This window comes from Cydia splendana, chromosome 2 (genome assembly GCF_910591565.1).
Source record: "Cydia splendana chromosome 2, ilCydSple1.2, whole genome shotgun sequence".
NCBI classification, from domain to species: Eukaryota; Metazoa; Arthropoda; class Insecta; order Lepidoptera; family Tortricidae; genus Cydia; species Cydia splendana.
Window position 1 is genome coordinate 9,038,806 of NC_085961.1, and position 1,144,966 is coordinate 10,183,771.

Here is a 1,144,966-nt window from a genome sequence, read left to right on the forward strand (position 1 = left end):
GATTCTAAAAATATACGACATCATTACATTTCAGCCATTTTTTTAAATTAAAACAAAAATAATTTTCAAAATATACCTGGTTTGGGCTCCTCCAGATACGATATGGCTGTTTTTTTGTACAATATACCACAAATGATACGTAATATCCTCATATCTAACCCCAAAAAACCAATTTTAAAACTATACTGGGTCAAGCAGAGCTTGTCAGTATAAAAAGGTGGCAAATTTGAAAAATGTAGGCGCGAAAGGATATCGTCCCGTAGAAAATTTTAATTTCGTGCCTTTTTCTACTGACAAGATTTGCTTGACCATCTATAATTTCATTTAGTTTTTTTTTTCAATATTACATATAGATGGTCAAGCAAATCTTGTCAGTAGAAAAAGCCGCGAAATTCAAATTTTCTATGAGACGATATCCCTTCGCGCCTACATTTTTCAAATTTGCCGCCTTTTCTACTGACAAGATCTGCTTGACCAACTTTATTTTCCCATACAAAAAAAAAACAATGACTCAGCACTCCCCTCCTAAGGGAATTTTTTTTAAGGAACTGGGGGTCAAAAATTTTATTTTGATGTCTTGTATGCGTGTGCCAAACGGCTAACCTGTACATCCATTTGCAGTTTTTTAAGTGAACAGGTTAGTAGAGTCGTAACTGTGCATGGTATTTGCAATGACAAAGTGTGGCTTGTCATTATTAATGTCAAGTTTCAATGAAAATCTCTACGCACTCTGTTTTTCTGTAACTGCTCATTTATAATTTTGGTAACTGATGGACAGGGCTTGGCCAAGACTGACATGATGCAACTATTATACCGCTCAAAGGTGCGGTAGTGTGTTATGGCTATTAAAGTGGTAAGAAAGAGATATCTGTTTCTCGCTCTCACTTATGGATACGACGCACCAAGGACGCGGTGCGGTGCGATAGTGTGTTACGGCCTTTAGACGGACTTTAAGCCCCTTCCTCACTCGTGCGCGAATCGCGGCGTGAAGGCGCGAACGCGAGTGTGGCGTCGATTTTCGCAGACAGCGAAATCGACTCCACACTCGCGTTCGCGGCTTCGCCCGCGATTCACGCGCATAGTCTGGAGGGGGCTATACAGAGGTGGTCATAAGCCTCCACCACACTCGTGCGCGAATCGCGGCGCGAAGCCGCGAACGCGAGTGTGGAGTCGATTTCGCTGTCTGCGAAAATCGACTCCACACTCGTGTTCGCGGGTTCGCCCGCGATTCACGCGCATAGTCTCCTAGTGAGTATTATATTCTTTGCGCATAGTCTAGAGGGGGCTATACCAGAAACTGAATGCATCTCAAACAAATGAACGCATCCATTTGAGTGACAGTGACACTGACAGGACAGAGATGCTAGAAGCTTTATAAAAATAGGTGCTCGCTCTTTCAGTTAATTGAGTGTTGAGCTGTATTTGTTTTCAAGGTATTCTTGTGGATTTCATAAAATAATTATTATAAAATACTAATCATATTTTAATTCCGCTTATAGTAGAAGCACATATTAGATCGATATTTTCACAATGGCTAAACGGGAAAAGCGTGCCAATGCCGGTAATCGAATGGCAAAATTACTTGACGAAGAAGAGGAAGATGATTTCTATAAAACAACTTATGGAGGGTTCCAAGAAACCGAAGAAGATAAAGATTACATGTAAGTAGTTTGAATTGTTTATCTATTTAAACAAAATAATACTTTTTATGGGTTAAAGTCATTCCTAGTTGTTTGCCTTTTGTGTTAATGATTGCTATCTGACCTAAACTAATTAGACGAACTTTGCTTACTGTATCTTGTTGGCATAAAAGCTTTTTTGTAAAAAGTGTAACCCTTGTCTTGAAAAAGGTTAACTTTTGATATTGTTCATTTTAGTGAAGAAAAGGAAGCCGACGACGTTGTAGATTCCGATTTTGATATAGATGAGAATGACGACCCTGTTTCTGATCAAGAAGTTGAGGAAAAACGGAAACGAGCTGTTGGGACCAAGGCATATAAGGTTGAACAGAATTTTATTAACACTTATGTCCGAATTCGAACTATGCCTATAAGATGTCACCCAATACAATACCAATCTGTTGGTGTCCAATGTACCGTTTTGGTTGAAGTAATGCCACTTTTGATTTAGTAGAATTCACAGTATCATATAGATGTGACATCTTAAGCATTATATGAATTTGGTTTATAGGAATCATTAATCATTATAGGAATTATAGTAATTTCCTCCTGATATTCATGGATTCAATATGCTGTTATTTCTATTGAATTCATTTCAATAAATAAAATACAATCATCAATCCAGGACCCCAAGAAAAAGAAGGCAGCTGCACCCAGAAAAGAGGTTGTGAAAAGAGTGAAAGAAGATAAACCAGAGAAATCTAGATCTGACAAGAATGATGAAGATTTGGAACAATCATTAAATGACTCAATAGGTATGTACAATTTCCAAGAGTGACTTATTCAACATTCACACTTTTAGTTGATTATACACACATTACTGTTACAATACATGCTTTTCCTGATAAAAGCTAACTATATGTAACTATCATTCTACCAAGGTCTTTCCAATGAGCCCCAACATGATGTAGTTGCATGTTTTCATCAAACAATGGTAATGGTAATGGTAAATACATATGAATAAATAAATATTTGGGGACAATATTACACGGATCAACCTAGCCCTGAACTAGGCAACAATATACATACTTATTTAGTAAAGATCTTTGACAAACACTGGTGGGAGACTTCACATGATAGAGATATAAAAAAAAGAAAAAGAAAGTATGAAAGAGAAATGGGGAAAAGAAGAAGCTCATAAATAAAATAAAAGATTACTGAAAAGTGTGTAAAAAAATCCATATAGTTTGGGTGCATTAAAACTTTAACAGAGAGTAGTATATGGAAGTAATATACATATGTGAAGCTTCCTCCCGTCCTTAATTGGTACCTATTGATGTATAGTCGAGTCGAGATAAATATGTATACATTTTTTCACCTAGTTGCAATGGATTAAGGTAAAGAAGTGTATACATATTTATGAATTTGACTGTACAATTTGTTGGCAGGTACACCTAGGGGCTATTCATAAATTACGTCATTTCATATTGGGGGGGGGGGTCTGGCTATCGGATGATGGTAGCATGACGTAGGAGGAAACGGGGTCATTCGAAGCATGATTTTTGGATGATTTTAGGGAGGGGGGTCAAAAATAGATATGACGTAATTTATGAATAGCCCCCTACTTCCATAAACATGTTTTTTTTTTATATAACGTGTGCCTGTTTTCAGGGCGAAAATCTATAAGAAAAAGTACAGCGGTAAAATCACTAGAAACACAGCAAAGGATAAAAATAAGGTCTGAATTGAAAAAAAAGAAACCAAAGAAAGTGGAAGAAAAAATGCCATCACAGGAGGAATTATTAGAAGAAGCACTCATAACTGAACAGGAAAACTTGAAGAGCTTAGGTATGATAAATTTTTAACAAGCAGAAACGTTGAACGAATGATGCTATTAAGCTTAGAGTAAATTTAAAAGAGGAAAAATTACTGCCTTGGTTGAGACTTGAACTCATCGCCTCTGGATAGATACTCCAGCATTCTGCCGACTGAGCCACCAAGACCTCATCCATAGCCAGTGAATCTTTCCACAAAATGGGTCTAGGGACTATTAGGTACTATGTTTGTTATAACTCCTACTCATTCTTCTTCCCTATTACAGAACCCTCCACATTCTCCTGGCATCCTAAATGAGGCCGTGGTCTGTTTAGCTGAGCCCCCTTTTCCTATAGATTTACTCGGAATACTGATTCTAACTGTATTAAGTAATAACTGTATTATGAAAGCTACTGGCTATCTGAACTTCCAAAGCTAGTGGGAAAACTTGTTCGAACTAGGGCTAGTTGCACCAACCACGGTTAAGACGAAAGTCGGCTCGTCTGCTCGTTTGCTGACTATAACATAAAAAAAAAAAAAAAAAAAAAAAAAAGTGGGCCACTTTAAGTGGCGGACCCGCGCGAAATCGCCTTTTCATACATACTCGTAGTCCACATTTTCCTTTCTGGATATAACATTATTGAAAATATTTTGACACAATTTTGTTGTATATAAACCACAGCTATGCCCCTACGTTACATTTTTTTTGAATTTTTAATTATTATAAGAGTTAGGAGCATTAAATTTGTATGTAATCTGTTGATCCGTGCGCGAGCGAGATGTCGCTATAATACGCGCATAGCGTTGTCTCGCTCAAACATCGGAGCGTCGTGCGAATCGCATCCCGTGTGATAACCGCCTAAGGCCAAAAAAGGCTGGATATACATAGACGTTGAAAAAGATTAATGTATATTATTGGATATTAGTCACGGGAATCTATTAATGGATCATTTATTTCTTTTACAGAAAGATTTGAGCAGATTGAACTTGAAAGGAAAAAAGTAAGACCAACTAAAAAGGCTATTACAGGTCCAGTAATCAGGTAATTATGATAATTGAAAGCAAGGGTTAAGGTAGAGTTAGACCACGATAAGTCTGCAACGATTTTGATAGCACACGCAGTCGCAGAATAAATGATAGTACCTACTAGGTACAGAAGTTTGACTCTAAAAAACGTGTCCATTACGACAGATATGACCGCAAGGTGGCGCAAGCGCGAGTTTCGTACCGGTGCGCGACAACTACTATTGCTAGACACCAAAATTGGTGTGGGACGCATGTAGGTACTTGTAGCGACGCGACAAAATCGCGGATTGAGCCACGCCTGACGCAGTGCAAGTGTTATTTATACGTCATAATTTCATAGAAGTCTGACGTTTAAAATAACACCGCGTGTGGTTAGAGCTCTGCATACATTAAGGGCTGAGACCTAAATTACGTGGGTCTCTCGTTTTGTATTCAATATAAATGTGTAATTGTAGTAGTAGTAGTAAAATACTTTATCGTACAAAAAGAAACATAAAACATGAAAGAACACAAATCATTAGTACAAAGGCGAACTTATCCCTTTCAGGATTCAGAATTGTCACTGATCACACTTTGCTATATTAAAGACATTTTAAAGTCGGGCAGTTAGATATTTTTCGTTTAAAGAGTAGGTCAGATTTCCCAAACTGTGGGTCGCCAGCGAATATTGAATGTGCCCTGACCCTGAAACTACTAGGAAATCTGAGGGTTACCAACAATATGTTATCTCCCCAGTGGCGGATTTACATTCTTCGCCGCCCTAGGCCCCAGCCCCTATAGCCGCCCCTTTCGCAGCCCCCATCATATTGACTACATTTTAAGTTATTTCTTGTTATCATCAGCGAATTTTTTGTCATAATTTGCCGCCCTAGGCCCGGGCCTACTGGGCCTTAGTGCACATCCACCACTGTATGTCTCCTTTTTAAGATAGCCAAGAGGTGGGTCCCGAAGTTGGCAGTTTTTGTTAGGTAATTGGTTTGCTTATTTTTCAGATATCACTCATTTGCAGTGCCAATAGAATCGGAAGAGCCTGATAACTTAATAACGGATATCACTTTGAGTGATATCATTAAAAGCGAGGAAGGTTAGTACCTGGCTTCAGTGAATTATTCTATTACTAAATTGATTTGAATTTATATTATCTTCAAAATGCCTATCATAATTCTACTCAAGTGAACGCCGCTCAGAAATAGGTTTCATACTATGCAATGCACATATTATTATTGCACATTACGAGCGAGTATTAAGGGGCCCACTGATTAACAGTCTGCCGGACGGTATCGGCCTGTCAGTTAGAAAAAAAAATTGACAATTCCGAACAACTGACAAGCCGATACCGTCCGGCGGACTGTTAATCAGTGGGCCCCTTTTTAGGGCTGGTACAGACGGACTGCAACTTGTATGGGAACTGCACGCCGACGTTGCAGTTGGCGTGCAGTCGGCGTGCAGTTCCCATACAATTGCAGTCGGGTTCCAGTCCGTCTGGATCGGCCCTTATTAGCGGTTATCCCACTGGCGCCGAGTCCGGACGCTATAATTATACATACATAGCGCTGTCTTACTCGCCCATCACGTCGCATTCTGAATCTTAGTGAAATCCATCTACTTATAACAGAGTAGGTATATTAGAGATGTATTCGAGAGCTTCAATTTTCTTCATATCCTTCTACCCAAACATGTGAACTACTTTGGCAAATCACTATCACTACACCTTATAAAACAATGTCCCCCGCCGCGTCTGTCTGTGTGTTTGTATGTTCGCGAGAAAGAAGGTTTAGGTGTATAATTTGTTACGGTACGGTATTTCTTTCGCTAGAGTATTTATAAATTGAAATCATTTTAATGCGATATATTAATGCGCTCCTCGCATCAGTACCGGAATGTGATGTATTTGCAAGTAGTTGGATGGATCTGTGTGAAGAATGTATGAAGTTCTGTGAGGCGATGGATAAGCGTGAATCTTCTGTCTTTTATTAGATTTTCTTTCTCACATTTGTTCTGTTTGACCTTTCTAGACTGTATCATGTACCTTGTTTGCATAAATACTGTCTATTATAAATTTCACAGTGTATTAACCCGCTGTAATGCTGTGTAAATTTTATGAATCAATAAAATAAATAAAAAAATATACTTACTAAAGAAAAAGTGACCAAGTTCTCCAGGGGCCGAGGCCCGACCTTTACAATGATGATAGACTTTAGACAAATAAATCTAATTCAATGTTTTCAGGTTTATTGACACCCTGCGACATAGACATGGAAGAGGTACCGGTGGTGGACGAGCCCAAGCCAGAGGAGCCTAAGCCTGAGGTCCATCACGACACCGACAGCATGCCTAGCCTGAACCCAACCAAGATTGAGATAGACGTTATAGGGCCTGATGACGAGTTCAAAATCGACGATGTTGTGTGAGTAATACAGTCAGCAGCAGAAGTTGCTAAGCGGGCGAGGTGTTTAAAACTACCTTGACACGCTCTTATTCTCTTAACAATAAAGTCGCGTCAGGATCATTTTGCAACACCTCGCCCGCTTAGCAACTATTGCTGCTGACTGTACCCGAACTAATTGGTTGACGTACAAAACTTACCAAGTACCTAATAAATACGCATTTTCGATTAAAGCTCGAAATCGTATAAGACCTTAAAGTATCTATTTAGTAATGTAATGTAATGAGATACGAGATTTTTTAATTACTGACTGTTTTGTTACTTGATTAGTGATTGTTAACTTACTATCTGTATTGCAGAATGCAGAGCTGTCTGATACGAGTGTACGAATTTACTTGATTTATCGTTCCACTTGCTGATTTTGACCCCTTACAAAACTTTTCAGCTCCAAAACTGAGAGATTTAAGTCATACGGTTTTATTTTACGGTTCAACTCACCTATTTTTTAGTCACTCGTGCGACATCTTTCGAAGAACCTATTGGCGTTATTCATAAACGCGTTACTGGCTATGAATCGTTTGTCTTTATCTGTGATTTTGACTTATGTATTTGTAAGAAAGGGATAAAACATAAACTAAATCAGACCCGTAAAGTTTTATGAATTAAGGGGGTACGTCTCCATTTTCAAACACCAACAGTGCTGAGCACCTATCTTGCCCGCGCACCACTTTAACTTTTAATTTTTAACATTACAGCACAGAAGTGAAGCCGAAGAAAGCTAGGGCTTATGTTAAACCAAAACCGGCCTACGAGAGGACACTTCTCATATTCGAGAACGATCTGAAGGGCAAGGCGTTCAACAAGTGCTATCGATTGAACAAGCCCAGGAGAAGACCAGACATGCTGTGTGCTGTCACGAAGTATGTATTTGTGTTTATTTACTAGCGGCTGAAACCTTCTGTGACCTGCAGACATCGCGAACCTTCATGGCTCCTATTTTAAAAAAGTTTCATAAACAGAATCGACATAAAAATCCCTATAATTATCGAATCTGCGACTGTAGCATGGTAGGATTTTTATCGCCCATGTAACCGTCACTATGCCTGTCACGTCGCACTTACATAGGTACTTGTTAGAACATGACAGGCATGGTGACAGGCGATAAAATGCGACCATGCTACAACCGCTGCTCAAAATATTTATCGAGAATCGAACGAGAATACGAAAGTATTTTTGCCCAAACTGAAACAGAGACGCCTCGCTCACGATTTGCGTTCGCTCGGTCAATAACTAAACTGCATTACACTGAACATTACTGAACTGTAAATCATATTCGCGCAAAATCTTTTGCCTGTATACGTCACGGGTCTCTATTGTTTCCCAAATAGTTTTAAGTCATAATGTATTGTTTGTCCCAATTTTGTTAGTCATAATTGGTTTTTCTCAGAAACGCGTAACTTTTCAGGATTGCCATAAAACAAACCTAACCTAACCTAACCTATCTATAGAATAACCTTTGGAAAATCCTGAAAAGTTAACGGTTTCAGTTTTATGACTAACGATAATATGACAAACAATGCATTATGACTTAAAACTTTATGGGAAACAAAAGGACCCCATACGTCACAAATACTAATTTAGGTCATAACGCATTGTGTTCACTTTAAATTTAATCCTTTTCTCGACTGGCTACTTACAGCAGTTACCACCTTTTTGATTTTTACGCTAACTTCTTGGGAATTTTTGTAAACAGTCGCACTCCACATAGTTACTACCAAATACTCCTCCCACCTCCAGTGGCAAATCTCGGTAGCCTTTAGATAAATATTTGTCTAAATAACAACCTTGTAGCCTGTAATGACCCTGCCTACGAAGCAGGAGGTCCCGGGTTCGAATCCCGGTAAGGGCATTTGTTTGTGTGATCTATGTATCTGAGTATGTATTTATCTACAGATGTGTATAAATATGTATATCGTCGCCTAACACCATAGTTCAAACTTTCCTTAGTTTAGAACTAGGTCGATCTGTGTAGGATAGTCCCCAGATATATATGTTTAATTATCACCATTCGTTCAACAGGAAACCAGCGCGCTACATAGATCCCATCACAAAGCTGCCATACCGAAGCGTAGACGCCTTCCGGATAATACGCGAGGCCTACTATCAGCAATTAGAGGCCAGAGGGGACCGCAACGACCCCAAGTTACAGGCCTGGCTCAAGTGGCGGCGAGCGGACTCCGCATCTACTTATGTGCAGATACATATCAAGTAAAGTTTTGTTTGATTTTGTCGGTACCGGTAAATTACTAAAAGATAATCAAGGATCTAAAAAGTTCAATTTTTTTTACCTAAGAATTAAAATATGGTCAAGTTTTCGTTGCAGTATTTTTAAAGCTTAAATCAATACTGTAATTCATCAATTATGATTTACTATGAGTATATTTGAATACTTCAATATTGCTCATTCTAATATCGTAAATATAAATAGGTATGGTATTACTGAGATCCGATGATAACAATGTAAATAATTATTGAATAAAATACGTTTTAGTATTGCACTTTTTCCTTTTAATATTTGTATTTCTTTTGTAATTATACTTCTCCAAACCAATTCAAACCCAACGACAGTCTAATTTCAAGAGGGCAATAAAAAACTGTATTCATTAACTTAAATTTATTGTCAGAGTAATAAATAGCTACAATATAATCTTAGTGCTAATAATAAAGATTCAATGTCTGTACAGTTGTACAATAATTTGTCTTACAATCTATATAATTATAGAGACCGGTGTTTTTGTAACAACTGTTTGTATAATAACATTTTATTAAGTAACTAAATTATTGTTTTTAAGAGTATCGTCTACACTATAAGGTACTAGTAAATACTGTACTGTCATATTAGGTATATTTAAAATCTAGCTGTCTACCACACTCAAGTATTCTACTCATTTTTAATTACAATTCGACGGTGAAAGTAGGATTGAGTCTTAAGTCTGGCACACTGTTTCTTCTCGGTTTCTTATTGAGTAGCTCCTTCATGGATATGAGACCAGAGGCTTTAGCGTCAAACCGTGAGTGATACTTGGAAGGATCCGTCGTAGGTAAGTAAGGGTACTCCGTGAGATAAGTCTGCGCGTTTTTAATTTTGTTTTCTTTTGCATACTGATTCAACTGCGATACGGCCATTTCATACGAGCTCAGTTTATTGACGGACACGTTCTCCATAGAACGAAAGGTCTCTAAAACTGCCTTTTTGTGTGGGATTCCTCTTAAACTACCCTGGCGACTCAGTCTACCCTCCATCACGTCATTAAATAAATCTTCCACATTGAATTTCTCTGATATCTTCACTAGTTTATTGTTATTCGATGCACTGTCCTGGTTTTCTTGCATCTCCTCCCAAGCCTTGGATATTTCGGAAGATGGCATTGAATGGGCTTTTATGTTTTTCTTGACTCTTTTCTGTGGTCTTTCGTGTTCAGGAGACTCGTCTGAAGTGCTGTATAGCATTAACTCGCATTCATTTAACTTTGATGGTTTCTTAGGTTCTCTAAGCTCTTCCAGGGATTTGAAGTAATTCTTGGCCATTTTGAAACGAGACTTGTAATCTTTCAGTTCAGGTACGATTTCTCTATCAGGTGTTGGTTCTGGAGAAACTTCTGGATTGCTCTCGACAATTTCTACTCCGATGTCAGAAATGCTTTGATAAGACCCTTGATTGCATTTGTCTGACATGGATATAATCTCTATATCGATAGATTCCATACTTGTTGCACTTTCCAGACTTTTATTTGCACTATCTTTTTCATTGTTTTTAACCCAAGTTGATCGTTTATGGCTGAGTTGGGGTTCTATTGGTTTAAATTCGCTATGGGATTGAATGGAGTTAGGTGTAGAATGTAAGGTTGACGGTGAAGAAGAAATTCCCGACGAAGATGAGTTCAGTGGGGAACATGAAGTTGACGTTGAATTTGATGATGTGTAGACAGGTTTTGTAGCACCTGCAAATAAAATTATAAGTTGTAAGTTTCAGGTTATACTATAGTCTACGTTATTTATCGATGACACATCTACATATAATTAATAGAATCAGGCGTTACCTTGCGGAAATGTACATCTCCATTTCAGATTCCGCCATATTAACGTTTCATATGTGAATTAACTACATAAATTATTTGTTACCTGAAAGTTGGCTGACTACTCGCAGTGGATTCGCCCCTGTGTTCTTCATCGAAGTTCTCCGCACTAGTTTTTGTTCTGTAACTGATTTCGATGCAGATTCAAAAATAGATATGACATTTTTTACGTTAATTTTCGGTAATTCTTCGCACGATTTATATTTTTCCAAATCATGCTGAGGTACTTTCACAGCTGTTTTGCTAAATATATCCATTTCAGATTTGCTGATTGTAGTTTTACAAAGCATTGTAGAAGAATTATTCATACTGGGACTTTTACTGTCCAAGGGTTGTATAGTCTTTTTATCATATTTATCGTGAACAATTTCTATGCCATGCTTTTGATTAAATGTTTCATCAAACGTTTTGTGATAAATTTTGTGTGTCATTCTGGCTCTCTTGTCTTTTAATGAAGCTGTCTCCTCTGGTTTCTTAATATTACTTAGTGTCTCATAACTTGCGTTTAAATCATTTTTATTTTGTTTTAAGTATTCGCATTGATAACGCTTATTTTCTATATCAACTGATAACACCTCATCTGCAGAAGCTATACTTTTCTCACTATCTTTGCGATGATAAATATTATGCATTGATCTACTCTTTCTATATTTCCAGGGTACAGCTTGCTCTGTTTGGGATATATTGTGGAACAAAGATATTCGACTAGAAACTAAACCACTCTCATATTTCGCACCGCAGACATCTTCCGATGATTGATCTGCGACGCTTGGTTTTCCAAAAAAAGAGTCAATTTTATTCAAAATCTGTTTCCTCGACGTTCCAAAAAACCTTTTTGGACTTGTTTCAAACGCTTTAAACACTTCTTCAGGAAGTTCTTGTTTTGTAGGCGAGGACTGAGTGTTAATTGTAGAATGGTTCATTTCTAATTCGTCTTTCTTGCTAGAACAAGATTGCATTTGTATGGGAGAATCAATGCTTTTTGGCGATCTGCTTCTTGAACGAATCGAGTCTGTTTCTTCTCTCTCCACTTCCAGTTTATCATCCCAATATTTCTTCCACTTTTCTACAAGTTTCCCATCAGTTTGAGTTTCTTCTTCTATTGAAGCTTGAGGAGTTGGATACTTTTGTCTAATAATTTCGGTCACGTTTTGGGTCACGGCGCTACCCTCACTTAAAATTTTCTTGGCTATTTCTTTTCCTCTTTTTTTTGTCAAGGAATCATTTTGCCTCAGGTGTTTAGAAGAGAGCCGTCTCTTCTTTTGATTTGCCTTAATTTCATCTGACTTTGCTTCGATTTCTCGTATTCTATCATCCCAATATTTCTTTCGTTCTAGTACAATGTTATTTCGGTTCTCACTACCAAATTTAATTTCGCCTTTTTCTTCTTCAGACTCAATAATCTGATTTTGAAGGGTCTGACTTGCTGAAACAGATTCAGTGACATTTGACTGAACCTCAGAAATCTCGCCTTCTATTTGCTTTGCACGTCTTTTCACATCTGAGAGGTTTTCAGACGCCGAATCGACATAAATATCATTTTTTTCAACTGTGTATTGTATCTCATTGATTTCTTTTATGTTCTCGTTATTAATTGTTGTTAGAGAATCAGAACTTGGGAAGTATTGATGATACATGTCGTTTAGTTCAGCAAATGCCACTGTAACTGTTTCTAGACCACCCTGTTTTGTTATCGAATCAGTTTTTGATAATTCTTTCATGGCTGACGAGATGCTCCGGTCATTTTCTTCGATGATTGGTGTAAATGTCAAGCGTTTTATTTCTGATTTAGTCGGTTTAAGTGCTTCAATCCTAGAACTATCATCAACATTTAAATCACTGCAAGTAAGCCACAATTCTCTTTCAGCGGGACCCATTTTACTTATTCCTTCAGATTTAAGACCAGTGAGGTCAGTGTGGTTTTTTCTGTATTTTGGTATTTCACATAACAGATTGTTCTCGTTGTTGTTTGTATCAGGGGAACTGTTGCTGTCATCTATACTTACATACGCTGAATCCCACATATCTCTTCTAGGAGTCAAACTTTTGGTGATATTAGACTGTTCGGTATTTGGGTCTGTGGTGTATTCCCCCGTGGTTATGTTAATAATTTCTACATTTTCTGTAGCATCAGAGTCGAGACTATGAAAAGTTAATGATTCCGTTGAACGCCGGCCAGATTTGTTAGTGTGTGTTGGGGTAGAAAAAACTTCATTTACACAATCTTGAACTTCTCGTTCATTGGAAGCGATTTGAGTTATATTCTCATTGTTTGCTATCATTAAAGATTTCAATGTCGGTTCTGGGGTCGGCACTCTTAAAGAGGGAGGCAACGACACTGGGGCGCCAATAATGAAGTCAGTAACGTTACTTGGTATATCATCTTCCTCATCAATAGAATGATGGTGCATAAAAAAGGGGTTAATAAACTCATTGCCTTGTAGTAATTCGTTAGTCATAGGTCCACTTTTCACATAAATTGAGTCTTTATGATTTGCTATGTCACCGGTTAAAATTTTTAAAACTGGAGTTTTCGGTCTTTCTACAATATCTGACTCTATAAACGGATTTGTGTTCGGCGATGGAGTATTAGAATCGGTTTCTTCCACAAATATGTTTATTGGTGCAGTAGCAGTTACTTCACTTTGAGACCTGTTTGTTTCATATTCTGTATTTATAAAGGAGCCCAAGATCTTATCTGTTTCATAACCTTGTTCGTATGTCTCATTAAGGAAAGGATTGCTTGATGATGAAACAAAAGAAATATTATCTTCGTGCATCTTTCTGCCAACGATAGTTTCCTCACCGTCACAATCATTTACAAGTATAGGTATCTCTTTTGGTTCATAACATTGACTACTTTCTTTAAAGATTATTTGTTCATATAAGGCTTTCGGTTTTTCAGTTCGCAGCGACACCGAAATGCTTTCTGGTATAATAAATGTGTCACGTTTATCAGTAACGACATATTTATTTGTATTGGTCTCACTTAATGTTGAATTAACAATATCTGGGACGTCTTGTGGATTTCCCTTATTAATAAATGAATCGTTGATGTTTTCTAACTTTTCTTGTTTTTCTGCCATAATACTATTGAACATCTTACAAACTCTGTTCATCTTTAATATTTTTTGGGCTGTCGTGTTTAATCTTTTGGGTATTAATGGCTCGTCAAGGCTTGTTAATAGGCTCCTATCAGACTGAGAGCCCATGCTTAGAGTTTCATCACTGTTTTGGTTTTCGTCAGTTGCCATCAAAATTTTGGCTTCGTCATCACTTATTTTTTCCAGTGTTCCGTTCTCTTTTAATAGCATCTTCTCAGTGACAAAGTCAACAATACGTAAAACAACTTTCCTATCAGTTTTAATATCCACTATGTCTATTTCTTCACCATCTTCTAAGCAAAAACTCTTTTGTTGTAGAATATCAATAATATTATGAGAAGCTGTAACTGTAAACGGTGATCCTACAATATGTTGTCCTCTACTTGTTATGGAGATTTCATGTCGTCCCTCATAACTAACAGTGTAACCAATTTTAGAATGCTCTGGTTTTGAGTCGACATTAATTTCAATATCATAACGATCTTTAGGAATAAAGTAGGTTTTGTTCATGTCGTTTTTACCATACGATCGCAAGTAGGCGGTTCCTTGTGTTATCGGTAGAGCATTTTCCGTGAAGGCAGGCTTTGTCTGGAGTCCCAGTAATTTTTGGCGTATCAACTGTGCTTTGCCGAAGATGGGAGGAATGACTGTCATGCCATACGTATCTCGTGGACCTTTAATGAGTATTGTTATTTCTCCTGGATCGAGGCATTGTTGAGCAGTCGGATATATCTTAAAATAGACTTTGTTCCGAACTTGAGCTGCTACGAGACCAGAGCCTCGAGCAACGTAATCGAGGGTGAATTGCGAGGTCTCAGGAGAGGTTCGTTGCGATGGCGGCTTGGATACGGGAGGCGAAACCTTGGCGAGGGCTTGGCGTACACGATCTAAGAAAGTAGCGAGTTTCCATTCTTGATGCTTGCTAAGCGAGTCGTTCGATTCCAGCTCCTGGCGGGAAAAGACCTGGAACAAAATATATACCCTGTCATACTTTTACTTGCCAGAGATTAACAAGATTATCTCTGTTGCTCATGCGCAATTTTACGGATATCACGCGCAGCCCCAAAAAAGGCGCGAATGCGATGGCAAAATAATTGTGAGTGAACAGCAGAGACATGTACTTGTGCATCTATCAATTTAATGTCGAATTGGTTTGGGCGTTCATTATAGTAAAGATACGATAGTCCTCACCGGCTCAACGCCAAGGTAGTGATCAGCAATAGTCTGCGCGTGCTTGAGGGAGAGTCTCGTAGGCGGGTGTCCGGCGCAAGCGCCGGGTATCGCCGCGTCCAGCACGCCGCACAGTATCCAGCCGTGCCGCCACACTGTGTCGAGGTGCTCCACCCGCACGGGGCCCGCTTCTGCCAGCCATTGTAGCACGTCTTCCTTCTGCTCTTCGCTTGAGAATACGACTGGAATCGAGAAATGTTTGATATGAGTATTTTTAATAAATTGTAATCTTACGTCGTAGGTACCTATACGGTAACGTGGGTGTGGCTAAGATTCCGTATTACTTATGAGTATTCACATTTCAGCATGTCATCATCTGTAAGGTTAAGCTCATAATATCTGGGCGACTCAATGTTTATCAATAGTAACATCATGCGGTCAGAAACGCAGTAGGTTGTCACGTTTGGTAGATTTATATATCAAACGCAGTAAGTTATATATCTTATATCAACCAGAATAACAGAAAAAATCTTCGTCAATAAGTATGAAAATAATAATTATGTATTATTTCTTGTACCTAACTTCTTGATTTATGATGTCAAACATATTCATTCGTACAGTAAAATATGAAAATATGGGTGCATATAACTTACTAAAAATATGTCCCATAGTTCTTATTAATTCACTGACAATGGGACATAATATTTGAGTATGATGGGTTCACCCATATTTTTACACTTGACTGTACCTACGTACTTATAATTAACTTCACACTGACAGACGGTTTTCTTATATGGAAAAACTAACTTGACTTGTCTGTCCGATCCTGTCAGCATCTTCTATTCAAAACACTATAAGCATAAAAAAATATTTGCTCATAAACCAATGTGTTGAGAAATAGGAAAGTATAGGTTTGTACATACTCGCTCTGAAAGCGTTGTCGATGCTCTTCAGAAGTCTGAAAAGGAAGCTCTCCTGGCTCCAGAAGAGAGTGAGCAGTGTCGCCGGCGCGAGGTACCGCAGGGTCGTGAGGATAGCTTCGAGGGCCGCAGACCACATGCCGCGACTCGCCTCCAGTTCAGGGTACTCCGGGATCGTGAACAATCCTGCGACAAACAATATGGCTACTATAGTCACTGCGACGTGGAACGCGGTAATCACACTCCCGTACAAACTTTGAACCACATTCCTCACCCCGTTTGGGATTGAATTTGAAATAATCGTTTTTTAGTGGAGCTATGAAATATTCCGTTAAATATGTAGTTTCTCAAAAAAATTTTTTGCTTTAATTTCTCATATCGTTAGCGTGGCTATGTAGCCATTTTCTACTGTGTGTGATTAGGGTGACTGCTATTGTTATTGGCCCCTCCATATAGTAATAGTAATTGGCTATTCCATAGTAAGGCAGAAAGAAACAAGGCAATATTAGAAGTCTTATTGCTAAGAGTGGCCAATTACTATGGAGGGGCCAATAACTGTAGCAGTCACCCTGATGTAATTATACAAACCAATGCTTCGCGGATGTTCCTTTTCGAGTACATTTTCTTCATAGGCTTTATTGAGATCAAAAATTGTGTCTGACATTTTCTGGATTTGTCGTTATGGTTCCATATCGAATATGTTTGACTGGCTTAAAAGTTATACAATAAAATCGGTAAAATATACACAGTGGCTTTTGGTCCCTAACCGTTTTCTGAAACACATGGAATTTTAGGAAGGTATTTAAGGGTTGGATAGGTAGTTAGAAAACAAGGACGTTCAATTTTAAATCTAGGTTCATTTTGATTTCCATGCAGTTTCAATTATTTTATTTCAAAGCTTTACCTACTAATATGCTACTAACGTGTTACCTACCAATAAGTATTAGATTTTCAACAAATATTTTTTTTTTACCTGTTGTGAGAAATTATAACATGTCGACGTAAACCACGTTTCAGCCTATTTGATTTTTTTTAGAAATAAGTTCCTTCTTTATATCGTGTCTTACACGTACATGTTCTTACTCACACTCAAATAAAACCTACTTGCGTAGTGACTCGTTAAACATACAATGAGATCACCCAACTGTTACATTTTTATTAACAATCCCAACAAAATATATCTTATCAGTCGCAATAGATGGTAGGTATCAGATAACAGATAAGCTATGATTCACAGGAAATTAATAAGAGCGCGTTATCACGGCTATTTACAATTTGGTACTGTTAATTGTTATGTAAATATAAAGAAACTGTTATTGTTAGTATACTCTGTTTACAAACAAACCCAATATCTATACATTGTAAAAATAACTATTAGGCATTTGTTATGCACTCCGTATCTCAAATGATTGTCTAATGTTTACTGCTGTTATCATCTCTGGGAGATCATAACGTTTGAAATAATATAATGTAACTACTAAAATGTCCACACCATTTAAAACGATGGTCTCACTGTCCTAAAGAGTTCTTAACGTCGGGATGTATTTTAATTCATTATACGTTATAGAGGTACTTAATCCGTTTACATAGTTTTATTTCATGAGTAGTTATCGTGGTAATCAAAGACAATATTAGAATAGCTTTACGTCTTCTTTTTAAAATATGGCTTCCATCAAAATTATAATGATTTTTCTAATGTCAAGTAGTGCGCTCGTAGAGCATGACTTTGTTCGGTAATAGTTCCTTTAAGTAAAGTGATAGGATAGCTGTACCTACTTTACAAATAGCCATGATCCCCGGTGATGACTAAAGAATGGTTAAACGCGTTTCAAGACTAACTCTTCCTTAGCTGCACACAGGCCACTGCGTTATGCAGTCTGCATAATATAGGCAAAGAACATTAGTGAGCAAAAAACTAAATAAAATATTCTCGAGACTCCATTCTGAAGTTCAACCGGAAATCCTTTCTAGATTTTACAATTAGGTAATAGTCATTCGCGCAAACGTTCAATGTTCCATTACAACCATAAAATAGTACCTACCTAATACCTAACTCATAGAGTCGGCAAATCAAATCTTCACACTTACTTTTTCTTTCGTAATTAGGCTGTCAACGAGAATTTGTAAATCTGTTTTAGATATAGACATGGCTTTAGTTATCATCACGCACTTATAAAATTCTGCTTACCGCCATAAGCATGTCTTACTGTTTAATTATCATAACATTCATAACTGAGAACATATACGGTGTTGACGTGAATAAAAACCAGGTAATGATGTTGCAAATGAAATCTACACAAAATATAATGAATATCGCTGTGTAGACTAAACCCACTTACAACCTCCAAAATGTGGGTCACGTTGGTATCTTCAGAATGACATTGTGTGAGACGAAGATATCACAATAACACAAACAATAACGGGCAGTTTGGGATTTTCTCAGTATTCTCGCTTTATTATAATACATTGTGTGAAATGTACCAAGGCTTGGATCAGGGGCAGGCGTTATGATATTGCAATGAACAACGGTATCTAAGACGTTTTATGTTGTAAGTGTGCTAAATAAGCAGGCTGGGCTGTGTTCGGGTAACAACTGTAACAAGCTTGTCCACGTGAACGTTTTAAAATAACGGCCTCCTAGCCTAGTCGGTAGTGGCCCTGCCTACGAAGCAGGAGGTCCCGCGTTCGAATCCCGGTAAAGGAATTTATTTGTGCGTTTATCATGAATATTGGTTTCCGAGTTATGGATGTTCTTTATGTAGTTACTTTAAGTATTAATGTCTCATTTGTGTTACGAATAAACATAGGTACCTATTTATATTCCATTTATATATCTCTATCATCATTCATAAATTTCATCACTATGAATGTGATCTTTAACGATGTTTTTTTACACATTTAATGTTGGACGTATTGTCTTTACTCATATTTAGTTCTTCTACTCAAGTTAATGTTATGTAGGTACTTATGTATTTATCTTAACAATTACGTCAATATTATGACTGAAACAGTACATTTTGGACTTTACTGATCTATGAAATTGGGCCTTATTTGTAACAGCACCTGAGTAGTACCTGTTAGATATTTGACGAGAGATAAAGACATCAGACACTGTCAGAAAATGATAGATTATCTCGGAATGTTGGAAATCACATGTTTTTCTTTACCCTGTTCACAAACGATATATTGTGTAGTACCTCCGTATTATTTATCTACAAATGTCTATTAACATCGCTAAATTGACACTGTTAGATAAATATAAATAATTGGTACCCATGTCCCATCATTCTTAATTATGTCTTGCCTACGTACCTACAGTTAACCGACAGGTTAAATATAAAACATGCATTGGGGGCATATTTAAAGTTGTAATCCAAACTTGCACTTTAGATTTTGGAATTTTTATATTATTTACACTCAGAATCAGGAGCTCTTTGAAAATAAGTGTCTTCAAAATTTCTTAGATTTTTTGTTTGTCCGTTTTGTTACGGTGTTAGAAGATTGTATTGAAAACGTAATCATTTTTGGGGGACTTAAAAAATTGGGGGCATGCTTTTCTCATTAAGGATGGAAAAAGCTCGTGATTCTGAGTAAAATTTCCATTTCTAACACAAAAGTTGGGGGTATGTAGGTACCTACTTTAAATGCCCATAGGCTATTTAAATTTATTAAAATTTCAATGTAATTATAAAAGTTATAGGTACCTATCCAGTAAATTGACTATTCTATTAGTTATATAGACGCAGACACTCTGCTTATCTCTGCAGATTAAAATATCTAGGTCGTAACGCTATGCTATACTCATAAAAAAGAAAATTTCCATAAAACGAGCGCGCTCAACATGAAAACTATGATTTGCATATGCTATTACGATATCTACCTACCATTTTTAGGGTTCCGTACCCAAAGGGTAAAAACGGGACCCTATTCCTAAGACTTCGCTGTCCGTCCGTCCGTCTGTCACCAGGCTGTATCTCATGAACCGTGATAGCTAGACAGTTTTTTTCACAGATAATGTATTTTTATTGCCGCTATAACAACAAATACTAAAAAGTACCTACGGAACCCTCGGTAGGCGAGTCCGACTCGCACTTGTCCGGTTTTTTTTGTATTTGACTTGTGATGCAACTGAAATGCTTCAATTAAATTAGCTTGTATTTAAAATGGGCAGTCGTATATCGAATTCATATAAGTCACCACATAGAATATACCGAGAGAAATTTTATTCTCTTTACCAAAATCAATGATGTTTATTTTATGACGCATTTTTTTAAATCGTATTCGAGGCACGAGGTATTTTATTTTGTGGTAGAGCATTATATTAATGTCGCCTTATATTTTTTACATTTGTGTGTTGCAAGCAAGTAAGTAATGTAGACGATTTGCTTTAGTGCACTGAATTAGTTAAGCATTATGTTTGTAATCAAATAACTTCAGATTATTCGCCAAAAAAAAACAATAACACAGTTAAAACCAAATGCCAACACATGTATAAGTATAACACAAAAAAGATGAAAGAAATACGTCGCTTCTACGAACGGATACACTGGCTACTTTACACTTTTTTCACTGCTTTTTGCACCAAGCCCCGCGCCTGCGCAAGGAAGACTGGTTATTCTAACGTAAGATTATCAATTGTTTTATATCAGGCACGGGCACGCACCATATCAATCTAGTGAAGATAAATCAACATATGCTAGTATTTGTAGAACTTCCACTTCAAAAAATATGTGTTGATAATAATTGTAGAGATGATTTTATTTTGGAATAGAATGCTATATATTATCGGTGTTGAAATCATAATCAAACCTTTAGAGCGAAATTATTTGATTACCTATGTTTAAATTATACTGGTAGGTATCGAAATCATCGAATATCATCTAGAAATGATGATTTGATTATTTAAAAGCCACATAAATGTCAACAACTACTGGAATTGGGTCTCAGTCTCGCCGCCCTCGTCGAGGAAACATTTTACTTATAAAAGTGCTTAATTTTCATAGTAAATCTGTAGGTACCTATTACACGAAAATATATTTTGTTTTCTCATTAGCTAATTATGGTTAGGCATACCTATCTAATTTTTTTTATTTGGTTTGATTACATTTTACCAAAACCTACTTTTAAAGAATGCATACAATCTGCGAAAACGGTATGTGACGGCATAACGTGAGGCACCGTACAAAATGTCATTTGCGTGGATGTTAACCTCAAAACAAAGTAACGCTACTCTCAGATAACGCGCGAATGCGCTACAAATATTTTATGCATAGTTTCTAGCAGGTATGCCTACCTAAAGGTACCTGCCACCAAAAGAACATCATAATTATCTACTAATAACAAATAATTGGGTGTTTATTTTAAAAATAGGTAACTCTAAAATCCGTATGGCCATAAAGGGCGCACTGAGCGGTGAAAATTCGATCAGAAATGCGATTAATGAGTTAGGTATATCGGTTTTGTAACCTAAATATAAATACAAATGGAAAAATATACCGCAGTTCTTTCCAAGCTTGACTATGAAAATTACGATTAATCTATGGCTTGATCGAGATCAGAAGTAACATAATAGCTGCGAGCATAAGATAGTGCGGTATGCTCCAATGATTAAGTCTGCTAGCATATAGTTTCTTTATCATTTTGTAATAGGTACATGTTTTTATAGTATAAATCAAACGTTATCAAAGAGTACATGTAACAAATTGAATGAATACCTAGATAAAATCAGATTACAGTAAGTTATAGTACTGTCTACTCGTAGACATTAATCTAATCATCTAATCAATCCTATGGGAAAATGTGTGTCAGTTTCAATCACTTTTAAGTATTTTGAAAGGCATAGGGAGATAGAATTCTTGAAGGCAGTATTCAAAAGATTAAAGCTCTATTCTTACGAATTTCAAGGCATTGAGTCTTAAAAGTTATCACAGTCAAGCCTTTAAGGCATCTTTTGTGACAGCAACCAGTTTCCTCCTTAACTGCTCGTGCAGCAAGGTTTTAATTAGGTCCATGTTCTCACGAACATGAATTGTGTTAATTAACAACTACATTGATTAAAGCCGAATGGGCTAAGCCATTTTACGTTTGAATGCTCTTACATAAAGCTAGGTATTATACTTATATATTATGTGGATTCTCGCAGCAGATAATCGTAAAACCGTATCTGAATAGAAAACATGCAATTTTTTTTTATCTTTATTTACTTATCTATTGTGTGTTGAACTAACTTTCATAATCCATACATATTATAAAGCAAACGGCTCGATTCGGAAAATGAATTAGATTTCTACTAGACTTCAACAAGTTACGATACGGATAATTTAAAGATATTTGTAAGATAGATATGTCAAATTTGACGTTTCCGCGATTCTGGAGGTCCTCTTGAACGATTTCGACAAGTTATGACTTAGATATCCAAGTCACATCTAGTCGATATCTAATGTAGATCTAGTTGATCTCTAAATCGTCTCAAGATCTTGTGATTATCTCGAAATCCGAATAGGCCTGAAAGTCTCGATACCACGTGCCTTTCTGTATAGTTGTTCCGTTATAACAAATTTCCAACGGTATATTAGGCCATGATTAAATTACCTAAACTGCAAAACGTAATTCAAGACCAAAACAAGTAAGACAATGTTGCCACTGCAATAATTTGTTTGTAAAATAGTAAATTCCTTTGGATAAATAATCACGCTAAGATAATTTATTTATTAGTAATTTTACTCCTACGATTTAAAAAAGTACTTTTATTTACTTATTTTTACATAAATATAAGACGCGCTAGTAAAAAGTGGCAATATTTTCTTACTTTTTTTGGCCTTGAATTACGTTTTGCAGTATAACCATAAGTTTTTATTAGTATTACTTTTAAGACATTGGTAATATCGCTAACACTCCAAGCACAGATACCTGATAATGCATACATTATGTAAGTACCTATTATGCAAGTGATTGTATTAATTTGTTGCCAAATATTTATAACCGAAAGCGACAAAAGTACCTGCACTTTCTTACTGACATTCCTAGCAATGCTTTGCTACAAACAAATTCGGAATTCATCACACAATATTGATATTTCAAGTTGTTTGTGTTTTCTTTGTCGTACCCTATTTCAAACAATACAGGCATTTGAAGAATTAGAATTATCTTGCAACATCGTTTTATTTAATTTCAAAGAGTATATGGAAGAACGCGTCGCAATAATTTAGTACTTATGCCAACTATTAGGGGCGTCCTTACATAGCATATACATACGCGCATAGAAAGTGGCCCTTTCAGCTCAGTGACATGAACTGTATACATAATTATGTTACCGGCAATCTGTATAAGTAATCCGTTATATTATACTATATTGTCTATTAGATTACCTAGAATAACTAGGGATTGACGTGACATCAACATGTTTTTTTAAAATTCTTCTGACTTGTTGCCATGTTTAAAAAAATATCGTTTTTTACATAAGTAATACTAAATTAGAGTTACACCAAGAAAAGTCTGCAGCGATTTTGATAGCCCACGCAGTGCAAGTGTTATTTATACGTCATAATTTCATAGAAGTTTGACGTTTAAAATAACACGTGCACTGCGTGGGCTATCAAATCCGCTGCAGACTTTTCATGGACTGACAAGTCAGACCGTGAAAAGTCTGCAGCGAAATTATGACGTATAAATGACACTTGCACTGCGTGGGCTATCAAATCCGCTGCAGACTTTTCTTGGTCCGACTTTAACCTATTGTCGCAATAGGTGCATCACGCAGTTCTAAATTAAAAGACTGACAGTGACAACATTCCTTAAACATAATTTAGTTTGCAAAGTACCATTAGGTTTAAGTACATAATAATGGGTCTTAATATTTAACTGTTCTAAGCGGCATGGTCACGTAAGTTTAGATGTCTTATTAAGAACAATTTGGATGCGTTTATTTTCTATAGTTTTATTTATATCCTCAAATGTTTGTTTATTTTTTGTCGTAGTCAGTTTTTAGAATAGAACACCCATAAGTATTATATGCATAGATTTTTTTTTCATTAGCGTGGCAAGACGAGTGGGAGACGGTCAATTTTGATTAGTTATTTTTTTATTTGCAGTCCTTGCTAAATCATTGCTGAAAAGCGTAGGTACAGTTAATTAATCCATAGCGAGGAAATTGAAACATTTTTATGACGGAAATGTATATATTTGCCCTCGTTGTACGGAGGGGAGATTAATTGAGTATGCAGGTAACTGGCCGACTGAATTAACCAACTCGCATGTCGGGCGAGGTAGGGATAGCACGTATTTGATCCACTTTGTTCGGTTCACTGGCTTAATTATTATCTTTTGAAGCAAAAATAATGCTAATGCTGTTTAAAATTCGAGTATTAGTATCTATTAAACAATAACATAGGTACAACACACATGTCTTCCTGAAGAGAACAACTTGTGAAAATAACCCTGGGTTCTAAGAGATAAGATTTTTACTCTCTCTCTCTCCTCAGCATTATTATTCCCATCTGATAGTGGGGTCTGCTTTTCTGGTCTTTTCTCTCCACTTCGCGCGATCGGACGTGTCGTCTACTGAAACGTCGCAGGCCCTCATGTCTTTTGCTATGGTGTCTGCCCATCTCATCTTCGGTCTTCCTCTTCCTCTGGACCCAACAATGTTCAGATCCATAGCAACATTCCCGATGTAATCAGGAGCTCTTTTCTTTTTACGTGCCCAAACCATCTCAGTCGGCTCTCTTGTAGCTTATCGGCGATATTGTTATGATGTCACTAAGTTAACTTATGATTATCGACATCATTCGATAATAGACCTTATGTCTTTGGAATAAACTGCAATGGTTTAAAGGCGCTGTAACTGGTTGCCAATTTACGGCCGCTAGCCATGAGTCTTGGTGGTCCAGTAGCGTGCGGGCTAGACTTGTAAGTTGGAGGACCGAGGATCGATCCCCGAAACGGGTTAACTTTTTATATGTTTATATTTGTGTATTTGAATAAATTACGATTATATTTGCGGTCATGTCGAGAAAAATTGTAACCGACACTTTAACTTGGAATAGCAAGTCATGTAGACATGTATTCTCCACTGGTAGGATTGTCCTGTGTCAGCACATACTCTGAGGCTACCGCGAACGTACTCGTTGAGTATCTTATCGAGCCTCGTTACTCCGCACATCCACCGAAGCATCTTCATTTCGGCGACTTGGACAGATCGGACATGGTTCTGCGTCATAGCCCATGTTTCACTCCCATAGGTTAGAACCGGTCTTATTATGCTCTTATAGACTAGGCCCTTAAGCCTTTCTCATTATTATTAATCGATACAGATAATGTGTTGGTTGAAAATTAATGATAGTGCATTTATAATTGCCTTTCTAAGCCATGTTCTTGCTGATGGTACGTTGTTATGCCCAGCAACGGGGCTGACAAATTGTTCTCCGCGGCATTAATCTAGATTTATATAACATCACCGGAATCTGCACCATTGCGATACTATTAATATATACCTATACATAGGTTGGTACATAGACAAACTATTATGTTGACTCTATTAGCTATAATTTATGCACAAATACTGTCGTTAAATGCTTACCCCCTTATTCATAAACGCGCTACAAACCTCAATTAGCTAATAATCGTTTGTGCTTATCTGTTATTTTGACTTATGTATTTGTAAGAAAGGGATAAAACATAAATTAACTAAATCAGGCCCGTAAAGTTTTGTGAATAAGGGGGTTAATCTTTTAACGTTCATATTATTCTACCTTTTCTTATACCACAACAGTGGCAAACAAGCGTGCGGACCGCCTGATGTTATTAAGCGGTCACCACCGTCTGCAACTCTAGTGGGGTTGCTCGCGAATTGCTGACCCTATATTTTTTCAAGAATTTATCCTTGAGCACTCTGAATATTACCTACACACCATCATATCAGGAACACATCTCAGGATATACATCATTTAAACTATATATATACTACTATATACTAAATATATTATACTCCTCAAACGATGACAATTATGTAATTTTTAAAAATTATGAAATCTTCTTACTTCTTCATACATTCTAAATATTATTCAATGTACGCTGTTATTTTAGTGTTGTTGATATTGTTTGTTACGCTATAAACATAACAAAATTCTCAATACATTGAGTCTTTACAATAGATTTTAAAGTGTGCTAATAGTAGTTTATGTGACTGCTACATAATGAAAGGCATTAAAATACGAGTGTGGGTTTAAGAAACGAACGAAGTGAATTTCCTAAAAGGATCACACGAGTGTTTTAATGCCTTTTTATGTACAGTTACATACACTACTTTATCTACACACATATTAAAAACTTTCTATGATATATTCACTAACCTCATATTTCAGCCGACATGGGGCATCGTTGCTCTCTGGCGGAACTCGCAGATTTGAGAGGTGGTGTCACCGAAATATCTTTATCGCTCATTTTACACGAAACTTTTGCTTTAAGTTTGTTTAAAAACAACAAATTAATTTAACCCCTGGAGCGCCCCAGAATTACCGTAGTATGGAACTCCTATACTAGTTACCAGCACACGTGTCTGTTTAGGGCGCTCCACGGGTTAATACTTAAAACTAATTAAAAGATAAACTGTACGTCAAATGGCGGCAAATGAAAACTTTTTTCACGTATGTCACACATCCGTAGTTTTTTTTAAATTCATAGACAAACGAATGAAGTCCCTATTCTCATGTCACTCGAGATCAAATGTCGTGCGGTTTATATTAAAAAAACATACTGATTTCACGTTTCGTATCGATAACTGTTTTAATATCTATGGATACTAGAATAGAGACCCACTTGAGTTTTGAAAGCTGTTCCAAATTTAAACTCATAACCTTACAAAAATGTATAATGTAAAAACTTTAAAGTACCTACAGATTTTACCTACTGCCACAGATAAGAAAGTTCTCATAGTAAAATTGGTTGTAATAATGCTGGTCATTTCCTACGGTTTCTGAACGCATTATAGAGCACACTAATGATATGTGCGTAGATAAAAGTCCAAATCCTACCTACCTACTTACATGTTATTTAATAAAAGTCACTGAACAAATATTAGTCAGTCAGTGAGGAGTAAGTACACAGCCTGCAGTTGAATTTTTTGCTCGTGTTACTGGGCACAACCGGTATAATAAAGAACGACAGTTAGGTAAGTAAACTTATTCTATTCTTCGGTGACAGGTGTAACGTAGCTACCCATATCGCTACTTTACAGTTAATTATATGAAAAGTGGACGTGGGCATTAACACCTATCTCTTTTTAATGAGTAAATTTCCCAATATCCCACATGCTACTTATTTAAATATTTAATGAAGAGTTGTTGCGTTACCTGTTACGTAATATCACTATCATCAGCATAATCCATTAATATTCTTTCCCATTTGTTCGAACAAAGGTATCAGTTTTATCAACTATTAATTCTCGAATGATTTAATTATGTTATAAACAATCGTACCTATAGCCAATACGTTTACCAATGTCAAAGATATATGTAACTCCGTATAAGATAAATAAAGTCTAAGAAAAAAATCGGGCAAGTGCGAGTCGGACTCGCGCACGAAGGGTTCCGTACCATACAAAAAAAAAACAAAAAAAAAGCAAAAAAAAACGGTCACCCATCCAAGTACTGACCACTCCCGACGTTGCTTAACTTTGGTCAAAAATCACGTTTGTTGTATGGGAGCCCCATTTAAATCTTTATTTTATTCTATTTTTAGTATTTGTTGTTATAGCGGCAACAGAAATACATCATCTGTGAAAATTTCAACTGTCTAGCTATCACGGTTCGTGAGATACAGCCTGGTGACAGACGGACGGACGGACGGACGGACGGACGGACGGACAGCGAAGTCTTAGTAATAGGGTCCCGTTTTACCCTTTGGGTACGGAACCCTAAAAACGTGCCTCGGAAATCAAGAAAAAGTCATTCTCGAATAGATGGCGCCATATCTTTGGCCTATTCTCGGCTAGATGGCGTCGACGACACTGTTTGATATTTAACAATTTTAACACATATCAGTGAAAGAACATGGGTCAGTATGGAACAATAAAAATTAAAAATCATTTATCCGTATACATATTTTGATTAATTTATACATTTTCAATTTTATTTTAAGTTTTACTCGTGTGTCGATAGATGGTAGTACATGTACCGTGACTACAAAATTTACTATGGCAATAGCCCTCTATACTATCTATTCTCTTTGCCAATATGAAGGACCTACCCATATTAGGGTGGTTCAAAAAACATTTTTTTTTTATTTTCCGACGGGCACCCCCTTATTTTGTTACACTTATTATGCTGATAAAATACACCAAGTTTCGTAATTTTATCTCAACTACAAGGGGGTGCTCAACCACTTTGAAAATTTTGTATGTTGTATGAAAACAAAAAAAAAACAAGTATTTATTATTCAGAATTTTATTTAAGTATCTGTTTTCACATTATTTGCACATGTGATTTATACGTTTTTAAGCAGAAAAACATTTTTATTTCTAGTTTTTATAATTTTTCAAAAGTAAGATTTTTAGAATTTCACCAAAAAAAATCATAAAAAATAGAAATAAAAATGGTTTTTCACCAAATAACTTTTAAATCACACTTTCAAATAATGTGAAAACTACTACTTACATAAAACACAAAAAAATAATAACTTGATTTTTTTGGATTTCATACAACTTTCAAAGTGTAGTTGAGATAAGATTACAAAACTTGGCATATTTAGTCAACAGAACAAGTGTAACAAAATGAGAGGGTGCCGCTTCTTCTAGCTAGAGTTTGAATTTTTCCCATACAAACGTGAACCACCCTAACCCATATACAATTCGTCGAGAAGCGCGACATTTAACATCGTTAACATCGCTAATGCGACTAAGTCCTGGCTTAATGCACGCTGGCTTAATCTCTTGACGTGAAGCACTAGGGCTTCACTAGAATGCACATGCGAATTCAACCTGGTTAATAGGTCAGCGGAGCGAAAACGCATTATCTCTATTGATGAGTGTTTCACGTTAGGTATTTAATTACGGGCTTCAAAATTAACTCTGATATTCCTGGTCTTATATTCTCTCGGATTGTAGGCCCAATATTCTGATGGATGGCAGACCAGATTCGTTCAGAATAAAATTAATATCGTATCTATAAACATTTAGTGAATTGATTCTTAAAGAATAAACTTAATAATGTATGACGTGTCTAAATGTTACTGGGCAAACAAACTACAAAGTAGTTTTGTCTAAGCGGGTTGGGAAAAAACTTAAGTCTAGTAGAGTCTAGTTTATCCCGAAATCGGGTTTGCTCGGAAATATAACACATTGTCAAATATCATGTTCTCCATTCTTATGAAGATGAAATAAACGCATCATTATCGGACTCTTGGCAGCAAAAACGTAAAACATACGAGTGCTCTTATTTTATCTTTGAATAAATCTTATTATTGTTTAGGAGAATCATCACAAATGTCGTTGTGGTAACTCATAAACGGCCCGCTAATTTGTCCCGTCGAGCTCCCGTATCCCATCCATCTCGATGACAACGCGTTTCATTAGCCCACGTAGCCCAATAGTTGCGGTGGCGGTTAGCGTATTCTCATGTGGGACCTGGCTGCGTATTCTCATCGTGGGCGACTCGACTTCTTTAACTCACCAGCGTAACGTGACCACGAGATCTAAACCAACTATGTATAATCAAGGAGCGCTTTTATACTGGCCTGTCTGACCGATTAACATGACTGCTCTTGGCATGTACCGAAGTGATTGACACCCCTGCTGGTAAAAATAATCTGAAACTCGTCCCTAATGCATGATGTAGGCAACCTATCATTTCTCTCACAGGTAAGAAAAAATAGTTTTATTTTTTATCTGTTTTATCTACTAGAGTTAGACCAAGGACTGCAGCAATTTTGATAGCCCACGCAGTGCAAGTGTTATTTATACGTCATAATTTCATTAATATTTGACGTTGAAAATAACACTTGCACTGCGTGGGCTACCAAAATCGCTGCAGACCTTAGACCAAGAAAGGTAGGGAACTCTAGATAGCATCTACGTTATATACTAAGTACCTATAAGTAGGTAACTACTAGCACTTAGCACTACGTGCGAGAGCGCTACGACATATTAAGAAGCAAAGCAAATTAATAATTAAATCCTAACTATAACACACGTAAAGTGTGTGTCATTGATTTATCTATCTATACGATTAAATGACGAAAACATCGAAAAAAATTAGGAACAGCCTAACTATCGACACTAACGTATTGCACAAGATTACTGTAGCCACATGCCTGTTGTATAATGTGCCTGTCTCACGTAATTTAAATAAAATACCTACCAACTATTAGAAAATATTCTTAAGTAAGATATCTACCTATTTGCATAGTCTTTCTAAATCCAAACACATTATACGAAGTAGACAATGGACCTGAGATTAGTGCTTCATGTTTTGCTTTTAGAACTTTTTTTACATTCTCCGTTTCTATGTTCCGTTTTCATGCTCTCGGACGTGATATATCAATGAACATTTGAAATTGGTATTGGATAATGATAGTTTTTGTTACTTAGTTTGTTCCTTACCTACAAGTTTTTTTGTGTAACGAATGTTATGTTACTTTAACTTTAAGTATAGGTACAGTAATTAGCTACTACCTGAACATTGTTGTTAAAGTTATGACTCGTATTGCGGGCAGTTTTAGGTTGATTAACAACAGATTTTATCATCGCATAGTTTTAATTACATATTTGTAGTCTTAACTACTTTCCACTCACGGCAGAAATTATAATCCCTAAATCTAAATACGGGCTCAATTAATGTTGCCTCAGAAATGCAACAGCATAATGAGCTCGAATAGTGCGGGTAATTGATCTGTCGGTTGCAGTAAGTGCATCCTGTCTTCTCCGCGGTGCGCCGCCACAGTATGCCCCGCATTGATGAACATGTCAGCACTGACAGCATTCATAATTATGGAATTCCATAATGAAACTATAAGCAAGGCCGATGATATAGTATATTATACATAGTTTTATTTTAACCTACCTATGGTTTTTTTTACACCGAAATTTATATGCATTTAAACTTATTGAAACAATTGTCAATACTTAATACTAGTGTTGTATTTACTTTACCATGAAACTAAGTAAGTATATGTAGAAATATTGTATAAATAAATAAATAGGAACCATTGCACATATTTTAGAATAACAATCACTTTACCAATTTTAGCATGACAAAAGACTTGTTTGCAATTCAAAAACTTTCGTGAACTGCGGCGACCCAAATTTTTTGTAAGAATCTAAATATTTTCTCAATGTGAATTAAATTGACCCAATGGCAAAAACTGCCGGAATATCAAATATAGCGAAATACAAAAAATAGTATCTTTAGTATTAAAATTTATGAACTTTTATCTTGCTCTAATATTCATTATCTATAGGTACTTACCTACTTATATATGATTATATAAACATGACACAATGATGTTCTTTTAATCCACCTACAGAAATGTAAATATATATGAACGCAGTAGGTACCTATACATTGCTAATTCCAATATTTATTTACATTATATTTACAGAATCTACAAGATTCAGACGTAAATCAAAAACACGTGGATAGGCATCTTCATTTTGTCATCTTTTACATTTGACATATTTGTATTATATTATGAAAATATAACTTTATGTACAAAACATATATATGTATTGTAACATTACGTACCTATACCTATTATACGCAGGTAAGTTAAGCTTTACTGGAAATATAATTTCTCGGTTGAATTGCGCTGGTAACGTTGTATACAATATTACGCAGCCCCCAATAATACCTGTATATTTACCTAGTCTAAATCGCATATCTAGCGACACCAACAGCGTTTCAACTAGATTTCAGAATTTTTTGCCAATTGCTTTTAGTAATTTAGTCAATTTTATTTTTACATGTTTATTTTGCGCGGTGTCAAAAGTAAGTAGGTACCTAGGTACTTTTTGTAGTATTATAGTACAAAGTAAGTAAGTAATTTATAATTTTAATAACATATTAGGGCAAATAGCTTCAGTTGTTTTTAGAAGACTAGGTCTTATGAGTATTTGTCAGGAAATACAGGTGATGGACGCGGTCACAGGCCAGACAGGTCGCGTTAATTTAGATAATCGTTAGGTACCTACTCCTTATAAAACAATATTTGCTTATGTTTCATGTTTGCTTACCTTAAAAATAAAAGTGCACTAAGCAGAAACATCTTTTGACTTTAATCACAAGGTTTTTAAAATATACTTACGAGTAGGTACCTATAACTATGTTTTTCAATCTTACCTATATACCTATTTAGATAAAGATCAAGATAAAAAATAGTTTATTCAAGTAGGCATATTACAATGCGCTTATGAACGTCAAATAAAGCTATACCGGTTCCAACCGTACACCTCTGCCTCGAGAAGATTATATCCCCCCTCAATTGGAGGAGGGTATCCCAATACGGGACCGGCAACAAACTCGGCGGGACACATCTTTTCAAAACATTATTACATCTTATAATTAACATGCATTACGAGTAAATACAATTTAAATTACTATAGAATTCATGCAATTATACTCAGTAAGTAGATAACTTTATATAAATATGATAAATAAAACATATATGTACATGAAATCATACATTTGTATGATACATTTGTCTGTCTTTATTATGCTTTAAGGAAGCTTGCCCTCGAATGTCAGTAGGTCACGGAATCAACTCTACATTACTTTACTTCTCTACTTGATTTGATTAACATACAAATTTAAAAATCCTCAAAAAAAAAAGCACTGAAGTTCACTTCTTATGTCTCAGGAAAATAAAAACAAGGGATATTTATCTGTTTAAGCGGTGTTTTTATCACGTATTTGTTTCTCTACATATAGGTATAAAAAGACACTCCTTAAATAAAATATACCTAGAGTAGAGTTACATTAAGGAATTAGGGTGTTGCCACATGCAAGATAGCAAAAGCTAATACAATAAGTTTTTATTTGTTTGCGTTGCTTGTACCCTCAAAGCAGCCGCTGTTATCTTATTTGATTATCTGTATGTTTTTTTTTATCATTGCTATATTAAATTGCTTACCTAAGTTGTATTGTTAAGTCTATAGAGCTAGTAGAGAGAATACATACAATTGTCGTAATTAGTTCAATCAGTTATGCAAAATGAAAATCAAGCCGACATTTATTTGCTTAATTAAGTCGCGTATTTACGTAGCTCATACAAAACACAACACAACAACAACATAACATACAACACAACAACAACAACATACAAGAACATTAGTAAAGAAGAACATTAGTAAATGTGAAACTTTGTAGGTACCTATGTTTGGATATTTTTTTTACCCTTCATAGAAAAACCGCTGAATGGATTTCTATAAAATTTGGCACGCTACTAACCTAGCCTAGAAAACACCTAACCTAGTTTATAACTTAGAAAAGGACAACTGATTTTTTTTAACATATAATTCATCTCTTAATTATTTTTCCTACGGGGTGAAATAGGGATGCCACTTTATACAGTGGGAGTGGAGCCAGTTCACCGACTTCTACGTGGACGAAGTCGCGGGCAGCGGCTAGTTATTGTGTTAATTTAAAATTAGTTATACTTGCGCGCATGCTTTAAATTCTAATCCGTAACGGTAATTATAGATCATCACTTAATTAGTTCAAATCAACACCAATTGTGGAATGCTCGCCTCTCGACCGCGATCATCAATTATCCTGTGTTTCATTCACTATGATTACTTATTACCACATCATTTCTGAGAAGTTATCACGCCTTATTTCATAGGTAATATAGTGTTGAGCTGAGTGCACATGTACATTACTTTATTTGTAACGCAAGTAGCAAATATATTAACTCGCTCTTAACACTAACCAATGTGTACATCGGTCCTTATGTGTTAATTGTATCACAAATTAAAAGTACCTACATATGTTATCTTAGCCTAGCTTCAGAGGTTGCTATGTGTACATTTCAATAAAATAATAAAGTTGTCAATTATTTGGCATGAGCGGTCCGCACTGTCAGACCGTCGCAAATCAACCTTTCAACTAAGATAAGGAGGCATTAACTGGATTAACTGTTTGGTCACTTCACTGTCTTTATTATGCTTTAAGGAAGCTTGCCCTCGAATGCCAGTAGGTCACGGAATCAACTCTACATTACTTTACTTCTCTACTTGATTTGATTAACATACAAATTTAAAAATCCTCAAAAAAAAAGCACTGAAGTTCACTTCTTATGTCTCAGGAAAATAAAAACAAGGGATATTTATCTGTTTAAGCGGTGTTTTTATCACTTATTTGTTTCTCTACATATAGGTATAAAAAGACACTCCTAAAATAAAATATACCTAGAGTAGAGTTACATTAAGGAATTAGGGTGTTGCCACATGCAAGATAGCAAAAGCTAATACAATAAGTTTTTATTTGTTTGCGTTGCTTGTACCCTCAAAGCAGCCGCTGTTATCTTATTTGATTATCTGTATGTTTTTTTTTTTATTTTGCTATATTAAATTGCTTACCTAAGTTGTATTGTTAAGTCTATAGAGCTAGTAGAGAGAATACATACAATTGTCGTAATTAGTTCAATCAGTTATGCAAAATGAAAATCAAGCCGACATTTATTTGCTTAATTAAGTCGCGTGTTTAATATGATACTTACATGATCACATTAAATATTTATATTTTATTACGTTCCACAACATAAGTTGAATCGTAAATAACGTCAGTTAAAGTATTATACCGTTTTTAGCGTTCCGTACCCAAAGGGTAAAACGGCACCCTATTACTAAGACTTCGCTGTCCGTCCGTCCGTCCGTCCGTTCGTCCGTCCGTCTGTCACCAGGCTGTATCTCACGAACCGTGATAGCTAGACAGTTGAAATTTTCACAGATGATGTATTTCTGTTGCCGCTATAACAACAAATACTAAAAACAGAATAAAATAAAGATTTAAATGGGGCTCCCATACAACAAACGTGATTTTTGACCAAAGTTAAGCAACGTCGGGAGTGGTCAGTACTTGGATGGGTGACCGATTTTTTTTGCTTTTTTTTTTGTTTTTTTTTTTTTTTATATGGTACGGAACCCTTCGTGCGCGTGTCCGACTCGCACTTGCCCGATTTTTTATGACGTTGGCGCTATACCTAATCTATTTTAAGCGTTTTTTAATTAACACTTTCATATTTTATTTAGGTGATTGGTAATTAAGTCTAACTATCGACCTACATAACAAGACCAGCATCTAAAAGTACTTCAAGTTCAATGGGTTAACGGTGTATTGTCGAGGCTCGGAAGTAGCTACTTGCAGGCTGAGGATTCGTATTAAACGGACGACCTTGGGAGTCCGTTTAATTGAATCCGAAGCCAGCAAGTAGCCTTCCAGCCGAGTCATATGCTTTTCTCAAAAATGGTGCGAGAAATATACATATTTTAGAAATATTTTACAGAAGCAACGTTCTTACGTATATATTTTCACAGAAAAAAGTAGAAACAATTGAAAAAATTGGCTTTGCCGCCTTTTTATTTTTTTAATAAAAAAATAGAAGTGTATTTTACTGCAGAAAATACGCCAACCTATTTGAGACAGCTAAATAGTCGCGGTACTAATCATCTGTTTGGCTGTTTAATGGGCCTGTGCCTTCATTTGATATGGCCATTTCAACTTTTAAAAAGTTTGGAACTCGACAAATAATGGAATTTGTATGCAACATTGCAGTCCCAAAATCGAGACTGCAATGTATTTAACTTTTTAATTTTTGACTGACCATAAACTACGCGCTTCGCGACCTATTTTTTAGACGTCAAAGTCGACTTTGCCGTCCATTTTTGAGAAAAGGGTCTTTTAACATTGATCCGGGCCTTTACAAGTTTACACAAAACACCTGGTTACATATCAGAATACCGAAAACTGATTTCCCTAATGTTGAATCACCTATGCTTGATTCACCTATTTTAAATTACCTATCGATCATTTTACCTAAACATTGACTGACCTAAGTTTATAATACCTAAGCTCAAATAACCTAATCGAAGAAACACCTAATGCACGATATACCTAATGCACGTTTTGCCTACTGCACGTTTCACCTAAAGCAATTATACCTAATGCACGAATCACCTATAGCTGATATACCTAATGGACGATACACCTAAAGCTAATATACCTAATGAACGATGTACCTAAACTTGAATTACCTAATGAACGAAATACCTAAAATTGTTAAACCTATCGCACGAAATACCTAAAGTTGATATACCTCCTGAACGAATTACCTAATGTCGATATGCCTAATGCACGGAATACCTAAAGTCTATATACCTAGCACAAAATTCATATCATTTTACCAAATGATCAAGTGGTAACTCTACCCAATAAATCGTATGATTTCCCAACCTTACAGTAGAAACTGTTTGTTTGGATAACAAGTTAAAAATACACTTTTTGAAACGCTACTTTTTAGGTAGTAGAATGATTTCGTAAGTCTAATATAAAATTAGTTATCTTATCTTATCAAAAACTTAATTTTTGTAAGGTAATAACATCATGACGATGTAATAAAAGTCGGTTTTGGCACTGTTTGGTCGCAGTTAACCTAACACGCTCCTCCTCGCTTTGCTCGTCGTCGCAACTATCTCGACTTTGTCAAATGACTAGACCTTATATTATAATAAAAAATAGTAAGCCAATTGAATGATTTGGATTTGGCTAAAAAAATTATACCAAATGTTGTATGTCCTAATAATATTCTACTAAACAATAATTATATTTTTGATTTTAGGTATGTATTTCGTTCATTAAGTGCATTAATATTCTACTAAACAATAATTATATTTTTGATTTTAGGTATGTATTTCGTTCATTAAGTGCATCGACTTAAGATATTTCGTGCATTAGGTGTATCGATTTTAGGTATTTCGTTTATTAGGTATGTTAACTTTAGGTAATTCGATCATTAGGTATACCGACTTTAGGTAATTCGTGCAGTAGGTATGTTAACTTTAGGTAATTCAATCATTAGGTAAACCGAGTTTAGGTATTTCGTGCATTAGGTATATCAACATTAGGTGTATCGTGTATTAGGTATATTAGCTTTAGGTATTCCGAGTATTAGGTGTTTCAACTTTAGGTAAATCGACCATAGGTATTCTGAGCTTAGGTAAACCAATTGTAGGTGAAACGTGCAATAGGTAATTCGTTCATTAGGTGTTATGAGCTTAGGTTTATTAATCATTAGGTATTTAAAAAAATAGGTGAAACGAGCATAGGTGATTCAACATTAGGTAAATCGATTTTCGGTATTCTGATATGTAACCAAACACCTAGTAGCAGGGCCACTAAAAGGTGCATTCTGCTCTAGCGAATATGCCGCTAATGTCGTCTTAAGGCTTATTGTAGGAATGTTTAGTTAATAGCACAATTATGCGATTGTACAAAATTAACGACATTTCTTTGGAATTCACAATTAAACTACTTACACCAAAATTCTATTTTGACACTTGATCGCGATATATTCGACAGCGGTACATTTCGTAGTATTCATTGTTGTCGGTACAGTTTAGTGTATCCATAGACTAATAGCTAAACTTTCGGTTTCGATTATCGCGTGTATTATGAAATAAATGAATCGCGTAGAAGCGTTAACATACGCATGTTTAGCAATACAAACGGTGCCGAGAAAATGTTTTTATATCACTTTGGTGACAAATATGCTTACGCTTTAAATCGACTATAATGTAGCACAAATGGAGCGGTATTTGAACTTTACAATAATGATGATGATGAGGCTTTTCGGAAAATTACTTTTAACTAGAAATGTGCGTTTTCACTAAAAACGGGTTTTCACGGTGTCATACTTATATGTACATATTTAGTTGTGATATTAATCTTGTATACTGTATTAATTACAGTTTGAACGTAGAAGTTATTTAATTTTAGTTGAAATATCAGGTTTAATAATACCAATTGAACAAATAATATTACTAAATTTTCGGAGTTTGCATTGAATATTGAAAGTAATTAATACAAGACAAAAACCAAGTAAAACTTAATATATTACGATAAACTACCTAGCGTTTTCTGCCGTAAAGTATTATCATTGACCTAGTTATAGGTTAAAAGTATATTTCTCTTTTAATTTCGCAGAAAATAATTGAATTGAATATTTCGTCCGCGGATATAACGTTAAATAAAAATGAAAACATTCGTCAGAATAGATAGTGCCGATTACTAATTAAATTTACATTATCTATTCTGACGAATGTTTTCATGAAAATAAATTAGTTTAGTTAAAATACTTGTCATTACCGTATTTTATTCCTTTAGGTAAGATTATTAGCATAGGATTTTTAAATTTAAAATATACTTACTTAAAGCTAATAGAAAAAAACTTCATACACCGTTTAAAAATTGTTAGCAAAACTGTCGAGTTAAAAGCTATTTTCTGGATATTGGAATTTGAAAACTACAAGAAGTAGCAGAAAGTTCTAACAAGAGAAACATGGCATGATGGCAGGCTAAATGCTTCTAGAGACTTTTACAAAGTTAATAGGTACATAATTTCTTTAGTACATAATCTTCTTAGACTTGGTATCGTTAAATTAATTTCTCTCATACTTTAGCTAAACTTGTTTCGAACCTACGTGTCTACTAAGTTTTCCTGTGGCTTCGTAGATGCGAAATATGAGTAGGTATTTAGCGTTCAATAATTATGCACGTAAACTATCGATAAGTGGCGTGAGATAATATTCTTTCATAAAATTAAATATAACATTATACCCACAATGACCGTGACGTGACCGGACCGTGTAGGCTACGCTTCGTTACCAACATCGTGGTAAGTATGCGCCCATAGGCTGCAGTGGCTGCTTAACATCAGGCGGTCTGCGAGCCGGTTTGCCCTCTTCGAGGTATAATAGTAGTTTAGCTGTTTCATTCAATATTATTACAAGATCTCAAATAAATCTGTATTTGTTAGGTACTATAATAATATAGGTACATAAAATATTAACTATAACACAATGTTTTACAAAAAAAAAGTTTTGGTTATTTGGCTGATTATTGCTACTGTTGCAAAAAAAAATTAAAAGGTCAAACCGCTGACCGCTATTCTAACTACCAATTTAATTCTTATCAAATTAATTCAACTTGAATTACAACTCAGTGTGTGTTTTTATATAAAGTTAGTATTTATTATCGCTAAACGTAATTCCTGCTTATTTTCACCGATTTTTATCAGCCACCTAATTAAAACTCTGTAGAGTTAGACCAAGTAAACTTTGCAGCGATTTTGATAGCCCACGCAGTGCAAGTGATATTTTCATAATTTCAATTTAAAAAATTACATAATTTCATAGAAGTTTGACGTTTAAAATAACACTACTGCGCGGGCTGTCAAAATCGCTGCAGGCTTTTCTTGGTCTAACTCTAGTAAAAACTTTGACATTCATTGTTTTACAGATAAGTGAAAATAAGCTTATCCAAAATCAATTAAATTAATTGCGAAAAAGATTTAATAAATACGTCCTTTGATAAACGGTTATTGTATCAGGGATTTATTTATGGTATAATTATAATACCGGTTAATGGCACAAGGACTGATTAGTGATTATTCAATATCATAAATGAGAGTCCTATATTTTTTTACAAACTGGTACGTAATAAGTACCTACCCGTATCTAAATAATCAACCGAATAAAACCTAGAAGGAAAATTAATAAAAAAGTAATCATATATTATTGTTTTTCCTGTAGCTATATTTTTTACTGAGGTAGGAAAAAAGATAAGCTGTTTTACCATCTATTTACTATAAATACTTTTTTATGTTATGTTTTCATACTTGCTTCATAATTATTAAATTGTACAGTTTTATTATTTACCTCCGAGGTTTCGAGGACGGCGTTGTCCCGGTGGTCTCGGAGAAGACTGCTGAAATCAGTGTTTTGCTTCATAATAATATTCTTATTTTACCTAATTTATCTTTTTCAATAAATACTTACGCTGCGTAGTGTTTCTTGATTGGAACATATCGCCAGCTTTAATCAGTTTCTTTTGTGGATGTGCTTGATATTTTTTCTAGTCATTACAAATACTTCCTCTTAGTATGAGTATTTTGAAAATATACTTAAAGGCAAGCTTTCAAAAAGAGTTCTTCTCGCATAGCTGTAACAAATCTAGACTGTACCTAGTATTATTATTTATTCTGTGACTGTACTTTTTAAACATTGGTTTCCTTGAGCTCTCGACTCACAGGCTATAGCAAGGATATCATATTTCAGAGCCAGGTATTACTGTTTATAAATAGTGACAGTAATTTCCGTGACAAAAATTTCTCTCTAAGCCAAGATTCTTTTAATATGATCATGAGTAAAAAGGCCTTTGAGTTCGAGTAAAAGCACCACATGGCCTTAATGAGCGCTCGTGCGCTTAATTATTAGAAAACCATCCAAAACAATCGTTCACTTTTTTCAGTTTTTGATTTCGAACGGTATTCGATTTCGATCTCTCGTGACCTGTCGACTTAGTATTGGAACTGGGACGTAAATAAAAGTACCACCAGTAAGTAGAAAGTAGAGTTTCAGTTTTAAGTCGTGGGTGTTTTTAGTGCTTACTAATCCAATGCGCTTCGATTGTATCATTGAAATGTAAATTTCTAATGATTTTCTGTTTTGGTTACTTTCGATTTAATTCAATAATAATGACTATTAAGTTGTTGTCTGCCAGTCAAAGTGACTTGGCTGTAAATATTGAAAGAACACATATAATATGATTAGATAATTTTGTTCTGCTTACTCGGACAAACTACATAATATAACGGTTCGATGATTAAATAATGGTCTGACTTCTGATGTGTCTTTAGTTAATATTTTTATTTATTTATTTAACCTTTATTGTACAAGAGAGATTGCATATCTGATTAAATTAAAATCAAACGAATATAAACGATCTGTCCGCATAGGTACAAACTAATTACATATTTATCTGGACTGCGAATAAATAAATTATTACAAAAATTCGATTACAGGTGAAGTTAAAGTGATTGTCAGAAAGTTTGTGACTTCCGATCCCCTTTTATAGAACATGTCACATTTTCTACTTTTTTATCCCCCCTCCCCAACCGTGTCTAATGAATGTTTCAAAAATTTAAGATAATTATTCCATTATTTACGTTCCTGTTTAGACAAAAAAAACAATATTAATCCGTGTAATATAAAATGATTTCTGTTGTAATGATAACATTGTGTATTGCCATTAAAACCGCAGCGAAACTTAACCATTGTCGTGCTTAAGTCGAAGGTAACTTTTCTGTACAATCAAATTTGCTTAACGACTTCGTGAGTTTACGATTAACTAATTGTCAAAAGAATTGTCAATTACAACAGATCTTTTAAAATACTGTGACTGCGATCAAGGCTGTCAATTCACAAAGTCACCTGACATATAATTGGGGTCTCAATTTATATTAGCGTGCATTAAAATTGTTACACAACGGTAAGCTCAATAACTTAAGAAAATACCAACTCCCGTGACATAATACAGTAAACGATGTTCTTACTTCTTCTCAATAACTGATGTGGTGTTGTTTATATAATCTAAATAAACAAAGAAATATTTATTGTAGCGTGTTTTTATAGAGTCTGCGCGGAAAAAGAAGAGTCATGGAATGTATGGGACCCAATACATTCTACGACTCTTCTCTTTCCGAACAGACTCTAATTTATCAAATGAAAGAATCATGTGTCAAAGTGCATTTTAGACCTAAATATGTTCTTAATTTTTTTTTATCGCACGAAAGTCTAAAAATCAGGATTCGAATCGATGAAGTCACTATAGTGAAAATCCTCAAAATTGCTAATTAAAAATTTGGCAACCGTATTGGGATCTAAAAAGTGGTACGAATTTTCAAATACCTATTCAGCTCTCTGAACCTACGGCAATTAATAAAATACGATTGTAATGCATTTGTTGCATGGCATTTCCATTTTTAGATCTGTGAATTTAAAAAGCATAGAGATAAGACGACCTTGCTCACGCTCACGTGGCTCAGGTTGTTGACTGAACATAACGCGGTACAAAAAATCTAATTATTTGATGACGTATAAAGGTGTAGGTACCTAATTATAAGAATGTACACTACCGTACCTACCGTCCATAAGGAGAGGTATTTTCCCGCTCTATAATTTAATTAGAATGCTCTAACTTCTACAGTAAGTAGTTAAATAATATTTAAATGGGCACTTTATTATTGTGTTTAGTTTAATAGGGATCTAATTGATAAATTCTAATTTTATTCGTACTTTTGAAAATGTTTACAATTCTAAGATGCCGACTTGCCGATACGACTGTTAGGACGATAATATTCCCGCGCATGTTTGTGAACACCTTTTTTTACTGTATCTGCTCGTTAATGTCATTTGTTCAAAACCATAATGAAGTGATCGATTTGAAAACTACTCAATCAGAGTGGAATTTCTATAATAAGTTCTATTCGGTGATTGATTACATAAAATAAAAATATGTTATTGTCTATTATAACGAATAACAAATCGTGACAAGGTTGATTTAGATGAATTGTAAATAAAATCCACTACCTAATATAGGTATGTTTGTACACTACTATTGAATAGTTAGGTATATATCCAAGGAACGAAGATGTAAATAGCTTATGACCTTACTCCATTGGGAGGTGTAACAATGTATAGGTATGTAATGTACCGTCCGTACCTGCAACAACCGGAGATGTGACATATTCAGTAATGAGCTAAATTATCTTTTCCATACTAGGCATACGATTATATTCATAGAGTATATCCGGTTCTCCGCAAGAGCTCTATATTTCACAACGAATTTAATTAAAACGATGTCAATTAACATGTACTTATATTAAATTAAGCCGAAATACCGACTGCATTATCTAAATACATAAATTGAAATTTAAGTAAAAGAATTTGTCCATTTTCGTCCATCCTTAATGCTCCATGGCACGTGCAAACAAGAGCAATATGTACGTCATCAAGCACTAGAAAATATTGAGTGTTGTGTTTGTATAACAAAACAAAACATATGAATAATTTTAACATTTGGGTAGTTATGCTAGAATTTACCTTTATAAAAATTAGGCTATAAAACTGTTCAGTTGGACCGCTTGAAAATATTCTAAACTGGAATTGAACCAAATTAAAAATTAACTGATTTGCAAGACCGAAGTGATCCCATAAGTGTTCCGTGAACAAAATTTTGCACGGAATACTAAAAATTAAGTCCACATGCAGAACGTGGTTTTCTGCTTATTTTTATCTTTATTTTCATTTAGTGTTTATTTCTTAAACAGCAATTAAGGTTAGAAAAACGCTTTTTTAACGGTCCCGGGTTATATGCATAATAACTAATAAGAAAGTATTACATTTTATTTACCTTACAGCGTTTCTCTTGTGGATCCGGTAAACATGAAAGCATAGAATACTATGTTACGGAAAAGATATGCGATAAAATTCACATAAACACCGAGGTCGGAGCTAACAGACTGTGTAACTAGGTGTTTGAGATAAACATGTTTGTATTTCTTTTTATTTCATACAATGGTGGTGTCCAGATGTCCATAATCTTAGTTTCAACGTACCTACATGTATATCTATATAATACATACCTATACCGTAAAATGGGGTGAGTAGGGTCAAAACTGAAATTCAAACCTCGATAACATTTTATTTTTACATATGAAAACTGATTGGTGTATATAATAAGTGTTCCGGACGTTTGTATTTTAGTTTTTATTTTATTTTGGGTAGTTCCATTTCATAATTTTGACGATAAAGAGGAAAACCCACCTCAACCCGTAGTGCCTCGTATTTGGGGTGAGAGGGGTTTTCATACAAAGGTGATTTTGGAAGATTGTTGGATCGATTTTTTTGTTTATTATGCGTAATACTATAGCTCCATTTTAAATTGGAATACATTCTTTTTGTAGCAGTAGCCTTAAAATCCCTTCTCACCCCCCTCTCAAACCTTCTCTCCCCATTCATAACCCACTCTCCCCGCGAAACCTACTCACCCCGTTTTACGGTACCTAATGGTTTGCAGTTACTAGATAGACTTTAACTATGCAACGAGACGAATCCATGAAATCCATTAGAACTTCCTTTTAGCTTTGTCGTATGATACCTACAGGTCGAACAATTTAACAAGAGAAAAATGATGAATATTATGAAATAGGTACAGAAATCGCACAAGAAGGTTTAAGTAAAAGTTCGGGTGAAATTTTCGGCTTGGAAAAAGTATGAAGATAAGACTTATTTTGAAAAGGAGCTGTCAGTTTACTGCCTGGTGTTGTAGGCTATGTATTGTAAATCTACGTCTGATTTTTTAAATATTTCATTGCTTCTAGATACCGGCCAATTAACCACGAAAAGGTCACGCGTCATTATGGGTGTACTTACCTATGGAAATATTATCCTCTAGAGTTTTCATCTTATAATTTACATCTGCATTTAATTTCTTTTTGCTTTTAAATTGACGAAAAGTTAAGTAAATTGCTAAACTTTACACTAAATTTTCTTCTATGGAATTAATTTCAATTTGATACTTATGGCGTCTCATTATTTGCACTGAAATGCAGTGACAGTACCGCTACCGCCAAGAGGGCTACCGCCAAGAGGGAACTAGTTCATCAAGCAGATTTTGACTCATAAATACATCTATCTAATTCATAGTTCGGTCTAATTCAGTCCTATATTCATTTGTTATGTCAGTAAATTACGAGTATACCTACATAGGAATATCAATCTATAACTAAGTAAATATGCTTTGGATGAAGGCATTGATAAGGATACAATATAAATCAGAATTTAACAATGATTAGCGATAACGCTTATGAAACTTCAAACAGACTGCAATTTCTGTTTATTAAAATGTTCTTTGAAGTAAGAAAGTAAGTATACCATTTTTCTTTGGTATGGGTGGAATACAATCGCTGCAAAAAACGATACCGACGTTACCAAACAATCTGTTAGTTGTGAAATGTAAACACCTACCTACTAACAAACGAATGGTATTTGTAAAACGATTTCCAAATGCTCGTTCAAACAAACTGAAGATCCTCTCGTAATGGAAAGGTTCAACGCAAAAAGAAAAACGGAGTAAGAACTAAGCTCACCTTGTTATTTAATGACCGCACATTTTTCTCAATACTTCACACTTTTCTCTGGTACACACAATAACAAACGTCTAGCCTAGTCCCAAACTGTCACTTTACCGGTTAACGGTAAATTGTTATTTACAAGCTGAGATCAAAACGTTACGCCGCGTTTTGGATCAGCGGTAAGTCGTATTTAGTAACGGAATGCGCGGCCGCCGCGTGCTCATGTTAGAGCGCAAATGACCGGCGCTGCAAGAAGCAATACAATCGCTGTGACGTTACACAAAATGAAATTAAAAATGGAAAGAAATCCGAAGAAGCTCTAGTACCGAGAGAACCCATAGATGCGTTATAGGCAGCTAACATGTCATTCGTAAACCCGGAGAAAGTCTGAAACGTGCCTAGTCATCCACACCGATTTGAAAGTGTAAGTTGTTCCGTATTTACGAAACTCGATAATGAATGGTCCCGCGGCAGACAATAAAACGGTCCAATATGGTCCAGTTCATCTTGGATACGTCTCGTTACGGTTAACAACTTCCAAAATTTTGCGTATTTACTGTTTGTATTCTATATTATAATCATTTACGCAACCTTAATATCAAGAGAACGCCTTTTGTCAGTTACGTCAGTTCGTACACCTAATTGTTTGAATGTATAGCAGGCGTTATTTGAGTCTCGATTATTCTATTTTACGTAGCTTATAAAATTATTACCCTCACTTAACTTATATTGACCTCATAAAACAAAATTGTGTCGGATATGCAAAGTAAGCGGTATTTTATAGCGGCGGTAAAAATGCAGAAATTGGCTCCAAAGAGATATCGTGTAAAATAGGTGCTTTCTGCATAAATGGTGGTAGTGTTTGTTACAAATGCAATTTTGATAGTGTCATGTTTACGGTGGAGTTTATTTATTATACCTAGGTATCTATACGGATGGGAGATAAAACAGAGAAATAAAAACAAAATACTATTAACTGTAGGTAATGAAAAATGAGCCCCAATGCATAAAAACTGATCCAATACGAACCATTACCATATTTTTTAAATATATTTTATATGTTTATGATTTCATTTTATGCATCGAGGCTCGAAATATGCAAAGTTTAAAGGTTATAACTGTCAAGTGATGTAACTGGGTACAGATGCGGTAACTATAGACTATATTTTTTGACTATGACCTATGTAATCTAGTAGTTGAAAAAAATTACCATAAAGGTGACATTCCATGCACTACTGCTCCGAGACTACTGCAGCGGCCTGAATGCGTTGGTAGTGCAGCTGCAGTTGGAAACGGACTATCACCTTAAGACTGGTAAATCCACTAAGCCTAAGCCTGCCCGCTAAGACTGGTGATTCAAAGATTATAAATAATACACTGCTACAGCGGCTGTCAGCACATAAAAAGGGAACGAACAAGTTAAAAACACGTCACACATCTCCCACACAATTCGCTGGTTTTAATAGTAATAAAATTGTGCCATTGTCATTTTTTAATTGTTTATTTTACGCAACTTTTGGCAAATTACAAGTTCTTTTCTTGTTATTTATATATTATTAATGTCACATTGCCTTTTAAGCAAATGTACGACACAAGAACCGCAAGAAATTCTCGACAAAGCACATTTTTCACACTAAAAACCTTCACATAGCTGGCACCGCGGGGTTACCATTTGTCGTCGGGCCAGAGCGAGCGAAGTGTTAATAATTCGTATCAATCAAACCGCATGTTTTGCATACCGGATCGCGTGGTGCTCGCTGTTCCGTCACGATCGATTAGTCGCAATTATCGAGTGCACCTAATTGCGACTCGACGGGAAAAGTTGAGAACAATGCGTGTTTTTTTCATCTTAAAACTGCCGTTGCATGGTAGTCATGGTACTACGTGAATATGTTTTGAACACGTTTCTGAACTGTGAAATGGAATAGAATACCTATGTTATTATCATACGTCTCGTTTTTTTATTCGTTATAGTTTGATAAAGTCAAACATCTAAAGCACTATTTTGTTTTCATTAATATTTTATAGATCGACGGACGTATTATTAAACTTGGTTAGAGTCGGACCAAGCTAACTTTGCATCGCTTTTGCAATGAGAAATTGAGGCAATGTCATCATTAATGTCAAGTTTCATTAAATTTCCATGTTCTCTATAATGCTTATGTATATCGTATATCACATATTAAGTCTGTCGATCGTGTATTGAAAATTTTATTTGTCGACACAAATCTAAGTGCTTCTACTTACGAGTATATGCTTTATTTATAAATCTCACGTGATTTTCACTTGATATTATTTTCTCGAGTTAGAAACGAGAACTGGCGGTACAATACTTGTATGTTCTCACTGACATATTACTTCGTAAAGGTGATCAACACGTGAAATCAACCGCGTAACGCCGGTATTAACATAGTAAATTATATGTTTCGAATACCGATCATATCTGGCATATTTTAGAGATGATCGCGAAAGTAAGACCAGTAGATATTCATTATTCGAACAGTTATAAATATACTAATGTGGTGTTTCAGAAAACTGTTAACATGAAATAACTTATTTTATGCATATGCGAGTTAAACGCGGCTTTTGTAAGCCTATAATTTATCTATTTATGTACAAATCTCGAACTCTACCCAAAGGCATTCTCTTCTAAACGACAATAGATCAAAAGACATATAGTATTAATAATCTATAGGTACTCGTATATAAAAATTAATCCCTTGCCCTTAATCTATTGCCCTTGGTCACAGCATCACGCGTGTACGGCGGGACCAATTTCACTGATTCTTATTGTGTTGTGTTTGTTATTGTCAGGAGAAGGTTCTTATGAAAGAAAAAAATAAGATAGTGCAAAAAAATTGTTAGATCTAGGTAGGTGAAACGAAGTTCGCCGGGTCATCGAGGCAAGAATAAAAAAAAATTATACTCTATGATAAATTTCTTATGAAATGAAATAAGAAAGAAACTAATTTCTACTTTATGAAAACCTTTCCTTTTCTTAGTTTATGAAACTAAAATAGCGTTAAGAATTACGATAAGAATTTTATCAGTCGATCGCAGAGTAAGAGGTTTTAATTATATGTGGCCGGGCTGGCGCGTCAGCGGAAGCATAGAGTAATATAAGTAAAGAAAGAGTGGTCACTCCATACATCAGTTTTCTTACCAAAACGCGAGTTATTTCGTAGTCGTCATCTAACATCAAGTAGTGGAACTATCAGTACCGCTACTTGACACCAGATGTGTCAAGTGTCGCTACTGATGAAAAATGTAGTACTAAATCAATCTACAAGGAGTAAGTAGTAGGAATTGAAAATAGACTTTTAGTTACTCCGGTTATAATACTAGCTGTGTTGAGCATTAGAGTTTCCGTTCGCCGCGACATCTATTGTTAACTAACAGGACTTACTAATTACTTCCGCTAGTTGACGCTAGATGTCGACTACGAAATAACTCGCGTTTTGGTAAGAAAACTGATGTGTGGGTTTACCACTCTTTATTTACTTATATTACTCTATAGCGGAAGCAAACCATAACAAAATACTGGCTGAGTATTCTTATCGAGGGCGCGAGTGCGAGCAACTTCAGCAAGTAAGAGCTGTTTCCCACTGACGTTCAGTTTTTGCGGGTACGGTTTTCTGCAGGATCCCGTTTTCTGTAGTATGCGTGCAGTATCCCGCAAACAGAATGCTCGTGTGAACGTTACTATATTAGCACGTATACTACTAAAACGGGATCCTGCAGAAAACCGTACCCGCAAACTGGACGTCAGTGGGAAACAGCTCTAACTTCGAGATCCTTAAGTCAGAAACATTACCTAAAGGTCGGATACCTTTGCAACCACCATACTCAGAAATCATAACAAGACTGATTATACTCAGCATCAGATACACAACTTAGCAAATATGTTATTATCAAACTTATTGTTAAGAGAATAAGAGCGTGTCAAGGTAATTTTGAACACCTCGCCCGCATAGCAACTTCTGCTGCTGACTTTACGATACATAGGTAGAGTCGGTAGAGAGCGCTCTTTATGGTTCGCCTAAGTTTTAAGTTCGCTTGGTTTTGGTATGCAATTGGAATGACTCTGAATCATTCGGGATGATGAATAGTGCGTCTGCATTTTTAATTTAGTTTCTGTTATATTACATGAGAATGATAATATGACAAGAACAGTACAGGAAATTTTAATACTATTAACAAGGATGATAAAAGGAATTTATTTTATCGTCCTTGCTATTTAACATTAAAAAAACCGGACAAGTGCGAGTCGGACTCGCCCACCGAGGGTTCCGTACTTTTTAGTATTTGTTGTTATAGCGGCAACAGAAATACATCATCTGTGGAAATTTCAACTGTCTACTAGCTATCACGGTTCGTGAGATACAGCCTGGTGACAGACGGACGGACGGACGGACAGCGGAGTCTTAGTAATAGGGTCCCGTTTTACCCTTTGGGTACGGAACGCTAAAAATTGCCGACCATGATAATTGAGTTCTTGAACATCTTGAACATAAAAAAATACCTACATTTTTCCTCGTTATAAAATAAGAAATCTAATTGAAGTACTTACACGTTTATTAGATTACTATTTAAACGTTATACCTTTATACCTTTTGGCAATAAAAATATAAAAAAATACGTTTTGAAACATAATATAAATTAAGAAGATATCCATCTTTACACAAATATTACATTATAATTGCGGATTTCACAATTTTTCATGGTGTTGTTGAATTTATTTATTGAATAAACAATCACAGTAAAATATTATTCATGCGTGTATCTAATAAAACAATAATTGTGTATGCTTAAGGGGCCCACTGATTAACAGTCCGCCGGACGGTATCGGCCTGTCAGTTGTTCGGAACTGTCAAAATTTTGTTCTAACTGACAGGCCGATACCGTCCGGCGGACTGTTAATCAGTGGGCCCCTTAAGTCATTCTACTTATTTAAGATACGTTATGAAATAGAAACCAAAATGAGCTTGCAAAACGTTGAGGGCCATTACCTCAAAAATTAAGTAAATTGAGGATGACAACTAACACGTGCCGGAAAGTTTTATAATAAATTTTATTCCGTTCTCTTTCCCCTTGGTAATAATTTAATTCTAAGGTGAAAGTGAAAATACTTTATGACGATCATGGACTTAATTAGGTAGGTACTTGTGGTTGATTGTGGTAGCTTAGAAAATCTTACCTATGGGTGCTATGGGTCATTAAATAAATAATCGTGATTATTTCAATTTAACGATAATTCATATAATATTTATTTGAAAATGTCCTATAAAATGTCCCATAATATTTATTTATCAAACTAGTTTTTATGTTGCTGGATTCGTCGATCTATGTACTCAAAACAATAATGGCCGTTTTAACTTTGGACGCATAGATTGACGAATCCAGCAACATAAAAACTAGTTTGATGTATTCAAAAGGTACTTAAATACAAAACACAGTACGTAGCGGCCCCCTTTTTTAAATACTCACGTTAAATTTAAATAATCACGATTATTTAGCAGTAGCGCTAGTGTGCACGTTGATGGGCTCTTAATTCTCAGAGTGCAGAATTGTGCGCGCTTGGAATCGGACGCGCATTACTGCACAATACTGAATAATATTTTTATTCGCGATCGGCGCGACTTAGGTCGCTGCCCCGTATTTTTTCGTAATGGGTTCGCAACAACTCATAGCGAACGAGTTACTGGCGTTCATACAGAATGCCGTAGACACCATGGACGAAGTCAGCATCAGGCAGATCTGCAAATCAAGTTTTAGTGAAGACGATATTTGCAGTGGCAAGGCGCTGCTTTTCCAGTCGCTCGGGAAAACCGACCAGATGCCATCCCGTCGGAGGGATGGGGGTGTGAAGAGTCTCCAGGACATCATTAAACTGTTCAAGGAGACCGATCCAGACGACGTGCCTGCCTTCGTTGCGAAGCGGCTGGACCGGTTACCGCCGGTTACCTTCGACCACGTCGACGTCACCAGGCTGCTGAAGGACATAACATTCCTGAAGACAAGTTTGGCAGAGGTGCAGTCTAAGTTAGAGGTGGCCAATAACACCATTTGTGAACTTCGTACTGAGGTAGTGATACTCCGTGACACTGTTTCGGTATGTAGGTCACACGAGACCACTGACTTGGGCTCGTGTAGTGATGCGCGTGCAATTGTGTGCAATGCTGGGTCAGCAACGAGCGATATGACGCCAGTCCCCGCCGCCGGCCCGCTCCCCGCACCCCGCACGCCGCGTCTCGTCGTACCGTCATCTGCTCCAGTTGGTGTATCAGTGACTCCTGGTCTCGATTACGCTGCTGCTGCAAAACAAAGAAAGGCACCTCCGAAGGTGCCCGAATCTGCTTCTCGAGATGAGAAGCTACCCCGCGCCGAAAAAGGTTTCCCGCAGGCGTCGAAGGAGAGGCGGCCGCGCAAGGCGCCTCGCAAGAGCCAGTGTGGCACAGCGGAGCCAGATATTGCATCTGGACTGAGGGCTGCCACGCCGAATACTGCGCTATACGTATCGCGCCTGCATGTTTCCGCCACGGCAGACGATGTGGTGGAATATCTTCGTAAGAAGACCTGTTACGAGTTGAAAGTGTTCCAGCTGCGATCGCGACATTACGTGCACTTCAGCTCGTTTGTGGTGCGCGTGCCGCGGCCGCTGCTGGAAGCCATCGCGAGCACGGACTTCTGGCCGAAGGGTGTGATATTTCGGCGGTTCCGTGGGAATCTGCCGAATCCTACACCAGAGCAAGTGACGCCGCAACAGAAAACTGCGTCACGAAAATGATTTTTTAGTATTTAAGTTTTTATTATTGTATATATATGTTAGTTTGTAAGGTAAGTATGTATCTATGGGCCTTAGTAGCCTGAAAATAAATGCTTTGATTGATTGATTAATTATCCTTAGGACATGCGCTGAAGTGTTTAAAAAACATGACACAAGTAACTTGATAGTGCAATCGAGGGGATATAATTTTAGGATATTATGTTTTACATTACAATACAGCCAAGAAAAGTCTGCAGCGATTTTGATAGCCCACGCAGTGCAAGTGTTATTTATACGTCATAATTTCATGGAAATTTGACGTTTAAAATGATACTTGCACTGCGTGGGCTATCAAAATCGCTGCAGACTTTTCTTGGTCTAACGATAACAATATGGAAAAAAATAAAACCCCCCCAAGAAGACGAAAAAGTCGTAAGCAGGTTGTTACCGTATCAAAATTTAAGTTATGGCCATTTTTAGATATTGCCCTTTAGGCCCTCTTAGCGTATCACTACTTCACCACAGTAGTCGCAGTACCAATTAGCGACGAAGTTGTAGTGCCATCCCTTTTAATAGTACTGGCTCTTAGGTAACATGAGGGAGATATCAATATAACTTCAGTCGCCTTGATATTGCTGTTAATAAAGTAACAAAATGCATCAACTATCGTACCATGTCTCACTGTCCGTGTAACATCGTCCACCTGCCATCGACCTTATGCCCTTTGTAATAAGGTACACCGATGTACAATTAGGAGTGTTTCCGTTTATACAATCTCAAGCAATCAAGCCCCGCTACACGTATCTTTCCGCTCCACTGACTGATGGCTCAACAATGGACTGATTGCATTCGAAATATGTTATCTAATCAGGTGCCTTCACAGTTTTTACTTCCTTCCGAGTTATTTTGCTAGAAATAGGTATGGACACAATTCATCATTATTAAGATCATAATCAATGTTCTTACAAGATTAAGGATATTGTATGTTGAAATGTCCCACCGGGATGCCAAGGAAAAAGTCTCGGTCAAAAAAAAACACATGCACGCAGATATCACGTATTCACGCGACATTATTTAAGTTTACGTATGTACCATCACGCTTCACGATTGTTGCGCCATTTAGGGTCCTAACTAAATTGGTTGTTCAATATTTACGCTATAGAATTTCCAATTTACCAAGAACCCTAAATGGCATAACCCGTGTGGTTACTGTAGGTACATAATTAAGCGGGTCAGTAGCGACTGACCGGTGAATGTCTGCTATACTCAATCATTCCCTCAACTAAAACTAGTTATATCAATCCATGCTTGGAAGGGTTATGCACACACACTAATTTCTTGTGAACATTAGACATCACGTTTTCACGCAATATTATTAGTAAATATTTATGTTACATATATGTATAGTAAATATTTAGTAAGTATACATTTTTGTATGCAGGAGTGCAAGCTACTAGTTAGGTTGACTGTACATAATAAAGAGGGTACATAACGACCACGGCACAGGCAGTGAATGTCTGATATTATCTGGCGCCGTTCAAACTGAAGTTAGGTTCTGAAGCAACACACGAGACAACGGCCATTCAAAAACGTACGTAATAAGCTTGCGGAAATGTATCTATGCTTGTCAGGTAAGTATTTAAGGTAGTTTTGGCTACAGTTCCCTTAATATCAAAAATAGTTAGCTACGTGCAGCGCCCTCTGATTGAGGAAATTGAAAATCATTATAAATTGTAAATTACCATTATAAATAATCATCATAATAAGTGAAAAGTCGTCCACTACTAGGCAAAAGCCTCAATGATCGCCACAATAACTATCAAATATCAACGATATAATATATTGTGATATTTTTTGCGCAAAAGTCGAGAGCTTTTAGGACTGATGAATCATGCGTCATTAACATATACATATAGTATGTACATCCAAGAGCGCGTCAGAACAATAATCTTTTTTTTGATGCAAGAATCAAGTGCTGATTAACTACTCTTTTCCAACAAGTTAATTAGTGTGTTTCTTGATTAACATGTACAAAAGAAAGTATAAATATATAGTAATAGTGAAAATAGCGTAGTTTAATTACCATCGGCTTACGTAGAATTGTAAACAACATTTAAGTACCATGTAATTTTGATCTTCACCCAACATAACATACAACATTGTATTATTCATAGGAGAGTGAAATTGTTATTAGCAATTCAATGATGGTTGCATTCCGTATAATTGTTACCTTTTTGCTACAATTATAAAGTAGTTTGGGTCGCTTCATTAGACCGCTGTGACATGGATTAAGTAAGATTAATAAACAATTAGTGTTGCGATACGATTTCAGATGGTTCTCTTGGTAATTATTGCTTGGTTTCAGTTAGTTGCCAGAAAGTTTGGATTAGACAGAGACAAGCGTAACGGACTATTGGAAATACCTAACAGTGACAGGAGGTAATTGATGTTGATTTTTTCACAATTAGTAAATGTACGGAATGCAAAACACCAATATTGACAAACAGTTGGTATAAAATTACAAAGTTTAATATTAAATAACACAGTGGCATAAAAGGTTTAAAAAATGATGCATATTATATTACCAAGTTTAAAAAAAAAGTAGCGATACGAGTACCATTGGTCACCAAGTCATTAAACTTTAAAGTCAAACAGTCACCTGAAGTAAGATGGTGGTAAGTAAGATGTAAAGATAGGTTCAACGTATTATTATGATCTTCTTCTTCTTTCCATCCTGTTACCCCGTGCTGGGGTGTAGGGCTCGAATCTTTTTCTTCCACTGACTCCGGTCCTGGGCAGTTTGGGTAGCATCCTCCCACCCCATCCCCAATACACCCAGCTCTTGCTCCACAGAACGGCGCCAAGTAGATTTAGGGCGACCATGTTTCCGTTTGCCGGGCATCTTCCAGGTCAGGGCCACTTTGGATAGGTGGGTGTCAGGTTTCCTGAGATTATTATGATACCATAAAAAAAATGGTGACCGACAAGATTATATAGATGGATGCGATAGTAATATTCTGCTATTAGGTATTAATCGTTTCAGTTGAAATCTGGTTAAACTATTGGCAATGTGCTGCTCGACGCGGCGTATTTATTTGGAATTGGAACCTTAAGAGTTGATAAATACCTATAGTGTCCAATTTTATTGTCCATTAATAGAATTACGACTTCAATAATCGGGACGTTTACCAGTAGATTCTGTTTAGTTTTACATTTGTAGCCGTCCGTTTTATACTATTTATATTTCGTTTCAACACGGAAGTTACGAATATCTTTGTTATTTCAGACAGAAATCACGAGAGATGTCCTAAATACGCAGACCCAAGACAAACAACGTAATAATTATTGTTCTGAAGTGATAATTTATATCCTTTGTTATTTGAAGTTTAGACGACAGGCGGGCTTGGTAATATAATATTGACTTTTATTAATTTACGGTGAGTTAATGTAGCACATTGTTACGAGTATTTTGAATTTTTCATAATAAGAAACTTGGAGGCAATACGATACTGTGGATTTTTTTTTAAATATAATGTTAGTCGTTACTTATTACTCGTTAAAAATAAAGTAACACAAATACCACAAACACCCAAGAATGCATTCAAAGTCTTTGTATAAGAGATCCTCCTTAAAATTTTATATTTATTTTAATAAGTTTATTTTATGTTGTACATATATCGAGAGGTCATATAGTTATTGTTATCTGATAGTCAATTATTGGGAAGATTTCGTTGAGCTGATGTTTCGTTGAACTTAAAAATAATTTATCAGAATTTTCTCAGACAATCTTTAACTGGTTATTCATAAGTTCGCTCAACGTTTTAATAAATACCCGTATGATAATTATTTACATGCTAAATAAGTAATGATATGCTGAATAAAAATCATGCTTCTAATAACAGAAGTGTCCAACCGTGAATTCGTTCGGAGTAGTGTGATTTATCGATGTATGTAGATGCGATTAATTCTGTTATGCTAATTTAATTTAAACGCGTCTCTTGCTATTAAGTGATGCACTTAACAATGTACATCGATTAAGTAAGTAGTTAATGTTTGTTTGAGATAATAGCAGCTAAAGCTCCATTTATTTCTCGTATGTGATTTTGAAAGTAAATATAATAATAAACTAGCGACCCGCCCCGGCTTCGCACGGGTTAACAAATTATACACTTAAACCTTCCTCAAGAATCACTCTATTGATAGGTGACAACCGCATGAAATCCGTTCAGTAGTTTTTGAGTTTATCGCGAACAAACACACAAACATACAGACACGGCGGTGGACTTTATTTTATAAGGTGTAGTGATAAGTAACTAAGCGTAAAATGTGATACGATATTTGGTAGCAATATATAATGAGCATCAATACCGATGTTCGTGGGAAAATTTGTAAACTCTAACACTATTCAGAATGCAATAACTCAGATCCCTTATATCCAAATATTGTATTAGTACCATTGCAAAAAAATATATATAAAAAACATGCCAAAAAAGCTAAGGTCTCTGATTGAAGTGACTGACCACAGATTTAAAAAATAGACAGAGGTAAAATCGCTAAGATGAAACTGTCATTTCAAAACACGCCGATTTCCTCGGGTGAACTCGAAGGTGAGTAGTTAGTGAATGGCTCAAACCCGAAATGTATGCGTGCGTGCAAATTTTTTTTATTATTATTTTTTTTTTTTAAATACAGCGTGCAAATACAGCTTGTTATGAAGTTAAAGTGTTATGTTAAGTGATCTTACCTCTGTCTATATTTGAACTCTGTAATGATAAAAGGAACTCGTTTTACTTCCTGGTACTGATAAGCTAACAAGATCGTCAATAGCATCATGCAGTACATAATGCAATTAGAATCGCTGCAGTGGGATACCATACAAATGTTGTACTATACCTACTTAGAAAGGTGGTATGCCTTCACATGTATTGGAAAATGGACGTCATCTTTTATTGATATCCTAATAATTTATTTTGAAAATGGCTGTGATCAACGGACGGGTATAATATTTATTTATTTTCATTTAGAAATTTCAATCAGGCAACAAGGCCCATATTACATATTTGTAATTAATATGGACCTTACAGACTAACATACGTCCCCATTGTGAACGACAGTTCAATAAAACAATCCGATGATTCAGCAAGACGTATATTCACGTACTCTCCGACACAGTTAAGTAAGTTACATCAAATCACAACGTTTGGATATAACAATCTGACAACATGATCTGCACTCGTTAGTAGTCTCACTCGTTCTGCCCCCCCAACCGTAGCGTCAGTTGCCGCCATCTTGTCTCACCGGAAGCGCTACGATTAGAACTGGCGCGACCAATCGGGAGCCAGCACGAAATGTCAAATACTCACTTCCGCTACTTATTAAATGAATATATTTTGATAAACAGTCTTAACACTGTTTATCAAAATATACAGAAATTTAAATTACATATTTTAATAATTAATTATGACAATGAAATGCTAACAGTCGGCCTTTCCTGACTTTTTATCGTCTCGATAAAATGCCAGTAATCAGTAAACTATAAACTATGACATGCCTCAATTTCAACAGTTAGGGTTTAATTTGACAATAATAATGTTTATTTTCCTAATTTTAAAATGTTAACAAAATTAGGATCCATTTGCTTTTCATACTTATTCTACTATGTTATATTTGTAACATATTATCTATCCATAACACTGGTTTAACAATAATGATGCGATCATTTTAAATATTTATATTGGACATTTCCAAAACACAACTTACATATAAATCGCAGTACTGGAGCCCCCTTCATGTCTCCAATACTGCCTCATATAATCTAATCACAACATGGAGCCCCTTCATGTCTCCAATATTGCCTCATATAAACTAATCACAGTACTGGAGCCCCTGCATGTCTCCAATACTGCCTCATATAAATAATAACAATACTGGAGCCCCTTCATGTCTCCAATACTGACTTATATAACTAATTACAATACTGGAGCCCCTTCATGTCTCCAATACTGCCTCGTATAACTAATCACAATACTGAAGCCCCTTCATGTCTTCAATATTGTCTCATAACAATTAATCATAGTACTGGAGCCCCTTAATGTCTCCAATACTCTCTATAGCCTTGAATTCGACATTAAGAGTCCTCAACAAGTCAATGTACACGTTAATCAACCATAACTTCAATGTATTGTAATAATTCTATCGTAACACATCATAACTCGTTACACATTTTACTAATCTACTCATATCATTGTTAATTGTATATAATACTTCCTTCGCCCAGATGCGAGACTTTTACATTACACTTCCTTGCCAATCAAAAGTTACGACTCATCACTTTCACTGCTAGAATCAATATCGTTACTCCTATTGAATACCATCCAACGATGCATTTTGTCAACTGAGAAAATCCCACTAAACGGTCTATTACCCTTTCGAGAGAGTGGAGTGTCCTCCACAACGTACCTATCATTGTCAAGTACTTCAACAACGCGATACGGGCCCCGAAGTTTAGATACTAGCTTTCTACTCTGCCCACTCGATGGTATGTCCCTCTCTAACCTTACTAAATCCCCAACCTGAAAAGTGAGCTGTTTTCTACCCTTATCAAACGCTGCTTTTTGCTTTTCTTGATTTAACCGGACATGCTCAGAAATTTCACTACGAATATCTTCAAGTGAGTGATTAGTCTCTACCGTACTCTTACTTTGTGTATCGTCACTCTGCGTCACTGAATCGTCAATTTCAATGTGTGATTGTAGCACTGAGTCTGACATTCCAGATAGTCTAAAACCAAAAAGTGCTTGCGAAGGTGTCTTACCCGTGCCCTTATTAATAGTGTTGTTTAAACCCCATTGTACTTCGTCAACATATTCGTCCCATGACGTTTCCGATTTACCATGGGTAACAGCAGTAAGAGAAGATAAAACCGTTCGGTTGTATCTCTCAACTTGCCCGTTGGCACGTGGTGTCGCGGTTGCGTTGAGGATATGTTTGACCCCTCGAGAATGTAAGTACTTTTTGAAACTTTTAGCCGTGAACGATGTCCCTCTATCAGATATTAGCCGTTTTGGCACGTCAAAAGTGTGGAAGTAATGTTTAATAGCTCTAATCGAATGAACAGCTTTTGTACTTTTCACTGGAATTAACATGATATATTTTGTGAACGCATCTATTATTATAAGTAAGTAAGCGTTTTTCCTTTTGCTGCGTACGAAGGGACCCAGGTGGTCAATATGGATAGTATGAAACGGTCGGTCAACTTTTTCAATGGGATGTAGTTCACCAGCCTTTTTCCCCGATGGTACCTTCGCATGCGCACACTCTAAGCACGAATCGACGTATTTCTTAATAAATCGTCTCATTTTAGCAAACCAATAATTGCTCTTAATTTTCTCATAGGTTTTGTCGAAACCAAAATGGCCAATATCATCATGACTAGCCTTCAGCACCTGCCATCTGACGCCTTTTGGTACAACCCAGCGATCACCGTCTTCAGTTTTCCTAAATAACAACCCCCTCTTGACCAAGTAGTTATTTTTGATTTCTACAACATTATTGCTTTCTGGGTCATTAAGTATGTTTACTATCCTCTGAAGTTCGGGATCACTGCTCTGTACCGTAGTTATCCAATTGGAACTAATATTTCGAATATTTAAAACAGGGGTCGATTTTAAATCAGGGGGATTACGGCTCAACGCATCAACATGAGCCATGGTTAAACCAGGCTTGTATACAATATTGAAATCGTATTCTTGGAGTATGCTCCACCAGCGCGCCACTCTCGGTAACATGTCTTTCTTATCAAAGGTGGCTCTAAGCGAGTTACAATCAGTGACAATGGTGAAGGAAATACCTAACAAGTACACACGAAAGCGCTGCACTGAACATACTACGGCAAGAGTTTCTAAATCATAAGAGGTGAACTTTGCTTCTTCCGGCGAAGTCTGCCTACTAAAGTATGCGACTGCAGTAAATGGAGAGTCTTTATCTCGTCTTTGAAGAAGTATGCCCGCTATCCCATGTTTCGAGGCATCTGTGTGAACCTGGGTTTCATATGAAGGGTCGTAAAAGGACAATATCGGTCGTTTAATTAACTCATTTTTCAATGTAACAAATGCGTTTTCTTCAGCTTCCCCCCATGTCCAGCGGGCATCCTTCTTCAACAGTTGAGTTAAGGGTTTTGCAAGTGCCGAAAACCCTTTGACAAACCGGCGAAAGAAACTCGCTAAACCGATGAATTGTCTTACCTTGTGCTGGTCTGTAGGTCTGGGAAATTTCTCTACCGCTTCTATCTTGCTAACACCAGGCCGTATATCCTCCTCGCTAATTTCAAACCCGAGATAATTTATGGACTGCATCAAAAAGTGACACTTTTTAAGATTTAACGTCAGCCCTGATTTGCGAAACAGCTCTAATACCTCCCTCAATTTAATAAGTCCTTCATCAACAGTCTTCGACGGAATGTTCACATCATCCATGTATGCTAGAGCGTCTTTGAATCTAGCGTTACCTAAAATGTTATTGATTGCCCTTTGAAAAGTGGACGGTGCATTAACTAACCCAAAGGGCATTCTTGTGAATTCATAATGCCCGTCCGGCGTTATGAACGCAGTTAGGTGTCTCGAGGGTTCAGCCATGGGGATCTGATAATATCCAGAAACCAAGTCCAAAGCTGTATAAAATTTATGACCAGAAAGGTTATCTAATTGATCATCTATCCTCGGGAGAGGATAATGTTCTTTGATTGTACGTTTGTTGAGAGTCCTAAAATCCACACAAAGGCGGTAATCGCCTGTTTTCTTTTTAACTAACAAAATCGGTGATGCGTATTCTGAAGAAGATTGTTGCACGATACCCGATTCTTCTAGTTCCTGAACTATATCCCTAACTACCTCTCGCTCTGAAAGGGGTAACCGATATGGTCTATATACCACAGGTGTAGGGTCATTAAGTTTAATGCTCATTTCCGTGTTGGTAACACACCCTAGCTCCTTGATCGAAAACGCGAAGCAATCTCTGTACTCATTTAACAAATCAACTAATTTATGCCGGTCATCATCCTTTATATTTTTATCTACATTTACCATTGTTTCATCAATCAAGGAATCGCTGCCTTGATTACCATTATTACATTCGACCCTATTGACGTTAAATGTTTCTGCAGGCATAGGAGCTTCCTTTAAAGGTATCGCACGGACTAACAATACGTCTTTATCTAAACTAAAGCCCTCTGCCACTAGACCTTTGATCACCACCTGACCATGACCTTCTACCATTTTAATCACACTTTGTATACTGTCGTATTCTTTTCTTGGCTGTAAACACATACTTGGCTCAATAAATAAATCACCATTATACGTTGGTTTCGAATACACATCTACAACCGTATAGCCCCTAACATTCACCGACTCATGAACATACAATGGTATATTTTCTTTAACCTGCAATGTGTTTGTTGATATTTTAAGCGTTTTACTAGTTTTATAAACAACAATATGTTCTTGTTCGGTAAATGTTTGCCCTACCAACAGAGGAACTTTCAAAAGATTATCTGGGACAACCAACGCTTCCAAGCCCGCTTGAGCTGAGTCTATTTTCAGAGTGACATTAAACTTTCCTATGCAGTTAACTAGTCCTTCACCGAATCCTATAAGCACCGGTAAGTCTGTTAGAATCCAATCATCTGATAATTTGTGAGCGACCGATTCCCTCACTACAGTGCATTCACTGCCGAAATCTATGTAACATTCCAAATCTTTACCATTTACTATCGCGGATTTAAAATATTTAGTATCATTACCCTGCTTAAGCGATATGCGTAAAACAGTCTTTTTCTCAGTATTTTCTTTCTTTAAAAGGCAATCGCTAGCAATATGCCCAACTTTATTACATGAGTTGCACCTTTTGATTGGAAGTTTACATTTAAAATATGGGTGACCCTCTTCGCCACAATTGTAACATTTTGTGTTGCTTTTAGGTTCATTATTACTGGTTACAGATTTATTAAACCTAGGACGCCTATTGTCGGACGTGCCGGCCTGAAAAGATGTGTTGGTCCTTTCACTGGGTTTTGTAGTTTTGACATTTCTTAAGTATACTAACAATTTATCAGGCTCTGTGAATTGAGCAGCCTCTGCGCTTGTCCTTACGGACCTATCCTCAATACCGAACAACAGACAGTCTATTGCGTTCTTACCCGTTATATTACAACGATTCAAGAAAATAATCTTTTTGTAATAGTATTCCTCTAACGATTCACCAAATCGCGCCCTACAGGCCAACATTTTCTCGTCACTTGGAAAGGCTGATTTCAGTTTCTCCTGCCACTCAGACCATGAAAACAGGAGACTTGGCAATCCTTGATACCATTGTTGTGCGAGGCCTACTAACTTCGGTAAGGCATAATGGATTGTTTGTCTTTCTGTCCAGCTATAAATTTGCGCGCATTCGTTAACCTTCAATAACCATGTACTAATAGTCTGCGTCCGTTTAGCAGGGTCATATTCAGGTATAACATTCATAGTCGGAAATCTTTCATTACTGCCTCCCGCTTTCATAGTCTGAATGAGTTCTTTAAATTGTGTAGCAAAATCTATCATCTCCCTATTACTAACAGATGAGTTAGGCAATTCCTGTGAAGCTGTATCTGCACCTGCCGGGGTCATCTGGATAGGTTCAGCTGGTGTGACTGATTGGGGTTCACCTGGTCGTAATCTGGTCAGCTCGTGCTCGTGCTGACGACGTGAAGAACTGGGTGTCCTTCGCCGACGAGATCTCGAACGCCTCACCTTCCTGCTCTTTCTATACCGGCTACGGCTGCTGCGATGCCCCGAGTGCCGACGTCTTTGGCGCTCTGGGGTATAGCTGTCATCCTCTTCATACGACTCGTCTCTTTTTCGTTTACGAGACGGTCCTGGACTCGACTCTTTTCCACTTGCCATGATTATAACTGCAAAATTCCACCAAAAGTGAATGTTCTAAAAATGTTACTGAGTCACCTATGGTTAAAAGCTAATTGAGAGTATCAATTATACTTTTAATCTAGTAAAACCTTTTGTAAACTGTTACTAATATGAAAGTAGTCTTTGTAAGCACCATTGTAACTACTGTATCTTTACATACAACCTTACTTATGAAAAATTTCAACTTTCTTCGTCATTTGTAAATGTGTAAACACTTGTAAACTCACTGTAAAATGTTGTAAAGCACTGTAAAATACTTTATCTGGCATATACTATGGATATTTGACGTTTTCAGAATGTTTGTAAATTTGTAAACTTTTGTAAACTCATTGTAAACGACTGTAAATAGTATATTTAACATACCCTAATGCAACTTGAGACTTCCAGAACAATTGTAAATTTGTAAACTATTGTAAACTCATTGTAAGCTATTGTAAACTACTGCAGGGCACTGTATATAACATACACTAACGCAATTTGCAACTTTCAGAACAATTGTAAATTTGTAAACTTTTGTAAACTCATTGTAAACTACTGTAAACACTATATTTAACATACCCCAACGCCATTTGAGAGTACCAGGACAATTGTAAATTTGTAACTTTTGTAAACTCATTGTAAACTACTGTAAGACACTGTATATAACATACATTAATGCAATTTGAGACTTCTAGAACAATTGTAACTTTGTAAACTTTTGTAAACTTATTGTCAACTATTGTAAACTGCTGTATATAACATACACTAACTCAATTTGAGACTTGCAGAATATGTATAAATTTTGAAAACAAGTGTAGACAGATGTAAACAACAGTTACAAAGTCATGCGTGCCTTACACTCAATTGTCTTTATTTAGTGTCTTACACGTTTACTATAACGACAGAAAAATAAAACGAGAATGTAATTGTCTAACCCTTTAAAAAAAAGAAGATTTGTATCGGTCAAAGCGCTTAACCGTTTTTGTTTCATAACAAACTTATGATAGTGAAATAACTTCAAGTTATCAACAAGAAAGAAGAAAAATATACATAATACATATCGTTTATCACATTAGAAAAGCCAATAATTTGCAATTACATACCTTCAAGGGCGTAAGTTTTTTCACCAAGGTTTTTATACAAGAACCTCGACTAATCCCGCCTTCTGAACTGTGAACGACAGTTCAATAAAACAATCCGATGATTCAGCAAGACGTATATTCACGTACTCTCCGACACAGTTAAGTAAGTTACATCAAATCACAACGTTTGGATATAACAATCTGACAACATGATCTGCACTCGTTAGTAGTCTCACTCGTTCTGCCCCCCCAACCGTAGCGTCAGTTGCCGCCATCTTGTCTCACCGGAAGCGCTACGATTAGAACTGGCGCGACCAATCGGGAGCCAGCACGAAATGTCAAATACTCACTTCCGCTACTTATTAAATGAATATATTTTGATAAACAGTCTTAACACTGTTTATCAAAATATACAGAAATTTAAATTACATATTTTAATAATTAATTATGACAATGAAATGCTAACACCATGTATTTTATTATGGCGAAGGGTTAGGTACAATTAGCACATCATCATCATCATTAACTTAAAAGTTATTCTCTTGTCGGTGGAGTATCTTCCAGCTTTCCCTATCCTGCGCCAGCTCTTTGACTTTTTGATACGACACGACCCCCACTTTTTCTTTCACTTGCTCCAAAAAGCTGCGTCTGGGTTTTCCTCTTCCCCGCTAGTGTCCTATACGCCCCTCCGGGATAGTTTTAAGGAAGTGGTCGTGTCGTATTAAGTACAACAACAACAACAACATACAATTAGCACGTAACCCCTAAAAGCTCTATATTACTTGGAACTGAGTCGTGGAGTGTAAGTACGCAACTTTGTATGATATTGATGGTCTTTTTCATTTCCTTATCTGGTATAATTGGCTACTTTCCGACTAGTCAAATCAGCTTCTTTTTTAGAACTGTCAAAACGATTAGCTAATATGGAATTTTTATGAAAACGTGTGTAGTGACGTCACAGTCAACTCACCTACTTTTTATACTTCCATCCGATTTATTAAATAGAAATTGTGTTTAAAAATAACTGCTATGTTTTTGTAATAATGATCTGGTGCTTTATTTCGTGCACGGTGTGAAATAATTTATTTTAAGTAGAGGAAAGTACCCAATTGCAGCTACAGCCACAAAATCAATACAATTCTATCGTAAAAATAGATAGTACTCGTAGAATCGCATAATTACTATCTTTATCAGGCTAGGGTGGCATTTTACGTGTTATTTAATGACCCTAAGACTTTTTTTTATCGTGAAATTATGTTTAGTTAAATCATTCATCACAACTTAACTACGATAATGATAGCTTTCGAATATAACGTGTAATATAAACCCATGTAAAATACGTAAATAGTTTTCAATCCTATACTTGTAGGAGCTAATTTTGAGTTGGTATACTCCAAGTACAAAATCCTAGATGAAATTTCGAAATCACTATTGATATATGTATTATTGATCACAGGTAAACAAGCTTTACCGTCCATTTGAGTGTAATTTCACCCATTTCATTCAGGTAACGTTAATGCGGTCATAATTAACGTTTATTACGCCGACCCGATAAAAGCATCTTTATTTACTATTTAATGGATCATTAAATATAAAATGTGAAATACGACTACAGGGCGGGAATAAAGTCAATGAACTGTCGTTAAAAGTTGGGCTTGATGTGATTGGTGAAGACTAACTTTATATAGTCTGTATCTTTAGGTATTTAAAAGAATGTCAACAAACCACAATATACTACCTATTACTTTTGCCCTAGTAAAGAACCTAAAAAGAGAACCTTTTTGAGAGAATATTTACCCATTTGAAGGTAGATGAAAACATTACAGGATTAAATGAAATTGGTTAAAGCCAGAACGATGAAGGAACGAATTCAGGCAGTTTTCTATTTGGTTGGTTTATTGATAACTGATAAATGTTTCATGTACCCGAAAATATCAAAATACACTGATTACATTTATTTAACTACATAAAGATATACCTATAGTATGTTCTATGTATAATGTAATACCTATTACATTATACATAGAACAAACTATACGAACAGACTGTTATTAATGATTTCAATTCATGTTTTTCTTGCTCTCAACTCTTAATTGTATATTACCTATATAAGATTGTGTACATGTTGCATGTTATAAGAGATTTTAGATATAGGTGTACATTTTGCGTGCTTCAATTCAGCTAAATGTGTGATGCTTTTTCAGTTTATAATATTTAAGACATTTTGTTACCACATTTAATGCAAATAAAGAGCTTACTTACTTATATGTATAATGCCTAAGAAAAATGTAACATTACGATAAGGAACTAACTGTGTGTACAGTCAGTAAAACTATTAGCTTATTAGCACTCCCGCATACAATTTGTATGCAGGGGTGCTTAGCTAATAGGTTTGTATGCAGGGGTGCCAAAGGGAAGAAAGGAGAAAAGAAAGGAAGGGTAGGGAGGGGGGGGGGGGAGGGTTGTGTTTTGCTGACTGTACAGTCATCTACAGAGAAAAATCTCTCTGCATATAAGTTTGTATGCACAAATGCTAAGCAAATAGGTAGTATTGCACATGGTAAATACCTACCCTATTTTAATCGCAGCTGTCATAAAGTATGGTGTGTTAAGGTAAGAAGAAGTACAGGTACTATATAATAGAATTGAGATCCCTCATGTGAAATTTAATTGAGGTGCCATGTTTTTATTTGTGAGTAAGACTGTCCCATATTATTAATTTCATCCTAAGACATAAACTTAGACTCGCGTGTTGCAAAGTTTCTAAAAATGCATTTACACGTCGGTTGCTGTTTTATGTACAGTCATTGTCAAAAGTTTCCTAATTGAAACTTTTAAGACTTAAGCGATTGCAACTTCTGCGCTTTCATTTTTTTTATTACAAAGTTGCTCCACGATTTACTACTGAAGTTTTTCGAGTGCCACCCACCGGGTTTAAGCTTATATCCCTATTCTGATATTTTATTTTATTTTATCCTACTAGGTACGAAGATAAGATATCAAATAAGTAAATGGTTACAGAAGCCTATATATGTGGGTGGATAGTTATGTTTGGCTCAGGTGACAAAAATATATTAAAAGAAAGAAGTGTTCTATTAGGTAATAAAGAAATCTGTAGTGGGGCAAGTCTTTAGTGGCTTCTTTCACTTATGTTCCGTATCAGTGTTGGCCGAAAGTTAATGCGAATTGAAAATATTGGCCATTAACCATTATAAATTGAACCTTAAACCGTAACGGACGATTACAGATTACGGTTCAATTTATAATGGTTAATGGCCAGCATTTTCAATTTGGATTAACTTTCGGCCAACACTGTTCCGTATTATGTTGTCACCTTACAAAACTTTAATTTATTAATAAAATACCTATCTCAGAATAATAACATAATAAGTCATGGAAGGAACTGTAATAGAATACTGGCATCCAAGGTGTATGACATTTTGACACGGTATTTTATCTATATTAAATTGAAGTAGGTAACGCTCGTTCACGCGGTTATTGTAATTTATAGCATTTATTTAGGAAAATAGTAGTTTATTTTTCGATTCTAATATCAAGGTCGGCTTTGTGGAACTAGATTTGCAGGTTTTCTTAGTTTTTTTTTTGGAATTCTGAAAATATGGTCATTGTCACTCGGAATACGGCCACCTCTGGTATTATGAACTTGGTGCTACCAAGCACTTTTGAAAGTAGTAAATCTCATGGGGCTCATTAATTTAATGAAATTCTGATGCTTCATTTAGATAATCTCACGTTGACTTTGTCACGTACTTTAATTAGGTTGAGTTTGATCACTTTTAATAAAGAAACCAAAAAAAGATTTACCACTTTCCATATCCAATTTTTTTATGATAAAGGTAAAGACGTGAACTGTGTTGTCTTACCTACACTAAATATTTCCTATTTTTTTCGCAATGTTTGCGGAATGCGTGTTTCTAATATGTGACGTTATCTATGAAAAGGGACCTTATTGCTTACGCCATTATTAACGATGCTCCGATATAAATACGATGCCGCGCGACGCTGTGCGGCGTAAGCGTCGACAATAAGGTCCTTTTTCATAGATAATGTCCCATATTGCCATAACAATTATTACTTTTCTACAATTCAATTGCACTGCGCGCTGCAAAAGGTGTTAACATAATGCGCTAGAACTAAATAAAACAAAATACCTAAGTACATATCGGCTAACGAAGTAGTACCTACCTAGCCAGATTTCATTTACGACGTCGAAGTGATGCAAATACTACACTGATTTAGTAGTTAGGTGTTAAGAAATTATTGTATCATTTCATTATTTTCACTGAATAGACTTTCTGAGTAGGGATGTACCGACTAGTCGCCGACTAGTCGGGAAAGCCGACTATCTGGCCACATTTGTAGTCGGCGATTAGTCGGCGACTAGTCGGCAAAAATGGCCGATTAGTCGGCACTTTATTAGTGAAAGAAAAACAGAAAAAAAAAGAAATCAACAGTAAATATTTACCAAAATGTTTTATGTCTATTTTACTAAAATACCTATTCAGGGTGCATACGAAAACTTTTGTTCATAAAATTGACCGTTGGATCATTATCATATGTTGGTGGGCTGGTGTTTTCCTCTACAGGTCGATCTCAGCTGATTCTCGTTTAATTTTATGGGCAAGTTCGATAGTAAAATAATTTTATTATTATTCATTTTTTTTAATGGTGGAGCCATGGGGAACTATTAATGTTATTGCAAAATTTAGACAGGGCACATTGCTCGTAAATACGCTAACCACAGGGGATAGGTTCTTAACTACGTACGGGAAATAGAGCCTTGGAAATACCTCCTTCAAGCTGTACTGACGGTCTGCTAAGGATCGCAAAATAAAAGAAAGACAGAAATTGAACGAGGATTCATGTGATAGGTCTTTGAACCCGTAGAGAACACCTTTTAGCCAAGCTAATATGATGAATAGCGCAATCAAAGGAGCAAAACTATTGTTTTTCACCAGAACTTATACGAAACTAATGATCTGGCCGACTAGCCGACTAGTCGGCCGACTAATCGGCCATTCGAGCGCCGATTAGTCGGCTAGTCTGCTAGTCGGCCAAATCAATAGTCGGTACAGTACTATTTCTGAGTAGATGGCCATGACCAGGTCAATTCGAACGTACACTGACATCATAATGATATCAAAATACATGTACGGACGACCGTTTGAATGGGCCTGGAGCAGATGGTGTGCTTATATTACTTTTAATACTGGGAAAAAACCACAGACCTGCAGACTGGTATTTTAGTTAATTTACTTTCTTATCTTATCTCCCGGGCACGTCTACTTCACAAGGATTAATCCAACGTGTGCACCATGCCCTGATTAAACGTGCCAAGACTGAATATAAACATAAAAAATTGCTGCCTCATTTGGGATTCCTCTCGGCTGCAAAATAAGCTAGAGCTTTTAAAGCACCGTCTGTCGGGGGAAATATATTTTGTTGAAATTAAATGCTTCGCAGTGGACAACTTTATGTTTAACGGACAGCTAGGGTTCTAACGTGAAACATTGTAACGGACGTTTTTCGGAAACAATATATTTTGTAAGTAACTTAAATCACTACCCCTTATAAAACAAAGTCCCCCGCCGCGTCAGTCTGTTTGAGTGTTTGTGTGTTTGTTCGCATTAAACTCAAAAACTACTAATAAACGGATTGTCATGAGGTTTTCACCTATCAATAGAGTGATTCTTGAGGAAGGTTTAGGTCTGTGTTTTTGTTTAAAAACGTACAAAATAATTGCAATTTTCAGTAACCGCTCCCAATTTCCCAATCCCTATAATTATCACTATTATCAGACACACAATAAATATTGAACCTTACAGAGATAACAAACTATCTATGATGAAACAAAGGCCGTATTTGCTGCTAATGAAACTTGTTTTATCTATATCAAAATCTACGCTATATTCAGAAATGAAAAGTTAATAGAATTATATAACATTACTAGTAATATGCCCCGCTCGTTCGCTTCAGGCTGACGGAACTAGGAACAAAAAAAGGTTTTGTATGGACTATAGTGACCTAGCCATAGCCAAAAAAACAAAATAAAACGTCAGTGCTATTCATCTGTCAGCCACATTGCTTTGTTGCTTGTCATGGCGGTTCGTAGGTTTTATTTACGTATTTCTTGCAAATTCTTTTTTAAAAGCCTTCGTTATTTTCCAAAACAGTCAAAAGTGATAAGAACATACAGTGAGTCTATAGATTTTGTTTTAATGCCACCGAAAACTAAGTTGTTTCAGTGCGAAATATGTGGAAATTGATACACTCGCGAAAATCGCAAAAAAGGAAGTTTATGGCGAAATTTCCATTAGATGAAGACCGGTAAGTATTGCTTTAGATACTTTTAGCCTTATTTTGGTGTAGCAGGCTATAAACACATCGAAAATTAGATATTTCATATCCACTTTCATTGTGAACTAGGGATGTACTACAAGTATCCATACGAAGTATCGATATCGACTGCAGCCAAATTTTTTATGAATGTAAATAGTAAATAAAATAAAATGAGTGAATTTCCTGGTAACTTGCATACAACATGACTATAATTATTTCTCCGAATATTTTTAGTGGAAAATTATCTATCATCTGTGTATTAATACTATTAATGGAATGGAAATTATATTATATATTTTAGGAATCTAGTAATAGGGGACATTACTGCAATGTTCTGCCGCCAGAGTGCAGCACTACCGACTCTAGAAAATTCATAGACTAACTTATACATACTCTGCCTTAAACTGTTTTTTGACAAGTTTTCACAGACTATAAATTATGACATTGATGCATCAAGGCGGTTTGTTAACGAGGGCCTACCGGTAAACGCGAAAATCGAAATTTAGTTATCTGCCTCTTTATCACTCGAATATGCAAGAGTGATAGAGAGGTTAGATAACGAAATTTCGATTTTCTTGTTTCGCCGTAGACCCCCAGATTGTGACAGATAGTAGTAGTGGCGCTACCTACGCAGAGTTTTGCGTAATATTCCCTATTATTTAAGATTTTAACCTAAAATATGAGAAAATGTATGTGTGTCTGTTTTAATTATTAAATGTTTTCAGATGCAGGCAGTGGATCAAATAAGTTGTAATGGAAGACTTAATTTTATTATTCAAGAATATAATATAAAAAAAAATCATTTAATCAGGTGAACACACATTTGCCTCTGTTACCTGTGGACCGTCGAACCGTCGAGATGTATTTTAAATTAATTATATTAAATTATTAAAAAAATCATTTTACATATTTTTATTTTAACAAATAAAAGTCGTGTTCATATTTAAGTCCAACTATGTATTAGTCCACTCAAAGAACACTATATATAACATACGACTTAAATGTGGACTCGTTTCTAACCTAATTTCGAGTACGAAATTTGTTGACAGGGGCCCATGTTTCAACCCTCCCCAATTTATCGATATCGATAAAATTCGCAAGCGTGTAGCATGCTACACTATTTAAGTATGTTATGTTGGTACTATTGTTCTTTGACAGTTCTTTGTCGTACATGTTGGTAATGATTGGATAACCAAACATATACACAGACCAATCAAGTCGCTAGTATGGAAGCCTGTCTCTTAAAACGTAGTGATTATATTCTCTTTGGTTCGCTTATGGGTGGGTGAAGAACAAGTGAGCGCAAGCAAAAAATTTACTATCGATATAATTTTGATACGTTATACGCACATTCGAAAATAAATTTTGTATTACCATAATTTGATTTGGGACAGTCAGCAGCAGAAGTAGCTAAGCGCGGGCGTGGTGTTCCAAATTATCTTGACACGCTCTTATCCTCTTAACAATAAAGTCGCGTCAAGATCCTTTTGAACACCTCGCCCGCTTAGCAACTTCTGCTGCTGACTGTAGGTATGAATAGTTGAATACATTACAAATATATTTTAGTAGATGTTTTGTTGAGTGTAGACACAAGTGTAGATAACTTAGCATTTTTATTTCTGCACTTACATTGCATTACAAAAAATATAAAATGTTTAAGTAAGTATCTACAAAATAATGCAGGATATTTGACATCACAATACAAACGCATGTACATACATTTACATGCCTTCCTGGTATTTACATATACCTACATACGTAGGTTATGTTAAATATGAAATTTCGCCTCAACTCGTGATCGATATCATTAACGGCTATCCACAGACAGTGGTCCTCACTGCATCCTCCTATTAATATGCATCACTAACAAATTCAGTCATCCACTAGCAATATCAACTTTATTGCGCTCGCAATAAAGACGGCTTAAAAGATAATATAACTTAAAAGCTTCTGAAATTTATATTTGGATAAGCAAGCCGGTATTGTAAATTCGCTCTTATTTCCATGTTGTTAGGTCCATTTGGTATTAAAGGACAATTAAATTGTTCCGATGGGTCTCAAACCGCAGAACGCAAGCACCTGCTCTGGGCTTGACACCTCAGTTACATGAGTTTGAGAAATAGTTTTACCATTTTCAATGCTTTCTCCTTTTAGAATTGTAGTGAACAATTTCGATTGGCTCCGAATGATGCACATTCTACGCTACGTGCGTGGAAGCTCGTGGAAAGTAATAAAGGTGCAAGTTGAAGGCTTGGCCATACTGGCATCGCGGGCTGGTGCAATATAGCGATACTTGTATCTCGTCGAACGACCACCATAAAACAAATTGATGCAAAACAAATTGACCCTTATCCTCCAGAGACCCAGAAGCAATTGTTTTGTTTTTGAAATTGGTACTCTTAGTTAAACAATAAAAGTTCAAAACAGATTTTGGAATATGTACCTACAAAAAATGTACGCAGCGACTTAGGAGGTTATTGATCTGTAGTAACACACGTCTGATACTGAGTCGCTATGACCAAATTTAGTTAGACACATGTGATACTAGGGCGCTCCAAAATAATATCCATTCCTATTATTTTGACAAAATGAAAAATATGGTTTAAATGCAGATCATTTTATTTTAGTTTAAGCATGATATATCCTGTGGGTGTGAGGGTAAGTTTGTGTCATGTATTGCTAGCGTCGAGGCTACAGAACGAGAGCTGTCAATCGATTCATCTTTATACCACAGATGGAACGGGTTCGATTGATTTAAAAACTATAATATGAGAATTGGGGTAGCCTGCTACTCCAACCTTCACCGGTTGAAAGCTGCCAGACGCCTGGATGAAGTAAAAGAGGGCAAAAGCAAACTAACTAGAGGGGTTATGTTGCCCCCAAAATTGAATACCTTTAACGGAGCTAGCTCTAAGTCTAAAACCAGCGGCCATATCACCAAGCGGACACTTAGCTTCCATAGGCTAAGTTGTAAGCATCCATATGCTTACAACTTACAACTCCAGAGGTGTCACATGCCGTTGCTGACGCTGAATGTATACATACTTAATACTTATGTCAGTATGTATATGAAGATTTACAGGTTTTACTGTATAAGGGAGAATTAGAAGTAGGAACTTCTAATGATAGCACTGAGGGCACCATCTACAGTGCTTGTTCAGAAACTCTAGCAAAATTACGAGCAAACTGTCAGGGACACAACACTATTTACATGGGTACAATGTTATTAATAATAATAACATGACGTTGGTTACTAAAGGAGCAAAAGATACGAACATTAGTAGAATAGAATAGAATAGAATAGTTTTATATTCGTAAACACACAGACAATATAGACATACATAGAAAAAACATCGTAAAAAATAAAGTGTCACGAAATGGTCCCATCTCAGCATGTTGCTGGCGACTTCCAGCGCTGATCTTCCGATGAGACCATCAAGTGAGAAATAATCACGGAAGGTAACAGACAAAAAATAAAATAAAGAACCATAAAGGAAATAAACATAAAATAAACCGAAAAATTAATTAAAGACCACACCATCCATCCATGTGGGTAGTACCTACTCACATGGATTCACATGGATTGAAATCACAACCTTTACTTTTTGCGTTGCCGTAGTCGAGTCAAAAATAATTAAATAAATTAACATGTTATCTAATCTTATCATCGGAGGTCTTGAATTCATAACCACGCACGTGACTTTCCCGCGCTCGGCTCGTAGGCCACGCTGCACCGGTCGGCACAGAATGCCACTGCACCGTTATGCCGTACAACTGCTTTTTGTGCTACAAATCATATGCATACACATAACACAGCTATTTTTTTAAGGTATGTGCATGCATGTGACTTTAATTTCTATCAGAAGGAAACAAGCGAGACTGTTCGTGTGAAAGAAGGTTGTGTTATCAGTGTTATCACCTTAACACAATCTGTAATATTTGTGTCATTTTATACATTATTCAAACCATACTCAGAAGTTCTCGTAAAAATTTCGCGCATATACCTACTTAAGTACTACGCATAATACCTATTCGATTTGCCGTTTATTTTTATTAAGTGAAATACCTCACTTAGATTGTTTTTATTATTTAGGCCCACTTGCACCATTCCACTAACCCGAGGTTAACCGGTTAAACCTGGAGTTGCCAAGGTTACCAGTACAATTTGACACTAGGTTAACGGTTTAACCACTTAACCCCGGGTTAGTGGGATGGTGCAAGTGGGCCATAGGTAGTTATCAGATTTTTTGTTTAAGTAGTAAATATAGAACTGCTTTGAAAAGTCTTTTTTCTACTCGTCAATTGTAATTCTTGAATTAAGATTTCGTATACCAAACTGCATTTGGGTACTTTTAATGTATGGGCTCCCAACTCAACTATAATATTTATTTCGATACAGTTTAGTCAACTATAATGAAATTGACCAATCACAGCTCGCCGCGGTCAAGAGGACGAAACAAAACCATAGCTCAAATGAATTATTTATTTTAGGTTGTATTGTAGGAACAATTGCTTCATAAGTCAGAAACGCGCATGTGACACCCTTAATATAGGAACATCCATAGACTACGAAAACCGCTTAGCGTTACTTGTTAGTCTCCATAGGCTACGGTGGCTAAAATAGAGAAAAAAAACTTTTTAAAAATTGAATTTAGCAAGGAGCAAGTACCAGGGTCTCATGAGTTACGAGAAGGTGTCGATGACCAACGCGCCGGGCCGCGGCGGCCGGGGAGCGTACGAGTATGAAAGTATCGCGGCTGCTCGTGTATCTTAGCTGTATACTTTTGGTTTATTTACCTATATGATTCTACTAGTTTAAAGTATTATTTTTGTTGACTTGTAGAATAAGTATTGTATACAATAGTGATATATATAATCAAGCTTTTCAATCTCGTACCTTACTTAGGCAACTCAGCAAGCTTCGTTGCCTAAACACGGTACTCGACTGAAAAGCTCTCTATTATATCACGATTGTATAAAATACTATTTTTATTTTCGTTAAATATTCGTAAAAATGTTGATGCGTATAACTTTAAGTCAAATTATTACTTAGTTATTATGTGGGTTGAAGCGGACTTGCGCGGTCTCCATGCCGATAACTGGTGGGAGATGGCGCAGGATCACGCAGGATCGAGACAACTGGCGATGGCGTGTTCTCGTGTCGGAGGCCAAGACTCATTTTGGGTCGCGCCATTAAGTAAGTTAGTATTATGTGAGTAACAAAACCTTGCAGTAGTAATAATTAAATCAGACAATTCAACCGTATTGGGGTAATTGCTCCTTTCGTTATAATTGCTTACCTAATAACAGTTATTCACATAGTTATTTTTATTACGAAAATACGATAGCCATTTAATTTATAAGTGCATGTTACCATTTATGCATTTGGTAACCTTGCATTCTTAAAAGTAGTAGTAGTAAAATTGCACAACACAAGTACCTACATAACAAAGAGAGTACAGTAAATCAGGATGCGCTCGGTGTACCCCTTACATTTCATTAGTGTCAAAAGGGTGGGTGTTGGCTTCGGCTGCGCGTACGCCTCCCAAAGGTTCGGAACACCATTGTTCCGTGATGGGAAAGACATACATACTATAAATAAGTATAAATATTAATACATACTTATACATAAATTTAAATATATTATACCTATAACCTCTCACGCCTACTACATTTCTTCTAATTGACATAAATTTGTATTTGTTCTATTACAGCTTTTTCAACCCATTTATAAGACATGAATTAATTGACACATGAAAATATTGTTACTAAACTAAATAGGTACATAGTAAATCCTTACACAGCGGCTACAAAACGATTCTTTAAAGCAGCTGCTGCCAATAACTCGAATACGTAATGTCAGAGAGTATCTTAGTTTGAGCGACAAAATCTGATCTATAATCCAGTTTATTTATATACGTCTCAATTCTGGGCACAGGCCTCCTCTCAAGCACGAGATGGATGGGGCTAAATTAATACCCACGCTGGCCCAAAGCGGGATGGGACGTCACATAGACACCTGTGAATTCATTCGCGGGTGTATGTTTTCTCATTATATTTTGACGTGATAACGTCTTATAAATCGATGAACACCGGTAGCATGCACGAAAAAGTGTCACGTTGTGGACAGATCTCCATGGCAACGTTGTGGACAGATCTCCATGGTAACGTTACAGCAATTTTTCATCAATGTTTTCTTATGACGTTATCAGGTTATCACGCAAAATTATCGTCCGTAAACCGACTTTACAGACAACCAATTTTTTTTTCTGCACCGAAAAGCTTGTTGTAAATGTCAACTGTCAATTCGTACACACGTTCCAAAAAACACATTGGTGCGTGCCAGGATTTGAACCCCTCCAGATTGAAAGTCGGATACCTGAACTACTCGGCCACCACAGCATCACGACACAAACTTACGAGAACATCTACAATATTAAATTCCTAGCCAAGTCATATAGAGAGTCCATAATGAACTGACCCTGAATTTTATATAGTTCGCTATGCGAATTATTATTATATTATGGTCATGATTCTTACCGCACCGTCTTCATAAACCGTAATATGCCTCCGTCAGTTAATAAAGGTTTTGCTGGTCTCTATTTAAATTATAATTCAATTGGAGCAGCTTTATTATAACTGAAAAAGGATAATTATTAGTAACAGCAATATTTTTAAACAGGTTTTTATTTCATCTCGTTTACTTTCAAATTTTGATTTATTGACTGCCTAACGTTTTGGACGTGACTTTACGTCCATCGTCTTGATTTGACAGCCACGTCAAAACATCGGGGAGCAAATTAGATCAAATATAATTTAATGGCTACAAATATAATGACCACCAAAAAATACTTTGGTACCCTAAATAAAAAAATCATGCTTACCAAAAAAAATTACTGAACACCAAAAAAATAAGGCCTAAAAATACAAAAACACCACCACTTTAATTACGACTGCACTTCAAATTGTATTCAAATACCAAATATATTGAATGATCACCAAAAATCATTAATGATCATCAAATCTTGAAGACCAAATTAATGCGATATTTTCACCTAAATAAACCACTATGATTACCAAAAAATGTATACATATTACCAAATAAAGTAAACTGATGCCAAAATTACTAGCCCCTCCCGCTCAACCCCCCGTAGCCCGCACCGCATACCTACCTAACCTAATCTACTTTTCTAGTAGCATTTCGTTATGCTACTAGAAAAGTACGTTAAACTGCTATCAGTTAAGTGGGTTAGCTTAGGTTAGCACTGCGACCCTTACAGAAACGAAATGGTACTAGAAAAGTAGGTTAGGTTAAGTTTCAACTGCTACCCATACAGATACGAAACGCTACTAGAAAAGTGGGTTAGGTTAGGTTTGAACTGCGACCCTTACAGAAAAGAAATACTACTAGAAAAGTGGGTTAGGTTAGGTTTGAACTGCGACCCATACAGAAACGAAATGCTACTAGAAAAGTGGGTTAGGTTAGGTTTGAACTGCGACCCTTGCAGAAAAGAAATGCTACTAGAAAAGTGGGTTAGGTTAGGTTTGAACTGCGACCCTTACAGAAACAAAATGCTACTAGAAAAGTGGGTTAGGTTAGGTTAGAACTGCGACTGTTACAGAAATAAAATGCTACTAGAAAAAGATGACGAAGTGGATTAATTAATTTAATAGGATAACGATATATTAAATGTTTGCACATTTTTAATTAAAATGTGGTTACAATTTTTGTGATCATTTACTATTTTTGCGTTTACAATGATTATTTTGGAGCCATTTGCTTTAATAGGATAGCAAGATTTAAAAATTTGGTTATCATTTTACATTAAAATGGAGTTCTAATTTTGGTGGTCATTTACTATTTTTGGGTTTACAATGATTATTTTGGTGTCATTTTCTTTAATAGGATAGCAAGATGTAAAAATTTGGTTATCATTTCACATTAAAATGGGGTTTGAAATTTGGTAATCATTGACTATTTTTGGGTTAATAATGATTAGTTTGGTGTCATTTCCTTTAAAAGGATAGTAAAATGTAATAAAATTGGTAATCATTTCACATTAAAATGGTGTTATAATTTTGGTGATCATTCATGATTTTAGGGTGGTAAAATAGATTTTTTTGGTATTAAATTTTACTAAATCTGGTGATCAGTTAAATAGCAGCCTAATTTAATTATACGATTACCTATTTCATTATAGCAATATCATTTTCGTTAACATGGCAAAACTGTGTGGTTTCAGTAAGAACTTTACCTATATAATAAACTCTGTCTGAGCTGACTTAAGGACTCGTCCCTTTCAATCAGATCAATTAATATCCAATTTCTGTGGGCGGTCTGTTCGGACTGCCCGAACACGCGACGGCTGAGTTAATCGAACATGGCAATGAATTTAGTAAACTCCTAGCTGAATACTATAGGTACTTAAAAAAATAATATCTAGAAAAAACCGGACAAGTGCGAGTCGGACTCGCCCACCGAGGGTTCCGTACTTTTTAGTATTTGTTGTTATAGCGGCAACAGAAATACATCATCTGTGAAAATTTCAACTGCCTAGCTATCACGGTTCATGAGATACAGCCTGGTGACGGACGGACGGACGGACGGACGGACAGACAGCGGAGTCTTAGTAATAGGGTTCCGTTTTTACCCTTTGGGTACGGTACCCTAAAAAACTATTGTGCGTTTGTAGAGTTTTTGCAAGTTTTGAAACGAGATTAGTTCTGAGTCGGAATTTTGTGACATTGTTATTCACGATAGTAATGACACATTTTTTTAATACTACGTCGGTGGTAAACAAGTGTAGGTATAGTCTGTATAGCCAGCTCAGTCTAAAGCAATTGCGTAGACTGTAGACGTCTACAAGTCCAGTAACAGTAACAATAATTGCATTTGTCACCATGGTGAAACAGGCTCTGAACGTATCTGCCGAGTCGGACTCTTGAGCAATTTAAACTATCTCATCATGCTTTATGAATAGATATTACATATCAAACTAGGCACATTTAACGTATGATATATAAAAAGAATAGGTATTATAAAATATAAAACGAAGTTTCAATGGCCATTGATCAAATAAATAGCTTCACAAGTTACCAAAACATTGGGAGTAAGGGCGTGTCGATGGCTCATCGGGATTTATGTCAAATTACCTAGCAATGGCCTGCCCATAGCCCATTGACCTCGATACGGGAGCAGCACAAGCTATGGAAAGAGGAAACTCATATTTTACCGTTCAAGATCGTAAATGAAGGGGATCCCTTATAGAATTCTGTTTTTACGTCGATTTCCCGTTGGAAGAAAAAAGGTATTTCATTCAGGATGCATTGTTGTATCAATGCTACTTTTTAAATTTCATATTTTAACGCTAGCTCAATGCGGATTAGGACTTCACATTAACACACCTTTGAATATCTTTGCCTGTGTCAAATAACATTTCGTAAGTGCCTCAGTAAAAATTATCATTCTTAAGGACTGACTTCTTAATTAGGCAGTTATTGATAACAAAATTATCTATAGACAGAGAAGTACCTACTGACTGTAACGCAATAAATGCCCAATATCTTTATTGCACGAAGGAAGAATCATCATCTTTCTGGACGGTGCCTTGATTTTACATATTTCTTATATGACCAAGGGCAAGATTAACTAAATTACGATTCTCAGAATGTTTGCCTTGAGTCGAGCCTATTAAATCAAACTGCAAAATATAAAAAAATGCAATTTCAATAAGTATTTTATGTTTTTGACAATAACACTTCTTTGTTTAATACCATCGCCTAACGCTTGTGCCTTCTCCCAGTGAATATGCCAAATTCCCTTTTTTTCATTTATTACGAAAGGACGATGATTTATGTAATACGCCTTAGGCTTTATTGCCCCAAGTCCGAGGGAATTTCTTTGAACAACTCTAACTTTTTTCACTTTTATCATTGTTGCTGCCGATCGCGCATAATAAAACGGGCCCAGTTAGGAACCGTGGCCGGTTATATGAGGCGAAAAAAATAATTTTCAGCAGGATATCTTTTTCCTTTGTAGATTATAAGCTACATTAATATTTTAATACTAAAATATAATAATGTATGATGACTAAGACTATTTTTAACGTAATAAAATCGTGATATTAATTAATCAAACACTTATTAGTTCCTATTTATATATTTAAGTACCGTAAAACGGGGTGAGTAGGTTGCGCGGGGAGAGTTGGGTTATGAATGGGGAGAGAAGGGTTGAGAGGGGGGTGAGAAGGGATTTTAAGGGTACTGCTACAAAAATAATGTATTCCAATTTAAAATGGAGCTATAGTAATACGCATAATAAAAAAAAATCGATCCATCAATCTTCCAAAATCACCTTTGTATGAAAACCCCTCTCACCCCAAATACGAGGCACTACGGGGTGAGGTGGGTTTTCCTCTTTATCGTCAAAGTTATGAAGTGGAACTACCCAAAATAAAATAAAAACTAAAATACAAACGTCCGGAACACTTATTATATACACCATTCAGTTTTCATATGTAAAAATAAAATGTTATCGAGGTTTGAATTTCAGTTTTGACCCTACTCACCCCATTTTACGGTATGTTATAAAAATTGAGATGACCGGCAAAATCGAGCAAACCGAATGTTCCGAAAATGGAACCTAGCTTTATCGATTTCTCGTCTGCATATGCTGCTTGTACTTCTAAATCGTTGGAACCGCTTTAGAATCCGATTATTATATATTGATATTGTACATACCTACAGGTCACAGAGAAGGTAGTTAAAGCAATCGAATAGTTCAGGGGAGTCAGTTATTAATAGAGTAAAATATAGATAATAATATCCAGTTTTAGTATAATAGGCATACATGCTAGTTGTATAGATTTTATTCTAGAAACATTCTAGACTAGTATTTTTGAAGTGAAAACTTCTTTTTCACCTCAGCAGCTCGAACAAGGGTACTTTGCTTCTTATAAACAGTGAGCAAAATGCGATTTTGCTCACTGAGTGAGACAAAATTACATTCAAGTGACCTTTATAGTCAAATGTCATTTCAACATGCGGGGTCTAATACAAGTTCGAAATACTTGGGTTCTATTATCTCTGTCCCTTTCACACTGTTAGCAAAAAGAAATAGACAAAAAAAAGTTCAAACGACATTCAACCGTATATTGACGGTTTATAATAGACCCCCGAAAAACGTCAGAACGCATCGTTCCAAACCACGTACGAGTATGAATTCTTAATAATTAATTAATAAAAATAAAGTTTAAGATTTGATAAAAACTGATAAAAACACAATATTTTAGGTATTTTATTGTACAATTAAAATAATGAACTCAAAAATTACACCGATTATCAAGCAAAATTAATTATTCTACTTTTAAGACTTTCTACTATAGTTGACAAATAGTACGTATCCACAATTCGGACCGTACCTATCTTAGGAAGTTTTTTTTTACAAAAAAAAAGTTGCCAATTGAAGTGTCAGTTGATGTTCGTTATTTCCATATTATTTTACTGAAATTTATTATTACGTTTTGTTTTTGTGTTCGATTGCGGTAATTAAACTTAATTGTTAGTATATCTTAAGAAAACATGAGTGCATATAGGTATTAGGTGACGAAGAAGGATTACATTTTTGAAGTTGTCTAATAGTTATGTATGTTCTCACTGCTCAGGTGAAAACTTTTGTGTACTACAAGTTATTTACATCTCGTGCGCTTTTGAGTCCCTTCCTACGCTCAAGATTCTAAATTAAGCACTCGAAGAAATATCAAACTTTGATCTCTTGTTGTACAAATAACTATAGCGGCGCTGAGCACTTTTTGAGGTGGGGAAAAAATGATAAACTCGATTCAGCGTAACGCGTAACGTAACGCTGACGTCATGTGTCACGGACAATGTTATTCACCAAAGAGCTTTAGTCATAACGTATCATAATCAGGTCAATTATTTAAAACTGGACTTTTATATTAATCAATAAAGCTCAATGTTCTAATCCTGTACGGGCTGAAATAAGAGGATCTCACAGTTACATTCTAACTTTATATCACTCCTTAATTCAATAAAGCTACATCTTGATGAAATGGCTAATAAAAGTGAACTCTAGTACTGGTGAATAAAACTCAAAATATTTAGATGCGAGGTCTGCAAGGTAACTTTACAATTTCTATTCGAATTTGAAACAATTAACGCTACAAATTTAAGCTCACTGGCCAGCAATTTCGGAACTAAAGTTTTTCAATAGAAAGGAGGTTGGCATGGGTCAATTATACATAGTGCTGCAGACATTTTGGACTAGTCATTGAGTTTTCACTTCTGTCGGCACTCCCGGAGTGCAACCCGTTGTTTTTTTATACAATTTTTATCTTTGACGATCTTTTTGTGAAATACTTAGTATTAAATTTGATCTGTATACCTAATAATCCAATATTACTATGGAATAATATTAACATCAATAAATTGATCTGATAATTAGCTTAAGATAATATATTATTATGTAAAACGTTTATAAGTGCTTGTTACTAGGCCTACATGAATAAAGTATATTGACTTTGACTTTGACTATAATATAAGCAAGAAATAAAATAATATCTACCTACATCCAAGAATTTACATTCAGGCGGAGATGCGGTAAAATTTTCCGGTAATACTACCGATTACCGGAAAAAATTACAGCCGGTATAAGATTGTGTATTAAGCTTGATTTCTTATAGTAATGATAAGAGTTGCTGGACCGTGATCCGGGTCATAGTCGTATTATATGAACAACAAATTAAATGTAGGTTTTTAAACTTCGCATAGGCCTCCAGTAGACTTGCTAGGCACAGTAATTATCCCTGCCTATAAACAGAGCAGCTGCGAGGGTCAACCGCATTAAGCGGACAATATTTCGTTTCCATAATTTGCCTTTCCATTGTCTAGAAGGTTTATCTTAATTAAATAATGCTTTTGTTGGATGCTGTTCATAATGTAGGAAACGTATGCAAATGACCCGGCCTGGATTTTTAGGGATTTGGGCTGTAATTAATTAAGAATTAAGTACAATTAAATATTCAATGCTTTTGTTTTACGTTATTTCAACGTTTAATGTCCAAAGCGTCGTTTATTTTATTGCGACGTCAGGTACCGACCTTATTAAATTTTGTTTTCCCTTTTCGCTGTTCATTTTCTGATGAATTAATTCGTCACCGGAAGTTAAGACGATTTTACATTTAAATTAGTTAAAATGCCCAAGTGTTGAAAAGCATTATTTTTTATAGGTACTCTACTATTACTCTAATATTAGTAATATTGTAACACTACAACATCACCTACAACCTACAAGATTACATTCACCAACAATGCTGCAGTTAATGTTAGAAGGCACATTGCTATTGTATTACATCAGGGTCTTTTTCTTGACGTGTCTTGCTATTTCGCTCGGTACAAAAAAGTACTGAGGTTGACTGAAGTAGCAAATAATAATTAACCCTTTACCAGGCTAAGGAATATATATTTCCCACATACGGCACTTCAATCATGTGTTCTATTTTCGATGCGAAAGACTGACATTTGATTGTCATTTTCGAAATGTCAGCCTGGTAAAGGGTTAAAAAAAAGAAAAAAAAAACATACAACCGAATATGATAACCTCCTCCTTTGGGATTTGGAAGTCGGTTAAAAAAGACAAATAAGAACGTTTCCGAGAAAATACGATGGAAAACAATTATGCACTACATCTACCTGATTCATAAATTTCATAATTGGTAAGTACAAAAAGGAAAACATAAAAATGTTTTGTTTATTAAAGAAATGTATACCTAGGGGGTTTATGTTGACAGATGTAATAGGTACTTATAAAATTTGAAATTAAAACGAAACAGTAATTAAATTTAAAACCACGTAAGTAGTACGTGTTTCTAAAAACAATCTCTTAGAAGTTACATAAACACAGGTAAAACTCGGTAGGTATGCCCGACGCGCGGCGAAGACTCGAAAATTAGTTTAGTTCTAATTGCTTTCCTAAAGTTCATTCGTTTACTTTAGCAGGCTCAAGAATATACCATTGTTTATCTAATCGAGCTATCATCTATGTACGAGTTGCTAACTGAATCCTTTTAAATAAGTAAATAAGAAGTATTTATCGTCTTCTCGTTGAAATCTAACTTCTATAAATAAGGCACAGGAGAGATCATACGGGTTAACAAATTATACACCTAAACCTTGCTCAAGAATCACTCTATTGATAGGTGAAAACCGCATGAAAATCCGTTCAATAGTTTGTGAGTTTATCGTGAACAAATACACAAACAGACAGACGCGGCAGGGGACTTTGTTTTATAAGGTTTAGTGAGTGATTATCACTAAGTACATCGGTTAACCCAGTTCTGACATTTTTTATGTATTTTTTAATATAAATTTGATATTGACAACTAAAACGTCAAAGGAATTGCTATTTTGTTCCTATGAGATCACCACTTGGCTAAAGGGTTAAAAACGTATGACGTAGAATTTGATAAATTACTTAATTTGATAAATATTTATATTTTATGTACCTACACAATATTCTTAACTTGCCTTTATAAAATGATATGATATATATTCAACATTATTCGACCTTGTGCGTATATACTCTACCTATAGGTACCTAGAAATCCTAGTATACCTAACTCGCACTAACCCTCAGTGATTCTACCCACTAAGCTTAGACCCGCTTGAGAATTTAGAATGGACCAATAACCCCAAACAATGGGAATACGTAAGTGCTTGGGTCGTCCCTTTCGGTAAAGTGTCCAGACAGCAAACAAATCCGTGTTTCCATAGATATTATCGCCTTTTCTACCAATTTCCCTGGTATCCTGTACGCGGTAAAAAATAGCTGTGCCTCCTTTAAGTCAGTCGAGTAACTTCAGTAAGGTTGTTTACTTTAATTTGTGTTATTCTGTTCTGTTCGCTTAGTCAGCAATAGAACAGTTAAGCAACTAGGCATAGGCAAAGGCATGCTTTGCGAGTACTATGCTCTGTTTCTGGAATACTCAGTTTTAGCCACTTGTTCATAATATGTGTAAGGGCGAACTGGCACGAGTTGTGACCGTTAAGGCGGGATTCCACCGTCACTGCGCGGCACAAACACTTTTGTACTGGATATGCTTGTGCCGCACAGTGCCGCACACTGATGAAATCCCGCCTTTAGATGTCAAATATCGGTTTTTTTAACAGTGGATCCCATTTCACTTATAATATACTGGTAAATACTTTTGTACCGTCTAAATGTAAGGTTATCTCGTCTAATATCACCTTTCCTGTGGGTGTGCATGTAGTTTAATAGTACCTAATTGGTAAGTGTGTGTTTTGTTCGGTCACTGTTGTTTCATTTTTATTTCCATTTAAGTAAATAATAAACAATGATGACTTCAATTATTGACTTTAAATTGTTGAATATTGAGATAATAGTGGAAGAGTCCAGTACAACTTAAGACATAAGACAAACAGAGCATCATCGATAACATCACAAAACATATCCTGCCCACTGATGAGTTTAATATAAACCTTAAAGCGATTTGATCATCCATTGGAAGCCCAGAGTGAGCCGAAAGTACATCCTTCATGTTCGCAGCGCAATGTATGGTGCTCATTACGGGGTGTCTATAGGAAATATCGCGATGCGATACCTCGGTGAAGGGAAAAGGTGTAAGATAGAAGCTTAGGGTGCATATTTGATCGCTTCTGATGAAAGTGATTTTGTTGGCTGTTACATCTAAATCCATACAACAGACGTGAGGTTCCCAAACGGGATTCGAGTGGGATCGGGCTCCTAAATGGATTTTGTGTGATAGCTATTAATACCAAATTTGTATTAGATACGTAACGTAAGTATACAATAAAATTTAACGAACAAAATATACTTAGAATAAATTTAAAAGTGGAAAAATTACTGTCTTGCGTGAGACTTCGTTCGCAGACGTTTCTGCTTGTTAAAAATTAAAAATATACTTATATACCTACAGTTTGTTTTACAACAACATTTTGACATCAAATGAAAGCTTATTTCATATAGAATTTATGTAACTGTAGGTTGCCTTATTAAAAAGTTGGTCCAATCCATGGCTGCCTGGATTGCTGCTTTCACGTAAATTAAAATAAAAAAACGGTATTTTAATTAATTCATTCGATCCATTGCCAGCATTCACGAATCGGTAGATGACAAAAGTGTTTTCAGGATTAAGCAATAACTGTTCTGTTTTTAAATATTTACACGGAAATGAGATACGCAGTCATTAAGTTAATTTATGATGTAGCGGAGCGTTAATATCGGTGGGACTATAAATATTCATATGATTAATGTATAGACGTTACAACGTAACGCCGTATGTGAAGATAATTAAGCAGGAATAAAAAGTCCAATCAGGAATACCGGATGGAGTGGTACCAACATAGGTACCTATTTAAGTAGGTACATCATTATCAGATATATATCGGAGTGGCCAAGGTGTTCACAAAAATCTGAACAAAGCATCTACATATTACGTAGACGTTAACACATTCACTGCCAGTGCCCCGCTAGTCGGGTTCCCTGTTCATAAGGGCCGTATCGTTAATTATGGGTACAGATAAAACCTGGTTTAACTGTTGACGTGTGTACGTATATTATTTTGTATTACTATGTTCTTAAGGTATAATCTGGGGGTATTTTTAAGCCATATCTGATATAAGAAGGTTTTACATTTATTTTATTTTAGGGACTTTATGATGATTTTAATACCGTCTAGCAAATATAATTTGGACAAGCCTATCGAGCTTAATTTGAGACTATTTCACCGATTCCTTGGTACGATTTAAAGAAAAAGAAGGTTAATATGCTGCCAAAATATGCCATCTAAGTGTCCTTTTCATGATTGCTCAATTGAACATCCACAGAATAAATGTGGTGAATTTTTATCTTTACATGAAAACGACTTTTTATGCAACATTTTGGATTCCCGTCAATTTCTGAAGCAAGCGAAATGAGGGAAACAGCTAAAAGAATCTACCGAAATCCAAAGCCTAACGGACATTCATGGCGTTGAACCATGGCTAGAGCAGGTCGACAGAAACGCTCCATGATAGTTATATTGTATACCAAAGTCGGGGTTATCGTAAGTAACATGATTCTCTAAAAGGCCACCATGCACAGATCCAAAACTTTTCCGTCCGTCCGTCTGTCACCAGGCTGTATCTCACGAACCGTGATAGCTAGACAGTTGAAATTTTCACAGATGATGTATTTCTGTTGCCGCTATAACAACAAATACTAAAAACAGAATAAAATAAAGATTTAAATGGGGCTCCCATACAACAAACGTGATTTTTGACCAAAGTTAAGCAACGTCGGGAGTGGTCAGTATTTGGATGGGTGACCGTTTTTTTTATTGCTTTTTTTTGGTTTTTTTTTTTGCATTATGGTACGGAACCCTTCGTGCGCGAGTCCGACTCGCACTTGCCCGGTTTTTTTGTGTAATATCTCGTCTTGTTCGCAAACCGCAAATTTTCTTGTAGTATTTGTCCAAAATCGTTGTAGTAACGGGAGGATTAGGTAAATATTGTCCAAACCATATGCTTTACGTGATCTCCCAGGACGAAATGTTGCTTATTATTAAAGCACTAATTAAACTATATGTGTAATTTTTTAATAAAAATATAATACCAGAAAAAACGGCTAAGTTGTATCCATAATAAACGATACACGGCTCGATTCGGAAAATGAATTAGATTTCTATACTACTAGACTTCAACAAGTTACGATACGGATAATTTAAAGATATTTGTAAGATAGATATGTCAAATTTGACGTTTCCGCGATTCTGGAGGTCCTCTTGAACGATTTCGACAAGTTATGACTTAGATATCCAAGTCACATCTAGTCGATATCTAATGTAGATCTAGTTGATCTCTAAATCGTCTCAAGATCTTGTGATTATCTCGAAATCCGACTAGGCCTGACAGTCCTTAGGCGCTTTTCGCTACATACAGGCTTTCGCGTGTTATCGGCTACGGTCGTAGCGCGTAGATCGCGTTTGCATTGAATGTGTTAATGTACCTACATGTTCAGATATTTCTCTGCATCTTGGCCGATCCGATATATCTGGTGGCGCATACGAATATAGATTTAGAGTACCATTTTGTAAAAGTAGGGAACCTTGCCACTATTGCCACTAATCACGAGTAAGGGACTCGTTTGAACTCTTACTCACAAGAGTCTCTCATCTCAAATACTTTCATAAAGGGTGTAGGGTCGATACATGCGGGGTAAATTACACACCGCGTTAGTTACACAGAGTGCGGCGTATAAGCGGGACCTTTTAGTGCCGTTCCACTCGGACTGCGGTGGCAAAGAGACGGTGCAGCCTCACTGCAAGCGATATCTTCGCTTGTACTTTCCTTCCAGCTGAAAGTTACTTCTTAGTAGGTTAGTGAGTACTACTTCGTAGTATCTTCATTTGGCTATATCTTGTATATATCTTGTATATGACACAGTCATATATCTTGTATATGACTGTGTAGCAGGAGTTATAGACATATAAGTCCGGCCTTACTACTACTACTACAAGCGATGTTACTAATATTGCCACAAAGAAATGTTCAATCAATATGTATGTCAAAGCCTTGAGTTTTATTGGAAATAGGTACGGTGAAATTAACCGGTTGATAGATCGGTATTGTATCGCTGTGACATCTAATTAATTGGACATTTTATACTAAGAGGGATAGATAATCAATAAACAGTCACAATTCCCACTATAGTGTCTAATTTGAGTGGGTATCGATTACAAATGTTTACTTAGACACCTGCTAATGCCACAGCGCTGAACCCCTAGTGTACATTTCATTCGACAGCGTGACGTGACGTACGCGTTTGCGTTAAGTGTCATTTTGTATAGGATTTTGAGTTTCCAAAACGTCTCGCTTGGCGCGCTGTTCAAAATCCCATACAAAAATAGGCATAATGCATACGCGAACGCCCGTCACTCTATTAAATTACATTTTCACTAGGTGTTCTGATCCCTGCAAAGTTTACAGTCACTGAATAAAAATAGGAGTTCACGGCTGGATATGCATCGCGTAGTGGAACCTACATACCTATGTTAAAGTCTACTACCCGCTAACACTGGCAAGCCACCATAAACGCAATAGCGGCGGCAAAGAGAGAAAACCCTAGTAGGTAATTTACGATGTAGTTTGTTGCGCCTAAGGAAACACTTTATTACACAAGGGGTCTCAGAAAACTGAGCGCGGTGTCATTACCTACACACGTACAACTTGCGCATTCTGGAATATGAATGCAGATGCAGAAATTAAAATTAAACCTAGAAATAAAGTTAATATAGTAATAATGTTACAATAGATAGATAGTTTTAATGCTGAAAATTGCATGTACTCGTATCTTAACCCTTAACCCAGGTGTACTCATCTCGTCTGCCGCGGTACAGGCCTAGCCCAGCCCAAATCACCCACTCACTTGATAAAGGATAATCCCCATAAGGCCTAGTTTGGCCTCTAATCTCACTATAGTATTAGCGTGGTCTAGGATGATAAGGCATGGCGCATCAGCCATGGAATTATGTACATCATCTGTGTTTGTAATACATACGGCCCGAAAAATATTTTGACTCTTTTATAGTCAATATAACTCAATGATGTATATTATTTAATTCAAGATTTTCAAAGCTTGTTTGCATATTGCCAAGATATCAACAATAATTCAACAAGTTTACTTATTAAAACTTATAATTGATATCGAACTACACCATTTTACCCAACTCAGTGCTTATTAAATTCAACCTAGGTGGCTTGTCTGTATTGTTTGCGGATGACACAACTGTGTTAGTTGGTGCAAGCTCTTATGACCAACTGGCTTTAAAAATTCATGATGCTTGCAACCAATTGGAGGCATGGTTCTCAGCAAATGGGCTATTGCTTAATTATACTAAATCAAATATTATGTTGTTTTCTGGTCGAAAGGTTCAACTGCCACCGTGCATGGCTAACTTTCCGATGCCCATGTGCGAAAAGAGTAAGTTCTTAGGGTTTATGATTGACAACACTCTAAATTGGAAGTGCCATGTAGACAACCTCTGTGATCGATTGGGTGGTGCGTCGTTTGCGTTGAGAAAACTGAAACCACTTATCTCAGCAGAAGCCTTAAAGCAGGTGTACTTTGCGCATTTCCACTCTATCATGGCATACGGCTCACTGCTTTGGGGCAATTCAACAGATGCCAAAAGAGTTCTGATAATGCAGAAACGCGCAATACGTACACTTGCCGGTGTGAAAGACAGGCACCCTTGTAAAGAGCTTTTTGGTTCTCAACGTATAATGACGCACTACTCACAGTACCTGTTCGATGTACTGATATATGTAAGACAGAATATATCCCAATTTGCACGCATTAACTTTCCGGGCAAACTGCTTCGAGCTGCAGGGCGTCTGAGAACAGTTCCCCGTCGCATGGCACTTTCAAGAAAGAACCCACGAGTAATCGGCCCTACTTACTACGAGCACCTACCTGCCGCTCTGAGAAATGAGCCGTGTGACGAAACATTTAAGCGCAAATTGAGAAACCTTTTGTTGGATAACCCTCTGTACTCTGTAAATGAGTACATGGAATTGAATTTGTAACAACATATGTAATTTTATTTATTATTAAATTGTAGATTTGTATTTTAAACATGACATTTTGTTCTTTTGTGATATTTTTATGTTTAAATTCGACATTTTAATGACAGTTACAAATTATTATGTTGACATCGACTTTAATGTTAACTTGGTTTATATTCAATTGTTTGACATGTTTTTCTTTGTACATGACGATCCTTATTGGGAGACATAATTTTATTAATCTTAATATTTTTTATTTTTAAATATATAATGTAATTTTTGACGATCATGATGAGAAGATAAACATAATTTTGACGAATGTAGCAAATTTATAGTGTAATTTTCATCTTGAAATAAAGAAATCTAATCTAATCTAATCTATCAAATTATTGCTTACCTTGTGATCTATTTGTTATTAATTACGTGCACTTTTCTTTTAGGTATTCTTGATTTCATGCTACCTTAGTTACAATATTCCATTAACAACAGCAACTTTCTTGTGTACCAGTCATCTTATAATTTTTCCATACCCCTTCTTGCCGAAAATATTATAAAGTGTGGAATTACTGTTTGTTTGTCTGTTACCTTTTTACTATTAAAGCGCTGAACCGAACCAGTTGCAGTTAAATTTTTTGCTCATATTACAGGCCACACCCGGTATATACCTAAGGTTCGAGGAACAATAGGTCGTCAATTCAAAAGCAATAGTGAGTGTTGTATACAGTGTACAGTAGTGTAAATAGTTAATAAATTTGGTGGTTTTATACAGTGTTATTTTTGGACCTCGTACATGGTCCTTCGAACCGGATAGTTGGCTATTCGGTTCTAGGATTCGACGGCAGAGGGCACCGTCCGGCACAGTGCGGGTGCTGCCGAGTGCAGTGTCGACGTCAACCACGGCCTGACGACATCGGGTCCATATTACGTTACTAAAAGACGTTCTACCAACGACGTTGGAAGACGTCCATATTACGTTACTAAAAGACGTCCTACCAACGACGTTGGAAGACGTCCATATAACGTTACTATTAGACGTCCTACCAATGACGTTGGAAGACGTCCATATAACGTTACTGTTAGACGTCCTACCAACGACATTGGAAGACGTCCATATTACGTTACTAAAACACGTGCTACCAACGACGTTGGAAGACGTCCATATTACGTTACTGTTAGACGTCCTACCAACGACGTTGGAAGACGTCCATATTACGTTACTATTGGACGTCCTACCAACGACGTTGGAAGACGTCCATATTACGTTACTGTTAGACGTCCTACCAACGACGTTGGAAGACGTCCATATTACGTTAATAAATGACTTCCTGCCAACGACGGTGGAAAACGTCCATATTACGTTACTATTAGACGTCGTGAGGCTATGACATATGTTCGTCATTTAAAGTACGTCTGTACGACGAAAGTAGCGACGTCATTTACGTCTGAAATGACCGTGAATGGACGTCGTTAGGACGAAAGTTTGCTACCTGGGATCTATAGATAGGTATACCTAGACTAGATTAATATGAAACAGATGATGATGATACAGATGATGATTTATAAAAATTATTAAAATGGTTATATTTATATGTTTTTTTAATGTATCCTCTTGTTAGTAATTGATTACCTAAGAATCACATACTTACATCCTGCTGCCATTGTTAGTTTGTGTCACAAAAAAACTAGTACCGGTATAGAAACCGTGATTGCTTCTGGTTTGGGTTTTAATCAATTTTTAAACCTAAATATGAACAAAAGCATAGGTAGGTACCTATATTATATCTATGCAACATAGATTTTAATTTTATGGTCATTTGTGTACCTACGTTAAAATAAGTAGATAATTAAATGTATCTAAAACCATGTTTATTAGACTCAAACTAAAAGTTGTTGTGTAAATTAGTCATGTCCTATGTAGTCTATATAATAGGCGGGGGAAGAAACTTTGAATTGTTCGAGAACATCACATTGTGTCCTACAGTATAAAGTGTTTGGAATATAATAGAACACTATTTTGTGAATGTATGTGTAAAGTTATCTCTAAAAAATTAACTACTAACTGAGAATTTTCAAAAAAAATAATTAAAATTTAGTTTTTAATAAGATGTAAACATCAAATTCTACAGTAGTGATTTTTTATTCAAATGGCATTACTATTATGTTACACTGTAACTAAAAAATGCACCACTTTTTTAGTGGTGCATACCTCAAGAGTAATAAAAATGCTTAAAATAAATAATGGCTGCTATTTAACTGATCACCAGAGGCCTATTGCATAACAAACTACAACTAATATTACAAGCGGAACTCCTTATTTAATAAGTGAAATTAGAAAAGGAGTTCCGCTTGTAATATTACTTGTAGTTTGTTATGCAATAGGCCCCAGATTTAGTAAAATTTAATACCAAAAAAATCTATTTTACCACCCTAAAATAATAAATGATCACCAAAATTATAACACCATTTTAATGTGAAATGATTACCAATTTTATTACATTTTACTATCCTATTAAAGGAAATGACACCAAACTAATCATTATTAACCCAAAACTAGTAAATGAATACCAAATTTCAAACCCCATTTTAATGTGAAATGATAACCAAATTTTTACATCTTGCTCTCCTATTAAAGCAAATGACTCCAAAATAATAATTGTAAACCCAAAAATAGTAAATGACCACCAAAATTGTAACCACATTTTAATTAAAAATGTGCAAATATTTAATATAGTACCTATCGTTATCCTATTAAATTAATTAATCCACTTCGTCACCTTTTTCTAGTAGCATTTTATTTCTGTAACAGTCGCAGTTCTAACCTTAACCTAACCCACTTTTCTAGTAGCATTTCTTTTCTGTAAGGGTCGCAGTTCAAACCTAACCTAACCCACTCTTCTAGTAGCATTTCTTTTCTGTAAGGGTCGCAGTTCAAACCTAACCTAACCCACTTTTCTAGTAGCATTTCTTTTCTGTATGGGTCGCAGTTCAAACCTAACCTAACCCACTTTTCTAGTAGCATTTCGTTTCTGTAAGGGTCGCAGTTCAAACCTAACCTAACCCACTTTTCTAGTAGCATTTCTTTTCTGTAAGGGTCGCAGTTCAAACCTAACCTAACCCACTTTTCTAGTAGCACTTCGTTTCTGTAAGGGTCGCAGTTCAAACCTAACCTAACTCACTTTTCTAGTAGCATTTAGTTTCTATAAGGGTCAAAGTTCCAACCTAACCTAACCCACTTTTCTTGCATTTCGTTTCTGTAAGGGTCGCAGTTCAAACCTAACCCACTTTTCTAGTAGCATTTCGGTTCTGTATGGGTCGCAGTTCAAACCTAACCTAACCCACTTTTCTAGTAGCATTTCGTTTCTGTATAGGTCGCAGTTCTAACCTAACTTAACCCAATTTTATAGTAGCATTTCGTTTCTGTAAAGGTCGCAGTTCAAACCTAACCTAATTTTCTAGTACCATTTCGTTTCTGTAAGTGTCGCAGTGCTAACCTAACCTAACCCACTTAACTGATAGCAGTTCAAACTGATAGCAGTTTAACCTACTTTTCTAGTAGCATAACGAAATGCTACTAGAAAAGTAGGTTGGTTAGGTAGGTATGCGGTGCGGGGTACGGGGGGTTGAGCGGGAGGGGCTAGTAATTTTGGCATAAGTTTACTTTATTTGGTAATATGTATACATTTTTTGGCTATCATAGTGGTTATTTAGGTGAAAATATCGCATTAATTTGGTCTTCAAGATTTGGTAATCATTAATGATTTTTGGTGATCATTCAATATATTTGGTATTTGAATACAATTTGAAGTGCAGTCGCAAATAAAACGGTGGTACTTATGTATTTTTAGCCTTATTTTTTTGGTGTTCAGTAATTTTTTTTGGTAAGCATGATTTTTTTATTTAGGGTACCAAAGTATGTTTTGGTGGTCATTATATTTGTAGCTATAAATAATTAACATCAACTAAACATTCGGTGGTTTTTCACTATATTGTTACGCTAATTATTCTACTCAATCTAAAAAAAGAAAACCCAGGGGATTTTATTTTTACTATTTTTTAAACAATCATAACGAATTTTAGCCCACGCGCATTAATGCTACAGTATTTTTTTTAATGCACCATAAAGCCTGTAGGTACTAAATGTTTATTTATTTATTTATTTAAACTTTATTGCACAAAATACAAATAAAATGTACAAACAGCGTCAAGTGTGTCTTTAAGTGTGACTAATAATGTTCATGTGCCAGCGGCACCCGACCTTTAAGTGTGAAGGGCGCCACAGGCGCCCTGTATGATAAGAGCGCGCGAAGCGCGCTGAATGTCGGGCTTCGCCCGATCTTTAAGTGTGTAGGGCGCCGCAGGCGCCCTGAATGCAAGAGCGCGCGAAGCGCGCTGAATGTCGGGCTTAGCCCGACCTTTAAGTGTGAGGGGCGCCGCAGGCGCCCTGTACGATATGAGCGCGCGAAGCGCGCTGAATGTCGGGCTTCGCCCGACCTCTAAGTGTGAGGGGCGCCGCAGGCGCCCTATACGTAAGAGCGCGCGAAGCGCGCTGAATGTCGGGCTTTGCCCGACCTTTAAGTGTGACTAATAATGTTCATGTGCCAGCGGCACCCGACCTTTAAGTGTGAAGGGCGCCGCAGGCGCCCTGTATGATAAGAGCGCGCGACGCGCGCTGAATGTCGGGTCTCGCCCGACCTTTAAGTGTGAAGGGCGCCGCAGGCGCCCTATACGTAAGAGCGCGCGAAGCGCGCTGAATGTCGGGCTTTGCCCGACCTTTAAGTGTGACTAATAATGTTCATGTGCCAGCGGCACCCGACCTTTAAGTGTGAAGGGCGCCGCAGGCGCCCTGAATGCAAGAGCGCGCGAAGCGCGCTGAATGTCGGGCTTAGCCCGACCTTTAAGTGTGAGGGGCGCCGCAGGCGCCCTGTACAATATGAGCGCGCGAAGCGCGCTGAATGTCGGGCTTCGCCCGACCTCTAAGTGTGAGGGGCGCCGCAGGCGCCCTGTATGTTAAGAGCGCGCGAAGCGCGCTGAATGTCGGGTCTCGCCCGACCTTTAAGTGTGAAGGGCGCCGCAGGCGCCCTATACGTAAGAGCGCGCGAAGCGCGCTGAATGTCGGGCTTTGCCCGACCTTTAAGTGTGACTAATAATGTTCATGTGCCAGCGGCACCCGACCTTTAAGTGTGAAGGGCGCCGCAGGCGCCCTGTATGATAAGAGCGCGCGACGCGCGCTGAATGTCGGGCTTAGCCCGACCTTTAAGTGTGAGGGGCGCCGCAGGCGCCCTGTACGATATGAGCGCGCGAAGCGCGCTGAATGTCGGGCTTCGCCCGACCTCTAAGTGTGAGGGGCGCCGCAGGCGCCCTGTATGTTAAGAGCGCGCGAAGCGCGCTGATTGTCGGGTCTCGCCCGACCTTTAAGTGTGAAGGGCGCCGCAGGCGCCCTGTATGATAAGAGGTGTGAAGGGCGCCGCAGGCGCCCTATACGTAAGAGCGCGCGAAGCGCGCTGAATGTCGGGCTTTGCCCGACCTTTAAGTCTGACTAATAATGTTCATGTGCCAGCGGCACTCGGTCGGAGGCCAAGACCCGCCTCCCCGACCAACCTCCCTATAAGCGACTCGGAGGTATATATACGTGACAGGAAAAATTTCGATAGCGCGATGTAGAACATTCCAATTTCGAATATTTACTGACGCCTAGTTTTGGATTATATGATATCTGTGCTTCCTGTTGTGATGTGTTGGTGTTTACTGTTATACATATTGTAGATAAACAGAAATGATAAATTGAAAAATGGCCATAATGTTTTTTTTTAGAAAAACGATATCTGATGATCCGAGAGGCCCCTTATAAACGAGGATCTCAAGGGAGGACGAAACGGTCGCCATCTTGATTTTATTTATTTTCGACCCGACCTTGATGAATATCGATATCAGAGGGTCCGAGAGGCCCCTTAACACGAATCTGAAGTCGAAATTTAACGAAACGGTCGCCATCTTGATTTTCTTTATTTTCGACCCGATCTTGATGAAAATCGATATCTGAGAGTCCAAGAGGCCCGTTAACAAGAATCTGTAGTCCAAATTTAACGAAACGGTCGCCATCTTGATTTTCTTTATTTTCGACCCGATCTGGATGAAAATCGATATCTGAGGGTCCGAGAGGCCCCTTAACAAGAATCTGAAGTAAAAATTTAACGAACCGGCCGCCATCTTGATTTTCTTTATTTTCGACCCATTCTTGATGAAAATCGTTATCTAAGGGTCCGAGAGGCCCCTTAACAAGAATCTGAAGTCGAAATTTAACGAAACGGCTGGAATCTTGATTTACTTTATTTTCGACCCGATCTTGATGAAAATCGATATCTGAGGGTCCGAGAGGCCCTTTAACACGAATCTGAAGTCGAAATTTAACGAAAAGGTCGCCATCTTGATTTCCTTTATTTTTGACCCGATCTTGATTAAAATGGATATCTAAGGGCCCCTTAACAAGAATCTGAAGTCGAAATTTCACGAAACTGCCGCCATTTTTATTTTCTTTATTTTCGACCCGTTCTTGATGAAAATCGATATCTGAGGGTTCGAGAGGCCCCTTAATAAGAATCTGAAGTCGAAATTTAACGAAACGGCCGCCATCTTGATTTTCTTTATTTTAGACCCGATCTGGATGAAAATCGATATCAGAGGGTCCGAGAGGCCCCTTAACACGAATCTCAGTCGAAATTTAACGAAACGGTCGCCATCTTGATTTTCTTTTTTTTCGACCCGATCTTGATGAAAATCGATATCTGAGGGTCCGAGAGGCCCCTTAACACGAATCTGAAGTCGAAATTTAACGAAACGGTCGCCATCTTGATTTTCTTTATTTTCGACCCGTTCTTGATGAAAATCGATATCTGATAGTCCAAGAGGCCCGTTAACAAGAATCTGAAGTCCAAATTTAACGAAACGGTCGCCATCTTGATTTTCTTTATTTTCGACCCGATCTGGATGAAAATCGATATCTAAGGGTCCGAGAGGCCCCTTAACAAGAATCTGAAGTCGAAATTTAACGAAACGGCCGCCATCTTGATTTTCTTTATTTTCGACCCGTTCTTGATGAAAATCGTTATCTAAGGGTCCGAGAGGCCCCTTAACAAGAATCTGAAGTCGAAATTTAACGAAACGGCCGGAATCTTGATTTACTTTATTTTCGACCCGATCTTGACGAAAATCGATATCTGAGGGTCCGAGAGGCCCTTTAACATGAATCTGAAGTCGAAATTTAACGAAACGGTCACCATCTTGATTTCCTTTATTTTTGACCCTATCTGGATGAAAATCGATATCAGAGGGTCCGAGAGGCCCCTTAACACGAATCTGAGTCGAAATTTAACGAAACGGCCGCCATCTTGATGTTCTTTTTTTTCGACCCGATCTTGATGAAAATCGATATCTGAGGGTCCGAGAGGCCCCTTAACACGAATCTGAAGTCGAAATTTAACGATACGGTCGCCATCTTTATTTTCGACCCGATCTTGATGAAAATTGATATCTGAGGGTCCGAGAGGCCCCTTAGCACGAATCTGAAGTCGAAATTTAACGAAACGGTCGCCATCTTGATTTTCTTTATTTTTGACCCGATCTTGATGAAACTCGATATCTGAGAGTCCAAGAGGCCCGTTTACAAGAATCTGTAGTCCAAATTTAACGAAACGGCCGCCATCTTGATTTTCTTTATTTTCGACCCGTTCTTGATGAAAATCGATATCTGAGAGTCCAAGAGGCCCCTTAACAAGAATCTGAAGTCGAAATTTAACGAAACGGCCGCTATCTTGATTTTCTTTTTTTTCGACCCGATCTTGATGAAAATCGATATCTGAGGGTCCGAGAGGCCCCTTAACACGAATCTGAAGTCGAATTTTAACGAAACGGTCGCCATCTTGATTTTCTTTATTTTCGACCCGATCTTGATGAAAATCGATATCTGAGAGTCCAAGAGGCCCGTTAACAAGAATCTGTAGTTCAAATTAACGAAACGGTCCCATCTTGATTTTCTTTATTTTCGACCCGATCTGGATGAAAATCGATATCTGAGGGTCCGAGAGGCCCCTTAACAAGAATCTGAAGTCGAAATTTAACGAACCGGCCGCCATCTTGATTTTCTTTATTTTCGACCCATTCTTGATGAAAATCGTTATCTAAGGGTCCGAGAGGCCCCTTAACAAGAATCTGAAGTCGAAATTTAACGAAACGGCCGGAATCTTGATTTACTTTATTTTCGTCCCGATCTTGATGAAAATCGATATCTGAGGGCCCGAGAGGCCCTTTAACACGAATCTGAAGTCGAAATTTAACGAAACGGTCGCCATCTTGATTTCCTTTATTTTTGACCCGATCTTGATTAAAATGGATATCTAAGGGCCTCTTAACAAGAATCTGAAGTCGAAATTTCACGAAACTGCCGCCATTTTTAGTTTTTTTTATTTTCGACCCGTTCTTGATGAAAATCGATATCTGAGGGTTCGAGAGGCCCCTTAATAAGAATCTGAAGTCGAAATTTAATGAAACGGCCCCATCTTGATTTTCTTTATTTTCGACCCGATCTGGATGAAAATCGATATCAGAGGGTCCGAGAGGCCCCTTAACACGAATCTGAGTCGAAATTTAACGAAACGGCCGCCATCTTGATTTTCTTTTTTTTCGACCCGATCTTGATGAAAATCGATATCTGAGGGTCCGAGAGGCCCCTTAACACGAATCTGAAGTCGAAATTTAACGAAACGGTCGCCATTTTGATTTTCTTTATTTTCGACCCGATCTTGATGAAAATTGATATCTGAGGGTCCGAGAGGCCCCTTAACACGAATCTGAAGTCGAAATTTAACGAAACGGTCGCCATCTTGATTTTATTTATTTTCGACCCGATCTTGATGAAAATCGATATCTGAGAGTCCAAGAGGCCCGTTTACAAGAATCTGAAGTCCAAATTTAACGAAACGGCCGCCATCTTGATTTTTAGGGTTCCGTACCTCAAAAGGAAAAAACGGAACCCTTATAGGATCACTCGTGCGTCTGTCTGTCTGTCTGTCCGTCTGTCACAGCCTATTTTCTCCGGAACTACTGGACCAATTAAGTTGAAATTTGGTACACATATGTAAGTTTGTGACCCAAAGACGGACATGTAACGTAAACAAATGAATTTTAACCATGGGGGCCACTTTTGGGGGTAAATGAGAAAATTAAAAAATAAAGTTTTTCAAACTATATCATGTTACGTATCAAATGAAAGAGCTCAATGTGAGAATCTCAAATATTTTTTTTTTATAATTTTAGAATAAACAGTTTAGAAGTAATTCAAGAAAATAGGCCAAAAATTACCATTCCCCCCCCCTTATCTCCGAAACTAATGGGTCTAAAATTTTGAAAAAAATACATAAAATAGATCTTTACCTATAGATGACAGGAAAACCTATTAGAAATATGTAGTCAAGCGTGAGTCGGACTAATTGCTTAGTTTTTGATCCGACCCCTACGGGTTTTTTATTTAGCATTAGAAATAAGATAAACAATCTTGGTGTGTCTTTTAATTGAAAAACACATTTTAAAAATAAGTTACGGCAAATATGTAACAATTACGAATCTAATACCATCATTTACATTCTTATACTTTCATGAGGAATAGTTACTCATTTAAAAAAAAAACGTTTTTTAATTAAAAGACATGTCAAGATCCCTTATCTTCTTTCAAGTTCTTTCTAATGCTAACTGTCAGTTCCTTATTATTGTTTACGATGCTACGAACTGATAGATACAGAGGCACGCCGGCGGGACGAGGGAATGGGGTATCGATGTCACAAAACCAGTCTCCGCGCGGCTCAATCGCGCGGTCGGCTCCCTTCGTTGCATACGTCTCCCTTACGCCATTTAATTGTCATTATTTTCGCAATTTCTTTCGTTGAACTCGTGCCCTCGTTCCTCGTTCGTTTCGTTTCGTTTTCGTACAAAAAAAAAGGAATAGATAATCGTCGTCGAAAATGTCGTCTGTTCAGGGATTGTATGATTATTATACCTTTTATCGCTCGGTTTCAGCCCACAAATTCAAGAATATACTACAAGGCAGAACACCACAATAGATAACATATTTTGTAATTTCCCACTACAATCCGGTACTATACATACTTTTTTCAGTTACCATAATCAAATTTGGGTTAGATTCAAAAAACCTTTGTAACTTAGTTATAAATATTTACAAAATTCATTAATAAAAATTCAAAATTCGAATTTCATAAAATATTTTTCAAGGCAAGTTATGCTTGTAAAAACGAGGTGGTACTCAATTCTTCTAATCGTTTTTTTTGCGTAATGGTACGGAACCCTTCGTGCGCGAGTCCGACTCGCACTTGGCCGGTTTTTCTTTATTTTCGACCCGTTCTTGATGAAAATCGATATCTGAGAGTCCAAGAGGCCCCTTAACAAGAATCTGAAGTCGAAATTTAACGAAACGGCCGCCATCTTGATTTTCTTTATTTTAGACCCGATCTGGATGAAAATCGATATCAGAGGGTCCGAGAGGCCCCTTAACACGAATCTGAGTCGAAATTTAACGAAACGGTCGCCATCTTGATTTTCTTTTTTTTCGACCCGATCTTGATGAAAATCGATATCTGAGGGTCCGAGAGGCCCCTTAACACGAATCTGAAGTCGAAATTTAACGAAACGGTCGCCATCTTGATTTTCTTTATTTTTGACCCGATCTTGATTAAAATCGATATCAGAGGGTCCGAGAGGCCCCTTAACATGAATCTGAGTCGAAATTTAACGAAACGACCGCCATCTTGATTTTTTTTTTTTTCGACCCGATCTTGATGAAAATCGGTATCTGAGGGTCCGAGAGGCCCCTTAACACGAATCTGAAGTCGAAATTTAACGAAACGGTCGCCATCTTGATTTTCTTTATTTTCGACCCGATCTTGATGAAAATCGATATCTGAGAGTCCAAGAGTCCCGTTAACAAGAATCTGTAGTCCAAATTAACGAAACGGTCGCCATCTTTATTTTCTTTATTTTCGACCCGATCTGGATGAAAATTGATATCTGAGGGTCCGAGAGGCCCCTTAACAAGAATCTGAAGTCGAAATTTAACGAACCGGGCGCCACCTTGATTTTCTTTATTTTCGACCCATTCTTGATGAAAATCGTTATCTAAGGGTCCGAGAGGCCCCTTAACAAGAATCTGAAGTCGAAATTTAACGAAACGGCCGGAATCTTGATTTTCTTTATTTTTGACCTGATCTTGATTAAAATGGATATCTAAGGGCCCCTTAACAAGAATCTGAAGTCGAAATTTCACGAAACTGCCGCCATCTTTATTTTCTTTATTTTCGACCCGTTTTTGATGAAAATCGATATCTGAGGGTTCGAGAGGCCCCTTAATAAAAATCTAAAGTCGAAATTTAACGAAACGGCCGCCATCTTGATTTTCTTTATTTTCGACCCGATCTTGATGAAAATCGATATCTGAGTGTCCGAGAGGCCCCTTAACACGAATCTGAAGTCGAAATTTGACAAAACGGCCGCCATCTTGATTTTCTTTATTTTGGACCCGTTCTTGATGAAAATCGATATCTGAGGGTCCGAGAGGCCCCTTAACAAGAATCTGAAGTCGAAATTTAACGAAACGGCCGCCATCTTGATTTTCTTTATTTTCTACCCGATCTTGATGAAAATCGATATCTGAGGGTCCGAGAGGCCCCTTAACACGAATCTGAAGTCGAAATTTAACGAAACGGTCGCCATCTTGATTTCCTTTTATTTTCGACCCGATCCTGACCTGGAAACTACCCGGCTAACCACGGGACGAAGTGAATCCGCACTGAACTTTCAAAAAGCCGCTGGCTTATCACTCTTATCAGGTTCGAAGGACCATGTACATTCTTGGACTCTGGTTTTGAAGGGAAAGCTTAAATCAAACACCTTGCTTAACAAGAAACAGAAGTATGTTTAATCTGGCTCACACAAATCATCTCACTATACAATAATTGTTCTAATATCTTATTATATCCATTATAGACAACCGTTCGCTAGTTGTAGAAATAGAAAGTGACATCTACCGGGAAATTGAGTAAACATATTTAATTAGGCGTTTTATACAATTGTAGAAATATTTTGATCTGGAGTGTAGGTTTAAGTAATCTAGTTTTTTACGCAACAAAAAATACGCCATAATAAATAGATCTCATTGTATCTCAGTTGGTGACAGTTTCCATGTTAATAATGATTTATATTTTGACCAAATCATCAAATTTTCGAATTGTGTAGGATTTGCTAAGTTACACTTATATCGATTGTTTGAAAAAAAATAATAGATTGAGCTTATTTTACACAACTCACAGGAAATTCTCGAGATTTTTTTGTTCTTAATCATGAACTGACTTAAGAAATATATTTTATACATCCTCCTGACTGTTTTCTTCCCCTGCCCACTAGTCATAAATGAGAGAAATTTTGCTAGTCAATATAAACGCCAAATGAACATTCGACCTATTGTGTTTCGACCAATGGTTTCTCGGGTAATTATGACAGTTACTAAATGAGTATTCTACGAATAGCAAATATGCGTACCAATGTTCTGCTTATTGACTACTCTCGCAAACGACTACTATGCGTAACAAATGAGATTCGGCCAATCGTTACTCTGCCAAAGAACCCGTCGGCGAATCGTTGTCGGCGAAACAAAAATCGGCGTAATTTTTCTCGGAATATCAATAGGGCACCATACCTGGGGCCCATTTCTCGAACGGTATTAGTCTAATATTATTAATGTGTTGCCATGGTAACCCATACGACTTCACAGTTCGTGGACTAATAATATTTAGTCTAATACCGTTCGAGAAATGGGCACCTGTAGTAATAGTTAGCGATAGATCCGGTTATGAATATGATTTAATATGTGTCGTAATAGTTGTTACTACGTTGAAAATACAGTGAAACTTATCTGCCTTTGACATGTCCTTATCAAATCCCGACTGTGACCGTGACCGCCACCATGATTAAATATCATGACTGCCATAACATTATAATTATGTACGTTAATACATTGGTAAACTGATAACACACCCGGTAATGACTTTGTTAAATGATCAAAGATACACTGTGTTGTATGTGAAGGTACTGGGGGCCGATTTTTGAATTTCGATCGCTCGATTTCGTCACTCGAAAATCGTTGGAAAACGGAGAAATGCAAATTTTTTAAATACGAGCGATCGGAATTTGGAATCTATTGGTATTGACCACTCGATTTTAATTCTATTAGTAGAATTTAAATGCCTAGTAGTGGAGATATTATTTAACCACTAACTACTACTACGCTGCTACTGCCGCTAAGCCGCCTGCTGTGTCCAAGTCTAAGCAGCGGCCGAAGAAAGGGGTGCAGAGCCTTCGTGAACCTGTCCACAAGGATCGGTCACAGCTGACTCTAAAAGAGTCGGGAAGCGACAGAGATGGCTTCAAAAAGGTGGAGAGGAGAAAGAAGTCAGCTCGTCCGAATCAGTGCGGTACCGCACCGACTGGACCCAACCATTTGCTGCGTCCTGCAACACCGACGACGCTGCTGTATGTGTCCCGATTACACTACCTTACGAAGGTCGAGGAGATCGTAAAGTATGTACGAGTCAAGTCCGGATTCATCCTGAGGGTCGTGAAGTTGGAATCTCGACACAGTGTGAATTTTAATTCTTTTGTGCTGAGCGTTCCGACTGAACATCTAGCGACCTTCACCAAGGAGGAGTTTTGGCCGAAGGGTGTCAAGTTCCGGCGGTTCCGCGGCCGGCTCCCTGACACTGCGCGGTTGCGAACTGCATCGCAGCCATAATTGTGTGTTTTTAGTTTTAAGATATATTTTGTAATAATATGTATGCTAGTTTTAAGGTATGGGCTGTATCTATGGGCCAATAGTTGCCTGAAAATAAATATTTTCATTTTCATTTCATTTCATTAACGAAATACACGAAATCGAGTGGTCGAAATTCAAAATTCGGCCCCCTGGTCCTTAAAGGGGCCCACTGATTAACAGTCCGCCGGACGGTATCGGCCTGACAGTTGTACGGAACTGTCAAAATTTTGTTCTAACTGACAGGCCGATACCGTCCGGCGGACTGTTAATCAGTGGGCGCCTTTACACGTCCGCGGACGCTCAGTCACACCAGTTGGATACCTAAATTTTGTATGGAAATATTGGGACAGTTTTATAGCATTCCTGTCACTACAAATATATCTTTTAGGTTTGTATATGACGCGTAATGCTATGCAAGAATGCTATGTCTGCGAGGCGTTTATAACACCACTCGGGTTGCAAGCGTTCACAGGCTGCGATTTCGTGGGTCGCTCGCTTGTTTGCTACCGTTGTGGCACATACTCGTACAAAATATTACCATACCACTTTGATATGTTGCCGACTTCGATCAGCCTCAGCCTATTTCATTATTAAATAGTCTGGCGGACTCTGTACGACCGAAAAAATAATCTCCATGTCGAATCCTTATTAAAATGAATAATGTAGTCATTACATAATGGTCACTATCTTTATTTTGTTGAACTTTTATCATTTCGTAAACAGTGGACCGTTGTTATCAAACCCGTAGTTATTATAAAACGGGGCGTTCTGTTCACGCTCGTCATTCTCAGGGGTTGCGTACCTACATCAAGATGTCCAAGAAACTTCACTACTTGAACGTAAACGGCATTGCCGAGTCTATCAGGTACATCCTCCACTATGGGGGGCAGAAGTTTGAGGACATCAGGTACGAGCTGTCGGACTGGCCCATTAAGAGTGTGAAAGACTGTAAGTACCTCTATCTATTCCGATAATATTTCCAGTAACATTCTTCCCTTTTGATTAACCGTTAAATATGTACGTTATTATAGGTATATTTGATGTAACAATTACATCTGCATACTACCATTCAATGTTTGTGGCCATGTCAGCGCCATCTAGTTTAGCTGGTGTATTTATGACACTCTACATCTTTATCTTTGCATATAAATTACAATTTATTGTAAGTTTTGGTTACATTCGTTTTTATTTCTTTATATTTAATTTTTTTACACAATATATATTTAAGTAAAACATTGCTAGAGTGTGGCCAAGAAATGTTTGCAGAGATTTTAATAGCCCACGCAGTGCAAGTGTTATTTCGAACGCCAAACTTCTATGAAACTATGACGTATAAATAACACTTGCACTGCGTGGGCTATCAAAATCGCTGTAGACTTTTCTTGGTCTAACGCTATAACAATGTTCAAACTTTTATTTAATATTAATTATGATTTATTCCAATTTGTTTTTAACATGTTACCATGTTTATAGTAAGACGGTAAACTTATGGACTCCGGATTCAATTTGTGTCCGTTTATTGGTGAAAAAGTTTTTATTAATTTCGTCTGCATTGTTTTCCAGCACTCCCATACGGTCAGTTGCCTCTGTACCAGGAGGGCAGCAAAACCCTGAACCAGTCGCTGGCGATCGCCCGCTACGTGGCCAGCCAGGTCAAGCTCCTGCCCACCGACCCCTGGGAACAGGCCGTGCTCGATGCCATCGTCTTCAACATCTACGACTTCTGGAGCAGTAAGTCATACATCTCACTCTGCCCGATCCAAAAGTTTATGGTTTTTCGAAAAAAAGTAAATTCTTCAAACAAAAACGTCACTTTTGACACTGACACATCTAATCCAAATCGTTTCTATATCTATTCATTGACGTATCTTAAAGTTCGAATCGGGCCGACTAAATAAGTAGATTACACAGAAGACGAAAATCATCAAACTTAAAACGACTGCATTTTTTTTAGGTAGAGCTAAGAATGTGTGGTGTCAATTACCTCTGCCTCACAGAAACCCTAGAATACAGTATTTTTGAAGGATTATTCCGCCTGTTATCTGGGGGTTTTCAGGAAAAATGGTACCATTTACTTTTTTTCGATAAAACATAAACTTTTGGATTATTTAGTCTCATAATCACGACTACTATTGAATGAGACAAAGAAAAAAAGCGGCCAAGTGCGAGTCGGACTCGCCCATGAAGGGTTGCATAGCAGCAAGTAATATAATAAAAAAATAGAAGAATAAGCTAAAAACCAAAGCATAACGGTCATTCATGGCGTTGATCCATCGCTAGAGCGGGTCGATAGAAACGCTCCATGATAGTTATAGTAGATGTCAAAGTCAGAGTTGTCGTAAGTAACATGCCATATTCTCTAAAAGACCACCATGCACAGATCCTAAACTTTTTTTGAACGAAAAGTAATGCTTAGACTATGTCCAGATGTTTGGCTATATGAATCATGTGTAGGTAATTACTGTTTACATAGTACGATTTTTTTTGTATGATATTGTCTTGTTCGCAAACCGCAAATTTTCTTGTAGTATTTGTCAGCAGTCGTTATTGTTACTCGAGAGGATTGGGTAAATTTCGTCCAAACCATGCTTTACGTCGAGCTCCATGACGAAATGTGTACCTTATTAAAGCACTAATTAAACACATGTGTAATTTTGAAACAAAAATATATTTAAGTACCAAAAAAAACGGCTAAGTAAAGTTCTCCCCATAATTAACGATATGGTCTTTAATGTACATCATATATTTTTTTTAGTTTTATCATTCTCTTATTTTAGAAGTTACAGGGACACACACACACACACACACACAAAATTTATTGTTTTTTTTAATATTTTTGTGTGAAAATCTTAATGCGGTTCACAGAATACAGTCATCTACTTACCAATATCAACAGTGTAGTTCTTATAGTTTCGGAAAAAAGTGGTTGTGACATACGGACGGACAGACAGACAGACAGACATGACGAATCTATAAGGGTTCCGTTTTTTGCCATTTGGCTACGGAACCCTAAAAAGTGTCCCTAGTTTTACATACCTACTAATTTTGGGTATCAGTAATGTGACTGTTATAACGCTAATTAACTTGGTGTAATTAATTAATACGACCAGATAATATTCGATAAGCAAACGCTTTATTTCAGACGACACGAATATAGAACATGACATTGACAGATCCTCATAATGGCGGGAGACTGCTGCTGAGTTGCCAGCTCTATATATATATACAACACTCTCCCTCCACTCACAAAAAATAGTTGTAAATCTCAACTTATCTAAGTAACTACTCTATGCTTTGAGAACATTCGAGTAATTGATTCACGTGTCTTTTCCATATTAGACCATCTACTTCTACATTATAAGTTACCCCTGGAACTAAAACTTCAGTTATTTTACCTAGAGACCAATTTTTTTGGTTCTTTCTGTGGTCGCGTACCATCACCTTTTCACCAATTGAAAAATGTTTTATAACATCCTTACTATTCATAGTTTGTTTTACTTGTTCTAAATCGATTTTATCACTAACAGGGTTAGGTCTAATCAAGGAAAAACGACTTCTCAATTCCCTTCCATACATTAATTTGGCTGGACTTTGACCTGTGCTCTTATGTACCGTGGACCTATAATCGAATAGGAACAGATTACATGCATACTCTACACTATGTCCACTTTCTACGATTTTTACAACATGAGATTTGAATGACTCTACAAAACGTTCTGCCAACCCATTCGTAGCCGGGTGATATGGCGGAGTGAATACTTGTTTAACTCCTACTAAATTACAAAATTGTTTAAATTCCCCACTGGTCCATGTCGGGCCATTATCAGTCACAAGTGTCAAAGGATAGCCATAACGTACAAAAATATTTTTAAACACATCAATAGTCTTTTGCGCGGTTATCTTTGTCATTGCTACAGCCTCCGGCCATTTGGAATGTGCATCTATGACAACCAAAAACATTTTTGAAAACAAAGGACCCAAAAAGTCAGCATGCAACCTATGCCAGACCGCCGGTGGCTGTGGCCATACTGATAACTTGGCTTTTTCTGGATTTTTATGGTTTTGTAAACATATCAAGCAACTTTTTGTTATATTTTCTACATCTACATCCATGTCTGGCCACCAAAAATAGGATCTAGATATCTCTTTCATCCTTGTAGTCCCTAAGTGACTTGCATGTAACTCCTGCAGTAAACAATTTCTAATAGTCTGTGGTATAATTACTCGGTAACCCCAAAGTAAACAATCTTTTTCCATAGAAATCTCATCTTTCTTTTTAAAGTAAGGTTCATATTCTTCCCCTAGATCATTTTTTTGTGGCCAGCCATCCCTACAAAATCTCAACACATCACACAACATTTTATCCTTTTTTGTTTCACTTTGAACATTTTTCCAATTTAGTGTGTTGATATTTGCATTATGTATGTAATTAATAGTGTTACACTGGTAATCTTTTTGAATTAAATCAAAATTTTTAAAACTTTCATCCTGACAATTTGTAACTCGGGATAAATAATCTGCAGGATTATTTTGTGACTTTACATGTTGAATTTCATAATCAAATGTACTCAAAAATATTGACCAGTATTGCAAACGCCGTGCTGCCATTCTTGGTATGCCATGCTTTGGACCCAATATTTTTGTTAATGCCTCATTATCCGTTTGAAGTATAAATTTTTTCCCAAATAGGTAGTCATAGAATTTGTTCACACCAAAAATCACAGCATAAGCTTCTTTTTCAAGAATGGGATATTTAATTTGGGTATCATTTAATTTTTTACTGGCAAACGCCACTGGTTTTATAACATTATTTTGGTCTTTTATAGATAACACGGCACCAACTCCACAATCTGATGAATCACATGTCAGTATTATTATTGCATTTGGATCAAAATGTGAGAGTGAGGACGTGTTAGCAAGAGCTTTTTTATATTATGAAATGCACTGTCACATTCCTCAGTCCACACAAATTTATCCTTTCTTAGACAGTCATACAGTGGCTTCAGTACTATTGCCATGTTTTGCAGGAATCTGTTAAAGTAATTTACTTTTCCCAGAAAAGATTTTAACATTTTTACAGAGTCAGGGCGTGGTAATGATAACAAAGGTTCAATGTTGCTTTTAATAATTTTTACCCCACTCTTGTTTACTTCAAACCCAAAAATATTTAGAGATTCTTCAAAAAATTTGCATTTATTAAGTTTTAGTTTTAACCCTGAATCCGTTAGTCTTTTTAATACCTCCCTCAACTTCTGATTAGTTTCTGATAGGGTTTTTCCATATACATATATGTTATCAATATAGACTATTATGTCTAAGCCGTTTAATTTTTGTGTTATTAGCCTTTGGAATGACCCTGGGCCGGTACTGACCCCAAAAGGTAAGTATAAGTATTTGTATATGCCCTCCTCCGTGACAATGGTTGCTAATTTCTGGGATTCTTTATCTAATGGAGCCTGCAGATAGGCTTCCTGTAAATCAAGTTCACAAAAATAATTATTTCCCTGCATTTTCATTAAAATATGATCAATAGTTGGCAATGGATAATGATCAATCTGCAAATATTTATTTATTGTTATCCGATAATCCCCACATAATCGAACTGACCCATCTGGTTTCAAGACTGGGACCACCGGTGTACCCCACTCAAAGTATTCCATTGGCTCAATACGCTTTTGATCAACTAATCTTCTAATTTCGTCTCTAACTTTATCTTTTAAAGCGTATGGGACAGATCTCACTGGCATAAACACTGGCTTAGCATCAGGTTTCATTGACAAATGGATTGGCTCACCTTTATATACACCCATGCCAGGCTCAAAAATGGTAGCAAACTCATTTTTTATTTTAGTAATTAATTTATCCTTAGATGTATTTTCACACACATTTTGTTTTGCTTCCTCACATGAATTTTGCTCAAATTTTGGGGGCCATAGTTGTAGTAAAGATAGCCAATCCTTTCCAATAATTTTAGGCATTTCATCCTTTACAACAAATAGTCTTTGCTTATTTGCCTTTACAGACCCATACTCCACACATAGGTTTTCAATAGCACCTAAGGGCATTGAAGTTGACTGATCAAAGTTGGTAAATATAACATTTCTCTTGATGATCTCTAAATTTGGAAAATGTTTCTGTTTTTCTGCTAAAGTTATTGTACTCACCTCGGCTCCTGTGTCAACTTCAAAGTCCATGGTGATTCCATTTACAGAAATGTTTAACATAACCGGTGAAATTTTTCTCTTATTGCTAAAATAAAACACATCAAAATAATCAGTATCTTCTGAGAGGTTTTCTTTAACAATTCAACATTACAATAATCACTTTGTTGACAGACTCAACTACATTCACATTTTTTACTTTTATTTGCCTATTACTACCACACATTTTAAAAATATGCCCCTTAACACCACACTCACTACAAAATTTCTGACGCAGTGAACATTGTGCCTTCATATGTCCACCCTTGCCGCAGCAATAACATGTCATTCCAGAAGTTTGCTTGTTTGTTGGCATTGTTCTTTGACCAGTTCCCTTTTTTCTTGTTGCGTCTTGAAGTTTGAACATTTGGGTTTCCTTTTCCTTAGTAAATGCCAATTTGTATGCTGTTTCCGCTGTCTTACCAATGCTTGTCAACACTTCCAATGACTGATCGGCTTGCTTTAATAGTTCAAATCTTATGGTATCACGATATGTTCCATTTAACAACCTTTCTTTGATCTCGTCGTCTAATTTAGTGAAGTTACAGTTTTTAGACAGTTTTTTCAGTTCTATTATGTATTGGTCTATAGTTTCATCAGCTTTTTGACATCTGTTTCGAAATTCTGCTTGATGTAAGGCCTGGTTCTTTACGGGATGATAATGTTTTTTTAACTTATCACATATGTTTGTATAAGTCTCATTAACTGGAGAAGTTGGCGTACATAAGGTAATTAGCAGGTCGTATACGGTCGTGCTCAGTTTTGTTATTAGTAGTGGTACCTTTTTTGTTTCCGGTATATCATTCATAAGCACGAAACATTCAAACTGCTGCTGGTATGCAATCCAGTTGTCTCCATTGAAAGCGTCTAACGTAGTTATTGAAGTCATACTGGGAGGTTGATTTGCTACACTTTTAGCCTTGTCCACGTAATCGCGCAAGTACTGCCGAACTTCATCAATCTTCGAGTTTTCAACCGAAAATATCGGTGTTTGAGCTAAATAATTAGCTATTTCTACTAATTCTGGCTTAGTTTTTTCTTGAATCCAAGATTTCTTTCCAGCTTGAATCAGATTTTCAACCGATTTCAACATTGAATTGTTTGGAGGTTAAGCCGACACATGTATTATGGTAACACGTAATACACTTTTTATTTACAACTTTCACACAGTTGCATTCTCTAATGTGGATCGTTTCGAGCTCGTCGCCAATGTTATAACGCTAATTAACTTGGTGTAATTAATTAATACGACCAGATAATATTCGATAAGCAAACGCTTTATTTCAGACGACACGAATATAGAACATGACATTGACAGATCCTCATAATGGCGGGAGACTGCTGCTGAGTTGCCAGCTCTATATATATATACAACAGTGACGGTCCATACAAAATGTTGTGAAAATGCGTCACGAAACTGACATTTTTTTGCGGCACATTTTTTTCTTTTTCAATCGATAGTCCTCGTGATTCTGAGTAAAAATAACCAAAATATTTATGGATTTTCGAAAAAAGTAAAGATGGGAATTTTCACTTAAAAGTACATGTACCTACACTTTTAAGTGAAAATGCCCATCTTCGAACTTAAGACTTGCCTATGTTTTGTACTGCATAAAAAAGCATAAATTCAAGATTTTTCTTAATAACAATATTATATTTCTGTTTGCAGAGATCGTCACCTTCATCAAGGAGACTGATGCTACTCGGAAGGAGGCCATTAAGAAAGAAATCATCAACGAATCAGTTGATTTCTTCTTCTCTCGCTTTGAAAAGGAACTGAAAGCCAACAAGGGCTACTTCAATGGCAAGGTAAACTAGTTCCTAATTACAAATTACGCTTGATAAAAATTTAAACTAAATATAATATTTACTAATGGCAACACATACGAGTAAAATGGCCTACAGGGCCGCATTTGGTTTTGTGAAAACTTTGCGCAAAACTTTTAAATATCAACTACATATTTAAACTTTATCGACAAATTATTGTTTATTATGAACAATTAGCCGGTTGTCTATTACAATAAAAATCATTAAAAAACATGGCTGCAATAAAACTTATATTTAAAAATATATTGATGTAGGTACTTAAAGTAAATTTTTATCAAGCAGATACGTCGGCAAGTGATATTATTTTTCCTTTAATTTACACATTGGTTTTTAATTTTCTGAGTATATTAATAGCTAGGTATAGTTATGTTACGCTACAGGATTATTTTTTCACAAAATAAGTGTGGAAAAATAAGTCGGGCCCTGGAGGGAAACTACCTCAAATCCTTAAGTTGGCTCATTTTACTTAAAGGAGACATTCCTTAATTTTTAAAAAGAAACAAAACTGCATTCAAAGTTTTTCTAAAACTAGCTTGCCTCGCCCGGGACTCGAACCGACTAAAAATTCCAAAAAATAAACACTCACAATTTTATTCTACTAGTCGTTATAGTTAATGTTAATGATAACATTTCTCCATGATACATTAGGTCTTACACTCGTCTGTCGTACAAAATATCCATAAAATCTAATATTTAGTACTCAAGATTTTTTTAGACAAGCCAAATTGAAGAAAACAATAAAAATTAAAAATCTTTGAATGCAGTTTTGTTTCTTTTTAAAAATAAAGGAATGTCTCCTTTAAGTAAAATGAGCCAACTTAAGGATTTAAGGTAGTTGCCCTCCAGGGCCCGACTTATTTTTCCACACTGTATATAAAATACCCAAGTAAGTATATCGAAATTTGAAAGGATAAGTGATTTTGATATACGTTGATAAAATACCAATTCAGCCTGCTCTCTTTGCTAAGAAATAATCGTATGGACCTAAAGACAAAGTGCCGTCACTCAAATAAAGTTGATTTACATACCTATCACTTTTCACTGCCAGACATTTTATTGACAGATTGAAGTGCTGTAATATGAGCGTTATATCTTAATAAAAATACTTTAGATGCGAGCGAAGGTGTTTTAGCGCGCCGGATAAAAAATTAATTACTTGCTTGCTCAAATGTTGACTGGCAGAAAATGCGAATAGATCCAGGCGTTACTTTGCGGAAATCCATATTAATTAAAACAAAAATTTTACTTTGCTAATCCGCGAAAAGATAACGTGCTAGTCAATCAATGCTAACCCGTTATACTTACTTGCGCATTTTTTTACATGCAATTAAAACACACTAGCACTGATTGACTAGCACGTTATCTTTTCGCGGATTACAAAAGTAAAATTTTGGTTTTAATTGGCAGAAAATGCCTTATAGCATGAATTCCGCCTATTGTACGATGTATTTTCTTTTGTGCAATAAATACTAATGGTTTATCTCTACTGGGTAAATACCCCCATATCACAAACATTGACGGCCATGTTGTTTTTCAGCTGAGCTGGGCCGACTTCATCCTGGTGGGCATCGTTGAGAGCGCCAACCTGTTCCTCGGCACGGAAATCGAGAAGAAGTACCCCAGCGTGACCGCGCTCGTGAAGACCGTGCGCTCGCTCCCCGGCGTCAAGGACTACCTCGCCACTAGGAAACCGTACACTTTGTAAAATCAAAATCAATTCTACATAACTTACAATATACATTATGATTGAATGAAATTTGTTCCTTTTGGGCGTGGGTTTTTTATTTTCATCTTCACGGACGATAGAAGCCGGATTTCAGAAAAATGGTACCATTTAGATTTTTTCGTAAATCCATCAACTTTTGGGTTATTTAGACTCAAAATCACGAGTACTATTGAATGAGACGAAGAAAAAAAGTATCCCCAGTTTTTCATACATATTTTGGGTGTCAGTTTTGTAACAATCCATACAAAATGTAGGTATATGAAAATGCGTTACAATACTGACATTTTTTTTCTTTTTAAATCGATAATTAATATAAGTAATATTTTTTATTCTAGTTTTGTTGTTTGACGTTAACAAGCTATCTTTAAGTCACCGTATTCTGAACCTAAATTAAATTATCTTTCTGTCACTACCTACTCAAAATACATAGTTATTACCTACCCAAATTGTATTGTAAAGTAACACTACTACATGTTTTTTTATCGTAGGTAAGTATGATAGACTATTTATTTAGTGTCGGCTTAAGCGCTTCCTGCTCATGAAACAGTGTTACCGGAGAGACGTTGCTGGCTTAATAAGCAATCTTGTTAAGGAGAAAACTTACATCCAGTAATAAAATAACAGCCTTCCAGGTATATTAAATATGAGTTTTATGAGACCAAACAAACATCTATCTTTTTTGGCTTAGTAAAGGAAAAAATCTAACATCTTTATCTAATAATTTTAAAAACCGGACGAGTGCGAGTCGGACTCGCCCACCGAGGGTTCCGTACTTTCGAGTATTTGATGTTATAGCGGCAACAGAAATACATCATCTGTGAAAATTTCAACCGTGATAGCTAGTCACGGTTCATGAGATACAGCCTGATGACAGACAGACGGACAGTGGAGTCTTAGTAATAGGGCCCCTTTTTCATCCTTTGGGTACAGAACGGAACCCTAAAAACTACAGGGTTTTGAAGGATATGAGTTGTTATCTTATGTTGCTGGTATGTATACTGGCTTCTGAGCTCGTCCGAAGAACAACTATAACCTGAAGGTTGAGTTACAAACTTGGAAATTGTTAGTCGGTCGGTGTAGTTATATATAGTTGTTTAATTTGCTTTGGCGTGTCTTCAAAGCAAAAGTCGTGACTGCATGTAGATACGGTTATACCAGCTTTATGTACGGGTTATAAATTTAATGCATTAAGTACCTACGTTACCGGCCTGTTTCAAGTTTTTTTAACATGTTTATCTACACACATATCATAAACTCTCTATGATGCCTTCAAAATCCGTAAATAATGGCCCACATTACGATAAACTGTTTTGTTACAGCAAATTTCTTATCTGTGAAAATGTGGTAATAGCTTCATTACTATATCAAAATCGATTTGGTAATGCATTCAAATTTAGAACATCTCTGAAAAAAAAAAGCAAATTTATTTGACCCCTATTCTAATATCAGTCGAGATGACGTTTTATTCGAAATCAAATGACAATTGCATACAATATTGACAAATCTCGCATGTAAGTTGGTATCGGACGATATGGTAATCGACCCCGACTCTAGTTTGTCTTTGAATTAAAAAAAAAACTACGGGTGCGTGACGTGCGTGAAAAAAGTTTTCATTTGCCGCCATTTGACGTACAGTTTATCTTTGAATTAGTTTGTAAGTAAAAAATAATTTGATTTGTTGTTTTTAAAGTAACTATAACAAAATTTTCGTGTAAAATGTGCGATAAATATATTTCGGAGACGCCATCTCATATCCGCGAGTTCCGCCAGAGAGCAAAGTGCCCCAATGTCGGCTGTAATATGAGGTTAGTGAATATATCATAGAAAGTTTATAATATGTGTGTAGATAAAGCAGTGTATGTAACTGTACATAATTAGGCATTAAAACACTCGTGTGATAGTATTATGAAACTCATTTCATTCGTTTCATAAACCCACACTCGTATTTTAATGCCTTTCATTATGTAGCAGTCACATAAACTACTATTAGTTAGTATAGGTTTATTAAATAATAATTTTGCATCTACACATCGGTAACTCGTGGCATTTAGGTAGCACTTAAAAGATTAGTGATGAGCACACATCGGTAACTCGTGACCAAGGACCGGAAAACCCCTCTTTACGCTTGATCCTATCAATTCGGTAACCCAATCGATTCGGTTACCTTATCATTCGGTAACCCTATCATACTGTTACCTGATTGTAATGGTAACCTTATTCAAACGGTAACCCTAACCTTTAACCGAGTTAATCTCAAAACCCCATCGCGATTGGGTTTTTGTTAAGGGTTTTTAACAGGTTTTCATTCAGTTATGGTAACCTTTATTATCGGTTGCTTACTGGTTTGCTACATTAAAGTAGTTTTAGTGATGTGCCGTCAGAACTAAAAAAAATACTAAAAAAATTGTTTATTTTGTTTACTTTATTTATATTTTGTTGATTTTATTGACTTTATTTATTTTATTTAATTTTTTTAATTTATTTAATTTATTTAATTTATTTATTTTATTTAATTTTTTTAATTTATTTAATTTATTTAATTTATTTAATTTATTTAATTTATTTAATTTATTTAATTTATTTAATTTATTTAATTTATTTAATTTATTTAATTTATTTAATTTATTTAATTTATTTAATTTATTTAATTTATTTAATTTATTTAATTTATTTAATTTATTTAATTTATTTAATTTATTTAATTTATTTAATTTATTTAATTTATTTAATTTATTTAATTTACTTATTTTAATTATTTTAGTTATAATATAATAATATTTATAATAAGAACACACCACACAGGTAGGTATAAAGATAAACAAAGGAAAGGCAAAAAAACTTGTTTGTGTTGGAGTTGGAGGCTTCATAGACCGCCCATGCCAACCTCGGTTATTCAATAATAAGTTGAATTTAAGTGTGCGTAAAGATTACAATCGTTTGAACTGGTCAAAAACCTCATAATGAGGTAACTGAATAGACTGGGTTTTTATTTCGGTTACCGGTAACAGAGGTTAACTCGATCTGATACGGTTACCGAATCAAAGTGTTACCTTATTAAACGGTTACCGTTATGGTAGGGGTTTTTATAAACACCTCTAAAATAACCCTATGAAAAACCCCGGTTAAGGTAACCGGTTCCTGTCCCTGCTCGTGGCATTTGACAGTTTCTAATAGACTAGTGATGTGACAATGTTCTTCCTATACGAGTCGAGAAAAAGAAACCACTAAAAAAAAGGAATTAAGTAAACTAATCTATTCAGTGCTACCTAAATGCCACGATTTACCGATGTGTCACCATAACTATTAATAAATATAACCTTAACATGAGTTAATTGTTAAAGAAGAAAGAGTGTTCGCAGATAATTATGAATATTCCTCATTTAAATGTTAACTGTTGAGTAGGGTTACTGCTATAGTTATTGGCCACTACATAGTAATTGGCTAATATTGTCTTGTTCCTTTCTGATTTGTTAGGAGTGGCCAATTACTATGTAGTGGCCAAAAACTATAGTAGTCCCCCTACCTACTAGTTTCTTTCGCGTTTAAAGTGCAGCTAGGCCTTAACCAAGTATCTTATTAATAAAAGCGGATGTCTGCGTAAGGGATTCAATATTTCAACCCCCTGCTGAGATTATCAACAGGTGCGCCAGATCGGCCCACCAGACTAAAATTTAATCTCAACTTGATATGAACCAGGAGGAAAAAAATGTTGCAAGCGTGTCGTCCTGACCGCTGTCGAGTAAAGGCTCGAAACTTCAAGAGTCGAGCGAGGGTCAACTTACAACAATACATTATATTATTGTTCTTAGCTAACGTTCTGTTAGTGTAGCATAAATTACCTAAGCGCCTCTTGCACCATGCTATTAACCCGGGTTAACCGGATAAACCGTTAACCCTGTATCAAATTGTACTCGTAACCATGTTAACTCCAGGTTCAATCGGTTAACCCCGGGTTAGTGGGATAGTGCAAGTGGCCCTAAGTGTCTCAAATTTTAGCGCAGTAACAAAACGAAAAAAAAAAATACTTTTTTCACAGTTGCTTTATGCGGTATGCGCATAATATCCAATTAGTAACAATGTTGCAGCTGCAATGCAGTCGTATAAATTTAATACTTTACTTTAATTAAGTAAATATACTTACCGATACAATTTGTGCAACGCTGAATTAAGCTTTAAGTACCTACAGAAAAGTTGTAAAGACAAATAACTATTCGTGCTTCTAAATTGACTTTGCGTATATAGATAGCGCTGTACGGCTTAGCACATCATGCGGTAGCTCTAATTGTCAAAAGATGACGTTTGAAACTCCAGGGGGTCTAGCCAAGAAGACAGTTCTTTGCAGAAAACGAAGCAAAACGCTTAGATAATGTATGAAAATGATAACGTTTCGTTTCGTTTTCTGCAATCGATTGTCAGCTTGGCTAGGCCACTAGTTTTGCGGTTATCACACTGATACGAATCTGCACGCCACCTGCGCCAGTGTGTTAGTGAATACCTCTCGTGATGATGTGAATACCGCCTTATTAACATAGTTTTCCTTAGACGTTACAAATCTTCTGTAATCAATGATCTTTCATTTATGGTAAGATAAAGTACCTAATGGTATTAACGAACACAGTTGCCAATGGTTTGATTAAGTATGACTATAACTAACGAGGAGTAGCAGGTAATTTTCAATTAGATATGTTCCTAGTGACAATTTGATGGATTGGTATTTTAATGTTTCACATATTCGTCAGCGGACACTATAATCTTATAATCGGTTTAAATTCCAATTATTAAATTTGGTTTTGATGATAATACTGTTTGAATGTTTTAAACTTAAGTACTTAGTTAAATTTCAATTATTAATTTTGGTTTTGATGATAATACTGTTTGAATATTTTAAACTGAAGTACTTAGTGCAGAGTATAATATATAGATTGTTCCATTTAGTGTTTAAGCAAATACTAACCAATTTTTCATAGAAATAAAGAAACTATAGACAATATTATCCTGTGTATTCATTATTAGGGTATATTCATCGCTGGCCCAATATTACAGGGTTCAATGTTTCACTTTTATCGAACTGAAATTTGAACATTTATTTATAACATTAGTGACATTAAGTCGAATTTTAACTATCTTGAAAATGTAATAGACCGGGAGACAGTGACACATTTTACTGGGTCAATTGTACCAGTATGGCGGTTCGTCAGGGGTCTAAGTACGTAATGAAGGAAAGAAAAATTATGGTCATAGCGCTGGTACCGGCGGCCCAATCGCGTGGGCGTTAGTCGAACGTGTCGGATAAAATACGAGTGTCGAACGATTTGTTCCACAAAAATCCTCGTATTTTCCGATAGTCCATAAAAAAGAAGTAGGCGGTAGCGTAATGCCATACTTCTCCGGTGTGACTTACAGCCCGCCATACTGAGGCGAACACATTAATTTTAAAAAAACAATTCAACCATTTCTGCCAAGCTAATTTTTGCACAGGTGATCATCGTCGAGCAGCCATTCATGGACATCACCATGCCATACTCTTCGGACGGTTCCAAATGGCCGCCATACCGCCGCAAGGGAGTTTTTTTATTTTTATTTTTTGCTAAACGATTTGTACCAGTATTGCATTTAATTTTTTGGAAAGTATTTGATAAAATGTGACCGTTATTATAATTGCCATACTTATAGTAGGGGGAAAAAGTGCTGCCATACTTGAAAAACTTATTTAATCGACACGTTTCAAAAATACGACTATACAATACGTAAAATATTTTTTACAGCATGGCATCAACATATTATGTTGGTTTGGATACAATTATACCTAAAAAAAAATATTCCTGATTATAACTACTGGGCGGACGACTGCGAGACTTAAGCCAAGACTTCAAAAAAAAAAAAAAAAATTGACGATTTGTACCAGTATGGCATTTGGATTTTAGGAAATTATATGATGCAATGTGACCATTATTATATTTGCCATACTTCTAATAGGGGGAAAAAGGGGCACCATACTTGAAATAAAAAAAAAATTGTACACATTTGCCACCTCCTACAGGTATGGCATTATGAGATTTCCATTTATGATCACAGAGAAAGTGTTGAAAAAAAATTTCAAGATGGTACAAATCGTCTAGCAAAAAAAAAATTAACTCCCTTACGGCGGTATGGCGGCCATTTGGAACCATCCGAAAAGTATGGCATGGTGATGTCCATGAATGGCTGCTCGACGATGATCACATGTGCAAAAATTAGCTTGGCACAAATGATTGAATTGTTTTTTTAAAATTAATGTGTTCGCCTCAGTATGGCGGGCTGTAAGTCACACCGGAGTAGTATGGCATTACGCTACCGCCTACTTCTTTTTTATGGACTATCGGAAAATACGAGGATTTTTGTGGAACAAATCGTTCGACACTCGTATTTTATCCGACACGTTCGACTAACGCCCACGCGATTGGGTCGCCGGTACCAGCGCTATGACCATCATTTTTCTTTCCTTCATTACGTACTTAGACCCCTGACGAACCGCCATACTGGTACAAATGACCCAGTAAAATGTGTCACTGTCTCCCGGTCTATAACATAGAACCCTGAATTATTGGGCCAGCGAAATATATGTAACTGTAACTATTCCTTTTTGGTTTCTATGAATTTCGCGGAAATGATACGAAAACTTTCCTGTATCTGAGATGCCAGGGTTTTTTTAAATTTTGTTACTCTTACTAATCTACCGGAAAAAAACGTTAAAATTTTAACTTCTCCCAGCATTAACGCTAAAGCGCTTGTGACAACTATAAAAAAGTTTTAAAGACGCAAACTTCCCGGAACTCGAACCCTGGCCATTCGGAAAAAATATTCGAAGAATGTTAATGCAGAACTCCAGTGAACTAGTTGGGGAACTTCTTGAACAGTTTACAAGGAGAGTTCATTAAGAACGTCGTTGGTTTTGATATTGGCGTAATTTGAGGAGGCGAGCGTGTTTAGTGACCGGGATCTACACTACAGTGTGTAAATTGAATACAATCATACAGACATCACTGGCTCAGTGACCCAAAAAGGATCTTGGCCTCTGACACAAGAGAGCGCCACTCTGCCCTATTCTGCGCCACTTCACGCCAGTTGGGAATTCCGAGGGCGGACAGGTCTGTTTGGGCTTCGTCACTCCAGCGGTGTCTGTGGCGCCCAGACGGAATTTTCCGCCCGTGGGGCACCACATACGCTCTTCTCATAAATTGAATATGGGCGAATATTTAGGTGGTTAGCATAGGACCCAAGAAGTATAGTGAGATAAATTTTGGTTAGAAATACAATGAAAATTTTAACCACACAAATAATTCGGCCCGCAATGTACCTAATGCAACGCACAATGTTACGAGATAAGAGCTTTTTAAAGTAACTGTCAACGCAGTTGTTGGTAGTTACTATAAAAAGCTTATACTTATCTGTCATGTGATGTTATGTCTCATAATGTTTGCAGTACATTGCTGCTCAGTAAATTTGCTAAAATTAATTACTGGGTCATAATTAAGAGTAATTTAAAACAAAAACTTCTTAATTAATGATTGCACGGATAAATTCTATTATCTGGTTTAATTTATTGCCCGTATTGGATTTATATACTGTATTTAAGTAATTGTACCTTTTGATTACATCGATGCTTCTCAAACTTTGGGGAGTTTTTTTTAATCGAAATCTCTAAATTATTTAGTTACAGATTTGCATGTTGTTTTGCTCGATTTGTCTACCGCCTAAGATACTATTTGTCGTTTGCCACTTGTGCAAAATTTTCAGATATCTTTTTTTTAGCAAACCTTACAGGTTCTTTTAATCCTTGCCTCAATGTAACTCTCTCAAAACCGCCCAGTTTGAAAGTCCCACAGCCGAACTAATCGGGTTAGCTCCTTAACAAGTTGCATTACAGTCCATCCGATTGTATCCCAGTAAAACTTCTAGATTTAATGGCGGCCTTAAAGGACCAAAGGCTTTCACGCCCGCTAACCGCTTATTACCACACCAATCTACTGAAGAAATACTCCACTTTCTATAAAGTAAGGAAATGAAGTTTTACCCACTCGGGACTCGTTTAGACTCGGCTGTAATTGGACTTGACTTGGCATTGTTTGACGTCAGTTTTGAAGCGTCCTCCGATTGGGACAGTTTTGTTTGCGACTTCATTTGAACTTGTGTTTGGGTGAAATATTACATTGATTATGGATTAATAAGCTCCAGACGCTTAGCCAGAGAAATAAATTGTGTGATTTAAGATGAAACATCATAGTCTAGTATGATCAAACCGCGATGTAGGGTGACTGCCATAGTTATTGGCTACTACATATAACCTAATAGGCTAATGGCCACTCTTAACAATAAGACTTGTTTTGGCTTGTTTCTTACCATTTTAGCAATTACTATATAGTGGCCAATAACTACTTATAGCAGTCACTTTAAATGGAATTGAGCACATAATATTTATATGTCGTTTTTGTATAGTCGATGGTAGAGTCATTTTATTTCATAACACCTATAGAATCATCATGAATGCCGTCTGTATCATTCCTAGTTCAACCATCAGACAACTATATAATTATAAGTACTGGGTGTCTATGCATTCTCTGTTGCGCTAACGGTAATTTCGTATCCCATTCTCATGTCAAACGCGAATTCACCGGGCCCGGACCGGGCCGCTTTATGGGATCGTAGTCGTGCCAGACAATGCCACTCTGGCTAAGCGGTATGTTCTTTGTTAAGAAACGTACCTACACCATGTAGCGTCGAATGTGTCGAATTTAGTCAGTTACATATAGCTATAAATTCTTTGATATATTTAGGTAATATTACTTCTCCTTTAATATCCTTTAATATACCAAAGGCTAAGGCACAGAATATTATTAAAATTGTAACTCTAGATTTTCTTGTCTTGGCTTTTTTATTAAAGGTAAGTAATCTCAACAAAATATCTCTATTATTAAAACACAAACTGTTTCTTTTTAGTATATAGCTAAAATATTCTAGGGTCCAGGGTTTATAAGATCTTTTGAGAGAAAATTGGGAAAACCTTCCTAGACCGAATTAAGTAATTTAATTTATATAAAATGTAATTAATAGAATCAGGCGCTACTTTGCGGCAATCCATATAAACTAGAACAAAAATATTACTTTGGTTATGCTCGCTATTGCACGTAAGTATTATTTCGCGGATAAGCTAAGTACAATTTTAGTTTATAGGTATAAAATGTTTTTTATCATTACCTTTAGCAAAAAACAAACCCTCAGTTGGGTAGGGCCGGATCTGTTTACCAAACAGTGTTCAGTGTCTAATACCTAAAGACACGCAAAGTACATGCTTTTGTTGCGGCTAATAGTAGTACAAAGTGCGGATAATATTTTATAACATTCTGTATATTTCATAAAAACAATCAATTCATACGGATAAGAAAAAAGCATTTGATGCACAGATAACGTGATCTCGGTAAGTAAACGTGTTATTTAAATTTTAATTTTCATGCTATGTTTCCAAGGTTTTTTCTTGTTACTGGAAATTGTGATTGACGAATCAATTAAAAACTAATTATACACTTGCACTATAACATTTTCATGTTTTCTGTGGCTGCCGATCATCGTGCAGCAAGATGTCTTCGAAAATAAGTTATATTTTACTCTTCTGTTGCTTTTATTTTATTCGAGCACATGGAACGAAAGCAAGTATGTTAATATATAACTTTTTTTATTCGGTGATACTATACTAAAGTATTTTCTCAAAAATGGACGGCAAAGTCGACTTTGCCGTTTAAAAAATAGGTCGCGAAGCGCGTAGTTTATGGTCAGTCAAAAATTAAAAAGTTAAAAACATTGCAGTCTCGATTTTGGGACTCCAATGTTGCATACAAATTCCATTATTTGTCGAGTTCCAAACTTTATAAAAGTTGAAATGGCCATATCAAATGAAGGCACAGGCCCATTAAACAGCCAAACAGATGATTAGTACCGCGACTATTTAGCTGTCTCAAATAGGTTGGCGTATTTTCGGCAGAAAAATACACTTCTATTTTTTTATTAAAAAATAAAAAGGCGGCAAAGCTAATTTTTTCAATTGTTTCTACTTTTTTCTGTGAAAATATATACGTAAGAAAGTTGCTTTTGTAAAATATTTCTATGATATTTATATTTCTTGCACCATTTTTGAGAAAAGCACTATATATGACTCGGCTGGAAGGCTACTTGCTGGCTTCGGATTCAATTAAACGGACTCCCAAGGTCGTCCGTTTAAAACGAATCCTCAGCCTGCAAGTAGCTACTTCCGAGCCTCGACAATAATGTACTATTAATAATAAATTGTTGTGCTCCCCGTGCAAAGAGTAAATGCCTTTAAAAACTTGTCTAAAGAGGATAATGTTGAATATTTTTTTCCAATACTCCTCAAGAGGATGAGGATTGGTCATGCACATATTGTAAAGATTTTATTCACGATCACGGTCAATGCCTAGGGAACAATGTCGGCGTTGGCTGTTTGAAGTACTTACATTGAATGTGCACCTCTTATGCCAATATTTAGAAATAAACCAAGAATTTTATTGGCTTATTTAATTTTTCCATAGTACCATAGACATAATGATTTTTGTGTTACTAGTACAGATATTAATGACTATTAAAAAGTACTAAAAATGATTTGGATTACAAAGGTGGGTTGGGTAATGTGGTATATTAGTTAAAAAAGTATATGATCCATAAACGTAACTATATAAGTATATCGTTTTGTAAATACATCCTCTAAAATATTCAAGTTAGTAATTACTATTTTACCCTGTTTATATAATGTTACGATATAGGCGTCGAGTTAGGTTTAGGTGCAATTAGGTTGCAACGACCGAGCACCAAGTATTAAATCCACGGACCCACAGCGTCGCGGTCGGCCGGCTCGGTTTCGACTGTGAATTCCCTTGCGAACCTTTGTTGTTAGTGCAGCCAGTGCATGTTCCCCTTTCAGTGTACTAAGAACAAGTAAACTTACCTATGTTTAAATAAGGGAGTAAGTAAATTAATAGGCGTGTCACTGCATCTATCGAAGATCAATCGGCTTGAAATGATGTTTCATAGTTCAAGGATGACTCACGTTAGATCAGGCCGGGCCAGGGCTAGGCGTCCGATATGACATTTTCCATGACGGCTGATTGGTGATCACGCTTTCCATAGAAAACGAAGCACCAGAAGCTCGGGCCCGGCCCCGACCCGGTCTAGCGTGAGTCATCCTTAATACGTTACTGATCGATGACGAACCGCGTCATCTAACTTTGGTAAGTTTGTACTAAATTACCTCCTGGAGATATTATGTTGTTGTGATAAAAAACCGTTTTCAGTTGACATGGACTACTTTTTGAGCTTCCTACGCAACTCTAACTGCTCCACCAAAGCAGGACTACAATACTGCAAAGAAATTTGCCATGGAGTGGCCGTACTGTGTCATAACGGGGAATGTTACTGTCATCAAAGTGTCGTAGATACTATAAGCTCGCCCAATGTAGTGGCAAGTGTAGGTAAGTACAGGTAGTTTTTAAAAAGTTAGACTTGATAATTTTACATTAAAGCGTTTTACTAAAATACCACTTTTAACTCTAAGCAGATCTGATGATAGCGCCGAAAGCACCAATTCCTCCGAAAAACGAAGTTCAAATAAATATATCACCCCAAATTGTCCAAAAAAGCGATGAAGATATACCAGGTATAATATTTTTTTTAAATAAAAATACTGTCTATGTCTGTGTATGCTATAATAAAATGTAATAGTTTTTACTTAGTATACTTTTATAACTAACACGGGACTTAATCGCGTAAAACAACGTTTATTTATGGCCTGACGTTTCGAACGTGACGTTACGTTCGTGGTCACAGGCAGACTGGCGAGGAATTGTATCAACATTATAGTCTAATAAAACATGGTCTTCTCTTCCCAGAGTGACACAAGCCTACGTCACAATAACATTGCCACTTTATATAGCGCTATTGCATATTATTATATAGCGCTGTCGCATGATGACGTAGGCTTGTGTCAGTCACGTGGTCGGAAGAGAGTACCAGGCGGAGTATATTATTATACCATTATCAACATCTTCTTGCTGCGCGGGTTTTACGAAATACTCGCACTTGATCTTGATTATTCACTTGTACGCTAGGGTTGTCACTTTGCCTACACACAACACTCACGACATCCGATCGTATGTGATGGGATGTTTTCTCCCGCTTACTGGATTCCACGAAGTCGAAATCCCCTGTCCCTCATTATGATTAAAATTTAGTATGTTGCATTGCATGATAGTATTTTAATTTCAGTCCAAATTTCTTCATCTCGGAGACATCAAATAGCCCACTTCTGCCCAAGTCTTGACGTAGCTAGAGAGTGTATCAGGAAGTGCATAGGGCTCGGCAAGGCTGCGTTCTGCGGAAAGGACCACCAATGTTACTGTGGCCACAAATACAGTTCCCAGGATTCACCGGACAAACAAGATGCAGTGGAAATCTATAAGGAGTTCGCAGACATGTACGCAAAATACTTTGGAAATGCTGAAAGAGACACGGCAAGTGATGAAAATTACGATGAGTTCTTAAAAAAGAAAAAATTGTCGAATAAGGTTACTCCTCATGCTTAAGCATTTGCATGTAATAAATGTATATTCAAAAGTCTTTTGCTGATTATAATAACCTTAACCGATCTGTATTGTATACAATACTATAATATATTATATAAAGCGTTTTCAGTTTTGTTTTTCATTCCTACCCCAATCCTATTGCCTATCCCCAAGAAGCAAACGAAAACTTTATTATAATGGAATATCAAATGTTTTATTAAGTTAATCTAATATTGGACCGAAATACGATGAAGTTGTAAAACGGCTCTTTGGTCCTAAAGCCGGTTTGACATATTGGAATAAGGATATCCTGTTTTAAAACAAACTATCTACCCACCTAATGATGAAAGAAAGCGATAGCCACTTGCGGCGTGTACGGATTGTTTTTCGTCCAAAATCTCCTTCAAACAGCGTACGTCCTAGATTCAATTTAGAAAATTCTGTTATCCGACTAAAGCGACAGAAATTGCTTACGCACGTAATCCCAGTATCGATTCGTCGAGACTGCCACGTTGTTCTTGTCTCTGATTTATATGCCGCGAACAGAGTCCGACCTCGCCTGAATTTTAATTACCACAACCCTTTTGCCAAGGAAGTAAATAACAGGAACTGTACTGATTTAATGTAAAAAGTTTTTACGCCATGTGGACTTCACTGTGGATAATTTAGCATAGGTACTTTATTGACTCTGCAATCACTCATCGCCAATCAGTTACGTGATGAATTGTAATAAATTAATAATTATATGATTGCAAAAACAATCTTTTAGATAGTTAGACTCGTGTATTCAAGTTTCATTATACCACTTTTTATGTACGAGCTTAAAAATAGATTAATTAATCACGCAATATATTATAAAAAAAATATTTAACTCAGAATTTAAGTAAATAAATATTACACAGATTGACATAGCCCTAAACTAAGCAAGGCTTGTACTATGGGCCCTAAGCGACGATATGTATATATTTAAACTGTACATACTAATTAATAAAATAATAGATAGAAGACATATATAACTGAGGAACAAACATTGGTGATACACACTTCACAGCCGACATGTTTAGAGTTTCACATGTCAATTTACTGTAGTAGGTAATGAAACACTTAAATTAAAACAAGAATTAGTTATACGAATCAAAAATTCATCTCGATTAGGTATGTAAGACGCATCTTATTTTATTTTATTGACAGAAGGCAATTGGCGTATCTAGTTTAATTTATAGCTTTGAATATTTCCTAAATACTTTAAATTAACTTTATTAAACCATCAAAAACTTTCAAACTTCGTCTAAATATTTTGGATTTGTTTGAAATACAGTTTTTAAATCAATGTAATCTTGGTTTATTTTACAAAATATTAGCATTAACCCATTTTAGCAAAAATAAGGTACTTACAATTCTTTTTCTGAAATTTAAATAAATTTAGTAATAAGTGGTAAACAATACTTTACTTTCGCTCTGATTATTTTGTCATTGTTATAATTATATTTCAGAAAAATGCACAAATCTATAAGATACAGAACATTCTTATACTGTACACTACCTACGTATTAAATTAAGCTAAAAAGCGATAGTAAGTAGTTGTATAAAATTAACCAATGTTATTATTATTCAAATATTGTCCAAAAATTCAGTCACCAGGTGAAGTAGCTCAACGGGCGTTGTGTCCAAAATTACACAAACAAACAAACTAAATTATGGGTACAGTGTACGCACGCTCTTATTTTTAAGAACAAAGTTGTGTTTAAATTTTTCTGGTACTTCGCTCGCTAAGCCACACTGCTGACTGTAGGTACCTAACGTTTACTCGTCATCGTCAATTATTTAAAATCAACTAGGATAAATCTTCATTTTTTAAACTACACATAAGTTTTATAGAAGAGATTGAATTGCTTTTACGTTGTTCGAGTATGTATTAAAACACAAATTGGACACCAATCCATTGTTCGCGTCACATTCAGACGCATCTCACACCGCTTTAGAGCGAGTGAGCGCGTGCAATCAAATCGTTTTGTAATATGACTATATACATCAAATGCATGAAATAAAGCCCGTGGTTATTTTTTAAAAGCCGCAAACTCATCTACGTTGAGCGGCAGATGTGCTCGTGAGAAATGACGTGGGATAAGTTTAATTTATAAACAGCGATGAATAATTTCGCGCTATCCGTTTAATGTGGCTGGAGTTGGAACATTTCAATCTAACTAGAATAGATTTTCCAGCCACAAGCTACTTCCATCTGCTACTTCATTTACGTAGCAAGTATGTAGCAAGTAAGATACACAGCTGTTTCTTGCGTGCTGCCGTCCAGAAACACCGTGGTTCTTACTCAGAGCTATTGGCTCAAAGCTACCAATACAACGCTAATCCAATATACGTACGAGTGAGATGCATGGGCGAATGATGTCAAAATAAGAATAATAAAAACTTTTTACAAAAAAAATGAAACCGACTTCAAAAAGGATGAAATAAAATATTATCGTGTTTTATGTCTATGCGTTACCAACTGATATGTTTGAAGTCGGTGCCAAGCCAAATTTTGAAGCATACCATGACTTTGGTGCGATTCGATAAGGATTTACCTACGTTGGATTGCCTTACACGACGACAATGAACTTACTTTCGGTAGGTACAGTCGACGTTAAAAATATGTGTACACTTTTCGCCTTATTACAAAGGAGTAAGGTGCAAAAGTGTAAACATATCATTGACGTCGACTGGACCTAAGAACACACCTCAGAACACACGAACAAACCTTCTTGGCGCAGTCCGTACCATGTTTGTCATATTTACACAATAGTGTAAATATAAATGCATTTTTTTGCCGTCGTATTGTTTAAAGAGCATTTCTTACTAATGCTCGAACAGTCTATAGCACGCAAGTGTGGGATTGGGACTGAGTCATTTCCCGTCCCTTATCCAGAGGACTACATTTCAAAATATAAAACAATTCAAGGAATTACCTTCTTGCCAAATTTCACCTAAAGCGGTTCAGTTGTTTAGCCATGAAAAGGCGACAAAGAGGCAGACAGAATTCTTTACACATTTATAATAGTTATTAGTACAGTTCTAATGGGATTTATAGCCATAAAGCTGATTATTTTTGACTGGTATTGTTACTACTTGGCTTGGCACCGACTTCAAACATATCAGTTGGTAACGCATAGACATAAAAAACGATAATATTTTATTTCATCCTTTTTGAAGTCGGTTTCATTTTTTTTGTAAAAAGTTTTTATTTTACCATTATTAGTTTTAACGCATTGTTAAGAGCGCGACGCATGAATGAAAAACAAGATCATGTTTAACACTAAATTCGTGTACCTATTACTCAAATTACTCAAAGCGGATCACAGGTGCCGGAGTAATCGCTGAACATACTTACATTTAAAGAAATCATCAAAATAATCATCATCATCAGGTTTACTTCATCAAATTGGTGGTTTTCGGGAGAAAATGCTCGAGTTGCTTAAGAAAACGCCCAAAACACCAGGCATGTGCCTTTAAAAATTGAGGAGTTCCCTCAATTCCTCAAGGATCCCATCATCAGAACAGAACCAAATTAAAATGGGACCAACTCGGAGGTAGCTCCTTTCAAACAAAAAAAGAATTACTCAAACCGGACTACGGATGTCGGAGTAATCGGTGAACGTACATAGAAAAAAAAAATGCCACAACCGAATACAGAACCTCCTCCTTCTATGAAATTGAAGTCGGTTAAAAATAACATTTCATCACTACACTTTATGAAACAAAGACCCCCGCCGCGTCTATCTGTTTGTGTGTAGGTATGTACCTATGTTCACGATAAACTCAAAAACTACTGAACGGATTTTCATGCGGTTTTCACCTATCAATAGAGTGAATATAGAAGGACGTATTGCAGCGTTACAGTTTCATAGTTTTAGACGCCTGTATAAAGTCGATTAGCAATGTTTGGCTACGTATTACTTGGTTGTAACGGAATTCATAAAGTTGCGTAAAAAGTACTCGTAACGCCCTCTATTGGCGTATTGTTGAACTAAGATGACAGGTAGAAGGCTTTGGAACGTAAAGTAGTGTAACTTGGGTGAAGTTAGGTACGAGTTGGCAGTTTTGTCGTTATGTTGGTAGACCGGTCGAGCAGGTTTGCCTACTTGACTTAAAGGCGGGAGCGGGGAGGCTCCTCAAGCAGAGTTGATCGGACCGCGCTAGAGATCGGACGTTAGCCAACCTCGTGCCTAATTCGCCACGTTCCTGAAGGCTTATACCAGAAGGATTATTCTGAAAGCTTATAGAATCCAACGTTCTTTAACCATTTAGCTAAGTGTTTTATTCCAAGTGTTATTTTGATTTCTTACGTGTGATTAGAAGCTTACCTTTGTAAAATAAAGAGAAGTAGTGTTATTTTGAAAAGATGTGTCACGCCGAGTTTGTTGCCGGTCCCATATTGGGATACCCTTCTCCAATTGAGAAGGAATTAAATCTTCTCGGGTCAGAGGTGTACGGTTGGAGCCGGCCTAGCTTGATTTGAATAAAGACTTGAACGATTTTATGCGATCCTTTTATTTGAGTGTAATCCAAATACATCCCAATAGCGACTAGATATTTTAGTAGGCACTAGTATGGTTAACGAGTCCGAAAGTTTATTTCATGCACTGGTAGCATACTGAGTTAGCTGTGAAGTAATACATTGAGATACTACGCCCACCCGCCATCCTGTGTACCTCCGTCATCAGCAAGTGGGATGTCGAGTCTCATGTATTGCTTACACAGCCACGTAGGAGTGCGGTACATGGTACATGCTATAATCTGGACACGTGGTAATGGTAAGCTCACGTGTCTAAGCTGCATTGAGGTGAGTTAAATTATGTTATTTGGTGTGAATTATTGTGGAATTGTGAATTATGATTGAGACAGTCAAACAGAGCGGTCGTGACGTGACGTCACCTCTGGTATCGCCACGTTTCTTTATAATTGATTTTTATAATCCATTTAAATCAAAGTTATCTTGAGTTATTTTGTTGTGAAATCCATATTGTTAATTAAAACCAACTGTCGGCTATCACGAAGTGATATTATTTCATCGCTCACTTGTGAATCTACCCTCAAAAATAGATTTTTAATGAAAATACTAATGCACCGGTAGAAAAAGTTCCTATTAAGATTATGACATCCTTTGTATCGTTTTGTAATTAATAAGCTGCGACAAATAATTGCCCGTAATGCCGTGATATATCATAAATCGTGCATACTTTGAAAACATGAGCTACGCATATGAAAATTAATGTTACAGTGTGCTGCAACCTGAGCAAGGATAACTTACAGACGCCATCACGCCTGTAACACAGAAGCAGCTGTGCAGTCTCTTCTGTGCTGGAAATTTGGAAATAAAAGGACAGGTTTCGTTCCGATTGTTTATTAGTGATTTTTATTTTGAGTGTAATGGCGAAGCATAACAGTCGAACGTAACTAATTAGCTGTCACTTTTCGTATTGGCCCTTTTACCGTTTTACTCATTTTTGGAACACGTGTTTGTTCATGGAGTAAAATAAAACACTCATTGAAGCTTAAATTTTATTCTGAGTATTTTAAAGTCCTGTATCCATTGGTAACATGTCTTTTGTGTGCGCTACTAGGGCATTTCACAAACCTTGGAGTTTAAGCTGCATACATGATAAATCTGATACCGTGCAAATGATGATTTCAGTAACAGCCAGCTATGATGAACCACATCGTGCATCTCGCCATCTGCCGTAGCAACGGCAACTGCAAGGCGGAAAGCATCAGGCTTCGTGCTTGGGTTGATCTTTACCACAACCACCACCTTTGAGTTGGACACGTGGACAATCTGGTGAGCAGTTTACATATCGTTGGGATTATTTTGAGTTGTTTTACTTCTGTTTAGAACTCTTTGGCGAGTTTCTGTTTAAAGCTAAAGTCGAAAGCGATCTTTAGTGATTTTGATCAGTAATGTTCAGTTGACGCTGATAGTGCCAGTGATTCTGAGTAATATGATTGTAACGCCTGATTTATTTTATTTTCGGGATTCACTCTTAACATTTTTTTTGCTTTCGATGGACTGAAAGTACGCCCGATGGACTGAGTGTTGTCTAGTAACTACATGAGAAGTTCCGGAGCATGTAAGAGGTGCAAGTGGTCTGCTTTATATGCGCAGTATACTCTTTGCGAGGAGTAGCACTTACGCGGCTGAGATGGTTAACTTCTGATGAGTTATTAGATTCTACCAGGCCGATGGACTGGCGTATCATCCGTGTGATGAATACACCGAAGGACTGGTGTATGTGAAGTGTGAATTCAGGGTGATTTTTGTATATTCTGTTTTATCAATCCAATGTATGGCACCTGGCAATATCACTGTTACTGTAAATGTTGTATTGACTTGCAAAAAAGCAATTGAGGCCTTTTTGCAGAACAAGTTATTATCATATTGTGACCATTGATGTAACTGATCATCTTCTCATGTGCATCTAGTGAGGATCGCAGCAACGTTTAAACACCGAACGGTGTTGTAGCGCCTAAGGGCAGTTTTACTGACGTTGATGTGCTGTAAACTAAAATAGGCGTTGCTGCGCCTTAGCACTGTATGTTGTATTCACGTTGATGCGATCTATACTGGAGCTGGCGTTGCAGCGCCTTAGATTAAGACCGTTATTACTAAATTGAACCGTTGGTGCGGTGGCACGTTCATTATCGTTACGTTGGTGCGTTAACGAGATGAGTCGTTGGTGCGACAACTACATGCGTTTCTGGTTACCCTTATTTTCGTCGAAGCGAAAGTAAGATGAGCCGTTGGTGCGGCGCTATTTGATGTTGATTTAAGATAATTTTGTTACAATGGATGTTGAGATTGTAATGATGTGTATGGTATACCATTTGAATAGAGATTAAATGCGATCATTTGGAGTTGTGAGTTTCAATACACATTGTCACAAGGTCTCAAGTGCGCACGGTCAGAATAACCGAGCGAAGTTACTGTCTATTGTAGTTGTAATGATTAAAATGTGTTATCGTGCAGTTCATAATGCTCAGTTACCATCAGTCAGATTTCACTTACCAAGCGTAGACGTAGGCGTAAAACACCAGAAGTAGATTTTTATGTTCTTTTCCGTTGCTGTGCGGCCACAAGTGGTGGCATGCGTTTGGTCTGTGTGATCGGCTGGAGCTGTTGCCGGATGAAGGCAGTTGTTTGTAGGGTCACCAGATGAGGGTGGCCGTTGTAACTAGGAGTAGCATTGCTAGATGACCGGATGGTGGTCCGGTCATGCATTCATGATGATGGTGGTCATTGTGAGTGTAGCATTGCGAGATGATTGGATGGTGGTCCGGTCGTGCATTCATGATGATGGTGGTCATTGTGAGTGTAGCATTGCAAGACGATTGGATGGTCGTCCGGTCATGAGTTCATGATAATAGTGGTCATTGTGAGCATTATAAACTTAACGTACATACAGTAAATTTGTACCATTGCTGTTGCGATCATTAGATCTAGATTGATTGAAAGACTGTCTTTGGTGACCCTGTTTTTGTTTTATCTACCCCGACCGTATAATTGGTCAAGTTAGCCGAACAATAAGAATCACATGCGATCATTGATTTTATTCGATGATGAATGAGACCCAAATTGTTGGTCAGGAGTGACCGAGCGATGAGATACTGTGCTGTGTATTTTGTTTCAGAAGCAAATGCATACACCTACACACGAGGACGTGTGTACCGCAGGACGGCCGTGTCGGAGCGTGACTCCAGAAGGACGTATTGCAGCGTTACAGTTTCATAGTTTTAGACGCCTGTATAAAGTCGATTAGCAATGTTTGGCTACGTATTACTTGGTTATAACGAAATTCATAAAGTTGCGTAAAGAGTACTCGTAACGCCCTCTTTTGGCGTATTGTTGAACTAAGATGACAGGTAGAAGGCTTTGGAACGTCAAGTAGTGTAACTTGGGTGAAGTTAGGTACGAGTTGGCAGTTTTGTCGTTATGTTGGTAGACCGGTCGAGCAGGTTTGCCTACTTGACTTAAAGGCGGGAGCGGGGAGGCTCCTCAAGCAGAGTTGATCGGACCGCGCTAGAGATCGGACGTTAGCCAACCTCGTGCCTAATTCGCCACGTTCCTGAAGGCTTATACCTGAAGGATTATTCTGAAAGCTTGTAGAATCCAACGTTCTTTAACCATTTAGCTAAGTGTTTTATTCCAAGTGTTATTTTGATTTCTTACGTGTGATTAGAAGCTTACCTTTGTAATAGTAGATTGTTAACCAAGGGTTGAAAGGCACCCATTTCTGTCGAGGTAGTTTGGCGCTCGAACGCAGTGAGAGCGCCAAACTACCTCGACAGATATGGTGCCTTTCACCCCAGTTAAACACTCTACTTTTCATATCGAATGCGAGGAAACCAAACAAGACAAGGCAATTTCCCAAAATCAGTAATTGAAGTACCTAATAGACCTACAGCCATGATTTTTTTACTTAGGACTTACTTGCAATCGGAGACTTTAGGTACATGTGTGAAGATTAATAACCCCTAGCGAAAATCATTTAGATTGCAATATTTACGAAAACACACATTTTTTAACAAACTGCAGTAATTATAAAATTATTTGTTCATTATAATATGAAAATCAGCGGGTTTGCCTCTTACTTTTTAATTTTACACTTTTTCGTTCTAAAAGCCGCAACAGACTACCGGACCTCACCGCGACCTTGGTGCGGCGCACCACGTAATAACAATAACATAATAAAAGTAATTAAAATATAAAATAACAATTTAATTTAAAATATAAGAAATTATTATATTGTATTTTATTTTATTTTATTTTATTTTCATGAATATAGTGATAAATAACTTTAAAAACCAATTTAATATCGTACAAACGTTTAACTGTGGCTGTATAAGATTCTGCCTTTGCTCATTTACGCAAGGGTAAGGTTTAAAAAATATTTTTGGTGTATTCCTTTTGGTTCCCGCCTTATGAAATCGAGTAAGTAGAATTCAACGAAAGAAATCAAGAATAGTTTATTTTTAACAATTTACTTACATCATTTTTTATAAAAAAAAGGATCAACGTGGAATTAGTAAAATTAAACAATTACCAATTGTTCCAGGCGAGGAAATAAAGACACTATTTTTCCATTCTGTTTCCACCCAGTTGTTCGTGGGACGGGGACGCAGAGGAGTACACCACTTTTCTGCGCTAGAGCATAAACGTATCACTTTCTGCGCACCTTTTAGAATAACAACGACCCACTTTCAGAGCACGAGATATGAAAAATAAAGAGAAGTAGTGTTATTTTGAAAAGATGTGTCACGCCGAGTTTGTTGCCGGTCCCATATTGGGATACCCTTCTCCAATTGAGAAGGAATTAAATCTTCTCGGGTCAGAGGTGTACGGTTGGAGCCGACCTAGCTTGATTTGAATAAAGACTTGAACGATTTTATGCGATCCTTTTATTTGAGTGTAATCCAAATACATCCCAATAGCGACTAGATATTTTAGTAGGCACTAGTATGGTTAACGAGTCCGAAAGTTTATTTCATGCACTGGTAGCATACTGAGTTAGCTGTGAAGTAATACATTGAGATGCTACGCCCACCCGCCATCCTGTGTACCTCCGTCATCAGCAAGTGGGATGTCGAGTCTCATGTATTGCTTACACAGCCACCTAGGAGTGCGGTGTATTTCCGGTCTGTTTTTGGTAACCTACATGCTATAATCTGGACACGTGGTAATGGTAAGCTCACGTGTCTAAGCTGCATTGAGGTGAGTTAAATTATGTTATTTGGTGTGAATTATTGTGGAATTGTGAATTATGATTGAGACAGTCAAACAGAGCGGTCGTGACGTGACGTCATCTCTGGTATCGCCACGTTTCTTTATAATTGATTTTTATAATACATTTAAATCAAAGTTATCTTGAGTTATTTTGTTGTGAAATCCATATTGTTAATCCCGCCATCCTGTGTACAAAACCCATGCTACCTCCGTCATAATTATAATTTGTTAAGGTTTTGTGTAACCCGCGCGAAGCCGGGGTGGGTCGCTAGTAAGTTCTAAATTGAAAATAATCATATTGGCATTCTCAATTTGAAAAATGTTCTCTCTCCAAAAATATAAATACGAAGGAGATGCAATCGTGACTTGTGTCAAAATGAAAACCAATTAACATCGATTTGAAAATTAGAATCAGCTTCCCCGTCTCTTTTAAATTTTCGTTAATATCGTGAATTTGTGATATGGCCTACTGGCATAGGTATCGTACCTATGCCAGTAAACCACCAAGTATTTTTTTAATTTTAACAGTACCTACGATTTCAGTGTCCGGCAATATTTGGTAATCAAACCTAAAATAAGCAATAAACGTTCAAAATGCTTAATAGATAGAATTTTAATGTTGGTAGTACGATTTAACTAACCCTTTGGCTAAATCGTACCTACCGATGACAGTAAGGTACCTTCGATCAAATTTATTTTGACTTAGTATAATCCCAGAATTCTCGCCTTCATAATTTTATGTAGCTAAGATAACTTTTATATCACATTTTTAACTATCTTCATAAACAATATATCCACATTTAAGGAAAAACTGGTACAATATACTCCAACACTCCCTAATATGTAATTATTCCCCTAAGTATACATACATAGGCGAATAATTGCAGCAAGTGAGTACATTTTTTTTATTTCATCACAAATGCTGAAAAGTATTGAAATATTTGAGCTATATTCTTGGTATAGTAGGTCCCACACAAAACCTTAAGGTAAGGGTAAACTGATTTTAATCCACCAACTTCCTGGACAATGAGTGCCGAAATTGCCTGAGAAGACATTCACAGGTCTCGCGATTTAAGATAAGTCGGTAGGAGGGACGAGTTGGGCTCCATTCCGGGCCTTGATATCAAAATTTGTCTGCTTCAATCTACCTGTGTGTGAGCAGGAGGGAGAAAAGATTGAAATGCAGGGTGTGGTGTTCTGGATGAAGATTGCGGAGTACCTAATGGGCATTTTGGATGTGTTTAATAAAACAGTGTTTCGGGCAGATATTTTAAGAGATCGGTTTGCTTATTATTAAAACTAGGAACTCACCCCAGCTTCGCACGGGTTAACAAATTATACACCTAAACCTTCCTCAAGAATCACTCTATACACGATGATTTTTAATCGGTGATCAGGAACATTTGTTTCTACCTCAGTAATTGATGTAGATCACGTTGAAGTCGTAATTACATGGAAACAAACTTTTTTTTTTATCATAATTTTAATTTTGAGATCAATTTTATCCTAAAATCCTTGTCACTCTATTAATCGGTATCTATATGAGTTAAAGCCTCTTTACAAACTTAATGGCAATTGATAATTTATGAGTAATAACTTGTCATTGTCATATGCATAAACAAAGTCATAGATCCGTCAAATTTCCCGCCATATCGATGGCACTTGACGTATCGTAGTTACTTCATGTAGGATAACCATGTATTTAGTGGTTATTAGTTTTAATTATGTTTTAACTTTTAATTAATTAAACAATGAGATAATTGCGTGAGACCTACCCTAATAAGTTTAATTTGGGCTAGATATTAATATTTTTCTACTCCTGATCATCGAATAAAAATCATCGTGTAGATAGGTGACAACCGCATGAAAATCCTTTCAAGTAGTTTTTGAGTTTATCGCGAACATACAAACACACAAACAGACAGACGTGGCGGGGGACTTTGTTTTATAAGGTGTAGTGATTAGATTACGCCAGTCAGTAACCGCTGCTCATAAGCAGTGAGCTTGACAACAATGGAGACCTAGGCTCTACGAAACGTGTCGTGCGAGTAACTAAAAATATGTGGATTAAACCGTAAAATTTGTATAAGAAACTCAACCTAGGGTGAAAATAAGGTTGAAAGTTTCAACGATTTCTACGGGGATGAAGTTACGGGTGGAAGCTAATGATTTAACACGCCAACCTATAAAACACTACCTATTGTGTTGGTTGATGTATTAAATCCCTCATTCAGACTCATAGTCCGATAAGAAAGTACAGAAAATTATTGAGGGCGCCACTTTCTACGTAACTGTGACATTTTTCACGTAAAATGCTTAAACATGGCAACAATTTAGTGTGGACATTTTTAGTACCATTTTATTCAATTTCTAGTATTTCCACTAAGTATTTTATGTCGCACTATAGTTATAAAATCTTAAGGAAATTAATGTATGTGTCTACATCCAATCTAAAGGCTTTTTGAGTAAGTCGTTAAAAATTAGTAGGTAGAGGATAAGCGTAACCCGCAGGCCCTCAACATTAGCATTAACATCGCCCTCATAAAAGCGGCGAGCCCTTTGTTTCCCCATACACGCAGACTTATATAATTGGACACTTGCATTAGCTCTTATAACTACTAAATAGGGTTTGTATTGTCTAATTGTAACTGCAAAATGTATGTTGGTGTGGAATAGTCTTGAAACGTGAAAACATGTTGATTTGATTATGCATTCCTTTCTCTATTTGACGGTCCTTTGTTCTTTTCGCTCATTGTGTTTTAGAATAAACACTATGATATTCTCTAAAAAAAATCGCGTAACACCAAATGCCAATCAAACAGAAAGTTTTGTTAACCGATTATCTTATTCGAATCTGTGTAGTAATAATGTCAGATTCTTAGTTAGACATTCAGTGTTAGTTATAAGTTCATAGCATTATTTAACGTAAAAAAATATTATTTTAATCTGCAAAAGTATTTTTAATACAAAATTATAAAATAAAGTAAAATCTAACAAATCAAAAGAAATGATCACCGCGACGGCGGGTTTTGTTTCTTTTTCGTATTTTGTAGCCCCCTTATTCATAAAACTTTACGGGCCTGATTTAGTTAAATTATGTTTTATCCTTTTCTTACAATTACATATGTAGAAATTACAGATAAAGACAAACGATTCATAGCTAATTCACGCTAGTAACGCGTTTATGAATAACTCCATTTATTTATTGGCGTAACTTTAAAAGAATGTCAAAATTTGTATTATTAAAATTTAAGGTTGTCACCCCAACTCAAAATTCGGATGTCAGTGTCATTAGATCCCACCGCGCATGTCACTCGTGGCTGGTAAAAACATCTGAGCATCGACAAGGCTGCCAGTAATTCCATCTCGGCACAGATTACCTAAAACGCAGATCCACTGCTCAGGAATTAAATCAATCAATCATTTATTTGCAAAAATACAGTGACAACAGGTGAAATGTGTATTTTGGTTGCAAGCAAGCGTGCAAATATGATGTCAAATGTAAGTATGCAAAAAATAACAAAATTGAAATCTAGACAATAAAATAAATAATTAGAAAAAGTCATTCAGTAGCCATAAAACAATAAAAATAATTAAACACGTGTCGAATATTTTATTAAGTATATATGCGCGGTCATTGTGGTTAGTAAACGATGTCAACCAATATGATATGTAGGTAATTTATTTTATGTAAGTATGCTAGTATCAGTGACTACATAGTAAAAGTAGAAAATTAATCAAGACTATCCTCTATATAAAGCCGCGCGCCTCGCCGTCATCGTAAGTGGCGTTATTTGGCGTAAATATTGTTTTTCTACGAGTATCCCAAACAGGACTGTAACGTTTTTGTATTTTAGATAAGTGCTAAGTATACTCGTATGTATTCGAAACGTAGAACCGGGTTTTCCTATTTGTCTATTTTTTCAGTATTTCCCTACGCCCTATAAAGTTTAAGTTCTTGCTGAATTTATGCCTATTGTTCCAAGATTTGTCTCGGTTATAGTATAGGAGTGGGTAGAAAATAAGAAATACAATTAATTGTGAAAATAAATACCAGTCACTTCAGAGTGACTGATAATTAGTTGATATTGCAGTTTGCTATTGTAAAATCAGGGTAAATTAACATTAAACACAGGGTTATAAATCAGTTTTTGTTTATAAGTGGAGTATCTGCCGTACTTTATATGTCATCTGTTTCGGGCCCTAGCGTATTAGAAGCTGTCTATTGCAGATGTTTTCTGATGTATTTGAGCAGTGTGTAGGGCTGCTACTTGTTTCTGTATTGTTTGTATTGGCTACATATCGTCGGCCTAAGTCGCAAACCTCGTAACTCCTCCGGGAGAGTTACGAGGTTTGCGACTATAAGTATTGTTGTCCAAGGTAGCAAATACTAATTACCTTGAAATAGAGTTACGAGGTTTGCGACTTAGGCCGACGATATATATTTCACTTATAATATGTGGTATTGTATACTGTCTATTGTGAAATCTCTTAGGTTAATGTTATCCATTTCCCGTGGTTCATTTCGCCTAAAATTTGGCATATTTACATTAAAGTCCTTAAACCTTTGAATAAATTAAATACTTGAAATATTAGTAAACGAGATCTAAGGTTCAAGTAAAATGTATTTACATTAAGAAATAGCTTTAAAATTAAAGTTTGTTAAGGCAATTAATATATTATTATCAACAACAATATCCAACAGTTATTAAGTTATTATTTAATTCTAAGTCACAAAAATATATTAAATAATTATAAATTGACCAAATATATATCCTCCGCCACGGAAAATATTCTCAATTTTATAAACTTTGTCATACTTAATGTATAAACACTTTTCGGGCTGTGAAAAACAAAAGCAAAGTTAATAGGTATGTATATTTTATTTATTTTTATTTAGTAATTATTTCTGAAGCACACCCGTATTTTCAATATGTTTTAAGCACACCCGCTGAAAGTTTTTGCAGTTTATCAACCCTCATTGGAAAACTCTATAGAAAATAAGGAATTCAAGTATTAAAATAATCAATCACGGGTGACTCATATTCATTAATCGCAATAAAACGGTATAAAACGAAAAACTTTTTCAATTGCCACTTCAAAGGCAAATTTATGTATATTTCAAATGTGAATTAATTATAAAATACCTAAGGCGTACAGACGAAGTCAATTACGAAAATAAAACATTATTCATTTCAATAATTCACAGAAGAAACTTTGCCCTCATCGTTTATCCTGCTCTAGGGTATCGCCGTCTCTCAACAGAGAGAGGCACGAGCTAATTGTGTCGTCTCGCTCTAACACGCGCATCGGATTGCCCAACTTTGCTTGTTTTCTCATTTCTGTACGTCTATGTTCGTTTGGTATGGAAAATGGCTCTACTATAGAATAGACTAGGTATTTATTTTTAGACAATTTATTAACGTTAATTTAGATGACATTCTCTTGTATTTCATATACGCTTAGTATGAGAGGGCAATTTTCATAACTTTTTCCAACCCAGAGGGGAAAAAACTGAGCCTATTTTGGAATTGCTCCAGTTTCTTTACGATGTTTTCTTAAAGCGGCTGGTAGTTATCAAATGATATTTAGTACGTAAGTTCCGAAAAACTCATCGGTACAGTCGACGTCAGTACAAACATGTTTAAATTTTTCGCTTTATGACAAGGTGCAAAATCGTTATATATCTTTAAAGTTTGAAGCTGTACGAGTTTCAACCTATGACCTCCGGATTGAAAGTCGCGCGCCCTTACTGCTACCAACGCTTTTAGCGCTTTTTATTTATCAACTACTTAAACTTTTATCAATAACATTAAAAATATTGATGTAGAGTACCCATCCCTACAGCGCAGCCTCACTTCGATTGGCCACGGATCTCCCCGCGTAGCTCGTAGCAACGTGAGCCTCTCGTACGGGAGACGGGCCACGGAGCGGACGTCTACGGCGTAGCGCTGTTCGTAGCAACCTTGACACGATTCAGACTGTCAGACCCCGCCTGAGGCTCTGCCCGCGAAATTTTAAATCTCGCGTTCTATGAAAAAACTATTTAGTGTGTGACTTTTAGTTTTGTACTGGTGTGGTTGTGTTGTGGACACTGACTGCTGACGCACGTGGAAATTACTGGTGAGTTAAATTAATTTATATATAAGGGTTGTTTTATTGACTAAAACTTAAATTATGCAATTAAACTTTTACTTTTGCTCAATGTTGTCACGCTTTTGACACCAAGGCTTTAAAAATTGGTGAAAAGCCCGAAATGCTGAAAAACGGACGGTATTACCATCAACATAGCTTTGCTGTATTTACTTTAAATACATAATTAAGAAGAAAATTATAACCGAACTTTAATTACTTACTGATTGGGTAGTGCTGTGTTTTTCTTCAATTAGTTTTATATTGTACATTAAAATTTCTAGATACTCACTGCAGTGCGGTGTCAACATCTTTGTAGGAAATAATTTAATACATAATATTATGGTTGATTTTAATCATCTTTAGAGTGGTCAATAGACATGATGTATTAAAAATAATAAATTAAGTGAATCGAAACTGTCATGAGTCAATGATTGTATAACTTCTACATCATTTATAGAAATAATAATCGCCCATATTTTTGCTTCACACAGTAGTGCTATAAGCGTTAACTATCTGCTTAGTTGGTAAAATTATATAACGTTAACTTTAACTAATTGTGTGATAATCAATCTATTATTTTAAGTTTTGACGACCAAAGTGACCAAAAATATCCTGTTATATTTCAAGCAGATCGTCAGATAAAGCGCGGGTAATATCGCATCAGCCGGGCTAGCACATGATTGGCGCGACAGTATCTCGCCGCGAGATAGACTACCCGTCCCTCTTTAATTAATACAGTTACTACAGCGAGATACTGACGCACCAATCATGTGCTAGGCCTACTGTAATGCAGTACAGTCGTTATACGAACGTCACCTTTAAGTTAACTGTGACCAAACAGCGCAGCGCGCAAAGACGCGAGCGTCCGCAGTCCCTGCTGGCGAGAGTCATAACCGTTTTGTTTTTCATTACACTTTGTATTAAATAAAATTACGAAGTTATTCTATTTAGTTCCTAAAAAAATGCGTTTTAAATAGTTACAATATAGGGTTTATGCCAAATGCATTTGGACACTCTTCCACTAATTTGTGCTATAATGGCAGATTTTTTGTAAGCGCGTGGAATGTGCTCTCTACGTTTCTCTCCCCTCGGCAGGTTTGAAAAGCAGCTTAAAGCCTTGAAACTGTCAGATGTGTATAAAGGTAAATGTCTATGAAATTAAACAAAATTACATACAATATCTTCAATACATAGCTTCATGTATAATAAAACAGGCGTATCGTTCAGCCAGGCCCTGTAAGTAAGAAAAACCATTTTTTTTCCAAATAAATCTTAGCGTAGTTTTCATTGCTCATGTTCGTGTGAACTCGTAGTTTTAAATGACCTAAGGGAAAACCACCAATGATCGACACTTTTAGCCAGTGTTCGACATAAGTACTTTAGGTCAAAGTGACAGGAATTAATTTTGAATAAAGAAAAAAAATCGTTGTTCAAACTTAAACTATATTATTACTTTGACATAAGTGCCATGTCGAACATTGGTGCAGCGTCGATCATTGGTGCTTTTACCTTAGAGGCCGATTCTCATATCACAATTTTATAATGTTTTCATCTTATTTAGATACGACCTTCAGTCCTGATAGCATTTCACTAGCACGGCTCACGCTTATATTATGCGTAGGTAAATCATTGCGACAACAACACCACATTTAAATGAAGATGAAGTTAGATCTATCTAGAACATTACAGTGCTTACGTTAGAATGTTATTTTCAGTCAAATATTGCTCTAGCTTCTCATCTGCCACAATTTTGCCACGGCTCATGGGAGCCTGGGGTCCGCTTGACAAGTAATCCCAAGAATTGACGTAGGCACTAGTTTTTACGAAAGCGACTGCCATCTGACCTTCCAACCCAGAGGGCAAACTAGGCCTTATTGGGATTAGTCCGGTTTCCTCACGATGTTTTCTTTCACCGAAAAGCGACTGGTAAATATCAGATGATATTTCGTACATAAGTTCCGAAAAACTCATTGATACGAGCCGGGGTTTGAACCCGCGACCCCCGGATTGCAAGTCGCACGCTCTTACCGCTAGGCCACGAGCGCTTTTTTGCTCTAGCTTCTCATATTAACTCCTAAATAAAACGTTTCTTATAAAGTTCTTCAAAAGTTTATTCATCTGTATTTTTTAGGGTTCCGTACCCAAAGGGTAAAACGGGACCCTATTACTAAGACTTCGCTGTCCGTCCGTCCGTCCGTCCGTCCGTCCGTCCGTCCGTCTGTCACCAGGCTATATCTCACGAACCGTGATAGCTAGACAGTTGAAATTTTCACAGATGATGTATTTCTGTTGCCGCTATAACAACAAATACTAAAAACAGAATAAAATAAAGATTTAAATGGGGCTCCCATACAACAAACGTGATTTTTGACCAAAGTTAAGCAACGTCGGGAGTGGTCAGTACTTGGATGGGTGACCGTTTTTTTTTTGCTTTTTTTTTTGTTTTTTTTTTTTGCATTATGGTACGGAACCCTTCGTGCGCGAGTCCGACTCGCACTTGCCCGGTTTTTTAACCGAAACTTACTCGAAAGTAAATATTTAGATACTAGTATTCCATTCCTCTTTAAGGGTTGCGTTAAGGTTTACTACTTTTGTACCTCAGATAAATCTACTTTATTAGGACAAGAACAATTGTTTCAGCGCTAAACAAAGGGACGTCTTAAATCAGAAAGGACAGACGAAAAGGAAATCTTGCTTAGCTTTAGTAGAAACAGGTTTCATGGCAAGGTTAGGCCGTAATCTAACGACGTTATTTGGGACGAGAGGAAATAAATGTTTTTAGGTGATTGGCGTCAATGTACGATTTTCTTAACCCTTTTACAGGCATAGTACGATTTATCGACCACATACGCGCCACTAGAATTTCAACTTTAGCATTCCGATTTAATATTCAAATAATTTTTAATTTATTTATAATATATATACTTACAGTGGAATTACTAAAAGAAATTAATAACTAGCTTAAATCTAAAATAGGCCCTTGAGGCATTGTACCAAGGATGCTGGCGGCATTTCCTCGCTGTATCGCAATGCTGATACGTAAGATATCTAATAATACTAATAAGATTCAAATTAGATTGTACTTTCGGGCTATTTGAGTTGTCTTCAAATGAATCATCAAAGCTGGATTATTTGGATTTTTCGGGAAAACCTTGTAGATTGGTGCGGCCTGGAAAAGGGTTAATGTAAACGAACTTACATGTTACGTTACGTAACGATTAATCCTGACGAATTAGACCTCAGTATAAAAATCGGTTAGAAGTGGTTTAGGCAAATAGTTATAAAATTATAAAAGCTTTTGTTAAGGATTTTAGTACAGGTTTATTTTGTATTTTTTTATGATTGCTCCAAAGTATCAAGTTTTAAGGTTTAACCAAAATATTACAAATTTAAACGTCTGCCAGAATTTAGAAAAATAATGTTGCCTTTGTTGTAAAGACATTCACAACATTATAATGCTGCTCAGGCATTCGCAAACGTAACAAATGTACCGACCGAGTCCATTTCTTTGTGCAATCAAGTAGACTTTTTCATTTTAGTCATGGTTAACAGAGCGAACGGTTAAAAATTCAAAAGGCCGTGAAAGGGTGCTGTTCCGATTACAGTTTATGGTTTACATAGGGGAGGTTTTTATAGCCTTAAACCATCAAAAGTTGTAAAAAAAATGAAAAACCTACCAACGACTAGCAGATGTATTGCTTTATTTAATGCAATGGATACCATGGATATTTGATACTCAAAACAAACCGGATATCATGAATAAAAACTTGTCATCTATGCTATTGACCAGTTAAGTTATATTTTTACAACATGCTCCGGCAGCTACAACGTTTACGGAGATGACGCAGAAATTATAGTTGGTAACATACTTCAAATTATAAATTCTGCGAAATAAAATTAAAGTAAGTTCTGTACGATTAAATGATAAACGCAAACCAAATAATGATAATAGTTTATAATTTGTAATTAATGTTATTACATATATACTTAAATATGTTCCTAAAAAAAGTAACCTAAATTATGTTTGTCATGTTGGCATACAGTTATTTCGGCGTTTATTTACACGAAGTTAAATAAAAAGTGCTGTCAACCTCAAAAAAATAAATGATTATGTTTATTCATTTCTCCAAACATGTTTTGCTTCAGTTGGGACAATATAAAGCTTATTTATAAAAGAGAAGGTAATCTTAAGGAAAACGAATAATCTTATAAGGTAACATTTAATGATTTTCACGGTGCCATCTTTTTCTACAATACGTAGGTTACGTTTTTTCGTGAATTATCGAAAACTCCGAAATCTTGAAATTTACAGAGCCTCCCTTTTCCTTGCACGACCGCACTGGGTCGACTTGCCGTTAAAAAATTCAAAAGGTACCATGAATATAAACTTCCTCGGAGGACTATAAAACCGGGTGAGTTTCGGTCGAAGCCGCTAGCTTCCTATAACGGTGCAAGTGATAAACTGCTTGATAGCCTTTTGTGAGATCGAGTTTCGGTTTGGCGTTTTGGTACCTACCTAGTAAGACAAGCGCAAGCGGCCTTACGTGTGCGACACTTCAGTAGTAGGCGCGAGAGATAGACTACCGGACTCTTTCATTTAGAAAAAGAAGGAAAGTATATCTCGCGCACGAGATACTGTCGCAGCGTGGCGTACTAAGGCCGAATGTAAATTGAAACCAAGTACGAGTAAACACGTATTAGAACAACACGTATTATGTCAATCTGGGGTTTAATAATGCATCCTAGGAAACTTCAGAAGTGTCAGAATTTGGCAGTTCCAGTGTAAATTGCAAAATTCCAGGATACTAAACTAGAGCCAAAATGAAAAAAAAAAAAAAACAAGACACTAACCCAAGCTAATCATATCACTACACCTTATAAAACAAAGTCCCACGCCGCGTCTGTCTGTTTGTGTGTTTGTATGTTCGGGATAAACTCAAAAACTACTGAACTGATTTTTAAGCGGTTTTAACTTATCAATAGAGTGATTCTTGAGGAAGGTTTAAATGTATAATTCGTTAACCCGTGGGAAGCCGGGGCGCGTCGCTAGTAACTTACAATCCATAAACATCATAATTTCCACCGATGCTCAGTAAAACATGTACAATACATGTTTATTTATTTCCCAAGCTCATAAATCATATAATTAAAAACAGGAAAAGTTATTGCGTGTCGCAAAACAGGAAAAACAACATGATTCAATTAACACTCCCGCTGCCCCTTATAACTTATGCACGTGCCGGGGCGCTCCCCGGGGTCCAAACAGCCGTGCTCATAAGATTTCCGAACGCCCGGCGGCGTAAGGGTTATCGGCCGGCCCGAGGCGTGATTATCACCAGAAGTGCGCCCTTTTTTAGGGTTTCATAATGAAAAGGTGGACGGAAACCCTTGTGTGGGTAGCTTGTTTGCTACTCGTGAGCTGCCTTTAGCCGTAGGCGATATTTACTTTTAATAATAAAATAGAAAAAATACCTAAGTGCCTCTTTCCGATTTTTGACGATGTTTTATCGCGACGATGGGGAGATTTTATGGTAAGAAATAAAATTTGAATTCAAGAGCTTTGGCGGAAAATAAATAATAAAATAAATAAAAATAAAAAGCCTTTTATTTCCTTTCATTATACATAAAGTTTGTTAATATAATTTTGTTAATTTAATTTGTAGGAACCCGTTAGGTGAAGGCCTCTTCCATAGACGTCCATTTTTCACGGTCTTGTGCTATTCTTTTCCAATTTGGACCAGCCATTCTTTTCATGTCTTCTTCCCAGCGCATGTTTGGTTTGCCTTTTCGGCGCTTACCGTCTGGGCCTTTCCAGTTCCTGACTATGGCTGTCCATCTGTGGTCTTTAAGACGAGCCACATGTCCAGCCCATCTCCATTTTAGCTTTCTAGCGTGTTCTAGAGCATCTATTGCTTTTATTGTTGCTTTTATTTTACTATGTCTTATCTTTTGTATCTTTTTTATGTTCAACATGCTTCGTCCCATTCCCCTCTGGCAAGTAATAATTTTATTTTTTATTTTTTCAGTGAATTTCCATGTCTGGCAAGCATATGTTAAGCTGGGGATGAGGCAGCAGGCGAAAAATAAATAAGTCTTAAATAATTCTGGTGGAGAAAAATCTTTCCAGTCTTAGTTATAAGTACATATAATTTTATTTATTATTCTTATAATAATTTAATCGGTCTACTTACGGAATTAGTATAATTTAGTTTTATTCAAAATATATTCGTTTTCGATTCTTAAGCTGCTATACTATGCCACATATGAACTATGTTCAGAACATGTTTTCTAAAGGGATCTCCAAAAGCTATCGGCCGTTATTTTAACTCCGACTAAAGCAAGTCCCGCTCTTATTTTTTATGCCAGTGCTTGACTTACATAGCACCTTGCTAGGCCAGATTGCATCGTTAAAAATAAAATCGTTTCGGGACCTATTTTTGATGTTACTTAATTAATTTTTATAAAGTTTTAATAAAAAACGATGAAAACAGTTCTTTCTACGAAAATATAGCTTATGGAAATGTAAAAAACGCCCTAGTTATTTGTTTTACAAGGGGGCAAAGTTGTTGTTTAACCGCTCGTGCTAATATTGATACCCGAGCTTTTTCGCTTTTAAGATTCCAAAATTGAACCACGAGCGTAGCGAGTGGTTCGAAAAATGGAATCTTGAGCGTTGCGAAGGTTTCAAAGCACGAGGGTTAAACAAAATTTGCCCCCGAGTGAAACACAAAATTTTTCACCACACCAACCCGAACCAAATATCAAATATAAAATCAAACAAAATCAAATCCAAATGAATGTTATTAAATATTTATCATCCAAAGGCATCATTTAAAAGTCAATTCTACCAGCAAACATAAGAAAACAACTCAAAATTTGCATTTGATTACTTTGCCTGACATGCGAATAAAATGCAACTTTGCTTTTTTGAAGTGCAAAGTAAGCCTTTCCGAGCTGGTGTAGTGAAAAATTTGTTAATAGATGTAACTTAACATATATACTGTATACAATAAAACAGCGTTGAATAGGCAGTTTATATATTTAATTATGTTTGTTGTCCAGCAGCGGTATCATGGTCGCATTTTTATCACTTGTCAAGCAATTCGTCACTTTCGCACTTACACATTTGTCAGAACGTGACAGGCATGGTGACAAATGATAAAGAGCCGCCCATCTTAGCCCTACAGGTTCAAATAAATACAATTATCGCCCAAGCTAACTTGCAAAAAAATAAGCACAGTTATTGTTATTACATTCTGTCAGTTCACATGTTTTTCCTCCCACCAAAAAGGGGAAATATGGCCAAATTGGAGCATGCCGAGCGACAGTGGGGAAAAATGCGGCGTCATCCAATCATGCCGCGACGCGTGACGCGCGCGGAATTTACGTTAGTGAGCGTACGCTTAAATAATATATTCCCGGAATAAACAAAATAAAAAATAGAGAACACCATACATGCAGAAAAATTTCCCACTGAATTTTTGAAAAATATTTTTTCTACTCGTGTACTTTTATCTGTCATTTACATAGTCACGAATGAATATATAAGGGCATACATTATTAATACTCCTTATAAGTCTATAGTCTATTGCCCAAAAAAGCACTTGTGTCGTTTTAGAGACATTACGACACAGCAAGCTAGTGCGGAGTAGCAGGTGCCACATACCGATACATTGCTACCAACGTGACAAACGATTGAATGCATACGGTTTTTATTTTAAAAAATCAAAGGGTCTAGCAGGCTAAGGAAGGAGAAGTGGCCCCTGTGACGAATATCGGATTTTTATAACGTAATTTGTTGGCTATCTTATAATATAGAAACACCTTAACTTTCAGCCCCCTATCTTGAACCGTCACCGAGATAATGTCAAAAACGTCATTTTATGGACATATTTTTCAAAGTCGTTTTTCTCCCTGAACTATATAAGGTAGAGCAATCAAACCAAATCATAGCTACAAAGAATGAGTAGGAGTATAACTCAGATTTTTTTAAATATTTAATTCCCTGAAAAAATAATGATTAAAATGTCAGAGAGTTTTATGACAGCTCTTTTCAACAAGTAATTGTAAAGGTACACCTATGGATAAAACACATAAACTGCAAATAGTATTAGCTACTACCATGCGAAAAATTAATTCAATATACAGCTTGGCAAAAAATTGTAGAAATTAAAAAGTGGCAACACTGTAGTGTCGTCCCGTTTTCTTATATAGATTGGTTTGAAAGGGACGACACTATAGTGTTGCCACTTTTTAAATTCTACTCTTTTTTGCCAAGCTGTAATTGGTGCAACATACTTAAAAAAAAATGTTATCTGAGTTGCAGCAGTTGAGTAACCTTTTTTGACAGCCATGCGTCAAGTTCAAAATAAACACTCTCTGTTGCTAGGCAACGTAGTTAAACCTTATTTAAACAGAAAATCTCCTTCAGAATGAAAGACGCCTTTGATAGCTAAACACTTTCGTTGACATTTTTTTTTTTTTAAGTATGTTGCACCAATTATATTGAATTGATTTTTCGCATGGTAGTAGCTAATACTATTTGCAGTTTATGTGATTTTTGCCATAGGTGTACCTTTACAATTACTTGTTGAAAAGAGCTGTCAAAAAATTCTCTGACATTTTAATCATTATTTTTTCAGGGAATTAAATATTTCAAAAAATCTGAGTTATACTCCTACTCATTCTTTGTAGCTATGATTTGGTTTGATTGCTCTACCTTATATAGTTCAGGAGAAAAACGACTTTGAAAAATGTGTCCATAAAATGACGTTTTTGACATTATCTCGGTGACGGTTCAAGATAGGGGGCTGAAAGTTAAGGTTTTTCTATATTATAAGATTCATATTCATATTCATATTCATATTCATTTAATCCATTGTTCTCATGCTCATCAGTACAATAGGTCTTACATTTTAGTCTTCGTAGGTGCATGACACCCTGCTAGGGTATACAATACAGGACATGTTACTTAATAACTAAATAAAATTTACAATTACAGTAATTATAATAGCAAAGTAAATGATTTAAACTTTAAAGTAATTATCATGCAATACTAGGTTTAAACTAAATTCAAACACTAGATTACCTACTTGATGTCAATTAATTTTATACAAAAAAGAAAATGTAAATGTATATGTTATTAATAAATTGATTGATTGAAAAAAAAATAATAATAATGTTTTATGTCATGTCATCTTCTAAAAATTCGTCTATGGTATAATAACATTTCTCGATAAGCATCTTCCTTAATTTATTTTTAAATAACTTAATGTCGCTTAATTGTTTAACAGTCTCGGGGATTTTATTCATTATGTGGACACATCGATAGAAGGGACCATTTTTAACTATGGCAAGCTTGCTAGGCGGTAAGATGATTTGATTTTTTCGTCTACTCTCAGGTTTGAATACTTCCGTTCCGTTAAATAAATATGGGTGGTTCCTGACAAATACTGCTGCCTCCATAATATACATAGAGGGTAGTGTTAATATTTTATGGTCTCTAAAATGCTGTCGACAACTATTTGGAATGCGCGTATTGGTCAGAATGCGGACGCACTTTTTTTGCATAACAAATAGTTGGTGAGCATCGGTGCTCGCACCCCACAGGACTACGCCGTAACTCAGCCAGGCGTGCGCGTACGCATAATAAGCCGTCATATCAGATTCTAAATTTGTATTTATTTTTAAAACACTAAGGGCATATACAAACTTTGCCAGTTTTGATTTTATATTTTGGATGTGCGATTTCCAGTTTATGCCGGAGTCTAGATTAATGCCTAGTAATTTAAACTCAGTGACTTCTTCAATTGGGCTGTCATTGATATCTAAGTGCAAGTGCAACGGTTTCTTCTGAGTAGGTTTAAACTGAATTACTTTTGTCTTTGTTAGGTTAATGTCTAAATTGTGTTCATGTAGCCAGGTGGTGACCAGGCTAATGGTTTCTAGTAGGCGCGTGTTGCATTCCGCACTATCACCACAACTTAATAATATTGACACGTCGTCTGCAAACATAACGCACTTCGTATCAATATTTTTAGGTAAGTCGTTGATGTATGCTAAAAACAGCAGGCAACCGAGCACACTCCCCTGAGGTATGGAGCATGAGGTATGCCGCATTCGCGAAGTGATTATATGCGTTTCTCCTGTACTGTTATCAATATGGTCGAGCTGTACATATTGTCTGCGGTTTTCGAGATATGATTTAAACCACTTATGCGCTACTCCGCGGATTCCCATGCCGTACAATTTTTTAAGCAAGATTTCGTGAGAAACGCGATCGTAGGCTTTAGTCATATCTAGCATTAGCCCCACCCCGTATTTTTTATCATTTATGTAGTTTAAGGTTTCATGTATGTAACTAAATATTGCATATACAGTGGAACGATTGGTTCTAAACCCATATTGACTACTATCGAGTATTGAGTACTTTTCGAGAAAATTATAAACACGGTTGGACATCACCTTTTCAAATATTTTAGATATACTTGGCAAGAAGGCTATAGGTCTGTATTGGCATGGATTTTTACTGTCACCCCCAGGCTTAAGGATCGGTATTATTTTCGATATTTTTAGCAAATCTGGAAATACTCCCTCTCTAAGAGACTGATTTATTAAAAGGGTTAACGGTGTAATTAGTTCCAATATACATATTTTTATTAGTTTCGGTGGGATCTCGTCTATGCCGTAGCTTACTTTATTTTTCAATTTTTGTATTACTTGTTTCACTTCGCGTTCAGTTACTTCAGTAATAAATATGGAGTTAGTGGTAGGCATGATAACCAACAAATGACATTATAAAAATCCGATATTCGCCATAGGGGCCAAGTCTCCTTCCTTAGCCTGCTAGCCCCTTTGTACTAACTAGGAAGGGTACCCAACTGTCCGACTCCGATTTGATTTATTTTGATATATGTTATAGAGTAGTCTAAGTCTAACTTATTTTTTATATAATATATATATATATTATATATAAATATATATATATATATATTATATAAAAAATAAGTTAGACTTAGACTACTCTATAACATATATCAAAATAAATCAAATCGGATATTTATATATATATTATATATAAATATATATATATATATTATATAAAAAATAAGTTAGACTTAGACTACTCTATAACATATATCAAAATAAATCAAATCGGAGTCGGACAGTTGGGTACCCTTCCTAGTTAGTACAAAGGGGCTAGCAGGCTAAGGAAGGAGACTTGGCCCCTATGGCGAATATCGGATTTTTATAATGTCATTTGTTGGTTATCATGCCTACCACTAACTCCATATTTATTACTGAAGTAACTGAACGCGAAGTGAAACAAGTAATACAAAAATTGAAAAATAAAGTAAGCTACGGCATAGACGAGATCCCACCGAAACTAATAAAAATATGTATATTGGAACTAATTACACCGTTAACCCTTTTAATAAATCAGTCTCTTAGAGAGGGAGTATTTCCAGATTTGCTAAAAATATCGAAAATAATACCGATCCTTAAGCCTGGGGGTGACAGTAAAAATCCATGCCAATACAGACCTATAGCCTTCTTGCCAAGTATATCTAAAATATTTGAAAAGGTGATGTCCAACCGTGTTTATAATTTTCTCGAAAAGTACTCAATACTCGATAGTAGTCAATATGGGTTTAGAACCAATCGTTCCACTGTATATGCAATATTTAGTTACATACATGAAACCTTAAACTACATAAATGATAAAAAATACGGGGTGGGGCTAATGCTAGATATGACTAAAGCCTACGATCGCGTTTCTCACGAAATCTTGCTTAAAAAATTGTACGGCATGGGAATCCGCGGAGTAGCGCATAAGTGGTTTAAATCATATCTCGAAAACCGCAGACAATATGTACAGCTCGACCATATTGATAACAGTACAGGAGAAACGCATATAATCACTTCGCGAATGCGGCATACCTCATGCTCCATACCTCAGGGGAGTGTGCTCGGTTGCCTGCTGTTTTTAGCATACATCAACGACTTACCTAAAAATATTGATACGAAGTGCGTTATGTTTGCAGACGACGTGTCAATATTATTAAGTTGTGGTGATAGTGCGGAATGCAACACGCGCCTACTAGAAACCATTAGCCTGGTCACCACCTGGCTACATGAACACAATTTAGACATTAACCTAACAAAGACAAAAGTAATTCAGTTTAAACCTACTCAGAAGAAACCGTTGCACTTGCACTTAGATATCAATGACAGCCCAATTGAAGAAGTCACTGAGTTTAAATTACTAGGCATTAATCTAGACTCCGGCATAAACTGGAAATCGCACATCCAAAATATAAAATCAAAACTGGCAAAGTTTGTATATGCCCTTAGTGTTTTAAAAATAAATACAAATTTAGAATCTGCTATGACGGCTTATTATGCGTACGCGCACGCCTGGCTGAGTTACGGCGTAGTCCTGTGGGGTGCGAGCACCGATGCTCACCAACTATTTGTTATGCAAAAAAAGTGCGTCCGCATTCTGACCAATACGCGCATTCCAAATAGTTGTCGACAGCATTTTAGAGACCATAAAATATTAACACTACCCTCTATGTATATTATGGAGGCAGCAGTATTTGTCAGGAACCACCCATATTTATTTAACGGAACGGAAGTATTCAAACCTGAGAGTAGACGAAAAAATCAAATCATCTTACCGCCTAGCAAGCTTGCCATAGTTAAAAATGGTCCCTTCTATCGATGTGTCCACATAATGAATAAAATCCCCGAGACTGTTAAACAATTAAGCGACATTAAGTTATTTAAAAATAAATTAAGGAAGATGCTTATCGAGAAATGTTATTATACCATAGACGAATTTTTAGAAGATGACATGACATAAAACATTATTATTTTTTTTTTTTCAATCAATCAATTTATTAATAACATATACATTTACATTTTCTTGTTTGTATAAAATTAATTGACATCAAGTAGGTAATCTAGTGTTTGAATTTAGTTTAAACCTAGTATTGCATGATAATTACTTTAAAGTTTAAATCATTTACTTTGCTATTATAATTACTGTAATTGTAAATTTTATTTAGTTATTAAGTTTAGTTATTAAGTAACATGTCCTGTATTGTATACCCTAGCAGGGTGTCATGCACCTACGAAGACTAAAATGTAAGACCTATTGTACTGATGAGCATGAGAACAATGGATTAAATGAATATGAATATGAATATGAATATGAATCTTATAATATAGAAAAACCTTAACTTTCAGCCCCCTATCTTGAACCGTCACCGAGATAATGTCAAAAACGTCATTTTATGGACACATTTTTCAAAGTCGTTTTTCTCCTGAACTATATAAGGTAGAGCAATCAAACCAAATCATAGCTACAAAGAATGAGTAGGAGTATGACAACAAATGACATTATAAAAATCCGATATTCGCCATAGGGGCCAAGTCTCCTTCCTTAGCCTGCTAGCCCCTTTGTACTAACTAGGAAGGGTACCCAACTGTCCGACTCCGATTTGATTTATTTTGATATATGTTATAGAGTAGTCTAAGTCTAACTTATTTTTTATATAATATATATAAAAAATGAGTTTGTGGTGAAACGACAAAACACGTCCCCATTCTTTATTCATGTTCTCCAACATATAACGAAACCAGTAATTAAATATCAATTTTTTTGAACATGTCTCTTCTCAGAAATTAGAAGGTTTGGTCAATTTTCAGTACTTTGAAGGCCATTTTCTTCTAACAGGTTGAGTTTGGGCAGCTTAAAAAAAATACGTGTCCGTTATTTTAGACTACTCTATAATATATATATCAAAATAAATCAAATCGGAGTCGGACAGTTGGGTACCCTTCCTTGTAAGTTCATTGCTACCAACATAATAAAAAATACTTTCTTTGGTATCATCACTATTGGAAGGTGGACTTCTAAGGCCCGTAACACACTTATACCCTACAAGCACCACGACCCTGGTGCGGTGCGGTAGTGTGTAACGGCTTTAAAAAACTATAGACATTACTCGTTTGTTTTGACGTTTCCCGCCTTTCCCGGTAATTTCTTGTTCTTTGAGTACTTTGCGTTACTATTTGCTTTACGTTCATAAAACTTGTTGAAAATGGACGAAGAGGACAATATTGTTTCTACACCTGAAGAAATATCCGCTGCAGTACAAGCAGCGACTGAAAATTTGTTGCCTAAGTACTAAATCGCAGCACCTATACGACAAATCTTATGAGAAGTTAAAAGATGTAATTGTCTTTCGGTAGCTGTCGCTATACGCCACCCCAAAGGCGTGTTTACATAAAGAAAGGAATGGAAAGATTTGCGATGTCCTGGTAGGCTTCCGTAGCTCAATTGGTTAAGAGCAACACACGGATTGTGGAGGATGCGGGTTAATATAAAATTTGGAATATCGCTCGCAGACGTATCTGCTTGTTAAAAAATTGATTTAGTATGGGTTAGACATTGTAACTGGTGAATTCTCAATGCAACTTGAGACTCCGGTGTCGTTAAAAGATGTAATTGTCTTTCGGTAGATGTCGCTATACGCCACCCCAAAGGCGTGTTTACATAAAGAAAGGAATGGAAAGATTTGCGATGTCCTGGTAGAATTCCGTAGCTCAATTGGTTAAGAGCAACACACGGATTGTGGAGGACGCGGGTTCAAGTCCTGCCAATTTTTCAATTTTTTCCTTTAATATAAAATTTGGAATATCGCTCGCAGACGTATCTGCTTGTTAAAAAATTGATTTAGTATGGGTTAGCACATTGTTACTGGTGAATTCTCAATGCAACTTGAGACTCCGGTGTCGTTAAAAGATGTAATTGTCTTTCGGTAGATGTCGCTATACGCCACCCCAAAGGCGCGTTTACATAAAGAAAGGAATGGAAAGATTTGCGATGTCCTGGTAGGCTTCCGTAGCTCAATTGGTTAAGAGCAACACACGGATTGTGGAGGATGCGGGTTAATATAAAATTTGGAATATCGCTCGCAGACGTATCTGCTTGTTAAAAAATTGATTTAGTATGGGTTAGCACATTGTAACTGGTGAATTCTCAATGCAACTTGAGACTCCGGTGTCGTTAAAAGATGTAATTGTCTTTCGGTAGATGTCGCTATACGCCACCCCAAAGGCGTGTTTACATAAAGAAAGGAATGGAAAGATTTGCGATGTCCTGGTAGAATTCCGTAGCTCAATTGGTTAAGAGCAACACACGGATTGTGGAGGACGCGGGTTCAAGTCCTGCCAATTTTTCAATTTTTTCCTTTAATATAAAATTTGGAATATCGCTCGCAGACGTATCTGCTTGTTAAAAAATTGATTTAGTATGGGTTAGCACATTGTTACTGGTGAATTCTCAATGCAACTTGAGACTCCGGTGTCGTTAAAAGATGTAATTGTCTTTCGGTAGATGTCGCTATACGCCACCCCAAAGGCGTGTTTACATAAAGAAAGGAATGGAAAGATTTGCGATGTCCTGGTAGAATTCCGTAGCTCAATTGGTTAAGAGCAACACACGGATTGTGGAGGATGCGGGTTCAAGTCCTGCCAATTTTTCAATTTTTTCCTTTAATATAAAATTTGGAATATCGCTCGCAGACGTATCTGCTTGTTAAAAAATTGATTTAGTATGGGTTAGCACATTGTTACTGGTGAATTCTCAATGCAACTTGAGACTCCGGTGCCGTTAAAAGATGTAATTGTCTTTCGGACCTTTCGGTAGATGTCGATATACGCCACCCCAAAGGCGTGTTTACATAAAGAAAGGAATGGAAAGATTTGCGATGTCCTGGTAGGCTTCCGTAGCTCAATTGATTAAGAGCAACACACGGATTGTGGAGGATGCGGGTTCAAGTCCTGCCGGAAGGGTAAATTTTTCTATTTTTTCCTTTAATATAAAATTTGGAATATCTCTCGCAGACGTATCTGCTTGTTAAAAAAAAAATGATTTATGAGAAGTTCATGGCGTGGAGATTGGAACACAAAACTTCGTCATTCTCTGAAAACGTCTTATTGGCGTATTTTCAAAGACTAATTGGAAGCACCGGATTGGTTGGTATAATTATGTTATTATTTTTTTTGATTTTACAGTACACAGTACAACGAGCTATATTTATGTAGGTAGGTACATTTTATATTTTTGCATTGAAACTGAATAGGTATTATTTAATTCTCCTTTTTCTTGTTACAGGTTGCAGTAATATTTGGTATTATGGGTGCTTGTCGCAGACAAAGAGCTACATACATATAGTAATACTACTATCCAAAATTTACATTTACATTTTCATAAATAAAATTTTGTTTTTTTAATTTTGTATTTTATTTAATATTGCTTACTCATAGAAAAAGCATTGTATGCAACGTTGTATAAGTAGTCAAAAAATGCTCATGGCGTATTTATTAACAATGTTCGCCTTCGGCTCACATTGTTACCCACGCCACTCACATTTTTTGACCCCTCTTATAAAACTGTTGCATAAAATACTATTAAGAGCTTTAGTTATGCCACGATCGAACTTGGCCTTTGTGTTATGGTGACATGTTGTGCATTTTAATACAGTTAATTCTTTAAAAATAAATTAGATACAGGTACTCTACTAGAATCATCATCATTATTTTAGATTTTTATTCCCAAAGGTATCCTTAAAAGGTATAAATGTTTGTGAAAATGCGTAACAAACTATTAGATTATGCCCGTGACACTTAATTAAAAATAAAAGAAACCTACTTCAAACGAACATTCTTAAAAAGGGAAAATAATAACCGCAAAAATAACTACTAATCCCAGTTTAGAAGCAAGCCTCTCTCAACAAAGGAAAAAACAAAAAAACCTCACACAGATGCGTACAAAACGGCACTCAAAGGGAACAATAGCACTTAATTAATTTTCTTTTAGGATAACATAAAGGAAGCACGAAAGAAACGGACAGTGTACTGAATACAAACATGAGAAAAGCGGATAAACTTTTACAAAACTGTCCCATTAACAAACAAAGAGAAATATCCCTTGTCTTCATCATGATAAGGTCGGCGGCACTTGCATGGCTGCGTTGGTGAATTTCATAAGGCAAATGGTAAGCTTAGACCACTACACTGAGGATAAATGTCAAGAATACCCCTAGGGATGCTGTGCGGTGTAATTATGGAGGTGGATAAGATAATTTCTTGCGGATTTGATGGGATGCTTTGCTCGGATGATTAATAATTAAACAGTAGATAAAACGAAGCGCCGGATCAAGTTAATGAGACGAGAAAAGCTTATGATGGGATTTGTATTATTTATTTATGACAACTTAACATCATGATTATTTCATCATTATCTTTCTCGCATTATTAATCATGAATTTATAAATTGATTTGCAATTAAAAAAAAATAGTATCTTTGTATAGAAAGAAAAACTGTTATTTAGGCATCTTTGCATACAAACACGAGTATGTCTATGCTAAATTTACAGGCAAGGAATTTCGTTGCTACTTCGTACCTTCCCACAATGAGAGTAATAATAGGGAGTATATGATATGAAGCCCCCGGTGACTTTCATATTGATTGTCACGATGATAGGTTATTAAGTGACACAAAAATCAAATGACTTAACCTTAAAGGCGTCCGCAAGCTGGTGCTGGTAGGTAAAATCCGTTGTACGGGTCCGCGCCAGTTGCGCATTCTATTTTTCTTTAACCCGCTCACCCGCTCCCTGCAACCACGTTAGCTAGCAGGCGCCCTTAACACATTCATTGCCACTAAGTGCCACGGGTTAGGTACGCTCTTAGCGCGTAGCCACGTTTTTGCCGTATGTAGCGCGTAGTCGCTACGAACAGTGTACCCGACAGTCGGGTTCTTGGCCCTGAATGTGTTAAATTTTTTTGAAAAAGATTCAATACAAACATATATCACATGGTCGTTTTCTGCTACAAAATACTCAATACCTACCCACTTAACATTGATAATTTAATAACGGCATAAATGCTCGAGTTTCTATACACCTACTGACTTTCATCGCCCGCGATAAGGATAATTTTGGTCGCGATCCTTTATAAGGAACAAGGAAGAAGAAATAGCGGCATAACAGTTTTAAGTTACCAACAACTCTGCAACACAAAGAGCTGGTACTTTCGTACTGGAAGTTTTAAATCTCGATTGGGAGTAACAAATGTTGCGAGTTACGCCACAAACGACACAGTTTAGTCACGAGTAAGGCTTAAAGTACGGCTTGGTTCAAACTTTCAGTGGTCGAACAAGTTAGCGTTAGGGCTATTTTCAAAGTCACAAACAAACAAGAATAAATAATAGGCGAGTATTTCGAGTTACAAATTCCAAGGTACCTTATCGTTCACTACTTACAATATATCAAACATTAAGGGGCTACCCCACGCCATCGCCAATGACCTTCGATCTGGATCACTTAGTTTTCTAATGTTTTTTGTAGCTTATTATATTAACAGCAACGGCTTTAAGCAATATAGAATCCCATATTTACTTCAAAGTTCATTTTCTTTGAGATATTTGGCATCAAAGTTGAACAATTTTAGGCTAAAAAACTGGTTTTCTAGCCATAAATTTTGTGTTAATTAGTTTAAAATTAAAACCCTGGACACGTTTTTTAAGACGTCAAAAACAAACCCAAATATGTAGATTTCGTACATGTAAGATCCTTCACTGCAAACTACATACGAAAAAAGTGTTTTTTTAGACAATGTTTAAAAAAATCATAAAAAATAAGTATTCATTTCTTTCAAAATCCGGTGGACACCCGAAAAGATTGAAAAACCGATTGCCGTTTGTCTTATAATTCTATCTGTAGTGCAAAAAAAGGATATATCCCATTCAAAACTTGTCAAAAATCGATGAAAACCTCGGGTAGCCCCTTAAAATATCTTTGTAGGCACAAGAAACATACCTACACTGTTACATACATACAATAATTTAGGTTGAAATTTGTAAACCTATTCACTGGCTACAAAATAGACTTAGAAAATAATCAATAATCATAAAGTATAAGTATAGAGATGATGATGATAAAGTATAATACTATTTTAATAAATTAAACGACAATCTGAAATCCATACTTCCATAACGGTACATAAATGAATAAGAATTCATGTACCGTGGAAGTATGGATTTCTTGAATCGTGTTCTTACACGAATATGTAATTATTAGGTAAAGTTATTTTAGCTTATATACCTAGTTTTATAAATTTAATGTCGTATAAATAAAATAAAGTTTCAGTAAAACCGTGTCGGTATGGTTTATTTACAAGTTACAAATACTAAGCGCTGACAACAATGAAATCGTAACGTTCTACACAATTCAGCTGAACACTTTGTCGCGGAAGCTTTGCACGTGTTACTCCGCAGTTTATACCAAACAGTTGCAGTGGCAGTGTTGCCACGCCAAAATATAAGATGACAAAGGAAAACTTGTAAAGTGGCGGCACTGGAAGATTGGGAAGATTAGATAGTTGAAACAAAGTTACAAACAAGGTTGAAACAAGTGTGTGTCACTCTACAAATCAGTAATGGCGGTGGTGTGTAGGTTTCCTCGTGTTTTCCAAATCAGATAGAAGCTACATAACTTTGCAATAATAGATTTTAGCCAGCTAAACTTTGGGACGCAACGGTGACGTACTTGGTTTAGTTGGTTTATTGCATGAAGAGTAAGTACATACATTGAAAAGTGTCATGTGTAACATCTATTATAAGTGAGAAGGAATGAGGTCGGAGATTTCCACATTAATCCAATAAGTTGGGAAATATGTGTGTGTAAATAATTTAATAGTACATTACTACAGAGGCCGGGACGAAAGGGGTTGCCGGCCGAAGACATATAGACGCTAGGATAGGTCTGAGCGCGGGCAACCCCATTTCCCGCCGAGGTATGTATAGTGCTTTTCTCAAACATGCAATGAAATAAATAAAATAAAATATCCACGAAACCCAAGTTTTATTTATAGAAAAAACTAAAAGTAAAGTACACCCAAAATATAACAAACACGTACCTATATCATTATCACGCGTATGTTTTACACGAGTCGTGTATTTTTACTACCCGTATATTTTCATGTATCTTTGATTTTTTCGCCTTGTATCCGTCTGACTGTCGTTTTCGTTACATAAGTTTACATAGGCTTTCATGTTGATATCATGTTTCACATACATCGTTGCTTTATGCACGGAGTAAATAAGTATAATTTCCACAGTGTTGACGAATTTGTAGTTACATCCATTTAAAATATGCCACAAAACTGTTTCTAATAAACTGTAAGCCATTTTTCTTAGTTTCTCAAATAATAAAATTGCCATAAGCAACCAAATACATACTTCGTCTTTGACTTGGCGGCAGAGGCAGCAAGTTATTAAAATCAATTCTGCTTACGCTGCCAATTCCAACGCCTACGATTACAATTAATATTAATTTCATTATTTCGTCGGAACTCATATTAAAGTCAAAAAATCAACAACGCACCATAAATCCAATAAAACAGAATGAATATTTTTCAACTTTACCTCCATAACAATTTAAAAAATATAACTACGCGTGTTTGAGTAGACCTTTTTACCGCTAACGTTTAGATGAAATATTTTAAATATTTTTATTTGTGTAGTTAAATTTATAATTTAAAATTATAAAATTATAGAATGTATTATTTATTAAGTTCATGTTGATTTTATACAAATAAAACTGCAAATTATAGCAAACATTGTTTTTTGTTTTTTTTTTATAGGCGTAGTGGCAGAGTGTCATTACGAACCATAAAGCAAATACTGCCTCTAATTTTTTTTAATGGATGAATGCCAAGATGCAGTGTCACAAATATCTGTGAAATGAAAATTAAAAAAGAGGACTTTGCCGGCCTAGGCCTGCAAGATGTGTATGAAATTCCATTAACGACCTTTTGTGCTAGCCGCACCTGAAACGTCATACTTCGCAGCCTATTATGAGGAACATAACATCAATATTTCATTGCATGTTTGAGAAAAAAATATTTCCGTATTCCCGTACATACCTACCTAGTTATAGTTTGTACGAGTATTGCAACAACTTTGTAACTAGTAGCTGGCTTCTACGCAAAGTAGGTATAAACTTTGCAGCGTTCATTCATTTTTAATCTGTTTGTTTCAGTCGTCGTACTGAAACATTTAATGGAATTTTCGAACAATCTGTATAAATTTAATTGGATATGTACACAGTTTCCCGTTTCTAACGGTGTCTCGAGTTTACTTCAGCGTAAGCGTTAAATAGGTATTATATCGCGGTAGACCCGTTTGTGCAATTAAATATGTATTTAACAACTAAACATTTTTAATTTTTGATTAGCACAATACTGAAAAAAAAAATGATCCACGCACCCTCTTTAAAATATTCAAAACTCCATCAAAAATCCAATAGCCAATACCAATATCCCGGCTCATTGTCTCGCATTTTAATATTTCCTTTTTCGTCCCAGGATTGCCTCCCCCGTGACGCTGTGCGAAATGTTATGGAAGAATTCTGATTGGGCAACCGCTTTCCTTTGTGAAATATTTCGATTGTGGATAATCTTTTCCTTTATTTTTTTGCGGCTCCGAGATAATGGGTGCCTTGTTATTGTGTTGGGAATAATAATAATTGCGCTTCCTATAAATAACGCAATAAACTATAGAAGGTTAAATACAAACAAATAGAAGCTTTGTGTTTGTTTATATGATGACTGAAATAGATGTCATTTACTAAATAAGAAGGAGGCAAGTGTGATCGGTTGATCACTGGAGGGCTTAAAGAAAACTAAAAGTGAACGCCTTCGTAATAACCTAATAACATAAGGTACCTACTTCTGTATATACCTATTATATATTTTGCTGCTTCAAACTTACCATTTAATATAACTATAGTTATATATTCATAATTAGGTGTCTACGTAACATTACGCTCAATGGTAACAAACGTATTAAATCTTATCCTTCCATTTTAAAAGCTGACCAAAGCATTTAGCCTCTACTTCCTCAGGCAATGTGTTTATATTATAAGCTTGTGCCCCACCTGTCGCCAACTAATTGGATTCTTTACATGAAAACGTTGTCCCTCTACGAGTAGGTACCCACGTCAACCAGTCTTATTTGGCCCGTTTACCTCCCTCTGTCTGGTCATGTAAACAAGATGATAGGGAAATCAAATTGGTCGTCGAGTGTCAAGCTAATCTGGCAGCGAGCGTACAGGTTGACCCTAACGCTTACTTTGATTAATTTAGTAGGTACCCCGTGTGCACGTTTTCAACAAAAATAAATGTTACTAGAAAAATTTGTATAACCTTTTCAATACCTTTAATATGGCATAAAGGTAGGTACGAGTAGAAAGGTCATGCAAATTCATATAACTTTCGAATTTTCATCTAAAATTTACTTATTATAACTCACAATAGGTTCCAAATATTTAACGAAAAATAGGTGACGTCATAATTATACTAAAGATAATAACATTTTATAACGATTACTAAGATTACAATCGAATAAAATGGAAAAGACATGTAAAAATCATATAAGTACCTAATAGAAATACATACGCTACGGCAAACTTACATATAACAATTTGAAGAGTTGGGTGTGGAGATCAAACATGTCTGCAATCACACACTTATCTTCATAATGTATAAAATTGATGATGTCTTTCTGATCACAATTACTTATCACAACGTTACTGGAAACAAACTTATTAATTAATACAATACAATGATATTCAGGATTGACACTATGGCACTGACTTGACAGGAGCTTGACAGCTACCGAACTATTTTTTTATTATTACATAATAAGTAAGATGCGACCTAAACATAGTTTTTATAGTATTTTTCAAACTGGAAGGGTATATACAATTCTATAACCTAAAAATGCCAAATGGCGCAAAATTGTATAGAATTGACATCTATCTTCATTGTTGGAAGGGTCATTTTGAAAAATACTATAATTGGTTATAAGGAAAGCTCTTTGGTTCGATCCATGTTCAATCACGTGATGGCATGGTTATACGAGTAGCAGATGTCAATCTAACTAATTTTGTTGGATCGACCTAGTTTAAATAGGTTATTTATTATTATTTTAAAGGTATTTTACAGATAATAAGTATAATTTGTGATAGTTGAGTACCTAACCGGCTTTTACGTAAAACTTTAGGTACTTACTTACTAGTAAATATATTTTCCGGGTAAAGATAGTATTTTGTCTGTGAGTCTGTGATTCATTAATTTATTATCCATGAGCATAGATGTAAGTAAATTGAGGTAGATATGGTACCAGGCGCACGATCGTGAGCCACTAAATATAGGTTCCGGAACCTATATTTAGTTAGACGTATGGGTGACGCCAACCTGTCAAGTTGTCAAAATCGTTGGATCAAATTTTAGTTTGGTCAACTATGAACGTCACACGTCTACATAAATAAAAGGTCATTGTCCATGAGTAATATAATAAAATACAAAGATTTGATTACAACTAAACTATACATTGTTCGTGCACAGCCTTAAAACTAAAAAAAAACCGGGCAAGTACGAGTCGGACTCGCGCACGAAGGGTTCCGTACCATAATTAAAAAAAAAAACAGAAAAAATGCAAAAAAAAAAACGGTCACCCATCCAAGTACTGACCACGCCCGACGTTGCTTAACTTTGGTCAAAAATCACGTTTGTTGTATGGGAGCCCATATTTATATCTTTATTTTATTCTGTTTTTAGTATTTGTTGTTATAGCGGCAACAGAAATACATCATCTGTGAAAATTTCAACTGTCTATCACGGTTCGTGAGATACAGCCTGGTGACAGACAGACGGACGGACGGACGGACGGACAGCGAAGTCTTAGTAATAGGGTCCCGTTTTACCTTTTGGGTACGGAACCCTAAAAATATGTTATATTTTTTAAGGTCTTCATGGTCAAGAAAATGTTTAGAGACTGCTCACCGGTGATTCAAGAGAATAAGGCAGTGTCGTCGTTTATGTATTTACCCCGAGTATTTACCTATTAAGGTACGTTATGGACAACATTCTTACACTATAATTATATTTATTTACAGAGATGTTGATCCACTGTAAAGCGTTTTTCTTTCATCGTATAAAGAATTCTTTGAATATTTTTACACAGTACAAAAAGCAACACTCCTAACTGTACATCGGTGGACCTTATTACAAAGCAGGTCCACCGATGTACAGTTAACAGTGTGGACGATGGTACTCACGGGCAAAATGTGTTTTAGAGGGCGTTGTTCACTGTTTTTTAGCAGGCAAAAAGTATGCTTGTTCGAGCAGATTGACTGAAAAATATTGTGTCATATCCAAAAACCACGCGTTGACTCACGGAAGAAAGAATGAGCGCGCCGTTGACTTAATGTTTTCTTCTTTAATATAATCATCTAGCCGTTGGAATGCAAGCTTGCCACAACAACATCTTCGAATACTAATTTCGCCTGCTTTCCAGTTGGTTCCTTTTATTGTTCTGGAAAACAAAATTTTGGTATCAGTAGGTATATTATTACTTTTGATTTTATTTTTGGACTGCTGACAGTGCTGACTGCTGACTGTATTTAATGACAAAAATCAAATCATGCCGGATGGAAGACCATTTTTTAGAAGAAGTTGTTATTTCAGTGAATGACCCATTAAATTAATTAATGACATAACGGTTTATTTATATGTTAAAATGTTAAAGTGCTGCATAAAATTGATCATTAAAGAAAAAAAAATCAAAGAATAATCAAAAAAGAAAAAAGATGTGTCAATATTGGTAGAAATATAATTTTTAGCAACCACAGGTTAAGTGCTTAAAGCAAAAGTAAAACACAGAATACTGTTCTGATTGGCTGATTTTAAAAATGCTCGATAAGCCGGTTCAGGGGAATTAGGGATGACTTAAAGCCCGTTCTGAAATTGAAAAGTGGGACAGTAATCCGTTATTTTTAATCCTACCACATACGTAAATTGCTAATGGAAACGTCAAATCCTCTGGATTTATTTTTAATCGATTAATCCTGACTTCGGGACACGTGGAAAGTAAAATATTGTGATTTTGGTATGATTTTCACAAGTTTCACATTTTCATCGTTCTTGACAACGGCTTGGTAGTCAGTAGTTCGTTTCGTACCTGTAATTATTATTTCATTAGAAATTTATCTACCCAGTTTCTTCTTAAATTGATGGTTTGTCAGGAATTGACGCTAAACGACTTTTGACTAATTGGTACAAATCTCATGTCAGCTCTTTCAAATTAACTTACAGGTCATATTCCACCTTTCATTCCAAAAATCAGTCTAAAATATAACGGGTAAAATTAAACTCAAACTAACAAAACATATAGCAGTTTTAACACATCCCCAAATCTAGTTACAGTTTAGCAATGTAGTGTAAATAAGAAATATGTTGGTAACATTTCTCCACTAGCGGAATAATATTGTGCAAACAGTTATTTATGCAGCGCGCCAAAAGTTCGCCATTTTCTGGGCTGCGACCTATTTTTGTGGAGCCAAATATGTTTGATATGCCCTGACTGTCCGGGCGACATGTGCCTTTTTACAGGTTTTATCCGACTGTGACAAGGAGTATGGCCATTTTCGTGTTCATGTCAGACTCTAAGCGACGTAACGCTAAACTTTATTTGAATAATAAAATGGATACCTACCTATCTTTACCTAAAACTTGTAACTTGTGTAATGTTATGATTTTTTATTTTGGTACAGTCGACGTCAAAGATATTTTTACACTTTTTGCCTTATTACAAAGTAAGGTGCAAAAGTGTAAACATATTTTTGACGTCGACTGTACCAAAAATTTATTGAAAATTCCAAATACAAGATCTAAGTTATTTAATTTTTCTCCATGAAAATCGATCTATTTGAAACATTGCTTGAAGTAGGCACCTAAGTTTGTTAATAATTTTCTCTGGACTGCGAAGCATATTCAATTAAATGGGAACCTAAAAGGCACATATTATTTTTAATTGAATAAGGAAATATTTACTGTAAAATAAAAAAAAGGGAAAATTAAACCTCAATTTTAATTTATTAATTCCTTCAAACAGTCAGTTTGAATTTCAAATGAGACCAATTAGAAAAGTGTACATTATTTAACCATATCGCTGTTTCCATATTCACTTTATTCGCGGATATCTTTAAAGCTAAAAGCCACCGGCTCTAAATGGGAAACGCAAATTTATTTAGTCAAATGCTACTCAGGCCATTTCGGTTTTTGCCTCTGCAATTCGCTGAATGATGATTTTATTCACGTAATTGGTGAGGGCGAGCGTTTTGTGTAGCGATGGTTCTTTGACTAAATTGGAACTTTATTAACATAATATTAGTTAATGATGATATGACATTTAATGAGGTTTTTTTTTATATTGATGATAGATAAAGCGTTACTAATTCACTGGCCCAATATTACAGGGTTTTATGTTTCACTTTTATCGAACTGAAATTGGAACATTGTCATAGTGACATTAAGTCGAATTTCAACTATCTTGAAAATGTAACATAGACCCTGTAATATTGGGCCAATTAAATAATATGTATAAGTAGTCTTGGTTTGTGCAATGAGTATTTTTTAAGAAAATGTTTATTGAAAGGACCGCAAATGAAATGCTTGAAATGAAAGCGAATAGGTTTTCAGTTTTTAAACGTGATTCAAGTTTAGCATTTTGTTACAAGCTTATCAAACAAAAAGATTAGCACGTTGACTAATTAAATATGCCAGAATGTATCTGCAAGTATAATATGAGGAACCTTAAAAAGTTAATCCAAAGATTTAGGCGACTGAAGTCGCTCAGCCCCGTTAGTCGGATTGAAAAATGGCTATTAACCACGCGTTTCGTCGGGCGTCTGCATAATATTATTACGGCGGTACCGCCTTAATTTTCGAAAGGTTTTAAATACTGCAGTGAAGTTTTTTATGCTGCTTTGAAATAATGTAGAGTGCTGAGTAAAAGATGACTCACGCTAGACCGGGCCGGGCCCGAGCCGTGGCGTCCGACATGTCATTTTCTATGACGGCTGATCGGTAATCACGTGGTGCTTTCCATAGAAGACGAAGCGCCGAAAGCTCCGGCCTGGCCACGGCCCGATCTAGCGTAAGTCAACCTTAATATGTAGGTAAAATTTATAGAATACTTTTAAGTTTTGGATTCATACATACCACGAAAGAAAGAATGAGCGCGCCGCGCTCTGACATATATGCTGTTTTTACAAGTTTTTTATTAACTTGCAATGTATCATCAGCCCTAAAAGTGCATGGCGAATTTATCAATGAATTCATGCATAATTTCTCCATAAGTACAATTTCGCAGCTCACTGTACCTATCTAGGTAAGTATACCTATGTAACTACATACTTATAGTTGGTACGGGTCAAATCTTGCAAGTTAAATTTGACCTACTTCCCGACTTCCAATGAAGCTAAAAATTTGCATTATGTATGTAGGTCGGGTGACAATGCAATATTATGATACCATCGAGTTGATCTGACGATGGAGACAGGAGGTGTCTAGTTATCGCGGTTCCTGAGATACAGCCTGGTGACAGACAGACAGAAAGACGGACAGACGGACAGTGGAGTCTGTAATAGGGTCAAGTTTTTAGCCTTTGGGTACGGAACCCTAAAAAACTAAACCTAATTGTGTTTGGTTTTTTTTTAAATTGTCTCGATGAGTATAGGCTGCCTATGGAAAGAAAAGTACAGTCAGCGATAAAAACTTGTACCAAAAATTAAAATTTTGCCAAAAACTTATTAAAATGTATCTAAAACGTACTTGCTAATGTTACAAACACTATTTAGTCAAGTTAAATTTTGCATATTCAGCACAGGCTCCGGACGAGCACGGTTTGAGCTTCATTCGAAAGAGCATGAGTCATCCTTTAAGCATAGAATAGAGTTCAAGCTAAAGTTCCCTCGCCAAATAGACCGATACCGCTAAAAGATTTATTCATAGTTACAGTGAGACCGCAATATATTCGCTCGTTCAGCTGAATCCGGTCACTCGCGTAGCATTAGCATAACTAAGGGTACGATACAAAAATTCTCCCCCTCACGATTGTAAATGGACGTGGTCTAAGTTACGATTTAAATTGAGTTTCATAGTTTATATATTTTTCACATATCTTGGATACGGTGACAGCTGTCATCTCAAACCATTTTACCGTGCCCAAACTACATATGTATAAAATACTACGAGTATAATATGAATTTTATAAATTGATTCTGTATTATGTGTTTCAGGTGTTAAATGTGTGACAGTGACACAATGTCAAATGTATCTTTATAGAAAATGATGTTTTTGTTACAAATTCTTATAGCCGACTGTGCTTTTCTTTCAAAAGTTTTCTACCCACTAATTGATGCGATTTCAACATAAGTATTGTTATTTTTTTCTTGTTTTATTCTCTCCAAACTTTTGTTTTATTTAACACCGGGCTTGCGTTGTTTTAACATCCAGCTGTCAAATCTGCTCGAGCTCATCATGGATATTGCATCGCCAGCTCTACCAAATTTATCGAACGTCAAGTAGCAGTTGTAATTTAATACTACTAAAATTAAATAATACTAAAAAAATACTATGTACCTGTAACATTTTCTAAATATCTCCCTAGAAAAACTACAGCTAACTTAAGTAGGTATTTTTACCACCACCAATTACTCGTGTGTAATTTTTATGAAATAGGCGATACAATTTGCATCTCTCGTTCTTTCTGTAATCCTGTCTTCAGAACTGCTTTGCTATTCAGATTCTTTTACAATCGCTTCTACTCGTGCCTTATAAGCGTATTGTGGCTTAGTTGACCTCTGACAGGATCGAATGGGAGATTTATAGGGGTCACCATCTAGCCTGTACTTTACACAAAGGGCAAAGTAAGCCGATCGGAAATGGGTAGACACTAGGGATGTACCGACTAGTCGCCGACTAGTCGGGAAAGCCGACTATCTGGCCACATTTGTAGTCGGCGATTAGGCGGCGACTAGTCGGCAAAAATGGCCGATTAGTCGGCACTCTATTAGTGAAAGAAAAACAGAAAAAGAAATCGACAGTCAATATTTACCATAATATATGTTTTATGTTTATTTTACTAAAATACTTATTCAGAGTGCATACGAAAACTTTTGTTCATATAATTGACCGTATGATCGTTATTATATGTTGGTGGGCTGGTGTTTTCCTTTACAGGTCGATCTCAACTGATTCTTGTGTAATTCATGTGCAAGTTCGATCGTTAATATTTTTATTATTATTCCGTTTTAGTTTTTCTTTTTAATAGTGTAGCCATGAGGAACTATTAATGTCATTGTAAATTTAAGAGACTTAATCAGGGCACGTTGCTAGTAAAGACGCTGACCACAGGGGATAGGTTCTTAACTGGCGACTACCTACGTACGGGAAATAGAGCCTTGGAAATACCTCCTACAATCTGTACTGACGGTCTGCTCAGGAACGCAAAATAAAAAAAGAACTAAATACAGAAACTGAACGAGGATTTTTGTTATAGGTCTTTGAACCTGTAGAGAACACCTTTTAGCCAAGCTAAATTATAATGAATAGCGCAACCAAAGGAACAAAACTATTGTTTTTCACCTGAACTTATACAAAACTAATGATCTGGCCGACTAGCCGACTAGTCGGCCGACTAATCGGCCATTCGAGCGCCGATTAGTCGGCTAGTCGGCCAAATCAATAGTCGGTAAATCACTAGTAGTGGTGTCATTCGTTGTGTGATTTTTACCATGAATTTGAGGTTCCCAGAATATTTTCATAATTTTGTTTTATAAACAGTCATATATGTATATTATAACAAGAAAGTTTCTTAAAATCTGTAAGTACTTAAGTTTCTGTATTGTGCACCATAGAGTAAAAAAAATATAGGTATAAAAGTTGTAGTTTAATTTTAAAAAGTTCATCTCTTATGTCAGACATTTCTATATATTTAAACAGTAACAACCTTCTAAAAATTGTATTTGCTAGCTTACTTTTTATACTGACATTAGGGTAAATGTGGGATAGTTGCCATACTTTTTGAAAAAGGTGAATAAAATACAGAAGATAAGTATTTATAAATCTTATAACACAGTGTTAGTTTGTATACTCATTAATAAACAATGTTTTCAAGGTAGTTTGATATTATTTGTTTTATTTGTTTAGTTATAAACAAAATAAAAAGGTCCTTCGGACGGGGATAGATGCCAACTGTATGGGTTAGATGCCACAATGATATTTTGACTCGTGGGATAGTATACAAATAAAACAAATAATATCCAGCTACCTTGAAAATATTGTTTATTAATGAGTATACAAACTAACACTGTGTTATAAGATTTTTAAATGCTTATCTTCGATATTTTATTCACCTTTTTCAAAAAGTATGGCAACTATCCCACATTTACCTTAATATGTTGCGGCGTAAAACAGTTTTTCGCAATAAATCACAATACGTCCATTTTAGCGAAGTGTTCGTCATTAACCAGAGGGAGGAAAGGAGTAAGCTTACAAATAAAAAATGAATTGCAAGCGTTGAATTCGCACAAGTCGCTATGTGCAAATTAGGGCATCTATCCCCCTATGGCTCTATCCCACATTTACCCTACATGTTAATAGTAATACACTTTCAATGTTGTGGCAAAACGTGTGCGGTTAGTAACTGCCAACGTACTGTCCATTTTGTAATTTAAATTGATTCGCCAATCAACGCCAACAAAATATATAATTCATTGGGTAATCACTTGCTTTTGTTATAATATGCTTAAACATGATATTGCAGTATACAATTCGCCAGCAGAATAATGTGTAATCATTTTAATATGATGTTATCGTCGCCCCCATGCTAAACTAACATAACTGTAAAAAACACATTTTTGAGGAGAGCGATTTGAAGCTCCTAAAAATTTTATTTGTTTTTTTTTGAAGTAGTAGTTGCAGTTGTATTGATATAGTATACACACAGTGTTTTCAAAATGCGTGTATTACATGATCAATTTCTCAGATATGCATTATTTTATTGGAATTGGAAATTACAGCACATTCGCAAATTTGCATCTCCATAGATAGCAAAAAAAGATAAGATTTTTCACCATAGTAAACTCACGAAAGTACCACTTTCGCAAATTAAAAATCCGTTTAATACATTTGAACCGAGGTAAAGTTACGAAAATGACAGTTTCGTGTGTTTACTCTGGTGTATTTTTATTATTATTGTGGTGTTGTGGGCCTTTGAGTGTCGCATCGACCAGCATTGATCTATTGTGACGGCCCTTTAAAGTTCATTACTAATGCCCGTTGCATCCAGAAAGTTCCAGATTCTTTGGGCCGTAATGTTCTGTACCTCATAGGGTTGCACTACGTGTCGCCCTAGGTAGGTACTTCTTTTTGACATTAGTGGTCCACAAGAGCAGAGAATGTGCATTGCAGTCTCCTCTGACTCCTGACAGAACCTGCATGTCGCATCTTGTTTCTTCCCAATTTGAAACATATGTTTATTCAACTTACAGTGTCCAGTCAGTATTCTGGTCACCGCGCAGGTTTTGTGCCTTTTGAGTCCTAAAAGCTCCTTAGCAGTTCTGCTGTTGAACCCTTTGATTAGAGCTTTCGAGTGTTCTTGTCCTTTAACGAACTTCCACCACTCGGTTGCTCTCGTTTTTTCTAACTTGCTGAGCAGAGAATATGCATCCCGTTTTGTGATTCCACAGAACGGTTCTGGGCCGACCAGGGGTGTGTCTGCGCCCTTTCTAGCAAGTTCGTCCGCTTCTTAGTTTCCGTTAATGTCGGAGTGCCCTGGTACCCATCTAAGTGTGACCTTGTTGGAGTTAGCCAGTGCATTTAGGTTTGTTTTACAGTTCTGGACTAGTTTTGAGTTCGACTCAAGGGATTCTAGTGCCAGCAGAGCAGCCTGGCTGTCTGAGTTGATGTAGATATGCTGGTGTCTTAGGTTTCTATCCAGGTTGATCTCCGCGCATTTGTTGATGGCGAAGACTTCTGCCTGGAAGATTGAGGCCTGTGTGCCCATGCTGACGCTAGCTCTGAGCTTAGGTCTCTCACCATAGATCCCACATCCTACATCATTGCCTTTTTTGGAACCATCTGTATACCAAACGTGGCTTCCCTCTTCGACGTACATTTGGTTGTTGGTCCATTTGTCTCTAGGAGGTATTTCTACTATGTACAGTTTGGTGAGATGACATTCGGTGTGCGTGTCATCAGTGGGCATGCTAAGGGTTCTATTTGCAAAGACCCAGGCCTTTAGATTGGCTAATGCCTGAGAGCGCCATTTTGGCCTGTTTAGCGTGCATATTCTGTAGACGCACTGCTTGGCCTCCTTTTGCACCTGCAGGTGGAGTGGTATGATGTCTAGCAGTGCATCTAGGGCCGCTCCCGGTGTCGAGGAGAAGGCGCCTGTTGCTGTTATACAAGCCGTGCGTTGCAGGCTGTTTAGAGTGTCTATTGCTGTCTTTTGGTTGGTTTTGTTACACCAGACTGCGGAGGCGTAGGTGACAATTGGCCTCACTACCGCTGTGTATAACCACATAGCAATTTTGGGTCTTAAGCCCCATCTTGCTCCTGCCATTCGACAGCATGACCACATGGCCATTTTCGCTTTTTGCATAATGTTTCTCAGGTGAGGGTTCCAAGTTAACTTTTGGTCAAAAGTGACCCCTAGATACTTGACCTCTTCCGAGAACGGTATTATTTGTCCATTAAGTCTTGGTTTTATTAGTTTATCGAGCTTCCGTTTCCTTGTGAATGGTACTATTACAGTCTTGCTCGGATTAATGGACAAGTCATTTTCTCTACACCATTTGAATATTGTGTTTAGAGCTCTTTGCATTAGGTTGGATATGGTGCAGAGGCAAGGGCCTTTGACGATAACTACAAGGTCGTCGGCATATCCTTGTGTGTCAAAGTCTTGGCCTGACATGATTGCAAGAAGTTGGTCCACTGCTAGGGTCCATAATAGTGGGGATAGAACGCCTCCTTGTGGGCACCCTCTAGTGGTATAAAATGCACATTACTCTGGTGTATGTAATGCTTCCTATTCATTTGTATTCAGAAATTGAGTTGCGAATCTGTATTTACGCGTGCCTGTACAGGTCTTACGGTATTTTTGGGGGATTTCAACGCCTACTACCACATTGATTGGCTTGGGTCCTGGTCCGTCGACCATGCAGGAAGGTCTGCTTACGAATTTTCTCTGGCCTATGGACTCTCGCCATTAGTAATTTCTCCCACGAGAAAACCGAGACCATACAAGCTCTCTACTGGACCTTCTGCTGACCACACGTCCGGACGGATATTCCGTCTCAGTGAACGCGCTTCTCGGTTCATCCGATCACTGCCTCTGGGTTTTTTTTTTATAAAATTATGTTCATCCAATCACATCCGGACACGTGCACATGCGATCCACCACGGCCAACTAGCACGCGACGCGCATGGCAGTATAAATCAGCAGATTGGGACGGACTGCGTGAATTCTACGCGTCGTACCCGTGTACCTAGGCAGCTCTGATTCACATCAGAATATCCTGCGCAGCCAATGTCGGCGAGACGTTACTGGTGGGGGGTTTTGAGGCATCAAACAGCAATACAGTAATGGATTGTTTCATTCCCAATTCGGTAATAGCTGCAGGAGCAAAGAAACGTCCGTGGTTTAATCAGCCCTGTAAAGAAGCTACACTTCGCAAGCAAGCCGCTTACAGGGCTTGGACAAAGGCCGTAGCTAATAACTGCCGTCCTAGTCTAAAAGGCAGTTTTTCGACAAAAGCTAGTTTCGAGATAATCGCAAAAAACCAACCCAAACATCTTTCTTGAATTTCTAGGAAACGGAAAAACTTTTTCCATTTTTTCTTTTTGTATGTGGTAGGTATATATATGTACTTATTTTAGGTATTTATAGTATGTTTCTAAACAGCTCAGTTTTTTTAATTTTATAAAAAACACTTTAGATTAGTATTAAGCTTAAAAATGTGTAGGTCGTACTAGTCAAGAAGGCGGTAAACATGCGTTATGCGGCGTTCTAACTTAGTTACGAAGTAGAAACTAGGTAAAAACGCCGTATATGTCACATGCTGCCTTTTTGCTTAGTAACAATGAATAATTCCCACCAATAAAAAAAAAAAAAAAAAAAAAAAAAACACCGAATATACGGTTTTATAGATTAGTATTTATGGAAGAAATGGGAATAAAAAATAGACACGTACTTTAAATGTTTATTTATATACGAACAAAAAACGCCATACTACTAGGCTATTATTAAAAAATCGGGCAAGTGCGAGTCGGACTCGCGCACGAAGGGTTCCGTACCATATAAAAAAAAAAAACAAAAAAAAAAAGCAAAAACAAAACGGTCACCCATCCAAGTACTGACCACTCCCGACGTTGCTTAACTTTGGTCAAAAATCACGTTTGTTGTATGGGAGCCCCATTTAAATCTTTATTTTATTCTGTTTTTAGTATTTGTTGTTATAGCGGCAACAGAAATACATCATCTGTGAAAATTTCAACTGTCTAGCTATCATGGTTCGTGAGATACAGCCTGGTGACAGACGGACGGACGGACGGACGGACGGACGGACGGACGGACGGACGGACAGCGAAGTCTTAGTAATAGGGTCCCGTTTTACCCTTTGGGTACGGAACCCTAAAAAACGAGATCCAGCGATTACTTTTTGGATTATAATCTTAATTACCATACAAAATTAACACATAAATTGGGTTATTCCCACTAGTTACCATCAAGTTGTTACCAGTGGTAACTAATGGGATTTGTTTCCCCGTAGTTACCACTGGTAAAAGGTGCGATTTTTTCCCCAGTAGTTACTACAATTTTGTTAGGGTTCAATAAAGCCTCTATTTTTATAGTATTCTACTTATACTGTTTTTATTACTATTTAACTATAACAACTTGATGGTAACTAGTGGGAATAACCCGATATATATGTTAATTTTGTATGGTAATTAAGATTATAATGCAAAAAGTAATCGCTGGACCTCGTTTTTTTAATAAAAGCTTAGTAGTATAGTGTTTTTTGTTCATATAATAAAAGACATTTAAATTGTACTGTAAAAAAATGTTGGTGGTAACTACTAGGGAAAAAATCCCACCATTTACCAGTGGTAACTACTGGAAAAATACTTCCCAGTAATTACCACAAAACTGAGTTGGTGGTAGCTACTGGGAAGAAAGGTGGGAAATAAATTCCCAGTAGTTACCACTGGTAACAACTTGGTGGTAGATACCTAACTGGTGGGAATAACCCCATAATATGTACAAATTTTTAATGTGTACAGTCTTTGTGATTTTATTTGTATCATAGGCTAGATTTACTCGACTCTACTAATGACATTACATGTACTTCTAATGAGCATGAGCAACGAAACTTAAAAGAGTCCGCAATAAGCTCAGCCGAATTATTACTTCCCATAAAAACGGAGATTCGTACTCATTTTAAAACAACGTGTTGGATTGTAATAAATTGCACATACAATAACATAAGGTATATCTATACCAGTACCTAATTAGTTTATATTCCAACAAAACTAATGAAATAGAGGAAAAATAAGTTGTGTATGAAAAACTTATATTCGCTGTATTTTTTTTATTATGGTATCTGAAGCTACACATTAATTACAGGCATAGATATACCTTATCCTTTAGTGAGTACAAAGTTTTAGAGCAATCTACCTAATCGTTTTAAAATGAGAGCGTAACTACGTTTGTATGGAGATCCCAGCTTGCTGCTGACTTAAATCTTAGCAACCATCTATCTTTGTAGGTGACCAGTTTTCGCATACACGTAACTCACAATAATACATAATGTTTTACCGAATTCGTGGCATCTCTAATAGTTATTTTAGTTTGTTATCAATAGGCATCGAATCATCGAGAGTTTCATCGCACGGTAAGACGTTAGCGAGTTGTGTAGTCTACATTAGCAATAAAATTAAACTCGTATTAATTCCTGCACATACTCTGTCATTTATTTAATTCTAAAACGCATTTTAGCGGTTGTACCTAATTAAAAATCAGATTCAAAATTTAATAAAATTATTTTTCAATTAGATTACAATCTCATAGCTTTACCTATTTTAACATACAACTATTACCTAATACACAAACATACCAACTTATTTTAAGATACATATTGTTTTTTTTTATAAAACCCACTTAGGTATTTAATGGCCTAATATATATATAACTCTCAGTTGGTTTTTGGATGAACCCAGGTTCCATACAAAGATGCCCATGGTCCTTTGTCCTGGTTATCTAAATACTTAGGCGGAAAATGTTATTCCGTCCATAAGAATTCTCATTCAATTTCCCTTTAAAACATTCTTCAATAAGATTTAAACTCTTCGTAATGTCAAATACCTACTTGGCTTATAGGGAATTAAACCCGATACAATTAGCTCTAATATAAATTTGATTTTATTTAAATAAAAGCAGTCAAACCGTCGAATGAAAAAATAAAACATAAACAACGTTTGCTGTAGAAAAGTACGTATGAACAATTTCATCATCACAAACTACGCTAGAAAGACGTATTTGCTGTCGAGCGTAAGTATTTGCGAGGCAATTTTAAAGTATATACCTTGATAAAAATGATAATACTCGAAGGTACTGATTGTAAAAACTACATATTATTGATAACATATGATGGTAATGCAATAATAAAGTATTTTTCTTACTTTGGCATTCGGTCAATATTTCGCGCGCAAAATGCCACCTCCGCTCGCATACCGGCAGCCACAAGCCTGCGCTTGCGGCTGACGGCTTTTACTTAGCATAAGGGTGTCTTTCGGCGCGCGGGGAGCATGACGAAGGTTGGAGCATATACTGCGTTATAGACTAGTTAGACGCACTTTCAACCATTATAAAAGTTTGTTTGCGTTTAATACGACGTCCATACAAAATAAGAAGAACGTATAACATTTATACGTTTCTAAAGACTATTATGGTGACGTAAAAACGTTAAGTGATACTAGGCTTAAATGACGTATGAGACATTTAAACAAAAAAAAATACTATACGATTTTTTAAACTAGTATCAGATTTAAAATTTTGCTAAAGATCCTAATCTTAAAGCGCGTATAGCGTCTTTTACGTATTTTTAGCCTAGTTTTTGGCTTATACGTTATTTTAGGCTAGACATGGTGGATAAGATTTTACGCAAACCAGAGCGTAAAAAAACGTATAGCTGCATATACGTTGTTTTAGCCTGGCTTTGTCAAATAGTCGCTTTTTAGACTAGGAACGCTTAGAAAATTAGTGCAAATACGGTCTTTTTACGATATTTTTCTCGAAAACTAAGCCACTTATCGGAAAACGGGCCAAAGTGGTCGATGCATCTCGATCTCTACATTACAAATATCACAAAAAGTCAATTTTGGCAAAATGTCGAAAAACTGCCTTTTAGCTTAGGAGGGCAGATAAGGATTCGAACGTCTCTGATGTGAAACGCAAATTAAATGCTGCCTCGAGGTCTAGTAAGAACGCCATTATCAGTGGCAAATACGATTTCTTTGGCAGGATTAGTGAAAAACTAGCGGGCTACCCCACTGGGAGTCGCGCGTTCTGAGCACTTGCCAAAGCTGCCGCAGGAAATTTTTAGCAGTCTTCTTTAGCACCACTGCGAAAAACTGATGGTGATCTAGCCCACAGTGCAAAAGAGAAAGCCGAACTTCTTGTTTTTTTTTTGCCTCGAATTCAGCCTTGAATGAAAACGGTAGCGCCGTGCCGTCCACCATCCCGTGGTACGCATACTCTATGCCAGAAATCTCTATCACGCAGAGGGATATTCGGCGGGAGTTGCTATCCTTCAACGTTTATAAGTCGAGCGGGCCAGATACAGCATACCAGAAGTTGTGCTTAACACTTTCAGTGCCATGCGCCCCCTTTCCAATACAAAATGAACCCACTCAGCGAGTTTTTGGCAGTGAATGTGTTTAGCAGTGTGCTCCTGAGTTGTGTCCCATGTCAGCGCGGTCAAGGTGAGTCACTGACAGTTAGCCTAGATACAGCAAAGGCATTCGATCGAGTCTGGCATCGGAGTCTCCTATCGAAGTTACCATCTTATGGATTGCCGGAGGGACTATTCAATTAGATCGCTAGCTTTTTGTCCAGCAGACGCATACGAGCCGTAGTAAACGGAAGCTTCACCGATAGCATGGACATTAACGCTGACGTTCCGCAAAGTTCTGTGCTATCTCCAATGGTGTTTTTGTTACGCATCAATGACATCTTGTTTATCGACGACATTCATTGCTATCCAGACAAAACTACTGCGGATGCCTATTATACAGGCCATGTCAAAATCCCTCGCTCTGAGGTGCTGAAAAGCCGTGAAAAGCTTTTGTCGGATATTGAGAGCACTCTACCCGAGTTTCATTCAACCCCACCAAGACACAAGGTTACGCCTTTACATCTAAAAAAACCCCACACTGTGGTCCCACAGTTCCAAGGCATAAGCTTTTACCATAATTATCAGGAGTATTGAGATCCTCGGTGTCGACATCTCCAGTGACGTCCGATTCCGTGACCACCTGGAAGGGAAGGCTGCGCTGGCATCTAAGAAACCCAGTGTGCTAAATAAAGCGAGGCAATAGTCTACTCCGGCGGGGCAGACTGCTACTATATGTACATATAAATCGCAATTTAGACCCCATATATTATGGAGTACTGCTGTCACCTTTAGGTAAGAGCACCTAGATACCAGCTTGGACCCTTCGACTCAGTCCAAAGGCGCGCTGTACGAATCGTCGACAGTCCCAAACTCACAAGCGGTATTGAACCTTTAAGTCTAAGGAGAGACTTTACCTCCTTGTGTGTGTTCTGTTCTACTGCTTGTACGATGGGCTATGCTCTGAATAATTGTTTGACATGATGCCAACGGCCAGCTTCTATCACCGCACCGCTCGCCGTCGGCAGGGTGTTCATCCTCACACCCTAGACTAGAAGCTAAATGGTTGCGCACTGTGCAGTTTAAGAGGTATTTCCTCCCGCGGGTTCCGGCTGTGGAACGAGTCCGATGTCGAGGTTTTCCCGATTCTTCAAAAAAGGAGTGTACATGTTGTTAAAGGGTCGGCAACGTGCATGTAACAACTCTGAAGTTGCATGCGTTCATAGGCTACGGTGACTGCTCATCGTTGCCTATGGACGCCTTTCCACAATTGCCACGGACGTGGTCTAAAAATAGCAAAAATGCGATTCAAGTAATCTTGTAAACAGTACAAAAATAATTTTATTATAAACTTGCGAAAACGCCTGATTCGCATATTTACTTGTAAGTTACTCTAGAGGTCTAGAGGTACAAACGAATTATTTACCATTACAAACTCACGGAAATGCCAAATTCGTAAATTTTAACAGGCTAATTTATGTGATGTGGTAATAATGGCCACCATAATAAAGTAACGAATATGCCCGATTCGCAAATTTGCTATGGCTACTTTGTGGTTATACCTATTTGCCACCATAGTAGATTAACGAATGAGCAGTTTCGCAATTATGCTAAAGGTTATGAATGTAGATAAATATTAAATGCCACCATAGTAAACTGACATATGTGCCAGATTCGCAAATTTGCTGTAGTCTACTTATGTGGTTGAGTAATAGTTGCCACCATAGTAAAATAACGAATGTGCAGATCCGCAATTATGCTATAGTTTATTAATATGTATGAGGAATAAATGCCACCATAGTAAACTACCGCATTTGCCAGATTCGCAAGTTTGCTATAGGCTAATCGTACCGGTCAATAATAATTGCCACCATAGAAAGTTAACGAAAATGGCAGATTCGTTAGTTATTTACTGGCGACATAACTTTATCGGCCAAGGAAAAATACCTTATCTACACTTCGCAAGTCTACCATGGGTTAAAAGAAATATAAAGTCAGATTGGTACAATGGTAACTCTGAAAGCTTAAAAGATAGAAGTCTGAAAATTGGTCACATTGTGCATTGTCATATTTGGTACCGAATTACATCTATAACTCAATTTTGACAAATTTACAGTTATGTTAGTTTAGCATGGGGGCGACGTTATGTAATGACTACTATCATGTATCAAAATAAAGTATGTTGAATTTAAATATAAACCGAGTGAAAATGAAAAGTACAGTCAACGTCAAAGATATTTTTACACTTTTGCACCTTTGTGTTAAGGTGAGAAATGTCGGTATTTATGTGAAAAGAATTTATCATGCGGTGATTAATATAAATTCTTATTAAAAACCAGCCATCTGTAATTTTTGGTATAGTGCAATGATGTTTAAATAAATAAATATTAATGAAAAAGATAAATTAATAGGATAAAACTATTAAATTAGAACGTATAATTACTCCCTACCGTATCTCATACCAATTTGATATAAATCTACATCAAGCATGGCCATTAATTATAAGTTAAATTACTATTTTCTTGACTTAAAATTTCGTTACGTCCATGTTTTGTGAATTATAATACAATGAAAGCTTCATTCGAAATCTCACATTTGCTTTGTTTATAGAATCGTTTAATTTATTTGCCTTTGTAGTTTTATCAACAAAAGTGATATTTATATTACAATTTTAATTAAAATATATCCTAAGGGCATACAACAATACGCGACAATTTTCCGGCTTAACGATCGTATTCCGCAAAGACATGAATTTCCAGTGTACCCCAATTATGTGACCCCAAAATGGATTATTACGCCACATGAGCGCTCAAGCGTATTTTCAAGTAAAAGGACATTTACATTTTTGTGCGACTGAATTATTTTTAGGGCGGTTGTGTCTCAGATGTAGGAAAAGATGGAGATACCTGGAAAAAGCGTAGGAGTGGAGTGGGGAAAGGTCGTAATACTTGAATATCGTTATAAATAAACTCATTCCTCCTAATCGAATTATTAATGCGAAAGTTACTTAGTCTGCCCGCCTGTCAGTTACCTCATCGCGCTAAAACTACTGGACCGATTGAAATGAAATTTTGTATGGAAACGGTTGGATTCCCGGAAAAGGACATAGAGCAAAAAGGGGGTGGATTATTTACTATGAGGTGCGATATGAATGTAGTATACCTACTACATAATTCTATAATCGGGTGATTTGCTGTTATGTTATACTTAACTACAAATACAATGACATGTCGGTTAACATATAAATTACAATGGCAACATTAGAACGCCTAGTAGTAATGTACGAGTCTAAAAAGCTTATATATTGTTTGCCAGTTTTCCATAAAATCGTTATAAATAAATGAATAACAAGGAGGTACGCATGTTCTCAAAAATGTGTTAATTAAAGTTGAATATTTAAATGTTAATTAAGAATTTCAATTTGCGTTTATGGCTCAGGTCATATATGGAGAAAATAATACATATACGCACGGAAATAGTACATATTGCTGGCTGCAGATGTGCTGCGGAGCTCAATTGGGCCATGAGGTGTACTCAGTAGAGGAAATGTTTTGTAACTGCTTTCGTTGTAATATCTCTCGAAAGTGCCGTGCTTAAAATAAAAATTCCCCTAACATTATTTTAAACCTTTTTTTTTTCTATAAGTATACAACTTTACATATCTTTGATAAAGACTCAAATAAATGCCCTTACCAGCCTAATACATGTAAGTAAAGACATGTATACGTTTTTGTGTAGGTGCATGAATAACATAAAATAGTGATCTCACATTGCGTTCTGAAAGTGCACAAAGTAACATTTTCCCTTTTCTCTGATTTTCTGCAATTTGGCAAAACTAGCTGCTCTGGTAAATGGAGTCTCCGAAATATGTCGAGCTTAGTGACTATATAAATACGTGAGTAAACCTTAAAAATTATAATGTTTTGGGTAAACTGTTTACTAACCAACGCTGTTTACTTATGTGTATATATGTATTACTAACAAGAATATGGTTTATTAATAATCTGAAATACCTTAATTTTATATGTGTTTTTATTAAAACCATAAACATAATTAATATCAAACTTTATTACAATAAAAGGTAACCTAAAATTAAAACTACCTACAAAACTAAAACTAAAACCTAAAAAATAAATAAAACAGCATGGGTGACCTAGCCTAGATAGGCTAGATCCTAGAGAGAGAGAGGCCTAGGCTAGATCACCCAGGTCCGATCCCTGTGGAAGGGTTCCCATGAGGCTGGCTGCGTTCCCCCTTTGGATGGCTATGCCAATCCGTTGAGCGAGGAACGAGCCAGCCCTACGGTCCCCGGTGACCTCGATGATTTTTTTGGATATCTGCCGGATTAGTTTGTGAGCGCTTGGGCACCACGGTCCCAGAGTTTCGACTGCAAATACCGCAAATATATGCCGGTCAGTGAGCGCTATATATTTGCGGCATTTTGCCGCCTCAGCAGCTGTGGCCGCCCCGCCCGCTCTCAAAGATGTTGAACCGAGGTGGGACGGTGCCAGGGTGTCCACGCACGTTGCGTCCCAAATAAGGGGCCGTCCCATGCTCAAAGGAACAAGGGTCATTCCGTCGGGCCTCTTGCCATCGTCGCGCGCGAGGCCAGGTGGCTCGAGAATGGCTGGAACGTTGGCGCTGACGAAGGCCCGACGGAGGATGTCGTTGAGGCAGGCATGGCGTGATAGGCGGCCGGCACTCTTAGGACATGATAAACCGTGGTGTCCAAGGCTGTCCACAAAAGTTCCGCAGGGGCAGCGATGGGGTGTGACAATGTTGGATCCCAGGCGAAGACCGGCAGCCAGCCTGAGGGTATTGTTATCTAGCAATGTACCAAGGTTGGAGGAGGGGAGAGCATGTAGCCAGGAGCCGGACTCTCTTTCCGATACAGCCAGAATGCGTGCTTTTTCCTGGCTGGTGGAGCAAGAGTTAAGAGATGGGAATGTACTTGTGTGCAGATAGGTTGATGCCAGATTCTCTGAACTGATTTATTTATGGGTAGGCCTCTTCCAGGGCAGGCCATTTTCCAGGCGTCTTCTGCCTCAGACAAGTACGCTACCTCGAAACTACGGAGTGATGGCGTAAGGATTTTGCCTACGAGGGTTGGCGTACTATGTACTGAGGACAGAAACACCTGATATTTGACGGATGCCGAGACCTCCGAATCTAATTGGTAGCGTGGCATGAAGGAATTGGCGATCGCTAATATTGACATTTAAGATTTTTTCCAGTTGAGTGTGCAATATTGAGTCTATGGACGCGGTTGTTAGATAAATGAATATTTTTTAATAAATATTAAATATATTAAAAACTCAAAATTTGATAGTCAATATTAACTTTCAAGGTAAAACATGTCAGGAAGTTATTTATTTACCTTGGTTCATAATTATGTAAAACTGCTAAATCAATAACTGGATACTATTTAAGTTTTAAGTAAGATAAATAAAATAATAAACAGATGTAATTGAAAATAAAACTGTTTTATTAAATTAAATAATCCAATTTATTAACCTTATCCAATCAACAACTTACAAACACAATCACTATTAGTTTATAATTCAGTAAAATATGATTTAATTAATTATTAATTAATTAATCCATCTAATTAATCAAGTAAGTACATAATTATTACAATAATTACCAACATAGTATTTACTTAACTTTCAATATTCCTTTGGCGATGATTAACTCAGTGCTGAAGCAAAGGCAGAATGCTCAAAGCAGAAATGCAGAATGAGGAATGATCAATAATGGATCGGTCGGTCCCTTTTATACCCATTTCTACCTGGCAACTGGTTGATCATGCCACTTGTCATTCGATAAGTGACGTCACAGAAGTAGTTTCTCATGTACCTCGTCCATTTATCGAATTATGCAGAATAAAACTATTAGAACATCTTTACAATAAAACTCCGTTATAGATAATTATTAATCAATAATAGTAATACAAAATATAATCACTTCAAAGTAGTTTACAAATCTTAGTAGTAGGTTAACTTACTGCTTCTCTTGTCAACCGTGGTTTCGTATCGTACCTACCCACATAAATAGCAAATTCTGTAAAATTCACGTAATGTTGTGTTAAGTGTTTAAATAGTGTAATACATATATTATCAACATTGGACGTCAAAGAGAAACAGGTCAGTTTCAAACGTAATGCAATTTGTACATAGAACAACAATATTCTAACACGGTTATGTTTGGAAACTTCCATAAGGGACTACAGCGTAGGGAATATGTAAATTTGGGAACGAAAAGGCAGGAACGAAGAATACAGAGTGCCATGTGGGAATTAATTTCGAGGAGTCGGTCCGAGAATTCTGAGAAAATATGAACTTTTGGGTTGATGAAATCAGGGAATGATTCCTTGAAAACAGGTGCACCAAGGAGGCAGAGCGAGTCTTTTTGCAGGATTTTAATGCCTGGGAAGATAATAAATATTATAAGGACATGTTTTACACAAATTGACTAAGCCCCACGGTAAGCTCAAGAAGGCTTGTGTTGTGGGTACTCAGACAACGATATATATAATATAATATGTATATAAATACTTAAATACATAGAAAACAACCATGACTCAGGAACAAATATCTGTATCATCATACAAATAAATGCCCTTACCAGGATTCGAACCTGGGACCATCGGCTTCATACGCAGGGTCACTACCCACTAGGCCAGACCGGTCGTCAAAGATGATTTCGAAGTTTTGCTGGATTTGCAGCTTGTCCGGGATGTCTGGATTGATATAGAGTTCACACTTGTTTGTGTTAAGTTCTAGTCCTATTGATTTGAATTGATTGATGATGGATAAAAGATCATTAAGTTTATTAAGAACGACATTCGCTTTGCCTCCCAGGCTACCATCGTCGAGGTACCAAACGTTGAATTTAGAATTTAGAGCCGAAATAATGGGATGAATAGCTAGGCTGAAGATGGCCGGCTCTAGAAGGACAGGATATTGTTTTTTTTGTAGGACAGTTTTGTGGGAACGTTATAGCACTGCCACATGTATGGATAGATATTAGGACTATGTTTTTGGATTTCTGTCAAAAGAGCGCCTCTGTCTACTGAATTTAATGCATTTTTGACGTCTACTTTGAGCAGTACCTCGCATTCAGGGCTATGCAGAAAAGTTCTACAGGCGTGGACGGCTGCTTCGCAGCCACCTTTCCTTCCGAAACTGAGTTGGATAGGTTGAAAATTTTTTTCTAGGTCCGAAATGATATACTTACAGCAAATTTTGGAGGTTAGTCTGCGGAACGTTGAGCCTACAGCGATGGGACTGATTCCTCCATCTTTTTTTTATTTTCAAGGCGCAGAGGTTAGCGCCGTAGAGGGTTGGTAAAATATCAGGATTAACTTTGCCTGCAAGCATCAAGTTAACTAGACGAATAATGCTTGCAAGCAAGTTATTACTTTAGCCATAAGGCGTACCTGAAGTTAGGTCTTTTAAATGTTGTGGTGTTATACCATCTAAGCCGCCTGCAGAGCCATTTTTAAATGACGCGATGGCTATTTGGACTGCGTCTTCCGAGCATTGAAGGCATGGTAAGGCTGGGCTAGGAGGATCGGGGAGGTCAGGTACTGCGGGTGCCGGCGGATGTTTACTTTGTAGGGCAGTCAGTCTCTGGGGTGTCTGGAGCAGATGTGGCGCTGGAAAACAGAAGTTGGGCAGCGCCTTTAAGGTCTCCATCGTTTATTTTTGATTCGACTAACTTATTGATTTGGCTGGGTTTGAAATGGTGAGTGTTATGGTTATTGTCCATGTTGTGATGGCGGGTGCAATTTAATTTAATTTTGGAAGTCAGCGATTTACTGTCTTCTTTGTTAACGTTAAAAATGTTGTATGCGAGCGATAAGAGGCATTCCCAGCTTGATCGTGAATTTTCATTTACGCAGTCATCAATGGCTTTTGCTAGATGATTTGCAACGGTAAATCTTGCACCTCGTGGGATGCGTTTAATAATGGGCGCAGAGTTTTTTAAAGAGCTTAGTTTATTTGAAAGATTTGTGTGAGTGATTGGTGCTGGAGCTGATGAAGGGTGAGATATAGTGGTAATTTGACTGAGGGTGGTTTTGTGACACTTGCCTAGGTGGATGTGAAGGCCTCGGCGACCTTTCAGGAGTTTTGGGGCCGGGCAATGAGGGCATTGGACATAATCATCGAGCGACACAGCGGCTGGTTGTGAATGTGTAGCTGGCAGTCGGCATGCGGGGGTGATGTCATCGTGTACCTTAACCCTCTACTAACTAATCTACTTTAATAAAACTCAACCAGAATTGATTATAAATTAAGAAAAATAGATTAATTTGGCCATGTGATCGTCTAGTGAAATTAATACGTTGTGAACCTTAGTACCCATCGTTTTTTATGTGCAGACTGATTAGATTTGGATTTAATATATTACCCCTAAAATACCCTATGTAATTGTAAATATTGCTACTGTAATTTATATATTATAACACTATCGTATGAAAAATAAAATCATATGAAAAATAAATAATAAATTATATTTGTTTTAGAATTTATCTCCTACCGAGCCCTACCGTGACCAGTTACCGTGAACAGTAGTGTAAGCCCTTGTTGTTTGTAATTATATTTTCCTTTTATATCCATTCGCTAACCTAGCTAGCTAAAGGAAAATATTTATATGTAAATGATGCAAATATTAATACGTACAAACATACTTTATCTACTGTCACGCCTCGGATGAAGACGGGTCTCTAAACTAAATAATACCTATTTTATTTTGTATTGTTTTTAATAGGTATTCCTAAGCACTATGTAATATTTAGTTTTATCTGCGTTTCGGAACCTATTTTCAGACAAGAAGAAACGCCAAGAAACTCATCTGAATATTCTTACTATAAATGTATGGAATACTGAAGCAATCGTCTATTAAACATGATTTAATACCCTTAGTTACCCCGATATAGAAAAGCTCCAATTGTCACTAGTGAGCTGCTTCGCCTGTCACTAGCTCCCTATAACAAAATTATTTAGTATGTCCTCAAATAACTTTGTTCCCCTATCTCACCCAATATAATAATGTATTACCTTTAAATCATATCTAATGTACGAACCTCAGTAACCCATCCATATGCTACTGAAACTAGACTTTAATTTTATTCTGTATTTTAAAACAGTTAACACTCTAATGATTTTAACACTGTGTGTAACCAAAATATATGTGAGAGAATAAATAATAATAAAGAAAGAAATAATAAATAACCCTAACACCCAAATAATGACTCTACCCTAACTCTACCCCAATGTCCCTATTCTAATGTGTAAATCTAGAGGCGAACCTCTATCTTTACAGGGAGGAGTGTGTGTAAGAGGGACCCTAATTTAAGCTGTAAACGTTCGGCCGACAAAACCGAGGTATTGCAAACCCTAGTGTCTGTGTGATTGCCTCCCTCCGCAGTGTAGGCCGTAGCCAAGGGTACTGACGAATAAGGCGCCCTATTCCAAATATAAAATGTGAATATATAAATATATATAACAAGACCACGCTTCTTCAATTACCAACAGATTTCAGTGAGTAAAGATTACTCTTAATGATCCACACGTGAGATCCTCACATCCCTCTGTCAGACCTTGAAGAGAACGTAAGAGGTATAATCGTCACCTGTGTAGGTAAAAAGGTTGACGCCAGGCCCCTCTCGCGACCTGGACCTAACACTCTACTGGATTCCCGGAAAAGCCTGTTTATCACCGCTAGGTTAGGCGTTTCCAGTTGATTGGCCGTGCAATCAGACACTAATCTAGTTCTAAAACACAAAAAACACCAAAACACACGTAAGTATTTACACTGAACTAACAATTGAACAGTCTGACAAAAATCAGCATAGTAGCTACGTAAAGTCAAACATCCAATCGTCAAAATAACACCTTTGTTTTAACGTCTACGGGCGAGCCAGATATCGTGACAATCCGACGGACAAAAATAGAATAAACAGTTCCCAGCTTGGCGTGGGGGTATTTATAACCATAAAAGACATTAACGAAACGCGTTTGACGCATTTGACGCGTTAGACGCACTTCGATATAAGATCTTTGTTATTTATTTCCTTTAAACTCGAGTACCAATCTTGAGTAGTTTTAGCAAAGAGATGTGATTCCCATAAGACAAGTAAAGTCAAAAGAAACCCCTTGCCTCGGAAATCAAGACAAAGTTACTCTCTATCAGATGGCGCAACTCCCTTGATATTTAACAATTCTAACGCACATCAATGTCAAAAACCACGGATCAAAGCACATGGCGATCCAAAACCATTTATGTCTATATGTAAATATATATGTTTTATTGATATTTTTATACATTTTTATCTTTAGTTTCAATACTGCGTCAACAGATGGCAGCATAACCTTCGAGACTACAAAATTCACTAACAGTAATTCTCTATACACTTTCCATTCTCTTTGGTTTCAGCGAATCACTTTTTCTGATTAATGGCCCACTACGAAACTTGACTCTGTTAAGTTTTTTTTTTGTTGTTTCGGATTTCTAGTGAGAATGTTTTGTTTTTATTTAAAATTAATTTACTGAATAATGCATACATTATAGTTACTTACAAGATGAATTTATTAATATAAATTACTAAAAGACATAAACGGGAATATAAAACTAAAACTAACTACAATTAAATTAACTAAAACTAAAAATTAAAAATACCTATCAAAATTTGGTGCCCTCGGGAGGGTGCCCAACACGCAGGCAGCGTTCCCGCGCTGGATTGCGATAGCAATTCTCTGCGCGAGAAAGCTGCCCGCGCGGGGGTCGCCCGTTGCCTCCCTCAGCCGTTTCCCGAGCGCCTTATGGAGCATCTGTGCACCTCTGCCCCACGAACCAAGCGTATCGACGCCAAATGCGACGAATTCGTATTGAGCGCCGAGACAGCTGTTTTTAGCTACCTTTTGACGCTCCCGAGTGTCCGCCGCCGCGCCAGCACGCCTGCTGGTCGATGGGACGTAGGACGGCGCTACCGTGTCAGCGCAAGTGGCGTCCCATACCAACGCACGACCCATCTTCCAGGGAATCAATGACATCCCGTCAGGGCGCTTACCGTCGTTCCGCACTATTTGGGGCTCCAGGGCGGCGGGAACGCCGGCACTGACGAGCGCCCTTCTCAGGATGTCATTGAGGGCGGAATGGCGAGACAGGCGGCCGGCACCCGAAGAGCAGGCGAGCCCGTGGTGACCGAGGCTATCCACTTCAGATCCACATGAAGCGCAGTTGTGGTCGGCACAGACAGCAACACCTAGCCGGAGACCAGCGGCTATGCGTAGCGTCCCTGGGTCTATAAAGGTGCCGGTGTTAGGCGAGGGGTACACGTGTAGCCACTGACCCGACTCTGGCCTAGATGAAGCCAGAAGCCTCGCTCGATCCCTGCCTGTCGCGGTGTCCAGAAGTGAGTTTAGAGTAGAGACTGAAGCTACACTGAAAAAAAAACCTGGTACTGGTAACCAGAATCTGGTTAGCTGTACTATATTGTCTTGTTGTATATGTGACGACAGGACACTTTGTAAACATAACCAGACCATTCTTGTTAAATTAAATTTGTTAATTCTATGAAGTGTATAGTAGTGGGTATAAGACTTTTAGTAAACCCAACTAGCCGGTCTGTTAATGGTTACTAAATAATACAGTAACATATACGTTCCTGTCCTGTTGTTATAACAAGGTATTCAGTATATGTAACTGAACGATTTGTGCGGTGTACTGGTTTTATATTGTTCACGTTACCAGAACGCACTGTGCTAATGGGGCTTCTAAGCGAGCCATATGTTCACTGCAATATGTGGCCGGCAACTATTGGTGTCCTCTTACTCACATGTTAGAGAGGGACACTAATAGTTGCCGGCCACATATTGCAGTGAACATATGGCCCGTTTAGAAGTCCCTTCAGCACAGTGGGTTCTGGTTACGTGAACAATATATAACCAGTATACTGCTCTTCTAGTAAATACAGACAAGTTTTTAAGCACACTTATTTTTTTTTATTTTATTGATCAAATAAGTAACACAGCATTACAGTAAAACCAAGGCACTGTGACACTACAAAAGAAAAAAACATTTTGTCTCCACAAAGAAAACAATAGACACAAAAATGACATACAAATTAAACATTGGATTTGGGCGACGACGTAACAGCGTGGCTCCGTAGCGTCGTCTGACTCGGCGTAGGATTCGGCAGGTTGCCCTGGAACCGCCGAAACACCACACCCTTCGGCCAGAAGTCCGCGCTTGCGATGGTGTCCTGCAGAGGCCGCGGCACGCGCACTACAAATGAACTGAAGTGCACATAGTAACGCGACTGTAGCTGGTGCACCCTCAGCGTGTAGCCAGTCTTCCGGCGGACGTACTCCACCACCTCGTCGGCCCCGGCGGAGTAATGCAGGCGAGACACGTAGAGCGCCTTACTCGGTGTCGCATCGCAACTCGTAGGCCAGAATTAACCGGCTCCACAGTGCCACACAGAGTTTTACGAGGCGCCCTGCGCGCCTTGCGTTTCCTTTCCACCAGTGTGAATCCCTCCTTATCCACATCGGTGCGGGAGGACTTTTTCTTAATCGGAGCCCGCACATTTCACTGTGTCAGCAACACGCAAACAACACGCACTTATACTATACACTTGTACTAGTTTACAATAAAATTATGGACAGGATCTACGTAAATAAAACATCGACCGGCCGGAACGTAAGACGCTGGCGTAATGGCTGCCGTTCTGTGACTTGCGCAATTCCTTTCTCCGCCCCCCGCCACCCGCGCATACACCGTGGTGTTGGCACAACTGTTTGATTCGTTCAGACTACAATGCATTATAGTAACCACAACATAATAACTTGTAACGTGTACACTCGTATCTTTATTTTTACATATCAATAGTTAGTGTTACGATGCATATATTAAACGAGACAAACGTTTAATATTTACAACACTTGCATCTTTACATATACAACGAAATTGTAAGCAGTACTAAATTGCATTTAACTAGAATTAAACAGTGATGTTTAAAAAACAAGTTTTACACGATACAACATTTTTTGTTATTACTACCGGATTTTAGTAGGCATAACTATATTTTTAATTACTATACGTTCTGGTAGTATTGTAGAAAATTATTTTTTTCGGTGTATGTTATCCCAGGCCCTTTGTATCTTCGGTCGAGACGGAAAATTTTGACTCGGTCCAGCTAGCCAAGCATTCGACGCCTCAACTAGGCACGCGATCTCGCAGTTTGTAGCCGGAGAGGCTTTGAGAATATTACCTGCGAGATCGGAGGTGCTATGAATTGAGGCCAAGAATGCTGGCAAAGCAACACTTGAAATTTTACGGGTACCCAAGCCACCATACCTTATCGGTAAGGTGGCTTGAGTCCATGCCTGCTCGCTAAATCGGATGTTCAAAATTGATTCAATTTGGGATTTTAAAAGTAGGTCAAGAGGTCGGAGTAGATGGGGGTATTTCCAGATAGGACAACAGCGGAGCAGGTAGGTGAATTTTGGAATGAGTAAACAAAATTTTAGAATAAACAGTGCAGAATGACTGCTAATTTTGAGAAGGCGGTCCGAATAGTCACTAAATTTTGAAATAGATTTACTCAGAAGGGGAGGGATGGCTTCATTGAAGATAGGTGCTCCGAGAAGATGTAGACTGTCTTTAGATATATTTTTGATGGATGGCGCGATGTTATGTGTTACTTACATGTATTTATTTTAATTAACATTTGTACATAATTATTGAAGTTTTAAAGTTTATGAAAATATTATCGATTGATCAGCTGTGTCAATCATTATTTATGTTAACTAGATCAGCTAGTGCGTCTAGTTACAATCGGCAGTAAATAGTATTAAAATAGAGCTTACAAGATAACTTACATAACCGTAAGAACTAAAATCACAAATAAACAAACAAAAATAACTATCAAAATGACACTGATATGTCACAGGGCTCCGTCGTGGCGAGAATTTTCTTCTGTTTCGTTGGTGTTTCCGGCCAGACCCTCGGGCTTTGCAGTGGCGCCTAAGGAGTTTGGGATTGGAGTCAAGTAGAGTCGCTAGTGATGGGAGTCTTTCGTATAGTTGAATTATCGAGAAGATGGAATTGCATTTGTAGTGGTTGTATGCTGATAGTACAAGAAAATAGAAAATTCAAATATAGAATGCCTGTAAACAAACAATACTACTACATATGCAATTCCACGCTCTCGATGATACGACTATAGCCGGAAACCAGGTTTTCGGGTATTCATTGAAGATTTTATTTATCAAAATCGAACGACTTATGGCTTTGATTGTTGTGATTAATCCGTATTATGCAGGAGAAACTCTAAGATAGGGCAACTTGTACTAGGCATGCTGCTGGCGTAGTTCACTGTTAAGAACAGGTTTTTCGATTTATTTTCGAGCAATAGATATTTTCTCTTATGTTTGTGATTTGCGTCAATCGATATTGAATTAACGGAGTTAAAAAAATATAAATATTTAGGAGAGAAAAATTTAGACATCCGCTTGACGTGACAGTTCTTTCTTTTTTTTCATTATTATTTTATATTATTCATTCATAAAATTTATTGCACAAAATACTAAACAATGTACAAATGGCGGACTGGTAAAGGCATTCTTTACCAGTCAACCAATCAATAAAATTACAAAAAAAATACATATAAATACATCTATTTAATCTAAATACTTACAAAACTTTGTCTATAAGTTTTAAACTATTTCTAACGTGACGTCAACATATCACACAGCAACACGTTTGAACAAAATTTTTCGGACCTAATAATGAGGATTACGTTCATGCTTTTATGACGTCGTAATGTTATTTAACGTGCCGAGGCTCCGTTAAACTTCACTAAGTAAAATTTCAACACGATAACATTTAGTACACACATTCGTTTTATTACCATGTTAAAGCCAGTGCCTCATGCTACCTACAGTATTATGTTTATGTTTGTGTATAATATATGCTAGTAGAACTTGCCTATTTACGTTAAGTAAATCCGGTTTAAATGACGATAGTAAGTTATCAAGAGAGCGGTTGTTCTGAATTTTGAAATGTTATGTAGGTAACTATACGCGCATAATACTGTCACGCTGATACATCGAAGTGACGTGCGCATCAGTGATATTTTTCCTTAATATGTAACCACCGCATCTCTTAGATCAGCTGGAACATTACAATATCGATGAAACTGTAGGTAAATTCTCGTTCAATTGAATGCTAGATTGGTTAAATTTAAAAGTGGTTTATTAACAGACGAACTAAGTAATTTGTTTTCAATAAACCATTTTTAAATTCCAATGGTATCGATTTAATGTTGTTTATTACTAGGTACAAACAAACTTATATAAATACCATTGAAAGATCTTTGGAAGTTATATAAAAGCTTGAACAAAAATGTTTAGAACTTATCCTTTTAATTGTTTCTGTTAAATTGTTGTATCTTTCTTATTACAGCAATTTAGAAGTTAAATTTCTCACGGTTTTAAAACATCAAAAGAAGAAACGAGTGCGTAGGCTGCTCAAATCAAATTAACGCAGTCAAGTGAAAATTTCGTAACAAAGACGATATATTTTTCATTTTTCATCAACTTTTTATATACACGGTGTGGCCTGTAACACGAGCAAAGAATTAAAACATAGATTGTACTCCTCAAACGGTGACACTTTTGTTCAACAACTTTTAAAAATTATGAAGTATTTAGACTCCCTATTTTTCATACAAAATAAATATTACCTTCAATGGACGCCATCGCCACGCCATATTATTGTGATTGACGTTGCTTGTCACGCCTGTTTACATAACAAAATTCGCAATACCTACATTGCGTCTTAGAATAAACTTTAAAGTGTAATAAAAATCAAACCACAAGTTATTTTTAAAAGTCGCTGAACAAATGTTGGTCAGTATGAGGAGTACAGCCTACAGTTTAATTTTTTGCTCATGTTACAGGCCACACCCGGTATATATATATTTTGATATTAATTATCAATCCTTGGGACTTGAGTAAAATTTGGCATTGGCAAACTGTGTAATTTTTGTACCGAGACTGACTGAAATAGCGAAGGAAAATAATTATGCACTACATCTGTAAAATGTTCCTATTAGACAATATCATTGAACTAAAATTTTAGTAATAAATAGAAATAGACGGAACCTATTTGTTTGAAGTTTGTTTTTAATATCATTAAGTATACCTATAGGTAACTTAACCTATTTCCATTTTAAAATATACGACATAAACGTTTTAAGAATTAACAAATAAGAATACTTCCGTCGCATTTAGAAACTTGAAGCGGTGGTGGCCGGGTGGATATGACGTCCGACTTTCAATTCGGAGGTCGCGGGTTCAAATCCTGGCTCGTACCAATGAGTTTTTCAGAACTTATGTACGAAATATCATTTGATATTTACCACTAGCTTTTCGGTGAAGGAAAACATCGTGAGGAAACCTGCGGGCTCAGCACGGTTCCATTTTTATCGACTATCACTATGCGCGTCCCTTTCGCACTTACATACTTGTTAGAACGTGACAGGCATGGTGACAAGGGATAAAAACGCGACCGTGCTAAGCCACCTGGGGACTCCCTCTGGTCGCATAACAAGTTTTGTCATATTTTAAATTGTCATAACACTTTATGCATAAAATTGTAAGTTATAAAAATCTTCAGTCAGAATTATTCCTGAGCATAACTGGGTTTTTGTCATAAATGAGTTGTCATAATTTTTATAGTCATTAATTTAATTCGCATAAATTTTTAAGTCATATGCTTGATATCCATAATTGCTTTTCGTTCGAAGTATTGCAGTGCACAGTATTAATATAGACATAAAAAGTTAAGTCATATATTTATAGTGGTTGTTTTTTTCATAAAGTTTCAAAAGTTGAAATTTTTTTGTAACCAAAGCATGAATAATAAATATGTATGGTTGTGAGCAACCTATGAAGCAAATATTACTTTAGTCATAAATGTCATAATTGTAACCACACAAAGACCGTATAAAAGAGGAGATCGAAGGAGAGGAGCCCCCTCCAGTAGGAGAAACGGTTTTATAAAAGAAACTAATCATAATAGGTAGGTTAGGTTCGTTAGGTTTCTTTAGATGCCCGAAGGGCAAACTACGCAGATATAGGAGCCCCGCGTGAGCGGGGCTCCGTCGAATTAAGTGTTTGGACGGATATTAGGGAAAAGGTTTTTTTCGAGGAGTTGTTGAGAGGCTAAAATTATGTAAACCATTATGGTTGAAAATTATTATGCTACAAAACGTTATACGTAGAAACATTATAAGTATCGATAACTATGCTTTTAGCTGGTATGACATTTGATTCATTATAATCAAAACCTATATGCACAAAAAATATATGACAGCTGCTGAGTATGTCATCAAATATTATGGCTAAAAATGTATGACACATAATAATATGACTTTTAATTTGTATGCGCAATGATGATTATGACATTTATGACACAAGTTGTTATGCGCATCAAAGATATGACCTAAACTTGTATGCAACCCAATATGGACCCGGAAACCTGCATACATCTGCGAAGAAATTCAAAGGTGTATGTGAAGTCCCCAATCCGCATTGGGCAAGCGTGGGGACTATAGCCCAAGCCCTCTCGCGCATGAAAGGAGGCCTGTGCCCAGCAGTGGGACGTATATAGGCTGAAATGATGATGATGATGATGATGATGATTTAGAAACTTACACAAGAGGCAAAGTTGAGGTACGTCCTCTAAACCGGCCTCTGTAAATTTTCAATCTTTTCCTCCAATTTTCGTTGATATTTTTCTTTTACGAGGACTTCAGTTGGGAAGCTCCAATTTCGTTCGACCAATATTCAAGGGCTAATATAGAAATATGGAAAGGTCCCTTCCTCGAGCCCTTTTGTCCTTTTAAGAATATATTGGGTCTAATTTCCGGATATTATTTATTTTGATCGTTTCATTTAAAATGTCTTCTGTTTATTGCCTACATCAAATAAAAAAGGCAGATGTTACTAAGTAGTATCATATTTTAATGTTTTTTTAGCAGAATCCCTATGGACACAAAAAATGTCTCCTTGTTTCAGGACTTGAAAAACTTAGAACCTACTGTCGGGTTATTCAAGTTTTTTCTTTAACGTGCAACCAGCGTGTAACTAGTAATTATAATATTATTTATGGTTTATTTAGACTGTGATTCCCTGTCGAGATTTGATATTTTTCCCTGCATTTAACTAGTCACGTGTCTTCATGAAAAAAGTTCCGCATTTCGAAAACAATTTACGTTGCTATAGCGACGTCTGCAACCGCAAAGTATTTCAAGTGAGTCTACAAAATTGAAAAGCAGTCACTTATTAAATTCCGAGATTTGTATACATGCATTTCTTAATATTTTTCTTAGCCTAGATTGCAGAAGGATATGGCTAGTTAGCAAGATGAAATTCTTGAGTAAGAATTTAAGTAACTAAATACCGCCTAAAGCAGAGTTCCAAAATTTCTTCAGTTTTGGTCAGGCACTCCACAAGACATGACTTCAAAAGTAAAAAAAAAACACTGGTTATATTGAAACTGCTATTTCTTAAGGCGCTGGTCGCCATGCCTCCGGAATCTATAAAAAAAATCTATATGCGTAATTATCGAACCTGGTCACGAACTTTTACGAGAATTGGTTAAGAAATGCGACCTGTACGAGTAAAGAGGAACAGAAATACGTAAGCCCATGCTGAAACGGAGACGATTCGCTCGCGCTTTGCGATCCCCCAATTTATGAATTCCCCCAAGTGATTCAATTGGACGCTTTGTCCAACACGATCCCCAGAGTAATTTTAGTGGATCAATATATCCAGTGGAATACTATGGAAATAAATAAATAAATTTAATTTCAGATGATTACCCAGGGAATGGTGCCAGTGCTCGGTGACCTTTTATAACATTTTCGAGGTATAATTTAATGTCATTAATGTCATCACTAACGCGATTAAATTTTATTATTGATTGACTTAATGATTTGTAATTTATTTTATTGTGGTTTCTGCTATTTCAATTATTTAATTTGATCGCATGACATTATGTACCTATTATAAGTTTTGCATGCTCAATTGTGAGTAGAGTACACTGTACTACTAATTTTAAGTCACCATCTACATATTCACTGTATTCTGGCAAATAAAGAATTTGTATTTGTATTTGAAAACTTCTTTAGCGGCGCTGTGCACTTTTTGAGGTGGGGAAAAATGATAAACTCGAGACAGCGTAAGGCGTAAGGCGTAACGCGTAAGGTTTCTCTCTTCTCTTTCTACCGCGCGGCGAAAATGTATGCCTGAGACTGCTGTTTCGTTTTTATTCACCAAAGAACTTTAGTCATAACGTATCATAATCAGGTCAGTTATTTAAAACTGGACTTTTATATTAAACAATAAAGCTCAATGTTCTAGAATCTTGTACGGGCTGAAATACGAGGATCTCACAGTTACATTCTAACTTTATATCACTTAAATATAATTCAATAAAGCTACATCTTGAAGAAATCGCTAGTAAAAGTGAACTCTAGTACTGGTGAATAAAACTCAAAATATCATGACCAATAGTAGATGGTACAACAAGGGCATAAAGTGACCCATTTTTTACCCGAGGCAATTTTTTGGTCTGAGCGAAGCGAAGACCAAAATAGTAGACGAGGGTAAAAATGGACATTTATGCCCTTGTTGTACACTCTGCTTTTCACTTCGATTGCGAGGAAAATATACAAAAAATCTAATATTTCAGGTTATTTTAACGTATTTATTCAAGACTAAAGAAAATTGTTCTTGGGCCGGTCGGAGGCGCGGGGTACGCCGATCGGGAGAGCGCCGGTCGGGGGTGCGCGGGCAGGGCTGGCAGTTTGTATGGCAGAATTTGGACTTTATTGCTAAGTCAATAAGGGTCGTATTAGATGATTTTACTTTATGCTCTAGAGCATAAAATGCGATTTTATGTCGTCTACGCACGACATAAAGGTGCACTTTTTGAGCATGAGAAGTGAAAATATATTTAGATGCGAGGTCTGCAAGGTAACTTTACAATTTCTATTCGAATTTTAAACAATTAACGCTACAGAATTTCGAATTTTAAACAAGCTCACTGACCAGCAATTTCGGAACTAAAGTTTTTAGGGTTCCGTACCCAAAGGGTAAAACGGGACCCTATTAGTAAGACTCCGCTGTCCGTCCGTCCGTCCGTCCGTCCGTCCGTCCGTCCGTCCGTCCGTCCGTCCGTCCGTCCGTCTGTCACCAAGCTGTATCTCACGAACCGTGTTAGCTAGACAGTTGAAATTTTCACAGATGATGTACCTACATATTTCTGTTGCCGCTATAACAACAAATACTAAAAACAGAATAAAATAAAGATTTAAGTGGGGCTCCCATACAACAAACGTGATTTTTGACCGAAGTTAAGCAACGTCGGGCGGGGTCAGTACTTGGATGGGTGACCGTTTTTTTTTTTGCCGTTTTTTGCATTATGGTACGGAACCCTTCGTGCGCGAGTCCGACTCGCACTTGCCCGGTTTTTTATTCAATAGAAAGGAGGATGGGTCAATTATACATAGTGCTGCAGACATTTTGGACCAGTCATTGAGTTTTCACTTCTGTCGGCACTCCTGGAGTGCAACCCGTTGTTTTTTTTACCTTTTTTCCGACGTTTCAGCCAGGTTCCACTAGCTGTGGTCATGGAAGACCACATGGTCATGTTCATGATGGTTTCAATTTTTTACAAAGTTGCGTTCGGCGCTCACGGTCACAACCTTGGACTATTCATTGGGCCAATATCATAAACAAGTGAGCAAATAATCAGAACTACCGGATTATTTACATTTTACGTGTTTTGCAATACGGCGGTAGTTTCACAAGTGTAAGTACTTAGTTTAAATAAGCACAGCAGCGTTTCATGAATGCATTTAGTTCCAATAGATTTACCCGCACGCTCCATACAGCGTCTCGGCATATGCGCTGCTCTAAGCCTCGGGGATTTGTCCTGCACCAAACAATACTGCCGCTAAGCTGGTACGGCGCGAGGCTGCCAGCGGAGAGGAGTTTTAGGGCGAGTGTTGTGTAGGTACTCGCGTTTCATCCGCTGTCATCCCGCGACGGCATATTGACAACAGGGTCAGGGGAGACCATGGCAGAATTGTCTGAACGTCCTGATGTACGGCCGTGATGTGCTTATCTCATATAAACATGATGCAATAATAAATAACATTTATGATTGTGTTAAAATTTGGACGCAATGGCGAGAAAAATCGTCTGCACAAACAAAATTTAACTAAATAATTGTCTCTCTTTTTTGTAAAAACCTCATTGTTGTAACTAACCGATAGTAAGTATACTAAGGTCAGATAGGGTAAGACAAACACTTGGCAAGAGTAACACTTGTAGGGAATCCTCATACTGTTACTCTTGTCCCGAGTAATATAAACTATGTTTGTCTTACCCCATCTAACCTTATGTTTTTACTGTAAACCGTATTATTTCTTCCACAGGACAGGCTATGCCTAGTGTGGGAGTCAGCATAATTGTGACACAGTTATTTTATTTATTTTAGAAATAAAGAATTTGTATTTGTGTTTGTAAAATGGTAAGCGTGTTTTAATATTCAACAGCTTGATTAAACATACCGGTCAAAATCATAACCCTCCTTTTGTTTTCCCGTAGTCGGGTTAAAAATACGTTAATTAGATGGAATTGGCTGTAGCCCTACTGGTTTAGGTATGGATAATTTTATTTGGATTTTGACTCTGATGCTATGCTTTTTGATTGTACATAGGTACTAAGAGGATTAAACGGGTAGGTTACGTGTTCCTTCTCATTTGGTGTTATCCTACATATTTACATACTAATGTTGTATAACTTTACGGACGGTAAGAAAATGTATGTACTACTTAATTGAAATTTTTATTCCTACACATTTTTGTCCTGATTAGATTAGAAATAACTCAAATTATCTCGAATATAAGAAAATTACCCCGGGCACTAATATTCTTAGAATGGCCAGATACCTACGCATAATGTAAAAATGTGAAATTGTATTTAAATCCGTTCAAGGCGCATTTGTAATCATTTTAGATGCATAATACATAAAAATAAATTTTCTTAAAATATCAGAGTATATTTCATGACTTGCGCCACTCCAAAGGCTCACAATAGGGGAACTTGGGTCAATTCATGCACCTACACGAGGATTTCTTCCGAGAGATTTGCTTGGCACGCCTCAATTGAACGGTATATGAGGGGAAGCATCTTGATGGACTTTCTGTTATCATGACTGTCCTTCATGAGATACTACCAAAACAGTGCGGAAAATACCTAACAAATGTGTCATAATAATGGTTGTACATTTTTGACGACTGTACTTATTGTCCCAAAGTATTGGACTCATCAAAATGAATTATTTGAGCCGAAGTCTAGTAATCTCGTCTGTCAAGGTTTACCTTGAAAACGAGCAATTTTTTTTGTATTTGTATATTTCGGGGATCTCGGAAACGGCTTTAACAATTTCGATGAAATTGGCTATATGGGGGTTTTCGGCGGCGAAAAATCGATCTAGCTAGTTCTTATCCCAGGGAAAACGCGCAGTTTTGAGATTTTATAATATATGTTTTCCGAGCAAAGCTCGGTCACCCAGATATTATATTCCTGAAATGAGGGTTCATACCTACCGACTGGAATTGGTTTCATGGTGGTATCAGATGGATTAATTTAGGGGTCCCGATGGTCACCTTTGAAAGCGTCTGACAAGGACTTCCCGCAAAAAAAATACTGACAGATTTCGCTTTTCTGCGTCTACCGGTAAATTTCTAACTGCTGCCATAACTATTATTTTGGTATCAGATGGGTTAAATCAGCCCCCCTTTTTCACACCGGAAGTGGCCTTCTTTTTGGTACTGTCGGCAAGTTCCGCCGTGGCAGATTATCTAATTCGGACTTAGCATCACTTTTATGGGAAACCATTGCGCATTTCATCGCGGTATGAAGTCGGTTCGAAATTTTGCGGTCGGCTCCATAGGGAGTCATGTGGGAAACAAGCGCTAAGCGGTTATTGTCTTTAATCCTGATTCGTAACACGAATTTAAACCTTACTAGTATTATTTATACAAAACTTGTTCTTCGAAATCCAATAATTGTATTCAGCTTCAGATAATTCTACTAATAAACGCAACCTGATACATGGCAACCATCGCTCAATATCAATTACTGTCGAACTTAGTATCGAAGCTCAGGACAATTAGATTAAGTTAGAGTGACGTGACCCCTGAAGGTGTCGCGAAAAGGTAATTCAAGAATTGTTGAACTCTCCCGTGTACTAGCAATTTCTAGAAAGTGATTATTTAATTAAGTATCAGTTTATTATACCACCTAAATTATTGACGTAAACATTTATATGAACAATGTATTCAAACACATATCAGTAACTGTTTATTTCTGGCAAATTTTTATTATCCCTTGAGATATTCTTTGAACTTAAAATAAATATAAAAAATATGTTTATATAGACAATGAAGTTAAAAATAAGCATATGAGCTGACTATAAATAAATATAGCAAAACGATCCTGCGCAATTGTAAATTAAATTTGAGTTACCCGTATTATCCAAACCAACATTCCATCAAATGAAATTGTAGCTAGTTAGCAAACGTTGCACACCCATTGCTTGCGCTATAATTGGGACAGACGCCCGCGACGACTCGACCAAATTTCTCTACAGCGAAAATTGGAAAACTAGGCAACTTCATGCGAATAGTTTAGCTCATTTTGAGTTGTTACTGTTTTATTTAGCTTCAAATCATGATGATTAGTTCTTTGAACACCCTTAGGTATGTATATAAACGCGAACTTAAGTTGGTCAATTTATCAAAATGAAACCGTGAGATTAAGTTTAGATGCTAGAGTTTAGACTTGATGGGTATTTCAACATCAACTTCAATTGTAAAGCACTGATTTCTAATTTTGAAGACTATAAAAGATGTCTATTAGTTATGGTGTAAAGTATTAGATTATCGTATAGTTATTTTATGTTCCGTCCAAATTAAGTTACAAAAAATAATCCAATAATTGAGTTTGACGGATCTTCAGACGCAGCGAAAAATCCGAAATTCAAAAGAAGACGTTCCACTGTGTAAATAATAAAAGCGGTTTGGATTTGCGGCTTTGCAGAATGTTTACGCCCGCCAAGAGAATATAAATAGGTCTAATTTAAAATCATACGAAATGAACCTATGTGTAGATTGCTTTGGAAATGGAATAGATTTTGGTAGAACATTTTATAGGATCTCGTGTAAAATAAAGATACTTCCCATACATGCAATAGATACCTACCTACTTATTTTTATAATAAAATATATCATTTGTTTCATAAGCTTTATGGTCATTAATGCAATTTTTGTACTATTTCCGAGGTAATAAAATTGACCCCCGCACCCCGGGATCATATTTTATCTCCTTTCAAAATCGAGCTTAAATATCTAATGAGGGAGCCACCCTTAAGTTTAGGCACATATGTATGATTTATAATATTGTTATAATATGAAACGGATGGTAATTGTGACATTTATGGTTGAAGACATTTCATTGTTTACAGCTAACAGATCATATTCATGAGCATTTCATAACAACAAACCGTCCGAATATGATCTATCCATAGCGTGTTGTAATATCAGCAATAATATCATCACCATCTTCACAAAATAATCTTTACAAGTGGACAATTTATTGCTATTGTAATATAAGCTTTGTTTTTTCGAGAGAAAGGGCCTTACAATAAAACCAGTTCTTTAGTCGGTCGTTTGGTAACGTGAGAGACATCAATAGAAAAAGATTTAGAAGGGTCGGCCTTTAAGACCGTAAACAAGTAGTAAGAAGCATAGGTACTCGATATTAAAAAAGGAGGAAAAAGTGGGGATATTTAGGTTTCAGCAATATTTGGTATAAATATATGAAACATATCAGGTTCTCACTCAATGTTTGCGGACCAGTTCCTTTCACCGAAACCAGTTTCTTTCAGCTCTTAATGTTTGATTAGGTAAATTAATCAGATTTTCCTCCGATGAACCTCAAGATACCTTACTTCGAATACGAACATCAAAAATAATTCTAAATATGTGGCAAGTAAAGCTTGGAAAATGAATCAGAATTTACAGAGAAATTCTTGATCATCCATATTAGATTTAATTTTATGTGGTAAATGTCTCATTAAATTATCATGGTAGGTACTTAATGTAACAATTAGGTATGTTTTCTGTTTGCCAACCATTACCAACTTTTAATTTTAATTTTGGTTGTACTTTTACGGTCTGAACTCTGCACTGAGCATAACAACACATGTGAGTTGCTTGCCAGAATCAATAACGCGCGAAGTGCTAACTCGCTGTTCCTGCATTATGGATAAGTTAATTTTAAGAATAAACGTGAATATAAATTACCTTCTCGGGCAGCGGAACTGTTACTGAAATGTAAATTGAAATGCACAAAAGTTGATATTTGTTCTAATGGAAATTATATCTTCCTTTAATATTCCTCTTCTTCTTCCTTGCGTTATCCAGATTTGGCATTGGCACGGCATGTGGGAGCCTGGGGTCCGATTGACAACTAATCCCAAAAATTGATGTAGGCACCAGTTTTTACGAAAGCGACTGCCATCTGACCTTCCAATCCAGAGGGGAAACTAGGCCTTATTGCCTTCATTTTCGGCCTTCCTTTAAAATTTCTTATAATAATAAACCTGCGTACTTATACAGGGTGGAAAGGCACGACGATCCTTCCCGGAAGTATTAGGTCGTTTAAGTGATACAGAGACTATTGGTAATGGTAAGAATCGTTAATTGAGTAAAAAATAAAAATTGCAAAAATACTACTTTTTAACTGTGGTGATAACCCTATAGCATGTGCACATGACGGCTAGATTAAGGATCTCCGTCGGGAAAGCTCGGGACTTTACACTTTTTTCCGATCGTTGACAGTATCGCAATGATGTATGAATGACGCATAAATGTCAAATAAATCAAATGCATGCAAAAATATTACAAACAATTTTATTACTTTCTTAGATAATTACTTTTTTCCAATATTTAATACTATCTTCTTTTCACATACGGTGTTCAAATGTACCTCCGTGTATTACAACGCCGCCGCAGCCCGTACCCGAGTATGTCGATGCACATGCGATATAGTGTATGCTCTTCGTCATTTATCCTCCGCAGAAAGCACCAATTAGCCTTTGTCTCATTTCGTCCGCAGTTTCACATTCCGTTTGGTTTGGTACACCATATCTTTTACACAGCCCCACAAATTTAAATAGCCACGAGCATCTAACATTTTTATTTGAAGAATATGACATTCAATAAGTATAGTTCAATGAAAATTTAATTTCAAACATCAGACGTCTTGTCTATTTCCTACCACGCAAGAAGGTTTGTTAGTTTGGTATTGAAGAAGTATTTATTCTTGATTTATTCTTAGTATTTCATTTTTGCAAGTTCATTTGGTGCAACTAACACAACCTACTTGTTATTTTTAATTATTTTAGATAGTTTCCAATTATTCGAAAATAATTTTGCGAAACGTGTTAAGAAACTAAAACCTTTTTATCAGTCAAGGAAACCAGAGATATTTATAAGACGATTGCGTACTTTTGAGTGGTTGTCAATGTCACCATTTGAACTGTCGTTGTAAACAATGTTGTGGTTAGTATTATTAATATTAAGGAATAACATAACTATTTCATTCAAGTATTGAACAAGTGGAACCACTAAGAAAGCGAAAATCCTGCAATGATTCTTACCGTGCTGTAAGCAGACCTAAAAATGGTTAGATGGCAACAAATTAGCATAATTTCCTGTCGAATACTGATTGTTTACAAGTAAGTTCATTGACCCTGTCACCTGTTAGGGTTAGAACAAAGTAGTTTTTTGCGTGGATGTTTAAAAGGTCATAATTTAGAAACGGTTGCCCATATTAACATAGTTTCTATGGAGAAAATATAGAGCTTAGGCTAAACTATCTCCCATTTCCGGAAAGGATCGTCGTGCCTTTCCACCCTGTATATTAATATTTACAAATAAAACCCCGTTTTGCAATACTCAAGTTAGACAATCCGCATTTAATAAACATCAAATTGAGTATTATATTAGCATATTAATTACGAAATTTGAAATTACATGCATGTGATTACATAAGGGCTCAAACAAGTTGTGAAGTAATTTTAATATTAAAACGGGATGATAACAAAGCATTAAATTTATTCTGTGGGCAAACTCTTTAACGAGGGCTTGATTGTGTAGTAACTTTATAATCAATATAATCAAAATTTCTTTTATAGAAATTTACAACACCCAAATTACTTAATATCCTACGTCGGGTAGGACGGGCTAAAAGTTGTTGGTAGACAGGCCCACTAGACTATTGCCTACAAACTCCAAAATTAAATGTCCGTTTTGGTTTGAACTGAGAATAAATGACCCTTCATGTTGTATTCTGTAGCAGGAAGTCTGTAGACTTCACGTCGCCCTACTCTATCATAGTGTAATTTAGACTCACGGCCAGATTCGAAATTTAAGATATATCAAATATTACGTCTAGATACGATATGGATTAGATATGTCAGTGTTAAAAGTGACGTTTCCTCAACTAAAATCTCGGAAAATCATCTAGCGATAAGTAGCTACTGTATACAGTATACATATACATATGTAGCATTGTAGCAGATAGTATAAAAATTAAGTGATTCAAAATACAATTAGGTATACACAAATATACATATTTTTCCTAATATAATATGTTTTTATTTTTATAATAATTACAAAACGATATAAAATACAAGAAACTTTTTTATACGACAGTCGTATATAGCAAGGTTTTTTGTAAAGAAAATATTATGAAAATAATGTAAGACGTGTTGATTTTTAATTTTCCGTAGCCCTTGGCTTTTGCGGAAAATTATGAAAGTCTCGGTATTGTGTTGTGTAACAACAGGCACTATAATAGAACATTGTGTATGGTTTCTAAGGTACTTTATACATATTCTAAGTATTTATTTTTATTTAATAAGTGTTTTTACGTTATTTTATTGGTACTTGTACAATATGCTACGATATGTATTTTATATGTATTTAAAATATAAGAGTTAGAATGAACGTATGTATTTTAACAAAAAAAAATATCTTACATACTACAAATAGTTGTATTTAACTAACATGAATGACAGGCCCATTCGAACGTACAATTGTCTATCATCAGAATGATCTCATTTGAATAAATTAATAAATGTTTTCTTAAATAAACATAGATTATTTTTTATTTTATAATGAACATTACAATTAAAATGTTTAAATTATACATAAAAATAAAAAAACCCTAAAAATAATTAAAATAAAACTTAACCTACACTAAGCTTAAAATAACCCACCCTGCATCGTACCTGGCTCAAAGGTCCCCATAATGCCTGCAGCATTCCCCCGCTGAACTGCTATGGAGACCTGTTGAACCAAGTACGACCCAGAGCGAGGATCCCCACCTCTCTCCCGCAAACGCCGGCCTATATCCCCAAAAAGTCGGCGAGCTTCCACTCCCCACGGCCCCGCTGTCTCTAGTGCTACTGGCACAAAATCGTAGGCAGATACCAGTGCGGAGTATTTAACGTGCTTTTGCTTGGCAGCAGTCTCCGCTGCCGAACCAGCACAACGCATGGTCTGCCCCAAATGGGATGCAGCGAACGTGCTCACGCAAGTTGCATCCCACAAGAGGCAGCGTCCTCTCCGCCACGGAACCAACGTAAGGCCGTCCGGCCTCTTCCCATCCGTGCGACTGAGACCCGGCGGCTCCAACACACAGGGAATGTTTGCCGAAACCATGGCCCTCCGCACAATCTCATTTATAGAGTGGTGTCTCGGAAAACGGCCAGCGCATCGTCGGCAACTCAGGCCATGATGCCCGTTCTCCGCCACCCATGCTCCGCAGCCACAGCGGTGAGGCTCACACACTTTTGCCCCCAATCTGAGTGCCACAGCTATTCTCAGCGAGTCATTGTCTAGCATGGTACCCAGTTGAGGTGAGGGCAATGCATGGAGCCACGCCCCTGATTCTGGCTCCGCGATGGCCTTGAGACGCGCCAGATCTGCTCCCGAGGCACCAGACACCAATGAGCTGTATACGTGTTTGCTCCACACGTCGTCCCATTCCGGCTGAACGGCAGGGTTTTGAGGCCGCAAATCGCCCGGGACTGTGACCGACCATTTTGCCAGCGCTTCAGCAACGAATGGGACCGGGGAATTGCCACCATTCAAAGAAAAAATGCGAGTGACAAGACCCTCAGCTCCAAACGAAGACGCAAGAAACGCCACTAGTCCCACATCCTCCACGCGACGAATGGGGATTCCACCGTACCGAACAGGGAGTGCCGCCTGAACCCACTGTGCTTCACTGAGCTCCACGTTCAGAACTAGCTCCAAGGTCAACTTCAGCTGTCCATCTAACTCCCTCGCGTCGTCGACAAAAAGCCACGACGGCGACGTCCGTAAAATATAAGTCATCCGCGGAGTGGCAAAACAATTTCGCAACAATGTTAAAGCGACATGGGACGACAGATTTCCTAAGTGACCCCGCACTGCTTCAAGAGCCTCTTTTTTAGTCTGCAGAGCCGCACTGACCCCATCAGGAAATATTGGCGCCCCCAGTAAAGAAAGAGAAGCTTTATTGACCTTCTTAATACCTGGTAGCAACTCTTCCAGAGATCTTGACGAGGCAACCGGTACGAGACCACAAGCGTAGAGCTCACATTTTGTTGGGTTTACATCCAACCCAATCTCCTTCAAAGCTGGTATAAGCTTCTTTAGGTCCTCGATTACCGCTTCAGGCGATCCACCAATGGTACCATCGTCGAGGTACCACACATTAAGAGGCGAGTTTAATGCGACAATGGCCTTTTGTATCGCCAAGCAAAAAATCAAAGGACCCAAAGGATCGCCCTGTTGAGCCCCAACTTGCGACAAGATTAAGCTGTCCTTGAGATACAAGTTGCTAGCACCCGAGTAGCATTGATACGCAAAAGGGTAAAGAGACGGCGCCAAATCTAAAACCTCCTTCAGAATAATGTCCCTGTCAACACAATTGAACGCGTTTTTTAAATCAATCTTGACAAGGACACTATTAGAGTTATCGTTATTTAAAACTAATGAATAAATTATATCATTTAGATATCATTCTGATGTTAGTGTACGATCGAATAAGCCTGTCAGTGTTTTTTGGGATCATTTTTCCCTAAGTAGCATATTTTATTAGCTCTAAGATTGAGACCGCTTTAATCCATTGTTATTTTTAGCCCAGCATTTTACTTCATTTTTTCCGTTACTGAACAGTGAACGTGGTTATTATTTATTCATCAGCATTTGTTCAATCTCTTATTTTAAATCTGTAGCGTTAAAAGGAAATAATGGAAAAGAATGTCGAAGGGAATAAAATGTTGAAACACATTAGGATAATGTTTTTGACCCATTTTCGAGGATGTCGAACTTAGAGAGTCCATGAAAGCGCGCGTAAAAGCTGCATAATGTTGAGATTTACTTATCCAATGATTACCAGAACTATTCGAATGTACACTTACATTAGTAGGTATAATAACTGAATGATGTCATTCAGTTATCTCTCTCGTACTTGTCTGTACTTGTATCGGAACCCCTTATAAGATTATTGTTAAAATGCCGCTACTTTCATGGGAGTCAAAAAATACGGGCAACATTGTATGTGTATTATGTGTGCGTGTTGCTGAGCAAAAAACACCAGCTACGTACACAGACATCGATCGTGTTTCGGCTTCACTTTTGGCAAATTAGCCGTATGGGAGTACTGGTCTATGTGTATGAGTAATGTATACTATGTTTATAGGTATGTAGTACCAGTTTAGCCAGAAGGTAATTTAACAATTGTGGGCAGAAGTTTGACACGTCAGTTTTACTATGAGGAACTAGTCGTGCGTAGAGATTTAACTTAATGGCAACCAAAGTATTATTTTGATAAGGCCATTTTTCCATAGAATTTCTATTGTGGGAGTAATCATTGACAAAACTTAAATTAAAGTAAAAAATGCAAACCTGTAAGTTGAGTATTTCCTCAGTGTTTACGAGGGTCCAAGTGTTAAAGACAAATAGTTCCTCACGTTTGTTTACCTGAAAACTTTGTCCATAAAACTACGGGGTTATAGATGAACAGGGTTTCTTCTGTTTTATTGGTATCCTCCAGATAAATGTCTCGCAACGATTGTCATAAAATACGTTGTTTTCTTACAAGTGTTACCTGAATTAATCTGAAATATCTACAGGTCCATTTTTTCTGAGGCAAAACCTTGCATAAGTAGGTACTTTAAATACACATGGATAAATATCCTTTAATGATAAAGGGGTATCGGGTATCAGTCAACTTATAAACTCACGGGTATATACATCCCGGTCATTTGATAGGCGTGCGTGGGGATACAGATCCAACACGTAGAGGCCCTTTGGAGAAGTTTGCTGTTATGTAATACACCTGCTAGAACCCATTCACGGGTACAAATAGATACCCGTAAATCGGTCCTAACAGGCGTAGGGGCTATTGTAAATATAGTGGAGAAAAAGTCAACTTATTATGTACTTTATGAGGTTGGTTATATACGTTTTAAATTCAGGATTTGTTTTCATAATCAAGTAAATATTCTTTATTATGTATAAGGAAAACTCAAATCTCTCAATAAACGAATTTAAGTGATATTGAGAGCTGACCTAGCTTGAGCTACCAGCATACAAATTAAATAAAGCTATGATATAGGTAATCCGACACCGACTATCATACCCGCAGTGATCATTTCTGTATCAACTAATATCAGTCTGACTCGATTCCATGGTTCTGAATCGATACTATTGGCTCGAATTGGATCCGTTTAGGCTTACTCCCTAAGCTGAGTAATACTGACGCGAATCAAATTTTTCAGCCGATGCCTGAATCTTTATCAGCTTAACTAAAGCCGATATCGATGTTTTTAAAACATGGATTGTTTCCTTATTCCGGTTTAACAAAAGAATTAATTCAGACTAGCGTTTTATGTTTCTGTGTAGATAAAAATCAGTGTGCTAAAGATGTGTGTTCAAAGTGAATACTTAGCATCGATCGGAATGATGAATGTTAAGCTATGAATTTAGTGAAATAAATTGGAAGTAGTAAATTAGAAGAACAGAAAATCTAAAAACTTAGCGGGGATATGGTATGAAGCTCATTAAAACAGAGAGCGTGTATTTGTTTACCAATGTATAATTCTATGTCATTCCGGCCAGATATAATTCCCACAATAATTACCAAATGTTGCTATAAAAATAATTACACAATATTCTATCGATAGGCACCGAAAACTCGCTTTAAAATTAACAGTCAGGGATGCATAATAAAACGAGCGGGAGATAATCACGGCTTTAATCAAGCGCGTCGATCCATAAAAACAGACATCGACTTCGATTAGTTAGCGCTGTCCCTTACTAAACCCTATACTTAAAGCAAGAGATACGTCGCATGATAAAGATGTAGAATGGCTCGATAGAAGGGGGCTAGGGAGGTATGCATAATTCATAATAGGCTCTGTAGAATCACCGTTCACTTGCGCTTCAAGTGATGATGTGGATGGTAATTTATAAGTTTTTATGGCGCGAGATAAACAAGCTCCCGGAAAGCATCTTAGCGATATCTGAGAAGCACTTATCTTGGAAATGTTGTTTGCGGCGGTATGAATATTATAGTACCTATACAGCTTTTAGCGAGTAGCTATGCTTTTGGAAGATAAGTTTTGATATTTAGCTAACAAATACATAGAATCCAGGCACGACAGCAATAATTTTATTAGAATCACATCAAAAATACATTATTAAGGAATATGGAATATTATGTTATTTTAAACAGGTTCTTTTTATTTTTATTGATTATGCTCACAGTAACATTATGTGACTGCTACATAATGCCTAATTATATACAGTAACATAAACTGTTATAATTATCTACACACATATTATAAACTTTCTATAATATATTCACTAACCACATATTACAGCCGACATTGGAGCACTTCGCTCTTTGGGAACTCGCGGATATGAGGTGGCGTCTCCGAAATATTTTTATCGCACATTTTACACGAAACTTTTGTTATAGTTAGTTTAAAAACAACAAAACAAATTATTTTTTACTTACAAACTAATTAAAAGATAAACTGTACGTCAAATGGCGGCAAATGAAAACTTTTTTCACGCACGTCACGCGTCCATAGTTTTTTTTTAATTCAGAGACAAACTAGAGTCGGGGTCGATTGCCATATCGTTCGATACCAACTATACTTGGTCAAGCAGATCTTGTCAGTAGAAAAAGGCGGCAAATTTGAAAAATGTAGGGTTTGATATAGTAATGAACCTATTACAACATTTTCACAGATAAGAAATTTGCTGTAACAAAACAGTTTATCGTAATGTGAGCCATTATTTATGGATTTTGAAGGCATCATAGAAGGTTTATGATATGTGTGTAGTTATATAAAGAAATGTATGTAACTACAGAGTACATAAAAAGCTAATGTGATGTTTTTATGAAACTTGCTTTTAGCTCGTATTTTAATAAACCCACACTCGTATTTATGCCCTTCATTACGAAGCAGTCACATAAAACTAATATTCTATATTTCTTTTCAGGTAAGTACCAGTACCAGAGAAATATTCAACACGTTTTAATACGACCCAAATTCAGGTAGTATATAGGTAGCATTTTAGCAGATATCAAACTGCAAGCATTTTGCTTTACTCACCCTTTTTATTGATATTAATAATAATATATAATAAGGCGTAGGGATGTGACGACCCCATCGCCCGCTGGTTTTACCAGTGCAATCAGTCAACGCAGGGCAGCTTGTGGCGAGCTGTTGGGGATTAGCGACCTCACGTACCCGAGTGCTCCTGGAGAGTTCTGTTACCCGCAAGGAGGGTGGGTGGGACAGGATTCTCTGCCTCTGGCTTGCCTTAGCCGGCCGGCCAGAGTGGAGTCGTTAGAGCTATAAGCTCCAGGGGTGGAAGTGAAATATGCATAAGACGCGAGTTGGCACAGTGGCTGTTAACAGCCACTGGGTAGAAAGCGGCGCACACCTCTCGACACCCCTGAGCCGCTCACACCGGTGTTGCCCTTGAGCCATCCTAGATGTCGCTTTTTGTGGGGGCCCATCTTGTGAGGGCGAGTCACCGTCTGCCGGAAATAAAATTGCATACCGTTTTATTAGGCAGGCGTCCGGTTTTTTACCCCATAGCTCAGTTCTTAGTCCATCGCTTTCACCCAATAACCTAGTTCATTTTAGATTCCATCAACTCTCAATAGTCCTTACACCCTGGCGGGTGCTGCCTCTGCGTGCGTCCCATGACACGGGCAAGGGCAGCCTCCGCTCGGTGTACCCCTTACATTTCATTAAAGTGTCAAAAGGGCCTCTACGTGTTGGCTTCGGCTCCGCGCACGCCTCCCAAAGGTCCGGAACACCATTGTTCCGTGATGGGAAAGACATATATAATAATATGATATTACTCTAGCATATTACTAGCAATTATTTGGATTACCTGAGTGCTTGCTATTTGAAAGCATTAAACGTTAGGGTATTATATTAGATTTTCTATGTAATATTAATGTTTGGCAGCTCGTGACATTGTATTTGTATAGGTAAATAAATATCTTAGGTATTTACTACTAGACAATACCTAAACTCGTAATTTGTAACAATTTGACGTTCATAAGTGCATTGTAATATGCCTACTTGAAAAATAAACTATGACTACAGTCAAAATGCATTTCAAATAGCAATGATGTTTACCAACTGACATGGCAACTTTGCATAAACTAAAGGTAGCCGTATTCCCGTCATGTTACGAACTACCATCAAAACAAATTTAATTGAGTACCTACCCTATGTTACAACGTCCGGAGGCAGGCAATGCGCCAAATAGATAGAAGTTAGTAATTGCTTAGGAACCCACTTAACGGATATGTAGCGTGACGTCTACTGTGTTTATGGCTTGGCAGTATAATTTTAATAGCAGCGCAAAGATAATAGCATCTTTTAATAGTACAATATCTGGGAGACCGAGCTATGCTCGGAAAACATATAAAAACTCAAAAATGTGCGTTTTACGAGAGATAAGACCTAGCTAGGCATTTCCATTTAAAGTTGTACCCTCGAGTTTTTCGCATGTCCCCTTATATTTTTTGCGTTTTACTCTTAAGACGAATTTTTTAACTAGGCAAATGATGTTTTTTATTGAAATATATTATATAGACACATCATTTATTAAGTTTAATGCACAATAAATCACTTTTTTCTGTTGGCGACATCTGTCGGCACGCCTGTCAAATCGGTACTACGTCATCGAATACGGCTGCAAGACTGTTCCAGCGACATCTACCGGCGCGGCTGTGAAGCTTCTCCGCAGCGTTTCACTTCAGTGGCGCCATCTGTAACCGTCGGATTTCGAATACCTAACGGCTACCGGTCTGCTACCTGGGCGGGGCGGTTCGAAGTCTATAAAAACCACCAAGCACGTGGCTACGCTCTCTTTTCTGTTCCTGACGCCAACGAGTAAAGTAACTATCTACGGTTATGTTCTGTATCGTTCTAGTTTGATCTCTTTAATTGTTTTACAATTGTTTAGCATTTCGTAATAAAAAGAGATATCTTAAAACGCTTGTACATTTATCATGTAAATAATATGTATAATCTCACCTAATGATTTCATGCAGTCAATAAAGAAATAAAATAAGATTTATGTTCTGTGTTCTCATGTTTTATTTTATTCTAGTTAACAGTCAAGTTAGCTCACATCAGAAGTGCTGGCAGAATGAAGAAACATAAGCGATCTCGTTCGCCTTCGCCCACATCGTCCTCGTCGTCATCGAGGACGCCGTCTCCGCCTCCTCCCAGAAAGAAGAAGAAGGTATCGAAATCAGATGATGGAGAATTTGTGAGTACATCTAGTGCGATTTCACTTAATAGTATGATACCTGAGTTTGACCCTATTAAGGACAATGTCGATGCGTGGTTAAATATTATCGAATCGTATACTCGTACGTTTGCATGGAGCGATAGAATGACGCGTTATCAGGCTCTTAATAAATTAAAAGGTTCGGCTAAAATTTGGTACGACTCCTTGTTGCGAACTAGTTTTGAGTGGACAAATTGGAATTGGCATACGTGGCGTAGTAAAATCTCGACAACATTTCAAATTAAACGAAACATGTTTGAATGTTTAAAAGATATAATTGACCGTAAACCCAACGAAGAACAATCTCTTTATGAATTTTTCTTTGAGCAAAAATGCAAGATTGACAGGCTTTCATTGAATTTTACGGAACACGATATTATATCAATTATTTTAGGTAATATGCGTGATAGTACTTTAAGTAGTTCCATAGAGGCGGGTAATTTCAATACTTGTGACAGTCTAGCTAGTTTTTTGCACAGTCGTAAATATAAAAGCAAATCAGTCACAAAGCAAACGATACCCGGACATAGTAAACAAATTGATACGCGAAGTAAACCGGTGTCACCGAATTTAAGTATAGGACAAACGGCGTCGCCTTCTGTGGACCAAACTTCAGATTCTGTAAAGACCGGGCAGCCTCAAAATCGCATTAAATGTTTTTGCTGTGGTGGAGCGCATAAAAGAAACCAGTGCGAGGTTAAATGCGAATTTTGTGGTAAAAAGGGTCACACCGAATCGGTATGTTTTAGTAAAAAGAATCAGAAGGTTGCAAAGCAGGAGACAAAGTTTATTGGATGTACTGAATCAAAAACTAGGTTTTTCAAAAAGGTGACGATTAATAGCAGATTCGAGCATGAAGCTTTTATTGATCCTGGCAGTAGTTGTAGCCTTATTAGTCAGACATTGGTTAATAAATATGCGTTAACGACTACCGCATTGGAACCACCAATAACATTGCACGGATTTTCAAAAGATATTAATAAGACTGTGTTCAAGTGCTTGAAAGTCTCTTTAAAATTAGATAGTCTTGATCTGGAGAATATAAGTATGTATGTTATGGAAGAATTATCTGACTGTGATATATTAATAGGTCGTAATGTAACTGAACGTCCAGACATTATGTATTCACGTGTTGGAGATGTATTGACATACAGTTATCAAAAATCTTTTGATAATTTTTGCAATGTGATAAGTGAGACTCAAATTGATTCAGATTCACATCGTAATGAGTTAGTGAAATTATTTCATAAGTATAGTGAGTGCGTCGCGAGTAGCGTCAAGGATTTAGGAGTAGTTGATGATCACGAGATGGTTATCGAATTGAATGACACAAAACCTATTCAATTTAGGCCATATAGGAGTTCACATGGCAATAGAAAAATTATTCGCGAAATGGTTGACGAATTATTAGAAAGTGGTATAATTCGGGAAAGTAATTCCGCCTATGCTAGCCCCGTGTTGTTAGTGGACAAGAAAAATGGCGAAAAAAGATTATGTGTTGACTACAGGGCCCTAAATAAAATAACGATCAAAAATAAATACCATATGCCCCGAATAGAGGATCTTATAGACCGACTTCAAGGTTGTAAATACTTCACCAGCCTAGATCTCAAAAGTGGTTACTACCAAATTAAAATGAGTGCAGATTCGATTCATAAAAGCGCTTTTATAACTGAAGACGGTCATTACGAATTCCTTAAGCTTCCGTTCGGGCTTTGCAATGGTCCATCATGCTTCCAACAAATGATGAACAAGGTATTGGGTAATTTGCGTTTCGGTAAAATAATAGTCTATTTGGATGATGTCTTGCTAATAAGTGAAACCCCAGAAGAGAATTTGGCTTTACTAGAATCGGTTCTGAAAATCTTTAAAGAACATAATTTAAAATTAAATTTAAAAAAATGTCACTTCCTAAAAACTGAAATCGATTTTATAGGGTATAAAGTACAACATAATACTATAAAGCCTAGTGAAAAGAAAGCTGCAGCTGTTAAAGACTTCCCTGAGCCAAAAACTGTTCACCAATTACGCCAATTTCTTGGGCTTATAAGTTACTTTCGTAAATTTATTAAAAATTGTGCCCTTTTATCGAGCCCTCTTACAAAATTATTGAAAAAGGATAGTACATGGTCCTGGGGAAGTAGTCAACAACAAGCTTTTGAAACTTTAAAGAGTGCACTGTTGTCTGGTAATATATTGACTATTTATAATCCAAATAAAGAATGTGTACTTTACACGGATGCTAGCAGAGACGGAATTGCAGGTATTTTAATGCAGGTTACGGACGAAGGGGAAAAACCGGTACACTATTATAGTCGTCAAACGACTAACGATGAAAAAAAGTATCATTCGTTCGAATTAGAGTTATTGGCTATCATTGCGTCGTTACAAAAATTCCGACTTTATTTATTAGGCTCCCCGTTCAAAATTATTACTGATTGCAACGCTGTACGTTTTGCTATGACTAAGAAAGAGATTGTGCCACGCATTGCACGTTGGGTACTTTCTACTCAAGAGTTCTGTTTTGATATAATACATAGAGATGGTAACAGAATGCAGCATGTAGATGCTCTTAGCCGCAACCCCGTGCAATCTGGGGAACAATCTGAGTCAGAATTAATTATGTCGATTACCGATGCCGACTGGTTGTTAACTGTACAATTGCAAGATCCCGAAATAGTTAAAATAAAGGAAATATTAGAATCAGGAGAGGCCGATATGAATAAAAATATTTTTAGTAATTACGAGCTTCTAGGTGGTAAAGTGTACAAACGAACTGGTCAAGGTCGTCGCTGGGTCGTCCATAAGCAGTGTATTTGGCAGATTATCAAATATAACCACGACGATCTTGGTCATTTCGCCGTAGATAAAACGGTAGAACGAATTAAAGATAAATATTGGTTCCATAGAATTCGACGCACAGTAAAGAAATATATTAGTAATTGTCTAAATTGTGTATACAATAAGAATAAAACTGGTTCAAAAGAAGGTCTCTTGCATCCCTTGCCAAAGTTCGCCAGACCATATCACACATTGCATTTAGATCATGTAGGCCCGTTTGTTAAAACTACACAAAATAACAAATATTTATTAATAATGGTAGATTCGTTTACTAAATTTGTTTTTATATTTGCTGTACCTAACACGGATAGTGCTAATGTTATTAATGAATTAGATAATCTTTCAAAAATTTTTGGCTACCCAAAAAGACTGATCACAGATGCAGGGTCTTGTTTTACGGCATGTAGTTTTAAACAATACTGTTCTAATAAGAATATAAGATTACATACGATAGCCACAGGTATGCCACGTTCCAATGGCCAAGCGGAACGTTTTGTTAATACTATTTTAGAATCTATGAGAGCCATGGGTGCAGATTTGTCGGATAATAATTGGGACAAATGCGTAAAACCTTTGCAACAAGGCTTAAATAGTACGGTACAAAAAACTACAAAAGCCGTGCCTAGTGAAATATTTTTTGGTTATCGGTTACGTACGGACGCGGATACTTTAGCACCTGATAGTGATAGCGAGTCTGACGTAGATGTTACTAAATTACGCAAATTAGTTGATGAAAATATCAGGGCGAGCTCCATGCAACAAAAAGAGAGATTCGACAAAACACGCAAAAAGGCTCGACAATACCATGAAGGTGATTTAGTCCTTATCAAAATACAAAGCCAATCCAACGATGGTCACAGTACAAAGTTGTTACCAATATTTAAAGGACCTTTCCAAGTGGTCAGGGTCTTGGGAAAAGACAGGTATCAGGTGGAAGATGTACGAGGCGCTGAACGTTGCAACAAGCGGTATACTGGAACGGCGGCAGCAGAAAACATGAAACCCTGGATACACATCGATGACTGGGAAATAGCAAATAAGTAAGCAGTGTTGGCGAGGTAAATATTTTATTCCTTATCTCAATTTTAAATATTATTTATAATATTTATTTTTTATAACCTTATTTTTCATTTACTGATTGCGAGCCCTGGTAAAATGCCATCAGATATAGTAATTGGAGTATAATATATATTTTACCAATATAAAAACTTAATAAATGCAAATTTATATTAATATACCAAACAATATTTTTCTGCTTCCAGGAGATTATCAATTTAATATTAAGTAATCATTAGGGTTACTTACTATTAAATTGGTAAAGCTGCACTAAAGGAAGTGTGCATGGTCTAAAAATATAATGAGCCGGTAAACACCTAAGTTACAACAGTGGGCACGAGCACATATAGTTCATATAGAGGAACAATGTGCTAGAAAGACACTGTAATGTGACTGGTGTGGTGATTATAAATTGGACCAGCGCCTTTCTATTGGTGTAATAAGGAGCATTATTTATTCTTATACTATTGTTCATTCTTTAAAGGTATTTGTTTTGTTGACAGCATTTTACCGGACTCGTGGAGTGCCCGAGGCGGGCACAACTGTCACATGGCCGTGTTGGCGACATCTGTCGGCACGCCTGTCAAATCGGTACTACGTCATCGAATACGGCTGCAAGACTGTTCCAGCGACATCTACCGGCGCGGCTGTGAAGCTTCTCCGCAGCGTTTCACTTCAGTGGCGCCATCTGTAACCGTCGGATTTCGAATACCTAACGGCTACCGGTCTGCTACCTGGGCGGGGCGGTTCGAAGTCTATAAAAACCACCAAGCACGTGGCTACGCTCTCTTTTCTGTTCCTGACGCCAACGAGTAAAGTAACTATCTACGGTTATGTTCTGTATCGTTCTAGTTTGATCTCTTTAATTGTTTTACAATTGTTTAGCATTTCGTAATAAAAAGAGATATCTTAAAACGCTTGTACATTTATCATGTAAATAATATGTATAATCTCACCTAATGATTTCATGCAGTCAATAAAGAAATAAAATAAGATTTATGTTCTGTGTTCTCATGTTTTATTTTATTCTAGTTAACAGTCAAGTTAGCTCACATTTCTGACTTAAAATCAGGTTTTTAGATATGATAAAATCACTCCCTAGTACTGTCCCCTTCACCGACTTCAATTTTTGATGGACTTTTACACATATTTTTTTCTATGAAGGCAACACCAAGTAATGCATTCCTGGCATAGTTTAAATGTTGAAAAATGTGTTATTGATGAAAAAGAGCTTTAAAAACATCAATAATAGGGTTTAATTTCAATAAAAATATTGTCCCCGCGAAATCGTGAAACGGACATAGTCCAGGTTGGTTACGCAGTTTTCGCTACTTAGCGAAATACTTTTTACCAACATTTTAGTTTTTTTTTTCATCCTGGCAACCCTGTGACCATAGTTAAACCTTGTTTAAACGTCAAATTTGATTTAAAACAGTCAATTCGCAACCTCCAAGGCGTGCTGGTGTGTGACCGGTAATTTTACTCAATGTTTTGTCCGTTTTGTTCAACTGTTTATGCAGCTTGAACCTTAAGTAACTAAAACACTGTTAATATTAAATAAAACCATGTTTCATATAGTTATTTATCAAGCACATAAGTTGAACATTGCTGTAAGTTTTGTATTATTTTGAATAGATTTAATTCTGGATCAGACAAATCGTTACGTCCTTTTGGTTACAATTTGAAGCGTAACATATAGCCGGACTAGAAAAATGTAACCAAACGGACACGGTAAAGACGCACGCACATTGAGTATGTATAGTTTTTACCGTGACTTTGTCTATACTTATTTAATTCATGTGCAATTAATAAGTCATATATTTTTATTAAGTATTATTGAGTTTCTTATGTTTAAAACTCTATCTACTGATTTTGGTACATATTTTGTAGTCCTTTTTTTATTCAGTGGGTATTTGTGTAAATTTTTGATTATTGTGATCTCGTCTTTACTTTGTCAATTAAGTTACATGGGTGTCCATTTGGCAATGTCCCCTTGATTTCAAAAGTATTTATTATTGTTTATTCAAAGTTTATAAGCTAAAATATTTAATTTTTTTGACAATAATCACATGTTTTGTTAATTCTAATGATTGTTATTCGTCACATGGCAGTAATGCCTATAACTATTTAATAAACCTAAAAATATCGTACGACTTGGGAGTTGGGGCCACCTCGTAACCAAACCACCTAAAATTCCCTTTTATGAAAAATCTTTGTTCTAAATTGGTCAATGATGATTGTTTTTAGGTTGTTTATTAACATTATTATGCTTTAAACATAAAAACATTTGCTTCAAGTATGTCTTTTATTGACTATTTCAAAAACCATTTGTAACCAAACGGACCGCAAAAAACCTCCCTCATCCTATTAAATATTAATTTTATCTGGTTTATGCTAAAATATTACGATTCTCTTTTGTGTTTCGTAAACTAGAATATATTTACTCATAGAATCACATAAAAAAGTACCAAATAATCCAAATTATGTTTTCAACTCGTCAAGTGAGTCATGGTACAACTTTAAATGGAAATGCTACCAGCTACCAAATTTCATCGAAATCGTTAGAGCCGTTTCTGAGATCCCCAAAATATAAATATACACATATAAAAAAATATATATTCAAGAATTGCTCGTTTAAAGGTATAAGATTACGATACAAGTGCGATAAACAGGAAATTCGCAAATTCGAAAATTTTCGACATAGTTACGTAATGTGCTAATTATCGCACAAGTGCGGTAAAGTAGCCTATAGACCTTTTCTATTCTGTGACAGACGGTGCGATTCGGAAATGAATTAGAGATTCACTAGATATGAAATAGTAAAGATATGTGACGTTCCACGGCAAAAGGTACCTTATGGCGGCTGGCGCTTAAGCTATTATTAACGCCGCTCCAATATTCAGCCGGGGCAATGGTACCTTTTGACATGGAACGTCACATATCTTTACTATTTCATACCTAGTGAATCTCTAATTCATTTCCCGAATCGCGCAGAGATTCAATTTTTGTCAGGCCCGGCAACGAACTTATAACCCCTCAGATGTTGTGGGTGTCCATGGGCGACCGTAATCGCTTACCATAAGGCGATTCGTTGTCCTATATATCATAAAAAAGGCATAAAATTAGGACTCATCGGATCGTAATTGTATGTAACCAGAGTATTAACATCGTTACGCCCAGTAACCTTTAGTTGATTATGAAACGTACTACAAGAGGAGAAAAGTATAGTGGATGACCGCTTCTCCATACAAACGTAGTCCCCATTTTCCTCTCTGGATATTGATATGAAGAAAAATTTCTTGCACAGTTTCTTGTACTCATAACTATGCCCCTTCGTTTGAATTTTTTCGGTTATATGTTTTTTCTAAGAGTTAGTAGTAAAAAACAAATCCCATACAAATTATTAAACGCTCCCAATTCTTGTAATAAAAAAAAACAAATGAAGAGCATAGCGGTGAATAATATTCATAATAATGTCGTAAGAATTTTTTCTGTAATCTGAATATCCAGAGAGGAAAATGTGGATAACGTTTGTTTGTATGGATAAGCGGTCACGTGACTTAGTCCCCTTATTTTGTCTAGTATATTATGATTATAATTATAACAGCTAGTTAGAGAAATTTTTGGTCAAATAAATGTTCTACTCCGCCATATAGCTTTTTTAGAACCATTTCCAGAGATACAATCAAGGCTACCGGCACATTGTTTAATATGTAAAACGCGTTTCGATTCGAAAGCGCCTTGAATTTGTTACGCGAACGTGTTAACGGTTTTAAGTAAATTGTGGAAGAAAATCCTTAAAAACTGTTTGTTTACAGACAAAAAAAAGAATCAATTGGTTAATGGTTTGTATTATTCAACAGTTTTATACTATTCTATTTTAATTTCAATAATTTCCATGCTGAATACTTCCAAAAATCTTAGTCAGGGCTTTTTAGGTTATTTTTAAAACCTATCGAATCACGAACACGTCGAAATATTAGCTGAAAAAATATTCTTGTAGAATTTAAACTTTAAAACAAAGTAGCGGCAGCGTACAAAATACCTAATTACACCAAATTTCCAAGTTTAGTCTTATATTTTACATGTGGACGGACGGAACTATAAAGGTTTAGTTTAGTTTTGATGATAAAAGTTAAGTATATTGAAATATTTCATGAACATTTTTTATACAATGGATTATCGCTGGAATACAAAATAAATAAAACCCCTTTTTCGCTTTACCCTAATAGACAAGTCCACGATAACATGTCACATCTTTATTTGGTTAGGGGTTAAAATAAAACCCCTTGCGTTAATGTCCGTTCTGTTGGACTTCAAAGGGCTTTGTTTACGCATTCAACCCTTGTACCGATATCGATATGCGTAAAATATTAGCGATGAACGTAGGGATGTCGCTTCAGATTGCAATCATTTACACGTTTTTTTGACCTGTGAATGATGAAAATTATTCAGAATACATTAATAGCAAAGATAATTTGAGGTAGAGAGTTACTGTATTCTCTTAGTTAATAGTAATACTTACATATTATAAGTATGCGTAAGCGAACGAACTTGACTGGCAAAGGTCTGAGTGAAATGTATTTTAAGAAATCTGCCGATGAAGGATTATGTTATTCGGGTGAATTTATTGTATATTTTGAAATGAAAAATCATAAATAGTACCGCAATCAAATCCATTCTGTATCCCTAGTGTAAATTTCATTCGACTGCGTGACGTGACGTACGCGTTTGCGTTAAGTGTCATGTTTTCAAAACGTCCCGCCTGGCGCGCTGTTCAAAATCCCATACAAAAACGTGACTTAACGCAACGTAAGTCACGTGGAGGCGAGCCGTCAAACGTGTCACAAAGGGAGACTTCCAATGATGACCACGACCGCTCTGTCAAGAGTGTCCCGATCAAGAAGAAGAGAGAAATCACGTCACGCTATCCGCACTATCGAATGAAATTTCCATTACGGTTTCTCAAGTCTTGCGACAGTAGGCATAAATTTTCCTATTCTAGCTGAGAATAGGAAAACTTATTCAACAATTATAAGTTCTAACATCGAAATCAACAGGAAATTCGTGAACAAAAGCGTCAACTAGCCGTAGAATGAAGCAAACGACCCGGCCATTCACAGGCAACCCTGCGTGTCCTTTGGGAGAAGTGTCGATAAATATGGATGTACTGGGTCGACAGCCTTGTGTCACCTGGGATATCGTAATTGCATTTTGGTCCCAAATTATACATACAATTTACCCGTGGTTAGACTAGTTATACAACAAGTTGATGGAATTGATGTCATGGTGGGAACTTTATTAATATTATCCGTGGAAGGGACGGTGTGTTTGACATCTCGGATGATTGACAGTAGCTCGAGGTTGGAATTCGCTTAATTCTACTGTTTGAGTTTAGATTTTAATATCTACACTTCTAAACTCGAACTCATGATTCAACAATTATAAATGTCTAGCCAGGCAAATCATTCTAAAACAGTTGTCATGTATTACCGTTGTTGCAGATTAGCTTGACCTAACATATTGCTTTGGGTCTTTGACCAGTCTTTGAAAGTTAGGTACAGTCAGCAAAACCAATAGTCTAGCACACCTTCATACATATGTGGTATAACGGTGCACATATAAAATAACATGAAAAAAATAACCTATTTACCTTTTTTTTCTATAAGCTACATTTCAAAGCTACTACTAACACTAACTAACCTAAAACTAGAAATAACCTGGAGGTTATTATATAGGTGCCGCACCTCAGAAAATGCATACGTGTGTGATGACCGCCTAATCTTTCAATCAGGTTATTAATTGTTTGATCAGAATCTAATCTCGTTACGAAATTATATTATAAAATAACTCTTTATGGAGTAATTTCCTCTCTTCAGTACATAAATTAGCAGGGTATTATGAGGTAATCTTCGCGTTCTCGAGAAATAGGGCAAGGCTCGTGATTTTATTACGACATGTATGAAATTTATGAATTAATTCACCTTTGTGTTCCGCTCCATAATCGTTTAGATTCTAAATTGGAAATTAGAACATTTGTATAGAGATAAAAATACTTTTAGCTACATTTTGCACGTTTTGAATCCCTTTAGATAGGCTTCACAAATCCGCTACAAGCACCACGACTGACAATCCCATCACCTATTTTATTCATGACAAAAACTGTAAGAAATAAACAATACAGAAATAAATAATGTCAGTTCTGCAATACCTATATTATTCTGAAACATGCTCGGAAATGCCTTTTTGTTCGCTATCAAACACAGGAAGTGCCGGTTTTTTTAATTAAAAAAGTATAATGCATTGGCAATAATGATCTTTAATAATATGATTACTTTACTCCTGGGAGTAAATCAATTAATATAACTCAATGAAAGAATATTATTATCCGCTACGTTAAGGGGAATATAGAATACTGTTTCTTCATACGTAACGTAGTCACAATTTAAGCTTATTTTAAATTCCACATTTGTATAAAAATCGAAATGCTTGAGGAAAAACGTGTGTGTATGTCAGCTCCGACGCACGGCTGGAGTTTACTCCTTAGGAACGAAAATGCTTTTTCGCCAAGTATATATAATATACCCATGTAAATTAGTGCCAATGGTAAGCCACTAAATAAATACTATGTATAACCTCAGCGGAAACATGGTATTTTCTGATTCGCGTCTTTTCTTGGAACTACCTCGTAAAACAATGCCTTTCTTTCCATCCCTCGGCAACAATGTACTATACTACATGGCTGACACATAGCCGCTGCATGTATATTTAATAAACTATTGTTATATCGGTTATTCAAACGGAAAACAATGCGTGCCAGCCACCCGACGCCAAAACCAGCTACCCTTTGTAACATAATCCTGCTCTATAGGTAGCTATCAATATCGTAATGTTGACCTTTGTTTTGCCTCGTAAAATGTTTCATCCTGATGATATTTTCTTAGAAAGCCTATTCTTTTCTTGTCATTGTTGTTTTGTTTTGCTTGTTGTTGTTATTTATAATGAAACTAAAACCCAACCTTAAGTTTTTTATATGACTTCAGAATTGTATAAGGACTTAACAATTAGAAATATGTGTAATAGTTTTTTAAGGTTATATCTTAGGTCTCTGTCGTTTATAAATTGATACGAATAATCATTTAGTTGTAATTAAAAATATTTGATATTTTCATTTTTAATGATCGAATCCATGTAGAATTTCAACATTTAAACCAACGTTTCAAACGGAGCTCGGAGGATAGGCTAGCAATGTACAAATTGCAGAACATTCCCAAAAAGCGGAAACGTTCTCGAGAATGTTCTCAGAACATTCCTGCAACATGAAAATTATAGTTCCGCCATCTTGGATTTTTTCCAAATTTTTTTTTTGTCATAGGAATCTAGAGGCCTCTATCTCCCGCCATGCCAAATCTCAGCGCGCTCGGACGACCTTGAAAAAAAGCCATACAAAATAAAATTGGCCAGTTTTACCGCAAATGTAGCATTTTTCAAAAAAAAAAAATTTTATAGGTATCTAGGGCACCCCGAGATTCCGTGACCAAAATTTCAGCGCGCTAGGACAAACTTGAAAAAATAAAAATAAAAGTCGGCCATATTGAAAAAACATGGCGGCGTCAAAAACTGCCAGGATCCCTCTATGACATTTGGTCGAGCACCCCCCACCTAGGTCTGACCGTTTGGCCGGGCCGTCATACATTTTTCTGACCGGAAGCGGTAGACTAAAAGTCGGAATTTTCTGAGGGTAAGGATACTACACCTAAACCATCGTGAATATTCATGGTATAAACTACGATAAATAAATAAATTCTCGTTCTCGAGAACATTCTCAGAAGTTACCGAGAAATTCTCATGTGGAAAGTTTCGCAACTTTGGAAAGTTCTCGTGAGTGCATTGCTAGGATAGGCACATATTTATAAGTACTATGACGATAGCTCTTATTTCGAAGCTCTTATTTGTGAAGCTCGGAAATAGTACATTCTGAAAAAGCTTGGTCTACAAAATAAAGGAATTTGTAGGCAAAGTTTTAATGACTACAAAAATACGTAAAAAAAGGGGGGAACCGCCGAAATACTAGTTTTCAACTTAAGTTAATTGTTACAAGTAGACAAAGCTACCACATTTTACATCAGCATTTCCATTTCAGTTCCCTCTAGTTATTCGACATACGATCAAAAAGTTCTGAAACGACCAACGGAAGTCGACTAAGCAGAAATTCAGTCCAATTTCCTGGTATGTCATATTTATTGGCCCTTCGCCGGTTCGTACGGAAATGCTGAGTGTAGGCATCCCGAACGATCGATGTCCCTATTCTGATCATGAGAGTTTTGTATAAATTCACTTAACCATGTAATTTCGATTAAATGTTAACAATTATAATAAGGTAAACGTACTAGTGCTCGACATGCTAATGCCCAATAGATGACACCTTGCTGTCACATCTATTGACAATGACTTAAGTTTCAAGATGACATATACTGGGACTGCGTCGAGCACCAGTACGTTTACCTCACAATAGTTATGTGTTTTCATTTCTCTTACGGAGTTTTTTTAAAACAAAGTAAAAAAGACTAGTAAAAATTTATATCACGACATTTTTAAGTTTTTAAATGTAAGTATCGCAATTTTGCTCGTATTAAAAAAACCCAAGTTAAAACACAAAAAATTATAAAATTTTCCAATAATGCCTAAACCACAAAAGAAGTCTTGTTCCAGTCCTGCGTCAGAATTAGATGACAGTACTGGGTTAACGAACTGACAACCTTGCGGGGTTTATGTTCAGTGGAAATATGCTTTTAGAATTACGAGCGATCTTTTCACGCGACAGTTCATATGAATTTTTTAACGTAAAGGTTCTTTTTTTAAATATGATTTACCGGTTCAAAGAGGAAGAAAGGAATACAATACAATACAAATACTCTTTATTGCACACCTCAATAAAATAAAACATTATAAAAACTTTTTACAAAAAAAAGCAAACCGACTTCAAAAAAGGACGAAATAAAATATTATCCTTTTTGAAGTCTATGCGTTACCAACTGATATGTTGGAAGTCGGTGCCAAGCCAAATTTTGAAGCATACCATGATTTTGGTGCGATTCGATAAGGATGTACCTACGTTGGATTGCCTTACACGACGACAATGAACGTACTTTCTGTAGGAACAGTCGACGTTAAAAATATGTTTACACTTTTCGCCTTATTACAAAGGAGTAAGGTGCAAAAGTGTAAACATATCTTTGACGTCGATTGTATCTAAGAACACACCTCATAACACACGATCAAACCTTCTTGGCGCAGTCTCTACCATGTTTGTCGGCACATTAGTGGAAATCCAATGCATTTTTTTTTCCGTCGTATTTTTTAATGAGCATTTCTTACTAATGCTCGAACAGTCTATAGCACGCAAGTGTAAGATTGGGACTGAGTAATTTCCCGTCCCTTATCCAGAGGACTACATTTCAAAATATAAAACAGTTCAAGAAATTTACCTTCTTGCCAAATTTCACCTAAAGCGGTTCAGTTGTTTAGCCATGAAAAGGCGACAAAGAGGCAGACAGAATTACTTACACTTAACTATTACAAATTAGTTATTAGTACAGTTCTAATAGGATTTATAGCCATATAGCTGATTTTTTTTGACTGGTATTGTTACTACTTGGCTTGGCACCGACTTCAAACATATCAGTTGGTAACGCATAGACTTCAAAAAGGATAATATTTTATTTCATCCTTTTTGAAGTCGGTTTGCTTTTTTTTGTAAAAAGTTTTTATTTTTCCATTTTTAGTTTTAACGCATTGTTAAGAGCGTGACGCATGAATGAAAAACAAGATCATGTTTAACACTAATAAATTCGTGTACCTATTACTTTAATAAATATGTAATCAGGAATTTTCTCGAGTCCGCCTGGGAAATTATAATTCCTGTCACTACTACACTAAATCCATCCTCCGCCCCGCCACTGACCCAATTCCTCAACGCCCCGATCACTCAACCTCACAGCGCATCAACCCCTGATCCAGGAACCCTTCGACCCTGAACCAGGAATTTTCTCGAGTCCGTCTGGGAAATTATAATTCCTTTCAACTAAATCCATCCGCCCGCCCCGCCACTGACCCAATCCTTCAGCCCCCCCGATAACTCAACCTCACAGCACATCAACCCCTGATCCAGGAACCCCTCGATCCTGAACCAGCAACCCTTCAACCGCCATTCCCCGACCCCTAACTCCTAACCCTAACCCCCGATCAGTAGCCTTACCAGCTTACCACGAGTTTGACATTGATATATTCGCTAGCATGTGTGTAACTTGCTTCCTATGCATCTCGCTCGTACTAACCTTAGTGTGAGTGAGATGCATAAAAAGTTACATGCATAAGACGTTAGCGAATATGTCAATGTCAAACTCGTGGTAAGGCTACAGTTGCAGTACATCAAATTGGTGGTTTTCGGAAGCAAATGCTAGAGTTACTTTAGAAAACCCCGAAATCACTTAACACGTGCCTTTAAAAATTGAGGAGTTCCCTCAATTCCTCATGGATTCCATCATCAGACCAGAACCAAAAATAATACGGAAACACCTTGGAGGTAACTTCTTCCAAACAAAAAAAGAATTACTTAAATCGGATCACAGGTGCCGGAGTAATCGCTGAACTTACTTACATTTAAAGAAATCATCATCATTATCATCAAAATAATCATCATCATCAGGTCTACTTCATCAAACCACCAGGTTTTCGGGAGAAAATGCTCGAGTTGCTTAAGAAAACGCCTAAAACACCATGCATGTGCCTTTAAAAATTGAGGAGTTCCCTCAATTCCTCATGGATCCCATCATCAGAACAGAACCAAATTAAAATGGGGCCAACTCGGAGGTAGCTCCTTTCAAACAAAAAAAGAATTACTCAAATCGGACTACGGATGTCGGAGTAATCGGTGAACGTACATATAAAAAAAAACCGGTCAAGTGCGAGTCGAACTCGCGTCCCAAGGGTTCCGTACTGCACACATTTTCGAACGAGCGAGCAAAGCGAAGTTCATAAGTACATTCAACTGTTCATTCAATTTTTCCACACACGGCTGGCTATCTTTAAATTTGTTCGAAGTTCGCAAATTGCTGGCATCTCACTCTGTCACTCTAATTACGGTTTCATTGGAGTAAAAGAGAAATCCCCGCAATTTGCGAACTTCGGTGTTCACGGTAGACCCTCTGATATACGGCAGTTCAGCCTTCTCATTTAGCTACTCCTACTTAAACCAATTATTTGTTCTGTTTGAGCACTAACTTCCTAAAGCTCATCCTTCGACCTTGCGTGGAGGCGCACCTCTCTTGGATGCTTCAGGCCTTCGCCCCAACGCAGAGCTCGGCCTTCGACCTTCGCACTAGCTGTCCACACCACGTTTCACGTAAATCAAATTGCGGTTGTGGCCCTGATAGAGCTTATCCGCAATTCTTATTCTTAAGTCCGGCTCAAGCTTAATTGCAGACTTCTTATACGTTTTTCCAGTAATCTATAGGTGTCGGGCCTAATCGCTTAACAAAAGATAGAACCAAATCGACGGTTCAGGCGGAGTATGTCACTTTCTTAGGACGTCACATTCTGAGGACGTCACATTCTGAGTTCGTCACTTTCTGAGTACGTCACTTTATGAGAACGCCACTTTCTGAGGACGTCACTTTCTGAGTTCGTCACTTTCTGAGTACGTCACTTTCTGAGTTCGTCACTTTCTGAGTACGTCACTTTCTGAGTTCGTCACTTTCTGAGTACGTCACTTTCTGAGAACGCCACTTTCTGAGTACGTCACTTTCTGAGGACGTCACTTTCTGAGAGCGCCACTTTCTGAGGACGTCACTTTCTGAGTACGTCACGTTTTTAGCATAGGTACGATATCATCATCATCATCATATTTCCAAGCAGATGAAGTCGCGGGTCGAAGCTAGCGCAACATATTATCTACAGTCCGTTAACTCTCAGAATGACCTTCGTATTTTAGAAAGATACATCGGGTATCGGCGGTAACACGCGAAGGTGATACTGTTGTTCTGCTTTCTTACTCACTCGCAAAAAGTTAGGGATACCTATTGTCTCAATGTAAAACAAGCTCTAATTTAATGACGTTATGCTTAATATTTGGTTGATGACTATATTGCTATTTGACTTTTTGTCATAATCTAAATAAAATAGAATCAGAATTTGAAAGCAGAACGTCACACCGTCATTTACTACTTCTCGCTGAATTTATACAGAGTGGTAATAATAACAGGCATATTTTTTTGTAGGTAAGTATATTTTTTATAGTTTGTGTTTTTTTTATTTAATCTCTAGTTTTAATTAAAATTTACTTCATAAAAAAATAAATTAAAACAAAATTTTTAAATTTAATTTGTAAATAATTATACAGTAGGTACTTAAAAGCCACATATTTTAATATGAATCTAAATATTTACCTACTAGTTATGGTGGTATTAACTACTATACAGGGTGGTACAAACCTCGATGTCCAAAATTTTTAAGTGAAAACTTCTTTAGCGGCGCTGTGCACTTTTTGTGATGGGGAAAAAATGTTAAACTCGCGACAGGTCACGTGACCGTAAGATTCGTAAGACGTAAGACGGACACGTGACCTGATCGAAAAACTGTTACAATGTCATTGAGTTTTCACTTCTGCCGGCACTCCCGGAGTGCATCCCGTTGTTTTTTTTTAGATTCTTCACTACGTGGGCTATCGGATTACTAATTTGGGAACTTTCCACCTCGATTCCTTTGACCGGTGACTCTGTCAAATTATGACTATTGTCACTTTTTTTTACCTTTAAAAAAAACTTAGGGACTAGCAGTTTCTAAAATAACCAAAAGTCGTTGAACTCGCATGTTTTTTTTTAATTAGGTAAAATCTAAACTTGACCTGCTTGAACGTAAAACTTTGACTTTTGTCTTTTTTTCCAACTCGCAGCCAAGTGAGGATGCTGATTTTTTTAGCAACTGCGTCGTTTGTAAAGGATTATGTTATAAAAAGAAACATTCAAAAAAGTTCAATAGTTTTTTTAAATAAATTAATTGGTTCGGCCCGGAATTTCTTAACAAAAGTTAAAAGTTCAAAAATTCATAACTCGAAAACTACGACAAACCGGCTAACATACATATTCTATAATTGAATTGAGGAATCTAAAAAAAAATTTGGACGTTGTGGTATAGACCACCCTGTATAGTTTTGAGTGTTGGATTGCAAGTTGCAACTAAATCAGTACGACGCTGTCATTTTCTATTACGCGAATACGTCCGATGTTACCCGAAAAACGAAGTTCATTCTGAGAGTTAACGGACTGTAAGTGGTCAAACAAATTTTTTCATTAAATAAGAACAATAAAAACTACACTCATCCTTTTCTTTTGGGTGCTAGTACTAGTGTAAGACAAAGATAGTATGTTTATCTCGGTCTATGTTTGAAATGAGACAGTCCTTTGACAAACTTTATAACCTTTTTGTAGTTTCGGATTTTAAATAGAAAAAAAATCAGCGATGTCAAATCGGCGATATGATAGATTTTTATTGTCAGGCTAAAAGTACAATGTAATATTAATTTAAAAATTCATCGTGTAACCTATATAGGAAGAAAACAAACAAATAAATTACATTAAATATATGCATGAGAACTATGAGAGTATGGATCACTCCATACGCAGAAGTGATTGATGGCTGAACATATATTCTGAATATGCCGTTGCCGATATGAAGAAAAAATCCTTTGACGCCTATTCTCCACAGGTGACACGAGAAGAAATATTGTCTGAACCAAAACTGCAAGAGCTGATTTTTATACGCAGATATCCAAAATTTACACTATCATCAGAAAAAAGACGTGAGTTTATGGAGACATGACAGAAGACGCGGTATGTTGAAGAATATGTTGTCACGAAAGGAGCGGCAGTCCGTTTAAATGTAAATATGTGGGAATGAACTTCTACTGGTGTCAGCGAGCTTGCCATGATACCTTCACCAGCTAATCACAGCGGCGAATGATAAAATCATGGTTCCTACTGTGCGAAACATTTATGTGTATTGAATCGAAGCTGTTGCCGGCCTAACTCCAATATGTGGCTAAATGTTTTGCTGCTTGTAGTTTCTAAGTATTCTGAATTAAATAATGTTTTATACATAATTATATTGTTTTTTTATTATTTATTTCTCTATTTTTCACTTTATTGCACGAAACATAGGACGTTTTGCCAAATGGAATTCTCTACCAGTCAGGCGTAAGGCAAACAGAGATTGGTATTGGTATGTAGGATATAAAAGCGACCGTATGTCGAACAGCTAATCTGGTTGCTGGCAGTATACATTTTTCGTGCAGGTATATTATACTGTTAAATCGTACCTATGCTAAAAAAACGCGACGTACTCAGAAAGTGACGTCCTCAGAAAGTGGCGTTCTCAGAAAGTGACGTCCTCAGAAAGTGACGTACTCAGAAAGTGGCGTTCTCAGAAAGTGACGTACTCAGAAAGTGACGTACTCAGAAAGTGGCGTTCTTAGAAAGTGACGTACTCAGAAAGTGACGAACTCAGAAAGTGACGTCCTCAGAAAGTGGCGTTCTCAGAAAGTGACGTACTCAGAAAGTGACGAACTCAGAATGTGACGAACTCAGAAAGTGACGTCCTCAGAAAGTGGCGTTCTCAGAAAGTGACGTACTCAGAAAGTGACGAACTCAGAATGTGACGTCCTCAGAATGTGACGTCCTAAGAAAGTGACATACTCCGCCTGAACCAAATCGACGATCTCCTTTGCAGGAAGCATGCACATGTCGGAGGCTCCGGGCCTTCGACCTTCGATTTAGACACTTGTACTATAATTGTTCTGTGTTTGAACACTAACCTCCCGCAACTCGGCCTTCGGCCGTGCGTTTCAAAAGCTACTGGGGGATGCTTCGGGCCTTCGGCCCTACGCGTAGCTCGGCCTTCGGCCTTCGCAAAAGCTGTCCACACCGAGTTTCACGTAAACCATTACGGCTGTGTCCCTAAAACAGCCCAACCGCGTTTTTTTTCTTAAGTCCGACTCACGCTTGACTCTAGATTTCTAATAGGTTTTCCTGTCAACTAGAGGTAAAGAACTATTATGTGTATTTTTTTCTAAATTTTAGACCCAATTTTAGAGTAGTATCGGATTTAAGGGGGAAGGGAATGGTCATTTTTTGCCTATTTTCTTAAATAACTTCTAAACTATTTCATATAAAATTATAAAAAAATTATATTTGAGATCCTCAAAATAAGCCCTTTCATTTAATATGTAACACGATATGGTTTGCAAAACTTTGTTTTTTAATTTTCTCATGTTCCCCCTAAAAGAGCCCCCTATGCTTAAAATTCATTTGTTTTTATTACATGTCCGTTTTTGGGTCACTGATTTCCATATGTGTACCAAATTTCAACTTAATTGGTCCAGTCGTTTTGGAGCAAATAGGCTGTGACAGACGGACAGACAGACGCACGAGTGATCCTATAAGGGTTCCGTTTTTTCATTTTGAGTTACGGAACCCTAAAAAATAGCCACAACCGAATACAGAACCTCCTCGTTCTATGACATTGAAGTCGGTTAATAAAAGAAAACAGCAACACAAGCGGAGGTAAACTCCGGGCGGTCTTAGGGCTAAAAAGCGATCTCTTCCACCTTACAACTTTTAGGTAGCGGATAGGTGTTGCAAATGCAATTAATTTCCTTCATTTGCCTATCACAAAATACACAGAAAACAGATAAAATACCATGTAAAAAAAACACAATAAAAAATACATATACCTTAGTGTAATATTGTTAGTGTATTGACTTTCTAGTAACGTTCAATTTCTGATCTAATAATGAAACTGTAATAAGTTTTAGTTTTAGCAATAAGTATTAATTTTGTGTACCTATTGGAAACTTTAAGAATGTGTTTGATTAAATTATAAACTCATATAAAACGAAAACCTTAGAGTGATAGCGTAATTTTACAGTTAATACGTAATCCTTATCTAAGGCATCTTTTATCCGAGCCGCAAGTTTGTACCAGCAAAGATTCCGCCCGGAGCTATTGGCAATTATAGCGGCCTATCGCACCTCAAAGCGAAAGCGGCTAGATGAGACGCTTTTCACGCGACCGCCACAGTCACTCGCTAAATGACGCCCCGCAAGGGTTTGCTGCCGAAGCCGCTTTTATACTGCTGTTATACGATTACCTACGTAGGTAGTCTGTCTGTTGTGATAAACCTTTGATTGTGAATGCATGTTAATTACATGTTCTTGGTCTTTGAATTAATTTGAATGTTTATAAGCAATGCAGACTACTAATTGAAAATTATATTCCACTTTACCCAAATTAGGCTTTGTTTATTCATACAGAATTAAAACTATAGATATTATATAACATAAATAATTGAGAAATGCAATAACAATAAGACATTTTTGCCATCTTTACCCGAGGAAATAAAGATGGCAAAAACTGAGAAAATGTTTGACCGAAATCTTAAAATAATGTTAATTGACTTAGCATGCTACAGCGTCGACGAATTTGTCGAACCGTGCACTGACCCTAAGTAATCTACTATAACTACTTATACACAATTATAAACAAATGTATACTTAATTTATGAAATTAATAATTTAATAACTTATGTTTGTTTAAGCTATATGCGACCCTATTTGACTACTGATTGTTTACTTGATTTGTTTCGCTTAAAAAATGTTGTTTATTTAATAGATTAATAAGTAATATAAAAATTCCTGTGCAAATGCTGTACCAACCTACCTACTACTATTACTAATTTATTTGTACTGACTTGTAAAACATTGACTTTTATCAATAAATATCTTGTATCTTGTATCTTCTCTAAACACCCTTCATTTAGGTACATTACATTATTAAGTGGTTCATATCGCATTACAATGTATTTTTTTCACATTATGGCTATCATTATGCGGTACCTTAAAGTATCACTTCCTTCTTCCTCGCGTTATCCCGGCATTTTGCCACGGCTCATGGGAGCCTGGGGTCCGCTTAACAACTAATCCCAAGAATTGACGAAGGCACTAGTTTTTACGAAAGCGACTGCCATCTGACCTTTCAACCCAGAGGGGAAACTAAGCCTTATTGGGATTAGTCCGGTTTCCTCACGATGTTTTCCTTCACCGAAAAGCAACTGGTAAATATCAATGATATTTCGTACATAAGTTCCGAAAAACTCATTGGTACGAGCCGGGGTTTGAACCCGCGACCTCCGGATTGAAAGTCGCACGCTCTTACCGCTAGGCCACCAGCGCTTCCAGCAAAGTATCACTATTAAGGAATATTAATAAAATATTATGCGACAATCATACACAAATCGCCCTACAGTGTCATTCTATGGAACTTGCTAACTATGTAAACAAAAATCACTAGTAAATTCATCATTCAGAGACAATTTCAATATGGCGATTTGTTTACATAGTTAGCAAGTTCCATAGAATGACACTTTACAGTAAGCTCAATAAGGCTTATCTCATGAGTAAAGAAATAGGTAGGTATTTGGCCGACAATAAAACAAGCTAATTTAATAATAATATCGTCGGGTGACAAGCAAAAGTCACTAACTAACATCATTGAAATTATTGGATAATAAACCGTGTTACAAGTGTAATAAAGTGCATTGTTACTTTAATTTTTTGATAGTACTTAGTGAGTTTTGCTTGTCACCCGACGATATTTATCTGCTCCTTTTTATATTTTCGTCTAAATCAATTTACTCGCTTCGCTCACCGTACTCAATTAGGGTTTTACTTTTGTTCAAGTGCTAACAATACCAATGGTCTAAAGGTCTGAGAACAAAATGTCAGACGTAGGTCGTAGACGGGCACCTTTAGGCTTATCTAGGCGAGTCTTAGTGCAAGTAAATTTCTTATGTTTCGAGATAGCAACTCTTTTCATTTGATATATTGTCTTTTACCAGAGCCGCTTGAGTTTACGAATATTTGGTGTGAGAGGGACAAATGCTTTATGTCTTGATGCAATAAAAGATACAGACACTTAGATGTTACTATTCAGCTTAGTTTCGCCTTACAATGTAAACTAGTCCTTCAAAGCTATGTCAAAGTTCCAATCGCTTAATGAACCTAAGTCAGCATTTAACTGCATAGATAAACTACTAACTGTGATAGTCCTCAGACTGCAGTCTCTCTGGGGAGCCAATCAAATGTCTAGCCAAAGTTTGCTGTGCAGATGCGAACTGAGCCCTCTAGAGATTTAATAAGCTCATTAACGGGCCCTAAAAAAAGCGTAGTTTTATGAACTTCTGTGCAGACTTAACCATTATATTTTAAGATCATAAAATATACTTGGATCAATGTAAGGTGAAGAAAATATGGGTACTTAGTCTCTTTATCTGTAAATATATGTACGTATACGTAATAATATTATGGTACCCATATTTTCTATTTTCATTTATGATTAATCCGTAGGTAGGTACTATTGTTACATATATTCCTTATTAACAGGTTGGTGTTACTAGGTTTCTGGCAGATTCGCATTCTTAGAACTTTGCACTTGTATACTATAAATTGAATTATCTGTTACTTTGAATCGCTAATTAGGTAATAATAGTTTTATCGAGGTTCAATTTATTTATTTATTTTAAACTTTATTGCACATCAAAAAAAATACAAAAGGTGGACTAAATGCCTTGTGGCATTCTCTACCAGTCAACCATAGGGCCAAACAGAAAATGTCAAGGTGGGAGTGAGATTTATTAAACAAACACTATTTAAACATGTACGAAGCAAAGTTTGTACTATGGGTACTTAACTACATAGATAAATCAATTCTTAGATATATCGATGACATCCATAACTCACGAACAAATATTCGTGATAAACCCACAAATTCCCTTACCGGGATTCAAATCCTGGACTAGTAAAACTTAATTTGTCGTAACTACGTGAGACTTAATGAGTATTTAAATCAATTTTTTATCAAGCAGATACGTCTGCGAGCGATATTCCAAATTTTGTATTAAAGGAAAAAATGGAAAAATTTACGCTTCCGGCAGGACTTGAACCCGCATCCTCCACAATCCGTGTGTTGCTCTTAACCAATTGAGCTACGGAAGCCTACCAGGACATCGCAAATCTTTCCATTCCATTCTTTATGTAAACACGCCTTTGGGGTGGCGTATAGCGACATCTACCGAAAGACAATTACATCTTTTAACGGCACCGGAGTCTCAAGTTGCATTGAGAATTCACCAGTAACAATGTGCTAACCCATACTAAATCAATTTTTTATCAAGCAGATACGTCTGCGAGCGATATTCCAAATTTTGTATTAAAGGAAAAAATGGAAAAATTTACGCTTCCGGCAGGACTTGAACCCGCATCCTCCACAATCCGTGTGTTGCTCTTAACCAATTGAGCTACGGAAGCCTACCAGGACATCGCAAATCTTTCCATTCCATTCTTTATGTAAACACGCCTTTGGGGTGGCGTATAGCGACATCTACCGAAAGACAATTACATCTTTTAACGGCACCGGAGTCTCAAGTTGCATTGAGAATTCACCAGTAACAATGTGCTAACCCATACTAAATCAATTTTTTATCAAGCAGATACGTCTGCGAGCGATATTCCAAATTTTGTATTAAAGGAAAAAATGGAAAAATTTACGCTTCCGGCAGGACTTGAACCCGCATCCTCCACAATCCGTGTGTTGCTCTTAACCAATTGAGCTACGGAAGCCTACCAGGACATCGCAAATCTTTCCATTCCATTCTTTATGTAAACACGCCTTTGGGGTGGCGTATAGCGACATCTACCGAAAGACAATTACATCTTTTAACGGCACCGGAGTCTCAAGTTGCATTGAGAATTCACCAGTAACAATGTGCTAACCCATACTAAATCAATTTTTTTATCAAGCAGATACGTCTGCGAGCGATATTCCAAAGTTTGTATTAAAGGAAAAAATGGAAAAATTTACGCTTCCGGCAGGACTTGAACCCGCATCCTCCACAATCCGTGTGTTGCTCTTAACCAATTGAGCTACGGAAGCCTACCAGGACATCGCAAATCTTTCCATTCCATTCTTTATGTAAACACGCCTTTGGGGTGGCGTATAGCGACATCTACCGAAAGACAATTACATCTTTTAACGGCACCGGAGTCTCAAGTTGCATTGAGAATTCACCAGTAACAATGTGCTAACCCATACTAAATCAATTTTTTATCAAGCAGATACGTCTGCGAGCGATATTCCAAATTTTGTATTAAAGGAAAAAATGGAAAAATTTACGCTTCCGGCAGGACTTGAACCCGCATCCTCCACAATCCGTGTGTTGCTCTTAACCAATTGAGCTACGGAAGCCTACCAGGACATCGCAAATCTTTCCATTCCATTCTTTATGTAAACACGCCTTTGGGGTGGCGTATAGCGACATCTACCGAAAGACAATTACATCTTTTAACGGCACCGGAGTCTCAAGTTGCATTGAGAATTCACCAGTAACAATGTGCTAACCCATACTAAATCAATTTTTTTTTATCAAGCAGATACGTCTGCGAGCGATATTCCAAATTTTGTATTAAAGGAAAAAATGGAAAAATTTACGCTTCCGGCAGGACTTGAACCCGCATCCTCCACAATCCGTGTGTTGCTCTTAACCAATTGAGCTACGGAAGCCTACCAGGACATCGCAAATCTTTCCATTCCATTCTTTATGTAAACACGCCTTTGGGGTGGCGTATAGCGACATCTACCGAAAGACAATTACATCTTTTAACGGCACCGGAGTCTCAAGTTGCATTGAGAATTCACCAGTAACAATGTGCTAACCCATACTAAATCAATTTTTTATCAAGCAGATACGTCTGCGAGCGATATTCCAAATTTTGTATTAAAGGAAAAAATGGAAAAATTTACGCTTCCGGCAGGACTTGAACCCGCATCCTCCACAATCCGTGTGTTGCTCTTAACCAATTGAGCTACGGAAGCCTACCAGGACATCGCAAATCTTTCCATTCCATTCTTTATGTAAACACGCCTTTGGGGTGGCGTATAGCGACATCTACCGAAAGACAATTACATCTTTTAACGGCACCGGAGTCTCAAGTTGCATTGAGAATTCACCAGTAACAATGTGCTAACCCATACTAAATCAATTTTTTATCAAGCAGATACGTCTGCGAGCGATATTCCAAATTTTGTATTAAAGGAAAAAATGGAAAAATTTACGCTTCCGGCAGGACTTGAACCCGCATCCTCCACAATCCGTGTGTTGCTCTTAACCAATTGAGCTACGGAAGCCTACCAGGACATCGCAAATCTTTCCATTCCATTCTTTATGTAAAAACGCCTTTGGGGTGGCGTATAGCGACATCTACCGAAAGACAATTACATCTTTTAACGGCACCGGAGTCTCAAGTTGCATTGAGAATTCACCAGTAACAATGTGCTAACCCATACTAAATCAATTTTTTATCAAGCAGATACGTCTGCGAGCGATATTCCAAATTTTGTATTAAAGGAAAAAATTTTGTATTAAAGGAAAAAATGGAAAAATTTTTTCCTTTAATACAAAATTTGGAATATCGCTCGCAGACGTATCTGCTTGATAAAAAATTGATCTAGTATGGGTTAGCACATTGTTACTGGTGAATTCTCAATGCAACTTGAGACTCCGGTGCCGTTAAAAGATGTAATTGTCTTTCGGTAGATGTCGCTATACGCCACCCCAAAGGCGTGTTTACATAAAGAATGGAATGGAAAGATTTGCGATGTCCTGGTAGGCTTCCGTAGCTCAATTGGTTAAGAGCAACACACGGATTGTGGAGGATGCGGGTTCAAGTCCTGCCGGAAGCGTAAATTTTTCCATTTTTTCCTTTAATACAAAATTTGGAATATCGCTCGCAGACGTATCTGCTTGATAAAAAATTGATTTAGTATGGGTTAGCACATTGTTACTGGTGAATTCTCAATGCAACTTGAGACTCCGGTGCCGTTAAAAGATGTAATTGTCTTTCGGTAGATGTCGCTATACGCCACCCCAAAGGCGTGTTTACATAAAGAATGGAATGGAAAGATTTGCGATGTCCTGGTAGGCTTCCGTAGCTCAATTGGTTAAGAGCAACACACGGATTGTGGAGGATGCGGGTTCAAGTCCTGCCGGAAGCGTAAATTTTTCCATTTTTTCCTTTAATACAAAATTTGGAATATCGCTCGCAGACGTATCTGCTTGATAAAAAATTGATTTAGTATGGGTTAGCACATTGTTACTGGTGAATTCTCAATGCAACTTGAGACTCCGGTGCCGTTAAAAGATGTAATTGTCTTTCGGTAGATGTCGCTATACGCCACCCCAAAGGCGTGTTTACATAAAGAATGGAATGGAAAGATTTGCGATGTCCTGGTAGGCTTCCGTAGCTCAATTGGTTAAGAGCAACACACGGATTGTGGAGGATGCGGGTTCAAGTCCTGCCGGAAGCGTAAATTTTTCCATTTTTTCCTTTAATACAAAATTTGGAATATCGCTCGCAGACGTATCTGCTTGATAAAAAATTGATTTAGTATGGGTTAGCACATTGTTACTGGTGAATTCTCAATGCAACTTGAGACTCCGGTGCCGTTAAAAGATGTAATTGTCTTTCGGTAGATGTCGCTATACGCCACCCCAAAGGCGTGTTTACATAAAGAATGGAATGGAAAGATTTGCGATATCCTGGTAGGCTTCCGTAGCTCAATTGGTTAAGAGCAACACACGGATTGTGGAGGATGCGGGTTCAAGTCCTGCCGGAAGCGTAAATTTTTCCATTTTTTCCTTTAATACAAAATTTGGAATATCGCTCGCAGACGTATCTGCTTGATAAAAAATTGATTTAGTATGGGTTAGCACATTGTTACTGGTGAATTCTCAATGCAACTTGAGACTCCGGTGCCGTTAAAAGATGTAATTGTCTTTCGGTAGATGTCGCTATACGCCACCCCAAAGGCGTGTTTACATAAAGAATGGAATGGAAAGATTTGCGATGTCCTGGTAGGCTTCCGTAGCTCAATTGGTTAAGAGCAACACACGGATTGTGGAGGATGCGGGTTCAAGTCCTGCCGGAAGCGTAAAAATTTTTCCATTTTTTCCTTTAATACAAAATTTGGAATATCGCTCGCAGACGTATCTGCTTGATAAAAAATTGATTTAGTATGGGTTAGCACATTGTTACTGGTGAATTCTCAATGCAACTTGAGACTCCGGTGCCGTTAAAAGATGTAATTGTCTTTCGGTAGATGTCGCTATACGCCACCCCAAAGGCGTGTTTACATAAAGAATGGAATGGAAAGATTTGCGATGTCCTGGTAGGCTTCCGTAGCTCAATTGGTTAAGAGCAACACACGGATTGTGGAGGATGCGGGTTCAAGTCCTGCCGGAAGCGTAAATTTTTCCATTTTTTCCTTTAATACAAAATTTGGAATATCGCTCGCAGACGTATCTGCTTGATAAAAAATTGATTTAGTATGGGTTAGCACATTGTTACTGGTGAATTCTCAATGCAACTTGAGACTCCGGTGCCGTTAAAAGATGTAATTGTCTTTCGGTAGATGTCGCTATACGCCACCCCAAAGGCGTGTTTACATAAAGAATGGAATGGAAAGATTTGCGATGTCCTGGTAGGCTTCCGTAGCTCAATTGGTTAAGAGCAACACACGGATTGTGGAGGATGCGGGTTCAAGTCCTGCCGGAAGCGTAAATTTTTCCATTTTTTCCTTTAATACAAAATTTGGAATATCGCTCGCAGACGTATCTGCTTGATAAAAAAAAATTGATTTAGTATGGGTTAGCACATTGTTACTGGTGAATTCTCAATGCAACTTGAGACTCCGGTGCCGTTAAAAGATGTAATTGTCTTTCGGTAGATGTCGCTATACGCCACCCCAAAGGCGTGTTTACATAAAGAATGGAATGGAAAGATTTGCGATGTCCTGGTAGGCTTCCGTAGCTCAATTGGTTAAGAGCAACACACGGATTGTGGAGGATGCGGGTTCAAGTCCTGCCGGAAGCGTAAATTTTTCCATTTTTTCCTTTAATACAAAATTTGGAATATCGCTCGCAGACGTATCTGCTTGATAAAAAATTGATTTAGTATGGGTTAGCACATTGTTACTGGTGAATTCTCAATGCAACTTGAGACTCCGGTGCCGTTAAAAGATGTAATTGTCTTTCGGTAGATGTCGCTATACGCCACCCCAAAGGCGTGTTTACATAAAGAATGGAATGGAAAGATTTGCGATGTCCTGGTAGGCTTCCGTAGCTCAATTGGTTAAGAGCAACACACGGATTGTGGAGGATGCGGGTTCAAGTCCTGCCGGAAGCGTAAATTTTTCCATTTTTTCCTTTAATACAAAATTTGGAATATCGCTCGCAGACGTATCTGCTTGATAAAAAATTGATTTAGTATGGGTTAGCACATTGTTACTGGTGAATTCTCAATGCAACTTGAGACTCCGGTGCCGTTAAAAGATGTAATTGTCTTTCGGTAGATGTCGCTATACGCCACCCCAAAGGCGTGTTTACATAAAGAATGGAATGGAAAGATTTGCGATGTCCTGGTAGGCTTCCGTAGCTCAATTGGTTAAGAGCAACACACGGATTGTGGAGGATGCGGGTTCAAGTCCTGCCGGAAGCGTAAATTTTTCAATTTTTTCCTTTAATACAAAATTTGGAATATCGCTCGCAGACGTATCTGCTTGATAAAAAAATTGATTTAGTATGGGTTAGCACATTGTTACTGGTGAATTCTCAATGCAACTTGAGACTCCGGTGCCGTTAAAAGATGTAATTGTCTTTCGGTAGATGTCGCTATACGCCACCCCAAAGGCGTGTTTACATAAAGAATGGAATGGAAAGATTTGCGATGTCCTGGTAGGCTTCCGTAGCTCAATTGGTTAAGAGCAACACACGGATTGTGGAGGATGCGGGTTCAAGTCCTGCCGGAAGCGTAAATTTTTCCATTTTTTCCTTTAATACAAAATTTAATGAGTATTTGTTTCAGCAAAATCGGTGTGTTTCGCTTAGCTACCTCAAATTAGGTCTAAACAGTCAAAAATACTATAAGTGTCCTCATAGTAATTTTGACTAGCCTACAGCCTCAGTATCGTCACTGAGGCTATGGGCTCTTTGACTACAAGCCTTGCCATCACTAGCGGAGCAAACAATCGGCGGCTAACGAACCCCAATTAGATCTCGCTGTAGAGCTATAAAATTGTAAGACAAGCGGCTTGTTAAGAAACACGGCTTCCTGGGATAAGTTAGTGAATATAATGACTAAATTATGAGTAATTTATGATAAATAGATATAGGTACATCTTAATAAATAATATGTACGGTGTTCTTTCTAAAAACTAATTTGTTGTACATATATACTTACATATTTTAGTGACAGCTTTCAGTGCCACTGATCAATTGATCATTAATTGATCATTGGATCCATTATAACTATTATTGTACTTTCACATGAAATAAGTCATTCGCAATTTGCATTGTCCTATAGATAGGTTAGGTTAGATTTGTTTTATAGCAATCCTGAAAAGTTACACGTTTCTGAACCAAACAAATTATGACTAACGAGAACGCGGACAAACAATACATTATGAAGACTTACTTAAAACTTTTTGGAAAACAATAGAGACCCGTGAATTTAACGTAACCAAGACAATAGTTGGCTTTGTTCATTCCATTCAATCGACTACAGTTTGACTACGCCTCAACTAAAACTATCTTACATAAACATAAAGCGGTCTTGGCAAACAACTCAAGGTAATCAAACACGGCAAGGGTTTCCTATTGACCCTTCACGGTAACAGGCACTCAATGCCACACTTTGTGTAGACTAGGTAAATTACTTGCCGTAATGACGTGCGAATATGAAGTGAAATTGTGAAAGTATAAGTAAGATCCGGACAGGTAGATCAACTGAACTGCATATCGATCTTTGGTCAAACGTACCTCCCACCTCAAAGGTACCTAACCACTAGTTCCATTGGTATTTAAAAAAGGAATGCTATTTTTTTCTGTTTATTAAGCTGTTTGGAATGAACATGAAATATTACACTTAATCTGTCTGTCTTTAACATTTCTTATTTTCCTTTTAAATAACAAGCAAAATTTATTTCTCTTCCACAAAATTTCATAAAATTAATCTTAATAGGTATATATCGTTTGCCGATATTCCTAAGATCCGGTCGCGAGCTATAGACAAGCCGCACAGCAGCACTGTATCTGCGGAGACCGCAGCGCGGGCTGGCGCCGCCTGCGTGTGGTGCACCTCGATGCCCCGTCGTTTGACACCATATGTCAACATTGAAAATGTTTACTAACAAATATTTCTGTGAAAATATTCCACCAACTATCGAAACTACACTTTGAAAAGTGCATGCTGTATCAGTGCCAATTCTCAACAGTGTTCGAATTTTGTTAGCTCGGCTCTTCTCTTCCTTCTCGGCCTTGAAAAAAACATATCCTGTGCAGAAGATTCATTTAGTGCAGTGGTGTTTTTATATAATTTTATTTCTTATTACTTATATTTAAGACATAATATTTAGCTTGTATTTAGCTTATTATATAGTTAATGCTCCCTAGCCTTATGTCACAAACCCCATCAACATCCGTTCACCAAAATGGACCTAGCACTGCCAGCAACAACGCCACTGAAGATATTTTACCCTGCCCTCACTGCCCACCGTCCCGCCGTCTTTACAAAGGTAGCAGAGGTCTCAACGTCCATATTACTCGCATTCACATAACTCAGTCGCAAACTTCTCAACAGTCGCAACATATAAATACAGCGCCCACTCATATCAGGAATGACAATACAATTAACAATTTACCGGATTGGCTTGGTTCACAACGGAATGCAACTCCTATCGTTAAAAGAATTCCTAAGGGAGCTCGCATTTCCGTCGCGAATGCTCTATGCCCAATTATATTAAAAACTGTTAGCGAAAATTCGTTTTAAAGTTGGGCCCAACTATTATCCTTTACCTACAGAACATTACACGTAAGCGACATAAACAACAACATATCCCTTACTTAGAAAATTAAATCAAATTGTATGATTCCAACTGACCCAGTTCCCCGCCCTCAGTCGAATCGTACCCCAAATAATAATAAAATATTTAAAATAGTGGAACAAAAGTCACAGAAGGTGATATAAAGGGAGCCGCCCAAATGCTTTTCTCCAGTGACGTTGTTGTACCAGATACTCCTGACACCGTTTCAGCATTAATTTCTAAACATCCACTTCCAGCAGCATCTCTTCGCCTGCCTGATCCCCCGAACCCTGGAGCACCACACCTCATTGCCACTAAAAAGATGTGCTAGCTGCTGTGATGTCATTCAAGAATGGCTCCGCCGGCGGCCTCGATGGCCTCTCTCCGCAACATCTGAAAGATTTACTGTGCGGTGCCACCGGTGACGTCGGAGAGCATTTGCTGGACGCCATCACGCAGCTAGTAAACATCATGCTTTCTGGCAAAGTATGTGACTAGGTATTAGACATCCTATATGGTGCTAATCTCTGTGCCCTTAAAAAAAAAGATGGGGGCATTAGACCCATCGCCATAGGCCTAACTTTTAGACGTATCTGTTCTAAAATTTGCTGTAAATCCATTTTTCCCACTCTCACAAAAAAAAATTCAGCCTCTACAACTCGGTTTTGGCAGCAAAGGTGGCTGTGAAGCCGCTGTACATGCAACACGCGCCTTCGTTGTGGACGACTCTTGCGAGGTGCTGCTGAAAGTGGATGTGAAAAACGACTTCAATTCTGTTGACAGAGGCGTTCTTCTTACACAAATTCAGTACGCCACCCCCCTGATCTACAAATACCTATGGCAGTGCTATCACCAGCCCTCGCACCTACTCTTTAAAACAAATCGCTTGTCGTCAGCGGTGGGCTGTCAGCAGGGTGACCCTTTGGGACCCGCCATTTTCAGCCTCGCCATCCATCCAGTCATTTCCGACCTAAAGTCAAAATTCAACTCCTGGTACCTCGACGATGGGACTCTATGGGGAGACTGGAAAACCGTTTTAGATGACTTGAAAAACCTAACTGACTCCTTTAGCGCAATAGGTCTGGAGCTAAACTTCTCTAAATGCGAGCTCTTCATCAACAAGCCCCTTCCTGCTGTTGACTTGAAAAACATAATCTCATGCTTCAATATTCTGGCTCCCAATATCAAAATTATCGACAGACAATCCCTCCGACTCCTAGGTGCTCCCATCTTCCCGGAATAATTTCCACCGCTCATCAACGAACATCTCAGTATCCATCAAGCCTATTCAGACCGCCTTTTAAAAATCAGTTCACACATGGCATTAGTCGTCATAAAGTTTTGCTTGTTCGTTCCCAAATTCACGTATATACTCAGATGCAGCCCCATCTGGAAACATCCCCATCTTATCGAGCCTTTAGATTCCGTACTCAAAACTACTCTCTCATCAATCCTTAACATCAACCTCGATAACCGCGCCTGGACTCAGGCCTCCCTGCCAATCCGTCATGGCGGCCTGGGCATACGCCAAGTGGTCAGTGTGGCCCTCCCTGCGTTTTTGGCCTCTTTCCATAGTACACAGAACCTTGCGGCTAAGATTTTTTGCCCAGCTGCTGGAAACGAGTGCACCACCACTCTGAATGAGGCCCAAGACGTCTGGCTGCAGTCCTGCCCAGGCATCCCGCTTCCAGTTTCCCTTAAATCACAAAAACAGTGGGACGAGCCGCTCTGCCGATCAACCTTAAAAGAACTCACGGACTCTGCTCAGAGTTCAGCAGAGCGCGCTCGTCTGCTGGCAGTGGCGGAACCGGAAGCTAGTTACTGGCTTCACGCATTACCATCAGCCAATATTGGCACCCTGCTTGACAAGACGATCCTCACTCTTGCCACCTGCTTACGACTGGGCACCAAAACTAACGAGCCCCACCGCTGCCGCTGTGGCACCATGGTAGACGATTTGGGTCACCACGGCTTGTCTTGCCAGAGGAGCGCCGGCCGTATCTCCCGCCACGCATCCTTGAATGATGTCCTCCGTAGGGCGCTTGCTTCCGTCAGCGTGCCGGCCATACTTGAGCCGAACGGTATCGCACGCGACGACGGCAAGCGGCCCGACGGGATGTCACTCATTCCGTGGAAGTTGGGGAGGACGCTTGTGTGGGACGCCACCTGCGTTGACACGCTCGTGCCGTCCCACCTACAGGCGACCTCCGTCAAGGCGGGGGCTGCGGTCACAACGGCGGAACTAAACAAGCGGCGCAAATATGCTGTCCTCGGCGAAGGATACATATTTGCACCGTTCGGAGTCGAAACTCTGGGTCCGTGGGGGCCCAGTGCGAAGTCTTTATATAAAGAAATTTCCGAGCGCCTTATAGATGCGTCTGGTGACCAGAGGGCTGGCAGCTACTTCGGCCAGAGACTAAGTCTGGCCATCCAACGAGGTAACGCTGCCAGCCTACTGGGCACCATAACTCATGACAGCGACCTAGGGAGCATTTTTTATTTATAAGTTTATTAATAGGTTTATTTATAAGTTTATTTATAAGTTTATTTATAAGTTTATTCATAAGTTCATTTATAAGTCTATTTATATGATTATTTTAAGTTTAATATTCCATGTAGTTTAGTTTTATTACTGTTTAGTTTGTATTTTTTGTCTCAATAAATTACCCAATATACAGGGTGAAATTTAATTCACTGGCCAAATTGAAACACCCGAAAGAACTCGAAAAAATATTAAACACGTGTTTTTTCTTTTAATACCGATCAGTACATTTTTTTCGAAATAACTCATCATCAAGTTGTCCTAAAAACCTCGTACGTTATGGTGAACCGACAACTACCCACTACACCCGCTTCTCTCTTATCAGTTAAGGTCATTGACACCCCGCCCCTCCCGCTGTTTGCAATCGCGTCACCAATTATGAACCCTATTGCAGCGAGATAAGACGCTTACCTACATAAGTTGCTAATTTTTCCTTCATACTTTAACGGGCTTAGAACCGTCAAAATGCAAAGGCAACCCATTTTTAATCTAAAATGTTATTTCTGACTAATGATTATTAACAAAACGTCCGTGGCTTAAGAGCGCTCTTACAAGAAAAGTCGAAATAATGCAAAATTGATGATACTAGTCGACGAAATTCAGGACTTTGCGCTCATTATTAGAAACAATGAGTACTTGTTCCAGTAAAAGCGTCTTCTTATCTTTATAAATATCGTTGTAAATATTAGAAAAAGGACTTATTCAATTAGTAATGATTTTTTTTCTGATGGTCGTTTCCGAAAAACCCCGTGAAGCACTGAATGGCGAGCTCTTATTTGGAAATGTTGAGAATTTTACTCTGCTAAACCTGGCTATTTTGTATTACTAATACCCTGTACTTTAGGCATATCAAACTATATTTTTCCTACATACCTTTGAGAAAGAGAAAATCAAAGTAAAACGAACTCGATTTTCTCTCCGAAACAAGTGTCAATTCCTACGAAAATCTACTTAATATCGAAGTCATTTTCATACTCAAGCAATCTGCAACGTTTGCTTATACTGTTGGTATACATTAGTGTTTATGAAATTCCACTATAATTTTTTGGCAATTTTTTGAAAACTACTCTATATTACCGATGACGCGCGCTGCGCCAGCTCAGTGCCGCGGCAGAGCTTGTAGAGGCAGGACGTGTGTCGGTCGGCTCCGCACATTTTCAACGGCGACGACGAGGTTTTTTATCATTGTGTGCGGCGGGCGCCGTGTAAAACGCTATACTGTGTGCGTGTAAACCGCAACGAGAGACTTTGATCCTAGCACTGTTTTTATAGTATTATAATTTATAATGGTACAGTTTAATAAACTACCGGACAGGATTAAAAATATTTGAAACGACCTGACATTCTATATGTATTTATTTGACTCAAGATAGTACTCAGGGTCTGATGATGGAGCCGGAAGGTGGTCACCGGTACCAATCAACCATGCAACTAAACCACTTCGTGTTTAGGCTCGTTTTATTCATCTCAACAAGATCTTTGACACAAGATAGTACTCAGGGTCTGATGATGGAGCCGGAAGGTGGTCACCGGTACCAATCAACCATGCAACTAAACCACTTCGTGTTTAGGCTCGTTTTATTCATCTCAACAAGATCTTTGACACAAGATAGTACTCAGGGTCTGATGATGGAGCCGGAAGGTGGTCACCGGTACCAATCAACCATGCAACTAAACCACTTCGTGTTTGGGCTCGTTTGATTCGGCTCAACAAGATCTTTGACTTAAGATAGTACTCAGGGTCTGATGTTGGAGCCGGAAGGTGGTCACCGGTACCAATCAACCATGCAACTAAACCACTTCGTATTTAGGCTCGTTTTATTCATCTCAACAAGATCTTTGACACAAGATAGTACTCAGGGTCTGATGATGGAGCCGGAAGGTGGTCACCGGTACCAATCAACCATGCAACTAAACCACTTCGTGTTTGGGCTCGTTTGATTCGGCTCAACAAGATCTTTGACTTAAGATAGTACTCAGGGTCTGATGTTGGAGCCGGAAGGTGGTGACCGGTACCAATCAACCATGCAACTAAACCACTTCGTGTTTGGCTTCGTTCGATTCGTCGCAACAAGATCTTTGACACAAGGTAGTACTGAGGGTCTGATGATGGATCCGGAAGGTGGTCACCGGTACCAATCAACCATGCAACTAAACCACTTCGTGTTTGGCTTCGTTCGATTCGTCGCAACAAGATCTTTGACACAAGTTAGTACTCAGGGTCTGATGATGGAGCTGGACTGTGGCCACGGGTACCAGTCTACCATGTAACTGAACCACTTCGTGTTTGGGCTCGTTTGATTCGTCGCAATAAGATGTTTGACACAAGATACTACTCAGGGTCTGATGATGATAGACAGGTACCCGTCGCCACCTTCGCGCTCCATCATCAGACCCTGAGTACTACCTTGTGTCAAAGATCTTGTTGAGATGAATAAAACGTGCCTAAACACGAAGTGGTTTAGTTGCATGGTTGATTGGTACCGGTGACCACCTTCCGGCTCCAACATCAGACCCTGAGTACTATCTTGTGTCAAAGATCTTGTTGAAACGAATAAAACGAGCCTAAACACGAAGTGGTTTAGTTGCATGGTTGATTGGTACCGGTGACCACCTTCCAGCTCCATCATCAGACTCTGAGTATCACCTAGTGTCAAAGATCTTGTTGAGACGAATCAATCGATCCTAAACACGATGTGGTTTAGTTGCATGGTTGATTGGTAATGGTACCTTCCAGCTCCATCATCAGACCCTGAGTACTGTCTTGTGTGAAAGATCTTGTTGAGACGAATCAAACGAGTCCAAACACGAAGTTGTTTAGTTACATGATAGACTGGTACCCGTGGCCACCTTCCAGCTCCATCATCAGACCCTGTGTATCTTCAGTGTCAAAGATCTTGTTGAGACGAATCAAACGAGCCTAATCATGTTACTACATGGTTGATTGGTATCCGTGACCACCTTAATCATCATCAGATCCTCAGTACCAGTTCGTTTTTAAACCCTCGTTGATACAAACTTTACAACCTATAGGTACCAAATGCAATGACGAAACATGTAAATAAGCGAGTAGGTACCTATAATTTCTTTCGAGTAATATACCTTCATAAGTACGAGTATGGGGCTATTCATAAATTACGTCGTTTCAAATGGGCGGAGTGGGGGGGGGGGGGGGGGGTCTGGACATCGGATGATGGTAACATGACGTAGGAGGAAACAGATTCATCCGAAGCTTGATTTTTGGATGATTTGAGGGGTGGGGGGGGGTCAAAAATCGTCAAAAATAGATGACGTAATTTATGAACATCCCCTATGTACATTTGCACTGCATTTAGTATTTTCGTACTTACCAAATAACAGTTTTAGAACTTTAAAAGTTAAGTACAGTTAGTGTTGTTATGGTTGATTTCAATATGCTTCGCGAAGGATCAAGAATGTTTAATCCATCATTGTAGTGCGAGTGTGGTAGAAGGGATCGGCATACTGAGCTCGCACGGCCTGCCGCAGCGCGTAAAATACCTAAACTCGCTCAACGCCGAAATGTAATAGCGCTCTTAAAAACAATGAGTAAAAACTAGGTCAGGAATCTTTGCATTCAGGCGTATTTAAAAAATTGAATCAACTTATGTACATTTGATTAAAAATCGACGCAATTAACGAAAGTCCCACGAGATGGTACTCTTGGATTCAATCCTTGTCTGCGAAGGCGTGGAACTGATTCCATTTTGTATAATCTTTGTGCACCTCGTAAACACTCACCACTTAATAAATAACACCGTACCATTTCGTAATATTCCCGGTTCGAAAACATTTTTTTTAAACTTAGTACGCGCGCGATTATTATTTTAAGGTTGGCGAGTGACGAGTGACTAATCATTCATGCTTACCGTTATGTTTACCGCTAGCGCGGAATGGTTTTAGACTACCCTCGAAATTGATAAACCTGCCTACCATCGCCAACACTAACTGGGTGGACCCTATTGCAATGATTATAAGGTTTAGTGAAGGTCAGTTAAGGGTTTTGCTGATGTTGTTGTTAAAACCTACTATTAGGTTTGTTTACATTTGTGGTAATAGGGTGACCACGACTCGTGGAAAATATTTAAAAACTGAAAAATGAAAATTAATAAAAAATTTACTCTTTTTTTTAACTAAATAGATTCCTTAAGTGTAACCTAGTGCCGGGAATGAATATGGCCAGTAATTTCACCCTGTATAATAAAAAAAGAAGCTATTTGTGTTATAAGTGTCTACAATCTGCAAAAAATCAATATGGCTACGTAAAATTAGAATCCGGGTCGCATTACTGAAACGTGGGCACAATGAATCAGGTTTAAAAAATCGGGTTAAGAATATTTCCCAACGTACGTTACTCGGCTTGTAAAACCTGAATTTTTAAATGAACCCATGGTCTAATATACTTGTTGTATAACATATACCTATGTGTTTCACCATTGTAATTATAAAAATGCTTCTGTGTTTTCTTAAGCTCAATTTATGTAAAACCATATTGTTCAAGCTGGTTCGTGGCAACAAGCTGTCAATTAAGCGCGAATCCCGTGTGAGCCGCAGTTGGAGAGACTATGCGTAATCAACACCAGCCTGAATACTGAGTTTAACTACTTTATGCCTCCAGGGAGCGAGCTAATTAAAAATGATCTTTCAGTGGAGATGAAAAACCAAATTTTTGTGTGTGGCGTCAAACAGAGTTCACTGTGCCCTATTCTCAGAGGGGTAAAAGGTAAAGTGCACAATAAAGCCGCATCAATCAATTAAAATATGATACCACGTTAACCTTTTAGCAAAATAATTTCACAGGCGCATACTAATTTATTATTCATTTGAATAAAATACTTTGAGAAAAGGGGAAGCCATTTAAGTCAATCAATCGATCAATCAATCAATCAATATTTTTATTTGTTAAACATAGGTACATAGGTGTTACAATTAATTACTTAGTATCACTATGTCTTACCAGCATTGGGTATACAAATTTATTTGCGTTGGTAAGTTTAACAATAAACTGCATGCATAAGTCTTACCTTACTCTAAATATTAAATAAATATTGCATTAAATTAAATTATTGTCTCTTTTATATTCGTCAATGGAGTAATATGCTTTATTTGATAAGAATGTAAACAGACGTTTCTTAAATAGTTTTATGTTATCTGTATTTAAAATATTGTTTGGTAAAATATTGAAAATTCTTGATGCCATTCCAAAAACACTTTTAGATAATAATGCCGTATTGAATGAGATGGTATTGCTAATCTTTCCTTGCTGACGTACACTATTAAAGGTTTGGAACTGATTATTATTTTGCTTAACATAACATGCAATTTCGTAGATATATAGGCATGGAAGAGTCAGTACACGTAGTCTAATGAAATGTTCTTTACAAGAACATTTCAATAAGAAGTAATGAGTGGTTTACTTACCTCGTAGTATGGGAAACTTACGACGAAATGATGTGTTGTAGATTGAAGGAAAGGACCCGTAAACGATTTGTAACAGTCATGAGATATATTTCTTCCATAGGATTCAATGTAGACGGCAGGAAAGATTTAATGTAGAGTGCGTTTTCAACACATACTCGTAACCATTGCATATTCCTTGAAATAAATATAAATAATTTTCAATAAGGTTCGAACCCGAAATAGGTAACAAAATTAATTATGCCGTCCCATAAAAAACCTCAACATACTTAAATGAATCAGTTAATTTTTTCGTAATTGCTCCCATAATAAAAGTTGTACTTGACAGGGTAGGGCTAAGGGTTGAAAACGCTCCCTGTAAACGTGTTAAACCGCGTCAATTAAATAAATTACTTATGTCTTCATTATATTTTGTCTTTCGTAACGATATCTCATACAAAAGGTTTAAAAACGGATAAATACGGTTTCAGAGAATAAGTCTAGAAAGCAATATAATTTGCAAAAATAATCAATATTAAAAACCTTCTACAAAACGAAAACCCATTATTTCATCGTTTACCAACAACACTATCATAAGCTTAAAGCTAAAATTCTATCCAGAACGCATCAATACGTTATCCGTTTGACGTGAAACAGATAGTAACGAAATTTATGACTTGATAAGGGAGGCTATTCTCTTAATGGATTGCCGCGTAATACCAGAATGGCGCTGAAATAAAATAGGGGACGGAATTTCTTTTTTGTGACAGGAAGTAGGGTTGTTAATTTTTTCCAATTCGCTCTTGATGTAGTCTTTATTGGTTATTTAGGCGTTGCTTGGTAAACTTGGTAATTACTGAAAAAGCGTCGTAAGTTAATGACGCCTAAATATTTTTAGACCGTTGTTCAAGAGAAACACAGCCTATTTTCATTGGGCAATTTTGTATGACAATTTTTGATCCTCAGTTATATATGAAGATCGTGGGGTATCTATAGGTTATATAATTTCTTACATGTAACTAAATACAATGGATAACAATATTAATGGATAATTTTTTTATTTAACCTTTGTTTAGAATTTTCTTATCTGAAAGAATAATGGCTCAATATGCGTTACGGGACATTTATCATGTCACATAGTTATAATACACATGTATAGTAAACAAGATATATAGGATGTCGGTAACCAGGGGTGAATCGGAAAGAGAGGTCGCAAGCAGCGGAGCGGCAAGGCGCGTACTTGCGCGGTTAATCGTGTTAGAGACGCACTCGCTTTGTTCCATGTGCGCTAGTGACGAGGTGCGATATACTCGATGTCGATGATTTTGACGATGGCCATTGCCTAGCTATCAAGGCTAAGGACATCATTATATGAAATAAATGTATTATCATCATTTGATTGGCATTTTAAATCACTAAGTATTAAAAATAGGTCGATTTCAATGTGGCCCTTGCTACTCGTATGTTTCAGAATTATTAATATTGTTTCAATTTAATGTGTTAGATCCGGTTGTGATATTGCGACTGGAGATAATATGATTTACCTGTATCAATTTTGGTGATTTCTTTGGTACGCTCTATTTTAAAATTGTTTCATTTGACGGATGTTGATAAGTAGGGTTCATACGGCCCGATTCGAACTTTAAGATACGTCAAATATTAGGTCTAGATAGGTACGATATGGATTATATATGTCAATGTCAAAAGCGACGTTTTTGTTTGAAGAAACGTCACTTTTGACACTGACATATCTAATCCATATCGTATCTTGACCTAAATTATTTGACGTATCGTAAAGTTCGAATAGGGCGGATTATTTTGGTCACCTACTGTACCTTAGCGACATTTGTATGTACTTATGTAAATATGTATGTTTTCAGTCAGGTTTCCAAAATTGTTTGATAATTTAAATAAAGTGAAGTGGTTACAACCGTTGTGATCTATATGTTTGTTAATTTATTACAATTTTACAACTATAAATTTATTTTCATAAAATTTATCGATAATGCCCCATCCCCACGCTCCACGTTTCAGTACAGGTGAGTGGTTGCAAACATGCCTTCGATAAGTGATATTAGCCCGCCGTGTCGCGCTGCCTACTTTGTGGCATAATGTAACGAAAGAATAACGGGGCCTCGCTGTATAATGTATTTCCAGTGTAGATTATTGCTAGGGGTGTGATGAGGCTTTAAAATATATCAGCTGACTGACATGTTTTACCGTCATCATCATACATATATTTAAGAGTATGACTCTTGTCGGTGGAGCAATTTCCATGTTTGGCGATCCTCTGCCTTCTCTTTGACACGACGTTGATCTTTCCCTTTATTTGATTCATGTACGCTCTCCATGGTCTTCCCTTCTTCCTCTTATTTTACCATTGATGTGTAAATCTGATTTTTAGTAAAGTATTTTGAATAGGATATAAAGGATATAAATAAATACAGTAATCAAACCAGATACAATAAGATTGTGCCCGTCTATTTGTATCTCTATGTATTTCACTAAATAACAATGAATAAACGCAAATTCCAAATTCAGATATTCAATTTAATTTCATGTCTTTACACATATACAAATTAGAGCCAGCAACGAGTAAAGATTTTGTGAAGAAATATTATTTAAACAGTAGCCAAATATTATTTTTACGTAGAATTCCAAGCGAGAAAAATTCAATTCTGTAAGCAAACACGCCGGCGTGGATTGCCAAATCCAACAGGGGCGGGGCTCGATTCAGACTAGTTGGCAAACAACTGCACTCCAATATCGAGTGAGTTAAATACTAACAGTAGGAGACACGTAGTTTAAGTGAAATAGATTTCTGAGTCCTTGTGTAGACTATGAGTAATATGTTTCTAAACAATACAGGTGTATAGCTTACAAATTTATTGTAAGAAATATTCACAACTTTTATGTTACATAATATATCTAATAATTTATTTTGAGGAATTAGGAATGATAAAGTTCGACCGAATAGTTTTGTACCTCATTTAGAATATATTTGGTTATCATTTCCAAAACATGTAAATATTCTGATCTCTATTTTTGGATTGGGAAGCGTCTTATTCAGCACAAGAAGAATCGTAGAGACAAGTCGCGCGAGACATAGCGAGATGTGACGAGCTGGTCAAATCTTATAGAAATATGTTTTTTTTTTAATGTAAAAAACACTAATGTTGCCAATACAAAAGGTGAATAATCTATTTGTTTAATTTAAGTATAAAGCTTTATAGAAAAAAGGATATATATCCGTACACGGCGGGAAGAAGTTGATGTATACGGATATGTTAGGGCTCCGACAATTATAATGTTTATGGCTGCTACTGGATATTATTTTAAACTTTCTATAAAGAAATTTATGCAGTTGTATATAATTTTAAAAACTACTAAATAAGGGTCATGAAAAATATGATGATGGTAATAATTATAGTCTGTGATATCAGCGTACGAAAGACAAGTTAAAGTAATTTAATTCAACCGTAGACCGAACACAACCTTGGTTCACCTCTAATGAAACTTCAGGAACACCGCGTGTTACACACATTGCTGCCATTAAATCAGACGTCGACAAAAGTTAGCAGTACTCATAACAATAATATCGTCGGGTACCGCATAAAGCTCTTGGGTTTATGTGCGTATAACTCTCCGCGTCAGCGGTGCAATTGATGGGCGGCGGAGTGGCGACAACGTCTCATTAAGTGTGTCGTTAAATCGTTCTAAGATTGACTCGCGTAAACCTTATCGGCTTATCAGTGAACACTTAAGCGGTGGGTTTCGTACAGTTGCGTATAAGGAATTTAATACGTGTAGTTTGTAAGTTTACGACATGGCAATGATACGAGTAGTGGTAAACCTGTTTCGAATTTGTTTTCTTTTGTGGTGCAATAGTTCATATTTACTTTACTTAACAATTAGACAATGTTTTATGTTTGAAATTTCTTGTATATTTTAAAAACTAACAAAAATGTACAGCTAAAGACATAAGTTAGGTTATAAGTAGTCGCAACATGACACGACGTCGTATCGTGGCACGACTTAATTTAGTATCATACCACGACACGACGTCGCAACGTAACACGACGTCGCATCGTACCACAACAAGACGTCATGTCGTGTAATTGTTTGGCCGTTTTAGGTAAGTATATATATAATTTTACTTGTGCCACACCGCAAGGCCTTTCTGTAATTGGGCACATCCTGATATCCTTGCAAAAAATGTAGACAGAACTCCAAATGGCCCCACTGAAAAATTTATACGGCCACGCTTGACGCGGGGCATGTCTCGCGGCTCCCATTTTTCCCTCCTAAATTAATGGCGGGGTATGCAATAAAAATCTTTCATCCATTTTACAATGGAATTGGACTTTTGATAACACGGAAAAGGAGTGAAGTCTGCTGTGATGTATGAGCTCGTTCCTGGAATGGTACGCTCTCTGGATTACTTGTTACTTTTGGATTTGGTTCCCGTCCAATTTTGACGTCAACGTAATTTTAAGTGCGATTTTCCTGCGCAAAATATATGTAATATCACAAAATAAGTAACACCACAGGTGGGTCACTCACCTTAACTGTAAGTAGTTAGTGATTACATAATTAGTGCAAAATGCTAAGTGACACACGCCTGCTAACAGAAAACATTATAAAAACTCAAAAATGCGTTTTCCCAGAGATAAGACTTAACTAGATCGATTTATCGCCCCCGAAAACCCCCATATAGCAAATTTCATCGAGCAGTTCTTGTATATAATTATATTTCGAGATCCTCGAAGGTATAAGATATTTAGATTATTACAGCACATATTATTTGCAGGCATACCAAATGAATGGATAGTATACTCGTAATTACAACCAATGTATAACAATGCCAAACGCATGAAAAGTTTTGTTTAAATATTTAATGTCAACATTTGCTTTCCCGCCAATATGTAACTAAAATATGCAACCAAAGTCCTTTCAAAGGCAAATTCAATACCGAGCCCGGAACATCGGTAAAAACAATGTCCATTTGTCCCTAAACGTTCCCGAATCTTTTGTCAAAAAATCCCAGCTTGGATTTAATCATGCGTCAACCTATACGGGTCATAGGTCGCTCATACCTAATCGGGGTAATCCATTTGGTAGACAAGTTTCACATCATGACCATTTTATCGGGATCTGTCCCGTCTCTTCAGCTCGCTACGAAATTCGATCTGATGCAGGCAGCACAGTATACCGTCATGGCTCAACTATACGTGGTGATGTTTTATCAGGTCGTAAATTGTACGGGTATCTGGCAAACCGTCAAACCATCCGACTGACTTAGTAGAAAATTTTACTACAAAAACCTTTTACAGCTGCTTCGTGACTACCTAGCGATATTTTTATTTGACACAGATTTATCAAGGAAGTCAAGATCTGGCGAGATGACGATAATGTAGGTATAACAATTGAATTTCAACTTTAATAACGGACGTATGACGCACGTGATTACCACCGTTATTAGAGGTAGAACTACCATACTGTAGGATAAAAAAAAATAGACTGACAATATTTATTCGAAATTGGCGACCATCATAGATCTATACCATCTAGACCAAATATTTCCGCAGTTCTTAGCACGCATCAAGTTTTTATCATATTTTTATGATATCAGAAAACTACTTCTCATATTTTCTAACAGCGTGACTTTCTCCAAAGCTTAAGGGCCTTAAAAAAAAGTTTTGCTCCCGATAAAAACCAACCCCTTTTTAACCCTATTAGGGGATGAGTTTTCAAAAGCACTGAAATTACTTTTACTGGATTGTAATATTGTGAATGAAAATCTTTATTTCAGGCAACTAATGGCCCATACATAAATACCTTAAAACTAGCATACATATTATATAAAAATATATTTTATAACTAAACTTTAAAAAACTAAACACTACATATCACATTATGGCTGCGATGCATTACGCAACCCCGCAGTGTCAGGGAGCCGGCCGCGAAACCGCCGAAACTTGACACCCTTCGGCCAAAACTCCTCCTTGGTGAAGGAAGATTGTAATATTGTGTCTTCCTACGAATTTTAAGCCCCTTTACCTGCTCAAATCGTTCCAATTACAAACTTTCAACCCCCTTTTAACTTCCTTAAAGGGAAGAATTTTTAAAAACGCTGCAATTACTTTAGGTATTTGTGTTGTAATATCGTCGGGTGACAAGCAAAAGTCACTAAGTACCACCACAAGTTCATAGCCATAGTGAACCATATTAGTACTAAAAGAAGGTCGATTTTTGTTTAAATTTTTTTTTTGTAATTAGTGACTTTTGCTTGTCACCTGACGAATTATGTGTCTTCCTATAAAGTTGCAAGTCCCTCACTCACAACACAAATATTTATATACTAACTTTCAACCCTCTTTTCACCGTCTTAGGAAATTGTAATTTATTTTATTTTATTGTATTCTATTAAAATGTCTAATTTCGGCTCTGAGTACTCGTTCATGAAAATTAAAATGAAGTGTGTAAATGATTCAGATGGTAGGTACATAAAAGTAAGATTTCCTCTGGGTAAGCTCTACTGAAAACTCGAAACTTACCAAAATATATTAATTATTTAATGCATGTAATAGTGTATGTTCAACGATGTATGAAGTGTAAAAATATCCGTCTTCCGCTTCACCGAGTTGGGACCTTAAAGACTCAGTATCTTACAAAGTCACAATGCCGAACGTTGAAAATTCGCCTCAATAGCTCAAATACCAAATTCAGTACTCACAATTTATTCTCAAATTGTAAACTAGAATGAGACCAAAATGTATGCCATGTACCTAAGCTTTCATTTAAAGAGATACTTTGAAACGCTTCATAATATTAACTATGTTTTCACTAAAATATACGTACAGTAGGGTACATGTTAACTCGTCGTAGCACATCTTTGTTTCTATAAACTGAAACATTAGAAATGTTTCAGTTTGCAAAGCATATATCTCTTATTTCGTTTTAAAGCGCAATTGCCTTCAAATAAACTGCTGCGTACAGATGTAGTGCATAATTATTTTCCATCGTATTTTCACGGAAACTTATGAACGTGTCTTGTTATTTTAGTGACATTGACTGAACTAGCATGACAAATACGAACGCTTCCGAGTAAATACGATGGAAAACAATTATACACTACATCTGTTAGGTTGTGCCTAATTTTGTTTCAACACCTATGGTTTTTTCTTGTTCCTAATAGCTTATAAATACTTAAAGCTTGCCCATAAATAAAGGGGTCCACGGATAGAAGTCAATTACAAACAGTAAAAAAAACTCTATAACTGAGGAGGCGGTTGTGACAGTGCCAATGGTCAAAAGTGATAGTTATCTATCTATACATATAATAAAGCTGAAGACGGTCGAAAGTCTGTACATAGAAGATATTTGAAAAAAAGTTGGCTGGGGATACTTAGAATCGATAACAGAACACGTTCCAAAAGTTTTAAGAATTTTTGTCTGTTTGTCTGTTTATCTGTTTGTCTGTTTATTTGAACGCGCATCACGTGAAAACGGCTGAACGGATTTTGATGAAAACTTTACTAATCTGTCGGAAAAATCCCCGGCCAGGTTATAAGCTATAAAAAATCAACATCTAAAAGGGGGGGTAGCCACAACACTCGATTGACTTAAGTTTGCCCCTGAATCTTATGGCGCTACTTAGGAAGGAGGGGCAAACTTTTTTCAAATATGTGCTACCACTATTGAGTACCCTGGTAAACTAACAGGTGGCGCTGAATTTAGTAAGTTGTGACATGAATAAGCTACCGAGGAAAGATTTTGCCAAATTAACTCTAAGTTTAGAACAGGGGGTACGGATATCAACAAAAATAATTAAATAATTATGTTGATTTAATAAATTAATAATACAACAAAATTAAACGACAGTAAATTAATTGCCCCTCATTGCACAGTCTTTTGGGGAACTGAGTAAACATTAATTAATAAAGAAAACTAAAAATGAGTTTACATAGTTACATAGTGGTAAAATAAACACACATAATTATCAACACGCGTATAATTGCATAATTATTTAAAATTATTAATTTTCTCCATCATGAATTATATACCTAATCGTAATTATATCGCACCCATATCAAATCCATATTCATACAATGTACTTTGAAAAAAAAAAAAACATTGACCTCTGTCATTTGCAGTGCCGGATTAACCCTTTTAGGCAAAATAAGCACTTGCTTAGGGCACCACGTCTAGGGGGCACCAAAACCGTAGGCAAAAAAAAGCGCAGGCTGCATCAGCATCAGCATTGTCGTGGAGTAGGTACCTGGTACCTACATGAAACTTTTATACGTGTACAAGTATACCCATCTAATAACGTCCCATCCCTTCTCTGCATGAAATCCTGGATTCGCGCCTGGTTGGGACTAAAAGTAAAAACTGCGTTTTTTATATCGAAAAATTTTCGCGCTCGCTTCGCTCGCGTTTACTAAACACTGTAAGATATGGTAAAAGTGACATTCGGGTGGCGACTGCAGCAGAATTACCTACTCTGTTGTAACGTTACTGCTGCAGCACTGTTCATTTTCGTGATAAAATGATGTGACTGATTTCCATACTAAAAATAAAAATGTACAACTGTCTAACAAATTGCGTTTATATATCGAAAAATTTTCGCGCTCGCTTCGCTCGTGTTTTCAATAACTTTCTAAGTCAAATTGCGTTTTTTATATCGAAAAATGTTCGCTCTTGCTTCGCTCGCGTTTTCAGTAACTGCTGCAGCACTGTAAATTTTCGTGATAAAATGATGTGACTGATTTCCATACTAAAAGTAAAAATGTACAACTGTCTATCAAATTGCGTTTTTATATCGAAAAATTTTCGCGCTCGCTTCGCTCGCTTTTTCAATAATTTTCTAAGATATGGCGACTGCAGCAGCATTACTCTGCTGCAACGTTACTGCTGCAGCACTGTCAATTTTTGTGATAAAATGATGTGACTGATTTCCATACTAAAAGTAAAAATGTACAACTGTCTATCAAATTGCGTTTTTAAATCGAAAAATTTTCGCGCTAGCTTCGCTCGCGTTTTCAAACACTTTCTAAGGTATGGCGACTGCAGCAGCATTACTCTGTTGCAACGTTACTGCTGCAGCACTGTCAATTTTCGTGATAAAATGATGTGACTAACTTCCATTCTCAGCTGTAATGCGGCAATGAACGTCACTCAACTAACCAAAAAAATTCAATGTAATCTCGATGAACCTAGAGAGAGGGGGCACCATGGTCTAGAAATGCTTAGGGCATCAAATCGGCACTGGTCGTTTGCGGAGTCAAACGATTTGGGACTCGCATTTAATACGCATTACCATGCTTTCCAGAAAAAAATCCAAATTTTCGCGAAAGTCTCGCAACGCATTGAGGTTACAAGGGGCACGTGGTCTGCCTCAGGAGTCTGAAGAAAACCACGGTGAGTGGCGCTTTAGCCAGGCAGGCCGCTTCGCTTTCGCTCGCGCGCGTATACCTTACTGTATCGTCCGATATACATCTACTACTCTGTCGTTTAACTGTGCGTTTAAATCACGTGTAAAATTTGAATAAGGGCGAAAAAAACTATTGATTTTGGAGTGTAGTTTTATTTAGTGGTACCTAATTGTAAAATATTTTATCTGGACTGCAGTCCTCTAGCATATCCATCTGTCAACTTTACTTCAAGTTCCGCCTCCAGGGGAGAGGGAGAGAAATTAGGATTAGTAATTAGCCGCTTACTGACACAGACCGAATTCCACGCGGGCGGAGCCGCGGGCACAGCTAGTAAGGAAATAAATGGCAGTTTTGAATGATTCACGGTTAGTTTTACTAGACTTATATCGTCCTTGATATGGACCGTGAATACCTTTTGTATTGTTTTGTTATGTTAGTGAATGAGGGTAGACCGAGCGCGGCCGACACAACTTTGACGCCCACTCGCTATCTTCAGTTACCCGCGAACAACATTGTAACCACGTCGAAATATCGGGAGCTCGAAAACAATACAAAAGGTAATCATGGTCCATATTCCGGTCGATATAAGTCTAGGAAATAAATGGGTCAGTAAAAAAGATTTACTTAGCTTCTCTTAAAGAAGAATAGAAAGAAGATTTTAATAGCAATTGTTTCCAGCTCAAACTTGCCTCAATACCTTTTCCCGTTTCATCCCAAAATTGCTTTCAAACATAAATTTCACAACAAGAGTTTGCTCGGCTGTATTTTATATTTGCACGGATGACTTGAATTTATAGCGAGATAAACGCCGTTTACAATGATTGCACAGCTAGTAATATCTACATATTTAATGCGAATTCATTATAATGAGTTTTGTGTCGCACGTAGGTTTGACCTATGTATTATTTTTTATTTATTTTTGTAACTATTTTGTTTTTACACTCAATAACATTAGCAGTACCTATTCGATTGCTACAGATTGAGGTAGTCATTCGTCGTTTTTATATGTGGGTAAAGTTGTTCCTTCTACACTCCAGTCATCTTCTAGGATTATGCTGGATGGCCTTAAGTAAAGCAAGAACGCAAAGCATGAGGAATTTGTACATTGACACGCCATTTCCTATCGCGAATAATTATATTGCTCCCGCTCGCACAGTAGCATTGACTGCTGGTATAATCGGCGGCACAGCAATATAATTATGTGCGTGCGATTGAGATAGCAAATGGTATGTCAATATACGACATTCTTCGTGCGTAGCGTCCTTATTTTAGTAAAGAGACAGAGACAGGACGTCCTAAGTACCTACTAGGACGTATACCTACGATAAATATTTTTCTATACAAGGCGATCAAATAAAATTCGTCTTTTACAAAAACTTTTAATAATATTCATTCACCATCCCCAACTTCTAACGACCGCAAGCTACTTGTAAATATTACTCAAATTATTCTCAGCAAAAAGTTTCGCAATGTTTTAATTACCGGACTCTTGGGGCTTTCCGGCTCTTATCCGCCATAACCCAGAGGATGCTTTGCAGGTATTTCATCCTTCAAAAGGGTGTGAAAATTAGTGTGTTCCACCGTACTAGACAGTTTAAAGAGGTGCTTATTTCCAGGAGAGTGTGCTAGGGGTAAAGTGGGTAATATTCAAATGAATATACGGGGTGACATTATGGATTAATTACCACTATTGACTTTGAAATATTTAACTGTTTTAGATTTTCTCACTAAATTTAACTGATTTAATATTATAAGTGCCACGTTACTCTTTACTACGTTAATTAAACATTTGTGATTAGTTACATAAAAGGGTTATCTTAATCGAATTGTAGCCTGGCGAAGTTTCTTAATATTATTATAAAAGGGCGGGCAATTGAATACAATTATTTTAGTAACGCGGGGGCTTAAACAACAATTATGCCTCGTTGTAAAGCAAATAATTGTAGTTTGATTATTAAAAATTACTTTTTATTACACCAATAAATTAATATTTCATAATTAATAGTAGAATATGAAAGAAATGGTGCCTTTTACCAGAGTTAAACATTTTACTTTTCATTTCAAATAGGAGGAAACAAAATAAAGTGACAAAGAGTTGTCAAAATCAGTAATTTTAGTACCCAGTCGTAGATCTATGGCTATGAATTTTCTCTCCGGACCTACTTGCGATGAATACAGCATGTCGGGGAATATCTGTCGCTTAGGGAAAGACAGGTAAAGGTAAAATCAATCCAAGGCAGGGATGAGTAAAATAAGAACAATTTCCAATTGTTCCAGGAAAATAAGACGATTTTTTTCCAATTTGTTTCCACCTCGTTGCTCATGAGACAGGACATAGAGGAATATGCCACTTTTCGCGACCTCCGATAAACAATGACCCACTTTCAGAGCATGAGAAATGAAAAATGTTTTGTTTTTCTAGGGTTAGTTGTACCATAAATATTTAATTTGCTGTAGTTTAATATAATTGTGGTGTGTTTTAGGGTTGGCTTTAAATATCTAAAACCTTATGTAAATAAAACAAACATTATCCATAAAAAACTTTACCACCTTAAGACTGCCTCGCAGATCGAAATACTAGAGCACTGAAAAAGTTTCAAAAGCTATATCCGTACAGGTTGTCGTCAGAAAAGATTTCCGTTTTATCCCCTGTATAAGTGTAAAACTTCGAGTGTACGGCGTCAGGGGTCTATTTAGCGTCGGATTTCACCGTAGGTGCCCTACTTCTTATACTCCGGATTTCGTATTGCCATTTGCCATGTTAAGTTTCATATTATTTTGTTACTTTATTCTAAGATTTTCTTATAGAATATACATACTTAATTTTCACAAATCGACCTACTATCGTCGTAATATTCGACTAAGTTGAAAAAGGATCTTTTACTTTGAAAAAACTAACCTATTTAACCATTAACTGTAATGGAATGTTTATATAGGTAACTACACAAAATATAAACAAGGAAACCGTACGGTAACTAATATTGTATAATATATGTAATTAGATCAGTAAGGGTAAAGGTGGCTGGCCTTCATATTGGGGCCTGTTTACACATTGATTAGTGTTTATTGCGAGTTCATACATTCCCTACTTGCTATTTCCATTTATTTTGTGGCCTATATTTTAAGTAATCTATATTTTAGTCACGTCAAACACATATTTTAGAATTGTAGGTAGGGTAAACCCTCCAGTGAATGAACACCCCCCAGTGAATGAACAAAATCACGTTTTTTGTCTAAAATAAGAAATACAGCAACTTCCACCACTTTTCGTATTTTTTTTCTTATTAACAACTCTATTTTCTATGCAATGGCAACCCGTGATAAATTTATTTTCGACCAGTTTGAATGTGACTGGCATTTGAAGTTTACAGGTTTCTGGTTTTGAAGTTTTGTAAGGAAAAATTAGATCCCAGGTAAGTACAGTGTACGTATGGAGTAACATATGAAGTGCTTATTTAATGTTTACCTGTACAAAGTTGAGTTATTTGGTTTGATTAAGAGTTAAACCTTCTATAAATGTACACTTTGTCGGCGTATTATGCTATTAAGTCTTTATTTTTTATAGTTCCATTACTGGCTTATCAAATGTTCTGAAACCAGTAAATGAACGGTGTGTTCATTTACTGGTGTAGTCTAGATTTACATTTTTTTCAAAATTTATATGTAAACGAAATGGTATTGAACTTGTTTTTTGTGATTCTGCATAGAAAACGATTCTGATTCATTCAGCCAGTATTGGAACAAACCAAATTTCTATAGTCCATTTACTAGATTTTTCATGCCTATGTATGAACAATACAAAATTTGGCTTGTTCATTTACTAGATTTCTACTAATTCTATGTATGAACAATATAACCACGAATAATGCAATGCCAAGTTTATTATTTTAAGCATTACTTGCTGAGCCTGACCTATTTTCATAAAAATATGCACGTTATTTCTTGTTTTAAAAATTGATTCTCTTTTTCTTATTAATATGTAACGGTTGCTGTGTTATTGGTGAATAACCATCATTTTATTGAATTTAAATCAATATGAAGGGATAAAAAGATATGAACGCTTTAGCTATACTACCTACTAAAATAGAGCTACAAACGGTTTTTATGTTAAAAATGTTTTTTAATTCAGATTAAAAATATGTAAATAATGTTCATTCACTGGGTTTTGCGGTGTTCATTCACTAGTTTTTATGTTCATTCATTAGGTTTTTGGGTACTTTTTGATAAATTCTGCTACAACTCAAAAACTATGAAAATAATAAAAAATCGCAGAAATAATTACTTTCTTGTTTATTAAATGAGGATTGATAAAATTCCAGTTAATTATTCCAATTATTAATGAATGCTGAGAAATGATTTTTCAAACTTGGATATTTGCTTAAGTGTTCATTCACTGGAGGTCTTGCATCGCTAAGCTAAACATAATCAACCATTAACATTAGTGCGTGTGACTTAACTAAGTTATATTTTAAACTCCATCAGCCCGGTCATTTAACTTTGTTTCCTTAGTCGCCACTTTTGTAATTTGTGCTTCAAAAGGGTTCTCAGAACTTTATGTTTTACCTGTCTCCTGCAGCTGAGGCAGCACCCTAATTCAAGCCCATATGGCGCCGAGTGCCAACCCTAACTGTTTAGCACCTTTGTGTGCTAAGGTTTATGTAAGGGCCCTCAAGTGGAGGGTGCCTTGTAGACGGGAAATTCGGTGTTCAAGTGTTTGATGGAAATTTAGGTTTGCGGGAAGAAAAATAAGGTTATAAGACCTGATGTTTGTTGAGTTCTATTCAAAAACTAAGTTACTCAAAGATTTGTTGACTACTTTTTTTAAACCAGTCGCAAACAAATGCCAGACAAAAGTAGAGGAAGAGGACGCAATTATTTTTTCACACTATTAGGGGCAAGATACGGGTGAATTACTTGAAGTTTTAAATTCGAGTATTTTTTATACAATAATTGATTTACTTTTAATAAACAGACCTTTAAATAAACAGAACAAATTCTATGAATAAAATAATCTTATTTAAATGAATGTGTAAAAACCATTTATCAATCGCAAAATAGAGGTCGATCGTTAAGGTTAAGGCTTTGTCAGTTGAAAACAAACATAAAATTAGTAGTTTTATAACGATTATTATCAACAGCGAACATTATTATAAACTATTCGAACTATTATTAACTCTTTAGTATGATGATAACCCAGCAACCACGGGAATGATACCTATAAGTAGCTTATTTGAACAGGAGACCTAAACTAAACCGTCATTTCTAACAATGTTACGGTACAATAGTATTGTAGTAGCCTATTGTTATCCTACTGATTCCACTGGTCTGAAGTATCAAAGCTCAGATGAATAGATTCAAGCCCCTTGTACAGGACTCTAGGTTAGGCTCAATAGGCAATTAGTATCTATGTGGATAGCAGGTAGGTTTAGTAGGTAGTTTACAGATTTAAGTATAAGCCAGAAACTTGTAGACATAATAATTAACTCGTACACATGTAATTTATTTCACAAACCTAATTTAATCATAAAATTAAGTGACGAGCATAGTCTAATAAAACATGGTCTTCTCTTCCCAGAGTGACACAAGCCTACGTCACAATAACATTGCCACTTTGTATAGGGCTATCGCATGTTATCATATAGCGCTGTCGCATGATGACGTAGGCGTGTGTCACTCAGGTGACCTAGAAAAGACGGGAAGAGAGTACCAGGCGGAGTATATTATTATACCATGGTGACGAGTAGTAATTTTATTGCAATTTAAGGCTTGTCAATAATCCAAAAAATATGGCTTTCGTAGCCTAAAATAATTATGATAATGTGGTCTGTTTCAAAATAACTTGCATTTTAATTATGGTGCTTTCGACCGTCATCCAAACATCAAGATAAGGTATATTTCCCTTACAAGACCTAGTTTCTAGACTAAACGTCTAACAGATTGCTTTTGTAAAAACTAGTGCCCATGGCAGCTTCTTGAATAAGGTGGGAATGGGTAAACGGTGGAATTGGCGTAAACTATTAAGATAATGAAGAGTTTTTCTATTTAAATTCAACCTGAAAGCTATTACATTTCATAGCAAAAGAGTTAGACGTAGGTACCTACTCGTACCTCACATAAATACTACCGTATTAATGCTACGCATCGTATTAAGTTATATTTCTACGGTTAGCTACTTCTTTTAACTATTTAGTCTCGCCGTCATGTACATATTATCTTAGTTTGACTACCATTTCATATGTATCTATCAGTTACTTAAAGGTTAGCTGGAAGAGATCCCTTAACGGGATAAGTTCGCCTTTGTACACATTTACTGTATTCTCTGTGTTATGTACTTGTTTTGTGCAATAAAGTGTTTACTACTACTACTACTAAATGCGAGCAACAGGCCTATTCGGATTTCGAGATAATCACAAGATCTTGAGACGATTTAGAGATCAACTAGATCTACATTAGATATCGACTAGATGTGACTTGGATATCTAAGTCATAACTTGTCGAAATCGTTCAAGAGGACCCCCAGAATCGCGGAAACGTCAAATTTGACATATCTATCTTACAAATATCTTTAAATTATCCGTATCGTAACTTGTTGAAGTCTAGTAGAAATCTAATTCATTTTCCGAATCGAGCCGTAAATAACTACGCCAGCTCTCCCTGGCCTAAGCAGCTCTTCAACTTTCCCTGTTTAATGTTACAAGGTCTCGCAGATCTCTTACAAATTGTTCTTGTGCTCTGAGAGCATGAGTTGTTATTATACTCGTCACGTAGTACGTCTCGTACCGAAATAATAATAAGGTCCGCGAATTGTAGCTGCGGGAGATAACGTTTTTATGACCTCTGACGTTTTAGTGCCTGATACAGAATGCAGCTTACGTGTAGAGTTGATATCTGATACGTTTGTGTAGTTCTGTTGACAGTGACACAATGGTACGAGTATGTTTTCTAAAAGTAGACGAGTGTACTCTTGTATAAAAATGATTGTGGAAATATTTTGTGTTTTTTCTCCGAATAATAAATTCTATAAAATTAAACTGAGAGTGAAACATTTTTGGATGGAAAGATATAAAACTTGTAAATATTTGTTTGCCTACTAATAGCCAGTTCGGTATTTAGATCGATTGTAGTACCTACAATCTTTCTTTTTTATGTCATCATTACCTTCCTAGCTTTGTCCCGACAGTTTTGTTGCTAGAGTAAAGTTGAATAAAATATTCATGTTAATATATTAGATAAGTTCCTTCTTCAGTATAGGTACTGAATACTTAATACTTGATTAGTTTTCTGCTAAACCAGCCAAAATTGTAGGAAACCCCTAAGAGAGCCTAGAATAACTCGACCCTTTTGGCCCTTAGGCTTACAAAGTCGTAAAATGGCTTTTATACGTCATAAATACGAATATACCCACAATTAATTAGCTTAATATTATAAATATATAAATTTACATCACTAAACTTGTTGCAATACTCAAATATGTTTCAGCATGCAATTTAATTAGTAGGTAGATGTTTTTCATTGTATGTGAATATGTAATTATTTTATGAGAAATAAATGTCTTATACTCGTAGGTACCTGAAAATGCTACTTTGCATGTTAGATAAAGAAAGAGAATAACGGAGTATCTCATATTAATTGGACAGGTCTGACGTGAATAGGTGCTTGATAATTTTGTTCATTAATGTGAGTTAGGAACGGAGTATTAACATCATCGTAATATTGGGTTGGAAGTAAATTCGACTTGTTTTAATGACAACTCGTGACTGTATATATTACTGTTGTTTTCCGCGAATAAAAAAAGAAAATAAAGTCAAATTTACTTTTTTTATTTGTTAATTTTACTACATACTGGTTAGAAACAAGATTAGTTTTTGAATAGCCCGTTTTTTTAAACTAATTAAGGGACATCTACGATGTTATCGTAGCGCTACGTGCTGCTGCAGTGCTAATAACTACTTGCTACGTAACTACTACCTACCTACAGGTACAGCAAGTACCGCAGCGCTCTGTAGGGAAAACTCGTAGAGGCGTAGCGACTATCAGATTACCGCTGAATGGGTTAATGCGCTATTTAATTACCTACCAGTATTAATGATGCTCAATTAAACTGTTTGTGTTTGTTTCAGGCCGTGCTGAAATGCGCTGACGTCACGGTGGTCCGCAAGATGGCCGCCGCAGCGCTGCTGTTTGCGCTGCAGCTGGCAATCGCCAGCGCTGGCAAGTGTACCACGTAAGTTTATAATATTTATTGGCCTCTTTCAACGTAAACATAATTAATTAACATGCTATACAAAGATACCACAGATCTACAATTAAACGTGAATGTCATTCTTGATCTGTGAAATATATTGGTTGCATAACTCGCATAGTAGCGTGAATCGTTTCTCTTTCGAAACTAAATACGCGTTATGTTTTTTGCTTAAAAATCTCGTCGGGAAAGCTTCGTATATAGGTGTTAAGGCGAATCTGGATGTTCTCACTACCGTACGTAATACACAAAATACAGAGCTTAGCACTTACACGAAGAATTTACACAAAAAAGGAAACTCGACGATTGACCTTCTCAAAGCAAAAGCGTAGTGCAAAAATGAAAGCCGCGCTCCACTCATGTGTGGGAAAGGCGGGTTTTATTCGAATTCTGGGGCACGCCGCTGGAGCGAAAGTGAAAACGTGTCAAGCGTCGAGCGGTAAATACTGTGCCTATTAGTGATGTTTACTACGTCATTACGAGACGCTCGATGCTCGATAACTAAGGACATTGATTCGAACCGTAATATCGAGATGATGTTTCCTGCGATGACTTTAGGGAGTAAACTTATAATGACTTGTTTTGTTTTGCTTTAAACTTCGCCGGCCCAATATTACAGGGTTCTATGTTTCACTTTTATCGAACTGTAATTTGACAATTGTCATAGTGACAAATTCATTAAGTCGAATTTCAAGTTGAAATTTTTAACTATCTTGAAAATGTAACATAGAACTTTGTAATGTTGAGCCAGTGACTTGGTAAAAACATAGCTGACGAGAGAAGTTTCAATATTTCGCTGCCCCAATATTACAGGGTTATAGGTATGTTTCACTTTTATCGAACTGAAAATTGAACATTGTCATAGTGACATTAAGTCGAATTTCAACTATCTTGAAAATGTAACATAGAACCCTGTAATATTGGGGCAGCGATTTATTATTGAGTCTAGACCAACCAAAGGACTGGAACAGATTTCTCAATAAAGAAAAATAAATACCTTGGCTATTAACTAAGCTAGTCGTCTGGAACGAGTCGATACGATGGTTGCGTGATAATGTCAGGATAAAAATTTCATTCGTCTTTTCTCCTTTTAGCTGTGTCAAAAAGTAACGTTAGATTTATCCTGTCCATATCACTTTGATATCCTGTAAGTACAGACCTATTAAAACCGCTAGGAATCTTAATGTTTTTGTCAGTGACAAGGTACGAAGGGGAAAAGAAATCAAATTCCTTGGGCGTTCTTCATACTCCCGTTGACAAATTAAAGTAACAATCACTTATTTTGGAGGCTTTATTAAGCCATCTCGACGGATGGTTAACCGGTAAATGCTAGGCAAGCGGGAAAATAAATGATAAATAAATAATACGTTTCAGTTATTTAGAAGGGAGCTTTAATGAGGTAGGTCCCTACTTTACTTAAAAAAAAGTTAACAGCGCTGTTGCTGCTTAAAAAAAATACTTTTTTTTTCAGGTCCGTAATCCGAAAGTAAATTTGACATCAGTTTTATATATCAGAGTCCGTTGTATAAACTTGCCAGAGTTAATAATTCTTGGTAAAATAAAGTGTATAATTATTATCCTTACGTAGCGAAAACGTCAAATAGACTTATTATAACGAGGGCGGTGTCATTGAGCTCTTGTCTCGAAATCATTAGGGAAGCCGTCGTCTCGGGAAACGCTGACTCAGGACGTAACAAAAAGTCAAACTTGTTTCAGAATATATGGATTTTCTTATGTATTATATATAGTGATGTGCCGATGAGAACGTTCTCGTTTCTGAGAATTCCTTTCCGAATTTTCCGGAAAATTTCCAACTTTTTCGAGAACGTTCTCTTATAAGCATAAATAAGTTATGAACAATCTTAATATTTTTAATGAGATATTTACTTTTGTTAAGTTTATAGCTTTTGTCTCAAATAACTTGTTTGGGCAATTTTGTGTTGTTTTACTCCTAGTTTTTTTATCCATTAGTGTTATTTTTTATATTGCTATGAATGGGCCAAGTATTTGCTTTTAAGCTTCCATGGTATTTGTGTTATCTTATACATTATAAGCGATTAAACAAAAGAATTCATCGCTTTTGCGACGAAAGGGTAAAAGTCTCTGAGAATATTTCCGAGAAATTTCCGAGAACGTTTCCGATAGATTTCACTTTTCTCGGGAAAATTTCGAGGAAAGGCACATCGTTAATTATATTTCTGTAATACAGCGGAAAAAAAGCGCTCTCTATAGTAGAATTCAACGGTCTTTAATGATGTTAATTATCCTACCTCGACATTTCACACGAAATTTTCTTAGAAGAATTTGACGAAGAGACATGTAGTTGGCAAGAGTAACTACTAACTATAGCATAAAAAAGTTATATATGTAGCACGCAGTATTCAAATTTAAGAACGATGTCACTAAGAGAAACTCCACTCTGCGGCCGATTCTGTTGTTTAGTTTGGAACTTAAAATATTTTTTTTTAAATATAAAGCGGTAAAAAATATCTTATTCGTATACCTATATATATATCTTATACCTAAATATAAAATACATAATATAATAGAATAATGGTAGAAAATTAGCATAAAATCAAAGCCTTTTATGCATGAATTTAGCTTGTAACCATGAAAATAGGGAAAAACCATGAGGTATTTATTTTTGTATTTAACCACACACTGTAGAATTTAAACTTGTATGAAAGGACGTTGTTTGTCATTTCCTCCACGCTACCCCTCGACGGCAAAAATCAATTAATCATTTTCCCCTTGGTAATAAAATTTACTAGTCGACATCACTTCAGCGGAGCTTAGAAAACTCGATTTATTTTCGAAAGTCATCTATTTAATTGAAACAAGTTCGTGAGTTTGCTTACAAAGGAACTTAAGAATAAGCGGGATTTCAGAATTTCAGGGTTCCGTATCACGATCAATTTGTGGCACGAATGTATGTTGCCTTTTGTTAGCTGTGAACTGCTGGGATGCAGGGACGACCACGCACGCAACGAATAGCGAAGACAGAGAAAGCTTATTTTGTCATTAGGATAGAAAATATCATTAGATACCTTGATAAGTGCTTTGAATTTTACACAGCCATTAATTTTTACCCGACTGTTTGGTTAACTAGTGGTAGTATATTTAATAATATTTTTTTAAACACTACTCTTAAGGTAAGCGGCCACAAGCCCGCATCGCACGCATCGGACGTATCGCACGTAACGGATTTTAGTATGCCTTGTATAGAAACTCATACAACAGCGTCCACTGATCCGCACCGTACGGATCGCTCATCGGCAATGCCGACACCGCGCGATGCTCCGAGAGGCAACTTTTGCGATTCGTGCCGATGACGTCATACGGAATGCCGATCAGTGACCGCGCCCAGCGCGCACGCTCTGCATCGTCGGCCATTTGCATTTGGCGATCGTCCTTTTGCATATTCTTCCTCTTCTGCTAACAAACAAGCTATAACGACAAATTGTTCTTCATCACTTTCCTCCATTCTCACAAACACGTCATATCTCACGGAGTCCACACGTGCGCTCACTACGAAAATCCGAATGAACTGGCATCGTCAATCCGTATGCTGGTACTCACGTCGGTGATCCGAACGCTGCCGATACAGTTGACGCACTGTGAAAAATTTATCCGTTTGATGCGATCCGGCCGTTGCGTACGATACCGCCAAGTGGACGCGTACCTTAAAACGCTCTTCTTTAAATCATTTTTCAAATTTTAAAAGAACCAATTAATAAGTAGTATGGAAGCTATAAACATGTGATTAGCCTTAACGACGCTATTTTATGCGAGCGTGATGCACGAATATAGTACCTATTCTAACTTGTATAATTTTTTTACCTTCTACCTATATAAAATTATACTAAACCTGGTCATCATTACCACTTTTGTATGTAAATTTAAGAAACGGAATAGAGTTTTTGAGAAGCTGCATTGATACACATTAAGTTTGAGCACCACAACAGAACCCGCGACCGCCCGACCTTTCGTGTTTTTTGCTACAAGGGTTAGCGGTGACTTTGACTGGGTTAATGATGGCCTAACTTTGGGCCGTAAAAGTTTTTACATAGCACTTTCCTCACAAAATTGTTCGTGGCGAACGCTTTGCGACATGCGTGATGCAAAGGGGATCAAGTGATACATTACAAAAACTTTTAGATATAATTAAGGAGAGTAGGTAATTTAGGTAAAAAGGTTGGCCTGGGTGAGATTTGAACTCACGGCCTCTGGATCGATACTCCAGCTCTCTAAAAGCATCGTTCGCAGACGTTTCTGCTTCTTAAAAATAATTTAGATATATATAGTTATTAAAATACCGGACAGATTTTAAGTACGTGTTTCTGACTTCATGAACAGCTAAATATAATTAAAAAACTCGAGTAAAAGTATTCTACTGCTATGTCTGCTATGTAAACTGTTCCTTAGAACGGATTAATTGGTTCTTTACTAATACAATATTTAAAGATATGTCTGTTAAGAACTAGACTTAACTGAATAGTGTGGAAGGTAGTATTAGAGTGGAATATTACCCAGTTTGTTCATTCATGGGGTAGAGTAGAAACTAAAAACGTGAAAGTTGCGGTAGGTACCTATAACATATCAGGTATACACAATCAGGATCTCAATAATTACTGTAATTAGTGCAGAAATGAAGCCTTGTGAGATACAATATTAGTTTAATTAGAGGTTGCCGTAGTTTGAAGGCTACCTCACCTACCGTTACGATTTCACGTTACAGCCCGAGGGAGGCTGTAACGATATTGTCTTTGAAATTAATTATCAAGTCTAATTAACTGAGTGTCGTGGAAATTACATAAAAGTGTCTAGTTTAATATGAAGTAATGGAATCATGAAAAATGACAATAAAGTCGAGAGAGCTAATTAAGTCACGGCGTAAGGGTCTGATAATAAAAGTGCCGATGTAGTTTATAAAAACCGACATTACACCTTCACTTTTATATTAGTTAAGTAGAGTTTTTGCTTTTAAAACTGATAATTAAGTCAACAGGACCAATTGATACCCCAGTTCATGCCAAAAAATATTTGCGGATGCATTTATTGGCAATAAAATGTCTTTTAAAAGTGCTACATTTAGAAGCAAGTATATAGCCTTTTGATCTAACACCTTCAGGTCACTGGGCATGCTTGAAAAGTGGGTGGTGGGGGGTTGGCGGGAGAAAACTTCAGTACGCCAGTTCGTGGTGTGATTTAATGGATTGTTCGAACTTCCGCCAAGTCAATACATTTAAGTCAGCGGCTAAAATAACACCGAAACTTGGAAGTACTTAGTCAAGAACAAATGCATCTGGAATCAGTAGGTACAAGGATTAGTCGAAGAATTAATTTAATACAAAATACTATTCCTTTGTCTTTGTATGCATTTGGGTTCAAAGTGTAAAGGAGCAGTTTCGAAACTCTTTGTCCGGGTGAACTATGAAATCTGTTTAACGATTTTTTGTGAAGTTGACCTGCTATACTTATCTCCAGGAAAAGGCGGGTTGCCAGGGCTGGCAGCACATGAATAATTCAATACGGCGTAATGAGCCGCGGGCACGTCTTCAGTCATACTGTGGAGGAAATCTATGGAAGCGGCTGAGCATGGCTCAGCCCTAATGATTTTAACAAAAAAGTGTCCGCGCAAAATGGAACGTTAACGGTTGGTTAGGTTGAGTTTTCTCGGCTGGCTTTTTTCGTTTTGGTTTGTACGACTTTTTGGGTGGAAATGTACATACAGTGGTGTTTTTATTCTTGCTTTAGGACTAATTCGGAAAAATTGTGTTTTGCTTGTGAAGAAAGTAGTTATATGTCCCTACTACTTAATTATCTACTTATAAACAAATTTCGGTTTTCTTTAGAATGTTTACACAGTATTTAGTAAATTTATAATTTATCCCTTTCTTACAAATACAAAATTCAAAGTAAGAGATTAAGATAAACGATTAATAGTAAATTAAGTCTTTGGCGTGTGTATGAATAACGCCATAAATGAGAACAGTTTGAAGAACACATCATTGAAGTGAAATAGTGTTTAGAGATTTTACTTACAGTCTTTTAGTCTGGAGATTGTAAAGTAAATTAATCTAGTATAACTAGATTTAACGGTTTCTTTTCTTAATGCACTCAAGCAACACAATCACGTGTAAGGTAAATTACCTCTAAACATATTTGAGCACGGACCTCAATAAAACTAACCGCGTAAATGTTTTGTTACCTACCTATTCATAATAATCCGATTACATTTCCACTAAGATTCGCAATACCAAACACTAGACCTCATAATATAATACTATTACGATTCAGTCCACATAAATGTCCCGTCCCAATGGACGCGCAGCTTAATGAATTCCGCACTAAATTGTCGACATCGGAGTGTCATTTGATCCACAAAAAGCCTGGAAACAAACCAGATGTTCCCCAAACAATTCCCCGTTTGTATTCAAGCATAGCTGTAGTTTCTGTTGCGTGTTCGTTACATTGTTTTGTATTGTTTTTTATTCTGTTTCCTTCTGCATGTTTCATTTACTTTGTTAAATAATACCTACCGCGCTTAGTGCAGTTTTATTTTATGTAGGTTTATAAAATATAATATTACTTAACTCATGTACTACATAAATTTGAATTATTTTAACACAACCTAGGGTAGGTATACATATTAATTTCGACAGGTAGGTACTTACCTATTTTAATTGCCAAAGTAGGTACTCTTAAGTTTTTTTACATTCGGTATTAACTACTCTAACTATTGATGTTTTACGATACGTGCCATCATTGACTTCAAATGGACATCGTTCAACAATCCTATATAGATTGTGCCATCTGAGAAGGCACGCCACATGTTTTATCTTTCCTTACTAATTTCAGCAATTTGTTTTCAAAACTACGGGTATGTATGATTCGTACCAACGTGGCACTATAAATACGCGGCTTACTGCAGGAAATCGAGGCTCCACGGTCTTTTATCACTTGGAGTCGTTTTTTACTATATATTTTTCGTTATTTCTATTTACCAAGTCGGAAATCGCCTAAGAAGTATTTTATATTAATCAAACCTTTTCCCAAACCCGTCCATGCCCGTGCGTGCCGCATTAGCGGCACGTTTTAGACCGACGCATAAACAGGCAGCGATACTACATTAAACCCGGCTGACAGAAGCCAATCCCGGATTCGGTTCTCACGTATCGGCCATTACCATTTTCTATTTATTTGTTGCTTGGCTCGCCCAGCCACGCTGTCGGGACAATGAAGTCACGCGCCTACACCACTTTGCTGGCACTTGACCGTTGGAAATATGAGGTAGCACCTTAAAAATACATTGGCATATGCAAATGTCTTTAGGGTATGTTTTTGAATTTTAAATGTTTTTAAATGTTTATTTTTACCAATATAGGAAAATGAATTTGGTAAGGTACAGGGGGACAATTTCGACTGCGGGGTAAACATTATTAAATAGAGTCACACACAACACATCTTTTTCGCTATCTGGACATGTATGGCACTCTAGGTAATAATGTAAAACATGAAATTATCCCGCAGTTGAAATTGCCCTCATGCACCTTTTCTAGTACCTAATACTATAAGTAAGTCAAACTCTAATAAATTACTTAACATAGTAACAAAAGTACTTAGTAACAATAGCAATTCATCCTGCCAGGTAACTTTTAGAATGCTTGTAAAGACTGTTTTTTTTTCCAAAATTTTACGACAGCTTTCAGTCCCAAATCAATATCGAAATTAAATTATGTTTACCACCTTCCATCATGGCATCCTCGTTATAAATGAAAGCTGCAGAAATGCAATCACATCTCAAGAGTTTATCGATCAGCGGACGCCGCAAGAGTCCACTCGTGAGCTTTTGTCGCCAGAATTTGTTGAAACGTACAATAACGTTATTCGCTTCCCCGGGAATGGATGTGGACGACCTCATTATGAAGATGAGCATTTTAAAATTATTTTGGGAGCTTTTTAATTCGTACTAGTTATTTAAGAATAAAATTCGTGAATGAGTATGAATTTAACATGGAAAATAAACACAAAAATATATTTTAGGCAATTATTTCTGAATCTTGTTAAAAATGCATAGGTTGGCTAACCAACTTTTATATTTAGGAGAGACGATGCATTCATTTCATAACACTAGCTTTAAATTTCGAGGTGGGTTTTGTAATTTTACGCTAGGGTTCATAGGGGTCGTAAAACTTCTCAATCACGCTCGTATGGTCGCAGGCAGTGTGAGAGAGATAGAGATATGACCCCGGTACAATACTCAAAGAGATGACCCCGGTCGTCCGTTTGGTTTGGGTCTACTATAGTGAAAGGGAAGTAATAATCGCTATTTAGATCTACAAAAAAACTTACACAGTCAAAAAGGGTAGGTTAACCATTTTTATTCTGCCTTTGATGTTCTTTTAAAATAGTTAGGTAATTATGACTACTGATTGATAGGTATTTCGGAGAACCCGTCAGAACCTTGCAACTCAATAAGGATCTGGAATTGAAAATGCGATGTGTCTAAAGGCGCACCACCGACTTGATGGCCAGACGACATCCGTTTAACATTTGTGACTGCGACTGACAAGCCATTGCCAGATATAGGTACATAGGACTTATAGGTACCAGTGGCGGAGCGTCCATAGAACTCGATTCCCATCGGCTTGTCTGATATTCAGGCTCTTGGGCTATTTTCTTTAAACTTATGAAAAAAACCGGGCAAGTGCGAGTCGGACTCGCGCACGAAGGGTTCCGTACCATAATGCAAAAAAAAAACAAAAAAAAGCAAAAAAAAAACGGTCACCCATCCAAACACCGACCACTCCCGACGTTGCTTAACTTTGGTCAAAAATCACGTTTGTTGTATGGGAGCCCCATTTAAATCTTTATTTTATTCTGTTTTTAGTATTTGTTGTTATAGCGGCAACAGAAATACATCATCTGTGAAAATTTCAACTGTCTAGCTATCACGGTTCGTGAGATACAGCCTGGTGACAGACGGACGGACGGACGGACGGACGGACGGACGGACGGACGGACGGACAGCGAAGTCTTAGTAATAGGGTCCCGTTTTACCCTTTGGGTACGGAACCCTAAAAAGGAAGGGCAACTCAGCTACGGCTTGCCTACGAACAATCTAGATGCGCCGCCACTGATAGGTACCTCATTCATTTGCATGCTGATAAGCAATAATGTGTCAACCCACAAAAACTAAAAAAATGAGATTTTAATGCCATATTGTAGCTGGTCCGCTCAACAACATTTAGCAAAAATGACCTTAATGATTTGAAATAAGTAAATATTCCGAAAGACTGAAAAAAGTTTAACACAAATCCGTTAACACGTGCTGTCTGTTTTGCATTAATGCGTTTAGTACCTTAACTTATTGCAGTAATGTGCAGAACGCATACTAAAATGTCAATAATGTCTTAAGCGAGGTTAACTCACTATTGCGGAAACACATTCCGTTAGTTCTATTTTGCCAGAAGCGCGTATGAAGGTAAGTGTACTAAAATTGTGTCTATAATAAGTAATTTTACTATTTTAGTATACAAATCTGTTAATTGTTGCGGTTTTCAAGAGGTAAATACTAACGCTGATCGAAATAAGGTATTTATAAAGCGTAATCACACTAGTTTGTAAGGGTTTTATTTTTGAGATAAGTTTGCCGAAATAGATTAAACAAAACCGCAAAATGCTGCAGTTTTTCTTAGCAATTCATTTAAAATGCCAAGTTCAACAATTTGAATGTATGCACATTCGTAAAATAATGTTATTTTTGTAATTATAATGATTTTAAATAACTTGTTAGACTCGAATCATTCTTGCAAATCGAAAAAAATATCATATCAGTGCATTATGAGGCTTGATTGATTATTGGCAAACAAAATGTAGATTAAGTTAGTATTAAACAACAACAAGTTATGTGCTATAACATGTTGATTATAAGGTCAAAGGCAGATTAAAACAATTAGCAAAACTGTGTTAAGTATAATGACACGTTCTTAAGAAAATTTCACGTCATCTTGCAATTTGCAATAAACAAAAAGGTGATTATTGCGACAAATTTAAATTTATTTCGAATATTATAATTATAAATCACTAGTATTCATTGTATTTATATTGATAAATTCAACAGTTGGAACAAAATCTTTAATTTTTAGAACAAACACTCAAAAATCAAGAAAAAATCTTTGGACGCCATTTTCTCAAAATGTTGCTTATGGGGGTTGACGCATTATTGCTTATCAGCATCCATTTATTCCATCTCCTCTTTAGTACCCTACTCTTATTAGCTATTTCCTTTACTTTTATTGCTGACATTGCCAAATGTAAATGTCGCAGTCGGATCGTATAATCTGCCGTATTACATTACGGCTAGCCGTTTTCAAAAACAGGGGCGTTTTAAAATGCGGCGGTTTAACGATTAGCCGGATTGAATGCGGCTGAATGAGAATCCGCCGGAATGTATTCGGCGCCATACGTTCTTCAACACGGCTAGCCGTAATGTAATACAGCGAGTCATTAGCCGCCGCTTTGACAGTTTTTAGTTCCCATTTTTAACACTCGTGGCGCTGCCTGACATAACAACAACAAACTATGAAAAACGCTGGGGTGTCCATCAAATCTGGAGTTCGTCGGACTGTTTCTTTTCAAAAAACATTTCCTTCGCAACTTAACTAGACGGAGCCCCGCTTCGCGGGGCTCCTATTTCTGAGCGGTTTGCCCTTCGGGCATCTGAAGCTACCTAACGAACCTAACCTACCTACCTAACATCTCGGCCAATGAAAAGTTGCTGATTCGAAAACTATTACTTCAGATTAGATAATTTTAAATATTATATTAAACATATCAAATATACAAACGTGACAATTTCACGTCAACATCAACACTTTAAGTTTAGTATCAGGGGTGTAACCGGTGTAACGACTGTACGAGTTGTCATTAAAAGTCAAATACCGTTCTAGTAAGTAGGTACAAAATAAGGATGGTATCATTTGTCAACTGTCTAACGCATTGCTAGCAATAAAAAGCTGTCACAACAAAACAACGTCGTCACTACACAAGCAGGTAGGTATCCAATTTCATAAACATTTCGGTAAATATACAGGGAGATCATAGTGTTCGTATAAAAGCTTGAGTCAAAGGAACAATTTTGTGCCGGATATGTGTTCGACATATCGACTTGCAACCCTTATCAAATCGAGACATTATGGGGCCATTTGTCTCGAAGCTTTTGCTTAAAATAAAAACTGGGTGCGGTACAGGTTTATGTATTAGGACTACCTATAACAGTTTGTTTAAGTACATTGATAATAAATAATAATATAAGTATTTATAAACTGAACTCTTCATTCAGGTACGCTTTAGGTTTTAATACTATGTAGTGAATTAACTTTTAACATTGAAAATGTTTTTTCGATCGCATCAGTATAGCCCTCCAATTTCAGCCAGAGTGAGACATCACCCTGGTCTCGTGAGTTTTAGGGCTACGTGAATGGTCTAGGTCTCAAAAGATTCGTCTTAACAAGGGTTATATTATGGTGAAAAAATATTTTGAAAAAGTCAAAAACTCTTTTCGGAAATCTCAAAAATGTAGAAAAATTACGCATTTTTTCGGTGTCTTGTCGCACTAAATCGACAATTTATCGAAAAAGAAAAGCGATATCGAAAAAATGAAAAAAAGCCCTAGGGGTATTGAGTTAGGCTACATTTTGAAAAAAACCGGACCTCTCTATCTCTTACGGCCTAGGCTGTGGCTTATCCTTTATGTAGCGAAATGTCAGGATACCGCAGGAGGCGTGCGCGGCGGCGCGGGGTACCTATACAAGTAGTATGCTTGAAGTTTGTTGATTATTGTATAGTTAAAGCTTGATATGTTACTGAAATAAATATAAATGGTTTTTTTTTTAATTTCCAAAATTTTTATTTCTTTCCAAAATTGTTTAGATGATTTAATATCTAAAGGGGCCCACTGATTAACAGTCCGCCGGACGGTATCGGCCTGTCAGTTGTTCGGAACTGTCAAAATTTTGTTCTGTCAGCCGATACCGTCCGGTGGACTGTTAATCAGTGGGCCCCTTAAGTGTGCTCGTGAGTGCAGGTAATTACTGACATTGTTTGTTATAGGTAAGTGTGATTTCAACATTTGCTTATTATTTATTTGTGTTGGTGATCAGTGATTAGTGGTGTTGGAGAGTGATTCGATTCTGTGTGAGATCTGTTTAGTGGGACTAGTGTCTAGAACAATTTAGTTTATAGGTACATACGTCGAGAAAATTCGGATAGACGTCAGACGACAAGAGGGTTCGCCTTGGAAAAGAAGGAAGGAACATTCCCGTTCGCAATTGATGGAAGTATTAAAATGTAGTAATGTTCGAAATCAAAGATAACTAACAACAATTATCTACGAATCTACGATAGCTTCTGTAATTAGGTTGTAAGTTTATTTGACTCAGCATTGTTGGTACAACACACAGGAACACTGATTTTTTTGTTGTCGGATAGGCAAGGGAAAAAAAGCGCAGTCCGAGCGCCCCTACATGTGCAAGCAATAACCACTTGACCATACTACGTCGAATCACTCCGAAAGATCGCTCAAAAAAGGACAGTCACAAATTCTTAGATTCCAATGCACTCTCAAATGCGTTAGTGGTGTGCATTGCAATTTGCGTCAACATAAAACGAGCATCGGTAATGCGCGACAACCTAAATACTATTCGCGATATATCCGGTAAAATTTGTTTCAAATCTAAAGTCATTCAACATTCAACCTTATTCAGCCAAATTCAATAACTACTCGCGTTTTTACTTTTGATATTCACACCGCCCATACCCTTATAAGTGGGTATGAAAGAAGCACTTAAAGTTACCTCCAAATACAACAACAGTCATTGATAGTTGCAACATGAAACCCCAGTGATAAGAATTCTTGCCCGACTATAACAACAAAATATTCCGTAATGTAAACAAACGGTAAGACTTGCGTTACTTTACTCTGTAAAACTCAGTATAAAAAAATCCTGCAAATTTAATATCTGTCTAATACAACTATCTTTTCTTTCATTAATGAAAGAAACCGATATTCGATTTAACCCCTGTGGCATCCTAGGGACCAGTACGTGGTCCGTAACTAATTTTGCACTCACAATAAAAATGTGAAATAGTTATTTGTACAACAAGAGAGCAAAATTTGATATTTCTTCGAGTGCTTATTTTGAGTCCCGTGCAAGCAAAAGATTCTATAATAGTTTCACGAGCGTAGCGAGTGAATCTATTATAGAATCTTGAGCGTAGTAAGGGACTCAAAAGCGCACGAGATGTAAATAACTTTGATCTCGTGTTCTACTGTGTGATGAAGAAGGATTACCTAAATTTTACAGGTTCAGGATGTCTAATATTTACGTTCTCACTTCTGAAGTGAAAATTTGTGTGTACAACACGAGATCAAAGTTATTTACATCGTTTAGTTAGTTATCGTGTGCTTTGGAGTCCCTTTCTACGCTCAATATTCTAAATTACACTATAGAATCTTTCACTTGCGCGGGACTCAAAATAAGCACTCGAAGAAATATCAAACTTTTATCTCTTGTTGTACAAATAAGTATTGTTGAAACTCAAATAATTTGTACATTTATAGTGCATGGTATATTTCTTTCCTTTTTTTGAGTATCGTATAATTTTAATTGTAAAGATTTATCAATAAATAAAAAAGTGATTTCGAATAAAAATATAACTATGTTTAAGTGTGTGTTTGTTTTTTGGTTTTTTATTATATCTATACAATCTACTATCTAAAATGATTTGTACACTTATAGTGCAACGTATATTTCTTTACTATTTTTCTTTTCGAGTATCGTATAATTTTAATTTTTAAGAATTTTTATGAAATAAAAATGTGAAAATCTGATTTTTAATCATTCATTTTCAATGTACTCGAAGGTCGTGAGAGGCACGAGATCTGTGGATTTTTTTTTATATTGTTACTTTGCCATTCATTCGTGGTACATACGGACATTATTAATTAACGTAATAAATATAAAAGCCTCGGTAGAGAGTTCCATTTTGTACTATTTGGAGTTGAAACTTTAGGTCCATGGGGTCCCAGCGCGCAAAAGCTTTTAGCAGAAATCGCGAAGCGGCTGGTTGACGTAACTGGTGACCGAAGAGCTGGCGGCTTCCTCACACAACGTATCAGCATTGCGATACAACGAGAAAATGCCGCCAGCATCCTTGGTACAATGTCTCAAGAGCCTGTTTTAGATTTAAGTTAGTTATTAATTGAGCTCGTTATTAATTTATTTTAGTATTTGTATTGTGGTACCTTTGTATGTTTAATTATGTACATAAATGGTTTCCTATTAATAATCAGTTTAATTTAGTAGTTATTACCTACTTATTATAGTACCTACCTTTTAAAATAAAAAGGCTAAAATTAAACATGTTAATTAGAGTATTTAGATCTAACTTATGTTCAATCTCTGTCAACCTTTGAATCATTATACCGTAAGACCGTAAGTTTCAAGATTTGGTGTTAAACCTCAAAGATTTTCCCGCATTACTAGCTCCCGCTGACTCATTATGATCATAAGCCCCGCCTCAAACTAAACACAAACAGCACTCCAGCCACAAAGCACACTTAACAAATGCCTCTTGAGCTCTTTCAGGAATAAAGAGGCAAGCGGAGACACTTGCAAACAAAACAAAGCGATAGTTTCAAATGAGAATTCTAATGAAGATCCCGCTTCATTCCACAGTTTATAACTAACAAAACAGTATCAGGAAATACAAACGCTTCGCAGAGACATGTTCAAACAGGAAGGAGCGGGACTGGTTCATCCGAACTATATATTTACTCTTCTGTAAATAGAAACCCAAAAACACCCGAACATACTTGCGCGTCGTGTTCACGAAGTTTTAGTCAAATTTTCCCAAGGTTTATGTAGTTTATTTTGTTGTCCAGTTTTCCATTTAGATTGAAAAGTTTCGTTAAGTTTTAATTTTAGTAGAACGGTCTTTCTGTTGTTTTTCGGCCAACGAAGAATATAATTATTTGCAATTTTTACGTCCATACCAGACTAATTATTTTTCACCCATATTCATGCTTAATTTCCTTATACATTTAAATAGATATGTCGTAGGCCGATCGTACGATCAGGCAGATCGTAAATGTCCCTGTGTAATGTTTTGACGATAGTCACATCAAACCAATATATAGGTAGGATAGGTTCGTTAGGTTGCTTCAGATGCCCGAAGGGCAAACTGCCCAGAAATAGGAGCCCCGCGTAGCGGGGCTCCGTCGACTCAAGGAACGAGTCAAAGATTTTCACGTTTCACGATATGCCTAGGAATTTCACGATATGCCTGATCTTACGATCGGCCGCCGACAGATACAAGACTTTCACATTAGTACAAGTGCTCATGTACTTAACTTATTTATTTTGGTAACCCGTAAATATGCCCAGAAAATGATTGTGCTCCGTAATTTATAATTCATAATCATATTAATCATTTGTTTGCACATACCTAAAAAGGATTTTACATTAAAGATGTCCTAATTTCTAGCTGTTTTTTTGACAGCATGCAAATGAATCCTTATCATTACACTTGGCTAAAAACTACATTCTAATTCATTAAATTAAATTAAAATAAAACGCAAGCCAAGCTGGCCAAGCAAGCAGCACACGTTTCTTGACATTAGGTATTCATCTCTCGAATTATATCGAATTATAATTTAAGTTCGTCGTGCATTTTAAACTGTGCATCCACAAAGTAGATTAGAAGAGATACATACATCAAATTTTCTGATGCCTGATGAAATTATCTTTTCTTTTCTAGTGGTTTCTCGGTGGTCGCGCCAGAGGTGGCGGTGCCGGGAAAGACCACAGCGATCCTCGTCACGCTGCACGGACGCGCCGGAGACCAGCTTGACCCCCTCAACGTCACCGTGAGGCTGGAAACTCAGGACGACGACAATGAGGTTAAGCTTCTGACATCGGCCAGCCAAATGATAACCGGTTAGTAATTTTATTTACTTATACTGCGTCAAAAACAAGCACAAAATGTGCCTGAATTATTTATTTAATCGTATTACGGAATGGAACTGTTAAATTTACCTGATAGTAACTGGACACTGGGGAAATTAATTCGTTACCCTTTTACTACATTTTAGCTTGTAAGTAAAAAAATACTAAAATAGGTCCGAAGCACAAAGTTTATCTGCAATCGTCAGACATTGCGGTTAATATATTGACAAACGGACCAAGAGTCTCAGGATCAGGATCAGGAGTCAGTGAGTCGGATTGCTGTTGACAAGCGTGCCAATCGATTAATCTTAGGCTAGCCAGTATTATTATGATCTTCTACTACGTATAGCTGATATGGATCTTTAGGGTGAATTATACTAACATGCGTTGTGAGTTAGCTGAAGTTTCTGGCGTAGGTATATGTTTCCGTTGACGACGTGCCAAAATCTTAATGGATTGCGAGATATACGATTATGTCTGCTATTTGTATCACATGGAAAATGTTCATATGATTGACTGGAAAAGCTGATTTATATCTCTCGTATTTCCTCTCTTTTCGATCTTACACAACATAGAGGTTTATAAACTAACTTTCATTCCATGGTAAAATAAAAAAATTCTTATTTTACGTAATTGCAAAAATGTACTTACAAGCATTTCTAGTTTTCATAAAAAGAAAACCTATTTTAACCTATTAGGCAGCCAAACATATGTATGTACCTGTAATGCACGCATGGTTGTATTCATGCCAGCTGTTTCACATTTTCACATACTATTCATGTAGCTTACACGGGTTAATCTGCACTTGTTAAAGCAGTAAATTTAGCCACGGATGTAGACAATGTGCCCGCGTATATGGGCCGAATGCAAAGCAGTGGGAACAAATAGCAGAAACTAATCGCAAACCTGGCCAGCATTGGTAGTTAGTTTAGATTATATTCTGGTTCTGGACACAGCAATTTACTTCACTACGCTGCACTATATTGAAGATATCAACGATTAAAATATTGTCAAGTAGATTTTTGGACTTATTCGCTGCAAAAGCGACGAATTTTATTGCTGGTTTAATACATTTTATGTCTGTATCTCACAGGGAGTTTTGAGTTAATAAATAGACCGTTATTTAACTTCTGTCAAAGTGTAAAAGGAAAAACCATTGATATATTTACTTATTTTTTACAAAAATATATTCTATAAAGTGTAAGTAACTTGACTTCTAGACATCATGAACGTAAATTTTTCTTATATGACACGCCATAAAAACTTACAAAGGAGAAACTTCTAAGTGTAGGGAAGGATTCTGAATAAATATCAATTTAGTGCATTCCATGCCATAAAGACGATTCGCATCGCCCCGCCTGTCACGGTAAAGTTCTACCATTACAGTATTCAAATGTTGAAATAGTACAACATAACGTACTAAACTTTGCAAAAAAGGGTAAAGTGGTGGCTTAGATTGTTCGTTCTTACTTAAGGTAAGAGTATTTGTCTTGCGTATTTTTATACGCCTTAATAAAAATTATAAAAATGAAACATGATTTTTAAATATCTGAGCGGTTCAATATAATTGCAGCGTAATTGGATGCCGATGAATATCGTTCCAATAATTTAGCATTAATGAGATTCTTATTAAGGAAAACAGATAAATGTAAATGGAATGACATCGATCGTTAACAACAAAATTAACTCTTTAATATATGTCAGGATAAAAGTCTATGTAGCCACTATATCATTTTTTATTCGGTCAGTAGGTATGAAACGAGGTAAGATCAAAATGTTAACAATTCTTTAATACTTACCGATGGATGTAGCCCGTGTTACACTTACAGCGGATTACGAGGGTTTAAAATCAATATAGGTATTCCTAAATTTTATTAAATTCCAATAATGCTATTTTTTTTGCACACGCCCAGATTTTTGCCTAATTTTTTATTGAGTAAAACCATGTACCAAGTTTTGTTTTTTAATTTTAGATTTATAGCCGCCTCACAGATTTAGTGTAATAGCGAGGAACCGGAGAGAGATGGACTTTTGATAAGTTTCTGGGAACGATCTCCAAACATTTATCCTCGTCGCGTCGAGACAGCGTTTGTGCTTCTTCTGCAATGCAGTATATCCTGTTATTCAGTTCCCACAAACGGAAAATTAAATTCCGTTACACGTACCTCCTCGTTAATTTCACTACTTTATTGAAAACATGCGAAACATTACTTACACATTTTTATTTTAGTTATATATATATATTAAATATTAGTCTTGTCTTAATATCGTTGGATTTATCTTTGTACGCTATGTTGTTTGAAGTTTGGTAAGGACGACTTGTACTATCAGAAAAACTTATAATAATTGTATTAAATGTTTATGTGATATCTCTTATTAAAAACTATATACGTAACCTTACATTTATCAGTAGATAATTAAATATACAATCATATCTGATTTCTAGTACCTATACAACTAGAGTTGTGGCTATTTGTTAAGTAAGAAATACATATTTTTATTTTCACTAAAATAATTATTTAATAGGTCAACGAAATTGAAATCTATAATCCATACCTACGATTACTGAAATCAATAGATATCAATGAACTTTGAATCACATCAATCTGATTAGTGATTGATTAGCAACCAGTGAAGAGAAGCGAGCGTCCGGTGTAAATATCTCAAAGCACTTCAACCCGATCTCTTGCTCTTAATGAATCAGTAAATCACGATCTCCGATAACTAGTGAACCAGACCGTGTTTTCGCATTCATAATCCATCGTTAACGATTCTAAAGCTTCGGTGAACTAGTGTAACTGGAAACTCCAGATTCATTATAGTTAGAGTCACTGACAGTGTCAACACTGACATATATATCTGTTACGGGTAATGTTAGAAGGTTGATTAAACTTAAGTTTACCCGGGTATAACTAGTATTACCCAAGCCTTTTGGGTAAAGTCCGAAAATGGGCTTGGTTAATACTAGGTATACCCAGGTAAACTTAAGTTTACTAAAATTAAGTATACCCATGTACGGGTAATGTCAGAATATTAAGTAAACTTAGGTTTACCCGGGGTTACTTAGTATTACCCTAGCCTTTTGGGTAAAGCCCGAAAATTAAATCAACTTTTACACCATTACCCAGCCAGTGTTGGGTAGACCTAGGTGTGTACGGGTAAACCGGATACAGATTAATGATGTTTAATTTTTCGGACTTCCAAAAGGCTTGGGTAATACTAGTTATACCCGTGTAAACTCTTAATCAACCTTCTAACATTTCCCGTACCTAACATTATGCTAACGTCTACACGTAATAAATACATCTCGCTCGCACTAATATGTCTAATATGTATAACGTATTTGTAACACCTACTCTTTTTTGATTTTTTAAATGCTTTGTTTCCGCTACCCAAGGTTGTCTGGAAGAGATCGCTCTTTAACGATAAGACCGCCCGTTGTCTGCCTCTAAATATCTTTAATCGATTGCTTTCCTTAAGCTGTATCTTTTACTGAAGTGTGCAAATAAAGAGTATTTCTATCTATTTATCTATGTCAGTACGAGCGAGATACAGTAAGTAAGTCACGTTCACGCTAGCGTTTATTTCTGTGCCAAACTGGTGGTAGTCTCACTTATACTGGTACATATCTGTGTGTTGCTGTTGGCCTCGACTGCCGTACGTACGTACGATTATACGGTAAGCGATTGAAACAACACCCGAGACTGCTAAGCTGTTCCGATATCGTTAAACGGGATCTGTATTTGCTAACGGAATGTTTATTTTGGCAACGTAGGCTAATTAACGCTGTATCTCGTTAATTGATGTTTATATTTGGAAATGAGAAATGTTGGCTGTTTTATTGAACGTTGTTGTCTAATTTAAATCAATGATTGTTAGTAATTAATATTTAACTTTTTGAGAATCAACATAGACGTATGTGATATATAATATCCCCTGGAAATTGATAGGATTGAAATGATCGTACCTTATTGTATTTTCATTTTGTTAAACAGTTATTGGAGCTTCTTTAGACCATGTATCTAATTCCTTGATTATCTTGAAAGGCTTTTGGCTTTAGCTAATCCCAACATAGATCCTTATGAGAGACGGCACACCGCTTGCGTTATGTGTGCGCGTGCGGTAAAATGTTTAAGCCGCGCGGCTTAAACATTTTACCGCACGCGCACGTGCACGTCTAGTCACACGCAGCCGGTGTGCTCTGGCCTTAAATTTTAATGTTAAAATGTAACACTTTTATATTAATTTTATTATCCGTAAGAATGAAAATACTTGCTAATGTTTATTTAATCATGAAACAACTTTCACATACCATACGTATAGTTAATAAGATAAGATAAGATACTTTTTGTAACGAAGTGAAATAGGAAGAGACGTTTGTACATTTCCGTGAAAATAGGATGGAAAATAATTATGCACTACATCTGTAATTCTATATAGGTCTTATCCAAATCTCTGTCCCGGCACCTTCCTGCCCGCCATTTCAATATTCAGCATCAGGTGTTAACGAGTCAAAGCGATTGCTAATTCCGTCTCAAAGAAATCGGATTTGCTGCAGCGACTAACGAACCGGTGTCAGCTGCGCGCCGTCTGATGAAACGGAAAAATTAGATCTTGCCAGGCCTTCCTGCTAGTGGGATGGATATTTAAAAGGGATCGGTAGTGTCACTTATACAGTCTTATATACTTGTTAAATATTTTCTGAGTAGTTAGAACTCAATTATTTTTTAAACAGCAGCTTAATGATAATATGACGAACAATACATTATGACTTAAAACTTTATGGGAAACAAAGGGACCCCGATAAATAAGCATCTATAGTAGCCCAGGTCAAAGTGATTACGAGTATACTTAAGAGAGCTAAGAGAGATTTTAAGCTCGTACCAATTGCTAAATCCAATACTTCAAAACACAAACTCAGAAAATATATTTGTTAATCCAACAAAGGAAGTATCCAAATCTCCTTGCAAAGGACTTCTCGCGAACAAAATATTGTTGGTACTCGTATAATAATATCGCTGCTTTGTGCTTATGGAAATTTCACGTCGCTCGCCACCGAAATAGGAATACTAAGTAGTCAATTTAGAAATTCTTTGTCTCTTTTAAAAAGTGTTTTTGTCACCATCGAGGTTATTTAGATCGACAAAATATTTTTGTGTTGTAGATACACGTCATGATATCGTCAAGAAACTAGGTATTATTTTAAGCTAATTATACGGTTTAATTCACTTATTTTTAGTCACTCGCGCGACAAGTTTCGGAGACTAACTGTGCATGAGTGGGCGTCACGTAAATGCTGTGCATGTCGCGCGAGTGACTAAAAATAGCTTAAAGTTAGTACCTATGTCTCACGATAATTCGATCAGCCGGGCGTATTATGGATGGATTTATCCACCTTTATCCACGTGATAAAATAACTGTCACTTTTTAACACCGTGGGATAGAAAGTGACGGACACCGTTTTATCACGCTATCATGTAGACAAGAACGACCATCATATCCGTACAGGTATTCTTTTATCAAAAAACTTTTTAATCTTTAAGATGAAAGTTAAGTTTAAAATGTAGACTATTTCTTTTTTCTTTTTTTTTTCTGTTTGTTTCTTTGTGTGTATGTAAAAATACACACATCTAAAACGAAAAGTCAAGCATCAGAACAAATCCCACGCCTAGCTTCTGGTTGGGAACATACATATAAGTAAATACTCGCATTTCTTTGCTGAACTTGCATCGGACTTGTAAATCGAACATGGTAAATAAAATCTCCTGCAAAAGGTTCCAATTTTCCGGCGCACAGACAGATTTGCCCAGCATTCGTAGACTTGGCAAGCATCAAAGACTAGTGAGTAATATTTTTCATTTTCAAGAAATGGTGGTATTCCTGTGTAATACATCCACTCCAATCCAAGTCAATACATTTTATTCAGGAATAATGTCGTACGTATTTACTAGTTAAAGAGGGCTGCAAATGTGCATATCCAGTTTATGAATGAATTCCATTAATGAAAGGTTAAACGGTTAAAGTTTGGATATGCTATTATGCATAATTATAGTTATATAAGGAACCGTCCATTAAAAAAGTAGCAGTGAATTATATGGTCTATTTTTTTGCTAATTATGAAGCAGTATATTTTTTTTGTATTTTCGTTAATTATACTATAAAGTAAAAATATAAAATAAAATAATATCGATAAATATGAAATTGTTTGAGTTTTCTAATTTTTATTGCAATGTACTTTGTAACTTTTTGAACAGTACAATTTGATAATATTTGTTGACCGTTTTCTACAACGCCACAAATGAAGTTCCAGTTTCATAACTTTTTTTATGCTTTTAAGAACATCATCTAACGAATAAGCTATTCCAATAAACTGGTATTTATCTTGGGTAGTTAGGAAGTCTCTCCAATCTAACCTCTGACAGAGGTTTTTCTATGAAAGACAAATCTCTGTAAAAATGGCAAATATACAAAAGTAGAAATTCCATGAAACTACCACAAAGTGAAGTCAAATAAAAAAAGTTTTATATAGAATGATAATGTATTAATTCGCTTAACAAACTTTTAGAAAAAACGATGTGTATGAGAAATACCTTATAATTTCCTTCAAAAGACATTGTTCAAAAAGTGTCATGAGAGATGTAATATAAAACGCGAAAACTCGAATTCACCCTTTCGTATTAAATACGAGTGAGAGTTTTAATTGTAAAGAATAGTATCTACAGATCACTATAGAAATGAACTGCTTACAAATTATTACAAAATAAAATGTGCTGCTACTTTTTTTCCGGACCACTCCTTAATAAAGATTAACATAATATATGTACAAGGAAACAATTATAAACAAACTACTTGCACAAATAACTTATACTTACTACAAATAATGACGTGAAGTGTTGAGTGAGATGAAAACCAATAATACAAAAGTACCTACATAGAATGGTGTGACGCTGACGATTGTATGCGAGTTCGACTAGAACTTGTCAAGTTTAGTTTATGTTGTTTAAGAGTCGGAAACGTTCTAACTTTTTTTATTAGATGCTATATAGCTGAGTAAGAAAGGCAACAATAGTAAAAGGAAATCGTAATAGAAAATTCATGAATACCGAGAAGCAAAATATATCTTCAAGATGAGATTATTAGGACTTACTTATAAAATTAAAGTGAAGAAGAAATCCTTGTTTATATTATATTATGTTCACTGAAAGGCGAGTGAATATTTCTTAGTGTTTCAGAGGGAATTTATAAGAGTTTAAATAAAGATGCTTTATGGTTACTTACTCTCTTGAGAAAGCATTGCTAGGTAGGTAGGTACAGTATTTTCAAATTTATTTTGATGGTTTTTAATTTTTAGTTGTTTAGCTTGCCAATGTAACGCATCTTTCGCTGTAGCCAAACCTTAAAAAATAAAACGAAGATGAGGGTACCTACTTCAACTATGCAGTCAATGCCAAAGAAATATGTATATATGTCACCGTAAAATTGTAAAAATCGTTAGATTATAATCTACCTAGCGAGATTGTAAACTGTCGAAAGATTGTGTACCGTAACTTAGTGATTATAATTTTACGGATTGTTTTTCGGTAGATTATAATCTATCGATGACAAACCGTAAAATTGTGAACCGGCACACGACGAAACGCACCTCGTGCGCTGATTGGTCGGTCTTACGGTAGGCCGTTCTGTGTCCATAGAGTTAAGAATCAAACACGGGTGTCAGTCATATAAATCAAATACGCTTCAAATATTGTGATATCAAGTATGTATTTATTATTAAGTAGAGAATCAATAATTCTGACATTATGTAAGAAAAAATAGTAACAAAATAATAAAATCAGAAACGTCACTTTCTCGTGAAAGAAAAAAAATATACAATAATAATAAGAGAGTCGGTCAGGGTCTCCGTCTCCGGCGTGGACCTCAAGGGGACCCAGGACCAGGACTCTCAGCTCTGGCTTGCCTTCATTGGCCGACCAGAGGGGAGTCGTCAGAGCTATATGCTCCAGGGGTGGAAGTGTTAAAGGTCATAACGCCCAGAGTAACTTCGGAAAAGCGCAGCCCACCTCACGACACCCCTGAGCCACTCACGCCGGTGTTGCGCCTGGCCGTCTTTACGATGGCGCATCAGGTCCATCTAACGAGTGGCGAGTCATCGCCTGCCTCGATAACTTGTGCAAGCAATGTTATGGCAGGTGTCCGGGCTCCTTTGCAATAGCCCAGTCTTTTTTCCACCCAAACTTAAACCATAGGCCAGTACTCTGTCCATATTCTCTACAATAGCTTCAAATGCCTGCTGAAACCGGTTCACGGGTATCTATTGATGTTCCCGTTAATGGGTTCCAGCAGGCGTTCTATATGACATCAAATATCTCCAAATGGCCTCTATATACGTGTTGGATCTATATCCCCACGGACACCTTATAAATGACCGGGCTCGAGAAAGACCCGAGAGTATTAAAACCGAGATACAAATAATAATTTCAGTGAATGGTCTAATAGCGAAGAATCTCGACGAAAATCTGGAGAGACCCTCACTAGGTCGTTGGATCAAGGGTCAGATGCAGAAGGCGGTGATCTTGGACACGGCGGGGATAGTCCGCCGGTTCCTCTCTCTGCAGCCCTGACCACCGGCAGCTTGGGCCTTGCCCCGCTGCTAGCGGCATCCTAGGTTAGGTTTTTTATAATGTGTTTATATGTATTTTTTATTGTTTTGTAAGTGTTTTTATATTTTACTTTTACTTATATTCATATTATAAATCACCTAGCCTAAGAAAGATGATGAATAAAAGTCCCACTCACGACGTTCAACCAATTCACAATATGACGGTTTCACTTCGATAGATTATAATCTACCGAAAAATAAAGCGTTAAATTGTAAGCAGTATGTTAAGGTACACAATATTTCGACAGTTTACAATCTCCCTAGTTAGATTATAAACTAACGCTTTTTACAATTTAACGGTGACATATATATTTTTTCCTTATTACAAAGAAGTGAAATGCAAAAGTGTTAATGTCGATGGTATAAAATACTCGTATATATAGGTATTATACAATTGGTAGATAACATTTTATTTAGGACATATTAACGCTTAAAGTAGCCTGTAAGTATGTGCCTATGTAGGCATATCTAAATACATGACTTGCTCAGAAAGCAGATCACGTTCAATCTGTATACCATTTCAGCTTTAATATTTTATACGTTTTATAAAAGTAAAGTAACGAAAAGGTTTTTCAAAAATGTCTACAATAAAAAGGTACCTAATATATAATAAGACTCATTTAATAAAACCATAAACATAATTAATAACAAACTTACAATAAAAATTAACCTAAAATTAAAACTACCTACAAAACTAAAACTAATACCTAAAAAAATAAATAAAACATAATGTGGGTGACCTAGCCCAATATGTATATATTAGGCTAGATCACCCAGGTCCGAACCCTGTGGAAGGGTTCCCATAAGGCTGGCTGCGTTCCCCCTTTGGATGGCTATGCCGATCCGCTGGGCGAGGAACGAGCCAGCCCTACGGTCCCCGGTGACCTCGAATATTTTTTTTGATATTTGCCGAACTAGTTTATGGGCCCCTGGGCACCACGGTCCCAGAGTTTCGACTGCAAATGCCGCAAATATATGCCGGTCAGTGAGAGCTATATATTTGCGGCATTTTGCCCCCTCAGCAGCTGCAGCCGCCGCGCCCGCTCTCAATGATGTTGAACCGAGGTGGGACGGTGCCAGGGTGTCCACACACGTTGCGTCCCAAATAAGGGCCCGTCCCACACTCCAGGGCACAAGGGTCATTCCGTCGGGCCTCTTGCCATCGTCACGCGCGAGGCCAAGTGGCTCTAGGATGGCTGGAACGTTGGCGCTGACGAAGGCCCGACGGAGGATGTCATTGAGGCAGGCATGACGTGACAGGCGGCCGGCACTCTTAGGACATGATAGACCGTGGTGTCCAAGGCTGTCCACAAAAGTTCCGCAGGGGCAGCGATGGGGTGAGACAATGTGGGATCCCAGGCGAAGACCGACAGCCAGCCTGAGGGTATTATTGTCGAGCAATGTACCAAAGTTGGAGGAGGGGAGAGCATGCAACCAGGAGCCGGATTCTCTTTCCGAAACAGCCAGAATGCGTGCTTTTTCCTGGCTGGTGGGGCAAGAGTTTAGGATGTGGGAATGTACTTGTGTGCAGATAGGTTGATCCCAGATTCTCTGAACTGATTTATCTATGGGTAGATCTCTTCCAGGGCAGGCCATCTTCCAGGCGTCTTCTGCCTCAGACAAGTACGCTACCTCGAAACCACCATATATAATTAAATCAAATGTAATTAATATTCATTTAACTTATGTAACGCCCGTGATATAACGACAAGAATTAATAACAGAGATGTACCATGATAATTATTAATTCATCCCGAACTCTGAATTTTAAATTATTTCTGAATTCACACGTAGTAGAGTTAAGTACACTCTCGGCTATTGAGTTGCGTTTTCCGAGCCTTTCTTTTTGCGCAATAAAAACTCTTAAACCCTCCCTTTGGTTCACTGGCAAGCGGTCTGCTCGTTCAGTCTGTAGTTTTTTTTTCTCGATTGAAGTACTGTCTTGAAACGCCTAATGGTTTTCTTATGCCAGTTCTGGTTCTTGCTCGTAGCTGTTCATATTATAATTGAGGTGAGATGATCATTTTGGTTTTGATTTTAAATTTCTTATTGTCATTTGGTAAAAGGTAAATAAGGTTTTGGTGGTTCAAAATTTGAACTAGAATGACACAATTGTTATATTATTATATTGAATTAATTTGAATATAGAGTTCACATAACACATTACATTATCTTTGGTACCTATGTCACGTTCTTCAATATAAAGCCCTTACACGAGTTATACGTAACCGTTCAATCATTTGAACCCGCTTTCGTTTTCTAGGGTTTTATCTAACATTTCAGTTATTTATAGCCATTACGTTTGCATGTTTACGATTTTTGTTTCATCAAACTTCTTTATTTCCAATTTTGATCTCATCAAATGAGTTACCTATTTTATAGAGGTAAAAAGAACTTTCTTTTTAATTGACAATCAATATTACTTAGGTATTTATTGATAACGGTACGTCAAGAACGGGGTTAGTAGAATGTCTTCAAATAGTCATTAGGTAAGCAATGCCCTCCGCGAAAGTTTAAATTGAATTCAAAACTGAGTTTCGAATACTTTTCTAATTATTTCGAGGACAAAACAGATTCACGTGCCGTCAGAGTAGCTGAGACAAATTGGCGAGGAAGTTTGGGGAGTACTTAGGATAATGGAATAAGTTGTAAGTGTTGCAAGATTTAGCATTATATTTTCAATCACAATAATAATCGTGATATAAGTAGTGCGTCGGTTCCTCACTCTGCGGCCCTGACTACAGCTTAGGCCCTGCCACCAGTATACACCGATTTATAACGTGTAGTCCAACTTAACCAAAAAAAAAAAACAATGAATGGATTTCGGGTACAAGTGACGACGCAATATACTTAAGCAGGTTTAACCATGTTTGTTAAGGGGCGGAGCATCGCCGGCGAGCAAATATTAGTTAGTGATATTTTATTTTTATTACTGAAGATATTTTGTGTGTTTATTTATTTATATTTAGATTCGGCACGTTTCGCTGCAGTCCGGTTTCTTTTTACTTTTTTCTTTGTCGGGACATGATACCAATTATACTATTGCTCAAGTTAGTAACATTAGATGAACCCTAGATGAAGCCTAGGTACTTTAACCATATAATCATTTACAATATAGACTGTTACAAAATTCTAACGTATTTTAGTTCCAAACTCAGTTAGGTGCAATTATCATAAAGTGAGCGAGGAATATTTTTCTCTGCTGTGCAATGTGGATTTATTCTTCTATTTGGCACAGTTAATATGTTAATTTAATCTTGGCACTTACTGTTGGCAATTCTAGCATTTGAATTATGATTTAAAACCGCAAAAGTATAGTTTTAAAATCATTATTTTTTTCCATTATTCGATAATTTCAAAAAGCATTATTTGTTCTTTGAGACCATAAGTACCTAATATAAATTAACGTAAGCAGATACCTAAGTCTTAAGGAATTAGATTGTATAATTATTACCTATATGTATTGTAATAAAACGTTTTACAGCACATATGGCCCTTTAAATTTTCGACATAGTCATGTCATGTGCTAATTATCGCACGAGTGCGGTAAAGTAGCGCCATGGGTATATAAAATACACAATTTTAAAAATCATAGTACCTATTTGTAGGTATTTAATAAATTTTGAACTTTGAATTGATTATGGAGGGTTAGCCGTCTTGGAACACATGCCCCATAGATTATTTGTATCAAAAAAATTTTCGTCAACTTTTTCCTAATCAGAACACGATACCGAATAATGTCCTTAAACGGATCTCCACTATTTTTGTTACACCTTGTAGGCGAACATCTCTTAATATTCACTGATAACCTGTTTTTTTTAACTGCTTAGTCTAACCAGGTCATATTTCTTGTACTATATAAGCCTTCAAGATTAAAGCGCAGTGGAGCGCGTTGCTACTCTAATCGAATCACCCATGCAGTGCGAAATTAACCCAGCTTCCTTTGTGTTCCATGGATATCAGAACACTTAGATTTTCACGTAACGCGCCGTTTCAGAAGTGAATAGTGTACAGATAGAGTCATACATAGGTAAACAGGTGAAGTGTTCAAAATGATTTACAAACTTACTCTCTTAAAAATAAAGCATTTTGAACATCCCGCGCGCTTACTCCTGCATCTGACTCTCCCAATCAATCTCCCGAAAAACGAGAAATATATGTGAATATAAATTAATTAACTGCAGTTATGTTCATAAATTTAAAATAACGGTGGAAAAACCACAACCCCGCTATGGATTTTTTCGTATAGAACCCTTTTTGATTTTTAATGTATTTCTTATTTAATCACTTGCTATTTTTCTCAGAACTAATCACTATGTTCTTATACAATGACATGGCAGTTCAAGAGTCAATTACTTGCACAGAAATTATAAAATAACTTTAAGTTACCTCTAGAAAACATACTAATATATTATACTTACCTTAGAGAAAGCGAACTCGGCCGAAATGATAATTATTTGAAAAAAAAAAAGAAAAAAAATTTCAAAATAAAGGTACGTTCAACAATACGCAGAGCTTGTAAAAAAATAAGATTAAGATAAGGTTTGCCTAAGATAGATAATATATTAGAGGTAGTTATATACCCGACAGCAAAATCTGCGTTTTATTAGTTAGCAAATAGTGTCTAATAATACAATTTCGAATAGTAATTCCACAATCCCGAGAGCAAACAGGAAGATAATATCCCCGTTTCGTGGAGCAGGAATAGGTATCATTCAAGCTCCGGTGATTTTGAGAAAGCGGGTGGAATTGGTTCATCTTGCCCCAAACATTGAATACCTACAGCAATCTCACTTAAATTAATTTATAAATTCACAGCATTTCGCGACTTGCTTTTAGAATCTGTTTTGTTTGTGCATTGTGATGTCTTTTACTTTTAAGGATTATGGAGCCCCATTCAGAGTTTAATTTCTTTTTTAAAAAGATTAGGGATATAATCATAGTGCAAATCTCTCTCCTTTAAATAGTCTAATTTACGCGTTGGATTGAATATGTTAATGTTTACATACTACAAATACGTATTCTATACAAAACATGAACTCGGGTAAGAATTAAAGTACTTAAATACAAGGCTTATTCGACAAGAACAATAATGTAGTTATATTTGCAGTTACATTCAGTCAACTCGTATTTATTTCTATAATTGCGACATAAAACAGGTACTTTACTTATATAAATTAATTGAACCAACCTTTCTTAGCTGTTTTCTACTCCAAGATTCAGGTAATTTCCGTCCTAATGACTGGCTTCCGCGGTAATACTTTTGTCACTGCGACGCTGCGTTTAATTTAGTAAGGATTTAGTTTGATTTTAATAACAATTGGGGTTTGTGGAGTTTAGGGCCTGCTATTAGCTTTACGACCTGCATAACGTATATAGGGTAGGTAACTTAGTAAAGAAATGGCCTTAGAAAATACGTACCAATTTTCATTAAATGTTTAATTATATTGAAGGTAAATTGTAAAGTTTTTACTGGCGGTAAGTACAGACAGTAATACTATAAGTTTAGTACCCCTGCATACATATTGCATACATATTTTGTATATGCTAATAGTTTTTCCGACATATAATAATTTATTGAACTTATTCGCGCTGTGCTACGCTCGTAGCGTTACTTCGTAGCACGTAGATTCATGTTTTCTTTGTGCATCAACTATTTATTTGTTGGATTCTTCATTAATTTAGTGAAATATAAATAATAAGTACCTTGTTAAATGATAACATGAATCGAATATTCCTACGAAGATTTAAAACGAATTAATAATATATCTAGCAGTCACTATTATTTTCGAATTAATTTGTTATACATAATGCGCTTCTGATAGCAATCGTACTTACCTAAACTTTTCCACAAACATAAAATGAAAAGTAAACTTTAATGCCACTGAAATATGGAGGACATTGCATTTAAGCAGCGAATGCGGCTAGTCGATAATAAAACCACTTGGTGCATCTCCAAATGGAAAAGATGTTAAAAATGTCTGCTCGATCTCGTAGCACTTAACTTAACTAGATGCCATTAGAGGTAGACTTATTATATTGTGGAAAGGAATACGAGTTTTTTGCCTTTGCTTTTTTAACCCAGAAGAATGTTGTCTTTGAATATTTACTTGCATCTCATACAAACATTGCCGGAACATATAATTTTCATTCCAACATCAAACACGAAAATAAATAACAATAAAAACACATTTAAAGCCGACCACTGACTAACAGGCCGCCGGACGATATCGGCCTGTCAGTTAGAACAAAAATTTGACAGCTCCGAATAACTGACAGGCCGATATCATCCGGCGGACTGGTAATCAGTGGGCCCCTTAACTGATTTGCAAGACCGAAGTGATCCCATAAGTGTACCGCGACCAAAGTTTTGTGCGGTACACTAAAACAATAACTACTTACTTACCTCGAAATTAGTTAACAAGCGGGATTCAGACTAAAATTGCAAAAAATGTTAGGTATCTTGAATTAATTGACAGAAAGAGATTTTGCTAGAAAAAGCTTGGTGTGCTCAACAGATCGAGACAGTATGTATTACACACCGGCCCGCCGGCTACAGCTTTACAAGGCGCGGGTACGCTCACGTATGGAATACCTACTGTTGTCAGGAGTACCCTAGTACCAGCTTCTCCTTCTGGACCGCATCCAATGGAGATCGTCTTGAATTGTCATCGCTTGCCAGCATATTTCAGCATATGCCATCGCTCTATGCGACAATATTTCCATGTTCACCTGATGGTTGGCAATCCACAACTGTGCGTTTCTCTAGAAACATCTTAACTCACAGAGCTAAACTTTGGAATTAACTGTCGCCCGTGGCATTTCTGGACCGATACGACCATTAAACCTTCATGAATGTTATTTCTTATTTGGTTATTTTTGACAACTAGGTACGTGTGGTATTCTCGCAATCATCAAAACAATAGGATTCTCCTATCCGTTGAGTAATCAGTAACTAATATTAGATATAATATCAGAAACTAACACGCATGAAATATCAGTCAATGGAAAGAAACACTTTAGAGCTTTCTGCGTTGAACTTTGTCTCTTGAAAAATCTAGAAAAGCGATGCACTATGCACATTTGGGCGCGACATGCATTCGTGGTCTCGGAGGAAGCCAAGTGAGTGATGAGTTAACAAAAATAGAGTATGTAAAAATATGTCGATAAATAAAAGACAAATGGCATTTATGTATTTTTTCGTGTAAATAAGGTGCGACACCCTCCAATATGCCGGATCCAAAACGCACAAGCTATTTTTTTCAGCAAATTTAATTGTTTCAGGTTACGGTATCATCCCGCTGAAGATACCATTATCCCCAGCTACTCACTGCACCCTCCACACCACCGTGGGCTGCGTGGGGAACGACGAGTGCACCGCGAAGAGCCACAGCGTCATTCGGCTCCTGGGCCCCGTCAGGGATGTCATCGTGAGGCCCGCTAGGCACCACTACAGGCCTGGGGAGACAAGTGAGTTTTTAATCTTTACCAAAGATTTATTGATGGAAGAAGTGATAGTTGTAAAGTTTAAAAAAATGTACCGCCGAGCAGCTGCACGGTACGGTGCCATATGTTTTGTGGATAGCAACCACAATGTCAACTTTTGTCAACCAGAGTTCACTCAGAGTCAACTAGTTGTCAATTTTGAAGCACGAATTTATCTGAAACTTTAAAACTCTTCTACAATCAATAATTTTATGAATGAGGATGCATACTATACAGTACAGGCCTCATCACATTTTAGCATTACTCTTACATGTTTATAATTCTTGACCACTTTCAAGTGCAGGAAGAACAAAGTCTACAAAATTTTGCCTTTTGCCAACAAATCCTCATTTATCTAATTACGGCGACCGTCAGGTACCTAGGTTAAAAATTTTCGTAGAGAAAAACATATTGACGAATTATTTCTTGAGCGTTTGGTGAAACTGTCCATGACAGATGAAATACTTTGAGTACAGGCTCTACTTTTAGGGTTTATTTCGTCAAAATATAAAATATTTAGAACCTATTAACTAAATATACACTACATACTCTACACATTTGCATCTTATAAGCAGTAAATACAATTCACCGTAGCTGTCCCAAGTGATGCAGGTTTAGATTCACCGAGTGAGCACGGAAACCGGTTAATACTTTCCATGCATTTCATGCAAACCAATTTGAGTCTGAAACTAGGTAAATTCTCACCGCGGGCCGTTCGTCTTACTGAATGCCTCGTTAGCTTGCATGCAAAAACGTTATCCCGCCGAAATTCCAATAATCGTTACGAAACTTGGACCTTGGGAACTTTCTGTTTATTGTCCAACTTGGGTACCTACTGGTAACTTTGTATAATTAATTATACCCCGTACATTATGGAAACTGCTTTTTCACCTCAGCAGCTCGAACAAGGGTACTTTGCTTCTTAAAAACAGTGAGCAAAATGCGATTTTGCTCACTGAGTCATTTTGTCTCACTCAGTGAGCAAAAATGACATTCAAGTGACCTTTATAGTCAAATGTCATTTCAACATGCGGGGTCTAATACAAGTTCGATATACTTGGGTTCTATTATCTCTGTCCCTCTAGGTATGTTCTCACTGCTTAGGGTGAAAAATTTTGTGTACTACACGAGATCAAAGTTATTTACATCTCGTGCGCTTTTGAATCCCTTACTACGCTCAAGATTCTAAATTAGATTCACTCGCTACGCTCGTGAATCTATTATATAATCTTTCGCTTGCACGGGATTCAAAATAAGCACTCGAAGAAATATCAAACTTTGATCTCTTGTTGTACAAATAACTATTGTACCGTTTAGTAATGAATGGTACTACGGACGATCTGAATTTGGTATTGTGTTTTGCAACTGTAGCTACTTACATGGTGTTCCTACTTGTCTATTGAAACGTAAATTCAAATTTAATATATGCATCATAAGCTAGAAACTTAAAAGCTTTTGTATATTTGACCCATTGGCAAGGTATCTAATATACAGATATTTGTTGAAGTAGGTATATTGTTTTCCAATAAAAGTGTACATTTCATTCATGTCTTCAAAATATTGACTTCTTGGGCTCATTTTACTCAGAATCATTTATACATTTACGCCTCATACATAAAAAAATGTGTCCCAAAATTTTGTATGAAAATTTTTTTTTCCAGTGCGTCACGTTCATACAAATAAAAAATATTTTCATACAAGAATGTGACGATCTGGAAAGGAAATCTTTGGACACATTTTTTCATGTATGAGGCGTGAATGTACAAATGATTCTGAGTAAAATAAGCCCAAGAAATCAATATTTTGAAGACATGAATGAAATGTGCACTTTTTTTGGAAAACGCTCAGATACCTAGCCAATGGGTCAAATACATTTTAGAAAAAGGTCAATTCATTGTATATTTTATTTCTTTATATTTACATACCTACATATATCTTCTATATTTATTTGCTATCGCAAGTAGGTACAAGTATTTGACGAATTCAATCAAGTATAAAAAGTAAAAATAATTGACAAAACTTTATAATTATAGGATTTGGAATACGTAACCGTAAGAGAGGATACAAAAAAAAAGGAAAATATTTACGCCAAGTAAATGTTTGTATAATTAATTACGCCTTGTAACAATCTCGAGCCGTTGTTTTACTATTTACGTTCTCTGAGTCATTAATTTTTGTTTTGCTTTATGTTGGTTTTACGATGTCTTTTATGTCCTGTGCAGCTCAGATGTTTATGGGAACCCTTAAATTTATATGCGGCAAAACTTTGCAGTGAAGAAAATAATATAGGTAGTGCTTTGGTTAATACATATGGTCGATATAAGATTGATTTGTTTGTATGTATATGGACAAAAAACCTAATACTCTTAAAACCCCAATCCTAATTTTATATAAAAACGCGGGTGCTGGTTATAAAATAACATTTTAAAGTAGATAACATTCCAAGTATAAACATTTATATTATAACCATTTTACAATTGATTTTTGTTACAGTAACTTTCTGGATTCTGGCCCTCGACCACGACTTGCGCCTGGTCCAGGGAGAGCTGGCGTACGTGGCCCTGCGAGACCCGGCCGGCACCAAAGTGGCCATATGGGATCAGCTGTCCATGGATGAAGGTAAGTGTTTGTAGCTTTAAATACAAGCGATGTTTTCAATATATTTAGGCGTTGCTTTGCGATAAATTAATTATTAAATAGTTCCTTATTATTTGGTTAGTAACTATTAAATTAAAAATTCTAAAAAACCCCTACTCCACATATATGCCAAAAAAATCAGTTTTATGCAATAACATTTTTATATAATTTTGGAAAAGAGCTCTCCAAAGTGCTGGATCGATTTCTATCAGATATGAACAAGATGAACAAGAGCAAGAAGGTGTTGATACAATTCTTCGCCAGTCTGCCTGTGACCACGAACGTAATGTCACGTTCAAAACGTTAGGCCATAAATAAACGTAAGTTTTACGCGATTAAGTCCCGTGTTAGTTATAAAAGTATAGCTAAGAACCACGGCAAGGAAACTGGCTTTCACATTATAGGTAACTATCGCATCGAAATCGGGCCATCCTTTGGAAAGCTACAATGGCAGACAGACACACAAATAGATATTGGCGTCTAACGTATAACACTCCTCGTTTTGCTTTGGGGGTTAAAAATAAAGGTATTTCTTTATATTTATTATAACGAAGAGCAAGATTCGAGGTCACATAGTAACAGAAATGCTTACTCTGTAAGTCTACTCTGATTTCTAGAAACCTAAAAAAGCAGTTACTATATTATAATGTTACCAGGGCTTTACGTATGTAAACATTTCTTAATACATATTATTTTAAATTTACCTCGTTTTAAAATTTAAGTGCGCTCGCAACTCTCGTTACATAAACAACAGCTAGAGGTGATCTTTCTCACAATAAAAGCGTTTTCTTGTACCCTTGACAGCTTAGAGACCTTCCAACTTTGACAGATTCGATTTCCAGAAGGCATGTTGGGAAGACTGGTCTACCGTGTGATGGTAGGAATTTAAATCAGCTTGAATTTTCCTCGAATGTTGCCAGAAAGTTATACAAAATTCACACTGTTTGCCAAAAAAAATTATATACGACATATTATGTCGTCTGTTTTATCCTCAAAGGTATAAAATTTCAATATCAACCTCACTTCACCCTGCAGAGTGAAATAGTTACAACCATGTGTAAGTATAGCCGGAAAGCATCTAAGACTATAAAATTCTCATGGAATAATATAATTTTTGGTGAGGGAAGAGAGACAAAAATTTTCTCAATTACGGGCTGTAACGTTTGAAGACAGCCGGCAAACCACTTTCGAACCATTCTTATCAGGAACTTAATTAACTTTGCCGCCTTAAATGAGCTAGCGAAGTCCAAAGTAACTATTCAAAGTAAATAGTTTTGTGTCATATTTGAAACAAACTTTAGCGAATGGGTCTTCTGTGGATACGGTTGGCAGCTCTGCTTGTTAAATCAAATTCCACGAATAATTACGGAAACCGGTATATAGGTGTAATGAGAATATAATATAGAATTTACACGCGAACTTGCCAAGAATATTATGAATTTTGCCGGTTGCGATTTCCTGTATATAACATGCTGAGTCCACTCCTTTTTATAAAATCAAATAGTAACAATGAAATGGACGCAGATCAATTGAGTTAAATGTCAAATACCTATAATTGTAAAAAATTACACCTTTATTTGATATTGCCTAAAGTGATTAAAAATAGACGATATTTTGTATCTTTCTTTTAGGCAAAGCAAATTCTTATTTGTGCGAAATTTCATGACCTCTTCTAGATGCTGTAATAGTTTTGCAAAATACAGCGCAGTAAAATTGTGTCATCCAGACGAAAAAATACCCGTATTGTGGATCTATGGCGCTCAAAAATACCTCGTAGGTAAATGTTTAATGCACCTGTTAATTAATTGACAATCTAAATGATCAAATACACTGCAATTTTAATCGCCTGGTAGGTAGACCATTTTTAGCAGATCCCTGCGGATAGCATTAAGCATAGATTAACAGGCCAATTCGAGTTTTATAGTTATTCAATCTGTTTCCAATATGATACTGATCTCTCAGTGACGATTTTGGTCGAAGAAATGTCACCTTTGATACTGACAAATCAGTATCATATTGGAAATAGACTGAATAACTAAAACTCGAATTGGCCTGGATACTACGATAGACCATTTAGTAAAGGTTTTACTTATACCGGTTCGGAACTGAACCGTGAACAATTCTTTCTAATTGCTTCCCAACTTTAGCTATTTGCTGCCGATTTCGAGCACGATTGGAGTTATTTAGATTCACAAATTGTTTTTGTTTTACGTGTAAAACCTGCAACGAAAGTTAAATTAAAACTCTCTTCTCTTCGCCGTTGTTGTGCAAGTAAACTAAAGTGCAACGTAATCAAACGAAATTTGATAAACGAAAAAAAATTATACGAAAAAAAAAGGAATTGAAAATTTTCTCTTAAGCCATGCCATGGACATGACATACGGCCTGATTCGAACTTTAAAATACGTCAAAAATTTGCTAAAGATACGATATGGAGTTCTTATACCTCTTATGATTGGAAAAATCATAAGTGGTATAAGAACTGATATTGTAATTAGTGTGGTGTCATGGAAAACTATACTATTTGACACTTTGTGTCTAAATACGTAAATGATCCCTATTTCATGTAAAATAGAATTTTTGACTTTTCAATGCTTTACAATTTTATTTCTCATTGATCTAGGTGACAATCTTGCATAAAAGCCTTTCGCTGTCATCTCGCTGCCTACCCCTGTCAAATTATGATAGATTGGATTTCGCCTTGACACGCGATTGACTTGTTACTCGCAAAATCTGTTGCTCGCCAACTAAATTTGCATGGGCTTCAAAATTTAAGTAAGTGTAGATTAACTATGCACCTACACAAATTAATCTTTGTTTGAGCGATTTCTAAAAATAAACCACCTTCAGTTTTTGAGTAGGTACTAACCACGAATAGTTTGGATAGTTCTAAATATACCGCACAAAAAACTAACGTAAGTAAAGTATTCGCCAAGCTATAAATTTAGCTATAAATATTTTTCAATATCAGTATTTATAAAAAAATTTACCGATTTGACTGAATTTAAATCGATTATACACACACGTCGAAATAGATAAAGCACTAAACAAATAGATAAGAACTTGATGCATTCATATTTGATTTGAATTAAGTAGTTGGACTGCTAAAATATATGAACAGCCGCTCTTTTTGACTCAATTCCAATTTACATTCACTAGGTAGCGACGCGTATACTCCACAACCTCAGAAGGTACGTGACCAAAGAGACGCATAACCACTGTCCAAGTTTTACCCGTCCATTATTTATTGCTCGTGACTTTTGAGAGGGTTCACAAAAGTAATTAATCAAACCTTAACGCGACTCGCCCGTATAACGCGATGATAGCCTGCTACGGAACTCCTTGCGTTACGTGTTTGGCGTCATAATTGTGGACCTTTAGGAGTAAGTAGGGCGAAGTTAGGATTATGTTAGTTGGCATCTTTCAGAGCTCAATACACTTTTAAAATTATTACTAAGGTTAGAACTCTTGGTTCTATTTCACGCTCCAGATATGAACTGTTTTTACCTTAGACAATCAAGGTCATATTCTTCGCCTCAACGGATTTATCTGGACTGAACGATCAAATAGAATGAATGGTCCTTGCTCTGAGCGTATTGACGGTAGAATACACTTCTGTGGAAGACTTCATTAAATATAAGTGGAATTGTGTCTGATAATAAAACAGAATAATTAAGTTTCCTTGTTTCGTTTCCCTTCTCGAGCGAGACGAGGCTGCTGGCGGAAGTATTTAGAGATACACATAATCGTAAAGCTGTAACTACGATATTCACGCTTCTTTCTAATTGGCTAAATAAAACTAACATTTAATTCATTATTCTGAAAGATTTAGCCTATGACGAAATGTTCTTCATATTTTAAATATTTTTTATAATCAAAAATTCCTCCTCCCCCTAAACATTTTTTTATATAAAATTCTGCTTCTAAACTAAGTATCGCTTACAAAATACACCAACGTACCAAATTTTGTTAAAATATTCTATAATCTTAAAGTTTCCGAGTATTAATGGCTGTGACACACGGACAGACGACATGATGTAACTACATGACTACGGTTCCCTAAGAATAGAGGTTATTTAAAAATAATCTGAAGCACAAAATGTATTCGTATTATGCCAATAACTTTATTTATAGCTTTATGACAATAGAGGATAAAAGAAATTGAATAGTAAAGGGAAATCCGAGAAAAGGTCAGGCTTGAGAGATAACAGGAGGTCGTATATTTTATTCGAGTATATTTAACGACAACACTACAATAGTAATATTGTAAGGCGAGGTTCAGTCGTACTAGAGTGGCCCTTGGGCTAGCTTGATAACTACTTGTGTTATTGTTGACTATGGACTAAAGTGCTGAATGTTGACCCACTTTTATACTAGAGCTTTTATTCGACTGCGCTAGTTGGCCACTCAGTGTTTGAGTTTTCATTTGTTTTATACATCGATCGTCTTCGGCTTGGAGTGAAATAGTTCAACTCTTTTTCTAATAATAATTATTCCTAGGCATTCCGGCTAGTTGTCGGTCATAATTGATTTCATTATGTTAGCGTATACCTACTATAAACTTAAAATATGTTCCTGAATTAAGTACAATTTACATAGTTAATTTTCGTAACAGAATGGAATCAATTTACTTAAGACTAATCATTATTCATTTAACTGCGCTTAAATTAATTTTTTTTTTACAATTCACCCTTCAGAAAGTCGATCCACTTCTGTCATTAGGTCAAAAAAAAAAATACGAGTAGGTATGTCGGCTAAAGATTTTTCTTTGAAACAATGGGACTATTTGAAATATGGATGAGTATCTGAATATGAATATACCTTCTTAGAATTGAAACAAGTGTAAAGTATTTTTCGATGGTAATTATTATTTTTAGATCCAATTTACAGATTTTGACATCCCAAATAGTCCCATTATTGCCCAATCGTAGCCAACGAAAGCAAGCAGAGTTATTTATTTGAATTTGCCTGCAGGTGTTCGTAAGCTCAGCGCGGCACTCGCGAACGGCGCACGAGCCGGTACGTGGCGGATCGAGGCGCGCTGCGGCGGCAGCACGGCGCGCGTCGAGCTGACCGTCGGCGCGGGCGCCGGGAGCTCGGCCCCAGCCGCGCCGGCCGGTGAGCAGCACTACGTCGAGCTGCGGTTCGCTGACAGCATGCGGAGGAGGTACAAGCCCGGCCTGCCGTTTGTTGGGAGGGTAAGTTTTTCGTAACGGTTATTTATATATCTAGACTGGAAATAAATTGCACAGGATCCATACCCTACATGTAGATGCAGATGCTTGCAAATAAAAAGGTGTTAATGCTTTTTGTATAGGCTTATGTATATTCGTTATGTTAACATCTTAAGGGGCCCACAGATTACCAATTCACCGGACAATATCTGCCTGTCAGTTAAATGCAAAATATGACAGTTCCGAACAACTGACAGGCTGATACCGTCCGGCGAACTGGTAACCTGTGGGCCAAGAATCAACGCATCCATACTAGTAGTATTCTGTAGTGTCCGTAATTATGTTGTGGAAATCGTATGCCCGTAAAGTCATGACGTTTCACCGACCTCATGTCATCGAACACATGCATGACTTTTGGGGTAAGTGTGTGCTGAGCATGGAAACCATGGATGTGAGTTGTTAGCGATTTCATCTCACACCGTACCGCTACTGCAAATTTTATAAAAATGGTCACATAGGTACACTTTGACCTCTCTCGCCGCTTAGCTACCTCGTAAATCTTTGGTAAGGTAAGTAGAAGCGACGAGAAAATAATGTTAAGTGCACCAACACCCACTCGCTTTACTGGCACGGCTTGTATCGATTGTCTTGATCCGGGGATAAGACTGTACAGAGTACTGAACTGTGCACGCTACGTATACTCGTATTACTTATAACAAATTCATTGTCAGCCATAATTATATTGTAACACATTGCAAAAAAAAAAAACGCTGTTGTAATGCTGGACCGGTTTAGATAAAATTGGATATAGTTTGAGGTCTGGGAACATACGTAGTGTAAGTAGATCATTATTATCATCATTCCAAGCAATCGAAGTTGCGGGCAGAAGATAGTTATAATTAAACAGGCAACCAATAAAGGAGCCCACTGATTAACAGTCCGCCGGACGGTATCACACGGGACGACGGTAGTTAGAACAAAATTTTGACAGTTCCGAGTTCCGAACAACTGACAGGCCGATACCGTCCGGCGGACTGTTAATCAGTGGGCCCCTTAACGTATTCAAAGAACAAAATGTACAACAAAGAGAAATAGATAATTTTTATATAAGAAATAAAAACAACAAGTTTAAAAGAACAGAGGAAATGACGGCTATTCCCTAGAAATAAAATGTTTTTCGAATGAAAGAAAAACTGAGTTGAATTTTTACTTTCAAAACAACCGTATCGATTGTTAATATCTACCAATTTTCCGACTGTTTCTACCGAATATTAGTGCGTTTCGCTTGCCGGGGTATCAATTTCTACATGTGTAAATAAAAACAAGAAATACTTAAATTTAAATGTAATCAAATTAGATTGGTTGTAGCTGAATGCAGCCCTAAGGGTGTTTTTTCGTTAAAATTGCAATCAAAAGATAAGCGGAAAGCATTCTCGACGAATGCCGGCGACCCTTCGCCCTCATTTGAATTACAAATGTTCGGTGCTGATGAATTAATCTCTGCAATAACAACAAGCGGTGTATTGAGACGCTAACATTGAAAGAATACTTTTCTGCTTGTGGAGGTGCTTTCATCGTGAAGTGAAACATGAATATTGATCATATTTGGTTTTGTTTTTCATGTTTTAATTGAATTCAAAGGCTACATATGAACACTTAACGGAGTTTACATGAAAACGCTAATAAACGTATTATCAATTACTTATTATTTACTGATGTACCTACATCAATTTCTAAGGAAGGAAGGTAGGCATAATACGGAGAACTTTGTTGTACCTATTGATAATTGTGTGAAATACACAATTTTACTCCACTAAAGATACACAAGTGTGAGCGTAACATTAGAATATGTTATGTTCTATTTTTTTTCCGCCAATGCGTAGTAAACGGAGCAGGCACGTAACCCAAATAAATAAATGAGTGAAAAATAAATATGAGTAGGAAGAGGACGGCTCAGGTTTCTTTATAATTATTTCCTCAATGACACCTGCCTATTCATTGGGTACCACCCACACACGTAGGTACGATATAATATATTTCCGCAATAAAACGAGTTCCTCTTATTTTACTAGAAACGATTGCTGACACATTTGGCTATGTCTAGTGTGGGCGTCAGCATATGTACTTATATGTTACACTGTTTTGAGAAATAAATAATGTTTAGTTTGTAAGTACCTATTTGTATATTTAAATAAGTTTTTGGCAATAATTTCATTTTTGGTACAAACTTTACTCGCTGACTGTATTTTTCTTACCACAGGCAACTATAACTCATCGAGACAATTCTAAAAACCCCAAACACAATTAGGTTGCGTTGTTTCATCACAGAGTTCCTATGGCCACCTCCTGTCTCCATAATCAGATCAGCTCGATGGTACCATAATATTGCATTGTCACCCGACTTACATATGCATGAAAATTTACAGCTCTATCGGAAATCGGAAGGTGGGTAAAATTTAGCTTCCAAGATTTGACCCACACTAACAGTTGTTTACTAACAAACTTAAATAAGTACGAGTACAATAGGTAGGTAGTAGGTAGTACCTACTAGGTACTAACAGGGCAAGTTAAATAGAAGCTTATAAAAAACAAGACTTTCTAAAAATGTCCCATTCTCCGATTCCTTTTATCCTACTTTGACGAATACTTATACGTCACCTGTACAACTTCAGAGTTGATGTATAGAACAAATGATAACAAATGTCGACTCGTTAGCCTCGGCTTCGTTCGGTGGAACTTTTGAGAGTACCTCTTTATTCGAACTTGGAACTCCCGTAGACGTTAATGTTGATACGTTTGCGACACTTTTACATTTTATTTCTTGGAAAATAAATTTGATAGCACAGATAATTATAGTGTATTATTTATTACCAAGCCTGCATAAGGCTGATTCTCAAAAATCACTTTTTTTAAGCTGTTATTTTGCACTATTGATTGGAATCGTTAGCCAAGAAATGCCTCTTAAACAATTGATAAATTTTAAAGATATTTTTTTTATTATTCCTGAAGATTCAGTCAGATCAATGACAGTTGTAAGGGGGAGGCCTATGTTCAGCAGTGGACGTCTTATGGCTGAGATGATGATGATGAATGACAGGTAAAAGATAGTTTGTACCTAGGTTATCGACAGTAGAAGTAGGTTAGCGACAAATAAATATAAATTCAAATGAACTTTTTGTCAGGTTATCGAGAGGTGTCATTAACCTGCGTCCGTTGTCGATTACCTGGTTACTTGTTGTCATTCACCTGGCATGGACGTCATTCACCTGCTCATTATATAATTTTCAACGCCTGTATCTTCTAAAATAACCGCATACATACGAGTAACGTTCATGGAGTTGGATGTAAGAAAAAATGTTCCTCAGTTTAATTACATTTTGTCATGCTTTTTAAAATTCCCTCCTAAACCTAAGAAGATCACGTACTAAAACAATTTAATTTCTGTGAATATAATCTATATTCCCCTAGCTCGTTCCACATCATTCTTTCCCACGTCTTGGCAGCCGCACAATGTAATAAATTACTAAGGTCTAACGAAGAGCTTTTATATCGACGTGATTTTCTCTACGCCCGCATTATATCCCTCTTCCATTTTGAATTTTTGTTACTGCGGCATTACAAGTGAGCACGTGAATGACAATATTGAGTTTGATGGATTCAGAGACATTTAACGACTGACTTTAGAACTTTTGGGCGAGTTGCAACGATTGCATAGTAACTGATTGGATAGATAGCATAGAGTCGGACCAAGAAAAGTCTGCAGCGGATTTGGTAGCCCACGCAGTGCAAGTGTCATTTTAAGCGTCATAATTTCATAGAAGTTTGACGTTTAAAATAACACGTTTACTGGGTGGGCTATCAAATCCGCTGCAGACTTTTCATGGACTGACTCTAGCCGTTATCATCTCAAACGGTTACTTGCTTTACTTACTATCCGCCTTTAATCTGTGTGCAATAATGATTTATTTTGACGACGTCCATGGTGTTACTTCAATGAGAAATTATTTCAATTTACTTATATGACTCTCGGATTTTTGCTTGAATTACCAACTTTGTGCTTTTGAAATTTAAAAAATACAAGAGCCTAACATTATTTTAGCCGATCACGTGCAGTAAGACGGGAACTTTAATCAAATTGTCAAGTATAAAGTAAATCTCGCTTTCAAGATAAGTTAATTACCGCTGTATTTTATATCGGAATCTGTCGCCGCTGGTTTTGGGCGAGAGCCAGGCGGGTTGACTTAACCTAATGACTTAATTAAGATCTGACTTGCCGACACAGTTTCACAAGTGCCTAAATTGCACAAGATTGCAATTTGCTTCTATTCCGGAGTAGAAACCTGCATTCAGCGAGAACCAATCCGAAATTCAAATTCAGTTTTAATTATTAAGTATCTAATCACACGGTAACTACAATCATGCATGTTTCATCACAAATGCAAGTATTGCAAGTGAATGATAAAAAGCGAAGAGAGTCACAATACTGCTGGCCGAACACGCTTACAAGGCAATGTATGTATATAGGTACCTACCAACGAGAATTTAGTATGGAATCGTATTGTCAAAGTAAATTTTGTAGTCATAGTAAATTTACTGCCATCTTTCGACACAGGATTAAAACTTTTAGAATGCCTCATTCACTGATATGTGTGTTAAAATTGTCAAACATCTACACGAGTATAGGACAAAGGTATGGCGCCATCTTTTCGAGCATATTTTTTTCTTGATTTTTGGAGGCACATTTTTCTTACACTTTATTTATCTTATACGGAGTTATATATATATATATATATATATATATATATATATATCTTTGCTTTTACTAAGGTTTAAAAATAATTAACTGAAAATTCTATAATAGCCCTTCATGTTCCCATCTTATGTAATAAATTACTCAAGCGAATATCTAATAGGCCTCGTACGTGAACTATAGGGGGCAGCATAGGAGCCGTCAGATTTTTGGCGCGAATGTGTCGTTTATGCTTCCGATGTCGCTCACAAGATGGCAGAACCTACTATGCACAAGGAAACGTACCGACGAGAACCGGTAGATGGTAGCACTTGCTTTGGCAATGTACATGTGCACATATTATGTTTCCGATTCTGGTCACAGGATGGCAGATCCTCCAACGCGCACGGTCCTTATAGTGAATTTAAAATTATTGTCTGTTGCAGGTGGAAGCAATGAGTACGGAGAAAAGGGTGCGCGTTCGAGTGAAGTTGTACGATGACAAGACTGACATCTACAGCCAAGACATCGACATGTCGACGGGCGAAGGAAGCTTCATTGTACCGACTGTTATGGCTGACGCTCCTTACGTTAATCTGCAGGTAAGATGGGGTTTTTGAAATTAATGAAATTTTTGAAGTGAAAACTTCTTTAGCGGCGCTGAGCACTTTTTGAGGTGGGGAAAAAAATGATAAACTCGATACGCGACGCGTAACGTAACGCTGACGTGGTGTGTCACGGAATTAATTAAGCAATAAAGCTCAATGTTCTAATCTTGTACGGGCTGAAATACGAGGATCTCACAGTTACATTCTAACTTTATATCACTCAAATATAATTCAATAAAGCTACATCTTGATGAAATCGCTAATAAAAGTGAACTCTAGTACTGGTGAATAAAACTCAAAATATCATGACCAAATATATTTAGATGCGAGGTCTGCAAGGTAACTTTACAATTTCTATTCGAATTTTAAACAATTAATTTTCACTTCAATAATAGTTGTCATTGTCAATTGATTGTAATGTCACCTGTCGACAATGTCAGTGTCACGTGTTTCTATAAATAATATCGTCTGGAATGGAAAACTAGTTTATTTTGAATCCCTAAATTATTAATTTCAAAATACCTACGCTATAAATTTGTGAAAGCTGATTCCAGAAATCTGCCTAAGTTATATAATATAACTTAGTTTTATTGGAGTATGTATCCATACAGCATCCAACTCCAACCATAACTTGGCTGAAATCAAGGGAGCAAAAATACAAATGTAAGTTACCTACATCATATATATTTTAACTGATTCGATTTGTAAGAAGATTGGATTCATAAAATCGTTACAAGCGTCCATTGCTAAAGGTAGCTTAGCACCCAGTGGGTACTTTCTACCAGCTTGTTACCATTGTTTGGATATTGTATGTACTACACTACTATATTAGGAACATGCCAATTTTGCTAATTATATCCTATTATTTCAGGTCATCGTGATTCCTATTTAGATACAGCTGTGGGATATGTAATGTACAAATGAGGTTGATTTTGTTAAGGCACTTGGGCCCAGAACAAAGTTGAGCATTTTGTATTGAAACGAACGTCATATTAATTATTAATCGTCGTAATACTTTACGACCGTAAATAATGCCTGGGAACAGAGTAAATAACAAACCATACACTTCTCTTCTGGTTGGTCAACAAGAAGCCATCATTGTCAGATGCTCGTGCAGAACATGATAAACATACATATATGTAAATTCACTATTTTGTTTTGGAAACATATAGGTATGCATATATTTCCATGAATAATAAAAAAGTAGGTAAACAAAAACATGTTTTATTATTCACAACTCTTTATTAACTTTACTTCTTGTCCACCATGATATCACAGCTTGAACTGCAACATGTACCTGGAAATAGAAATTATATTTTTTTAAAGCAGTTTCAGGCTGAATTTTGAGTATGGCTATGTATTCTTGTATCTATATTCTTCCTTTCTAGTAGGCACCATCTCTGTTTAACGGTTTGCCTTTAGATACTCTGGCTACATTACCACAGAAAATAAATAGGTACCACGACCCTACCAATAAAGTGAGCTTTTAAATAATTGTAGTAAAATAATATTAATTTTATACTGACATCGACGTGATCCTCACAGCAATACTGTGTGTCACACTTGAAGTAGGTAGGTATTCCAAGTTTAATTCACGGCATCATCTTTCACGTCGTAGGTCTTCGTGGATTCGAACTATTATTTTTGTGAATCATTCCCACACGTATATTATTAAGCAATGACATCAACTGTTTAGGTATTAATTATAAATCAAATCGTAACAAACAAGCGCAGCGGTTTAACTGAAAAATTTAATTATGACAATCGATAGCAATGATATCTTTGACAATTACGTGAGTGACGGATTTATTTACTATGGTTCGATAACTTTTATTATGCGATGACTTTACATTCAGCCCAGGAGAAGGTCAAACTATAAGGTCATAAGGATATTTGTTGAAATATCTTCAATCCTCAATTATTATATCGCAGCAAATGTCGGAAATTGTTTAAAAACCTTATATCTCGAAATGGTTTTCGAAATAGAACATTTAAAAAAATGAACAATCCTAATTATACATAGTGCTGCAGACATTTTGGACTAGTCATTGAGTTTTCACTTGTCGGCACTCCCGGAGTGCAACCCGTTGTTTTTTTATTTCAGGCAACTAGTGGTCCATACATAATAGGGTGGAGCGAAATCCAAAATTCTTGAATATAGCAATGGAACCCCTCTAAAAGGATGTTTATTTTTTTTATATTTAAGGGAAAAATAATTAAAAAAATATTGGTACACGAGCCCCGATGCAAATTATTTCGTCTAGTTCCAGGCAACAATTTTGTTTATTTTAATAAATTTTACACATGAACATAAAATGACCCAGTAATGGGAACCATAATAGCAATGTTTAATGTAGTTTATTTTGATTGTATAATAAAATTGCATGAAACTTTTATTGCTGAAAAAAAGGACTTTTCAAAAACGTTGTCCAAATCATATGGTCCTCTCCTACAGCACTGCTGCATGCAAGGGCTCGAAACAATATTGGCAGTACATTGGCAGAGCCCCATTGCTTTCCCTAGTAATAGCCCTTTTCACATATGTTGTAATCCTACCTGTCAATAAAAAAATAAAAAAACATTATTTTTTTTCTTTCAGTTCAAACGGTATTTCTTGTATTTGGATTTAGTTATTGCAGAGTATTACCATATAAAATTAAATTACATTAGTACAAGCATTAAATATTAGTAATTTTTATACAAAAACATTATTTTTGAACAAACGCGAGAACCTCAAAAAATGGTCTCACTAGACGAAAACATGTGCATCGGGGCTCGTATACTTTTAGCCCTCTACTCTTCGATTATATATAGCAATATATGTATATTTTTAATAAATTTAATTTATGCTTATTTTTTTTATAACAAGTTTTATTCATTAAATAACATCTTTTTCTTCCAGATATACTCGATTCCTACACTTATTTTTGTTTATAACGTATATTTTTATGACACGGTAAAACCACGTAAATAGGGGTTTTATGGAAAATGCCCTTTAACCCGGATATTGTGCGCAAATTGGAGTTTACAACCCATAACAGAATCGTGAAAACTATTCTGAACATGATAAGATAGTAAAAATAATACTAGTATAAATATATATATGTCTAACATACGTGTGAACATGACCCAAAAAGGGCGTAAGCGACGCCGAAAGGAAAAATTTGAAGCTTATTTAAACATATAAGTAACCATTTTTTTGTAGTTAAATGATACTTTTCGTAATCAATAACATCGTTACTTTGACACAAGAATGTCTAAAAAAAATAACTCATAATTTTTTTACACTGTAGCATTTTCCTTGTTTTGCATGAAATTGTTGTTTGATATGAAATTTTGAAATTATATTATTTCATAAATATTGAAAAATGCACTAAAATTTTGGTAATAACTTATTATACGCTTATTAAGTATTATATAAGTTGAATAAAATGTACACATATTAGTGAAATAGTATATTTTAATAATTGATGAAAATTTACCTTTATTAATTTCTTTAGCGGCTGGGTAGAGGGGTAAAATTAGTGTTGATTTTGAAACTTGATATAATCACTATAATCTACATGACAAACTGCAACTTTTGGTACCGGTTCCACATTGATAATCAAATTTTTATTTTTTTCCATACAACGACGCTCCACCCTAATACATAAATACTTTAAAACTAGCATACATATTATAAAAATATATTTTAGAACTAAACACCACGAATTACATTATACCCCGCAGTGTCTGAAGGCCGGCCGCGGAACCGCCGAAACTTGACACCCTTTACACGGCGTTGGCTTGTTCTTGTAAATGTGTATTATGTATTTTAAAGTATAATTTTGATTGGCTTGTAATATGAATCCAATAAATAATATTTATTGTTATATTAACTAATAATAATAATATATCAAATTTTTTATACATTTTATGGTAAATAATAATCTCTTTAAAAGGGTAGCCAATTTTTTGCTTCTATGTATATTTTGACACTCGATATTTCAAGTATATATATTTTTTAAGGCTGATAAGATTTTTTACCACTTAAGTGGCCTATAAAAAAATAAATAACGCATTTAAACGACTGACACTCATATACATTTAATTTAATTAAACAATAACGAAATAAAAAGTTTTGGGCTGTCCTCGTAATGGCATTTAAAGAACTCAACGAAACGCCAAATTAAATTTTCGCACAATTCCACAGAGACCGAGCAACTTGTAATGTTCCCAATGATTTTATACAAAAGCCCGTAATTGTGTTTAAAAATTTGTACGTAATTATTATGCATTCCGTAAAATCAGGTAACTTTAGTCCACAACTTATAACTATGGTCCAAATTCAAGTTCCAGTAAAAATAGCTATACTTAAGTATTTTTCAAATTATTTTGAGTATACGAGTAGGTATAATATAGAAAGAGCATTAGGCCCACTTGCACCATTCCACTAACCCGGGGTTAACCGGTTAAACTTGGAGTTACCATGGTTACCAGTACAATTTGACACTGGGTTGACGGTTAAACCGCTTAACCCCGGGTTAATGGGATGGTGCAAGTGGGCCTTAGTGTATCTAAGCTCCAAAATAAATGTAACGAGTACAAATCATACAGGCTCGTTAAGAATTAACGTTAAAAACTGGACCATAATTCTGTGGCCCTAGTGAACAAGGGTACAAGTCTCAGGCAGCGCAGTTGTAAAAGGGCGTAAGTTCCACGTAACACTTATGCCCTTTTACACCTAAGCTGCGCGTGACTTGTACCCTTTTTCACTAGGGCCACAGAATTGTACTTAAGGACTATAGTTACCTGATTTTACGGTACAGTATGATTTAAGTATGTTAGTTAAGCGTTCTCTCACATCAAATCTCTGGGTAGTATGAAAGTGCGACAGAGACAAAAAAAGTTGCGGAGATTAATGTTGCTCGTGCGCGCCTAGCCTTAGAGTTCACAGTTACGCATGTTCATCAACGGAATTTCATTCGACGTTATGTTATTTATATTAAATAATTTTACATTGAAATTGTGGTGTAGTAGAAATGAGATAATATTCGGCAAGCTATTTTTACTCTTAGGTATTTACGGAAGTTATTTTTATTAAATAATTTACTTTGAACAAACTAAACTGAAATGGTGGTGTAGTGGGGATAATATTCGGTGAGCTATTTTCTGAACCTGTTATCAAAAGTTCATCTGTTATTATCTTTTCTATACAAGTATACATACATCTTTCAAATCGGAACTTTTGGGTTCCAATCGTGGTATATTCTAATGAGTCTCTAAATTTATGTTCGTAATGAAGTCTCCAAGTCTCCACGAGAGTCATTTACCCAACTACTTAGTGACATATTACACCCAAGGCATTCATGGCTCACTCCGCCTTTTACATTGGACCATTACAAGCACATGCGCCACATACATACTTCATAGTAAACTCGAGGATAGGCCAAAGGCATGATGCCATATTTTTGAGCGATGGTGCCATACCTTTGGCCTACTGTCGAGTAGATAGCGATACTTTTTGACATTTAACAAATTTAACACATATCAGTGAAAAAATAAGGATAAAAGTCAGATGGCGTTCTAAAAGTGGTAATCATTTGTGTCGAAAGCCTACATTAACTATACTAAATGTTCTGACTACATAATTTACTTTGACAATATTACTCTATTTCAAATTCTCTTTGCTGTTACTGCGTTTCTGCTGCTGCAGAAAATGTCAAAGTTAATGCCGATGTCGTGCATATGATATTCCTGCAGAAATGCAGTAAGCAACAACGATGCAGCAATCGAATTTAAACTGTCGTAGAGACAGTTAACATAAAGCAAATTTTAGTGTTTTACCAATACGCGGCGCGCGGCCATCATTAACGCTACTCACACACTGTTAAGGGGCCCACAGATTGCCAGTTCGCCGGACGATATCAGCCTGTCAGTTGTTCAGAGCTGTCAAATTTTGCGTTCATTTAGAGCCTGAAAATGGAGACCTAAGTTCTCAGAAACAAGTCGCGCGAGTGACACGTGAGTTTTTAACCGAACTGCAGTCTTAAACCGAATATTACCTTTATTTGCTTTATTAATGTCACGTTTCTATTAGTCCCAAGGTTGGTCAAGGTTTCAATTTGCATAATCGATAGGTACGTATTATGAAGCCCTGTACATGTTTGAATGTTTCTGAAAGAGTAGTTTTGTTAACCTGAGTACTATTTCGTTTTTATGGCCAAGTTCCAAGTTTAGCTTTCAACTTGGCACATTCCTTCACGTAACAATATCCTGTACGGCAGCCAAAATAGGAACTAGAAAATGAATGTTATTTTATGTTTTACCCGGCCGTTGCTTTTCGAGCATAGGCAATATTACTTCAATTTTCTTATATAATCCTATCTTACGAGTGGGTAGTCACTAAAAGGAATTCTCTGGTCATATTTGTAGGACAGGGTGAGTTTTACGAGGTGATTTCATTTTCGACGTTTTTTGTACATGATTTCTAACAGTCAAAATTACAGTAGTGGCTATCCTTTTACAATTTACTTTGTCAGTTATTTGGACCTATTGTTTCTCAATTCATATTTCATAATATCTTATCCAGAAAATATCATGAACAAACAACAAAGGCTTTCTGGTTAAATATCAAATGGATTCAGTGCACGAGCAAAATGCTTTTATGGTAAGATTTAGACAAAGCCGCCATAAATGTGAACATAAAGTGCGCGAAAATGAATGAATGGCATGCTAATCTCGAGCCAGTGTCGTGTTCACATTACACGGCCCATTACTGTTTGTTCTGATTTGTCTAAAGCAATTGGCAAATATATCGTAATATGAATGCCGATTTATGTACACGCACACGCTGTATATGTATAATTAACGCAAAGCTCCTGAGATACCTAGAAGAACACGATCTGATCAGCGACCGCCAATATGGTTTTCGCCACGGTCGCTCGACTGGTGATCTTCTAGTGCATCTCACACACCGCTGGGCTTCGGCTATTGAGAGTCAAGGTGAGGCATTGGCAGTTAGCCTAGATATAGCGAAGGCGTTCGATCGGGTCTGGCATCGGGGTCTCCTGTCGAAGTTACCATCTTATGGATTCCCGGAGGGACTATGCAAATGGATCGCTAGCTTTTTGTCCGGCAGACGCATACGAGCCGTAGTAGACGGAAGCTGCTCCGATAGCATGGACATTAACGCTGGCGTTCCGCAAGGTTCTGTGCTATCCCCTACGCTGTTTTTGCTGCACATCAATGACATGATATGTTGTCTATCGATGACATTCATTGCTATGCTGACGACAGTACTGGGGATGCCTATTACACAGGCCGTGCTAATATCCCTCGTTCTGTGGTGCTGGAGAGTCGTGAAAAGCTTGTGTCAGACATTGAGAGCACTCTATCCAGAGTTTCGGTGTGGGGTCGGGACAATTTAGTGCGATTCAACCCCACCAAGACACAAGTTTGCGCGTTCACCGCTAAGAAAACCCCATTTACTGTGGTCCCACAGTTCCAAGGCACAGCCCTTACCATGTCAGGGAGTATTAGAATCCTCGGTGTTGACATCTCCAGTGACGTCCAATTCCGCAGCCACCAGGAAGGTAAGGCTGCACTGGCATCCAAAAAACTCGGTGTATTCAATAAAGCGAGGCGATACTTTACTCCGGGGCAAAGACTGCTGCTTTATACATCGCAAGTCAGACCCCATATGGAGTACTGCTGTCACCTTTGGGCAGGAGCACCTGGATGCCAGCTTGGACCCTTCGACTCAGTCCAAAGACGCGCTGTGCGAATCGTCGATGATCCCAAACTCACAAGCGGTATTGAACCTTTAAGTCTAAGGAGAGACTTTGCCTCCTTGTGTGTGTTCTACCGCTTGTACAATGGGCTGTGCTCTGAGGAACTATTTGACATGATGCCAACGGCCACTTTTTATCACCGCACCGCTCGCCGTCGGCAGGGTGTTCATCCTCACACTCTAGAACCTAAATGGTCGCGTACTGTGCGATTTAAGAGGAATTTCCTCCCGCGGACGCTCCGGCTGTGGAATGAGCCCCCTTCCGAGGTTTTCCCGAGGGTCTACAGTATGGGGTTCTTCAAAAAAGGAGTGTACAGGTTATTAAACGGTCGGCAAAGCGCATGTAACACCTCTGGAGTTGCAGGCGTCCATAGGCTACGGTGACTGCTTACCATCAGGCGGGCCGTATGCTAGTTTGCCACCGATGTGGTATAAAAAAAAACCTAACCGATACTTTTGGCAGTTGTTTATTTACAGGCGCCCTCTATTATTTATGATTATATTATAATTTAAACAAACACATACATTAATGCAATGCGTAATAATAATGTACTTAAATGTAGATTCCATCAACTCTCAATAGTCCTTACACCCCGGCGGGTGCTATCTACTATCTACCCCTTACATTTCATTAAAGTGTCAAAAGGGCCTCTAGGTGTTGGTTTCGGCTCCGCGCACGCCCCCTAAAGGTCCGGAACACCCTTGTTCCGTGATGGGAAAGACATACAAAAGATGTAAATGTAGACAATATACCGGGTGTGGCCTGTAACACGAGCAAATAATTAAAACATAGATTGTACTCCTCAAACGGTGACACTTTTGTTCAACAACTTTTAAAAATTATGAAGTATTTAGACTCCCTATTTTTCATACAAAATAAATATTATCTTCAATGAACGCCATCGCCACGCCATATCATTGTGATTGACGTTGCTTGTCACGCCTTAAACATAACAAAATTCGCAATACATTGCGTCTCTGAATAAACTTTAAAGTGTCAGTACGAGGAGTACAGCCTACAGTTTAATTTTTTGCTCATGTTACAGGCCACACCCGGTATACACGCGTATTCGGGTAATTCCCTGTACTTAAAATTGTCGTTCTGAAAATGCAATCTAATTTTAATAGAATTAAGGGTGATTTTCGGATTTGCCCGACATTCTGATGTATTCAAAATTACCTGAATATGCCTTTTATCAAAAGTTCAACACTATTTTATCATTAATTAAATTGGGTAGGTACCTATATGTTTCATCCCTTTCTTACAAATACACTAAGTCAAAATGACAGATAAAGACAATCGATTCAAAGCTAATTCAAGCTTGTAATGCGTTTATGAATAATGCCATAAGTGTTTATCATGCGAGTTGCTAAACCATACATACCGCTATGTATGGTTTGCAAGTCGTATGATAAACTCTTAAGCCGACCGCACTCATTCTTTCCCGTCCTTAAGCGGCTAAACTATGACATCAAGCGAAACCCACAACCCAACAATATGTCTGCAGAGCACAACTAATACGGCTCAGCCGTCCAAACAGGCCGTACGTGCTTCAAACCTAATTTAGTTTAATCGGCTCATTAATTGGCCCTCTAGAAACTTGTGAAACTTCAATACCCTCGGGGTACTCGGAACATAGAATACAAATGGGCAGATTTAGGGCCCGCTTTGGCGCGTAGACTTTGCGTTAATCCGTGGCAAAGATTCGGGCGGCCGGCGATAAGATTTGCCTTTATTAAGTGAAGGGAAATGCGTAAGAACGTTACTAAAACCATTAGACATTTAAAGTTACTTACTTGTAAATAGAGAAAAAAGAAGTAAGAAGTAAACTGAAAACATCTCAACTTGACGGTGACGACACTGTTGGAGTAGATGTATTATCGTATTAGTAAAGTCTCTCTCACACTCACATAATTTTATAATCGTGTCTACGTATCACTTTCAACCTGCTTCATATATAATTATATGTATAAACAATAAGCCACTTTCAGAGCATAAGAAATAAAAAAGGTGAAAGAAATATTGCTACGTCTAAAACGTCTGATATTGCGAGACATCAATAAAATGCCATTAACATTTTCCCTTTTGTTCCTTTAATTTTCATTTCTCCGTCGACTAATTGAATTGAATAATGCAATATTACCAAACCAATTCCAATAATAGAATACTAAATTAGGTCTGTTTTAATATGCGCTATCCTAACATCGTTGCGTTGGGCAATTACATAGGTAGATTCGAAAATGGTTATGACGTCATCATGCAAATTCATCACGCTGGTGAACGGAATTGGCAATCCAGCTAAAGTGCTTTTAGGCCGTGATAACTATCTTATGAATTATTATACGAGCGTAGGTGCACATGTGTCAGACGCCATATTTCCGAGAACATTGGTGAGCAATTGAGCATTTATAGAAGGTGGTTTGTTGTAGTTTTTTAATTAACAAAATCATGAAAGCAATTAAGCAGTTTCCAATTGGTTTAGGCGTAGGTACATTATTCAAACCGGTACGGAGGATGTGAGTTGAAAATCTTTGAGTTTCTCGAAATTTAGGAATAATGGAATATCCTTTGATAGCGGAAATCGGTCTAATATTATTCTGGCCTAGTTTCTGTTCAGGGCTAGAATGTAAGGCCAGATATCTAATGTTTGATGGTGATATCTGATAAAAATGCGCGTTTTCCCAGAGGTAAGACCTGGCTAGATCGATTTATCGCCCCCAAAAACCCCCATATAGCGAATTTTATCGAAATCATTAGAGCCGTTTCCGAGATCCCCGAAATATATGGATAAATAAACAGGAATTGCTCGTTTAAAGGTATTACATAGATAGATATAAGTATTAGGATTATGTGGCAAGCTCAGGCAACATCTGAGTTTGAAGCGGGTTTCAGTACCTAAAAGAAATAAACTGATTCAGGCAAGACGCAACTAGGAAGCGCAAACAGTGAGATATAAGTATAGGAGCCGGGAACACTGGGATAACTAATAAAAAGGCAAATGCGCGTCCGTTCGCATTAGAAGATGTATTTCGAGAGACAAGTTAAAACTACCACCAATTATGACATTAAATATTTTATAAAAAATCTTAACCTACCCGCGAGTTCACTGACCGAGCGATCAGCTGTGATACATGTCTATGGATATACCTTCGGTGCTATACATGTACATATATCACACCCTACCACTTAACTAAGACTACATAGTATACGGTCGTCGGCCATGTACTAATATGGCAAGTAACGATCCCGTGAAAACTTCTCCTCCAGGCCAGGTGAAAAGAACCCTTATGTAAATGCTAATAAGACTGACATGGAAAAGCCGTCTCCACTATAGATCCGACAATTATTACACAATATCATAGTAAATTAATAACAGAACTTCCTTAAATATAGTTATTTCTAAAGTACAATCCAGTATTAATCTTTACATTTTTTTATACTTATTCTAAAATTACAAACAAGTAGTACTTAATATAATATGGGATTACCATATCTTTCTACGGGCACGGGCACACGTTTAGGTATCGGGGCAGGTGGCACAGAAGCGGGCCCCGGTGGCGCACACGGCTCCGAGTTATCATGGTTATCGTCATAGTCCGCCGCTGGGCACGCTGTTATAGCTAAGCGTGAGTTATTGCGTAACTGATCTATATGCCTTTTAATAATTTGACCGTCTTCCCTTTGCACCAAATAATTACGTGAACCTAATTGTTCCGTGATCGTACCGCTAACCCATTTCTCCCCCTTGCTAAAATTCCTAGCCCAAACATTATCACCTACACTATACGATCTCGAGACGCCCCCCGCGTTTTCGCGCTGTCGGAGCTGCGCGGCGCGCGCACACTCGTGCGCCGCGGCGCCGGCGTCAGCGCGCAGCAGGTCCAGTCGTGTGCGCAGACCTCTTCGCTGCAGCAACCTCGCCGGCGACTCGCCCGTACTGCTGTGAATAGAATTCCTATACGCCAGTAAATATGACTGGAGCGCGGCGTCCACGTCTTGCCTATCCCGTAAAGCCTTCAAAATGGTTTTTTTAACTAGCTTTACTGCACCTTCTGCTGCTCCGTTTGAAGATGGATGATACACCGGAGAGTAGGTTTGTTTTATGCCATTAAATTGCATGAACTGAGTCAGTTCTCCACTCGTGAACGGCGGGCCATTGTCCGATACCATCATCTTGGGTAGCCCGAAACGAGCAAACATCTCCCTTAAAACTCTGATGACGTCATCTGCCGTTGTTCTCGTCATTTGTTTTACTTCAATCCATTTGGACGATGAATCCACGACTACTAAATAGGTCATGCCGTTTAGGGGTCCTAGGAAATCCATATGCAACCTACTCCAAACTTCTTCGAGATATGGCCAAGCTTGTGGTGTAGATTTGGCTGGGGCCGGTGCTTCCAGAGCGCATGTGGTGCATTCCATACACGTTTTCTCGATTTCAGCATCAATGCCGGGCCACCAAACATAGCTCCGGGCAAGACTTTTCATTTTGACGACTCCAAAGTGGCCTATATGCAGCTCACGTAGAACGTCATTTCTTAATGTCGTGGGTATCACCATTCTGTAGCCCCACATGACACACCCGGCTTCTGAGTACAGTTCGTGACGTCTTACCCAATACGACTGCAGCTCTGGATCGTCACACTTCGCTGGCCACCCTGACTGTAAATACATAACCACTTTTCTCAGTAGATCATCTGTTTTTAAATTGGCTCTGACTTGATCACTAGTAATTGGTAAGAAATCCTGTACGAATTGTACATATGTCACCTCAGTCCTGTCTGCTGCCTGCTTCCCCACTGGTAGCCTGGACAATGCGTCAGCTCCATTTTTGTCTGTAGGCACGTATTCTATGTCATACTGGTAACCAGACAAAATTACCGCCCATCTTTGTAGTCTGCTCGCGGCCATCGACGGAATACCTCCCTTATCTCCAAATATGGAAACCAACGGCTTATGATCGGTTCTTAGCAAAAACCTTCGACCGTACAGGTACTGATGGAATTTTTTTATTCCAAACACAATTCCCAAGGCTTCTCTTTGAATCTGAGAATAATTTACCTCCGCCGCATTGAGCACTCTGGACGCGTATGCAACAGGCCTTTCCGTACCATCTGGCATCTGGTGCGAAATCACCGCCCCCACGCCGCTCGAACTCGCATCTGTAGTTAGACATAGCGGAAGTTCAGGGTCATAGTGCGCTAACACCGAACTGGAAACCAAACAACGCTTGACGGCATTAAACGCTTCCGAACGTTCCTTGGTCCAACTAAACGAAGCCCCCTTCCTTAATAATTTGTATAATGGTGTTAACGTCATACTTATATTTTTAACAAATTTCCCATAGTACATAATCATTCCTATGAATGAGCGAAGCTCGGTTACATTGGCCGGTATCGCCATGTCCTTTATAACTTTAATCTTTTCCGGACACGTGTGAACCCCTTGTTTACTAATGCGAAACCCTAAATACGTCACCGATTCCGCGAAGAAAGAGCATTTTTCTTTCTTAACTTTCAACCCAAATTTCTCGAGGCGTCCTAGCACTTGATGTAATGTACGCAAATGATCCTCCCTGTCTACTCCCGTTATAATTACGTCATCAAGGAAAACACCTACTCGCGGTAAGTCTGCGAAAAGTTGTTCTAGTTTCCTTTGACATATCCCCGGGCTCGACGATAGCCCATAGATCAGCCTATTATACATATACAGGCCTTTATGCGTGTTGATTACGGTATAAGGTTTAGATGCCTCGTCCAACTCGAATTGTGCATAGGCTTGAGACAAATCAATTTTTGAAAACGTTTCCCCCCCGTGTAATTTGACAAGCAGGTCCTCAACTCTAGGCAAGGGAAAACGGTCAACCTCTAAGCATCTGTTTAGTGTTAATTTATAATCGCCACAAATGCGAATACCTCCATCACGCTTAATTACCGGTACTATCGGCGTGGCCCAGTCTGACGTCTCGACCGGCGTGATAATGCCGTCCCGCTGCAGCTGGTCCAGCGCGCGCTCCACCGGCGCGCGCAGTGCGTACGCCAGCGGCCTCGCTCGCATGTACACCGGCGCGGCGCCCGAGCGCACGCGCAGCGCCACCGTGCCGCCTGTGTACCGCCCGAGCCCGTCCGCGAATACATCCTTATACCTAGAAATCAATGAATCCATAGTCAGTTCCAATTTGGTATCAATTTTGTTACAACTAAACGGCTCCACGCCCATTTTCAACTCGTACAGCCATTGTCTTCCTAACAATGGGTTTTTGCCCCCATCTATAACAAATAAATCTAAAGACATCTCTTTGTTTTATATTTAACTATTGGAGTAATTCTACCGACCGGGCGTAAACTTCCTCCTGCGTAAAAGTTGACTAATAGATTAGGTGTTAAAATAGGTAGATTATTAAATAATTTTTGATAGCATTCAAGACTTATACATGAAATGGCACTACCGGAGTCAACTTCCATTTCTAAACCTATTCCGTTAACGTCCAATGTCATCATAAACGGCTTATAACGACTTAAACTGCCTACAGATAAAGCGTTAAATTGTACCTCGTTCAACAACTCCTCCTCATCCTCCTCGTTTGCGTCCAACGCATGCACTCTAGCTCCAGTTTGTAGTCGGGGACACATCTTCTTTAAATGACCTTGTTGCATGCATACGCGACAAGAATACACGCGGAATTTGCAAGTCGCCGCGTCATGATTGCCGCCACAAACACGACACTGGCCCTGCTCGCGAGCGCGCGGCGCTCCTGCCGATGCCGCTCCCGCCACGGGCGCCTGCTTCGCCTGTGCGCGTCCGCCCCATGCCTGCGGTGCCGCCTTGCTGCGCCCCGCTACCTGGGTTGCCCCGTTAGACCTCCAGGTCCCCGACGAGCCCTGCCTTCGGGCCCCGCTGCCGCTGGCCGATGCATATAGCACTTCCACAACCTCTTTACTAGTGCCGCGCGTCCTACTATCGACTGCCGCTGCGTCTTTCTCTGCTGCCTCCATGGCAACCGCCAGCTTCCAAGCCTTGGCGAATGTCAAAGCATCTTCTACGAACAACCTCTGCCTAATAGTATCGTCCGCTATGCCACACACTAATTGATCCCGTAGATTATTTTCCAGTTCCGTCTTAAAATCACAATATTGAGTCATCTTCTTTAAATCCGCGACATAGACCGCCAACGACTCGCCTTTTTTTTGTATTCGTTGACGAAATTTGTAACGTTCCGCCATTATGCTCCTTTTAGGCTGTAAATGATTAGTCATCAGTTCTTTTAACACTTCAAATTTTTTTGTTGAAGGTTTGTCCGGCGTACACAATGTCACTAATAACTCGTAACTTGCACTGCCCATCACTGTAATTAACGTAGGCACTTTCAATGCATCCGTTACGCTATTCACAATGAAATATTGCTCTAACCTATCCACATACAACGCCCAATCGTCCGCGCTAGGATCAAACGGTTGCAACTTTCCAATCGACATTATAATACTGTCCTTTCACTGCCGCACGCTTAATTGTCCGTATTCGTCGCCAAATGAGATATATAGGAGCCGGGAACACTGGGATAACTAATAAAAAGGCAAATGCGCGTCCGTTCGCATTAGAAGATGTATTTCGAGAGACAAGTTAAAACTACCACCAATTATGACATTAAATATTTTATAAAAATCTTAACCTACCCGCGAGTTCACTGACCGAGCGATCAGCTGTGATACATGTCTATGGATATACCTTCGGTGCTATACATGTACATATATCACAGGTTTGACGTCTGCTATAGCTCTGTGTCTCAAACTCGTGTGAGTACTTTGCAGCTAGGTAATGGCTTTACTCATCTCAAATTAGTCGGGTTATTGTTGACCGAACACGAGCATGTGGCATTTTGGTCCCAATTCAATTAAAGTTCAGTTTTAAGGGATCAGCTGGAATAATTCAATAAATTACAGAAACTTCATGCGTCCAAACGTGTTGAAACGTGTCGCTAATGGGGTGTAATTGGATTACAAGTTATCGAGTGATTTAGTTTCTGGGATTTGGGTCGGAAACAGATACGTATGGACCACCCATTTACCTACGTCAATGACTGCTAACTATCCCTATCCTATTGGATATTAAAAGTTAATTTTTCGTACATAAGTTCCGATAAACTTTTCGGTACGAGCCTGCAAGTCTTATGGATTGGCTCCAGGGCTCTGTATGTTGGGTAAATAGTTCTATTTTGCTGAAAATGACAAGCTATGTTGTTTTTAATAGGCAAAGTCAATGTAGCTCTCTCATTTCAGATTATTATTCAGTATGTTTTATAAAATAATATTATTATTTGCAGGGTCCAGTCAAGCTCGGACGCTCATACATTTTAAAATAATATATCCATCAAGTTAAATTCATTTTTAAAACAGTGTTTTTACAAAACAATTTTATCGGTTAAATTTTGACTGATATTTTCTCTCCAACGGTTAATACGCTTAGATAAATTATGCCAAGATAAAGACAAATAATCCACCACTCCATTAAATCTTAAAAAGGGAATGCTTTTAAGAAATTAGCTCACTAATCTTTGTCTTGACTTAAAAGGGGATTATGTCGAAGAAAAATGCTCGCCCTTTTTATACTGTTCTTTTTTCTACATTGATAAGAAATTTAGAGAAATATCTCTAAGGCACATTAATTATTATTTTTTCATTATAATTGGTTTTTGTTTCTACTTAAGTTTTAATTAGCCATGCTGCACCTTAATAAACATTCACTTATAATTGTGTTTTTTAATTACGGGCTTTTGTTAGTATTATCGTACCGTATTCTAGGAATCTATTTAAATAAATTTATACTGTTTGCTTTTTTAAGTGGACGTGCTACAGAGATTTAATATTAAATGCAAATTTATTTTAGCCGTAAACTTTACTAGAATACTAATATTTTAAACGTTCTAATAAGTATTTATATTTCCATTTCAGTGACAAACTAGACTAAAAACAGCTACAATATAATTACATTTTATTCTTTATTAAATAATAAAGGTGGCTAATTTAGGAATATAAAATCTAACTCGATATGATACCCCGATAAGTGCTGCTTGGTTGTACCCGTTAAAGAGAGCATTTGAATTAAACAATTACTCGTACAATATGTGGTATAACGTAACTAATAGTTACTCCTCTAATGCGAACTGTCTTTGAATTAACCAGAAAGCCCGCATTTGGTTTAACTCGTTGATTTACAACTAAGCGGGGACTAATTCGTTAGTAAAAGACGTAATCCGTCAGAGCTAGGCGGAGTCGGTGCAATCCTCGTAGATAAAGGGGATGAATTGAATTGATGTTGTAACTAGCTAACATCATATGCATTACCGAATAACAATAAAAAAAAAAGATTAATTTAATACTCATTTTACTTATATTTACTTCTGAAAGAACCTGACGAAGGTTTGCGTATTATTTACTAGGTGGGTATTTATTTTAAAAACCTGACAAAAATCGACGCATACTGCACCGGGCACACGCACGTTAAATAGATTTAAAAAATGAATATCCGCTAACGCACCCAAAATATATTTATATGATTATTTATATAATAAAAAGCGCAGGTAAAATTTACGAGTTTTGTAATTTATTAAATCGTTTACTTGTAAATTAAAAAAAATACAAGTAAGTAAATGAATTTAGACTCGGCGAGGCTTATACATAAGTCCCTATCCATAACTTTGCAGCGAAATTAAAACTAAGTGACTAATTCGCTGCCAAAATATTATCAGATGAGATTAAAATTCGACTACTATCAAAGAGTATTTTGTGTACTTACTCATTGGTGACCAATAGTCATTGGTGACCAGGAAGTAGATTCGAATCTGTTATGGTCTTGAACTGGTTTCGATACGACCTTTCCGATCGTTTTGGGAATTGGCCGAAACTCACGCCCGACTTTCACTTTATTTCGCATACACCAATTAGCAAACTTTAAGGCCGTATCGAAATAAGATCAAAATCAAGTTGTTAAGTCTTAATTTGGCTCCAGCTACACGCAATCCAGGTGCATGTCTATAGTATATACAATTATAATAATCAATGAAAAGTAGGTACGTATGATTGTCGCCCACTAAAAATAATGTAATTTTTGCATTAGGTAAGTACTTACATTCAGTGAGAGCAAAGCTTAAAGCAAAACTAACATAGCCAGTACGCCCAGTACGCTCTAGCTCAGCAAATCCAATCAATGATAGGATTAATGAAATTAGTCTAGGGGCTGAGTGAGCGCCACTGCCTGCGGGTTCTTCTAAACTAACAGCCCGCATTAACCGTGATCTCATGTTACACGATTTAGTGCTGAGCACTGTTAATTCAATTCAACTGTACAACTCGAACACGGGTTCTTCAATTATTTGTATTCATTCATTCTACGTCAAGGGGCGTCACCACAAGTTTTTGTTTTTTATTCGGTATAATAGGGAATATTAGGCAAAGCTCTGCTTAGGTGGCACCTTTGTGGCACATACTGTAAACAAACCACATTGACACATCACACGTCACGTCAATCACATGGCCTACCGCGAAACAAGAAAATCGAAATTTCGTTATCTAATCTCTCTATCACTCTTGCATATTCGAGCGATAAAGAGGCAGATACTTAACTAAATTTCAATTTTCGCGTTTACCGGTAGGCCCTTGTTAACAAACCGCCTTGATGCATCAATGTCATATTTTATTGTCTGTGAAAACTTGTCAAAAAACAGTTTAAGGCACAGTATGAATAAGTTAGTCTATGAATTTACTGAGTCGGTAGTGCTGCACTCTGGCGGCAGAACATTGCAGTAATATCCCCTATTGACAGATAGCTTTTTGGGTTGCCACCTATTAACAATCATAGGGTACAATTATTTATTTAATATATATATATTTATTTCGGATAAAAAGATCCATACATTTTAATAGTTACATTACATATATAAATACCTAATACAATAAATTAAATTAAATAAAACTAATTCTTAAAGTACTTAACTAAATTTATTATGACTATTATGAGAGTTTTAACAGTAGGTACTACGAAATGTAAAATAAAAGCAATTCATTTTATTCCACCTGTATAAATAAACGTGTGAATATCAAAACATCATTTGAGTACGTAGACCTATTTTTAAATGGTAAAAATATCAACAGACAACTTATTTTTAAACTTTTTAATATTAGCTAGTTTAAATATACAGTAACAATCTAAAAATAACAAAAGAGAATTAATAATTACTTAGGCGCCATCGAAACTTGAAATTTTGTTGGGTAAAATTAATATTGAGTGGGTAGAAAAACTTTGGGGCGGGTTCCATATCAATCACCCTTGGGCGTGTATGTGCGTACGGCGTACGGTAGACATCCAGTTTATCCAGCAACAATTTACTCTTTCCTCGTGTCATCAATCTTATCAAATTTCGATTAATTTCAAGCGTATTGAAAACTGTTAAATACAATTGTGTTCTAATGCCCTGATAATGAGCGAACACTGATTACACTTTGTTTTATTAACAGGATGTTATTTATCTGAGATGTGATCAACTGATCATAAGCAACTTCCCATGTTGGATATTTGTATAGGTAGGTATTAATTTTAGAATCAACAAAACCTAAAAGATAAAATATTTTATATTTTATCCGCAATGCAGGTGAAACAGAAATACCCGGTAAATATTATTAATAGAGTCACATTTTATTATTCCATTTCGTTAGTGTTTTACGATTTTTTTTTTATGACTGAAACTTACAGCCAAAACTTACTGACTTGTCAGCATATTTCACGTGTAAGAAAATATTAATTCCATGGTTAAAAATTAATCAGAAACTCGTTTCAGATATGGAAAGTGTTGAAAAGTAAAGTCAATGTGTTGTAAAGTGAACCACTTTTTCAGAGTGTTGGAAAGCTTACCGCAGCCTGTTATAAATTTAATGAAGTTTTCGTTCCAGGTCCCTGCTTCCATGCGGTTTGCGTACAAAGACACCTGCTCTTGACTTACTTAATTTCAGGATGTTAAAGCAATTAATTACCGCTTGAAATAGCTTGTTGTTAGCGCTTTTGCAGCGCTATTGCGGGCGGTCTCTTTCGGTAGCCGCATGCGGGGTCTAGACTGCAAGATTGAGATTTATAGGTACGTGGAAATTGCGAGGGTAGCTTTTACGAACGTGGTTAGCTTCGCCCCTTTTACTTTGCTGTGAAATATAAACCCTAATAAAAGTATGTACGCGTTGTTAAGTAATGCACCATGGGAACGATAGTCAAGCTCTGGATACAACTTTATTTGACAATTAACAAAAAAAACACGATAAGTACAAGAACTTATTTTCTAACTATTTGACTCAATAAAATACTTGATATAGATTTATTGCGGTCGTTTGTTCAATTATACGGGTACGGGTACATCTTGGGTACGTTCGTAACCAGGAAATTAAAATAATTGAATAAATACGTTGTGATACCTTCTGCACGTGGAAAATTGATGCCAGAAATACCAAGAAACATAATTGTGACTTTTATTCCGTAAAAACATGGCAGTTTCTAGGGCCATCACCTTTTTTTTATCCTGCGACATTTCTAAATACATACCTATACAAAATATTTTAAATAAAAGTTTTGTAATGGATACAAAATATCTTTCTAACCAACAATCTACTTGACGACTGCTCTGTCTGAATGTACCTAACTTGGAAACTTTTATATGAGAGGTCGCAATAAAACACAGTTATTGTAGTTTTATGAGAGGAATCTGCGTTTTATACCATCCGCTATGGCGGATGCTGCCATGCCAGACTACTTTAACAGCTTTTTTATTCATGCTCAACATAGCAAAGAGACTAGCAAAGAAGGATTTGAAATAATTTCTCGTTATTATTACGTAATAATTATTTACTTACCTTATGAAATTGAGTCGGCTATTATGTTGGGAGACTTTAATGCACATCCAGGTGAACTTTTCTATAGAGAACTGGTTAGTTTTTGTGACGAACGGGAATGGCGCTGTGCGGATGTCCTTAAACTGGGTGTGACGTCGGCCGCGCATACATATATTAGTGATAGTCATAGTAACTGCAAGCGTTGGTTAGATCATTGTTTGGTCACAGAAGCTGCGTGGAAGTCAATTTCGTTTGTTAACATACGTTATGATGTGTACTGGTCAGATCACTTACCTTTAGTTGTAAAATTTAACCTCGGTAGTATTTCTGTTAAATATGTCTGTAATAGTACTAAAGCTTCTTTTAACAAAGTAAAATGGGGTGACAGGAGCGCTGATCAAATTATAAAATATAATGAATTATGTACAAGTAGACTAAGAAATATTGACTTCCCTATAGAATTAAGACATTGTGCTGATAATATATGTAATTGTATAGAACATAGAACAATTATTGACAATTTATATATTACAATAATTAATATTCTACGAGAGTCTGCCGCTTGTTGTCATGAAATAAATAATGATAATGATTATGCTAAAAAACGACGTATAATTGGATGGAACCGACATGTTAGGGAATTACACCAGGAGGCTAGGTTGTGTTTTCGATTGTGGCTCTCACAGGGTAAACCGTCTAGCGGCGAGGCCTATTCTAGGATGTGTGATTCCAGGAGGCGCTTCAAGTCCAAGCTGAAATGGTGTCAAGATAACGAGGAACAAATAAAAATGGATATGTTAGCAGCTCGCCATAAAGCAAAGGACTTCAAGCGCTTCTGGAAGCACACTAAGAACCTAGAGGGACCCCCGCGGGTACCTGCGAGCGTGGACGGCGTGTGTGAACCGGAGCAGATTGCTAAACTGTTTGCTAAACAGTTTAAAGTTGAGTCGCCTCTAGGACCTTCCCGGCAGATGTTTGATGAGGAGGTGCGACTTGATGGTGAAATTGTACGTTTTACAGTGAAGAATGTGCATGAGCTAATCAAACATATGCGTGGTAAGTCACCGGGTCATGACGACCTCAGCATCGAACATCTGCAGCATGCGGGGGTCCACTTACCTAGGGTGCTTGCTTTGTTTTTTAATGTATGTATAGGGCACGGGTACCTTCCAAGAGATCTCCTAAAGACAGTGGTGGTGCCTATTGCTAAAAGTAAAACGGCGGATGCCTCCGACAGGAACAATTATAGACCAATATCCCTGGCAACTGTCATCTCAAAGGTGCTGGACGGTTTGCTTGATCGATGTATAAGTAAACATATTGCGCTAAATGAAGCTCAGTTTGGTTTTAGACCTGGGCTCTCAACTGAAACAGCAATACTTCGACTAAAGCATACCGTTCAGTATTATGTGACTAGAAACACTCCCATTTACGCCTGTTTTTTGGACCTGTCGAAGGCATTCGACCTCGTGTCGTATGATGTACTGTGGGCAAAGATGAATAGTAGAACCAGCATACCTAAAGAAATTATAAAATTGTTTCGCTTTTGGTACACAAATCAAACGAATATGGTTAGGTGGGCTGGTTCTCTTTCTGAGGAGTATGGGCTGGAATGCGGGGTGAGGCAGGGGGGGCTGTCCTCTCCTCGACTTTTCAACCTGTATGTAAACGACCTTCTCGAGGAGCTCAGCAGTGCCGGCGTGGGCTGTTCTATAGATGGAAAGTTCGTTAATAATATCAGTTACGCCGATGATATGGTGCTGCTGTGTCCCTCGGTAAGGGCTCTTCAGATGTTAGTGGATATCTGTGAGGGGTACGCGGCGGCCCATGGACTAAGGTACAATGTTAAGAAAAGTGAACTTCTCGTTTTCAAGGCTGGAACTAGAAAACTGAGAGCAGTGCCACCAGTAAAACTGCTTGGAGTCCCCTTGAAAAAGGTCACCGAGTTCATGTACCTTGGTCACTGGGTTACCGAGAGCCTCTCCGATGACGCGGACATCGAACGTGAACGAAGGGCTATGGCGATGAGAGCTAATATGTTGGTTCGTAGGTTTGCTCGGTGCTCACGTGACGTAAAAATCACATTGCTTAAAGCGTATTGCCAGACCCCTGCAGCCTATGGACCAACTACACTCGAAAAACCATCAATAGTCTAAGAGTCCAGTACAATAACGCCCTCAGGATGCTGTTAGGGCTGCCTCGCTGGTGCAGTGCGTCGCGCATGTTTCTAGAGGCTAACACGGATGGCTTTAATACGATACTGCGGAAACGTGTTGCCTCCCTGATGCGCAGAGTGCGAGAGAGTACCAATAGCCTCCTGAGTGCTGTTATTGAAAAGTGTGAGTGCCCTGTTATGAGGCATTGGAACTATTTGCATACAGGCGACAGACCTCTCATTTTTAATGTAAAATAATTAGGAATTTAATTGTTTAATTTTGATTTTAATTTTAATTTTGATATATTATTATTACATGTTAATTAGTTTTGTGTCGTGGATATTATAATAATTATTAATTATTTTAATGTATGTTTAGTATGTAGGCACTAACTCTTAAATGTAAGTACTTGTAATACTAACAATTTTATGGACCTATGCAGTCTGAAATAAATATATTGAATTGAATTGAATTGAATAAGTATTATTACTACTTACTACACTTTATAATACATACATACATACTTACAATAGTTATAATACCAAGTATAATATCAAGAACATTGCTTTATATTTTCTTGTGGTTAGTTATTTTAATCAGGTACATAATATTAGGAGTAAAAAATATAACAATTATTATGGGGTCTTATTTGTTTTACCAAATGATCAATTTCCAACCGGGAAACCGAACTAAAAGTGAGCAAAGATATTTTCTGCTTGTATATTTCTATTAACAATAAAACGTTTTCTTTTTTTTTCTTCATGTGCCGATAATATTGCTTTTTATCATACCTATACCTACATATGTTTACGCATGTGAAAAATCTGATCAAAGTTAAATAAAACTAACTGCAAGCGTCAATTTGTAATCTATCGAAATCCAAATAAATTCATCGTTTACTAATCGAAATGGAGAGGAATCCATTTGCAATTTTCTGTAGCTCCATCTCTGTCATTCTATTAGTTGAGCTTCGAGTGCAAACAGCTTTGAGTCGATCACATTTTAAATTTAATTTTGGTTCTACTGCGCATCACGTTAACACTTCATTCGTAAGAAATTATTATTGGAGAAACCAGTTTCTAATACGTAGTTATAAGCCAACTTAAAAAGTCAATCTTCGTAATGAATAATAAAGTCTGTGTTTGTGGGGTTACGTCTACTCTATGTCAGGCTCAGGGTGCGTAGCCAACATGCAAATCGTTTACGCTCCGTAGAAAACGAAACGCAACTATCACTGTCGCACTAATATGGAAGAGTGATAGAGAGACGCAAAGCGTTTCGTTGTCGTAGTGCAAGCAATTGTCACCTTGGCTAGGCAAACAAGTCCTATTGTGTAACTTTGTGTGATACCCGGACATCTTGGTTATTCAGGCGTCACTAAATATCTGTTGGCAACATGGAATTTAAGTGAAAAAATGCGTAAATTCCTAAAAAAGATAAAATAAAATGATGTTGGTTTGGTAATATATTAACACCGCTAGTAAAAATACCAACAAAGAGTTCGCATTTCTTGTTTTCGTGAATACCTAAATGTGTGTTATTGTTTATTCCTTAAAGTAACGAGATGGCCACGGCAAAAAAAAATGTTTTTCCAGATGCCTTGTTGAGTAATAAAATAACAAACAGACACACCAGAAGACTTTTCTCAAACTTTTTTTATGCAAATATTGAGGATAATAAATAAGAAATCCGCGTAAAAAGTTTTCCCCGCCGAGACTGAACATGAATACTTTAAGGAAATTCGAGAATTTGGATCAATCTCATTAGACCTGACGACACTTTGCAAAGTTGGCAACTTCTTGTTGATGTATTCTAAAGTCTTCGCGTAAGTGTCGGGTTTTTACAAAATTAAAAACATTGTAGATTGATTAATAGTTTGATGTATATTGGGGCGCAATTTTACGTAATTCCCTTTGTCACTAGTAGCATTAGCAATAGGGGGTATTACTGCAATGTTCTGCCGCCAGAGTACAGCACTAGCGCCTCTAGTAAACCATAGAGTAACTTATACATACTGTGCCTTAAACTTATTTTAAACGTCAACTTCTATGAAATTTTGACGTACAAAAAATAACACTTGCACTGCATGGGCTATCAAAATTGCTGCAGACTTTTCTTGGTCTAACTCTATCACTTGAGTGTTCATGGCCGGTATAATATCACATACTGACCTTCAACGAAGTTTTGATTAACTAGTCATGGAAAAATTAAGTTTAAGTAGTTATTTCTAAAATGTATCGAAAAACAACATGAAAGTATAAAATAAATAAGTAATAAATAATAAATACCTGAAAATTACTATAAATAAATATATTCCAGTTGGTGATTTAGTTTTTCTAAATACGGAGTTTCCCCAGTGCGCTCAGTCACCAAACAAATTTCCTTTGAAGTAGATTTCCAGTAAATTTAGCACGAACTTGTTCAATATCTATTTATGATGCGGCCCAAGTTAACATACTTACATATTTATGATATATACCTATACAAAAAAACTGTTTTTTTTAACGGTTAAGTACTTATACATTTTTATTGAACAAGCAAGAATAAATAAGTGCTGACTTTTAGCGGTAAGCACATGACACTTAGCAAAGTCTAAGTGCAAAGAGAACTATTAGCTCCAAACAAAAAAATACTACAAGGGTTTTTATGAATTATGTACAAAATATTGGTGAGACGCTTATCACTAGTACCACGCATTTTTTTAAGGTTGATATTAATATTCACACTGCAAAAAGAGGCCTTTTTCTCTTTAATAATCGCAGTCAGTCTGATGGAAAAAATTTAAAGGAATATGTCCTTTTTGGCACATAAAATTCACATGCTTATTGGAAATATTGAATCATATATATTATTACACAACAGCCTTTTGAAAAATACGCAATGCAATACTTTGTACTTACCTAGTTTCTTAATAATTTTATTAACAATTAATACCATAAAAATACTTAATACGTATATGTTATAAATGTTGTATTTACTTATTAGACCAGCGGTGGAACAAAAATGGGTTTTGATAACATTAAAGTTTTTTCTTTTTTGATATGTTATTGCATGCATGTTAAATAACATTTATGTAAAATATTAGAAAATTATAGGTGGAGCGTTCGGCCATATTTAAATATTTCAATTTTGCTAAATAACTATGTAAATATAAAATTAAAGTTACAAAAAACTGTAACATGTTCAATAACACTTTAATTTATTCACAATATTCGGTTTTTAGAAATCTGGAACAGCTGCTTTCTGGTGAACGTAAAAACACGAATTACTTTGTCAATAAAGAATTAAAGTAGCTGATATTGTAAAACTACGATATTATCTATCAACTTAGTATACTTGTAAAAAATTAGAAATGTAGACAATGTGCTTGACTAGATATTGATTTCTGGTTAAGCAGTATAGCCAATATTGAATTAAAGTTTGTAGAGTTAATATTACACGGTCATAATAAAGATCTTAGTTCCCACACAAAATATTAGAAATATAAAATCACGGCGACACTAAATACTGATACGTAAGTATGCATTCCGCGCTTATATTGAGTTACATTTCAAACGCGCGGCGTTTTCGCGCGCCGCGCTGTGCGCCGTGGCAGGAGGCAGCGATCGACGGTGGCGGGCTAGCGATTAGCGCGGTGCCCGTAAAAAATACGCAAAACGTTTATAAAATTATTATAAATGGTAAATAGTTATATTGTTAATAGTAGGTACACTAATGGAAACTTACCTACACTTATTTATTTCTATATGTACTAGGGATTGCCCGCGGTTTGGTTTACGTAGAATTCGTTATCGTGTTAAGTATAGAAATAATAGATACATTTGAAAATTATTTTAGGTGCATTGTCATACAGATAACCACCCTTGTTAAAGTATTCTTCAAATTCAATAGACAGGTGTCATTTCAATATAATTTTGCGTAATTTGGTGCTTTTAGGTTATAAATGACTAGCGACATATATTTTTTGTTTAAGAGCGATATCCGATATATATATCTCCGATAATATTTACTTTATCATTTAAATCAATTTCAAACTAACGTTATTCAATATTTATCATTTTAAAGTCAATTTTACCAACCAACTGAGCTTTACGAGTATACCTACGGAAACAACTCAAAATTTGCATCAAATTAAATGCCACTCTTCTTATCCGTTTCGAACAATCAAGAGGGCCTTTACGAGCTGATGTAGTGAAAATTTTATTTAACCCGCGTCCCTTGAAACCTTCACTACTCTCGAGGTTCAACTTTACGAACCACTCGCTACGCTTGTGGTTCAATTTTAGAATGTTTCGCTTGTTTGGGTATCAATATTAGCATGATTAATCAACAAATTTTCCCCTTGTAAAACAAATAAATAAGGTAGGTGAGGTGCAGGCATATGAGGCCCGGCGGGTAACAAGGCCCAGCATTCAAAAATAGCAGTTGCTCCCTATTATTCTGAATTTGTACTTGTTGCTAAGAAGATCCACTGTCAGTGCAGGTAAAAAGGTCCAGTCCCGGGCCTTATTGAACGTATGAGATGAAATAATAGATTAAAATATTTTTAGATAATTTTGAATATTTTTAATCTCTCATTAATAAGGCCGATTTGAAGAAACTTCTATGAAATTATGACTTATAAATAACACCTTCACTGCGTGGGCTGTCCAAATCGCTGTAGACTTTTCTTGGTCTAACTCTAATAATTTTTCACTTGCTTTATTGACCTAAAGACGTTTTAAAGAATCAAAAAGTCTAATAACATTTAGACACTTATACTTTTTAAAGGCAGTAACTACTTACTTATATAGGTAACTTTTTTATTAATACATAGGTAGTTATTTACGATAGAAGTGCGAAAAATTGAAATTTTGCAACGAATGACGAATTTTAAAACACGGCCAAAGGGAGTGTTTTAATGTGCTTATTATAGCACCGGTGTCGTAATGTAGCACCAGGGCCCTATTTCACCAACGTGACATTGTTGCTGACGTCACAGGCATCCATGGGCTACGGTTATAGCTTACCATCGGACGGGCCTTATTCCTGTTTGTCACTATCATTGTATTATTAAAAAAAAAACTTTATTAAATCGGCAAAAAACAGGTATCTTTCTTGTTTATGATGATAATGATGACAATTGACACAAGATTTCAAAGAACTTTCGGTAATTCATGACAGTAAATGAGTTCTGTGTCGGAATTTCGTGACAACTGTCGTATTTCTTGTGACAATTGTCCAAGTCCCAGCCCCCCCTTTGCTACAGTCCAACCCGAAAGGCACCTTAGGTCGGCGCTTACGTCATTATTACCGGCGCCCTATTAACTAATGAAATGAAAATGAAATGAAAAATATTTATTTCGAGCAACTATGGACTCATACAGATTTGTTAGTAGACTTACGTTCCTAATGTTAGTACCTAATTAACTATTACAATATATATACACTGCTGGAAACATGCATTTCGCAGCAGTGTCTCATATACGGGCAGTCAAGTCTGTCCGCTATCACACACAGGATAGGGTTGGGGCTGGCCCGCACCCGGCGCACCAGGGATGTGCATCGTGCAAACTAATGCGGTGCTACGCGACGTAAGCGCCGACCGCCATATTCAACGTGGTTTGTCACATAGTACCCTGTAAAGGTATGATTCCAGGGATAAAAAATATGTTATAACGTTATCCAGCGTATAATGGAATTCATAAAAGTTTTTCTTTATAATTACTACAAGTAAATTTGTTCATATTTGCATATTATTAAAAAGGTAAATGAAAAGTAATTGAGCAATTTGATTACTAATTAATGTAATCACAATTGCAAATTACACAGAAAAATTAATTACATGTAATTAAATTTTATGTAATTAAATTACAAACATTTTAATTACGCCCAACACTGGTTGGTGGCAAACAACCACACCGCTCGTCTGATGGTAAGCGGTTACCGTAGCCTATAAAGGCCTGTGTCGTCAGTAACAGTGATGTCGACAAATGTCGCACCTGTCACGTTGGTGAAATAGGGCCCAGATGTACAGTAAAAATCATGTTAAAAGATAATACTAACTGTTACGAAGAAATATTTATACTGTAAAAAATTATCCCACCAAAAACATTTTCATGTAAAATGTTGCTAAGACGAAACCATAAGCCTAAGACTCGCACTGTTAAAAAGTTATCAGATCTCTTGTCGAGCCAAGCTTCAAACTCTACAAGCCCCTTCACTAACTCTACACCTTAGTCAAAATATGTGGCTTGGCTGTTTTGCTACCGCCACATGGGCATAAGGTGAAAAACTTATTATAATCATTATTTTTAGGGTTCCGTACCTCAAAAGGAATAAAACTGAACCCTTATAGGATCACTCGTGTGTCTGGCTGTCCGTCTGTCACAGCCTATTTGCTCCGAAACTACTGGACTAATAAGTTGAAACTTGTCTATAACCCAAATACATACATGTAAAGTAAATATGTAATATAAATTTAAATAAAGGGGTCACTTTTGAGATGAATGATAAATAGAAAAAAAAAAACTATATCTTTGTTATATATCAAATGAAGGGGCTCATTTTAGAATTAGAATCTCAAATATATTTTTTTCATAATTTTAAAATAAATAGTTTAGAAGTTATTTAAGAAAACAGGCAAAAAATTAACATTACCCTTATCTCCGAAACTACTGGGTCTTTTTATTATGAAAAAATACACATATTAGCTCTTTACCTATAGATGACAGGAAAACCTATTAGAAATGTGGAGCTAAGCGTGAGCAGGCCTATGGAACTCTCTGCGCGAGCTCGGATTAATACCTACGAATCTGCTCCCGTTCACGGTAGAAAAGCAAGCCAGTTGGTTGCCACACGCGCTCACGTACGCACGTCACCGCGCGCCGCACTGTCAATTTTTACGATACTTACACGGACGGCGGGATTCGGGAAATGAATTAGAGATGCACTAGATAAGAAATAGTAAAGATATGTGACGTTCCACGGCAAAAGGTACCATTGCCCCGACTGAATATTGGAGTGGCGATAATAATAAGCGTAAGCGCCAGCCGCCATAAGGTACCTTTTGCCGTGGAACGTCACATATCTTTACTATTTCATATCTAGTGAAGTCTAACGGCGCGATATCTTAAAGTTCGAATCGCGCGGGTAGTAGGTACCTACCTACTATTGAATTTCTTTAATTAAACATGTAATGTTTAATATGTGTGACAAATGTATAGATTTAGATATCTATCTATTTGAAATAGGTAGTAAATTTTTAATTTATTTTGGTAAATGTTTATTTTAACGACAGTAAGTTTACACCGGAAAGTGCCTACTAATTTTTGCTCTGGTTAACTTATAATTAATTACCTTTATTCATGGGGTTTCTATTATTTTTCTTTACTATGTAACATTAATCTCTATCTGGTTTTAAATTACACGAAGTTTTAAAACTAATTCTTGCTGGGATTATTGCGCGGTTTATAAAACGGCGTAAACATTGCGGTTACTGCAGGGACATATGACCTTTTAAAATGACTATTTCGCAAACACTAAAGCATAATCGGAATATTAGGTATAATTTAAGATTTAGCTTTCCTTTTATTTCACTCCTCTGTTTAAGTGGGTATTTATTTATCATTTCTAAGCGTCAGCAACCCTAGCGTTGTGCCGGTGCGCGCGGTGCGGGGAGCGGCGCGTTGAAGGTCACTCCATTGTGCTTTTGTGTAGGTATCAAAACGGTAGGTACTTGCGTTTTGTTTGAGAGATAAGTATCAATTCGTAAGAACTATTGTATAATCTGTGGCGTGAGTCGGACTTAAGTACTTAGTTTTTGATCCGATCCCTACGGGTTTTTAAAAGACATTTTACTCACTTTTCACTAAAAAAACATATTGTTAAAAATTGTGTAATGTACGGAACCCTTGGAACGCGAGTCCGACTTGCACTTGGGCGGTTTTTTTATTATACATACAATAGTTCTTGTAGAAACGAAACGGCCGAGCTACATACTTTGACTAAGGTGTAGAGCTAGTGAAGTTAGGGCTTGTAGAGTTAGAAGCTTGGCAAGAGATCTGATAACTTTTTGACAGTGCGAGCCTTATGGTTTCGTCTGGGCAACATTTTACATCAAAATGTTTTTGGTGGGATTTCACTTCTTTTTGTAAGTTGCTTATGACAATCTTCCATCCCCTAATTTAAAGGGTTGGGGGTGATTTACTATTAAAAATCCTGAAATAAGTATCTGGGGGCATCTGTTACACAATGTACTTCTTACTGATTCCCCATATAAACCCTTCACCCCGTAAGGGTAAACTTTGGGGTTGAAATCTGCCTTCAGCCCGTAAGGGTAAACTTTGAGATTGAAATCTATTCTATATCCTTCCCCATAATAATACCTATCTACATACCAAATTTCAACTAAATCGGTTCAGCGATTATTGATTCCCCATACAAGATTAAACCCCCTCATCATCCCCTTAAGGATTAAAAAATTCAAGTTTTTGAATTTATTTGTTGTTTGTGTACTAAAACTATCTTACATATCAAATTTCAGCTTCTTAGAGGACTTCAGGAAGTACCCTAAAGGTATTGATAATCATCAAGTGAGTGAGTCAGTGACGAAATCGAAGTTTTTAGATATGAATAAAATCTAAAGTATAAGAGCTATGCAATTGATATGCTTAATAAGTCCGAGAACTTTGTTTATCTAGTATAATCCAACCCCAAGTTATGAGGGTTCCAAAACACGACGAAGCGCTTCGAGAAAAGGTAGATAGTGCCCTTGCGCTTTGCTCGTCTTGGCGGGGGCACTGCCGTGCCCCCAGATGTTAAAACATAATAATAATAAAGCTTTATGTTTAGTGACTTTAGTTACCTACTATTTTCGCGTAAACTAGACAATTTTTATATCTTTAGTTAATAAGGCCCAAAAGAATTATTTTTAACTTATTATAAATATCCTCTTGTTGTGAAGTACCAAATATTGTTATTTGTATATGTATAACTCTTAAGTTAAAAACAATAAAATCTGTTATTGTCTACTGTCAAAATTATTATTTTTTGCGGGATTAAGTAATACCCTGCTAGTGTTCAATAAGGCCCACAATAGGACTTTTATAAAAGGTATATTTTCCAAGAGTATCGTAATATTTTTATAACTATTTTGGTATAATGAAGAAACTTCAATAAATAAGATACCTATTTGAGTGAGTTTTTCATACTTAATATCCTGTTTATTAAAAAAAAAAACATTTTAATTTAAGGTACGACACGGAATATACAATAAGGTGAGGTCACTTACCTTATTGTATATTCAATATGTATACGTGTAATATTGAGCAGTTGGTTTATAATATACATAATATGATATTGACGTTGAATAGGACAGGACATGACAATAGGAACCAGAAATAGGTATAGTCAGTCAAACCAATTTGTCAGTAAATAAAAACAAAAAACTATATTCATCCTTTTCTTTTGGGTGCTAGTACTAGTGTAAGTCAAAGATAGTATGATGATTCTCTCTATGTTTGAAATGAGACAGTCCTTTGACAAACTATGGTAAAAAATAGTTGTGAATATCATGTACATTTTTATTACAATTTCGAAATTCAAATGTTCTTCCTAATCAACTCGGCCACTAAACTAACTGATAACTTGGTATCCGATCCGCTAACTCGGCGAATGAATCGCCAATTCGCCAACTCTCCGAGCCGAGTCAACGCTATCAAACTGCTACTAAGGCCATTCAAAAATAAACCTTAATTCGAGAGCCCGAAGGTTCTTATATGACAAACAATACATTATGACTTAAAACTTTATGGGAAACAAAGGGACCCCTTTAATTTCACGTAATGTCCGCATCTAATTTATATATGTCCACAGTAAACAAACAAATGAATGATAAGAAAAGACAGACAGTGCTGTGAGCGGCAGGTGGGGCGAGGCGAGGGGCGAGGTATAGGTAGGCTATGATAGGGTCTCGGGCGCCGCGCCGGCGACACTGATGGACCAGCGTGGCGTATGTATGAATTTCGCGCCTTTTTAAATATATTTTACTATTACAATGCAAGCTACACACCGAAATTTCTTATTTTCCATAATATGGCTGCGTATATTATTTTATAGTAATAGACTTATTTTTACAGACTCTAATTCAATATTAGATATTATAGGACAAAAAACGCATATTAATTCTAAAGCATATATCTTATTCTTCTAAATTTTTAGCTTGCCTATTAACTTAAGAATTTAGATATGTTGTTGTGGATTTATTAAACTTTAATTCAATATCGACAAATTAATAAGCTAATTTGTAGTTTGACTAAGAAGCACGTTAAAAAAATTTCTAATAATTTTACATTATAAAGCGTCATACATATTATAAACGATGGAACTTAAACATTGCACTTTAATTCAATATTAAAAAATCATTACTAAAAATATATAAATACCTAATTTATATCTAACGCTCGTTCTAACTTTTCGTCATATTTTACAAATATGCTTAAAAATATGTCCCATGTCAGATAAGTATCACTTTTTCATCTTTAGAATTATCAAAACTTTTAGTGCAAAAATCCGGTCCCACTATTGGTCTATATTGCCTAATCACTTATTTTTTTACTAACAGAATTCAGGATATTATATTTCTTTAATAAATTAGTAAGGTGAGGCCCGCGGGTGCAAGTTTTATAACCTTAACAAAATACTATGTAGGTACAACACATTAAATGTCACCGCTTATAAAAACCTGCCCTATGGAGAAAAATGTATCTAATCCTCAGGGCATAAACATTACACAATTTCCTTCTAGTATACCAACTACACCGGCAGAAAACCAGAAATTCAATAAACATAAAAATGAAATGTGATAAAGCCGCGTATCAGTCAGAAGCAGGCGAGGCAATATTCTTTCCGACCCGAGCGGAATAATGCCGTAAGCGACGTGAAAATATATTTTTATTATTTACGAGTGTTTTATAATTTTCTTAATACACAGCTTATCCTTTACCACGAAGAGTTTTGTCGCTTTGGGTCTTCGGCTTTTCCTTAAATTATAATGGCTCTAGGGATCCGATGAGAGAAACTGGGGGCGGATCATGTATATCGAGTATTGGACGTTTTATTCAAGTGATTCTCGAGAGAAAAATTGTCTTGGAAATATACGAAAGGGTATGTTTTGAATGAATACTCAGTATGCATTATTGAATTCTGGAGGGCAACCTATTGTGAGATTTGTGAGAAGTGTAAGGAGAAGTTACAACTGCCAATGAAAAATAATAAAATAATAAAATATAATAAAATCCTTAAAAATTCTTCGTTATAGTTTTCAAAGGTATCGAGTTAAAATTTAAACCATGCTTATACTCAAGTGTAAATGGTCCCTTGAAGCTGTGAAAAAATCAAACTTCTAAGTTAACGTAAATACTTTATATGGCCATTTTTTTCTAGCCTCAAAAACAGATGTCGCTATTTACATACGCTTAATAATATTCACCCATAAATAGTTTTTTTTTTCTAGCCCCATAAACACATGTCGCTATTTACATACACTTGACTTAATCATATTTACCGAGTATTTACCCATAAATAGTTATTTTTAAACAAGTGTTTTATAACTATAGCTCTGCTAAACCCAGTGATTCCTGTGAACGAATGACCAGGGATGTTCATTCAGTAGAATGTTTCCTTTTATTGCCGCCAATCGAACAGCTCCCTTAACATGTCAGATATGAAGAATTGAGAATTGCAGGTTATGAAGTATGCAATCTAAATCTTCGTGCAAATTTTATAATTATTTTTTTTGTTATAGGCTGAACTAGTCGCAGTGGAAGGCAAGGAGATTGAGACACACTACGTTTTGGCTCGAGAGCGAATTCGGCGATGGAATTCTACTTCCAAGTGTTACCTTCTTGTAGAAAATCTACCAACACCTCTTCAGGTTAGATTATACGTATATTGAAATTTGATTTACGATATTTATCTTTAAGAGCATATACCTAGAACAAAGTACCAAATTATTTCAAAGTAGGCAAATCTGTTGAAAATCTGAACGATTTTGTTAAATCCCAGATGGTATACAATCAAAAATCAGCCAATTGGCTATCCAATCCTGTATCTGCTATTTAAAAACAGTACTGTACAGTACTGAACGTGACATCGAGTCCTTTAAAAACATTAAACGTAAAGAGCATAATAACATCCAAAGTGTACGCCTAAACATGCCTTCACCGTGCACCATGTATAACAGGCGGGCGGCGTGGCGAGCGCCAGCGTGTGGTCGTCCTGCGGTTGCCGGCAGCGGCTGCTGGCAGCCGTGACGACCGGCGGCCGCGCCGTGCACTGGGCGGCCGTTCCGGCGCGCGACGCTGCCAACAACTCCGACCTATGCCGCTTCAACTACACGTAAGCACTAGTTTTTTTAGCAAAATGACGCGTATTCAAAAGTGTACTTGTAAGATGTAATTGAGTAATTTTGAATCTGCAGTACATCACAATCATGAGTGACTTGCTGACTTTGTCCGTTTATAATTACCTAGTACTCCATATCTCAATTTCATTAACCCCATATAGGATAATTTACATGATAATGGAATTATCTTATTGTTATTGCGTTATTCGTTTATCGGTGACTCGATATGTATTTGTGACGAATGAGATGACGGGGGAAGTAATATGAGTGATAAACGGCGTGATTTCGGGAGATTCACTAGATACGAAATACCTAGTAAAGATAATCATCTTTACTATTTCATATCTAATGAATCTCTAATTAATTTCTCGAATCACGCCGTATGTTTGTACGAGCGGGCGTACTAACTGAGGTGTTGGGGTGTTGAGGGAAAGGGTTGAATACTATCAGACTACCACTATAGCCAGTTCTAAGTGCTCAAACTCACGGGCAGAGGAGCTTTACGTTATATACCCACACAACATAAATGTAGCATTCAATATTATGGATTTGCCAATCTGAATGGATAAGTAGATTTATTATTCATAGGTCTAAGTTTCTACATTTATGATCAGTTGAGAATAATAATTATTGTTAAGTACCTACTTTTTTATTTATCCTAATACATTTCCAGCCAGACACTGAAATAATTGCTTAACTTTCTTTACTTAAATGACATGAACGTCCAAAACAACTTTTATCTCTATCTCTTATGAAAATGGAATAAATAATCTACAAATTTGGAAACTAGAAAGTCATTACAAACTTTTAAATGGCGCTTACTGGCTGATAATAATTAGTTTCAAAAACCATTACCTTCAAGCTGAGCTTGCATAAAAAATTAGTTGATAAACTATTTTTATTGGAATCAAATTACATTTTACAGTCAGTTACAGTCCATTTGTGATAGTTTGGCACATACATGTTTAATCTTCCTAATAGTTTCTTAAAAACTGACTTCCTACGGGATATCATGCTTAAGAAATGCCGTTTATCTACGATATTATTCACTAATTATTCTATTCAAGTAACTTTGTCAAATAGTCAAATACATTAGCGCCTGTTCAGAAACATGTTTATTTCCCTACTTACAACTTTCTTGAAGAAACTCATATTAAAGCCCCTTCTGAAAAACCTAATTATAGTTTTAATAGATTCGTTTAAATTAAAATTCGCCCAAATCTCTCCATTCAAGGGTCATTAACTTTTTAGAATGTTCGTCAATTTACTTCGCCAAAATCTTTGCTAAGATTACGCCTGTTGTGTTTTTTTTTTCTAATTTCCTTTAAAAGTCGTTTTAATGTCCGCGGGAGAAACTCCGGGAAAACATGGCGTTTCCAACAACGTACACGGTAACTTTTCGTGTCGGTAGGAGTTAGAATTTCGCAAGAGTTTTAGACACAGAAGAACACAGGAAGTTTCGTGTTTAGAAGTTGGAAAGCGGACTGTAAAAACTTCCTGGAAGACTGCGCGAGGCTTAGTCTTTGTGATTTATATGTATTTCAAGGATCGCCGGGGTGGAGTATTTAAATGCTGACCTATTTATTTTTTCACGAGAATTGTAGGTACTATTCAGGGAACCGGGCGTCAAACATTTAAGTCAAGTGAAACATTATAATATAAACATTCCTTTTTTCTCGGAATCTGTTTTCGCCTACTACGCTACTTTATCACGGATATGAATTTGTTTTGTCGTGGTTTAGTCTGTTCGAGAAACGGAAAACGGTGAAAAATAGAGATAATACTCCTAAAAATACGTGTGATACCTCATTAGATTCGTAATGATGTCTAGAAAAATGTATTCGAAGCGTGTATTAGCACACAAAAAATTACAAAAGTTATTAACAAAAACACCATTTTTTTTTTAATTTTTCAATGAACATTTAATACCTTTAAAATTATATTTAATGTTACGTAATCGCTTTTTCACGCCGCGCGCGTTTCCCGAAAATGAGGCGCGGAGGGCTGTGTTCAGCGTTGAATAAAAAGTATAAATAATGGAGATACAGTTCTGCAAGTATGGAATGTTTGATTCAAAATATCCTCCTCTTTTATAATATTAATTTTGGTTTCTTAAATATTAATACTTTTTGAGATATTAGGGAAATAAAAAATATCTACTTTTTTCCCTCTTTTTTTGTTTATAACTTTTGATATTTGTTGTGTGCTAATACACGCTTCGAATACATTTTTCTAGACATCATTACGAATCTAATGAGGTATCACACGTATTTTGTGGAGTATTATCTCTATTTTTCACCGTTTTCCGTTTCTCGAACAGACTAGTTACTAATATCTATATGTGACGTTCCACAGAAAAAGGTACCTTATGAGGGTTTCTAGTTTCGGAGATATGAAATGTTTTGTAAAGAGGTGAAAAAATGCTCAATTTTTTTTTATTGTGTGATCTGAAACCTTAATGCGTAACGTTTGTTTACCTGTTTTTATTTTTGTTATAAGTTAGTTATAAGCCTAGTAATGTCGTCTCAGAGTTTAGTAGAAAAGGTACCTTATGGAAAAAAGATTGAAAATTCCCAAAAAAACTAGTCAATACGGGAAAAGAAGTTTGGTAGAGAACTGTATTAGCATTCTGCAAAACTAATTTGATAATTTCAGTTCTGGTTGGGGCGCCTCGCAAATATTATGACCGTACATAGACCGACATCACAAATCCAAGTAGCCTGCTATTATACCAAAGTTACTCTCGTCAAGTGTTTCTTAACTAGAATAATCTTCATTTGGTTTGGTCGCATGCAGTAAATCAGCCATTGGTTTGCTGAAAAATGCCAATACCCGACGCATTACCTTATGGAATATCTGAGGTCATTGAACCTCAATGCCGCTTATCTTCAATAGCAACCGAAATATATTATTGATAAGAAATAGACGATTTATACCATCTTAACCCCAAAATATTATTAGTTTATCCTAACTGTTCCATCATCATCATGCCTCATCATGTAACTTAATCACAAGGTACCTTTTCATTACATACAAATTATTGGTCTTTTTTAAGATTATTATGACGAAGAACTAATTAAATTTGGGGCAGTTTAATGTAAATTAATATTTTCTATTCATAAAAGATAAACTGTAATATGATTGATATTTTGTAGTGATGTATTATTAGATTTATTTCCATAAGGTACCTTTTCGTAAATGTATGGAGCAAATACTGTTATTGTTATGTAAGTTTAAAGTGGCATAAGGGGTTAAATATAGTATTTAGTTGGGGTTTTAGGATTTATTTCATTTGAATGACAGAATTTCTTTCATATGTGCTCAGAAAAATTGATTGTGTGTCACATTAAAAGTAAAAATATTCAATTTTGTGATTTTTTATGAAAAAGTCAGAAAATACATTTTCACCTCTAAATCGGTATTGTTTTTTGCTTAAACTGTCTGTCAGTGTCGTTTTCTAATAGATAAAATTTAAATCTTGAGAGCTCATTGCAATCAATCGTGAAAATGAAATAAAACTTTATTTTCAACAGATTGGTTAGTATACACATAAATCAGTCGATATCAAAAGTTTCTATTTGCATTACAGAACAAGTCGCAATATTTTTTTAATCTCAGATATATAAGGTATTATTATTTGTAGTCAACTATGTAACTTACTTCAGGAACATAGTTTTTTAGGCGGCTAAACTTAAAACTTCTCTATCGTAAAGTTGCTAATTTCACAACATTATTTTCAAAAAATCATATCTCTGTAACTACGCAACCTAGAAGGTTGATCTTTTGTGTTATCGATAGCTTATTTATTGTAGATTACTGGGGTATGCATAACTCCATACCCGCCATAAGGTACCTTTGACCGTGGGACGTCACATATATTAACATTGGCCCAGTGATTAAAAATTATATCATTTTCAACAAAATCTGAATTATAAAACTGAAAATACGGACATTAATTAGGTGGTAACTGAAGTAGCGTTTTAATTTTTTAGATCAAGAATCGTTGGAAGTCAAAAAGTTAAATATTATTAGGTATATCAGGTGGAAAAACCACTTTCGACTTTGAAAAGCAGGCAAGACGTGGTATTGATGAATGGGCCCCGTGGGGGGCAATAACTCTGTACCAATTTGCGCTCTATTCTACGACTGCCTCATAAACAGAACCCTATTAAAGGCATCTTTGTGAACCAACCGACAACGTTGGGATTTGGAAAAAATATCGGCTTTTCTCTGAACCTTTAGGTTCCTGAAATGAGGCTTTAATAGGAAAATGTGAAAAGCGAAATAAGCAACATTTTAGATGGAATTGGCCTTGGGTAAAAAAACTCGTTAAAAGTTTTTCTTTCCTACTAGTTTCCATTTTTTGGGAAACAGGAGATTGTGTTGGAGGTAATGATTATAATAAATTCGTGCTTATTTTTCTTAGGCTTACAAATTAGGGATGACCCACGGCTAGACCGGGCCGTGCCCGGGCCGGGACGTCCGACATGTAATTTTCTATGACGGCTGATAGGTGATCACGTGGTGCTTTCCATAGAAAACGAAGCTCCGGAAGCTCAGGCCCGGCCACGGCCCGGTCTGACGTGAGTCATCCTTTAATCTTCATTATACGTGTTGTCTTCTGCGTAAAACTTATTGTTATTAACTCTAACCTCTAATAAAACTTGGCTAGATCTATTTCTCCTCTTCGTAATAATGCTTTTTATTTAAATTCACCGACACAATTGGAATCAATTGTGACTTTCGAAAAGTGTTTAAAACTTTAGAAATTCTGATTGTATTTTATGTTTCCAATTTTCGAAATATATATCAATGTTTTGGAATTTAACAATCGCTAACAAATTGTTGCCTGCATCGATATTTTTACCCCCTTACTCTAAAAATATTTAGGTCGAACGAAAAGTTCAAATGCGAGCTAAAAGCATCACAATTGCTTAACACAGCGCTGACAGTGTTACGTGTAAAAGGCTCTTTATTCGAGTAATATAAAATGCAGGACCATAATGAAAGGATATGGGACTACAAATACGGCTTAGTGTAGAAAGTGTATAGGTACTTAGTAGATATGTGTGCAAAAAAAGTTCTATTATAAAGTAGTGTAAAATTCAGATGCTTACTTGTATTTATATATTTATAGTTTTCTTTCTTATTACTCAACAAGACAAGGGTACGACCAAAAATTAAAAGAAAAGTACCTACTATGTGTACAATTGTATATATAATTAATGGTTTTATCACAAATATTGTGCTGCCGCTGCTTAAATATGTACCTTTTATAGGCAATAAGTTTTCTAAGTAGTGGGAAAGAGTATAGATTATTTTTATAAACTACATTTTTGGCCTGACACCAGGTACAGGAGTATTCTCAATTGAAACCTCGATACTAGGCCAGCGGTTTCCGAAGCGGAAAAAAGGATCATTTTGCCGATCAACACGTTTTCCGTTAGTTCACCGATTTGAAAGCGTCTAAAAACAACCCATCGGTCCCCCGGAAACAGATTTGATAATGTTGTTTTTGGTTTGATATTGAACGTGTACCTACATTTAAAAGAATTAATATCAATGAACACTGCTATATAAATTGAACATTTGTAAATTTAATACCTAATTGAAAAAATGGAGTCAGGAACATCATACATAATAATTTGCAAATTGATTGATTGATGATAAGTACCTACCTATTTTAAGTATTTATATACCTTCAATATATTTAGGCAAAGTTATTTAATAGTAACAAAACCTAGCCTAGAACGCTGAGGTTCTAGTGGATTGATAGGCACCTCAAATCAAATCTTTTTAGTATGTACACACATACTAAAAATCCTTTTATATAGATAGTATCTAGTTTGATATCATAATTATATTATTTTTACAAAAATATTATCATGAATATGATTAGGCAATTAAACGCGATTTGTGAAGGTCCTCCACATAATATTTGATACAAAACTTCTCCACTATTTTCCAAAATACTTTATACTTTCCAAATTTACTCAAATAAGCGTACCGCAACATGCCCACCGGGGATAGAGCAGGCCTAATACAGACATAATTCACGAGATGTATAAAACTGAATACCCACCGGCGCTATACATCACAGCCCCTGTCAGTGAGTTGTGCCCGGATTAACATTTGCTGCCGATAAGTTTAGCTGATTTCTAAATATTAGTTTATATACATGCAAAACGTTGTACATACATTACGAATATTACGATACTGGATCTCAGCTTACACCCCACACAAAAACTTATAGAAGTATAGTACCTACTTTCGCCCACACTATTGACTGACAGTTTATAAACCTTATTACAAAACGCATAAGGTCCACCGCTGGACAGTTCGAAGTTGCTGTTTGTACCTAAACCACAGTTGCAAAATCTTTTCAATCATCCAGGTCACACAAAACAAAGTTATAGTACAGATCAAAGCCATATGTAACTCCGTATAAGATGAATAAAGTCTAAGAAAAGAACGTGCCTCGGAAATCAAGAAAAAGTCATTCTCGGATAGATGGCGCATTTTCGGCGCACCTTTGGCATTGGTCGGCTAGATGGCGTTGACGACACCGTTTTATATTTAACAATTTTAACACATAGGTATCAGTGAATGAACATGGGACAAAATGACATAAAAATAATAAAATCATTTATCCATATATATAATTTTTTTCGATAGTTTTATACGTTTTCATTTTGAGTTTTAGTCGTGTGTCGATAGATGGCAGTAAATTTACTGTGACTACAAAATTTACTATGACAGGACTCCTCTATACTATCTATTCTCTTTGGTACAGATAGAGGTTTTCAATAGTGGCATGCATGTAAAACATTGTATTAAAATTTAAAGTTAATAAAAACAAACTGAAGTGCATTATTGTTTGCCGTATACGTATTTCCTCGGAAACGCTCGTATTTGTCATGCTACTTCTGTCAACCTCAGTACTTATTGTACTGAGATTGAATGAAATAGCACAATCCGTTTGTGCAGTATAGTAAACCACAAAGAAGTTGCTAAACCTAAACCAAATCCAGGTTTGTCAAGCCTTAAGTATATCCCTACGTTTACTTACTTAAAACTGAAGTACCTTCAACTATTCTCTGGTCTGGCATTAATCTTAAAGTTGAACTTTAAAAGTAATTTAAGTTTAACGGACTTTAAACGCCAGGACGCCGCAAATGACCTGAAGTTCGTAAACGATGGATCATTGAATGTCGCCCACGCCTGCAGATGTTTGCTGTTGGTGTGTTTAGTTCAATAACTTTGTAAATGTAAAATCTTAATTATTATTTAATTATTTATTACTCAAATAAGTGACACAGCATTACTTACAGTAAAAATCAAGGTACTGTGAAACTACAAAAAAGGAATATAAGAAAACAAAAAAACTACAAATAAAAACCAAAGAGAAATTAAACATTAGACTGGGGCGACGACATAACAGCGTGGCTCCGTTGCATCGTCTGAGTTGGGTGCAGGATATTATTTGGGTATTCATTCATTTTTATGACGGATTAATCTATTCATTGTGGTATAAATATACGTAGCAATACCTATTGAACTATTCTTGCGCAGGTCAAACTATTATTCATTCTAACAACATGCAATACCTGTTTAGTAAATGTATCCAATTTCCAATTTCCAAAAAATTCAATATGTATTTGCAATATAAAAATATCGCCTGACTATTTCATTTATTAGAAGACGCACGCAGGTATATTAAAGATGTACAATTTATTTTTATATACATATAAGTATACTGTATACCTAGTTAGTAGTCATAAATATTAGTTCCAGTCCCCATATTTATTTGTAATATTAACTAATTAGGTACACAGATACATGTAGACAACAAACATGTCTGTTCTGTAATAATGGAGTTTTGGGCACAATTATTAATACCTACTTAAACTCAACATTATTTAATGATGTACGAGAATATAGGTCTGCCTAAACCATAGAGTAATATAAGTAAAGAAAGAGTGGTAACTCCATACATAAGTTTTCTTACCAATACGCGAGTTATTTCGTAGTCGACATCTAACGGCAAGTAGTGAAACTATCAGTACCCTTACTTAACACCAGATGTCACAAGTGTCGCTACTAACAAAAGATGTACTACTAAAACAACTTACAACTAATATTATAAACAGAGGAGTTGAAAATAGACTTCCAGTTAATCCGGTTATAATATTAGCTGAAAATTGTGGAGCATTAGAGTTTTCGTTCGCCGCGACTTCTATTGTCAACTAGCAGTACTGATAAATTCCGCTACTTGACGCTAGATGTCGACTACAAAATAACTCGCGTTTTGGTAAGAAAACTGATGGATGGAGTAACCACTCTTTCCTTACTTATATTACTCTATGACCTAAACATCAGTTACTCACACGTTAGTTGTTAGTTCACGCTAATGCGCCTAATTGTCCTTTAGTGCTACATACTATTATAATAAACTAGAACGCGATATAATTGCTTGCTCTGTTTGTTTGTGAGGCTATTAATACCAGACAGACATTAAATTTCAACAAATTGAAAACAAAACGATTTATATCGCAATGAACAGAAAATTCGAGAGCGAGTAATTAAAAAATGTATGTTCGCTTATTGCCTTTGTAGATTAAAAGGTCGAAAGTGTACTCGGTTCCCGGTACATGTACAATTGTACACACTTGGAACGTTTAAACACGACATCATTAATTTCAGCACCGATATATCAGCTTCCGTTTGGTTGGAAACGGATCATTCTTTATTAAGACTGATCGAAATAATAATTACATTTATTAAAAGGATATTCAAATTTTGCATCAACGTTATGTATTAAGTATTAACATTTAGATAGGGAGGTAGCTATACCTAAAGTTAACTACCTATTTAATGCCGCCACAATCTTGACTAGAGTCGGTTTATTGCTATTTAGAGACTGGTACTCATGCTTTTTAACTGACTTCGAAAATCCAAACTTCGGTTACATTTTTTTTTTGTTTTTATAAAACAAGGTAACAAGGGAACTTGTCTTGTTACCTCAGAAAACCGTCATTTCTCAAGCGATTTGGAAAATTATTTTTTCATTTGAAAGTACATATATATGTACTTACATATTGGTCCCATTAATGTCAAAATCCACTCAAAACTCACTCACTCTCACCTCTTCAAATTTTATAGGCATATGAAGTACGAGTATATAGCCGATTTTTGTATTTTCATAAAAAAAACAAGCCTTGACATAACATTCATTATTTTACGTCTTAGAGTTCATTGTAATTGTCTTGAGATGCACTATGGTCGTAATTAATTTGAAGTGCATTGTAAACCGTTTTGTGAAGTCGGTTTTTTTCTACTAAATATTATATTGATTTTAAAACTAAACCAATAATTTGATTAAGCAAAACACGCGTTACCTGAAATCATCCTTATTCATTACACAATACGAGATAAACATAAAAATCGTTTTACGAGGGAGCAGACGACGGTATATTCGAAAAATATATATATTTCTATATTGGTATCGGATTTATGGAGGGTTTTATTTCAAACGGCGAGGAGATCCAACAAAACTGTCTACCTATCAAAACAGAAGGTCACTGAATATTACATCTGCAAGAGCTAAAATCACCGCTACGAAAACTTACTTCAAATTTTGCTTAAATAAAATAGTATGTTCAAAATTAGCATGCAAAATTCTATTCTAGTCGTTAGGAAGGCAAAGTTATTCAAAGAATTTATCTCAAAAACCGTTTTCCTCTCTAGCCGGGACAATGGACTTAATGATAATTTTGAATTGTGTAATGTAGTGTTTTACTAAATTGCGTGGGTACGTATTTATCAACCGCTATCAAGTTTTCCATAATGGGAAACTTTAGTAGGTAATCGTAGTTGTCCAACCGTAGGCGGTCAACTAATACTATAGACTAAATATACAAAAGGGAGTATTTTAGCCGCTAAAATACTATTTTCACCGCCATTTTCAAAAGCACTTAGGTATTTATATAAGTCGTTTTATTAAAAACAGTCTTAACTCATAAACAATTTAAAAGCCCTTATGAAGCTGGTAAGTGAACATTTTCCTTGTGTATTTTATCCATATTAAAATTTTCCTACGCTGTAAAATGTCTACAATTATTTGGCATAGGTATGCACCAACTATCTGGAACGGAACCTCGACGGAAGAGGAGTATTGAAAGCCTAAGGTCTAACTGTAAGAAGTTTCCTTCCGCACCGCTACAGAAATGTACGTACAGAAAAGTCTGAATAAAATTTGGCTGAGTATCAATATAGAGTCTGTGTATCGCTACTAGAATCTAAAAGCCGCGTCGAAGTTAAATTTATATCTAATTTGATGTCACTCGCCCGTGTATCTCGCTAGTCGGTACCTACCTACTTATAAATATTGGTACGAGCGAGATGCGTTGCGAGTTATATTATGGCTTATACATAACTTTGGTTACCTTGGTTCACCAATACAAAGAATGACCGCCATATTTTGTATTAAAATAAAAATATCATGACATCACGGTGTGCCTTCTTTTCTTACTAGATATAATTAGGTGAACGTTATAAATTATTCTTCAAAAATCTCTATCTGCGGTATGTAGGAAAACTAAATGAATGAAAACAGCGGACTTATCTCAAAAAAGAAACTACCCTCTGGTTTGGTTAGTCAGATGACAGTCATGTTCATGAGATATTGAGCTAATTCTTAAAATTAGTTTGCCAAGCAGGCCCCCGAAGCTTCTTTAGCACATTTATTGCCACTAAGTGCTACGGGTTACGCTCGTAGCGCGTAGCCATGGCTTGGCCGTATGGAGCGCGTAGTCGCTACGAACAGAGTACCCGACAATCGGGTTGTTGGCCCTGAATGTGTTAACATACATCTGGGAAAGCGCTACGGTGAGAAGGACTATCTTTGTTATTGGTTAATACATAATACATTCTTTTTACGCAGGTTTCCTGTGACGGCAGATATGGCGCCCGTTAGCTCGCTGCTCGTCTACTACGTGACGGGAGAAGGCGAGCCAGTCAGTGACGTTGCCAGCTTCCATGTACGACTACTGCATAAGGAGGTAAGTTTGATGAATATGATAAGATAAGAGTGGAAGTAATCAATAGACGAAGATATTGCGTATCGGGAGATGACGAGGGGGACTCCGTGACATCATGACAGTAAATTTTTCGTATACCTGCATACTACTTACAGTAAGCCACATTGCCAACTTACTACACAACCCTACTTATTACTAATTGTTCTTTTGAAAATAAACTTATTTCTATTTCTATTCTTCCATAATACCTCTGAGATAGCAAAACTGTGCAGGTGGGTCATACTCATTTTATTGTATGCTTCACTCGTTCGCGTCTTTCTTCTAGGCATCGCAAAGTTAAGATTGGTTGACTGGTAGAGAATGCCTTAAGGCATTAAGTCCGCCATTTGTACCTTCATGTATTGTGCAATAAAGATTAAAATAAAAATAAATAAATAAGATAGTAAAAATCTTTTTTTGCTGCACCCGTTCAGGCGGAGTACATCTTTCAGAACTTGAGACTCAAATAAAATATTTGTGTATATTTCTTCTAAACATGTGACTTTTATTATATTGTCTTTAGAAGAGACCTTTTTCTGAAATATGTTTGACTCAGATATTCACTGTAATAGTATCGTGTGTGTTACAGCTTTCATCTCAAAACATTTTGTACCAGAAAACGGTATTTTTTTGTTAAAATAGACACGCGAAACGAAATAGGCATTCGTTAATTAACAAAATAATGAACGGCTACAGACATTCAATCCAATATACACTTTTCGACTCGATTCAATTAATCGAATGAGTTATTGGACTAAAGGGTTGTTTTCATTCTAGGTTCATAGGGAAAGTAATTACTCTAAATAAATCCATAATACCGTTAAATGCGGGCTGTAACACGCAGTGTGAAACATTTTATCGGCCCGATTCGAATAGGGCCCTTTAGGATACGTCAGATATTACGGCTAGATACGATATGGATATGTCAGGATTAGATTAGATTATGTTGGATTAGATAATCCATATCGTATCTAGCCGTAATGTAATATTTGACGTATTTTAAAGTTCGAATCGGGCAGTAACTATATAGGTGTCCGCTGAATAAAATCAAACGCAAATGTGGCTGAATATAAAAGGTAGGCTGAATTATTTAATCTATGTGGCAGTGGCATTTATCCTTTTGGATCCGGGTGGGTGATACACGTGCGTGTGACAGGGCTTTATCGGCCTGAAAACATATTTTGACGGCTAGCGCTTTATCCGTTTCGAAATTGCATAGTTTATTTCGATGATGCGATACCCATAATATCACTGTCAATTGTTTTATACACTTTATAACAATCAAAAGATTTTTAATTTTTTTGATGTAAGTCTCGACCTACCTCTGTAGGTAGGATGTTGAAATGATTCACAGAATTTAATTTGGAAATATATCTGTTGAACAACTGAAACTTATCAAAATGTAATTAAATCTTCCACCAGCAATTGAGAATGATTGCACAAGAAGCCTCCAAAGGCTCTTCGAGTGCCTTATTAGTCAGAGTACCTCCCCGAGACACTGATAACTAGGAAATATTAATAAAATGTCCAAGCAGAAAGGCCGTAACTGCCCCATTTAATTAGTCCTAATTGCCCCTTCCTTGATGATGCCATTCCCTGCGACAAATTTTATAATCGTCTGCGTACATCGCGGCTGTTAGCCTTATTGAGCTTTTAAATGGACGAATTAAACGTGGCCTTGGCAGCTTATTGCGTCGCAAAGTGCCTATTGCGAAGCTAATCGAAGCTAATCTATGGCTATTTAGTACAACATTTTCTCTAGCAGGTCAATTTGAACGTACACTGACATGAAAATGATACCTGAATTTACCTTAATTTTGCTGTCGTGCGTCTTGCTTGCACCAATACATGCTATGTAGGGACAAGTACCTACGAGCGAAGTACAATGCACAGTAGTAACTGAATGACATAATTTAAGAAATATAACAAAGCACTGTAATATGCGATGCGAACAATCATTTATTTGCATATACATTTCGTATTTCTTTAAACGTCTTCCTCGTTTCTTTGTGACTGAGGTTCGCGACCACGTGAGGTGCTTATTGTTTGTACCAAACCCAAACCAAACCTCTCTTTTCAATATTATTTTTTACCAATTTAATAACAGACTCCTATGTCAATCCCTAGCCGGCCTAGCAGGCCTTACTTTAAGTACTAAATCGATCCAACTTTTAAACTCTAATGTAACTAACTACATAAGTACCTACCAGTGAATATTGGTGTACCTACATACCTATACATATCTATGCTATACACATACGTTAATATAAGCTAGGTACCAATATAGCAGTAACCCGGCTTAATCGCCCAAGCTACTAATGAAAGGCAATTTATCGTCCGCTAAAGGCCACAATTAAGATCGCCTGTAATTCCGCCGGCGAAATCTGTACGATTGGTTTACTTGCAAATGTACCCATTTATATTCGTTAATAACCTTTTTTAATGCCTTAATATATTAGATATTAGGCATGTAACTTAATTTAGATGTTTGTTTTGCATTTATATGCCCATTTACATGGGTACTGTTAACATAAGTACTTATAGGTCTGTATTCCATAAATCTCATCTAACAGATGTAACTTAAGTATCAAACTAAGAAAAAGAACCTTAATTAATTAGGTTGGAAAGGAAAAAGAGTTCTAACCTGATTAATTTAGGTACTTATTTGTCTAGCCCAACCATTTAACTCTTTAGGTGAATTTGTGCTTAAATATAAAAATAATAGAAGTACTTTTTAACTATTCTTCCTATAGGGTATGATCTGGTATGATACATCAGATGCAAACTCCTCGTCTTATATATAAACATAAAAAGATCATCATCATCCTTCTGTATCGACATATATCGAAGACATATTGACTTTAAGGTACCTACTTTTATGCCCTTTTGGACGCAGATGTACTTGTTTAACATAGTTATACTCTAAAATAAATGGACAATTTTAACGATTTAACCCTGCATTGTTAACACTACAAAGATAAATAGCAAGTGTTCGGCAGGTCGCCGTGGCCGTGGAAGAGCGACGCTGGTGGTACCCTCGCGCCGCGCTGCAGCTGCGCGTGCTTGCGCCGCCAGACTCCACTATGTGTCTCATTGGCGCTCGTGCACCGCCTGACGCTAAATTTGACCCTCATCAAACGTGAGTACTGATGTCATACGTCCTCGTTACGTTTTAAAAAACGACTTTACTTACTTGACATTATTACTTGACTTCGCCGGCCCGGTGCATTTCAAACTCCAAATAATGCCTTAACTTGAAATTTGTATAATACACACCTTATTGCAACAAGAAAGGGAGTAACAATGGCAAAAGATTTCTAGATAAATTAAAATCTCCCGTAATCCATAAGCAGCACGCTCAATTTCCAAAAATTCTTAAAGAAAACTCAGAAAGCGCTTCATGAGCAGGATTTTCTAGTGACTAATAAATTTTCATTCACAATAAACTCCCTCGTTCATAATCCTTGTCATGATTTCGCGTCATTAATCGTGAGCTCGAAGATTTCACGTCAATGATATGATAGTTTCTTTTTATACCAGCCTCTCGAGACGAAAAATGACCTTGTTTGTGTCAGTTTTTATACACCATGAAAGAAACCCCGTGATAAATGCGAAGAATTGCTTCGGAAAGTCGTTTGCCGTTGTTGTTTTGGTATTGACTATCTATAGTATGCTGAATATGGATGGACCTTTACGGTTACCATCAGTTTGTCACTGACATAAACGCCGTCGAGAACGTAATTTACTTTCTATACATCCCGTTTGCACTAATATGCGAGTGCGAGCGAGATGTATAGAAAGTAAATTACGTTCTCGACGGCGTTTATGTCAGTGACAAACTGATGGTAACCGTACTTATTGCTGCTTTGTGACCAGATATTTACTCCATGAAGTTGGTAGTTATCTATATATCATAGTGTCGAAATATCGGGATAATTGTGTAATTTTAGTTATTTTTGCTTCTGCTCAGCTTAATATATTATCTTGTTTATGAATTGGTTACAATTGGAATACTTTATCTTCAAAAACAGCAAATTACGGCGATCATAGAGAAAACTTTTTTGTTGGAATAAATTTAATAAATTTTGAATTGGTTTCGATGTTATTATGGTGCATTAATAACATCGAAACCAATTCGAAATTTATCGATTTCATAATGAAATTAAAATCTCTGAAAAACAAAGGAATTTGATTTCTAATATCACTCGAGATGAGGTTTTATTCGAAATGAAATGTCATTTGGAAACAATTTGGACAAATCTCGCGTGCTACGTCATATCGGGCGATACTGCAGTTGGGTCCGACTCTAGTTTGTTTCTGAATTAAACAAAGGTTGCGTGACATGCGTGTAAAAGTTTTCATTTACCACCATTTGACGTTCAATTGGTCTTGTCGCTAAAATCAGTTTGTTTTGTTGTTTAGAAACTAACTATAGTAACACTTTTGTGGAAAACGAGCGATCGACGCCGCAATGCCGTTCGTAACATACAATTCCATATAGATCACACATCATAGAGAGCTTATAAGCCTTATTATAGGTATGTAGGTATGTGTGTAGATAAAGCAGTCTATGTAACTGTACATAATTAGGCATTAAAATACTTAGCCGTTCGTTTTATAAATCCACACTCGTATTTTAATGCCTATTATTATGTAGTAGTCTTTTACTACTTTTATGCAAATTGTACATTTTGGAACACAATTTTACCCTATTATTTAAACATTTATTAAACATTGCGAAAATATAACTACGTTCATTCTATTTGGGTAACTAGTCAATTTAGCGAATACCTTAATCTAGTACTTTGTTGGATGGAAGCAACGCTAAAACACTCCATTAACTAGTTAGACGAAAAAATATAACAATCATGATTCTTAGTATTTAGTATTAAGTTTTATTGTGTTGGTGTTTGTTTATTTAATTTAGTTTTAATAAATAAATAACATTTATTTTTCTGTAATATAAAACGGGAATCCAGGACGTTTACTGAAAACCAGTGCTAAGCGCTCATTAGTCGCACATTAAAGGTTGAAACATTTCAATCAAACGTAACGACAATACTGAGCGGCATTCAAAGCGAAATACATCATCTCATTTATGCGTCTCAAACGAGCTGAGTCGCGTATCTGTCACACGATTCATCTTCCTGGAAACATACGGGAGATCATTACGAATTAACTAGGGCGGCGGTTATTATTTTCCTTTTTTTTTAATAATTGAATATCATGGGACAATTTTACACAAATTGGCATGTTCTCATAACCTCATTTTAAAATACGTAGTTTATTTTATTGGTAGACACTGACATTTCGTAACAGATTAGGTATTTAGGTATACTTAAATACTTAGAAATATCCATAACCCTCATGTGCTTATCACACAAATATAATATGCTCTTGCCGGGACTAGAACCAACGACATCTAGCTTCGCAAGCAGGGTTCCTACCGATAAATTTAATACTCACTAAGATCTACAGATGTAGCTATACCACTTCCTTTGAGGTAATAACTACATGTTGGATATTACAAATTAAACTAATAATAGTCTTCGTCCACGACTTAGTCTGCGTAAAAATCATTATTATAAACTTTCAACCCCTAAATTGCCTACAAATTAAATAGAGAGAAGGCGATTTTACGAATATGTGTTGTAAAATTCACGGACTATATTATAAATTTTTATAATACAAATAGGAAACACGATGAGCGCCAATGCAAAATTATTCCAAATGTTTACACTCGCACTGTTTCAAAGCGCGTCTTGTTTGGGGCATGTCACTCGATTCATCTTCCAGTAGGCTTGTCGAAGGTAATTCGCTGGAAATATTGGCTCACATCCCACGTCTGTATGTAGGACACGTATGCATAGTTGGCTCTTGCGCCATGTTGCCAAGTTTTGTTGTTTTCGAGACGTTTTTATTTTCTTGTCGCTGAGAAGTTGCAACATTTTTTTGATAATCGATTATTTGGAGAAATTTTAGTGATATGTGTAGCTAAAGTTGCGTTATTGTACTTACAGACTACGTTATCAAAATTACGCATCTTACATAAATCATCCTCATTTGCGGAGTCAATGCATTATTCCTTCCTGATTAGATAGGCAAGGTTGTTGAGCGATAGATAAGGAAATCGGACTATCTTCAACTTCCGATATTCTCAGTAGCTACAAAGACATTACACTGTCTCTTCACAGCCAAAGCTCGGATGTAGTCTACAGGTTTTTGAATCAAAGTTTTATATTAATATAAACATATTCGAAATTCTACTAATATTTATTTAATAAGTATATAGATAGGTATGTCACGTACGTGCCCAATAACAATGAGTGAACACTAATTAACACAGGTTAATTAGATCCGGACTGACTCATTGCATAACCTAGTAGCTAGCTAATAAAATGACTTTAAACTTTGATTAATTGACCAACTAGTTTGTCAATATGTTTTACCAAGTTTAATTAAATAGTTACCCGCATATTTAATTTTAGGTCTACCACAAAACTGTCTAGTGGACAGGATTTTATGGTAACCTAATTACCAAATTAACACCAGCACCGGTAATGGGCTAAAAGAGGCCAGGCACCTCTTCGTAATTTATTTCAGCCCCGATTGTTTTAAATTTTCAACAGATTACCAGAACACGACGAGCAGCCGGGACCCGAGTTCGTGTCGGCGGGCGTGTCGCTGTTCGTGGGCGGCGGCGCGTGCGGCGGCGGCGTGCTGTACCGGCAGAGGACTGCGCCGACGCCGCGCCCGCCCGCGCACCTCGTGCCGCCGGCCACGCACGACCGCCTCTGGATGTGGAAGTGTTTCAACTATACGTAAGTGAACGTACCCTGACATGCGGTACACAAGGAGGCATATTGTAATTGTAATAACAGGTTATGAATTTGAGATGGATTTATTAATTATTATACATATAATGATTTGTCAGTGTCAAAAGTGATGCTTCTGGTTGAAGCAATGTAAGAAGAAATGCCTCGTACGCCTTCAGGTGTATTGTGTCAATGGGTCAATAGTTGTGTTAGTCAATATTCAATATTAATAGTCAATAGTCTGAAGAGACTAACTAACCTTTTATTGGATGACTTTTGGCTGTTCGTAAAAAGAGAGGTAGAGGAAATGTCTCCACCACTTTCCACAGACCACTTTCGCATAATAACACGGGATCTAGTAGCAGACTCCGTTAATCTATTTATGTACATGGCAAGGCAGTTCGCAAAGTTTTAGAGAGATATAATTATCAAAAATTATAATGTCTCCTAACTCTTTTAAGGCTTCGTCAGCGGGAGGATTATAAAATTAACTTAGAAAGTAAGCTCTTGAACTTTTTGGGTTTTTATAATTTAAGCATAAATAGGATTATTTTTAATCATCCGCGACATTTTTTAAATGGTCGTAGTAAAATACAATTAAATATTGTTGATTATACTAACGTAACTAACAAAAACTGACCTAATATTGTGATTACCATGTGCAAAATGGAAGTAAAAATACGCAAATGAAACACTGTATCAAATGACTTTCAGCGAAAAGTCCCTTCCGATTTGATACATTAAAAACGTAAATTACAGAAGTCAAACTGAGCTAAACCCCATAAATCCCGAATACCATGATTCATATGTCGTGAAACATAAATTACGTCCTCGTAAACGCAATGACATACTGCCAGTGATAACGTGAAGTAGGATTAGGTTACACTGCGTTATATTTGAGTGCTCAAAATGTATTGTGATCGTAGAAATGTAGAAATATCAAATAACTCTAAAGGGAAAAAGCGGATTTCGGAAAGGTATCCAATTTGTTTTGTCGTCGTCGGGGAAAGACTTAACTTTGAGTCAGAGTAAGTACCTAATACTTAGCACGTAGGTATGTACTTTCATATAATAACGATAATGACCAAAACCAGGCCAACATTTGTATTTTATCCGGTCTAGTAACATGGTACTATTTTTTTTAAGTTGCAATTCAAAATTAATCTTTAAACACATTCCCTTAGCTAAAGAGTAAGAAAAGTTAATATGTTTAAGTAAATTGTTAATATGTTTAATTTAATTTACTTTATTTACTTTATTGTTATAAAACTTATTATCATAGTTTTTTCTTTTAGCTTGTAGTTAATCACTAAGGAAGAGCGGTGTTCCTTAACACAGGTATTTTTATACTTAAAAAGGGGCACCAACCTGTATTTTGTTAAACGTTTCTTGTTAGCGAATAAATATTTTTCATTTTTTTTCATTTTCATTTTTTCAGTTAACGAAAAGACAATAAGTAGGTACCTAATTGAATTGTGGACGACTAGGGTCGTGCGGTAAAAGTAACTTATTATTATTTTATATCTATTTTTTAGACTCAAGTGGTGTATCTGCTATAAAAAAGAAGAAATATCATTGCTATGTAGCACACTCCTCGATGCTGATTTTCAATAAGGTCCAGTAGATGGACTAGGTATACTGTCATCATTATGTAATCTATGTAGGTACCTAAGTAAAACTTTATTTTACGAAAATAATAATGCTCCAATTTGACATGATAATGATTTTGGCGTAATAATTCGTGTACGTTTGAGTATATTATCACTGTGTAATTTACTTTCCAACAGGATGACAAACTAGGTACTTTAAGATACCGTCCATTCCTAGCGACAGAGACAAAGCGATCTTACACTCATATTTTAACTTTGTGCTTTATGCTTCAACTCGATTAAGGTCTTTTGTTGAAATTTGGGACGGCGAACGAAAAATATCGCTGTGAAAGGATGTGAAAAATGTCATTACCTACTTTGTACGAGGGCGCGGACACTCGGACAGGTTTTAAATTATGTGATAAATGGTATTTTGTTGTTGTCATAATACAGTGTTGTTTTTATTATTCGTATTTATTTGTTTTATTTAAACGGCATCGTACAATATCTAGGTATATGTATATACCAAAAGTTATTACATGATAGGTAGGTACTCATCAATTTAACTGGACTATAAAATGTAATATGTGTCAACATCCCTTTTTTAAATAAGTTGCCCTGTTTTTATTCTCCAATTCGATCAAATAGCTTGAAAATCCTTTGTGTGTTCTGAGTTTCTTGTTTACGTTTCGGCGCTCGATGCGATATGTGTGCTCAGTGAAATTATCTCGTGACCTCCCAATCCTTCGTCACGCGGAGGATCTAATTAAATTTAGACGTGATTTGCTTTGCGCTTAGAAGAAATAGGTTTCCATGGAGAATTTTTGAAGTGAAAACTTCTTTAGCGGCGCTGGGCACTTTTTGAGGTGGGGAAAAATGATAAACTCCAGACAGCGTAAGGCGATCACGTGACCGTAAGGTTTAGATGGCCACTCATTTAGATGGCATACAAATCAATAAAGAAAAACTCAATGACATTACATGAAAAAGGTTCTAATCTTGTACGGGTTGAAATACGAGGATCTCACAGTTACATTCTAACTTTATATCACTCAAATATAATTCAATAAAGCTACATCTTGATGAAATCGCTAATAAAAGTGAACTCTAGTACTGGTGAATAAAACTCAAAATATCATGACCAAATATATTTAGATGCAAGGTCTGCAAGGTAACTTTACAATTTCTATTCGAATTTTAAACAATTAACGCTACAAATTTGAATTTCGAATTTTAAACAAGCTCACTGACCAGCAATTTTGGAACTAAAGTTTTTCAATAGAAAGGAGGATGGGTCAATTATACATAGTGCTGCAGACATTTTGGACTAGTCATTGAGTTTTCACTTCTGTCGGCACTCCCGGAGTGCAACCCGTTGTTTTTTTTATTTAGCTCCTACAGCATGCATATTTGAATTTTAAACAAAAATTCCTAAGCAAGTGGTGCATTTGAGAATCGCGCACTTTTGCTGAGTTTGCATTTAAAATGTAAATACTAAATAGTAGTTCAAGAGAAAGGATGTAAAAGGAGGTACAATTTTTATAGCTAGTTAACAGGTTTTATCATTTTAACTGATCCGACGCTATAAAACGCAATCATTGTATAATTAAACGACCAAACTAATGCTGCATTATCACTACACTATAAATTTTAACTTTAACACTATCGAAACAAAGTTGCATTTACAAAATACATTGTTATAGTATTATGCGAGCTTGCTTTGGCTTTAATTTGGAATGCAATATTGTCCACCGTAGTTAAGGGACATATGTATTAAGCGAGCATTATTAATTGTTACCGCTGGGAATCGGACAGCACCGCCTGATTGTGTCGCATATTAGTATTGTCCATGTAAGGTTAAAGTGGTACATTTTACTGCCAAACAAATTGAACACAGTCGATGTGTATCAGGTTTTATCAAATTAGGACACTTGCCTCAACCGTCATGCAGTAATCGTTATTCTAAATGGGATAATATCTTCGTTTTTTTAATCTGTTCGTAGATTGCTTTTGATGCTATCTATCATGCAATCAATGATTTAACTTTTGATACTCACTTTGCGCACTCAATTAGAATACGACAACAAAAACAATAGACTTATATCGACCGGGATATGGACCGTGATTACCGTTTGTATTGTTTTCGAGCTCCCGATACTTCGACGCAGTTACATGCATCTTGTTTTCCTATACGGTTACCATCAGTTTGTCACTGACATAAACGCCGTCGAGAACGTAATTTACTTTCTATACATCTCGCTCGCACTCGCATATTAGTGCAAACGGGATGTATAGAAAGTAAATTACGTTCTCGACGGCGTTTATGTCAGTGACAAACTGATGGTAACCGTACTGGTCGATATAAGTCTAGTGTAACTAACCATGAATCATTCAATCTGTAACAAAAACAATGTCGAATAAACGATTGTTTAATTATTCAATTTAAACAAAAAATGAAGGGTCTACGAGATTTTTTCATTCCATTAAGTCTTATGATTCCTGTCTAAACAGCAATTTCAACCTTTTTATTAAGTATGTAATTGTAAATACTTTGAGATATCTGAATCCTCAATGGTTACTTAGCTTAGATACCTACTTTAGACTAAAGGTACCAACAATTCCAGAAGCCAACTTTCAACGGACGGGGTGACAATAACGGCTCCATCAGAAGCCGGTCGCTGGTCGCTCTGGGCTCTGTCTCTGTCCAACCGTGGCCTGCGCTTCTCCGCACCGCGCACCATCAACGTGTTCCGGCCGATTCAGCTGGACTTCGCGTTGCCGCCGGCCCTCAAGGTCGGGGAAACGGTGGAAATCGATGTCAAGATTACTAATAACATCAACAACTGTATGGATGTAAGTAACTTTAATTTTTTTTTTAAAATATCATTATTATGGTCGCGTTTATGACTACGTATAGACCGACCGCAGGCGTACGGCACCCGCACCTTCCCCGCCACCCTTAGGCATCCTACCCCGTGGCCCCCGTACCGCGCAGACGAGGAATCATTTAAGCGGTCGGTCTATAGTAGGTACCATCGTTCACACTGGTAACGCTTCTAGAAGAATTAGAAGAATTTTATAGCCTACTATTAATTAATTAAATGTCAATTTCGCAATCCAGCTGCGGGAGTTTGCCACAGGAAGGGTTAATTGACAAATCGTTAACCTTATAGGAAAGACGTAAAAAATAAATCAAATTCAAACATGACATGTGTACCATAGGATAAATAAATGAAAACAGGAAAAGTCCACTCGTTTGGTAAATGTACCTAAAGCAGAATAAAAAGTTTACGTCTGAATTTTTTTTCTACAAGTAGCACAAAAATGCGGGCAAGCAAATTTTACCTCATTAAATCGGGTGTCGTCTGCCACAAAAAAATCTAAGAAAAACTCATACTGAGGCAGAAGAACCCATCTAGAAGGATAACAACGCCGAGAAAGCATCGTAAATAATAAATGACACCATCTGCTCACAGCAAAAATATTTTTTCTACGTGAAAATATGCATCAAAATTCTACTAGAACACGGTATTATGGGATGAATCGTAAGAATAAACAAACAGGCACCTACCTATGTTTGCGAGAAATTCGCGGTCCAATAACACAGGAGACTAAATTATGTTTGGTTAGGACGAACCCCTTCATAAATATTATCACTCTTATTTGTTTAACTTGTAATCGGACGGACTCGAGAATTAATTATGTTATTTATGGCCTTTGTAAATAATGTGAATGTATTTCCTTTTTACCTGTGAATGCTGGATTTCATAATGCCAGATGGTACACAAGTATTTAATTTTAGTTGGATTCATTTAAAATATTTTTATTTTATTATTAGTCTCATATCGTCCACCATAGAATTTTTCCAAATAATGTTTAAATTTAGTTGTTATGTAATTGGGTCGAATTAAATTCTAAAATTTAACGAGACAAAAGAAATGTCTTGAGAAAGTTTGAAATTGCATTGAAACAGAGTGTAGTGTGATTTTAGTACCTAGATACAGTCTAAGGACAACTTTTCTCACTACCCCACCATTTTTAATGTTATTTTTTATAACTATTAATAAAAAATAAATGTAGCACAATTGAACCAAATTTCAAACTGTTACTCCTATTTATAGGCCGTCAGCGTCACCGCGAGCTTTAACGTAAATCGGCTATGGATTGCCTAATCGTTCCCGTTTACCGGGCTCCAATATCCCGGGATTCGCCGGAATCCCTAATCTAGATTCGATGAGAGACGCCAAACGCAAACAAATCAGGATCGCGTGCGCCCCATCACGCGGGCAAAGCTTTTAACAAACACGACAGCTCTATTGAACAGTTAGAAATAAAGTAAAGTGTGTATATTATGTATGTACCTAGAAGCACTGGTAGCCTACGGAGCGCTGGTAGCCTAGTGAAAAGAGCGTGCGACATTCAATCCGAGGCTCGCTGGTTCAAACCCCGGCCCATAGTTTTTGGAACTTATGTACGATACCTATATTATTATCATAATTTGATATTTACCAACCGCTTCTCGGTGAAGGGAAACATCGTGAATAAACCGGACTAATCCATATAAGGCCTAGTTTCCCCTCTGGGTTGGAAGGCGACTAGTGTCTACGCCAATTCTTGGGATTAAGTACCTAGTTAAAAAAATATAGTTTTCAGATTTTTCCCTGCACTTGTCAACGGAAAGTACTTACCTACCCTTTAATTTTGATTCCCTTTTGAGAATGTCGTAAGATACGTTTTTTACGACATATTTAATCGACCATACGGTACCTACGTACGGTACGGTAAAGATACCTTTTTTTACATCAATTTAGTAGTTTGATATTTGCACAGGTTCAAGGGATAGTAAATACTTTAAATTTAAAGGGTCTTAAGAGACAGATGGATAGACGGACAACAAAGTGATCCTCCTATATGTTCCGTTTTTTCCTTTTGAGATACAGAACGCTAAAAATTAAACTAAATACTTACAAACATTTTAGTTTTAGCATATTGCAACATAAAATAACCGAGCTCACGAATAAATGTACCAACAAGCTGGCCCCCTGTGGCGCTTGCTTTGCCCTCGCTGAAATTTATGTCCATACTTATATCTTACTACTTTATGGAAATAGACGACAGGTCAAATTGTTATAGAGGGTGCGGCCAAACCCAAACCAGGGCTTTTATTCGCAAAGGCCAATGAGAGCATCATCAGCATCACAGCTTTAACACTAACCAGTACAAGTGTGATCTTGAATATCTAATGTTAAAACTTTTAGACTAGTACTAATCAACATAATGTTCGATTGCAAATCCACTTCTTGCACGCCATTGTAGGTATACAGTAACTAGACTCAAATTTACTCTAGGTAATATGCAAGGCAACAAGCAACGCATTGATCGACGCTTAATTTTGAAATGAGATGAAATGTAAATAATTTATTTGACACCACAATCTTAAGATTAACAGATATTAAATACCCATACGACATAGTTATGTAACTTGTTGTCTCAAAGAGGATACCAATACCACTCAGGATACCACAGAGCACATAGTGCAACGACGCTGATTTTCAGTGGACCCTTAAACTTAAAACTTAATTAAGATAATAAACTTTTTCCGGAGTGTTCTATTACTTACATCATTATACATAAAAATTTTAACTTGACAAAAAAGACAATGCGAGTATAAATAGGTACATTATTATTTGTTACTTGATGTAGGTACCTACCTATTCCCTAAAGCTTGGTAAAATAGTTAAACGCGGCCGCGTATTATTGACATAATACGTAGGGGATGACTCCCTAACTGCCTGTAACCATATCTTCATATATACGAGATTGTACAAATATACAGGCATTGATGTTTGATCATACAATAAAAGCTACTGCGATTGAGTTACAAACAATGTGATATGTCGTGTGAGTGAGTCAATATGAAGAAATGGACCTTCCGGCTTTGTGGCGTCAATATTTGGGCATTGGTCGTGGTTTTAAAAGGTTTATTGCTGGCAGTGAATCACTATTATCATCATCATATATATAAAATTGAAAAACCAGAACGGGATGAAAAACGAGGGACAAAGCGAGATGGCGCCTTACAAATTTCTAAAAAAGTTTTTGACACGTTTCTCGAATACGACGCACGTATGATAAGAAAAAACTGTTCCAATCTATTATCTAAACATGAGAATAGAATTAGAGCATAAAAACTATCGCTTTCGATGCGTATTTAATTTACAATAAGCAAAAGAAATTTTCATAACAATCTTCATTTTACGACGATCGACCATTTCTCGGCAACTCTCGGTAGGTTTCGTTTCGGTAGTCCACAGACTAGACCAAATTATTCGTAAGTTAGAGTAACCTATAATTATGTTTGTCATGTTGGTATACAGTTATTTCGGAGTTTTTTCACACGAAGTAAAATAAAAAGTGCTGTCAACCTCAACGAATAGTGACTTTATGCCATATAATTATGACTTATCAATCAAATTAATATTATCATATTATTAATAATTTGTATTTTGTTGTTTTAAATTTCTTTTTGAGTTATATTATTCAGATTGACTTTCACAGCTTCGGCAAACATTGTCATTCGTCCGGAGAACGGGCTGCCGAGATGGGCCAAAAATACAAAGTTGATAGCAAGTTATAATGTAGGTAGATAAAGTGCATGATCAGATATTTTTGAGCGACGTGATGAAAATAAGCAAATGTACAGTCAGCAGTCAGCCAAATATCGTAATATAACTTTGTTGCCATAGAAGTAAGGATGTGTTCCGATATAGTGGCGAAATATTGAGAGACAAAAGCGGCTAAGCTTTAGTGGGTCGGACACTTAGAGATAATGGGAGAGAATCGTGCCGTGACGAGAGCGTACTTGGGACAACGAAATGGGAGACGCCCGAATGGACGTCCTAGGTACCGCTGGAACGACGTAGTTGCTCAAGATCTGCTCAACCTCGGCCATGGCGACTGGCGAGAGCTATCGCAAGACCGAGAAACATGGCGTGATCTGGTGTCGGAGGACAGGACTCACTTTGGGTCGTTGCGTCACCGTAGCCTTAGTAAGTAATCTTAATATCCAGAAAGGGAAATGGGGACTACCTACGTTTGTATGAAAAGGCGATTTATGGGCGGTGGTCGTCCATATTCGTCTTAAGGCGGACATTAATCTAATGAACGTTTTTGCAACTAGGCTTATAAAAATAAATAATAATTTTATGTTGAAACAAGTTTTAAATAAATACCTACGTAGATGATAATATACAATCTTGCCTTTTATCAAATCACATCATTTTTGAGAAATTTACTACTACGTTATCCAAATAACGGCTACAAATAAGAAATCCCTATCACAGTTATAAACCCTGGCAGGGTTGAATACATAATAATGTCGGTATTTAACTAAACATAAGACAAACTCTTTATTTCATTTACGCGAGCGGAGCTGCGGGCCCGTCTAGTATATTATAGGCACATTCGTAGCATTCGGGAGACGTTGTAAAATGTAGGTAGGCAGTGAATTACATTAACTATGTAAGCTTTCGTTTTGCATCAGACGTGATGTTTAGAAGAATTAGCAACTTACCAACATCTCTTAGCCACTCACATAATTGATATCTTCAGTGACCTCTATTTTTATAATAAAATAAGGGTGACAGCTGGTAGCTACAGTTACCAAAAGCATGTGAGTGGTTAGATTATGAGACATCTCATCCTGACATAAGTCAGGACCGGTAGAAGTGGCGTAGGTACTCGAAGAGAGGCCTATGCTCAGCAGTGGTTCATTCTTGCGGGCTAGTATGCGACTTGTGCTCGATTCTCTGAAAGAGTTACTCTACTAAGAGACTACATAATTATACTTGCAGCATTCTCTACCTACTTTTTTGATCATCAAGTTTTATCGTGGCTATGTAATAAACAAATTGTCTTTTCAGGTAACGGCCCTCCTGGCTCTAAGCGCAGGGGCAGCATTCGCAAGCACCGGAGCTCTGTACGTTACCGAACGTCTGAGACTGGGACCACGTGGAGGAACCCAGCTGGTGGTCAGGGTTGCCGTCAATACTCCGGGCAGGAAAAATATTACAGGTATTTTTGAGACATACATAATGGACTACACAGATAAGTACCACAAAAAGTATGTCACCCTAAAAAGCCATCTAGTTAAACTGCCAAGTTTTTTGTCTTAGTAAGTTAGTACCTATCTATATTTTTCTTTGTCTTTAAGTTATTGGTAATTCTTATTCTTATGCTTTTTTTGTGTTACATGTAAGAATAGCATATATTTTTAAGAAAGTAAGTAAACTCTATGTCAATATGCTTAGCAATTTACCTCTAGTTTTAGGTCAACCTAACCTAAATGTATTGTCCTAAGAGTATTCAAAACATATTAAAAAAAAGAAACAAGTGCGAAATGTCACGGACCGTGTAGTGTGACTTCCCCGGATTTTGTGATATTATATATATTTTTTTAAATGATGAAGTGATTTTGCAATAAATTATATCAAATATAAAACACTAATCCCTGTTCTACAACACTCTTTAAAAATTGTATGGATATATAACGACTTTATATAATTTTAAACAACATACATTTTGTGATCAGTTTTCGTGTCACCGCCGCGTGTGGTAATATAAACATGCGGTACTCAGTAGAAAATTATCTTTACTACTGGCAGCCTTATTAAAGTTTTTTTAGAACAGCAACACTGTGTTGTTGCCAGGTTTCAAATGGCTGAAGGGAGAAGTTTTGTCGAAAAAATATTTATTTGTGTTCATTTGAAAAAAACGGTCAACGTTAACGCATCACCGCCGTGTTAGAGTTTTAAAAGTAAGTTGCAGTTTCACATTATTGTTTGTAAGATAAGATATACCTCATACATTGCAGATTAAGCTAATTATTTAACATTAACAAAATCAAAGGAAATGTTTATGTAATATCGAACATGTTCCAAATTATCACGACCGTGGCCTCAAAAATCTGTCACCGCCACGGACTTTTGAGTACACGTTCGTGACATATAGACACGTGGTCGTGTCATTCTTAATTCGTTAGATTAATTTAGAGGCACATGCACTCTTCAGAAATGCTATTTTATTAGCTACAGATCATTTGCTGTTATTGCCCGACTGCCAAAGCAAAAAAAATGTGTTTCGGTTGTATGTATGTATGATGTGTATCGAATTCTTTGTCACACTCTACAGCCTTTATAGTTTGACGGATTTCAACGTCTGAGCTATCATTAGGGTTTGTCGTAGTCATAGGAGTGACTTAGGCTATGTTAATATAACTATATAAATCAAAATAGCCGAGTTGGCCACCAAAATGCCGAAATATCACGACTGAGGGACACTTTGTCACAACCGTGTTTATGTGCTCATTTTATTTACCTTTCCTGAAGATATTAAGCTTGACCATATGAATCAAAAAATTGCATTTTGTATGTACTTTTGATATTTGTAATAATATGTGAAAAATAAAAACGTTTATGAAAAAAAAAATTTTTGGACACAATTTAATAATCACCCTATTAATATTTCGTTGGGTAGGCATAAAAACATGTAAGAATAAACACTTAGTACTACATATGTACACTATTAGGAGAATGCCTAAAGGTGCTCAGTAATAAAATAAAACGTGAATTAAATAGATAGTTCAGTTAATTGCTACAATAATATCCGTAGTAAAGTAAGACATTTGACCTTGAAAAGTAGTTTTAGTAAATGAGGCCAAGAGGACAAACTTTTAAATTATTCGAAATGTTCAACCAAGAAGGTAATCTGCGAACCAAAATATTTTAATGAACTTGCCAAGTCGAATTCTTGAATTGCACCCCAGACATAATTGTGAAATTAAAATCTTGGCAAAGTTGTTGCCTCTTGGCGTAATAAGCGTGATCGTCCCCAGGGTGTAAGAGTCTCTTAAAATTTGTTAGAGCAATCTCTCATTCAACTTAACAAGTCTTTGAGGGATTGTTAGAATCTAAATCTTGTAAGTAATATCTGATAGAGTGACCCAGTATCAGAATACGAGTAGATTCTTGCACAGTTGGCATGCACCTGATCATAATTATGATTCAATTTCGGCTGTTTCAAATACACAAAAAAACCTCTGATAATTCCCGGGGCTCGCACATATTGTATCCTTGTCAGCTCGGACGTCCAATCAAAAATGTAATATTACTTTATCAAAAAGGTGACACATATAAACCCTATAGTGTAAAAGTGCCACAATCGATACAAGATTGTCTACTAACAAATTACTCTATTAATCTTTATCATAAGAATGGAGTCATATTGTATAGGCACCATAATGAAAGATATTTGGTAGCGCCATGGGAACTATAAGTATACTCTGACCTGATTATTACTATCATAAAAATGTTTTGATCAAACATTTCCGTTATATTTTCGGAGTCGTACTCCAAGCGATTGTAGACCTTATAGGAACCGCATCTCGTGTACTAGTGGAACACAATTCTGAGATAAAATATTGCTGGTGGAAAATTTCATCTTGGCGCGCTTCAGTTTGCCTTGTCAACAATCCCGACGTCGAGTCGAACGATCTTTGTAGGAAGTTGGTGGATGCTCTTATGTTATTACTTGCTGGTACCTTGTTTAATGTACATGCATGATAATATTGTTAATAGACGTCTTGAGAGAGAAGTTGTACTATACATGATGTTGTACAATCTCAGAAATTGCTTGTCTAGCTTTTGAATTCTAACAGCCAAAGTTTAAGTTTAGTTTGCCATGTGTACATATTTATATATTATCTTTGTGCAATATAGTTTAAATAAATAAAAATAACTCGATATTTATGTCGTTCATGTTTTTAGATATTACAGCTTGTGTGCATAATTACACAGATTAATAGAAACGGGTGCATAAAATGGTTCAATCAGAGAATTAAGCTTTTCAGTCTTTATATACCTTTCGGCACCTACACTGGAAAAGCGGGAACCTAATATTTGATTATGACCCGATTGACCGTGTCGTTTAAAAACCTTCCGCGGATAGTCTCATTTTATTTCGTTTGTTGCATATTTTAATATCAGATTATTATCTCTCGTAATATCTCCACGGGTTGCGTTTAAGTAATTAAGTTACCCTGGTCAATCGTCGGCGTGGCTTCAATTAGCATTTAGATTGAATCCAGTACGCAGATCATCAGATGCAAATTTGTAAATTATGCATATAGATATTTGCTGTATTGAGATAACTTGTTGACGTATTCGGGCGCCGATTGGATACGAGCAGTGTGTTGTGATTTAACGGGCAATTTAAGCCAATAATTGGATAAGCTCTGCAAAGGAAAATTAAATCAATGCGAAATCCATCCATACTTATAATATTAAATATGCGAAGTAGGTAGGTACCTAAATAACATATTTAACTTGGGTCTTGTTCATAATTTATATCCATCTACTTACAAGATTTGTATAGAGTATATTAAGTAGAGAACTGCTAAGTTTAAAGCAATAGGTAACTAAATAGTTTATACTGAGCGGTACTCGCTCCGTGGCGATATATTAGCGGCATTTCAACGAGCAGACCTTATATATAGGCCCGGCCTGGTGTCCCCATCGTGGCGCCGTCAACGTGAAACAACGCGGCGCCTCAGGAATTTACGGCGCCGTAGAAATCTACGGAGTCGCGCGCCGCGTCTTAAAGATTCACGGCATTGCGCTGTGAAAAGTCACTGATCCGCCGCGCTGTTTCCATCAATTTATATAATTAAAATACATATATGTCGAATACCGATGGTCTTAAAGGCGGTGGGCGCGTGGGGTAGTACGATAATGTATTACTTCACAGCTAAACCAGTATGCTACCATGCTACCAGTGCATGAAATAAACATTAGGACTCGCCAACCATACCAGTGCCCACTATACTTCAGCACCAAATGTTTAAAAGAACTAATTGCTATGTTTAACTCAAGGGAGCGATATGAAAGTAAAAAGAAACCGTTTGAATCTTTATTCAAGTCAAACTAGGCCGGCCCCAGCCCCACGCCTCCAACATGAGAAGATTTAGCCCTATATGGGACCGGCAACAAACTCAGAGGGACAAATCTTTTCAAAACAAGTTAAAACAACACATAACACATCACTTCTTTACTTCACAAAAGCAAGCTTCTAATGAAACATAAGAAATCAAAATAACACTTGAAACAAAACACCTAGCTAAATGGTTAAAGAACGCGGGACCCTATAAGCCATCAGAACAATCCTTCAGGTATAAACCTTCAGGAACGCAGCGAGTTAGGCACGAGGTTGGCTAACGAGTATGTCCGATCTCTAGCGCGGTCCGATCCAGACGAAATACCAGCGGCGGAGCCTCTCCGCTCCCGCCTCAGTCAAGTTGGTAAACCTGCTCGACCAGTCTACCAACATACCGACAAAAACGCCAACTCTTGCCTACGCTCACTCGAGAGAAACCTCTCGACGTTCCAAAGCCTTCTACCTGTCATCTCAGTTCAACAACACGCCAATAGATGGCGTTACTCTCTACGCAACTTTATTTCAACAATGCGCCAATAGACGGAGTTACTCTCTACACAACTTTATTTATTTTGTTACAACCAAATAATACGTAGCTCAACATTGCTAATCGATTTTATACAGGCGTCTAAAATAATGAACTATAACGCTGCAATACGTCTTTCTGGTGTCAGGTTCCGACACGGCCGTCCTGCGCTACACACGTCCTCGTGTGTGGGTGTATGCATTTGATTCTGTAACAAAATACTCAGCACAGTATCTCATCGCTCGGTCATTCCTGACCCACAATTTGGGCCTCACTCAAATTACTATTAAAATCAAACTTTGTTATCAATCAAACCAGAAAATAGTTCAAAGTCATTAAACAATCCTCATTTCTCTAGTCAAAAATAGTCCATCGAGCAACGACTTAATAAAAATAATCAGTAATCATCGCCGCTATCTAGCGGATACACTCCATTAATCATCGCCTCCATCTGGCGGATACTCTCAAATTTATGTGAAAACAGAACAATCTCAAACATCAAAAACACAAATCACAACAGCTCTAATTCATTGCTCGACAGTATCACTACTATTGTCATCAATATCAATTTACGGGGAAATTATCTGGCATTAAAAAAAAATCTTGGTCAAATGTGATAATAATCATTGTAGGACATCTTAAAATAAATAGCACTCTGACTTAATAATGCCAATTTTACTCATATGAACACAGTACATCAACGGGAGTTCATTTTTAACAAAACAACACCAGTCCTTCGGTGCATTGCCAGTCCTTCGGCAGATACCAGACCCTCGTCAGAAGTAACCATCTCAGCCGCGTAAGTGCTACTCCTTTCAAAGAGCATTCTGCACATAAAAAGCAGACCACGTGCACCTCTTACATGCTCTGGCACTTCTGATGCGGTCACTAAACAATACCCAGTCCATCTAAAGCAAAACAGTAGTGCCCAGTCCATCGGGCGTGCCTTCAGTCCATCGAAAGCAAAACAGTAGTGCCCTATCCATCGGGCTTGCCTTCAGTCCATCGAAAGCAAAACAGTAGTGCCCAGTCCATCGGGCTTGCCTTCAGTCCATCGAAAGCAAAACAGTAGTGCCCAGTCCATTGGGCTTGCCTTCAGTCCATCGAAAGCATGACAGTATTGCCCAGTCCATCGGGCGTACTTTCAGTCCTTCGAAAGTACAAGCTTTCAGTCTATCGAAAGCAAAAACAATGTTAAGAGTGAATTCCAAAAAGAAAATAAAAACGGTTCTTTAAATCATGTTACTCAGAACCATTGGTACTATCAGCGTCAACTGATCAACTGAAACTGAACATCACTGATCAAAATCACTAAAGATAGCTTTCTACTTTAGCTTTTACAACAGAAACTCAGCTTTCTACTTTAGCTTTAACAACAGAAACTCGCTCAAAACTTCTATGCAGAAGTAAATCCTCTCAAAATAATCCCAACAAAATGGGAACTGCTCACCAGATTAATAAAGCATGATGCACGCGTCGCGACCAAGTCAAAGGTGGTAGTGGTGAAGTCCGACCCAAGCACGAAGGCTGATGCTTTCCGACTTGCAGTTGCCGTTGCTGCGGCAGATGGCGAGATGCACGATGTGGTTCATCATAGCTGGCTATTACTGAAATCATCATTTGCACGGTATCAGGTTTATCATGTATGTAGGCTAAACTTCAGGGTTTGTGAATGTGCCCTAGTAGCGGACACAAAAGACATGTTGCCATAGGATACGGGACTTTAAAAATCTCAGAATAAAATTTAAACTTCATTGAGTGCGTTTTATTTCCTTCTATGAACAAACAAACCTGTGTTCCAAAAATAAGTAACACGGTAAAATGGGCCAATACGAAAAGTGACAGCTAATTAGTTACGTTAGACTGTTATGCTCAAGTTATGCTTCGCCATTACATTGAAAATAAATTTCACTAATAAACAATTAGAACGAAACCTGTCCTTTTATTTCCAAATCTCCAGCACAGATGATACTGCACAGCTGCTTCTGTGTCACATGCGTAATGGTGTCTGTAAGTTGTCCCTGCTCAGGTTGCAGCACACTGTAACATTAATTTTCATATGCGTAGTTCATGCTTTCATAGTATGCACGATTTGTGATCTATCACGGCATTACGGGCAATAATTTGTAGCAATTTTACTAATTACTAAACGCATAGCATTGGCAAATCAGCAGGATCAATTTCTAACGGTGCATTGTATTTTCATGAAAAAAAATATTTTTTGAGGGTAGATGCACAAGTGAGCGATGAAATACTATCACGTCGTGATAGCCGATATTTGATTGTAATTAACAATATGGATTTCACATCAAAATAATTCAAGATCACTTAGATTTAAATGGATTATAAAAATGAATTGTATTTTCATGAAAAATCAATTATTGAGGGTAAATTCACAAGTAAGCGATGAAATAATATCACGTTGTAATAGCTAATACTCGGTTTTAATTAACAGTATGGATTTCAAATCAAAATAACTCAAGATCGCTTCGATTTAAATGGATTACAAAAATTAATTACAAAGAAACGTAACGATCCCAGAGATGACGTCACGTAACAACCGTTATGCTAGACTGCCTCAATCATAATTCACAATTTCACAATAATTCTCACCAAATAACAATGAATTACACTCACCTTTCAATCAAGGTTAGACACGTGAGCTTACCATTACCACGTGTCCAGATTATGGAATGTAGGTCACCAGAAATACACCACGCTCCCAGGTGGCTGTGTAAGCAATACATGAAACTCTGCATCGATCCCACTTGCTGATGTCGAATACCGATGGTCTTAAAGGCGGTGGGCGCGTGGGGTAGTACGATAATGTATTACTTCACAGCTAAACCAGTATGCTACCATGCTACCAGTGCATGAAATAAACATTAGGACTCGCCAACCATACCAGTGCCCACTATACTTCAGCACCAAATGTTTAAAAGAACTAATTGCTATGTTTAACTCAAGGGAGCGATATGAAAGTAAAAAGAAACCGTTTGAATCTTTATTCAAGTCAAACTAGGCCGGCCCCAGCCCCACGCCTCCAACATGAGAAGATTTAGCCCTATATGGGACCGGCAACAAACTCAGAGGGACAAATCTTTTCAAAACAAGTTAAAACAACACATAACACATCACTTCTTTACTTCACAAAAGCAAGCTTCTAATGAAACATAAGAAATCAAAATAACACTTGAAACAAAACACCTAGCTAAATGGTTAAAGAACGCGGGACCCTATAAGCCATCAGAACAATCCTTCAGGTATAAACCTTCAGGAACGCAGCGAGTTAGGCACGAGGTTGGCTAACGAGTATGTCCGATCTCTAGCGCGGTCCGATCCAGACGAAATACCAGCGGCGGAGCCTCTCCGCTCCCGCCTCAGTCAAGTTGGTAAACCTGCTCGACCAGTCTACCAACATACCGACAAAAACGCCAACTCTTGCCTACGCTCACTCGAGAGAAACCTCTCGACGTTCCAAAGCCTTCTACCTGTCATCTCAGTTCAACAACACGCCAATAGATGGCGTTACTCTCTACGCAACTTTATTTCAACAATGCGCCAATAGACGGAGTTACTCTCTACACAACTTTATTTATTTTGTTACAACCAAATAATACGTAGCTCAACATTGCTAATCGATTTTATACAGGCGTCTAAAATAATGAACTATAACGCTGCAATACGTCTTTCTGGTGTCAGGTTCCGACATATATAACAGATATATAAGTACTCGTATAGGTGTTACTCAATCGAATTTGATGGTTCAACGACAGATATTATTTATGATTAAATTCGCTTTTCTTGCTAGCGGTTGTTTTTAATTATGTATAATCATTGAACATTTTCGTCGTGTTATATTTAAACAATTAACCAACTTTTATATTTTTCAATTTCCTATAACGACCAAGCCTAAATATAATATTAGGTATCACTTATCTGCTGTTGATCACAAACACATCTTTTGAGTTCAGATTTTTTTTAGGTATTTATAATATACCTACACGCTGGAAATAATACAAAATCTACTAATATAAAAGTCAACTTTGAATTGCTTTCCCGTATATCGCAAGTGTGGGTCGGCAATAAACCTGCTAGATTCTATTACCTCGGCAATACGACCGTATCCGGGAGAGCCCATTCGTGGCCCCGGGCTGTAGGACAAACGAGAAACAGATAGCGAAAACGGCTACCAACTGTCGTTTGATTTCAGTTGGGAAGTGAGACCTCGATACAAATATATTGGTAGAAAAAGTTTGCTAGTTGTACAGCTTGTAATAAAAACATGTTACAATAAAAATGGAACGCGTATTGAAATATTGCGTCGTATCCTGAGGATTGAGGAATTGAGGATTGAAATATTTTGACAGCTGGCCCTTTTTTAGCTCTCCGCTTTAGCTTCTAACTCACATTTGGAGAAAATGGTATCATAAAATATAGAAATAAAAATGCTCTACTGAGAATGGGCGCGAATAGACCATGAAAATAAATGAAATGGTTTCTTGACTTACAGGTATTGGTATATCGTAGGATTAATATTAGAATGTCATGTGTACCTATCCAATAACATCGTATTAAAAATACCTTGTCAAAGAGTCAAAAATAGTAGAAGGGGCTTAGACTTTATCTAGCTAAGAATAATTCGCGTTAAGGTCCCGTACATTATATACAACTTTGGTTGTCATTCAAAAGTTGACATGTGACAGTTCAGTTTCCACAAAATCTTGGAGCATTTAGTAACTGGAGACGTCATGGCTGACATTTTATGTACGAAACAGTCTGCCGATTTTTGCGGGGGAGGGGACGTTAAATGTATTACTATTTCTACATGATTTGTACGTAACGTAAAAATAGCCATGTCAGTCCATACAAAAGTTTGCACAATTGTGCAAATTTTTTGGCAGAGGGGTAAGCTAAAAGGCGACTCGAGTTATTAAATGCTCTAAGCACAAAATATATAGGTACTTATCAATTTTTTATTCTTATATCTTGATTTAATTATTATGGTATGGATTATCTGCACACATTATACCGTGTAATAATAGAAACGTAAATGCGCAATTACGCACGAGTATTCTCAGACATAAAAGAACCGATAGCGGGTGCTCTCTGAAATCACGTAAATTTATCAGGTAAAGAAAGGATTTTTGGATTTACTCGAGCGCGGCCAATTAACACATAAGAGATACCTTGCACCCTTTTGAGAACTTCCATAAAATTCAAATCTTTTGTATAAGGCTACGCGTGTAGCGCGTCCGACCGATTAGATCGATAAAAAGTACGATATGAATTAAAGTACGGTAATTACCTAATAAAAGGTATACATTTGCGCGTAGCTAATGGTGGTTTAAGAAGGTCACAAAATTGCTCAGAAACCTTGCCTTTATGAAATTTGGAAGTTGTCTAAGAAATATCACAGGTAATTCGCCAATAACTAGCCACTGTTAGTAATTGGCCACCAAATGAATTCTATTCACCTATAAACAGAATTCATTTTAGTACGAGTATAAGGTTTCAATAACTGGCCAGCCTTCAATAACTAGCCGCCTTATACTAAAAAGAATTCTGTTTATAGATGAATAGAATTCATTTTTAGTTTAGGGCGGCCAGTTACTGGCGAATTACCCTATATTAAATTAATATATTGAAACGGGTCACTCACGCATTGTCAGTTGAAAATCACTCGACATGTTGCACTCCACAACGAGTACAATCATAGGAAGCTCGCGTTGGTGGACCGGTGGAATAGCCCGTTTAATATCTAATACTTCTGTTTCTCACGGAAGTATTGTTATTAAAATTTCACATTAACGTAAAGAACTCGAACAAGGGTGATATGATACCTACATACCGTTATGCAATATAATTATTTATTTGATTTTCCTGTGACTTGAATGGCATTTCAAAGTACGAAACATACGAAGTACGAAATACTCGTACTTGGATTCGTCCAAACATGATTTTAGTTTCGACTCTGACTGGAACGCCCACAACGACTGTGCGTAGGCAACAGCCTGTCTGGGACTGGAGCTGGTGTCTGGAAGTAGAAATGGGTAGGAATAAGAGTGGAACTTTGAATGACTGAATGGAAATACGAAAGGAAGAACGCCGAATACCATAACATTTTTTAAAATCATTCTAAACCTCCATAATTTTTATTTTCAGTGGAAGTGACGGGCTACAGCGCTGACAACTGCTCCGTGTCGTATTCGTCATTCAACAACGAGACACTGGTGGGTTCCGTCATCCGTTCCGCGAGCGTCTTAGTTCTGCCAGAAGGATTGCACCGGAGCGACACACAGAGCGCCTATTTCTGTGCCAACGGTTAGTGAATACTTGCACTGATCTATGTAATACTCAACGATTAAAGGCCTATTTAGATGGTGCGAGAACTCGTATGCGATTTTCGTTACACTACAGACTACTGCGGTACAACATATTCAATCGATCGACCAAATGCCGCAATGTAACGAAACTGGCATGCGAGTTCTCGCATCGTCTAGCTAGATGATCCTTAAGAACGCGACAATGTTTAGCTTCGTCATCTGGTCCATAATAGTAATATTTATTCTGCACGGGAGCAGCAGCTCCCTACGAGTACAATAAAATTGTCGTACAGATGTAGTGCATAATTATTTTCCATCGTTCTTCTTCTTCTTCTTCTCAGCATATTTGCGTCCACTGCTGAACATATGCCTCTTTCATGGATTTCCATGTTGTTCTGTATGCGGCGGTTCTATGCCAGGTCGGCCCTGCCGTCTTTCTAATGTCGTCCGACCATCTGTCTCGTGGTTTTCCATCCCTCCGGCTTCCCAGTCGAGGTCTCCAGAACAGTACTCGCTGGCCCCATCGGTCGTCATCCCTGCGACAGCTATGGCCGGCCCATTCCCACTTCAGTTGCGCAATTCTTTTGGCGATGTCGGTAACTTCGTGCGTTGGCGAATGTCCTCATTCCGAATTCTGTCTCGCAGGGAGAACCCGAGCATCGCGCGCTCCATAGCTCTCTGTGCCACTTTTAGCTGGCGCACCACATTTTCCATCGTATTTTCACGAAACGTACAAACGTGTCTTACTATTTCAGTCAATCTCGGTACAAAAAGTACTGAGGTTGACTGAAGTAGCATGACAAAATACGAACGTTTCCGAGAAAATACAATGGAAAACAATTATGCACTACATCTGTATATTTTAAGTCCATTAAATAAGTACTTACGCAGTCTGTCATATTTTGTATTTTACTATGAGTAGTGGAATTAATCTACAACGTTAATTAAATTCTAATTCCAGAACACCTAGCGGTATCATCCCGAGGCTCGTGGGAATGGCAGTGGGTGGCAGCGCCGCGCAACCGCGCAGGGCTAGTGCTAGAGCTTCGCGCGCAGGGCGCCGCGCACGTTGCGCTGTCTTCTGTACGCGAGCCTAATGACGACATGTATCGTGTTGTGTTTGAAAGGAGCCGCGTGTGGATCGCTAGAGGGAAACATGGTGAGTACTGCAGTTTCATCTATGTAATATTACCGCACAGGACGCTGCAGACGTTGCGCTGTCTTCTGTACGCGAGCCTAATGACGACATGTATAGTGTGGTGTTTGAAAGAAGCCGCGTGTGGATCGCTAGAGGGAAACATGGTGAGTACTGCAGTTTCATCTATGTAATATTACCGCGCAGGGCGCCGCGCACGTTACGCTGTCTTCTGTACGCGAGCCTAATGACGACATGTATCGTGTTGTGTTTGAGAGGAGTCGCGTGTGGATCGCTAGAGGGAAACATGGTGAGACTACAGTTTCATCTATGTAATATTACCGCACAGGACGCTGCAGACGTTGCGCTGTCTTCTGTACGCGAGCCTAATGACGACATGTATAGTGTGGTGTTTGAAAGAAGCCGCGTGTGGATCGCTAGAGGGAAACATGGTGAGTACTGCAGTTTCATCTATGTAATATTACCGCGCAGGGCGCCGCGCACGTTACGCTGTCTTCTCTACGCGAGCCTAATGACGACATGTATCGTGTTGTGTTTGAAAGGAGTCGCGTGTGGATCGCTAGAGGGAAACATGGTGAGTACTGCAGTTTCATATATTTGATATTACCGCGCAGGGCGCCGCGCACTTTGCGCTGTCTTCTGCACGCGAGCCTAATGACGACATGTATCGTGTTGTGTTTGAAAGAAGCCGCGTGTGGATCGCTAGAGGGAAACATGGTGAGTACTGCAGTTTCATCTATGTAATATTACCGCGCAGGGCGCCGCGCACGTTACGCTGTCTTCTGTACGCGAGCCTAATGACGACATGTATCGTGTGGTGTTTGAAAGAAGCCGCGTGTGGATCGCTAGAGGGAAACATGGTGAGTACTGCAGTTTCATCTATGTAATATTACCGCGCAGGACGCTGCACACGTTGCGCTGTCTTCTGTACGTGAGCCTAGTGACGACATGTATCGTGTTGTGTTTGAAAGGAGCCGCGTGTGGATCGCTAGAGGGAAACATGGTGAGTACTGCAGTTTCATGTATGTGATATTACCGCGCAGGGCGCCGCGCACGTTGCGCTCTCTTCTGTACGCGAGCCTAATGACGACATGTATCGTGTTGTGTTTGAAAGGAGCCGCGTGTGGATCGCTAGAGGGAAACATGGTGAGTACTGCAGTTTCATGTATGTGATATTACCGCGCAGGGCGCTGCACGCGTTGCGCTCTCTTCTGTACACGAGCCTAATGACGACATGTATCGTGTTGTGTTTGAAAGGAGCCGCGTGTGGATCGCTAGAGGGAAACATGGTGAGTACTGCAGTTTCATATATTTGATATTACCGCGCAGCGCACCGCGCACGTTGCGCTGTCTTCTGGACGCGAGCCTAATGACGACATGTATCGTGTTGTGTTTGAAAGGAGTCGCGTGTGGATCGCTAGAGGGAAACATGGTGAGTACTGCAGTTTCATGTATGTGATATTACCGCGCAGGGCGCCGCGCACGTTGCGCTCTCTTCTGTACGCGAGCCTAATGACGACATGTATCGTGTTGTGTTTGAAAGGAGCCGCGTGTGGATCGCTAGAGGGAAACATGGTGAGTACTGCAGTTTCATGTATGTGATATTACCGCGCAGGGCGCTGCACGCGTTGCGCTCTCTTCTGTACACGAGCCTAATGACGACATGTATCGTGTTGTGTTTGAAAGGAGCCGCGTGTGGATCGCTAGAGGGAAACATGGTGAGTACTGCAGTTTCATATATTTGATATTACCGCGCAGGGCACCGCGCACGTTGCGCTGTCTTCTGGACGCGAGCCTAATGACGACATGTATCGTGTTGTGTTTGAAAGGAGTCGCGTGTGGATCGCTAGAGGGAAACATGGTGAGACTACAGTTTCATCTATGTAATATTACCGCACAGGACGCTGCAGACGTTGCGCTGTCTTCTGTACGCGAGCCTAATGACGACATGTATAGTGTGGTGTTTGAAAGAAGCCGCGTGTGGATCGCTAGAGGGAAACATGGTGAGTACTGCAGTTTCATCTATGTAATATTACCGCGCAGGGCGCCGCGCACGTTACGCTGTCTTCTCTACGCGAGCCTAATGACGACATGTATCGTGTTGTGTTTGAAAGGAGTCGCGTGTGGATCGCTAGAGGGAAACATGGTGAGTACTGCAGTTTCATATATTTGATATTACCGCGCAGGGCGCCGCGCACTTTGCGCTGTCTTCTGCACGCGAGCCTAATGACGACATGTATCGTGTTGTGTTTGAAAGAAGCCGCGTGTGGATCGCTAGAGGGAAACATGGTGAGTACTGCAGTTTCATCTATGTAATATTACCGCGCAGGGCGCCGCGCACGTTACGCTGTCTTCTGTACGCGAGCCTAATGACGACATGTATCGTGTGGTGTTTGAAAGAAGCCGCGTGTGGATCGCTAGAGGGAAACATGGTGAGTACTGCAGTTTCATCTATGTAATATTACCGCGCAGGACGCTGCACACGTTGCGCTGTCTTCTGTACGTGAGCCTAGTGACGACATGTATCGTGTTGTGTTTGAAAGGAGCCGCGTGTGGATCGCTAGAGGGAAACATGGTGAGTACTGCAGTTTCATGTATGTGATATTACCGCGCAGGGCGCCGCGCACGTTGCGCTCTCTTCTGTACGCGAGCCTAATGACGACATGTATCGTGTTGTGTTTGAAAGGAGCCGCGTGTGGATCGCTAGAGGGAAACATGGTGAGTACTGCAGTTTCATGTATGTGATATTACCGCGCAGGGCGCTGCACGCGTTGCGCTCTCTTCTGTACACGAGCCTAATGACGACATGTATCGTGTTGTGTTTGAAAGGAGCCGCGTGTGGATCGCTAGAGGGAAACATGGTGAGTACTGCAGTTTCATATATTTGATATTACCGCGCAGGGCACCGCGCACGTTGCGCTGTCTTCTGGACGCGAGCCTAATGACGACATGTATCGTGTTGTGTTTGAAAGGAGTCGCGTGTGGATCGCTAGAGGGAAACATGGTGAGTACTGCAGTTTCATGTATGTGATATTACCGCGCAGGGCGCTGCACGTGTTGCGCTCTCTTCTGTACGCGAGCCTAATGACGACATGTATCGTGTTGTGTTTGAAAGGAGCCGCGTGTGGATCGCTAGAGGGAAACATGGTGAGACTACAGTTTCATCTATGTAATATTACCGCGCAGGGCGCCGCGCAAGTTACGCTGTCTTCTGTACGCGAGCCTAATGACGACATGTATCGTGTGGTGTTTGAAAGAAGCCGCGTGTGGATCGCTAGAGGGAAACATGGTGAGTATAAGTGTGTAGCTTTCAAATAGAGCTCGACGGCTAATCCTATTGTCTATTGTTAAGTAAAACCGCTCGTGCCACGTGCCACAACCACCTGCATAAAAAATACGTACTTCGGTTACTGAGTGCCGGCGAGTCGAACGCTACAGAACCTGTCTAAAATGTATCATCGAGATGCGTAACAAAGGCGCGTTATCGGAGAGCGCACCTACACTGGTTTTTTGAGCGTTGAACTAGCCCGCGCTCAGGTGCCAAATAGAATAATTAAGACCCTTTTTTGCAGGTAAGTAGCACGTGCGGTTTTACTTAACAATAGACAATAGGATTTGCCTTTATTTGAAAGCTACACACTATACCGTAAAACGGGGTCAACAGAAATCGCGGGGTGAATAGAGATATTTTGAACTTTTTCTTTCAAGTTGTTATATTTAAAAAAGTACATCTCTAAAATTAGATTTTTTGGAATGCGTATATAGTAGACTATTTATTCTCTACATTGATACCAAAAGAACTTAATCAAACTGCTTAAAGTTAGATTTTTTTGACTCTAAAGTAAGGTCTCGCCGAGGTAAGAAATGAAGCCTGTCTGAACTTTGTTCTAGCGGTAAATGTTTTGAAATTAACTAAGTAAAAGTTAGCTAACCTGGTAATATAGTATCTGTAGTACCTAAATAATATATAATATCACGAATTTTCTCTATAATAAAGCATTTTTTTTGCAAAAAACCAATAACAAGCAATTTTACGTGATAAAGGGGTCAGTGGACACGCATATGGGGTGAACAGTTACGCCATAGGGGGTGATTAGATACAACAAAGGGGTGTAAAGACACGCCTTGGGGGTTAAAAGACACGAAAAAATATGTTTGTGTCAAATAGCTGTTTAACAGATATATATATACCATTTGCCAATAGTGTATCCACATAATAATGACCAAATTCGATGCCTATGACAACTAAAACTTAATATTTCTATTCACCCCTTTCTTGTGTCTATCGACCCCGTTTTAAGGATATGGAGAAAACAGGTAGTTTTCTTTGATTTTCTCTGAATTGGGTAGGTAAAAATTTATTTCACAAATGCAAAATTGAAGAACTAACCAAGACTCAAAAAATGATATCAAAATTATTACTTTTATCATTCGGATTATTGGCGAAAATCGTCCTTGAAGTTGAAAATCGTGTCTTTTCACCCCGTTTTACGGTACTGCAGTTTCATCTATTTGATATTACCGCGCAGGGCGCCGCGCACGTTGCGCTGTCTTCTGTACCTACGCCAGCCTAAATGACGACACGTACCTATCGTGTGGAGTTTTATCGTGTGGAGTGTGATAAATTTAATGATTACAAGTGAGTTAAAGACGTTAAACTTGACGGGCGTAAACCAATTTTCAACTTGTTATTATCCATAAGAACAAAGAATGTTGCCTTTGAGCAAAATATTCAGGATGTTTCCCCTTGAGGTACGGCTCGTTTATTCCCCTGTTTGCCATTCCATTAGTAGAATGTGCCGGAATTTTTAAACAAATCATAACAATGTCTCAAGTTTCAAAGTAAAAGTGAAGATATCAAAAGATTTGTTATTATTATTTCGATACCTACTTCCCATATTGCCCACAGGATACACAAGATTGTGTATTACCTATTTGAATAATTATTTTTTATACTTAAATGCGGGGCCATCTGTAAAATATTTTAAACTATCCACAAAAGATAATTAACTCTTTGAAGTACCTATAGCAGTTTGTAGAAAAGTACGTCCTCTGAGCCCTTTATTTAAAGTTGTAAGGGCCAATATTGAATTAGGAAACATTAGCATACCTACTTATCTAATTTCTGTCTGCTGTCTTTGCATTGTTGTTGTTATCCTATTCTTTTTCATTGTTTTTCATCTTTTTGTCCTGTGTATGTGTGCTTTATCGAATAAATGACTTTCTATTCTATTCTATTCTATTCTATTCTATTCTATTCTATTCTATTCTATTCTATTCTATTCATATTTTACTGTTTATAAAACAAAACTCCCTACATACAATTAGTTAATTGATTTACGTGTGTGATAATTTTTTACTCGTAACATTGCAAATCAAGAATATTTTAAAGTACCTATAGGTACAAACAGCAACACTCCTAAGTGTACATCGGTGGACCTTATTACAAAAGAGATAAGGTCCACCGATGTACAGTTTACAGTGTGGGTGATGGTACAAGGTTCTGCATTCAACTTTTTTATATCACCGGATATACCTGATGAAAATTTGAATAATAATTCTACCCATCTGATACTATATCCTATACCTAACATGATATCTAGACTAAGTACCTATGTACCTACCTATTGTAGCTTATAACTACTTTACTAGACATTTATAGCTATATGAAGGAGTAAATTACTCAATGATGCATCATAGTATAGATGAAGTGCATAATTATTTCCCATCGTATTTTGACGGAAACGTGCGAACGTGTCTTGCTACTTCAGTCAGTCTCCGTACAAAAAGTACTGAGGTTGACTGAAGTACAAACGTATCTTGCTATTTCAGTCAGTCTCGGTACAAAAAGTACCGAGCTTGAGTGAAGTGTAGCATGACAAATACGAACGTTGCCGAGAAAATACGATGGAAAACAATTACTTAAGCACTACATCTGTATCAGAAAGACAGTTGATACACTATCTTTTAACTGCAATGCGAGCAGCCTTTATACAGATTTTACTGCCGATTAAAATTGAATATTTATTTATAATTTGTACACATTTTTCAGGCTACGACGTACACTTGGCCAGCGCGGAGCAAAGCGATGACGACTCTGAGTGCGCGGGCGCAGAGTCGTGGTGCGCCTGGTGGGTGTGGTGGGAAGGCGCGCGGCTGTCCGTGGGGCGTGGGGCTGCGCCCTCGGAGCGGAGGCTGCTGGTGTGGCCGTTGGCGGCCGACACGCGCGTCAAGTTCGTCGGCTTCAGTGCGCTGTGGGGAGACAAAGCCGATTTCAGGTTAGATACTAACCTGTACAACTCTAGTAATTGCATTTATGGCTTTAGAAGTAAGCCTAACATCATGGAGCAACAAAGTAGAAGAACTCTGTGTGGATGCGGAGTCGTGGGCAGGCGCGCGGCTGTCTGTAGTAGAGGCTGCTGGTGTGGTCGTTAGCTGCCGAGACGACACACGCGTCAAGTTTGTCGGCTTCAGCCAGGGCCGATTTCAGGTTAGATACTAACCTACCTCCCTAGTTCTAGCTATAGACGCAGCATGTAGGTAGTTGTGGTCGCTAGAAGCAGACACGCGTCGTGAATTTGATTATTTGACTACCTTCAATACGCTGTGAGGCAACAGAACCGATTGCAGATAAGTTGATGCCCAAACGACGTAAACGTCTTGTATACCTAATAGGTATTTTAAATTTACGTATTTTACTGAGACACGAATTCACCTTTCTTTATGTTTATTTTCATTAGCAATCGCATTTAACCTTTAATTCTCTAATTTAAATTCCAGAATATGGAACTTCAACGAAGAGGCCGGCTTTTCTCAAGTGTTAGAACTTGGTTTGCCCCACGGCGTGGTACCCGGCTCGGCTAGCGGCACCCTCCTAGTCTCCGGTGGTCTCCACCTTCCTCTCTACAGCCTGCAGTCAGACCCGAGCGACCAGTGGTCAGAAGTGTGGCGAGACTCGCAACTGTCTGCGGCCGCTGCTAGCTTGGCCCCACTGTTGGCGTTAGAACATATTCCGCATTTGGTTGACGATGCTGAAAGGGATAGGATATTGAAAAAATTGCCGGAGCAGGTACGGTTTAGAAAGCCTTTCTTGTATTTGTAAATTAACATATACGAAGAAAATATTATATTCAAAAATAAAGGCACCATTCAATAAAGGTTTTCATTCGTAAAAACTTTATAAAAACAAACCATAGTTAAGTGAAAATATATGCGGGAGATGCTCATCTGACAATCCGGGCGATGCCGCAATGTTGTGACGTGGTTATTTGAACGCTATGCTAAGCTAGCGCTAATCGCGCAAACCGATTATCAATATCGAGTAATAAGCTACTTTGGTACTAGTATGAACTGATAAAATAGAATAACATGTTCGTAATAGATCTAATAAAAAATAAAATCTATTAACATATTTTTCCAGGTCCAAATCCTTTTGTCATTCCGCAAAAATGACAATTCGTTTAGTGAGCACCCAGGGATGAGCAGTCACTTGTCGACTATCAAGACTCTAGAAATCCTTACCAAAATACAATCATACTATCCAATCGACCCAGATCTATTGCAGTCTATTAAAAGGTGGATTCAAAATAGGCAGAATGCTGATGGTTCTTTCACACCTATGGCAGCTGATAAAGAAGTAGATTATTATCCAGCAGAAATAACTAAAATAAATGGTACAACCAAAGAAGTCGATGTCAATGAGTATTACTATTATGACAAAGATGGCAATATGACGGAGGAAGAAATTGATTGGGAAAGAAGAGTGGAAGTTACTGCGGAGACGTTAGTTGCTTTGCTGGAAGTTGGAGTTGAAAGTCAGGTAAATAGATAAAATGGACGAACTGCGGTGTTTGAGTTTTTTTAACGTTCTGTTGTGATTTCAAAAGCTAGATTAGTCTTCACGTTGACGCCGCCATTGGATACGAAAATGATTATTTAGTATTTAAGATTTTTATTATTGTATATATATTTTAGTTTGTAAGGTATGTATCTATGGGCCTTAGTAGCCTGAAAATAAATGATTTGATTCGATTTTATTTGATACGGTGGAATGTAATAATTAACAGCCTTAACACGTGTAATTTTTTGGAATAGATAATATGGCATTCGGTTCCATTTCCTTTGCTGTTTAAATTTAAAATCTATTTAAGTCTTGGAGTAACTCCAACCCCTCTGTGCTTGTTTAATGTAGAGTTTATCGTTTTAGATGGATGCAGAAATCGCAAAACGAGCACAAACATATTTAGAGAAGAATCTTTACAATCTAACATCTCCCGCTGCTCTGGCGGCAACAGTACTGGGACTTGTATTGGCAAGGTAATGTTATGTTATTTTTGAATATTTTTTGCTAAACTAACAGGCTAATTCAAATTTCAGTTATTCGATCTGTTTCCTATATGATACTGATCTGTTAGAGTCAAACGTGACGTTTATGGAAGGTAAAGGTAAGGAAAACAATCTCCATGTATCAAAAAGTGTCCGTAAAAAATACGTGGCGCTACAATACCTAGAATATTTGATAAAAAAAATCAAATCATTTACAGCGCACTTTACTCCGTCAATAACGCCTACGTCCTTAGCTACACTCGCGCTACTCTGGAGAGATTTGGAACTATTATTTAGAACTGACTGCTGGACACTTTTACGACTGTTCTGCCATAAGAGATTTCGCTCCTTTTATACTCCATGGTGACCTTTTTGGTTAAAGAAATACCACTTTTGACACTGACAGACCAGTATCATATTGCAAACAGATCGAATAACTAAACTCGAATTGGCCTGTAATATGTTTTAATAAATCAATAATATAATTCTTTGTATTTATTAATTCTTATTTGTTTCCTTTAACAGGAGTCCAGTTGTTCCGGAGGCTTTATTGATTCTCAGGAACGCTTCGACCACTGAAGAAGGCGAATTCGGTTGGCCGGCGCCTAGGAAGGACGCTGCTGACTGGCTCTTAGAAGAAACGTCCAAAAGTATCAAGACAACATCATACGGTAAAAACCTATCATTGTATAGTTAATGTGGTCTAATATTTGTATAGCAGCACGTACATCAACTAAAAAGTATTTACCTACCAGAATCTTTAAAATTTAATTTCAATTGATAATAACTCCACTACAAATGTGCTAGGTACCTAGTTGCGGAAAGTTTCCAAAAAGTTGTAGGTAAAGGAGTATTTCACATGAAACAAAGGAAAGTTTGGATTGAACATACGCCGCCACTGTTTTAGTGTTTTTTCATTTCGGAATTACCCGAATATACCTTATGCCATTTTCTGCAAAATCTTTACAATACCGTAAAAAAAAACAAAATTACTTTTAACATCAAAAAAAAGACAACACTTAATCTTCTCCTACTCGTAATGTAGTACCGAATAAAGAAGTGACCCTTTGATCTGCACATTTACAGAGGCAGTGACAATGGAGCAATACGTAGCGGGCGTCCGGGTGTTGCTGGCGGCGTGCGCGCGCGGCGCCCTTGCCGAGGGCGAGGCGGCCGCGCGGTTCCTGTACTACCGGGCCTCTACACTGCAGCGCCATCCGAGCCTCGCCTACCAGGCCACTAAGGCAGCTGCGCAGTACGCTGCACTAGCTCATGACAGGTAGGTTGCACGGAACAAAGCTGTACCAATCCCTATCACAGAGGCAGTATTGGAGCAATAAGTAGCGGGCATAGGGCGATGCGGTGGCGTGGTTCCTGTACTACCGATTCTCTACATTGCAGCGCCAACCCAGTCTCGCTTATCAGGCTACTAAGGCGACTGCGCAGTACGCCGAGCCAGCAATGTGGTAAGTCAAAATAAATCTGTACTACTACAATGACACACAAGTCATAAATAATCAATGATCCATTGATTGAGTAACACGGGTAAAGTCTAAGACAAATTCATTAATTTGACGGGTTATACTATTATATACGAAGTTACATATGTCTTTGCTATTATAGATGGTGATGGTACACTTTGTTAAAAGTTGACTCTTGACAACTGAGGTTCTACTGTAACATATTTGACCTACCAATGCATGCTACTGCAGCTACCAAACTCGGGAGCAATTTTTTTCAATAAATGAATCTTTGATGGAACCAAACCATCATCAAACGTCACGCCATGAGTTCACTGTCATAGTGGCTACATTTTACAATTATATTTGTCACAGACACCGCGCGCTGACGGTGTCCCTGGCAACAGCCGGCATGGAGCTGACAGACACCCTGGAGTTGCGCGCGCGCTCCACCCCGCGGCCGCTACAGCTGCCTGGGCTGCCCACTAAAGTGTTCGTGTATGCCACCGGCGCCGGTTGTGCCACAGTACAGGTGATTTGCCCTTACCATCCAGTCCAGTCTGTAGCTCTCACTGCACGCCTTCACGCCACTACCTTGGATGAAATTTAGAAAATAGCCTAGTTATGAAAAATACGTTTGAATTTTTACTTAGGTTTCTTAAAATGTTCATTGCAGTCTAAAAAACGGAGGTCGTCAGATCACGCTGTATAATGCTCAAAATAGATAACCTCCATATTTAATACTTAATCCTTATTGAAAAGATTGCCTTAAAAACTTGCGTCACCTTCTATCAGTCCTCGGTATAGTACATTCGACGTCAGATGTATAGGAATAATAAAACTGAGAAAGATATATGAGCACGCATCTATTGCTTTTTTAATTACTATTTTTTTTTTTTCAAAAATATAATTCTTAATCTTTATTGCAGGGTACCATAGCATACTCAACGTATACACCGAAACCAGAAAACGCTTTGCTAAATATACAGGCTGCTATCATTGAGGAGATCCGACCAGAAAGAAGTAGCTTAGAAGATCTGCAAGGGAATCTGCCAACTATAATTGTCAAGACGTGTTTCCGGTAAATATTCGAAGTAACACTTTTGAAATACATAGGCATAACCCGGTCTACCGGGGACAATAAAACTTGCTTTGTGTGGACGTCGATAAAATGTTGACATTTCATACTACTACATACTATTATATAATTTTAAATTATTATAATCGTTAGTACAATAATATGAACTGAATCAATATTCAACTTAATTTTTAAGTTTCGTTAGTGATTTGAGTCCATTTCAGATGTTGGACATTTGCAATAAGAATAGAAAAGGTTTGAAAGTAGGTATTGAAAAAGCTCACGATCTTATAAAATTTAATTTCAGATGGTGTTATTATGATTTAGAAATTGCCTCGTATCGATATGGATAACACTTGAGTTCATATTTAACCTTATCTTGGCAAGGCTCAAAATATCTTAAATATATTTCTTTTTTAGTTTTCGTAACCTATTGAGCCTTAGAAGATATGACCAAACGGAGTAGCCATTAACAGGCGTTCCCCTCTGTCAAAAATAGGCAGCCAATGGTCAAGCACATTGTATGGACTGACGTTTATCTGACATGGCTATTTTTGCGCTACGCATACATTTGGCGTGCCCCTCCCCCGCAAAAATCGGCAGACTGTTTTGTACCGAAAATTACAGACATGGCGTCTCCGTTTGGTTATATCCTCTAAGTATTGAGCATACTAGACTATTACAAAATATAGAAAAAAATCCAGGATTTTCCAGTTTCGGAAAATCATATGTATCATATTTGATACAATGCCAATCCCTCCACAAAATAATTACGTACTTTTTAGAAGAAAAATATGGATATTAATAAAAATAAAACATGAAATGCAACAGCAGTTATCATGTATTGCTAATTAAATGCAATCTAAAGCATCAGATGACTATTATACCTGTAAAAATAAATTAAATCTACGAATACCTGATCACATGGGAGAAAAATTTGATCCCGTAAAAACTCGTCAGCAAAAAGTTGAGTAAAATAGAAAAAGTAAACAAATAATTTAAAGTTTAATAAAATATATTTTTTTACTTTGGGAGCATTTTTTGCCATACACATATTTTTCCGCGCTACGGGCTACGGCGTAGCAATAATGCTACAGCGTACGAATATACCGTAAAAACTCGTCAGCAAAAAGTTGAGTAAAATAGAAAAAGTAAACAAATAATTTAAAGTTTAATAAAATATATTTTTTTACTTTGGGAGCATTTTTTGCCATACACATATTTTTCCGCGCTACGGGCTACGGCGTAGCAATAATGCTACAGCGTACGAATATACTGTTTAATAACATCTAATACTTTTAAAATATCAAAGTTCAATAACTAAATAATACGACAACTAATATTAAATATTGGAAACATGTTTTGTAACCCCACAAATATAAAAAAAATCAAATAAACATGTGAACCTATTTTGACGACAACTTGGCAATGTATTAAATGTAATACACTCCTTTCGATATGTACATTTCTGAGTTCTTGGCAATGTATCAAATATAATACATAACAGTTTCATGTAAAGATTCTGTGTATGAAATGTTTTTAAATTCGAACGCATTGTAAATATTTATGCACTAACAGATAGTAAATGCATCAAAATTTAGATTATGGAAAAATATATACTAATCTAAGAAATAAATGCAAAACTTCCAGTACGAATCGAAATCTGTTGTTTACGCGGCGCCATGTTGATTATTACAAATTAATGTACAATGACACTTGGGTCCATTATTTTTTTCTATAAGAAAAGAGGGCAGCTCGATATATTGATGGCAGAATTATTTTGTTAGGTAATAAAGTGACCCTGCTAGATTTTTTAATGTTCCATGTATCACGGGTGTTACAATGCCAAGATAAGGGTTAATTACTCACTAGCACATGTGCATTTTTGACCCAGCCAGACCGGGGTATGAAAATATATTCCCTAACATTTAAAATGATCTTATAAACCCATTGTTACTGTTTTTAGGTGGAAAAGTAAAGATCGGTCGGGCATTCTGCGTCTCGAAGCGTCTCTATTCTCTGGTTATGAACTACATTCGGTCAACCCAGTTGTACTTGATGGAGCAACATTTGCTGATTTACACTATGGATCCAGAGGAGAGTCTGTGTGGTTCGTCTTTGCTAATGTAAGTTACCTACTTATGTAACATGCAGTTGTATTTTATTTGATTGAGTCACTTATGTAACATCATCTAACTCTGTTGTTCAAATATTCCAGATAAGTTCAACCTGTCCAGTTTGTGTGACTTATGAAGCAAGATCGAAATTTATAATCAGCAGTCTACGCCCTGCCTTTGCTAAAATATACCCCTCAACTAGACCTGACCTCGCCGTTGAAACATTCTTCCATGCAAGACCTGGCAGTCCACTACTACGAGGAATAACGGATGACGACTTCATTACTTGGTTTGATAAAACAGAACTAGCAAGTCTCAAAACAAATGCAAATATCGATAATATTTGTGAATGTGGACGTATATGTAGTAGAGACTATGAATTCAAGAAAACTAATGAAGCTGTTTATTATAATACAACAGCCCAGAAACAATCTGAAAAAGCACCCGTACTAGTAACTACAACAAAGAGTTTGACTACAACCAAGCAACAAACTTCTACCCAGCGACCTATTACTAAGAATCCAACAACTACTTTTGGACAAGAAACTACTAAGCTAGAATCAACTACCGAACAAGAAGCCACTACCGAACAACGTACGCCTACCAAATACAAAACAATTGTTGTTCAACAAGTTTCCACAGAACGGTCGCAGACGCTTATAACAGAACATGAACTCACTACGAGCGTATCAACATCAGAAGACAAAACTCAATTGACATCTGTAAAGAAAATTCTACTAGGACAAGTGACAACTTCGCAATATATTCTAAACACTAAATTACGCGATAACAATATTAAACAAGCAGACAATCCTATTATTATACCGACAGCTATGTACATAAATAAATCACTTGATGAAAAGATCGCAAATTATATATTACCGCTTGCACCAAAAACAAATGGTGAACTGATCGTTCAAAAACTGCCTATGTCTAAATTAATTAACAAAAAGGAAGAAATCAAGAAAAAACCTCTTCCTAGGCGAAAAGGTACTCTAAAAGCAACTTATGGTGACAAACAAGACAAATTCTTTGCAAAAATAATAAAATCTTCTAACATTAGTGTCTCAGTATTAAGCACTACTGCCACTCTGCCCCAGGTTAATACATCGGAAGTATCAATTAAAACTATTACACATCTAAACACAAATGACGACGTCGGCAAAAAATTGGTTCATGATAATACTGACTATTTAGATAAAAACGGTGTTACAGAAAATAAAACAAATATAAATCAAGAAATGCCGCCAGCCAAGTCGATCCATCCGTCTTTTGGGTATTTAACTAATGTGACATTATCACCTGCTTCTGCTTTAACTAAAACATTGGTACCCCATACGATAACTGCAATAACTAACAAGAATATTAAAACAATGCACGACCGAACTATTAAACATAAAACAAAAACCCAACTAAAGAAGCCGACAGTTAAAGCAAGTTACAATGTCACAGAAAATAGAGAAAATAATGTCACAGCAGACGACAGGCAGATAAATAACACAAAGAATAAAAATACTTCTCTAGATAAGTACTACACAAAGACATTGAAATCGATCAATAAAGAAATCCATAAAATACCAATCACACCAATATCAGAGACTTCAAAAACTTTAGCAGGAGTACCTAAAGCTGACATTGCTCCAGAAAATCGGGGAGGTTTTGAAATTTTAGACAAAAACAGTCTGTGGGAGCTCCTCAAAGAAGGATCTGACACTGAACTCTCCAAATTAGATGATAAGTTACAAGTACATAACAGACTTAATTCCCTTGCACAAAACGTGTCAAATTCTACTCACTATGAGTCAAAAGATGATATGTCAAAAGAAAATCGGTCATTATAAACTTTATTGTTATATATTGTGTAAGGCACAAAGATGTCCGCGTAATATTTTTGTAACACACTGATGCCATTTAGCTTATCGAAACCCTGTACTGAATTAAAATTGTTAATAATACTTGATGTTCCGATCGATACGCACTCAGACACTCCTGGCGCACTCAATCTTATTGTTGATTGTTAGAACGATGTATTTTGCACTCATTGTTTATATACTTTAGGAGGTAATTGTGTGTCAATGTAAATATTAATAATAAGGTATTTTAACATTAAGAATCGCGCTGTGTGACTTAAAATTAAGTTAAATCAGAGAATACTATGGTTTATAATCATTGCTCAAAGCCCTAGATAAGCTTTAATTTCGTTTCCTGTAGTCTTTTAGATATTAGCCTTGCCAAACTAAAATTAACTGCCGCTTCGTAGTATTCTAGAAATATCTAGAGTAAACGCTGAAATTAATAGAGAGCTAGGATCGCTTATGACTCGTAGGGCTACAGATCGAATTTTTCTCCAGTTCTATATGATAATTTTAGAATTTATATAGATCTATTTACCCGGTTGTAATCTTAGTCCTTAAAATAGATATTATACTTTGTAAATATCAAAAGCCAAACAGAAATTATTATGACTGTAACCTGAAATAGGATTTATTCCCAATGAGTTTTCTTAGACTTACCGTTTAGTATAAATTAAAAAAATAGTGTCCTAGTGAATGTAATTAATGCTAACGCCCCAGAATTTCCATCCGTCTAATCTATCGTCTTCTGTATCTATTGTATGTAAAATGTAGTTTCTTACCCTAGCTACGTAGATCATAAATCTATTTCTTTGAAATTGTAATTGAATAACGCAATAAAACTAAATTAAAATACTAACGAAGTTGCTGGACGCTAACTAAATACCAACAGTTACAATATGAGACACAATAAATATGTGAAATGCGTCACTTCGCCAAAGAAACATTGCCCATTGCTACCGCTGCCGTTGTTTACTTACAATTTCCATTTTGTAGTGAGACTGATTTTAAGTATATTTTGACGTGTGCTTTGAGCCCTTTATAAATTTATATAATTATATTTGTTAGCTTCCTGTTTAATTAACAATGACTGTCTTCGTTACTAAATCTATATCCTTTCCTGTCCTATATCCATATCTATCCCTTAAGTCTGCTTTCTCCTTGTTTAAAATATTTATTATATTAGGTCCCTGTAAACTGTCTTCGTTACTAAATCTATATCCTTTCCTGTCCTATATCCATATCTATCCCTTAAGTCTGCTTTCTCCTTGTTTAAAATATTTATTATATTAGGTCCCTGTAAACTGTCTTCGTTACTAAATCTATATCCTTTCCTGTCCTATATCCATATCTATCCCTTAAGTCTGCTTTCTCCTTGTTTAAAATATTTATGATATTAGGTCCATGAATTCTTTTGAGAAATATTTTTAAATGAATTTTAATTGTATTTGGTGATTTTTTACACTTTTATAATACTATAATTTCATTTTAGTTTTTTATTATCTATGGGTAAATGTATGGTTGTATAAAACTAGGTGCTTGAGCGAAGGATTCTCGTCAATTTGAAACTTGTAAAAATATTTCAACAATGTAATGTATAGTTTTAATGAAAACATGAATTAGTATTTGTGCTTACCAAATAAGCTAGATATTCGTTAAGATACTTTGATGTACTGACACAGATTAATAAATAGTAACTATTAAAATTATTACACCAAGTCATTCATTTGTTTTATTTTTCTACTATAGCACTTTTAGCTGTCAATAAAATGACTAAATCAAAATGTGTTTGTAGGTATTATTAATTTCTAAAATAACTCTGTCTGTCCATTACTTCTTCACTTTTCAAACTGCTGAACCGATTTAGTTGAAATTCTGTACGGAGTCCCGGGCAAGGACAAGGTAACGAGTTGAAAGGGGAGTGGGATTTATAATGTAAGTGGGATAAGGACGTTTTTGTATTTGAGTGAAAAAATTAATTGTATTGGTATTCGAATGGAAGAATACATAGTAATATGTAGGTAATAATAGTTATTTGTACAACAAGAGATCAAAGTTTGATATTTCTTCGAGTGCTTATTTTGAGTCCCGTGCAAGCGAAAGATTCTATAATAGATTCACGAGCGTAGCGAGTGAATATAATTTAGAATCATGAGCGTAGTAAGGGACTCAAAGGCGCACGAGATGTAAATAACTTTGATCTCGTGTAGTACACAAAATTTTTCACCTGAGCAGTGAGAACATACCTATTAGACAACGGCTACAAATATAATGACCACCAAAAAATACTTTGGTACCCTAAATAAAAAAATCATGCTTACCAAAACAAATTACTGAACACCAATAAAATAAGGCCTAAAAATAGAAAAGTACCACCACTTTAATTACGACTGCACTTCAAATTGTATTCAAATACCAAATATATTGAATGATCACCAAAAATCATTAATGATCACCAAATCTTGAAGACCAAATGAATGCGATATTTTCACCTAAATAAACCACTATGATTACCAAAAAATGTATACATATTACCAAATAAAGTAAACTGATGCCAAAACTAGTAGCCCCTCCCGCTCAACCCCCCGTAGCCCGCACCGCATACCTACCTAACGTAATCTACTTTTCTAGTAGCATTTCGTTATGCTACTAGAAAAGTAAGTTAAACTGCTATCAGTTAAGTGGGTTAGGTTAAGTTAGCACTGCGACCCTTACAGAAACGAAATGGTACTAGAAAAGTAGGTTAGATTAAGTTTCAACTGCTACCCATACAGATACGAAACGCTACTAGAAAAGTGGGTTAGGTTAGGTTTGAACTGCGACCCTTACAGAAAAGAAATGCTACTAGAAAAGTGGGTTAGGTTAGGTTTGAACTGCGACCCATACAGAAACGAAATGCTACTAGAAAAGTGGGTTAGGTTAGGTTTAAACTGCGACCCTTGCAGAAAAGAAATGCTACTAGAAAAGTGGGTTAGGTTAGGTTTGAACTGCGACCCTTACAGAAACAAAATGCTACTAGAAAAGTGGGTTAGGTTAGGTTAGAACTGCGACTGTTACAGAAATAAAATGCTACTAGAAAAAGGTGACGAAGTGGATTACTTAATTTAATAGGATAACGATATATTAAATGTTTGCACATTTTTAATTAAAATGTTACAATGTTTGTGATCATTAAGGAACTAAATAGAGTGAGCTCATTTAAATACCTTGGGCATTTGGTTACCGAAGATCTGCGCGATGATGCAGACATCGAGAGGGAACGCAGAGCTTTAGCGATGAGAGCAAACATGATAGCGCGCAGGTTCAGCCGATGTACAGCCCAAGTAAAGATAACCTTATTTAAAGCGTACTGTACATCGCTGTACACCTGTAGCCTATGGACAAGATACACTCAGCGATCGTTAAACGCTCTGCGAGTCCAGTATAATGACGCTTTCAGGGTCCTGTTGCGGCTGCCGCGGCACTGTAGCGCGTCCGGAATGTTTGCGGACGCGAGCGTGGACGGTTTCCACGCCACGCTCCGCAAGCGTTGCGCCGCGATGCTAAGCAGGGTGCGTGACAGCCGCCACAGCCTCCTGGCTATAGTGGGTAACAGGTGGGACAGTGGCTTGCTAAAGCACTGGTCCTCCCTACATGTTAGTTTTAATAATTGTAAATTTAATTTAATCTAATGTTATTTATGAATGTTAATAGTAATTTCAAATTTAAATTGTATTTTAATTAAGTGTAAGTTGTTTGTTAATTTTAATATTTTATCTTTAATTTAATTGTAATTTTAATTTTATTTCATTTTATTTCATTTAAAATATGGACTGTCAACTGTCTGAAATAAATTATTTTTATTTTTTATTTTTATTTATTTATTTACTATTTTTGCGTTTACAATGATTATTTTGGAGTCATTTGCTTTAATAGGATAGCAAGATTTAAAAATTTGGTTATCATTTTACATTAAAATGGAGTTCTAATTTTGGTGGTCATTTACTATTTTTGGGTTTACAATGATTATTTTGGTGTCATTTTCTTTAATAGGATAGCAAGATGTAAAAATTTGGTTATCATTTCACATTAAAATGGGGTTTGAAATTTGGTAATCATTGACTATTTTTGGGTTAATAATGATTAGTTTGGTGTCATTTCCTTTAAAAGGATAGTAAAATGTAATAAAATTGGTAATCATTTCACATTAAAATGGTGTTATAATTTTGGTGATCATTCATGATTTTAGGGTGGTAAAATAGATTTTTTTGGTATTAAATTTTACTAAATCTGGTGATCAGTTAAATAGCAGCCTTAGACAACTAGAAAAATGTAATCCTTCTTCATCACTTAATACCTGCACTCATGTTTTCTTAATATATACAAACAATTAAGTTTAATTACCGCAATCGAACACAAAAACAAAACGTAATAATAAATTTCAGTAAAATAATATGGAAATAACGAACATCAACTGACACTTCATTCAACAACTTTTTTTTTGTAAAAAAAAAAACTTTGTAAGATACGGTCCGAATTGCGGATACGTACTATTTGTCAACTATGGTAGAAATTCTTAAAAGTAAAATAATTAATTTTGCGTGATAATCTGTGTATTTTTTTAGTTCATTATTTTAATTGTACAATAAAATACCTAAAACATAGTATTTTATCAGTTTTTATTAAATCTTAAACTTTATTTTTATTAATTAATTATTAAGAATTCATACTCGTACGTGGTTTGGAACGATGCGGTCTGAAGTTTTCGGGGGTCTATTTTAAACCCTCAATGTACTGTTGAATGTCGTTTTAACTTTTTTTTGTCTGTTTCTTTTTGCTAACAGTGTGAAAGGGACAGAGATAATAGAACCCAAGTATTTCGAACTTGTATTAGACCCCGCATGTTGAAATGACATATGACTATAAAGGTCACTTGAATGTCATTTTGTCTCACTCAGTGAGCAAAATCGCATTTTGCTCACTGTTTTTAAGAAGCAAAGTACCCTTGTTCGAGCTGCTGAGGTGAAAAATTAGTTTTACAAGGGGGCAAAGTTGTTGTTTTACCGCTAGTGCTAATATTAATACCCGAGCAGGCGCAAGATTCCAAAATTGAACCACAAGCATATGCAGTAGTTCGAAATGTGGAAGCGTTGCAAGGGTTTCAAGGCCTACGTGTCTCAATCAAATTTTGCTACAGCTTTGAGCAAAATACAGAACTGCATGCCGACAGGTTCCGTATGGAATTCTCGCCCCGCGGCAGCAAAACGAATCTATCGGCCTGATTCGAACTTTAATTTACGTCAAAAATTAGCTCTAGATACGATATGGATCGGACATGTCAGCATCAAAAGACTCAAAAGCAACGTTTCTTCAAACCATAACATCACTTTTGACACTGAATAATACCAAATTGGTTTGGATTTCTTAGCGAATGAACATTCTGTAGATAAAGTACCTATCTACGTAAGTTGTATTTCACTTACTTTTCCATGTTTTAGAGAGCTGCTTGATTTTATTTGATTTCTTTACAAACAATGAAATATGACAAAGGCTTATTCAAACGGTTGAACACAGAAAATTGACCTGTTTTGTTTCGTTTATTTCCTCTTCTTACGAGTTTTCCAGCCTGAAGAACCTATTTCTTTGATTTATCAACGATTCATGCAGATTGTGTTTTTAGATCCTTTTATTATATTTGTAGAGCACCTACAAGTAGTCTACATGATTTAGAACTAATATTTACCTTTTGCGTATTTTCATTATGGTACGCTTTTGCTGTTCGTTGCCGTGTTTAAACTAAAATGTGTATCAAATGAGATTGATGGAATTAGGCTACATTGATAGACACACGGAGCACATAGGTAGACACAATTGACACAGCCAAGTGTTTAATATTTAATTGCCCAGTGCTAAATCATCAATTGCTAAATAAAAATTATGTAGAATCCACAGTTTCGGTAAATTAGTAGTACTGCTAAAAAGCAAGAAAGGAAGTCCTATTTTTGGGTGTCACGACACAGCGCGAGGAAAATCTTCCTTTCACTTCTAAATCAGATAATAAATGTATCAGTTTCGACGCTTTGGTCTATTTTAAAGGTAAGCCTCCCCATTAGGTACGGAAATTAAGCATTGGACAGATTGTACCAAACGGAGCCATTGACGGCGTTGATCGCCCAACCATTATCGTTTTATTGTTGATCCCTGTTCTGATTCAACATTCATTATCTGTAGTGATAACAAATTTAGCAACAGTTAGTTAAGCGACGCATTTAGGTTTTTTTATGTGTTTTGGTTTGGTATTGATGTTTCGCTAGCGGTTAAATACTTATTGGTGATTATAATATCAGTTTAACATATTTTCGATCCAGTTCCAGAGTCTAGTACCTATAATCGATATACTAAAATCCTTATAACTTATACACACACTAAAATATATGTATACACTCTAAATTAGTCTTCGAAGTATTATTGGATGTAGGGACAAAGCATAAATATTATCCGTGTAGGCATTTTTATAATTCATTATTTACATTTCATATCCTTAATGGAAATATTTTCAAATTTATAACGTTTATAAACATAGGTAAACTTAAATAATGGATCGTAACTTTCATTAACAGAAAGGGACTCAGACAAGAAACAAAGTTAAGAAGATAATATGACTCCTTAAATTGTACTTTATTATTAATTCCCTTTTGGGGCCGCCCTTCAGATTGTTAGCTAAAATTACCCGTAGCATTATCGAATGGGTAGCCTCTTCTGTAGTTTAGGATCTCTCGAGGTGATGGAGGAACACCAGGGGCCCGTTTCTCAAAAGCGTGTAACATGTACAAGTGGAAGTCCCTTTCTAACAAAAGCTGACAAAAAGTGACATCCCCTTGTATTACAAGTTACAAGCTTTTGAGAAATTACGGGTCCCTGCCTACACTTTCCCGGTTCTACTTCATGGATTAGTAATTTTCTTGGTCAGATAAGGTTCAGAAAAGAAATGTATTGTGTTGCTGGGCGCATTTTTATTTTTATTTACGGTCTTAAAGTAAATACTTATTTTTGATGAATTAAAATAAAACTAACAATTAACTATTACGTTTTCTTAATTGCTTTTATTCCATAACGTTACATTGATAGTCATGTTACCTCCAGGCTCAATTTTCATATGTCTCAAATGCTTTTAATTAATTTTAAATTACATATATATCTAAGAATAAAATCGGACTGGGTGAAATGAATGGGTTATCTACATCCAACATTTACTACTGTGTAAAATGTATCATTATAATAATAAGGATTAAAGTGACGAGGAAAAGGAACAAGGGAACATTGTATGCATTTAAATACTTGGTAGGTAAACAGGAATGATAGGAGATAGATTATAAGTAATTGATTGTGGTACAACAATTGTTCATTAAATGGTATTAGTAGTATGCAGATACGGCTCTAGCGAAGGACCCGGCTTCGGTTGCTCTCCTCATCTCCTTCTGGCGTACTGCAGCCAGGCGGGTATGTCTGGCTTCTGGAACAACATAATAATATTAATTATTTATATTTTTAAACTTTATTGTACAAACAAATAAGTATATACAAATAATAATAAGTTTTTTTTTCTTTTTGAGAGATGTTTACAGAGTAAATGGCAAAAAATATATAAAAATTGTATTACTGGTTTAGGCAGTAACTATTTAGTTTTTACTCGAGAATAAGTAGCCGAATTTCGTCAGCTTAGCTAAGAACTATCGTGGCGTATTTTGCAAACATTCGCTTTTTTTGTTTGCACACGGAAGGTCCCCCGTTCGATACCTTTTGTATTCATTTTCATTTTTTATTTTGAATAAATTAATATTTTCGTATTGAAGATTGATCAAACCGCTGTGTGGCGCTGTCGTCGTGCACGGTCCCAATAAGCTATGCTCGGGGGGTCTACAGCTCACAGAGCCACTAGTATTAAAGCGTTCTTAAAATGATATATATTATAGTTTTAGTAAGTAAATCGTTTGCACGTTTCTACATGCCTAAGTATCACTGATTTTACTTGTTTTGGCCCTACCTATTAAATAAGTGAGAAAATCCTACCTGCTGAATATCAGTCGTTTGCACTAATTCCTGTGATAAAATGTATAAATAAATAAACTTGTATTTATTCAATCGAAATCAATTGAGTAGTTCTATTGATTCTGGTGATTGGATGTGTATTGAGTAAGATTATTACGAAGGCCGTAACCACAGGACGTGCTATGGGCAAGGCACCCTTTCAAGAGGAAATGAGTTATGATAAACTAACTGGGAAGACGTACATTACTAATAATTAGTTGAACAGAAATATTACAGCGGCTTACCGCGAAACACGAAAATCTATCACTCTTGTATATTAGAGCGAAAGTGAGACATTTCGATTGTCATGTTTCGCGGTAGACCCTCTGATTATTTCGGCACCTAATTTAAACTTTTGAAAAGGAAAAGGGACAAAGTAATTTGTTTGCCTGAGCCTCTTTTGTTATTAAATAATTCCTACAAATTCAAACTACGAATAGTTGAATACTCATAACATGACTTCTCACACTAAACGAATAAACTGACGTGGGTAAATCCCTGGATACGTCAACGCCACAGCACAGCGATATTGGCATAATATCACCGCTTCATATCGCTCTTTCTATACATAAATCGTGAATAAAAGATGCTGGAATTTAATGGAATACTTGAGTATGAAAACTTCAATTGAAATGCCATTTTGAAGTCATAAAGTGGCTGAAGGATAACTTGCCATCTGTAAATAAATAATATTGGAGTTGATAAACAGTAACGGTAAGGTGTGGATTGTTGTTTAACGGTAAGTTAACAAAATAACATACCGAGCAAAGACTTTAATATTTAACCTTACGAAAATTATTAGGTATTTAAACTATTAAATTTTAGAAAAATAAATCTTTTTGCAAGAACTAAGGTATATGTCAACAATTTATTTATTTTCAATCAAGTAAGAAATGAATTCACGAAATAATTCGCAAGGTGCTGGAGCCATAACTGGCCACGCCTCATTTAACAAGCAACCCTACGTGTTACAGATAGCCCCCTCTGCAGAGCATGCATGGAGGCAGAGGAGACAGCCGCCCACGTCATTCTCGAATGCCCAGAGGTGGCAGAATACCGGGCACAACACCTCGACTCACCGGGGTCTCTCCCAGAAGTCGTCGGCAACGTCAAGGGTCTGCTAGGCTTCTTGGTAGAGTTGGGTTGGCAAGAATAGTGCCGCCAACCCACCACGCCAAATAAGCGCAATAATATGACGTCAAGTTGCGGAAACAAAGCCCGCGAAAACCTATAACCTATAGGTGCTGGATATAAATATCTCGATACCAATTATTACGCCCAAATATGTACATAAATATACAATTGTATAGCATACCACTCATTAGCAAATAACCGGTCTATCGGTTTCCTTTCATAAAAAAACTAATGGATACGTGACATGGAAACAAATGATGAGAAATGATTGCTTAAGACGGTCGTCAGAGTAAAATAATAATATGTGTTTGCTTTAATAACTCTTTTTTAACACAAAACACGTTTACGAGTACATATGTATTTAGCAAAGAACGCACACATGATTAACAACCGTTGCGTTGTGAAAACATTATCATTTTTGGCAGGTACCTCAATAATATTAATGCATCTTTATATATTTTTTTACGTACTACTTATAGCAGTTCCGGCGAACTTGTGCCGCCCGAGTGAATGAAAGTCCGAGTAAACAAACAAACAGCTGTTCACTCTCAATACGTGTATACCGTCTCCTAATCTCCATTCCGACTAGTAAAATAAGGATTTCTTCAAAAGTACCCAAATACATAACCACCACCCACGTACATAACGTACAATATGTGCCCATAATATTCATACTTAACTTTTTAATTGAGTTACTTAACTTTATTTGTGACTCTTGTTTGATTTAATGTGATTAAATCAACCCCCTGCAGAATTATTACAGAAGTTCATTAAATTCGTTAGCTATTACAAGGGTATGTATTAAATTATGCAGTCAGAAGGCACTCTCAATTATTTTTCCTTTTGTAAGGATTATTAGTGGCCGCAGAGTATTTGTGACGTTCCACGGGAAAAGGTACCTTATGAGGGTTTCTAGTTTCGGAGATATTAAATGTTTTGTAAAGAGGTGAAAAAATGCTAAAATTTTTTTTATTGTGTGATCTGAAACCTTAATGCGTAACGTTTGTTTACCTGTTTTTATTTTTGTAATAAGTTAGTTATAAGCCTAGTAATGTCGTCTCAGAGTTTAGTAGAAAAGGTACCTTATGGAAAAAAGATTGAAAATTCCCAAAAAAACTAGTCAATACGGGAAAAGAAGTTTGGTAGAGAACTGTATTAGCATTCTGCAAAACTAATTTGATAATTTCAGTTCTGGTTGGGGCGCCTCGCAAATATTATAACCGTACATAGACCGACATCACAAATCCAAGTAGACTGCTATTATACCAAAGTTACTCTCGTCAAGTCTTTCTTAACTAGAATAATCTTCATTTGGTTTGGTCGCATGCAGTAAATCAGCCATTGGTTTGCTGAAAAATGCCAATACCCGACGCATTACCTTATGGAATATCTGAGGTCATTGAACCTCAATGCCGCTTATCTTCAATAGCAACCGAAATATATTATTGATAAGAAATAGACGATTTATACCATCTTAACCCCAAAATATTATTAGTTTATCCTAACTGTTCCATCATCATCATGCCTCATCATGTAACTTGACCACAAGGTACCTTTTCATTACATACAAATTATTGGTCTTTTTTAAGATTATTATGACGAAGAACTAATTAAATTGGGGGCAGTTTAATGTAAATTAATATTTTCTATTCATAAAAGATAAACTATAATATGATTGATATTTTGTAGTGATGTATTATTAGATTTATTTCCATAAGGTACCTTTTCGTAAATGTATGGAGCAAATACTGTTATTGTTATGTAAGTTTAAAGTGGCATAAGGGGTTAAATATAGTATTTAGTTGGGGTTTTAGGATTTATTTAATTTGAATGACAGAATTTCTTTCATATGTGCTCAGAAAAATTGATTGTGTGTCACATTAAAAGTAAAAATATTCAATTTTGTGATTTTATATGAAAAAGTCAGAAAATACATTTTCACCTCTAAATCGGTATTGTTTTTTGCTTAAACTGTCTGTCAGTGTCGTTTTCTAATAGATAAAATTTAAATCTTGAGAGCTCATTGCAATCAATCGTGAAAATGAAATAAAACTTTATTTTCAAGAGATTGGTTAGTATACACATAAATCAGTCGATATCAAAAGTTTCTATTTGCATTACAGAACAAGTCGCAATATTTTTTTTAATCTCAGATATATAAGGCATTATTATTTGTAGTCAACTATGTAACTTACTTCAGGAACATAGTTTTTTAGGCGGCTAAACTTAAAACTTCTCTATCGTAAAGTTGCTCATTTCACAACATTATTTTCAAAAAATCATATCTCTGTAACTACGCAACCTAGAAGGTTGATCTTTTGTGTTATCGATAGCTTATTTATTGTAGATTACTGGGGTATGCATAACTCCATACCCGCCATAAGGTACCTTTGACCGTGGGACGTCACATTTAAGTACCTAAAGAAGACTGACGACTCCCACACAACGCCGCGAGAATAGGGACCGTGCGCGGTGGAGGGTCTGCCATCTTCTAGCCTGAATCGGAAACATATGTGCACATGTACTTTGCCAAAGCAAGTGCTACCAACTACCATCTACCGTTCTCGTCGGTACGTTTCCTTGTGCATAGTAGGTTCTGCCATCTTGTGGGCTACATCGGAAGCATAAACGACACAGTAACGCCTCGCGCCAAAAACCTGACTGATCCTATGCTGCCCCCTATACTTCATGCACGGGGCCTATTGTCAATGTTGTAGATGACATTAAATATTGTTTTTACATTTAAGTTATTTGCGTACGAAAACTGTCACCCTACTGCTATTTATAGTTTCACAATGTAAAATTAGACTTTACTGACCACATTTTTACCCACAAAAGTAGATTTAAAACATATTAGCATAAATATGGTAAAATAGTAAAAAGCCACGCGAGGCACACGGTGTTGTATGGAGGTTGTCCGTCAAATTTGTTGTTACTCGTCTCCGGTGGTACTTAGTTACTTAATGGCAAAGTATGTTTCACTATTTTATATCTTAAATCTCGTAGTCTAGACGTTTGCGTTTGTTTTGTTTTTCCTCTCAATTAAAAATTAGTTTTTGTCTAAAGTTTAATTTTTTTTCACGATTTTTTATTCTAGTTAACAAGATCATTCATACTTCCTTAAGGCTAACTTCGGCTTCCATAATTATACATATTTTTTCATGCAATTAATGTTCAATTGGATACGAGCAATGGGACGAAAATCGGATGGCCAATTTTGTTTTTATGCCGATATTGTCCAAAGGCACAATAATTATTCACAGGTACAGTACAGTCGAGGACATAAATATGTATACATTTTTTCACCTTATTTCAATGGGTTAAGGTGAAGAAATGTATACATATTTATGTCCTCGACTGTACCTACTTGCACATTATAAACATAGATTTAATAAAATAAACGTTAATTTCATTATAACAATATACAATTTATAGTCTCGTATATTGTTTAACGAGTATCATAACATACTCGTATCGACTATTATTTCAGCCCTCAATCAGTATTCGTTATTTTTAGTAATGTAAAGAAAATACTTACTTCAAGATCCTTGGCCCAGTTTGTGAAGGAATCGGAGCGTTTCCCAAACCTGACGACAAATAAATGTATCAGTTAAAAAATTGAATTCATATAGGTCGTAAAGAACCACAGGACTTCGCCTGCGTGCGTTTATTTTCATAAAATTTGTACACTCCGGCGCGAAAATGCAATACCTAATGTGACGATATCGATCACAGTTGTTGTTTTAAATAAGTGAAATATTAGCTCTAAAAGTTTGTGGTCCGTCTGTGAGCACTGCCTTGCAGGGTATTAACGAATAGTTTTCCTTGTTACTATGAAATAACCGTAAAAAAATTTAAATAAAGTTCTTGTAATACCTTTTTCTATTTTAGAAAATGAATAAATGGCTCTATTTTGTAGTTTTTATTGTGGTATGGTGTTATTATGGTTGGTGTTATTATGTTACCGATTAGGTACCTACATGTTGTAAAAACGTGACTAACCCCTAAAACTACTATGTATCCATAGAAGGTAGGATCCTATAGAAGTGGTATACGCGTGCCTCCGTGAGGGACAAAACATACGCAATGCGACACTATGATTGGTCGACTTTATTTGTTGCCCACCATAATCCATACTAAATTTACGGTGGGGAACAAATAAAATGTGAGACTGTGACAAGGACAAACAATAATAGCTCTTTCGCTGCTACTCCTGATAGATACATAAGACTATCATGTTCGGTCACTTCCCCCACCTTTCATGCCAGATCCAGTTATATACTAGATTCATGTATGTATCGCTAGCAGGGTAGGGACCACATAGAACTGCTGGTAACGGGCAGTGGACGTATAACGGCCACACGGTTTTTTTAAGAAATATATGAATAATAATAAAACAAAAAAATAGTTTTCTTTTAATGCTAGATATCTACCGTAAGCTGTAGATATACAAAGGTAAAAAAATCAGGCCTGGCATTAAACTGATTTGGATGCTTTTTATACAGGTAGGTAGATTTCGTGACGCAAATTGATACACACACGAACCTTTTTTAATTAATCCAATTATTCGTAAACGCTAATTGTATTACTTGTTAGCACAGCTTGATTAACTAAATAAGTTAATTTTTAATGCGTTTAGACAGTAATAAAAAAACGAAATTAAACTATCGTTTTAGTCACTTGCGCGACATGTTTCGGAGAGCCTAGGTCTCCATTTTCAAGTACTAATAGTGCATGAGTGAGTAGCGGTCACGACGGACGGGCGTCACGTTCACGCCACATGTCACGCGATGCCACGCGAGTGACTAAAATCTGATGGTTTTTCGAAAAAAAGTAAACGGTACCATTTTTTCTGAAAGCCTTTTAGTCAGGCAATGCCAAAAAAACCGGACAAGTGCGAGTCGTACCTACTCGCCCACCGAGGGTTCCGTACAAAGGGTCTAGCAGGCTAAGGAAGGAGAAGTGGCCCCTGTGACGAATATCGGATTTTTATAATGTCAATTGTTGGCTATCTTATAATATAGAAACACCTTAACTTTCAGCCCCTATCTTGAACCGTCACCGAGATAATGTCAAAAACGTAATTTTATGGACACATTTTTCAAAGTCGTTTTTCTCCTGAACTATATAAGGTAGAGCAATCAAACCAAATCATAGCTACAAAGAATGAGTAGGATTATAACTCAGTTTTTTTTTATATTTAATTCCCTGTAAAAATAATGATTAAAATGTCAGAGAATTTTTTGACAGCTCTTTTCAACAAGTAATTGTAAAGGTACACCTATGGGAAAAATCACATAAACTGCAAATAGTATTAGCTACTACCATGCGAAAAATCAATTCAATATAATTGGTGCAACAAAATTAACATTTTTCAAAGGTGTTTTTCAATAAAGAGACACGTCAAGATTGCGTAATCTTTTTCTATATGCTAAAAAAACGAAGTATAAAGGAGTCGAACACATTTTAGGAAAAGGTCACATCTGTGGAATAAACATCAAAAGTTAACGGGTATATACCTACACATAAAGGAAGAAAAGCGTGGCACAGACGTAGATTTGGCCGATTTAGGCGGCCAAAATTATTTTAGGGTTTATATTAGTTCAAAATGGGATAAAACATTATAAAACATGATTTAACATTAAAGACAATTATATACCGGGTGTGGCCTGTAACATGAGCAAAAAATTAAACTGTAGGCTGTACTCCTCATACTGACCAACATTTGTACAGCGACTTTTAAAAATAACTTGTGGTTTGATTTTTATTACACTTTAAAGTTTATTCTAAGATGCAATGTATTGCGAATTTTGTTATGTTTAAGGCGTGAAAAGCAACGTCAATCACAATAATATGGCGTGGCGATGGCGTCCATTGAAGATAATATTTATTTTGTATGAAAAATATGGAGTCTAAATACTTCATAATTTTTAAAAGTTGTTGAACAAAAGTGTCACCGTTTGAGGAGTACAATCTATGTTTTAATTCTTTGCTCGTGTTACAGGCCACACCGTGTATTATCAATTAAAAAAAAAAATTAAAATATTTTAAAAAAATAATAAAAAAATTAAAACAAGGTAAATTTTGCTCTTGTATTTACTCTAAAATATATTTTCGAGTGAGAACTTTTCACCCGAAGCACTAGGTTTACCTACCTGTAAAAATATTTTTTTTTTAATCAATTTAAACGAAAACGTATTTTCTTTGAAAGCGTCTAAGTCCGGCGGTTGCGGCTTGTTGCGGCTGATTTTGTAACCAACGTAAAGAGGAATAAGCATTCTATCATTATATATGAAAAAAAAAATTGTGAAAGGTCATATTTAACTGTCTCAAAATATATGATTAACGTCAAAAATATAATATAAAATGATTTAAATATATATATTCTTCCTTGAATAACTGGAATCCATCAATAAAACTTATGAAAATACCAGAAAAAAATATATACACTTTGGAAAACATGTAACTTTTAGGAGCGTCGAGAACAGAAACGTACGCTCTGAGCGATAGTCAAAGTTCGACTGCCTGTTGTGCGGCTCAGGTTTGACTATAAGGAGTGGGGAGGGTACCATAATATACCTGGGACTATAGGCTACCCCCACGTGATATTTTTTTATCAATATGTTGATTTTTGCAAAATCGACTGGCCACCTAAATCTACTTCTGTGCGTCGTGGAATGTATGTGGTCCAATACATTTCACGACTCTTCTCTTTCCAAACAGATAAAAGGTATAGGGTAATTCGCCAGTAATTGGCCACCAAAATGAATTATATTCACCTATAAACAGAATTCATTTTAGAATAAGGTTTCAGTAACTGGCCAGCCTCCAATAACTAGCCGCCTTATACTAAAATGAATTCTGTTTAATAAGTGAATATAATTCATTTTTAGTTTAGGGCGGCCAGTTACTAAAACCGGCCAGTTACTGGCGAATTACCCTATATCAAGTTTTTTATTTAATTTGAGAGTGCACTGAAAAAAAAAGGGATTTTTATTATCAAATCGGCTTACAATCAAAGTCAAAAGCTTTCTGTTATTCGACTAAAAAGGTTTACAACATCTGGAAATTAGGTTTGGATAAATGCGTCTACAATTCGCCTGCGCCTTTCTGTTATTGAGGTTCGACGTCTTTGATGATCAAAAGGTTAATAAAGAATTGTTTTCCTTGCAGGAAATGGTTATGTTGTTTCAGTACCTGCTGGTGACTTTTTGTTAATACCGATAAACTCTATTAGTCCGCCTGTTAGGGAATACCCGTCAATTTCCCTTGCCTACTACTAATGGATTTTAACAAATTATACCGAGTTCATTAGCATCGCGCAAGCGTTAATTGTGTTTGGAACATGATATTTTTTAGGACGCCTTATTTTCGTGAAAAAATAATAGGTAATTTATAAATTCAACATTGACGTCTAACCTTTTCTTTTTCTTTTCTTTTCTTTTCTTTTCTTTTCTTTTCTTTTCTTTTCTTTTCTTTTCTTTTCTTTTCTTTTCTTTTCTTTTCTTTTCTTATTTACATACTATAAATAAAAAAATTTTCAACATAATCGCGATATTACTAAACTGAATTGTATGTTATTTAGATAAACAAAGGTATTGTGGCGTAGAACAACCACATTAAAGGGTATTAACGATATAATAATTGGGCCAGTGAAGAGAAAAGCTACAAATAATATTACACCAAAATAAATATGAACCCAGCCGTGGCGACAAGGAAAAAGATCGATGGTGTTTTTTCCGTTACAGTTATTTATGTACATAATTATATGTTTGCTGCGTTTAAGCGAAAACTAACGCACAAGAATCTCGATTAGGAAGAATATAGAATTAATATATGTAATTACTAATTATATAAGTCAGCCAGACAATGTATTGTCCTATAAATCTAAAGAAAGCACAAGACACATTCGACTACGTCGATAATAAAGACGTTTTATCGACACTGCGGACATCGATCGTACCTTGGTCGCGTGTGGTAGGAGTAAAGACGGTCTAGGGTTTGAAGTTGTAGGAGGCGAAGCGCGCGGTCTATCACATGTGGGTCGACGCGGTCACCACCGACGTCGCGGCGGTCGATCCTGCCAATTATCGATATCGATAAAACAAACTACAAGCAACACTAGACGTGGCAGGTTAGCGGAATCTGATTAAATACACGTACAGATACATCGACCCCTTTTCTTTCAAATTTGGGAGTATACAATATCAATGAGTTCATGGGAGTATACAGTATCGAAGCAGGAAATTGGATCGTTTAAGCCTGTATTTTTTTATTTTAGGAATATGCCATTAATACGTTTTGCGTTTCAAGTAGGTACAGTAAAAACGTAAGCTTAATTTTTACTGATGTCGCTATTAAGGAAAAAATGTACATACTTAACGGTACAAAACTTGGTATCAAGAACTGGTAGAAAATGAATTTATGTAGGGTATAATTTTAAAAGAAAATATTAAACCTACTTAAGGCACTAGTCCCACCAAGGGCGAGTAAGCGATAAGCTATCGACTATTTTCTCGCTCAAGAAACAAACAAAAGATATATAGTTCGTTTTTTTTAGCATTAGAAAGAACTCCACAGAAGCAAGTGTGCAGTTTTTATCAGGCTCCTTAATTGTTAATAATTATTGAATTATCTAATATAGCATGGTCAATACATATAATTTACTTCAAATGATTACCGCTAAAAGTGCCGGATTTGGAACCACAAGCTTACTTCTGCGAAGTTCTTTCTAATGCTAAAAAAACGGACTGTAGATTCCGTGTCGGTAAAAGAGGGAGATATATTAATAGTTGATCGCTGGCTGTTCACACTGCCGGCGAGGACTCTCTTTACTCGCAGCGATAAAAGCTAACAACGATAAAATCGCTCAGCGGTACTCGCTAAGCGATGCTCGCTTGGCGGTCGGAGAGACCATGCAACTAGCGATCATTCTAACAGTACAGCGTGGATTTGAGTGCACGTATTTGTTATGAATTTAAAACAATCATTTTCCTGAACTATCAACTATCTAGCTCAGACGACGATGATGATGTATTTTATAAAAGCATGTGTGTAGTGGCGGCTATAGGTACTCCATACAAAAGTTTGTTGGTTCCTAGTTGCGTCGACCACCCCGCCTAAGCGAGTATCATTACAGTGGAACTTAAATAACTCGAACCTCAATAAGGCGAAATCCTCGTTAACACGAAATAATATGCCATTTCCTTCCCTTCAAAGCCAAGAACCTCCAAACTCGAAATATTTAACCTAAGACGAAGTAACAACTAACAAGCGATTCCCTTCATGACTATTCAGTACATTTTTTACCCCTATAACTCGAAAAATGAAATTTGAGCTCTACAACTAGAGAAAATAGTCGTACTGTTTTACCACCTCTATATCGCGAAGTTATTTACTAACGAACCTCTGTAACTCGAAAAAAATAATAAGACTGTACTTTCTACGTTTCTATAATTACCTCCCTAACACGAATTTTTCATGTGTAACTGTAACTCAAAACCTCTTTAAGGCGAACAAAAACGTACAAGAACCTCTCTAAGTCGATATCCTCTATAAGACGAAACTTCGTTAACACGAAGTTTTTGGCATTTCCCTTGAGATTCGTGCTATCGAGGTTCCACTGTACTTTATTTTGTGACTAAGGTTACAATACTTAATTTATGAAGGCTGATATTTGCTTGTATTTTCATAAAATTTTAAGGACAGTAGACCTCATTAACCTTAAATACGGTGATTTAAAACGTCAAACTGTCATAGTAGGGCGAGTAATCGCCCGTCGCATCCGAACACTCGCTTTATAACCGAGCGACAAAACTATCAGAACTACACTCGCTTATCGCTGCTCACCAACTCGTTTCTAGTTGCTAGCTTTAATCGCTACTCGCTCATCGTTCTTGGTGGGACCAGTGCCTAACGGCGCGTGTCGGTGCTCGATTATGTTTTTGGAAATATGTTTCCTACGTATTTGTAATATTTTAAGGCTGCTATTTAACTGATCACCAGATTTAGTAAAATTTAATACCAAAAAAATCTATTTTACCACCCTAAAATAATGAATGATCACCAAAATAATAACACCATTTTAATGTGAAATGATTACCAATTTTATTACACTTTACTATCCTTTTAAAGGAAATGACACCAAACTAATCATTATTAACCCAAAAATACTAAATGATTACCAAATTTCAAACCCCATTTTAATGTGAAATGATAACCAAATTTTTACATCTTGCTATCCTATTAAAGAAAATGACACCAAAATAATCATTGTAAACCCAAAAATAGTAAATGACCACCAAAATTAGAACTCCATTTTAATGTAAAATTATAACCAAATTTTTAAATCTTGATATCATATTAAAGCAAATGACTCCAAAATAATCATTGTAAACCCAAAAATGGTAAATGACCACCACAATTGTAACCAAATTTTAATTAAAAATGTGCACATATTTAAAATAATTATCGTTATCCTATTAAATTAATTAATCCACTTCGTCACCTTTTTCTAGTAGCATTTTATTTCTGTTACAGTGGCAGTCTCGCAGTTCAAACCTAACCTATCCCACTTTTCTAGTAGCATTTCTTTTCTGTAAGGGTCGCAGTTCAAACCTAACCTAACCCACTTTTCTAGTAGCATTTCTTTTCTGTAAGGGTCGCAGTTCAAACCTAACCTAACCCATTTTTCTAGTAGCATTTGGTTTCTGTAAGGGTCGCAGTTCAAACCTAACCTAACCCACTTTTCTGATAGCAGTTTGGTTCTGTATGGGGTGCAGTTCAAACCTAACCTAACCCACTTTTCTAGTAGCATTTCGTTTCTAGAAGAATGATTATTTTGGAGTCATTTGCTTTAATAGGATAGCCAACCTAACCCACTTTTCTAGTAGCATTTCGTTTCTGTATGGGTCGCAGTTCAAACCTAACCTAACCCACTTTACTAGTAGCATTTCGTATCTGTATGGGTAGCAGTTGAAACTTAACCTAGCCCACTTTTTTAGTAGCATTTCGGTTCTGTGAGGATCGTAGTTCTAACCTAACCTAACCCACTTTTATAGTAGCATTTCGTTCCTGTAAAGGTCGCAGTTCAAACCTAACCTGACCTACTTTTCTAGTACCATTTCGTTTCTGTAAGGGTCGCAGTGCTAACCTGGTTAGGTTAGCACTGCACTTAATATGCCTCAAAGGACGTATTAGAGATACAGAAGTGTGTTCAAGAAGACTTTGAAAGTATTACGAAGTGGGCACATGATAACGGAATCATCCTGAATTTCTCCAAAACTAAATGCATGCATATACACTCGCCATACAATTATAAAGCAAAAACGATTAACCCACAGAGTTTGGATATATTAGGACACACATATGACTGTTTACATGCCAATAAGCGTAACTGTAACTGTGATAAGCTAGTATATGTAGAAACGTTTAAATACCTAGGTTTAACAATTGATAAGAACTTTAATTGGAAGCCACATGTCAACGATATATGTAATAGATTAAGGTCGGTACTGGCAAAGTTTTATCAACTAAAGAGTACATTAAATAAAAGCACATTACGAGTAGTATATTACGCACTTGCCGACTCCCTAATTAGTTATGGTCTTATTGTTTATGGCCGAACATTTATAACGTACATTAACGATATTAAAAAACTACAAATTAGATTAATTAAGTTCCTCGTTAGCAAAAAAGGTATGGAAGAATGCAACAAAGAGTATGATAAGTTATTCCCATTATGTAAGATCTTACCGGTACACAAAAAAGTTGAATATTTAATAGGTTTAGAGCATTACTACAGTGACGATCACAAAATAAAAATTAGCAATAAGTATAATACAAGACGTGTAAGAGAACAAAAACTAATACAATTAAAAACTACAAACTATTATGGCAAAAGAATGTCGCAACATATAGTACCAAAAATATTCAACAACATTAGTATACTACGGCAAACTCCCAAAGTAAGCAAAACTATATTAAATTTTCTGCTTGGTAATGAGACTAATGAGTCACCGTCAAATAGCTATAGGTAAGGTAAAATAAATGCTCATTTGTTTGTTGCTTAATTTAGAGATCATAATGTAAATCACAGAAACAACTGTAAACTTGTTAGAATTAAGTAAATGGGTCAAACACGTTTTTAGAAAAGGTCACTTCTGTGGACAATACTATAAAAGTTAACGACTCTGGTACATATAATATAACCCGTTTTTCATTATTATTATTATTTATGACTTGAGTCTCAAGTACTAGATACTATAAAACGGGTGTGACCCAAATAGGTTAAGTTACTTGCATAAAAAAGAGCGTATCTCGCCATCAAACTTCACAGTTTGGCGAGTTTTATGTTATTTATAAAATGTATTTTTCACCTCAGCAGCTCGAACAAGGGTACTTTGCTTCTTAAAAACAGTGAGCAAAATGCGATTTTGCTCACTGAGTCATTTTGTCTCACCCAGTGAGCAAAATCGCATTTTGCTCACTGAGTGTGTCTCACTCAGTGAGCAAAATGCGATTTTGCTCACTGAGTGAGACAAAATGACATTCAAGTGACCTTTATAGTCAAATGTCATTTCAACATGCGGGGTCTAATACAAGTTCGAATTACTTGGGTTCTATTATCTCTGTCCCTCTAGGTATGTTCTCACTGCTTAGGGTGAAAAATTTTGTGTACTACACGAGATCAAAGTTATTTACATCTCGTGCGCTTTTGAATCCCTTACTACGCTCAAGATTCTAAATTAGATTCACTCGCTACGCTCGTGAATCTATTATAGAATCTTTCGCTTGCACGGGACTCAAAATAAGCACTCGAAGAAATATCAAACTTTGATCTCTTGTTGTACAAATAACTATTAGTGTATCATGAATAAATAAATAAAAAAAATAAAAAAACTGATAGCAGTTTGACTTACTTTTCTAGTAGCATAACGAAATGCTACTAGAAAAGTAGATTAGGTAAGGTAGGTATGCGGTGCGGGGTACGGGGGGTTGAGCGGGAGGGGCTAGTAATTATGGCATCAGTTTACTTTATTTGGTAATATGTATACATTTTTTGGTAATCATAGTGGTTTATTTAGGTGAAAATATCGCATTAATTTGGTCTTCAAGATTTGGTGATCATTAATGATTTTTGGTGATCATTCAATATATTTGGTATTTGAATACAAATTGAAGTGCAGTCGTAATTAAAATGGTGGTACTTTTGTATTTTTAGGTCTTATTTTTTTGGTGTTCAGTAATTTTTTTTTGGTAAGCATGATTTTTTTATTTAGGGTACCAAAGTATATTTTGGTGGTCATTATATTTGTAGCCATATTTTAATAATATCGTTATACTTTTTTGTAGTAGTTCAATATTTTAATAAAAATATAAACATAAAATGTTGTGTATAGGCGGCATTGGCATCGGCATATTGGGCCCGATTCGGATTTTGAAATAGACATCTATTAGATATCTTTTAGACATCACCAGGATACGATAACGATATGTTTAAGATCTAACCTGTCAAATATGACATTTGCGCGATTCTGGAGATACTCTTGAACGATTTCCTCAGGATATGACTTAGAGATCCAATTCACATCTAATAGATATCTTACGCTATCTAACGTAAAAGTGACATTGGTTGCCCGAATTGCGCTGCAAAAGAGAACTAGTTGATATCTAAACTATAACGTATCTAGAATGGATCTAGTACGTGTCGTCTCTTGTGAATATCTTGAAGTTCGATTACGGCAGTTTATCACTCACGAATTCGAGCCATTCGTGCAGTCTAACGAAACTAGTTGCGACTAATCGCGCGCATGATGCGAACTCATCAACCAATCGCGTTGTGGCGTTAGACTGCACGATTGGCTCGAATTCGTGTGCGTGATACCACTGTATTGGCCCCATTGTTATTGCCCGTAAGGCCCGTCTTTAGATATAGGTATGTCAATGATAGGCTGTCAATGATATCGTCATTACTGAACCGTAACCTGCTCGGTTTTGACGATTTACCCTACCTTATAGTCAGTCATATTTATCAATTTATTTTATTTTTTTACACATTTTTCACAAACAGGACTTATTTCTGATCACTGCTCGGAGTGCTCGGACAATGTAAGCTGTAAGAGGAAAGTGGGCAGTCATTTCTCCACACAAACGTAGTCCCCTTTTTCTCTTATAAACAAAATAATACGACTGAATGTTAGTGCTAATTAGGTTCTGCCGGGGATTCCAAGAATTACGTTCATTCCAATTTCAATACGAAAGGTTAAAAGAAAACATCCAATAAAAAAAATTTAATCGCACCTTACTGGTTCAACGATGTTGTGAAGTACAAATCTGAGAAATAATTACTTTGTTTTATATTCAGATTTATAGATTTGAATGAGTATAATTATTTTCAAATTTCATAATTATGAAATTTACGTATTTTGTGTTTTTATTGTGTTTGAAATTTTCTGAACAATAACTTTAAATCATGTTTTCCGCTGATTGCCTTGAGTATACATATAAGTTGGTACAACTATTTAAAAGGGTCAGTTATAAGCATAGACCAGCGGTTGAACAAAATTTGGTTTTGATAACATTAAAGTTTTTTTCATTTTTGATATGTTGTTGGAGGCATGTTAAATAATACTTATGTAAATTGTTAGAAAATTTTAGGTAAGTAGGGGTTTCCGGCTATATTGAAATATTTCACATGACATATAAACATCACTTTTCCATATTTAGAATTTTCAAAACTTGTAGGGCAAAAATCCGGTTCCACTTTCGGTCTAGACGTCGATTTTTTTTAAATATATTCATACATAAAAGCCGCTTCCTATAACCCATAAATGATATAAAAATATGAATATTTAAAAAAACCTATGTTAATAATGAGAGAGGAGCTGAAGATGAGTTTGCCATGAACTTAAATTACTTACTTCTGGTGAAGCTGATTGTCTTAAAGTGAACTTGTCAAAGTAAATAATAAAAGTCTTATGGAAATCAGCGCTACGTCGCAATGTCGCAGCATTCGCTAGGTCTTTTTTTGTCATATTATGTCATATTTAGGTATTATAAAAGCGAAAATATCTCTATGTGTCTGTTTTTCTGTTACTACTACCAGTGTTGGGCATTCAAGAATAAAATCATTATTTGAATAAGAATTCGTAGGAATAAAATCATCTCGATTTTATTCCCGTCAAAAATATTCAAATAATTTTGGTCGGGAATAATTCGTATGAGAAAAAATTGAATGAGAATAACTTATTCTTAATCAAATAAATATAATGATGATTTTTAATCCAAATAATATTCCACGAATAAAAATGTAGTCCGGGTACCGTATAGGTACTAATTACGTATAGTTAGGTAGATGTAATAGTAGTTAGTCTCTTGTCTAATTTATACCTATTTTATGGAATAAAATCTTACAAATTGACTGTCGCATAACGCATAGTTTCAGTAACCGTATTATTTTTAATTTACTAACCAAATCATTAGGTTCAATTTAGCTGGTCTAAGCGCTTTGTCTCTATCACTCTTACATATTAGTGCGATAGAGAGACGGAGGTAGCGTTCCGTTGACGTAGCGCAAACGATTGGCATATTGGCTACAAACCCAAGGTGCCTAGCCAAGATGACAATTTTTGTTATTATTTTAATAACCAAATCATTTGGTAAATTTAGTTGTTCTGGAGGCCTAGCCAATATGCCAATCGCTTGCGCTCCAACAACGAAGCGCTTTCTGTCTCTATCACTCTTACATATTAGTGCGATAGAGAGACAAAGATAGCGTTTCGTTGTCGTAGCGCAAACGTTTGGCATGTTGGCTACGCTCCCAATGTGCCTAGCCAAGATGCCAATTTTTGTTTTTATTTTAATAACCGAATCATTAGGTAAATTTAGCTGTTCTGGGGGCCTAGCCAACATGCCAATCGCTTGCGCTCCAACAACGAAGCGTTTTCTATCTCTGTCACTCTTACATATTAGTGCTATAGAGAGACAAAGATAGCGTTTCGTTGTCGTAGCGCAAACGTTTGGCGTGTTGGCTACGCTCCCAATGTGCCTAGCCAAGATGCCAATTTTTGTTTTTATTTTTATAACCAAATCATTAGGTAAATTAAGCTGTTCTGGGGGCCTAGCCAACATGCCAATCGCTTGGGCTCCAACAACGAAGCGCTTTCTTTCTCTGTCACTCTTACATATTAGTGCTATAGAGAGACAAAGATAGCGTTTCGTTGTCGTAGCGCAAACCTTTGGCGTGTTGGCTACGCTCCCAATGTGCCTAGCCAAGATGCCAATTTTTGTTTTTATTTTAATAACCGAATCATTAGGTAAATTTAGCTGTTCTGGGGGCCTAGCCAACATGCCAATCGCTTGGGCTCCAACAACGAAGCGCTTTCTTTCTCTGTCACTCTTACATATTAGTGCTATAGAGAGACAAAGATAGCGTTTCGTTGTCGTAGCGCAAACCTTTGGCGTGTTGGCTACGCTCCCAATGTGCCTAGCCAAGATGCCAATTTTTGTTTTTATTTTAATAACCGAATCATTAGGTAAATTTAGCTGTTCTGGGGGCCTAGCCAACATGCCAATCGCTTGCGCTCCAACAACGAAGTGTTTTCTGTCTCTGTCACTCTTACATATTAGTGGTATAGAGAGACAAAGATAGCGTTTCGTTGTCGTAGCGCAAACGTTTGGCGTGTTGGCTACGCTCCCAATGTGCCTAGCCAAGATGCCAATTTTTGTTTTTATTTTAATAACCAAATCATTAGGTAAATTTAGCTGTTCTGGGGGCCTAGCCAACATGCCAATCGCTTGCGCTCCAACAACGAAGCGCTTTCTGTCTCTATCACTCTTACATATTAGTGCGATAGAGAGACAAAGATAGCGTTTCGTTGTCGTAGCGCAAACCTTTGGCGTGTTGGCTACGCTCCCAATGTGCCTAGCCAAGATGCCAATTTTTGTTTTTATTTTAATAACCGAATCATTAGGTAAATTTAGCTGTTCTGGGGGCCTAGCCAACATGCCAATCGCTTGCGCTCCAACAACGAAGCGTTTTCTGTCTCTGTCACTCTTACATATTAGTGCGATAGAGAGACAAAGATAGCTTTTCGTTGTCGTAGCGCGAACGTTTGGCATATTGGCTACGCTCCCAATGTGCCTAGCCAAGACGCCAATTTTTGTTTTTATTTTTATAACCAAATCATTAGGTAAATTTAGCTGTTCTGGGAGCCTAGCCAACATGCCAATCGCTTGCGCTCCAAGAACAAAGCGCTTATTTATTAGTGCGATAGAGAGCCAGAGAGAGCGCTTCGTTGTCGGAGCGCAAACGATTGGCATAATGGCTAGGCCCCCAGAACAGCTAAATTGTACCCGAAGATTTGGTTATCAAATTAAAAACTAAAATTGACATATTGGCTAGGCACCTTGGGTGCGCAGCCAATATGCCAATCGTTTGCGCTACGAGAACGAAACGGTATCTCTGTCTTTATATCGCACTAATATGTAAGAGTGATACGGACAGAAAGTGCTGCGTTGTCGGAGCTTAAGCGATTGGCATCTTGGCTAGGCCCCCAGAACAGTTAAATTTACTCAATGATTTGGTTATTAAATTAAAAACAAAAAATGTCATCTAGGCTAGGCACCTTGGGTGCGTAGCCAATATGCCAATCGTTTGCGCTACGACAACGAAACGCTATCTCTGTCTCTCTATCGCACAAATATGTAAGAGTGATAGGGACAGAAAGCGCTAAAAACAGCTGAAATGTCCTAATGATTTGGTTATTAAATTAAAAACAAAAATTGGCATCTTGGTTAGGCACATTGGGAGCGTAGCCAACATGCCAAACGTTCGCGCTACTACAACGAAACGCTATCTTTGTCTCTCTATCGCACTAATATGTAAGAGTGATAGAGAAAGAAAGCGCTAAAAACAGCTAAATTGTCCTAATGATTTAATTATTAAATTAAAAACAAAAATTGGCATCTTGGCTAGGCACATTGGGAGCGTAGCCAACATGCCAAACGTTCGCGCTACGACAACGAAAAGCTATCTTTGTCTCTCTATCGCACTAATATGTAAGAGTGATAGAGAAAGAAAGCGCTTCGTGGTTGGAGCCCAAGCGATTGGCATATTGGCTAGGCCCCCAGAACAGCTTAATTTACCTAATGATTTGATTATAAGAATAAAAACAAAAATTGGCATCTTGGCTAGGCACATTGGGAGCGTAGCCAACACGCCAAACGTTTGCGCTACGACAACGAAACGCTATCTTTGTCTCTCTATCGCACTAATATGTAAGAGTGATAGAGACAGAAAGCGCTTCGTTGTTGGAGCGCAAGCGATTGGCATGTTGGCTAGGCCCCCAGAACAGCTAAATTTACCTAATGATTCGGTTATTAAAATAAAAACAAAAATTGGCATCTTGGCTAGGCACATTGGGAGCGTAGCCAACATGCCAAACGTTTGCGCTACGACAACGAAACGCTATCTGTCTCTCTATCGCACTAATATGTAAGAGTGATAGAGAGAGACTATGCGCAACTCTACGGAGGGTCAACGTTTGGTATGTTGGCTAAGCACCCTGATCGGATGATAGAACTAGATAGTGTAACTCTTCAATGTGTACTATACCTAAACTATTGTAACAAATATCAAATAAATCCGACTTTTAAATAGAAGGGTTAAAATCAACTAACAAAATATAACCGATTGTACTTACTACAAAAATTAACTTAATTCTAAATAACATTTTAATTGAATAAAACCTTAGTTAGAATAGGCCCACTTCTAGAATAATTATTCTGTTTTTTATTCCGCATTTAAAATAAGAGTCACATGATTTATTCACCTTAATTTTATTCTAAAATAACTAGTGCAAGAATAATTCTAATTCAAATCGATTTGAATAAGAATAAAATTTCTGTTTTTATTCTTATTCTTATTCAAGTTAATTTTTGCCCAACTCTGACTACTACATACTTAAACCATGAACCGAGCTACACGAAATTTGTTAATGAAGATAGTTTGAGTCCCGTGAAAGGACCTCGTGGACATTCTATGCAAATTAAGTAATGAGCAGAAGGTAGTAAAGCATAAAAATCAAGCAATAGGTATGGAGTTGGTCTTCAGAAAAATGTACATAATATGAAATCTCACTCGTACTCGTACTTATCCGATTTTAAGAAACGTAAACATATTGTATGAAATGAATACATTTTTTCATCTGATTCCTCGATAATATTACCGTTTCACTTGTTGACTAGAGGTCAGTGGAGCGATAAAAGTGATTTCTTCAATAGGCATAACGCATAGCCGAAACAATATTCATAAACCCGGAAAAAGGGTTAGGTACTTGGATTCAGTAAGACAATCCTGTTTGCCGTAAGAGTAGCTTACAAAATTGAAACACTAATGTAGTTGTTCATCGCTTGCGATAATAAGACTACAGTTTGCGTGGAAAAAGATAACTAACCAGCGATGGGCTATTTATATTTATAAGGCTAGAGACCAGATTATTGAATAGGTACAGTGTTTTTATATATAGGTTTATTGATTACACAGTGATGGGTAAGAAGTTATTGTACGGTCAGTTATAGACTAACTAGTTGAAGACTTGGCTGAATTGTATTATGTTAAGTAAGAAAAAAAATATAAACTAGTTTTAAGTGTGGTGAATTTCTTTCAATTTGTAGGAGGATATTATTATCCTGTGCCATAGTTAAACCTGGCGCAAGTATATCTAGAAGACGTAGTATTTAATAATAAATGATAAACATTGTCTGTACTTAGTCATTTATTGTTCCACATATAAAACCTGGGAAGATTCATTCGAAAATGTAGGGCTTATCTAACTATAACAGACAAATTATACTAAGTTATTTAAGTAACAAAATCAACGTTAAATGGTGCACTCCCACAACGGTGTAAAAGCGAGATGCACTATAAAATACAGCAGAAAATACTGCAGATTCAGTATAAAATACAGTGACTGATTAGTATCACAGAGTCACTAACATCCATATTTTCTAATTTTCTGCTGGCTAAACAGAATATATTATATTTTAAAAGACTTTATATAAAAGCTTTTCTTGCAACCAAATTGTTTGCCAATACCTTGTACTTTACCTTCACTTGGTTGGTGCCCCATTGTGAAAATTAATTTATATTTAAATGTAGGGATAGAGAAATAAACTCATGAAATATGCATAGACTTAGAAAGTGAATTTAGTTTTATTCTTTGTTAAACTAGTCACTACGGCACGACTAAGACAGATAAAATGAGTTTTTCTTGGTACAAAATGTTCTATTTGTGTTCGATTTTTTTTCTGTTAACCATAATAGTTAGGTATGTATCTATATTTTAAGAAAGGGGGCTTATCCTCCTCTGCAGTGCTCTGTGCTTTCCGGGTTGCAAGCTAAAAGAAACCAGGAACCGCTTTTGGCAACCTAATCCTAAGAATTGACGCAAGTTTTTACGAAAGGGACTGCCATCATTAAATTCCAACCCGCCGGGGAAACTAAAGCTTAGGGATTATAGTCCGGTTTCGTCACAACCTGCTTACATACTCCCACATCCCTGAAGGGACAAGGATTTGTAAAAAAATATATAACAATATTAACACTTGAATATTGAGTGACAAATGGCATTAAAAGCTTACCTATCTAATCTTAAAATTTAAATAAACGCTCGAGCGTTCGATTATCGTGATAACATTTAACATTTACGCCATATCACCACCAATCAATATCGTAATTAGTACGACACTACAAAAACTCATTACTGAGTGTAGGGAAGCGTGGATATCAGATCTACGATTAGTGTTTCAAGTCATTATTCGTCGGGCTGAATGCATTTGCAGCGAGCTATTTAGCGAAGCGTAGATAGTTAGTCTACCCATTTCGATTTATTTCAAAGCTTTATGAGCTAATTAATACATGTTATGTTTATTTTTGATTGGAATTATTAACGTTAAAGTAACGTTTCAATGGATGTTAAAATTAAATCCGTACTTGTATAAAACATTGAACGGTTTGATTTATATTTCTTAACACTACTTTAATCAACAAGTAGGCAGTCAAAGTGAGGTTAAAACTAAAAATGAATAAAGCAAAAAAACATCTAATTAACTATTTTATACCTATGCCTCAATTTTATACCTCAATGTATTCCGAGGCCTAGAGGTTCAATATGGATATGGCTATAGGAGACTAAGATCTTTGATTTTTTATGAGTGTTTTTACTTTATTTATTTGAATAACCCAATAAAATATATAATTCAAGAAATAACGAATAAATACGGGAATACATAGAATACACGTAGCATACAAGAAATGTTATTGTTTGTTTTATCCTCATGATATGGATATATTTTATATCCTATCAGGTTACGTAAGCTCATTCAAAAATATTTTAAAATTAAAAGGTGTCAAAAGTTAAAAGAGTAGAAATCAGTATTCTGATTGTAATAACAGGTTAATAATCTCATATGGATTAGATATGGATATGATCACTAGCTATTTCTTCAGCCAGAAATTTCACTTCTGTCGCTGACAGATCATATCCATAACACATCCATATCAAATTCATAACCTCAAATTACAATCAGAATACGCCTCTAGGTCTATCCAACGTATTCTGACCTGCATTGAACTAACTTAGTGTTCAAAAAACTACGAGTTCAAGAGTCATAACCTAGGGATACCTATACGTACAGATGTGACAGAGATCTGTCTGACAGATGTCTGGTGGACAAATCTCATAATGTGTGGCGGGAATTAGGCACAATATGTATCTGCGGACAGATCGACTGCCACATAATATATGTGCTTCATTTCCCTAAGCCATTTAATAATCGCCCAATGTTGAGCCTTCTCATAAAAAAATAAATATTCTAAAACCTTGTTTTATTTTAATTGTAATTATTTTTCAAACAGGTAATTGTTTGACAAGTTATAATTTGGTTGTCAGTCATCCGCTGTTGGTCGTTACAAAACAATAAGAATTATTTTAAGTATTTCAATTACTTGTTCGCCGATTTTATATAGAGTTTTGACAACTGCGGTGCTATTGTGTGATGAAAATTGAGTCAGAATATATTTCTCATGTTTATTGTTTCTAAAATGGTAGGTACTGGAGGTTTTGCCCTTTCAAGTTTAAAAGGCCAACTTCAGCCTTGATACCTTGGGTTTTCAGCTGAGTTTTAACTATACTTTGGCACAACTACCTTGTCAGTAGAAAAAACTGCAAACTTAAAAAATGTAGCCGCGAAGGGTTGACGTCCCTTAGAAAATTTTAATTTCGCGCCTTTTTCTACTAAAAAAAGTGAGTGTGTTTAAGTACTTATAGTAATATGATTCTGAAGACTCTGAAATCAAATTTTTGATTTACCTTTTACAGGCAGACTGCGGTACAGTATAAACCAAGCTCGGCATTTTTATCCATTAGATACATAAATACCAAGAATGCATTAAGTAACTAAAGCATATGATATGAATAATGTGCCAGTCACGGTCTTCCTTTACGAACAAATATTTGCAGCATTTTCTTTGCAAGCCGTGTTTTCTGGCATCACATTTAGAAGAGTTATTTATCAAAAGCTGAAGTCAAAGCTATAAGGAAAAATTTCATTTTCTGTACGCAACTTTATCTAGTAAAGTATTTTATTATGAAGTAGTTATTTTGAATTTGTATATCATTTTTATTATTTTTGAGATAATCCTGATAATTTTTAACTTTAAAGAACTTTGCTATGTTTGCCTTCGCGAATTAGCGAATTTAATTCGCTTATTCGCAAGCGATGAAGTGAAAGTGAAAGATATAAAAGTAGGCACAACGGGGATTTTCACAAAGTGTAACATTTACTTTTTTTCCAAAATACATCAACTTTTGGGTTGTTTCTACTCAGAATCAAGAGGACTATCGATTTAAAACGAAAAAAATTGCGTCCCAAAAAGAAGACAGTTTTGTAACGCATTTTTACATACATTTTGTATGGACCGTTACAAAACTAACACCCAAAATTTGTATGAAAAACTGGGGACATTCTTTTTCTTTGTCTCATTCAATAGTACTCGTGATTCTGAATCTAAATAACCCAAATGTTGATAGTTTTTCGAAAAAAAGTAAATAGTACCATTTTTTCTGAAAACCCCCATTGTCAATAATTTTGTCTTAATTAAATAACTAATATAAGATTATTCAAAACGTTATATCTATGTTTGAGACGTGAAGTAAAGCGCTCAGTTCTAGAGTCGTGAACAAGAGGCGTTAAAGAATTTGTCACGTACAAAACATTGTGAAATACTGCGTTCTGCCATTAGTTCAACTAAACGACAGGAATTTCAATTTGTTAACAACAACTTCAATTGGATTGTGTAGCTTCGGAATAAGACTTTATGCTACAAAAACAATTAAGATACAAGTTTAAAATAACTTATAATCAACTACGAAATAACGAAAATAATGAAGATACATGTTTCATATATTATATTCATGTGTTCTATTTTTGGAAATTAAAATATCTAAATGAATCTTAATTACTTGCAACACATCCTCTAACGTTTATTATTTTTCACTTAATTCTTCTTTGACAGCCTACGAAATAAAACATAAAAGTAAACATAAAGTTTGAACAAATCAAATACAGCGAGCCCATTCAAAATTAAGTAGTTATAGCTCATCTAAGCTTTGTAATATGGCTATATTTTACGAAATCCCCCCTTTACTTAGTCATAGTACCTAGTACGTGTTTCAATATAGCTTTATTTTAACACCCAATTAAATTTTCATTATGCTCTAAATAATAGGCACTGGTCTTAAGACGAAGGCGGAGGACCCGCGCGAAATCGCCTTTTCATACAAAAGTAGTCCTCATTTTCCTTTCTGGATATGAAAATATTTTGACACATTTTGCTGTATATCAACCACAGCTATGCCCCTACAATTGTTTTTTTTTCGAATGTTTAATAATTATAAGAGTTAGGAGCATTTAATTTGTATCAAATCTGTTTTTGGGCTACACATTTTTACTATAATCAAAAAAGCTAAAAAAAGTTTAACTTATAAATATTTTCCATAATGTCAATATCCAGAGAGGAAAATGGGGCCTACGTTTGTATGGAGAAACAGTCGTACCCCTTCCTCTTAATGTAATGTTAGGTCTACCACTTATCTCAGGCGGTTGGTAAAGAATTTGCGCGAGGATTTTCTTGTAGAAGATAACTAAGTTTAAGACTAAAACTTACTAAGTACTTAAAACTAACTTACCTATTCATATATACCTTATCATGGGATATTCTCTTTAACCTTATAAAACAAAATCCCCTGCCGCGTCTGTCTGTCTGTGTGTTTTTATGATTGTTCGCGATAAACTCAAAAACTACTGAACGGATTTTCATTACGGTTTTCACCCATCCATAAAGTGATTCTTGAGGAAGGTTTAGGTGTATAATTTGGTAACCCGTGTGAAGCCGGGGCGGGTCGCTAGTATATTACATTTTTAATTACTAATTACTTAACATATTCAAATCTTCATGCCTTTAAATATAGTCGTGGGAGACCAAAATAACTTCTTACCAACGGCCTCAGTTAGACGGGATATCTATAGATTTTGTATATATATTAACTCTTTATTGTATAAAACACAAATACAAATTTATGGCACAGGATATAAAATATTTATATATAAAATATATATTATATTCGTTCGAAAATAGACTTGTGATATTTACTGGAAGAATGTTCTAGGCATGAGACTGTTCACTGTATAATACCTAAAAATTTTAGGGTTTATCGTGATGCGACTGCAAAGAAACTTCTTCACAATTTTCTTTACACCTTCATTCAAACGACTTGTTTTACTAAATATAGCGATATGTATCACTAATAAAAGTATTATAAAATATATCGCTCCTTGAGAAACACAGTGTCATTAAGCGAAAAACGTGTTTTTTGGGTACAGAGCTTTAAAATTTTCGAAATCTTCAAACGTCTAAAACTGCCGTACTAGAGATAAAAGAAAGAGTTTTTTGCTATATTTTGTTAGATTTTAAACTAATCTTGTGAGTCATTTGAGTAAACTGTGTTTTTTTGTTTAATTTCTAAGATAATTCAATTAAAAGAAAATTGTAATGTCACTATTCCGTTTAGTTTTGCTTAATGTCACATGACGACTTCGCAATATTGATTCAATTTATGGAACAGTGACACTATATCCAGTTATTTGATATAACTTAACGTTTATTTCAAAGAAAAAGCGCAAATAGAATCATTTTACATGGATGTTAATTAATATTTACTAAAGTAAGCGACTTTCAGTCTTAAAAAAATAGCAAATAAGACTAGTTTTTCTTTAAAACTAGAGTATTCTTAGCTTGTTTTGTTTGGCTATATTTTTACGATCAAAAATTACCAAAGTAAATAAACAAAGGGGAGGATAATAATTGGGGGATGCGATGTAAGGGGCCCGAATGTCATGTAACGGACCCCAGACCAGCCTCTCCTGCACGTGGTCACCCTGTGGAATACCAAACAAGCCTCTGGCGATCCACCAACCCGCACTGAACCAGCATGGTGGGCTTATGGCCCAATCTCATTTGACATGTACGACTCCTCGTTACGGCGCTAAGTACCCTGTAAAAGTGGTGCTAAGAATCCCCGGGCGGAAGATACCCACGTCATCATCATCCTGCTAGGCCTTGTTCTCATTTATTTGGGGTCGGCCTTCCCTGTTCTTTTCCTCCATTCTGCACGATTGAGTGCAACGTCGGCGTCTATATTGAGGTCTTTCAGGTTTCGCTGAACCGTCGTCAGCCAGGTAGCAGGTGGTATTCGAGGTCCTCGCTTCGTCGTTGAAATATCGAGCGCTACCTTAACCATGTAGTCTACAGGACGCCTCTGTACATGACCGTACCACCTCAGACGTTTTTCCGTTAGCTTTTCTGTTATTGGCGCTACTTTGAAACTACCCGGCGGAAGATACCCACACGCTTTGTCGTCAAAAAGAAGTGGCAGGACAACATTGTCGGATTATCAAATTACTCCGACAAGGTGGCTGTGTTGACGTTAAGCATATCCCAAATCCCAAAGCTATATACCTACCTTAACCGCAATCAAAGCCTACGCATCAACATCTACACATTGCGATGATAAGATTGAAGAGTATTTTGTCCTTGGTGAAGTCAGATCAAGCACACATACATAGTCGGACCACATATGGCCTTGGCAGCAGAAACGACCGTAGTTCTAGGTCTATTCCATTTGCCTTTGGTCGAAACATGAACGTAGATAAGTAATTCCTTCTTTCTCAAAAAAACTTCAAAGTCGCTGGACCTGGACTTCGCCTGGCGGAATATCACACACGAAATTGACTACTTATATAATAATATTTTCATCTGACAAAAGTTTAATTAGATATTTATTTATGTAGGTATTAGGTACATCAATAGGTTTAAATTTAGTTCCGATCACAGACCCGTGAGAGCAAAAATAAAGTTTAAGACTTAAATCCACCGTAAGCAATTAATTCATAAATAGGCAAAACACCTAAACAGAAACACACTCTTATTTGTAACCACGATCAGTTTAACTTAGAATTACGAAGTAATTTTGACACCTTACAAGAAGAGATACCACAAATACACATTCAGAAGTTCAAATTCAAAATAACAACATTATAAATACTTTAGAAACAGCCAGTAGCAAAATTAAACCAACCCGGAAAAACAACAAAAAACTCACAAGCGACACATTACGTTATTAGAACTAGCTCTTCTGAAGGAGGTACGAATTCTTCATCATCATAAGTATTATCTTTATTAACAGTTTCAACTAAAACAGTAGTATTAACTTTATTAAAATAGCTTTAAACTTTTTTGTCATTCAAGACACATTGAGACATTTTCTACTGTAAGAGAACAATAGTTTTATGGGTAATTAATAGGTAAGTACCTACCTAGTGATAATAATAATTAATGTGTGTTTTGTGTCACCTTGTCAGAAATAAAATTGGAACATAACAGACATCACAAAAATAACTTGCAAATTTTGATGAATGAAAAAGTATCACACAACACATAAATAATACTATATTATAATTAATAAATATGGGAATCTTACACATACCAACCTAGTTCCGCAGTTAGATCAATAGGTCTCGTAATGTGGCTATATCTATCTAATTATAAATAGTCGTCTAGTAGGTACCCATAATACAACTCTATTATGAACCTTATAGAAAAAATACAACACAGTGACATTAAACAACGAGTGACATTAATTAACCACACCGTTATAAGCGTTCTGTACCAGTTGTAGTGGCTTTAAGCTTAAAACGACATTTTTCACTTAAGCATGCCAACTGTCGCTATGGTAAACTAAGCTAGCATATTGACACTACACAGATAATAACGATCGACCTGCTAAAACTTCTGTCAGCTTCTTAAAATCACAATGTCACTTAAAGTAAAAGAACAGTACGTTTTTATTTTTAGTCAGCATTATGGCTTTAAGTTTTAAGCAAAACCGTCATTATAGGTATAATGTCACTTTACTTATTTCAAAACGTTATTCTATTCTATTAAATTCAAAAGTACAAGTGTCCTTAAAGGGAAAAGTACGATATTGCTTTAAATTGAGTTTTGATTTTGATACCATATTATAAGTTTAAAGTGACATAGTACGTATAGATATACTATTTCTTATGTAAATTGACGTACTTACCATTGAATCTCATAGAAAACCGTCACTAAGCAAAAAAATACAATTTACTTCCCTTTAAGGACATTGTTCCTATGAGACGGGCACCTATTCCCTCTATTCGCCATAACGACATTAGCGCCCTCTGGCGGTTCTAATAGAGCTAGGGCGATAGGTGTCTTCGTATTGCGTGCGTTACGATCATACGAGCTAGATGGCGTTATTAACTCAAAAACCCCATTTTTTGGATAATGACGTTATGTTTCTCAAGGAGCGATATGATGAAAAAAAACTAAAACAGGAAGTATAGTTCTTTTTTTAGCGTTAGAAAAAAGGTTAACAATCTTGACGTGTCTTTTTATTGAACAATTTGGCAAAATAAGTCACGGCAAATATGTATGTATGTATACAATTATGAATCATATACGATTATTTACATTCTTTTGCTTTCACAAGTAACAGTTTGTGATTTTTAAAAAGCATCTTTCAATTAAAAGACACGTCTAGATCGCGTAGTCTTTTTCTAATGCTAAAAAAAACGAACTACAAGATGTCCAGTGGCAGATTTCCGATTTCAAAATTTGATATAAAAATCTAAAATATATAACAATATTTTTATTTACAATAAAAGTTTAACAGGCACGTTACAGTTACATATAAACCAAAACTGTATACTTTTATAATAAGATGGTCAATGCGAATTTAATTTTTTGAATCTCACTTTTCCTACCGAGCTTCCAATAAGATTAGCCGACGGTGCATCACAGTATGGCGTATATTAAAATTAATATGGCAACTTACGCCTAGGAGCCCGATTCTAATTTTAATTTATTGTTCTGATATTTTTGGACCAGAAAAATTACTATTGTCAGCTGACAGATTAATTCCGTAACAGTTTTAGAAGAATAAATTAAAATCAAAGTCAGGGTCTTGCAGTACCTACTGAATAAAAAGCCGTTTTTGAGATATGCCTCAATAGCACATGCACGCTGCTCTGCTGGCCAGCGATCCATTGTCACTAATTAATCCGCAACACTCACGAAACTAAAAAAACCCCTGCGTCTCCTTGGCACTATGCGTTCGAAAATTATTTGCATTCGAAATCGGAAATTTGCCACCGGACACCCTGTATATTATTATATAGTCTGTATCTTTAGGTATTTAAAGAAAAGTAAACAATCAATTTGTACATTTTCAGGTAGTTATAACATTCATTGGTTAACCAACCAAATACAAAACCACCTGGATCTGACACTGAACAACCTGACTTTAACCTACATTATTTGATCGTGTAATGTTTTCATCTACCCTCAATTAGCTTAAGGAGCCATTTGAGTGTAGATTTTGTTTACTCTTTTTTAATGATAAGTTTCAAACGTTGATAAGTTTTCTACAGGAAGATCTCGAATTGTTTAAAACCTTTGAAAGGGATTTAAAGTGGTTTAGATAAGAAAATAAAAAAGTTATTACAGTAGCTAAGTTCATATTTTCTCTGAGGCCTTTGTAAAATAACAACTTTGGTGCGCGCATTACACAATTGCGACATTTGTTAGAGACTAAGTTTTCCGATAGATTAAAGTGAATTGTAAAACCTATCATTATGTTACTGATTACATATTCATATTACCTTCGGTACACATTATGAGAAACGTTTTTAACTGCGTTTTGAATGTCATCTTCATCTGTTATGGCAATTTTAATTGTCTTAATCGCGAATTGTATGACTATAAGTAACGATTACGCATCAAGTAGGAAAGATTATTTACTATACCGGGTGTGGTCTGTAACATGAGCAAAAAATTAAACTGTAGGCTGTACTCCTCATACTGACCAACATTTGTTCAGCGACTTTTAAAAATAACTTGTGGTTTGATTTTTATTACACTTTAAAGTTTATTCTAAGACGCAATGTATTGCGAATTTTGTTATGTTTAAGGCGTGACAAGCAACGTCAATCACAATAATATGGCGTGGCGATGGCGTCCATTGAAGATAATATTTATTTTGTATGAAAAATAGAGAGTCTAAATACTTCATAATTTTTAAAAGTTGTTGAACAAAAGTGTCACCGTTTGAGGAGTACAATCTATGTTTTAATACTTTGCTCATGTTACAGGCCACACCGTGTATATTTTAGTTAATCGTGACGTTTCAAACGAGGAACACTTCAGACGTGTAGGTGGAGCTGAATTTTACCTCGCATTAATAATTATAAATAGTTACATCGCGTCAATTCATCTTAGTAGGTATAATTTATCCTCATTACACAACATTCGAACTATCATGGCACCTTTTTGGATTTACCTTTCATAAGCTTTCATTCCAGCTACTGACCAATTCCTAAAGTAACTCCTCTCAGTCTTCAGTACATAAGTAGGTAGATACATACTTGTTTATGTAATGTGTTGCTGCTTGCTTGATACATTCCATGGAAATAATATTTATTTCATCATTTCTTTTACAAAGCGTTGAGTCTAACACAAAGTCTAAGTAAGTAATATTATGTATATTAGGTATACATTTTTCCATGAAATCGAGTCGCGTAAAATTGTGTTAAATACGGTAACATTGAGAGGGAACGTGTATTTTGGTTTGACAAGCGTAAATAATGAGTATTACCTACCTTTAAATATATATTTCTCTGTAAAAATCTCAAACGGCTCACTTCAGCGACATATTTCCATTCATATTCTGATGGTGATATTTGAAAATATCTACTCGTAAGTATTTTATTTACAGATATTTAAAAATACGAAAACCTGTCTCTCAAGTGATGTTTTCTTATGTTTTAATTTTATTTTACACTTCTATTGTTTTTTATCAGGAATTAAAAAAGCTTATTTATTAAATAAAAGTAAGCAACATAAATAATTGAACGTTAAGTTAAACCTTAACAAAGCCTAGGTACCTACATTTTTGAGCCAAACTGATGCTTCATCTAAGAACGATGATCGAACGAATCACTCATATTGTAGTAAGTTCAAAGCTAAGCTGCGCACATTTCTCGCTGACTGATTGTTCTCGGCACTGTAATTTGCTGCCGGACAACTGGCTTTGCCTTCCCTTTTGCCGTGAGACACGCCCTAATGGACAGGAGTGACATATTTTAAATTGCCTGCGTCCGCCATTGAAGTGCATTGAAATGTTTTCGAGTTATACAGACAGGACAATACAAAAATGCTTCCCGGCGAAAGAAAACAACCCACAGGGTAACTTTTCATAAATACAGGTTAATACATTTTCACGTTATTTACGTTATTGTATACAGGATATCCCTAGCCATTGGACAAAACCGAAATGTACATATGCATTAGGGTATTTAGAACCAGTAGGTATACAAAGTATTATAACAATCGGTGTAGCGGTTACGAAGAAATTAACAAATTACGATTTTTTTTACTTTGGAGTAACCTGTATTGTGTTAGTAGCTCCTGAGGTAATAAATAGTATGAAACCTTCTTCGACCGTTTTGATTATCTTTTTTATTTATGACATTAATAAGATTTTGAATTTTGACAAATGTCATCATTGCCGCACATCTTCAAACATACAGTATGTTTCTTTTTGTTGTCGATTATTGGAAATAACTTTTGTTTGTAAATTTATTTTTTTATCTTTTGTTTTAATTAAAAAAATATTACCGTTAGAGCATTTCGTAGAAGTAACCCTACGTGGGATTTCAGGGTTTGTCCAATGGCTAAGGTCACCCTGTATATAAAATCTGTATTATCAATATTGCCAGTATGACCAATAAGTTAAATAGGGTAGGTGATTTTCCGAAACTAGGGGTTTTCATTAATAACAAAATATGAGACCACGTCGGTAAATAAGTAGCTAAATTATTGATCATCGTGTACATATTATAAGTACATATTATATTTACAAACTTATTATGTCTTACTGCTTTTGTACATATATTTCCGGAAATTAGGAGATTGAAGACGCCCTTATGACTTATTTATTAGATAATTATTGTTCGGTATTGCGTGTCATTAGAGTAAAGGCTAAGAGGCTCATATCCTATTTTAGTCGATATCGAATAAAGAATAAACGCACTGACATAATGTGCATTTTTATTTTAACTTGTACTTTAAAGCGCGACTTAGGTAAGTTGTGTTTCAGTAACGTCTAACCGTCACATTCCTGACAAAATGTATAGAGTGTGACATTGACCGTCAGTTTTGTCACGATTGCTACCCGGTGTATGGTACAGGAGTATTATTAAATTTAGCTTTATTGTATACATTTTTGATCGGCTAAATCAGACTTAGGCCTTCATATCAAATAATTCAAGCCTCCATAAATACCTATGCCTCAAACAGTTTTACGGAAACGTATTTTCAAAGTGGTGGGTTCAAACCCCGGCTCGTACTAATGAGTTTTTCGAAACTTATGTACGAAATATCATTTGATATTTACCAGTTACTTTTCGGTGAAGGAAAACATCGTGAGGAAACCGGACTAATCCCTATAAGACCTAGTTTCCCCTCCGGGTTGGAGGGTCAGATGGCAGTCGCTTTCGTAAAAACTAGTGTCTACGTCAATTCTTGGGATTAGTTGTCAAGCGGACCCCAGGCTCCTATGAGCCGTGGCAAAATGCCGGCATAACGCGGGCAAGAAGGTATTTTCATAGTGGTCAACATACCTCGGTCTGGCAGCCTGAGTGTAGTAGCGGTCCAGCTCTTGCAGCATGCGTAGAGCGTCCGCCATGTCGTGAGGACTCTCCTCGCGCGCCTCGGCGAGGCACACGCACGCTAGTATCACGGCCACAGCGATGGCGAAGTTCTTATTCAGCATGTTCTGTTTATTTAAAAAAAAATGTAATTAAATAATTTAGTAGTTAGCCTAATTCTCCTACATGTACATGTGCCAATTTATAGCTACCTAATACTAATCTAACGCGATCTGATATATTAAAATCAGCCAGTAAATTCGCAGAACGTGCCGAAAAGCTAGAGAAATATACAGTGTGGAAAGATAAGTCGGGCCCTGGAGGGAAACTACCTTAAATCCTTAAGCTGGCTCATTTTACTTAAAGGAGACATTCCTTTATTTTTAAAAAGAAACAAAACTGGACATTACATTATGTACACACGCTCGTAAAATATTGTTTTGCCTTTTTTATCAGTGGACTAACAAAATTTTCCATTTCATTTTCTACATATAATGTTTAAAATATTTATTATAACACAATTAATATAATGATGATAAAATGGTATACCTAGTCAGCAAGCTAGGTGTCAAAGCTCAGAAGTTGTATGAGCTTAGAAGTACTTACGGTGTTATTTATCATAAATTCCTTTTAAAATAAAGTGTTTGGTAAGCTAACGCGTTTTAATACACATTACATTACTATTATTTACGCGGTTGAAAAATGTTACTTTATACATCGAATTTGAGCGAAATACGAATTGTGTTGTTGTTCTGTTAGGTCACTTCCAAACCTATCTGCATGCTACGACTAAACCGTTACAATAGGTAGGTATCTCTAGCTGTAGGCAGGTCGAAGCTTTTGAAAGATTTGTAAGTACATGTTAAAAATAATCTGAACTGAAGCACTGTTATTTTTTATATATAAAATGATCAGACTGACCATGTGTTTCACTTGATATAAGGTTCCATCGGGTAAGCCATTAAGCCATGATAATGCTGTTACTTGTATTAAACTTTGATTAATCTCACTTAAACTAATGGAGTTATAGTGAATATTTTATTAAGTTACCTACTGCTAAGACCTTGTGGCGTTGTCATTTACTCTCAGGCCATTTTGGGTCTCGCGTCTGACGGCAAAAGAGATGTTCGAATCTTCAATTTAATAAATATTTAGTAATTTTACTTACAATTTAAAGCAGCTTAGCAAAAGTTAACGGGCATTTCTATTTTTTTATGTTGTACCAAAAAAATTTGTGTTATAATTAGAAATTTTTCTATTATTTCTACTCGGAATCATGAGATTTTCCCATTTTTACTGAGAAAGAGAGTGCCCCCAAAATTATATTATATTAAAATAGTTAGTTACGGTTTTCAATACAACCTTCTATGAACCGTAACGAAACGGACAGAAAAATGTATTTTGGGGAATTTTTTTTCTCGTATTAGGAGCGAATGAGTGATTCTGACCGGAAATATAAATAGAAAATTAAATGCCCTAATAAGTTTACTTAGTGTTATGGGTAATTTATGGTTGAACAAAAGATTATAAAATCAGCGTACTTACACCAAAAACAAGTATTGTTTTTCTGCTTTATATGTTTCGCAGATTTATCTATACGCAAAATATTTACAAATAAACCTATATATAAACCACCGAACGTTTAAACACAAATCACACACTGCAGATAATACATTTTTATTCATCGTTATTTCTCAAGTTTTCCAATAATTCTGTAATTAGTTGTAACACTGAAGTAATAATAAAAAAACAACGGGTTGCACTCCGGGAGTGTCGACAGAAGTGAAAACTCAATGACTAGTCCAAAATGACTGCAGCACTATGTATAATTGACCCACCCTCCTTTCTATTGAAAAACTTTAGTTCCGAAATTGCTGGCCAGTGAGCTTAAAATTGTAGCGTTAATTGTTTAAAATTGAAAAATTGAAAAGAAATCGTAAAGTTACCTTGCAGACCTCGCATCTAAATATCATGATATTTTGAGTTTTATTCACCAGTACTAGAGTTCACTTTTATTAGCGATTTCATCAAGATGTAGCTTTATTGAATTATATTGGAGTGATACAAAGTTATGTAACTGTGAGATCCTCGTATTTCAGCCCGTACAAGATTAGAACATTGAGCTTTATTGCTTAATATAAAAGTCCAGTTTTAAATAATTGACCTGATTATGATACGTTATGACTAAAGTTCTTTGGTAAATAACATTATACGTGACACATGACGTCAGCGTTACGTTACGCGTTCTGAGTCAAGTTTATCATTTTTTTCCCCACCTCAAAAAGTGCTCAGCGCCGCTAAAGAAGTTTTCACTTCAAAAAACATTAAAACTAACTATAAATTAAACATTTAAAAACTAAACTAAATTATGCATCTTTCTTGGATCCGGCCTCCCTTAGACTGGCGACTGGTTTGCGACTCGGGGTTTCGGTGTGTACGCCACACGTATGCTCTTGTGGCACGGACGTGGACCGACTGGGACACCACGGATTATCTTGTCAAAAAAGTGCAGGCCGTTTTTCGAGACATGCGTCGCTTAATGACATAGTCCGTCGGTCTCTTGCCACCATCAATGTGCCTGCTCTTCTTGAGCCGACTGGCATTATCAGAGATGATGGCACGAGGCCCGATGGGGTGTCTTTAGTTCCTTGGAGCTTGGGACGGATGTTAGTGTGGGATGCTACTGACTAGACACACTGGCACCGTCCCACCTCCAACGGACTACTGTAAAAGCGGGCGGAGCGGCGGAAAGCGCCGAAATTCTAAAACGTATCAAATATAAGAGCCTCGGCAGAGAGTACCATTTTGTACCATTTGGAGTTGAAACTCTAGGTCCATGGGGTCCCAGCGCGCATAAGTTGTTCGCAGAAATCGCGAAGCGTCTGGTTGACGTAACTGGTGACCGAAGAGCTGGCGGCTACCTCGCACAACGTATCAGCATTGCGATACAGCGAGGAAATGCCGCCAGCATCCTTGGTACAATGCCTCAAGGGCCTATTTTAGATTTAAGCTAGTTATTAATTTATTTTAGTAATACCACTGTATATATCTTGTTTGTAAATAAATGATATTTAAATTATACATTATGTTAATTCTTAAATTGAAAAGATAAACGGTTAGAACTTAGTACTTAGTACATGTAGAGTAATTATCTACCTTTAGATTAAAAGCGGACGTAGTTTGTTTTAAATACCTTTAATTTTAAGTGGCATTTGGAAGGAGCGCTTTATATTCAATTCAAATGAATTTTCGTTCATAAACGCCAGTATATACCTAGGTATATATTATATACCTGCACTTTTGAACCACCTACCTATTCTCCATTTCCCATACTCGCTACATAATGTGGCTACATATATTTTTATGTACATACCTGCGTCGTATGTATATCTGACCGATCCGTGGGGTGAAAATGTAGTACCTACATATGCTGATTGCTGAAGAACAATTTTACTATGGTATCAACCTTGAAATCGCATAAAAACTGTTCAATACTCAGAAAACATCAACGAAATGTTAGCCCAAAGTAAAAGTTATTCAGTAGGCTACCTATAATATATTCGCCTCTAATAATATGGTCATATATAACAAAATCATCCTGTTTCTGTCTATATCATGATAATTTGAAATGTGCCCGACATAGTAGCTTAATTTAAAGGCAAATTGACTTTCAACTTGTAGCCGATTACGGAACGGCTCAATATTTATTGTGCTATAAAATACTTACCGTCCACAGTCCATTGAAATTGTTTGAGTTGCAGCTTTGCCTGGTTTGACTTTAGCCTTAGAGTATTCATGTGATAAAAAGTTTCATGATTGAAGAGTGACATGGTAAAAAGAGACAGGAGTTTTTAATTTGGTTTAACGATTGGGTCTAGTTAACATATTGATTCTGTCGCTCGAAGTAGGTAGTTGTGGGACTCCTATTTTAGGATTAAAGAAATAATTAACCACGTAAAATTAAAGCGTATTAATATTTATTCTGACATTGCAAGAATATCATACATTAGACAATTAAAGTGACACCTAGGTATATCATTGACTTAGCGGCCTGCTTTCGCAGGCGGAGGTAAGCCAACCGAAAAGGTTCGCCACATCAGCCTCCCCCAGACTTTTAGGGTCTATAACGTAAAGGGAACCAAACTTGACGACCAGAGCGGGTCTTCCTAGGTTCGGCGGCGGGAGGAGCAGGAGGAACTATTGCGGGTGCTGTTCTACAACCGGTGCTACTACCGGGAACTGGAGAGGCACCAGAACTACCTGGTTCATCTGACAAGATGTACGCTGGTTTGACTCTATCAATTGAAACCGAAACAGCCTTTCCCGAAATGTTGATAATAAAATATTTATCGTTTCTTTCCAAAACTAGATAAGGACCGGCATAAGGAGGGTCTAGTGATTTGCGCACCAGATCTTGCCTCACAAATACATGCGTAACCGTAGACAGATCCTTAAAAATAAATACTTTTGCAGTACCATGGCGGGCTACGGCAGACGGCTGCAGTTTTCTAATATGTAAACGTAACCTTGCTAAGAAATCTGTATAGTCAGCAAATCCTCCAACTGAATGTTCGTTGAAAAAGTCGCCAGGGAGTTTAAGCGCTTCCCCGTAAACGAGTTCAGCGGTAGAGGCGGATAAATCATCCTTCCAGGCACTGCGAATGCCTAACAGTACAAGTGGAAGAGATTCTGTCCAAGTATCGTGTGTATGACACATTATCGCTGCCTTAAGCTGACGATGGAAACGTTCGACTAGCCCATTTGCCGCTGGATGGTATGCAGTCGTTTTTAAATCATTAAAGCCAGTTAGTACCGAAATCTGACGGAACAAGTGAGATTCGAACTGTTTACCTCTGTCCGTAGTAACTCTATCTGGGCAACCGAATCGCGCTATCCATGTGGTGATAAATGCTTTAGCCACGCTTTCCGCTGTGATGTCTACTATCGGTACTGCCTCTGGCCAGTAAATCTATCGACTGCGGTAAAACAGTACCTGTACCCGTCTGAACTTGGCATCGGACCTATTAAATCCAAATGGACATGCGAAAACCGCGCTGACGGTGTCTTGAATTCGTGAACTGGTGCATGAACGTGTCGAGAAATTTTTGATTTTTGGCAAGCGATACAAGTTCGCGCCCAAGTGCGACAGTCTTTTCTGACCCCCGGCCAGACGTAACGTTCAGTCACCAATTTAATTGTGGCTCTTGCACTAGGATGGCTGAGCTGATGAAGAGAGTCAAAAACAGTTTTTCTAAGCTCTGGCATTATATAAGGCCGTTTTACAGTCCCGGATACTTTATTTTTAGATACATACATGAAACAATTAAATGGAGTTACATTTAACGTTCAAACATTTTTGTAAAGTACTTAAGTTGTAAGTACCTACTTTTTGAAATATGATAATAGATAGGTAATTTTTTTTTTAATTTTGGAGTGGGAAACTGAACTGTAAGTAGCTTTTCACGATATTGTATAAATTGTATACATATACATATTATAAGTTTTGTTTGTTACTTCTTTACTGTGCGTAGTTATTAGACCAGAAAGTCACATAGCTCTCCCGCTGTAGAAGGATTTTATTACAATTTAAAGTTATGTTATTTTCAGTATAAATATAGAATAAACGCATTACCAAAAGGTCATGGTTTCCCTACAATACACTTTCTGAGTGAGAAAGCTCCGCCCGGCAGGCAAAATAAAAAGTAGCGCATTATAAAAGCAGGCTGTGTCTGTTTACCAACAACATCCCTTTGAATTTGCAATACAATTAGCCTGTTTATTATTTAAACAGACTCTTTCAAAGCCTACTAAACACATAATTCTACAGGAGCTGTTGGTCATTAAGATAAGTAAAGCGCTATCAAACAAACACTTCAATAAATGATGAAAGGTCTAAGAAATAATGGTGGTGATATTAATAGACGTCATTACAGCAAAAAGGGGCAAGAAGGAGGGGAAACTGGCTTGTAAGCACATTACTGTTTTCATCTGCAGCTTACAAAGAAATTGTCTAGTACATTGGCTGGCGGGAGATAGCACAAGATCGAGACAACTGGCGTGTAAGTACTCATGTCGGAGGCCAAGTAGTGATAGCGGCACAGCCTGAAATTCGGGAATCAGCTGCAAATGGTGTTAAAGGTATGAAAATCGGCACGATTAATCTTTAGGCCATTTGAATCAACTTGACCCGTAGCACCAAAAAAAAAACGGAAAGGAGTTATGACGTCATCTTTTTTTTGTATGGAAACAAACAAATTTTTGTTCAGTAACCTATCGTGTGTGCTATTAAATGAAATGGCATTTTGAGCCGGTTCTAAAAATATATCACATTATTATATTTCCGTCACTTGCATTCAATTAAAATAAAAATAATTTTCAAAACATACCAAGTTTGGGCTCCTCCAGATACGAAACCGTTGATTTTTTTTGGAAAATATACCTCAAGTAATACCCAATATCCTCATATCTAACCCCAAGGAATTAATTTCGAAAATATTTAGCTTTAGTATTTTTTTTATAATTTTTTATTATTACAAATTGTGATCTATCAATCTATCAATGAAACGGCCTCCTAGCCTAGTCGATAGTGACCCTGCCTATGAAGCAGGAGGTCCCAGGTTCGAATCCTGGTAAGGGCATCTATTTGTGTGTTCATCATCATCATCACACAAATAAATGCCGTTACATGGGCTTGTATATATGTGTACATGGGCAGGGTCACTATCGACTAGGCTGCTTAAAGTGAAACATACTGTACAGGAATCAAAGGTTCAACTTCATGCTGTTACGTGTATCGTCGAAACAATAAAAATCAATAGTGAACTATTTTAAAACTAACTCAAGGGGAAATCTCGTGTACTAGTCAAAGCAAAAATGCCCTTTGATCTTACATACTAGTTGATAGCAAAGTGCACAAAGGATTATGTTTCCGTTCATTTTTAGCGCTTAAAATGAATTTAATTTCTTCTCTTATCTTTATCTCGCTTGTTAGCAATTTGAGGTAAACCCACTCCAACACTGTTGTTAACAATTTTCAAAGAAGTTAGTGTTTTGTTTGTACAGTCAGCAGTAGAAGTTGCTAAGTGGGCAAGGTGCTCAAAATGATCTTGATGCGACTTTATTTTTAAGAGAATAAGAGCGAGTCAAGGTAATTTTGAACACCTCGCCCGCTTAGCAACTTCTGCTGCTGGCTGTACCTAAACATTTACTTAACAGGGATGTTGCGGATGCAGATTTTTTGACATCCGCGGATGCGGATGTCAAGATTAGGTACTTAGAAAACGTCAAATATTTCACTTTTAGTAATTTTTATAAAAAAAAACGAAACGCTTAGTATTTGAGCAAGAATATAGGTGCGCTAACTATATTTAATAAACAGTAACTTGGCCGAGTTCGATTTCGTTATAGGTAATGACGAAATGACCTAGCACTTACGCCGACGCTAAGACGTTCCTGTACCGACTTGTATCGATTCCTTGTTCCTGTATAGATTTTATGCGGATGTTGAAAATAATGCGAAAGTTCCGCGGATGCGGATGCGGACGCGAATATTCGCAACATCCCTGTTACTTAATATCATCAACACACCTATATCTACGTGTGTGTAAAATCTCACCACGTGTTGAAACCTTATATATACTTCTCATGAAGATAATCCAACCTAACTTTAAGATCTTATCAATTAACTTTGCTTAGTTTGGGGCTAGGTTTGATCTGTGTAAGATGTCCCCTAATATTTATTTATTTATTTATTATTTATTTATAGATACGTGTTTTCATAAATGTTGAAACGCTTTTCCTACACCCTCGTCGACCATTACATTTTTATTCTTAGTGATCGTTATCGCAAATTTGCTCTTGCCATGCTATTTAGACCTTTGCAGTACATGTAAATTTGAAGGCTAACACATTTACAGCTGTGTGCAATATGTGAAAATGAAAATTAAGGGTAAACAGTAACTTAACTTTCGATCAATCATATTGGAATAATCAATTTTTATTATTCTTCTACATTGCTTAATATTAATTCCAAATTAAAAGTTAACTTTACTTTACTAATATTAGAAGTCAAAACAAAAATGATGAAAACCGACTTATTTAATTTCTAGCAGGTAGGTAACTCTTATCTTATAAAACTGTACAATTGTGTTAAACGATACAAAAATATACAATTGTATAAAACTGTTTCTATTTACTACCTGCCCATTATTTTTAACGAAGTTTAACATCCACAATCATCTCATCCGAAAATATGAAACTTTACTTTAGTACGATCTTGCTCGCAGAATCTTCTAGAGTCAGTCCATGAAATGTCTGCAGCGGATTTAATAGCCCACGCAGTGCACTTGTTATTTTAAACGTCAAACTTCTATGAAATTATGACGTATAAATGACACTTGCACTGCGTGGGCTATCAAATCCGCTGCAGACTTTTCTTGGTCCGACTCTAATAGTTCATCATTTGTTGTTAATATTTGGCCAACTACACGGTTCGTTTGCTTGCTTGAGACTCTGTTGATAGTGCCCACGTTAAATCATGATCACATCAATGAAATACCCTATTTTTGGCAATTTTTACTCAAGTTACTCATGTATAAGACACTGCTATTATATTGCACACTATTGTGGATATGATGGTCGCTCTTGTCTACATGACAGCGTGATAAAACGGTGTCCGTCACTTTCTATCACGCTGTGTTCAGGGCCCATGAACGTGCACACTGCTAATTAATCGTGATTATTTAAATTTTACGAAAGATATTTAAAAAAGGGGGCCGCTACGTTTGTATTTAAGTACCTTTTGAATACATCAAACTAGTTTTTATGTTGCTGAATTCGTCGATCTAAGAACTTAAAACAAAAACGGCCGTTTTAACTTTGGACGCATAGATTGACGAATCCAGCCACATAAAAACTAGTTAGATGTAGGTATTCAAAAGGTACATAGTTAAATACAAAATGCAGTACGTAGCGGCCTCCTTTTTTAAATATCTTTCGTTAATTTTAAATAATCACGATTATTTAGCAGTGGCGCTAGTGTGCACGTTGATGGGCTCTTAAAAGGTGACAGTTATTTTATACTGTCCATGATTATAGAAAGAAAACAAAACGGTTTTAAGTGATAACCTTGCCAATCGCGTGGAAATTTATTTTGCAAATACCTAATTACTTAAAAAAATTATATTTAGGCAACTTGACATTCTTGCAGGGGGTTATTTTTTTGTGCAAAACATATAGGTATCTTTAAATATATAAGGGTTGATTTAGCCCCGCTACTTCCCAGCCAGGTTTGCAGTTCCAAAATTACCGCGAATTTTCTGCCCTTTGGTGTTATAAGTGCCTATGCCTACCACCCCTTGTTATATGGCGTTTTACTGTTTCACGTAATAAAAAAACATTTTTTGTTAGAAGACCGGAGAGAAATATGAATAATGTATTGGAAACATGGTTGATTGGTTGTGTTTAATGTAAATGATGTAAAGAAACATGGTTACGTGTAATGTGTAGTAATATTAAATTATTACACAAATATTAAAAATCTGTGCTGCCAAATTACGTGATCCTAGTGACTAATATTACTAATACTCTTGCGATATCGGTTTAGATAGTGCTATCAATGATAACTAAATCGTCACATCAAAACGTTAGCCGCCGAAATGAATAATCAGTGAAAGTCCTGAAGTACATGCCTCAGAAAAATCGAATAGACTCGGTCATAAAATGTTCTAACTTTTTATAATACATAGATAGGATTTGCAAATATTTGAAAGGTTCTGAAACTTATTTCAGTGTCCGGTTTTTCATTTTGATATATTCGAATAATATTTGAATACCTACTATAAATAATTAAGGAAAAAGGAGGAAACCTCGATTAAAATTATATTGCAAAAAGACAATATATTATTCGCGCTAGATGTATGGAGTCGCGCGCGAGAACGCAATTCATGCTAGCAGGTCTGGGATTATCACCCCGACCGACTTTGCTTCTGATCCCCCAAATGAGGGTCTATAAAAGTGTAAGTACAGGTCGAAGCTCTAGGATTATTATTGTATGGGTCAATTTTTGAAGAGGGTGTTTTTTCGACATTTGTATGACAATTTTTTTATTTTTGAACAATCTGATTTATAATCATCGTTTTAGGAAGGGTTCTTAACAACAAAAAATATACTGTAGGAGGCACCTCTGTACTTTTTATAGTTAGCTAGATATGGAAGTTTAAAGATGACACTATTTAGCCATTTGTAAGGCGCTTTTGACATGTATAAGGCATTTTTTCGACATTATATGGCAGTATCAACATGTATATGCCACTATTTATTATTTTTGTTGTATTTATAAGACCCTGACGACATTTGTATGGCACCTTCTCGACATCTGTATGACACTATGTCGACATTTGTATGCCATAATCGACATTTTTACGGTCAAAATGGCCGTATAAATGTCGCCATACAAATGTCGCGTCATGTCGTCAATAATATTTTATAGCGATATTTCCTACACAATACAACCGATTCACTTATTTATTTTACTATATATTTTAACACTATATTTGCAACTATTATTATAAAATAAACATTTTTATTTCAACTATGTACCAACGTATTAAGCGTCCATACAAATGTCATTGTAGTCGTACCAAACTATATAGAAAGAGATTCTTACCTGTTTTAAAATAAATTAAACTGTTTCCGCGTCTACATTCGATGTCAATCGATGCCCAACTAACCGCACTATTGCGTCGTAAATTTAATCTAACCGTTATTCAATAGACAAAGAAGATTATAGGGGGTATATTTAAGTCATAACAAAACAGGTGCCTCGCGGGACAGCGATAAAAAGGCTTCCCTTGTTTTATTAAATAACGCATTAATTTATCAATATGATTAAATCAATTCTCTAGAAAATGCTCTTTATAAAAATACAAAGTTGTTTATAATACGTTGCCTACATCCAAAGTTATGATTTTTTTTATTGCGCTATGCCGCCACTGGGACACGCGAAAAACGGTAAATTTCGCCGTTTTTCGAACTTCAAATGCGATTTTGTCAGAAACAAATAATATATTAGGTATAGTTGTGCATGATTTTTAAAGCTTATAATACATTGAATGAAAATATATACATACCCAGTCTTTTAGTCCTATGGACTTCGAGTTTTAGCCGTGGGACAGCAAAAAATGCCTATTTGAAAATTGACCCGTATACATATATCTACCGATCAACGGCTGTTGTAGTGATGGTTAGGTATAGTCGTCGCCTTTCAAAGAGTACCAGGCCAATCCGAACGTACACTGACATCAGAATGATAGTTACGGTGAGTCTCTCTCGTGCCAATATAATTATGTATGGACAAGTACGAGCGACATACACGAATTACACAAAAACCAAAGAAAGGATCTCATCAAAAGACGAATTCGGTTGATATATCAATCAATCACACTATGATACCTATCATACCCGCTAAATCTAAATACATATAATATAAGCAAATAGTTTCCAATTAAAAGTAACATAATTGCGATGATACGGAAAATAATATTTTTGGAGTACCTAAATAATAAATATTTCAGTAAAATATAAAATTTTGGCTGAGTGCAGTGACCACCGTCTGCGGTATAGCTCATATTTATCACTATCCATCCTTCCTCATATTATATCTCATGTATTAGGTACCTATATGATAAGTTTTAATGAGTTGAAACCTATTGTTACTTACCATACCAGCTTCGTTATGATAACTTTTAACAATTCAATGTAATTAATAATCGTATCGAGATATTATTTGTGAGCTTCTCGACGTTAGAATAGACCATTGTTACAACCAAGTTATTTGAAGTTATTTAAGGAATGTGTAAGTTGTGTAACCAAAATTTGATTGACGTTAACGTCACACACAGGAACTCGTTATTAGTTATATTAATAGATACTCCTACTTTTAGTTAATTTGCTTAAAAACTTTAATTAGGATGTACGTGTAATATCAGTAAGTTCAGAGTAAATTTGATTAAATATGGCAAATAAAAAAGTTGGTCAATATATGAGGAAAATGGACTTTGATATGGAGTCCACGCCAGACCTTTCACTAGTTAACTGATAGTCCTTCAGCTAATGAGGTGACGATACGCCTAGACGCGTATTCTGATTATAAAAACAGGTTATGAATTTGATCTGGATTTGTTATGGTCAGTGTCAAAAGTGTCATTTCTTCAACCAGAAGCGTCAGTTTTATTTATTTATTTACATTGACAGATTATTTCCATAAGAAATCCGCCTCCTACTCGTAGTATTTTGTGATTCAGTTGAGATACCTGTACCTGATGTACTTATGTAAAATTAGTATTTATACTAACCGCAGACCGAAAAGGAGATGGCGGGACGACTTGGACGTATTTTGTCTGGATTGGCGGGAAACTACAAAAGACAGGGTTGAGTGGAGGGAGCGAGGGGAGGCCTTTGCCCAGCAGTGGGACACTTAATCAGGCTAACAAAAAAAAAAAACTATTTAACTAGTTTCATTAGAGAAGAAGATCTAAACTTCCTTAGGAAAATACTAACCCCCTTATTCATAAACGCGCTACAAACATCGATTAGCTAATAATCGTTTGTCTTTCTCTCATTCTCTTTTCTGTCTGTCATTTTGAGTTATGTATTTGTAAGAAAGGGATAAAACATAATTTAACTAAATCAGGCCCGTAAAGTTTTATGAATATGGGGGTAACAGATTACAAAAATATTAAAACCCATTTAAGAAGTCAATCATTAAACAACTTTACATATATACCCGTGCGGAACACAGACAAAACATCCTCCAGACTTAGCATAGTCGCGCTACCCCCTCTGCCACGCATACGGTAATTTTACTCCATGTTCGAGTCGAAAGTGTCTTTGTGTGACGTCCGTGAACTCGTTCGTCGTTTGAACAAACCAATCACGGCACGGGACTTCTCTCACCTCGTCCCGTGCACCCCCGCATTTTTGGCATCATCGGTTGCATGAAATAATTGCTCTAAACTCGGTCTAGAGGATTCCTAGTCTATGGTGCGGAAAGAGAAGAGTCGTGAAATGTAGGGGAGCCCATACATTCTACGACTCTTCTCTTTCCGCACAGACTCTATTTGATTTTAAAAATGTTGTAAAACAATTTTACTTTTTAGCAGGAAATTAGCCAGTAATTTTAACCCACACCTAAAGTGGGGCTTTACTCTCGTATAAATTACAAATTAATGATTTATTAGCTTTCTTCTCCTTTGTAATATTTTGAACAGGTTTGAGCTTGGTTAAATATGTTAAAGTATGCTGTTGTCGCTTAGTTTTGACTATGTTCAAGAAATAATCATGGATAAAAACAAAATTGGATATATTTATTAAAAAAGGATTTCATCAATTCAATTTTTCACTGTTAGACACGGGTGACCCAGCCAGGGGTGGACTACGAGTATGAGTAGTATAAAAATCCATCGCATAAAAATCACAGTTTTGTATTGTCATAAATTGTATATATTGCTTATTTCCATACTTAATACTTTTTGAACAAATCTAATTTAACGATATAATAATTATGAACTTTACATATGATCCCAATTTGATCTCGATTGTACTTATTTACACTTTCTTATAAATTAGATGCTGCGACTGACGTCAAATAAATTCCTCAGCATTTTGCTAACCAGGTAACTTATACATTGATACCTAAGTAAAGAGTGTACCTAATGTGTAGTTTGCAACCTATTTTAAGTCGTCGTGTAAGTAATCTCGTTGGCGAAGTTCATTCTCGTTCATTTAACTTCAAACTTGTTTTCCTCAGTAAAGTTCCCTACAGCTTTCCGATTTTATTTGTAAAAACTATCACATCACATCCAATACCTACAGATTACAATATTATTATACAGGATGAATTTTTATGGGTTAAAAAGGGCAGCTTCCAAATCTTTTACCTTAGAAGCGAAAATTACCTTAGAAGGCATTCCCTAATTTTTCGATTTACGGCGATGGGTATTACGAGTATGGTTTTGTCACTAGCTTTTCTGGGAGAAGCTCACTCAAGAAATGGACGAAGTGGCGCAAACTCAGAGAGTCACAACCTCCACAACTCGAACCAAGTTTGTGATGAGACTTGCGCTGAACTCGCTGACACGAAACAAAAAGGACGATTAGGCGTTTCAGTTCTATTCTCAACAAACTTCTTTTGTCAGACCTGCGGTAGACCATGTCCGTCCCGTATCGATATCGGGTCTATTCAGCCACCAAAAGCGTATCTTTAAAGGGGCCCACAGATTACTACCAGTTCGCCGGGCGATATCAGCCTGTCAGTAATCGCTGCCCCAAAATTACAGGGTTCTATGTTTCACACTTATCGAACTGAAATTTTAACATTGTCATAGTGACATTAAGTCGAATTTCAACTATCTTGAAAATGTAACATGGAAACCTGTAATATTGGGGCAGCGAGTTGTTCGGAACTGTCAAATTTTTCGTTTAACTGACAGGCTGATATCGTCCGGCGAACTGGTGGTGGTGATTAGTGGGCCCCTTAAAATCTAATAAAGTTACCTTAATCATTCACCCCAACTTACGGTTCTTACCTACTCCTTTTAATAAATTACAAAATGTTTTATTTGAAATTAATATACTTAGTTGAAATTAAGGCCGTAATAATTTTAATAGGCTATTACTTGTATTTATGATGATTAGGTACATGTGATTTCATTTAAGATGTTACACCATAAAATACGCGAAAAGGCCAATATGTCGCCGGCTGTGTGTGCGGCATTTTTCTAAAATCTACAACTATAATTTGTCGTTAATTATAAAATTAGGGAAAGTTTTCTTAGGCCATTAAAGTGTAGCAGCATTGGATCTGGAGGTAACACTTACTGACCCATTAAAATTCCAACCAATGTAACAGCTTTAACTACAAAATAATCTCAGACATTGTGAATTGATAGAATGAAAGAAAAATATTTTATTTGCGAACAGTCGAAGACACATAAAAAATTAAGAGCAAGGGGGACGACCGCTTCTTCATACAAACGTAGTCCCCATTTCGTCATTACATATACCCTACGTCATTACATGATTTTCCAATACTTCGCAATAATGATGACCATCAAAAAAACGACTACTTACCTACAGCTTCTTTATAAAACATTACTAGGTAGGTACCCAAATGGCAGCCATTAATAATTGAATAGATAGACCAATCACTTTCGAATAAATTATTCAATTCATACCTTGTTTTTTAGATTACCTAAGTTAATTGTTGTATTGAGAAAATCTAATCGAGCTTCGGATGCGTCGGTGGATAAAAGCTGGAAATAAATTTAAGTCTATTCTAAGATTTCTAAGACGATCAGTTCTTGCTTTATAAAATGTATTTTTACCGTCGAACTCATTGGTTCTTTTATTTTATAAGCCAATTTGCGTTTCATAAATTACTTATGCGTTTACTTACATTGTTAAGAAGTGGAAATACCTGTAAATTGAAAACGGTCCTAAGATATAACTTCCATAATATGTTCTATTTATTCGGACTTTTGTAATAATGATTTGAGGAAATATGATTTAATTAATACCAAAAGGTACCAATACCAATACCTAATCAGAAAAAATACTTTTTGCCTTTTTGTTTTAATAATTATATAAATACTTGTGATACGAGCCGATAATAAATTTAAATTACTATCGGTGTACTTAATTATGACTTTACTTTACTTGTTACATAAACAAAATAACAATCTAGGTATTACAGATGTAATGCATAATTATTTTCCATCGTTTTTTTCATGGAAACGTGTCTTGCTATTTCAGTCAGTCTCGGTACAAAAAGTACTGAAGTTGACTGAAGTAGCATGACAAATAAGAACGTTTCCGAGAATATACGATGGAAAACTATTATGCACTACATCTCTAGGTACCGAATAAGATCTTGTAAGTCGATTTTAACCTACTTTTAATAGCCGTGTCTATTAGAAACTTTGTAAAATATGTACATATACCTACATACATATACATACAGTTGACGACACAATAATCTGGCACCATTGAGCTGATCATCTAATGAATGATAGAGCTAGAAGATGGACTATAGAGCTTGTCGGTGGCTAATAGTAGACCCTTCGAGGTTGGGTTCATATATTCGTTTTGACGAATCTAACGGCTCGATTCGGAAAATGAATTAGTTTTCTACTAGACTTCAACAAGTTACGATACGGATAATTTAAAGATATTTGTAAGATAGATATGTCAAATTTGACGTTCCCGCGATTATGGAGGTCCTCTTGAACGATTTCGACAAGTTATGGCTTAGATATCCAAGCCACATCTAGTCGATATCTAATGTAGATCTAGTTGATCTCTAAATCGTCTCAAGATCTTATGATTATCTCGAAATCCGAATAGGCCTGCAATTCTTTTGAAGCATTAAGTAGGTACAGTCGAAAATTTTGAAGAAGCTTTGGACCAGCAAAAATATATTATTAACATTTGGACATTTTTGACACACACGTCAGTGACGCATTTTTTTAGTCATGTAACTCGTTTTTTTTAACGCATTTTTAGAAATGACGCTCGTCGAATGTCACGTTAGGTACCTACTTAATATTTTTCCCTAATGACATTTACATTATGCAAAATTATGCATTCACAACAAATGCAGCATATCATTTGTTCATTTAAACTTTGTTTCAAGTATTTTACAAGTAAGTAATAACCACTTACATGGCTGAAATAATTTTGTATTTAAATTCTTAATGAAAATGCTGAAAATTAACCCCTCTTCTTGCAGCAATAAAGTTATTTTTTATTATTCCACTTATTTTATTAATGATAGAAATTTAAGTATGCCTAAATATATCTAGGGATAAAGAGTAACACTTATCTAGGCATAAATAAACAACTTTAATTTATATCACATTATAAAACTCATACCATAAAATGGTGACCTGCGTTACTATAGCCATGAAATTGCCCAAAAGTTTACACCTCTGCCCTATAAAAACTGATTTTAAACCTAGCACATCCTTAATTCTTTTAAATATGAAATACCACGTATCGAAGCTTTAAATTCATATTTTGTTTTTTTATTACTGCCAAATCCCAAATTATTTTAAAACACGCAACCCTAATGCGCATTGCGCAATCAAAAATTATTATTTCATAAAACATCAACTTACCTCAAAGTCTTCCAACGAGCTTTCGGGATCGGGAACTTTTCGAAGTTCGAACACAGGAAGTCGCGAAAGTGCGGCAGGTTCGAATGTAGCCGGCCACGTTAAAACTCCAGCATTTATAGGCTGGGCGGGAGGCGGGGCCAGGCAACGCAGGCGTGGGCATCGCTTCAGCTTACGTGGGTGATTATGTGATCTGAAATAATTAGGTATAGGTATAAGATAATTAATAATAATAATTTTAGCGTGATGAACCTTACTATCGTCATATTCCTACATAAGTTATGATTAAAGTGATAAATAATCTCCTGTTTTTATAGTAAGGAACACTACAACCACAACACAAACACACAGACAAGAAAGGTTAAAGAGTGAATTGCAAAAAATTTGTACGTAATAAGCAATTAAGCGCAGTTAAGAGGCTGTGATTAGTCTTAACTTAATTGATTCATTTGTGTTACGAAAATTAACTATGTATGTAAATTGTATTGTATTGTATTTATTGAACTTAATTCGTACACATATACTCGTAAGTCTATAGCATACGCTAACACACTTTCATGCATCTAACTTAAATATAAATGGCTTAAATGTCGTAACACAATGGAATCAATTAACTTTAGACTAATTACAGGTGCTTACCTATGTACAATTTTTTTGCAATTCACTCTAAACTTAAACTCGGTGCATTCGGCAGGTTCCCCCGAAAGACGTTGCGTTCGCACGTAATTTAATTCCATCCAAAAAAAACCAGTTGCACTCCGAACTCCTCGATCCGCTCAGTAGCTAACTTCCCATTTTCATCGGTTAATTTACTTATGGACGTCAAAGGACCTGTTAGCGGTTGTCTTCATACTAACCAACAATACTTTTCGTCACAAAGTGAAAAGTTAGTCATGACTCATGACTTACCTATTGAGGCCAACTCAAGCCTTATTGAGCTTACTAAGGGACTAATAAAAAAGATTTGTGTAAAAATGTGTAAGATAACTTAGGTAAATTAAAAATAGATAAGAGTGAAAATACACCACTTCCTCACTACCCAGAGGGGAAACAATAAAACAACCCTAGGTATAATAATTATGCTTTATTTTATTATACCTAGTTTTGTTTTTGTGGTCTACGCGCTCCATGTCGTAGTTTGAATACTCGTAACTATGTACATACAAACATACAAATTACAGTCGGGTTATCCGCCTGTATCGGCCCTTATCGTCGCTTTAAATTCTAATAACAAGCAAGGCCATATGACTCCATTACCATACCTATGTACTTAAGAAAATATAGTTTTCCTTACTTACAGCTTTGTTATGCGAATGGCTATGTGTATTTTCAATTAGGTATACATACTGACACCTTATGCAACATAAAATTTTAAATTCCTTAGAAGTTTCTTGGGTACCTGATTCTGTGTATTCAAAATTCTATAGATACATAAATACATCCATTACCTTCATATTTTCTTTGTGCTTCGCTGTACGACTACATTTATTTTATAAATAGGTACAGTGGCGTAGCGTGAACGCATTGAACGAATCTACCGAAATCGCATTTGCGAGGCCTTTTTCTTTCACATGTGCTCGAAGGGACCACGCGCGAGGCCTCCCTTGGGGCGCGAGGCCGTGGGCGACGGCCCACTTCGTCCACGCCTAGCTACGCCACTGAATAGGTAGTACAGGTATTTACTTAACAATAGCTTATATTGGGCACAAGAAGTTAGCCAATTAATATTCCGATCTTGTAAATTGGACCAAGTCCAAACAATTGATTAGTTCTGACTTTACACCTGAAGACGCTGATCAATTCGACTGGAACCCATATCTTGTTTGACTTTGTATCAATGTGATTAACTAGAATATCTGTCTATTTAATATTATCAGTCTGTACAATTTTAACTCTTAATCATATTTATGTTATTAACTCGTAAGCTCAAAGTACATTCCCAACCGGAAGAAAGCATACAACTTGGCATGCACCCTGCATGTAAAGCCTGACCAATAATATTGATCACGCGCCATGTTGCGGAATTTCACTGGAACTCATTTTTTCATACTATACTGAACTGTCACCCTATACATTAGAATAACAGCGCCCTCTTGACAATGATCATATTTTACTGGTCAGGCTCATGGTATAATAATATACTCCGCCTGGTACTCTCTTCCGACCACGTGACTGACACAAGCCTACGTCATCATGCGACAGCGCTATATATATAAATATGTAATAGAATAGTATGCAATAGCGCTTTACAAAGTGGCAATGTTATTGTGACGTAGGCTTGTGTCACTCTGGGAAGAGAAGACCATGTTTTATTAGACTATGGTCAGGCTTTAGTTTGTGTAGATAAGAAAACAAACGAAAGGGGAATCAACTTAGGTGGGTATTTACACCAAAACCAAGATTTACCTATAGGTACCTACATAACTAGGTAAACAGATTGCTTTTTCAATAATAGTATGCAGCATGAGGTATAGTGTGTAGCTTTCAAATAGAGCTCGACGGCTAATCCTATTGTCTATTGTTAAGTAAAACCGCACGTGCTACTTACCTGCAAAAAAGGGTTTTAGTTATTCTATTTGGCACCTGAGCGCGGGCTAGTCCAACGCTCAAAAAACCAGTGTAGGTGCGCTCTCCGATAACGCGCCTTTGTTACGCATCTCGATGACACATTTTAGACTGGTTCTGTAGCGTTCGACTCGCCGGCACTCAGTAACCGAAGTACGTATTTTTTATGCAGGTGGTTGTGGCACGTGGCACGAGTGGTTTTACTTAACAATAGACAATAGTATTAGCCGTCGAGCTCTATTTGAAAACTACACACTATAGGTATATGAGATGACCGGTCTGGCCTAGTAGGTAGTGACCCTGCCTGTGAAGCCGCTGGTCCTGGGTTCGAATCGCGGTAAGGCATTTATTTGTGTGATGAACACAAATATTTGTTCCTGAGTTATGGATGTTTTATATGTGTATAAGTGTATATTTATCTACATATATAAGTACCTATGTATTATATCGTCGCCTATAGTATCGTTTTTTTTAGCATTCGAAATAAGGTAAACAATCTTGATGTGTCTTTTAAATGAAAAACACATTTTAAAAATACATAAGTCCCGGCAAATATGTAACAATTATGAATCTTATACGATCATTTATATTCTTCTGCTTTCATAAGTAATAGTTACTGATTTTTAAAAAGCGTTTTTCAATTAAAAGACATGTCAAGATCGCTTACCTTCTTTCAAGTTCTTTCTAATGCAAAAAAAAAAAAACAAACTATAGTACTCATAGTACAAGCTTTGCTTAGTTTGGGCAAAGAGAATAGATAGTATAGAGGGCTATTGCCATAGTAAATTTTTTAGTCACGGTACATTTACTGCCATCTATCGACACACGATTAAAACTTAAAATAAAATTGAAAATGTATAGATTAATCAAAATATGTATACGGATAAATGATTTTTAATTTTGACCCATGTTCTTTCACTGATATGTGTTAAAATTGTTAAATATCAAACGGTGTCGTCAACGCCATCTAGCCGAGAATAGGCCAAAGGTAATGGCGCCATCTATTCGAGAATGACATTTTCTTGATTTTCGAGGCACGTTTTTTTCTTAGACTCCATTCATCTTATACGGAGTTACATATATCTCTGGTTTGGGGCTAAGTTGATCTGTGTAAGATATCCCCTAAATTTATATGTATATCATCATCATCATATATATTATATAAAATTGAAAAACCAGAACGGGATGAAAAACGAGGGACGAAGCGAGATGGCGCCTTACAAATAGGCCTAAAAAAGTTTTTGACACGTTTCACGAATACGACGCACGTATGATAAGAAAAAACTGTTCCAATCTAATATCTAAATATGAGAATAGAACTAGAGCATAAAAACTATCGCTTTCGATGCGTATTTAATTTACAATAAGCAAAAGAAATTTTCATAACAATCTTCATTTTACGACGATCGGCCATTTTTCGGCAACTCTCGGTTGGTTTCGTTTCGGTAGTCCACAGACTAGACCAAATTATTCGTAAGTTAAAGTAACCTATAATTATGTTTGTCATGTTGGTATACAGTTATTTCGGAGTTTTTTCACACGAAGTAAAATAAAAAGTGCTGTCAACCTCAACCTTAGTCTATACGAGTGACTTTATGATGATGACTTATCAATCAAATTAATATTATTAATAATCTGTATTTTGTTGTTTTAAATTTATTTTTGAGTTATATTATTCAGATTGAATTTCACAGCTTCGGCAAACATTGTCATTCGTCCGGAGAACGGGCTGCCGAGATGGGCCAAAAATACAAAGTGGTTTACCTTTATTTTGCCGTCAATTTTTCTGCAGATTTTCGTTTCACAGAAAATTTTTCAAAAAATTTCAAATCGCAAAATTTTCTTTACATAGAATATTTACTTCAAATAATTTTAGTTCGGATTAGTTATGTTTCACCAAAAATTTAAAACATTAGTTTTGTTTTAAGAACAATTTGTTCATGTCATTTCATTTCACAGAATCATCGATCTGTAGAAAAGTCACTTCTTATAAATACGGTTCACCAAAATTTAATATACAGAATGGTCATTTAGTCGAATTTTATTTATTTAGTCGTTAATTTAACGCAATCTGCTTCTCTGGAAGGAGTTGGTTTTTAGGGGTTGCCGTTCTAACCTAACCCACTTTTCTGGCAACAGTTCGTTTTCTTGGGGGTCGCAGTTCTAACCTAACCTAACCCACTTTTCTGGCAACATTTTATTTTCTTAGGGGTCGCAGTTCTAACCTAACCTAACCCACTTTTATGGATAAAGTTCGTTTTTATGGGGGTCGCAGTTCTAACCTAACCTAACCCACTTTTCTGGCAACCGTTCGTTTTCTTGAGGGTCGCAGTTCTAACCTAACCTAACCCACTTTTCCAGCAAGGGTTCGTTTTCTTAGAAGTTACAGCTCTAAAGTAACCTAAACTCCTTTTTTAGCAATTTCAATGAATACTACGAGTATGTGAAAGGTAATTTTGTAAAATAATAATTGTTAAAATTAATATTCTGTGAACTGTAGTGTCGCACAAATAATATTCAATGAATAATAATTCTACAGTCAGTCTTTTATTTTATTTAAAAATCTTTGAATAAATATTCTGAATTTTAATCAAGTTACAAAATATGTTTCTTTGAAATGAATAATCGAAGAAACAGAATTAATTGTAACAAAAATGTGCGATTCGATTATTCTATGAATAATTTTCTGTATAACAAAATTCTGCAAAAAATTTGGCGATAAAATAAGGGTACACCATACAAAGTTGATAGCAAGTTATAAATTATAATGTAGGTAGATAAAGTGCATGATCAGATATTTTTGAGCGACGTGATGAAAATAAGCAAATGTAGCAGCAGCAGTCAGCCAAATATCGTAATATAACTTTGTTGCCATAAAAGTAAGGATGTGTTCCGATATAGTGGCGAAATATTGAGAGACAAAAGCGGCTAAGCTTTAGTGGGTCGGACACTTGAGAGAATGGGAGAGGATCGTGCCGTGACGAGAGCGTACTTGGTACAACGAAATGGGAGACGCCCGAATGGACGTCCTAGGTGTGACGTCCAGGCTCCGTTGTGTACTGGGTGATCAAATGAAACAACTGTTATCACTCGTGCACTCCGCCAGCTACCCACTCGCCATCACACTTCTCCACGGAGTGAAGCTAGCGGGTAGTTGCGTCGTACTGTTTATTGTGTAATCGTCACATCTCTCCCTTTTTATAATGATTTATTTATTTTACTTTATATATGTATCATGCAACAATAGTTCAGTTTATCGTATTATCTTATACTCGCTAGGTTAATTTATTTTTCCAATCTAGGTATACTACCACCGGTTCGGAAAGGTTAACCTCAGACCCGAGAAGAACCGGCGTAAGAAACTCGGCGAGGTGTGGATGTATTCATTTTACAACAGTTAAATAATAAATATTTTCCAACACTAGCAAGCCTTTAAATCTGTAAAACTATTATTTTACTTTTACAATTTCTTCTTAGGTGTCAGTCCCTCTCCTTCTCCTATTTGCAGTTTTGAGTTTTTTATTCAATTGCTTATAACTCAAAGATTTACTTTTCCTTTTAATACAATATAATATTTGCCTAATTAATACCTATTTCATGATTTAGGTACAATAACATTGTAAGCTTGCCAAGCGACTTGGACATTAGTTACTTATTGGCAATAACTGATTGACTCTGTTTTACTAGTCTTGTATGATGTTAATATATATAATGCAATTTAAAATAGTTGAAGATAATCCAAGGTCAAATAAAGTAGGAATGTTACATTCGTTGTAGAGGTACCACGTCAAGTATGATTAGTTTTACTTATGAATAGGTTAAGCAAACAATAATCTATATAAATAGATTTATATATTATTAATTTGTTAGGTACCTACTAAGATTTACCTGCCTATTTGACCATTATTATTATTAATTGCATTGCATACATATCTAATTATCGTTCTTTAATTATAATACTTGAATAATATAATCTTGACATCAATTAATCCAAATATTTATTTTATTAATTTTATTGCTCAAAAAGTAACACAGCAAATATAATATCGAATGTAATATTATTCTAGCAACTTACTTATGCGAAGAATCATAATTACAATTTATGTTATGAAAATAACGTAACACTTTACTAATTGAAAGCTGATTTTTCAATTGAATTGTGACCAGTAAGGATTGTATTATTATTTCCACAATAATTACTGTCAGACTGTCACATAAATATTATTATTTGTACTTGTACACTTTTTCTTCGGTTTATTTCAATTACTTGCAACATATTTTATAAACCTGAAACATAGGTATACACCTTGTATGTCTGCTTCCTATATCCTGCCACTAAGTATGTCATTTAATTTCAACAAACATCTTCCAACGAACCAATGGAATTCCATTATTCTAACCATGATCCCATGAAATACTGAGTACACCAGAGTACAGTTCGAATGTTTAGGTCCTTTACCATTTTATCATTACGTTTAACGTTTCTAAATGATAAGACCCAGGTTTTTGGTCTTTTGAGTCTTAGTGCTCAATTAGTACAATAAATGTGTACTCTTGGGTAGATCAATGAAGTGGTTCAAGCTACAACTTTGATCTACTAGTTTTACTTAATTAGTTAGCCTCAACAAATTAAACATCAGGCAAACTGTCATTGAGAGCGATCAAAATCACGGTTAATTCGAATACTTATTGTTTTTATTTTATAATGTGTAGGTACCTACACACAGTATTTAGTTATTTGTTTCTGTTTTGATTTAATGTATCGGTGCTGAGACTATGTATAATTTCTAATGTATGTATTGTCTCAACCGCATACCTAAGCGTTTTGGCATCCTTAATTATTGTAAGTTTATGCATGTGACTGAAATAAGGAAATATATTTTCCGGTAAAGTGCCTTTTTAATTACACTTAATTATAATTAGTCATCACATCACACACATCACTCATCTTCATCTGAGTAGGTGTACCTACTACCTAGGTAGTTAAAAAGGAACTTCGTCATCTACACTGTTAACCGACAAAAGTCGTATGTCTATTTACAAGACATTAGGTTAACTGCTGGTCACTAGAGTTTTTTCTGTTAGTACCTTAGTCATGGTTGCCTTGGGTATAGTTTCGTAGTTTAGTTAAGTAAGCAGTGCTTCCTCACCGTGTAAGGCTCCCCGCATCGCCACTTCAGTTTTTACAGCATTGACTTTAGGTACTACATGACATGATGTATTATGACAGGCCCAGCGTCTATTTACGTACCTGTTGTACTTGGGTTTGTAATTGAGCTTTGCCCTGATTATTATTCTACAGAATCATGTATTCCGGCTCTAAAATAGATTGGAATTGGGATTTATTATATGAAATCTGGGTCATATACGATTTTGAAGAATTGTATATCCTCATCTATTTATAGGTTTTATTTGGGCAGTTTAGGCATGCCTCTGTGTTCCACAATTTCCACGGCTACTTACGCAGAATGCATTATTACTCTTATCCTGGTCACCTGCTTGTTTCTCTTAAACTATAATTTAACTCGTCTTCTAACTGTTCCAACAGGATTGCTACAACAATCTTTAACCGGAATACCGTCTAAGTCGTCGTATAATATATTTTTGTATATACTTTGTTCGTTTTTATTTAAGCTGATACATTAAGTTCTTACCCATACGAACATCTGCAAAATGCAGTAAATTTATGATACGGGTATAGGTTAGAAGAAGGTTAAATTGTAATACTTTACAGGAAATGTTTTCCAACTGGCGTATTGTTTTTTTTTGTATAATTGAAATCTATCCTGAATCTACATTAGTAGATATGCCTATTCCCGAGGCCATCCATCTATACCTACGCCTTAAGTTAACTGGAACAGTAGGCAGAGGCACTAAACTGCTTATTATATAATTTCGAATTCAATAAATACATTATATAATAGGAGGTCACTCTATACTAACATAATGTCAGTTTATGACTATTTTGCCTCCCTATTAAGTTTTGGTGGGCTAAAGAATCCATCTAATGGTGGTATCTAGGACATTTTGGATGACCTAAAACAAGATACTATCGTTAGTACCAACCAACACTATATCGCGTCAGTTTACTTTTAAGTACTATGTTGTATTAATTTGGACGACCTATAACAAAAGGTCCTATCGTTAGTACCAACCACCACTATCGCGTCTACTAGACTAGTTACTAGGTACATTTGACTCTTTTGGTTTGTTAGTACCAGTCCAACATTCAACTTACTAATTATTCTCTGTTTGTATCGCAGGTAAGTGTTATGATTTCGCTTATCATTTCTTTTGTTTTGCTAGTACTAGTTGAACATTCAACCTACTACTTATTTATTTTGCTAGTAGCAGTTGAAAGTTCCAACCTACTAATTATTTGTTTTGCTAATACCAGTTGAAAATTCCAACCTACTAATTATTTGTTTTGCTAGTACCAGTTGAAAGTTCCAACCTACTAATTATTTGTTTTGCTAGCAACTACCGGTTGAAAGTTTCAACCTACCAATTATTTGTTTTGCTAGTACCGGTTGAAAGTTTCAACCTACTAATTATTTGTTTTGCTAGTACCTGTTGAAAGTTTCAACCTACTAATTATTTGCTTTGCTAGTACCGGTTGAAAGTTTCAACCTACTAATTATTTGTTTTGCTAGTACCGGTTGAAAGTTTCAACCCACTAATTATTTGTTTTGCTAGTACCGGTTGAAAGTTTCAACCTACTAATTATCTGTTTTGCTAGTACCGGTTGAAAGTTGCAACCTACTAATTATTTGTTTTGCTAGTACCAGTTGAACATTTCAACCTACTAATTATTTGTTTTGCTAGTACCGGTTGAAAGTTTCAACCTACTAATTATTTGTTTTGCTAGTACCGGTTGAAAGCTTCAACCTACTAACTATTTGTTTTGCTAGTACCAGTTGAACGTTTCAACCTACTAATTATTACTTATACCAACTGCAGCATAGATGTGATGTACAGTTTACTTCTTGCAATTTATTTTTCTTGTTAGTCCGACTCCGACTTACTAATCAATTCATTTGATGCTGAGTTTACGTGTCTACTCCTACAGTAAAACAATAACAAAGCCCTCGGCATTCATCAGTCTAAGTACGCTATCTATAGTTCTTGACTCACTTGACATCGTAACGGTCCTTGATAATTTAACTGGTCCGTTACCTGTTAGCATTGTTTATTATCATAAACAGCACATACCTATGTATATATGAATACATGTTAAATCGACACCAAGTTAACATCGATTCATACCCATATCGTGCTATAAATAGCATTTCAATTGATTATAACTGGTTATTTTAACCGAACAATATTTCTTTTAGGACATAAGGTCCATAAAATGTATACAACTATACCGACTTGATATGCAGGTTTCTCTATACGTTATCTCATGTAAAAATATCTTAGTATTTAACTACACGACTAAATAGGTCGGTATATTTTAAGTATGAACGGTAAATACACAACTCATAATAATCATGATTTCCGCGAAGGTAGTTTGATTATTTACCCTTTATATCATATGAATTCTAATATACGATTTTGAGTCAGAAAATAAACCATGTACCATCTGTATTTATAACACGCAAACCATCAGCATATTCGTTTCTGTCATTTCATGGAAAAATTCATGGCTAATACGTCGGTGCCACATCATAGGAATAATGTAACATGAGTACATTATTTTTTGTAGTGACCCCAATTATTGATCTATCTTGCATTGATTACACTTTTGGATTTACATTTGGTAACCAGGCTCACGCACAGTAGCCATTGTCAAAGAGTTAGTGTAATAAGCACGCGTATATTTCTTCTTTGCTTAGTAAACATTCCTCCCGAGCTACGTATCATCAATTATTTACTCAATAATAGTTGTAAAGTTAACCACTGTTCTTATGTAAACAGTCGACAAAATCAAGTGTGCATATACATAATTGTTTTTATTAACATTGATTGTAAACAAAACTATAAAATTAGGTATAGGTACTAGATCTACGTTTTTACAGTAATATTTAAATTCTGCATTAGTTTCTTTAATACTCCTCTTACGTGAGTTTGGAATTTCATAACCTACTTACGTAAGTACCGCCTAACAAAATCGTTGCAGTTTTAATATTTTCGTATTATGTACAACCGTACGTCAATCTTTACACAGAATATCACCTCGCCCAAAATTTTGTATTACCTGAATACAATCGGCAGCTCGGGAGGAAATGGACAAATACGGTAGCTATTAGGTTAGGATTTCCATACCTTAGATTTGTTTTTTTTTTTTCCGCCACCGTTACCTTTCCTTTCCGTATTTTTTTGTAATATTTTACCCTCGTCGCCATCTGTGACGTCCAGGCTCCGTTGTGTACTGGGTGATCAAATGAAACAACTGTTATCACTCGTGCACTCCGCCAGCTACCCACTCGCCATCACACTTCTCCACGGAGTGAAGCTAGCGGGTAGTTGCGTCGTACTGTTTATTGTGTAATCGTCACACTAGGTACCGCTGGAACGACGTAGTTGCTCAAGATCTGCTCAACCTCGGCCATGGCGACTGGCGAGAGCTATCGCAAGACCGAGAAACATGGCGTGATCTGGTGTTGGTATGGAGGACAGGACTCACTTTGGGTCGTTGCGTCACCGTAGCCTTAGTAAGTAATCTTAATATCCAGAAAGGGAAATGGGGACTACCTACGTTTGTATGAAAAGGCGATTTATGGGCGGTGGTCGTCCATTCGTCTTAAGGCGGACATTAATCTAATGAACGTTTTTGCAACTAGGCTTATAAAAATAAATAATAATTTTATGTTGAAACAAGTTTTAAATAAATACCTACGTAGATGAAAAAATACAATCTTGCCTTTTATCAAATCACATCATTTTTGAGAAATTTGCGAAGTAAGTTATCCAAATAACGGCTACAAATAAGAAATCCCTATCACAGTTATAAACTGAGATGGCTGAGATACGCGTCATACTCGTGAACGGGTGCTGTTTGTGGAGACTGGTCTGTTTAAGCTAACACGAGCTATAATACTTAGTAACTTTAATTTTGAGTTTAATTACAGTGAGACGCCACATTCTGCTCTCGTATGTTTCTTTTCTCTTAATGAATGTGTTAATTATACAGGATTTTGACTCTTGGAGACCCTATACATCTCTAAGGATAATTTGATAAACTATATAATCTTATAGTTCTGACACCTAGAGACATTTACACCTCTAAATATTATAGATTTTACTTGTGTTTTTGTATCTGTATTATTTTTTTAAATTATTATTATAGTTTTTGTTTATGTAATTCGACGTTAAGAGACCATATACATCTCTATGTAATTGTAATACGTTAGTTTGAATTGGTAGTTGCAGTTACTTGTATTTTATAAAATTGTTGATGTTCTGGATTTCACGGGCCTATAAATCCCGGTCTTTTGATAGGCTTGCGTGGGGATACAGATCCAAAATTGTTGATGTATTGTTATTAGTTTTGCTTGTATGTAAATTAAATGTTGACGTGTAAAAGTGCCCTTGTGGCCTATTTGCTGAATAAATGTTGAAGTTTGAAGTTTGAAAACCCTGGCAGGGTTGAATACATAATAATGTCGGTATTTAACTAAACATAAGACAAACTCTTTATTTCATTTACGCGAGCGGAGCTGCGGGCCCGTCTAGTTTATTTATAAATTATAAAGTATCCTTTGTTTCCTCGATGACGCTATATTCTACGAAATTCAATATCACTGTAAAAACTATCAATTGTTTAATGGCATGTAGAACCGCCTGACGTCCAAACAGATTAGGTATCTATCGAACGCCGCTTTTCGTAAGTGACACATGTTCATTGCTGGCTGAAAACCAACATTTTATTCTGTGTTAAGTAAAAAAGAAGCAATGGGTGTCAGATATGGTCTAAATACTTAATAATATTGCAATTAGTATGACGCTTACAAATTGAGTAGGCTGAGAGTTGAAAAAACTGTTGTACCACGACTATCAGGGATTTAAAAGCCCTTTTTATACGCATTTGATTGTAGGTACCTACCTATTTCATTTTGCGTTAATTCATTCGGCTTTTATAATGAACAATCAAAACCCCATTTACCTTTTAGAAAGGTTTGAAAGTGTTATTTTGTGTAATATTCTAAGGGCAGCTCTAGTTATGTATTTGATTTTTATACAATTGCCTAAAATGATCTTTATGAGACCCTGCTTTCAACAGTTTCAACACGTTATTCAATATTATCATCCTATGCATTTATGTCCCAAATTTTTGCTTAGGTTTTTATTATGAAAAAAATCTGCGGGAGAGATGCAACGGCATCAAACATAGCATATACTTGTAACCTTACTTTCTTTGGGCAGGTAAAGCGAAGCCTAATTTATAGTGTGTTTGAAAGTGCGTGGCTAAGTCATGATACTTAATAATAAATAATTTATATTTCAGCTCAATCGAACCGGAAGGTGGTTTGTAAATATTGACCACTTACATACCTACGAGACGATAGGTACACAAAAGCTTGTAATAAATAGAGTCTGGCTAGTCAAAAATTGTTGACAGATATTTCGTTATTGTATCACCAATTGTCTATGATTAAAAAAAAAGCTAAAAGTCAGTTGTCAATGTATGTCATTCATTCAAATTATTTGCGGTTTATAAGGGGTTTATTTTAAATAATATTAATAATGTCTATACTGAGTGAGGTTCGCAAACTATTATTTAAGCTCGTAAATAATTACGACAATGTGCGAAGTCGACGTGTAGCGTTGTATAACGAAAAACTGCAATAAGTATTTACATCTCCTAAACAAATGTAAACAAATTAGGAGGTTGGTGCTCAATAAATATTTTGATACTTAGCATTTAGCATATTTGGCATAGTACTTATGTATTTTTATTGGTGATGGATTAATATTACAGTATTATCGAGCTAAGTCTTATTTACACTACATTTCATTTTTCGCCTTGTTACAATGGTATATGGTGAGAAAGTGTTAACATATGTGTTTATCGTTGACTGTAGTGGTAGAAATTATGTGAGCGGACTTTGAGTGCACGTCAACGTATATTTAACTTATATCCTTAGGTACCTTACGTGTGCACAGAAAATCAAAAATATTTTCTAGTATCTAAACTATAATTCCTACTACACAAAGTGTGACCAGCCCAAGATTTTTTGAATTTCCCGCCAAACATTTGTGTAATATTTCAGTAGCCAGACTCTAGTAACAACCAACGAAACAAAGTCTAAAACAAAGAAAAATAAGGTACCTACGCATTATGGCAAGAAAAACACTCCCAGCGGTAACAGCCAATGCATTTAACCTCAAAAACAGCGTAAGGCACTTAACGTTGTTTAATAACATTGGAAAGGGAAAGGGAAAGATAAAAAACAAAAGCGAGTATTTTTATTGGGAGTGAGAACAGCATCCATTTCGTTGATTGGATATATCCCGTCAGATTTTATGTGATCACTCGCAGTTAATGAAGGTGAGCATCAGACCCTGGATTAAAAAGTACTAACTAGTGTCAGATATTGCATTACGAAATAAAAACCGGCCAAGTATGTATCGGGCCACGCATAATGAGGATTCTGTGGCTTAGGTCTATCCGATTATAAAAAAATCATACTAAGCAAAAAGGACGTGCATATCGTCGGCCTAAATCGCAAACCTCGTAACTCAATCTGACCAGATTTTACAGGAGGCACAAAAAACTTCATTACCAAAAATTTTGCATGAAAACTTGCTTAGTGTTTTTTTACATAATGTTAAACTTAGCTGTCATATTGTTAAAACCTATTTTTTTTAAATCACCTAGAACCTGGATGATAATTTGGAGTTACGAGTTTTTCTTCAAAATTTTAGAAAGTTAATCGAGAGTTAAGAGTAAAAATAGTGGATAATCTTTTGATCTAAACAAGGTAACTAACTGTGGATTAAAAAAAAAACTTTTAAAAATAAAAAATAAAAAACAAATTAAGAAATATTAAGTTTTGTCAATGTTTTAATGTAAATTTTCTTCTCTTGCCAAGACATACTAGTCCAAAATTTTGAAAGGAACAAAATATCAAGATTTTTTTTCCTGCTCCGTACATTTTTTAACCTACTAATTTCATGGCTAATCGACTGAAATTCATAAGTTAGCATAACAATTCACTCCACTATTGACCCATTAAAACCCATTTTAATAAAAAAAAATCTTTAAATTTTGACTTTTGTTTTTTGTTTTTTCCATAGAAACAATAAACGATTTAAAAAAAAATCGCATCCGTGACGGATATATATGTAGTATGCTAAAAAATCCCAAATAAATCATTGTATAACCATCTGCAAGGATATGAGATATCTTGATTGTTTGTTCCTGCTCCATACATTTATTTTGAAAAACTTTATTATTTTCAACTCAAATCATCTGAAACTTATAAGTTAGTATAAACATACTGGACAAACTCCATTTTAATAATAAAAAAAAAACTTAAAATGTTGACTTTGGTTTTTGTGCTTTTTCCATAGAGACAATTAAAGATTTAAAAAAACGCACCCGTGACGGATATAATGATGTAGTATACCAAAAAATCACAAATAAATCGTAGTTTAACCACCGGTTAGAATATTACGGTTTATTTTGCGGTTTTTGAGTAATAATGATTTCTTGTTCCTGCTCCATTATTATTATTTTTTTTATTCTTAACTCGACAATTTTCATTCCAAATCGTCTAAAATGTGACCATTGCTGGGTAAAACCCATTTCAATAAAAAAACCTTATAATGATGACTTTGGTTTTTGTGCTTTTTCCACAGAAACAATCTTAATGATTAAAAAAACGCACCGTGACGGATATATGCAGTATGCCAAAAAATCACAAATAATTCGTAGTATAACCATCTGCGAGGATATTTACGGTTTGTTTTGCAGTTCTTGAGTAATAATGATTTCTTGTTCCTGCTCCATACATTTTTTTTATAAATCGTAACTCGACAATTTTCATTCTGTGAGAGCCGAATTTCAGCCCACAGTATGGCGGGGGGGAGATACGTGTGGTATTCCTTTTACAAAATGGCGGTCGGGAGTTGCGAGGTTTTCTATTTTGCTTTTTAAACGTAAACTGTTTATTTTTGGTATTTAAGAGTTTTGCCGTTAGATGCGTTCAGAATAGTACTATCTAAAAGTGTCAAAACATGATTTTCAAAAAAAATGGAGTTACAAGGTATGCGATTTAGGCCGACGATATGCGCCACTTACATCCTTTTAAATAAAGAGAGAAAGTTATTGGGAAAAACTCATGAATGGCTCAACCGAAAATGTTCAAAATAGTTTTTGTAGAAAGTAATTTTTAAATAGGTAACTACTTTTTTTGATTGATTGAGTTGATTCAAAAGCTACAGGGTTTTTAGCCTTTCGAAGTATTAGAGGAAGTGAATATGCTATAAATGACGTCGAACTTAAAGATGTCTTTATTTTCAGCAGAGAAACAAGAAGATTTGAGGAGAATAGTGTGGAAATGCCGCCGTGATGTAGCTTCTACTCCAGGGAATTGGGCTGAATGAATGCTAAAAGCGATCGACAGCCCACCTATTTCCGAGCGTCCATATACACTACAATCACTACATCTACCTACATCTCTACATCTCCAGTTAAAAGTCCACACAAATTCGATTTTTTTTATTGTAAAGCGACATAGTTTTTCAATATTTGTTAACCTTTTCGCCACATCAATAAAGTATCTAAGTAATTAGTTATGTAAAGCCAAGCGCGCACCACGACTTTTTGTCGCGCGATAATTTAGTCGCAGAAATGTAACGTATGTGTTTATATGGCAGTGCGCGCATATGCGACAAAAAAATCGCAGCGATTTTAAAATTGTGATTTGTCACATTTTTCCGCGACTGCTCGCGACGCGATTGTCGCAAAGTGAATTGCAGCATACGGAGTTGTATGGCCCCGCGCGCACTGCGATAATAAAATCGCACCCGGACCTCAGTCGGCATATCGCTCTCCAAGCGTCAACATGTCGGAACCTGCTGCTGAAGACGCTAGATGTTGACCATTTAATTATGGAAATAGAAGGAGATCACCTTTGTGGTATAAATACTCAAAGTCATACAGCGATCACATATTAAAGACAACGTTTCATGACAAACGACTGGTACGAAATCCATGTTGAGAATGAACAAACCGCGACTTTTTCATCGCAGTGCGCGCAGTGAATTTTCTGCGATATATTACAGCGCGATTCTAAAATCGTGTCGCAAAAACTAAAATCGTGGTGCGCGCTTAGGCTAAGTGTCATCAATGCCAAGCCACAAATTGCACGTAGACAACCCGTATATCATATCAAGTCGTGGCGTGTGGGGCACGAAATGTCAACTTTATATCAAGTCCGCTTTTCGGTCGTTTAATTGTGACGCCAACCGCACGGTAATAGGAATAATAATACAGTGGGCGATTTCTAGAGTGCCGTATCTGCTGTATTACCTTCTCGGTAATCCATGATTAGGTAACGAAGCGAATGCTTTTGCGCTGATAATTTGGTTAAACTCCTAATTTAGAATTTCGTAAACAGTAATCTTTGTAGATAAATCTACATCTTCGCTTGATTAGGCGCATTTTTAGGATAAATTTACCTAAGTAGTTACTTAAAAAAAATACCATAAAATTTCCATTAATAACATGCCAATCAGCTACACACAGCCCACAGGCAGTGAACAAAAAACCATAAAATTTCCATTAATAACATGCCAATCAGCTACACACAGCCCACAGGCAGTGAACACCATTCGGGAAATGATTTAGAGATTAACTAGATATGATATAGTAAAGATATGTGACGTCCCACAGGTAAAGGTACCTTATGGCGGTTGGCGCTTGCGCTATTATTAACGCGCTCCAATATTATTGCGGCGCTATGCGACGTAAGCGCCAGCCGCCATGAGGTACCTTTTGCCGTGGAACGTCACATATCTTAACTATTTCATATCTAGTGAATCTCTAATTCATTTCTCGAATCGCGGCGAATGGGTTGGCTAATAACTTTGTTAAGAACTTAAAATTAAAGGCACGCTACGAGTCAGGTATTGTGATGTGATGTGATTGACGGGATTGACCAGATATTTTATCTTATTACTTAAGATAAAACTAAAAGTTACCTACTTAAGGAAAACATCGAGAGGAAACCTGCATACTTACATCTGCGAAGAAATTCAAAGGTGTATGCGAAGTCCCCAATCCGCATTGGGCTAGCGTGGGGACTATAGTCCAAGCCCTCTCGCGCATGAGAGGAGGCCTGTGCCCAGCAGTGGGACGTATAATTATAGGCTGAATTATTATTATTTTCTTTATTCATCATCCTTCTTAAGCTAGGGTTTTTATAATAATATGAATATAAAAGTAAAATATAAAAACACTTACAAAACAATAAAAATACATATAAACACATTATAAAAAACCTAACCTAGGGTGCCGCCAGCAGCGGGGCAAGGCCCAAGCTACCGGTGGTCAGGGCTGCAGAGAGAGGAACGATATTATTATTTTAATATTCTCTTTATTTATTTTTCATCTCAAGTTAGGTTATTTATAATATGAATATAAAAGTAAAATATAAAAACACTTACAAAACGATAAAAAATACATATAAACACATTATAAAAAACCTAACCTAGGGTGCCGCCAGCAGCGGGGCAAGGCCCAAGCTACCGGTGGTCAGGGCCGCAGAGAGAGGAACCGGCGGACTATCCGCGCCGTGTCCAAGATCACCGCCTTCTGCATCTGACCCTTGATCCAACCACCTAGCGAGAGTCTCTCAAGATGTTGGTCGAGACTCTTCGCTATTAGACCGTTCACTGAAACGACTATCGGGACAATGATCGTCAAATCAACATCCCCCATGGCGGTTATCTCGTGAGCGAGGTCTAGGTACTTACTGGACTTGTCCTTCTCGGCCTTCACGAGATTCTCATCATGGGGGATGGTGATGTCAACGAGCACAGCCCGACGTTGCGATCGATCTATTATCACTATGTCAGGCTTATTGGCTACAATAGTCCTGTCAGTGATGATAGATCGATCCTAATAGAGCGTGGCACGACCATTCTCGAGAACAGGCGCAGGTAAGTACTTGTAGTACGGTACTTCGCGGTCCACAAGGCCATATAGAAGAGCAAGTTGCTGGTGAATAATCCTGGCTACGAGATTATGTCTGTGCAAGTACTCGCCGTTAGCAAGATGAGAACACCCGGAAATGATATGCCTGAGTGACTCTCCGGGACGGCGGCATGCCCGACAAATGTCGACCGTACCGTCCTTCAGGATATATTTCCGATAGTTGTTCGTCATCATCACTTCGTCCGCAATTGCACAGGCAAAACCCTCGGTTTCTCCGAAGAGGTCCCCGAATCGTAACCAGTTCACCGACGCGAGCAGGTCCACATCGGGTCCCGTGAGGGCCTTGTAGAACCGCCCGTGTAGCACCTTACTCTCCCATGCCGCCTTGCGATCCGCAGTACTTAGTACCACAGGTTTGCGCCAGTTCTCGTTTGCCAAGGAGAGCGGCGTGAGGTTCCTGTCTACTGCCACTACAACACGATGCATCCCACACTCGTTGTTAAGAAAATAATTCCTGAGATTGTACACCTCGCGGTTATGGAGATCCTTGGCGTTTAGGAAGCCTCGGCCTCCACACTTCCGTGGGATGTACAATCTCATAACTGACGAGCGTGGGTGTAGCATGCGATGTGCGGTGAGCAGTGACCGGACCCTCCGATCCAGGGCGTCGAGCTCGGTCTGAGTCCACCTTAGTATGCCAAAGGAGTATGTGAGTAGGGGCATTACCCAGGCGTTGAAGGCACGCACTTTATTGCCTCCTGACAAAAGACTGTTAAGGACTTTTGTGAGCCGACTGAAAAAGCGCTCCTTCACCGACCGTCTAATACCCTCGCCCTCAATACCCAACGACTGTGACATACCAAGGTATTTATAGGTTTCTGATTCAGAGATAGATCTGAAAGACATTGTCTCAGAGAGTTGTAAATTGTTGAATTTACAACCCTCCCCCGCTGTACATACATAACCGCACATTTATCGACACCAAACTCCATGTTGATGGCACTACTGAAAACTTCGGTGATTTTCAGTAGTTCCAACAAGTCTTGGCTATTTGGTGCAAATAATTTGAGGTCATCCATGTACAGAAAGTGAGAGATGACTTCACCCTCTCTCCAAAGCCGGCAACCTAGTCCCAAATCCTTCAGCAGGGTGCTGAGGGGATTCAAAGCTAGGCAGAACCACAGGGGACTCAGACTGTCGCCGTGAAAGATTCCTCGCTCAATCCTTGTAAAATCCTGCGGGCCAGGGCGGTCATCCCCGCCTCCTGGTTGACGAAGGACTGTGGTCCACTGCCTCATACACGCGCTTAGGAAGACTCTCAAAGCTGCATCAACTTTATACAACTCTAAGACCCTCCCCAACCATGAATGGGGCACCGAATCATAGGCCTTCTTGTAGTCAATCCAAGCGGCTGAGAGGGCACCCTTTGTTCCGCCGGATTTGTTGGCAGATGGTCATGTCTATAAGGAGGAGCTCTTTAGTACCACGGGACCCAACCCTACATCCATTTTGAGCGGAAGCCAGAATATTGTTTGCGACAATGTGCGCGTTGATTTTCGCTCTCAAAATGGATGTAAGGAGCTTGTAGAGTGTAGGCAAGCATGTGATGGGTCTGTAGTTCTTAGCTTCCGTGGTACTACCGGACTTATAGAGCAGGAAGGTGACACCAGTTGTTAAGGAAGGTGGGAGAGAACCAAGCTCGAGGGCTTGTTGAAATTGTGCTGCCAAGCAGGAGTGCGAGCATCGGAACCACTTTAGCCAGAAGTTGTGCAATCCATCCATTATTATTTTTATTATTAAGATAAAACTACCAAAGCTATTGGAAAACTGCTGATACTTAAAAAATCGTCGCCAAAACTAGTTTTACAAGTTAAAGCGCCAGGCCTAATGCGAGTCGAACTCTACTAGCCCCTAGGCAAGTAGGCACCGCTGGGTCTCCGCACCAAATACAGTGGTATCCAGACGGGACCGACCGATTTGATCAGAAATGAAATTGGCGTCAATCTCCAATTTAATCACCAATTTTAGATTTATGGTGATATTAGAGCCCTCTAAATTGAAAAAATGCCCCAGAACGAAAATACTGGCCTCACAAATTGGTATTCTTGCGTCCGCACTTCATTTTATTGGTAATATCGGTCATTATCGGCGGTTGAATTCGGCGAGCCAAATTGGCGTTTGCGGCCGCACGTCCTGATTCGATCGGGCCATTTAATCAGACTGGCGAAAATTTTACTAATCTGGATACGCCTTAGCCCCGCACACTTTCTTTTTTTAACATAGTTATCAGAGTCGGCCGGACAAAAACCGGCCCTATTCCTCTTTACCCTATGTATAAGGCTCCGCACACAATTTTTGACAATGAATTCATACACAGCTGTCTTGCGGATTGATTGATTTTTTGATTTGTCCCTATTTTCCCACCGGTGTCATTCTTCAAATGGTTAATTTTCCGTGTCCAGAGGGAGAAAGTACCCGAGGCATTAGAAAATGACACCTAACTTTTATTTAAGTATTTCCGTACTACACCACGTTTTCTAACGTATTTAATGTTTATTGTAATTAATGTGTAGGTATGTATTCGCGCCTTTCCTAATGACAAGTTGGCTGTGTTTCAGTAGGTATATTTAGTTTAGTCGGCATGCCCTTTGCTGCGAGGTCCGTAGAGTTAGACCAAGAAAAGTCTGCAGCGATTTTGATAACCCACGCAGTACAAGTGTTATTTTATACGTCATAATTTCATAGAAGTTTGACGTTTAAAATAACAAGTGCACTGCGTGGGCTATCAAAATCGCTGCAGACTTTTCTTGGTCTAACTCTAGAAGCCCTCGTTCTGTCGCTCCATCGCATTCTGTTGGGCTGATCGCTAGATAGCCCACGCAGTGTAAGTGTTATTTATACGTCATAATTTCATAGAAGTTTGACGTTTAAAATGACACTTGCACTGCGTGGGCTATCAAAATCGCTGCTGACTTTTCACGGTCTGACTCTATCACGAAATTTATACCTACATTGTCAGTGCTGCCATCTGTTGACAGTTTGTGTCACTAGTACAATCAAGATTATTTGAGTAAACTATATTTTATGAAGTTATCAACTGCTATAAATTCATCAGCAATTGTTTTACTGACTTATCCCTATGATCTTTTATACAAAGATGTGTTATGCACGTTCCAAAATTGAAGCACTCACCTCGTGTCATGTGTACGAGTTTGTCTCAGTCTGCCTGACGCAAGCGCGAAGTGTACACCGGTTAATACTTTTCCACAAATAACGTGTATTAAGCAACAAAATGCCGACCTGCGTTATGTTGAAATGCTCAAATTATCCGCGGAAGCGCAAAAAAATTGACGGCGTCACATTATCATTCGTAAGTAAAAGCTGAAATAATCCGTTTTTCTTCGGTTTAATCTTGAAAGAAATAAAGCTGGCCGCCATTTTCGCCGGCTGACAGAAAGAGATAAGTTTATGTTCTTATCAGCGAGAATGACAAGGACGCACCAACTGCGTACATAGATTATCATAGCAGAGGCGTCATGGTAAGTTGCATTCATTGTTTGGTGCTTGTCGTACAAATAAGAGAAATAAATTTCAACTTTAATATTAAAGTTTTTAACTTGCACGCATTTGTAATTAATTACAACAATTGGCAAATTAAAGATTATTATTGTCCGGGTCGCGTCAATTAAGTAAATAGGTATATTGCTGTTTATACAAAGATTACTACAAAATTAGTATTTTTTTAGGCATTTCATTTTCTCACACAATAACAATTACTTATTATAACATAAAATTGTTAGTAAAATAAAAGGTTTTGTTGTTATTGAATTTGCTTTTTTTTAACTCGGTTTCGTGGAAAGGAATATAGTTTATTTACATAGTTATATATTTTTACCGCTTTATTTACATTTGCGTATGAACTGTGCTAGTACCAGTATATAATATCACTTGATCAAAGGGAAGGTGAATGTTATTAATAGTATTCACGAAATAGGTAGAATCCAGTATATATAAAATATAAAAATACGGGGTGAAATTTTAACCAAATTTTTTTTGTTACAAAAGTAACAATGATAAGTATAATATAATATCTTTTATTTACATAACTAAATGTGAAACTTTTTACTTCGGTAGCGAGTACATTACTACATAGAACTGCACTAAAATGATTTGCACCTTCTGTCAAACATCTTACTCTTTGATTTATTTTCTTAATAAGTTTTACGGTTCGCGTTATCTCCACTATTTGCCGTCGTGTTATGGTGGTATCACTGATTTACCAAATTCACGCGCAAGTGACAAACACTAGCCGTCTCTTTTTTACTTGGGTATTCTTTTAATTGTGCCGTCTCTTTTACGCATTTGCGTATGAAGTTGTAAACAAATTGTTACTGATGCTGCCGTGACGTTGGCAGCATTGGTTGGCATCATTTTTTTCGCTTGATATGTTAGTGTATGGCATATCTACATATAAAAGATCATAGACTTATCCTAAAAACTTGCCCTGAGTTTATTAAAATATATATAGAAGTGTACTCTATTAGGAATACAAAAAACAACGAATTTAACAATGTTTTAAATATTGTTTCTCAAAAACTAGGAATCCAGCGTTTGATTTTTGTACTGATCTGTCATTTGTTAAAAAAAGTACTCATTCATTCTAATTTCAAAATAAAATTTATCGTTACGAACAAGTAAAACAAAATTGCATTGTTTCTCTTTGATAAATAAATAATCTTAAATAAAATGAACACCGTTCTCCAGCCAGTTCTAGATTTGTATCCAAAATATTGCATAGAAAGACAGAAATGTCCCAGCTACGTTGAAATGTATACAAAAAAATCTAGTGATGTTATTATGGTGTATTTAAAGGTAAACTAGTAATAAATTAGTTTGGCCTTATCTATGAGTAATAGCTATAACAATTCAATTGAACAATTTAACCTGCTAAAACTTCTACTTTCTCACAGGCTAAACAAAATGTGCTGTCTGCGGATACTACAGGAAAAGCAAGTCAAAATCCCAAAGGTAACTTGCATGAACTTATCGTATTGATCATATTTTTACTTCGGCTTTACATACTGTATTTATTACTTCTCATAATTTATTTACTGGAATTTCAGAGGAATTGGATTTAACTGGGTCTCCACTTAAACTGGACTTGAGTCTGCACACAATCTTGGATGATACACTTATATCAGAAGAGGCTCAGTTGTGGAACAAGGATGAAAGCAGCCATATTCCAATTGGCATTGATAAGGCTAGGTAAGTTGCAGGATTTTGCTTGCAGGTATTACAGTTTTTAAAAAGATTATTCGTTAGGGTGTATTTGAAAGATTTGGTGCCCCATTAAGTGATGATAATGTATCTCGTATAAGGAAAACACCCTGTTTTGCCGGCCCATGCAGCCTGCCACCCTGAGCCCTCTTGTCCCTAGGGTAAATACACCCCTGCTAAAACAGTTTAGAGAACTTATCATTTGAAGCTTTATTTTATTAACATTGTTTTGTGGTTCTATTGCAGAGAAATAGCCAACCTTTACAATATGGGTATATCAAAGCTGAATTCAGAAGACAGCATACCTATATGGATAGTATGCAACCCGGAGTCCGAGGGTAAACCATTGTTGTTAACCATACAATCAAATGAAGAACAGTTTGCTAGAGGAATTGTTACTTATGATGGAGCTATGTGCTTGGAAGAAGTAGATGTTGAAAATATTATAGAGAAATTTGCGAAGGAAGAAGGGCTCAATGAAGATTTGGTAAGCATTAATTTTTAATTTGACTTTAAGCAGGTTGCCAGGCAGCAGTCTGCCAAAGTGAAGTAAAATCCAAGCATCACTATTAAGTAGTGTAGACACCAATTTTGTTTTTATGTTTGGACAGCAAGTCCCTTCACTAAGGGCTGGTACAGACAGACCTGCAACCTGTATGGAAACTGCTTGCCAATGTTGCAGTTGGCATCGGTATATTGGCCCCAAAGGGAGCAATGAAAAACCTGCTAATGTCAAGAGGACTTGTTACAGTTATCAGTAGAGATGCAACGGATAGTTGTTTGGCCGGATACCGGATATTCGGCCTGACCATCAGCCGAATATCCGGTATCCGGCCAGCGGAACTATACCTACATTTCGGTTTTTCAGATGCGCATTCTGCAGGTTTGACCTGTTTCCTAGTGAACGTTCGCGCAGACTAATTTCTAGGTTCGAAATGAGTGCGCGTGCAAGTCAATGGAATTATTAAATTGTTTTAAAATAATAAATAAGTACGATTATGACAGTGACTGTTTCTTAAATCCAATTTGTTTACTCCGAAATCAATCATTGTTACTATCCGGTATCCGGCCGGATAGTAGGTCACTATCCAGTATCCGGCCGGATAGTAAAATAATGGCCGGATAGGCCGGATACCGGATAGTAACCGGATATCCGGTGCATCTCTAGTTATCAGCATCTGTTACTTGCAAGTTACCTGTAAAAAAAATGCTGACAATGATAGTGTGACATGAAAAAATATATACATATGTATAGAAAAAGTGTCCTCATTTTTATTCTGATAAACAAGCAGACAAATCACCTGATGGTAAGCGATTACTGCCACCCAAGGACACCTACAACACCTGAGGTGTTGTAGGTGGGTTTTCGGATATTAAGATGGGAATACACTCTTTTTCCTTGAAGGTTTGAACACTGCCATAAACTAGTAACTACAAAGCATAAATTTATTGCAAACTGAATAACAAATTATCCTCTGAACTATAAGTGTGAATCAATTTAAAAATAGACTTGAGAAACTATCTAAAACAGTGAAATCATGCTATGTGAACTATGATTTAGACGTACAAGCATCAGCTGTCTGTATAAAATAGAATAACAAATAATAAATAAATGTAGGGTAATTCGCCAGTAACTGGCCACCCCAAACCAAAAATGATTTCTATTTACCTATAAATAGAATTCATTTTAGTATAAGGTGGCCAGTTATTGAAACCTTATACTAAAATTAATTCTGTTTATAGGTGAATAGAATTAATTTTTAGTTTAGGGCGGCTAGCTACTAAAAGTGGCCAGTTAGTGGCGAATTACCATAGGGTAAACAAGGTATAGACCTTGTTTAGCCTGAAAGTACCCCACTGCTAGGCAAAGGCCTTTCCTGTATCAACTCATGTTTAATTTTATTCAATTCTAGGTAGACATATCAGTGGATTGCAAATATGTGCTGTCAGGCATGTCATACAGCTCTCGCAACACTGATGAGTTGCTGAATGCGCCCCATGGAGGAGTCACAGAGTTACACTGTGAATGGACAGGAAATACACTTATAACTCCCTTCATAAGCTGCAAAGTTAACTTTGTAAGTGCACTTTTTTAATAACATTGTCAAACTAAGTACTAGACCGCGGGCCGGGAGCAAATATCGTCAGTCATCGCCTCCCGCTTGATACTTTGTCAGATGATAGTTTAGATGCTATCATGAATTAAAAAAATAGTCAGCCAGTTGTATCGCGGTGGAAAGACCGTCAGTTGTCCTCAAAGCCGCAAATCTATAAGGCGTTTATTGAAATGCCTGATGACATCCTACATGCAAAGTTTCATGATTTCGTTATTACTATAATAAAAAGGTACAGCGCTTATTTCTTACATGTTTATGCAAGTAGCTGACGGTCATTCCGCCGCTAAACAACTGGCTGACGGTTGTTTTTATTTATAATAACATCTAAACTAACAAACGGGAGGCGATGACAAAATTTATTTTCTTTTTTTACATGTTTCGGTGGCTGCCATTCCTCAACCCACCAACGGAGCGCCAGCTGACGTTCTCAACATTTATTATTATTATCTGTTTCAGGAGCAAGAAGTGATAGTAGGGCATTTAGCAAGCCCATGCAATGCAATCTGGAAGTCTGTGTACGCACTGCACAATATCAACCAAATCCTAGTTGACATGACTGCTGCTGGCAGCGCTTCTGTCAACTTAGAGACTGCTCAAATCAGGTAAAAATACAATCAATATTTCTAGTCATACACAGAATTTCAAATTACTTGTGCTGGTCTTGAAGAAACTATTCAAAGAAGAAGGCATAAAAGTAACAATTCTTGATAAAAAGGAAGAATGCAAGAACTCTTCACTGGCTTATGCTTGACCAACTGAGCTAGGTACAATGAATATTTCCATTATATTCTTGGCTGTCTTATGGGTCCCTTGGAAACGACTATTGACATTAGATGTTCGCTGTAGGCCTCTACCGCGAACATCGAAGTTCGGGTTGTCTATTGTTTGTCCGAAAATTATATAAAATAATACTCATATGCCCGAATTTTATTTGCCCGAATTTCATTTGCCCGAATTGTTTGTTTACCATAAAAATGATGTGACATACTCTTTGTTTACCCGATTATTAGATTCCAGAACGTACGAGTGCCATACGTGTTGTTGTCCATATTATTAATTGTAATAATATTATTTAATAGAATATTTAAACCTCACCTAACCCACTTTTCCAGTAGTATTTCTTTTCTGTAAGGGTCGCAATTCAAACCTAACCTAACCCATTTTTCTAGTAGCATTTTGTTTCTGTAAGGGTCGCAATTCAAACCTAACCTAACCCACTTTTCTGATAGCATTTCTTTTCTGTAAGGGTCGCAGTTCAAACCTAACCTAACCTACTTTTCTAGTAGCATCATAGAGGTACAATAACATAGAGATGACACGGGGGAGGGGCCAAACGACCGAACGAGATGCACTTATGGAAATTTCTGTAGGAGTAGCAGAGAAAGCGGTATTATTGCTTGTCCTTGTCACAGTTTCACTTTTTGTTTGTTCCCCACCAAAAATTTAGTATGGTTTATGGTGGGCAACAAATAACCCGACCGAATTACGTAGATTGTTTTTGGTATGTTGTCAGGAATGTTAAAACGTGTTTTTAATATTGTCGCTTTGCGTATGTTTTGTCCCTCACGGAGGCACGCGTATAGCTCATCTATGTAATACTAGATCTATGAGTAGCATTTATTTTCTGTGTGGGGTGCAGTTCAAACCTAACTGTGAAATCCAGGAACATAGGAACTAGGAAGTCTAGGTATCAGCAGTACAAACACTTGATGCGATTCGTAGGAGGTTTAATTAAAGACTGACAAACTACAACTACCCTATACCTAAGTAAACATAATCTAGGTGTACCCACATCGTATATACTTATACATATATCACACCTCCCTTCTTAATCTCTAAACCTTGAAATAATCTACTTAAAAGAAGTTATAAAGAATGAAATTATTACAAAGAAATTATTACAACTTTTTATCCTAAACAAATCTATACCTATCTAATTGTAAGACCTTATTTACTAACTATCTATGCTCCTCTCACATAAATTTAACTCGTAGATATTAATCTATTTCTAGCTTACGAATTCTGTTCGGTAAAGGCCTGAGGACCAGCGGGGATCGGCGCTGTGGCGGAGGAGACGGACGTGGAGGAGGCGTACAAGCCACATTTGTCTCACTAGTTTCAGCACTTGTTACTTCTTCCTTTTGTAAAGGCTGCACGTTTCCTTCGCCCACTTCCGTCTGCTGGCTAGAGCGCGCGACGCCGTACTCAGCCCCTGGCAACCGCTCGTTAGTCTCATTGAGCTCTTCAGGACAAGGTACAGTCGATAACCTAGATCTCCGTCTGATTTGATCAACATGCCTAAGAACCGATCTACCGCTTCCGCTATCTAAGGTGTATCTCCGCGAACCTTCGGCACCCAGCACCGTACCTCTAACCCATTTGTCGTTACCGGTATAATCGCGAGCCCAAACCGCGTCCCCAGGCTGAAAGTGACGCTGCGTACCGCCTGCGTTTTCGATCTGCCGCTGCTGGGCCGAACTAACCCGTTTCTCCAGCGCACTCTCGCTGCGAAGCAAATCTAACCGTGAACGTAACGACCTCCGCTGCAAAAGCATCGCCGGACTCTCCCCTGTTGTACTATGCATGCTATTCCTGTATGCCATGAGATAAGTTTGCAGTGCCGCGTCGACATCCGTACGCTCTCTAAAAGCCTTGCTAATCGCCCGTTTACATAATTTCACAGCATTTTCCGCGGCCCCGTTCGATGCTGGATGGTATATTGGAGAGAAAGACTGTTTTATGCCATTAGTTACCAGGAAATGTTTGAATTCATTACTCGTGAACGGTGGACCCTGGTCTGATACTAATTCTCTTGGCAACCCAAAACGCGCGAAAGTTGCTCTTAGTTCTTTAATCACTGCCCCTGCGTTCGTTCTAGCCATTTCAAATATTTCCAGCCACTTTGAACTTGAATCTATAAGTACTAAGAACGTTTTTCCCTTGAATGGCCCCAAAAAATCTACATGTAGCCTACTCCAGACGTGGGTTGAGTAAGGCCAAGGGCTCGGAGGTGCATGCGCCGGCGCCGGCGCCTCCGCGGCACAGGTTTCACACTGCCTACACTGCGCTTCCACATCGGCGTCAATATTGGGCCACCACACGTAACTACGAGCTAAGGCCTTAGTCTTTACTATGCCCATATGACTAACGTGAAGCTGCTTGAGAACTGCTTCCCTCAAAATTGCTGGTACCACCACCCGGTAACCCCACATTAAGCAACCTCGCTCTACATACATCTCGTGGCGCCTTAATAGGAAAGGTTTGATCTCTTCATCTTGACACGATGTCGGCCAGCCTGACTGCACATACGCCAACACCCTACTTAAAATTACGTCACGTGACGTAGCGGACTTAACTTGTTCGTTAGTTACAGGTAAAAAATCTTTCACAAAATTAAGGTAAGTTACCTCCTGATTTTGTTTCTGATCTTGACCTCCTTGCGGCAGCCTCGATAACGCGTCAGCACAGTTTTTACTTGAAGGTACGTATTCAATTTCATAATTATATCCTGACAACAAAATCGCCCAGCGCTGCAATCGAGACGCCGCCATCACCGGGATGCCTACTTTATCGCCAAAGATGTATGTGAGCGGCTTGTGATCTGTCCTCAATATAAACTTACGACCGTATAAATATTGGTGAAATTTCCGTATACCGTACACTAAAGCTAACGCTTCCCTATCAATCTGCGCGTACGCCCGTTCGGCCGGGGTAAGCGTACGCGACGCGTAAGCCACCGGTCGCTCGCCCTCTGGCGTGAGGTGCGATATAACGGACCCTATCCCCACCCCGGATGCGTCTGATGTCAGAACTAACGGCAGAGAACCCGAATAGTGCACCAAAACTTCACTCGAAGTCAGCACTTGTTTGACTTTGACGAACGCCTCCTGACAACTCGCGCTCCAAACAAACTTGGTTCCGGCCTTTAACAAGTTATACAAGGGTGTAAGCAAGGTACTCACGTTTTTTATAAACTTCGCGTAATACATTATCATACCCACGAACGCCCGAACCTCAGACACGTTGCTAGGTGCCGGGGTATTCACGATGGCCCTAACCTTATCCGGACACGTATGGACACCCTCCTTGCTGATGACGTGCCCCAAATAATTAATCGACTCTTCAAAGAACGCGCACTTATCTTTTCTGACCCGCAAACCATTTGCCTGCAATCGCTCAAATACTTTATTTATATAAGTTGTCCACGTGGGATTTCGTATTGCTACCCGTAATAATGACATCATCCAAAAATACGCCCACGTGCGGCAGGTCAGCAAATAATTGTTCTAAATGTCTTTGGAATATTCCGGGGCTAGATGACAGGCCCTACACTAAGCGGTTGTACATAAATAACCCCTTGTGAGTATTTATTACCGTGTACTTTTTAGATTCATCGAGCTCAAATTGTGCGTATGCCTGCGAAAGATCAATCTTGCTGAAACGCTCCCCCCCATGTAAACGTGCCAATAAATCCTCCACCCTAGGTAGCGGATAACGGTCAACCTCTAAAACCCGGTTCAAAGTCAATTTAAAATCAGCGCAGATACGTATGTTACCGTCTTTTTTTACGACCGGCACGATAGGCGTGGCCCAGTCGGAGCGGTCGACGGGGGTGAGCACGCCGTCGCGCACCAGCTGCTCCAGCGCGCGCTCCACCGGCTCGCGCAGCGCGTACGCCAGGGGCCGCGCGCGCAGGAACACAGGCCGGGCATCCGCACGCAGGTGGATGCTGACCTTGCCGCCGGTAAACCGCCCCAGGCCGTCCGCGAAAACTTCAGAGAATCTGGAACTGAAAGCACTATAATTAAACTGATTGTTAATTACATTATTCACTTCACAGTATTCCGTCACGGGAATTAAATCCCTAATTATATATAATTCATATAACCATTGTCGACCGAGCAACGTACTTTTTCCGTTTCGTATTACAAACAAATGCAAGTGCTTTTCTATACCTCTAAAACGCACTAACGGTCTTATCAGCCCTACCGGCTGCACCCACTCGCCTGTTAAATAACGTAAATATAAATTACATTTCATTAACGGTAACTTACTAAATACAGCTAAATACATTTTTTCACTTATACATGAAACGGCACTGCCCGTGTCACACTCCATATCCATATCTATACCTTGTACGTTTAATTTTAACATAATCGGTTTATATGCTAAAGCGGATAATTGATTTAAAGTCACAATAATTACCTCGTCACTGTCTTCACTGCACGCATTTAGCTCATCCACGACGGTGTTGGCAATGGCATGCACATCGTAATGCTCTGTCATATTGGGACACATACGCTTTAAATGCCCCTGTCTATTGCATACCCTGCATACATAACGAGCAAACTGTCCTCTAACCAAGTCGTAAATTCACAGTCTTTCGACATTTGCTTTAACACATCCACATATTCCGATATAGATTCGTTCGCACTCTGCTTCCTATGCCGGAATTTAAAACGTTCAGCTAAAATACTTGGCTTAGGCTGTAAATGTTTTTCGAGTATCGACGTCACTTCTGCAAACGTTTTGGTAGATGGTTTGACGGGCGTGCACAAATTCACTAAAAGTTCGTAACACTCAGCTCCCATCACCGTAATTAACGTTGGTACATACATTGTTTGATCAATTTTATTCACTAAAAAGTATTGTTCTAAACGATCTACATACAGCCTCCAATTATCCGCTCCCATTTTAAATTCCGGTATTTTACCGACCGCCATTGCTCGACCCGGTGCCGTCTCACTCATTACAAAAAAAACTAACTCGCGTTATCAGTTCGCTCGCGCACTACTATGTAGTTATAATCACAACCGTAACGAACTTGGGTCCAGAATGTCTCGTCGCCACTGTGAAATCCAGGAACATAGGAACTAGGAAGTCTAGGTATCAGCAGTACAAACACTTGATGCGATTCGTAGGAGGTTTAATTAATGACTGACAAACTACAACTACCCTATACCTAAGTAAACATAATCTAGGTGTACCCACATCGTATATACTTATACATATATCACACTAACCTAACCCACTTTTCCAATAGCATTTCTTTTCTGTAAGGGTCGCAGTTCAAACCTAACCTAACCCACTTTTCCAGTAGTATTACTTTTCTGTAAGGGTCGCAGTTCAAACCTAACCTAACCCATTTTTCTAGTAGCATTTGGTTTCTGTAAAAAAAATATATTATGGCTAGTGATCATTATGGCTTACAATGATGATGACAAATGATATTATTGAAATTGATTTTATGGGAAACAAAGTTGCTGGCACATGACTAATATAGTAAACAATAAGTATTGCATATGTAATTATGGGAAACAATATAATGGCTGTTGACTATTATGGCAAATGAAATTATGGCAAATGAAATTCTGGCAAGTGGGTGTATACCTTAATTTTCAAAGTTTTTAATTTACATATCTAATTATTTCAGATTATCCAACCCAAGCCTTAAATATCCGAACAACTCCAAGCGCCTAAACCAGCTGTTAAACGAAACAGAAGCCTACGCATACACCGCGCAGTATCCCGAAGGCGGCTGCGTTTGTGTCACGGAGAACACCACCACACTCAAGCAGTGCTTATCCGTCATGAACGCGGAGGGTTCCAGCAACGACTTTATATACAAACTGTGGGACATATTGAGAGGTAGGTACAGATAACTTAAGGGGCCCACAGATTACCAGTTCGCCGGACGATATCAGCCTCTCAGTTGTTTGGAGCTGTCAAATTTGTGTTTGACTGACAGGCTGATATCGTCCGGCGAACTGGTAATCAGTGGGCCCCTTAAACTTTCAATAATATAATAAATCCTTGAAAGATTTGATCCAGGTTTACCAGGTTGGCTACCCTAGGCTAGGGTATAAAAGTGATTTGTTTTAAGGAACAACCGCGTCCGGAATACTATGCTGCCCTCTAAAACTCGCATTGCTGATGTTGGCAAAAAAACGTCCAGACTCAAATGGGGACTGGGCCGGCCACATCTATTACATGCATATGTGGGCTACACATAGCCACCAAGTGGATGCCGGTAGGGTAGCGTGGGCGGTGTAGAACCAGGCCCCTATTTCACCAACGTGACAGGTGCGACAATTCGACAAGTCTCATTGTTGCTGACGTCACAGGCATCCATGGGCTACGGTTATCGCTTACCATCGGGCGGGCCGTATTCCTGTTTGTCACCATCATTGTATTATTTAAAAAAACTATTATATCGGCAAAAAACAGGTATTTCACTTGCGATGTTTATGATGATAAGATGACAATTGTCACAAGATTTCAAAGAACCTTCGGTAATTCTTGACAGCAAATGAGTTCTGTGTCGGAATTTCGTGACAATTGTCGTATTTCTTGTGACAATTGTCATTAGCTTCGCAAAATAAGTACTTATAGTGCGTCAAGCAAATCTTGTCAGTAGCAATGTAAAGCAAACTAAAGTAGGGCAACACTCAAAGAGTAGTATTGCGCTAATTAAAGCAGCAATGGACAATGTACATCGAACCAAAACTTTTTTTCCGCTGAGCGCGCCCTATCCTATTACGTACGTCAATTCAACTTGTCACTCGCGGATTCTCTATTGAAAATGTTTGAAATTGTTATTAATAGGTATGGACCGACAATTTAAAAGCGGTGTGTGATGTTGTTAAAAATGATTAACTAATTTGAAGATCTCTAAATAAAATTAGAAGTGGACTATGCCGTTAAACAAGAATGTATGAATAAAATCATTGCTTCAGATAGATGTCCTACTGGATTTTAATATTTTATTAGATTTCTCAGTTGGCACTGTAGGCATTGTAGGCACCTTAGCTTTGATTAAGCACAAACTTATCTAATATATTGGTATTTAATGGTGACACAGCAGAAATATCTCTTGAAATAGAATCGATTTAGAATGTAAACAAACAAGATGCTGGCTGTCATTCACGATTCACATTCCACAGATAAAACACAGATGACACGCGCTTTTCGAATTATTCGAACACAGTGTTGCTAACCCGCGATTTTTCAAATTTGCCGCCGTTTGTTACTGACGAGATTTGCTTGACCCAGTATATTAACTGGCGATATAGTGGAGTTTTTTTTTAAATTAACATGTTGGCGGCAAACTACCACACCGCCTGTCTGATGGTAAGCGGTTACCGTAGCCTATGACGACGACATCACTGTTACTGTGACGTCAGTAACAGTGATGTCGACAATTGTCGGACATGTCACGTTGGTGAAATAGGGGCCAGGCGGAGATGGCGAGACGACTTTGACACTTTCCTTTACATCTGACTGGAAGAAGTACAAATTCGGTAATTATTGAAAACCAGGAGAGAGGGAATTATGGAATTTGCTCAGGAATGGAACACTTAAATGAAGAAAGAAGAAGAAAAATCTTGGGTAGGACGAGAATTCGTAAATGGCCATCAGTGCCACATTGTCAGATCATCTGTACACCATCCTCCTCATCTTAGCGTTTTTCCGGTTGAATCATAAAGGAGCAACAATGGTCCGCTGTGTCAACCGTATTCCAAGAAACAAATATAGCTTACAGTGGAGTTTATAATTACTAAGTAATCTAGTATTTTGTTTATTCCAGATTGTGAAACTGCTGAAGAAGTCGTGACGTTACTGTTACAAGCCCTCAAATTCATATCCAGTGGAAAGATAAGACCATTCGTAAGTAAAGCATTGAATACCGATAAATAGGGTAATTAGTAGGTAATTGATCACCCTAAACTAAAAATGAATTCTATTCACCTATAAATAGAATTCATTTTAGTATAAGGTTTCAATAACTGGCCAGCCTTCTATAACCAGCCACCTTATACTAAAATGAATTCTGTTTATATGTGAATATAATTCATTTTTAGTTTAGGGTGGCTACAGTGCTACATATACGGGATCGCAGTCTCAGCGATCATTGACAGCGAACTATGTTGTCCCTCTCTAACGCATCGAGTGAATCGAGTCGCATGACGCGTTCTCTCTTTTGCTTAATTAGACCTGCCTTGGAGCAGTCGAGAGCCGAGGGCGCAAGTGAGGTCTCACGATTGTAACAGACGTCGCCACCGACGTATGTCGCGTGACATTTTCTTATTGTCCCTTTCTTACTTCAAAGCCTAACAAATTATGTTTATTTTTCAGATAGACGCAAACAACAAGACTTACCTATCCAAGTTGGTACTAAAGTTATCCCGCGGTCACTCCCAAGCGTCCAAAGTCCTAAAGAACTTGCGCGCCAGCCCGCCGCAGGCGCTTTCGCTCGTCGCGCAAGTCGGCACTGAGAAGACCATGTGGGAGTACACTAGAGTCATGAGTCTCTTGGAACATTCCTTCTTCATTGCTGGCATCTGGACGAGCGATAACAGGTACAAACATTTTGTCCAGGGGCCCATTTCTCGAACGGTATTAGACTAATATTATTAGTCCACGAACTGTCAAATCGTATGGGTTGCCATGACAACACTAATAATATTAGACTAATATCGTTCGAGAAATGGGCCCCAGATTTCACTTTTGAGACATAATAAATATGGCCATTCCCCAATTTTCTACCTATAATGCGACACTAAAACACCCTTCGGTGTTAGATGTTTAGTGTACAGATCCAGACCACATTTTGAACTCGATAGTAAGCGCCCTCTATGTGTTCCATGACGCCACGAGATATATTCAGTCTTGGGATTATTTATGGCTCATTGAAGCACTTTCTATTGTGGTAACGTCTAACGCTGCGTCTTACGTAAGCGAACAACTCGCGATGGCGACGCGGCGCGGCGCGGCGGGCCCAAGGCGTTCGCGTTCGCAACGAGATCGCCCACGTAGGATATAGGGTAGTAAACGAAGCAAGTTGTTGTATGGAGACCCATGCATTAATTCCTCAGTCGATGAAATTTTGCTTGGTTATTGTATAGTATGAGCCGAAACTAACATTATAAATATCCAAAAAAAAACCGGCCAAGTGCGAGTCTGACTCGCGTTTCTAGGGTTCCGTACATAATTCCGACTCACGCTTGACTGCACATTTCTAATAGGTTTTCCTGTCATCTATAGGTAAAGAACTATTTTGTGTATTTTTTTGAAAATTTTAGACCCAGTAGTTTCGGAGATACAGGGGGAATGGTCATTTTTTGGCTATTTGTATTTTCTTAAATAACTTCGAACCTATGTATTTTTAAATTATACAAAAAATATGTCCATCTTTGGGTTACTAATTTACATATGTGTACCAAATTTCAACTTAATTGGTCCAGTAGTTTCCGAGAAAATAGGCTGTGACAAACAGACAGACAGACCCACGAGTGATCCTATAAGGGTTCTTTTTTTTCGTTTTGAGGTACGGAACCCTAAAAACACTCCTAAGTTAGGTATTTATACGTAAACATACAAAGCTGTTTATTTATTTAACCGAGTAATTCCTCCGTCCGAATTTTTTTTACCAAATAAGTTATTGGTATTTCTGCTGGGATTTTTTTTATTGTTATGTCATATATTGTTGCAATACGTTACATGAATATTTCCGGTGGAGACGAAAGTTTGAACGGAGCATTTTTCCGTAAAAAAATATTAACGATTTAAGACTTTAGGTATTTACTTAAATACTATTACTATTATTCTTTGGATATTTATACAATACTTTTTATTTATTGATACTTTATCATACTGTAAAGTTTTTTCTGGCTGAGGAATTACTGCGGGGTCCACTACCTTTATTTACTACACTAATACTTCTATAGGTATCAAAAGATTGATTCACCCCGCGCCGCATCGCTTCGCTTCGCATTCGCGTGTTGTTCGCCTACGTAGTACGCTGCGTAACAGTTAAATCGGCACGATCGGGGCATGATTGAGCAGATCTTGCAGCTAGTTTTTGTGCTGTGCACATAAAAGTACGAGAATTTACTGCGTCAGTGTACTGTAGTGTGGACTTTTCAGTCTGTTTAGTACATCTTCCGTACCGTACTCGCTTACAAAGTTCCTCAGTCTGTGTTTCTGTTTTCAGAACCCACGAATCGATCGAGCAAATAAACCAAACCATTCAAGACATGACAATGTGCGGCGAGTTCTCCCTGAACCCGTTCGAGACGCTGTCCTCGGGGGACCACTCCATCCGGTTGGACTCGCAGTCGTTCTATGAGGACGACCCTCACGAGCTCACTGTGGATGATTTCGCATCACTCAAGAAACATGGACTTGTGACTGAAAAAAAGGATGTTAACGAGGTAAAAATATACAACACATAGTGACTTGCAACATTTTCCAGTACTTAATGGAATAAATGTCAGGCATTCCGTAGTCTGATATCCCTTAACAGATAACGTTAATATGTAAAGTGAGCTGCAAAAGTGCATAAGTACCCACTTTAGGAATGAAATCCATTCCCTACAGCAATCGCTTCTTTACATTCAGTATATTGAATTTCTACATAGCGCTATTGAAGCTTCCGGGATATATTCCTATTAGTTACCACCAGATTGTTACCAGTGGTTTCCAAGTTGTTGATGACCCGGGACTTCCAAAGACCGTGGCAATTTTGGACTTAAATCCCACCCCATTTGATACCTGGGGCATAAAAGCCTACATCTACCATAGCCACCTATTTACAGAGAATTTTTTTCATCTCCCTCTTCCATTGTCATGTGGGATACATCACATTCACATCACATTTTTGTCGATGTGGGAATGCTGTTACGCATCGTCCCCCTGGCCCCGAGGTAGGCCCATTATGGGGGGTATGTGGGACTCTCACGTCCCAACTCTTTTAAATTTGTGAAAAGAGGGGAGGAGCCTATCCACTAAACCCACATCGGCGTTTCCCACAATATGCCGTTTGGGGAGGCGTCTTGGGATCGCGAACATTCTACCAGGAGAATAGTTGAGCTTTTCAGCCATATATTTTAACATTATTCTCATTATAATCGGCGTCGCTCAAGGAACACGGAATTGTGATTGAAAAGAAACGCGTCAGATATTTGCTTTGTACGTTTCAGGTACCTTTAATATCAGACGAGATCGATATCAGCCCTTGGAAAAACCTGTTGATGAAATTTGCACAAGTCCACGTGTGCTTGGAACATTTGTACCGAGCCGAAGTTTGTTTGCGAGCTGATTTCAGTAAGTTACTATTACATTAATCGTTACATGTCGTTCAACTATCGTTGTTTATTATACTACGATAATGGCAAGCAAGCGTATGATCCACCTGATACAGCTACGCGGATAGTGTTAATTTTTAAGATTTCCGTTAAGTCACAGTATTAGTTTTAAGTAACATTTGGACATCTTAAAAAATCTAATTACCTACACCTTGCTTACTTCTATTTTACTTGTCGACACGACGAGTGACATAATAGCCTAGACTTAGGTACAGACTTCCACACGTGACATTGACATTACATGGGTCAACCGTTTTTTTTTAGCGAACCTGAAGCCAATCGCAGCCCGTCTGTTAGAACACTACGTGTCAGAACGATCGCCTGTCAAGACCGTCGGACAGCTGATCAGCGACCCGGTGCAGAGGACATCCATGCCCATCGCCAACAATGTGGTCCAGGACCATCTGAAGTATGTTCACATTAAGTCTGTTAGAACACTACATGTCTGATAGATTTTCCGTTATACAGTCGGACAGCTGATCATTGACCTGGTGCAGGCATCCTGTTCCATCGCCAACAACGTGGTCCAGGACTATCTGAAGTATGTTCACATTAAGTCTGTTAGAACACTACATGTCTGATAGATTTTCCGTTATACAGTCGGACAGCTGATCATTGACCTGGTGCAGGCATCCTCTTCCATCGCCAACAACGTGGTCCAGGACTATCTGAAGTATGTCCATATTCCGTCTATTAAAACACTACATGTCTGATAGATTCTCCATTATACAGTCGGACAGCTGATCAGTGACCTGGTGCAGGCATCCTCTTCCATCGCCAACAACGTGGTCCAGGACCATCTGAAGTATGTTCACATTAAGTCTGTTAGAACACTACATGTCTGATAGATTTTCCGTTATACAGTCGGACAGCTGATCATTGACCTGGTGCAGGCATCCTGTTCCATCGCCAACAACGTGGTCCAGGACTATCTGAAGTATGTCCACATTCCGTCTATTAAAACACTACATGTCTGATAGATTCTCCGTTTTACAGTCGGACAGCTGATCAGTGACCTGGTGCAGGCATCCTCTTCCATCGCCAACAACGTGGTCCAGGACCATCTGAAGTATGTTCATATTAAGTCTGTTACAACACTACATGTCTGATAGATTTTCCGTTATACAGTCGGACAGCTGATCATTGACCTGGTGCAGGCATCCTGTTCCATCGCCAACAACGTGGTCCAGGACTATCTGAAGTATGTCCACATTCCGTCTATTAAAACACTACATGTCTGATAGATTCTCCGTTATACAGTCGGACAGCTGATCAGTGACCTGGTGCAGGCATCCTCTTCCATTGCCAACAACGTGGTCCAGGACCATCTGAAGTATGTTCACATTAAGTCTGTTACAACACTACATGTCTGATAGATACCCCATTAGTCTGTCAGATAGCTGATGAGGGACCCGTTGCAGAGGACATCCATGCCCAACCTCAATACGTAGTCAAGCACGGCTACCACGAGTTGGCATTGGACATTTACGTGAGCGACTGCGTGAACTCGATCGCATTCCCTGTCTATCGCTCCAATAGGTCATCTCGCATCAGTGCGAGCAAGATGGAATGCGATCGAGTTTACACAATTCGTTAGTCGCTAAAGTAAACGTCAAATGTCAATTCGTGGTACCTACCCCAGGACTATCTGAATTAAGTTCACAAACCGTTTGTTAGAACACTATGTGTCGACGACGACGAGGCCCTCTAATAAACACGTCTTTAATTATCGCCAACAACTTGAAAATAAGCAAGCGTGTCTAAGTAACCAGGAAAAGTGAATAATACAGACTGTAGCTTTACCACGACTACCTTAGCAGGGTCAAACTGACATATTCGGGTCAAAAACAAAACTGTGTTCGCGTCTTTTCTGTAGACATACACAAGAGTTAACCCTTATCCACATGAAAAGGTACTCCTTTTATTTAGAGAAGTACGATAAAAGCATTACCTAGATGCCCACAAGCTGTTAACTATTGCCCACAGGAGAGAAAACTAGTGTGTTCGCGCGAACTGTACATTTTTCTCTCCTGTGGGCAATAGTTAACAGCTTGTAGGCATGTAGGTAATGATTTTATCATAGTTCTCTAAATAAAAGGAGTATTACCTTTTTACGTGGATAAGGGTTAAATAAGAAAATTACCTTTATAGCCCTTAACTCTTGTGTATGTCTACAGAAAAGTCGCGAACACAGTTTTGTTTTTGACCCATTCGCTAACGTCTGCGTAACTTTGTATACATCTCGCTCGAAGCTCGAAAGTAAGTTAAGCACACGCTATCGAATTATTACCTATGTCAGTGTCAAACTGGTGGTAGCCATACTGCTATCTCAAACCAAAGTTGCTTCCCTCTGCGTATAAATAACAGTATTTACTATTTTTGCCTCAGAAAATCTGCCTTCTGGTACCGCATGGCGTTGCAAAGAAAACCGAAAGCAACGGATATGGGAGTGAAAAGAGAGTCTAAACGAGTGTACGTGTTCACTCAGCTACCAGTGTTTCCACCTTCCGTGTGGCAGAATTTAGGTAAGTGGTATTTGAATTTAGATTTGTGAATTAGTAGTAGCCTTACCACGGGTTGTCACTGACATATTCGCTAGCATGTGCACGAGCTTGTCACTGACATATTCCCTAGCGTGTGCGTAACTTACTTTCTATGCATCTCGCTCGTACTGGCATATTAGTGCGAGCGAGATGTATAGAATGTAAGTTACGCAGACGTTAGCGATTATGTCAGTTTCAGGTCAGTGACAGGGATGTTGCAAATATCTGCATCCGCATCCGCAACCGCGGAACTTTCGCATCCGCATAATGTCGATGCGGAGCTTAATGCGGATGCGGATGTCGAACAAGTCGGTACAGTAACGTCTTAGCGGCGGCGGCGTAAGTGCTAGGTAATTTCGCCATTACCTATAATGAAATCGTCTAGATCTAGAAAAGTCGGCCTAGTTACTGTATTACATACAACGCACCTATATTCTTGCTTAAATACTAAACGTATCGTTTTTTTTTTTAATAAAACTTACTAAAATGTAATATTCGACGTTTTTTAAGTACTTACCTAATTTTGACATCCGCGGATGTCAAAAAATCTGCACGCGCAACATCCCTGGTCAGTGATAAGCTTGTGGTAGCCGTATTTGACATTTTTCGCAAATTACGGATACGGATCCGTAAAAGTATTAATCGAGTTTTGTATTTCAGAACCACCAGCAGATGAGGTTGGCGAAGTCACTAATATCGGGATGGAAGAGCTCAAGTATCACATCACCAAATACACATACATTTGCAACAAGGTCAAAAATAAATTGCCGGTTTAAATTTTAATTACACTTACATTACTTTTAATATTGTCAACCAACAATCATGTGCCTTAAGTAATATTAGATTACATTATATAACAATACCTTCAAGAAAAAATATTTTTTTTTAAAGAAAACATACTTACCTGAATAAAGCGATTTTACAGATTTTTACTTAAATGTTCATTATTTTTCTCCAGTTATATTTTGCCTGAAAATCAACATGGTATAAACCATATTCAAGCCGCGTTACAAACTCGATAATTGAAAAAATAATCTAAAACTGTTTCCTACTATTTGTCGAAGGGTTCAATATTAGAAGATCAGTAAGGACAGCTAAAGTGTTGGATTTTTCTTATTGAAATATGTAGCGTTTTACAGTTAGTAGGTATTTTGGAGTGGTGAACGTGTTTGAGTGGTGAAAATTTTTGTGTTTTACACGTTAGCAAAGCTTATTCAACCCTTGACACCCTTGTGCCTTGAAACCCTCGCAATGCTCATGATTCGACTTTTCGTATTAATTTTAGAATCTTTCGCTGACTCGGATATCAATATTAGCACGAGAGTGACGAGGAATTAAACAACAACTTTGCCCCCTTGTCAAACAAATAATTATTATCACGTCGATAATGCCATAATATCATGTCTGCTGCTACTTAATTGTGTAAGTACATTTTAGAATTACTTTACTGAGTAATCTTCAAAAGAACTCTAAATGCAATCATTTACCGCATCGTAAAGATCCAGGCCTAGAATACCATCATTAAAGTCTCAATCAATATAAAATAAACCGATACAACGTCCGTTTAACCCGAGATCAAAGAGTCGAGTTTATTCCTCCATTTGTTTATGTCCTGATTCGTTACGCCGAAACGCGAAATTTGTTTAACTTGTGCCTGTGAGTTTTAAAGGAAACATCCTTTTTGTGTATTTATTAACATTTGTAAAATGCCGAAATTCACATTTGTTAGGTAAAAAAAATCGTATCAAAAATACTTTCAAGAGATTCAAGTGAAAATGACGAATGATCTCAAAAACAAGCACCTACTGAGAATTGTGCCAATTGGTACACTCGGCCGTTAATAACTCGCGCTGCTTCCTGTGCCCTCTTTTTCTCAATATCTGTTATGATCGATAAATGACTTGACGATGTACACTTTCTGCAAAATGTACTGTCGAATGCAAAAGTGCTAAAAACGGTTTAGCGCCTTCTATAAAAACTACGAGAACTAACCTGGCGATTCTTTTGAAAATTTGCTTACGTGTTCTCTTGAAAAGTACCTACCTATTATTTTTAACACCCTACCTACGGTATCGCATAGACATACATACCTACGAAACTTCAGAACTCTCAGTAGGTAGTCATAAATCTACTATTTCGTTGTTAAGTACAGATACCTACTTATTCAAGTTCTGTTCTTGTGTTGGAAGAAACTATCGTTTAGTAAGTACCTACCTTATAAAAATATATCTTCATAACATCGTATGTAAAAAAGAAAACCCTGCCACCATCAGTTTCAGTCTGAATTACCTATACCTGTAGGTATGGGTACTTAAGCAGACATCGTACATTTTCCAGCATTTATGGTGCAGCGGAGTGGTGTTAACGGAATTCGTATAAATAATTTCAATTTCAACCCTAATGATTAATTAGCGTTAATTACGTTAATATTAATCTTAATTTACCATTTCAGTTGTAATTATCTATATCAATTCCGTTAACACCACTCTGCTGCACCAAAAATGCTGGAAAATGTACGATGTCTGCTTATAAGTAAGGTAAGTTGGGGAAAGACTAACATAGTTTATTTTGCTTGGGGCAAGACAAACAGTATGAGGATTCCATACAAGTATTAGTCTTACCCCACCTTACTTTAGGTACCTACATCATACTATATTTAAAATGATGCTTAAAGCTTTTCACTTCGCATACGTTCTCATTGATGCGTTCAGTTTACAACCGCGTTGTTTATGCTAAGAGCCACGTGCGCTAATTATCCCTTGTTACTCAATCATATTGTGCAGCTATTTCGGCTTGTTTTGCATCGCCTGCCGTCTGCTGGCGCTTACTAATACTTGTAAATTTCGTACAGGGATGTTAATTATGAATATAAATTACCTGTTTCGATGTTGGTTCCTTATGAGTGTTAGGTATGAGACGGTCTTATCTTAACCGTTGCTGGCACCATAGTAGGTAAATCTGATTTTTAGAATCAAATAAGTGTACTGGTTTAATAACGTTCGTTTGTTTGGTCGTTAATTCATTCGCCTCTTAGCCTCTCTATCGCTCTAGCTAGAGTAAAAGACAATCCAGAAAAAGGTCCCTTCAGTGGACGAGATAATCGGCTCGATTCGGAAAATGAATTAGATTTCTACTAGACTTCAACAAGTTACGATACGGATAATTTAAAGATATTTGTAAGATGGATATCGTCGGCCTAGTTCGCAAACCTCGTAACTCAATCTGACCAAATTTTACAGGAGGCACAAAAAACTTAATTACGTAGAGTTTCATATCTTCGCCTGGATTTTGACACTTTTCACAAAAAATCTCTCAAATTTGAAAGCATTTTAATCCGTTAAGGCGAAAAAACGTTTTTTAGTACTCCTAACTATCAGTATATACTACTAAAACTTAGAATTTCATTGGTTAAGTTGGTAATAAATGCCCCTAAAGGCAATAGGCGATGTTTGGGTATCTTTCCCAATCTTCGCCTATGGCATGCCTTGCCGCTAATACTTACTTTTCTGTGACTTACACATATTAACTCGTATCTCCTTTGAATGTGCTAATATACTATGAACCTTAACTACACCAGACTAGGCATATTTTTAAAAAACTGGGTAGTAGGCGAAGTTTGGTAACAGTCTGAAGTTGTTTTCATACATTTTCTATAATGAAGCTAGGGCTGCCAAAAATTAACCAACATACCAAATATAGGGGAGTAATGGTTTATAAGTTAAAAAAAATATATATTTTTAGCAAAATTGTTTGATTGTTGCAAAATTGTTGTTATTATCGTAATTGACATCAAATCAACCTTATTTACACAAAGTGAGACATAAAAATACCTATTTGGTACCTACTCAACATCGGTAAGAGTAGAAATAAACATTTGGATATAGCGTAAACCAAACATAAGAAAATATTTAAATTTGGAAACAAGTAATGTCATCCACCAATGAATGTGGTACAAAAAATTTGTCAACCCTAGGGGTAGGCGAAATTTGGCAACAAGATGGACGCAAAGTACCCTCACCAATATTTTATCCAATTGTGGCTTCTAAACGTAAGCTAGCCATTAAATAATAGTTTCATATGAAAAATAAATAGTTATAGGATATAATCATGTAAAAAGTTTAACATTACCGGGTCCGTATTACCGTTTAAAACTGAAGTTAAAACACTGGTTTAAAAAAACGTGTGGTCGGTGTCACGAAAAAACCTCCCTAAAGGTCAACTGTGAGAAGTTAGCCGCAGATTGTTCGAAGAATGTTGACACCCGTAAAAAATACTTTGTATTTAGCAGTTTTATGTAAGGCTTACATTAGAAACATTTTGTTAATGGCAACTTATGTCAAACTAGGCGAAAATAGGTAGCGCAGGCAAAGATACGAAACTCTACGTACCAAAAATTTTGCATGAAGACTTGCTTAGATTTTTTTTACATAATTTTAAGTTAAATTTAGCCGTCAGATTGTTAAAACCAATTTTTGTTTAATAGTACGTTGCTTCTGGAAAAAAATATATGGAAAACTTGGCATAATTAATAGAAGACTTTTTTCAATTGGGATATGTACGTTATGGACCGAAGTTATTTCTCATCAACCCTCCCCAACCCTCCCCCCTCTGCGTCACCCCCCCCCCCACACCCCCGCAAAGGGCCCGAAACGCGGTTTTTCTAAATTTTTAAGAAAACCGTTCAAGATATAGAAAAAGTGTGTAGGAACGAAGTGATCCTTAGTAAATTTGCTATTTATCTCTTATACACACTATCCCTAATAGCATTTCCTTGTAGGGATTTTGTTGGGCCTTTGTTTACGTATTAGTTGGGCAACCGTTATATTTGGCCGTACGATTTGCTGGAGGGCCCTCGACAAAGGCCCTCCCGAAGATTCCCAACAGAGGGCCATAAGAGTAATTTTTTCGTTGGGCCTATTTAAATAAATCATACAATTATTCAACGGTGGTGGTTTTGGTTGGGCCGTGGTTGGGCCTATACACATTTGTTTGATGGGTGGGTTATTGTTACATTTGGCCGTACGATTTGCTGGAGGGCCCTCGACAAAGGCCCTCCCGAAGATTCCCAACAGAGGGCCATTAGAGTATTTTTTTCGTTGGGCCTATTTAAATAAATCATACAATTATTCAACGGTGGTGGTTTTGGTTGGGCCGTGGTTGGGCCTATACACATTTGTTTGATGGTTGGTTAATTGTTATATTTGGCCGTATGGCTTGCTGTAGGGCCAACTGCAAAAAAATAAAAAGGGGCAATTTTTTCGTTGTGTCTGTTTGCAAATTCAACAATTACCCAACGGCAAGTCAGGTAGGTCGGTAGGTAGTCGTGCACCAGGTTGAAGGCCCAACACAGCTTGTCCCACAAAGGGCCAACATTGTAACTTTAACGTTGGGCCTTGTGTAGGATTCTTACAATACTACCGTAGGTAAATAGTTGTGTAATTTATAGTCTACAGTCTAATTATGTAATGGGCTTTTGTTTACGAGTCCTACAGTTACCCTACGTTAAGTAAGTGGTTGTGTAATACGACGTTGGGCCTTTGCTGATAAATATTACAATTACACAACGGTAGGCATTGGTTGTATCCACATGAAGGCCCTAGGCTAGGCAGCAGTTGTTGTTAAACTTCTCTGTATCGTTCCAATTTTAGTATATGTACTGCCGAAGCAAGTACACTTACTATACACTCTAATTTGTATATATACTAACCGCACTTCGAAACTTCGTAAGCGAGATTTATGTTTTTTGAGATTTAAATTGAGAAAATGTTGGTAAAATACAATTTTTTAAATTTATGTATAAATTTTATAGTTATAGCTATTAGATTTATAAGTTACTTTTAAAAAATATTATGATTATATCCGGAATAATCGAGAAAATAACTATAACTTCGATGTTTGGAGACAGTAACGCCATCTAGTGACGCCACAAGCAAACTCAACTGGTATTGTTGGGCATCAGTACCACAGCGAATGTTGGTAAATACGATATTTGTGCTCACTGGGCCAACGAATGTTATCGTTGTTTAGCCACCGGTACCAAAATACACAAAGGCCCATTGTTAGGCGTCAGTGCCACAGCCAATGTTGGTAAATACGATATTTGTCATCATTGGGCCATCGGATGATATCTTTGACTAGCCAACGTTACCAAAATACACAAAGGCCCATTGTTGGGCATCCGTGCCACAGCCAATGTTGGTAAATGCGGTATTCGTCACCATTGGGCCAACGAATGTTATCGTTGTTTAGCGAACGGTAGCAAAATACACAAAGGCCCATTGTTGGGCCTCAATGCTACAGCCAATGTTGGTAAATGCGATATTTGTCGTCATTGGGCCATCGTATGATATCGTTGATTAGCCAACGTTACCAAAATAAACAAAGGCCCATTGTTGGGCATCAGTGCCACAGTCAATGTTGGTAAATGCGATATTTGTCATCATTGGGCCATCGGATGATATCGTTGATTAGCCAACGTTACCAAAATACACAAAGGCCTATTGTTGGGCATCAATGGTACAGTCAATGTTGGTAAATGCGATATTTGTCGTCATTGGGCCATCGGATGATATCGTTGATTAGCCAACGTTACCAAAATAAACAAAGACCCGTTGTTGGGCATCAATGCTACAGCCAATGTTGGTAAATGTGATATTTGTCGTCATTGGGCCATCGGATGATATCGTTGATTAGCCAACGTTACCAAAATAAACAAAGGCCCATTGTTGGGCATCAGTGCCACAGCCAATGTTGGTAAATGCAATTTTTGTCATCATTGGGCCATCGGATGATATCGTTGATTAGCCAACGTTACCAAAATACACAAAGGCCCATTGTTGGGCATCAATGCTACAGCCAATGTTGGTAAATGCGATATTTGTCGTCATTGGGCCATCGGATGATATCGTCGATTAGCCAACGTTACCAAAATAAACAAAGGCCCATTGTTGGGTATCAGTGCCACAGCCAATGTTGGTAAATGCGATATTTGTCATCATTGGGCCATCGGATGATATCCTTGACTAGCCAACGTTACCAAAATACACAAAGGCCCATTGTTGGGCATCCGTTCCACAGCCAATGTTGGTAAATGCGGTATTCGTCACCATTGGGCCAACGAATGTTATCGTTGTTTAGCGAACGGTAGCAAAATACACAAAGGCCCATTGTTGGGCATCACTGCCACTGCCAATGTTGGTAAATGCGATATATGTCATCATTGGGCCAACGAATATTATCGTTGTTTAGCCAACGGTACCAAAATACACAAAGGCCCATTGTTGGGCATCTGTGCCACAGCGAATGTTGGTAAATGCGATGGTGGGCCAATACAAAATTAATGTTGGCTATGGAACGAACCTCATCCCAACGTTTTCCCTACCGTTGGCACCGTGGGCCCCAACGAAAATGCTACTAGGGATAGTGCTATCACTTATAGTTTTTGTGAAATCTGTCACCTTGTATGCAATTTTTTTAGAATTTACGTTTTTTTTCTTTTGTAAGATAACTTTTCTCAAAATATACTTACGATATCACCAAATTTTGTTTAATTTAAATAAATAGTTAATATGTTCTTTAAAATGGTGTATTATTTATTATTAAACTCCTTCATTTGACGATGCTATGGCATTTTGAACATACATCGTCTTCAAACATTTTTAAGCTCACCGCAGATCGTTACTATTAACCACTTGACTGTGAAACGCAAGATCGCACGGTCGCGTTTTTATAGCTTGCCTCACATAGAAGGTAGCCTATAGAAGTGGTGTGCGCGTGCCTCCGTGAGGGACAAAATATACGCAATGCGACAATATTGAAAACACGTTTTAACATTCCTGACAATATACCAAAAACAATAATCTACGTTATTCGGTCGGGTTATTGAAATGAAATGAAATGAAAATTTTTATTTGTTGCCCAGCATAACCCATACTAAATTTATGGTGGGGAACAAACAAAAAGTGAGACTGTGACAAGGACAAGCAATAGTACCGCTTTCTTGCTACTCTTACTGAAAGTTCTATAAGTGTATCTCGTTCGGTCATTTGGCCCCTCCCCCGTTTCCTCTCTATTATTGTACTTCTATGTTGCCTCACCATGCCAGTCACGCTCTAACAAATATGTAAGTGCGAAAGGGACGCGCATAGTGATAGGCGATAAAAATGGAACCGTGCTGCGCCCGCTGACCGAATTTTATACAACACAAACGAGGGTGAACCCACGATTTTTGACCACCACACACATGAAAAGTTCATCATCTTCTTCGCGTTGTTCCCGGCATTTTGCCACAGCTCATGGGAGCCTGGGGTCCGCTGGCAACTAATCCCATGATTTGACGTAGACACTAGTTTTTACGAAAGCGACTGCCATCTGACCTTCCAACCCAGAGGGGAAACTAGGCCTTACTGGGATTAGTCCGGTTTCCTCACGATGTTTTCCTTCACCGAAAAGCGACAACTAACGCGAGGAAGAAGATGTGTGTGGTGATCAAAAATCGTGGGTTCACCCTCGGTTGTGCTGTACCTATAAATTTCGGTCAGGATCCGTTTCATATACAGACAAGTGGTTAATAACGATATTAGCTGACATTGAAAATATTTGAAGGCGATGTATTTTAAAAATGGCATAGGATCGTCAAATGAAGTAGTTTAATGATAAATAACACATACATACATATAATCACGCCTATTTCCCGGAGGAGTAAGCAGAGACCACGGTTTTCCACTTGCTACGATCCTGACATACCTCTTTCGCTTCCTTCATTTTCATTACATTCCTCATACACGCTCGCCGGTTTAGGGTGCTCTTGACCTGGCCTTTCTTCAGGATTTCCCCGATCTGATCAGAGAAAATCCGCCGAGTTCGACCCCTTTCTAACTCCCACTTCCACTTCTCCCTTATACACTCTCTTTGTTAGCCTTCTTTCACTCATTCTTTCCACATGTCCATATCATCTCAAAATACCTTTCTCAATTTTAGTCACTACCTACATCAATATTCAGTCCACACTTTTCCCTTATCACACTGTTCCTAATTCTATCTTACAATCTCACACCACACACACTTCTCAGCGCTCTCATTTCCACTGCATTCACTTGGCTCTGATGCCTCTTCTGCCATACCCAACTTTCGCTACCATACATAAGTGTAGGCACCAACACCCCTCTATGAACAGCCAACCGTGCTTTCTGCGACACCTTCTGGCTGCTCATAAAAGCGTTAAGTGCCCCATTCACACGTTTTCCAGCATTCACTCTCCTTTCAATGTCTTTATCATGCTTACCGCCCTAGTGAACAAGGTTCCCAGATACACAAACTCTTTCAATAAATAATACCCATTTTAAATAACATATTAACTATTTACTTAAACAAAAAAAACCGGTCAAGTGCGAGTCGAACTCGCGTTCCAAGGGTTCCGTACATAAGTCCGACTCACGCTTGACTGCACATTTCTAATAGGTTTTCCTATTATCTATAGGTAAAGTACTATTTTGTGTATTTTTTAAAAATTTTAGGCCCAGTAGTTTCAGAGATAAAGGTGGGGGAGGATGGTCGGACAGACAGACAGACGCACGAGTGATCTTATAAGGGTTCCGGTTTTTCCTTTTGAGGTACGGAACCCTAAAAGCGTGAAAGATATCGTAAGTGTTATTTGAGAAAAGTCATTAGAAGAAAAAAAACACTGAAAATGCTAAAAATAGCATCTTCCGTGACGTATTGCGCAAAAACTATAAGTGATAGCAATATAGTGTGTATAAGAGATAAATAGAAAATTTAACAAGGATCACTTCGTTCCTACACCCTTTTTCTGTATCTTGAACGGTTTTCTTAAAAATTGAGAAAAACTATGTTTTGGACCCTTTACGGGGGTGTGGGGGGGTGACGCAGAGGGGGAGGGGAGGGGAGGGTTGATGAAAAATAACCTCGGTCGACAACGTACATATCCCAATTAAAAAAAGTCTTCTATTAATTATGCCGTAATTTTAGCTAATTTCACTGAACTATAAATCACCTGAACCTGGAAAATTTGGAGTTACGAGTTTTTCTTGAAAATTTTCGAAAGTTAGTCGGGAGTTAAGAGTTTTGCTATAATTATCCTTGAAAATAGAGGATAATCTTTTGATCTGAACAAGGTAATTGTGGATCAAAAAATATATTATTTTATTAAACTTTAAACCGAAAAGCCTCTTTATTCCTTTTACAAAATAGCGGTCGGGAAATGCGAGGTTTTCTATTTTGCTTATTAAACGTAAACGGTTTCTTTTTGATACCTATTTAAGAGTTTTGCCGTTAGATGCGTTCGGAATAGTACTATCAAAAAGTGTCAAAACATGATTTTAAAAAAAAAAACGCCATTACAAACTGTACTGACGGGAGTGGCGGGGTGGAGATACGAGGTATTCCTTTTACAAAATGGCGGTCGGGAGTTGCGAGGTTTTCTATTTTGCTTTTTAAACGTAAACGGTTTATTTTTGGTATTTAAGAGTTTTGCCGTTAGATGCGTTCAGAAAAGTACTATCTAAAAGTGTCAAAACATGATTTAAAAAAAATGGAGTTACGAGGTATGCGAATTAGGTCGACGATATGTCAAATTTGACGTTTCCGCGATTCTGGGAGGTCCTTTTGAACGATTTCGACAAGTTATGACTTAGATATCCAAATCACATCTAGTTGATTTATAAATCGTCTCAAGATCTTGTGATTATCTCGAAATCCGAATAGGCCTGAATGAAATTTAACGTTCTGGGCACATTTAAGTACTTATTATATCTTATTGGAGTCTCAAGTACTGAAAAAATGTTTCCTGCCTGGTAAAATATAGAAATGGAGTGGGAAACGGGTGCAGTAAAAAATCGTTTTTGACCCTCATAACTTTGTGATGTCTACAGGAAAGAGGAAAACGAGTTAAACATACAATAAAATGTGTAGGTATGACCAGGAACGTAAGAAAACGTTAGATACGGTAGGAATACCAGCAGTTAAATTGATTTAAGTTTATTAAGTAACTTGAAAACAAAATCCAAAAGCAACCTTCGTGTGATAAAAGCACCTTCCCTGTCTTTTAGTTATCTTGGGCTTTGTTCACTCTAGGTTAACCGTATGCGTCGATTCTCATGAAAAATAAGCTTTTAGCGCAAAATCTCTTCACTTTGCAGAGCTTTTACGATACTCTGTTTTTGATCTGAAGAGGTAGTACTCCCTTAAATTCTGCTAGTAAGTAAGTATTATTACGCATGGCATAGCGGAATGCAGGAATAGTTTAATTAACAAGCGGGATGAATGCATCTCGACGTTGCGCGACCTCGTTGCGGACTACTGTTTGTGCAAGTTTGCATTTCACAAATACTAACTGCACGTATAATATAGGCATTCATATTTAAACTTACCTACGCGTTAAATGTGGGTTCCGTTGAAAATAAGTTTCTGGCAGTTAAAATATAAATAAAATAATTTTATTGCCGACTGTATTAAACGCCCTCAAAGTATTGAACACGTCAAAATGAATCCAATGAGTCCAAATTCATCAGTTTTACATTTAGCTTTTAGAGTTCCACTATCACCTTCTGGTTTCATTCTAAGATCATTATCATAAAGACCTTACAGTTAGATGGGTCACACTTCCGCTGTGTCAGACCTTTAAATTTTGGAAAAAAAAATGCGTTCAACGGACTCCTAGCCTGTCGTTAGTGAACCTGCCTAATGAAGCAGGAGGTCCCGGGTTCGAATCCTGGTACTTGCATTTATTTGTGTGTTTAGGTATATCACAGATATCTTAAGTTATGGATGTTTTCTGTGTTTAAGTATTAATCTGTATAGCTATATATTATACTTAAGTAGGTATATATCTTCAAACTACATACCAAGCACCACATCATGAATTACATATTATGATAGGTAATAATCAAATAAAGTAGTTTATAACTACGCCTTCCAAAATAAATTTGAAGAGAAACCCTAAAAAATCACAGACCGGCTTATTAAAATACAAGCCTGCGAAAGCGCCGTCTAGCAAGACTTATGAAGTCTGAGTGCCTACTTACCTACCTATGAGTTTTTGAACAACTCTTACGGCTTGTTCTAAATTTCAATTTAGACTATACCTATTGATATCGATAGTGTTGATTTGCAGGAGCCCAACTTCTTAAAATGCATCCCTTAATGGGATGTACCTTACGTACCTACACTAAACTTACAAATATTTTGATAGATACCTAATTAGTTACCTGAGTCTGGGGTCTGTATACTGTAGGTACCAATTTATATTATCCCAGTCCTAATCTGAACATATTATATCTTCAGCTTTGCACATGTTTCTCGTTGCCCAAAACAATGGGTTATGAATGCAATTTTTTTTTTCATTAGCCTATAGGAGTGTCCCACTGCTGGGCAAAGGCCTCCCCTCTTTCCCGCTATTTGGTCCTATCCGATGCACGCTCCCACCACTCTTTACAAAATGTGTCAAGGTCGTCCCGCCATCTCCGTTTTGGTCTTCCTCTGCCCCGAGATCCGTCTTGTGGGACCCAGTCTGTAGCTAATTTGGTCCAGCGCTCCGGGTGCATTCGGCAGATGTGCCTTGCCCAGTCCCACTTTAGCTTGGCGGCCTTCCTGCCCACATCCACAATGCCGGTTTTGGAACGCAGTTCGGTGTTTCTAACACGGTCGGTTCTACGAACACCCAGTATGCTGCGTTCCATTGCTCTTTGGCAAACCTTGAGTCTAGACTTTTCACATTCAGTTTGAGACCATGTTTGGGCGCCGTAGGTTAGGATAGGCAGGATACACATGTCGACAAGATTGCGCTTCAAAGAGAGTGGAAGGTTGCCCTTCATTAGCGTCTTCAAAGACCAGAAGCTCTTCCAGGCGTTTGCGATACGGCGATCGATTTCTTTGAGCTGCCTGTTGTCGAAGGATACTAACTGGCCCAAGTAGATGTACTCGTCGACATACTGCATATCCTGCCCATCTACCACTACACTACGTTTCACGCGGTTAGTCATCAACTGTTATTAACATATATATTAACATCAATTATTAAATCATTTATTTTTAAATTTATGGAATACATGGAAATTAGATGAGCGCCGTAAGTATAGGTAAGTACATTTATACATATAAGTATGGCGCATTTTACGTCTTTTTCCATTATTGGTTTAATTTCTCCAATATATTGTAAAACCCACAGACGAACGAGCGAGCGACCGATTATATTATAATAGTTGATAGTTTTAACAGAAATAATTGTTATTTAGGTTACTTAATTGAATCGTTTTACTGTTAATCACAAAAATACGAATCCTACAACAGAAAAACGCCCTCTTGAAACGAAAATTTTCCAACAGCAGACGAGTAACAACATCGTTTTAGGTGTTCATGTTTAATAATGGCCACATTTAAGTATCGCTTAAAAGATATTAAGTGAAAAGTTGAGGAAAGCGGATCCCGTCACAGTACCATCGCCCACACTGTTAACTGTGCATCGGTAAACCTTATTACAAAAGGCATGTGAGATCCACCGATAGACAGTTAAGAGTGTTGCTGTTTGTACGCGACAAACGCTAGGAGGATGATGATGATGACTTAATGAGTGGAGTGTAGAGTTAAAGGTTCGAGCAGACCAGTATAAATGTCAGTGATTTTGTTAAGGTTACCGGGATCATGTTCCACTGGATCATCTAAAAACTCGATTCGGCGTTTGTGATAAGCGGTGGTAGGCTGTAGTAGACTCGGGTGCAAAGAAATCGGACCACCCCAGCATTTTTTACATTTTTTCAATTTCTGTAAAAACTGTAAGCGCTACTGTGACATATTATATACCTATGAAAGGTTGGCTTTTCCTCTATAAATTGATGTGCTATTCACAGGTTGCTGCCAATATTTTCTGACTTTCAGGGCTAAGAACTTTGTCGCCCTAAAAATGCGCACTGGAGTGAAACTTATGCATAATGGGAAAACTGCGATTCTAAGGAAATCAAGGAAAAATTAAAACAATTTTTTTGCATTTTAATACCGTGTATTGCCTCCACTAGCCCTACGACATGCAGTCATACGGTTTTTCATCGATCTTATGAATTTTTTACAGTGTCTTGAGGGATGCCCGCCCATTCTTCTTCGATCGCAGTCTTTAGCTCCAATAAGGTTTCAGGGGCGGGATTTCTGGCCCGGGTTCTTCTTTTCAGCTCGTCCCAAATGTGCTCGATCGGGTTTAGGTCAGAACTGCGGGCTGGCCACTCCATGACTCTGATGCCGATCCAGGTACTCCTTAGTGATCCGGGCTGTATGCGGCCGAGCGTTATCTTGCATGAGGATGAACTCATCGCCGATATAGCCCGCAAATGGGACCACATGATCAGCCAGAATTTCCTCCACGTACCGACGTGCAGTCAAACCGCCTGAATTCGGCCTGGTACCTGGCCCTGTGATGAACACAATGTCCGTCTTCGCTTCCAAAGAAATACCAGCCCAGACCATGATTGACCCCCCACCTTAAGCAACACGTTCCTCGATGCAGAATTGAGAGAACCGCTCCCCAGGCCTTTGGTAGACTCGTGCCCGTCCGTCATTGCCAAACAAAGTTATCCTGCACTCGTCGGAAAAAAGTACGGGACTCTATTGCTGAAGGGTCCATTCATCATGTTCGCGAGCGAAGACGCGTCGTTGCCCACGATGTATTGGGGTGAGTTTTGGGCCATTTGCAGCTCTGTGGGCTGTCAATTCCTTTTCCTTCAGTCGTCTTCTAACTGTCCATCGGCTGATAGACACATTTCTGGTCCCTAGGAAGCTGAACGGCATTCAGTCGACGATTTCGTAGCGAGGTAACACCGATGAAACGGTAATTTCTCTCAGAAGTAATGCGAGTTCTGTAAGTTCCGGGTCTTCTGGAGAACGTCTGATCGTTGCGGAACCTCTGGAAGACACGTTGAACCGATGACTTCGATAGGTTCGGTTGTCGAGCCACTGCACGTTGACTAAGCCCTCCCTGCAATAGGGCAACTGCTTGGCCGGCTTCAGTCGGGGTAGTATCCATTTTTCTCCAGTTTTTCCAGGCGATGAGAGTAGTGTTCAGGAAGACGTACCAATCACGAATGATGCATAAACAATGATAATTACTGGTTTTATACCTAATGATAAGTGGTCAATTAGTGCATGCGCTAATGAGGCAGTTGGAAGGGGGTGATTTCCAGGCCCATATTTTGCACATTATCCATCCCCACCCCTGAATATTGATGTCATTTGATAGGGCAGATAATTATCTACCACGTGGTATTTAAATTATCATGATCGAGCTTACAGTTTTTACACAAATTGAAAAAATGTTAAAAATGCTGGGGTGGTCCGATTTCTTTGCACCCGAGTGGCACCCGAGTGGCACCTTATTGCGGCTATTAAAAAACTTTTCAAGTACTCAGTACAAATGTTTTACGGCCACTTTAACATTTCAAACGATATAAATTACTGGTGCTAACTCTGTGATTCAAAAGAAGCTGAACCAGTTTAATAGGGTTTGCGAAGACAACTTTTCGTAATCATTTCGTTTCTTTACAATAATTCTTGTTGTTATTAAACGGTTGCTCTGTGCTGAGACTGCTGGGAATCGTGACATCGACGGCTATTTTTTTTCAATAACAGCTTTCCTCTCGACTTAGGTAGATCTATAGGTTTAGGAGAGAGAGGTACCTCTGTCTATTAGAAGTATAAATGTGTTCCAATACATGTTTTTGAAATAAAGAACCCGCGCTTCACTGAATCAATTATTATTCATACCTAATCTAAATCTAGATACCTATAGGTACCTAAGTGTAAAAACATTTTTTTTATCTTTACTTTAGGCTTAAAAAGCACGAAAAAGTCTTCACCGCCATGTCGGTAAAGACTGGGTTAAAACGTTTTATTTTTATTTAAGTTCCCAAATCCCAACTGCTTAAGCTGCCTATTGACATTAACATTCATTTACACTGATTATATTGACAAAACGCTAAAATTTAATTACTTATGTATTAACGCGAAAGAACAAAGCGAAGCCATGCAAGCGCTTCTCCGGACAGGAAGGAGGGCAAACCGGATTTAACATGAATTGTCTGCTTACTGAACTAGGTAATTGTGTAACATGTATACCTACAACTTTTTGTATGGGTGCTTGTATTGGTCGGAAGTAAACCTTACTCGTTGTACACAGACTAGATAGGTATTTGTATTTACTTTAGGACTTCTGTCTAATACCACAGTCGGCAACGGAGTGTGATGGCGGATATGTGTTATGACGCGAGTAGGTTTAACACAGTAAGCCTGGCTACTGCGTGTAGTAGTATTGTATCTAATGTAATACGGTTTTAATTTGTAAGTTCCCAACTAAGTATAGTGGGCACTTCTGAACTTGAAATAGTGCGAACGTCGAATTTTTCTCAGGTAGTTGCTCGAGTGGTCGCTGGTCATCTTGTCAACTTTGATTATGACTCGACAGTTAGGGTGTCAATATTAGCTCAAGGCGTTATACAACAACTTGTAAAACAAATAACAATTTTTAGTAGTGTCCTTTCCAAGCCACATATTTTGGCTAAGGTGTAGAGTTTGTGAAGTAAGGCTTGTAGAGTTAGAAGATCTGATAACTTTTTGACCTTATGGTTTCGTCTTGGCAACATTTTACATGAAAATGTTTTTGGTGGGATAACAATTTCAAATATTACTTAGAAAAACTACGTACTAACATTTCACAATCAATTGAATCAATCTTATTTCCGTTGCGAGAATGCACACCTTATCCGCTCCAAGAATTAACAGAAAAATATCGGAAAGATTTTTTTACTTTACTCTAAGCGTATATGGTGAACTCAGTTAATAAAAGTACTGAAATAGGAGCCAAGTTTACATAAATCAAACTCGTTTCCCACTCTCGTCGCAAAAAAGTTGCAGAATTACCGAGGCCAGCGTCGCGGTTGTTTATGCAAAGAGCACGCCGGAGTACTGTTCCCGTTTCAACAATTACCTATTTGGCAGAGTTTCTGAAAAAAAAAACACGCTGTATTTTATTTTATTAAAACAACGAAGGGTTCAATGAACGGTCATATTTGGACTATTTTCTGGTTGCATAGTGAATAATACATAAAGCTAGCGAAATTGAAAACAGCAGTCTACATAAATGTACCTAAACAATATTTGCACTGTGTCATGTAAGTAAGTACCTACCTATAATCAGGCGTGGCTCACCCCGCGATTTCGTCGCTTTGCAACAGGTAGCTACAAGTAGGTACATCCGTTCCACACCAATTTTGGTGGCTGGCCATAAGCCGCGCGTGGCGCTGTCGCCACCTAGCGGCCATATCTGTCCTGATCCTAACAGACGGGTTTTGTTAGAGAGTGAGTCTTCTGTACCAGCACGTATAATAGCACAGAATAAATAATAGTACTATATTTATTCTGTGCTATTATACGAGTTTAACCCACCCACCCTTACTTTATCCCGTAGGTACTTTTAACCAACATTATTTATAGATAGATCATGACACATCAGATAAACCGTCGGACAATATCAGAAAGTTAGATTTGAAATTTGACGTCTAAATCGCTCTATGTAGATAGCCTATGTAGGATAATTACACTCCAGCCCGAAACAAGTTTTTCAATTGCTTTCTAGGGGATTACTCAATTTCAACTCAGTACCTCATTCAAAAATGCTTTACCCCCGTAAGCTTACGCTTATAATAACTTGACCTAGTAACTCATAACAACCACGTGCAATTGAAAGCCAGGCTTTTACTGGTTTATCTGAAGTGATGTGATATAATTTGTTGTGAATGCCTACTTAACCCATTCATGGCCACGAACCGCTGAGCGTACACAATACGCCGGGCCACCATACAAACCGTTTTTAGCTAAAACGTATGACTCAGCTTATGGGTCTCGAGCCTGGCGCGCACGGTAAATAAATCGCCGCTTATGAAGCCGGCCAGTTGAACAGCATTATGCAACATTTTTACTAACCACCGTTTTTCTGTGCCTATCAAAAATAAACGAATTATTGCAGTTTGGTTAGGCGGGTTCAAATTCCGGTAATCCATAGCCACGGTCACAAAATACGAAATCACTAAACAGCACAGGAGGAGTATAAAGTCGCCCACGAATAAATCGTGACTAAATAATATTATTTCCCATGTTACTCCAAAATATGTACATCTCTAATAGGGGGATGGGATGAATCACTTCTTGAACTCTTGTGACAAATACCACATGAAAGATAATACCGCCGCCGCCTCCTTGTTTATTGTCCAAGTGTGTCCGATAAGCTTACACCTGGTCGGTCATTTATCTTTGTTTTGGTAAACGCCATTATATTAGTAACAATAGAGAACTTAAAATGTATTATAGTACTTACTTTCTAATCTGCCGTAGAAACCACGATATTTTAAAGAACTTGTAAATACTTGTCACAAACTATTTGTAATACAATACATATTAGTTAGTGATGACTGTTTCAACCGCCTTGTTTTATATTAAAACGAAAAAAAATGAATCTTCACATCATTGTTAGTATGTAATTGCCTAAGATACAATACAACGATCACCAAATATTATGACATAAAAGTACAGTGGGAGAAAATCCTAGTTGCCTTACCCCTCATACAAAACAAAATATTATTAGGTATACTACGGTTTGGTTCCTACAAAATGTGGCTTACCATCATCCAAACAGTAATCGGTTGTAAAATGGTACAATATCAAACAGCTTCAACATGAAATAAGCTTTAAAACCAGCCAATAAAGTTTATTTTAGCCTGCTACGGAAACATTAGTAGTTTTGACAAGTAGCGCCAGGCCACGGTGACCCATACCTTGAGCCATGTCAATAACTTCTGAAATATATATATTTTTTGTATTTTTTAAATATGGATTTTTCTGTTTGCTTGCATTGCATATGTATCTAGAATTTTAGTATATTTACTATATAGCACTGATAGTAAACCAAACTTGAATATTCTAGACCCTGTTTTCATTAAAAAATACGTGTTTATAATTTTTTAACCTAATATACCTTATAGAAATGGTTGTTAGCTTATATGATACTTACGTTATTACATCAAATTACGTTTCGTTTAAGTTTAAATCAGAATTTATTTAAGACTCACATGTGAGTCACGGGCCCTGCGGAACTGTTTGAGCATGACCCATACGCTGAGTCGCTGGCCCTGAATGGGTTAAGCTCAGAGTTCGCTATGTAAGCAGTTATTTCTGAAAGGCGGCTCAAATTTTCTTTCGTTACCGACCATGAAATCTGGATTTCGAATGATTTTATAAAAGGAAGATTTTTCCCGCTAAAAGATTGTAAGTTAAAATAAAGTACCTAATAATAAAGAACTTTGTAAGCAGGGAAAAGTAACTATTATACTTAACTACCTATCTACGCTGAAATAACGTCTCATTAATCTATCCACTAATCTAAATCTAATATATAATTATGCACTTAAGAACAGGGCTCTTCTCAGTGGAGGAGTGAAGTATATGTCTTTCTAAGTTTCCTTTCCAGCCTGATAACAATACCATTGCTATATTATTTGGAAAATACTTAAACACAGCGTACGTCTGTTCCTACTTTTAAGAACTAAAATAATAATTATCATACGTGTAGGTACTTAAAACTGCCACAGTTACAAATATTAGGCACCGACCTAGTCCCAGGAGTTGTGTAAAATAATTTTTAAATCGCAACCTACGGCGCGATTCAGGAAATGAATTAGAGATTCACTAGATATGAAATAGTAAAGATATGTAACGTTCCACGGCAAAAGGTATCTTATGGCCGCTGGCACTTACGCTATTATTAACGCCGCTCCAATATTCAGCCGGGGCAATTATACCTTTTGCCGTGGAACGTCACATATCTTTACTATTTCATATCTAGTGATAATCTCTAATTCATTTCCCGAATCGCGCCGCTAATCAACCTAACAGACACACTGATGGTATCAAATGTTTTACAAGTCGTCGAATCCTTACAAGGCGCAATGTTGGAGGGACTGGTGAAGCCCCAGTTGACGTGTGAGTCAGACGACCTCAACCTGGGACAACGGGGTGTGGCCGTACAAAATTAGCAATACATTTGCATAAAATAAATGCATGAAAGTTTCACAAGCTACCGCGTTTATAATATAAATAAGTAGGATGAGTACACCTACAAATCTCATGCAGGCTCCTAGATTTCACTTGTACCTAGGTATAATGTCTTAGAAAAATAAATTGTTGAACTGTCATATTATGTCCGTCTAATCCGTATAAGACAATCGGCCTGATTCGAACTTTAAGATACATCAAAAGTGTGTCAGAAGTGACGTTATTGTTTGACGAAACGTCACTTTCGACACTGACATATATCCGATCCATATGGTATCTTTATCAAATTTGACGTATCTTAAAGTCGAACCAAGCTGAATGTCACACAGGACGGAAGTGTCCGCATGAGTCAGACGGACAAACAGTGACAGTGACCTCTCTTCCCGGGCGGGCATTGGGTTAAGTGTATCCGAAGATTCGGTCCTAGTTTACGTGGACGTGATTAAAGTGATAATAATGATTTGTTACAGTTAATAAACAAAAGGATATTAGTATACCTTTAAATATTTAATGCATACTTGAACATAATGAGACTCCATTTGATAATAAATTAAATTTCAATTGAGGTACATGCATAGGCGTACCCAGGGTGGGGCAAGGTGGGGCAGTTGCCATAAGCTAAGAATTTCTCTCTGTCTCTCACCATAAGCTAAGAATTTTTGTTTCAACCGTACCCTGTTACAACGTACCCACCCTCCCGTACTTCTGCCCCAAAAAATATTTAAAAAATGCTGGGTACGCCCATGGGTACATGTGCTACCTACATGTGTAAGATTGGAATCGTATTGATTCGTGTTCATAGCCCGCTTTTAGAAGGCTAAATTAATGCTGCAAATAAGAGCTCGCCGCACTGAGACTGAACTCAATTCCTATTAAATTACTTACGACAAATTTAATAGAATAGCTCAAAATCAGATGTTTCCCTAAACTGTCATTGTAAGTACCTACATAAATGTGAATTAAATAAGGTGATATTCCACCTGTTAAATTTATTCGTCCAATGTCATTGCGTCTCACTCTTTCATTTTGCTTAATGAGAGATGCAATACACATTGGAAGTAGAAATTGGATAGGTGGAATACCACCCTTAGACACTTCGTGAAAAATAAACTTGTCATTTATCCCTGCCCGATTAACACTTTATAGCTTCTCATCCTTCTTATCCCTAACCTTGACAGGTTGTGAATAAACCTTACAAGTAGGTACTTACAGAACCAAATACAACTTAAGTATGTAGGTACCAAGTTGGACAGGCAAGCGGAATAAATTAGATTAATGACGATGACGGGATAGGTACTAATTAGATGGGTGCATTACATTTGTTATAATTACTTTTCATATATTATAGTTTGATATATCGTTATTTTGAATAACGTAATAAATGTCATACTACCGTAATACCTAATTAACGGTATACATAATGTTATTATTGGTATAGTGGTCATAAGGTATTATTTACACTTCGTCTAATATACATTGCCATAATTAAAGCATACTCTAAAGCATATTATTTGTTATAATAAGTGACATCACATAATTATTTATGTAGCATAATAGTTGCATGACATAAATGGGTTAGGTTAGGTTGAAACTGCGACTCCGCACAAACGAATAACTACCTAACAAAAGGAGGGTTAGGTTAGGTTAGAACTTTGACCCGCCGTAGAATAAAATATTCTATCAAAAAAGTGGTTTAGTTTAGGTTTGAACTGCGGCCCCCGCAGAACGAAAACCGTGAAAAAGTAGGTTAGGTTAGGTTAGAACTGCGACCTCCCTAGAATAAAATAGCTAGCAAAAGCAGTAGGCCTACGTACTATTAGTTATAAAAAGTATGTAAAACTTTACGTTATCAGGTTATCACTAAATGAAATATGACAAAAAATGTTATACGATATATGTATTTATACTTTATAAAATTGTATGAAGTATTACGTTATACAAAAATATAATATAACAAATGTCATTATAAAACATGTCTATATACTATTTGAAAATTATATTACATTAGGCATTATATCAATGACAGTTTAGATGAAATCACTATATAATAAAGGAAACGTATTATAAAAATTACATTAAAACATACAATAATATATCAAATAGCGTTATAACAAATATATGATAGATTTTTTTATAATTATATTAAACATTACACACCCTAATTAGACCGGTCGTGTAAAGCTAAAGTAAAATTGATATTAAATATTAGGACCAAGGGTAAAACTAAATGGGCCAACCGATGTTTAGCCTCTTTTTGGAAGTGTAGGTACACTTTTATTTATACATCTTACAAGACACACATTTTGTTATTTACAAATTTAGGCGAAAACTTTTATTTGCCATGAGATTTTTTTCTATAAAGGTTACATTGATATATTAGGAATATATTATTATTGAAAATGTATCTACATTATGCAAAAGTAACATAAGATTGGACAAGCAAGAAACAACAAATTAGATTAGTGTTAGGGTCCTAATTACACAGGAACCGGGCGTCGCCACTTGAGACAGTCGCAGTCACCTCCGACCCTTTAATTGGCGGCCAAGTTATTATCCAATCGCGCATGAGCAACGAATGACAGGATGATGCGCGCGCGCGGGTGCAGGCCACCTTTTCATAAAACTTATTGTTTACTCGATTAACGAAAAAGGGGGAGTAATTGTTTTTCATATGTCCATTTCTTAGGCAAGCTTAAAACGGTTGATGGATTTTTGAGGTGTCGTCATAGGTATTCGTCTTTTATTTTAGGCCCAATAGTTAAAAAGCCCTTTCATTCATTGTCACACAATATAATTTGCAAAACTTTTGTTTTTAATTTTATTATTTTTGCACCCGCAAAGAATGGCCGCCAAGTTTAAAATTAGTTTATTTACTCTTTTTGTCACTGACTTATACATACATATTATTACTACATTATGTGTGCTAAATGTCAACTCAATCGGTCTAATAATTTCGGGCCAAATTAGCTGTGACAGACGGAAAGACCGACAGGTACGCGAGTAATAGAGTGATCCAATAAAATAAGGTTTCCGTTTGTAAACTACATGAAGTGCTAATACTTAAGGTAATTTAATTTGGGTTTGGATTGCACATCAGGGACTCGGTATTTAAACAATTATCAGACAATTTATTAATTCAAAGGGGACAGCTGCACTAGCGGTCAAGGCAGCTGATGATCTGAGCTCGCGTATCCACCTATACCACAATGTAGAAACGTTGTTATTAATTATGTTATGTTAACAATACGAACAATTTTTAAGAATCAAGATCAAACAGCCACATAGACCCGTATTACGAGTCGAACGAAATGAAATTGTTACGGATATTTGAAATACGCTCACAGTATTTTTTTTTGCACGAACGTATCAAAATGTTTTAAATTATTCGGTATTTTTTTCGGCTAATTGAATAACCTTTCATTTTATCTAATGCGCTACAGCGCAGCGCCGCGCCGTAACTTATTCAATCGGCGATGTAACTTACTCCGCAGTTAGACTTATTATCCTTAGTTAAATATAAGTAATGTAATATCAGACAGATATAATAATAGCGAAACGGCATTATCTGTAATGAAAATAAAGTTGAATTTTGAGTAACACAACATTTTCTTTGATACGAGATTGCGAAACATGTTCCAGTTAGTACGATGCAACGCGGAATCGGAAGATTCTCTCACAATTGTATGTATTCCCTAAGTCCATAACATACCCTTTCCGTCGTTGAAAGCGATTATCTGTAGTGATTCGAATTATATATTCTATTTCAAAGCAGTTAAGGTTGAATTCTATAAGTTTAGGGAGAGTAGGTACGTGCTACGTTTGGTAGTAAGGGCATGTGCTGTTGTGAAACTTGTGCGACTCGCATGGCGGGGGCAATGGTAATATCTTGTTCATATATTTCTGGATGAGTCCGATGTTCTTTGCACATGATATATTGGTGGACAAGTGTAGCCTTGCTAGCCTTGCTTTGCCTTGTAGCCATCAAAATGGCCAACTAAGATAAATTCATTACCTATCAATCCTATCATCATTTCATCAACATAGTATACCAGTCAGCCAAAAAAACTACTAGCTTACGGTTGAGTATATGTTGATGATGGATACACTTCTAGTACCATTTAAAGGATATAAAATCCGAGATAACAAGTCAGTACTTTTCTTGATTCACCTTAAGAACTATTATGTGCCGAATTGTATTTATAGTTTTGCGAGAAAGTGATTGAGTGAGCATAGAAACCAGTTCGATGTTCGAACTACCCTTACTAAAAAAATCTTTGAATTTTACATTGTCTTATACTTGTCACCTCCGTTGCCACGTTTCTCTAATTCCTTGCGAACTCGACTTCCGTTCCGAGTGTGGCTTCAGCTAACTCGATTTGCGAGCTATACCTAACACAAATTAGTATGGTTTCAGCCGCAGGTTCACCCTCGGCCAGTTATATGACATAATCTACATGACTATAACTACGCGTTTCTTTATTACGTGTAAATAAGTAGCTATTCAGCTATGAATGTGTCTTGTTATTTAGATATTTTACTTTACACTGACCATAAGTACCTAGGTTAGACTTTGAAACTTAGAATGAAAAATGTATTACAAATTAAATCAATAAAATATTGACCTAAAGATAAACTTAACGTAAACCTAATATAGAAAAGCTTGAATAAAAGTATTTGTTTATGTAAACATTTCTTCGCAGTTTATTGGGTCAACTCTTAGCAATACCTAATTATTAAATTATTCAGGTAAGAGCAAAGTTTTCGAGAAACCACAGAATTCTTAAAACAAACTGTCTTCCCCAACAGTAAATTTCAATACGAAGCGCCTACCCTTGTTGACGTAAAACGATAGTTTAGTTTCCTACAAAATTTAAATTACAATACAAAGGTCGATCCGAGTTGGATACAATGGTAAACAGTATTTGAAGTTAACTCGTTTAACAAATATTAATATCGGGTACCTATTTGAACCAAACTTCGGTTTCAGTTAACAAAATACTAGTTTTGTACTTATTATAATATGGAGTATGGTCACTTGGTCACTGGTACCTGTATTAGGTAAGTTACCTACCTACCATAGCAACGAGTAGTTACAACGGTAACTAAATAGTATCAAATCCAACATTTGCTACTTATAAACCCTGGTGCGATTGTCAGATTAACAAGTTCTAAAAAGAAAGGCAAACGTGATGTGATTAAATGGGAAAAGCATTGTTAATTAAATTTATCGATATGGGAACTCCCTACCTATCATAAATTTTGCTTCTGTCTGATCATAATCATCATCATGGCAGCATTATCGTGTACGAGTAGGTACTGTTTAAAACCTAGTTACTGTGCGGCACGGTCCGCTCTAGATATCGGCAAACTGTCAGAGGTAACTTATGCCTTTATTCGACGTTCTATTAATAGCAGAAAACTTAATCTTGGCTCCTGGAAAACTGCTTGAGATTTGAAAATACTCGATTTATAACTTGAATTCAAAAGCCCGAATTATCAAAAAAATATTGACTAAGGGCCACTTGCACCATTCAACTAAACCGGGGTTAACCGGATAAACCTGGAGTTACCGTGGTTACCAGTACAATTTGACACTTGGTGGTAGTTTAACGGGTTAACCCTGGGTTAGTGGGATGATGCAAGTGGCGCTAAGAAATGTGAGAAAAATTAAAGTAAAACTTTGATTGATTGATTGATAATTTAGTGAATATGAGTTACACAAACGAGAATCGTCAATGAAAGAATAAATATGTAACCCAAAAATTTTAAACGAATATTCCTTTAGAATCTTTAGAACTTGCTACTCGCAGTGCAGTCTCGACAGCAGGTAATAAATAGTTAGTGTATACTTATTTAACCTACTTCAAAGAATAGGTACATACGGACAAAGGTATTCCGGCACGGGCGATCAGTTCAAGGCAGCAACTATCGATTTTCGACTTTAAACTTAGTTTAGTAGATAGAAACTTGGAAATAATCGACCGGCCTTTTGCTTAAATTGCTAGGTAACGAGTTTCAGTTACTTACTTGAAAATACAAACTTTCATAATGTATTTTGTAACTTGCGAACTGTACCTACGTTTACTAAAATACAAAATAAACCAAAACACTAATTTGAACATAAATTTTCAAACAAAATGAAACCTGGTTGGAAGTTTTGGAAAGGCAAGGACATACTGGAAAACGCCTACGACTAGGGTTTGCACGATGGATCCGAAATGTATGGGAAGATCCGCGGATCCGGATCCAGATCCGGATAATTTCATACATTTCGGATCCGGATTGCAAACCCTACCTACGACCGACGAGAAGCTGATGATTTGGTGAAGGTTATGAGTGTAGCATATTATTTTGCACCATACCAACTAATTAAGGCTCTCTTTATTTTTTAAATAACTGCATGATGATAAAGTTGCAGTTGTTTCCTTATGTTGGCAAGTCTTTAAAATATGACTTTAAATAAAATTATTTAAAAAGTACATTTTAATTTTGATGTAAAACTAAGCATGTCTAACTTGCATATTTTGTATAAAAAAGATAAAAAATATTCAGGAAGTTTAAACAAAAGCAACTTAACTAATTAATGACTATAATATCACAGAAAAGATTTTCACTCAGCTTGGTGTCAAGGTATACCTATACGCTGGTCTTCCGTGGAAACCCTTCCAAAAGTGAATAATTATTGCATAAGGAAAAAAATACGTAATTAAGAATTTGCCATGTTACCATAAAGTGACAACTCAACAGCGACGTAAGCTTGAAGCACTGAGTGCTGCTTAGAGCATTTAATAACCGGAGTCGCCTTTAAGAGCTTACCCCTCTGCCGAAAACCTTGCACAATAGTGCAAACTTTTGTATGGACTGACATGGCTATTTGTACGTTACGTACAAATCATGTAGAAATAGCAATACATTTGATGTCCCCTCTCCCGCAAAAATCGGCAGACAGTTTTGTACAGAAAATGACAGCCAAGGCGTCTCCAGTTACTAAATGTTCTAAGACTCAGTGTCAAGCGTAGTATTCTTGGATCGTAAGGCTTTTAAAGTTTTAACAATGAATGAGTGAGATATAATGATGATGCCCTGCTTCCTCGCTTTCCTTAATGAGTTAACAGATAGTTACAAACTAAGCGCCATTTGCACCATCCCACTAAACCGGAGTTAACCGGTTTAACCGTTAACCCAGTGTCAAATTGTACTGGTAACCATGGTAACTCTAGGTTCAACCGGTTAACCCCGGGTTAGTGGGATAGTCGAGGCGCTAAATAGTATTTCATCTGTCACAGGTACGTGATTCGTCCGCTTTTATTTATTCAGTAATTAATCAACAGAGTTTACCTTCTCAAATATAATTTGCCGGCGAGTGGTTGTCCTTAATTGCCCCCGTTGCCCCTTCGCCAGTCTACGCTTATTTCGATATCTTCCGAGCTCCGAGGGGAAGCAGCCATGAACGGATTTACATTTTAATTGTGCAACTTGATCAACTTACGAGCAATATCAGATAATCCTGTGTTTATTGATGTTATAGTGAGAAGCAGTGACATAGGTACCGTAATACCGTCCGACTTCCAATACTGCAACTATGATCCATAAAGGGGCCCACAGATTACCAGTTCACCGGACGATATCAGCCCGTCAGTTGTTCGGAGCTGTCAAATTTTGCGTTTAACTGACAGGCTGATATCGTCCGGCGAACTGGTAATCTGTGGGCCCCTTAAGTTAAATACTGAAATGTATGAATACCAATGTTCCTAATGGGTAAATCTCCCATTTTTGAAATTAATTTGCTACGCTGCGTAAAGCTCCAATGTCTGTAGGTAGATCCTTTGTTGTTTTTTTCTAAATAAAAACTGCGATTTAAGGCAAGGAGATTGAGGGGGGCTTTTACACAGCACTTGACAACTGGTTTCCACTCAAAAGCTACTTATACACTGTGCTTATACGCCAAGTTTAAGGCTTTGTTCTGGCTGGATACCTACTTAATTTTACCTACTTAATCAATCAAAGCATTTATTTTCAGGCTACTAAGGCCCATAGATACATACCTTACAAACTAACATATTATATATACAATAATAAAAAACTTAAATACTAAAAAATCATTTTCGTGACGCAGTTTTCTGTTGCGGCGTCACTTGCTCTGGTGTAGGATTCGGCAGATTCCCACGGAACCGCTGAAATATCACACCCTTCGGCCAGAAGTCCGTGTTCGCGATGGCTTCCAGCAGCGGCCGCGGCACGCGCACCACAAACGAGCTGAAGTGCACGTAATGACGCGATCGCAGCTGGAACACTTTCAACTCGTAACGGGTCGGGTTTATATTTCATTAAAAGGCACAAAAAGAAGTGGCTGGTTAAATACCCATTACTGAGGACAAACGACTGCTAGAGTCTGTGCGGAAAGAGAAGAGTCGTGGAATATATGGGAACCAATACAATCTACGACTCTTCTCTTTCCGCACAGACTCTACCATGTGCTTCAATCGAAGCCTTCTCGATATATATATGAGCTGGAGAAACGTAGTAAGTTCGTGCAATTGGGGACCATACTTATATTGGTTCACCTGTGATGCATTGAGAAAGCGAGGGTAACAACATACCTGTGCGTATGTATACCTATATTTTGTATAGCACAATTAATTTTGCCGTGGCATTACTTTTTACGGATCTCAGCCCCTTGTTTTTATCCGCACCTTTAATTATCGCTTTAGGTGCCCCTTTTATGTTCCTGTTAAACTGGCACAATTTACAACTTAATTTAATTATATATTTTCGTATGAAATGTAACCTATACATATGTGACACTTTATTAGTTACTAAATACGCGATAAAAAAACTTGTCAATCCATTGTGTAAAAACTGTAAAATACAGAATAACACGACATTAAGTTATAGGTACAGATATACCGTTAGTAGGTATACCGGGTGTGGCCTGTAACACGAGCAAAGATTTAAAACATAGATTGTACTCCTCAAACCGTGACACTTTTGTTCAACAACTTTTAAAAATTATGAAGTATTTAGACTCTCAATGGACGCCATCGCCATGCCATATCATTGTGATTGACGTTGCTTGTCACGCCTTAAACCTAACAAAATTCGCAATACATTGCGTCTTAGAATAAACTTTAAAGTGTATTAAAAATCAAACCACAAGTTATTTTTAAAAGTCGCTGAACAAATGTTGGTCAGTATGATGAGTACAACCTACAGTTTAATTTTTTGCTCATGTTACAGGCCACACCCGGTATAGCTAATTTAAGTGGGCAAAGTGGTTAAATTACATTTGCATCCTCCCTAACTCACTTCTGAGAATAACTATGTATTACCTAAATATAAAAAAAACGTTATATCCCAACAATATCCATTTTATGTCAAAAATGCCTTACATCATTTTGGAAAGGAACTGATACTCCGCAAATTGCTGGATCGATTTCTATCAAATAACCAAGCCTAGCAAGAACTACCGCAAGCAAACGCGCTTTCACGTAAAAACCGCATCGACAGATAAACACACTGACAGACAGACAGACATTGGTGTCAAACATAGTCGGGGATCGGGGGTTATTAAAGTAATCTTCAGATCAAAGTTGACTCTACATTAATATAGGTAGGTAAATCAATAATTTGCAGCACGAATGAAATACATGACGCGTACGATATCAGCTGGATATTATGAAATTGTCAGTCAAATTCACCAAAACCTCGAATGTCATTAAAAATCACGTAATCTCACTGCTAAAACCCAAACAAATCGCGTTCCAGAAATGAAAACGGAACATCGACAAGAATACAATAAAGGATACCACTCCAAATTGATAAACAAATTACGCTCTTGATGAGTTTTATTTCCGCAGACAATGAGGTCTAAATTCCCGTAACCCAAATAGAAGGCCCAGGCCTGGATCGGGAGCTAAGGTTTTCCAGCAACCGAACCGTGTTAAAATTTCCCTTAGAAAATTTTCGTGACCGTCCTGCCTACTAACAATACTCACAATATTTTTTTTTAATTATTTCACTTCTTGAGATTCTAAGCTTATTTAATTATTTTTCAAGATCTTTAATCTTTCTCGCTCAATTGTGAAAAACCAAAAACAAATCCTCCATCCCCAAACGCGCGTTCGTTTGACGTTTTCCCAAAAGTTCGCGTGTTCGCTCTGTGCTGAAGTTAGAAATGGCCGGGCTGGGGGCAAATTGAAATTGCTTGCCATGCGCAGGCTAGTTGAATGCTCAGATGAACCTTTAGAACCCCGATCTGGGGCTACGCGTCGATGTTACTGATGTGTAGACCACAGGTTAGGGTAGTTCGCCTAAGCGTTTGAATTGCCAGCGCTCGGGAAGCAATGAGAATCTACGGATAGGGGTGCGTGGCGGGGAGCGCAGGCTCCAGGGCCACCCGTAACTTACATAACGCGGGGAAAGCGGATGTACAACCCCGGCCATTTGCCTTCTCGCTCGCACTGGGTAAAGGTGCGTGCTGATTGGCGAGAGTTTTCCTTTAATATAATACTAGGAATTTACTTTCCCTAGTAACTGATACCTAGTGTGGGATAATACCTAGTGGGGTAAGTAAACATAACTGTTATACGTCAGGAAGCATCAATATTCCGATTTAATAAAATAAATATGATACCGATTCTTAGATCAACACGCTCCCACAAAACACGAGTGCAAGTGCGATGCATTATGAATACTTACCTACTAATTACAAAATATTACTTATAATTAAAAGTAGATTCAAGAAAAACTCTATATTTTCTGAATACGTCTCTACTTATACATACATGTATAAGGGTAGAGCGTCGTCCCAATAAGTTATAGATCTTGTTTCCCTATTTTAACAAAAAAACACTTTTACAACAACAAGAAACACAAATATTAAATAAGAACCTGTTTCATAAAGACACAGAGAGAAATGGAGTTGTTAAGTAAATTTTTTTATGATTTTGAATAGCTTATTTCTGTCATTTCTGTGAGACCTCTAGAGGCCTATTCAGATAGTATTTTTTGTTGGCAGCTGACAGGTCAAATCCATAAGAAATTGATAACAAACCTCTCTATCTATTCATATTTTATCAAGTTTATTATATCTGATTAGGCCTCCATCAGGAGTAAAATATAAATTACCATATACTTTACGAATAGGTAATCGATCAGTTTTTACAAATCAAGAAAAAAAAATATTTTGCGCCTATGGTATATGGAAACATCATCATCATCATCATCATCATATCAGCCAGAGGACGTCCACTGCTGGACATAGGCATCCCCCAAAGAGTGCCACAATTACCGGTCTTGCGCCACCCGCATCCAGCGGACTCCGGCGACCTTTACCAGGTCGTCAGTCCACCTTGTGGGGGGTCTACCCACGTTGCGCCTTCCGGTACGTGGTCGCCACTCGGGAACCTTTCCGCCCCAACGGCCATCGGTTCTACGGGCAATGTGCCCCGCCCACTGCCACTTAAGTTTAGCGATTCGAAGGGCTACATCGGTTACTTTGGTTCTGCTGTTTTGGTTTTGGTTTTGTTTTGGTTTTTGGTTTGTATATGGAAACGAATAAACATAATAGGATTCTGGTATGTACACATTCAGTCATCATCCGACCCTCTAAACTACTTCAAAGATTATACATTAAAAAAAAATCTCAACTTTTTAATTAAATTACTTATTAAAAAAAACAATCGCACAGAACCAATCAGCGCGCGGCCTTACCTTCGCTCGCACATGTGCCGATTGCGCTGACATTTACGTAGTGCGCCCCGTGCCGTCGCGTAGCGCGTACCGAACGCTGCCGAAGAAAACCGAGCGAATATAAAAAACAAGTTTCAATATACAAATGCTTGAAAAATCTTAAAAATAAGGTGCCTAATTTATGTAATTTTTTGTGATTTTTGTTTTTTTTTATTGTGTGTTTGGATGCTTGCGAGCGCTCTCCCTGGGAATTGCTATAGCAACGAATGACGTCAAGTTCAGGGTTGGTGCATTTTCGTTCAATACAAGTTTCTGAGATTTTCATCCGACCCGTCGCCGAGGATTTGAGGTAAATAATATTTATAACTAACATACAATTTATTTATTTATGAACTTGCTTTGATTATGTCAATTAAATGCGAATTAAACAAGATTAATTTTATCATTAATTAATATGAATTGTATAACTAGTTGGGAAAACAACCAAAGGAAAGGAATTTAATATCATATTTTATTAAGGGTTGCGTGGCCCATTTTGCTTGAGATATTTATTAGGTCTAAATATTCGGGTCGTGGCATATTGATGAGACGAAACAGATTTTAAGCAGTTTGTATTCTAGGAGAAAACCGAATATACGTGACTTAAAAGGAGAAATAAAATATTTATAATAAATGTCATGTATGGTAACATAATAATTAAACCATTAGGTAGACAGTATTGTTTTGATAAGGAATGTGTTATTTTGCGCGCGAAAATACCTACATACATTAGACGAATTAATGTTTTTAAATTCGGTAATAAAGTAGGTAGGTATAGGTACATATTCCTACATTTGGATGGTTCCGGAGTAATGATCTGGAATGGAAAAAGTGACCATACTACGTCGCGTCGTTCTGAGTAGGTACAGTAGAAATCACTGACGTGTAAACACGTCCCATATACATACAATATTCACACAGACCTAGAGATAGAGCATCCCGTGTAGGGTTACAAGAGACAAATTTTGAAATTTCCTGACAAAATTCCTGATTTCCGAATATTTTTCCTGACATTCATATTTGCACTTCTTGAATTCATTCTAATTTAAGATCACATCAATGTACCATATTCTGACAAATAAATACATTTCATTCATTTATTATTTGTATTAATTTAAGTAAATAAAAAGGTAAGTACTTTATAAAAAAAGTCTACCAATTCAAAAAATTCCTGACATTTTCGTGTTCCGTCCCCATTCCTGACAAAAGGCCAAAATTCCTGACATGTCAGGAAAATTCCTGTCATCTGGTAACCCTAATCCCGTGGGACCTATGTATATGAATATCACGAAAAAACATCGCTGCTATCTCTATAGAGACAGTAACGTAACGTATACGTATCGGCTACTTTGACCTCTTGTGGTGTGAAATGGCTGTTTTTTGTATTTTCTTCGTTTGGGAAAAGTTTTTTAGTATGATCATCATCAATCAACTTCATTGTGTTCGCTCGCGCATTCGCTCATCATTTCAGATTATTACCCAGGAACATTTCGTCGGGTGACAAGCAAAGGTCACTAAGTACTATCAAAAAATTAAAGTAACAATGCACTATATTACACTTGTAACACGGTTTATTGTCCAATAATTTCAATGGTGTTAGTTAGTGACTTTTGCTTGTCACCCGACGATTTATAATAGACTTAAATTCCGCACCAATGTATGTATTTCATAAATAACAATTTTAATTTTTACGCATTTCTCAAAATTTTCCCTACACACATTCAAGTCTCATCTCCGATCGTACCTCCATACAGTCCATACTATTACATATGGCAATGTATTCGCAGTTAATTGATGAATTAGGCGTGATTCATACGTGTTTACTACTAGTTACTAGGTTTGATGCTGATGACGTGACAATTTGCATTACTAATTATTTTCCTATTCCTTGTAAATCGTAAATGACTCACAGGTCAAATATTGATATCAAACAGAAATACATTTATTAATGGGTGTAGACAATTATACCTTAAAATGTAAAAAAATAAAATTGGTATTAAAAAGACTGGTAAGTTCTGTAATTAATTAGAAATTAGTTAAATTATTTCTGTAGAGTTTAGTTTAAGATAGATAGAAATATGTGTGTCAATCAGAGAGAAAATATTTCGCTGTAGGAGCCAGAGCAGTAATATTAATCTTTTGGTACTTTGCTGTATTTAGTAACAATGCGAGCAATGTGTACTTTTGCAGCGCACCACACCACAATTTACTCTGCTCATTAGATACTTATTACCATTATAAAACATTACGTTAGAACCCAGTTTTAAAATCAATAGGTGGATTAGTGCAGTTGAGGACAGCCATTAGTTGTAATACGTACTTTTACTTCTATAAGCGGTCTGGGGACGGTTTTGTAAACGCCACAAAACGCTTACTCGTCGCACGCGTCTAACTTTTAGACTAGACCAGTATAAATGCGCTCTCGATTACCCAAAGTTGTTACGTATCTCTAGGTCTCAGATATACTAGTTTTCCTGAGACGCTTCCTGCCTGTGCTAGTCAGTAGTAACATGGCCTGGGCGAACTAAAAAACATTAACTTGACGGCCCACTTGGCAAATCGTTTGTTACGATACTGCCAAGTGGAGGTCGACCATTTAAACTGGGACAAGACCTTTATTTAGAGTTAAACTAATAAATGCATGCCATCAAATTTTTTTTGTGAGCCGTGTCAAGATAATACATTTTGCTTATTAATCTGTAATGTCGTGTTAAACGTTTGGTGGACATAAATAAATGTTCGCACATACCTATGTAAACTTTCAATATTACCTAGAGTTAGACCAAGACAAGTCTGCAACGATTTGGATGGCCTCAATTCATTCTCTACCAGTCAACCATTACTTAGGCTAAAATAGAGACAGTCCGGTGCAGTTGGGTTGATTTCAAATAAGAACACGCTTTATATTTCCTGTCTAACTTCCTGTATCGTTACCAGAAAATGCCATTACCAAACTGCTTAGTACTCGTAGCCACTGTGTGAAAAGGAGAAAATTCAATTGATATTCTCTCCACGTGCCACTATTGTTGTCTTCTGCAGCGGTATGGGCGCGAGCTTCTTGCCGCTTTGTAATACTATCACACCATTCAATACTCACATAAACTTTCAATTTTTCCAGTGGAAAAACATCTACATCTAAAACATTTTTCTCTCTAGTTAGAGTGTAAAGTCTGGGTTGAAATGGCATTGTAAATAAAAACCTAGGAGCCATTTACGGTGAATTGGTGTACTACGTTGACTAGTAATAGGTGTAACACTCATTCAAGTGCACCTTATACTATGTATTTAACTTGTATGTTTAGTATTTAGGAACCTATATTTGTATTATACTTATTTATTAATCTAGTTCCTATTATTATTAAATATTATAGAGTTTGACATTTATGAATGTATTAACCAGTAGCGGTTGATAGTCCTAAAACTATCAAGGCCCATTGAATTATCTTAGGTTCAGCAATAAATCAAGACCTCAGCCACAAGCAAATCTGCGTACCTACTAAACCTTGTAGCTTGTAGGTTGTAGCTTGAAATACAGTAGCTGCAAAGCAATAATGATCCCTATGTACATGTCTTAAAAACTAATTCGCAAGGCCTGGTGTGCGGTTCTAATATACCAATAAGAATAATTGACCCTTCTAATAGATATTTCACACTTGCAGAGTTGCACTTTATGTAATGACCTGTTATATGAACATAAAATAACTTAACACTACCTAGTCTACCTACCTGCACTGACCTCATTTCGTATTTTGTTTATGTTTACATAAATAATAACTATTTCGTCTTTATTGGACGCCACTTATATTGACGCAATTCCTTTGAATATGACAAACAATGCCTTGACATGAAACCCCTTCGATTGCTAAATCACAACATAACTAAGTTTCTTTTTTTTAAGATCGCTTTGCAATTTTTTCGAATTAATTACATATTTTATTGTCAAAAAACTTTAATTTATACACGTAAAATGCTAAAATTATTTTTTAACAAATTAACCTTATTAAATCATTCACTGGGAATTCTTAACTTTAATTCCTCTACTAAGGTATCATAATTACTGCACATAATAGTCAGGAAGAAAATGAAACCATGCAAGATATCACTTAAAAACGCGTCGGAATTTTACACGCCACGCCAATTCAATAGTAAGCTCGAACAGCTTCCCATACAAGTTGCCATAATGTTGTAATAACATTAGTACAGCCTCCAAGAGCCAAAAGTGCATGCTCTTCTGCCAACCTAGATTAGACTTTATCTAGTTGTAATAAAGACTTAATCGTGGTTCTAGCGGGACTGGTCTAATACTAGAGATTTTCTTCGCGAGGTCTACGTTGCGTAAGCTACGTTGACACAGTTTCGATGGTGAGGTGGGGCCTACCATAACAAATAGTAACTTTCTGGCTTGAATGAAACACATATACTTAATATTTAGTTAAATTTTTTTGTAGAATTCACATAGACTGTTAAACTTATTTATATTAAAAGTGTTAAAACCTATCTACATTCCGTACATAATATATTTATAATATGTTGCAAGCACGTATTAATCACGTAGGGGTTAAAGTTTGAGGCTATAGGTATACTGTATTATACTAAGGAAAATTGTGAACTATGACTGATTAACTGTTACCGAGATGATCACTGTCTACTCTACACAAAGAAGGTTCGACGCTCATGTGACTCCTAAGGCATTACTAATCATCAGAGAGGTGGAATTGTTTGTATGTCACCTTTATACGTATACATATAGCTAGTTGGTTTTTATCCTACGTTTTATTTGAAGCGAATGTACCTCAACATGTGAAATTCCCCACGCACTTTTACTACCGCTACCATCGAACAGGCCAGTTGGCGGCACGAGTGCACATTAGTATGCTCGATTTCTTTTTGTGAGGACCGAAAGCTAGCCGTTTATAAACAAGCCGCAAAATATGTGGAAAACGGAAAACGTGCGCGAAACTACATTCCAAACCAGTTACTGGCTAGTGGTTTTGCCAATTTGATTAGGTACAATTTATGAATTTACCGAATAGCAAAATAACAAGCATGTCATTATAAATTTATAGGTATTTAAGCAAACACCCAACTAGCAAATCTATGTGCTATAAAAGTTGAGAGCACGTTTTTATTTTCGCTTTTTGGTGCTATAAAAGGTGTAAAAACAGTCGAATAAAAATCCTGTAAGCGTTTACTCAACGCGAAAAGGCGCACTTATACAGACTAAAAGTGTTATAAAAATCGAGTAAGCGCTGTATAAGAAGCAAATCGATGCTGCAAGAGTTGAGTAAAAGTGGATAAAAGCGCTTCTAGTGTTTTAATAGCAACGATAGTGCTTTTATTCGACTATTTGTTCTATAAACATTAGCAATTTACTATTACTCAGTGAAAGTGTTCTATAAAAGCAGCCGCACTGCTTTTTCTCAGCAAAAATGTTTCGTAAAAGTAGCCGAATTGCTTTTACTCGGCATTTAAAATGTGTAAGAGTGCAGTAAATGCTTTTATTCAACTAATATGTGCTAAAAACGATCTCAGGTAAGCGATTATATTACAATTATTTTATTATGTTTGAGGCCTAATCGTCTTCACGTGTCTAATAAAACAAAAAGGTACTTAAGTATTTTTTTACTGCTGTCATCCATGACATTTATTTTTACCGTGATTGTGTACATAAGTTTTTACTGTCTGTAAGTACACGTAATACAGTAAAACCTAGCGCGAAAAATACTTTATTGATAAAACCAAAGGCACTGGTTCATATATATTCATGGGCCGTCTATTTTCTTAAATTTCAATAAAAAAATATTAATTAAAATAAGTAAAAATTTGCTTACACGATCTAGTTTCTCTTATATCTCATTAATTCGACTATAAGTCGAGTAACTGCGTTTACTGCTACACTTATAGCACATGATGTCGCCATGTTTATGGATTTATAGTCCGGTGGCCGACTGCATGAAACCCTACCTGATAAAAAAATAGAAAAATCCTACTCTGTAGGGGTAGCTGACTTTTAGCAGCTTCAACTGCTCTTGGACAGCCGTGGCTTAACTTGGCAAATTTTGCGCAAGTGGCAAAAAAGTGGTACAAATATTCATCAAAAAACAAAAGTGGTCAGCTACATCCTGTGTTGGCTGGTTCCTGTGTCCGACCGAATTTGTGGTACCAAGCGAGCTACAATTTACCTCATCGAAAAATAGAATGTCACTTGTATGGTAGGATAGCTGCCATTGACATTTTTTTTAATGCGGACGGACTGCAAAAGCTGCCAGGCTAAGGTGAGACCGACCAAGACATACGTCAACAAATTTAATGTAGGTATTACAATCAGTTTTTTTCATTCTATTTTTCGATGAGGTAAATTGTAGCTGTCACGTTGTACCACAAATTCGGTAGGACACAGGAACCTGCCAACACAGGATGTAGCTGACCACTTTTGTTTTGCTGTCCTCAATTCTGTTATACGATGGGGTTTTTTTTGATGAATTTTTGTGCCACTATTTTGCCATTTGCGCAAAATTTGCCAAATTAAGCCGCGGCCGACCAAGAGCAGTTGATGCTACTAAAAGTCAGCTACCCCTACAGAGTAGGATATTTCTATTTTTTTATCAGGTAGGGTTTCATGCAGTTGGCCACCGGACTATATTGAAACGACAATATGGCTGACTTGTGCTGTTAATGTAGTTCAAAACTCTTTAAAAGTACTCTAAGCTGAATACATTTTGAATAAAACCTGTAAATACACTTCAGCTCCTATAACAGCGGTTTGAACCCCATTACCCGAATTATGATATAAGCGCGCTGTTACAGCAGCATTGTTGCCAAATGGTTATTGGATTGCTTTTAATAAGCTTTTATAGCAACAGAGAAGAGAATTGAGTAACAGTTGTATTAAAGCGCCTTATTCAGACAATTAGCTATTCTATAGCTGTTATATGATTTTAATAGAACAATTATGCTGAATAAAAGTGATTTAGTAGCGCTAACTCAGCATTTATTAAAAGGTGGAATAAAAGTGCTAAAAGATAGTGCTATAAACGTTTATACGACATGATTATAGCACTAATTAGCGAAAATTGCTAAATAGTCGAGTTAACCGCTATTATACGATATATTGGTGTTTCAACAACCGTAACTCGGCTGTTATACGATTACAGGCTGAGTAAATCAATTCTTATACGACTATTTTGCTAGTTGGGAATAGTAACATTGATAACAACTTAAAAATAGGTTGTTTTTTATATGTAAGTAATTATGTCTTCTGTTTCTTTTATTTTGATTCTCATTATTAAAATAAGTTATTAATATCATTAAGTACATCGGGCTCAATCACAATGTATTTTTATTTTAAAATGTATTACGACGGCGTCTAACAAGCGTAAAGCCCACCTGATGGTAAGCGGAAATTGTCGCCTAAGAAAGGCTGCACTACAACTGTAATTTGGCATTTACAAACCAGTACGATGTTTATATTATTTAAAAATACCTACCTCATGTCAGTCGTAGTTAGGGTTTTAGGGTTGACCTTTAAAATTTAACCAAATAAAAAACAAAAATCAAAAGTGTTCTACAAAAACAACCAAACCAGTTTAATAGCTAATAGTGGCTATAACTTCGACCGTTGCTTACGTCATCCCGGGCATCACCTTCTCGCCGGCATAAGCAAGTAAAAGTGAAATCATTCCGATCCAAGCAGTTATCCAATCAAACGATCTTAGCTCCTCCATGACGCGGAACGGTAGGCGCTGACCCACAAAACACAGCCATGCGTTCTGTTGAACGTGCGAGTCGCGCTCGCGTCCTATGGTCTAGTATAAGGTGTTCTTGAGACCCATAACAACGATGAGTAGTTGGATAGCGCACTTATACTGGTTTTCTAATCACCTGTTCGCGGTAAGCGATTGATATACCTTTACAATGCATTCCCGTACCAAGTACACCACCTGTACCATTGTTAGTGTGATATCTCAATGCGCTTTGTTATTATTGAACTTGAGGTCCTACTTATACTGGAAAGGAAGCGATGCGCTCATATTTGTTAGTAACAGTGCAGACATTTGTCTTGAATGCAAATGCCGAAGGTGTGTCATAACAACACGTGTTAAGTAAGCACTGAGACCGGGGTGCCAATATTAGCCTTGCTTGGAAACAGGCTACAGCGTAATAAAGTATAACAAGACACAGAAGGACATGAGGCACGACCACCAATATACATAGGATCATGGGGTATTTTTTTGCTAGAGTCGCAATTCCGTTGCACGTTATTCTAAGACAGAGCTTATGACATCATAAATCTTGTGACCTCTGTGCCACCTTACAAAATTCTAGTCTACCTACTAATACCTGTTTCTCTGCTTCAACGTTGTATAAACATAATGCATTTCAAATAACAAACAGTAAGCAGATTTCATTGAACAATTTGTAGATCCCCGAGCATAAACGTAACTGTCATATCGCTGCCCCAATTTTACAGGGTTCTATGTTACATTTTAAAGATAGTTGAAATTCGACTTAATGTCACTATGACAATGTTCAAATTTCAGTTCGATAAAAGTGAAACATAGAACCCTGTAATATTGGGGCAGCGATATCACAAGCCTTCATTAAAACTAATTAGTTGAATTTTTCTCCATAAGTTCAAGGTCAAACCTTTATGATCTAGGTTTCATACGAGATACGATGTGTGCCCGAGGTTTAAGGTTGAAGCCCCTTAAGCCGAGCTCGAGAGCACTCTACTACTCGTATGATATTAATTATGACTAAAGGTCAATTTGATATCTCTTCTTCTTACGTGTTCTTCATTACTGAAGGTCGTGCCTGTCTTGAAATGCCCTCACCGAGGCCTCGACGAGCTGCTTCCATTTCACCCTGTCTTCGGCTTGTCTAAGGGCAGGGCACCAACGGGTGGGTGACCGTCCTCTCGGCCTCTTGCCATCCATTTTTCCAACAACAACCAGTTTATCTAGGTTATCTGGCTGTCTTCAAGTAATATGTCCAAAATAGCTCAGGACTCGTTGGTTGTTGATTGTGGATAGTCTGGATTTGACCCTGAGTTGGTTGAGAATGGATTTGTTAGTTCGTTTTGATATATGCTATCACTTTTCATCCCTATATAATATATTCATCCTACTACTCGGCATAGGCTTTCTTTTGTTGTATGAACGACAGGAATTTTGGGCTTCACACTATAGTGCAATGCGGATAGTGACTTCTCACGTATCAATATGCAGAGTAGATTAATTTCGCAATCGGATGCGACAGCGTGGACAGCACAGACGTGAAGATAGGTACATTTAGTAGGTTCTACCTACACTAGAAACTACACTAGTGTACCTACAATAATCTTGCAGAACAGCGGTTAAAATTATGACAGGCTCTTATCGCTCTACTATTGTGTTAGTAATTATTGAAGGCTTCGCTATGCAGAATATTAGTCCACGTATAAATGGTCAAGGTCCCTTTTCTTTTATACTGTATCATTCGCTAGAAAGAATTTTTTTGATAACTTTGTAAAGTTCCTCCAATATAAGATTTTTTAAATAATAATGCGAGAAGTAGTATAGTGTAGTAAATGAAGCAAGTTGTTGTATGGAGACCCATGCATTAATTTCTCAGTCGATGAAATTCAGCTTGGTTATTGTATAGTATGAGCCGAGACTAACATTATAAATATCCAAAAAAAAAAACTCCTAAGTTAGGTAAAAACACAAATCTGATTATATATTGAACCGAGTAATTCCTCAGTCCAAAATTATTTTACAAAATAAGCTATTTGTATGAGTATGTGATACTAGAAAAAAATCTAAAAGTTTTGTCAAACATGAGAATATTTTTTTATGATACTTCCTTTTTTTGACGCTCATTTTCATCGGAAAATTGCTCTGTCATTTTTTTCTTCTTATATGATCTTAGAATATAATTTGGCGTAGTGGGTAAAAAAATCCAAAAAAAATGCGTATGGAAATGTATGTATTATAGAACTATTAAAAAATGAGAGTGGAATATTTTTAGATTTTCATTTTGTAGGTATAAAACGGCAATAAAATGGCATTCCAGTGAAAAAATTAGACTGAGCAATTTGCCGGTCCAAGACACGCCAAAAAATTTTATTTTATTAATACTGGTATTTCTGCTGGGATATTTTTTTGATATTTCATATATTGTTGCAATAAGTTACATGAATATGTCTGGTGAAGAAAGTTTGAACGGAGCATTTTTCCGTAAAAAGATATTAACGATTTAAGACTTTAGGTATTTACTTTAATTCTATTATTATTATTCTTTGGAAATTTATACAATACTTTTTATTTATTAATACTTTATCATACTGTAAAGTTTTTTCTGGCTGAGGAATTACTGCGGGGTCCACTACCTTTATTTACTACACTAGTACTTACCTACATTTTTATTCGGCGCTTTAGGTGCATAAGAATATGTTAGTTAACTCTGACAACCACGGGGCTGTTATAACGGGGGGTCTATTGCCTGAATAAAGAAACATTCATTCATTCATTCATAAATGTATCGAACTAGAACCAGCGCCAGCGGCAATATTGTTATAGTAACATGACAAGGGAAATAATTAGCACTATTGTATCCAGTAAAAAGTTATAATAAAATTTTACTTGTATAAAAAGATGCCTAAATGTTACATTATTTGTAAAAGTACACGACAGGTTAATCATTTTAATAGTTGCGTGGTATTAAAGCCTGACGTAAACATTTAACTTTGTATCAGCACATAAACGTTTTATTTGTAGATAAAGGTACAAAATTTAGTTCAACTTCTTTAAAGCTCTCGCATAGTTCCTTATTTGTGTGCTTTTATTCGGTAAAAGTTCGGACCCTTGCGTAACTAACTAGCCACTCGCAAACCGAATAAATTGTGCTCGGACTTTCCGAATTGCGATTTGATTCTGCCTGAATTTGATTGTGTGCGCTCAGTTCATTTAGTACGAATTTCCCAATTATTTTTTACATAATATATATCGAACATCGCCAGTATATCAAAGTTTGTAAAGCATTGAAAATATTTTAACAAGCAGTAAAATACTTGCAAAAAGTACCCTCCAGTAATAAATAAGAACATGAACATTTTCATAGAAATGACCCATTATCTAAATATTAGGAGGTTGGTTTATAGAAAACTGATCCAGTTAAATAACTATATAAACAAAAATAGTGTAGGTACTAGTACATGTTACATTTAGTCTTATTTTTGTAATTCACATGGAATCATGACGGGCTATGACTTATTTGTATTAAGTAAGGCCCATGACCTTTTCTAGCGCACTAACGGTTATCGCGATACGTGGCATTTGTCTAGAATACAAATAGCCTGGTTGTATGTATAAAATCACAGTAATATGTCGTACTAACTGTACTATGGTTGGTTGAAATAATGCACTATAAAGATGCTGGGAAAACACAAAAATTGGACCACTAGACCGACCGCACCGTTGCCCCAAGGCCGCTCTCGCAACGTCTTTGTTTACGGTCCAGCGCAGCACGTCGTCACGACATTACTATGACGTATCACGGTGTTAAAACACGTAAAATTACGAAGCTAATATGTCATAGAATGAAGAGCCAGCATGTTGCGTATAGTGGACAGGTAGTGGTAGGTACTATAGAAACAATAAGTTGCTTTATACTCATAAAAACTTTAAGCAACTTAGCATATTTAAAATCGTATCCCTTAACCCAGCGGTCGGCAACCTTTTTTTGCGTAGTTTTAGTAGCGTAGTTAACGATGAGTAAGTTGACGCGGGCCGCACTTTGTTAATATTTATGACTTTATCAGACATTGTTGTTTCTCAATATTACATAGCCAGAGAGGCTCGCAGGCCGCAAGTGACAGTTTCACGAGCCGCATGCGGCCCGCGGGCCGCAGGTTGCCGACCGCCGCCTTAACCGATTACTTGAAATAAATACTTAAAAATGGTTTCATGTGACAAAAAATATAAAGCTGTAAATTTTACGGATACATAAATAAATAAGTAAATTTGAAAGTGGAAACTATAAGGTACTTAATAAATATGAGATTCAACATTTAATATTTTACTAGTAGAAGCAGAACACGTATTTCATTAGTAACTAGAGCTTGTTTTTTCTAATTCAATCATCCTGGCCCAAGTAGCATTGCAAGCTGTATAAGCTGTACAGTTAGGCTGTACAAAGGCTGTATAAGCGCTTATACAGCCCTTATAAGTAAAAAAAGGGCCCAAATTATACAGCCTTTGGCGTTATTAGAGCTGTAGAGTAGCTGTATAAGCAATACATAAGCTGCATAATAGCTGCATTACAGCTATATTTCGGTGTAACAGGAAACCTTAACACTACAGATAATCTCTTATAAGTACGATATAAGAATATAAGTTTTAAATGAGTTATAAGAAAGAATTACAAGAGAATAATAATCATTTAAGAAACTAAAATGTCTTAATCTTGTTCATTCGTAATATAGTAATGGCGACAATAAAGTGTTATAGTGGATGGTAAAAGTAAAAGTAAATATTAAGTATACAGGACTTGAATGGAATTTTACATTATTGGTAAGTGCGGATTATTATTTATTGTGAACCTGTGTATCTTTTCTGGCAAAATATTTACGCGCCTGCAAAATAACAAAGAGAAACCATAAGGAAAATATCAAAAATCGGTAAAGTTACTGTTTGTTTTTAAGGTTAGAGTATCAAAAATATTTATAAATATTAATTCTAAGGCTAAACAATTTATTTTAGCTGGTAATCATAACACGGCGTTAGTCTGCTAAATATTTGGAAGTATTTCTTTAATTATAATTACAAATACGTTTTTTTTTTATTGTAAAATGGCGACAATTTTTAAACAGCCTACAGGATAGTTGGAGAGCATTATAATCTTAGTAGCTGTGCTGTGTAATAAATGGAGTGTCTTTTACAGCTTTTGTAATTAAAACAGCTTTATAATAGAATATTTGTATTCGTTTGGCTGTATTTCGGTTCTCCGTACATAAGTTATAATTCTCTTTAGAGATCCGTATAACAAATAAAAAACCTGTACTGTAACTGTCATTCATTAAAACATTCGTAAAAACTAAAAAACTAAAACTAGTGCCTACGTCAAATCATGGGATTAGTTGTCAAGCGGACCCCAGGCTCTCATGAGCCGTGGCGAAATGCCGGGATAACGCGAGGAAGAAGAAGACTGTAACTGTCATATATTCCTTTAGTTTTATAATACTTACACTTATTTTCAGAAATCATTACACTACTATACTTATACGAGTGTAAAATTACGCCAAAAGAATGTTATAAGCGACTCTATCAGTAATACAGAAAAAAGCTGTACTATAGCTGCCATTTATTCATTTGGTTTTATAATACCCTTACAGACAGAAGTTATACAACTACTATTCTTATAGGAGAGTAAGATTACGCCATAAGACATAGCTTTAAAACGGGGTTGACAGATATATTTGTACAGCTACAAGTGCCAAGTGATACTACAATACAGCCTGTATACAGCTTTTACGATAAAATTAGCTTGTAGTGTTTCACAACACTTAATGTTTTAAAACGGAGTTGACAGATACTTTTGTACAGCTAAAAGTGCCAAGTGTTACTACAATACAGCCTGTATACAGTTTTTACGATAGAATTAGCTTGTAGTCTCTCACAACACTTTTAGTTTTATAGTAGATTTTTATATTCTGATAAAGCACCCCATGCTTCCGCAGAATCCTTTATAATGATTTTATACAGCTTGAGCTGTATAATGTCTGTAAAGTACCTTTTATACAGCTTAAATCTTTTCTGACACTTTTATACGTCCCTTAAATCACTCTAAGTTCTTAATTGGCTGCTATATTGATGTTGCCGACACTTCCATGCTACTTGGGGGGATTTAACTATTTGCTGCTTCAAAAACGAATTCTGAAGTATTTCAAAATCGGGACAATGTCTTTGAACTGTTATAGATATATCTCTATACTCTATATGTGACGTTATCTATGAAAAGGGACCTTATTGTCGATGGCGCTAACGCCATTATTAACGATGCTCCGATATAAATACAATACCGCGCGACGCTGTGCGGCGTAAGCGCCATCGACAATAAGGTCCCTTTTCATAGATAATGCCCCATATTGATAGAGATGGCTCCTTAAATGGTAAAGTTCGTAACTGTCTTGAACTATCGCCCTAGTTTGCAGCATCGAGGGGAGACAAGTAGGACATGAGGAATTGGTTCTCATTCACCCCAGTTTACCCTGTCTACAGAGCCGGCTATTAAATTGGAACACTCTTAGCCGTGTCGTGTGGCTATTTTTCATTTGTCGTTTTTCTTTTACAGACTTCGATTGGTTAACTACAAATCAACACATGTGTGATGTGTAAGGAGTTAAGGCAAATTTTGATTACATATATATTCTATTTAATTCGACTCCAAAACAGGCAGGTATTTTTTTTAAACCTTTGATTACAATAATGACAAGATCTTTGCCACCAAACCAATGGTTTCTGAGGGCCTACCACAAACCACGTTCGACGTGTTGCCTCCCTGTACACTTACGTACGAATTTACAAGGTTAGCTCAATGGTTAACTGGTAGATGCCTTAACGCGTTAAGTCCGCCATTTGTACTCTTTTTCGTAAATTATGTGCAGTAAAGTTGCTGTATTCTGAGTAAGTATGTTCCGTCCAAAATATATAGCCCTGAGAAGCCCTTTATAGCACCCGTAAAATGTCAGATTGAGCCAAATATACAGCCTTTTCTCTCTACACCAGGGCTCTCCAAACTCCGGCCCGCGGGCCAATGCCGGCCCGCGAAGCGTTCCATTCCGGCCCGCCGACAGCGGTCCAATCCGGCCCGCGGGAGCCAGGCTCCAGGTGTTCAGCTCTATCAGTATCACTTCTACAGCAACCAGATATACCCCCCACCCCTCGGCGCCGACGGTGGCCCTCGCGAAAATTCTGAGGCGCAATATGGCCCTCAGGTAAAAATGTTTGGAGACCCCTGCTCTACACAATGCAAGTCTAAGGGCCACTTGCACCAAACCACTAACCTGGGGTTAACCGGTTAAACCTGGTGTTACCATTGTTACAATTTGACACTAGGTTAACAGTTTAATCGGTTAACCCCGGGTTAGTGGTTTGGTGCAAGTGGCGCTTAAGGTTTTCCCTTAAGCGTTTCTGTCTGGCTTTGCTGCCGTAATTGTTGCCTAGATAGGGCGATTGTGCACTACAATGAATTTTACTGTCCGGAAGTCTGAGTTTTCATGGTCCGATATGGCATGAAAAAAAACGGATGGTTGGCTTGTGCACTTGTCCGTCTTTTTACTCGCAGGTGCGGCGCAGTGGCATGAAAAAAACGGATGATTGGCTTGTGCACTTGTCCGTCTTTTTACTCGCAGGTGCGGCGCAGTGGCATGAAACACAGCCCCTAGCCCGCCCCCGCCCGGTCAAGTCATGAATAATACTAATTCCAGACGCAGTGCACAAGCATAAACACGTTTTTCATAGCTGTCATAGCGGACCGGAAAAAAACTGTCCGGAATGGCGAAAAGTAAAATGTCGGACGGTAAAATTACTTCTAGTGCACAAGCTACTATATACATTTAATGGCGTGCCATATCGGACCGTAAAAACTCGGACTGCCGGACAGTAAAATTCATTGTAGTGCACAATCGCCCATAGAATTAGCCTTTTAGGATATTCTGGCCTTGATAATACATATCTAACTTCACTTATTCATGACCTTTGCCCTGAATAGAGCCGGGTGAATAATGGATAGGTTAACATATAATTTGACGTTAGCCTCATATTGTCGACGGCCATAATACTTCGTCATGCAGGTGGGGGATGGATAAGCTCAGACATCATTACGATCACCATTAATTCTTCCCAAAAGGAATTATGCGGTTTTATTCTCACTATTTACGTACTGTACTTACAAAAAAGGTGGAAAAAATGTTTTTGTAACAACGATAACCAAATCCCGTTGTTAACGTTTCAGGTCATTGATAATATGGGTTGGCAAAAATACGCCTTTAGTACTACATAACTTCGCCTTAACAAGCATTAAACCATAATTTCACTATAGCCTGAATCATGGGCGTTCAGTAAGTAAATGGACATTTAGGAATAAGTTTGAGTACAATGTTCATAATTAAAAAAAAAGACGGACAAGTGCGATTCCGACTCGCCCACCGAGGGTTCAGTACTTTTTAGTACTTACCTATTTGTTGTTATAGCGGCATCAGAAATACATAATCTGTGAAAATTTCAACTGTCTACTCTGTCTAGCTATCACGGTTCATAAGATACAGCCTGGTGACAGACAGACAGACAGACGGACAGTGGAGTCTTAGATAATAGGGTCCCGTTTATACCCTTTGGGTACGGAACCCTAAAAAAAGGCCAGGCGATGTTGGAGACGGGTGGCAAAATTAGGGTATTTCTGTCGGCGGCCGATCGTAAGATCAGGCATATCGTGAAATTCCTAGGCATATCGTGAAACGTGAAAATCTTTGACTCGTTCCCTGAGTCTACGGAGCCCCGCTACGCGGGGCTCCTATTTCTGGGCAGTTTGCCCTTCGGGCATCTGAAGCAACCTAACGAACCTATCCTACCTATATATTGGTTTGATGTGACTATCGTCAAAACATTACACAGGAACATTACGATCTGCCTGAACGTACGATCGGCCTACGACATTTCTATTTATTTTTACTTTAAAATATTTTTTACGCAGCTCTATTTATTGTGAATTCGATAGCCATCTATTTCTTGGCTTTCGGGTTCCTTATGGTAGATAATTATGCCGAATTATGAATAAATTGTAACATTGATAACGGGGTTTGACAATAACGTCGGGTTTATGATAGAGTTTATATAACGGGGTTTGGCGATAGTTAGCAGAAACCATGGCCTAAGCATCGGCCTCTGTACTCTGTACTTATTCTCACGTTTTCTGATAATATTAAATTTATGCTATCAAATAAATACGTGACCGATCATTGGTAGACTAACGTTAGAAAAATCCTTCTCACTCTCCGTTAACTTACATACTGCTGTCTGGTTAATTAATACCCAATAAGTTGGGTTTAAACTAAAGATAAAATAAGAAATTACTAGCAAATGTAATAGGTACGTAGCAGACACTATCAGTAACAATGAGAGTATTATAAAGTAATGACATTATTATAGACAATAATACTAATTGGAATTAAATTAATGAAATGAAATAACATTTAAATTGGAATATAACAGAAAATATTTTAAGAATTCCTATTTTCATTCCTGTTGGTTTATAACTTTATAGGATGTACCAGATACCTACGACCTACATGTACGTTCAAACGAAAACTTATACATTATTAGGATACATTATTTATTACTCCACTATTATGACGTAGAGTACCTGTTGGCCCGCGTCAACAATAAAAGTGCCTGGTTGGCTAATTCTGGTAACACCATAAACCACGTTCCGATGCGAATCTGGGTTGTGTGAACTGATTAAGCGCTAATTTCCCCATTGTTCCCGATACCGCTAACAAGGTTTATATCACACCTCGCGCTAAAACTGGACGCGCTATTATAAACTTGCTGGCAATTTTATTTTCATCACGCTTGCTCATTAAGGGTGTTATTACACGCAAACATACAGAGCAGTTTGATATTCATTTAAACGGCGACAAGTAATATTGTACTTAAAATATTAGCTTAATCTTGAACGTAGTTTTGGGAATTTGTCGTAGGTTAGCGTCACAATAACAAGTCAACTTTACAGTAGGTAGATATTAATATAAATATCTGGGAGACCGAGCTTTGCTCGGAAAATATATAAGAACTCAAAATGCGCGTTTTCCTAGAGATAAGACCTAGCTAGATCGATTTTTAGCCTCCGAAAACCCCCATATGTATAGCAAATTTCATCGAAATCGCTAGAGCCGTTTCCGAGATCCCCGAAATATATATATGGTCTCAGTGCTTGGTATATATACAATAAGTGCTCGTTTAAAGGTATTTAGATAAGATAAAATCCATATGGCCGGATTGGATTGGGTAGATTCATGTACACTGGCGTTCAAAAGTGCATGAAGATGTTTTGAACCGTCATATTAAGGCATTACGGTCAACATCTATCCATGCACATTTGAACGCCACTGTACAAGTAAATTCAAGGTTGTTAAATATTTATTTCAGGGAGATGTACAAATATTATTAAGTACTACTTTTCCGGATAACGTAGGCGGAATCAAAGTAATTTCCTGAGGGAGCCAGGCTGAGCTACTGATGCAGCGCCGTAATGTCTGTTAAACTGTGATCGGAAAATTTGGTTTTCTTAAGTTGCGCCAGAACTAGAACGTGATTTTTGATTCTCGGAGGGGTAGGCCAGTTTTTTTGCTACGATCATTCATTAGGTACTGGATAAAGGGAGCTTTTACTTTTATTCACCATTTTAAAAGTTAAGATATCTCAGTAAATTATAATTTATACCTTTTATTTGATAAAAATAATTAAATTTGAAAACGACTAGTTAGAGTACCAATTTTTTTTGGTTTACCGAATAACGTATACCGATAAATATCAGATTTATTAGGCGTTTTCTGCGAATTTTTTAAAACTCGGTAGATGGTTTTTTTCTGGAAATGAGACATGTAGCTTAATCTATTTCTTTTTGTAAGCCTTTTTCAATCCAGAATAAAAATCACTAACTAAAAACCTAAGTTTTCCTCGGGAAATGCAGTTCATAATTCTTCTTACCGGCCAAAACTAAAGTTGCATTAGTTAACGCCCTTATACTACCCATTATTGACTATGGTGATGTCTGTTATCCGGACATAAACGAAGAGCTTCTTGATAAATTGGACCGCCTGCTTAATAACTGCATTCGCTTTATTTTTTGCCTCCGCAAATATGATCACGTTTCTTCTTTTCGCTCTCAGCTTGGCTGGCTTCCCATTCGACAACGTCGCAATATTCGCTTGCTTTCCACTCTTTTTTCTGTGCTTAATGATCCACTCTCTCCGGAATACCTCAAATCCTTATTTCAATACTACGGCGTTTCTCGCGTCCGCCAACTTCGCTCTTCTGGCAATATGTCTCTGTCCATCCCTCCTCACCGAACCGGGTTCATGTCGAATTCGTTCACTGTGCAGGTGGCGCGTCTTTGGAACGGACTTCCTTTCAACATAAAAAATGCGCCTAATAAGTTCGCTTTCAAAAAATCCGTACTTACGTGCTTTCTTTGCTAGCAGAATGAAAAAATCTTAGTGTATTATATATTAGTTTCATAATATGTTTCGTCGTTATTTATATATATATATATATGTATATATATATAGGTATATAATATATACATGTACATATATATCATAGTATATTTGTATACGTAATTAATATGTTATTCGTAATTTATTGATTGTTTTTGCTGTTATAATTGTAGCACCGCTCACAATCTCTCTGCTTAGCCTTAAGGTTGACTGGTAGAGAATGCCTTATGGCATTAAGTCCGCCTTTTGTACTATAAGGTTTTCTTTTGTGCAATAAAGATTAAATAATAAAATAATTGTTCGGGTGCGTCATTTGATGCGGTTGACCCGTGATTCATCTTAACCGCACTCAATAGATGCACCGCTGCACAATGAGCGAGGGTAGCCAATTAAATCTGACCACAATCCCGGTGCTCAAAAATCATATTCGTTGGAAACAATGCTCTGTATCTTTAAATAGTATAATACGTAAAAGTACAGAACGGCAACATAGAAACAAATTTATTATCAACTCAGAGGCTCAAATACACGTAAATATATTTACAAAAATAGATCTGCTTACAGCTCAACCCCCTAAATTTCCCCCTAAACGGTTTGACTTTTGCAAGACCGAAGTGATCCCATAAGTGTTCCGTGAACAAAGTTTTGCACGGAACACTAATCAACATTGTCTTGAAGTGATAATGAATATATAAAACGTATATTGATATGAATATAATCTACTCGACCTCCTTGACCTTATTGACGATATAAATTTGCTAAATATGTAGTGCTAAAAATTAAAAAAAAATGCGCAGCAAACAAAATAAATGTAGATAATTATACTACTTTGGCCCATCTCTTTATAACATTCTAACCTATGGCACAAACGAAGCCCTACACTGAGTCACATTCATCTGCTTTCTCATTCACAAAACAGTTAATCTCGACTATGCGCTCGTGCGTAGTGTAATTTGACCTCAAGTTCCTTCACAGCTATACGTAATCGCATGTCACACATTTACTGGTCCACACATGTATACTATCAGTAAATATTGTGAATGACGTGGTGCATGTCGCTCCTTTAATTGAGGGCTCACGCGTAATGAGGGCCGTGGGCGACCCCAGCAGGTGCCACGTACTCTCTTAATGACTAGTTTCTGTCCATACCTGATCTAATTTTCAAGATTTTTCATTTGGAGTGCAACAAACCTAAAATTCATGCAACGTTTGAAAAGAAATCTTACGAAGTTAATTTTTTTTTAAATATTATATTATCATATTATACCTAAATCTGTGCTATTTTTCTCTTAGTATTTAGACATATATATGTTTAATAGGACAATTCAATCTTAGCAAATCTTGCTAAAGGTTTATTGGAATATGTGTTGTGAGGAAAAATCCTACGATAATATTATTTCAATTAACCAACTGATTAGAATCAAGAAACTTCGTACTAACAATATATTTCCCAGCTTAATAATGAATAATCTAAGAATAACAAACTTCATAGTAACAACATGTTTTGATGTTTCCTGTAGGTACCTATAATAGCTAATTGGACTGTTTAAGGAACTATAGCCTGTTGTTGTTAAAATTAGCATGCTCCTTCATGGGTCACCTGCAAAGCAACAAGGCCGATAGATCACGTTCAGTATGTAGGCCATTTATTCGCTGTTTTTATGACTAAGCTATGCGGCACCAGTGCATGCTGCACGTAGTAATTGTAACCTCCAAGAATCCATGACTCACATAAACAACAAACACCACGACAAATCAATTACCTGTCGGAATCTGAACTTTAGCGTCATGAACAAACAAGTCACGTCAAAATCGCGATTTCTACAAACAAAGAGGCACCAGTCGACCTTAGACATTCTTACGTAATATCCAGTCAGCACTATCGTGGGAACGTTTGACAAAAACTGCATTTGAAGTTAGACCTTGCGCGATACCGGATTAAGTTTGAAATTGACTGCTATCTGGAGTGCCTGGTTGTGGCGACCGGTGTTGTTGTGCACCGCTATTGCGACGTGACCGGTTGTCATTCCATTCTTGAATGATAAATATTCAATGTAGCTAATTTAATAACTTCCAGGGATAAATAAACCCTATTCTATCATATAGCTACGTCAATGTTAAGTTCATTTTGTTTAAAAAATAATTACAAGTTACAACTAAGTAGGTACCTATTGACAATTGCAACATTTGAATATCGAAGTATTCGTTTTCATTAACCTTTTGAACGCCAATGACCGATATATCCGCACCGCAGGTCCAACGCCAAAGACGGATTAATCGGTCACAGACCACAGAGCAACATAGACCTACGTGCATATGCATAAAGTTCAATTTCATTTTTGACACTTCGGTGACGTGGCGTTCGAGTGACAGCTTTTGTGTTTGACACGGCGTCGAAAAGGTTAATGATTAACTTAGCAATTTAGCCTTAACTAGGCAAATTTTATGAGGTATTTTTGAATAGGTATGTATTAACGCTAGGTAATTAGCTAAATAATCTCTGTGTTATGTGTCATTACAGACTACTTGCAGGTAATAAACAATAGGTTTCTGTTATTTAAACCAGATCGATATGTAAGTTAAAATAAGTTAACATCATCATAATCAACCTTATATACCTACCTTCGTTACCTACTGAACAGAGTGAAAACCCTTTTATGTACACACGTTTACGTGGAGGCAAACATCTATCATGCAAATTTATAAGATGTATTAAAGTTAGCTGGTTTCAAAACCATGTTTCAGCGCTATACATCTGTTTATCTATCTAGTTATGACCTTATGATTTACGAGCTAATAAAATAAAGGTTCCGGAAGGGACATTTTTCACGCGTTTATAACTTCAGACAAATATTATGTTATGGTTCATGTCAGGGACTTTTTATATCTAGTGTCTGCACATAAAATTACATTTTCATTTACAATAGTGAACATGTGAATAATTTAGGTATCGAAAACAGTGGTTTAAAAAAGCCCCGAGCATGTGTTGTTCGTGCAAATGCCTGCAGGAGATATTGCGAGTAGGTACCTACCTACTATCAAAAATTCAAAGTCAAATAGGTACCTAATAGTTTGCATTCATGAATGCAATATTATTCAAGTTCAACTAGTGACTTTTTGTGTTAATTCTTTATTATTATTTTTAATTATTGTTGACATGACCGGCACGCTTTGTATAGATGGGAGTTATCGTAGGTACTCAAGCGTGTAATTTTCGAACCGGAAGGCAAGATAGGGAAAATTACGACTAAGAGGAACATTAAAAACCACATTTTAATCTGTTATTATTATTAGTACCTACCAGTGCATCTCGTATGCAACAATGTATAAGTGTTAGTTGAGATGCACAGACATCAATAACCGATTAAGATGGAATTTTCAAGGTTCGAATAGGCGTCCGAGTTCCTGTCCCTGAACAGTGTGAACGAGTTTCAGTGACGTCAGGATGGCACGCAATCTATGAACTTTGATTTTATCTAAACACATGTGCAATTGTTCTTTTTTATCACCACAATAAAGTGTAATGTCCATGGAACGTGAATGGGAAGAATAATGTTGAACATTATTGTTTAGTATAGCTATGTTTATTGTTCAAAGCGAACAATAATGAGGTTAATGGTCTTTGCAAAAAGGTTAAGATTCTTGGTCTTTATTTACCATCAATTTCCTTTAGCGTTCGGTATACTAAAAGTAGCTAGAATACATGTCCATTAGGACGATTGATCACTGTAAGCGTGACGCTATTCTAGTGTTCTTTGACAGTGGCAATATCGCAAATCTTGTGACAAAGGGACGACCAATCATATCAATTATTAAGAATGGAATTGCCTTTGGGCAATGATATGTCATACCATATTTGGGCAAACAAATAAGACATGGCATTTTTTTGATATCAGGTCAATTCACTAGGCTCCACAGTAAGCTTATTTACATATGTAGGTATTATAACTATTATAAGTTCTTACTTAAGATGTTTGTGTTCCAGGTTGTAGTTATCTACCAATCATAATAATATAATAATAACGAAACTACCGCGAAGTACCGTACTACAAGTACTTACCTGCGCCTGTTCTCGAGAATGGTCATGCCACGCTCTATTGGGATCGATCTATCATCACAGACAGGACTATTGTAGCCAATAAGCCTGACATTGTGATAATAGATCGATCGCAACGTCGGGCCGTGCTCGTTGACATCACCATCCCCCATGATGAGAATCTCGTGAAGGCCGAGAAGGACAAGTCCAGTAAGTACCTAGACTTGGCTCACGAGATAACCGCCATGTGGGATGTTGATTCGACGATCATTGTCCCGATAGTCGTTTCAGTGAACGGTCTAATAGCGAAGAGTCTCGACCAACATCTTGAGAGACTCTCGCTAGGTGGTTGGATCAAGGGTCAGATGCAGAAGGCGGTGATCTTGGACACGGCGCGGATAGTCCGCCGGTTCCTCTCTCTGCAGCCCTGACCACCGGTAGCTTGGGCCTTGCCCCGCTGCTGGCGGTACCCTAGGTTAGGTTTTTTATAATGTGCTTATATGTTTTTTTTTATCGTTTTGTAAGTGTTTTTATATTTTACTTTTATATTCATATTATAAAAACCCTAACTTAAGACGGAAAATAAATAAATAATAACGAAACTACTAATAATAATAATACAAATGCGAAATTGGTATATTAGCCTCCAATCATAATTTACAGGTAAGTAGGTACAACAACATCACAACTCACAACTTTTTGATTACAGCATTCCTGGCGGAAATGTCATACTTAATGTCGTTAAAGCAACGCACCTGACTGCAGTTCAGGTTGAATGGTTAAACAAAAAGCCCATAATGGACATTGTATGAGCTGCACCTACTCATTATATATATACGCGAACGACTAAAGGACGCAGAGAATACTCGTGGGGCCGACGTAATGGATTTGTACCTGCTGCAGCGTTGTTAATGCAAATCTCAGCTAAGTGGGGTTAGGTAGTGAACTCAGTTAAGAGAACTTGCTAGTGTTAGCTGAAGTATGTTTTTACAGGAATAGGTAATGCTAAGGATCAATAAGAGCTTGTAAAATTAAACTTGTTCCTGGTCTTATATTTATTAGGTGCAATTACAACATTAATGTTTCAAAGAAAAAATAGAAGTCATGAAAGACTGTTTAACGAAATACTTCATATCATCAAACATCAATAAAATACAGATTTTATGCAATAAATAGCCAATAACATTATCTGAACAAGAAGTAGGTAACTGAACTCAACCGAATTAAGGGCAATTTAGAGGGGTCATGAAATTTACGGCTATGGCAGAAAGGTAAAGGTTAAATTGTCATATTAGGTAATCTTGTCCGGGCCAACGATTCCGTGAGATATGGCTTATCTAGGGCCCTGATTACAGGTCGCCGGCGTTATTTTAGGAGGAACCATAAAATGTTGAATGTGTCATTTATTAATATGTCGCATCACGAATTGTTCGTTGTTCGTTGTACGAATTTAGCCATACAGCCTTGATGATGCCAATAAATTACAGCGAAACTTTCATAGTGAATTAGCTAAATCTACACATTGCAATGATTTCACATCCTGTAGTTATGTGTCATAGCTATTGCGCTCTTCAAAATTATTATTAGATTGACAGTGAACTCTACATCCTATGGTAATATAAAACCAATGGAGCCAGTAATTTCCAGTGTCACAGCTTTTGAGAAGCTTTTCGCGAAGTTCTCGTAATAGGAAAACTCGCCACGTCACATCGCCGACAACCCTAAAACGTCGTTACTGCTGAAAGGAACAAACTTTCAAGACATTTTGTTCAAGCGTGCCGTTCTCTTGTGTTATTAGACCCGAATATACGTAACAACAATGCGTTATAGGAGATCATATATATAATGGCCCGTTTGACGTTTAACTTGCTCGTTGTGAATAGCAATGAAAGTATTGACAGCCGTCGAACAGCTAAACGAGTATCGTTAAAGTTGCCAAACTGTACCTCCTTAATTACCTACGAATAAATCATTGTTATCTTGCTCGTTAAGTCATTAGAGGAACTCTTTCCAACTTTGCAACACTGACAACCTTGATTCAATCTCTCAAAGTTTACTTTCGTGTAACAATTGTTTAATGGTTTAATTAATAAATGATGCTTAAACGTTAATGAGCTACCTATTTAATCTAATCGTCAGCTTTTGCTTTCGTGGTCGCTTTTATAGATTAAGTATATAAGAACTAATAAATTTAAGATTTTGTATAATTTAGCCAATTAATAATTTTATATTGTACACATATTGTACACTATGATACGTAGTAGTTAATAATAAAATAACTAAATGCTAAATACTCGACAGAGTTACCACCGACTTATTTGATATTTTGATTGAACACTATTGTAGTGAACTTACTTGGACGTATCATAAATTCGCTGTTAATTTTGTAGTTTTGTTGTATATCTTGTATGTAAGCTGGTGTATTTTAATAGCTTAGGTGCACGCTGCAACTACGCCTCGCACAAAGTCCATCAACGACTCCATTCTAATTCTAACCCTGACCCGTATTTTGTAAGTTTATGTACAGTCTAAGTTGTTTTACTGGATGCCCGCGTATTTATTCGAGCGATTTATCAGAGGACGGCAAGTCCGTGTAAATTGAAACTAATCTGTTTAACTGAAGCCCTAAAGTTTGGTAACACAAAGCGTATGGCGAAGGACGCGTTTACCTACAGTTGACGTCGGCATATAAGGCTGCCGACAAGTTTGCAGTTGCGAAATAAGTAGTGTAGTAGAAGACAGTAGTGTTGCAGTAATAGTATGTAACACATCAATAGTACAAGCGCTATGCAAAATATAATCCCATTAAGTAGGTACTATTGCATCTCCACTGTCAACACAGTCCACCAACGTGTGTGTAATACAGTCTAGGGCAGCCATTGTCAAAGTGTACTCCGCGGTCCCCTAGGGCTCCACAAAGCCTCTGTGGGGGATCCATGAGAAAAAGCGAAAACAAACTTCTATATCTCTTGTCCACAGTTAATTTGACAAACGACTTTTTTAATTTGGAGTTTCAAAATGGCTCCGTCGCCAAAAAAGTTTGAGAACCAGCAGTCTAGGGTATTCATTCTTCCGCGATAATGCAATATTAGGTATTTTGTAACCGATCTGGTCTGAAAATAGAGATGAAAAATAGCGACTGAAACATTCTTGGGAGTATGGGCTCGTTGAAATCGCTTTGATTGATTGATTTTATTAGCTTTCAGACACAACTGCTTGAGTGCTTTTAACGAGCGACGGAGACAGTTTTAAACCAAGACCTAAGACCTTGTAAACTGTAAGTAAAGGACTTACAAATACTAGTAATTTTGGAATAGAAGTACGAGTTGGTATCAAAACTCGAGTAATGTGTATTGAAAAATGATTATGGGTTTGTCAATGGCGTTATAAATTTGTGTGACGCTTGATGGTAACTCGTAATCATGGCGTCGGAATATTATTCCCGAGTCAGGCAGCAAAGTGCGATTCCGGTGAGTAACGACCCGGGCCAAATTGGTTTTGTTATGGTAAAGGTGACTATAAAATAGAAACAACCCGCGACATTCTATGTATAAAACCGACGTTTGTTCACGAGTGATTGCATGACTGTTCTCTTTTCTTGAAGTTTTGTAACTCAAGTGTAGGGACACGGTGTGATCTTATATTTTTGTCCCAAGCGAATATTCCGCGAATACGACCCACTCACTGGAGTGTCGTGTGAATCCGCATTCATGAACCCTTAATTTATAAACATATTAAGAGGAAAGTGGACGACCACGTGCGGCTGCTTCGCCATACAAGCGTAGCTCCTATTTTCCTCTCTGGATATTAGAATGGTAGAAAATACTGTCATAGAAGCGTCAAAATGTCTTACGTACAAAATCAAATTTCTTACAAGGCCTAATGTCACTGTCTCCTACGATTTCTACCGAACTCTCGTCACAAAGAACTCCTTGAACAACATAATAGATTCAATTTCCATGTAAGTAATTCAATATTGTTTTCGTAGATAGCATATTCCAATCAAATAACTGAATTCGGGGTACTTCAGGTATTTACCTACGAACACACGTCGCTAGCTTGACATGCGGACGGATACGTAATATTGTAATTCACTCTTAGGACCTAGGTCTCTAATTTTTGACTTTTGTAGGCATTCTCTTTTTTAAATTTACTATATTATACCTACTACTTAGTTTAGGTGGGTGGATTAACTATTTCTTGTTGTTATTCTGTCGCGTCAGCTAGGGGACAAAAGTAACACAGTTTGTTAAAATAAACTGTATACCAAGTTCTTCTAACTCGCTTGACAGATGGTGCTTTATGAAAAGGGCTTATGACTACCTAACAAAAAAGGCGTGTTTTATGAATTTAAATGCCTTAAAATCAGATTTTAAAGAGTGACCCAGGAAAACGTAATCATGGCAATGGGTGGCAAGAAAAAGCTGATTGACCCAAGTACCAGCCACCTAGCTATGTAAAAGCAACTGATACCAATGGTTGGAAATATTCTTTCCGCAATGGGTCCACTTGGTTTCAACCTTGAGCCCTGTCGGTAATTGCCAACAGGGTGGTAACACGCTACATTGTAATTTGTACGCTTACGAGGTTTCCTTACTTAAAAAATAAGGTCACAAAAATAATTATATCTCTCGATCTCAAGACAGTCAGACGATTTCTAACAACAATACTTAGGCACATTGTCACTATATCACCCATACAATGTAAATTGGCGTTTCAAATTGGTTAATATGTACTGCACGAGTATTATGGAAGGAATTATCTACGTGATAAAATAACCGTCACTTTTTACAACGGGCGAATGACAGTGACGCGCGCCGTTTTATCACACTGTCACGTAGACAAGAACGACCAATCATTCCGTGCTGGTCAGTACCTACTCAAAAACTACCAAACAGACGCTTGATGACGATAATAAATTAATAATATGTTATAGTCGATTTAAGCTCTTTAGGTAAAGGTGTGAGTGAGGTTGAGGACTGACTAGCAAGCAAGTAATTAAGCCACGTAACAAATTTCCAAACAGAGCTGTTTGGTTATCCTAACAGGAAATAAACTTAAGGATGTTCAACAATCTTCATTCAAGTCGTCTTATTGTAGTCGTGTCAAACTGAAACTGCAATTAATTGGAAACCGGTTGGATTTTCCTCATAGTAACTATATTATATCACTGACCACAGCACCTATGTCTAAACAACCATTCTTTCAAAGCTAGCTGTTACATCTTTATGATAAGGTCTAGTAATCAATAAGTACCATGACCTTCGTACAGTAATATATCTAGGTATAAATGGAATCACATTCCTTTGCATAAATATACAAAGGAATTTGCGTCCATTCTAAAATAGAACTTATAAGTAATTGTATAAGCACCTAGTTCTATTTTAGAGCAATTATCATTCCAACACTATACGTTTCTAAAAGGTATTTGCTTGCGCTAGCGCAGTGGTGAACCTCTCAGTAATAAGAAGGTATTTCTTTTACAAGGGAGAGGGCAAGGTTGTTGTATTGATAGGTACCCCGGCAAGCGAGAAATTACAAAATTTACCATGATGAGTGTAGCGAGTAATTCAAAAAGTGGAATCTTGAGCTTTGCGAGGTGAAACCCAAAAAAATCAGCTTAGGCGGAATCTGCAATAAAAAAATCAGTATAAAATTTAATCCTTAATTTTGCATCCACTTTTGCCCAACAAACTTGGCCTAGGTACTTATTTAGTTTTAAAGGCACCTTAGGGTCAGAAAACGTGATGATCACAGATGACACAATCTTGTACCTTTAACTATTGCTTTAAATCGTAGCAAATAAGGCGAAACGAAAATAAAAAAAATAACATTGATATACGAAATATAAATGACGCTGGGAATCGTATCCTGTGATCACTACACTTTATAAAACAAAGTCACCCACCGCGTCTGTCTGTTTGTATGTTCGCGATAAACTCAAAAACTACTGAACATATTTTCATGCGGTTTTAACCTATCAATAGAATGATTCTTGAGGAAGGTTTAGGTGTATAATTTGTTAAGGTTTTGTGTAACCCGTGCAAAGCCGGGGCGGGTCACTAGTATGTTATGTGAAATATGAGGACATATATATTCGTTACAATGTGTGTCCCGTCGGAAATTACAAAATATAAGGTGTACTTTACCTCGTCATTCACAGAACTAAGAATTACCTACCCCATAAGCTTTTATACGCCGCGGCCGGCCCATTCCACCCTACTCACAGGGCCCGGAAAAATAACCCGCCATGACATTCCTGCCATGAAACCTTTCCAACCCGACCAAATACACATTTAATTTAGCCGAAACTATACATCTCTGTTGCATTGTTGTAGTTAAATTATTTTACTGGCTGTTGTATTTATAAATGTTGGTACTTATATAATAATATTTTTCATGTCACTAGGTCATCATCAGAATTTAAGAGCTATGCTCTTGTCGGTGGAGTAATCGCCACTCTTCTTTTTGCTGGGCCAGCCTTTTAACTCCCTCGTACGACACGACAGAAACTCTATCTTTTATTTGGCTGAGATATGTGAGCCTGGGCCTTCCTCTGCGTCTTTTCCCCTCAATCTTGCAATTGAGGGGTCAATAGGTATATGATGTAAATATTATAATACTTATTGAAAGTACGCCTTGTAGACTAACACCACGGAGTAACAATTCTTTAGATTTTAGAGAATGTAAACTTTGAGTCTATATGTATGTACCTATAACGAATCAATATACTTCAAGTGTAAACTGGGACTTAAGTTTTACAATACTAACTATTGGGGCTTACATTACACCTAAAAATTGTTTACAAAACAACGTTGATTTAATTTTAGCTTGTAAGTTCGCTGATAATTAATGACGTCATTATAATCAAGGCTCAAATGCTACCACTAATTGACTCGTAGTAAATTATTTTCTACATATACTCGTATATTTTAAGTAGGTGCCAATTTAATGAATTATGACCTGAATTTATTTACTTGATTAAATACTTAGAAATTGCCAATTCCTGAAAACTACACACACAAGATAGATTCAGCAAAACTTATTTGCAATATTCGTCTTTTTTTTACCTTGTAGCGACTGCGCTACATGGACAAGCAAACAAGATGTTCACAAATAACTGAACACGACACGACTTATTTTCAATATCTCTGTGTGTGTCTGATTGCATTTACGTTTCCGTACAGATATTTTTAAGCGCTGTAGGTATAGCACTGATTTATTTTTTTGCGACTGCACGTAATGACCCCGCTCTCCATCGACAACGATATCTTGTGATAAATATAGTGTTGATTTAATACATGTTTTTAATTTTTTATCGGTACATTTGTTTTGTCCGCAGTGGCCAGTCGCATTGAAGTGAACGTCTGACCCGAATGTAGCGGTTTATGGAGGAGTGCACTTACTTCGCGAATCATGGTGAGTGCTGTGGTAATGTTACGATGAGAGAAATAGGTGGCAGCCGTAATTCAACTGTTTATAGCTCACTCTTACTCTATGTAGTTATCGATGAGTCATTGGTGACTGTAGCTTTATTTTATTGTAGGAACAGTCAAAGAATTTAATTTCCAACCCATTTCGTAGTAGGGTTAGTAAGTAAGACAAATGTATGGAAGTGCATGCACTTTAGTCTCAGGCGATGCCGCTTGGCACGATTGTTCCTTAGGTCAAACAAAGTTGATCTGGCCCGGTAGCCAGGAGATCGTACCATGCAGACCCCCTAAAAAGGGGGGGAGGGGGGGGGGAGGGTCGGCTCCCCAGGTCCAATCTATGCTATATTCCATCCTAGTCTTAGCAACTAGGGCAAGTTATATATCATTTTCGTATAATTAAGGGACGAGGAATTCATTTTTGAAATAATTACTATACCTTCTCATACAAAAAAAAATGGTTTTTGTACAAAAAATGAAAATGTTATGTAAGTAATTTTTTGTGACAATATTGGATGTTACAATCACCGTGTGGCGATTTTCACTAAATAAAACAAAAACACTGAATTTGGCATGTTAAAAGTTTAAATATAATGTTTTAATATTTTTTCCATGCGTTTTTGCTCTTTTTTGGTACAAATTTGTTGATTTTATTTTTCTTCCACACAAACTTTCTCCCCCCTATTTCCCCCCCTTAAGGGTTGATTTTATAAAACTTTATTTTATCTCAATCTTAAACCTGTTGCATTTAATTGATGTTAAAAATTTCAGCTTCATATCTTCAGGGGTTTAGATTGTATGATGTCTGGAAGTAAGCAGAATTTCGTTAGATATTATAATGTATGGGATATTATGAAATAAAATGTCTTTAGCTCAAACACATGTAGATCCTAAACTACTAAACATTTTAACCTGAAAATTTAAACATCGATTAATTAAAAAAGATATAAGTTAGTAATAAAAACTAATTTAAAACTATCTACCCTTAAGGGGGTTTGTATGGAAGAAAAATAAAAACAACAAATTTGTACCAAAAAAAAGGGAAAAACGCATGAAAAAAATATTAAAACATTATATTTAAACTTTTGACGCATTTTTTACTTTTGATTACTGATTCGGGCAGGTAATAGCTTAAAATGAAAAGTAATTTCTTGATTTTTTTTTTATTACCTCTAATTCAATGGTTTTTATATGCCCACTGCTCGTGACCAATGGTGCTACGTGGTCCTTATATGGCCACTGCCTTGTTAGCCATACAGAGTAGTTTTAAGGGCAAGTCATGTGCACATAACATTTACACTTGCGTCACAAAATGCACTAACTGCCAGCACTTTCTTGGCTCGCATGGATGTCGTGGCTTGTAAGATTGACCGTTGAATAAATATTTAATTTAAAAACCAAAGGAGAATATATTACTTTTGTACTATGAGGGTTCATTCATAGTAATGAATCTTACCCTTAAATGTCATGTAAACTCCCTGCAGGGCAGAGGCCACTTATAAACCACTCGAACGTGCCCCAGACGGGCAGAGGGTTCATACGAACCACAAACTTTTAGATCGAATATTTTATCAGAAAACAATAACTAAGTTAAGTTATGACTTACTACACATACATTATCTAATAATCTACCATAAAAATACAAAACAAAATACTTACAGTACTTTTTTTCGGCGTATCGAACTTATACAGCGGAAGAAACGTACAAAAACTGCCATTTGTTGTCGATTTGAACTTGACAACTAAATTTTCAAAGAAATTTGTTTTGACACCTGTCATTTTTTTACGTTCCGATATAACCCACTTAATAGACTTTACGGAAATGACATTTTGCGGTCGTTGTATTTACTCAGCTCGCAAAAAAAAACTTTTGCTATGTGGTACTTATAGATACACAACCTGTTTAAGGGTTAAAATGCCAAATTCAGTGTTTTAGTAAACATTTTTAATCTTTGACTTTGGGCATAGTTCCATTTGTATGGAAATCGTTACCGCCACGCGCTATAAATTATTTTTATTACGAAAAAATGTATGAATGCCTACTTTAAAGTGATATTTTCCAGAATAAAGAATACATGGGCTAGATCGTCCATATTTTTATTTAGTGCAAATCGCCACACTGTGATTGTAACATCCAAAGTTGTCACAAAAAATTACATAACATTTTCATTTTTTGTACAAAAATATTTTTTTTTGTATCGAAAGGCATAATAATTATTTCAAAAATGAATTCCTCGTCCCTAATTTATACGAAAATGATATATAACTTGCCCTAGTTGCTAAGACTAGGAAGGAATATAGCATAGATTGGACCTGGGGAGCCGACCCTTTCACCCCCCCTTTTTGGGGGGTCTGCATGGTACGATCTCCTGGCTACCGAGCCAAATCAACTTTGTTTGACCTAAGGAACAATGGTGCCAAGCGGCATCGCCTGAGACTAAAGTGCATGCTAAATGACCTTACTAACCCTACTATTCGTACTTTGTCACAGTGATAATGAGTATAAAAGTCGCTAGAAACCTTAAACTATTGTCAGTGTGACGAAGTACCAAATGGGTAGGAAATTAAATTCTTTGACTGTAGGTACCTACATTGATTGCTCTAAATAATTCCGAGGGCCTATTTACTTACCGCGAAACAAGAAAATCGAAATTTCGTGTTTCGCGGTAGGCTTTTTGTATTCTAATAATAATAAGCCCGCAGGGCAGCTTGTGGCGAGCTGTCGGGGAGTAACGACCCCACGGACCCGAGTGCTCCCGAGAGTCGGTCAGGGTCTCCGTCTCCGGCGTGTCTTCGTCGGTCGGAGTGGACCCCAAGGGGACCCGCAGGACTCTCAGCTCTGGCTTGCCTTCATTGGCCGTCCAGAGAGGAGTCGCTAGAGCTATATGCTCCAGGGGTGGAAGTGAAAGTTCCATAAGACGCGAGTTGGCACAGTGGCAGGTAACAGCCACTGGGTAGAAAGCGGCGCACACCTCTCGACACCCCTGAGCCGCTCACACCGGTGTTGCCCCTGGTCGTCTTTACGACGGCAGTTTCAGGGGCCCATCTAGTAAGCGGCGAGTCACCACCTGCCTCGATAACGTGTACTAACATTGTTATGGCAGGTGTCCGGACCTCTCAGCAATAGCCCAATCTTTTGACCAGCCAAAATTCATCACCATAACCAGTACTTTTCTCCACTATATTTACAAGAGCGCCTTCGCCTGTTGGGACCGATTTACGGGTATCTATTTGTACCCGTGAATGGGTTCTAGCAGGTGAATTACATAACAGCAAACTTCTCCAAAGGGCCTCTACGTGTTGGATCTGTATCCCCACGCACGCCTATCAAATGACCGGGATGTATATACCCGTGAGTTTATAAGAGAGACAAATAATTATAATAAAAAAATCAGCCTATATACGTCCCACTGCTGGACACAGGCCTCCTCTCACTCGCAAAAGGGCTTGGGCTATAGTCCCCACGCTGGCCCAATGCGAATTGGGGCCTTCACATACACCTTTGAATTTCTTCGCGGATGTATGCAAGTTTTCTCACGATGTTTTCCTTCACCGAAAAGCAAGTAGTAAATAACAAATGATATTTCGTAGGTACATATAAGATCCGAAAAACTCATTGGTACGAGCCAGGATTTGAACTCGCGACCTCCGAATTGAAAGTCGTACGTCATATCCACTCGGCCACCCACCGCTACAATTAATAATGCTTCTTTTTTTAGATTTCATCAATAGGAGAACACAATTTTATTGTACATATCATGTTACTCGTACAGTGCAAAAAAATGAAAAAAAAGGTTCTGCCCTGAATCTTATAAAGAACTTGTTAATAAGAGTAAAATTGAAGGGATGTTTACAAAAACAATATAACTGACTACACTGGTTGACACCTGAAACGATTAACAATGTTCTTAAAAATGTGTCAACCGCTCTATTAAGCAGTTATGTTGTTTTTGTAAACATCCCTTCAATTGGATACCTGCGGTAATAGGATGTAAATTCACTTGATATAAATCCAAGCCCTGGTACACAATATTAAACACAGATTTTCGTATTCTATTTCATATGGCGTCGTATAATAACGTATTAATAATTTGTGACAATCAAATAAAGCGTTCTGAATACACAATCAGTGTACCACGTACAAACATAGTAGGTACACGGGCGGTGTGCACAGTAGGTAGGTAATGAGAGAATTGTTACGTTTAAGTGGAAGTCTACATAATAATATATATAAACTCGTAGTTATTGGACCGGTTGGTATTAAAGGGTCATAAAATCGTATGGACGTAGTTGTTACTACGTACAGTTAGCATCAAATAGCTACAGTGGCAGTCTAAGTGGGCAAAACAAAAACCGGTCAAGTACGAGTCGGACTCGCGTTCCAAGGGTTCCGTACATAAGTCTGACTCACGCTTAACTGCACATTTCTAATAGCTTTTCCTGTCATCTATAGGTAAAGTACTATTTTGTGTATTTTTTTTCAAAATTTTTGGCCCAGTAGTTTCAGAGATAAAGGGGGGGAATGGTCGGACAGACAGACAGACGCACGAGTGATCCTATAAGGGTTCCGTTTTTTCCTTTTGAGGTACGGAACCCTAAAAATATCGTAACACGCCTTTGTTACCCTAGAAAAGTGTTCCGCTATATTTAACCACGTTGGCCTTTACTATCTATTTGATGCTGACTGTACGAAATATCTGAACACGCAGTACACGCTCTAGCGCCTTGACAATAGAGGCGTGTTCAGATATTTGTGAGCACCTTGGCCGCTCCGATATATCCGATGGAGACTGTACAGTAAAGCTGAAAGCATAAAATAACTTGTGTGATTTCCATGTTATTTAACTGTAAAAAAGTTATTTGTTTTCTGGATGGATGTATGTAATATCATTATGTAGGTATAGTAAAAATATTCGAAACATTTTATAGTCACATTTTCAACCTCAATTTAAATTGTGTTGGTATATTTCCGCACCGAACACAATAAATTCAATAATTTTGAAATTTCACAGCATCCCGAGGGTGGAAATATCTCTTCCCAACCGCAATACCCTCAAATATAACCGGATTGAACGCTGTCTCGTTTTAAAGTCTAGTTTATAGCGGGTTCCATTTTGAACTTTGTGTCTCGTACAACTAGGGTCATAGTCACAATTTGCGTGCTTTAGTGTTAATTCAAATAGAACAGGAGTATATTGGGCCAATTTTCCAGCCAGTTGAGGCAAACATGAGCATTATCGAGGCCATCATTGTTGATCCAATCTGTGCATGCATTATATTATACAGCTAATACCTGTACAACAGAAATTATAATATAAGTAATAGATGTCAAAATGTTTAATTTATTTCATTTAATAATTTTACTTCGATAAAGATAAGTTAACTGTACAGATTAAGTAGGTAAACATCACTGAAATTTCAGTCCTGCTGCAACTGCTTTTCATATGAAATTTTAACCTACTTGTTTCAATTAAATATAAATTCAATTTTTATAAAGTAAACGCATGTCTCATTAAAGAACAGTACACTCAAGTCATATAAGATTATTTAAAGTTTTGTAGACAGCACTAAGCTTCGATAAAGCCGCAAGATAAATTAAAATGATGAAAGTGGTTTCCTTAGGGAAAATTCTAATAATTAAAAGTTTAAAATGAGGAGAACTGGAAACGTTTCGAAGGCGTTTTTCTTGTTTATATGGTGTACGGCTAGAATGAGAATTCATTATAATTACAAGGAAAATGTAAAGAGCTAAAATCATTCATTATAATAGTATTTTAAACAAACACGCAACATCGCATTTATATGATTTGCACACAGGTTTAAAAATTAAAGCAAGTGTCTCGGGACTGGACGGGCACAGCCGCGGTCCAGGTCGGCTGCTGAAACATTGATAACGCAGCGCAGGCGCGGCTCAGTTCCTTTATGAAACCTAACATAATGCAATAAAAAAGAAAATTGCATATTACGACAGACTTATAATAGTACATTATTGTCGAGGCTCGGAAGTAGCTACTTGCAGGCTGAGGATTCGTTTTAAACGGACGACCTTGGGAGTGCTTTTCTCAAAAATGGTGCAAGAAATATAAATATCATAGAAATATTTTACAAAAGCAACTTTCTTACGTATATATTTTCACAGAAAAAAGTAGAAACAATTGAAAAAATTAGCTTTGCCGCCTTTTTATTTTTTTAATAAAAAAATAGAAGTGTATTTTTCTGCCGAAAATACGCCAACCTATTTGAGACAGCTAAATAGTCGCGGTACTAATCATCTGTCTGGCTGTTTAATGGGCCTGTGCCTTCATTTGATATGGCCATTTCAACTTTTAAAAAGTTTGGAACTCGACAAATAATGGAATTTGTATGCAACATTGCAGTCCCAAAATCGAGACTGCAATGTTTTTAACTTTTTAATTTTTGACTGACCATAAACTACGCGCTTCGCAACCTATTTTGTAAACGTCAAAGTCGACTTTGCCGTCCATTTTTGAGAAAAATATTCACTATGTAAGTTTTGCACACTACATCCCTATGCAGAAGGTCACCGAGCACCCATTTGGTCAAGGTCACTGCAACCTGCGCGCGCCTCTACAAGTACTCTGGGTACTCATTTCGCTTGAACTGCGGAGTTCTAACAGCCGGGCACGAGTGTAACCATATTGACGGTTAACATTACTAGTGATGTGATGTATTATAATATTGCAAGTTGTATTAGGAATATATGATCGAAATAGCATTTAACCAGCTTTTAAAGCCCTAGAAATGAGAAAATAACACAAGTACTGATTATTTTTCTCTGCGTGTACCTATTTAAAATAATTTGATATATTATGACAATTATGAGTAGCTAAGGTACTCTACTTTGGTACGTATTAAGGTAAGTAAACGGTTACAAGTATTTTGAACGTGAATACTTTTCGATAAATTATTGTATAAAAATTAAAAAATAAATAAAATACCGGACAAGTGCGAGTGGGACTCGCCCATCGAGGGTTCCGTACAAATTTAATGAATTATTTATTTTATTTGATATTTAACAATATAATACCTAATGTCACTGTGTTATAATGGACGTAAGGTAAAAAGTGTATAAAAAAAGTGATCATAAGCAGTGTTCTTGTTTGTGTGAGTTTGAATATTTAAACTTTTATATATTTCCGAATATAGGTCGTGAAATCAGTTGTACCATAAAATATTAAATTCAGGACGGCGCCGAAGTTTATTATTAAACAAATATGGAAAGATGATGAATATTTAATTATGCCCCGCCGCTCAATGAGGACATTGGGGACCTTTTTCGGCAGAAAAATACACTTCTATTTTTTTATTAAAAAAATAAAAAGGCGGCAAAGCTAATTTTTTCAATTGTTTCTACTTTTTTCTGTGAAAATATATACGTAAGAACGTTGCTTTTGTAAAATATTTCTATGATATTTATATTTCTTGCACCATTTTTGAGAAAAGCACTATATATGACTCGGCTGGAAGGCTACTTGCTGGCTTCGGATTCAATTAAACGGACTCCCAAGGTCGTCCGTTTAAAACGAATCCTCAGCCTGCAAGTAGCTACTTCCGAGCCTCGACAATAATGTACTATTAATATTCTATGAGTGTCACGGCTTTACAATAAGTATGTAATGTATAGTGTCTGCTCTAAAATTGTATGACTGTACAATTATTTTTCTTCATACTTTCAAGAAAACGTACGAACGTGTCTTGCTATTTTAGTCAGCCTCGGTACAAAAAGTATAGAGGTTGACTGAAGTAGCATGAAAAATATGAACGTTTCCGAGATAGTACGATGGAAAACAATATTCGTCTGTAATACTATGTGCCCTACAGTGGCGTCTGACGGTTACATGCCGCCTTAGCAATTTGACAGCTGGCGTTAATTTTTAACAAACGTCACCGATAATTGCATGCAATTTGCAATGCGATACATAGCTGTATTTGATCGATCGATTGAATTGGTTGCTTCTACCTATCCAGGTATTGCTGACTAGCAATTAACTAAAATCGCTTGCAATTTGGTGCAAAATCTATAGACGCCTTAAATTATACGTTCGATGAAAATGTTACTAGCAATATGTATTTTAAGACTCACAACTGCAGTTATAACTAGTAGTTTTTTTATTCTAAGTCTCTGTGAATAATACTTATTACGAGTAAGAAGAAAGTGGACTACTGCTTTTCTATACAAACGTAGTCTAGTCCCCATTTTCCTCTGTCGAGACCAGTTGATATTATGTAAAATATTTTTACGCAGTTTGACGATTGTTAAGAAATTTTAACTGAAAATAGAATTACATAAGTTTCAAATTTCTTAATTTTTTTTTCCCGTCAATTATCAACTTCTTCCCGCCATGTACGATTATCCATAGCTATCTACATTTTATACCTTTAAACAAGCAATTCTTGTTTATTTATATATTTCGGGGATCTCGGAAACGGCTGTTACGATTTCGATGTTTGCTATATGGGGGTTTTCGGGGGCGATAAATCGATCTAGCTAGGTCTTATCTCTGGGAAAACGCGCATTTTTGAGTTTTTATATGTTTCCCGAGCAAAGCTCGGTCTCCCAGATATTTTTATTGGTACTACTTATATGACATAAAAGTAAATGCAGGTCATCGGCTACACGCTACACGCGTAGCACGTAGCTCGCGCTGGTAGTGAACGCGTTAAAATAAATAATACCCAAATAAAACTAATGATATGTATGTCTGTTTGTTGCAGAGTTTGATGACAATCATCAAGTTCGGGTACACCCTAGTGGTGGTCACACTCCTGCTGATGATATGGGCCTCGCTATCCAGAGCATTAGAGGTAAGTCGGACTTAGTGACATAGAGGTAATATATATTTAAATATACTTAACTGTCAATACTATCTTACCCCGACCGAAATACCGTAACTTGAAATTTCAAAAATAGTATTGAAGTGTAGTAGAGATCCATTTTTTATTGTACCTCTTAAGGGATGAAAATGGGGTTATAATGACTTTTTGTGTGGTTCGTTTGCAGACGTTTCTGCCCAATACTACAAACTTAATTTAAAAAATAACCTTCACACTTACTTTACTGTGGTGGCCCTTAAGGTAGTGAAATATTCCTGCTGCACAGTTTAATATTCGCGCAAACTTCCGTGCTCATAATGAATGAAATGACCTTGCACCCGACCCGTCGCATTTCTACATATAGGTAAGAAAAAACATGAATGAGCCTTAACAATTTGTGATTGCTTGTGATGGCTGCGATGCGATTTATATAACCCATTCAAAGAGATATTGATGTCAATTTTGATCTGATTTAGACATCACTCGCTCGTATGCTATGTAGTATATATATTTGTGCTATCGAGATGCTCTGCGAGTAATAACATATCAATAATATGTGAAATCAATAACAGATTCATAAAGTTCGAATGCCGCTGTAGAGTTACCGCGTAGCACGCGGGTAACCGTTTGATATGCGATATCAAGGTAAGCTGGTATCAGGCTACGGGTACATCCATATCACTACAAAAAACGTGAAATGAAAGCGACCGCAGTGAACTTAAGAGGTAGCAGTGGGGGTTCAAATCGTGGACCAAACTAATACCTAATACCATATATTTTACACTTACCTACTCATAGTACCTATACGTAGCAGTTTGCAGTGTTGTCAGATATGGAGTCCATAAAATGTCCACAATCACGATCTAAACATTTCTGTATGCAAATTACGGCACAAACATTTACAATTAAGCCAAAGAATCTCTGAAATATTTTTTGGCAATGACGCAAGATTGACGTTAACATGACATTCAACAAACAGACTAGTTTTTAGTTGGCAGGTCTGAGGATTTCAAAATAAGTTTGTATGTTTTTTCTCGACTTAGATATTAATCCAACATCTAAGAGCATTTAATACATTAATCAATAATTTTGTATGTCAAGTTCATCCTTTTAATCCCATTGTACACCGACAACTTGCCGAAAAGTACTCGTAACTTTACAACCGACAAATTTGTTTTTGTTTGCTAATTTTAATAGCTTTAACTTCAACTATATACCCCCTTATTCACAAAACTTTACGGGCCTAATTTAGTTAAATTATGTTTTATACCTTTCTTACAAATACATAAATCAGAATGACAGATAAAGACAAACGATTATTAGTTAATTGAGGTTTGTAGCGCGTTTATGAATAAGGGTACTTTAAGGACTATCATATTTCTGTCATGTCACATGCGACACTAACGTCAAAATCTCATGTAAACCCCGAAATGTCATATCACTATGACTGTAAATAAATTGAGTTTTTCATGATTTTGATGTGAAATGATTGGTAACTAATAAATGTGTTACGGCACAACACTAACCGGCCACGCAGCGGGAAACGTTACTTTTGAACTCCCTTTTCAACTTCACCAAACAATGTTTTCAGCTCCACGTAGACACGGGGCACCCGCCGTGCCTGTTCCAAGCGCTCTGCACGTGCTCGAAGCCGGCCGGAGACCTCGGCATCGTCACGTGCAAGAACGTGCCCATCCTGCGCGTGCCCGCCGCCGTCAACAGCTCCAAGGTGTTCACGTTGCAGCTGACTGGGAACAGGATTAGAGATCTTGAGCCGCATTTCTTCCAGACAACTGGTATGTTGTGGTAATCATTCTTGCACTATTGTGTAGTTGTACTTAAACTGCGGCAGGCTATTATCGGTATTTGGAGTCGATCTCCACACCTACGACTATACCGTCATAGTTCAGTATTAGGTATTAGTCATGTATATATTATATAGTAATACAATAATTTGTTATGTTTATAACTTACATGTTTGGTATACCTGTTAATGTAAGTTGTCAATAAATAAATAAATAAATAAAAATAAAATAAATAAAAATTAGTTTTTTTCATAACTGACTCAAACGTATTACGTTGCAGGACTATATAGACTGGCGATAAACCAGAATCCCCTGGAAACGATCCAAGAGGAAGCGTTCTACGGGCTGGACAATACGCTGTGGGAGCTAGAGCTCAAACATGACGGGCTTACTGCCGTCCCGAGTCGCTCCCTGCGGTATCTGCAGAAACTGAGGCTGCTAGACCTTACTGGTATGTAAAACCTCTTAGTTAGGTTAGTAACTTTACTACAACGTACACCCAGAACCCATTGAAGACAGGTGTACTAAAGTACAACATGTTAACCATCGTTCTGAGCTCTCTCTGTATTTTTTGGAGAAGCTAACGACTCCACTTCCACTTCCAATTATTCCACTTTGATTTTTTTAGATAGTTAATGGTGTCCTACTTAATATTAAAAACTCCATACTATACTCGTACAGGTGTTCAAAATGATATTGACGCGACTTTATTGTTGTAGTAAAAGACAAGAGGCTTGGTCAAACACTGATTTATTTCAACTACCCACATATGATAATATCTAAGACTAAGAACTACCTACATACTATTAACGTAAATCTACAACATCTTTCCCCTCATAGCAGTTTTGTTTAAATAATTATAAATGTCTTACTGGCTAACAAATGTATAAAACATGTATCTCAACTTTTTACTTTAATATTACCACCACCATTTTATTTTTCTTCTATTTTTTTTTTTACATAAAATAAACTTAATTTACTTCTGTATAAACATCAGTAGTATGATAGTTTAACTACATAATAACTCGAGTTAATAACTAATTACTTATTCTAAACATATCTCTTCCTATCTAATATATTTAAAAACCATTGTGTTTAAAGTAGGTCAATAAATACTCATACCTGATGCAACTTGAATGCACAATATTAGTCCTTATGGCTATTGTAACACCAGCGTAAACAATCTGTTTAATAATGCAACCCGTGGGCAATTTAATATCACAAGGACTTAAGTACTATACAGTTACATGATAAAAAGTATTCAATGACCAGTACATACGACATACATACAAATGTTATTCTAAGACATAATGTTAAAGCAATTATGTAAGTGCCATCAGCTGTTGCTTGTAAGCAACGATTGACCTACAGTTGAACATAGATGTGACCTTATAACTACATGAATAAAGTATTTGTGCAAAATCAAATAATTATATGTACCTTTTAGGTATGTATATATCAAATTTTGCACATTTAATCTATTTCTGGCATGGCAGACTCTAGTTTCCGAGCCTTGCTCCTAGTTGTAGGGCCAGGGGGTAGCCCAGTATGCTTAGCACCTGTCAGATTGGTCGGGACACTTACTGAGATTGGTGCCGGTGGAGGCGGCGGAGCCACGGCTAACTCGGACGTACCCTGCGCCGGTGGCGGAGCGGAGACAACGTCAGCCACCGTGTCGCGGGTGCTCGTGCTCGGCTGCGGCACGTCACCGCCAACAACGCCTTGCACGTTGTCGGTGGGAGTGCGAGGTTTCTGCCGACGAATGATGTGGCGGCGATTACGCCGGCATTCACGTCCGAAACGGTCTCGTAAAATATAAGATCTGGGCTCGGGAGCCTTACTTACCACTTTCATAAACTCACGTTTATGACCGTCGGCCACCACTACATTTTCGTTATTTTGTAGTGGAGGGAGATCTCGAGCTGATTGGTCATATCTACATTTTTGTCGCCGCTGTTTGTTTAGAATGGACTGATGATTTTGAATATATTTTGTTTCCGCGTCCCCTTTTTGATACATTGGCAAACGTGTGCGAATTTTTCTACCCATTAATATTTTAGCCGGTGAATCTATACCATCCCTTGGTGTAGTTCTAAAATTTAATAGCCCCATCTGATAATCTTGACCTGATAAAACACACTTTTGTAACATTTTTTTAACTGTGCGTACTGCCCGTTCACTTTTTCCATTTGACTGCGAGTACATTGGAGAAGACGTTATGTGATTTATATCCCATTTTTCGACAAATTTTCTAAATTCTCTCGACGCATACGCCGGTCCATTGTCCGTTATTAATTCTATAGGACTGCCGTGTCTCGCGAATTGTTCCGTCATTGCCGCGATTACACAATTACTATTAATGGACTTCAACTGGTTTACCTCTATGTAGTTCGAGAAATAATCTACTATTATCAAGTAATATTTTTTATTAAGCTCAAAGATGTCAGAGCCTACCTTGTACCACGGCTCATCGGGTATATCGTGTGGTAAAAGCGGCTCCGGCGACGGTCGCGGGGCCAGCAACGCGCACGCCGAGCACGCGCGCACCACGTCCTCCACATCGCGCGACATACCCGGCCAGAACATGACGTCACGCGCACGCCGCTTGCAGCGGTCGATTCCCAAATGACCCTCGTGTATGCGACTTAACATTTCTCGTCGTAAAGAGTCTGGAATGTAGACCTGATCATTTTTTTAAACTATACCTTCCTCGTATTGCATGCACTCTCTATATGGCCAAAAAACTCGCAGGTCATTATCAACCTGGTGTTTGTTTTTAGGCCACCCGTTCTTTATAAACTGTATTAGTTTCTTACTCACGTGGTCTCTTGCTACATGTTCTCTCAACATGTTAATTTTTTTATCACTAAATTGTACGTGACTTAAGACGAAGCACGCCTGCGCTTCCATGTCCTCTGCCATCTGCTCATGCATCCGTTCAGATAATGCTGCCCGTGACAGTGTATCCGCTATATACATGTATTTGCCTGGAGTGTACATTACCTGGAAACTGTAGCTTTGCAAACGAAGTCTCATGCGTTGCAGGCGCGCCGGTACTGCTGATAAAGGCTTCTTGAAAATTGCCTCAAGTGGCTTGTGGTCAGTTTGGATGGTCACGCCCTGTCTCCCAAATATATATTGGTGAAACCGTTCACAGGCAAACACGATCGCTAGCATCTCCTTCTCAATTTGAGCATATCGTGTTTGCGTGTCGGTCAGAGTACGTGACGCAAATTCCACCGGGCGCCCATTTTGAAGAACCACAGCCCCTAGCGCCACGGCACTAGCATCAACTGAAATCACCAGGGGTTCTCGTTCACTGTACAGTGCTAAAACTGGTGCTTCTGAAATTCTTTGCTTTAATACTTTTACCGCATTCGAGTGCTGCTCGTCCCACGTCCAGTTCACCTCTTTTTTCAATAAATCTCTCAATATTTTTACGGATTCCGAGTAGTTAGGTATAAATTTAGAGAGATAGTTCACCATACCTAAAAATCGTTCTAATGCTTTTCTGTCTTGTGGATCAGGCATGTCCACGACAGCTTTTACTTTCTCATCATCTGGTCTCATTCCTTGTCGGTCAAACACGTGCCCTAAATATTTTATCTCAGTAACCGCGAATTTACATTTATCTCTGTTAAATCTAATACCGATATCTTTTGCTCTCTGCAATAATTTTTGTAACCTACAATCATGCTCCTCTTTAGTTGACCCCCAGACTATTATGTCGTCTATAAACGAGTCAGTTCCTTCTAAGTCCTCCAAATGTTGTCTTACCTGCGCGTGAAACATCTCTGGTGCACAGCTGATTCCATAGGGGAGCCTTAAAAATTGGTACCTACCAAATGGTGTGTTGAACGTGCAGAGGTCAGCACTGGCGTCGCTTAGCTTGAGCATCCAGAACCCGCAACGTGCGTCAAGCACGCTAAAGTAGCGCGCACCGCGCAGGCGGGCCGCCAACTCGCTCACCGTCGGCAGCACGAAGTGCGCGCGCCGCACCGCCCGGTTCAAGTGCAGCGGGTCCAAGCACACCCGGATATCCCCGTTTTTCTTAGCAGCTACAACTATAGCATTGACCCATGGAGTTGGATGACTCACTTTTCGCACCACGCCTAACTTTTCCATTCTAGTTATTTCATCACGCAATTTATCTTTCATACCTAACGGTATTCTACGTACAGGGCAAATTACCGGGGATACACTCGGATCCACTATAATTTCATGCGTTCCCGGTAATTCACCTAAGCCTTTAAACAAATCATTATACTCATCCACGTTCAAAACATCTATAGTGTCTATACGTTTAATCAATCCCAATTTGACACACGTTTTTAAACCTAAAATATTCTGAACGTGCAAGCTCGTGACTACAAATTTTAATTTATATTTATTTCCTTTGACGTCAAAGCACAATTTACACTCCCCAATTATCGGCACCGTATTTTTCGTGTATGAAAAGACCCGTTTACGGAATGGAACTAAATCCTGAATTCTCAATCCCATAGATAAATAATCAGATTTACTTAGAATATTTAAAACAGCCCCACAATCTAATTTAAAATGAATCGGCTTACCTTTATAATATAAAGGTTCAATCCATTCCGAAACCTTGTCTTTACCTTTACATTCCAAGTTATCCTTTAGCGAGCGAACATATAATACATTTACATAAAGATCATCATCATCGTCGTCCGATGTCTCGGTGTAATAGTCATCCTCCGCAATTGACATATAGTCCACACGATCACCTTTAGCCCGCTTAGGGCACACTCTAGCGTAGTGTCCGCGCGCGTCACATACATAGCACTCCGCGTTAACCGCCGGACAGTTAGCCGCCTGGTCGCAGAAGGAGCCGCCGCAGCACGAGCACCGCTGGCCGCGCGCGCCCGGCCGGCCGCCGCGCCCGCCGCGCCGGCCGCGCCCGCGGCGCCCCCGCGCCCCGCGCGCGCGCCCGAGCGCGTCCACCTGGACCGCTGATGACGTCGAAGCCTGCGCCCGCTCGATCTGCCGACCCTCTTCTGTAGACATCTCGTGCGCCTCGCATATCTGCACCGCCTTAGCGAGTGTCAAACCCTCCGCTCTAAGTAGGCGATCCCTCACTACGTTACTAGAAATACCACAGACCACTCGATCCCGTATAAGCCCGTCCTCCAACGTATCGAATTCGCATACCTGACTGAGTACTTTTAGCGCCGTCACATATTGATTAATAGTTTCACCTGCATTCTGAGCACGCGTAAAAAACTTAAATCGTGCCATTGTAATGTTGACCTTTGTACCGAAATGGTTGTCGAACTTCCCCTTAATACAATCAATATCCTCGGCACTCTCATTCTTCTGATACGTGAAAGTTGAAAAGATCTCATATCCTTCCGGGCCGATGAGGTTGACCAGCAAGCTCGCTTGCACATCTTTCCCCTCCTTGCTCACTCCGGATGCCTTTAGAAACACCGCGAACTGTTTCCACCATTTTTTCCATGCGTCGGCGCGCGCCGCCGCGCAGCCCTCGACACTTAATTCCGGCGGAGGACGAGCGTGTTCCATTTTACACCCAACTAACACACTGACACACGGTTATTTAACTGTAATGTTATACACTTATCACTCCGATTACGTTTATTAATTAATTTACCGCTGCCACCATGTAGTAAAAGACAAGAGGCTTGGTCAAACACTGATTTATTTCAACTACCCACATATGATAATATCTAAGACTAAGAACTACCTACATACTATTAACGTAAATCTACAACAATTGTTAAGAGAATAAAAGCGTGTCAAGGTAATTTTGACCACCTCGCCCGCTTAGCAACTTCTGCTGCTGACTGTACAGTGTCAATTTTTTTTTATTTCATATGCCGAAATGTTTTGCGTTTCCAACTATTCTAATATCAATGGCATTAATATTTCTCATATTTGATCGTTCAAAACTTAGACACCGATAAATTATTTTTTAAGTGAAACCAAATCACTGAAATCTTGTTATAATTCTTATTATAGTTATTATGCATCACCAACTAACATGTTACCTTCCTCCACTTTTCTAGGTAACGAAATCACAGACATATCAGGCGACAACTGGCGAGGCTTAGAGAACACGCTACAAACCCTGATGTTGGCGGACAACTCCATCGCCAACCTGCCGGTGGACGCGTTCGCTGGGCTTCCCATGCTCGAGACCCTGGACCTTCGAGGAAACCACTTAGCGATCATCGAGGCTGGCGTCTTTAGAGATGGCATGAGCAGGCTTAATAAGGTACATGACACGGATAGTGTTCGCCACGTCAAATCAAATCGGAGATCGGGAGATCGATCGGGGATTGCTGGAACTAAGGCAAATATCTGAACACGCCTCTATTGTCAGGGCATTAGAGTGCGTGTTCAGATATTGTGAATACCTTGGCCGTTCCGATATAGGCGATATATCTGATCTATCTGACTGAATCTGTTTGTTAATAAACAAGTATAACTATTAAATAAAAAAATAAAAAACCCCTACGCTATATGCCAACAAAAGCCATTGCCACATATGCCAAAAATGTCTTACTTACATTTTTTTGGAAAAGAGTTGGTACTCTTCAAACTTCCAGGTATTTCTATGAAACATACCTAAGAACCACCGCAAGAAAACTCGCTTTCACGTAAAAAACATCGCATTGAAATCGGCCCATCCGTTGGAGAGCTACGACGCCACGGACAGACAGGCAGACATTGGCGTCAAACATATAACACCCCCCTTTTTGCTTCGGGGGTTAAAAATATGATTTCTCATTACAGCTGCTGCTCGGCGACAACCAACTGAGCTACATCCCCTACGAGGAGATAGCACCCCTACGGCAACTGAGAGTCCTGGACCTTTCCAGCAACGTCATCAAGCAAGTTCCACCGCTGCACGACATTAACGGCGTCAAACTCTCTTTAGACGTATTAAAGTAAGAACTACTATATTTAATTAATTGCCAAACTCTTTTATTAACAATATTTTGATTAGGTGTAAAATCAATTAATAAATAAATTACCATGAAAATTAATATAAACAAACTGGTAGATTAACCAAAAAATTGCTAAACGTTCCCCGAATTTCTGTAGATTGCAACTGGGATAAAGTAGTGGAAAAGGACATATACCTACCGTTTTGGGGGATGTAACATACCTATATATTTAACCTATAAGCAGTTTGTAGTAACACTATCTCAGGGCCAAATATAACCGTATCAGGCTTTTAATTCCTCCTAATATGTTTCAGGTTAGACAATAACGTCATTAAGATGTTAAATCCCGGGTCATTCAAGAATTTCTACGTTCTCAATCAAACATCACTTGATGGAAATCCCATTTATTCCCTTAGGGTAAGTTAAGGAAGATTATCGATTCGTAATATTTCAAGGTCACTTAGTAGTAGAAGTCAAACAATTATTCTGAAGTACATGCAGCAACGAAGGGAGAAAACTGGTGTAACATGAGTTAAAGCTGAGTTGGACGAAGACAACCAGAATAGACGTAAACCTCCGCTGAAATGATTGAATAGAAAAACATACTGATGTCGTAACATCAGTAAGCCTATGTTTCGTCCAACCATGATGACGTTGAGAAAAACCTGAAAACGTTTACTTAGCCTCTGGAGAGAAAAGACCAATGTTCAACAATCGATGGATCGACTAGGTCAAGACCTCACTAGGTTTTGGAGTCTTAAAATATGCGATGAAAATTTATGCTGCTTTTACAGTTAGGTTTGTTTTAGTTTCCTATATTTGATTTAATTACCTGCTTGAATTTTGACGTATGATATTCCAGGAAGATGCTTTCCGCAACGCAAAGATACGGACCCTGTCTCTCCGAGACTGCGGCATCACGGAGCTCTCTCCGGCCGCCTTCGCTGGGCTGGAGAACAGTCTGCAGAACCTCGACCTAGCCGAGAACAACCTCACCATGATCTCCAAGTTCATGCTCAACAAACTCGATGCGCTGCGGTTCTTGAACCTTAAAGAAAATAAGGTATGGGTGATAATGATAACTAAATAACTATGGTTTTGATTTAAATCAACATTTAGATACGCGAGTTTTTCGAACTACCCGCACTAGGTCTTGTTTATCTACTTGAAGGTTTTGCACACAAGGGATGTCATTCGGTTGACACACAACACTCACGAATTCACGATCTTTGGTTTTTCAACCGGCGGTATTCGTTCAAATTGATAAAAAAGACGAAGTGCGGGTAATCAACTTCAGCCAGTCTTCTCAACAATACCGCATATCCCCAGGGGACAATGCCGTCCTCGAAACGTCGGAGGTAATTATCAGTGCCTGCTAATTTAGCATGCAACACTTTTTGATGTTTAAAATTAAGTAAGTATATTTTTTTCATGGTCGCTTGGAATTGGAATGTATGACAACTATCATACATAATTGTACATCATTATAATTTTAGTATAATGTTTTACAATTATGTAAATGAGAAAAACCTCAAAAGTATAAAATTGTAACAGGATGACAGCCTCCATTAACACCAAGCTACTTAGGTACTATGACTGAGAGTATATTCAAAACATACCAATCAACGCGCTTCATTATTTACTTTACAGGTGGACGTAAACTTGATAGCCACGAACACGCCCTCGGAGTTTTCGCAAGCGAATTTCAACAATTTCCAGTACAAGTTGTTCTACTTAGATGTCAGTGGGGCATCTTCTATTCAAATGAGCATACAGGACGTAAGAAGGTAAAATGATATTTCATTTTTGTGTCATGTTATTTAAGAGTTACAAGTGGCCATTTTTTGTCAAGTAAATAATAAGCATTAAGTTAGTTAATGTATTAAGGAAGATAATGAGCAAATCTATGAATTCCTATAATTAATATTATGTAAAATGTTTCAGGATGAGATCCCTGCGATACCTAGCTGTAGGCAGGCTTATCAGACGGAGTATAAGATCGGAGGACTTTTTAGAGTTTGGAGTGGAGTTGGAAGATCTCAAGATCTACGGGAGCACGATCGATAGAATCGAATCGAGCGCCTTCGAGCACGTGCGATCTATCAAAACCTTAGACCTTTCTGAAAACGATATCGACTTCATTGACCCCTTCGCTTTTGCTGAGGTAAACTTTATTGAAAATAGTCTGTGATTTATGTGTTAAATATTGAAAGCCTGCTAAGACATTAATATAAACTTTATATTTCTAGTTGCACAGTTTGACCACGTTAAAAATTGTCAACGGCTTAGCAGACAACGTGAAGATTCTGCCATTTGAACCACTTAAAGCTCTAATCGAGCTTCAGTATTTGGATTTCAGTAATAACAAACTGAAGAATGTTCCTGACACGTCGTTTCATTTCTTATACAAATTGAGATCGTTGAATTTACAAGACAATTATATTGACCACTTTTCAAAAGGGACACTGCAGGTAGGTGAATAATAAAGTCTCTTACCTACTGTACGTATGTTTAAATAAGTTACAACGTTTTTGAAAACAATGAGTGGTGGAGACTTATCCGCGTCCTTCGAGCGATTCTCTTTTCATAATTAATATACCTACTTTATTTTATATTATGTAAGTATTTTTTTGAGACAAGTATTTGATTTTCCAAATCCTATTTTACTTTTTTTATCTTCTTCACCTAACGAAACACTTTTTTTATTGGCCATGGTTGAAAGTCCAACTAGTAGCTCCAGCATGCAATTAAAATTCTACTTAAACAAAAAAATCATTTGTTTTCAGGGTGACATTCACAAACAATTGGAATCCGTTTACATATCTCATAATCAAATGAGACAAATAGTACAACACACGTTTGTAGATCTGAGAGAACTCCAAGAAATTTTCATCGAGGACAACTTAATTGAAATAATTCAAAGGAGAGCATTTACGGGTTTGGATAACTTGAAAGTTATAAAACTTAAAGGAAATATAATCAACGACATCACTGACGAAGCATTTCAGAATTTACCTGCACTTGCCGAGTAAGTTACATTTTACTTTTTTTGTATAATAGGTACCAAAATGAAATAAAATAAATTAATTATTTTTCTTTTTCCAGGTTGGATTTATCCTTCAACAAACTGTTTATATTCAAGTTTTCAGTATTTGACCAAGTGGGGTCTGCAACGGCGTTGAAAGTAAATGCATCATATAATGAAATTATTTCACTAGCGGATTCAAATGCGCCCAGTTTTTTCACGTCGAATTTCTATGGGCCTCCTAAAGCACTAAGTGAGTAATTCTTACGGTTTATTTAGTGTTCGTCATCATAATCAATCAACATCAATATTAGTTGCATGCCGTTACGTTTCAGTAGTTAATGTTTTTCTTTTTCAACAATAGAGTCTGGCTAGCCAAAAATTGTTGACAGATATTTCGTTGTTGTATCACCAATTGTCTATGATTAAAAAAAAAGCTAAAATCAGTTGTCAATGTAAGTATGTCATTCATTCAAATTGTTTGCGGTTTATTAGAGGTTTATTTTATATTTATAAATAATATGAATAATGTCTATACTGAGTGAGGTTCGCAAACTATTATTTTAACTCGTAAATCATTACGACAATGTGCGAAGTCGACGTGTAGCGTTGTATAACGAAAAACTGCAATGTTTACAACTCCTAAACAAATGTAAACAAATTAGGAGGTTGGTGCTCTATAAATATTTTGATACTTAGCATTTATCATATTTGGCATAGTACTTATGTATTTTTTTGGTGATGGATTAATATTATGGTATTATCGAGCTAGGTCGTATTTACACTACATTTCATTTTTCGCCTTGTTACAATGGTATATGGTGAGAAAGTGTTAACATATGTGTTTATCGTTGACTGTACTTTACATAGTGGTAGAAATTATCTGAGCTGACTTTGAGTGCACGTCAACGTATATTTAACTGATATCCTTAGGTACCTTACGTGTCCACAGAAAATCAAAAATATTTTCTAGTATCAAAACTATAATTCCTACTACACAAAGTGTGACCAACCCCAGATTTTTTGAATTTCCCGCCAAACATTTGTGTAATATTTCAGTAGCCAGACTCTAACACTGTTGGATCATTGCATTACTGATCGTTTAACTTGTTGTTTTCATTTTCTATTTATGCATTTGAGTTTACTTAAATAGAAACTTTTAAATAAGTTTAACCTTTTTGGATGCTTTACTTGTATTTTATTGCCTCATTTTCTTTTCATTATAGCTTTATTGTGCACATTTTTATTTTTTGTTTTGCAACCAGGACTTATTTCTGATGAGGAATTTCCTTCCGAACAAGGTGATACAGAAGTTGTACTCGTATTCAAATTAAATGTGTTGTCCCTCTAATTATAGTATGTGTACAGTTTAAAGATCTTATTTACTTCACAAATGTCAAGTTGTTTACATTCGCTGACGTGAATGATAGGGGTAAATTTATAGGTACATGCATCAGCTATACATGGTGATTGGAAATTCGCCGTATTCCTTGGGGTTATTCTATGGGTCATTTGCAATTATTTAAGTCCCGTCAACCAGGGGTCAAAACTCATTGGTTTTCAAGTTATTTGAGTGTTTAGTTTTTTGTTTAAAAAACCCGCCTTTCGACTAAAAAGTGGTAATTGTGAAAAAACTACTCAAATTTGGAATTAAAAAAGCATTCATCTAATAGCCAATAAACTACTGATTATGTAAAATAAAAAAAGATTGCCAAAACTTTCCCAAATTTTCAAAAAAAAAAAAGGATTTGAAGTCACAATTTTTTGTAATTTTCCCCAAACTTTGTAACATTTTAAGGCATTACTTTAAAAAAAAGTATGACACTTTGCGTACAAAATACAGAAATGAGTTCCTCAGTTCCTCAGCTTTCCAAAAAAGTACGAATGTCGACATTTTCTCTTAAACTTTTTAAAATAATAATAATAATAGCAGAGCAGGCGGAAGACTTGACCTAGCGTAGTGATTCACAAATGGGTTTTGTACTTTTGATTTTTTACTTATCGAATATTCATAATTCTCAAACATATGTATCATATCATAAATAGCATAATCGTGAGATTCAGATAGATACATGTTGCCGAAATCGTACTGTTGAAGGGCATGTTTTATACAGGATGATTCATGAGACGTGAGCAGGACTAATCCTGCACACTCAGTTACTGATAATTGATCGATCACCGTCGTATTTAGGAGAAACAACAACACTTTTTCCTATTTTGGAACTTTTTGGTGAGGGCAAATTTAATTCTCAACAATCATGGTCACCCTACAGGACCTAATTAATAAACATAAAACCTCTTTAAACGTAATGGCATTTTGATTACGAAGAAAATAAACTGTCAAACTTGAGTGAGATACGAGCAAAGAATATAATACTCACTAGGAGAAGAACGATAACTCCATACAAAAAAATGTCCCTTTCAAAAGTTCGTTTATACTACTAGCGCTCTGGTAGGATACCATTGTAATTAGAATTGACAACCCGTTTAGCCTAGCGGGTATTGGCAGTAATCCAGTTCAGGAAGCTAATGGTCCTGGGTTCGAATCCCAGAGAGGGAATTTATTTTTGTATTTTTTTCTTTTTTGTTGGGGTCAGGTTTTTAAGAGCCCATCAACGTGCACACTAGCGCCACTACTGAATACATTAAACTAGTGTTTATGTTATTGGATTCGTCAATCTACCCGTCCAAAGTTAAAACGGCCGTTTTTGTTTTGAGCTCATAGATCGACGAATCCAGCAACATAAAATCTAGTTTGATGTATTCAAAAGGTACCTAAATACACAATACAGTCCGTAGCGGCCCCTTTTTTAAATACATGTCGTTAAATTTAAATAATCACAATTATTTAGCAGTGGCGCTAGTGTGCACGTTGTTGGGCTCTTAAATTAGCATTTCACAAATAAGTAAAAAAATACGTTAAAAGATAATGATTAGGTACTATATTCAGAAATTCGTGAAATATAAAAGGTAACAAAAAGTTACGTATTATTAAGATATAAATATTTTCATAATACATATGAATACATACACTGATATGGCAAATGGTTACAAGTTGTTATTACATCTATCCGGTTATCGGACATTTTCTGCTTCACAGCTCCGCGCAGCGTTCTTGGTCACCGGGTAACTAGTTTGGATATGCGGCAGATACGTGCCCTTCTGAGCTTTTTCCAAGAAATCATATGACGGCCCAGGATTATATTATTATCTCACGCTCAAGCCATCTGCTGATTCACTTTCTAAAACAAAATAGTCAAAAAATTAAACAATATAATCTATCTTCCTAATTACTAACGTCGCTAATTCCTAGGGTTACCAGCTTAAACAATGTGGGGTTTTACATCTATGTTGAATTTTGATTATAATTTCGGATGCGATATAGCGTCCGCGGGACTTACGGGGATAGTATGATTAAATTATTATATTTGAATTTGGTAATTAGCACGCTCATTTTTATTTAAAGATTAATATATATCTTACCTTGAAATTATCGCTATTTCTGATTTACTACAACAGTTTTCACACACACACTAGGGCTTTCCATAATCCGGATAAGAATTGTTGATGAAGTCGCCATTGCCGGATACATACAGCAAGGAAGGAAGAGAGACAACGGTTTAAATTTAACTAAGTCTGTGCGAAGACGCATTTAGATATGTTGCTCGTACATATGAATAGTTTTTATTTTTAAAATTAATAGGTAAATAAATATATTTCAAGTGAATAAATCGTTTTATATGAAAATTGATATTTTTGCATTAAATGACTTAAATGACAGCATTGACATTACAGACTTTTATCTTTTCTATGTTCTTACCGGCCAGACCCAAATCAAGGCCTATCAAAGAGGCCAATTGACAAAGATTTTTTTTTTATTTTATCAAGGAGGGTAGAGGCACGTCTACCCTTCGTAGATTTTATGAACATAGACAAAGACAAACTGAAATATAATAGATAATAATATACATATATCAAAAAATAAATAATAATTTACATATGACTACTTCATAAAATACAAATCAAAATATATTTGATAAAATAATTTGATTTGTTCCTAGAAATCGTATCTATAGACAAAGCCAGTTCTAGCAATGTTGCTGTAGTAAAATATTTTGATGTTAATTACTGGCAATCTCGTCTGGGAACGGACAACACATGTACAATTTTGAAGGGTCACATCGTTTCAAGGAAGTCAATAGGCCTTGGATACGAGTTTTCAAAAGTAACCAGACCGTGATGACAGTAATGACATTCAATTTGACACAGAATATCGGTAGTTTAGTATTCTTATTTTAGGGTGACCATGCATGTCGTAAAAAAAATAATAACTTTTTTTTTCAACACGACTAGAAAATTAACGTTAACCTCACTAATACTGATACGAAACAGTTGCTTATAATTAACGATATGCGCAGTATCAGTCCTGCTCACGTCTCCTGAATCAACCTGTATATTTACTGTATTATAATGTGTTACAAAAGAAAATCGAATGTACCTATATAAAAACATACTTAACCCTTACCTGTGTCCGTACTTAACTAGTTACCGTATTTTAGCCGCAAGTCCTTTGTGTTTAAGTAGCTTTGTTTTTACCGATAATACTAAATTGCTTATATGTTTCAGATCTTGGAACTGTATCCGTAAATATCAGAGTATTGGATTTCTCTCACAATAATATTACATATATTGCTCCATATTACTTCAGGTAAACATTACTATTAACTATAATAAAGTCGCTTTGAATTCAATTTTGATATAAATATGAAGTTTTGACACAAAACGTATTGAAATTACTTGTATCAAAATAAATGTCTACGCGGCGTGCGATAATAGAACATAAAAATAATTGTTTATTATGTTATGTAATGTATATTATATCTGACATTTTTACAGGCACGCAGACTTAACTCTTTCGGAACTTCGTCTTTCACATAATAGAATTCGTAATGTTACCCGTGATGTTTTTGGATCTATGGTCATGCTGCAATATTTGGATTTGTCGCATAACGAAATATATGATCTGGAATACGATTGCTTCAAAAAAGCTAAAAACTTACAGGTTAATTAATTACGTATTTTTTATTTTATTGCACTAGCAAAATTATATTGTGTGCTAACTGTGTTTTTTCTAATATAATTCCTATGATGTACGACTGATGGTACATTCTGTGTTTTTATGTCAATTATTTAAATTAATATATTTTCAGATATTGGATTTATCTCATAACCACCTGGTAGAGATTCCGATTGAGATATTCCACGAAATGCAGTATCTGACGTCCGTTGACTTGTCCCACAATCGCCTTAGAAATCTCCCCGACAATTTGATTATTTCATCTGCGTTGGAAAGGTAATTTAAAATTATTTTTAAAAAGACGAGTGGATTTACTGAAAATTGACTTTAAAATACCTCCCAAATAACGATTAGATGTAAGATCCACTTTCTTGAAATACAAGGAGTAGTCGATCAAATGTTTTCCTTTATTGCCGATAAACCGCTAATATCCGATTTATTTCCTCATTACGTACAAACTTAGTGATTGAACTACCTAATATGTAAAATTGTTTGTATACTGTACATGCATTTTATACGATAAGAATGATAAATAAGAATTGTGATATTTTAACCAAGAAACAATAAATATTTTTAAAATAACCGAAAAGTATCAAAAATTAAAATAAAACACTTCATTCATTTTAGGTTTGACTTGGCCGAAAATCAGCTATCGAGGGTCCCAACATCTTCTCTATCGTCTTCAGCAGCGGCCAATCTGGTCGAATTCGACCTCAGCGGTAACAACATTCCTTCGATTGCGATAGCCGACTTAGTTCAGAGATTTAAGGTACAGCTATTTATATCATTTTAATTCTGCATTGTAGTGTTAAAGATTTGGTTGAAACAGTTTGAAGTAGTATATAAACTAACAGCTTGATTGATTATGGAAACAGTACATTTTGAAATGGATTGCAAAAGTGTCTACGGATTTAATATAAAATAATTTCTGGGCTGATTTTACAACCTTCGTAAAGTGTAATATAAGAATGCAAAATCAGCCCTTGGTCCACCCTCGTAAGTCCACTTAGTTAAAAATTTAAAAAGTATTGAATCCTGAGGGGCATTAGACGATCTACATCATGTAGCAATGTGTGTAGCTGTAGGTATTCCTTTGCCCTAAACTCTGCTATCGACACAGTGCCGTAAAAATGTTGACCGCCTAACTGGCTCATTATAGAAAATGATTCCTAATTCAAGAATCACTCCTAGACTTACGAGGCCGAGACATTTTTATTATAACCTTTTGATGATTCTCCCTTTTGCCGTAAATCCCTAGTTAGTTTCTGACTAACAAGTTTGGTTTGATTGCCATAAAATAACCGCAACCCTGTGTGCTTGGCGACTAACGAGCTCCGTAGTCATTGCCAGCGTGTGCGTAGTTGCTAATGTGTTGTCCTATCCCTGCATGTGTTGCCAGAACCCCGACCAAGTGGGCGAGTACTGGCCCGACGAACAGGACTACAGCGATGAGTACATGTACCACACGGCTAGACGAGATCATCAGAGAGTGTACCACCAAAAAAAACAATATCCGCAGAATATTCTGTTTAAGGTAGAACGTTAAGAATTTCAAAATTTTATTTAAAATAAGGTAGTTAATCTACCTATATTCGATACCTATTTGATATTCTATAATACTGAAATGTGTATAGTACATTGTATATTTAGAGTTTTACCACATTAATTTCTATGCCATCACATCGCTTTCATAGTGGTCATTTGTAATCGATCCATTATTGGTTTGCTTAGATCATTAAATTATTTCTTGTTTTCAAAGTTTCTATAGAAGAAAATATCTATTGGTTACTTAAAAACGTCATTTTAAAACGTGTGTTTACAGTCTCTGGCCTGGCTCGATTTGTCGGACAATCACCTGGTTCGTATAGAAGGCGGCTCATTCACAGCATTACCTAGGCTTCGATGGTTGGACCTTAGCCATAACTCTCCATTTAATTCTGGAGACCGCGAGAACAACGCTTTCAAAGGATTGGAGAGAAAACTTTTGTATTTGGGTTTAAGAAATGTCAGCCTATTACAGGTATTTACGCATCTCTGTATTTTAACAATCCGTGTTTATTTTCAAAAATCTTATTACAAGCTTTTATTTAGTTCACCTGTCCCGTTGTCTGTGTATCGGTCTGTAATCAAATCTTGCAAGTTAAATTTGACCCACTTCCCGGTTTCTGATGAAGCTGAAAATTTTCATACATAATGTAAGTCGGGTGACAACGCAATACATATTATGGTATACCATCAAGCTGATCTGATGATGGAAATAGGAGGTGGCCATAGAAACTTTGTGATAAAACAACGCAACCTAATTGTGTTTGGAGTTGTTAGAATTGTCTCGATGAGTACAGTCAGCGATAAAAGCTTGTACCAAAAATGTTATTTTTCCAAAAACATTTTAATTAAGAAGTTTTTGTCATATTTTAGGTGCCAACGTTGCAGTTGCCAAAGCTAAAGAGTTTAGATCTCTCATATAACAATCTGCCATCAATCGCACCAGACGCAACAGCCAAACTAACTCATTTGAGGAAACTGGATCTTTCCTACAACGACCTTAGTACCTTGCCATCGGTAAGATGTTATTGTATTTAATAAATTTAGTAAAGATGTAGTAGCAATAATAAATTATAAAGGGTATGATGAAGAGGTTTGGTCATGTAAGAGACTAACTAAAGGAAAGTTTGAGAAAAAACAGGATGATGCAGCTTCAATGATCTGTTTTCGATTAAATAGTAGAACTTTAAAAAAAATACAGGTCACTGTACCCTAAACCATTGAGGAAGTCTGTACCGCTATATATGAGGGCTTAAAAGAAAGCGAATGAGATATGCCAGAATTTGCTAAGTACTTGCCGTGAGATTTATAATGTTTCTAATAAACCTATCTAACTATCTTTTGTCCCCAGAAAATTACAAATTGCGTAAATTATTCTGTCGCGTGCATCATCGCAAGTAAAAACGCCCGATACACAAATATCGTGTACTTAGGTACCTACTTGGGTAGCTATGATAAAACTGCTATTTACTTCTATTTATAGTCTTATTTTGATGTTTATTTCAGGCGACACACTCCTTAAACGAACTGCGATGGCTTTCTTTATCCGGCAATCCTATAACGGCTTTGATGAATTCTAGTCTTTACGGACTATCACCGAGGCTAGAATATATTGACCTCACACATCTTCGATTGAAAATACTTGAGGTATGATTCCATAAAAAGTATTGTATTGATTGCTTCGGGCAGGTGTCTTTTGGCAATGTATTTCAAATAACTATTTTTAATTTCCAGCACGGTGTCTTTAACAAAATGTATGGACTCAGAACACTAAAAATTACTGTATACGATAACGTCAGAGACTTTAGTGTTCCAAAAATGTTGACACACAACGCGGCTTTGGAAAATCTTTTACTGGAAGTCGAAAGTCCAGCTGTTGAGCTTGGTAAAGAATTAAGTGGCCAGTTGCCGTGTAAACTTAATAACATTACTATAACAGGAAGAGGAATGAAGTACCTTTCACCATATCTGCTTAGCGTATGTACCAAAATATTTTTCTTTCGTGCCATAAAATACATCTTTATTTATGAACTCGTACTGTACTAAATATGCTTTATCTTTAGGGCGTCCATTCAAAAGTTCTGAAGCTTACGATTTTTAATACGAGTATAGAAGAGATACCACCTGAAGTGTTCTGGGGCCCGGGTCGTGTCAAGAATATAACGCTTGATCTGAGGTCGAATTATCTGATGAGGGCGCCTAATCCGGGCACAAGAGAATGGCCAGGAGTTCCCAACAGCGTGTTCCTTCAAGACATTTTAGTAGCTGACAATCCGATTTACTGTGATTGTGGAATTGGGTAATTGAATTCATTTTATTGTAGTGCGCATATAAATCAGAATCAAGTAATGTAATAGAGATTGAGGTGGAAGACTGTTTTTAAATTTGACGAAATGAATTGTTTTTTTTAATAGGTGGATAGAGGCATGGGACCGCAAAAGAAGACAATATCTTTGCGAAAGTCCCTCGAAGTGTGTTGCAACGCGAGATGACGTCAGATTTGCGAGGTGTTCGTACTATGACAACAGAACATTTAGTGATGTAAGTTTTGCCACTTTTTTGTAGGTACCCGTTAGACGAAGTTATGAGTTACCAATTCACATTTTAAAACAGATTTGACCAATGACGGGATGCTCGATTTATTTAATGAGCCACTAATATTAACTGGTATACTTACCGATCTTAATAATGTATTATTCTTGGATTCTTGGAAGAGTACTTTATAGCTACTTATACTTTTAAATCTTCCAAAGAATTTAATCTACTACTACTAAATAAATGAATTAGGTAAATAAATGATTATGATTATGAAAATTAGATGTTTAAAAAGTATAATGAAGATAATTTATCATCTTTTTTTTTCAGGTACTGTCTCGAGATTTAGACTGCGGCTGGAGTGGTGGAATTCGTAGCATGCCCAATTGGCTTATCATTGCAGGCATGTTGCTTCTTACATGTCTTTACGTATGAGGTCTATGTTGGCTCCTTGGGGTATATGAAGAATTCCACCTTATCCTGGCACGAATATATGGAATTTAGGGAGTAACGTGCCGTAATATTTGGGTAATTATTTTAATTGCTCAACTGTGAAATATTGACCTGCTGGACATCAGAAATTGTCCTGAACCGTTATAACCAGAAGAGTGAGATGGTCTGTAGATTTTGGAATCAATTTTTTATTTGAATGTACATGTGTGAATGGCCTACACTACAACCCACTGAATCTCCCAAAATGTGCTCCCAATTAGCCAAATCTAGATCGGTCTTAGTGAAATTACGTGAAATAGACACGAGGTAAAAAGTGAAGCTGAGTGAGATACGCGGTTGATAGTTGTATAAAGAACTTTTGTAATTGATTGCATGCTTACAACTCTAGTGTTGCCTACTGTGCGTGATTAATTGTGTTTTGAAGATGAGGCAACGGATGTGATCTCAAGGGATTAAACGTAACCAACTGAAATGTACTTGTTTCTCTTACTACTTGATATACAAAGTTGGAACCTTTTTTGAGTGTGCGTAGTATTAAGAGTATTTTTTTAGATTTCACTCATTTCGTGCACTGCCTTACAAATAACCTCTGTGATTTTTGTCCGGGGAAATGTCCAACTTAAAGGTGCGCTTGTAATGATGTCGAAATCAAAAGGTTAAAACATTTTAATCGTTTATGTGTGGAAGTGCACTTAATGCGTCTAGGAGTTGCATTTACGTCGGTTTAAGATTTGTTCGCAGGAAAGCAATGACTTACCCCCTTATTCATAAAACTTTACGGGCCTGATTTAGTTAAATTATGTTTTATCCCTTTTTTACAAATACATAAGTCAAAATGACAGATAAACATAAATAATTATTAGCTAATTGAGGTTTGTAGTGCGTTTATGAATAAGGGGTTTAATATTTGATGGTATAAGTAGACTGCATTCACTGGAATGAGATGTGTTCGTCCATTGTTAAGGTTTACAATATTATTTTAGGTGTATGGTTTGTGTATTAGTAACCTTTAGATATAGGTTCTTTAATAGGTACCTTCTAATAGCCAATTAGAACAACTCTTGCATTGATTGTTTTTGGATATTAACTGTGCTCTTAAACATTTGACAAAAATAAATTTCTAGATCTTTTATCTACCTATCTTATTTCAGAGTCACTATCTCTCTTAAAGTTAAAATTGTTAATTCTGTGTTCATTACATGCACGTTTGTCATTATACTCTGTCAAGCAATTTCCGTCAGTAGAAAAGAGCGGCAAAAATAAAAAATGTAGGAGTGAAGGTTATATCCCATAGAAAATTTGAATTTCGTGCCTTTCTCTACTGACAAACTTGTTTGACCGGCTATAGTAAAGATTTTAGGCTTTATTGTACTAATTTCAAAACAAGTGGAAATTATTTATTTATAATGAATACAGGATTCATGCAAGTTTCCTCTTTACACTGTTTGGCATCATTGTTTAGCTGTCTACAAAGTTTATCAGGTTAACTGTTAAAAGATATTTTATTGCATATTCAATGTCAGTAGCTCTAATGGTATCTACAAACAATGTTCTTGTTTAGTCAATATAAGAGCAAAGAGAATTTAAAATAGATGAATATTGTCAAAGTAAAGTACATTTACTGCCATCTTTTGACACAAATGATTAAAAACTTTTAGAACGCCATTTCACTTTGATCCTTTTCACTGATATGTGTAATTTTTTTTTTGTTAAATTTAAAGTTACTCGCCAAACTACTTAAAATGCAGTTTGTTGGCGAATTTGTTAAATGTCAAAAAATAATCGACGCTGGAAAGGAGAAATTGGATAAGCGACATTTTCAGAGATATTGAGTTATATACATCGTTGGAATCGCCAGATTTTTCTGCATCGAATGGACTAGGTTTCGTACCCATCTGACGACTTTAGTGTCGCTTATCCAGTCGGTGATTTGGAGAATCACTGGTACATTTAAGTTACTAAACGACTTAGTTTTCAACAAATTTTCGAAAAGTGGAGATTAGATAAAAAGTTATTCGATGTAATGAACCTTAGAGTTTTTTACTTATTTGCCAGTTCAGCTTTACCTTAACTTGGATAATTTCTCCTTATGACAACTAACCTTTCACTGTCGGTTAACTAATTTTACCTGACTGAATAATAGGTTTTAATGTCATATGGATAAATTTACTTAACTGTCAAATGTGAACTATTGGCGTTTATCATCATTTACCTAATTTCAGATATAAAAATTTTGTCGTTTATTCCATTTTACCTGAAATTTGTTGGAAGTTACCTAGTATTTTTTTTACTTAAGTACTTTTCTTTTTGTTGTTATTTTTCATAATATCAGAAAATGCCAAGCGAGGGAAATAAACAGATAAAATAAAATAAAATAATGTTAATCTAAGGTATGAAAACACGAGATAATATTTTTTCCTATTTTGGTTTCAAATAATATAAATTTCCCATTCTTACTGGTACCTCGTAATTAAGTTGACCCTTTTTGAGCAATTTTGATCTCAAATAGAAATGGTACACTTATTGTTATCTTGAGACTCGTTACATAACTTCTTATTTGAAATAAAGTTATAAAAATTCCTCAAAGGGTGTTTTTTTTTATATGCGTAGGTATGACAATCTTTTCCTTGTAGTTGATAACTATAAAACTCATAGAATGTAGATGTATCATAGGTTAAATGTGTCGCATAAGCAGCTTACCGAGTTTGAAATTGCTCCTTAAATAGTGATTAGATAATTTATTTTGATTTGTTTTTTGTCAAATTTTACGTATATACTTTTTTGCTTGACTATAAAATAAGCATACTTTGCAATAAGATAGTTTTTACTCGATCAATTCTGACAACAAATTTAGCTTGGAGTTTTTTACCTGACTAATTTCTTGTGAAACATGTCGGTAAGATAAATTTACCTAAATTTATTTTAACGACCATTTTGCTTAAGCGACACTAAATTCTTAAATAGCTCATTTGAAGGTAAAATAATAATAGGATAATGTAGAATACATCACTATAACCATATAAAATTTCTCATTTTGGAAATTCGTCATCATTAGGAATTTTAATGATTTTTTTTTAGAAAGTATTGCAGTTTTTTGGCTCCCCCGTAAAGTTAGTTGCGTGTCGCTTATCCAATTTCTCCTTTCCAGCGTCGTATCTATCCAACGGTATGGTACCATTTATTCGAGCGATGGCGCCATACCTTTGGCTTTTTAAAGTCAAATGGCGTTCTAAAAGTATTAATCATTTGTTTCGAAAGATGGCAGTAAATGTACTGACTACATAATTTACTTTGACAATATTCCTCTAGTCTAAATTCTCTTTGATAACAGTAAGGTAGGATATGAATGACTGATCTGAATATTTTAGAACGGCTGGCAGGTTTTGTACTACGACCAGATTGATATAGCTAAAATTCAAAGTTTAATACTTGTCGTATTAATTACACATTCACATAACTAATATAATATACATTTTGTTCTCTGTGACGACTGAGTAATTGTTGTAATTTAGGCTTCACAGTAGGTACCTACTTAAGTTACAGAACGTGCTTGCCGGTCTAATAATGACGATAACGTGAAGACGAACTGCTAAATACAATTAATCAAAGTAAATTGCGTTTTCAATATGTACCTATAGTTATATTTTAGTATTAATTAAGAAAAGTCTGCAGCGATTTTGATAGCCCACGCGGTGCAAGTGTTATTTATACGTCATAATTTCATAGAAGTTTGACGTAAAATGACACTTGCACTGCGTGGGCTATCAAAATCGCTGCAGACTTTTCTAGGTCTAACTCTATAAACATATGCTTGATTTTCCAAAATTATTTTACAGTTTTTTGAGGTTATTTGTAGTTTCTGCTTTTAAGTCAAGGCATGTACAGGTAGGACCCTCTATCAGTAGGAACACCATTATATTGTAGTGAATTGCAATAATACATAATGAGAGATTTTATAGGGTAACTTATCCAATAATCCGCACTAAAAATTCCTGCCATAGCTATTTTTGCTGGAAAGTGATAATACAAATGTAGTGCATAATCTTTTACCATCGTATTCTCACGGAAACGCGCCAATCCGTTATGCCATTTCAGTCAGTCTCAGTACAAAAAGTGCCGAGGTTGACTGAAGTAGCATGACAAATACGAACGTTTCTTAGAAAATACGGTGGCAAACAATTACGCACTACACTGTAGCTGCTTTGAAACAACTTGTCAATAAGGTATCGTCTTGGGTCGTCCCATTCGTTTTTCGTCAAGTTCTTAAATTAGTCCTATTCTGCTTTCGTCACTCATTCTACATTCGTCACAATCGTCGGTGGCTTTCAATGTAGAATGAGTGACGAAAGCAGAATAGGACTAATTTAAGAAGTTGACGTAAACGAATGGGACGACCCAAGACGATACCGTCAATAATTCGTGGAGTAAAGGCAACGAGTAGTTAACCTTAAGATCAGTAACATTTTAATGGTTATTGTCTTTTATGACCCTGCCTACGAAGCTGGAGGTCCCGGGTTTAAATCCCGGTAAGTCGTGTGTTCATCACAAATGTTTTCTATTATATTATATCATCGTCTAGTACCCACAACCAACCTTATTGAGCTTTGTGTAAGGTGGTCCCATAATATTTATTTATTAACCTTGCCTGTAATAATTATGGCTACATATTTTAACCCTTTCGTCGCCCTTGACTTGATATAAAGTCACTACATTTTGTGCTCCACACGCCACGACTTGACTTGACTTGACCTATACGGGTTGTTTACGTGCCATTATTGACATGGCGTTGATGACATGATGACACTTTATTACTTAATTGACGTGGCGGCGAAAAGGCAATTTTACTGAAGAAAACATCTACCTACCTGTTAAATACTGAAAACGTTTTTTTTATAAATATAATTTTGTGTGTGTTTTTTTGCAATTCTTACATTAGGTCAGCGTCAGTGATTTCAATCGTATACCTCTTCTTCAGTGGTCCAGTGGAGGCGGTGTTAGGCCTACAAGTCTACTTTTGTTTTCAATGCCTTTACCTACAGTATTAGATATATTTTAAAAGAAACATTGTTCAAAACCTGTCTTATTATTTATTATAATTAAACAAATAATTACTTATATAACTGCATGAAATTTTTGTTTTTATGAAAAAGTAATTAAAGAGAATCCACGACAATTTTCAACGCCTGTTAAAAAGGGTTTCGGCATTGAAAACAAATAAATATCGTTGAAACAATGAATATATTTTGTGATATATATTGCTATAATTCTATTTTTGATAATGCCTATGATGGATATTGCTGAACTAATAGGGAATGGTAGCTGAATTTAAATAATACCTATCTCTTATAAAGCTTCTCTATGGATAATGTAGCGTTCAGGATGTCAATTGCTAATTCAAGCTCGTTCATCAAATATATTATAACTTTTAACTAAAATTATAATCATTATTTTAGCTGAAATACAAATGTTGTGTAACCCCACCTATTTTTTATAAGCATCAATGGTTTCGTTATTTTTATTTTGTAAAATATAATTATGTAAATATTTGGTATCTTACATATACTATTTACCTGTAAATCTAACTATAAAATAACAAATGTTCAAAATTTAATTCAGCTGCCGAACGATCAAGTTTGTCAAATAAGTAATGTAAAGACGTATTTTTCTTTGTCCGTTTTAGTTGTTTATTTTATTATATTTAATACTTCATCATCAGAAATTGTATAACCTTTAAATAGTTATATTTAGTTTTCGCTTTACCTTTAATTAAAGAACAACGTAACGCTACAAAGAACGGCTTCTAAAATATATTTTGCTACGTTATGATAATTATATTTTGAAATAATTAAAATTTCCACTCAGCAAGGTCCCATTGTGATAGATATAGCTAGTGCCAATCGGTTATTTAACTATTACAAGTGAAGAGCAATTTTAGAACATCGTAGATATTATTTAAGCTCAGTCATCCTTTATGGGATTGGAATAAAAAACTTAATTTTTAACGTCTTTCGGTATTTAAGGTTATACATTTTAAGATCGTGTTATAAGAGTTACTAATTCATGTCATAGCTTAGTCGTTATCAATTGAACATTGTATATTCCAATCGCAGAAAGGACTACAAAATGCGTAATTTGGTCGAACGAATAATATTATAAAATTTATAATATAAACATAGAGTGCTGTAAATAAAATTCTTAAAATATTCATGTATAAACAATATTATAATTTCCTGTTTTAGGTACATTTTATAAAATGTATTTATTTAATGTGGATACTATTTAGAACAAGGGAAAGTTATTGTCTTCACTACTTACGAGTCTATAATAGTGTGAAATAAATTATTGAATTATTAGACTTATTAGAGTATCAATAAATTATTGCGAAAGTTGATTGTTTTATTTTGTACATGATCAATAGGTACCGTCAACCGGGGTGAATAGGGACAAAACTAAATATATATGTTTTACCTGACACCCACACAAATTGTATTATATTGTAAATTGGATCATAAGTACAAAATCTACTGACTATTTTCTATCGAATGGTACAATTTGTGTAGTATTTTTTAATACTTCAGGTAAATCACTTTTTAAGTTTTGCCCTATTCACCCCTGCCATCCCTATTCACCCCAGTTGACGGTATAGGATTTCATTAAAATTTCTTCTTGTTTGTTATTTTAACTTTTACTCTAATGTGAAAAGGCAACCTATCAAAAGAATGATTAATGTAAGTTACTGTAGCTGGCTTAACAAATGCACATATATAACACGCCCACAGTAATGTAGCCCTCCTTGAGACTGCAGATAAGTATTTATTAAATGCAAGGCTGAAATTGTGCACCCCGTTGTGACACGAATTGGATCACCCAGCCATCTCGATTGGATCTACGGATCAATCAACAAAATGGTACCTACATAATGCAATAACACCAGTTGAAATAAACACAACAACGTCGCTCTCCCTTTATATCTATTTTATTAGAAGCATTTCAGTTACTGCTTAGAGTAAAAACAACTTATTACTTTATATTACATTTCGAGCAAGAAGATGGAGGATTATTCCCATCTACCAGCAGGTTGTTACCACTTGTATCAACTGAGATTTATCTTTCTCATCTATTACCACTCGGAAAAGATGGGAACTAAGTAAATAGGTTAACCTCAAGATCTTTTTCATGTTCAATAATATTATAGGTACCATTAAAAAGATCTCAGTCGTTACCTGTTGTAAAAACGTGATGGTAACGGGTGAGAATAACCAAGCTACATTAGAAATACCTACGCTGATACTACACTAATGTTTTTGTTAATATTATATTATAAGGAACTAAAAATAATTCTTATGTTACTTTTTTCGAGCTGCTCGCGTACAGAACAAAGTCCACCGTAGATCTACCGCCTTCATAATACAAACTGCACTCAATTGATAAAGCCATTCCTTTAGTGAAATTGGAGAACTGCACCCCGACCAGACCCTCTGTGACGTTGCCCGGAGCATATATTCCTGGGTCGAATCCTGGAGGGTCTGGATAGTACGTAACTGTGCCAATATGTTCTGTATCGTAAGGACTGCTGCCGCTACATTCAAGCCAGAGCTTGGGAGCCGTGCTTGCCAATAGCTTAATTTTACCAGGAATGTCGCTGGAGTTAAGACTTCGATGTTTCAGAGGTAATGCGCTCGAGCCGTAATGTCTGTTTATTTTTACAAGAACACAAGGCGTGTCTCCGTATCCGAAAGGTGCTACTCCACACGGTCCTAGCTGCTTGCTAACTTTCGAATACTTTTTACTGACGACATGTTCCAGGGCGTCCACATATTTCACATAATCACTGTCTTTGTACGAAATTAGTGACATTTTATTCACAGCAGTCGGTATGGCAGTTAAGCCTATATTACTATGTCCGTGATATAAAAGCAATTTTTCAGGGTCGTTATTGTAAACTTCAGTCTTTTTAATGATGCATAGGGATGCATACAGTAAAATCATTGTGAACACGCACAAAAATATGATGTAGAAAATTGAGTAAGACAAAATATAGAACCAGCTCGTGCAAGATCTGTCGCAAACAGTTTTATTTTGTTTATCGTAGCAGAATTGGTACCATTTTCGTTTTTGTCGTTCTTGCTGCTGAAGGTGAGGGGGAACGAACTCCGGAGACTTAGGGGGAGGATTAGGAGGACCATCACGGATACCATTCGTCGCGATACGAACAACGTTCAACGGCCGCGAAGGATCCCTATTTATTTCATTTAATTCCATTTTATCACTTAACGATACTGCTTAAAACTATACAGTGTCTGACGTACATGACTGACGTTCTCAAATATTTCTTGAATCTAACTGGCCATGGCGCGGTTTATAAAAAATAAAAACTCGTAAGACACGTTAAGCTGGCTGTACACGCAGGTCTTAGAAGTTAGACCAAAGTTAGACCAAGAAAAGTCTGCAGCGATTTTGATAGCCCACGCAGTGCATTATTTAACGTCATAATTTCATAGAATTATGACGTTTAAAATGACACTTGCACTGCGTGGGCTATAAAAATCACTGCAGACTTTTCTTGAACTAACAACTAACTATAAATACTGTATGTGTTTAACCCTTATTCAATAAATCGAGGTATACCTATATTTATTGTATGTAATAAATAACTATTATTTTTAGATTAAAAAGAGTTAAGACTATGAAAAGTTATTTTAACACAAGAGCCCCATTTACAATACAAAATGAACACTCCTAGCGTGTTCTTAGCAGAGAATGGGTTAAATAAAATCAAGTTACAAATCTGATTCTCGCTGAGCTCTAAAAATAAAACTTAAACCCTGGAAAACCTCGGTAAAACAGATCCCTATGCTTCGTTTATCTACATTGGTGTCTGTGGACGAACCCATTCGGGTGTCGCAATCTGCTGGGAGATCCGCAAATATTACTACTTTGACGCCATGTTGACGGGGGCACAATCTGTATCTACTGAAACGTGGCTAGTGAGTTTACTACGACTCAATCATTTAGATTGCCACAGGATTCCCTTAGTTATGAAGTGGTTATCAATTATCCTTATGATTATGGACGTTTTAAAAGGTGAAACTTAAGTAGAGCTTTTTGTAGGTTTACCAAATCAGTCTACTAGTATTAGTACGTTTGTCATAGGCACTCTAATCAAACATTGTACAAAGTAACCTGTTTTTTTAAATAATATAAGGCAAAAAAAGTGTTAACTTGATTCTTTTTAAAACAACTAACTACCTCATACCTCAATACCTCACAAAAATACATGACATTCCCAATCCTTTATATAAAAGTTAAGAAAATTGGGAAAGCCACAATAAACAACTTTAGTATAGTTTGGAACCACAGCTACTTTGTGACCAGATTCGGCTATAATCAGACCGGGAATAGAAGAATAGAATAGAAGATCAATCGTGGTATCAATGGCTGTCACCCTTACTTGGATGACATTTTCCCAGATGGCAAGTTATTAGCAACTTACTCAAACCGCTAAATGCTCTTTGAGGATTGTCATACGAAGGTTGACCCAGGTAGGCAGCTGCGAACACCGAAATTCTAAAAACACTTACTAACCTCTTTGTCGCTTTTGCCACATCGGAGCGAATGGAGGTGCACGAAATTTAGATTTTCGAAGTACGCCCAGCTTTCCTAGCTTGTTTTATAAGATTGAACTTGTCGGTGGCTATCGTCAAGGTAAATTTAAGCACCATCTGAAAGCGACGATAGAGCTACGGGTAACGTTTGTCTTGAACAAATATCAACACAAACTACACTTTGATCTATACAGGATTTTCGGAAGCGCCCCGGATGGATAAAATTAAGTAAGTAGTAGTAAGTAGTAAGTAAGAAGCAAAACATTACATACTATTTCAACATATAAAATTTATTGCTATTTAAATGGTGAAAAGAGTAAATTTTAAAATTAATCGGGTTCTACTCAAGTATTCTTTATATTAGTAAAGATTCAAATCAATCCATCAAAAAATCAAAGAATCACAGCCAGTGTGTCGGCCACAGTAAGCGAATGCTCACGGAAAGCTGCTCTACGGGAGGAATGGCGACGTGTCGGTAACCGAGTCGCTCAAAAGTCTACAGAAAGGCCACGACCACTCTGTCAAGAGTGTAACGAAGAAGAAGAAGGAAGATTCAAACTTATATCAGCAAAATACGAGCTGGTGATATGGTATTAATATAAAAACCTCGCTCTTGTGATCTGACGTAGAAGCCGAATCCACCTTACAAATTGACATCAATTTGATTTCTCCTTATTTAATTATCTCGTGTATTTTGTTCGTACTTATATTTCGATAACGGATTATTAAAAGTCGATTACCGCTCTTATTATGCATAGACCTTTATTTGCATGTATGTATATCTATCTCTACCTCTACCAACATTTATACAAACTAGCTTTATATTTTTTTTTATGTGGGACATCGTATTTGATCGCGGAACAGGCAAGTTAGGTCACACGATGACGCCATCCATCGTATACCTAAATATTTACAATTTAGCAGATCTGTTCGTCGGTATAAATCGTATTCTAACGTTTGCAACAGAAAACAAACGATAGCGATCAAAATAGAATGGCAATACATAAATCGTTGCAGCTTTGCAGCTAGTGCCGTGGCGCTTGCGAATTGAAATTATTTAAACGAAATTAAATACATTACCGTAAAACGAGGTGAGTAGGTTTCGCGGGGACAGGTGGGTTATGAATGAGGAGAGAAGGTTTGAGAGGGGGGTGAGAAGGGATTTTAAGGCTACTGCTACAAAAATAATGTATTCCAATTTAAAATGGAGCTATAGTAATACGCATAATAAACAAAAATCGATCCAACAGTCTTCCAAAATCACCTTTGTATGAAAACCCCTCTCACCCCAAATACGAGGCACTACGGGGTGAGGTGGGTTTTCCTCTTTATCGTCAAAGTTATGAAATGGAACTACCCAAAATAAAATAAAAACTAAAATACAAACGTCCGGAACACTTATTATATACACCATTCAGTTTTCATATGTAAAAATAAAATGTTATCGAGCTTTGAATTTCAGTTTTGACCCTACTCACCCCATTTTACGGTACCTGAGGTACAATATTTTAATCTAACGTATGTGTATTTACCGTATTAAAGTAATATATAAGCGTATTTGTTCATCAGATTATATCTACTTGAATGAAAACTTGAAGTATTTTTCAAAAAAAATGTCTCTAAAAACACTACAAAAACACATTTATTCTCAACGAGTGGCGATAAATTAAAACACGACCGAAGGGAATTAAACTTTAAAGCTATAACATAAATTAAATAGCACGTAAGGCTCATAAGGCTACAACAATGAATTTACCATCAAGACAAGTACTTTATTCATATTAATTTTTTTATAGGCGATCCGTGATTAAAATGCAATATTTAATGTCCTTCTAGCTAAAGACTAATGGTATGAAAGGTATACTTATTATAAATAAGCTTATGTTAAGTTTAAATTATATTAATGGTATTAGTAATAATATTTTAAATAAGTTAACTTATTATTATAGCGTGAGACTTTAGCTCAAAAGCTCTCCAGCTTTCATTCATTTCAGGATTTCAGTAAACCTCTGGCGGCAAAAGAGGTCGGACGCTCGCCTCGATCGCTTTCCCACCAAAACAACTTTTCGATCGGCGAAGGATAAGAACATTCGATTTTGTATCCTACGATGAATACTATAGAGTTGACTACGTTAGAATAATTAATAACAATTTAATAGTCACTGGCGATTCCCGAAAAAATTATGTGAATGATTAGTGAACCGTTTATATAAATACTTAAGTGAATTTTTAGTGATGTAGTTTTATTGTTTGGATATATATTAAATGCCTGGTAAGCCAAGTTTTTTCTGTCAAGTGGCACGCATTACAAAAATGATTTTATGTTTATCTTGTGCATAATATGTAAGAAATATATAATGCATAAACCCTTCAACTCCTAAACACTACACCAAAACAAGCATTAAACAATATTGTAAACATGCCTCCTTCCACAAAAATAATAAAAAAATAATAATATCAGTAGAAAAGAAGCCTCTGCTAAAAAGTAACCAATTAATTCGCTAGATTACACTTAGTTCATATTAAGTATATTTAGTTGTTAATATTATGTGAAAGATAGGCACCTAACTATATGTATAAGATATTCAATCTGATACATACTATCTTGTATTAGAAGTAACTTCTACAACTTTCTTATTCTACCTATCTTATCTTATTAATCTTTTTTAGGATACCTTTTTTTAGGTAATCATTTTAAAAATAATAATGGAACGAACTATTCTATCCCTAGAGGATATTAATATTAATCAAACGGAGAGGCCTTGTCTGTAATTTTCGGTACAAAACAGTCTGCCGAATTTTGCGAGAGCACGTCAAATGTATACGTAACGTAAAAACGTCAGTCCATACAATGTGTATAACCATTGGCCGCCTAACTTCGACAGAGGGGAACTCTATTCTATCTCTTATCTAAGATTCTATCTCTTACCACAAATAAGTACGATAATTCGCACTTAAATGTATAAATAAAATAAATTATACACGATGCTGATAATTTATTTAGAAAATAAAATGATTAGATTAAAATCTTTGCCAATTCACTGCATATTTGTTACTTATTTATGAAATAAAACATTTTTTTACAAGCAACAGGTGGAAATGGAAAAGGGTAAGGTTTAAGAAAATATACACTTAAGCAACATTTTATGAATGTCCAAGATACGAATTTCCTTACTTTTTTTTATTTACCTTCGTATTTAAATAAACCTAATATGACAGGCTACACAAAAAAATATGTATGTATTTAATTAAGTATGTACCTATAGGTTATTACTTTATTAGAGATTTTTTTTAAACTTGTCAATAAAAAAAAACTTGTCAACAAGCACAGCGGTATACATTGGCACCTATAATATTTAAGAAGTTCCCTCAATTCCTCATGGATCCCATAATCAAAACTGGATTTTAATAAAACTGAGTAAATCTGGAGTTACCTATACAGAGTGATTCAGGAGACGTGAGCAGGACTAACACTGCGCATTTTGTAAATTATAGGCAACTGTTTCGTATCAGTATTAGTGAGATTGACGTTAATTTTCTACTCATGTTGAAAAAAAATAATTTTAATTTATTTACGACATGCATATTCTGTGTCAAATTGAATGTCATCACTGTCTGGTTACTTTTGAAAACTCGTATCTCACTCAAGTTTGACAGTTTATTTTCTTCGTAATCAAAATGCTGTCATTACGGTTAAAGAGTTTTATGTTTATTAATTGGGTCTTGTAGGGTAACCATGATTGTAGAGAATTAACTTTGCCCTCACCAAAAAGTTAAAAAATAGGAAGAAGTGTGGTTGTTCCACCTAAATACGACGGTGATCGATCAATTATCAGTTACTGAGTGTGCAGGATTAGTCCTGCTCACGTCTCATGAATCATCTTGTATACTTTTAAACTCAGAAAAATACAAATCGGTTCATAAATGACGGATTTCTGAGATTACAAACATATATTATAACAATAAATATGGCCGAATTTGATAACCACTTCCTTTTTTGAGGTCGGTTAAAAATCTCATCCAAGTCCGTCTGTTTAACTGGGGACTGATAAATCGGCTCTTAAGGAATTAAATAAGTCAATCACAAACTAGAACTACATATGAGAAGTACGCCTTCGGTATGAAGTGCATATACTTGGAAAAATTCTAACTATGCCGCTGTGGCCCGGTGGCCGAATGGCACAGGCACCTGCCGCGATAGCAGAGGACGCTGGTTCGATTCCAGTCTGGGACACTGGAGGTCTTGGTCACTTTTTCTTAGTATATGACATTTATGTCAGTTTAGAACTACACATTTGCCTTGTACCAGATTACACTGTATAATGTGTAAGCCAATGAGGATGCATAAACTGAAGCGTATTATTGAGCAAAGTCCTGCGTAACGTGTCCAATATCGTAGTGACCTCAATCTGCCACTCTGTGAAAAGGCAATTACTTGAAGACAAGGACTAACGCAATTTCTTATTATACAGGATGTCAGGCAATTATTACGTAAATATAAAATATGTCAAAAAACTTTTAATTGATATCGAATTCATTTCTTATTTGGCTCTTGTCAATATTGATAAGGAAATTTCCATTGAATATTTACAATTAGAAATGTACCACTCAAATAACTAACAAGTCGATAATTAGGTTATATTACATTATTATTTTATTATTTTTTTATATTCGGATTAAAATACTTAAATCTAGAAATTAAAAAGGGCATACTTACTAAAATTTAGTTGCTCATTCAGTCAATTCAAACACATTGCTACACTTTTGGTTTGATATTCAGGTTTGATATTATTTGGTCAGATGATATTAATAAAAAAATCGTAAGGATAATAAAAATAAATAACACCTACATATTGTCTGGTATTACTAGGTACGTATAAATTATACTAATGTATGGTATTAAGGTATTAGTAATACCATTAGCGACTTCTAAAAGATAGAAATATCTGTGGCAGGCAAAGTAAAGCCGTTTGCGAACATGAAATTCTAATGGAAAACCCACGTCAAAGTCAGCCGGTATGGAAATGAATTGGGATACCAGTGTTAATGGGAGAATAATGTGAGTGTGTCCGTATGCACCTGTGCTTCTTTTATTGTATGTGTGATGTTCATCACAACAAACAAATTTCATACATGCAATCGTTTTGCTAAATACATAGAGAACACTGAAAGTTCTTAGAAAGGTCCATTTAGAGATCAATGATTTTCGATCATAATATAACAGAAAAGGCATAATATATAATTTAAGAAAAAATATAAGATCTATTAGTAGGATTTTCAAAATCCAACCTTGTATCTACATTATAGTATATTACGAGGGCCAAATTGGAAGTTTTTATAGAGAAAACTGTAGTGATTAGCCCTTCATTCATTATTCTGTACGTATGTGTTCAGTAGGTGATAATGCTTTGGAAAACGAAAGAGAGGAATGGTACAAGAATCTATTTAGGTGCCCATTTTCTGCCTAATCGAACACAGCGGAAAAAAGAGAAATGGCTATTTATTCGTACGTCCAAAATAGATAGGTACTTTTACCTCCGAACAACCGATCCTATATCAAATTCACTGGAACCATCCTATATCCGACCCGGCTCTCTTCCCCAAGTACCATTGACCTAGCAAAGCAATTCGCTGTTAATTTCATTTCATCTTGAGCTTTTTTAATCTTACCTTTTTCATTTAACGTCGTTTATTTTATTAACTTTTACGAACTCTGTAGTATCTAGTATATAACTTATATCTAATAATATTAGGTACTACTTTATTAGTTGCAGATATTTTAACAGATGATACTTTAATTTAAAACAATTAACTTTAAATAGAATTTTTTTTTTTTTTTTTACTTTACCGAACAAAAAAATATATTTCATTATGAGGAACAAAAAAATAAAATTCGTAAAAGAGGTACTAGAATCTGTTCAATGAGTTCACATTTAATAATCACATTAACAGGATGTTTTACGTAGGTAGCAAATTTGTTTTTCAGTTTTCTCAAAAAAAAAACATCGTAAAAGCTATAATGTTTTATACTTAAATATACTTCAGGAACCGAGTACTATCAGTTGTATAAATATCTACAACTAATAAAGTAGCACCTTATATAAGTGAGTAGTGGGATTTGTAAAATATTGCGCCAGGGGAAATTTCATCAGTAAGTATATACCCGTGTTCATGTAGCCAAGCCGCGTCGATGGTACCTACAAACATCGTTCATACCCAGAGCACAGCGCTGTATGCCGGAAATTTCATCATATATATATACCAGCAATACGTTTCCGTTTTGAGATGAAACCGCCTGCAAAATTGATTCCTTTTCATCACCTAACAAAGTTAGGTTCAAACATTTACAGGGTGAGTTTGTAATGCGATCTTGGAAACTTGGTGTTTTAGATCTATCCAGCATTAAGGGCTCGCAAGATTTTTGAAATTAATATATAGGGCCTGAAAAACCGCGTACAGAGCTTGTGCTAGCCGTCCGTATACTTTGGAGAGGACTTTTTTCTATAAAACGACCAATGAAAATGTTATCGGTTTGACTTTCATTAGGCGATATCCTATCTACGGGGGTATGCGCATGTTTCTATTTTAACTGTTATTAGTTATTCATTCACTGTTGTTACGTTAAAACACCGAAAGTAGGAGGTGATTCTAACTTTATAAAATAATCTTGTTATGAAACGGTTATGAATATTATTATCTGTCAACTGCCAACAGTGACATTTAAGGAAGAAGAAAATTCACTGTTGACAACTAACAGAACATATAGAACCATGGATCAGTAAATGTTATTCTATAAAATCATAACAGGAAATAACCATCTGAATAGGCCACCAGCGTATAAAATTGTAAATTTCACTCGTGTCTTGTGGGGTTGGTGAAAATTGTGTAGGTACCTTTTCCGGGGCTGATTCTTTCTCTAAGATATGGTGTTTCCACCCTGTAGCATAACATTGCACGGAGAAGTTGTAACTTTTGTTACTTTTTTGTAAAACATTTTAAACGACATTACAGTAAATAAATATGTTTTCTACTCGTCGACTGTAATTCTTAAATTAAGATGTCGTATACCAAACTGCATTTGGGTACTTTTAATGTATGGGCTCCCAACTCAACTATAATATTCATTTCGATACAGTTTAGTCAACTATAATGAAATTGACCAATCACAGCTCGCCGCGGTCAAGAGGACGAAACAAAGCCATAGCTCAAATAATTATTTATTTTAGTTTGTATTGTAGGAACAATTACTTCATAAGTCAGAAACGCGCATGTGATACCCATAATATAGGAACATCCATAGACTACGAAAACCGCTAAAATCGAGAAAAAACTGTTTAAAAATTGAATTTAGCAAGGAGCAAGTACCAGGGCCTCATGAGTTACGAGAAGGTGTCGTTGACCAACCCGCCGGGTCGCGGTCAGGGAGCTACGAGTATGAAGGTATCACGGCTGCTCGCGTATCTTAGCTGTATACTTTTGGTTTGTTTACCTATATGATTCTACTAGTTAAAAGTATTATTTTTGTTGACTCATAGAAAAAGTATTGTATACAATAGTGATATTGGGATTAGGAGTTGTTTTTACAAGCTTAAAGTTTTATATAAAATTCGGCCATATTTAAGCGAAAACCTCCGCTGTCAACTAGTTGAATCACTTGTCCTATCAAAATTAAACTATGTGGATGTAGTGTTTGGGCCTAGACTTCTTGCAAAGACAAAGAGACTCATTCAGCGTGTTCAAAATGCCTGTGCTCGCTTCTGTTTCAATATTCCGTTGAGAGCTCACGTGACACCATTTCTGAACAGCCATAAGATCCTCAAGATGCAACACCGTCGTAAACTTCATTTGGCTTGTCTGCTCTTTGGTGTGCTTAAATATGGTACTCCGCCTTATCTCTTCAATAAGCTTTCTTGTATTAAGCTCCGCGAACGCCGTAACTGTGGAATTCAATTGTTAATGCCACGCCATGCCACAGCAGCGTTTCGGGGAAGTTTTCGCTATGCCGCGTCGAAAGTCTGGAACAATATACCTCCGCCTTTGAGAAACCTGCAAAGTATTCATAGCTTTAAGTCAAAGATTAAACTATATTTACTTAATCACCAACGTAGCCAAGAAGCCTACAGACTTGATACCAGCTGCCTGTAGTTTGTAATTTTACTTATGCTTACCTCAAGTGTTTTGTTCCTTTGGCCTGACAAGGGTTCATCATTCCTTTACGCCATACTTAGTAGAGTGCTGTTATGTTAGTATTTCGTACATTTTCGTAAATTCGTCATCCTACAATGCTGTTTTGCTAATAAGCTAATCTTACAAGATTTTTTAACGTAGATTTCATGAACGCTCGATATTGGTTTGGTCTGACATTGCTTTTTAGTTAGTGTAGCCACCGTTGGCGCTAGTAGTATATACAGCTGTAATGCTCAGCCAAGATATGGTCGGACCGGATCGATACAGCGATTTAGAGCACGATGCTTGTTTTTGTATTAATTAATCTTAATTGTAAATAGTCGTTATGTTGTATCTTCTTGCTGTGTAACTTTTTTCTTATTTAACTAACTGTTTACTGTATGTTATTTCTATCTTTTTTCTTCTTGTCTGTTACCTTCCGTGATTCTTCTCGCTTGATGGTCTCATCGGAAGATCAGCGCTGGAAGCCACCAGCAACATGCTGAGATGGGGCCATTTCGTGGCACTTTAATCTTATTTTGTGTTTTCTTTTATACTATGTACTGTTCCGATTGTTTGTGCTTACGAATAAATCTATTCTATTCTATTCTATTCTATATAATCAAGCTTTTCAATCTCGTACCTTACTTACGCAACTCAGCAAGCTTCGTTGCCTAAACACGGTACTCGACTGAAAAGCTCCTCTCTATTATATCACGATTGTATAAAATACTATAGTAGAGTTATAATAATTTTTTGATGTTAGTTATAACACGTTACAACTTCTACAACTCCTATTGAACTCCTCCTTAATAACCAACTTTTCAATTACCCACTAAATATTAACGTTGATGTTGAGCTCGGTTATTGGCCTAACCTTAAACGACAAAGTTGACACACAATAAGTAAGTTTTAATGCGAGTTAACGTCTGTTTTTGTAAAGTTAAATCCTTGTTTCTAATTATTAATATTGTGGAATGCCCAGAGCGATTACTAAATATATGTTTTGATATTGTGAAGCGTTGTTATGGGTTACTCAAGAAATTTTCAGTATGTTCACATTAAAATTACCTTGATTTTTTATTTACTTTAATCGCATTATAAAAGTCATTGAATGATGTAATCCTATTTAGAACCCTGCTACTATTATATTAATTCGAGAATTCAAACATAATATTATACTAATATTTGTGAGAAATTACGAGTAAGAATAGTAAGTGGGAGGTTTGAAAGCAGTTTAATGACTTCTCAGCGAACGAAGTCGGAGCAGAGGCTAGTAAGTTGATGAGTATTGGCATTTACAGATACTTGGTTGAATAATGAACAATAGGACTGCCTATTGGCATAATTTATAATTTAAACTTACAATAATATTAATAAAAAAATTAATCCCTGATAGAAGGTATGTCGATTAGCACCAAATTGTTTCTTACGTTTTACTTTAAATAGTTCTAAGATCTTTCCTTACTTCGCCATATAATATCCTTTTAGGTGTCAATTGTGTTCGATCTATTAACGTTACATAATTATGCACGTAGGTAGCACCTCTAAATTTTTTTTGAAGTGAAACTTCTTTAGCGGCGCTGGGCACTTTTTGAGGGGGGGAAAAATGATAAACTCGAGACAGCGTAACGCGATCACGTGACCGTGAGGTTTAGATGGCCACTCATTTAGATGGCATTTAAATCAATAAAGAAAAACTCAATGACATTACATGAATAAGTTTTTGGCATAAATTTCATTTTTGGTACAAGCTTTTATCGCTGACTGTACTTTTCTTACGACAGACAACTAATACTCATCGAGACAATTCTAAAAACCCCTGACACAATCAGGTTGCGTTGTTTCATCATAGAGTTCCTATGGCCACCTCCTGTCTCCATCATCAGATCAGCTCGATGGTACCATAATATTGCATTGTCATCCGATTTATACATGCATGCAAAATTTCAGCTCAATCGGAAACCGGGAAGTGGATCAAATTTAACTTGCAAGATTTGATTACAGACAGACAGACAACGGTCAGGTGAAACTAAATAAAAGCTTGTAAAAAGGTTCTAATCTTGTACGGGTTGAAATACGAGAATCTCAGAGTTACATTCTAACTTTATATCATTCAAATATAATTCAATAAAGCTACATCTTGATGAAATCGCTAATAAAAGTGAACTCTAGTACTGGTGAATAAAACTCAAAATATCATGACCAAATATATTTAGATGCGAGGTCTGCAAGGTAACTTTACAATTTGTATTCGAATTTTAAACAATTAACGCTACAAATTTGAATTTAGAATTTTAAACAAGCTCACTGACCAGCAATTTCGGAACTAAGTTTTTCAATAGAAAGGAGGATGGGTCAATTATACATAGTGCTGTAGACATTTTGGACTAGTCATTGAGTTTTAACTTCTGTCGGCACTCCCGGAGTGCAACCCGTTGTTTTTTTTTTGTTTATTACTTACTCATTACTCCTATTTATTACTCATTAAGATAAGTAATTTGAGAAGAAAAGTTTATTACATACCTGTAATTTCATTTTATTATGCAGATCAATAAAATTGTAATTTGTTTCATAAAGCCAGCGCTGTAAGTGTTAATTCTAGCCTCGTTGCAAAATTGACTGGAATCCGCGGATTTAGTTAATTCTTGTCACGTGACAACATGGCATCTGAGGATTTTGAGCCCTCCTAAAACCATCGCATATTACGTATACGTAGGTACATTTCCAATGTAAAAGATTGCCAGTCAAATATCAAAAGCTCGATAAAAATCGGAATTATTATATTGGAAGTACATATTGAATCCAGAAATAATATGTGATTGCGTAAATTATTTGCTTTTGTAAAGGGACCCACTGATTACCAGTTCGCCGGACGATATCAGCCTGTCAGTTAAACGTAAAATTTGACAGCTCCGAACAACTGACAGGCTGATATCGTCCGGCGAACTGGTAACATGTGGGCCCCTTAAGATATACATAATCACCGCGTATACACCGTATCTCCTAAATACACCAGCTTTTCGTATTTTCCAGTCCGATAACTTTACGTTTTGGTAAATTTGCGGCCGCTATGAACCTCAAAAGTGGTCACGTTTTTAGTCTGCCTCTTTCGCACTCATGAAATTTTCATATACCTACGTGATGTGGTTCGTAATGTTCCCCTGCTTATCAAAATTGGCGACTCGATATTACTGTGAAACCCTGTTAGATCAGCAAAAAATAATTTCCGTTATCCATTTTATCTCTCTTAAAACATTATGTTTCCACTTGATGCTTATCGTTTATAATTTTAATTTCGGCTGCTGAACGCACTGTTATCTAATGATGGATCGAGAAACATGCAATTTGCAAGTGACGTCAAAAACTGACACAGAGGGGATTTTTATGAATTTTTACATCAAATTACCTACGGGACTAGGAGGTTTATTCACAGTTTAAGAACAAGCTATGAATTTTACCTGGATTTGTTGTGTAAAGAAATTGAATACACTTTAAAGCCACTTGAGCCATCCTACTAACCCGGGGTTAAGCGGTTAAACCATTATCACAGTGTTAAATTATACTGGTTACCATGGTAACTCCAGGTTTAACCGGTTAACCCGGGTTAGTTGAATGGTGCAAGTGGCGCTAAGAGTGTTATGTATTTGTATGAACTAATTATTTTAATATTTATTTCCACTATTCCTACTAATATTAGTATGTATTAATATCATAAATGCGAAAGTAGTTATGTCTGTTAACTACCTCTTCACGCTTAAACCGTTGAACCGATTTAGATGAAACTTGGTATGGAGATAGCTTGAGGCTCGGGGAATGAATTAGGATAGTTTTTTTATAAATCATCACCATTCATAATTCCACGCAAATAAGTCGCGGGCAAAAGCTAGTCAATGCTGCATAGGCAGAAGAAAAGGGACATTTAAGTTTTTTTTATAAAAGCTGCCATCTTTGCCAATTGCCACCCGTCACGACCTGCCGCCCGCGCTTTTTCTGACTGCCGTATGCGAACAATGCTTATAAGATGTCACAGCGATACGATACCGATCTGTCAGTGTCAAAAATGAGATTTCTTCAACCAAATACGTCACTTTTGACACTGTCAGATCTGTATCGTATCGCTGTGACATCTTATAAGCATTGTTCGAATATGGCCGTGAGTAGAAGTCTTTATAAACTTATAAGAGTTATATTATAACCCAAATTTTATCCCCTTTTAGTTGTCCTTTCTGCCAGACTGCCAGAAGTGCTGAAACAGAAAAACTGAATTTATGAAAGTTAAGAGTAGATATATATTTTCATTATACCTACCTACATTTTTTCGGACAAACAGGGCGAAGTCCGCTTGAAGAGAAATGGTTCCCTTGAGAAATTATTTTGGCAGTTGCGTAGACGTTTTCGCCTGCAAAATGGCTATCAAAATATATGAAATGATTCTCTAGTTTACCTATCTGCAATTTTTCTTGTAGTGTTTCCGCAAGCAGTAATGTGGTCGCGCAAGCAGTCAGTGTGTAGCGCGGTGAGCGGCGCGTCGAAGGGCGAAGATGATCCGCTCAGCGGCGGCCTGCAGCTCTACCCCTTCGCCATCGCTCTGCGGGTGCGGGTGCTGCAGGTACAACACTCCAAATATTATTTAGATCCTAGCAAGCAGTAACAGTTAGTTTTTCGGGCAAAGAGCGGCGCAGAATAGGTACAACTGCGAGCTCTGCAAATAAAATCACATTCTACTGTTACATTACCATCACCCACCCACTGAGCGCAAAGCTATTTAAAAGTACAGATGTCGAGGTCACACTTTTGCTGAGACTTCAGAATTGAGCAATAATAATAAATTGACCCCGCAACGGTTTGTAACCCGGTTTTATAAATAATAAAATCCCTTTTTAGCCGACAAAGAAGGTTGAAACAATCATCTTTATAACAAAGCATTCAAACGGTCTTATGTTTAGATCGTGTGCGGGATCGGCGGAATAGTGGTGGGAGCGGTGGGCTGGTTGGAGGAGAGACAGCAGGTCGAGCTCGGGCTTGGTGTACCGGCGGGGGGCATCACAGTGCTGGCTGCAGGTAACCACTACAAGACACTGTTCAGAATGTGTGCGGTATTGGTGAAATAATGGGGGCGATGGGCTGGTTGGAGGAGAGACAGCAAGGGCTACGGCTCGGGTACCGGCGAGGGGTATCACAGTACTGGCGGCAGGTAACCACTACAATACAATGTTCCGATCGTATTCGGCATCGGTGAAATACGAGTAGTAATAGTGGGGGCAGTAGGCCGGCTGAAGATTGATTAGGTACGGTCACGTCATTCATTATTAGTTTGCGTGACTAACTTCTTACTATTTGTATCCAATTAAGCTCTTATCAATCTTATGGATTTTCTAGTAACATGTTGAACATTATAGTAGTTTTTTTTTTTTTATAAATATTATAGGACTTTTTCACACAAATTGACTAAGCCCCACGGTAAGCTCAAGAAGGCTTGTGATGTGGGTACTCAGACAACGATATATATAATATATAAATACTTAAATACATAGAAACAACAATGACTCAGGAACAAATATCTGTGTCATCACACAAATAAATGCCCTTAAAAGTTATGTTAGTTACATCTTAAAGTTAGACCTAATCCCAAAAATAGCGAATGCACTGAATTTTACGATACGAATTATATAAATATAAATATTTCGCATAAAAGTTTCAAAGAAACTTATTGGTAGGTACAAGCCGGCGGCGGTAATCCACGGCCTACGAACCCATAATTTTATTACCGGATTGAATATTTTCAAAACCACTTTGAAAATTCCGTAGGTACTTAATTAAAAGTTTTGCCAAGGATATGTAATTGCTTCCGTACGCATAATAACTTGCGGCCTCTAATTTCTCTCTCATGTGCCGTTTCATGCTTTGCACGTAACGATTGCAAAACGATGGTTTAAATTTGAATAAAACAAGCAAGTAACATCATTCATAGTTAATAGGTTTCGCAAATTTACTTTTCGTATAATTTAGGGCTTGAAATATATTTAACTGACAACGTCATAGTCATAATCCTCCAAGGCAGTTTTGACGTGGCGTGGCCCAGGAAATTTAATTTACTCGCAGACCGACTTGCTAAAAAGCAGTCTCAACGAGCTTTATAATTAAGTATACACAAGCAGTCTCAGCTTAACTCTCTAACTGTCTAACTCATTAAAATATCTGAATACGATCAGTAGGTATATTTACTTCGTTGTAATTATGGAATTAATATCATTCTAAATATCACTTATTAGACCTAATGGTCTAATAAGGTGTTAAAGTTGGCCATTCCGTGAATAATAATTTACTATTCATAAAGTATAGGAGATCGATAACTACTCAACGACATCGACAGTATACTTTTATTCAAAGAGTTTAACTAGGTACTACATATAGTAGAACGTTCCAAGTTCCGTTTTTGTTTCCATTCGAATAGCATGATAAGGGAACGTGATAATGTGCCCGCGCGCGAACTGAGGAATGACTAAATGGCCGGTTTGCGCAGGCCTTAAATTTGGCTTCCGGCGGCTTACGTTATGTAATTCTTTAGGGAAGCGTTTGGGAATACTGCCGAGATTGATCGACATCGGCAATAAGGCTTTTAGAGGTAAAATAAATGCTTCTAAATCAATGGCTTTTCTCAAATACCTTGCCTTGTTTACGTAAACGGAAAACGAAATGATATCAGAATTAATTGGTCAAATACTTAAAGGCCTGATCCGCCCGATGGACTTTTCTTTTCGTGCATTCAAAAACTAAAGTATGTATTAAAAATCTATAGAATTAAAAAAAAAACATTTTTTTTTTATTTCTCATCAATACAATTTTCAATTTTAAGAAATTAAACACTACTATACTTTCCAATGAACTAGTATAGTAAGTGTTTCAATTAAAAATTTAGATAATAGGATCGATATCATATGGAATCGGGAGTTTAATATCAGAATAAATTTTTACAACAAATCCATTTCTTTAGAACGGAATTTTCATTGTAAAATAGTAAAAATTTTAAAAACTACCTACGTTTTTTAATTTTTTTACGATTTACAATGTAAATTCTTGGTAAGTAAAACGCCCAGGACCAGGACCGAAACATATCACTTTCAACCTACTTGATAGATAAATAATGAATGTACCACTTTCAGTGCATGAGAAATGTAGCATTTTTTCCGTGGGCATCTGTACTGCCGCATTAGTTTTCCATTGGCATCTGTACCTATTTACTGTCGCATAAATTTAAAATGTGTGTGATTAATATCGTATCATAAATGTCATAATATTCATGCGATGTCACGAGCTGTCATAAAACGATTTCTAATCGAGCCACATTTCCCTTGTTATCTGGAATCTGGTATTACTTTATCGCTGTCCGTTGGTGAGGTTTTACGAGCGCCCTGAAGTTGTAGAAAGTCATGCGTGGCTATAAAAAGGCCTCGGCCCTTGAGGACCATTTCATAAGTTTTTAATTAATTGGATGACATCATAGTCAGCTTTTTCACTGATGTGATGATTAAGTGTGTTGGCGGAAGACAAATCACATTATTATTGGCGTGACAAAAACTTGGCAAACATTATTATTTTTATTACAAATACTTTATAATTTGTGACGCGGCAGGTTTTCGTATATTGCTTAAAACCGTCATAAAATAAAACAAGATATTTGATATTAATTATCGAGGTCCTTATATTCCAATCTCATTATTGTATAAAGCTTAGAATAAATTGAAAAGTGGAAAAATTACTGTCTTGTATTGTAAATTTATTCTTAGCTTAATAGCATCGTTCGCAGACGTTTCTGCTTGTTAAAAATTAAAATCATTATTGTATACATTTTACATTCAAAAACAGAAATGAATAATTTAATGAAAATAAAGAATGTGGTTAAAAATCGCAAAAAAAAATTAAACTTACCAAATTTTTCGTGTATGTATTAAAATATTTCATTCGAATATATATTTTTCGAATACGGTTTATGGCGATATAATTCGACCTAAGTGCCAAACAATGTTAATGTGCAGGTTGGGTTTGAGTTTGAACCTATTTTACGAGGAGAACATGAGTAGCACAAAGCCAAAACTGCTCCGTAAATGTAATAAAATACCTAGTACAGTAAAACCAACCATATGCGAAAGTATAATTGTGAACTATAAGCTCAATAAAATGAATCGGGCTACGATCGTAGTCTTACAAATGAAATTAAAAAATTAGCAAGTTCAATATATCTATCTATCTATACACCTAGTCAATAATCAGTTTGGAGTAGGTACCTACTATCAAGGACTTTAACTATCGAGCCATTTAGGGTTTGTTTATTATCGGGCATGACGGGCATATTAATGGGTAATATTGCACTCTCTTGCATACCTCTTAAACAGCTGAAAAATTAAAGTACATGATCGCACCGTCCATATATCGTTATTATGGGTGATTTTGAATCCGCCTAGAAATACGAGTAAGTAGGTTGTATTTTGCGCCAAATTACTACACTAACTTAAAATATGTACCTAGGCGCCTGCCTAAGTATCTATTGATAAATAAAATAATAGACCAATATCGCAATAAGATCCTGTTAATCTTGCAGCAACTTCAGTGTACTACAGCCGAGGATTCGGCGGCTGGCCGTCCTCACGGGCAGGCGCGCCGCGCGCGTGGGGCGCTCCGTGGCGCGCGCTGGGCCCGTCACCCTGCGCCGCCGTGCCTCTTACGCTGCTGTGGACGGCAGCTCTAGCAGCCCACATTGCCATGCTGGCCTTTTGTATCAGATCGCTCTTGAATATAGGGTAAGTACCAGAAATATACTACACCCGTGGCTTCGGCGGCTGACCGCCCTTGTGCGGGCGGGCAGAGACACAGTCATGGAGTCATGTCGTTTTATACCTACTTAATGTATAAAATATAGTGTCTTCGAAACTAAAAATTGCCCAAACTAAGTACTACTCAATATTTGCTTTAAGTACCTACCAGTAACTGAGAGCTTACCATGTTGACGGAATCTTATTATCTCTGATTTGGAACAAACGCGATGCGTAAAACTAAAACGTTGTCGTGAAGCAAACGGTTTTAAACTAAAATACGATAATAATGGGGCTTGCAATATCGGATGGTTTCCAATTCCGGAACTGATTTTCGATATTGGATTCCAATTCCGGAATTCCGGAACTGGTTCCAGAATTAGGGTTTATCATATTTTTATTCGATTTTTTTGTAAAAAAAACATAAAAAAATGTGAAATTCTGATACTCTACGTTTATTAAACTTAGTATTGTTTAAGAGAAATTTTATTTAAAGTACGTTTTATAAAATAGTTAAATATAACAGCTTCCTACTCTTCCTAACCTAGAAGGTAGTGGTGTTGTTTAAGATGTTGAAGGTCTAAGTTTGGCTTTTTCCTTCTTAGTTCCTAATTATGATTCAGAATATCATATATTATGTGCTTCTACAGGATCCGAAATCGTTGATAGAGAAAACCTCTTCCTCTTTGAATCGAAGATAAAAAGTCCAAATATTTTTAAATTTCAATTCTAAATATTCGCTTATGTAGGATTCAGACTATTCTAAGCAAGCTTTCTAGCTTTGCTTTTTTATGATTATTATTATGAGCCCATATTGTCCCATTGCTTTAGCAAACGGAAAAGTAACATATACCTACCTATTCACTGAATGACTAAGAGGTACTTAATAACGACAAAAAACACCAGTATAGTGTAGTTTCTTAACAATTTTCAATAATAAACGTATTAAAACCTAAAAAAAGTACTTAAATCCAATTCCGGAATTTACGATATTCAGTGGTATCAATTCCGGAATTGTAATATCGGAAAATTTGTCCGAGATTCCGGAATTTAGAAATTCCGGAATCCCGGAATGCAAGACCTAGATAAAATGCCTAGAAGGTAAACTTTATAACAACGACATGATAGTACTACGAATGATCAATTAAATTAAACGATTTAAAGCAGCAATAAGTCTCAAAACAAGAAAGAGCACTCCAGTTAATGGCGCATTGTCGAAAGGCCACGCATTGTGTACGCGAGCCCAGGCGTTTCCTTTATTTATAGACGATTGAATCGCATTTCTACGGTTTATTCGTAAATTGTTTGGCTTGATGAACAATTCCGATTGAATGCTCTATGTTCAAATCAGCCGACAGATGTATCTGTTTCTTTGTTAAATCGAATAGACAAGTATAAAAATACAAGGTGTAACAAAAATAGTGGGGATCATCTGTTTACGGGCGTATTCGATATCGTGTTCTAATGAGACAAAAGAAGAAGAAAATATTTTGTTACACAACAAATTTTTGGCCTTTGTAGGGAGAGTTGGCTTGAACGATCTATCCCATAGATATTTTTTTCGCGTCAACATTAGGGGAGACCGAGGTGAGTTGTGACAGAGGAGAGTTGTGACATTGTCGATTTTTTGGAATCTAATAACTGTTAGTGAGCTCGCAACAGTGTGCGTTTGTTAGCTCGCAACTTGAACTAACAAACGAGCGCTATTGCGACCTAGTTTTTAGTTAATAGATTCCAATAAATCGACAATGTCACAACTCTCCTCTGTCACAACTCACCTCGGTCTCCCCTATTTTTCTTTTACTTTTTCCTAATCAGAACACGATACCGAATATGCCCTTAAACGGATCCCCACTATTTATGTTACATTCTGTATATATTTAGAGAGAAAATTGAAATACCTAAGGTGGTCAAAACTAACAGATTGGATAGAAACTACTAAACTGACTACGTTTGACCTATGAAAAATTCTACGTAGAACCTAGATGTGACTATAGTTAGATTAGTCGACAATTATTTTTAGAGACAAAAACCTGTCCATCTGCTCAAGATCTATCCATTAGGTATTTACCTACAATTAATAACAAATGGATGCCAAAAGGATCCAAATTAACAATCAATTTAATTTAATAATTTTTATAACTCAACAATTTTATAACTCAACTCAATAATTTTAATCAAATTACCCAAAGAAGCCTATCGCAAATGAAAACCTAATCAAATAACTAATAGATACCTATTTAGTCCATGGGCCAGGCAAGATTTCGGTATAATTTGGGGGTACCAAGTTTCCTTTTCACAGCAGTTAGATATGCTTATTATGATGTTAAAAAACCATGATTGCCATCTCAAAATGGTAGCTAACAAAAATGGCCGCCAATCCAAGATGGCGGATATTGAGTTTTAAGAAATCAACCATAATTCGAGAAATATACGTCCGATTTCGTTGCTGTTTTTTTTTAACCAAAGCTCTATATAGTGTAGTAAATAAAGGTAGTGGACCCCGCAGTAATTCCTCTGCCAGAAAAAACTTTACAGTATGATAAAGTATCAATAAATAAAAAGTATTGTATAAATTTCCAAAGAATAATAATAATAGAATTAAAGTAAATACCTAAAGTCTTAAATCGTTAATATCTTTTTACGGAAAAATGCTCCGTTCAAACTTTCTTAACCAGACATATTCATGTAACGTATTGCAACAATATATTAAATATCAAAAAAATATCCCAGCAAAAATACCAGTATTAATAAAATAAAATTTTTTGGCGTGTCTTGGACCGGAAAATTGCTCAGTCTCATTTTTTCACTGGAATGCCATTTTATTGCCGTTTTATACCTACAAAATGAAAATCTAAAAAATTTCCACTCTCAGTTTTTAATAGTTTTATAATACAAACATTTCGATACGCATTTTTTTTGGATTTTTTTACCCACTGCGCCAAATTATATTCTAAGATCATATAAGAAGAAAAAAATGACAGAGCAATTTTCCGATGAAAATGAGCGTCAAAAAAAGGAAGTATCATAAAAAAATATTCTCATGTTTGACAAAACTTTTAGATTTTTTTCTAGTATCACATACTGATACAAATAACTTATTTTGTAAAAAAATTTTGGACTGAGGAATTACTCGGTTCAATATATAATCAGATTTGTGTTTTTACCTAACTTAGGAGTGTTTTTTTTTGGATATTTATAATGTTAGTCTCGGCTCATACTATACAATAACCAAGGTAAATTTCATCGACTGAGAAATTAATGCATGGGTCTCCATACAACAACTTGCTTCATTTACTACACTATATAAGTGAGCTTAAAATTATGTTTATATATTATATCGATAAAGTCAACCATTAATTAGTAATTAAAGAAATATTGAAAATCTTCTCATTTTTTTGTGATACTTTTTTCTAAATTAAGTTTTTACAAAATATCTCGTACATTACAAAAAAGTTTTAAATGAGGCAATATGGTGTATTAAATTAACTTTAATTTGACGTACAATTTGTATGGGACTGATGACTGAAAACACATGGAAACATGAATTTGGTTTTACTTCCGTTGAAATTCACTGTTGACTAAATCACTGCATACAGAACAAAAAGCTTCGGATAGATGTTGTAGAGTACAAAAATCATGTTTTTAGTATATTTTAATAACTTTAGAAATTGATCATAATAATATTAGAACGATAGTATTATTCGTTTTATTTGTTACAAGTAAAAACTACTTTAAAATCTTGCGTTTTGTATACATAATTAATGTTACTAACAGATCTAACGCGATTAAATTTCATTATTCATTGAAACGTCGGAAAAAAGGTTAAAAATGAAATTTAATCGCGTTTGACCCGTTAGTAACATTAATTAGCTAAAAACTAGTTATTCAGTGAAAATCTTTTCGGCTACAAATCAAGATGATGCAAAGTGAACTAGATATTTGTATAATATGTAGCGAAATAAGACCATTTTGTAAAGTACCCCCCCAAAAGATGGACAGTAGGCAGTATTATTCAATTTTAATGCAGCATTAATAAGGAATTTTGAGTCTATTCTTATCTTATTGTTTTCGGGGGCCCTTGCTTGGATACACTTCGATCCATAGGGATCTTTTGCGCAATTACCCCCTAGAAAAGATCCGTCAACTACTCAAGAGCTTTTCCCACCATATATCCCTGTGCCGGATGATAGAGCTCATGGTTAGCGTTTTAAAGTCCTTTGGTTCAAGATATCCTGCTCCAAAGTCCTTAATTATTTTTCTGGCGAGGGCGTGACATTCACAAATTAGGTGTTTTACTGTCTCTCTTCGCCACACATACGACAATCGGTGTTGTCAGAGTGTCCCATCTTGGCCAGAATTCCTTTGACCCCGTAATGTCCAGTAAACACCTTGTTATGATTTGGAGTTGTCTTTTGCTAAGTTTCCAAAGCTTTTTGCTCCAACCGGAGTCTACTCCTTGCATAAAGAGCTTTGCGTGCTTTAGACCCGTCAGACTGTCCCATTCTTCCTGATGTTTGATCTTAGTATGGTCTTTAATAGCCGTTATGATGGTTCCCTGTGAGAGCCCCACGAATCGTTCCGGACCTATAAGGTTACCTAAAGATCCAGCTCTGGCAAGTTCATCTGCATTTTCATTGCCTATGAATCCCTCGTGCCCTGGGATACATACCAGTTGCACTCTGTTTTGCCTTCCAAGCTGGTTCAGAGCTTGGACGCCATTGTATACCAGTCTAGAGTCCACTAGAGTCTATTACTAAACGACGTGACATAGGTACCGGATAAAAACTCTTTACTTAAGTTATATTTAAGAAAAATTATTTGAAGAATCTGTTACGCTGACGACATCCTCTATTAAGTAAATAAATATAAATATTAGGGGACATCTTACACAGATCAAACCTAGCCCCAAACTAAGCAAAGCTTATACTATGGGTACTAGGCGACGATATACATACTTGTATAGATAAATACATACTTATATACATAGAAAACAACCATGACTCAGGAACAAATATTAGTGTTCATCACACAAATAAATGCCCTTACTGGGATTCGAACCCAGGACCATCGGCTTAGCAGACAGGGTCACTATCCACTAGGCCAGACCGGTCGTCTAAGTAAGAAATAAGTTTCGCAAGTAAATAGAGAATTTTGAGATTTTACTCTTGGGTTTATGATAACATGCTTCTGCAGTTACAATATCATTTCACCACACCAGCGGATAAAGGCTCTCTTGATTGTTCCAAGCTGATAAGATAGTTGCATTTTATTCACATGTGAGGCAAAGTAATCAAATGCAAATTTTGAGTTGTTTTCTTATGTTTGCTGGTAGAATTGGCTTTTAAATGATGATTTTGAATATTAACATTTAATAACATTCATTTTGAATCGATTCGCTTTGATTTTGTTTGATATTTTACAGTTAGTATTTTCCTCGTGTTGGTGTAGTGAAAACCTCGCTACGCTCAAGATTCCATTTTTCGAACCACGAGCGTAGGGAGTCTTTTTGTCTGTAATTTTATTAAAGACGTGATATTGGTGAAATGGACTCTATATTGGCAGTGATATTTCACAGTACCTATATACCTAAAAATTCATCCGGTATGTCACGTCGGTTACTAATAGCCTCAAAACTCCTTATTAATGCTGCATTAAATAACAATGCCCACGATTGTCCGTCTTTTAGGGCCTATCTCGCCACATATTATACACATATATAGTTCACTTTATTTGTAGCCGAACACATTTTCACTGAAGACATTTCTATTTATACCGAATACCAGTTTTTACTTGGATCAATTCGACATTTTCAATTTAATCGGTTAATTTAGTTCCACAAAAACGAAAGGCGAACGCATCTCAACGGTATCTCAATAGAACAGTTCTTTAACTGGTAACCGAAACGAAATCCTTTTCGTTCCCGGGTTTATGAACGAAGCCGGTTTGAAAAATAAAACGGTTTCCGAGCCCTGCTACTATTATTATAAATTATTAAATTATACTATAAATATCATTTTTGTACTCTACAACTTCTATCTGACGCTTTTTGTTCTGTACGCAGTTCACTGAAGAAATTACTATTTCAATCGAATACTAGTTATTACCTAATTAATGTCAATAACGGGTCTAACGCGATATAATTTCATTATTTTACCTTTTTTCCGACGTTTCAGCGAATAATTAAATTTAATCCCGTTTGACCCGTTAGTAACATTAATGAATTTAATTAAGTATACAAAACGCGAGAGTTTAAAGTAGTTTTTACTTGTAAAAAATAAAACCATTATTACTATCATTTTACTATTATTATTAAACTATACTAAAAACATGTTTTTTGTACTCTACAACTTCTATCTGAAGCTTTTTGTTCTGTACGCAGTTATTTAGTCAACGATGAATTTCAACAGAAGTAAATTTAATTCATGTTTCCATGTGTTTTTAGTCTTCAGTTCCATACAAATAATACGTCAAATTAAAGCTAATTTAACACACTATTTTGTCTCATTTAAAACTTTTTTGTAATGTACGAGATACTTCGTAAAAACTGAATTAAAAAAAAAGTATCACAAAAAAATAAGAAAATTTACAATATTTCTTTAATTACTAATTCACGGTCGACTTTATCGATATAATATGTAAACATAATTTTAAGCTCACATATAGAGCTTTTGTTTAAAAAAAAATGCAATGAAATCGGACGAATACTTCTCGAGTTACGGCTGATTTTTTAAACTCAATATCCGCCATCTTGGATTGGCGGCCATTTTTGTTAGCTACCATTTTGAGATGGCAATCATGGTTTTTTAACATCATAATAAGCCTATCTAACTGCTGTGAAAAGGAAACTTGGTACCCCCAATTTATACCATTTTCAAAAATTTGACCAGCTGGCCCATGGACTAATTGAAGCACAATTTGTGCGCCTAATTAAGTAGCTGTGGATTCCAGCGTAAAGCTAAGTGGTTTCAGTTACAGTAGGTACTAATACAAAAATTTCTATTCCATTCAATTTGCTTACGATCTTTACTATCAACCATGGCCGGGGATTATGCAGACCCTGAGCCGGTTGTAAAGTGCGTGGGTAAGACGTAGATGTAGATCCTAATTTGTCTTTCAAGTTTCCAGTCAGTCTTGGGTTGGGAGTGCTATCCCTAGTCTGATGTTGTTAAGTTGGAGTGATGTTTACCAAACACACGGGGTACCTACCGTAATTCTAACATATCTGGGAGACCGAGACTTGCTCGGAAAACATGTATGTAAGAACTTAAAAAATGCGCATTTTCCCAGAGATAAGACCTAGTTAGATCGATTTTTCGACCCCGAAAACCCCCATATGCAAAATTTATCGGAATCGTTAGAGCCGTTTCTGAGATTTATAAATAAATATATATACAAGAATTGCTTGTATATATATTTATATTTACTTACTTAATAAGATATGAAACATTTTTAATAGGGTCTTATTTACCCGACCATGAAATTATTGACAGTACCTTTTACTTGTCGAAATTGAATGTCTGCTCTTTTTCACCTGTGTAACTTTTAAACATACTATGGATTTATTGTAACAGATGCGGCAGCAGTACGTGCATAGGCGTGGCGGGCGCGCAGTTGTCCGTGTCCGTGTCGACGCTAGCGGCTGCTGTCTTTATGCTGCAGCTCGACCTGCGGTACGACGCGTCGCTGTCCCCGCCGCCGCGCCACTCTGACATGCATACCTGCACTGCTGTGTCTATGGTATGCAGGTGCCTATCTTGCTCCAGCAGTTAACATAAGAACATGTCCGTGTCGACGCTAGCGGCTGCTGTCTTTATGCTGCAGCTCGACCTCCGGTACGACGCGTCGCTGTCCCCGGCGCCGCGCCACTCCGACATGCACACCTGCACTGCTGTGTCTATGGTATGCAGGTGCCTATCTTGCTCCAGCAGTTAACATAAGAACATGTTCGTGTCGACGCTAGCGGCTTCTGTATTTATGCTGCAACTCGACCTCCGGTACGATGCGTCGCTGTCCCCGCCGCCGCACCACTCCGACATGCACACCTGCACTTCTGTGTCTATGGTATGTAGCTGCTACCATCTTGTTCCAGGAGTTATTATAAGAAATGCAGCTCAACCTGCGGAATGACGCACTGCTGTTTATATGGTATCTATGTTGCAAGTAGAATACATTTATCTGTCAAAATATTAACATTTAATTCCTTATCATAAACATAACTAAGTGTACACTTAGTTAATAGGTACAGAGTTAATCTCACAAACGCTGATTACCCTAAACTGCTTTAAAGGTATGTTTGTTCGGGACTGCCAATTAACACTTGTCAAAGATAACTCAATTAACACTAGTCAATGTTAACTTAAATTGTTCTTGTCCAAATCTGTTGTAAAATATGATAAACTAGCTTAACAATGTTATCAATGTTATGAATACCTTTCTTTAAAAACCTGTAGCTGATATTCAGGCGGAAAATAACAAGATATTTAAGTATAGTAAAAAAAAGGAAGACCTCTAATTGGAAACTTTACGCCATGGAGACTAGAACGGGTAGTTATAAATTATGAGAGCACTGCGCAACTGTATCAAAAAACTTGTTTTATCGTATCTTCTTAGCTAAGTAGGCACGTGTATAGTTAGTAAATGAATTAGTAGTAGTTAAATTTAACAACCATCTTACCTAAAAATGGCTCGCAAGAAAAGTTGCGGCGCTGTGTCAGACAATCACATGGTTTATAAATATTTTATGTTGAACGCTAGGTGCCGCTGACATCGGTGGCGGTGCACAGCGGGAACAGCGGCGACGCGGACGGCAGCCCACACGAGAAGACCAAAGAAGCCCCTTCGCCGCTGGAACCCACCTGATGCAGAAGCGCCTAAAGCCATGACACACGCGAGCTTCTACAACGGATTTCTTGCTGCAGATAAATCGAGTTAATGTTTCGGTCACAGAAAAACTCGCAGCGCCATTTCCTAAAGCTCATGTAGTGTGTGCTGGCTGTAAATTCTTAAGGGTTGCGCTAGCTCGGGCAAGTCAATTACTGGGCAAACAAATAACGTGACCTCAAGATCCGAAACAACTCTGCGTAATCAAAGGCCGTTCTTATACTGGTTGGTCCAAGCAGTCAACTCGCCCGCGCTCGGCGACAGTTGCTGAACATAAGGCACTTGTCCCACCGCCGACGATGAGCGATAAGCGAGTAGAACGATAAACTAGAAACGAGTGGGCGAGCGGCGAGAAGCGAGTGTTAGCTCCAATAGTTTTGTCGCTCGGCTATAGGCGAGTGTTCGAGTGCGACGGGCTATTACTCGCGTCACTCGCTCGGGCGGTGCAGCGTAGCCGAACACGCAGACTGATTGGTCTCGCAGCTTGAGTTCTAACTACGAAGCGAGCATCGCCGAGCGAGTACCGCTGAGCTAGTTTTATCTTTTCGCGGCAACAAACTAGTAGAGCGAGTGTTCTCGCCAGCAGTGTGAACAGCCAGCGATGAACTATTAATATATGTGTCTCTTTTACTAACACAGGATCCTGATCTTTTGTTCGTTTCTTGGGCGAGAAAATCGCCGATAGTTAATCGCTTACTCGCTCGTGGTGGGACAAGTGCCTAAAAGCCCCGAAGAACTCTCTAGTCAGTGTGGACTTTCTTGCGTAAACAAAGCTTATGACTGAGACTTTATATAGTCATTACTATCAGTTACCAGAATAAAGTTTTTTTTTGTATAAAGAGTATTCTCGATGTTTTAAATTATATAACAAATGTATACATACCTCTATTTAGAGCCTTGTGTTTAGATCATTATTGCTGTAAATATAAAATTAAAATAAACTGTATTCTTTAGAACGAATAATTATGAAAGATTATAATTAAAGTATATATATTGGTGTACAATAACTATCGAAATGTTAAATCATCATCATTGGCCTGTAACATCAATAAGATGATGGTTTAAACAGCGTCCATATTAAGAGTGCATATTATATTGGTGTACAATAACTGTCGAAATGTTAAATATATCTAATATAATTTATCGAAATATTTCTCCTGTATATACCCATGTATTTTTTGTATAAGGTAAATTCGTTACAGCAACAATGTAAATTTCTGGACCTTATATGTAAATAAACGTTTTACTGTACTTATACATATTATGAGTTATGACTAATAATAGTAAATGCTCCTTCTCCATGCCATTTACGAAACGTATTTACGCAATACGCTTACACTGAACTAAGACGCAATAATATTACAAGAAATACTTTATTCCTTGAAAGTAGTATACCTAAGTCTTACATTAACCGTGTATATACCTACTAAGAATAATATACGTAAGAAAAGTACCTAAACGTACCTACCTACCTACTTTTCTCCTCCCCTCCTCCTTAAGTCGTTCCCTCACTGCTGAGGATCGTGGCTTCGACGGAAACGTTGCAATAGGCTACCTACCTACTTTACTTTCATATATTATTCTTTGTAAAGACCCTCGTTTCTTCGCGATAATCGTTTCCCGCTGATATATATTCTGAGTCGACCTTAATCGACAATGCTCCTTATAAGCGATCATGAAATTCGTTATCCTTTGTGTTCATATTTTCATTCAAATGAAAGCCTACACACAGATCAAATTTGATATAAGCGCTGGAAGCTTTTAAAAACCATTTTATTCTTGCAAGTATACACACAAATTAATTTCAGAATCCTTTTTCTTTTAACATTTCAGTATATTTGAAAGCAATGTACGAGTAAAACCTGGTGGCAGCAATATGATACGTGTCGGTGAAAATGAAATTACTTCCTGACGGAATACAAACACTACAACTTGATACCAACTTGGTTAAGTATTATTTTGACGACCGGTCTGGCCTAGTGGGTAGTGACCCTGCCTGTGAAGCCGATGGTCCTGGGTTCGAATCCCAGTAAGGGCATTTATTTGTGTGATGACACAGATATTTGTTCCTGAGTCATGGTTGTTTTCTATATATTTAAGTATTTATATATTATATAAATATATCGTTGTCTGAGTACCCATAACACAAGCATTCTTGAGCTTACTGTGGGACTTAGTCAATCTGTGTAAGAATGTCCTATAATACTTATTTATTATTTATTATATCATTTATAGGCTATGGCAGCCATTTGTCATACCAAGAACGAGTATGTTAGCTTTTTAGCATAAGACCGCGTGTTGTTTGCCTCACCTTAATTTTCTGTATTCTTTGTATTGTTTTCTGTATAGAGGTGTGCAATAAAGAGTATGTGTATTGTATTGCATATTACACATGGTTGGTACAAGTTAGCAAAAAGAATATAAAACTTTACTACCTACTTGAAAGCGTACGCCATGATATTTCAGCGTTTTTATTAAGCCGAGCTTAGTTTTTAGAGTTAGTGTTCAAAGAGTCTTCTTTTTAAATCTAAAGCCGACCACTGAATAACAGGCCGCCGGACGATATCGGCCTGTCAGTTAGAACAAAAATTTGACAGTTCCGAACATCTGACCGGCCGATATCGGCCGGCGGACTGTTAGTCAGTGGCAAAGAGTAGTATAATATATATATGAGGTCAGTGGTCGGCTTAACATCTGGCCTAGCCAAGGTGACATAATATCTAAGTAATAGTTTCATAATTCTTTTTGCAAATTTAGCCACGAATTCCAGGAGTGGAAACTTAATTAAAAACCATATACAGAGTATTCTTGGAATCTCTTAAGCGCATAGATAACTCTGTCTCCTCTATTTATGTTGTAGGTATATTTTGTTCCTTTTTCTGTTTAAAAACAAGTAAAGTGAAACTGTGATTGTAATATGGCTTATTATTTACTTAAAACAAGTCTGTATAAACAAGTGATTTGTTTTTCAAATCCTAAAACAAAACTACGCAAACTATTAACAAAAAACCCCGACTTCACAATACAGTTTATAATGTTTTATAGTTTTCTTCAGCAGTTCCGTGTTATACTTAATACTGATACGTTTACTTAAAAAAAATACCGAAATCATTATGCCAATAATATTTGAAGAATTCCCTCGATTATCCAGCGATCTTCGAAAAATCGGAGAACATCAAAAAAATCAGTTTTTAAAAGAGCACCATTTTGGACCATAGTTGAGAGAGATATTAAGTACCATAGCTAATAGTTCACAGCATTTAATTTTATTTTCAGCATTCGTAGTTAATATAGATTATAATTTGTTAAAAATCTTACACCCTGCATAAAGTTTGCAAATAACTAATAATTGCCTAAATCGGACTAAGATGCCATTTAAACTTGAGAGGTTCAATTTTTCTTCGGAGCTTACCTCGGCACAACAAACAAGGTATGGTAATGACATAAATTGTGTCGAAGTCCAACACGGGTCGTAAAAGATGGTTAATAAAATAAAATAAAGTACCTATCTACTAGGAAAGGTGCTTTACCCACGGTTCAAATATGTCATGTGACCTATTTACGAAAGAAACTTACAGTTTGTTTATTTTCTTGATATTATTCGTGTCGTCCTTTTTTTTGTTAACCGTTAAAATAGTGACAATAGTGTACTTATATAGAGTTCTTAAAGTATCAGTAAATAAATCCAAATGAGCGTAATCTAACGTTTTTGAAGTCTTAAAGCTAGTTCCTTGATAATCTTAAGGCTAGTTGGGTCCGACCTATTAGTGACATTTTTGTTTAATTTTTATATGAAGCAAACTGTATGTACACACACATTACACAAATCGCGAAAAAGTGTTGAAAAAAATCGTAAGGGTTTACAAGATTCGTAGTGAAACTGGGAACCCTTACTCGTTATACGTCCGTCATATCTTTATGTCTGTCTGTCGGTGGTTCAAATTTTAAAACTCCAAAAATATGCTTTGTAACAGTTACTTAACATATTTTTTCAAACGTTACCTATTGTAGGTACGTATATCAAATAGACCAGGTAAACATAGTATTTCTAATCCGCATTCTTACAGCCATCATATTTCTTACCGTCACACCCATCGCACACACCATTAATTAAGGTAACAGCGCGAAATGTATGGCTGCCAATAAAGTCTAAAACTCATTACTCGTCTACTAGCTGCTGGCCTCATTCTAGTCCATGGAAACACAAACATATAGACAAATAACTATTAGCTACTATCATAGCATCTATTCTTTCCACCCGAAGTTGAGTTATCCTCTTAAGTCCCCGCGTACTTGTACAAGTACAAATTAAATTCGAGTTATGAACTCTTATAGAAATAAAAGAAAGTTCCAAATTCAAAAGCGCAAAAAATGGCTTGGGTCTTACGAGGAACTTCGATTATCACGTGATGCCCGTGATGGACAGTAAAATGTTCGAGTGATTCTAGCATATCATAAATTATAGTAAAAGGTGTAAGCTGCCCTGCCATGCATAAGAGCCGTAGAGTTAGACCAAGCTAAGTTGGCAGCGATTTTGATAGCACAGACAGTAGGTACAAGTGTTATTTAAACATGGTCTGGGCTAGCAAAATCGCTACCTACCAACTTAGCTTGAGCTAACTCTAACAGCCATTGGAAAGCTCGGCAAATTGTAAACCAAATATCTCGAAATAATTCCAAATTCAAACTGATTTCCTAATGGCTAAAATTACGGCTGCGGGAGACCGAACATCACATTATTTTTTCCACTATCATGCGAGAATGTTATGTGCGTATATAGGATGTCCCGCTCGCATACCGGAACGGCATCCAAATCCGTATCCAATGTGAAGAGATCGCCTGTGTAACCGTTTATAGACCAGTGTTATCGAGTTTAGTTAGCCTCCTAATTATAAGTATTTGGCGTTAGTAAGCTGGCTGGCGTGGCTTCGCTAAGGCTGCTACTCGTGCTAACGTACTGCTGATAGAACTACTTGTGCTAACGTAGAACTGATTATGGAAACAAATATTTGAACTAAGTAATAAGAATTGTCGCGAGATTCACTAGTTTAAAATAAAAGAATATGTTTCCAGACTGTTACTAAGTAAATGATAATCAAACGGTTACTTATAACAATGGTAACAAGTTAGAAATCTGCCAGTTATTTTAAGACCAGAATAATAAGTATGATAACATTGATAACTAACTAGTAACTATAATGGCATTTTTATTAATAAAACAGAGATTAAATAACAAAATAAATAAATAAATCATAGATCTAGCCCTAAATTAGCCTGACGCATTGTTCCCAGGACGCTGGCCGCGTTCCACCTCTGCACAGTGAGGCTGAGTTTTTGAGCAAAAAGAGGGGCAGCTCGTAGGTCGCCAGACACCCAGACTAGTTTGGTAGAAATTTCTTTTACTAGTTTTTTGGTGTCTGACGACCAGGGACCGAGAGTTTCAATTGCAAGTGCCGCAAATACATAATTCGGTTTCAAGAATGCGTATTTGCGACACTTGGTAATTTGGGCGTCGTCTGCTGTCGTCCCCGGCCTCCTGGCAGAGCCCGGACGTGGGATGGGGCCAGCGTATCAACACATGTTATTTTTTCCACTACTTATGCGAGAATTATAGTTACATAGTTACATGTAACTATAATGAAGGAAATCAATCATATATATAAAATTGAAAAACCAGAACGGGATAAAAAACGAGGGAAGAAGCGAGATGGCGCCTTACAAATTTCTAAAAAAGTTTTTGACACGTTTCTCAAATACGACGCACGTATGATAAGAAAAAACTGTTCTAATCTATTATCTAAGTATGAGAATATAACTAGAGCATAAAAACTATCGCTTTCGATGCGTATTTAATTTACAATAAGCAAAAGAATTTTTTATAACATTTTTCATTTTACGACTATCGGCTATTTTCGGAAACTCTCGGTTGGTTTCGTTTCGAACTTCAAATAACCAAAATTATGTTTGTTATGTTGGTATGCAGTGATTTCGGCCTTTTTTACTCGAAGTAAAATAAAAAGTGCTGTCAACCTCAACCTTTTACCTTAGTTTATGCCCATACGAGTGACATGCCATATAATGACTGATAATGACTTATTAATATCAATAGTAATTTGTATTTTGTTGTTTTAAATTTCTTTTTGAGTTATGTTATTCAGATTTACTTTCACAGCTTCGGCAAACAAATTCGTCCGGGGACCGGGCTGCCGAGATGGGCCAAAAATACAAAGTTGATAGCAAGTTATAATGTAGGTAGATAAAATTTAAGTGCATGTTCAGATATTTTTGAGCGAAACGACCTGGTGAAAATAAGCAAACGTACAGTCAGCAGTCGGCCAAATATCGTAATATAACTCTGTTGCTATAGAAATAAGGATGTGTTCCGATATACTGGCGGAATACTGAGAGACAAAAGTGGCTAAGCTTACATTGGCTCGGACATTTAGAGAGAATGGAAGAGGATCGTGCCGTGACGAGAGCGTACTTGGGACAACGAAATGGGAGACGCCCAATTGGACGTCATAGGTACCTACCGCTGGAACGACGTAGTTGCTCGAGATCTGCTTATCCTCGGCCATGGGGACTGGCGAGAGCTATCGCAAGACCGAGAAACATGGTGTGTTTTTTTTGTCTTTTCTCGGAGGCCAGGATTCACATAACCGTCGTAAGTAATGTTAGTATTCAGAAAGGGAAATGGGGAGTACGTACGTTTGTACCAAAAGGCGATTTATGGGCGGTGGTCGTCCATATTCGTCTTAAGGCGGATATTAATCTAATGAACGTTTTTGCAATTAGGCTTATAAAAATAAATAATAATTTTATGTTGAAACGAGTTTTAAATAAATAACTACGTAGATGAAAAAGTATAATTTTGCCTTTTATCAAATCACATAATTTTTTTCAGATATTTTGCGTATTAAGTTATCCAAATAACGGGTACAAATAAGAAATCCCTATCACCGTTATGAACCCTGGCAGGGTTGACACACTCTTTATTTCATTTACGCGAGCGGAGCTGCGGGGCCGTCTAGTAAATTATATAAACGCGCACCTAAAACAATCATCAGTTCATTTCACCTCCAGTCTACTAGTAATAATATTCAATAACTTCTTGTTAACAACATCTATTTTCATCATATGAAAACAATCAACGGTTGCTTTAAACCAACAACATTATACTGAAGCGGAAAATAAATATTTTAACACGGAACAATGAACACTTTACAATAAATTATATAATTTAACGCCGAACACATAATAATTCGTGAACAGTTGATTCACACCGTAATGTTGTAGCAAAAGCAATCTTGCTACAAGTAGTTAAAGAGTAATTCGGAACACACATATGCATTACACGATAAATGTATTATACATTAATCTTTTCATGATTTCCCTCCGGCAAAATATAAAACTTGTAATTCAATTTTAATTTGGAACGAAACATAGCAGGCGTATATGGACACAGTTGTTATCCACCAGACAAAAGCACCTGTCACTAAAACACCGCGAGATTGAAAGAAATGGACACTCTTATTATTTATCACACTGTCACTTAAAAGTGCGACCATATCAGTACAGGTAAGTATATTGCTACAGAAACTGCACAAGGTCCGTGTCCGTGTTTTGTGTAGAACAATAGGTACCTACAAAAATATCATTCAACCTTTTCTTTTTACAGCCTTTATTTAATTTGCTGTGTTAGTATGTTAGTTAGTTAGTGGGACAAATGGAAGCTAAATTTAACTTATCACACTTCCCGATTTTCGCTTGAGCTGAAATTTTGCATAACCACAATATGTAAATCGGAGGACAATGCAATATTATGATGACATGGAGCTGATCTGATGATGGAGACAGGAGGTGGCCATGGGAACTCTGTGATAAAACAACGCAAACTTATTGTGTTTGGGGTTGTTAGATTTATCTCGATGAGTATTTAGTTGCCTGTGGAAAGAAAAGTACAGTCAGCGATAAAATCTTGAACTAGAAATAAACTTTTTGCCAAAAACTTTTTGACAGCTCATAATACATAATATCAAAAATATTAGAGTAAGTGAAATTATGAAATTGACTATACCTGAACATTTTTTATTGTTTCGTTCTGACCAAATAAATAGGACTTTATTTTGTGTAAGTGCGTTACATAGGTATGTAAATTTAGGTACAATGTAGGTACCGCACTTATACGGAATGCCTCTGCTCTGCGATGCATGCCTGTAGCTTTCGGCAAGTGTTAATTTTCCCCCAAAGAGTTGTTATACCTATTATCTACGCCGCAATTCTCGGAATTAAGTCTTAATTAAGGATCTTCTAAGACAAAGTGTTTAGTTTTCCTTGTTTACCTTTACGGTTTTGTGTAAAGTAGGTAGGCGACATGAATGTGGAGTGTGATAAGAAAAGGAAAGCATTGTCGTGTACTACTTATGTAGGAAAACTGTCTCATCTCATATGTTTAGTTTCACTATGACAACTGGTGCAGAAAAACACGGCAGCGGAAACACAATACTGAGTGAGTGATATACTTATACATTATTTGTACAATCCATTAGAGTATTTTCTTCACAGATAGTTTATACGTGTAAGTATTTCGTTTATCTTCCTAGTTTAGTATCCTCGAATATTACTTAGTATTTTTTCCCCTCTTTCGAACCTTAATGGCCAGCAAAAAATTGCGAGTTAAATCTTGAGCTGCACGCTGCGAGCCCGTGCGGGGCGGGTAGGTTGCTGTTGCCATGTAAAACTTAGTGACGGGCCACGGGCCGCGTGGCCGGTTAGTATATTTTATCTACACACATATCATAAACTCTCTATGACGCCTTCAAAAACCGTAAATAATGGCCCACATTACGATAAACTGTTTTGTTACAGCAAATTTCTTATCTGTGAAAATGTGGTAATAGCTTCATTACTATATCAAAATCGATTTGTTAATGCATTCAAATTTCGAACATCTCTGAAAAAAAAGCAATTTGATTTGACCCCTATTTAATATAAGTCGAGATGACGTTTTATTCGAAATCAAATGACAATTGCATACAATATTGACAAATCCCGCATGTAAGTTGGTATCGGACGATATGGTAATCGACCCCGACTCTACTTTGTCTCTGAATTAAAAAAAACTACGGATGCCTGACATGCGTGAAAAAAGTTTTCTTTTGCCGCCATTTGACGTACAGTTTATATTTTAATTAATTTGTAACTAAAAAATAATTTGTTTTGTTGTTTTTAAAGTAACTACAAAAGTTTCGTGTAAAATGTGCGATAAAGATATTTCGGAGACGCCAGCTCATATCCGCGAGTTCCGCCAGAGAGGAAAGTGCCCAATGTCGGCTGTAATATGAGGTTACTGAATATATCATAGAAAGTTTATAATATGTGTGTAGATAAAGCAGTGTATGTAACTGTACATAATTAGGCATTAAAACACTCGTGTGATACTATTATGAAACTCATTTCATTCGTTTCATAAACCCACACTCGTATTTTAATGCCTTTCATTATGTAGCAGTCACATAAACTACTATTAGAGCTGGCTGGGCGTTATGTGTAATCTGTTATTTATTTCATTTAGCATAACGTAAAACAGATAAGCCCTATATAATGGCTACGTTTATAATTATACAGACACTCGGCTTTCTGTAAAGTATTGACTGCGTTATCGGTGACTAATAAAGTAACATTTTATCATTTCATAGTATTAGTTTTGACGACATAGTAATATTGCTTCTGTATTTTACTTATGCACATTTAATATAATTTTATGTTTTGCTTTGCAAGAAATTGAGTGATTCAGCTTTAGACAATTCAGATGTACCTAATATTTTAATTTATAATATTGTATTTTATGATATACTGCTGATAGGCACCAACTCGATCCTTCTATAAAGATCGAGGCGCATTACAAAATGAAAGTTTATCGCAGATTGCAGAAGACCTATATAAATGCAGTTAAGGTTAACGTCCCTTCCCACGATCAGGACGATGGCTAAGCTTGCTTATTGTCTGTATTGTGTCCGTTATCGACTCGCTGCAGACGCCGAAGAAAGACAATCGGGCCCTTCGCGATCCGTAACGTGCAATCTTGTTACATCGAGCGGAATGAATTCGGCAAGTGCGGGGGAGAGGGGTCTAGGAGGATAGCCACTAAAAATAAAAGAAGCGGGTTATGTCGGAATGGCAAACGTAAATAAAAGGTTATTATGCATTCATTACGAAAGATTAAATAACTATGCTTCAAATCAAATTAGCCGTCGTTTAAGAAGTTTTTGTTTTAAATGTAATGTAATGAACTTAATTCAGAATTATAGGCCAAACTCAGTCTGTATGTAGAGCTCTAATGAGCGAATAATTAGATGTGTTAGGTTAGGGCGCATTCATTTATTTATATTTATCACAATTGTAATAATACTTATGTTGTGACATATTTATATAAGTCACCTACCTTTACCTAAGTACCTACCTACTTAAATAAAATGTAAGCTATTTATAATTATCTTCGTGTAAGTCGTACACACTGTGCATGAGCATGTATATATGGACAAAGGAAATGTGACTAGTTAGTTTCTTACTTAGTTACTACACACAATGAGCTCGCCTAAGGGTAACCACTAACCAGTGCACATTAGAGACTGGAAAGCACATGACAAAGTAGTAATCTAATAAATGCACATGTTAATAGTATCATAACGAGTAAATGAGATAAAATATGTGTAAACCGACAGTAAAAGCTGTAAGACGGCTTCGTGCTATGAAATGCACGACGGAGCTTTCCTGAAACACCTCATTTAGCCTGCACGGTGCACTGCTTTCCATTAGGGAAATTGCATCTCGTCGTGTTCCGCGATGTTGAGCGTATCAACTTTATCTAAACTATATGAATAGATAATGAGCCGAGGTTGAAGATTCCGCTAAACAAGTCTATAAAGTACAACATTCCGTTAGATGAGATGGAATCTCATCAACCCCTCGTCATGATAATACACTAAAACACCTACTTATTTTTATCGAGAAAATGATCTTACAAACAATTTCATCGTGAAATTTTTATTCAGCATGTTACAAAGAAATGCAAATTTTAAGAAATAGTTTAGTTTAAGAAAGCTTGTTTCGTGCTAGGTTTTTCAAAGACACTTCTAATACATTAAAATGTACAAAGGTACTTACAAATTTTTAAACGATGAAAAATAGGGATCAGGGTATAGAACCAAACGTAATTATGATTCATAATTTATGAATCAGGAATGCTTGTGCGCTTGTACTTTACGATTTGGGCTTCTTGGTTCTCCTGAAAAGCTTTTTCCTTTCAGCGCAGTGCTGGGTCTCGAAGCACACCATGGCCTTGCGGCGACAGTCGACGACGCACGCGCAGCCCGTCGGGCACTCGGGGGGAGGCTCGGGGCAAGCGCGGGGGGGCGCCGCGCCCACGCAGGGGAACGAGCAGCTCACTGAACCACACTTCATTCTAGGTGCTACGACAAAAAAAAACTTTATTCACGACACGCTTTTTTGCATCGTAACTTTATAAATAATATGATTTTAATTTTTAAATTAATAATATTATTTACTATAAGGTTGTCTGGAAGAGATCGCTCTTCAACGATAAGACCGCCTGGTTGTTGTCTACCTCTATCTCTAAGTACTTATACAATAGCTCCCTTGCGCCCGGGACCTTGGCGTTTGAGTGATGTGTGTGTTTATGACATATAAAGCGTTCAAAGGGTTAGTATTACTTATATATTATATACTATATAATACTAATCAACTTCATGCAACCAAGCCTTCAACCACTACGTAATTATCCGTACCTAATAGGAGCGTTCCATAAAATTGTCTACCGCTGTCCCGTACAAACGCGAGATTTCTGAACTAGGAGTTTCATTTTCTTTATACAAATGGTCAAAAATATGACCATAAAAATTATCGTCGGGTTTAAACGCCGAAAAAAGTTCTAATGTACGAAATCAATGCGTTTGTATGGGACACCCCGTGGAATGCTCTAATAACGTCTTACTAACCGCCTCAGTTAGACGATAGACGTATAGCTAAAAAATCCGCAAAACCAATTTCCTGGTCATCACGCTTCACCGCAAATGCTTGCCAGTTTCGCCGGACGTGGGCGATCAAACGAACAACGACGGAATTCAAAGAGAATCAATACAGGGTGGTTCAATCAATAAGAGTTTAAGCATATACCGGGTGTGGCCTGTAATATGGTTGATATTTTTGAAGTGAAAACTTCTTTAGCGGCGCTGAGCAATTTTTGAGGTGGGGAAAAAATGATAAACTCGATTCAACGTAACGCGTAACGCGTAACGTAACGCTGACGTCATGTGTCACGGACAATGTTATTCACCAAAGAACTTTAGTCATAACGTGTATCATAATCAGGTCAATTATTTAAAACTGGACTTTTATATTAAGCAATAAAGCTCAATGTTCTAATCCTGTACGGGCTGAAATACGAGGATCTCACAGTTATTCTAACTTTATATCACTCAAATATAATTCAATAAAGCTACATCTTGATGAAATCGCTAATAAAAGTGAACTCTAGTACTGGTGAATAAAACTCAAAATATCATGACCAAATGTATTTAGATGCGAGGTCTGCAAGGTAACTTTACAATTTCTATTCGAATTTTAAACAATTTCGGAACTAAAGTTTTTCAATAGAAAGGAGGATGGATCAATTATACATAGATAGTGCTGCAGACATTTTGGACTAGTCATTGAGTTTTCACTTCTGTCGGCACTCCCGGAGTGCAACCCGTTGTTTTTTTTTTACACGTTAAAGTTTATTCTAAGACGCAATGTATTGCGAATTTTGTTATGTTTAAGGCGTGACAAGCAACGTCAATCACAATGATATGGCGTGGCGATGGCGTCCATTGAAGATAATATTTATTTTTTATGAAAAATAGGGAGTCTAAATACTTCATATTTTTTAAAAGTTGTTGAATAAAAGTGTCACCGTTTGAGCAGTACAATCTATGTTTTAATTATTTGCTCGTGTTACAGGCCACACCCGGTATACATACATAAATGGCGTGTAAAATGAATGCGGCTTGTAATATTTCTAAATATTAAAAATACAATTTAAACTATTGTATGAATTGTATGATGAGTTATTATTTGACGACCGGTCTGGTCTAGTGGATAGTGACCCTGTCTGCTAAGCCGATGGTCCTGGGTTCGAATCCCAGTAAGGGCATTTATTTGTGTAATGAACACTAATATTTGTTCCTGAGTCATGGTTGTTTTCTATGTATATAAGTATGTATTTATCTATACAAGTATGTATATCGTCGCCTAGTACCCATAGTACAAGCTTTGCTTAGTTTGGGGCTAGGTTTGATCTGTGTAAGATGTCCCCTAATATTTATTTATATTTATTTATTTATTTATTTATATTATTGTCTTCCATCCTTAAATCTATGAAACGTGAAGCGACATTTAAGTATGAGAACCGCAGGAAGCATTAGAACTTTACAACTGTGAACTGAATTTGATTTTACACTTTACATAACTCGCACTAATAAGTGCAAGCGAGGCGTCTTATTTAGAGTAAATTCATTTTATTTTACAAATAAAGTAGGAATTGATTTGGAATCACTACTAGTAAGGTCATAGTATACATTCTATTGTATGCTTAACTCGTTCGAGTCGTAAAGTTAAGAGAATCAAGAGGATTTTTTTATGCTGCATAAGTGGGATACATATTTTGAGTACTTGAGACTCAAATAAGAAAAGCGTGATACTCGTATACTCGTTGACTTTTATTGTATTTTCCACATAAGTGACCTTTTATTAAATTGTGTTTGACCCCAGTGCTTATTTGTCCGCACAAATAAGCATGAAAGAGAGGAATGCGCTGAGATTAATGTCACGTCAATAAAGCCCCATTTAGACGGTCCAATAACTTACATGCAATATCACTACACCTTATCAAACAAAGTCCCCCGCCGCATCTGTCTGTTTGCATGTTTGTTCGCGATAAACACAAAAACTACTGAACGGATTTTCATGCAATTTTCACACGGGTTAAGAAATTATACACACAGGTGGTGTATAATTTCTTAACCCGTGCGAAGCCGGGGCGGGTCGCTAGTTCGATATATTGCTAACTACAAAGCACAATTAATTCAGTCGATCGACCAAATCCCGCAATGTAACGAAAATCGTATTATAATGTAACGTAAATAATCGTCATATCATGATGATTATTTACGTGACATTATTTTTTGAAAGCTAGAATAAGCCTCCCGTATCCGCTGTAAACCTGAAAGCGCAGTAGGTACCCACATTTAGCAATTAGGTCTAATATTCCATTCAGCACTAACAGGCCAATTCAAACATACACTGACATCAAAATGATATCTAAGTAAATGATGTAATTTATTTATCGTGTGTCTCACTCGCGTCAGTACATGCACGGATGAGTACGATTGAAATGCACGATAACGAAACGATATCATTTATGATGTCAGTGTACGTATAGCTTGGAAAAGAAGAATCAAATACTGTACAGATGTAGTGCATTATTGTTTTCCATCGTATTTTCTCGGAAACCTTCGTATTTGTCATGCTACTTCAGTCAACTTCAGTGCTTTTAGTACCGAGACTGACTGAAATAGCTAGACACGTTCGTACGTTTCCGTGAAAAACCGAAAAATAATTATGCTTTACACCGACGCCTAATTTGTTAGGCTGTTTGCAGCGATGGTGTGACACAAAAGCCTGCTTGACTAAAGATTTATATTTCCTTTGCATCGAATGTTGGAGACGTTAATGTTGTATCAAAAATTCATTGCTCTACGCTAAATAAAAACACTGATTACACCGCAATAATACCCGAATTCAGCCCCTAAACGTATCTCTGTAAATTGAGTTACAGGGTCGTAGAGCCTGCTCAATTTGATTACAGTACTAAAACGAACTTATTTTCTCGTTTTCCTGTTTTTTTATGTTATTGCTAAATGCAAACGGTTTGTAATAAAAATAATAATAACGTTTCGATTAAGTAAGCCAACAAACTAATAAGATTAGGTATGTATGATAATCATGATCTTCCTATCGTTTTCCCAGCTTTTTGCCATGGCTCATGAGAGCCTGAGGTCCGCTTGATACAATTATACAAACATAACATTTAAAAAAATATTACTGCAAGTAATAAATATTCCTAATCTAATTAGCACTTTCGACCCCCAAATTTTAATTTAAAACACTTAGGTAAGTAACAAGTTAGTTCAACAAGCAACTGCAACACACGATGCAAACATACATGTCTGCCCGCATACGTAGATTATTAAAACTATAACCATTGAACTATTATTACTACGTAAAGAACCGGCACAGAGAACCAGTATTTTGCAGTTTTTTCACTACTACTACTATGGAAACAGAGCGTGAACCCCGCGACCTAAACGCACCACGAATTTCACTTTATTTCACGGCGCTTACGACGTTTTGGTCGCGTGGTTCACGCCCCGCTCCCCTCGGTTACAACAGGTTTCGATTGAGAAGCCTCTCTATGTGAAATATATAGCTCAATGACCATAACCCACAAACTTACATACATACTTACGGTTGAAAAGCACATTCATTATTGGATCACCGAAAGAAGTGGTATTTGTCCGAGCTGCAAACATTGAACATGGAATTGTAAAGAACAGTATAAGAAAAGGTAAACATCTTGTCGCCATGTCCTTGCAACTGTAATAAAATATTTAATACAATTTTGAATTTGAGCTATTTTTATCGGAAGTCATAATCATAATAATTACATGACTGCTATAAATTGACAGAAAAGTCACTTTAGGTAGATAGGTACCTACTCTTTGGTCACAAAACAAATATACAATAAGGCTTTATACTAGTACCTAGTCAGTGCAAAAAGTTATTGAAATAACTACTATACACTCAATGGTCACATCCATGTCAAATCTCTGTCAAAATAGATGCCAAACAATTAAAGTTGAAACGTTTGAAAATTCTGTAATTCAGTTGGATTGTAGGATATAACTTATCTTCATAAGATCCGTATTTCATTAAAAATTGATTAAAAGAGCAAACACGGAAGCAAGTGGGTTTACTCCGTATACTTGCATTGCAGCCATATAACAATAACTGATTATTACCGTAAGCATATATTATTTTCATACTGTAAACATTTAATCTAGTTGGTAGGTAATGATGGGGACCTTGCCTTAGGGATCTGTTAATAGAATCTGAACAAATATACATTTTCTTAATTTTATGTTCTGCTGTGGATAAGTAAGTAGGTAGGTAAGTATTTCGTCATCCACTCTAATAAGCCCCATACTACTTAGGTCATACTGAAAATTCCTGGACTGACCACTTAGAAAAAAATAAGTTGTCTTTAGCAGAATCCAGAAACTTTCAGTATGGCCCACGTATTTAGGATAGCATAGCTTAGTTATGCACTAGGTTGATTTTTATAAAATTGAATAGATTGCTTAATATTTTATAACCACTTAAATATCATACTATCAATACCTTTAACGATTTTAATGTACAATTATTTACCTATAAAATCAGAGTTTATTTTCTTCCCACAATAAAAATAGGCAGGAATGTTTTTCTTGCATGTATATATATAATTTTATTTGTTGGCATTTACAACACTACATTACGAGTAAACTCACATTACTTTTGTGGTCCAATAAATAATCAAGCATGGCTATCCGATTTCGAAAACATACTTAATTCCATGCTTATAGTAAAGTACAATATAGGTACTTAATATAGCTAAATATTTTTTTTGTAAAACGCTTATTTATTTATACATTACGGTCCGAAAGTATTCTAAATTCGTGTTTAGAATTATTAAAGTAGAATACAAATGCACAGATAGAAACACAATTTGTTTGGCCCAATTTATTTTCCTTTGCAAAATTAACAAATGACAAAGACGGCCCCGGACTTTGAGCGTACTAAACTTAACAAATAAGTTTAGCGACTTCGAACGTAAGTATGTCGCTATTGGAAGAGTTGGAAGCTCTTCAAGGTTCTGTACTTTTAACCGTGTATTTTTGGAAATACATAGGGTGATTGCGCTATTCCGTCCAGCTCTAGTTTTCGTCCACTTGACGAAATTTGAATATAAGCCTACATTGTGGCCCAAATTTGGACTTATTGCAATCCTTAATTTCTAATCAATATACTTATACATATCTACATAAAAATGTTATTTTGCAAGTAGCAAATCAAAACGAATAATCCGTCAAGTGGACGAAAACTAGAGCATGGACGGAAACTATCGCAATGAGCCTATTTAGCTTTGAGTCATTGAATCAAACATGGATCAAACTTTTTAATCTAATAAACAAAACATTAAATAGGGAAAACATCACCGCAAAAGTTTAATTGTTTTTGTCAAGGATCTGTCAAAATTGTTAGAACATTTCAATAACATACGAGTAGGTATCTATTAATTTGTACAAAATGGTTGTGGGCGGTCATTGTAACTGGGACCAGTATATTACTTGGTTGTTTATTTGTTGGTTAACAACTAGGATATAAACACGAATAATTATTTTACGATAGGTATAAAAAAGTTAAAAAATATTTATAGCTAGTAACAAATAAGAAACAAATATATAACACGATATTTTTCATTTGCTTAAATATTGTTTTCTAATTATAAATTCTAAATACCCCATAACACTCCCACAGATAACACCTAAATACGATCATGAACAACTCATACATTGAAATTCGTCTTATTTTATTGCTGTAAAGTATATCATAGAATAAAACGTTCGAATAACATAACCCACCTCCAGCAGTCGCGTTAAACGAAACGAAAAGTGAGGCGTAGACTCAAGCTAGTTCTTGATCATGCAATTTACGTTACATTGCCGACTACTGAGGTAAACTGCATTCATAAATATCTGATGAAACATACCATACTACAATGTAAAGAGGCCCACTGACCAGTCCGCCGGACGATATCGGCCTGTCAGTTAAAAGCAAAATTGTACAGCTCCGAACAACTGGCAGGCTGATATCGTCCGGCGAACTAGTAATCTGCTAGCTGCAAATTCTTGCTAGTCTAAACCTCGCTTAAGAGTAGCGTCGCGTCGATTTTGACGCTAGGGCTAGAACAATGTGGAGAGAAAGTTGACTTACTAATTTGCTGATGCTTATGAGCTGCGACTGCGGCGAATGCAGAGCAAGTACACGATCTCGATCACGCTAAGTAAAGATGCTCCGAAGAAAACTCCGCCCACACCACCAATGTCCACTGTAATAATTATACAGTCAAATTAATGATGTCCTTATAAAATGTACTGTAAAACCACCCAACTAGAGTCCAGTACCATCGCCCACACTGATAACTGTACATCGGTGGACCTTATGCCTTTTGTAATAAAGTCGACCGAAGTACAGTTAGGAGTGTTGCTGTTTGTACTACAACTACTGCATACTTATATCGTTCACAAGTTCAATACGTAATTAAATATCAGTGTACTTTTTGGATTTGTCTGAGTTCTTCCTTCCATTTTTACAAATGTCTTGCCATAGAAATACGATATTCGAATTATACCTAGTCACACCTGAAAGAAGATATTAAATGTTTGACTACAGTATAGTTAGGAGCTTTTGGTCTATTATTTGGTGGGTTTACGGTACCTATTTTAGTCTATAAAAATCATAAAAAGGATTCGCCCCTTTTTATCATCGAATCTGCAGCCTTCAGTGCAGCGCTTTCTTTGTGCTAGTAATAATAATTAGAGAAACACAATGTTGCACACTGATATCTGGAACACGCTAGGGAGGGTTTATAAATAGCCTAACTATAGTAACTATTATGAATAGGTTGTACCTACTTACGTAAAACTTTCGCATATACATTTCGTGCTATAGGATAGGTATTTTAGGACGGTGGATACAGATACTCTACATCTACATATTTAAATCTTCATATCAAAATTGTGTCTAACAACGATTTACGCAAGCGTTAAGCTTTGCCATTATTTTACATTGTAATGTAACATGTCCCTACTTTATGGCTTGTCAACTATTTCCAATATCATATAACAAGTGGCGAGTACCACGTCGCAAAGAAGTATGATAAAATCGCGAGTTTGCTACGCTAGTTAAAACTTACACCAACAGTCTCGAGAACTATTGGAAAACCAACTTCCCTAATGATGACATTTAGGGAACTAATCCATATACCTACTTTATGGGTACAGTTGAACTAGTAGAAAAAGAAAATCACCTAGAAAGTCCTTATGCCCAGGAGCCTTATTACTTAAACTTAGTGACTAATTAGCTACTAAGTAAGTAGTCGTAGTTAGTAAGTAGATTAGATTAGATTAGATTTAGACTATACTTTTCTCAGTAAGTCGTATGATATACTTGACACATTTCCATGTTGAATATGCCGATATCTACAGCTACAAGTAAGTACAAACAGCAAGACTCTTAACTGTCGACCTTATGCCGTTTATATAAGGTTTACCGATGAACAGTTGACAGTGTGGACGATGGTACCTAAATAATATGCGTAAGTTGAATTACAGACTAGCTAGATAATGTTATGCGGTATCTTAATTCATATGCGCAATTAGGCAAAGTTCCAATTAAAAAGAGGTCCATGAGAAAATTCCAAGCATGCCGTACTCTAAACTATTTGATATTTTGATCGTACCTAGTTTCAAGCAGACCGGGTAACTTTCCAGCATGAACGCGAACGTTCAATTAAACTTGCTTCAACTAAATTGGTTTACCAAATCTTTTGTAAAGTTATGAACCGTTGGTACACAGCTAGTTTAAATATGTATTAATAAAATTAGGCGAGTTTGACTTTGTTTCATCTTTCATTACTTCTTGGTGTAATCTATTTCCCAAAAGTACGAAATGCAGATTTAAATAATACTTGCTTGTGCCTGCGATTTTGTCTGCGTGGGGTGATGATGATAATGATGATTGATTAAGACTAGCCTGTGTGTGTCCTTCCGCAGGCCTCATACCAAATGTCATCTAAATCGGTTCAGCAGTTTAGGTCTGAAGAGGTAACAGACAGACAGAGTTACTTTCGCATTTATAATATTTGGTAGGGATGAAGTGATACAATTGTCGAAGCCTTCAATTTAATGTAATTTTTGACGCTACAAGCGTCAGAGTGGTAAGAAATCGCTTGGTGCGATTTTAAAGAAAATACTTGCTTCCCGCGACCGTTAGCAGTGACGCAGCTGCCATAGCCCTGCTGAATAGAAATCCAATCTGATGTAAATAAGTGTAATCTTCTAACATGATCGACCTAATGGACCTTAGTTTAATGTCAAGTCATGATTGGATACTGATAGTGATTACGGCGCGGCGTATGGAAGGATTTTTCTTCGTAATTGATTGTAACCTAAAAGATACAGACTATTAGTAGTTTTACTTCATACTTACAGCCTCCTGTATTTCTAGATATGCTAATGAAGTATTGAAAAGCTTCTTAGTTACTTTAAAGCGTAATGCACTTGTAATTCGATGTAGCACATTTTAATGCAACTTTTTTTTGATGAATACTTGACCTGATGAGCCGTCCATAAAATGAACTAGCTACTTATAAAAGAAACTCATCATTTTTTACGGCTTCTCAGACATCACATCACTCACGCCGACGCCTCCACTCGATTATTAGTCTCATGAAACGCAAGTGGTCGCTAAGCTGCTTTTACCACTTCATAAACACCCCGCCGAGACAGGCCACACATAGTTGTTGGATTAATGGAAATCTCCAGAACAAAGTTTCCTAAAAGGGTACTGATGGGCTCGTATAGAATTCCGATTATTTCAGTACATTATGTGGAAATACTTACCACATAGCCGCTTATTTACTTTACAAGGGCTACACCGTAATCCGTAGCAGTGATTTCTCGCTGTGTGGAAAAAATTATCAAATAGCCGGGTCCACACAGATCGAGTATACGCGCGAGGCAATTTCCTCGCGCACAAAACGGCTAGTGTAGACGTGCCTCGCCCGAGGCAATGCGGCTGGGATATGGACCGTGATTGGGCGGGTCTACACATGATTGACTTCAATGGGTTGTTTAAGACAGTGAATGAAAATGGGGGTGTGTAAAATAAGCTGACGATTACGAAAAAAACTTGCCACAACCGAATATATAACCTCCTCCTTCTTGGAATTGATCGGTTAAAAATATACCGACATGCCTGTTCCGATCTCTGTATGTCTGTGGGCCAGCAGTATGGGCTCTAACTATAGACACTTTATTAGGACAACCTAACATCCCGCTATCTTCATAACAAGCAGTTATTATATAACGTAACTACCTGCTTGCTTATTTATACCTAGGTTATGTTCTTATGTTTTCACTTTGAGATAGATTTCTTTCTATGATTCATATACCTGCATATTAAACTTTTGTTTTTATTGACATCGCGACGCTGTTTGCGTTTTAAAAATGGCCGGTTTTTCGCACTGATAGATTGCAAGTTTTTATTCAGCCCAGTTCTTCGACCAGGAACGTCACTTTGCCATCCATCTATAATAAATCCAGATCAAATTCATAACCTGTTATTTATTACAGTCAGGATACGCCTCTATTTTTTTTTGAGCCAATCGGTAAGTATACAAGGAATATAAATATCTTCCAATAGTATAAGCCAAATTTCAAACTTTGGCTTGTACCAAAACTTATATTTACGAATAATCCCATAGTTCATTAGTTCCGTACCTGAGAGGCATAACTCTGTAAGTGCCATTTTAGAAATTTTACAGGAGAAGCGATTTTGTGTCAAAATTTGTCTTACAAGGATACGTGTAATGGAAACGTGAGGAAACCAGTCTTAGGCTACGTTACCATCCCGGAGGCCGATTCTGGATTAACCATTAGTAAAGGTTATGGTATTGTTTTGATACGACCTTGAAGATAGCTAACACTGAATGGCTTGAGCGACATTCAATTAAAGTCATGTGATCACTCATCGTGGTTCATCATTGGTTCACGTGAGATTGAGATCAGAATCGGCCACAAGTGCGCTGGGCTACGCCTAGTTACCGACTAAAGCCATCTTATCCCTGATAGCATGACGGCGAACTCGCAGCGTCGGCAGAGTGTTCAGCCTTACCACACCACGGGAACCTCGGGCTACTAGCTCTTTCGAAACGGGACTAGGCTCGCGGCTGGAACAAAAATAACTCTTTAGGTAGCGCAACAGTTATTCAAGAAATCAAATAAATATAATCACGTAGGTATAAACATTTAAATACGTTCCGATGTTTCGTTCATTTAATTGTTTTAGATATAAAGGTGTTTCTGACAGTTGGATATTTATCGGACTTTATTGGTCATTACATTACTATATTTACCATTGCATCCCACCTCACGTGCATACATAATCGAAGGGGTTCCAATCCATAGCTTTTAAATTAATTTACTATCCTCTACTACCAGGCACTCACATAATTTTCACCTTGTTGTATCAATTCACAAAAAAAAGTCCTATTTAAACGATCAGCAAAAACAAAACTAACCCAACCTAACTAAAAACCTTATTGGACAGCAAAACAGCATTCTGCTGAAAATTATTTTTGCTGTAATATTTTTTGAGGGACAATATATTAAGTCTATTCTTAAAAAATACAGCTATTGAAAAATATATCCTATCAATTGGAAAGCTAATTTGAATACGAAAAGGATTTCAGAATATTATATATGTACGAAAGAACACGCAGTACCAGAAATACGAGGTAACATCCACTGTAAAACCTGACGCGCGTTGTGAGGAGATACTGAAATCACCAGAAACTTTAAGTGCTAGCTGTAATGATGTTATTATTATAAACATAGGTGAATGTGATTGTAACCCATTAGCATTACTTGCAGAGCTCAGCGCGTTTATAAAAATGCGCCCTAAAGCCTTTATTATTGTTACTGGTGTGAAAAAGAGTATATACTTAAACGAATGCACACTGAATAACACGATGAAATTGCTTTGCAAACTTTTTGACAACTGTACGTTTTTGGACGTCACAGACCTAACCTATAATGTAAACCTTAAGTATAAGTTATGTTCAAAGATTAATTTTCTCATCGACTTTCGGGACTATTCGAATAAATATTTGAGTTACAACAATTTGCAAAAAACGAGGAACTGTAACCCGAATAATCAGGCTGATACATCACACCATGCGGAGGTACGGTGCAATAAAGGTACTATTCCTTATTATTTTAAATACACCTCGCATAATATTTACGGCAACACAGGGACAAGGTTAACACAAAGAGTTATCACTGATTACTTCCCAAAAAGCTGTAAAAGGGCTAATACACCACAACTAACACAACAAAAAAGTACAAGGTTAACACAAAAATACATTACTGATCACTTCCCGAAAAGCTGTGAACGGGCTAATACACCACAACCAACACAACAAAAAAACAACCCATTTTTTCGTCCCTCAAAGTAATTTATTCTCAATCCTTCACCAAAATATAGCAGGTTTTATGAGTAAAATAGAATTGCTAGAATTAACACTAGACGAATTGGTTGAAAATAATAAGAAGTTTGACGTATTATGCCTCACTGAAACATTTATTCGACAGGGTAATGAAGGGAATTTGCGCGTGCCTGGCTACCGGCTGGCAGCGTCCTATTCTAGGTCGCACCAAAAGAGAGGTGGCGTTTGCATACTTTGCGCGAATCACATTCAATCGCGAGAGCTGTCACTTGTGAAAGAGTTTGCTGTAAATTACGTATTTGAAGGCTGCGGCATAGAAATACCGTCAATAAAGTGTATAGTGATTTGTATTTACAAAACTCCAACTGCTTTCTCATCATCTTTTCTACATAAATTGGAAATCCTCATGAGCAAGTTAAAACATAAATTAAAATATAAAATAATTATTGCTGGGGACTTTAACATAGACCTACTAAAGACCACAGAGAATTCAACTGAACTTAAAAGAATTGCTCACAACAATAATTTTGTACTTCATATACTTCGCCCCACACGGAAAGATTCATGCCTGGATCAAATATTATCAAATATTTCAGAGGCTCGAGGCGAAATCCTTGATTTAGGCCTGTCGGATCATGAAACAGCCCAGACCCTAACGTTCAGTGTACGTAATATACAAAAACCGCGCTTGAGTTTTTATCGCTATAAAAGAGACTACAGTTTAGATAACATAGCAAAATTCAACGAATGCCTTAATAGTTTGTCATGGTCTGACGTGTACACTGAAGGTGATGCGACAGTGGCATTCAATAGTTTTTATGATACGTTTATACTATTTTATAAATTATGTTTCCCAGTTAATAAAGTAAAATTTATATTAAAACCTAAAAATAGTGTGTGGTTTACAAGAGGTATTAAAAATTCTGTAAAAACAAAAAGAAGACTGCGCTTCAGTTATTACAGAACACCGAAGAACCATGCTAGCGCTTTGCCAAGTAAAACTAAATTTAATAATTACTCTAAGCTTCTCAAGCGCTGCATAAATCAAGCTCAAAAACTTGCGAACATTAATCATATACATCGATCCAAGAACATGTGTAAGGCAACATGGGAGGTAATTAAGAACATAACCACTAACAACATAGGTGGGACAAACATCGAGAAACTGGTTGTCGAAGGTAGTCCTATATCAAGTCCTACTGACATTGCAAATACTTTTAATGACTTTTATATAAATTTGACTAACGTAAATAATAATCCTAAACCGAAGCCTGACATCTCACTAATCAATTGTAATAATGCTAATATGTTCTTATCGCCGACAGATGAAAATGAAATTCGTAAATTTATTGACACTCTAAATCCGACTAACTCAGCGGGCTATGACGAAGTCCAAACTAAAATATTAAAAGGGTGTAAACAAAGTATTGCTGCAGTCATAAGCTACCTAGTAAACTTGTCATTCACTTGTGGAGTCTTCCCGGAGCCCTTAAAACTCTCTCTTGTTAAGCCACTTCACAAAAAAGGTAGTAAAGAATGCGTAGAAAACTACCGACCAATTTCGCTGGTACCTATTATCTCGAAAATATTTGAGAAGGCGTTTCACGAACGCCTATTGTCATTTTTAAATAAGTTTAATGTATTGAAATCCGAACAATTTGGATTTCAAAAGGGTAAATCAACATCACTAGCTGCCTTTACGCTGACAAACAAGATTTTAGGTCACTTGAACCAGAGCTTACCAGTAACGACTATTTTCTTCGACATGACTCGAGCTTTCGATTTTGTGTGCCACGAGACACTCCTGGTTAAATGCGAGCTCTACGGTATCAGAGGTGTAGTTAATGAATGGCTCAGAGACTATTTACGCACTAGGAATCAATTTGTGGAAATATCTCAAATCGACTCGGCCAACACGATTGAGGTTTATAGATCTTCCACGAGAGTGAACAAGGTCGGCGTACCGCAGGGGAGTATCCTGGGTCCTCTGCTTTTTTTACTGTACATTAACGACCTACCGAATGCGATAAATTTTGACTGTATACTCTTCGCGGATGACCTATCGGTCGTCATACCATGTAGTGATGACAAAACGTATAATAGTGACATAAACAAAACAATCGCTGATGTAATAAACTGGTTGCATAGGAACAATCTTCAAGTAAATATATCAAAAACCACATTTGTCCAGTTTATAAATAGAAATGGCAAAAAGCAACAACTGACTGTAACTTTCGCAGATCAGGTAATAACGGAATCAAGTCAGACAATGTTTTTAGGCATTTGTTTAGATGACAGATGTTCTTGGGGTGAGCATATTAATAAATTGTGCAGTAAAATTAACACGTTTGCTTATGCGCTTTGGAAATTGGCTAAAATTAGCACCAAGCAGACCGCAATACAGGCCTATCACGGCTATGTTTGCTCACTCCTCAGATACGGCGTTCTCCTCTGGGGAAATTCAACCCATGCAAGACGCGCACTTTTAGCACAAAAACAGTGCATCAGGGCGATCTGTGACGTAGACGTCTTAACATCTTGTAGGCCGCTATTTATAGACCTGAATTTATTGACTGTGCCATGTATCTATATCTATGAAGTTTGTTTATTCGTTAAGGCCCACCCAGAACTCTTCAAAACTTTCAAAGATATATGCAACTTTCCTACAAGGTACCCAAATCGTCTGGCTGGTCCTGGCCGTAAGACACAATTGTACAGCAATAACGCATACTGTAAGTCCATTGACATATTTAATTGCCTACATGATGACATTAAAGATTTGCCTATCAGTTTATTTAATCGTAAACTTAAGAACTGGCTCATTCAAGAATGTTTTTACTCTGTTGAAGAATATTTTGATTACTTTAGACATCAAACTTGACATTTTATGATATAAGAAATTAGTTATTGAATCTGTATTGTAGTTATGACATTAGTAATTTAATTGTAATTTTGACATTTTAATAATACGCTAGATATAAGTGCACTAGATTGTTAGATTTAAGTACTCTAAGTACGTACCGTTGCATGCTTCTTTTTATATTTAGGTATTTTCTAGAATAGTTTTGCATGCCAGCTTTTGGTGGAATGTGTGTGACCACGATATACTTTTATAACATCTTTTTGTACCACATTTTAAAGCGAAATAAAGATATTTGTATTTGTATTTGTATTTGTAAGAACTTTGTAAAAAACTTACTTAAATGAAACATACACAGCTTTGTAGTTTATTTCCTCGCAAGCCATTGGGCACCCGCAGTTGGTGTTCGACTGCAGGCTTTCTAAAATACAAATTAAAGGCAATTTATTATCTTGTCCTCGGTTACCACAATACTTTGTTAATATTCATTGATAGAAACAATTTTAAGCGGATTTTATGGTGTATAATTTTTTTACCTTGATCAAGGGCTCGAAACGTAGGTAGGTAATAAGTAAATAATGGTAATAGGCATGGCTTATTTGTTAAAAACGCAAATTAACCTTTATTTTTATACAGGCAGCCAAGTCCGGAAACGTTGCAAATTTCATATCCATCTGAAAACATTTTCATAGGGGGATTTTAATTCAGGGAGCAATACCTACAGCCAAACTGGAAAAAGTACACAAAAACATCCTACTAGTCTTAATTTCCACCAATAAAGGAATTAATTTCGTACAAAGCTAACACGTTGTTTGTTCTAAATTAATTAAGAGAACGTAGGTGCTGGAAAACATGGGTTCATTTATTCATCTTGTTTTTCTTATTTTGCTCGTCGAAAGTGTAGGTTATTATGTCACGAACATACATTTACTTACACAGTTTAGTTAACCTATGTACTTCGGAAGCGTATTTTGTGAGGCGGGATTTTTTGTCCTAAATACAGGCACCTGATAGCCCGCTATTACCATGGGCCTTAAGTGCAGATTTACGACAAGGTATAAAACATAAATTATGTATAACCGCCTCATCCCTTGGGTTAGTAATGCTCTAACCGTAATAAAGACTTAACTTGCGTATGAATTATGAACGATCTAAAACTAAACATGTCCTTTTAAGTGATGTGTGCATAGTTACAAAAGGTGGCATGTATGGCATGGTATTGCTGTACATTTGTACAGCAAACACACGCTGCAGTAGTGCTGGAAAAGACAGAGCTGCGTACACTAAACTCACTTAACCTGACCAGGACGTGATGTGTGCAGTTACACAGGTCGACCTGGATCTTAGCTCTGCAGTACAGCACGGAGGCGCTTTAGGAGTACCGCTGGAAAGGTCAGAGATGCGCGAACTGAACTCACTTAGCCTGACCATGAAGTGATGTGTGCAGTTACACAGGTCGACCTGGAGTTTAGCCCTGCAGTACAGCACACAGGCGCTGTATGAGTACCGCTGGAAAGGCCAGTGGTGCGCGAACGCCGGCTTCTCTCGCACGAGCAAGCAACCGCGTCGGAGTGGGTCCAAGCGGTGAATAGTCATATCGCTCGTTATTGCTTCCGACTGTGGAAACGTTATGAAGTTATGATTTACCATCATTTCATTATCAAGTGTACTTGGTCCAGTCAAATACAGTACTAAAACATACATTATACTTATTCACATAATTGGGCAATTGCATAACGTTACGATCGTACGATCCTCAAAGCTTGACAAAATGTAGGGTTTAAAATGTAGGTAAAAGTGTTCGCCTACCTACCTTCAAGGTTGCATTGAGTTCAGACACGAGGGGCATAATATCGGTGGTCACTATCTTCTCCACTTTGACGGATACCACGTCATCAGGTGCGTGTATACGCAACTAGAATTAAAAATCTTATAACATTTAAAAAATTGGCAAAGTTTTTGCGATTTTATTAGTATTTATCAATGAAAACTTCTACAAACCGTAATCAACCGACTAGATGTGAACACGAGGCTCGGCAGACCGGTGGTCCTGTTGATGTGCCTGACAAACCCATCGCCTGTCAGACGCGAGTTAAACGTAAAGCACGGTCCGTACTCTGTTTCTAAGGGACTAAATCTGTAAACGAGACGAGTTATTTAATAGTTAGGTAGTTGTTTTAGTCAACAGAGAAATCATACTATTTTTTTTTTCGTCTACAGGTGTTTATTACATTGAAGAATGGGATATAAGTATAGGTTGTGTTTTTACTAATACTAAAAAAATGGCCAACCAATCTGTAAATATAAAGATGAGCATTTCACGTCTGCTTAGTATCATAAGACGTCGAATACCTACATTTCGGAGACAATAGGCTAGATGACAAATTTTCATTTATGGTATCAATCAATCAGGTTTGTTTTTAGGATCAAATGTCTATATGGGACCCATTGCATTAAAGCAATACAAAAGTCAGAAATGATAGTCAAAGTTCGACAGTCGTACTTCACTCGCGAAACGCCCCTAACAAAACGATAAGTGACCGTGACGTCAAGGTCACTGAGAGTCCATCTTGAAGTATCGACAAAACAAGAAAATTGCGCTTTTGTCGGTGAAATATTGCGTTTATGGATATAGTTGCTATACAATCTTTTTTTGGAGAAAATGTGAGGAATCGAATGGTATCCTTACTTATTTCGTCTTTGGAAGTTAAAAACAAACTTAAATTTTGAAACTTTCAGGTGCTGTATTTTTGTATTATTTCCATATATTTTTTTAATATCCACAATATTGTGATAAATTACTCATTTGCTATCTATTTTACTACATTTTGTTATAAAATTCAACATGTGTCATCATCCCTATTCAAAGCATAGATACATACATCTATTCAAAGTACTGTAAGATAATTTTACAAAAGTAGGTGAGACGGTGGGATGTGAATTCTATGCTTAGCTTTTTAAGCCTATGCGACTTTATAACTTAATCTTTAATCTTTTGTAGATATGGACATGTATACTCGTACCGATGTAGCGACAAAACGGCTGACCGAAAGGATTTCAACCAATTTTACCCAAGGGATGGCCGCGAAGTTGAATAATTTACCATCTCGTGGGAACTGTGTAGAAAATGAAAGATTTTGTTCTTGCATTTAAGTAACCGAAGCTGAATAGGGACAGGAAGTATCGGTCGCGGGCAATAATATCTTACTCTTCAAAGGCCACAAAAATATGTGACACGCTCTTATGGCTCTGCAAATAAGATCGTGTCAGTGTCAGATATTTTTGCGGCCTTTGTTGTGTTACAAATTATTACAGGTGACTTTACAGCATGAAGAGACATTGAATGAAATTTAACATGAATAAAGTGGTCATGCTATTTTGCGGCTGGGTGTACATTCACTCGAAATTTCAGAAAGACACACACACAATCAATCAAAACACACTTAATCTAATGATGCCCTCACAGGGTCCATGTGGAACCCGGACTTTGTAGTCTATAATACCGTGGTTGCAATAAATAAATATGAATATGATAAATTACATTTCACAGCAATTGTAAGGCTTCCCTGCCCACCAGCACTTGTTCAACACGTGCCCACACTTGAGCCGGTAGTCTTTGACGTAGTCCATGTAGTTGTCCACGCAGGTGGTGTTCTTGCAGTTGGTGCACTGTTTGCACTGCTGGTTGTTGTAGTAGAATACATCCCTGAAGAATGCCAACATTGTAGGTGGCAGTTTCTTCCTGATAATTGGAAAACGGATATTAATATACAATAGAATATTTCGATATAGTCAAGGTATTAAATATCGACACGAAAAATGTGTCAAAACATACTTTCATAATGTATATGGACTATAAAGTCCTTCGATACCTTGACCTTGACAGTACATTTAGTTTTATATTATAAACTGATAATTATATAATCATATTTGATAGAAAGTGAAGACAGAGCCTAAGATGGAGCTCCTTTAAATGATCAATGCAAATGTGGTTTGTTAAAAGTAAGTGTAATAATTCGATTTAATCATTATCTTTCTATAGGTTTATATAAGTAAAGTTGATATTGAAATTCTAAAACCCTGGCTGTATAATCTATTAAAAGATTGTGAAGAAGTGAGATAACCTAATTATTGGTAATAAAACCCCAATTACTCGGGTCTTTACAGCTTTGCTGTCGCGTACACGGGTAAAAGAAAACCAAAAGTTGTCTGACCACAAAGGGTGTGTTCTTCGTTCGCTGATAAAAAAGCAATTATAGTTTGATATATACCGGGTGTGGCCTGTAATATGAGCAAAAAATTAAACAGTATGCTGTACTCCACATACTGACCAACATTTGTTCAGCGATTTTTAAAAATAACTTGGGGTTTGATTTTTAATACACTTTAAAGTTTATTCTAAGACGCAATGTATTGCGAATTTTGTTATGTTTAAGGCGTGACAAGCAACGTCAATCACAATGATATGGCGTGGCGATGGCGTCCATTAAAGATAATATTTATTTTGTATGAAAGTTAGGGAGTCTAAATACTTCATAATTTTTAAAAGTTGTTGAACAAAAGTGTCACCGTTTGAGGAGTACAATCTATGTTTTAATTATTTGCTCATGTTACAGGCCACACCCGGTATTTATATCTTATTAATAACTAAATCCCTATTTCGAAATATTATTATACCTTCAATATTTTCAAGTAAAATATATAAACATACGCAGCCAAATAACTTCTCAGCCTATCGGAGTCCAGCTGTTCACACAGCGTCACGGCCGGGAAGGGGGTGTCCCAGGACAAGTGGTTGGTGTCCACGGAGTAAGACACGGACCCTTGCGTGTAGAGATCCAAAACTTCTCGCAAGATGCTAAACGTGCCCCAGCAACTGGCAAGCAGGATAGACAGCCAGCATAGTCTGTAATACATTATACTATTTAGGCATGTTGTGATATTAAGCTACCTAAATTTATAAACTTGACCAGTTGAAGCTAATAACAAATAAATACGTATTTTTTCAATTTATATTTATTACTTATATTAATAATTCAATTAGGAGGTCTCAGTAAATAGGATAAATGAAGAAATCATGTAAACGTAAAATCTACTAAATCAACAAAATACGAGTATATGGCTCTAATGTCCCAGTTTCTAGTAACAAATGTAATAAATAGGTTGTTATTTGCTCATTAAACTAAAACTAAAACTTAATATAGATACCTATTGTCATAAAATCCTATTGAGAAAATATTATTTATTTATATTTGCATCACAATTCTGGATTCATATTAAATCTGTTACACTGCAAAATTCAGCTATTTTACATTATTTTCAATCTGCCATACTAGCGTTCTGTAAAATGACTGAGGTAATTTACTTAATGTAGTAACTCCATATCTCATCACTACACCTTATAAAACAAAGTCCCCCGCCGCGTCTATCTGTTTGTGTGTTTGTATGTTCGCGATAAACTCAATAACTACTGAACGGATTTTCATGCGGTTGTCACCTAGCAATATTTGTTTATTATAATTTGTCAAGCCGTGCGAAGCCGGGGCGGGTCGCTAGTTACTACATAATTATGACGATGTGATCGTAATTGAGAGAAATGTGCGATATTACATTTTGAGCAGCGCTATTAGCTGCTTGAGCACTGAAGAAGTTAAATTGACGAGCCATTTACAGCAGTGATTAATATTCAGGCCTGCCTGCGTAATGACATCATTAAGTCAGCACATTGACATAACGAGCCACCCACTTTGCCTCGACATTCACTTTATAACCACTTGTGAAAGAAAACTGATAAATTTTATTAGCATTTTAGGTGACGTACAAGAACCGTTTTTAAAATTTTTTTTTCTTATCCCCCGACAAAAAAAGAGGGGTTCTAGGTCTTTGATGCCAATGTCTATCTATCTGTCTGTGTGTCTGTCTGTGGCATCGTAGCATTCAAACGGACAGACCGTACTCGATGCGGTTTTTTACGTGTAAGAGAATTTACGGGCGGTGGTTCTTAGATATATTATGTTTAATAAAAATGGGTCCAAACTCCAGCAGTTTCAGCCCTTTTCCAAAATGATGTAAGGTATTTTTTATTTTATTTGAAAACATATATCAAAAAGAATAGATAGTATAGAGGGGTCCTGTCATTGTAAATTTTGTAGTCACTGTAAATTTACTGCCATCTATCGACACACGACTAAAACTTAAATCACCAGTATGTCGGTGTGGAGCAGCCGAGCAGACCGTACACCACACGGTATTTTACTGTCCCTTAACCAAATACCATGGGCAAGTGGAGGATTTTACCACCTTAACCACAGAAGCGGTACAGTACTTAAAAACTGTAAATCTCTGAAGTAGTGTACACAAAAGCCATACGAAAAAAAAAAAAAAAAAAAAAAAAAAAAAACTTAAAATGAAAACGCATAAAGTTATCAAATAATGTATATATATGGATAAATGATTTTATTATTTTTATATCATTTTGATCCATGTTCATTCACTGATATCTATGTGTTAAAATTGTTAAATATGAAACGGTGTCGTCACGCCATCTAGCTGAGGATAGGCTAAAGGTGTGTGCGACATCTATTCGAGAATGACTTTTACTTGAATTCCGAGGCACGTTTTTTCCTTAGACTTTATACGTCTTATACGAAGTTATATATTTCTTTGGTAATATACAGCTTTACAGTCGAAACCAAATCACTGTACGCATCAGATTATAGATATATTTTGTGCGTGGGGTGTAGGTATTTAACTTTTAATTTAATAGTTATTGTTTGTTTGAAATAATATTCTAAGAGGTTCAATTGCAAGATACTATCCTAATATATCGAAATTCCATAAGACTTACCTTTTAAAACTTGGCATGTGCGATAAAGAAATCACATGACCGATCCCGTGAAGATTGCTATTGCTACCAAAATAATTGATCGCATACACAATCCGGTTAAATAAGGACTTATTTTTTGGATTATTCATTATATTGTATAATTATGTAGCTGATAATCCCATAAAATTAAATATCGTTTGTATATTTAAAATCTTTGATAGCTGAGAACACTTTAAATCAACTTTTAAGTAAGAGAAAAAAAGGCGTGGTTCCCACGGTGATATTTGTTTCGGAGAAATGTTATAATAATAATCACAATTTACACTCATACATCATAATATTGTAGTAGAATAATGATGTAGGAAATCTCAATAGGACTAATTATTTGTGTCAGTCCAACAACATTGGAGCTCACCCTGAATCCATATATGCAATTTCTACTGCAAGTCTGTCAATTGTACGGATGGCAGTAGTTAATGGACTTTACATGTAGATGACCTAATAAGCCACGCTCACGAAGCGCACGCAGGACATAAGCATGCCATCAACCATGCTATTAATGCTCTATGATTACCAACATATGAATACCATCTTTTGCATCTACAGGCATCTACTAAAGTAGGGTACCTACTGTCGTTTTAAAATTATGGCGTGTCAAGACTGAAAATCCTCGACTCCCAAATGCAAAGTTCGTTTAAAATGATGACGTGATAAACCAACCAAGTTTCCAGAGAAAACCAGCAAAGTCATATTTTTGAAGTAGGTAGGTACCTACCTACCTACCTACTTCAGATAAATGACTGCTGTCTATATATGGTATGTCTAGGTCAGGTCTAGGTAGGTATGTTCTCAATTCTCCGGAATTATTGTTTTATTTGTAGGTACCCTACATAAATATTAGGTAGGTATTTATGTAGAACCTACAGATGTGCAAGTTGCGGAAAGTTTCCATAAAATTTTATAAATTCTCGGAAATTTCATGAAACTTTCACTAGGAAATATGGCAAATTTAAATTTAAAATTGGAAAGTTTCAATTCTCATACAAAAATGTAAGAAATTTTCCGAATTTTTCCTACGTTAAATTTCCGAAACATTTAGCAATTTTGTAACTTCCTTAGGCACATCAGTAGTAGTACCCATGTTTATCGAAGATGGCTGATTTAGATTTTTTTTTTGTTTAAAAAGGTATATGTCATTATATAGTCCTACTGTCAATGAGATCCTGGAAAAATATTATAGGTCGACACTCCTCTACTTATGTGGGTAATATTTTATGGAAACATATAATAATATGCATTTAGCTAACAGTCACAAAATCCTAACATGAAAAGCGCCTATTAAAAAGTAACAGCAATTCTCTAGCTAGAACAAACGTTATCGAATGAAAACGCATTATTTTGTCGCTGATCTTGATGTACTTAGTCTTGAACACATTTTTAAACTCAAATCAATGACGAAAGGCTTAACGATGATTTACAATGAGCACCTAAATGCAAATGATCCCTAAGCCCCTTTAAATTATCATAATTTACAACGGCCTTTATATTTGAGCCAAAGGAAATTATGGAAATAAAAAAGCGATTGGCCAAGCCAAACAAAAGTTTATTGTAAATACTCTGCCGCTTTCTAAAAGAAACCCAACTCGGCCCTTTGTCATTAAAAGCTAAAATACATCGAGTTCGAGAGCAAGTCAAGATGAGAATTTTAAACTTCAGAAACTTCAGAATGTCTCCCCTAATAACTACAAAATACCAAGTGTAGTAGCAGCCGCTCTTTATTCATATAGAGTCAGTCCATGAAAAGTCTGCAGTGGATTCGATAGCCCACGCAGTGCACGTGTTATTTCAAACGTCAAACTTCTATGAAATTATGACGCATAAATGACACTTGCACTGCGTGGGCTATCAAATCCGCTGCAGACTTTTGTTGGTCCGACTCTACGAAAGACAGTTGACGCTCTACCAAATAACGGGTCAGTGTCGCAAGGGGTCACAGAGACTACCGAGGCCCCGACTCCGAGTAGGTACCTACTTATACTATTGTCGTTGTATGTCATTGAAATACTAAGCGTATAGCAACAGTAACATTATTCATCATGCTACCTAATTTCGACCGTGATATATGAAAATGTATAGGTATTAGAGTGATAAGATAAAAGGCTAGTGATCGCAAATTTTCATTTGGAGGGCCCCCTGCCAACCTAATGATTGTATCTATAAATAATAGATTACAATATCAGCTGTTGTTGTTTTTAACGCACTGATTTTATTTTATATAATATAGAACGCTTGTTAACTTTACCTTCTTTACACACTATTCATGACCTAAATGTTAACAACTGAGAGTAAATGAACGCACTTATCATATTTAATCGCAAATGGTATCTTCCCATAATCATATTGTTGTGACGTGACAATAAACATAACATTATCATTCCTCTGTCTCCTTCACTCGCGTTCAGTAGCGATCGGGCTGCGCAGGGGCACACTCAAGCGCATGTTTTTTTTAATAGAACACTCTAAATATCCGTAAACATATTAAACGTTTTAACTTATAGCTAATGTTGTTTTACAAAGTGCAAGTGAGACAGGATGTACGGATTCAGTAAAGTGGGAACGAGGCAGGTAATGAGATGGAGGGAGTGCCGGTTATTTGACAGAGTGAAATATCATTCTGGAGCCGGCGTGTTCGGACATCGACCGCGAACAGAAATCCAGTGTGGTAGGTCAAGCAAAAACCCACTTTATTATGCGGTACCCGGCGCCCTTTTAATAAATGATCATTCACTTTGCTTTTATAAGTTTATAAATCTTATAACCCTTAGTATCGGTACACGTGACCCGGCGTGAACTTAACTTCATCATTTTTAGTGTTCCATAATTTGACTCTCCAAGAGCTCTTACTGGTTCAGGTTAGCTTCAGCATGAACAAAATATTATTGTTCAAAACGTAGGTATACCAGGACGTAGTAGTAGTGAAGTTATTATTAATTGTAATAATGATATCTGTAATGTTGTATTTTGAGATGGTAAAGTCAGCAGTATCTGTTGCACTTTGTATGCAACAAATATGTTATGCTGACTGCACCTACATACAGGGGGCAGGTAGGTACTTATAAGTAGACACCAACAAAAAGGTTGTGCAGGCTCCATACCACTCCATACAGAAAGCAACTCATAGGTAATTGCCAGCCATTCAGATCAGGAATTTTCAATCAGTGGACCCATGAACTAGAGTGAATCGCACAACCCTTGATTAGTGTAACCCTACCCTACAACCCTAGAAGCTCAAGGAAGGACGTCAATATGCTATTTATTGCACCAAGGGATATTTGACGCAAAAAAAGTGGACATGATTGGTTACGATTCTCAATCATGATCAGAAGGGAGCCACAAAGAAGTACTTAGTAATTATGCACTATAAACCCGCAATTTATGTTGATATTGATTTATCTCATGGAACACCCTTACTCGCTAAAAGCAATTTATCTTACCATCTTTACAGAACATCAAATTACTTTCAGTGAAGTTCTCGCCGCAATTGTATCATTTGAAAACCAACCGTAGTGCTTTAAAGTACGTTTTAAACTTTAATTAGAAAACATTCATTAGTTACGATATTGCGACAGCAGAGCTCGACCATTCGATAAATAATCACGGATAACTTTAGTAATTTTCTTATTTTAATTGGAAAAGTTTAAGTACCTATTATATTTTGGTGCAACCTTACACGATTCTAATTAATATTTTAATATTTTTGGCTAAACCAATACGAGTATTATATATACCTATGTACAAAACCAACATTATTGTTAGCACAATAAGTAATCATTCCATAGCATCATAGCATGGATAATAAAAATCATTTGACTTTGACGAATCTTCACTGAGAGAAAAATCACCACCAGGAATTAATAAACAGTTCTGTACTGGGGGAAAAAATGAAGTTTTAGTAGTAATCATGGAAGTTTCACTATTTCTGTAAAATTTATTTATTTCTACAAACAGCTCAGTAATACTAAATCTAATTTCAGCAAACAGACTTTAGTAAATGGAGCATTAAACAAAGTTCAGTATTTGTTACAATCCATTTTTATTACTACTAAAATTCTCCGATTTTTACTAGTAAAGTTTGTGATTTTTGGAAAAAAGCATCTGTGATTTCAAGTTATGATTTTAGTAAATGCCTCACTTACATAGTTTTGTAATATCTAAAAAACGAGTTCGCGGGAATAACATTACCCCATTTAAAATAACAATTCAGTTGTTACTATAGCGACATTACAAAGTTTACTGGTATTTAGTAGATAGACTTGTTGTGTTTATGTTCATTGTTGTACCAATCACTAAACGAGTTTTGTAATACCAACACAGCTACTTGCTACGTTCATTTGGTTAGAGTTAGTATTGTGTCGGATGTCGGGCGGGCGTGTCTCGTGTCTTCTTTGTTTAAAACATACTTAAGTTAAATAATAAATTTAGGATATATTGTGGGCCATGGACATATTAACCCGCGACCTACTGTGTAGTTGGGGTCTACAGGAATATATTGTTCTGCAACTTCGAGCTAGCTGTTGTTATTCTAGTGATAATGACATCAAAGGTAAATCTAAACTGTTTGCAATTCCAACCTCCCTAGCACAGGTGCGCCGCGAGAGCATGTTGCGCGCGTAATAACTACTAGTCTCTTTCTGACTGTATGAATAAGAAAGGAATGGGTAGAATATCTCGACAGGCTTTTATAGTGCCTCTTTAGTACATAGATATACTACCAAATGCTTTTTTATTCATACAGACAGAAATAGAGACGGGTAGCTACCACGCGCGCGACATGCTCTCGCGGCGCCCGTTTGCTAGGGGCGGAGGAATTGCAAACAGTTTAGTTTTTGCCTGTGAGGTCATTATCTCTAGAATAACAACAGCTAGCTTGGAATCGCAGTACAGTTTAGTAAAACCTATGACGTCATCGTCTCCGATATTGCTAAAGCACGCTTAGAATTACAAAACGGTTAGTTTTCACCCATGACGTCATCACCTCCGATATTGCTAAAGCACCTCTCGGAATAACAAAACCAAATTTCTGAAATTACTCTAGCATACTTCAAATTACAAATATAGAAGTTGTATTTCCTACTAAATGGAAATTGCAAAAGTCAATTTGTTCCTATTAGTTGACTCTCCTTGTCCCCGGATTAAGTTTTATTTTTGTAATTCTAAGTGTGTTTTTGTTAGTTTTTTCTCTCAGTGTTGCTTGAGATTAATCTATTATTTTGTGGGATGCAACCAAGCTCGAGGGTTTGTTGGAACTAAGTTGGCAATTTTATTTATTATTTTCTTAAATAGAGTAATTTATTAAACAAAACACACAATTATCATTTTAAAATGTTTATTCTTGTGTTACAGAAACGCAACAAGAAGTACTCGTGAAGAGGTACGAGAACTGCCGCGCGCAGCAACTAGTCGACGCCTATCGCACCCACGGACACCTTAAAGCCACCATTGATAACGTAGAATACAAGATCGTTGACAGGTACTATCACAACATTGTATGTATCAACATTTGAAGTCAATGTACAGATAAATGTTAAAAGTGGAAAAATTACTGTCTTGTGTGAGACTTGAACTCACGGCCTCTGGATCGATAATCCAGCGCTCTGCCATCTGACACACACGACACACGACGTTTCACGTGACGTGACGTGTGTGACGTGTCACGTCAGACGTTTCTGCTTGTTAAAAATTAAAATCAATGTACAGATGTAATGCATAATTATTTTCCATCGTATTTTCACGGAAATGTACGAACTACGAACGTGTCTTGCTATTTCAGTCAGTCTCGATACAAAAAGTACTGAGGTTGACTGAAGTAGCATGACAAATACAAACGTTTCCGAGAAAATACGATGGAAAACAATTATGCACTACATCTGTAAGTAAATAACCTGTGGAATACGATTCTGAAATGTTAGAGCAATAACTCGTTTTGAGTGGTAGAGGTGTCTACTCCCATCCCATATTAATTGTTAGTGTTTGTCACGGTTGGATATAGCTACCTACTCGTCAACGTCAGTAGAGTTGAGGGTTCGCTTGATGTGTCTTGTCTGTAAAATGACCACCTAAAACAGAGCGGAAGACGTTGACGCTCTGTAATCGTTGAAATTTGAATGCAAATTGAAAGCTTCTTAGGAAAATGTACCTATTATGAAGGAATGCATATGTTATTTATTAGTTACTCGCTGCGCATCTTATCAATATAGGAATGGGCGAGTGATATCAAAATCAGATCAAATTGACATTAATAGCAATATCAATAGCAGGCTCCAGTTTTTCATGATTGCTGTAAAATTTTAACGGTGAAGAGAAAAATTATGAAAGCAGTAAATTGTGTAGATATTAAGGCACATAAATTTGCTAGAATTAGCATTCAGGCGGTGTTCGGCGTTACTTTTACAATAAATTCAGCAATAAATATCGCTTGCATGAACTGGCCTACTTGGTTATTTAGAAAGGCTGTGATTTTTGTAGGAAACCTTACAATTTACATAAACTTCAGTGGGTACAGTCACAAGGAAAAATAGATGCGGATGATATACATATTCAACGTGATCTGAGCTACTATTGCGGTTTATTATATTAATGTATATTTAAGAGGTACATATAGTACCTACTTACCCAAGTAACACACAAGCAGGATAATAGAGTAAAATTATCATCTTATTCAAATTAAGATTGCATAAATTTTGTGTATAAGCGATGGAAATTACTAAATTCGGAATAAGAAAATATGTGGACCTAGTGGGGCCTATATACCAATAAATGCTGAATAAATTTTGCATAGTATCAGTTTTGCATATTAAAGCTGAATAACACTTAGTTCCACGGGCGTAGCCAGGTTTTAGTATCGGGGGGGGTTCAAGAAAATAAAACGACTAAAGAAAAATATTAGAGACTAGCTGTGCCCGCGGCTCCGCCCGCGTGGAATTCTGTCTGTGTCAGTAAGCGGCTAATTTCTAATCCTAATTTCTCTCCCTCTCCCCTGGAGGCGGAACTTGAAGTAAAGTTGACAGATGGATATGCTAGAGGACAGTAGTCCAGATAAAATATTTTAGGTACCACTAAATAAAACTACACTCCAAAATCAATAGTTTTTTTCGCCCTTATTATAATTTTACACGTGATTTTAACGACAGAGTAGGTGTATATCGGACGATACAGTAAGGTATACGCACGCGAGCGAAAGCGAAGTGGCCTGCCTGGCTAGAGCGCCACTCACCGTGGTCTTCTTCAGACTCCTGAGGAAGACCGCGTGCTGTTTGTAACCTCAATGCGTTGCGAGACTTTCGCGAATGATTCGATTTTTTTCGGGAAGGCATGGAAATGTGTATAAAATGCGAGTCCCAAATCGTTTGACTCCGCAAACGACCAGTGCCGGATTAAGATATTTTGATGCCCTAAGCATTTCTAGACCATGGTGCCCCCTCTCCCTAGGGTCATCAAGATTACATTGAATTTTTTTGGTAAATTGAGTGACGTTCATTGCCGCATTACAGCTGAGAATGGAAATCAGTCACATCATTTTATCACGAAAATTGACAGTGCCGCAGCAGTAACTTTGCAACAGAGTACCTAATGCTGCTGTAGTCGCCAAATCTTAGAATGTAATTGAAAACGCGAGCGGAGCGAGCGCGAAAATTTTTCGATATAAAAAACGCAATTTGATAGACAGTTGTACATGTTTACTTTTAGTATGGAAATCAGTCACATCATTTTATCACGAAAATTGACAGTGCTGCAGCAGTAACGTAGCAACAGAGTAATGCTGCTGTAGTCGCAACCCGAATGTCACCTTTGTCATATTATAGAAAGTAATTGAAAACGCGAGCGAAGCGAGCGCGAAAAATTATCGATATAAAAAACGCAATTTGATAGACAGTTTTACATTTTTACTTTTAGTATGGAAATCAGACACATCATTTTATCACGAAAATTGACAGTGCTGCAGTAGTAACATTGCAACAGAATAATGCTGCTGCAGTCGTCACCCGAATGTCACCTTTATCATATCTTAGAAAGTAATTGATACGATCCGATAATCGACGATGGCGGAGAAATCCAAAATCCAAACCACCGTATACTATAGGTAATAGTTAGTAATCAATGAAATATGCCGCACGCCTGTTCTTATTTTAATTCTATGAATGTTAATATTCTGAACTTTTCGGGGGGGGTTTGAACCCCCAAACCCCCCCCCCTGGCTACGCCCGTGCTTAGTTCTTACACAGTTAGTCAGACATTATTCAGCTTAAAGCATTTGTGGTAACTTAAAGCTGTATAATAGCAGCATTAGCAGCAATTAGCTGTATATATTCTGTGTTGTGAGATATTAAGCAGACAATATTAAGAAAAATGTAATAGTGGCTACTAAATGCTGAAAAGAAGCGTCGGTGAAGACTTTCAACTGTATAAAAGCGGTTTCAGTTTCTGTTTTATTGCTAGTTTTTGAATAAAGGTGGACGCTATTACTGGAAGCTGTAATGAAATCCACATATTATTTGTTATTCAGTAGCTGCATATATGGGTTAGTTATGGCTTTTATAGACATAACGTCTGTATTCAGTAGCTGCATATATGGGTTAATTATGGCTTTTATAGACATAACGTCTGAATAATAAATACTAAAACAACACTTATACTTAAGTTATAGCGATTTTAGTACACATATACTATCTTTTCCTGCTAAAAGCTGCAAAATGAACGCAATGAGAAGCGCTATTCAAACTACTGCTTAGTATCAACAAGTGCGCGGTGGAGAGGGTTCCGTAGCTTTATACACGGTGCTTTGAGCTTCAGCGTGTTTTTATTTTATTTTGAACGCATTATTCTTTAATCCCACCATTATTTAAAAAATCGAGGGTTAGTTTTCTTAACAATTCTCTTCGATTGGTTATTTTACACAAGATGCATTGTCGTTTTAATGACGTAAAACAATTGCTAGATACCATCGTAAACACTGTTAACTGACCATTTGAATACCTTACTGCAACGAGATAAAGTTTACCAATGGCCATTTAAGGTTGTTGCTAGTTGGCAAACAAGGTGTCAAATGCTAGTTATTGATATTGTTGCATTAAAAACTTGTAGACTAAACTGGGTATGAGAAAAATAAAATAATCACCAGTTTAGTTTGGCGATGCGGCCGGCTGTACAAGTCAGTGTACTTTTCGGATTCTTAGCGACCGGGTGCATTCAAAACAAATAACTATTTTATTAACATTTATTTAACATTAACATTTTAGACTTAACTTATGTAACATTGTAGAACAATAAACATTTTTACTGAGACTCTCCGGACTTTCAACAACCACCGCAAGCTACCATCCTCACCATATGGTCCTTCGAACAAAGTACTTCGCGCGCGTCTGTACTTGGACCATCGGGCTACGTATACGCGAGTGAAGTGCAAAGAACTAACAGAACATTTGAGTGGTGCAGTTTGCAGTGGAAGCAGCAACAGCAAAGGAGCCGAATTGCAGCAATAGCGGTCGGCCAGGTGACACTAAAGACAGGAGATATTCAAGTAAGATCTTTCCATATTTAATCTTTGGGCGATATTACTGAGGAAACATGGCGGACGTGAAGAATCAGGTACTTTTAGCAGAAGAAATTAAGTCTGTTTTAACCAATTTTAAAAAAGATGGAGCGGACAGGAAAAGCAACGCGGAGTATGTTAGGAGGAAGTTAAAAAAGTTGGAGGAATTATGGAAAGAATTTCAATTTAACCACGATCGGTTGTATACAGAGACACCTAGGACGGATCCCTATTTTACGAAGCAAATATACGAAACAACGGAAGAACAATATAAAGAGTGTAAGAGCTTAATGAATGAAGAATTGTGGAAGAACATGCCCTCTACTCCTGTAAGGGCGGAGCCAACGAAGGAGGTAGGGGACGGACTAGCGGGTACTAGTAAACAGTTGCTAGATTCGCCAAACAGAGATTCGTCTAAGGAACCAGTCGAACAAGAGTACAAGAGTCATGGGGTATACAGTCGGATAGATGAGACGCTACGAAAGCAGGAGGCGAATTTTAGGGCATTTCAAAGAACAGTGGCTAACATTAACATAGAAGCTTTGACAGCGAAATGGGAGTATGAAGACGCTCTTAAAACATTAAACGCTAGGTGGGAAGCAATCGATACCCTTCACTTAGAAATCGATAGTGAGCTAAATGGTAACAACATAACATACGACGAGAGTTTTGCTTCCTACGAAAAACAATATAACACATTAAAGAAAACAATTAACACTAAGATGTGGTCAGTATCGCATAGGGAGAAGACGACGCCCAAGCTGGAAATACCAATCTTCAGCGGAAATTATAATCAGTGGGTATCGTTTAAGGATTTATTTGTAGAGGCGATACATGCGAATCCCGCATTGTCTAATGCGCAGAAAATGCAATTCTTAAAGGCAAAACTTAGAGGCGAGGCTGAACGACTCATCCAACATTTACCGATAACATCTGACAACTATATGACGTGTTGGGAGATACTCAATCATCGCTACAATAACAAGAGAATGATTTTTACATCTCATATGAACATTTTATTCGGGTTACCAAACATTCAACAAAATTCTATGGCGCAAATTAAGAGGCTGCATGATGTATCTATGGAAACTTTTAATGCCATCAAGAATCTGGGAATCGATACAACAACCTGGGATCCAATTTTGGTTCATATCCTGGGCCAAAAACTAGACTCAGAAACATATACGGATTATTTAGAATCCCTTAAAAATACAAGAGATATGCCAGTATTACAAGAACTTTTGGACTTCCTAGAGAGCAAATTTACAACACTGGAAACGTCAGCTCGGAGAAGGCAAGACGGACAACAAAAACCTAACACACAACATTCAACAAACATTCAACAACATTCTGCATCTTATCGAAAACCAGTACATACATCAAACAATTACAAAAGCAATGGGAATTACGCAGCGATTGCGAAACCAATCGGATCTGGTTTCAAGTGCCCATTGTGCAAAGGTGACCACGGAATCTATAATTGCAAATTTTTTCTACAAATGCCAAATGACAAAAAATTAAATGCAGTAAATAGGTTGTCATTATGCATTAATTGCTTGTTTTCGCATAATGGAAAAACATGTAACTCTACAAAACGATGTCGCAACTGTCAAGCTGCGCACAGCACTATTTTACATGACGCATTAAGTAAGTCAACAAACAACACGGCCACGATGTCAGCAAATAAGGAGCATGTAGGTAGCAACGCGAATGTGGCACAAACACAAAATGAACATTTAGAAACTCTTCTGGCTACGGCTGAATTAAAAGTGATGGGTGCTGACGGATCTTATTACAACATGAGGGTGATGGTAGACCCAGGGAGTCAGCTTTCTTTAATAACAGAACAGGCCGCTCAATTACTGAGAATCAAGAGAGAAAAACACAGAGGAACGATCTTCGGCGTATGCGAGAAAGAAAATAACTTTAAAGGGAAAATAAACATAACATGCAAGTCGAACTGTAGCGACGACACATTCATTGCAGAGGTAATCATTGTAAACAACCTTATTAAGGATCTGCCTAACAAAACATTTAGTAAACCATCATGGCCCATAATTAATAACATTGAGTTAGCGGATCCGGAGTTCAACGTTAGTCGAAAGGTGGACATGATATTCGGAGCAGAAATTTACGCTAACATTATTTTGGAAGGAATTAAAAATTTTGGAGGCAAAGATGTTACACAGCCTCTGGCACAACAATCTCGGATCGGATGGCTTTTGAGTGGGAAGCCAAAGCAAACAAACAACACATTCTACTGTAACGTGGTGATAGACAACTTAGAGGACTTACAACAATTTTGGGAGGTAGAAGAAGTAACAGAAGAGGAAGATTTATCTGCGGAAGACGTAACATGTATACAATATTTTCAGGAAACAACAGTTAGAAAACAAGATGGAAGATACCAGGTGCGGCTCCCCATGAAACCCAATTTCGAGAACAACCTCGGAGCGTCTAAACAAAAAGCCATAGCTCAATTTCGAAATTTAGAACAAAAGTTTGAGAAACAACCAAAATTAGCATCGGATTATAAAACATTTATGAATGAATACGCTGAGCTACAACATATGATGCCAGCTGGCGGTAACAAGACTCTGGAATGTTACTTAGGACATCATGGAATTGAGCGAGTCGAGTCATCAACTACACGATATAGAGTCGTATTTAAGAGCGCTATTACATTTCGGCGTTGAGCGAGTTTAGGTATTTTACGCGCTGCGGCAGGCCGTGCGAGCTCAGTACGCCGATCCCTTCTACCACACTCGCACTACAATGATGGATTAAACATTCTTGATCCTTCGCGAAGCATATTGAAATCAACCATAACAACACTAACTGTACTTAACTTTTAAAGTTCTAAAACTGTTATTTGGTAAGTACGAAAATACTAAATGCAGTGCAAATGTACATAGGGGCTGTTCATAAATTACGTCATCTATTTTTGACGATTTTTGACCCCCCCCCCCCCCCCCCCCCCCACCCCTCGAATCATCCAAAAATCAAGCTTCGGATGAATCTGTTTCCTCCTACGTCATGTTACCATCATCCGATGTCCAGACCCCTCCCCCCCACTCCTCCCATTTGAAACGACGTAATTTATGAATAGCCCCATACTCGTACTTATGAAGGTATATTACTCGAAAGAAATTATAGGTACCTACTCGCTTATTTACATGTTTCGTCATTGCATTTGGTACCTATAGGTTGTAAAGTTTGTATCAACGAGGGTTTAAAAACGAACTGGTACTGAGGATCTGATGATGATTAAGGTGGTCACGGATACCAATCAACCATGTAGTAACATGATTAGGCTCGTTTGATTCGTCTCAACAAGATCTTTGACACTGAAGATACACAGGGTCTGATGATGGAGCTGGAAGGTGGCCACGGGTACCAGTCTATCATGTAACTAAACAACTTCGTGTTTGGGCTCGTTTGATTCGTCTCAACAAGATCTTTGACACAAGACAGTACTCAGGGTCTGATGATGGAGCTGGAAGGTACCATTACCAATGAACCATGCAACTAAACCACATCGTGTTTAGGATCGTTTGATTCGTCTCAACAAGATCTTTGACACTAGGTGATACTCAGAGTCTGATGATGGAGCTGGAAGGTGGTCACCGGTACCAATCAACCATGCAACTAAACCACTTCGTGTTTAGGCTCGTTTTATTCGTTTCAACAAGATCTTTGACACAAGATAGTACTCAGGGTCTGATGTTGGAGCCGGAAGGTGGTCACCGGTACCAATCAACCATGCAACTAAACCAGTACTAACTTGTGTCAAAGATCTTGTTGCGACGAATCGAACGAAGCCAAACACGAAGTGGTTTAGTTGCATGGTTGATTGGTACCGGTGACCACCTCCCGGATCCATCATCAGACCCTCAGTACTACCTTGTGTCAAAGATCTTGTTGCGACAAATCAAACGAGCCCAAACACGAAGTGGTTCAGTTACATGGAAGACTGGTACCCGTGGCCACAGTCCAGCTCCATCATCAGACCCTGAGTACTAATCTGTGTCAAAGATCTTGTTGCGACGAATCGAACGAAGCCAAACACGAAGTGGTTTAGTTGCATGGTTGATTGGTACCGGTCACCACCTTCCGGATCCATCATCAGACCCTCAGTACTACCTTGTGTCAAAGATCTTGTTGCGACAAATCAAACGAGCCCAAACACGAAGTGGTTCAGTTACATGGTAGACTGGTACCCGTGGCCACCTTCCAGCTCCATCATCAGATCCTGAGTACTATCTTTTGTCCAAGGTCTTGTTGAGACGAATCAAACGAGCCTAAACACGAAGTGGTTTAGTTGCATGGTTGATTGGTACCGGTGACCACCTTCCGGCTCCAACATCAGACCCTGAGTACTATCTTGTGTCAAAGATCTTATAGAAACGAATAAAACGAGCCTAAACACGAAGTGGTTTAGTGGCATGGTTGATTGGTACCGGTGACCACCTGCCGGCTCCATCATCAGACCCTGAGTACTAATATCTTGTGTCAAAGATCTTGTTGAGACGAATCAAACGAGCCTAAACACGAAGTGGTTTAGTTGCATGGTTTATTGGTACCGGTGACCACCTTCCGGCTCCATCATCAGACCCTGAGTACTATCTTAAGTCAAAGATCTTGTTGAGCCGAATCAAACGAGCCCAAACACGAAGTGGTTTAGTTGCATGGTTGATTGGTACCGGTGAGCACCTTCCGGCTCCATCATCAGACCCTGAGTACTATCTTGTGTCAAAGATCTTGTTGAGATGAATAAAACGAGCCTAAACACGAAGTGGTTTAGTTGCATGGTTGATTGGTACCGGTGACCACCTTCCGGCTCCATCATCAGACCCTGAGTACTATCTTGAGTCAAATAAATACATATAGAATGTCAGGTCGTTTCAAATATTTTTAATCCTGTCCGGTAGTTTATTAAACTGTACCATTATAAATTATAATACTATAAAAACAGTGCTAGGATCAAAGTCTCTCGTTGCGGTTTACACGCACACAGTATAGCGTTTTACACGGCGCCCGCCGCACACAATGATAAAAAACCTCGTCGTCGCCGTTGAAAATGTGCGGAGCCGACCGACACACGTCCTGCCTCTACAAGCTCTGCCGCGGCACTGAGCTGGCGCAGCGCGCGTCATCGGTAATATAGAGTAGTTTTCAAAAAATTGCCAAAAAATTATAGTAGAATTTCATAAACACTAATGTATACCAACAGTATAAGCAAACGTTGCAGATTGCTTGAGTATGAAAATGACTTCGATATTAAGTAGATTTTCGTAGGAATTGACACTTGTTTCGGAGAGAAAATCGAGTTCGTTTTACTTTGATTTTCTCTTTCTCAAAGGTATGTAGGAAAAATATAGTTTGATATGCCTAAAGTACAGGGTATTAGTAATACAAAATAGCCAGGTTTAGCAGAGTAAAATTCTCAACATTTCCAAATAAGAGCTCGCCATTCAGTGCTTCACGGGGTTTTTCGAAAACGACCATCAGAAAAAAAATCATTACTAATATAATAAGTCCTTTTTCTAATATTCACAACGATATTTATAAAGATAAGAAGACGCTTTTACTGGAACAAGTACTCATTGTTTCTAATAATAAGCGCAAAGTCCTGAATTTCGTCGACTAGTATCATCAATTTTGCATTATTTCGACTTTTCTTGTAAGAGCGCTCTTAATGCATCAGCAAAAACGTCTACAGGATATTCCCTCAACGACCTAATGTACAAAGGTCCCAACTTACAACAAGACTTACAATTTTTACTACTCAGATGGAGGCAGTATCGGTATGCATTCACCGCCGACATAGAAAAAATGTACCGTCAAATTTTGATTCACGAAGACGATGCATGTTTACAAAGGATAATCTGGAGGGAATCCAATAAACAACCCCTACAAACATTTGAACTTAAAACAATTACATATGGGATGAAAGCGGGCCCATTTCTGGCAATGATGACGCTAAAGAAGCTGGCGGAGGATGAACGGGACAACTTCCCAGAAGCCTCCAGAATCTTAGAACAATCCTTCTATATGGACGACTTAGTCCACGGAGTACACTCTATAGAACAAGGGAAGAAAGTTATTAAAGACCTAGACCAGTTATTGAAAACGGGAGGGTTCAACCTACGCAAGTGGTCAGCCAACAGTACCGAGTTATTAACAGATATGACCAGCCAACAAAACAGCGTTATTTTTAATTTTAAATCAGATGTCGTTCCCAAAACTCTAGGGATATGCTGGAATCCCACAAAGGACACTTTTACTTTCCGATATGAGACGACACAACACAACAAAATAACAAAGAGGATCCTTTTGTCGGAAATCTCGAAAGTATTCGACCCATTGGGGTGGGTAGCGCCAGTAGTAACAAAAATGAAATTACTTTTCCAAAGTGTGTGGAAATCAAAAATGGAATGGAACGCCGAAGTGCCAGAAGACATTTATAAAGAATGGAACAAAGTGCAAACAGACCTCAACAAGCTTAATGAATATGAGATTCCGAGATGGCTGAATAGCCGCGAACATGCCGTCATCGAACTACATGGATTCTGCGACGCATCTCTAGCCGCGTACGCAGGTGTCATATATGCACGCGTCAAGAACCAGGAGAAGGTAGTGCTCGTGGCAGCCAAAACAAAGCTAGTACCATTAAAATCAAAAATAACATTACCGAAACTTGAATTGAGCAGTGCGCATTTACTAGCGAAACTTATGAGTAAAGTAAAACGAGCCTTCGAAAATCGTGAGATCAATACCTACGGGTGGACAGACTCAAAGGTGGCGTTAGGATGGCTTCAAGGAGAACCAAATCGCTGGAAACCCTTCGTTGCAAACAGAGTCAAACAGATCACGGAAATCATGCCCTCTAAACAATGGCATTACGTAAACACAAAGGAGAATCCAGCGGACGCAGCAAGTAGAGGATGGTATGCATCTCAACTGCTAAGCGATCAATCCTTATGGACAACTGGGCCTACGTGGCTAACTACATTCCGGCCAGAAAACATTGAACAAGAAACATTCACAACAGATCACGAGGAAAAAACATTTCATTCAAACGTCATACAACAGTCAAATACGGATCAAAACATTATAGAACAGTTATTAAATAAACATAGCTCATTAGAAAAGATAATACATATATTAGCATGGATACAGAGAGCATTGACACCTAAACGTAAACAGCTGCCGAGTTACCTGACACTGCAAGAAATACGGAAAGCGAAATCAACAATAATAAAACATGTACAGCAACGTGAGTTTGGAGAGGAAATAGAACATTTGCGCAAGCACAAATGTGTACAAAAACAAAGTAAGTTAAAACAATTAAATCCGTTTCTTGATCAACAACAAATTTTAAGGGTTAAAGGACGCCTAGATCAAGCCTTGATGAGTGAAGAGATGAAACACCCAAAAATTATCCCAAGAGAGTCTCGCCTGGCAACTCTACTTATAGACCAGGCACATAAGCTAACCTTGCATGGGGGAGCGACGCTGACTTTGAGTTCCCTGCGTCAGGAATACTGGATAACAGGAGGATATAACACGGTGAAAAGAGAGCTACTCAAATGCGTAACGTGCCGGAAACAAGAGGGAAAGAAACAAATTCAACTCATGGGAGATTTACCCGCAGCCAGGTGCAACCCCGCCAAACCCTTTTATCATACGGGGGTGGATTATACGGGAGCAGTAGACATAAAGGCCAGCAAAGGGCGAGGAGCAAGAACATTAAAAGGCTACATAGCCATTTTTATATGTATGGTGACGAAGGCTGTACATCTAGAATTGGTAACCGACTTAACAAGTTCAGCGTTTTTGGCGGCCCTCCGGAGAATGGCAGCGCGAAGAGGAGCTCCGGCCCACATGTACAGCGACAATGGAAAAAACTTTGTTGGTGGAAACAGGAAACTGCAAGAGGGATATCAACATTTACAGCACATAACTGATAACAACTTTTTAGCCGAAATCACCGGGATGAACATTGAATGGCACTTTAATGCACCTTCATGGCCAAGCGCGGGTGGCATCTGGGAGAGAGCTGTGCGAAGCCTCAAACATCATTTAAAACGGGTAGTAGGAGAACAAAAATTAACATTCGAAGAGTACTCAACAATTTTGACATTAATAGAAGGTTGCCTTAACTCTCGGCCATTGTGCGCCCTCAACGACGACATCGACAACCTCGACTTCTTAACGCCAAACCACTTCCTGTCGCCGGGAAGGCCCGGTGTAACAGTAATAGATACAGCAGAAGATGCACGCACCAGATGGCATTTGAGCCAAAAAATATTTCAGGACATTTTTAAAAGGTGGAAAACAGAATATTTAACACAACTGACAGCGAGAACAAAATGGCAAGAACCCCAACAAAACATTGAGATCGGAAACATGGTTGTAATCCACGAAGACAACCTCCCACCCGGAAAATGGGCTATGGGACGAGTGATCGACGTACATCCCGGCAAGGACGGTCATGTCAGAGTGGTTACCCTAAAAACAAAAAGCGGCGAGTTAAAAAGGCCAATAACAAAATTATCCCTTCTCCCTATCGACAAACAAACGTCAATGAGCACTGAAACTTCAGAACCGAAAAACAAGAAGAAACAACGCACCTCAACAAACAAACAACGACCTTATGTCCTATCACTACTTATGATGTTTCTTTATATCCTGACCATAGCTACACACGGAACGTGCATGCAAACAACTCAGTTAACAAAAAATCAAGCGCTTTACTTCGACAAAGTTGCCGACATGCAGATAATCAGAGATGAGTGGAAGATAATAGCCTACTACAACTTAGACCCTTACTGGGAAGGCGCAGTAGCGTTTACGAAATATTACCAACATTTAGATAACATATGCACTCAAATAAAACCTATGTCGCATTGTGAACTCATCATGTTACAACTACGTCACGGTTTCGAAGAGTTGGAACATAACAACAAAGTTTTGCTGAAACAACAAATGCACACTCGAGCACGAAGGAGGCGCGGCCTCGTAAACGGCGTCGGGAACATCGCAAACACCCTGTTCGGAGTATTAGACAGTCGATTCGCAGAACAGTACGAACGAGACATTGCGTTAGTACGCGAGAATCAAAGACATTTGGCCCAGTTATGGAAAAATCAAACCTCTGTCGTTGAAGCAGAGTACAATTTGCTCCAAAGAACAGAAAACACCATACAAAGACAACATAAGATGATAAACAGCCACTTAACACGTATAGAAATGAATTCATTCGCAATAACAAAACAAGTCAATGAACTTGATGTCACAGCAGAATTCACCTTAATAGCAATGGCCGCGACTAACATACTGACCCATTTAAAAGGTATTCAAATGTCACTACTGGATACAATTACAGATATACACAATGGACACATCAACGTTAACTTGATAAGCCCGCAGCAACTCCAAAATGAATTAAGTATCATATCGGGACAGCTGAATAAAGAACTCACACTACCTATCGATAACATTCAACTTGACTTAACAAACATTTACCATTTACTGCGAATCAAAGGTGTCATGACAAAACGATACATTCTTTTAGAAATCCGTGTCCCATTAATAAGCAGGGATAACTACGATTTATATAACATTCAAGCCATACCCCAACAAGTAGGTAAAAACATGTTAGTAGTCATACCTATTGAAAGCCATATTGCAATGAACCTTCAAAAGGACTCCTACTTGCCTATAAAAACAAACGAGTTAGAACGTTGTCTATCACGTGACTCAACAACATATTTATGTCAATTGACCAGCCCTATCTATAAAATGAAGAGCGACCTTGACTTTTGTGTGAGAGAAGTTAACACCATAGATCGGTGTCAAACCAATCTTATTACATGCCAAAACAAATGGATAAACTTGTCTAGTGCAAACCAATATCTATCTTTTTGTTGCGACAAGTGCAACCTACGAAATTTGTGCAAAGATCAAGTTACCGCACATCAGCTGACTGGCGCGAACATAATAAACATTCCCGAAGGCTGCATAATAAAAATGGAGAATTTGACTGTATACACCCACAAAAAGAAGGAGAGCACAATCAACATAACCCCTGATGTCGAAGTTCCGAAGATTGCCCCAATTAATCATGTAATTAACATAACAATTCAGAATATGGAAATAGAAATGACAACAGATGGTAGTACAGCATTATTAAGGGAGAGCATAGAGCAGAAAATTAAGACTATGAAAGAAGAACAACCCTTAACAAAGGAGATATCGATCCACGATATACACCACTATACCCTCATCTACGGTATATTGATAGTTGGAGCGATCATAATTATATTTCTCGGCTGGCGAAGGATACAGTCGCAACGTGAGACTGTAGCAGCAACTTCAAGACAAGCGGCCGAGGTGGTCGACAGTCCGGAGGCTGGGATGCAGCCGCAGGCCACCAGGCGCAACACCGACTGTGTTAAATCTAGTGAGCCTAGTGAAAGTGCGCGAGTGCAAATAAATGACCGTGATAGTGTTCTCTACACAGAAAGGGGCACTACCCCAGTGTTAATAAGAAAAATAGCGTTTAGTGACGATTCTATGTGAACGTAACAATTAATAGGACTAAGTTTTATACAATTTTATTTGTAACATTTATACAACATTTGTACAAGTTTCTTTGATTTACTTTCATTTTACGATTTTTATCATTTAAGTTTCTATTGTAATTTCTATCTTTGGCCCTCGGCAAGATGTTCAGTGCACATGCACCGAACACGTGACAGGCGCCCGCGACCCAGTTTAGTTTGGCGATGCGGCCGGCTGTACAAGTCAGTGTACTTTTCGGATTCTTAGCGACCGGGTGCATTCAAAACAAATAACTATTTTATTAACATTTATTTAACATTAACATTTTAGACTTAACTTATGTAACATTGTAGAACAATAAACATTTTTACTGAGACTCTCCGGATTTTCAACAACCACCGTAAGCTACCATCCTCAACAACCCCCATTAAAATATAGCGAAATCGATTCTCCTGTCGATTTTGAACAGACTGTTTTTAGGTTTCAAGTGGGTCTACTCATACCCATCCCACACTATACTCGTACTCATACCTAAACAATACTGCCCATACCAAACTATACTTGTACTCATACCCGTGATACCCGCTACTAATATACCCGCACCTTCGCACCTATACCATATTCATATTCATACCATACTCGTAACCACACCATACTCATACTATACACATCTTCGTACTCACGTCGTACAGCTTTGCGTATACCTTTACCTTCTACATATTTGTCGGAACTGATAACGGAAAAAATAACTGTGTAATCTGCCGAGCCCCCAGATTTATCATATAACTTAAATATTATATCGCGTTTATAATATTAGTAGGAAGTAAGATTGAATATTGCCCGTGTTACATACCTATAATGTTTCTCATCAAACTAGTGAGGATCTATGTGGTTTTTACTATTTGTGTATAGAACCCTAATAGGCTTTAAGATTGAGAAAACAATTACTATTATACTGATGTTATTCAAAACTTGTTGTTCTAAAACCATTATTATCTAACATGTAGCTTAGTAACGCGAATAATGTAAATGCTTATTCAGAAATTTAGCACAATAATAGCTGTTGCAGCCTGGCAGCAGCTTATATTCAGCACAGTCGGACGCCATTACGGTTGCTCATATTCTAACCTCTACAATTATATAGGAATTGAAAATGGACTGAAAAACCCATTTTTATTCATTTATAGAACTAGTTTTATCGTAGCATAACTTGTTAAAGTACATTTTCTATCACTAAAACATCTAAACACCGCAAAAAAATTACAAATTTAATAGTGGAGTGGTACATTTTCTATATTTACTTTTTAAACAGTGCATTATTTACGCGGCGCTTTAAAATTTTAAATAAAATGTATATATATATATATATTAACAGTAAAGTCGCATGCGCAATGATATTGGAGTTATGTAAACATCAAATAAATATATGGGTGATGTCCTCCTTATTTTGTAAGTATTCACTTCAGAAACTACACTTTGACACGAGTTCACGAATTAAAATGAAAGACAAATCATTGATTTAACACAAATATCTGAATATATTTTCTATAAAAATGCACTTTGGAACCAAACGCTTCATAACGTATGAATAACTGATGCATTGTATACAAAGCTGGATAACTTTGGTTTAAAAGCGGTATAGAAGCTTTTGACAGCCATAGAGGCTGTTAAAGTGTTATTCAGCTATTCAATGTGTGGGCACACACTTATACAGCTATTACATTACTGTTATTCAGTAATAAGCGGCGTGGGCACTGCCCACTTTGCGCCCAAACCTTCTGTATAACGTCTGCATAAGCGCTTATACAGACGTTATACAGCTACCTTATTCAGCATACAGTACGGCATGCTCTATTATTCAAACAATATTCACTTTTGTGTTACTTGGGTAATTACCTCTGAAATTACTGAAGATATATTCAAGGGATTAGAGCTCATTACCTACTTACAATTGTTAGACTGTAGGTGCTAGTATAGTATTACATATGGATTATATTCGATTAATTAGGTATATTATAAGGTAGGTAGATACCACGGGTATATACTGATTTTCAACATGTATAGAATAGTATTATGAATGTATTTGAATCAAATATTTAAAATGTGAACCTACCTCCTTATGATGATCGTAATATTAATGATTTAAAATTGAAATGTAACATTTATAATGCAGTGTAATATAGCGGAGTGTTTTATGAAATACCTAAATAAAAATCATATAAATATTTCCAAAGGTATCTTCCAAAGGCCTATAGGCTTTAATTTTGTTTTTTATTTATTATTTGGAACCTAGACTATAAAGAATAAACTAAAAAAATGTTTTAAAATGTGTGCTTTATAAGATCCTCTGGTACTCCGGACTATGGAGTGAAGCTAAGTAAAAGTGTGTAAAAATGTATACATGCCTTGTGGGCTCGCGTGGCTCGCGCAGCAGATCTTAACTCACTTTTGGCCGCAGCTATGGCCACCGACCGAAGCGCAAGCAATTATTATGAGGTTCTTGCTATTTTTTCATAAATACCAAGATCAAGCAAGGTCTCTGTTCGTAACTACCAGTTATATCCTCCTAAGGATCCTCCTATCCTCCTTGCATTTTTCATTTGTATGGCTGGGATACAAATGAAAAATGCTAAATTTGCTACAGAAATTTGAACCTACACCTAACCTTAACCTATAGAGTTTCAAAAACTGAACGAAAGAAAGCAAAAGCAACTCTGTTCCAATCGAATATGATTTAAATTTCATTGAACTGAATAAGTACTTATAGGTATTTAGGACCTTGGGCCTTAGGCTATAATTACACGGCTCGGCGCGGAACCTGGATAAAGTGTTTTAGTGTTTAAGCCAAACTACCCGCACACCTTACGACTTAGGCATACAGCTATAACTTTGCAATAGCTCCCTTCGGAGCTATTATTACAGGACCTGTCTACGTACTGTGCCTACTCAAAGTGTTACTGCTCCCAGGTCATGCTTATATATTTTAGAAAAATTATATTCCTCTTACCTACAATATGTAAATAGGGAAGTACTTATACTTACATTAATTGTGTAATTGCTGCCAGTTTTTAACACAATATCATTTTTGTGCAAATAATTATTATTATTTGTAAGATTTATAAGATAGTTTTGCCTTGATGCGCGTATTTTTCTGCTGTATAAATTAAAACAAGTTATTTCAATAACTAAGCACTACAACGGGAGTTGTGGTGGAAATCAAGGGGCGGAAGGGGGAGTTGTGGGGTTTGCCCAGTAGTGGGACACTATAACGGGCTAATTAAAAAAAAATAACGCTTCCCCGTAACCCAAGACGAAACAAATCAAGTGCAACTTAATACGATTAAAAAATATTAAATTTGAGTTTCGTTAAGATTAGTTAGTACTACTTGGTACTACTAACATTATTACATATTAGTAGGTATTAGTACTAGTAATATAGAGGACTTGTCTTATATAATCGTTACATAAAATACTATAAGAATGTGTGGCAATGTATGAGATCAGGCATTGTGCTAGCAGATGACCTACATAAGTCAATATTTGTCAACCTTTGATTCGCGACCCCAAGCAGTTGAAAAGTGTAAGAGGGTCACAAATTTCTTTATGTGGATCTTAAAGGGATTCGGGTCATGGAAAACGTAAAATACTGACTGTTCCCGTCTCTTTTGTTGTGTATTTTCTGATTGAACACTTTGTCCACATAACGGGGTATTTCTTGTCTAATGACCTTTATTATAAAATCATTAGTTATCAGCACACATGCTGTTAACTATTTTTCTCAGTGACAATTATTGTTATGACCATAATCGTTTCAGGAACGTGAAAGTGTTGGAGCCGTCCCGATACGGGCTGTCGGTGCAGGACGCAGTGGACGCGGGCATCGTGTACGGCGCCGACGGCAAGCGCGCCGTGGCCGACCTCGTCGACCAGCTCGAGCGGATATACTGCGGACCGATTTCTTATGAATTTACACATTTAGAGGTTCCATATCTCCAATATTGCTATTTTAATTATTTTAACTTCAATTTAAATAACGTACCGTATAAGTATAAAACTTTGCCCTTCAACATAACTTTGCCCACCGCGTCACAGTTAAGTAATAGCGAAGTAACTTAAAAGTAGTTACAGATATAATTTCTGAAGAAAGTGAAGAAAAAAGAATGAAGTTTGTTGTTATTGTTTTCAGTGCCCCAGCTTCAGTCATGCATGACCCCAGATTAACTGGATTAAAATAAAACATTGAACTCCAATTTAAATGCACCCAATCAAATCTCTCCGATCCGGGCCACGCCACGTCAAATTCGGATGAATCCGAGTGGATATGAAATTCAATCAATGGCAACGTTTGTCAAAAGCGTATCGCGTCCATCAGTTCAGGCAGCTGTTCCAGCGGGGAAAATGCGGAAAAATATAAAATCTAGCTAGTTTGTAGGGAACCTTCTTTTCAATTTTTTGAACATTGATATACGTAGTGACCACCCTATAGGAAAAATCTTAGCTAAAGCCCCTCTTGCATGTAGCGGTTGTGTACAGTTTACTAAAACGCATTGAATAAATTACATTCACATAGGAGTGCATTACTATTCAAACATCTTAGCAAAGTAGTAATGAATGCAAATCTTGACATCATAAATTACAAATTTCACTATAACTTACCTTCATAAAAAAGAGCCTTTGAATAAGTTATTTTCCTTAACAGAAACACAGCTCCTTGCTAACAGAAAGTAGTTTTTCTTTTATAAAACATGCACTTCGCAATTTTACTTTCAAATCCAGTTAGTATACTCACAAATTACAAGGAATGTTACTGACACCTGCCAGTAGTGAATTTTATGCAATAATCCATGTTTCAATTCGCAAAATACTTTGCCTTTGCACAAACTTATTTACCCTTTTTATTTATGTCGTTCTTTAGTGCTTTCATTTTAATACTCACACTGAAAAGGTTTAAAACTTAACAAAAAAAATTTAGCTTTAGGCAACAAGGTGAATATTAAAGTAATTATTAGAGATGAGTAAAGAATTAATACTGTAGTGCAAAGTATGATTCTTAAGTAAGAATTAAACTAGGTACCTAATAAGTTATTAATACTTACCTCTTATGTACTTACTGGACTTGCGCGATGACCCAAAATGAGTCTTGGCCTCCAACACAAGAGCACGCCACTTGTGCATAAAGTGCAACTTTATCATTAGTTTTTTAAGAAAAAAGAGAGCCTATGGTATGGTGAAAATATATTTTTGCTATTTACAGACAGAAGCCGAGCGAGAATGGTTCGCACAACGAGTGGAGAGCGGAGTAGACCACATAGACAAGACACGTCTACTAGAAATAGCCAAAGAGCTGCTGCAGTCACAGGCGTGGGATAAGTTCTTGGCAGTGAAGTTTCCCTCCGTCAAGCGGTATTGTGGGGAGGGCGCTGAATCGCTTCTAACGTTCTTCTCTACGTTGTTTGAACTGACTACCTCAGGTGAACAGTTTATAATAATAAAGGTCTCGTATACATAGTCAAAGAGCTGCTGCGATATGAGTTCCAAGAAGTCATGCATTTATTATTATTTACTTACAGATGTAGTTCTTTTCATGTGCAAGTTTCTAGTCAGGCATATATTTCCATGCAACACATAATAAAATTTACTCCGTTTTAATTAAATAAGTCTTTTTTTTTCAAACGTTATTCCAATGGATATTTTTCGTTAGTGCCACAATTCCTAAGCTTTTACATCTATTTTTTTTTTCAGAGGGAGTCCAACATGTGACAGTAAACATGGCGCATCGCGGAAAGCTGAACACCCTGACAGGGCTACTGGGCTGTCCGCCAGTGAGGATATTCCATAAATTCAGTGGGCAACCCGAGTTCCCTGAGGAGGCCGGCGCCGCCTGCGATACGGTCATGCATTTCAGTAAGGCTCTACACTCATTATTGTAAATTTAAATAAGGTTAGTTAGAAAGAGCTTTATATCCATGCAATAAAACAGAAAAACCGCCTTCAGATTACATCAAACACCTGCCAAAGCTTTCATCGTAACCGTACATATAAAACGACAACAAAAAATGTCCGACCGGATCCAATCGCCGAATCCAAAACTGTTTGACTGCTCTTGAGGGATTCAACTACATACGTTGAATCCCACAAGAGCTATATTATGCATATGTTTACACTAGGTACCTACTTTGTTAGTTAAAGTAGGTACTATTAGCTAGCTTGTAACTAGGCCTTTAATGTAGTTGGTTTGTGTATCGCTATAAAAAGATTATTACGACTCCAGAAATTGACCGCTACTAGTTTACATTAGCGTTCAATTTCCTCTGTCGTTCTACATGGTTCTAATTTCGCTGTGAATAGGTAGATACCTATAATGCGACTGTAATAATATTTCATTTCGACACGATTATTTATGTAGCTTTTTCATTACAAATTACAATATAATAATTTAATCACTTACCTATGAATCATGTATAACAGTAATATCGGTTCATACGTTATGTTTGGATGATTTCTTTTGATCAATTGGCTGATCATTTGTATTTTTGCAGGTTCTTCATCAGATATAGTCCGGAATGGTAAATCAGTCCGATTTTCCCTGATCAACTGCCCGTCTCATTTAGAGGTACGTATTTTCGTTTTAATTATACAAAACATTTAATTTGAAAAATTTGAAAAAAAGTTTTAACTAGTGACTTTATATGTAAGGTTTACTCGGGTAATTCCGAATGTCGAAAACTGTCAGATAATTCCGAAAGAGACTTTTATTATGATGGAATTAAGGGTGATTTTCATCTGAATTTCGGAATTATCCGACATTCGGTAATACCCGAATACACCTTACCTACTTTCACTTGGATTGAAAAACTTTTAAAAGAGATGATGTCACCTAACGACGACGACGTAGTGGGATGTTAATGTGTAGAACTTTGCTACAGCTTCACAGGAAGGTCCAAAAAAAATTTACTACCTACTCAGTAGGTAAGTAGTTGGCCTGTCTGACTGCTGTGTTCAAATCGCGGTAAGAACATTTATTTCGTCCAGTAAAATTAACATTTTACTAAGCCCAATAAGACTTATGGATATTTAGATGACGATAATAGTTAGGTAGGTACCATAAAATAGTAATAACGATAATATTTCATTTAATATAATTGATACTTATCTATGTATTCATTCACAGGCCGCCAACCCAGTGGCTATGGGCAAGGCGCGATCGAAACAACTGCAGTTGAAAGAAGGGGATTACTCCACAGACGGTTCTTCCAAGATGGGAGACAAAGTATTAAATTTGCAAGTAAGATTTCTCAAAATAAATATATTATGGCCTTCGTCGGACGGCATTAGAACGTGTCTTGAATATTGACGATGGAGTATAGAACAATTCGGGCAATAACGATTCGAGAGAAAACATTCAAAGACTTGTAAAGAAATATTTTGATATTGCAATAACTTCGTAGAAAATATTTACGGCGTTGTCGTACATAGGCACTATGCTGTATAGCAGTAACATACCTATACCAAAGACATATGTAACTTCGTATAAGACGAATAAAGTCTAAGGAAAAAACGTGCCTCGGAATTCAAGCAAAAGTCATTCTCGAATAGATGGCGCGCACACCTTTAGCCTATCCTCGGCTAGATGGCGTGACGACACCGTTTCATATTTAACAATTTTAACACATAGATATCAGTGAATGAACATGGATCAAAATGATATAAAAATAATACAATCATTTATCCATATATATACATTTTTTGATAACTTTATACGTTTTCATTTTGAGTTTTAGTCGTGTGTCGATAGATGGCAGTAAATTTACAGTGACTACAAAATTTACAATGACAGGACCCCTCTATACTATCTATTCTTTTTGCCTATACTAAATGTCACATAGGTACATATAAAGTGACCCACAACCTTTTGGACCAATTTGCTCTGTCCTCGATTTCGGTACTTATTGTACAGTCGCCATCAGATATATAGGAGCGGCCAAGGTGTTCACAATATCTGAACACGCGCCCTAACGCCCTGACAATAGAGTCGTGTTCCGATATTTGTGAGCACCTTGGCCGCTCCGATATATCTGATGGCGAATGTACGATCATAACTGAGCCTTTTGATAAGTTGATAACTTTGACTTGAAGCAACCAATCTATCCCAATTTCCTGCCTCGGACCCGATGGCTGCTCAAATATTGAGTTAGGATGGATATATTCCACATTTTTTATTCATATTCGTAAAACTCATTCGCCTTTGTACTCCCTGTCCTGTGCCATAAATTTGTGTTTTGTACAATAAAGAGTTTATACATGTCGAACAAAAAAATCATCGCTACGTAAGAAAACGACGCGTTAATTCGAACTCATAGGCGTCAAACACTCGACAATTCAAAGTTATCAGATTGCAAAAGTACATACCCTACATTTTGAGACAAGTTCAAGTTCACCGTCGCACGAGCATTTGTTATTGTAAAAGCATTTCAGGGACTAGGTATTTCTGATAAAACAAAGTTATTGATCAGTCTCAGCAATGTGCTTTGAAGCAAACTAACTAATATTACAGACTTCTTCCGAAAGACTAATAATTAATTCACATTATGTATGTGCATGTAAAAATGTACCTCTAACCTATTGATATTGTTAAAAAATTTGCAGTTAATAAATCATAATTGATTATTACTCAATAATTCGAACTTTCATATTTTTTCTCTCAAAATTTCGAACCATTTGATATTTCAAACTCTCGATAATTCGTAATATTTTATAAGTCCCTTGAGTTTCGAATTAATTAACGAGAGTCGACTGTATATATACAAATGGCGCCGTACAGGTTTGCATCTATTTCAGCTGTCAAACTCGGGGAACATGGTTATTTTTTAGGCTTTACATCATATCACAATCAGTTGGTACAGCTCTTTTCTGTTTACTTAAGGGTAATCTCCAAATATTCGCAAGTGTTGTAGAGTTAGACCAAGAGAAGTCTGCAACGCTTTTGATGGCACACGCAATGCAAGTGTTATTTGAAACGTCAAACTTCTATGACATTATGACGTATAAATAACACTTGCACTGTTATTTGAAACGTCAAAGTTCTATGACATTATGACGCATAAATAACACGCACTGCGTGTACTATCAAAATCGTTGCAGACTTCTCTTGGTCTAACTCTAGTAAAGTTAATCAATAAGTACGAGGGTACTCCCATTCTCAGCAAAATGTTTTGTAATTGAGATAACTATTTACCTCTACCAAACCTCTACGTATCTGAACCCCATTAGAATTGGGCTCCGGAATTGAAATCCCTACCTACATTTGAAACGATATCCAAAAACCTCCCTAATAGGATTAAAACCACTCTTACAGAATTTAATTTATCTACATTCAGTGAGCGCCAACATTTCATTAAGAGTCCCCACATCCATTTATTCAATTTTCGCTACTGACTGTAGGTAAAATTATATCGCAAAAGCGTTAGGAATCAGAACACAGTGCAAGGGTCAAAAAACCTTATTGTGAGAGCACACTAACAGGGCGCAGCGGCAGTATTTCTTAAACAGCCTTTACTGTTTGTATCCATACCTACGTGAAGAATTGACAGAAAAAATTGCATTGCGTGTAGTAGTTAAAGGTGGTTTTAGGTCAAACCGGGAAAAATTTGCTAGTCAGGACAAATGCGCTCTCATATTAGCTACGAGTAAAGATTAGGATCGTAAAATAAAGATAACTTTCGTCAGTAAGGTAGTCTATACTCTAAATGCATCAAACAATGTCCATATTCCTATAATTCTAGAAAAATCGCATTTACCCAAGGTACCTATGCCGGTTAACCTAAATTCTTTCAAGACACGTATGTCACTTTGTTTTATTGTTTATAATATATGTACTGTTTTTTCATTTTTATTCGCAGATCCACGGTGACGCAGCCTTCACCGGGCAGGGTATCAACCAAGAGGGCCTCATGCTGTCCCGTGCGCCGCACTTCGACATCGGCGGATCCATACACGTCATCGTCAACAACCAAGTAAGACAATATCGCTACTAGTCCCTACTTATATGATTTATTAATTTGGTATGGTAATAGTTTGAGTCCCGGCAAAGGTCACAGGATAGTTTTTGTCACGGCAATCATCATTCTACGCAGACGAAGTCGCGGGTTTCAGCCAGTTAGATATTTATATGTGTACTGATCAGCAACATTACTGACAGGGCGGGTAAGGTTTTTTGCTATCGTGGATGCCGTATATTGATGGAGTCTGTGCGGAAAGAGAAGAGTCGTGAAATGTAAGGGAGCCCATACATCGACTCTTCTCTTTCCGCACAGACTCTACATATAGGGGTTTATTTAGGGGGATGCTTAAATTCCCTATAGCCTATCTAGGTTAAGTTGTAGTGTAGTGGTTCAATAGACTCTATTTCGCAATTTTTGTCTATAGGTAGCCCTTTTATTCACAAAGTATCTTTTATTATAACTGTCGATACAAGACTTTCATTATGTTTTGACATATTAAAAAAGTTTTGAAGCTTTTTACTCTACAATGGTGAAGTAAAAATCGATGCTGATTTATCATCTCGGACGAAATTCTAACAATACGAAGTTCTTGGACAAAATCAAAGTTCTATTCTGATAATATTGAAAATGTTTACTCGACTTGTTCACAAAAGTTTTATTATTTACTCTCATGGAAAGCAAACTTCAATACAATTTTCTTAAAGTGTATACTTATATAAGATCCACATGCGAAGCTAAATCAGCAACTCATCTCAGCGGTTTCTAAATACGAGTGAGACTAAGTAACTATGTAACCCGATTCTTTTGACATGATTCGTACACGTCTCAGTCGCAAGTGCCGTCACAAAATAATCTTACTCCTTATTTATATGATACAGTATACATATCTATACATATTCAAGTCTCTACTTGCTTAATTTTCTGCATTCGTATTAGAAGCCACATCCACATGGCATGTTTTTGTTTATTATCACTATTCGACAATCTATGCATTCTTGTGGTACACTTTACGGAAAAACTATCACACTGTTAGGTTTGAGATTTAACATAGTAATTTAAATTCATGTCTAGATGTGTTATCAAAGATAAAAATATCATTTTATAAACATAAAAAAATATGAAAAGGGTCAATAATGTGTATTACTACTAACGCCATCTGTTGGCCTAATGTTGGTTATTTATTTCCCTAACAGATGGCGTTAGTAGTAACAAGGTTAAACGTTGTTCCGTTAAAATTGCGGTGGGTTTTTGGCTTAGTATAATCAAGTATAATTTATTGTAAATAGTGTAAATACAGTCAAATACCCTATTAGTAATAATAATTAATTATGACGAGTGAATACGTGGCTTTTTTTTTATTGAATCTATAATCGTTTTGACTACTATGGCGGTTAAAATCACACGTAACTGCTTTCGATATTGCGACAATGCAGTTGGCAGTAATATGGCAGTCGGCAGCAGTATTGCAGCGCGATATTATTACTTCCTTACTGTTTCATATGCCAAAATCGATGTCGCTGCCAGGGTTTTTGACATTTGCTTGCAGCGCGCAAATATCGAAATCAATATCGCTGCCAGGAGTTTTTAATTAATATTATTTACATTTGCAGTAATATAGTCAGCAGTAATATCGCAGTCGGCAGCAGTATTGCAGTGCGATATTACTGCCTTACTGTTTTAAATGTCAAAATGGATGTCGCTTTCCACTCTGGACGACCGGCTAAAGCAAGACAGAGGCAGAGGGCCCTTTTTATCCATATCGGGTGGCAGAACTTCTTACTTCCCAGGAGCAGTGGGAATTTATCTTCCCAACAGCTCTCCACAAACTGCCCTGCGTTGACTGATTGTTCTGGTCTATTAGCAGGCGATGGGGTCGTCACATAGCTACGCCCATATTCATGTCTAACCCATCAAGAACCTATAGGTGCTCCGGACATTTGTAAGGCGTGCGCGGAGTTTAAGCCAACACGTGGGGCCCTTTTGACATTTTAATGAGATGTAGTACTCGTGTTGTAGTAGTAAAACATTTTATTGTATAATACAAAAAGAAACATATAACATAAAAAAACACACAAAGTTTTATAGTACAAAGGCGAATGTATTAGAGAGAAAGAGACGAGAGAACGGTAGACATAAAAGCTGTACTAAACGGCATTAAAATATGAGATGTTTTGGATACATCGAGATATAGATGGTTCCCTTAAGGTGGCCACTGACGAGCCTTCCAACAGTCCAAATAGCGTGGCTGCAATCCAAAATCGGTCCGTGAATGTCAAAAACGTACAATGTTTAATATTAGGATGCCGTCCATTTGGATGAATCCATTGTAACGGCATCCATTTGGAAGGCTCGTCAGTGCCTCAGTGGCCTGCTTTATAATAGATTACGTAATGTTAAACACTCATGTATTGAAATGTAGGAAACAAGAATATATTCGTACGAGGAATTTAATGTAAGTAGGTACCTATTGATATAATATAATACAAACAGTCTGAAAATGATTTGGGGTATTAATTATATTCAGAAGCCCTTCTTCTTCTTCTCGTGTCGATGGTTTCGTATTTCATATTAAGCGGGACCAGAAGGTAGCGACGGACAGAAGCCCTTATATCACATCATATCATTTTTAGAGTTCCGTACCTCAAAAGGAAAAATACGGAACCCTTATAGGATCACTTTGTTGTCCGTCCGTCCGTCTGTCTACTAAGACCTTTTATCTCGGGAACGCGTGGATGTATCGAGTTGAAATTAAAGCATAAGGTCTTAAAAGCTGTGAAAAATTCAAACTTCTAAGTTATCGGAAAAAAGATACTTGTCCGGTTTTTTAAGATGAATCTCTTATTATCTACCTTAGTAATTATAACTATATAGGTAGAAAAACTCCGCGAGCCCTTACAAAGCTCTGCTTTTTGCTAGTATTTATTATTTCCACCGAACACATAACAAAATGATTTATAAATTGTAAATTAATTTATACCAAAAACCCTCATTTGTAACACAAAGGTGTAACACAGAACACAAAATTCGTGGTCTCAATATTTTATTCTGGAGTTAAATTACTGTATAGTACAAACAGTGCACATTCTTTGTCCAGAGTTCGCGTTCCGCGACTTAAGCTTGTTATACCTAGGTACATACATGTATACTATACTACGAGTACACAATGTTTTGCAGGATAGCGTAATCTTGGTTTACAAAATAGAATAAAGAAGCAATACTCGCAACGCTGGAACAAAGTTATTCATGCGAGGCTTTGTGGGAAACTGCGGTTAGCTGATGCATAAGTTTTCTAATCCCGTGTTGTTAAAGTACCAAATGAAGTTTCACTTGCATAAGCTGCTTTGAACGGCTTATGAATTTTATGATGTGGTTTCCAACCGCAACCAAACCGCAACAGGCGGTCTAGCATAAGTTGCGTTCTCGCGCGCGAGTCCATACTTGAACTCGTGCTAAATGTATAGAGTGGCGTGCGAGAAAGCAACTCATGCTTGCAGGTCAGAGATAATTATACGATAAAAGCATTTAGAAACCAATTTTTTATAGTTTAATAATTTATGACCAATTTTTCCCGCGTTTCAAAGTAACTCCAAGTTTACCGATACATTACAAATCAAAGGAAATTTTTCTAAATATTTCTACGTTAAGCAGTGACAGCCAATACCTACTCAGAAAGCAGTTTAATATTGTGTCATAAAATCTATGAACATAACTTACTCACTTATTACGATATTCTTTATTGTTCATTAGAGCCATGAAGAGATGCCGTCGTTATGTTAATATTAAAATTCCAATGGCAAGCTTTGTGCTGGAAAAGCAGGCTGCACGTGCATAATAAAATTGCATATCCTCTCTCTCGCAAAAGGCTCGTGATCCCCGTTATTACGTCCGACACGCAAAACTCTACTTCCTCCGAAAACTGTAACTGCATTGTGCATTGGGGAGGTATTTCAAGAATTCGGCGTATCTTGGATGATTCGCTATAGGTGCAGATGTGGCCAGAAACAATTATCGCTGAAACAGATAATCTTGCATGGTTTAAAACGTACTTTACAGTACATAATTATGGTCCTATTTTCCCGCACTAGTGCGTAAAATAGCACAAAAAAAGTTTAAAGGGCCATATGTACTGTAAAACGTTGTATGATACACGTGCGAATAGGTGATTCGCAACTCGTGTCGCTTTAAAACACTCCCTTTGGTCGCGTTTTAATTTATCGCCACTCGTTTCGAATATCCTCTATTCCGCACTTGTATCGTAAATAACTATTTCAAAACGGCGTTGTTTACACAACCTTGACAAAGTAACAAAAAACCGGACTCATGGTAAGTTTTTACAATTGCCTAATGACACTTGCGCTTACTTGACTCTTAAATTCACATGAGCTTTTTCGACCCTTTAATGACTTGTAGATTCCTTTTTCGACAACCCCCATACTTTAGGCCCATAATTAAGAAGTAAAAACATGAAACTACAGCCTTTCCTCTAAAGTAAAGGGTGCAAAACTCTTATAAATCCCCAGTAAACCATTGTAACTAATGAGCGTGCGGCCTTCATAATGTGCGGTCAGAGATAGACGCCCTGGGGATATTAGCGACTCCAAAGTTACATTTACGTGTGTGCTTTAAACCCTTTATATTTCTTTATGAATATGTACCTAATGTGTTGACAGCCAAAATGAAATATTCAAGTCCCTTTTACCGTTAAAAACGGAGGCCCTAATTTTCTTTTGTGTTGTGAAACTTTTTTGTTAGTAGGAAGTCCCACATACAGTTTTGAAACTTTTGAATAATAAAAGAAAGCGTCTTGTCCCTTGTAACTAGTTAAGAAGAAGAAGAACTTACTTACTTACTTACGTTAGAGTTGGTTAGAGTTACTTGTCTCGATTTTTGACATGAAAATAGCATTGCATGAAATGTCACATACTTGAACACGACGAAATGCAATTAAATTAATTATGTTTACCTTATCTTCTTATTGTCGAGTTACGATGTAATGTCACGAGTTACGATGCAAGGCTCTTTGGCGTAGGACGGTTCTAGAATCATAATATTCATCACAATGTTCTAGACGAATAAATGTTGTAGATACATGAACCCTTCACTAAACACGTCGCTTGACTTAGCACAGATCATATCCTGATACGGCAACAAGGAGGCCGATTCGAATTTACAAAATTCATCTCGGCAATTTCATCTCGTGTTGACATTACTCACCAGCATGCGACTGCGGGACCCCAGTACAGACTATACACCACATCATACATAATTGCCCGATACGGAAATTTGTCGGAGAGGTCCTAGACTAGACCTTCACTCGCCTAATGCACACGCTGCCCAATGGGTGAAGAACTTAGATATCGTTTTGTAAATATTGTAATTGATAATTAGCGACTCTGTAAATGCCATACGAATAAATAAATCCATGTAACTCGCTGTACTTATACAATATACATTAGTGCGAGCAAGATGTTATGCGTAATAACTAATAACTATTATCCTTAACATATCTAGTGGCTCAGTGAGCTGTAGATCTCCCGAACCCCTAAAGCTCCGCCATTTTGAAAAATTCTAAGAACTGAATACACAAATAAAAAATAAATATTTATCGAACCTACTCACAAAATTTCACTATAATCGGTTAGTAAATTCGACCTGCACCGGACAGCCGGACATAACGAAGCATTTCTGCCGAAGCTGAAATGGAGACGCTTCGTGCTCTCTCCTTAAATAGATATATATTTTTTAAGTTCGAATGTCGCTCGGGGTATTGTAATTTTCACGCGCCAAATATGGCTGAAAATTGAATGTTCTGCTTCAGATATATTCAAATCATGAAATCACCGTGATCGCGGTTTATGTTACAGACACCCATTATGGCCATAAAAATAGAGACAGGATTTAGTTACATCACATCCTATTTATACCTACCGAATTGAAATGGTGATTGATTATAAATAATAACTCATTTTAATAAACTTCTGTACTAATTATAACAAGCACTTTAGAGTTAACCAGAAAAGTTTAAATGTTATATTTACTAGATATATTTTACAGGTGGGATTCACGTTGCCTGCTCATCGTGGACGGTCCTGCCGTTACGTCACAGACTTGGCGAAGACAATAGCGGCTCCCGTCATACATGTTAACGCCGACCACCCAGAGGTCAGTTTTCAGAAAATAATAATAATATCTTTAAATGTTATAATTATAAAGTATGTGTACTGTGTAAGTGTATGTGTAATGTACTAACGCTATACCCGTCTCAAGTATCGGCACTCAGATATACCTACATATTTTCCATGCTGCATTTAATTTTCGACCGAAACATTTTATATAGGCTGTACCTACATAAAAATCGCTATGGTATAATTAACTTAGGAGTTTCCGTAAAATTATATTTCATGAAAGTGGCACTGACAAATCGCCATCAAATATATCGGATCGGCCAAGGTGCTACATATCTCAACATGCACTTTAAACGTTTTGATAATAGACGTTCCGATATGTCTGAAGATGACTGTACCTATACAGGGACCGTATACCGTACCGTATCGATCGAACTTTTCCTAAGCCGGCTTAGATTAGATCGTGGACAAATCTAAGCGAAAAAGGGGAAAGCAAAGCGCGGAGGAAAACCAGTGGGGAAATCTGACGCCGTCTTAACAATTTAATCCAATAAGCTCGTTCATAAAACTTTTGATCGGGTGTTCCGTTTAATATTTTTACTCTTGGTACAGACATTTGACATAATATAGTCTCACCATGAAATGTTGTTCATTAATGGTACATAGGTACTTAAACTCTGGGGAAATATGGATGAAAATATATTATTATTTCCGTTAAGGGAGTTTACAGAGACTGGAGGAGACTGGCATCCGGTGAAAATTGCTAGATTGGTGTGGGAACTACTTGCGTAACAGAATTTATCATGTTAAGGTAGGGGATGCTCTTAGCAACAAAGTATTGGTTACAGAGGGCACAGCACAAGGCTCCGTGCTCGGCCCACTCCACTACTTAGCTTACGTAAATAATATGGACAATTGTATGAAAGATTGTAGTGTCTACCAATTTGCGGATGACACTTGCCTCATTGCTGCAGATAAAAACGTAAATGTAGCAGAGAGGAAATTGCAATTTGACTTTAACAACATATGTAAATGGTCTCACGACGCAGGGCTGGTCCTAAATGCAAATAAAACTAAATTGCTTCATATACATTCTAGCCAATCAAGATCGGTGAGAGCAGTAAGGATTATAGGGCACGACCATCAGTGTCTCCACTCTCTACCGAATGTTGACCAAAATTGCAAGTGTACGCCTTTGGAACAAGTTTGTAAACAAAAATATTTAGGTGTCATAATTGACAACCGCTTCAACTGGGTGACCACATTGACTCGGTATGCACTAAATTACGAGCTGTTATGGCAAAAATATATATTCTACGAAATAGAATTCCATATAATATTAGACTGGATGTTTATAATGCACTCGTGGAAAGCATTATTTCCTATGGGTTAAGTAGTTACGGCCGTACATTTAAGTCATACCTTGACAAAATATATAAGCTGCAGGTTAGGCTGCTAAAGTTAATAGTACCCTATAAAATTAAAGAGGATCGTGTGTGTGATAGTGACCTGTTCACTTCATGTAAGGTCCTACCCGTTCACACAAAATTTAAATACCATATGTTAAAAGAGCAATACTTTAGAAATGAAATCCAGCATTTAATCTCTCATCCAATAAATACGAGGCAAGTAAGAAATCAAATGCTTCGAAAGCCCCAATTCAATAATTTTTATGGCAGAAGAACATCAGATTATATCATACCAGATTTAATAAATAAGTTACCTAAAGATTGGAAAGATAAGATAACACCAAATAATATAGGATATATTCTTAAAAAAGAAATGCTTAAACAATTAAATTATTTTAACTAAAATGCATAATTATGTTATTCCATTTAGCGTAAATGGAGCAGCCTGTACCGAGTACCTATGCGCCGACCGGTTCTTATCTTGCTCGGCCGGCCGGTGTGATAACGATGCGCTCAATTTTTTTGCAATCGTTATATTCATTATGCTGTTTACGAATTAGATGTGTTTTAAGTGTCTATTGTATATTTAAGTATTTAAGTACTGCGGAATGGAGTATCGAGACAAACCATTCTGGTTTAACGATGCTTTTGGATCAAAATATTATGTAATTGTGATTTATTTCAATAAATAAAAAAATAAAAATAAACAACAAAACAAATGTGTTATTTTTAGGAGCCGTTTGATTAATTTTCTTGACGCTTCTTATGCCTTGGTTAATTTCAAACTTAATTTTAATTCTTACAGAAAATGGATTTATTGTTAAGTATCGACGTTATCGTCCAAAAAATACATGGAAATTGTCCACGAAATTCATGACACGTGGCAGAAGGCGGCAAGATTTCTGTTTGACTTCAGACAGTTCCAACATTCAATCTGTTTAAAGGATGACGCTATGATCACGCTAGGCCGGCCCGAGCCCGGGTCGAGGCGCCCGATAAGTCATTCTCCGTGATGGGTGATCGGTGATCCATAGAAAACTAAGCGCCGGAAGCTCTGGCCCGGCCCCGGCCCGGTTTAGCGTGAGCCATCCTTTGTTTTTAACTTTTTACCTTTGATTTACCCTTACACTTTTTATGCCAGTTAGTCCAGAAAGCAACAAACATAGCATTCGAATATCAGCGGCGGTTCCGCAAGGACGTTTTCTTGGACTACAACTGCTTCCGGCGCTGGGGTCACAACGAGGTCGACGACCCCACCTTCACCAATCCTCTGCTCTACAAGGTCATACACAACCGCAAGTAAGACGTAACAATCTGCTCTTACCATCCCTTATCATCTCCGGCTTAAGGAGAACGATTTCTGAGTGCACTGGTGTCAAGAAATAGAACTAGTTAGATCAATTTTTGGCAAGGTTTTATAGAAGTGTTTATCATTTGTTTATTATCTTTTTATTCACCAGTGCTCAAATTTTGTTTTTGCTCGTCGATGATATAAAGTTTTAAATGATAAAAAGCTGTTCAACATCAAATACAGTCAACTGTAAAAATATGGGTGCACAAATCATCTCAAAAATATGTCCCATAGCTCTTATGTCAGCGAATTAAGAACTATGGGACATATTTTTGAATAAGTTGGCTACACCCATATTTTTACTGTTGACTGTACCTAATTTCTATATAAATAACGCTTTTGATACTACACAATAACAATTTTCGATGTTTGGCGAGATTTAATAACTAAACGGAATGAATTAACATATTCACTGTTTACTTTCAGAACAATTCCTGATCTGTATGCAGAAAAACTAGTGTCGGAAGGTGTTATGAAAGAAGACGAAATCCAAAACATTTCAGCTGAATACACGAAATATTTACAATCACAATCAGAAGCTGCAAATTCTTATAAACCTGAGGTGAGATCACGATAATGTTAAAAACATCAAAATCGCGTCTCGCGGCTCGAAATATTGTGGTAGGTATTGTATTTTGGTTTTTCTATCGGTTGTTCATGTATAGTTAAGCATTTTATTCCGTTTGTTGGTCCGTTCCTCGTGTCTTTACCTGAGTACTATTTTAGGATATCAAAGAGATATTGCGAATGCACGGCAATATAATTTTAGGTATACAGGTAACGACCTTAACGGCGACGACTTACTCATAGTTCATTCGCAAACATAGGTATATATTGCAGGTTTCGTACTACCAAGAGCAGTGGGCCGGCATGGGCGGTGCGCCGCGCGCCGTCGAAACCTGGGACACGGGTGCAGACCTGAATTTACTGCAAACCGTCGGACTCGCCTCTGTTCATACTCCTAGCGACTTTGTGAGTACCTACCTGATGTTGTAGCACCGATTTTTGACTGCCACGTCAGAAAGGGCCGTACCCTCGTCTTTTTTTTACCAAGCGCGTTCCTGTTGGCATTAAAGAAAACCAATTTGCTGAATTAGCGTAGGTATTAGTTGATAAAGCGACTGCCGCGGAAATTTAGACCTTATTAGATTTAATCAACTAAATTGGGAACTTGAATTTTGAAAGTTTACACGGCTTCTCTGCGATTAGCTTTGCGGAGTCTTACACAACACCCAATCAACGGCTTATCGCACCAAAGCGCAAAGCAAAATAAGTTGGCAGCTACCATACCTACGTATAGGTACCTACTACTTGCAAACCTACTCAACCGTCGGTGTTTCAATTCAACCATGTGACATTTTCTCGCAAAGCTTTTTTACCACCCTACTGATAAACCGTATAGATATGCCTTGAGCTAAAAACAGATGGTAGATACGACACGGAATGTAGGTAAGCGATTGATCCTCTCACTCACCTGAAGTGTACTTAAGGTGCTATTCAAAATGGTTACATTATACTTATCTCATATTCAATTAAAGGCCCTTATAAAAATGAAATATTGTTTTTTCAGAACATCCACCCACATTTAGCAAAGATGCACGTGAACAGTCGCATATCAAAATTAACAGATGGGAAAGCGCTAGATTGGGCGACAGCTGAAGCTTTGGCATTTGGTAACTATTATAACCTGTTTTTTTTTTCTCGACGATGTTAAACAATTGTTTGGTTAGCCTGATATTAAGCGAATCTGGACAGAGCGCCGCAGGCTTTCAAAGGGAGTGATCCCTCTCCTCGTTTATTCATGGATACAATGCAGTTTGCAGTATAGTGAAGCATTGAAAAGTTTGGAGTAATCCCAGTGTGGCCGTATGATAAGAGTCAATTAACTATCGCGATAATCAACGGCGTTTCCCGTTCGTGTGGCCCCGGTATAAGAAATACAATACTATTATTTATACTATTATTTGGCAATTGATATACTATTATTTGTTATGTTGTATGATTAATTTGAATAAATAAATAAAATATTTGGCTGTACCCTGTTCGCCAAATATGAGCGAATCAGCATTACACAGACCCAGCCCCAACTAAAATAATAAAGGGAAAGGACGCTTTTTTGGTCCGTATATAGGTATCTTTCGCCAATTCGCCAGCTCGGCAAGGGTATTTTTCATATCTCCTGGGGACCAAGATAAGGGAGTAGCCTGTGTCCCTTTCAAGGAACTTTCCATAAACTATCTCCCTACAAGAATTACCGCGATTTACTACCGTTGCTGTAAGATGGACAGAGTAACAACTTTTGCATTTTTTATATGTATAATCTGGGGACCTTAGGACCCGGCGTGGCTCAGAACGGGTTTTATAATAGTTCTTAAGTTTTGTATGTACCTACGTATTTATATTATTGTTGATCATTATATGTATAATCTATGTGGCCATTGCTCTTACTTCTTATTTACTTTCTTTAACAAAAATACAAACATGTTTCGTATATCAAATAAACTATAAAGATTTTTTTAAGGATTTTAAAACTGACTTTAATTTACAGGTAGGTATAATCAATTAATCAACTGCAGATAATTCTGGCCCCCTTTCCATGTAAAGCTACACAGCTTCCCTACATTTGGTATCTGCAGTTGAATGTACCTATAGTCGTCATTTTTAAAAGTGTCGGATTATTACTTAAGAGTTGTTCATAACATTCGAACATTAAAAAGTTCTAACTATACACATAATGTTATTGTGACAGGTTCGTTGCTGATGGAAGGTGTGAACGTGCGGCTGAGCGGCGAGGACGTCGGCCGCGGCACCTTCTCCCACCGGCACGCCATGCTGGTCGACCAGGACACCGAACACATCTACATACCGCTCAACCACATACATCCCGAACAGAAAGGATTTCTAGAGGTAACATGGCCATTGGTGTAGTTGTTGGCGGTCTTAACATCGACCCCATGCCTAATCACTACTTCGTTCACAACAGAAAAATACCTAGATCAAATTTTGAGATTTATTGCGCGAGATCAGGGTATCAAATTGAATAAGTTTACAAGACGTGAAAGAATCAGTGCCAGTTTAGTAGGTACCTTGTTTATTTCCGTACTTGTTCCCATTACATTTCTTTATTTCATCATTCATCATTCGTTTCATTTTTCATTCACCTCTCTCTAAATTGCGAGACCGACGTACCTACAATAATTAATGGTCAATCTAAAAAGTAAAAACCCACAAACATGATGTCGCGAGAACCTTATCCATTAATTTGTCAGTGTTTTTTTCAACAAGTGAAAAATCTTTTCGTAAGTATAAAAATATATTCAGCACATAAAAAATATATAGATACCTAAACAAGGAGGCCGAATAAAATTGGTACAAAAAGTACTAACATTAAATGCATAAGTAATTACATGCTTATAAGAGATGCATTTTGTCGAAACCATTCATACACTTGCTTGGTGTGATTTGCAAGCACAAAATTGTGAATTCAGGCGCGGACCGTTCCGTTCTAAAGAATTTTAATCTCCGGCAAAGTAAACAGTTCCGTCCGTTATGTTCGTCGGTAAAGTTTTCTTTCCTTTATTTGCTTTTCTTCGCTTTTGTAAATGGTGTAACCTCTAGTTTAACAGTCCGAAGACACATTACGGTAAGTAGTAATTTCCGATACAAAAGTCTGAAACATAAAAACATTAAGTTCTTCTGAAGAGTTACGCCACAGAGTTAATAAATAGGGTCGCTAAATACAAAACTGATTTCATAATCATAATCATAACACTCCGATTTTCCCGTGTTTGCGCGTTACACGCACTGGCTAACAGCGGTGAATGGCTTTAATCCTATTGAGAAAATAAAAATGATCGAGCATATGTTCGTGCGAAATCGGGGTGTTAATTCGTTTTAAGCGACTCTACCTCTATTGTCAACTCAGTCGTTTATGCTAGTTTAATTTTCAGAAAAAATATTTTGTGTTCAGAAAATGTTTTAAATACCGTTTCGAATCAAACCTCACTTACAAATGTACCTATTTTTGAAATTCAATAAGACTGGTTACTAAACGATTCTGTTCTTACTGCATTTGTGCATGTTATATTTTCCGCTAGCAGTTCAATAACCTTTTATAAAAGATATCATCTTTAGTTTGTAATAAATCAGTCCGAGTCGAAAGTAGTCATAAACCACTGCTAGGAACTTACCTATACTAGGTACTATTACTTCAAAGGGATGTCAGTATAATCCCAGAGACGGGCGAATTGATGTCGCCAACCGCTTTACGTCGGAGAACCTTTTTAACTCGGGCGCTGGAGGGGACCGGTTATGAGATTATCGTCCATGTGCGTGTTACTGAATGCTTACTTCAATAAAAGATTTAAAATAGGATGACAACGCTTGCGCTTAGCGCCCACGCTTATCGTTATGTATTCACGTCATAAATACAAATAATAAATGTTACTTAATTTGTTTTCTTTCCTATCTTCTTCCTCGCGTTATCCCGGCATTTTGCCACGGCTCATGGGAGCCTGGGGTCCGCTTGACAACTAATCCCATGATTTGACGTAGGCACTAGTTTTTACGAAAGCGACTGCCATCTGACCTTCCAACCCAGAGGGGAAACTAGGCCTTATTGGGATTAGTCCGGTTTCCTCACGATGTTTTCCTTCACCGAAAAGCGACTGGCAAATATCAAATGATATTTCGTACATAAGTTCCGAAAAACTCATTGGTACGAGCCGGGGTTCGAACCCGGGACCTCCGGATTGAAAGTCGCACGCTCTTACCGCTAGGCCACCAGCGCTTCTGTTTGTTTGTTTTCTTTCCTATGCTATTATTATTTCAGTAATGTCGATACAGGTACTGTCTTAGATTTAGCACACTTAGGCCCACTTACACCATCCCACTAACCCGGGGTTAAGCGGTTAAACTCGGGTTAGTGGAATGGTGCAAGTGGGCCTTAGGATACCTACCGCTGCGCTGACGCGCTGTATCTAATCCATATCCGTTCCAAATTAAAACACGAACACGATAAGTAGGTACAGTGACCTGCAATAATATGTTACACAACGAAGGCCGCAAAAATATTTGACACGATCTTATTTGTAGAGCCATATGAGCGTGTCAGTGTCACATATTTTTGCGGCCTTCGAAGTTTAACATATTATTGCAGGTGATTATACTTACACACTATATTTTTTTACTTGTAATGTTTTACCCTAGAAAAAGCTAATTCGGAAATCCTTGAATTCAACTCGATAATGGATTGAAATTGATAGTAAAATTTATGTATTTAGTTTATTTATAAAGTTAAGATATATTGTTGGTGTTTTTATCAGGTAGCAAACTCCATCCTGTCAGAAGAGGCGGTGCTCGCCTACGAGTACGGGATGGCGTACGACTCGCCCGCAAACCTGTGCATTTGGGAAGCGCAGTTTGGTGACTTCTACAACGGCGCGCAGATCATCGTTGACACTTTCATCGCTTCTGGAGAATGTAAGTACCTATGTACTGTCGTACGTCGCACAGTCAGGCGCACGATCCTACAGCATCTTACGCACATATGTACATTGTTACTAACAAATCCTCCACAGCGGAAGTTTAAGTACTTTAGAAATTTCCGAACATTCCCAGTAGCTCAGTTCTACGGCCGCGAGGGAGCCCAAATCGTTCTAAAGGCTCCTAGCACGGCGTCTTCGATAATATTATACTTTTGGTTTGTTCTTACGACTCATTGACATCGTTACACTATGTCCTTTTATATTTGATTCGACTTCCATCAAGTCATTAGTAAGTCAGGTCTTCATCTGATTAGAATTGAGATAGATTTGTTTTACATACAGCTACTTATATTTTATAAATGTAAAATAAATTAAACATTTTCAACAACAGCAAAATGGATGAGAAGCAACGGACTAGTAATGTTGCTGCCACACGGCTACGACGGTGCATGCTCAGAACACTCTTCGTGCAGGCTGGAGCGATTCCTGCAACTATCGGATAGTAAGGAGGCCTCCCCAGACTCCGAGGCTGTGTGCCTCCACATCGCCAATCCTACGACTCCAGCGCAATACTTCCATCTCTTAAGAAGACAGGTAGGTACCTATGATGCGTTGTCCAAGCACTTCTTCTGCAGGGTTGAGCGATTCCTGCAGCTATCCGAAAATAAAGAGGGCGTCCCTGGACTCCAAAACCAAAACTGTGTTCTACATCGCCTATAACTACATTACTTACAGTACTTTCAACTCATAAGACCACAGTAAGAATAAAGCGGGTTATGAAGGGTTTAAAGATTCTAGGTATTGTAAACAAAAGAAGCCTTCCTGAACTCCGAAGCCGGAATCTGTGCGTAATAAACTAATAAATCTTGAAAAATAAAACCTGTAAATCTAAAAGTTACCTACATGCCAAGTTTGACGCTTTGGAGCTCAGAACTTTGAGTAAACTCGTATTGTTAAATAACTATTACCTACATTATCCGTACCATCCAAAATTTATATGAAACTACATTAACTAACCATCGATTGTTCGAATATCAGATGGTGCGCAACTACAGGAAGCCGCTGGTGGTGGTAGCGCCAAAAATACTGCTGCGGTTGGCCGACGCGGTATCGCCGCTGCAGGACTTCGCACCCAGCACACATTTCAATCCTGTTATTGGTAATTCTTAGGGCTGATTAGACGGCGCGCGAACTTGCATGCGATTTTAGTTACATTGCGGACTGTTGGTTACGTCCAATTCAACCGACCTACCAAAACCCGCAATGTAATGAAACTCTCATGCGAGTTCTCGCATCGTCTAAATGAGCCCTTAGTCATGGTTTTTTTTTTAATATTTCATATTTCCTATTTAATAAATGTCGTCAAATGACATTACGAGCCTATGGCCTACCAACAGGTATTATGGTAATTCTTATCACAGGGTATAACGTATCTACGAGTCTTCGCAGTCAACACATTACATATTCAGTAATAGCTACCATACTTTTTTTATAGAAGTTTTCATTTCTCATTAGCAACATTACCTACCTTCGTCAACTCAGGCTAGTCGTATCACTCAGGTCTTTCGTTGCTCAATTTAGATATAATAACAACATTTTCAGGTGACCCACTAGCCGACCCCCTGAAGGTAAAACGGGTGATCCTAGTGAGCGGCAAACATTACTACGAGCTGCACAAAGAGCGCGTGCGCGCCAGGATCGAAGATGTAGCCATCGTGAGGTTGGAGTCACTCAGTCCCTTCCCCCTGCAGGCGCTGCAGGCCGAGCTCGACAAATATGGCAATGCTAGAAGTAAGTCTCACTCAAGCTCGACAGGGAAAAAAAGGAAATTCTTTCACTTATCATGCTCTCTTAGCTGGTCTCTCGGGTCTCTCGAGAAGGAAATATAGAACTTTCTAAACTTATCCTAACGTAAGGGTAACCTCTCCACTCTAGAGATCTATTTATAGATACCTCACCCTTCTAGAGAGATTGAACTTCCTCACTATGATACGTCATGTGTCCGGTAAGTGATAATAAAGCATGTTAGATGTTAAAATGCTGGCCCAACAAAGAGAAGAGTGGCGATTACTCCACCGACAAGAGCATCTGGACATCATGAGCTCTTAAATATTGATGCTGATGAGATGTAGATTCAGTATTTTGATTTCTACGTGACACAGTGTAAATATTAATCACTGATCGTTGTTTACACTGCCGGCGAACATTTTTTGCCCATCGTTATTAGCTGATCGACGCCGATCGGCAACTTACAGATAAATAGTGAACCATAAGTTTCTTTTTTAGAATTCATATGGAGTCTTCTTTTCTTTTTTAGAATTCATATGGAGTCAAGAAGAACATAGAAATATGGGAGCGTGGACCTTCGTCAAACCTCGATTTGAAAATTTATTAGGCAGAAAGGTGGGTACAACGTTAGCACAATGCCTCGTGATAACGGAAAATAGGCTAATTGCGAGTCACAATTTTCACCCTAAAAGTACGAAACCCTAAAATTGGTTCTCCGCATTTTATATGCATGTCTGCCGCTGTTTCCGTACGATATTTGGGCGCTCTAATGTTTACACGCGGCGTCAGTGAAGTGAATACATTGACCTGGTTCTACGAATGTAAAGTTTTCTAGAAAACGTAATTTAAATTTGAAGTCTGAAGAACGTAACATTTGCGTTTAATTCGTAATAAATTTATCGTGCGTGAACTAAAGTGAAAACAAATATTGAGCTGAGCTGAGACACGAGTGAACAGAATTGTTATAGCTCCTGTACACTTGACGCCGTGACATGTTCATTGCTAAGAGTTCTTAATTAATACCAGAGACATCATAAGACTATTTGCATAAAGAGATTCTGCCAGTCAGAAGTACTAAGTCGGAAATTAAAATCTAGATGTGAACTAGATTAAACTCATCTTTGCCGGGTCAATGGTCAATTTGCGCCGACTCGCTCAACTAAAGCAGTTTCTGATCTAAAACTTGAAAACTTCTTTGTTACATAACTTAACAATTATCGAAGCAATTTAATTAAATTGAGCTTATAACTACCTATAGGTAGATAAGGTTCTATTCGAATTTAGTTAGTAAGTAGATGAATAGCTAATAAGGAGTGACGTCGTTTTCAATGTTACTAAATTTTCCCGAACCGATGTGATGCGGCATACGAGTCATGCATTACAATTAAATGAAAATAAATTCAATGAAGTAGGCGATAAAACGTCGTATTGAATCTTTGATCCCATATTGGTCAAAAACCGTACACATGCTTACTTGTAGGTCGCGCTGCTGTTAAGTCCCGTCAAGCAACGCGGTCTACTTCAGCTAGCTTGCAATATTTTGCACTGCGTCTCAATATAATTTTATTAACACATACAACATAAAATAGATTTAAATACACATTTCGAATGTATTTTTTTTCACCAGCCGTACTCTGCATTAATGGTGAATTTAATAGGTCATACTGAACAACTTTTATTTTGGGACCAATGCCGAAATCGCGATAAAAAATTTGGCTGTCCCATAGAAATCATCGGCATCACATCAGCCGGAAAGTATGAGTCATGGCTCTGGTAAAAAGAATCAGCCTGTATATGGTAATATTTGATTTATTTATTTTCAGTTGGTATACGCGGGCCGAGCGGAGGCGCCGACACCGGCCGTGGGGGCGGGCGTGCTGCACCGCAGAGAAGTTGAACAAATCCTCCGAGAACCGCTTTACAACATCAAATGATGCGGTCCGATTACTAATCAAGAGTTCAAGGGAAAAACGAAAAGACTTCGTTCTTATATCCACTCACATGGTTATTTATAAAATTATATATTTTTTAACACTCCAAAGTCAAATTAAGGTTCACGTTAGACCGGGTCGTGTCCGGGCCAGAGCTTCCGGCGCTTACTCTTCTATGGAAAGCATAACGTGATCGCCTGTCACGTCATAGAAAAATAAGCGCCGGAAGCTCCGGACCGGACACGGCCCGGTCTAACGTGAGTCATTCTTTATTGTTCTAATTATTTTTGTTACCATAATAAATTAAGTTTTCAAATGATAACAATAGTATTTTTATTACCTTTCCTACTCCTACTATTACTACTACTACCTACTAATAGAAAACCGAAACCGCAAGTCTATTCTGTTCGTCAATAGGTCGTTAAGAGATGCAAGTATCACAGGATCCACCGAGCCAAATGGTGGATCACAGTGAACTTCAGCGTTGAATAATCCACTGGTGGATCGAGATAGTGGATCCTACTGGATAGAGGGGGCATTATAGGTAAGTATTAAGGCAAAAAGCCAATAGTCAACCTCAACCAACAGCCACAATTATAGTGGGTCAACCAAATCTTGTCAGTAGAAAAAGGCGCGAAATTCAAATTTTCTATGGGACGATAACCCTTTGCGCCTAAATTTTTTAAATTTGCCGCCTTTTTCTACTGCCAGGATTTGCTTGACCCACTATATATAGTGAAAAAATACATAATACATTTAAATAAGCACAATCAATATTTCAGATTTCTGATTTCTTGTTTTAAACTTTATTGCACAACAAAAATAGGTATTATATGTTTAAACTTTAATACTATCACACGTTTTACTACACAGCAAAAACAAATTGATGTTGGTAAACCATCGACAAAAACTGAATATACAAGTCAACACAACATTATTTCTTGCCCTTCTTTTTCTTCTTATTAAAGTCCGGCGGATGGAACCCCCTGGCTTGAAGCAGCTCCTGCACGTTGTGGCACCCGTAGTACACGTTGTCCATCGCCGCGTCCGTCAACATATCCATGTTGCATTTCCCCTTAGACTTGCCTTTCTTGCCTCTCCCGCCACCTTTCTTAGCCTTCTTACTATCTCCTTCTTCCTTTTCCTTCTTTTCCTTTTTTTCTTTCTTTTTTCCTTTACCTTTGCCAGCCATTATTATGGTTAGTAGCCAAGCAGAATCGATTAAATACTGTCTAGTGATACGCCATGGTAACCAGCATGGTTGTGGGGAGGAAAAACTGCCAATATCAGGCCGCGTTTTTTTGCCTCCTGTTACGTTCAGTGGCGTGCCTAGGGTTTTAGAGTAGGGCAAGCCGAAAGATATGTTTTCGTAATAACTGTCCAATCTTCACTCTTCGGACTCAAATGCATCTGCTAGCGTGTCGAGGCGAGCTAATCATAGCGCACTGAGGGCAAACTATTACTAGATAGAATATTACAAACATAAAGCGATCGTGAATATCGTTTTCACCGAAATATCTCAAAATCAAACATAATTGTTCCCTGCTATGACTGCATGACCTCAGGAGTTTCGTCAATTATAACAGAAACAAATTTAGTTTTTTTCACTTCATTTTCAATGCGAGCTCTTATCACGTCTGCTACGGAATGAATAATGTCATTTTGTATTTTGTTAGACAAATAGCTCGAGCTTGGTTTGTCGCTTTGAACATGTTTTTCTAGAACGCCTTCATATTTTGATAGCAACGATACAAGTTCCAAAAAATTGCCCCTATTTAATGAAGTGTTTGACTCATCGTGTCCTCTAAAAGGAAGTTCTTGCTGTGCTAAATGGCACACAATATCGACTAACCTCTGAAAAACACTACGATTGTTGTCAACACGCATACGCGTGTTATGTTTTAATATTTCTTCTGATAATTGGCGCGACAAAGAGGCCTCGATCCTTTATTTCCCAAAATTGCTAAAAGAAATCACTGCACACATATGTTTACCGGAATTCATGTGCAGACAAGTGTAAAAATATGGGTGTAGACAACTTAGTCAAAAATATGTCCCATAGCAGGGGTGCGAAACTCATGACTTCGGTCAAACTCGGCTCCGCTCGGCTCAGCATTGCTCCGAGCAATTATTAGGGTTGGCACCACTTGACTTCCTTTTGCGTGCACGACCACAGATAAGATAATCACTTGATTTTTGACAACCCTAAATAGCCGAAAGGGATAGTGCCATATATTAGAAAGGGACAGCATGATTCGACCCTGAACCGCTGTCAAACTTCGTTTTTGTAGGAAGTTTCCTTTCTGTACGGTAGTACTATTAATTATTCTGTGCCCATACTTCCTAATTCACTGACATAAGACTTATGGGACATATTTTTGAGATAAATTGTGCACCCATATTTTTACACTTGACTGTGCCTCTTTATCCCTCCAGATAAATTATTTAAATCGTTATAGCCAGAAGTATTCCAAACGTTAATATCGTTCGAAAAAAATATGCAACACCAGCAATACATCTTCTTTTTATGGGAACAACCAACAATCTAATGAGTTTTGTAGACGGCCCTACAGAAATTTCTCTTACGCGGCTGAATTGACTGAGAAATACACAAGTCGGGTGTTGGTTTTGCCGCGGAAATTATGTCCTGTTTTTGGACAAAGGTCAAAGACTTTACCTTGTTTTGGTTGACTAAAACGTGGACGCATTTCAAACCGTCACAAGGAACCACTTCTTGATCCATTGTTAACACTTATAAACTAAACGCCACAACAATGAACAAATCCACATTCACTATTTAATCAAATTCACTTAAACAAACTTTTGTTACTTTCGACTCGAGGACTCGACCACTGACTCGACTAACTAAATAATAATACACTTGAAATAAACGCGAACGCGCGCTCGTGCGAACTTATGCAGCTAACTTCACACCAAACGAAAGCCAGGCTTAAATCGTCTTATAAAATTGCTATACATACCAACAAATAGTTACATCGTTCTTTGGCGGTTTGTAGGCTGATAGTGCCCAGAGCGGGACGAAAAAGCAAGCACGGTTGCAAGCCGACGAGTGCGAGCGCGAGCAGGATAGCTAGAACATCCTACGCCTGATTTCTTTCGCGCGGACGAGGCGCCACGCCGCGGCAAAATTTTGCAACACGCTCGTGCCGCGGTTCGAGGCTGTGGCTTGAATTTAATAATACGGGTTCGTTTGGCGCGCGATTTTAAAATAATCTGTATTGATCTTATGACTACGTAATTTCGGTAAGGCAATTAGTTGCCTTAGGGCAAGCCCGGCTTTTGGGCTTGTATGGAAGTCACGCCACTGGTTACGTTAATGAAATGAGATTGTGATTTTTATTATGTTATTTATTTATTAAAAATAATTAAATCAGGCAACAAAGTCCATATTACAAATACCTCACAGACTAATATATACATATATACATTTTCGAACGAGCGAGCGAAGCGAAGTGAAGTTCTTACATTCGACTTTGAACACACGGCTGGCTAGGGGCACGTCCCGGCATTTCGATGTTTTTAAGCTGAACTATCAGAGGATAGTTTGATACTCAATAACTAAAGTAAATTTGTTCTAATTTAAATGAAATTGGGTGAACGTATAGTTGAGGGCATTATATTTTAGTCATTAAATTTTGAGCAGGCTCGAACAAGAGCTTATTGGGCTAGAAGAGCTTAAAATGCTAAAAAGCCATTTGTAGAAAGTATGGTCGAGTTTGGTATCAAATGAAAGTGCTCGGTTTGTTACACATTTATAATATTGTTTTTTTAATTGAAGATTTTTTTTCAAAAATGATGATAATTTTGGAATCCAAGATGGCGGCCATGCACTATGTCATAAAAGTCGTCATGGATGTCGTTTTATAGGCTTTAGGGGGCGCAGATTTCGAAAATGATGACATTTTGGATTCCATAATGGCGGCCATGCACTATGTCATAAAAGTCGTCATAGATGTCGTTTTATAGGTTTTAAGGGGCGTAGATTTCGAAAATGATGACCATTTTGGATTCCAAAATGGCGGCCATGCACTATGTCATAAAAGTCGTCATGGATGTCGTTTTATAGGTTTTGTGGGGCGCAGATTTCGAAAATGATGACCATTTTGGATTCCAAAATGGCGGCCATGCACTATGTCATAAAAGTCGTCATGGATGTCGTTTTATAGGTTTTGGGGGGCGCAGATTTCGAAAATGATGACCATTTTGGATTCCAAAATGGCGGCCATGCACTATGTCATAAAAGTCGTCATGGATATCGTTTTATAGGTTTTAGGAGGCGCAGATTTCGAAAATTATGACCATTTTGGATTCCAAAATGGCGGCCATGCACTATGACATAAAAGTCGTCATGGATGTCGTTTTATAGGTTTTAGGGGGCGCAGATTTCGAAAATGATGACCATTTTGGATTCCAAAATGGCGGCCATGCACTATGTCATAAAAGTCGTCATGGATGTCGTTTTATAGGTTTTGGGGGTGCAGATTTCGAAAATGATGACCATTTTGGATTCCAAAATGGCGGCCATGCGCTATGTCATAAAAGTCGTCATGGATGTCGTTTTATAGGTTTTGGGGGGCGCAGATTTAGAAAATAATGACCATTTTGGATTCCAAAATGGCGGCCATGCACTATGTCAAAAAAGTCGTCATGGATATCGTTTTATAGGTTTTAGGAGGCGCAGATTTCGAAAATTATGACCATTTTGGATTCCAAAATGGCGGCCATGCACTATGACATAAAAGTCGTCATGGATGTCGTTTTATAGGTTTTAGGGGGCGCAGATTTCGAAAATGATGACCATTTTGGATTCCAAAATGGCGGCCATGCACTATGTCATAAAAGTCGTCATGGATGAAGTTTTATAGGTTTTAGGGGGCCCCGATTTCGAAAATGATAACCATTTTGGAATGCAAAATGGCGACCATGCAATATGTCATAAAAGTCGTCATGGATGTCGTTTTATACGTTTTAGGGGGCGCAGATTTCGATAAATGATGACCATTTTGGATTCCAAAATGGCGGCCATGCACTATGTCATAAAAGTCGTCATTGATGTCGTTTTATTGGTTTTGGAGGGCGCAGATTTCGAAAATAATGACCATTTTCGATTCCAAGATGGCGGCCATGCACTATGTCATAAAAGTCGTCATGGATGTCGTTTTATAGGTTTTAGGGGGCCCCGATTTCGAAAATGATGACCATTTTGGAATCCAAAATCGCGGCCATGCAGTATATCATAAACGTCGTCATGGATGTCGTTTTATTGGTCATGATCATCATTTTTGAAATCTGCACACCTGTTTCAAATAAGGTATAGGTAGATGCATCCTAGTAAGTCAACAACATCTATATCTACTATCGAAATGTACTTTTGATAGTAGTAGTATGAAATGTAATCTGAAAGGAATCAAGTAATATATTCCTGTAATGAGGAATCGACATTGATTCCAATTACTAGTAATTGTAATATTCGAAAAATTGATTCCTGATTCCTCAAATTGAATTGTATTTAGTAATTCGGTATTGTTAGATTATAAAGTAATCTGGGAATCGGTAATCAGATTACAAAGTAATTTCAAGTAATCGTGGAATCAGGAATCAATTACGAAATGCCCATTTCGGACTAAGTAGCACTACATTCAATTGATCTTTTTGGCGAACCGCGAGTTCACAGTTCGGGGCGAACTACTAGTATAAACTAAACACTATTTAGGCGACAAAACGGCGTGGCTCCGTTGTATCGTCCGGCAGTGTGCCCCGGAACTTCCGAAACACAACACCCTTCGGCCAGAAGTGGGTGCACTCGATGGTCCCCTGCAGCGGTTATGACGTTATAAAACACAATACAAGCAAACACCTAATGTTTATCTGAAATGTAGTAAAAAGTTTCAGAAAATATCTGGTTTTAGAAATTCGGAGGAGATATTAACTTATTGTCATTAAAATCGATCAATACCCACGCTAAGTCTGATCTACATAATATTCTTCTTCTTCCTCGATTCCTCATGACTGAGGGTCGCGACCACATGAGATCGTTATTTTGTGCACCAAGGCTCTCCATTCTGCACGATTTTCCGCTTTCCTAATAATAGGCGCCTGTGTAGATCCCTGGCAGGCCTTTTTTACAGTGTCCACCCAGCGGGTTGGTGGATGTCCACTACCCCGTCTTCCATCCACCATGCCAACCATAACGCGCTTTTCAAAGTTGTCCGGCTCCCGTCTGGCCACGTGTCCAAAGTAATTAAGGATCCGCTGAGGCAAATGGCTGATAAAAGGCACTGGATTTTCAATTCCGTCTGGATTGACGCAGTAGTGCGGCGCGCCGTCCAAGGAATACCCAACATCTTGCGCCAACACCACATCTCAAATGCGTCAATTCTACTCAGAGTACTGGCTTTCAGGGTCCAGGTTTCCGAACCATACAGGAATATAGAGAAGACCAGGGTGCGCATTAACTTGGTTTTGGTTGCTTTGCTGATTCCTCTGTTCCTCCAGATCTTCTCTAACCGCTTAACTGCGGATTTAGCGATCTGAGCTCTTCTGATCACCTCTCGCTCACATATATTATTACACGATTTTTTTAAATTGCTCATGATACATGATCAAAACTTTAATCCGGAATTTAAAAACTTTGATGATAATGACTTCATTGTGAGGTACTTCACGGCAATCATAGCACTTCATAGGTACTTAGTAAATGAGGAATACGTTCTCATCTATGGGCAGGGGCACTCTAATATCTTACCAGCTTCTCCCTCTGGACCGCATCCAACGAAGACCGACTCGAATTGTCAATTGCCACCGTATTTCGTATCGGTTTGACTCCTTGGCGCAGAGATGTGGCCTTGCTCTGCATTTTCTGATGATGATTTTTGCTGGTGAAATATTATGTTTTACCTATGTATAATACTGTCTGTCTATCTTTTGTACCATATTTCATACAAAATAAAGTTATTTGTATTTGTATTTCTATCGCATGTATAACGGGGAGTGCTCCGAGGAATTGTTCGGATTAACATTTCCATCTTCACCACTTAGATGGTTGGCAGTTCTGAACTGTGCGTTTCTTCAGAAACATCCTGCCTCGCACAGCTAAACTGTGGAATGAACTGTCAGCTGTGGTATTTCCGGACCGATACGACCTTCAAGAAAAGAGCCGACTCACATCTTAAATGCCCCTTATGCCACGCCCTGGTGTCCATGGGCGGCGATAATCACTTGGCATCAGGTGATCCGTCTGCTCGTTTGCCTCCTATATTATTATCATTTAAAAAATAGGAAAGCTTCATGAAAGTCGCTCCCTTCAAATAGGACTAAAAAATTGGCATGTTTTTGACGCATTGTCATTGTCAAAATTTAACGTGAATATTGAGCAAAAATAATCAAAAACAACTAAAAATTTACATAAAATAGCCCACAGTGGCTTAATATTTTTGAATCAACCATAACTATCTTACAATATGCAGATTTAAAGTTAGTTAGTAGGTAGACTCATTAGGTATAGGTACGTACAATTTTTAATACACTATTATTACATATTATAATAGACTTTGGATCACCTACGTTTACCGTTAACACAGCTGAAGGCGCTTTCAGCGCTGCCTCTTGTTAATACTTCAAGTCTCTTTCAGTGACATTCACTAGTAACAATGACCGTCCCACCGGTGGGAATCGACCTCGGCACGACGTACTCGTGCGTGGGCGTGTTTCAAAACGGCAGGGTCGAGATCATAGCCAACGACCACGGCAACAGGACCACTCCGTCTTATGTCGCCTTCAACGAGAATGAGAGGTTGATAGGAGATGCTGCTAAGAATCAGGTAAAAATTAATGATAGGTAACATAGTTTAACTTACCTACTTTGGTTTAATTTATGTAGGTTATATGAGTACCTAAAGAGAATCATATTCGAATGTATGATTTGTCTTTTAGGCAGCAACGAACCCAAAAAACACAGTTTTCGATGCCAAGCGGTTGATCGGAAGAAAATTTGACGATCCCTGTGTTCAAAATGACCTTAAAAATTGGCCATTCGAAGTCATTGCGGAAGGTGACAAGCCAAAAATTGTCGTTGAATACAAAAAAGAAAAAAAGAAGTTCACTCCAGAAGAAATATCCTCGATGGTGTTGACAAAAATGAAAGAAACTGCTGAAACGTATTTAGGAGGAGCTGTAAAAGATGCAGTTATAACGGTCCCTGCTTACTTCAATGATTCGCAACGCCAAGCCACCAAAGATGCTGGGACAATTTCTGGACTACATGTTCTTAGAATTATCAACGAGCCAACCGCTGCTGCCCTCGCTTATGGTTTGGATAAAAATTTGAAAGGTGACAAGAATGTTCTTATATTCGATCTTGGTGGTGGAACATTTGATGTTTCAATTCTCACGATATCTGAGGGATCGCTCTTTGAAGTCCGGTCGACATCAGGGGACACACATTTAGGTGGTGAAGACTTTGATAGTCGAATGGTTGATCACTTTGCGCAAGAATTCGAAAAGAAATACAAGAAAAATTTAAGGAACAACCCTAAATCAGTCAGAAGATTACGCACAGCCTGCGAACGAGCGAAAAGAACTCTTTCAACTAGCACCGAAGCCAACTTGGAGGTCGATGCATTATTCGAAGGCATAGATTTTTATTCAAAAATCACAAGAGCACGCTTCGAAGAGCTAAACTCTGATCTGTTTCGAGCTACGCTGGCGCCTGTAGAGAAGGCATTAAAAGACGCTAAAATGAATACAAGAGAAATACACGATGTCGTATGTGTAGGCGGTTCAACGCGAATTCCTAAGATACAACGACTGTTGCAGGCGAGTGATAATACTTATAATATAATATACATCAATCGTATATGCTTTAAATATTTTTTTTTTTAATATTATAGGAAACTAAGTTTAAGGAAACTTTACTTTTAACAATTCATAAAACTAACTTTTAACTAATGCATTTCAGGAATTTTTCGGTGGTAAATCCTTAAATCTTAATATAAATCCCGACGAAGCTGTCGCATACGGTGCTGCTGTCCAAGCCGCTATAGTCACAGGATCCAAAGACGAGCGTATAGCTGACGTTCTGTTGGTGGATGTAATACCGCTGTCTCTTGGAATCGAGACTGCAGGAGGCGTCATGACGAAGCTGGTTGATAGGAACACCAGAATCCCAATAGAGCAGAAGCAAATATTTACGACTTATGCTGATAATCAACCAGCAGTCACTATTCAGGTACCTAAAGCAATTTCTAAATTAATAATCAGATGATACAAATACTTACCTAGTATTTACTTAGTTATTTATTCAAATTGTCATAAATTTGCAGATATACGAAGGCGAGAGAGCACTGACCAAGGATAACAATTTGCTAGGGACATTTAATCTGTCGGGCATACCTCCTGCGCCAAGAGGTGTGCCTCAGATTGAAGTAAGTTACATACATTATTTTAGTAAAGCCTATATTAGCTTTTTTTTTCTTCCTCGCGTTATCCCGGCATTTTGCCACGGCTCATGGGAGCCTGGGGTCCGCTTGACAACTAATCCCATGATTTGACGTAGGCACTAGTTTTTACGAAAGCGACTGCCATCTGACCTTCCAACCCAGAGGGTAAACTAGGCCTTATTGGGATTAGTCCGGTTTCCTCACGATGTTTTCCTTCACCGAAAAGCGACTGGTAAATATCAAATGATATTTCGTACATAAGTTCCGAAAAACTCATTGGTACGAGCCAGGGTTTGAACCCGCGACCTCCAGATTGCAAGTCGCACGCTCTTACCGCTAGGCCACCAGCGCTTCTATTAAAAGCCTATATTAGCTATCGGACTATTAATTACGCTACTCGTGAACGCAACGTTCGACAGCTTAACTGGTGTATGAGAGTGCCAATTTGGCGAGGTTTGGTTAGGTTCGATGATGTTCTGAAATGTAGGGAATTTAAATCCTTGTAACTATAGGTAATGTTTGTGCAAAACAAATTTCACTTGTTTGTTTATTATTCGAATCAGGTGTCATTTGACATCGACGCCAACGGCATCCTGACAGTGAAGGCCCAGGACCGAAACACTGGGCGGTCGGAGAACATCACCATATCGAACGACAAGGGTCGTCTGTCTAAGAAGGATATCGAGAAGATGCTACAAGACGCTGAGAAGTTCAAGAAGGAAGACGAAGCCGTGAGAAAACGCGTGGGGTTGAAGAATCAGCTTGAGGCGTATGCTTATGGGTGCAAAGCGGTTAGTTGTCTTTTGTACCTACCTATGTTTATTCTCTACGAAATTTCTGTAAACGTTATGAAAATTTATATTACCTTAAAGCCTGACCAGGAATATATGATCATGCGCCATGTTGCGGAATTTCATTGGAACTAATTTCTTACACTGGCAATAATTTTAATGATAGGTTGTCACTGTTGTCAGTGTCATTGTGGCGGTTTACTTGAATAATACTTAAGTGTTGAATATTAAATAATAAATGACAAAAAATGGCCAAAACTATACATAATCAACAGCGAAACATTGTCAATAATGTAAATAATAAATTGCTGGAAAAGAACCGTTCGGGAAATTAAACTATTTCGCTACGAAACATTTCCAAATTAACATCAGAGCTGACCGGTAAACAAATCAAAAGTCATTATAGTCTGGTTATTACGACTTGGTTATTGTAGTGTTATGTTATACAAGCGAGGAAATACTTAAGTACAGTAACAAAGATGTGACTGAAAATTATTTACTATGGGCAAAGATATACATAACATATTACATTTACATTTTTAGTTTTAAACTTGTGTCGATAGATGGCAATAAATTTACAGTGACTACAAAATTTACTATAACAATAACTCTCTATACACTCTATTATGTTTGCTATGGGCTTTGGAGACGATCAATTTTGTTAATTAACAATGTAGCAGACCCTATGTAAGGTAATTTTGACCTATATGTGACGCGTAAGAAAATACATGAATTTTATATGGTAAAAACCGACAATAAAAAACTGTGAACACCGAATATTTGGATTCTGATTATGATTAGAGTGAATAAAAGTATGTAATTCAAAATAACGAGTTGCCAATCCACATTGTTCAGACTATACTGAACTGTTAAATGAGAATAATAGCGCCCTCTTGACAATGATCAATTGATCATATATTCCTGGCCAGGCTTTACCTATTTAATATTAAATTATGGCACGACAATACGTACCCACCATAGTAAAAAAAATCTAAAATCCCGCGATGCATTAATAATCACAAATCTCGGAGCCCAGTGAATTCCCGATAACGTAATTTGAATATCAATATTCAATCAGGACAGAGTTCCGAACAATCGTAAATATGCGATATTGGAAAACGAATTAAACACGAACTCAACGGAATTCATCGAAAACTTTTTAGTTATGCGTACGATACCTACCCTACCCAGTCTAACAACAGGTAAATCGTTTAAGTAGGTACCTACTTTCATCTAAAGTTGAAAGTGGTACCTACATAAGAGTTGGTAGCCTATTAGCAGTAAGGCGTGCGACTTTAAACCGGAGATCGCAAGTTGGTCCTTCGGCTCATGTCATTTGATGGTTAAAAATGTTAATAACATAATTTGTCTTTCATACAGGCTATAACAAACGCGGGCGACCGTCTAACAGCAGATGAAAAAGACGCCGTAGAAAGAGAGTGCACAAACCAACTGCGATGGCTCGAACAGCATCCGGACGCGTCCAAATCAGACCTAGAAGCTCACTTGAAGGAGGCTGAAAAGGTTAGTAGTTAGGTTGGGCTAATATTTGTGTGCGCACTTATTTTTTTCCCCATACTAACACCACAGCAACAAATATCGCAAATCTAACTATATTTTATTAAAGAAATTGGAACTTAAAATAAAATTACATAAAGTTCAAATTTCTTAATTTTTATCTCGCGATTTATCAACTTTTTCCCGCCGTGTACGAAATTAAACAATGAGATATCTCTAGCGAGGACCGATTGACTCACATCCACGACCGAAAATTTTTAAATATAAAAAAACGCACGATAACGTGAAGAGGCCGTTTGGAGAGCTTTTAAATTAGTTACTTACATAGAACAAGCAGATCACTTCATTACCTACTTATTTATTCTGAAAGATCGACCCCTGAATTTTATTTATTTTGTAAGGTATGCCAGCCGGCCATGATGAAGCTACATGGAGCAGTGGGTGGCGGAGGGCCGAGCTGCGCCCGCAGACCTAGCGATGATGGACCTAGAGTCACTGAACTCAATTAAATATTATGGTAGAGTCAGACCAAAATAATTCTACAGCGTTTTTTATAGCACACCAGGCGATCTAGCATAGGTTGTGTTCTCGCGTGCGATTCCATATACTTGAAGTCGCGCTAGATGTATGGAGTCGCGCACGAGAACGAAACTCATGCTAGACCGACAGACGTGTAGGCAAGTGTTTTTTTTAACGTCATAATTTCATAGAAGTTTGACGTTTAAAATAACACTTGCACGTCTGTGCTATAAGAATCTATGCAAGAGTTATCTTGGTCAGACTCTAGTAAAATTGGACAGTCGTGTAATCAGAAATCATTTATAATGTACCTTATGTTTAAAAAAGAAAGCGTTTAATAAAAAACAACAGTAAAATAATAAGGATCAAAGTATTATTAATGCCATTATAAACTCTTTAGACAATGAAAAGGTGCGTAGAGCTGGTGGTTTAGCATAAGTTTGCGTTGTCGCGCGCGAGTTCATACTTGAATTCGCGCTAGATGTATGGAGTCGCGCGCGAGAACGCAACTCATGCTAATGTAGAGGCCAAACGAACGTTCCGATGGAGTAATAAACCGAGCTGTCAACAAGGATGGCGGCTATTGCGGCTAAAGTCGATATTGTTTATCGATGAATTAAAGGATGACTCACGTTAGACCGGGCCGCTTACTTTTCTATGACACATCACGTGATGCTTTCCATAGAAAACGATGCGCCGGAATCTCCGGCACGGACACGGCCCGGTCTAACGTGAGTCATTCTTAATAGTAGATCTGATAGTATCCTGGGCTAACACAATTTTACTATGCACTGTACACATCTGTACGTAGGTACATGGTACAGTCAACGGTAAAAATATGGGTGTACAAATTATTTCAAAAATATGTCCCATAACTCTTATGTCAGTGAATTAAGAACTATGGGACATATTTTTGAGAAAGTTGTCTACACCCATATTTTTACCGTTGACTGTACCTACTCTGTGTTATAAAGACGAATGCTGAGGTGGGGCATATAAACGTTGTACATGGATCGCAATTCGATAATATGCATAAAAATAATAACAAGTTTATAGTACAAAACCGTTTTATTATAAAAATATAACAATCACTAACAGAACATTTTGTAATCATTCCAGAATAATCCCAAACCGAAGTTGTGCTTATCCGTACAAATAAATATAGAAAATTTCTAATAAACATTCGACTTAGATTCACTATTTGTGCATTTTCTAGTACTTAAAAAATATATGTCATAAATGCAATGCTTGTTCATGGGACCTTATAGGTAGTTAGTCAGACGCTATATAGGTAAATGTACTTAGTTATACCTCGAAGTTAACAGATATTTTAAAAAACACGGTGTATTAGGTAACATGTAAGTGAGGTACGAAAGAAATGGTAAAGTTGCGAATCCGTATAAAAGAGAACATAAGATCAAAGCTGGGTTGAATGCAGCGAATATTTAAGTAAAATCATCCTTTACGTACTGCGAGCTGCAAAATTGCATGGACACTGGGTGTACATGCTATAACAGAATGTCATTCGTTCAGTTCTTCAGTTGATTTCTTTCGTTCCTATTTTAGTAGTTTTGGTTTGCTTAAAAAAATATTGACATAACATAATCTATTTTTATGTAATAGGTACAATATTCGAAACCACTTAATTAATGTATTCGAGAAGCACTTTATGAATTATTATTTTAATGCTCAGATAAAACACAGATTTATAACTTTCATCTTGTATATTATAATTTGGTATTTTGACAGTCTTCACTTTGGAAGCAAGCGATCTAACTTTGCAGTAGGAAGTCTTATAATAATAAGTAATCCAGTAACTTTGTCGAATTTTGTAACCTGGCTCTTTTGCGTCAAATCCGGTAGTTCTGATTTTTTGCAGACATGTTTATGATGTTGGCCCAATGAATAATCCAAGTTTGTGACTTCGAGCGCCGAACGCAACTTTGTCAAAAATCGAATAAACCGCAATTTTTTTTAGATTTGGGCGATTATAACCCTAAAGTACTAGTTTTTGGTAGTAACTTCCTAGGGCGTTTTTAAAGTAGACTAAATTTGCTACAATAAGACACTAGAATTGTCTCTGTACATCTAATATTTTCCGAGATAAAGCCTTTCAAAATTTTATAATTTTACATCAGTTCTTAGGTGTAATATAAGGGTTAGGCAGGTAATTTATATGAAATTCATCACCGCCACGTTCTACAAAATATTTATTTTCCTTAAAAATATTTTTTTCTTCAAAATAGGCACTCATACATTTTTTTATGGAAAATAAATATTTTGTAGAACGTGCCGGTGATGAATTCCATATAAATTACCAACCTAACCCTTATATTATAGCTAAGAACTGACATAAAATTATAAAATTTTGAAAGGCTTTATTTCGGAAAATATTAGATGTACAGAGACAATTCTAGTGCCTTATTGTAGCAAATTTAGTCTACTTTAAAAACGCCCTAGGAAGTTACTATCAAAAACTAGTACTTCAGGTTTATAATCGCCCAAATCTAAAAAAATTGCGGTTTATTAGATTTTTGACAAAGTTGCGTTCGGCGCTCGAGGTCACAAACTTGGATTATTCACTGGGCCAACATCATAAACAAGCCTGCAAAAAATCAGAACTACCGGATTTGACGCAAACGCAAAATGTATAATTTTACTGTATTAAAGGGTGCAATCCAAATTTCGCGATAACACAAATAATCTCGTTAATTTAGTCTTTTACTCCAGCACTTAGGTATTATGAAAATGGACTCACTTATGTATTATGGAGTGGCGCACATAGATTTTCGTACATTGGTCCGCCCGCCGAAAGCGTATCTTCTTTTTATGCTAAACAATGGTCAAATTAATAAAATATATAAGGCAAACGCGCCTATGTATTCAATATTAACATAAACACATATTTTGTGATATAGATTCGTAGTGTACATGTTTCGCACATTCATCAATTACAATCAAGACAATATAAAAGAAAATTAGCTTGTGTTCGATGTATTGTAGCTCTATAATTATATATCTTATAATTGTCTATACTATACTGATCAGTGGCAAATCATTCATAACACCATACTCTCACCAGGTCTACCGCTCAATTCAGACTGTTCTTATGAAATGTGAAGTTATTATGGTTCACTGTGATTTGGTAAAGTTCGGCGGTGTGCGGTGTGATGGTGGTGCGTCGGAATTTAAGGAAAAACAATGAAATTATATCACGGTAGACCCGTTTGTGTAATTAAATAGGTGTGTAACTGGTTTTTGTTATGGTCAGTTAGGAAACATTGTTCACCATTAGTCCCAAACTAAGCTACTTTATTTAGCTTTTGAAGAGCTCATACAACTCGCTGGCGATCCTTCTAAGTTAAGCGGTAGCCCGGTAGCTGTATTTCCCCTAACATCTTAAAATTAAGCACTACCTACCAGTTTTACGTTGTATTCACTAAAATAATAATAATATAGACTACGCCACTGATCTTAAATCTTACTGCTACCATCACCTTTATAAGGCAATCATTGATAATATTTTATATGGAAATAGTAGCTTGTTTCGTGAGGAGCATTTTGGTATCAAACACTAGAAATTAGAGATTAGTATCATCAATATTGAAATGATTTACTAATATTTGAATCTCCTCACAAAATTCCTTATAAAATAAATACAGAGAACCAAACACCGCCAAAATAACAACAAAACAGAACACCAAATTTAAATTAACCCTGTACCACAAATTATAACGTAATCATCACAGAATCGCTAAGTAATTTAACATTGTTAAATAATATTATAATGTAATATATCATGTAACATTTTGCTAAAAATAAATAATTTCAATTTTGTGCATACTTTATAGTGCTTTCAAAACTTTTTGTACAAAACCTTGCTGGATTTCATCGGCTCTGAAAAGAGAAAGAATATTCGTATTAGTTTTTTTTTAGTACTTATTCATAACTTGTCGGATCGATTAAATTCAAAATCGATATCTAAAGGTCATTATGGACATTTCATTACTAGGGCCGGTTGCACCGAACCGTCAGTTACGACATCAGCTGCCACCATGGTACCTGTACCCGCCTTTACGCGATTATCACACTGATGGGAATTTAACAGAATTGGATTTATCAATTCTCTCTGCTCCGGTGAAACGAGACAGCGCTTTGCACGTATATTGCGACACCGGATGAATTGACCCATACATATATGAAGCTAAGACCTGCTGTTCAACTGAAGCCTTAGCTTCATATATATAAGGGTCAATTCATAACTGTCAAAACTTAAATGTCACGTTACACAGACAATCCCCCGTATTCATAAACTACAAACCTCAATTAGCTAATAATCGTTGTCTTTATCTGTCATTTTTACTTATGTATTTGTAAGAAAGGGACAAAACATAATTTAACTAAATCAGGTCCGTAAAGTTTTATGAATAAGGGGGTAGGTATATTGTTTTTTTGTGGAACTTGTTCTTACCGGTTACTAGTGACGGTGTGCATCAAGTTGATGATGTAGCGCGGACAGACGTCCTCATGCATGACGCGCGCGTGGAACAGCAGGCCTTGGCACAGGCAGTATAACAGCTCCACTAACGGCAGGTACTCGGGGATGAGGCCTTTCTGGTAGCCCCACGAGCCCAGAATCTGTGATACAATAAAAGTTACTGTAAAGAAAGGTGCGTTGAGTACAGATCTAGCGATATGTTAAGCGAGTCTTGCGTGAGTTTCGCTTATTAGGCGTGCAATCAACAATCAATACGCAGTCGAATGTTGATAGTGACCCTGCGGCGCTCCGCTACAAGGTGGAGTCGGCATTCGTTAGTGGTTTTAGACGGTAGTCCTACCACGTAAACGCATTTCCCCAACGTTAAAAAAATCTCATCTTAAGATACTTGTAAACTTTTTCAGCAACAAAGACCTGAAGTGATGAAACTTCGGTGCTTCAGAGGCCGCGCTATTGGCGCCAAGATTTCGTAATTCATTTCAGTATTTTCATCAAACTAAACCTCGAATCAAATCTGCGGCCGCGGAACAAAAGTCATCGACACATTCTGTTGCGAGCCGTTGGGCGCTTTTATACATTAACGTGGTCGTTTACGTATGCAATCGCTTTTAAATTCATTCGATATTCGGTTTCCGTCGACGATAAACTAAAAACGACTGCATCACAATCTTATGTTTAGATACCTTGCTCTATCGTGACGTTGGCGACCACGGTATAGTATAAAAGCACTCGTTGGCAATTTCGTCCGTTACCTGCAGCGTGGACGTGAGCGGGGCTAAGGCGATGGGCGTGGAGGGCGCCACGCGGAAGGCGGCGCCGGCCAGGAAGCCCGCGGGCAGCGCCCACAGCGCGCTGTCGCGCCCCAGCGCGCGGCACAGCAGGCACACTATCAACTGGAAACAAAATCATTACTTTAATAAACAGTATAATGGAAACATTCACTGGATCACTAGACCATCGCTCTGCCAACTGAGCTACCGAGATTTACCCCGTGTCAGCGAATATTTCCACCGTATTCTTCATATGCGCCGATCAACAGCGATCCATTGTTACCAATCAATCTGCATATTTGAATTTAAAATCTAAAATCTGCCGCTATACAAATCTAAAATTTTCCTCGGCGCCAAAACCACAAGCAGGCACGTGAGAATGCGTAAAAGAATTTACCTTGTAATACTTTACTGCTTGATCCTCGATTTTCTGTTAGGTACAGTCAAGTGTAAAAATATGGGTGCACACATAATACTCAAAAATATGTCCCATAGCTCTTATGTCAGCGAATTAAGAACATATTTTTAAGAAGTTATATGCACCCATATTTTTACACTTACCTGTACATTTATCGGCTACGTATCAAAAAAGAGAATGTGAAAGAGTTTATTGGCTTTCTAAAATCTTTGTACGTTTTGGAACAATTCGCAGTATAAGTTGTTAAACGGGCAAAATTTCTACACACGCTCTACTCCCTCAACAATAAAGGTGTATTTAGATTTAGATCGTTTTGGACCCCTTATTTCACTTAATTGCAGATACGTTTACGCCGAGAAGTCGATGTAGAGGTACTTACCCTATAAATTCCTATGTAACCTCCGAAGAAAATGCCAAGTTTCATATGCGAGAACTTCAAAGACTTGAACGCTTTAGCCGGAGTCAGTATCTTAGGGATAATCTGCCGGAGCATCGTCATTGCGCAGCCGACGCCGAATAGCTGCGCTGTACCCTGCAACATTCGTTATGTTCATATCTTTAAACTCGTATTGTTTACCTCTATCTATATAGTCTGTATCTTTAGGTATTTAAATAAAAGCAAATTACTCCTTAAGCCAGTTGAGGGTAGATGAAAACATTACACAATCAAATAATGTAGGTTAAAGTCAAGTCGTTCAGTGACAGATCCAGGCGGTATTGTATTTGGTTGGTTAACCAATAAATGTTATAACTACTCGAAAATGTACAATTTTTTTGTTTACTTTTATTTAAATACAGAGTATAAACGGTGTAAGTGACAAGTGTATAGGGGCCACACATAAAAACAGCCGTGTATTGACATCAAACTGCCAGTGCGGTTTTTTAACTTGATTTTTTTTTCATGCTATATTTATTTATGTTTAATTCCGTTTATCAATCATTTGTTCTATGCGCTTCTCTTTAAATTACGAAACCTGCATAAATCTAAATTCAGACATTATCATTATCCATTAGCCTCTTACCGAATCCACTAAACTATTAAGGACTAGGATCATATTAACGTGATTCGAGTCCGACTAGGTTTTGTATAAAATATTAATAGTTGACATAAATGTTGTAAGTATACCTATCTACCGTAAAATTGCGACAATGTAACCTTCCAATTTAAAGATTATTATTTTCAGAACTATAGGTAACTATATAATTAATAGTATATATAGTATACATTTTAAAAAGCAAAATATAATCATAATACCACCTGTTGACATTCGCGACTCAGGTACCTAATGTTGTCATGTTAGGTTACAAGTGTCACGCCGCTGAAGGCCACGCCATCATAATTAACATACTACACGTATTGCAGATAGATAAACATAGATTATCCAAACAACGAATACGAATACATCTGTTTAAACTACAAGGTTTCAGGTATTTCGAATTGTTTGCGGTTTTATCGAGTGTGGACATTAGCCCTTTTCCATTGCTGACTCGGATGATATAGGAATATAGTTATTTGTTTTACAAGGGGGCAAAGTTGTTGTTTAACCGCTCGTGCTAAAATTGATACCCGAGCAAGCGAAAGATTCCAAAATTGAACCACGAGCGTAGCGAGTGGTTCGAAAAATGGAATATTGAGCGTTGCGAGGGTTTCAAAGCACGAGGGTTAATCAAAATTTGCCCCCGAGTGAAACACAAAATTTTTCACCACACCAACCCGAAGCAAATATTAAATGTAAATTATTAAACAAAATCAAACCAAATCAAATCCAAATGAATGTTATTATCATCAAATATTTATCATCCAAAATCATCATTTAAAAGTCAATTCTACCAGCAAACATAAGAAAACAACTCAAAATTTGCATTTGATTACTTTGCCTCACATGTGAATAAAATGCAACTTTGCTATCAGTAATTCACATGTGAGGCAAAGTAATGAAATGCAAATTTTGAGTTGTTTTCTTATGTTTGTTTGCTGGTAGAATTAACTTTTAAAATGATGATTTTGGATGATAAATATTTAATAACATTCATTTGGATTTGATTTGGTTTGATTTTGTTTGATATTTCACATTTAATATTTGCATTCGCTTGCTCGGGTATCAATATAAGCACGAGCGGTTAAACAACAACTTTGCCCCCTTGTAAAACAAAAAACTATTAAACTACAAGGTTTAAGGTACTTATTTCGAATTGTTTGCTGTTTTATCGAGTGCGGACAGCCGTTCTTTTCCATTGCTGACTCGGATGATATAGGAATAAATTAATTTTGTATTTAGCAGAAACTTCTGCAAACGGTACAATAAAGGAAAAGTGGAAACTCACTCGAACTGTCAGACTGGACTCCAGGATGGATTACCTGGCCGCGTAGCCAACGTGCCAATCGTTAACGCTCCGTAGCGTATCGTAGCCATCTCTCTCTATCACTCTTCCATATTAATGTGACAGCGACAGTTGCGTTTCGTTCGCTACGGAGCTTAACCACTCACATGATTGATATTTTTCAGTGACCTCTATTATTATGATAAAATAAGGGTGACAGCGTGCAACTACAGTTGCTAAAAACATGTGAGTTGATAACCGATTGCACGTTGACTACGCACTCTGGTATCCCAGAGTCGTGAGTTCGAGTCTCGACCGAGACAGTGAAATTTTACACTTTTCTTTATTTTTAAGCATTATGATATAGGATAACTACTTTAGATTATTTACTAAACCAAGATAACTCTGCAGCTATTTTTATAACAAACGTGCAAATGTTATAAACAACCGGCCAAGTGCGAGTCGGTCTCGCGAACGAAGGGTTCCGTACCATTACGCAAAAAACGGCAGAAAAATCACGTTTATTGTATAGGAGCCCCAGTGAAATATTTATTATATTCTGTTTTTAGTATTCGTTGTTATAGCGCCAACAGAAATACAATATCATCTGTTAAATTTCAACTGTATCACGGCTCATGAGATAGAGCCTGATGACAGACAGACGGACGGACGGACGGACGGACTGTGAAGTCTTAGTAATAGGGTCCCGTTTTTACCCTTTGGGTACGGAACCCTAAAAAACATACAACCAAATTGAGAACCTCTTCCTTTTGGAATATAGAATTCGTTTAAAAACGCGCAGGTAAAACACTTAACATGGAACACACACACACAGTGACATGGAACGCGAGAGGAGAGCTTTGACTGTCCGTGGCAACATGATAGCCCGCAGGAGTGCCGGGTGTAGCAGGGGAGTCAAACGTACATTATTTAATTCGTATTGTCTCTCTTTCTACACATGTCAACTGTGGGTCAGATGCAGCAGGAAATCGTACAGCGCCATCCGTGTGCAGTATAAAACGCTCGATTCGTTTAAAAACGCGCGGGTAAAACGCTCGAATATTACATCCGTTGCAATAGATGAGTACACATGTATTACCTTCAACACGTAGTTGACACAATTCCCCGCGTGGGGACAAGCCGGGCTCCTGCCTCCAACGCCTTCCACCGGCTCCCCTACTTGTTTCGACACTCGGGGAGGCGTGAAGAACCTGCAATTATGAAAAAGTTAGAAAGTGGAGTCGAAAAATACAGAGTGGTGAGAAAAGAAATGTTTTCTGTCATTTAGGTAAGTATATGATGTTGAAGAGTGGTTACTTTAAATTTTTTGACTGGGTATTAAGTAAAGAATTAGAGTAGGTAGGTATGTACCGTAAAATCAGGTAACTTTACTCCACAACTTACAACTATGGTCCAAGTTCAAGTTCCAGTAAAATATGTATGTATAAATATTTTTCAAATTATAATGAGTATCTAATATAGAAAAATTAGTATATCTAAGCAAAAAAATTAATGTAACGAGTACAAATCAAAAAGACTCGTTGATAATCCACGTTACCATAAAACTGGACCATAGTGGTATTATAGGACTATGGTTACCTGATTTTACGGTACCTACTTCATGCACTAGAACTGTGTGATACGTACCAAAACAAAGGAGTCCGTTTCGGATTCTCTCGTTCTTTTCGCATTAGATAGAAGAAGACAGCACTTCCAAGCATGAAGATAAGCGTTTCCCTGCCAGGGGACCGTCGGAGCCAACCCTTCATTTCTAGTGTCCTTAACCAATATTCAAATACCTAAAAATAAATAGTTGTTTATTAAAAACTACTTAGCATGAAACAAAGTTCAAACTGTAACTACATAAGTTACGGCCATTATTCTTACACATAAGCATAGAGAAATATAGTAAGAATGGAGTGCTCACTCCATACATCAGTTTTGGTACCAAAACGACTATTATTTTCGCAGTCGACATGTAGCATCGAGTAGTGGAATTATCAGTACCGCTACTTGATAATAGAATTCTCTAGTCTCGCGAATCACGAAAATTGTATTGAACAACAATTTACAATTAATATTAAAAGCAGAAGGAGTTGAAAATAGAGTTCTGGTTAATCCGGTTATAATATTAGCTGAAAATTGTTGAGCGTTAGACTTTTAGGTTGCTGAACATCTATTGTCAAGTAGCAGTACTGATAATTCCGCTACTCGATGCTAGATTTCGACTACGAAAATAATAGTATACATAGTATAGTATACTATTATTTTCGTAATCGTATTTTCGGAAAATAATAGTATACGTAGTCGTTTTGGTACTAAAACTCATGTATGGAGTGAGCACTCTATGTAAGTATGTCATAACATAAGTTACATAACATGAACGTATACGGTTTACGATGTGTAAAATGCCCTATGTGACCTTGCGGTTCACAAACATATTTTTTTAATTACCATCCACACTGTTAGTAAACCTAATTACAAACCTTAATTGTAAACCTTATTACAAAAGGCATTAGGTCCACCGATGGACAGTTAATTGCTGTTTGTACTTAGGTATATTTGAATTTTAACTTACCAAGTTAACGAAAAGGTTAACAACCATCACTCTTCTGTATGGCGGTTCACAGTACACCGCTAGACCACTGATGGTGCAGGGCAGCAATACTGTCTTATAGTAAGTGAACTCGCTGAAGAACAATTTCCTGCAACAATAATTAATTATACTAAAATAAAATAAATAAATATACATAGATCAACCTAGCCCCAAAAAACTAAGCAAACCTTGTACTATAGGCGACGATATACATACTTATATATAGATTAACACATACTTATATGTATACATAGAAAACACTCAGGAACAAATATTTGTGCTCATAACACAAATAAATGCCCTAACCGGGATTCGAACCCGGGACCATCGGGTTCACAGGCAGGGTCACTACCCACTAGGCCAGACCGGTTGTTAAATAAATAAGGATCTCTTCGTTAAAACCATTTCAAAACCTACCCAAGTTTCAACCCTCAAAGTCAAAACCATTATGATACAAGCTGTAAGGGCTCATTTAGACGGTGCAAGAAATGCGAGTATTATTACATTGCGGGTTTTAATTGGTCGGTTGAATTGGACGTAACCAACAATCAACGTCCGCAATGTAACTAAAATCGCATGCAAGTTCGCGCTCCGTCTAAATCAGCCCTAATTGCTAAATATATTTCGTCATCTTATAACGTAGATGTCCGAGTCCTTGCCACTGACACCTGAGTGAGGGCAATGCAATGTGTCACCTATTTGGGTATTACCAGATCAAGCTCCTGGACGTTTACTTTACCAACTGACAATAAAATTCTGATATATGTACTAGTTAACTCAGTGATAAGTTAATAAAAATTGTGTTTGTTAATGTTATTCTTTCCTTTTCTAATAAGAATAGTTTCCAATAGGATTAGGGCTAATGGCACTGTTACACTATTGTGTGTAACCATTTGCCTGAAATAAAAGTGCCACAAATAGATCTCATTGCCTGTTTCATTTGCAGAATCAATTTGGCTTTATAAAAATAGGCTTGTGTTATAAATAATAAAATACGAACACTACAGTTTTTTTTTTAATTATTTGATGTTTCATAAGGAGCTGTTTTTTGCCATAACAGGTTTACAATTTTAAGATATATTTTTTATAGTATACATAGGCATGTACAGTCACCTGCAATAGTATGTTACTCTTCGAAGGCCGCAAAAAATATGTGACACGCTCTTATGGCTCTACAAATAAGATCGTGTCAGATATTTTTGCGGCCAACATTGTGTAATATATTATTGCAGGTGACTGTACATGCCAGTTTGAAGGTATTTATCTATAGGCCACTAGTTACCTGAAATGAAGATTTTTCATTTCAATTTATTTTTTTCATTTTACTTTTAAGAGGCACGCACAACACAATTACAACATTTTGTTTTATAGATACCTGAATATGCAGTTTAATGTGACGAAAGAGCTTCCAACCGTGAGGCCGAATACTCCAGACTTAAGATACAGCTTAAACTGTTCCAGCATCTCTTCTTTACTCAGTTTCTTGCCTCTCATCAAGATTTGAATCTGTAACAAGATTTTTAAAATTAAATACATAAAATCTAATTCAGAACTGGACAGGTAAATGGTTGCGCGGGCGCGGTGTCGCTCCCCGCGCACCCCTTTGCATGCATATACTACAGTATTGTATTGAAAAATTTTATAACATTATTAAAATATATCAGTGTCAGTCCATGCTGTAGGAAAGCGGTCGGCAACAGGCGGCCCGTAAACCTCTCACTTGCAGCCCGCGAGCCTCCTTGGCTATTTTGTATAATAATATTGACATACAACAATGTCTGATAAAGTCATAAATATTAACAAAGTGCGGCCCGCGTCAACTTCGTTAACTACTAAGTGGCCTTTGGCTACTAAAAGGTTGCCGACCGCTGCTATAGGAGATGTGAGAAACTGTACCCATAAAAATAAGTAGTAAAAGTAGCTTTGAGCATGTTAAGTTGGAGCCATTTAGCAAAAGGTTTCCTGTCAGTAAGTAAAGATGGTGGTGGATCAGGAATTACTTCCAACTTTCTTTTATTTGGAGATTAGATAAACTTAATGTATTTAATTTAAATAGTTGTACAAGCCAACATCATTGCTCCCTACAAAAAAACCTAAAATACACTAAAAACAAAATAAATAAAATAGCCTTTATTTACAGAACAAGTTGCACATTATCTCTCAATTATCTCCCATCTTTTGTATTCTTTGTCTGCTTGCCCTTCGGCAAAGGCCTCCTCCAACCTTCTCCACTCTCTCCGATCTATTGCCACTCTACTCCAGGTACAAAAAAACCTAAAGTGCAATAGATATATTCTATGTCTAAAGACTTACCAGGTATACCATGGCATAGAATTTGTAAGCCCCTTTAATGTTACTTGCTAGCATGCTTATTGTCGCATCACTACACTTGTAAGTCCATGGATGGATTATGTTGTGACACTCCCGATGCCTACAGGCCTTGTCGAACCAAAACTTACTCACTTCCACCATATTTATAAATTAACGCTTAAATTGAAGTATTAATCGCAAGCTTACAAATGGATCACCAAAAAGCATACGTCTTAAATGTCTTAATCATATACCATGTCAAAATACATCGTCTTAATAATCAAAGTTTTTAAGTTCTAATTATGTATAATGTAATTGTCATTTGAATTGCAAATAACACCAAAAAAGGCGTGTTTATTATCACTTATATCAGCTCCAGTCACTTTATTATTCAGATATCGAAAATGTTAATGAGAAAGAGAATCGCCAGTCGAGATGAGTGAGACGAGCAAACTCAATCAAAATCTGACATCTGACTGCGACACTTGTGTTGTGACAGATCTGTTTAGAAACGGGACAAAACCAAACGCAAGAGATTTGATGGATTTGTTGTCGATGGTTTTGGTCAGACTGATTGTATAGTCCCCTCCACACTCGTGCGCGAATCGCGACGCGAAGCCGCGAACGCGAGTGTGGAGTTGATTTCGTAGATCTGCGAAATCGACTCCATACTCGCGTTCGCCGTTCGTAGTGTGGAGTGGAGCGGGCTCAAAGAATATAATACTCACTAAGCGGGCTTATCAAGAGATATAGTCTGTCAAACCAATTTGTTAGTAGATAAAGGCGCTAAATTAAACAATTACCTCCCTTATTCATAAACGCGCTACAAACCTCGATTAGCTAATAATCGTTTGTCTTTATCTATCATTTTGACTTGTGTATTTGTAAGAAAGGGATAAACCATAATAATTTAACTCAATCAGGCCATCAGGCCCGTAAAATTTTATGAATAAGGAGGTTACCAAACTACATTTTTATAATAATAAAAAAATCACACTGTACTTTCTTTAGAAAATCCCGAAAGGAAGCTCTTTAAAGTTATAACAATAACAATATTATGAACCGTATGTGGTTTTATTTTTCTAGGCTATGTGGGATATAACCTTCCTTTCCTTTCTTCTATTATTGTATTCATTAAGTTTCGAATGATTGACAAAAATACTAATAGGTACCTAATGGTACTTACTAACACGATCGCATGAAACGGAGTCAAAAAAATGACGCTTCCTTTTGCACAACCCACAAGCATGAGCCAACAGCCCTCAGCACAAGTTTTGCCCCATGGGTGAATCAACTCGTTGCAGGGCAGACGGCCCACTTTCGTATATTCCACCATAAATTTACTGATTTCAGCCATTTCAGATTACTTTCACGCAACGAGTGCATCAAGCACGATACATTTCGATCGACTGCTTCACTGATAGGTATTCATATTCACAGGAGTAATAATTAAGTATGTAAATAGGTAAATTACAAAGTCTAATCGAATGGATCCACGCCCTTTTGTTTTCATAATTATTAAGCAACACCCTATTTTAGCGTTCCGTACAAAAAACAGGCTATCTACAATGAAAACTTAATAATAATTTCAGTATCATAAATATAAAATAAAAAAGTAAAGGAAAAGAAAACCAAAATAAAATAACTTAATATAATTTCTTTCTAAAAAAAAAGGGAACCGCCTTCAAAAAACCAACCCACTGAAAAGCACAAAATAATTTTTATATGGCACCCCTATACATGTCCAGGGCTATAACCGCGAAAATCGAAGTTCGCAAATTGCGGGCATTTTTCTCTGTCACTCTTATTACGCCTTCATTGGAGTAAAAGAGAAAGATCCCCGCAATTTGCGAATTTCGGTTTTCGCGGTAGCCCCTCTGTCCCTATCCCGTCGTAAAGCAAATTTCTGCCAAAAAGTAATTATAATTAATACGTAATAATAAGAAAATTAATAATCACCCGGGTAATTACTTAGTTTTTGAAGTCGATGCCAAACCAAAATTTTAGAGAACCGATATTTTAGACAACGAAGAACGCTGCACTTTCTTGCATTATAAAGACATAGGTACTTAGTTTACTCATTAATTTAGTTCTTGTAGGTACTACATACTCGTATTTTTTTTCTGATTGGCAGCAAAGAATGTTTTTGTTGGTTTGGCACCGCCTTCAAAAACTAAGTAATTACCCGGGTGATTATTAATTTTCTTATTATTAGGTATTAATTACTTTTTGGCAGAAATTTGCTTTACGACGGGATAGGGACTGGACACGTATAGGGGTGCCATATAAAAATTATTTTGTGCTTTTCAGTGGGTTGGTTTTTTGAAGGCGGTTCCCTTTGTTTAAAAAAAGAAATTATATTAAGTTATTTTATTTTGGTTTTCTTTTTCTTTACTTTTATTTTTTTATTCTTTTTTTTATTTATTTTTTTATTTTTTACTTTTTAGTGATAGGTACTTCATTTATTTTAGGTTTTGGGCTAAAATACTAGTTTGCTATCTTTTCCATTTAGTTTTGGGCTAGTAACAACCTCTTAATGTTGGTGATGGTCTAACTCGATGATAATCGCGACAAAACATAATATAACGTTTCGGTGCTAAACGATTTGTATGTATATTGCTCCCACTCCCACTTCCAGTCCCAGTCCGAGTCCGACTCCGACTCCCATTCCCACTATTTTATCTAAACCGGTTTCAGCAACTTTTATTTGTTGGTAGCATGGACCGTTACCGGTATAACTAAAAATCAAAATATCTCATAGCTTTCACATTATTTCCTTGATATTATAGAATAAGGGAAAAGTGTGGACTGAATGTAGATGTAGTGACAAAAATTGAGAAAGGTATGTTGAGATGGTTTGGACATGTGGAAAGAATGAGTGAAAGAAGGCTAACAAAAAGAGTGTATAAGGGAGAAATGGAAGTGGAAGTTGGAAGGGGTAGACCTCGGCGGACTTTCTCTGATCAGATCGGGGAAATCCTGAAGAAAGGCCAGGTCAAGAGCACCCTAAAGCCGGCGAGCGTGTATGAGGAATGTTATGAAAGTGAAGGAAGCGAAAGAGGTATGTCAGGATCGTAGCGAGTGGAAATCCGTGGTCTCTGCCTACCCCTCCGGGAAATAGGCGTGATTATATGTATGTATGTATGTATTCTTCTTCTTCTTCTTTATATTTAAGAGCTGTGCTCTTGTCGGTGGAGCAATCTCCAACTCGTCCGGTCCTCTGCCAACTCTTTAACCTTCTGGTATGACACGACCTGAACCTTTTCTTTTATTTGGTTGAAATAATTTATTCTCGGTCTTCCTCTTCCTCTCTTTCCCTCTATTTTTCCTTCTATGATGTTCTTTAGGAACATGTCGTGTCGTAGCAGATGTCCAATTAGTACTCCTCTTCTATTTTCTATTGTCGCTATTATATTTCTTTTCTCGTTAATCCTGAATGTATGTACTTATTATAGAATACTATTTAGGTAAGGATAATGATTGACCAGATTAGCTAAATTAAGTGCAAAAATATACATAAACAACCAAGATACCGAAATATGAATACCGATTAATTTGTATGAAACATTTACCGGTATTTGGTCCCTTGGTTAATCAGTCCAATTGATTTTTCATACCATCCATGTACTGTACACTAAAACCTTCTGCAGAATGTAACACTTTTCTGAAAACCGCATCAAAATCGGTTCAGCCAAACGCGAGATAATCAAGAACAAACATACGGATCAAACTGAGAAGCTTCTTTTTTTAAAGGCGGTTAGGAAAAAAGTTGATTGACCCACCTGGTGGAACTCTGCAAGATAGGCACACGACGACAAGTCGGTTAACCAAAACAAAGTGTGCCTATGTTGCACCACACCTGAGTTCCACTAGGTACAGCCATAATTGTTAATGGTGAATTCTGAATACAATTTGAGACTCCGGTTGGACTATGATGCCGTGCCGTAAAGATACAACGGTCTTTTGATAGACATAGCTAAGCGCCACCCTAAGGCGTGTAGGCTTATACATAAAGAAAGGAATAGAAAGCGCTTACTCTTTCTTCTGATAAGCTTCCGTAGCTCAGTTGGTTAACAGCGATTGGACCGGTGTTCCAAAATATCGCAAGATCGAGTCTTGCTGGAAGCGTCGAACATTCCGATCTTTTCGTCTGTCAAAACCAATGGGGTTGGCCGGTCGAAGTATTTAGTAGATCCCATCTATGCAAACCTTTGACAGTTGCCAACCCTATTTGTGCAAAAGTATTGGCACCGATTAATTGAGTAAAATGATGGAATTTGAAACTACATATGTAGTAAAGTCGGTTCTTTTTGAAGTGAAAACTTTGTGGGAACACTCGATTGACATCATGTGTTTTAACAGAAACACAGAATTGTTCTGATAAGAACAGTTGCGATCGACTGACACTCTGCGATTAAACAGAGAAACAGGACGTGCCCTGACAAGGGCAGTTTTATGTTGCTCTGAGAAGAACATTTTACGTCGCCCTGATAAGGGCAGTTTGCGTGCTCTGAGAAGAGCAGTTTTATATTGTCCCGAGAAGGACAGTTTAATATCCGGAGCCTGCAGCACCCTCGTCGATCTCGTCGTGTCTTCCAATCAGCGAGCGCGTAGCAGCGAAGCGAGGCACGGCGATCCGACGACGCGATGTTTACTCCACGGCGGCCGGCGAGCGAAAGGGCTGGCGCCGGCGGCCAACTCAGTTTTATTCCAGCGCGGCACGCGCCGTGCCTGCGCAGTGGCACGCGCGCGCTCTCGCTCTGGCACGCGCCCGCGCACCGTATATCTCCATCTCACTCTATTGTAAATACGTCTCTTTCTTGCTTTTCTCAAATTGTGTATAAATACCGTGAGTTTTGTAAATAAATTATCATTCTTGTACATACCAACAAGTTTTTCACTTCTACTACTACAAACCTTCTGATACACCAATAGCCATAGCTTGCTATAGTGGTGACCACCGACTCTGGACAAGAAGAATCACAATCAAGAAGATGCCTCCCAACGATGAAAAAAAAAGCGACGCCCCGGAAGAAGCCAGCAGCCTCACCAGCCCATCTCCGGCAGCAGCACTTCTATCTCACGATGTGGCGGCGATATCACTCTCCCTGCGCGTCCCACCGTTCTGGCGAGACCAGCCAATACTCTGGTTCTGCAGTTTCGAGGCGGCAACGGCAGAGCTGAAGAGAAGCCAGGCGCAGCTCGCTCAGATGGTTATCGCGCAGCTAGAAAAACAAGATATTCAAAATATCAGCGACCTCATCTACTCCCCGCCTGAAGATAATTACTACACCGCCATCAAAAACAGACTCATCTCGGTGTACGAGGAGAGCAACAGCGCGCAGACCAAGAAGCTGTTATCCCAAGTCGAGCTCGGGGAGCAGAAACCCAGTCAGCTGTTACGACGGATGAAGACGCTGAACAAGGAGAAGTTTCCTGAGACAACGATACAGATGATGTGGCTTGATCATCTCCCGCCACACGTACGCTCCGTGCTCACCGTCAGCGAAGCATTCAAAATTAAAACGACGTTAGAGGACCTCGCGCTGCTCGCCGACAAAATGTTGGAGCACACGCCAACATCAGCGTCGCACCAAATCGCCGCAGTTTCTACTCCCGCAGTCTTACCACCTTCACTACCAACACCTCCACCGTCTACATCAGCTCTCGACGCACAGTACCTCATCGGCGAGATTAGACGGCTATCGCTCGAAGTCGCCGAGCTCCGTTCGAGACCGCGCGAAAACTATAATCAACGCTACAGCCGCTCGCACCGCCGTTTCCCATCGCGCCCACGAAACCAATCGCAAGACCGAAGCCCACGCAGCCGCAGAAGCTCGCCGATGCCGTATTGCCATTACCACCGCCGTTTCGGGATGGACGCTCAGAAATGCGCACAGCCGTGCAGCTTCAAACCGATACCGGCAACACCATCAACAGCGGAAAACTAGACGTAACGCTGGATGCGGCGGAAACCAGCGTTACAACAAGATCTCACCGCCTCTTCGTACGTGACCGAACCAGCAAGCTCGTTTTCTTGGTTGACACGGGAGCCAACATCTCCGTCCTGCCAAGAACACCCGGCACGAAGGCGCAACCCCTACCCTTTCAACTGTACGCCGCCAATAATACAGTTATTCCCACCTACGGCGAGAAGACGCTGGAGCTCGATCTCAACCTACGCAGACCATTCCGGTGGAAGTTCATCATCGCTGCAGTATCGAAGCCAATCATCGGTGCAGACTTCCTGGACTACCACCACATCATAGTCGACATCACCAGGAGACGACTGATCGACGGCAAAACCCTACTATATACGAACGCACAACTCTGTACCGCAAACATACCTACCGTGCGCAGTATAGACGTGCAACAGTCGTACCACAACATACTTGCCGACTACCCTGGTACAACTCGTCTCACCTCCATGAAGCTCAGCCCGAAACACAACGTCGAGCATTTCATCGAAACAACCGGACCACCACTTCACTGCAGACCACGTCCGATTGCACCGCACCGCTACGAACTCGTGAAGAAAGAATTTGCCAACATGATGGAACAGGGCCTATGCAGACCAAGCAAAAGCCCTTGGGCATCACCTCTTCACGTCGTACCAAAGAAAAATGGCGAATTACGTGTGTGTGGCGATTACCGACGGCTTAACGCAATTACTAAGCCCGACCGCTACCCAATCCCACGCATACGTGATTTTACCTACCAACTCGCCGGCAAGCAAATATTCTCCACCTTGGACCTCAACCGCGCCTACCAACAACTACCAATAGCAGAGCAAGACGTCGAGAAGAGCGCCATCATAACTCCATTCGGCTTATTCGAGTTTCCAAGAATGTGCCCCGGCCTAAAAAACTGCGGACAGACATTCCAACGCTTCATACATGAAGTACTGCGCGACCTCGACTTCGTGTTCCCGTTCGTTGACGACCTACTTATCGCGTCAGCCGACAAAGCTACGCACGAGAAGCACCTACGCGCCGTACTAAGCAGACTCGAAGACTACGGTATCACTATCAACCCGTCGAAATGCGTATTCGGACAGCCATCGGTCAAGTTCCTGGGCTACGAAGTCAGCAAAGACGGCATACGACCACCTACCGAGAAAGTGCAAGCAATCATCGACTACCCTAAGCCGAAAAACATCGATGAGCTGCGAAGATTCCTCGGCATGCTGAATTTTTACCGCGAAAACATTAAAAACGCCGCGCAAATTCAAGCACCACTCTGCAAATACCTACACAATGCGAAGAAGCGCGACAAGACCGAAATCAGCTGGGACGGCGAAGCTGACGAAGCTTTCGACGCGTGCAAAGCGAGCATCCAAAACGCCGCTTTGCTCGCGCACCCCTCCCACCACGCCCCGCTAGCAATATTTAGCGATGCGAGCGACAGAGCCGCGGGAGCATCGCTAAACCAATTCGTGAACGAAGCTTGGCAACCACTTGGCTACTTTTCTAAAAAGTTCTCCGATGCCCAGACCCGCTACAGCACATTCGACCGTGAACTACTAGCAATATACCTCAGTACGAAGCACTTCCGGAAGATGTTCGAAGGACGTGAACTTATAATTTTCACCGACCACAAGCCGCTCACCTACGCATTCACCAAAACAAGCAATAACAACGAATCACCGCGCCGCACCCGTCAGCTGTTGTATATCAGTGAATTCACTACTGATATACGACACATACCCGGAACGCAAAACGCCGCTGCAGACGCCCTATCTCGCATCGAAGCCATCGCATGTCCATCTCCTATCGACTACGAACAACTAGCAAGAGCGCAAGAGCGAGATAGCGACACCATCCGATCACTCGCACAGCAAGACAACCTATCGATGAAACAAGTCACAATTCCCGGAACTACAGTCAAACTCTACTGCGAAACATCGACGCCGCACTTACGACCTTACGTACCCGAAGAGCATCGCCGTGCCGCTTTCAACGCAGTACACAACATAAGTCATCCTGGAATTAGAACGTCACGCAAACTCGTCGCTCAACGCTACTTTTGGCCCGGACTAAATGCCGATGTAGGCAAATGGGCAAAAGTCTGCGTTCACTGCCAACGTGCGAAAATCCAGCGACACACTGCAAGCCCTATTTCAAGTTTCCCGCCAACTACAAGGTTCGAGCATATACACGTCGACCTTGTAGGACCGCTACCTACTGCCGCCAGCGGACACAGATACCTACTCACTATGATTGACCGCGCAACCAGATGGCCCGAAGCGATACCTTTATGCGAGATCACCGCCGAAGACGTCGCTAAAGCTCTATACGAAGGCTGGATCTCCCGCTTCGGCTGCCCCGCTACCATCACGACCGACCAAGGACGGCAATTCGAGAGTCGAGTATTTGCGTCACTCACCCGCTTACTCGGCATCGAAAGAACCCGAACTACGCCGTACCATGCCCAAGCGAACGGTATGATTGAAAGGTTCCACAGAAGTCTCAAGGCCGCACTCAAGGCCAGGCTACAGAACGACAAGTCATGGATCGACACAATACCTAGCGTTCTACTTGGACTACGAGCCGCACTACGTACAGACATTTTTTTTTTTTTTTTTTTTGGTTATTTGATGGAATTTAGAGAGGTCCTCTATCATATCCATGGCTTGACGCCGGGAGGGACATCCCGGGGGAAAGAATAGATGCCTGCGTCCTGAAGGGACACAGGTCTTTACCTCCTATGAGGATGTTAATTGTTATTGTTAGTCTGTTAGTCTGTTTTCTTTTGTTTAGAGATGTAAATTGGTTGTCTGTTTGTCTGTCTGGTAGGAGAGAGCGATTAGAATTATTTGTTAGTAGTTAACATTTCTAGTATGATGTTGTGAACAGCTTCGTGGATTGATGTGTGATCGGCGTTTTTAGGTATTAGCCAGAGCGGCGGCCGCCGCAGCCAGGTCGCGGGCAGTGACTACACCTGTGAGCAATCTGAAAGATGGAATTGCACCCACTCTCGGATTAGTTTTCAGTTTTTGTGAGATGAAGTTTAGGTTTTGTAATACTACGGTCATGTCTGTGTCAGTGACGTTTGTCAAGTCTATTTTGAAGAGGGCATGCGGTGGGTAAGTCTCTTTGGGGGGGGGGGTCAGTTTTCTGTCTTATTGTGATGTCATCGTCAGGGTCAGTCAGTACGTGTCTAGGTCTCCGTTTCCCTCTTTTGGGGTTCTGTTTGGGAATGTAGTCGACTGTGATGTTAACAAGAGGGTTTGGGTGGTGAGGAGCGCGGTCAAAATATCTTCGTGAGGCCATTTGGAAAAAGTTGTTAATCGATTGAAGACCTAGGTCTCGGTGGAGGTCAATGTTCCTCACGAACCATGGGGCATCGACCGCCCTCCTCAGGAATCTGTTTTGTAGTATTTGAAAGGAGTTTAACTTGTTTTTAGATGAATGTGAGAAAACTACGCTTGCATATGATAGGACAGGGCGCACACAGGTTTTGAAGAGGGTGATCTTGCCCCTGATCGACATTTTGCTTTTATTGTCTAATAGTGAGTGTAACCTGCCCATTATGAAGGCCGCTCTGTCCCTCACTATTTTTATGTGACGATGAAAGTTTAAGCGGCTATCCAGCGTTACACCTAAGTATTTTGCATATTCACTCCAGTCTATGTTTTTATTGAATAGCTTGATTCTAGAATACTTGTTTTGAACTTGCTGGATGCCACCCCCTTTCCTCGTGAACAGGATGGCGACGCTCTTGTCCGGGTTAACCTCGATACGCCATCGATTAAACCAGTCTCCTAGCGCGTCAGCAGCGCGTTGTAGGAGTGAGACAAGCAACTCAGGGGAGCGTGAAGAGGCATAGAACGCTGTGTCGTCAGCAAATAGGGCGTAATGGACTCCAGGGATTTTTGGCATGTCATTGACATACAGGGAGAACAGCGTGGGGGCCAGAACTGATCCCTGCGGCACTCCCGCTCTTACGGGGTGAAGGGACGAGAGAGACCCCTCCACTCTGTAGCCAAAGCTTCTGTCAGATAGAAAGTTGTTGATTATGTATATGAGTCGAACTGGCACGCCTATGCTGTTTAGCTTGCTGAGCAAGCCAGCGTGCCAGACCTTATCAAAAGCTTTGGCCACATCCAGGAACACTGCTCCCGTTGGGATGGGTCTCCTTCGCTCCGTCAACCCGATAAGGATGTGCTCAGTTATTCTGTGGATTTGATGAATGCAGGAGTGCTCCGCTCTAAAGCCGAACTGCTCCCCCTGTATGACGTCTTCTGAGTTGATGAATTCCTGGAGTCTGTTGAGGACACAGCGTTCATAGATTTTGCCCATTATGTTTAGCAAGCTGATCGGTCTATAGCTGCTGGGCAGGTTACTTGGTTTTCCTTGCTTTGGAATACCTATAACTGTCGCCACCTTCCACATGCCAGGAAAATGAGATGTCTCTAATGCTGCATTGTAGATGTTTAGCATGGTTTCTATTAAGGTGTCCGGTAGCAATCTGTAAAACCTGTTGGGGATTCCATCAGGCCCTGGTGCCTTTTTAGGTTTCAGCCTTCGAATTATTGATTTTAGTTCAGTTAGAGTGATGATTCTGAGTGGGGGGCCCCGTGGTTCACCACTCAATAGCTCCTCTATCTCCTCCTCCACAAGGGGGATGTGGTCGGGGTCCTCAGGTTCTCTTCCAGGAGTGCATTGGTGTTCAAGGCTCGTGGCCAGGCACTCGGCCTTTTCGAGGTCAGTGAAGGCAGGTGAGGGGGAGTCAGGTCGGACAAGTGGAGGCATTGACACAATTGTGTCTGCTTTTAGAGATCTGGCCAGGCGCCAATAAGCTTGGTGTCCTGGCCTGATCTCCTCCAGCAGGCTATTCCACTTGTCCTCCCTGTAGGTCTTCAGTTTTTCCCTGATTTGCCTTTGAAGCCTGTTCACTCTGTTCTTATTTTCACGTGAGGGAAAGCGATCGTATTCCTTGATGGCTGAATTTTTTAAGTTAATTTGGTTCTTAATGTCTTGAGGGAGCTGCCAACGTTTATAGTCATCGACTGGGACCTCCTTTGAGCTATTGTTTATGATCTCTTGGATGGCTTTTGTTAATTCTGTTATTGTTTTGTCAATCGCTTCTTTTGTTGGTGTAGGTGAGACTGCTATCTTTAGGAGAGGACAATCGTCCTTCGCCAGCTCCTCCCCCACGTTTACCCAGTTAACCACTTTCTTCGTGGCATCTGGATCCGTCGGAGGTGGGCCAAGTCGAAGGACGACTGGCCTGTGGTCTGAGTCCAGTAGATGTGCCACCTCCACCGAGCGCATCCTGAGGGATACGCCCTTTAGAAGTGCCACATCCAGGACATCGGGGAGGTACTCGTCCTGTACAGGATAGTGGGTAGGTTCTAATGGTGAGATTATATCGATAGGTGGAGTAGAATTTTGTAGATATCGGTGTAACAGCCTGCCGTTTCCATTATTCAGTCTGCAATTCCACTGGACGTGCTTGGCATTGAGGTCGCCGGCCACTATGACCGACTCGTCCATGCCAAACACGGCCTCTAGGTCCTGCAGACTGAGGATTTTGGAGCCAGGCTGGTACGCCGAAACTATCGTAATTGGGGTATGGCCTGTGAGGGCTATTTTGCAAGCCGAGACTTCCATATTTAAAAGAGGGGGGGAAGCGACCGTAGAGCAATGTAATTCTTTTTTATAGTATATTAGAGTACCGCCCTTTAGGTTGCCTAAGCGGTCGTTCCTGACTATCTTGTAATTTGCTATTCTGGGGTTCCTGTGACTAGGCTTGAGAAAAGTTTCCTGTACAAGCAGAATGTCTATTTTGAGTTCTCTCATGGCCTCAGCTAGCTCCTCTTTTTTCCCTTGGATTCCATTTATATTGAAAAAACCAATATTTAGTGACTTGGGTTTCACTCGACTAGTGGGCGTATAATCCATTATTATTGGAACATAGGTTTTTAATATTTGACAGTAGTTTAGCGTGCTGAGCCATTGCTAGTAATTGTTGAGCAGTAGAGCTAGCGTTTCTTATTTTTGAGGCTAGAAGGCAGACTTCTTCGATATCGAGGGTGTTGGCGATGTCCATCACTAGTTGGAGGTCTGCCTCCGGGTTCCCACTAGGCTGAGGGATGTGCGAGGGGTGCGATTTGTGTGAGGGATGTTGGGTTGACCTACTACTTCTGGGTTTGAAGGAGTTCTGGTTTTGCTCGCTCTGCCGTGGAGGAGGGGGCAGAGGTTCTTTTTGTCTATGATGTTGCGTAGGTAAGTGATGTTGAGGAGGTTTGAGTGATTGAGTGGGAGGTTGATGGTGGGGGTGGGGAGGGGGCTGCGAGTTCCTTACCCAAGGGTTTCCTTGTTGGGAGGCCCTTGCTGTTGGTTTAGTTAGTTGGGATTGGATCAGTGGTTGGGCCTGAGTGAGAGGGGGGTTTTGGTGTCTTTGTAAAGCTGGAAACGGGTTTCTCATTCCGTCTCCTTCGTTCGCAGATTGAGAGAGGTCAAAAACTGGTTGGGTAGCTGGTGGTGTTGGGATTTGGTTTTGGCGGGGATTTGGTTTGGTATTACCTCTCCTGCGGCGAGGGTTTAAGTTTTTGAGAGGGGGGGCTGCCGGGCAAATCGACGCGTTCGCCGAGTGATCACCGCCGCATAAGACACAGATAGTTACGAAGTTGCCAGTGGTGGGATCTTTTTGTCTGTCACAATTGGAGGTGAGGTGGTTTCCCGGACATTTGACGCATCTGGGAGTCCTTTTACAGTACTTGGCTGTGTGCCCATACCTTTGGCACCTTTGGCATTGGGCCACTCGCCTGCTTTTATGAGGGGGTTCTATTTTCAGGCCACTAAGGCCGCAGACATGCTGAATGTCGAAGACCTTTTTACCCTTTAGTGTTCTATCTAGAACTACAAGGACAGCGTTAAAGGGTTCGCGCTTGTCCTTGGGGCCTTTGGTCATACGGGTCACCTCTAGGATTGGTAGGTTTTGGCTGAGTAGGTCTTCTTTTATATCTGCGGGGTCAATGGCCACTGGGAGGCCAAGGATAACCACCCTTAGCTTTTTTTGTTTCCCCGTGGGGTAGGTATTGTACCCGGTTTGAAGTAGCTTCGTCCAGCCCCTGAACTGGTCAGGGGTCTGGGTTTCAAGGTATAGGACTGATTCATTGGTATATTTACATATACCCGGGTGCGCTCGAAGGAATCCAAGATTCCTTCTGGCTGCTTCCTTAGAAACGGCTGGCCATCTATTAGGATCTTCAATGACTATGAAGGGGGGGGGCCTGGTCTTCCTTTTTGGTTTGCCCTCCGTGTCCGTCTCCTCCTCGTCTGAATAGTCTTCGATGTCATCATCATCATCGTCGTAGACCAGTTCCATCACCTGGGAGTCTGGATTTTGAGTTGGGGTTGGGGTGGGGGTGGGGGTGGGGGTGGGCTTTACAGGAGAATGGTTTGAAAGGGGTCTAGACGTTTCGCATTGCGGAAGGTGTGCAAAGCTGTTTTGTGAAATTGGTATCGTATAATGGGGTTTGTATGAGGGGGGGGGGAGTCGTGGTGGGCGAAGACTTCTTCCTCCTATTTTTTTTGGGTTTTACATGCTCATAATCGTCCTCAGATTGTAGTGAGGTATATTCTCTATCCGAGTTGCTGTCTGTATTGCTTAGCTGGTCTTTGGCAATTTTTTCATTTGAACGGCTGTTGAATTTTGCGTTAGTTATGATTTTGTAGATTTCCTCGGTTTGGGGGGAACGCGATCTCGATCGGGGGGTGTGCCCTTCGTCGTGGGGGGGGGAATTCACTCTGTAAGGGTGTAGTCTAGAGGACGCGCTACCGCGGCTCGGCGTGAGTGAGTGCGAGCGTGCGCGGTGGCCGCCGCGGGAACGCGCCTCAATGTCGCGTCGTCTGTATTCCGGGTTTGGTTTGTTTACTGTCGTAATTTGAGAGTTTGTAATTTGAGTGGGTGCAATCCTACCTTTATTTTTATTGACTGGTGTGACGTCACTGGCGCTGTCCTCTGGTTCCAGGGCCTGCTGCCCATGCAGGGGCATTGAGGGCTGATGGGGGGCCGCCGCTGGGGCTCCGGTGTGATGAGCGGCGTTGGTTTCAGCCGCTAGGTTTGCCTTGTATTCGAGCCATTGCTCGTGTAGATGTGGACAGTAAAACTCCACGAAGCCGTCCATAACTTCTGTTTTAGTTGCCATCTCGCTTACTCGCTCTCCCCCAGTACCCTGTACCGGGGGGGATGGGGTGATGGGGGGGAAAGGGGGACGCACTGAATTTTCTATGATTTTAATTAATAAGCACTTGTTTTGGTAGCACTCAGCACTGCAATCGGCTCTAATTTTGAGTCACTGTCTCGTTTATAGTACCTACTGCCGCCAGCGGACACAGATACCTACTCACTATGATTGACCGCGCAACCAGATGGCCCGAAGCGATACCTTTATGCGAGATCACCGCCGAAGACGTCGCTAAAGCTCTATACGAAGGCTGGATCTCCCGCTTTGGCTGCCCCGCTACCATCACGACCGACCAAGGACGGCAATTCGAGAGTCGAGTATTTGCGTCACTCACCCGCTTACTCGGCATCGAAAGAACCCGAACTACGCCGTACCATGCCCAAGCGAACGGTATGATTGAAAGGTTCCACAGAAGTCTCAAGGCCGCACTCAAGGCCAGGCTACAGAACGACAAGTCATGGATCGACACAATACCTAGCGTTCTACTTGGACTACGAGCCGCACTACGCACAGACACCGGTGTAAGCCCAGCCCTACTCACTTACGGCTGCAGTGTACGACTACCCGGCGAACTGTTACTACCTACGCGCGATGACGTCACCATGGACTCCGACTTCGTGGAAAAACTACGAGCGACCATACACAGCCTAACACCGACAGCAATGATCCCGCATGGCAACAAGAAACCTATCTTCGTGCATCGTGACCTTCAAACCTGCGAACAAGTATTCGTACGAGTTGACGCCGTAAAGAAGCCGCTACAAGCACCTTACGACGGACCCTACCGAGTACTAAAACGCAACGACAAAATATTCACTCTGCAGCTACCTAATCGCCAGATGAATATTTCGATCGACCGCTTAAAACCCGCATTCATCATCGCAGACACCGAGCAAGAAACACCTACGAGTACAACGGACATACCTACAACCTTAACGACCGCAACAAATATACCTACAGCTACGAGTTCAACGAAAACGCCTAACATACCTACAACGACGAGTACAACGATCGCAACGAAAATGCCTACAGCTACAACATCGAACAAAACTTCGCAACCGACTGTACCACCGAGTTTACCGACATCACAACAAAACAACAACAACCAACAACAGAAAAAAGGCATCCTGAAACGAAGAGATGAACCAGACGCAACCACGACCACGCAAGTACCTACAAGCACGAGCACAACACGCCGAGGCCGCACTATTCGCCTGCCGGTACGCTTCGCTTGAGGGGGAACCCTGTGGGAACACTCGATTGACATCATGTGTTTTAACAGAAACAGAATTGTTCTGATAAGAACAGTTGCGATCGACTGACACTCTGCGATTAAACAGAGAAACAGGACGTGCCCTGACAAGGGCAGTTTTATGTTGCTCTGAGAAGAACATTTTACGTCGCCCTGATAAGGGCAGTTTGCGTGCTCTGAGAAGAGCAGTTTTATATTGTCCCGAGAAGGACAGTTTAATATCCGGAGCCTGCAGCACCCTCGTCGATCTCGTCGTGTCTTCCAATCAGCGAGCGCGTAGCAGCGAAGCGAGGCACGGCGATCCGACGACGCGATGTTTACTCCACGGCGGCCGGCGAGCGAAAGGGCTGGCGCCGGCGGCCAACTCAGTTTTATTCCAGCGCGGCACGCGCCGCGCCTGCGCAGTGGCACGCGCGCGCTCTCGCTCTGGCACGCGCCCGCGCACCGTATATCTCCATCTCACTCTATTGTAAATACGTCTCTTTCTTGCTTTTCTCAAATTGTGTATAAATACCGTGAGTTTTGTAAATAAATTATCATTCTTGTACATACCAACAAGTTTTTCACTTCTACTACTACAAACCTTCTGATACACCAATAGCCATAGCTTGCTATAACTTCTTTAGCGGCGCTGAGCACTTTTTGAGGTGGGGAAAAAATGATAAACTCGATTCAGCGTAACGCGTGACGCGTAACGTAACGCTGACGTCATGTGTCACGGACAATGTTATTCGCCAAAGAACTTTAGTCATAACGTCTCATAATCAGGTCAATTATTTAAAACTGGACTTTTATATTAATCAATAAAGCTCAATGTACTAATCTTGTACGGGCTGAAATACGAGGATCTCACAGTAACATTCTAACTTTATATCACTCAAATATAATTCAATAAAGCTACATCTTGATGAAATCGCTAATAAAAGTGAACTCTAGTACTGGTGAATAAAACTCAAAATATCATGACCAAATATATTTAGATGCGAGGTCTGCAAGGTAACTTTACAATTTCTATTCGAATTTTAAACAATTAACGCTACAAATTTAAGCTCACTGACCAGCAATTTCGGAACTAAAGTTTTTCAATAGAAAGGAGGATGGGTCAATTATACATAGATAGTGATGCAGACATTTTGGACTAGTCATTGAGTTTTCACTTCTGTCGGCACTCCCGGAGTGCAACCCGTTGTTTTTTTTTAAACTATTTTATTTGCTGTAGGTACAGTTAAATTACAAGTTTTTGGAACGATAATCGGTTTTATTAGTTTAATTTTCTTTCATAATAAGTTTCGGGTTATAAAATTATAATATTTAAAAAATATTTTGAGTAAGTAAATATTAATAATTTCGTTGAAAAAATGTGACTTCACAGGGGGAGGGGGTTGTCAAACAAATGTGACCAAGTGTGACAAGGAGGGCCCCAAAAAACCCTGCAATTCGTGTGACGTAATTAATGGATGACCCCTTCAGGCAAGACTCGAACTTGACGAGCGATTGGGCTAGTGCATAGTGTTCTAAAATGTCGCAAGTTCGAGTGTTGCCGGAAATTAGGAGAAACAGACAGACAGACTGACACACGAGTGATCTTCTAAGGATTTCATTTTTGGCTATTGGGGACGGATCCCTAAAATAAAATGGTTCCGACGCACTGAGATGGAGCTTTGCTAATTTTCGCGTAGCTAAAGTTGGTCAAGCAGATCTTGTCAGTAGAAAAAGGCGGCAAATTTGAAAAATGTAGGCGCGAAGGGATATCGTCTCACAGAAAATTTGAATTTCGTGCCTTTTTCTACTGACAAGATTTGCTTGACCGTCTATATTTATCATTATCACCTAGAATAACAGTGGAAACTGGTTTTGGTAACTTTTGTATGTCTCTAACTACGCTACTACTATTTCACTCTGTTGTATAGATAAATCACAAACATCTGTAGAGCCCTTTAGTAAAAGTCATTGTCTATGGTCGCCACAACACACAATGAGTTTCCAGAACTTGCCGCTTCATGGCTGTGTCGCTGCAGTCGGTAAATGAACGTTTGATGTGGTGTTTGTCAAGATTGTGCTTTAGTGTGTTTACAGTGAATTATTCCACAATAGTATAATCCTAATTGAGGTTAAAGCTTTTAAGGAGTAGATGAAGGTAATTTTTATTCAATTAAGCGTAAATTGTTCCCTCAACGAGTTGTTAACTTCGGTCGCGAATTCGCGCTTGGATTGGACGTCGTCTGCGTCGACCCATCTCTTTATGTCAGCTGTGTACCAAGATGATACGCATTTACGCGGTTTTACATCTATTAATGAATTAAATCATAACTATTTCTCCAAAGTAGACACCGTGTCGTAATCAGATGCTAAATGTAACGCTTACTACTATACTATTCTTTAGGCTTTCCTACCCAACGGCGGAGGTTATGGAACGGTTCTATTGCCCTTATTTCGCAAATGAAGACAATCGTTTATCAAACAAAGTGTTTTTAGCACCCCTAATGACCGGTGCTAATAAGGTACTATTATCATAACTATACGAACTGTATTATCTTGTTGAAATGTATTATGTATATGTACCAAACAAACTTATCAATGTTTACGGAGATTAGTGTCGAATACAGATTAATTTAATGTATTTCTTAACTGGTATAGTTAATTATGTAGTCATATAATAATAGTTTTGTAATTGAATGTAGTAATTTTTTTTCCGTAATAATTACCATCAGTACTGGTAACACCGTTGTTTGTGAGGTTGTTGTCTTTCAAAAAATAACATAAAAATATTGGTATATTTATTTTACTGGATAAGTTTTCATGTTAGACATGGTTGAGAATTGTAGGGACGGTCTACATTCCTAAAATAACACCCATAAAAGTCATCAACTATCATTTATCTAAAAACTACAGCTCGGTAATAACACTACCACTAGTGTCATTACAGCAGTCAAACTCATCATTATGCGGAGATTGATATCACATATGTGAGTTATAATAAAATACATTTACATTTTTGTCACAATACTTATAGTTTGTTTTATCAGACCATCTCATTTGCCATATTGGCTCAAATCAAGTGATCAAAAAAGGAAATATACCTAAACCATTTGCAACATTATAGAACAAAACGGTCCACTTTGTTAGTTATCATTTATAGATTTGTAATTGCATCTTTATGCTTACACCATCTTATTGAGCGTGGACTTGGGCGCTTCTTTCCTTCATATTTTGTAACATATTGTAATGCAAATTTCGAAACCCATGGTAAATGTATGAACATGATGAAGTTTCATCAGTGATTTTTGTAACAATTTCTCACAGATAAACACATTACTCAAGTAATTATAAATATGTGCAAGAATAATATACTAAAATGTATATTACAACTGTTATATTGATATGTTTCATTAATCAAATAAAAGTTTAGAAATTAATTTCTTATGCAAGTGTAGTTGCATTTTGGGTTTAACTTTATTACCAACCAATTTATTAAAGTGACCAACAGAATAATAAAACCAATCTAGCTGCTTGTCTTGTAAGAAAAATGATGTTGACCTCTACTATCAAAATATGTCTTTTTAAATGTAAATTTGGCACATTGTAAAAGCATCAATTAGTTGGGGCCTTATTATAATTTTATATGCAAGATTCTGTGATGTAGGTACATCTTCTGGGTCAGTAATTTTAAATAAACCCATTCACTTTGATGTGTCTTCCTTCCATGTAATATTTTTGTCACCAGTTGTTAGAAGCAGATAGATAGTCAAACATTTCAGATACACTAAGGTTTACTTTTGATGATGTAGCAAGATAAAGTTTGCTTTCCCATTCTAGATTTGATTAAATTACTGTAGAACCCAATTAGTACAATCATGATTGATACGATTTCCCATGTAATACACTATTTTATACTCCTGCAACTTTTTTTATACAATTATTCATGTTTCGATTTCTCACTAAGGTTGGTATTCCACCTATCCAATTTCTTTGTCCAATGTCAGTGCGTCTCAATCTCTCATTAAAGCAAAATGTGAGATGCAATACACATTGGACAGGTGGAATACCACCCTTAGACGTGTTTCGTGTTCCCCATATAATCTTATAGAGGGTTTACTATATATATTTGTAAGTGATTAAAAAATTTTGAACTTATAATTGGACATTGTTTCCAGGTGACGGTATGTCTCGCAACAAAGACAAGCATGAGGGCGCAAGCGGGCGCACTTATCATATCATGTCGGAGGCGGAGCGAGCATCAGGCCGGCGCGGAGGTTGGACCTCGCTTGAGGTATGTTTTCATCTTTTTATTTTCTTAAAGCAGTGTTTTTCAACCTGCGGGTCTCGACCCCCTTGGCCAGTGCTTTTGGACGTCTTAAAAAGAGAGCATAAAATATTTTTGTAATGCTCAGAGTTCCTAGTACAGTCAACGGTAAAAATATGGGTGTAGACAACTTACTCAAAAATATGTCCCATAGTTCTTAATTCACTGACATAAGAGTTATGGGACATATTTTTGAAATGATTTGTACACCCATATTTTTACCCTTGACAGTACATAGTTTCACAGCCCACTTCATATTCGCTCGCTACCCATATACCCATAGTTTGTGAAATGCTGTCATAGGTGGTCCAAACGCGTCTACTAGCCGTAAAGCAATACATAAGCGAAATTTATTTTACGTACCTACTAAGGGGACCGAGTCATACTCATGAAAAAGGTTGAAAAACACTGTCTTAAAGGGTTCAGGTCCAAAAGTTTAATGAGAAGTGAAGTTAAATTTACGTTACTCTGTTATTGTTTCTAACAAGGAGATTCTATATTAACCTGCTTCTCGCGGACGCGATACGCGGGGATCAATGAAGATGACAATCATAATGAAATTCTAAATTTATAACCACCTTGATTTGTTAGCTGGTGAAATAACAACCATTATAAATTTGCAGGTAACAGGAGGTGTCCGCGCCCTGGCGCCCCAGCTATTCCAACTGTCGCACCTGACCGCGCTGTACCTGAACGACAACTCGCTGCAGCGGATCCCGCCCGACATCAACATGCTATCCAACCTGCACACGTTGGATGTGTCCAACAACAAGCTGAGGACGCTGCCCGCGGAGCTCGGCGATCTCATACAGCTAAGGTGAAACAGGAATTTAGTAACTAGTGTTCAGAGAGACCCTTACCATTGTCACAGAATAAGTAATAGTACTACCGTACAGAAAGCACACTTCCTACAAAACTGAAGTTTGACTGCGATTCAGGGTCGAATCGTGTTATCCCTTTCTAACTTATGGCACTATTCCTTTCGGCTATTTAGGGTTGTCAAAATTCATTCAATTGAAAGAGTTAATGAATTGCCTAATAATTGAAGTAAGCAATGCGCGAATTGAATGATTGCTATTAGCATTATCCAGGCGCTATACCTACTTTAGATGCTGTCACTAATTCCACGCAGACGAAGTCGCGGGCAAAAGCTAGTGTTACAATAAAGTTCAGCTAATCATCTAGATAGCCTCTTTGGCGCCTAAGGGGCGTTTACAGGCACAAGCCTCCTCGTTTTAGCGATTTCCCGGTTGCATCATAAGAGGAAGGAAGGACTCTTTTGGCAACCTATTCCCATGAATTGGCACAGGTCTGTGACAAATCTGTGCGGAAAGAGAAGAATCGTAGAATGTATGGGGCCCAATACATTCCATGACTCTTCTGTTTCCGCACAGACTACCCAGGGGGAATCTAGCCCTTGTTGAAATTAATTGGTAAGCGATTGGTAAAGTATTAAATGATATTTTGTATGCAAGTTCCAAGTACTTCATAGCCTGGGTTCAAACTCGCGACCTTACGTGCTACAAGCTTCGTAGACAGCGTCATTAGGTCATTACCAATCAGATTAAAGTGGCCGATATATATGATACTGATAAATGATAACGAACAGGTGTAGTTGCGGAAAATACTTGTATTATTGTTTATCTTATACCTTTAAACGAGCAATTCTTGTATGTACTTATAAATAATTATTTATACATATATGTATGTATATATTTCGGGGATCTCGGAAACGACTCTAACGATTTCGATAAAATTTGTTATATTGGGATGTTGGGGCCGATAAATCGATCCAGTTAGGTCTTATCTCTAGGAAAACGCGCATTTTTAGTTTTTATATGTTTCCGCGCAAAATTTTAATGTTTTCTCGGTCTCCCAGATATTAGCTTATAAATTAAGTTGATTTACATATTTTACTTCCTTCATTGACGGAGGTCAATGGCATTTGTTTTATTCAAGTTTTGTTGTTAAAAAGGTTTATTATATACCTATGTACCTAAATGTGCAAACATACTTAAATGTTTTCTTTCAAAAATAACAAATAGAATAGATTAAAAAACGGACCATATCAGATTTACTCTTTCGTTTTATGGCAATATACAAAAAAATTGTCATCGATTCATAACACTGAATAAATTCTCATAGACCAAAACCATGCGTTTGTTGAGGACAGGCCCGTGAAATAATGTTAAGGGGCTACCCCACGCCAATGACCTTCGATCTGAATCCCTTAGTTTTCTAATGTTTTTTGTAGCTTATTATATTAACAGCCAGCTTGCAGCAAGCACCGCCGTGGAACCTACTATACGCAGACGACATCGTTTTGATCAGCGAAAACGCAAACAACCTAGAAGTAACTCTAGAAAAATGGAGGACAGCACTGGAATCAGCTGGGCTACGTATCAGTAGACCAAAGACCGAATACCTTCACTGTAACTTTAGCGGCGTTAGTAGCCTTGACACCATTAAACTACAGCACACCCCACTAAAAAAGGTAGACAGCTTCAAAATACCTTGGCTCAGTTATTAGCAGCGATGGATCTATAGATGCTGACATAACCCACCGAATAAACACAGGATGGATGAAGTGGAAGGAGCTGTCGGGAGTGCTGTGTGACAATAGAATGCCGGTGCACATCAAGGGTAAAGTGTACAAGGCTGTAGTGCGTCCAGCTATGTTATATGGGGCGGAGTGTTGGCCTTTAAAGAAAGAACAGGAAAATAAGCTGCACACTGCAGAAATGAGAATGCTGCGTTGGGCTGGTGGTGTGACATTACTGGATCGCGTACGAAACTTACACATACGAGGCAGTTTCAGAGTAAAACCTATCCCTGACAAACTGGAAGAAACCCGACTCAGATGGTATGGTCAAGTCATGCGGCGACCACCTGACCACATGACACAGAAAGTGCTGCACATTTACCCACCGCCGTCGACGAGGCGAGGAAGACCCCGACAAACATGGATGGTCACTATAAATATGGACTTAAATAAATCAAAAATACCAGCCCAGACGACCCGGGACAGACAGTCCTGGCGAAGAATTACTAGGAGAGCCGACCCCAAATGATGGGACTAAGGCTAGGAAGAAGAAGAAGAACGGCTTTAAGCAATATAGCATCCCATGTTTACTTCAAAGTTCATTGTCGTCGAGATTTTGGCATCAAAGATGAACAATTTTAGGCTAAAAAACTGGTTTTCTGGCCATAACTTTTGTATCAATTAGTTTAAAATTAAAACCCTGGACACGTTTTTCGAGACATCAAAGACGAACCCAAATATGTAGATTTCGTACATGTAAGATTCTTCACTGCAAACTAGATACGAAAAAAGTGTTTTATTTACACAATGTTTAAAAAATTCATAAAAAAATAAGTATTCATTTCTTTCAAAATCCGTTGGACAAAACCGGAGATAAAAGATTGAAAAACCGATAACCGTTTGTCTTATAATTCTATTTGTAGTGCAAAAAACCGGTCAAGTGCGAGTCGGACTCGCACACGAAGGGTTGGGTTCCGTACCATTATCTATAAAAACGGTCACCCATCCAAGTACTGACCCCGCCCGACGTTGCTTAACTTCGGTCAAAAATCACGTTTGTTGTATGGGAGCCCCATTTAAATCTTTATTTTATTCTGTTTTTAGTATTTGTTGTTATAGCGGCAACAGAAATACATTTACATCCATACACAAAATTTCAACTATCTAGCTATCACAGATCACGAGATACGGCCTGGTGACAGACGGACGGACAGCGGAGTCTTAGTAATAGAGCATCTTGGACTACCCGGCGCGAAGACTCCTGTCTACCTCGTTGAGCATTTGTCCCCCGCTAACAAGACTCTCCACGCCGCTACCAGGAAAAAGGCCAAGGAACACGGTTACAAGTATGTGTGGGTGCGCGATGGCAGAGTCTACGCTAGGAAAACAGACCAGTCGGAATACATACACATACGAAATATGGACAGCTTGAATAAAATTGTATAGACTTAAGTTAAGTTTAAGTAGATATATGTTTTGCACGAAATCCTAGAAATATACGTAAATAAATTCAATTTTACACAAAATATAACTGATATAAACTTCACTGCTTCTGAAATTGATTCTTTTAATGTTTCTAGTTCTTACATATCTAACCCAGATGATTGTTATAACTGTATTGACCATTCTAGTAAACATTTAAATATAATACACATGAATATACGCAGCATTAACAAGAATTTTGACGAATTTCAAGTACTCCTAAAAATACTAAAAGTTCAATATGATGTAATCGTACTCTCAGAATGCTGGCTTAACAAGTATACAGTTGTCCCATATATCAGTGGGTACTCGTCCTTCCACTCCAAAAATAACCTTAATCAAAATGATGGTATAGTAATATATACAAAAGATTCACTGAAGTGTAAAATCATTGAGCCTAATTTTGTGGATGCAAATTGTCTTGTATGCAAAATTGATGAGGACACCGCAATCGTAACTATTTACCGATCTCCTTCTATTAGAAACTTGGAAACTTTTTTTAACAGCTTAAATTATGTTTTATCTAACCTCAACTCTTGCAGTAAGGTTGCCATTATTGGTGATCTCAACATTGACATAAAACCAACTAGCACTGACAACCGTTCTTCTGAGTACCTTACCTTCATGGCCCTTCATGGTTTTTTACCCGCTCATTTGTATCCTACTAGAAATAACAATTGCCTTGATCACGTATTCCTTCGTTCAAATGTACCAACAGCCACCATAGTTATCGAATCTCATATTACAGATCATATGCCAGTCATGCTCTGTATTGACACGTATGCGCAGGGCCCCAAAGCTAATGAAACTTGTACCCGGATTAATTACGAAGCCATTCGTCAAGAAATCGATGCGTCTGATTTTACATCGGTGTTATCGGCGTCTGATGCCAATATTGCGGCAAACGGACTTGTAGCTACTCTTTCTTCAATTATTAAAAAATACACAAATGTAGTTAGAATTCGTAGAAGGGATAGAACAATCAAGCCTTGGATAACCCCCGGTCTGTTACGCTGCATAAGAAACCGCGACAATCTCCACAAAAAAGCAAAAAAGTCACCTGAAAACTTGACGTTAAAACTAACCTATTCCAGATATCGCAACTTTTGCAACAGGTTACTTCGTAAATTAAAAACTGAATATGAAAGAGATGAGTTTATGAAATGTAAAAATAACGCAAAAGCTACGTGGAACCTAATTAAAAATATAACTCAAACCAAACGTACCCCTACGTCTTCAAATGACTTACTATGCGCAGCTAATTCGCCTTTAGAATCAGTTAATTCAATGAACAAATTCTTTGTTAACATAGGCAAAACTTTGGCTACCAACATTAGCCCTGTCATGCTTCCTTCTAATCCTACTTGCAGCTCCAACTCCCAATGTAATTCGCTTGTTATCTTAGAAGTCACTGAGTCAGAAACCGCAAAAATTCTAAAAAACCTTCGCAGCGATTGCGCTACTGGCTGGGACGACATATCGGCAAAAATTTTAAAAAACTCACTTCATTCGCTCATACCTGTGATCACTCATATTTGTAACACTTCTATCGGAACTGGAACATTTCCCCATGCATTTAAAAAGGCTCTAGTTCACCCTATTTACAAAAGCGGGGATCGAGCTAACTTTAATAATTATAGACCGATTTCAGTCCTAACCGCTTTGTCAAAGGTCTTGGAGAGAGTTATGAATACCGCATTGGTAAAATACCTAGAACGCTTCAATCTCATTGCTGATAACCAATATGGCTTTCGCGCTAATAGGTCCACTGAAGACGCAGTCGCCGACCTAACTAGATTCATAACACGCAACCTTGATGAAAAACGACGGTGTCTTGGTGTATTTCTGGACCTCTCCAAGGCCTTCGACACAGTATCAGTTCCTATATTATTGCGTAAACTGGAAAACATCGGTGTCCGTGGAACTTCATTAAAAATGTTCCAAGATTACCTATCTAACCGCACCCAATCCATAAAGCTTAATAATTTCATAAGTAACGAAGAAACAATAGACTACGGAGTACCTCAGGGCAGCATTTTGGGGCCCACGCTGTTCCAGATTTATGTAAACCAACTGTGCGAACTGTCCCTAGAAAACTGTAGAATCATTGCCTATGCCGATGATACGGCCTTACTATTCCATGGCTCCGATTGGGCTGAGACGAAAATGCATGCAGAAAATGGCCTTAAAATTGTAATGCAATGGCTAAAAGCTAATCTGCTGACACTTAACTTAGACAAAACCAAATTCATTCCATTCGCAATTACTAGCCCGTCACTGCCTGTACCATCGTTTGCCATAAAATGTCATGTTTGTCAGTCACCCTCGCCTAACTGTCTTTGCGTTTCCCTTACCCAAGTCCCAAGCATAAAATACCTCGGCGTATCCCTTGACCAAAAATTAGATTGGCATACCCACATAGACTCCCTGACTTCCCGTGTCAGGAAACTGATGTACGTTTTCAAACAACTTCGTTGCTCGGCTAGTCATAGTATTATAATGATGGCGTATACGTCCCTCTGTCAGTCCCTTGTCACGTACTGTATCCCGTTATGGGGAGCCGCTGGTAAAACAACAATGCTCAAGCTGGAGCGCGCTCAGAGAGCAGTACTGAAGGTTGCAACATCAAAACCTTACAGGTACGCAACAGCCAAACTATATGCCGAATGTAAAGTTCTGTCTGTTAGGCAACTCTACATTCTCCGTGCCATCCTACGCAGACATCGATATCTTCCTGTATCTATGACAGCTCTTAAAAAACGACATAAACAAACTGTCTGTCCAGCAGAACGCCAGCGGACAGTCTTTGCGAGTCGCCAGTTCGTAGCAATGAGCGCCAGACTGTATAATAAAATCAACAAACGGCTAGACTTCTATAGATTAAACCGTTACGATTGCAAATCTAAGTTATTAACCTGGCTCCAAACACAAACTTACCAGGAGACTGAAACACTTTTAAGCTGCCTAAAATAATTGTACCTTAGACACCCCTATACACACATGTAACGTCTCAATATAAATTGTATTAAAGTTAATTAAAACAAAGTAGATTGAACTTCTCTTATTGTTACATATTACAACTGAAATATTGTATTCTTTTTTTTTTTTCTTATAAATATTGTAGATTGTATCGTGCAACTTTTGTTGAAATAGCTTTTATTTTTGCTACCACTACTATGTAACCTTTAGCGGAGGAATCGCTGACTCCCGAGTCACAGGCTCTGACCTAGTTCGGGAGACAGAGGCTCGACCTTGGTGAAACTGTCACAAACCTAATTATAAGCTTTCTGTATCTAGCATAATATTGATACTCTGTACTATGTTAGGTTTTAAGTGAATAAAGATTATTATTATAGGGTCCCGTTTTACCCTTTGGGTACGGAACCCTAAAAAAGGAGATACTTACGATTTAAAACTTGTCAAAAATCGATGAAAACCTCGGGTAGCCCCTTAATAGGTTCTCTGGCAAATAATTAAATGATGCTAATTTTTATTCTTGTTGTTAGGAATTATAATTTTTTCATAACTTTGGTGAGGTATAAAAAATAAGTAAAAAACCATCACTACCAGCAACGCAGTCTTCGTCAAATGGATACAAAAACAAATCACTAAATTAAACTAGGTTAAGGTGCATTTATCTTATGAATATTATTGATATTTTATAAGTTATAAATACGAATACCTAAGTGTGACGAGCTCGCTACACGTTAGGTACGCTCGAGCCAGTTTCGTTCTTGACAGTCTTGACTAATCCATTTATATGTATAATGAAAATGATTTAGTGTCAGTAGGAACATAAAACCGTGATTTATGAACGGCTTCGTTAGACATTTCATTGGACTCTAAATTAAGTTTTTTTAAAGACTTTGTAGCATTCTTTTTAACTTCAACCGGCATAATTATTGTTCTTGTCGTTCTTTTTTACTCTTTCTGTCACTTTTTCGTCTCAGATATACTAAATAGGAAAGTTCGAATGAAAGGCGACGAAAATCTGTCGAGGCCCTGAACAAAAGACAAACGCCACGAATAGTGAATAGAGCCTTATTGTATCTGTTAATGACTAGTCGAAAACAAAATAACCTTGCAATGATAATGAAAATAAACTGTAAGGCGTTGGGGATAGAGTTTAATTTTAAGTTAAGTTAGTATATAGACGAGTAAGTGTCGCAACTCGCACCTGATGGCACCGATTTTCATTTTGTTTTTGTAGTAAACTAGAAGAAAAATACGTATATGTATTAATTTTGTTGTTATTTCAGGCGACCAGTCAAAAATATAAACAAAATGTTTCATACAGGATTACTGTTGCTTTAAGGTTAAGTAGAACAGCGTTAATTTCAATATTTAACAAATTAACACATATCAGTGAAAGAATAAGGATCAAAGTCAAATAGCGTTCTAACAATTTCTAACTTCTGTCGAAAGATGACCGCAAATGTACAGTACATAATTTACCAATGCAGTAACTCTCTATACACTCTATTCTCTTTGCTATTACAATCAATAACTCTTCACTATTATTGAACCAGTGAAGGCGTTTTCTCTTTCATCGCGTCAATCAAGTACTGACACTGCAACCGTTTGTAAAAAAATAATTTCGTAAAATATATTTTAGAAAATTAAAGTTTTGAAATAAAAGAATTAAAATTGCCGTGTCGGTCCAGATTCGAACTCGCGGCTCTGGGACACTGCCCTACCTATTACAACTGAGCTACCGAAGCTTACCAGACTAGTTTAAAGTAATCATAAGGGTTGGGGCTATATTTCGACATAACGGTCAGCATCAAATTGATGGCGATGGCAACAGTAGCCAAATATATCGTAACACACCTTTCTTACCATAGAATAGAAATAAGAATGTGTAACCGATATATTTGGCAACATTGGCCGTTAATATTTACTTAGCGATTACTGTACTTGTACATTGTACACCCCTGCAACAAGTGTTTATATAGGCGCCATTTTATCAAAGTTGTACACTACACTTTTTTTCAGGTTTAGGTTCATAAAATATTATGTTATTTATTTCTACTCACTCAGAATCACGAGCTCTTTCATCCCAAACGGAGAAAAAAGAAGTCAATACATTTTTTGTTCCTTCCATTCCGTTACCGCCATACAAAGTCTATGAAAAGTGGTAGCGGAATGAAAAAAGTCTTGGGAATCCTTTACCTCTTTGGACCGAACGAGCTTGAGATTCAGAGTAGAATATAAAAAAATCCAAAAAAAAAGTGTAGTATTATACAACTTTATAAATAAAATGGCCCATAGAATGGTTTCCAAATTTAAGATTAAAAGACAAATAAAGAACCTATAAAAGTAACCAAATTCTTTTGTTCCAGAGAGTTACTCCTACACAACAACTACCTCAGAGTGTTGCCGTACGAACTGGGCAAGCTCTTCCACCTCCAGAAATTGGGATTGCACGGGAACCCGCTGAGCAAGGAGATGCTATCGATATACAACGAAAGCAACGGCACTTCCAAGCTGCTGACGTATATGCTGGATAATTTACAAGGTAAGAGACACATACAGATCATGTTTAAAGTAATTTGGGATAAACAGTGGCGGATTTACAGCCTTGGCCGCCCCAGGCCCCTTATTAAGTACTAGCCGCTCTTTTTTCAGCACTTTTCTATATAGACTGTCGCCCCTAATATCTAGCCGCCCTAGGCCCGGGTCTACTCGTGCCTTAGGGCAAATCCGCCACTGGGAAATTAAAATAATATATGACGATTATACAAAAAATCAGGACCTGAAACTATCAAAATTTTAGATTGTTTTTGCTTCTAATAAAGAATAAAGTAAGGGTACTGGGTACCATTCGATTCCTTACGTTTTATCCAAAAAAAGTTTGTATAGCAACTATATACATAATCGCAATATTTCACCGATAGAATCTCAATTTTCTTGTTATCCATACTTCAAGATGGGCTCTCAGTGACCGTGACGTCACGATCACTTATCGTTTTGTTAGGAGCGTTTCGCGAGTGAAGTACGACTGTCGGACTTTGACTATCATTTCTGAATTTTGTATTGCTTTAATGCAATGGGTCTAGAGATGGGTAGGGGTGAGTAAATACTGAGTATTTACTCGGTATTTACTCAAAGCACCCAATAAATACCCGTATTTACTCATTTAGGTGGGTAAAAACGATTGCTTATAAAATATTCAAAAAGTGAGATTTAAGAACATAATTGTCTTTTATTGAAGAGTGCTAACGTGTATTAATAGTAGTTTATGTGACTGCTACATAATGAAAGGCATTAAAATACGAGTGTGGGTTTATGAAACGAATGAAATGAGTTTCATAATAGTATCACACGAGTGTTTTAATGCCTAATTATGTACAGTTACATACACTGCTTTATCTACACACATATTATAAACTTTCTATGATATATTCACTAACCAAATATTACAGCCGACATTGGGGCAGTTTCCTCTCTGGCGGAACTCGCGGATATGAGCTGGCGTCTCCGAAATATCTTTATCGCACATTTTACACGAAACTTTTGTTATAGTTATTTTGAAAACAACAAAACAAATTTTTTTTTACTTACAAACTCATTAAAATATAAACTGTACGTCAAATGGCGGCAAAAGAAAACTTTTTTCACGCATGTCACGCATCCGTAGTTTTTTTTAAATTCAGAGACAAACTAGAGTCGGGGTCGATTACTATCGTTCCATACCAACTTACATGCGGGATTTGTCAATATTGTATGCAATTGTCATTTGATTTCGAATAAAACATCATCTCGACTGATATTAGAATAGGGGACAAATCAAATTGCTTTTTTTTTCAGAGATGTTCGAAATTTGAATGCATTACCAAATCGATTTTGATATAGTAATGAAGCTATTACCACATTTTCACAGATAAGAAATTTGCTATTACAAAACAGTTTATCGTAATGTGGGCCATTATTTACGGATTTTGAAGGCGTCATAAGAGAGTTTATGATATGTGTGTAGATAAAAATATCTATAAAATAAAAAGCATATAGGACGCTTAATTTAAGAAAAAAGGTAATTATTAGTGAGAGGCAAATTGTGATAATGCATAGTTAACAATTTTGTTTTAAATAAGAAGGTATTTACTTTAAAAATATGGTACTTCAATTCTATCGATGTTCTTGATAACTGCATGTCGCGCAAAAGTGCGTGTTTATGCGGCACTTACGACCTTTTATTAAGGGTTTTTTAAAGAAAACTCAAAAATGGCTTAACCGATGATGTTTCCAAATATTGTTTTTTGTACTCTATTATACGGCTAATCTCCCGATATGTTTTCATATTTTTTCTGAACTTTGGTTCTAAAGTTATAGAGAGATAAACATTATTTTGGCCTTTCGAAACGGTTTTTTTCCAAAAATATTCAATTTATCCAAAAATGTTCTTAGAAGCATTCCAGTTATTTTTAAAGACCAATTTAATGATGTGCAACACGTTGGTGGCTTCTGAATTTTTTTTTCGTGACAATTAGTTACATGTATGGAGTGCCCCTCTTAAAAATACATTTCTTACAATTTTGAGTACTTAATCCAGTAGCGGCTTCCATTATACACCTATAATTCAAATTTATATGCCCCTTTCAGCACTCTAAATAGTTTATACCCACCAATTTGGGTATAAACGAGTAAATACGGGTATATTGAGTAAATACTGAGTATTTACTCGGTATTTACCCATGAGTATTTACTCACTACCCATCTCTAAATGGGTCCCATATAGACATTTGATCCCAAAAACAAAACGTGCGGCACCGCAAATTTTTACGATGCGGCGTGCGGCGCCGCAAGTCTCTGCATCTGGCCGGGCCCTAATGCATACAACACAGTTCTAGAGATCCTTGCCTATGTGTAAATTTTTAAAACCTCGGGTCCGCGGTACCTAATCTTAAGGAGGCCCCGAACCGAAAAATACTGGACATTTTTGGTCAAGCTTAAACGGAGTGAATATTAGGTTTTTAATGGTTCGGTAACGCACATGTAGGTACATAATACCCCTGGAGTTGCAGGTGTCCATGTGCTGCGGTGATCGCTTACCATCAGGTAGGCCGTATGCTTGTTTGCCACCGACGTGGTATTAAATAAAGCTTTTGCTCGTACGTTTTTATAAGAGCGTTTAAATGTGTGATCTTTTTGACATAATAATATAAATAATAATCAAACGTACATTCAAATACTTGATACGTATGTATGTCATTTACTCGTATTCATAATAAATATTACGTCATTATCTAGAAGTGAATGCTTTTAACATTCGTAAAACCAATAATATTGTCGCTATGTGGGTGATGCATGAAAATATTTGTTTTTTAATTTAGTTATATGTGGCTTTTCATTAGAGAAGGATCCTTAATTCCTTATGCACATCCCGATAAATGAAAGTAAACTATGAAAGTAACCGAAGGGAAAGTCAGATTAACGATAACAGATTAATATCTGGAAGACGTAGTTTTGCTCGGAAAACCCAAAAACTCAAAAATGCGCGTTTTCCCAGAGATAAGACCAAGCTAGATCGATTTTTCGACCCCGAAAACCCCCCCATATCAAATTTAATTGAAATCGTTAGAGTCGTTTTCGAGATCCCCGAAACATATAAATAAATATATATACAAGAGTTGCTCGTTAATAGGTATAAGATTTAAAATTATAAATATCAGTACTTTGGTTTGATTGTGTAAAACATAGCATAGTTGTCACATTGGCACTAAAAGCAAACTTTACGCGTTCTTCTATTAAATAAACTTTCCCGTGTTAGTGGTTGCTGTCACGGGTACACGGTTCGTATCTCTTTTACGTTTTGTATCGAGAGTACAAAGTACTAATCTAAGATATTTATTCGGCCCAGTGAGCAAAGGCAACAGTTTCTCTTAGCCAATTTAATCGGGCCTGAAAGTTTGAAGTTTAACCACTGGTGTGTACTAAAGGATTCAATTTTGATTGGGAAGTTTGAAACTACAGTTAAGCGTTATTGATGTTACGGTTAGCAGTTTGAGCATGTAACTATTTACATTACAATATCCACATGCTTCGTGGATTTTGAATACGATCTGATTCGAACGATGTCAGAGCGATACGAAACTGATCTGTCAAGTGTCCAAATTGATTTTATTTCAATCAAAAACGTCACTTATGACACTGGCAGATCAGTATCGCTGTGACATCTTATAAGCATTGTTCGAATCGGGCCGGTAGTCCTTGATGCCATCATCTCATTCTTCTGTTACGAATTCAAAAGACAAACTTACATAGAGTCTGTTCGGAAAGAGAAGAGTCGTGAAATGTATTGGGCCCCATACATTCCACGACTCTTCTCTTTCCACACAAACTCTAGCTGCAATAAAAGCACAGCGAATGTATATGTCAGGCGTTATCGACCCTATGCGCGCGAGCCACACACATTGCGTACAGATCTAAATCGGCTAGATTACGCGCGTAGATGGATCGATCATGGTCTTAAGCGAATTATTAAATTAGACCGATTAACTCCCTTTACGAGTCTGTGCGGAAAGAGAAGAGTCGTGGAATGTATGGGGCCCAATACATTCCATGACTCTTCTCTTTCCGAACAGACTCTAGGTATTCTGAAAAAAAAAAATCGTCCTCATTACTTACGTAATCAGATAGAACCTCAATCAAACCCGTCCTAATGACAATAGCACTCGGCCAGCTCCTTTTTTTTCAACATAGCTTCAACTTTAATTGTTTAATCTGACCAATCAACAACAAAACGTCTATAGTGAAACAGAAAACTAGTTTATCTAGCAATTATCCACAGGTTCTCCATCTTTACTCGACTAGCAAACACTTTATTTTGCTACTGATATGGTGACAGGCACTAAAAAAAGGTTTAAAAACAAAACAAAATTGTCGTGAACATTTTATTGGCTTAAATGGTGGTCGTAGTTACTATGCTCATGCAGACAACCGCCGATGCTTTATAGTCACCAGGGGGCCGAAACGGCGAATTAATAATGTTGAAATACGAGCAATAGATATTGGAAATCGTGGTATTGACCACTCGTTTTCAATTCCATCAGTAGAATTTAAATGACTGGTAGAGACATATTGATGGGAAAATCACGATATCGAGCACTCGAAATTGAAAAATCGGCCCCCTGGTGCGCTGTTGGGAAGCACTGGCCTAGTCTTTCGTGACCTCGCGGAGACCTCGTGCCTTAAAGTAACAACACTTTCGGTAATTGTGGAATAGTTCGATTGTCTACTTACTGTCACGCGTAACTTCTTTTCCTTTTATTTACTTGATTACTTTAAGCCATTGTTTTTATCTGCACTTAATACCTCTCATTAATGTGCAAACGATGTATTTTTTTCGCAAGCATGTATTAGTGACTCTTGAGACTCATAATTATTTTGTATGATCTTTTGTCAGGTGCAGGGAACAGTGTTTTTATTTTTAAGAAATTTTGGTTGAAAGAAATTTCCTGTTTCATTTTGGCTGGTCCATTTTCTATTTGAGGGTAAATCTTTTTTCGCGATTTCGGGCTTGATCCCATAGTAACGTTGCTCAGTATAATCCCAAAACCTCCCTGGCAACGGGAATGCAATTATTTTTTGGCCACCGTGTTTAAAGGCTTTCGTAAGATAATCGCGTTATATTTTTCCTACGATTCTTATTAGAAATTATAACTCGAAGAACTTTTAATAAGTACGACACGAATCGTGATGTTCCAAATTGAAAGTCAATACAACACCAGTATCCCGGTTTCCAACAAAAATAATGTCGTGACTACTGCACGACAATAAAATCTGCTCAAGATATGATTGTCTCACTCGGATACAATGGCGTTAGAAAGTGTGGGAAGACAGTCTCGATAGTTGATTGTTTTATTTGTGCGCAATCTTTTAAGAGAGTGTTTGTGGAATTTTTTTGTGCCCGTTTAATTGATTGTTTTGACGTTGACGGTAATTGCATTTTTTGTAGAGAAACTGGGAACCTTTTTTAATTAGAACAAGAATTAGTTTATTACCCGTATAACTAAGAACTAAGAATAATATTACCCCTACAGCCCAAGTGGTTTAACTTAATCTAAGATGTGCCTTTATGTTCTCTTACGCGCCTCGAGGAGCCCACAGATTACCAGTTCGCCGGACGATATCAGTATGTCAGTTAAACTCAAAAGGTGACAGTTCCGAACAACTGACAGGCTGATATCGTCCGGCGAACTGGTAATCAGTGGGCCCTTTACTAGAGCGCGTTTAAGAGAATAGCGATGAAAAAATTAATGTTTGTAGAAATTTTCGTTAGCTCAGTTGGTTTAAGAGCTACAGGGCTGAATAATCAGCATTAGTACAACCAAAACGGATTGACAGATTTGGTGTACTTAATGTAATTCTTTTAAAATATAAAAAATCACTCGGTTTTTTTTAGTTTTTTTATAAGTTCATTCCAATGTTATTTTTACTTTAAATGTAAAAAGTAAATTTGTGGTTCAATTTACATATCGGGTACATGTTCACTCACGCATCCGGTGAAATTCGGCTACGCGACCGAGGGCCCGAGTAGAGAGCCCATAACGTCTTATTTCTTTACCAATAGTAGGGTGGCCATAATGATGCAACTTGTAGGGACCGGTCCTCAATTTGTTTTTTAGGGTTCCGTACCCAAACGGTAAAACGGGACCCTATTACTAAGACTTCGCTGTCCGTCCGTCCGTCCGTCTGTCTGTCACCAGGTTGTATCTCACGAACCGTGATAGCTAGACAGTTGAAATTTTGTGTATGTATGATGTAAATGTATTTCTGTTGCCGCTATAACAACAAATACTAAAAACAGAATAAAATAAAGATTTAAATGGGGCTCCCATACAACAAACGTGATTTTTGACCAAAGTTAAGCAACGTCGGGAGTGGTCAGTACTTGGATGGGTGACCGTTTTTTTTTTGCTTTTTTTTTTCGTTTTTTTTTGTATTATGGTACGGAACCCTTCGTGCGCGAGTCCGACTCGCACTTGCCCGGTTTTAATTTATTGGTAGCTATAAGCTACAGCGAGTTTCAACAATACTATATTCAGCTTATTGAAATAATTTCTCAATATGATATTTTTACCCGAGTGCGCTAAGCTAAAACTAGGGTTATCTATTTGACCTGAATATTTAAAATAACATTCCTCCAAAGACCTACCAGTGCTATTCGTACACAACTCATCTGTAATTTACAAAGTCGCGTGACGACAACTTAGTTACCACAAAACATATGGCGGCGTATAGCGCCATCTAGTTCGACTGTTAAATTCGGGGACACGATTAATCAATAACTATTTGCTATAGGAACCGTGCACTCGGTGCACATGTGTTGGTTAAGACTCATGATCTTCGAGTCCTCTGCTTTAAGACTCGACTTAGTCTTTCAGACTCTAATCATTAAGTCGAAACAACATGAGTTTTTGAGTTTTCTGTAAAGACTTGAGTCCCTTAAAGATAACTCTAAAATTATGCATAAAAATTTGTGAAAACGCATTGTCTTCACATGCCATTCAAGGGTAAGATACATATCATTCAATAACGTCTATTTCCTTAGTGTTCATTTAGATAGAATCTAAAGTTCACGTACTCTCCCTTACGCATTGTAGGTTCTGTTCTGCCATCTAGTTACCTAAATCAAAAAGTTAGACTTGCCATTACTTCTAGTAATAAACAGGGAGCACCCTGTTGCCCAAACAACCCAGTGCTGCCCCCCTACAATTCATGCAGGCTTTGAGGGGTATAATTTTTAAAATATGAGATATTTAGATAAGCGTTTCCGCTTTAGAGTTTTTTTTATAAACAAGACTCTACCCAAGTGTTTCCCACACTACCAAAATGGTTGACTGGTAGAGAATGCTTTAAGGCATTAAGTCCGCTATTTTTAATTTTTTTTATCGTGCAATAAAGTTTAACTAAATAAATAAATAAATAAAAGCACACTTGAAGCAAATGCTACAACGGCGTGGTCACCGCGTCGTGTTGACCGAATAAATTATCAACTTTGTTTTGGTTGCTCATCGATTCTCACCAGCCGAATGATAATGCCTATCGCAGAGGTCGACAACTTTTCACATCATATAAAACGCCTTCTCCAATTTTACAAAACCTGTTTTTGCATGGAATAATAAAACCTACATATATGTGAGATTAGGGTAAAAGATAAGTTGACAGTTACAGTGCGGTACTATATACGTGTTGCTATTTACTAGCAATAATGACTGTTAATTACTCATTTTGAACATCGTAAACTTTTAAACACGTAGAGTTTTAGATAGGTACGAATAGAAAGTTGCAGTTTATTTTCTTTTGTAATTCATGCAAATTTATTATGTTATAATTGTTTAAGTGTGATTAAAAATGTGTGTAAAAAATAAACGGTATCCGCTAGACTTTATGCATAAACTGTTTTATAACTGGTTTTAATTTATTTTATTTATTTATTTAAACTTTATTGCACAGTAAAAATAAACAATATTATTTGTTTGTTCTATTTTTTATTTGGGTCTAAGCACAGAACACCGCCTCTAGAAACCTAATATTGGCCATTTTGTTCCCGACGCAAATCACCAAACTGTGAGGTGCGGGAGGGGTGCTCACGGCGTTGCGATTGGTCGTTTCAAACATGGCGCGCTGACACGTGCAAGCGTAGGGATGGGACATGTTCATTACAGGTAGTGGGTACCAGTGATACCGAAATTTATTGTGGTAAAATTGTTACCAATTTAGTATACTTAGAGTAAACTTACTTAATAATTATATTGATTAATTTAATATTTCATTAAGTAATTTAACAATGTACCTGAAATTTTTACTTAACATATTAGGGCATTTCTGCTTAAAGTACCCAGAACATGAATTTTAAAGTTTAGAATTTTTATATTATTTCCACTCAGAATCGCAATCTCTTTTGATACGAGAAAAAAGTGTCGCCGAAATCTCATACAATTATTTTCTTTTGTCCGTTTTATTAAGGTCATAGAAGGTTGTATTGAAAACATATTCAAATGGACCAATAACATATGCCTATTACAAATCAACTCCGAGTTCTCTCGCACTTATTTGAAGTTCATCATCAGGTCCATCTCGAGACATGAGACCTAACTGCTCACCTACAGGATTCTAAAAAACCCATACAACATATGTCTATCACAAACCAACACCGAGTTCCCTCGCACTTCTTTGAAGTTCATCATCAGGTCCATCTCGTGACATGAGACCTAACTGCTCACCTAGAGGATTCTAAAAAACTCATACAACATATGTCTATCACAAACCAACACCGAGTTCCCTCGCACTTCTTTGGAGTTCATCATCAGGTCCATCTCGTGACATGAGAGCTAACTGCTCACCTAGAGGATTCTAAAAAACCCATACAACATATGTCTATCACAAACCAACACCGAGTGCCCTCGCACTTCTTTGAAGTTCATCATCAGGTCCATCTCGTGACATGCGGCCTAACTGCTCCGCTGGCCTAGAGGATTCTAAAAAACTTACACAACATATTACCTATATATTATGTCTAAAATGGTACAATACGGTATGACGAAGCACGAAGTTTCCGCAACTGAAAAACCATCATCGTAACATCACTAGTCGAAAGGGAAAGGGATAGCGCATTGCATTTTCAAGTTGACGAAAAGGGACGGACATACTTCGCCTCTGCTTACTGACCAGTATAAAATGAACCCCGCGGACAAGAAACATTATTCAATGAAATTATGAATTTGATTTTCCTGTGGGATGTTATTCCATCTGTTTCGTAAGTAGATGTCTTAGATAACTTGCCACACCATTTTACGCTGCAATATCCCATAATTTCCCAATGAATTCAATAGTTTACGATTTATTTTCTTAGACTCGTGCACACTGCTAACAGGTCGTTACGTTGGGCGCAACTGATCGGAGCGGCGCGCGAACAATCTTATATTTGACCTATACACCATACAGGCGGTGACCGCGAGTCGTCCTATAAGCTCGGTCTATAGGGGTTGGTCTGTGAGTCTAAGTAACTCCAAAATGATATGCTTTCATTTTATAAAAAACACATGCGATCGCTTCCGATAAAACTAAACATTGTCTAATCCCAATCGTTAATGAAATTACTAGATATACGTAGGTAGGTGCCTACGTAATATTAAGCTATGTTTAGATTGTTTTGTATACGATCCCAAAGGCTGGGCACTCCTGGCCGGCCGACGCCGGCGCCACGGACGGGTGAAAGTGCCTCGCGAAAGTGAAGCCGGAACCGAACGGTGACGTCACGGATTTGCGCAACACCTCCTCCTACGGCGGGTTGCGAAACGTTATCTCGCATTGTTGCCATTTCGAGTTGCCCGCTTTTGGTCATATCCTTATATCATATGCTTAGTATTATGGCGATTAGTGTCGTGGAATGCTTATATTTATAACTAATGCTCTTAATAGTCGTAATCGTACCGATTACAAATTGTGAAAAATAAATGACAGATAAAAATATTTCAAATAAATTGTAACAAGTTTAATAGTAAATATCGTAGGCTCCTAAACTATACCTAGTAAAGCCATAAATTTTGCAACTAGCTACTTTAACGATAGTTGATGTTATGTACACATTTTAACAACCATGAATTACATGATTATTCGATGTGGTTATCCCTTTCGTTAAGAGCGCTATTACATTTCGGCGTTGAGCGAGTTTAGGTATTTTACGCGCTGCGGCAGGCCGTGCGAGCTCAGTATGCCGATCCCTTCTACCACACTCGCACTACAAAGATGGATTAAACATTCTTGATCCTTCGCGAAGCATATTGAAATCAACCATAACAACACTAACTGTACTTAACTTTTAAAGTTCTAAAACTGTTATTTGGTAAGTACGAAAATACTAAATGCAGTGCAAATGTACATAGGGGCTGTTCATAAATTACGTCATCTATTTTTGACGATTTTTGACCCCCCCCACCCCTCAAATCATCCAAAAATCAAGCTTCGGATGAATCTGTTTCCTCCTACGTCATGTTACCATCATCCGATGTCCAGACCCCCCCCCCCCCCCCACTCCGCCCATTTGAAACGACGTAATTTATGAATAGCCCCATACTCGTACTTATGAAGGTATATTACTCGAAAGAAATTATAGGTACCTACTCGCTTAATTAAAACCAAAATATTACTTTGCTAATCCGCGAAAAGATAACGTGCTAGTCAATCAGTGCTAACCCGTTATACTTACTTGCGTATTTTTACATGCAATTAATATTCCCACCCTCCCACCGCAAAAATAAATACGCAAATAAATATAACAAACCACCACCAAAAGAATAAACCTCGACACGTGTTTCGCCTCTCTACGAGGCATCCTCAGGAGTTGTTGACGGTCTGACGCCCGGCAACGGAATGACCTGTCTAGAATGGTCGGCCATATTTATACCTTGACCACTCCCCCTACCGTGCAAGTGTGAGTGAGATGGAAAAATTCGTAATAACGGCGATGACGCAACATTCAATTGTTCGTTAAGAATCATGCCCCTATTGTTGTACCTAATTATTTCCAGTTGTTCCAGAACACCCAAACGCAATCCCTTTTCGCAAACATGTAAAATATCAAAAGAATTATTCTCAGATAAAGTGTGACCTGTATCTAATAAGTGCTTTGCAAAATTGGACTTCTCTGGATGGTTATGTCTATATGACGCAACATGCTCTTTATACCTAGTAGTGAAACTACGGCCCGTTTGCCCCACATACACTTTATTGCAATCGTCACAGGTAAGCTTATAAACTCCAGACTTTTTCCCATTCTCGATCTTATCTTTGCCATTGCAAAGCTTTGAGTGCAAAGTATTATTTGTCTTAAAGGCCACAGGAATGTCGTTAGACTTCAAAATTTTGTAAATTGCATCAGACAACTTGCCAACATAAGTTATGCTCGCTTTATATTTTTTAATCGGTTCAGAGGATCGTGCCGCATACAACATAGTGTTGACCATACTATTCCGCTTTTTCCTGATGATACCATCCACAACAGACTTATCGTAACCATTCGAAACTGCTAAGTGATAAATATTATTTAATTCAATCTGATAGTGTTCATCAGAGAGAGGGACAGTCAACATTCTATGCACATAACAATGAAAAGCAGCCAACTTATGCTGCCACGGATGCGTGGAAGAAGCCGGGATAACTGTATCGGTATGTGTAGGCTTACGGTAAATTTTGAACTGATGCCTGTTGTTTACTTTAGTGATTGTTAAATCTAGAAAATTCAATGAGTTGTCTTGCTCTAGTTCCTTTTTAAACTTAATTTTTGGATGCTTACAATTAATTTCAGCAATAAATGCATCCAGCAGGCCCATACTACCCGTCCAACAAATAATCAAATCATCCACGTATCTAAAATAGTATAATATATTATTGTTGCCCACAATATGCTGGTTCTCAAAATGGTCCATAAAAATATCAGCCATTAAAGGACTTAGTGGTGAACCCATAGCCAAACCATCACTTTGCAAATAATACTGTCCCCCAAATCTGAAATAATTTTGTTTCATACAAATCGCTGTTAGATCTATCAATTCATCTACTTCCCCTGGATGTAAACGTTGCCTTTCAAAAAGATCCTTAATAATCTCCAAAGTCTCTCCATATGGCACATTTGTAAACAAACTGTCTACATCCAATGAAAGAAGAACAGCATTATCTGGTATGTTAATGTCCTGGATCTTTTCTATTAACTGCAAGCTATTTTTCAAGCAATATTTCGGCTGGAACTGGGACTTGTCTCTTATAATGGAATTCAACCTTCTTGCCAGATTATAAGTTGGCGCACCCAAATATGAGACCACTGGACGAACTGGGATATTATCCTTATGAATTTTGGGAAGTCCATAAAGAATAGGAGCTCGTGGATTCATAGGCACAACCATACTCTTCTGATGTTCGGTTTCAAAAACAAACGAAGAATTCTTAACTGCTTGTCTAAGATCTTTCTGGAACCCTGGAGTTGGGTCTCTTTGCAATCTCGAAAATCCGTCACCTTGAATAAGGTCTAGTACTTTCTGATTATACTGTCCCTTCTCCATAATCACAATGCAGTTGCCTTTATCTGCCTTTGAAACCACCAAATCACTGTCTTGCACTTTCTGTTGTATAGATCTTAGCAGCAAAACATCAGAATCAACACACGCACTCTGTGCTGGACTAGTACTCTTGATAACATTAGCCACCATGGTCTTTGTATCTATATCACCACGGCCCCGCACTATTGCAACCTCAGAATCCACTGCCAAATTTTCTAATGTTCTATGAGTAATTTTTGTCTGGAAATTATACTTCAAACCTTTATCTAAAAGCCCAATTTCATTTTCTGAGAACTCCACATTAGTTAAATTCTTGACTCGAGGATGGAAAACATGGTGAGTTGTTACTTGCACATCCCTTCTCCTTAAAAATGAACCAGAACTCGACTCTGTTAACCTATGCAATTTGTTAAGCTGGGTAGTATACATCTGGTGTGCAAGTTCAGAAGCAAAGTATCTCGCCTTCTGGTCCAGAATATCGAATTCGAGATTATGCAACTTAAATGAAAGTTCTGAATATAACACCTTAAGATGCAATTTCAAATTATCCCTTACTGAAAACCAGTGGCGAGATTCTTCGTTCAACCATATTTTCTGAGCCCTATTAATAGCCAATTTAGCAGCCCTGGAAGTACTACTACAGCGGAAATGGATGTAATTAGGAACAACATTCAAACGCTTGCACTGTTGGTTAAACCAAACATTCTGGACAGCTGCACGATGTTGTTTGGTTAGTTTGACATAAAGTCGTGCCTGTTCGGCCACGCAAGCCTTTTTCAAATAGTGAATAGAATCAGGCGTTACTTTGCGGAAATCCATACTAATTAAAACCAAAATATTACTTTGCTAATCCGCGAAAAGATAACGTGCTAGTCAATCAGTGCTAACCCGTTATACTTACTTGCGTATTTTTACATGCAATTAATATTCCCACCCTCCCACCGCAAAAATAAATACGCAAATAAATATAACAAACCACCACCAAAAGAATAAACCTCGACACGTGTTTCGCCTCTCTACGAGGCATCCTCAGGAGTTGTTGACGGTCTGACGCCCGGCAACGGAATGACCTGTCTAGAATGGTCGGCCATATTTATACCTTGACCACTCCCCCTACCGTGCAAGTGTGAGTGAGATGGAAAAATTCGTAATAACGGCGATGACGCAACATTCAATTGTTCGTTAAGAATCATGCCCCTATTGTTGTACCTAATTATTTCCAGTTGTTCCAGAACACCCAAACGCAATCCCTTTTCGCAAACATGTAAAATATCAAAAGAATTATTCTCAGATAAAGTGTGACCTGTATCTAATAAGTGCTTTGCAAAATTGGACTTCTCTGGATGGTTATGTCTATATGACGCAACATGCTCTTTATACCTAGTAGTGAAACTACGGCCCGTTTGCCCCACATACACATATATATTGCGTCATATAGACATAACCATCCAGAGAAGTCCAATTTTGCAAAGCACTTATTAGATACAGGTCACACTTTATCTGAGAATAATTCTTTTGATATTTTACATGTTTGCGAAAAGGGATTGCGTTTGGGTGTTCTGGAACAACTGGAAATAATTAGGTACAACAATAGGGGCATGATTCTTAACGAACAATTGAATGTTGCGTCATCGCCGTTATTACGAATTTTTCCATCTCACTCACACTTGCACGGTAGGGGGAGTGGTCAAGGTATAAATATGGCCGACCATTCTAGACAGGTCATTCCGTTGCCGGGCGTCAGACCGTCAACAACTCCTGAGGATGCCTCGTAGAGAGGCGAAACACGTGTCGAGGTTTATTCTTTTGGTGGTGGTTTGTTATATTTATTTGCGTATTTATTTTTGCGGTGGGAGGGTGGGAATATTAATTGCATGTAAAAATACGCAAGTAAGTATAACGGGTTAGCACTGATTGACTAGCACGTTATCTTTTCGCGGATTAGCAAAGTAATATTTTGGTTTTAATTAGTATGGATTTCCGCAAAGTAACGCCTGATTCTATTCACTATTTGAAAAAGGCTTGCGTGGCCGAACAGGCACGACTTTATGTCAAACTAACCAAACAACATCGTGCAGCTGTCCAGAATGTTTGGTTTAACCAACAGTGCAAGCGTTTGAATGTTGTTCCTAATTACATCCATTTCCGCTGTAGTAGTACTTCCAGGGCTGCTAAATTGGCTATTAATAGGGCTCAGAAAATATGGTTGAACGAAGAATCTCGCCACTGGTTTTCAGTAAGGGATAATTTGAAATTGCATCTTAAGGTGTTATATTCAGAACTTTCATTTAAGTTGCATAATCTCGAATTCGATATTCTGGACCAGAAGGCGAGATACTTTGCTTCTGAACTTGCACACCAGATGTATACTACCCAGCTTAACAAATTGCATAGGTTAACAGAGTCGAGTTCTGGTTCATTTTTAAGGAGAAGGGATGTGCAAGTAACAACTCACCATGTTTTCCATCCTCGAGTCAAGAATTTAACTAATGTGGAGTTCTCAGAAAATGAAATTGGGCTTTTAGATAAAGGTTTGAAGTATAATTTCCAGACAAAAATTACTCATAGAACATTAGAAAATTTGGCAGTGGATTCTGAGGTTGCAATAGTGCGGGGCCGTGGTGATATAGATACAAAGACCATGGTGGCTAATGTTATCAAGAGTACTAGTCCAGCACAGAGTGCGTGTGTTGATTCTGATGTTTTGCTGCTAAGATCTATACAACAGAAAGTGCAAGACAGTGATTTGGTGGTTTCAAAGGCAGATAAAGGCAACTGCATTGTGATTATGGAGAAGGGACAGTATAATCAGAAAGTACTAGACCTTATTCAAGGTGACGGATTTTCGAGATTGCAAAGAGACCCAACTCCAGGGTTCCAGAAAGATCTTAGACAAGCAGTTAAGAATTCTTCGTTTGTTTTTGAAACCGAACATCAGAAGAGTATGGTTGTGCCTATGAATCCACGAGCTCCTATTCTTTATGGACTTCCCAAAATTCATAAGGATAATATCCCAGTTCGTCCAGTGGTCTAATATTTGGGTGCGCCAACTTATAATCTGGCAAGAAGGTTGAATTCCATTATAAGAGACAAGTCCCAGTTCCAGCCGAAATATTGCTTGAAAAATAGCTTGCAGTTAATAGAAAAGATCCAGGACATTAACATACCAGATAATGCTGTTCTTCTTTCATTGGATGTAGACAGTTTGTTTACAAATGTGCCATATGGAGAGACTTTGGAGATTATTAAGGATCTTTTTGAAAGGCAACGTTTACATCCAGGGGAAGTAGATGAATTGATAGATCTAACAGCGATTTGTATGAAACAAAATTATTTCAGATTTGGGGGACAGTATTATTTGCAAAGTGATGGTTTGGCTATGGGTTCACCACTAAGTCCTTTAATGGCTGATATTTTTATGGACCATTTTGAGAACCAGCATATTGTGGGCAACAATAATATATTATACTATTTTAGATACGTGGATGATTTGATTATTTGTTGGACGGGTAGTATGGGCCTGCTGGATGCATTTATTGCTGAAATTAATTGTAAGCATCCAAAAATTAAGTTTAAAAAGGAACTAGAGCAAGACAACTCATTGAATTTTCTAGATTTAACAATCACTAAAGTAAACAACAGGCATCAGTTCAAAATTTACCGTAAGCCTACACATACCGATACAGTTATCCCGGCTTCTTCCACGCATCCGTGGCAGCATAAGTTGGCTGCTTTTCATTGTTATGTGCATAGAATGTTGACTGTCCCTCTTTCTGATGAACACTATCAGATTGAATTAAATAATATTTATCACTTAGCAGTTTCGAATGGTTACGATAAGTCTGTTGTGGATGGTATCATCAGGAAAAAGCGGAATAGTATGGTCAACACTATGTTGTATGCGGCACGATCCTCTGAACCGATTAAAAAATATAAAGCGAGCATAACTTATGTTGGCAAGTTGTCTGATGCAATTTACAAAATTTTGAAGTCTAACGACATTCCTGTGGCCTTTAAGACAAATAATACTTTGCACTCAAAGCTTTGCAATGGCAAAGATAAGATCGAGAATGGGAAAAAGTCTGGAGTTTATAAGCTTACCTGTGACGATTGCAATAAAGTGTATGTGGGGCAAACGGGCCGTAGTTTCACTACTAGGTATAAAGAGCATGTTGCGTCATATAGACATAACCATCCAGAGAAGTCCAATTTTGCAAAGCACTTATTAGATACAGGTCACACTTTATCTGAGAATAATTCTTTTGATATTTTACATGTTTGCGAAAAGGGATTGCGTTTGGGTGTTCTGGAACAACTGGAAATAATTAGGTACAACAATAGGGGCATGATTCTTAACGAACAATTGAATGTTGCGTCATCGCCGTTATTACGAATTTTTCCATCTCACTCACACTTGCACGGTAGGGGGAGTGGTCAAGGTATAAATATGGCCGACCATTCTAGACAGGTCATTCCGTTGCCGGGCGTCAGACCGTCAACAACTCCTGAGGATGCCTCGTAGAGAGGCGAAACACGTGTCGAGGTTTATTCTTTTGGTGGTGGTTTGTTATATTTATTTGCGTATTTATTTTTGCGGTGGGAGGGTGGGAATATTAATTGCATGTAAAAATACGCAAGTAAGTATAACGGGTTAGCACTGATTGACTAGCACGTTATCTTTTCGCGGATTAGCAAAGTAATATTTTGGTTTTAATTAGTATGGATTTCCGCAAAGTAACGCCTGATTCTATTCACCTACTCGCTTATTTACATGTTTCGTCATTGCATTTGGTACCTATAGGTTGTAAAGTTTGTATCAACGAGGGTTTAAAAACGAACTGGTACTGAGGATCTGATGATGATTAAGGTGGTCACGGATACCAATCAACCATGTAGTAACATGATTAGGCTCGTTTGATTCGTCTCAACAAGATCTTTGACACTGAAGATACACAGGGTCTGATGATGGAGCTGGAAGGTGGCCACGGGTACCAGTCTATCATGTAACTAAACAACTTCGTGTTTGGGCTCGTTTGATTCGTCTCAACAAGATCTTTCACACAAGACAGTACTCAGGGTCTGATGATGGAGCTGGAAGGTACCATTACCAATCAACCATGCAACTAAACCTCATCGTGTTTAGGATCGTTTGATTCGTCTCAACAAGATCTTTGACACTAGGTGATACTCAGAGTCTGATGATGGAGCTGGAAGGTGGTCACCGGTACCAATCAACCATGCAACTAAACCACTTCGTGTTTAGGCTCGTTTTATTCGTTTCAACAAGATCTTTGACACAAGATAGTACTCAGGGTCTGATGTTGGAGCCGGAAGGTGGTCACCGGTACCAATCAACCATGCAACTAAACCACTTCGTCTTTAGGCACGTTTTATTCATCTCAACAAGATCTTTGACACAAGGTAGTACTCAGGGTCTGATGATGGAGCGCGAAGGTGGCGACGGGTACCTGTCTATCATCATCAGACCCTGAGTTTTTATTCATACCCACAACATACACGGCATTGAAAAAGTACAAGATAAGAACATGCAAAGCAACTTAATTACTAAAAACTATTAACTATTACATTAAAAAAAATCTTGTGTCAAACATCTTATTGCGACGAATCAAACGAGCCCAAACACGAAGTGGTTCAGTTACATGGTAGACTGGTACCCGTGGCCACAGTCCAGCTCCATCATCAGACCCTGAGTACTATCTTAAGTCAAAGATCTTGTTGCGACGAATCGAACGAAGCCAAACACGAAGTGGTTTAGTTGCATGGTTGATTGGTACCGGTGACCACCTTCCGGATCCATCATCAGACCCTCAGTACTACCTTGTGTCAAAGATCTTGTTGCGACAAATCAAACGAGCCCAAACACGAAGTGGTTCAGTTACATGGTAGACTGGTACCCGTGGCCACAGTCCAGCTCCATCATCAGACCCTGAGTACTAACTTGTGTCAAAGATCTTGTTGCGACGAATCGAACGAAGCCAAACACGAAGTGGTTTAGTTGCATGGTTGATTGGTACCGGTCACCACCTTCCGGATCCATCATCAGACCCTCAGTACTACCTTGTGTCAAAGATCTTGTTGCAACAAATCAAACGAGCCCAAACACGAAGTGGTTCAGTTACATGGTAGACTGGTACCCGTGGCCACCTTCCAGCTCCATCATCAGATCCTGAGTACTATCTTGTGTCCAAGGTCTTGTTGAGACGAATCAAACGAGCCTAAACACGAAGTGGTTTAGTTCCATGGTTGATTGGTACCGGTGACCACCTTCCGGCTCCAACATCAGACCCTGAGTACTATCTTAAGTCAAAGATCTTGTTGAGCCGAATCAAACGAGCCCAAACACGAAGTGGTTTAGTTGCATGGTTGATTGGTACCGGTGACCACCTTCCGGCTCCATCATCAGACCCTGAGTACTATCTTGTGTCAAAGATCTTGTTGAGATGAATAGAACGAGCCTAAACACGAAGTGGTTTAGTTGCATGGTTGATTGGTACCGGTGACCACCTTCCGGCTCCAACATCAGACCCTGAGTACTATCTTAAGTCAAAGATATTGTTGAGCCGAATCAAACGAGCCCAAACACGAAGTGGTTTAGTTGCATGGTTGATTGGTACCGGTGACCACCTTCCGGCTCCATCATCAGACCCTGAGTACTATCTTGTGTCAAAGATCTTGTTGAGATGAATAAAACGAGCCTAAACACGAAGTGGTTTAGTTGCATGGTTGATTGGTACCGGTGACCACCTTCCGGCTCCAACATCAGACCCTGAGTACTATCTTAAGTCAAAGATCTTGTTGAGCCGAATCAAACGAGCCCAAACACGAAGTGGTTTAATTGCATGGTTGATTGGTACCGGTGACCACCTTCCGGCTCCATCATCAGACCCTGAGTACTATCTTGTGTCAAAGATCTTATAGAAACGAATAAAACGAGCCTAAACACGAAGTGGTTTAGTGGCATGGTTGATTGGTACCGGTGACCACCTGCCGGCTCCATCATCAGACCCTGAGTACTATCTTGTGTCAAAGATCTTGTTGAGACGACTCAAACGAGCCTAAACACGAAGTGGTTTAGTTGCATGGTTGATTGGTACCGGTGACCACCTTCCGGCTCCATCATCAGACCCTGAGTATTATCTTGTGCCAAAGATCTTGTTGAGACGAATCAAACGAGCCCAAACACGAAGTGGTTTAGTTGCATGGTTGATTGGTACCGGTGACCACCTTCCGGCTCCATCATCAGACCCTGAGTACTATATTAAGTCAAAGATCTTATTGAGACGAATAAAACGAGCCTAAACACGAAGTGGTTTAGTTGCATTGTTGATTGGTACTGGTGACCTCCTTCCGGCTCCATCATCAGACCCTGAGTACTATCTTAAGTCAAAGATCTTGTTGAGCCGAATCAAACGAGCCCAAACACGAAGTGGTTTAGTTGCATGGTTGATTGGTACCGGTGACCACCTTCCGGCTCCATCATCAGACCCTGAGTACTATCTTGTGTCAAAGATCTTGTTGAGATGAATAAAACGAGCCTAAACACGAAGTGGTTTAGTTGCATGGTTGATTGGTACCGGTGACCACCTTCCGGCTCCATCATCAGACCCTGAGTACTATCTTGAGTCAAATAAATACATATAGAATGTCAGGTCGTTTCAAATATTTTTAATCCTGTCCGGTAGTTTATTAAACTGTACCATTATAAATTATAATACTATAAAAACAGTGCTAGGATCAAAGTCTCTCGTTGCGGTTTACACGCACACAGTATAGCGTTTTACACGGCGCCCGCCGCACACAATGATAAAAAACCTCGTCGTCGCCGTTGAAAATGTGCGGAGCCGACCGACACACGTCCTGCCTCTACAAGCTCTGCCGCGGCACTGAGCTGGCGCAGCGCGCGTCATCGGTAATATAGAGTAGTTTTCAAAAAATTGCCAAAAAATTATAGTGGAATTTCATAAACACTAATGTATACCAACAGTATAAGCAAACGTTGCAGATTGCTTGAGTATGAAAATGACTTCGATATTAAGTAGATTTTCGTAGGAATTGACACTTGTTTCGGAGAGAAAATCGAGTTCGTTTTACTTTGATTTTCTCTTTCTCAAAGGTATGTAGGAAAAATATAGTTTGATATGCCTAAAGTACAGGGTATTAGTAATACAAAATAGCCAGGTTTAGCAGAGCAAAATTCTCAACATTTCCAAATAAGAGCTCGCCATTCAGTGCTTCACGGGGTTTTTCGGAAACGACCATCAGAAAAAAAATCATTACTAATTGAATAAGTCCTTTTTCTAATATTTACAACGATATTTATAAAGATAAGAAGACGCTTTTACTGGAACAAGTACTCATTGTTTCTAATAATGAGCGCAAAGTCCTGAATTTCGTCGACTAGTATCATCAATTTTGCATTATTTCGACTTTTCTTGTAAGAGCGCTCTTAACACGTGCTCTTTAACGAACGAGCGACGTACCTCAAAAATATGCATCACTTAAATAACCTTCGAACCTGTATACTTAGGTTTTTTTTGTAACGAATATTTTTTTATGAGGCGCGTAGAGCACGCCTTATTCTTTAAGATACACAGCATTTTTTTTGTAAAGAGGATCAAATTTTGTCATGACGTTGTCTCAATAAACTTGCTCAGTAAACATATTCAGGTTTCGTCTTCTAGGTATGAGATGAGCTTTAACAAAATGTTATACTTAAGCGTCTAATACTTATTTCGTTACACTCGTGCACGTGTTTGCACTAAAATAGATCACTTTTTCGCAAAAATTGAGCTCAGTGACCTTTTTATCTTAGTCTTCTCACAAAACCATAAATTACACAGGATGACAGTCTTGGAGCACATTGTTAACTACATATATCTGCCGCTTCCTTAAATATTTAAGCAGACAATGAATGAAGTGAAAATTGTACTAATATTGGTCACCTAATAAAAAAATTCAGGACAAGAATATCATATTTCCAAAAAAAACAAGGCATTTTTTATTAGTTATTACATAGTCCCTTTAAGTATATAAAACTGAATTAAGTAACTTTAAAATTATGTCTCTAGGGACAATTAACTTCGTGTCGGAATTTACGGCTATACAAAGTGACATGATATTTCATATTTAAATAGGATTGTTTGCAAATCCTGTAGGTTTTTCCAAAGGAAGCATAGACCACAATGTAACGTGCATTGCAAAGTAAATGTAGTGTTTAAAGATAAGTCATTGCCAATCAAAAACACAGTGCCAGATAAATATAAATGGAATGTCAAGGAAATGGTCCATTGACCCTTTCGGAATAAAAATTGGTGTGGTAAAGATCTTATTGGAGTTTATTGCGAGATACAGCCCACTCGGACCATTGAGTAATTTGCTTAGTGGCTGTAAAAAGATACGGCTCTTGGGAAGGTTGCCGCTACTTTTTTTATTTTCGAAAGTGGGTATCGAGTTTTGGTTAAAGTATCCGTTTCCACCTCTTAATTGGCCAATGATTTTGATTCGATATTCGTTGCGTAAATGCAGTTGCTTTCGGTGGTCGGTTTAAAATTTGCAGAAACCGACACTAAAGTTAACATTTCATGAATACAGTCCTTAATTTAATTTAGTCAACTTAGCATAAAATAGACTATGAAAATATGAAATGCACAAACATTATCTAAATCGATGGACGATTTACATGTCTAAGGCCCCATAATAAAGCCTGTCTGTCGTTTAATAGGATTATACTAAATTTGAACTCGCCTACCTCAAAGAATTCATTAGACACCGACTTGTTAATATGCGTGAAACGTAATTATTTTCAAAGTACTTCTGTGTCAATGTCTCTAGCTCGTTTACTTCTAATCAGAGACAAGTAAATAAAAAGGACTGGTCTCCATACAAAACAACAACATTTTGTCGCATGAATGAAACCACAGGTTCATATATTTTGTAAAGCGCTTTGACCTCTCTTTAACACCTTAACGGCATCTATTTTAACTCTCAAATGGCTCGCTCAATGGCGTTACCGTGATAAGCGGAGGTCAAAGCGCAAGGGACCTCGTTAAGTGGCGCTTAGTGTAGGGTTGCCATACGTCCTGGTACGCCGGGACATGTCCCGGTTTGAAGCATGGTGTCCCGGTGTCCCGGCCGATAAGCAAATTGTCCCGGTTTAAAATCATAGTTACTTAGTAGGGAGCTGAACTTAGTAAATATATACCAACAGTCCAACAATAAACACGACTAACTAGCTAGGCTAATCGTACGTGGATAGAACGATGTAAGCGCTGACACTTGTCCGTTCACTTTTAACGAATTTACGTCAATAGTGTCAACACATTGTCAGGCCTATTCGGATTTCGAGATAATCACAAGATCTTGAAACGATTTAGAGATCAACTAGATCTTGAAAGCCCACCCTGTGAGCCTTGTTCTGGGGATTATTATGCTGCTTTCAAATATAAAGACGATGTTCTTCTTGACAGGTTTATAATTAATATTCGTTTTACAAAGCAAGTTTCTCATTAAGCCCCATACTTCACCAGTTGACAGGCAAAAGCTAAGAGTCACAGATAACATATATCAGCCCTACGCACTGTCATTAGAACTAATATTACAATCATCGTACGTTGGTACACTGTATTAGCCATATTGTTTTATTAAGCCGTTACGTTGTTAAGCTTGGAATAATACTATATAATATAAACTAGTACAGAATATAAAATGCTAATAATCTACATTAGATATCGACTAATTGTGACTTGGATATCTAAGTCATAACTTGTCGAAATCGTTCAAGAGGACCTCCAGAATTGCGGAAACGTCAAATTTGACATATCTATCTTACAAATATCTTTAAATTATCCGTATCGTAACTTGTTGAAGTCTAGTAGAAATCTAATTCATTTTCCGAATCGAGCCGTTAAGGTTCCGTCACACAGGCGCGTTTTCCTGGCGGGGCGTGAGCGCGGCGTGAGCGTTTTATATGTAAAAGCGGCGCGCCCCGCTCACGCGCCGCCCGCAAAACGCGCCTGTGAGACGGAGCCTTTAGTCTACTCGAGAAACTGAAAACGGGAAAAAATAGAGATAGGTACTACTCCTAAAAATACGTGTGATTAGATTCGTAATGTTGTCTAAAAAAATGTATTGGAAGCGTTTATTAGCACACAAAAAATATCAAAGTTATAAACAAAAAAAGGGGGAAAAAGTAGTTCTTTATTATTATTTATACTTTTTATTCAACGCTGAACACAGCCCTCCGCGCCTCATTTTCGGAAAACGCGCGCGGCGTGAAAAAGCGAGTACGTAACATTTTAAAGGTATTTTCACCACATCAGCTCGGAAAGGCTTACTTTGCACTTCAAAAACTGATAGCAAAGTTGCGTTTTATTCACATGTGAGACAAAGTAATCAAATGCAAATGTTGAGTTGTTTTCTTATGTTTGCTGGTAGAATTGACTTTTAAATGATGATTTTGGATGATAAATATTTAAAAACATTCATTTGGATTTGATTTGGTTTGATTTTGTTTGATATTTTACATTTAATATTTGCTTCGGATTGGTGTGGTGAAAAATGTTGTGTTTCACTCGGGGGCAAATTTTGTTTAACCCTCGTGCTTTGAAACACTCGCAACGCTCAAGATTCCATTTTCGAACCACTCGCTACGCTCGTGGTTCAATTTTGGAATCTTTCGCTTGCTCGTGTATCAATATTAGCACGAGCGGTTAAACAACAACTTTGCCCCCTTGTAAAACAAATAACTATAAATATGCATTAAAAAAATGGTGTATTTTAAACATGTCAGAAAATGTACTACTTGTAGAAATTTATCTTAAAGTTATTTTTTTAACAAGTTAGGCAATTGTTAAGTAACAAAATTTTCTTATTACTTAATTTTATTATACTTCCTTCTTTATTGAAAACTAAACAAAAATTGTAAAATAACTATCGTAATTTTTTTCCACTTTCTAAAGCCCTTCTCAGATACATGCGTACTAAGATCAAAATAAGTTTTAGAATAACATTAAACATCAACAAAAAAAATAAAAATCAAGGTAAAATGGTAAAATATAAAACAATATAACGTGCATTTTCCGCTTTGTAGCGAAAAGCGAACCCGACTGGCGACTGTGTTAAAAGTTGTTTTGTGTTTAGGCAAGGGCTAAACCTTTTAAGTTACCTATTGTTGTAATAAAAGTTCCTTTATTTTCTACCTTTACCTACTACTTTTTAGGGTTTCGTAATCACCTAGAAACCCTTATAGTTTCGTTTCATGCATTGTGACAAAAAAATTTTTTTTTGGTATCTCCCATACAAAATGCTTTATTTGATTTTTTTTTCGTTTTGTCCTAATATTGTGGGGTACCGTTGGATAGGTCTTTCAAAACGAATAAGGGTCTCCAAAAACCATTTTTTGATATAGTAAATATTTTCGGAAATAATCGCTCCGAAAGAAAAAAAGTGTCCCCTCCCCCTCTAACTTTTGAACCATGGGTCCAAAAAATACGAAAAAAAAATCGTGTGAAACAAAACAATCGTGAAAAAAATACTTTGAATGAGAACTATAGCGAACATGATCGGTCCAGTCGTTTTTGAGTTATTGCAAAAAATCTTTTTTTTTTTGTAAAAGTACTCCCTTATGCTTGTAATGTACTTACATGATACTTACCTACTATTAGCCCCCATTTGGCCTTTTTTGACAGAATGGAAACTACGAAACCCTACATTGAGCATGGCCCGACATGCTCTTGGCCGATTATTCTTTAAATGTCCCGGTCTAAGTCCCCGCACTTATGGCAACCCTAGCTTAGTGGCTTTGTATGAAGATTGACAGTTCATTATTTCCTTGTCTTTACTCTCATCAAGACGATATGCTAAACAATTTTCGGTGAAACTTTACGAGTGGTTAACGATCAGTCGTAACGAGATGCGACTAGTAAACATGTCACGTAAACGACCATAACAAGGGAAAGCGGCATTCGTCATGAAACTTTTTATTGTGCAGCAAATTTAATGACTTGGGCGCTGATGACAATGACGATTAATATAATTACACTTTTATACACACAATATCAGTCAACATTATAATTTATGCGTTGCATTGGTTACAGTTTTCTATATATATTTCGCGAATAAAATAGGATTTATATTTTACATATTTCCCAGTACTGATAAGATATCGTATAGGGTCATTCGCCAGTAACTGGCCACCGGCCAATAACTGGCCACCCTAGACTAAAAATGAATTCTATTCACCTAAACAGAATTCATTTTAGTATAAGTTTTATTGAAAGGCTGGCCAGTTATTGAACTTATAGTTGTATATAGGTGAATAGAATTCATTTTTAGTTTAGGGTGGCCAGTTACTGTCAAATTACCCTAATTAGATTGATGTGTAGTTAAGGGGATCGTAATAGGTTGTTGTGTCATCAATATAGTTAATCTATGATAACTATGATGTACCTTTGTCTATATAAAACCAGGAGATCTAATAAATACCTATATTAGGCAGTATTATTCCCGCATCTCCTTATTTTAATTAATCACGCCTTTTGAACCCTATACTGTATACATGGATCCTGGCAGGAGCATTCCTTTAATTATATTTTTAATTATTTAATAACATTATGTATGTATATATAGACCCTAATTGGCCATCTCCCTTGGAATTGTTTGTATTTCCTCTCTTGTAATTTCTATAATTACGCTACACTACAATTACAATTAAGTGGTATTTACAGTAAGAGTAAGTTAAACATTTTTTAATAACAAAACTTCCGTGAGACGCGGACATATTTTACGTAAATATATTGAATAAGTGTAGCATGCACCTATTTCATGAGAACACCACATTTGTATCCTTAATTTTGTAAATATATCAAAGTGTATATTTTTGCAGACTATTTCTTCAAAATGATGTCCCTTTATGTAATTCTGAATAAAAATAAATCGACGATCATGTAAAAGCTTCATAAATAACAAATGTTTGACATTGCTTACGTAGTTAGTTGCATTATGTCTTATACACCCTCGATACGGTATTGTATTTATTATATTATAACGTAGACAGCGGAACGATAATGTTCCCCGATATTTCCCAATATATCTGGACCCTTTGGTGTTATTTCAGCCCTTATCATACGCGAGCGAGTGTTCGGCTCCGTAAACAGGTATGCTGTAAAATGTATGACAAAATCATAACTTTTTTACAGGTACGTTTTGCGTTTTGTAGAGTGGAATTCTGGTGCTCAATTACAAATTATATTACAACATTTCGATTAAAATCTTCAGTATTACCTTAATTCTAACGAAATTTACATTGCAGACATCAATGCATTCGGAATGATTTGAACGAAAATGAAATAAGATTTATCATACGTGTATGTGGTTATTACGCTTAAGGTCATATTTACATTGGTTTGCTCGACCTAAAAAAGCATAGATGTGCTGGAAAGAAAATAAAATACCCTATTGTGCGGGTGAGTCGAGTTCTAAGACAATATACCTAATACCTAATGTAAAGTAAAGTTGACGAAGCCTGTTGCGGATTTAATCGCTGTAGTTTTTTGTGACGATGCCTGTAGCTGATTGTAAATTTGTGTTCACCTGACGAAGCCTGCGTTGTGGATATAAAAGTATGGTCCCTGAATAAATATAATGTAAAGTGATCTGGATATTCTTAACAACTAGCAACCTATTACCTATACTAGTTTCTCCGAGCTTACTCACTCTAAGTCGGTAAGCGTTTCTAATGGCACCCCAGAATAGCAGTGCCCCTTGCGACGAAGGGCGGACGTTAGGTGAAGTGCAAGGGCACAGTGACGCCCTTGTTGCTAGACGGGGCGCAGTCTGGAGGTCACTGATGTACCCTTGCCACGAAAATCGCAGCCCTCACCGTTTGTTCTACGTTCAATCGACCATTCCGGAGGGCGAAAGGTCGAATTTTGCGTCGTTATAATAGTTGGCTTTTATTGCACTTTATGTGCTGAAATGTTTGAGATTACTGAGATATTTCGTTGTTCACTTCGTTTGTCTTGTTTTTCATTTATTGTCATTTATATAATTGAAATTGCGGTTGGTTGGCTTCAGGAAGATGTCTTAAGGGGCCATCCATTAATTACGTCACACGCATTTCTAGGTTTTTTGACCCCTCCCCCTCTCCTTGTCATACTTGGTCACATTTGGCAAACCCCTCCTCCCTGGTGTGAAGTTACATTTCTTCAACCAAATCGGCAAATATTTATTTAATATTTTTGACAAAAGATATATGAGTAATTTTATACTTAACCCAAAACTGATTAAGAAATAAAATTAAAGGAATAAAAACGATTATCGTTTCAAAAACTTGTTATTTAACTGTATAGCGAATAAAATAATTTAAATAAATTTTCGGTTTCTGATGAAGTTAAAGTGACGTCACAATGTTTGTTACTCCCCCCTCCCCCTTGTCACAACATGTCACATTTTCTTGACCCCCTCCCTCCCCCTAAACGTGTGATGTAATTAATGGATGACCCCTAAAATCAGAGATGTTTTTTTCATTTCTTCCCCATGTTGTGACCTCCGCGTCTCAGACAATGCTGTCATGATCGATTAGTGGTGTGTTTCTCAAACTTAATGCATGGCATTTCTATGTTTTTATTTTTCACATGGATATTAATGATATTATACAATGTAACCGACGTTTCTTATAATTATTTTTAATATTTGTTACGTAACATTGTGATGTAGTGTTTAGACATTGGTAAAAAGAACGTGTAATAACGTGTAGATAAATAAAGAATGGGATTAACTATTAGAGAGCAGTAGCGCTGAGGTCGGCTGTTATTTTCCCCAGAGTACTATTGAAACTCCCTGCTTTATTCGTTATTACTTACTACCATTTGTCTTGGCCCGATTGATAGTAAATACCCAGACTAGTAATTTTTGCTCAATCTTAATGAGTAATGACACGGCATCATTAAAACATGTTGCAGAATTTTGAAACATATAAGCACGAGAAATGAAAATGGATCACTCTATAAGACATTATACACAATGTCCCGTTATTATTGCTGTTTAGTGTAATTTAACTAGGTTACCTAAGTTAAACTATGACTATGAGCAATGTAATAAATACCTACTTTATTACGGTGCTCACAGACAGTAGCGACTCCAGTAAAAGCGTCTTACGAATCAAGATATGCGATGTGGCTTAAATGTGATTTAGTTTGCTATTACCTAATCCTTGCTGTAAAACGAGCTCTATATATAAAGCTCTAACGTTAGTGTTTAGCGCATGAAAATCTATTATTTTTGGCTAGTCGGTCGTTTAAATGGGCCCACTGATTACCAGTTCGCCGGACGATATCATCAGCCTGTCAGTTAAACGCAAAATTTTACAGCTCCAAACAACACTGACAGGCTGATATCGTCCGGCGAACTGATAATCTGTGGGCCCCTTTATAGCTTAGTATGACGACGGCCAATAGGCGTGTGTTGGTAATGTTGGTATATTATTAGCCCTGAGGAAATAGATGTCATTTATGTCACAATATCTGGGTGACCGGCCTTTTCTTTGGTCGTCCAAATTCTTAATGCATGGAATTAGGTAATTTGGTTATACCTTCAAAGGTCTTTTTTGCGTTCGCTTAAGCTTGGAAATTTGGAAAACCGTAATATCCCCGGAAATTAAAACCTACCTGCCAGTAAGGCCTTACTCATTGTAAAAGTGAAATCGTTGGAGCCGAGAATTGATAACAATTTCATTGCGAACAATTGTTTTATTCTCTGCATTTTTTATAGAAAATACACATTAATGCATCGGTGGGAACTGGGTTGCCTTGCTCGTAAATTATTCCGACCTTGCCAGCAATGTACCTATTGTTTTGATGAAAAAATATTAGTTATATTTAACAACATATCACAATTTCGATATAAAACAGTGGTTCTTAACCTGGGGGTAATTACCCCCGTGGGGGTGAAACTGGTATTTTACGGGGGTAATAAGTTAACCTAATATAACCATACAACAAACGTACACGTTTTATTTTTTATTACCATTGGGAGGAGGGGTAAAATCAGGTTCCCTAGTTAGTCATAGGGGTGACTGGACTGAAAAGGTTAAGAACCACTGATATAAAAGCAAGTGAAATTAAACTTTCGTCTCATTCACTGCCAAGCTATGGCCCTAGCGCTACGTTTTAGCTAATGAGAATGTTTTATCTAGACATAAAACTTAAATGTAGAGGTATGTAACACAATAGGGCATTTGACTGTATTTAAAATAAATTATTTTACTCCATGCAAGAAATAAAGCACCAGAAGATTAATAGAGAAACGTAGACAGCAGTTATTTTTAGGCACAATTTATATTTTAAAACCCGTATAAAACTATAAAGAGTAGGTAATTTGATTGTGACGTCACAAGCTAGTGTTTCATATAAATTCCATAGTAGCAAAATTGTTTTGACAGTTCGAAAAAAGAAACTGAGAAGACTAGTAGTCAAATACCCAATTGGCGGTATATACGCTTATAGTAAGTATGTAAAGATTTTAGTCCTTATTTGTTCTGCGTCACCCTTTAAAGGTATAATGATAATGACACGAGACAGAACTTCATTCATTCTTACATCAATTTTGTTTGAATCCCATATCAATGATCAATGTAGGTATTCAAGGAAGAGAATAAAGGGCAAAGACATAAACCCTGCGTGGATATTGCCTCTGCACGGTTATAGCTTCTGGTTATATGACGGAATGGAATACAAACGAGCACAAATCGAATTGACAACTTTAAATATTAGGGGCTCACAGGCCTTCGACACTTCGTTGTTTATTACGTCGTAAAGAAAACTGGCGCTAAAGGCGTTCCTTAGAATCGAGTTACAGTTTCGTCGTTTATACTTCCTAATACAAATACAAATTAAATTTGCTTTCACTGCTAATAGTCTTTTATACAAGTCACGTCTCGGACAAGTCTCAGACTCGGGTATTTACACCCTAAATGGTTAGTTGCAGTAAGACAATGAGTTAGGTGCACGTGGCGACGTTTAGTGAAAGTGCAGTTGCCGCCGCCGCTAATCAAAAACGCATTAACCTGCAAATCTGTTTGCGCATACGATTACTAAGTAGCCCTATTTAGAATACTTGTGCTCGTCTCCTAGTAAAAATACCTCATAACAATAAAAGAACGGCACGAAGTTTTCAAAGTCGATAATATTTGTCTTCCTGTTTGTTAATATTGTTTTTCATCTTGAAGATGGCAACAGCACCTTTTCAATATTTTGTTTACCGATTTCGGAGAAATAATTATCTGAAACAATTTTATGAAATTTGCACAATAATCATCTACCTAAATCTGTTTAATTCTGCTTACAATATTTTATTTAAAAATATAGACTACATTAAATTTTACGTGCCATGTTTTAAAGATATGAAAATAGAACTGTTTTTTATAAAAAAAGCTTTTAACAAGTTAGATAAGAACTTCTAAATTATAATAATAGAACTTGAATACCAAATAATTTTGCATTTTAGCATTTGATATTTTTTTTATAGAGGGCCACTACATATTTGCTATGGTAAGTTATTTAAAAATTCCTTAGTAATGCCAATTTAACCCCGGTTTATACGTTTAGTGGAATAGCTTATTTTGATAGCCCTAAATATTAACAAGTACCTATGCAGCTTAGAATAAATTTAAAAGTGGAAAAATTACTGTTATGAGTGAGACTTGAACTCACGGCATCTGGATCGATACTCCAGCGTACTGCCATCTGAGCCACCAAGACCTCATCCATAGCCAGCAAATCTTTCCACCATATTATAGGTCAAGGGGACACTTAGCGACGTCCACTGCAAGAGTGTTACACTTCTTAAACGGCTACCGGAGTTCCAAGTCATATTGGAAAATTCACCAGTTTCGATGTGCTACCCATACTAATTTTAATGTTTAACAAGCAGAAACGTCTGCGAACTATGCTATTAAGCTTGGAATAAATTTAAAAGTGGAAAAATTACTGTATTGGGAGAGACTTGAACTCACGGCCTCTGGATCGATACTCCAGCGCTCTGCCATCTGAGCCACCAAGACCTCATCCATAGCCAGCAAATTAATAGCATCGTTCGCAGACGTTTCCGCTTGTTAAAAATTAAAATAAGTACCTATGCGTTAGAAACTAGGCGTATATTGGTTTAACTATGGCTAGCCAGTCAGTGCCCTGTTTTGAATGGCAGTCTGATACCCAATGCTTGTTCTTGATAACTTGTGTAACTTTATTGTTCGACGTTCGAACTACCATTTAGAAACCGCAATGACGGTGGTACCATTTAGGAACGTAAGAAGCATGTCTGTTTTACGACGGAATTGACTATTAAACTACTATTGCGTACGTTCGGTTGAGAGTATAAATGCGAAAAGGGAAAATCTTCAGAGCGAGTCTTGCAGTTAACATGCTTCCAGTTTTAGTACGTCAGTACCTAAGCGAAGGCTCTACGTTACTCCGAATACGCCGTACGCACCATTAGTACCAAAATGGGGGTTAATGTGTTATAGTTTACTAAATAACGGGTTAATTTTGCCGTATAATAGACTCATTACCATTGTGGCGAACACGAAAAGAGGAAGTGAAATCTGGTCGTGTTGATAACGTCTCTACATCGCCTGTTGAGAAATGTTGGTATTACGTGACTCCAATGTGTGTTATGATTATGACTGACTTGGTTTATTAGTTTCTCTCATTTCTAAATGACTTCCGAAAAAAGAAGGCGCCCGATTCGACTGTTTCTTTTATGTTTTTGCTTGTAGGCTCCTAATATCATAATTGAAAACTATCTTCATAAAGAATCTCCAGATTACTAATGTTATTATTATGTATAGCGATTTCAATTTTGTCTTTAGCGTTTCATTGTTTCTGGATCAGAACAGATTAATAAAATTTACTTTAGCTACTACTAATGACTATAGATTTTTCTTGAAATTTTGTATAATTTATATAAGATTTATAAGATTATGAACTCTTCATATTACTCAAACACTGTACTTTTACTATACTATTATTGAAGTATCTTTATTTTGTATATATGTATAAGGTTCAATATCACAAAAAGTTTTTAATGTTTCAAAGCCAATAACTTTAAAAGCGACACTTTTACATTCAAGTTGTTTATTTTCAACTTGAAATCGAAAGGAGTAAAAATGGAAAGTGTGTGCGTTAATGGTGATAATCGCGAAGTGAACGTTTTCGTAAGTTTTGACAAGTAGATGGCAATGACAGTTAATTTATGGTGCGTGAATCTGTGACGTGCTGGGTGGAAAAATGTCAAGTTAATAAGCGTCGTGACTGGAAGTGGGCGGGAACGAAATAAAAGTTACGCACGCCGCATATAATTCAGCCTGACCTGGTTATTCGGTTCTGAAATGGATTTCCATTTGCTTTAATGAATTTCTCAATATCTTAACTTTTGGTGCTATAGCGCCCATGGTTGACTTGATTCTCATTTTATTGGACCACGTCCAACATAAGAGGATACTAAACGCTACGGCGCTATCATTATTATTACAGAAGTTTCAAAATAGATGGTGTAGCGTCAGAAAATTCGCTCATGTTATGTTATTATTGACCCATGGCAGCATGGCACACGCGTCCGCCGGATAAGCTCTGATAATAACTTTCACTTATCTCGAAACGATAATAATCAAGCGTGTGCTCGTAATAACTATCATACGTCGTAATAGCGAGGTGCGTCGCGTAACGCATATAACCGAGAGCGAGAGTGGCTAGAAAATTAATTTGGTCTAAACACGCGACGCTTCAGCAAAGGTCGACGAATCGGGTGAGCACACCGATCACTTTCTCTGCGTGGCTGCTGTTGCGTTGCTAATCTAGATATCGAATCAGAACTAAACAATCGATCTCTATTTGAAATCATGATTAATCGACGAGCTTTCACACTAAACTCAAGATTTGCTATCGCTATTGCCACCGTCTTTTATTTCTGTCATGACATTACAAATACCAGCTTGAAATGCTTTTTTTTTTTCTGAGATGTGTCAGATGCATTTATAGGTATTGAACTGGACGAAATAGCCTGTCCAGTGAAGTGCTTTTAGACATACCTACCCACGTATCCCACTCGGAATGATTAGCTCATAAAATAATGTCGTTGAACTCTATCTTGAGCAGCAATTTCGTGATAGGTCTAATACTTGTCACCAGTAATAGATACACGTAAGTAGTATGATCAAATCCTGTTTAATTTACTTTTATGTAGGTAGCCTCCTGGTTGAAAAAGCACCCACGTTACTGGTATTGAACTGTTCCGTAGATTTTACTACTAAAATGCGATCTAAGTCACATTATGGAACCCGTATGTCGTGTAGGTGACACCTTCAGCCCTGTTGTCACTTACCGACAGATGTTACTAGAGTCAATTTTTCCAGCCGCAATTGAACTTTTAAATTAACGAATTCGATAGATAATTTGAATGAAGCCGCATTAACTTTCGCCGAACATACATAGGGGTCAAATCGGTAGATCTTTATCCTCTGTCATTAGCCTTTGTTAAATCCGCACTGAACACGACACCCCGTATTTAAATTTCAACACGCAGGTATAATACCTATGCCTTTTCTCATTGTGAGTTTATTATGTTACAATTTGATTCATTTGTAATACGAAGTGAGTAATATGGTAGTATAATAATTAATTATATTTTGCTACAGGTACAGACCGTTCCGTTTGGTATATATTTTATGGTTAAAATATTTAATATTTTTATAATGGAATATTTATAAATAAACTTTTTTGTTTCAGGTAAGTTTCCTGTGCGTATGCCTTTTATGCAATGTTATTCATTCCTGAGAAATGTGGTAAGTTGAATTGCTTATAGGAGTCAATACAATTATAGTAATAATGTCTTATAAAGAAACGATATCGGGTGTTTTTCTTCATTTCTGTACGGGTCAGTTTAACTTAGTAATCAGCGTTCGTTAATTGTTGTTACTCATCGGTTGAAAAGTAAACAGTGCGGGCTCAATAGTATAGCGGCTATGGCAGCAAAGCTTTCCGCTGCATCGGCGAGACGGGCGATATAGTCAGTCGCGTGGCACGCTGGCACTCCCACTCGGCACTCGCGACCAGCCCGCACTCATTCACTCCAGTTCTCTGCCGACGGCCGCGGCGGACGCACGCGACCATTCTCCGCGCCCCTTCCGATGTTACACTACGATTACGACATCGTTTTGCACATACAACTTTTACCGTGACAGTGAAACTTATTTCTGTGAATATGGGTTAAACGTCCCGCTCATACGTGATGAGTCCGGGCGAGCGCGCCGCCTTAGGGCGCCGCGAACCCGCTCGCCCACAATATGCAACTACCGCACCCGGATTCCCGCCGCCCTACTATCCGCCCTACGGTGTGCCGCATCCAAACGCGTGGCTGGGCGCTCCTCTCATTTCTATGGCAGGACGTGCCCCGCCCGCCCGACATACACCGGTTTCCAAGTTGGCTATGCACGCCCAAGGTGCTCCGCTGATTATACAAAACCGCCAGGATCGCCGAAAATTTACGACCATGCCTGAGCAACGGACCCATCGACCCCTTGCACACACTGATCATGTCGCCAGGGAAAGGTGCGAGGGGAACGAAGGAAATAGACTTCGTAGCCAACAGCAACAACCTCGCTCCACACGCAGCGGACGAAACAACAACACGGATGCGGTCAGTGTCGCTAGCGACGAAAGTTCCGGTTCCACTAACTCCGAAACAATGTTGCCGAGGATAATAAAACCAAGGAAACGCCGCAAAAAAGACCGGAAACCCAACAACATTTTGCCACATGATTTGTCCCCTACCGCCTTGGAACTTGGTGAAATCGATCATTGCACAGTTTCTGGCATTTCATCGACTCCGCGAAATATGTATGATGAATCTTACTGTCGCGACTTATCAATGTCGTACAGAGCGGATGTAAAAGTTTTGGAATACCCGGAACCGGTTCCGGAGACTTATCGTGTGTCAGTGCTCGGCGAAGCGTTAGAAGCTAGCCGCTTTGGTCTAGCGGAGGCCGCTTCGCCTGCGGAGTCTGCCGTTACGTCGTGTCAATGTCGGTACTGCGATCCCGTGGGACAAATATGGGACGCGGATTCAATTGCAGATCTTCTGAACGAAAACTCCAGTGGCGATTTTGCTCCTACGCAACTGGAAGACTCCATGAAGGTGGTAGGCTCTCTTGGTAGGCGAGGCCCTGACACAACTCTAAGACGCAGCTGGAGCGACCCGTCTTCACGAATTCCTGAACAGCGAGCAGTATATAACAGTGACACATCTTCAGCTCCAAATCTCTACTCGCTTTTCCCCCCTACAAATAGGGTTAGCTCTCCTGAGCCACGCTCTCCGCTAGCTCTGGAAATTACTTCAGAGATTGTGACTTCTATGAACGGTCATCGCGATCTAGAGATTAAACTGTTTTCGACCTCGCCACCGGCCAAAAACCTTGATCAGCGTTCGTTCTTCGCTGATAAAAGTGAAAGTGCCGTTAACAAATGTACGATATCGGACCACGGTCCAAAAGTAAACAGTGCGGTGATATGTGAAAAGGAGGAATCTAGTGTGGACGTTAGTGGAAAGAGTGAAGGTGTAACCGAATCGGCGTGTTCTCCCGTTGGACCTTCACCGGATGTGCGCAATATTTGTGATTTGCCTTAGTTACTGTCTAAGGCTTGTGATCGTGCTTGATATGTTTGTGTAGATGTATGTGTCGCCAATCAGTCCAGAGAACTCTACGCTCGCCATTTGAGCTGGACTCAAGTCGCCATTGCAGCGAGGCATGCACGGAGCGTCATATCGCGACCCATAATGAGATCTCCGAATCGGTTTCCTGTAGATTTTAAAATAATTTATTTTTAACAATAGCATAGGAAACTGACGAGGGGCTTTATCTGGAGACATTTTTGTTGTTTAATGATTTGCCGCTTGTCAATGCCGCGGACGGATGCGCAGGAGTAGCAGCGCGCAATTAGCGTTTCACACTACTGACACGATTCTCGCGGCTGCGGCGGCGCGCTCTTATTGCGGTTTCCCGCCGTTTTCTCCGCGCGCGTCGTTCCGGGTGGCGCCTCGCACTCATACCACCGGTTCATGCCTTTAATGATTATTGCACTCCAACTTATATTTCATATCATTAATCATTCATTCAAATATTAAACGAAAAAGGCTCCCATTTTGTCATTAGTCCCTTTACAACTATGTAATACTTTTATTTCGAATTTTTTTTTAGATATAACAAAAAGTGATATAATTATATTAAATTAGACTTGTTTATATGTGAAACTAAATAAAGAAATGTATACGCCGTAGATCTCATAAAAAGTAGCGCGTGAATTATTCTCACGGTTTAGTTTAATATTTTGTCATGTAATAATAAATATCGATCATTCAATCAATTTTTCATATAGTCGTCCCATCAAATCACTAACAAATAACATCCTTATTTGCCAAAAGAAACGGAAAAATCGTTGTGTCCTTCGTAATAATCTAATAATATGTGGCTTTCCAGCACAGAAGGGTCCTTCTGCTTGAAGTGCAATAAGGTCCTTTCCATCAGAAATTCGAACAGAAATTCTGATAAAAACGTTCTTATTGCACAGGAAGCATAAAGACACCTCTCTGGTGGTAAGCCACATATACATTTGTATGTATATTGAAATTGTTTTATTACTCGAATCAACACCTCGTTATTTTTACGTCATCACTTTCAACACCAGAACTCGCTGAAGCTGACCAACTTGCATAAACGCAACAAACATGTTTTTTTACTTACTGGATGCTTACTGGCATGTAGCTAGCGTTTTACAGCATGTTTTCTATATTGGGAACCTTTTATTCCTTAAAGTTCATTGACAAGCGGCGATTTTGAAAATATCTGTGTCCGATTGGCTGACAGGTCATTTTTGTTTAAATAAGGGTCCAACGTCATAAGTTAAACCAGATAAAGTTCCACAATGTAAATATTGTGAATATAACTAAGTTATTCATGGACTATACACCGTCTCTATCGTTGGGTATTACACACCATGGGCTGTCCGATGTTCTCTATTTTATTTTTATGTGTTGTGTTTGCTTATGTTTCGCGGCGCGTGCGTGGGAAGACATGATAAATTGTTTCTTGCTAACTTTTTATTCTTCTGTACGACAAGCTCGGCGTACGCTAGCAGTCTTTACATAGCTTATGTTTTGAATTCTGATTATAACGCGTATTTAGTAGTTATTGTGTCACTTGATGATTTACAAAACATATATGCGGTTGTAATTTTAAATACCCATTCAAGTTGGGCCTGCTTCATTTTGATTATACTTTTTTACTAAAAGGAAGAAGGCTTTAGCTGTAACGAAACACGCGGTTTTAGCTTCTCGAATATTTGTAAATACACAAGACTCGACATGTGTTAATCATAATCTGAAGTAGTAATCTGTACGAAACGCCAGCCACGCCGAGCTTGTAGTTGTGGTGGGATCCGAAGAGAGTCACCAGCACGGCTGTAAGACTCAACGATACATCGTATTAATGTAAACAATATAGGCTATGTGTAGCTTACTGTGTGAATGCATTTTATGCATATGTAGTTACATAGGTATAGTATTTCGTTTGTGTACGGTCGAGAGGCATGAGTTACATGCTCGCACACTATTTTTGTACAATAAATACCATGTCCAGAAATAATAATCCTTGTTTTATTTGTCAAACGTAGGTATATAAAAGATAATAATCAATTTACAAGTACCTTTATGACAATTAAGCAAATTTGCGGGAACTATGTATTTACATTTATTCTATATTATTTGCTAGGACAATTTGTTAGTGAAAATACAAACGCAAAATGTTGAAATGAAGCTTCAAATTCGACACGAGTAGATGTGTATGCCAGTTACGTAAATCGTATAAAAGACTTTCAATTGTGGTCGAACAGCTGTTGGTTTGTTACGCATTTGCTATTGTTATTTGTTTACATTTAGTACGTTTCATGTTCGGTTATGAACGTGGAATCATACCATATGGCATAATCCGTAAATGTTAACTCTACTCTTGCTTTGCTATTATTGCTACTTGCAATAATAGAGTTTTTAGGAGTATTAGGAGGCCGTTATCGATTTTAGTCGCAAAAATGTAAAATTGATAGATTTTGACGAAGAAATTCTACACTTTTTGCTACCTAGTAGAAATAACAAGTACTGGTTTCTATTCGCACGTCTTCCCATCTTGCACTTTTGTAGATAATTTTTTTGAAAACAGACTCACTAATAGTAATGATTTTTTTTCTGAAGGACGTTTAGGTAAACGCGCGTAAAGCACTGATTTTGTCGATCTTATTTGTAAATTTCGTAAAGTTTGGACTGCTAAAAATGGTAAATTTGTATTACACATATCCTGTACTCGAACTTTTGTAGACTACATTTTTGTTATTATGACTTTGAATGTAAATGAAAGTTAGACGAAATCAATTTTTTCCAGAAATTACTTCAAAACAAGTGACAATTTCTTTGAAACTCGACTTAATTTCAACGTAATTTTGATACCTAAACAATCGACAGCATTTCCTGAAACTGTTCTTATACATCATTTAGTATAATTTACTACCATAATTTTTTGATGAATTTTTAAAAACTGCCCCTTCTCGTCATGTATTACCGGTGACGCACGCTCGCGACCTCATTATTAAAAGCCAAGATGAGAAGACGTGCTAATAGAAACCAATACTTGTTATTTAGATATTACGTAACAAAAGGTGTACAATTTCAACGACCAAATCCATCAATTTCACATTTCTGCTCTAAAATCGATAACGGCCTCTTAGAAATAAATAACTCTACAGAAGTGGTTTTGTTATACACGCTTTACATATAAATTATTTAATGAATATGTATATGATGTAGGTACAAATAGTTGGAAATTAGTTATATGATGTAGCCTATATGATTATTATAATAGGCAGAATATCAAAGGTATACATAGGTTACATATGACGTTTATAATGAACCCTACACACTTTATTCTGTCAAAGTTGGTGCAGAGTTAGTTTAGATACCAAAGGCAAAATATACGTACCTACTACTTACTGGTTCTTGTAAAAAGAAAACGTTTCAGGAAAGCTGGTGTGAAAAAAAACTACAATTAATTATAATTTTTTGGCTATGTAAGATAGTACCCAAAAAAGGAAGGTTTGGAGTTTAAATTGCAATGTTTTATTTAGATAGGTACCTGTTCTTCAAAAGTTTCGTGGTCCACTATACTTTTAAGGAACTAGCCAATAACGTGAATTACCATTCATTATTACCACCTGTAAACTGTTGTAAACACTACGCTTGTCACAATATTTGTATAAGGATTTGTGTTATGCTTAGTGACGCGATACATGTCGGCTTTTGTTTGTCTCATAATCGCAAGGACGTCGCGGGCCAATGTCATGGTCTCTATATAGAGACACCCGTATGGGTGTTGAAACTGCGCAATGCTTTGTTTTGATTATAGAAGGACAAAATCATGTAGTTAAAAGCTAATAATGACTATCAACACTTTGCCCATTGATAGATCATTATGAGAACCACTTTTATAATTTGACGTAGGGGACAATAAATTTACCAAAGACTCTTAAATATACTAGGGCTCCCGATATCCGTGCTACACGCTAACCCGTGCATCCGTGTTCTTAGCCCCGGCGGTGCCAAGCCTCCGAATTACACAAACCCGTCAAGTTCCGTGCCCGTGTAGTGCGTTCGGCTCCGGATCTACGCTCGGCTCCGGATCCGCGGACTCCGGCTCCGTTCGGGTATTGAATACACGGCGCCGGCGGACCGACTCCCCCGGCCGGTTCGAGTTTAAACAAATATTTAAGAGGTGGTATTCTACTTGTTTAAGATCTTTGTCCAATATGCATTGCGTCTCACTCTCTCATTAAGCAAAATGTGAGACGCATATACACATTGGACCGAGATTGGACAGATGGAATACCACCCGGCTGTGCAGGAATATATTTGCCAAAATAAGAAGGTTGCAAAACGTCATAAATTTGTTTGTTAAATATGATGGTATAGCTAATTCGTTACTTGGTCGGTTTATATTAGGTACAGGCGTCTTTGATATAATATACGTCAAGATTATACAGGTTGGATAATGTCTTGATTTATTTTGTGAAATATGGAGGTGTTGCTGAAATGTAATTTAGTCGGATTATATTAAATGAGACACCTATTGATGTTACTGCTTGTAAAAATGATTCAATAATGAGCATGTAGGTTTATAATGAATATTAAGATATTAGTTTTTTCGCACATTCCCACTTATTACTTAGATACTTTTTATTTCGTACGAAGTTCATAGAAATGCATGCGTACATTAAGATAATAATGGTTGGCGGGCGGCACATGCAATAAAATAGCTGTGGCAACTTTTACTGATAATATTGACACTGACACTCTGATTCCCTTTGACATTGGTATTTTACCAGGCATACCTTTTGTTTGTAAAGTAAAAGAAGTAGCCGTGCTATTTTACAAACAAGAGTGGTATTTTTTCCAGTTATATCTGAGGGGGCAGTTTTTGAACTCACAAGTACTCATTAGCAGACATTAGCTAGGGACTTCCACACGATATTAATTCCACGATTCGAAACCGGCACTCCCTGAAACCTATAAAACTACATCCATGACGACTTTTATGTCAAAGTGCACGGCAGACATTTCGGATTCCAAAATTGTCATCATTTTTGAATTCTGCACTCCCTGAAACCAATAAAACGACACCCATGACGACTTTTATGTCAAAGTCCACGGCAGACATTTTGGATTCCAAAATGGTCATCGTTTTCGAATTCTGCACTCCCTGAAACCTATAAAACGACACCCATGACGACTTTAATGTCAAAGTGCACGGCAGACATTTTGGATTCCAAAATGGTCATCATTTTCGAATTCTGCACTCCCTGAAACCTATAAAACGACATCCATGACGACTTTTATGTCAAAGTGTACGGCAGACATTTTGGATTCCAAAATGGTCATTATTTTCGAATTCTGCACTCCCTGAAACCTATAAAACGACACCCATGACGACCATGACGACTTTTATGTCAAAGTGCACGGCAGACATTTTACATCTATCTTTTTTTTTTTAAATTCATAATAGCATTTAAACTATCATCTGACAAAGTATCAAGCGGGAGGCGATGACTGACGATATTTGCTCCTGGCCCGCGGTCCATCCCGCCTACTATATTATATTTATTTTTTGTTCTTAGACGATAAAGAACACGTCTGATCGTCACTATACGTCGAGAACGGGCCGGACCCGTGTGTAATTAATATCCGTGGATCCGGACACACGGGTAACACGGGTACACGGATCCTAATTACCCGTTCCGAACGGGCCACAAATTCTGTTTCGTGTAGCACGAGAACGGGACCCCGGCAACGGGTACCCGAAACCCGGACCCGACCGCGAGCCCTAAAATATACCCCACCATTTCAAAAAATCATGCTATAACAAAGGAATCACTAGAGCCTATAAGCCCTATAGACAGAGGTTATTGAATATCCCTTGCCCCATCACCCATCACATACCTATCGGCCTTTACGTGTTTTTGTAATGCAGGTGGACACCTGGACCCTTCTAGAACTAAAGCACAGTTTTAGAATGAACAGAAGTAGTACTAAACATGTAATTCAATTATCAAGTGAGCTCGGTAAGAGTGTAATAATGCAATTCTTAATTTAATGAAATATTCTAACAACGCACTCTTTCTCGTCAGCACATTTTTTTTAATGTGTTTATTAAATCTGTATTACTGCGGATGTTCACGAGTGCTTGTGACTTTATGCAAATCTTGTATCCTGTTAGCAATGCAGATATGAACTTTAGTGTGACAAAATTCCACTATGCCGTGAAAAGAGAGGCTTAAGACGTAAGGTACACTACTACTGCCTCGATAAATAATATAATAAGCAAATGAACAACATGCATAAATGGGCGCTTCTCCGATTGCTCGTTTGCCCCTTGTGTTACCATAAAATGAGTCAAATAATTGTTATTAGGATTACTATTACCCTCGTAAAAGGCAATGCAGTGCTAATAAAATTCTCACTGTTTTTATCACTAGATATCCGCCTCTATAACTTTTGCGCAAAGTGCTCAAATTTGAGCTTGTTTAAACTTCTCTGATTTCACATCTTATGAGTATTATTAAAGCAGAACGTATTGCCAAGACTTAATATATTATAAGCATAATACATATTTTTTTAAAGTTAAACCACAATAAGTTTTGTTCTGTTCCGTTACACGATTACCTAACGACTGCAACTAATTGAAGTAAATAGGTAGGGAACCATATTTTAGCTTAATATTAGCTTCAAATCAAGGTAAGCTGTTTTTGTGGTATGTACTTAATAAGACCACCATAATACTAAACACGTTTCATCATATTCCTCGCGTTGTCCCGGCATTTTGCCACGGCTCAAGGGGTCCGCTTGGCAACTAATCCCTAGAATTGGCGTAGGCACTAGTTTTTAAGAAAGCGACTGCCATCTGACCTTCCAACCCAGAGGGTAATACTAAATACGTTCAAATGAATATTATGTACACTACACCGATACAAAGATATCTAACAAGTGTCTGATCCTACCATGCAACTATTGAATCCGGGATCACAACATTCATAGACATACTACTTACTAGTTTCCTAGTATCAGTCAGTAACCAACCAGGTCGTTGCGTTGTCTATTTCAAGGTTACAAAGGCTACTGTTTATCATATGAACTTTGTTGGCCTTGGTCTACGTTTGAATTGGTTCGACCTGTCGTCCTATTGTATATCTCATCATCATCATCATGATATGACATACTACTTACTAGTTTCCTAGTATCAGTCAGTAACCAACCAGGTCGTTGCGTTGTCTATTTCAAGGTTACAAAGGCTACTGTTTATCATATTGGCCTTGGTCTACGTTTGAATTGGTTCGACCTGTCGTCCTATTGTATATCTCATCATCATCATCATGATATGACATACTACTTACTAGTTTCCTAGTATCAGTCAGTAACCAACCAGGTCGTTGCGTTGTCTATTTCAAGGTTACAAAGGCTACTGTTTATCATATGAACTCTGTTGGCCTTGGTCTACGTTTGAATTGGTTCGATCTGTCGTCGTATTGTATATCTCATCATCATCATCATAGTATGACATACTACTTACTAGTTTCCTAGTATCAGTCAGTAACCAACCAGGTTGTTGCGTTGTCTATTTCAAGGTTACAAAGGCTACTGTTTATCATATGAACTTTGTTGGCCTTGGTCTACGTTTGAATTCGTTCGACCTGTCGTCGTATTGTATATCTCATCATGATCATCATGATATGACATACTACTTACTAGTTTCCTAGTATCAGTCAGTAACCAACCAGGTTGTTGCGTTGTCTATTTCAAGGTTACAAAGGCTACTGTTTATCATATGAACTCTGTTGGCCTTGGTCTACGTTTGAATTGGTTCGACCTGTCGTCGTATTGTATATCTAAATTGAATAAATTATTTCGACTTTACATCGGCACTTGGATACAATTTATTTTCTGACTATACTAGTTTGTCCATGTCATATTTATTTAACACGGTGTCATACTACTTTAATGAACTTTTTTCTTGTATATAAATATTGACAGTTCCTGCAAATTATTATTTTACACCTGATTCCGTTGTTTATACAACTACTTATACTCTTTAATAAACCTGATTTTTCAGACTTTGAATAGTATTTGCATAAAAATAGATCTTTGCATCCCGTATCACTGAAAGAAAGGGATTGATCTTAAAGTAACGGTCCGATAGTATTTATATTGATATTAAAAAGTAATCTCTTAATAGATAAGAACAAATTAGAGGTTAGAAGGTTAAGTTTGCCTCTAAAGTAAAAATTGTTTCCATGAATACAACGATATGAATAAAAGGCTAGGCCATAATTATATCGACTACCGTAGGCTCAAAGGGCTTAACGGACAAAATGCGATTTTTCAGGAGAGCCAAAAAACAGTTTTGTTGCCACCAACAAAAAATCATAACTTTTTTGTTGGTCTGAATAAACTGATGCCTGTATGTGGCTTATTCCTAACTTTTTGAGCTCATTTAAACTGATTGCTTGAACTTATAATACAATGCTTATTTACGAAAATAGCATGTCCGTTACGCCAAAAAACACGACTGCTTTTTTATGGTTTATCTCATTAGAAAAAGGGCGTAATGTACAAAAATGTTTACTGTTTTAGTACCATTTGGCGTAAATCCAACAATTTCGTTGCAATATTTGGCAACTTGCATTTAAGGAACACTATACTTCTAAGTACTATAAATTACAATTCTTTTTCTCAAAAACTTATAGAGATGTATTCACTGTTAAGTTTATTCCCCATTTTTGTTATTTTGGATACTTAAACGTGGAAAAGGTCGTTTTTTAGCCACAAAACCAATGTTTTCTTTTTTATTTGTTTATATTACTTCAACAGAATCACTGCTGTCCTACCATATATATCTATTTATGTATATCAAAACAATTTATAACAATTACTTTTACTACTTATAGAAAGTATGTATGCGTTATTTCTGTTTGTAATCTTAATTTGATCATACATTTTACTTTTACATACTATAATACTATTAGGTACAATTGTAGTTTTGACATTTCGTATATGTCTGTTCAGTAAAACTTAATGAATATGCGATTATTTATGACATAACATCAGAATAGGTAGCAAAAAAGGCATATAAAATAGGCCTACGTACTTCTATGGATTTAAATCCAAACGTTATAGACAGTAACTTTCATAAGGTTAATCATATAAATTAGGGTTTAAACAAAACAGTATTAATATTACGTCTAATCAATATTGCAAATGGCCCAGTCACATACAAAACTAAAAGTTATCAGTCTAACCTTAATTAATCGCCATAATTATCATTTGAATATAGTCGTGAATGTACGTATTATTTTCATATAACTGAAAAAAAGTACCCACTAGTTCAGTTTAAATTGTCAAATTTTAGTAACCCTATAAATAAAGCATTAATGACCACATGAGCAGGTAATACAAGTACATACCTACTTAATAAAAAAATTGTCAAAGAAAGTACTAGGTCATCCCACTTAAACACAAAAAGCAACAATGATAAACTCGAAATGGCACATAGTATGTTGGCGTATCTCTTACATTGAATTCTCTAATACTCGTATAAATATCCACTAGTTGTGGGCGTAACGTACATTTGGCACTCAAAAATCTACTGCAAATAGGCGTAACTGACAATAAATTAGCACAGATTGAATAAAATTTCTGATGCAAAAGAGCGTATCGTACAAAAAGTTGGGAGTTACGCCAAAATGTCTCACAACATTTATTTGAATTGGCAGATACGACAAAATGCGTTGAAAAATTGTGTTCAAGCATTGATTTTTCATAGGGCTTAACGGACATTTTTTTCAAGTTATCGAGGCGTTAAATATACCATTCGATAGAGAAAAAAATACTGAGAGTATAACTGCATTCATAACTCATTTTCGCCATTTTGTCCCTTACGCCCTTTGAGCCTACGGTAGTCGATATGGTCTTTGAGTATTTTGGAATTTCAATCTATACTATTTGTACATACACGTCACAGTTTTACTCGAAAGCTCTATTAGTATTTGCATGGCTAGGTGTGTAAATTAATTAAGTAAACATTATGTTCCTAACAAAAACTTCCCTGTGTAGGCGAATCTCGTGTAGGTAAGCATAGTAAATATTTGCAAACTTTACATGTATCCAAAGCCCGTATAGTTGAAAACAAAGTCGTAAAAACATGCATAAGTATACCTATTTACCCTTTACATTAGGTACACCATAAAGTCCAAAGACGAAATAAATCAATACGCATTACGTAGCGACAAACTTAGGATTCAGACCAATATTTCCATTACCCGTTCGCATTCAGATTCATAAGTTCTCTGCAGTGTCAATAGAAGATGGAGAAAAACAACTTTCTCGTCGGACAACAATGTACCACTCGGCGCACGTGGCGCGCGACCTTGCTCGCGCCGCGCCTGGCGCGGAGCGCGCATCGTCTCTGTAAACACACGATGTTACGCGTTAGCCGTGAAACACACACACCCCAGTTTACACATTTTACAGATAACTGTCGCCGCGATTCGGGAAATTAATTAGAGATTCACTAGATGTGAAATAGTAAAGATATGTGACGTTCCACAGCAAAAGGTACCTTATGGCGACTGGCGCTTACGCTATTATTAACGCCGCTTCAGCCGGGGCAATTGTACCCTTTGCCGTGGAACGTCACATATCTTTACTATTTCATATCTAGTGAATCTCTAATTCATTTCCCGAATCGCGCCGTGTGTGTGTTGTTTTGCGATCAGGAAATCAAACCGTGGACCTACATCCGGAAAAATATTTCGTCAGGTAACGTAGGATCGATTTTTTGCTTTCTTTTTCAGCTCAGAAGCATGCTCCGGCCTTTTAAGCCTGAATTCTGAATTGTGTACCAAGAGTCTAAATTTAGTATACCGAATACAATGTAAAGAAAGAAACTTATTTTTTTTTTGTATATTGAATTAGAAAAAAGATTAAACGCTGGCATGTTCACCCTTAATAATCGACATTATTTAATCTTCCTCGAGTCGCAAGATTCAATAAGCCAGCATAATTATAATGAGTGTAAAAACCGTAGGCAAGCGAAGACGACCGGCTCCGAGGCGACGAGATCTGTATAGTTTTCTCTATCGTATAAAGCTGTCGGGCTTGGTCACCCGTTTAAGTACAGTGCCCTCTCTAAAAGCCAGGGTTAGTTTTCTTCACCGGCAGGAGGCGGGGTAGAAAGCCGGCTTCCGCTCGGAAGTTTCACCCGCTTTCACTCGCCCGAGCTCTCTTGCTACCCGCACCGTGATATTACTCCTTATCGCCTTAATATATTAATAAATTTAATACTTACCTACTCTCATAGACCGCTTCCTTTCTTAGTAGCCAGTTGCGCGGATGGAGCTTTCTATTGAATGTTAAGGAATATTACGGAACTAACGTCATATCGATTTCGCGGTTGGTGCTTATTACGTTAAATTATTAAAGTACAGTCGCCATCAGATATATCGGAACGGCTAACACGATCCAATAAAATCAGTGAACGTGCACTAACACCTAGATAACAAAGGCGTGGTCAAAAATATTTGTGAGCACCTCGACCGCTCCCATATTTCGACTATACATTTCAGTATAGCATTCATCCGAGTAATACACACACAAATCTTTAGGCATAATGTTTGATCTAAGGTTACTTACTGAACCTTTCGAAACCGAAATAACGAAGTGTTGATCGTTTGTCACTGAAAATTACTTAATTTTGTTTTTCAGTAAGACAAATGATGGTCAGTCGAATATTCTAATTTAAAATCGCTTAAGCTCTTGCAGCGGTCGGGTCGTCGCTCGATAAATGATCGTACATTATTTTAAAGGGTCTTAATTTGGAAAATTACCTCTCCTTCGTCGGGCTCAATTTACGTTGATGAATTAAATGTCTTTGCCAAAGTGCAAACTCATCCATCGGAGTATGATGGAAATGTATGCGAAACGTGGTTTTAAAGAATAAAGCTGTTTAGGACTGGTCAATATATAAAAGATTTGGATCGTAACTCCGATCCTATTTCGGCCAACAAATACGTTTTAAGGCGCGGTGTGTAGTAAAATGCGCTTTTTTGTCACCATATTTACAGACTTTTACAAGGATTTCATGCATTATTTTCTAGTATGTATAACTTCAGTCCTTGAACTACGTTATTGCTTGTCAGAAACACGACGGCTCATTATTTTCTCGATAGAATCTTAAGTTGAAAACATGCCTAACACTGTCTTTATTTCCTTATGTTAGAAATACTACGACGAAAATGTATATGAAACTTACTTCAGTCGATAGCTTTTAAGTATATCTTCATTATTGCTTGTCCTTTTATCGATACGTTAATTTTTTCATTCATCATTTGATGAATTCAACATTTTGCCTACTAAATTACATCCTACGCGGCAATACCTTGCGCCCATTCCTCACGCCAGTACGCCCGTGACCACTGTCAGCGTCGGACCTATGCTAGTTTAGCGGACGTTTCATAAAATGGGTAATCACAGTATAAATATGCAAATATGTTATACACACAATGTTTTTCAACATACTTGCGAAGAAAAGCAAAATAATTCTTAAATACGGTGACATTTCAGACATTCGTTCGTCATATTGTCATTTTATAGCAAGTTGGGCAGCAAAGGCACACACCCATCTAACCAATCCGGAATTCAGTCACGATTGATAAATTGTGTAAACATATTTTAAAAGGCTATAAAATTAATCAAATTGAATAATTTTTAAACATAGATATACAGGATTCAAATATTTTAGACTGGTCATATTTTTCATAAAATCGATTTCAATTGGCAAATCGTATTACTTTTTGGCAACCGGGTTTTTTAACCTAATTAGACCCCGCTGAATCCGAAATTGCTGGTTGCTTGATCGAATTCTTGACCGGAAGTGAGATATTTGATATTAAAGGACCCTTTTTTTAGTTTTTCGTAAATAACTCTTAAACGGTGGCGCATAGCAAAAAATATTCTATTACATAAGTAATCTGCATAAAATTGCCTACAAGAAAGATTTAGTACAATTTTTTGCTAGGATCAATATTCAAAGAGATATTAACGCGGGAAATTCAATTATAATCAATTCTAAGGTCCCCTTTTTTAGATTTTCGTAAATAACTCGTAAACGGTGGCCAATATCAAAAAATATTATAAAACGTTAATAATCTACACAACATTTTGTACCAAAAAGATTCAGTACACTTTTCGCAGGGATCAATATACAAAAAGATAATAAAGAAGGAAAGTTAATTATAATAAATTCTAAGGTTCATTGTTTGTATGTTTTCGTTAATAATTTGAAAAGTATGACTCATTGCATCTTATACATAAATAATAAACATAAAATTTCCTACTAAACATGTAGAACTTTTCGCTAGGATCAATATTAAAAAAGACAAAGCAGCGGGTAAGTTAATTATAATCAACTTTAAAGTCCCTTTTTAGTTTTTTGTAAATAACTCGTAAACGGTGTCCCATAGCAAAATAGGTTTTAATTTAAATAATTTACATAAAATTTTCTCCAAAAACATCTTGAACTTTTTTTCTCTAGGATCAAATTTAAAACGTTATTAAAGGAAGAAAGTTTATTACAATCAGTTCACAGGTCACTTTTTTTTAGTTTTTCGTAAATAACTCGTAAACGGTAACCCGTTGCAAAAAAACATTATACATAAATATTGAACATAAAATTGTCCACAAAAAAGGTTCTTTACACTTTTGCGCTACGATCAATATTTAAAGAGGTATTAAAGGGGGTAAGTTAATTAGAATTAATTTCCAGATCCCTATTTTTAGGTTTTCGTAAATGATTCGTAAAATAAGGTTCATAGCAAAATAAGTTCTTAATGTTCTTGTAAATAAATAATCGGCATACAATTTTCTACGAAAAACATAACACTTTTCTCTAGGATCAATATTTGAAACGACGAAACGTTTTCTTAAATCAACTTTTTATCTCTTTGTTAACTTTAACAACCCTAAAGTATTGATCGTAACGTAAAAATAAAAAGATCCAAATTTGTAGGAAATTTTATGTTAAAACTTTTGTTATTGTTTTGTACCTATGCTATTCGTACAGATATTCGAGATATGAGCAAAAATATGAAAAAGGTACCTTCACCCCCTCCCCCCTACACCCTCAGCACACCCGCTAAGCTCAAGGACATTAAGTATGGTTATCTGGACACCACAAGGTATAACTGTGCCAATTTTCAAGATTATACGAATTATTTCCGCAGATTTTTTTTATTTTCTTGAGCTATTAACTAACTCGAATGTCGTAGTAGAAGTGTTTTTTGTCATTACAATCTTTAAATGCTTGACTTTTACTCGTCAATTCAAAATTAGAAAAATAGTAAGTAATTACAGTTAGAGTTATAAATTGTTCAAATTATTTTTGTGAAGATAGCTAAATTATCTTAGCTTTGCTAGTATTCTTCCTTATTTTCACTACCTACTTGCCCGAAATTGACTGCTAGAGTTAGACCAAGTCTGCAACGATTTTGATAGCATAGGCAGTGCAAGTGTTATACATAATTTCATAGAAGTTTGACGTTTAAAATAACACTTGCACTGCGTGTGCAATCAAAATCGTTGCAGACTTTTCTTGGTCTAGCTCTATTACATTTTTAATGTCTATTAGTAAGAACTATTATTTGTCTCATAATAATTTGGTATCATTTGATTAGATTCTCAGTTTGTCCGCGGTATACACTCATATTGTATATATAATTAATAATTATTTACACTCACCGTCTTACTTAATTTCATTAAGTACTCATCAAAATTCGAATTTGCTAATAAATCTTATTCAATATTAATTGCCGGAAAAAATCCCGGAACTGACAATTCAGAATACCGATGTCGTCAGAATAAGGACGTAGACGTGCTGCGCGGGAATGGTGCGGTGCGCCGCGCGGGGCGCCCGCCTGCCCGTTCTACCACGCGTCTGCTTCACCCCCTTGAAAACGTAAAACTCGAATATAAGAGCGCCTTAAATATAATTCTTGATATAGGTCATAAACATTTTATTAAAATATTAATATGCTGGGATTCGCTAAACTACTTCAGTATCAACTCTTCTCGCAACGCAAAGGATGGCTGTTGAATGATGTGATGATACGCATATTTGAATATGTTCACTGGCTCTGATTCTGCACCGAGATAATTTATTAGCAAAGACTGTTAAGTCATCTAATGAAGTATTCACGGATTGACTCGTAGACTTGCATTCATCCCGTCCGGTTTTAATAACAAATCATCGCGTGCATTGTGATCTCGACCGGGATTGCTCGCCACTTTAATTTTCTGCCGTCGCTATATTTTAAAATAAATCATTACGATTATGATTTATGCTGTATTTATATTCACTGTCTTTCCGATTACTATGGTAATATTTGTTCGTATTTCACTCTGATTTATATAGAGCCACGGGCCTTGAACTTGGTGTTCCTATGACATGATCAATGCGTTTTCGATGTTTTCCTTCTGCCGCGGACTGGGCATATCATATTGGGTCACGATTACTGTTATCGCAGTAAATGTTTAATAATAAATAGTACAGCTGAAATAGTTTCAAGATAGTTTGAAAAACAGTTTTCCATTGTTACTAGAATAGAACCAGTATCGATATATCTTTAGGTGCGTCAACAGCGTAGACATATATGTAATATATGCTGTTACTGATAAGATAACGAGTAGAAATTGAACAAGAAATGAATTCTCAACCATCAATATCATTCCCACGTATGTCACGGAAATGAACGCTGTGCCGCAGTTAATTGTCACCGTGTTTTCTCTGGGCGCGGACTGATGAAGTTGCGAACGGCGAGAGAAAGCCGATATTGTGCGTTTCCCGGCATCGGCATCGCCTGAGCCACTCAATACTCTACCGTGCTAATATTATAAGCGGAAGCGAATGTATTGTCTGTATATTACGGACACCTCATGATGGTGTGCTCGGTCAAGCTTGGAGAAAAGCACGCTCAAGCCGTTACGTACAGCCTCGTATCCAGTGCAGCTGCAGAAGCTACCGTTTTTACAATACATCTTGAGTATTTATTGAAACATATAATAGCTTATGAAAGTTATGCACGATCAGGCGTAATGATGGCATTAGTAGGAGCGGAATTCCACGAGTCTCGCTTACGTAACGCCATACTCAGTCCTTGGTAAAAAAGTTAATGAAAGAAGAATTAGTGTGGAAGCTAAATTATTGAATGAAGATAAGTATGATATTTTAATGTTAACAACGACTTCATAGCTTACTGTGTCTTACCGTGCTATGAAAACTCCCGAGGCCTGAATATAATAATGTCCTGAAATAAAAAACTTAACTAGCATGAGCATTTTTAATCGACTTTAAAATTTCGAAGGAGACTCTGTATTCCTCGGTAGTCTGTGCGGAAAGAGTCATTGAATGTATTGGATCCCATACATTTCACGACTCTTCTCTTTCCGCCCAGACTCTATATCTGTTTCTTTTTGTATGTTCCTTTATTTTTCGAAGACGGCTGGACAAATTCGGTATTTTTTTAATACTTTTTTAATACTTACTTGAATTGATTCTCTCATCTAGGACCATTGCCATTATAAGAACTCAATAGTGTTCTTGTTTTCGGAAAGTACAGTTATACTTGGTGAAGTGAAACTGTGGAATGAAGGCCATTTAATGATGCCATAAACTTTTTTCGTAATTAATGATATACCTACGTTTCAGCTTAGCATCATACATTTTAACCAACTGTTAGAAACAAGAAGATTCTATAATGACAAATCTACATGGGCATCTTTCTCGTTTAGTTTAAATTACAGCTAGATACATCCTCGATTTAGAAACATAAATGTATTCGATGTTGTTTTGCGATATTTTCGAAACGACAAATAATCGGCAGTTAGTCGGCAGTAAAAAAACCAGTGATTAAAAGTCTCAGTCTCACATGGGTTGGGGTTTTCTGTAAAAATAGGATGACTTTATACATACATTATGTATATTGAATCCTCTTGAAGGTTGAAGAAGTAGTTTTAAGCCAGTACAGTTCCTATTCGCAAGGTCTTATATTAAAAATTATTCCTGGCATCTATTTGTATCGACGGCACAGTATCTTGCAAAGCTAGCTCCTTGTATCAGCAAAAAGAGTGTTTGACTTTCAGAAGTTCCCAAGTCTGGATTGGTATCTTATACATTTTTTGCTCCGACGACGGGGACGTCTGAAGGACACGATTGATTGCAGATATCCAAAAAACGACCTCACTATCATTAAGTGTAGGATCACCATCGATTTGATGCCATGTTATATTTTTTTAGCGTTCTGTACCTCAAAAGGAAAAAATCGGGCAAGTGCGAGTCGGACTCGCACACGAAGGGTTCTGTACCATTATCTATAAAAACGGTCACCCATCCAAGTACTGACCCCGCCCGACGTTGCTTAACTTCGGTCAAAAATCACGTTTGTTGTATGGGAGCCCCACTTAAATCTTTATTTTTTCTGTTTTTAGTATTTGTTGTTATAGCGGCAACAGAAATACATCATCTGTGAAAATTACAGATGGACGGACGGACGGACGGACGGACGGACGGACGGACGGACGGACGGACGGACGGACGGACAGCGGAGTCTTAGTAATAGGGTCCCGTTTTACCCTTTGGGTACGGAACCCTTATAGGATCACTCGGGCGTCTGTCTGTCTGTCTGTCCTAAAATTTAGGAATAAACCTATTAGAAATGTGCAGTCAAGCGTGAGTCGGACTTAATTAGTTTTTGATCCGACCCCTACGGGTTTTTTACAGACATTTCATTCACGTTCCACATAAAAAATACACTGTTAAAAATTGGTTCCGTATCCAAAGGGTAAAAACGGAACCCTATTACTAAGACTCTACCTTCTGTCGGTCCGTCTGTTTGTCTGTCCGTCCGTCTGTCTGTCTGTCACCACTGGTGACTCACCAGGCTGTATCTCATGAACCGTGATGGACTAGACAGTTGCAATTTTCACAGATGATGCATTTCTGTTGCCGCTATAACAACAAATACTAAAAAGTACGGAACCCTCGGTGGGCGAGTCCGACTCGCACTTGTCCGGTTTTTAATAATAGCTCGTAAAATTAACCAGTCAAGTAAGTACTTAATACTCTCTAGTCTAGATAATTTTGATCCCAGATACCTAAGCTCTTTGTTTTATTTTATCGTGCCACTAAGTTTCATTCAGACGCTATAGTCATATAGACTCCACCTACGTCATAACTCTCGTAATTTACACCGACGACGGTTGCAGTGTCCATATTCGTACGCAACACTAGTCTCACTCGTTGATACAAGAACGGCGAGAAAGTTGATATGTTGCTCTCTAGATGCGATTGACGAAGCTAACTGCTACCTCAGTACTTGAAAAGTTGTATACAGGGTTCATTATGTTTTATGTTCTTCGTTAACACCGCGGTAAGTACTTATTATCACATAATTATCAAATAGCTTTAATTAATACATATTTTACTTTGCCAGTGCTGAAGTAAAACGAAAGCTTCACAGTACAGCCAAAAACGGATGGAGGATCCGCACAGAAATAGATGCTCTGCGTAGACTCCTGACTATTAATTGAGTGCACGTGCCGGTGGCGTGGAATCCTTAACGCGTGTGGGATTTCTCACACGAGCACATCGTTTACCACCAGCTTGGCCTAATTTTACGGTTTCCGCATTTTAAAAATTTACCTACAACTATTCTACGTCACGTCATTGACTTTGATAACATTCGGAAACGTATCCTTCATCACGCATCACATTCTATTGGGACTAAGAAATGCTTTTTACTGTTAAACACGGACACCCGTTTTACTTCCAAGAACTGCTATATTAGCTATTTTGAAATGATCGAATACAAGAATCGCATTCAGTCTAGACTTACACTCGTTACGCGTATACTATCGATCAGTTTAACGGAAATATGTTGCCTTTCAGATTACTCTATACTCGGAATACGTGTCTTATAATTGAAATGCCTCGGGCTCAGTTTGACCCAGAAACGGACGACATCGAAAAATTATTGCACCGATAGCCTCCGCGTTTAGTTTGACTGTAGATTCAATACCATATCCTGATTTATTGGAATTATCATTGGCCATATCTAGGAAGATAGCTGTGGCCTGAATGCTTAGCTTGGCTGACCGGGTGTTGGGCAGTAAGTCGTTTTTATCTAGGATCATTTGTTGTATCAACCACTTGGGGTTAAACCACGTTGACTTCTCCATAAATAGTAGATATTGCTGTGCAGACTACATATTAAATTTTGTCTTGGAGATTTTACTAACCTGTCATTTAATGTTCTTCACCAAAATTATAAAAGTATGTACATACTTTGAAAATCGATAGAAATATTACACAGTCATTTATTTTAATTTCAACGTATATTTGTAATAATTTTTATTTATAGGTATGTGTTTATTGAAAAAATTATAGAAACATTTTCTAGATAATCTAGATCATTTTATTCCCGTGCTTTATCCAGCAAACATTACCAAATGAAATCTATAGGCAAAATAAAAATAAAAACCGGGCAAGTGCTAGTAGGACTCGCGCACGAAGGGTTCCGTACCATAATGCAAAAAAAAAAACGAAAAAAATGCAAAAAGAAAACGGTCACCCATCCAAGTACTGACCACGCCCGACGTTGCTTAACTTTGGTCAAAAATCACGTTTGCTGTATGTATGGGAGCCCCACTTAAATCTTTATTTTATTCTATTTTTAGTATTTGTTGTTATAGCGGCAACAGAAATACATCATCTGTGAAAATTTCAACTGTCTAGCTATCACGGTTCGTGAGATACAGCCTGGTGACAGACAGACGGACGGACAGCGAAGTCTTAGTAATAGGGTCCCGTTTTACCCTTTGGGTACGGAACCCTAAAAAACCTTCTCGCCTTTTAACACAACTACATATCATTATACGTCCACATACTGAAAGAGTAGGTAGGTACCTATAATTCATGCATTGTATCAGCAACGTCATATTTCAGTTTGTTAACTCGGCATCTGTCCCCTAAAGGACGGTCCCTGACCAGTGACCAGTAGTCGCAATAATCCTGCAGCTTCCGTCTCTAACGACCTTACAGTGAATGTTAGGTATTACAACTATACGAGTGACTCCTATGCATTGTTGTACTGTCAAAGATATTAATATAATGTATATTGGAATTGTTGATAAATATGTTTTCTGTAATAATATTACTTATGGAAATTTTAATGACTAATGAGGAAATGAACTCTCATTTTATTGCACTGGATAAGTGCAATATCGCATTACAGATTCTTACTGCATTAGTAGGTAATTATCACATTCATAGCTGCATATATATCGAAGCTGGGAAAATAAACAAAAAGCTAACTCCATAAGTAATGTTTAATTGAATTAATGACCGAATTGTGCTTTAAAAAAAAGTATTCGTTTACGTAGAGCCATTAATTGGCATTTAAAATACCAGGATATGACACCTGTGTCTTACAGGATTGTTATTTATATTACAAACACATACCTACAAACCAATAATGGGAGAGGTCCCAAATAAGTCGCGTTACCTAAGTGAACACGATTCACCAGTGTCGTTAGCGTGACTCAGAACAATTTGGTAATCGAAAGGATGGCAAAAATAAAGTCAAAGCGTTACTAAAGGTATTTTCACACAAGACCAAAAGTTAGTTTATTTTCAACTTTACGGCATAAATGAAGAGGACTAAACGAGTGAATGAAAATATTTTGAATTTGTCGCTTTTTTCAAATTTAATTTACAAATCAATCGATCCTAGAAGAAAAATTGTGAGGACCAAACTTGTAGAGAATCAAATTTCCTTCAATTTTTGTCCTCACGGTTTTACTGTAAAATCAAAAATGGCCGAGTTATTCAAGAAAAACCGTTTTTCGAACATACACAGGAGCCTGATTCAGTCTACTTTTTGAATTTACGCTCCCAGTGACCCCCCCGAGGGACCTACGAAAAAAATCCAAGAACTGATTATTCACGGGTAGGGTCGGTTTTTTGGATATAATGACTGGACTAAGCAATCTAAAAGTCATTGAGATCAGCGAGTTTTTAAATAAAATCATAATTTCGTGTTGTCATAGCTTATTCAAAATAATTGAATAATAACTAAGACTGACATAAACGTGCCCTAAGCTTTAAAACTTCGAGGGCCCTGGCGATATCTCCACTTGGTTACTCGTGGCAGCGCGTCATGTAGGTTCAGCCTGTCTATATTGTCAATTTAGGACGAGGAAGTTGAAGGACTTGTTTGTTGTTTTGGTGCCTATTTCCGTAACAAGTGGTAGAGATGTCTCCAGGTCGAATAGAAATCAAGATATACTTTTACTAGTGTCCGACCGAAACATGTTTTTTTGCCGAAACCGAAACCGAAACCGAATGTTCGGCTTTGGCTCTAGTTTCGGCCGAAACCGAAACCGAAACCGAAACTTTTGTGGACTTGTAAAAATCGTTGAAAAAATGTCATAAAACCGCTTTTACACATATTATGGAGTTGTCAACAGCTGTTTTTTAAGAAAATTACTAGAGTTAGACCAAGATAATTCTGCAACGATTTTGATGACACACGCAGTGCAAGTGTTATTTTAAACGTCAAAACTTCTATGAAATTATGACGTATAATAACTTTTGTACTACATAGTTGCACTGCGTATGCTATCAAAATCATTGCAGAATTTTCTTGGTCTAACTCTATTCATTCACCAGTCAAGCTAATATGTAGATACAGGGTCAACCAAAAACGCGAGCGCAGCGAGCGCGAAATTTTTTGTTAACAATATCGCAAGGCCGGATACCGATCTTCACCTGGGCCTTGCCCCAGTGAGGCGAAATTTCATGCGAAGTCACAGCCATGCTTCAGGCTTCAGGATAAGTATTTGAGCACAGACTCCAACCAATGTCCATTGTATTAAAAAGCGAGACCGCAGGCTGAGCATGGCACAGCGAGGCCAAAGGCTAAGCTGAAGTAGAGGACATGTGGAACACAAACCAATGGTAAATTGAGGTAAAAAGTGAGGCTAAGGTCGAGCATTCGTATGAAAAGCTGTACTGGGGACACTTTTAAGGCTTTTTTCTTCGTTTTAATTAATAGTCAGCTATTCAGCCTCGCAAAATATTAACTATTGAGAAAATCAACTTTGCGACACTAGTTGAACGTAGCCTTTAGCCTCGCTTAAAATTTGCCATTAGGGGCAGATAGGAAAATGACTAAATAATAAATAAGTGAGTGAATAAGAGCGAAAAAGACATCGTTCGACTCGGGCCGAGCTGATACTCTGCCAACGGGTACTTGCGACAGTGCTATCTCATTCACTCCGATACAATTAGACAGTGTGCGCGTATAGGTAATTGAATGCCTCTTAAGACTGCGTCGTCCATCCAGTGGCGCTCTCATTAGTGGAATTGTGTTTTATAATAAACTAATTAATTTCCGTACCTATACATGAATCAGTATATGTAGGTATTAGATAATATTGATGTCCTACTTATTCCCCAACTTTTGCTCTTTGTCCGAAGTACCATTTCGTAAGTTTCGGCCCGGCCGAAAGGTTCGGCCGTTTTTTGGCCGAAACCGAAACTACAGCCGAAACATGATTTTATGGCCGAAACTGGCCGAAACCGAAACCGAAACCGAACCTTCGGTCGGACACTAACTTTTACCAAGATTGTGTAAAAATTGAATTAAATTAGTATGGGTAGCACATCGTAACTGGCGAATTTCCAATATGACTTGGAATTCCAGTAGCCGTTTAAGAAGTGTAACGATCATACGATACATGTCGCTAGGGTCCCCTAGACTCATATGGTGGAAAGATTGGCTGGCTATGGATGAGGTCTCAGATGTGGCTCAGATGACAGAGCGCTGGAGTATCGATCAGTAATTTTTCCACTTTTAAATTTATTCTAAGATTGTGTCTGTACTGCACTATTTGGTTTGTAAGTTGAGCCAAATATGCATTACCTTACCCGGTCGGTAGTTGCTAGAACGATCGCGGAAGCCTAGTTGACTGTGGGCATGATATGCCACCTGCTGTTTCCAACACATAATTAACTAAATATGTTGTACATGTACGTGTGTCTTTAAAAACTAACGCATTGCTCATTTGCGAGACTTTGACAATAAACTCCACATTTTATTCACGTGACTTACCTACTTAAATAATGATCAACTAAAAAAAGACTTTTGTACGTAAACAGATGTATGATACGACAGGATGAGAATTTTCAAGCTTTAGTATTTAAATTGACTGCTGCAGAGTACACATTACACTGAGTAGGTAGTTGTTGTTGTACAGAAAACATATTATCGTTGTTTCTTGTACGTGACTGTTTGTTAGCATTGTTGTATGGTTCGCACTTTATATCATGCGTGATCGGATGAAAGTACGATTGTGGCTTTATCTTACATCTTCCCACGAGTGATGCACTGCTTTTATCTGGCTATTGTATCCAAAGATATTATATCAAAGAAAACACTGAGACTATAATAAATTATAATAACTAGTTCTCTTGTTAGTGATAAGTATGTCATGAATATCTCCCCTGGGCTTTTGCGTTCTGAGAGCCTCAACAACCTGTTTTGATTTCTTAAACACAAACAGTAATCAAAAGTGATGGGAGCAAATATACGGACAAATATTTTTTATTCGTATCGGTTCGTATTATTAAACGAACGTGTTTTAGTAAAATATTTAAGCTTGAATGTATTAAATATTTATTATTCGAAGAATACAGAAAGTACCTTTGCCCAGAAAACAACACCTGTTGTCGACACCTACTAGTTAATATTCCTCAAACGTTTTTTAAAACTTGACGTAGCTGTTTATATGTGACGTTCCACGGGAAAAGGTACCTTATGAGGGTTTCTAGTTTCGGAGATATTAAATGTTTTGTAAAGAGGTGAAAAAATGCTCAATTTTTTTTTATTGTGTGATCTGAAACCTTAATGCCTAACGTTTGTTTACCTGTTTTTATTTTTGTTATAAGTTAGTTATAAACCTAGTAATGTCGTCTCAGAGTTTAGTAGAAAAGGTACCTTATGGAAAAAAGATTGAAAATTCCCAAAAAAACTAGTCAATACGGGAAAAGAAGTTTGGTAGAGAACTGTATTAGCATTCTGCAAAACTAATTTGATAATTTCAGTTCTGGTTGGGGCGCCTCGCAAATATTATAACCGTACATAGACCGACATCACAAATCCAAGTAGACTGCTATTATACCAAAGTTACTCTCGTCAAGTCTTTCTTAACTAGAATAATCTTCATTTGGTTTGGTCGCATGCAGTAAATCAGCCATTGGTTTGCTGAAAAATGCCAATACCCGACGCATTACCTTATGGAATATCTGAGGTCATTGAACCTCAATGCCGCTTATCTTCAATAGCAACCGAAATATATTATTGATAAGAAATAGACGATTTATACCATCTTAACCCCAAAATATTATTAGTTTATCCTAACTGTTCCATCATCATCATGCCTCATCATGTAACTTGACCACAAGGTACCTTTTCATTACATACAAATTATTGGTCTTTTTTGAAATGAAATGAAATGAAAATAATTTATTTGAAACAACACAATCTTAAAATTAATAGATGACAAGCATGTGATATAGTTATGCAATTGGTTGTCTCAAAGAGGATACCACTCAGCATATGTCGGAGCACTTAGTGCAACGACGCTGATTTTCAGTGGACCCTTAAACTTATAAAATAAGAAATAAAACATTACTAAGTTAAACATACTAAAACATATAAAAAACAATGCGAAGCAGGTAGTATTATAAAATTACAATGGCCGGCATAAAAACAGAATCAGAATTCTTTTAAAAACAGGTACTTAGTATGGAAACAGAGATGAATGAGGAATGTTTATGCAACTTAAAAAAAATATTTATTTAAATGATAAATAAAGAGACACAGGCGACTAGGAGTGAGAAATTTGATGTGTAATAAGATGATGTTTTAACTTGTTTTTAAATGAATAAAGTGATGCTGCGTTTCTTATTGGCGGAGGAATATTATTCCAGCATCGCGTGGCAGCGTACCGGAAGCTACCACGAAAGCTAGCCGAACTGTGTCTCGGGCAGATAAGGCGGGAGGCATGTCTTTCAAGCATTTGAGAAAATGTAAGTTTGTTAAAAAGATACGAGGGTGTTTTGCTATCTATTATTCCAAATAATAAAGTAGCAAGATGTAGCGTTCTACGTGCCTCCATTTTAAGCAGTCTACTGTGATTTATGAATGGTGTAATATGAGCGCGCTTTGGTATAGGAAAGCAAAATCTGGCGCAGGCATTTTGTAGTCTTTGTATTTGCATTTTTGTACGCGATAATAGGCACTCTCCAATTACTGTATCAGCATAATTGAGTTTTGACAGGATAAGTGAATCACAAAGCTTAATACGCATGTCTATGTTAAGGTGATCACGGATCTTATATAAAACTGTAAGGCGATAAAAACAATTTCGAGTATTCTCTAGGACGTGTTTTTCGAATTGTAGCCTTTCGTCTATCAGTACCCCAAGATTCCTAGCTTCAGTTACGCGAGCTATGCTCTCGTTTAAAATATGGACCTGCGGATTGCGAGATGTGGTGTTTACTATCTGAAATTTTGAACCGATTACTATGAACTTTGATTTTAGAGGATTTAAAACTAAACTATTTTGTTCAGACCAGACTGCTATCTGACTAAGATCTTGATTAATTTTTTCTACAGCTGAGTGAGTGTCTTCAGGCTTGAAAGAGGTATATATTTGTAGGTCATCTGCGTATAGGTGATATTTACAGTGACTGATGTTGTGGGTTATATCTGCGCTGTATAGTAAAAATAAAATAGGGCCCAGAATTGATCCCTGGGGAACGCCTCTGGTGACTATAGACTTTTCTGAGAACATTGAAACGCCCTGTGAGTTGCGTAATTCTACCCTTTGGGTGCGCTCACCAAGATAAGAAGCAAACCAATTTACCGCTTTAGGGTCAAATCCATAGTACGTTAATTTGGATAGCAATAAAGTAACATTGATCGTATCAAAAGCGCGCGAGAAGTCAAGTAAAACAAGAATTGAGGCTTTTCCGCCATCTTGGGCAGTGAGAATGTCATCGACAACATCAAGAAGCGCAGTTGTTGTGCTGTGTTTTTTTCGAAAACCTGATTGATTGGAGGGGAGAATATTTTGTCCTTCGAGGTATTCTACTAATTGCATACATATTGTTTTCTCTAATATTTTAGACATGAGAGGGAGAATACTTATGGGACGTAGATCTTTGAAATTAGTTGGTGAAGTAACTTTAGGGATGGGTCTTATCACAGCACTTTTCCAGGCTCCAGGGAAAACGCCTGTTTCAATCGACTGGTTAATAATAGCTGTAATAGTAGACAATGTGCGTGGTAAGGTCATTAATAACATATCGAGTGATATATTATCATTTCCCTGGGCCTGGGTGCTAATGGAGCGTATTATTTTATCAATGGTGGTTTCTGTTACTGGCTTAAGTTTAAAGTGTGCATCGCTGTGTCTATTGAATTCGTAATATGTTAAGTTAGATATTCTAGTTTTGTTTTCGCCAGGAACATCAAGAAAGAAGTCATTTATGCCATTGGGGTCTAATAAGTGTTGTGGTATTTCAGAATCTTTTTTATTAAAGTCAGCTATGTTTTTTTTAACGTGTTTCCATAAAGCGCGAGGATCTTTTATTTGAGAGGTAATGTACTTATTGAAATATGCAGATTTCTCTTTGTATATGGCATCAATGACTACCTTTTTCATGTCTTTATAATATATTTTGTGAGTATCTAGGCCACTATGTCTGTACTTTGCATATGCTTCGTCCCGTTTTGTCATTAATTTTTTAATGGTATATGTAATCCATGGAAACGAGCAGTCTTTGAATACAATGCGTTTTAAAGGTGCATATCGGTCAAACAAAGTCAGCAAAAATGCGTTAAAAGTAATTACGGAATGATTAACATCGTTTGATATAACATTTTCCCATTTTATATTATTAATATCAGAATTAAAACTATCTAGATCTATGTCTTTAATTGGACGGTATATTATACAGTTTGGTGGATATTTAGCCTTAGTTATGTTCACTTTGCACGATATAAACGCATGACTACTTAGATCTGGAATAAAATTTACACATATATCGGAAATTTTAAGGCTAGAACAAATAACATCAATCAATGTTTGACGTTTTTAAGATTATTATGACGAAGAACTAATTAAATTGGGGGCAGTTTAATGTAAATAAATATTTTCTATTCATAAAAGATAAACTATAATATGATTGATATTTTGTAGTGATGTATTATTAGATTTATTTCCATAAGGTACCTTTTCGTAAATGTATGGAGCAAATACTGTTATTGTTATGTAAGTTTAAAGTGGCATAAGGGGTTAAATATAGTATTTAGTTGGGGTTTTAAGATTTATTTCATTTGAATGACAGAATTTCTTTCATATGTGCTCAGAAAAATTGATTGTGTGTCACATTAAAAGTAAAAATATTCAATTTTGTGATTTTATATGAAAAAGTCAGAAAATACATTTTCACCTCTAAATCGGTATTGTTTTTTGCTTAAACTGTCTGTCAGTGTCGTTTTCTAATAAATAAAAATAAATCTTGAGAGCTCATTGCAATCAATCGTGAAAATGAAATAAAACTTTATTTTCAAGAGATTGGTTAGTATACACATAAATCAGTCGATATCAAAAGTTTCTATTTGCATTACAGAACAAATCGCAATATTTTTTTAATCTCAGATATATAAGGCATTATTATTTCTAGTCAACTATGTAACTTACTTCAGGAACATAGTTTTTTTAGGCGGCTAAACTTAAAACTTCTCTATCGTAAAGTTGCTCATTTCACAACATTATTTTCAAAAAATCATATCTCTGTAACTACGCAACCTAGAAGGTTGATCTTTTGTGTTATCGATAGCTTATTTATTATAGATTACTGGGGTATGCATAACTCCATACCCGCCATAAGGTACCTTTGACCGTGGGACGTCACATATAATTACGTACTTAATAAAGTCTGCATAGGGTTTTCGTAATCAAAATTCAGTCGGTAATCCTTATAAATGCGTTGAAGCGCGTGGACATCCGCTGAGGCCTGATTTTTTGTCAACCTGACGTTATTCAAGCCATGACATCGATTAAAATTCCACGTTTCGACTGTCCATTTTCGGACAGCCGACATATCGTTTCTTACAACACAAGCATCCTAGTATTTTTTAGTAAGTGAGAATAGTACTTACATCCAGTTCTGTGTCATATAACATCCCAAAGTGCTCTCGATAGATCAAGTTCTCGGCGGAAACACATAATGAGCATGTTGCGGTAATAACAGACAAACAAACAAGGTCCAGGAGAATCATAAGCAATTGGAAAAAAGTCAAATCGTTCATACATACGTTAAGAGTATATCAGCCATGAAGCTTACAATTGCGTATTTGTATTTACTATACTTAGCAAAAACGTTAAAGTAGAATAAAATTTAATTAGCTACCATAATCATATACTTTATTACTTAATAATATACAAATTAATTAATTAAGAGATTAGTTAACAAGTAGGTAGTTATTATACACTCCTGTGATCAAGGCTCTAAACAGTCTAAACTAAAGCTTTGCGGTTACTCATACTTCTGTTACTATACAACTATTAAAGTACATACTTAATGAGTTTCTTGGCAACTTGAAGGCCCTAAGTAGTTCGACTTTATATGTACGGTTCGGTCAGCAAAAAGTAACTAAAAGACCAAAGTTCGTAGCGAATTGTTTGGTTGTACAGCTATCGATCTATCTGTCGTGTGCCTCGGGTGGCGTGCCATGGCATGAAGGCGTGACGCGCGAAGCGACACCGACGCCCGCGTCGTTATCCCTTCGCGAGCACATTGTGTGGCTTGCCCGGGAGCAGCAATTGTGACTCGATTCCCTCGCATTTCCCACAATAACTCGCGCTCCTTTCAATTGCCCGTACGTGATACCAGCGCGTGCTGCCAACCACAGCCATCGACGTATCGTTGCCCACAATTTCAATAAATCCCTGTGTTCATCGCTTCGTTTCAACTGACCGAGCCGCCCGACCGAGGTTGGCGCTGATACTTGTAAAATTCCCTTCCACACGTAACTGAAAGCCCTAAAAATGTCACAGCTTCCGTATCCCGTTTTGTGTTACTATTCGATTTAACGTAACATAACCACATGTGAAATTTCTCAACGTGACCGCAAGGAACGATTTGGCTTTTAGCCAGAGTGTCTACGCCACCTACTGAAATCAGTTTGATTGATTGCTAATGACTATTGTTACGTCGTAACCGTTCCCTCGGGGAGGTGCCTTTACTGACACCGAACATGACGGCAGATATTAGCATCATTTTCCGTGCCGTGAAAACTACCATCAAACAGCTTTGCGTATAAATTTTCCGCAACTTATACGCTACGTGAGGCTGGGATATTATAAAGATAGCAAAAAAATAAGTGTATATTAATAATGATTTAATTAACGCACCTTTTTCATATGTAGTCCTAGAGATGCAACACATTTATTACAAAGTCGATAAGTTAATGATTATGTGAACCTTTAGATTTATTGATCCACAACGAATAAAATAAATCCTCTAGTGTAACTGATTGATAGTATATTAATGACGCCGTCAAGAAGCTCCACAACATTTAGTCGCTCGTTAAACTTAGTTTTATCCTTCGCTAACGAGCGATTAAATGATTCACGGCGGTAACACCTGAGGCATACTACAAACCAATTTGAAATGACATCGATCTGCGATTGCTTCATATTTCACAGAATAAGTCATGTCCATGTCGGTCTAATAGCGCTCTCCGGTTCCCGCGGGGTACTATTACTGTTCGATTTCATTGTAATGCATTGTTTTCATACCTAATATTTCTGTTTTATCATTATTAATACCAAGCTTCAGTTATGTTTAAAGTAATAAAATATACCATGTATTGTTTATTGGATGAAAATTATGGCAAATCTCATAATATATCTTCTTGTTGCTGCTAAGTTACTGCTAATGAAAATACGAAGTAAGCACTTGTTGTTATTGTTGTGCCGCGGGCAGTTAGATAATTCGGTTTATTGCTCGGCGAAACGTGACAGGTTTTTGTGTTCGCTCGTGTTGCTTGGAGACGTTGCGTGTAACATACCTATACATTTTTTGCCCAAATGAGAATTAATTAGATGGCGCGACATTGCGTGCAGTGTGTGGCCTGATTCGCCTGCAGCTCGTGACGCGCGATAATCGATCCGCGAGCATCGCAACCCGCTCTGCCCAGCGACCCGGCGGACCTCGATTTGAATCAGCACGCGGCCGATTCAGTGAACGTACAATCTGACCAAGTTAAAAACGTACAACAGCCGCACCGTCGCCGTGCGCCGACTGACCAACCGGCCTTCGAACGCTGCGATCGCATCGATGCACCGCAGCGTTTCCCATTATGGCCATTTACGTGCCGATTGTATCGATTGTGACGTTGATTATTTATCGAAAACTCGCCGAGGTCAGTCCTTCCAACAACAAAAAATCTTACAAATTCCATTCACATGAATGAATTACTTAAAAATATGGAATAAATACACCTTGTTAACAGACTGGTAAGTTACCAACATTTTATTATGGTTTAAAATCGTTAATAAAATCAGTTCTCCTTGTTATGTTTTTGGTAGGTACTAGGTATGCGAGGGCGATCACGATCTGTGATGGTAAAAATAAATTTGAGCAAACAAAGGCAGCAGGGTCAGATCTTGCTCCGCCGAGGGCGATACCTATGCTGCTTGATTACTCGATACTGGAGCTCTTCCGCGGTGTCAGGTGACCACATTAAGCTGTACTAATGTATTTACTTGAAACACGAAAGTTTTCCTGAGCTTTTACACATTTACAATAAAGATAAAGGATATTTCTATTTTATATTGTAGCTCAAAACCGGGACGAGTGGAAGAAGAGGGGGGAGGCCTTTGCCCAGCAGTGGGACACAACAGGCTCACAATAAATAATAATAAAGAAATAATATTGAAATAATAACTAAGATATTAAAATTTAAAAGTAGTAATCATTGGTTAATTAAGGGCATTGCTTAGGTTTAATAGGTACTAGCATTTTATTACAAGTTATCTTTACGTAGGTACCTTTAATACGAGTCCAGTGCCCTGTTTATCAAAAGCTTGTAACTTGTAATACAAGTGGAAGTCCCTTATTGACAGCTTTTGTTAGAAAGGGACTTCCACTTGTATTACAAGTTACAAGCTTTTGATAAACAGGGCACAGGTAGTTACCGCTGCCAGTTTTTACGTGACGACTTTATTATAAATGATACGAGTATTAATATGCACGCTACACCTTACTGAAATGATGAAAACTGACAGAAACCTTGCATTAAGTCGTTAAGAAAAATGTGTCACTGCATCCTCCACTGTTAAAGCATTAATCGTTTGCGAAGCTTGAGGTAGTCTAGTAGAAATAGTGGAATACGAGACGGCCCGGCCTACCGGTGAAATTGGCAGAAAGTGGAATGAGTGATACGAGTGCGACTAAACATGTACTTAAGCCACCACAGGGCGCTGCGGTTTCTTCCGACGGTAACATAAGTAGCACAGGACGGAATTAATTATCCGCAAACCGCCTACAACTCTTAACGGTTTCTGGTGTAAAATGAGACGACGTGAAACATCACACGTCCGCAGTCTAATATAAAATACGCGTAAAATCGATGATAATGGTACCTACTTAAAGTGTTCGAAATATTCCAATCTACTTACAACCCTGTTTTAGAACAAAAAGTTTAAGCGAAGTAACCTCTCCCGGCTGTTTGTAATAGATTTTTTTTATCACGGTAATCTTTGTTATTATGGTACATAACGTATGGGTCGGTGCTGTGCTGCGGTGTAGGGTATCGTAGTAATTGGATACACTTACCGTGGCGGCCGCGGGCGGGTCTGTCCCCGTCTGCCGGCGGATTTATCGCTGCTGCAAATCATTGCGTTCATCTCACCAACCACTGACTGCTCTTATTCTACCCGACATCTTTTGCTCGCATTGCGGGTCATTTTTACCTACGAACTATTACGCTAAGCATTTACACGGTCCTTCATATCCACTATTTCTAATCGTTTTACCGAGGTTTGACGTATGTCGTACGTTTGATAAATCGTTTCCTTTGCCAAGGAATGTGACTGAGATTTTCAATCTCTAAATATTTTGTTCCTTAATTAACGCGTTAATTTATCGTGATTCAGAATACAAGACACAAAACGTATAGATAACAAGGTTCAGATTAATGTTGTAACAAATATATAGGTACATAAGCTACGATTGTATCACACTCACAGTTCTACGAAGCCGTGGAATTGATTATCAAGGCCGGCCCATTAGGTTTTCCTTTTATTTTAATGATAGTTAAAATAGTCTCGCGGAACGAAATCGAATAAAATAACAAGATCATAACATTAGTTCAATACATTGTTGTTACATATTTACGTCGTATCTTAGATCTCCTGCGCATGCAGCCGCCCAGACATTAAAATTTGCCCATACAAATGCAATTTTAATTTGTCATAATCATAATATGTAATTATTCAGATTTCAGATGACAATAGAACAGGATACCTTTTTATAGGCTTCTGGGTGGCTAGAGGATATAATAACATTTGTCAAGGTTTTTGTTCTGAAATACAATTTAAAAAAAGTATTTGATTTCAAAATGTAAAGTCTTCTGTTTCATTCTGACGGACGGCAAATAGGTAATCATGATGAAATAAATACATTATGAAAATAATAATGTTAACGAAGAAGGTCCCGAAGAAGAAGGCAGTCGTTATGTGACATGTTAAAAAGTACGGAAAATAAATTATGTCTTTAAATTACGAGGTATTTACCTACATAATTTGGCAGAACATTTGGGCCTCATATTTTTACAAAAATGCCCCGTGCTCTAATAATGAGTGTGGACTAAAAGTAATACTTAAGTAGTCTTCTGTAGTGATGGTTGACAAAGCAAATCCAAGTCAAAATCAAAAACACGCTGGAAGTTATAAACATCGCCTTCGTAAATTAGGTATACAACATAGCCATGACAAAAAAAAGGCATATTATTTTTATTTTATTTATTTATTTAAAAAAAAAATACTTATGTCTAGTAGGTATACAAAAGTTTCGCCAAACTGTAGACTGTTTTTGTGTGTGTGTGTTGTTGTTGTGTGTGTTTGGGTTTGTTGATTAAATAGGGTTGTATCATACTGGACCACTTGGGCTGGCATCTTATCATCATCATCGTGCCCTAAGGGTTCCGTACCATTTTTTACAATGTGTGACTTCTTATCTGATGATCAGCGCAAAATTATTTGAATAATTAAAGTTTTAAGGTTTAGGTACGGCGTGTTTCACTTTTACTTTTCTTCGATATAGTCTGTATATCTTTGAATTCGTCAATGTCATCCGAATCTCACTAAACCTGATATTTATCATCCATTTTGTCTGCCGCTTAAACTGTTTCATGATAAATGACTCACGTCAATCGTGTAAGCTATGAGTCAGCGTCTTTTTGGTTTCAAAACATCATGCATTTAATAATGGTTTTATATTTGGTACGTTTGTTCTGCAGATGAAATTTAAATGCAAGACAATAATGCTAACCTGAAAATGTCGAAAAGTTAACCTCTTATTTCTTTCGCCGGTAAACGGCTAAGAGGTATTGAAACATATACATCATTTATTTAAATTAGCCGAACGAACGCATATCAATCACTCGATAATGTTTCGTTTATATTAATATATCACTAATGTAATCAGTCATTATTGCTAAGAAGTCTTATAATTTATAAACTAGTTTTTTACAATGCCATAAAAAAATTCGGGTCGATGTGCTCAATACATTTCATTAAATAAAAACATTAACATTTTTATTTATACCTACATATAGTGTAGGCCTGTAGGGTATAAATACGGGTAGGCCAGTAGTACGTAATTGTATAATAAGTATAAACTCGAAATCAATGAATTAGTTTCTTTTGAGTTTAATGTTTAGGTCACGATTAATTATTATTTGAGTAAAAATACCTAATTTTGAGTGTTATTGAATTTGGTGAGGTTGAACTGTAAGGTTTTAGTTTTTTTTTTATTCGAATCCGTAATTTAACAATAAATATTTTAAATCGGAATGGTTTTTAAAAACGTTTTAATGTCATACGTAAAAAGATCATAATGCAGTTAATGATTATTATTGAAAACTTAATATAAAGAGTGGTCCGGTTAAAAAGTAGCAGTACATTACGTGGATTTTTCATTTTATTTTGTAATATGTAATTTGTAAGCAGTTCATTTCTATAGTGATCTGTAGATACTATTCTTTACAATTAAATACACTCGTATTTAAAACAAAATCAATTAGAGTTTTCGCGTTTTATATTACATTTCTCATGACTTTTTTTGAACAGTGTCTTTTGAAGGAAATTATAAGGTATTTCTCATACACATCGTTTTTTCTAAAAGTTTGATAAGCGAATTAATGCATTATCAAATTATTTTTCTTTCTATATAAAACTTTTTTTATTTGACTTCACTTTGAGGTAGTTTCATGGAATTTCTACTTTTGTATATTTGCCATTTTTACAGAGATTTGTCTTCCATAGAAAACCCTCTGTCAGAGGTTAGATAGGAGAGACTTCCTAACTACCCAAGATAAATTCCAGTTTATTGGAATAACTTATTCCTTATATGATGTTCTTAAAAACATAAAAAAAGTTATGAAACTGGAACTTCATTTGTGGCGTTGTAGAAAACGGTCAACAGATATTATCAAATTGTACTGTTCCAAAAGTTACAAAGTACATTGCAATAAAATGAGAAAACTCAAACAATTTCATATTTATCGATATTATTTTATTTTATATTTTTACTTTAACTAAATTACAAAAAAAAAAACTGCTTCATAATTAGCAAAAAAAATATACCATATAATTCACTGCTACTTTTTTACTGGACCACTCCTTATTTGGTTTCTGTCACATGCTTGCACCTATAAGTATGTATACAGTCCAGAATGTAAGGTTTCCACGCAAATCGCTGACACCTGAGCTTGCTTACCGTTTCAAAAGCTTGTCGGAAATTCTACACCTTGCTTCTCACGCTTTAACTTATTAGCGAGCTACTAACTATTACAGAGTTTCAGGAAATAAAATTAATAAATTTGTAAATTTCAATAAACATACATACTAAGCTATTTAGTAAGAGTTTATTTGGTGTCACTGGACATGGACATGTTTTATGGATATGCTTCTACTTAGAAAAATATGTTACCCTATCTTTGTAATATCAGTTTTATCGAGGATAGCATTTAAGTACTTACATACAGTAGCGGAAAAAAATCTATCATATTTGTGTTTTTATTAAATATTTCTATATGTGATCGACTAAACCTACCTTAACTATTATCATATGAAAGCTCTTTAAATGGAGAGTATAATCATATATTACATTCATATGATATCATAAAAGACACTCGTTTTGCACAAATTTATTTAAAAGTACCTAAAATAACTAAAACGCAAGGTATAGGTAAAAGTGGTTTATTAACAAAAAAAAACAACAAAAATAACAGATTCTTGACTGAAAATCAAAATATATGATTAGTACTTGGTACTGAAACCCTTTGCATCAAGAACAGCTTGGCATCTTCGGGGCAGTGATGCAATCAGCTTTGCGAGGAAAGAATTTGGAATGCGTTCCCATTCTTCCTTGAATTGCTCAAATCTTTCATTGATATTTCTTGCTTTTCTTGCACTCACACGACGTCCTAGCTCCTTCCATAGATTTTCTATCGGATTCAAGTCCGGACTTTGACTGGGCCATTCCAAATTCCTCACTCTACGTTTTTTGAACCACTGCTTAACAAGATTCGATGAATGTTTCGGGTCATTATCTTGTTGAAATATAAACGCCCTGCCGAAATTTTGGCGTGCCCAGGGAAGAAAAACATCTTGTAATATTTCTTCATATACTTCCTTTGTCATAATCCCGTTTATTCGATGTAACGGACCAACGCCACTTGCACTGAAACATCCCCATACCATAAGGGAGCCGCCGCCGTGCTTGACTGTAGGGAGCTGGTACTTGGGGTCATAGCGAGCATTGTCGGGGCGTCGTATGTACGTAATTGCATCTGTTCCAAACAGTAAAAACTTGGATTCGTCGCTCCAAATTACCTTTTCCCACATTTCGGCAGTCCAAGAAAGATGTTCTTTCGCATATTTTTTTCTAGCTGTCCGATTCTTCTTGGAAATAAGTGGTTTCTTAGCAGGGCGACGAGCACGAAGTCCACCATCAATCAGACGATTTCTTATAGTACGTACGGTCACAGAAACTGAATCTCCAGCCGATATTTCTCGCATAATGTCGCTCGCCGTGAATCGTGGATTGTCTCTGGCTAATCTCAAAATGTTGCGGTCAGCCAAATGTGATGTGCAGCGTGGGCGACCAGGTTTGTTGGGCTTTTTTACACATCCGTGAAGCTTTTCGCGTTTTAAAACCTTCGATATAGTCGACTGATGAAGTTGAAATTGCTTAAACAGTGTCGATTGCGTTAAGCCATTTTTGTACCCCATTACAATTGCTTCTTTCATAGCTACTGATAAGTTTTTATTTCCACGAGGTCTCCCCATGACGGAACTGATAATTCTTACAAATATTGTTACGAATTAACACGATATTCTGTTTTTTATCGACTTATATACTACAAGTGACGGACGTCATGTTCCAGAAATACGAATTCAAATAGATTTTTGAAATATGTACCGGCCTGTTAGCATATATTGGGCCTAGAATAAATCAATACAACCTTTTTTGATTAGTTATCAACAAATTCAGTCCCTGGTTTCATCTATTTTGATATATTTTACAGAAAAATCACAATATGATAGATTTTTTTCCGCTACTGTAGTTGTTTTCAAGATTTGGCTCCTGATATAAAACAGATAACAGACATATACAACGCAGTGAGCTTTGACAAAAGTTACGTGAGATCGCACTCGGCGAAACCACCGTGGGGTTAGGCTCCGGCTTCCCGGTGCGTCACCGGATCACGCGGCGGCGGGGAAACGTGACCACTCGAAACGGGGTGAAACCACGGTGCCGGCCGCGTGACCGCACCTGCGGTAACTACACTTCAAACACAGGGTTGTATGATAACTATTAATGTAATAAATAATAATATAACTTTTTGAGATTTTATACCTGGTCTATTAAATGAAATGAAATAATAAACACTCTTACAAATTATATTTGCTAAACCAAAATATCGTATCGATATCGACAGTGTCATCAATGTAATCACATTATTCGATTTTTAAATACCTTGCGATAAAGTTCCGGTACTTGTAGTTAAGTCGGGAGTCATTACAAATATTAATTCTCACATAGAGAAGCGGTTCGGCGTTACCTTACACGATACGCCCCGGGCGTAGCAGGCGTCTTGCGAAATTGAAAAAATAATTAACTGAGACCACGGACCGCTTCATTACAAAATTGAACAGTCTTTTGAACGCCTACTGCATAAATTTTATTAACATAAAGCAGCTGCAACCTGCCTGACGGCTCGTTTTCTCGCATATAGCTCGTACAGATAACATCGCCATAACTTATTCAACGATTTTTACAGAACTTCATTATTCATGCTAATATTTCGTCCTCAAACATTTAAATAACTGTTGTGATGACGATTAATCGGAATTAGTCACTTTAAAATGGAAATATGACTGTCGTCTTGCCACGCGATCTGGTCGTTAACGACAATGGCAAAAGATAACATTAGATAGATTCGACAATTCGACGTAATTGTTGTTTTCGTTTATATCTTATGTATGTAATGTATTAGGTTGTTGCATAATTCTTTTCCCACTTTGGAATAAAACTATTTTTTTTTGTAATAATTATTTATTGAAACAATTAATCGACAATATAATCACCATCATTATCTAGAACATGTAACCATCTACTAGGCAAAGTTTCAATACCCTTAGCCCAGAATGAAAGTGGCTGAGAGACAAAGAAGTTGGCAAGGTAATTTTTTAGGTCGCCGAAATTTTCGAATTTTTTTTTACGAAGATGCTGTTTCAAAGCCCGAAAAAGATGATAGTCGGAAGGTGCTAGATCAGGGCTACATATATGGTGGATGAGGTATTGTTGTCCAACCGAGCTCCTCTAGAAATTTACAGGTCATTTTCGCCGTATGTGGTCTTGCATTATCACGAAGTAATGATACTTCGAGTCGTTTTGGCTTTTTTTCTTTAACTGCGTTCGCTAACTTCTGTAGTTGATTCACGTAGGCTTCGGCATTGATAGTCTGATGGTCGTCCGGTAACTTCCACAACAACATGCCTTGCGAATCCCAGAAAACTGACAGGAGAAGTTTTTGGCCATGCGGACTGCTTTTCGGCTGTGTTGGTGGCCGTTTATCGGAAGGCATCTAAAAGGCTTTTCGAGTAACGTTCTCGTACAAGACCCAGTACGGTTACCATCAGTTTGTCACTGACATAAACGCCGTCGAGAACGTAATTTACTTTCTATACATCCCGTTTGCACTAATATGCGAGTGCGAGCGAGATGTATAGAAAGTAAATTACGTTCTCGACGGCGTTTATGTCAGTGACAAACTGATGGTAACCCTTCAGGACTCGTCTCCAGTGAAGATCGACTCCAGGAAGCTCTTTCTTTGGGGGCGCAACAGCAGACTTTCACAAATGTTGACTCGTAATGCACGTTGAGCATCGGTCAAAGCATGAGGCGTCCATCTTGACAAAACTTTACGGTAACCCATCGACTGCAGATGGCGATCTATGGTACTGTAGTGATATTTAAAAGTTTTCTCTAAATCCCTGGTGGTGGAATCCGGATGCAACTCAAGCTCGCGCCGCAATACTTCTTCGTCAAACGTAACGGGGCGACCAGTATGAGGAATGTCTTTTAGACTTGTGTCTCCTTCATTAAAGCTCTGGAACCAATTTCGTACTGTGCGATTGGGAACTGGTTCCCGATTGGTGTTCATATAAGTAAATCACTCGAAGATGTTGTTGGTCCATTTTTTCGATTTTAACTAAATCCCTGTAACAAGTCTGCGCTTATATACCCTACGTGAAAGATTCGAGAACATTCTACTATACACTAGATTTATTTTAGAATATTAGGTCAGGAAATGAATGCTCAAAAAACGTTGTAGAGGGAAATGCTAGGAACACAATTTTTGACTCCGTAACTTTGTTTGGACTAGTTAGGAGGTGAACATATCAAAAGTCCCCGGCCGTAGCCCCGGTGCTGGGGGGTAGAGGGGGAAAGAAGGTCTCATTTTTCGGTTTTTCAGTTATATCTTGGAAACTTTGCGTCTTAGCGACATGACTACTAATACAAACTAAAAGCTGGTAAAATTTGTTACAAGTTTTATTCAGTCAAGTTTTTCGATATCTTGAATAGTTTTTGAGATATCCGCTCTTGAAAGTTTATTTAGGGCTTTCAATTTTATCTTGATATCTACATTAGTGAAGCTGCTAGGCCGTGTTAGGTATCATTTTCGTATAAATCGTGGGTGCTGAATTCATTTATGGTATCAAGATAAAATTGAAAGCCCTAAATAAATTTTCAAGAGCGGATATCTCAAAAACTATTCAAGATATCGAAAAACTTGATTGAATAAAACTTGTAACAAATTTTATCAGCTTTTAGTTTGTCTTAGTAATCATGTCGCTAAGACGCAAAGTTTCCAAGATATAAATGAAAAACTGAAAAATGAGACCTTCTTTCCCCCCTCTACCCCCCAGCACCGGGGCTACAGCCGGGGACTTTTGATATGTTCACCTCCTAACTAGTCCAAACAAAGTTACGGGGTCAAAAATTGTGTTCCTAGCATTTCCCTCTATACCTTCTTATTGCTTGGCCTATATTCCCGAGACTACTGAAAATATCAAGAAAATTTTGAAGTGGGAAAAAAATTATGCAACAACCTAATACGTAACAATCCTCCTTCAATGCTAATGCAGAGTTATTTTCTACAATGCTTTCAGCGCATTACGGCTCGATTCGGAAAATGAATTAGATTTCTACTAGACTTCAACAACCAAAGTAGCATTGCAAGCTGTATATAAGCTGTATTCAAGTTTATATGTATACTATAAGCTATACAAAGGCTGTATAAGCGCTTATACAGCCCTTATAAGTTAAAAAAGGGCCCAAATTATACAGCCTTTCGCGTTATTAGAGCTGTAGAGTAGCTGTATAAGCAATACATAAGCTGCATAATAGCTGCATTACAGCTATATTTCGGTGTAACAGGAAACCTTAACACTACAGATAATCTCTTATAAGTACGATATAAGAATATAAGTTTTAAATGAATTTTAAAAAAGAATTACAAGAGAATAATAATCATTTAAGAAACTAAAATGTCTTAATCTTGTTCATTCGTAATATAGTAATGGCGACAATAAAGTGTTATAGTGGATGGTAAAAGTAAAAGTAAATATTATACAGGACTTGAGTGGAATATTATATCATTGGTAAGTGCCGATTATTATTTATTGTGAACCTGTGTATCTTTTTTGGCAAAATATTCACGCGCCTGCAAAATAACAAAGAGAAACCATAAGGAAAATATCAAAAATCTGTAAAGTTAGTGTTTGTTTTTAAGGTTAGAATATCAAAAATATTTATAATATTAATTCTAAGGCTAAAGTCAATTTATTTTAGCTGGTAATTATAACACGGCGTTAGTCGGCTAAATATTTGCAAGTATTTCTTTAATTATAATTACAAATACGTTTTTTTTTCGTTGTATAATGGCGACAATTGTTAAACAGCCTACAGGATAGTTGGAGAGCATTATAATCTTAGTAGCTGTGCTGTGTAATAAATGGAGTGTCTTTTACAGCTTTTGTAATTAAAACAGCTTTATAATAGAATATTTGTTTTCGTTAGGCTGTATTTCGGTTCTCCGTACATAAGTTATAATTCTTTTTGGAGATCCGTATAATAAATAAAAAACCCGTACTGTAACTGTCATATATTCCTTTAGTTTTATAATACACTTATTTAAAAAATATATTATACTACTATACTTATACGAGTGTAAAATTACGCCAAAAGATTGTTATAAGCGACTCTGTCAGTAATACAGAAAAAAGCTGTACAATAGCTGCCATTTATTCGTTTAGTTTTATAATACCCTTACAGACAGAAGTTATACAACTACTATTCTTATAGGAGAGTAAAATTACGCCATAAGAAATAGCTTTAAAACGGAGTTGACAGATACATTTGTACAGCTACAAGTGCCAAGTGATACTACAATACAGCCTGTATACAGCTTTTACGATAAAATTAGCTTGTTGTGTTTCACAACACTTACAGTTTTAAAACGGAGTTGACAGATACTTTTGTACAGCTAAAAGTGCCAAGTGTTACTACAATACAGCCTGTATACAGCTTTTACGATAGAATTAGCTTGTAGTGTCTCACAACACTTTTAGTTTTATAGTAGATTTTTGATATTCTGATAAAGCACCCCATGCTTCCGCAGAACCCTTTATAATGATTTTATACAGCTTGAGCTGTATAATGTCTGTAAAATACTTTTATACAGCTTAAATCTTTTCTGACACTCTTATACGTCCCTTAAATCACTCTAAGTTCTAAATTGGCTGGTATATTGATGTTGCCGACATTTCCATGCTACTTGGGAAGTTACGATATGGATAATTTAAAGATATTTGTAAGATAGATATGTCAAATTTGACGTTTCCGCGATTCTGGAGGTCCTCTTGAACGATTTCGACAAGTTATGACTTAGATATCCAAGTCACATCTAGTCGATATCTAATGTAGATCTAGTTGATCTCTAAATCGTCTCTAGATCTTGTGATTATCTCGAAATCCGAATAGGTCTGTTAGTCTCTACTCTTATAAAGGTAATATAACAAGTTTCTACAAACGACCTTCCGTACTTTATTTAAATATTATGTAAATACTTATTTTATATGTAAATTATGGAATCTCAGTCGCCTTAATTTGATTGGAGATAGAAAACAGAATATATTTACTTTATATTACCTATTACGCTAACTCATTTAATGTTGAGATAGTTCTTTATATTAGGAGCAAGGTTCCCTTGAATTGTCACAGAAGGTCGCATACGTGCCCGTGAATATCTGTCAAGGTGGGGAAGAGTATACTTTATAGATATGCCATTGGAGTCCAATAGAATGTGATTGACGTGGGACGCTTGTCGTCTTCCTATTGAGTTTTACAATATGCTCTCGACCTTTTAAAGACCTGCGCTGCGTTAACCAGCAGTTGGGGCTTTTGACGTGATAACGTCTTATAAATCGATGAACACCGGTAGTATGCACGAAAAAGTGTCACGTTGTGGACAGATCTCCATGGTAACGTTGTGGACGGATCTCCATGGTAACGTTTTACGGCCACGTTTTCTTATGACGTTATCACGCAAAAATATCGTCCGTAAACCGACTTTACAGACAACCATATTTTAAGATACAAATAATAATTCAATTTTGTCTAGTCATATTTAAACATTTTTATGGTCATTGGCAATGACTCATTGCAATTGTAACATCACAACATTTTGTAAGGAATTCGAATGTGCCCCGCTCTAGACTTATGTACTTACTCGTAAGCGGGAGCGAGAGCACCATTCATTCATCATCATCATAAACTTAAGAGTTATTCTCTTGTCGATGGAGTATCTTCTAGCTTTCCCTATCTTGCGCCAGCTCTTTGACTTTTTGATACGACACGACCCCTACTTTTTCTGTCACGTGCTCCAAAAAGCTGCGTCTGGGTTTTCCTCTTCCCCGCTTCCATCCTATCCGCCCCTCCAGGATAGTTTAAAAGAAGTGGTCGTGTCGTATTAAGTGTCCAATCATTTTTCCGCGTCTATTTCCGTCACCATTCATTACCAATACTATTTAAGAGGGGCCCGGCCGTAAAGCCAGGAAATAATTCGGAGCGTAAACGATTGGCATGTTGGCTACGCACCCTGAGTAAAGCTCGATCGTCCATTGCCTGCGACTTGCATATGGTTGTACATATACCACGTGACCTTAGCCATTGGACAAACCCTGAAATCCCACGTAGGGTTACTTCTCAGAAATGCTCTAACGGTAATATTTTTTTAATTGGAACAAAAGATAAAAAAATAAATTATCAAACAAAAGTAATTTCCAATAATCGACAACAAAAAGAAACATACTGTATTAATCATTGGCTGTGCTTTTGACAATTTGTTTGAAAATGTGCGGCAATTATGACATTTGTCACAAGTCAGAATCTTAGTAATGTCATAAATAAAAAAGATAATCAAAACGGTCGAAGAAGGTTTCATACTATTTATTACCTCAGGAGCTACTAACACATACAGGTTGCTCCAAAGTAAAAAAATCGTAATTTGCTAATTTCTTCGTAACCGCTACACCGATTGTTATGATACTTTGTATACTGGTTCTAAATATCCTAATGCATATGTACATTTCGGCTTTGTCCAATGGCTAGGGACACCCTGTATATGCTATGTTAATAAGGTTTCTCTTTTATCCACAGTGCCAAGCAATATTGTTGACGGCATGTCTTCATCGAGGTCATAAGGTTTACGATTTCACTGCATACGTCTAAATAGTTTTAGTGACTGGTTTATGTTGGTTTTGGAAATCATTTTTCATTCAGATAAACGTACACAGTAAGGGCGATTGTGCACTACAATGAATTTTACTGTCCGGCAGTCTGAGTTTTCATGGTCCGATATGGCATGAAAAAAAACGGATGATTAGCTTGTGCACTTATCCGTCTTTTTACTCGCAGGTGCGGCGCAGTGGCATGAAAAAAAACGGATGATTGGCTTGTGCACTTGTCCGTCTTTTTACTTGCAGGTGCGGCGCAGTGGTATGAAACACACACCCCCCCTAGCCCGCCCCCCCCGCCCGGCCAAGTCATGAATAATACTAATTCCAGACGCAGTGCACAAGCATAAACACGTTTTTCATAGCTGTTACCTCGGACCGGAAAAAAACGGTCCGGAATGGGGAAAAGTAAAATGTCGGACGGTAAAATTACGTGTAGTGCACAAGCTACTATATACATTTAATGGCGTGCCATGTCGGACCGTAAAAACTCGGACTGCCGGACAGTAAAATTCATTGTAGTGCACAATCGCCCTAAATCGTATATAAATCGCTTTGAAGACGATTCTAAAATTATCATAAGAAATAGATTCGATTTGGTTGCGATTATTTTTAAATTTGAAAGCAGCTTAAGCAGCAACCTTTGTATTTTCTTAAACTATTTTGTCACTATTTTAACAACTATGTTTATTACATCCAGTAGGTTTTTGACTCGTCAATGCATTATGTACACGTTCATATACATGTGTAAAGGAAAGACAATTTTAATTCGAGGACTCAATTGCAAGTGAGTAGGTAATGGAAGTACGAGGGTCGCACTGAAAGATTCGGGAATGGGACACTTAGAAATAACATAATAGAAACAGGCATATAATTTATAAAAATGTAACTCTTTATAAAACTTTTAAGGTATATTCCATTTGGTTGTCATTTGTATTTAAGAATTACTGGCAATTTGAAAATTGTATGTCGAACATTATTTGAATTTTTGGCCAAGTGATTTTTCGGATCATATTTTTAAACGGTTTTCAATATGCCCTCAGCAAACAAATAAAAGTTACAATGGGCTTCTGTTATTTTTTTATGAACTAGAGTTCATCGTACGCTCGTTTGCAGTTAAAATTAAATATGAAAGTCACTTTCATTTTATCCCATGGGTGATCTTAAAGAAGCATGTCATTCCAAAGCGACGTCAAAAATTAAAATCGCATTTGTGCTGTTAATTAAAAAGACTGCCAAAAAAGTTGCATATCGGCAGATTTCGACATTCCTAAAGATTCATATGACAACAGTAAAAAAATCTTTTATATATATATATATATATGTAAAAAAACTTCAATTCCGTTGGCTACTCCACGAATTTCATACAAAACCACTAAGGCCCCAAAATCGCCATACAAAAAGGACTTTGGGATTATGAGCCGTGTGCATTACAGAATGATTACTTTCAAAAGAAAATTTATATGCGTGGTCAGTTTGAGTTTAAGTATGCATTAAAATAAAGATTGACTGTCTAGATGCGACAGTTTTCTCTATTCCCGACATTTTCAGTGCAACCCTCGTAGAAGACGTCCTGCAATTTATCTAATTACGTAACGTTTTTAGGTCTAGCATTCCATAATCACCGAGGAATTTAATAGCCATAAATTAAATCACGCGCAGCAATTGTCGTTGGTTAGCGAGTGATATTTAATGACCGCTCAGACATTGGCGCGCACCTCGTCGGGAGAATGGAAGGTTGTCGATCCGTACACACCTTACCGATCCGACGTGCAATTTGCGTTGCTGCAGCATTCCTGCCCTCAGCTATTGCAGTTTACCGCATAATTAGACCAGCTTTGAAATGTGCTATAGCTAGTTCACTACTGTTATATTAATCGTTATTGACGGATTGTCTTTATCGGCCGAAGAGTGCCTTATAATTAACACTGAATCGACGTAAAAACTATGCTGCTATGTTAAATGTATAAGCGGTCTGGTATGTATTTCCATTTTACCTTGAAAGTTTTTTTTTTGCTTATAAGACCGCTCTCCTGCTTCTTTAAACTATGTTACTTGACAAGTGTATTGGTTTGTTCCGGGCGTTTTTTTAGTAACTTAAATGAACCGTGCGTATTATGTTCTCAAATAGACAAAAAGTAGCCTTGCCTTGCGTTCTTAGTATTCACGAAGCTATTTAGATGTAATGTAAATCTAAAGGGCAAAGGCGTGGCGGAACCTACTCGTAAATACATCTAGGCGCAGCAGGCAACCTTTTAGGCGTTATTCAAATGCATCCCAATCGAAATTATGTTTGAGTCTTTAGAAACTACCTATAGATGGTGTCTCGCTTGACCCTAACAACGCAATGAGTTATGTTTCTCTTTTACAGTCGTAAACATAATTTCATACTACATTAAAGTATATATATTTATTTGACACATCAATAGGTAGGTGTGTATCGATCAAACATTAGGTACGTTCAGTACGAGTTATTGCTATCCTTTTATTCCCTAGTAACTGTTGTCCCTTTGTGCTGGCATTTGACATTTGCCAATTAACTTAGTTTGATGTAACATAGCACCTGTTTATACGAAATCCGCGTGGGAACGTCGGAGAGCTCCGGGCGAGTTGCGCAAGGCTCGGTGGCGTGGCGCTGGCACTCTGCAACTAAAGTTTCGAAAATGGCTGTGCCCGAGCACCATGCAATGTTTCACAGGTTGCCGAGATTGTTTCATCAATAGAACCATAGGTTTGGTAGGTACAAGTACAACTACTACTGGAATAATTTGCATTATATGTATTATATTATATGCGACAGGTACCTACATTTGTGACTATGGAATTGAATTGGAAGCTAAATTATTTACAGCTCTTAGTCAAAATCTTTTATGTCATCTGATATCTATAGCTGTAGGTACTAGAGATGTGCGCCGATGGCAAAATCATCGGCGGCGGCGTCCGATGATTTTTTGACCGGCGGCGGCGGCGTGATCGGCGTGAAATCGGCGTGGCATAATTTTTCATACTGCATGAGAACGTGGCTGTAGCAACTCTATATTAAAGCCTTCTGAGTATTTACTAGGCTATCCAAAACATATTATGTGTGTTTTCTAAATTATTGCCGAAAATTATATCCCATTATGACACTTGGCAACCATTTATTACCAATACCAACCTAACGGTTACCAACGGTATGTTTAAATATTAAAATAAAAAGGATACTTTAAAACGCTACATTTTAGGCAGTATTTTTACTTACTTTGTAAGCGGAATACAAATAAAACACAAAAAAAATCTTTATAAGTTAAGTCTTAAATCTATGTATATTGACTTTTCCCAGCCGCTGTCGCCTCACCTAGGATTTGTTACGAAATAATGATGGACTACATACTTTACATTTGTCTGAACTGAAGTTTAACAGAAATGTAATTTTAGATTAGATTAAAGATGTCATCGTTTTCGAAAGAAAACATCTCTGGCAGGTTGATTCGCTCAACAGAATGTCTTTGAAGTGTCCCGTTTTATGGAATACTAAGGTCTACTTTGTTTTCTTTACTGCTAGCTTAGTGATGATAGTTGGTGATTTAAGTTCCTATAAGTACCTAGGTATAATTGTTTAAGTATAGCTTATTGCGAAGCTTTAGACTGATTTTTATAATTTTGATTGAAATATACAGGGTGTCCCTAGCCATTGGACAAAGCTGAAATGTACATATGCATTAGGGTATTTAGAACCAGTATACAAAGTATCATAACAATCGGTGAAGTGGTTCCGAAGAAATTAACAAATTACATTTTTTTTTACTTTGGAGCAACCTGTATGTGTTAGTAGCTCCTGAGGTAATAAATAGTATGAAACCTTCGACCGTTTTGATTATCTTTTTTATTTATGACATTAATAAGATTCTGAGTATTCTGACTTTTGATAATCATCAATGTCATCATTGCTGCACATTTTCAAACAAATTGTCAAAAGCACTGCCAATGATTAATACAGTATGTTTCTTTTTGTTGTCGATTATTGGAAATAACTTATATATAAAAAAATATTACCGTTAGAGCATTTCTTAAGGGGCCCACTGATTAACAGTCCGCCGGACGGTATCGGCCTGTCAGTTAGAACAAAATTTTGACAGTTCCGAACAACTGACAGGCCTACGTGGGATTTCAGGGTTTTTCCAATGGCTAAGGTCACGCTGTATATTGTTAAGTACAAGAAGCTGATAATCACCATAAAATTACTAAGAATTGATCGTGTGTAATTTTAAATGAAATTGTATATTATGTGATTAATAAATAAATCATATTTATTTATATTTTAAATTGTATATTATGAGATAAATAAATAAATCATATTTATTTATCACACAATATACAATTTCATTTACGTTCTACAAAAAAGCTGTGTGAAAAAATATCAAATAATAACCTGAGATCCAGAAACTAGATCTTGTTTAAATGAACACTAAATCGTTATCACAGCTAACACCGCAACGACAAAAATGATGCTAATTTGGTTCACCGGCAAATAATAAGCGAAAAAGCATAAGGATTTTTAAATTATACCTCTGATACTATATATTCACTACGCAACATGGAATAAGACACGATAGGTATCAAAATTTTCCACGCCGATTATACGCCGGTCAAATTTATCGGCGGCGGCGGCGTGGAAAAATCGTCGGCGGCGGCGGCGCGGCGGCGCGGCGCACATGTCTAGTAGGTACGATACAACTTATCATAGGTGGTTGGAAAGAAGTTGCGCTGTGATTTTCTAGTAGAAGGTACCTGAGTTTTTACATTCTTACTTACTTAATATAATATTACAAATCAGCTTACCTATTGCAAGTTGCAGCCAAGCCTTGAACCAGTAGCTGACCATAATAACTTTTTGCCAATCGCCTCAGTTAAACTGTAGACCTATAGAATTCCTGGGTGTTCTTTGTATTGATCACTTGATCAGGTTCCGTGTATTTTTCAATGCAGCCTCAATCGACGCGAGTACGCGCGAGCACGCGAAATAACATTCTTAAACGCTCTGATTGGTCTTCAATGGATGCCTGACTCCGTTTTTTCTACTTAGCATCTGCACCCTCTATGTAGGCGTCAGCATCCTGATTGGGGTAATTTGTGATGAAAGAATTTATCCAGGAGGCGTATTCCGATTGTATTAACAGGTTTTAAGCATGATCTGGATTTGATCTGTCAGTATTATAAAGTAACTTTTCTGGTTAAAGAAATATCACTTTTGACACTGATAGATCATATCCATAATTCCAGATCAAATAAATCATATCTATAACCACCACTCAATGCTATTATTACAAACAGAATACGCTTCCATGTATTTAAAGTCATCCGGGATGCATAACATTATTTTTCTTTTAAAATGAAATACTATATTTTTCTTAGTGGAATTCTACTTCGTATACTTACTACTGCAGAGTACTGCATTAAATATAGGTACCTAATTATGGTGTAGGTACCTTATTTTCAGCATTTTCAGCGGCTATGGCCTGTTGCCGTATTGCTGTATTTGTACTGCTTGCTGTTGCTGTATTTTGTGAAACTTTCGCTTAATGTTATAATTATGTCTTCCGTTACATATTTTACGATCAGTTAATTCTGTTTTTGAATCACAATATTCACAATCTACCTACCAAATATCATTCAAATTACCATTCATAAATTAATATCAATGCTCTACAAGGTAACTAAATGGAGATTTCTGTAAGACCTACCGTGGGAAAAATAATTAATTTGAAATAATACTGGCATTATGCATTGTGTGACTGAATCGTTGCGTGCAATCGGCAGTTTTTCACCTCTATGCGATAGTTGAAGCTTCGACATGCATTAACTGGTATCTTTTCTAATGTATTCAAAAATATACTGAGTATATCAGTGGGCGTGTAGGTGAACGGCCGACTTACATTTGCTTATCAGTTATCACGGGCTCAATTCCACATAGTTTCTGACAATCTGTGACATTACAAACTTGCCATATTTTTTCTCGGTTTTCGGGTTCCGTACCCAAAGGGTAAAACGGGACCCTATTACTAAGACTTCGCTGTCCGTCCGTCCGTCCGTCCGTCCGTCCGTCCGTCCGTCCGTCCGTCCGTCCGTCTGTCACCAGGCTGTATCTCACGAACCGTGATAGCTAGACAGTTGAAATTTTCACAGATGATGTATTTCTGTTGCCGCTATAACAACAAATACTAAAAACAAAATAAAGATTTAAATGGGGCTCCCATACAACAAACGTGATTTTTGACCAAAGTTAAGCAACGTCGGGAGTGGTCAGTACTTGGATGGGTGACCGTTTTTTTTTTTGCATTTTTTTTGTTTTTTTTTTTTAATATGGTACGGAACCCTTCGTGCGCGAGTCCGACTCGCACTTGCCCGATTTTATTTAGGGTTTCGTAGTCACCTAGAAACCCTTATAGTTTCACCATGTCTGTCTGTCCGAGGCTTTGCTCCGTGATCGTTAGTGCTAGAAAGCTGCAATTTAACATGGATACATTAATCATGTATTCATGTATTGCGACAGAACGGTAAAATAAAAACTATAAAATATAATTTTTTAGGGTACCTCCCATACAAAATGTTTTTTTTTTTAATTGTTTTCGCTTTTTTCAAAAGTATAGTTGGATAGGTCTTTCAAAACGAATAGGGGTCTCCAAAAACAATTTTTTGATACAGTTAATATTTTGGGAAATAATCGCTCCGAAAGAAGAAAAAAAATGTGTCCCCCCCTCTAACTTTTGAAACATGGGTCCAAAAAATTTGAAAAAAGTCGTGAAACAATAGCTTAATAAATACTTTCAATGAAAACTATAGCGAAACATGATCGGTCCAGTTGTTTTGGAGTTATTGCAAAAAATCTTCTTTTCTTTGTAAAAATACGTAAGTACAAGGGGTGCCTTTTAAGTTCTGTCGTTTGTAAAATCTAAAGACAATTTAAACCCCAAGTACTATTTATTGTTTTTTTAAGAACTTGCTGTGATATTTAATACACTTTTTCATTTGGTCGATTCAGTTTTGAAACCACTTATTCCACTCCGAAGTTGGGACATCAAAATGGCCGTTTTGTATACGTCAACCGCCTCTTGTATTCGGTACGATTAACCACGAAGACATTGCATGATTTTAGGGAAAGTAAAGAAATCATTAGGGCTCAAGTCAGGGCTGTACGGCGGGTGGTCCAGAATTTCGACGTTTTAGTAAAATCGCAATTGTTTGCCGGGAGGAGTGTGAGCTTGCATTGTCATGGCTCAGTACCATACGATGTTTTCGGTTGATTTTTCGGAATTCACTTATAGCTTCTAGTAAGCAAACTGTAATATACTAGTCAGGGCTAACTGTTTTGTGATTTTCTAACACGATGGTGGCAACGTGTCCACTTTTGGCGACAAACGAGGCGATTATTTTTTTAAGTACTACTTGAGCGTATGACTTATTTGGTCGGTTTCCGCTCGTTTTGGAATCAGGATCATAAGCATAAATCCAAGATTCATCACCACTCACAATGTCATAAACGAGTTTTGTAACTCCTCGATCGAATTGCTGTAGAGTTTTGCGGCACTAACTAGTGCGAGCCGTTTTTCGGTCGGCAGCAAGCAAATGTGGTGTCCGGCGAGCATTGAAATGGTAGTCCCTGAAATGCGTATAGAAGCTGCTATCTTTCGGTATATCACATAGCGATCTTCGACGATCAGCTGCCGTACAGCCTCAATGCTTTCCTGGTTTTTCGCGGTGTTCGGACGACCTTCACCCAGTCTATCACCGAGACTAGAGCAATCGCGTTAAAATTCCAAATACCAGCGTTACACAATCAGAAGGCATGATGCTTTGTCAATGAAAACAGTAGTCAGCTCTGTAAAGCACTGAAGTCGCGTTAAACCTCATTTAAAGTTATAGAAAATTATCGCACGGAAATTTTCCTATAAAATTTCCATTTTCACAACTGACTTGTCAACTTTAACTCGACGCTATACTAAAACGGTTCGGTCAATCATGATTCGTTTAATTGTTTTTGAATACTTAATTCACATAGTTTGATACGATGGTAGTTTTTTTTTTATATAATTGTGAGAGATTTGACTTAAAAGGCGGCCCTCGTACAAAGGGCTGCAAAGGGAGTACCCTTATGTTATGAGACTTACTAATAGCCCCCGTTTGGCCTATTTTGACAGAACTACGAAATCCTACACTGAGCATGGCCCGACATGCTCTTGGCCGATTATTTATGTCTATCTATAATATTATTATTTTGTGCTCTAGGTTTTTATGTTTATATGTAGTTATAATTGTAGAATTTTTACCTTAATGTAACTGAAATCACATCACTTTAAAAATAAAATGACCTGTTCGGCTGCCAGTTTACCAGCAGCCGTTTACGAGTCGAACTAAGCTCTTGCCAGCGGTCGGCAGGCTCGGCAGCTATGTCCAACCACCTGTCGATTTCTACATCTCGATTTAATAAACGGCGCCTTCGCGGTTCACGAGAAAGTTCCGGTCCGCGGCTAATTTATGTCCAGCAATGCGCTGCGACTCCTGATGCCCGATAACGCGGCGCGACATTCATCGAATGCCCTATTATTATTACAAAGAAACTTACAGCGATTGGCCTGATATTATTTATCTTGTATCTGTTTCTAACTACTACGCCAACGGAAGGCGACTAGAGAATATAATTTTTGTTTATTGGAACGTAGTTCCTTAGGGGCTGTCCATAAATTACGTCATCGATTTTTGACGATTTTTGACCCCCCCCCCCCTATAATCATCCAAAAATCATGCTTCAAATGACCCCATTTCCTCCTACTTCATGCTACCGTCATCCGATGCCCAGACCCCCCCCCCCCTAATTTGAAATGACGTAATTTATGAATAGCCCCTTATCGGACGGGTGGCGGATGGGGGGCTAGGCGAAAAAAAGTGTAAGATTTTGCCGTCACAGACCATATTGTTGCGAAATATGTACGTTACAGGCCATACTATTGCGAAATATGTAAGTGTCATAATTTGCCGTCACAGACCATACTATTGAGAAATATGTAATGAGACTAATGAGGATGAAGATGGACGGACATGGACACAAAGAACATAACATAAGCATGAGCATGAACATGTCACCAGCCTTTCTTAACTTCGTCCCAACCGAGAGTTCCACGACATTCAACATTTTTTTTTTTATGGAAAACCAATAAAGCAAAAAATGTTTTCGAAAACTGGTGAACGCAAAATATGGTGTTAGGATTGTATATAGGCGACAGGCGTATAGGATAGCTGATTTACGTTTAGGTACGTTGCGTTACTTTCGAAATACTTAATAGGAGACATAAATCTTGACGACCTCCAAAAGCTAGAAATTAATATTCCAAAGCGTTATTACGTTGAATTATCATATATTTTTAATGACTTGTGTTGTGAAATTGACTAAGTATGTACTCGTATAATCGAAGCGTCCTAATTGTGCCCCGAGTTGCAACGAAGAATCGATAACTAAACTGGTTCTTTTTATCTTTACAGGTATGTTTCCACCTATGGCTGCTTGAAATTGTTGATGAAGTCAAGTATGTTTATAGTATAATTTAAAAGTTGTGTGTATTGTAACTGCTTGCTAAATAATAGCTTTTCTCCGGTTTCTAGCCTACACGAATGAACCAGGTAAGATTTTAACTGTTTTACCTACGTAAGATCTTAAACTTGTAACTTAGAGGGCAAGCACAAATCAATGTCATGATTAGCATTTATCTTGTTTCGGACTGATAGTGCAAAGAAGTAGGCTTATATGCCTGCACACCTTGGGTACGGCGGATAAGGCGATGCCCTCGTTCGGTCGCCGTAACCTTCCAGCTAGCGCTGCGTTCTAGAGCGAACCCTGCATAGCCTAAGGAATTCACTTATCGACTCGGAATCGCATTAAACCATAAAGTAATAATTTATTTCTATGCGAAAAGAGCGAATTAGTTCAGCATATCCGATCGCCGATTTTCCATCGATGAAACACTTGTCAACGACCCCAACTACGGTACACCGAAGATACATATGCAGCATTAATACACATAATACCACAATATGGAATTTATGAGCAGCTAAAGCAGATTCTGTGTCGTTATGTGTGGTGAGTCCCCAAACTAAGTAATCCAGGTTCTTAAATGACTATTAATAAGTACATCCACAATGCTCCGTTCGTATTGCAACATTTCATACATTCTCCTGCATAACGGCCAAGGACATTTGCGTACGGCGGATGACATTGTTTATTGTTTCTGCCTTCACTTGTTTTGTTACTAAAGAATGACATGTCATGAACGACGCAAAAAGCTCCAAACACTTGGGAACCCGTGATGGAGTAATTGGCGATTGTTTCGCTAGAAAAGGATGTCAACAGCTTCGTAAAATGCTACATACAATACCTTCGACGGTTAAAGCACATGGTTATATCTATCAAGCTGGCAGATCTTTGAATACAGGAAACCTAATTATATTCTATACATTATTATTGATAGCACATGAAACTGAAAAAGCCTTAGAGCATTTAATAACCGGAGTCGCCTTTATGAGCTTTAACCCTTTGCCGAAAACCTTGCACAATGTGCATACTTATTGTATGGACTGAGGTTTATCTGACATGGCTATTTGTAGGTTACGCACAAAAATAGGCATACATTTGACGTGCCCCTGCCCCGCAAAAATCGCGAGACTGTTTTGTACAGAAAATGACAGACAAGGCGTCTCCAGTTACTAAATGCTCCAAGGAAAAAGCTTAACACTAGTTGGTTGGGATGCCTTTAGCTAAATCGTGTAAATCTGTGCACTGAGACAAAAAACTAACAAAAACACACTTAGAATTACAAAAATAAAACTTAATCCGGGGACACGGAGAGTCAACTAATAGGAACAAATTAACTTTTGCAATTTCCATTTAGTAGGAAATACAACTTCTATATTTGTTATTTGAAGTATGCTAGAGTAATTTCAGAAATTTGGTTTTGTTATTCCGAGAGGTGCTTTAGCAATATCGGAGGTGATGACGTCATGGGTGAAAACTAACCGTTTTGTAATTCTAAGCGCGCTTTAGCAATATCGGAGACGATGACGTCATAGGTTTTACTAAACTGTACTGCGATTCCAAGCTAGCTGTTGTTATTCTAGAGATAATCTAGAGACGACACAGGCAAAAACTAAACTGTTTGCAATTCCTCCGCCCCTAGCAAACGGGCGCCGCGAGAGCATGTCGCGCGCGTGGTAGCTACCCGTCTCTATTTCTGTCTGTATGAATAAAATAGCATTTGGTAGTATATCTCTGTACTAAAGAGGCACTATAAAAGCCTGTCGAGATATTCTACCCATTCCTTTCTTATTCATACAGTCAGAAAGAGACTAGTAGTTATTACGCGCGCAACATGCTCTCGCGGCGCACCTGTTCCCTAGCACAGGTGCGCCGCGAATTGGTTGGAATTGCAAACAGTTTAGATTTACCTATGATGTCATTATCACTAGAATAACAACAGCTAGCTCGAAGTTGCAGAACAATATATTCCTGTAGACCCCAACTACACAGTAGGTCGCGGGTTAATATGTCCATGGCCCACAATATATCCTAAATTTATTATTTAACTTAAGTATGTTTTAAACAAAGAAGACACGAGACACGCCCACCCGACATCCGACACAATACTAACTCTAACCAAATGAACGTAGCAAGTAGTAAATTTTACTAAAATCACTAACATTCGTTTCGCTGTGTTGGTATTACAAAACTCGTTTAGTGATTGGTACAACAATGAACATAAACACAACAAGTCTATCTACTAAATACCAGTAAACTTTGTAATGTCGCTATAGTAACAACTGAATTGTTATTTTAAATGGGGTAATGTTATTCCCGCGAACTCGTTTTTTAGATATTACAAAACTATGTAAGTGAGGTGAGACATTTACTAAAATCATAACTTGAAATCACAGATGCTTTTTTACAAAAATCACAAACTTTACTAGTAAAAATCGGAGAATTTTAGTAGTAATAAAAATGGATTGTAACAAATACTGAACTTTGTTTAATGCTCCATTTACTAAAGTCTGTTTGCTGAAATTAGATTTAGTATTACTGAGCTGTTTGTAGAAATAAATAAATTTTACAGAAATAGTGAAACTTCCATGATTACTACTAAAACTTCATTTTTTCCCCCAGTACAGAACTGTTTATTAATTCCTGGTGATGATTTTTCTCTCAGTGTGCGTAAGTTCAGTCGCTTCCTGAATTTCAACAGCACAACGCGAAACCTACGGCTCGATTCGGAAAATGAATTAGATTTCTACTAGACTTCAACAAGTTACGATACGGATAATTTAAAGATATTTGTAAGATAGATAGGTATGTCAAATTTGACGTTTCCGCGATTCTGGAGGTCCTCTTGAATGATTTCGACAAGTTATGACTTAGATATCCAAGTCACATCTAGTCGATATCTAATGTAAAATCTAGTTGATCTCTAAATCGTCTCAAGATCTTGTGATTATCTCGAAATCCGAATAGGCCTGCTAGATGTCTTTGTTGTGCTATTCAGAGGAAAGCATGTCGTTTGCATTCGCAATTGCGATCTTGGCTAATGTTGCCGAGTAATTGTGATTTGTATTATAGTATGCTATAGCCTTTCACCCGCGCTGTTTGCTGCGGTTTCGTTGCCTTGATCATATTTTATGGATGCGGGATGCTGCTCGACTGTACTATAGGTTGAATACTCACTGATCTCGAACAATACGCGGTTTTTCATTTTAACGACCTTATTTATGCGCGCCTAAGTTGGTTCCAAGTTGTTTTTATAAAACGATTTCAACTTGTTTTTTACATTAAACCCCGAGTGTGAATAAATGTTATTAATAATGATCAAAATAGGTATTATACTAGTATTAAAGCTACGACATATTGTCACGTGATCCCCTTGTGGTTAACTAGTCGATTTGTTAGATTGTCTACCATGTCCGACTGGTCATGCACGCGACGGGGGTATATGGTTTTGTATTTTACACACACTATATTATCAACGTCACAATACATAATAGCGTTTTCACTACGAGCTAACGAATTGGAAGACGAAGAAAAAATATTGTATTGAAAAAATAATACCCGTAAGTGGTGAGTCGTAAGTTGCTCGTTTCGTTTGTATGTGCAAATTGAAATTATGCTAAATGAAAAATGTTTCGTTATTGCACTGCTGAAGAAAAAAAGTAGCAATTTCATGTCAGGTGCGTTTCAAAAGAAATAATTGTATTGTGTGTGCTTGTGATTCTTGTGAACGTTAATGATCTACCTAGTTAAATTTATGAGTAATATTATCTTTGATAACAAAGAAACCGACTTCACAAATCATTATAAAAAATCCTTAAAGATCTTTGAGGACTGTTGACATATCATTATATTTATGATTGTCATAGCAATTACAAATCGTTCAAGCACGGTTAGAATATAAATATGTACCTACATATAGTTTCATTTCAATGCGTATATTGCATACCTACTTATGTTTTATAGCATTTTCTCGAAAATCAACGACACAAACTAGAACTAACTAAACTAACCTAACATAGGGCCAAATACGTAAATACTTACTTATTGAATACTAATAATCAATATCTACACACACAAAGAAGGAAGATTCGATACATACATCAGATTTACGTACCTACTTGATGTTTTTTTGCAAAAGGATCACTAAACCACGCAGAGAAAAGTCGCCTCATGAAATAATAATTACATGGACAACAGAATGTGCTTAACACTCACCCTCGTTTGCTCCAGTCGGCTTTAATAATTTAAAATTCTTTGTCCCCGAACCAAGCCCGACTCCACTTTTTCCAACAGCGTGCAAACATAGGAAAATAATCACACAGAAACCCATACACTTATTTCCTTGTTACTTATGCATACCTACATTGTTATCAGCGCTATGGTGTGCATGGTTTCTATTTATAGAATCATACTTGTGTAGATGACGGTCATTTTGTCTTCTTTAGAACTAAGTTACCTACTCTACATAGGACATAATGTATATTTTGATGCAAATGCCTCGCGAGCATCTAATTTTACGCGAGTTTTTCACCAGGGAAGAGTGAAAATGGCTCGAAGACTTGTCTGCCTGGTTATGCTAGCACATTGTTACTGGTGAATTCTCAATATAACCTGAGACCCCGGTGCAGTCAAGATAGAATATTCTAATATTCTTACGGCAGTAGATGTCGCTATGCGCCTGCCTACCTTAATTTAAAAACGAGTGAAATATTCGGTCCGCCCATAACTTGTCTCGGGCTAGCGCAATATTAGCTAGTATTAATCGGTTTACAGGTAATTGTTGATATTCTGTTTAACGACGTAATATTGTATAGTCATTTAAGACATCCGCCATTTTAAACAGCTCCATCAACTTAATCGTCTCATCGTTTTTAGGGTTCCGTACCCAAAGGGTAAAACGGGACCCTATTACTAAGACTTCGCTGTCCGTCCGTCCGTCCGTCCGTCTGTCACCAGGCTGTATCTCACGAACCGTGATAGCTAGACAGTTGAAATTTTCACAGATGATGTATTTCTGTTGCCGCTATAACAACAAATACTAAAAACAGAATAAAATAAAGATTTAAATGGGGCTCCCATACAACAAACGTGATTTTTGACCAAAGTTAAGCAACGTCGGGAGTGGTCAGTATTTGGATGGGTGACCGTTTTGTTTTTGCTTTTTTTTTGTTTTTTTTTTTTTTGCATTATGGTACGGAACCCTTCGTGCGCGAGTCCGACTCGCACTTGCCCGGTTTTTAATTCGAAGTTTCCAGTATTAAAATTGCATACCTACTGATCTTGTCGCGAATATTGAATCATTTTGCCTTAAACAAATTACATTCTGCGGGAACAAGGATATCATTCGAATACTGGTAAAGGTCACTTGGTTTGAGGAGACCGGTCAGCCTTGAGCGGCGTGGTTCACTTTCGTAGGTACTCGAACTTCGCATGGCCCTTGTGGCCTCATTTCTCAATGTTTGTTTTGTTATAACCTGCCGTGTCCCGCCATAATCGCGCCGTGGTGACAATTTTATTAAACTATGTAGTAGATAGATAGAATACTCTTTATTGGCACACCTCAGTAAAAATATACAAAAGAAAAGAAACAATTGATTAAATGTAGAGGCAGACAACAAGCGGTCTTATCGCTAAAGTGCGATCTCTTCCAGACAACCGACTACTACGTACTTACTTTACTACGTAGTACAGTTAACTGTAAAAATATGGGTGTAACCAACTTATTAAAAAAAATATGTCCCATAGTTCTTAACTCGCTGACATAAGAGCAATGATACATATTTTTGAGATGATTTGTGCACCCATATTTTTACAGTTGACTGTACTTAGTTTAATAGAAGAACAACAATTTTCACGTCACGATTTAAAGGACCAATTTGGATAAGACAGTTTTTTTGGATTATTAATTATTATTGATAGGTACGGCGTAAGCATCGATAACCGTCGACGTCGCCGGCCGGGAATTAAACCCGGTCAATATTTCAATTTTTTTTTTGTAAATTATATGAATCCAGTTTTTATTGAATTCTAAAATCAGCCTTGTAACTCCTAAGAACAAATGTGACTCTCCACAGGAAAAGGTGCCTTATGAAGTTATGACGGCTGGCGTTTACGTCGCATAGCACCGCAATAGTATTGGAGTTGCGTTAATAATAGCGTAAGCGCCAACCGCCATAAGGTACCTTGACCCGAGGGACGTCACAAATGTCAAATCTCGTAACTATAATTTCATTTTTTTCCTCACTGCGCCATTTGGATGACACATCATGTTTATAAACATTGTAATCAAGCTTAACGAATCTTACGTTTGCAGCACCTCATTAGAACGTAATATAGTATAGATATGAGCGCCATTAGCGCGCACATAGGCATTTAGCCGGCGGCGGCGCGCCGGTCAAAATCGGTCGGCGGCGGCGGCGAATCGGCGGCGTGGCCTTGAAACACGTTTGATTAATGAAAAAAGAAATCAAAACAAAATTTTACCGAAAATACATGTTTTTTCTGTAAGAAAGTTATAACATAAGTGCATTTTTCAATTTCAAGCAAAATTTATTGAATAAAGGTACGATTTTTAGGGTTCCGTACCCAAAGGGTAAAACGGGACCCTATTACTAAGACTCCGCGGTCCGTCCGTCCGTCCGTCTGTCACCAGGCTGTATCTCACGAACCGTGATAGCTAGACAGTTGAAATTTTCACAGATGATGTATTTCTGTTGCCGCTATAACAACAAATACTAAAAAGTACGGAACCCTCGGTGGGCGAGTCCGACTCACACTTGTCCGGTTTTTTTAATATAGTATAAACGATAGCGCGCATCATCAGAGGCGGTCTTAATCTTGGCGAGGCCCTGGCCGGAAGATCTTTCCGTGGCCCTTATCTTTTGTACTAAGTAAAAAGTAGCGGATTGACTGTATCATGGAAACGTCTGGTCGACAGTCCAAAGAGCCGAAGTGAGGAAAATCAAACTCCGTCATGAACCAATATCGACCCAACAAACCGATTAATGTCAAAAAGGCCGAGCTCCACCTAACACCGAAGACCTGATTCCGACGCCTTCCCATGAGAGGCTAGATGCTGAGTTGCAGGTAAGCTTACAGCTTAGAATCGAACTCCAAGTGTGAGCTTGGCTGAAGGCCGAATGCGCGGAGCGCCGACTACGGCGCGCTTCTTCGCGAGGCCGAAGGACAAGCTGCAAGAGAGCAAAGCTGGAATTGAACTATTGGTCCAGTGTAAGCAAGTCCGAAGGCCGATAAAGACCGAGGCCATAGTGTTAAAGACCTGGAGCTTTCCTGCAGGTGCATTTGTACGAGGCCAAAGGCTGTGCTGCAGTGGAGCTAAGATCGGAGAAGAACCAATGACCAAGCATTTTAAAAGCGAGGCCTAAAGTTAGGCTCCAAACAGGGTCGAAAACTTGGAGGTTCAGATAGCGGCTTACTTCTATGCGAGCGATGCGAGGCCAAAGATTGGGCTGCGAGGGAGCAACGCTTGAAATTTGAACAATGGCCAAGCTTGAATGAGACCCGATTCCGTTTCCGATGCCTTCCGTGCGAAGCCAACGGCCACCTTTGGGCGTGAAAACACTTAATATCTGAAATTAACCCCCTTTTACACCTTTTTAAGACATTCAACCATGTTTGCAATGGTTAAATTAGCGGTGAATGACGGATGAGCTAGCCAGCTGGCAAAATTAGTCATTTCGTTGCCCTAACACTAGTAACGCGGTTACCAAACAGAAAAGTTTGAATTTACCATCGATATTTTTGAATTATATGGACCTAAAATACCTTTTAATGTCTATAAGCTATTCAGACTGGCCCCGTTAAAGATCTAAACTAGATAAAATATATATTATCTGATTCTGAAAATAGTAGTATCTAACAAGGTCACGCCGATGCCACGCCGATAGCGCAGCGTCGGCGGCGGCGGCGCGAAAATTTTGTCGGCGGCGGCGGCGCGCCGGCGCGGCGCTCATATCTAATATAGTATCATCGTAACGAAATCGTGACAGAATGTAAGTAGTTTAGCGGCCAGCTAAACATCTAGCATTCTGTGCTTTGAAATGCCATATTGAATTGAATTAGTTTTATCGGATATAAATCATAAAATATTTGATTCGTTTTGCTTCTAAGATTATTTTTTCATGGTAACTTTTCAATCAATAAATCAATTCATTTATTTCAAGTCAAAATATATGTAGTATTGATTACAACTCTTAATCATATTTACATCCATTTAAAGTTTTTGGTACCTAGTTTTAAAATAAACGTTTAAAAATATTTGAATGTTGATAATGCAGATATCATTTATTCATTACAATAATATGTATCAAAAATTGAATTATACTCAAACACACACAACTTGTCCGTAAAAAAGGCGCGAAATTCAAAATTTCTACGGGAAATCAACCCTTCGCGCCAATTTTTAGGGTTCCGTACCCAAAGGGTAAAACCGGGACCCTATTACTAAGACTTCGCTGTCCGTCCGTCCGTCCGTCCGTCCGTCTGTCACCAGGCTGTATCTCACGAACCGTGATAGCTAGACAGTTGAATTTTTCACAGATGATGTATTTCTGTTGCCGCTATAACAACAAATACTAAAAACAGAATAAAATAAAGATTTAAATGGGGCTCCCATACAACAAACGTGATTTTTGACCAAAGTTAAGCAACGTCGGGAGTGGTCAGTACTTGGATGGGTGACCGTTTTTTTTTTGCTTTTTTTTTTCGTTTTTTTTTTGCATTATGGTACGGAACCCTTCGTGCGCGAGTCCGACTCGCACTTGCCCGGTTTTATTTTTTAATTTGCTGCCTTTTTCTACTGACAAAGTGGCTGTGCCAGAGTATAACAATATTTTTAACGAATGCCTGAATAGTTATATGAAAAAGTTACTGAGACTGAAACCAGCAAGTCCCTAATTTTCGCCATTGCGCACTTTAATTGTAATTAATTTGACTTTGTTATAAAAGCTATAACTCAATTCCAATCTATTTGTAATAAAACAAGGAGAGTAATTATTATTACAAATACTGATTCATTTATTTAAGATGTATTTATAATAATTAAGGCAAAATATCACTGGCACAATTATCAGGTATGTTATGTTTCACCTTCCGCCACACTCAACTTATCCCTATTTGTTCTAATCGTCGTGATACTCGTGATGCATTTTGAGTGTAATTACTTGCCCGTTGCCTATGTCAATTGTCCTGTTTTCTACGTCGCCCTCTTCCGATTCGGCATCTTTGTGTGGAGATTGATAACTTCTAATATTATCTTCGAAAGTCGTATTGTCGTAAACATTTTGATCAGCCTTAAAGATAATATCACATATTGCTTGTTGTACAGAATTTTTAGTGCTCTCGCTGTACTTTTTCATCTTATAAGCTATGAAGTTAGTGAATGACTTAATTTCTTCAAGAGTATCATCTGGGTGCCGATTCGGTATGGGCAACAAGGGTGGCACAGTCGTTGGTGGTGATGCAGCCACTTGCACTGGTGATGACACTGTTGACGCAACGTCTACTGTGCTGACGGTCACTTGACTCGGATTAGGTTTTGCGCAAACGTTTGGATGAACTGTACCTATCTTGGAAGTTGTCGATTTTTTACTTTTCTTTTTGCTTTCGGTTTTCTTTTCATTGTAATGTTCTATTAATGATTTTTTAATAGCTGTAGGTCCATCCTCACAGCCGTCGTCTAACATTCCCTGGGAAAAAAAGTTTACATAAGCATCCATAACATATAAAATCGAACTAAAAGTAGGTCTACCGAGGATTGAATACATAAATGTGTCCAAGTTTACTAGTGTCCCACTTTGTCGATTCTAATCACCGAGTTACGAGCAGTTTAGTGAAAAACTGGCAAAACTTACCGAAAATAGGTTTTCCCGTATCCCGTATTTTGTTTTTCTTTAATGAGCTTTTAAGTGGTGGCAACTGTAGTGGTTTATGAATTTTGTATAGACACTAGTAAAGTTATAAGAAACATACGTATGTGTCTAACAACATCATATTTTTAGCTAAGCTATTATTATTATTATTATTATGTTTATGTGGGCCTTTGACTGTCGCTTCGACCAAGCTGTGATCTATTGTGACGGCCCTTTAAAGTTCATTACTAATGCCCGTTGAATCCAGGAAATTCCAGATTCTTTGGGCCGTAATGCTCTGTACCTCATAGGGTTCCAGTATATGTCGCCCTAGGTAGGTACTTCTTTTGGACATTAGTGGTCCGCAGGAGCAGAGGATGTGCATAGCAGTCTCCTCTGACTCTTGGCAGAACCTGCATGTCGCATCTTGTTTTTTCCCTATTTGAAACATGTGTTTGTTCAACTTGCAGTGTCCAGTCAAAATTCTAGTCACCGCACAAGTTTTGTGTCTTTTGAGCCCTAGAAGCTCCTTAGCAGTTTTGCTGTTGAACCCTTTGATTAGAGCTTTCGAGTGTTCTTGTCCTTTTACGAACTTCCACCTAAGTTAAGTAGCTAAGCTATTATTAGCCCAAAGCATTTTTAGGTGGTCTATAAGCCAACCTGATCAATCGATAGTATGATCATAGATTGTTCTTTCGTTTAGGGATCGAACGATGGATTGTCGACTAGTTATTTTTATTTGTCTACTGACTAATAGTCACTTTATTACTCATCGGTCATCAAGCCATAAACATACAAAATATAAATTATATTATTATTTTATAAATTTTGTATACGCTCGGCATATTTATAATTTTATTTCTATATACCGATAAATATACTCCAGTACGGATATGCTGGTCGTTCTTGTCTAAGTGACAGCGTGATAAAACGGTGTCCGTCACTTTCTATCCCACGATGTTAAAAAGTGACAGTTATTTTATCACGTGGATAAAGATGGATAAAACCATCCTTAATACGCCGGCTGGAGTACTATCAGCTGTAAAAATAGTTATTGGTAGCTAATTTGTTAGCACCTTATATACAAAATCGATAAAATTAAAGCGAAGGGATCATGAACCTATAACTATTTACTTCGATCATTGCAGCAGCCGTAGACGATTAATTTAACCTTAATTTTCTCCGTTGCCGCTTTTTCACTCGTGCAACTTTAAAGATTGAAATGAAAATAACTATTTCATAAATACACATAGACTCCATTTTTTTTCACTTATAGATAGCGTGTTACGTAGCTTTTAGGTACTAACTACTCCATAACCACAATAGTGGAACCTTCGCTCAAAAAATGACACAAATAAATGTAAGGTGCTATACTGTTATATGATCGCGCAATCGACATGACAGTATGATAATAACAGTGTCTGTCTTTGTAAATCGTGCGATTTGCCAAGACAGACACTGTTATTATCATGGTACATTGTATCACAATGTCCGTCCAATGTCCGCTACCCGCAGCTACTTTAGATGTCATAGCTACTATATTTAGGTATCTCACCGTTGTTTGGCGTTTTCTTTCCGATTGTTTGTCGATCAGAAACGCCATTTGTTCGAAGGCGAACCAGGTACTCGTGTACGTCGCATCGTCTGCAAGTAAAGATAATATCAATGAACACGTGTGAAGTTAAAGATAGGTAAGTAAACAAATAAATATTTACCATGTATTAGGAACGCATTCGTTTCAATGCTATTGTACCTAATAAAGGATTTATTCATGAAGCAACCAAGTATTTACATATTAGTCACTTTTATAATTCGATAAATATGGTAATTGCGTCAGTTTACCGTCCAGTGTCAGTTTCTGTCCACTTGACGGATTAGGAAATAATAAATTTCATTTTAAATTTGCTACTTGCGAAATATATTTTTTATGTGCCTAGATTGATAAATAATTGTTTAGATATTAAGGAGTGCAATAAGTCCAAATATGTGCAGCAACGAAGGTTTATATTCAAATTTCGTCAAGTGGGCGAAAAATAGAGCCGGACGAAAACTAGCGCAATGACCCTCTCATTATTCTTACCTGGTGAATCCCTGATGCTGTTCATAATTTTGGATTTCTCTCTTCTAAACGATGATGACAAAATTACCATTTTATGCTTGCACACATCTGGTGGCATATTTAACGCTGCGCCAATTCCTTCCCAAGCCTCGGGCTTCATGGCCTTTTTGAAAAAGAACGGATCCTTTGGGTCCCATAGCATAGGACGTTTCCTGTATTCGTGTATCAGTTTAATGCAGAGTTCTTCTGTCCAGTCATCGTTGGGTGCTGTCACCATAATTATACTGTTTATGATCACAAGTTCCTAAACACGCGTCAATACTAGTTCGCAGGAGCGATACACTGATTAAAAAATGGCGGCTCGCTCAAGCCGTCGGTTGCTGTAACCACCTGCCTATATTTCCATCTCGTTCACGCGTAGCATCTTGGAGCGAGCGCAAAAGGGTCAGAAAGTGACGCGTGCGGTTTGTCCTCTATGATTGGCGCTCGGTCAACGCTCCGTTGCTGTAGCGTCATATCATAGCCGTGTGCGTGTGACGAACGTCTTGTCTAGTGTTTTGTAGATGGCGCGCTTTTCGCGGCGCGCTGTGGTTTGATCGTGTTTGCGCTTGCGCGCAGGCATTATCGTTATTCGTTTTTAACGATAATGCCTGTTTACATGTTTTTATCATCTACAAACAAATCGGATGATAAATATGAAAATAAATACCTTAATACCTAGTTTTGATTGTAATTGTCTCTTTATGATAGCATAACACGAATGTTTTTTTTTTAATAAATGAATGCGTTAATTGAATTAAGTATAAACTGAAATAGATGTCATAAATTATAAATTAAAGAAAAACCGGACAAGTGTAGTGGTGAGACTACTTAAAAACACAAATAAAAAAATATTTAATACAATAATTCATTGTTCCCTTGTTGTGAATGAAATGAAATCGAACTCTAAAATTTTAAATGCTAGCGAGAACCATCTGAATAGGCAGGTATATTCTAAGAAAACTAAACGACCCGTGAACATATAATCACAATGATAACGGGCTAATAAACACGATCTGTTCAAAAGATACAATACGTGTAATGGCATGGAGACGCCGGCCAAGGCCGATTAAATTGATGTAATAGGTAGGTACTTACCTGCGTAGCTTGCGCAATATTTTAAACCATATTTCTATATATTAGTTTGACACTTATTTGATACCTATTAATTTGACATTGTGTTTTTTATTACTTCCTAATTTCTTAATAGTGGTGTAGTAGTTTTTATTTTCTGTTTAATGTTCTATTTCTTTTTGGATTTTTATTTTTAACTGACATATAATTATTGACGACTTCTTGTAAATATTAATTTAATTTAATCTTTTGCCACACCCCAAGGGGTTTCATGTACGGTATATAATGTATAGTATGTTTAATGCAAATAAAGAAATGAATGAATGAATATTAAGTGGACCGCTAGACTGTTACCTTAACTGTTGAGTTAGTATTTTCGTAGTTATGTATGTACTACTACTACTCCGTTGGCTCAGCGACCCAAAATGAGACTTGGCCTCCGACACAAGACAGCGCCACTTTTCTCGGTCCTGTGCGACCTCTCGCCAATTGCTGACTCGAAGTTCGCGCAGGTCCGCCTCCACCATGTCGCACCAGCGATATCTGGGGCGTCCGATAGGACGTCTTCCCGCTGGATGGCTCAGGTATGCTCTTTTCACGTTCCGATCTTCATCTATTCTCTCGACGTGGCCCAACCAACGGAGTCTGTGAGCTTTAGTCTCTCCCATGATGTTAGGTTCAGCGACTAGGTCTTCGATCTCACAGTCAGTTATGTATGTATATTAAATTAATAGAATAGATAGTCAATGAATTCCTCATTAATAAAAGTCGTAGAGTACTTAATCTGTTTATTAAGTCACCAAATTTCATTATGAATATTATGATGTGTTATGTCATATGTGTATGTATGTATTTAAATAAATTGAATAAATAGCCAATGAATTCCCAATTAATAAAAGTCTGCATATTAAATTAAAAGTAAGTATGTAATTAATAAAGGTTCTTCATAAACACTGGCCTATTTTATATCAGCTTCTAGTTTCTCTCTAACTTCCTTGTTTAGTGGTAAAGTGCGGGCGGAACAACCAACATTACACGTCTTCTCAATATGGTCATTTAGGATAATGCACTTGTTTACTTAAGGTAGTGTTGTTCTCGTATAACTAACTGTAGTCTGTATACTTGCTATTTTGCAAACAGTGCAACGTGGGACTAAAGAACGCGGAGGCTCCCAACCTGGAAATGTGCGGTCGAATACCTAAATAAGTTATTATAAATAAATATATACTTTAAGTGCTATAAATGTCTGTGGCCTAAATTAGAAAATTTTGTTAGCGTCCAGTGAAAATGGGGAGCATTGCTATAAAATTACAATAGGCCTAATTGTAATTATTTAGGTGAGCGGCCCAGTCGACTTCTCTCGGGTCTAGAAGTAATCGGAAAGCTTAACACATTCAATACCACTAAGTGCTACGGGTTACGCTCGTAGCGCGTAGCCACGGTTTCGTCGTATGTAGCGCGTAGTCGCTACGAACAGTGTACCCGACAGTCGGGTTCTTGGTGTTGAATGTGTTAATGCCGGTTGGCCTGAGCTTTTAACTCATCTGTTCTCTGTAAACTATTGAAAATAGGACCATCGGTTACGCTGACTCGCCGCGAAACGCAAAACAAACTGTGTCGTGCGCTACTCCGGCGCATCTTGTATATGTGCGTGTTTTGTTGATTTAAACCACGGCCCTGTGGAAAACTTCGCTACTCGAACTACTATTGCGGCTTCCTCGCAGAGGCATGATAAGTTGATGACACACGACAACACGTTGGCTATCGCTACATTGACGCTCACGTGTTATTCAAACCAACGGCGGTTTTATTGTCGATAGACTTTCTTTATATCTTATCTTATAATATGTGTTCAACTGCTGGGTAATGTCATTTTCTCGCGGTCTAAACTAAAATTTCGTAGGCTTGAGTCGGTTACCGCGTACAAGATCTGCTTTATACAAGATCGGCTCTTTCGATCTAGTCTGCTTTGTTCCCGTGTGTTCAAGATTGATTAAAGTGTACAAAATCATGTACATTGTCAGCAAATATATCGTTGGGTGTCGCCGCCGGGTACGCGTACGCGGTCACGTTCTAAATAGCCCAGTTTGTATTATATTTCACGTCGTTTGTCGCGACTCGTGACAACGCTCCCATCGGTATCATCGCTCATGTTGTGCAACTAGCTCGGTCTGTTCCACTCTATGCTCTTTGTAAATGCATCTAGCACACAATTATTTATTAAATCATATGTATACGATGTTACTTGTAAAACAATGGCTGTACCTACATCTATGTTAAAGGCACTGATTGCGAATATTTAAAGTGATTACTGATTAAAGTTAGCTAAACCTAACACCCGAAGGGGGCTATTCATAAATTACGTCATTACAAATTATGGGGGGGGGGTCTGGACATCGGATGACGGTAGCATGAAGTAGGAGGAAATGGGGTCATTTGAAGCATGATTTTTGGATGATTATAGGGGGGGGGGGGGTCAAAAATCGATGACGTAATTTATGGACAGCCCCAAGGGTCCCGGGCTCTTGGATTTAATTAATGCATTTACTCGTACTGCTAGCACTAATTTTTTTTATTGCACTTGTACATCCAGTCGCAAAATTGCATGAATTTATTCATAATTTATCCATTCAGGTTTGCAGCTCCGCTGTACATTCTTTTTCAAACAAATGTTCACCCTGCGGTGAATGATTTATGCAGTTCAGCCAGTCACTTCAAAACGATGAAAATAATTATAACATAGTCTAACGGTGCTTAAAATAGGTTATGTCAGATATTATTGAGTGCTCTGTACTATACTCGTAAGGTACCTACCAAACATTATGAATAATACGTACAATATGTACTAACAACAACAATGGTTGGAAAATTATAATAAATAATTAAATTCAAAATAAGAGCAATTCAGACAAATCAAACAACAAGTAGGTAACACTCATTTATTAAAAACCATGATGTCGTAAACTGTTGCGCATGCCACATAAAAACGTATTCACCAGCCTGGCAAATGTACAAAAGGTACACACGAATAAAACTACCATTCAATATGCGGTACAATGGTAGACTAGTGAAGTGAGAATATTGTCGGGACTTTATTATTTATTTGCGCTTGAGCTTTAGGTTCACAGGAATAAACTAAACAAGACGTCATTGCTTGATCCAGTGTGCCTGTTCGCAGACATTACCCTACCACTTTCAGAACGGCATCAGGGTTTCCTAACCCTAATACCGCTCATTTCGTTCGAACCTTTGGTTGCATCTGTTAAGCCGCGTGGTGAAAGTATATTGCACTAAAGCCGAGTACCTACTGATTGTGTAAAGCGTCAGGCAGTGAGGTGAGACTTAACATACTTCAGGTCGATGCCGATTTAAAATCGACTTTCCGGAGTCTTTATTTGACTAATTGGATAAATATCAACAATCCATTAATTTTTAATATATTTAAACTATATCCATAATAAATACAATTAATCTATACAAACGAGAATATCCACGACGTAATTCGCAATTCCATGCCGTCAGGCGGCCCATACAGATGTGGTGCATAATTGTTTTCCATCGTATTATCTCGGAAACGTTCGTATGTGTCAGTACTTTTTGTACCGATACTGATTGAAATAGTTCACGTTCGTACGTTTCCGTGAAAATACGATGGAAAATAATTATGCACTACATACTTTTGTTTGATGTAACGCAATGTAAGAGGCCAAAAATGTGTATATTTTAGGTTACCATGTAACCGTGTATAACGTAACATGATGCCAGGAAAGTATGTAAGCCGCCATGCAAATGCAGCATATAGGCGACTGTATGTCACAGCCTAAGCCCGTGTCTCAATAGGATGCTCGGAACGTCGGGGCGTGAGAAAATATCACGTTCGTCACGTAATCCGATAGCAGACACATGGCGATTAACTGTCGCTGTAATAATCTGAAGACGAGCGAGAGACCTTGGCACGGATTTGGAATGTCCCCTTATTATTGAACTTTAAACCCTAATAGAACCTTCGTAGGCATCACATTTTTTACCATTGCACTGCTGTTCCAAGCTTAGACGCCATCACGGTATGGCACTGTCCGATAATATTGTTGCGTAGTCTTTTAGTCACTTAACACTAAATGCCATAAATAACTAATGGTTCACTTTTAACATTAGAAAATTAAGAGAAAATAACTGGCTGAGAATTCTAGGTGAATATCTCCGTCGCGCTGACGGGGGCGGCTCCTAAAATTAGTGCGATAAAGACACCTGCAGCTTAGGCGAAAAATAAAATTCTGCGTAAAAATCATAGAAATCGTGGTTCTCGACATTTTTTTAACCAATCGTAATGAAATTTTGGGGAACGGAATGAGAAAAAATTTACTTGTGTTATGTGTGACCGTTTTGCGTTTATTGTTGCCGATTTGTCTTCTTTTCGAAAGCTCATCGTCACATATGACGTGAATATAAGATAAAAAACAGCAATAACGAATTGCCACATCGCCTCATGTACGTATTAGGTGAGAAGGTGGAACAGCATTTCACTTTATGCGCCAGTGAGCAGGTGAAATTGGTGTCCGTGTGGCTGGACGTTCAAAGGGGGCATCTGATGAGGCGCGCACCGGACCGCGATTCCTGCTACATGTCCCCTAGCAGCGAAAGGATACAGTTAAACGCAATGCAGACCAAACAGATAAACTTTCCGTTTTTATCTAATTCTCACTAATGTCTTTTTAGTCAAAATTTGCAATCTGATTTATAATTATGAACCTATCGATCTTGTCTGATATTGCGATCTGGCGTTAAGTGGCAATACATATAAGATTTGGGGTCTTGGGAATCACTTCGTAATTTTTTTCTTCTCTTTGTACACAAAGGCTTAGATATATTTGATGGCGACTGTACAAGTGTACAAATGTTATGATTTCATTGAAATTTTGGATTAAACATTTAAATTTGTGGCACATTCTTACCCTGATCCTGTGTGGCGTGCTGGCGTGACGTACAGGGGCCTATTTCTCGTACGTTACAAGTTCACAACTCTACAAGCTTATATTTAAAATTTAATTGTACAAGTGTGTTTTAATTCTGTTTCTCGTAGGAATGATTACTACAAGTGCTACAAGGCGGCTGTCTAAAGTTAGAAAATAGGTTTGTTTACTATGCAAAAAGGAAATGCAATGGCCATTATAAATGTTATCTTAATGTCAATGTCACTGTTATGCATCATAATCGTAATAAGAGGAAAATAAAATGGCTGACTTGTGTTTTCGGAATATACAAGCGTATAATAATACAAGTAGTAATGAAAAGCGTTTCTCAAAATTATCAATTACAAGTGTAAAATCAAACTCAGTTTCGTTAGTCACTCTATGAATGTTTACAAGCTTCAGGGTGGGTCAGTTTTTTTTTTATAATACTGGTGAATTCGTTATAAAATTATTATGTTATTAGTCATTTACTGGTTCTTTCCCAATTATAATAATTTCATAGGAATGAGTTTACTGTTTTTTTTCGAGAATAAAAGCTAAATTTAAATAATATTACTGATTTTAACGAAGTGCATTCAAAACTTACACGTTTTAGATCTTAAAAATGCATTATCGTCATTTATTTATTAATCGATTTTTACCAAAAACGCATATTAGCAGTTTATAGAGACTCCTCATTATTTCGTGATAAGTCACAAGCTACAAGTATAAAGTACAGCTTTTGAGAAACGAAATTACTATTTTAGTATATAATATCTACTAGTGTTTGTCAACTTGTGAAACAACAACACTTGTGAAAACTCTTTTATCCCCGCTCTTGTAACAATTATACATTTACGTGAAACGGAAACTTGTAAAAAATATTGAAATACAAGCGTTACCATAGATACACACTTGTATTACAAGACTTGTAACGTACGAGAAATAGGCACCAGGTATTTCACAAATGGTAAAGGGATGAATAGTACCTACTATCGTAACCCATTTAATGATCGACTCAAATGGGTGTGGGTGAGCGCGGGTATTCGCACTGAAAGCTGATTGATTAATTTCCGTTCACGTCCTGTTCTGGAAATAGACGTGTTACTCGAGCGGTGAGCGGGCTGTCCCTGCGCGGCAACTGATGAATTTATACTGTTTTTTTTTACCTACCCTAAAACTGGCGGTTGGGAAAATTATTCAATTCTCATTGTAGATAAAATCGGACGGTAAATAATTACCCCGTGACTTAACAACAATTTGATTTGAAATTTGGGCGGCTTCAAGTATCATATCAGAAGTAAAGTCCATTCCAATAGAACTTGCAAAGTATGTAAACAAACCGCCATATTGAAATTGTCTCTGAATGATGAATTTGCTAGTGATGGGCAAGAGTCTTACTTAGTCCTTTACTTAAGGCCGTAACACACTATTGCACTGCATCACGAGCTTGGTGCGTCGCATCCATAATCCACTCATTTTTTCGTTGCCGGCAATAATAAGCAATATCAGAATCCGTGTAAGGTAGCAATAAGTCGTCGTTCCAAAGTTAAATAATATCCAGATCACATTAATGCAAAACAAAATCCGTAAATCAGGCCAAGTCGTTAGAAAATTCAATAACAAAGAAGTAAGATACGCGTACATGCCAAGAAAAACAGTGAAAGAGTAAAATAATATTGAAACCGTCAATCATTCAACAGTCATTATTTTGTCAAATGTAGGGTAGATTTTTATTTATGAACAGTCCAAAACAACCAGTTATAATTTTCCGTAGTTTAAAAATGGTGCGAAAGAATGGAAAAGGTTATTTAAAAAAAAGGAATTAAAACGATTAATCTGAGTTATATATATATATAGTTTTAGTTAATTTAATTGTAGTTAGTTTTAGTTTTATATTCGTGTTTATGTCTCCTATATATTTATTGAAATTTAAAATTGTCAAACTACCGCGTTGGCAGGTACAGACCGTGAGTCGCGTAGTGTGTAGCGGCTTTACGAGTATATCACCAACTTTAGTCACAACACTACCCATCATAGACAATTGTAGAATATAAAAGAAACAAAAACGTCATTACATCAGGGCCTAATAACCTAACTTATGAAACCATTTTAAACTTTTAATGAAATATCCAAGATACAGTTATATATTGTTGTATTTTACGGTAACGACCGCTTTAATAGTGTATAGTGTATGTGTTTCAATGGTGTTTGATGAGATTATGTGAAAATTCAAGGAGAAACAGTGACAAAACAAAGTTACGTGCTTTGTTGACAAAGTTAGCAAGTTCTATTGGAATGGACTTTAGTCATAAATATATCACTCATTAGAACAAGATGAACCTTATATGTAATACAAATGTTACCTCGTTTGTGGGCATCAAAAAATCTCATCAATGTAATTGTGTATCATCTTAAACTGTTTATGATTGGGTCGGCCATTTGGGTTCGTCCGAATCCAGCAACATGAATTCTTACGTAACAACGTTGTAATTATATTTATATTACATAATCCTTCGTCTTGTTAAATTTGGGCTTCTGCCAGTACTATCAATCTTTAAAAACATTTCCTAGTGCGTTTAGTGTAACTGCTTCGCTAAATATCTGAGTAATTGCGGAAAAGACGTTTTGGATGAAATATGCTCCCGTAGATTAAGTCTAACGAGCGTTTTGGCCAGTATGTTTCAACTGGGCTAGATGCCAGAAGCTGTAACGAGAAATTTAAACACCCTTGGTCTCTTGCCACCATCAATGTGCCTGCTCTTCTTGAGCCGACTGGCATTATCAGAGCTGATGGCAAGAGGCCCGATGGGGTGTCCTTAGTTCCTTGGAGCTTGGGACAGATGTTAGTGTGGGATGCTACCTGCTTAGACACACTGGCACCGTCCCACCTCCAACGGACTAGTGTAAAAGCGGGCGGGGCGGTGGAAAGCGTCGAAATTTTAAAACGTAACAAATATAAGAGCCTCGGTACCATTTTGTACCATTTGGAGTTGAAACTCTAGGTCCATGGGGTCCCAGTCCCAGCGCGCATAAGTTGTTCGCAGAAATCGCGAAGCGTCTGGTTGACGTAACTGGTGACCGAAGAGCTGGCGGCTACCTCCCACATAGTATCAGTATTGCGTTACAGCGAGGAAATGCCGCCAGCATCCTTGGTACAATGCCTCAAGGGCCTATTTTAGATTTAAGTTTGTTAATCATTTCTTTTAGTAATACCACTATATATATCTTGTTTGTAAATAAATGATATTTTCAACACCGAACGTATTCTAAACATGGGTGGTATTCAAACTATTAACTCGTACATCATCGTCATGTTAGCGGTCGGTCAATTTACTTTTATTGAGTGACGCTATAGTTGTAGAACGCGAATTGCTTCGTTGATTATGTAAGACTTCGATTCTTCTATGTTCGTGGTGGTGATACCAAAAATGACAGACCGACTAGTTTTTTGTTTGTGCACCAGACCGATATTGTATAAGTAGATATTGAATGGAAAGTGTACTTAGAACAAACAAGAACAAACAGTACAAACACTTCTCAGATTAACCCCCCAAAATAGTAGTAATGCCCCCAGCCGGTCAATTATTTTTATGAGTAGGTAAGTATAAGTCCCCATACCCCATGCATACAATACGTCAATTCAGCTCCCGATTTGTGTATGAGGAGCTTGACCAAAATTCTGTACCTATACAATGGCTGCATATATAAACGTGCACTAAAAATGAATGCCCGGACGGTGCGAACGCCTGGAGGTCAAAGCGGCCGGTCGTCTGTAGTGCACTGAAAATAATTAAGGCAAAGTGCGTCACCCATTGACACTTTTGTAGTATTTACCACTAAAATTTAGACTGCTATGATTGATATTAATTTAAAACGCACCTGTACTGAATAGTTCATACCAAAACAAATTATAGGTACCTATGACATTTTGTGGCAAAAAGTACCAGGCCCCAATTTCACATCAGTGACAGGTGCGACAATTGTAAAACATCACTGTTGCTGACGTCACAGGCATCCATGGGCTACGGTTACCGCTTACCATCGGGCGGGCCGTATTCCTGTTTGCCACCATCATTGTATTATTTAAAAAAACTTTATTATATCGGAAAAAAACAGATATTTCTCTTGCTAAGTTTATGACAATTGTCACAAGAAACACGACAATTGTCACGAAATTCCGACATATAACTCATTTCCTGTCAAGATTCACCGACAATTCTACAAATATGTCGACTAGAAAAAATAATACTTGTTTCACAACATAATTGTAATTTATTGTAGCAAAATGCCTGTCATGTTTGTAAGTATTTCTATAGAAAATATTTCATAAAATTGTAATAATATATCACCTGTCGCTTGACAATTGTCGCTCGACATATGTCACTGACAATTGTAGCCGTGGTGAAATTGGGGCCAGATTGTCGGCCTATTCCTAATTGTCGTCACCGTTCAGTATCCACTGAGGACAAATGGACGAAATGATTCCTGCTTATTAGTACTGGAGACAATTGACACTGGTAATAAATAAATAGGTACATCTTGTCAGTGGCAATGAGGATTATAGTTCAGGAATATACTTAGTTCCCCGTTAGTTTAGAAATATTCCAGGGAGTCAGTTGAGACACTTTTTTTTAGTTTTCATATTAGGTATTTATTATTGAAACAACGATTTTGAAATAACGATTTATATTTTGCAATGTAGATATTTTTATATTACCTGTCAAACATAATATATACCTACGTATATACTGGGTCTGAATCGGATAATAGGGGAGGATAGATATACCTTATTCGTATCATAGACTATGATATGATTATATGAGACTAGCCTTTGCCCGCGACTTGGTCCCCGTTTAAGCCGTTTGAATATGAGATAATAGTTAATTTATTTCATTCGTTTAATTAATATGTTACAAGTAATAAGTACCTACTGCCTATTCGATTTACAGCTGCGTCACGTGTTTAAGACTAAGGAATATTACTGGCCATCTGTACAAAGTCCAAATTCTTACACTTTGATTTGTATTATATTATGCAAAGGTTAGCATTCTGGTGATACCTTCACTAACCGATCTCACGTTTGTGGTCGATTGTATTGTAACCCGACTCAGGAATGACCAAAAACCGAAGTTTGCTTAACTTTTATCGTTTTTTTAACGAATTCGCTACGCCTCCGGTTTTTGTCTCTTTCAAAAGTTTTAATATTGAAATTCCATTGTTACCTCGATAAATTTATTTCTTATGTTTGCTCATTATCCGCTTCTACACTGTATTAATCTACTTTCCCTTTATCGGGAGTCGTTGCTTATTTTTTATATTCAATAAGTAGGAAAGTTAAAATGCTTTCCATCGTTTACCTTCATCATAAATCATGAAGCGATTCCTTTCGAAGACAAATTATATTTTACTAACCCTAAAGTTTTTGGTTAATAATAAGTATTCCTTTTAAGAGGGAGGATAAAATACGTCCAATCTTAAAATAAGTAGGTGTGCCTACTCCAACGATAACGACGGTGCTTAAGACGAAACAGGAGCTGAGTTTTAAATATTTTAGGTAAATATAACCGTCTCGCTAACGGAAGCGGCACCTAAAAGTAGTGCGATAAGGACAAGGCGAAAAATCCTGCTTAAAAATCTCAAAAATCGAGGTTTCGTACTCCTCTGTTTCCTCCTCCAAAACTTAACCAATCGTAACCAAATTTGGAAATCTAAATGATTATGAAATTATCTATGTCGGACCGTTTTGCTATTTTGGCTAATTGATATCAGTTTTGAATGCCACGCCTCTCATTGCGGCATAGTCAATTAGGCCATTTTGGCCATTTTTGAAGGGCTCTAGCGCCTTAAAAAACAAAAGTATCAAAAAAAGCAAAACGGTCCGACACAGATATTGACAATATTAATCTGTGTTGAAAAAATCATTGCTCTAGCTTCAAAAACCACGGAGGAAACGAGGAGTACGTTTGTATTGAGAAATGACCACTCCCGTTGGCTCTTAAAACAATGTCCTGCATTTCTCCAGTGGCAATGATAGAAGTGTGTATATTATTATAACATTGCTATAATATAAGGCGTGCATTGAAAGGATCACTCAGCAAATTGGCTGTTACTGCTTGGTCCAGATATGATCGCAATTGTTGACTTTCTAACAACCCTCCGAGATCATATCTGTAAGCGTTTCTTATTACTCTTATTAGTCTTGGATGCCTCGATAAAATTCGTTTACTTATCTTGTTAATTAAGAGAGCAACAGCTCTTCGTTCTACTTAGGCTCATTGTTTGCCTCGCGACACTTTCTAGCCTAAACTAAATATTTAGTTATCTATAAAGGCATCGAGGCTTTGCCGAAATTCAACAGTTTTTTTTTTGTCAGATTATAGAACTAATTTTATTTACCGGGTGTCAAATTATGTGTGCTATTTGATTTAGCAGCAAAATGGTTTTCGTTGTTTTTACTAGCCATTCGATTATACGGGTTTCAAACCTAATCTAACCTATTTTTTGTCAGATAGTTGATTCTACGAGGGTCGAAGTTCAACATTATGTGTATACAAGATATAACATTATGTATATCGTTGCTTAGGTAATATAGTACTTAGTATGTATTGTTATTTGTAGCATTATTCGAAATAACGGTATATCAAATTAAACGGTATAGGGGTAGGCACACTGCGTCAGATTTGCAATAATACGCGCATATTAGCGTTGTCGCGCTCAAACTTCGGAGCGACGTGCGAATCGGACGCAGTGTGCCATGCCCCGCTCGTAACTCGGGCCTAACAACGACTAGAGCGATTAGTGAAATCTGGATATTTTAATTAATTATAATTACGGACAAATGGTGCAAATCTACGAGTATATGTACTTGGCTTTTTCATCGACTTGGCAGCTAAAATATCACAGACTCGTAAATCTAGTACCTGATTATTAGCCTTAATTTCAATTTCGACACAATTATCATGTACTATTTGTGCGTTTCTTATCTGACTGTGTTCGGGTGAGTGGGTGGGCACGAAATATCTCCAACATAATTACGATCTCGGCTCAGCTCTAATTCGTGAGTCACGGCCAAGTGAAATGGTACGCGGCCCGCGATCGCTGGCTCATCGCTGGTTCAATTACTGTGCGTGATACAACCTGCATTGTGTACCACTCAGACTTGTCAGCACATTCACGATTACTTTCCCAAATCACCCTAAATATCGATAAACAGTACCTGACACACATAAGACGTTACTCGTCAGTGTACAGCTGTACACCAATTTAAATAATGGGATAAATAATAGACGCTTCGTTAGACTAATGGATCTCCACACGATATTTAATGAGTGTCAATATATGTTGCGTATAGTAGTTTCATGCATCGTTCCGATAAACACACAATCATTATATTGTCACAGGCCGCCGATGGGTGTGGGCTGGCTGTAACGGTGCGCCTCGAAACTGGAACGCTTCGTACGTAATCCTATTATGAACTCGTTAATGTAATCCCACCTGGACCTTAATACACAATACCTACGCGCATAATACGTCTTCTAATCCCTTTTCAATCATTATTTCAAGAACCATGATTATTTGAAATTCCAATGGAACATATTTGAAAACTATTGTCATTTAAATACAGTTTCTTGTACTATCGTTGTACGTTACCGTCTAATGGGCTACAAATTGCTGTCTAACTAATCTTATCTAGCTGGTTGGAAGATTGACCCTAAGGCTGTCAGAAAGACTCCCTTGATTAACCCTAAGACTGACTTTTCAAAGGTTTTTGTGTCTTCCTTTACTTACAGTACAGTGTTGTCAGCTAAGTACATTCATATAAATGGGGATTATATGCATTGTCCAATGTTAGCCCCCCCTCCCCATTTGACCGATAAAATTATTTATCATGTATTTAGTTACACAACCTCAACAGGTATGCTATTAGGTATTTTCTACGTGGGCCATACTGAAAGTTTCTGGATTCTGATATATGAGACGACTTATTTTTTCTAAGTGGCCAGTCCAGGAATTTTCAGTATGCCCTAAGTATTTAACTACTTATCATTTTAATTAACTATCTCGATCACTGTAGTAGTTACTTCACTTTTGTTATTGTAAAAAAAAAAGCTTTTGTTTCCACAAGTAAATGAATCAATTGAGTTTGTTGACGGATTTAGATACACTAGTTCGCCTCAAAAACAAGATTAAAGTTGTTTTTAAAGTGTTTTATTTAATTGACATCAAAAGACCTTACATACTTCGTAGATAAATGGTATATTTAATTGTATTTATGTGCAGAAATCGTTGACTCATAGTACTATGACGAACCACCAGCAGGTCTCGCCTTTGTTTCCTCATCATGTAATAATGAGAACTGTGTCAGATTTGTATTATAACAATATCGATTTGTAAAAACTGTCTATAAACGAATGAGTTATTGTAGTGTATAAGTCAGTAGGGATTGGTAACAATGATGTTTTATTTACACGGTTTACGGCGTTAGGTATATGTGTTGTTAATTTGTACAACACAAATCGATTATCACGGTTCACGGATGCAAGGTGCGTTAGTAAAAATTTAAGTACATGTTAGGTTTATGTACGCACTAATGCTATTTACCGGTGGCTCTGTGAGCAGTAGACCTAGCGACCCCGTCCGCCATATTTAAGGGGTTCCAAAGACTGAATCGACAGAAAAAAATCCTGTATTTATCGAACCTGGCGGCCTAGCCAAGGTGACAATTGCTTGCGCTTCGCTATCGAATCGCGTTGCGTCTCTCTAATCTCTCTATCACTCTTCTATAATAGGCTGACAGTGACAGTTGTGTTTTGTTCGCTGCGGAGCGTTAGCGATTGGCATGTTGTCTACGGGGCCAGATCACAAAATTTCACGAGAATTGGTTGAGAAATGTGACCTTTGAAACCGCCGGACATACGAAAGCATTTTTGCCCAAGCTGAAATGGATACGCTTCACTAGCACTTCACGCTCGCTTGGTTTGTTATAATTGTTATAAACCGTACGGAATACTCTACTGCATTTAAATTAATTGAATGCTGTCTAATTTATCCCATGCCCTAATAGAGTTTCCTTAAACTTCCCATTAACCCAGAAAGGTTCCTTATTTGCAGTAGGTAACATCAAGATTTTGTAAAGTATTTTATTTGTATTACGTGTCATCATTTACCGGCTTTATGTATGTATAAGGTACCTATGTCTCGCACGAAATCTACAAATTGCTTCCAAGTAAACGTTCTAGAGGCCCAATTGTTGCGTGCCCATTGTCGACGTCGATGTTATCTCGCGTGGGCGTGTTCATGATAAACCTGCCTTCACTATCATCACTATGTTTTATATTATTTCATTTACGTTAACTCTGAGGGGAACGTTCTGGAACACAATTTATGTTCACTTTTTTCAGACCCCGGGTTTATCATTTTAATTTGATAGTGACTTGGTAAACGTGTAAACTGGCGTGCAATTAATTGTCTGTCTCGTTATTTACAAATAATGTCAAATGTTTAAAAAGATCATCTTGTTGTTCCTGTACATGTATTACATACAGAAGCTAGCGTAAATCAAAAAGTAAAGAACACGGTGTAAGTACATTATATGCGACATCGACATGACAAGAATATGAGTACCGAGTACTCAGCAAATTGTTCCATACGGAATTAGAACAAGTCCTGCCGACAGGTTGACGGTCGTAGATGTTACAGTAGGTTGCTTTCCCGGCGGAAATATTAATCGTTTATGTGAAAGTCGCATAGTGACATTTAGCATAGTTTTTTAGGTCAGAATAAATTACTTTGTACTGCTTGTTTTCGTTGTTCATGTTGATTAACACTGTTTTGGTTTTCATTATTACATTATTTGGTTTGGTTTGTTTATGCGCCTCGTTTTTAGGATTATTAACTAAATCTTTAATTGTTTAGCATACTTGTGTAATATATAAGACCAGATTGAGTATCACCCGTATGGGGCCGTATGTGGCAGGAATCTCTATATGAGAAGGAGTAGGCAAGGAGTAGAAGCGAGTACGCACTTTTCTCTTTACCCGATTGACGTTTTTGCCTTAATCCTTGTTTTCATATCCCAAATATTAAAATGACAGTTTCATTTCCCCAATTTGTCGGACTGGTATTAAATTTTTGTATCAAAAGCAGGATTATTTAGTAGTAAATTAGCCATACGAAGTGTCACGTAAGTATAAAACCGGACAAGTGCGAGTCGGACTCGCCCACCGAGGGTTCCGTACTTTTTAGTATTTGTTGTTATAGCCGCAACAGAAATACATCATCTGTGAAAATTTCAACTGCCTAGCTATCACGGTTCATGAGATACAGCCTGGTGACAGACGGACGGACGGACGGACGGAAAGCGGAGTCTTAGTAATAGGGTCCCGTTTTTACCCTTTGAGTACGGAACCCTACTAACATCGGAGCTTAGAGTCTAGTGCATCTAATACCTACATGTTACATTATATAGTAGGACGTATAAATCCAGTTAATATCGGTAACGTCCGATATTTTCACTGATCCTTGGCCCTGAATGCTTCCTGTCATTTACCGCAACCAGCTTTAGGTGACACGAACCGGTGTCTCTCACGGTGTGCCCCAAGCGATGTTCTATTAGCGGATGAGCTTAAATTAAGGGAAAACATTTTTATTTTTTTTGACATAAGCCATAGAGCTTTCTCCCAAAACACTAACTTTGCAAATTCTCGTACCTATATTTTCACGAATTCACGATACGTCTACTAATTCTACTAAACACTCCGTGAAACGAACCTTTGTTTCTCTGTTATACGAGTAGGTACTATACAACCCTACCCATGCAGAGCAGCAAGGTCTACAACACTACAATGTATAGAGTTCGTCTAAGCTAACTCTGTACCGACTTTGCCAGAAGTCGGTGTCAGTCGGAGTGTCATTATAAACGCCATATTCTCACAAAAAATTGATGTTTTGAGATGACATAACAACACTTTGTCGTAGCAAATGCCATGCAGAGTTAGCTTAGTCCGGCTCTACTTTTGTTCATATTCCATGCAAGAATATTGTTATTAATTTTAGGATTTTTAGTAGTTCTCTCTGGTTCAGTTAGTGTTTTTGTACCTATAAAGCCTGTGCCGAAAAAAAACTGTACCTAAATTTCAAACGGTTGTAATTTTATTTCTAAGCATGATGACGACGGCTTTCTTATCGCATTTAAAAGTCCTATTATTAAATTATATATTTTAGTACAAATAATTCTGATTTTACGCCATGCGACGTTACACCACTGAGTAGAAGAGATCACTGAAATTTGGTCTTTTCCAAATGGCAAGAAAATTTTCAACATACTCCATGCTTGCTTTCGATACACTGAAAATAACCTCGTAGATTCGTGCATTTCATAATAACCAACTATTAATTTAGTAATTTGTCTCTTGAACAGAGGTCTCGAAGCGGCAGACCTCTAGGAATAAGTGACCCACCAGAGATATTGTTAATAGAATTTGCGCCCGCCCCCGCATGCCCGTCATATATATCGTGAAAAATTGGGGTAAATATTCGGCTAAAGTGAAACAAACTATAAACAAAATACATAGTATTTAGGTTCGTTCAAGAGTTAGGATAGCTAAAGTAACCGAAAATTTGTGTTATTAATTTCTAGGCCAAGTCAAAAAGCATACAATTTCCTTCGTACAAAACATCACATTTTTTAATAGACGATGAGCAAAGTAAGACCACCATACGTCCTGCAGTGCCGTTCTCGCGACTATTAATGGGTTCAAATCAAGAGTGTATTAAAAGAGAAGGATAAAACAGCCAAAAAACTTTGACATATCCAGCATGTGTTGGGATGGTGCAGGCAAATATGAAAAACGGGTCTGTAAGTAGCTGTCACTGAATGCGCTAGGAAAAAGCTGCCTATCACTCTTATGAAAATAGAATCATAATAAAAACTGATTATTTAAATTAAAAGTAGCTTTATATTCTAGTAATCCTAAAATCCAAAAATCCTTATCGATTGCATCAATTTATCATTTGAAGATTACAGTTTTTTTTCGTTACACCCCTTAAATATGTATGGGTAATTAAATGCGAATTATAAATTACTCATCTGTAGTAGTAGTAGTAGTAGTCATCTGGTCGGACGATTATGATCATTACACCATCGTTGTGACTTATGACAGTAACTTGGACCCGCCCCCGCTCCGATGTGATTCATGCTATCGGCGAAGAGGTCGTTCCATGAATGTGAATGCTTAAAGGGCGGATTAGTCATGCAGAGCACTCCCTATGTTGTTCACACGCGGCCTTCGACACGGGTCTTCGGCGGATAGTGGTCACATTACCACTACACAAGCTCCGACAGGTGACGACGGCGCTACACAAGCATCTGTCATGATTATCTGAGTATTGTGACGTTTTTAATCAAAAGGCTACAGCTATTTCAATTGCATCTTTATAATACCTTATTGACAACTGACAATACATAGACAATCAATAGAAGAACAAACACCAAGATACTAATTGCACATTATCAACCTGAAGTGATCGCTCGAAATAAATTTCAATTTAGCACCTAGCTTTCCATGCAGATACCTACGAACGTACTGACAGACATTTATCGATTTATTTACGATAGTGTCTTTGTGCTCAATTAACACGATTAAATTGTCACGGTAATGTTTTACTTCCATCAATTACTCATGCAAATGATCTTCCTCGTGAATATTCATTTATCCATTTACTAAGTTGGACAATAAAATAAAAAAGGTGCTAGTGTCGAGGCTACGGTTAGGTATAATTAAATTAGTTACCATTGGAAAACAGTTCAACTATAACCAATATAACCATATCTACTTTATAATAATTAGAAATAATACCGATGAAATGTATTCATCGTAGTCATCAATTAACTTCTTTCCATCCTTATACATATACACCGAATCGACCGAATATAGGCATGAATAATATAGACTGGCCTATTCATTCATATTTATTCATCGTTTAAAGTGGAAAAAGAGATGTTCAATACACTATGTTCAGGTCGTATACAGGTCTAAGTGTACCTTCTATCGCTTGTGACATATTGTATATATTGTCAGCAGTGAAAACGTCTAGCTGTATTAGATTTATGTTTCGTGACACACTGACCAACGACCCCCCTCAAACCTAACTCGATGGCATGAGCGTTATTCTTTACAAGTGAGACACCAATCAATCGCATGAATTTTAATATCCATTGTTCTTTCACGTACCTATGCTTCATTCAAGTCCGAGTGCCACTGAAGTAGGAAACAAAATTGACACAACCGGGTTTCTCAAAACTTAATTTTTCAACATTAAATACTATTTTTTGATTAAGTAGGATAAGTACCATTGCCGACGTAGGCGAGAAAACCGCTAGGCTCAAATGGGACTGGGCCGGTCACGTCTACCGCATGCATCCGGAGAGGTGGGCTAGCTTAGCCACCAAGTGGATGCCGGTAGAGGGACGTGGCCGCGGTAGACCCAAACGGAGATGGCGAGATGACCTGGACAGCATCCTGAACAACTGGCCGGAGGAAGCGCCAAATCGGGAGTCGTGGAAATTAAGGGGAGAGGCCTTTGCCCAGCAGTGGGACACTCAAATAGGCTAGAAAAAAAAAGTTCCTTATTTTTTTATGAAATCACTTCAGTTTTGGTAGCGGTTGTTAAAGATTTATTTTTTTGTTTTATCCGTTCTATCGTACAATACTAAACCTCTAAAGTTTCATTGAATTAAAAACGAGCTCTTTATTTTGTTGCAGGTAAGCTGTACATCCATAGCTTCAGTAAGTCCGTGCGTTTATTGCATTTGCGGTAGTTTATGTAGGTATGGGCTTGTTCATTATACGTTGGGGCTGAACCAAATCTCGCCAATACATAGCTGGGGGATGGGATCGACAGATATAACGTAATTTCATTTTTTCCGCAAAAACAGTATATTTTGTCATAAATTTTGACTAAAGATTGTATTTCAAAGTTTTTGTTCATCCTTATAATAAAACATATTTATGTATTAAATTCGTACCTATACAAACGGCACTACCAGGTTCTTCATAGTATTTTTACCACTTTTTGCTCTAAGTGCTTTAATGTCCTATCTTTGTAACATAATCGTACGATTCTTAGCATCTAGTCCAATAAGGATGAGAATTTAAACTCGTATCTACCATGAAATTAACCGCGAGCTGATACAAGGGAGATACATACATTTTACTAAATTTGTAGCTTTTCTCCTGTACCTTTTGTGATCTTTATAATTTTATTAGTGTCCTACTATTTGTATATGTATTTTTGTTTAGGTAAGAAAGGCTCCTTATATTCGTTAAAAAATAAGTGTATCATTTAAATTATAAATAGGTAAGATACAATGTGAAATTTAATGTTAACATCAACATTGAATTGCAATTCCTTGACGTCTCGTATGTCTTAAGCTTCAGGCAGTCATTACGCTTTCTAACTACAATTCTCCGAACAATCGATTCTTTACTTGTGGACTCTGTAGATAATTTGTCTTAAGGTGGCGTAGGCTCAGAGAGCACGGTTTAAAAAAAATCGTACTGCTTTTTTGGATCACAATACGGTTGCCAAAAATGTAATTAGCAATCTTGAAGATTTTCTATAGTGACTTCATCGATTCGAACGAATCCTCGATAGAAAAAAATCACGAACATACCTCGGTCTAAAATGCAAAATTTGTAACAATTTATGCACAAAATTTATTCTAAAAATCCGCAATCTTACCTATTTTAGAGGGAACTCGTAGATTAATTTTTTTTTGTTAAAACTTACAACAATTAAAAATTCAAAACTGTGTCCTTCACTGTCGATGTATTTTTCCTTAACCTCCTAAGTCCCCCTTGTCATTATTGCAGTTTTGAATTTGGAACCTTCTTGTATTCCATTTTATTTCAAAATTCGATTTGGATTAAGTAAATCCTTTATAAAGGCCGACCGCGTGTCGTCAAGCTCTCTCACTAAACGTGTCTTTTAATTGAAAACCGCTTTTTAAAAATCAGTAACTATAACTTATGAAAGCAAAATAATGTAAATAGATAATCGTATATTTGCCGTGTTAAGACACTTTGTTTTTCTAAAGTGTTTTTCAATAAAAAGACACGTCAAGATTGTTTACCTTTTTTCTAGTGCTAAAAAAACTATCTATAGGTAATAAATTGCTTATTTAGCGATAAAAAAATATATTACCTATAAATTGAAAAGAAAGTGTGTAGGTACTCGTATGCGCTACGTGTATGAAACTTTCATCTCCAATTGCAATGAGCAGTCATATCTATCATCATCTGTACAACCTTTTAAAATAGCGTATGTCCATTTAGCGATCGTAAAACCTTAACAGTTAATTGTAAAAATACTAAAAATGCCAATTACCCATGATTCCCATGAAATAAGAGTACTTAGCAAGCCTAGATAAGAAGCGAAACAAATGAAACATTCCCTTGTTCCCGGACCGATTGCGAGGCTATAAGGAGATGTTTAAGGCCAACGAGATCCTCATTACTTCCACATACGGTATCTAACATACCAATAAATGAAGCAAACGATCCATTTAATACAAACTATTTCCGTGTGTGATTCTTTATTTAGTCTATCACATTGATTCGTGACCTCGCGTAAAGCAATTTAAACGATCGTAACTATTCAATTGATTTAGTAAGGTCATATTTTATTAGTAACTCAATCGTTAGTTCTATTTTTTCTGTCGGTTCGACCGTTATGGAAAAGAAAACGAAATAAATAAATGGTTATCAAGATTGAAAGGAATCTCGACACGCACGAGTAGTCCTCAATCCTTTCTAATCCTCCAATTTCGATCAATTTATATCTGTCTTTCTTTATTTTTATAGTCCTTTTATTCGTTACTGGCGGGCCTTTTAGTAACTGTTTATTCCTTCTAAATTCACCTTTTTTTCTTTGTTTTTAATTCACATATTCTACTGTCTAAATTCTAAATAAACGCTTTTTTTTGTAATAGGTAACGAATAAAAATTTAAGGGTTTCAACTCCATCACTTTTGTAAACGCAATTATGGACCTCAACTTTTTATATTTTAAAACGGAAACCCTAACAATGCTTGTATTAACTGCCTTTTTTAGGGTTCCGTACCCAAAGGGTAAAACGGGACCCTATTACTAAGACTCCGCTGTCCGTCCGTCCGTCTGTCACCAGGCTGTATCTCACGAACCGTGATAGCTAGACAGTTGAAATTTTCACAGATGACGTATTTCTGTTGCCGCTATAACAACAATGATAAAAAGTACGGAACCCTCGGTGGGCGAGTCCGACTCGCACTTGTCCGGTTTTTTACAATACCTGCCTCGAAAGTCAATAATTCTAAAAAGAAAAACACTCGTGGGTTAGGAGCTCGATTCAGATTGTACACTTACACTCATTAAGTCATTAGTTATTTTCACCAAGAAATGCCGAATAGACTTATTTATTTATTATAAATTTATAACTCTTTTTATAGATCACTACAAATGTGCAACAATCCTACAATACATGTCATTACAGACTTGCATTACTTTCCGTGTAGTCTGAGATGCCGAGAATTTCACGTTCCGCCTGTGAGGGTCAGATGATGAAAAAACTAAGGAGGGACTGACTTTCTCTCACAGGAAGCTTGTGGGTGGTGAAAGTCGGACGACTTGTCCTTGAGTCCCTAGACTAAACGAAAAGAGCTAAGCGAGAGATTTCCTCACCAAGATATTTCATCAAAAGTATCCCCTGTGTGTACTTTATATGACTACAATTAACTACATCAAACTTTAATTAGTATACTGTAATACCTACTTCGTTGTTTATTTTTCCTCAGAATCAAGAGGAGCTGGACTTCCTGATACAGGTATTATCAATATACTTACATAATAGCAAGTCCGTATTGTCTTTTTGAAAAATTTTATAATATAAAATGATTTTTTTTTACAATTTTTTAATAAGTTTACCTATTATGTTAATTCGGTTAAAAGTACAGTATCATATTAAATACGCAATATTCAAATAGGAATTAAGAAATATTTTAGTAAGCGTCTCGCTGATAACTTGTACCGTTGCACGAACTGTCTAAGCAACGTTGCCTCCACGGTCGACGAAGTCAAAAACGGTCGGAAAAAATAATTACCATAACTATCACGGTAATTAATTCTTTTAGCTTCGCCGCCACGCATCAAAATTCTAAAGAAATGTCTCTGCAACTCGTAAATTACGAAGGGGAAGTCCATCCGGGAATATGCTCAGCTGTTGAAAGTATAGTTATATGATGAAATAAAGAAAACTTATTGATTGCGACGAATTTGTCGCGGGTTAGTCCTATAAATAAAATCTAGTAACCATTGTCTATATGCATGGCTGTGACCCCGCCTGGCGGCTAAGAGCGGTTTCGCACTACGTCCGATCCGAATCCGATCCGAACCCATGAAAATATGGTCCGTAGTAGCCGTAGAACTATTTCTATGGTAAGTTACGCACTAGATCCGATCTCCGTCATCCGATTTCTTTCCGTTATTCAACGTGTGCGGTGCGTAACTTACCATAGAAATAGTTCTACGGCTACTACGGACCATATTTTCACGGGTTCGGATCGGATTCGGAGCGGACGTAGTGCGAAACCGCTCTAACAGTTGTTTGTTTGGCAGTTAACGTATAATTATTACAATCGGTATCTATCTGACATTTTTTTCGAGCTCCCTCACATATCCCATGTCACGCGGCATTACGAGATCCGTTATAGCATACATTACGTAAGCACTAGAAGCAAAGTAACGTGTTTTGATTCGAAAAAAATCCCTAATTCATAAAGATATAGAAAAAAAAAACGTATTGATGTGGTCTGTGTAAACTCGATTAAGTTATCAAAACCTTATCCCAACGGACGGTGATTCTGGCACTGTAATGGAACTAATGGGCATATGCGTGTCACCGTTAAGAAGAAACTTGTTTTTATAGACTATTTATTATGCTCAGTGCCATTATAATGTAGGTTCATATTATTTTAATGTCATTAATTTGTGTCAATAGGCCGTATTGAGCCTCTAATACCGTAATAAATTTGGTAAGGATTGTGAACATTGTGATGTATATGTTTTAGTACGCCCTCTTGTTTCTTAATTTACTGTCGCAACCTACCATTATAGGTCGCAATTTATTATTCAAATACGATATCAAGCACTAAATGTAAAGATATAGATCACAAAAGATGTAACTTACATATTTAAAATTGCATATAAACCACCGTTTTCATCGCTATAAATTATTAAATCGTTGGTACATATAACAAATATTTATCTTATCTACTTATTTCAGTTAACACTATTTTAAGTAGTATCTTTTGTTTACTCGAGTAGGCACGACATAGGAGACGTCAGCCCGAGGGTAAATGACCACCTGACCCATATCTGCTCGACTTTCACCGGCGGCCGTTCACCCGGGAACCGACACGTAAACACCCGGCCCGATTTCAAAATGGAACCATCCCGAGCGCACGAAGTCCACCATTAATTGGGGCACATTCCAATTAACATCTCGTTACGTCCGTCTCTTATGCAATTAACGACGAACATTTCATTCATTAAGGCACTACTGGACTAGTTAGTTTAAATATATAGTAATATGCCGCGATATCTTTATTATAGATAGACACACATCACAGTGTAAAAACGAAACGTAGACACTTAAACATTTGTGTTCTAAGAATGTAGGGACTGCCAAAATAGGACAAATCAGTTTGACTCCTGACTAGGGATCGGAAATTCGGATGCATATTTACCTAAAGGTGACTTCACGCAGAATGACTCCGAAGAAGTAATACAAAACACTTATTTACGGCTCATTTAATGACGTTATGTCATGACTCATGACAAAAAGAGTAGGTAGACTGTTTTGGAACCTTTCAATAACATGTAGGTAATTTTTGACCACTATGAACTTTGCTTATTTTTCGCATTTTGTATTGTTACCTAACTTAGTTTTCGTAGAAAAGTGATGCGCGTTAAAACCGGTTAAGAAAGAAGAAATAACTCGTTTCGTGTTATTTTTCATACACAGTAAAAATAAGCTAGGATCTGAGCGTTGGATCGGCGCGGCATTAATCATACCGCGATAAATCAGCATGCTATACAATCGACGCACTGCCCAGTTTGAAGTGCAGAAATTTATATAACAAGGACATATATTCTTCGAAATGGTCTCAATTATGTTATGAATGCGTTAATGAAGATACATATCTCATTAAAAACCTTATTAATCTTAGTATTCCATGGTAGAAATTTAGTAGGTATGTTCCGTGGTAGTATGTATTAGGGAAAAAAGAAGACGACAAAGCAAGTGCCTATTGTATGATTTTGACAACGATCAATATATACTATGTTTATGCTTTAATTATTTATTAATGTTAATGTTGTTAATATCACGTACATTATTTTACAACAAAACTGTTTTAAGAGAAGAATCAATTATTTGATTTAAAATCAGTGGCAACCGATATTAATCCATATAAATGTGTTACACCTAGATGTGTGTGTCCTTAAAATGGAAATTAAATGACTCGATAAATAAAATCAATGGTTACATTATTTAACGGTACGGCACGCCCGAAGTTAATAATCTATTCTCAGTATGTAAGATTGGCATCTACTTACTATTCATACGGTCTAAAACAATGACGCGTGTTATTGTCTTCCTGCCACAAAGAGGTCCTTTTGATGCCGGTTCCAGTACAATGATCTGTATTTAACCAATTCATACCACCATTGTCCATGTGCCAGGGCTGCGCGTACAAAGAGTTGTTTGCATAACGTTATCCACGACACCATCACATCGATCAAATTGTTTATTTATAGAAGCGCTTTCGAAAAACAACATTAAATTTCCTATACTAATATCGGCTGACGTTTGTGCATTAACGTAATTCAAGTGCAATGAAAGTTAACATCGGGTACCCAACCACGAACTCGGATAATATAATAGCTATTACACTTTCTAATTCGTTTCATACAACCAGGGAAAATGTCTATTGTGTTCCAAGTGATTTAAACGTTACTTTCATGGTGACAAATCGATTATGTTAGGTCAAGACGTTGAAAAAAAAAAATAAGTTACCTACTTGTGATTCTCCTTACTGCTTTTCTTTTACAGTCTAAGATACTTGGTTAAGTGCTAGAAATATCGTTTTCACGCCACTGCTCGAAAATGTGGCTATAAATTGTCTAAATCTTGACTAAAAAGTAGGTTTGTTCACTTTCAGTGCACCAAGTTCATTAGTTCATTTATGGTAGAGCTGTTAATCCTTTAAAAATAAGGAAGGTTGTTTATAGGTCTAGAAACTTGTCGTGTTATGCACTTTTGAGCGTTTATAAAAACAGCTTTAGCTCTTTTTTTTTAATTTATAATAATTATACAAATGAGCGGGATGTTACACTGATTGCTATAATTTAGAAATTTATTGAGTTAATACGATTATGGTAATAACGAATAATTCTAGTAAAAATAGTTTTAAATGCTTACGCCTACTGAAATTAAAGCGATTGCAAGGTTGGCTGTTTTGAATTTTGAGTTAAAGAAGGTAAGAATATGAAATCGTATGAACCTATTATTAATTAATAAATTAGCTCGAAGTAGTGGAAAGAACTTTGTAATGATTCGGCCAGAAGTACAATAGATGGACGCGTATCTTCGAGGGTCGTCCATCTATTGGTCACTTTCAAGCCTCTTCAACAATGTACTATTTAATAATAAAACATTTTATAGAAAAACATAATATAAGTTATCCTCCATAGATCCATAAGCAATTGTTTTGTTTTGAATTTCGAACCTTTAGTTAATCAATTAAAGAGAATAACGAACCACGAGGCTTTTGACTTAGTATTCGTTTTAAATATTGCTATTGTTAGATACACAAATCTCCGTCTGTCCAACTATGTAATAAACACTACTTTGGGAAATGTTCGCCGTTTATTCTTTATGATCTGATCTTTGTAAGATGGTTCATACTTTATAAGGACTTGTTGGTTTTTTGATCAGCAGTCTAGTTTATATGCGCTCGCTGCTTACGGTAGAGCTTGCGATGTTTGGAGGCAAACCGGGTCCGTATTCAGAACTGAAGGGACAAGTGGGCCTTGAAATTGACGCCGCTCCGACCGACCGCAGCCGAGATGCGGTAAAATATCATGCAAAGTTACTAGTCAACATTATTATTTCAATATTAAAGCCGGTTCTCTGTCAAAGTTTCCGCTCCGTATTGTTTGACACTCAAATATTCTATATAATACCAGTCCTATTACACATAATTGTAATTTCTAAGACAGCAGCAAACACCTAAAATGATAAATACACTAGGAGTATACAAACGTAAATCAATTTTGTTTGTTGATTTTTATTGCGACAAATTAACCTACCTCTTACTCTTTGAGCCAAAAGCTTAAATAAGTACACTCGAAGTCTCTATGTCACTTACATTCATTATTTTACTGTAAAATTTTTGATTTAAAATTATACACAATCAAGAACTGCAAATACACACTAGGCAATTAGCCGGTTCTCGATTCCAAAAAGTAACGGCTGCGTTCAAAGATACCTAAAATACCTAAATGTATTTAAATTGTAAGCAATTCAAAGCAAGCATATCAAGCGCGAAAAAGAGTTTATTTTGCAAACAGCGAGTAGCTGACAACTAATGATATTGTCTTCTCGTAGTAGCGATTCCCCTATTTTTTAGATAAAAACCGGTATCTCGGTTAACGTGCCTATATTACTGTTAGTTATGAATATTAAACTTAACACAATTCACATTACAATTGCTATACTTATTTATTTTTATATCGTGAGTGAAGACTAAGAATTCGGTTTGCGGTTATCTGAATTAGGTCATGGCCATATTCCACCTGAACAAAAGAATACTTTAGAACCCGTTGATTGTTTACTGCTTTTTGTTGTTTTGACAATCTGGACTTAGGGGTATCTTTTAATCGTCTGCACTGTAGATATTTGCGGTACCGTGATAAATTTTAATAGGTACTATGACAAGGTGTGGTGAACCTTGTAGATTCTTTGCTTTATATAAATTCTTTGTACATAAAATGGTTATTTTAGAGATATATATTTTTTCCCAGAAATGACTCTATTAGGGTTGGGCTATTAATACATTCCAAATTGAGAAAGAGAGAGATTTCTTAATGGACTTAGAGATATTTATGAAGTTCAATCACTCTTTCTTTAAAATGGTAAAAGTTATGTATCGATAGTTAGTGTATTTATTGACGTGTGTTGAATAATCAGTTTTGCAACGCCGGTCGCATTGTGGCGGCGCGTGCGGCCGGCGGGGGCGTCGGCCTAGTGAAAGTGTGAAAGTGAGGCGAATGCTCTTGCGCATCGCATACAACGAGCTTGCTGCCAGATCCAATATTATCCTTAATGCATCTTTACTGCACTATTACGTAGAAATAGCGACATTATCCACGTGGCTAAAGCATAACGGTTTCCACTACTTTTGGCAATGATGAGATAAAGGTTAGTGCGCTGGTAGCACTAAAAGTGGAGACAGGAACGAATAAACTACTAAATTTACTGATATTCTTTCGTTAATCGTTTTATGAAAAAAGAAGTTATATGACTTATGAAAGCTATAGGTAAACTAACTGATTCCTGATTAATGTCGAATTTTAGATAATATATTTTATAATGTTAATCATGACGAGTTACGAAAAGGCACGTCCAATGCCACGTATAAGATTACATAACTTTGGTTTGTTTTAAACTATCACACGATCCAACTTCACTAACAAGAAAAGATGGCAAAAAATTAACGAGCTACGCAAATAATGTATTTAGAGCGTGCCGACTCAGAGTTTACCCGTTTCCGCAAACTGTAGCAAAGCTGTCTTGATGACGAGATATCCGCCAACAACGAGATTTCCGTGAATTAATATCATAGGATTTTTTTGCTTTTTGTTAACTTGGTAAAATTTAGGTCAAACAAAACCTGAATATGTTTCAAATTACTTTTACTTAGAACTTGCTTAGGTCTGATGTGAAACTTTAAGTTTAATAGGTACCACTTATTGTTAACACGGATGCATTTACACGATAAAAAGGAACTGCAAAATGCGGTAATTATTGCGAACCAGAAACTATTTATGTCTTATAAGTAACAATGAGATTACTTATAAGTACCTAATTAAATTACTTTAAATTTTCTATTTATTAATTGGAATGAAAAGAAAAAATAATAGGTAAGGTTTCGACATAAGTTAATCTTTACCTGGCCTAACAGAAACATTGTTCGGGATATGTGAATAAAATACAACTAAATTGGCTATAGGGTAAATATGTATAACAAAATATAATAAAGGTACCTACATAAATTAATACCCATTATTACGGCTTCTGCTTGAACGTAAATTTTGTTTGGATTTAAGTATCTATACTTCTTTAGAAAGTGCAGGGCTGCCGGAAAAGCGATGTCACTTAATATTCCTGATAAGACCATTACTTTTATTGCTTGAGTAGGTGCTACGCAACATTGTACGCTACCAGTTGAAACTCTGGGCGATAAACCATACAACTTCGTGCACGGTGCTTTCAAATTGTGTTTATACGACACGCATAATATCCATAAATTATCTATACGCCGTGTCGTGTAATCGTCTTGAAATGGATTTATTGAGATGCGACCTCCGCTGCAGTAAAACATCTTTCGCCACGATGAGGTGTGGCGAACGCGATAACATAAACTTATTATCTCTAATAGCGAGATGCTAAGAGATTAGGGGCCCGATTCGGATTTTGAAATATACATCTATTAGATATCTTTTAGACATCACCAAGATACGATAACGATATGTTTAAGATCTAACCTGTCAAATTTGACATTTGCGCGATTCTGGAGATACTCTAGAACGATTTCCTCAGGATATGACTTAGAGATCCAATTCACATCTAATAGATATCTTACGCTATCTATCGCAAAAGTGACATTGATTGCCCGAATTGCGCTGCAAAAGAGAACTAGTTGATATTTAAACTATAACGTATCTAGAATAGATCTAGTATGTGTCGTCTATGGTGAATATCTTGAAGTTCGAATACGGCAGTAGATCAGTTGGCAACTATTACCTATATCATTGTACACATTGATGATAAATCCTGCAGCGGTACCGTATTAGACTTTTTTCGCTCGCTCGTAAACGCAAATCGTGTAACAAGGCCGCTATATAATATCTCGTGTACCGTTTGCACTTGAGTTTTAGTTAATATAAAAAAAGTTACAAGTGTAGCCATAACACAGTACTGATTGAATATCTTTATCACATCTTGTGCATTTCGAATCCCAAACGGACTTTTGAGTACACACGCAATCGAAATTTACCATACAAAATGTGGTCACATTACGATGCACATGCAGAATCTGTTTTCGGTCTCCACTCCCTTTCATCTTCAAACGAGTGCTATTTCAAAACATGTGTTCGTGATCGCAACATAATGTGTGGCTCGTATTGTGTCTGCGAGATCCCGTTCTACTGTATCACGGTCAATACCTGTTATTATTGTTGTTCTTGTCCTTCATATAGATACAGGGCGTAGGTACTGGAAAGGTGTCACGGTTGACTGGCGGCTTGTCCACACATTTGGAAAATTATAAGATTATAACAATATTTATACACATTGTATAATATTCCGCGTCAAATTTCACCTGCTTAATTTTCATTTCTTTGTATATGTTTAAAATGTAATTGTTTGCTGGCTTTGCTTCCTGCGAGTAAAGTGAAGTGCGTGACTATTTATAACTTAATATAAATGAAACATTTGTAACTTAATATCAAGCGCATTGGTACCCCAAGCTCAGTCACAGATAGTTATGACTATGAGACGCACATGTTCCCTGCCGTGATTAGTAATGCATGATGCTCACGATCGTGTCGCTCTCTCTCTATTGTGCCAGCGACTCGCATGACGTTTCACAATCTTTTGTACCTTTTACCACCGCACTCCTCGTCGTCTTTTAATGGTGTGCACCATGCTTGAACTTTTTGTAGTTTTAATCTGGGCCGCGTTGTGTCGGCTGGGCACTAACTAATGTCGCTTGTCAGTCAGATGATATCGGGCTCTCGTTAGTAGTATTGTAGCGCCCACGCATGCTACACTGCGCTTTAATGGAACCCTGACTGGATTACACACTGTCCAATCAGTCGTCCTTCCCAACTTCAAATAGTGTTGATTTCTGCGGTCTTCGTAGCTTTTGAATTGCTATAGTTGAATTTAAATCACGTTCTGAAGTCTGACACGAAGCTACTGAATGTAAAGATGATTCACTAACATCAAACAAACATGCGTAGGTGTGTGACGGAGATACATATGGATAGTGGAGAGCGTGTGAACGGCAATCCCTGATGTGCTGGGAAGAAGGCGAGACGGATCGGTCTCACGCACCGCTGATGGTATCGGCACTTTGTACCGACTCCGCTTAATCATTGATCTTCACGTGCGTTATGAAATTCAATTGTAAGTAAATGAACTTAATAAGAAACTTGTCTAAGTGTACCTTATGCGTCATATAAGTAGGTAAACACTAAATATTACAACTCTCACTCTTTAAATTTGAATTTCTAAAAGTTCGAAATCGCTGTCATTGTCTGTCTGCGCTTTCCGAGCACGTTATCTAATACACTTCCCACAATGGATCAGCGAACCAAGCGCTATTGCTCGAACACAATGCTTCCGCAGACGTCGGTTCCGCTCTCGTGAATTGGGTAAGTATGGCATTTGACGAAACTTCACTCTTCCAACAGTCTACTGTTCCAATTTACTCATCGTTATTGATAAATCTGTTATTTACCGTCGATTAGCAACGGAGTTAGCTTAAAAGTTGATTTGCACGCCTAGGTAGGTAGTCGAGAGGTGTAGGTATTCGAGAGCTGGCGATTCGCAACGCGAACCGTTCGCACGACAATCGGGAGCGAGACGCTGCATCTGGAGCGATTAATATTCAAATGTACTAGTTTTGGATCAACTCGGGGCTACGACTAGCAAAACGTTCTGCACGTCGGTGCATTAGGTACATTGGTCTGTTACCTTGACTTACATGATTTTACAGTTCTAAATTGGCTACAAATTTAGTAGGTAGGTATATTATATACGATACGCAAAACACTAACAGCCGTACATGTTACAAATATACACGTCGGTAGTTATGTGTACAATATGCAAATCAGAGCGTGATATCTACTGAGCGCTTTCGCTGCGCTCCCTGTCGGGCTCGTTTATATTTTGGGGAACTGACGTAATAAATACATATGAATCTCCGTTTGTACTACAAAGACTTATACCTACTTTCCACGCCAGTATTTTGCACCTACTTACAGACAACATTACGAGAACGACCTATTGGAACCTTTTTACTATACATTTCAACATTAGTTGTATTCCATTACAGTCGCAACGTTCACCCAGTAAGTAATGTGTGGGAAACGGGCGTTCCAACTTTTTCTAATTGCCTTGTGTGGGTTGTACGGTGTGTTATTATTGCGGAGCGTAATGCAACACGGGCCACAGAAGTAAGACGCCTAGCTGTCTCCGGCCAATTTCGTTGTTAATTATCTTCCATCGCCTGGCTGCTCGGCGGCACGTCTGGCCGTAACTGCTGCCTCGAAAGTAGGCAATGCGTGTGTGGTGTGTGGGCTCAGCGTGGCTATTCCATGATGCTGCCGAAGCTACAATCAATTGTATGTAATCTATGCATTAGGTTATTTGGTACCCTTATTACTCAATGCAATAGCTCTTCTTTGCGTCGTAATTTAGGTCTATGGAGTCAATTAAATACCTAATTATATGCGCCTACTGCTACAACTGTAGGTCAGTTTGACACGTCTACTAGATGATCGCCGTCATACCACCTCATTCATGTCTTTATTGCAGCGCCGCTGTGGGTCCCATTATGATTGCGTTTATTGTGATTTTTTTTATGATTAAGTATCGAATACGCTCCAAAAGCGCAAATCCGTATCTACCGAATAAGCAAGCGTGTAACAACTGACCTAGTTCAAATTTCCGTTTCACCCGTTTCATCCTCATCTTGGAGCCTGCGCCCGCGTCGAATCCACTATCGCATTTGACACAGCCACTAATTAACTCGTTGAGGTCACCTACAGAACTGTTTTTATTTCTCGCTCGCCATTTATTATACTAACAAACTTCCTTGAAAATATCGAGGTCGCCTTTAATTGCCTCTAGATGAAATACTGAACTCATTAATTCAACGACTTCACATTGCTAGTTTTTAATCGTTGTTTTTATTTCGATGAATAGGCACTTAACAACTGATGCAAAAACAATTGTCGCTATCTTCCGCTTATTTTAAATGGTTTTTATAGTCTTGTCGACTTTTTCTTGAGAATTCATAAATAAAAATAATAATTGAATGCCATAATAATAGCTCCTCATTATTGGCAGTAAAGCCTGTGAACCTGTACATATATTGGTAAACGATTCTCAACCACAATGCATTTAAATGAGGTAAAACATGTGTACACACATACCTTTGACTGTGACTTTACACTTCGTTTTTGAAGTGAAGCGTAGTACCTACCTCTAGAAGGCTCCGCTTGGCGGTCCTAAGTTGAGTGGATCTGATAAAACCACCTGAACCTTCCACCTTGCCAGTAATCACCTCACCACCTGCTCCAGTTGTGCCATCCCTTATGACAATATGATAACCTAAAACTCCCGTGAAGGCAAATAGCAGGCTGTCTGTGTTTAATCTTGACGCTAAGATTTGGACTGTGTGTTGCTAAATGTTTTGAATCTTTTTTCAAGCATAAGTAGTGTTAGAAATGCTGCTTAATTGACATACAATATTATTAATAAAACACCTCTCACCATCAAATTATTTCTATTTTGATTCGACTTATAAATATTAAACAAAATAAGGTCATTGAGTAGCATTTTAACACAGTATTGCACTGAGGCATCCGGTATAGTATTCCATGTTTTAGTTAATACTTATTAAAAGAATCACTTAAGTTATGTAAGTTGAACATACACCATAATTCATTTCATAATATGAAAAGATTTTACAAATGTTTAATAGAAGTAATAAATGTAATATTCGTTTAAAAGTTATCATAGCAAGGGTGTAAGCAAAAAGGTTGTTTTGGAGGCACGCAATATGGCGTCGACTGTAAGAAAACTATTACTGTGCTCGTTGTTGATATTGAAATATAAGTAATAATAGTTGTAAACATTGAACTGTGGTTTGATTTTAATAAATCAGAAGTGACAAGGAACATTTACGTCCACGTACGTATTTGCAGATTAACCGCGTCTTGACCGGTAAGTGCCAATTGCATTGTTTATGTTTACGTTTCTATGAACCGGCTACCGGCTAGTTCAACCGAAAACGACCAACCTTTTTCCCTCCTAGTGGTCGATAAGTACTTGTTTTCAATGAATATGCTGATTAAAGATACAATTTCATTTCATTATCTAAAATACAGTTGTTTTAATGTTTCTTTTCGTTTTTTTCGGAAAATGTTACTTATTCGAGGTTCTTATGGATATCACAATAATGCTATGTTGATCTAATCGTTCTTTGTAAACGAAATGTTCATGAAATTATAGTGGATCTAATTGAAGTCACATAGTTATTTGCATAATTATCTAACTGCAACTTATTGACAGTCCCAATTTTGTAAACTATTTCGCTTAGCCGAATTATAGCTGGAGTCTGAAATAGGAATCTTATTGCTGTGACCGGGAGGTTCAAATTACAATGTCAGTTAATTTTGATATTAGAACAATTGCAGTTTTAACTTTGCATGGCAATATACACGGTATATTCTAAGACTATTTATTTAGTTTGCATTAATCATTAATGTACAACAATTCATTGAGGAGTCGGATACACTAACCTATTTCTGATTAAAATTATTGTTCGAGTTACAAATTTTGATACATTCAGTTTTGCTTGCATAATGATATGCGGGCAGTACCTATCATGGTTAAGCGATTGAGACAGATCGTGTTACTCATTTTACTTGGACTGTTTGTTTAATATTGTTTGAAGTTTTACCATGTGTTGTAAATGGGTGAACTTAAACATTGCTGACAGCGGGATATGTGAATTATGCACTGCATCCTTTCCTTGGGCAGTCAATTTTAGAGTTGCAAAAGCTTATGGTTATAGAGTGTTCGCTTGCTGTGAAGTGGACCCTACACACAATATATATATATAAACTTATTTATAAAATAGTAAACTAGTCATAAAAATTAAATTTCATTTAGATAAGATATTATTTATTGTACAATACAATGATACAATACACAATGATACAATGTTCATCTAATTATATACCTACATATCATATAAGTAGGTACAGTATTGTTACTAACCTTGAATTTAGCACAGCATGCATGTATATGGATGGAGTAAAGCAGTTCAACTTTAACTAGTTGAAGATTTTGAAATTGACTTCTACTAGGATTGTGCATAAAAGGTACAGTCGGCATTATTAATAAAATTTGGTCAATGTTGTTTTGTTTGAAGAACTCCCTGCATAGGTGCAAACAGTATTTTATTGTACCTGTCTAAAACAATATATTTTTTTAATGTTACTTTTACTGATAACCATTTACTAATCTGTATGCATTTAACTGATCAAATAGTTTTCTTTTTTTTTCTCAATATTCTTTGGTACTATTTTGGAGTAGTAGAATATTGGGAATTCTAGCCCATTTTCTTTTTGGAGTAGTAGAATATTGGGAATTCTAGCCCATTTTCTTTGGTAATCACAAATTATTATACATGAATTAAAATAAAACTTTTAATTCCAGAAGACATATATGGCTCGGTTTCGGTTATATTATATGTACAATAGTGTAAATATCTTAGTCGATTTAGTTAAGAGTTATTCGTTTTAATATCTAATGTTTATTGCTTGTACCTAATAGAAAATGGTTATGTTACCTTAGCTATTATTCTTTCTCTCGTTTTACAACTATTCTTAACATTTTAAAAGAAAATTGCCACGTACAGTCGTGCGGTCAAGAACTCATTTAGTTACTATTACCTGATTTTAACAAAAAAAAACTAACTTGATTAAATAATTATTGTGATTGCTTCATACTGTTAACCTAAACAAATAGTTTATTATTATAAGTAAGATGTCAGATCGAGGCTTCACGCCTTCGGGCCCTGTTCCTATGCGCACAGACACGTCCTGTGAACGACCAAACTCTGATCATACAACGCGTAAAAGGCGGCGACGACGCTCACGCAACCATGACTCCAAGGAGTCTAGAGAGTCACGTCGTCGTACCCGTGATCGCCGTAATCGACGATTGAGACGCGAGTCGTACTCTTCACGCGACACACATTCGGCGTCATCAACCAAGCGTTCTCGTTCTACATCGCGATCATGGTATTCCCGCGATGTTTCACAATCACCGACAACAAGAACGAGCCGTATCCGGTCGCGTCGGAATCTTAGTAAGTCATTGTCACCTAGAGTAATTAGGAGCCGCTCTCCTTCACGTAAAGTACCTACAGAGCGCAGGTCGCGCATAGATACTCCATCGCCTGAAAGAAGCCGATCGCGTGTGATTGACCGATCTGATCAAGAACGCAGTAATATTACCACTATTAAAGACGACCGGAATGCAACTCGTTTGCCACGTTCGTCCTCGCGGATTTTACGAAATGAGAGCCACCGGGCTTCTTCATTAAATAGCTCGAAATCTGTACATTCTTCGGACAGTAAAGACAAATGTACAGAGGTGACGAGCGATTCAATAGTAGAAAAACTGATCAGCATGTTACATAATGGAGGTGTACGTGGGAACGCTCCGCATCTTCCTGGAGCACAAAATATTATTACAGAATTTGACCCTAACTCGAAAAACCAAACCATGAAAAATTGGCTTACAAAAGTTAACGAGTCAGCGGAAATATACGGCTGGTCTGAGCGCCAAACTATATATTATGCTTTACCGAAACTTAAGGGATTAGCAAAGAAGTGGTACGATGGGCTGACTACAGTTAAATACACTTGGGCAGAATGGCAACAAAACTTACTAAAGGCGTTTCCAGACGACCAAAATTATGCTGATCAGCTAGTAGAAATGTTAAATCGCAAAAGTAGGCGTAATGAAACTCTAGTCGAGTATTTTTACGACAAAATTATGCTCATAAATCGGTGCCAACTTAAGGGTCGTCAAGCAGTGGATTGTTTAAGTCACGGTATTTATGATTATAATATTCGTATGCATGTGGAAGGGGCTCACTACGATGACACCAATCAGGTCCTTGAATATTTTCGAAACATTACACATAAGAACAGTGATAGTTCCACTTTCAAAAAGACTAATTCAGATCGTTACCAAGACTCTTCTAGGAAGTCTGATAATAAGTCTTCAAAGGACAATACGTCAAATCAAAAAAACCGTTCGGTAACTTGTTACAATTGCGGAGAGCTTGGGCATACTATACCTAAATGCCCCAAAGATATTATTAAGTGCACCAAGTGCAAGAAATATGGTCACCTAGAGAACAATTGCAAAACTCAAAGATCATCTAATGCCAATGATAATAGTACAACGTCAAAAAAAGTTTTTCTTATAGCAAGTACCTACAACAGTGATTCTAAATATTATAAACAAGTCAAAGTCAATGATGTAGAATTGACCGGGTACATTGATTTTGGCAGCGAGTGTACCTTAATTACTGAAGAGAAATGCAAAGAATTATGCCTTAATCTGAGTACAGACGATTTGCCGAAGCTACGAGGATTTGGCCATAGTTCAATTACTCCCGGTGCTAAGACTCAAATTAGAGTCATAGTAGATTTTGTTGACGTACAGGTAGTCGCTTACGTAGTACCGGCGTCACTTTTATCAAGTGATATTTTAATAGGGCAAACACTTACTGAGCTCCCATCCGTTAGGGCTTTTAAGACTGACAAGGAGTTAACGTTGTATCAAGTTACGTCCAACGAATCTAATTCCATCGTGTTAAAAACTACTAACGAAACCAGAATTAAAAGCGACACTATAGTAGAGGTGATCTGTTCACGAGACTATAATGGGTTTGTTAGCATTAACCCAGACATGAGACTGGACGAAGGTCGAGAATATTTAGTACTACCAGGACTTTACCCCTTTGTTAACGGTATAGGACGTTTGATTGCAATCAGTCTAAACAACCAAGAAGTAGTGATACCTAAGAACAAGATTCTAGCTAGAGGTATAGGAGTACCCAGATTGGTAGTGTCTACAGAAAATGACGATTCTTTTATAGTTAATGTGAGACGTATTCAAAACGATGCCGCTGTCATTACAAGCGATCAAATAAATGTTGACGTTAATTTAACATCGGAGGTCAAATCTGAGTTACATAGGTTACTGAATAGCCACAGGGATTGTTTCGCCTTTTCGACTAGCGAATTGGGGAAGACCTCACTTACGGAATTGCGTATTAAGTTGCATGATAAAACCCCGGTAACGTATCGGCCTTACAGATTATCCCTCTCCGAGAGAGAAAAAGTAAACACCATTATTAACGAACTTCTATCTAACGAAATAATACGCGAATCGAGCTCAGAATACGCGAGTCCCATAATATTGGTAGCTAAGAAAAATGGAGAATTACGTCTCTGTGTAGACTATCGAGCTCTTAACCGAAAGACCGTCAAAGATAAATATCCAATGCCTCTTATTGACGATCAAATAGATAATCTACAGGGTCAATGCTATTTTACCACGTTGGATCTAACACAAGGATATCACCAAATACCAGTATCTGAGGACTCAAAGCATTTGACAGCTTTTGTTACCCCAGATGGGCATTTTGAATATAACAGAATGCCGTTCGGGTTATCTAATGCGCCGGCCGTTTTTCAAAGAATGGTCCATTCATTGTTAAATAGAAATAAAGTGCCAGGTGTATTAGCTTATATGGACGATATCATCATAGGTTCTAAGACCCTCGAAGAAGGCATCGAGAAGCTACACCGCGTGTTGGGTATAATACGAGAGGCAAATTTGACGCTGAATTTGAGTAAATGTCATTTTTTTAAAACGACGATTGAATATTTGGGTTTTGAAATATCCTCAGACGGAGTACGGCCGGGCTCACGTAAAACGGAAGCCGTTGCCTGTTTTCCCGTACCCAAAAACTGCCACGAGGTTCGTCAATTTATTGGATTGGCTAGTTTCTTTAGGAGATTTGTCCAGAATTTTGCAACGATAGCTAAACCTTTAACATCTCTAACAAAGGCCAATATACCGTGGGTATGGGGTGAAGATCAAATTAAAGCTTTTAGTCTAATCAAAGAAATTCTTACTACCAGACCGGTTTTAGCTATATATGATCCCAAGAATTTAACCGAACTTCACACGGATGCCAGTCAGTTGGGAATCGGTGGCGTTTTACTACAGAAGGAACATGAGAAATCACCCCTCAAGGCCGTTGCGTATTTTAGCAGACAAACTTCAACGGAAGAGCAGCATATGCATTCGTTCGAGCTGGAAACTCTAGCAGTCGTAATGTCATTAAATCGCTTTCGTGTATACTTGCTGGGCATTCAGTTCAAGATAGTGACGGATTGTAATGCAATACGTACGACCCTCACGAAACGTGATCTTATTCCCCGTATAGCTAGGTGGTGGCTTTTAGTCCAAGACTACGACTTTGTAATTGAATACCGACCAGGCACTCAAATGCAACATGCAGACTGCTTGAGTCGAAATCCATTACCCAACGAAAGCAACGATATAACGGAACTTGGCATAATGAGTATCGTTACTGAAGAGCACTCTCTAATAGCTGCACAATTGAGCGATCCTAGACTGAAACTGATCAAGAGCGTCCTAGATAAAAACTGTACCGAAGCGAAAGACATAAGAGATAATTACTCATTGAAAGATGGTAAAATATACAGGAAGGTTGGGGTCGAATGGAAGTGGGTGGTACCACGTGATGCTCGATGGAAAATCTGTCAGTTATGTCATGACGAAAGTGGCCACTTTTCATTCGAGAAAACGTTAGAAAAAATGCGCAGAGACTATTGGTTTCCAGCTATGGCCCATTTTGTCCGTAAATATGTTCGCGCTTGCATCCCGTGTGCTTATGCGAAGGACCCAGCCGGTAAGAAACAAGGTTTTCTACACCCTATTCCTAAGCCAAGTACACCATTCGAATGCGTACACATAGACCATGTTGGTCCTTTTGTCAAAAGTAAAAGCGGAAATACCTATATTTTAGGAATTATAGATTCCTTTACCAAATTTATCGTTTTGCGAGCAGTTAGAAACACCAAAAGTAGGACAACAATTCAAATCATGAGTGAATTTGTTGGATTGTTTGGTTCTCCTAAAGCGATTGTATCGGACCGAGGAACCAGTTTTACTTCGGCTGAGTTTAAACGATTTATAGAATCTAATCAGATCAGACATGTGAAGAATGCTGTAGCAACACCTCGTGCGAACGGTCAAATTGAGCGTTATAATAGATCCATACTAAGCTCTTTGACCGCTCTAAATATTGATAAAGATGACCGTAACTGGGACAGAGACCTTAGCAAGGTTCAATGGAGCCTCAATAATACCCTTAACAAAGGTATAGGGAAAACACCAGTTCAAGTAGTATTCGGTAAAGAAACAGTAAACTTGTCAGAAAACCATTTACACGACATATCGGAACAACTAACGCTGAACGAAAATATTAACACGACACGGGAACAGGTGTCTGCGCACATACAAAAACAGCAAGAATCTATGAAGGCTCGATTCGACGATAAACGCTGCTCAGCCAAACAATATAAAAAGGGAGACTTAGTTATGGTTTTAAAGAGCTCTCGCAACATTGGGAGTAGCAACAAACTAGTCCCACCCTATAGTGGCCCATACAAGGTAACCGCGGTATTGGGTAATGATCGTTACGAAGTTAGTAGCGTAGATGGGTTCTCGACTAGAAAATATAAAAATGTGTACTCCGCGGATAAAATAAAACCTTGGATAAGGCTAGGTCCTATTACTGAATCTGATGCAGAAAACGAAAGTTGTTACTCGGATAACGAATAAATATTTATTTCTCGCTAATTGTACTTTTCAACACGTACGTCTTCCGTTATATACATAAAATTATTATTCACCACGTAATACTTACGTAGTAGTTAATAAATAAAGATAATGTATCTAATCTTAATTTCACAAAAAGTCTAATAAATAATTATATAAATATATATATTATATATATATATATATATATATACATATGTATACTTATATTCATGGTATATATGAAAGTATAAAGATTTATATTCCGAAACTGAGTGCATACGTTCCACCGCTGAGGCGACGTGGTGTCTGGAGGTCGATACACCCTGTGTGTGTACGCGGCAACAAGAAGATAAATCACCACCACTTCACTGCACTTAGTTCGGCTGAGGCTGCTGCGTCCAGTGTGCGTACGCAGTAACAAGATCTGTTTGAAACGCTTGCTTGAGGCCGATACTCCCTGCGCGGGTACGCGGTAACAAGCGTTAGGACCCTCTGAGGCCGATAGCTCCTTGTGTGAGAACGCGGTAACAGGGGTCACCCAGTAAGCTCGCTTGAGGCCGATAGCTCCCTGCGTGAGAACGCGGTAACAAGCAGCATCAACTAAGCTTATCTAAAGACGGATGCTCCTTGTGTGGGTATGCCATGATAAGGTTCCTTCTTACACCTGGTGCGTGTATTATGCGACAGAATAACTTATCAAACACTGTATGTGTGACATATGACATGATGGAAAATTTCAAATAATTTTACTGCTCAGCGGCAACTGACCGAACAGTGTTACATCCTGTGTGTGTGACACGTGATAAGAAGACTACATTTCAAATGAAGTTACACCAAGGGCATGCACTATGCGAGAAAACAATTTATCGGACACCGTTATTTACGGTTTGTACGATCTGGCGATATGTTGATTTTTTTTCCATATATTTTTCATTTTTACACCCTGAGCGTGCGCTGAGCGAGTCATCTGACGCTGTTACATTCTGTACGTGTATAACATACCGGAGGCTGCTGAATCTGGTAGGTGTGTTGGACACAAGATGACAATTTACTAGATGCTACATCCGAGAGTATTTACATGAAGTTGACAACTACTAGGTGGAGTCGTCACCAGTTCGGGTATAAGTGAAAGTGAGGGATTTGAATAGTACAAAACCGCCGTTCATCATGAATCGAAAGACAATTATAGTGTGTAGTTTAAGTGATGGCCAAACATACATACCAAAATCTTAAATAATTAGTCAATGTTATAATTATTAATATGTACCTATTAACAATATAAATAATTGAATGAGGACATCCAATCTACATATGTAGGATGGCCGAAAATGTTATAAGTAAATTTGTTGACTTGTTTTTTTTTTGTTATCCTCTGATGCCAATAAATGTAAAAATAAGCTTGTTATATAAATGTTAAAACGAACTATTTATGCACAGCGTTGTTTAAGTGTAATTTCAGATTGTTAGTCGTTTTTAAAAAAATAATAATAATTATTATTGTTAAATATGTGATAATTACCTATTAACATTAAGTCTTCTCTTAAAATTGATATTGATTAGGTAATTTATAAACAATAGGTTATGTATTGTTATTACTTGTTTAGTATACCTAGTGAGTCATGATCAAAGTCATTGTATTAGTTTTTTTTGTTAGGAAATATTTCATTTCTATTTCTTTTTTTGGATTGCCTAGGGTCAGGCAAAATTCAGGATGGCCGATTGTTAGAAATGCTGCTTAATTGACATACAATATTATTAATAAAACACCTCTCACCATCAAATTATTTCTATTTTGATTCGACTTATAAATATTAAACAAAATAAGGTCATTGAGTAGCATTTTAACACAGTATTGCACTGAGGCATCCGGTATAGTATTCCATGTTTTAGTTAATACTTATTAAAAGAATCACTTAAGTTATGTAAGTTGAACATACACCATAATTCATTTCATAATATGAAAAGATTTTACAAATGTTTAATAGAAGTAATAAATGTAATATTCGTTTAAAAGTTATCATAGCAAGGGTGTAAGCAAAAAGGTTGTTTTGGAGGCACGCAATATGGCGTCGACTGTAAGAAAACTATTACTGTGCTCGTTGTTGATATTGAAATATAAGTAATAATAGTTGTAAACATTGAACTGTGGTTTGATTTTAATAGTAGTGATTAACCGCTCCATTTACTCTAATTAGTTTTTTTACATTTTGAACGCTCAAAAAGCTACTGTGATATGTTTATTTTTTTATATTTTTACTAGGATTGTACACGGTTTAGTAACACGACGTTTATAATTTATTTTATATCGATATAAGACGTATTCAGCTACCTAGTATTGTTATATGTAAATTATGTAATACAAGTATCGTAATCAGACATACAATGTTTGTTTTGGAATTAAACCTATCTTAAGTTTAGTTTATTAACAAATCGTTTGTTCGCCGTTACAGAGGCCTAGATGGCAACGCGGCTGGAAAGGTACGTTTACATTCTGGTATTTGGCACGTAGTGCCGCTCGCTGCGAAATTGGAATTTCTCTTAATAAGCCGATTGTTCCACGGAATAAGGCACACGACCTTCATTATCCATAGCACATCTGCCTTTGATTAGGATGGCGATTTAGAAAATCTCTATTGACAGGTAACTTTCCTAGGGACTGGCGTATATAGAAGGATTTTAAACATGTATACCTAATATTGTGCATACCTGCCTAAATTTTAGGTAATACATATGTCGCAGTCGGATCGTATAATCCGCCGTATTACATTACGGCTAGCCGTTTTCAAAAACAGGGGCGTTTTGAAATGCGGCGGTTTAACGATTAGCCGGATTGAATGCGGCTGAATGAGAATCCGCCGGAATGTATTCGGCGCCATACGTTCTTCAACACGGCTAGCCGTAATGTAATACAGCGAGTCATTAGCCGCCGCTTTGACAGTTTTTAGTTCCCATTTTTAACACCCGTGGCGCTGCCTGACAAACGCTGGGGTGTCCATCAAATCTGGAGTTCGTCGGACTGTTTCTTTTCAAAAAACATTTCTTTCGCAACTTAACTAGACGGAGCCCCGCTTCGCGGGGCTCCTATTTCTGAGCGGTTTGCCCTTCGGGCATCTGAAGCTACCTAACGAACCTAACCTACCTACCTATTGATTTAGTGAGACGTCCGTGAAAACATTACACTTTGGGGAAAAAAGCGTAGGTAGGTAAGTAGGTTAGGTTCGTTAGGTAGCTTCAGATGCCCGAAGGGCAAACCGCCCAGAAATAGGAGCCCCGCTTGCGGGGCTCCGTCTATTTAAGTTGTGAAGCAAATGTTTTGGAAAAGAAACACATGTAGTGCGGTGGGACCATGGTAAAAATAAATTAAATTGCAAACATTGTCAAACTCCGGTTACGTAGGCGACCGAAAGAACTGGTCACTCTACAATCTAAAATAGTAGTACGATGCGGCTAAACGTTGGCCGCCTTATTGAAGAACGTATCGCAATGACAATCCGGCTAATCGTCGAACCGCCGCATTTCAAAACGCCCCTGTTTTTGATAACGGCTAGCCGTAATGTAATACGGCGGATTATACGATCTGACTACGACACATACACCAGGTTGGCAAGCAATGTGAACGTTAATGCTACTTTAAGGTCGTTTAGTAATTACTCTTTAGAGAACTATTATATAATCAGTGTATTTAGTGCATGTATACATTTTATAACAATATAATGAGAATAAACTATATCCTAAGTATATGTAATGATTCAACTCCATGTTAAAGTTTTTCTGCTAGCATACTCATCCCAGATGAGTCACCTCTAATAACAAGGTAATCGTGACATAGAACATGTAATCTTGGAAGTGATTTATGGGATGAATTTCTAACAATAAATAATTATAGTAATTTTACTGGCACTTGCCTAAAATGAAGAGATCATTGCTAGCACACTATGTTTGGTGGAGATTGCATTTAATTTAATAATTGTAAAAATAATTTGCTTTAGGGTCTTATCTGCGGCCAACGTTAAAATTGTAGACAATTTTTAAATGGTTGCCCTGTTAAATTACTATGTTGATGAGGAACATAAGTCAATGAAATAATACGTAATGTATATTTTACATATAATAAAAAAAACTTTATTGTTTAAAAACATACATATGTATATACTACAGTGTGGAAAGGAAATCCGATACGATAAAATACTAAAAGGCTCCTTGAATTTTCATCAATTCCATTTTTTTATTGTTTTGTTATAGTGGCAATACCCACTGACACTAAAATTTAAAATACAATACCAACAGTGACACAAAAGACATTCACAACGAGCTTCTTTTTAACAAGCTTTTATTAGGTCGACCTGTATGTAACTAACTATGTAATGGAATCTAAGGTAACTAATTTAACCATCTTCCAAGGATCGTAGCGTCATGAAAATTGGCAGCTGTATGTAGTTCTGATGACAATACAATAATATGGTACTGTCGAACTGATCTGATGATGGAGACAGGAGGTGGCCATAGGAACTCTCGATCTGTAAGTATGTAACTATAGTTCGTTTTTTTTAGCATTAGAAAGAACTTCGCTTAAGTAAGCTTGTGGTTCCAAATCCGGCACTTTTAGCGGTAATAATTTGAAGTAAATTATATTGACCATGCTACATTAGATAATTCAATAATTATTAACAATTAAAGAGCCTGATAAAAACTGCACGCTTGCTTCTGTGGAGTTCTTTCTAATGCTAAAAAACGAACTACATATAAGTATGTAATGGAATCTAAGGTATTAATTTAACCATCTTCCAAGGATCGTAGCATTATGAAAATTGGCAGCTGTATGTAGTTCTGATGACAATACAATAATATGGTACTGTCGAACTGATCTGATGATGGAGACAGGAGGTGGCCATAGGAACTCTGTGATGAAACAACGCAACCTAATTGTGTTAGGGGTTTTTAGAATTGTCTCGATGAGTATTAGTTGTCTGTCGTAAGAAAAGTACAGTCAGCGATAAAAGCTTGTACCAAAAATGAAATTTTTGCCAAAAACTTATTTATACAAAAGACACTCAGCAAGCGTCATGGCCTAAACACGGTACTCGACTGAAAAGCTCTCCATTATATCACGATTGTATAAAATACTATTTTATATGTTTCACTTTATTACGAAGGAGTAAGGTGCAAAAGTGTAAACATATCTTTGATGTCGACTGACAAATGGTTAAACAGACCGACAGCAAACGCTTAGAAATAGCTCGGGTACGTAACCCTAAAACTCATATGTTGAACTAGTTAGTTAGTAGACCACGCACAACGCACATGTACCTACATCGAAAGTGCTTCCAATACACCGTTTCAAACTTATTTTGCAAACGTTAAGAATTCTTAAACTTTTCCGTCTTTGTTATTGCTAACTGGAAACCAACTAATTGGTAAATCGCGCTAAAAAGGCGCTGTGAATTCTGACGTGATTTCATCGTGAGACGAAAATTATTTTGGAAGAAAATTAAAAAGACATTCGAATGGGGTGTTTTAAAAATTGATTCCGCGGTACATTAGGAATATAACTTATTGTTCTACTACTTATAACCGTAATCGCGATCATATGTCAAATAAGTACTGTTTCAAAAATATATTTGAAAGGATTTGAAGCTCCCTAATTTGTTCATTGCAACAAGTATCAGTATTATCTATGATGGTTATGGTTACATCAAAGTCAAACATTGTTTTTTGGTAAGAATAATATCGTATTATAAACTATTATCTATTGGCAAATAAAATAACGATATAAAAAATCCAACCACATCAAAACAAAAGCACCTCGCGTCAGACGCTCAGAATCTCAAGTTCAAATACCATCCACCAATGAACCCATTCTGTCCCTATTCTGTACACGAAATGCTCGCCTGAAGTCAACGCACTGTCTCGCCGGGCTATGTTACAATAATAAAACGTTCAAGTTTAAACCCCTTTCCACTCACTTGCTATTTCTTTGAATGGCCTGACACTCCTGACACTCCTATTGGTGCTGTTGGTGCATACAAGTTTCTGGTTGCCTAGTTGTGAAACGATACATTATATGCATCCAGTCACCCAAAAGTCTATATTCTTACGAAATTCAACTCAATTAAATTTCTTTACCCATTTTCCTTGTGATGGCCGGCTAGAGAATAGGTAGGTATTTTATGCTTATAAATGTCATCAATTCTTATAAATAATTCGATATAAGTTTACCAGGAGTTTTTCTTTTTGTCAATAATTATTTTTTTATTACGTAACCCGGGCTATAAAAACAAATTGATTCGCCCTCGTACAGTTGGTGCCCTAAAATAAGTATCTATCCACTTTTTTATACAACTAGTATAGCGATGTGGGCACTTAGAGTATACTTTAATTACTCAAATATTACCCGACAATATTATACGACAAGTTTAAAATTGAAAATTACTGTTAAGTAAATTTGTGTTTGCAACTTATGCTTATGCTTATAATGAAAGCTGACCGAGAGAAATAATCCTAAATTGAACCACTGGCATTGCGAGGGTTTCATGGTACAAGAAGCGTATAAACGGTACTGCCGAGCGAAACACAGTTTAGGTATATTTATTTTACCACTCCAAGGAAAAATACCGACTAGATTAAATATTAAACATTTGGAATTAGCACGCTAATGTCTACTAAGTATACTCGATGCATGGAAAAAACAAAGCAAGATATATACTTAAAGTGCTCCTAGTGTGGCGTCCTGATTTAAAGAATAAAAAAGTTATTCCTAGCCAATGAGGTGGACAATATTTTATTCTCTTTAAACAGAAGCAGGTATGCTCCGGTTAGATAATATAAATCTTCCAGTCAAGTTATACCTACGGTGATCGACTGTGTCAACCCTCGTCATTCCGGTGCTGATAACCCACGCCGACATCTTTACTGCCCGGAGGCACTTGCCAAAACCCCTTCACTCCGCGCAATTAGGATCAACAAAATACACCCACTTGTCTGCGAGTACTCACAATCACGACTTAATAAACGATACTTTGAGAAGCGTTGTAACGCGTTTCTAAATGCGAGGCGTTGAACTGCTTTTTTGCATGTTTGTAGAATATTTTAACAAGCGCTTAAGGGGAGGTTTCATTTTCTGATGATTTTTTAATCGATTGATATATGTATGACCTATAAGATATACGAAAACGCAGTGCTGTAACAGGATAGGATGTGATAAACTAAACAGTCAACCTTTAGGGCGATTGTGCACTACAATGAATTTTACTGTCCGGCAGTCCGAGTTTTTACGGTCCGATATGGCACGCCATTAAATGTATATAGTAGCTTGTGCACTAGAAGTAATTTTACCGTCCGGCATTTTACTTTTCCCCATTCCGGACAGTTTTTTTCCGGTCCGAGATGACAGCTATGAAAAACGTGTTTATGCTTGTGCACTGCGTCTGGAATTAGTATTATTCATGACTTGGTCGGGCAGGGGCGGGCTATGGGGGGTGTGTTTCATGCCACTGCGCCGCACCTGCGAGTAAAAAGACGGACAAGTGCACAAGCCAATCATCCGTTTTTTCATGCCATATCGGACCATGAAAACTCGGACTGCCGGACAGTAAAATTCATTGTAGTGCACAATCGCCCTTAGTGGACCCCGCAGTAATTCCTCAGCCAGAAAAAACTTTACAGTATGATAAAGTATCAATAAATAAAAAGTATTGTATAAATATCCAAAGAATAATAGTAATAGTATTTAAGTAAATACCTAAAGTCTTAAATCGTTAATATCTTTTTACGGAAAAATGCTCCGTTCAAACTTTCGTCTCCACCGGAAATATTCATGTAACGTATTGCAACAATATATGACATAACAATAAAAAAAATCCCAGCAGAAATACCAATAACTTATTTGGTAAAAAAATTTCGGACGGAGGAATTACTCGGTTAAATAAATAAACAGCTTTGTATGTTTACGTATAAATACCTAACTTAGGAGTGTTTTTAGGGTTCCGTACCTCAAAACGAAAAAAAAAGAACCCTTATAGGATCACTCGTGGGTCTGTCTGTCTGTTTGTCACAGCCTATTTTCTCGGAAACTACTGGACCAATTAAGTTGAAATTTGGTACACATATGTAAATTAGTAACCCAAAGATGGACATATTTTTTGTATAATTTAAAAATACATAGGTTCGAAGTTATTTAAGAAAATACAAATAGCCAAAAAGTTACCATTCCCCCTGTATCTCCGAAACTACTGGGTCTAAAATTTTCAAAAAAATACACAAAATAGTTCTTTACCTATAGATGACAGGAAAACCTATTAGAAATGTGCAGTCAAGCGTGAGTCGGAATTATGTACGGAACCCTAGAAACGCGAGTCAGACTCGCACTTGGCCGGTTTTTTTTTGAATATTTATAATGTTAGTTTCGGCTCATACTATACAATAACCAAGCAAAATTTCATCGACTGAGGAATTAATGCATGGGTCTCCATACAACAACTTGCTTCGTTTACTACCCTATTAGGGCTGATTTAGACGGCGCGCGAACTCGCATGCGATTTTAGTTACATTCCGGACTGTTGGTTACGTCCAATTTAACCGACCGATCAAAAACAGCAGTGTAATGAAACTCGCATGCGAGTTCTCGCATCGTCTAAATAAGCCCTTAGTCACATTTAATTAAATGTTGGTTCGATTTTACTAACCCTTGTCATAAATGTACCTAATTAAACCTTGGATACGATACGACAAACATAGGACTTAAGCACAGGCGATGCCGGCACAATAATGATATCTCACGTCACAATATCTATGAAGTCTCCCTGCTTATAAAGATAACGTATTAGGTTATTCACCTTTCACAAGGCTCATTGTACTAGCTGAAACATTGCATGATAAATACAATGAGACTATTCAATGCTTAACTATTTTAAGTATAAGTTCAAAGCACTGCGCTATTCACGGCCTCTGTTTTCGAACATGCGCATTAATTGTTAGATTTATATAATACCTAAAAGTTCAATTCTAATCAACGGCCCTGGACAAGATATATCATCGGCATTTTAACTTTAGGACGTCAAAGTATTGATGGATGACATCAATAACTTCGGGCTACTGGTGAATTTGATGAAAAGTAATAACCAGCAATACATTAATAAAAATTAAATTAGGTAATTGTTAAATACACTACAGTTGCCTCCAGAATCTCGCGAACTAAATTGACAGGTCAATGTGCACAAATGATAGCACAGTTTGGCCAGTGCTGTTCATATCGATATTTTCAAAAAAGTTTGAATTAGAGAATATCGCAAGAATTCACCGCTAGAGGCGCTACTGTCGCGCGGTCAGTTAAAATGTATCATTAAGTAATTTTGTTAAGTTATTTTACAAATGTTACTTGGTATTTCGAAAATTGTGCAATTTTATAGTAATAGAGACAAGGATATTGGATTAACTTACAGCTACAGTAACAAGTTAGGTGATAACATAGAAACAGTGATTTTGGCTCAAAATACAAATATTGCTTCGATTGTAAAAACCAGTCCCTAAAGTGGACATTCAAGTTGACAATTAGGTCAGAATTCAAATAATTATGGGTCAATCTCATCTACCGGCCAAATGTATAAAATTAAATCACCAATTTGAGATTTATGGCGACAACCGAGCTCTTGAAATAAACAACTTGCCCCCAAACCTGCATACTAACAATGAAATTTATCAATTTCACATCCGCGCCTCCTGATTTGATCGGTAACGTCACAATCTTACAATCGAATTAACCACTTTTCCCATCACATTCATATAAATCGAAATCGTTTGATACCTCTAAACAATTATCACATGGGTAGTAAGTGCAATATCTTACTTATGAAGAAGAAGAAGAAGAAGAAGAAGAAGAAAAAGAAGAAGATTTTTATTATTTTATCGACATAGTATATTATACTCGTGACTATTTTTTCTATGCTATTACTGGTATCATTTTATTTGTCAAACTCATGTCAATTTAGTTCGCGAGATTCTGGAGGCGACCTTAGACTAGAGTATCACACGTTGTACCTATCTATAATTTTAATGACGAATTTTTTAATAATTTATTTCACAACCTTGGGTACATTCATCATGATATCACAATGAAAATGTTATTTATTTATTCTATGGATTCACGCAATTTCTGGCCTAACATATTATCATTGTATACGTAGGCCAAATTAGAATTATTATGCAATACGCCCGACAAATTCATATAATCACCGACTCAATCATCTATCTATTTATCATCTGCTTACGCAACTCGGTTCTGTAACATCTCCCGAACACTTTCACTTCGCCCGCGGCGACCTCTGCCATGAAAGTTGTGATTCGCGAACCGGCGCCGTATCCGGTTGTGGGTACTAAGACCTTTCACGTAAGTTTCATGTTTATTGCGAGATAATCTTGTCTATGCTAATGCATCTAGTCATCATTAACTTAAAGAGCTCAGCTCTTATCGGTGATGTAAAAGCTATTTTGTTCTTTTCTCTGCTACTGTGTTCAACTGACATTACTTGGATTGCTTCGTTTATAAATACACACCTTGGGCTCGCTCTGCCCCTGTTAGCTTCCAGTATTCCTTTAATTTTACTTTTTAATATACCTACTTCTTAGCTGCTGAATTCTAAAAATCATCGTTTATTGTGACTAGTTTGTTACAATGTATAATAAAATAAATGTACATTATATCATATTTTTTATATGATACGTGGGTGAAAAGCACAGTGCACTACGTGGTAGCAAAATTACCTTTATTTCGGAGAGACGCATGTAAGATAGGAATACTTGCTCGTACATCTGTATTCGTCACTACCTACTCTAAAGATTCATTACCGTAAAAGTATATAACTTAGCATCCTTTTACGGTATGCCTTTCTTGATGAATTACAGTTTTAAAAATTACCTTGTACAATAATATTAACACACATTTAATTTAAATACATATATGTCTAATTCAGTATTACAAACTACTCTCCACTTTTGGCATAGGTACACTTTCTATCCATCATCATCAGAACTAATTCCCGAGTCATTACTACCGGATTTGAGTCATTTTCTTGTAGATCAAGTACGGTAGCAACCTATCTATAATTTAGTTAAATAAAGTAAAAGTTAGTATAATGCATTCTAATGGCCTATTCTTACTTTCGACAAAACCGTTTCGCCGTGACGACTGAAAAAGAGCGGAGATTGAGGTCAAATCGGTAATGGCTTTAACAATGCCCAGTATGTAAGAAAACTCACGGTTTAACTTTTACTTTTTGATTTGTTCACAGTCCATGACATATCCAAAATCCTTACGGCTCGATTAGATTTATGCAAATCTATTACAGTCTATTAGTACATGCGTACTTAATTATTTTAGCGTCTTGTATTTGAAAGTTGCTGAACGAACTAGACTTGAACCAACGGATTAAATTTTCACAGAGTACCTATTTTTTTTGCTGATATCTACAGCTAATAACAACAAAAATTAAATCAGATAAGTTATTTTTTATATGAAAGGAACTACGGAACCCTCTATTGAGATTTGAGAATCTACTAATTGAGATTAGTAGCAATACCTATGTACATATTTAAAAAATTAAAACTGGACTGGGCTGGGCTTTCGTAGTTCTAAAATCTGGATAATTGCTCTTGACATAATATTCGTCGGCTAGTACACACATGAACTTTGTACGTTAATATACTATCTTAAAGCTATCTGTCATCATCATCACAATACATATATAAACTATAAAGGTTAGGTACTACCTTATTTGCGGGCAACCATACTATTGCAGATGGAATCACATGTTTACATCATTTACGACATGGCCCTACATCCATGTAATCTATAGATATAGCGATACTGACAGCCATTAGAGACATTTGATGTAAGATTATTCTGTGAACCACACCGAGCCAGAGACTGTATTACCGTATCTATTCATGCAAGCTATCCTATGCGTGCATCGCGAGGAACATTTAAAGCCAGAGCACACCGGCTGCGTCTATACGTGCGCGTGCCCTAAAATGTTTGAGCCGCGCACGCACAGGTCACGCAAGCGGTGTGCCGTCTCTCATAAGGAATTCTGAAAACTGTCGAATTTCAGTATAAAAACTTTTGCCCATATGGTACTTTTATACTAGATACCTACTTTAATATAAAGTGGGGTAAATCACATGGTCAGTGGATTTACACATATGAAATAATTAAGAAAAACAACTCACGATGCTCTACCTTCTCCTAGCATTAGTTGATTGATCGGATGGTAATCAATCGTGCGGTGTTTACCGATCGTCGGTTCGTTCACCTCCACATCAAGGTCCCAAGTTGAGCAATATTTTCGCGTCCGACGAAACCCACTCATGCACAATGATGCACATTTCCAAGTACGATGCACTAGGTTGGAGGAATGAGAGCGCGTGATATGCATGCGAGAGCGAATATCTGTCGAGTGTAGATCTTATCCGAACGCAAGGCCTTCAAAACGCTCCCCGTGAAGGGGCGAACCACCAAATAAAAAATCTTCATTCTGCACATCTACTACACAAGTGTTTTTTTGTCATAATTAATACATTTGTGAAATAAAACTATTTTAACGGATTATATCGCGTGTCATGAATTACTGCATTTAAAACACATTCCGAAAAATATATTCACCTCTGTCAAAATTACAATGTACAAAACTACCCACACACAAAAATAATGTAAAATAGGTTCATAAAGCTAACTAAACATTAGCTAGATATACCTATATCTATTCAGTTTATGAAATGTACCTACATTACAACGATTTTAAGTAACACTAATATTATACTAAAATGCGCGATAATTATAATATATGCCGCTAATTTATACGTGATATATGTATATCCCGTTAAAACAGTTTTATTTAATCCATGACATGCTTATCTTGGTAATCGAAGATAATATTAAAACATTTTTACTAGCATTAATTACATATCCTTAACCTTTTGGTCACTTATCCTAAGTTATTTGCGGATTGTTAGGAACGAATTCTGGTAGCAAATCATATAATGAATGCCTTTAAGAATTATAGCCGGTCAAACCAGTTTGTCAGTAACAAAAGGCTCGAAATTCAAATTTTCTATGGGACTTTTACCTTTCGCACCTAAATTTTTTAAATGGGGGAAATGGCTTGACAGTCTATATATTAGAATTTGTCAGTAGAGCGGGTAGAGACACATTTTTCTAATTAATTTACACTCGTAACTACGAGAAAAATTTTGATTTTAGCAGTTTACGTCATGTCTCGTTTGTATGTAAGTAACGTGTAGGTACACGTACAGTTGTACACCCATGTGAGTATATTTGGGTCGTGTGGTCAAAACTCTAAGTGTGTTAAAAGCAATTTAGTTGAACAACGTGTCAGTCGAGTGGTTTATGACGCGGGTACCTAACATTTAACCAACTTCAAAAAGAAGGAGGTTCTTATTTTTATCTAGCATAATACCTCTCTCTATCTCTCTCTTTAGCCTTTTTCTACCCTTCGGGTGTAGGCCTCCTTCATTTTACGCCATTCGTCACGGTCCTGTGGTCATGTGGAGCCACTTCTTTCCCGCAGTCCTTTTGATGTCGTCGTCCCAACGCATCTTAGGTCTACTTTGAGGACGCTCTTCCCCCCATGGTCGCCACTCGAGTAGTCGTTTACTCCACGAATCAGTTTTCGTGCTATATGACCAGCCCATTCCCACTTCAAATTTGCTACGCGTTTTACAACATCCGTGACCTTGCTCTGCTGTCTCAGCCACTCATTCGTTTTACGGTCTCTCAATGTGACCCCCACCAGTTTTCTCTCTAGCGCCCGCTGGACAACGTTCAGTTTATGTAATATGTCTTTGGTGAAAACCCAGGTTTCAGCTCCATAAGTGAGAACAGGCAGGATACATTGGTCAAATATGCGTGCTTTTTGTTCGGCCTTAAGGTTCATTTTGAAGGCAAACTCGAGATTGGAATAGGCTGCCCAGGCTAGTCGTACGCGTCTGTTGATTTCATTGGTTTGGTTCTTCTTACCAGTCACTATCTCTTGTCCCAAATACACGTATTTATCGACAATTTCGATGGCGGTATGGTTAACTGTGATACTCGCCTTGACATCTGTATTGGTCATAACTTTTGTCTTGTCTAGATTAATTTCCAGGCCACACCGTATGGAAGCGTCGCTGAGTTCTTGGATCATGCTCTGGAGCTCAGTGGGGTTGCTTGCCAACAAAACAATATCGTCAGCGAACCGCAGTTTATTTAAGCGACTACCCCATATATTCAATCCACGATTTTCCCAGTTTAGGCTTTTTAAGATGTCCTCTAGCACCAGAGTAAACAATTTTGGTGAAAGCGTATCACCTTGTCGTACGCCTTTTTCAATTCGAACTGGCTCTGTCAGCGGGGGTAGGTTCACTTTTAAGGTGGCTCTCTTGTACATATTTTCTATTAGAGCAGTATATCGGTGATCTATACGTGCATTTTGTAGTGATTCTATGACCGACCATGTTTCAACACTGTCGAATGCTTTTTTGTAGTCTATAAATGCTAACCACAGAGGCATTTGATATTCAGTCGTCTTTTCTATAATGATTCTCATGGACAATATATGATCCAACGTGCTGTTACCACTCTTGAATCCAGCTTGCTCCATTGGCTGATATGAGTCAAGTTTCTTGGTGAGGCGTAGAGTAATGATCTTCGTAAAAAGTTTGTACAGGTGTGAGAGCAAACTGATGGGGCGATAGTTGTTTAAATCTGCTTTGTTGCCTTTTTTATGAAGTAGGATGACTGTGGCACAATTCCAAATCTCGGGTATAGTTTGTTCCTCTAAGCATTTGTTGAAAGCCGTTTTAAGTAGCTCAATCACTCTATCTCCTCCACCCTTTACCATTTCAATAATGATGTTATCACTGCCGAGTGCCTTGTCATTTTTCATTTTTCTGAGGGTATGTTCAATTTCGCGTGTTGTTATTTCCGGAACATCTTCAGAGCCAACGATCATAATTTTGCGTTTCGCCACTCCTCTTGGTTTGGGGTTTTGAGATGTGTATAACTTTGAATAATATTTATGTGTTATTTCTAGTAGTTGCTTTAACTCTATTCCAAGTTGGTTATTTTCATCTAAGAGTTTAGTGATTTGCTTCGTTCCTGATTTTAAAGCTCTATAAAATACTTTAGGACCCTGATATTTGTCTATTATATGCTTAACGGTTTTTTCCCGATATGTTTCAATATCTGCTTCGACTTGTTTTCTAGTTCTAATGCAAAGGTTTTTAAAGTATTCTGTTCCCCCTTTGCCTTCGCGTAGTAGAGTTCTCCTTTCTTCCAGAAGGTCCCGGGTCTCAGTACTAAACTTTTGCCGGTTTACTTTTGCTGATCCAGATGTTAAATCTCGCGCTATCCCGTACAGGGCATTTTGTATGGTGTGAATGATTGTTTCATGGTCACAATCTTTGTTTAAATGACTTAGCTCTTGAGTCAGCCGATGTTGGTACTGATCTTTGCACATGTTAAGTTGGACCGTATTAACTTTTATGTTCTTCGCCCTTATGGAGGCATATCTTTGCAAGCGCTTGTTAATGTATATAGTAGCTCGCATTACACGGTGGTCACTTCCTGTGTAGAAACTGTTTAGGACGTTGACGTCTTGCACTATACTTTTGTGGCTACAGAAGATGTAGTCAATTTCGTTTTTATATTTTCCCCCCGGAGATATCCAAGTTCATTTTCTAGCAGTGCCCTATCCCACAAAACTTTACAAGTGTACAATTCGATAAAATTGTTAAATTGTAAACAAAAAAATGTACCACAATAATTACAAATATGTATTCGTTACAAGTCTGCAGTATACAAATATGTCATTTTTGTGAAAGCGTATCACAAAGAATAAAGGTATGTCACGAGTGTCACGACAGCTACATAATTGTAGAATTGTTGATTTGTAAATATACAAGCGAAAAATTGAAATGTTACAACTACAAATATGTAACAATTTATTTTGCTTATTTAATGTTGAAGGTAGTTTCACTTTATACGCAATACGCAAGAATTACATCAATTATATTTATATAGTGATCTTGATCTATCTACGAGCATTTACATACCAACTGACATTACAATGGATTTGCAAGTAGGGATTGCAATCCGGATTATTCGAACTTCGAAAATCCGGATTATCCGCCAATTTTTCAATCCGTTTCTAAATCCGGATTTTTAAACCCAAATCCGAATTTTCGGATTTTTTGTTAAACTATTATAAAATTGCCTTTTGCACCGTTAAAATGTTCTGATTACTGCAAATACGCGTCAAGCGGGTAGAGGGGGGGGGTTGCCAGGCTCACTCACTATATTATAAAGGCGAATGTGTGTCTGTCTGACTGTCTGTCTGTTACCTCTTCACGCTTAAGCCGCTGAACCGATTTAGTTGAAATTTGGTATAGAGATAGTTCGAGTCCCGGGGAAAATCAGGGAAATCATCCCTGAAGAGAGTGCAAAGGCGGGTGGACTTGAAAGAGTTAATGAATTGCCTAATAATTGAAGTAAGCAATACGCGAATTGAATGATTGCTATAAGCATTATCCAGGCGCTATAACTACTTTAGCTGCTGTCACGAATTCCACGCAGACGAAGTCGCGGGCAAGAGCTAGTATTTCAATATTTTCGCTAGGATTTTTTGATTGTTTAGTACAAAAATCAACTTTATTTAAATGTAATAAGGTTGACATATATGTTGCGGAGTAGTAGAACTTGTGATTGTAGCTCAACTATGCGACGCTAGATGGGCTATCTTCAATAATAAAAATCGTAGATGCAATTTCGACATGATTTCCTTTACTGTAAAGTTCAAATTATTGTAAAGGGCTAGGGCTCATAGGTTAATCTCTTTCGAAATAAGAAAATATGGCCAATCATCCTTTACATAGATAGCGTTGCGTTTGTAGTAGTGTGCATGTTCGCTACATAGGTTTCCAGGTCGCAGAGAAGCATTATATATTTGTTGATGGCGAAGACTTCTGCCTGGAAGATTGAGGCCTGTCTGCCCATGCTGATGCTTATTGCATTGCCTTTCTTGGAACTCTTCAACGTACTTTCGGTCGTTGGTCCATTTGTCTCTTAGGAGGTATTTCTGGTCTGTGTAGAGTTTGGTAAAATGACATTCGGTGTACGTGTTCAGTGGGCATGCTAAGGGTTATATTTGCAAAAAGCCAGGCCTTGAGTTTGGTTAATGCTTGAGAGCGCCATGTGTATTTGGCCTGTTTTATGTGCATATTATGTAGACGCACTGCTTGCCACCATTTGAATATTGTCTTTAGAGCTATTTGCATTAGATTGGATATCGTGTGGAGGTAGTGGCCTTTGATAAAAGAAAAGAAGAAGTTTTGAGTAGAAACGATATAACACTTTAAACTCTCGCGTTTTGTACACATATTTAATTACACAAACGGGTCTACCGCGATAAATGAAATTATATCGCGGTAGACCCGTTTGTGTAATTAAATATGAGTAGAAACGATGTTAGACAATTAATGGACTGACGGAATTAGGCTGTTAGTAGTTGTCCTTTTTCCCTGCTTTTGGTATGAAGTTTACCTTGACCCGAGTCCATTTATCTGGTACGATTCGCCACGTGAAACTTGCTCGGAATATAAGCGCCAGATGCAGATTGCTGTAAACGTGCCGCCGATTTAAATGGTTTACATTTTTCCAATGACCATTTATTTTGTTTGGTCTAAAGGTGTTTGTTGCTATATTCAAGTCGATATTGCGTGCCCTGTGGATTCGAGAATTCCTATGGGTGCAAAGCTGTGTATTACTGGTTGAGTACGAACCGGGGGAAGGGGGTGTCTCTGAGCAAGTTCCTCTTCCGTGTTACTGTTACCGTGTTACCGTGAGACCGAGATAGTTGGTTGGTGTCTTGGAGAGTATTATGTAAGTTCTTGCTCCTTTATGAGTTTGGGCAATATCTTCACAGAACCACAGTGTAAAAAGTAACAGTGAACCGACGCCTTTGATGTTTGCGTAAATGCAGACACCGCATAAGAACACAGTAGGGTTGTCACAGACTTTTACACAACTGCCCATAAGACAAAGAACATTTCAAATAAGATCCGCTAGTCCTGTAAGTAGTACCGAGCTACTAACAATGGCGATGTATGCAACTCGGATGCGCGTGAGGAGTGCCTCGCACCCCGTACGATTGCCCTGTCTAGACGGAACCTTCTCCATGACCTAATGTTTGCCTCCCTGATTTGTTTATTATATTCAGTCAATGCTCTATGATACCCGTGGTACCATACCCATTCTGTTAACAATTAAAATAGACCAATTCCAAAACTTTGTTATGTTGTGATCTGTTCTGTTGTAACTTGTTCTGTTCTAACCTGTTCTGTTGTGACATGTTCTGTTCTAACCTGATCTATTATGATCTGTTCTGTTGTGACCTGTTCTGTTGCCTCGCGCATCCGAATGTCATTTTACCAAACTCTACACAGACCAGAAATACCTCCTAAGAGACAAATGGACCAACGACCGAAAGTAAGTTCAAGAGTTCCAAGAAAGGCAATGCAATAAGCTCAGAGCTAGCATCAGCATGGGCAGACAGGCCTCAATCTTCCTTGCTTGGGATTAGGATTTTAACACATCTCTATATACCATACCACTGCCACTAAAATGACGCCGCATTACCGGTACCGCGTTAGCGCGTTACATGTTTCCCCGCGATACCTGGGCGGATCGAGAGTGAAACAATAGCTAATCCGTGAGGTGCGGTTCTGGTTGTCCTTTTTTCTTCTTGATTAGCTCTCGACGCTGTCATGTTTCGCGACGAAATATGTAACGGGGTACTGCGATATAGGCCTGCCTCAATAAATTGCTCTGAATGAAGTCTTAGCATATAAGATAATATTTGTAACTGACGATTCGAAAGTGCTTGTTGCTAAGCCTACTCAATAAAGAATATTTTGACTTTGACTTTGACTTAGGTTCCGCAACTTCCGCAGTGGAGATGTGCTAAAACCCCCAAGAAATTTTGATCTCAGTGTTGTGACTGTAGGATTCTTAATTAAAATTATTAAAGAAGATATTTTTTTATTTCCAAGTTGCTTTTGTTATTGATATAATATAACTGTGTAATGGTTCTATAATTAAATTAAACATATATTTATTTATATTATATTACACTTTACATTTAATTAATAAGCGAGAATTACATTAATGTCAATTTCACTTAAGAACTAAGAAATAAACTATCAGTAAACTCTAAAACTATAAATTACAACTAAACCCAAACTAACCTATAAAAACTAATCAAATAACCCACCCCGTATCGCCCCCGGCGCAAAGGTGCCCATCACACTTGCTGCGTTACCGCGTTGAACCGCGATGGACAACCTCTGCGCTAGGAACGATCCGGAGCGGGGGTCGAGACCACCGGAGCGGGGGTCGAGACCCCCGAGACTGTGTAATTAATATAACTTGTTATTTGATCATAAGACTATTACAGGAAATGAAAAGACTAATATCTTATTAGAAAGTCGTTTTTTTTTAATTGATTCCTGGTACCAAGAAAACATTCCCTAAATCCGGATTTTATCCGAAGTTCGGATTTCGGCGTGAAAATTATCCGAAAATCCGGATTTTGTAAAATAGATTCGGATTTGCAATCTCTATTTGCAAGCTAAACTGACCATTATAAACCTCATTAATGAAAACAAAAACTTAGGTAAATTCAGTGATAAATTGACGCACACCGTGTAAATAAGGAGGAAGGAGAAATTTTAATTGATTTAGGAATAATGTAAAAAGATTGGAAATACTTAAGGGACACTATGTGGCAAAATTGGAAAAAGCGTACGATGGTAAGCTCAATTTGAGTACCTATATGCATTTTTTTTATCCAGTACCTATGAGTATTTCGTAAATGAAATTAAAGCTAAGTAAAATTGGGATTATATATGTATATATGAAATTCATGACACCTAGGATCACTATCACTGCTACTTGAACTAAATATTTCGTGGTAGGTATATATAAAAATGGTTGGAATCGCTAAATATGATAAAATACTGTGTGTTACTGACCATGGGGCTTTAAATCCAGGGCTCGATTCTACTCGCTAAACTGAGCTACTTTTACTATGGCCACAGATTATATAATAGTTCTTACGAACAGATACTTATCTCTCAAAGAAAACGCAAATACCTACCGTTTTGATACCTACGCAATAATACAATGGAATGACCTTCGACGCGCCGCTCCCCGCACCGCGCGCACCGGCACAACGCTAGGGTTGCTGACGCTTAGAAATGATAAATAAATACCTACTTAAACAGCGGAGTGAAATAAAAGGAAAGCTAAATCTTAAATTATAATAGGTACCTAATATTCCGTTTATGCGAGAGTGTTATGCATTTTGTATTTTTGCAGCCATAAATACTACAAGCTCTGTAATTTTTTTTTTTCGTTGCGATGACATTTCCTTCGTATGAATGATCTCACAGGGATATTCGAGCGCGCGTGCGTACGTTAGCGCGTGTGGCAACCAACTGGCTTGCTTGTCTACCGTGAACGCGAGCGGATTCGTAGGTATTAATCCGAGCTCGCGCGGCGAGTTCCATAGGCCTGCTATGGCACCAACCAGAGTTGGGCAAAAATTAACTTGAATAAGAATAAGAATAAAAACAGAAATTTTATTCTTATTCAAATCAATTTGAATTAGAATAATTCTTGCACTAGTTATTTTAGAATAAAATTAAGGTGAATAAATCATGTGACTTTTATTTTAAATGCGGAATAAAAAACAGAATAATTATTCTAGAAGTGAGGCTATTCTAAGTAAGGTTTTATTCAATTAAAATGTTATTTAGAATTAAGTTAATTTTTGTAGTACAATAGGTTAAATTTTGTAAGTTGATTTTCACCCTTCTATTTAAAAGTCGGATTGATTTGATATTTGTTACTTTAGTTTAGGTATAGTACACATTGAAGAGTTCCGCTATACGCTATCTAGTTCTATCATCCGATCAGGGTGCTTAGCCAACATGCCAAACGTTGACGCTCCGTAGAGTTGCGCATAGTCTCTCTCTATCACTCTTACATATTAGTGCGATACAGAGACAGATAGCATTTCGTTGTCGTAGCACTCGTAGCGCAAACGATTGGGTGCCTAGCTAAGATGCCAATTTTTGTTTTTAATTTAATAACCAAATCATAAGGTACAATATAGCTGTTTTTAGCGCTTTCTGTCTCTATCACTCTTACATATTAGTGCAATAGAGAGACAGAGATAGCGTTTCGTTGTCGTAGCGCAAACGATTGGTATGTTGGCTACGCACCCAAGGTGCTAAGCAAAGATGACAATTTTTGTTTTTAATTTCATAACCAAATCATTAAGTAAATTTAGCTTTTCTGGGGGCCTAGCCAAGATGCCAATCGCTTGTGCTCCGACAACGAAGCACTTTCTGTCTCTATCACTCTTACATATTAGTGCGATAGAGGGACAGAGATACCATTTCGTTGTCGTAGCGCAAACGATTGGCATATTGGCTACGCACCCAAGGTGCCTAGCCAAGATGTCAATTTTTGTTTTTAATTTAATAACCAAATCTTTGGGTACAATTTAGCTATTCAGGGGGCCTAGCCAATATGCCAATCGCTTGCGCTTTGCCAACGAAGCGCTTTCTGTCTCTATCACTCTTACATATTAGTGCGATAGAGAGACATATAGCGTTTTGTTGTCGTGGCGCAAACGTTTGGCATGTTGGCTACGCTTCCATGTGCCTTGCCAAGATGCCAATTTTTGTTTTTAATTTAATAACCAAATTAGGTAAATTTAGCTGTTCTGGGGGCCTAGCCAACATGCCAATCGCTTGCGCTCCAACAACGAAGCGCTTTCTGTCTCTATCACTCTTATATATAAGTGCGATAGAGAGACAGAGAGAGCGCTTCGTTGTCGGAGTGCAAACTATTGGCATAATGGCTAGGCCCCCAGAACAGCTAAATTGTATCCAAAGATTTGGTTATTAAATTAAAAACAAAAATTGTCATCTTGGCTAGGCACTTTGGGTTCGCAGCCAGTATGCCAATCGTTTGCGCTACGACAACTAAACGCTATCTCTGTCTCTCTATCGCACTAATATGTAGGAGTGATAGACAGAAAGCGCTTCGTTGTTGGAGCGCAAGCGATTGGCATGTTGACTAGGCCCCCAGAACGGTTAAATTTACCTGATGATTTGATTATTAAATTAAAAACAAAAATTGACATCTTGGCTAGGCATCTTGGGTGCATAGCCAACATGCCAAATGTTTGCGCTACGACAACGAAACGCTATCTCTGTCTCTCTATCGCACTAATATGTAAGAATGATAGAGACAGAAAGCGCTTCGTTGTTGGAGCGCAAGCGATTGGCATGTTGGCTAGGCCCCCAGAACAGCTATACCTAATGTATGGTTATTAAAATAAAAACATAAAATTGGCATCTTAGCTAGGCACATTGGGAGCGTAGCCAACATGCCAAACGTTTGCGCTACGAAAACAGATGCTATCTTTGTCGCTCTATCGCACTAATATGTAAGAGTGATAGAGACAGAAAGCGCTTCGTTGTTGGAGCGCAAGCGATTGGCATGTTGGCTAGGTCTCCAGAACAGCTAAATTTACCTAATGATTTGGTTATTAAATTAAAAACAAAAATTGTCATCTTGGCTAGGTTCCTTGGGTTCGTAGCCAATATGCCAATCGTTTGCGCTACGACAACAAAACTCTATCTCTGTCTCTCTATCGCACTCATATGTAAGAGTGATAGAAACAGAAAGCGCTTTGTTGTTGGAGCGCAAGCGATTGGCATGTTGACTAGGCCCCCAGAACGGTTAAATTTACCTGATGATTTGATTATTAAATTAAAAACAAAAATTAGCATCTTGGCTAGGCACCTTGAGTGCGTAGCCAACATGCCAATGGGTTGCGCTACTTCAACGAAACGCTACCTCCGTCTCTCTATCGCACTAATATGTAAGAGTGATAGAGACAAAGCGCTTCGTTGTCGGAGCGCAAACGATTGGCATCTTGGCTAGGCCCCTAGACCAGTTAAATTGAACCTAATGATTTGATTAGTAAATTAACAATAATACGGTTACTGAAACTATGCGTTATGCGACAGTCAATTTGTAAGATTTTATTCGATAAAATAGTTATAAATTAGACAAGAGACTAACTACTATTACATGTACCTAACTATACGTAATTAGTACCTATACGGTACCCGAACTACATTTTTATTCGTGGAATATTATTTCAATTAAAAATCATGATTATATTTATTTGATTAAGAATAAGTTATTCTCATTCAATTTTTTCTCATACGAATTATTTCCGACCAAAATTATTTGAATATTTTTGACGGGAATAAAATCGAGATGATTTTATTCCTACGAATTCTTATTCAAATAATGATTTTATTCTTGAATGCCCAACACTGGCACCAACCCCGAAATCCCGAAATTTTTTTTTACCCTTTCATACATTTTGGCTGATCAGATGTCGACGTTTTCTATGGAAAAGCCAAATTTTTTTCCCCGATTTTAGGGTTGGTCCCATAGTAAAAGTAGCTCAGTTTAGCGAGTAAAATCAAGCCCTGGATTTAATGTCAGACACACCATGTATACTGCAATTACTAGTATTCGTAAGTTGCAACTGTAGCAAGATGGTGCGACACACGTTTAGAGAATTGTTAAATTGTAGGTACAATTCTACATATATGTATAATTATTACTACAATTTAATGTAGCACAAAACAATTGTCAGCTACAAATTTGTACATTTTCCGGAAAAGATATGTAGCGTATGTAAAGTTTTGTGATACAATAAATTGTAGACTTGTCGATACAATTTACATATTTGTAAGAATATTCCACTACAAATTTGTTACTTGTATATTTTGTGGTACGCACATTTGTATTATTACAAACTTGTAACTTGACACTTGTACAATTGTAATTGTAAGTTTTGTGGGATAGGCCACAGGTCTCTTATCGAAAAATTTACTCATATGAAACAGTTTTTCTTGTTCTATAAAGTTAACCAGGTAGATCCGAAGCCGAATCTGCCAATAAAAGTTTCTGTGTCATCTCTTTCTGCGCCTATTTTGGCGTTGAAGTCCCCAGTTACTACTATGTATGTGCTCTTGTTGTCACGGATGCAAGCACTAGGGTAAAAGTGGGATAGTTGCCCCACTTTTTCAAATGTCCAATTATTATGCAGGAGATAAGCTTGGAATAGCCTCAATTTTTTTTTATTATTAGTCCATGTATTAACGAAGAAACTTATTGAGATAATTTGATTCTGTGGATGTTCGTTGTTAAATAATGAATGTAACAAAAAAACCTTACGTGAGAGGATACATGCCTACTGTATGGGTTAGATGCCCCAGACATAATTTGACCCGGGGGGTAGTTGCCCTAAGAAATAAATCAAAGAATATTTTGATTTTATAATACTTTATTCAATGTTAGCTGAATGGCACCATTAAAGCTTGTTTTGCGAAACGTCTTCTTAAAGTCCTAGATGGAATTCCGTAACGTTGAGATACTTCATTTATGGGACATTATATATTTGTTATCTTTAAGGTCTTGAAAGACGGCTTGAAGAGCCTCTTCTGTCCACAGTCCGTACGGTCGCGCCCCGGCTTTTTTCACATACTTTCGTGGCATCTGTATAAAAATGGAAAATATTTTTATTACAATACAATGAGGGATAGATGCCCTTAAGGGTAGGATAGATTTCCTTAAGGGCATCTATACTCACAAAAACTAGGGCATGAATCCTTTAACGATGGGATAGACGCCCTATATTTAAATAAATAAGTCGTGTTAAAAAGTACTTAATTAACATTATAAAATAATAATTCAAGACATATACAGACCACAATAACAACAATATAAATACTTACCCTATCACATCAAAAGTTCCGAGCGCGCAAAGATTTAACGTAATGCAAATCCACGAAATTTTCGTCGTGCAATATGTTTCCCGTGTCATAGCTCGCAATACGTCCATCCCCTCGGAGCGCTCGGCACTAACTGGCGGGAGGGAGGGGGCAAGCTTGCATTTAAACTAAAAATCGCAGACCTATTGTTCGCACAGGTTGCTACGTGTAAAGTGAGGCATGTATCCCCCTTCGGCATCTATCCCACTTTTACCCTAATGTCTTCGTAGAATTTCTCCACTTCTAGGTCTGATGCAGTACTAGTTGGTGCGTATACTTGTATCACTTTAAGAGTAATCTTCTCGGTAATCTGGAGTATAACATATATTATCCTATCCGATACTGAGGCAATACATTTGATGTTATCACTGAGTCTTCTATGAATCAGGAGACCGATTCCATGCTCGTGACTGACATTGTCATCCCCTCGGTAGTACAGGGTATGCCCGTTCTGAAGTTTGATACATTCTTCTCCTTGTCTTCGAACCTCCGAAAGGCCAAGGACATCCCATGTGATCTTGTCTAATTCGTAACATAGTTCTTCTAATCTATCTTCTGATCTTAGGGTTCTTGCATTATACGACGCTATTCTTATTTTAGTGTTGTTGTTATTGTTACTGTTGTATTGATTATATGTTTCTGTATCTATAGTGTTGTTCACATTTAAACACTTTTTAGGCTTGGTATGTACATATTTTCTTTGTAGAAGGGTATTGGTCGCAATCCCCACGTTGACCAATCGGCTTGGGGAGTATTGTTGTAGTTTGATTTATTGGTGGTGTTGTATTATTATGGGGTTTTCTTTTCCGGTTATATTTTGATTTTAGTTTTTTGACTGCGTTGTTTTTGATTGTTTGTTAGGCCGGATAATTTTTGCTTGCTCTTCGGTCCCGTTGGAATTATTTGGTGGTGTGGACGGCGGTGAGGATGGTACCCTTTTTCTTTTGTTTTGGTGTTCTACCCTTTTTTCCTTGATTATAAGTTTGTCGTTTTTTATGATGGCGTATTTTCCCGACTCTCTAGCTTCTATCATTTTCGGTATAAGGGTCTTTCTCTCTTCAAGAACTTCTTTTGTAAAGTCTTCAGTAATTTTCACATTTTTTGGGTAATATTTTTTGTTTCTTAGAAGTTCCATGTTTCGCCATCCTAATGTCAGTTATTTTAATCGGTCTTATTTTATTATAGGTCTTTTTTCCCAATCTTTCTGCTCTGCTAATTTCCCACTTGTCCCATTCAGCACTGTTTAATTTGTTGTCAATATTGTTTAAAGTTTCCAGAACTATTTCCATCAGTTCTGTATTGTTTCTTTCTTTTTCTTCCACGCCGTGAATGATCAAGTTGTTCCGCTTCGATTCTATTTCCACGTTTTTCATTTTTGATTTCAGCATGTTATTTTCATGTTTCAGTTGTTCGGTGTCCTGTTTAATCGGCATTAACTTTTCATCTATTGTTGACGAAATAGTTTGTTGGACCGTTTGATTTATTATATTTGTTTGTTTTTCGAGTTCTCCCTTCAATTTATTAAATAGTGAATTCATTTGTTCGTCCATGTTCTCCATGATGTTATAACGAAACGTTTAAAGTTTGCTTGAAATGGAACGCAATATTTCTTGTTAGGTTGTTTGTCTTTGCGATGTGTCACTTTTGTCGATGTTTGTTATATTTTGTGTGGCAACACTGCAAATTTTTCGTTAGGTTGGCAAGATAAGGTCCTATTTGAGGTCTGATGATATATGACATTTAGCATTAGCATAATACCTATGTATATATAACATATTAACTAAAAATAACTTATTAAATTAAACTAGAACTACAAACAAATTAAAATTAATACTAAAATAAAAGAAACTTACCTATAAAATAAAAACCTAATTATAAAAAGAATAGATAGATTCTTTGAAAAAGCATAATTCCTAGTCTAGTCACTACGATGTAATTAATCTGTACCAACTGACTCCATATAATTGAATTTATACATATTTATAACAAAAAAAGGCTGAATCTCCTATTCTCAATTTGCCATTATCTATATTCTTTCCACAGAGCCATCACCTTTTGCCACGCGAAGCATTTTCATGACAATGATGCGTTGGGATAGATACTTCGGTAGCTTTGTAATTTTCCGAGTCATTAAACGTTGTCAGAGGCTCATAAAGACTCCCCACGTGGGCCTGCGCGCGCGCTTGTTTTTTGCCTGGTAGCACGTCGTTCATCATTGCGCGTTTATTTATTATCACTCTGGCCTTGGCCGTGAACGGACGCGAGGACACGGCGTGGGCAAACGCGATGATTACATACAGAGTTAGTCGCGATGTAAATTAAGATTGACCCAGCAAAAAATGCACATTGTACTCGCCGCCGCATGGGGCGGGCCGTGCCGCCTAATCAACAATATTTTAATCGGTGCTCGGTGCAAAAAACTAAATTAATATTAAAAGCTGATAGATATATTTGTGGTTATTCCCAGTAGTTACAATTAGTTAGTAGTTAGTTGGGTTGCAATTTAATTATAATGTTGCAATACACCGAAAAGGGATTAGGTACCTATAAAAAAAACAAATGTCGTTTATGTTCAGGATACTCTGGCCCATAAATACATATCTTACTGACTAACATACAATAAAAATTAAACTTTTAACTTTTAGTTGCTAAAATGCACGCACATACCTAATATAGGTCTAAACCATGCTAGGGAATAGGGAAGTAGCAGGCATTTAGCCAGAAGGAATGTAAATTGAAAATCCTATAATTCATTTACGCGACACAGTTTTCGATATCATTGATTTTTCTATTGGCTAATTGCTTCATTGCATATTTTAGCCATATTTTTGTCCGTCACTACCTTGGAAACATTTTATGTAGGTAACCGTGTAACCGTTTACATAGTTCGTAACTTAATAAAACTTCAATTTGACACATTGATACACACAATCTAACGTTACCTTACCTAACCTAACAATTTAAGGCCCTTTACTCGTATGTATCCTTTCTAGACAAAGTTCTTTCAAACACTTTGAATAATTACTTTCATTCGTTGTCAATTCAGGAGAAAATGTAGTTACGTGTTTTGATCTTCGTAAAACCCACAGCATTCAATACTAAAATTGTACAGTCCCCTGCTGGGACCACTGGAGCGCAACGACAAACGATCATCAAAATAGCGTGACGCCAAATAATGCAACCGTGATGTCATCCCATCAGTAATTATAGTAAAAGTTCGTGACTGGCGTTCGCCTCGCAAGTTTCGCAACAGACGTAGTGCACCCAATAATATATATGCTGGAGTAGATGAACGGAAATTGAGTAGATACGAAACCATCATTCGATAACTAGGCATAGCGGTATTCTGTGAGAAAAAAAAATAGAGATAATAGTTTTTTGTTTTACAAGGGAGCAAAGTTGTTGTTTAACCGCTCGTGCTAATATTAATCTTAATAGGTTCCAAGCCACGACGGTTAAACAAATTTTGCCACCGAGCGAAACACAAAATCATAATTTTAAAGTCATATCAACTACTACTCAACAAAATTTGCATCAGATTACTTTGCCTCACATGTGGATAAAATGCAACTTACTTATCAGTTTTTGAACAATCAAGAGAGCCTTTACCAGCTGGTGTGGTGAAAACAAACAAACAAAACTTTACCATACAGCCGTAAAAGTGTTAAAATAAATATATCCGCAACTTAACCGCAGCAATGAATGAATATGTGTATGGCCCTCGAGTATTGTAGTTTTATGTAATAATTAATAAACCCTACGTTGAAGCGAAAAGCAGTTTAAGCCGGTTAAATGCATTAATGTTTAGGACAGTAGAGCCGCCCACTGCCGCCTATCGCATGTGCACTTTGTTCGCCAATAGCACATCCGCTACACGTAGCCTGTCATTTGGTCTTTGCTACTTGAATTAATCGCTTGCAATTATAATCTCACTTATAACGATTCTTCTTTTGCACATTCTTAAACTAACCCTCTCAATGTAATAGATGGAAAAAAGTAACACCATAGTGTTTACGGAGTAGGTACATACATCCTCTTAATCTATTATTATTAAAATTTGTTTTCATTATTTGCTGTTGCTGAATATTTTCGATCTTGTTTTGACTTTAAACGATCCTTTTTTTCAAGTGGTTTCCTGTTTTTTACTGGTTTAAGTTACAGAACGCGGTAGTGTAACTGCTACATAATTTCAAAGTGATCTTAAACCATCCCCCGTTTTGAATACCTTCGACAACGTCCTTTAATAAATAATAGGTAATTGCAGTAATTACTTTTTGTACACAACACAAATACTGGAAGGTCCACTTCAAAAACATATATACATAACTTCTAGTTCTATTTTTGGGTATTATCCGTCAAAATATCTACTGTGTACAAAAATAATTATGTTGATGTTGTTGTAACAGTCTTGCTGCTTTTGCGAAAAATGTTTTTGTCGTCAAATATTAGCTTTATGATAAAATCACCGCCGGAGGTCATCGTCCTAATCTTGTGACTTTATTGTCGGTTTAATGATTTATATATAACTTGTTGTCGTTTTAAAATATCTATATTATTCCTGGTTTTATTTATGTGACCTTATATTTTCTTTATTACAAAAACTTACTCGATGCCGCCATTACTCCACAAGTTAGCATCAACTCGTACTTAAACCTATAAAAAATTGAAACAAAACCCCTAGTGTAAATCTTTGTTATCTCTTTAGTGTTCCGTACAAAACTTTGTTCACGGAACACTTATGAGATCAATTCGGTCTTGTTTTTATGGGATTTTAAACAGGGCGCCAAGCTGGACGTTTTGGAAACTAACAATCCCATACAAAATGACACTTAACGCAAACGCGTAGGTACGTCACGTCACGCTATCGAATGAAATTTACACTAGACAGGTACAGTACAGAAGACAATAAATTAAGAAATTGGCAATACGTAGATGCAATGGGTTCATATAACTGAGTAGCACGATAGAAGATATGCGTGCGTGTGCGTTGAGCAGTCTGCTCACGCAGGGCAGCACGATCTGAGCAGAGAACTCAGTATTTTGCTCGGTAATCCAGAAGGACAATGACAACGAGTTGTAAACGGCTCGGTCACGTATACTGACGGAATTCTTAAACACGTAGGATGACGGATTAGACGAATACATTTGTTGTGTCTGTAGCTATTTCTTTATTAATTATCATTTAAATTTCTAAATTGACAATAAGTTAATCTAAGATTGTAGTATAGTTCATTTTTATATAGTGTGGCATAGTTGTTTTGCTCTAATATTATATGCAATAGGCTGGATACCGGTTTTCGCTCCATCGGCTCCTCAGCGTCTAGCGAAGATGCTATAGTCAATGGACTGAAAATGTTTTGCATGGAATTGATTAACCCCGTGCCCTCGGGTCTTATAATATTATTACACGCTTACAAATAATATTGGGCGTCTTTACTATCCCGCTATTATTAACACCATTGTGACTTCCTTGTTAATTTACTTCATTACATATAAGAAATGTGTATCGTTTATGTGCTGTATGGTAGTAATCTTTTAATATCACTAACTAGTAACATATATACACTAGAGAAAATATAACTAAAAATTCTCAACAGAATCAACAGTTCATATACATAACTAGCTTCCCAGTTGAATCGTAAAGTAACCCGGAATCTGCTATTCGAAGCCTAATCCCAAAAAATGTCAAATTAAATTGATTCAAAGAATCTAAAATACAAAGTCGGGGTTCGAACCTTTATAACTAGAAACGCCTACACTATTTACTTAACACTAATCCTGAAATGTAGTTAATTTTTGCTGGAATGATTAGTGATTTGCCTTTACACCTGTTATTTACTATTTCAAGAAAAAATAAGATAAAAATAAACTCTTGTTTTGTAAATGTAGAGTCATAAACTGCGAGGCATCTTTACGGTAGCTCGCGACAGACGAACGGAGAAAGCCTTATCTCATGTATCGGAGCGCGAACAATGCGAAGAGTATGTTGATTCTTATCATTGAGTCTATCTAGTGCTTATTCGACTTTCACTCAATTCACCACTCGTGTGTTGGTTCTTGCACCACCTTGTTGTTTGGCTTGTACCGCTTGTTAGCGCTGTCGGAACTCGTGACGAGCCCGAGAGTTGACTCGAGAAAGTCGCTGCGGTGCGAATCTTTGACTTATGCAGTTATCGGCATCCGTAAATGGCGATAATGAAACGTCACGCAAAGCCCCGATAGGGTGAACAACCTCGACGTACTGTTGTTTACCTCAAAATATGTAAAGGACATCCTTTTCACGGCAGTTTTTTTACATTAAATATTCAATAAGCCGTGGGCAAAGAGGTACATTGTGACGTTGTGAGCTATGCCCGTTCGGAGGGCGCCGGTCGCGCATGTTAAACCAGGCCTGTCGTGATTTAGTGCAGGGCCGCGACTTGCACGCAGCCCACGGCCCTAATTACAAAGTGTAATGAGGCGACGCCCGCGCGCCGGTTGCACCGGCTTCACGCCTCTGCCACCTCTGCCCGTGCCCGAGCGACTGCTAGCATCGATGAGACTTCACCACTTGACAAATCTCACGTATCCCTTAATTTGGCCATTGCTTTGATGGAACCATACACATCAGCAGCATAAGCTTGAAAAAGAACTGTGCTTTGAAGAGAGTCTGGTTCTATTTAAAGAGGCAATCCATATTTTTAATAACGCTGTTATTTTTGGTAACGCAATAGACCAGAAGATACAAATTAAGTAGGTAGGTAACATATCGTTTATCTGTTATTAATGCAAGTGTTGAAAATTTATGGGTCACTTCAAATTAAGCCTTCTCCTTTAAAAAGGTTTTTCGGTAATTAACCCTTTTCCAGGTGATAGGTACCATTCTAAAAGGTTTTCCCAACAAATCCAAATATATTCCAAATAGTTACGTTTGGGTGATTAATTTGAAGATAAGTCACATTTCCCGAAAGACAGTCTAATTTGAATCTTAAATTGGATTGCTCGATTGGATCGATATATTGTACTATCACTGGAACAGCCGGCCTAGCCAAGGTTACAATCGTGCTTCGATAACGAAAAGCTTTATATCTCTCTATCACTCTTCCATATTAGTGCGACAGTGACAGTTGCGTTTCGATCGCTACGGAGCGTAAGCGATTGGTATCTTGGCTACGTGGCCTGGGCTAATAAGTTATTAACAAGAGTTGATTAAGTACGTCAACATTATCCAAGTTAGCAGGAAAACACGCCACATCCCATCCCATTGTGTACGAGTAACACCTACAAACGGGGCCAGTACCGAACTCTAAACTATTATGTAAGTTCTACCTGGGTATATTTCGACAGGATGATAGCAAAGCAACGCACTTGGTAACAAATGTGTTTTATCTTATCAGGCATCTGATCGACTGCAAGCCTGTTACGATAGCTGCGTTAAAATATTTTTTGCTGTAGCTGTCGCTAGCTAAATAAGATGTGCTTTTTCATAATTTGAGGTAGCATTTATTTTATTTTTATTTCCGCATGAGCTGCGCTCTGCTCTGATACAGGGTAAAATCTTATTTTTATTGACTTAAAATTTTGAAAAGGTAACTTTTTACTTGTTTTTGCTTTTACTGTACTGTTATTTCAAAAACATACATATAAGTAGTTTACAAAATATGAGAGAAATAGGTGGCCTATAAGGGAGACAGCTGCCTGATGTTAGAGCATATCCTATCTTCCTAATGACACGACAATATTTTTGTATACCTATGTGACAGCATGAATAAATGAAATTAATTTATAAAGGCTTATCAAATCAAGAGTGAATACCATGAATAAGCCTAATTCAATTCAATTCATCTTTATTACAGATAACACATGATCCATATTATCCATGATCCTAAGCAAACAAGTTGTTATTAACTAAAATAAATTGTACATAAGTATATGACAAGTTACCTACTCTAACTTTGGTGTATTGATTTGGCTTTGCCGTTATTGTAACAGTGGGAGTTTCCGTATGTAACTCGCAATTCCTTATTTAGTGTAGGTACAAAGTAAGGGGAACAATAGACCTAGGTTTTTTAGTTGGCTGTATTCAAACAGTAACAAATGTAAATCGAACTCAAGAGATGTTAGCAAGCGATTGCATTATCAAACTGGCAACTTTTTGCTCCCACTGCGAATTATGAGGGTTCGCTTAATGCTATTGCAGAATGTACGCCTTTAATTGCGAATAAATCTACAATGTACACTCGGGCACGAGGCACGAGCAACAATAACGGTATGGATATTGCTAGGTTTTTGCGATTGTTCGGGACCTCGCAAATTAATTTTTTCGTCGTTCCGATGTTCGATGGATCCGTTGTTTAAAATTAATAGTGGTAAAGCGGTTCATTTTTTTATTTTTTGTTTCTTTTGTTGCAGTAACTGCCACCTTGCCGCCACAGAGGCCTTGGATCCCCTTAACGCGACCTAACAGAACTCGTCCTACCTGTAAGTACATGACACCTCAATTATTTTTAATTGCACAATTTATCTCAAATTGAAACAGCTAGGTATTCTATTCTTGATGCACATCACAAAACATCACTTATTAGTTCGATTTGTGTGGTTGTCAGCTTGTAGTGTTTTTTAATTACCACGATCACATCAAGATTAGTTCAGAGCGATATACGATTAGGTACCTACATGTTTTAATTTGCAATATGCCTAATACGTTACATGTTTCTATAAGATTCTTAGCGAGTTGATCATTAATAAAGTGTCATAGTGGCACGATGGGCGCGGCGCACGCGGCGCGTCCCATAAATATAATCAACCGTGGTCCGCCCCGCCATCACTATGGTAATGTTCCCATACGAGAGCTCCGGGATACAGGATCGGTCCCGATCGTGACTCGTACATGAATCTTTCATACGTGCCGGTACCGTTACATCTGTGGGTATACGTACAATTGGTAACTCACCGGTATATACACACTAAGTTTAAACTTTTGACCGTTTGGTTCGATGTGAATATGGTGACTTTCGCGATAAACGAATCTGGACTGTCTTGACATATTGAATTATAGGAATAAGCTTAAATATCTGCTTAATTACCATGTCATGGTTACTGTGGAACCAAAATAAAAATCTTAAATAATATAAATAAAAAACAAGTTAAATGTATTAATATATTCCACTAACAGCTAACCATTAACCAACCTATTAAGTGTTACAAGACAACGAAATGATAAACTGGTTCAAGAGGAATCATAGCGGGTAGGTATTTTTAGTTGACGGTTCACACGGACATGCCTATTAGGTGCCATGGTAAAACATAATTATATTATTATGTTCCTTTTGCGTACCTAACCGTAATGGAACACACTGTGATCTTGATCTGAAATTATATTTACACAGGCGTGGCGCGGCAGAGCGTATTATGATTACTTACTGGTCCTTATATGATTTATCTTCCTATTTGTCCAGCAAACATAGGTTTTTATACTTTTATAATTTAGCATAGCTATTGAAGTAAATGTGGTTAGGTATCAAATTATGTTTACTATAAATGAAATTATATTATTCACAAATCCAAATACAAATAGCGCTCGTAGTATATCAGAATGTCTTGCGCTGTTCTGCTAAGTGTCACAATCCATGAGTTATGCAGTGGGCACAAGTGGTGTTTTATTTATTTGACAATAAAATGTATTTATTCGATATGACTTTTCACGCAACTTTGTCTCAGCTGTCGTATTTTAAAAGGACAACGATTATTTTGTTGTGTTGGTGCTAGAGTGGACTGTAGAGCTACTTGCCTCCCCTTTCTCGCGCTTCGCTTCTTGTGGTAGAATTATAAAATTATTTTCGAAAGGCGTCAACAACTCACATGACTACCGCAACCTGTCGCAACGCTAAACACTTTAAAGTAGAAATTTATTCTGATAAAAATATACTTCTCCTGCGGTCGCTTACATTAGATGAAGAGCGTGGTATACCTATAGTATGGATCCAAAGGGCGAGATGAGATCGTACAACACTGAAAAATAAAAAGTCTCATGCTTTCCTCGACATCAGCCCTAGTCAAAGACCTCAATAAGAATAACAATTCGTGCTACGCACTTTAGTCCGCTGCCCAAATTGCCCAATTAACCGTAACAGTGGGTAAGTACGTGCCTTGTAGATACTTAGGTAATGTTTTTTGCTACAAATAAATACGTGTTCATTTTATTAGCTTCGCTTGAAGAGTCTGTATTATATGCAATCAAATATTGTAATTTCATTTCCGTTAAAATTTCATGAAAGAAAAAAAGCTGTATAACCAATTCAAACTCCTCAACGGAACGCTGACTTAACATACGGTAAATCATTCACGTAAGGCCTGATGCTATTCTCGAGGTAACTCCAATTGCATTTAACCCATTACATGTGATTAATGGCCATACATGAATCTTACAAATGCGATCCGTACTTTCCGCACACTCCTATATTCCCAAGAGAAATCCTATGGCTACACAGACTTGTCATACAGCCGAAGAACTTTTTAAAGCAAGTAGGCCTTATTTTTTGTACTACTCCGCAATCTCGTGGCGCTGTTAAGATGATAGGATCGGTTGGGGAGTGAATGAACAGGTTTAAATTAGAATGAAAATGAAAATCAACGGAAAAAAGTTTCAAAATTAAGATATTAATGATCTTTCGTCAACTAACTATTATTATTAATAATTAGTCATATAAGAACTTGGTCCACCAATACCATTATTTTTTTGCAATTTTAATATCGACTTGGCTTCGGCTTCGTTAAATTTAAATTACTCGTCAGACGTAATAATTAGAACAGATGTGCGCTCTCATACGAACGAGCCATATGTTGCTTTGCACTGCTCGATGCACCGCGTTCAATAGCGCCTCGATCCGCTGCAATTATGGCCTTTCTTATGCAAATTATTATGAACGACTACGGCTCTATGCTGCAGTCGTAGAGAATACCTACCTGTCAATGTTTCGCTCCAAGTTATGATTAACTTTGTGTTTATATTATTCTTCAAACAAGTTGGTTCACAATTTCAGTCTACATATACGAGATAAAGCAGACCAATCATGAAACAAGAAACCTTTGTAAATGGAATGATGATTCATTATTAGCAAAGGTGAAATCTTTAGCTGAAGCCGAGCAGGCACGTTTCAAAAACGATCGTTAACAACTCCTTGTTAGCACCTATTGAGTTCTTACGATATATTGCAATTTGCGCGGCTCGCGGCTTTGCTCTGTTTGAGTTTAAATATAATATTAGATTGAATAAACATTAGTTAGATTGCCGTAAAAAAACCATGGTCGAAGAGTAGGTATAGTTTATTAATAGTTTCTATAATCTCTCGCGTTGAATGATGATCCCTAATAAGGCAGTTCATTCTTATATGTACCGTTCATTCTTATAGCTGTCACGTAAAAAAATTGTAGACATTTTTTGGAATTGCTAATATTCACTTATTTAGAAATGTATCATCGGTACGGTAAATACATATTTCTTCAGTTATTTTTTGTATTAAGCTCAACTAAAATAGACTTGAAGGAACCGTCACCATGGGGATCATCATTCGACGCGATAGATAACAACTGTATTTATATTTAAAACCTAATCATATTATTTTATTTCTCGTCAAAAAATAACAAACAATATGACTAGACAGGATTTGTTTCAGTTTTTTACACATTTCTAGTTATGATGTAGCGAAGGTATACCTACGTCATGAACTACTTTCGCGAGATTAATTACGTATTGAAAGTCTGTCGACGTTTATAGTGTTTACTCACATTAGTCACGCTGTGTATCGTAGTAATTAATTATCTCTCGACTAGAATATGAGTGATTCTACGTGGGCCAGGCTGCTGTGTTGTTGACGAAAACCGGTGCGTTGCGGTGTGGCACGATGCGGCAGACACACCCACACTCGTCGTGACATGCTTCACTTGCCTGACATCCGGCGCTACCACGCCTTTTCCGATTGCTTCTTTTTGCTGCACACGTCACAGGACGCCAGCCTCCGAACCCTGCTTAACGTGCAACATTTTGTGTGTGGCATCGACACTATCGATCCATAATAGTGTAGTCTACTGCAATGGAGCCCTATAAAACGCATTAAGTTTGTCATACAATGGGCCTGTCCATCAAAAGTAATGTAACTGCCCGTAGCGAGACACCTTCCTCCATTGTTCGCTGATCGATGCGATACTTACTCATACACGTAATATTTCATCATCGTTGTCTATTTAGTTTGGAATGAAAACACGCACCCACATATTAAAGAAGATTGTCATTTATTTTTGCGCGGGTGTCCTTTCGCTTTATTTCCACTATGAAGTGCTTAAACAATCCTGTCGTGGTCGTGATCCGTGTCGTGTCGCATCAAAAGATACTTGACGTTTGTTATGTGCGCCGCGTTTCTTGAATTGCATAGCGCATAAAATGGACTTTGCCAAAGCACGTGCTGCGGCAGCGTTGATGGCTTTTGGGTTACATTGACTCCTTTACGATTAGCATGAACGCGAATGCGCTTTATGATCGTTATCAATTTGTCCGTGCCACAGCTCTATGCCCGGTCACCTGCTATTGTTCTGTCTCTCAACTGTTCTTCTGTTGCGACCTCTTTGTCTTGAACTTACACTACTGCATTGTCGCTACATTTTCTGTTGAGTGACGGGGGCGCGATTAAATCCAGATAATTGCACCGCCAAGGTCTTCCACGAAGTCGACATTTAGACGGCTGGTTTCATTTCATCGTCCCAGCGCTTTTTGATCCGCGTAATGAGACGGGTGCGACTGCGAGCGCGCCGCGTCCGCATAAATCTGAGATAATGGCATGCAGCGTGAGAGAGCACAGTCGTGCTACGTTAGTTTACGTAATAAGTGGATACGTTGAAACAGTCCAGCCAGAAGACCCTCATGTCTAATTTCCTGTCCGGTTTCTAAGAGGTCGTTGTTGTCTTCTTCGTACCTCATTTAGTACCTACTTCTAACAGTTTTCTATGTCTTTATCGTACTAAGATGCTTGCGAGCTGTTAAGCGCTTCCACACAATTGTATACGCCATTTTCTAATCATCGACAATGATTCTAATACATCTTACACGACTAGCCCCCGGGCTCACAAGATGACGGCTTGAGTGACTGCTAAACGGCTCATTTTCATCCCCATTCGAAAGAATACAGGTGAAACCCATAATTGTAGGACGCTGGGAAAAGCCGCGAAGTCACGATATCTTTAAGCGGCTGCCCAAGATTCAAGATATGCAATTAGACAAATACTAAGACTATTGCGGCGCGTGCCAATGAGAATATAGCTCGGTGGTGAGGTTGTAATGGAGATGCATCATAATACAACTCTGTTGAATTAGTTTTATACATGTCACGCAACATGCGCTGCCATCGTAACAAAACGTCAACGTCGACTAATTGGTCTCGCAACGAACACTTGTCGCGAAACTCTAATTGGAACAATTGCTTGCCAATTAACTAAATGAATTTAGATAAATTGTTGGAGCTGTGAATTGCCTTTACGTAGTACGCGGTCTTTAAGCATAAACATTGCTTAAAATAAGTTTATATGTATTGTGTTGCTTAGCTACATATACATACATATTTTTCACCACACCAGCTCGTAAAGGTTCTCTTTGTACTTCAAAAACTGATAATGATAAGAAAGTTGCATTTTTTCCACATGTGTGGCAAAGTATTCTGATGAAAATTTTTGCTCGTGATAAGTAATTATTTTGAATGATAAACATTTAATTACGTTCATTTGAATTTGATTTGTAATATTTTACAGTTAGTATTTTCCTCGCGTTGCTGTGGTGAATTTTTTTTGTTTCACTCTGGAGCAAAGTTTGTTTAACCCGCCTGCCTTGAAACCCTCCCAACGCTCAAGAATCCACATTTCGAACCACGAGCGTAGCGAGCCTTTGCTCGGATATCAACATCAGCACGAGAAAGTAAGCTCGAGAAAGCTTGTGTTGTGGGTACTCAGACAACGATATATACAACGTGACCTTAGCCATTGGACAAACCCTGAAATCCCACTTAGGGTTACTTCTCAGAAATGCTCTAACGGTAATATTTTTTTAATTAGAACAAAAGATAAAAAAATTAATTATCAAAAAAAAAGTTATTTCCAATAATCGACAACAAAAAGAAACATACTGTATTAATCATTGGCAGTGCTTTTGACAATTTGTTTCAAAATGTGCGGCAATGATGACATTTGTCACAAGTCAGAATCTTAGTAATGTCATAAATAAAAAAGATAATCAAAACGGTCGAAGAAGGTTTCATACTATTTATTACCTCAGGAGCTACTAACACATACAGGTTGCTCCAAAGTAAAAAAATCGTAATTTGTTAATTTCTTCGTAACCGCTACACCGATTGTTATGATACTTTGTATACTGGTTCTAAATACCCTAATGCATATGTACATTTCGGCTTTGTCCAATGGCTAGGGACACCCTGTATAATGTATAAATACTTAAATACATAGAAAACAACCATGACTCAGGAACAAATATCTGTATCATCAATCATACAAATAAATGCCCTTACCAGGATTCGAACCCGGGACCATCGGCTTCATAGGCAGGGTCACTACCCACTAGGCCAGACCGGTCGTCAAATGTGTTCGCTGATAAATGTAGTTACTTTCAGGTATATTTACGGTGATGTGCTACAACGTCCTCTGCGACAAATACGCCACGAGACAGATGTACGGGTACTGCCCGAGTTGGGCGTTAGAGTGGGATTACCGGAAGAAAGGAATTCTGGATGAAATTAGACATTATTCCGCAGACCTAATTAGTTTACAGGTTAGTGGTTATTTGGCTAGTATTATATAATTACAACATACCTACATTTTACTAACCGTCGGCACGGCCAATCTAACGCTAATCTTGACGCGCGTATGTGCAAAATATAAAAAAATATTCATACCTAAACCATTACTGTGTTTGCAGGAAGTAGAAACCGACCAATTTTACAATTTCTTCCTACCAGAGCTTAAAAGCGACGGTTACGATGGCATATTCTCACCAAAATCGCGAGCAAAGACCATGTCCGAGTCGGAGAGGAAATACGTCGATGGTTGTGCCATCTTCTTCAGATCTGCAAAGTACGTGATGAGTGCATTTATTCGTTATATTAATTATGGATCCTTAGAGCCACCCCACACTAACGTCTCCCGAGCGTCGGCATCCAGTCAACTCTATGGCTGCTGGAAATGGCGTCACTGCGCAGTTGCGCCATGGGTGCGTCGAGCAGCAGCCGTAGAGTTGACTAGACGCCACCCTTGGAAGACGTTAGTGTAGGGTGGCTTACATAGTAAAATATACAATTTACTTGTGAAAATAATAAGCAGGATATATTTCTTAAAGATCTTGAAATTTTTTTTGCAGATTCGCGTTAGTAAAAGAGCACCTAATCGAATTCAACCAGCTCGCGATGGCTAACAGCGAGGGCTCGGACAACATGTTGAACCGCGTCATGCCCAAGGACAACATCGGTTTGGCTGCGCTGCTCAAGACCAAAGAAGCGGCTTGGGAGAATGGTGAGCACCTTCCACTTCAATACCTACTATTGATGGTCTGGCCTGCTCTAGTTCATCGGTTTAAAGTTAACGTTTATCTATGTGGTTAAAACATTTTTATTACGTACAAAAGTAAATTCACAAGATAATGACAAGCAAACTTTAAAAACCTAAAAATCCATTCAAACGCAGCAAGCGTCCTGGGGACAGCTCCTGACAGGTCCAGACAAGTCCTGCCCCAGGCAACTTTAGGTTTTTAATGTTAAAACATTGGTCACTTTCGTTTCTACATTAATATCGGCCGTCGATCTTGAAGACAGCCGATGTTAAAGCGCGAAAAGATAAAGTTGGTTAGCCCTTAAAATTATTATGGTTATTATGGGATGAATGCTTTACGTCGATCACGTATATAACACACTCTTATATACAAAACAACATGCGCCAACGTATACTGAGTGTACGGAGAGGAGGAGAGGTCACCTGCGTAAACTCTAAATTATATACTTATTAAATAAATAAATAATTGACAGGCATACCAACGGACTCGTCGATGCTCGGGCAGCCAATTCTAGTATGCACGGCACACATCCACTGGGACCCCGAGTTCTGCGACGTGAAGCTGATCCAGACGATGATGCTAAGCAACGAGCTGCGCAGCATCCTGGACGACTCGGCGCGCACGCTGCGGCTGGCGGGCCATCGCGACAACGTGCAGCTGCTGCTCTGCGGAGACTTCAACTCGTTGCCTGACAGCGGTAACTATCCACTACTTGCTTATTGTCACATGAGCTCCAGGAGCTCCTCCACGTGAGGCTGATCCAGACGATGATGCTGAGCAATGAGCTGCGCAGCATGCTGGACGACTCGGCGCGCACGCTGCGGCTGGCGGGCCAGCGCGACAACGTGCAGCTGTTGCTATGCGGGGACTTCCGTTGCCTGACAGCGGTAACTATCCACTACATACATACTTGCTTATTTTCACATAGTACCAAACTTGACAAGTAACAAATTGCTAATTAAAAGTGACAGGCCCGCCAGGACTAACCCCCTTATTCATAAAATTTAAACAAAAATGAAAATATTAAAAACTTTAAAAGAAAGAAAGAAAGAAGATGTATTTATTGCCACAACAGCGAATACAGAACACAGAATATTAAAAAAAAATAAAGAAGTTACTTAACCTATAAACATTATACCTATTATCTAAAATCTTAACCAGACTATTTATTGTAACTTAATTATTAACCATATGCTGTGACAAATGGTTTGGGCGTCAGCATAATGCTGCCAGTATCAACTCAGCATGAGTGACACTGCAGCGCTGTTTTTCAGCCCAGACCAGGTTACCAATTAAAATAAATTAAATTAGCTCCGTACTTAACATCTACACAACACAAATACAATACTTAGACTTAGCAACTAACGGAAAAATGGCCAAAATAAACTTCAATTTATATAAGTAAATAAATAACAAAGTGCCGAAAATCTTGTAGACTTGTATCCATTTTTTTTTAATTATTTTTTTTTTGTACCTAGGTACGTACATTTGCCATTTCCTGTTGTTTATTAAATATTAAGCGTTTGCAGTGTTTTTTAAATGTAATCAAGGTGGTGGTATATTGTTCCATACTTTTGAGGCAGCGTACCTAAAGCTACCCTTAAACCCTGCATATTTATGCTTAGACACTATTAAATTCAGCTTTATTGCCTCTCGTGTGCCTCTTTACAGGCCTGATTTAGTTAAATTATGTTTTATCCCTTTCTTATGAATACATAAGTCAAATTGACAGATAAAGACAAACGATTCATAGCTAAAACAGGCCAGTATCGCGTTTATGAATAACGCCATAAAACTTTCTAGCTTGATTATGCTAAAATACATGTCAATCTACCTAATCAAACAAACTGGAAGCAGGACAGTTACGTTTACTCATACAAATTCATGTGTATATCAATCCGTCTTTATTTTATGAATGAGGAAAAATATGTATTATGTGAGCAAAATTATATTTCCTCCTCCAGTTAACTGGATTTCCTTAATATAATATATTGATTATAATAAGGACACAATTTGTTAAAGTTGAATCTAATTAACAAATGAGGCTAGTTTAGCGTCTTAAGATATTCACGACCTAGTTTTCAACGGTGGGACAATACATAGTGCTTAGTTCGAATTAGACGGGTCAGATCCTCGAGACAAACAGACCAATTAACGGTTTTCTCGGCAATGGGCTTGTTTGTCCGTCACTTGGAAATAAATTAACGATTTCGGAGCGCGCCGCCGCCGTGACCGCTAAGGACGGTTCGCTTTTAACGTATTTCTACATTACTTAGATAATGGTGTTTGCTTCGACGCTTTGATTCTAAAGCAATTAGATTTATTGGTATGTTGGCCGCGTTAGTTTCGATTTATTGCACTCTCATTTGAATGGAAATTCTAAATTTCATCTTGCTTACTTGTTCTTGAGGGTTATTTGAAGATACGTACGTGCAATCAACTGTTTGGGTGCAATTTACGCTGTTTTTATCGAGGCGACAGCTAGGCATTTGATGATAATTAATCAGCAAGTTCATGCAAATTTGGTCTACTTAAAACTTTCCTTGGAGATTTGTGCCTTAAAAGTTTTTAGTGGGGAAAATTGAGAAAATCAAAAAGAGATCCGAACATTTTACGGATTTTCAAGTATTGACAATGACTGACATGATTTCAAGTATTGGTGGGCTTTGAATGTCAGCGACTTGAATTTAACAAGAGTAGGTACATTGTCACTATTAATTAAGATATAAAAAACCAGCCGGCTCTTATTTCAACAAAAAATAGTCCCATTAGACTCGAAGATGGGCGGAAAGGGGGCCGACAGACAGACACACGAGTGATCCTATTAGGGTTATGTTTTTTTTTTTCTTTTTGGGGCATGGAACTCTAAAAATTCGGGAAAACCAAAAAATCTAAACATCAATCAGCGTCATTGACTATAAATTATTCGTTCTCTACGTTTCAGGCGTTGTGGAGTTCCTATCGGCCGGGCGCGTGTCGTCGGAGCACCGCGACTTCAAGGCGCTGGGGTACGCCACATCGCTGCGCCGCATGCCGGGCTCCGAGCACGAGTTCACGCACAACTTCAAACTGGCCTCCGCCTACAGCGAGGACATCATGCCCTACACCAACTACACGTGAGTGTTGGAATAAGTTAAGAACAACGCTCGCCCACGCCACGACAAGCTTTTAGTTTGATGGAATCGAGAATATCGCCCACCATTAAGTACTTTAGCTTCGCAGTGTCGTAATAAATGTCATATTTTCATAAGAATTTGACCTTTTTGGCGATACCTCCACACTTCGTCATAGCAAAGTCTGTGCAGACGAAGCTTGATCCGACTCTATGAAGGTGTATTACAGAAACAAGGTTTTATTTTATATACATAGGAACATAATTATATATAAAGTTTACTACTTTTATCCTGCCGACTGCGCCAGTGAATGATGAATCTCAACACTTACTTATCTACTTAAGTCGTTCATAGTAGTGACTAAGCATTGCTTTATATCTATCATTATAAACTTGACATAATTATAACTTGATACCGCCCGGTTACATAAAACACAAAGTGAATAAAGTTTTGTATTGTTTCGTTTTCAGATTTGACTTCAAGGGTATAATCGACTACATATTCTACTCGAAGCAGTCGATGACGCCGCTGGGGCTGCTGGGCCCATTATCGCAGGACTGGTTCCGGGAACACAAGGTGGTCGGCTGCCCACATCCGCACATACCCTCAGGTGAGCCCTCACCGTATCCTATTTTACCGTATAGAAATTTCTTCAGCAGTAATCCATAGTTAATTTTGCTAGGAAGAACTTATATAATCGTAGCAAAATGTCCTCGCGAACAAAACGGTGTGCTATCGTCGAGAGCCTCTCGCCTGTGCCTCTCGGCGAGTGCCTCTCGCCGAGTGTATACAGCCGACATAACATTGATTCGTCGATCGGTGATATTCCAGATCACTTCCCCCTGCTGGTGGAGCTGGAGATGTGTCCGGCGAGCGGCAACTCCAACGGTCTGATCGGGCGCAGGTAGCACGCGTCGCCGCGCGCCCGCCGCCGCCGCGCCACAGCCGCCTCCTCGTCGCCGCCGCACCCGCCACACCCGCCACACCAGCGCTAGCACAACACGACGGCCCGAGGATACTCTGCCACGATTCATATTTTAAGTTTTTAGCAGTTATAAGATTTTATCTACGTGGGTTCGGTTCGATCGTGATTTTCTAACATTTGCACGATATTTTTTTTTCGTTCGCAGATTTCCTAAACTTAGACAACCGATCCTAAAATATAAAGTCTCCGACTGTGTATTTTACTTATAATTAGGTGCGAGGTGGGCCGGGTGTAAGTGAATGTTGCCGGACGATCATGTTCAACGAGACGATCGTTATCACCTGATGAATTTGTTTATTTATTAATATATTATAGCGCTTCTGTTGAGCGCGAGGGATCGGCCGAGCTTATGTATTTCGTTTTATAATCCACGCGAATTTCGCTAGGCACTAATTAATGTGCCGTGTTTCGCTGCTCCCTGATGTTCCTCCCCGTCGAGTGACGATTTTAGTGTAGTAGTACATTTTGTTGTAGCTGTGCTCGTTTTATCCGCTTAGACGGTGACGTTTGTACAGGTAAATGTGGTAGTTGGACGTTCGTGACATGTTATTTGGCGGCTCGGATCAGAGAGGAGCGAACTATCTGTGCAATGTATTCCGCGTGTCGACGTGTGAGGTAGTCAAGTAAGTAATGAGTTGCGCGAGGTGAGGCACTACATCGGCTCGGTATTGACAATTTTATTGAAGTAGGTAGCGCGCACATCGTCGTACATTTTGCAGTAGCTGAGTTGTCACGGGTTAACATCTGACAATCCAATTACTACAAAACATGGCTTTGTGGAGTGTTATCCTTAACAATTAGTACCTTTTAGGTGTCAAAACCGAGTCTACGATATGTCGCATACTACGTGCTTCTTATTATTAATTTGGCTATGACGTGTACCGAGCGTACACTGCAATCGTATGCAATGCATATTATTATTTAGTACGTGGATTTTTTGTCTGTAGAATCATCTACAAATCAGATGTTAAGTAGTGCTAATTTTGACGATTCTATTAAAAACGTAATCAATGAAATAAATCAGACCTACGCTTATTGTGTCAATGAATATTTATGATGAAATAATGTAAATGGTACATGAAGAATATTTTTTCAATAGTGATAATCTGTGGCGGATAAGCTTAGGTTTTTCGATGTTACATATTATACAGTCGAGGAATGGCTCGAGAAATATATTAATTTTTAAATGAAGTTACGATAAGACTAATGTGAGGTGTGTAATTTTAACCATTTTGACGTTGCCGAGTGGGCGTGTGTCGTCAAACGTCCATTTACCATTGTTAGTTATAAAATACTTTTAATTCCTCCACTGTATATTATTTAGATAATATTTGTATTCTGGTCATGCATCGCAGTGTATGTGTGTATGAGTTAGTAGCGAGTAGAAAGGGAGACGGGAAACGTTCGCGGGACTTCCTTTCTATTTGTATAAAAATCTTTGAGACATCTATACCTAAGTCTTAAAAAGGGGTTAAATATAAGTAATTTTTATTAAGATTAAAATACGTCGGGTTTTCAATTCATAAACGAAATTAGAATCAAATTTATGTAAAAAGCTTCTCCTGTAAAGTGCAAGTACAATATTGCTAACAGCTTAAACGTAACAGTGTCTCAAATTAATAAAAACATAGTTGTTAGTAATATTATACGACGCACTGTAGGCCAGTTTGGTGATCTACAGGATTAAAACTAAAAATTAACGTTTCGTGATCTGGAATCGATATAATGTTTTAGAAGCTATTTACAACAATTGTTGAATAGAAAGTTATATCAAAGATCCATTGATTGTGTTACATGTGTAAAGTCTAATACAAATTCGAGCTTCGAATTTGTCAGACCATGATGATGGCGATGTACGGTTCCATACATATACTATAATTTTGGCTGTCAAAACTAGATGTTAGACAATTCAGTGACCACAAAAAATATGCGTAGTACAGCGCCATCTGTTTCGGCTGATAAACTAGGGTGCACGATATTTTCTTAGACTGGACCTCTCTATTACAATCAATAAATCTTTGGTTATATTCAAATTATACCTCTCGCTTCGAATGATGGTCCATATGACAGTTCCTTCAAGTCTCTTTCGGTTGGGCGTAATTTAAAAAATAATCAAAGAAATGTGTTTTTAATCGTTTTTTTATTACATAAATATTTCTTTTATAAATAAATTAATGTGCTATATTCCAAATGTCTACAAACAAACATTTATGTGACGGCTACTCCATATAATAACGAACTGTCATAGGAATCATCATTCGACGCTAGAGGTATAGAGAACCAAGAACATATATGGGCGTCGGCGCAACGACGACGCACGGTATAGCTGTCTCACGGACTGTAGTGGAGAGATGGAACTGTAGAGAGCGAAGTGTGCCGGTTGTAGCAAGGTAGGGCATTCGTTGACGTGAGTTGGCGGCTCAGAACAAAGCGGCGGGCGATCATTAGGTTAATGTCGCATTGTGTGTACCAACAAACTTCTCAGCGAGACTATGTTTAATATATTTTTAGCCCATCTACCCCCTTCCTTGGTATTCTATAGACCTCTATGTAAGCGGAGAATAGATTAATATGATAAGTGCATTTTCTAAAATGTCCCTCTTGAGGCGTCTTTGCCTCTCGACACGTCCCCTTAGTTTTAAGTCAATATATAGTAGCTATTCTGCATGTGACCAAATTTCATGCAATTTCTTCACGAAATTAAGAGCCCATACTAACAATGTAGGTAGGCACTCCCTAAAACAGAGGGCCTACCGCGAACCACGTTCGACGTGTTGCCTCTCTGTCGCACTTGTAATAGATGGCGCCAGCATAGGTTTTACCTGTCTCTAGTTTTGTTCTTTGAAATATACCTTAAAGGCTAGCTCTTTAAATCCATCCAGGCGATAAAATATAATTATGAAAAAAAAAACAAGAATTTGACACTATTTGTAGGATTGACAGGTAAAACCTGGCCTTAGCTGTAATATACTTCGACGGGCCAATCACAATTTTAACTTGTTGTCAAAGTCAAAACTCGTCAGTATTTTTTCACTCAATTTGGTCTTAATCGAAATTACATATGTTGCAATTTTAAATTAGGTTTTATTTATTACATCGTCTATGTTTAAAGCAGGGCGTGTCGCGAGGCAATGCGCCTTTTCGTTTTATACACCTAGAAGGGAACATACTGGAGTAGTACAAATGATTGTATGAATGTTTTAAATTTTTGTGAAGTGAGTGTATTTGTTGATATAGAAGACCTAACCCCGCAGTTACACACTCGTGAGACGATGCGATTGTGTAAACTCGCTATTCGCCTAGCAACTCTTACATGTCGATTTACAAGAGGTGACACGAATAAGTGAATGAAAGTCTTGTATCTATGTGTGTAACATATTAATTAATAAAATGGTGGCTCTGACTGTATACCGACACGGGTGTCACTCATACAATGAATGTTTCGTTCATTCCATTCGTGCCAGCTTTTGTGAATCGATCTGTACTAGTGTAACTGGGAGGTTTGTTTTCAATGCCCTTTTTGATTGGTGTCGATTTACCTGTGACCTGTTAGTCTTTACGACAGTCTACATGTGATTGTTAAGTCTTACCAACTTTGAATTTTTAAAACATAACAGCTCTGTTAAATCAACTATCGATAACACGCAAACTATTTCTCCTTATTAGGATCAGCTATATACATATATGTGATTGCGAAGAGCTGAGCGTGAAGCTAGAGAGGGTGTCAGTCAGTCATTCCTCCCGACCTTCCATAAAAGTATGATATGGAGGAGGCATGCGGGCATGGTACGGTGGTCACCGACGCGATAAGCGCGGCCATACTAAGCATGTGCTTGTGTAATGAGGATAGTTAGGAGTGAGCAATAATTAGGGTTCTCGCTTATGCGCGCGGCGTACGGACTCGTTGTGCAGCGTATATCGATACTCGGAATGGTGATATTATCATTGCCAGTAACACATTTTGGACCACTGCATAGTAATTACGCTTATATTTTTCACTCCATCGAAATTATGTAATATTGTAATACTTACCTAAATATTCATTTTTATTTTTATTTTAGTTTTTACACATATTATGTATATCAAAAGATAGGTGCTGTTGTATTTATTTTGTAATTTAAAACACAATTGTGATAGGAATAACGTCTCTCTTGTAGTCTACAGCAGATGTATCTGCATGCTCGAATAGTGATAAAAGATTTACAACTAACTACTTATATTCAAGGGTGTGTGAATGTGTATAGATCTGTTTGACCCCCTCGGACCTGTGGATATATCTACTGTACATAACTCTCGGATGAATTGTATAAATGCCAAATCATGAAAAGGGTATATTGAATATTACTTTTAGGATAAATGGAGTGAAATGAAGTTTTATATGAATCAAATTTTTACTAATGTCGCTGTATAATTTTCTAAGTACCTGCAGGTAGATTTTAAAATCATATCAAGGTGATCTTCTAGTTCTCGTATGGATAATATACTTGTAGAAGTTTAAGACAAGTCTGGAGTTGAAATTCTTCCGCAAAGCGATCGGGGAGCACAAACTAGTTCATAACAACTGAAGGGTTTCAACCACAACACTCCATTTTGCCTTTGCTATCTAAACGCTGTTTTCAAATTCAATCGTCTTCTCCAAACTGGTTTTACGTAGTGAGTGTTCTTGCATTTATCAATATACCTACATGTTCATTTCTGTCTAGAAAAGCATAATAATAGTAGATGTAGTCTGAACAATGATAATTATAATAGATGAGCCACAAATAAATCAATCAACTATGATGCATTAGTTACAGTAAATAATAATGCTCGCAAGGCTTCACGACTCAACGTTTGAGAGCATGTGCGAGTATTGTAGCCTTGCTAGTAGCGATTTGGTACCACGTTCAGTTGTAAGTTATGCTTTCGCATTTTTTTTAAACCACTTGTGCAAGCGCTAGAGCGAAATTAAGAAAAAAGGCCGAACAATTTTTAGGTTTTACTTAATAACATGTGATTTAACGTGATATTTTGGTCAAGAAAGAAACCTATATTCATACCAACTCAACACCGCTAGTGATATGTCGCTTTCCATTAGAGAAGAGTCCTTATGAACATAAGCATAAGGACCCATCTCTGATGGAAAGCCACAGGTGCAGTCTGAGAGATTATTCGTATGGCAATTTCCAGTAGAAGTTTCCCCATTTAAATAACACACATGAATGCGAGAGTATCGCTTACGGATAACGAGAGCTTTATCATAACAAGTGTATCTTATTTGTAGTTGAACATATATGATCTCTTTATTTTAATAGAATTTTGATGGACATTTTACTTACTAGTTTTAGCCGTGTGTAGTTGAAAATATAAACTTTTATAAAGATAGCAAACTTTTGGTTAAATGCCAGACATTTTGCCTAGATAAATCAAAATTGTTCAGTTGATCACTATTAGATTAGCGCCAAGTTTAGTCTGTCAACGAGGTGCCGGAGCTCCCCAGGTGGCTTGAATAAAAATGTATATAGGTTTATATCCTTACTGGTGTACAGTCAGCGGCATATAGTAGCATCCAAAGTATCAAATAGTTCGGGATATCATATAAGAGGAAAATGTAATTGTGAGATTCACAAGATAATCATTTATTTACAAACAAGATATAGACAGTAATATGTATGGCGTACCGAACTATTTGAATACTGATGGCTACCTACTATACGACGCTGACTGTACTGACCTAGTTATGTGCTGAAATTAAAACTGTACATATTTGTTGTAAAAATAATGTTATTTTTTTATTTGTAAATAGTTTCTAAAACCGTATTATTAAAAAAAAAACTATCAGTCGGCTGGGAAGCTTCCGATACGAATTTGCGCTTGTATAATTTGGAAATTTCGAATTTACCAAAAGAAGCCTTCATGTTGTGTGTACATTTAATTTGTAAATATGTTATTTCATAACGATTAATGCTAAACAACGAGCGAGCCGTCGCGGTTGTCAGCCGTTTGGACTTCTGCGCACACCACAACGACCGCTAGCCTCCGTCGTCACCCACGACACGACTCGCTAGCTACGCATCACCCGAGTTGCATCTAGGCAGACATTCCATAGGCCCTATCGATTAAGCTCAAGACTAAAGACTGTTTGAGACTTAAAAATATCAAGATAATGAAAAAATATTTTCTGAAACACCTTAACTACTTATTAACTGTGTTATGGGTGATTTAATGATAAGATCGAACAGTGTAACTCACTAGAATCTAAGAAGAAATGCTTTACGACACTGTGATAGACAATACTGCTCTACCTGAGAGACACTAGGCATTTATTCGTTGTTTCCTCTACAAATTCGCTGACTGTACCTACAGTTTACAATGCTGACATAGTGTGTACGTCTATTCTTACTGAAATATATATTATATAAATTCTACCGGAATTGTGCATTGTCAACGACAATTGTAGACGGAGCGACGTTGTGAAGATAAAAATTGTTCTTATGAAATGGCAATGTTAGTAATATAATATGTACTCTCAGTATTAAACAGGTTTTGCTTGATTTCATAACCAATACTAACTGACCCAAAGCTAATCCCGAATCTATGTGGTTCAATTAAGCTACTTACAAATTAAAAACATGGGAAACCTGCAAATAAATTAGGCAATATTAAAATCAAGTAGTACCTGTTCCTGTGGATGTGTGTAAAAATGTACAAAGCGTATGTGCAGAAGTTCCGTCGCGGCTCGGGCCCGAGCGGGGCCGCGTCTCGCTGTGCTGTTTGTTGACACATTATGTATATTTGAATGAATCAAATTATAAGAGAATATGAATTTTACGCATGATTTTCATTTACACACCTTTTACTTTTTTTAACCCTTTACCAGGCTGAGGGAGATATATTTCCCACATACGGCACTTCAAACTTGTGTTTTATTTTCAATGAGTAAGACCGACTTTTGATTCAGTCACTTTGAACTGTCGGCCTAATAAAGGGTTAAGAGTGTTATGATTTTTAACCGACTTCAGTTAACCTATTGACTGCCATTTGCCATACCTATCCATATCCACAAAATGTGTGTCATACATGGCATGACTATGATGGAGTATTTTGTTGTTGCTTAATAAGGTACAATTCCACATTCGACCGAAAGCTGCTGAAGCATGTTCCAAACACTAAATTGAGCCATAAGTAATGGCTCCATTTGAATCTAATGGAGAAGTGTCATGACCACATGATATCAAATTAAACCATTTTGGTTCTATTTAGAGTCCAGACTCCAGTCTATTTAGATGGCTTAAGCAAATTCAGTTCTATGTCATTCTTGGCACTGAAAGTTTCACAACTTCCCCATATATTACTCTAGATTACCTCGAGGAGTAATTAAATATACAAAAAGTTTATAACTAAACACCTATATTTACATTGACTACATTATTACTACCAATTTAAATATATTTAAACACAACATCCTTGAAACTGTCCACAGTCTGAAGCTCCAAAGTCACAGGGCACTGGAGCCAATTGGAGAGCAGTTCCTCGGTGTAGCCCAACAGGAAATACATCTTAGTGGGGGACACTGCTCGTCGTATGATCGCTGCTACTCTGATATGGTTGAACTGACGTTTTATAATGACCTGCAACAATTAGTGATACGAGTGTGAAGTGAAGACTAAAGTGCAAGTGACATTTTAGTACTTAGAATAAAATGCACACCTCACTGCACACAAGGCCATGCCAGGTGCCCGTCATGAACCTGCGGATGAACTCATCTTCCACAGCTGTCTCAGATTTTCGCAGGCCATCCTTAAGGCTAGCTAAAACATAAAATAAAAATATTTTATAAGTTGGTACTCATATGTTTTTACCATAAAACAAACTGTCATGATTTGTATCATGAATGATTATTTTCAATTAACCTAACAAAGATCTAGTCCCTTACTAATTAATTTCGATTTATGGGTGTATTCCCATTTGTCCCTGCTCCATGTGACTGCTGCCATACACGAGGCAGGGACACTTGGGAATTATTTATATGAATGCACTTATTCTCATGTGCCCGGCAGGGACAAATGGGAATACACCAATTTATGGGTATTACAGTCAATATAAATATGTCGAACCATTCTTAACTCTGGATTTAGCTCCAAGTATACAGTATACTTTAAGGAAGAGTTACTACCAAACAAAGTGGCTGTTCGTTCAGTGTAATTTTCATCTTGAAATAAAAAAAATCTAATCATTAAATAAATCTGCTAAATGTAAACACATCACATCATTCTATTAGTAATAACTTACAGGTGTTCCACGAGTTCCAAGACTTTCGGTGAGCAATGTAATGTGGAGGGTTGGCCATTTCATAGGTCAAAGGTCTGTCCCGTTTCTTAGTTATCCTGTATTTGCCCGACACCACACGACATAGGGCAGCAGAGGTGTGTAAGTGTGAATCTAATATTGACCGATGTGCTAGAGAACCCAAACTTAGCTTAGACTGAAAACAAAGCACGAAAATATTTTAAAAAATATACCACGCATTAAACACCAAATTATACATAACATGATAATTACTTGGAACATCTTTATAATTGATGTATTCATGTTGGACACAGGTTTCTTTTTAGTGTTATTAAATATTTATATGTTTGTGAGGTTATGTGATTCTGATTAGCCTAACGTGAAATGTCATTTCATTTATGTCAAGTTGACAGTTGACGTTTGGAATGATTTAAGAAATCAGTTTTCACGCTGAGTACAATGTGTTTGTATTCGATCCAAAGATTCGATCAGTGATTCGATCGCTTTAAATTGTAAACGCCCGGGACCAAAGAATATAATACTCACTAGGAGAAGAACGATAACTCCATACAAAAAAATGTCCCTTTCAAAAGTTCGTTTATACTACTAGCGCTCTGGTAGGATACCATTGTAATTAGAATTGACAACCCGTTTAGCCTAGCGGGTATTGGCAGTAATTAATACCCGCCTGTTCAGGAAGCTAATGGTCCTGGGTTCGAATCCCGGAGAGGGAATTTCTTTTTGTATTTTTTCTTTTTTGTTGGGGTCAGGTTTTTAAGAGCCCATCAACGTGCACACTAGCGCCACTGCTAAATAATCGTGATTATTTAAATTTAGCGACAGGTATTTCAAAAAGGGGGCCGCTACTGACTGTATTGTGTATTTAAGTACCTTTTGAATACACCAAACTAGTTTTTATGTTGCTGGATTCGTCGATCTATGAGCTCGAAACAAAAACGGCCGTTTTAACTTTGGACGCGTAGATTGACGAATCCAGTAACATAAAAAGTAGTTTGATGTATTCAAAAGATACTTAAATACACAATACAGTCCGTAGCGGCCCCCTTTTTTAAATACCTGTCATTAAATTTAAATAATCACGATTATTTAGCAGCGGCGCTAATGTGCACGTTGATGGGCTCTTAAATTAGCATATCACAAATAAATAAAAAAATACGTTAAAAGGTAATGATTAGGTACTATATTTAGAAATTCGTCAAATATACATAAAAAAGTATATAAACAAAAATGTATATTAAGATATAAATATTTTCATTCCTATTAGGATTACTGTATATATGTTAGGAGCAATACATATGAATACATACATTGATATGGCAAATGGTTACAAGTTGTCATTACATCTATCCGGTTATCGGACATTTTCTGCTTCACAGCTCCGCGCAGCGTTCTTGGTCACCGGGGTACTAGTCTGGATATGCGGCAGATACGTGCCCTTTGAGCTTTTTCCAAGAAATCATATGACGGCCCAGGATTATAGTGTTATCTCACGCTCAAGCCATCTGCTGATTCCCTCTCTAAAACAAAACAGTCACAAATTAAACAATATAATCTAACTGCCTAATTACTAACGTCGCTAATTGCTACCGGGTCTAAATTTACCAGCTTTAACAATGTGAGGTTTTACATCTATGATGAATTTTGATTAAAATTTCGGACGCGATATAGCGTCCGCGGGACTTACGGGGATAATTAGATTAAATTATTATATTTGAATTTGGCAATTAGTACGCTCATTTTTATTTAAAGATTAATATATGTATTTCTTACCTTGAAATTATCGCTGTTTCTGGTTTACTACAGCGGTTTAAATTTAACTAAGTCTGTGCGAAGACGTATTTAGATATGTTGCTCGTACATATGAATAGTTTTTATTTTAAAATTAATAGGTAAATAAATATATTTCAAGTGAATAAATCGTTTTATATGAAAACTGATATTTTTGCGTTAAATGACTTTAATGACAGCATTGACATTACAGACTTTTGTCTTGCCTATGTTCTTACCGGCCAGACCCAAATCAAGGCCTATCAAAGAGGCCTATTGACAAAGATTTTTTTTAATTTTATCATGGAGGGTAGAGGCACGTCTACCCTTCATAGATTTTATGAACATAGACAAAGACAAACTGAAATAGATAATAATTTACATATGACTTCGACTACTTCATAAAATACAAATCAAAATATATTTGATAAAATAATTGGATTTGTTCCTAGAAATCGTATAGACAAAGCCAGTTCTAGCAATGTTGCTGTAGTAAAATATTATTATGGTAATTACTGGCAATCTTCCTCTAGGAACGGAGCACACATGTACAATTATGAAGGGTCACGTCATTCCAAGGAAGTCAATAGGCCTTGCCCGGGACACATCTTGGGCCAACGTCTTAGAGGATATAACCAACGGAGACGCCATGTCTAAAATTTTCGGTACAAAATAGTCTGCCGTTTTTTGCGGGGGAGGGGCACATCAAATGTATAGGTACGTCATGTCAGATAAACGTCAGTCCATACATATGGTTGACATGTGGTTGACCATTGGCCGCCTATTTTCGATAGAGGGGAACGCCTGTTAATGGCGGCTCCATTGTTAATTACTCCGAGGCCAACGTAGGCTAACTTATCGGGCATACCGGTATTAAGCAGGTCTCTTTCTATCAACTCGATTTGTTAGAAATAAACTAATTATATCTACTTTTATTATAACCTATACTCTGGCAAGCCAACTTTGTTAGCAGAAAAAGGCGCGACATTTATAATTTGTATGAGAGATCGATCGATCGTAGTTCGCCGCCTTTTCTACTGATAAAGTGGGTAATAGCCAGGGTAAACATTACTATACAAGTTATAGATTCGAATACCCCCATCAGAAAAACTGGAAAGTATGCTGTTTCATCATCGGCCCCATCGGGCCAGCCAAATTAATAATATGTAGGACCAAGCCGGACAGGCTCAATCATCCGTTTCATTAGCAAAGAGCATTAAAAAACGGTTGTGTTGGGAGTTAGACTTAACGATGTAACTGTTATGTAATTGTTTCTGGTTATGGGCCCAGCACACTTCCATTTCCGTGTATCAAGACTGCTCCCTAATATCCGCAGATAGCGAACTCGTGAATGTTCCCAAGTCATAGCACTGGGATACTGGGAAACATATACCTAGCCTTTACGTTATATTTGTTGTATCGTATTTTTTTTATTTAGTATCACTCACATGAGTGGTTGAGGAACTAAAAGCGATGACAGTGCATGCACAGCATGACATAAATAAATCTGCGACACTTTCGTCGTAGGTACTTAATACCAAGTAAGTATGATATACATGTATGTATATTGTAGACGAGGGGCGAAAATATTTTTACACAATTTGATGTAGGTATTAGTAAATAAAACGACTATAAAGGTATGGTCAATCTCAATGTACATCAAATTGTGTAAAAATCGTGAGGTTATTTATTTAGATCCTGCATGACAATAGACGTTATTTCCACGGCGTCATTTCAAATGAAATGAAAAAATTATCACCTTAACCAATACAAGAACTGTAGAGGTAGGTACCTACGAAAAATTATACCTAATAATTCTCAATGAAGTGGAAAAAAGGCTTGTTTACTTTACCTATTTCATTAATTTTATGGGGTCTGGTATAATTAGACATAAAACTATCGATTAATCTGTAAAAAGTAGGTACTAACGGTACATATTAGCGGCCGGTGCCTTATACTGATACCTCTACTAAACTACCTACCTAGAAATGAAATTACGGTTTTTAACGGGAATATTGTTTATTATTGCTACTCATATTCATGGTAAGTGCTTATCAGACCTTCCTATTTTTGATGATATCTGGCTTAATCATGCTTAGTACGAAATAGTTTCAGACTGTAATAGTACGAAGAATAATTATGATAAATCTCCCATGGAACGTCGCCAGATATTGGTAAGGAAAATAATTAACAAACTCACTGCATTATCTTTGTCCTCGTTTGCAAATGCTTCTCTCAAAGAAACACCACAAATAATGAAAAACATAAGAAACCAATTGAAATTGGCTTCTAAATTCACTGGAGCACGTGGCGATAAATACGTAGAGATACTAATGGATGGCATAAAATCAATCGTAGCCAGTAAAAACAAATTAGGTGAAATTGAGTCTGCAAACGCAATCGACTCAGAAAATTTCGAAAAATATGATCTAAGAAATACTCGTTACTCAAACATTGACTCAAGCGACAAACCAAAAGCTGCACACGTGAGTGAAAAATACGAAGAGAATGAGTGTGATTGTAGTTGTGTTGAAGAAAGACTTTGCCTAAAAATATCATATTTGGATAAATTTATCTGCACTAAAGATGGGAATGTAATATCGTTAGCACAGGTGTGCGATGGAGAGAACGATTGTACAGATCATTCTGACGAAGAACAATGCAAAATTCATGGTAAGTAATCTTTTTTTCTTATTTTAGTTCGACATTTTAAATGTAAGAAGGTTCACATACCTTCCCTATCTTACTCATATTTGATAGCCTGCTTAATTAAAATAAAATTACTACATTTTTCAGCCAACAATAAACTTTCCGAAGCTAAACGACTAATAAATGAAATCAAAAACATTTTGCCTATACACTGCTTAGAAGTACAAAATAGTGTGGATAAGGTTGTAATGAAAACTCGAAAGGAAACATTGACCAATGTCCTCAAAAAACAATTCGAAGTCTTAAATAGCGTTGCACCCATTAAAGGACAGAAGAAAAAAGGAAAGCCATTCAAAAAAGTTAATGAGATTGCTCAAATAGTGAGTTCCGTGGAAGCAGCACTTGAAGGGGGCTTATGTATCCGAGAAAAATATAAAGCAGAAATTAGTCGCAGAAATGGTTTGTCACTAGATGAGAATGTAGAAGTTGTGCCAAATAATAAAAAAACATGGGCCCCTCCAGTTTGTACATGTACTGGACAGTTTTGTCTACTAAACAACTGCACATCTGCGTGCAATAACACTTGTTGGCAGCGATTTAGTTTGTGGCAATGGCAATGCGAATCCGTTGTTGGTGCGCGCAGTGTGCCTATAGATCTTGTATGTGATGGTAAAGTCGATTGCTCTGACGAATCCGATGAGAAAGAATGCACTACAGGTAATATGAAGTTCTCTTTATTTTGAAAGTAGGTAGTTGTTGATTGTTGAGTTAGATAAATACTAATATACTGAATTACTTAAATCGCTTTAGAGTTACACCAATTAAGAAAAGTCTGCAGCGATTTTGGTAGCCCACGCAGTGCAAGTGTTATTTATGTCATAATTTTATAGAAGTTTGACGTTGAAAATAACACTTGCACTGCGTGGGCTATCAAAATCACTGCAGACTTTTCTTGGTTTCTATCTACCTTCTCATTGATCTTACAGGTGCAGGGGCAGATAAATTTAAAGCTACAGAAATTTACAATTCAATTATTGAATTACTATCTTCTAAAATGGCATCTAGCCCTCAGGTTAACAAAATTATTAACTTACAAGAAGCGGTTAAAAACTTACAAGCACAGAGTATGAAAGAGGAAATAGATACGGCTGCAATAAAGCATTGGAGAGACGAAGCCTTTTCAGGGCTATTTTCTATTTATGACGGTGTGTTGAATATGGCTGATAATGTTTTGGAAGTAGATGCTGGATATGAGTCTTTAATGGCAGTCAGCCGAAAACTTGTTGAAGCAATGAAGTATTCGAAAACGGGAAACGAAAGAGTCGCACCCACCAACGAATGTCACTGCATGGCTGACAAGTGTTTGGTGGCCGATTGTTCGGTGGCGTGCGTGCGTTTCTGCGCCGTCAAAGCTAACATCACCCAGTACTCGTGTAAAGGAAACTCGACTACAAGAGTACCAGTACAAAATTTGTGTAACCGCAAAAGAGATTGTCCAGAAGGAGACGACGAACAAGATTGTCAAATAGGTAAATGGGAAGACACTGTAATAAATAATTTCCGAGAGCCGTAGATAGGTACCTATCCACTTATAGTTCGTTTTTTTAGCATTAGAAATAAGTTAAACAATCTTGATGTGTCTTTTAATTGAAAAACACATTTTAAAAATAATTTACGGCAAATATGTAACAATTATGAATCTAATACGATCATTTATATTCTTCTGCTTTCATAAGTAATAGTTATTAATTATTAAAAAGCGTTTTTCAATTAAAATACATGTCAAGATCGCTTACCTTCTTTCAAGTTCTTTCTAATGCTAAAAAAAACGAACTATAGGTAGGTACGTCATGTAATGAGCAGTTTGAAGGTAAGTCACGCGCCAGCATATGTTTTCTATCTATGGGTAGGGTTAAACTTTTGAAACCACAGGTACAAATGGCAGTATACTGAAGTAAAGTCCCAGGTTGAAAAACTTTTGAACGATATTATGAGGCTGGTAGGATAATCCATGGGCTTCAGGTCTTTCCGAATCCTTATTTCCGAAAATATTCACTTTATCAAAAAATGTTCTTCATAATAGGCCTGCAGGTACCTACTTCTGGATAAGGGTTGCTGCAGACAGAGCCCAATGGAGACAGTTGGAGGAGGCCTATGCCTTACGGCACACCGAACTGAGGGATATTTTATAAATAAATAAAAAATCAAGTGTAATTTATATCGTTTGGAATAAATGGCTTTATTATTACCTACTTCTGTGGCGCTCCAACGCCACTTGAGTCTCTGCCGCCGCTCTGGCTGTGCACACACACAAGACAGCTAGCTAGCTAGCTAGTCTCGCTGGGGACACACATAGCTAGTAGGAGATCCCACATATGGTCTACCTTCACCAATCTGTCTGACAGATGAAACTATGAAAATATGAAAGAAAATATGTTCCAGAACATAAATAAATAGGGTTGCCTAAAGAAATATGGTCAAGGCTATTTTTAATAAACTTTTGAAAAAAAATTTTTTTCGGCAATTTTCACCGATTTGTCTGATGAACAAAATAAGTTTCAATGGAAAGTATACAACTTACAACATAAATCAACTAGGTTGCCTATCTTTTTCCGGTCACTATTATGTGGTTGCCGCGTTTAAATTGGTGATTTTATATCGATAATTGCACTCATCTGTCTGACGCTTGAATTATACATCAAAATGATGGTAATTTTATTGCAAATACAATGGCATAGGGTTGTCTGTGAAAATCCGGTCACAAATAAGGGTTGCCAGGCTTTTACTTAAAATAAGAAGGGAAGACTTTTAGCGATAACTCATAAACGGCTTAACTGATCAAGTTTGTTTTAATTTTATTTGATTGAGTTTTTTAAGCACTATTTTCATGATTTTTTTATATTTTTGGACAGATGGTTCAAAATTTAGAATGAAAAACCTTTTTTTTTCTAAACGATTATTTCCGAAATGATTCACTGTATCAAGAAATGTTGTTTAAAGACCCGTATTTATTTTGAAAGGCATATCCAACGACACCCCACACTATAAGGTTGAAACGCTAAAAAAATTGTCACACACATTTTTTTTCTTTCAAAGCTATTAAAATTATTTCCGAAAATATTCACTTTATCAAAAAATGTTCTTCTAAAACCCCTATTCATTTTGAAAGACCTTTCCAACAATATCCAACACCATAGGGTTGACACGAAAAAAAAATCCTCACGTACATTTTGTTTCTTTCGAGGCGATTATTTCCTAAAATATTCACTTTATCAAAAAATGTTTTTTTAAGAACCCTATTTATTTTAAAAGACCATTTTTTTGGCTTCAATCCTAGAGTGTGACATGGATAGGTCTTTTGAAATAAATAAGGTTTTTTAGAAAACATTTTCTGATAAAGTGAATATTTTAGGAAATAATCGCCTAGAAAGAAATAAAATGTATGTGAGGATTTTTATTTTCGTGTCCACCCTATGGTGTGGGATGTTGTTGGAAAGGTCTTTCAAAATGAATAGGGGTTTTAGAAGAACATTTTTTGATAAAGTGAATATTTTCGGAAATAATTGCTTTGAAAGAAACAAAATGTGTGTGACAATTTTTTTAGCGTTTCAACCTTATACTGTGGGGTGTCGTTGGATAGGCCTTTCAAAATAAATATGGGTCTTTAAACAACATTACTTGATACAGTGAATCATTTCGGAAATAATCGTTTAGAAAGAAAAAAAAGGTTTTTCCTTCTAATTTTTGAATCATCTGTCCAAAAAATATGAAAAAAATCATAAAAATAATGCTTAAAAAACTCAATCAAATAAAATTAAAACAAACTTGATCAGTTAAGCCGTTTATGAGTTTTTGCTAAAAGTCTTCCCTTATTATTTTAAGTAAAAGCCTGGCAACCCTTGTTTGTGATCGGATTTTCACAGACAACCCTATGCCATTGTATTTGCAATAAAATTACCATCATTTTGATGTATAATTCAAGCGTCAGACAGATGAGTGCAATTATCGATATAAAATCACCTATTTAAACGCGGCAACCACATAATAGTGACCGGAAAAAGATAGGCAACCTAGTTGATTTATGTTGTAAGTTGTATACTTTCCATTGAAACTTATTTTGTTCATCAGACAAATCGGTGAAAATTGCCGAAAAAATTTTTTTTCAAAAATTTATTAAAAATAGCCTTGACCATATTTCTTTAGGCAACCCTATTTATTTATGTTCTGGAACATATTTTCTTTCATATTTTCATAGTTTCATCCGCCAGACAGATTGGTGAAGGTCGACCATATGTGGGATCTCCTACTAGCTATGTGTGTCCCCAGCGAGACTAGCTAGCTAGCTAGCTGTCTTGTGTGTGTGCACAGCCAGAGCGGCGGCAGAGACTCAAGTGGCGTTGGAGCGCCACAGAAGTAGGTAATAATAAAGCCATTTATTCCAAACGATATAAATTACACTTGATTTTTTATTTATTTATAATATATCCCTCAGTTCGGTGTGCCGTAAGGCATAGGCCTCCTCCAACTGTCTCCATTGGGCTCTGTCTGCAGCAACCTTTATCCAGAAGTAGGTACCTGCAGGCCTATTATGGATGGCTTTAACCACGTGACAAAATATCTGTCACTTTTTAACAGAGCGCGATTGAAAGTGACGGATACCGTTTTATCACGCTGTCACGTAGACAAGAACGACCATCATATCCGTACTCGCTTTCCGTACTGCTTTCCTCTGGGATCGGACTAAATTTTGGTCTCCTTGGCGGTGGAGGCAATTTGTGTGTTGTGCCTGAGATACACACAGACGAAAAGTAGATAACCCCGTTCTGAGTCGTTTCTGGTGCAGAAGCTGTCCATCCATAGCTACTCAACGCGGGAATACCGCGAGCATAATGTGCACCTTTGCAACCAGGTGTGGTCTTCTTTTAGTTATTATTAATAAATATAATATGTTAGGATATATTATTACTAAAATATGAATGTGTTTTATCTGGGGTTTTCATTCAGTTTTATTAAATATTTTTTGCACAGATATTTGCCGTAATCATAATCTACTGGTGCTTCGCAATAAAATTCAAAATTACAGACATGACCGCTGGGGTCACGCATTGGCAGAAATACTTGACAGCTGGAAGACTAAGGTACATCGATATTGTCACTTATTATATTTACAAAAGTAGCCGTATGGTAGCCAAGTCATCTCTCGGGTCAAATAGGCCCTTTACGATCTGGACAGGCGTTAATTTTATCATGTAATGAATGCGTATTATTTGTAGTAGTAGTAGTGGTAATCACTTTATTGTACCTACACAACACAGATTCACAGAACTAAAGATACAAATGCGAACTTATCCCTATAAGGGATCTCTTCCAGCTAACCTAGAGATTTGTTTAGATATTTTTATGTTATTCAATCTATTCAATTAGTTTTCATCTTATTCAGACTATTTCCTCGATTCTGGTGATCGAGGGGAAGGACCGATCGACACGGCACGGACTAGAGAAGCTGGTAGCGGAGACCCTGCACGACCTGGCGCAGGTCTACGCCACTCTGCCGAAGCTCACCAGGCGCAGCACCGACGGTACCATGCCCGCTTTCCTGCAGCTGTCTCGACTTATACGAGATACACTCAGAGATTGCACGATATAAGTGCACCTGGACTTTATGATGATTGGATAACGCGTATACGACCACTTTAAAATAAATAATTATTCAAAATAAATTAGATCTACATGGGGCAAACTTTTAATTGACTTTAACTACCCCTCGCCCTTTTTATAAAAAAAAATAGATAAGTTCACAGTCTTATATTTTTGTAATTTGAGAATACCAACAGACACAGAGAGTACCTACCTAACAAGAGACAGTACAACGGTTGTTCTACATCCTTGTAGCTTAACTTACAAGTCGTGTGACAAATAAATAAAGAATTAGATAGCAAAAAATTCGCTAGTTTACCCCGAAAAAGATAATCAACTTATCGTCACGAACTGCACCATGCCATACCACACTTTTCAGTGACTGATAGAGCAAGCGAGAAATTTATCCACGTACTTATATTGATAGCATGTGAGTCACACGCTTGTTAAATATTTCGAAGCGCTTGTGCGGACACCAGTCTGTGAGGAGACATACACCATGGCAGGTAAGTGCTCGATTACACTGATAGTGATAACTGATAACGCGGAAGTGTACTAGAATACTCTTTGAATCATAACCTCGCCTTGATTATTAATTTAAAATGCGTTTTAACACAATGTGATGACATTGTACCAAATATAATCGTGATAATAATGCAAAGTATTGATATCTATAGGTACATAGGTTCTAACAAGAAACAATTTGGGATAAAGAGCTAAAAAAGTCCGATCCTGCTCATTAATTATTATCGTCCTTATCGATTAATCAATGACAGCCATATATTTTTCAATAGGTATGATTTAAAATTAGAATTACTGTCTCGTGATTGATCGTTAAAAAACGATTATAAACTGTTGTATAATTACTAATTACATTGTACCTACTTACTTTAAATTGTAAATTGTTCGTAATTTTGAAGAGATTTACTTATGCTCGTTAAATTTTACTGTCGTTTAATTTGCATTAAAATGGTTTGATTTGCAAATGGTTTAATTTGCGGGAATTTAATTTGCACTTCTAATGAAATTAGAAATTTACTTGCTTAGAAAATAATCTAGGAGGCTTTGTAATAATATTATATATAGCCATTATTATGGCGATGAGTCTTGAGCTGCGCGGGCGCATTGTCATGCTAATCGTAACCGTGCACCAACGCCGCCCCACTTATAGGTACCTACTTTTTTTTTTATACAGAAAATAATTAAGCGGTCGTGTTAATAGTCAAATGGACTAAAACTAAAGAATCACAGGAAAAATATTCGCTTCAGAAATGCATTGTTGCCTTAGCCACGTCACCTTCACCTGCCACCTCATCAACGCTATCTCTTACAAATGACTATTATGGTATTCTGATTAGGCAAAAAGTACAATTGTAGGTACAGCTGCTTTTACAGTGAGAAATAACTTTGCGGGATATGCAAAAATCATTCAGGCTTGAAGATTGGGGTGGGCTGACAACATCGACTAAAATTATGCTCATCTCAAACGAAATGAGTACCGGCGATACTTTAATTACTTTATTAGTAGTAGTATCCTCTTAGGTATTTCGTTTTTAGCTGGAGTGGATACTTCCATTGCACCTACACACTTGTTTCGTAAGATTATATTTTTCATTTTCTTTGTGTTAAGCGTTATTATAACAAGTGGCGCTGTGAAAGTAAACAAAGACGGTTAAATAGGCATTATTTTTTTTACGCAAATACACACCATATTTCGCAACAACTCCGTGAAGGTACCAAATGTAGTACCAGAGATAAAGCAGACCTTCCAAAATTGGCTCCTCTACACGATGGGCCAACGCCGGCCACTCCAAGGGACGCATTTATGCATTAGAGGGAGCAAGTGATATTGCTATCTCATTCTACCGCATGGCTGCGTCCCTTGGAGTGGCCGGCGTTGGCCCATCGTATAGACAAGCCATAAAATACGGGAGGGTATTCCATGAGTGTGTCGCTTACGAAATGATATTTCTTTGTTTGGCAGCTTCCTCAATGGTCAGTGCGTTAGGTATTAATGATACCATTCAGGGTTAGGTTAAATATGATTCAAATCATAGGCGTGAATTTATTCTCAGCCATTGTCATTTATCATTTGGAGTAAGATTAGTAAAAAAGTAACCTACCTTAGTAAACAATAAAAAATCAATTGAAACGGCAAACCTATATGGGCGTTATCTTTAGGTATTAACGAATTATGATTAATAGATAAAATAGTTATTTGTTTTAAAAGGGAGCGAGGTTGTTGTTTAACTCCTAGTGCTAATATTTATACCAGAGTAAGCGAAAGATACCAAAATTGAACCACGAGCAGCACGACCGTAGTATCTTATCATCAGGGATCGTACATTTTCCAGCATTTTTGGTGCACGAAGTGTTGTTAACGGAATTGGTATAAATAATTTCAAACCTAATGATTAATTTGCGTTTATTACGTTGATATTTTCATTTTCATTTTCATTTTCTTTATTGGGGAAAAAAACAGACATAGGCAGATATATAATACAAAAGAGGACATAGATTTATACATTAGTAGGTGCAACCTACATCCTGAGACAATTCCCACTATGATTTGTAAACCTAGGATATTTAAGTGGCATTGTCATCGGATTGAGGTATAACAGGATAATAGATACTAAACTAACATTGATAGACAGACGATAATAATAATCATTACAGTGCTGACAAGATTACACACATAACAATCTAGCAGCGAGATGAGGAACTACATATTTACACTTATATTATAATAAATATAGGACTAAGCATATATTGGGTATTAACCGTAATTTACCATTTCAGTTAAAAATTATCTATACCAATTCCGTTAACACCACGCAAATCGATTTGGTGCAGCGGAGTGGTGTTAACGGAATTGGTATAAATAATTTCAACCCTAATGAACAGGGGCGTATTTTGAAATTTCGCGCCCCGGGCCAATACGTTTCGCCGCCCCAGAAGTCAAGGAAGAAAAACAAAATGCAATTCGCCAAGGGCGCCATACGGCCGATATACCGCCCCTGGCGGATTGGCGCCCCGGGCCATGGCCCGGATGGCCCTAGGGTAAATACGCCCCTGCTAATGAATCATTAGCGTTAATTAAGTTAATATTAACCTTAATTGACCATTTCAGTTGAAATTATCTATACCAATTCCGTTAACACCACTCTGCTGCACCAAAAATGCTGGAAAATGTACGATCACTACTTATCATATAAATACATATTATTTGTATGTCTTTCCCATCACGGAACAATGGTGTTCCGGACCTTTGGGAGGCGTGCGCGGAGCCGAAGCCAACACGTAGAGGCCCTTTTGACACTTTAATGAAATGTAAGGGGTACACCGAGCGGAGGCTGCCCTTGCCCGTGTCATGGGACGCACGCAGAGGCAGCACCCGCCAGGGTGTAAGGACTATTGAGAGTTGATGGAATCTAAAATGAACTAGGTTATTGGGTGAAAGCGATGGACTAAGAACTGAGCTATGGGGTAAAAAACCGGACGCCTGCCTAATAAAACGGTATGCAATTTTATTTCCGGCAGACGGTGACTCGCCCTCACAAGATGGGCCCCCACAAAAAGCGACATCTAGGATGGCTCAAGGGCAACACCGGTGTGAGCGGCTCAGGGGTGTCGAGAGGTGTGCGCCGCTTTCTACCCAGTGGCTGTTAACAGCCACTGTGCCAACTCGCGTCTTATGCATATTTCACTTCCACCCCTGGAGCTTATAGCTCTAACGACTCCACTCTGGCCGGCCGGCTAAGGCAAGCCAGAGGCAGAGAATCCTGTCCCACCCACCCTCCTTGCGGGTAACAGAACTCTCCAGGAGCACTCGGGTACGTGAGGTCGCTAATCCCCAACAGCTCGCCACAAGCTGCCCTGCGTTGACTGATTGCACTGGTAAAACCAGCGGGCGATGGGGTCGTCACATCCCTACGCCTAAAACATATTATTATTATTATTTCAGGGCCTACCATGCAATGCTCAAGATCCCGCGTTTGCACTTTTGCGCACTTTTTTGTGGAAGCTTGAGCGTTGCGTGGATTTCAAGGCTTTTTCATCATACCAACGCGAGGAAAATACAATTGCAGCCGCCAACATGGCGAAACAAATCAAAATTTGTCACTCTTGTGGATAAAATGCAACATTCTCATTAGATTTTGACGAATAAAGAGAGCCTTTACGAGCTGGTGTGGTGAAATAGTACATTACGTTACAAGTGCGAAAAGTAGGAATGCGAATTACCTTTACGCACGTGTATTGTACAACGTTTTATAAATTATTAAATTTTGACATAGGGGCTATTCATAAATTACGTCATTTCAAATTAGGGGGGGGGGGGGGGTCTGGACATCGGATGACGGTAGCATGAAGTAGGAGGAAATGGGGTCATTTGAAGCATGATTTTTGGATGATTATAGGGGGGGGGGGGTCCAATATCGTCAAAAATCGATGACGTAATTTATGGACAGCCCCATAGGCACGTATTGTCCTTAATCTGTATGTATGTACTGTAAAATATTAAATTATTATTCAGCTCGAAAAAAATAAGTATATGTTTACCCGCGACAAAATACCATAGGTATATTTATTTACATTCTTGTACCTAATTATATATTGTTAAGCATTCAATGAAATATAACGATAGTCAGGGTCATTAAAATATTTCCCGAAAATATGGAATAGGAATTACACAATTATTAATTGCACGACGAATGTCGACGATAAAATATTGTTTACTCACATAAGGTTGTGTTGTCCAGGACGTCCTGGAGGTTATTACGGCTACGGCGGCCCGCCGCCCCCGCCCCCGCCGGGCCATCCCCCACACATGTTCCCCGGCCCTCCCGGGGTCATGTACTACCCCGTCCACCCCGCCTACTTCTACCCTTACCCTCCCCCGCCCGAACCGGTCCAAGTGGTGGACAGCCCGCCCGAGGAGGCCGTCCCGGAACTGCCCGGAGAGACGGTCGAGCTGCCGTGGAGTAAGTCTCAGGGCACGGTATGGGGAGATAACACCTTTATGTTACCCATTTCATGTAGAGTTTGGGATTCTAGTTCGCTTACTTTTGTACAAAATGTACAAATCTTACGTTGATCTTTTCTCATCAGCGGGCGCAGCATGGTTCCATTTTTATCGCCTGTCGCTATGCCCGTCACTTTCGCACACATACTTTGTTAGAACGTACCGTGACAGGCATGGTGACAAGCGATAAAAATGCGACCGTGCTACCGCCGCAGGCCTGGCAAGACATTATTTTATCTAATTCGACTCAGGTTCATGTTAAATGTTTTTTTAAGTTTTGATGCCATGAATGTTACGATACCTATGAAATCTATACTATAATTTGAACATTACAATATGACTGGATTTAAAGTTTTGTAGAAATGCACGCGTATAATTTAATGTCGCCAAAAATGTTGATAATCAAGGACATTATCGATAAAAATACCTCTTTTTATCCCTGATAAACTACCTATACCTATATCAAAGATATTATTGACTATAAATATATCTGGTGTTTCGAAGAAAACAATATTTGTATGCTTATCAGAGAAGTGCCTTTTTGTAGGTACTTGGTAAGTGAAATCAAATCATCAAAATACCTACTTATATGTAGGTGTAAGTATGTAGATAAAGGTGTTATCTTTCCTTTAGCTTGGGTGTAATGTCTGCCAATGTTGGGCCAATCCTCTCTATGGACTCCTTTGTCCTGTCCATTTCCTTTTCGTATCCATCCTTCCGTGTCTGAAAGATAATTTTTATTTCAGTATTGTTCAATATACTCCATACAGAGTTTTGGCCGTAGCTTTTATGTGTTTGTCTTGCAAGGATGTAATTTGGAGTATATTGCTCTTGTGTAACCAATTTTAATAAACTTTTATATTTGTGTTTGTTCCAATATGAAATCACTAATCTATGTGCACCTCTACCGTATGATGTGTTTAAACAATTTTAAATTCTCGCGTGTTTCGTCTATGTCTAGTTTTATGAAATTGTTTACTGTTGTCATTTGAACCTCGAATAAATCACGCATTCCGATTAAGCCCAAAGCCCGAGCAACAACTTTAAGTGTGTCTATCTACTGCATTGTTATTAACCACAATTCACTCTTTATAAACCAATACACATTATCTTTCTTTACTTAATGAATGAGTAGGTTTAATGTTTTATTTACCTACACTTTCATCACCGTCTCCTCACTATAACTATAAACTGCCATTAAAAATATATGTGGTTGTAGATAACTAATTGTAATTGTGTAATTAGTAGTATTTTTCATCTTTCCTTGTGGCTACACAAAGTGGTGGTATTTTAACGCAAGCTTAATTTTTCTGTCATTTAAAAATGTAATGATGCACCTCTCATTTCAACTCTCGGGTCTTTCAAGCCCGGACATTTAGGTATACCTAAGGCGTCCGTGGGGATTTATATCGGACATACCTAGAGGCCGTTTGGAGAGCTTTGATGTCATGTAGAATGCTGATGATCTGCATTATTATTATTTTTGAGGTATATAATTATAGGTATATTGTGCCAAATTCAAATCAATATATTTCTCGTATACGCATGTTCTTAAAAAAATGTTCAACCTCACTGACACGCGAGTTATGCGCATGTGTAGGTACATACCGTTGGGTCCCAGCATGCCTAAGCCAGCGCAGCATCCCGCCGGGCGCGCTGCGCGTGGGCACGGACGCGGACGGAGATGAGATCTTCGCGGGGCGCGCACCGCATGAGGGCGACATCCTGCCCGCCAAAGTCATCCCCAACAAGAACGCCTGCTACGTCGCACACAACGGGGAGGAAGTTCTGAAAGATCAGTTTGAGGTGATTACAATACAATACAAATCCTCTTTATTGCACAACCTCAATAAAACATTTACAGAGAGACATACATAATATACATACATGAAGACAGAGGCAACAAAAGGCGGTCTTATCGCTAAAGAGCGATCTCTTCCAGAAGTTCCAGACAACCTTTACTTTTTCCTTTCTTTCAACCTTTTCTTTTTTTGATTACGTGATTAGGAACACGTCATTTCTACATTTCGATATCAACAGTTCAACACTCGGTTTGTAAAAAACTAAAAATCAAACGTAAGTACAACAAATTGTGTAAAAATATATTCAATAATATTCATATCTAGAGAGGAAAATGAGGACTACATTTGTATGAAAAGGCGATTTCGCGCGGGTCCTCCACTTTCGGCTTAACGTACCTACCTAATGTAGAACTTTCATAATTCGGATATAAGGAGGGGGAGGAATTGTTTTTTTTTTTAATATTCCTTCATAAAACACTGCCTTGTATCGTTGTATACAATAGTTATTGTGGTTTATGTGACAGGTGCTGGTGCCAGCGATGTTCTCGTGGCAGTTCTCCACGAACGGCGCGGTGCCACCCGGCGCAGTGGAGGCGGGCGTCACCGCCGACGGCGAGAAGCTGTACTTCGGCCGCGTCACACACGACGGCTGCGTCACTCCCGGCAAGGTGAGTGATGGGTGAGAGTCCCAGAAGTCGAACGGCGCAGTGGAGGTGGGCGTCACCGCTTACAGCGGGAAGCTACTCAATACTACGGCTGCGTTACAGACGATGGCTGTGTCACTCCCGGCTAGGTGAGTGTTTTATGAGGGCCCCATAAGACGAACGGCGCAGTGGAGGCGGGCGTCACCGCTGATGGCGGGAAGCGGGAAGCTATACTACGGCTGCGTTCTGCGTTAGGGCTTGTGCACAAATCACGCGAGGTTCGATAGGGGGGAAGGGGCACGGAAAAATCACGAAAGATCACGTTGGGGGAGGGGGGTATAAGGCGACCTCACGTGTATTTTTCTACAGTGAACGAAACTAAGAAAAAATGCCTACCACATGAGTAGATACTTTTTCTAGGTTTCATTAAACATACATTTTCACTCCGGACTTCAAAATAGCGAGTCTACTTTACGAAATTTTGGAGCACGTGAACTTGACCGGTTGGATGGAAAAAAAATTAAAAAATACACGTGAGGTTATGTGGGGGAGGGGGGCTAGCCAATAACCTCACCAAATATCACCAAGGGGGAGGGGGGGTCAAAAAGTAGCCGAAAACACCTCGCGTGATTTGTGCACAACCCCTTACACACGACGGCTGTGTCACTCCCGGCAAGGAAAATACCGTCTGCTGTCAAAAAACTGAAAGAGAACTGCTGGTAAAAGACTGCTAGAGAATGCCTTATGGCATTAAGTCCGCCTTGTGTACTGTAAGGTTTTTCTTTTGTGCAATAAAGATTTAATAAATAAATATACACCTAACATAAAATGTAACAAAAGACAGAAATATGACGAAACTTTAATCTTTTAAAATATATTTTCCAGATTCACCCCAGCCACGAGACGTGTTACTACCCGTTCGACGGCGAAGAGAGGAGCTCGGCCGAGTACGAGGTGCTCGTGCTCATGTAGATAATAGTCAATACCATAGGGATCTACAGTCTTGGATAATTCCAAAGATACCGAACTAGGTAAGGTAAACGTACTAGTGACATGCTAATGCCCAATAGACGACACCTTGCTGTCACCTCTAGTCCTCTATTGACAATGACTTAAGTTTCAAGATGTCATATTGTATTGGGACCGCGTCGAGTATCAGTACGTTTACCTTACGACATATTTTGTTAAAAAATAATGTTTTCGGCTAGGTTACCTATCGGCTGCAGAATTGTCGGAAGTAATACGTAAATGTACTTGCCATTTTAGTTGTTTATAATTGTGATTATCCCCAGTGATATTTGAATTATTGTAAATAAAACGAGATCTATGTCGTTAATGTTATAACTCAATATACGAGTAACATCCAACAATTTAAATGTTTTATTTATTTGCCGGTTATGAATTATGATTCCATTAATTGGTTAATAACAACATTAGGTATTTATTGTATTAGTCGTGTAACAACCCCACAGCTAAATGTTAGTATGATTGGGTAGGTACTCCTTCAAAATAATAATAGACTTAAATTTAATCTAGGGTAAGATGGTTGACACCGGATCACTCCATTTTAAGCGTAAGTAAAAAATGCGATACATATTTGATTTATGAACTATTCGAGACATTATTTATTCAAGTTTCATTATGTTATACTTCAAAATCTAAATTTCTAACCATTTAGTGCCAGTAACGCTTTCAATAAAAAATGGGAATTTACTCACTGCGCACCAGAGGGTCGGTACACTGTAAATCACCCGGTGGTCTGCAGTAAATTAAAGATGGAAATCGTCTGCTAAATTATTGGACTCGTTGGTTATTATGCTCAAACGACTTGCGATCTTCTTGGAAATAAATATTTGATCAATGAATATACTAAGTAAATAAGTAAAAAAAATATTTATATTATATTTTTTCTAATTTCAGATGAGGAAACATCCTAATTAGACTAGTCTTAAGCCCCTATTATAATGTTTTCATACTTAGGAAATTTGTCCAGGCCGTTTTAAAGCAAAATTATCTTTTTTTTCGCAAAAAAAAATGCATTGTCTTAGTTCCTTTAGCGAGCTTTGACCCACTGTCGACCTGATCCAGTCGATCCACTGTCGACCCAGGCCTCAAAAATTACAAAATAAATGTAAATTAAAAAAATAAACAATCAGTTAAACCATAAATCAATGGCATGTAGAAGTAAGGTAAACGTATTAGTGCTCGACATGCTAATGCCCAATAGATGACACCTTGCTGTCACCTCTATTGACAATGACTTAAGTTTCAAGATGACATGTACTGGGACCGCGTCGAGCACCAGTTCGTTTACCTTACTTTATTAAATTAGTTAAAAAGAAAAAATATAAATGAATTCATACATTTCGGATAAACACAAGAAACTTTAATAATCATAAATATTTTCCCACGCTTCAACTTCACTTAAACAGATCTCCTTGTCGTTGTGTTCACTTTATTGAATATTTACTTAGGTTAGTAATATCTTGTTGCCAATATCTAACTTACTTTTTTTCTAATACTTTTTTATTAATAATTGACCTGACCTTTTTTATTAGAAATATTTTGCGTTTACTCAGATTTTGCGATAATTACTGTGAACCACCAACCCACTGTCAACCAGCTTACCCTACTTAATTCTAATTAATTTAAGCATGGCGACCATGAGTTGGCATTTGACATTTACGTTAGCGACTGCGTGAACTATATCACATTCCCTCTCTATCGCACCAATACATCAGCGCGAGGGAGATGGACTGCGATCGAGTTTACGCAGTCGCTAGTAAAGTAAACGTTATGTGTCAACTCATGGTACGGCTAAAGTTTTAACGGCACTGTGGTGAGTACCTTTTTGTAGTGAAAACTTCTTTAGCGGCGCTGAGCACTTTTTGAGGTGGGGAAAAAATGATAAACTCGAGACAGCGTAACGCGTAACGCGCTGACGTCATGTGTGACGGACAATGTTATTCACCAAAGAACTTTAGTCATAATGTATCATAATCAGGTCAATTATTTAAAACTGGACTTTTATATTAAGCAATAAAGCTCAATGTTCTAATCTTGTACGGGCTGAAATACGAGGATCTCACAGTTACATAACTTTATATCACTCCAATATAATTCAACAAAGCTACATCTTGATGAAATCGCTAATAAAAGTGAACTCTAGTACTGGTGAATAAAACTCAAAATATATTTAGATGCGAGGTCTGCAAGGTAACTTTACAATTTCTATTCGAATTTTAAACAATTAACGCTACAAATTTAAGCTCAGTGGCCAGCAATTTCGGAACTAAAGTTTTACAATAGAAAGGAGGATGGGTCAATTATACATAGTGCTGCAGACATTTTGGACTAGTCATTGAGTTTTCACTTCTGTCGGCACTCCCGGAGTGCAACCCGTTGTTTTTTTTTAAACAGGTCAGGTTATACAGCGAACTTATTCGTTACAATATGATCTTTAAAATTACATACGTAGTAGGTAGCAGGGATGTTACGGAGCTCCGTTTCCGTTTCCGTTAAGGCGGAACATCCGTTTGGTATTGCACATCCGTTTCTGTTCCGGTTCCGTTATGTTTGAAACGGAAGTTATAACGGATGTCAATGCTTCGCGCGGTGGCGGCGTACATCAAAAACAAACAGGTTCCTACCAGTCATTCGCTCATCGCCCCACTTGCCACGTGCTACGCTAATTTGTTGTTTGTTTGTATACTTTGTTTTATTCGTGTTATTAAAATTAAAATCGTATGTGTTCTGTTGTGTACCGACTACTGACTGTGTGTAGTGTGTAGGGTTGCCAGATCGAAAGGCGCTGTTATCGGGAAAAAATGTCAATTTTTCGGGATTTTGGGACTTAAGTCGGGAAAAAAAAACATTCAAATTAAAGTACCTAATTGTATTAAAAACAACGATATTGTACATTATTGCACCGGCAGTCGGGTAAACGCGCGTGGTGCAATTCCAATCCAAAATAAAGGCCTGGCATAATAAAGGCTGATTAATATTTGGAATTTTTGTTTTTAATAGACCTACTCTTAACATCTCGTCCACCTATCACTCAGGCTCCGATTCTGGTTCCGGTTCCGTTTTCGGTTCCGTTTCCGTTTTCGGTTCCGTTTCCGTTTTCGGTTCCGTTAAACTAAATTGAAAACATCTGTTTCCGTTTTCGGTTCCGATAAAACCACATCCGTTACATCCCTGGTAGGTAGTATATTTAACCGATCAAAAACATTAATGTGAAATGAGAGCCAAGTTCAATATTAAGAATATTCGACGTTGTTGACTTCGCCGGAAAAAGAATTGAGATGTACATATATATGTGCCAAGTTTTATTAGTTTGCTTGCGGTGTAATTAAAGTTCAGGATTTGATCAAGATAAAATTGAGAGCCTTAAATAAACTTTCAAGAACGGATATCTGTAAAACTATTCGAGATATCGAAAAACTTTACTAATAAAACTTGTAACAAATTAAATTAACTTTCATTTTGTAGAAGTGACCATGTCGCTTAGATGCATAGTTTCCGAGATATAATCGAAAAATGGGACCATCTTACCCCCTCACCCCATGCACCGGCTCAAGGGCTACGGCCGGGGATTTTGATATGTTCACCTCCTAACTAGTCCAAACAAAGTTACAGTCAAAACTTGTGTTCCAAGCATTTCTCTCTACACCTTTTTTTGAGCATTCGTTTCCTGACCTAAAAACAAATTTTAGAAAAAAAGGCAAGGTCAAATGGTTATCGATACAATGAGAGAGCTGCAAGAGCGACTCATTTCGACATTCCTCATCCGAGCATATCGCTCGTGTACATTGGTGCAAGATATATGAAATATATCAATAATAAATCCATGACAGATTTTTAAACATTGAATGCCCCTCCTGGCACTGACCGTGACAGAGTATGGAGATGAGAGCGCGGCTTATCTCACTTCCCAGCGGGCAACCGACCGCGCCGCTCGCTCCAACCACACGGCCTTTGGTCACAACGGTCACAAGTCACAACACAACGCCAGGCGCGCCAAACAAAAACTTAGGAAATTAACTGTTTTTAACTCGGAAGTGCAACTATCGACCATGAAGGTTCTGCTGTGTTTTGTGGCGATCCGTAAGTATTTTTGTTTATTTATTTATTATGTTGTATTTTTCCTTTTATTATAGAGTAAAATACTGATTACCTACCATTTTAAACTCTACGATGCTGAAGTAAGCAAATTATATCGAACATTTGTACTTAAGCAAAATAAAAATTAGAGATATTAAGTACCTATAATAATAATTTAATAGTCTTTTTACACAATTTGCGATTTCCGCGAAAATAAAATGATTGAGAAATACAGAAAAGTAATTGTAAAAAGTAGAGTCATCAAAACGTTGTGGGCGGAAATCTGTAGTAGTTAGGATCTAATCTACATATTAGTGGGATATATCTAACCACACATGGAAGTCTGGTGTGTGCGGCCTGTAACCACCATGGTTACGCAGTTGTATAACGCAATCACGGTAAACAAACGCCTATTGAATTAAAACTAAGCCTTTGACTTGTAGCTAGAACTAGGAGGGCTTCTGTAGGTATCTTCAACGTGATTCTATCGACGATTCAATTTAAGTAAATTATTTTTTTAACGTAAGGAACTAAACTTTACTAGATCTAAAAGTCACCTAGGAAGATAAATGCTTTACTTAAACCGCTGAAACTTCATTGTATCTATGGTATAATACAGTCGTAAATTGCACGTAAAAAACTCTACTAGGTACTCAAAATACTTCACATAAATAATAAACATATCAATATTGATACTTATAGACCGGGAGATAGTGACACATTTTACTGGGTCATTTGTACCAGTATGGCGGTTCGTCAGGGGTACGTAATGAAGGAAAGAAAAATGATGGTCATAGCGCTGGTACCGGCGGCCCAATCGCGTGGGCGTTAGTCGAACGTGTCGGATAAAATACGAGTGTCGAACGATTTGTTCCACAAAAATCCTCGTATTTTCCGATAGTCCATAAAAAAGAAGTAGGCGGTAGCGTAATGCCATACTACTCCGGTGTGACTTACAGCCCGCCATACTGAGGCGAACACATTAATTAAAAAAAAAACAATTCAATCAATTGTGCCAAGCTAATTTTTGCACAGGTGATCATCGTCGAGCAGCCATTCATGGACATCACCATGCCATACTTTTCGGATGGTTCCAAATGGCCGCCATACCGCCGCAAGGGAGTTAACTTTTTTTTTGTGTACAATATTTTTTTTTTCAAGTATAATAATATTATAGGCAAATATAATAAATAATAATGGTCACATTGCATCATATAATTTCCAAAAATCCAAATGCCATACTGGTACAAATCGTCAAAAAGATTTTTTTTTTTAAGTCTTGGCTTAAGTCTCACAGTCGTCCGCCCCGTAGTTATACTCTGGAATATTTTTTTTAGGTATAATTGTATCCAAACAAACAGAATATGATGCCATGCTGTAAAAAAATATTTTACGTATTGTATAGTCGTATTTTTGAAACGTGTCGATTAAATAAGTTTTTCAAGTATGGCAGCACTTTTTCTCCCTACTATAAGTATGGCAATTATAATAACAGTCACATTTTATCAAATACTTTCCAAAAATGTAAATGCAATACTGGTACAAATCGTTTAGCAAAAAAAAAAAAATAACTTCCTTGCGGCGGTATGGCGGCCATTTGGAACCGTCCGAAGAGTATGGCATGGTGATGTCCATGAATGGCTGCTCGACGATGATCACCTGTGCAAAAATTAGCTTGGCACAAATGGTTGAATTGTTTTTTTTTAATTAATGTGTTCGCCTCAGTATGGCGGGCTGTAAGTCACACCGGAGAAGTATGGCATTACGCTACCGCCTACTTCTTTTTTATGGACTATCGGAAAATACGAGGATTTTTGTTGAACAAATCGTTCGACACTCGTATTTTATCCCACACGTTCGACTAACGCCCACGCGATTGGGCCGCCGGTACCAGCGCTATGACCATCATTTTTCTTTCCTTCATTACGTACTTAGACCCCTGACGAACCGCCATACTGGTACAAATGACCCAGTAAAATGTGTCACTATCTCCCGGTCTATTACAGGCCTATTCGGATTTCGAGATAATCACAAGATCTTGAGACGATTTAGAGATCAACTAGATCTACATTAGATATCGACTAGATGTGACTTGGATATCTAAGTCATAACTTGTCGAAATCGTTCAAGAGGACCTCCAGAATCGCGGAAAAGTCAAATTTGACATACCTATCTATCTTACAAATATCTTTAAATTATCCGTATCGTAACTTGTTGAAGTCTAGTAGAAATCTAATTCATTTTCCGAATCGAGCCGTTAGGCATTTTCTGTGAATTCATGGTTCTACGGGTGTTTAATAATTCATTCGATGTGTGTTGACAACACATACTTAGTAATTTTCTAGGTCAGTAATACATGCAGGTGAACAACTTGCCGGCATTACTGATAGTAATGTATTTTCTTAGCTTATCACTGTACGCAATTTTAATTGTATTCTTCTTACATTGTATTGATGGTGGTATAGCACAAAACACCGTAGAAAAATTATTGGAGAATCGACGTTAAATAAAAAAATCACTACACACTATTAAGTATAGTCTCCTCCTTTCTTCTTTTCCCTGCCCTTATCCCACGTTATGTGGGATCGGCACAACATGTTTTTCTCGTCCATTCTCCTCTGTCTTTCGTCACCTCAGCACTCACTCCGTTCTTTCTCATATCCTCTCTCACACAATCCATCCATCGTTTTTTACTATTAAGTATAGTGTACCTACTAATATGAGAATGTGGAGGATATTTACCACACTGCCCTAGTTTAAAAAATATTACTTACGACTTTAGTTACTTAATATAAATACCTAGTATAGGTACGTACAGTACTAGAGCCACTTGAGACTGACAATATTTTGTTAAATACATATCTCTCATGAAAATGGAGCATCAACCTACCCAACAAGATTAGATTACATGGATACCATATAATACCGACTTAACAGTGAGCCGTGGTTGCACAAATTTATTATATCGATTAATAAACAAGATTAAAATAATTAACGCAATAATGGTTTTTTCGTATAGAACCTCCTAATCGGAGGAAGATCCGTTATATTTGTGACTTATACCACGGGGGCCAAAGAAAAAGAATTGATTAATACGTCATTCATCAAAATCTGATCAGTAAGTTTTAACACTACGATTAAACATATACGACCAATTGGATGGAATTGGACTTTTGCCCATTTCGAATTACCATAGCTTAAAATATTAAATACTTAGGTTATTGGATAAAAAGTCTTAATTTTTTCTTGTAACAAACAAAAAAAAGTACAATGTCAAATTCTGAGAACAAGGAAAATAGGAACTTAGTTTGACCTTTGCTCCTTCCTCTTAGGTTAGTATACTTAGTATCCGCGCAATTAAGTGGTTCTGTACCTATGTAGATATGTACTTATCTCATAGACATGTCCAAGTAAGGAAACTGCTTATTAATTGACCGAAGCGAAGCGAAGGTCTACGTTTTGACTCGGGCATTTTGCTTTCGTATGTCCGGATGTTCTCCTCTACAGGTCGCAATTCTTAACCGATTCTCGTGAAATTTTGTGACCGAATTTTATGACTAAATAAAATTTTTTTGTCAATCCGGTTTTTGGAAATTTTTAAAAATGGCGGAGTCGTGATACCTGGCGCCTAAACAAATAGTCGTATCGATATCATAAGACTTTTTTCGTTTTGAAACATGTTTACAGAGTTAATAGCAAAAAATGCAGAAAAAAATTATCGCTGGTTTAGGCGGTATTTAGATATTTAATTTTAACTAATTTTATTTTGAGAAGGAGTAGCTAAATTTCGTCAACCCATCTAAGAACTATTTGGCTCAGTTTGTAAACGTTCGCTTTTTCTGTTTGCACAGGGGGTCTGGGTTCGATCCCCAGTAATTGTATGCTGGGATATTATAACTTTTTGTATTTTTTTACACATAAATTTCGTATTGTTTTTCTTTAATTTACTATACACCGTGTTTTTATTGAATTCCGTTAACTTCGGGGTATAGTTAAGTACGTTTATAAGAACTAAATGGCATAGTTAATTTTCAAAAAAAAATTTTTTTTTTGTTTTCTTTTTTGTTTTTTTTTGTTTAAAAAGTAATTAAATGTAGCATATAGCGTTGTTGTAACACGGGCATTACATTTAACTCAACCAAACAATTGAAATCGGTGACATATCAATGTCATTTCGTACATCAATCGACCGAGATTGTACTTAAGTTTAGTAGCAAATGTATGAACTCATTCTAAACACTAATCAATATGTAAGCCGGCCCTAAGGCAAGTGTACACGCTTGTAGAGGCCTTATAGTAAAAAAATAAATTATGGATTATCTCCGAAATGGACTTAATTAGAACATCGGTGTCTTTGAGAAAGTTACTTGATTTAAGCTCAGGAATGCACCCTTGAAATTAACGGAAATCAAAAAAAAACACGGTGTATTTAAAGCTCTTAGCACCATGTTATTTCAAGCTCTGCTCGCGAGGTCTACAGCTCACAGAGCCACTAGTGTATTCATTATAATATACCTACTCGTACCTTAAGGAATTATACTGTTCACGTTCAGTACTTAACAAATTAGAGCATGAATAAGTTGATGTTATCTTTCGTTAGAAAGTGAACCTACCATACTACTTGCAGCTGCCATCAACCTACTTATATAATAATGTAACAACAATAATAATTCTGTAAAATTGATGTCTAGCACTAGCTGCGAAAATCAAATCAACTTCTGCTTACATACACACTACCCCAGGTGCAGAGTCTTGGACATCTCATTGGCATTGCACTAGTTAAGTGTCTCTACTGGAAAAGAATGAACGAGCAATTCTTTCACTCCAGGAGAACTTATTCCAGCTTACTATCAGATGTGAGGTTCATCATGATTAGCTAAGAAAAGTAGTAAAATATGATTGGGCAGATAACAAATATTGATGTTATGGCCACATAGGGAGTTAGAGATTAAGTTTCGCAGTAGGTATTTACTGACTTGGTCAGTTTTATGTGTGTCGACCATTTAATAGTTGATTTGGCGGTTGGAATTTGGATTCCTCAATCTTCTGTACCTAATCGTCAAAGAAGTTGTGACCGACGTGAAGTAGAATTACACAATGGTACTTATACTTACACCATGCTTACACCTTATTGTTTGTGTTGCAGTGGTGAGCTTGGCGCAAGCAGATATGGGCGGCGAGTGCGACCTAGCCATGTTCTACTTGGAGCTGGGCTGCACGGCGGCACCGCGCGCCAACGACGCCGCTGGATGCCCGCAAGCCTTCAGCTGCCCCGATCTTCATCCTGATCCCACCAAGTGCTACTACAGGTACGTTACCTGACCATGCTATAGCTTTGTCCCGGCGAGCTCGGCTGCTCACAAGCCTCGCCCTACCCTAATTTCTTGTCAGTTGTCCCTGGTTGTCCTGTCAACTCGCTCCATTTGTTTGATTAAGCCAGAATTTTGACCATCTGCGCTGCGTTCGTTCTTGAACTACTGGTAAAGTTAAGGGCCGTCACAATAGATCAACGCTGGTCGATGCGACACTCAAAGGCCCTCAACACCCCAATAATAATAACTGGTAAAGTTGGAAATAACAAAAACAGTATTAATAGATGAATACAATTTATCCGTCTTTAGGTCACCAAAAAGGTAAGGACCTTAAGGTGAAGCTGTGCCATCGTAACAGGGCTACCTTAACCTACTATTAGTGTCTGCGTGACCCGACTGAGCCGTGTTATTGATATTTTATTTGTACCTAGCCGGACACTATGCCGTAGGGGAGAGCGGAATCAGACGGGATGGCGGGTAAGACGGGGTAGGGGCTTTATTTGGCGATACGACTGACCAATCAGAATCCCGAATAACAAAACCTTAAAAGTAGTTGCATTTTCAGTTTTATTGGACTTGAAACCTTAAGTATCCCGTCATGCCCCCTCTCCCCTATGGCTTAGCCGGACACTATCTACATACAGTCAGTTTTTATATCGTAACCATGACCAAATCTCATTAATTAAACATGCAAATTGGCGATCAAAGGCAGGGTCATCAAAACTTAAATGAATCTATTGAACCGGACGGCATTGACACTGACGTCTACTTTTTGCACCCACAGCCGCGACCTCCATGACTTTCCGAGAAATTTCTGCAGCGGTGTATTGGCCAATAATATTATGTTCAAAGAGCAAACATCAAGTGACCTCTTGACATAATAATTTGGAAATACGAAGGCCTTGGTTGCATAAAGATAAATGATGTCTTGCAATGATACAAATATATTTGCAATAAATAAAATCATTTTATTAATTACCTATCGTTTTTGTTTTGATTCGATTAATTAATCTTGATCTCGATCTCGATTAATGATCTGCAACTGCACAGCTACGATATAGTGAATATTTAGTTTTATAGTACATCTTTTATTAACGCCTATTTCCCAATAAAGTTGATGTTTACGAGGAGACAGTTGATTTCTTATTAGGCATGTCGTTTCAGAGAGAACTTTTATTTTCAGAGGTGTGGCATATTCTAACAACGACGTGCTGCCCCAGAACCTGATAAAGAACCCGTGCTCGCAGCGCTGCACGTGCCAGGTGTCGGACGAGCCCCGCTTCGAGTGCGCGGCGGTCGACTGCGTCGAGAGCTTCGACTCCGACCTGCAGCAGTGCGTGGCCACCTTTGAGCTGGACTCCTGCTGCAGTGTGGACAACGTGTGCGGTAAGAACATAACATATGTAAACGCTAGGTATAGGCCTAGTATAAGGCCTAAAATACCCACAAGTTTCTATTAAAAAACGTCGTTTCTGACTGACTTAGTGGTAATTGTAAACACTAGAATTTAAGTCTAGACGTTCGAAACAAGTCGTCTACGCCTATTAACGTTATCTCATTAGTACGTTAGTCTAGTCTCATTTATGTCACTTTAATCATACCGTAACAGTAAAAAACTTTAAACTAAAAAAAAGTCTGCAAATCGATTCTAGACTTTTTGGACGAAACTTGGGTTTTTTTTAACCATCGATCTCATTGTATGGCATGGCAGTGGACAATAGTGGACATAGGTAATAGATTTTATGGGACATTACTTTAGAGGTAGGTATGTAACAATTCAGTACTAGGTATTCAGTATCATTCAGAATTTTAATCAATCTAAATACCTACATACTCGTGCTACTTAACGGCAATTGATACGCCACCCACGAAACAATGGCTTCCTAAACCGCTGCCGTAAGGCCATTACTGCACCTTAATGTATTGTTCAATGTGTGCAATAAATTAATAACAGCCGTCCTTAACGAAGAACTTCGTCATATAGATATTCCCGTTATGCTTACAGATACGTAGGTACACACTTCTACGACATTATTATCAAGGGCAGATGATAAGCACGAACAATAAACAAATCAAAAACAAGACAAACCCGCATAGACAGAAATAGACGTACACATCACTCTTTTAGTTTCGCCGAGCTCGACCTATGCGAGTAATGCAATATGCATACCTAATGTACTTTTTGTGCCTTAGGTATATGTGATAGCTTCAAGATATTGATAATAAGTCATCTATCTATCTCTTGTGCAGATATTTAGAAATTCGTCACAACGTTATGTTTGACCAATGTTTGACGTCGATGTTGAACGCAAAGAGTGACTCGTCCCTTTACTACTTCAGGTTAAGTCAGACTAGAGGGTGCGTTTACCCAGCTGTCGAAGACGGATTATTGTATAAAACTATTCTGCCTTTATTTTGATAATTTAAATTAAGCAACTGAAAATTAGAAATAATAGTAAATTTACTTACCCTATTTCCAATAGGTAAAGACGCCATCGCCAAGCTAGCGACCTGCGAGATCGACAGCAAGACGTATCGCGAGGGAGAGTCCTTCGAGCCTAAGGACTCCATGAAGAGCTGCGTATGCACGCCTCAGTGGAACGGGACCGTCAGCCCCGCGTACTGCCGCGACATCAACTGCGGCGTTGAGATACACTATCAGAAGAACCTCCTGGACAATTGCGCTCCAATCTTCTTCAAAAACTCACGCAGTTGCCCAATCGGTTTCAAATGCCGTAAGTGTTCTTTTTTTCTTTTTCTGTAAAAAATAGATCTAGCGTTAAAACTTGAACCGACTCGGACTAATGTAAAAAAATAGGATGCGTCATGTATTTAAAAAAAATGACAACCAAATTCTACTTAGAGTTAGACCAAGAAAAGTCTGCAGCGATTTTGATAGCTCACGCAGTGCAAGTGTTATCGCTGCAGACTTTTCTCGGTCTGACTCTAGTTCAATTTTCATATTTGAATATGCTTTTAGTATAGTAGATACTTACGTTTGCGAATATTTTCAGGTTACATAAAGATTCTAGTCTCTCCTGGGGGCCTAGGCAAGATGCTCATCGTTTGCGCCATAGTGAACGAAACGCTAAATGTCTCTCTGTCGCACTTATATAGGAGAGTGATTGATTACCGACACATACACATGAGACATTACCGTTTCGTTCTCTATGGCGCATATGATTGACATGTTGGCTAGGCCTTCAGGAGATATCGCTTTATTATCACAAGTGATTGAACGTTGTCCACTATGTGTTCCAGCGGCATCGGATACTAAAGTCGTCCGCGGCCTAAACCTGAAGGCGGTGAGCGCGCAGTGCCAGTTCGGGAACGAGACCCTGTCCGTCGGCGACGAGGTGACGGTGGGCGAGAAGTGCACGCGCTGCGCCTGCGAGGTGCCTCCCTTCGTCTCTTGCACCCAGCAAAGCACCTGTAGCTAAACATTCAACACGACTTACCAAATGTGCATCGTCTAATGAAAACCGAAGACGAGGTGAACGACAACAAGTAAACTCGTCATATCCAGCTGCATAGAGACATCATCCTGACTCGCTACGGTGACGATAACTGCACGCGTGAGACGTGTTGTGTTTTGTGTTTTAACAGCAACAACTGCGTATTTGAAGTCGTCAACCTTAAGATCATAATAATATGCTGACCAAGTCAGGGGACGGCAAATTTTAAGTAGATCCCATTGTAGTAAGAATCATATACTAGTGGCTCTGTGAGCTGTAGACCTCGCGAGCAGAGCTTGAAATAACATGGTGCTAAGAGCTTTAAATACACCGTGTTTTTTTTTGATTTCCGTTAATTTCAAGGGTGCATTCCTGAGCTTAAATCAAGTAACTTTCTCAAAGACACCGATGTTCTAATTAAGTCCATTTCGGAGATAATCCATAATTTATTTTTTTACTATAAGGCCTCTACAAGCGTGTACACTTGCCTTAGGGCCGGCTTACATATTGATTAGTGTTTAGAATGAGTTCATACATTTGCTACTAAACTTAAGTACAATCTCGGTCGATTGATGTACGAAATGACATTGATATGTCACCGATTTCAATTGTTTGGTTGAGTTAAATGTAATGCCCGTGTTACAACAACGCTATATGCTACATTTAATTACTTTTTAAACAAAAAAAAAACAAAAAAGAAAACAAAAAAAAAATTTTTTTTTGAAAATTAACTATGCCATTTAGTTCTTATAAACGTACTTAACTATACCCCGAAGTTAACGGAATTCAATAAAAACACGGTGTATAGTAAATTAAAGAAAAACAATACGAAATTTATGTGTAAAAAAATACAAAAAGTTATAATATCCCAGCATACAATTACTGGGGATCGAACCCAGACCCCCTGTGCAAACAGAAAAAGCGAACGTTTACAAACTGAGCCAAATAGTTCTTAGATGGGTTGACGAAATTTAGCTACTCCTTCTCAAAATAAAATTAGTTAAAATTAAATATCTAAATACCGCCTAAACCAGCGATAATTTTTTTCTGCATTTTTTGCTATTAACTCTGTAAACATGTTTCAAAACGAAAAAAGTCTTATGATATCGATACGACTATTTGTTTAGGCGCCAGGTATCACGACTCCGCCATTTTTAAAAATTTCCAAAAACCGGATTGACAAAAAAATTTTATTTAGTCATAAAATTCGGTCACAAAATTTCACGAGAATCGGTTAAGAATTGCGACCTGTAGAGGAGAACATCCGGACATACGAAAGCAAAATGCCCGAGTCAAAACGTAGACCTTCGCTTCGCTTCGGTCAATAAGTTTCAAGAGTTTCAAAGATATGATAATATTGATTTGATGACTTTGAATATTATATATTTCATTAAATGATTAGGGTCCCTAATAATAAGAGTTTCCTCATCCCTAATTTAGGGATGAGGAAACTCAAAAAAATGCAATTGTAGGTAAGTAGTTATGTGTCTCAGGATTGCATCCGCCTTTTCGACGGACGATTTCTGCCGAAACGGACAGAGAGTAAATAACATACCTATACCTACACTCTGTCCCTCTAAGCAGTAAGATAGCATAAAGTGTTCGAAGTAAAGGTAGATGTAATACACCCTTAAGGCCAAATTGCTTGTTTACTTACTGCTTTTTGTACTGATATTATTGTAATTTTCAAAATGCAATGGAATGGGATAAAAAAATTGTAGTTAAGTATATAGGAATACATTGTGGCCTTAAAAAACAAAGTGATTAATTATGCTGACAGTATTTAATATTGCATATTCTTTAAAATTACACTTATTGGATATCACTTTTGCCTTATAAAATATCAAGGACATATTTACAATTTATCTATGTACACAGTCTTATAAAAACCTTTGTAAATACTTAATTAATTTAATTTTAGATCATTGTGACGACTTGTTTGCTTAAGTACTTAATTATTAAAATAAATGCTATTATAACTACCTACATAAATTATACGAATTACCTACATATGAACTTAGGTTTTTAGCTAAAAAAAACTGTAAATAAAAAAGGAATTAATTTTTTTTCTATCTAATAATTTGTTTTGGTTGAAATATGCTAATAACTACTAGGTATATACAACTAAGTATGACTTATTTAATTTTTGCACATTCTACTGCGAGAATGTAGAATAAATCTTACCAAAATACAGTAGGTATGAAATAATTATATTTCTAATTACAATACCGCTTATCAGACAGAGCCTGTAGTACGCCCAGAACCCGCAGTTCAATTAACCTAAACTAAACACTATTTCGATCTAATACCAGTGCGACACAATACATTCAAATTCGCTTATTTAATTAGTGAATTAATGACGACCATCAACCGTTCATAAGTAGCTGTTTAGTTAAGATAAATTCGTGCTTAGAATATAACAAGTGATGTAGATAACGCTGTGCGTCTCCGTACATTATGTGATAACTTAGTTTGTCAAAAGTTGGCGTTCGACAATCAAGTGACCACAATACATATGGCGCTGTACTGCACAGATTTCAGATGTCTAACCAGAAGGCCCGATGTTTCTTATACTTAACACCTCTTCTACTACCTACTAATGAAAATTTGTAAATTTTACGGTGTGCGTAATTTGGAGTAGCATCTTCATCGCTACGTGAAGCAGGCCAGCCCGAGTTCGACGCGGAAGGCCTGCTGGCCGCGGCCCAGGTCGCGCACCGCCACGTCCAGCAGCGGCAGCCGCCCGGACTTGTCTGTTGAGTACTCCACGATGGTCTTCGCCCATTCTTGCGACTTGTACTGTAAATAGACGTTGAATTGAATTAAAGTCGGGCTTTAGCAGGCATCCGTAGGTAATTCTTCTTTAAGCCTGGGGCCTACCCAAGATGACGATCTTTGATAAAAAACGCCAATCGAAACTTGAGTAATTGAATGTATGGAATAGTCACGTGACATTTCGCCTACCCAATCATCAAATCGATCTGTCATCCTGACACATTTTTACTCTTCATTGTGTTTGTCGATGTACGATTTCGTACTTTGTCACAGGGACAATGGTATGAGGTTTCTAGCGACTTTCACATTGATTGTCACTGTGGCAAGGTACCAAATGGGTCAGAAATTAAATTCTTTGACTGAACCTACCTCATTTAATTGCGCATCGGGGATAGCAGTCCACGCCAAAAAAAATGTCCGATGTTTCGTTGTGATTCTTGCAAGCAGCTTGACACCGCAGCGGTGCGTGGTGGTGCGTCTCGGGGCGCCGACGGTGTTATTTACGCTCGTGGTAATAGTGGAAAACTCACCTGGCAGTCATCCAGCACTGCCGAGTACCGCAGGCGGTTGTTGGCGCGGGGAAGAATCTCGGCATCGTTGTAGGCGAGCAGCTTAAGTCCGCGGCGGTGATGGTGCGCCTCAGGGTCGTAGTAGCCGACAGTGTTGCGGCAGTGCAGCGTCACGTTCTGCGCGGCGCGGCCCGACAGCAGCTGCAGGTACGTCAGCTGGCTGTGGTCCGCTTTGTAATTTATCTGAAATACAAATAAAATGGCATTTGTTTATAAAAACATGTAAATGATTGTTAAATTTGAGAACGCATAGGTACTTTACACCGGGACAGGATAGGTACACCGAGCAAGCTGCGAGGGACCAACTTAAAGGGTCCATTTTATAAGGCTACTTAGAGTCCATCAAGCTAATTCTGCACCAATGTTTATAGAAATTTGGTGTTCTTGATCAGGGATGTTGCGAAAATCCGCATCCGCATCCGCAACCGCGGAACTTTCTCATTATTTTCAACATCCGCATCTGCATCCGCATCCTCATAAAATCGATGCGGAGTTGATGCGGATGCGGATGTCGGACAAGTCGGTACAGGAATGTCGTAGCGGCGGCGTAAGTACTAGGTAATTTCCTCGATTAGGTACCTATACCGAAATCATCTAGATCCTGAAAAGTCGGCCAAGTACTGTTTATTAAATATAACGTAGGTACCTATATTCTTGCTCAAATACTAAACGTTTCGTTTTTTTTAAATAAAAAAATATTAAATATGTAATATTTGACGTTTTCTAAGTACCTAATCTTGACATCCGCATCCGCGGATATGAGCCTTTAAATATCCGCATCCGCGGATGTCAAAAAATCTGCATCCACAACATCCCTGTTCTTGATGACAATTACACCTCAACAATCTGTTACTTGCGTAACTAGTCGGTGAAGAATTTAATTTTGACTAAACAACTCGAATTAAAATAAATAATATTTAAGAATTAATAGTGAGAGAAGAGAAGATACAATGAAACAACTAAGGCAAAAAACTACACAACTTTCGAGCACTCACAGTGAAACCATCTTCCAGCTCGCTGAGCCAGATCTCTTTCTCCTTGCCCTTGTAGGAGATGTCCTTGGACTCCATCGGCTTGGGGTAGATGCAGCTGCTTCCCGTGTCCATGTCGCAGTGCACCAGGATGGCGTCGTTGATGTCGCCGCCGTTCGGGTCGATCCAGTACTGACCTGGAATGTAATCAGTAAATTGTTAACAACCGATACGAGTACCTACTCCTCATAAGTCATAATCTGGCCATATAGCCATCTAAAATGATAATGACATTGGTTACGACGTTTAGACGCTAAGAGATTGATGATGATTTTAACCATAAGTTCCCGGGTTCGAATCCTGGTAAGGGCATTTATTTGTGTGTTCATCACACATATTTGTTCCTGAGTTATGGATGTTTCCTATGTATATACGTATTTATATAAGTGTGTATATTATATATATCGTCGTCTAGTACCCACAACACAAGCCTTATTGAGCTTACTGTGGGACTAGGTCGATCTGTGTAAAATTGTCCTATAATATTTATTATTTATTTATTTATTATAAGTAAAAAAATCATATGCAAGCGTAAAAAGCTTCAGAATGGCTTCAGATCGTTCAAATTGTCATAGAGATTAACTTATAGTTATCACATGTGTATTAGATACACGCGAACGTTTCCTCAGGATTTTCCTTAAACAAGTTTCTCACTACTGCATTCCACTTTACCTCCCGAAGAACCTTTGCCCTAGTCATGCCAAAATAACAATTTGTTAACTAGATAATCGATATTTCATTCTCTACCATCTATCTGCATGTTAATACAATTATTTGAGTATCTTCTTATTTTATTTACAGATAAAGCAACTCCTTAGTTTCAACGCACCACTCTTAAATCCGGGGTGATGATATTTGATGTCCCCACAGGTCTTGCCGGGCGCGTCTTGCGAGCCGTCTGGCTTCAGGAATTTGTCCAAGGACACCTTCAGACGTTCGTACGCCTTAGTCACTATTTCTTTGCGCTCTGCGGCCGTCATGTCGTCCTTGAAGAAACGCGATGGCAGCATGCTGGGATCGTCGTTAAGTGGGTCGGGGCCTTTAATTGAACCTGGAAGTTGGAATTATTTAGTTTAAGGCTATTAGTAAGTAATGCTGACATTAATTGGTTGAAATGCAATTAATTGGTTGGTTGGATGTACGGATGGTTTAATTTTATTCTTTATCACAAGAAGCTCATTTGTCTTACCTTAGAGCAGCGGTCGGCAACCTTTTTTTGCGTAGTTTTAATAGCGTAGTTAACGATGAGTAAGTTGACGCGGGTCGCACTTTGTTAATATTTATGACTTTATCAGACATTGTCGTTTCTCAATATTACATAGCCAGAGAGGCTCACAGGCCGCAAGTGACAGTTTCACGAGCCGCATGCGGCCCGCGGGCCGCAGGTTGCCGACCGCCGCCTTAGAGGATTAGGGTAAAGTTTACCCACACAGAATAATATGTCACGTACCTTGTTGCATCATTGCAGCAAGAGCAGCAGCGTCGTAAGCAAGGCCTTCGCCGGCGGGTCCGGGAGGGCCCGGCGGCCCGGCCGGTCCAGGAGGCCCGTGTCGTCCGGGTTCTCCTGCGGGTCCTCGGCCTCCGGGCGGGCCCGCCGGTCCTTGAGGGCCAGGAGCACCGTCGCGCCCGGGAGTGCCTATATTCAAATATTAGTTAAGTACTTGCAAATAAGTAACCAACTGAACTTCAGTGGGAGTGAAAACAGATTTCTTTCAATTTCACCCTACGGTGCCGCATAATAATGATGAGCAAAAGATGTAAAAAATGTAGGAAGCGTTCGACCGTTAATACCTCTAGGGCCAGAATCCCCGTCTTTTCCTGGCGGTCCCGTCGGTCCAGGCAGGCCTCGTTCTCCCACGCGTCCCGGCGCACCGACCATTCCTGGCAGGCCTGGGAGGCCGGCGTGCCCTTTGGCTCCATCTAATCCAGCTTCGCCCCTCTCTCCTTTAGCGCCGTCGAGGCCAGGAGCTCCCTGCTTGCCGGCTGGCCCTCGAGGCCCGTCCACGCCGGCGGGACCAGCTTCACCGCGTTGTCCGCGTTCACCCGTCGGACCAGGAGGTCCAGCTTGTCCCGGAGAACCCTAAAATTAAAGCCTAAAGGTGATGTATCTGAAAACAATGAGCATGTGGCATTCGAACCGTCTCTTGAATGAATGAAATGTTACTTAAATAAGAATGCTTGTAAAGTTTATGGAAATCAATATATTAAAAACTAGTGTTACTTATTTACCTGTAATCCAGGTGTACCGGGAGATCCAGAAATACCCGGCTGCCCGGCCGGCCCCTTGTCTCCAGGCCTGCCAGGGATGCCCGGTTGCCCTAGCTTTCCGGGACGTCCCTCCGGCCCTTGCTCTCCCATGGGACCGGGTGGGCCTTGCAGTCCTGAAGCCCCTATTGGACCTGGAGCACCGTCAGCACCTGGTTTGCCCGGGGTTCCGCTTTCACCCTATTTAAATAAATTTATTAATTATTTAAAATATATAAACTAAAAAAAGATTAGGAATCAAAAACAACAAAGTAAAGAAAAACAATTGATATCTTATAATACCTGCGCTCCGCGTAATCCTTGAGGTCCGGGCTGTCCTGCCATCCCTGGCAAGCCACTTGGTCCCCTCTCTCCGGGCGGCCCCGCAGATCCCGCGGGACCTTGGGGTCCGGTCTCGCCCTCGCTGCCTCTCTCGCCTTTGACGCCTTCTGGACCCTGAGGACCCGTGAGCCCTTGGGACCCCGGGGCGCCTGATCTGCCAGAATCTCCGGTTGCTCCTTTTGGTCCGGCAAGACCGGGTGTTCCCGCCGATCCAGGGCTTCCTTGAGGACCCTAGGAATATAATACGATTTAAGTTACCTATTAATTTCACATAATATGTAGGTAGATAATGTAATTGATGCTAATTACCCAGAAATAACGTATAAAAAATATATTTTACAGATAGGTTTTCTCTGCAGTTTATTAGCCCAGTAATTTAACTACATAATATCATTTATTCTCACCTGCGGTCCAAGGTCACCGGGTCTTCCCGGCAGACCAGGATGCCCTGATTCTCCTTTAAGGCCATGCTCGCCCCGTGACCCCTTAGCGCCCGCTAAGCCCGGAACACCTCGCAGGCCGGGTTCTCCAACAATGCCTGGGCTGCCAGGAGCACCTTGTTGGCCCTTGGGTCCGCTGTAGCCCCGGTCGCCCTTGATGCCGGGCATGCCCGTGAGGCCGGGCGACCCGGGCAAGCCTTGCGCGCCCTGCAGGCCGGGCTGCCCGCGCTCACCGGGCGAGCCGTTGGCGCCGGCTTCACCGGGTGTGCCGGGCGTACCGGGCTCGCCTCTCTCGGCCGGCTCACCAGGGGGCCCGGCCGGGCCCACAGGTCCTTGAGGACCTTGTTCTCCTTGACGTCCTACAATAAAAGCAAAGGAGAGTTTTCTAGGAAAAAATTTTACTAAAAAATGTAGCAGTGAGAATACTGGATGAATGGTGGAGGATTTTATCCTTAACATTGAGAAAGACTAAGGCTATGGTTATTATTCTCCATATGTGCTTCATGGGTCCAAGCGGATTAGAAGCATCTTTTCATGCACCGCACGAGAAAAACTGTCATGCGGGCAAATATTTACTCAGTGAATTTATTCCTATTTTCAGAGCCACGTCTCTTATATTATGGACCTAAAGGACACAACGACCCGTTTTGATCTTGCAAAGACCCCGAAAAGCCTGTCGCCAAAAAATAAGCTAGGACTAAGGAAGAGCCAACACAGTGCCGTAATAAAATCTTGTTGTGAAAATATGACGGAAATGACAGTTGATGTTTACTCACCGGTAGGTCCATCATTACCCGCGGGGCCCGGTGAACCACGTTCGCCTTTTTCTCCTGAGGCTCCAGTGGGTCCTCTTGGTCCCGGCAAGCCCAAAGCTCCGGGGTGTCCTTGTTGACCTTTGCTGCCTCTCGGACCTTCCGGACCCTTGTATACAATATTCATAACGTTATATTTCTTTAGGTACCTATTTAGCTCATAAATAACAAATAACTAAATAAATATTTGGGGAAAATCTTACACAAATCGATCTAGTCCCAAACTAAGCGTAGCTATGTATACATACCTTCATAAATAGAGACACAAATACTTAAATACATAATAGAAAAAAATCCATAACTCAGAAACATTTATTCGTTAACATACAAATAAATGCCCTTACCGAGAGTACCTATACTAATAAATCGAATAATTACCGCGGGTCCATCAGGTCCTTGCGATCCCACGTCGCCCTTCTCGCCGGACGCGCCCGCCTGCCCCGGGAGGCCGCGGTCGCCGTTGAAGCCTCGCTCGCCCCGCGGCCCGGCCGGCCCCGGTGGGCCCGCCGGCCCCGCCACGCCGGGCTCGCCGTCTTTGCCCGATGATCCGGGTAATCCGGCAGCTCCCGGCATACCCTAAAATTATAGAGGTTATTTCATGCTGAATAGGGTATTTGACTGACTAGTCACATCATTTGGTTTTATCGAACTGTCTAAACGATTAGCCACTATGGAATCTACATAGGTACTTATATGAAAAACGGAACAATTGACGTCATGGTCGTTACCTGTTCTTTATAGTTCTTTCCGATTTATTAACTAAAAATTATGATTTATGTCAAATAATAACTGCGGTCTATGTTTTTCTAATAATTTTCTGCTTTATTTCGTGCATGGTGTGAAATAATTTATTTTAAATACAGTCAAAATCTCTATTCCTATTGTGGACCATTTTGTGGGCTTTCTTATGTATTGTCTGTTAGTTGTGTAATGTATTGTGTGTTGTCACAAATAATTAATGTTTTCAATACTTTATCTTAAATTTCTTTAGTCTTCTAGGCACAAAAAATAAAGCGCCGCACTTCGTGCTGCTGATAATTGCACTATTTACGCAAAAACATCGAACATAGTGTGGTATTGCCATGTATTCCGTAAATAAATGTGATTTACTTATAGCTAAGGTGTCGTAAAGTACCTACAGTAACTAAAACGTACAGGGAAACCTGTTGGTCCCGAAGGCCCAGCCGATCCTCTTTCACCAGCGGGACCCGGGAGACCCTGTGCACCCTGGATGCCAGGGCTACCGTCCCGTCCTGCATCACCCTTCCGGCCTTCAGGACCAGGCTGGCCCATCTCTCCATCTTTTCCGGACTCGCCCTAAAAAAGAAGGTTAAATTTACTCTGTCGGTATGTTTAATCGGTCTGCTTTTCACATTAAAACACAGTATTTATTACTAACTTGCAATCCTCGTTCGCCAGGGCTCCCCATGGGTCCAGGTGTTCCTTGTAAGCCTTGAGGTCCCATTTCTCCGGGTCTACCATCTGCTCCAGGTATACCACGATCTCCAGGCGGCCCTTGTTTGCCGGATATTCCTGGTCGCCCTACTACACCTCTAGGACCTTGCAATCCTTGAGGGCCAGGTCTTCCAGCATCACCTGTAATACCTTTCTCACCAGGTAATCCAACATTTCCTCTTTCACCTGGTTGGCCTCTAGCTCCAATCGGGCCATCAGGACCGGGCAACCCTCTCAACCCTGGTTGACCTCTGTCTCCTTGAGGTCCGATGTTGCCAGCAGGTCCCCTGAGTCCTCGCTTGCCGCGTTTGCCCTCAGGTCCTACACTCCCAGGAAGACCACGTGGTCCTGGAGCACCTGGCTCTCCTCTGATGCCTGATTCACCTCTCATACCTCTTTCTCCAATTTGACCCTGAAATAATTAAATACGTAGTCACCAAGTATAATTCAGCACGTGTAAAGATAAATAAAAGTATAGCATTTTTTTAAATGCACAAACCGGTTCTCCCTTAGCGCCATGAATTCCTGGGTCACCAGCTACACCGGGTAAGCCTCTGGGGCCAGGGAAGCCTTGAGGCCCCGCATTTCCTGATTGTCCGGCCACGCCCTTCTCCCCAGGGACACCGTCGCGACCAGCGAGCCCCTGCGGACCGGCTTCTCCTGGTTGCCCTGGCCGACCTGATTCTCCCCTAGGACCTTGCATGCCTTGGCTGCCCTGGGGGCCAACTGCGCCTTGCTCGCCCTTTAGCCCTGGTGCCCCTGGAAATCCTGGAGAACCGGGTTTTCCCACGTTGCCCTAAAACACAGTCAAACTTGATTAACTTTACAGTTCAAACACCCTTGCCAATAAAAAAAAAACAAGAAAATGTTGCCGAACGCCGACAAAAACATACAACGAAACAGTTTATGTAACAATGGAAAATCAAAAACACTATCTGGTACGAGTGTAATTATAGTGTAAAGTCCATAAAAGTAACGTACCACAGGTCCTGGCGATCCCGCCACACCGTCGACGCCGCGCATGCCGGGCGCTCCCGGGGAGCCTTCGCGACCTCTCTCTCCACGGGGTCCCATCGGGCCCTGGATAATCACAATAGAGAAAATAAAAACATTAATAGTAGAAACAAACATCACTTTATTCAACTTTAACACAATTTGAAGACAAACTATTTGGTAATACAAATTATCGTGTAAGGAATCAAAGTTTAATATGTAATTAAGGCGTTACACCGGAAGTACCGGAACAAACCCACTTACCACAGGTCCCGGTGGTCCCATCACTCCAGACTGGCCGGTCGGCCCCTTTTCTCCAGCAGGTCCCTGGTCGCCCTTGGCACCGTCCTTGCCGTCGAAGCCGCGGTGGCCCTTCAGGCCCTGGATGCCGGGCAAGCCCGGGGCGCCGCGCGGGCCGGTCTGTCCCGCCGCTCCCGCCGGCCCGGGTTCACCGTCGTCGCCCGGAGCTCCCTACAACATTACTGTGCTATAACATGTTTGGCTACCGACTATTCTAATGATTTCACCCAAATATGTGATGCTTGGCAGGAGATTATGAGTACTGACCAAAATTGTAAAGTTCTGTTTTATAACAATTTAATGTAGTATTAAAACCAATAAATCTAAATAAGAAAGCCCTGCCACGGAAACTAAGATGAGCCTTGTGAAAGTTGGCTGAAGACATCAATTATTCTAAATTTTCTTGAACTAGCAATTTAAACATATAGCGGTGTTATAAATTCTTACATCTTTTCCAGCTAACCCTTGGGGTCCTCTTTCACCCGGGGGTCCTTGCTGTCCGGGCAAACCCGGTTCTCCAGGCTCGCCTCGCGGTCCCTGAAAACCTTGCGGTCCAGGTGGCCCTGGTGGTCCTGAAATAGCATTTAACAGTCACACGTGGTGACAGCTGTCATCTCAGTACATATTTTGATTTTTAAGGGTAGAAATTATATGTCCATATAGATTACAGCTGTCCCGTACTCAAGCTATGTGAAAAATAAATACTAAATATGAAAATTACACGATAAATTGTGGAGTGCGGATGTGAGAATAAACCTGACGTCGGGATAACCCGATTACTCGACCTATCGGATTTGTCTGCATAGTTCTCAAAAGATTACGATGTTTCTTCTTACCTTGTATGCCTCTGATGCCCGGAGCGCCTACTGAAGCTTGCATATAGTTATATGGGTCGAATGGGGGTCCTTTATCTCCGTTACTTGCAACTTGTCGTCTCAGGTGATCATTCACCTGTAAATATCCAATTAATATAATCGTTTAAACTAAATCCAACTCGAAAGGTTCCTACTAAGAAAGAATGCTAGAAATAAGTCTAATTGTCAATTTCATATTCTTTATAATGGACTTAAGGAGGCTTTTAAGGGCCATCAGGGCCGTGTGACCGTGTCCCCCGCCTGCAGGGCAGCTTCCACAGTAGACTACTCACATCTGGCAGGGGGCCGGTGGAGCCGGGCAGGCCGGGCGCGCCGGGGACGCCGTTGACGCCGGGGGCGCCGGGCGGCCCCGGGGGGCCCTCCTCACCGGCTGATCCAGGCACGCCGCGGACAGATGTACCCACTACAGCCGCATGACCGTGACCTAACGAAATACGAGAAAGCCAAATGGTCATACCACATTAAACCAACAATGAAATGCTTAACTCACGCAGCACAGGATTGTGTGGAGAAACATAGAGAGTTGTAGCTGCAGTTACAGATATTAATGGTTTGGGTAATATAACAATAAGATTATACCTCCTACTATTTCAAGAGTGAGGTACTCGCTGCCGACGGCTCTTCCCGCCACGACCCCGGAGCACACGTAAGTTCCGCGGTCATCATCGTGAGCCTCAGTTATTACCAACGTATTTCCGCTTTGTCTTGTTCCTTTTCCGAATACGCCCCCTTCCTATGGGAATTCATAACAAATATCCTACATAACTTTATAAAAGTAGGTAGATTTAAAAAATATCCATCTACATAAGAATGTGTTCTCGTATATCAAGTACCTGTAACAAAAATTACCTTGCTCCACTGGATGATCGGCACAGGGAATCCCTCAGGAGAGCAGTCAACAGTCCGGCTTTGTCCTCTCGCTATTCTCAGCTGTCGCTCACTAATTCTAACTCTAGAGGGCCCCGCTTGTTCCCCTAAAAATTAAACGTTTACATGAAATAGGTGGTAGCAGTGTAGGGGTTAATGTCCACAAAGATAAGCAGAGTGGTTTGCGGGAAAATAATCCACCAAAAAGTGCGCACTATTGGGACTGAATTTTGCACCGCTCCGCTACATTGTTCATCTGTGGTCCACAAACTGGGACGGAGTTACCTGTAAGACAGGCAGGCAGCACGGAGCAGTTGGTGCGGCCGCCGAAGCACTGGCAGAGCGTGCAGTTGTTGGGGCTCCAGGTCTCGCCCTCGCCCCACGAGCGTCCTTGGTCGATGCAACGCGGACTTGTATCGCCGCCTGTGCCATATGAACTAATTATCGCAGCTATTACTCATCGGCGAATGACAAGGCCGATGAGTAATAGCTTTTGATCGGTCATATAATCATTTAATGCGTGTCATAAACAAGTTATAATGAAAATTTACATGTGTCAACTTTGTCTCGTTTCATTTTGACAAAAGGTGGTCGGCCAAGACGATTTCGTGTTGATATACCAGTTAAATGTACCTATTAGTTAATCTATTTTCATGTGATATAAGAATCTTTGCTAAAAATAGAACTTTTAACACACACTTAATTATTACCAATTGTGTTTAAGTAGGTACTTGGTAGCAGATTATGTTACCTAACTATGGTTCATCTGTACCTATACTTGCAAAAAAATTTAAATGACATGGCTATTAGGAGTAATTTTAAAATCGTATTGAAAATTTTTATTAAGTACGTTGTTTGTTACATTTCAAATTAATATACTTAAGTGTATTAAAAAATAAAATACCAGTAGGTACTCACCTACAATATCGACGGTAAGATAATCGGTATTTATGGAATTTCCGTCCACAAGTCCAGAGCACACATAGTTTCCCCGGTCTTCGTCTTGGGCGTTAGATATAATCAGCAGATTGCCGCTTTGCCTGGTTCGTTGGCTGAGCCCACCACCTTCCTGTATGTGTAATTATTAAAAAAACAATCGTTTTTACTATATTTGATGAATAAAGTGATGAGTCAAAGCATGAATGAAATGCCACATATATTTATACAGTGAAAGTATTCGAATTTCAAAAACGTTTTTTTGTATGAAGGTTTCGGCGCTTGACTTAAATTAAAACATGTCAAGTTTAAGGTGAAGACAAGTTGAAACTAGATTGTATTAAGTCAGCGATCTACAAAAGCTAGATTTTGCCAACCATACCTTGGTCCACTGGATAACCGGCAGAGGGTAGCCCTCGGGGGTGCAGTCTACTGTCCTGCTTTGTCCCCTGGCAAGCCTCAGTTGGCGCACGCTGACTTTCACTCTAGGGTATCCTGTCTGTTCACCTAAAAATAAAATTAGCCTATTAGCATAAAGCACCTATGTACTTAGTAAAACTCGTCCCTTCAAAGCAAGCGACGTATTAATTATTATTTATTCATATACAGTATGTATTTTTTTAATCAACTTCATATAAATGATTTTAATACATCTACATTTCACAGGCATACCATATTTGCCCCGTTAAGATAATAGCAATAATGTATTGTGTAAATAAGTATTCTGTACTTATTGGTTTTATCCAATCCAATGACGGCGAAAGCAATTTCCCTTAACGTACGAGTATTAGGCCTAAGCTTCGACTCTCGAACTTTGTCACGCAATTGTACCTACCCTGTGAACTGGAAGGCTGACAGAGTATTCATAAGTAAACATATAATTTTATTCCGTAATACGTACCTACATATTTTGTTAGTATCCTAACTAACGGCGCGATTCGGGAAATGAATTAGAGATTAACTAGATACGATATAGTAAAGATATGTGACGTCCCACGTCATTTCCCGAATCGCGGCGCCAGCCACCATAAGGTACCTTTTGCCGTGGAACGTCACATATCTTTACTATTTCATATCTAGTGAATCTCTAATTCACTTCCCGAATCGAGCCGTCTGTCACTTTGCGATTTATTTCCTATTAGCGCTACGCCGTAGCGCGTAGCGGTTTGGGACGATGCTTCGTAGCGTAATCGTTAATTCATTCACTGCTAAGCTACGCTTGTAGTGCTAAGTCGTACGATAGCATAGTTTGTATCCCGGTATGTAGGAAAATGCTTCGTAGTGACAAACGTAACCGAATGGATTACAGGACAAATGATGCATTTCTAACTCTCACCTCTAACTCCTATGGACACAGGTCTTCGGGTAGGTCCTGAAAAAATAAGACCTTTCATATAAAATTAATACTTAATATAAATAAATCTAATATATAGTATTCATAATTTATTAGTAATAATAATAACAGATCAGGCACTATATTTACTAAAAACTAAATTTAACCTCTTACCATAAAAATACCCCTTTAATTTGGAATGTATAGTGAAGGATAGGTATATGGTTGAATTCTTTTTGTTTTGAAATTGACCGAAACATAATAAATGCAACTCTGTTCCATTCGATAATAGTTTTAATTATATTTAAGTAATTAGTACTTAGTACTACGGGTAGGACGAGGTTAATAAAAAGCCGCGGTAGAAGCTTATGCAGTCTGAATAACCACCTGTTCCTAATCCTCGGAAGTCTCCCAAATCCGCTTCAGTCTCTGAAAATATTTACGTAGGTACATTCACCTCAAAATAACTTTTGTTTTATCTGTAAATTGTTTTATAAATGTATAAATAACAAGACGTAAGTTTTTTTACAATATCAACCGCAAACACATATTGTAATAAATATTAAAAGCAAAAAGCGTAATCTAAACGGTTGATCACTTCAATGTCAAAAGTCGAAAGCAGAGTCCAAGTTCCGAACCGACAAAAGAGTTAGAGCTATACTTTGGCCAAAAAGTAGAAAAAGGCTCTAAAACGTATTTTAGACAAATAAGCTTTTTTTATACACATTTACACATATTTATTGTTGACGCCTACAAATTGTTCGATTCCATAAAACGAATCATATGAGCCCACACTCGAGCTCTCGTATTTATCTCATTAAATAAGTTTTTGGCAAAAATTTTATTTTTGGTACAAGCTTTTATCGCTGACTGTACTTTTCTTACGACAGACAACCAATACTCATCGAGACAATTCTAAAAACCCCTAACACAATTAGGTTGCGTTGTGTCATCAGTTCCTATGGCTACCTCCTGTCTCCATCATCAGATCAGTTCGACAGTACCATATTATTGTATTGTCATCAGAACTACATACAGCTGCCAATTTTCATGACGCTACGATCCTTCGAAGATGGTTAAATTAGTTACCTTAGATTCCATTACATAGTTAGTTACATACAGGTCGAGAGTTCCTATGGCCACCTCCTGTCTCCATCATCAGATCAGTTCGACAGTACCGTATTATTGTATTGTCATCAGAACTACATACAGCTGCCAATTTTCATGACGCTACGATCCTTGGAAGATGGTTAAATTAGTTACCATAGACTCCATTACATAGTTAGTTACATACAGGTCGACCTAATAAAAGCTTGTTAAAAAGGCCAGCTCGATAGTACCAAATTACTGTATTGTCATCTGGATTACATAACTAGTGTGTTAAAATATGGATCTGGATACCTACCGTAGTCGTCATACGTAGTGACATCGCCGTCGCTGAAGTTGGGGTCCTGAGCTTGCGGCAGGCCCTGGTCGTTTGCGGGCTCCGTCAGCTCCTTGCAGGAGACCTGCAGCACCAGTAGCGCCAGCGCGGCCGCCTGCCACGACATGTTGCCTAAAACAGGAACGTTTCCAAATTCAATATTTAAGTTACCCGCTTCCGTCAGTTAGGAGCAGTAATCGCAGAACGTATCTTTTCGTAGCGAAATGTAAAAAAAGGTTGATCTATTTGAACGACTTGCCCTCTATTTTTTTTTTTATTCCTTTCGCCCTCAAACGGTTCATCAACGGTTGTTACACCATGTATAATAAGATACACAATGAACTAGTGTTAAAGTTAATTTGCAACAAACAAATCAAAAAATAAATGGTTCGCAAGATACCTACCTAACAATTATTAAGCATTTATTCTAAAATTAATCGCCATAAGTCAATATTTTAAATCAAATTATAATAAATTATCAGTTGCGATTGCAGATATGCAGTTGCAAATAATAGACTGCTGCAATAAATATCAATGATTGGCCATCAACTGGCCCAAATAAATCTGTGCATAGTCGCGCTGTATTCCATAGCGACGATCCGGGGCGGCCCACTGACCCGCGTGCCACTCTACATCTGTTTGTATAGAGATGACAGAATCAATTGGCGACTCATAATTAATTTTAGCAATGCAACCGTTGCGTGAATGAACCAATTTATTTATTGGACAACTATGAGAGGTCATTGCCCACTTTCGTAAAAGATTTTGGCAGCGCAATGAGAATTGACGAGATTGGTCCATTAGTGGCGATGATACTAATGAAGTTAACAATGATTGTCGAGTGATTGTATCGTCCAAGATTTTTTTTATTCGTTCAGGTTTAGGTCCGGCCTCAACTAAGACTTAACAAATCTCTAGTAAACATGACATGTGTAAACAGAAATTGCACCTAAATGGCTCAACTGGAAATGTGGAAAATTTACATAATGGTGCGAAAATGCCTTTCACGGCAAATGTCTGTTGAAGAAGGGTTTTTTCGCCTGTTCGCATATAAGAGAATAAACGACACGCGTCGTGGACTAATGGGTTCTTTATAGACGTGCAAATCCCGGGTGATGCAAAAATGATGTTTAGGTAGGTATTCATGTTGGTCGCTAAGTATCACACTGCCCTGTGAAAACACTCGCCTGTGAAAAAACTAGCTAATCGTTGGCGGTCGGCAATGTATTGGCTATGTATTTAAGGGATGACTCACGCTTAGGGTTGCCGGATTTGTCCGGACATGTCCGGATTTTTGACACTTTGTCCGGATTGCGGCCGGACTTACATGTGTCCGGATTTAAAAAAAATGACCTTATAAAAATAAAATGCGCGCCCGGGGAGGGGGCTACGGGATCGGGCGAAGGGAAAGGGAAAAGTAGATCCACGATACAGTACACCGCAGAGAGCAGCGCGCCGCCGGGGCGTCGTTCAAGTTACGCCAAATCTCTGCTACAAGAAATGTCCGGATTTTTAGGGTGATGTCCGGATTTTTATCAGGACAATTAATTCTTCCATATGGCAACCCTACAGTCACGCTAGACTGGGCCGTGCTCGGGCCGAGGCGTCCGACATGTCATTATTTTCTATGACGGCTGATCGGTGATCACGTGGTGCTTTCCATTATTTAAATAACCATTATTTTAATAACTAGGTACTAATGTGTGTAGTGTAATACACTACATAGGTATGTGTCTAAAATATGCATAGTAAAGGTATAGGATGGTCTGAAAATATATAAACGTCCACTTAAATATCGTGTCAAGAGCCGTGTGATCAATAAATTGTGAGCATCTTGTTCGTTCCGATCCGTTCCGTTATATGTACATATATGATTTCCCGAGGATTTCCCTCATGCGCGTCAAACTAGATATCACAAATAAAATATCCCATCAATCAAAAGCCTTCCTTTGGATATAATAACCAACATAAACCTTTTCTAAAAGGATGAGAAGGATCTTTTCGTCCGGCTGTCAAATAAATGGATATTGCGGTAAAACGAAATGCTGCGATTTGTTCGGCCAGCTCGACCGTTAATCGCAAACTCCAGCTTCTAGATATGAAGGCACTATGAAGGTTAAGCGAGGGCTTGCGATTTCAGGATTAGAGGGTTTGGCGCTGACGTGTAGTGTTCTCTGACTGGGCGGCGATAATTGATTTCATACCTACTATATATACATCACGCACGAAATAAGCCATTTTGATATTAGGTAGTGGTTTCTGTTTATCGTAATTTATGATTCATATAAGTACCTACTTTATGATTCATAAAGTACTTATAAACAATCTACAACAATCAATTATAAAATACTCTTACTTTTTCGAAACCCTTCTTCGATGTATCATGAGAGCTACCCTTTAGTACTCATTAGTACTTATTTACCTAATCGAATAGGCACTTATTTAAGGTTGTACTAAAGTAAAAAATCATTAGAAAGTGCACTCACCTATATGTCGTGTGTGGGGGATGTGCGGGCGCCGGCCCGCGAGTACCGCGCCGGGTGCGCGCACGAGCATATTTATGCTACTTAATACCACCGCACTGCCCGCGCAGGGGATCCCAACCCATCCTAGAGAAGGGACCTTCCTTCGCGATCAACATCACTCATCAAGTATCGTCTTCATTTTTCAAGTTAAGTACTAGGAAATCTGGCCTGCCTACGTCATCTGAAGCAAAAATAGAACACCTTAATAATTAAGATAATAGGTCAGGTAACTTTTAATTAGTTACGATCTTACGATTCCTACGAAGTTTGCAACGATTTTGATAGCACACGCAGTGCAAGTGTTATTTTAAACGTCAAACTTCTATTAAATTATGACATACAAATAATACTTGCACTGCGTATCTCTGCGTATGCTATCAAAATCGTTGCAGACTACTTGGTCTAACTATATCAGGACTACGAACATAACATACTCGTACCTATTTAGACAACTGAAATCAAATTTTCAAACTGTAATCAATTTGTTGAGGCGAAACAAATACTAAAGGATAAATAATATTAGTTACTAGCAGGCCTATTCGGATTTCGAGATAATCACAAGATCTTGAGACGATTTAGAGATCAACTAGATCTACATTAGATATCAACTAGATGTGACTTGGATATCTAAGTCATAACTTGTCGAAATCGTTCAAGAGGACCTCCAGAATCGCGGAAACGTCAAATTTGACATATCTATCTTTAAATTATCCGTATCGTAACTTGTTGAAGTCTAGTAGAAATCTAATTAATTTTCCGAATCGAGCCGTAGGTATACGAAAGTCCACGTAAGAATATGAATGTAGAGTGAGACTAAGTTAACTTTGCATCGACTTAACTAGAACAAAGGGCTCCCTCACTTGTGTCATTATAAACGTTATATTTTCTTATAATGATGACATATAGATGACATTGTGTCATTGTGACATTGTGTCATGACATTGTCATGGCATGGTTCGAATGTTTAGTTCTTCTATCATTTATTTACCATCATTGTGTAGAGAACGATAACAGTGATAAATGTCAATTCGCTCAACTAGGAATAAAGCTAACTAGCTTGTTCAGACTCTAACCTGTCTAAAATATTATTAAAGTTGCTTTCATTCATATGGATCTAAGATCTGATCACTCAGTACAGTAGATATATAAAAAATATAAGCAGCCCGTTGCGTGTAATGTTGGTAGTCCCATTTTTCAAGCAATATTTAGGCCGCAGTTTGGCGATGGCGGCGCGCACCAATTCCTATCTTGTTGTTAAATCGCTTCTTCGGCACTCGTCTTCGCTTACCACCATAATGTGGCCCCTGGATCCACAATAAGTGTACGTTATCGGAGACCACGCTTGTGCTTTTCTAGTTAACTCGTGTACTCGATAAGAAGAGGAACGCTAATGCTGTGATATGGCGATGACCGCTTTTCAATTACGCGGGTTAAACGGCGATATTTTTATTACCATTTCAATTCAAAGCTACATGTCTAGAGAAAGCGTTGGTTGCAGTCTGTCTAGTTTAATTTCTTACAGTTTTATCATAAAAAGGTTTAATTACTGGATTACAGCACGTAATTTCAAAATTAGTAATTTAACTTCTTTTTCGCGTTCCTCTTGTCCATGAATGTATTTGGATCTAGACTTCGTATTCCGAATCATATGTTTTCGTGACTTTAAAATTCGGTAAGTATATCCTCCCGAGTCCCCCTTATTATCATTAATGCAGTTTGGAATATGGAACCTTCTTGTATTCCATTTTAATTCAAAATTCGATTTGGATTAAATCCTTTATAAGGGCCTCAGAGACTCAGGAGGATATACCTACAGGGCGTCCCACGGCTATGCCCTCGCTATGCCACATGGAGGGAAAGTACCTTGAATATTGTAGATGGAACATTCTACCGAAAGAAGACATTATTTTAATTTAAAAAACGATTTAAACAGCATTCATAGATTTTTAAATAATTACATGGTTGAACCGGGAATCGAACCCGCTACACGAGAAAAATAAAAGGAAGACCATTTGATGTGATTTAGCGAAATAATCAAAAGAGTGCGACTTTGTATTCAACAGAATGGGACTCATTTTGAGCATTTGATAAATTAAATTGATTAATTTTGAATTGAAATGTTAAAATTCATAGTCTTCCTTTTATTTCTGACACTATGTTATTTAGAAAAAATAATCATTATGATGTAGCTTTTCGATCGGTATGATAAAGCTACAGGGTAATTTTTTTTCTCGTGTAGCGGGTTTGATTCCCGGTTTAACCATGTAATTATTTAAAAATCTATGAATGCAGCTTAAATTGTTTTTTAAATTAAAATAATGTCTTCTTTCAGTAAAATGTTCCATCTACAATATTCAGGGTACTTTCCCTCCTTGGGGCATAGCAGTGGGACGCCCTGTATCTCCCTGTATACCTGCTTAAATACATACATATTTACAAAATATATTAATAGAACTAATGGTATGGTAATGTAAGTAATTAATCTAAATTAGATACGTGTTGCATTTCGGAAAAATATAGGTACCTAATTAAAAAAAAACCCTATTAGACAAATCGTTATAACTGTTATAAGGCGTATATTCTACATTCTACAGGAAAACTGAATTTGATGAGACAAATAAATAAAAATAAACATCGAAAACTTTGAAACACATTATCGGTCGCTCTGTCCGCGAGTGTTTAAAATATATTTGGGATTTATATTATTTGTTACTAATAAACTATAAATTCATCCCTACAACTATAGGTAACTAGACGGGCCCGCAGCTCCGCTCGCGTAAATGAAATAAAGAGTTCGTCTTATGTTTAGTTAAATACCGACATTATTATGTATTCAACCCTGCCATGGTTTAAAACTGTGATAAGGATTTCTTATTTGTAGCCGTTATTTGGATAACTCAATTCGCAAATTTGTCAAAAAATGATGTGATTTGATAAAAGGCAAGATTGTATTTTTTCATCTACACGTATTTATTTAAAACTTATTTCAAGATAAAATTATTATTTGTTCTTATAAGCCTAGTTGCAAAAACGTTCATTAGATTAATTTTCGCCTTAAGACGAATATGGACGACCACCGCCCTTAAATCGCCTTTTCATACAAACATAGGTAGTCTAGTCCTCTCGGTCTTGCGATAGCTCTCGCCAGTCGCCATGGCCGAGGTTGAGCAGGTCTTGAGCAACTACGTCGTTTCAGCGGTACCTAGGACGTCCACTCGGGCGTCTCCCATTTTGTTGTCCCAAGTACCTGCGCTCTCTTCACGGCACGATCCTCTCCCATTCTCTCTAAGTGTCCGAGCCACCACTGAATTTAGCCGCTTTTGTCTCTCAATATTTCGGCACTATATCGGACCACATCCTTATTTCTATGGCAACAAAATTATATTACGATATTTGGCTGACTGCTGACTGTACATTTGCTTATTTTTATCAGGTCGCTCAATAATATCTGAACATGCACTTTAATCTACCTACATAACTTACTATCAACTTTGTATTTTTGGCCCATCTCAGCATTCTTAGCCCGTTCCCCGGACGAATGGCAATGTTTGCCGAAGCCGTGAAAGTCAATCTGAATAATATAACTCAAAAATAAATTTAAAACAACAAAATACAAATTGATAATAATAATATAGTAATTACTTTGATTGATAAGAATGATAAGTCATATATGACATAAATCACTCGTATGGGCTCTATAGACTAAGGTTGAGGTTGACAGCACTTTTTATTTTACTTCGTGTAAAAAAACTCAGAAATACCTGTATACCAACATGACAAACATAATTTAGTTTACTTTAACTTACGGATTATTTGGTCTAATCTGTAGCACCGTCAAACGAAAACAACCGAAAGTTGCCGAGAAATGGCCGATGTCGTAAAATGAAGATTGTTATGAAAATTTCTTTTCCTTATTGTAAATTAAATACGCATCGGAAGCGATAGTTTTTATGCTCTAGTTCTATTCCCATATGTAGATAATTGATTTGAACAGATTTTTCTTATCATACGTGCGTCGTATTCGAGAAACGTGTCAAAACTTTTTTAGAAATTTGTAAGGCGCCATCTCGCTTCTTCCCTCGTTTTTAGGGTTCCGTACCCAAAAGGTAAACGGGACCCTATTACTAAGACTTCGCTGTCCGTCCGTCCGTCCGTCCGTCCATCCGTCCGTCCGTCCGTCCGTCCGTCCGTCCGTCCGTCCGTCCGTCCGTCCGTCCGTCCGTCCGTCTGTCTGTCACCAGGCTGTATCTCACGAACCGTGATAGCTAGACAGTTGAAATTTTCACAGATGATGTATTTCTGTTGCCGCTATAACAACAAATACTAAAAACAGAATAAAATAAAGATTTAAATGGGATATGGGTATGGGAGCCATACAACAAACGTGATTTTGACCAAAGTTAAGCAACGTCAGCAACATAAAATTATTATTTATTTTTATAAGCCTAATTGCAAAAACGTTCATTAGATTAATATCCGCCTTAAGACGAATATGGACGACCACCGCCCATAAATCGCCTTTTGGTACAAACGTACGTACTCCCCATTTCCCTTTCTGAATACTAACATTACTTACTACGGTTATGTGAATCCTGGCCTCCGAGAAAAGACAAAACAAAACACACCATGTTTCTCGGTCTTGCGATAGCTCTCGCCAGTCCCCATGGCCGAGGATAAGCAGATCTCGAGCAACTACGTCGTTCCAGCGGTAGGTACCTATGCAGTGGCGGTACTTCAATACTAGACGTGTGCGCCGCGCCGGCGCGCCGCCGCCGCCGGGCTTTTTTGCCACGCCGCCGCCGCCGATAAACGATCGGCGTAAAATCGGCGTGACCTTGAGTGTTGTTAATTAGCTATTCCATGTTGGTATTTGGATTACAAATTACAATATGGATTTTTTTGTATTACATATGTTACAGTTGTCAAATATACATCAATTATTAATTAAATGAATCAGAATAGCCAGTTTAAGAAACTATTTGACACATCAATTAAAGTAACTGAGTAATTCTAAGTATTCACCGTCAAGAAAGATGAGGGAGCGATAATATGAAGTAGGATTTTTTCCTGTTAATTGTGATTGTGAATTCACATTGCCTCACATACGAAGGCAGAATGCTCCGTCATGAAAACACAATTAACTAGGCAACGAAAACACAGATCTCTACATGTGAGTGCAGTCCAGTAAAAATCTGAGGACATTAATGTGCGAAAACTCTCGAGACCCTGAGTTTCCTAAAAAAAGTCGTGTGCCAAAAATGTCGAGAAATAGAAAGAGAGAGAGAGACAGAGTGACAACATTATATATTCGCTGTCAATCTGGCGAACAGCGCAAATACTTGCCCCGCTGAAATGCCGTGCCAAGCTGTAAATGGGTGAAGCAACATTTTCTTGTCACTCGTTGCTATGGTTACAGTCACCTGGGTCACTGGGGCTTTCAATGAACCAAACATTTTTGTAGTAGTTATAATAGACCGGGAGATAGTGACACATTTTACTGGGTCATTTGTACCAGTATGGCGGTTCGTCAGGGGTCTAAGTACGTAAAGAACGAAATAAAAATGATGGTCATAGCGCTGGTACCGGCGGCCCAATCGCGTGGGCGTTAGTCGAACGTGTCGGATAAAATACGAGTGTCGAACGATTTGTTCCACAAAAATCCTCGTATTATTCGATAGTCCATAAAAAAGAAGTAGACGGTAGCGTAATGCCATACTTCTCCGGTGTGACTTACAGCCCGCCATACTGAGGCGAACACATTAATAAAAAAAAAACAATTCAATCATTTGTGCCAAGCTAATTTTTGCACAGGTGATCATCGTCGAGCAGCCATTCATGGACATCACCATGCCATACTTTTCGGATGGTTCCAAATGGCCGCCATACCGCCGCAAAGGAGTTAATTTTTTTTTTATTGCTAAACGATTTGTACCATCTTGTAATTTTTTTTCAAGACTTTCTGTGTGATCATAAATGGAAATCTCATAATGCCATACCTGTAGGAGGTGGCAAATGTGTACAATATATTTTTTTTATTTCAAGTATTGTGCCCCTTTTTCCCCCTATTAGAAGTATGGCAAATATAATAATGGTCACATTGCATCATATAATTTCCAAAAATCCAAACGCCATACTGGTACAAATCGTCATAAAATTGTTTTTTGTTTTAAGTCTTGGATTAAGTCTCACAGTCGTCCGCCCCGTAGTTATAATCTGAAATATATTTTTTTAGGTACAATTGTATCCAAACAAACAGAATATGATGATGCCATGCTGTAAAAAATTATTTTACGTATACATAGTCGTATTTTTGAAACGTGTCGATTAAATAAGTTTTTCAAGTATGGCAGCACTTTATCCCCCTACTATAAGTATGGCAATTATAATAACGGTCACATTTTATCAAATACTTTCCAAAAATTTAAATGCAATACTGGTACAAATCGTTTAACAAAAAAAAAAATTAATTCCCCATTTGGCGGCCATTTGGAACCGTCCGAAGAGTATGGCATGGTGATGTCCATAAATGGCTGCTCGACGATGATCACCTGTGCAAAAATTAGCTTGGCACAAATGGTTGAATTGTTTTTATTTAATTAATGTGTTCGCCTCAGTATGGCGGGCTGTAAGTCACACCGGAGAAGTATGGCATTACGCTACCGCCTACTTCTTTTTTATGGACTATCGGAAAATACGAGGATTTTTGTGGAACAAATCGTTCGACACTCGTATTTTATCCGACACGTTCGACTAACGCCCACGCGATTGGGCCGCCGGTACCAGCGCTATGACCATCATTTTTCTTTCCTTCATTACATGCTTAGACCCCTGACGAACCGCCATACTGGTACAAATGACCCAGTAAAATGTGTCACTATCTCCCGGTCGCGAATTTACAAAGCCTATACTGATAAGGTCCAGATGCGAACTGAACTGGATTAGCTTTTGTTTGGACAAAACTTGACCAAACCCTAATCCATTACAGTACAGAAATTTACTGAAATCGTATAGACTTTGTTGGCTAAATTAATATGGATATTGTTGCTACAAATGCTAGTTTGTTGCGATCTAAACTTGAATAATATTTTAGTAATGACTCCGATTGTATTGTATTAATTACCGTTCGTGCTAATTACTTAAAAATACCTATTTTTTTTTTCATTTAAGAACTATATCAGTTGAGATTTCTTATTAGGACATGTTTAATGTGAAATCGTAATACAATTATAAGTCGACTGTATTTTATAATACATTGGTACATAACGAAGTAGATGATTTATTTAAGGACCAAGATTTACTACGGTGTTCTGCCTTTTCTCCGAAGTTTTATTGTCCGAATTTCACTTGCCAGACAACTTTTCGCAGATGATTTACTTTGGCAACCAACATTCGCCAAATTTTCATCATGACAACGTTTTACTTTATAGAATTATTGTTATGTAGATTATTACTATGTGTACAACGTTTGGAGTACATTTCTATGGTCAAATCATTCAACTTTAGATATTTATTAATACGATATCGTCTAGTCATTTGACAGAGTTCACTGAGTCAAGATAGGTACGACGACGAGCGAAGCGAGGAAGAGCGTGTTAGGTGAACTGCGACCAAACAGCGAACCGACTTTTTTTTTACATAGAACGACTTTTCTGGCAACAGTTCATTTTCCTGGGGGTTGCAGTTCTAACCTAACCTAAGCCACTTTTCTGGCAACAGTTCATTTTCTTGAGGGTCGCAGTTCTAACTTAACCTAACCCACATTTTTGGTAACAGTTCGTTTTCTTGGGGGTCGCAGTTCTAACCTAACCTAACCCACTTTTCCAGCAACATTTCGTTTCCTTGGAGGTTGCAGATCAAACTAACCTAAACTACTTTTTTGGCAATTTACATGAATACTAGGTGAAAAGTAATTTAGTAAAAAAATAATTGTTGAAATCAATATTCAGTGAACTTTAGTGTCGTACAAATAATACTCGATTAATAATATTGAATAATGACGGCGAGACTCCGCTCGACTAGGTATTGTGAGAGCATTAATGTTTAAATATATCGCGACAAAATCTAAACCATTTGAGTAAATAAGTATTATTAAAATTTAGATATCACATTCAAACGTGCCTGAACTTACTAAACTCGACTAGGTTTTGGCGTGAATAATATTTGAAAATATGTATGCAAAAAGCTAATCCATTTCAGTGACTACTTTTTACCGAAACGGTATAGATATTGTCAAGTAATATGCATAAACAAAAGCTCACCTATTAAAATCTGAGTCGTGACTGAAATAGTATAGCTTTTGTAAATTCGCCTCCCGGTCTATAAGCCCTTTCCATATTGGGCCATCTAACAAGAATGATAATTGAATTGAATTGAAAGTCTTTATTTCAGGTCTGTTGGCCCATATTTTGTTATTTTGTTAGTTTTTGTTTTGGCAGTATAATATGAGTTGGTACAAAAGTTCTAGTAACAAACTTTGCTACTTGTCGCCTACCTTATGGGAACAACAACAAGAAATACATTAAAATGGCGGCTCTTCTGAAGAAAATTGAAGATGAAAGTTCTGCAGAGGTCGTAAAATCAATAATTCCAAGACCAAAGTAATAGTAGTAGACAGGGCAAACATACACCCGGTTACCTTTTGTGCGCGCTCTGTGAGCTAGTTTGTATATTATGGGTTGATAACCAGTGCCGGTGGTTGCACTGGTTCTGGTTATCAATTTAACCCAAAGGTTGCGGTGGAGATACGCCGCAGAGCTGGCATGGCTAAGAGTGCTATGGCTAACCTCGATAAGATCTGGAAAAACAGAGGTATTCAACGTGCAATCGATCCTCAGCAATGAGAAAACGAGAAAGAAGATACGTCTCAGTGAGCCTGGAGCCTGGTACGACAAGAAAACCATTAAAAGGAAGCCATATAGCAGTCCACTATGTCTAGCACATTTAAAGGATATGTGGAGTTTTGTTTTGTTAAAGTACGTCATTTTTAATAGGATAAGCCATGGAAATCGTGAGAAAACGGAGAGTTACAGATCGGATCAAAGGTCATTAGGACCAGGTAACCCCTTAATGCAAGCCAGTTACTAGGGAAATCAAGTTATTATACCTATCCTATATTCATTTACAAACCCTAATTCACTCACAGCCTATTCAAATTATACGTAGTTCACTGACCAACAACCTGGATTGATCAAATTTCCAAGAAAAACAACAAATTAATGATTTTCCTTAAAAACCCTGAAAGTCAAGGTCACGCCGATTTCACGCCGAAAACACGCCGCCGCCGCCGATTTTTTGGCAAACGCCGCCGCCGATCATTATTTAATCGGCGCACACGTCTATTCAATACAAGCCCAAAAGCCGGGCTTGCCTTACCGAAATTACGTAGTAATAAGATCAATAATCGTTATAGATTATTTTTAAACCGCGCGCCAAATGAACCCGTATTATTAATTTCAAGCCACAGCGCGCGGACCGCGGCGCCAGCGTGTTGCAAATTTTTGCCACGGTGGCGCCTCGTCCGCGCGAAAGAAATCAGGCGTAGGATGTTCTAGCTATCCTGCTCCCACTCGTCGGCTTGCAACCGAAAAAAGTGAATTTGAATTAAGTAGTGAATGTGGATTTATTCGTTTGTTGTGACTTTTATAAGTGTTAACAATTGATGAAGTTGTTCCTTGTGACGGTATGAGATGCGTCCACGTATTACTCAACGAAGGCAAGGTAAAATCGTTTAACTTTGTAGAAAAACGGGATATCATGTCCGCGCCTAAACTAACACCCGACTTGTGTATTCTCCTTCGAGCAACACGGAAGGGAGGCGGCATACGCACTATTTCCCCTCTGCCGAGGTACAAGATTAGCGCGTCAATCTAATCTAGCGCGGGTAATAAAACTAGTTGCACTTGGATTTTTCACTAGACCGAGTCCAGTCGCGCGCGTGAACTGCACAAAAATGCCTGTTTGCTCAGTTTTTTGTTATAAAAAGAGGTCGGGGACATCAAATTTACAAAAAGAAAGTGTTACATTTCACATGTAATATTTTTTTTTACATATCATACGTTTAATTACATTCAAACACAATTATTATATTTTAGTCTCATGTAATTGTTGGATTTATCGATTTTGCTCGCTCAGTACAAATTGCGGATCGGTCGAGCGACAAATCCGACTTCTCATCTCTCAGAATACAATAACATACTTCAACGAAAATGTGTTAGTGTGCGTGTTGTGACACTTGTCACTCGTCCGTACACAAAAAGAGATCGAGGTTTGCAAGATTTGTCTTTGACGTGTGTCATTTTCTATGTATTTGTAAGTGTGTGAGAAGTGCGACTGTGTCCACCTTTCCCCCCGCGAAAAATGGCAGAAAGATTTGTACGGTGAGATATCGCTTGGGCCTCTCCCTTCCGATGTGTCGGAAGCCGGTGTTGCTCGAAGGTATTCTCAGATAAGTCAGTCGCATTAAGAGAAAATTTTGTACAGCCGTTTACAAAACACAAGGATTGTTGGTGGATTGGTGGTGGATTGGTGGTTGGTGGTATAAAGGCGTAATTAGAGTGACCGAGAAAGAAGTAAAAGTTGTAAATTTCTATCTCGTAGTTATAGTAGTACCTAGTATGCCCTGTGCGCTATGATTACCGCTCGCCGCGATACGCTAGCAAATTCATTTGAGTCTAAAGAGTGAAATTGGACATTTATTACGAAAACATATCTTTCGGGTTGCCTTACTCCGAAACCCTAGGCACGCCACTGTACCTATGACGTCCAATTGGGCGTCTCCCATTTCGTTGTCCCAAGTACGCTCTCGTCACGGCACGATCCTCTCCCATTCTCCACTTTTGTCTCTCAGTATTCCGCCAGTATATCGGAACACATCCTTATTTCTATAGCAACAGAGTTATATTACGATATTTGGCCGACTGCTGACTGTACGTTTGCTTATTTTCACCAGGTCGTTTCGCTCAAAAATATCTGAACATGCACTTAAATTTTATCTACCTACATTATAACTTGCTATCAACTTTGTATTTTTGGCCCATCTCGGCAGCCCGGTCCCCGGACGAATTTGTTTGCCGAAGCTGTGAAAGTAAATCTGAATAACATAACTCAAAAAGAAATTTAAAACAACAAAATACAAATTACTATTGATATTGATAAGTCATTATCAGTCATTATATGGCATGTCACTCGTATGGGCATAAACTAAGGTAAAAGGTTGAGGTTGACAGCACTTTTTATTTTACTTCGAGTAAAAAAGGCCGAAATCACTGCATACCAACATAACAAACATAATTTTGGTTATTTGAAGTTCGAAACGAAACCAACCGAGAGTTTCCGAAAATAGCCGATAGTCGTAAAATGAAGAATGTTATGAAAATTTATTTTGCTTATTGTAAATTAAATACGCATCAAAAGCAATAGTTTTTATGCTCTAGTTATTTTCTCATATTTAGATAATAGATTAGAACAGTTTTTTCTTATCATACGTGCGTCGTATTTGAGAAACGTGTCAAAAACTTTTTTAGAAATTTGTAAGGCGCCATCTCGCTTCTTCCCTCGTTTTTTATCCCGTTCTGGTTTTTCAATTTTATATACACCGTGTGGCCTGTAACACGAGCAAAGAATTTAAACATAGATTGTACTCTTCAAACGGTGACACTTTTGTTCAACAACTTTTAAAAATTATGAAGTATTTAGATTCCCTATTTTTCATAGAACATAAATATTATCTTCAATGGACGCCATCGCCACGCCATATTATTGTGATTGACGTTGCTTGTCACGCCTTAAACATAACAAAATTCGCGATACATTGCGTCTTAGAATAAACTTTAAAGTGTAATAAAAATCAAACCACAAGTTATTTTTAAAAGTCGCTGAACAAATGTTGGTCAGTATGAGGAGTACAGCCTACAGTTTAATTTTTTGCTCATGTTACAGGCCACACCCGGTATATGATGATAAGTTAATAAGAGGTAGGTACTCTTTGATCATGATCATGTCATGACATTGACATTTTATCTCCGAATGTCTCTGACTCTTCCGATACTTACTATACTTTTTGCTCTACCGAGAGGTTTAAAGGGATGAAGAGGTTTTAGGCATTAACTGAAGATAAAAGCAGTTAATATCTATGACAGTATTGACAGTACACATGCCAATGAATGTCATATGAAAGTTGTTGTTAAACCAGTTAAACCCTAGTTAAACCCTTTAAAGAAAGTATAGGTATAAAGTTAGAAACAAAGAGAATATAACACAATTATATAATAGGTCAATATGGAGAAGAATGGGCTTATAAATATTAACATAGGGCAAGAACTCTCGTATTTTTATGCGTACGTTGCTCAGACACAGTCTGACAGCAAGATCCTAACTCTTTCTCTGCTCTACCGACCTTCTGTAATAAGTCGAGTATGTGTCCAAACGCAAGAGTCAAAAGGGACGAAAAAGCTTGTAGACCTTTGTTGTAGACGGTCTTTCACATTGACCTTTCTACAAAAGTTGTATACTTAATCACCACAAAGAAATAATTATTGGAAATTTATTCCCAGAAGTGAAATCGGGGTTGAAAGTTTTTATCGACTTCTATTCAAACGAATTCGCGGATGGAGGCTTGAATACTATTCAAAACAATTCTGCTAACGAATGGGTCCTAAAATATACCTACCTACCAGGTCATTTTATAGCATCCCTTACTGTGTGTAGGAGATGATGATAAATAAAGGAGATGTTATTCAATGTAAAAGCAAAGCATACATTTACGACGTCAACCGAAGAATTATACGTGAGGTCTGGAAATCATTCTAAATATTTAGTAAGTATAAACACTACGAATGTATATCTTCTAATTTAGACGCTTATTTCATTCCACTCTTAGGTAAGATTTCTCGCAGACGGCAATCGTCTCGGAATGTAGCAAAGATGTACTTTGCTTCTGCAAAGAATAAGCATTATTGCGATACTTTACATGTTTCAATGCTTCTGATAAAATTAAATGCGGTTCGCTATAATAGCTAAAACCACTCAACTACTTCAAAGTTTTATTTAAACAAAAGGGTTTATTGTATGTACCTATACTTAGAACGTCATCAGAGTCTGTGAGTGATTAAACATCATATTTAGTGATCCTTACAATTTCCTTAATATTTACCCATACTAGTACAGCGAAATTACTCTTGCATAATTTCTATAATTGACGGAAAAATGATGAAATTTGGCAAGTAGAAAGCTTAACCCAATATCCACCAGCACCTCTAGCACATCTTGCATCCGCGACTTAGACCGCGACTCGAGTCGACATTCCCGCGGCTGTCAAATCTGTCGATTTCCGTAGCACAACTTGTACCCGCGACTGCAACAGCCGCGTAGAGAACTCAAAGTCGCGGCGCGACTCATCAGTGTTCCCCGATGGAATCAAAGTCTAAACATAAATGCTATTTACATGTGACAACACTGAATCGGAAACAGGGTTGCGCTATTTCATTCGTTCTTTGGTGGTAAAAAATCTAGTTTATTGTCGATGGTTAAGTTTTTCCTGTCAAAGTCAAGGAACTTTCAAATTTTGTCAACATTTAATTACGAGAAAAAATATGAAAAAAATGTAAGTAATAGAGCCTTATATACTAAATTTTGATAATATTCCTTAAAATATATAATATATAGTTTATTAATTTCTGTTTAATAAACCTTTTAAATAAAATATTTTTGTAAATAACTATAATTAATGGAATTGCTATTATTGGTTTGGTTCTCATATTCCTATTGTAAATTGTGTTTTTTTTTTCAGAATAAGTCCAGCATTATCCTAGACACGATTGATATCCCAGCACCCAAAGGAAAATATTGTTAACAGGAATGTGCCAACGGGACCCGAAGTGGAGAGTCAGGAAAAGAAACACACTAGGCAAGCTTGTAGGTTTCAAACGCGGAGCTGTCCGTTTCTAAAGTCACTAAAATGTGAGAAGCGCTTTAGCTTTAAGAACACCACCGAGGAAGTGAACTATATAATAATTAATAACCATAATGGTTATGGCGTACCTATCTATAGTTCATTTTTTTTAGCATTAGAAATAAGGTAAACAATCTTGATGTGTCTTTTAATTGAAAAACACATTTTAAAAATAAGTTACCGCAAATATGTAACAATTATGAATCTAATACGATCATTTATATTTTTCTGCTTTCATAAGCAAATATTGTGCCAATAATGGATGGCATGTGTGTGTACTGTGTAACTGTTTATGATTTGACAAATTGATATGAAAAGCTTATTTCATAGTCCTCGATGAAGTCACGACCATATTTTATTTTTTTGTTTACAAACCAATTTTCTTTCCAGGGTGATATTTAATTGTCCTACGCCGCATGTCGAATAAAAAGGAAGAGAGAAAATACTTTTCAAGGGTAATAAAGAAGATTCTTACAATTTCTCTATTGTGGTTCTAGATGTTAATAATATATTAGGTTTAGAAGTCGAATATTGCAAGAATATATAAGGCAAAGCAATATACTATTAATTTAAATATTGTTTATTTTTCACTCCTGTATTTTTTACCTGAAATTAAACAAAAATAAAGTAGGTAGGTACCTACAACTCCTAGAAGCCATGATTAGCTCCCCAAGGCCCACTTCATACCTAATGCTGACAGCAACGTATCATAGCATGATTGTATCAGGCCCTGTCAAACATGAAGTGAAACATCTAGAACGCGGGTATGATCTAGAGGAGTTTCAATATAGTAGACCATATGATAACCGTACCTATGCTACGCAGACTATGACATGAGCGTAACGACTCCTTCAAAATATTGTTGGTCGGGTCGGTCCAGTCACGTCACGGTATGGTGTTGGCAGGGGACGGATTGGTTTAGTGGGTGATGACTGATAATATTTCATACAAAGCATGATTTTGAGCCGGACATGATCCTGTTACAGCCACGTATTACATCATTCTGTTACAGTACGATGCAGCGGGCACAGGCCACATGTAGGTATGTTTTGTTGAAGTCGAGGAAGGTTCCAAACGGTACCTAAATAGTAAGAGATTGTTGAAATTAGACATCTAACCCAGGGGCGTATTTGGAAATTTGGCGCCCCGGGCCAATACGTTTCGGCGCCCCAGAAGTCAAGGAAGAAAAACAAAATGCAATCCGATGCCGCCCCTATATGCCGCCCCTGGGGGTTGGGCGCCCCGGGCCATGGCCCGGATGGCCCTAGGGTAAATACGCCCCTGATCTAACCGTGATCCTAAATACTACTACTAAGACTATGGCTTACTTAATAAGTTGGATAGTTTGTTTTGAACATTTGTACCTACCCACCTCATCGGCTTCGTTTATGTACAAGCAAGCGGGCTCCGTTGTTAGGTTGATGAAAGTTTTGTGTAAGGAAGTCTTAGGATTACTTTTACAAACTTACGAACCTGAATTGAAATTTAAAAAATCCTACATATGTACATATTTACTTAATTGAGTACCTACAAGCTAGCTGTTTGAAATTAAAGTTGTAAACATGATGGGTGTGTTGTGGTACTTGTTGGTATCACCGTGCATAATCGATATAAGAGTGCGTAAAGCGCATTTAGTGATTGTTCCATACTTCCTTATCCCTTAGGGCAATAAGTAATTATACAAATTATATTATTACATAATATATGAAACTTGTTTTTAAGTTATAATTATCATTAGTTCAGTTAAAAAAGTACAAGCAAACCACCCGCGAGAGCGAGTCGCGTTATAAAGTCGCGTAGACTTCAACTCGCGGATTGACATAAAGCCGAGAGAATATTTTGTCTCAAAATAGGCAGTTGTGCTACGGATTTTAGTTCAAAGTCGCGATCGTTGTCATTTTCTGACAGTGACACCTGATCGCGAGATTGTCGCGGCTCTCGCGCGTGAGTTGTGCTGCCAACACGCGACAAGCCGCCAAGTCGCGCCGATCTGTCTCTTCTCGCGCCTGTCGCGGCCAGTTGTGCTAGAGGTGCAGAGCGAATGTTACATACCCCATTCCATGCCGGCAGATTTTATAAAAATAAGCAGCAGTAGGACACTCTGAATAATAATAATAAGAGCTGACCCGCTTTCCTATTAAATAGAAGTTTAATTGCCGAAAATTGTTTACGTTTTCCAACTAAAAGTAATCTTTTAAGCAACCTTACTCTGTCTAATCTAATCGATCTCCCATCCTTCTATTACTCAAAGTGTCACTTCGCTTAATTAAGTTAATTAAAGGGCCAACGTGTACAAATAAAGTGTCAATATTGCGGGTAGGGCAGTAAGAATGCAGTACGACCTTTGCCGCCGCACGTGACAAAGGTCTCAGTATTTCATTAATTCGAGACTCGGTCAAGCGGTGAAAGCGTCAGCGATGTACGGAATTCTTTTTGAGAATATACGCTATTTTGTTTCGGTAAGTCCAAACGCTACCTACTATTCTAAATTACTTTTATTTACTATTTAAAGTGTTTTGTACATCCTTCTACTCGTACCGTCTATGGGTGAAACATACGAAGCGCGTTTATAATGCGCTCCGTAATAGGTATAAAATACAATAATGGATGTTAAAGCTGCATCGTCATTGCTCTGTCGAGGCGCACTCGGATGGCTTCCATGCCATCAGACGCAAGAGGGTAGCCTCTTTGCTGAGACGAGTGCAAGACAGTAATTACAACATCCTGAGGATTGTTGTCTGGACGCCTTGACTGTCCAATGTTTAAATATTGGGTCAGGATTGTGACGGGTAGGGCAATGATAGGTAGTAATTGTGACTCCTTTTTTTTCTTGTTTGTTTTAATTATGTATTTACACATGTACTAACATCTAGTTTTTTAAGTTTCGATGTAAGTAGACTAACACAATGGATTTTAAAATCTGAAATAAACAATTTCTATTTTTATTTAGGTATTTTACTCAATACAATATTACTATATATAAGTCAAGTTCAAGAAGGCTTTATTATATTCTATAATGGTTAACCGTGATGGCGAAATTTTTTTTTGTTATTTAATCTTTCTCTCTCCCAATCATCTTGTGTGTCCATCAGTTTAGTAATGTATATTGTGCTACTTAAATTAGTACGTACATAATATTATACTAGCAAACAAGCTATATACCCAATTGTCATAAAGAAAAGCTATGTTTTGATGACAAAAGTTTTACTGCAATATAGCTAGAATTTCACCTGCGAAACTTCAGTTTCATTAAAGCTACCTAAAGTTGAATCCATAAATCTGCGGACTAAATTGACAGACAAATATAAAATGGTCACGGTGTATGTCGATAAATGTGATAATGATGATGATGTGTTTCACTATCTACACATGTGTTTCCTTTATTGACTTTATTGTATTTTATAAAGGGTACGATACTACAGCTAGAAAGTTTATATACGCTGATGATATCGCGCTGGTAACTCGAAGTCGGAGATTTGAGGAAGCGGAGGAAGTCCTGACGTCGGACCTGAAAACCATGTCGAGTTTCTTCACATCTTGGAGGCTCATACCAAGTTCCAGTAAAACAGAGGTTGCGTGCTTCCATCTTCATAATAAACATGCCAACTACCAACCCACTGTTAAATTTCAAGTCTCAATTCTCAAATATAACCCCCACCCAAAATACCTCGGTGTCACTTTGGACAGATCTCTGACTTACAAGGAGCACATTACAAAATCGTCCCTCAAACTAGCTACACGCAATAATATCTTGCACAAACTCAGTGGCACTTCGTGGGGTGCATCTGCCGATGTGCTCCGAACTACAGCGCTCAGCCTCGTATACTCTGCAGCAGAATACTGCGCGCCTGTATGGTGTAAAAGCACGCACGTAGCCAAAGTGGACACGAGACTGAACGACGCAATGAGGTGTGTCTCGGTACGATAAAATCTACGCCGACTCACTGGTTACCAGTGCTTAGCCACATAGCTCCGCCTCGCTTACGCAGGAAACACGCGCTCTTGAGAGAAGCTGAAAAAATATATGCCCGGTCCGATCTACCTGTCTACCAAGAGTTCACTAACCCACCGCAGCAGCGACTTAAATCGCGCCGACCTACAAGCGAAGCAGGTAGAAAACTGAGGGCTGGCGGATTTCAGTTGGAGCAGGCGTGGAAAGAAGAATGGGCGGAGGCGGCTGGTCACCACATAAGTACCCAAAACCCTACTCAGAAGCCGAAGGGCTTCTCGCTGCAGAAAAAATATGTACTGGTGCCGCCTCAACAAAATCGGCACAGGTCATGACAGGTGCAATTATATGCGACATAAATGGGGATGGAACGAGAGTCCGTTGTGTGACTGCGGCCTTGAAGATCAAACTACCCAGCACATTGTAGAACGGTGCCCAAAGAGGCGTTTCCAGGGCGGCCCGGAGGACCTCTACACCAATCTGACACCTGATGCGATCGATTGGCTGCGTAGCCTGGATGTCGACTTATAATTAGTTATACTAGTAGCATGATTATATTGCCTACAATATTAATACGCCATACGCTTAAATAAATAAATAAAGGGTAAAGGGTAGGAAGCGCTGGTGGCCTAGCGGTAAGAGCGTGCGACTTTCAATCCGGAGGTCGCGGGTTCAAACCCCGGCTCGTACCAATGAGTTTTTCGGAACTTATGTATGTATGAAATATCATTTGATATTTACCAGTTGATTTTCGGTGAAGGAAAACATCGTGAGGAAACCGGACTAATCCCAATAAGGCCCAGTTTCCCCTCTGGGTTGGAAGGTCAGATGTGGCAGTCGCTTTCGTAAAAACTAGTGCCTACGTCAAATCATCGGATTAGTTGTCAAGCGGACCCCAGGCTCCCATGAGCCGTGGCAAAATGCCGGGATAACGCAAGGAAGAAGAAGTATTTTATAAAGGGTCTACAAGCGATTTCGATTTATGAACATCACAGAAAAGTAGTCATACGATTTTTGATAATGTGAAGGTTTTCAGAAATTATCGCTCAAAAATGGCTCAAAAAGTTACAAAAATTGTGATTGACTTTTCAATCTAGTCCGCGGAATTATGATTATGGAGTAAACTTTAGCGCTCAAGCCGCATACATTGAATTATAGTTACACCAGCACACGTTTCTATGTTAGTTTAATGTTTAATGACAATGAACAGTAGAACTAATCATACCCTTGACTGAAATGAATGCCGTAGGTAAGGTATCAACATTCTGCAACCCAATTAAGCACGATGGTAATAACCCGAATAGGCAATAGACCCGCGTCCTTCGAAGGGCGCATGGCCAATTGGCCCCAATGCGTTTCACTGAACCAATTCAACGCATTCTCCAGCTTGATGACTTCACTGTCTCTACGAGACTGCATATTTATATGACTGAAGTGCCTAACTGACTGCAGGGTGTAATAGTGATGTAGAACTACCTATTGAATTATATCTCGAATTGATTTAAGAGGGACGTGCCCCCCCCCCCCCCATCCCGGCTTCGCACGGGTGCTAACCTTAAATTTAAAAAAATATACTTACCTAAACCTTCCTATTTATATTTGTATAATATCCCCCTTTATTGAAACAAATGGGAGCTCATGTGACCTATCTATTTGGAACAGGATATCTTTAGAAAATTGAGCATTCATTAATTAGTATGTGTCAGTGGATTCGCTGGATTGGCCTTGAGCCTCTCTCAAAAATGTCAGACTGAAAATGCGAGTAAAAAGGCCTTCTGATTCTGAAGGCATTTCGTTATTACTGAGCTGTCTGCCGCGGGGCGGATTTAGAGAGAAAAGGTCTATTGTATGAAGGAGTTTTTATAGGGCTCTGTGTTTCAATACACTTACTTTACTCTTTGGCTCTGTGTCCTTAATTTGATTTATGTTATTATAACTTTATCAAAATAAATGTTTTTGTAATATTTTTTTTATAGTTGTAATTTACAGTCAAAACACGGTAATGCAGGACTAGGTAGGTGCTTAAACGAAAGACTTTGTAGCGCAAACATTCCTTTCACTTGTCTTCATTCTTGATAAAGCAATAAATAAACCATAATAAATTTCTAAATGGGTTAGATGTCTCAGGGACTCGTGTTTACCTACCACCCGTGCGTCGGTAGTTTATCTAGTGCCAACATTGAGCCCAAAATTATGTTTTAGGAGCACTTATGATTATGTAAACTGCGCTCATACTATTTAAAGATTTTAAAGTGTCATGCCAAAATTCCGATGACGCCTAGCTGTTTGTTGTTACTCGTACCAAAGTAGAGAAAAAATACATAGATTGCTCACTCCATACATCAGTTTTGATACCAAAAAGACTATTATTTTCATAGTCGACATCTAGCATCGAGTAGCGGAATTATCAGTACTTTAAGTAGCAGTAGTAGTACTGCCAACTGACAATAGATGTAGCACCGACCGGAAAGTCTTATGTCGTTGAGCATTAGACTTTCCGGTCGCTGCTACATCTATTGTCACTTGACACTACTAATACTACTTAAAGTAGTTACTGATAATTCCGCTACTCGATGCTAGATGTCGACTATGAAAATAATAGTCTTTTTGGTATCAAAACTGATGTATGGAGTGAGCTCTTGTCTTAGATTAGATTCATTTATTTCTTATTGAAAATGTACATTAAATTTTACATGTCAAAATAAAATGCATTCACAAAAAGATCGTCATAACACAATATCAATAATAATAATTAATAGAATAATAATCTAAAATATAATACAGTAATATAATATAAAACCACTTTCTATAAAATAGAAAAGAGTAAACAGTAAAAATTAGTCAAATTAATTAAGAATATAAAAAATAAAAATGTCCAAAATAATTATAAAAATATTTAAAATATACTAGCCTAAATGTCAAAAAGTCAAAATTAATATATTACAATAATAGGAAAAAAGCAACTTTGCATGTCAATCTACTAATTAATAAAAATAAAAATACTTATTAAAAATATTTAATAGTCAAGATTTTATTCTTTATATTCTTTGACAGAATAGAGCGTTTCATTCAATAAAAGTTCCTTCAATCAGCGCCCAAATACATCATCCGATGATTCATTTTTGAGAGTGGCGGGTAGACGTTCATAAAACGCCGGGCCTATTACTCGTGGGTGTTTACTATATTTCTCTATGCTAGTACCTACCATGGAATAAGTACATATGCCTATTTTATCAAGTTATCTATATAAGGAAACACCAGGCTCGGTCGAACGACTTTCATCATTTACAGATGAATCGGGAGGTTTAGCAGCATCTTTTCCATAATTTTTACCAGACTTCGGACTCTTCGGAGTATTGTAACTAAGTAAGTAAAAAAACATCGTGTCTTAAATATGTTGAAAACGTAAATAAAAGCACACTTGTTCATTGTTAACCATGGGTTAACACCAGCAATCCCTTTCATTTAAAAAACTCACTTGAAATCAGACCAATGAATTATTGACAATATAAAATCGGATTAAGAGCCATTAAGTTCGCGACGTTATAACATAATATATTTTAAAAATATAGAATTTGGACTACGGTATAGTGGACTTACCATAGCGTACGAGTAGGTACCTACAGATAAAAGCGTTATAAAATTTGGAACATCGAATGGCAAACTTCGGAACAGAGTGGGTTGAACGTTGGTCTAAATACAAGGCAAATGAGGGTTCCGGATCCGGAAGCGCCCTAATACTGGAGTGAAACGCGAATGTCGGGATGGTCGCCTTAACAGGCATCCTTACAGTAAACGCAGAGGCAGTTAGAAATATAAATCACGATGAATTAATAATACAAGTCAGTCTCGTTTTCATTTTAATTTTAGCACTAAAAGCAACTTGCCGACATGGCTACCCAATTTATTTGTAATTCTTATGGCAAATCTTGTTTAAAACACTATAGAGTCTGTGCGGAAAGAGAAGAGTCGTGGAATGTAAGGGAGCCCGCCCATACATTCTACGACTCTTCTGTTTCCGCACAGACTCTTGCTATGTTATTAAAATACCTATGTCGAATAATTTAAGAAAACTTAAAAAAAAAACAACGTAAGGTAAGGTGGGGTAATACTATCACCGGGATAAGACAATCACTTGTATGGAATCCTCATACTGTTTGTCTTGCCCCGAAAATAAACTATGTTAGTATTACCCCGCCTTACCTTAAACAATATAATGCATTGTAGAGGTGTATGTTGTAGCGGAGACACTTAATTTATATTTAAAGCTATTAGGCTATAAGGCTATAAGACTCACTCAAGGTCCTGAAAAACGATTATACGGCGCGATTCGGGAAATGAATTAGAGATTAACTAGATACGATATAGTAAAGATATGTGACGTCCCACGGATATAAGGTACCTTATGGCGGTTGGCGCTTACGCTATTATTAACGCCGCTCCAATATTATTGCAGCGCTAATATGTGACGTAAGCGCCAGCCGCCATAAGGTACCTTTTGCCGTGGAACGTCACATATCTTTACTATTTCATATCTAGTGAATCTCTAATTCATTTCCCGAATCGCGGTGCCACCAGCCGCCCATAAGGTACCTTTTGCCGTGGAACGTCACATATCTTTACTATATCGTATTTAATCAATCTCTAACTCATTTCTTGAATCGAGCCGGGAGACTTATATTTGAAGCGCTAAGCACAGGCTGTAGCATGATAGGGCACCGGCGGCAGTGCCGGCGCGAGAGCCTCGCAGGCTACACGGGTGGTTGCAACGAAGTAACTTAGCGCCCTAATAACTTAGTGTTGTGGTCCGTTTTTCCAATCTCGGACCGGTTGGAAAGCCCACTGGGGGAGCAAAATCTACTCAGTATTTTGACAAATTTATACTTCGCATATATTGTGACATACTCACATGTGACTCTTCTGTCTTGAAAATTCGACTCTTTTAAACTTTTAAAAATGTCAGTGCAAATCACAATTAATAGTTTGCCAATGATATCACCACTGAGTGCACTGTGATCAATAACACAATATTATTAAGAGTTTATATCTGTCAACGTTGCTTATTGTTGAGTTGGGTCAGTTGTAAATAATGCCATGCGGTTTAAAATCTTAATTGCACTTAACTTCGTTTAATCAAAAAAATATATACCTCATTCTTCAGTTTAAATTCTTTAAAGGGCGATTAAACTATATATTGAATTATAAAAATAATAAAATTTGGAACATTTGTAGGTGTTTTTGGTGTAATTTTTAATTGGATTTTCTAAACCCGTTTCTTGTTAATTTAATTCCAAATAGCAATCCAATTTATAATTAATGATAAGGCTTTATTTAGTGCAAAAAGTATTCCATTTTATTTTTAATTACATATTCTGTTATTCCGGTTGTGACTTAACTTTTTAAGTAGGTACCTATTTTGTCCGGGAATTTTCCTCCCTTCCGTAAATAACGAACTTCATAAATAAGGTCTGCTGGGTACCTCTAAGCCCTCGAAGTGCGCCATGTACGGGTGGTTGCTGGAGAGCGTACAGCACTACATCGTGGTAAGACACATGTCACATGATACGGGTACTTCCTGATTTTAACATGAACCTGAAAAGCCATACAGATCAAAGTTCTTCCAATTTAGATATCAGTATTCCAAAGATCCACGTTAAGGCAAAGAGTAAAAGTTAGTTTAGTAGATAGTAGAGTTTCCAATTGTCCGAATATTATTTATATATCCATACAAGGTGTTCGGATTTGAAGTACTTTCCCAGAATACCCAGTGATGAAACCGACGACAAGAAAAAAAAATATACTTGTCAAGTCTTGTACCTCCTATTACAACTCTCCGTCGACTCGTAAAACATGTTACCTACTTAGTCAATTCGATAACCTAAAGTAGGTAACTTAACCTGTCGTCTACCAAGCTGTCAAAAAAAGCACCCCTCTATCTACCCCGGCCGGAGATCTCCGTCAATTATTCTGTACCCCGTATTCGTTACGGACGGAGATTTCTTCCCGTCTTCGTTACGGACGGAGGCCATTTTAACCCCAGTCGAAAAGCATTTTTTTTTAATCAAAGTTGCTTTTCCTTTGCCAATTACATATCTCAGGTGCAAAAAAAATCGGACGTAACAAATACGGGGTAAACGGCGCGTGTGGGATGCTGGAGACAAGAGTAACGAACAATTAATTGGCCGGAAATCTCCGGCCTGGGTAGACGACAGGTTAAAGGTGTTTATAATAAGTGTTTTCAAAAATAATCATTCGTAAATCGTGAATTGTATTTAATAAATGTCCCTAAAGTGTAGATATTCAGTCCATTTTTGGTGAACTGGTCAGTATTTTATAGTCGCCGTAAATTAATAATAATATCGGTAGGTACTATTACTTAATCGACACTATAAAATATTAGAATATCAACTTCATATTTAGTCTTTAACTTATGGTAACTCTACCATTATATTTGAGACATTAAATTTCGTAATAGCCCTTTTAAGTCTCCTTCAAGGTGAAGGCTAACCAAAGTCAATTAAACTAAACATAATTTACCCTCTCCCACTTTAGGGTATATGTCGAGATTGCTTCTCGGCCGCCTACACCCACTTGTTGGTATAGGCACTTACATTACTTCCAGTCCATTCTTATTATATAAATTAAGTACGATTTTGATATATTTATGATCGTACACACAGCTGCAAAAGTGCATAACCCCTTGCATTTTTACATCAGCTCGCCATCTATTGCTTGTAAATAGTATATGGTTAAAAATAATTTGATAGAGCTTTTAGAAAGAAAGTTTTGTAATATGTTTAATTAGGTACCTATGCTGTGACCCATAAATACAATTATTTTATACAGGCTGGCTAAAAAATATGTACCTAACTGCATTCCCGTTGCCAGGGAGTTTTGGGATTATACTGAGCAACTTTTACTATGGGACCAACCCCCAAATTGCGAAAAAAAATTGGCTGTTTCATTCATTTTGGCTAATCCATTTTCTATGGGGGAATATTTTTTTTTCGCGACCGTGTTTATGTATTTAATAAGGGATACGATACATTTGAAAGCAAAATCTTGTGCAAAAATAAAAAAACTGTTTTACTTATAATATATATAACATAATAAAAAGGTATAGCTTTAACTTACTAACACGATGACATACCATATTGTTACGGTGATCAACTTTAATTTCGGATGTTCGATGCAGAATCTAAATTCTTTATTTTATGATTTCAAACTTCAAACTTCAACATTTAATCAGCAAATAGGCCACAAGGGTACTTTTACACGTCAACATTGAATTTAGGTACATACAAGCAAAAATAATAACAATACATCAACAATTTTATAAAATAGAATACAACTAACTGCAACTACCAATTCAAACTAACGTATTACAATTATTTAGAGATGTCGATAACTCATGTCGATGTCGGTATCTTAATGTCGAATTAAGTACATAAAAAAAAACGAATTAAATAAAAAAATACAGATACAAAAACAAAAAAAAATCTATAATATTCAGAGGTGTAAATGTCTCTAGGTGTCAGAACTATAAGATTATATAGTTTATCAAATTATCCTTAGAGATGTATAGGGTCTCCAAGAGTCAAAATCTTGTATAATTAACACATTCATTAAGAGATAAGAAACATACGAGAGCAGAATGAGGCGTCTAATTGTAATTAAACTCAAAAATAAAGTTACTAATAATACTATAATAGCTCGTGTTAGCTTAAACAGACCAGTCTCCACAAACAGCACCCGTTCACGAGTAATGACGCGTATCTAAGCCATCGCCTCCCTCAACCTTCATTCGGGAAAGTGGCGACCCGATCAACGACGCCACGGGCCGGTATACGACGTTTTCGATTTAGAACACACAACAAACACAAAGTGTTGTGCAAATCATTTGTTCAATATTAACATAGTTGTGTATTTGGGAACTCAAATTAAATTACAGTAAACCAGTTGTGTCTATGGAAAGGATTTAGAAAAAAACTTCCTTAAGACACAACTAGTTGTGCATACCAAAGGTGCATACGTAGTTAGTCCATGAGGAAAGCTTGATCTGAAGTATTTTCGTACTAAACTTAAAACTTTCGTTGAAACTAAACAAAATAATTATTCCAAATGTACAGTCACCTGCAATAATATAATAATGTTACACAACGAAGGCCGCAAAAATATCTGACACGATCTTTTATTTGTAGACCCATAAGAGCATGTCACATATTTTAGAATAGTAACATATTATTGCAGGTGAATGTGACTGTACATAAATGTTTCGGTTATTTTAAGATTATTTTCCAGGTTAGTTTACTAACAATCAAGTTATGCAGAGACCGATTTCATTTTATTAATTGAATAGCGAAACAAACAGCGAATATACCACATAAAAGTAAATCAGTAAAGATACCTATTAGATTAGGGGTACATTAGCCAAGACTGTTTCCACTTATATATTTATGTATTTTATTTTAACCGCCGAAATGGAATTGCCACCCTGCCGAAACTTTATTTATTTAAATTCCCATTGAATGAATTTTGCACCTTATGAAAAACCGTATAAAGTAGTAAATAACATTTTACATCTGATTTGATGACATCTAGACTAGACATAAAAATTCAAAATCGCTCTCCTTTTTGATTCGACTGGTAAATCATATTACTTTTTGGCAACCGGGTTTTTTAACCTAATTAGACCCCGCTGAATCCGAATTTCCCGGTTGCTCGATCGAATTCTTGACCGGAAGTGAGATATTTGATATTAAAGGTCCCTTTTTTTAGTTTTTCGTAAACGTAAACTAAACTCTTAAACGTAAACTCTTAAACGGTTGCTTCTTATAGTTGTAGTTCTTATATAGAGAAAAGTGTTCCGAATGTTTTTTGGAGAAAATTTTATGTAGATAATTTATTCTTAAAAACCTATTTTGCTATGGGTCACCGTTTACGAGTTATTTACAAAATACTAAAAAGGAACTTTAAAATTGATTATAATTAATTTTCCCGCTGCTTTGTCTTTTTAAATATTGATCCTAGCGAAAAGTGTTCTACATGTTTCTTGTAGGAAATTTTATGTTTATTATTTATGTATAAGATTTTTTTTTGCTATGAGTCATACTTTACAAATTATTAACGAAAACATAAAAAACAAGGAACCTTAGAATTTATTATAATTATCTTTCCCTCTTTATTATCTTTTTAAACATTGGTCCCTCTGCGAAAAAGTGCATTGAATCTTTTTTGTACAAAATTTAGTGTAGATTATTAACTTTTAACAACATTTTTTGATATTGGCCACCGTTTACGAGTTATTTACGAAAAACTAAAAAAAGGGACCTTAGAAGTGATTCTAATTAACTTTCCCGCGTTAATATCTCTTTAAATATTGTTCCTAGCGAAAAATTTCACGGAATCTTTCTTGTAGGCAATTTTATGCAGATTACTTATCTAGTAGAACCTTTTTTGTGGAAAATTTTATGTTCAATATTTATGTATAATATTGTTTTGCAACGGGCCACCGTTTAAGAATTATTTACGAAAAACTAAAAAAAGGGACCTTTAACATCAAATATCTCACTTCCGGTCAAGAATTCGATCAAGCAACCGGCAAAATCGTATTCAGCGGGGTCTAATTAGGTTAAAAAACCTGGTTGCCAAAAAGTAATATTAATATGATTTGCCAGTCGAAATCGAATTTTACAAAAATAAGACCAGTCTAATCTTGTTTTTCGCTTTAATTGTACAAAACGCGTATCTCGCCAAAGCAATAATTTAAGTCAACAATCAAATGAATTAAATAGGTACGTCACGTGTGACATGAACAGACAAGTAAAGCAAGATTAAATTAAATGTATTGTTTCTCTTTCATCTTTCAATGGAATAGTTTCTGTTCCTCAAAGGAGGCCAGTGGTCAATACTAAACTAAAAGTCCAATCCCTAGTGAGTATTATATTCTTTGGTCCAATCCCATCAAAAACATTACATGTAAAAAGGTGCAAGTCTCGCAACGCTTTTACTACAAAAAAGTTTTGAGATGTAATGTGAAACCAAGTCGGTTATTTTAATCAGTGCCAGGGGGTGTTAAAACCGTATCAATAAGATATCTTTAATTTGTAATACGTATAATGACTTGGTCATCGCACGGCTGCATAATGACAAAAGGATCATCGTCACCTATTAAAAATAATTCTAATTGAACATAACGCTAGCGCTAATTGCAGTTTGAGCATTACACATATTTACGAGTACGGTACGAGTAAAGCATTATGTGCGATTGCCAAGTCATTATATGTATTACAAATTAAAGATATCTTATTGATACGGTTTTAACACCCCCTGGCACTGATTAAAATAACCGACTTGGTTTCACATTACATCTCAAAACTTTTTTGTAGTAAAAGCGTTGCGAGACTTGCACCTTTCTTATTACATGTAATGTTTTTGATGGGATCTCATCTCTTTTTGTAGGCAGTCCTTCTTTTCGGGTTCTCATACCCATACTATGTATACACATATCATAACTAAACATATCTTCATTCATACTCACATCGTACATCGTAGTGTACCTTTACTTTACCTACTATTTGTAGAAACTGCAACAGTAACTTTGTAATATCATATATTTATATATTATTTACTTATGCAGTTCTTAGTCTTTAAAACGTGACTGATATTGCAATATTTTTAGGTTTTCCCTTTATGTGGTCATTAAACCCTAACTCTGTCTGTACCAAATTTCAGCTCTCTGAGTTTATGGGAAGTACTAGTTCTATTCTGATGATCATGAGTGAGTGAGTGTCATAAATGCGAAACTTTGCTTTCGCTTAACTTCGGAACTAAATGACCTACAGACTTGGAATTTTGGATTTTAAGTATGTGATTATAGCTTACTGGATGACCAAAATTTCTGCGTTCTGGTCTTATCCAGAGGTTCTCAAATAGGGGCCTGAAAATGCGGCGAAATGGTTCCAGTAAAGGATGGTACCGCAGTGTTTGCTTCGCGCTCGACTTGGCGGGGGCACTGCCGTGCCCCCAGATCTTAAAAAAACATGGGTCACTGACCTGTCCCAGTAAAGTGAGGTAGTGTGCGTGAAGTGCGCTTGTGTGTGAAATGGGGTAGATTGACAGAATCTGAAATTTTACCCACCGCTACCGTCGCCTTAAGCAAACACCTGAAAATTACATCCATTAATTTTATTATGTTCGCGATTACGTCCCTACAAACAAACATAAAATAAATCTTGTATGTGATGCGTTATGTTTGTAATGCAGGTTATGTTTGCGTGTTTGTATGTTTGTACCGTCTATTAAAATAATCGAGGTAGCATCAACTAATTACAACTATCGCGCTATTAGTGTTGCATGATGTGTCTATTGTCTAGTTCAAAATAGGCACCCAATTTTGCAATGTCACGTCCTTCGATGTCCAAATTGTTGCCAAATAATGCTCTCTATTTTATGCCGAGCTAAATCACTTTTGTCATCTAGGTAAAAAAAAATACTATTACCTGGGTACCTATAGGCCATTGACATAGATATCTAGGGACTGGCTTTACGGGCAATAATAATGAGACATGACAGGGGCCAGTACAGCGGTGTGAAACCGCTACAACGCGATTGGTTGATGAGTTCGCATCACGCGCGCGATTGGTTGACGAGTTGGTTCGCATTACGCGCGCTATAGGTCGCAACTAGTTGCGTTAGACTGCACGATTGGCTGGAATTCGTGAGTAACACCGCTGAACTAGTACCATTTTTAGTGCCCCATTAGCCCGTCCTTAGTATACGTCAATGCTATAGGCACGTTGTTGTTCGATTTGAGCTCATTCACCAGAGTTTTTGACTGCTTGTGACGTGGCTTTTGCTTACCCAATATTACCCATCATTTTTTTTTTGCTCATCTTTATGAATATTCGATTGCCAAGCTCTCACGAAAACAAGTTGAAGAACTGAAAGTTGCTACTTTGTTTTTTTTAAATCACTGGTCATTGGTTTTTCTACCAGTTGCGAAACCATGCAAATACTATTTTATTTGGGTTACCAGTACCACTAGGGAGCTAAGGTGCTTTTGACATGAACCAATCTAAATCGTATGTACATATATTCATGTTGATATGTTTTGTTCCCCAGCAAGAATGCGGAGAGGAGATATGGGAGACCATCCTACGGGAAGCCGGCGCGAGGAACACGGTGTTCAGCGCTACTCAGGTACCAAACATACGTTTACTTTTAGAAATTCATTTACGGGCTATACTTAGTCCATTAACCTATACATATATCTATTTAACTTAATTGTGATATTGAATTAGAATAAACTAGCAAAAAGCGGAGCTTTGTAAGGGCTCGCGGAGTTTTTCTACCTAAACGTACCGGACCGCGACTTTGATCCAGTCCGAGGCTTGTTCCATGGTCGATCGAGTGGGTACGTAATAAGTCCGTTAAGGACGCAGCTATAAGTGAGAGCAAGAAAGAAATATACCAACCGGACCCCGGTCGCTGTCCGGTACGCCTGTCTTATACAGCTTTTACTTTGTCATTATTAATATCATTTAATATCATCCACACGTATTATATACTGGGTCAAGCAGATCTTGTCAGTAGAAAAAGGCGGCAAATTTGAAAAATGTAGGCGGGAAAGGATATCGTCCCAAAGAAAATTTGAATTTCGCGCCTTTTTCTACTGACAAGATTTGCTTGACCATCTATACAATTTCAAGCGCTATTACATCCTACACGGTCGCCCAGTACTTTTTGTAAGGAAGCCAACTGGCTTTCCTACATAATGTTGGGTTAGCGAGCCAATTTCCTTGAATTTATTTATGCGGCACACCACACAATTGAGCGTAAAACTATCACATCTGGACACCTACCGGCGGTAATCATGCCGCTCCGCACATAAACTTACGTATAATTTTCTCTCTTAAGTGCTCATCAAGACGAGTGAGATGTCCAAAACAGCGTGTGCCTATGTTGCAACAAACGTGAGTTCCACTAAATACTGCCAGGGTTCAGCTACAGCTCTATCTTAAGTATCTCCCAAATGCTCAAAAAGACGAGTCGGATGACCAAAACAGCGTGTGCCTATGTTGTATAAAGCCCGAGCTCCACTAGGTACTGCCAGGGTTCAGCATCAACTATCTTGGGTACTACTCTACCAAGTGATCATCATGACGAGTCGGATGTCCAAAACAGCGTGTGTCTATGTTGCACCAAACCCGAGCTCCACTAGGTACTCTGCCAGGGTTCAGCATCAGCTCTATCTTGGGTACTACTCTCCTAAGTGCTCATCAAGACGAGTGACATGACCAAAAAATCGTGTGCCTATATTGCAACAAACCTGACTTCCACTAAATACTGCCAGGGTTCAGCTACAGCTCTATCTTGGGTATCTCCCAAGTGCTCAATAAAACGAGTCAGATTACCAAAACAGCGTTTGCCTATGTTGCACCAAACCTGAGTTCCAATAGGTACTGCCAGGGTTCAGCATCAGCTCTATCTTGGGTACTGTTCTCCCAAGTGCTCATTCTGACGACTCGGATGTCCAAAAGAGCGTGTATCTATGTTGCACCAAACCTGAGTTCTACTAGGTACAGTCAGGGTTTAGCATCAGCTCTATCTTGGGTACTTGTCTCCCGAATGCCCATCAAGACGTGTCGAATGACTAAAACAGCGTGTGCCTATGTTGCACCAAACCTGAGTTCCACTAGGTACAGGCAGGGTTCAGCATCAGCTCGATCTTGGGTACTACTCTCCTAATTGCTCATCAAGTCGAGTCGGATGACCAAAACAGCGTGTGCCTATGTTGCACCAAACCAGAGCTCCACTAAGTACAGCCAGGGTTCAGCATCAGCTCTATCTTGGGTACCTACTACTCTCCTAAGTGCTCATCAAGACGAGTCGGATGACCAAAACAGCGTGTGCCTATGTTGTATGAAACCCGAGCTCCACTAGGTACTGCCAGGGTTCAGCATCAGGTATCTTGGGTACTGCTCTACCAAGTGATCATCATGACGAGTCGGATGTTCAACCCAGCGTGACTCTATGTTGCACCAAACCTGAGTTCCGCTAGGTACAGCCAGGGTTCAGCATCAGCTCTATCTTGGGTACTGCTCTTCGAAGTGCTCATTAAGACGTGTCGAATTACTAAAACAGCGTGTGCCTACTGCCTATGTTGCACCAAACCAGAGTTCCACTAGGTACTGCCAGGGTTCTGGGTCATTTTGTTGAACTGCACGCCGACGTTGCAATTGGCGTGCAGTCGGCGTGCAGTTTCCATACAAGTTGCAGTCGGGTTGTAGTCCGTCTGTATCGGCCCTAAGTCACTGAAGTTTGTATTACCTTATAGGCTTATGTTTATTTATAATAATTATAATTTTGGCAGTTCCAAGCAATAGTAGCACTAAAACTGAAGAATTTAAGTTTGCTAACACAACATGACTGATCAGTTCATCGGCGTCACAGAACAGAACATACGAGTAAATTGATCTCCGCAGAGCATAAACAGCAAGATTTAATGTTCCAGTATTCAATTCACAGAAACTTATTAATTGCTAAATTGGGAATCAAACCGAGCGAAGCGAGATGGGTCGGAATCCAAAATTTTAGCCCACTTTTGTATTCATCGTTGTTAGCACATAGTACACACAGCAACACTCCTGACTATACATCAGTGGACCTTATTACAAAAGGCATAAGGTCCACCGATGTACAGTTAACAGTGTGGGCGACTGTACATTAGCACGAATTTTAATTCATAATTTTTCTAACAGATGGCGCTAGTAGTAATACAAAGTGTTATTCCTTTATTATTATTATTTTAGGTTTTTTTTTTTATATTTTTTTTATTCATTGTTAAATGTATACAGCAAACTTTTCACTATATCTAACTGTACATTTTAATTGAAACCAGCGTTTAAAGACATAGTGTGCAGTAACAGCCCAAAAAGACCGGGGCCTGTGCTAGGGCTAGTTACAATATATGTGACACAAGTTTAGAGAGCGATCGGATTTTGGATAAACAATTTTCCTATACCTAATATAAAATTTACAAGTCAACGAAAAAAAGCTTAATTAAACATGCATTACTGGCTATTTTTTTTTAAAGTATGTATATAACATACTATATACGTATATTGGGTTATATAATTATGTAAGTATATATATATATATATTATTTGTTATACGTACATATATATATATATTATATGGAAGAATAGAGAATTAGAGGAATATGACACGGAGTTACGAAGCAATCTATTTATAGAGGAAATATTTTTATGTAGAAGTCTTTAAATTCTGTAAAGGAAAAACTCAGGAGAAACACTTTGGTTTTTTTATTTAACCTAACTATGTAATTTTTATTATTTTGAGTAGACACGCTTGAATGGCTCGACTGCAGTATATCCTGTAGGTCACCTGGTAGTTTGTCATAAAGCCTAGGTCCAATATATGAGTAGTGCTTCCTAGCTGCAGCGCTGTTTCTAATCGGTATCCTATATTTACTTCTAGTGTTTCGAAGATTTGCTGGGTTTACATTTAATACCATATCTTCTATATGTCTACCCATATATATTATTACTTGCCAGATGTATAGTTGCCTTGGTGCTAGCACTTTACTTAACTTGTAAATTGCTTCAGTAGAAAAACGCCTTGGTTTTCTTTTAATAATTTTTAGAATCAGTTTCTGTGCAATTTCAATGTTTGCTATATTCTTTGCACTACAGGCACCCCACGCTACGATTCCATACAATAGTATAGTCTGGATTAAGGCGTAATACACAGTTTCAAGTGTTCTCTGGTCGATTATATTTCGAAGTTCTAGAAATATATACGCAGTTTGTCTAATTTTATTAGCAATATGCTTGCAATGTAGATCCCATTTTAAGTTCTCATCAATTTCAACACCTAGGTATTTTGTTGAGTGTACCTGATCTATTGTAGTGCATGTACAGGCAACGTCGGGAGTAGGACGACATTTATGAATTTTCAAGCCAATGTTTTGCTTAGGTTGTCCTGTCTTGGTTAGCGAGAAGCAAATGTAGTTAGTTTTTGAGGTGTTTAGACTCAACAAATTTCTCTCATACCAATTTTGTGCCATTGTTAAGCCCTCTGATGCTCTAAGACCTACTTCATCCCAAGATTTACCCACAAAACTTATTACTGTGTCGTCAGCAAAGCAAATACATTGGCATGTGTCCGATTGTAGTATGGAACAGAAGTCGTTTAGGTAAATATTAAATAATATTGCCAAAGTCGATACTTTTGATTTCGCTGACAGTATTATCAATCTTTACAACTTGACTTCTATCAGACAAGTAACTTCCAAACCAGTGCAGCATCCTACCATCGATTCCATAGGCTTTTAGCTTTTTCAAGAGTATTTTATGCGAAATGGTATCAAATGCTTTTGCCAGATCCACAAAAATTGAGAGTACTTTATACTTTTTATCAATATGGTCTACTACAAATTTTGTTAATTCAGCAACTGCATCACTAGTACTGCCCTTTTCTAAAGCCATGCTGATGCTTAAAGAGTATATTATTTTTATCTAGATAAGAGCATAACCTCGCTTTAACAGTTTTTTCCAAAATTTTTGAGAGACTCGACAAAAGAGATATGGGGCGGTAGTTGGATAAACTTGTTTTTGTCCCTTTTTTATAGATCGGTATAACCACTGCCTTCTTTAGTGATTTAGGGAACACACCTGATTTTAAGCTTAGGTTAATAACGTGGGTCAGTGGGCGCACTATATAATCTGATACCCTTATTAGTGTATTTCCCGTAAAGCCATCCATTCCACTAGAATTATTATTTTTGAGCGACCTAATCACCGAGCTCACTTCTTTTACGCAAGTTGGTCTAAAGTAAAAAGATGTGTCTACTTTGTATGACAGCTCCCACTCGTCCGCCAACTGCGTTTCAGTAGGGCTACCGCCAATACCGAAAATCGTCAATTGCGGGCATTTTTCTCTGTCACTCTAATTACGCCTTCATTGGAGTAAAAGAGTAAGATCCCCGCAATTTACGAATTTCGGTTTTCGCGGTAGCCCCTCTGATGTGTTCAAATGTTTCAGGTGCTCAGTAGCTAGGTCACGACCTACACCAGTAAAATATGAATTAAATGTATTTGCAGCTGAAAGCGGTTGATTTGCAATTTTAATTGTTTCATTTCCTATTTTGAGTTCTTTTATGCTATTAATATTATGTTGTTTTCTACCACAGGCTTCATTTATTGTAGACCAAATCAATTTGGAATTGTTTTTCGCTTTACTAAATTTATCCCTATAGTACCTAGTTTTTGCTTTTTTAATTAATAGGTTACAAATTCGTCTGTACTCTATGTAGTTCTGTTTTAAAACTGGATTTTCTGAATGTTTTTTGTATAACTTGTGTAGTTTGTCCCTTCTGCGCATGCTAAATATAAGCCCCTGTGTAATCCAAGGTTTAATCGGTTTATTATTTTTACGACTAATTATTTTACTAGTAGTATTTGCCTCTATGTGCCCCTGTAGCGTGTCCCTAAATGAGTCAAATGCACTATTAACGTCTTTACTACTATATACGCTGTTCCACCGTTCCGCTTCGAGATCTACCACAAGTTGTTCGTGATCCACCTTCTTAATCACTATTTCCGGGATACTCCTGCGGTCTACCATTGGATATTTTTCAAGCAGACACAGGGTTAACATATGATCGGTCACTGCAGCGTTGTAGATTAAACATTCATGTTTAAGATTTTGCAATTTTATCATGCAGTGATCCAGGCAGCTATTCTCTCTTGTGGGCTTATTAATTCCTATTTTATATTTGTGCAGGGTAAGTAAATCAATGTACTCATCTGCATGGGGGTGCTTACTGCCAGAAGAGTCTAAGAAGTTAATATTTAAATCGCCCATTACGACCGTATTTTTTATACCTTTGCAATCATCAAGAGCTTTATCAAGTGACTCCAGGAATATCTCTATGTTATAAGACGAGGGGGATCTATAAATACCAAATACACTACATTCTTCAAGATCAACCCTCAGGCAGTTCGCCCCAAATAGTTCAATTTCCTTGTATGTAAAATTAAAATCATTTCTAATAAACATTACAACGCCATCATTTTGAATCGGGTTTATTTCTGTGGAGATCCTGGTATATCCGGAGATGGTTTGATTGGGCTTGTGGTGTTTTATTCTGCATTCCGTTAGTATTAAAATATCAAAATCTTCAATAGTATCCTGAATAGTAATTAATAAACTGTCAAAATTTTTGAATATAGACCTTATGTTAATTGACATGATCTTCAACAAGTTTAGTTTTGAATTGAGGTGATTTCTCAATGTTAGAGGATTGTCTATTTCAAGCACTGTCGAATCATACAAGAGCCTGTCCAAATTGTTATTAATAAATGTAAAGTCATTATCTATTATCGTAGATATTAAAGAGGTTGACATATCTCAAACTCAGCTCAGAATTTCCAGACACAAAAAAATGCATAGTTTGTCGAATAGTGATAGGGCTCGCTTCGCTCGCCCTAATAAATACATGATAATTTCTTACCTGTTATTTGAAGTTAATAGATTAGATTAGAGAATAGAGAGCGTTTATTCGAGGCAAAAATAGAAGAAAACAACACGTAACATAACATATAAGCCACGAAATAGATTAATGTATGTATTAGATTTAATAATTGATAAATAAAGCTTTTACTTTTTAACAAAATTAAAAAAAAAATACAGAATTCATATTCATATGAAATTGAAATTGAAACAATACCTTAGGTACTTACAACTCAAGTCGGAAAATAGGATATGACTGAATAGTGATACAGATTGTATTTTAGCAATACCCAGATGCTCTGATGCTGCGTCTCGCCAGCGCCCTGGCTCGGCTGGTGGGCGAGGAGCCGGCCTGCGCCGCGCCCGGCAGCCCCGCGCCCCGCAAACCCTCCCTCACATCCAAGCCCAGCTGGCGCAGCGCCTCCCTCCACAACGACACCAGGAACCCAAACTTCAAGTGCCCCTTCACAGCCACCAACGCTCTCACTGCGGCCACCAAAAAAGAAATAGAAGCATACAAGTCTCAAGAAGAAATCAGAACTCACACATCAGCGGACAAAAATCATATAAATGAAGAACTTACTAATAAGAAAGACGTTACTAACAGTTGCCAGGAAATTGTTAAGTATAACAGGAGGAGCTTAGGTTTCAAACTTGAGGACAACAATACTTTTCCATGTGTCCCTTCAACGTCGTCGGAAATTACCACTAAAACTAGTCCTGAAGATAAAGAAGAATCTGGTGACTCATTGCCGACCTCGCCAGTGTCTGAAAATGGAAAGAAGACCAAACCCATTCGGAAAAATAGTGGTACTCTGGCTATTGATGGGTACCGGCGTCGCGGCAGCGTGGCGAAGCCCAGTGCGTGGATGAACCTCGGCCTTATCCGTGAGGGTCAGCTACCTGGCATGAAGGAGAAGTTTGGAACTCCCGAGAAAGTTATGCATTTTTTTGGAAGGTGCTTCGTGAAGTTCTTCAGTAAATATGAGTAAGTATAATATATTCGAATAGCTTAACTGATACCAACAAACGTACGTAGGTATTCCACTTACTTAGGCCAAGCGCGCACCACGATTTTAATTTTTGCGACACGATTTTAGAATCGCGCTGTAATATATCGCAGAAAATTCACTGCGCGCACTGCGATGAAAAAGTCGAAGAGTTGTTCATTCTCAACATGGATTTCGTACCAGTCGTTTGTCATGAAACGTGTGTTTAATATGCGATCGCCGTATAACTTTGAGTATTTAATTATTTATACCACAAAGGTGATCTTCTTCTATTTCCATAATTAAATGGTCAACATCTAGCGTCTCATCTTGAGACTCCATCGGAGAAGCAGGTTCCGACATGTTGAGGCTTGGAGAGCGAAGTGCCGACTGAGGTCCGGGGTGCGATTTTATTATCGCAGTGCGCGCAGGGCCATACAACTCCGTATGCTGCAATTCACTTTGCGACAATCGCGTCGCGAGCAGTCGCGGAAAAATGTGACAAATCACAATTTTAAAATCGCTGCGATTTTTTTGTCGCATATGCGCGCACTGCCATATAAACACATACGTTACATTTCTGCGACTAAATTATCGCGCGACAAAAAGTCGTGGTGCGCGCTTGGCCTTACGAGTATTATTTGGTGTAAAATTTATCAAGCATTGTCAAAGACTTACAGGATTAACCAAAGGGAGTAATCATTAATCATCCCCTCTGTCGAAAATAGGCAGCCAATGGTCATACACATTGTATGGACTAACGTTTATCTGACATGGCTATTTTTTTTACGTTACCTATACAGTTGACGTGCCCCTCCCCCGCAAAAATTGCCAGACTGTTTTGTACAGAAAATTATAGACAAGGGCTTGTGCACTACAAATCACGCGAGGTTCGCTAGGGGGGGGGGGGGGGGTCACGAAAAAATCACAGAGGGGGGGTATTCGCTACGTGCACGACTGTCACTGTCACGCAACCTAGCGTCCGCAAATCTAAAAGGTTTTGTTTAATTTGATTGAAATATGACGATGATGTCGGAAAAAATCACGCTGTCTAGGAGCATTAATCGAAATCCGTTTGAGTTATAACAACACAATGTATGGAGGGGTTGTCTCTCTTTTATCGGTCTACAAAAAATTCCGCGACGGTGTAGGTATGTCTAATAACTTTGAAGGATATAACTTACTATACCCATTCTTATCTTCTACAATAAGATTTCATAATATGTGGTTTTTGTAAAGCTATGTACAAGGATACAGTATTAATAATTATCAAATTAAATACGTTAGTTATATTAAGCATTTCATACAGATTACAATGGTCCCTTACACCATACAATTTGAATTAATATCTCAGGAGTAATCGTAAATTAAAGTTCCATTTCGAGCCATTATTTCTTTGTTAGTTCCAATTTTCACCACCTCATGCGCTGCGATCGCTTTACTTACCCCCACCATGTACTTCGCACATACCTAGCCAATAAGGAGACCTCACGTGTATTTTTCTACAGTGAACGAAACTAAGAAAAAATACCTACCACATGAGTAGATATTTTTTCTCGGTTTCGTTAAACATACATTTTCACTCCGCACTTCAAAAATAGCGAGTCTATTTTTCGAAATTTTGGAGCGCGTGGCCTTGACCGGTCGTATAGAAAAAAATCAAAAAATACACGTGAGGTTATGTGGGGGAGGGGGGTAACCAAAAATCTCACGAAATATCACCAAGGGGGAGGGGGGATCAAAAAGTAGCCGAAAACACCTCGCGTGATTTGTGCACAACCCCCAAGGCGTCTCCGTTTGGTTATATCCTCTAAGGTCTAAGACAAAGTTTTTGTTACAACAAGGTCAGCATCCGTCGGCCTTAGGAAACTTTTTCCAATAACGTACGTGTCAGTCATCAATAAAATCTCCGCGTATTTTGACGCTATGGGAAACGTTGCGAATCATTTATCAAAGTGAGCACGTGCAGGCTTGATCACACGCCGCCGTGCGGGTCATTGGAGCGAAAATAATGCTTAGAGGGTTAATTCCTTAATTAGTCGAGAAGCTGGCCTGTTATTACCTACTATTGCCCAATATGAGCAGGCAAGCTAACTACCTATAGATAATACAAGTATATTAAAGTGAAAACACGATAAAAAGTTCACTTAAAGAATCGTAGGTAATGAAAAAAAGGTTTAAAAAAGAAATTTATCAGTCAAAACTTCCTTGCTTGGTTTTAATACAAACGCAATACCTATATGCCCCGTCCGTCCTTGTCCCAGGTACGACCAGATGATCCGCGCGACGGGGCGCTACTTCTGCACGTTCCTGCAGTCAGTGGACAACATCCACCAGCGCATGCAGTTCACGTTCCCGCGCATGCGCTCGCCCAGCATGCAGCTGACGCGCGCGCATCGCCACGGCGCGGAGCTCGTCTACAGCAGCACGCGCACCGGCTTCACGCACTACCTGATGGGTATTTGTTCCGTTATCCGTTATTTTGTACACGCGTATTATCCGATAGCCATCGTGTCATAATATGTCATAGGAAATTTTAATTAAATCCTTCTTAGTCTGTTTAAGTCGATGGAATATTCATAGGAGGCCAATATAAGTAATATAAGTAATATAAATCTAACGACCATTTATAAAACTATTTTATAAGAATAACAAATTTGTGACAGGTCAACTGTATGAGATAGCCGAGGACATTTTCTCGTTGAAGCTGAAGGTTTCCATCATGAAGGAGAGCATGGAGGGGAGCTACTACGTGGCGGTGCTGCGGCTGGAGTTCGACAACAGTGACTATGTAAGTTACCATGACCATAAGTATCGAAATTTAATTTTTCAGGACGACGCTCTTCACACTTCACACTATGCAAGTTTGGCGTGATATCCCAAATTTTCATCGTGTAACCTTGGAATTCCTAATTTTAATACCTTTACCCATCATATAGTTTGGCAAGAGTCGCCTGTCACCATATGCAAAGAGTATATATAGGATCCTAAGGAGGTTGATACCTAACCCAACTTTAATATACTTACTAAAAAATCATAGGTAAGTACGTGACCGCTTGGCTTGACAGTAACATTCGCATGCAAATATTGAATGAGCAACGTAAGCTTGCATACATCGTTGATGTCTTTGAAATTTAATCAAAGTAGGATTGACAAGGGACCCGTGCTACGTGGCTTTATTATCACGTCCCTTTACTGAATTTTATTGGAATCGATTTCCATTTCCAATAATATTTACATACTTAGGTACCAATACTTTGGCCTGTAAACAAGTTATGGAGGATTTTGGGGGCACGGGGTTCGTAGTAGCGTATAAAGCCTTTCCAAATGTCTCAATTGGTCGGCAGGCACTTGAATGTAAATTAACTCATTGTTATGCCACTCGAGAAGCTATTGGGCGAATTTATTGTGCTTCGTATTTAGACCAAACTAAATGGAGAAATGTATTAGAGTAGGTATCCACTGAGTAGGCAGGAGTTATTTGACCGAAGCGAAGCGAAGGTCTACGTTTTGACTCGGGCATTTTGCTTTCGTATGTCCGGATGTTCTCCTCTACAGGTCGCAATTCTTAACCGATTCTCGTGAAATTTTGTGACCGAATTTTATGACTAAATAAAATTTTTTTGTCAATCCGGTTTTTGGAAATTTTTAAAAATGGCGGAGTCGTGATACCTGGCGCCTAAACAAATAGTCGTATCGATATCATAAGACTTTTTTCGTTTTGAAACATGTTTACAGAGTTAATAGCAAAAAATGCAGAAAAAAATTATCGCTGGTTTAGGCGGTATTTAGATATTTAATTTTAACTAATTTTATTTTGAGAAGGAGTAGCTAAATTTCGTCAACCCATCTAAGAACTATTTGGCTCAGTTTGTAAACGTTCGCTTTTTCTGTTTGCACAGGGGGTCTGGGTTCGATCCCCAGTAATTGTATGCTGGGATATTATAACTTTTTGTATTTTTTTACACATAAATTTCGTATTGTTTTTCTTTAATTTACTATACACCGTGTTTTTATTGAATTCCGTTAACTTCGGGGTATAGTTAAGTACGTTTATAAGAACTAAATGGCATAGTTAATTTTCAAAAAAAAATTTTTTTTTTGTTTTCTTTTTTGTTTTTTTTTGTTTAAAAAGTAATTAAATGTAGCATATAGCGTTGTTGTAACACGGGCATTACATTTAACTCAACCAAACAATTGAAATCGGTGACATATCAATGTCATTTCGTACATCAATCGACCGAGATTGTACTTAAGTTTAGTAGCAAATGTATGAACTCATTCTAAACACTAATCAATATGTAAGCCGGCCCTAAGGCAAGTGTACACGCTTGTAGAGGCCTTATAGTAAAAAAATAAATTATGGATTATCTCCGAAATGGACTTAATTAGAACATCGGTGTCTTTGAGAAAGTTACTTGATTTAAGCTCAGGAATGCACCCTTGAAATTAACGGAAATCAAAAAAAAACACGGTGTATTTAAAGCTCTTAGCACCATGTTATTTCAAGCTCTGCTCGCGAGGTCTACAGCTCACAGAGCCACTAGTGTTACTTGCTTCGGGTAGCTTATAAATTTCATTCATTATAAAAACTTCTCGACTAAACTTTTACTAGTCGCTGCTTGCAAACTCCGTGACATTTAGATGCTAATAAATTCATTTAGGTACCTACTTGAAATATATTTGGCTTGACACTTACTTGTAAGATACTGTACCCACTGCACGTACACACCACATACTCGTAGATAGGCCTGTACGGTAAAATTAGTCGGGTCGATGTACATATCGACCCGATTAATTGTGATATACCTACCTACGGGTCTATCACCAGCAAATAGCCCTTTTTAACTCAATTACCTTGTTGGGTAGGCACAATCAGCATCAAAAGTAACGAATCAGATAATTAAGTATCTAAGTAAGCTATCAATGCTAATTATCATTCTCTAACAGCTTAACAAAAAGAAATAATTATATCTCTATTGTAGGATAGTTTATGTAGTTGCTAATGAATTATTAGACTATATGGGATAGGTACTTACTTATGATCGCAAACTGTAGAGATTTATATCTATCTGGAAAAGTACTCGTATGCCAGGAAGGCAGATACTTTTAGCGCGTTGTACAGCAGCAGAAGTTGCTTAGCGGGCGAAGTGTTCAGAACGCACTTGACACGCTCTTATTCTCTTAACATTAAAGTCGCGTCAAGATCATTTTGAACACTTGGTCCGCTTAGCAACTTCTGCTGCTGACTATATCATCCGCTACTAATAGATGCTGACTATACACTTAAAGATCCTAAAATGTATGTGTTAAGGTAAATGTTGACTGATCGAGACTGCCTGATCATAAGTTCTATTTTGCAGATAGCCTGGCCCATGGTATAATAATATACTCCGCCTGGTACTCCATTCCCGTCTTTTCTAGGTCACCTAACTGACACGGGCCTACGTCATCATGCGACAGCGCTATATGATAATATGCGATAGCGCTATATATAGCGGCCATGTTGTTGTGACGTAGCCCCGTGTCACTCTGGGAATGGAAGACCATGTTTTATTAGACTATGGCCTGGCCCACATAAAAAAAAACATGTTTATAGGTAACTAGTTTCTGCCCGCGACTTCATCTGCGTGGAATGATGAATTGATGATGTAGCCTCCCACAAATCAAAACATGCAAAGATAACTGCAATTTTGATTGGTCATAATACTCATAATAACGATTCAAAGTACGAGTACAAGGCCGTTATTAATATAGACGTCGTCTGGGCGACTGGAGGGTATATGTAGTTAATGAACAGTCGCTACACAAATCAATTAAGTTTATCACAAAGGACGTTAATCTCTCCATATGGGCTGTTAATGTGAACTGTGACGATTTATTGTATTGCACAGTATTGTTCACTATGGTTGGTGCGGTGCTTCACTATTGTTCAAAGAAATCCTTGAACTTTATGAGTATCCTTATATGTTATATGTATTACTGGGCTCCGGGTCACGTTTCGTAAAATGCTAATGAATTAGATATGTTATCTAAATAATTTTCTCGAGACGTCAAGGTCTGGAATGTAAGAAAAATTTTACGGGTAGAACTATATTTTCGCTATTATGTTTAGGTAGATTTACTATGGTTTCCGGATGTCAGGGATCATGAATCACCTCTTCAATTAAAGACGTCACAGAACGCAGCCGAAACATGCTGAGCCTTTGCATTTCTGTGCAGATGTAGGTTAGGTAGCCACGATGAGAATCGTCTATCGACATTAAACACCAATCGAAAAGTATATATGTGTGAATGATTTCTCTTAGATACGATACCTATACCTTATATTAGGTATAATCTAGGTACACTCTAAAATATGAAATTTTTCGGAAAAAAGTACCACGTAACCTTCACAGCGATAGCGACTTTACGATACTTCCCAACCATAAAAAAAATGTTATCAAAATTCTAAGATTTGTTTGTTATGTCCGTACAATATACAATAAACATACATGTCACATAGGACGAATTTTAAATGAGTAAATAAACATTGCAGGTGCAGTCACTGATGCTCCACAAATCGCTACCGTGCCCGCTGCCGCCCGTGCCCGTGGCCCTGCTTCTGCAACTCTTTCCGTTCGGTGTACTACTGGATAGAAGGATGAAAATTATGAAAGCAGGCGAGAGGGTAAATTCCATTTCACTATTCTGTTCGATATTTTCTTGATCTGCCTCACAAGGATAATAATGACTTAATATATTGTTGAACTAATTATAATGTTATTTTTTATAAAAAAAAATCTGATCAACTCTCGTGTTAATTTCGTCATGATATTTCAGTTCAGCAAAAATATCAATTTGACCTGATGAATTTCGGTTTCAGCTCGTTTCAGCTTGGGGTGGGCCATGCAATAGTATGGTCAAATCCCCCATTTCAGAGATACTACGCCTGAGAAAGCCAAAAGTTTCATTCACTTGGGACAAGGTATGTAACGATCACTTTATTACAGTGTACATTCCACTTCTTCTATGGATTTTTAGCAAATAATGTCCATAAGAAATAGGGTCCCTCAATCTAAACACTTACAGTTTGCTTTGGTCTGTATTTTTTTCAGGTAGTGTGCATGCAGACCGTGATGTTCGAGTTGGAGCTGATGCGGTGGCGAGGCAAGTGCCCCGCAGACGCGCGTCGCGGTTCACAGGGCGCGAAGGCTATCCTACTCAAGGGGCCGATTTACTTCCTCGAGGAGATCGATGCGCTCATCTTCTTGTGTAGCCCAATGTAAGTAATCTTCACAGATTGTCAGTTGCTCTAAGCCTTAGAGTCTAAGGGACCCATTTCTGAAGACACAGACTTACGTCCCGTCAAACAATTTTTGGCTAACAACGGAACCGTTTTGCAAGTTATCCAGCTGCTAGGAATTGAGTTGTCTTGCGATTAATTAAAATATGTACATATCTTAATTTTAACTAAATTTTTTCGGTTTCCAGATTTAATGGTCTCGATGAGTTGAAACAGGCAGATTTGTACCTAGCCGATATGAACGGCCACGGACTCTCCAAAGAGATGATTCTTCACGGCTGGCAGCACCTGTCCAAGCTGGAGCTCCTGTTCGAACGGGCGGAGAGCCGGAGTCTCTCGCTGGAGAAATCGTGTCGCTTGCTGGACCAGTGGAAGAAACGCAGCGACCAGCTGCTCTACTCTATGATACCGAAAGCTATCGTTGACCATTTACGAGCGGGGAAAGACGCAATGTCTGCTTGTCAGGTATATAATTTTAGGTTTATCTATAAGTACGTATCTCCATTACTGACGATTTAGATTTTAGATCATGTCATCAGCCTGTATCTGTCTTTACGACTTTTCGTATACAGAAAAGAACAGACGAAAAGTCAAAGATCGTCTCTGTCCTGTATACCCTTTGAGTATAAATTGGAATATATTGGTTGCAGGCGTTCGACGTGACAATAATGTTCTGCGGCGTGCAGTTGGCAGAGGCGGGCACGCGCGCCGACGTGATGTACACGGTGGCGCACATGAACGAGGTGTACTCGCGCATAGACCGCCTGCTGGACGCGCACCGCGTCTACAAGGTGCACTACCTTATATAACATATATCATTACATCATTAGAAACTATTAGTGGTAATAGTGGTTCTGTGAGTTGTAAGTCTCGCGAACCCCTATGGCTTCAAAAACTAAATCGACAAAAAAATCCAAATATAACTATGCTCTCAAAATTTCACGAGATAGGTTAAGAAATGCAACCTGTAGAGGTATCAAAAATAATGTCATCTAGTAGGTTATTAGTTACCTCTTAGTAGATAACAATTAAATTGTAGTGTCGCATCACAACCTCATCATCATAAAAGTAATTTCGAGTATATTGGTGTTTATCAGGTGGAGACGGTAGGCACGGTATACATGCTGGTAGCGGGCGCGCCGGAGCGGCGCCGCGCGCACGCCGCCGCCGCCGCCAGCGCCGCGCTCGCCATAGCACGCGCGCTGCCGCGCCTCACCATCGGTGAGTAGAAGACGCCTCAACAAAGTCAAAGGAAAATTGCTAAAATAATCCCACCAAAAACATTTTATCTAAAATTGGCGGACTTTGTAAGTGCAATAGAATTCAATATAGATAGACTCCCCTAACGGGTCATCCCTCAAACTAACTTGTCCATCTATTGCTCACTTTCTAGCCTCTACAATGTACTATTGTTTACATTATTGGCCATTTCTATTGAATTCCGGTATACAAACATAGGAACTCGTGTAGGGAACTGATTAAATTAAGTTGATCTTTGTACTTTTGCAGGCGTTCACTCGGGCCCTTGCGTAGCGGGCGTACTGGGCCTGAAGTTACCGCGGTACTGTCTAGTGGGCGACTCCGTGAACACCGCTAGTCGCATGCAGACTACGTCGGAGGTGATTGTAATTACATGTACCTTTATGACATTCAAGCGCTTGACATAAGTATTCCGTGCCTGGCTCTAGTCATCAGTGCCATCACAGCCTATGTACCTAAGTAAGTAACTTAATACAGCTGTGCACAGGCCTCCTCTAACGGACGACGGAAACTGGTCTATCCAACAGATTACAACGACGAATCATAGATCATAATAACGATAGTGACGTTCATGACAAATCTCGGCGTCTGAATTTGAACTAAAGTTATTATAGCACAAACATTAATTTTAACCTTTTGAACGCCAAACGGCGCTTCCATTTGCCGTGCCACTGACGCCAACGGGGGTAAAATATAGTTTTGTGATGAATAAATAATGCCAACCTAAAAGTGGGGTGTTTTCCAGTAGATTTTCATCAAAAATCGGGCAAGTGCGAGTCGGACTCGCGCACGAAGGGTTCCGTACCATATAAAAAAAAAAAAACAAAAAAAAAAGCAAAAAAAAAACGGTCACCCATCCAAGTACTGACCACTCCCGACATTGCTTAACTTTGGTCAAAACTCACGTTTGTTGTATGGGAGCCCCATTTAAATCTTTATTTTATTCTGTTTTTAGTATTTGTTGTTATAGCGGCAACAGAAATACATCATCTGTGAAAATTTCAACTGTCTAGCTATCACGGTTCGTGAGATACAGCCTGGTGACAGACGGACGGACGGACGGACGGACGGACGGACGGACGGACAGCGAAGTCTTAGTAATAGGGTCCCGTTTTACCCTTTGGGTACGGAACCCTAAAAACGATCGACGTCAAATGCCGTCTTTGGCGTCGTGGTCACGATTTTGCGTTGACGTCAATTGCCGTCTGTGGCGTTCAAAAGGTTAAAATAGGCACCACGTGACATAAGCAGATCAATAACTAATTACATTGTAAATTATTAAATAATAAATTGTATATTTGTTTGCTATTACAATGTAGCCGGGTCGCATCCAAATATCGGCGGCTACGGCGGCGCAGCTCCCCGCCGGCCGCTTCCGACTACGGCGCCGCGGACTAATCAAAGTTAAGGTACGAGTATATCTAAACTTGTTATATTCTGGAATTGACTCGTAAGTACAAAAAACTGGCCTAAAAATTGTCTGTGCCTTTTTGAGATTTTTACCAGTAAGTTATCAATTTTCATTTCACCAAAATATCGTATCAATATCAAGAGATTATTTTACATTTAATAGTATTTCGTCCAATAATTTGTTTATTGATAGCGCGCTCCTCGCTTATCTGTATCGCTTATCCTTAAACTTTAGCCCTACTTCGGTATTCGTATCTTCTCGGTATGAAGGATGAAGCGTGATGAAGGACTAAAACATTTTTGCAGGGCAAAGGCATGATGGAGACGTTCTGGCTGGAGGGCGAGATTGAGGAGGATGAGGCGCACGAGGCGCTGCAACTCTTCTCTGCCCTCTGCGGGGACGCCTGAGGCCTTCGGCGCTAACATAAACTTATTAAGGTCCATAACTCCTTATGTGACTATGAAACACGTACCTATAGGTAGGGCCGGTAGGGCCAAACCCAAATTACTTTGACCTAAGATTCTGGTGCATAATTGGAACAAAGGAGTTATAAACGCTTACCTACTTACATAGCTATAAGTCAAAAATAATCTGTGCGTCAAACGCAGCTCGATGTCATTGTTATTTATCAATTTTTATTACCCTGGCGAGACCCAAAGCGCTGTTTGCATTTTTTAAATCTTACTAAAGTATAACACATCATAATACTATCGAGGTAAGAGGAATCCGGGTTATTGGTCACATTGCATAGTATCTAAGACATATACCTAATATGCAGAGATTCGAGAGTATATATACAAGAGATAACTATAAGTACAATTACCTACTGTAAGATGTAGTTATAGTATTAAGTGTAAAGTAAGTATGTAATGTATCCATTCGAGATTTTCTCTCTATGTCACTAAATTATGGTAGGTACTTAATCAAATATGTACTAGGATTATTTTAAGTGGTTTGGAAATTGGTTCACCTATAAGTAAAAAACATAAGGTACCTAATTATGGCATATTCCCACGATCATAGTCGATCAATCTATTAATTCATGTAATTTTACCTAAATGTATAATAAAAACACATAAGAACCATATAAAAATTATAATTTAATTTGAACAAAATAACAATTAAAAGGAGAAAAATACAAAATACAAAATATTTAAAGTTAGATGCTCACTTTTCAGTCTTTAGATACAAATGATACAATCAATAGGTAACATTTGGTCAAATTACTTAGCTGCAGGAGTCTAGCATGCACGATCGAGGCACTAGCTAAATAGTTAGTAGTTATAATCTTGATTCTAGGTACAAGCTATGTGTTACCTCATTACAACTAAACTACCTATAGGTTTACTAAAGTATAACACATCATAATACTATCTATATAAGTAGGTACTACCTATATAAGTAGGTATCTACGTTTAAGTGAATAGAGCCGTTACTTCCTCAATACTTTTATTCTTCGTTTCGGGCAACTTGAAATACGTAAATATGAAGAAGAATATGAGGAAACCTGTATACGGCAGAAATAAATAATTTCCTAGTGCATCCTTCATCGGGATGAACGTTATGCCGACGATGAAGTTGGCGAACCAGTTGACCAGCGCTCCGATGCTGACTGCGGCACTGCGGGCGGACTGCCCGAACAGCTCCGACAGGATCATCCACGGGATCGAGCTCGGCCCCACGCCGAAGGAGGCCACGTACAACAGCGTGAAAATAACAGCGAATATGCTCATGGTTTGGTTATCTTCATAAGTAAAGAACGCTACCGTCATTAGGACTGAAAACAAGGTCATACCGGCAAGGCCGCCGAGCTGCAGCGTGCGCCGGCCCAGGCGGTCCATCAGCGGAATAGACACCAACGCCATGATGAATAACATACTGCCGACGCCGATGGAAGCCAAGCGAGCCTCATCAGCCTCGAGACCGGCGCCTTCGAAAATAGTGGAAGAATAATACAAAACAGCGTTGATACCTCCCCACTGCTGTGATAAATGCATAACTATACCGATAATGAGCGGAGTACGCAGGGACCGGTGGCTTATTAGATCCCAAGCGGTAAACTTTTTTTCTTGTTTCTCAGCTTTGTCTTCCGCGTTCATGTCGTTAATCTCGTTCTCAATGTTTGGGTAGCCTCTAATTTTAACAAGTGCCGCCCTAGCTTTTTCTTCATCATGAGTTGTGAGCAAAAGGAACCTCGGCGATTCAACAGTGAAAGGTACCATCACGCATTGAAGACCTGAAGGAATCAATGCAATGCCGAAAAGCCACGGCCAACCTTCATCACTCCCTAATATAGCATCTATTCCTAGAATTTGTGAGAAGATTAAGCCGAAAGCGACTGCCAATTGATTGACTGTACCAAAAGCCCCTCGTAGATTTAATGGGGCCACTTCAGATACGTAAGTAGGCGACACAGTCGTGGCAAAACCGCAGTTGATTCCGATAAGAAATCTACCGATAATTATCATTTCCACTGAGCCTGCGAGCTTGCTGAAGGCCATTAAAGCGGCCGCGATGACACCAAATGCTGCATTCATGAGGAGAGCATTTTTGCGTCCATGTTTCTCCGCAATCCAGCTGGCGAGCGGACAGCCGATCATGCCTCCGACGGCAAAGATGGAAACAATGATGCCGAACAGAAAGGAGCTGCGGGTCTCATCTGTCTGGTACTGGTCTCTGATGAAGGTCTCGATGAATTCGCGCGGCGCGTTGACGACGCCCGTGTTGTAGCCGAACTGGAGCATGCCCAGCACGGCCGAGCTCACCGAGTACAACAGTGGACCTGTTATTTCCGTGGCCATCTTCGTCACGTTCGGCACTCTGGGAAACAACACCACAATCATTTATACATATTATTATACTTCAACGTGTTTATTTTGTGGTAAGTATATGTAGGAATTAAATTCATGTTACGGATCTACTTGGTAGCTACCTTTTTTCAAACGGCTTGTAATTGTATCTCCTTATTTTGTGTTTGAAATATAATCTTTTGATTAATCCGATCAACTATTCCTCATCGATATTTTCATAAAAAAAAATCCACCGAGTGGAGCACGAAATTTTTCACCACACCAAAGACACAACCCATATAACCATTCCAGTCGCAGAATCACAAAGTGGTAACTAAATGTCAGATGTGTCGTAACAGAGTCCACACAATGTGTCTAGAATTGTTTCGAAACAAAGTGTCGTCGCCGTGTCTACACTTTTCCGTAACAAGGTGTCGACACATTTGTGTGCACTTTGCGTGCGGTTTGCGACTAAATCTGACAGCAAATTTGTGACAGCAAATGTCAATATAAAATACCTCTTGAAAACCAAGGTTTGTCAAACTACTATTAGTGTCTCGTGTGCTCGTAATTCTAGTAAGTCATCATGGGCAATGCAAATGATAATAATCGACCGAAACCATATAAACACCCAACACCCGTCAACCTTTTACAGAAAAGTTTTTAAAGAAATTCAATAAGCTACTTAGGTCAGGCAACGAATGCTCCAAAAGTTGTAGAGGGAAATGCTCGGAACACAATTTTTGACTCCGTAACTCGGTTTGACAAGTTAGGAGGTGAACATATCAAAAGTCCCCGGCCGTAGCCCTTGAGCGGGGGGGAGAGAGGGGGCTTTGAAGGTCCCATTTTCCCGTTTTTCGATTATATCTCGGAAACTATGCATCTCAGCGACATGGCCACTTATACAAAATGAAAGTTAATTTAATTTGTTACAAGTTTATTCAATCAATTTTTTCGATATGTTGAATAGTTTTTGAGATATCCGCTCTTGAAAGTTTATTTAGGGCTCTCAATTTTATCTTGATATATCTATATCAGTGAAGGTGCTAGGCCGTGTTTGGTATCGTTTTCGTATAAATCTGGGGTGCTGAATCCATTTAAGATATCACATTGACACCATTCCACAAAATAAAAATAAATCTTTTTAGGGTTCCGTACCTCAAAAGGAAAAAACGGAACCCTTATAGGATCACTCGTGCGTCTGTATGTATGTCCGTCTGAATACACAAAATAGTTCTTTACCTATAGATGACAGGAAAACCTATTAGAAATGTGCAGTCAAACGCGAGTCGGACTTAATGTACGGAACCCTTAATACGCGAGTCCGACTCGCACTTGGCCGGTTTTTTTGAAACTCTTCTTGACGCTTAACCGCTGAACCGATTTCGTTGAAATTTGGTATAGAAATAGTTTGCGTCCCGGAACAGGACATAGGATAGATCTTATAACCAAAATCATCTTTTGAAGGTGTGAAAAGTGGCGTGGAAATTTGTACGGGAAATCAATAACCGCTGAACCGATTTATATGAAATTTGGGATGGTCTACATCTTTGATTTAGTTAAAAATGATGAAAAAACATGACTTCAAACCTAAACTTAAACAGTATTAACTTCAAGAAGTCAATTCTGAATTCCCCCCTACACCTCATTTCACACCTTTAAAGGATGATTTTTGAGATAACTTATTATATCCTGTCTCGGGACTCAAAATATATGTGTACCAAATTTAAATTAAAACTGTTCAGCAGTTTAAGCGTGAAGAGGAGTTTAAAAGAAAGTATTTTAATAAGTTTATATGTTTTTACTTCGGAATGGTGTCAATGTGATACCTTAACTAAATTTGGTACTGCGAATTTATACGAAAACGATACCAAACATGGCCTCGTAGCTTTACTGTTGTAGAAGTCAAAATAAAATTGAGAGCCCTAAATTCTTATTACTTGGCCAAACTTGTGTAGAAGGAAAAGGTAAAATAAAAGTCTTCGGCAGGAATATAAGACACAAATATATATTTTTTTTGCGTTACTATTTCATTCATCAAATATAAACATACCTTGATTATACTATTCTAGTGAGATCCTCATAGATAAACAAAAACATTTACTTAAAATTACAAGGTCGAAATGTCACGGAACTTGTGAGAGTAATATGTGAAAAATAAAAACTTTTATGACAAAAAAAATCTGGACACAATTTAAGAATCACCCAATTGCGTCGAGGAATCATCTGTATTTTTGCTTGTTTCATTACCTCCTCGCTTCTTTTTTGTCCTTTGTATTCTGTAGCAATTTGTTAGATCTGAAAATAAAGGTAACCTGCGTCGTCACGGATGTCGATTTATAGGTTTTAGGGAGTGCAGAATTCGAAAACGATGATCATTTTATAATCCAAGATGGCGGCTACGTATTTTGTCATAAAAGTGGAATCCAAAATAGTCATCATTATCGAAATCTGCGCCCCCTAAAACCTATAAAACGATATCCATGACGACTTTTATGACATAGTGCATTGCCGCCATTTTGAAATTGAAAATGTTATCATTTCCGAAATCTGCGCCCCCTAAAACCTATAAAACGACATACATGACGACTTTTATGACATAGTGCATGGCCGCCATCTTGGAATCCAAAATGGTCATCATTTTCGAAATCTGCGCCCCCTAAAACCCATAAAACGACACCCATGACGACTTTTATGACATAGTGCATGGCCGCCATTTTGGAATCCAAAATGGTTATCATTTTCTAAATCTGCGCCCCCCAAAACCTATAAAACGACACCCATGACGACTTTTATGACATAGTGCATGGCCGCCATTTTGGATTTCAAAATGGTCATCATTTTCTAAATCGGGGCCCCCTAAAACCTATAAAACGACATCCATGACGACTTTTATGACATAGTGCATGGCCGCCATCTTGGAATCCAAAATGGTCATCATTTTCGAAATCTGCGCCCCCTAAAACCTATAAAACGACACCCATGACGACTTATGGCATAGTGCATGGCCGCCATTTTGGATTCCAAAATGGTCATTATTTTCGAAATCGGCACTCCCTAAAACCTATATATCGACACCCATCTCGACTTTTATGACAAAGTGTTTTGCTACCATCTGCATGCAAGACATTTCTATTATTTTTACGTACAAAAATGGCCCCCTGTCAACTTTCAATCGAGATTTAATCGATAATTTATTCGATTAATATTCAGATTAATTCAATTTCAATCTATGTTAGGTCGACTAAACTAATCGCGATTAAAATTTGAGAATTAACTTTTTTTATTCCATTAATTAGTCGAATAAACAGTTAATCGATTAATGCCCATCACGGCATTTTTACACTTTGAGAATATCTGAAAACAAATCAACACAAGGAGCCATTTTGCAAATCCAGTAACATACCAGTAACTTTGTTATTACTTTTGACAGCGCGTGTCATGTGTCAACACAGAGTCGACACAAAGTCGAAACATTGCAACTACTTTGTGACTGCAATATTTCTCAGCCTTAAACCATATTTATACATCATAATTAACAAGTTTCGTAGTATGTAAAGCGTTATTTCTGTTATTTAAGTATAGTATACGCATCGAAGTAAGTACTAAAAATGCTTCAAATAATATAGTTATGAACACAGGCACTGAGAAGTAAACAATTTCATTTCCGGCTAAACTAAAACAATGTGGTGGCGCGTTGATTATATTACACTTAGTTTATCAAATCACTCGAGCAGTTTAATTCCCCATAATAATTTAAGTCCTATTGTAATATAAATGCAAACAATATATAATTACGTCTTGTAATCCGTTTTAGAGATGGCGTATTAATGTCTAGGGGGCTGTCCATAAATTACGTCATCGATTTTTGACGATTTTTGACCCCCCCCCCCCCTATAATCATCCAAAAATCATGCTTCAAATGACCCCATTTCCTCCTACTTCATGCTACCGTCATCCGATGTCCAGACCCCCCCCCCCCTAATTTGAAATGACGTAATTTATGAATAGCCTAATGTCACTTATTTTTATTTAAGTATTTTTCCATCTGACAGTTTCCATTTGACATGAACAAAATGAACGAATGAACGAATGATTTTGGCATGAAGTAGTCGCAAACCCGAAACAATGTGTGCACACGGCGACCACACTTTATGTCACTTTGTGTCATGTGTCGACCCTTCCCCATTTCTGGTAACTGTGTCGACACGGCGACGACTCTGCGACTGGAATTGTGACCGAAACAGACGGTGTCGACACAAGATGTGTCAACACCGCGTCGTAACGGCGACTGGAAATGGTTGTATGGGAAGGAAAATAAATAAATATTGGGGACATCTTACACATATCAACCTAGCCCCAAACTAAGCAAAGCTTGTACTATGGGTCCTAGGCGACGATATACATACTTATATAGATAAATACATACTTATATACATAGATTTATATCATACAAAATCAAAGCAAATCAATTCGAAATTAAAGTTATTAAATATTTATCATTCAAAATAACAATTTAAAAGCCAATTAAATAAGTCTACCAGCCAACATTTAATCTAATTTAGTGTTAGTGTTTTAGTTGAGTGTATTAGTGCTAGTTGTATATTTTGTAATTCTAATTGTGATTATGTTTGACATGTGTTATTTTAACATTAAAGAAATTGAATTGAATTGAATTGAACATAAGAAAACAACTCAAAATTTGCATTTGGTTCAGTCAGTTTAGCCCCCCACACACAAGTTTTACATCAAGTCATCAATTTTGGAACAATCAATAAGAGAGCCTTTACCAGCTGGTTTGGTGAAAACCTTATTAACATTACTTAGATCAAACGAGTTGAGGTAGGTAAGTACCTCTACTATAAAGGAGTAGATCGTAGCATTTAGGGTTACCAGATACAGATTTAGAATTTCGTGACAAAATTCCTGATTTCCGAATATTTTTCCTGACATTCATATTTTTAACGACGACGACGACGGGACGGGGGGGGGGGTCTAGCCGTCAATGCGGTACGATTCGATTCGATTTCTAAAACATCTATGTATGTAATGATGTATGCTTGAGTAAAGATTTGTTAATTAATCATTACGAAGTTATGTATATCTCATTTATTATGTTTTTACAATGTTTTTGGATTAATTTAAGTAAATAATAATGTACTTTATAAAAAAATCTATCAATTCAAAAAATTCCTGTCATTTTCGTGTTCCGTCCCCATTCCTGACAAAAGGCTGAAATTCCTGACATGTCAGGAAAATTCCTGTCATCTGGTAACCCTAGTAGCATTGTAGGTAAGGTAAACGGTAAAACACTAGCATGGAGCAAAGATTTAGGTACATATTTGCAGTATTTGAGGGTCGGCAACGCTTAATGGCTCCTGTGATGTTGCTTATGTCCATGGGCGACGATGACCGCTTCCCATCAGGCGGCTCGTCTGCTCGTTTGCTGACTATTACATTAAAAAAAAATAGACTCGCAAGCGTAACCTGGAGACCGATACCTCAAATTCACTAGACTAAAGGACCTGATACCTAGGTCACAGTCACAGGGCGGACACGCCATACACCAAAAATCATTTGCGTTTAATATGTGTGCGCGGTACGTCTGTACACGCGTCATTGTGTATGTGTGGGTAAGTCGTTTTACTGAGAGGACGCCAGAAGTCCGCCAGATTCATGTCGCGGCCAGTCGCGGGGCGAGGTAATGCGAGTCGAGGCGGGGCGGTGCGTGGCCGTTCTGTATGATAATAATACTATTACTTATCCTGTGCCTATTAGGTACTGCGAGATTTAATACCCATTAGGTACGTTGATTTTCACTATTTTCAGTACCTTACGAATATCGAATAGGCAAAGTTACCAGTGCCATGTGATAGGGGATTATGAAACCTCTACAATTCCTTCACTTACATACTTGTGTCAAGCCCTAATTGCTAATGCCTTTGACAAAACAGCATCACCACACTGAAACTTCGCGATCGTCACACTAAAAGCACTTTATGCAGAAGTCAGGACAACTTACAGATGAACCGCCTATTTCGGTCAGATGCCGGCTACTAATGTCTAGAAAAATATCAACAAAATCTAAGATTTGCTAGTACGGCGCGGCGTTAGGTAATGTATCTTATCACTGTTATCCATATGGACTTTTTCTATCAAAAGATTATTTGTGAGAGTATCTATAAATTCTACAATCTACATCATGATGTAGATAAGTCTGTGATGTAGATTAAGAAATCGCAACAAAAACCTTCATTGATATCGGCTACCTGCAAATTACATCTATCTATATCTAATATCTATCTAGGAAGTAAATTTAATACAACAGTCAGAATAATGTACATCTATCTATCTATACATATAATAAAGCTGAAGAGGGTCGAAAGTCTGTACATGGAAGATATTTGAAAAAAAGTTGGCTGGGGATACTTAGAATCGATAACAGAACACGTTCCAAAAGTTTTTAGAATTTTTGTCTGTTTGTCTGTTTATCTGTTTGTCTGTTTATTTGAACGCGCATCACGTGAAAACGGCTGAACGGATTTTGATGAAAACTTTACTAATCTGTCGAGAAAATCCCCGGCCAGGTTATAGGCTATAAAAATTCAACCCCTAAAAGGGGGGGTAGCCACAACACTCGATTGACTTAAGTTTGCCCCTGAATCGTATGGCGCTACTTAGGAAGGAGGGGCAAACTTTTTTCAAATATGTGCTAACACTATAGAGTACCCCGGTAAACTAACAGATGGCGCTGAATTTAATACGATGTGACATAAATAAGCCAACGAGGAAGGATTTTGCCAAATTAACTCTAAGTTTAGAAGACCCCTCTTCTAAAATTTCAATCAATCGTACGGATATCAACAAATTTAATTGAATAATTGTGTTGATTTAATAATACAACAAAATTAAATGACAGTAAATTAATTGGCCCTCATTGCACAGTGCCATCTTTTGGGGAGCTGAGTAAACATTAAGTAACCAAGAAAACTAAAAATGGGTTTACATAGTTACGTAGTGGTAAAATAAACACACATATCAACACGCGTATAATTGCATAAAATTATTTATTTTCTCTGTCACGAATTATACATCGTAATTATATCGCATCCATATTCATACGTATCGCCTCCTTAAGCACTTAATAATGGCCACGAAGGTGGGTACTTTGAAAAAAAAAACATTGACCTCTGTTATTTGCAGTGCCGGATTAACCCTTTTAAGCAAAATAAGCACAAATTATCGAAAAAATTTCGCGCTCGCTTCGCTCGCGTTTTCAATAACATTCTAAGATTTTTATGATAAAGGTGACATTCGGGTGGCGCCTGCAGCAGCATTAGGCACTCTGTTGCAACGTTACTGCTGCAGCACTGTCAATTTTCGTGATAAAATGATGTGACTGATTTCCACACTAAAAGTAAAAATGTACAACTGTCTATCAAATTGCGTTTTTTTATATCGAAAAATTGTCGCGCTCGCTTCGCTCGCGAGTTCATTAACTTTCTAAGATATGATAAAGGTGACATTCGGGTGGCGATTGCAGCAGCATTAGGTACTCTGTTGCAACGTTACTGCTGCGGCACTGTCAATTTTCGTGATAAAATGATGTGACTGATTTCCATACTAAAAGTAAAAATGTACAACTGTCTATCAAAATGCGTTTTTTAAATGTAAAAATTTTCGCGCTCGCTTCGCTCGCGTTTTCAATAACTTTCTAAGATATGATAAAGGTGACATTCAGGTAGGGACTGCAGCAGCATTACTCTTTTGCAACGTTACTGCTGCGGCACTGTCAATTTTCGTGATATAATTATGTGACTGATTTCCATACTAAAAGTAAAAATGTACAACTGTCTATCAAAATGCGTTTTTTTATATCGAAAAATTTTCGCGCTCGCTTCACTCGCGTTTTCAATAACTTTCTAACATATGATAAAGCTGACATTAAATTTTCGTGATATAATGATGTGACTAATTTCCATACTAAAAGTTAAAATGTACAACTGTCTATCGAATTGCGTTTTTTTATATCGAAAAATTGTCGCGCTCGCTTCGCTCGCGTTTTCAATAACATTCTAAGATGTTTATGATAAAGGTGACATTTGGGTGGCGCCTGTAGCAGCATTAGTTACTCTGTTGCAACGTTACTGCTGCGGCACTATCAATTTTCGTGATAAAATGATGTGACTGATTTCCATTCTCAGCTGAAATGCAGCAATGAACGTCACTCAATGTATCAAAAAAATTCAATGTAATCTTGATGACCATAGGGAGAGGGAGCACCATGGTCTAGAAATACTTAGGGCATCAAAATATCTTAACCCGGCCGACTGGTCGTTTGCGGAGTCAAACGATTTGGGACTCGCATTTTATACGCATTACCATGCCTTCCCGAAAAAAATCGAATCATTCGCGAAAGTTTCGCAACGCATTGAGGTTACAAGGGGCACGTGGTCTTCCTCAGGAGTCTGAAGAAGACCACGGTAAGTGGCGCTCTAGCCAGGCAGGCCGCTTCGCTTTCGCTCGCGCGCGTATACCTTACTGTATCGTCCGATGTTCACCTACTACTCTGTCGTTTAAATCCTTAGAGAATATAACCAACGGAGACGCCGTCTATAATTTTCGGTACAAAATAGTCTAACGTTTTTTGCGGGGGAGGGGCACATCAAATGTGTAGCTACGTAAACGTAAACATAGCCATGTCAGATAAACTTCGGTTGACCATTGGCCTCCTATTTTCGACAGAGGGGAACGCCTGTTAATGACCACTCCGTTTGGTTATATTCTCTAAGTTTAAATCACGTGTAAAATTTGAATAAGGGCGAATAAAACTATTGATTTTGGAGTGTAGTTTTATTTAGTGGTACCTAATTGTAAAATATTTTATCTGGACTTCAGTCCTCCAGCATATCCATATGTCAACTTTACTTCAAGTTCCGCCTCCAGGGCAGAGGGAGAGAAATAAGAATTAGAAATTAGCCGCTTACTGACACAGACCGAATTACACGCGGGCGGAGCCGCGGGCACAGCTAGTATACAATAATAACTAATCTACAATGTACAATTTCTTATCATGTACCTATGATTTAATCAAACTATAGTTACAATTTATAATAGTTACAAACCTATACTATAAAGAACTATAAGTAAAACTAAACCTAAACTAACCTATACTAAGCCTACTAACTACCTACTCGAACAACCCACCCCGCATCGCTCCCGACGAAAAGGTGCCCATCACGCTAACCGCGTTTCCGCGTTGAATCGCGATAGACAACCTCTGCTCTAGGAACGACCCGGAGCGGGGGTCGAGACCCCTCTGCTGCAGGCGACGCCCCAGCTCCCCAAGAAAGGTTTTCGCCTCCGCGCACCAGCACCCAGACGTCTCCACGGCAAGGGGAACGAACAAGAAACTTGACAGACCGGAGTACTTGTCCCTCTTTAGGGACGCCGCGCCTGCTCAGCGGCCGCTCCTGCCGACCGCACGGTGCGGCGAACGTACTGACGCAGGTTCATTCAAATTGTTTGCGGTTTATAAGGGGTTTATTTTATATTATATTATATATTTTTATACTGAGTGAGGTTCGCAAACTATTTAAGCTCATAAATAATTAGGTACGACAATGTGCGAAGTCGACGTGTTGTATAACGAAAAACTGCAATGTTTACAACTCCTACACAAATGTAAACAAATTAGGAGGTTGGTGCTCTGTTAATATTTTGATACTTAGCATTTAGCATATTTGGCATAGTACTTATGTATTGTTTTTGCTGATGGATTAATATTACGGTATTATCGAGCTAGGTCTTATTTACACTACATTTCATTTTTCGCCTTGTTACAATGGTATATGGTGAGAAAGTGTTAACATGTGTTTATCGTTGACTGTACTTTACATAGTGGTAGAAATTATGTGAGCTGACTTTATGCACGTCAACGTATATTTAATTTATATCCTTAGGTACCTTGGTGCACAGAAAATCAAAAATATATATTATAGTATCAAAACTATAATTCCTACTACACAAAGTGTGACCGGCCCAAGATTTTTTGCATTTCCCGCCAAACATTTGTGTAATATTTCAGTAGCCAGACTCAACCTATTCCAATTTATTCACCAGTGATACACCCTTGTCTATTTCAGGCAGTCTCGGTACAAAAATTACTGAGGTTGACTGAAGTAGCATGACAAGTACTTACTAACGTTTCCGAGAAAATACGATGCAAAACAATGCACTACATCTGTAAGAAAGGGATACAACATATATTAAGTAATTAAAGGCTCGTTACGCATTAAACTTACGAATAAGGGGGCACCTAACAAAACGAACAGCAAAAGCCAACCAACGGGGATTAAATGATTAAATGAAACTCTTGTCATTCGGTAAATAAATTATTATTTCATATCAACAAAATGACAATATATTATTTTATGTAAACATACCTATCTGTGAAATTTTCCTTATTCTAATTATCATTCGATTCGATTAGATTCACAATCCATATTACTAATCGGTATTTGATTCTAAAGACCCGAGATTGCACTTGAACTTTGATTGGGACTAAATCGACCCTATACTCATATATAAAAACAAATCGTAAAACCACGAACTTTTTAGTTTAGGGTAAATGTACAGGATGTACCGTCGGAAAGTGTCCAAAGTAGTAAAATAGCGACGGATAAAGAAGTAAATTTTCCATTTCAAAAATATAAACTAAGTAATTTTATCTCTTGTAATTTTTTTTCTTCAATTTTCCGAGAACTTTTCCAACTTTATGGAAAGTTTCCGCAATTTGCGCGTCTGTAGGTAAATGTATTGTTATTATCTCATAAGAACAGGATATACCGCTTAATACCGGGAGTCTCCTGTAACGCGAGCAAATAATTAAAACATATATAGAAATAACTCCACGGCCGACTTCGGCCACGGCGACTGCTGTCAACTCCGTTGCTGTCGCTGGTGTGCTCGTCGCTGTATTGTGTATTGTATTGTATTGTTGTCATATATTGTAGGTACTCCTCAAAAGGTTAAACTTTTGTTTAACAGCTTTTTAAAATTATGTAGGTAGTATTTTAGACTTCCAAATTTCTTCCACTTAAATATTATCTTGTATGCTATCATTATTGTAATTGTTGACGTTGCTTGTCACTCGTGCTTTAAACATAACTAAATTCGCAATACTTTGCGTCTTAGAATAAACTTACTAAAAATCAAAACACGTTATTTTTAAAATTCGCTGAACAAATGTTCAGTTTGAGGAGTACAGCCTGCAGTTTATTTTATTGCTCCTGTTACAGACCACACCAATAATTAGAAATGACGTGAAATTTATTTACCTCTAAAAATACAGTTACAAATTTACGGCTCCAAAAGTTCCTTAACTCTTTTTTAACTGCTTATGGTGACGTGGGCTATATTAAAATGAATTTTCATTAATTTCAATTATGATTTATAATATTACGAGGTACATGAAATATTTAGTGGCAGTAAAGAAGTTAACTGCCGGGAATAGAAGAGGCTTTTCAGACTTTGTGTTACAAATTGACAACAAACCATAAACTTAGTGCAAACTTTTCTCAACATTTACCCTTTACAACATTCAATAGGTTCTGTAACTATTAAGAAACAGTAGAATCTACATAATTAATAGGTACCTATATAAGGTGATATCTGAGACGTGATCAGAATTAACAATACAAGCAAGACGTACGTTTACGTACATAATGCATAATACCTATATGTCATGTTATCCCATGACACGTATCTAAACATACGATAGGCATCAAAAGTAAAGATCAACTATATTGTAAGTACTGTTTATATTTATTAATAAAACATTTTTTTTTAATATAAGAAAGTTTTCTTTCATGTACTTAATGCTTAGCACATTAAAATGGTAGTACCTAAATGTGATTGTATCGATAAATCTGATTTCTGATTGCATCTCTGATGTCACCCATGCTTAGTAATTTCTAAGTAAGTAAATATTAAACACTATCATTTTCATAAAAAGGTAATTACGTTACAATACGTTGGTGCAACAAGTCAAATTTGATTAACATATTTGTACGTTTTGGGCACAATGTGTATAATGACATTAAATAGTTTAAACAAAGTATATCTTTGTTGTTTTTTATTGTTTGAGCGAGTATGAATATTAATGTGCCGCTGGAAAGTTTCAACACAATTGGGAAATTTAAACAAAAGAAAGCTTCGGAAACTCCTTATATTTTTGTATGGAGATTGAAACTTTCCATTTACAAAATAAAACTTTCGTCTAAATATTCCAGAAATTTCTGAGAAGATTACCAACATTTTGTACAGCTGTAAGTAAGAGTAACTATATCTTTATAATTAACACGATCCCTATCTTCTCTAGCAGGTAAATGCAAAAAATTCACTAACGATATAAGAATAGCACGTTCCTCATATAAAGAGCACAATTGCATTCCCCAAGACAACTTTAAAGGTTTGCGTACATAATAGGATTAATAGGTATGTACTTAAATACGGTACTGTAATAAATAGGTACCTGTAGGTACCATTCTATATTGGATAGGGAAAATGTTAAAATCATCTGAGACTCCTCACTCCTCGTTAAAGCGATCTTATATTGGGTGAAAGAAGAAAATTATCGTCGATATCGATGAGCAGTGACTTGAGTAGTTGATAAACTAGTACTTAATCGAAGATCAAGTGGTCAACCCTAATTTTCTAATTTCGTTATTGGCACTAAAGTAGGACGGTGATCGATTTATACAGATGGAAAGACAAGTACAACGTATTCAAAAGTTCACAACAAAACAAAAAGTTAAGGCACTGTAGAATCTTGTCACAAGATTCTTGTGACAAATACCTACGTAAACATCCATCAAAACTCATAAAAATAGAAAATATTAGAAAATCTTATAACGCTGGCATCAGAAACATTAATATCAAATAAAATAAATGTGTAAACGGGCAAGATAAACAACAAAAAATTGGTCCTCTACGTATTAACTAACGTATTATTCAAACAGACCGAAATTGCCTCGCTATAAGAGATGCATTAATTAACACTAAATAATTAAAAAATATCCATTTCATAAATTAACATAGATTATATAGAATAGAATTTTATTTGTATTATCACTTATACCTAAGTTTATTATATCACCTAAGTTTAAAATGAGATTAATATTATTTTACATCGGTAGTTACTTAATTTCAAATAGGGTCACTGCATCTAGCTAATAGTTTTACATTACCTATATATATAAATAGGTGTTCCTTACATTGACTAACAATATACTCGAATAAGTACTTAGTATTTTCAAATATCAAGTGGGTAAATCTATAAATGATTATAATAAGTGAGATGTTCAGTCTTCTTAAAAATATGCATAATCGATAGCCAGAAAATTGTAATCGTACCGTACCCACTGTTTAATCTACGGCTCGCCTTAGTCCGTACTTAACGGTGAAATGCTGACATCGGTTAATTGTTATTCCTTTACGAGTAGATTCGCGCTGACCGCCATCGGTAGGACAAGAATGAATACAGCGTAACATGTGCCTATACATAGAGCTACCCAATACCCATAACAAAAAGAAGTTTTGCTTACAATTAGTCAGGAGTTATCACAATATTTAGTGTAATTAGACTTTTTACATAATATTTTGGGCAATATTAAGGAATGTGTCATAAAACTAGTATCGACTGAGATTTACTTTTTAAAAAATGCAGTTACTTCCTCGATTGTTCTGTTCTTTGTTTCAGGCAATTTAAAATACGTAAATATAAAGAACAATATTAGAAATACCGTATACGGCAAAAATACATAGTGTCCTAGTGCATCTTTCATTGATATAAATGTGATGCCCACAATGAAATTGGCAAACCAGTTGACGAGCGCGCCAATGCTGACCGCGGCGCTGCGGGCGGACTGCCCGAACAGCTCCGACAGGATCATCCACGGGATCGAGCTCGGCCCCACGCCGAAGAACGCGACGTATAACAGCGTGAAGATAACAGCGAATACGCTCATTGTTTTGTTACCCTCGTAGGTGAAGAACGCTATCGTCATGAGAACTGAGAACATGGTCATGCCAGCTAGGCCGCCGAGCTGCAGCGTGCGCCGGCCCAGGCGGTCCATCAGCGGAATAGACACCAGCGCCATGATGAATAACATACTGCCGACGCCGATAGAAGCCAAGCGGGCGTCCTTGGGCTCGAGACCGGCGCCCTCGAAAATAGTAGAAGAGTAATACAAAACAGCGTTGATACCTCCCCACTGCTGTGATAAATGCATGACTATACCGATTATGAGCGGAGTACGCAGAGATTTGTCTGTGACCAAGCCCCATATGGTAAATTTCTCTTCCTGTCTTTCGGCTCTATCTTCCGCGTGCATGTCGTTGATCTCGTTGTCGATTTCAGGGTTACCTCTAATTTTAACAAGCGCCACTCTAGCTTTTTGCTCATCACGGATAGTAAGCAAAAGAAACCGTGGTGTTTCGGGAGCGAAAGGCAACATCATGCATTGCAGACCGGAGGGAATTATAGCAAACCCTAGAAGCCACGGCCAACCTTCATCACTACCTAATATAGCATCTATTCCTAGAATTTGTGCGAAAATTAGGCCAAAAGCCACTGCTAATTGATTAACTGTACCAAACGCGCCGCGTAGTCTCAGCGGAGCCACTTCAGACACGTAAGTCGGCGAGGCAGTAGTAGCGAAGCCACAGTTGATTCCTATGAGGAATCTGCCAATTATGATCATTTCCACTGAACCCGCAAGTTTGCTGAAGGCCATAAGAGCTGCCGCGACGACACCGAATGCCGCATTCATAAGTAAAGCATTTTTGCGTCCGTGCTTCTCCGCAACCCAGCTAGCTAACGGACAACCGATCATGCCGCCCACGGCAAAGATGGAGACAATGACGCTGAACAGAAAGGAGCTTCGCTCGGCGTCAACCTGATGCTGTTCTTTGATGAAGGTCTCGATGAAGGCGCGCGGCGCGTTGATGACGCCCGTGTTGAAGCCGAACTGGAGCATGCCCAGCACGGCAGCGCCCACCGAGTACAACAGTGGGCCTGTTGTTCCTCCAGACATCTTCGTCAGCTTTTAGCACTCTGAAAATAAGTAAAAGAACTAATTATGACTGCTTTCATATCAATACAAACGGCGGATTATTTGTCCCTACTTTGATCTAGACGGAGACTATCAGAGTTGCAAAGATAAACTAGAAAATGTTGTATCGCATTATTCGCATTGGCGCTATCTAATTTTCGAACAAAATTCCGTTTTTATCAACTAATGATCGGAATTCGTATAAATATTTTACGTTGTTTAACCGATTTTATCTTATGCTATCAGATCTAATTAATTATCTTATAATTACCACTAGGTATATTACTGGTACCTTTAATAAGTAGGAGATTAAACGCTAATAACTTATTTTCTCTAACAATTTAATCATTTATTGCCGGTTTAAAATCTAAAGTCAAAAGTCGGCTTCCTAACGAATGGGCCAAAAACGTTTCCCAAAGTATCACATCCCAAACTATTTTACCCAAATTATCATTTCCCAAAAAAATATTAGGCTAAACAACTTATCGCAATTTTACAGTTAGCAAAACTCTTTTTTGGCAAGTTATTGTTTAACAAAAAAATACTTGGTAAACTTCATTTTACCAAGTATTATTTAGTGATATGTATTTTAAATAACATTTCCCAAAATATTGCATGGCATACGATTTACATCCCAATAGAGAGCCTGCAGTATTTTTATTTGACTGGTATTTAACTGATCATTAGATATTACTAGTAGTTCGCCCCGAACTGAGAACTCGCGGTTAACCAAAAATTATATAGAGCCATTGACTTTGTTCATTGTTGCACCTACTTATTAATTATTTACTCTGAGCCTACTTAGATACTCGTATAGTGCGACATAAAATAGTAGAAAATAAATGAGGGCGCCACTTTCTACGTAACTGTCACATTTTTGACGTAAAATGCTTACAAATGGCAACAATTTAGCATGGACATTTTTGAGTTACATTTTATTTAATTTCTACTATTTTATGTCGCACTATTAGGCGGCAATGGATCAAAAATCACGTGGATTTATTGCAAGGTCTGTGGAGCCCTTAACTGATAGATTTAAGCAAAGAGTAGTATGTATAATATAATTAATATATAGAACAAAGAGAGCCCTCCCGTGGAACTTTTTTGCATCCATTTTGAAGCGCCATCTGTAATTCTTAACCAGAAATATCAACGTCAACGTCAATATCAGGGGGGGAGGGGCATAAATACCGTCTAAGTATGTTGCGAACGTAAAAAACTTCGACTTTGAAAAAAGACTTCAGGGTATTTATTAATACACGAAAACAGATTAGTTACTTTTAACTTGACTGTTGATGTAAATAAAGTAGGTACCTATCATACACGGCTGGAATAACAAACAATTGACCACGAAACAAAATTACACGCAGCAGGTTGTGAATCTACCCGCCATGATTTTTCTGAATTTTCTGGTAATAAAGTTCTCAGCAACAATGATGGCGTATGAAAACTTTGTGTCATTTAACATTGTAAAACCGTAAGTATTTTTATTTATCTGAATTATGTCGTAGTAAATACGGTGTTTTAATATTTTGAGTTTTATTTGACTAAGTTGTTTTTTTGTGACAATCGCCTCCATGGCAACGATGGATATACTTGGTCAAGCAGATCTTGTCAGTAAAAAAAGGCGGCAAATTTGTAAAATGTTTGCGCGAAGGGATAGTGTCTCATAGAAAATTTGAATTCAGCGCCTTTTTCTACTGATAAGATTTGCTTGACCATCTATAAATAATCTGTTCTATCAGGTGTTTTTTTGTTTGTTTCATGCCCTGCGGGCTCAGCACGGTTCCATTTTTATCGACTATCACTATGCGCGACGCCCCTTTCGCACTTACATACTTGTTAGAACGTGACAGGCATGGTGACAAGGGATAAAAACGCGACCGTGCTAAGCCGCCTGGATATAAGACTTTTAAGACGTTTTGACGAATTAAAGTGAAGCTATATTAAAAAAAAGTATAACGTTAAGTAATATAGATGGCGCTATTTTTTTCGAATAAAGGGCTTTATATAGGGCTGTCCCTCCCCTGGATTTAAGGCACCATAGAAATTAAAATAAACTGTATCTGTGCTAAGCCGAAATATTTCCTGTCAAATGTCAAATACACTATATTATGTTTATTTTATTTTATGTTTATCTTGCTAATTATTTCAAAATGGTAAATTAAAAAACGATATTATTAAAGTGTAAACCGAGCACTTTCATTTGATACTAAACTCGACCATGTTTTTACAAATAAAATGACCAGAATAGCTAGACCTCTCACAAACAGCTTTTTGGCCTTCTAAGCTCTTCAATCTCAATAATCCCTTGATCGAGTCTGCTCATAATTTAATGACTAAAATATAATGCCCACGACTACTCGTTTACCCAATTTCATTTAAATTAGGACAAATTTACTTAATTTCTTGAGTATCAAACTATTCTCTGACAGTTCAGCTTAAAAACATCGAAATGCCGGGACGTGCCGCTAGCCGGCCGCGTGTCCCAAGTCGAATGTAAGAACTTCGCTTCGCTTCGCTCGCTCGTTCGATAATAAAATGTAACGTCAAAAAACATTTTTACTGCTAATAATAGTAAATGATCACCAAAATTAAAACTCCATTTTAATGTAAAATAGCTAATGTGTAATGTGTAGTAGCTTTTCGGTGAAGGAAAACATCGTGAGGAAACCTGCATACATCTGCGAAGAAATTCAAAGGTGTATGTGAAGTCCCCAATCCGTATTGGGCTAGCGTGGGGACTATAGCCCAAGCCCTTTCGCGCATGAGAGGAGGCCTGTGCCCAGCAGTGGGACGTATATAGGCTGAATTATGTTATGTTTATGTTAATGTAAAATGATAACCAAATTTGTTACATCTTGCTATCCTATTAAAGCAAATAACACCAAAGTAACATTTTGTAAAAAATATCATGCAAACGTTTTTACATCTCGTTATCCTATTAAATAAATTAATCCACTTCGTGACTTTTTGCTAGTACATAGCATTTTGTTTCTATAAGGGTCGCAGTTCTAACCTAACCTAACCCACTTTTCTAATAGCATTTCGTTTCTGTAAGGGTCACAGATTAAACCTAACCTAACCCACTTTTCTGATAGCGGTTCGGTTTTGTGAGGATCGCAGTTCAAACCTAACCCATCATCTAAAATTCTAAATTATGAAATTACGTACCTATATTAACACAACAAAAGGTACAAATTTAAATAGATATGCCTATTTGTCAAATTTGAGAAGTGACAATTTAACCTAACATTTTTTGGAATAACCTTTTTATGGAATAACATTTTTAGGGTTCCGTAGCCAAATGGCAAAACACGGAACCCTTATGGATTCGTCATGTCTATCTGTCTGTCTGTCTGTCTGAGACACTGTGAGAGACACTTCCAAAATGGTAAAATGTGTGTAACTTGTAACTTCTGTAACTTCTAAAATAAGAGAATGTTAAAACTAAAAAAAATATATGATGTACATTACCATGCAAACTTCCACCGAAAATTGGTTTGAACGAGATCTAGTAAGTAGTTTTTTTTTAATACGTCCATAAATCGTAAACCGCAATTTTATTATGTTACTTACTGCTACGGAACCCTTCATGGGCGAGTCCGACTCGCACTTGGCCGCTTTTTTGGAATTAGCTAATAATAAACGTTTGCTAAATAAGTTTTAGTCTGAATAAAATTTGACAAAGAAAAATGATGCCAAATGATAATTTGACCAAACAAATAAATTGCGAAGTGTAAATTTGCTAAAGATTCATTTGGGAAATGAAATTATTGCGATAAGTTTGTTGGGAAGTGAAATTTGGCGAAAGGTATTTGGCCCAAACGGAAGTAAGTACACCAATATTACGAAATCTGTGATTTTTATGAGACTTGATCATTATAGTTTGTTATTTCAATAAGTAAAACATGTTAATTAGGGATGTACCTACCGACTAGGTAGTCGAGATTCATTGCCATAGAAAACGAAAGTATACCATAGGTTTTTAGGGTTCCGTACCTCAAAAGGAAAAAAACTTATTGGATCACTCGTGCGTCTGTCTGTCTGTCTGTCCGTCCGTCTATCACGGCCCATTTTCTCCAAAAAGAAAATAGCCAAAACATGACCCCCCCCCCCCCCGTTTATCTCCGAAACTACTGGGTCTGAAATTTATAGGGTCTAGAAATATGCAGTCAAGCGTGAGTCGGACTAATTACTTAGGTTTTGATCCGACCCCTACGGGTTTTTTAAAGGCAATTCACTCGCGTTTCACATATAAAAAAAAACATTGTTAAAAATTAGGTAATGTACGGAACTCTTGGAACGCGAGTCCGACTCGCACTTGGCCGGTTTTTTTTTGTTGAAATGGGGTTTCCACAGCATTAATTTAAATAACTTAGTTTAAACAGCATTAATTTAATAATTAATTTCGGTTAACATATTAATTGCAAAAAAGGCGTGAAAGTGTGGAGTTATTTTTTTATTGTATGGAGCGGAAATAAAGCATCCAAACATGGCAAACATCACAAGAAGCGCAAAAGTAGCCGTAATATCCTCGCAGATGATTCTTCTTCTTCCTCGCGTTATCCCGGCATTTTGCCACGGCTCATGAGAGCCTGGGGTCTGCTTGACAATCCTCGCAGATGATTACACGACGAATTATTTAAGTTTTTGTCATACCTACTGTTCATGGGTGCGGATAAAAAAATCGTTAATCATTTGTACCTACTTAATTAAAATTATTTAACAAAGTTATCTTTTATTTTTCACGTGTCCGAAGAAAGGTATTTGGCTAATGTTAAAAACTTCAATTTTGTAGAAATGTATTGCCACTTTATATAAAAATATAAAATGAAGCACTCAATTTGTTTTGAAACTTCCGAAAAAATGCAAGTAGTTCCTTCAAAGCCGGGTTGTTCCATTCCAATTTCCCGCTACTTTAATTAAATTTTTACACAACTGTCGTAGCACTTTTGCAAATGTGAAAGAAAAAAGTTTTTGCCAAAACTTCATTTGTTTGATACAAGCTTTTATAGCTAACTGTACTTTTCTTTCCACAGGCAACTAATACTCATCGAGACAATTATAACAACCCCAATTAGTTTGCGTGGCTTTGGTAATATTAGTACGTATGAAGCCGAAAATCATTTCTGACAGAGGCTATATTCACTAAGTTTAAATGAAAGTCGATGATGACGTCATGATATTACATATATTATGCAGTGGCTATGGCGTGTCAGACAGAATTTACGACGAAGTTTAATAAAGTATAGATATAGGTAAATATATAATGGATAATGTTGATGAAAATGTGGCATCTTGTACCATGCCATGTTTATACACAACGTATAAATTTAATGCATTCAGCACTGCCAGCGCGAGCTACGTGTACGCGTTTGTAGCCGTAACGTTTTTTCCCGCTTTCCCCTACGAATAGAGAACCCGCCTAGCCAGCCAGAGCCAGTGTACCAGTGAAGCCAGTGACCCGGCAATTCACTAGTTTTAATTTTAAACTGTGTTGTATATTTAATATAAAAACAATTAACTACTGTAAAATAGGTACTTTAGTTAGCGTCATAAAGAAATAAGCAAGCTTAATAGAGTGTTCATTTCATACATAAATAAAAACTAATTTATAATATTTATAAGCTTAATTTTTAAACATGTTTCAACTTCATAAAATAATAATGTCAAACGAATACTCTGCTTTCTAGTAAAACAACGATTAGCTTCATCATAAGCTAGGTTGGTGTTCCTATGTTTTAGAAAATAATATCTATTATTCAAGAATTAAATTCGAACCTTCATCGTGACCGGACAGCTACGAATATATCGTCCTTCCTTGTCCCGACCATAAGTAATCTTGCTTGAAGAGAGCAATTATTATGAGCATTCAGCTACAGTTAGTTGTTTATTACCTACCTCCTTGCACGTGCGGATTTGAAGTATGCACGGCCTAGGACAGTTCAGTTCATATGTATGGCAAGGACCAAGGTGTTCAGTTCAGTTCAGTGCATATGTGTACAAATTTAAACATGTCCCTAATACAGACTCGAGCTCTAATTTCGATAATCCTATTTTGGTACGTGTCAAATAACTTACTTAAAGTACAAATCTTTCTTAATCATACGCTTATGTCTGCAGGTTGTCTTGATCATAACCTAGAACTGGTTTGCGGCTTACGTGCGAGAGTTACCTACTTGTAGTACGCTAATAATTCGGTTCTGATAAAATGACTCGGCTGCTTTTTATATGTTCTCTGAGGTGATCATTCGGGATAAAATATTTTCTAGGTAGGTATTTGCATGTGCTTGAAAAAATAAAACATGCTAACTTCTGAAAAAACGGCCAATCGCGTGTCGGACCGCGCTGATGAGAGGGTTATATAGACTATCATAATTATTAATTAGGTACTTATTACTTTATGCATTTAAGCAGGGTTGGGCAAAATACTGGCTTCCACGTATTTCAAATACAAATTACAAAATACATTTTTAAAAGTATTTGAAATACCAAATACAAACTACTTTGGTGACTGGTATTTGAAATACAAAATACAAATTACAGTGTTTAAAATAATGTATTTCAAATACAAAATACAAAATACTTTTAATTTTTTTTTGTTTAATCATTTAGTTTTTTAGGGTTCCGTACCCAAAGGGTAAAACGGGACCCTATTACTAAGACCCCGCTGTCCGTCCGTCCGTCTGTCACCGGGCTGTATCTCACGAACCGTGATAGCTAGACAGTTGAAATTTTCACAGATGATGTATTTCTGTTGCCGCTATAACAACAAATACTAAAAACAGAATAAAATAAAGATTTAAGTGGGGCTCCCATACAACAAACGTGATTTTTGACCGAAGTTAAGCAACGACCGTCTTTTTTTGCCGTTTTTTTGCATTATGGTACGGAACCCTTCGTGCGCGAGTCCGACTCGCACTTGGCCGGTTTTTAACGAATATCCTTTCCTAAAAACTTATAGGGTCATTGTGCTTGTTTTCGTCCAGCTCTAGTTTTCTTCCACTTGACGAAATTTGAATAGGTATAAACCTACATTGCTGCACAAATTTGGGACTGATTTCAATCCTTAGCTAAACAATATATCTGTCTACATATAAAAAATATATTTGGCAAATAGTAAATTAAAAATGAAATATATTATTTGCTAATCTGTCAAGTGGTCGAAAACTAGAGCATGGACGGAAACTACTGCAATGACCCTATCCCCTGGCTGTTGACGAAAAGTTCCGCGCAGAATAGCTCGCGCATTGTACCTCGTACAAGTCGTACATTATATTTAAAAAAACGTTCCATTTTAGGATCAAAGAATTTAATAAAAAAATGTATTTTGTAGAAATGTATTTTGAAGCTTAAAGTATTTGAAATACAAAATACAAAATACATGTGAGTGCAGTATTTGAAATACCAAATACAAAATACTTTTCCAGGTAGTATTTGAAATACAAATACAAAATACTAAAATGTATTTCAAATACGTATTTCAAATACATGTAATTGAAATACTGCCCAACCCTGCATTTAAGACTCAACACCTGGGGCAAATTTGCTGTTTGAGTACATCACAGTGATTGCGAAATAGATTTTTATATACATCACAAGTGTAAACAATGTTTAATTATAATAAATATTATATTAGTAGTAGGTATGTTACCAACATATTACCAACCACAGTAAAATGAAAACGAAAGCTCAATATATCGATAAACCTTCAACTGTCACTCACCGAAATCAATTCTTAAAGACAAATGTTCGTAGTTCGCCACGGGCTTGGGAAAAACCATTTGCAATCACTTACAAGGGAAAATGTCAAGTGCGGCGTCGGCGGCCGAGTGGAACGCACTGGCCGCGCGCGCCCGCACGACCAAACAACTTAAGTCCCAAGACATTCTGTCACAATTGTGAGTCAGCGTATAGTATAAACTAGACCCAGCTATCCGTATTATTTATGGCCAAGCAAGGGTCACACGTATACTGGACTGGTCCGCCTGTGGCGAGTTGTTATGTGTAACTGAATAATATAGCCGAGGACACAACACCACCTGTTTATTTACCCATAGATTGTACACGACTTGAGTTTACGCGCCATTTTATGTACTTCTTAACAAAGTTGCTTTCTTGTACAAACAGCAACACTCTTTAACTGCCCATCGGTGGACCTCATGCCTTTTGTAATAAGGTTTACCGATGGACAGTTAACAGTGTGGGCGATGGTACTCTACAGCCTACACGGTGTCTCTTGTAGTACATTTCTCTATAACCGTTAGTACTTTTCGCTGAACATACATGGCGGTCAGTCCTCTATCATTGCCCTTCGTTTGTCCCTACTAAATGTCAACAAAACAAATCTAATTTAACTAGATGTTTTTTAACTACCTATATCTACATTACATACACACCAATTGTAATGTATGTAATTGTATGTCTGATGCCACAACGCTGAATGCCTGTATGGGATGTATCTGTATCGCGCTGCTTGCCCTGCAGTAACCTGCTGCTGCTGCACTTAGGTAAGTGCAGCTCATGCGTTGCGTGATTGTTACCGCATACATGTAGGTACGTTTGTGGTAGCGCCCAAATCTTGTCCGTTAGTTGGTGAGGATATCTGAATTAGGTGTTTGTCCTACCTAAGTGTAATCTCTATTCTATTCGATACCATTAAAAAAAGCAAAGAAACTGCCACAAGTTTGTTTGTACTATTAGCTTGTGTAAGGAAGATTTTTTTTTATCTCGACCTGGCCCCAATTTCACCACGGTGACAGGTGCGACAATTGTAAAATCACTGTTGCTGACGTCACAGGCATCCATGGGCCACGGTTACCACTTACCATCGGGCGGGCCGTATTCCTGTTTGCCACCATCATTGTATTATTTAAAAAAACTTTATTATATCGGAAAAAAACAGATATTTCTTTTGCGTAGTTTCTGACAATTGTCAAGATTTAGAAGAATTGTAGGTAATTCTTGACAGGTAATGAGTTATATGTCGGAATTTCGTGACAATTGTAGTGTTTCTTGTGACAATTGTCATAAACTTAGCAAGAGAAATATCTGTTTTTTTCCGATATAATAAAGTTTTTTTTAATAAAACAATGATGGTGGCAAACAGGAATACGGCCCGCCCGATGGTAAGCGGTAACCGTAGCCCATGGATGCCTGTGACGTCAGCAACAGTGATGTTTTACAATTGTCGCACCTGTCACCGTGGTGAAATTGGAGCCTGATATCTTTATGACACTTGACAAGTACTTACTATGTACTATACATAAATACAACCTACCTAAGTATCTAACTTTATTACTTTCCGTTACATCTAAAACCGGGCAAGTGCGAGTCGGACTCGCGCACGAAGGGTTTCGTACCATAATGCAAAAAACGGCAAAAAAAAAACGGTCACCCATCCAAGTACTGACCCCGCCCGACGTTACTTAACTTCGGTCAAAAATCACGTTTGTTGTATGGGAGCCCCACTTAAATCTTTATTTTATTCTGTTTTTAGTATTTGTTGTTATAGCGGCAACATAAATACATCTGTGAAAATTTCAACTAGCTATCACGGTTCGTGAGATACAGCCTGGTGACAGACGGACGGACGGACGAACGGACGGACGGACGGACGGACGGACGGACGGACAGCGGAGTCTTAGTAATAGGGTCCCGTTCTACCCTTTGGGTACGGAACCCTAAAAACATACAGAGTGACATAAAATGGAAGTGCTTTGATTTGTGTGACATTACACTGAAGGCAGACATGTAATAAATAACCAGGATACTGAATGTTGGTAATAAATAACAGAGCATTCGTTGCAGCTAGTTAAGGCTCTTATTTGGCAGCTCGAATGTAATACTTATAATCATAAGAGGGCAGCTGAGGAGTGTGTTTTCAAAAGGGCTTATTATTTCTCTATGAAATCCATACAAAAAAGCCCTTTTGAAAAGACTCTCCTCAACTATGGACTATAGTAGTTTTAAATATATTAACTAAATTATTGTCAACGTTGCGCTATTTTTAAACGTTGAAAAAGTAGGTATACCTATTTGTTTAGGAATTTATATTTTTACGATATAATTAAAAATACGACGTTACTTAAGTTAGCGAGACTAATTTCACAAGCCGATGAAAAAGCACGGTCGTGATTATCGCAAACCGTAATAAAGCTACGTGAATGACTACGTGAGGTGATAAGATTAAGATATTACTAAATAATAATAAATAAAATAAAAAGCCTTTTATTTCCTTTCATTATACATAAAGTTTGTTAATTTAATTTGTAGGAACCCGTTAGGTGAAGGCCTCTTCCAAAGACGTCCATTTTTCACGGTCTTGTGCTATTTTTTTCCAATTTGGACCAGCCATTCTTTTCATGTCTTCCTCCCAGCGCATGTTTGGTTTGCCTTTTCGGCGCTAAAGAATAGTTAATGCCAAAGAAAATAGTAATGATTAGTTTCATTTAATTAGCCAGGTTTGTATTGTGTTTTAGTATGACCTAGATGTGTTTCAATTAATTCTGGCTCTAGGAAACTTTACGTACCTAATGAAAAGCATTTTACTTATTATAAAGATTATTCACTTTAAAGATGAACTAAGACAAATAATATGATAATGGTGAGCGTCGCGTCGCGAATGTCATCGAGGGCGCCAGAGACAACGAAAAGCGATTGGGGCTTCTTTCATTGTTGACCGACATTCCTATTGAATGCGCAAGCGAGTTCTCGGGCGAACCAGTATAGCTCGTGACTTCGAAATTGGAAGGTGAACATACAGTGGTCGTCCTGAGCTTTCGAATCTTTCGATTCGTTTATGTGAAGTAAGGGATGGGAACGACGCCTGCATTCCGAGGCGATGGGTGGCGTGGTAGCGCCGCGATATTGCGCGCGTGACGCGAGTCGCCATTCGCACCCCGCGGCTTTAGGTGTGGGGTGTGGTATTGAAAAGAACAGTGTTCCAATATATTCACTGATAAAATGAAAATAAAATAAAACCTCTTCAATTATAGACATTTTTGCGCAAAGAACTTCCTAAATAATAGAAATCGATTTATTAAAATTAAAGTGTTCGTAATTTATTACAAATATTTTAGATTTGATATTTATACCATAACGTTGAATTAATTACATGCTGATATCATATAGTTGTACCTGTCATACCTTCATAGCCGTATTTGCCAAAACTTTCATGTTGCAATATCCTTCCCGGGTATCGAAAGTGTGGCAGCCATATTTTCACGAATAGGTACAGCAGCTAAATGTGTGTCGAATATTAGAGAATACTTCATAAATATTGTTAAATTGTTGCGGGAAAAGTCACCATGGTCACTGCGAACGGAGCGAATCTAAATAAGCATTATTTCCAGAACTGCTATTCCTGAAGCCAAACCAGCGCATCGCCTAAGTCAATCCAGTAACAGAGGGACCTCCAGATCCGTAACAACTATACGCAATCAAGATCTCGCTTATCCTGGTTTTCCTGAGATGATGGGCTTGGTGAGCAGTGAAGACAAATCCAGCCGACAAGGCTGAGGTGACATCAGCTTAGTCGTTTCTGCGACGAATTACCTGTACTTTTTTTGCGGACTATATAGCATTAATAATTATCGTACATAAACGTAAATAACTTTAAGACTTTGTTGTTTATCATGAATAGGTGCTACATCAAGGCGATTACTTATACTTAAGTACGTATTATTATGTAAACATTAAATGTGATGGGAGGCTGACTGACTTGGTTGTTTTTATTTGCGCGAATATATATTTAAAGGGATAAATAGTGACGGCAACATATACATATACATATAGAGCAACTTGCACTCATGGCTCTGACGGTCTGGCATCGCCGCTTGCCACGATTGTTCCTTGGGTCAAACTAAGCTGATGTCGCCCCTACCACACCTGACACCTGGTTACCCCCGGAAAAGACAGAAGGAAAGTACAGCGCTACAGCGCCAGCGGTCTAGTCTAACGCTAGGTACCCAGCGCAGGATTTCTGCCTAGGCCCACAACCCACAAGGCCCTCGCTCAAGGCAACCTAGCATGGATGAAGCTTATTTTAAATGTATTCATATGAATAAAATGAAGATAAGATCGAAGATATTGTTGAGACTCGCGCCGTGCTTCCACATTGCTATACGCATTATATTTTTATTATGCTCACGGCGAGCTCACGGCCATCAATCTGTCATCTATACATAGGTCATGGGTAGTGATGTGCCGTTCCCGGGAAAATTCCCTTGGTGGGAAATTTCCCGGGAACGTTTCCGGGGGCATATGAAGGGAAAGTAGGGGAATTTTGAAATGGCGCATAGATATACTATTTTATTATCAGAAATTCAGTCAACACTTAGCATCTTAAATTAAAAAAAAACATATTCCCTTTACTCCCGGGAAATTTCCCATTCTTCCCGGGAAATTTCCCATAGTTGCTGGGAATGATTTCTCGGCCAAAATATTTTTTTTTACAATAATACGCCATTATCCAACAAAATCGATACAAATCATCACAGTTTCAGGGTCAAAATAAGTTAGGTACTAATAAGAATAGTGGAGTTCCGTAAGCTTTTTACCTAGAAATTCTTCTACATACGAGTGTTAACGACGGGTTCTTGTGAATGTTTTTGCATTACATTATCAAAATATCTAATAAAAAAAATTCTGTAGCCATAATTTTTTTGGAGATTTAAAAAAAAATTATAAGTATCTATTTATATGGAGAAAATTTCGAAATGATCTGACTTCGCATTCAGGTACATCGGGGGCTTAAAGTGGTGCCATATATTTTTTTAAACATCATCAAAGTGTCGAATGTTGTAAGCAAATCCACTTTCCAAGTTTTTTTTTGGGAAGCCACTTTGCATTTTACGGTTTTTGGCTACTTTATTTTACTAAACGCAGTTACTTGTCGTTATAGCTAGCTTTGCTTAAAATTGTAATACACTTAATTTATTTCAATATTCCCGTTTGGGGAATTTTCCCGGGAACACCAGGAAATTTCCCAGGAATTTCCCATATGGGAATATTCCTTGTTCCCGGGAAATTCCCACGTCACATCACTAGTCATGGGACCTATTGGTCAACTTAATAGAAAAGCTAATGTCCTATTCCTATTGGCGGCTAAGGCTAAGGCACTTCCGGAGCGAAAGTCGAGGAATTCCAATGAATAAATAAGATTCCTGCAATAGACGACCTACTTTCCGGTCAGAAAATGCGATCATACTACTTTGATCACGAGACATTATTTATGTAGATATTTTTACGAGTAAAACACCAGCCACGAGTATGTCGGGCCATGCTCAGTGTCGGGTTTCGTATTTTTGTAAGTTCTGTGAGCACAGCTGATGGAACTCAGCTGAAACGTCGGTATCGTCTTATGCTACCGATTCGCGAGAAAACTGTATGTCGCGGTCACGGCCTTTTCTCGCCTGTCGACTCAGTCGACTGTCACGTATAGCGTCATGTACGAAGAAAGAGTAAAAACAAAAACATAAATAAAAAATTCAATAGTATCTCAGTTGTTTACCAAATATTGTTATCAATATTATTCACATGAACTTTTATTATAGGTAGATATACCAGTTATACTAATCTCGAAACACAGACACTTTCCTGATACCTACTTGTGTACATACACGCTAAAAAAATTGTATTAAGCAGAAACGTCTACAAACAAACAATACGGTAGGTATTGTTACAATTCTTAGAAATAAAGGAAAAGAGGAAAACTCACTGTCTCGGGCGAGACTCGAACTCGCGACTACGGAATGCCCTGATCGCCCTATCAAGTGACCTACCGAGACTTACCTGAAGACAGCGAATATTTCCTTTGGGTGTCGCTTTTTAGCGACGTCTACCGTAAGAGGGCGTTTTCAGAAATAAATATCGTAAACCCGATTCTCACAGATCCTGGTGTTTTTGGGTTCTTTCAACTCAGAATCACTAGCATAAGTATTCAATTCTGATGATAAAATAAAATGTCCCAAAAATTTGTATGAAAATTGTACATTCCACTACGTCACGCACATACAAGTGAAAAAAAATTTCATACTAAAACGTGACGTAATGGAATGGACATTTTGGGACATCTTTTTTTAATGGTGGGATGGAGAATGCTGTCGATTCTGAGTAGAATGAGCCCAAGAACGTCCAGATGTGAAAGAATCAGGTTTTCAATATTTATTTCTGAAAACGCCCAAGAACATTTCAATTCTTAAACGGCTTGAGGAGTGGTCCACTGGGTATCCTAATCCCAAGAATTGACACGTGCATTACTTTTTACAAAAGCAACTGTCTGACCTTCCACACAAGGGGAAACTAGGCCTTACCATAGTCCGGTTTCCATCCGATGTTTCGGTGATTTTTTTCCAAAATACTTCTCTTTCTAATAAAAGGACATGGGTACCTACCTACTCATAGCGGTTTATATTCTCATTTTTTAGGGTTCCGTACCCAAAGGGTAAAAAGGAAAACTCACTGTCTCGGGCGAGACTCGAACTCGCGACTACGGAATACCCTGATCGCCCTATCAAGTGACCTACCGAGACTTACCTGAAGACAGCGAATATTTCCTTTGGGTGTCGCTTAGCGACGTCTACCGTAAGAACATTTCAATTCTTAAACGTCTTGAGGAGTGGTCCACTGGGTATCCTAATCCCAAGAATTGACACGTGCATTCGTTTTTACAAAAGCAACTGTCTGACCTTCCACACAAGGGGAAACTAGGCCTCACCATAGTCCGGTTTCCATCCGATGTTTCGGTGGTTTTTTTTCCAAAATACTTCTCTTTCTAATAAAAGGACATAGGTACCTACTCATAGCGCCGGAAAGATACGACCTTTTGCTGGTATGATTTTTTAGGGTTCCGTACCCAAAGGGTAAAACGGGACCCTATTACTAAGACTCCGCTGTGCGTCCGTCCGTCCGTCCATCTGTCACCAGGCTGTATCTCACGGACTGTGATAGACAGTTGAAATTTTCACTGATGATGTATTTCTGTTGCCGCTATAACAACAAATACTAAAAACAGAATAAAATAAAGATTTAAGTGGGGCTCCCATACAACAAACGTGATTTTTGACCGAAGTTAAGCAACGTCGGGCGGGGTCAGTATTTTTTGTACCATATGAGGTACGGAACCGTCCATTATGCGTTGCCCGACACGCACTGGGCCGGTTTTAAAAATAGCATACAAGTAAATTTGTTCATTGTAAATGGATGTATTCCAAATACATTAGGTATCTACATATTTTTTTATAATTAGCTGCCATGTGGCTCACTATAGACAATGTCCAACCACTAGGTATATAGGCTATGGATACTGGATTCAAGGGATGTCACATGCGTGTAGCCAACCATTTGTAAAACTTAAAGTACACCGTATTTTTGAAAAACCTGATAATGGAAACTAGACACAGTAATATAACAAATCCTTAACATGTCACAAGTTTCTTATCTAAATTGCATTGTTAATTACTACAACAACATTATGAAATGATGTACCTAATTCTTTAGATTAGACTAGACTACAGGTTTCACTAGACTTTTGAATGCAAACTCTGTACAGATATTTGTTGCGCTTAATTTTATCTGTTGCTATTGTTATTGACTGTGGTGACTGTACTTGTTAATTGTGTAGGCCAGGGCTCGGAACTGGTTTTTATTAATAAGCCCAAAATAGCCCAATATTTTCAATTATTTTATACTCTTTACGTAGGACTGAATTATGTATTTAGGTAACAACGTCGTATTATTAGATTGTCCCATTATAAATGAAATAATTAACCAAAGAGCGAAAAAAGAATGTAATAATACCGGTATATTTTGTATAAAGAATAAACCAGTTCCGATCCTTGGTGTAGGCAAAGTAATTATGATATATTAGCAGTAAAATGGGTAGTATTTCATTAGTTATTTATGTTTCATATTATTGAATTCTGATATTGTATTGCACTTTTTACCTGCATAAATTATCGTTTTACCTTAAACATTCCAAAAAATATGTAGGTATTGGTAAATGTAAAAGTAAAATGAATTGAAAATTTTTAACTTTTAAGTTTAATTGTAAGTACACAAAGTGTAGTGTATTGAAATATGCGATATAATACAAAGTAAAGTTTCTGGTGCCTCCATAAATATTGTATAATGATAAAAAATAAAATAAAACTAAGTGTTACAGGTTGTACAGCTAAATTATTGAATATAATACATTTTAAGATCCATAATCATTCTAATCTCTAAAACTGTTGAGTAGTAATGTTTCAAGGTAGTGCCACAGGTAGTGCTTAAATAAAAAAAAGTTTAATCATGGTTAAGCATATTCTAAATAATTCTAATAGGAATTTCATCCAAACAGAAAATTTTATGTGTTTACTAAATAATTTATTACTGCGTTATGTTACAACAAAACCAGAACAACATGTTTATTCCAATATCAACCAAAACTAATCACTATGTAAATATGTTGTTTTACACGTAGCACAGTAATTTAAATAGGTACAATACCTTAAACAAAATCAGCCAGTATCAGGGATGTGACTCCGAAACCATAATATCACAATACTTCTTCCAAAAAGCCATTCGGCGTCGTAACAAGAGACTATACAATTTTAATTCAAGATTATTGAGCAAGTTAAATTATTCACTTTCCCTTCACAAGTTCACAATACTCATGCCGTGCAATGCAACGATCAAGCTTGATTGGTTAACTTCTAAATGAAATCAAGCCAATCCGATCAATTTATGTGAAAAATCAAGTAGCAGCAAGTTGCACTATTTTTAGTCAAATAAAGCTTTATTGTAAAAAAGACCTCTCGTTTGTAAAAATAAAGATAAATTTGATATAATTTTTTCTGCCAAAATTTTAAGAATTACAGGAAGTGAGCTGAAAACGTACTTTTACTTAATTTATAGCCGTAACACACTACCGCACCGCACCAATGTCGCGATGCGGTGCGGTAGTGTGCTATGGCTTTTATTGATAAACATGAAAACATAGATTCACTTTTTGTTTTTTTAGTTATTTAATTTTACTTAATTTGCTTTGGGTAGAGGTACCTCTACCCGCCATAGCCTGAGTTACTCATCGACGCAGTCCTGCTACATGATTATCGACACTTCGTCCTCCGTTGCCTTTCGTCGCTGTGTCACTTTCGTTTGATAACTATATTTAGAAAGAGATATCGCTTTCTCCCTCTTACTTATGGGTGCGTCCCACAATGACCTTGGTGCGGTGCGGTAGTGTGTTACGGCTATTAAAGAAACAGATGCAAATAGCGCAACTCGATTATGTCGATTAAATGTATATTAATATATATATATAATATATTAATATACATTTAAATTAGACTGTAAAAATGCTAAGTACCTAATTTGAATACGTGTAATAACAATAACTTAATAAATTTAATAATGTAGAGCTAAATAAAATTATCAAATAACCTACGCGATAACAATTAAAATTGAACGTACCCGTGCCATCTGTCACAGTGACATCCGGCTGTCATGAGACATGGATTGATATCGGTAAGCTTTTTGTTTGTTGCGCAATTTAACATAAGCCAAAACCAATAAAAAACACAAGAACTTCAACTGACTAAAATCGCAAAATTAAATTCACAATGACCAACATCCCCTTCATGGACAAGCTACGATCATTTCTAGGCATCGGCCAGGCGCCACCGAGAAATGATTTTCGAAACCCGATTTGGGGAGACGACGACGACGACGATGGTGACGAGCTTTACACGCGCACGTACCTAGACGAACACCGCGAAGATTTCAACGTGCTCACCGACCCGCGCGACATGCACCGCGACATCGCTCGACAGATGCACGACATGTTTCAGGCGTTTGGCTCTATCTTCGGAGACATGAGGACGTTTGTGCAAGACTTTGAGAGTGGCCATACTGAATCGTTCACGAACACGCCGGCTATCCTGCCTCCTTCAGAGCCAGGTCAATTCGACAGCAAGAATATCAGAGACTATTACCTGAAACCAGGCTACCACAACAATAGACATCAACATGATAAGGAAGATATTGATTTGGATGGTAAGATCTCTTCACAAGACATAGCGGGGTTGTTAAAACAGAAAGATGATGACAGTAAGCCCCCCGCAACTCACTTCAACAGTGACCTTGTGCCGGGAAGGTCATTCTGCCGAACCATAATTACAACAAGCATTACTAAATCAGATGGTTCAAGGGAGACAAAACGAATTGTCAAGGATGGCAATGGGGTTGTTGAGGAAACTATTACGACTACAGAACCTGACCCGAGGGGACTTACTTCGGCGATGGACTCATTTTCTCCTGCCAACTACAGCAGTGTCTTTTCAGAATTTGGCTCTATCTTTAGAAACTTTTACTAGTACTTGCTAATGTTATTATATATAGTAAAATTCCGTAAGTATTAGCATTATAAAAGTTGATTGTAAGAACCACCAAAGGTTTACTACCTTGCATATTTATTTTTATTTGCCTAATCTAATATGATGAGGTCTAATCTAATGTCTGATTTGATACTAATGAGGTGAAAAACAATCTAATTCAACTATTTAGGTAATCCAATAGAATCAATAATTGAATATTCCAAAATGAAATGATCATATTACAAATTTTAAACAAATGATTACTATGTGAAGCTTGTTATCTTTAATTTCTAGGACTGATTATCTTAGTGGGGGATTTATATTATTGATAGTATCAATACAAACTTACTTCTTCTTAGTTTTTAAAATAAATTTAAAGTTTAGTGCTAATAATTAAGATTTGTGTGACTAGGGTTATAGTTTCAATAAATTATGGGACAAACAAAACACACTTGTTTCATTTGCTTAAAAATCTTAAATTACACAACATTAACATTCCATAATTTAATTATTACTTAATAAATACATTTAAATAGAGAGCTTTATTACAAAAAAGTAAAAGGCTTATAGACTCTTTGATCAACCCACATAATGATGCCTAACTAGCAAACTTACAAAGTGAAACCTCCAAGAGGAAAATACAAATAAAACGGACAAAAATTTAAAAGTTACAAAATATGTAGGAAAGGGAAAACTAATTCAATTTACTAATGAATACAATTATTGTAAAACATTGGCCTATTATCAATGAATAGCTGGTACAGCTACCATAGGAGTTGTTAAGGCTTTCTTACATATTTTTCTCTGTTGCTCATATTTATGTGACAGGAGAATATTTCCTCTAAGGTAAGATTTTTTATTTGTCATATCCTCTCAGATAGACTTGGTAGGTCTGCAAACTATTCCGTACAGTAGCAGGCGTCGCGCGTATTGCTGCGTATCCAGGTGAGGTAGCGGTTGACGCGCGTGTACACGCCGGGCCGGTCCGGCCGCGCGCAGCCCTCGCCCCACGACACGATACCTGCAACAGCGCCACATTAGCTCCTCTAGGTGCAGTAGCAGGCGTCGCGCGTGTGCCGGCGCAGCCACGAGAGGTAGCGGTTCACGCGCGTGTACACGCCTGGCTTGTTCGGCCGCGCGCAGCCCTCGCCCTATGACACAATGCCTGCAAAACATGCACAAATGACCTGTCTATACCACAAGCTCACAGATGTAAGCGCTCACCATAACCCTAATTCACATTTACGCTGCCGATCTGTTCCCTCCATTCTTGAAAAACCTCATCTTGTCTTTCCTCAAGAAAAACTCAGAGGTAATTTATCTGAAACCGTGCCGTACAGGCCTACTGTAATAAATCTATACCAACAGGTAACCTGCGCTCAGAATTATTCGGATCAGCAGGTAACTGCATTATTCAAACCATTGTGGGTTACGTAGGTAAAATAGGTATTCTACAGTATCGTTAATTGTTATTTATTTAAGTGAAAAAAAAACCTATATAAATTAAACTTTGTTCAAACGTTAAGACTGATCGTCATCACTCTCTTAGACATCGGTTACACGCTAATTCTGGCGTCAGTTCAGTCCATCAGTCCATTCGAGTTTTGACTGATGCCAGAATGATGGAAAATGGACACGGTTAGACGATCAGTCCAGACTGACAACAGACTGATAAAATTACGACACAGTCGCCGTTTGGACACAGAACGCAACACAGCCATTTAGAAAAATAGTCTTGTCTAATATGGTGACTGACGCGAGAATTACACAAACAGGTTACACGATCAGTCTCCTATCAGTTTTCTGTCATTCAAAACGGACTGACGAATATTTTCAAAAAAATTAAATTTTAATCAGTCCAGACCATCAGTCCATCAGTCCGCGTGTTACACGATAATTCTCCCGTCAGTCTGAACTGACGCCAGAATTAGCGTGTAACCGATGTCTTATAATAAAACATTAGTGTTCAAAAGGTTAATTAGACTAGCAATCATAGCGAAATGCGGAACCAGGAAGAGGACTTCCTAACTTCACCGGTATTAATTAACTAATTGGCCGTTGCGCTCTTATAAAAAGCCGTTTCACTTGTTGATCGCCTTGTTTTTTTGCACAGTGAACAAGCAAAACTAAATCCATTTTTACTTAGATAATATCTCAATCGCTTCTAGTGATTATTAGTTAAAATTATAGTGGTCGAAAAATTGAGGCAGTTCTTTAACCAAGTACCGCTTGCTTTGTGCGTTGTTTGTGCGTGCCGTGCCGTATCAATTGACAGTTCTAATTCTAACCAACTTCCAGCAGGATATTGGTATCCCCGTTGAAGCCGTAGCCGGTACCACGCTCGCCCACGGCCGTATTTTACCCGCGATTGGCCGCGATACTTGTCCGTTCGTCAGCTGATCACATCGACCCTAATACGAGCCGTACTGACCGACTTCCTGCAGAACGTTGTTGTCCGTGTTGAGGATGTGCAGCGGGCCGCCTGAGTCGCCTTGGCAGGCGTCCCGCCCGCCCTCGGGTTCGCCTGCACATAGCATGTTGTCCGTGATTCGCTGCTTGTATGCCGTCTTTCGGCACTCTGCGTTCGAGATTATGGGCACGGACACCTGAAAAGTTTGCCAGATTTGTATTTGATTCTGCTTTTTGGAACTTTCTTCCTTCATCTTATTATTAACTCACTCAATCTTAGTTCCGTCTCATGCACACCGTATCCTCCTCATTCGGATGTAGCCCCCGGCTTGTAGCCAGGGATGAGTAATTGCTGTAGGACTGATGAATTGATGATTAAGGTTCGCGAGGCACATGTGCCCGCTGCGTGACTCCTCCTCTCCTAGCTCTTACCTCCTGCAAGGAATTAGAGACGGATCCGCCCTCCGTAGTGGTGCCCCAGCCGGAGGCCAGCCCTGAGTAGTTGGAGTATGACAGGCCCGGACTTGGGAGACATACGGGCCGCAGCCCTGGCTGGTCCTCCTCGTCGTTGCCCTCCTCGCCTGAGCTCTCGGGATCGTTGCGCAGACGTTTCACGGCTTTGCTCAGATCTACCTACAAATATATATCGTTCACTACACTCATGTGACTTTCATGAGCAATGAAAACGGTCCAGTCAGTAATATAAAAAAAAATCTATGAAATAATTTTCATCTTGATAGTACCTATTCGTAGTGTAGAGTGCATAGTAACGGTCTTTATTGGTTACATGAACTTTAGATTTTCAAGTTAAGTGCAATCAAGAATGTAAATGAATATGAATTTGGTTGTTCAATTACGATATGAATTGTCCAAGATAAAGAGAAACCTAAATGGCGCAACTAAATATAAAGATCCGTAACTTTACAGTTTTCAATTTATACCCCATTGGGGAATGAAGATTGAACAGTAGGTAGTTATTAATTTTCACAGTGTACCCTCTGGTCAAGCTTCAACAAGGCGATGTCGTTGTCGTAGGTGCCCGGGTTGTAGCGCAGGTGGCGGATGATGGCCTGCACGCCGCGGTCGATGGTCTTCGTCTCGTTGGGCATGGAGCGGTCGTGCTCTAGCAAACGCACGGTTATTCTCTCCTTGCGGAATCTAGAAGAAATAAGCGCTTTACAGGTATGTTATGCTACTTTTGCATAGGACATCTATCCGGCGCAGACTATACGAATAAATATCCATGTAGCTACTATAAATAGTAATAGTACCTAATAGTAGTTTAAGGCACACGTTATTCTTTTGCTAATTCAGCATCAGATGGTTTTATTGCACGTGCGCTAGATCTCAGAAACCTGGGAAACTTTATAAAAAGAATGTTTTCCAGATTGGTCAAAACTTTTCAATTTTTTTGGAAACTTTCCGCAACTCGAACATCTGTAGACTCAAAAAAAAAACAATTTGACGAATTGAGAACCTCCTCCTCTTTTTAATTCAGTTGTAAACAACAAACTTGAGTTTATTAATGAATCATCAGGTTTGAGCTAGCAATCTAAAATAGCTTCCAAAAACTAGTCAGAGTGGTTAGACGTTAGACTAAACTCGAAATAAGATAAAGAGGCCTTAATTTCGTTGGAAACAACGCGAAACGTGTTGCTAGGAAGATATCATAAACGATATAGGGTAATTCGCCAGTTACTAAAACTGGCCAGTACTGACGAATAATCCTATGTAACTGTCACAGTTACATGTCTCCGGCTTGGACATACCCGCTCGTGCAGTGGGTGGCGGTCAAGATGTAGAAGTCGTTGATGAACGAGCCGCCGCAGTAGAAACGGTCGTTGTACATGAGCGCCGCCATCCAAGGCAGCTCCAGGACCTTGGTCTCGTAGCCGCCGACGATGCGCGAGCGTGTCGGTGTAACTGTCACAGTTACATGTCTCCGGCTTGGACATACCCGCTCGTGCAGTGGGCGGCGGTCAAGATGTAGAAGTCGTTGATGAGCGAGCCGCCGCAATAGAAGCGGCCGTTGTACATGAGCGCCGCCATCCAAGGCAGCTCCAGGACCTTGGTCTCGTAGCCGCCGACGATGCGCGAGCGTGTCGGTACGCCGCATTCTGAGCCACAATAGTTATTTGTTTTACAAGGGGGCAAAGTTGTTGTTTAACTTTTCGTGCTAAGGTATCAATACCCGAGCAAGAAAAGATTCAAAATTGAACCACGAGCTTTGTTTGTGGTTCTAAAAGTGGAATCTTGAGCGTTGCAAGGTATTCATGGCACTTGGGTTAAACAAAACCGAGTGAAACACAACATTTTACACCACACCAACGCGTTGAAATGAACGTTATTAATTATTTATCATTCAAAATCATAATTTAACGTCATTTATGTAACATGACAAATAAGCGCCTGATGAAAACGCCGTTGCCTTTGGCTGCTGGTGACTGCGGGAGAATCGCATTGTATTGTATTTGTAACTTTGACGGGAGTTCGGCTACAACTTACCTACTCCCAGCTGCAAAATTGCATAGCCACTTAAGAATGAATTCAGTTTATAAACAGTTTGCAGCTCGCAGTACCTTCATGATGTGGCTTAACTATTATATCTTCTGACATAAAGACCGCTGACGAACTTATCCTTACGGCAAGACGGGCAGTCATCCGGAGGGTCCTGTGTAGGACGCAGCGTGGTGGTGGTGGGGGTTCCCAGGATGCTGTTTATCCAGTCAATGAAGCCCTTCTCCACCTCTTTCGGTGCCTCGGTGGGATGTCCGCTTGCAACCCTCACTAAGCATACTAGTAAGAACCACCGCATGTTGCAAACTCTGAAATAAATATTAAGGACTTTAATCGTAATATATTATTATGTGATATATTTCATGGGAGTACATAATAATAGTATTGGCATCAAGTGTCTATTGTTTATATGCGTAGATTGCGTAGGAAGGTATTTAGAGGTAAATAATGACGTAGCTGTTCGAATTAACTCCGCGACGCATTCTAACGACTAACTTTGCAGTGACAGAATGTGGAGGTATCTCCATAAACTTGACATTCCTATGAAAATATGAAGTTTATAATGTCACTTCCACACTTTGTCGCGACGAACTCGGGTCAGAGTTAGATAAGACGTACTATATATTTGCCTATTATTCAATGGCGTACTTAGGTAGGTAGGTATATAGGTAGATGATGGTTCGATAGCATCAAATTAATCTTTCAATACCAACTAATGAAGTTTGATAACTGGTTCCATTTTTTAGTTGATTTAGCGAGATGTGGGGAAGGACACAGGTCAAGCACCCTGAGGCGATATACTTGTATGTACCGCTACTAGCCTCATTTGCATACCGCTGACTGACAGACCTGTTTCCGCGAGATTTGCACTCCGTTTTCAAGTCAAAGTCAATTAAGTAGTTACATTGAGGACACTTACAATCGAAGCGTTCCATTGATTTCTAAGTGGATTACATCTCATGGCATGCATGAGATCTCAGATTCGCTAAAAATGTGACAGTTCTAGGGGTTTAATTCAACTATCAAATTACAGTTCACTGAAATCGATTAACAAGAGACTTCTGGGTGTAGAGAAAAATAAGTTCGAATTGTTTTTTCTGAGAAGACCTTTTTAGAATCGAAGTGTAAACGACATTGACCTAGTCCTAGTCAGAACGCCATGTGTCCACTGTCCAGTGCGCCGGCGCGGACGCCTCTTCCCGATTGGTATGCGTACACGCACGCCTGACTCCCGTAGAGAGCTTCGCCATGTTCTTATAGCATACCTACCGAACGATCGCCTAATACGAGCCAGTATTCATGACCTCCGACCACTTATACTTGTTACGGATCACGAGATCTCGTATTAACTGGATTGTTTGAGACGATAGGTCACACTTTGGGAATAAGAGTTCTGTATTTTCCTGTTCCCCTATACTGCATTAAACGGAAAAGAAAGTTGCACTCGTTTAGGTATTATATGAACGTTAGGGCAATAGATCTAGGTAATGTCTGTGAAGATCTAGGTGGGTTACAGGAAAAAAGTTAACATAATAAATTTGTTAGAGAATTTAAAGTAGGTATAGGTGATATAATATTGATTATTTGTGATAAAATAAAACAAGTAAGTAAATTAAATATATTTAGCTATAAGTAGCTCAACGATAAACAACTGCATGTAAGTTCTGAAAATACCTGGACGTCTAGGAATTATATTCTATGCAATTAGGTATATTTATCCGGATTATTTTTTACAATGCTCTTGTAGGTATAGGCTGTAAGTACTTAAGAAATAGGACTAATTACTCTACCGTTTTGCGAAAGAAATTGACCATCGACTTCGACATGGCATCGAATCCACTTATAACAAAAATCTTATAATATTATTATTATTATTATTATTGGGAGCCTATAATGTCCCACTGCTGGGCAAAGGCCTCCCCCCACTTTTTCCAGTCTTCCCGATCCTGTGCAGTCTCTGGCCATTCCCTTAAAAAGGAGTCTAACTCGTCTCGCCATCGCCGACGTGGTCTGCCAATTCCTCGTTTTGAGCTGGGCTGCCACTCTGTGGCGATCTTGGCCCACAGCTCACTCGGCATTCGGCAGACATGACCAGCCCAGTCCCACTTTAGCTTGGCCGCTTTCCGAGCTACGTCGACTATTTTTGTTCTGGAGCGCAGCGTGGTGTTCCGGATACGATCCATTAATGTCACACCTAATATGCTGCGCTCCATAGCTCGCTGGCAAACCCCTAGTTTGGACCTCTGATACGCCGTCAAGGACCAAGTTTGTGCACCGTAGGTGAGAATTGGAAGTATGCATATGTCCATGAGTCTCCGCTTAAGTGACAGGGGGAGATCGCCTTTCATCAGATGTTTCATGGACCAATAGCTCCTCCAGGCGTTTTCAGTCCGTCTTTCGACTTCCTTCTCTTGTCGCGCCTGGAAGGAAACTAGTTGGCCCAAGTAAATGTACTCCTGGACATATGCAACCGATTCTCCGTTTATCTCAATCCTACGTGGGGTGCTGCTATTTGTCATTAGCTTGGTCTTCGACATGTTCATCCGAAGTCCAACCTCGAGGCTTGCATTGCTGAGGTCTTGAAGCATTGATCGTAGCTCGGAAGCAGTCGAGGAGAATAGAACAATGTCGTCGGCGAATCGAAGATTAGTTAGTCTTCTATTTCCGACGACAAGGCCCCTATCACCCCAACTCGGGACGAGCTTCCGGAAGACTTGTTCTAGTGTGCTGGTAAACAGTTTCGGCGACAACGGATCTCCTTGTTTGACTCCTTTTTGAATATTGAAGGGTGGACCAGAAGACTGCAGTTTTATGGCGGCTGTACTATTTCGGTAAAATATACTAAACGCAATTAGTTGATTTACATAATTAAGTATGAAATTAAAAATAAGCTTCATAGAGACACCATGTTACACTATAATAATGTTCATTAGATTTAGCTAATGCCACTTATGCCACTGGATGGCTGGAACTATTATTATTTGTAGGTACCTACACATTAATACCATACCTCTACCTGTGTGTATTATGATTATTATTTGTACTATCACTATCCGAATACGAAAAAACCGGCCAAATGCGAGTCGGACTCGCGCACGAAGGGTTCCGTACCTACCATATATTATGCAAAAAACGGCAAAAATAACGTTTGTTGTATAGGAGCCCCACTTATATTAAATATTTAATTTGTTTTGTTTTTAGTAAGTATTTGTTGTTATGGCGGCAACAGAAATACATCATCTGTGAAAATTTCAACTGTCTAATATTATCACGGTTCATGAGTTAAGTACAGCCTGGTGACAGACAGACGGACGGACAGGAGTCTTTAGTAATAGGGTCCCGTTTTTACCCTTTGGGTATACGGAACCCTAAAAAGAATCACTAAGAGACCTTTAAACAACACGAGTCCGATAATAGTCATCGTGTTTAAGAAATTCTTGTTTTTAAAAGTGGATACCTGTATAGTATTATTTTTTCCCTAAATTGGCAATTGATTAATTTACCAACAGATAAAGATTTTGGATCACATGATACTTTTTATACCGCGAAATCGATACCTTGAACACTCACATTAATATTTTCTTCAACAACAAAACACTTAAAAGCGAACTCACACTTTCAATCTAACGGTTCGTTTGAAAAAGGCACGCAATGGCGCAACACGCTCCTCGCGATTCCGTGGGCACACTGAACGGACCAAGGAAATGCTGTCCACTTTCACTGGTCCTGGCAACACTCCCAAATGTGCCGCAAAACCGCCCGCACGCAGTTTTATGCAGCTCCGACAACCACCATACATTCCATGCACAGATATACCACAAATTAACTACAATTATTACTTCTAATGGTGTAATTGTAGCATTCATGACAATCATGAGGGATTCAAATAGGTTTCAGCTACATGCAACAGTTTAGTTTGTTGCGTAATAAGTAAGGTAGGTAAGTACCTATCTAACAAGTGTTTAATACATTTAATAATGATTGTTAGCCTTGCTTTGAGTAGATAGAGCCTTCCGGGACTTGGAGTCAGGGATGCAATTCTACTTGTATTTTGACAGTACGAGAAATCACCAAATCTTGTGCTTTCTGTGCCATAAACTTGATGACACACTATTTAACACTTATATTTTACTTGTAACTAACTATATAACAATTTAATCAAATCTAGCAGTTCGATGTTATCCTACTATACCTATAGAGGTAGTTACTTACTAGTTCCTAATTGTCGTATTGATATCATCAAGTTCATCACCTCGTGATTGGGCTGGTATGTTTCGTCTTGACTAGGGCTTGCAATTCGAATATTCGAATATGTCGAATATTCGACCTGTTTTGATATTCGAATATTCGGCCGCTCAGGTTTCGAATATTCGAATATTTTTTATTACTAGGTAAAATCTATTTTCATCCGTTATAGTTACAGTTTCTGTGTATTTTGCCGGGTATTAACAGTGAATGAGGAACCGTAGGTACCCAAATGCGAAGGAAATAATGTTTTTATTTTTACTGTATTCCTCTCAATAGGCTTCGTGAATACAGTTAAACCTAAGAACCTAACTCAATTTCAAAGGAAACGAAATCAAAAAGTATGTTTTATTACGGTGCGGCTAATGCTTTTTCTAGGTACAAGTAACTTTACGTAAGTTTTAAGATAAAGGGTCATTTTGTTTATTGAGTAAAAGCGTACCTTAAGCGAATATTCGAAGTCTAAACCTTGCCCTTTATCGCAATTCACAAATTTGATCATACCAAACCTACCGAACTAGGTAATCTAACCATGCACCTTTAGCTAACGAATGATCCACCCCGTAGTCAGCCAACTTTTTCCCTTAAATATTCCAATACCAATTATATAACTTATTATATAACAGCCGACCATTAGGAATCAAGACTAAACTTGCCAAGACTAATAAAGTCAATAAAGATTCAAAATACACTGGAATTAAAGGCCATTTTACAGGCTTCTTAACGACAAGAAGTTAATTTAAATCAGAAAATGATTAGTAATTACCTACTAAAATGTTTTCTCTCTTACATACGTGTTTGGATGGTTAAAGTTATATTAATTCACGCAACGACGCATTTATAATAAAAAGTTTTATCAAGAAATATTGAAAATGTCTAATTTTTGCGTTTTAGGTACTTACTTGCTTTTATAAACGTGGGTATTTCAGAGTAGGATGATAAAATCTAGTCAATAAGTGGATTTCTGCAAAATATCATTAATTTTAGCAATATGTGAAAAAAGCTTTTGAATAAAACGATAATAAACCGATTTTTCGTTCCTTTTCTTATTTTTTTTAAATATTCGAATAATTATTCGAATATCTCGTCAGAAAAAGTCGAATATTCGAATACCTGAAAGTTTCGAATATTTGCAAGCAGTCTTGACTACTGTTGAGGAGTTAAGTCATGCATGGGGGCCTAGAGTACAGTCGGCAATAAAAATACATTCAGAAGAAACAACAGCCAAAGTTAACATGAAGAAGCATCTTTTCAACTTGATTTTTAATAAATTGATAATTAATCTTTGTATACCCCTTCAGATGACATTAACAACAGGGTACCTAATCGTAATAGATATTTAGTTATAATATAAGTAAGCAAGAGAATATCTTAGCAGCCTGATTGCTATGCCTTTAACAGTAGGTCACGGGTCTTTAGCTTGTAAATTTAATTAGTTACAGAGGTGTTGTGAGGCAATATGCATCTGAAATTTATGTGTCGTGTCAATACTAGCTACTTACCAATAATAAGACTCCCCAACGTCTAATAGAACGCTATGTAAAATTTTCATGGTTCATATTATTCACAGATGATTCCATCAATTAAGAAAATCTCCATGCGAGAGTTAAATATCCTTCGGTTATGTTAATTATAAATTCTACTTACCTACAATAAATACGACGCTATACGCCTGCGCCTGATTGCTTCGTAGGTAGGTAATACGGATTTGCGTTCAGACCGCTGCTAAATTATTTTTGTAGGCGCTATAGGGACCTTTTTATACCACGTCGGTGGCAAACAACCATACGGCCCGCCTGATGGTAAGCAGTCACCGTAGCCTATGGACGCCTGCAACTTTAGAGGTGTTAAATGCGCGTTGCCGATCCTTTAAAAACATGTAAGTACCTACATTCCTTTTTAGGGTTCCGTACCCAAAGGGACCCTATTACTAAGACTCCACTGTCCGTCTGTCTGTCTGTCACCAGGCTGTATCTCATGAACCGTGATAGCTAGTAATAGAAATTTTCACAGATGATGTATTATTGTTGCCGCTATAACAACAAAAACTAAAAAGTACGGAACCCTCGGTGGGCGAGTCCCACTAGAACTTCTCCGGTTTTTTGAAGAAGTCCCATACTGTGGAGTGTAGATGTAGACCCTCGGGAGGGAGCTCATTCCTCAGCCGGGAGGAAATTCTCGACTAAGCTCGTATATTCGACATATATACCTACTTACTAGATATACCTACACTTATATCCCTAATAAGTTTTTAATATAAAAATGTACGAAATTTTTAATAAAGTAGAACACTACACGGTCGAGCCGCCATGCAGGTCATATTGACCTAATTGGAAATGAACTGTGTCACTGATGCATTCTGCTTTAATATTCCCATGACACATCAATAACTTAACAAAGACTACTACCATCGGTCTGATCTGATCAAGTGACTGGTTCAGTGTCGAGAGCGAAAGCCTCGACTCCAAACTTTTTATAAATAAAAACAAAACCGACATCAAAAATGATAATAATAAATGTGACGTTCCACGGGAAAAGGTACCTTATGAGGGTTTCTAGTTTCGGAGATATTAAATGTTTTGTAAAGAGGTGAAAAAATGCTCAATTTTTTTATTGTGTGATCTGAAACCTTAATGCGTAACGTTTGTTTACCCGTTTTTATTTTTGTTATAAGTTAGTTATAAGCCTAGTAATGTCGTCTCAGAGTTAAGTAGAAAAGGTACCTTATGGAAAAAAGATTGAAAATTCCCAAAAAAACTAGTCAATACGGGAAAAGAAGTTTGGTAGAGAACTGTATTAGCATTCTGCAAAACTAATTTGATAATTTCAGTTCTGGTTGGGGCGCCTCGCAAATATTATAACCGTACATAGACCGACATCACAAATCCAAGTAGACTGCTATTATACCAAAGTTACTCTCGTCAAGTCTTTCTTAACTAGAATAATCTTCATTTGGTTTGGTCGCATGCAGTAAATCAGCCATTGGTTTGCTGAAAAATGCCAATACCCGACGCATTACCTTATGGAATATCTGAGGTCATTGAACCTCAATGCCGCTTATCTTCAATAGCAACCGAAATATATTATTGATAAGAAATAGACGATTTATACCATCTTAACCCCAAAATATTATTAGTTTATCCTAACTGTTCCATCATCATCATGCCTCATCATGTAACTTGACCACAAGGTACCTTTTCATTACTTACATACAAATTATTGGTCTTTTTTAAGATTATTATGACGAAGAACTAATTAAATTGGGGGCAGTTTAATGTAAATTAATATTTTCTATTCATAAAAGATAAACTATAATATGATTGATATTTTGTAGTGATGTATTATTAGATTATATTTCCATAAGGTACCTTTTCGTAAATGTATGGAGCAAATACTGTTATTGTTATGTAAGTTTAAAGTAGCATAAGGGGTTAAATATAGTATTTAGTTGGGGTTTTAGGATTTATTTCATTTGAATGACAGAATTTCTTTCATATGTGCTCAGAAAAATTGATTATGTGTCACATTAAAAGTAAAAATATTCAATTTTGTGATTTTATATGAAAAAGTCAGAAAATACATTTTCACCTCTAAATCGGTATTGTTTTTTGCTTAAACTGTCTGTCAGTGTCGTTTTCTAATAGATAAAATTTAAATCTTGAGAGCTCATTGCAATCAATCGTGAAAATGAAATAAAACTTTATTTTTAAGAGATTGGTTAGTATACACATAAATCAGTCGATATCAAAAGTTTCTATTTGCATTACAGAACAAGTCGCAATATTTTTTTAATCTCAGATATATAAGGCATTATTATTTGTAGTCAACTATGTAACTTACTTCAGGAACATAGTTTTTTAGGCGGCTAAACTTAAAACTTCTCTATCGTAAAGTTGCTCATTTCACAACATTATTTCCAAAAAATCATATCTCTGTAACTACGCAACCTAGAAGGTTGATCTTTTGTGTTATCGATAGCTTATTTATTGTAGATTACTGGGGTATGCATAACTCCATACCCGCCATAAGGTACCTTTGACCGTGGGACGTCACAAATATTATCCTATTCATGTATAGGTATATGCGTTTATTAAATTACTAACTAATATGTTTGAAGTCCGAGCCAAGCCAAATATTGAAGTCCACGATTTGACTCGAGTCCTTCTGGATAATTCCTGTCACTAAATCCATCCTCCGCCCCACCGCTCACCCAATTCCTCGACCCTCCGGTCCCAGGTTGACCTCACAACCCCTCAACCCCTGATCACTGGACCCTGAACCTGCAATCCCTTCTCTGCCAGTGCCCGACCCCTCAACTCCAGACCCTTAACTCCTAATCCACAAACCCTTAACTCCCAAGCCCGACCCCTCAACTCCCAATCCCGACCTCTCAACTTCTGACCTCTCAACCCCTCAGTCCCCGCAACCCTTCAACGTTTGACGTCTGTCCTCTTCAAACCCTGACCCGTCAAGCCCCAACCTCAGGCCCCTCAAACACCATCCTCCTTCACCTCCCACGCCTATACCCCACCTCTCAGTCTCCGTAGTCATTTCCACAACGTACTACCTACATCCAAAATCATATCATAATTGACCGAACCGTAGCAAATATCTACGTTTTATGACTCGGGCATTTTGCTTTTGTATGTCCGGATGTTCTCCTCCACAGGTCACAATTCTCAACCGATTCTCGTGAAATTTTGTGACCAGATTCTATGATTAAATAGATTTTTTTTGTTGATCCAGTTTTTGGAAATTTTTAAAAATGGTGGAGTCGTCATACCTCGCAGCCTCGCACCTAAACAAATAGTCGGATCGATATCATAAGAGTTTTTTTCTTTTTGAGACATGTTTACAGAGTAAATGGCAAAAATGCAGAAAAATTGTATTGCCGGTTTAGACGGTATTTAGATATCTAGTTTTTACTCGAGAATAAGTAGCCGAATTTCATCAGCTTAGCTAAGAACTATCATGGTGCATTTGCCATTTTGCAAACATTCGCTTTTTTGTTTGCACACGGAAGGTCCTCGGTTCGATCTCCAGTAATTGTATGCTGGGACATATTATTATATTTTTGTATTTTTTTTAATACTTAAATTTCGTTTTGTTTTTTGAATAACGTGTGCTGTCGTCATGCACGGTCCCAATAAGCTATTCTCGTGAGGTCTACAGCTCCCAGAGCCATCACTAGTTATATGGTTATCATTTAAAAATGCAAACTCGACAGCAACTCGCCCGCTAGCCAGTGCTCCAATAGTGATGCACCGAAGGCTGCAGCGTTATCGGCATACGGGCACCTTGGCACACTTGGTCGTCTTCGCGGCTCTTTCCACGCCACGCCCACAGACCTGCTGCAAGGGCAGACCTTTCCAACACGCCCACATGTTTTTACTGTTTTCCATGAATCTGAAGACTGACAGATTATAAGATTAATAGCGGAATTTATTAAGGGGTACCTACCGATTCTGCTCTGGCCTGTTTTACCTGACTACGAGTTATAATTTTCGCAAGTCTCTGTAGGTATGTATGTATAGTGTATAAGGTTTACTCGGGTAATTCCGAATGTCGAAAACTGTCGGATAATTCCGAAAGAGACTTTTATTATGATGGAATTAAGGGTGATTTTCATCTGAATTTCGGAATTATCCGACATTCGGTAATACCCGAATACACCTTAGTATAGTTATGGGTATGTATATGTTCGTGTCGTATGTTCCACTGTTGTGTAAATTTTTGTAAGAAATAAGGTGTAAAGGGGTAACATAACAAAATAAATTCGCGATCGACCCGGTTGTAAATGTGATTTAAAATGGTGTGTGAATCTATTGTCGCCGGCGACTAGCTACGTACATTTTTGACCGACTGAAAGCGGAAGACAAATTCTACTTTCGGTCAATTGCACAGATTTTGAAAAAAATTAGTTATCCAACAGAAGGAAGACCGTACCGTCTTTACCATAAGGGCACACGGACCCCGTGCCCATCAGGGCCCCCATCTTCATGGGGCCTCGAAGGACAGACAGTAACGTATATTCGATTACCCATAATACTTACATAGATCATAGTATAAAAATGTTAGATTAATTCGCTTTCTTTAGTTTCTTTACTTTCCAAAAGGGCCCTAAATTCTTATGTGCCCAAGGGCCCCAGCATAGTTTAAGACGGCCCTGGGAAGACCTGTATAGCATGTTAAGTCAGGGTACCTATACCTACTTCCGAACCATATACTTAACTCAGCTCACTATGCCAGTCTATTAAGGTACCGTTCGGATTCAGACTGTATTACTGCCGCAAAGATCAAAAATCCGGGCAACCACATTGATTTTGAAATTCGTGGCAATAACGCAGTCGATGACTAATGACGCGCTTCAATACTACAATACATTACTGCAGGAAATGTCAAAAAGCTATATTTATCAAGAAATGTATATTTTTTAATTTAACGTATTGCGGTGGACATTCCTGCCGACTGTAGCAGTAATGCTTGTGCAACCTACAAGTATTGGCGTTCAAAAGTGCATGGAGATGTTTCAACCTTAATATTAAGGCATTACCTACGGTCGACTTCTATCAATGCACTTTTGAACGCCAGTGTACATAGTATACCTTGAAGTAGACACAGTAATATTAACAGGCTTACTTACGAGTGTTCAAAGATCTTTTTAGCAGGTGCGTATAAATCAGGGTTTTGTTTTCGTCTACTTCAAGGTTTTCTCGGTACAAGCCCTTATCTAGCAAATGTTTCCGTAAAATAACGGAACCTACCTTAAGGCTAGATTTGTTTATTCAAAACAAAGGAAGTGATTCAGCTACGCAGTGTTTCATGAGACTTGAGGAGCACGTTGCTGTCCACATGCCCTTTAGAGATAAATAGATAAAGCTGTTTGTTCAGGAAATAGTTCATTGTTATCGTCTTTGCGCAGGGTTAAACAAATGTACTTACTTAATCTGGTGATTTAGGTAATTTTATTACGTCTTGAGTAAAATTTCAAAACAGTTACATCAGACTTAAAAACAATAGCGTCCTCGCAGATAAGTTTTTCAAGGTTGCATTTCTGATATCGGAATGATTAATATAATAATTCATCAAAATTATAATAGCTAAATATCACCCCATAGTTCACATTAAAAGCGAGAAATATTTTACAAAATATGGAATCAATGAAATATTAGATTAGATGCTTTATTAAATAGAGATGTACACCTACAGTCTCTAAATGTCGAATTACACAAAAAAACTACAATCAAAAATATATAAACAACAGATAAATACTAAAATTCTTTAGAGATGGGTAAGTGTCAGAGATACAATATATATATTAAAAAAAAGATCATCAAAATATCCTTAGAGATGTAAAGGGTCTGCAAGACTTGAATTATACCTATTTATAAGTAGGTAATTAAAATACAAGAAATTAAATTAGACAAACAGACAAGAACCGAATGAAGTGTCTCGTTAATGCCATTCAATATTTGCGTGAAAAATTTGTTTTACCCCGCAAGCATACATATATCAAAAACTAACTACTAACTAACTAATATGGCTCAGCTCAGCGACCCAAAGAGGGTCTTGGCCTCCGAAACGAGAGCACGCCACTTTTTCCGATCCTACGCCGTTTCCTGACAATTATCGGCTTGAAGCCAAACATATATCAACAAGTCTTCATTTTATTAAGACTTAAGTACCGATCTTCGACTGCAAATGCCTACATAAGTAGAAGCTTAATAATTGATGCCCAAACATACGTTTCTCCCGAAACTTCCTGCCTCGCACAGCTAAACCATGGAATGAACTGTCGCCTGCGGTATTTCCGGATCGACACGACTTTGAAACCTTCCTAAATAGAGCGTAATTTTAAAAGCCCGCAACGCACTTACAACTCCTCGGTGTTGCGGGGGTCCATGGGCGACAGGAATCGCTTATCATCAGGCGATTCACCTGCTCGTTTGCCTCCTATATCATTATAAAAAAAGTACTTTAACTTAATAATATGTATATTAGCCACCACTTTAGCCAGATTCAGATGCGCACACGCAGACGGCCGAATGCTGATTAATCGACGGCCTTGCAGTTATGACTCGCCCTACTTACCGCATCGAAAGTGAGGTGCAAAAGTAAGTGTAATACTTACTTTGTCCTCCACAAATCACAATTAACAGGTATATAATAAATAAGAAAGTAGGATGGCGCCATGCTGCTATCGCAGCAGGGTCATATAGAAAAGTTAAGCGGCTCATTGTTAATTCAATCCGGGTAAGATAATATTACCAAATAATGAGTGCAAGTTAATCCTGGATTACGTAAGCCGTTGACCAAGATTGTCCAAATATAAACGGAATTAATTAAACTCTGTCCATCTGGCACCGCGGCGAAAATTCGTTGCGTAAAAAGCTCACCTTTTGCATTTGCAACTTTTTTACTGCAACCGGACGCTACGCACGGACAATTGCGATGCCGGAAAGATCCTCTAGATCAGCCCGCGGGCCAAATCCGGCCCGCGACGCGTTCCAATCTGACCCGCGGACACCCAAAGCTAGTGCCCACTGTCCGACCCGCGGGAGCCAGTCTCCAGGGGTTCGGCATTCATTGAGAGTGGAACTGTTCCTAACAGCAGCAACCAGAGCCCTCCCCCGGCGCAAAAACCGACGGTGGCCCGCGCGAAAGTTTCTGAGGCGCAATATGGCCCTCAGCTGCTTTAGATGTTCAGTCATTGAAATAGTAGGTACATAAGTACTTTTTTATATATTTTCCTTGCAACTGAAGTAACAGTAGAGTGTTTAACTCCGCTTTATAAATTCCCATCCATGTTATCCCCGACTTATCTATCCCCTAATAACTATCGTCAATCAGTGCATGTCGTCTTTTAGACGAGTTTGACGAATTGACAACTTGATTTGTGTACAATCAGCTGCTAAGGTATTATTGTATTGCTGACATATAGAATTTATCTACTTAAAAATATGTAACAATCACTAAATGACTCCCATAAAAATATTTAGTACACGGTTGGTACACGGATATCTATCTACCTTACATACTTGTAAGAGTAACAAGTCTTGTAAGGAGTGTTCACTTGTTCAATAATGAGAGCCAACGATTTCACGAAGTCCCTAATTGACACCAGATATGGTGGTAGTTGATAATGATAAATATATGTTCCAATCGCTCAACAAGCTTAAGCCAGTCGAAAGCTCAGGCAAGTACGTTTTCCGATCATACAGATTTTACGAATCTCTGCTACTCGTATATTGGCGTTGCAGAGCTTTCGACTCGCCTTTGAGCCAAGCCTTGCCTTTCCTCGGTTTGTTAAATCGCTCATGAAACAGCTTTCTTTCGGCCGCATTTTAATGGTTATTCATATTTGTGATAAATATGGTAATAGCGGGTGTCGATACCACATTGAATGGCTTTATTGGCGCTGTTTTCTGCGTAGTAGTGTAACGTAACACCTTTTTTATAATATGTTAATAACAAACGCATTCCGACATAATAACCTACTATATATTATCCTCAAAACCGGATGAATAAAAAATAGAGTTTTGCTTATAAAAGAAAGGAAGAGTAATAGTAAAAGCCAAAATAAGTACCTACCTGATATCTGACCTCCTGTCAAGGTCTCATTTTGGCAGCTCGTCACATTCGGCAGTGGGGTGCGCGCGACCATGGCACGGAGCCGTTCATTCGCTCGGTGGCCGCGTAGCCGTGAACTTGGCTCCCTGGCCCTGGGCTTATCGGCGGCGCCGGCGGCCTATAATAGCCGGGCTGGCGACTCCCTCCGGTCCCAGAGCCGCCCGAGCCTCCGCCGCCATGCTCCGTGCCTTGTGTTGCCTCGCCGTCATCGCCGCAGCCTCCGCCTGCAAGCCCTGTAGTGAGTGTCCACTCTCACACCATTTTCATTTTTTTACAGCGATACGAACTACTTCAGTTCATGAAAGTGGGAGCTAGTGTCAATATGTAGTGTAATTTTAAAGTGCATCCATGTGTTGTGATCATAATCAGTGGTCGTCAATTACAGGTATTGTTTTTTATTATTACATAGGAATATTTTTGCCACTGAAATAACATTCATGTTTTCAATTACGTACACATGATTTGTCACGTATTCCTCTGGCATTTCTCATACTTAGTGTCATAGCGATTGCCATAAAAATTATTAGGTACCTAACGAATAACTGCACTTAAACTTTGTTCGTTTTATTTAAGAATAGGTAGGTTAAGTTTCTAGGATATACACAAAATATATATTTTAATAAAACAAATATTGATTTGCGTCAGATTTCGAAAATTTTAAGTAGGTACTCACAAGAGAACAATAATATGTTTAAGCGCGCAGTGTAACCGTGCTGGGCCCATAACCTATTAAAACGAATACTCCCCTGAACAGTTTTAATAATGTGTGTTAAATATAATTCGACAACATTTTTTTTTTAAATATTTACACCACCAAAAACTCTCAATTTGATGTAATTTTCAGTCTGTTGCCTCTAATAAACAAGTTCCCCAATTGATATACCAACCTGTTGATGGTAGCACCAGCTCACATTTCAATCATGCACCATAATTTACCAAAAGCGAACTACCTATTGCGCCCACATATAAAAACAAAAGTCACATTATCACACTTGTTTGTTTACATTCCCAAGGTTTCATAACGCCAACATTACGGCCGCTAATTTCATTCAAGTTAATTTCTATAAACATTTTACCCGGTTGCATTGTTGTGTCACCGCCAACGAGTGCTTTAGAGAGCCACTTACACATGTTAATACTGGTGCGAACTGATGAAATATTGTTCGCTAAAAACTTTAGAAATCTAGCACTGTGTTTACATATCCGTATTTGTCTAAGATCACGATTAAGTCGTCTTTGTATAATTGAATAGTATTTATCTAGGTAAAACTGTAAGATGCGTTAGGACACAAACTCCCTATTCTTTGATTTATCTTGTGTCATATATAAACAGATTGTAATATTAAATAACAAAATCCGCCTGTATTATGATTGCACTGTCAAATTGTCAAATTGCATACCAGTATGCTACCGGTTGTCGGTCACCATGTCAAAATCTAATTAGTAAGCTTAAAATAAGTTTTTGGCAAAAATTTCATTTTTGGTACAAGCTTTTATCGCTGACTGTACTTTTCTTACGACAGACAACTAATACTCATCGAGACAATTCTAAAAACCCCTAACACAATTAGGTTGCGTTGTTTCATCACAGAGTTCCTATGGCTGTCTATGCCTGTCTCCATCATCAGATCAGCTCGATGGTACCATAATATTGCATTGTCATCCGATTTATACATGCATGCAAAATTTCAGCTCAGTCGGAAACCGGGAAGTGGAGCAAATTTAACTTGCAAGATTTGATTACAGAACGACAACGGGACAGGTGAAACTAAATAAAAGCTTGTAAAAATGCTGTTCAGATTTAACGTATACATGGAGGGCTGTCTTTTATGTGTGGTTATTAGAATAAAAAAAAGTTAATTTAAGGTGTAAATCAGTTTTGTTACTTTAGGGGCTGTGCTTGTTTACGAATAGCTACTGAAAAAACTTCAAAGTTACAACTGCAGCGTTGGTTTTATTATGTTGATGTAAAGCTTGACCAGTAATATACATATGGTCATTTTCAAGAGGGCGCTGTTATTTTCATGTAAGTATAGGGTGAATTCCGCAACAATGGCGCGTGATCATAATTATATTCTAGGTCAGGCTTTATAACTTTAACTTGTCATCAATAAAGGGTTGAAACCTGACGGGTTTCGGGGCTTGAAGTACTTACGTCAACTAAAAATCCAAGAGGTCGTTTGAGTGGCCATTGCCGTGAACAATGTCAAACACGGACATACCCTAACAAAAATAAGTAATCTAGGTCTTATATAGATATTTAGGTCACGATTGATGACTACAAATATTGACAGTGGATATATTTTTTGTCGTGCATGCCTTAAATCGCGTTATCAGACAATGCCACAACTTAACCCACTTTTCGACGGTAAATTATGAAATTGCATGCTTCGGAATAACTCATCGGCAGAATGTGTGTCGGAGCAGATTTATTGCCGCGTGTGATTCATGGATGGCTCTTTAATTCATGCCGCTTTAGCGCACTACGGCATGGACATTTTAGGTGAGCGGGTGAGCCCAGTTTAAGAGCATATTACCTAAGAGAAGTACTTGTTTTTAGGAAGATCTACATTTTTGGATTAAGGTTGACTCACGTTAGACCGTGCCGTGTCCGGGCCGGAGCTTCCGGCGCTTACTTTTGTATGACATGACAGGCGATCACGTGATGCTTTCCATAGAAAACGATGCGCCGGAAGCTCCGGCCCGGACACGGCCCGGTCTAACGTGACGTAAGTCATCCTTTAGTCGGCACTCGGCAGATTCTACGATCGTTCTTAAGAACTGTATTAAGGCACATATAATACCGGGTGTGGCCTGTAACACGAGCAAATAATTAAAACATAGATTTTACTCCTCAAACGGTGACACTTTTGTTCAACAACTTTTAAAAATTATGAAGTATTTAGACTCCCTATTTTTCATACAAAATAAATATTATCTTCAATGGACACCATCGCTACGCCATATCATTGTGATTGACGTTGCTTGTCACGCCTTAAACATAACAAAATTCGCAATACATTGCGTCTTAGAATAAACTTTAAAGTGTATTAAAAATCAAACCACAAGTTATTTTTAAAAGTCGCTGAACAAATGTTGGTCTGTATGAGGAGTACAGCCTACAGTTTAATTTTTTGATCATGTTACAGGCCACACCCGGTATATCAGTAACTTCTAATGCTTTCTTTATTATAGGGCCAGTTGCATAACCCACAATTAGTGGATTGATCAATGTCACTTCACTCGCTGTGAACTATGAAACTTATTGCCATACAATAAAATTTAGCAAACGTTTAACGGTGATATCCAGTTTGGTGCAACCGACCCTGTGCCTCATTACGCAAAACTGTCTGAAAGAAGACTTTCACTCAGGTTTGCCAAACGATCTCCAATATAGGTCAAATACTCCATGTCTCGCTGCAGGCTACCAGCGCGCTCCCTCAACATACACTTGTCAGACTTGTCCACACTACGTTTAGTACGTTTATCGTTACATTACGTAAAATAGTAGGTTGTTAACCAAGGGATGAAAGGCACTCATTTTCTGCCGAGGTAGTTTGGCGCTCGAACGCAGTGAGAGTGCTAATCTGCTAATAGTCCGAGGCTGAAATGATGCCTTTCACCCGAGTTAAACACTCTACTTTTCATTTCGAATACGAGAAAAGTAAAATGCATGTGTTTTCTTAAAAACATGGCTAAGTATAAATTCTTATAGTATTTTTGAGGGTACTTTCAATTAACAATTTAGGCAAAAGTATCGTTATTTATGGAATGGGGAGTCAAATATCAGAATGGAAATTGTATAACAAATCCAAATCCATTTATACCCAAATTTCAATTGCTTATCGTAAAAAAAGAAAATCGTACTTGGAACCTAAAATGCTCTATTGCAGAAACGTATCATTTTCTGCACACCTTTTAGAACAACAATGACTGTGAGCGACGCAATTAGATTTAAGTTTTTAAATACCAGTTTTACGTTTGTCAAAGCTAGGGGACGCACGGGGAAGGCGGGGTGCGCGGGAGCGGCCCTGATAGTTTACCGCACTAGAGCAAATTTTAAACCAGTCGATATAAGCTGTTGCACTCTCCGCACGTCCCTTTATGCTAGTATTTTGTGGATGTACCGCCCTCTTAAAAATATAAGTAGTTTCCATAATTTTGGCTATTTTTTCATCGTGAAACGAACCCACAAATCTCACAATGACCCTCTTTCAGAGCATGAGAAATGAAAAAAAAAACTTGTCATTCACAGCGTGCGGGGTGGCACGTGGTGCGCGCGTCATCGGAGGCGGGCCCGCGGCACCGGGAGAGTTCCCGTGGCTGGCTGCGCTGCGCAAGGACGGCAAGTTCATCTGCGGGGCCACCGTCGTCGCCGTCGACCACCTGTTGACCGCCTCGCACTGTGTGCAGGGGTGAGTACTGAGTACCACAAGTGACAATGTAGCACGTCATAGTGAGCGGCGTCAAGAGAATTTTCATACCTATTATTTCTCAGTTCTCACAATATTATGCAGACAGGAAGGAAACAATAACATCCACGCGTAATTCTTGCCTACTGATATAGGTATAATAAGTACCTATCGCAAGACCTAAAATTAAAATAAACATGACTAAACACATGTTATTATTATGCATATTTATTAGAGGTAAAGTGATGTTAGAGTCGCTCTAACGCCTCGCTCAACAAACAATGGACGGAGAAAGCCGATGATTGTTGAGTTGTTCATTCACCATGTGACGTCATCTAATCACTCATTCTTTTTTGGTTAAAGGAGTTCTCTTTGACCGTAGTGATATGCAAGATTGATTGATTGTGTCTTATCTCCATGACCTGACCTATTTCCTTGAAGTTACCCATTTTCATTACTCTATTATAAGTGTAGGCCAGTGTTGGCCGAAACGTTAATGCCATTAACCATTATAAATTGAACCGTAAACTGTACCGTTCGTTACTGTTTACGGTTGCAATTAACGTTCAGCCAACACTGAGTGTAGGTACAATTGCTTTCGAAAAGCATTATGTCCGGTTGTCCGGGTTGAATCGGATCAACGAAAGTTTAGTTACTTACCATTAAAATTTAATTTAATACTTATTTTGTGTTAAAGTGAAGACAACATTACACATTTTCGGTTTATTAAACGATCCGATGAATATTTTTACGAGCCTTAACTTATATTCACACGCGTTTAACGTTAAAGTGACTTTTTATAGTTTTTGTTATGGCCACGTGATGGCTATATACTCACTTTCTTTTCGAGCAGGATATCTGCAAGCACAGAACATAATTGGATTGCAGACACGGTACAAGGCATTTCTATATAATATAAGTCTGTATTTCGGAAAGGTTAATCTATATAAAAAATTATAGTGTGGATTAGGTATGGACTAGCTTGCTCGATCGCGCTTGCAATACTTAAAGTAGCTTCATTTGATATAAACCATGCGTCCTAATAATAGGTTTATTACATATGTTTAGTGCGAAAGGGCTGAATACTTTAGGTCGGCAATGCTACCAGAGCTGAATATTACTTAGCATGACAATAAGTTTCAATAATAATTACTTAATATTGGTTGTGCCCTGCAGGGCGCGACCCACTGTGCCGGCACACTTTCTTGTTGCACAAGATGTTTGTCCTCATCTGCATGTGCATTGCGATCCATCTCCGGTACCGTCACCCATTGAAGGCCGTTCGTTAATTAAAGCAGCAGATATGCTGATTGGTCACTTATTAGATGGCGCACCTTGAAATCGTTTATAGTAGGTACTTGTAAGTACTTACTTTAGAGGATCGAGTAAAATGCCTGGTTTCTGCGCCTAGTTGTAGAACAACCTAAACGCCTATAAAAATACTTAATTTTTTGAGGTGCCGGTAAAATTAAGTTATTTTATTCGAACACTGTGTTTACCATTATTTTTGTAGGCTAATCTGCCATTCACCTCTAGCCTCTGTGTATGAAACTTTGTTTTAGATGAGATTTTAGTTGTTAACCTATTCTTCAGAACTATAGGTAAACTATTAGGTGTTGACATATAAACACTTCCGTTTGTTTCTTAAATACTACATCGGTGGTAAACATACATATAATACGTCGTAAGGTAGGCCCCCCTGTTTAGCAACCATTGTAGCCTATAAACACTTTAAAGCCTAATCTGTGGATGACTTCCATTCGGATTCGGTATTCACCTCCGATTACTTCCGATCTGATTATGCGACAAGACATTTCGGGACTCGATGGCACATACCTAGTTTTCTCTATTTAGTGGACAAGACACGTTGATGCATACATTCCTTGCACTCATTTTCAAGGTAGACCGAAGACGGTCAAGATCAGTTCTTGTGTAGCTATCTATAGGTCGACGCGAATCGATTCTCTCTGCATACTTCGTCTGAATGTTAACGCCTTTATCGCGGCTTAACGGGTAACGGAGCAAGTGATCTCACAATGGAACTCCATAGTATATGTGTCTAGTATGTAGATACTTACATACATATAATGTAATTTTGAAAGATAATATATTTGAGAACAATTTAAGGATGACTCTCACTAACTCTCACTACAATTAGTTGAGTCGGCTGATACCGAGAACACCGAGATACTGTGTACCTAACCTAATATGTACTTACCTAATTTAATTTAATCATCGCCTTATAAAACAGCTAAATATGCCATACATAATACACAAAACTCTTGAATACCACATATACAGTGTGGAAAGATAAGTCGGGCCCTGGAGGGAAACTACCTTAATTCCTTAAGCTGGCTCATTTTACTTAAAGGAGACATTCCTTTATTTTTAAAAAGAAACAAAACTGCATTCAAAGATTTTCTAAAACTCGCTTGCCTCGCCCGGGACTCGAACCAACTAAAATTTAAAAAAACAAACACTCCCTATTTTATTATACTAATCGATAGTATTATTATTCAGGATCAAATTTATCTAACAAACATTTGGTCTTACTCTGGAAAGTGAACATCTAGTAGGTACTTACTGTTCACTTTCAACAAGTAAAAGACACGTAACAGTTAGATGGCCTGCAAGAAGTCCAGACCTGACGCCCATGGACTTCTTTTATGGGGTCATGTAAAAAATTTTATTTATGAAACTTGCTATGAAACCGTTCAAGAGCTAAGGGTTGCGGTAGAAAATGTTATTAGGGGCATACACCACAACACTTTGCTGAAGGCTACAAGAAATGAATTTCAACGGCGACTAATTTTGTGTAGCCAGAACGAGGGGGCTCATTTCGAACAATTTATCAGTTAAATAATTTAAGTGTAACAAATTGATAGTAAAATAAAGTTAATGTTAGATTTAACGATCATTTTTATTTTTAAGACCAAATGTTTGTTAGAGAAATTTTATCCTGAATAATAATACTATCGATTAGTATAATAAATAAAATAGGGAGTGTTTGTTTTTTTTAATTTTAGTTGGTTCGAGTCCCGGGTAGGGTTGCCAGATCGAAAGGCGCTATTATAAAAAGGCGCTAAAAATCGGGAGAATCCCGCCAAATCCCGACCATCTGGCAACCCTGGTCCCGGGCGAGGCAAGCTAGTTTTAGAAAATCTTTGAATGCAGTTTTGTTTCTTTTTTAAAATAAAGGAATGTCTCCTTTAAGTAAAATGAACCAGCTTAAGGATTTAAGGTAGTTTCTCTCCAGGGCCCGACTTATCTTTCCACACTGTTTAGATACCTACTGAGTAACACCTTAAGTTATTTTTATGACACTGTGTGCATACATCGCGGCTCGGCCCTTTGCCGTGCCCGAAAGGGTCAAGAGGTGGAAAGTGAAAACTTTAAAACCTTTTCGTTCACGATTAACATTTTAAAAAGCGAAAACATTTTATTTGACCACAACTCACTTAAATTCTATAGCAAAACCGATCAAAGTTATTTTTAAAGTGGAGATCTGGAAATGAACGGACTTTTGAGGGTTCAACTTGACTTGCCTTCCACTGCACAGTATCTGAGTTAATACACTACTAAAGCAATTCATCAACTATCCATTTGCCGTCCTCGGCTTCATTCATTGGTGCGAAATTAATGGATTTCTTAGAGAGTTCGGTAAACTTTTGAAAAAGAGCCGGCTCCAGTAAAATCACTTTTAGGAATTTAAAAGCTCTATTTTCATTTATTTGCGAGCCTCGATTTGCTATATATGAAATATTACCTATATAACTAGTCTAAAGAAAGCTCTGTTTTTAATTGTATTTCCAGGGTTGAAGCGTCCCGGCTAAACGTGCTTGTGGGAGAGTACGACGTAAACGAGTCGCAGTCGGAAGGTTTTCGAGTGGCGCACGTACTCCAGCACCCCGACTTCAACGGGTACACCTACGACAACGACATCGCCGTTCTGCGCCTGGCCGAGCCACTTCCGGACCACCTCTTCCGACCAGCCTGCTTGCCCGGTGACTCCATATTACAGCTATAAGCTAGAATCCTCACTCCATACAATCAGTTTCCTCATAAATAAGTATATAAGTTTTCTGAAAACTCGCTTCAGGCGGTCTAGCATAAGTTGCGTTCTCGCGCGCGGGTCCATACTTGAAGTCGCGCTAGATGTATGGAGTCGCGCGCGAGAACACAACTCATGCTAGCAGGCTCTCTCATCAGCTTACTTATTTCTCTATGATATTACTTATACTTACTGCTGCTACAGCACAGTACAACGGCTACACATAAGGTAAACGTACTAGTGCTCGACATGCTAATGCCCAATAGATGACACCTTGCTGTCACCTCTATTGACAATGGCTTAAGTTTCAAGATGACATGTACTGGGACCGCGTCGAGCACCAGTACGTTTACCTTACAACGATTTAATAGCTGTGCTACGCTTATCCGAGCCACTATCGGACCACCTCTTCCGACCAGCCTGCTTGCAGTGCTTGCCCGGTAACTCCACATTACAGCTGCTAGAGCAGACTACAACGGCTACATAATAATATATTCGATTAACGACATTGTGCTACGCTTATCTGAACCACTGCCGGACCACCTCTTCCGTCCGATGAAGCTGCGTTCCTTGATTTGGAAATAATTGAACAGCTTTTTGTTATAGAATAGATTATGTAGAATACCTACGTACCTCTAAGTAGGTACATAACATTAAATAATTAAATAATTTAGGTCAAATATTGAGGAAATATTGTAATAACAGGAAATAATATTTTATTGCCATTATTTTTAAACCTTGTGATTATTTTGATTACAGAAGACGGAGATCTCCTCGTTGGTGCCGATGCCGTCGTGTCTGGATGGGGCAGCACCGAAGAAAAAGGGCCTACATCTAACATACCCATGAAAGTAAGTGAAACAACGCACTGAATAGAGTACGTCGCTTCAACTTACACTAACTAGGGGTTATTAGATTTATGTATCCGGTCGCCGGACACATTCTAGTTTGCTGCTAGTGCTAAGAACTACAGGTAAGGTAAACATACTAGTAATTGCTTATGCCCAATAGTTGACAACTTGCTGTCACCTATATTATATTGACAATGACTTAAGTTTCAAGATGACATGTACTGGGACCGCGTCGAGCACCAGTACGTTTACCTTAATATACCAGTGTCTTTCCTCTCAGCAGAAAGTATCCGGCGGCCGGATAGATCTAAAAACTCCTATAACTTGTACACAACATAAGTAGGTAAAAGTACATCACACTAATGATATGAACTGTTGCAGGTGGAAGTGAAGATCTGGGAACAAGAAGAATGCTCGACAGCAGGGTACGGGCGGCGTAAGGTGACTCCGCGCATGCTGTGCGCCAACGCGCCCGAGCGGGACTCGTGCACCGGCGACTCCGGCGGACCGCTCGTGCTGCCGCGCCCGCACCACACCCTAGTCGGTCAGTACGGTTCAGTCCTACCACCCTTGGGCGCCATAAAGTTGACCGATGCATTTGGACTCCGTCCAGCTTTTAGATAATTTATTAACCCACTTCAAAAAGGAGGAGGTTCAATTCCCCGATTTCTCAAAGTCAGCTGGACCGATTAGAAATATGATCTGTTTACGGGGGACCCTGGCGAAATCAAGTGATCTCTTCAAATATGAATACAGTTTGATTTTTAAATCGACGTTATTTGTGTCTAGGCATAGTATCGTGGGGGCGCGGCTGCGCGCGGCCGGGGTACCCCGGCGTGTACACGCGCGTCACCCGCTTCCTGTCGTGGCTGAAGGTCGCGCTGCGCCACGCCTGCTCCTGCTCGGCGCCACACTACTGAACCCATCAGCGTTTGCGCAACATACATCATTTCAAGGGCGACGGCCCTAGAACTGTGCAACTACTGGACGCTATAATAAACCTGTGATCATTGAGCATTGGTCAATGAATAGTTTAGGTAATGTAAGGGTGTCATTTTGAGGCTCACTGAAAGAGACTACGGCGATGCTCACAACTGGAATACCTAGGCATACGTCTAGGTATTCCAGTTAATAATACTATTAACGACATAATTATCTGACCATCAGTATCTACCTAGACCTTATCTCGTTGCTGTATGTATGGTTTATGACACCGTTTGTGCTACAGCCCAAATTGAACCGTACAATCCTCATTTCATTGACCAATGGAATTACTGAATTTAAATCCCTACGTTTGCAGCGATAGGCTAAACGCGATGGCCAACTAGCTGCGTCGATAGCAAATTAGCATTTAATGAGGCTACATTTCCAAGTAGGCTCAACCTGGCGAGAGTGGCGAGTTGCATAGGTACTTCTGTCTTGTTGTCTTATCCCAGCGCGCTGGGTTTAAGCCTACATGGGAATTCCATGGACGAAGAATATACAAGGACACCCACGTCACTAAGACGGAGCTGTGACAGACACGCGGAACGCCGCGACATGTTATATTTATAAATCGCATTTTTTTTTTGTAAAATGGCATTATTTTGTTATCGAAGTTATATCTAAAGCTAGTTTGTTGTTTATTAAGTAAGATGTTACCATAAATTATTACATATTTACCTAATGTTACCAATTAAACGCTTTAGGTAGGAAATGGTTGTAAATTACCATGCAATAGTTAATTATTAATTATTCTATAAAATCGACCATAAGATTCGTTGTGTTGTGCCGAACATGTAAATGCCGCATAAAGGATGACTCACGCTAGACGGGACCGTGCGCGGGCCGGGCACGTGGTGCTCTCCATAGAAAACGAAGCGCCGGAAGCTCCGGCCCGGCCCCGGCCCGGTCTAGCGTGAGTCATCCTTTATAGAGTTATGTCAGTATTCACACTCAGTTTTAATTTTATTCCAGTAAGTAAAAGTACTTATTGAATATTTATTAAGCGTATTATTGTTTATTGTTAAGTATATGGCTGTGATTACCTCCTGTAAGTTGCGTAGATTACTTAAGTAGGCTAAATAAGAATTCAATAATAAACTAAGTTATAAATGTAACTTGTATTGGTCCAGTGAAGTGTGCCTAGTCTTTATAGCCAAATTTTAAATGTGCTCATAATATCAGACCAGTGAAAATGATATGGGGTTTTGCCTTACACTTGTAGGTACAAAGTGGTACTTGTAGGTACTTGTATGATGTGTAGCTTACTTATAATGAAAAGTAATAATAATAAAATGTCTTTAGATGTTCTCGTGGTTTTAATTTCTTTTGAGGCCGGGTTAAGTAAAAGGAACATCCGGGAAAATTTAACTATGTTACCATTATGTTGTTGTTGTTGTTACCTAACCTGATGTTATTTAACACTTTTCACGTTTTACGACAGCTATTCTAGTAGGTTAGGCAGACCGCCTTTCTTCCAAGTTCCAAATAGCCCGATTTCTGTATCTTTCCTCCAGTCAGAGCTGAACTCACCTATGGCATCATAGAACTTGGAATTGTTTTTAATATATTTACATATATTTAGGCGTCCTCTGTTACCGACGTTACCGTTAACCGGAGTGAATAGCCCAATACACCCTGGTTAAGACGAAACAGGAGCTGAGTTTTAAATATTTTAGGTAAATATACCCGTCTCGCGAACGGAAGCGGCACCTAAAAGTAGTGCGATAAGGACAAGGCGAAAAATCCTGCGTAAAAATCTCAAAAATCGAGGTTTCGTACTCCTCTGTTTCCTCCTCCAAAACTTAACCAATCGTAACCAAATTTGGAAATCTAAATGATTATGAAATTATCTGTGTCGGACCGTTTTGCTTTTTTGGCTAATTGATATCAGTTTTGAATGCCACGCCTCTCATTGCGGCATAGTCGATTAGGCCATTTTGGCCGTTTTTGAAGGGCTCTAGCGCCTTAAAAAACAAAAATATCAAAAAAAGCAAAACGGTCCGACACAGATATTGACAATATTAATCTGTGTTGAAAAAATCATTGCTCTAGCTTCAAAAACCATGGAGGAAAACGAGGAGTACGTTTGTATGGAGAAATGACCACTCCCGTTGGCTCTTAACGGTACATATTCTGATATCTTCGACAACGACCGCGTTAGTCCGCGCGATTCAGAATTTTTAGTACACCGAACAGCGCCATCTAACGAGCAATTCGGTAACTAAACAAAAACAGAATTTGAGGTCATTCTGCCAAGAAAAATCTTAATAGCGCGATTCAGGATTGTAATCACAAATTGGTATTCATGTGTCGGCACCTCCATTTTATTGGTAAAGGCCATAACACACTATCGCACCGCACCGCGACCTTGGTGCGTCGCACCCATAAGTGAGAGCGAGAAAGAGATATCTGTTTCTCGCAAGGTCGCGGTGCGGTGCAATAGTGTGTTATCACTTTAATATCGGTAATAATCGGCGGTCGAAATCGGCGAGCCAAATTTACGATTGCGTCCGCACGTCCTGATTTGATCAGACAATTTAATCAGATTGGCGAAAAATTGTTCCTGTCTGGACTGGCCCTTACTTTCATAATTTCGGAACGTACCCGTAACTCTCCCGCCAAAATTTGACATTTGACGTTTGATTGATACGATATGATTAGGACGTACGTATAGGAGGACGCCGACCGCCGTTGTGGCGATATTAAAATATCAGCTGATGTATTTAATTAATTATAAGTATTTAAACCATTGTTGAAATAAACATTTCAAATTATTTCGTCAAATTTCCACATAAAAAGTAACCACCATGAATTTATCGGACAATGAAGCTGTAAGTATCATGTTTAGTATCCAGTGTTATTAAGCAAACAAAGAGGCTTCTCGATTTTATTGCTGTAAGTTTTTCGTGATATCGACATGTCTTACTCCAAAGGAAAGTATTTAATCACTTATTGCTTTGAGAAACTTCTTCAAAGCGATAACAGTATAGGATGTATGTGATTGCACTGATTAAAGATTAATGACAATATTTTTTACTTAGGACGACACATCAAGCGTAGACAGCACATCAAACACTGACAACACTTCCAGAAGTGAGACTCCAACTAACACTCGTGCCAAGAAACGGAGACGTGGGAAAAAGAAAACTGTCACAAAGCCAGTGAAACCACCATATAAGTTCAAGTAAGCATATACCTATGTATACAAAAATCAGCACCCACTTGAATATTAATTAATTGCTCAATGGCAGAAGCAAATCAATAATGAAGAATAATAGTGGCCACTTTACAACCAAAAATTAAGGTTTTTGAATGGTTTTATTGTAAAATAATTACCAAACTATGAATTTAAATAGGTAGTAAGCTCCAAATGCGCTTAGAAATGTTAATAAAATAGTATTGACTTTTACAGTTTTTACCTATTTTTGTGGTTAGTGTTAAACAATCCCACGCCAAAAACCCTGATGTATGCTTATAATAACATTTGACATTAGTGTCCCATATTCTATAATCTTATATGAAAAGAAATGGATATTTTGCAGCTAGAGAATAGTTAAAGAGTTAAATAGCAGCAAAAAAGTCTTATTCACCATGCCTCATCACCGAATCCCAAGCTTTCAATGGACTTGTTATGAAAACAATTATCATAAAAACATTTTGTCTAACAGTTGTAGTGCCAAAGAGGACCACGGCCAGCCACTGTTTGGTTGCCAATTCAACCACCACCTGGGGGAGGATGAGCCGCAGCTGTTTGCAGTGGTGGGCAGCAACCGAGTCTCCATTTATGAGTGCCCGGAGGCTGGAGGATTTAAGTTGCTTCAGTGCTATGCAGATCCTGATGTAAGTTACATGTTATTTTTATTATATCATCTGAACCAGCATGTGAATGTCCCAACTGGAACCATGGAAATGAAGTCTAGTCTTGTTTTAAGATGATGGTGGATGACTGCTTCTCCGTACAAACATAGTTCCCATTTTCCTCTCTGGTTATTGAATACAAACTTTAACATACTGGCTCACCTTCAACAATCAACAGCACAATCAATACAATACAACACAAGTATTTTTTATTGCACACCTCAATAAAAACTATACCGAAAGAAAACTGCAACAGAAATAAGATAAACAACAGGCGGTCTTAAAGCTTTAATTTGCCATGTATAAATGAAATTATTCTTATTCTTAAAAAGCGATCTCTTCCAGACTACTAAAGGTAGCGGAAATCGATAAATTTACACAATGTTAGTAGCACAATAATGTTGGTATGGTGCAGTTATTCTCAAAAACAACTTTAGCTAGAGATAGAGTTACTAAGCCTATAGCCATAGGTAGGTACAGGAGACCTAGGCCGTATTGCATAATAAACTACAACTAATATTACACGCAGAGCTCCTTTTCTGATAAGTGAAATTAGAAAAGGAGTTCTGCTTGTAATATTAGTTGTAGTTTGTTATGCAACATGACCCTTATATGGTAAATACTTCAGGTGGACGAAACCTTCTACACATGTGCCTGGTCTTACGAAGAGGAAACAGGGCTACCACTGCTGGCAGTGGCAGGGTCACGCGGGGTCGTGCGCGTGTTCAAGCCCTCCACACACACATGCATCAAGCACTATATCGGCCACGGACACGCCATTAACGAGGTCAAGTTCCACCCCAAGGACCCTAACCTGCTGCTGTCGGCGAGCAAGGTTTGTACTCCACACTTAGGGTTCGTTGCACCAAACTATACATTAGTCCATCACCAACTATGATAATAGCTCTATACTATCTATTCTCTTTGCCATTAAGATGTCGCAAAATTTTATTGTATAGGAAATTTCATAGTTCACTGCTTATTGTCATTAGCCTCACGCGCGCCGCCTCGGCCGATGCACGTCAACACAGGCAGTTTTCTACGCGAGGAAATTGCCTCGTGTGGACCCGGCTATTGATCAGTCCGTCAATTGTGGTTGATGCTAGTGGCCCTTAATGGTCTCACGAGTCACAAGGAGACTAGTTGATTTTCAAGACAGTAGAGACAAAATAGTGCAAATAGAGCCTTGTTGACAAAACCGCCAATTTGAGAGTAAGAGCTATTTCAAGGAACTCTTTATATAATAAACCCAATCTTACGTTGTTAGGACCACGCCCTCCGACTCTGGAACATTATGACGGACGTGTGCATCGCGATCTTCGGCGGCGTGGAAGGCCACCGCGACGAGGTCCTCAGCGCCGACTTCGACCTCAAGGGCGAGCGCATCATGTCCTGCGGCATGGACCACTCGCTCAAGCTCTGGCGCCTCGACAAGCCCTCCATGCACGAGGCCATCAAGCAGAGCTACTCGTTTAACCCACATCGCGCCCTCAGACCGTTCAATTCGCTGAAAGAACACTTTCCCGATTTCTCGACGAGGGACATACACAGGAATTATGTGGATTGCGTCAGATGGATGGGTGATCTGATATTGTCAAAGGTAATATTAATAGGAAAAGATAGTTTATTCTTCAAGGAGGCATATTACAATGCGCTTAAAAATGTCAAATAAAGCTACACCGGCTCCAACCCTACACCTATGCCTCGAGAAGATTTAAATCCCCCCTCAATTGGAGAAGGGTATCCCAATATGGGACCGGCACACATTTTTTCAATAATAATACATTTTTATTTTGACCCTTTTTCACTTTAAGTAACTAACTATTTAGGCTCAGCGATCCAAAGATAATCTTGGCCTCCGAAACGAGAGTGTGCCACCTGTCCCGATCCTGCGCAACTTCCTGCCAGTTACTGACGCAACGCTTGGAAAAATGGTGCAATTAAAGTTATTTACCACATTCAGGCGGTCGTCGCCCGATTGCGGCAATCGAACCAGTATATACGAGCTCTTATGCGTTTTGCCAGACGCATACGTATACGTGATTGTACGTGACGTTAAAATACCTTCATACATGTCATTCAAGTGCACTATTGCAAGTAATTTATATAAATACTTTGTTTGATTACTTATGATATCCATGTTGTGTGCAGTCGTGCGAGAACGCGATAATCTGCTGGAAGCCGGGTCGGCTGGAGGACGCGGAGCCGCGGCCGGGCGACAGCTCCGTCACGCTCGTGCACCGCTTCGACTACAAGGAGTGCGAGATCTGGTTCATACGCTTCGCTGTCGACTATAGCCAACGGGTGAGCTACCAACATAATATCCATGTCGTGTACAGTCGTGCGAGAACGCGATAATCTGCTGGAAGCCGGGTCGGCTGGAGGACGCGGAGCCGCGGCCTGGCGACAGCTCCGTCACGCTCGTGCACCGCTTCGATTACAAGGAGTGCGAGATCTGGTTCATACGCTTCGCTGTCGACTATAGCCAACGGGTGAGCTACCAACATAATATCCATGTCGTGTACAGTCGTGCGAGAACGCGATAATCTGCTGGAAGCCGGGTCGGCTGGAGGACGCGGAGCCGCGGCTTGGCGACAGCTCCGTCACGCTCGTGCACCGCTTCGATTACAAGGAGTGCGAGATCTGGTTCATACGCTTCGCTGTCGACTATAGCCAACGGGTGAGCTACCAACATAATATCCATGTTGTGTACAGTCGTGCGAGAACGAGATAATCTGCTGGAAGCCTGGAAGACGCGGCCCGGCAATAGCTCCGTCACGCTCGTGTATCGTTTCGATTACAAGGTGCGAGATCTGGTTCATACGCTTCGCTATCGACTATAACCATTAGCCAACAAGTAAGCTACCAACATCTGTTCTGAACGTTGTTTTATATGTTACGTCAACAGTGACAATCAAGTACACGGCCCGCCTGATAGAACGTGGTTACCGTAGCCTTTAAATGCGGGCATCTACAGCGACTGCAGGGGTGCTGTCAGATAAGCGTTGCCGACCCTGACGTTGACGCCAGACGTTATGTGCGATTGAGTCCCATTCAGTTGTAATAAATCTTCAAGTGCTTTTTATAATGCTAACGAAAGTGGAAATCTAAGCTGTCCTCACCACAATAGCTGAAAATGTCATAGAATAATCGAGAACGTGATAGGTATTAGTAATAACATGTGGCCTGTGTTTAGGTGATCGCGCTCGGCAACCAGTGCGGCAAGACGATGGTGTGGGAGCTCGGCAACGTGGCGGGCGGCTCGCGGGTGGCGCAGCTGCAGCACCCGCGCTGCGTGGCTGCCGTGCGACAGGTACAAATAGACAAAGAAAACATCATCGTGCGGCCCGTCCAGTAAAGTCATGTCTGCTCTGCGAATATTGCCATACTAGCGCGCCGCGATAGAAGACATCCGCTATCGGTGGCGCTTTATCCAAAATCATACCTTAATTGAGCAGCAAGTAATTGCGACGAACGAAAGTGTAGTGCGCAAGTCGCAGAACCGACAGTTAATCGAACAATAAACAGTGAAGTTTGCACAATTCCTCTCTCCGCGGCAAGTATTTGCGTTTGCTACAAACAAAAGTGCAGTTTAAAATAATAACTCGTCGTTGGCAAATAAGCATAGGGTCCGCCTGATGGTAAGCGGTCACCGTAGCCTATGGACGCCTGTACCTCTTTTAAAAAAAACCCATACAGTATACTGGATTGAAGATTTCCTCTTATCACGAAGTTGTATATTACATTTTTATTTACAGGTGACGTTATCACGTAACGGCAAAGTGCTGCTAGCGTGTTGCGACGACGGGACCATTTGGAGATGGGACCGCGTCAACAACACCAATTAATTAAGCGATTTGAGACTCTCCGCGAACGAGCGCGGAACTCGACTGCATCAGCTGGGCTGATCTCAACTAGATATCTGGAAATAATGTTGACATTGTTGCTAAAGACTTAATGACATTTTTGTGATACTTTAACATTAAAATTGGACGTTAGTCAAATTTACATAGTAACTTTTTGGTTTTATTTATGTATTTCTTTTGCACAGTTAAACATATTTCAAAATAACAATGAAGGTATTTTAAACAGTGGGAAAAGTAATAAATGAGACAGCATTTTATTTCGAGAGAAAAATGGTATCAAGTCAGTTCTTATTCCTGAATTTTTCGTTCAACCAGCTGTATTGTATACATGCTCTTGTTTGAGTTGATGACAGCATCTATCTCATCTTACCGCATAAGTATCTTCCACTCCTACTCATGGAACAGCGCAAAGAGAATTAAATCACTACGTTTGAACAACGCCTATCCTTTCATCTCTTAATATGGTGATTCAGCATTTTTATTACACGGAACAGCGCCATCTGGGGTGCCATTGATAAACTAAAAAACCAAGACGGGTCGTTATCCCAGGAAAAATCTTGATAGCGTGATTCAGAATTTTTACTACATAGAACAGCGCCATCTAGCGTACGATTAGTATACTAAAATCAAAAATTCCTTGATTAGGATTATATATTTACAATAAATAACTCTTCAGTGTCGACGTATGTCAAGAGCTAGGTCCACTTCCTAGTCTATGGCTAGGTGTCACCATATAAATAAAACAACACGGCTCTATGACAAATTTTATTTAATGACTATCAAATCCTAGTTTAAACTAAATGAATCACAGGGGCCAAGGTGTTATCTCGTGTCCGCTACTCATTACGTACAATAACATGTTGCTTCTACTAACGTGTCCTAGTACATAAATCACTTTCGTCTAAACTAACACCGATTTAATAAACATTTTCTTCTCTACTTAAGACAATTTAACTTACTCGTTGCGGTTCGGCTCGCTTCGGTATCGTCTTGGGTCGTCCCATTCGTTTTTCGTCAAGTTCTTAGTCCTATTCTGCTTTCGTCACCCATTCTACATTCGTCACAATCGTCGGTGGTTTTCAATGTAGAATGCGTGACGAAAGCAGAATAGGACTAATTTAAGAACTTGACGAAAAACGAATGGGACGACCCAAGACGATACCCTCGCTTCGGGGAGTGAAGAAAGACCAATTTGAACATACTCGCGTTTTGGTAAGAAAACGGATGTATCCAGTTACCACTCTTTCTTTACTTATATTACTCCATGGCCTCACTGTTGTCGCGGTGGAATTTGTTATATTTAACAACCGAAGACTAAGGGTCCTTGTTTGAGATACTATCTTCTCCTCACCCCCGCGAAATCCGGTCCCGTTTATACTTAACTTTTTAATTCACGAAGTGTAATTGATTTTAGTCATTTTCAATTTAATTCAGTCTTTAATCATTATTTTAATCAAACTAACAATAAAGACTGTTGTTAGAAACAATAACCAATGTGCATTTGTGTAAATTCATTGAATATAAACGTACCTACTTAAATTACAAATTCTGTTTCTAATAACGTTTTTGTTGAATACAAATATTCGAGTTGGATTAGGCTGCAAACATTATAACAATAACAATTAACTGGTCAAATATTTAAATTGTTTAACCTGCTAACAAACACAACACCGACAACACGGTCAACATTATTTGTAATATTTTTTATTTAGATGTTTTATAGCAAAGCAATAGGTTTACGAACGAAAAGTAGTAACTTATTTTCACTAATTCAACTAAATCCATATTTATTTGTAGTTTATTAATTTTGCTATTTAACATTTCAAGTGTACCAGTCACCTGCTATTATTATATCGCAGCCATTGTAGAATTTAAATCAACTTACACATTCAAAGATAAGGAACCATACAAAACATCACAGTCACAACAAATGCATTGAGCTTGACGATACAAAAAACGTGATAACAACTCGACTAGTATCGCTAGTGATAAACGTACTCTGCACATGTCCTCACGTCCAACACCTACACATTATTGAAGATAAATGTTTGAAACATGGAGGCAAATAACTAATAAGGTAGTGGCTCCTCTACACGATGGCCCAGCGCCGGCCACTCCAAGGGACGCATTTATGCGTTAGAGGGAGCAAGTGATATTGCCATCTCATTCTACCGCATGGCTGCGGCCCTTGGAGTGGCCGGCGCTGGCCCATCGTGAAGAGGAGCCATAAGGTTGGTATTCCACCTGTCCGATATTTTTGTGCAATGTGTATTTGCATCTCACATTTTGCTTAGTGAGAGAGTGAGACGCAATACACACTGGACCAAGATATTGGACAGGTGGTATACCAACCTAAGGTCAATGTGGGGAAGACCAACATATGCAATGTATTGCAGGGAAGGCAGTCATAGGACACGAGTTCTCGTAGTTGTATACTTACGTCGCTCAGGGTGGTATTTGTTTGTCCAATGTCATTGCGTCTCACCCTCTCATTAAGCAAAATGTGAGAAGCAATACACATTGGATAGGTGGCATACCAAGCTCAGACACAGTCAGAAAGGCAGAGCATCATTTCCGCTCTACGGACCTGTAAGTAGAGTATGTGTACTAACGCAAGAGTTAAAGGCGACTAAAGAGCTCGTAGACGGACTTCCCTTGTAGACGGTATTCTCCACATTCATTACCTAGTGAATTTATCGAGCGGTGTTTAGCCGTGAGGCTATGCGCAAAGTATACTCTAACTAAAATATTCTTAAAAAGAGATCAACATTGATGTGGGAATGTAAAATTATACTTATTTAAATACTTAACAAAATGCACTTTCAGTAACAAATTAATTTAGGTTTTATAACAGTTTAGTTTTGTTTTAACATTGTCAATTCAGTACCTACTGATTGCGAGCTATATTAGTGCGTTTCAGTGCCATGAATGTTGGTTTATCTTTATGAGTGCATTTGTGGGTCGATATCAATAAATATAGGTACCTATTATGACCTAAGTATGAGCCACTTTATATAAATTAAATTAGAGAAGGAATGAAAACAATCACCCTGGTGAAACCTGGCACGTAAGAAAAACTTATGACACTAGAACGCATTGATGATACATTACTTAAAGATTATTGATATTAAAAATTCATCAAGAAAACATGTCAAAAACAATAATAATTAATATAAACAGATCAATAACAACATAACAAATTGCAAATAACGCTCATAATAGATGAACGATGTGCCTTTAACAACACTGTTAGTTTGGATTCAGAAAAAATACCTATGTTGTTTCTAATATCTAGTTATAAAGTAGTAGTTATATAGTAGGTACTTAAGAACCCATGTAAGTAAGTATAACTAAATAAAAAAATACATAAGTATTAGCGACAGATATAAAAAAATTTGTTGAGTGCTTCTGGTATCTCATTTACCGTCGACCAAAACGCTCTAAGCGGATATTTAGAGCGATAAAATTACGCGGAAAACATTCGACACCGGTATACTATCTCAACGAAGGAATCCAAATTATACAGATTTTTATAAAACGCATACAAGAACGACCCATGCAGACAGCAGCAATAAGGCTTCCTTCAATTCGTACGCCAATTTTAACAATTCAGTCGTCAACTAACTTCTACGGCTACTATAGGATTAACGTTATAATGTAACAACTACGGAGCGAAGAGTCGAAACCTCGAGAAGGTAACGCGGTAGCCAACTAATGTATTACATAAGTGATATATATGTACCTACAAGTTATGTGCATGCATGAACAAATGATTTACATTTAGGTATGGTTGACGTCAAAAATTTGTTAAAACGTCTGCATATTCAATTTTTGGTAGGCGAAAAAACATTGACATAATTTTTACGCCACATATTAACACATTCAGCGCCAAGAACCCGACTGTCGGGTACACTGTTCGTAGCGACTACGCGCTCCATACGGCGAAACCGTGGCTACGCGCTACGAGCGTAACCCGTAGCACTTAGTGGCAATGAATGTGTTAATGTATGAAGATGCTCATTTCAATGTGAATTGGAATTCTGTCGCCTTTAACATGGTATAATAATATACTCCGCCTGGTACTCCATTCCGAGATTCGCGTATGACCTAACTGACACGGGCCTACGTCATCATGCTGTTTACAGGTTCTCAAACTTTAAAATGTGGGAGAATTTTAACCAACGGTGAAAATTATTTTAACGGCATTCATTTTAAGTTATTCATGTAGAAACATAGTAAAATAAAACAAATCTAATGTATTATATTAAACTTTATTTATCTGTACAAGACAAACGTTTGAAAAACTAATTCACAGTTACACATTAATTACCAAGCTTACGACGTGAAAAGTTTGGAAAACACTGCGACTGCTGACACTGAGCGAGAAGGAAATAACAATTAACACGCGTTCGACAAGGATGACGGTCAGGGCATGAAGTTATCTAGATCCGAATTGTCAAATATGACAGCGCTATCCTGTGTTGCCAGTAATGTAAACAGAATTACCCGAACGTCTGAAATTTCTTTCGTGAATCGGAAGATATTGCTAACGAATAATTAAAAATGACGTGTTATTGTAAAATTTAAGATAAAATACATATAAATGAAAATTATAAAATTATAAAGAAATATTTTAACTTATTAACCATAGGTATAATGTACCCATGTAACATGATATGTTGAAATAAAGTGGCAATGTTATTGTGACGTAGGCCCGTGTCACTCTGGGAATAGAAGACCATGGCCTTTAATATATTATAATGAAAATAGCTCTTAAACGCAAATGTATACATTTAACATGCATGACCATTACTTGTTGTGAAGTGATGCTTATATTTATTTCTACGTTTTGGGGCGGTAGTAGGCCTTGCATAACGTGCATAAAAAGTTAAACTTAAAAGCTAAAAGATGCGTTAACTGGCAACCTTTACAAAAAGCCTCGCAGTTCCGCACTTTGGACAAGTCGGTAAAAATTGTCACTAAATACAGGTACGAGGAATTCCATGACTCGAAATTGTATGGCTTATGGCAATAGCGGTTGAAAATAAAAAACCGGGCAAGTGCGAGTCGGACTCGCGCACGAAGGGTTCCGTACCATAATGCAAAAAAAAACGGTCACCCATCCAAATACTGACCACTCCCGACGTTGCTTAACTTTGGTCAAAAATCACGTTTGTTGTATGGGAGCCCCATTTAAATCTTTATTTTATTCTGTTTTTAGTATTTGTTGTTATAGCGGCAACAGAAATACATCATCTGTGAAAATTTCAACTGTCTAGCTATCACGGTTCGTGTGATACAGCCTGGTGACAGACGGACGGACGGACGGACGGACGGACGGACGGACAGCGAAGTCTTAGTAATAGGGTCCCGTTTTACCCTTTGGGTACGGAACCCTAAAAATATCTAAATATATAAATAATTAAATTAAAACCTACAGTAAATAAACTCTGGATAAGAATAACATTCAAAAGTAAATCAATTCGTGTATAACAAATATATTTATACCCTGACTAGATTCGACTAGATCTTATTTTAAAATTCGATATCATAATTTCTAAAGACAAATTCGGAAGCCACCCTTCGGAACGTCTGAATGTACGATTGAATTACCTCCTCGTACATTGAAACGATCCAAACCCTACGCTAACCACTACTGGTGATCACAACATCAAGATTATGTATTATAGACATACGTCGTTATCGCGGGGGCAACAACGATTTGACAGTAGTGAAAGATTATGACAAATAAATAACAACAGAAGTGACATTCCTATCGAGTAACGTTTATATCTACCTATAGGCCAGTCATCTTAAGCCTAAAAAGGGGTCAACCTCGGAATGAGAGATATAAAGCTGGAAACTCGTATACACCTTCGTTATGACGTATTAAAGGTTCTCTTAAAAGTCATGGCATATATCGTGTGCGCGTCGGAAGTTATTCCAGGTCAAAGGTCATAAAAACCGGTTTTTCGCAGATATCAAATTTTCTATAGCTCCAATGTTGTTTACATGTAGGTAAGAATTGTAGGGCATAAAATTTGCGACGAGTTAGGTATCAAATATTTTTTCATGTGATTAGCCGTTTTTTAGATATACGGCATAGAAGGCGCAGTGATCAGACATACGTACTATCAGTTGATTTGATAGTGAACGACACCTTGCATTTTGTGACTATGCGCTGAAACTTGGCACAGTTGATTCTTAGCTGGTCTTGAGTAGATTCTGACCGGGAGCTATCGAGAGCCACGGCACATTTAGTGGGGGGGAGGGGGAGAAGTGCGACGCTGCCGCGCTTCAATTGAAGCATCATTTCTCTAAAGCTATACATATTAGGGCATGTAATATATCATTCCCGGATAAATTAAGGACGGGGAATCAATTTTTGGAACAAAAACAATGCACTTTCTAACAAAAAGAAATTAATAAGAATGAATTGAAAACAACTTCAACTCGCTATTTTAACTACAGATAAAGATTTTGAATCAATTCGATTAAAAAACTCACAGTGGCAAATTTTTTTCGCTCCCAGTTTCATACATTGGTTTCGAAAAAAATTG

At 37.5% G+C, this 1,144,966-nt stretch overlaps 32 protein-coding genes and 3 long non-coding RNA genes across 48 annotated transcripts; 21 read left to right on the forward strand and 14 right to left on the reverse strand.

The window, feature by feature from the left end:
- Window positions 1-1,506: 1,506 nt before the first annotated feature.
- On the forward strand, window positions 1,507-9,168 carry LOC134803233 (vacuolar protein sorting-associated protein 72 homolog). Its single transcript, XM_063775930.1, has 9 exons — window positions 1,507-1,661; window positions 1,878-2,001; window positions 2,305-2,434; window positions 3,291-3,467; window positions 4,401-4,476; window positions 5,453-5,544; window positions 6,690-6,867; window positions 7,602-7,766; window positions 8,926-9,168. Exons 1-9 carry the CDS (start codon window positions 1,531-1,533, stop codon window positions 9,116-9,118), a joined length of 1,266 nt encoding a protein of 421 aa, XP_063632000.1. The 5' UTR covers window positions 1,507-1,530; the 3' UTR covers window positions 9,119-9,168.
- A 337-nt stretch (window positions 9,169-9,505) lies between these two features.
- LOC134803290 (uncharacterized) lies at window positions 9,506-45,597 on the reverse strand. Of its 2 annotated transcripts, none has more exons than XM_063776073.1 (5): window positions 45,370-45,597; window positions 16,180-16,362; window positions 15,278-15,498; window positions 11,029-15,049; window positions 9,506-10,847 (listed from the first exon to the last, which is right to left on the reverse strand). In XM_063776073.1, the coding sequence occupies exons 2-5, from the start codon at window positions 16,313-16,315 to the stop codon at window positions 9,802-9,804; spliced, it is 5,424 nt and encodes a 1,807-aa protein (XP_063632143.1). In that variant the 5' UTR covers window positions 16,316-16,362; window positions 45,370-45,597; the 3' UTR covers window positions 9,506-9,801. The 2 variants fall into 2 exon arrangements, with proteins under 2 accessions (XP_063632143.1, XP_063632135.1); XM_063776065.1 differs by lacking the exon at window positions 45,370-45,597 and adding an exon at window positions 16,765-16,886.
- A 5,425-nt stretch (window positions 45,598-51,022) lies between these two features.
- On the forward strand, window positions 51,023-54,563 carry LOC134800847 (uncharacterized). Its single transcript, XM_063773407.1, has 2 exons — window positions 51,023-51,994; window positions 54,486-54,563. The coding sequence occupies exons 1-2, from the start codon at window positions 51,023-51,025 to the stop codon at window positions 54,561-54,563; spliced, it is 1,050 nt and encodes a 349-aa protein (XP_063629477.1).
- A 51,180-nt stretch (window positions 54,564-105,743) lies between these two features.
- On the forward strand, window positions 105,744-114,765 carry LOC134803372 (glutathione S-transferase-like). The gene is made up of 4 exons (XM_063776186.1): window positions 105,744-105,915; window positions 106,531-106,698; window positions 112,837-112,976; window positions 114,532-114,765. The coding sequence occupies exons 1-4, from the start codon at window positions 105,780-105,782 to the stop codon at window positions 114,697-114,699; spliced, it is 612 nt and encodes a 203-aa protein (XP_063632256.1). The 5' UTR covers window positions 105,744-105,779; the 3' UTR covers window positions 114,700-114,765.
- A 9,488-nt stretch (window positions 114,766-124,253) lies between these two features.
- On the forward strand, window positions 124,254-476,030 carry LOC134803405 (uncharacterized). 2 transcript variants are annotated; one of them, XR_010145971.1, is made up of 4 exons: window positions 124,254-124,407; window positions 126,060-126,236; window positions 126,323-126,421; window positions 476,017-476,030. It is a non-coding gene; the product is annotated as an uncharacterized LOC134803405 (long non-coding RNA). The 2 variants fall into 2 exon arrangements; XR_010145970.1 differs by lacking the exon at window positions 476,017-476,030 and adding an exon at window positions 127,030-127,380.
- LOC134803395 (C3 and PZP-like alpha-2-macroglobulin domain-containing protein 8) lies at window positions 273,590-410,228 on the forward strand. The gene is made up of 25 exons (XM_063776217.1): window positions 273,590-273,693; window positions 289,537-289,715; window positions 305,668-305,853; window positions 308,362-308,487; window positions 313,480-313,703; window positions 318,855-319,010; window positions 353,596-353,724; window positions 354,034-354,188; window positions 365,138-365,255; window positions 368,273-368,412; window positions 371,903-372,094; window positions 376,302-376,530; window positions 381,600-381,750; window positions 392,357-392,515; window positions 393,479-393,676; window positions 399,726-399,951; window positions 400,454-400,742; window positions 401,094-401,492; window positions 401,880-401,989; window positions 402,524-402,669; window positions 403,085-403,277; window positions 403,834-403,990; window positions 404,388-404,539; window positions 406,503-406,662; window positions 406,755-410,228. The coding sequence occupies exons 1-25, from the start codon at window positions 273,629-273,631 to the stop codon at window positions 408,492-408,494; spliced, it is 5,979 nt and encodes a 1,992-aa protein (XP_063632287.1). The 5' UTR covers window positions 273,590-273,628; the 3' UTR covers window positions 408,495-410,228.
- LOC134800171 (uncharacterized) lies at window positions 333,073-334,355 on the reverse strand. The gene has a single exon (XM_063772655.1). It carries the CDS (start codon window positions 334,261-334,263, stop codon window positions 333,073-333,075), a length of 1,191 nt encoding a protein of 396 aa, XP_063628725.1. The 5' UTR covers window positions 334,264-334,355.
- LOC134803381 (neuropeptide F-like) lies at window positions 415,562-580,183 on the reverse strand. Of its 2 annotated transcripts, XM_063776197.1 has the most exons (6): window positions 580,161-580,183; window positions 467,234-467,423; window positions 450,033-450,187; window positions 425,671-425,787; window positions 421,246-421,294; window positions 415,562-415,998 (listed from the first exon to the last, which is right to left on the reverse strand). In XM_063776197.1, exons 1-6 carry the CDS (start codon window positions 580,166-580,168, stop codon window positions 415,954-415,956), a joined length of 564 nt encoding a protein of 187 aa, XP_063632267.1. In that variant the 5' UTR covers window positions 580,169-580,183; the 3' UTR covers window positions 415,562-415,953. The 2 variants fall into 2 exon arrangements, with proteins under 2 accessions (XP_063632267.1, XP_063632275.1); XM_063776205.1 differs by lacking the exon at window positions 425,671-425,787.
- On the forward strand, window positions 490,552-508,869 carry LOC134803250 (protein zwilch). Its single transcript, XM_063775962.1, has 14 exons — window positions 490,552-490,775; window positions 490,874-490,931; window positions 491,027-491,168; window positions 491,427-491,667; window positions 493,094-493,258; window positions 493,754-493,899; window positions 499,731-499,945; window positions 501,885-501,964; window positions 502,433-502,656; window positions 504,291-504,510; window positions 505,279-505,402; window positions 505,708-505,852; window positions 507,832-507,968; window positions 508,647-508,869. The coding sequence occupies exons 1-14, from the start codon at window positions 490,650-490,652 to the stop codon at window positions 508,760-508,762; spliced, it is 2,139 nt and encodes a 712-aa protein (XP_063632032.1). The 5' UTR covers window positions 490,552-490,649; the 3' UTR covers window positions 508,763-508,869.
- Window positions 495,008-499,250, reverse strand: LOC134803241 (uncharacterized protein K02A2.6-like). Of its 2 annotated transcripts, none has more exons than XM_063775940.1 (2): window positions 498,503-499,250; window positions 495,008-498,086 (listed from the first exon to the last, which is right to left on the reverse strand). In XM_063775940.1, exon 2 carries the CDS (start codon window positions 497,539-497,541, stop codon window positions 495,295-495,297), a length of 2,247 nt encoding a protein of 748 aa, XP_063632010.1. In that variant the 5' UTR covers window positions 497,542-498,086; window positions 498,503-499,250; the 3' UTR covers window positions 495,008-495,294. The 2 variants fall into 2 exon arrangements, with proteins under 2 accessions (XP_063632010.1, XP_063632017.1); XM_063775947.1 differs by having other exon boundaries at window positions 498,503-499,248.
- Window positions 539,834-601,216, forward strand: LOC134803304 (chaoptin). Of its 2 annotated transcripts, XM_063776084.1 has the most exons (27): window positions 539,834-540,126; window positions 570,450-570,526; window positions 579,274-579,363; window positions 580,964-581,168; window positions 581,458-581,628; window positions 587,225-587,433; window positions 587,955-588,109; window positions 588,424-588,526; window positions 588,972-589,172; window positions 589,760-589,896; window positions 590,054-590,273; window positions 590,359-590,580; window positions 590,896-591,137; window positions 591,215-591,387; window positions 592,400-592,435; window positions 595,761-595,842; window positions 596,031-596,196; window positions 596,345-596,487; window positions 596,839-596,980; window positions 597,611-597,745; window positions 598,034-598,231; window positions 598,630-598,773; window positions 599,263-599,403; window positions 599,491-599,733; window positions 599,820-600,055; window positions 600,171-600,297; window positions 600,622-601,216. In XM_063776084.1, exons 2-27 carry the CDS (start codon window positions 570,524-570,526, stop codon window positions 600,724-600,726), a joined length of 4,029 nt encoding a protein of 1,342 aa, XP_063632154.1. In that variant the 5' UTR covers window positions 539,834-540,126; window positions 570,450-570,523; the 3' UTR covers window positions 600,727-601,216. The 2 variants fall into 2 exon arrangements, with proteins under 2 accessions (XP_063632154.1, XP_063632163.1); XM_063776093.1 differs by lacking the exon at window positions 592,400-592,435 and having other exon boundaries at window positions 539,835-540,126.
- Window positions 601,217-607,364: 6,148 nt separating this feature from the next.
- Window positions 607,365-609,044, reverse strand: LOC134803347 (sodium/potassium-transporting ATPase subunit beta-1-like). The gene has a single exon (XM_063776149.1). It carries the CDS (start codon window positions 609,004-609,006, stop codon window positions 608,086-608,088), a length of 921 nt encoding a protein of 306 aa, XP_063632219.1. The 5' UTR covers window positions 609,007-609,044; the 3' UTR covers window positions 607,365-608,085.
- A 3,324-nt stretch (window positions 609,045-612,368) lies between these two features.
- LOC134803357 (uncharacterized) lies at window positions 612,369-637,185 on the forward strand. The gene is made up of 6 exons (XM_063776160.1): window positions 612,369-612,621; window positions 622,985-623,127; window positions 623,465-623,579; window positions 627,118-627,316; window positions 634,903-635,068; window positions 636,086-637,185. The coding sequence occupies exons 1-6, from the start codon at window positions 612,615-612,617 to the stop codon at window positions 636,188-636,190; spliced, it is 735 nt and encodes a 244-aa protein (XP_063632230.1). The 5' UTR covers window positions 612,369-612,614; the 3' UTR covers window positions 636,191-637,185.
- Window positions 637,186-647,544: 10,359 nt separating this feature from the next.
- LOC134803252 (sodium channel protein Nach-like) lies at window positions 647,545-669,531 on the reverse strand. 3 transcript variants are annotated; one of them, XR_010145965.1, is made up of 12 exons: window positions 669,368-669,531; window positions 667,232-667,426; window positions 666,062-666,262; window positions 664,522-664,657; window positions 664,334-664,435; window positions 663,939-664,137; window positions 663,141-663,194; window positions 662,860-662,941; window positions 658,258-658,382; window positions 654,365-654,479; window positions 651,798-651,851; window positions 647,643-647,682 (listed from the first exon to the last, which is right to left on the reverse strand). XR_010145965.1 is itself a non-coding variant. In XM_063775991.1 (11 exons), exons 1-10 carry the CDS (start codon window positions 669,493-669,495, stop codon window positions 654,379-654,381), a joined length of 1,308 nt encoding a protein of 435 aa, XP_063632061.1. In that variant the 5' UTR covers window positions 669,496-669,531; the 3' UTR covers window positions 647,545-647,682; window positions 654,365-654,378. The 3 variants fall into 3 exon arrangements, 2 of the variants coding, with proteins under 2 accessions (XP_063632061.1, XP_063632048.1); XM_063775991.1 differs by lacking the exon at window positions 651,798-651,851 and having other exon boundaries at window positions 647,545-647,682; window positions 662,875-662,941; XM_063775978.1 differs by lacking the exon at window positions 651,798-651,851 and having other exon boundaries at window positions 647,545-647,682.
- A 2,287-nt stretch (window positions 669,532-671,818) lies between these two features.
- LOC134803316 (probable 2-oxoglutarate dehydrogenase E1 component DHKTD1 homolog, mitochondrial) lies at window positions 671,819-717,712 on the forward strand. Its single transcript, XM_063776106.1, has 20 exons — window positions 671,819-672,068; window positions 674,750-674,876; window positions 693,320-693,485; window positions 694,759-694,975; window positions 695,247-695,408; window positions 696,044-696,117; window positions 696,676-696,789; window positions 699,404-699,517; window positions 705,560-705,667; window positions 708,181-708,338; window positions 708,817-708,952; window positions 709,231-709,362; window positions 709,961-710,063; window positions 711,140-711,297; window positions 713,715-713,871; window positions 714,268-714,470; window positions 714,915-715,035; window positions 715,479-715,667; window positions 716,194-716,279; window positions 717,488-717,712. The coding sequence occupies exons 1-20, from the start codon at window positions 671,939-671,941 to the stop codon at window positions 717,596-717,598; spliced, it is 2,766 nt and encodes a 921-aa protein (XP_063632176.1). The 5' UTR covers window positions 671,819-671,938; the 3' UTR covers window positions 717,599-717,712.
- An 806-nt stretch (window positions 717,713-718,518) lies between these two features.
- On the reverse strand, window positions 718,519-718,802 carry LOC134799194 (small lysine-rich protein 1). Its single transcript, XM_063771587.1, has one exon. The coding sequence runs from the start codon at window positions 718,785-718,787 to the stop codon at window positions 718,530-718,532; it is 258 nt and encodes an 85-aa protein (XP_063627657.1). The 5' UTR covers window positions 718,788-718,802; the 3' UTR covers window positions 718,519-718,529.
- A 6,147-nt stretch (window positions 718,803-724,949) lies between these two features.
- LOC134803322 (heat shock 70 kDa protein cognate 2-like) lies at window positions 724,950-730,221 on the forward strand. The gene is made up of 8 exons (XM_063776117.1): window positions 724,950-725,120; window positions 725,248-725,436; window positions 725,549-726,430; window positions 726,573-726,842; window positions 726,937-727,038; window positions 727,617-727,844; window positions 729,225-729,368; window positions 729,764-730,221. The coding sequence occupies exons 2-8, from the start codon at window positions 725,266-725,268 to the stop codon at window positions 729,869-729,871; spliced, it is 1,905 nt and encodes a 634-aa protein (XP_063632187.1). The 5' UTR covers window positions 724,950-725,120; window positions 725,248-725,265; the 3' UTR covers window positions 729,872-730,221.
- A 709-nt stretch (window positions 730,222-730,930) lies between these two features.
- On the reverse strand, window positions 730,931-743,155 carry LOC134803262 (transmembrane protein 135-like). The gene is made up of 9 exons (XM_063776005.1): window positions 742,799-743,155; window positions 741,861-741,991; window positions 740,468-740,594; window positions 739,537-739,688; window positions 738,989-739,100; window positions 735,947-736,099; window positions 735,132-735,272; window positions 734,353-734,519; window positions 730,931-733,778 (listed from the first exon to the last, which is right to left on the reverse strand). The coding sequence occupies exons 1-9, from the start codon at window positions 742,955-742,957 to the stop codon at window positions 733,727-733,729; spliced, it is 1,194 nt and encodes a 397-aa protein (XP_063632075.1). The 5' UTR covers window positions 742,958-743,155; the 3' UTR covers window positions 730,931-733,726.
- Window positions 743,156-760,216: 17,061 nt separating this feature from the next.
- Window positions 760,217-966,146, forward strand: LOC134803332 (CCR4-NOT transcription complex subunit 6). Of its 2 annotated transcripts, XM_063776129.1 has the most exons (13): window positions 760,217-760,381; window positions 762,399-762,514; window positions 763,171-763,364; window positions 771,914-772,089; window positions 861,707-861,724; window positions 948,050-948,118; window positions 954,307-954,464; window positions 954,612-954,766; window positions 955,050-955,201; window positions 955,711-955,935; window positions 958,183-958,354; window positions 958,822-958,961; window positions 959,183-966,146. In XM_063776129.1, exons 2-13 carry the CDS (start codon window positions 762,407-762,409, stop codon window positions 959,257-959,259), a joined length of 1,644 nt encoding a protein of 547 aa, XP_063632199.1. In that variant the 5' UTR covers window positions 760,217-760,381; window positions 762,399-762,406; the 3' UTR covers window positions 959,260-966,146. The 2 variants fall into 2 exon arrangements, with proteins under 2 accessions (XP_063632199.1, XP_063632208.1); XM_063776138.1 differs by lacking the exon at window positions 861,707-861,724 and having other exon boundaries at window positions 760,220-760,381.
- LOC134803267 (uncharacterized) lies at window positions 806,738-808,859 on the forward strand. The gene has a single exon (XM_063776017.1). It carries the CDS (start codon window positions 806,933-806,935, stop codon window positions 808,325-808,327), a length of 1,395 nt encoding a protein of 464 aa, XP_063632087.1. The 5' UTR covers window positions 806,738-806,932; the 3' UTR covers window positions 808,328-808,859.
- On the reverse strand, window positions 870,725-874,098 carry LOC134803275 (uncharacterized). The gene is made up of 3 exons (XM_063776028.1): window positions 873,582-874,098; window positions 873,057-873,145; window positions 870,725-871,339 (listed from the first exon to the last, which is right to left on the reverse strand). The coding sequence occupies exons 1-3, from the start codon at window positions 873,835-873,837 to the stop codon at window positions 870,773-870,775; spliced, it is 912 nt and encodes a 303-aa protein (XP_063632098.1). The 5' UTR covers window positions 873,838-874,098; the 3' UTR covers window positions 870,725-870,772.
- Window positions 966,147-966,708: 562 nt separating the features above from the next.
- Window positions 966,709-967,988, reverse strand: LOC134799205 (small ribosomal subunit protein uS3m). Its single transcript, XM_063771597.1, has 4 exons — window positions 967,878-967,988; window positions 967,608-967,800; window positions 967,026-967,126; window positions 966,709-966,946 (listed from the first exon to the last, which is right to left on the reverse strand). Exons 1-4 carry the CDS (start codon window positions 967,905-967,907, stop codon window positions 966,758-966,760), a joined length of 513 nt encoding a protein of 170 aa, XP_063627667.1. The 5' UTR covers window positions 967,908-967,988; the 3' UTR covers window positions 966,709-966,757.
- Window positions 967,989-971,306: 3,318 nt separating this feature from the next.
- On the forward strand, window positions 971,307-977,779 carry LOC134803277 (uncharacterized). Of its 2 annotated transcripts, none has more exons than XM_063776043.1 (6): window positions 971,307-971,435; window positions 971,502-972,065; window positions 972,189-972,758; window positions 973,028-973,570; window positions 977,070-977,179; window positions 977,482-977,779. In XM_063776043.1, exons 1-6 carry the CDS (start codon window positions 971,381-971,383, stop codon window positions 977,686-977,688), a joined length of 2,049 nt encoding a protein of 682 aa, XP_063632113.1. In that variant the 5' UTR covers window positions 971,307-971,380; the 3' UTR covers window positions 977,689-977,779. The 2 variants fall into 2 exon arrangements, with proteins under 2 accessions (XP_063632113.1, XP_063632123.1); XM_063776053.1 differs by having other exon boundaries at window positions 971,313-971,435; window positions 971,508-972,065.
- Window positions 977,780-978,162: 383 nt separating this feature from the next.
- Window positions 978,163-986,450, forward strand: LOC134803365 (protein TonB-like). Its single transcript, XM_063776173.1, has 5 exons — window positions 978,163-978,184; window positions 982,439-982,660; window positions 984,302-984,507; window positions 985,028-985,171; window positions 986,033-986,450. The coding sequence occupies exons 1-5, from the start codon at window positions 978,178-978,180 to the stop codon at window positions 986,117-986,119; spliced, it is 666 nt and encodes a 221-aa protein (XP_063632243.1). The 5' UTR covers window positions 978,163-978,177; the 3' UTR covers window positions 986,120-986,450.
- Window positions 986,451-990,013: 3,563 nt separating this feature from the next.
- Window positions 990,014-999,232, forward strand: LOC134803414 (uncharacterized). The gene is made up of 5 exons (XM_063776236.1): window positions 990,014-990,253; window positions 995,397-995,559; window positions 996,746-996,948; window positions 998,046-998,297; window positions 998,824-999,232. The coding sequence occupies exons 1-5, from the start codon at window positions 990,019-990,021 to the stop codon at window positions 999,000-999,002; spliced, it is 1,032 nt and encodes a 343-aa protein (XP_063632306.1). The 5' UTR covers window positions 990,014-990,018; the 3' UTR covers window positions 999,003-999,232.
- A 2,410-nt stretch (window positions 999,233-1,001,642) lies between these two features.
- LOC134800871 (fibril-forming collagen alpha chain-like) lies at window positions 1,001,643-1,015,543 on the reverse strand. The gene is made up of 27 exons (XM_063773418.1): window positions 1,015,395-1,015,543; window positions 1,014,377-1,014,418; window positions 1,013,993-1,014,028; window positions 1,013,039-1,013,163; window positions 1,012,639-1,012,789; window positions 1,012,006-1,012,143; window positions 1,011,703-1,011,827; window positions 1,011,433-1,011,586; window positions 1,011,126-1,011,277; window positions 1,010,815-1,010,929; window positions 1,010,426-1,010,550; window positions 1,009,943-1,010,149; window positions 1,009,667-1,009,765; window positions 1,009,185-1,009,481; window positions 1,008,630-1,009,097; window positions 1,008,386-1,008,547; window positions 1,007,609-1,007,806; window positions 1,007,195-1,007,339; window positions 1,006,383-1,006,777; window positions 1,005,940-1,006,209; window positions 1,005,622-1,005,837; window positions 1,005,184-1,005,472; window positions 1,004,843-1,005,028; window positions 1,004,222-1,004,443; window positions 1,003,357-1,003,529; window positions 1,002,323-1,002,544; window positions 1,001,643-1,001,816 (listed from the first exon to the last, which is right to left on the reverse strand). Exons 1-27 carry the CDS (start codon window positions 1,015,537-1,015,539, stop codon window positions 1,001,670-1,001,672), a joined length of 5,004 nt encoding a protein of 1,667 aa, XP_063629488.1. The 5' UTR covers window positions 1,015,540-1,015,543; the 3' UTR covers window positions 1,001,643-1,001,669.
- A 15,645-nt stretch (window positions 1,015,544-1,031,188) lies between these two features.
- On the forward strand, window positions 1,031,189-1,032,376 carry LOC134799216 (uncharacterized). Its single transcript, XR_010145361.1, has 3 exons — window positions 1,031,189-1,031,537; window positions 1,031,724-1,031,848; window positions 1,032,276-1,032,376. It is a non-coding gene; the product is annotated as an uncharacterized LOC134799216 (long non-coding RNA).
- A 1,851-nt stretch (window positions 1,032,377-1,034,227) lies between these two features.
- On the forward strand, window positions 1,034,228-1,066,364 carry LOC134803444 (soluble guanylate cyclase 89Db-like). Of its 2 annotated transcripts, none has more exons than XM_063776273.1 (14): window positions 1,034,228-1,034,344; window positions 1,047,958-1,048,035; window positions 1,054,656-1,055,359; window positions 1,057,625-1,057,818; window positions 1,058,027-1,058,151; window positions 1,061,899-1,062,030; window positions 1,062,226-1,062,327; window positions 1,062,458-1,062,624; window positions 1,062,834-1,063,110; window positions 1,063,296-1,063,436; window positions 1,063,743-1,063,866; window positions 1,064,155-1,064,264; window positions 1,065,225-1,065,314; window positions 1,065,622-1,066,364. In XM_063776273.1, the coding sequence occupies exons 1-14, from the start codon at window positions 1,034,303-1,034,305 to the stop codon at window positions 1,065,721-1,065,723; spliced, it is 2,388 nt and encodes a 795-aa protein (XP_063632343.1). In that variant the 5' UTR covers window positions 1,034,228-1,034,302; the 3' UTR covers window positions 1,065,724-1,066,364. The 2 variants fall into 2 exon arrangements, with proteins under 2 accessions (XP_063632343.1, XP_063632335.1); XM_063776265.1 differs by lacking the exon at window positions 1,034,228-1,034,344 and adding an exon at window positions 1,041,256-1,041,377.
- Window positions 1,066,365-1,066,731: 367 nt separating this feature from the next.
- On the reverse strand, window positions 1,066,732-1,068,170 carry LOC134800180 (glucose transporter type 1-like). Its single transcript, XM_063772667.1, has one exon. The coding sequence runs from the start codon at window positions 1,068,157-1,068,159 to the stop codon at window positions 1,066,732-1,066,734; it is 1,428 nt and encodes a 475-aa protein (XP_063628737.1). The 5' UTR covers window positions 1,068,160-1,068,170.
- Window positions 1,068,171-1,080,885: 12,715 nt separating this feature from the next.
- LOC134803478 (glucose transporter type 1-like) lies at window positions 1,080,886-1,099,927 on the reverse strand. 3 transcript variants are annotated; one of them, XM_063776282.1, is made up of 2 exons: window positions 1,099,716-1,099,927; window positions 1,080,886-1,083,223 (listed from the first exon to the last, which is right to left on the reverse strand). In XM_063776282.1, the coding sequence occupies exon 2, from the start codon at window positions 1,083,201-1,083,203 to the stop codon at window positions 1,081,815-1,081,817; it is 1,389 nt and encodes a 462-aa protein (XP_063632352.1). In that variant the 5' UTR covers window positions 1,083,204-1,083,223; window positions 1,099,716-1,099,927; the 3' UTR covers window positions 1,080,886-1,081,814. The 3 variants fall into 3 exon arrangements, with proteins under 3 accessions (XP_063632352.1, XP_063632359.1, XP_063632366.1); XM_063776289.1 differs by lacking the exon at window positions 1,099,716-1,099,927 and adding an exon at window positions 1,090,951-1,091,194; XM_063776296.1 differs by lacking the exon at window positions 1,099,716-1,099,927 and adding an exon at window positions 1,091,023-1,091,193.
- A 764-nt stretch (window positions 1,099,928-1,100,691) lies between these two features.
- LOC134803532 (uncharacterized) lies at window positions 1,100,692-1,102,030 on the forward strand. Its single transcript, XM_063776335.1, has one exon. It carries the CDS (start codon window positions 1,100,831-1,100,833, stop codon window positions 1,101,581-1,101,583), a length of 753 nt encoding a protein of 250 aa, XP_063632405.1. The 5' UTR covers window positions 1,100,692-1,100,830; the 3' UTR covers window positions 1,101,584-1,102,030.
- A 42-nt stretch (window positions 1,102,031-1,102,072) lies between these two features.
- LOC134803504 (trypsin-like) lies at window positions 1,102,073-1,106,828 on the reverse strand. Of its 2 annotated transcripts, XM_063776306.1 has the most exons (6): window positions 1,106,636-1,106,828; window positions 1,105,950-1,106,109; window positions 1,104,988-1,105,150; window positions 1,104,425-1,104,625; window positions 1,104,015-1,104,189; window positions 1,102,073-1,102,604 (listed from the first exon to the last, which is right to left on the reverse strand). In XM_063776306.1, the coding sequence occupies exons 1-6, from the start codon at window positions 1,106,805-1,106,807 to the stop codon at window positions 1,102,483-1,102,485; spliced, it is 993 nt and encodes a 330-aa protein (XP_063632376.1). In that variant the 5' UTR covers window positions 1,106,808-1,106,828; the 3' UTR covers window positions 1,102,073-1,102,482. The 2 variants fall into 2 exon arrangements, with proteins under 2 accessions (XP_063632376.1, XP_063632383.1); XM_063776313.1 differs by lacking the exons at window positions 1,105,950-1,106,109; window positions 1,106,636-1,106,828 and adding an exon at window positions 1,105,762-1,105,905.
- Window positions 1,106,829-1,120,301: 13,473 nt separating this feature from the next.
- LOC134803522 (transmembrane protease serine 9-like) lies at window positions 1,120,302-1,131,483 on the forward strand. The gene is made up of 6 exons (XM_063776324.1): window positions 1,120,302-1,120,622; window positions 1,124,640-1,124,799; window positions 1,128,610-1,128,800; window positions 1,129,607-1,129,698; window positions 1,130,080-1,130,242; window positions 1,130,488-1,131,483. Exons 1-6 carry the CDS (start codon window positions 1,120,562-1,120,564, stop codon window positions 1,130,616-1,130,618), a joined length of 798 nt encoding a protein of 265 aa, XP_063632394.1. The 5' UTR covers window positions 1,120,302-1,120,561; the 3' UTR covers window positions 1,130,619-1,131,483.
- A 1,870-nt stretch (window positions 1,131,484-1,133,353) lies between these two features.
- Window positions 1,133,354-1,138,520, forward strand: LOC134803425 (polycomb protein EED-like). Its single transcript, XM_063776247.1, has 8 exons — window positions 1,133,354-1,133,513; window positions 1,133,724-1,133,866; window positions 1,134,351-1,134,522; window positions 1,135,169-1,135,375; window positions 1,135,808-1,136,140; window positions 1,136,692-1,136,844; window positions 1,137,737-1,137,853; window positions 1,138,299-1,138,520. The coding sequence occupies exons 1-8, from the start codon at window positions 1,133,490-1,133,492 to the stop codon at window positions 1,138,386-1,138,388; spliced, it is 1,239 nt and encodes a 412-aa protein (XP_063632317.1). The 5' UTR covers window positions 1,133,354-1,133,489; the 3' UTR covers window positions 1,138,389-1,138,520.
- Window positions 1,138,521-1,139,146: 626 nt separating this feature from the next.
- Window positions 1,139,147-1,139,896, forward strand: LOC134803436 (uncharacterized). The gene is made up of 2 exons (XR_010145972.1): window positions 1,139,147-1,139,393; window positions 1,139,584-1,139,896. It is a non-coding gene; the product is annotated as an uncharacterized LOC134803436 (long non-coding RNA).
- The last annotated feature ends 5,070 nt before the right edge of the window (window positions 1,139,897-1,144,966 follow it).

Coding starts and splice junctions, on each gene's coding strand:
- LOC134803233 (XM_063775930.1), top strand. CDS start 1,531: ATGGCTAAACGGGAAAAGCGTGCCAATGCCGGTAATCGAATGGCAAAA. Junction 2,002..2,304: donor TTGGGACCAAGGCATATAAG/GTTGAACAGAAT, acceptor TCATCAATCCAG/GACCCCAAGAAAAAGAAGGC. Junction 3,468..4,400: donor GGAAAACTTGAAGAGCTTAG/GTATGATAAATT, acceptor TTTCTTTTACAG/AAAGATTTGAGCAGATTGAA.
- LOC134803290 (XM_063776065.1), bottom strand. CDS start 16,840: ATGTCAGACACAATTTTTGATCTCAATAAAGCCTATGAAGAAAATGTA. Junction 16,363..16,764: donor GGAACATCCGCGAAGCATTG/GTTTGTATAATT, acceptor TGTTTGTCGCAG/GATTGTTCACGATCCCGGAG. Junction 15,050..15,277: donor ACTACCTTGGCGTTGAGCCG/GTGAGGACTATC, acceptor ATTTTGTTCCAG/GTCTTTTCCCGCCAGGAGCT.
- LOC134800847 (XM_063773407.1), top strand. CDS start 51,023: ATGGGTTCGCAACAACTCATAGCGAACGAGTTACTGGCGTTCATACAG. Junction 51,995..54,485: donor TGCACTTCAGCTCGTTTGTG/GTGCGCGTGCCG, acceptor GCTTGGTTTCAG/TTAGTTGCCAGAAAGTTTGG.
- LOC134803372 (XM_063776186.1), top strand. CDS start 105,780: ATGTCCAAGAAACTTCACTACTTGAACGTAAACGGCATTGCCGAGTCT. Junction 105,916..106,530: donor CATTAAGAGTGTGAAAGACT/GTAAGTACCTCT, acceptor ATTGTTTTCCAG/CACTCCCATACGGTCAGTTG. Junction 112,977..114,531: donor AGGGCTACTTCAATGGCAAG/GTAAACTAGTTC, acceptor GTTGTTTTTCAG/CTGAGCTGGGCCGACTTCAT.
- LOC134803395 (XM_063776217.1), top strand. CDS start 273,629: ATGGCCGCCGCAGCGCTGCTGTTTGCGCTGCAGCTGGCAATCGCCAGC. Junction 305,854..308,361: donor CTACAGGCCTGGGGAGACAA/GTGAGTTTTTAA, acceptor TTTTTGTTACAG/TAACTTTCTGGATTCTGGCC. Junction 365,256..368,272: donor TACGACTACTGCATAAGGAG/GTAAGTTTGATG, acceptor AGTGTTCGGCAG/GTCGCCGTGGCCGTGGAAGA.
- LOC134800171 (XM_063772655.1), bottom strand. CDS start 334,263: ATGTCGATTGGAAAGTTGCAACCGTTTGATCCTAGCGCGGACGATTGG.
- LOC134803250 (XM_063775962.1), top strand. CDS start 490,650: ATGAACACCGTTCTCCAGCCAGTTCTAGATTTGTATCCAAAATATTGC. Junction 491,169..491,426: donor ATTGGCATTGATAAGGCTAG/GTAAGTTGCAGG, acceptor GTTCTATTGCAG/AGAAATAGCCAACCTTTACA. Junction 502,657..504,290: donor ATCTGGACGAGCGATAACAG/GTACAAACATTT, acceptor TTCTGTTTTCAG/AACCCACGAATCGATCGAGC.
- LOC134803241 (XM_063775940.1), bottom strand. CDS start 497,541: ATGATGTCATTATTACGGGTAGCAATACGAAATCCCACGTGGACAACT.
- LOC134803304 (XM_063776084.1), top strand. Junction 588,527..588,971: donor ATCCCATTTATTCCCTTAGG/GTAAGTTAAGGA, acceptor ATGATATTCCAG/GAAGATGCTTTCCGCAACGC. Junction 597,746..598,033: donor CGCAGAATATTCTGTTTAAG/GTAGAACGTTAA, acceptor GTGTGTTTACAG/TCTCTGGCCTGGCTCGATTT.
- LOC134803381 (XM_063776197.1), bottom strand. Junction 450,188..467,233: donor GCTCGTTGGAAGACTTTGAG/GTAAGTTGATGT, acceptor TTAAATAAACAG/AACATGCTGAATAAGAACTT. Junction 415,999..421,245: donor ACTGGGCCAAGGATCTTGAA/GTAAGTATTTTC, acceptor ATGTTGTTCCAG/AAGCCAGACATACCCGCCTG.
- LOC134803347 (XM_063776149.1), bottom strand. CDS start 609,006: ATGGAATTAAATGAAATAAATAGGGATCCTTCGCGGCCGTTGAACGTT.
- LOC134803357 (XM_063776160.1), top strand. Junction 627,317..634,902: donor AGATCGCTCTTGAATATAGG/GTAAGTACCAGA, acceptor TTATTGTAACAG/ATGCGGCAGCAGTACGTGCA. Junction 635,069..636,085: donor CCTGCACTGCTGTGTCTATG/GTATGCAGGTGC, acceptor GTTGAACGCTAG/GTGCCGCTGACATCGGTGGC.
- LOC134803252 (XM_063775978.1), bottom strand. CDS start 669,495: ATGAATAATCCAAAAAATAAGTCCTTATTTAACCGGATTGTGTATGCG. Junction 664,138..664,333: donor AACTCAATGCAACCTTGAAG/GTAGGTAGGCGA, acceptor ACGTTTCCACAG/TCGGAAGCAATAACGAGCGA. Junction 663,195..663,938: donor TCACTTCATGGTCAGGCTAA/GTGAGTTCAGTT, acceptor AAATGTTTTCAG/ATGGATATGAAATTTGCAAC.
- LOC134803316 (XM_063776106.1), top strand. CDS start 671,939: ATGTACGGATTCAGTAAAGTGGGAACGAGGCAGGTAATGAGATGGAGG. Junction 674,877..693,319: donor GAATACAAGATCGTTGACAG/GTACTATCACAA, acceptor TAATCGTTTCAG/GAACGTGAAAGTGTTGGAGC. Junction 705,668..708,180: donor TTAACGCCGACCACCCAGAG/GTCAGTTTTCAG, acceptor TTTTTATGCCAG/TTAGTCCAGAAAGCAACAAA.
- LOC134799194 (XM_063771587.1), bottom strand. CDS start 718,787: ATGGCTGGCAAAGGTAAAGGAAAAAAGAAAGAAAAAAAGGAAAAGAAG.
- LOC134803322 (XM_063776117.1), top strand. CDS start 725,266: ATGACCGTCCCACCGGTGGGAATCGACCTCGGCACGACGTACTCGTGC. Junction 726,843..726,936: donor AACCAGCAGTCACTATTCAG/GTACCTAAAGCA, acceptor ATAAATTTGCAG/ATATACGAAGGCGAGAGAGC. Junction 729,369..729,763: donor ACTTGAAGGAGGCTGAAAAG/GTTAGTAGTTAG, acceptor TTATTTTGTAAG/GTATGCCAGCCGGCCATGAT.
- LOC134803262 (XM_063776005.1), bottom strand. CDS start 742,957: ATGGTGGAAGTGAGTAAGTTTTGGTTCGACAAGGCCTGTAGGCATCGG. Junction 740,595..741,860: donor ACATTAAACTGCATATTCAG/GTATCTATAAAA, acceptor TTATTGTTGCAG/GAAATTGTTCTTCAGCGAGT. Junction 739,101..739,536: donor AAACGGACTCCTTTGTTTTG/GTACGTATCACA, acceptor TCATAATTGCAG/GTTCTTCACGCCTCCCCGAG.
- LOC134803332 (XM_063776129.1), top strand. CDS start 762,407: ATGTCTCGCAACAAAGACAAGCATGAGGGCGCAAGCGGGCGCACTTAT. Junction 955,936..958,182: donor CAACTCGTTGCCTGACAGCG/GTAACTATCCAC, acceptor TCTACGTTTCAG/GCGTTGTGGAGTTCCTATCG. Junction 958,962..959,182: donor ACATCCGCACATACCCTCAG/GTGAGCCCTCAC, acceptor GTGATATTCCAG/ATCACTTCCCCCTGCTGGTG.
- LOC134803267 (XM_063776017.1), top strand. CDS start 806,933: ATGAGTCCGGGCGAGCGCGCCGCCTTAGGGCGCCGCGAACCCGCTCGC.
- LOC134803275 (XM_063776028.1), bottom strand. CDS start 873,837: ATGGTGACAGCACCCAACGATGACTGGACAGAAGAACTCTGCATTAAA. Junction 873,146..873,581: donor CAGCATCAGGGATTCACCAG/GTAAGAATAATG, acceptor CTTTACTTGCAG/ACGATGCGACGTACACGAGT. Junction 871,340..873,056: donor AAAGAAAACGCCAAACAACG/GTGAGATACCTA, acceptor TTTTTTTCCCAG/GGAATGTTAGACGACGGCTG.
- LOC134799205 (XM_063771597.1), bottom strand. CDS start 967,907: ATGAATACATCAATTATAAAGATGTTCCAA. Junction 967,127..967,607: donor TTGGAACTCGTGGAACACCT/GTAAGTTATTAC, acceptor TTTATGTTTTAG/CTAGCCTTAAGGATGGCCTG. Junction 966,947..967,025: donor ATGGCCTTGTGTGCAGTGAG/GTGTGCATTTTA, acceptor TAATTGTTGCAG/GTCATTATAAAACGTCAGTT.
- LOC134803277 (XM_063776043.1), top strand. CDS start 971,381: ATGAAATTACGGTTTTTAACGGGAATATTGTTTATTATTGCTACTCAT. Junction 971,436..971,501: donor TATTGCTACTCATATTCATG/GTAAGTGCTTAT, acceptor AGTACGAAATAG/TTTCAGACTGTAATAGTACG. Junction 972,759..973,027: donor TGAGAAAGAATGCACTACAG/GTAATATGAAGT, acceptor TTGATCTTACAG/GTGCAGGGGCAGATAAATTT.
- LOC134803365 (XM_063776173.1), top strand. Junction 984,508..985,027: donor TTCTGAAAGATCAGTTTGAG/GTGATTACAATA, acceptor TTTATGTGACAG/GTGCTGGTGCCAGCGATGTT. Junction 985,172..986,032: donor GCTGCGTCACTCCCGGCAAG/GTGAGTGATGGG, acceptor TATATTTTCCAG/ATTCACCCCAGCCACGAGAC.
- LOC134803414 (XM_063776236.1), top strand. CDS start 990,019: ATGCCCCTCCTGGCACTGACCGTGACAGAGTATGGAGATGAGAGCGCG. Junction 995,560..996,745: donor CCCACCAAGTGCTACTACAG/GTACGTTACCTG, acceptor TTTTATTTTCAG/AGGTGTGGCATATTCTAACA. Junction 998,298..998,823: donor CCCAATCGGTTTCAAATGCC/GTAAGTGTTCTT, acceptor TATGTGTTCCAG/CGGCATCGGATACTAAAGTC.
- LOC134800871 (XM_063773418.1), bottom strand. CDS start 1,015,539: ATGTCGTGGCAGGCGGCCGCGCTGGCGCTACTGGTGCTGCAGGTCTCC. Junction 1,007,807..1,008,385: donor CGGGACCAACAGGTTTCCCT/GTACGTTTTAGT, acceptor CTATAATTTTAG/GGTATGCCGGGAGCTGCCGG. Junction 1,005,838..1,005,939: donor AAGGATTACGCGGAGCGCAG/GTATTATAAGAT, acceptor TTATTTAAATAG/GGTGAAAGCGGAACCCCGGG.
- LOC134803444 (XM_063776273.1), top strand. CDS start 1,034,303: ATGTACGGAATTCTTTTTGAGAATATACGCTATTTTGTTTCG. Junction 1,034,345..1,047,957: donor ATATACGCTATTTTGTTTCG/GTAAGTCCAAAC, acceptor TTTGTTCCCCAG/CAAGAATGCGGAGAGGAGAT. Junction 1,065,315..1,065,621: donor GCGGACTAATCAAAGTTAAG/GTACGAGTATAT, acceptor ACATTTTTGCAG/GGCAAAGGCATGATGGAGAC.
- LOC134800180 (XM_063772667.1), bottom strand. CDS start 1,068,159: ATGATTGTGGTGTTGTTTCCCAGAGTGCCGAACGTGACGAAGATGGCC.
- LOC134803478 (XM_063776282.1), bottom strand. CDS start 1,083,203: ATGTCTGGAGGAACAACAGGCCCACTGTTGTACTCGGTGGGCGCTGCC.
- LOC134803532 (XM_063776335.1), top strand. CDS start 1,100,831: ATGACCAACATCCCCTTCATGGACAAGCTACGATCATTTCTAGGCATC.
- LOC134803504 (XM_063776306.1), bottom strand. CDS start 1,106,807: ATGCGGTGGTTCTTACTAGTATGCTTAGTGAGGGTTGCAAGCGGACAT. Junction 1,104,190..1,104,424: donor TCTCTAATTCCTTGCAGGAG/GTAAGAGCTAGG, acceptor CAAACTTTTCAG/GTGTCCGTGCCCATAATCTC. Junction 1,102,605..1,104,014: donor CAACGTTCTGCAGGAAGTCG/GTCAGTACGGCT, acceptor GCGCTGTTGCAG/GTATCGTGTCGTGGGGCGAG.
- LOC134803522 (XM_063776324.1), top strand. CDS start 1,120,562: ATGCTCCGTGCCTTGTGTTGCCTCGCCGTCATCGCCGCAGCCTCCGCC. Junction 1,124,800..1,128,609: donor GCCTCGCACTGTGTGCAGGG/GTGAGTACTGAG, acceptor TTGTATTTCCAG/GGTTGAAGCGTCCCGGCTAA. Junction 1,129,699..1,130,079: donor CATCTAACATACCCATGAAA/GTAAGTGAAACA, acceptor GAACTGTTGCAG/GTGGAAGTGAAGATCTGGGA.
- LOC134803425 (XM_063776247.1), top strand. CDS start 1,133,490: ATGAATTTATCGGACAATGAAGCT. Junction 1,135,376..1,135,807: donor TGCTGCTGTCGGCGAGCAAG/GTTTGTACTCCA, acceptor TTACGTTGTTAG/GACCACGCCCTCCGACTCTG. Junction 1,137,854..1,138,298: donor GCGTGGCTGCCGTGCGACAG/GTACAAATAGAC, acceptor TTTTATTTACAG/GTGACGTTATCACGTAACGG.